A 1,153,433-nucleotide genomic window follows, 5' to 3' on the forward strand; every position below is an offset into this window, starting at 1 on the left:
TCAGTTTCGTAGTTAATTTTTGAAAAATTAAGTAGCATGAGTAATAAGGCGGGAACAAAGGAGAACTTAAAAGAACCTGTGGTATAATACAAATGCAAGTAGTCATTATAAACTGACTGTGGAGATACAGATTTAATTACCTTACGAGATATGGAAGACGTAATTAAAAAACAAAAATGCAAGAAATTTCCAAGACCTGGCACGATAAATAGAGAGTTAAATAAGCATGGTTGATTACTGGTGAAGTTGAGAGTTTTTCCTAAGATCAATACCTGCTGGGTGAACACTAAAATTCAGAAGGGTGGCTTACAGCAAATGTGTTATCACTGTTTAAAAAAGAGATTCACAGCAAAACCACAGGTTACAGAGGTGTCAGTATGTTACAAAATATATCCCGGTGTATTAAATAACAGATTAAAGATTATAGCAGTAGGGCTGTTCCTAAGAGAACAAAGCGCGGTTTCATAAGAGGAAGATAATGTAGCAAAAATATATTTATTGTGTGATAAACAATAAAGGAAAGAAGAGAATTTAATTTACCAACATAGTTGGGTTCCATAGATTTTGGGAAATTGTGGCAAAACGTGGGTAAACACATCAATAAATTGCATGAAGAGTCTTTATAATGCAACTTGTAATATATTTGACGTCCCTAGTTCCACAAGGGAAATGATTTTAATAAACCTAAGTGTGAGGGAAGGGTGCACTTCATCGTCTACTGTTTTTATAATGCCACACGTAAACGGAAGTAAAGAGCACTAGAACGGATGCACATAGACAAGAATAAATATATTAACATAATATTACACGCTGACGACATTGCGTTAATGGCAAATTCTGAAGACGAACTACAAAAGTGAGTCTATCTTAATTGGAAAGGATTGTAATGTTAAGATAGCAGTAAATAAAACCGAGACAGTGGTATTCCGTGGGAAACAGCCTAGTACAAAACAAAATTGTAAATGAAGATGAGATTTTAAAATGAATTCAACACTTCAACTACATAGGGAGCTATATCACTTGTAACAAAGATAAGGATACTGACATTAAATTGCTGGGGTATCAGAGTGTATGTGACACTGTAGATAGAACATTAAAAAAATGCACAAAACTGAAATTCTGTACAGTGATGTCTGTACCAGTTCTACTATGTCGCAGTGAATTCCGGTTATGAAGAGAAAATATTGAAGCCATATTCAGAAGGCTGAGATGAAATTTTTACGAGTGGCCAAAGGGTGCATTAAGCTGGACTACTGCGTTACGAAGTCTGGTTTTAGATAATGATACCATGTATAACACGTGGGATACTCACTCTGGATCTTTAATACATTCCATCCTCAGATGTTATGTAGCACTTTGTTATATAAATTGCATTAAACCACCTTCACTGAATTTCACACAACATAGCGACGAGTTTCGAGAAGCAGTGCTCTCATAGTCAGGTCGTTGGCACTCAGCTCATACAACACTAAAAAAATCTAGCAGTGCGTTTTCTGCAGTCACAAAATAAAATAAAATACACTGCCTGACAAAGAAATGAAGCACAGAGAAGAGGATCAGGAAAGGAAATAAAACTTCACGGTCTGAGCGATTATGTGATGTCATTTCAGTGATTTATAAAGAACTTGACACTATGAACCCTTTTATGTTTTTGACGTTGCATCCCCTCTGGCCAAGGTGGAAGAACTGATTCGCTTGGTAAGGGTGTTATAAATCTTGTATCCCCTCCTGAGGCAAACTGGGCAACAGATGTTGTAACTTGTCCGTGATGTTCTAATCTTGGCATATGGACGGAGTTGTCGTCCGAAGCGGGCTCAGCATGTTCGACTGGGGACTGATTTTGGGATCTTACTGGCCACGAGAGTGTGTCAACAACACTCAGCCGCTTGTGGACGAGCATTGTACTGCCGAAAAATGGCTTCACGAAACTCAAATGAGACATAAGGGGACGTAGGTTGTCCGTGATGTACCGTTGTGCCATCAGCGTTTCCTCAATCACTACCACCCGTGACGTGAAGCCACACGCGATGGCTCCCACACCATGACGCCGGGCATAACACGGTTGTGCTTCTCCAAAACACTGGAAGAATTGTACCTTTCCCCAGGGGGCCGCCATATCCGCCCGTATCGGTCATCCAGGGTAGTGCAGAATCGCGTTTCATCGCTGAACTGCATGCGACGCCATTCATCAGGAGTCCATGATTCCCGATCACGCCATCTCTCCAAATGCAGCTCTCTCTGTTGTTGTGTTAGCTGTAGCCTACACGTGGGGCGGTAATTCTCTGGTCTGGCTGTTGCTAGTGTCCAACCAATAGTGTTAGATGACACAGAATGTTGCAAGGAGTTCATTACCGTCGTGGTAAGTCCAGCTGTGAAGGGTTTATGACGTGTTTGGTGCACTTTACGGCGATCCTCCCTTGCGGTTGTCAGACGCGGTCGACTGGAACGTTGACCAGGAGTATAACTGCCCTCGGCCGTGGTGGCCGAGCGGTTGTAGGTGCACAGTCTGGAACCGCGCGACTGCTACGGTCGCAGGTTCGAATCCTGCCTCCGGCATGGATGTGTGTGATGTCCTTAGGTTAGTTAGGTTTAAGTAGTTCTAAGTTCTATGGGACTGATGACCACAGATGTTAAGTCCCATAGTGCTCAGAGCCATTTACAAATGCCCTCAGGATCCCGTGCAATCCAACATCGGGCCGCTCTCACGTCTGAAGGCTCAACAAATCTGACGGTGTTCACGCCCCTTATGTGCCCCAACAGGCCTGATAACGGCGTTATAAACTCGAACAACAGTAATGCACGCTGGTGGCTGTTCCATCTGTCACAGAGAATTGCAACTCTAACCATTTATGTATCCGCCGATGATATGTACAAAGTTACATTGATACCTGACCATGTCTTCTGGGTGCTTCGCTTTCTTTTTTTCTCGAGAAGCGTAGAGTATATTGGAATATGGTCCTCGTCGTCCATTCAAATTGTCGACTTCTTTCGCTGTGAGACTCACCGCACATCGAAAACGCACACCAGGCCATATACTCTTCATCAGCTGTGGACATCACTGGTGCCCAGTTAACAGTTCGCCCCATGTCTTAGCAGCTATCTGCTAATAGAGACGCGAGGAGAAAGGTTATTCAACAGTCTTGTGTCCCAGCCTACATTACCACTCAAATGTGTGGGACCATACCAAAGAGTGTTGGCAGTGAATATTGGATGTATACAAAGGAGGTCGACGCGAATAGTCATGAGGTTCTTTTTTTTTTTTTTTTCCCTGGAGAAATACCTCATCAAACCGAACTCACAGACGCGAGACAATACTCAATATTCCCGCAAAAGCTTGCTGACGAAGTTTCAACAACCGCTGCCAAGTGAATAATCTAGAAATACACAGAATATACGCACTACAAGTACATTCCAAGATCAAAAAACGACACACCGCGAAGGAATTATGCGAATGACGCAGAAATCTGTAGATTGGATGCACTTACAGAAACGAATGGTTACTATTTCAGGAAAAATGGATGATTTAATCAAGAGAAAGAGCTTCACAAATTGAGCAACTCAACCACTGTCTGGCCCAAAAAAATGGTTCAAGCGGCTCTAAGCACTATGGGACTTAACAACTGAGGTCATCAGTCCCCTAGACTTAGAACTACTTCAAGCCAACTGACCTAAGGACATCATATACATACATGCCCGATGCAGGATTCGAACCTGCTACCATAGCAGCCACGTGGTTCCGGACTGAAGCGCCTAGAACTAGCCGGCCACAGCGGCCGGCTGTTAGTCCACCTCTGGCATTGACTGATAGGGTTATTGGCTTTCCTCGTGAGACGTAGCGTGCCAAATTCAGTCCAATTGGCTCGTTAGATCAGTCAGAATCACAAACTGGTTGGCGGGTTCTGCCCATAATGCTCCAAACGTTCTCAGTTGGAGGGAGATCTGGCGTCCTTGCTGGCCAATGTAACGTTTGGCGAGAACGAAGACAAGCAGTAGAAACTCTCGCCGTGTATAGGCGAACATTATCTTGCTAAAATGTAAGCCCTGGATACTTGGCATGAAGAGCAATTAAACGGGGCGTGGATAATGTAGGCGCGCCGCTATGCTGTAAGGGTGCCACAGGTGACAACCAAAGGGGTCCTGCTATGAAATGAAATGCCACCCCAGACCATCACTCCTAGTTGTCTGGGCATATGGCAGGCGAGAGTCAGGTTGGTATCCCATCGCCGTCAGTGGGGTCTCCAGACACGTTTTCCTTGGTTATAGAGGCTCCGTTCGAAGAGGTACTCATCTCTGAAGACAATTTATTCACTGAGATTCCAAGTCAAAGAGGTGTCTGGAGACGCCCCAGAGAGTGATGGAATACTATCCTGGCCGTCGTCCCCACACGCCAAGCAGCCCTATCTCTCTTCAAATGGGAACTTTTGGATCATTATGTGCATGGCTCTCTAATGAGCTCAGGATTTTGACCATCTGACGCGTCAACTGGACAGAATTTGACACGATATCCCTCAGGACGACGTCCAACATCAATCAGTGCCAATCCGTGTAATTGGTTGCATAAGGGCCAGAGGTGGACCAGCGCGTCAATGACTTGCTCAATTTCTGAAGCTCTTTCTCTTGAATAAATCGTCCAATTTTTCCGAAAATTTAATCATTGTCTGTCAGTGCATGTACATCACATCTACCGTTTTCCGTCCCATTCGGATGATTCCTGTTGTTTTCTCTTTAGCCGCTTTTATGTCGTCTCGTTGTCTCTTTAGAGCTGTACCGTGAGAAGCAAGGAGAGGATGTTGGTCGGTGGCCGGTATCCGCTTTCTATAACACAAAATGCATGCAATTAATAACTGGGTTCCTTATTCAAAGAACTACTTTAGTTTCCATGTGCTGTGGTAGTCTTCTGTATAGTCCACATAGCCTCAATGCTGTTGAAGTAGAAGTCCGCTAAGGTTTACTATGTGCTGCCTGTCTCTGTGCTAGAGGCTAAGTGTGCAGCTCCATCTGTGTGACACGCTGGAAGTCCACGGCGTACAGACTCTTAACTGGCGTAACAGGCTCGAACTAACTAACTGACTGGCTAACTCAAACGAATTGGCCCTGCGGTCTTCGGCGGTTATCTTAAATACTGACGGCTGAGAAGGCGTTGGCGGCCTGTTTCCAGTTAGTCTTGTCGTTGGCCTCTGTCGATACTCTCGTAATCTCTATGCCACATGGTGTGCTGCCCCCAGTGTACGCCAGTAGAATTCCTTTGTGACGTGTCGTCTCTTTTTGTTGTAGAAGCGACACGACTAGGTTATTGGGACGCTTGCAGTGTCTAGTTTATATTCGTTGCTGCCAGATGTCGGCTGTCTTCTTTTTGCTTGGCAACTGTCACATGTTGCAAAATAGCTACATGGCAGCAGAAATCATTTTTTTATTCTTGAGTTTCTCAAGTGTAATTCCTTGACTACAGTGCAAAGATGTTTCAGACTGAGCTGCCAAAGTGCCTCCGAATGGATGGAATGTACGCAGACTTGTACATAAAGGAAAGAGTGCTGCCCGATCTCGTGTTTCCGACGACAAAGTCTCACGAGTTCAAACTGCTTTCCAATGTAGTCCCACAAAATCGACTTGTTGTGCCAGTCAGCAATTACCACTATTTACAACAATTTCGCGTGTTTTGAGAGTTCGGTTGGTTGTGATGCCGTACAAGTTACAGCTGTTACGGGGTCTACGTCATGACGACAAACGCAGACGAGTTTCAGAATGCTATTGATAATGACAACAGATTCGCACAACGCATTGTGTTCAGTGATTTAGCGACTTTCACAAGAGGACAGTAAACGAATACAGTGTTCAAATTTGGGCTTACAGAATCCACATGCACACATTGAACATGTACGAGATTCATCCAGTCAACGTGTTTTGCGGGATATTAAAAAAAAAAAAAAGTGGTTCAAATGGCTCTGAGCACTATGGGACTTAATTGGCTAAATTGCTCTGAGCACTATGGGACTTAACATCTGTGGTCATCAGTCCCCTAGAACTTATTACTACTTAAACCTAACTAACCTCAGGACATCACACACGTCCATGCCCGAGGCAGCATTCGAACCTGCGACCGTAGCGGTCACGCGGTTCCAGACTGTAGCGCCTAGAACCGCTCGGCCACTCCGGCCGGCCGGTATATTCCACTCATTTGTTTACGGCCCATACTTCTTTGACGAAAACACCGTTAACGGTCAGCAGTAGCTTGGTATTTCACAAAAATAGTTGTTTCCGAGGCTGATCGAGGACAACTTCATTTTTCAACTAGACGCGGCACCCCCTCATTGGAGTAGCTAAGTGCGTTGGACAGGCCGTCAAACAGCCGACTACTTAGCACTTCTTAGCTGGCCTCCACGGATGTGGCGCCCAGTGACTTCATCCTGTGGAGTTTCATTAATGACAACGTCTACGCACCAAAATAGAAGAGTTGAAGAACCAGATCATACTGAAACTTCCTGGCAGATTAAAACTGTGTGCCGGACCGAGACTCGAACTCAGGACCTTTGCCTTTCGCGGGCAAGTGCTGCCATAATATCAGTGACGATGGGCATGCTTACCCGAGTACGGAGGGAAATCAAGTATCGGTGTGACATTCTTCGCGTCGCTGGTGGAGAACATATTGAGCATCCGTAATGTAAACGTGAGAGATTGATAAATATGTGTCCCAAATTTCATAGTTGCTTGTTTCACAGATACGTTTGAAATACGTATACTGTTTTTGAATCACCCTGTAGTTTAAGCCCTACGTAGCGCTTCCTACGGGGAAACAAGAATCGACTAATTAGAGCGCGTACAAGACATTTCAGCATTCATTTTTCCTCCGATTTATACGCTAATGGGCCAGGAACAAACCTTAATAGGTGGCGCACTGGTAAGCAACCTCTACCATGCACTTCATACAGTGTATGTACGAAGGTGTACTCTTCCTGTGGGGTGCCCCATCTGTCGCAAGATCATCGACAGAAATAGACTCACGTCATCTACAATGGAGAGATATATTTCATATAACAACTATTTTTTGGGAATAAGAAAAAAATGGTTTTTGGAAATTTTTCAGTACGTCTTGATAGAATAAAAACAGCCTTCTTCCTTCAATATACAACATTCGTTAAACTTTCAACAATTTCGTATAAGAAATAGTTTCACCGGCGAACGCTCTTCTCGTGTTGGCGGGATATCCATTAAGGTAAACAAAGTGCAAAATCGCTTGCCTCGCAGCTATTAATCTGACTCCAGACCGGTAAAAGTCCATAAGTTGCCGGTTGCGTGTCCTGTCCGTATGCTTGCGTAACAGCCACGTGTACCTTTTAAAGTAGGACGGACAAACAAATTGCATTAGTGTGGACAAGGCGTTGGCATTTCTACTCCAAGTTCAATGGTGTTATTTTCATCTTATTTGTTCGCAGAGTGGCACACAATTTGTTGTCTATCACGCGAGATGAAGACGGTCTCCTTCCCGTCACGTACATTCACGCAGCACGTAACACAAAAACATACCATACTGCAATCCCACTATGCATCGAAGACAGCTTATTTAAGCGACTATCAGTGTGCCTTACTGCAGTGGGTACACAGACGTGGAATAGTATGTTTCACAATCGACACCAATCATAAACAGTGTTATTTTTGATGAGCTAGTGTTGTAAAGTAGATTTTAAATCTAAGTATTGAAGAAGTAAAATGTGAAGATGTGACTGTGTATGTGCGCGCGCGCACGCGCGCGCACGTATCACGTGTGCGTGTGCGTGTGCGTGTGCGTGTGCGCTTGCGCGTGCGTGTGCGCGTGCGCGTGCGCGTGTGTGATTGTTTGTTTGGAGGGGGGGGAGGGGGCAAATAGAGGTATTATGTAGAAAAGTGCAATTACACATTTTGCTTAATCTAATTTATTACACATAAACAAGGGTGCAGAGAACAGTTTTGGGGAGATGGGATCGCCTTGCTTGACACCCCTCATGATGCGGAATTCTTGAGTTGATTCGCCGATGTTAACATAAGCTGAAGAATTCTCGTAGAATCCTGGGAAGGTAAGGGAATTAGAATTAATGGAAGAAGGCTTACCAACTTGAGATTTGCTGATGATATTGCCTTACTGGCCAAAGACTTCGCAGAGCTCCAAAACTTAGTTACAGATCTTGCATCGGAATGTCAGCTGGTTGGCTTGAACATGAACCTTTCCAAAACAAAAGTAATATCCAACAAATGGGTCCCAGCTGGAGATGTGAAAGTCAAGGACAGTCTACTAGAAAAGGTCAGTGAATATGTCTACCTTGGCCAGATTATAAATATGAAGGGAGACATAAGACCAGAAATCTATCGACGCATCAAGCTTGGCTGGCAAGCATTTGGGAAGAATTTAAAAGTATTCAGGTCAAAAATACCAGTAAATCTGAAGAAAGCAGTATTTGATCAATGCATTCTTCCTGTGATGACGTACGGATGCGAGACATGGACACTGAACTCATTCACAAAAGGGAAACTTAGGACAGCACAGAGAGCCATGGAGAGATCAATGCTGGGCTATACAAGAAAGGACAGGAAAAGGGCAGATGACATCCGGTCTGTGACGAAGGTTAATGACATCTTAGAGAGAGTAGGTTCCTTGAAATGGCAGTGGGCTGGCCACGTCGCAAGAAGAAAAGACAACAGATGGACGAAGTTAGTACTGGAGTGGAGTCCGAGAGATCACCGGAGGCCTAGAGGAAGACCACCAGACAGATGGGACAAAGACATCAAGAAGATCGCTGGTAACACCTGGCAGAGAACTGCCCAAGACCGTCCCACTTGGAGAAGACTTCTGAAAGCCTACCTGAATCCACGACTCGAAGAGGCCACATCATCTAATGATTGAATTGGCTGATGATGATGATGATGATGATGATGGAACAAGGGTGAATAACACATGCTACATACTTCATGTTACAGTTTACGATGATATCATGTTACAAGAGATAACAGTTCAACGGTATGATTGTGACTCACATGAAATCAAGCTTAAACCACAAATTTTACGCACTAATTATAACTCGGGAAGAGAAGGTTTCAGAGCTGACATTAATTTCATGGAACTTAGGTAACAACTACATGACTTATACCGTAGTTACGTAACTTAGCTGAGCTTTCGAATAATTCAATTTCAGAAGAATGAACTTGCAATTACCATATAAATTATTAAAACTAGTGTGGCCGAACGGTTCTAGGCGCTACAGTCTGGACACGGTAGCAGGTTCGAATCCTGCCTCGGGCATGGATGTGGGTGATGTCCTTATGTTAGTTAGGTTTAAGTAGTTCTAAGATCTAGGGGACTGACGACCATAGATGTTACGTCCCATAGTGTTCAGAGCCATTTTTTTTAGTTACGTCCCATAGTGCTCAGAGCCATTAAAACTAGTAGAGGGCGTCATAGCAAAGTTCACTGCAGTGAACAGATTTTAAAGGGAGCAAAATAATTACATAATTTCGGTTAGTGAACACGTTTAAATTTAAAGATTAAATACTTAATTACCAAATAAAGTAAATCTCTGGCACACAGCCTTTTCAAACAGCATCTACCTATAGGAGCCGATGCATCTCAGTAGAAACAGTGGAAGTTCAAAAATGGCTCTGAGCACTATGGGACTTAACATCGGAGGTCATCAGTCCCCTAGAACTTAGAACTACTTAAACCTAACTAACCTAAGGACATCACACACATCCATGCCCGAGGCAGGATTCGAACCTGCGACCGTAGCAGTCACGCGGTTCCGGACTGCAGCGCCTAGAACCGCGTGGCCACAGAGGTCGGCCAGTGGAAGTTCCAAAAAAAGTAGGGACAGCTTAGAATTAATTAGAGATTTCCTGTAACTAGCACAAAGTAATAATTACCACCGTCTAGCTTACACCATGTCAAATTAAAACATTGACTAGCTTATATCAGGACAAATTAAAACTCAGATTACTTAACTGAAGAGCCCTGCTCGAAATAATAACACACAGGTACAAGCCCCATTGTCAAACGTCTGCTTCCTGGCTCCTTAACAAATTGTCTCTCATCAAGGTGGCCTTTATATTGCGTTAACAAAAAACATTTGAGTAGAAATAGCTGAAACATGGTTTTGTTACTATAAGGAACCAACATAACTAAATGGCACTTTCACGCTTATAACGTACAGTAGCTATTGATTAGAATGTTAATAAAACATGACCAACTTGACGTCCCAGCACTGTTCTAACGTTGAGATGAGGATAAACATAACTCGGGTACAAAAGTTCTCACCGCTTTCTGGAGGACTCGGAAGAAGGAAACCACCGGTACATAGCTCAGCTCTCCAGACCAGCCAGATTGAAGACCGTGACGACAGGATACCAGAGTAAGATCAACTGACAGGACTCCCACAGTAGACTGCCACAATGCAAACAATTCATCGGAGACTCCACGAGAGTCCTCTCCACAGAATTACAAAATAGCACACAGTCTACTGATCTGCTCTTCAGGACGCTAATAGAGCCCTTCCGAAACACAAGTGGCTCTAGTATTGGCAAGCCGGACGACGCTGCTACAGAGTAACAGCCACCTCAGAGACAGTACAGCCGACTGCCCCGGCATCTGTCGCCACATTCCGCGTCACTCGCGAAGAGCCACCGCACAACACACTCTCGAAGAGAAACCCAAGACAACGCGCACGAACCCAAACAGCCTCGTTCTCGCTGCACAAGAAATCTCTCTGACGGGAAAATTTCGAGAGCACAATCGAATGATCCAACAAGTTGGGAAATGCAGCAAAACATCGCGAAAGAATTTGATAAAAGCAGTCCGGACGGTTCATAAATATTGTAAGGCATAGTGAGATCTGTATGACTGCAGGAAGTGCGTCAAAACAGCGCCAAGATTATGATGATAATAATAAGAAATACGTAGAAATAGAACAACAGAAATCGATTGCCACCAGTATATATCGGACGGTTGCACTTTCACGGCAGTCTTCGGTAAACTGAAATTGACATGGAAGCCAGAGACAAATGGCACACGTTGCAAAGATGATTAAAGTAATTAAGTCTCCCATATTTGTTTCATCTTCTGGTACACTCCTAGACAATGGGCAATATACGACTGTGAATCAATAAGTCGCAAACTGTAATGGCCTGAAATTTATTCTTTTTCAGCGTACTCACGTTGTAAAAAACTTACCTCATCGTTCGACAAGGCGTTAAAAGCTTGCAGCATAGAATTCTTCTGACAGCGTTGGCATCTAATGAGTGACTCTGGGGATATGACAAATTAATTTGGTTCCTTAAAATGCTGCAAACCACAGCGAAATACCTCTAAATGTGCCATCACTGGATAACAAGGGCGGCCAGGACGCTCCTATTTGTTGACTATTTTTGTCCTTTGCTGAACTCCTGTAGCCAACTGAACATAAATTTCCATAAATCACAGCGACAAAATTTACCTTGAAGTGACTGGGTCCGTAATGTTACCGTCTCGCCGCATACTAATTACCTTTCAGTTAAGTTTATTACTTCCATGGGCTGTAAATTTGTTATTGAAATCTTATAAGTACGATGCGGATCCTCCCACCGCAAGATAAGAGATCGGAAATGGTTCAAATCACTTTTTGTGACTACGTAAGTTCGAAAATGCTCCCTAGCGGAAAACAACAACGCATCGTCACTAAGATCGATAATTCACAGACACTATTTGAATATATGTCATCTGAATTATTTTCGTATAAATGTTTCTTGAAGCTATGACTCTATAAATCTATTAAAATCACTCTGTATAAAATAATTCCAATCATTATTTTCGATTTATCTTTTTTTAACTACCTTTAGAGTGATTTCTAACACTGAATAAGTTTTTATTCACGCTCCAGTGTGGCTACTCTTCACCACTATTCTTAATATTTATGTTAAGATTCTGTGAATGATATTTTCAACTCAAATAGTTTTAAAACTCTTATTGTGGTTCAGACTAGCACTTTTTCTGTATTTAATACCTTTTCAATAAACTGCTTGCAAGCTTGTTCACTTTCAATAAAATTTATATAAACTGGATAATATCTTCCGTAACCCTCGCAATACCGGGGGTGGGAGGGGGGAGGGGGATGATATACTCTACGCTCAACTTACCGAAATATCGTGAAAATATGGAAATCTGGTCATGTACTTCATATTTCAAAATTTTGGAAAAATATTTGTTTTAACCATTGCTTATACTAGATTCCGTTATTTTAAATTTTTCTGTGAAACGTAACCCAAGGCTTTAAGTCTTACTAATAAATTTGACTTCTCACATAAAATGTCATATTCGTATTTTCCAGTCTGTGATCCTTCTTATCTTGAAAAAGTATATTATGAATAAAAACAAAATCTGTATTTTTTAAAAACATTTTGTGGTGGTCGTAAAATACCCGTCCTGTCTGGTGTACACATTACGAAAACGGCGTTGTTCTAATGGCTCTGAGCACTATGGGACTGAACGTCTGTGGTCATCAGTCCCCTAGAACTTAGAAGTACTTAAACCTAACTAACCTAAGGACATCACACACATCCATGCCTGAGGCAGGATTCGAATCTGCGACCGTTTAATACAGTTATTCAGGACGGAACATGCCGCCTAAGTTAGTATTTCTGGCTTGCGTGAGGTCACTCAAACGGAAAAATAAAGCGACGCTTCATATCAAAATGTGAAGCACAACAAAGTGAGACAACACTCAACATTTCTGGACACGTAAATCGCTACGACATTAGGATTTGGGGTACCGAAAATGTACACAGTACACTGAATACACCCGTTATACCTCGAAGTTTGATGTTTGGTGTGATAATGCACGATAGGGTGATAGGCTCATTTTCCACGCAAAGAAAAGCATAATAGGAAACGTTTACCTGGAAAAGGTTGAACAGTTACAGCTGCCACAGACTGGTGAGCTGCAGCCGTCCATCATCTTCCAGCTTTATGGTACACCCCCACAGTGGAGTTTTTGAACGTGCAGGACGTGCCGAATGACAAATTTCCTGGATGTGTTACACTAATATCGATGTGACCTATACTTACCTCTTACAGCTTCTTTACTTGCATTTACTTAAAGTGATATCTGTATAACCATGCTCTTTGATGTAACATTTATGTAAATGTTTTATTCATTCTTTATGTCAGAATAATTAATGTATGTACGTAATGTTAAAAGCAGTGCTCTGCAAACGTACTGGAATATTAAAACTATACTTGTAGAATCGGTCCATACATAGGGAACCTAGGATTGTAATGATGAACAATTTGGAGGGAAGTCCCTCCGCAGCGAAACCGGCTTGGCGGGAGTAGAAAAGTTGGATTTGGAGGTCGAGCTGCAAGACTCCTTTGTGGCAAGAGTTAGCCTGTTTCTAGCATGAAAACTGCTCGCATCTTGTGCACTGAATGAAACACTTTCGTTTGAAATAACCTGTTTAGTTCTGCAAAATTGCTTGGACCATTCGTTTGGTTTCTTATGCAAATAATAATACCGTGTTATTTAAACTTTGCCTTGAAGACCTATACTTAATCCTTAATCATGTAAGAAGTTAGGATCCTTGTCCAAGAACAACAATATTTCCGAGAATTCTATTTTATTGAACTGAAAAGTAATGCCTTCTTTAACAACTTTGAACAGCTTTTGTGGAGTAGTACATTTCCTTACCATTCAGTGAGTCTTGTTTCTGAAGCACTCCACGTTTTTCACAAAAAATAGTCAAAAGTTTCACCAGTACAGTTGCAAAGAAATAATCTGAAGTGTTTAGATTAAACGTCATCATTTTGAAATATCAGAACAATATTTAAAAAATAAGCATAAAGTTGAGATCATTTAGAGCAGTTGTTAGCTAGTAAACTTGAAGGGCCAGTATGAGGAATAATTACTATACAGGTTTGTATGTAATAGTGTTTATATGTTCACGTCCATGTAGTTAAGTGTTTCTTATATTGTATCTTGACTATTGCGTCACTCTTGATCTGAGACAATTTGCACAATGGTTTCTGCGTACCTACGATAGTTGTTGATCCACTTTTGAAGCACAATAACAGTACTAAGGACGTGCAACTTTCTTTCTCGTGACTTGTGCGTGCTATATTAACTAGCTATAGCTATTCAGACTATGCCAAGTTCAGGGACCACATGTTTCATTTGTGCTCTATCCTGTGTACAGAAGTGAATGTTCCACATTAAAAAAAATGGTAATCAGTAAAGGTAATACGAATATCTGAAAACCTTTTCAGTGCAAGTATTTGACAGTAATTAAACTGATAATAGATACGCATGTATAAATTATTGGTGCTCTAGTATCCGTGATCAATTGCCGAAACAGTCTTCAGCTATTCTACTTTAATGTACATGTAGCAAGTTTTATTGAGAGCCAGTTGTTGCCGAAACGTTTTAATATTCCTTCTGTGTTGTTCATGCCGAATCTGTTATACTGACTGCTAGATTTTGCTGCTGTTGTGTGTCCCATTTGCATAACATAATTCATTGTCAAGTAAAATCAGTCCAAATAGTAGACTTTATGAACAGTGGAAGTACTTGGTACAATTTTGCCTAATTAGATTGGCGACCATTTGCTTTTATGTACTGCTGTTAACTTTATTACTAATAGAACCATGGTATTCCTTTCAAAAGAGTAACATTATCGGTTTTTGATAATTTAGTGTTAGGTTGGTGTATAAGTTCGCAGCGTTTTTGTTTTGCGTATTGGTATTCCTGTTACTATGGGTTTATTTATCGACAGTCGTTTTTCATGTGAAGTTCACTGTTGCTGTTATGACGTTTGGACAAAGCAACTGGAGCTGTGGACGCTAGAAAATGGAGTGCCTAATAGAGAAATAGGAACATTTCCAATATATTCTTCTGTTTGCGGCGTGTACGGGGATAATGCCAGTGGAAAGAGTACGGCAAGAAAATGGTTTTCTCTTTATGAGGAGGATCATTTTGACGTTAGAGACTGTTCACCTTCAGGAAATCCTTCGAGGTTTGGTGAAAATCGTTTTAAAAGCATTAATCCTCAACAATCCACGTCAGTGTACTCGAGAACTCGCAAATGTCATGAACTGTGATCATTCCACGATCATCCTCAATGGCAAAGGTTCAAAAATCAGGTATATGGGTGCTCCATGCTGTATGCCAGAATCACAAAAAGTCAGGTGGTACCCATATGTGCACGTATGCTTGCTCGTCATCAATTGGCTCATGAACAACACCGACCATTCCTATTCTGCATCCTTACTGGTGACGAGAAATGGTCTCTTTATGCTATCACAAGGAAAATAAAGGAATGGTTGAGTCCAAACAAAGCAGCAACTCCCAGTACAGAGATCCGTGTGCTTCCACAAAAGATAATGTTATGCATTTTGGGGAACAATGACAGCGTGGTGAATTGCTTCCCTAGGTGTGATGATCACTGCCGACATTTATTATCAACAACTAAGATGTCTTGCAGACGCAGTCCAAGAACAACCGCCCGGAAGGTTGTGCGAAATGATGCTACTCCGCGATAACTTCTGCCATCATTCTGCTAGACTGACAAAAAACACTATACAGGAGTTGGCTTGGAAAGTCATTCGGCACCCACGTTGTTCAACTGATCTTCAGATTTGCACCTTTACCGCTCTCTATCGAACAACCTTCAAGGAACTTTCCATCCAAATGAAAGTGCGCTCCGAACATGGCTCGACTGGTTCTTCGCCTCGAAACCACGTGATATCTGCAATCGCAGTATCGTAAAGGCACCCCAGCGTTGGCAGACTGTTGTAAATAGTTAAAGAGACTATGTTGTTCTGTTATGTGTATCTGTTGTGTACCGGGTGATCAAAAAGTCAGTATGAATTTGAAAACTTAATAAACCACGAAATAATGTAGATAGAGAGGTAAAAATTGACACACATGCTTGGAATGACGTGGGGTTTTGTTAGAAACACACCATATTGCTAGACGCGTGAAAGATCTCTTTCGCGCGTCGTTTGGTGATGATCGTGTGCTCAGCCGCCACTTTCGTCGTGCTTGGCCTCCCATGTCCCCAAACCTCAGTCCCTGCGATTATTGGCTTTGGGGTTACCTGAAGTCGCAAGTGTATCGTGATCGACCGACATCTCTAGGGATGCTGAAAGACAACATCCGACGCCAGTTCCTCACCATAACTCCGGACATGCTTTACAGTGCTGTTCACAACATTATTCCTCGACTACAGCTATTATTGAGGAATGATGGTGGACATATTGAGCATTTACTGTAAAGAACATCATATTTACTTTGTCTTGCTTTATTATGCTAATTATTGCTATTCTGGTCAGCTGAAGCGCCATCTGTCGGACATTTTTTGAACTTTTGTATTTTCTTGGTTCTAATAAAACCTCATGTCATTCCAAGCATGTGTGTCAATTTGTACCTCTGTATCTACATTATTCCGTGATTTATTCAGTTTTAAAGTTTATATTGACTTTTTGATCACCCGCTATATTGTTATTAAACTTCTGCAAAAACGATACAAATTTATGCACCAGCCTAATAGAACTCGTAGTGTTACAGATGATTCGTGATGGTCCCATCACTCGGCCTCCGCGCTCTCCCAGTATCACGCCATTAGACGTCCTTTTGCGAGATTACGTCGAGAATCGCGTGCACACAACACCAGTCAATGAAACTTTTACATTTCGTGCACAAATCAGTGAACCAAGCAGATGCTGCAGTGTTGGCCCATACATGAGAGGAACTCGAATATTGCCTTTATGTTTGTTGTTGTTGTTGTGGTCTTCAGTCGTGAGACTGGTTTGATGCAGCTCTCCATGCTACTCTATCCTGTGCAAGCTTCTTGGTCACGCAGTACCTACTGCAACCTACATCCTTCTGAATCTGCTTAGTGTATTCATCTCTTCGTCTCCCTCTACGATTTTTACCCTCCACTCTGCCCTCCAGTACTAAATTGGTGATCCCTTGATGCCTCAGAAGATGTCCTAGCAACCAATCCCTTCTTCTGGTCAAGTTGAGCCACAAACTCCTCTTCTCCCCAATTCTATTCAATACCTCCTCATTAGTTATGTGATCTACCCATCTAATGTTCAGCATTCTTCTGTAGCACCACATTTCAAAAGCTTCTATTCTCTTCTTGTTCAAACTGTTTATCGTCCATGTTTCACTTACACTCCATACAAATACTTTCAGAAACGACTTCATGACACTTAAGTCTATACTCGATATTAACAAATTTCTCTTCTTCAGAAACGTTTTTCTTGCCATTGCCAGTCTACATTTTATATCCTCTCTACTTCGACCATCATCAGTTATTTTGCTACCCAAATAGCAAAACTCCTTTACTACTTTAAGTGTCTCATTTCCTAATCTAATTCCCTCAGCATCACCCGACTTAATTCTACTACATTCCATTATCCTCGTTTTGCTTTTGTTGATGTTCATCTTATATCCTCTTTTCAAGACACTGTCCATTCCGTTCAACTGCTCTTTCAAGTCTTTTGCTGTCTCTGACAGAATTACAATGTCATCAGCGAACCTCAGAGTTTTTATTTCTTCTCCATGGATTTTAATACCTACTCCTTTACTGCTTTTGTTTCCTTTACTCCTTTATGTTTAACAGAAAAAAACTGAGAACTGATAAACGGTTTGCAACAAACAACGGTGTTCTGTCACTAACAACTCCCAAGTTACGATTTTTTGAAACGAAAGTGGAACTTGATTGACACTCTGTATAACCTTCGGTTCTTTAGTTATTTGTGGAATGTGAGTTTTGTCTTAAGGCTAAATCAAAGCCAGATATTTAGTAATAAGGTCATTTTATTGCTGGTTACTTGGTGGACACTAGACAGAGAACGCTATTGTAGCCAGGCCTACCATTAAACTCGGACAGGTAAGCCGTTTACCGTGTGTGAGCAGGTAATTGATTGGAGAGTCGCGAGTCCCGGTCTATATTTAGAGCGGCGGCTCTCGGCTGCCTCCGCGTGGCCTGAGTGGATCGTTACGAGTGGTGAGTATCGGCCGCCCCCTCATAACCACATTCCGTCCCAGGCGGGGCGCACCACCCCGCCTGCTCACCTGGGCACGCCTCCTAACCGTCTGACTGCCTACCCCGATAAGCCACTGTGTCTAATTAACCTAATGAAAGGACCCACTCAGATATAGGAAACTGTATGACGTTAATACACCGACCCAGGATCAATATCCAGTTATGGTTTGCCACCGACCTCAGCCATGTATATTCTCGTCGCCACATCAGCGAAATTAATTCTTTTATGCACTGTTTGACACTTGCTGAGGGACAACCAACACTAAGGCCACTATTATCAAATTTCTTTGTCAAATGTCTTTGTCAAAAATCTTTGTCAAAAATCTTTGTCAAAAATCTTTGTCAAATATCTTTGTCAAATATCTTTGTCAAATATCTTTGTCAAAAATCTTTGTCAAAGATATTCGATGGTGTCATAGGGAACTTTGTCAAATGTCGTCCAATATTTGATCAAATCTAGGGCCTCGCTGTAGATTTGATCAAAGAAGCCGCTTGTCTCCTGTTCACTGCAGTGTGACATGTTACCACGTGGAGCGCTAGCATCGCTGCAGCGCTCTGTCGTCTGTAGTGTTTTTATAAACATTGCCGGTAATTACAATTGGTGTGTGCCGACAACTACAAAATTAATAGAGATGTATGAAGCTGATGAGGCGCTTTACAAGGTGAGGCACCCTGAATACAAAAACAGATTAAGAAGACTCGATACCTGACCTGACCTAACCCTCTCCTGTGGCAAGGAATCGGAGTGTTACAGTGAGCCTGTCTTCTGCAGATGTAGCAGTTCTTAAGTTCAAATGGCTCTGAGCACTGTGGGACTTAACATTTGAGGTCATCAGTCCCCTAGAACTTAGAACTACTTAACCCTAACTAACCTAAGGACATCACACACATCCATGCCCGAGGCAGGATTCGAACGTGCGACTGTAGCGGTCGTGCGGTTCCAGACTGTAGTGCCTAGAACCACTCGGCCACCCCGGACGGCACTTCTTAAGTGAGTATTATGCTTTGTGATATGAGGATACACTTCATTGAGCACATACAGAAATGTATGCTCATCCATTCTTAAGTAATTGATGTACGACTTGACGTCCTCCACTATAAGCTCACGTAACAAGCTTTGTTGAACACTTTTATCGTGTCGTCGTAAAACCCACGGCTTCACCCAGGTATGTTTCCTTCACCCCCCCCCCCCCCCCCGATTCTCTTCCTCTCTTTCGCATGTGCACACTGTCCAATTGTGGTACATGCAACTGCTCCAGTTAATAACAAGTTGTTATTGTCAGCCATCTTGAAATTTGACGAAAAATATATGACAGTGTAATACCCCTTCTAGCGCTACGTCAAAGATCTTTGTCAAATATACTTGATGGAATATTTCATCACATCTTTGATCAAATCTTTGACAAAGAAATTTGATAGTGTAATACCGGCCTAAGGAACAAGTGTCAACTGCTGAGGAACAAATGCCAATTGCTACAGAACATCCGACCAATTGTAGTAAAAGGAAATGTAGAGCAGGGAGGGGGGAGGGGGCGTCTTAACTGCAACGAAGCCTGTGCGGGAACTCTCTGTATGCTTGAATAAAACGTTCTCGTATTCCAAGCCGCGTCAGTTCGAATAAAATCCTCGAGCTTTCGATGACCATCTCCGCCATCAATGTCAGGAATTCAGTGACTGCCGGGGCTGCTACGGTTTCTCGTTTATATAGGCATGATGACATCATCAGCTGGCAATTACACTGCTGGCCATTAAATTGCTACACCAAGAAGAAATGCAAATAATAAACGAGTATTCATTGGACAAATATATTGTACTAGAACTGACATGTGTTTACTTCTTCACGCAATTTGGGTGCATAGATCCTGAGAAATCAGTATCCAGAACAACCATCTCTGGCCGTAATAACGGTCTTGATACGCCTGGGCATTGAGTCAAACAGAGCTTGGATGGCGTGTACAGGTACAGCTGTCCATGCAGCCTCAACACGATACCACAGTTCATCAAGAGTAGTGACTGGCGTATTGCGACGAGCCAGTTGCTCGGCCACCATTGACCAGACGTTTTCAGTTGGTGAGAGATCTGGGGAATGTGCTGGCCAGGGCAGCAGTAGAACATTTTCTGTATCCAGAAAGACCCGTACAGGACCTGCAACATGCGGTCGTACAGTATCCTGCTGAAATGTAGGGTTTCGCAGGGATCGAATGAAAGGTAGAGCCACGGATCGTAACACATCTGAAATGTAACGTCCACTGCTCAAAGTGCCGTCAGTGCGAACAAGAGGTGACCGAGACTTGTAACCAATGGCACCCCATACCATCACTCCGGGTGATACGCCAGTACGGCGATGACGAATACACACTTCGAATGTGCGTTCACCGCGATGTCGCCAGACACGGATGCGACCATCATGATGCTGTAAACAGAACATGGATTCATCCGAAAACATGACGTTTTGCCTTACGTGCGCCCAGGTTCGTCGTTGAGTACGCCATCTCCTGTCTGTGATGCAGCGTCAAGGGTAACCGCAGCCATGGTCTCCGAGGTGATAGTCCATTCTGGTGCAAATATCGTCGAACTGTTCGTGCAGATGCTCGTTGTCTTGCAAACGTCCCCATCTGTTGACTCAGGGATCGAGATGCGGCTGCACGATCCGTTACAGCCATGCGGATAAGATGCCTGTCATCTCGACTGCTAGTGATACGAGGCCGTTGGGATCCAGCACGGCGTTCCATATTTCCCCTCCTGAACCCACCGATACCATATTCTGCTAACAGTGATTTGGATCTAGACCAACGCGAGCAGCAATGTCGCGATACGATAAACCGCAATCGCGATAGGCTACAATCCGACCTTTATCAAAGTCGGAAACGTGATGGTACGCATTTTTCCTCCTTGCACGAGGCATCACAACAACGTTTCACCAGGCAACGCCGGTCAACTGCTGTTTGTGTATGATAACTCGGTTGGAAACTTTTTTCGTGTCAGCACGTTGTAGGTGTCGCCACCGGCGCCAACCTTGTGTGAATGCTCTGAAAAGCTAATCATTTCGCGCATCTGTCTTCGTTTTCTTTCGATGTCCACAGTTCGTGCAACACGGTGTTTGACGGAATCTCTTTTGGAGCCGATTAGTGTGACATTCTGTATGGCACGGCAACATGTCTGTAAGACATCATTTGACAGCTTGCTATCGTGGAGGAGAGCTGGACGGCTCGAAGCTGGTCAGGGTGTCATTCCTGTAGCCACAGTAATGGGTAGTGCGTGTGTCCAAAAGTATCACCTCGAATTAAAAAAGACCTTTTGGAGGTGGAAATGTTATGCGAAGGCCTTTCCAGGAGTCGTAGACGGACCACCACACCGCAAGAGGATTGGTACGTAGCCCTAGTAGCGAAAAGGACACGTCTAGGCAGATACCTGCAGAACTTGCAGTCGCTACTGGTACAGGTACCTTTTTCCAGAACAATTTCTACATCTACATCCATACTCCGCAAGGCACCTGACGGTGTGTGGCGGAGGGTACCTTGAGTACCTCTATCGGTTCTCCCTTCTATTCCAGTCTCGTATTGTTCGTGGAAACAAGGATTGTCGGTATGCCTCTGTGTGGGCTCTTAATCTCTCCGATTTTATCCTCATGGTCTCTTCGCGAGATATACCTAGGAGGGAGCAATATACTGCTTGACTCCTCGGTGAAGGTATGTTCTCGAAACTTTAACAAAAGCCCGTACCAAGCTACTGAGCGTCTCTCCTGCAGAGTCTTCCACTGGAGTTTATCATCTCCGTAACGCTTTCGCTATTACTAAAATGATCCTGTAACGAAGCGCGCTGCTCTCCATTGGATCTTCTCTATCTCTTCTATCAACCCTATCTGGTACGGATCCCACACTGCTGAGCAGTATTCAAGCAGTGGGCGAACAAGCGTACTGTAACCTACTTCCTTTGTTTTCGGATTGCATTTCCTTAGGATTCTTCCAATGAATCTCAGTCTGGCATCTGCTTTACCGACGATCAACATTATATGATCATTCCATTTTAAATCACTCCTAATGCGTATTCCCAGATAATTTATGGCATTAACTGCTTCCAGTTGCTGACCTGCTATTTTGTAGCTAAATGATAAAGGATCTATCTTTCTGTGTATTCGCAGCACATTACACTTGTCTACATTGAGATTCAATTGCCATTCCCTGCACCATGCGTCAATTCGCTGCAGATCCTCCTGCATTTCAGTACAATTTTCCATTGTTACAACCTCTCGATACACCACAGCATCATCTGCAAAAAGCCTCAGTGAACTTCCGATGTCATCCACAAGGTCATTTATGTATATTGTGAATAGCACACCTGAAATCACTCTTACTTCGGAAGACTTCTCTCCATTGAGAATGACACGCTGCGTCCTGTTATCTAGGAACTTCTCAATCCAATCACACAATTGGTCTGATAGTCCATATGCTCTTACTTTGTTCATTAAACGACTGTGGGGAACTGTATCGAACGCCTTGCGGAAGTCAAGAAACACGGCATCTACCTGTGAAACCGTGTCTATGGCGATTACATCGGGGTGGTTTGTATGCTCGGAAGCCTTTTAAATCCACGCGATTTCAATCACGCTATCGTCGAGAAAGAGAAGCTGTTGTAGAGAGCATATTGGTTGGGGTCAGCAACAGTGATCCAGGGTGATGTTCTCCGACGAATCTGACCACCAGTTAGCATGAAAACTGAGGGAAACACGTTAGATACCACAGAATGTTCATGAACGTCATCGTTATGGGTAGGCATTATGCTCAATGTCCGAACACCACTGCAAATCTTGGCGCGAGATACCGTTACAGCACAGTGGTATTGGAAAGATATTATTCTGGATCACGTATGTCTCCTTAGCGGTGCGGTAGGTCCCGACTTTCTGTTTCTGGACTACAGTGCCCGCCGACGCTGAGGTCTCTGACACAATGAAAAGTGAAGATGTTGGACGTATGGAATGTCCTGCGTACTCTCCGGACCTAAACCCTACAGATCACGCATGGGATGTTTTTGACAGACATATTTCAATCAGCAGACACACACTTTCTCACCGAACCGTGAAAGAACTGAAAACGAGAGAGGAGTGAGACAGTACCCTCCAGGTACTCGTCAACTCTTTATTAGCGTGACGTGTGTCGGACACGAACGTTAAAAAATGTGTGGAATTCCCTAGACTTACACACTATTTAAACTAACTCACGCTAACAAGAACACACACACCGCCATGCGCATGCCCGAGGGCGGACTCGAACCTCCGGCGGGAGGGGTCGCGCAATCCGTTACATGGCGCCGCAAACCGCCCCGCGACACGAACGTTATTAATGTCTATTATCCTGTTTTCCTATGGTGTGAAATATGTACCTTTTTTCCTGATAAGTATACCACTGCATCCCTGTTACGCATACACCGTGTTTCATGTCATCCATCATTGCCTGTGATTACTCCTCTGTAACAATCTCTTTGTTACTCAGCAAATGTCAAGTAATGTATTAACGCTGCATGGCCATTGTAAGGAGTGACATAGTGAATTGCTAAAAGCACGGCTCATATTAGGACGATGTGTGGTAGTTCACTAGCAATTTAGAATTACAACTCGATCGTACAATGGGACCTTATTGACAACTAGCCATTTAAGATGTTCTTAGATACACTGAAATTTATTGTTATCTTCCTTCTCATCTGAGTAACGACAACATTTATTGACTCCGCGAGGAGAAACTTGACGACAAAAAAACCTGGCTCTTGTTTGAACCTACTATTTTAGTTCTCGTCTTGCCACAAGTTTTTGGACACCTACTTTTTTGACAGTGTCAGTCTTAAGACAGGGAAAAATAGAATTCCCCGGGTTTTCACGGTGTGATTCATTAATTGTGTGCTTTCGTGTGTGCAACTGAGTTAATTCAACTTTTGTACGCAGTATTTCGGCTACCGTTGGAGTCAAGGAGCATAAAGAGAAGTCTCGCACCACGTGGACTAGAGGACTAGCTTGTTCATCGACATATTGTGCGCATTAAGCCTAAAAACGACGGAGAAGCTTCGTCCCGCCGTAGCCCTCAGTGGTTCAGAACCCCACAACAGGCCACAGCAGTCCACCCTGTGCGGTTCGGCACTTAATGGACCCCAACGCCCCTCCCGGAAACGTCTCATACCAAACGAGTGTAACACCTATGTTTGCGTGGTAGGGTAATTATGGTGCACGCGTGTGTGGAGACAGTGTTTGCGCAGCAAACGCCGACATAGTGTAACTGAGGCGGAATATGGGGAACCAGCCCGCTTTCGCCGAGGCAGATGGAAAACCGCCTTAAAAACAATCCACAGGCTGGCCGGCACACCGGACCTCGACACTAATGCGTCGGTCGGATTCGTGCCGGGGACCGACACGCCTTCCCGCTCGGGAAGCAGTGCGTTAGACCGCGCGACTAGCTGGGCGGGCTCTCATCGACATATAGTGTTTAAGGGGATTGGACAAAAATACGGAGACATCAAAAACGCAACACATTACATTTCCCTACACGATACAGGAAAAACGTTCGTATTCAAAGCTTCCAGTTACTTTGGAGAGGATAAGTGCGGTCCTGCACGTTTTTCAAGGCAATCACATACCATTCATCTTGCAAAACAGTATCAAGTTCACGTAACAATAATGGATCTGGATAGCGATCTCACACCCTACTCTCCAGAGCAGAGCTAAAGACTCAATAATATTGACATCTGGTGACTTGTGGCCAGGGGCGATGCGAGTTGTCGTCTTGGAACACAGTACTACCTTTGGGGTTACAATGTTTCGAACATTGGAACACGGGATGGCCTGATCAGCAAAGATGTTCACTTAACCCTTGGCAGTAATGCACGGAATACCACGATATGGCTGACAAAATCATTACCGAATTCTCGCCACGTTTCAGCCTTGCCACGTAAACTCAACCAAAAGAAGTTGGAAACGGACTCATCCGACCAAATGACCTTCCACTGCTTCGTAGTCCTGGTTTTATTGCTTCTGGAGTTCCCTTCGTGTTGTTTTGGTGCTGACAGGATTAGCGAGTGCGACATTCAGTTTTGCACTGAATTTTTCATTTTTCGTCCTCTTATTTTTAGTCACAGTCCTCTTCAACTACAGTCTGTCACGATCACTCACCACGCACTTGCGACCGCGCTGTGACTTAACCGATGATGTTAGTCCGCTTTCCCTGTATACGTTGAAAAACTTCGATACGGTGCCTCTTAAAACAAAAAACACCGTCTGCCTTGGTTACGGAAGCACCCACTATGGTTTCCTGCCCACTCGTCTTATATAGGGTGCCTAAGGGATGCCGCGTTCTCGGAATGCTATACAACCATTAAAGCAAAATCGCATTAATAGTTTTTTATTATAATAAGAGGAATGACAATACTTAACTTGTATGTACTTCAAGTGTCGGAAGCGATGGGAGACGTGTAAACAGTAATGTTCTTCACTATAGACGAAGTCGAAACAAGAAATGGAAATACATCATTAACAACTGCAATCGTAGCACTCCGTGCAAGGCTTGTGCGAATACTGTCCGAATACTGAGCCGATACTGAGCGGCTGAGGCTGGCTTCCTCTTTTTTTTTATTGAGTTTCGATTCCCCCCGAAGAAGGGGGCGGGCTGGCAGCAGCTTAGTACACTGCTCTTCAGCCTACAGATTTTTTTTTTTAAATGAAGATAAATAATAAAAGTAGGCGATAAAATCGGTGACTTAAATGGTAAAATGGCGGAAAAGTCTGGAGCTTAAAACATAAACAAAGGGTTGGCGATGCTAATAAAATACACAGGAAGCAGACACGTAAAATAATAGACAGACAATTAAAAAAACCAGGCGACAGTCTGGTTTCTGTTCGCAAGGGATATAAAAATCACACCCAGAGACAGCACGATTTCTGTTCGCAACACTTTGGAAAAGACGCACAAGACTGAACACTCACTTGAACACTGCACTAAAAAGATGGCACAAATTTGACACACCACAGCCGAGGACAGATGATGGGAAAGAAAAGGGGGAAGGAGAGGAAAAACGAAGTGGGGGAGGGGGGGAAGGAGCTGACGGAGGACGATTACTCATAAGAGAAAAGGGGGGGGCTGGCGGCGCTTATATTCTCCTCTTGTAGAGAGAGACCGCTCCTGTCGTGGTGCGGACCTAATCAGTGCACCATTGGCTGGCGTCGTTTCACCGCCTTCTCTTCCCTTGCGTTCTTCATCTTCGTTCCGGCGCTTGCGGTTACGCCAGAACACCCACTCTACGAGCACCATCGATTTGCCCACGTTCTACGTCACATAGCTCCGACAAAATGCGCTCTTAACTAACAGAACGCTGTTCTGATCACTATACACACTTGCAATGCATTGAACACATTGCACAGGTGCTGTTCGTGGTCAAATACAACAGAATAACGCGCTGGATTGGCTAGCTTCTGCGTTTCTCGCGGTGTTTCTATATACAGGGTTATTACAAATGATTGAAGCGATTTCACAGCTCTACAATAACTTTATTATTTGAGATATTTTCAAAATGCTTTGCACACACATACAAAAACTCAAAAAGTTTCTTTAGGCATTCACAAATGTTCGATATGTGCCCCTTTAGTGATTCGGCAGACATCAAGCCGATAATCAAGTTCCTCCCACACTCGGCGCAGCGTGTCCCCATCAATGAGTTCGAAAGCATCGTTGATGCGAGCTCGCAGTTCTGGCACGTTTCTTGTTAGAGGAGGTTTAAACACGGAATCTTTCACATAACCCTACAGAAAGAAATCGCATGGGGTTAAGTCGGGAGAGCGTGGAGGCCATGACATGAATTGCTGATCGTGATCTCCACCACGACCGATCCATCGGTTTTCCAATCTCCTGTTTAAGAAATGCCGAACATCATGATGCAAGTGCGGTGGAGCACCATCCTGTTGAAAGATGAAGTCGGCGCTGTCGGTCTCCAGTTGTGGCATGAGGCAATTTTCCGCGGGCTACGCGTGAATCTTGCCCGCACACGTTCAACCATTTCTTCGCTCACTGCAGGCCGACCCGTTGATTTCTCCTTACAGAGGCATCCAGAAGCTTTAAACTGCGCATACCATCGCCGAATGGAGTTAGCAGTTGGTGGATCTTTGTTGAACTTCGTCCTGGAGTGTCGTTCCACTGTTATGACTGACTGATGTGAGTGCCTTTCAAGCACGACATGCGCTTTCTCGGCTCCTGTCGCCATTTTGTCTCACTGCGCTCTCGAGCGCTCTGGCGGCAGAAACCTGAAGTGCGGCTTCAGCCGAACAAAACTTTATGAGTTTTTCTACGTACCTGTAGTGTGTCGTGACCATATGTCAATGAATCGAGCTACAGTGAATTTATGAAATCGCTTCAGTCATTTGTAATAGCCCTGTATTTATTCAAATTGTGGACATCTGAAAGCATACGAAGAAAACGCATTACCGTGGAGAGCTCTGACATCGCCTGCAGAGGGAAGAGCGACCGTTAGAAATAAAACTGTAGAGCAGTGAAAAGTCACACACAACTCTCCTTTATAAAGGATTGTTAAATACGTCATGTAGATGCTGTACAATTTTAATTTCTTATAGTTTTGGGACAGGTCCTGTGACAGTATATTGCTATGGTGGTATTGAGATCCGTGCTTCGTTCTGTACAGATTGTGCAGTAGGTTGTGCTCCTCGAGAAGTTCTCGACGCGGTGTGAAAAATAAAGTTTTCACGGTTTATGACACTAATAACATTAGAAGCTACCCCAAGGACAATCGGAACTGTAGACCAACCTGATACTTTTCAGCGTGAATGGACGTCTGCTGTGCTTAAGTTGGATTCCGTACTGATTTTTTTTTCTTGACACTACAGCACTGTGTTTGGTATCACGGATAGCTTATGTCGCTTCAGTTCAGCTGATGCATTGCATTACAAACAGCGGAAATTATATGCTATTACGCTGGTTAACAGGCAGAAAGAATATTTCATGAAAAGTGACTTTTGTTGCTACAGATTTACTGTCTATTTGTATCTGAGGAACGTCATTGTAACATTGTGTTTTCTTCTGTTTCAGGTAAGCCGTTTGTTCTGCGCTCCTTCTGTGATATGGTGAGTGAGTTTACCAGCCTTTCATTCCATTGCAGTTGAGAAATTACTTTTTCCGTCTATATCATGGAATTTGCTAGTCGATGCATTAAGTAAAATGGACAGTCAGGTTTCGGAAATGTAGGTTATAAAGAAATAGAAGAGTTCATGAAAAATGAAACAATTACCAACGTACCGCAAAACATAGAGAAAACATCAGAACACATAATAGCTCTGAAAGCCAGATAAAAAGAAAATAGGTTTTATCAAACTATCATTCCACTCGATGTTTCGATCATCATATTGAATAATTCTGCTGATCCTGTGTAAAACTGATGTACTCCATTATAATTAAGTTAAACACAAATAATCAGTAAATTGTATTATATTTTGACCGAAAGGCCTCCGCCTAGGCGAATAGGAACGTCAGTCTTCCAAGTGATTCATAGATTAATCAGATGTTTTGAGTCGAATGCACTTTTTTTTTTTTTTTTTTTTTTTTTTGCTCGATATTAATCTGTCCGCCGGTCAGCGCTCTTAATGCCATGTGCGGGACCCAGTTCAAACCGAGATACTGCTAGGGACGTTTTCTTCTCTAGAGGATGGAAGCGGGTTCCATCCAGTGTCATGGCGCAAACTGAGGGACTGCTTGAATGAGAAGCAGCTCCTCCAACGTCTGGATGTCGTCAACTGCCGGGAGAACTGTATTATTATTTAATCGAGTCAAAAACAACTATAATACATGTTCATAGCGGATCTGGTCCGGATTGTGCGTAGTATTTCCACAGAAGAACAGTCTTAGTTGTAGAGGAAACATTACTTGCATCATTAATCAATTTTAGTCTACTGCAGAATTTACATTCATCGCATGTGTGAGGACCGTTGTGTATAGCTTAAACTCACCCCAGTCATTTCAAACAGCAGTGTTGGCATAGGACCACATTTATAGGTTTTCAAACCACTAGGCACAACCTGTACACTAAGTGACAACTCGTTCCAATGCAAGCTTTGCATTTAATTAAAATTTCCTGAAGATGTCCGAAAAGGGCGAAACGCGTCAATAAAATAATTGTTTCCCTTACAACCAAGACTGCTTTTCTTTCGAAATATAATATATTGTTATTACCATTAAACACAAATGAAAGGAAGAATACCACGCTGCACTACTGCTGAACAATTTCTTGCAAATTCAACTGCTCTTTAACTCGCGAGCAGCAATTGCGAACGTAGAAGTCATGTAGAGTTATTATCAAGCGGAGAAATCCGCAGTTTTTTACTCGTGGTAGCTGCTGCTGTTAACAAGATTGAAGTCTTGAAGAAACCTCTTCCGAACCTCAGCATTTGGGGTGCTGGAACGTGCCCTTGTAATGAATTTGTTTCCTGATGAGTCTAATTTGTTCTCTCCGCTTTGGGAGCTACTTCACAATGAATATCTGGTGGCGCTATTTTGGTAGAGTCACTGCTGTATTGACCCCATAGCCGTCCGTGTCGCATCTGAATGACGCCACTTCACAGCGGCCTATAGGCATCGATGGGCAGTGGACCTGATGTGGAATTTAACTTTTTTCTGCATTAATCCAATGACCGTGTCATCAACGTGTCGTTAATCCTAATCTTCCTTCCTACCTCGTTAGCACCACTTTCCAACCTTCATTTTCTTGTTGCCAGTACTGTTTATCGTCCACGCTTCACTTCTATATAAAGCCACACACAACACTTTCAGAAAAACCTTCCTAGTGCGTTTATATTCGATGTCAACAAATTTAACTTTTTCGCGAAAGCTCTCTCGCTATACGGTCTACATTTTATACCCTATTTGTTTTTGCCCTTCAGTTACTTTACTGCCCAAATAGCAAAAGTAGTTTAGATAATAATCCATAAGAACCGCACACGATCTCTAACTTGGAAGATTCTGTACAGAGTGAAACTCTCACATGTTGCAGTCAGAGCCTCGGAATATCATAGCTTGGAATTAAAGAGGATCTGAATACGTTTCTTGCGAATCTCCCTGTAAACGGCTCACAAGCAAGATTCTCTGAAGAACCAAGCCCGAATACGTTTGCGTTCAGATGACAATCTGTGTTCCATGCCGCCCCTAACCATCACACTGGGCGTCTGGCTGCTAAGTCGCTCTACGAGGCAGGTCCTCAGGTTATGGTCATCACAATATCATGTAAGAGGTAAGTACGACAAATTTAAGCTTTTCTCGTTCAGAAACCCTATATTTTCCCACTCACTTCGCAGCACGTGTATTCCCGGGCGTTTGTGGTTTCCAGACAATGAGAGCCTACGCAGTGGGTTGGGTTGTGTTCCATCAAAAAAACAGCTGGCAGAAGACGGCCTAAAACGAGAACCTGACAGCGCCCTCTGTAGCGCTATAGCGCCAAGTGAAAATGGTGGCCGGATCTGGACGATTCGTTACGGCTACGTAGAAGGAAGGGATATAGGTGATCACCCCCCCCCCCCCCCACCCCCCCGTTTTTTCAAAGTCATCAGTCTTCTGATTGGTTTGATGCAGCCTGCTACGCATTCCTTTCCTATGCCATCTTTTTCATCTCAGAGTAGCACTTGCAACCTACACCTTCAATATATTCCAATCTCTGTTTTCCTATAGTTTTTACGCTCTACAGCTCCCTCTAGTCCCTGATGTCTTAACAGATGTCATATCATCCTGTACTACTTCTTGTCAGTGTTTTCCATATGTTCCTTTGGTCGCCGATTCACCGAAGAACCACCTCATTCCTTACCTTATCAGTCCGCCTAATTTTCAATATTCGTCTGTAGCGCCACATCTCACATGTTCCATTCTCTGCTTTTCCGGCCCCACAGCAGGAATGGTTTTTCAGCCAGTGCTAGTCTGCTTTTTATGTCCTCATTGCTCCGTCCGTCATGGGTTATTTTTCCACCCAGGTGGCAGAATTCCTTAACTTCATCTGCTTCGTGATCACAAATACTGATGTTAAGTTTCTCACTGTTCTTATTTGTGCTACTTCTCATTAATTTCGTCTTTCTTCGATTTACTCTCGCTCCATACTCCGTACTCATTAGATTGTTCATTTCGATCAACACGTCCTGTAATTATTCTCCACTTTGACTGAATATAGCAATGTCATCAACTAATATTAGCATTGATATCATTTCACCTTGAATTTTAATTCCACTCTTGAACGTTTATTTCCGTCATTGCTTTTTCTATATATTGATTAAACAGTAAGGGCGAAATACTACATCCCTACCGTAAACCCTTTTTAATACGAGCAATCTTATTGTTTCCTCTTGGTTCTTGCACAAATCGCATATCACCCGTCTTTCCCTACAGCTTACCCTTATTTATCTCAGAATTTCGAACATCTTGAACCATTTGACATTGTCGAACACTTTTCCCAGGTTGATAAATTCTATGAATGTGTCTTGATTTTTCTTTAGTCTTGCAACGTTATAATTGCCATTTTGGGGCCTTTACCTTTCCTAAATCCAAACTGATCGTCATCTAACACGTCCTCAATTTTCTTTTCCATTCTTCTGTATATTATTCTTGTCGGCAACTTGGATGCATGAGCTTCTAAGCTGACTGTGGATGATGTTTTTCTAACAATCAGATGGTGTATTGTCACACTCATACATTTTACCAACCAACGTGGCCACTACCCCAGATGATTTTAGAAATTCTGATGGAATGTTATCCAACCCTTCTACCTTACTCGATCTTAAATCTTTCAATACTCTTTTGAATTCTGCTTCTAATATGGCAGATATCGAAATAGACGACAGAGGGATAGAGAAACAATTAAAATCGCTCAAAAGAGGAAAGGCCTCTGGACCTGATGGGATACCAGTTCAATTTTACACAGAGTACGCGAAGGAACTTGCCCCCCTTCTTGCAGCGGTGTACCGTAGGTCTCTAGAAGAGCGTAGCGTTCCAAAGGATTGGAAAAGGGCACAGGTCATCCCCGTTTTCAAGAAGGGACGTCGAGCAGATGTGCAGAACTATAGACCTATATCTCTAACGTCTATCAGTTGTAGAATTTTGGAACACGTATTGTGTTCGAGTATAATGACTTTTCTGGAGACTAGAAATCTACTCTGTAGGAATCAGCATGGGTTTCGAAAAAGACGGTCATGTGAAACCCAGCTCGCGCTATTCGTCCACGAGACTCAGAGGGCCATAGACAAGGGTTCACAGGTAGATGCCGTGTTTCTTGACTTTCGCAAGGCGTTCGATACAGTTCCCCACAGTCGTTTAATGAACATAGTAAGAGCATATGGACTATCAGACCAATTGTGTGATTGGATTGAGGAGTTCCTAGATAACAGGACGCAGCATGTCATTCTCAATGGAGAGAAGTCTTCCGAAGTAAGAGTGATTTCAGGTGTGCCGCAGGGGAGTGTCATAGGACCGTTGCTATTCACAATATACATAAATGACGTTGTGGATGACATCGGAAGTTCACTGAGGCTTTTTGCGGATGATGCTGTGGTGTATCGAGGGGTTGTAACAATGGAAAATTGTACTGAAATGCAGGAGGATCTGCAGCGAATTGACGCATGGTGCAGGGAATGGCAATTCAATCTCAATGTAGACAAGTGTAATGTGCTGCGAATACACAGAAAGATAGATCCTTTATCATTTAGCTACAAAATAGCTGGTCAGCAACTGGAAGCAGTTTATACCATAAATTATCTGGGAGTACGCGTTAGGAGTGATTTAAAATGGAATGATCATATAATGTTGATCGTCGGTAAAGCAGATGCCAGACTGAGATTCATTGGAAGAATCCTAAGGAGATGCAATCCGAAAACAAAGGAAGTAGGTTACAGTACGCTTGTTCGCCCACTGCTTGAATACTGCTCAGCAGTGTGGGATCCGTACCAGATAGGGTTGATAGAAGATTAGAGAAGATCCAACGGAGAGCAGCGCGCTTCGTTACAGGATCATTTAGTAATCGCGAAAGCGTTACGGAGATGATAGATAAACTCCAGTGGAAGACTCTGCAGGAGAGACGCTCAGTAGCTCGGTACGGGCTTTTGTCAAAGTTTCGAGAACATACCTTCACCGAAGAGTCAAGCAGTATATTGCTCCCTCCTACGTATATCTCGCGAAGAGACCATGAGGATAAAATCAGAGAGATTAGAGCCCACCCAGAGGCATACCGACAATTCTTCTTTCCACGAAACGAGAATGGAATAGAAGGGAGAACCGATAGAGGTACTCAAGGTACCCTCCGCCACACACGGTCAGGTGGCTTGCGGGGTATGGATGTAGATGTAGATGTAGATGTAATACCGGATCCCCTATATCTTCCCTATTGACACCTTTTATCATGTCATCAGTGAAGTATTTCTCCTCATAGAAGCTTTCAATGTACTCTTGTCATCTATCTGCTCTCTCCTCTGCACTTAAAAGTGGAATTTCGACTGCACTCTTAATATTACCACCCTTGCTTTTAATTTAACCGAATGCTGTTTTGACTTTTCTATATGCTGAGTGAGTCCTACCGACAATCATTTCTTTTTGGATTTCTTCACATTTTCCATGCAGCCATTCCACGTTAGTTTTCCGGCACTTCCCTTTTATTCCATTCGTTAGTGACTCGTATTTCTGTATCCTTGAATTTCTTGAACATTTTTGTACTTACTTCTTTCATCGATCAAATGAACTAGTTCTTCCGTTACCCGGGGTTTCTCCACAATTACCTTCTTTGCATCTATGTTTTTCTTTCCAACTTCTGTGATTGCCCTTTTTAGGTAAGTGCATTTCTCTTCAACTCAACTGCCCACTGAGCTAATCCTATAATAGTATACATAACCTCAGAGAATTCCAAGCATACTTCTTCATTCCGTAGTACATCTGTGTCCCACTTCTTTGCGCATACATTCTTCCTGACTAGTCTCTTAAACTTCAGCTTACTCTTCATCACTAATAAATTGTGATCTGAGTCTATATCTACTCCATGGAACGCGTTACAATCCACTGTCGTACTTCGGAATCTCTGCCTGATCATGATACTCGTATAATTTAACCGAAATTTTCCCGTATCTCTCGGCTTTTTCCAAGTGTACTGCCTTCCCTTTCGATTCTTGAGCCGAGTATTCTATATTACTAGTTGAAATTTGTTGCAAAACTCTATTAATCTTCCTCCTTTCTCATTCCTAGTACCAAGCTTATATTCTCCAGTAACCCTTTCTTCTACTCCTTCCCCTAAACAGCATTCATATCCCCCATGACTATTAGAAGTTGATCGCCCTTTACTTACTGAATTATCCGTTCAATATACTCGTATACTTTCCCTGTCTCTTCATCTTCGGCTTCCGGCGTCGGCATATATACCTGAACTGTCGTTGTCGGGGTTGGTTTACTGTCGATTCTGATGAGAATGACCCTGAATAGTTTACAGTAACTCAGCAACCTACCCTCCTGTTCGTACCCATCTGTCCACAAATCCTTCTTTTCTTTCCATTTCACTTCACTGACACCCACTACACCTAGATTGAGCCTTAGGATTTCCCTTTTCAGATTTTCTAACTTCAATACCATGTTCGAACTTCTGACATTTCACCGCCTTATTGGATTGTTATTGTGTGACGACTGTAATCACGCTTTTTATTTAGCTGAAATAGGGTAGCTGTTACTGATTGTTATTAATATTTCCCGTTTTACAGTGTAATAACATTTGCCTGTAATCTAAGATTGTACATCAAATTTAATTTAATTCTTCATTTGTGCGTATCTGTTCCTTTTATTTTCAATATTTATTCTTGTAATTAATGTCTGACTCCGTGTGTCGCTGTAGCGAATGGTCACCCTCTTTCCTATCTTCCTGAAAGGAACTTATCATCCGTCTTCTTCCCGGTGATTTCTGCCTGGATAGCCTTGCAGCCCGTCTCCAAAAGTCTATCTAAGTTGCCATCAGTCTTTCCAGTAATGTGAATTTAAGTGTCCATAATTCTGACCATTGTCGTAATGCTTCTAATAAGTTTTGACTTTTTTTCTTTTGCTTCGTTCCTAATCTGTTCATTCCATAAAATACCATAATATTTCAATAGTGATTGATTTTATTTCCTTATCTTGTTTACGATCTCTTGTGCTTCTGACTCAGATCTTTGTACTGTTCAGTGTTTATAATGATTCCAGTCCCTTCTTCCAGTATCAACTATTGATTTTTTTCTGTTATTACCATATATTTTGTTTTAGTTGTGTTTCTCTGAAGGCCTGATTTTTTAAAATATATTTCTCAGCTTCCTGGTGATGTCTTTAGTGTCGTTTTCTTCTTGTGCCAAAATCTGTCATTCATTGTGAGTCTCTTGTTCTTACAGTTTTGTTTCAATTTTACAACACTTTCTTTCTCAGTATACATTTTACAAAGAGTCGGTGATAGGTTGCATCCCTGACGTAACCGCTTTGTAAATTTAAATCCAGGAGAGACAAACTTTCCGGAGCTGCGCGACCGCTACGGTCGCTGGTTCGAATCCTGCCTCGGGCATGGATGTGTGTGATGTCCTTAGGTTAGTTAGGTTTAAGTAGTTCTAACTTCTAGGTGACTGATGACCTCAGAAGTTAAGTCTCATAGTGCTCAGAGCCATTTGAACCATTTTTGAGAGAAACTTTTGGTTTTTATTCTGTCTGAAACGTTTCCATACAGCTTCTGAATGGCTTTACTTACGAAAGGATTACAGTATTTGATATTGTAGCAGATTCTAGTGCAGGCCGCGTAATGTGATCTTAGTAGTAGTATTAGTAGAAATCTTTAAACGCCCAGCGCCTTCACTGGAAGTCGTTTAGACCGTTCTCTCTCATCCTCTCTGAGAGTCCTTTATGATGACGTTGATTTAGTCCAGCAGTGTTGCTGGTGCTAAGTCCAGCGGTGCCGAAGTAATCCGTACCAGCCTTCACGATTTACGAAGAAACAATACTCGCCGTCGAGAGACGTGAAAGTCAGAGCGAGCTAAGCGCCGCCAGTGGCATTAAGCCGTAAACGATACGGCCAGGTGGGCAACGTGATCAAGAGGCACGCACGTGGCGCCACGAGAGAGCTGGTCTGCAGCCGGCCACGACTCCACAGGCCGTACCAGCTGCGGCAGTTGATGCTGAGCGCCTGCGATCACGCGCTCCTCTACAGTCTCGCCAACGAGCTCCCAGTCGCCACTACGCGCTCAGTAATTACCAACTGGCATTCGATTCCAAAAGGCTGAATCTTTATCTTACCATCATTCTAATTTTACTTCTCGCATAACTGCAAAGATCAGTCACATAACCAGTATAAGTGGTCTTAAGCATTCCACAGTGCACTGGAGGCTTGCTCAGGTTAAGCGATTTCATCTGTTTCTTATCAATTTCTACATGGAATTTAAGTTCTGAAAGTTACCAGTAACACCCGCCTCCTCATCCCTATCTATAATTATTTACAGAATAGAAATCCCACTTTCAAGACACCTTCAAACGCTTGACTACAAACGAGTTAATGTATCAAACATTTGAGGATAAGTATGTAATACATTAGGCCCGCCCGGTTGGCCGTGCGGTCTAATGCACGGCTTGCCGGGCGGGAAGGAGCGCCTGGTCCCCGGCACGAATCCGCCCGGCGGATCTGTGTCGAGCTCCGGTGAGCCGGCCAGTCTGGATGGTTTTTAGGCGGTTTTCCATCTGCCTCGGCGAATTCGGGCTGGTTCCCCTTATTCCGCCTCAGTTTCACTATGTCGCAAACAAGTTCTCCACGTACGCGTACACCACCATTACTCAACCACGCGAACATAGGGGCTACTCTCGTCTGGTGTGAGACGTTCCCTGGGGTGTCCACTGGGGGCCGAAGTGCGCAGTAACCCTGGGTTCGGTGTGGGGCGGCGGAGGGGTGAAGTGGACTGCGGTAGTCGTCGTGGGGTTGCGGACCACTGCGGCTTCGGTGGGGACGGAGCCTCTCCGTCGTTTCTAGGTCCCCGGTTAACATACATACATAAATAAATAAATACATACATACATACATGTAATACATTTATGGCTGACATTTGGGTATAGTCTGTGTGTAACCTTGAACTGTTCAAAGAAGCATAACGACGTAGAGAAGGCTCAGCACCTGTGAAGACCCGTCCCACGCAAAGAAAGAGAGTTCACTTACATACTAATCACGTATCCAATCGAGGATTCGTATAGTACACATAGTGACGATCTCAGTGATAGTAATCGCAGGCATATTGCTTAATTCAATAAAATAAAGTGATAAGTGTATGCATTAAAATAAATTTTCCCCAGCCATCGGAAGCCACCGACGGCTTGCCTGGGTAAAGGGTATCGAATGGTGGGGGAGCGTATTAATTATCATGGTTATTGATCGGTTAATTTAGAAGAGACACGAACTGGCGAATATCAATAGGGGTTCGGGGCCGTTACTTTCAAATTTCGGCTACAGGCACGCCGTTGCGTGGAGTTGGCGCTAGGACAGGTTGCCCAACTTCAACGCTAGGAGCCGGATGCAGCAGCAACCATATTCACTGCCAACGCCAGCAAAGCTGGCTATAGAAACCTTGTTCACTCGGTGAAGGCGCTCAGCGCTGCTCTCTGAGGCCCGTTTTGTCGCAATTGTTAGTCGGTGTCCATCATTGCTGGTGCCAGTGCAGGAGTTAGCGCCATCTTATTGTACATGTGTTGGCTTCCATCGCCTTGGAAGTTGTCTTGTGAACAGATACTGGGAAAATGCACTTAGCGTGCAGAGACTTACAATATTGCTAAAGTATGTGGGACCTACACTAAACAAGACACCTGGATATTGAACGTAGTATGCAGAGGAGGACAGCATCAATAGCTACATGTTTTTTAAACTAAAGGAAGAGCGTAACGAGCGAAATAGTGCTTTGCTAGGCACAATGGACTCGCATTTTGGAGGACTGTGACCGAGCGAGGTGGCGCAGTGGTTAGCACACTGGACTCGCATTCGGAAGGACGACGCTTCAAACCCGCGTCCGGTCATCCTTATTTGGGTTTTCCGTGATTTCCCTGAATCGCTTCAGGCAAATGCTGGGATGTTTCCTGTGAAAGGGCACGGGCGATTTCCTTCCCCATCCTTCCCTAAGCTGAGTTTGTGCTCCGTCTCTAATGACCTATTTGTCGATGGGACGTAAAACACTAAAACCCCTTCTTTTGGAGGACTTCGGATCAAATCACCGTCCGACCATCCAGATTTAGGATTTCCGTTATTTCCCTAAACTGATAAAGGCAAAGGCCGGTATGGTTCCTTTGAAAGAGCGCGGCCGATTTCCTTCCTCATCCTTCCCTCACGAAAGAATGATAAGAGCGATAAGAGAAAGGAAGCTTGCTCGAAAAGAAAGCGACAGAGACAAAACGAGACCAGAACTTACAAGAAATGAAGCAAATATCAGAGATCTGGGACAGGTGGTGGGTGGGGCTAGTGTAGTACACTCCATTCCAATTCGGCGTTTGTCGCGTGTCGTCGTCATTGTGTTGCAATTTTCATGGGCAGCAGGGTACATGCTGAACGCTAGCCTTATAGAATGACGTTAGTGGGGGCAGGAGACGGGTGGGGGTGGGGGTGGGGGGTATAAATAAGTTACCGGGAAGATGAAAGAGAGTCGCAGAAAAGAAGACCAAGACATGGCAGATATTAACTCTGAGGCACCAGGAGGACAGCAGAGGCAATAAGAAATTTCTGTATGGTGTTGTCAAAGGTAAAAGGAAACCAGTCAATGCCATAAAGGCTCTCGAAGATGAAAAATGGAAATTCGGTTAGAAAAGAAAGTGACATCAGAGAAATCCTGAAGGACCATTTCGACCAATTACTGAATGGATCAGTTGAAGTGACAAAGAACTAGATATTCAAAACTGCACTGAGGAGGCTCGCATCAAGTGCACAGAAACAGGCAGAAGGCTTCTGGGGCCCACGTAAGCTGCAGCGTAGAAAGACAACAGACGGGAGCAAGGGTGCTCTAGTTCATCTGTTTAAGGATGGCAATAGACTTAAAACCACTAATTATAGAGAAGATCATATACTTAAGATTGAGAACGATTGCAGAACCGCAGCTGATAGAGGAGCAGTATGGCTTCACAAAAAGGTTCTGAGCACTATGGGACTTAACATCTGAGGTCATCAGTCGCCTAGACTTAGAACTACTTAAACCTAACTAACCTTAGGGCATCACACACATCCATGTCCGAGGCAGGCCACAGCGGCCGGCGTTTCAGAAATAACAGATCAACAGTGGTTCTGATTGTCAGTACATGCATTGTGATGTAAAACAAAAAAAAAAACAAAAATAGTGATGTTCAGCAGCTTCTTCGTACAAAAACCTACGATATCGAAGATTGTATTTCACAGAGAGTCATTGAGACTCCAGGCATCAGAAATGATCCACAATCCAGAAGGCTGAGATGGATAAGCTAGGGAAAGAGGTGAAGAAGAAAACTGGAATCAAGAAAGCGTTTTTACACAGAATCAGCACGTCCATACTACGGTGGTAAGTGCATGTACTCAGGCTCGAGACTACAAGAACAGACCAAATAAATTTGGAAAGAGAGGTGGAAGAAAAACGTTTCGTAGGAGGACCCATAACCTGTTGGTTGGGGGTGTTCAAGGATGTCCTCACTGCCAGGAGGAGGACAATGGATGATGTTCTCCATGGCAGATGCTATATAAATTTCCTTTGCTTCACGTCTATGTTCACAATTTTTTGTCATCAGACTACCGGTTTCGGTCTACAATGACCATCTTTAGATCTGTTTTATAAATACATGTCCTAATATACTGGAACCATTGTGGCATCGTCAAATGCTAAGGCACCAGTATATTAGGACTTGTTTTTATAAAACATATCTGAAGATGGTCATTGAACCGTAAATTTACATTCAAAAATTTTTTTCTTAAAGAATTTACTTTATTTACTAGCGATTCACCAAGAACATTAACACATTTAATCACACTAGGTGAGCGTGGAAGTAGTTGCCACGAAGTAACTGATGGAAAATAAAATTACCTTTAACAAATGTGAATTTTACTCCTAAAAGCCTTTTCAAGAACAGATTTAAAATTACAGTCAGAAAGCACCCTCTAAATATCAAGTTACAATTATTCAGAGGCAGAATAACTTTTTTTTTGTTTTTTTTTTTTTTTTTAAGTAGGAGTCTTCGGGCTGAGAAGCTTCCGCCCCCTTTCAACACGGACGTAGTCGCGACCGCTCGCAACGACCTCTTAAAGAACTACACTGGTGCAACAAACCAGATTACTTTAAACTAAAAATTTTAACAAGTCACTACACAAACACATTAACTATGCACCCTGTAAGAGGGATGGAAATGGTACAAACATTCACAATAAGAGATTATTTGCCACCAAAAGTGCAATTTCTGTTTAAAAGGGCTTTTACGGTGAAAGGGTGGCAACTTTATAAAAATGACTATTTAAATAAAACCCATGAAATTCAGACTTACATAAAATGTACAACATGCTCTGTATTGCACATATACCGCCTCGCAAGATGATAGGCAAGATAAAAATATATTTCAGGAATTTGGGCTTTTCCTTAATTCTATAATTTCGTTAACACCGAATCCGACAAACATGACAGAGGCAGCTATTAACGTACGGCAGACTGACAGACAGAACGACAGACACTAACTGCCTAACAAATGCGGACAAGAGCAAGCTGGGGACGAGAGACTGATCACGAAAACAAGTAGAATGTAACAAGTAAATGAAACAACATATCTCCATTCACTTAACTTCTAATAAACTGCGATGTCTGGCGAAGACCTTGCGCAGCACCCCCAACGCTCTCCTGAACCATCCGCTGCCAGCCGCTCCAATGGACGCAGGAAGGCGCGCCGATCTCCAGTCTCACGGCGTCGCAGCTCGCCTCGGCCAGACCGATGTCGTGGGTTGACTCCTGTTGATCTCGTGTCGGCCGTGAAGTCACTACCCCTCGCTATACGGCGCGGCCCACTGGACTCACGTGGCGGCCTCACATACGCAGAAGCTCCAGGCGGACAAGTCATCTGGTGTCCCAGAGCGCGACCGACCAACCGATCGATCCAACCGCCAATGCCCATTGCCTGCGCAAACTCGAGCAGACTGGCGGCCTCACACATACTAGCACTCCGGACGACAGACAGACACTAACCGCCTCATCAATGCGGACCAGAGACAGGCTCAGACTAACTTGGCTGACCAACTGACCAGACTCTCCTAGACTGAAAGACTGTCCTGGCTGACCAACTGCCTCCGACTGACTTCATCCGACTAACCCACTGCCGAGCTGATGGCGCCCCTTAAAAGCACGTGAAGAGGCAACTTTTCCACTTTCCCACCAGAGGGAGACACCAAAGCTACGATTGCCACAGCGGCGCCACCGCCAGAAACGGAGGGCGACTGCTTCACACTACGCGCTGCGGCGCGCTCTTCAAAACAGCAAATTTTACCACGGCTCAGTCACTATACCACCAAAAACTGTAGTCTGATGACAAAAAAATTTTGACCATAGACGTGAAGTAAAGGAAATTTATTCTATATTCGGGTCACTGTTCAATTCGCGACCCTGTCGCGGCTTGTGAAAGCTGATACATCGACAGCAGAAAGTGGAAGAGGCTCGTTAACAACACCCGGGAAACAGGAACTGTCCAATGATGATCACTAATCCGAACTTGTGCTCCGTAATGATCTCGGTGTCGACAGGCCGTGAAAATCAAAGCTTCGTACCTTTCTTACTTCCTTCCTGCCTCCTTTTCTTCCTTACAGGAGAGCGTCAAGGAAATACTGAAATATATTTTTATGTAGTATAGACTGTTTGTTAAAATTTATAAACAGTTTTTTACAATACTTTGTTAGCTTGTTCTAATTATTTGATATTGAGCATGTTTCGAGGTATTACATCATCAGACGAATCTGGCAACACAAAAACCTTTTTAACATGTATGCACAAAGAATTTGAAGTAGCAGACCACAAATAAGAAGAAGGCTGCCATTTCTGATAAACAAAGTCACCAAACATTCCAAGACAGAAAATTACTACGAAGTTCAAGTCCTGCCAACGTTTGTACCATTGACTCTTTGGCACCGTGCGTAACTGTGGACCAACGAAAAGTGCTGGATGACAGTTGTTGTTGTCCCTCTGCAGAACTACAGGGTAGCATCGACAGTATGACCTAGTAACGAGTCACGTACAATGATTTCAGGTACCGTACCCAACTGACACTATCTACTCATTAGTTTCCGTACATCTATTAGTGGTTATTAATAGGAGTTGTTTCCAGCCTTCCCTTCATGACGGATTAAACTCCGCTGAGGACACGTTCAGTGAGTTGTCTGAATTTCAATGGAGGAATGTCAGCCTTTTCTCCCTGAAGAGCCCAAACCAAACGAGGAGTGATATTGGACGCTGGGTTCCTAACTCATCAGATATGCTCCATTGGGCTCAGGTCATGACTGTGGGCGGTCTCGTCCATTTCAGAATGTCACGGTGCACAAATCGTTGCCTTATAGATGATGCTTTGTGACAGAATGCATTGTCAAGCTGATAATCTCCATCTCCCTGTTGTTCCTCTACAGTACGCAGTTCACAATGCTGTAAGATGTGATCATATACTTTCGCATTCAGCGTTTTCTTAAGCGCAGAGAGTGGACCACACGCTAACAAGGGAAACCACCACCATACTGTAACACCACCTCCTCCGCAAGTCACTGTTGGCATTACGCATGGTGGGAGGTAAGGTTCTCCAGCAATTCCCCGAACTCAAACCCATCCATCGGACTGCGCAATCATCCACAGTCCAGCGTCGCATCGCCTCAAGCGTCTCTACGCTCTGGCTATAGGAATATGTGGCTTGTGAGGAGATGCCCAACCATTACATCCTCATTCTTTTCAACATCCCACACACAGTCATTGTGCTAGCTGAACCACTGTTATCGCTACTTCTGTTATCGGTTTGGAAGTTATTGGTGATTCCTTCCGCTGATTTCATGCGACTTTTTACAGCCACCACCCGAAATGGTCGGTGGTCCTTGTCCTCAGTACATGAGCGCAACCTGGTCTTGATTCAGCTTCATAAGTACACCAGCAACAGTCAACTTGGGATTTGTTAATTCGGGCGACATCGAATGACTGGTCCGCGTTCGAAGACACTCAGCCGTCTTGCACGACCCATTCTGCTCTTACTGCTATACTTTCCGCCTCCTATTATACTGGACGGTCCATCTCTTGTGACACATACACTGAAGCGCCAAAGAAACTGGCATAGGCATGCGTATGGCATACAGATATATGTAAACAGGCAGAATGCGGCGCCGCGGCCGGCAACGCCTATATAAGACAAGAAGCGTCTGGCGCGGTTGTTAGATCGGTTACTGCTGCTTATCAAGATTTAAGTGAGTTTCGACGTGGTGCTGTAGTCGACGCACGAGCGATGGCAAACAACATATCCGAGGTAGCGATGAAGTGGGGATTTTCTCGTACGACCATTTCACGAGTGTCCCGTGAATATCGGGAATCCGGTAAAATATCAAATCTCCAACATCGCTGCAGCCGGAAAAAGATCCTGCAAGAACGGGACCAACGATGACTGAAGAGAATCATTCAACGGGACAGTAGTGCAACCCTTCTGCAAACTGCTGCAGATTTCAATGGTGGTCCATTAACAAGTGGAACCGCGCGAACCGGTCAACGAAACATCATCGATATGGGCTTTCGGAGTCGAAGGCCCGCTCCTGTACCCTTGATGACTGCACGACACAACGCTTTACGCCGCCATTGGACTGTTGATGAACGGAAACATGTTGCCTCGTCGGACAAGTCTCGTTTATTAGGCAGGTCTACCAGTTTCTTTGGCTCTTCAGTGTAGTTGTGAATTCTGTATTACATACGACTGACCAGGTACTTTTGACTAGATAGTACAGTTATTAAATACATTTTTAACGATATGCCGATGTGTTTCGTGAATTATCAACCACTTTCACAATCTGAAGACCCACTACAGTTACAAGGCTAAAGAGATGTCAGCAGACACAGTATTCTAGGCCAACTGCCCTCAACGAAATCTGCTATGGTGATAAGCTCAAGGCCCCCAAAGATCCTTTCTCCTGACTACAAATAATGATGTTCTGCCACAAAGTAAGCCGTGAATAAGCTAGTTCAAAATTATAGTCACAATCAAATTTATTAAGTACGGAGACAGACATAAAGAGAGTCGCTTTCTAAAATTTCGTTGTTGAAGCATAACTGATAGCAGCTGTAAACATATCCTCGTGATGACTGGGTGTTGCGTGATGTCCTTAGGTTAGTTGGGTTTAAGTAGTTCTAAGTTCCAGGGGACTGATGACCATAGATGTTAAGTCCCATAGTGCTGAGAGCCATTTGAACCATTTTTTGTAAACATGTGCACACTGCGAGCGAACGAAACAAACCAGTAGTCAATGGGCCGCTTCCTATGTAGGCGAACACTGTACTGACATATAATGAAGTCTGTATTCTTCATTGTATCAACACAATACGAACATCTCGATAGGAAACATTCGTTAGCATGCTGTTTTACTCCTTGTTTTATTATTTAATGGCACACAGCATTTTCACGGAGCGTAGCCTAATACCGACAACAGTACATCAGCCGCAAGGTCATTACGAACGCATTAATCAAAGGCTGTCTCACTACAAGAGCGTATCTGACATGCGGTTCCTCACCAAGATGATGTTATTATCGAGACGCATTTACTCCCTTCTTACCGCCCAATTTCTGCATCAAGGTTGCTCGAATGACTTTTAATGCGCATGTCACTTCACTCGAGCCGTTATTATCGCATCTAATTAGCATCGTGCGGTTCCTTATTGTAGATAGCTGTTAAAGAGATATTACGACGCCCTTCAGTTTAAACTTAAGAACTAACTTGAGAGTGAAAGGAAACTGGAGCGCGTGCTGGGTTCCTATTGTGCGATTCCAGATCAGTGCGTCCTCACCCGAATCACATACCTCCTTGTTGCGTGGAACAAACGGAATTGCTAACATTATTCCACGACCGTAAATCGGAGGTCAGTTTCTGACAGATGAAGGCATATAGAGGCATTAATGGAAAAGTAGATTTTTTAGCTAACGAAAACAATCACGATGGAGTGATTTGTGAAATCCCAGGTGCCAATTTGGTTAGGGCTTTGTGGAGGCTGCTCTAAAAGGAAGAATAGGAAGAATGGCGGCAGATCTACTCGGTAAGTAGGGAATGAACTGACGCATAAATGTACCTCCCGCTTCCAGTGCGTCATTATTTTGGTAGCTATCCATGTCCAAGGAGTATCAGAACTACCACCATACTCCTGAGCTGCGGTCACGTATGCTTCAAGAAATATCAGCACTGGAGCATTCCCGCTGTACACATGCGGCGAAAAGAAAACCAATAACACCTTTTTTAACTACATAAACCGTCAAGATTCAAGATCATCATTTACTTCTAACTTAACTATCCTCTGCTGACTTCAAAAACTGGTTCAAATGGCTCTGAGCACTATGCGACTTAACTTCTGAGGTCATCAGTCGCCTAGAACTTAGAACTAATTAAACCTAACTAACCTAAGGACATCACACACATCCATGCCCGAGGCAGGATTCGAACCTGCGACCGCAGCGGTCACGCGGTTCCAGACTGAAGCGCCTTTAACCGCACGGCCACACCGGCCGGCTGCTGACTTCAATAACGTCTTTGTCGGATTAGAAGTACAAGTTACAGACGATCCAATACGTAGCTTCTGTAAAGTTTGGACGGTAGGAGACGAGATACTGGCAGAAGTAAGGCTGCGAGGACCGGGCGTGAGTCGTGCTTCGGTAGCTCAGATGGTAGAGCACTTGCCCGCGAAAGGCAAAGTTCCCGAGTTCGAGTCTCGGTCGGGCACACGGTTTTAATCTGCCAGGAAGTTTCAGATCCAATACGTATTTTAGGCAAGTTGGAAAACTGGGTTTCATCTTGCAGCGCATGCAGTGTTGAGAGAAATGGTAGCAATTTGTGAGCCTTATCTAACTGCATGTTCACTTCTGGCCATTAAACTTGGAACAGTAGTAGGGATAGTACAAAACTGAATTACATTTGCTGTGCACATAGAGCAGTATAAAGGGAAAAATACGTAATTGTCAACGAATTGGGGTGTAGAGGGTGCAAAATTAAGTACACAGAGCTGCCACCATTGACAGCGACAATGGCATATACCTAGCTCGGCATAAAATCGAACTGCCTTTCAGTGACGGTTATGAAAGTGTCATTCCATGCTATTTTAACTCTACGCCAGAGTTCACATGTCGCGCTGACTGCTGGTGGCAGGCCTGTTTCTTGCCATCCCATGACCAGGTTTTTCACTCCTGGCAACTCCAACAGTCGAACACTCACTCTAGAAGTAACTCAGGACAGCATAATCAACATGCGGTTCTGCGTTATCTTGTTGAAAGATAACGTCTCAGAGACTTAGAAAATAGGGCACAGCCTCTGGCTTCAACATGGCAGAAATACAGGGTGATTCAAAAAGAATACCACAACTTTAAAAATGTGTATTTAATGAAAGAAACATAATATAACCTTCTGTTATACATCATTACAAAGAGTATTTAAAAAGGTTTTTTTTTTCACTCAAAAACAAGTTCAGAGATGTTCAATATGGCTCCAGACACTCGAGCAATATCAACCCGATACTCCAACTCGTTCCACACTCTCTGTAGCATATCAGGCGTAACAGTTTGGATAGCTGCTGTTATTTCTCGTTTCAAATCATCAATGGTGGCTGGGAGAGGTGGCCGAAACACCATATCCTTAACATACCCCCATAAGAAAAAATCGCAGGGGGTAAGATCAGGGCTTCTTGGAGGCCAGTGATGAAGTGCTTTGTCATGGGCTGCATGGCTGCCGATCCATCGCCTCGGGTATTTCCGGTTTCATAACTAACCTTTTTCGTAGGACTCTCCATACAGTTGATTGTGGAATTTGCAGCTCTCTGCTAGCTCTGCGAGTCGATTTTCCTGGGCTGCGAACAAATGCTTGCTGGATGCGTGCTACATTTTCATCACTCGTTCTCGGCCATCCAGAACTTTTCCCTTTGCACAAACACCCATTCTCTGTAAACTGTTTATACCAACGTTTAATACACCACCTATCAGGAGGTTTAACACCATACTTCGTTCGAAATGCACGCTGAACAACTGTCGTCGATTCACTTCTACCATACTCAATAACACAAAAAGCTTTCTGTTGAGCGGTCGCCATCTTAGCATCAACTGACGCTGACGCCTAGTCAACAGCGCCTCAAGCGAACAAATGTACAACTAAATGAAACTTTATAGCTCCCTCAATTCGCCGACAGATAGTGCTTAGCTCTGCCTTTTGTCGTTGCAGAGTTTTAAATTCCTAAAGTTGTGGTATTCTTTTTGAATCACCCTGTATAATGGCACCCCTTCTATCATCTGCATAAAGCCTTACGTCACCATTAATACAGATCATGAAACATTTTAAAAAATTGGTATAAGTAAATGCCTACACATACCTTAACAACGACACGAAGCTTCAAAGACAACACTGAAGGTTTTTTTTTTTTTTAACATAGTGTTGACAAGTTAGTTTCGAAAACCGCCGTCAGCGGCGCCACCGATCATAGTTGCTGAAAACGGCGGCGACCTATGCAAAGAAAACAATATGTAAGCTAGAATTTCCCCGTTGCTAATCGCTAGTGAATGCACAAAGAGCTTTCGGTGGCAAATTTCACAAGACACCACAAGTTTACAACAGCGTAGTGATGTGGTACAAGAAATTCGTGGACGGTGGTTGTCCGTGCGCTGCACAGCGTTCGGGCCGACCGGGCGTGGAAAAACAGTGGGCCGTGTGAGGGACGTGATGTTGCAAAGTCCTACAAAGTCTACCTGTCACGCTAGGGCGGAATTGCACATTACAAACCCAGCAGCGTGGAAAATCCTTCGTAAGCGAATGAGAGTGCAGCCGTATTAATTGCAGCTCCTGCGAGCCACAAACCATAACGACAAACTGGGCTATCTGCAGTTCTGCACTGCTACGCAAAACCATCTGGAGAATACATTGTACTTCTATCACCAATTTTGAAATCATTTTTTTTTCATTCTCATTGCCTTAACTTACCACTAATGTTTTACTATACTCTTATTTATTGTACTTCCAAATATCCAAACAGCTCCCTGCGGAACTTCTGCCCGCTGCTTCAGCACTTTGCTGCCTGCCAGTCTTACATAGCGTGCGCATAATTTGCTATGTATTCACGACTACTACAATTTGTGTTGCAAAATCTTTGTTTCAAGAATATAGGTGTGGCTCTGTCTTAACGCTAATATGTCCGCCCCCAGTAGCTGAGTGGTCGCCGGCACGGTAGCTCAGCGTGTTCGGTCAGAGGGTTAGCTGCCCTCTGTAACAAAGAAACTGAGTTAATCGATCAACAACGAACTTAAACGGATGTCTTACAAAGTCGGCACGGTAGCTCAGTGTGTTCGGTCAGTGAGCCGGTTGCCCTCTGTAATAAAAAACTGAGTGCAAGGATCAACCACCGAACTTGAACTGGACGTCCGCAACGACCAAACACAACGTTCGATTCCCGGCTGGGTCGGAGATTTTCTCCAATCAGGGACTGGGTGTTGTGTTGTCCTAATCATCATCATTTCATCCCCATCGACGCGGAATTCGGCGAAGTGGCGTCAAATCGAAAGACTTGCACCCGGCGGACGGTCTACCCGACGGGAGGCCCTAGTCACGCGACATTAGTTATTATTTAGCGCAGACATATGCCTTCACGGAAGGTAAGAGTTGTCAATGTCAATGAAATTCACCAACAGCCATGCAACAGAAGATGTTATTTTATTTCGTTTTGAAGGCTATCAATTTCAGCATTTCACTATGCCATCTTCAGGCCCCATATAGATCTCTCCATGGCATAGTGAAATGCTGAAACTGGGAGCCTTCAAAACAAAATAAAATAACATCTTAAGTTACAGGGTTGTTGGTGAATTTCATTGACATTGGCAGTTACTTAACTAGCTATTGCCCCTGTCCATGATGGACCAACATATTCCAGGTAAGAAATGCCGTCTTTTGCACGGTTTTATATGAATTTAGCTTTTCGTTTTTAGTTTTGGGCAACACTATTCAATTTCTTTTACTGTCCCGTTTTAGGTACATACCAAAAATTTTGGCTATTATGTCTAGTGCGTTACCCGCAGTTCTTAAACGCAAGTCCCCCTTAATTCTGTTTTTTTTATATATATATAGTACTTAAAAAAGTTTTAGCACGTTCACGTGCTAGATAGGATCATACCTCCAACCTATTTCTACTTATCATTTCTAAAGACGTCTCAAAACCACGGAACGGGCAAATGAAGCTACTGCTGTCATTTTCAACCTACACTGTTTTTCTGCCGAAAATATATCATTAAGCTTGCTGCATCATATTCATCTGGTGGGACGAGTTATATTGAAATTAACGATTTCCCAAGCAAATTAATCAGGGAACTACTGACGCATATGGGGGACAGATAAGCCACATTCAACTGCCGAACACGTTGGAATTCCGAGAACATTAGCATATACCGTCCCGTGCTCAATGAGACAGTCTATGGACCCACCTCCTTCTTCACTGAGTGACAAGTCAAAGCTATCGAGTGCCTCGACAGGCTGCAATTTTGACTCATGCCACAACTTGGAACTGAAAACAAACATTTCATCCAAAAAGATAGCGCCCCTCGTCATTTCCGCGACTGAGTACGGGATTACCTGAATAATAGGATGTCATGTCTTTGGATAGGCTGTCCTGCGACCGCTGACGTGGCGCTAAACCCAGTGGCCACAACTGACGCCGGACTTTCGCGAATTTTTTCTTGAGGATTTGCATCAATGAGAATTTGTATGAGTCGCCTCCACCAAAGGATTTGGAAGTCATGTGACACCGCATCGCCGTAGCTGTTCGTATCGTCACGCTGGGTCGGGTAGGCGCAGAACACGACTACGGATTAGATGTGTGCTATGTGACGAAGAGCAGACACATACATTTAAAAACATTGCAAAAAATGAGAGTTTGTCTTTCACGCACTGTATAATCTACTAGGCAGTTCTTGGTTATATACCTGTACCGATTTTTTGAATTGTTGATGCCGGCCGCAGTGGCCGAGCGGTTCCAGACGCTTCAGTCCGGAACCGCGCTGCTGCTACGATCGCAGCTTCGAATCCTACCTCGGGCATGGATGTGTGTGATGTCCTTATGTTAGTTAGGTTTAAGTAGTTGTCAGATGTTAAGCCCCATAGTGCTTAGAGCCATTTGAAATGTTCATGGATTTTATAATTACCCTATACTGTCTGGAAGATCAATATCAATGATACACGCTCTAAGACAAAAACGGTGTACCACGAAGGAATTATCGGAATGGGGCGGAAATATACAAACAAACGAATCATTAACGTGCCCGCGAAAGGCAAAGGTCCCGAGTTCGAGTCTCGGTCGGGCATACAGTTTTAATCTGCCAGGAAGTTTCATATCAGCGCTCACTCTGCCGCAGAGTGAAATGAATGATTTACTCAAGGGAAGAGCTTCATAAATTGAGCACGTTAGTGACGCATTGGTTCCTTATGCACGCAGTTATTCGGCTTGGCACTAATTGATACATTTGTTGAATGTCCTTCTGAGGGATACTGAGCCAAATCCTGTCCAGTTGCCGCATTAGATCATCAAAATTCAGAGCTGGTCGGAGGGCCCTTCACGTAATGCTCCAAGGGTTCTCAGTTGGGGAGAGATCTAACGGTCTTGCTAGAGTAGTAGGGGTTTGACAGGTAAGAAAACAAGCGGTAGAAACTCGTGTCTTGTGCGGGCGGACATTGTCTTGCTGAAACGTACAGCTTGTTTGGTTTGCCATGAAGGGCAACAAAACGGAGCGTAGAATATCGTCCACGTACCGTCGTCCTGTAAGGATGCCGCGGATGATCTCCAAAGTCTCCTGCTATGAACTGAGAAGGCATACCAGAACCGAGCGATGTGGCGCAGTGGTCAGCACACTGGACTCGCATTCAGGAGGACGACGGTTCAATCGCGCATCCGGCCATCCTGATTTAGGTTTTCCGTGATTTCCCTAAATCGCTCCAGGCAAATGCCGGGATGGTTCCTTTGAAAGGGCACGGCCGACTTCCTTCCCCGCCCTTCCCTATACCGATGAGACTGATGACATCACAGTTTGGTCTCTTTCCGCAAACAAACCACAACCCAACCGGAGGTAGTTTACTGAGGACCAAGGCATACCAGTACTGATAAGAGCCGCGCCATACGTCATACTTCCTCCAGATAATTAGGAACTAACTGGGTGCGGCAGGAAGTAGCGCGCTGATAATCCAACATGGCGCCCACATCCGGTATTTTTACCAGCGGATCCCGCTTTGTTAGAACTATAGCGCGATCCTCTGAACTCTAGCGGCAGCCAGGCGAACTACGTAGGCACTGGCGCTGTATGTAGCTGCAACAGCTAAGTCAACACAGCCATGCAAATACACCCACCCACCTCCCCAGGGGTCGGAACCCCTGCAACCCACTGAGATATTATAATTAATAAATAATTAATTTAGTGATTTAAAAGATAAGAAATTAAAGTCTAATTAGAAGTAGACTTTAAAAAAAATCTCACGAGATAGATAAGGATGCTTTCAAACTTTATAATGACCAATAAAATAAAAAAAATTAATAATTAAAAGGTGAGAAATAAATAAACTAATACTAAACAAGATGAATGAAAAAGTCTCCCAGAGAGCTTCCCAGAGTGACCCAGAGAGCATCCCAGAGTGCCCCAGAGAGCTAAAACACTAAGAAGAATCGCTTCTCGGGTTTTGGCAAGATCAGTGTGTAATAATGTATATAAATGTATTAAATAAATATTATGTATGGCGAACTATAGTCAGGTTGGTAATCCATTGCTGTCCAACGTGTCTCCAGACATATCTTTTCTGGTCATCGGAGCTCAGTTCGAAGCGGGAGTCATCGCTGAAGACAATTCCACTCCAATCAATGAGATATGACTCCAGTCATTGATATTTCAGGCCGAATATACTCTACTGCACTGCAAACGGTGGGATCGATGATAGTGATGAATCCGTGGTTCTGTGTGCTTCTCTGGTGATCGCTCAGTCCTCACATCTCTCTCGATAAACCGCTCCCTTCTTGAGGCTGTGTTTGGCCATGGTTGATCCACTGTTGCCAACGTTGTCCAATAGTGGCATCGCTCCTATTCAAATGTCTAGCGATTCTCCAGTTACTCCAACCGGCTTCTTTGAGCTCAGATATAAGTCCTCTCTCAAATGTGGACATTTGCGTATATTGTTCACGTGCCTGTCTGCGAGGCATAATTATTGTCCACCCGGGCACATGCTATGAAATTTACAAAGACTTCATGCCCGGTAGTGACATGTCCCATGTTTACTATCCTTGTCAGCTCCGAGGTGAAATTGGACTGCAGCGTCACACATTCATCCAACGCCCGCCAAAGTTTACAATTTTGCATTTACCATTGTATGAACGTCAGTTTCGACAAATTTGCATATCTCCTTCATGGTGCGTCGTTTCTTTTTTGTCTTAGAGTGAACAATACGAGCAACTAGGGTGCCAACGCACTTTGCTCGACCATGCCTGAAGTCTCTCAAAATACCATCGACAACCCTCCATCCAAGAAAACAATCTGTGTGCTCCCTATCAAGGTATCCTCAGTTGTTGTTGTTGTTGTTGTTGTTGTTGTTGTTGTGGTCTTCAGCCCTGAGACTGGTTTGCTGCAGCTCTCCATGCTATTCTATCCTGTGCAAGCTTCTTCATCTCCAAGTACCTACTGCAACCTACATCCTTCTTAGTATATTCATCTCTTGGTCTCCCTCTACGATTTTTACCCTCCACGCTGCCCTCCATACTCAATTGGTGATCCCTTGATGCCTCAGAACATGTCCTACCAACCGGTTCCTTCTTCTAGTCCAGTTGTGCTACAAACACCTCTTCTCCCCAATTCTATTCAATATCTCCTCATTAGTTATGTGATCTACCTATCTAATGTTCAGCATTCTTCTGTAGCACCACATTCCTAAAGCTTCTATTCTCTTCTTGTCCAAACTATTTTTGTCCGCAGCTCGTGGTCGTGCGGTAGCGTTCTCGCTTCCCGCGCCAGGGTTCCCGGGTTCGATTCCCGGCGGGGTCAGGGATTTTCTCTGCCTCGTGATGACTGGGTGTCGCGTGATGTCCTTAGGTTAGTTAGGTTTAAGTAGTTCTAAGTTCTAGGTGACTGATGACCAAAGATGTTGATTCCCATAGTGTTCAGAGCCATCCAAACCATTTATCGTCCATGTTTCACTTCCGTGCATGGCTTTGTCATTAAGGCTGTAGTTTCCCCTTGCTTTCAGCCGTTCGCAGTACAAGCACAACAAAGCCGTTTTGGTTAGTGCTACAAGGCCAGATCAGTCAGTCATCCAGACTGTTGCCCCCGCAACTACTGAAAAGGCTGCTGCCCCTCTTCAGGAACCACAGGTTTGTCTGGCCTCTCAACAGATACCCCTCCGTCGTGATTGCACCTACGTTACGGCTATCTGTATCTCTGAGACACGTAAGCCTCCCCACCAACGGCAAGGTCCATGGTTCATGGGGATGGGGGGGGGGGGGTATATCCTCAGCACAGTTGCAAATTTTTTGTTTCGTACTTCAAACAGTCCCACTTTTGTCTGGTACGCCGGTGAGTCTTACAGAGGTGAGCTGTTCCCAGACTGTCCTTTCGGAGAACGCAGTGACCTGTAATCACCGGCGGCTATAGACAGACCACTGCCCGCTGAATGCGCTGCCGATTAGCATGCAAATCACATAATGGGACGGTCAGGGCGCAGCCACCGGCGTGATTGTGCGCCGGCCCGGGCAGAGGCAGAACCCGCCGAGCCGCGGAGAGGCGAAATATTAACGCGAGTGCCGACTCGCGTATCCAGCACCCGCCAGCCGTGTCCTACTTGTAGCTAACGTGTGGAATTAAAAACTAATTTCGGGTTCTTTGCACGCTTAACATACCGTGCACGCAACCGTAGGTTACAATTAATTGCCGTTTGTGGACACGAACCGCCTTTCGCCGAATCGTTTTTTCGCCTGTAGTAAACAACAATCTAATCATATCGAAAACTAATCGAGCAACGTTTATAAACGAGAGCAAGGTTTACCCGGCTTTCCTTTTCATCAGACTCAATAAGGGCAGAAAAATCTGCGTAAGATTCTCAGAATGGATATCTTGACATACATGCTCAGGAATTGTTTTAATCAGTCTGTTGACAGGTCTGGTACATAGGGAGACCATCACGATATCCTTTTCAGTGCCTAAGTCTTCAACTCAGAGTAGCACATTCCCGAAACCCTCAATTACCGTCATTTGTTCTGTTTTTCGTCAGTCCTTAGCTGCTTCAAAATTCATGGAGGTTTGTTCCGTCTGCGCAACTAAATGACAAGCAGTTTCTTTATTATCGTACACGTTTCGCTTCTTTTAGTTGTGAAGCATCCTCAGTGGGCTGTAATACATGTAGTATTTACAGTATGTTACACTTCATCATGTTTTTGTCTTCTTTTCATATTAGAATCATTTCGTTCGGTGAAATTATCGTTTGGTGTTACGATTTCCAGTGCTGTCAGCCCATACGCTCGTGACTGTGCCCTAGAGATGTGTTCATTAATCTCCACGCTGCATCTTGCCGATTTCAGGCTTTTTTCACCCACTTTTGTTACAATGTATCACTTACATCATTTACACTTTTCTTTTTGTGATCAACATGTGTGTGTTTACAGTGTGTAGTGTTGCCAACTGACGCCGTATGTTTATATTTCGTCTTTTGTTTGTGTTGTGTGGTTTGATATGTTTCATTTGTGTGTGTGTGTGTGTGTGTGTGTGTGTGTGTGTGTGTGTGTGTGTGTGTTTGAGAGAGAGAGACAGAGAGAGAGAGTTATTGTTTATATGGATTTGGTCATTAAGTTCAATGGATTTGGTCATTAAGTTAAAAATGGTTCAAATGGCTCTGAGCACTATGAGACTTAACTTCTGAGGTCATCAGTCCACTAGAACTTAGAACTACTTAAACCAAACTAACCTAAGGACATCACACACATCCATGCCCGAGGCAGGATTCGAACCTGCGACCGTAGCGGTCGCGGGTCATTAAGTACTTTCTTTTTCTTTGTATGTGAAAGTTTTATTGTAACGTCAGGAGTTATTACATAATACACTTCTTGTTGTTATTGTTGTGGTCTTCAGTCCAGAGACTGGTTTGATGCAGCTCTCCATGCTACTCTATCCCACTTCTTCATCTCCCAGTACCTACTGCAACCTACATCCTTCTGAATCTGCTTAGTGTATTCATCTCTTGGTCTCCCTCTACGATTTTTACCCTCCACGCTGCCCTCGAATACTAAATTGGTGATCCCTTGATGCCTCAGAACATGTCCTACCAACCGATCCCTTCTTCTAGTCAAGTTGTGCCACAAACTTCTCTTCTCCCCAATTCTATTCAATACCTCCTCATTAGTTACATGATCTATCCATCTAATCTTCAGCATTCTTCTGTAGCACCACATTTAGATAGCTTCTATTCTCTTCTTTATAAGCTATTTATCGTCCATGTTTCACTTCTATACACGGCTACACTCCATACAAGTACTTTCAGAAAAGACTTCCTGACACTTAAATCTATACTCGATGTTAACAAATTTCTCTCCTTCAGGAACGCTTTGCTTGCCATTGGCAGTCTGTATTTTATATCCTCTCTATTTTGACCATCATCAGTTATTTTGCTCCCCAAACAGCAAAACTCATCTACTACTTTAAGGGCCTCATTTCCTAATCTAATCACCTGATTTGATTCGACTACATTCCATTATCCTCGTTTTGCTTTTGTTGATGTTCATCTTATATCCTCCTTTCAAGACACTGTCCATTCCGTTCAGCTGCTCTTCCAAGTCCTTTGCTTTCTCTGACAGAATTACAATGTCATCAGCAAACCTCAAAGTTTTTATTTCTTCTCCATGGATTTTAATTACTACTCCAAATTTTTCTTTTGTTTCCTTTACTGCTTGCTCAATATGCAGATTGGATAACATCGGGGATAGGCTACAACCCAGTCTCACTCCCTTCCCAACCACTGCTTCCCTTTCATGCCCCTCGAATCTTATAACTGCCATCTGGTTTCAGTAGAAATTCTAAATAGCCTCTCGTTCCCTGTATTTGACCCCTGTCACCTTCAGAATTTGAAAGAGAGTATTCCAGTCAACATTGTCAAAAACTTTCTCTAAGTCTATAAATGCTAGAAACGTTGTTTTGCCTTTCCTTAATCTATCTTCTAAGATAAGTCGTAGGGTCACTATTGCTTCACGTGTTCCAACATGTCTACGGAATTCGAACTGATCTTCCCCGAGGTCGGCCTCTGCGAGTTTTCCCATTCGTCTGTAAAGAATTCGCGTTAATATTTTGCAGCCTTGACTTATTAAACTGATAGTTCAGTAATTTTCACATCTGCGAACACCTGCTTCCTTTGGAATTATTATATTCTTCTTGAAGTCTGAGTGTGTTTCACCTGTCTCATACATCTTGGCCGGCCGCGGTGGTCTCGCGGTTCTAGGCGCGCAGTCCAGAACCGTGCGACTGCTACGGTCGCAGGTTCGAATCCTGCCTCGGGCATGGATGTGTGTGATGTCCTTAGGTTAGTTAGGTTTAAGTAGTTCTAAGTTCTAGGGGACTGATGACCACAGCAGTTGAGTCCCATAGTGCTCAGAGCCATTTGAACCAACCATACATCTTGCTCACGAGATGGTCGAATTTTGATAGGGCTGGCTCTACCAAGGCTATCAGCAGTTCTAATCGAATGTTTTCTACTCCCGGGGTCTTGTTTCAACTCAGATCTTTCAGTGCTCTGTCTAATTCTTCACGCAGTATCGTATTTCCCATTTCATCTTCATCTGCGTCCTCTTCCATTTCGATAATATTGAAAGAAAAATGTATTACTGCCCACTGAAGATGTCTCAAAAATAAAGGAAATAAACAAATTGCCTCTCATTTAGTTGCATAGAAGGTAGATAGCTCCATGAATCCTCAGTTACGTAGTGAGTTCATAAAGTAGTTCATGTTGTGCCATGCTAAGACCACTACGAAACAAGTGTGGTGCGTTGTCAGAACAGAAGACATGTTCAGTTGCCTGCAAACTCAGGTCTGCTGTGGTTAACAAGTTCATCACAGTGTGTGAGGGAAATGGCGCGACAACTCAAAGTGAACCCTAAAGTTTAAGTAAGCATGGCAATATGATTCTTGTGCGTAAAACGTGGAAATTGCACAATCCACCGTGAAATTCTGGCAATATATGAACGAAAAGCAGTGTCACGTCACACCGTAATGAAGTGGTGCCAACAATTTCACCAAGGTCGCAAAGACGTGGGTCATGCTGAAGGAGATGAAGAACAGTGTCATGTATCTGTGTCACTTTGAAGTGAAGTGAAGCATTCAATAAAAAATACTTGCCCTCTGCATAATAAAATGTTGATCAGGAGTACCTATTTCTGTTAGTCCATTACTCTGTTCTTTCCATCGAAAACAGTCGAAAGTCTTTTAGTAGTCTAGGAAACAAAGAACTAAAGGGATACTCAATTACCGCCCTTTCTCAGTTACCTGCCTGACATTGAGAATCAGCTCTTTTTTATGACGCGCAAACATTGGATAGTTGATGGACGTCGAAATACTTGCAAAGAGTTGTTCTGACTAACGTTTGCCAGCTGGCCAAGAATTACGCAAGACAGCAGTCAGCATTGTACGGTCCAGCTAATACCAACGAGTTCAGACTGCAGTTATGTTAAGACAGATTATTTGCGTCCAAGCGCTGCTAAGTTGTTGAAACATTGCCAGGTTAAATTTGTTAGGCACAGAAAGCGCTGTGCGGAGAGAAAATGGGGCCACCTGTTACGTATCATAACTCTTGCGGTCTGCACTGTCACTTGTAAGTACCTAATGCTAGCAGCAATGAGTTTCCTCTGTTCCTGACGTGCTCACCATAACGGTTAGGACTGACAGAGAGAGGTTGCTGCGAGAGGTCAACGCCTTTTCAACGATACAGAGTGCCATCATAAGTCTTCCTGTCGTACTTGCCCTGTGTACGCATCAGAGCAAAACGCTAGAGCCGTTTGGCTACTACAGCATAGGACATGGGACAGGTTACATCTCTTTGGTGATGAAAGAAAATAAAAGCTGTAGAGCTTACAAAGCGGCACTGTTTTTGAAAAATGAAGAAACCGCAGTGCAGTTGCTTGATCCACAATCTTTTAGTGTGTACACGACCAGTTTCGTAACACTTAAAGTTCTATCATCTGGTGTAAAAACATTGTCGAGTGAGAGTTCACACAGATATCAGAATCCCCAGTAACTTTACCCAATATGATGGCTTTCGAGCGTGTTGTTTTAAATTGCTGGCAATTTTGAAAGAAGTAATCCTTGCTGCTTGCGGCACTACTCTGCTATCCCCTTCGTTTTAAATTTGTACTACCGCTTTTAGCGCGCTATTTGTTTACAACTTGACGTGAATGATAGGGAGTGGCTCTAAGGTAGTTACCTGTCGACAATGAAATGTTAAAAAGAATCTTTGTCGCCTGAGGAAGCGCCTTATATTGGCGCGAAAGCGGTCGTGACTTTTATTAAAAAGTATTCTACAGCCTGTGTGGGTGATTTCTTTCAAAATCATGGACTTTGGTTCGATAGATCTTTAATGTTTCACTGGCTTTGTGTACTGATATCTGAGGACTGACTTATTCATAAGCTGTGTGGTATCTTTGTTTCCAGTTGTACACCCCCTCCCTCTAGGATATTGCCAACATTGCGTGATATTGAACATAGTTGGTACCAAAAAGGCTGCATTTGGATTGGTGTTGTCCTCGTGAGGCGTAAGTTGCATCTTTTAGTACACCGATAGATGGTTCAGAATTCTCTCTTATGCGGAGAGTCTTCTATGGGGAAAAGGCAGGAGGAGGGAGGGTGGTTGAGTGATTTGCCGGAGGGGACCAAACAGCGATGTCATCTGTCCCATAGGATTAGGGGAGGTTGGGGAAGGATGTCGGCCGTTCAGAGAAATCTTCTCGGCATTTGCCTGAAGCGATTTAGGGAAATCACGAAAAACCTAAATCAGGATGCCCAGATACGGGTTTGAACCGTCGTCCTCCCAAAGGTGAGTCCAGTGTGCTAACCGCTGTGCCATCTCGCTCGGTAAGGAGCGAGGCGGCGAGAGGGGGAGGGGGAGAGGATGGCGGGGGAGGGGAGAGGCAGACACCTGACTGTTGTTGTTGTTGTTGTCTTAGGTCATAGACTGGTTTGATGCAGCCCTCCATGCTACTTTATCCTGTGCAAGGTTCTTCATCTCCCAGTACTTACTGCAACCTACATCCTTCTGAATCTGCTTAATGTATTCATCTCTTGGTCTCTACGATTTTTACCCTCCACGCTGCCCTCCTATGCTAAATTTGTGATGCCTTCATGCCTCAGAACATGTCCTACCAACCGGTCCCTTCTTCTTGTCAAGTTGTGCAACAAACTTCTCTTCTCCCCAATCCTATTCAATACCTCCTCATTAGTTATGTGACCTACCATTCTAATCTTCAGCATTATTCTGTAGCACCACGTTTCAAAAGCTTCTATTCTCTTCTTGTCCAAACTATTTATCGTCCATGTTTCACTTCCATACATGGCTACACTCCATACAAATACTTTCAGAAACGACTTCCTGACACTTAAATCTACACTCGATGTTAACAAATTTCTCTTCTTCAGAAACGCTTTCCTTGCCATTGCCAGTCTACATTTTATATCCTCTCTACTTCGACCATCATCAGTTATTTTGCTCCCCAAATAGCAAAACTCCTTTACCACTTTAAGTGTCTCATTTCCTAATCTAATTCCCTCAGCATCACCCGACTTAATTCGACTATATTCCATTATCCTCGTTTTGCTTCTGTAGATGTTCATCTTATATCCTCCTTTCAAGACACTGTCCATTCCGTTCAACTGCTATTCCAAGTCCTTTGCTGTCTGACAGAATTACAATGTCATCGGCGAACCTCAAAGTTTTTATTTCTTCTCCATGAATTTGAATATCTACTCCGAATTTTTCTTTTGTTTCCTTTACTGCTTGCTCAATATACAGATTGAATAACATCGGGGATAGGCTACAAGCCTGTCACACTCCCTTCCCAACCACTGCTTCCCCTTTCATGTCCCTCGACTCTTATAACTGCCATCTGGTTTCTGTACAAATTGTAAATAGCCTTTCGCTCCCTGTATTTTACCCGTGCCACCTTCAGAATTTGAAAGAGAGTATTCCAGTCAACATTATCAAAAGTTTTCTCTAAGTCTACAAATGCTAGAAACGTAGGTTTGCCTTTCCTTAATCTATTTTCTAAGATAAGTCGTAGGGTCAGTATTGCCTCACGTGTTCCAACATTTCTGCGGAGCACCTGACTAGGGTTGTAAAAAACTTCAGTGTGGTGACTTCAGGCAGTAATGCTTCGGAGATAACTTGCATCTTGTTTTGTCTCTCCTGAAATACTACCTTTACGCAGATTATTCAGCAAGACTTCACTCGTTCGCTGGTCATAGATAATTCGCAGACTCCCTTTCATTAATACAGCCATCATGAGAAACTAGAGGGATCCTCTTAATCTCAACTGAACTATTGTCGACCCACCAGTTACAGAGTAAGAGTTAGCACGACTTTGTGTCAGCGTACATCGAAGATGAATGAATGCACAGGCAGGCTCAGCTCTCTGTTTGGTGAGCTTTCCAAATAATTATGATGCTGCTCTCTTGGCGTTAATGTTAGTTTCAAGAGACATCTTTTATTTTCTGTATCTGTCGTAGCTATTACCGCCCCTGTCTTCAGCCTTTTTTAGTGCGTCCGTGCCTCACTTCCATGCTTTCGCCGGAGCACTGGTTTTTAACAGCCTCTGCGAATAATAGTAACATGCTGTTAACGAAGAAGGTTTCTCGCTTTTGGATATATTGTATCGTTCAGAGAACCACCAAAATTCCGACAACTAATTTCGCAGCTAAACCAGGTGTATAAGCAGCCTGTGCTCGAAGATTACAGGTTGTAACTGGGCTAGGTAAATAAGGTTTTACGATGTTGTTGACAGAGAGTGGAGATGACGCAGTGGGTGTGGAATCCTGTTTGTTCACTTGTGCAGGAGGCTGCAGGATTCTCGCAAGTAAGGTGTGCGCTCTCAGTGCTATTAAATGATGAGGTGAAGGTGAGGCACGCTGCATGATTATTGTGATTACAGCTCTGCTGCCGACCGCAGTACTTAGGTTTAGAATTGCGTAACTACGCATGTTGGCTGTGTGATTGACAAGATCTGCTAGTAATCACTTTATTTTCTGACAAGCTCAGTCCCTAATTGCATGTAGGTAGCCTTGTGAATCAAGGAGTCCGACTGCTGTAAGTGAAAAGCGAGGTCGCGTTTTTTTTAGAAAACGTTCATTATAATGAGCAAATGTCTTGTCAGTTAAAGGCTGTATAAATTGCTACGTAGCCGACGGCACAGTAATATTTTGTGCATGTAATGTTGCTCAGCTCATAAGTAACTGAAAAACTTAAAATTGTAAAACCACCTAGCGATCATCTTCAATATCATGTACAAATACTATAAAAAGGATTTTGCATTACTACCGTTATTGGTAAGAAGCATTATGTAACTAACAGTGACTAGTTAACTAGATTCTTGCCCGCGGTCTCATCCACGAACCCATTTGTCACATGTAGACTGACGGGAAAAAATCGCAACACCAAAAAATAATTAATGTAGGGGAATGAAATTTCTGGAACACATTTGTCTAGGTAACATATTTAAGTGATTAGCCTTGGGAGATCACAAGTTACTGTAAGCAAGAGAAAAACCATTGCTAATGTGAGATGCTGGCACATTAATAACCGATGTAATTGCCAGAATGTTGAATGCAAGAATGCAAATGTGCATGCGTTGTGTCGTGCAGGTTCCGGATTTCAGTTTGTGGGATTTGATTTACTCTCAGAGAGGTCACAGTTCGTAGTGATAGACGGTAAATCATCGGGTAGAACAGAAGTTACGTCTGGCGTTCCGCAAGGTAGTGTCATAGGCCCTCTGCTGTTTCTGATTTACGTAAATGATATAGGTGATAATCTGAGCAACCCCCGTAGATTGTTTGCAGATGACGCTGTAATTTACTGTCTAGTAAAATAATCTGACGATCAAGTCCAATTACAAAATAATCTAGAGAGAATTTCTGTATGGTGCGAAAAGTGGCAGTTGGCACTAAACAAAGAAAAGAGGTCATCCACGTGGGTACTAAAAGAAATCCGATAAATTTTAGGTATAGGATAAATAGCACAAATCTAAGGGCTGTCAATTCGACTAAATACCTAGGAATTACAGTTACAAGCAACTTAAACTGGAAAGACCACGTAGATAGTATTGAGGGGAAGGCGAACAAAGACTGCGCTTTGTTTAAGAACACTTAAAAGATGCGATAAACCCACTAAAGAGACAGCCTACATTACTTACACTTGTCCGTCCTCTGCTGGAATATTGCTCCCAGTGTGAGATCCTTAGCAGGTAGGATTGACGGAGGACATCGAAAATGTGCAAAGAAGGGCATCTCGTTTCGTGTTATCGCGCAGTAGGGGTGACAGTGTCATTGATATGATACGCGAGTTGGGGTAGCAGTCACTGAAACAAAGGCCGTTTTCTTTGCGGCGAGATCTATTTACGTAATTTCAATCACCAACTTTCTGTTCCGAAGGCGAAAATATTTTGTTGACACCCATCTGTGTAGGGAGAGCCGGCCGGAGTGGCCGAGCGGTTCTAGGCGCTACAGTTCGGAACCGCGTGACCGCTACGATCGCAGGTTCGAATCTTGCCTCGGGCATGGATGTGTGTGATGTCCTTAGGTTAGTTAGGTTTAAGTAGTTCTAAGTTCTAGGGGACTGATGACCTCAGATTTTAAGTCCCATAGTGCTCAGAGCCATTTTTTATGTAGGGAGAAAATTATCATAATAAAATAAGAGAAATCAGACCTCGAACGAAAAGATTTAGGTGTTCCTTTTTCCCAAGCGCCAATCGAGAGTGGAATGGTAGAGAAGTAGTATGAAAATGGTTCGATGAACCCTCTGCCAGGCAATTAGGTGTGAGTTGCAGAGCAGCCACGTAGATGTAGGTGTAGATGGAGTTCTATGCCCGTTGCACTTGATCCATCAGCACGCGGACGGTTAATGCTGGTTGTGGACGACGTGGAGTTGTCGTCTGGTAACGAACCATACATGCTCGATTGGAGACAAATCTGACGATCGGGCAGGCCAAGCAACATGTCGACACATTGTAGAGAGCGTTGGGTCACAACAGCGGTAGGTGGGCGAGCGTTATTCTGTTGGAAAATATCCCAGGAGTGCAGGTCGTGAATGGCAACACAGCAGGTCGAATCGCCAGATTGACGTTCAGGGTGCGTGAGATAACCATGAGAATGCTCCTGCTGTCATAGGAAATCTCACCCCAGATCACAGCTCCAGGTGTAGGACCGCCTCCTAATCAGCAGGCGGCCTTCAATGTCACCGAAGGAGAACCAGCTGTAATCAGAAAACACGACAGACCTCCACCCTGCCCTCCAATGATCTCTCGCTTGAGACCACTGAACTCGCAAACGGCGGTGGTTTAGCATCAGCAGAGTGCACGATACAGGGCGTTTGGCTCGGAGCTCTCCTTGAAGTAATTGATTTCTAACAGTTAGTTGTGTCACTGTGGTGCCAGCTGCTGGTCAGATTGCTGCTTCAGACGCATTGCGATGCGCCCGAACCATACGCCAAACACGCCGGTCATTCCTCTTGGTAATGCCATGTGGCTGTCCAGAGCGCGGCCTCATTGCGACCGTACATTCTCGTGACCACCGCTGCCAGCTCTCATGTACAGTGTCTACAGTCGTGGTAATTCCTTCTGTATTGTCGCAGAGGGAACTTCCAGTTTCTTGTATTCCTGTTCCACGACCTCGTTCAAATTCTGTGACGTGCTGCTAACGGCGTCCTTGTCGCCTTAAAGGCATTCTTGACTAATATCAACTCATCGCGTCCAATCTCGTATGTAACTGACCCCCACGACCGTTCAGCCGTCGGCACACGAATCGTGCTGTCGAACGTCAACGTTTAGCGTGCTAAGTTCAACGTGCTGCTGAACGCTCAGAAACGATGCGACCTGTGAATATGGTACGTGGCCGGCCGAGGTGGCCGAGCGGTTCTAGGCGCTACAGTCTGGAACTGCGCGACCGCTACGGTCGCAGGTTCGAATCCTGCCTCGGGCATGGATGTGTGTGATGTCCTTAGGTTAGTTAGGTTTAAGTAGTTCTAAGTTCTGGGGACTGATGACCTCAGAAGTTAAGTCCCATAGTGCTCAGAGCCATTTGAACCATTTTTAAGGTATGTGAGCCCCAGCGTGGTATATGCGATTACAACGCACTCCAGCGGCAGTTGCGGGATGTTTCTAGTTAGTAAATCACACTGTTTACTAAACGGGCGCGCGTAAAATTCCCACGTTAGCTCTATTAAAATGCACATTTCCTCCATCGTCTACGAAAAGGAAAGTACCATGTCCAATCAATAAGGACACAGGCTTACAAAAGCTCCATTACAAACAATGCGATACAAATTTGCAGTACTTCTCCACATAAGATAAATATTATATCATCATTCCCACATTTTAATAAAACCCCAGAGTCAATCTTACTTGATCACTGTTCCGGCCCAGTGGCAGAATCTTTGCAACATGTGAATTACGAAGCGTAAAAGAAAAAAGAGCGAAATATCTTTACACAAGTAGCGCAAGCTCTCCTGTAGATTAAGCCAATCGAACCAACTCACCCCTCGAAAAAAGGTGAACTTATATTTACATAACATCAAATGGCTGGTTCAAATGGCTCTGAGCACTATGGGACTTAACATCTGTGGTCTTCAGTCCCCTAGAACTTAGAACTGCTTAAACCTAACTAACCTAAGGACATCACATACATCCATGCCCGAGGCAGGATTCGAACCTGCGACCGTAGCGGTCACGCGGTTCCAGACTGAAGCGCCTAGAACCGCACGGCCACACCGCCCGGCCGTAACATCGAATATTATAGTATATACTTATACTAAACTAATAAGAAAGTATCACAACCTAAAGAAAACGCAAATGTTAGGAAAAAAGTTTGTAAGTTTCGGGACGTGAACTACCGCCCTAGGTTACAATTTTTATTTGGATCAGTGAAGCTACTCACGACGCTTAACCAACAACACACTGCTTTTAACAAATCATAGCATTTTTTGATAAAAACTCTAATCGTAAATATGTTACTGATTGAAATTTAATTATAATAAATTGTACCAAGAACAATGGGTTTTGGGTGGATCTTCAGTGTGTCGCTGCCTTCAAATAGCATACTCTCATAATACTCAAGTTACAATAATTCTTTTGCCACGAATGTCATGTTTCTCATTATTTTATTGGAACGAATCACACAGTTCTCAATTTGGTGGTGTTCAGAAACGGTATATACAGGGTGTTACAAAAAGGTACGGCCAAACTTTCAGGAAACATTCCTCACACACAAAGAAAGAAAATATGTTATGTGGACATGTGTCCGGGAACGCTTACTTTCCATGTTAGAGCCCATTTTATTACTTCTCTTCAAATCACATTAATCATGGAATGGAAACACACAGCAACAGAACGTACCAGCGTGACTTCAAACACTTTGTTACAGGAAATGTTCAAAATGTCCTCCGTTAGCGAGGATACATGCATCCACCCTCCGTCGCAAGGAATCCCTGATGCGCTGATGCAGCCCTGGAGAATGGCGTATTGTATCACAGCCGTCCACAATACGAGCACGAAGAGTCTCTACATTTGGTGCCGGGATTGCGTAGACAAGAGCTTTCAAATGCCCCCATAAATAAAAGTCAAGAGGGTTGAGGTCAGGAGAGCGTGGAGGCCATGGAATTGGTCCGCCTCTACCAATCCATCGGTCACCGAATCTGTTGTTGAGAAGCGTACGAACACTTCGACTGAAATGTGCAGGAGCTCCATCGTGCATGAACCACATGTTGTGTCGTACTTGTAAAGGCACATGTTCTAGCAGCACAGGTAGGGTATCCCGTATGAAATCATGATAACGTGCTCCATTGAGCGTAGGTGGAAGAACATGGGGCCCAATCAAGACATCACCAACAATGCCTGCCCGAACGTTCACAGAAAATCTGTGTTGATGACGTGATTGCACAATTGCGTGCGGATTCTCGTCAGCCCACACATGTTGATCGTGAAAATTTACCATTTGATCACGTTGGAGTACGTACTGACGAAACTAAAATGAGCTCTAACATGGAAATTAAGTGTTTCGGGACACATGTCCACATAACATCTTTTCTTTATTTGTGAGTGAAGAATGTTTCCTGAAAGTTTGGCAGTACCTTTTTGTAACATCCTGTATACGTATAGGCTTGAAATGAATGCCAATATGGCGCCTCACAACTCTGTGCTGAAAGGAGATGGAGTGCATGTGACGTAGGTGGCGTTGTGCCATCTCATTGGTCAACGCTCAGACGGACGCTCACAAGGGAACCTCCCCATCGCATCCCCCTCAGATTTAGTTATAAGTTGGCACAGTGGATAGGCCTTGAAAAACTGAACACAGATCAATCGAGAAAACAGGAAGAAGTTGTGTGGAACTACAAAAAAATAAGCAAAATATACAAACCGAGTAGTCGATGTGCAAGATATGCAACATCAACGATTAATTGAACTCAAGAGCGCCGTGGTCCCGTGGTTAGTGTGAGCAGCTGCGGAACTAGAGGTTCTAGGTTTAAGTCTCCCTTCCAGCGAAAAGTTTAATTTTTTATTTTCAGACAATTATCAACGTTCAGGCACTCACACATAATCAACTTCGCTCTCCAAAATTCCAGGACATGTTCAGATTTGCTTGGACATATGCACGATTTGACGGTCTACACACGGAAAAATTTGAAACGTATGTTTTGACAGAGCACAGGGAAAAGTGAGCGACTGCGAAACTGTTGGATTCATTTGTTGCAGTTTATGTGACAAACTCTTATGTTTTCATCACTTTTTTGGGAGTAATTATCACATCCACAAGAAAACCTAAATCGGGCAACGTAGAAGAATGTTTTTACCCATTCGCCAAGTGTACAAGTTAGATGGGTCGACAACATATTCCCGTCATGTGACGCACATGCCGTCACCAGTATCGTATAGAATATATCAGACGTGTTTTCCTGTGGAGGAATCGGTTGACCTATGACCTTGCGATCAAATGTTTTCGGTTCCCATTGGAGAGACACGTCCTTTCGTCTACTAATCGCACGGTTTTGCGGTGCGGTCGCAAAACACAGACACTAAACTTATTACAGTGAACAGAGACGTCAATGAACGAATGGACAGATCATAACTTTGCCAAAACAAATAAAAACCTTTCGCTGGAGGGGAGACTTGAACCAAGGACCTCTCGTTCCGCAGTTGCTCACGCTAACCACGGGACCACGGCGATCCTGAGCTAAGATTATCCTTGATGTTGCCTATCTTCGCATGGACTACTCAGTTTGTATATTTTGCTTATTTTTTCATAGTTCCACACAACTTCTTCCTGTTTTCTCGATTGATCTGTGTTCAGTTTTTCAAGGCCTATCCACTGTGCCAACTTATAACTAAATCTGAGGGGGGTGCGATGGGGAGGTTCCCTTGTCAGAATATCTGACATGCCAGACATTGCTCTGCACGTTCGGAAAGACTCCCGAACGTGCTATTCTACGCTATGACGCCAGAAACTCGGCTCGCTCAACGCTCAACGTTCTGATGCACCGTCCGTGTGCTGACGGCTTTAGACCCTGTATTTAAAGCAACACTGATATACATACACATATTGGCGCTACTAGAGCCATTTTATGCGACTACGGCGAAATTTGAAGAGACATCGTCTTTCACATGCAGAAACTCGCCTACCAACTTTCGTTCATGTCGAGCAAGTCTTTCTTGGTGCTGCGACTGTTTTTCCATCAGTGTATGTACTATGACTGAAACTGCAGAGCCGGCCGAAGTGGCCGTGCGGTTAAAGGCGCTACAGTCTAGAACCGCAAGACCGCTACGGTCGCAGGTTCGAATCCTGCCTCGGGCATGGATGTTTGTGATGTCCTTAGGTTAGTTAGGTTTAACTAGTTCTAAGTTCTAGGGGACTAATGACCTCAGCAGTTGAGTCCCATAGTGCTCAGAGCCATTTGAACCATTTTTGAAACTGCAGTGGTCTGCAGTAACACTAATTTTTCTCTCTGTTGTTCCGTTTAGGAGAAGCAAGCAATCCCCAGCTATGAGTTGTTAGGCTGATTACCTGATAGTATACGTGTTTACTCATTGGTGCTTTTTGAAGTCTCGTGGCAATATCAAATACACCACTGAAACAAAAAGATCAGCTTACGCGAAGAGGTGAATTCGGTTCTGAAGACAATTTACTTACAATCTAATGGACGTGCAGGCTGATAATTGTTTTGAACACTTCTCCAGTGTTCCGCCCGCTATTTTTTGGGCGAAGCATGTGAGGCAGACTGTCCGGCCACGTGGCCCTGCGTCTCCGCCTGTGCTTATTGACCGCTGCCAGCGTCAGCATCTGACGTGGCAGAGTGCTGCTCACACAGCGCGAGCTGCCTGTGTTTGAATCTCGTTAGTTCAGGAGCTATACACGTTGCTTCAGGACAAACTGCCTTCTCCATAAGGTCTGATATTCTCCCGTCCAAATGCAAAAGACTCTTGTAAACAAATACTTGCTCGCCACTAATGACCAAACAGCCTTTTCAATCAAGAAGACTGTTCCCGTAAATCTGTCAAACATGACGTAAGTCTACTTCAAACACATTCTAGACCTTTTTACTACCTACAGTGTTCAGTATGGATATACGAGGGGAACTGTATGTGGCTGAGAAAGGCGCCATGTCACTTACCAATACCTTATACTATCGTTGCAGTGGTGAAATGAAACAGTGCTGAGTTATGGAAGACCAGTCTTGAAAAGAAATACCTTTACCGAGAAATAACAGCCTAGCTTTGTAAGGAACCATGGTCGCATAGTTAAAGCTGCCACATAAATGTAATGCCTGTCAATTATCTGGCTTTGGGTTCGATTCCTTATTTTCTTTCTCTCTCTTCTTTTATAAAATGTATCGGTATGTTACGTTTGGAATCGTGAATGAAAATATTTGTAAGTCGTGACGTCGCGTATATTTCGCACACTCGTATTAGCGCTTAAAATATACGCTAACAGATTTCAGTGTTGCTACGTAGGCAAACAATTCTGAGTAAAGGTACAAGGTTGGGTTATAACAATTTACTTATGTTGTCAACACACACGGCTAGCTCAAAAATATGCGTGGTTTTTTTTAAAAAAAATGGCTCTGAGCACTATGGGACTTAACATCTATGGTCATCAGTCCCCTAGAACTTAGAACTACTTAAACCTAACTAACCTAAGGACATCACACAACACCCAGCCATCACGAGGCAGAGAAAATCCCGTTTTTTTAAAACCGTAGTAGTTAATGCCCGATAAATAGATACTGTAGCATACAGACGCACGATACAATCATCTACTTAGCTGCATTATTATTCTCAATGTTACATAAATTCTTTGTTAAACATTGAGCTCTTATATGTTAATTATCATTTGAATAACGTATACGGCAGTGAAAACAAAATTTTTACCATTCAGTAATTTACTCTTAAGCAAGCCTGAACCTCGGACTATTATTTATTATTTTTGCGTTCACCATGTATACTTGACTAAAACTTTCTGCAAATAATATTTTTTTCTCCTGATAGCAAAATATTTAAATTATTTTTCCTGTTATCTTGTGGGTAAAGCCCGAAACTCATGTGATACCATTACTACAAAGGAATGACAGATCGCCAATGATAAAACTTGAATTCTAGCGATAATTAATTATTTACACTTAATTATATTCACATGGAGGGATAGGTATGAAATGAGATTGAAAGGACAAATACTTCGTATACATATATTCTGAAAAAACTTACGTACAGTTGACGGAATCGTGCGTTCAGAAGCAGCGTCGTACAATAGCGTCTAGTAAGTTCGAGAACTAACACCAGAGCGATTATTTTATTCATCCAAGTCTTTATAACACAGCTGTATAGAAATTTCTTGATGATGTACTCATAGTCTTTGTTATTCTTGGTATTTGTTACGCAGAAATATATTTATTAATATTTTTATGTTCAAAACACTTAGGGGTGGAGAGTTTTTCTCGTTCCAAAATAATATCCCATCATTGATAGCACATTTACGTGCACAAACACGCATAGTTTTGTTCGTTATTGACACTGTTCAGTTGTGGTTGTCCTAACATTTTACTACGGTTTTTGGAAGGCTTTCCAGTAGTCTGTACATTACCTTGTAAAGAAATGGGCCTCCTATCACATACTGCCATACCGTCTTATACGCTGGAAGGACGGCAAAGAAAACCCGTAGTTGAATAAATACAAATTAGTAACTATCCCCTTCACATTCTCGGATATTAATAAAAAAAGAAAGGTTTCATAAATGTAATAATTACAACTATGTTTGTGACGATCCACGTATCTAAAGACAATATGTTGAGAAGCGATCTTAATTGTGAATAATATGTCAAAGTATTGCGCAATGTTTGCGCCCGTGTTTGAAGTTTGATGTATTATGGTACATAAGCAGACCACGTCTTGTATAGAAGAATGAAAAGTGAATCATATTAATAAGGAATAAAAATTGATACATAATCTAGTGAAATACCTAACTTCAAAATTTACGTTTTTGGAAAAAGTTATTTCATTTTGATAATTTATATTTCAGTAAAAAACTTAAGAGGCAATGCATTTTAGATTATATCAAAATTGTTGAGGTGGAATAAAATTCAGGGATTAATTACGTTAATCGTGTCTCAATTCGAATTTTAGAAATGCGCAAACTAATTGGTTTTTTTTTAATTCGTTTTGAGAGGCAATTTATGAAATTAAAGTATGAATTTTATCCAGCTCAATAACTTTGGCATAATCTAAAATGCAATGTGTTACTCTGTCCTCTCAGCCTTCCACGGGGACGTCAGTTATCGAAAGGTGACGACTTTTAGAAACACGTAAATTCTGACGCCAAAAATACACAAGTACTATCACTAAAGTCATGTTTTTAACTTTTTAACACCTAAACTATTTTTAAGAGTCGATATGTGATGTTGAGAAGGAAGACAAGATCTAAGTGTAATGTTGTCTGTATGGCTAACAACGACTGCTACCTCGATCAAATTGCTTGTGCTACTGGAAATAGGAATGCTAAATTGAATTCCACATAGAATGTGATCATTACGCAATGAGTTTGTTTTAATGGTGCCTACTCCTGTTTGATCATCTACACCGGAACAGTTATCAATGACCTTCAAAAATAAGTCCATACGTAAAAACTGTATTGACTTTGGAGAGCTCCTTCATGTTTTAGCACTCAGAAACTAAAAAGGGAGTTGTTTGTGATGTGAGAAAGACGTAATTTCAATTCTGATGTATGTCAAAGTATTGCGCAATGTTAGCGTCCATGTTTGAACTTTGATGTGTTACGGTACTAAGCAGAACCAAAAGCAACAATAAACATGTAGATAACTGTCCGCTTTTTCTTAACTTTCTTATATTAATTTCAAGAAATCCATTATGTACAATTTCTGCAGAGCTGCTGGTTCGAACCTGGAGATATTAACGAGGCATTTCCTACCTCTGTGAAGTCATCAGGGACAAAGAGAAGCATACTGTGGCCTCTAGTGTACTTAGGCATAAACAAATCTGTAGTGTTGAACTCAACTGAGGCGTGACGGCACATGCAAATTCCACCGAGATCTCGGGGAGAGGTCACAAGCTGAATCATGTAAGCTAACGTTGACGAAACTTGATAACTTTTTGTTTTTGAGACCGGCCGTACAATGAAGGATGAACATCAATGTCGACGGTTTTCTGTGTGATGCAAGGTGCAAGACGATTGGTAACAGGGTGCTTTCTCTCTCTCTCTCTCTCTCTCTCTCTCTCTCTGGGACCAGAGTGTACAGTCTTTCGATCGATGGATATAGAAGCATAGCATAAGCAAAGAACTGTCCTCTGTCTGTGGAGACGTGGCGGTTTGCACTTTCCTGACACTGATGGCAATGAGGCATTAACTGAGTTGTCTGACGATGTGGGTCTAAATAAAACCAAGCGACCATACCAGAATCCAGCTCTCCATCCAGTGGTGCACGTCTAGAATGAGATATAGTTCTGATTTACACGCAAAGCACATGGTGTCAAAGCGGCACAGAATTAATACCGTGTTGCAGAGCGAATAGAATTTGGCAGTGTGCAGCCATTCTAGCTTTCAGTTTTAATAACTACATTCCATATAAACAGAATAGAGAAACCTCTATAGAAAAATGAACGGCGTGGCGCGTTTTGTTAACACCTGGACTTCAATTCGGCGGGGAGTAGGAGACTAATGACCTTCGCTATTTGGTCTCCTTAAACACTCTACTAACCAAAGTGGAACGATCACATAAAAGTAAGCGCAGATGAGACGGATGCCAGGGTGAAATTCAGTGGAAGAATCCCCAGAAAGTGTAATTCAGACCATAAAGAGAGTAGATTACAAAATCTTCATCCGGTCAATACTTGAATATTACTCGTTAGTCTCGGATGAGTAGCAGAAACAGGATTAATAGAAAAAATATAAAGAAGAACTGCACGTTGCGTTACAGGTTCATTTTGTAAGCGCGAAAGCGTACGGAGATGCTCATTACACAAGTAGTATTGCGTTGTTTTCAATTCGTCAAACGTATTTCTTCTTCTGATGCCCAAACTGCATAAAAAGTAATTAGATACACAAAGATTTCCTTTGCATACTGTGAAACAGCTTATACGACCATTCAGTAATTTGTAATAGGAAAATGCTATTACACTCCATTTGTTTCTTCAAGTTTAACTTAAACTCTTGTCTGATCCTGAACTGTGGAGATGCATAATACAATTTCGTTTATGTAATCTCCTTGTTGACGAATTAACAAAAATAATTTAAACAACGGTATTTCATCTGGTAGAAGTAAATGAAATCCATCGTTTTATGTCATTAATTAATCAGAAGTATATATTGATATTTTACAAGAGGCCATGTTCAGTAGGACTGCAGCCGCATTGTTCAATGACGAAATGATTTGAGCTTCATGACGGCTCAGTCGTTAATCATTCTCGCATTAGAGAAAGAACTCATTTTTGTCAGAACCGAAGTGCGAATAGATTAATCTTAGATTCTTTAATGTGTAAGAATTCTGCTAAAGTTTCACGGTCAGAAGTCACTGAAGAATTACAGAAGCCTTCTATTTCACTGGCCTGTAGATCGATGAAATATAGATAAAGGGCAATGGGAATATGTCAATTAAATTATTTGCTATAATTCAACTTACGTTGTAGAATCCACCTAGAAAACTAAAAAAAGAAACAATTCTATCAATGTTGGAATAAGCTACCTGACGCGGCTTACCCGAACATTTTTTTTTAAATTATGACGATTAACTAGAGGATTTTCCCTTTGTGTAGTTTTCTATAACAAGAGGTACATTTCCCCATCCAACTCCATTGGCAGACGCTACAAGGCAGCCGTTCTCCATCACTGTGTAGTTTGCCATTAAAATTCCGAGAGGGTACGTTATTAGAAGAGCCGAGTAATATATTACTTCTTTCCTACGTATTTCTGGCAGAGAGACCGTAAACGTAAGATTAGAGAGAGTCGAGCTCGGGACAGAATAGATGGTAAGTTACACGTGGTAAGGTACCAGTGGTGCGCAAAGCAGCCTTCTGCATGTACTATAAGTTAGCTTATAGAATGAATGCTCTAAGGAACTGAAAATCTTAGCACATATTACAGCTTGAGTGAGTGCTGAAAACTTAGCTGAAAGAAGGATGAAAAAATGAATTGCAGGTTCATGCCTGGATACGAATTTATAAGGCAGCTAGTTGATATAGTACATAGTAGTAATTATGGAATGAAGACAATTGCTGGCAATCAGCAGCGGAATGGATAACTGCTTCACATGAACCTTAACGTTGGTGACGGAAATTCAAGGCAGTGCGGATCCTGTCGGAGAACAGAGCGAATGATGCAATATGTTGCAACGTCGAGTTTAACATTTCGCAGCCATTAAGCTTTACTAACATTCTCCAACTTGTGATGAACATTCTTTACTGCCATCCTCGTGTTAAGGCTAACAAGGATTAAGTATTTTCATGTCGGTATCTGTTTCTCTTCACTAAAACTTCGCTAGTTGTTGGAAGATATCTTTATAATAGTTCCTTTAAGCGAAAACGTGCAGGTACGATGACGGAACACCATGCTGTTATGAATACAGTACATGGTGATACACTTCCCCTCACATTCTTATGGATTTAGGGTAGTGGAAGACTCCTGTTATAACTCGACGCTACGATTACACAACAGAATAGACGTTTCGAACTGACGCTTTTCAAGTGGTGCTTGTTTTATTATCATATGCTGGTGGCTTCTTCCTTGCATGTTATAATTTACTCCTTGTGTCTGCGTCCGGATTAAATAATTCTGGGAAGAGTATGGTAAATTCATGAATATACAATATAAGTAAATGCTTAAATGTACAACGTCACGTACGTTAAGATTACTTTCTCCGCGGTAACAACAAATGTGAAATTACGTAATGCGGTTAGCACATGTGAATCCAAGTTCTATGGCAGAGGTTAACGAAAGGCACATTAGTAAGTATTCCTGCTTATGCTTAACTGATAATAGAAGGGATTCAGTATAGCAGGTACATAGAGGTGAATGGTTAGTGTGAGAGGGGAAAACATGTAGGACAGCATTAAATGTGACAAAAACTGCATTACTTAATCTTGACAGCAGGCAGCAAAAGTCTCATAATCGGGCTGTTGTCCCAAGCCTACCTATTTCGCGAATAAACATTTGTAAGAACAGCGGACAAAAAATTAGTCATCCAAAGAAAACTCTGTGGTAATATCGCGTAAGAACGATTGCAGCCTTGACAATGGCCTCAGTTCGGGGAGGGACAGAGTCCACAAGTGAAGCCACTCATAAGGGGCGATCAAAAGTTTCTGTTCGAAGGCCGTACAGTCCAGAATCGGTATGCCAATCAGGCATAATCGCCGTGAGCATTGAGACACTCATCCCAACGACGCACCACGTTGAAGATATCCATCTGATAAAACATTGCATCCTACTGCGTGAATAAGCCCATGATTGCCTACTGCACATCCTCGTCTGACAGTAATCGTTGACCCTTCTACGCCTCTTCTAAGGGACCAAAGGCGCGATAATCGCATGGGAGCGAGCTCTCCCACTTGAGCTAGCGTAACTTCTACATTACGGCATTTGCGATATGGGGACGAGCGCTACCAAGAAGCAGCACGGAACTTGACGCACCATTCAATAACAGTGGCTTCGACAGACATGCTGCCCCATACAAATTCTTCATTCTCCGATGAATGTCAACTAGCGTTTCTCCTTCGGTAGCATCGAAATAAGTGTCCAAGGAATAGAAAAGCAACTGGAATCACTCAACAGAGGAAAGTCCACTGGACCTGACGGGATACCAATTCGATTCTACACAGAGTACGCGAAAGAACTTGCCCCCCTTCTAAGAGCCGTGTACCGCAAGTCTCTAGAGGAACGGAAGGTTCCAAATGATTGGAAAAGAGCACAGGTAGTCCCAGTCTTCAAGAAGGGTCGTCGAGCAGATGCGCAAAACTATAGACCTATATCTCTGACGTCGATCTGTTGTAGAAATTTAGAACATGTTGTTTGCTCGAGTATCATGTCGTTTTTGGAAACCCAGAATCTACTATGTAGGAATCAACATGGATTCCGGAAACAGCGATCGTGTGAGACCCAACTCGCTTTATTTGTTCATGAGACCCAGAAAATATTAGATACAGGCTCCCAGGTAGATGCTATTTTTCTTGACTTCCGGAAGGCGTTCGATACAGTTCCGCACTGTCGCCTGATAAACAAAGTAAGAGCCTACGGAATATCAGGCCAGCTGTGTGGCTGGACACAGCATGTTGTTATCAATGGAGAGACGTCTACAGACGTTAAAGTAACCTCTGGCGTGCCACAGGGGAGTGTTATGGGACCATTGCTTTTCACAATATATATAAATGACCTAGTAGATAGTGTCGGAAGTCCCATGCGGCTTTTCGCGGATGGTGCTGTAGTATACAGAGAAGTTGCAGCATTAGAAAATTGTAGCGAAATGCAGGAAGATCTGCAGCGGATAGGCATTTGGTGCAGGGAGTGGCAACTGACCCTTAACATAGACAAATGTAATGTATTGCGAATACATAGAAAGAAGGATCCTTTATTGTATGATTATATGATAGCGGAACAAACACTGGTAGCAGTTACTTCTGTAAAATATCTGGGAGTATGCGTGCGGAACGATTTGAAGTGGAATGATCATATAAAATTAATTGTTGGTAAGGCGGGTACCAGGTTGAGATTCATTGCGAGAGTCCTTAGAAAATATAGTCCATCAACAAAGGAGGTGGCTTACAAAACACTCGTTCGACCTATACTTGAGTATTGCTCATCAGTGTGGGATCCGTACCAGATCGGGTTGACGGAGGAGATAGAGAAGATCCAAAGAAGAGCGGCGCGTTTCGTCACAGGGTTATTTGGTAACCGTGATAGCGTTACGGAGATGTTTAACAAACTCAAGTGGCAGACTCTGCAAAAGAGGCGCTCTGCATCGCGGTGTAGCTTGCTGTCCAGGTTTGGAGAGGGTGCGTTTCTGGATGAGGTATCGAATATATTGCTTCCCCCTACTTATACCTCCCGAGGAGATCACGAAGGTAAAATTAGAGAGAATAGAGCGCGCACGGAGGCTTTCAGACAGTCGTTCTTCCCGCGAACCATACGCGACTGGAACAGGAAAGGGAGGTAACGACAGTGGCACGTAAAGTGCCCTCCGCCACACACCGTTGGGTGGCTTGTGGAGTATAAATGTAGATGTAGATGTAGAAGAAACGAATAACAGCTGTTTGGACGCATTTGGTAATAACGTCACCATAGTTCACGCTTCCTCATTTACCTAACCCACGTCGGGAGGTCACGAATGTCACTCAAATCCCTTGCCTAAGTGTCGGTGCTTGTATACCCACATCGGAGTCGCGCTGCATTATATATATGCTGCAGCAACGCCCTCAAAGAAAAACTTTTTGGTGACCCCTTATAGTTACATGCTGTAGAGTTATCAAATTGCGGGAACCTTGGCTGCTACGTTTCGTCCGTTGTTCCAGACGGCTCCAGACATCTCCGTGGGCTTGAGACCGGTTGATTTGGAGGGGCCTGTTGAGGAACGATAGGGTATCGGAGTGTTAAACAAACGAGAAACGTGCGGTGCAGCCCTGTGAGCACGGTTGTTATATTGACAGACGAGGGTATCCCCAGAATATCACAGAACCGCCTTGGACCTGAGTGACACACTGTAGTTTAAATTTCCCCTTCCCCTGTCAGTGCACTCAATTCCTTCGATCAACAGAAAAAGAGGCAAAGTCGCGACTCATAGGACCACCCTAGAGCAGGGTTTCCCAAACTGTGTTCCGGAAAAGTCTGGTGTTCCTCAGGAAGTGAATAAGTGCTCCGCGAAAAACTATTAATAACATGGCGGTTTTTTCTAACATTGTTAGTTACGCTGTAAAATTGAAGTAACAACTAAATAAAACAAGTCTTTTCATTCTTTAAAATTTTATTAACCTTAAAAAAAAAGAACAAGTTATTCCATAAGAGTTCCAGGATTCTCAAAGTGTTCCGCGAGAGGAAAAGTTTGAGAAACCCTGCCCCAAAGGCCTCCATCAGCTACTGTCCAGTTTATCTGTGTTGTTTGGCCCATTTTAAGATTGGTACCTTTATGTGCCTCTGTGAGAAGTGACTACGCTGAGACCATGTACATGCATTCAGTCTCCTAACGTACGACATCAGCGGAGGTTACATGACCACCTAGTACCAGTTCTACAGTGTTTATAGCGTACCGAAGGATCAGTGTGCTTCTTTAACGGGGACCCTCGTGTTTTCCCCTTTCAACTTACACTATGTGCCACCTACTGCCATGTACTCCATACCATCGACCTCAGTAGTCATTAGACATCGTGAGAGAGCAGAATAGGGCTTCAAACGTGGTCAGGTGATTGGATGTCGCTTGTGTCATACGTCTGTACGCGAGATTTCCACACTCCTAAACATCCCTAGGTCCACAGTTTCCCATGGTGATAATGAAGTGGAAACGTGAATGGACACGTTAGCACAAAAGCGTACAGGCCGACCTCGTCTATTGACTGACAGAGACCGCCGACAGTTGAAGAGGGTCGTAATGTGTAATAGGTTAACATCTATCCAGACCATCACACAGGTATGCCAAACTGCATTAGGATCCACTGCAAGTACTATGACAGTTAGCCGGAAGGTGAGAAAACTTGGATTTCATGGTCGAGCGGCTGCTCATAAGCCACACATTACGCCGGTAAATGCCAAACGACGCCTCACTTGGTGTAAGGAGCGTAAACATTGGACGATTGAACAGTGGAAAAACGTTGTGTGGAGTGACGACTCACGGTACACAATGTGGCGATCCGATGGCAGGGTGTGGGTATGGCGAATGCCCGGTGAACGTCACCTACCAGCGTGTGTAGTGCCAACAGTAAAATTAGGAGGCGGTGGTGTTATGGCGTGGTCGTGTTTTTCATGGCGGAGGCTTGCACCCCTTGTTGTTTTGCGTGTCACTATCACAGCAGAGGCCTGCACTGATGTTTTAAGCACCTTCTTGCTTCCCACTGTTGAAGAGCAATTCGGGGATGGCGACTGCATCTTTCAACACGATCGAGCACCTGTTCATAATGCACGGCCTGTGGCGGAGTGCTTACACGACAATAACATCCCTGTAATGAACTGGCCTGCACAGAATCCTGACCTGAATCCTATAGAAAACTTTTGGGATGTTTTGGAACGCCAGCTTCGTGCCAGGCCTCACCGACCGACATCGATACCTCTCCTCAGTTCAGCACTCCGTGATGAATGGGCTGCCATTACCCAAGAAACCTTGAGCGTATGCCTGCGAGAGTGGAAGATGTCATCAAGGCCAAGGGTGGGCCAACACCATACTGAACTCCAGCATTACCGATGGAGGGTGCCACGAACTTGTAAATCATTTTCAGCTAGGTGTCCGGATACTTTCGATTACATAGTGAGTACCAAGAGACATACGTCACAAAGTTACGCGTTATAGACTTCACATCTAGATGGTAGTGATAATATTGTGTCTCATATTGTGTGACGGTAGTTGTGAGTGCTTTGAAGAATAATTTGTTGCTGTTGAAGCTGTACTCACGTAGGCGCTATTGTAAAATGTTCCGTCCAGAAATCAGCACGGACTTGGAAAGCAGCGCTCGTGTGTAACGCTGCTTGTAGCCCTTCTTAGACGATATCCTGCGAATCACGGATGAAGAGCAACAGGCAGATTTCACGTTCAAATAAATGGTTCAAATGGCTCTGAGCACTATGGGACTTAACTTCTGAGGTCATCAGTCCCCTAGAACTTAGAACTATTTAAACCTAACTAACCTAAGGACATCACACACATCCATGCCCAAGGCAGGATTCGAACCTGCAACCGTAGCGGTCGTGCGATTCCAGACTGTAACGCCTAGAACCGCTCGGCCAACCCTGATTCCATGTTCCATTATTTCTGGAGAGCGTTTGATACAGTGCCACATTGCAGACTATTTACGAAGGTTCGAACATACGTAGTAGATTCTCAGATATGTGAATGAACACGGAGACTTTTTATGTATGTGTTCATCAGACACAAGCGTATCTATCTTTAGGGGCGTCGCAAGAAATTGTGATAGAACCGCTCATTTTCTATGTAATGATCTGAAGGATACGGCGAGCAGATATCCGCCACAGTTTGTAGGTAACGCTGTAGTCTGTGGGAGAGTATCGTCGTTCAGAGCCTGTTGGTTTGCGCAAAATGGCGTAGACAGATTTCTGTTCAGTGTGATGAATGGCAGCTTGCTCCAAATGTGGAATGTAGCGAGCAGGTAAGGATGGTAGTAGGGAAGGCAAATGGTCGACTTCGGTTTAGTGGGGGAATTTTAGAAAAATGTAGTTCACCTGAAAAGAAGAGCGAGAAAAACACTTGCGTGACCCGTCCTTAACTACTGCTCGAGTGCTTGGGATCACCATTGGGTCGGACTAAAGGCTTGCTGCTAGAGGGGCAGACACATAAAGGTTCGAGAAATAACAGGGGGGAAAATTGTAGAATTGCGCCTTGACACGTGGCAACGGGAGTGAAAGACGACCGACAAAGGCAGTCACGTTTTCTCCTTCTTCCCCAATATATGGAAACGGCTGAAGCTGAAGCGTGCGAATCAAAGCCCCAGCGTGGTTCACTTTTTGACCGTCCATTACCCTTACCCAGCATATTCGAAGCGCCTCAGCCAGATTGCTACGTTCAGATGCGGGGCATATGGTTCACCTGAACAGCCTCGATCCCGTAAGACCTGTAAGAGAATACAATGACATCAAAGAGACCCAAACAAATGGTGTGCTCTAGGTAACAACACTGATAAGATTTCAAGAACACTGCTTGACGCCTATAGACAACACAATCGATACGGCAGATCTCGACCACACACACAACATACGCAATAACAGCATCCTTGGAAGGACACACACTCACAGAGCCACAGACACTGATACAGGTGCAAACACAGAAAATGATACAAACAACAATTACTGTAACAACAACATAGTCACAGATTCATAACACCTAAAAATAGGTGAAAAAGATAACTTTACGAAAAGAAGACATAGCACGTGGTTGGTTCATGCAGCTACACTGCACCTTTAATGTGATAACTAAAGCAAAGGGAAATGACTAATATAAGCAAAAAGACAATGATTACATCCAAAGAACTCGGCATACCGGAAGGCGAGGCTCACCTCCGGCCTATAGCACTGGTTAAGGGAAACTGCATCACGCACACATGAGTGTGTTTGTTTCTATTGTCTAAGAACTAGTGCTGCTTATAACATCTTGTAAATGCTTATGTAGGGCATGCCCATTGCACTATTTGTGTTTCTGTATCTAGAAGTAATTCTACATGTTATATGTGTGCTGCTATGTTATATAACATATACATATAACATGTAGAATTACTTCTAGATACAGAAACACAAATAGTGCAATAGGCATGCCCTACATAAGCATTTACAAGATGTTATATGCAGCACTAGTTCTTAGACAACAGAAACAAACACACAGAAACTCACGGTGTATTTCATTTAGTAATGTATGAAGACATAATTTTGTACGCTACTTCAGGTAGGACAGGCTTGATGTTTCTGTCGAGGCCCTCCCATCTGGAATAGCAACAACAGACACCGTAATTTAGATATTTTGTTTCAACAGTAAAATAAAATTAGCAGATCGTCCGCTTCGTATCTTTCTATTATTATCTTCGAAATTACATTTATTATTTTAACACTCCGTTTTCTACAGCTCATCCCCATCGACAAGCAAGTCGCCGAAGTGGCGCCAACTCGAAAGACTTGCTCCAGGCGAACGGTCTACCCGACGGGGGCTCCTAGCCACATGGCATTTATTACAGCCAATTTCTTTCTAACTCACTGTTATTCCCCTTGTTTTATTGCTAGTAATGTGTAACAATGTGCGATATATGTAAAATTGTATAATGTACGTCCTGATTTTTAAAATATCTAGCAGCAGATCTTTAAATATGCAATAAATGAAAAGAAATGCAGTATAGATTTGTTAGCGGTAATTTCGATCAACACGCGAGTACTGCGGAAATGCTCCATGAAAAATGGGAATCCCGTGAGGGAACAAGACGTTCTTTTTGCGGAACACTGTTAAAACTTAGAGAACGGGCACTTGCGGCAGCCTGCAAAACGATCCTACTGCCACTACTGCATCTCCCGTTCAGTCGTTTTGCTTCGCTCCATTTGCGAGTGTAGCAGGAAAGGGAATTACTAGCTGTGGTACTAGGTACCCTCCGCTACGCACCGTATGACGACTTGTGGAGTATTTATGTGGATTTAGATTTAGATATGGATATTGCCTGTAGTGTCAGTTTCTTTGCCGATTAATGAGACAATGTTGAAGGGTTCTATAAGTTCCACACCTGTAAGCTACAGGAGTAAATGGAGACCGCTTCCATTAACGAAGAATCATATTCATTTTTTGGATTTCCAGCTCTTGTATTTCTCTCGTGTTTGCTGTTAAAATTATTGGATGCAGGTTACGCCTTTTATGCAAGATCCAGGACAAACATGCAGAGACTTTAAATCAAGATACTCAGAACACGTAAATGCCCTAAGAAGTAACAAAAAAAAATGGCTCTCAGCACTACAGGACTTAACATCTGAGGTCATCAGTCCCCTAGAACTTAGAACTACTCAAACCTAACTAACCTAAGGACATTACACACATCCATGCCCGAGGCAGGATTCGAACCTGCTACCGTAGCGGTCGCGCGGTTCCATACTGTAGCTCCTAGAACCGCTCGACCATCCCGGCCGGCTAAGAAGTAACAGAACAGCACCCATGGCACATTTGCTGACCACCTAATAGCCCGTAACCACCACCCAACTAGAATAGCAACAGATCTAAGAACACTGAAATCCAGGCACAACCTACACCACAAACTAAGAATAGAAAACTTCCACATACAGAAGACAAACAAGTTTTAAATGAATACACTACACTCTGGAGAGGCTTATTATTTAAGACATTAAAGAAACTTCACATGAAAGTCAACACTAATAGCTAAAGGAGCTCTCTCACGCACACACACACACACACACACACACACACACACACACAAACAGACAGTCACTGACGGAAAAAGAGAGATAAAAGTAAACAAAATTCAAATTCTGCGTTACACTCACTCGGGAACAAATGAACGCTGACAGGTTTAGGACACATAACAACATCGTTTCGCGAAGTGAAGAGACGATTGAAAAACTGAAAATATCCAAAGTACATTTAATATGCGTACCTTCGAAACGAGAAAGAAGTATCATTCACAACAAAACACGAATAATAACAAGTATGTACATAAAACATGTTGACACACGAAAATTACGTTAAAAAACAATAGATCGGTTAACTCGCTGATAAAATTCACATTTACATCCTTTTATTTGTAGATGATAAGCCATCAATGCAGGACATCATACAGATGGTCTACAAAACCATGTAATGTAAAAATCAAGGTAAGAACAAAAACAAAGAAAAACTGTGTTCAGGCCTCATTTTGTTAGATCAGTTCAAATGTTCAAATGTGTGTGAAATCTTATGGGACTTAACTGCTAAGGTCATCAGTCCCTAAGCTTAAACACTACTTAACCTAAATTATCCTAAGGACAAACACACACACACACATGCCCGAGGGAGGACTCGAACCTCCGCCGGGACCAGCCGCACAGTCCACGACTGCAGCGCCGCTGGGATAATCCCGCGCGGCGTTAGATCAGTTACAACCTAAAATATGTACACTTCTACAGTTGTCCAACAAACAAAACCCACTGTTGATGGCACAGAGGTGCTGGAACGTGTTTCGGTAACACGAAAAAAAGGTGTTTTCCATAAAGGGCGGAACCTATATCCAATAATAGAAGTGCCTAGTAATAGGGTGTTTAGCTGGAAGCTTTGTTGAAAGTACGGAATGTCGGCGTGGTTCCTTAAGAACAGTCCGCGACGGCGGGGGCGTGAGCGTCGGGAAGGTCATGGAGCGTCGCTAGGCGAGAGTTGCGGCGATCAATAGCGAACCCAGGACCGGGAGCGGGACCACGCCCGTGCGGTCGATGGCTCTCGCACGTGGCGCCACGCCGCGGCCACGTGGCAGCGCACGCTGCGGCTCTAGCCGCAGTTACTCTCTCCTGTCCGCCGGCTGTTGTACGTCCAGCGTGTCTTGGACGCAACGCGGTTCTCTCTCTCCAGTCCCCCTGGCTTCTAATCTCAATGTTTACATTCCCCAAGACACCTTACGGTGTGTGGTGGACGGTACGTCTGGTACCACAAACACTGCCTGCCCACACTGCTCCATTCGCGATTTGTGTCCGGGACGAACAACTGTTGATAAGCCTCAGTATATGCTAGAATTTCTGATTGAGATTTATGTCAGTGGAAGTTATTATGTCACCTTCGTTGGACGTAGACACTCTCGGTATTTCACCAGAAAACTCAAGTATTTGATGCGTGCCCGCACCTCGTGGTCGTGCGGTAGCGTTCTCGCTTCCCACGCCCGGGTTCCCGGGTTCGATTCCCAGCGGGGTCAGGGATTTTCTCTGCCTCGTGATGGCTGGGTGTTGTGTGCTGTCCTTAGGTTAGTTAGGTTTAAGTAGTTCTAAGTTCTAGGTGACTTATGACCACAGCAGTTGAGTCCCATAGTGCTCAGAGCCATTTGAACCTTTTTTTTTTATTTGATGAGTCTGAAAAGTTCGATGAATGGTCACAGAAGATAAAGGAAACAAACAAAATACCTTTCCTGACTTTCGGAGTAATCACCACTAGCTAAAACAATCTTCTCACATTGGTTGCCGGCCGGTGTGGCCGAGTGGTTCTAGGCGCTTCAGTCTGGAACCGCGCGACCACTTCGGTCGCAGGTTCGAATCCTGCCTCGGGCATGGATGTGTGTGATGTCCTTAGGTTAGTTAGGTTTAAGTAGTTCTAAGTTCTAGGGGACTGATGACCTCAGAAGTTAAGTCCCATAGTGCTCAGAGCCATTTGAACCATCACATTGGTTGCAAAGCTGTCGAAAACGGTCAACAAGCACTTCTTGTGGAATAGCTCGAAGCACCGTGGTCAAGCGTTGTTGGATATTCATATCATTACAGGACAACAAGCCTGGTGCTACTAATACGATAGGAGAACAAGACACAGTCAGTGGCATGGTGTTCATCGTCTTCCCCGTCTCTCTCTCGTAGAAATTCATGTTTATCAAGCCCTTGCTGTCGTAAAAGGCGATCTTCATCGTCTTAATGTTCGATTTTGTCAGCCGACTGCTTTTGAGACACGAGGAAAACGATGAATATCATGTCTTTCCCGCCACTTGGCCTCCGGATCGTATTGGTAGCACCAGGCTTGATGCCCTGTAATGATGCGAATATCCAGCAACGTATGACCAAGGTGCTTAGAGCGATTCCACAACAAGTGTTTGCCTACTGAGCAGGATATCTGGGTTCGAAGCCTGGCCTTGGTACAAAGTTTCATTCGTCGTTTAAGTCTGCATATACACACATCAAAAAAAGTTTTGCATCACCCCGGTTCCCAGAACTCGTGTGTCCATTTACCCTCACAGCCGATAAGTGCGTTAATTAACGGCTGCACACAATGTTGTACGTATATGACTAACAGTAATGATGGAACGTTGTACATCTGACAACTTGTACTATAATTACGCAGATGCGTAGCTGAGATGGTTTTTGAACCCGATGATGGTCTGATGCTAGACCGAAATCGGTAGTCTGCAATAAAATATACCGTTACAGCTGTGTATTGCATAATGCAGTTCTTAAAATGCGATTGAGTTATTTGAGAGGTTTGGGATTAATTAAATTTAAGTGTTGTAGACAGGAGTACACAGGTTTGATGATGTCTTTTTCATATGTTTATTCAGAGTGCACTTCATTTTCATACTGGCCTTAAGGTTCAAAAATGGCTCTGAGCACTATGGAACTTAACATCTATGGTCATCAGTCCCCTAGAACTTAGAACTACTTAAACTTAACTAACCTAAGGACATCACACACATCCATGTCCGAGGCAGGATTCGAACCTGCGACAGTAGCAGTCGCGCGGTTCCGGACTGAGCGCCTAGATGCCCTAAAGGTATCTGCAATATTGATCCATTCTCTGACCGAAGGAGAAGCGTCCTACTCTTCCATATGGAACGCTACACTCCCAGTTTCAGTGCCTTGTACACAGTACGATAGCTATCTAAATTTTGGTCACTTATCTTCCTGAATCATTTGTCCTTGTGTCACTGAGAACAAATAAGTTGTCTTCTAGAGAAGTGACTTTCTAAAACAAGGTCCCGTGTTCTCCCGCTACAGACCGACAACTTTTGTTGCGCAAACATAAGATGCAGCACCAGACGCTCATATTAAATCCAGAGTGGTCCAGTCTATGGAACTGCAAGCCGTTATTTGCTCGCTGTCCTCTTCCTCTGAAATACGGCACGACAGCCGAGCTTCCTCCCTCCCTACCTGTGGAGAGCTGTCGGGGCGTGGGCGGCCCAGCGGGGAACCTGGCGCGGCGCGGGTGACAGGTCGTCGATGGCAGGTGCGCGACGCCTGCCGAAGCCAGCCTCATTTGTTCACCACCGCGAAGGCCACATCACTCACTATTCGCGCTTCTGGTTCTTTGTTGGTAGTGACTTACTGCGAGGGGCGCTCAATAAGTAATATAACACATTTTTTTTGTCGGCCCTTTCCGGTTGAAAAAATGCAGAATTTGTTTTGGGGCATCACGGAATATTTCCGACTCAGCCTCTACAGTTTCAAGAAGTTTCGATGGGTGGCGGCGCACACTGCTGTCACTCCTGCTGTACTGGAACGTGCGGACACTCTCATTCGACGTGATCGACAGATCACAATCAAACACCTTGTTGCTCAATTGGACGTCTTTGTTGGTAGTGTTGACACACTCGACCACTAGTTGAGGCACTCAGGGGTGCGTCTCTGCTGGCTTCCTCGTCGCCTAACAGAAGACCATAAACAACAACGAAGGACCATCTGCGCGGAATTGCTTGTGCATTACGAGCCTGATCGTGACAATATCCGGTCGGACATCATCTTTGGCAGTACATGGCAATCCCTGGAGTGGCGCCACATCACCTCTCCTTCGAGGAAAAAGTTCAAAGCTGCACCCCCAGCAGGCAAAGTGATAGCGAGGGTCTTCTGGGACTCTGAAGGGGATATTCTGTTTGATGTCGTCCCTCATAGTGCAGCGGCCATCTCGGAAGTGTATTGTGCTACCCTCAGGAAATTGAACAAATACCTTCAGCCTGTTCGTCGCTTCTCCGTGACAATGCAAGGCCTCGCATAAGTCTGCGCATCCGAGAAGAGCTCACAAAACTTCACTGAACTGTTTTTCCTCATCCGCCTTACAGTCTGGATCTCGCACACCTTCCGATTTGCATCTGTTTCATCCAATGAAGGATGGACTCTGTGGGAAACAGTACGTTGATAATGGGAGGTTATTGCTGCAGTAAGGTGTTGGCTCTGATGTCGACCAGTAGAGCGGTACCATGCGGGCGGATCTACCCTCCAGTAAAGCGGCGTATGCCCGTCGCACTGAATGAAGATTATGTTGAAAAATAGGGTTTTGTAGCCAAAAGAGTGGGGAATAATATGATGTCTTGGAATCCTGAATAAAAAGAACCTGCTTTCAAAAAAAAGTGTTGTATTACTTAGTGAACGCCCTTCGGCTCATCCGGTTACGCAAGGTCCGCTGTTTTTCATGATTTGACAGCATATTTTAAATTCGCGGCCGGATACCCTTGCTGTCGCCACAGTCGTCAAGTAACTTAAAGGAGAGAAGCTGTGTTGCTATCTGCCTCTGAATCGTGGAAATTCCGTTGTATTTTTCATATTTTAACTGTTTCAATATTGTACTTTACGACTGTGGAATACCGCCTAAAAACCACACTCAGGCTGGCTGACGTAGCGCAGCAATGGCCGCCAGTCAACCGCGCGCATTCGATCTGTGTCTGTGGCACACCTCCCTGTCTCACAAGCCGACATACTGCTATCTAACACAAAGGACGAAAGAAACTATCCGTATTAATTTTTCTACTCAGATATCTTTTATTTCCTTACACTTTGTTCGAGTCGTTAGGAAGTAAATCAACACTTTCTACAATATTCCCCATGTTCACAGGTTTCTGCACCGCATATTCCGTATTTCAGCATTCGCGCACTGAACTACAACTGACCCAGGATATAAGAAATGGATAAGTGAAGAATATTAGTGAGACTAATCGTAAGATACTATCTATCTCAATCGTAAGATACTGTCTTTCTCAACCAATAAAAATGCTACGAGTAACAGATGCAGACCTTGTAATGTATCAGGGAGCGTACTGAAAATTGCGTTGTTGAAACATTTCGTACCAGATTATATTCATATTATGCGATACTATTAATCTCATGAAGGTAATATTCGGATTCATTGCGGTTTATAACTAATAAAAAGCATTCTGAGTGGGATTTTGTCAAGCGCAGTACGTAAGTATAATATTTTCCAAAAATGGTTCGTCATCTTATTATTTATTTTAGAACAAAGAAAATAAAACAAAAGTAGGACATATTTATTCAATTAACACTTGTATTTTCTTTTATAGAAATACGTAATAAGCAACCAGCACATATGCGAATTTTCAAGAATTTTATGTGAGATAGTTTAAATTCAGATTCTTTTAATCAAAGTGTAGATTCATGGGACATGATCAAGACAATAAAATAAGTTTCATGAGAAATACGTCAGTAATTGAAAATTATGTCACAGTCATAAATTAAACAAACCTACGATAGCCAAAAATTCTACCTTAAATTTGAAATTAATTTAAATAATTATGATAATTTTGGTGCTGAAATATTAATATTGAGACTCTCTGAATCATAAGGGCCCCAACCACAGAAACTAAGTTTTGAGAAACATAGATACTTGTCAAAATCAAATTTATATACAAACTACAAGCGTCATAGGTCTGAATTTTTTCAACCAAGTCTCAACGTCCTATACTTAGTATGTTATGAAAAATTAATATTTAAGATTATATTTATCATTAATGTTAATTAACAAAATTTCTGTATACAAGCCAGTGACTGCAGTGTCGTTTTACAGATGTAAATTTTGTAATTAATGTGAAACTAAATCAGAACGTAAAGAACAGATACTAAGTGCACCACACACACACACACACACACACACACACACACACACACACACACACTCTGTTGTGTATGCTAGATAACATTTGAGCAGCGCAGAGTAACAAAATTATACTTTGTGCTTTGGGCCCATATGGAGATCAATTTCCCAGAAATCAGTGAGACAGCGTTTCGTGAAAGTTCCTGTATCCTGTATACAGTGTGGGCTACAGTTACAGGTTAAACATGGCAGGAGCTCTATACGTGCTAAAATCACAAAATTGATGACAATGTGTTTTAATCCCTTAGGCCTTATGGTGCTCAGCGCTTCAATTGTAGAATCCAAAAATGTAATATTTGTTTATAGCTGAAGGCTTACTAAAATCTCTATAAATGACAGCAGTAACTTCGGAATCTGTGTATATGAGACACTTGCAGAAGTGACAAGACTAACGGTCTTGCTAAGTTCCTTCTTCCTCTTGGCTGGTGTAGCGTGGCTTGATGTGGGATTCTTTCTACAGTCATTCTTACTATGTGGTGTTTCCATAATGGTTTATTTTCTTCAGTTCTTTTATTAATATTATAAATATTTAGTTCTTGCTTAATATCCACATTCCTTACATGGTCTTCCCTGCTAACACTTCTATGCTAACTTCCCTGAGAAATCGCATTTCTACTGCTTGTACTTTGCTTTTACCTCGTTTTTTCTCGATCCATGTTCACTTCTATAAAGCAATGCACGTGTACCCATAGTTCTATAAAATTTTAATTACGATTCCTTCCGTATTTTATATTGGAATAATTTGTTTACCATTCCACTTACTGCTCAGTATTTGTTAATGTTATTTCCCGTAGCCTTTTCCAAGTCATAACTCATATCACATTCTAAAAATATTAAATCTGGATACCTGCTCAAGCTGGGTATCACTTATTATTTTTGCGTTGCAATATATCCTATAATGAGCCATAATTTTGGTTTTTTATTGATATGCGAAGGTTATATTCTGCTTTCCCTAATTGGTTCAATTATACACCGCTTTATGTAGCTCAACTTCACTTTTTTCCAAAGTTGCTGTATCATCTGCATACTCATTTATCTGTATTAATCTGCATACCTGTATTTACATCCTGTCTCCAGTTCTTAGCCAGATCATTTTTATAACCATTAAATAAGGTTGGCGACAGGTTGCAGACTTCTTTAAGTCCCTTATTGTTAGTGCTTTCTTCAGTTTCGTTATCTCTAACTCCTATTGTTATTTTTGTGTCCATGTATAAGCTTTTTATAGCTTCAGTGAGATATACAGGACACCCAGCTTTTGTCATTGTGTCCTATACTCCCTTTCTGTTCAGAATGTCAAACGCTTTTTTGAAGTCAATAAAAGCTGCGTGTTTAACTAAATTCACTTTTTGTCGTTTCTTTAAAATTCCTTTTCTTGTAAATATATTTTCATAACACGAACGTCCTTCCCAGGACCCACATTATTCTTCTCATATGAGAGTGTCTCATACAGTTTTTATACTACGTTCAATATTTTTCCAAATATTTTACAGGCTTACTTTGGTACGCTAACTCCCCCACAATTTTCATAGTTATTTCTATGGCCTATTTCTAAATTGAGACCACTTTAGAAATTTTCCAGTAGCTTAATATTTTACACCGGTACCAACATTCATTACGTAAATGCAATACTCTAAAATCACGAAAGAGGCAGGCATCTTTTCAGAGTTACGTGCTGCTACAGTACCATCTTGTCCAAATGCTTTCCTGTTTTCCATACTTTTCAAAACTTCTTGTTCTTCTACTGTGATTGAATCCACAGTACTATTATATAATGTGATCTCCTCTTCCTCTAGTTCTGAATCTTCTGTTTGCCACAATTTTATGTAAAGTTCGGCCACTGATCTTCGCTACTTACATTTAGTTCCCCAATACCTTTCTTCACTCTGTCCAAGTGCTTCATTAATTTATAGCCAACGGTCCTGCCACATTAGTACCACAAGTTCTTGCCCGGTCTCTGAATTGATGCAATGTTGGGCCCGGTTAGTACTTGGATTGATCACAGTCTGGGGAAAATTGGGTGCCATTAGCAGAGTGATACGCAGATCGTCGAAATGGCTTCCAATTGAAAGATTTGCACCAGGACGTGGTGCAAAACGGCATTATTATTATTAATTTGTAAACAAAAGTTTGTCTTCCCTTTGTATCCAGGTCTACTTTACTTATAAAATGATCCAATGACTCTTGGTGTGCTCGCTTAGTTACTTGTTTGGCATCGTTCCGTTTTTGCTTTGATCCCTACTCAGTTTTTGATGTTTTTCTGCTGGAGTTTTTTCTGGGTTGTTCCTTTTTCTGCAACTGGCTTTGGGATATTTTCATTCCAAATACTTAACCATTTCTTTTTCCTTGACTTCTTTTTTTTTCCCAATGCCTGATATCTTCTCTTTATTTGCCCTCGTTAATATTTTTCCATTCTCAAAAATGGTTCAAATGGCTCTGAGCACTATGGGACTTAACATCTGAGGTCTTTAGTCCCCTTGAACTTAGAACTACTTACTACTAGGACATCATACACATCCATACCCGAGGCAGGATTCGAACCTGCGAACGTAGCGGTCGCGCGGTTCCAGACTGAAGCGCCTAGAACCGCTCGGCCACACCGGCCGGCTTTTGCCACTCTCTCTCTCTCTCTCTACATCTGAACAGTTCGAGAGTCTAGAAAACATATGAGAAGCCGGTTTCGATCAAATTTTCTAATACTTCCTCGTTCGAGGTGGAACCCCTTAAAGCGAATACATTATCTGATATTGATACCTATTGACGGATGAATGAGCTGCTTCATGTTCAGATGGAACACTTGCGGATGTACTGTCCATCGACGAAGACTTGTGGCTTCGAAATAGAGTGTGATTGATGTGGAATGCAATAATACAGCTGTTGGCATATAGAAATTAAAAGATAATAAATAGTATCTACAGAATTATTCAGAAGTATTGCACTTTGTGGTTCAGAAGATGACTGTGTGGACATGAAAGACACACATCAAAAAGGCCCATATCAGTGGATAGGGAATCTCTCCAGTTTAGATGCGCAATGTGCGCAGCGCTGCATTGCAGTACGATGCAGACGCATCAGGACACGTAGACAAACCATCTGCTCCGTGTTGTCGCATCGAATTAGTTCGTGCCTGCAGACAGGCAACCGAATGAACAGATTTCCTAACCAGGCTGCTCTCATTCCTCCAGAGCAATTTGTTTCAGCGGCTTCAGTGAGGTATTAACTTTTGTCGCATCTGAATCCGCGCCCATATTGAGCACCCGTAATGTGAGTTAATAACGTGGAAAGATGCTTTACCAACTATATGCGCCTATTTCCTTCTGTACGTCTTCTTGTCTCGTGCAGTAATCTGTTCTGAAATCTTGGAAGTACTTATGAATTTATTTTCCGCCATAGGAAGAAGCACGGAACAGTTCTCATCCGACAGCGAATCTCAAATATTGTCAGATCTTGAGGTTCATGATTGTGGCCCGAAAGTGATAATGAAACTCTGAAAGCAAAATAAAATTACCAGAATCTAAAGAGGCAATAAACTTCGGGTTCCGGTAGAAATGCCCCTTTTTTCGATTTGCTATAGAGAAGAGCCTTGTTATTCTTTCTGGTAGCAACTGTCCGTGTATTGTTTTCGTATTGGTATACAAAATTCACTTATACTCGGATGAAGTGCCGTGTAAACATTTCTGCCATGGCGTGCAGGGTAAAGTATCATATTTGTAAATCGAAATACGTAACTGTAGAAGTCCAAAGAAGCATCATGACAATAAAGAGATTCCAAGAATACGGAAGGAAATGTGCGTTGATACATAATAAAGCAGCGAAAACTGAATTCTTCACATGCAGTTCTGTATTCTACCGCTTCGTAAGGTCTGTAAATAAATGTGGTTCAAAAAGCTTATTTATATTAATGACTCAGTGAAACCTTTTTCGTTTTGTTAATAACATTAACGGTTCCTGGAAATGTTGTTTGCCAGATGGACGGAGAGAAAATGCTAAAGAAACATGACAAACGTTAAAATTACGACACAAAGGCATAAGCAAAAGAAAGTGGGAGCTCTAAGGTAACAAAATCGCTATGCTCATCATAGGAGAAATGAAGAAGTTTCGCAGTAAAAGAAACAGTTCATAAAATGGTTATGTCACGAGAAATGTAACAAAAGTAATGGTGAATGGAAAGACAAACCATTTCTAGTAAACGAAATGCTCATGCGCTAAACACTGATACCAAAAACAAGAAAGGCTTACGTACAAAGCACAACGTTTTTGGAAATCAAATTGCTAAGCTGATATCGTCTATCGATGTCCTTTTAATGTGATACGTTTGATTTTATTTTATTTATATTTACGTGAAAAAAATTGTGTTCCCTATATAACTATTTCTCGTTTGTTTCTTTCTTATATCACAGACTCTGATAATAGTTTAAACCAAAATGCGTATAGTTGTATAGTTGTTTAAGAAAAAAAATCGTTGACGATGAGAAATTATATTAATAAGTTTTTAGGCATACCTCGTATCTCAATAGGTGACCAATAATCTGAACTGTTTTTATAACTGTTTTCCGTAAATTCCTTTCCTCCGGCATTCTTATTTTCACCGCTCTGGTAAAAAACCTGCACAGCAGCTTTATTATTATTCATTCTACCCATAGTGACAGAGAGGAGTGTTCCGTTAATGACCCACGTAGAGTGAAGGACATATCAGCCAAGTACGGGGAGAGTTACGAGTGAGAGAGATGGTGTCCCGATTGGGAATGATTAGGAGAGGATTTCCAGGTTCAGCATTTGCCTTACAACCACGTAAAACCTCGCGAAAACATTGGTCAGAACGGGAGGATGGGAACTAGATTTAGTCAGATGTTTGAGCGAGGTGAAAACAAGATTGCCTATAAATTACGCAGTGGATATTTGTCCGAACTTCCATAGCCAAACGACAAGCGGAAATGAACAGATGGGTTATGAAGTTGACGAGCATGTACTATAATTTTCCAAAAGAAAAATGTTTAATTCCTTGCAAGTAATCGGGATAATTATTAAAAACTTATTGATTTCGAGAAAATTTAAATATTACATGAACAGCTGCTGCTAATTATATAAATGAAGAATCAAAACCTTGATACCTTTAGTGTCTAGTTATTTTGTGCATAAAAAGTTGCATTGGTGTATAAACTGTAGAACTATTTTCTTTCGTATCGAAAAAATAAAAAAGTGACGGGATAAATTTAAACTTCTCTGCTTTCTCTTGATTTATGTAGACCTACTCTTAGTAATAATAGGATACAGATAATTATTTGAATATATTACATATCATGATTTCTGAGCAAAATTTGAAAATAAAAAGTTTGGGAAGAACGGGCAAGTGTATTGTGAAATATTTGTCTAAAATTTAAAAAGTTAAATAGTTTAGAGAAAAGTTTTAGGCGTCTCATTTGCTGTACATGATTTAGAGCGCCATAGAAAGGTGCGTACGAAGTTTCTCTAATATATTAGAGGTTGGAAATACCGCTTCCATTGTTAGATAGTTTTTATTTTTCAGCGCTTAGAAGATACAACTGCAGCGATAACTTAAACCTCTACTGTAATGCTCAGTATCCTTCGACAGGTTTGTTTGTCTCTAACATGTTTTACTAGCGGACCCGACACTGCTTCACAACTGTTAAACGTTTATGGGAACTGAATGTACGCCAAAATCTCCGTTTCTTCCCTCTCTTTGTCCATCTTCTCCTCCTCCTTCCCCCTTTCTCTGCCCACCAATCCCGCCTCCCTCTCTCTAGTCTTCTCCTCCTGTCCCCTGTCTGTCCTTCGCCTCCTCTCTCTCTCTCTCTCTCTCTCTCTCTCTCTCTCTCTCTCTCTCTCTCCCCTCCTTCCCACTCTCTACGTTCATATCCTCCCCTCTATCCACTCACATCCTCTTTCCTCACACTTTGACCATTGTTCATTGGTATTGCAAAGGAAGCCTTGCTTGAGAAATGAAGTGTCTGAAAGTGAATGGGTAAATCGTCTGGGATCATTGTTACACAAGGTATGGGAGAGACTTCTCCAGGTGCTGGGTCTGTCAGGATAGTACCTTCCATGACAGTGCATACAGGAAAAACAATTTGTCTAATGGTTTAAATGCCCTGATATCGTTGTAAAATTGACTGTAAGAAAGAAAACTAAACCATATATTTTCACAACATAACACAGCATTTTTATCACGTATTCGGTGTTAACAGAAAACCTGTATAGTATTGTCTAAAAAAATATATAGCCTATATCCGTGTGAATCCTAGAGTACTGCGCAAAATTCTGAAGTAAATCGAGCAAGAACTTTTCAATATTTTTGCCAACAACGTACCCTCCTTATACACTCCTGGAAATGGAAAAAAGAACACATTGACACCGGTGTGTCAGACCCACCATACTTGCTCCGGACACTGCGAGAGGGCTCTACAAGCAATGATCACACGCACGGCACAGCGGACACACCAGGAACCGCGGTGTTGGCCGTCGAATGGCGCTAGCTGCGCAGCATTTGTGCACCGCCGCCGTCAGTGTCAGCCAGTTTGCCGTGGCATACGGAGCTCCATCGCAGTCTTTAACACTGGTAGCATGCCGCGACAGCGTGGACGTGAACCGTATGTGCAGTTGACGGACTTTGAGCGAGGGCGTATAGTGGGCATGCGGGAGGCCCGGTGGACGTACCGCCGAATTGCTCAACACGTGGGGCGTGAGGTCTCCACAGTACATCGATGTTGTCGCCAGTGGTCGGCGGAAGGTGCACGTGCCCGTCGACCTGGGACCGGACCGCAGCGACGCACGGATGCACGCCAAGACCGTAGGATCCTACGCAGTGCCGTAGGGGACCGCACCGCCACTTCCCAGCAAATTAGGGACACTGTTGCTCCTGGGGTATCGGCGAGGATCATTCGCAACCGTCTCCATGAAGCTGGGCTACGGTCCCGCACACCGTTAGGCCGTCTTCCGCTCACGCCCCAACATCGTGCAGCCCGCCTCCAGTGGTGTCACGACAGGCGTGAATGGAGGGACGAATGGAGACGTGTCGTCTTCAGCGATGAGAGTCGCTTCTGCCTTGGTGCCAATGATTGTCGTATGCGTGTTTGGCGCCGTGCAGGTGAGCGCCACAATCAGGACTGCATACGACCGAGGCACACAGGGCCAACACCCGGCATCATGGTGTTGGGAGCGATCTCCTACACTGGCCGTACACCACTGGTGATCGTCGAGGGGACACTGAATAGTGCACGGTACATCCAAACCGTCATCGAACCCATCGTTCTACCATTCCTAGACCGGCAAGGGAACTTGCTGTTCCAACAGGACAATGCACGTCCGCATGTATCCCGTGCCACCCAACGTGCTCTAGAAGGTGTAAGTCAACTACCCTGGCCAGCAAGAACTCCGGATCTGTCCCCCATTGAGCATGTTTGGGACTGGATGAAGCGTCGTCTCACGCGGTCTGCACGTCCAGCACGAACGCTGGTCCAACTGAGGCGCCAGGTGGAAATGGCATGGCAAGCCTTTCCACAGGACTACATCCAGCATCTCTACGATCGTCTCCATGGGAGAATAGCAGCCTGCATTGCTGCGAAAGGTGGATATACACTGTACTAGTGCCGACATTGTGCATGCTCTGTTGCCTGTGTCTATGTGCCTGTGGTTCTGTCAGTGTGATCATGTGATGTACCTGACCCCAGGAATGTGTCAATAAAGTTTCCCCTTCCTGGGACAATGAATTCACTGTGTTCTTATTTCAATTTCCAGGAGTGTACATTACATTACGAGGTACATATCTATATTCACTGATGGAAAAGAACTGCAACACCAAAAAATAGTGTAGAGTAATGAAGTTTCAGGAATACATTTGTCTAGGTAACGTTTTTAAGTGATTGAGACTGCAAGATTACAGGCTAATGTAAGCGTGCCATAAGCCATTGCAAACTGTGAAATGCTGGTACAATAATGAGCGGTGTAACTGCCGGAGTGTTGAATGCAAGTATGCAAACGTGCATGTTTTGTGTTCGTACAGGTGTCAGATGTCAGTGTTCCATGACTGGTGATGGTGTTCCATGCCTGGTGGACTTGGTCGGTCAGTAGAGGAACGGTTAATCTTGGTTGTGGATGACACTGGAATTGTTGTCCGATGATGTCCCATAAGTGCTCGCTTGAAGACAGATCTGCTGATCGAGCAGACCAAGGCAACAAGTCGAAACACTGCAGGGCATGTTGGGTTACAACACGTGGCCGAGCGTTGTCCTGTTGGAAAACACCCCTTCGAATGCCATTCATGAACGGCACCGCTACAGGCTGAGCCGCTACACGTACTTGTGCAGTCAGGGTGCTTGGTATAACCACGAGAGCGCTCCCGCTGACATACGAAATCGCACCCCGGACCATAAATCCAAGTGTAGGTCCAGTGTGTCTATGATGCAAGTCAGTTGGCTGCAGGCCCTCAACCGGCCTCCTTATAAACAACACACGGTCATCACTGGTACCGAGGCGGAATCAGCTTTCATCAGAAAACACAACGGACCTTCATCCTGTCTCCAATCAGCTCTCGCTTCACGCCACTGAAGTCGCAAGCGACAGTGGGTTGGGGTCAGCGGACTGCACGCTACAGGGCGTGTGGCTCGGAGCTCTCCTTGAAGTAATCGATTTGTAACAGTTGGTTGCGTCACTGTGGTGCCAACTGCTGGTCAAATTGCTGCCGCAGATGCAGTGCGATGCGTCAGAGCCACACGTCGAACACGGTGGTCCTGACTCTCGGTAGTGACACATTGTCGTCCAGAACCCGCTCTTCTTGCGACCGTACATTCTAGTGACCGCCGCTGCTAGAAATAAGTGCAATGGCTACATTGCTGCCAAGTTTTGCTGCAGTATCGCAGGTAGAACCTACTCGTAGCCCTACTACACGACCTCGTTCTAAGTCAGTAAGGTGTTGACAAAGGCTTCTTTGTCGCCTTGAAGACTTTCCTGATTCACATCAGCTCACCAGTCCAATTTCAAAGGTAACTAGAGCTCACAACTGGCACAACGTGCATCTAAAGTAAACCTGATTTGTATCCTCAGAATGGAGCTAACAGCGCCAGTCTTAGAGATGAACTTTCAAATGTAGAAACACGCCCGCCAACTTTCGTTTATATTTGACAACGCCTTCTTGGTGTTCCGACCTTTTGCGTTTAAAAATATTCGGCCTTTGTCTGTCAGAGTGATTAGTAAAGTATCGTGTAGACATTAAAAATACCAAGCTAAAATTTTCGTATCAAATGAGACATTTTCTCAGTATTGCATTTTCTTACAGACGTGGAGACGACAGGTAAGGCTGTTGGGACGGGTTATCATGAATAAAAAATAATTTGTGCGATGCGAGTTTGGTTTTTTAATGGTTATGTGTATAAAGGGTGCTCCATTGATAGTGACCGGGTCAAATATCTCACGAAATAAGCATCAGACGAGAAAACTACGAAGAACGAAACTCGTCTAGCTTGAAGGGGCAACCAGATGGCGCTGTGGTTGGGCCGCTAGATGGCGCTGCCATAGGTCAAACGGATATCAACTGCGTTTTTTAAATAGGAACCCTTATTTTTTATTGCATATTCGTGTAGTACGTAAAGAAATATGAATGTTTTAGTTGGACCACTTTTTTCGCTTTGTGATAGATTTCGCTGTAATGGTCACAAACGTATAAGTACGTGGTATCACGTAACATTCCGCCAGTGCGGATGGTATTTGCTTCGTGATACAGTACCCGTGTTAAAATGGACCGTTTACCAATTCTGGAAAAGGTCGATATCGCGTTGATGTATGGCTATTGTCATCAAAATGCCCAACGGGCGTGTGCTATGTATGCTGCTCGGTATCCTGGACGACATCATCCAAGTGCCCGGACCGTTCGCCGGATAGTTACGTTATTTAAGAAAACAGGAAGTGTTCCGCCACATGTGAAATGTCAACCACGACCTGCAACAAATGATGATGCCAAAGTAGGTGTTTTAGCTGCTGTCACGGCTAATCCGCCCATCAGTAGCAGACAAATTGTGCGAGAATCGGGAATCTCAACAACGTCGGTGTTGAGAATGCTACATCAACATCGATTGCACCCGTCCCATATTTCTATGCACCATGAATTGCATGGCAACGACTCTGAACGTCGAGTACAGTTCTGCCACTGGGCAGAAGAGAAATTACGGGACGATGACAGATTTTTTGCACCCGTTCTATTTAGCGACGAAGCGTCATTCACCAACAGCGGTAACGTAAACCGGCGTAATATGCACTATTGGGCAACGGAAAATCCACGATGGCTGCGACAAATGGAACATCTGCGACCTTGGTGGGTTACTGTACAGTGCAGCATTATGGGAGGAAGAATAATTGGCCCCCATTTTATCGATGGCAGTCTAAATGGTGCAATGTATGCTGCTTTCCTACGTAATGTTCTACCGATGTTACTACAAGAGGTTTCACTGCATGCCAGAATGGCAATGTACTTCCAACATGATGGATGTCCGGCTCATAGCTCGCGTGCGGTTGAAGCGATATTGAATAGCATATTTCATGACAGGTGGATTGGTCGTCGAAGCACCATACCATGGCCCGCACGTTCACCGGATCTGACGTCACGGATTTCTTTCTGTGGGGAAAGTTGAAGGATATTTACTATCGCGATCCACCGACAACGCCTGACAACATCCGTCAGCGCATTGTCAATGCATGTGCGAACATTACGGAAGGCGAACTACTCGCTCTTGAGAGGAATGTCGTTACAAAATGGTTCAAATGGCTCTAAGCACTATGGGACTTAACTTCTGAGGTCATCAGTCCACTAGAACTTAGAACTACTTAAACCTAACTAACCTAAGGAAATCACACACATCCATGCCCGAGGTAGGATTCGAACCTGCAACCGCGCGGTCGCGCGGTTGCAGACTGTAGCGCCTAAAACCGCTCGGCCACTCCGGCCGGCAATGTCGTTACACGTATTGCCAAATGCATTGAGGTTGACGGAGATCATTTTGAGCATTTATTGCATTAATGTGGTATTTACAGGTAATCACGGTGTAACAGTATGCGTTCTCAGAAATGATAAGTTCACAAAGGTACATGTATCACATTGGAACAACCGAAATAAATGTTCAAACGTACCCTACTTTCTGTATTTTAATTTAAAAAACCTACCTCTTACCAACTGTTCGTCTAAAATTGTGAGCCATATGTTTGTGACTATTACAGCGCCATCTATCACAAAGCGAAAAAAGTGGTCCAACTAAAACATTCATATTTCTTTACTTACTACACGAATATGCAATAAAAAATGGGGGTTCCTATTTAAAAAAACGCAGTGATATCCGTTTGACCTATGGCAGCGCCATCTAGCGGGACAACCACAGCGCCATCTGGTTTCCCCCTTCAAGCTAGACGAGTTTGGTTCTTTGTAGTTTTTTGGTCCGGTCACGATCAATAGACCACGCTGTATAGCATACGCCACCCGAGTGTGAAAATCTGAAGTAAATCGGTCCAGATTTTTGGCAACAACGTTAAACAGCGACCTGTCTTCATATAGTAGTATAAATTTCTTCTTCTAGACAAATCAAAAATGGTTCAAATGGCTCTAAGCACAATGGTACTTAAAATATGAGGCCATCAGTGCCCTAGACTTAGAACTTCTTAATCCTAACTAACCTAAGGACAACACATATGTTAAGTCCCATAGTGCTCAGAGCCATTTGAACCATTTGACAACACATACATCCATGCCCGAGGCAGGATTCGAACCTGCGACCGTAGCAGCAGCGAGGTTCCGGACTGAAGCGTCTAGAACCTCTCGGCCACATCGCCCGGCGAAAAATCATTTCATAAGATTTTCAGTTATTTTCAAATTTAGTTTTGGGACACCATTGCAGGTAGAGTATATGAAAAGCTAACGTTTGTACAACGTATTTGTAAGCATATTTATTTCTGGGAACATAGTTGGTGACCTGTTTGGCATGTGGGGTGTGCCTACGTCGCTACCGACTTCAAGCAATGATACCGTATGTCACCGAAAATAACGTTCTTCGAATATTCGACTGAGTTTAAGTTTCGACTGTGAAGCACGGATTCTCGAAATGACGCGAGGCCCTTAATGCAGCACTGTCCCTGAGCTGCGCCCGGTCGTTGTGCCCTGAGGGCGGCGCGGCAGTTGTTAAAGGGAGCACCTGTGCTGACGTCAGCGCGCAGTGGGGCAGCGGGAGCGATGCTGCGGGCCGACAGAGACGCAGACGGCGGGCGCCGGGAGCAAGGGCCGTCGCGACGCATCGACCGCGCACCGCCGGCCAGCCTTAAAGGGGCCCGGCCGGTCGCCGGCATCCACGTCTGCGGCGAGTCTCCTTTCCAACTTTGGCGCAAGCAGGAAGGGAACGCCTGCACGCCGGACCGGTCTCCGGCTGCGGCCCGACGTCTGTGCCGACCGCAGAGAGCCGCTGCCGAGTCACGTCTCTGTCCACGCCGCTCCACCTGACATCTGCTTCCCAGCCTGCCCACGCCGAGACCACTCCGTATCGCATTGCACAGTCCTTGACTCACTTTGACAGCTGTTGATGCCGTTCGGGTTTCATCTTATTTCTTGCTTCCATTCGATTCCCGGCGGGGTCAGGGATTTTCTCTGCCTCGTGATGACTGGATGCTGTGTGCTGTCCTTAGGTTAGTTAGGTTTAAGTAGTTCTAAGTTCTAGGGGACTGATGACCATAGATGTTAAGTCCCATAGTGCTCAGAACCATATCTTGCTTCCAGGACGTCATCTCCTCGCTTGGCAAAAGCGGGATGGGTGTGGGGTTGAGGAACTGTTGTATTTTAAATAGGTAATTTAAGAAAAATTGTTACAGCCCGAGGCTTTATAAAGAAAACTGTTTACTTGCGTAGCCTCCGCAAAAGTGAGATTTGGACACTGAAATAATCAGTAAGTTTCTTATGAGTCAGATTCGTACGTCGATTATATACAGGTAGGCGTTTCACCAACAGTAGTTTCCCCCTACTGTCCCAAATAAATCTTTGTTTTGTATAGCTGAGTTGTTTGTTGCCTCTGTGTATGTCAGTTTCTGTGGACTGAACGCCCCTTTCGTCAGATAATACAGGGTGTTACAAAAAGGTAGGCCAAACTTTCAGGAAACATTCCTCACACAAAAATAAAGAAAAGATGTTACGTGGACATGTGTCCGGAAACGCTTAATTTCCATGTTAGAGCTCATTTTAGTTTCGTCAGTATGTACTGTACTTCCTCGATTCACCGCCAGTTGGCCCAATTGAAGGAAGGTAATGTTGACTTCGGTGCTTGTGTTGACATGCGACTCATTGCTCTACAGTACTAGCATCAAGCACATCAGTACGTAGCATCAACAGGTTAGTGTTCATCACGAACATGGTTTTGCAGTCAGTACAATGTTTACAAATGCGGAGTTCGCAGATGCCCATTTGTTGTATGGATTAGCAAGGGGGATAGCCGTGGCGCGGTACGTTTGTATCGAGACAGATTTCCAGAACGAAGGTGTCCCGACAGGAAGAAGTTCGAAGCAATTGATCGGCGTCTTAGGGAGCACGGAACATTCCAGCCTATGACTCGCGACTAGGGAAGACCTAAAACGACGAGGACACCTGCAGTCGACGAGGCAATTCTTCGTGCAGTTGACGATAATCCTAATGTCAGCGTCAGAGAAGTTGCTGCTGTACAAGGTAACGTTGACCACGTCACTGTATGGAGAGTGCTACGGGAGAACCAGTTGTTTCCGTACCATGTACAGCGTGTGCAGGCTCTATCAGCAGCTGATTGGCCTCCACGGGTACACTTCTGCGAATGGTTCATCCTACAATGTGTCAATCCTCATTTCAGTTCAAATGTTCTCTTTACGGATGAGGCTTCATTCCAACGTGATCAAATTGTAAATTTTCACAATCAACATGTGTGGGCTGCCGAGAATCCGCGCGCAATTGTGCAATCGTGTCATCAACACAGATTTTCTGTGAACGTTTGGACAGGCATTGTTGGTGATGTCTTGATTGGGCCCCATGTTCTTCCACCTACGCTCAATGGAGCACATTATCATGATTTCATACGGATTACTCTACCTGTGCTGCTAGAACATGTGCCTTTACAAGTACGACACAACATGTGGTTCATGCACGATGGAGCTCCTGCACATTTCAGTCGAAGTGTTCGTACGCTTCTCAACAACAGATTCGGTGACCGATGGATTGGTAGAGGCGGACCAATTCCATGGCCTCGACGCTCTCCTGACCTCAACCCGGTTCCAAATGTAGAGACTCTTCGTGCTCGTATTGTGAACGGCTGTGATACAATACGCCATTCTCCAGGGCTGCATCAGCTCATCAGGGATTCCATGCGACGGAGGGTGGATGCATGTATCCTCGCTAACGGAGGACATTTTGAACATTTTCTGTAACAAAGTGTTTGAAGTCACGCTGGTACGTTCTGTTGCTGTGTGTTTCCATTCCATGATTAATGTGATTTGAAGAGAAGTAATAAAATGAGCTCTAACATGCAAAGTAAGCGTTTCCGGACACATGCCCACATAACATATTTTCTTTCTTTGTGTGTGAGGAATGTTTCCTGAAAGTTTGCCCGTACCTTTTTGTAGCACCCTGTATACCACCATTATGATCACCGTCTGCAGACGAACAAACGGCGATAATATCGTCGTCATATCGAAGCCAGCATCACTGATATTTCGCGTACCAGTCATTTACGTCTATAAAACCTATGTCTGAGCGTCCTAATAACTTTACAAATCCTTCAACACCAATAGGAAACAGCGACGATTTTCAACAACTCTCCGTTAATTTTAAATGCGATCATTTTAGGTTAGGCTTTAGCGTGACTGTTATTGACATTAAATGAAACAATAAGTTTACTGTTATCAGTCAGCGTTTTATTTTTATTTATTTCCACGACGCGTTTCAAAGGTTATAACCTCCATCATCGGGTGGATTTACATTAGTTAGTATGACATTTGTGTGTGTGCTGTGTTACGATTTTTTGGAGGAACTTGTGGCACTGCCTTGAGTGGTCACAGGTTCCTTCCGCTGTCGCAACACATCACATGTATACTGTCATATTTGTAAACAAATATATTGTTAACCTCAGCGGTTTGGTCCCTTAGGAATTCACGCACTGTTTTCTAGGAACATACTGTCTTCTAGGCATTTTTAAGTGCTCGCTGTGCGCTCAGAACTGAAAAGTGAGACGTGACACGATAGAAACACTGCACAATATAGCTGCATCCAATAAGTTTGCAAGTGATGCTGCGAAATTAAATTCCAGAGAAATTAGTGCTTTAGCCTTCAAAGCCAATAAAATAATAAGACACCTCCAAAAAAACAACAGCTCACACAGTAACAATAGCCTAACCGTTCTAAATTGTATCAATTCCAATATTTCTAAGAGTAAAGCTTTAAGACTCAAAGCTGGTAAAAATAATTGTGCAGTCGTATAAACATGACAAAACCATGGAATTCTTCCATAGTAACACCATACCCATAATAGATTTTGATCCTACTTCTAGATTCCAGGCCAACATTAAGAAAACACTCCTAACAAAATGGGAAGTACGTGACACCATTTCTATTAACCCCACTGCATCTTGCTTCCAATCACAGCTTAAGATCCATAAAGAAAACTGTCCTCTTAGGCTGATAGCTAACGCTAGGGACAGCCCTTCATACTGATCAAATAACAAACTGCTTCCTCAACTTAAAAACCACCATACTTTTGAAAACAAATTCTCCATTAAGAACACACATGAACTCATTGACAAAATTAAAGATGTATACTTTCCACCGACAGCCAGATTTGCGCCGCATGACATAATACACCTATTTCTGACATCCATATAGAGGACACAATAAACATAATCCAGAACAATCTACTCAAACATAACAAACTAAACTTGGCAGAGGTCTGTGAGCTCATTGAGTTATTTGCCTTGGTACTGTCATACAATTATTTCAGTTTTAATAACAAAATATGCAAACAGCAATGGGTAACAGCCTAGGTACGACGTAAGCAGTTATTTACATAAATCACTTACAGCAGACATTTTTTGAAGTTGACAGTCGCATCAACGGCAAAATCTACTACGAAACGTATGTTGACGGCACAATTATAGTTTTCGAATGGCACCAATGAGGAAATTGACACATTAGCAACAAATCTGAGCAGCATGCATAAAAACATTAAATTCACCGCTGAACATTAGACAAACAACAGCGTCAATTTCTTAGGCACTAAAATCACCAACAAAAACCATAAACATCTTTTTGATATTTACATAAAGTCAACATCCATTGATGTGTGTATAAACAGCTCATCTTGTCATCCAAGGCAGCATGAGATGGCATATTTTAGATCCACGTTGAATCGCCTACATAAAATTCGACTTGAACTAGTACAAAAAGAAAAAGAACAGGAACCAATACCATTAGAACCATAGCCTCAAACAATCGATGAAGCCCTCTCATGATAGAGAAACTATTAAAAAAATCCAAAAAAGCTGCATACCAGACAACCGCTCAGTCAACACAAGGTACAGTAGAAAACAGCTGAAGGTACGTTGTACTACCTTTTTAGGGAGCATATCCTATAAAAGAAGCACTCTATCCAAAAACACAAACATTAAAATAAGCTTCCACGCACACACAACAAACTTCAGCAGATAGCAATTCAAAACTTACAGAATAATAAGCCCCCCCCCCCCCCCATACAAAAAATCTGTCATGTACAAACTCAGCTGTCAAAGTCGCTCCTCGTACTATATAAGATACACTGGGAGAAGCTTTTAGACTCCGTTCAAAGAGCATATGGATGCCATACCTTTGAACAACATTTCAAAATCCACGTTTCCCATGCACACAACTATTAACAACTATGCAATAAAGAGCACTGAAAACAACATCCAGCTATTGCATCATGCTGGGAAAGGCAGCTTTATGAATTTCCTTGAAGAGCTTGAAGCATATGTACATAAGAGCAAATCGCCACAAAATCTCTTCAATGAACAGACGAAGTTAGCCAAAGCAGCTTTTTCTCAAAATTTCATTCACCTGCTTTCCAGTTTAAAATAAATACTACTCCCTTTAACACTGACAACCTGCAGACACTAACCCATTATGAAATAGAGCATAAAATATAGCAGCTTGCTTTGTCATACAATACCTTCAAGTAGCTATACAACAAAAAATTTATGAAATATGCATTGTTTTAATATTTGTTGTGTATACCTATACCTTATCATTTACTTTGCTTCCAATGTATACGATAATATTTACACAGTATGACTGAAATATTATTTTATAACAGACTGGTTTGTTTAACTTAATTTGTTTAACTTAATTTTTATCAGTTCTCTTTTAATATAAATAGCAAGCAATGCAACGTTAGTGGACTGCAAATTTCTACTGTCACATATATGTATATATCGAAATACCTCTGAGAATGAAAGTCTTTGGCATTGACGTGGTTGTGATATCGCCGACTTTATATACATACTTCCATGTGGTGGAACTTCTTGGTGTGTGAGTAGTGCTTTAGATTAGATACATACGAGGCGCATTGGGAAAGAAAGCTCCGATCAGGCGCGAAATGGAAACCACTACGAAAATCCGATGGAACGTTGCACAGGTGTGTTGGGCAGTGTCTTTAATGTGCCTGTCGGTCGCTTCATGTCGCTCTTTTCAGTTCGGAGCGCAAAGTGATCACGTAGAAATGCCTAAAACAACAGTGTCTCCCGCCAAGTATATGGATCTGGTGACAGATTTCGCCTGAAGCTATGCAACCCACATAAGTGTCATGTGTTTCTTTCTTCAAGACAATTTTCAGCCGCATTCTGCAGGGGCAATGAAGACGCTCCTGCAGCGTTTTCTATGGGAAGTGTTTGATCACTCACAATACAGCGCTTAATTGGCTGCCTCCGTTGTTCATCTCTACTCACATGGACCGCTGGCTACGAAGACATTTTGGCACAAACAAACGAAAGGCAGACCAGTGTAGAGAATTGACGGGAAGCAGAGGACGCTGCTTTCGTGACGAGGGTACTGGAAAGTTTGTACAACGCTACGACAAATGTCTAAGTCGAAGTGGCGACTATTTAGCTAGGTAGCTGGAAGGTGTGGCTAACTGCTGCGAATAAAATTATTTTTGATTTTCACTGAGGTTTTCATTTTGCGACCGATTGGACCTTACTTTCGGAACAGCCCTCGTATATATAATATATATATATATATATATATATAGTCCAAAAATCCGCTCCATTACGTTCCAGTATTGACTGCCTGTGTTCTTGCAGCAGCAAAGACTGTATGAAGCACTTTATTGCACATAAACTCCGGGAACACTTTCAATTATTTATTGAACAAGAACCAAACATTGTACAGATATCATACATATGTTATTTTGAAGAGAAACCCTGAAAGCTTTTTTTTTTCATGTATACCGCCACAACGTAGTTTGGTAATTTGCCGATAGTCAGCGCTAGTCGCAAACATGGCGAGTTCAGGTGGGCTGGGGATGGCATTGTTGATCGCTCAATTTTTAGCGACAAAGCCACTTTTCACACTAATGGGAAAGTGGATAGACATAATTATCGAATCTGGCGTACAAAGCATTCACACGAATGCATTGAATTTGAGCGTGATCACAAAGGTAAATGTTTTTTGTGCCTTGTCACGTCGAAAACTGTACGGGTATTCTTCTTCGCCGAGAGCACTGTCACTAGATATTCCTACTTCGACATGTTGCAGCAATGGCTGATGCCTCAAATGCAATCGGACTCTCGATTCATCCTCCAGCAAGATGGGGCTCCACCCCATTTTGATCGTGAAGTTCGTGGGTACCTGAACATGGAGCTGCCGCATCGATGGATCGGCCATGCTGCAGAAGGGGACAGCTGTTTCATGATATGGCCTCCCCTATCACCAGATCTCACTCCATGTGACATTTTTCTGTGGGGACACATTAAAGATCTGATGTATGTACCGCCTCTACCACGTGAAGTAGCAGAGTTCCGGGAGAGAACACGGGAAGCGACTGCCACAGTCGACGATACCATGCTGGGACGGGTATGGCAAGAAATCGATTAGCGTATTGACATCTGCTGCGTCACTCATGGTTCGCATATCGAATGTTTGTAAAAAAGAAAAAAAAATTGTTCCCAGACTTTATGTACACCCTGCAAGTAGGCTGTTTAGGTTTTCTTATTGGTAACGTCACGTAGCGCTCTGTATGAAAATCACTGGCTGTGCTGTGTGCAGTCTGTGGCTAGTTTGCATTGTTGTCTGCCATTGTAGTGTTGGGCAGTGGCAGCTGGATGTGAACAGCGCGTAGCGTTGCGCAGTTGGAGGTGAGCCGCCAGCAGTGGTGGATGTGGGGAGAGAAATGGCGGAGTTTTGTAATTTGTCATGAACTGCTATATATATTATGACTATTAAGGTAAATACATTGTTTGTTCTCTATTAAAATCTTTCATTTCCTAACTATGCCTATCAGTAGTTAGTGCCTTTCGTAGTTTGAATCTTTTATTTAGCTGGCAGTAGTGGCGCTCGCTGTATTCCAGTAGCTTGAGTAGCGAAGATTTTTGTGAGGTAAGTGATTTGTGAAAGGTATAGTTTAATGTTAGTCAGGGCGATTCTCTTGTAGGGATTATTGAAAGTCAGATTGCGTTGCGCTAACAAAATATTGTGTGTCAGTTTAAGGACAGTCCTGTATAATTGTTCAAAGGGGACGTTTCAACCCTTCATACAGTCTTCGCTGCTGCAAGAACACGGGCAATCAATATTGGAACGTAATGGAGCGGATTTTTGGGTTTTTCAACGTAAGTAACCAAAACATCTTACTTTAATAATTTGTTTACATCTTTTAAAATCGTTGTGAGGCACAATTACAGTTAAATACACACATCTTGTTTTGGTTGTAGGGCACCACCACCCCAAGGAAATTTCATCATTTGGGAGATCAAAAAGTGAAAGCTAACATAAAGTGTATTTTAACGTGAACATGCCGTTTGATGATGAACCTGTCTGTTCTAAACCGGCAACGGCGCTATTTGAATAAATAAACAGAATCCTGAAAAGTGGCTGGATGATGATATTCTCTATGGGAGTCAGCCTATATTTTGCACACTACCGCGGGCTGTCACTTCTCGACAAAGTAGCATTTTATGACAATTTCAAAAAAATGGTTCAAATGGCTCTGAGGACTACGGGACTTAACTTCTGAGGTCATCAATCCCCTAGAAGTTAGAACTACTTAAACCTAACTAACCTAAGGACATCACACACATCCATGCCCAAGGCAGGATTCGAACCTGCGACCGTAGCGGTCACGCGGTTCCAGACTGAAGCGCCTAGAACCGCACGGCCACACTGGTCGGCTGACAATTTCAGAAAAAACTTAATCATTTATTCACACACTGAGCAACTCAATAACGCGTAGTCCACCTCAGGCCCTTATGAAAGAAATTACTCAGCATGGTTGGTTGGTTGGTTGGTTTGGTTGTTTTGGGGGAAGAGAACAAACTGCGAGGTCATCGGTCTCATCGGATTAGGGAAGGACGGGGAAGGAAGTCGGCCGTGCCCTTTCAAAGGAACCATCCCGGCATTTGCCTGGAGCGATTTAGGGAAATCACGGAAAACCTAAATCAGGATGGCCGGACGCGGGATTGAACCGTCGTCCTCCCGAATGCGAGTCCAGTGTGCTAACCACTACGCCACCTCGCTCGGTCTACTCAGCGTGGCGTTGATGACGTTGGTGGATGTGCTCCTGAGGGATATCGTGCCAAAGCGTGTCCAGTCGGCACGTTAGATCGTCAAATTCCGAGATAGTTATAATTCTCCAAACGTTCTCAAGTGGGGAGAGATCGGCGACCTTGCTAGTCAGGGTATGTTTTTGAATGCACGAAGACAAGCAGCAGAAACTGATGCCGTGAGTGGGTGTGCATTATCTTGTTGAAATGTAAGCCCGGGATGGATTGCCGTGAAGGGCAACAAAACGGGGCATGCCAACGTGCTGTAAGAGTGCTGCAAATGACAACCAAAGGAGTCCTGCTTGGAATGGCACGCAGACCAGCACTCCTGCATGTCGAGCCGTATGGCGGCCGCCGTCAGGCTGGTGTCTGACCACTTTCCGGGGCGTCTCGAGCCACGTCTTGGCCCTAGAGTCTCATTGACGAGTAGAACAGTCTTCCTTGATGAGTCCCGCTTCGAGTTTAGCTCCGATGACCAACGAAGACGTGTTTGGAGGTGCTCTGGACGACGGTGGGATACCAGCTTAAGCATGTTCGCCTCTCAGTATTTTCGTGTGGGCCTAAACCCCATGACGGCGCGCACCCAAAATCCCTTTCACCATCACCAGTACCGCATCAACTTTGGAACTTTGGCTGCGCTAGCGCGTGACTTGACTCGCAGCGACCCGTTTGGATGCAGCTTTAACCAACCGCCTGACGTCAGGTGAAGAGAACGCCGCACATACTCACGCGCGCTGTGATGTATGCGCGCCGTCGGCGGAGCGGCCGCCGCGTTGGCTGAGACACGAAGCTGCCTCGGGACGAGTTGCGAAGCCCACTCGCCGTATTCTCGGAAGCGCCTCGCAGTCACCGCCGGCCAATGTCGCGGCGTTGTCCCGCCGTGCGTGTAGATAAGCGAGCAGTTCTCGGCGCGCCAAATGTCAGCGGTGGCACTGGCACTCACCAGTTAAATATAGCCGTGAGCGGACACGCCTCGATACGACCATTGCCAGGATAACGGGTCGCCCCGGCGGCACCGAAATTACAAGGCCTGAGATCATCGGCGGTTATAAACGTTGACTGCCGCGGTAGTTAGGGACACAAAAGTGGCGTAAGCCGTGAACCTGTTTTGTGTGGCAGGGCGTCGCACGTTCGTTATGGGCTCGCGAGCTCTGACCTTGTCGCATTAGCTGCGGCGCGGGTACAGCATCTCGGCAGCTTCGGTTCAGGTTGAACGAGCCGTGGAGCTGCAATGCAGAGCACGACTTAGAACCGTCTTGTCAAGAGATGGGCACTGCATGCGTTTAACTCTTGAGTAATTCTCAGTTTCTGAGCGTCTGTTACCTACTGGAGGAGGCGAGAGACAAGTCGGAGAGTCGCCGGAGGAAATGGAAGAAGCGGACATCAGAACTAATCAGAGCTGTAGTGGAGTTGCCAACAAGTGCGAGATTGGACGTAACCTGTCAGAAAGGTCATAGTTAGTAGTATTTGACGGGAAGTCATCTAGTCGGACAGAAGTGATGTCTGGGATTCATAATGTATCTGCTTTTCTAAATCTACACTACTGGCCATTAAAATTGCTACACCACGAAGATGACGTGCTACAGACGATAAATTTAACCGTCAGGAAGAAGATGCTCTGATATCCAAATGATTAGCTTTTCAAAGCATTCCCACAAGGTTGGCGCCGGTGGCGACATCTACAACGTGCTGACATGAGGAACGTTTCCAAACGATTTCTCACACACAAGCAGCCTGGGGAAACGTTGTTGTGATGCCTCGTGTAGGGAGGAAATATGCGCACCATCACGTTTCCGACTTTGATAAAGGTCGTATTGTAGCCTATCGCGATTGCGGTTTATCGTATCGCGACATTGCTGCCCGCGTTGGTCGAGATCCAATGACTGTTAGCAGAATATGGAATCGGTGGGTTCAGGAGGGTAATACGGAACGCCGTGCTGGATCCCAACGCCCTCGCATCACTAGCAGTCGAGATGACAGGCATCTTATCCGCATGGCTGTAACAGATCGTGCAGACATGTCTCGCCCCCTGTGTCGTTTGCAAGACAACAACCATCTGCACGAACAGTTCGGCGACCTTTGCAGCAGCATGGACTATCAGCTCGGAGACCATGGCCGCGGTTACCCCTGACGCTGCATCACAGACAGGAGCTCCTGCGATGGTGTACTCAACGACGTACATGGGTGCACGAATGGCAAAACGTCATTTTTTCCGATGCGTCCAGTTTCTTTTTATAGCATCATGATGCTCGCATCCGTGTTTGGCGACACCGCGGTGAACGCACATTGGAAGCGTGTATTCGTCATCGCCATTCTGGCGTATCACCCGGCGTGATGGTATGGGGTGCCATTGGTTACACGTCACGGTCACCTCTTGTTCGCATTGACGGCACTTTGAACAGTGGACGTTACATTTCAGATGTGTTACGACCCGTGGCTCTACCCTTCATTCGATCCCGAAACCCTACATTTCAGCAGGATAATGCACGACTGCAAGTTGCAGGTCCTGTACGGGTCTTTCTGGATATAGAAAATGTTCGACTGCTGCCCTGGCCAGCACATTCTCCAGATCTCTCACCGACTGAAAACTTCTGGCCAATGGTGGCCGAGAAAGTGGCTCGTCACAATACGCCAGTCACTACTCTTGATGAACTGTGGTATCGTGTTGAAGCTGCATGGGCAGCTGTACCTGTACACGCCATCCAAGCTCTGTTTGACTCAATGCCCAGGCGTATCAAGGCCGTTATTACGGCCAGAGGTGGTTGTTCTGGGTACTGATTTCTCAGGATCTATGCATCCAAATTCCGTCAAAATGTAATCACATGTCAGTTCTAGTATAATATATTTGTCAAATGAATACCCATTTATCATCTGCATTTCTTCTTGATGTAGCAATTTTAATAACCAGTAGTGTACATCGAAGAACCAATGATGAGAGAAAAGTTCAAGAGTGAAATTAAAATTCGAGGTGAAAGGATATCAATGATAAGATGCTATCCTCCGTGAAAGTGAAGAAGAAATACAAGATTCGCTGAATGGAATGAACGCCCTAATCAGTAAATAACAGGGTTGAGAGTAAATCGACGAAAAACAAAAGTAACGAGAAGTTGCAGAAATGAGAATAGCGAGAAAGTCAAGATCAACAGTGTAGGTGAAGTTAAGGAATTCTGCTACCTAAGTAATAAAATGACGCGCGATGGACGGAGCAAGGAGGTCGTAGTAAGCAGAGTAGCACTGGCAAGAAAGGCATTCCTGGCCAAGACAAGTCTACTAGTAATAAAAACAGACCTTAAATTCAGAAATAAGTTTCTGCGAATGTATGCATTGAGCACAACGTTGTATGGTAGTGAAACGTGGACTGTAGAAAAGCGAAAGAGAATCGAAGGATCTGAGACATGGTCCTACAAAGTAATGTTGAAAATTAGGTCGACTTGTAAGGGTTGAGGAAGTTCTCTGCAGAATCGGTGAGGAAAGGAACATACGGAAAACACTGACGAGAAGGAGGGACAGGATGGTAGGACATCTGTTAAGTCATCAAGGAATGACTTACATGGTACTGGAGGTAGCTATACAAAGTAACAATTGTGGAGGAAGACAGAGATTTGAATACATGAGATGAAGAGGTTGGCACAGGAGAAAATTCTTGGCGGGCTGCATCAAACCAGTGAGAGGACTGATAACTCAAAAAGGTCACAGTGTTAACATTTCTGCCTGTTTATTATGTGTACAATACATTTGACGACTCGTTATTCTGGGATAATTTATATCATTCTTCCACTCTACTGTACAACTAACGATTCTTGACACACAAATTATGACGATGTATCCCGCCGTTTGGCATTCGTGCGCTAATCAGTGTATTTTGTTTTTATCTGAAGATGGCTTGTATATAAGACGAAACTAGTATTAAAATAAAATAAAATAAATATATATGTGGTATCTGTTCTTCCGGATGCGCTGATCAGTGCGCCATCCGGACACAGAGGTCTCCTCAGCTGCACGGACTACGCTAGCACGCCTCCAGTCAGACCCGAATTTTCAACTTATCCACAAACCCTTGCGCAGTATCCTCATTACTCGCGGCATTTCGCCGATTCCCGTAAGAGTTCAAGCGTAATGTTCATCCGGAGCGAACTGATAAATTGGTCATTCACCTTAATTATATCTGTGTTTTAGGACATGTCAGAAAGAAGAGGCAGAGTGTCTATCCCGCAGCCATTATGAACCAATCAAGACACAACGGAATTAATGACTTTATCTGTCAGTGGACACTGATATGAATCGACACAAAAAAGATATAAAAGGGCAGGGCATTAGCAGAACTGCCATTTGTGCTCAGGTGAATCACGTTTTCCGACTGGATATGGCCGCACAACTTCAAATAACAGACTTTGAAAGCGAAATGGTAGTTGGCGTATCGGAAATTCTATTTGGGAACCGTTCAAGTATTCAATATTAGAAGATCCACAGTGCCGAGAATATCAAATTCCAGGCATTAGCTCTCACCACGGACGATGCAGCGGCCCAGTGCCTTCAGTTAACGACCGAGAGCAGCGGTGTTTGCATACAGTTGCCAACAGACAAGCAACACCGCGGGAAATAACCTCAGAAATCAGTGTGGGACGTACGACGAAATTTGGCGTTAATGGGCTATGTCAGCAGATGACCAAAGCGAGTGCCTTTGCCAACAGTACGACATCGCCTGGAGCGCCTCTCCTGGGTTCGTGACCCTAGACTATTAGAAAACCGTGGCCTATTCAGATGAGTCCCGATTTCAGTTGGTAGGAGCTGATGGTAGGATTCGAGCATGGCGCATGCACCACTAAGTAAGTGATGGACACAAGTTGGCAAACAAAGCACTGTGCAAGCTGGTGGCGGCTCCATAATGGTGTGGGCTGTGTTTACATGGAATGGACTGGGTCCTCTCTTTCAACTGAACCGGGCCACAACTGTTCGCGACTGGTTTGTAAAACATTCTGGGCAATTTGAGCGAACGATTTGGCTACCCAGATCGCCCGGCATGAAACCAATGGAACATTTGTGGTACATATTCTAAAGGCCTGGTCGTGGACAAAATCCTTCACCGGAAACACTTTCGCTATTGTGGACGGCTGTAGTGGTAATATGGCTCAGGGGACCTCCAACGACTTGTTGAATCCATGCCACGTCGAGCTGCTGCTCTACGCCGGGCAAAAGAGGGTCCGACAGATATTAAGAGATACCCCATGACTTTTGTCACCTTAGTCTATACTCTCGTACCGGTATCCAGCCAATATTGTTTATGAAATGGTAGCCCGTGCTTCATGCATGCCAAGTTATGTTCAAAAATGGTTCAAATGGCTCTGAGCACTATGTTACTTAACATCTGAGGTCACCAGTCCCCTAGAATTTAGAACTACTTAAACCTAACCAACCTAAGGACATCACACATATCCATACCCGAGGCAGGATTCGAACCTGCGACCGTAGCGGTCGCTTGGTTCCAGACTGAAGCGCCTAGAACCGCTCGGCAACATCGGCCGGCCCCCAAGTTATGCCTCAGGATGATAGTCGGAATCTGTTTGCTTCCCTGCCACAGTGAATTCCATTTCCGCAAATGTACGTCCATTTTAGTCATAGAATAAAAAGTAAATAAATGCACGTACGACGTGCGGCTAGAAAAAAACCGGACTGATGCTGGAAAAAACATTTATTTACAATTATTTATAATTTCATGTTATCTCCTTCAATGTACTCTCCTCCTCGGTCTCTACACCGCTCCATACGAATTTTCCACTGTTCATAGTAATGCTGCAGATCATTTTCGGTAAGTCCATACATTACTTCCGTCGCTTTTTCTTTTACTGCTTCAACAGTCTCAAATCTAGTTCCTTTCAAAGCTGACTTGACTTTAGGGAAAAGAAAAAAGTCACAGGGGGCCAAATCAGGTGAGTAGGGTGGATGATCTAAGATGGGAATGTTGTGTTTTGCCAAAAACGTCTTCACTGACAACGCACTGTGAGCTGGGGCATTGTCTTGGTGAAGGATCCATGACTTTTTTCTCCACAAATCGTTCCGTATTCTCCGTACTCGCTCACGTAGGGTAGCCAGGACGCTAATGTAGTAATGCTGATTCTCTGTTTGTACCTCTGGTACCCAATCAATGTGCACATTCCCTTTGATGTCAAAAAAAAACAATCATCATTGCCTTGAATTTCGATTTTGTCATTCGTGCTTTTTTTTGTCGTGGAGAACCAGGAGTTTTCCAATGCATCGATTGGCGTTTAGTTTCGGGATCGTAAGTAAAAAACCACGATTCATCGCAAGTAATAACATTTTGTAAGAAGGTGGGATCACTTTCAATGTTTTCCAGGATGTCAGAACAAATCATTCTTCGGCGTTCCTTCCGTTCAATTGTGAGAGACTTTGGAACCATTTTTGAACACACTTTGTTCATGTTGAAACTTTTATGAAGAATCTGCCTAACACTTTCCTTGTCAACTCCTGTTAACTCTGACACTGCTCTGATTGTTAAACGGCGATCTTGTCGAACGAGTTTACCGATTTTTTCAATGTTTGCATCAGTTTTTGCTGACAATGGTCTGCCAGTGCGAGTGTCATCACTGGTGTCTTCGCAGCCATCTTTAAATCGTTTAAACCATTCAAACACTTGTGTTCGCGATAAACAATCATCGCCGTACACTTGTTGTAACATTACAAACGTTTCACTTGCAGATTCTCCTAGTTTGAAACAAAATTTGATGTTAACACGCTGTTCTTTCTGTACACTCAACATTTTCCGACGCACAGACAAAACGTCAACTACTTAAAACAGACGCCACGGGCAGACTGAGTGCAGGAGGCAGATGAAACTCGAGCAGTAGGCGGAGCGAGAGTCACGTGACAGGCCACGCGACTTTCAGCCTTATTGCATTCGTTTTATTGTTTCACCAGTACTAGTCCGGTTTTTTTCTAGCCACACCTCGTATATCACGTGCTGTTTTAAAAATTTGTTAACAGCCTGAAAGCAGGTGCAGTAACATTTCTAAGAGCAGTGTAGTCGAATATCTTCTGACACACCTCTTTCGCTTCCCTTGGTACAGCACTTGGGACTCATAATTCCGGTCGCACGACGTTAGCAAATGCGTGTTTCCTGGCTTACGTAATTAACCGCAGTGCGAGCTCAGCTCTGCGACGTCGTTTCTAAGATGGCCGATGCGGTTTTGCGGCACGTATTTCCTTAACGTGGCATTTCTGTGTTTCCTTAGCTCCGATTTGCATTAGTGGTATTATGCGAAGCGCAAAGGTGAAAGTTAAGTGAAGGTTGTTCAGAATTAACACATTCAGTAATTAGCTCATTAACCGTACTCTTGTGCGACGTTGTACAGTTCAACGGGCATATATTATCGCACTGACACAGCAAATGAAGAATAGTTGTAATAAGCCGTAGTTTCTTGAAATAATACCGGATATACGCCACATAAAACGCTGAGTCTTAAGTTTATCTGTGACTGCGGCTGTGCTAAATGTGACAAATAAACGTCCTAAGAACATTCTGCGACGAACACTATCTGTAGGTTTTACGAGTATTCATATTTTCATTTATCTGATTAAATCTAAGAAATAGTGTGAACTGATAACCTAGAAAGTCTATTTACTTATTATTGCATTTCTTAAGAATTTATTGTGGAAAAAAGTGACGGCTTGGACTTTCAATCCTGTAAATATGCCTTTATGCGTTTTCTCTGTACAATTATGTACTATAGGTAAAAATTTGTTCTCGATAGCTACACAGCGTATTAATTGGGGAAGTCAAATAAAACAAAAAACTTCCAATGTAATCGTTACTTACCACTTCCTCACATCAGGCTTATCGACCGGCTGGCAACAGATATTTTTTAATTGACACTAACTGAATTTTTCTTCAGTGCTTGGCGGAGGACGATAATAATACTAGAAAGGATAACACTTCCTAATGTTCTGCAAAATTATGGCTCTGAGCACTATGGGAGTCAACTGCTGTGGTCATCAGTCCCCTAGAACTTAGAACGACTTAAACCTAACTAACCTAAGGACATCACACACACCCATGCCCGAGGCAGGATTCGAACCTGAGCCCGTAGCAGCAGCGCGGCTCCGGACTGGAACGCCTAGAACCGCACGGCCACCGCGACAGGCTGCAAAATTATATTTATTTGTTCACAACCAGGCTTTCGGCTTCTTAGGTCATCTTCAAGTGACAACTGACTGTCGCAAACACAGATAAATATGATGTGCGACTGACACAGACATTATTTGCACAGAAGATACAAAAATGACAAGTTGTTCACATAGGAAAATATTACAATAATTACATTAACTAAAAGGGGGTAAACGAATTTTTTTGTAGGGATAGATACCACAAATGGTGAGAAACAAAATGAATTTACAATAAGAATCTAGTGCTTGTAACGAAAACATAATTTAACGCCGGCAGGAGTGGCCGAGCGGTTCTAGGTTCGAATCCTGCCTCGGGCATGGATGTGTGTGATGTCCTTAGGTTAGTTAGGTTCAAGTAGTTCTAAGTTATAGGGGACTGATGACCTCAGCAGTTAAGTCCCATAGTGCTCGGAGCCATTTGAACCATAATTTAGCAAGGGGAAAAATGGAAATGTAGTCTCATCACACAACATTTCCATTTTTTCCCTTGTTATATTAAGTTTTCTTACAAATACTAGATTCTAACCATGTATTCGTTTTATTTCTTATCATTTTTTATTTGTATCTCTACATAAAAACTTTGTTTATTCCTTTCTTGTATCTTCTGTACAAGTAATATCTGTGTTACTCGCACATCATATTTATCTGAGAAGCCGAAAGCTGGTTCGTGACCAAATAAAGATAATTTTGCGGGAAATTAGGAAATGTTATCCTTTTTAATATTATGTTCTTTTAGTTATTTTTCGTGCCAGAAGCATTAGATTACAAATTAAAAGAAGAAATATAGAGTATAAATTATAGGAACAACACTGCTCTACACTTACGGTATTTATAAACATAGATAACTTAACAAAAAATTACCTATTACTAAACAAGGCCTATTAGTTACACAAGTTTTGCCCTGAAGCAGTCGATGTCAGTTGCATTCGGAGTCGCTGACATGAAGTCCTCAAGGCTGCACTGCGTGCGGTAATCCGTCCGTTTGCCTGAGCCAAAACACTACTTCACTGGTTAAACGGTACAGGAAGACCTGTAGAGGATCGACGCTTGGTCAAGGTATTCACAGTTGGCCTTCAAAATAAACAAATGTAACTTTTTGCGCGTCAATAGGAGGATTATATAATTAGATTATGAAGAAATAAAATATATATATATATATATATATATATATATATAAAGCTTTTACTGCATAGGCGGCATTCACGTTAGACAACCAAAATATTATGACCAGTTTCCATTGTCTTTAGACAGTAAAAGTCCATTGCATAATTTTTTTTACATTTACATTTCAATAATTTACGTTAAGACTGCTGTCTCCTTTCCTGAGAACTTCAGGCTACAAAAGTAATATATGATTGTGCTATTTATGATTACATAACTGCCGAACAAGTCTCTGAAGCGCTCGCACTCACTAAATATTTGGCAATATGCTTGTGAAGCGATTTAAAATGGAACTATAATGGAAGATAAAGACGCAGACAGCACAGCACATTTTCTGTTTGTAAGTGTAGCCCAGTTTTTTTTACTACTATGGCGCGATCAGCTGATGTACTTAAGGTCCACCTTGGATTTTATGTGTTTTTATGACGGATCGGTTATATATCCAGTTACTATTGCTCTCATTTTCCAGTTTATATGGCTTTATGAGGGATGGGTTACATATCCAGCTATTTTTACACAATCTGATGATGCCTCAAAAGAGTGAAACGTGTCACTGATATCACATAATTTCGCAACCAAGACTGTTTTTATGCTGGAACATACCATTACGTACAGTACACTAACGAATCCCATCCTCATTACGAACGTCTTTCGTTCTACTCCAGATGCTTCGTGCACATGACTGCAGCAGAAGGGTGCAGGAGGATCGATCTGCCCGCGTCTTGTTACTCAGACATCTGGCTGCCCAGTGCGCCACCGCCTGCTATCCATTCCCCACGGCCCTATAAACGGGACGAAGCCTTCTCCGGGGACTAGCGTGGGCGGAGCACTGTGTGACCTGGTCTGGTAGCCAATGCATGGATTCCAACACAGCTGGTACACACAGCTCTTCCAGAGAGGAGAGATGGCATGTTGTCTTTTTTTGTTTTTAGGCCACTTTTTCGCAATCGTAGTTGTACTAGTAATATACGTTATATACCGTCTTTTATGACTATATTAAAAGTCTTCTTTATACTATACGCGTACCGCTTTATTTCAAAGCATCTTCAGTGTCACTGCGACTGTGTGATTTTTCTTCCAAATATTTGCCAAGGTCGTAGACAGTTCTCATGTTTAATTATTTCTCGAATAAAAGACGATCGCATCCCGCAAAATTAAAACAAAATAAACGAGATGTTAGTGGCTCCACACAACACGGAAATAATAATACACTGTACAAGGTACACCGTACAAGGTACAACTGACAGGTACGCCATCTAAAGTGGATTTGCACTGTGCAGTATGTGTCCAGCATATGTAAATAGATCTGCCATTGTGTAAGTATCATGTAACATGCAGCTGTGAGCAATATGTATTGGGTACGGCCTTTTGGACAAGATGCTGCGTGATTTTAAATGTTCTAGTGATGACAAGAGTTTATAAAATGCTGAATTTTATTCACTTGACTTCTTGTGCACGAGATAAACGTAAATTGAACATGCTTTACTACAGAAAAAAGTTTAAGACCTGAATATGACAGACAAGACTGTTGAAACTGTTTATATTAAATAAAAAAAATATTTTGTGCGATCCTGGCTGTTGAACGGTTTTTAACAATTAAAACATATCGCCCTTTAATATTCTCATAATGCGAAAATACAGTTTATTTATTTGTCATATTGGTTTTTAAGCACAGAATTAAATATAACACAATCAACACGTATAGTTTACAAACAAACATCTAAATCTTTAATATAATCTACTGCGTTCTTCGTTGCCATCAGGCAACCATCGAAAGTACCGCGATATGCCATGTTTGGACATTCTGTATCTACGTGACGAACGATTTGCCTGGGCGCTATATAATCGCATTTCGGAGACGGATCCTTACCTCATCTATGAAGAGACCCCGTGCTTCTGGCATGATTGGTGCGTATTCTGTTAAACATTGTTCATGTTCAGGGTGACAGGTCAAAGGCAGGGGGATTCTTACTCAGGCAGGTCAATGTGAAGGGCAAGCCTCTGTGCGGTCTCGTTCCCATGAGTCTGTTAAGAATATAACTGGCCTCCTGACGAGAAATCTTGGGCATGTTTCAAAAATCGTGCTACAGTGGTACTAGAAATAGTGAACTCACATTGGTGTCTCGGTCACCAAATTCGCCTGATCCGCACCCAGTTGAAGACATCTGAGGCGTTATCGGACGCTGGCTTGGCGCCAACAAACCACCGACCTTCATTTACAGTTCCTGTGCGTACGCATCTGGTGCCTCACACCACTGAACACCTACCAAGGACGAATCACTGGCACTTGGAAGCGCTGCTGTAGTGCGTTCCGAAGCATGTGAGAAGCAGGTGATTGGATAAACGCTAGAGTGAACTTCGATATGTACACGGAGGTGCTAGACACAGAATGGATTAGAATGTGTGACGACCTGTGGGACAAAAACCTAACGTTTCAACGAGATAATTCTTCTGTGCAGGTTTATTCACAACATAAACGTAGTTTAAAGATACAGATATCGATGTCTTGTCTTATCCAGGTGTGCTTTTAGCATGGATTTAAACCCCACGGAAAACCTCTGGGGAATACTCGAAAAGCGTGTCTATCGCAATGGCAGTTTTATGTCGTATATGAGCTGAAAAGAGCGATACGCGAAGAGTGGGGGACAATTTCACTGCAAGAACTACGAACCCTAACAAAATCAATGCCGAAGAGAATTTTTGAGGTAATTAGGAAGAACGGAGGATGGACAAAGTATTTGAATACGCATGGATATACCAGTTTTTTTGGTGCTTCAGTGTATAAAGGCACTAACTGTTCTGTTGTGTTATTACATTGTTAGTACTTTGTCCAACCTCCGTACTTTCTAATTACCTCAAGCATACTCTTCGGCATTGATTTTTTTAGGGTTCGTAGTTCTTCTTCAAATACTGAGATACGTAAACAGGCACAATACGGCACTGCGGTCGGCGACACGTAAGACAAGTGTCTGGCGCAGGTTTTAGATCGGTTACTGTTGCTACATTGGCAGCTTATCACGGTTCCATTGAGTTTTAAACGTGGTGTTACAGTCGGCCCACGTGCGATGGGACACAGTATCCCCGAGGTAGCGATGGAAGGGGATTTTCCCGTACGACCATTTCACGAGTGTACCGTAAATATCAGGAATGCGGTAAAACATCAAATCTCCGCTATCGCTGCAGCCGAATAAATATCCTGCCAGAACGGGACGAACGACGACTGAAGAGAATCGTTCAGCGTGACAGAAGGGCAACCCTTCCGCATATTGCTGCAGATTTCAATGCTGGCCCATCAACAAGTGTCAGCGTGCGAACCATTCAACGAAACATCATCGATATGGGCTTTCGGAGACGAAGGCCCACTCGTGTACCCTTGATTAATGCACTACGCAAAGCTTTACACCTCGCCCGAGTCCTTCAGCACCGACATTGGACGGTTGATGACTGGGAACATTTTGCCTGGTCGGACGAGTCTCGTTCCAAATTGTTTAAAATGGTTCAAATGGCTCTGAGCGCTATGGGACTTGACATCGAAAGTCATCAGTCCCCTAGACTTAGAACTACACTCCAGGAAATTGAAATAAGAACACCGTGAATTCATTGTCCCAGGAAGGGGAAACTTTATTGACACATTCCTGGGGTCAGATACATCACATGATCACACTGACAGAACCACAGGCACATAGACACAGGCAACAGAGCATGCACAATGTCGGCACTAGTACAGTGTATATCCACCTTTCGCAGCAATGCAGGCTGCTATTCTCCCATGGAGACGATCGTAGAGATGCTGGATGTAGTCCTGTGGAACGGCTTGCCATGCCATTTCCACCTGGCGCCTCAGTTGGACCAGCGTTCGTGCTGGACGTGCAGACCGCGTGAGACGACGCTTCATCCAGTCCCAAACATGCTCAATGGGGGACAGATCCGGAGATCTTGCTGGCCAGGGTAGTTGACTTACACCTTCTAGAGCACGTTGGGTGGCACGGGATACATGCGGACGTGCATTGTCCTGTTGGAACAGCAAGTTCCCTTGCCGGTCTAGGAATGGTAGAACGATGGGTTCGATGACGGTTTGGATGTACCGTGCACTATTCAGTGTCCCCTCGACGATCACCAGTGGTGTACGGCCAGTGTAGGAGATCGCTCCCCACACCATGATGCCGGGTGTTGGCCCTGTGTGCCTCGGTCGTATGCAGTCCTGATTGTGGCGCTCACCTGCACGGCGCCAAACACGCATACGACCATCATTGGCACCAAGGCAGAAGCGACTCTCATCGCTGAAGACGACACGTCTCCATTCGTCCCTCCATTCACGCCTGTCGCGACACCACTGGAGGCGGGCTGCACGATGTTGGGGCGTGAGCGGAAGACGGCCTAACGGTGTGCGGGACCGTAGCCCAGCTTCATGGAGACGGTTGCGAATGGTCCTCGCCGATACCCCAGGAGCAACAGTGTCCCTAATTTGCTGGGAAGTGGCGGTGCGGTCCCCTACGGCACTGCGTAGGATCCTACGGTCTTGGCGTGCATCCGTGCGTCGCTGCGGTCCGGTCCCAGGTCGACGGGCACGTGTACCTTCCGCCGACCACTGGCGACAACATCGATGTACTGTGGAGACCTCACGTCCCACGTGTTGAGCAATTCGGCGGTACGTCCACCCGGCCTCCCGCATGCCCACTATACGCCCTCGCTCAAAGTCCGTCAACTGCACATACGGTTCACGTCCACGCTGTCGCGGCGTGCTACCAGTGTTAAAGACTGCGATGGAGCTCCGTATGCCACGGCAAACTGGCTGACACTGACGGCGGCGGTGCACAAATGCTGCGCAGCTAGCGCCATTCGACGGCCAACACCGCGGTTCCTGGTGTGTCCGCTGTGCCGTGCGTGTGATCATTGCTTGTACAGCCCTCTCGCAGTGTCCGGAGCAAGTATGGTGGGTCTGACACACCGGTGTCAATGTGTTCTTTTTTCCATTTCCAGGAGTGTATTTAAACCTAATTAACCTAAGGACATCACACACAACCATGCCCGAGACAGGATTCGAACCTGCGACCGTAGCAGCAGCGCAGTTCCGGACTGAAGCGCCTAGAACCGCTTGGCCACTACGGCCGGCTTTGCAGTTGTATCGAACGGATGGACGTGTACGGGTATGGAGACAACCTCATGAATCCATCGACCCTGCATGTCAGCAGCGGACTATTCAAGATGGTGGAGGCTCTGTAACGGTTTGGGGCGTGTCCAGTTGCAATGATACGGGACCTGTGATACGTCTAGGTACGACTCTGACAGGTGACACGTACGTAAGCATCCTGTCTGATCACCTGCATTGTGCATTCCGACAGGCTTGGGCAATTCCAGCAGGACAATGCGACACACCACACGTCCAAAATTGCTATAGAGTGGCTCCAGGAACACTCTTCCGAGTTTAAACACTTCAGCTGGCCACCAGACTCCGCAGACTTGAACATTATTGAGTAAATCTGGTTCAAAAATGGGTCAAATGGCTCTGAGCACTATGGGACATCATCTGAGGTCATCAGTCCCCTAGACGTAGAACTATTTAAACCTCATTAACCTAAGGACATCACACACATAAATGCCCGAGGCAGGATTCGAACCTGCGACCGTAGCAGCAGCGCGGTTCCGGACTGAAGCGTGTAAAACCGCTCGGCCACAGCAGAATATCTCGGATGCCTTGCAACGTGCTGTTGATAAGAGATCTCCACCCCCTCGTACTCTTACGGATTTATGGACAGTCCTGGAGGATTTATGGTGTCAGTTCCCTCCAACACTACTTCAGACATTAGTCGAGTCGCCGGCCGGTGTGGCCGTGCGGTTCCAAGCGCTTCAGTCTGGAACCGCGTGACCGCTACTGTCGCAGGTTCGAATCCTGCCTCGGGCATGGATGTGTGTGATGTCCTTAGGTTAGTTAGGTTTAAGTAGTTATAAGTTCTAGGGGACTGATAACCTCAGATGTTGAGTCCCATAGTGCTCAGAGCCATTTGAACCATTAGTCGAGTCCACGCCACGCAATGTTGCGACACTTCTGCGTGTTTGCGGGGGCGCTAAACGATGTTAGGTAGGTGTACCAATTTCTTTGGCTCTTGAGTGTTCCAGTTTCCATCCAGGAAATGCAAACGTCTCATTTACGTACTCATTTTATAAAAAGAACTGTGTAAATCGGCCATGGTTGTTTATATCTTACTTTTATCTACTGATTTCATAGTAAATTCGATACATGTATGCTTCAGACATTGTATATTACTTTCGTAGGAACTCCGTTGCACTGATTTCCGCTACTGTAGAGCGGTGATGATCCTCGGCGGTGTGTACGGAGCAGCGTTACGGTGTAGTTGCCGCGTTGCACTGCCTCTGCCTGTGCCGCGCCGCCCCTCCCTAGAGCAGGTTCACGGCGAGCCGCTATCGTACATCGGCAGCGACCTGAGCCGTGCGCGCGCCTCGCGAAAGGCGGCGCTTGGCGTCGCTGGCAGCCGAGCGCCTTTCGCCCGCCGCGGCTGCTCTGCGACCGCCGAGCCGCTGGAAAGAAGAACAGGGAGCGCCCAGTTGGTCAAGGGCAGCCGCCGGACGTTCTTATCTCGCGCCGTGAGCGCTAAAATTAGCCCAGGTTGTGGGCTAGTGCAGTCCGTCGCTGCACCTGTGACGCACCTACACTGCTTCTAGACTCTCTGAAGGTCACCACGGACTTCCGAGCCGCACGTTGCCGTCCTACGCCTTTAGAGAGAGGCAAGCGGTATTTACGTTCTTCCATCTCTTGTCTATCTCGAGGTCGTTCACCTACACCGGATAGATCGAAGACAAAACGGCATGAAGCCTCCTAATAATCGGTTTGTACAAATCCCGAGTGATGCTGAATGTGGTGTACGACTTCGTACAATGCACATACAGCACGTACTTGCTGTAGAAAGTCAGAGACGCGATTCCTAGTGCAAGTGGGCTGAATGGCTGCCGCCTGCCGCCCTACCTATATCGCGGAGGCAGAGGGCACTGGCGATATGGACCACTGGAGGTGTGGCGCAGCGGACGCGCAACATTGGGTTCGCCCCATACCGCGCCACAGAAACTTACAATTCTGTTACCAACGTAGCAACGCCCATGGGGTGGTATCGATTTGTGAGACTACACTGAGAGTTAAAGTCTATCAGGAAGAATTAATTGATGGAATTAATTGACATATAATTTTAATTAATATTGTGTTTATACTGGTTGCTGGTGACGAGGAAAGTTAGTTATTAGTATTTTATTAATGATCTCAATCATAAGCAGCCATAGCACAGTCATCACAGTCGCTCAAGAAAGCTATAATTGAGCTTTACTTGTTTAATCAGAATCGGACGAATGACTCTCCTTTTCCGCAGTCTCGATGATTCGAAGCGATCTGCAATTCTGTGTAAATAAAATGTCTTGGTTTTCTTGCGTTGCGTAGTCAGTCGAGAAACCTCACATCAAGCTGAACGTTTGCTTTGATAGAGTTTAATTATCCGGTAAAATAATGGAGCTCTTGGATCTAATAATTGCAGGTTCGTTTCCAATTCATCGGAAGTTCCCTTCTGATTACCAACGAAACGACACCTCCGTCCAAATTTCCAATTAGAGAATACATGTTGTTGTTGTGGTCTTCAGTCCTGAGACTGGTTTGATGCAGCTCTCCATGCTACTCTATCCTGTGCAAGCTTCTTCATCTCCCAGTACCTACTGCAACCTACATCCTTCTGAATCTGCTGGGTGTATTCATCTCTTGGTCTCCCTCTACGATTTTTACCCTCCATGCTGCCCTCCAATGCTAAATTTGTGATCCCTTGGTGCCTCAAAACGTGTCCTACCAACCGATCCCTTCTTCTAGTCAAGCTGTGCCACAAACTTCTCTTCTCCCCAATCCTATTCAATACCTCCTTATTAGTTACGTGATCTACCCACCTTATCTTCAGCATTCTTCTGTAGCACCACATTTCGAAAGCTTCTATTCTCTTCTTGTCCAAACTATTTATCGTCCATGTTTCACTTCCATACATGGCTACACTCCATACAAATACTTTCAGAAACGACTTCCTGACACTTAAATCTATACTCGATGTTAACAAATTTCTCTTCTTCAGAAACGATTTCCTTGCCATTGCCAGTCTACATTTTATATCCTCTCTACTTCGACCATCATCAGTTATTTTACTCCCTAAATAGCAAAACTCCTTTACTACTTTAAGTGTCTCATTTCCTAATCTAATTCCCTCAGCATCACCCGACTTAATTCGACTAAATTTCATTATCCTCGTTTTGATTTTGTTGATGTTCATCTTATATCCTCGTTTCAAGACACTGTCCATTCCGTTCAACTGCTCTTCCAAGTCTTTTGCTGTCTCTGACAGAATTACAATGTCATCGGCGAACCTTAAAGTTTTTACTTCTTCTCCATGAATTTTAATACCTACTCCGAATTTTTCTTTTGTTTCCTTTACTGTTTGCTCAATATACAGATTGAATAACATCGGGGAGAGGCTACAACCCTGTCTCACTCCTTTCCCAACCACTGCTTCCCTTTCATGCCCCTCGACTCTTATAACTGCCATCTGATACATATATAATGAAATTCCTTACACACCTTTGATGTAAATGCTCAGTATATATTTTCTTGAGTAGCATACAATTTATTTTCAATCTCTTTCTTCCAGTAATCTCAATAGAAAAATTACAATTATTCAATGCGGCTATTCGGCACGGAGAAGATCCTAGAAGTCCCCTCAACACACCAGAGAGAATATTACAAAGAGTACTTATGCGCTCATGGAATAGTAATAGTACTGTACTACATTGCGCATCGATTCTACGAGTATATAGATGGTCAAGTAGGAAACGTAAATCACTCATAGAATTGTGCAGGGATAATTAGTAGAATATAAAGGGATATTACAGACACGTAGTGCAGAGTGAGCAGACGACGATATGGTGCGCTCTACTAGGCGCAAAAGTGTGATGAGAGTCCAAATCATTTACTAATTGCAACTCATTCTGGAAATAATCCCTTAGGCTGCGGCTAAAACCTGTCTCCACAACTTCTTTTCTACCAGCAGTCTTAGTCCTGCAAGGTGTACTGGAGGCCTGTGGAGTCTGGAAGGTGAGAGATGAGTTACTGATGGAATTAAAGCTGTTAGGGCTGGTCGTGAGTAGTGCTTGGATAGCTCAGACGGTACAGCAGATGCTCGCAAAAGGCGGACGTCCCAGGTTCGAGTCGTAGACTGGCACCCAATTTATTCTGCCAGTAAGTTCCAAATGAGCGCACACTCCACCGCAGTGAAAATTTATTCTGAAGTCTGTACTTCGTTAGCAAAGAGTTTGCCTTTGGTCTATGGACACACTGACACGCAACTTCCTACGTAAAGTACTTCGCCTCACATATCCAGGGTTTCACTAACGCTGAACACAACTGCTTTGCTGCACTCAGCATTCACCAATGTATTAGTCACTACTGTACATTCATGAACTTAAAAGTAGGCACGGCTTCGTGGGACTCATTTTTTACTCGAACGACTTGTATTCGTGTCTTGCGAGATACTAAACTTGCATACACTACTGGCCATTAAAATTGCTACACCGCGAAGATGACATGCTACAGACGCGAAATTTAACCGACAGGAAGAAGATGCTGTGATATGCATTCACACAAGTTTGGGGCCGGTGGCGACACCTACAACGTGCTGACATGAGGAATGTTTCCAACCGATCTCTCATACACAAACAGCAGTTGACCGCCGTTGCCTGGTGAAACGTTGTTGTGATGCCTCGTGTAAGGAGGAGAAATGCGTACCATCACGTTTCCGACCTTGATCAAGCTCGGACTGTAGCCTATCGCGATTGCGGTTTATCGTATCGTGACATTGCTGCTGGCGTTGGTCGAGATGCAATGACTGTTAGCAGAATATGGAATCGGTGGGTTCAAGAGGGTAATACGGAACGCCGTGCTGGATCCCAACGACCTCGTATCACTAGCAGTCGGGATGACAGGCATCTTATACGCATGGCTGTATCGGATCGTGCAGCCACGTCTCGATCCCTGAGTCAACAGATGGGGACGTTTGCAAGACAACAACCATCTGCACAAACAGTTCGACGACGTTTGCAGCAGCATGGACTGTCAGCTCGGAGACCATGACTGCGGTTACCCTTGACGCTGCATCACAGACAGGAGCGCCTGCGATGGTGTACTCCACGACGAACCTGGGTGCACGAATGGCGGAACGTCATTTTTTCGGATGAATCCAGGTTCTGTTTACAGCATCATGATGGTCGCATCCGTTTTGGCAACATCGCGGTGAACGCAAATTGGGAGCGTGTATTCGTCATCGCCATACTGGCGTATCACCCGGCGTGATGGTATGGGGTGCCATTAGTTACACGTCTCGGTCACCTCTTGTTCGCACTGACGGTACTTTGAACAGTGGACGCTACATTTCAGATGTGTTACGACCCGTGGCTCTACCCTTCATTCGATCCCTGCGAATTCCTACATTTCAGCAGGATAATGCACTACTGCATGTTGCAGGTACTGTACGGGCCTTTCTGGATACAGAAAATGTTCGACTGCTGCCCTGGCCAGCACATTCTCCAGATCTCTCATCAATTGAAAACGTCTGGTCAATGGTGCCCGAGCAACTAGCTCGTCACAGTATTCCAGTCACTACTCTTGATGAACTGTGGTATCGTGTTGAAGCTGTATGGGCAGCTGTACCTGTACACGCCATCCAAGCTCTGTTTGACTCAATGCCCAGGCGTATCAAGGCCGTTATTACGGCCAGAGGTGGTTGTTCTGGGTACTGATTTCTGAGGATCTATGCACCCTATTTGCGTGAAAATGTAATCATATGTCAGTTCTAGTATAATATATTTGTCCAATGAATACCCGTTTATCATCCGCATTTCGTCTTGGTGTAGCAATTTTAATGGCCAGTATTGTAATTTCTGATAATTTGTGGATACATTTGGATTATATCCTCTGCAAGTAACAGAAGAAGTCTATATGCATTGTCTAACGAAGTTCCTGTCTACAACGATCCACGCAAGGTTGCTACCGCCGCGCGGAGTAGCCTCGCGGTTTGAGGCGCCATGTCACGGATTGTGCGGCCCCTCCCGCCGGAGGTTCGAGTCCTCCCTTGGGCAAGGGTGTGTGTGTTGTTCTTCGCATAAGTTAGTTTAAGTTAGATTAAGTAGGGTTTAGGCCTGGGGACTGTTGACATCAGCAGTTTTGTTCCTTAGGAATTCACACGCACGCAAGGTGGCCACCAGTTCGGTGTTAAGTGGCGGAACACACAAGAGAAATTCGTCTCAGGGTGAACAAGCGGCGGTTATTATTCTTCCGGAGGATTATGAGCGAGTAATGACATTTAAAACCAGAATACTACTCCAAAGTGTCTACGAAATAACTCTCTTTGGCGTGTACAGATTCTCCCCTGAAATGTTACTTGTACAGAGGACGCAACGCTATCAACGAATTACTTTCCTGGGATATGTTCTTTCCGAGGATAAATGCAGCGCCACACATACCTAAGCAGTAGCACAGGAAATTTCGGATGCGCGCCGGGTCCACGTTATTCACCAGATCTTGCAACGAGTAATGCATGCGTCATTAGTATCTCAAGCGCTAACGGGAAAATAATTTTACAACAACAATGAAGCAAAAAGTTTGGCGGATAACTGGCGACAGATTACGAAATCGCTTCAGAAACCATTCGAAATGTTGGTGACTGGGAATGATGGTGCGCCCGCGTAGTTTTCTCTCCACTGTAAACAGTTAGTGAAAACAAGAAGAAAAGAAACATTACTGACAAGTCTTCATCTCAGTAGTCAACAAGATGAGCTACCGGGGCAGAATGTCAGATACACATTGTAACCGTGACATGCATTTATTTGTCTGGTGAGAGCTGAGTTATTCGCCGCCGCTGGCCATGACTACGCAGAACTTCTCCTCTTTATGCAGGTGCCTCCGTGGCCTATTGCGCAAACCCGTTTCCCCGCATACATGCGGTTGTGATCTGTGTCAAGAACAAGCGAGCAGCGAGCACACCAGAAATTCCAGAGTGTCTCTTGTGCGGGAATGGGCTCAATTCGCAGCCGTCGCACCGGAGTGAAACACCATTAACTGGTACAACTTGAGGACGAAAGTAACTTTGCATGATGTGTCACTTGCCAAATAACGTAGCTCCATGAAACCTGGAGCATACATAGAAGGAACTGCTACGGTATAGTGCAGGAGGCGAGTGGAAGAAATACGCAGTGATACTAACAGCGTGAGATATGGTTCTTAGTAGGGTGTTTGATCACCACGGCCGGCCAGAGTGGCCGTGCAGTTCTAGGCGCTACAGTCTGGAACTGCGTGACCGCTACGGCCGCAGGTTCGAATCCTGCCTCGGGCATGGATGTGTGTGATGTCCTTAGATTAGTTAGTTTTAAGTAGTTCTAAGTTCTAGGGGACTGATGACCTCAGATGTTAAGTCGCATAGTGCTCAGAGCCATTTGAACCATTTTTTTTTTTATCACCACGGATGGCATTGCGTGCTCTGCTGTGTGTTCCTATGTCGGCCACATGGCTGGCAAGGAGTTCTTGTGCTAATGCTTTCCATTCCTCCACCAGCGCGGTTGGCAACTGGTACACTCATGCTCAAATTAAGGATAATTGCAGAATATGGTGCCACACAACGTGGAACTACACAAAACTGGAGCTAATAGCATAGTCACGTAGGGAACACGCACGATACAGATCGGTAAGTCCACGGCATTGGTGATAAGTTGAGAAAACCGACCCGAAACACATGTGCTACAAAACGCCACTGTTTCCTGCGCATCTACCCCGACATCAGTATGGGATATGGTCACCATGCACACGTACGCAGGCCGCACAACGGGTTGACATACTCTGGATCAGGTGGGCGAGCAGCTGCTGGGGTATAGCCTCCCATTCTTACACCAGCGCCTTTCGGAGCTCCTGAAGTGTCCTAGGGGTTTGAAGACGTGCAGCGATACGTCGACCGAGAGCATCCCAGACGTGCTCGATGGGGTTCAGGTCTGTAGAACAGGCAGGCCACTCCATTCGCCTGATATCTTCTGTTTCGAGGTACTCCTCCACGATGGCAGCTCGGTGGGGCCGTGCGTTATCATCCATCAGGAGGAAGGTGGGACCCTCTGCACCCCTGCAAAGGCGGACATACTAGTGCAAAATGACGTCCCGATACACTTGACCTGTTACAGTTCCTCTGGCAAAGACATGCAGGGGTGTACGTGCACCAAATACAATCTCACCCCACACCATCAACCCACGACCTCCATACAGGGCCTTTTCAAGTACATTAAGTTGTTGGTATCTGGTTCCTGGTTCACGCCAGATGAAAGCCCGGCGAGAATCATTGTTCAGACTATACCTGGACTCGTCCGTGAACATAACCTGGGGCCACTGTTCCAATGACCACGTACTGTGTTCTTGACACCAGGCTTTGCAGGCTCTCCTGTGACCAGGTGTCAGTGGAATGCACCTTGCAGGTCTCTGGGCGAATAAACCATGTCTGTTCAGTCGTCTGTAGACTGTGTGTCTGGAGACAACTGTTCCAGTGGCTGCGGTAAGGTCCCGAGCAAGGCTACCTGCAGTACTCCATGGCCGTCTGCGGGCATTGATGGTGAGATATCGGTCTTCTTGTGGTGCTGCAGACTGTGGACGTCCCGTACTGTAGCGCCTGGACACGTTTCCTGTCTGCTGAAATTGTTGCCATAATCTTGAGATCACACTTCGTGGCACACGGAGGGCCCGTGCTACGACCTGCTGTGTTTGACCAGCCTCCGGTCGCCCTAGTATTCTACCCCTCATAACGTCATCAATATGTGTTTATGAGCCATTTTCAACACCCAGTCACCATTAACACCACTGAAACGGTCTGCACACTTACTCGCTGCACCGTACTTTAACGTGCACCAACACACCTCTGCGTATGTGGACTGCTGCCAGCGCCTCCGTGCGACGACCGCAGGTCAAACGCACCGCATGGTCATAACCCCGAGGTGATTTAAACCCGCAAACTGCCCACCAGAGAGTTGTTTCACCATGTATCAGCATTATCCTTAATTTATGATCATGAGTGTAGAAGGTGCGTGTGAGCGTGCTGCAGTACGTCTGCCTGACGCATCCATGCGTGTTAGATGGGATTCATGTCGGGGAAACGGGCAGGACGCTCCATTTCCCGAGTATCTTCTTGTTCCAGAAGCTCCTCCGGCTGCTTTGTTCAACGTGATCGCACATTATAATACATGAAAATAAAATTAGGACCGAACTACACTCTGGAAAGACACACATTGGGAAGGAGTACAGTGTCACAATAACGCTGAACAATGCGTGTCCGCGTTAAAAGATTGGAGGTCAGTACGCCCATGCCAAATTATGCCTTCCCACAGCATAACACCTGCACCACCAAACCTATTATGTTCGATAATATTCCAGGTGCATTACGTGTATCCACCTCTAGTCATATGACTGTACGTCCAGAATCACGTCGAACATGATAATTTTGGGGGGTCCAGGTGTTATGGTGTGAGGTATTGATCCCCAATTATTTAAACATAGTACACCCACCAGTCAACTTTATTGTGACGCTCTAAGCCTCCTTCCTCCTCATATGCATCTTTCAGGGGCATATTTGGCCCTGACTTAATTTTTATGGCTTACAATGCGCGACCGCTTCTGATAGCACAGCTCTTGCAACCTGTGGATGTTCGGCGAAACTGGCCTGCCCCGACTTAAATTGAACCGAGCATGTGTGGAATGCGCTGGGAAGACTTATTACAGCACGCCTACATGCGTCAGCGACCATCCAGCAGTGTCAGCCTCGCTGGTGCAGAACACCAAATCACAGGAACTCTTTGCCAACCTCGTGGTCGGTATGGGAGCACGCTGTGGAGCACTGCCGTCCATGGTAATCACACACACTATTAAGAACCGTGTGCTGCCGTTTGTAATGCTCAGGGAACCATCATAAATCGCTGTGACTTCAGAACCTCTTTGAATAAAAGTGTCACTTCTGTTCGTCTCATGCGTCTTCCAGCTACCTTCTGCACTGTAGTGTAGCAGTTGTGTCTGTCTAGTCCAGGCTTCATCGAACTACGCCTACATCTACATCTACATCTACATTTATACTCCGCAAGCCACCCAACGGTGTGTGGTGGAGGGCACTTTACGTGCCACTGTCATTACCTCCCTTTCCTGTTCCAGTCGCGTGTGGTTCGCGGGAAGAACGACTGTCTGAAAACCTCCGTGCGCGCTCTAATCTCTCTAATTTTACATTCGTGATCTCCTCGGGAGGTATAAGTAGGGGGAAGCAATATATTCGATACCTCATCCAGAAACGCACCCTCTCGACAGCAAGCTACACCAAGATGCAGAGCACCTCTCTTGCAGAGTCTGCCACTTTGCTAAACATCTCCGTAACGCTATCACGCTTACCAAATAACCCTGTGACGAAACGCGCCGCTCTTCTTTGGTCACTTGACAGTGGCAAATCATGCGCAAGTTATTTCTATTCCTACGTTTTGCGCACCAGCGCAGTATCATGCAACAGTGGTTAATGTGTGCTGGTAACACGCTACGATGCTCAGATGCACTGGCAACACCTCTCGAACAAGTCATCAACATTATTCTGTACAGATATCCACAAATACGTCTATACAGGCTCCAAGTCTTCCTATTTACTTTTGGGAGGTATCGTCCCAGAATTCCTGGTTCTGACCAAGGCTTTCAGTGGGTTTCCTTTGATTGTAAGGCAACTGCTAACCGCCTCCCATATATCCTCAGCTGCCCCGTTACCATATCGCAGGGATTTGGTAGAAAAGAACAAAGCTCTGCAACGGGCCGGATCTCAAATAGCGCGCACTATTAAAAGTGCAAAAAATAAAAACCTAATGTCTAAGGTCAAGTCTGATTTAAACATTATTTTCTTGCTGTTGCTACTTCTGGATGAAACTCAGCTTTCGTCGGTACCACGGGGCCCTTAGCGTCGCGAAAGCACACTCTCAGCCGCGCTCAGAACGTACACACCCTCGGCGTTATGGGGCGCGCGAAACAAATTTCTCCATGCACTCTTCCACAGACTTAATTGTAAACGTCTATTGGCGGTCCCGGATCTATCCTCTCCACTACTAAATTTGTAAACATAATGGTAGCCCACCTCGCCGTGACTCGTGATACACGGTCTAACTTTATTTTCACTTGCTGCTCGCCATAAGGCCAACCACCTGATTTCTCATGGTGAATTGCTTCTGTCTGTCCTATTAGTCGTTGCCTCTGTCCGCCAAGCTTGGAGAATTCGAAGATGGCCACCTCCAATCCCTGCGTGCGGACTCAAATTTCCCGAGCCCGCTACATGGGGGCAGGCCGGTTGTTTTGCTCTTTTTTTTTCTTTCTCACTGAAGCAGCTTTCTGTTTATTTAAAATAAAACAACACTTTACGTGGATGCAAATATAAATAAATTTATATGCAGACTGAAACGACGAATGATAATTTGTACCAATGCTGGGACACGAACCTGGGTCTCCTGCCCACTAGGCAGTTGCGCTAACCATTACGCCATCCTGGCACAGTGCCTTTGAACAACTGCACGGACTACCCTAGCATGCCTCCCTTGATAGAGTCCGGGAGACTCTACAATGCTGTTAGAGTTTAGGGGAAATATCAAGTAGGCTGAAGCGTGAATGCGCATTTGGATTGAGGAGAGAAGCGTGCTAGAGTAGCTCATCCTGTTGTACAAAGAAACTATGCCAGGATGGCGTGTGATTAGTGCATCTGCTTAGTGAGCGGGAGACAACGACGACGATGACGGTGTTTGGTTTCTGGGGCGCTAAACTGCGCGGATATCAGCGCCCGTAGAAATTCCCAGTCCAATCCCACCAGCTTCATCAATGATGATGAAATGATGAGGACAACACAAACACACAGTCCCCGGGCGGAGAAAGCCCCCAACCCGGCCGCGAATCGAACCCGGGACCCCGCGATCAAGAGGCAGCAACTCTAGCCACTAGACCACGAGCTGCGGACAGTGAACGGGAGATCCAGCCTTCTTACAAATTATCATTCTTCACTTCAATCTGCATATATACGAGAGTTGGAACTTCAATAGTGGCAAATATTTATTTACAGCTCGTACAAAATAGATACGTGCTTCAAAGTTTTACTGACCTTCAAAGTAGTCACCAGCATTGTGTATAACCCGTTGCCAGCGATGTGGAAGTCGTAGGATACTCTTAGCAGTGCCAGCTGTGTTGACAGTGCGAGTGACGCGATCTATCGCCCTACGAATTTGTAGCAGTTCTGAAGTGGCCGAGCGGGTCTAGGCGCTACAGTCTGGAACCGCGCGACCGCTACGGTCGCAGGTTCGAATTCCGCGTCGGGCATGGATGTGTGTGATGTCCTTAGGTTAGTTAGGTTTAAGTAGTTCTAAGTTCTAGGGGTCTGATGACCTCAGATGTTAAATCCCATAGTCCTCAGAGCCATTTAAACCATTTTTTTCGGAAGTGAATGCCGTGAAGTGTTTCCTTCAGTTAAGAAATGCTGTCCATTTTTGGAAGACAACTTACTACCAGCTTAGACACAGAAGTGAATACACTTTCTGCAGAACCTGACCATCATTCTGCAGGACAATGCTCAAGCACGTACAGTGCAAGCTGTAACTGATTTGTTTGACTGATGGGGCTGCTAAGTGCTATACCACCTACTGCACTCCCCCGACTTAAGCCCTCGTGAGTTCAAATCGATTTCTAAATTGAAAGAAGTACCGGGTGATCAAAAAGTCAGTATATATTTGAAAACTTAATAAACCACGGAATAATGTAGATAGAGAGGTACAAATTGACACACATGCTTGGAATGACATGGGGTTTTATTAGAACCACCCCATATTGCTAGACGCGTGAAAGATCTCTTGCACGCGTCGTTTGCTGATGATCGTGTGCTCAGCCTCCACTTTCGTCATGCTTGGCTTCGCACGTCCCCAGACGTGGCTTTGGGGTTACCTGAAGTCGCAAGTGTATCGTGATCGACCGACATCTCTAGGGATGCTGAAAGACATCCGACGCCAATGCCTCACGCTAACTCCGGACATGCTTTACAGTGCTGTTCACAACATTATTCCTCGACTACAGCTATTGTTGAGGAACGATGGTGGACATATTGAGCATTTCCTGTAAAGAACATCATTTTTGTTTTGTCTTACTTTGTTATGCTAATTATTGCTATTCTGATCAGATGAAGCGCCATCTGTCGGACATTTTTGAACTTTTGTATTTTTTTGGTTCTAATAAAACACCATGTCATCCCAAGCATGTGTGTCAATTTGTACCTCTCTATCTACATTATTCCGTGATTTATTAAGTTTTCAAATTTATACTGACTTTTTGATCACCCGGTACTTCACGGCATTCGCTTCAGAACTGCTACAAATTCGTCGGGCAATAGACCGCGCCGCTCGAACTGTCAATACAATTGGCACTGTTAAGAATATCCTACGACTTCCATATCGCTGGAAACGGGTTATACACAATACTGGTGACTACTTTAAAGGTCAGTAAAACTTTGAAGCACGTATGTATTTTGTACGAGCTGTAAATAAATAGTTGCCACTATTAAAGTTCCAGTCCTCGTACGTTACAGATGTTTGAGTGTTCAAAAGGTCTCCGGAAGCATGTAGTTTTATTTCCCCTTGATGTCTGCAGGTGAATACCACGTTATTTATCGTTAGCTATCGACCCCCAGACATTAAGTCAGAACATACTTGTTGGGTATAATATACACAGGACTAAAGTTATGCACAAGTTTATATGTCTTAGGTGACAGCACACTGGCACTATTAAAAATACTGACTTACACTTATGCATGCTTTTACAAATAATGTTTTAGTAACAAGGACCAATCTCAGCTTAGCCTCATGTATCTACACTCCTGGAAATTGAAATAAGAACACCGTGAATTAATTGTCGCAGGAAGGGGAAACTTTATTGACACATTCCTGGGGTCAGATACATCACATGATCACACTGACAGAACCACAGGCACATAGACACAGGCAACAGAGCATGCACAATGTCGGCACTAGTACAGTGTGTATCCACCTTTCGCAGCAATGCAGGCTGCTATTCTCCCATGGAGACGATCGTAGAGATGCTGGATGTAGTCCTGTGGAACGGCTTGCCATGCCATTTCCACCTGGCGCCTCAGTTGGACCAGCGTTCGTGCTGGACGTGCAGACCGCGTGAGACGACGCTTCATCCAGTTCCAAACATGCTCAATGGGGGACAGATCCGCAGATCTTGCTGGCCAGGGTAGTTGACTTACAACTTCTAGAGCACGTTGGGTGGCACGGGATACATGCGGACGTGCATTGTCCTGTTGGAACAGCAAGTTCCCTTGCCGGTCTAGGAATGGTAGAACGATGGGTTCGATGACGGTTTGGATGTACCGTGCACTATTCAGTGTCCCCTCGACGATCACCAGTGGTGTACGGCCAGTGTAGGAGATCGCTCCCCACACCATGATGCCGGGTGTTGGCCCTGTGTGCCTCGGTCGTATGCAGTCCTGATTGTGGCGCTCACCTGCACGGCGCCAAACACGCATACGACCATCATTGGCACCAAGGCAGAAGCGACGACACGTCTCCATTCGTCCCTCCATTCACGCCTGTCGCGACACCACTGGAGGCGGGCTGCACGATGTTGGGGCGTGAGCGGAAGACGGCCTAACGGTGTGCGGGACCGTAGCCCAGCTTCATGGAGACGGTTGCGAATGGTCCTCGCCGATACCCCAGGAGCAACAGTGTCCCTAATTTGCTGGGAAGTGGCGGTGCGGTCCCCTACGGCACTGCGTAGGATGCTACGGTCTTGGCGTGCATCCGTGCGTCGCTGCGGTCCGGTCCCAGGTCGACGGGCACGTGCACCTTCCGCCGACCACTGGCGACAACATCGATGTACTGTGGAGACCTCACGCCCCACGTGTTGAGCAATTCGGCGGTACGTCCACCCGGCCTCCCGCATGCCCACTATACGCCCTCGCTCAAAGTCCGTCAACTGCACATACGGTTCACGTCCACGCTGTCGCGGCATGCTACCAGTGTTAAAGACTGCGATGGAGCTCCGTATGCCACGGCAAACTGGCTGACACTGACGGCGGCGGTGCACAAATGCTGCGCAGCTAGCGCCATTCGACGGCCAACACCGCGGTTCCTGGTGTGTCCGCTGTGCCGTGCGAGTGATCATTGCTTGTACAGCCCTCTCGCAGTGTCCGGAGCAAGTATGGTGGGTCTGACACACCGGTGTCAATGTGTTCTTTTTTCCATTTCCAGGAGTGTACATGCATTACATCTATTGTCAAAGTGTGAAAGTATCTGGATTTCACAGTCAGTAAATACTTAAGTGTGTTCTTCCACCGTATGGATTTTCTCATTTCGTGTATTGTGTAGTACAGGGATGTCCAAGTTTTCAGCTATCAGGCCACACTCGGGGCCGAGTGCCTAAGTGCTGAGTCTCGCTCCACATTTCCCCCACTGCCACGGCCGGCCGGCCGGAGTAGCCGAGCGGTTCTAAGCGCTGCAGTCTGGAACCGCGCGACCGCTACGGTCGCAGGTTCGAATCCTGCCTCGGGCATGGATGTGTGTGATCTCCTTAGGTTAGTTGGGTTTAAGTAGTTCTAAGTTCTAGGGGACTGATGACCTCAGCAGTTAAGTCCCATAGCGCTCAGAGCCATTTGAACCATTTTTGAACCCACTGCCACGGTGCACTGTTTCAACACGAGGAGGAGGGAGGGGGGGGGGGGTAGGGAAGATGCAGAAACAGCGAATATGCTGCTTTTAAATGGCAGTACAGTCGTACTGCATGCGGCTTAGAAGATTTATAATTCACATTCCTCAACGACATAGATTTTAAACAAAATAAGTTCTCAGTATTTACTAATTATTTTTGGCGTGCTGAGGACATAATATAATTTTTACCTGGTACAAACTGTCGACATACAGAGAGATGCAGACAATTTCACAGATTTTCACACTCAAGTTGCCACATAATCGTGACGTATTTAGTTTCATAATCGAAAAAAGGTCTATCGCACAAATATATCGGTCGAGATATTGTAGCACTTTTACAACCTCATTATGGAGACATGGTAGACGTCGTGGACAGGTTTAACGTAAAAATATTTGTGATTAAAAATGGAATTGCCTTGCAGGTCAGCCAGTTACACCTGCACATGCACAGCGGCACTTTCAACTGAAACGGCTAATGGTCTCGAAAACAGCGCGAACAACATAATTGTCTTTTTAAATGTATCCACGTCGAATCAGAAAGAAGTTACCTTGCAGTGTCTTACTCTGGCAGTGTACAGTCAAGTCCACTTAAAATGTGAAGTCTGCAATCGATTTCGGATGTTCTAAGTTTTCCTCATAAATTCGACAACAGCGAGCACTAAAACGAAAAAACGTTCCACAGATGCCCCTTGTCTTACCCAACGTACTTTGCATTAGTAGATGAAGACCCCATATTGTTTGTTCAGTTTCACTGAAAACTGTTGCAACTGGAATTGGAATAATTCGTGTGACTTCAGAAATTGTACTGTTCGCACCCCCAGTTTCTTCAAGTGCTCCATACATGCAAATTTAGTACAAAGTGCTTCTCGATGCGCAGAACAATGAACTTTTTTTTACTTTTTCATTGTCATCTTAAGTTTAAATTCTTTCTGCATGTTACTGTAATCTACATCTACATCCATACTCCGCAAGCCACCTGACGGTGTGTGGCGGAGGGTACCTTGAGTACCTCTATCGGTTCTCCCTTCTATACGAGTCTCGTATTGTTCGTGGAAACAAGGATTGTCGGTATGCCTCTGTGTGGGATCTAATCTCTCTGATTTTATCCTCATGCTCTCTTCGCGAGATATACGCAGGAGGGAGCGATATACTGCTTGACTCTTCGGTGAAGGTATTGTTGGTGGAAACAAGGATTGTCGGTATGCCTCTGTGTGGGCTCTAATCTCTCTGATTTTATCCTCATGGTCTCTTCGCGAGATATACGTAGGAGGGAGCGATATACTGCTTGACTCTTCGGTGCAGGTATGTTCCCGAAACTTCAACAAAAGCCCGTACCGAGCTACTGAGCGTCTCTCCCTCAGAGTCTTCCACCGGAGTTTATCTATCATCTCCGTAACGCTTTCGCGATTACTGAATGATCCTGTAACGAATCGCGCTGCTCTCCGTTGGATCTTCTCTATCTCTTCTATCAACCCTATCTGGTACGGATCCCATACTGCTGAGCAGTATTCAAGCAACCTACTTCCTTTGTTTTCGGATTGCATTTCCTTAGGATTTTTCCAATGAATCTCAGTCTGGCATCTGCTTTACCGACGATCAACTTTATATGATCATTCCATTTTAAATCACTCCTAATGCGTACTCCCAGATAATTTATGGAATTAACTGCTTCCAGTTGCTGACCTGCTGTTTTGTAGCTAAATGATAAGGGATCTATCTTTCTATGTATGTGGCAATACTGTAATGTAATGTAGTTTTGTAGTTCGAATGGCTCTGAAGACTATGGGACTTAACATCTGAGGTCATCAGTCCCCTAGAACTTAGAACTAATTAAACCTAACTAACCTAAGGACATCACACACATCCATGCCCGAGGCAGGATTCGAACCTGCGACCGTAGCGGTCACGCGGTTCCAGACTGAAGCGCCTAGAACCGCACGGCCACACGGGACGGCTCATTCTAAAGGACTATGCAAATTGATCACTAGACTGCTTCGTTTTGTGCAAACAGCCACTGAACTTGTGAACGTCCTTCATAGCACAAAGAGGTACTGAAGGCTAAACAGCGCTGACAACACGATTCTGCCAAACTCAGAGAGTTGTGCCGATCGTAAAATGCCGCACCGTAATGCTAAATAAAGCGTCGCTCCGCTGGGCGCTTCCTAGAAGGAGCGAACAAGGTCGCGTGCGGAAGGCCCACGCCCACACTCCACGCGTGAAATTCGGAAAACCGCGGCAAAACCTGCTCTACTGCGTTGATATTCTTGGTAAATTATTTTAGAAATTTCGTCTGGTGATCTGTTTTAGCCGTTCGAGTTGGGGTACTTCCCTTGGAAGCGCTATTACTTGGTAAGGATTAATGGAGGTGGTGGCGTTTCTTCTAATGTTCATGACCTGACACAGGAGACTCTATCCTCTCTGTAAGAAACGAAACCTCCCAGCAAACTTAATAGCCTCGCAGAGATCGGATCCCTCATCTACAACTGATGGATCATGGTAGCTATCCTCCTGATGGATTCGTAGATTTGGTGTTCAGTGGTTGTGTTGTGTATTTGTGATAGTCTCGTGTTTCCACGGTAGCTGCTTCCCCACATGTGCAATTTGGTGTCTGACTTATGCTGTTTTAGTGTTGTGTCTAGACAAGACAGCCTAGACACAATGAGAGGAAGCCGAAAGGCACGCGCTTAAACTCACGCAGGCTGGCGTGAGGTCTGAAACAGGATATGTAATGAATGCTATAAAGAAAAGTACGTAGCTTCTGGAATACTTAACTTTAATCCACATTTGTAGAACATCGCTCTTGATGATACATTAATAGAATCTCAATATCAATTGAATACGGCGCCTTGCTAGGTCGTAGCAAATGACGTAGCTGAAGGCTATGCTAACTATCGTCTCGGCAAATGAGAGCGTATTTGTCAGTGAACCATTGCTATGAACGTCGGCTGTACAACTGGGGCGAGTGCCAGTACGTCTCTCTAGACCTGCCTTGTGGTGGCGCTCGGTCTGCTATCACTGACAGTGGCGACACGCGGGTCCGACGTATACTACCGGACCGCGGCCGATTTAAAAGGCTACCACCTAGAAAGTGTGGTGTCTGGCGGTGACACCACATTTAGTGCGTGGGATAAGGCCCGTGTCTAGTTAGGAGGCGCACCATACCGCAGCTGGGATCGGTATGATTCATGAAAAACCTCTCCGAAATGTCGAGGAAAATTTTATAGATTCTTCAAGCCTTATCAAATTGCTCAGAACTCCAAAGTCAGTAATTGAAAGCCCTGTTGCACTGCAAGATTCAGAGACACGTCCAATCGACTGGAATTTGTTCACCGTCAACTGTTTAATGCACCTTCTCCAACTGTTTACTAGCGACTACCACCGACAGTTAACACAACAAAAGTGGAAAATACCTCTAACTCAGTAGAGAAAAATTTGCACAAAAATACCACACTCAGATATGTACGGATGAAAATGAAAGTTATTTATACCTAGTTCCCCCATTAAAGTCTGTCACTTTTATCCGATACTACTCCGAACTAGGTAATGGTTCCATACATTGCGCTGAGGCCTTTGTTTTACGTCCGCTAATCTGCAACGGTCGCCGAGGAAAACAGCAACGCACTTTCGAATGCCTTGTAAGCTTTCCTACCGCAAAACTAGTTAAACACGGAGGACATCTAACCCGAGAACTCCGAAGAGATAAACATTTAAAAACACAAACTATGCCGCAGAGGACACTCCATTTTCCGCTTCAGGGTTGCTCGCAGACTCACAGATTCCACGAACTCCAGACGGCTACACGAAAGCATTCAACATGTAGACCTTTCAGTCAATCAGAATGAGATGCAGAAAGCAGGCATTCTCATTGGACACTTCCTGCTCCTGCAGCTTGCAGTGCTTCTGTAAGGTGCTGCCTCCTGGCAGGACTTATCAACTTTTCCTGCTACGTGATGGAAAACACGGGCAGTTGTGGGGGAAACACTCGCCCTCAAAGACAGCCTATTCGGTTCCGACCACCAACATTTAGGAGAATTACGAAAGCCCGGCCCATCACCTTCAGCCGTAAAAAAAAAACCTCGTTCCGCTGTAAGTGGAAACTGGCAGACGCGATTGCAAAACAGGATGGCTAGGAAATGATGTGTTAAGCGGTGTGGGATAACCGTAGTCTGAAAGAATGACGACCAGACCACAACGTGATGCATCAGTAGTGACGTCATGGCGGATGCGCCCGCATATGATACTGACTAGCAGTTAGTCGCTGCGCAGCTCTCAACACTGGAAGTAAATACTTTGCCGTTTGCATACTAAGCTGAGTCTTAGCGTAAACTCATTTGGTAATAATAATGCGACAAGTTCCAAAACTTAATGTAGAATTATTTTACTTTAGTTATTAGTTTGCATATAAAGACCCATGTCCTCTAGGTCTAATATTACAATGCAGGCTCATTAATCATCCGTCACGACGCAAAAGCGCTAGATCCGATGCGTTTCGAAGAAACAGACTTGGTTACTTCCCTTTTAACTGTATCTTCCTAACACGCTTCAGTATCAATCATCCAGTCTGTATTTGTATCCGGGTGAATCTTTCCTGAGAGAATATGGACCGTGCAGGCCAATAGCTGTTGTACTGACACTGTCTTCGTTCATGGACTACACAAGCCGATTTGTAATAATTTCATTTTACTGATTGGACACTTGTAGTTGAAGCACTATTTTTATTCGTGCTTCATTCACATTTTTATAAGACTCCTGTAGAACAATATTCTAATGCTGAAGGCTTGTCATCGAAATGCGTCAATTCTAGAATTTATGCATTGTGAAAGGTGATATAGCCTACATTCTAATACTGATTTCAACAACCACGACCTCGCAACCTTTACGGATAAAGTCAGAGTCCTGGAGATTGCATTAAATCATAAAAATGGGAATAGTTTTACGTATTTAGTGTAGCAGACAGGTTTTTTTTGCAGGAGTGAATAACAGAGCGTCGACACTAAATTATACAAGGATTTTTCGTCTTCTTGAAGAATTAATAAACAGGCACTCAGTTGCAAAATGGAAGGTTTATTTAGGCCCCTTCACCATGGTTTCAACGTTTACAAAAAGTCTTCTTGAGAAGGAAATAGTGACAACTGGTTTACATGTTGTGCCGTAGGTACGTTAAAATGTAGGCAAAGGCGTCATACAAGTACAGGGTTATTACAAATGATTGAAGCGATTTCATAGCTGTACAATAACTTAATTATTTGAGATATTTTCACAATGCTTTGTACACACATACAAAAACTCAAAAAGTTTTTTAGCCATTCACAAATGTTCGATATGTGCCCCTTTAGTGATTCGGCAGACATCAAGCCGATAATCAAGTTCCACCCACACTCGGCGCAGCATGTCCCCATCAATGAGTTCGAAAGCATCGTTGATGTGAGCTCGCAGTTCTGGCAGGTTTCTTGGTAGAGGAGGTTTAAACACTGAATCTTTCACATAACCCCACAGAAAGAAATCGCATGGGGTTAAGTCGGGAGAGCGTGGAGGCCATGAAATGAATTGCTGATCGTGATCTCCACCACGACCGATCCATCGGTTTTCCAATCTCCTGTTTAAGAAATGCCGAACATCATGATGGAAGTGCGGTGGAGCACCATCCTGTTGAAAGATGAAGTCGGCGCTGTCGGTCTCCAGTTGTGACATGAGCCAATTCTCCAGCATGTCCAGATACACGTGTCCTGTAACGTTTTTTCGCAGAAGAAAAAGGGGCCGTAAACTTTAAACCGTGAGATTGTACAAAACACGTTAACTTTTGGTGAATTGCGAATTTGCTGCACGAATGCGTGAGGATTCTCTACCGCCCAGATTCGCACACTGTGTCTGTTCACTTCACCATTAAGAAAAAATGTTGCTTCATCACTGAAAACAAGTTTCGCACTGAACGCATCCTCTTCCATGAGCTGTTCAACTGCGCCGAAAATTCAAATCGTTTGACTTTGTCATCGGGTGTCAGGGCTTGTAGCAATTGTAAACGGTAAGGCTTCTGCTTTAGCCTTTTCCGTAAGATTTTCCAAACCGTCGGCTGTGGTACGTTTAGCTCACTGCTTGCTTTATTCGTCGACTTCCGCGGGCTACGCGTGAAACTTGCCCGCACGCGTTCAACCGTTTCTTCGCTCACTGCAGGCCGACCCGTTGATTTCCCCTTACAGAGGCATCCAGAAGCTTTAAACTGCGCATACCATCGCCGAATGGAGTTAGCAGTTGGTGGATCTTTGTTGCACTTCGTCCTGAAGTGTCGTTGCACTGTTATGACTGACTGATGTGAGTGCATTTCAAGCACGACATACGCTTTCTCGGCTCCTGTCGCCATTTTGTCTCACTGCGCTCTCGAGCGCTCTGGCGGCAGAAACCTGAAGTGCGGCTTCAGCCGAACAAAACTTTATGAGTTTTTCTACTTATCTGTAGTGTGTTGTGACCATATGTCAATGAATGGAGCTACAGTGAATCTATGAAATCGCTTCAATCATTTGTAATAGCCCTGTATAAAATTCCCTCTCCATAATAAAACAAGCACAACATGGTAGTTGTCATTTAGTACTACCTGACCGACGTACAGGTGGTGAACTGATACTGATAAGGATCTAAATGTATTAAGCGAGCTGAAGAAAGTCCTAAACATGTCCTCGCATAAAATAGATCTACACAAAAACTGCCTGGTTGTCGAATCTCTTCAGGTAATTCACGGTGACAGTGTTCAACCAGCTTTAAAATGGATAAGCCAGTGTTTATTATAACACTTTACAACGACAAAACCTACAGCGGCAGTACTTTAAAGAGTGAAATATATTTATTTAACCAACGAGTGCAATCTGCCTTCGTCGTCCAACACCGCTCCACTAACTGCTATCCGCACACATACACTCCTGGAAATTGAAATAAGAACACCGTGAATTCATTGTCCCAGGAAGGGGAAACTTTATTGACACATTCCTGGGGTCAGATACATCACATGATCACACTGACGGAACCACAGGCACATAGACACAGGCAACAGAGCATGCACAATGTCGGCACTAGTACAGTGTATATCCACCTTTCGCAGCAATGCAGGCTGCTATTCTCCCATGGAGACGATCGTAGAGATGCTGGATGTAGTCCTGTGGAACGGCTTGCCATGCCATTTCCACCTGGCGCCTCAGTTGAACCAGCGTTCGTGCTGGACGTGCAGACCGCGTGAGACGACGCTTCATCCAGTCCCAAACATGCTCAATGGGGGACAGATCCGGAGATCTTGCTGGCCAGGGTAGTTGACTTACACCTTCTAGAGCACGTTGGGTGGCACGGGATACATGCGGACGTGCATTGTCCTGTTGGAACAGCAAGTTCCCTTGCCGGTCTAGGAATGGTAGAACGATGGGTTCGATGACGGTTTGGATGTACCGTGCACTATTCAGTGTCCCCTCGACGATCACCAGTGGTGTACGGCCAGTGTAGGAGATCGCTCCCCACACCATGATGCCGGGTGTTGGCCCTGTGTGCCTCGGTCGTATGCAGTCCTGATTGTGGCGCTCACCTGCACGGCGCCAAACACGCATACGACCATCATTGGCACCAAGGCAGAAGTGACTCTCATCGCTGAAGACGACACGTCTCCATTCGTCCCTCCATTCACGCCTGTCGCGACACCACTGGAGGCGGGCTGCACGATGTTGGGGCGTGAGCGGAAGACGGCCTAACGGTGTGCGGGACCGTAGCCCAGCTTCATGGAGACGGTTGCGAATGGTCCTCGCCGATACCCCAGGAGCAACAGTGTCCCTAATTTGCTGGGAAGTGGCGGTGCGGTCCCCTACGGCACTGCGTAAGATCCTACGGTCTTGGCGTGCATCCGTGCGTCGCTGCGGTCCGGTCCCAGGTCGACGGGCACGTGCACCTTCCGCCGACCACTGGCGACAACATCGATGTACTGTGGAGACCTCACGCCCCACGTGTTGAGCAATTCGGCGGTACGTCCACCCGGCCTCCCGCATGCCCACTATACGCCCTCGCTCAAAGTCCGTCAACTGCACATACGGTTCACGTCCACGCTGTCGCGGCATGCTACCAGTGTTAAAGACTGCGATGGAGCTCCGTATGCCACGGCAAACTGGCTGACACTGACGGCGGCGGTGCACAAATGCTGCGCAGCTAGCGCCATTCGACGGCCAACACCGCGGTTCCTGGTGTGTCCGCTGTGCCGTGCGTGTGATCATTGCTTGTACAGCCCTCTCGCAGTGTCCGGAGCAAGTATGGTGGGTCTGACACACCGGTGTCAATGTGTTCTTTTTTCCATTTCCAGGAGTGTATTACACATCAGCTCATGGCTTCAAGCTTGTCGCTGGCTCCTTTCCACTCCCTCTTCCACGCATGAGCGTTGCCAATAAATCTCACGAATCCGGATTTTTCGAACCGATTGCAGTACATAGTATTTTCAAATACGCTCTAAGACGAAAAAAGACGCATCACGAAGGAATTACCCGAATGGGACGGATATCAGTAGATGTGATTAACATGTACAGAAAGAGAAATGATTGCAATTTCAGGAAATTTGGATGATTTATTCAAGAGAAAGAGTTTCACAAATGGAGCAAGTCACTACCCCGCTGGTTCATCACTGGCTTTTGTGTAAGCAGTTTTCGGCTTGGCACTGATCGATCGAGATGTTGGAAGTTCTCCTGAGGGATACCGTGCCAAATTCTGTCCAATTGGCGCATTGGATCGTCAAAATCCCAAGCTGGTTGGAAGGCCGTGTCCTTGATGCTACAAACGTTCTCAATTGGGAAGAGACATCGCGACCTTGCTGGCCAAGGTATAGTCTGGGAAGCACGAAGACTAACAGTAGAAACTCTCGCAGTGTGCGGGCAGGCATTATCTTGCTAAAATGTAAGCCCAGGATGGCTTGCCATGAAGGGCAACAAAACCACTATGCTGTAAGGGTGCAGCGGGTTACAAAGGTGTTCTGCTGTCAAATGAAATGCCACCCCAGACCATCGCTCCGCGTTGTCAGGACGTATGGCGGGCGACAGACAGGCTGGTATCCCATAGCTGTCTGGGGCGTCTCCAGACACGTCTTCGTTGTTTATCGGGGCTCCATTTGAAGCGGGACTCATTACTGAAGACAGCTCTACTCCAGACGATCATATTTCAGACCCAAAGTGCCCAACATCAATGGAGACTGGTTTGTTGGTGCACAGAGACCAGTGGTAGGCTGTGCAGGGGGCGCCGTGGGATCATCCCCTTTTCTGTGAGCCGCCTTTTAACGTTCCTTGTGGTCGTTGAACCATCAGTTGTACGTCGGATCGATGATAATGATAAATCCGGGGCTCTGGGCACCTCTGTGATGATTGTTCAGTCCTGACGCTCTGTCCTCTCTCTAAGTCGACCGCTTCCTTCTTGACACTGCTTCGGCCATGGCTTACCCATTGCTGCCACCATGTCGAATAGTGCACCGCCCCTATTCAAATGCCGAGCGATTCGAAGATTACTCCAAACGGCTACTTTGTAGCCCAACTTCATGTCCTCTCTCAAAAGCTGTTTTCTGCGTGTATTGTCCACGCACCTGTCTGCTCAAATGGCTCTGGGCGCTATGGGACTGAACATCTGAGGTCATCAGTCCCCTAGAACTTAGAGCTACTTAAACCTAACTAACCTAAGGACATCACACACATCCATGCCCGAGGCAGGATTCGAACCTGCGTCCATAGCGGTCTCGCGGTTCCAGACTGAACCAGCACCTGTCAGCGAGGCGTAGTTAATGTCCATCTAACAAGGGGAGGCCGCCAATCGTGAAATTCAGATTCGATTCATACTGCGCATAATAAAAGCTCATGGCCAGAGGTATAACGTGGCAAAGCACCAAGATGCACTTCTCAGCCGTTGTCGAGAAAATCGACAGTTAAAAGAAACGGTTGCGGTGAAATACTCTCTACGATTACTAATTTTTTGCACCGTCGTGGTGCAGCGGTAAGCGGTCGGATTCGTAATCCGAATGTCGCCGGATCGATTCTCGCGCCATGCTACCTTTTTTTTAGTATTTGTTTTTTGTAATTCAAATATATATATAATTCCCGGCAATCAGTTGCAACAATTATGCATATAATAAGTTGTTGAAAATCGTTTGTCGTGGAAAAACTGGCGACTTCGAACATCATTATGTTTTCCGCAAACAAAGTTGTATTTCACAAATGTTATTAATTATCTTCATAATGTTAACCACGTATAGTTAACAGAAGACGTAGAAACGATATTCCGAAACGAATACGTATAGTGTAAGTCAAACGTTCGAATTAGAATAGTGACCCCACGAACACAAATTTGCTGTGGCAGGTATGAAATATAAACTCCGTTGCACTTGAAGGACAGATGTTGAATGGGCCGAAACGAGCCGCCGCATAACAGCGTAGTTGCCTGCTAACTTCGAAAGAAGGTAGATGCGGTCCCTAGCGCAACTTATAACATCGTCGAAAACAGTGCGGACGGGAGAGCTTTGGTACACCCTGTTAAACAAACGGAAAAATGGAGGCGGTACAATTGGAGAGCGATCCGCCTTCACCAACATGCATAAGCAATTCATTAATAGTTTACATATATATATATATATATATATATATATATATATATATATATATATATATATATATGAATTACAAAAAACTAATAATAAAAAAAATTGCATGGCACGAGATTCGAACCGGCGCCCTTCGAACTACGAACCCGAGCGCTTACCGCTGCGCCACGGCGCTGTAGAAAATCATTAATTGCAGAGAGTATTTCACCGCAACGGTTTCTTTTAACTGTCGATTTTCTCGACAACGGCTGAGAAGTGCATCTTGGTGCTTTGCCACATTACACCTCTGGCCATGAGCTTTTATTATGCGCAGTATGAATCGAATCTGAATTTCACAATTGGCGGCCTCCCCTTGTAAGTACAAGGAATGAAATTCGAAAAGACCTAATTTCTGACCAGTTTGCATAAGTCCTTTAGTGCGTCGCTCTTTTTCTTAGAGTGTATTCAAAGCAGCACGAGGCGGCGAAAAACTACAACGTAACTGACCCTTCGATGCTGATAACAATTAGTCAGCTGACTGAAAACAGAGTACAGCAGACGCAACTAGCAGGAAAATCCGGTGGTAATTTTTTTTTTTTCTTTATTGTAATTTGGACACCCCATACAAGGTGGGCTGGCAGCGGAACAGTGTACTCCGCTCTTCAGCCATAAGCAGTACAATAAAAAAAGAAAGGGAGACAGACAAGTAACAGAATGGCGGTTTAAAAAACAGGAGATACAATAGTTAAAAAACATGAAGCCGTTCACACTTGACGAAACAAACAAGAAAAACCGTCGGCACTGGGCACAAACACTGACGAGGTAGAGGACACACGTGAACGAAGGAGCGTGGACGGCGAAAAACACTGAGGCACAGACACGACGGCACAGACACTAAACCGAGGGCGATGATCTCCGGCGCGCAAAAGTTCACGATGCGTGTGCGAGTCCGGGGACCTGCCTAGAGAAGAGGAGGAGGAGGAGGAGGAGGGGGAGTGGGAAAGCGAGAGGGGAGAGCAGGGACGCCACGGGCAGGGGAAAGAGAGGGGGGAGAGAGGAAGGGGGAGGGGAAGCCCGGAAGAAGAGGGGTGGAGGGAGGGGACGGGGGAAAAGGAAAGAGAAGGGAAGGGAAGAGAAAGGAGGGAGGGTGCCGAAGGGAAAGGACACCAGGAGGGAGGGGGGGCAGGGTCAAAGTTGATAGGAGGGGTAGATGGAGGGGACGAGGACATCATCAGGGAGAGGGAGCTGGCGGAAACCACCTTGGGAGAGGGTAAGGAGGGTGGAGAGATGGAGACCGGGTGGGACATGGGAGTACAGGCGCGGCAGCGGGCGGGGGTGGGAGAGGATCGGGGAGACGAGCGGGTGAGGAGGATCGAGTTTACGGGAGGTGTATAGGATTCGTATCCTTTCGAGGAAGAGGAGGAGGTGGGGGAAGGGGATAAGGTCATACAGGATCCGCGTGGGGGAAGGGAGACGGATGCGATAGGCAAGGCGGAGAGCATGGCGTTCAAGGATTTGGAGGGATTTATAAAAGGAAGGGGGGGCGGAGATCCAGGCTGGATGGGCGTAACAGAGGATAGGGCGGATGAGGGACGTATAGGTGTGGAGGATGGTGGAGGGGTCCAGACCCCACGTTCGGCCGGAAAGGAGCTTGAGGAGACGGAGTCGGGAACGTGCCTTGGCTTGGATTGTCTGGAGATGGGGAGTCCAGGAGAGGCGACGGTCGAGGGTGACGCCAAGGTACTTAAGGGTGGGGGTGAGAGCGATGGGACGGCCATAAACGGTGAGATAGAAATCAAGGAGGCGGAAGGAGGGAGTGGTTTTGCCTACAATGATCGCCTGGGTTTTGGAAGGATTGACCTTGAGCAACCACTGGTTGCACCAAGCGGTGAACCGGTCAAGATGGGATTGGAGAAGGTGTTGGGAGCTTTGCAGGGTGGGGGCAAGGGCAAGGAAGGCGGTGTCATCGGCAAACTGGAGAAGGTGGACGGGGGGTGACGGCGGCGGCATGTCCGCCGTGTACAACAAGTACAGAAGGGGGGAGAGGACGGAGTCTTGGGGCACACCGGCGGAGGGGAAAAAGGTGTAGGAATCGGTGTTATGGATGGTGACATGGGAAGGACGGCGGGAGAGAAAGGAACCGATCAGACGAACGTAGTTAATGGGAAGGGCGAAGGTTTGGAGCTTGAAGAGGAGACCGGAATGCCATACGCGGTCATATGCGCGTTCGAGGTCAAGAGAGAGGAAGATTGCGGAGCGACGGGAATTGAGCTGTTCGGAAAGGAGATGAGTGAGGTGAAGGAGAAGGTCGTCGGAAGAGAAGGACGGCCGAAAGCCACACTGGGTAACGGGGAGGAGGCGATGCTGGTGGATGCGGCGGGTGAGGATAGATTCCAGGACCTTGCTGAAGACCGATCCGGTGGTAAAATAAATCCTCGTATTGGTAAGGAGTCACGGGTACGGTTGATACGAGTACAGACATTAGTTGCAAAAATATAGCGATCGCTTCTTCTTATTGTCGTCATTGTATAAACATTTACAGGGTGTCCAGAAAAGGACTCCCTGATTTCAAAATTAAATATCTCGAAAACAAAGGTCGATAGAGGAATGCAGTAAACGGTATGTTCATTGTGAAAGCTATCAGAAGTTTATGCAGCAGTTTGAAATAATAGTTACAAAAGCTGCTAACAGATGGCGCTGTAATCGCCATACGTAGTGCCTAGTATAAATAGTGATCCGAAGCCCAGAGCGATCAGTTCCACTATTGAAACGTGAAAGGAGGTTAGCGTACCGAAGGAAGAGATTAAAACCATGTACTCCATTGAACAACGCGTTTTTCTGGTGCTAGAATACAGGTTAGAAGAGAGTCCTACGCCAACAAGGCGAAGTTTTCAAACACGATTTAATGTTCCAAAAGGACCCGATGTGAAAACCATTCGTACGCTCTTCGCAAAATTTCAACGAACAGGCAGCGTAACTGATGATCTAGTGGGGCATGTTGGCCGCAAGCAAACCGCAGCTACGCCTGAAAATATCGCGACAGTTTCTGGAATTATCCAGCGAAATCCAATGTCATCCGGCCGTAGAATTGCATCTGAGACTGGTTTGAAGCGTTCCAGCACGCAGAAAATACTGAGAAAGAGCCTACACATGTTTCCATTCAAAATTCAAACGCACCAGGCCATACCCGTACGAGCTGTGCAACAAAGGGTTGCCTTTGCTAATCTGATACTCGCAATGATTGATAGTGAAGGATTTGATATTGGCTGCATCTGGTTTACAGATGAAGCACACTTCCACCTGAATGGATACGTGAATAAGCAGAACTGGCGATTTTGGGGTTCCGAAAAGCTGTATTGGTGTGAAGCGAAACCCCTGTATTCTCCTAAAGTTACTATGTGGGCTGCAGTATGCAGCTGAGACATTATTGGCCCTTTTTTCACTCTAGAAACGGTCACTGGTGCACGTTACGTTGCAATTTTGGAACAATTTGTCACCACACAGCAAGCGTTAGAGGATCGACCAGGTACTGAATGGTTTATGCAAGATGGAGCCCGACCACATCGGACCGAACAAGTGTTTCGCTTTCTTGAGGAATTCGGGAATCGAGACATTGCTTTGGAATATCCCAAATTTACTGGTGCAGGCCGGATTGGCATCCATATTCGCCGGATTTGACTCCCTCTGACTTTTTTTTGTGGGGAACAGTGAAAGACATGGTCTACCCGAAGCATCCCGCCACGTTGGACGAGCTTGAATCGGCGATCTCTGTGGCATGTGAATCCATTTCGGTTGAGACACTACGTAATGTGATGGCGAATTTCATTCTTCGTTTGCGCCACCTCTGTAGTGCCAATGGTGAACATTTTGAAAACATTGTGATGTGATTGTTTGCAAAGATTGTTTTCATACGATTATTTCACTTATGTATGCTGATATGAGCTGTACAGCGTACAGCGCCATCTATTAGCAGCTTCTGTGACTATTATTTCAAACTGCTGTATAAACTTCTTACAGATTTCACAATGAACATACCGTTTACTGCATTCCTCTATCGATCTTTGTTTTCGAGATATTTAATTTTGAAATCAGGGAGCCCTTTCCTGGACACCCTGTACATTGTCCCACTAGGTCCGAAGCTAAAATGATCAGTAAATGGCTATAACAACGTACACTACCACTTGACTTGTCGTAGGCTTTTGTGTTTAACAGCTACTTATACTTTTCGTTTGAGGAAGAAAGGAAGATCAGAGTTTAACGTGCCGAAGAGAGCTATGTAGAGACGGAGAACAAGCTCGGATTACCAAAGGATGGGGAAGGAAATCCTTCAGGCCCTTTTCAAAGCAACCGTCGCAGATGTTGTCTGAACGAATCATTGAAATGACGGAAAACCTAAATTTGGATGGTCATACGGGGATTTGAGCCGCCGCCCTCGCGAATGCAATGTGCTGACCACTGCGCCACGTCGCTTGGTTTCGTTTGAGAAGCACATGTGAATGGTTTACGTGAGCATTAATAATTCATCCATCACAATTGGCGGCATTTTTCCGTGTTCTAAAACTCTGTCCCGTTTTCTTTACAAGAGAATCCTGTCGCCCTATGAGACAGGTAAAATACCGTCGGAGTTCAGGAAGAATGCGTGATAACTCGAATGCTTAATAAGGCAGCTCAAAGGAATAAAAGCGAAAGATGAGTTTAATAAGTCATGGTTGAAAAATACTGACACGAATTGTTTGCAGAAGAACGGAAAAACTGATAGAGGAGGAACTCGGGGAAAACCTGTTTCGGTTCCAGAAAATTTAGGAACACGCGAGTGAATACTGATCCCACGACTTACCTTAGAAGACAGACCGAAGGAAGGCAAACCTATATTTGTAGCTTTTGTCGATTTGGAGAAAGTTATTGACAATGTGGACTGGACAATTTCAAATTTTGAAGATAGCAGAGATAAAATACAGGAAGCGAAAAGTTATTTACAACTTGCACGATGTCAGACTGCAGTTATAAAAATTCGAAGGACATAAAAGGGAACTCGTAGTTGAGAAAGGAGTGAGACGGGGTTGCAGCATATCCTCAGTTTTATTCAGTTTGTACAATGATTAAGTTGTGAAGGAAACCAAGCAGTATCTTGGAAATGAAATTAAAGTAGCAAGAAAAAATAAAGTAGTAAGATGAAATAAAAACTTCGTCGTTTTCTAATGACACTGTAATTCTGTCGGAGACATCAAAGAGCTTAGAAGAGCAGTTGAACGGAATGGATAGTGTCTTGAATACAAATTACAAGACGATCATCAATAAAAGTTAAACAATGGTAATGGAATGTAGCCGAATTAAATTAGGCGATGCTGGGAGAATTGTATCAAGAAATGACGCACTAAAATTAATATACAAGTTTTTCTACTTCGAGAGATCAATAACTGATAATGGTCGGAGTAGGGAAGATATATAATGCACACTGGCATTAGTAAGAAAAACATTTCTGAAAAAGAGTTATTTGTTAACATCCAATATAAATTTAAGTGTTGGGAAGTCGTTCGTGGCGATATTTGGAGTGTTTCTTCGTATGGAAGTGAAACGTGGACAATAAGATTTCAGACAAGACGGAGAAGAAACTTTTGAAACGTGGTGCTGTAGAAGAATGCTGACGATTAAATGGGTAGATCGAATCGTAAATGAGGAGGGAATATGAGAATATGGGAAACAAGAAATTTACGCACAATTAAGCTAAAAGAAGGGGATCGGTTGTAGAACACGTTCTGAGAAGTCATGGAATCATCAGCTCATTATTGGAGGAGAGTTGGGGCGGGGGGCGGGGGGGGGGGGGGGCTAAAAATTGTAGAGGGAGACCAAAGGACGAATACAGTAAGCAGGTTCAGGTGGACGTAGTTTGCCGTAGTTATGTAGAGATGAAGAGACTTGTACAGAAGAGAGCAGCGTGGACAGCTGCATCAAACCATTCCTCCCGTTGAAGATCACAAACAACAACGACAACAACAATAACAATATAGCAAAACATGTATTGTTGATCCCACTGTTGCCGCAACTGACAGGACTGTCAGCGGCATATCAACTATTCTCATAGTCTAATTTTATTTTCATTTTGTTTCAGGTAAGCCACCAATCCAGCGCTTTTGAGTGGCTGTGGTAAGTACGAAAACATATTTCTTTTCCCTTCTTCCTCGGTCTTCTGGATCTACCGCCTACAGCTGAGTTTTTGATTCGCTGTTATATGTCCAACATGGGCAGCTTATGACGAAAACTAGAGAGTACTTTTTCTATACCCTGGGCATAAGGTAACTTCGATAGACGTATGGCGGACACATTCAGGACAGGGACAGTTGAAAAGTCACTGGGCTAGCATTCGGGAGAAGCGAGGTTAAAATTCCTATTTGGGCATCCTGTTTTAGGCATTTCGTTGTTTCTCTGTCTCACGTAAGGCGAAACTGCCTGGCAGATTAAAACCGTGTGCCGGACTGGGACTGGGATCTAAGACCCTTGCTCTTCGTGGGCGAATGCTTCAACGACTGGGCCATCCTAGCACGACTCATGAACCGCCCTCATAGCTTTGCTTTTGCCAGTAACTCATCTCCTACCTTCCAAGATTGAAATCTGCGCACCATTCCGCTGCACAGTGAAAATTCATTCTGGAAACATTCCCCAGACTGTGGCTAAGCAATGTCCCTGCAATATCCTTTCTTCCAGAAGAAAGTAACTTTTATGAATAAAATAAAATAAAATGATGTGTTGTGAACTAAACCTGGACTGAACTTCTTTATCTGTCTGTGTAGTAATTCTGAACAACGGAAGGAAGAAAGTTTGAGTTTTACATCCCGTCGACGTCGAGGTCATTAGAGACGGAGCACACACTCGGGTTGTGTCAATAATGGGGAAGGAAATCACCCGTGCCCTTACGAAGGAACCATGCCGACATTTGCCTAGAGGATTTAGGCAAACCATGGGAGACCTGAATCTGGATGGCCGGACGCGGGTTTGAACCGACGTCCTCCCGAATGCGAGTCCAGTGTGCTAACCACTGCTCCAGCTCGGTCTGTCCTGAACAATGCAAGTTGTGTAATTTAATAACGCCATCTCCCCCTCCGTGCCCGCCCTGGAACCTGGTTAGACGGCCGCGGTGGCCGAGCGGTTCTAGGCGCTTCAGTCCAGAACCACGCGACTGCTACAGTCGCAGGTTCGAATCCTGCCTCGGGCATGGATGTGTGTGATGTCCTTAGGTTAGTTAGGTTTAAGTGGTTCTAAGTTCTAGGGGACTGATGACCTCAGACGTTAAATCTCACAGTGCTCAGAGCCATTTGAACAATTTTTGAACCTGGTTACTTTCGAAGTGGTCGAATGACTCAATGGCTTAGATACAAAGATATAAACTGTATTTTAATGTGCCTGTAGTACTGTATTTTATATGTTATTGTGATTGTTATTTATCATACGCTAAATGAAATAAATAACGCTATCTGATAATACAACTCGCCGAAACTGAAATGAAGTAACTGAATTTTCAATTAATTACAGACAACTTAAAAAGCAGACGTAAAGCTAAATATTGCATAATCTGTTCGGTAAAACTCTGTACCGTGCGATACAGTGAACAGTGCCGCAATGCGTGACGTCACAGTGAGTGACATGGAGTTTCAACACACAAAACTAACAGAATAAAGAGTTACACAAAAATAAAATTGGTTCAAATGGCTCTGAGCACTATGGGACTCAACTGCTGAGGTCATTAGTCCCCTAGAACTTAGAACTAGTTAAACCTAACTAACCTAAGGACATCACAAACATCCATGCCCGAGGCAGGATTCGAACCTGCGACCGTAGCGGTCTTGCGGTTCCAGACTGCAGCGCCTTTAACCGCACGGCCACTGCGGCCGGCAAGTAAAATTGAACTTTCAACGAATAAATAACCGAAAATGTGCGTATAAAAATTACTTGCGAATTTACGTATGCAATCTGACTAAACACAATTCCAAACACTGAATAATACACACGCGAATGTAGCACTTACTGTGAGAATAAAACTATCTTAATAAGAAATGAAACCTAAACTGAATCTCATAATAATTTTGAAAAGCAGTGCTAACTGTGAATGATCTGACTATCTTGCCTGAAATGGAAACTGACCCTAATTAGTTACTTACTTGTGACAACGGAAGATCAGTACTGCTCGTAGTGATGAATATAAGAAATACAGAGCAGTAGCAAGCTAGCTAAAACGAAAGGAAACCTTATGCAATGAAATGCAACATTATGTAACAATTCTAAGTAAATCATGCTTTAGCCTCTGTGTTCCACACACAATCATTTTTTCATGAGGAGACAGTAGAGGAATATGAACTACGTAGCTAAACGATTGAAAAGAATCTTAAGAAAACTATAATGCGAAAACGAAAACTCATATTTTTAGAGTTATAATGATCTTTACAAAAATTACTTGTTATAGCAAATATTGCTCTCCCATCATTTCATCCCCGTCGACGCGCAAGTCGCCGCGAAGTGGCGTCAAATCGAAAGACTTGCACCCGGCGAACGGTCTGCGCGACGGGAGGCCCTAGTCACACGAGATTTATTTACGACATTAATTTTTTAAACGATAAATAAATGGTAAATCTATAACTTCTGAGTGCAAGCCGTATGAACTGATAACTTTATTTAATCACGTCTCAACGATGAAATTAACTAACTGAAACCAACGAAGAAAAATTTCATTAAAACTTCCCGTTATTCAAACACATGATAACTAAGCACAAGCAAACAGTGCAGCAACAACATTACCTCAGTCTTCACTTGTCAAATTAATCATTTACAAATCATACTGCAAAATTCATAATCCTCTGTATCTTTACCTCTGTTCTCTGTAAGCTATTTCACGCCACTCAGTAGCATAGCCAACACCCTACACCCTCACTGGCTCCTCTTAGAATGCTACGGCAACGACAATACTACTAGCAACCAAAGATCACATAGCTTGTACTCAGAACATCTGTGGCGTAACATATCGACTATCGAAGACTGCTGATTAAAAAATGTCCAGAGTACAAATATGAGGTATGACATCGAATGGAAGTATAGAGTTCATGATATCCTTGAATACCAAAAATAAGCTAGTAACCTCACAAGTTAATGGCTCTGAGCACTATGGGACTTAACACCTATGGTCATCTGTCCCCTAGAACTTAGAACTACTTAAACCTAACTAACCTAAGGACATCACACAACACCCAGTCATCACGAGGCAGAGAAAATCCCTGACCGCGCCGGGAATCGAACCCGGGACCCCGTGCTCGGGAAGCGAGAACGCTACCGCGAGACCACGAGCTGCGGACACACAAGGTATGCAGGAGAAGCTCTTTTAAGTTTGGAAGGTGGGACATGAGGTACTGGTGGAAGTAAGGCTGTAAGGGGGGGGAGGGGGGTTCGTGAATTGTGCCCGGATGGCCTAGTCGGTGAAGCAGTTGAGCACGAAAGGCAAGGTTCACAGATTCGATTCCCGCTCCGACACTAATTTGCCAGGAAGCTTAAAATCAGCGCACACTCCGCTGCAGCGTGAAGATTCGATCTGGATATCTGACTGGCCTAGAGCAATCGCTTCAGGGTTGACATGTAAACGCGACAGCGAAACACTGTTTTCGAAATTGGGTTTCGTCTTCCGGAAGTTGTGTGTCATGTAAATGGAGCACCGGTGTAATGTGCTGCGAATACATAGAAAGATCCCTTGTCATTTAGCTACAATACAGCAGGTCAGCAACTGGAAGCAGTTAATTCCATAAATTATCTGGCAGTACGCATTAGGAGTGATTTAAAATGGAATGATCATATAAAGTTGATCGTCAGTAAAGCAGATGCCAGACTGAGATTCATTGGAAGAATCCTAAGGAAATGCAATCCGAAAACAAAGGAAGTAGGTTACAGTACGCTTGTTCGCCCACTGCTTGAATACTGCTCAGCAGTGTGGGATCCGTACCAGATAGCGTTGATAGAAGAAAGAGAGAAGATCCAACGGGGAGCAGCGCGCTTCGTTACAGGATCACTTGGTAATCGCGAAAGCGTTACGGAGATGATAGATAAACTCCAGTGGAAGACTCTGCAGGAGAGACGCTCAGTAGCTCGGTACGGGCTTTTGTTAAAGTTTCGAGAACATACCTTCACCGAAGAGTCAAGCAGTATATTGCTCCCTCCTACGTATATCTCGCGAAGAGACCATGAGGATAAAATCAGAGAGATTAAGAGCCCACACAGAAGCATACCGACAATCCTTCTTTCCACGAACAATACGAGACTGGAATAGAAGGGAGAACCGATAGAGGTACTCAAGGTACCCTCCGCACACACCGTCAGGTGGCTTGCGCAGTATGGATGTACATGTAGATGTAATAGGAGACGTGAGGGGCAAGCACAGAGCGGAAGCCAGCTCACTCTCGGCTGAGAAACCAGCAGGAGACGAGCCGAAACGAAGTGCTGGGGGCAGGTGTGCGGCTGCGCGCCACACCTGGGACGGCGTGCCCGGCTTGCGCAACGCGTCGGCGTCGGCGCCGGCCTGGAAACGCGTGGGCCTCGACCCGCTGTCCGCTGTGATGTCATCCAGTGATGTCACGGCCGGCGAGCAGCCGCTCTCACGCGCGCCTCACAGGTAGCCGCAGTAACCGCTGACAGCGGCAGCGGCCGGAAAGCACAAGCAGGGGCCTGCGGACCCCACACCATGCTTTACTATACGCGCAAACTAAGTTGACACTCGGCGTGGCAGCTGATGGGAGCCTCCGTAAAGACATCTCCCATTTACAGAAGCTCCCATCAGCGACCGCGCCGAGTGTCAACTTAGTTTGCGCGTATAATAATGTGCACTGTTTGAGCACTGGATCTCTGGATAGCTATAGTAGACATAAATACACTACTGGCCATTAAAATTGCTACACCAAGAAGAAACGCAGACGATAAACGGGTATCCATTGGACGAATTTATTATACTAGAACTGACATGTGATTACATTTTCACCAAATTTGGGTGCATAGATCCTGAGAAATCAGTACCCAGAACAACCACCTCTGGCCGTAATAACGGCCTTGATACGCCTGGGCATTGAGTCAAACAGAGCTTGGATGGCGTGTACAGGTACAGCTGCCCATGCAGCTTCCAACACGATACCGCAGTTCATCAAGAGTAGTAACTGGCGTATTGTGACGAGCCAGTTGCTCGGCCACCATTGACCAGACGTTTTCATTTAGTGAGAGATCTGGAGAATGTGCTGGCCAGGGCAGCAGTCGAACATTTTCTATATCCAGAAAGGCCCGTACAGGACCTGCAACATGCGGTCGTGCATTATCCTGCTGAAATGTAGGGTTTCGCAAGGATCGAATGAAGGGTAGAGCCACGGGTCGTAACACATCTGAAATGTAACGTCCACTGTTCAAAGTGCCGTCAATGCGAACAAGAGGTGGTCGAAACGTGTAAGCAATGTCACCCCATACCATCACGCCGGGTGATACGCCAGTATGGCGATGACGAATACACGCCTCCAATGTGCGTTCACCGAGATGTCGTCAAACACGGATGCGACCATCATGATGCTGTAAACAGTACCTGGATTCATCCGAAAAAATGATGTTTTGCCATTCGTGCACCCAGGTTCGTCGTTGAGTACACCATCGCAGGCGCTCCTGTCTGTGATGCGGCGTCAAGGGTAACCGCAGCCATGATCTACGAGCTGATAGTTCATGCTGCTGCAAACGTCGTCGAACTGTTCGTGCAGATGATTGTTGTCTTGCAAACGTCCCCATCTGTTGACTCAGGGATCGACGCGTGGCTGCACGATCCTTTACAGCCATGCGGATAAGATGCCTGTCATCTCGAATGACTACGACTAGTACTGATACATCGAGTAAAAAAAAGACCTGGGTTCTAGGACATATACCGTGGACCTTGCCCAAAGTACTGTTACTCGACAGTTGCTTCAATGACCGCTCAGAATACCATTCTAGTGTCTTACCCACTGACGTAAGCATCACAATAGTTCATTAAGACAGAAACATCCAGAAACCAAAACTACGAGGAGACTGACTGATCCTGCCTTGCTGACTTCACTTTGATCATCATATTCAAGTAACTAATCCACTTCCTTACCTCGCACTAATAATCTAGTGTCACCTAACATGGATCCGACCCTCCGGAATACCGAACGGATACTCCGCAGTAGACAACTGACTCATAAAGTAATGGAACTGTAGCTTTCAGCTACTTTTCACAACTAAATAACGTTGAAGGAGCCCATTCCAGCCACACCCACGTCGCCTAGATTTCCAGTTCTCGACAGTTCCATCACTGCTCCCCAATCCTTGAAAGCTACACGCTGTGCCTCGCTTTCGCTGTGATATCATCGCGACATGTCACGGCCAACGAGCGCGTCCTCGCGCCTAACCTCGCACGTAGCTGCAACAACAACAGCAGCAGCAGCAGCGGGCGAAAAGCTATCGAGCACCGAGCTCAGCGTAAATCACGCCACCCGCACTCGTGCCTTAATGTACTCACCAGTCTTAGTTAGCAAGATAGAGCAGTAATACATATGCAGCACACCTCCGACTGACTACACACACTCGACAGACACCTGAAGTCTTTATGTAAAGATAAAAAAAAAGACCTTAAACTAGGATTGCTCAATGGAAATTTTGACTCCACACGCCCCATGTACAGCCCAATGTCTTAACCACTAAGCCGCTTAACTTGTTAACTCCTCAAATCCCAGGTCAGAATTAAAGAAGGTTCACTAACACCGCCTCTAGCAGCGCGGGGTAGTCGCGCGGTCTACGGCACCTTGTCGCGGTCCGCGCGGCTCCCCCCGTCGGAGGTTCGAGTCCTCCCTCAGGCATGGGTGTGTGTGTAGTCCATAGCGTAAGTTAGTTTAAGTTAGATTAAGTAGTGTGTAAGCTTAGGGACCGATGACCTAAGCAGTTTGGTCCCATAAGATCTCACTACAAATTTAGAATTTATACCGCCTCCTTGGCTTCAGTTTCATCATATCCAAGTAACTAGTTCACTTGTTTACTCCAGATTAAGAGTTGACTTTCAGCTTACAGTAAACATCTGCTAGTGTTGTTACTGTAAACGGTATTATAGTTCTAGCTAAGTTCTAATGGACATTAGTTCTAATGGAACCACTCCATGTTTTGGTAAGTGCGTGAAATGTTTTAACATTCTAGTTTTATTTTTGCATTTATCAACGTAATGAAAACCTTTTATTCTACACTGGAAATGGCATAGGGAAACGGACTTGACGGTTGCTTCCATTTGCCAGACGATAACAGAAGATTCTGCTATTTGGCGAGTAAAATAGTGGGCTTCCATTATGCTGGTAAGTGCAAAGATAAAACTACACGTAAAAGCATTTCACAAACCTATCAAATCACAGACTGGTTCCATTAGAACTAAGCTAAACGCTGCCTTTATCCAGAACTGTGGGTAAGGATTAAGGAAATAACACTAAAAAGAAGTTTACTGTATGCTGTATTCATAGAAAGTAACAGAGGAATGTGTTCTCATTTGTTTACTGCATCTTTATATTTCCCTGCCACCTCCCCCCCCCCCCCCCCCCCCACACACACACACACAAACTAGAGAGCTAGAGAGAGAGAGAGAGAGAGAGAGAGAGAGAGAGAGAGATCGTAGCCACCAGGAGGACAGCGATTCAAATCTCCGTCGGTACACCCAAACTCTGGTTTTTCATTGATTTCCCTAAGTCTCTTGAGGCAAATGTAAAACTGGTGCCTTTGAAAAGAACACGACCGATTGGCTTGTGCCCCGTCTCTAATGACCTCGTAGTCGACGGGTCGTTAAACCTTGATCTTCCTTCCTTCTACAAATAGCGTTCTTGTAAATCTGAAAAAGCTATACTACTCTCGCACGATTGCTGAAGACACTTTTTAAATAAAAGTGAAACGCACTGATGAATTTAAGATTCCCAGCATAAAATAAAGCAATATGATTATTCATTGGAAACAACTACTTTCGGCTTCTCGGATTTCTTGCCTTATCAGATTTGTTTGTTAAGTCAAGCTTTCAGTGACTTCTCTGTCGTTATAAGCAGGCGTCAACTGTCGTACTGATTAGTACAAGAAACATCTATTGAAGAACTTCGCTGACGGTGTCAGAGAGGTATCGTTTAAATGAACATGTCGAGAAAAATCTGCATCTCCTGCAGCCGCCTTCAAAAATTAAGTCACCCGAGCACGCATTAAAGTTGGAGCCTAATATTTCGTGTCACCTATGTCTTCCTACTATTTCGGAGACTCTCCCTTCAAAATAGCACCAACAGAGGAACGAACATGACAGAGGACCATGCCTTAACATGCCATAGGTATATACATAATTTGAATTCAGTTCACTAAAATGAACGGAAACAGTGGGTAAAACGCCAACAAAATTCAATGCAATGAAATAATACCAATCGATTGGAGGGAAACATAGGTGGCATTTAATTCGCTTGAGGTATTTAAATTTTATGTAAATACCGTAACGGCGCTGAAACATCCGACAAATACTCTTACTGGTGTCGTCTGCAAAACAAACCGACAGCACTAAGCAGTTCTTGCATAATCAGCTGGCGAATCTTGCGAGACGTTTAGTTAGCGCTACAGTTCCGCCTCGCAGCCATTTTTGTTTGCTCTCTACTCTGTTAAAGTGCTGCTGGTGGCGAACGGGAAAACAATTCTACTGTAGAAGGAGCAGTGCGGTAGGAGGCAGAGTAAACAAGGATGTGGTCCCGCCATCCCACTGCGTTACAAAAGTGACAGTCACTGCTGCTCTCGGTTCATGGGCAATTTTCGCCCGTTGTGTACTGTAGTGACGTAAGTGTTCTGTACCAACTTCTGCACCGAGAGGCTACAGAGCAAATGCCGATTATGTTTTTTTTCTTGAGTATTGTAGTACGACACGGCAGTGAATCCAATCGCAGCTCATTGAATCTTCGCTTAGCGCATGATATTTATGCGAGAGTGCTTTGTGTGACACTGACTGACAGATGAAGAGAAGCACTCAGAAGACATGATCACGTTACACCCCCTAAACTCCTTAGCTTTGATACAAATTTTCATTCGTCGCGTCAGTGTGCACATATACTTCAGAGATGCTTGAGACTTGAAAAGGGCTCTGGAAACATTTAGTTTCATTTCATTACATTTTAGTTGGAAGAGCAAACAGCAAAGCAAAAATTAAAAAGTGTGGCTGAGAAGGTTGCAGGGTCCGCTAGCTGTTCCAGTCGCTCAATAAAGAGAATAAAGAAAAAGGGGGAAACATAGCTCTAAGTATTTCCCAAAATTTGGGTTCAAATGGCTCTGAGTACTATGGGACTCAACTGCTGAGGTCATTAGTCCCCTAGAACTTAGAACTAGTTAAACCTAACTAACCTAAGGACATCACAAACATCCATGCCCGAGGCAGGATTCGAACCTGCGACCGTAGCGGTCTTGCGGTTCCAGACTGCAGCGCCTTTAACCGCACGGCCACTTCGGCCGGCCCAAAATTTGGGGAAGATGCAGCGTAAGGTGTAGAAAAGTTTTGTTTTTAGGTTAGTATTGCCGTATAGGTTATCAGGGGACTGACAGAAACTGCTCATGTTACACACGTTCTTTATTTTGCAGCAGCGCGGGATTAGCCGAGCGGTCTTGGCGCTGCAGCCATGGACTGTGCGGCTGGTCCCGGCGGAGGTTCGAGTCCTCCCTCGGGCATGGGTGTGTGTGTGTGTGTGTGTGTGTGTGTGTGTGTTTGTCCTTAGGATAATTTAGGTTAAGTAGTGTGTAAGCTTAGGGACTGATGACCTTAGCAGTTAAGTCCCATAAGATTTCACACACATTTGAACATTTTTTTTATTTTTTATATTACAATGACGACGCTCCCGGGCTCCGCACGTGTAACACTAAGTATCTACAGCCAAACAACTTGTCTTAGCGATAATCTCTAATCTATAACACTATATAAAGACAAGTGGTGTTTAACTTTGATAGCAAAAATCTGGAATCATACTTGACAAGTTTACTTCAAATTTCGTAGACGATATTCCAATGAACATTCCAACAGAGTTAGGTTCTTCATTTTTAATACATATAATACATAAATATATGTGCAATACATAAAGGCGAAAGTTTGTTATTAAAAGTCTTGAAAAGTTCTTGCCCGATATGCCTCAAATTTTTGCATGTTACCAGTACTCTAATAAACGTTCGTTCACTATACTGCAAAGACCATTCGGACGAACCTAGACTCCATATATATATATATATATATATATATATATATATATATATATATATATATATATATATATACTCCTGGAAATTGAAATAAGAACACCGTGAATTCATTGTCCCAGGAAGGGGAAACTTTATTGACACATTCCTGGGGTCAGATACATCACATGATCACACTGACAGAACCACAGGCACATAGACACAGGCAACAGAGCATGCACAATGTCGGCACTAGTACAGTGTATATCCACCTTTCGCAGCAATGCAGGCTGCTATTCTCCCATGGAGACGATCGTAGAGATGCTGGATGTAGTCCTGTGGAACGGCTTGCCATGCCATTTCCACCTGGCGCCTCAGTTGGACCAGCGTTCGTGCTGGACGTGCAGACCGCGTGAGACGACGCTTCATCCAGTCCCAAACATGCTCAATGGGGGACAGATCCGGAGATCTTGCTGGCCAGGGTAGTTGACTTACACCTTCTAGAGCACGTTGGGTGGCACGGGATACATGCGGACGTGCATTGTCCTGATGGAACAGCAAGTTCCCTTGCCGGTCTAGGAATGGTAGAACGATGGGTTCGATGACGGTTTGGATGTACCGTGCACTATTCAGTGTCCCCTCGACGATCACCAGTGGTGTACGGCCAGTGTAGAAGATCGCTCCCCACACCATGATGCCGGGTGTTGGCCCTGTGTGCCTCGGTCGTATGCAGTCCTGATTGTGGCGCTCATCTGCACGGCGCCAAACACGCATACGACCATCATTGGCACCAAGGCAGAAGCGACTCTCATCGCTGAAGACGACACGTCTCCATTCGTCCCTCCATTCACGCCTGTCGCGACACCACTGGAGGCGGGCTGCACGATGTTGGGGCGTGACCGGAAGACGGCCTAACGGTGTGCGGGACCGTAGCCCAGCTTCATGGAGACGGTTGCGAATGGTCCTCGCCGATACCCCAGGAGCAACAGTGTCCCTAATTTGCTGGGAAGTGGCGGTGCGGTCCCCTACGGCACTGCGTAGGATCCTACGGTCTTGGCGTGCATCCGTGCGTCGGTGCGGTCCGGTCCCAGGTCGACGGGCACGTGCACCTTCCGCCGACCACTGGCGACAACATCGATGTACTGTGGAGACCTCACGCCCCACGTGTTGAGCAATTCGGCGGTACGTCCACCCGGCCTCCCGCATGCCCACTATACGCCCTCGCTCAAAGTCCGTCAACTGCACATACGGTTCACGTCCACGCTGTCGCGGCATGCTACCAGTGTTAAAGACTGCGATGGAGCTTCGTATGCCACGGCAAACTGGCTGACACTGACGGTGGCGGTGCACAAATGCTGCGCAGCTAGCGCCATTCGACGGCCAACACCGCGGTTCCTGGTGTGTCCGCTGTGCCGTGCATGTGATCATAGCTTGTACAGCCCTCTCGCAGTGTCCGGAGCAAGTATGGTGGGTCTGACACACCGGTGTCAATGTGTTCTTTTTTCCATTTCCAGGAGTGTATATATAATGTATAAATATATATGTAATAGAGAAAGGCGAAAGATTACTACCACAAATCTCGAACCGTTCTTGACCGACTTACTTCACATTTTTGCACGATATTCTAATAAACGTTAAGACAGACATAGGCTATACATATTTAAAAGTATATATAATATTTCATTTAGAAGTGTTTGTATGTTGCCAGCAAAAATCTTGTCAGGTTCTTGACCGATTTATGTCAGATTTTTAAATGGTAATCTCATAAACGTTTAGATAGGCACGGACTACAAATGGCGAAAATCTCGAAAAGCTCAACAGAAGAAAAGCTTTGCATCACATCGGTTTTGAGAGTTCCAGAACCTATACAGAAAATTGGAATAGAGATCAACATAAACATCATTTCTGCCCTTTTTATTGCTCATGAAATCCATACATTGCATGTTGTACCACCATACAGCGAGACCTTCAGAGGTGGTGGTCCTGATTGCTGTACTCACCTGTACTTCTAATACGAAGTAGTACGTCCTCTTGCATTGATGCATGCCTCTATTCGTCGTGGGACGCTATCCACAAAGCCGGCCGAAGTGGCCGTGCGGTTAAAGGCGCTGCAGTCTGGAACCGCAAGACTGCTACGGTCGCAGGTTCGAATCCTGCCTCGGGCATGGATGTTTGTGATGTCCTTAGGTTAGTTAGGTTTAACTAGTTCTAAGTTCTAGGGGACTAATGACCTCAGCAGTTGAGTCCCATAGTGCTCAGAGCCATTTGAACCATTTGCTATCCACAAGTTCATTAAGGCACAGTTGGTCCAAAGTGTCCCACTCCTCAACGGTGATTTGGCACGGATCCCTCAGAATAGTTAGTGGGCGACGTCGTCCATAAACAGCCCTTTTCAATCTCTCCCAGGCATGTTCGATAGGATTCATGTCTGGAGAACGTGCTGGCCACTATAGTCGAGCGATGCCGTTATCCTGAAGGATGTGCACTATGGGGGCGCGAATTGTCGTCCATGAAGACGAATGCCTCGCCAATATGCTGCCGATATGGTTGCACTCTCGGTCGGAGGATGGCATTCACGTATCGTACAGCCGTTACGGCACCTTCCATGACCACCAGTGGCGTACGTCGGCCCCCCATAATGGCACATCAAATCAACAGGGAACCTCCATCTTGCTGCACTCCCTGGACAATGTGTCCAAGACATTCAGCCTCACCGGGTTGCCTCCAAACACGTCTCCGACGATTGTCTGGTTGAAGGCATACGCGACACTCATCGTTGGAGAGAACGCTGTGCCAATCCAGGACCGTCCATTCGGCATGTTGTTGGGCCCCTCTGTACCGCGCTGCTTGATGTGGTGGTTGCAAAGATGGACTTCGCCATGGACTTCAGGAGTGATGTTGCGCATCATGCAGCCTGTTGCAGACAGTTTGAGCCGTAACACGACGTCGTGTGGCTGCACTAAAAGCATTACTCACCATGGTGGCGTTGCTGTCAGGGTTCCTCCGAGCCACAATCCGTAGGCAGCGGTCTTCCACTGCAGTAGTTGCCCTTGGGCGGCCTGAGCGGGGCATGTCATCGACAGTCCCTGTCTCTCTGTATCTCCTCCACGTCCGAACAACGTCGGATTGGTTCACTCCGAGACGCCTGGATACTTCCCTTTTCCAGAGCCCTTCCTGGCTCAAAGTAACAATGCGGAGGCGGTCGAATCGCGGTATTGACCGTCCAGGCATGGTTGAACTACAGACAACACGAACCGTGCACCTCCTTCCTGGTGGAATGACTGGAACTGATCGGCTGTCGGACTCCCTCCGCGCTACTCACGCGTGGTTGTTTACATCTTTAGGCGGGTTTAGTGACATCTCTGAACAGTCAAAGGGACTGTGTGTGTGATACAATATCCACAGTCAACGTGTATCTACAGGAGTTCTGGGAACTGGGGTGATGCAAAACTTTTTTTGATGTTTGTACATCAAATTTTTACACAATACTCCAACAAACCATGGGACGTACATAGGCTACATCCTTTTAGATACATGGAATATTTAAGTATACATATCACATAACGGTGAAGCCATCTTAAAAAACATTCGAAACAGTTCTTTACCTTCTTACTTCAAATTTTTTCACGATACGCCATTAAAATTTGGACTGGCCATATACTATGTATGTGGTTTTCTGTTAACACCTATTGCGAAAAAAATGTGCTGTGCTGTGGCAATGTATGGTTTAGTTTTCTTTCTCCCCGTAAATTTTAACTGTAATATCGGGTCATTTAAACCATTACACGAATTGTTTCTCCTATATTTATTCTTTCTCATTGTACGGTACATAATATCAAACAAAACTTGCTGTTTCGTTTTATTCCTCGCAGTCGGTTTTAAAAGAAACTAGAAAAGTTGTTGTTATGGCTCATCAGCTTATGACTAGAATACCGCTACACAGTGTGAATCGAAACTTTGTAATCCTGCCTGTTCGCAGATTAAATCGATGCGAGATACTGTCGTTGAAGCAAGTATCCTCACACGCTGGAGAGGTCTGTCTCATACCCCGCATACCAATGATAACAATAGATTTACACGTTCATTTCAAGCAACTTCTATTTCCAATTAAGTTTCCCGTTCCAACATCGATAAATAAGAAAGTCAGAGAGGTGAGGGAAGAGGGGAGGGATAGAGATGGGGAGGAGGTAAACATGGAGGGGTAGGGGAAGGAGAAGATGGAGAGAGATAGGCGAGGATGAAAACGACAGAAAGAGGAAGGAGGAAGTGATGGACAGAGAAATGGAAGACGAGGAGGAGATGGACAAAGAGAGGGTGGATGAGGAGATAGTCAGAGAGGGGGATATATACATCCAATTCCCTTACATATTTAGCAATGGCAAAGCATTCACTATTAAATTCTGTATGAACCACCCTGTCCATGAGAGATATTCAATAAGCAATGCAACACATATTTTTCTCGGCCAATTTCGTTTGAAAAATACGTTGTGGAACAGTGTGGTGTATTCGCTTTTCAGCCCCTACGGTTTCATGAAGTCCCTTTAGGTGGTGACGCTATACGTACCCTTCAAAATGGCGTTTGTGAGTGGCTAACAGAGAGATGTCATTCAGTGTTTTAGGAGGACAGCCAGAGCATCACAGATGTTCACAGGCACTTGCATAAAGTCTGCGAAGACCTGGCACTGAAAAAAAAAAAAAAAAAAAAAAACACGGTGAATCGTTGGGTGAGGTCGCGCAGAGCTGTCGGCTCTCCAGCGTGCCGGCGGGCCGCGCGCAGCTCTGGCTCCTGCGATGTTGGAACGTGCGGACACTCTCGGTCGAGGTGATTGACGGAATCGACGGGACACCTCGCTGCACAACTGGACGTCTGCGTTGGTAGCGCAGGCACACTACGCGACCAGCTCGGGTACTCGAAGGCGTTTACCCGCTGGATTCCTCGCCACCTAACGGAAGGTCATAAAGAGTACTGAAGGACTATCTTCATGGAACTGCTTGCGCGTTAAGGCGATAAAAGATGGGTCCACCTCTTCGGACCGAAAACAAAGCGGCAATCGATGGAGTGGTGTCGTCCGCAGCTCGTGGTCGTGCGGTAGCGTTCTCGCTCCCCACGCCCGGGGTCCCGGGTTCGATTCCCGGCGGGGTCAGGGATTTTTCTCTGCCTCGTGATGACTGGGTGTTGTGTGATGTCCTTAGGTTAGTTAGGTTTAAGTAGTTCTAAGTTCTAGGGGACTGATGTCCATAGATGTTAAGTCGCATAGTGCTCAGAGCCATTTGAAGCCATTTGATGGAGTGGTGTCACGCCATCTCTCGTTCGAGGAAAAGACTTCAAACCCGCACGCTCAGCTGGCAAAGTCATGGCGAAGGTCCTCTGGAACTCCCAAGGGATTAATCTGCTTGATACCAATCCTGATGGTGCCACGATCAAGTTGAAGTTTATTGTGCTACCGTCATGAAATTGAAGGAACGAGTTCAGCCTGGTCGTAGCCACAAAAGTGCAAACGAAATTCTCCTTTTTCATGCAACGCCTTGCACAAGCCAGCACACCCGAGAGGAGCTTACAAAACTTTACTGGACTATTCTTCCTCATCCACCCCACGGCTCAGATCTCGCACCCTCTTCCATCTGTTTGGTCCAATGAAGGATACACTCCGCGGGAGCCAGTATGTGGATGATGATGAGGTTTCTGATGCAGTAAGACGTTATCTCCGACGTCGACCAGTAGAGTGGTGTGCCATGAGGGCGTACAGCCCCCCCCCCCCCCCCCTAGTAAACTGGTGTGAGACCGTCACATTGAAAGGATATTCTGCTGAATAATAGGGTTTTGCTGCCAAAAGAGTGGGCGATATTATGGTGTATTGTAATGCTGAATAAAACCAACCTGCTTTCAGAAGGGGATGTGTTGCATTATTTAAGGAACGCCCCTCGTAGAAGATTCAGTCGTTGTCGTTCGCACACTTCACTCGACTACGAGACTGCAGTGTTCCCTCTTCACGTTCTGCGAAACAACGAGATTGTGAATTCCGTGATAGCTTCGCTGCGCTTATGTGTTGTGCCGTACGCTCGAAACAGTGTTTGTGCCACCCTCTGCTTACCGAATTCGGAGATGAGCTGTGAAGTCACACCGGCTCTGTCCCGTCTGACGCCGCGGTGCCCTCCTATTCGCGCAGTGCAGCGTGGTATTACCCGGCCGTCTTGTGGTAGACAGCAGGGACTACGAATAGCGCGCGCGCTGTCGTAAAAGTTTATCGCTGCCGCCCGATACGCCACGGTTCCGCAAAGGAATGAGCCGCGGCGAACACAGCCCTAAGCGCAGTCAGAGCAATAAAATCGCCTGTAGCTGGGCGGACGGGCGAGCGGTCCCTGGAAGGAACCCAGCGGAAACAGGCTTCAAGCCAATGTCGTGGAGCGCCCTATTAACATCGATTATCTTTGCGTGAACAAAAGCCAACTTCAGCTGACGCTACCGAGTGCCTCAACCATCATTTATTCGCAGTCGTGCACGGTGAAGATTGAACTTTCACAGCCGTTGCTTGAGACCAGCCTGTTAGAAACTCCCGTTGTGTTCGTGCACGACATCCGGCGGGCAGTAGATGACTGTGTTTCTTGACCTCCGGAAGACATTCGATACAGTTCCGTACTGTCGCCAAGTGAACAAAATACGATCTTTCGGAATATTAGATCAGCTCTGTGACTGGATTCAAGAGTTCCAGGTAGAATACAATATGTTGTTCTTAGCGGCAGCCAAATTGTCAGATTTAAAAAGTAACTTTGTGAGTATCCCATAGGGCGACTCAGCTAAGCATTTCATCTCAGATATTTCCTGAATTATTTAAGACATCGTATTTCTTTCTTCTCTTAAATAAGTTGTGAAAAAATTCTGAGTGACCGATGTATAGTATCTTTTCATAGTACAGACATCAAAAAATACTTTGCATCACTCCGGTTCTCAGAACTCCTGAAGATAGACGTTGACTGTGGATGTTGTATCACAGACACAATCCCATTGACTGTTCAGAGATGTCACTAAACCCGCCTAAAGATGTAAACAACCAGGCGTGAGCAGCGCCTGTTAGACGGAGTGGTCCGACAGCCGATCAGTTCCTGTCATTCAACCCATCATGCCTAGACGGTCAGTACCGCGGTTCGATCGCATTGTTACTTTGTGCCAGAAAGGGTTCTTAACGAGGGAAATGTCCAGGCGTCTCGGAGTGAACCAGAGCGATGTTGTTCGGACATGGAGGAGTTGGTATCCAGCACGGCGTTCCGTATTACCCTCCTCAACCCACCGATTCCATATTCTGCTAACAGTCATTGGATCTCGACCAACGCGAGCAGCAATGACGCGATACGATAAACCGCAATCGCAATAGGCTACAATCCGACCTTTATCAAAGTCAGAAACGTGATGGTACGCATTTCTCCTCCCTACACGAGGCATCGCTGGCCGCGGTGGTCTAGCGGTTCTAGGCGCTCAGTCCGGAACCGCGCGACTGCTACGGTCGCAGGTTCGAATCCTGCCTCGGGCGTGGATGTGTGTGATGTCCTTAGGTTGGTTAGGTTTAAGTAGTTCTAAGTTCTAGGGGACTGATGACCACAGATGTTAAGTCCCATAGTGCTCAGAGCCATTACACGAGGCATCACAACAACGTTTCACCAAGCAACGCCGGTCAACTGCTGTTTGTGTATGAGAAATCGGTTGGAAACTTTCCTCATGTCAGCACGTTGTAGGTGTCGCCACCGGCGCCAACCTTGTGTGAATGCTCTGAAAAGCTAATCATTTGCATATCACAGCATCTTGTTCCTGTCGGTTAAATTTCGCGTCTGTAGCACGTCATCTTCGTGGTGTAGCATTTTTAATGGCCAGTAGTGTATTATCACTTGGCTACATGTAGTTGGTGCAGCATACAAAGTGGGAGGCAAAGGATGTGGCATTTAAGTATAGTTCACAAGTTAGCTACGTTAACAGTTCTGTTCTGGTTTCTGCCAGAGCCTTAAATGAAAAGCGCACGTCAAAAATGAAATGGATTCGTATAACTGGGAACTGAGGAATAGAAATTGTTAAATAGTAACTTCGCGTCCTGTGTTTATTGTGAAGATACACATTCACATTGCAAAATTACATCAGAGAAGCAACAAAAACGATGTCACAAAAGAATGTGATCATCAACATTTCTTTAAAGTTCGATTTATGTCATGAAGTGTTCAAAACAGCCACCATCTACTGTTATATACGTTTGCAGACGCTTGCGGAAGAACTTCTGCAGAGACTGAAGACATTGCCTCGAGACATTGCATATGCTGCAACAATGCGATGTTTTCAGTCATCTTCAACTATCTGAATTTGAGCATAGCCTTCACCTCTGAGTTTACCACAGAGCAAAAAATATCCGGTAGTGTCAAATGAGGCGAACATGCAGGCGCAATATTTTCTATTCTTATTTTTATTATTATTAAAAGCCTAACCATCTGTGGTGTACATTACAACCGTTGGTGACAAGGAGCTTTATGTGCGGTATAGGGAAATAGTAAAATCGAATCCTGGATCCGCGCCTGTTTTAGTAGCCTAGAGGTTAAGGCAACTGCCAGCGAAAATCCGAGTTAGTCCCGGTCTGACACAAATTTCCATTACTCACAACATATTCATTACACTTAACTTCAGTATTTCTGTGCAATAATTCCCTGATAAGAAATGCTTATTTCAATAGTGGTACAAGTCCATTACCTCCACTTTTCTGTCTATAATGCTTCTGAAATTAATTATCCAAACAAACAAACAGAAAGAAAGGTTCATCTCTAATATGCTTGAATATTTCTGCTATCTCAACTGCAGATTTTCCAGTGCTCATTTAACTTTAGGACACTGTATCTCAAAATGAACAAAAATGGACTTTTACCACTATTGAAATAAGCCCCTCATATTATTGTCATTAGATCTTCACTGATTTAATTTCCATGTCTTCGTTCACTGTTTACTTATAGAAACACAAATGGCACGAATCCATTTCACGGCTTTTGACGGATAACTGGTTCTCGATTTTCACCTATTCATAACGATATAACGTCAGATTTCCAGCTAAATCAGATTTCATCGTTATAGGGAGTGATACTCCATTGATCTCTGGTGAACACGTTGCCCTGTCCACAACAAACGTTTTCCTCTTCCACTCTCTGCTTACTGTTATCCACATATTCCTTTTCTAGCCAATTCAACGGAAAACCTCTTCATTTCTTATCAGTTCATCTAATTTTCAGCATCATCCTGTAACAGTGCATTTAGGTACCAGTTGCGTAGCCTCGAGTCCATAGTTACAGCCTTAAGAAAAATGCCTTCAGCAAAATTAATTCATGTTTCGACGCTTACTTTGTCCCTGTGTTTACTGATGACTCTCGACAGCAAAATACTATAGCAGGTAGGATATGCATTCTCTGCTCCAAGCAGACAAATTACAAGCAGTTCCTACTGCCACAAAAGTGTTCTGTTTTTCCTGAGGTAGCTGACAAAATAACATATCATTCAAGGTTCCAGAACGCGAAAACCTGCCTCAGGGAATCATCGAAACAAGACTTGGGCAGCGGAGTGAAATTAACATTTCCGGAAATTATACCTGAATCTCTTCTGAGCAAAACATGAAGTATGGTAATACAGTTTATATGAGAGACTCATGCTGAGCTGGTTTACAATGACCAGGTGGACCAATAGAGGCAGGAAATCGCCGTTTCTGATCTTATAACGAACATCTCCCTCTCTCCGTCCAGTTTCAACGTATGGTTGAGCCGATGAGGAATGTGCAGTGAATTGGGGACTTTCCACCTACTGTAAGGGATCCAACACGTAAGAAGGAATTCTCCACGTTTTCGAAACTTCCAAGTGAGCAGAATGCGTGTAACCATTGTTCAATATCTTACCATTTACAGGGATTACGTGTCAAGGATAGTCCCTCAGCAAAGAAAGAAGACGACGAAACGATGAGTCGCAAATCATTTGCTGTTTTTTCGCAGAAAAAAACACGATTTCTTCTATATTTTGTGAAAATGAAGGTGCTCCTTCCAACAAACATGCTGGTCTTAATGTTTAATGCAGATTCCAACACGTATTTGTTACCCAGTTCAGAACGTATTTTTGTATCACACTTTACTTAAATAGCATTAATAATTATAAATCATAATAATAATGGGAGTAAGAGAAGAGAACAGATTATTTAAAATCATATTTGCAAATGTCTACAGACAGAACAGACTGAAAACTACTGCTTCTAATAACAATGATTATTACTATAATGCTATTAATAATCATAACAGGAAGTATACAAAAGTGATACATTATGATACATGGCAGTAGAAGTGAAATAAAATTTACTTGGAATGCCTCAGTTAGGGACTTTGAGAAAAATGAAAGATGTGATGCGTTAGTTGTAATGGGGCAGGAAATTATGGTTGTTTTAGTAAATAGGTAGATGACTGAGTTATGTTATACAGAGGGCGATTACGCCAAACTAGCATTCCCTGCTGTCTTGTAGAAGTCAGTTTTGTGCAGAAAAGATGTTGCTCTGTTGGGAAAGAATGTTTCTGCAGTGTTGTTCGAACAAGAGGGTTCAGGCCGAGGAGGTATATGAGGGATTGAAAAAATTATCATCGAGCGAGGTGGGGCAGTGATTAGTATACTGGACTCGCATTCTGGAGGACGATGGTTCAAACCCGCGTCTGGCCATCCAGGTTCAGGTTTTCCGTGATTCCCCAAAATCGCCCCAGAAAAATGCCAGAATAGGACACGGCTATTTCGTTCCCCATCCTTGACACAAGCCGAGCTTGTGCTCCGTCTTTACTGACTTCGGTGTCGACGGGACGTTAAACCCAACCTTCCTTCCTTTCGAATAAATGATCAAACGGTAAAGCAGACAGTGTGTGGAAATCTGTATCTGAGTCTGCACATGGCCACGATAGCTATACGTAAAGAGACGAAATAACGAGCGTCACAGATGTATCGTACGGGATACGATCGATATAGGAGACAGCGAACCAAGAACTTAATAGCTAAATGCAGAGAATCTCAGACATCGTCAGAACACAACTTTAAAACGGACAAGAGGAGGCTGTCTGCTTTTCATATGGAGTTTTGGTAAGATTGGGTGTGAGGTAAGCAGGGAAGGTATTGCACAAGTACACTAAGTAACACTAAAATATCTAGATGTCCTACGGAAAACATTGTACGAACAATGAACAGAAAGTTGCAGCAAGAAACAATATCATTAGCAAACTGGCAGGAACTGCATGCAGTGAACATCCCTATGTAATGAGGACTACAACTCTTATTTTCTCTTATTCCTTGGCAAAGTTTTTCTGCTCGACATGGCATGTCAATCGGGTCGACATACGCATAACGAATCAACCCGTATCATCACAGGACACTAGAGGCGAACTCCGAAAGACAACGTGCACCGTCTTATTGGTTTTTCAACAGCGAACATCAGATGGAATCTGGCGGCCAGGGAGGAGATAAGCCCGTTTGCCCATTAACAACTTTAATCCATGAAAAACTTCCTATCTACCATACAAAGCGTCACTGATAATACATCACAACGTATAAGACTGCACTTGTGGAAGGAAGGTAAGAGCACTTCGAAAATTTATAGAAATACTCCATTTAATTGTAATATTATGCAGACCAGTAAAGTGTGTATTCAAATTTTATTACATTATAAGCGGCTACATGTGCACTTTGGTCCACCGATGTGTGTTCTGCAAACACTGTCGAGTCTTTAATTTTGTATTATCTTTTGCACTGATCTCACTAAAGGCTCTTCAGCTATAGGCTGTGTGCCTACGTGAGTACTGCAGCATAATCTTAAATTGTTGATAAGATTTTCTTCCTTGCGAAATTTCTATTTCGACGTTTGCATATTTGCTTTAAGTTTTTCGACTGTATGGTTCAAAAACTCGAGCTAAATAAATATTAATACGAAACAGGAATCGATGATATCGGCCTTCTGGTGGTTGCAGCTACAACAGTGTGTGGTCACGGTTTTACAACATATTGAGAAAAGTAGAAAATTTTGAACAATGACTCCAGGCCTGGTAGCTTCACATTAAGTTCGTGTCTTGATTTTGACTATAAGAAGAGTGAGTGTCATTAACGTTTTAAAATATTAGTCAGGGTGACAATGGCTAAACACACTTTGTCATGGCTGAACAGTTTCACGCAGGCAGGAGGTAAAAACACTACTGGCCATTAAAATTGCTACACCACGATGAAGACGTGCTGCAGACGCGAGATTTAACCGACAGGAAGAAGATGCTGTGATATGCAAATGATTAGCTTTTCAGAGCATTCACACAAGGTTGGCGCCGGTGGCGACATCTACAACGTGCTGACATGAGGAACGTTTCCAACAGATTTCTCACACACAAGCAACCTGGGGAAATGTTGTTGTGATGCCTCGTGTAAGGAGGAAATATGCGGACCATCACGTTTCCGACTTTGATAAAGGTCGGATTGTAGCCTATCGCGATTGCGGTTTATCGTATCGCGACATTGCTGATCGCGTTGGTCGAGATCCAACGACTGTTAGCAGAATATGGAATCGGTGGGTTCAGGAGGGTAATACGGAACGCCGTGCTGGATCCCAACGGCCTCGTATCACTAGCAGTCGAGATGACAGGCATCTTATCCTCATGGCTGGAACGGATCGTGCAGCCACGTCTCGATCCTTGAGTCAACAGATGGGGACGTTTGCAAGACAACAACCATCTGCACGAACAGTTAGACGACGTTTGCAGCAGCATGGACTATCAGCTCGGAGATTATGGCTGCGGTTACCCTTGACGCTGCATCACTGACAGGAGCGCCTGCGATGGTGTACTCCTCGACGAACCTGGGTGCACGAATGGCGGAACGTCATTTTTTCGGATGAATCCTGGTTCTGTTTACAGCATCATGATGGTCGCAGCCGTGTTTGGCGACATCTCGGTGAACGCACATTGGAAGCGTGTATTCGTCGTCGCCATACTGGCGTATCTCCCGGCGTGATGGTATGGGGTGCCATTGGTTACACGTCTCGGTCACCTCTTGTTCGCATTGACGGCACTTTGAACAGTGGACGTTACATTTCAGATGTGTTACGACCCGTTGGTCCACCCTTCATTCGATCCCTGCCGAACCCTACATTTCAGCAGGATAATGCACGACCGCATGTTGCAGATCGTGTGCGGGCCTTTCTGGATATAGAACATGTTCGACTGCTGCCCTGGCCAGCACATTCTCCAGAACTCTCACCAATTGAAAACAGCTGGGCAATGGTCGTCGAGCAACTGGCTCGTCACAATACGCCAGTCACTCCTCTTGATGAACTGTGGTACCGTGTTGAAGCTGCATGGGCAGCTGTACCTATACACGCCATCCAAGCTCTGTTTGACTCAATGCCCAGGAGTATCAAGGCCGTTATTACGGCCAGAGGTGGTTGTTCTGGGTACTGATATCTCACGATCTATGCAATCAAATTGTGTGAAAATGTAATCACATGTCAGTTCTAGTATAATATATTTGTCCAATGAATACCCGTTTATCATCTGCATTTCTTCTTGGTGTAGCAATTTTAATGGCCACTAGTGTAAATTAACAGAACGAATCTGTTGTCGTTGCAGTGGTTGTTTACTTGTTTTTTATGCAGAGTGAAGCCCAGGCTACGGTGCTGAGGAGAATGAGTTCTGTGGACCGGATGCTGCTATTAGACCTACCGGCCGCTGACGACTCGTTACTCCAGTGCACAGCGGTTGCCGAAGCAGGCCGCCACCCTTCCTGCCGTTCAGTGTATGTCATGTTCCGCCGCGCAGTCAGCACTTCCCATCACCCAATTGAAACCTAATGAACCAGCAACCTAACAGCTTTTCCGCCTCATTCAAGGCGAACTACGGGACTGTAGCGAATTAAAACACTTTTCCTGCCGCACCAACTCTCTCACGTTCTAAAGCTTTCAAGTTACACTGTTGTCCATTAAAATCGGCAGCAACAAAGGCCCTGTCTCAGCTGTGTATCGAGTCCAGCTGAGTTATCATTGTACGAGGAGCGTTCAATAGTAATGCAACACATGTTTTTTAAAGATGGTTTGCTTTTTTTTCAGGATTGACGCGCCATATTGAGCCATGCTCACTCCCAACTATTCGTTTTCGTAAACTTCACTTTCTATCTGTGTTTGGTTTCCCGCCCTTGTTGCGGTTACGTCGTGGTTCTTCGTCCTTCTACGTGTGGCAGCAGCGATGTGTATCAATATTTGCACCGTGTACCATCTTTGGTTTTGTGCATATAGTTTCCGGCTAGGGGGTCTGCAGTTGTTGCGGACGAGGGAAGTTATCTCCGCGCGGTGCAGTCGGCTGGGGCCGCTGGCGGTCCCTGCGCAGTGTCGGAGTGTGTGTGGAGCTGTCCGGTCGCTACGAGCTTCGTGGTTCACCGACCCAGGACGTCAAAGTCGCGTAGTGGTTTCAACTACCCAAGCCACGTCCATTCAGGTTGTGTGGTTCGTTTCGGTGGTTCGCTATTGGGGAGGTTTTCCTGTGAACAACACCGAGTGTTTCTATTGCTGTAATTTAGCCGCCATGCTGTGCAATTAACTAAATTGGTTCACTACAATTCAAGTGCACCAGCGTAATTTTATCCCTTGTGGCCGTTGGTGTTCCGTTTATCTGCCCTGGCCACTAACGTAATTTCAGGCAGCGTCTTTTCCTCACCTGTTGTCGCTGTCCAACATGGTGTGTAGTTTTGACAGCTAATACATATTTCATTGTGGATAATCACGTTCGTAACCTTTGTGTCTGAATTCTCGTGTACCGATTGGTAGCTAGCAAGTAGTTTTGTCGGTTGCTCTGTGGCTGTCCCCTGTTTGGGTTCCGACGGATGAAGTGTAGCTGGGCTCACCACCTGTCTCACCTAAGTGAACGAGGGCAGACCGACCTCCTTGGAGGCTTCTGAGTGCCGTTTTCTTTATTGTCCTTCTCACCGGTGTTTAATTGTTTATAATGTATCATACCCAATGATTTAAAAAATTCTTGCTTTTCCTGGATTTTATGTATTTTTGAATTTTGGAAAATCAGTTGTGGGCCTTCAGCCACTTAAACCTTATTTTAAAAAATTTGCGGCCTTTTGTCTTTGAAAGGTTATGGTAATTTATTTTAAAATCTTGAAAATTTTATTGTGGGCCTTCAGCTGTTTGTATTGCATCTTATGTTCGTGTATTCACCCTTGCCTTGAGGCTCTCAGCCGCGCTGTGTATGTATATATCTGTTAATTATTTTATTTTCAATTTTAGCTGCATGTTTTTACCACTTGAGATTTTCTTGTTGCTTTAAGATTTCTTGTTTGGAGGCCTTCAGCCGTGAAATAATTGCCTTTTTGAAACTCGTGGTTCTAAAGGTTCAGATATGTGCCGTTTTGGTTTAAAGGTGTTATTAAATTACAATAAATTACGATTTTAAGGTGAAACTGACCTCAGCCTTATTTGGCCCTTTCCATAATCCTAAGCACCTGTTCTGCCCAGCGGGTTTAGCGAGCGTTTCACATTTTATTGCCCACTCTTTTGGCTACGAAACTCTATTTTTCAACAAAATCTCCGTTCAGTGCGACGAAGCCACCTTACAGGAAGGGCCTGTATGCCCATATGTTACCACTCTACTGCTCGCCAGCGTCTTGTTGCAACATTAAGCTCCCCCTCATCCACTTACTGCTTCCCGCGGAGTGCATCCTTCGTTGGACCAAACAGATGGAAGTCGAAGAAGTTGCGAGATCCAGGCTACAAGGTCGATGGAGAAGAACGGTCCAATGAGTTTCTCTCGGGTGCACAGACTTTTGAGAGGCCTTGCTATATATATATTGTGGCGACGAACACGCTGAATTCGTTTCTTCAGTTTCATGAGGGAAGCACAATACATTTCATGGTTGGTCCTTGCTCCATGATGGAGGACATCAAACAAGCAAACAAGGTCCCAAAAGACCGTCGCCATGGCTTTACCGACTGAGGGCGCAGCTTTGAAATTTCTCCTCGAAGCAGGAGTGTGGCGCCATTCCACAGATTGCCGTTTTGGTTTCGGTTAGAAGTGACTGACCCATGTTTCATCGCCTGCGTCGATATTCGACAAAAAATTGTCACGATCAGGAACCCAGCGGGCACGTACCTATGAGTATCGCAGGTGCTGAATGAGTGTTTCAACACTACCAGCAAAGACGTCCAGATGGGCAAGGAGGTGTTGAATGTCATGCGTCCATTACCTCGAATGAGTGTATACGCACGTTCCAACGTTGCAGGCGGAACAGCTGTGTGCAGCCGGCCGGAAAGCGGGAGATCGGACAGGTTAGCACGACTTTGTTGTGATGATGGCAGGTGCCTCGCCCAACGACTCACCGTGCTTTTGTGTACTTCCAGGTGCCCCTAGACGTTCTGCAAGCGCCTCTCAATATCTGCGACGCTCTGGTTTTCCGCAAAAAGTAATTCGATGACTGTTCTCTGCTTGTCACGAACCTCCGTTCCGGACGCCATTTGGAAGGCTACGTATAGCACCGCCACCTATCAAAACATCGCGAAACTCTAGCGGCTGAAACAGGAACGTTCCTCGATGTCCAGCAACAAATTCCGGATTATTTCAACCGAAACCGGCAGAGAAAAGAAGTGTTGGATTATTTACTGAATTCCTCTCGTAAATACCTCGACTCCATTGTGTGCACACTGACCAATGGTACGGTCACCAACAGCAGGTAGCCGACGGCGGGGCAGGAAGGAGGCAGCTGTCAACAGGAACGTGGGCCGGCCGAAGTGGCCGCGCGGTTAAAGGCGCTGCAGTCTGGAACCGCAAGACCGCTACGGTCGCAGGTTCGAATCCTGCCTCGGGCATGGATGTTTGTGATGCCCTTAGGTTAGTTAGGTTTAACTAGTTCTAAGTTCTAGGGGACTAATGACCTCAGCAGTTGAGTCTCATAGTGCTCAGAGCCATTTGAACCATTTGAACAGGAACGTGGCTCTGAGCACTATGGGACTTAACATCTGAGATCATCATTCCCCTAGAACTTAGAACTACTTAAACCTAACTAACCTAAGGGCATCACAAACATCCATGCCCGAGGCAGGATTCGAAGCTGCGACCGTAGCAGCAGCGTGGTTCCGGACAGAAGCTCCTACAACCGTTCGGCCACAGTGGCCGGCTCGCCGGCCGTAAATTGATGTTTTTTTTTATACAGGGTGATTCAAAAAGAATACCACAACTTTAGGAATTTAAAACTCTGCAACGACAAAAGGCAGAGCTAAGCACTATCTGTCGGCGAATTAAGGGAGCTATAAAGTTTCATTTAGTTGTACATTTGTTCGCTTGAGGCGCTGTTGACTAGGCGTCAGCGTCAGTTGATGCTAAGATGGCAGTAACTGGACTACAGTATCTGGAAATGTTAGAGAATTGGCTGTTCCCTCAGCTCGAACAAGAAGCACAACAATTCATATTTCAGCAGGATGGAGCGCCACCACATTGGCACTTATCTGTCCGTAACTACCTGAACGTCAACTACCCGAGGCGATGGATCGGCCGCCAGGCAGCCCGTGACAGAGCACTTCATCACTGGCCTCCAAGAAGCCCTGATCTTACCCCCTGCGACTTTTTCTTATGGGGGTATGTTAAGGAAATGGTGTTTCGGCCACCTCTCCCAGCCACCATTGATGATTTGAAATGAGAAATAACAGCAGCTATCCAAACCGTTACGCCTGATATGCTACAGAGAGTGTGGAATGAGTTGGAGTATCGGGTTGATATTGCTCGTGTGTCTGGAGGGGGCCATATTGAACATCTCTGAACTTGTTTTTGAGTGAAAAAAACCTTTTTAAATACTCTTTGTAATGATGTATAACAGAAGGTTATATTATGTTTCTTTCATGAAATACACATTTTTAAAGTTGTGGTATTCTTTTTGAATCACCCTGTATTGTAAAAGAAAGAGCCCTCCACTATACTTGGCTCTGTAAAGATACACGTGCCAAGCTGGAGCTGAGTGGACGTAGTTGTACTTCTGACTCAATGCAAATTAGGGAATAGTAACTGCGCATTGTTGTACAGAAACGAGAAAATATAGTCATGGGTTTAAACAAGTTTTTACTGCGATTCGTATTTTGAGCCGGCCGGAGTGGCCGAGCGGTTCTAGGCGCTACAGTCTGGCGCCGCGCGACCGCTACGGTCGTAGGTTTGAATCCTGCCTCGGGCATGGATGTGTGTGATGTCCTTAGGTTAGTTAGGTTTAAGTAGTTCTAAGTTCTAGGGGCTGAGGACCTCAGAAGTTAAGTCCCATAGTGCTCAGAACCATTTGAACCATTTCCGTGTTTTGGACTTATGGAAGTGTTTCGGTGTATTGATGGGATGAATTCCTACCCCTACGGACGCAGAACTGGCCTGTGACATTTCTAATAGTGAGCTGAAAACCTGTTTTTATGACACTGCCAATCTGTTTGTTCCGTGGAAGACTGTTATTCGGTGGTTTGCTTGATTTTTGTTAGTAACAATGATAGGCGCTATCCGTCGACGCTGAATACGCAGTTAGATTTCAACTACTTCAGAGCCTGGTTAGGTGTCATTAAGTAGCAATTGTACAGGTGGTTTGTCCATGCCGCTTTATTGTGTGTCACCTCTCTACGCCGGAAACGAGTATCCGGTGCGCCTACGTTGCGGTAGGCCAGTTGGTCGAGCAGATATCCGCCACCCAAGTACACTACGCGCCCCAAGGAAGGGAAGATCGGCACACTGGACACTTCCATATGCAGATGCGCCCTTATGACGAAGGCAAGTACTATCTGACAATGTTCTTCCAGCGTCACGCTGTTCGCAGAACACTATCGACTTCTTTCTTCTGGTCTTTATTCTCGTCTAGTATTCTTTCATTTTCATACTTTGCAGCCTTCATCGCTCTTCTATCCATGATACTGTTTTTCTGGGTCTCATTGTGTACTGGAAACCTATGGTCACCTGAACTTTTGTTTTGAAAGTTACACTATTGTACATCTCTTTTTCCTGTAACCCCCAGTTCTTCCATATTTCTTAGTACTTCTAGGATCGAACTTGCTTTGGCTATCTTGTTCACAAGAAACTTAATTGTAAGAAAACTAAACGCATACAGCCGTCCTTATCATCTTATTTATTGTGTAGTGCGCCATCTTCGGACCTTAGTCGATGCTGCAGGGGTTTAACACGATCATGTATACGCTGCAGCAATGGCCAGCGTAACTGATTTACGCAGACTATTTGAAGCTGTGATGTCAGCGCTCCAACTCTCTCTCTCTCTCTCTCTCACACACACACACACACACACACATATATATATATAAGTTAAATTCAGGGGAGAAATCTCTGAACCTTTTCTCATAAAAACTGGAGTACGTCAAGGTGACGGGCTATCTCCACTTCTGTTTAATATAGTCCTGGATAAAGTCATTAAGGAATGGGAAAAAGAATTAAAAAATCAATCCTACTGGAAACCAATCCATCTTGGTAGAACCAAAGACAACGTGGAGATATCTTGTTTAGCATTCGCGGACGACTTGGCCATACTTGCAGATGATGAAGAAATCGCCGCCAAACAAATAGAGATCCTTAAGGAATACGCGGATAAAGTAGGTTTACAAATTTCGTTTCAAAAGACAGAATTTTTCTGTACGAAATTCCATATACACAGTTTGAACACAAAATATGGAAAAATAAATAGAGTAAAACATTTTAAATACCTAGGTGAAATTTTGGAGCCAACCGGAGGAGAGAAAGTTGCACAGAAGATCAGACAACAGAAAATGAAGAGAGCATATGGTATGACACATGAAATATACAATAAAAAATGCATCTCCTCGAACACAAAAATCAGACACTACTGCGCAGTAATTAAGCCAGCAGCACTATATGCTAGTGAAACGCTCACACTCCACACAAAATGTGATTTAGAAAAAATACTAAAAGAAGAACGCAAAATTATGAGAAAGATTTTAGGTCCAAAATTAACAGAAGAAGGATACCGGATACAATCAAGAAGAACCACAGAAACTATATCAAACCTGGCAGCAGACATAAGAAGGCGAAGATTAAAATTTTATGGACATGTCACTAGACTTCCCCCCACACGACTCACCAACAGAATTCTCACTTACATAGAAAAAGTCAAATCAACAACACCATGGATTAGCCAAGTAAAATTAGATTTACAAAAAGCAAATATTGAACTTAAAGATGTCAAAGATAGAAAAACTTTTAGAAATAAGGTGGAAAAGTGGATTGTATTGTCGGAGAAGGAAGCACTAAAGAGACCAGGAACAAAATGGACAGAAGAAAGAAAAAGAAAACATGGAGAACGAATGAAAGAAGTATGGAAGAAACGACGTCAGAAAGCTTTGCGTGATCCTTCTGGGTCCATTCGCGATAAGTAAGTAAGTATATATAGGGGTCCAAAAAATGTATCCACTGTTTAAAAGCCCATAACTGGCAAACTAATTGACGGAGTTGTCTCACCTTTGGTAGTGTAATAGTTTGTAGTTCCGGCAATCGCCACACAAGCGTTGTATTGCGTTGTTTTGTTTTGTCAGATGACAGTCGCCAGATAGTCAGTGTTTTGTTCTTAGTTGCACCTAGTTACTCGAGTAAACATGGCTGCCGCAAGGCTTACATTCGATGAAAGGAAGTCAGCTTTGAAGTGGTATTTTAAGTACGAAAACATTAATGAGGTTCAACAGCAATGGCGAAATGAGTATCAAACAGAGCCACCGACACGTTTAACGATCCGTAGCATTCGAGAGAAATTTGAAGCCCAAGGCTGTGTTAAAGGTGTACACAAACAACGATCTGGACGACCTGTAACAGTAACAAGTCCAGCTAATTCCCTTCGTGTGTTTCAACAATTCACTCGCTCACCACAGAAGTCTGTGAGACAGTGTGTCCGTGAAAGTGGGGTGATTCGCTCAAGTGTTCGGCTTATTTTGAAGACAGCAAAGTGAAAGTGCTACACCCCACGATTGCTACACGCAATGAACGAGGACGACCCAGATCGTAGAATGGTGTACTGCGAGTGGTTTACTAACATGATGCACAACCATGAAGAGTTTGCAGAGATGACTGTGTGGTCTGATAAGGCACAGTTCAAACTCAATGGTACAGTAAATCGCCACAATTGCATCTACTGAGCTCCCGAAATTCCGAACGTCCATGTAGACAAAGCCGTGAATTTCCCAGGAGTAAATGTCTGGTGTGGGTTGTCTTACCGGGGCTTTATGGGCCATTCTTCTTTGACGGCACGGTTACCAGCGAGGTGTACCTTCAGAAGCTTCAGACATCCATTTTACCTGCCATCCGAGACTTGCATGGAGACGGAAGAGTTTACTTTCAACAAGATGGTGCCCCAGCCCACTACCAAAATCGTGTTAGGGCGTATCTCGACGAAAATCTACCAGGAAGATGGATAGCCCGTAGAGGTGCTGTGTAGTATCCACCACGTCCCCCAGACCTAACTCCGCTGGACTTTTACCTGTGGGGAACACTAAAGGACGTCATTTATCGACAAAAGCCACGCAGATTGGATTAACTTCGAGAATCCATCGTACATTCATGTGCAATTATCCAAATGAACACATCGCAGTCCGTAGTTCGTGCTGCAGTTCGGCGGCATCGTTTGTGTGTTGATGTTAATGGTGACCATTTCGAACACCTACAGTGATATCTTTAAGTTGGACTTTAAGCTACACTTTCACCAAAAATGAGGCAACTCCGTCAGTTACTTTGCAAGTTATGGACTTTTAAACAGTGGATACATTTTTTGGACTCCTCTGTATATATACATTTGGAAAAGAAATGTGGCATTCGAGATTTATAGATGTGATCTTAGATCGTACTATGATAACAGCTAAAATAAAAACACGGAACTGAATGGATTTGTAACATGATTTATCATCCACAGTGACTGAGAAACACTCAAATATAAAAGAGGTTGTTAGGTACAAACAGTACCAATCGTCTCATCGACTCGTTATTCGGTGGCTTAATAAAACACAAAAATTAACTGTAAATGATCTTTCGTCACTTAAGAAATAAAAGTGCTCACAGAAAACTCTTTTTCATTCTAAAGTTTAGTTACGCGCTAAAGTTGGTGATGGAGCGGAGGGGGACGGCAAAAATACCTACTATCCGACTGCACTCAGGGGTAATTGTCTATGAAAGGTTGGGAATCACTGGTATAAGGCTTTGGATGCATCACTGTCTGGTAATGCCTCAATTGTGCGTTGATCGAAGTATTCTACGGATTGTAGATGTTCATAGTGAGGTCTTATGATAAATTCAACTTGTTTATTTTTGTCGCCATATCTTATTTTTCTGTCAGCCCGTCTCACAAGTATCTAAGCTCCCACGCTTTTGAATTTTCCTTCAAATGCCATCCATCTAGAAGCTATTTCGATTTTCTTCACTTGTGTCTTCTCGGTGGAGGTCTGTAAATCTGCTTTTGCCTCTTGTCTCTGGAGCTGTGTAGTCTGGATAGTCGCTTCTTCTAATCATCCCAACGATTTCACAATATCGTCGGCGATTTCTTCCAACACATTTGAAGATAAAATATTATTTTTGTTTTACGAAACTAATTTATTACCTTTGCTACGTCTCGCTGGACATTTTTTTCTTCTCACCAGATCAATACCAATACCATCAGCGTCCGTTGAAATGCAGTCACGATTAACACATCTTTCCGCAACCTCCTAGCAGTTGTATCTTTGAAATGAATTGCGCTTATGTCCTACCAAAGCCCAAGCTAGTCTCACTCAGAATTCGCTGTTGTGAATTTGGACGTTCTGTCCCGAAGATAGCGGTAGGCTTGAGACACTTTATCTAATATCCTGCCACTCCATCCGAGTGGTAGACAGTTCCGCGCACTGTTGTTGGTGTTCCAGGGGTCTCGGCAAATGTCAAAGAGGCATGGCCGATGGTCGGCAACAGGGAACGAACGCACGGACCTCCAGATGGATCCACAGTTCGCATCTCGTTGTTGAAGCCTCCATACGCCTATTCTAAACCAAAGTTGTTAACTAAATTTCTGGACTGGACTTTAACTGGAAACGTGTTTGTGTTTGCTGTTAAAAAGATTCTGCCTTTTCCATCGGTACTGATTTGATCCCACATTACTTGCAAACGTAAAGTTCGCTACCTACGTTTGCGGCCATTGAGTAGTCGATCTAGGCTTGTGCACGCTATGTTTGTATCGGGATAGGATACAAAACTTTGCTTCTCTGAATTTCTAATCTCTCTGAACCACACAAAAACATGAAAATTTCTGAAGATTTTCTTAAAACGTAAATGTATTAATACTTTTTCCCAGAAATAGAAGGCAGTCAATTCGATCCACCTACCCAACTTTCGAGTTCTCTACTTTGTACGAAGTCTGACTTTTGTTTTGGCTACCATTCTTTACCACCCATTTCCTTTTCACTATCTAACAGAGCCGCTGTTTTCCGCAGACGTTGATCACTTGTTTTCATGCCTACTAGATCCGTTTTCTACTCTGCCCTTCTCTCAGTTGCTCGTCTCACCTGCTTATGTGGTAATGAACACACATAATTTATAAGACTTTCGTTTTAAATAATTTATCGCCGCTGTAACCATATCCCCAATTCTTCTTTAATTTTTTTAGAAATGTGTGTGTGTGTGTGTGTGAGAGAGAGAGAGAGAGAGAGAGAGAGAGAGAGAGAGAGAGAGAGAGAGAGAGAGAGCAGACTAACCGCTTAATAAGCCTCTTCAAGTTACGCGATCTTCCTTTGTACTTGATATCGCTAATTCATATTATAGCACATACTCTTGATCCGCGAAAAACTAGCTGTGATTCTTCAGCCAATGAAAATTCGTTGTCGGTACCGTATGTGTAGAGAGTTTTCAAACTTACGTTATACATTTGCAGGAGTGGGGTAGAATCAAGATTATTTGTAACACACAGGAGAATTTGGCACAGTTTCGCTTTCGTTTGTTCAGCAAAGACGTTGCTTCACTCGGAGAATTGTCTTAGTAGTTGGTACACTGTTTTAATATTTGACGAGATTGACAGGTTATGGAGTTTCTAATGGAAGGCAGTTGTTTTTATGTAGAATTAAAGAATATATGAAACAGGGTACATCCCCATTAAGTAAGGTAATAAATATGCTTATCCCGCCTGCAGGTAAATCATTGTTTCACTGCAGAGCACATGTTGCAAAAGAAAGCCCTTCGACATTCTTATTACAAAGATTCAGCACTGAGGATTAGAATAGAAAATATTTTTTCGACATAATATTCCAGAATGGTAGAGCACTTGACCGTGAAAGGGCAAACGTCTCGAGTTAGAGTCTTCGTCCGACACACAGTTTTAATCTGCCAGGAAGTTTCATAATATTCCAGTTTCTATACACAGTGTCTCTCGCCTTTCATTTCAATAAAAAAGGGTCTTATTAACATCGCTTGATACTGAAAAACATTCCTCCCTCCTCTTGCTAGTTCTGGACCTAGCTGTCGGCTGCACGATAAGACGTAAACGAGCTTGAGCTACGATCTAGCGGCCGACAAAGAAGCGTGCATTCCCAGCAAAAGATAAATGAACTTACGCCAAGCCGTCAGACCGGCCATCCAGCATGAAATATTCCGGATAAAGCCAGTGTGCGAAACAGCAAAAAGTGAAATCGATTTAAAAGAGACAGAAAGAGAGAGAGAGAGAGAGAGGAGAAACGAGACTAATGAAGTTATGCAGTTCCATACGATAATTAGATGGCTGCCATTCATTACGGAGCACTGCAATATGGCAATTAAAACATTTACGCTGCAATCTGGTTTCCAAGCAGGGTGTTATATTTATTTCGTAGTCGATAAATCACTGGCGGTGGTGATAATTTTCTAATTGTGTCTAGCTGTCACAGAGGTTATAAAAACTGTGGTGGAGATGTGTACACTGCAACAAATCGGCGAAGCGTTCACCTTAAATGTTACATAGTCAGTGGAGGCATTCGAGTCTATTATGCGTGTACAGTAGTTTATCTAATCATGAGTATATTTATGGCACCCGAAATGTGTGTGTGTGTGTGTGTGTGTGTGTGTGTGTGTCTGAGAAAGAGACAGAGAGAGAGAGAGAGAGAGAGAGAGAGAGTCTTCCGAAGTTGTGTAGGACGTAGTTTGATGCACGTAAATTTTCTGATTCTCCCGATTCATAGCTACAGTCGAACAGGAAATGATTTATGGTTCAAATGGCTCTGATTACTATGGGACTTAACTTCTGAGGTCATCAGTCCCCTAGAACTTAGAACTACTTAAACCTAACTAACCTAAGGACATCACACACACCTCTAGAACCGCTCGGTCACTCCGGCCGGCAATGATTTATGCTGGCTAATAACGTACACTGTGGAGGGAACTGGTGGAGTAACTTTTTTGACAAGGTGTAGCTTTCGCGTTACCTGCTGATTTGCTGACTGTTCGGCACAAAGAACGAACAAACGTAACGGTAGAAACAGTTATGTGAGATTAATGTACACTAAGATTCCAAAGTTCAGAAGCGCAATACCTTGCTCTTTGCTAATTTCGGGTACCATAAATACACTCATGATCAGATTAAAAACAGAACACCTTGAACGACTAGAGATAGGACGTTCATATTCCCAGGACATGTACGTTAGTATGTTCTGCAGAAATGATTAGCATTTCAACCATGTAGACCCGCGGGTTCAAGGACAAGACCGATAACGCGGCGCAATATCACCTACCGGTAAAATGTGCCTGCGGATGTTGTCGCTATAAACCGAAGGTAATGGATCAGTGTGACGTGAGCAGGCGTGCAGGGTGCCTCGCAGACGTATCCGCGAAACGTACCGGCAGATCAGTGAGTTTGAAAGAGGGCGAATTATTGGCGTGAGAGAATGCGTTGTATCCATCCGAGAAATTTCTGCTCGTGTAGGACCAGGTGTTTCGGCAGTGCAACGGGTGTGTGCCGAATACCGTCGAACAAGACGAGATGTGTCAGATCGCAAAGACCTTTCCCACGGCCCTCTCCCACCCGGAGAAGATGGAATAGACACCTCATCCTAATGGCACTGCAGGACAGATCTGCGTCCTCTGCAGCTTTGGCGCAACAACGGTGTATTGTCCGTCTACGGAATATCAGACCAGCTGTGTGGATTGAAGAGTTTTTAGCAAACAGAACACAGCATGTTGTTATCAATGGAGAGACGTCTACAGACGTTAAAGTAACCTCTGGCGTGCCACAGGGGAGTGTTATGGGACCATTGCTTTTCACAATATATATAAATGACCTAGTAGATAGTCTCGGAAGTCCCATGCGGCTTTTCGCGGATGATGCTGTAGTATACAGAGAAGTTGCAGCATTAGGAAATTGTAGCGAAATGCAGGAAGATCTGCAGCGGACAGGCACTTGGTGCAGGGAGTGGCAACTGACCCTTAACATAGACAAATGTAATGTATTGCGAATACATAGAAAGAAGGATCCTTTATTGTATGATTATATGATAGCGGAACAAACACTGGTAGCAGTTACTACTGTAAAATATCTGGGAGTATGCGTGCGGAACGATTTGAAGTGGAATGATCATATAAAATTAATTGTTGATAAGGCGAGTGCCAGGTTGAGATTCATTGGGAGAGTCCTTAGAAAATGTAGTCCATCAACAAAGGAGGTGGCTTACAAAACTCCCGTTCGACCTATACTTGAGTATTGCTCATCAGTGTGGGATCCGTACCAGATCGGGTTGACAGGGGAGATAGAGAAGATCCAAAGAAGAGCGGCGCGTTTCGTCACAGGGTTATTTGGTAACCGTGATAGCGTTACGGAGATGTTTGACAAACTCAAGTGGCAGACTCTGCAAGAGAGGCGCTCTGCATCGCGGTGTAGCTCGCTCGCCAGGTTTCGAGAGGGTGCGTTTCTGGATGAGGTATCGAATATATTGCTTCCCCCTACTTATACCTCCCGAGGAGATCACGAATGTAAAATTAGAGAGGTTCGAGCGCGCACAGAAGCTTCCCGGCAGTCGACCTTCCCGCGAACCATACGCGACTGGAACAGGAAAGAGAGGTAATGACAGTGGCACGTAAAGTGCCCTCCGCCACACACCGTTAGATGGCTTGCGGAGTATAAATGTAGATGTAGATGTAGATGTACCTTTGACGAATGTGCAGAAACATGCTGGACGGCAATGGTGTATGGAACGAGGTCACTGTGGACAGGAATGGCAGCAGATAGTGTTTCCGGACGAATCCAGGTCCTGTTTGTTTGAAAATGATGGCCGCAGACGGGGGGAGTGGCGTCACAGTGACTGCATTCAAACAAGACATACAGCGCCAACTCAAAACCTTCCGGTGTGGGGTGCTATTGGGCACAACCACAAATCACAGTTGGTGTGCGTGCAGGACACTATCTCCAGTGTGACCTACGTGAATGCCGACCGCTGTGGTCGAGCGGTTCTACGCGCTTCATTCCGGAACCGCGCTCCTGCTACGGTCGCAGGTTCGAATCATGCCTTGGGCATGGATGTGTGTGACGTCCTTAGGTTAGTTAGATTTAAGGGGCTCCGGAAAGGCTCAAAATCATGAAAAGTTCAATTTTTACTTTTTTGCGTTTTCTGAATCTGCAGACTATTACCTTTTAATAGATATATAATTTATTCAATTCCGAAGACTACAACTATTTTTAAATTTTTTTTGAAATGTGTTCTACATGGGCGTGACCCACTGTGGCGCTGTTAAATGGTGTTATTATTAACGTCCGTCTTCATCAGGTACATTTTAGTGATGTGAGATAAAGTATGTGTTGTGGCTAACCTGTGATGGTTCAATATATATCGCTGGTGTGATTGTCGATTGTTTCATGTTTATTTACTCTGTCGTTATCTCGAAAATATTCGTAATTAATTCTGTTTCTTGAGTCTCTGTTTTGTTGAAGTATAATAATGAGTAAAAGTAAAGTTATTAGAAATCCTCTGAAGGCTTTTAAGAAAAGGAGAAATGTTGGAAAGCCAAAGGTATGTGTTATTACTGTAAACAATAAAGACGATAACCAAGTGAGTGAACCTAACCTCTCAAGTACACCTGCCCATAGCAGTCATAGTGGGAAAGAAAATACTTCACAGAAGAAGCTTGGTTCAATGAGTGAAAACTATGAATGTTTTATGGGCGAATCGGATGTGAATGAAATATTTGATATGTCGGTTCTCAAAGGAATTTTTTCAAACTGTGTAAGATGTATTCATTGTAGTGAAGTTGGTCTGGGACTCTCCATAATAAAGCACGTAGGACTTGCTAGTGAAATACAACTGAAATGTGATAAGTGTTTATACATGACCACCTTTTGGAACAGTGTTGCAGTAACTGCAACTGAAGAAAATGGTAGCAAAATCTACGAACACAACAACGAGCGATGCTTGCTTTAGGCAAGGAACGCCTTCGGGCTGCAGACAGGGCTGTAAATAGTCTAGAAATACAAGCAAGAGTAAACAGGAGGAGCAACAAGAGGAAGCTGGAGGAGGAGTTTGCAGAGGATGAAGATAATCCATCCTATGGACCTGGAATGCACTAAAAAGTTAATCCAATCTTTGTCGCTCGATTCCCAAAACTTTTATTTTCTCATACTAATTACATGTTTTCTAAGGATCTTCCAAACATATTTGTTTAAAACTTTCAGTAAATGTTACACAGTACCTTCTGCATAATTTAACACAGCCTTTTTCCAAAAAAACTGTATATTTTTGAATATATAAATAAAAAATTGCAAAAAAATGTTGTGAATTTTCATTACAATTGAAAAAAAATCATCTTTAATAACTGAACTAAAATTTTGTAAAATCCCTGTGTTAAGTTGTAGCCCATATTCCAATAAATAATCTGTAAAAAGTTCAACTTCCTACCTCAAATACTTTGTGAGGAAAGATGTAATTTATAAGCGTTATTTTAACATTGCAAGTATAGGGGGTTCCGCAGCCCCTTAAGTAGTTGTAGGTCTAGGGGACTGATGACCTCAGATGTTAAGTCCCATAGTGCTTGGAGCCATTTGAACCTACGTGAATGAGATTCTACGAGCCACACGGGGTAGCCGATCGGTCTCGGGCGCTTTGTCACGGTCAGCGCGGCTACCCCCGTCGGAGGTTCGAGTCCTCCCTCGGGCATGGGTGTGTGTGTGTGTGTGTGTGTGTGTGTGTGTGTGTGTGTGTGTGTGTGTGTTGTCCTTAGCGTAAGTTTAAGTTAGATTAAGTAGTGTGTATGCCTAGGGACCGATGACCTCAGCAGTTTGGTCCCATAAGACCTTACCACAAACTTCCAAGATCCTACGACCCTACGACCAATAGCCACACCCTTTCTGCACAATACCCCAGACGCTATTTTTCAGGAAAACAATGCACGACCATATGTTGCTACTGTAACACGTGCCTTCTTAGTGTCACAGAATGTCGTTCTTTTTCCCTGGCCCGCCATATCACCAGACTTGTCGCCAATCGAAAACGTATAGGGTATGGTGAAACGGCGGGTGCAGTGCTGTGACACAATGCCGACCATCACAAATGAACTTTGGAACCATGTGATTGCAGCATGGATAGCTATACCATAGAACGCCATTTGCACCTGATACTCGTCGATGCCATCACATATGGAAGAACTTATCAGAGCCCATGACCCATGACCTACTAGACAACAGGACACACGCTGAACCGAGGTGACTCAAGTGATAATCATTTCTGCAGAACACACTAATACACAAGTCCTGTGAATGTGAACCTCCTATCTCTACCGAGCGAGGTGGCGCAGTGGTTAGCACACTGGACTCGCATTCGGGAGGACGACTGTTCAATCCCGTCTCCGGCCATCCTGATTTAGGTTTTCCGTGATTTCCCTAAATCGTTTCAGGCAAATGCCGGGATGGTTCCTTTGAAAGGGCACGGCCGATTTCCTTCCCAATCCTTCCCTAACCCGAGCTTGCGCTCCGTCTCTAATGACCTCGTTGTCGACGGGACGTTAAACACTAACCACCACCACCACCACCATCCTATCTCTAGTAGGTTTTTTCTGAACATGAGTCTACTGTCACCTCCTATCCTTATAATTACACTGACTGAAATGTTGCCAGTCAGGAGGAATCAATAATGACAGTGAATTAGTGTAGTATTGGAAAACCGTAAAAACATAACAGCAAAAATAGGAGATATAGCTCAGGTCCAGTCGGAATCACACGCTACATCCCTGCAAATAAAGAATCGTTCTAAATAACATCAAAGTAATTGTTACGATTGCGATATTTTAAAAACTGCAAGGGGGAATTATGATCTATGACGCTGATGGAGGCAAAAAATGCAGACCAGCAGTCTTAACAAGTTATTGCCCTTGGACCGATACACAGAAACGAAATACCGAATACTGAACTCATACTCTGCATAAACCAAGATATAAAAACAATGTGATCCTGCAATTGGAAAAATCCTACAGCATGCAAAGGAAAAGTCTACAGATCATTTCACCCCTATGCCTCTCGCCAGAAAAGGTACACAATTCATAAACATTTCAGGACGTTATCAATAAAGGCTGCATTTATGAAATATAAGTTTGCCCCACCGTCACACACACACACACACACACACACACACACACACACACACACACACACACACACACACATATATATATATATATATATATATATATATAAATATATATAGAAGTGTTAGACATACCAAGCTACACTTACGGAAAGGAAAGAAGAGATATACCACTTGCACAGAGCCAGACACAGATAGAGATGTTATACATACAAAGCTACACTTACGGGAAGGGAAGAAGATATACTGAACTGGCTGCCGGAGCAGGGAAATGACCACAGATGGCCTGCTGGCAAGCCCGGATGCTTTAGTTGCCAGCTGTCTACAAGTGCTACAATCTACAAGTGACACCACTTTCTATCGAGAGACATGTGTACAAATTTTGGAAAGATATTGGTCCTCGCCATAGACTTTGTAAGTTCCCGTGTTATTGCTCTTACTGTTACTAGCAGCAAGTGCCTGGAAGTGTGTGCTTGTATGCGATATATACTCTAAGAAAGAAAGAAAGAAAGAAAGAGGAACTTTCTGCTGTCTAAAGTTTCTCTGAAGGAGATCAGTTAACAAAAGAAATCAACGAACACATTAACCTCATCTCAACGATCCGAAAAAGGAAATAATAGCTTTTTGAACATTTGGTAAAGTATAATAAATTAAGAACGAATCAGTCTCAGACTGCAATTACATTATCTTCAATTTTGTAATGGCATGACCGATTTCAAGACTTCTATCCTAACCTGTAGCCATTAAACAATCGTAAGTTGTCAGTGCATTATAAGACAATCTCATTGCATATTGAATATATGTTAACGAAGTCCTCGAACTGTTATTGTTGCCGTGAGATGAATGAACGTCTTTACGTTCAAGTAGAATATCTACATAAAATTACAATTTCATATGGTTGCAGGCACTAAATATTTATGCAGTAATATTTTCCACTTTGTGTATTTTGAGTATCATCTAATGCTATCGGCAGTTAGTTTATACGTCAAATTAAAATAATTTACAATGATTTATATAACACACACACGCACACTGTGTGCGTGTGTGTGTGTGTGTGTGTGTGTGTGTGTGTGTGTGTGTGTGTGTGTGTGTGTCACACTCTAGCGTAGTCCCACATTTTGCGCCAAGAACAAAGCAAAACTCTGTGATTAAACAGGGCAACCTCTTATTAAAGAAAACCATATAAATATAAAAGTTGTATCAGTTCAGGTTCTAAAAATACCATGCTAATGTCCTACTACTAAAGTGTTGTGAATATCTATCGAATAGCCCCACCCCTTGCGATCATCTTATTTACGACATGGTGATATATCACATACTGACGACGTTTTTGGAATGTTCTGTTAGTGACAGGTGAAAAACGTAGCACATATAACATACGACAGCATGATTTTGGAAACATTTTGAGAAAAAAAAACCAAGAGGAGGCTAATAATAAAGAAAATAGTCAAAACTCTATTAGAAATAACAGCGTGTGGAATTTACGAATAAATACAGAGGGCAAAAAATAGTGGAGAGAGGATCAGCGACGACATGGTGGTGGTGGTGTTCAACCGTGTCACATGTCCTTGCTTATGAGACTCTGCAGAAAGGTTTGGAGTTTAATCAAGCACATTGGTACAACGTCTGGTGATCAGGAACTTTAGTCGACCACCTCTCCTCCCCTAACTGGCCCTATAGTGGCAGCGAAAACTTCATGCACCATCAGTATTCGAACCACTATACCACCACATCGGGCGCCACCGCACGGGCGTGCGCTAGCGACTTTTTTTGCGTTCTCTGTTCTCTGCAGTTGGTCGGAGAGGGTGGGAGGGGGGGGGGGGGACGTTATATGACACCTGTTGTTGACCATCGAATATTTCACTCAGTTTTTTTTTTAATTGCAGAGGGCAGCCAACCCTCTGATCCAACACGCTGAGATGCCGCGCCGGAGTGACCTCGGCTATGGAGGCGGGTGCTACAGTGGTAATAGCCTCACATAAAATACAGAGATTTCTTAATATCGGGCATTATCTCGGCATCAGGTGCGCTCCACTTACAAGTAAACCTACGCTAGGTATACACTTCGATTTTGAACAGCTTTGAATATGTTGTAGTATAGAGCAAAATAAGATATACATATTTCTTTATACATGCCCAAACGGCCATTAAGGGGGCATAACACTACCTCGAAAAAGAATTGAGTTTAATATTTCTGAATGAATATTGCTGAGACGGTAACAGATTAAAAAAACTTCAAATAAAAGTTCTATTGTTTTTGATTTAGTTCACAACGCAGCACCGACATTTGTCGAAAAAGTCGTTTTTTTCTTTTTTTTCGAAATCCCTTCTCCCCAGTACTTGGCTCTTCATTGCGATATTTGACTGATAGCAAAAGCGTATACCATCGTTAATACCAAAGGGAGGAGGAGGAGATTAGTGTTTAAAGTCCCGTCGACAACGAGGTCATTAGAGACTGAGCTCATGCTCGGGTGAGGGAAGGATGGGCAAGGAAATCGGCCGTGCCCTTTCAAAGGAACCATCCCGGCATTTGCCTGAAACGATTTAGGGAAATCACGGAAAACCTAAATCAGGATGGCCGGACGCGGGATTGAACCGTCGTCCTCCCGAATGCGAGTCGTTAATACCAAATTCAGCCATATATGATGAAGCGATATTCCAGCGCTGCATTTGTCAGCAATATCACTATATCACTGTACGTGGTGCTTTAGTTTTTTTTAAGTTGTTTGAAACTCCACTTTTTAGAGAGGGCGTATCGCCCTCTTAACGAGCATATGGGCACGTATAAAAAATGTTTTTTTATTTTGCTCTACACTATTACACCTTCAAAGCCGATCAAAATGGAAATTTGTCTCTTGGGTAGGTTTACTTGTTAGATCTCCGTGTGAATTCGCCCAAGTTGGACAGACGCGGGCGAAAGCCTGCAGTGTGGCGCTATGCGCCTCGTACCGGAACCGGACCATGACCTCTGACACTCTGGTTGAACGAGGCGCACGCCGTCCCGCCCGAGACTATCATCTGCTCCGCGGATGCTGCGGAGTTTCAACGGGGCAGGGCGTCGCCCCGGCGAGGTTTCCGGGCTCGCGAGCCCACTCGGACCCCGCCGTCGCTTTTCTATCGGCCGTCATAGAGTGTTCTAGTACGAGAGAGGCGCTATCAGCTGGCCGGCAATGCAGGTCCCTGTCGGTACCGATCGATGTGCGCGGTGGCCTACTTGCCGGGGGCAGCGCACCGCGCGCATGCGCACTGTGGCCCTCCGCGGCGGCGGCCGTCTAGCTGCAAGGGGCAGCGCGCTGCCAGTCTCGAGCCGACAGCCGGACAGTGTGGTCGACTAGTTCATGCGGTAGAGAGAGACACACACAGACCCGCTCGCCATGTCGGAGGACCCCGGCGGCGGAGGAGGAGGAGGAGGAGGAGGAGGCGGCAAGCGCCTCAAGGACCGCGTCACGTTTTACGAGCGCGTGTGGACGACGAGGGGCGGCGGCGGCGACGCCCCCGAGGGCGGCCTGGTCGACGTGGCCGAGGTGGAGCGCCGCATAGCCGAGGAGCGCCGCCGGCGCCAGGTGGAGGCGGCGGGGGCGGCGGCGCCGGAGGCGGTGGCGGCGGCCCAGCAGCGCCTGCTGCGGTCGCCGCTGCCCGAGGGCACCGTCACCACCGTGGAGAAGGTGACCGAGGAGGGCGGCTCGGCCGGAGGGCCCCGCATGGTCACCGTGGAGCGCGTCACCGTGCGCCGCACGCTCGTCGAGCTGCCCTCGGCGTCGGCGTCGGCGTCGCCGCCGCTGTCCAAGTCGCCCTCGCTGGCGTCTCTGCGCGCCGGCGCCGGCTCCGTCTCCGAAGACAGCAGCGACGGCGCCGAGTTCCGCAGCATCGCCGCGCGCCTAGAGGCCGTGCGCAGCCGCTCTCAGTACGACTCGCACATCGCCGAGGTCAAAGGTCAGCACCGCTCTCCCCAAAGCCACCCTGCCAATAAAGTGGCACAGATCACACTATACCGGTCGGCGGCACAAAACTCTAATCCCCCCCCCCCCCCCCCACTGAGAACGTGCGCGGTTGCCTAACATGCCACCTGCCATCCCGCCGCAGAGACCTGCTTACTAACGTGAGACGATAATCGTCATTTATTAACACTTCCAATCACATACATCCTTAAGCTTAGCAGACGCTGGCGTCGCCTATAGGGGACACGATGACTGTTGGGAATTAATATGCAGATAAACCGGTACAAGTCGCGTATTATTTGCTGTATTACTAATTTCTCTCATCAGACGCTAGCGTATTCAAATATTAACGGCCTCGTCGCCATCGTCACTTGGCATTGACGATATTCCTGAGCAGACGTTTGTTCCTAGCACGTGTTACCATCAGGACTCGGCACCCCCTCCGCCATAGAGTTTTAATTTACGTAATTATGGAGCTCTGAACCTTTCACGTCTTGCCATATGAGCAAGGAATGTCTGAAATTGGTCTTGTCTGAAGAGGAAAACAATTAAAACAGTGAACAATATGCGACTGTAGCGGCTTATCTGGACGTTAATTCTTAGACCACATATTACCAGCATCATATACATGTCCCTTCATGAAGGTGAAGACGTGTCATAAAGCTAAGTATACACACAATATGGACTTCATAAAGAATTAACAATTTTCGACCACTGAAAATATATCCCCTAATCTGCGAATTTCTTCTCCTTCTTCTTCTCCTCCTCCTCCTCCTCTCTCTCTCTCTCTCTCTCTCTCTCTCTCTCTCTCTCTCACTCCCTGTGTCTCTCTCCCTCTCTCATGGTACTTACATCTACTACATCCAGAATCATCCACTGGTGGATAAAAAATTCGTCCAAAATACTCCATATATGAAGATCGTCTACTTTATGGTGTTATACAAGTCCTTATAATCAGCTCTGACTCCAGAAGGAACCGTTGTGCATGCATCTGTATATTATTATAAGGGAGGATAACATAAATAATACAATGTATATAATTACATATTTGTTGCTGAACGCTAATAGCCATTTTAACGACCCAAAGACTGTTACGATGGTTCTTCTACCTCGATTCTTAATCTCGCGTGATGACCACGAAATGTAAGACAGCATATGGAGACATATAGTAATTTTTCTCACACTCATTCGCCAGCGCAACAGCAAAACTGGGAAAAGTGACACTACGAACGACTATCCACCGTGCATTCTACTGTAATTTCCCGATTATTTATATTATATTTATGTACTTTGACAGACATATGTGCATTCAGGTATGTCATACCTGTTTCCTGACGTTGACCATCTATTTTATGAGAAATCAGCGCCTAGTTCTTTCTTAGCACTTCCTTCGCTTTGCCTCGCCAAATGCCCCTCCCATCCAATTCTGTTTCGTAGCAGTCACTATCACATACTGAGCTCCAGTACCCACAATAAATTTCTTCAGTTCACAGTGTTCCAAACCATGAGCTTTGACTTTCCTTGTGGTCTTTCTTTTGCGTTCTTGCCAGTATAATCAAGTGTCTTAGTAAAAATCTCTCCATTTTGTTTCTCACACATATTTGTCTATCATCACCATGTCAGGAATAAGAATCAAAAATTGATGAAATGGTAATGAAGATTTGGAATCAATACTTTGTCCAATTGGGTTTCAACAGAGAAAAAGCTGCTCCGAAGCAAGAATCGTCGGAAGGTGTCGGTTGTGGCCTTAAGATAACCTTACCGGAGTCTTGGGGAAAGCATGGAGACCTAAATCGTGTCAGATGGATACAAGTCTTGTGTTACCTCTTTGTCGCGCACCTAATGTTGAATGCAGAGCCTTGATATTGATGTAGAGCCATTAACCGTACGTTCGGTCAATTTGTATACTAGTTATCTTTGGACGCAATACCCCGCTACTACATCTCTAGTTTACTGACCAGCGAGAACTACTACTGTCGGAGGCAACAGTCAGCCACGTCGCTTCACCTGTCTCTGCGTCACTTCAAGAAAATTGATTACCATTGTTGCTCTCCTAATCAATCAGCCTCTGACGGCAGCTAACGTAATTAACGAAAAATTTAAGTTCTGTCCATATCGAAGTAGCTCCTATTGCCACAACGGCAGGACGAACCTGATTACGGAATGGGAAATATGTAGGCCTACATACTTACTAAGATTAATTCCTACAGTATTGTTGCTATATCTACCAGATATCACACCCGAAGACCCTTTTGTTACTGACATCTTTTTTATACTACATCCCAGATATATTTTTATCGTGAATTTGAGGTATATTTCGTATTTAATACGATGTTCTTCCCAGGATTCCTAGCTTTCAAGCGATTTATTGACGGTTGTTACCAACAGCTTTAAGATAATGGACCGACATATGTTTCACAGACGACTATGCGTAAACCTACTAAATATGTCTGTTTAGAATAACTAGATGTATTGATGAAACTCCCTGCCAAATAAAAACTGTCGTCGGATCGGGACTCAAACACTGAACTTACCTTTCGTAACCAACGCTCCTATTCTCTCTCTGTCTCTCTCTCTCTCTCTCTCTCTCTCTCTCTCTCTCTCTCTCTCTCTCTCTCTCTCTCTCACACACACACACACACACACACACACACACACACACACACACACACACACACACTTCCCTCTCCCCCCCCCCTTCCTCCTCTTTTTTTTTTTTTTTTTTTTTTTACAAAGTGTTGCACTCTTTTTCAAATTTTAAAACATTCTTAGTCATTATCATTAGACACTTCAAGTTATGTACGTAAAAAAATCTGGTTTTCATTGCATTCTCGTATGTAGAGCTGAAAAATAAAAACCCACTGCCGGCCGCGGTGGTCTTGCGGTTCTAGGCGCGCAGTCCGGAACCGTGCGACTGCTACGGTCGCAGGTTCGAATCCTGCCTCGGGCATGGATGTGTGTGATGTCCTTAGGTTAGTTAGGTTTAAGTAGTTCTAAGTTCTAGGGGACTGATGACGACAGCTGTCAAGTCCCATAGTGCTCAGAGCCATTTGAACCATTTTCTAAAAACCCACTGGCCTTATCAAGTGGAAATAAGAGTAGCCCCCGCCCACTTTAGAAACAGTCTGCATTTTAAGTATATGAGTTCATGGTTCAGAGTAGTTTCAGGGGTAAGACAAGGCTGCAACCTGTCTCCACTGTTGTTCATATTATTTATGGATCATATGTTGAAAACAATAGACTGGCTGGGTGAGATTAAGATATGTGGACACAAAATAAGCAGTCTTGCATATGCGGATGACTTAGTTGTGATGGCAGATTCGATTGAAAGTTTGCAAAGTAATATTTCAGAGCTATATCAGAAATGTAAGGACTAGGCTATGAAGATTAGCATCTCCAAAACGAAAGTAATGTCAGTGGGAAAGAAATATAAACGGATTGAGTGCCAAATAGGAGGAACAAAGTTAGAACAGGTGGACGGTTTCAAGTACTTAGGATGCATATTCTCACAGGATGGCAACATAGTGAAAGAACTGGAAGCGAGGTGTAGCAAGGCTAATGCAGTGAGCGCTCAGCTACGATCTACTCTCTTCTGCAAGAAGGAAGTCAGTACCAAGACTAAGTTATCTGTGCACCGTTCAATCTTTCGACCAACTTTGTTGTATGGGAGCGAAAGCTGGGTGGATTCAGATTACCTTATCAATAAGGTTGAGGTTACGGATATGAAAGTAGCTAGGATGATTGCAGGTACTAGTAGATGGGAACAATGGCAGGAGGGTGTCCACAATGAGGAAATCAAAGAAAAACTGGGAATGAACTCTATAGATGTAGCAGTCAGGGCGAACAGGCTTACATGGTGGGGTCATGTTACACGCATGGGAGAAGCAAGGTTACCCAAGAGACTCATGGGTTCAGCAGTAGAGGGTAGGAGGCGTCGGGGCAGACCAAGGAGAAGGTACCTGGATTCGGTTAAGAATTATTTTGAAGTAATAGGTTTAACATCAGAAGAGGCACCAATGTTAGCACTGAATAGGGGATCATGGAGGAATTTTATAAGGGGGGCTATGCTCCAGACTGAACGCTGAAAGGCATAATCAGTCTTAAATGATGATGATGATTTGTTTAGCGTTTCTCAAGACAATTTTCCCAATTGTTTTCTTCCATCAGGTGATAGTGTTGATAGCTCGAAGGCGAACTCTTCAGCATCATAAAAAAATATTCCATTTCCAACGTCACTTACGATGTGTAGCTGAAGGAGTTTCGTGTTCTCTCTGCAGCTCATTCAGTTGCGATCTTGAAAAAATTGTGCATCGGTACTTTGTACTTGGGCAGCTTACGACTCACGCTCCGCCCTCATTGCTGCACTTCCAATATTTTTGTCTAACTCACCCAACTTTCTTTGCTCATATTTATGTCTGCAGACACCAAAGTAGTTCCGTCAGCCAAGAACCGTACTTTAGGGTCTCGAGCGGAGAACGCTGGTGGTAGTAGCAACCACCGTTAGTGAAAGATGTCGCCGATAGGAGCGGCAGGCCCATCTGTTTCAAGAGCAGCGCGGGTTGAGCGCTCGCGAACAGAGAAAGCGGCCCGGCCGTGATCTGCTCGGCGAAACCACTTTCACGCGTGACGGCGGCTGCGGGATGGTCGGCTGGGTGCGGCAGCGGCGCTGCAGACGCAACTCTTCGGACTCTGAGGGCCAGCCACGGAGGCGGCAGTGCGGCGCGCCTCTGCAGTTCCGGCCGCAGCACGGCTGCACGGAACCGTCCAAAGCTGTCACGTTTCGGGCCTCGATCTCACGTTCTAAGCGCAATGTATCTCTTTTTCAAACCAAAAACTGGTAGCCAAGGTCGCAGGAATTATTTTTATTCCATGATTACCGGTTTCGGCGAAACTAAAGCTGCCATCATCGGATCTTAGCACTCATACAGGTTACATCAAGGCAAACAATGGTGATATTCCCAGAATGAGATTTTCACTCTGCAGCGGAGTGTGCGCTGATATGAAACTGGCTAAGCCATGTCTCCGCAGTATCCTTTCTTTCAGGAGTGCTAGTTCTGCAAGGTTCGCAGGAGAGCTTCTGTAAAGTTTGGAAGGTAGGAGGCGAGGTACTGGCAGAAGTAAAGCTGTGAGGACGGGGCGTGAGTCGTGCTTGGGCAGCTCAGTTGGTAGAGCACTTGCCCGCGAAAGGCAAAGGTCCCGAGTTCGAGTCTCGGTCTGGCACACAGTTTTAATCTGCCAGGAAGTTTCATATCAGCGCACACTCCGCTGCAGAGTGAAAATCTCATTCTGGAAACATCCCCTAGGCTGTGGCTAAGCCATGTCTCCGCAATATCCTTTCTTTCAGGAGTGCTAGTTCTGCAAGGTTCGCAGGAGAGCTTCTGTAAAGTTTGGAAGGTAGGAGACGAGGTACTGGCAGAAGTAAAGCTGTGAGGACGGGGCGTGAGTCGTGCTTGGGTAGCTCAGTTGGCAGAGCACTTGCCCGCGAAAGGCAAAGGTCCCGACTTCGAGTCTCGGTCTGGCACACAGTTTTAATCTGCCAGGAAGTTTCAATGGTGATATTAATAGTTGCCTATAACACGCAGGCCTTACAAGATTGTTGTAAGTAGCACATAGACGTCCAAGAGAGATGACATTATAAATGTTAAGTGTGTCCATCACTTACAAACGCAAGCTAGGTACTACCCAAATAGGGTAACCTGTATGTGCCCTAAGATCCGATGATGGCGGCTTTAGTTTCGCCGAAAGCGGTAATCATGGAATGAAAAGAATTCCTGCGAGCTTGGCTACCATTTTATTGTTTTACAACCATCTAGTTCGCTCCCACATGAGCACAATATGCTCCCTACAAAACGGCATCTCTTTTTGTTCAGAACAAGTGAGAAAGTATTCTGATACCATAGAATTATGCTGCTCACTTCATCACTGCAAAAAATAATGGAACAAATTATAAAATAATTTATTATGAGTGTTCTAAGTGGCGTAACAGGAATCCGACTGGTTCCAAGTGCCAAAAAGACAGTTTCCTACAAGTGCCATTAACGCTGAGGCACTAAGTTTTATTTGCGATATTACAAGTACAGCAATAAAGCAGTAGTAGAACTCTTAATTTTAAAAAAACATTTCTCACAGCTTTTAATTCTTTAACAAGAAAACAAAAAAATTAAATTCAAGCAAAATATCTCTCAGTATTGACTTCCGTTTCTTACGCAACTTCGTTCTTGAGATCAGATGTTGTTAAGTTTACTGTAAAGCGCCCTGTGCTGTTGAGGAAGAAGTGGCAACAACGTCAACAAGTCTTCCCGTTTTACAATTGATAAACATGGTTGCTTTAAAAAAATGCTTCAAATGGCTCTGAGCACTATGGGACTTCTGAGCTCATCAGTCCCCTAGAACTTAGAACTACTTAAACCTAACTAACCTAAGGACATCACACACATCCATGCCCGAGGCAGGATTCGAACCTTCGACCGTAGCGGTCGCGCGGTTCCAGACTGTAGCGCCTAGAACCGCTCGTCCACTCCGGCCGGCAAACATGGTTGGTCTTTCAGATGAAGAACAGCAAGATATACACCAGCCAAGGTCTTTTCTGTTTTGAATACACCGATATTTTTCCTGTTCTGTTTCAGCGGAAGAATTTTTAATAACTGTTTGTGATCGATGAGTATGGGACACTGTGATCGTACTTAATTTGGGGAGTACACCTCGTTGCCATGATAACAATGTTTCAGTAGCATCTTTAAAATCAAAAAAGGCCAGTTGCACGCATTGGAATTACGTGGAGTGGGTTCATAGCTTTAGCCGACACGACAACCTTGAGTAAATCTTGCGAAACAGCGGCCTTGTTTACCCTTCTTCGTTTCTCCACAATTGCAAAATCTGTCGCAGCCAAAAATGTGCCTGTCATCTCTTCAAATTATTCAAGGTTAACAAGACGTCAGCTTGACGCATGACGCTTGGAACCCTACAGACCACTGCTTGGCACGAAGACCACGCGCCATCTAGTAACGAATGCCTGAAACATTTTCGCCATGATTTCGCACTTGGAACACATCTAGGGAAACGCAGCGTAGTACCGAAAGCGCAACAGCACTGGAAACACACTTTGCGAAAAAAATGGCAGCACTAATATCTCTTTTATATATTGAAAACCACTTTTACTGGTATGAATATAAGACAGAGGCTCATGAAAGAAATACTGCCGCGCGGAGTGGCCGCGCGGTTTGAGGCGCCATGTCACGGACCGCGCGGCCCCCGCCGGAGGTTGGAGTCCTCCCGCGGGCATGGGTGTGTGTGTTGCTCTTAGTATAAGTTAGTTTAACTAGTGTGTAAGTCTAGGGACCGATGACCTCAGCAGTCTGGTCCCTTACGAATTCACACACATTTGAAAATTTGAAAGAAATGCTGCGAAACATTCTAAAACGTAAGTAAATATTAGTTACAACACAAGCCTATATAATTGTGTGACAGACGTTTTTGTATAGCTAGTGTGTGAGGAATTGCGCTGTGAAGTCCGTGTGCGCAAATTTTTCTTCAACCTATATATAGGGTGGCCAACTTCAGCAACATGCAAATCACGAAAAGAAAGACATTGGTTGCATCGCAATATGTCAGTTACATCCAGAGAACTTGAAAAGCGAAGTTGACGCTTGAAATAAGTTAAACGCTTTGCTATTGCACGTCCCGCGATCCGAGCGTGATCCGCACATAACAGTGTTTGTGGCAGGAAACCCTAACATTACTTTCGACCCTTGTAACGTACGTCACTCGTCACTCACATCGCGATTATGAGCAACGGGGGGGGGGGGGGGGGGTCACGCTTGCGGAGAGTTTCGTTTATTTCAAGTCTCAACTAAGCTTTGCAATTTCTCGGGAGGTGAATGACGTATTGCGATGCAACCATCGCCATTCTTTTTGCGATTTTTCATGTTACTGAAGTGCGCCAGCCTATATATAGGGTGAAGAAAAATTTGCGCACTAGGAATTCACAGCGCGATTCCCTACATACTAGCAATACAAAAGTGTCTGCCACAAAATATCGTCCTGCGCATATTTCCGGTAGTAAATGGACGTCAAAGATTGGTAACCTGCACTATACATATATGGCAATCTAGCAACACTGTAATCACATGTACAGTAACTTCGTCTGTCAGTATATGGGAGTAGTGATGTGCTGTTGGTGCAGCGGATAGCGTTTTGGGTTTGCATGCGGGAGGTCTAGCGTTCGATTGGAATCGAGGCGAATTTTGATTTCCGATACGTCTTAGAACTTCTTCTGTCAGTCAACATTGGTTACACCGTTGAAACGCTATCTTCGTGGGACAATCCCACATCGCGTCGTAATTTGAAAATCACATTAAGCAGTAGGTAGCCAAATAGCTGGGCGATTAAATCCATTCACAGGTTGGAGGAAGACGAGAGCATAACACCTCCAAACTAACTTAAGAGTTGGTGAAGTCTTTACTTTCTCCTATGAAAGGAGTTTGGCTGCATTGAGGGAAGTGGCGTAGCAGTGAAGGCTCCGGAATTGCGCTCTGGAGAAACTCGATTCAAATCCCCGTCTGACAACCCACATTTAGGTTTTTCATGGTTTGTCTAAATATCAGGATGGTTCCTCATACTGCTCCCAACCGACGTAGCACTCCGTCACTAACAACCTTGATGTCAACAAGCCGTTAAGCCCTGATTTTCCTCTGTCTCCTTTTTCCTTAGAGACGCTACGCATGGAGTATAACTATGTGCAGAGGCGTGAAAAGAAACACGCTGTGAACCAACGGGTTTCGACGGTATATGTCTTGATCCACGATGTTCCAGGGATGTAGCCGTAACCATTTCTTCCCTCCTCTGATACATTGACTGCAAAACGTCCAGTCATCTTCGCAGAGAGTAGTAAGACTGACGATACGGTCTTATAAGCACTCAGACCACACCAGCGCACACCCTGGCACAAACATTAGCAAGTGAAGAAATGCTACAAGGTTGGCGCCTTCTGCAACGGTCTTTATTGTCGATCATCTCTGCTCATCAGCAATAGGAAACCATTCACTCACGAGATGTATGGACGTTTCGCAGTCGAAATGCCAAAAGAGAAGCTTATAATCCCAAAACTTTTCAGGTCAAGAATTACATTATTTTCCATTGTGATAACTGTCACACTTGTTTTTATCATACAGAGCGCTGCATAGTTCGCGTGTAGAAGCAGACTGAGGTTTGGTGTTTTTTACTCATCGACTGACGTCTACTACAGAGGTAATAAAGTTGACACATTCAAATACAAATCATTTATTTTTTAATAATTATTCAGCATCGGCAAGGAAAGGCATGTACTACAAATAAAATTTAATGATAGGTGCTGAACGTTTACCAGTGATTGAATGCATTATTTAAACATTAATTAAAATCTAGTTATGAAAAAAGCACCTAATTTTGCAGTGTGTGTTTGATACAGTGCGATGTTTAGTTAGTTCAGCCATTCAATTTTCTGTGTGTGGAAATTCCATTACTAAGTTCTGTGCCGTTTGTTCTGGAACGCCCATTCACATTGAGGATTTTCAGCCATTTTCCACTTAAAGAGCATGGCTTTCGTTCTAGTATGCCATATTCTGATTCTGTTGAGGCGGGTCTATGACTTCCGAGACAAATGCATTTCTCGAAGGGGTTTCGTTGGATCTACCACAGGCCGTGTAGTTGTGGTTCTGAAAGGATATTCAATCTCCATTGCAATGTTACTTATAATCCGTCTTGATTGCAAAAATGTTTATTCACATGACCGGTTTCAGTTCCTCTAGTACCATCTTCAGATCTGCAATTTCCGTTACAGGAGTAACCCGTACTCACACAGAAACTTCTGTAATCGAAACTGCAGATCTGAAGATGGTTCTAGAGGAACCGAAACTGGTCATGTGAATAAACATTTTTGCAATCAACACGGATTATAAGTAACATTATATAACCAGTGATTGCGGTATCCCATCAGACATTATCTCTGTTTTTGCAATCTCCATTGTTCTCCCAAGTCAGAGTCATGGTTCCACATAGGCTTCCTAGATTTAAGCCTATTGTGGGGTAAGGAGCCCAGTGTACTCGTATTATTTGCTCGCAGATCTTTGGAGACCGCACTATGACTAATCTTGTTCCATTCTTGTGTCATCTGCAGTTGTCGCCCAAGGTTAGGAGTGGCAATATTCAAGAGAACAGGTACTGATGAAAGAGCCGTGGATTTAAGTGTTCTAGATATTAGCCTTGTCGTATCGTCTGTTTTTCTAACATGACACCTTCAGCTCCATAGAGGGGAATAGACCAGTGCTTGTGCACTCACGTGTAGTGCATTTCGTGTGCTCCCCAGCTTTTTCCAGTTCTTTTTCTAATCGATCTGTCGCTGGTTTTCATTTTTTGTTGTGTGGTTTCGAGACGCCTTTTTTTAAAAGGTGAGGAAGTGATCTAGGTATTGTGTACTACACCCGGGACCTAGAAACGACGGAGAGGCTTCGTCCCTGCCGCAGCCCTCAGTCAGCAGTCTACTCACCCCACCGCCGCTCCACACCAAACCCAGGGCTATTGCGCGGTTCGGCCTCCAATGGACCCCCCCCCCCCTCTCCCCCCAGGAAGTCTCACACCCCAAATGTTTTCCTGGTAGGGTAATTATGGTGTACACGTATGTGGAGACAGTGTTAACGCAGCAATCGCCGACATAGTGTAACTTTGGCGGAATAAGGAGAATCAGCCCGCATTCACAGAGGTAGATGGAAAACCGCCTTACAAACCATCCACAGGTTAGCCGGCACACCGGACCTCGACACTAATCCGTCGGGCGGCTTCGTGCTGGGGACCGCCACGCCTTCCCACTCGGGAAGCAGCGCGTTAGAGCGCGCGGCTAGCCCAGCGGTCACGATCTAGGACTCGAAGACATTCTGGGAACTGATTGTACTTTATTTTTCCATCATAAAAGAATACGTTTAGTCCTCCACTGGCTGTGTGCTTGCTCAGATGGGAAAGCATACCTCGATTTTCTGAGGTTCTGGCACAACCTCCACTCCCTATGGTATTTACTTCCAGTGTCTAGATTCTTAATGAGTATTGGCTCGCCTTGCTCATAGTTCTTGTGACTGCCACCATGTCATCAGCATAACATAATTTTCCGCACTTCGTATCTGGGACGTCAGCTGTATATTGATTGAAGAGTAGCGGGGCTGGTACTGATCCCTGCGGTAATATGACACAGAGTGATTTCGGGGGCGGTGAGATAGCGCCTACACGGCGGGTGTGAAGCGCCCGCGGCCAGTGCGAACGAAATGAAGTGCGCCGCGCGCAGATAGCACGCTGCAGCGCAGATAAGGCGTAGAGACAGCCGGAACCGATACGCTCCTCCGCCCGCCGCCTGCAGGGCACGCCCTCTGCCTTTCTCCTCGCAGGCGTCGCCCGCGAGCAACACGACGGCAAAGGGGCGAGGCGATAAACTCTCCTTCATCGCTCTAGCCGCTCGCTGTGGCTCGTCATTCGTCACGTTTCACATAACCATCTCCATCTCTTCTTCAGAAGGAAAGTAAAGGCTCGAAAGTGCAGTAAACTGTGGTGAAACTGATCTCACCATCACCTGCCTGTTGGCATGAGTTTATGGCGTTTGAAAACACTCGTCTACGCTATTAAAGTCTGTTATTACTTTTCCCATAAAGCGAAGGATGAACAGCGCTATTAATTAATTTCGTGTTAGTCCATGATCGGGTGCAAATCTTTCGACTGGATGCCACTTAGGCAATTCGTATGCCAAATCTGCCTGTTATTCAAGTAGGGAAAGGAGACCTACAGTTTAACATTGAATCCTAGTCATGTGTCGTTCCTGTGTAACACGGAGTCAGCAGAATCTCGTCATCTGCGATATAAATAATCTCTGTCGTAGGTATCGTAAGAACTCACAAATGCTTTGCGTGTGAGTTTTAAAATCTTTGTCGCACTCATTTTCTCACTTGCTCGACTATGAAAATTATAAAAGACTGTTACAGATCACTTAGGAAAGGAGGAAACGAATAGTGTGATCAAAAGCATCAGTCCCCCCCCTCAAAGCATACGTTTTTCATATTAGGTGCATTGTGCTGCCACCTACTGCCAGGTACTCCAGATCAGCAACCTCAGTAGTCATTAGACATCGTGAGAGAGCAGAATGGGACACTCCGCCGAACTCACGGACTTCGAATGTGGTCAGGTGATCGGGTGTCACTTGTGTCATACGTCTGTACGCGAGATTTCCACACTCCTAAACATCTTTAGGTCCATACTGTTTCTGATGTGATAGTGAAGTGGAAACGTGAAGGGACACGTACAGCACAAAAGCGTACAGGCCGACCTCATCTGTTGACCGACGGAGACCGCCGACAGTTGAAGTGGGTCTTAATGGTTCAAATGGCTCTGAGCACTATGGGACTTAATATCGGAGGTCATCATTCCCCTAGAACTTAGAACTACTTAAACCTAACTAACCTACGGACATCACACACATCCATGCTCGAGGCAGGATTCGAACCTGCGACCGTAGCGGTCGCGCGGTTCCAAACTGAAGCGCCTAGAACCGCTCGGTCACTCCGGCCGGCAGGGTCTTAATGTGTAATAGGCAGACCTCTATCCAGACCATCACACAGGAATTCCAAAGTTCATCAGGATCCACTGCAAGTATTATGACAGTTAGGCGGGACGTGAGAAAACTTGGATTTCATGGTCGAGCGGCTGCTCATAAGCCGCACCTCACGGCGGTAAATCCCAAACGATGCCTCGCCTGGTGTAAGGAGCGTAAACATTGGACGGTTGAACAGTGGAAAAACGTTGTGTGGAGTGACGAATCACGGTACACAATGTGGCCACCCGATGGCAGGGTGTGCGTACGGCGAATGCCCGATGAATGTCATCTGCCAGCCTGTGTAGCGCCAACAGTAAAATTCGGAGGCGGTGGTGTTATGGTGTGGTCGTGTTTTTCATGGAGGGGACTTGCATCCCTTGTTACTTTGCGTCGCACTATCACACCACGTGCCTACATTGATGTTTTAAGCACCTCCTTGCTGTTCATAATGTACGGCTTGTGGAGGAGTGGTTGCACGACAATAGCATCTCTGTAGTGGACTGGCCTGCACAGAGTCCTGACCTGAATCCCATAGAACACCTTTGGGATGTTTTGGAGCGCCGACTTCGTGCCAGGCCTCGCCGGCCGACATGGATACCCTCCTGAGTGCAGCACTGCGTGAAGAATGGGCTGCCATTCCCCAAGAAACCTTCCAGCACCTGATTGGACGTATGCCTGTGACAGTGGAGGCTGTCATCAAGTCTAAGAGTGGGCCAACACCATATTGAATTCCAGAATTAGCGATGGAGGTCGCCACGAACTTGCAAGTCATTTTCAGCCAGGTGTCCTGATACTTTTGATACTGATACTATATACATAAAACAATTACATTCCTTGAAGGAATATTGCTAATGTGCGCTATGAAAGGAAACTTTTCCCACAAACCTATTCAACTTATACCAAGGTATTCTCCAGCGAATAATACCGTACCACTTCGCTTGCATTTGTATGATACAGTTGTATGGAGAAATTGACAGTCTTAAGGTGGCGGAGGAGGCGTAAGGATTTCTTTCTTTTTGCCCTCCGCTTCATGTGCGAACGCAGGTGGAAGGTATATGATGAGTACTTTTTGAACTACCGTGCACGATACATAAAACTTTAAGACTACGTAGTATAAATGTGAAAGAATTCTACTGCGTTTTGATGCTGAGCATCTTAATATGTATCCATATTAAAAATTGAAGTCCCCCGCGGCGTTTTGCTGTCTGTACATGAGGGCTAATGTCAGGAACTACTGTATGGATTTTGATACGGTTTCCACTGATAGACTGATTCACGTGGAACTTTTGTCTACACGCCGCGCGGGGTTAGCCGAGCGGTCTTAGGCGCTGCAGTCACGGACTGTGCGGCTGATTCCGGCTGAGGTTCGAGTCCTCCCTCGGGCATGGGTGTGTGTGTTTGTCCTTAGGATAATTTAGGTTGAGTAGTGTGTAAGCTTAGGGACTGGTGACCTTAGCAGTTAAGTCCCATAAGATTTCACGCCCACCCACTTTGTCTACACAATTTGTTTCCGCTACGCCAGACAACTCGTCCAGTCGTGGACACTTAGTGCTACTCGTGCGGGGGGGGGGGGGGTTGTATCTATTTTTATTTTAAAATCCTCCATTTACATGAAATTCTTCTCGCATACTAACGTCCAATTAGGTATAGAACCCGCACAATGGAACCCACTTATTACGAAAATTAAGGAAGAGTAGCGTGGGTTCTTCATGATGTCACGGACGTACTGTTATAATCACAAAGGGCAACTAACGTCAGTCAATTAGCTTCTAGTAATGGAACAACAGAATAATCACTGCAATGGGCGCATGAGGCTAATTGCTGAGATAGTGAGGACCATATTCAGACTTCATGGGAAAGTGTGCAGGAAGACGTTTTTCCCCACAATTTTTTTTCTCGCCAGTGGAGTATTCAAAGGTTATGACGAAACGGGGAGGGGGGGGGGGGCAGAAACACTGTGCCGAACACACTTGGCAACGTTTACCTTTCCCACTACGAACAATATGTAGTACAGTGGGAACAACCTTGTGTGGTGAACTTGACGCCTGTATGCAGCGAATAAGTAAGAACTACAGAAAATAAGTTACACATGTCGTGCTACACTAACACCATTGTGCAGCAAATGTGATGCATTGTCAAAAGAGAGTACATGTTCTGGATTTCCTACAGACACAGTTACGCTCCTGGACGGGTAACAGGAGCATTAGAGTGTGGGAGTGCAACGGCCTGGTAACTGGACACGTTCCAGAATTTAAAGTACGCGGGACAGTACGATTCTTGTGGGGAAAACGTCTAAATAGCACACACATTCGCTTGAAATTCAGGCGGCGTATAGAGCAAATACCACGCCGCCTCCAGCCGTACTGAAATGACGTCAATAATTTGGCCAAGGCAGCATAGACGTGGGTGACGCTGTTCGGGAAGAGAGGCTATCGACACCGAAGACAGGCGTCGATGTGCAGGCAGGCAGTTGCGGAATTTATTCGCAGCACTCGCATATTTTCCAACGATGAGGGTATTCGCACTGCTGTTCTAAATAGCTGCATCACCAAGGAGAGAATTTCTATCGTGAATAACTGAATGTTTATAGGATGTACATAAAGTCCGGGAACACTTTCAATTATTTATTTCGCAAGAGCTAAACATTGTACAGATATCATACATATTGCATTTTGAAGAGAAACTGTGAAAGCTTTTTTTTTTTTTTTTTTTTTTTTTTTTTACACAAACATTCAATATGCGAACCATGAGTGACCCGGTAGATGTCATACGGTAATCGAATTCTTGCCATACTCGTCCCAGAATGGCATCGTCGACTGTGGCAGTCGCTTCCCGTATTCTCTCCCGGAGCTCTGCTACATCACGTGGTAGAGGCGGTACATACACCATATCTTTAATGTGTCCCCACAGAAAAATGTCACACGGAGTGAGATCTGGTGATAGGGGAGGCCATATCATGAAACAGCTGTCCCCTTCTGCAGCATGGCCGATCCATCGATGCGGCAGCTCCGTGTTCAGGTACCCACAAACTTGACGACGAAAATCGGGTGGAGCCCCATCCTGATGAAAGATGAACGGAGAGTCCGATTGCATTTGAAGCATCAGCCTTTGCTGCAACATGTCCAAGTAGGAATATCCAGTGACAGTGCTCTCGTCGAAGAAGAATGGTCCGTACAGTCTTCAATGTGACAAGGCACAAAAAACGTTTACCTTTTGGGAATCACGCTCAAATTCAGTGCATTCGTGTGCATGCTTTGTATCCCAGATTCGCCAATTACGCCTGATCACTTTGCCATTAGTGTGAAAAGTGGCTTTGTCGCTAAAAATTAAGCGATCAACAATGCCATCCCCATCCTCATTCAGTTGTTGCAACTACGAACAAAACTCAAAACGCTTGTCTTTGTCGTCGTCACTGAGCTTCTGCACTAGCTCCAATTTGAATGGTTTCATAGACAGCTTCTGTCGCAGGACTTTCCACGCTGCCACTGGAGCCATTTCGAGTTCACGGGATGCACGACGCACCGATTTCCTTGGACTCCCTGTGAATGTCTCTCGTACGCGCTCCACATTCATTTCACTCACAATGGGACGTCCTCTTCTCTTTGCCGGGTTCAAGCAACACATCGTAACGAATTTGTAGTGCCAGTGGTAAATGGCCTTCCTTGTTGGTGGCTTCTTACCGCACTTGGCTCTAAACGTACATTGAACACCTGTAGTACACTTGTTTTTGTCGAACTCCAACACACAGAAAGCTCGCTGCGCACCTGAACGCGCCATGTTTGCGACTTGCGCCGACTATCGGCAAATTATCAAACTACACTGTGGCGGTATAGAAAACAGCAAATCCCTCATGATGGATTAAATACTAGGGAAGGCAGAGAGAAATAAAGACGAGTACTAACTTCGGCCACTGCCAGACCACTCACAGTGTATACTAATATCTATTTATCAGTGCCATCTGCAATAAACTGTTACATTTAAGGGAATACGCACACGTTTAACTTGGCGATGATTTTTTATCAGAATATTTTAACGATCTGTAAGATGGCGGTAAGCCGAAACCGGTAATAAAGTGTAAAGAAATCTGTGTGATCATGACGGACTTGTGAAAATAAAAGTGTCAAAAATAAAATGACTGCGGACTCATTTACAGACTTCTTGTTCAAAAAAAATGGTTCAAATGGCTCTGAGCACTGTGGGACTTAACATCTGCGGTCATCAGTCCCCTAGAACTTAGAACTACTTAAACCTAACCAACCCAAGGACATCACCCACATCCATGCCCGAGGCAGGATTCGAACCTGCGACCGTAGCAGTCCCGCGGTGCCGGACTGAGCGCCTAGAACCGCTAGACCACCGCGGCCGGCGCAGACTTCTTGTCTTCAGTTGAATACATAATAATAATATTTTAATAAATTGTATAGACAAACGTTCCTCGTGAGCGAGTCTATTACTGAAAACCGCATCAATGACCTTACAGTAGTTTCTGATGTTAGCCCTTATATGCAGCCCGAAAAATGCCGTGGATCCTTCAGTTTATAATATGTACACGTATTAAGATGCTCAGCATCAATACGTGGTAGAATTCTTCCACATATGTTTTGGGTATTCTGCAGTTTTATGTATCGGGCACAGTACTTCAAACGTATATATTGTGTGTGTCTAAAGTGTTACACAGCAATCAATAAAATTTACCTGGCCTGCCATAATGACATGTAACTCATTTCTTGACGTCCTTCGTGAGTTACCAAACATGCAGACGTACATTCGCTCGCATGTCTAGTAAATTCGAAAGTAACATTCGTTACTTACTCATATCTTACTATAAGATTTATTGCACCCATAGGTAGTGTGTTAAGAGCTGTTAACCTCGTTTAATTGCTATTTATATTGTCGGTACAGAACGAACCTAATTTTGACGGCGAAGTGAAAGCGAGTCGTTAAAGAGGAACTGCGCCGAACGAGCAGTCGCAGTAGATAGCGGCGAGCTTTGCAGTTGCGGCAGTCGAAGCCGAAAGAAATGAGGTTACGGGACCGTGTGGACTGCGGTTACAGAAACTAGACTACAAATACAGCTTAAGGCTTCATTGACAAATCGCTGACCGCAGAGAATTACGCAGTAGGTCTCGAAGTTACCCAGATATTGATACGTAGAGCGCTATACGCGGCACACGTAATGTTGTTTCTCTTACGAAGATGATAGTATTCCAGGACAGCGTTCTCCCGGCTGTTGTCAGCTTTCGTGACCGGAGCCGTTTTTCAGTCAAGTAGTTTCTCAATTGGCACCCCAAGGGCTGAGTGTACTTAGTGGAAATACTACCCATAGGATACATCCATGATGTCAGCTTACTAACAGAATCGAATTACGTGCTTTTATCGTTTGTACAGGACTTTGGCCTACCGACCAACTAAGCAACAATCCACCATTTGCCTCAGTGCAGCGTATTCAGAATAAAACCGGCTTCTAAAATACTTTCACGCACTTTAAGATAGGCAACCCAACTTACATCATCTGCCGAGGTGTGGATTTTGCACGTTGAGTTGCCTATCTTGGATGGTAAGTTGGTTGGTTGATTTGTGGGAAGCGACAAAACAGCGAGGCCATTGGTCCAAATGGTTCAAATGGCTCTGAGCACTATGGGACTTAACTTCTGAGGTCATCAGTCCCCTAGAACGTAGAACTACGTAAACCTAACTAACCTAAGGACATCACACACATCCACGCCCGAGGCAGGATTCGAACCTGCGACCGTAGCGGTCGCGCGGTTCCAGACTGTAGCGCCTAGAACCGCTCTGCCGCCCCGGCCGTCCCATCGGATTAAGGAAGAATGGACAAGGAAGTCGTGCACGCCCTTTCAAAGAAACCACCCCGGTATTTGCCTGGAGTGATTTAGGGAAATCATGGAAAACCTAAATCAGGATGGCCGGACGCGGGTTTGAACCGTTGCTAACCTTTGTGCCACCTCGCTCGGTATATTAGAGTGCATGAAATATTTTCTGCGGCTGTTGTATTTTGCCCACATTGTAGTTTTCTCTAGTACTATTTGATGTCAACAGAACTACCTCCTGGACAGTAACATCAGCTCTTTACAACTTCAAGTAGTTCCTCGGTTGCCGCACTAGCAGGGCCCCGATGCTGTACTTCCCCCCCCCCCCCCCCCCCCCCCTCGCCGTGGTACTGAAAATCTGTTTCCCAGTGTGATAATTAGATACACTGACCGTTTAGCCAGGCAAGCGAACTTAATCATATTCTAAAACAACGTGTATTTTAGTGAATTTCTCAATTTCTACTGATGTTAACTTTCCCGACTTGTTGCCAGTAATCTTCTCGGAGTTTTCCGTAGCGGGAAGGTTTGAAATGAACTGTATTATTGTCTCTCGTTTGTAAATGTGGCTAATATGTATATTAATGGGGATGAATCGGTTTCTGAATCGGCATTGGCGAAGTACTATTAAGAAGAATATGTATGCTTTACATAAAGCTTTCTGCATGGAGACCTGATGGTTCTCCGCACCTGAAATAAAATTTTTCGATATTTAGAATTCTTCTACAATAATTTAATGCGTTGCTGTTGTTGTGGTCTTCAGTCCTGAGACTGGTTTGATGCAGCTCTCCATGCTACTCTATCCTGTGCGAGCTTCCATACAGTAAAGCTGTATGCCCTCGGGAAAAATTACGGCCGTAGTTTCCCCTTGCTTTCAGCCGTTCGCAGTACCAGCACAGCAAGGCCGTTTTGGTTATTGTTACAAGGCCAGATCAGTCAATCATCCAGACTGTTGCCCTTGCAACTACTGAAGAGACTGCTGCCCCTCTTCAGGAACCACACGTTTGTCTGGCGTCTCAACAGATACCCCTCCGTTGTGGTTGTACCTACGGTACGGCTATCTGTATCGCTGAGGCACGCAAGCCTCCCCACCAACGGCAAGGTCCATGGTTCATGGGGGGGGGATTTAATGCGTAGCTTCGATAATCATCGATCGGTAAAAGATCAGCACAGAATGAGATGTACTTCCTTGTTGGGTTCTGATCGGCATCGCGACCACTCACCAACAACAATTCCTATTTGTCCTTTCTAACAGCATAAAATGATTTAGGAAAATCAATATTCAGTTCTCACCTTACGTAGTTTTATACATCCCCCAAGCATGTACCCACGCAAAGATTAAATGCTGACGACGTAGCAACGATTATAATCTCCATATTGCGAGTAAATAACTCTGACGTTACGTTATTCGACCGCTAATTCAATAAAACGAGAACATGTCTGCTCCTTTCTGTGTCACGCCCTCACCAGAATAATTCCTTCCTTATTGTTTGAGAAAAGCCGCGGAGTAAGGAATGCACACTGTGGCAGTATCCTAACCACGTACCTCTTCAAATTTGGCATCCAACAACACCTTAGGCGAAGGATTAAGCTTTCGATCGTTAAGAAGGTTTCCTCTAGGATCGACCATGCAGGTGTTACACATTTTACAGTGAACTAAGTGTCCTGCTACAGTGTTCTCTAATCCTGTAACTATACACCGGTGTTTGGAACATTCTCTTTAGGCGTCTTCGTATAGCGTAACACGTTGGGGCACACATTTTGCAGCGGGTTCGTTTAGTAAAGTGTAAAGAGCATGCTCTTCCTACTCCAGAGGCAGACGCTACACAGGAGGCGTTGTGCATCATGATGCCATTTCCTGTTAAAATTCCCTGGCGTACGTTCCTAGAAGAGTCAACCATACTGCTTCTTCCTACATGTATCGTGCGAAAAGTCTGTGAAAGTAAAATTAAAGAGATTCGTACTCGTATTGAGCCGTAACAGCAGCCCTTCATCCCGCGCATCATTCGCGGATAGAAGACTAAATAGGGCATGTAACCATGTGATACGAGATACCATCACCTCTATAGAGAAGTGTACCGCACAGTTCACATCATTATCAGAACCATGACGCTATAGAGTTCTTATAACAGGGAAGGCCGGTGTAATCTCTGATTGATGGAGACAACAAAAAAATGGTTCAAATGGCTCTGAGCACTATGGGACTCAACTGCTGTGGTCATTAGTCCCCTAGAACTTAGAACTACTTAAACCTAACTAACCTAAGGACATCACACGCACCCATGCCCGAGGCAGGATTCGAACCTGCGACCGTAGCAGCAGCGCGGCTCCGGACTGGAGCGCCTAGAACCGCACGGCATTCGGGAGGACGACGGTTCAATCCCGTCTCCAGCCATCCTGATTTAGGTTTTCCGTGATTTCCCTAAATCGTTTCAGGCAAATGCCGGGATGGTTCCTTTGAAAGGGCACGGCCGATTTCCTTCCCAATCCTTCCCTAACCCGAGCTTGCGCTCCGTCTCTAATGACCTCGTTGTCGACGGGACGTTAAACACTAACCACCACCACCAGAACCGCACGGCCACCGCGGCCGGCGATGGAGACAACACTCTAGCATTAACATCTGTCGGTTCGTCTATAGACGTTAGGTACTGGAGGCAATAGTTAGGAATGGAGGCAATAGTAAAGGAGTGTTGGAGACCAAATGGTTCAAATGGCTCTGAGCACTATGGGACGTAACATCTGAAGTCATCAGTCCCCTAGAAGTGAGAACCACTTAAACCTAAATAACCTAAGGACAGCACCCACATCCATGCCCGAGGCAGGATTCGAATCTGAGACCGTAGCGGTCGCGCTTTCCAGACTGAAGCGCCTAGAACCGCTCGGCCACACCGGCCGGCTGTTGAAGAGCCCCACCAGACCAAATCAGAGGCGTGCTTCTTGATTTTTTGTTAGTTGTCACTGCAACTACTGGAAAGACTGCCCCACCGCTACGGGATCGATATGCTAGTCTGCCCTTCTCAAACGATACTCTTCTGACAAAGTTGAAAATAAGATTCTAGTACCTGTATCACTGAGGCACACAAGCCACCCCATTGCGTCGCGATTGCAGATTCCTGAATGGCTCATAGAGTGATAGATCTATTATTTCGCCTCAACCTTATCCGGCATGGGCTCAACCTGGTTGCTTTCCCTGTTATTTTCCTTCTCTTCATGACCGCAAAACAAAAATAAAATACGGTCCACAGACCAGGCGGGCCCTCGGGTACCAACCGGCCGCCGTGTCACCCTATGTCAATGGCGTCACTGGATGCCGTATGGAGGCCCTTGAGGTCAGCACACCACTGTCTCGTTGGTTCTCGGTTTTCGTCACCTGGAGCCGCTACTGTTCGGTCTAGTAACCCTTCAGTTTGCATCGCGAGTCTGAATGCACCCCTTTCCAGTCCTTCCCCAATTCCTCCGATACCGGGAGTCGAACACGTCTCTTCCGTATGGCAGTTAGCAGCGCTGACAACGCAGTTAAGGAGGCTGACTTTGTGAATTAACATTTCGAAAGAAATTTGAAACCTTTATGGGATCTAGCTTGTTCTACGATTTTTTCGGAAGAACTGCCGGATGTAAATAACTTGCAGCCACGTTATTTCGGCGCATCTGTAGAAGACACAGCACTGAAGTACCGTGGGAGCAAGTTATTGGCACCGCGCAGTTCTCTCGAAATTTCGTGGACCGAGCGCTCCACGATTGGCGCGTGGCCAGCGCATCGGGCTTCCTAGATTCGCGAGTGGGAGGCAGCGGCGTGCTGCGTCGGTGGGAAGTCCTCGGCGACTGCCAGCCGTCCAGCCCGCTGGTCGATAGTGTGGGGACAGCGGCTGGCTTGCGAATGCAGAGCTGTCAAAGCCTGCCGTCACTCTCCCGGTGTCACAGGCTGCATTGCCTGCCGGTCGATGCACGAAGCACTAGAACAGAGCGCAGTGGTTAGACACTGGACTCGCATTCGGGAGGACGACGGTTCGATCCCGCCTCCGGCCATCCTCATTTAGGTTTTCCGTGATTTCCCTAAATCGCTCCAGGCAAATACCGGGATGGTTCCTTTGAAAGGGCACGGCCGACTTCCTTCCCTAATCCGATGAGACCGATGACCTCGCTGTCTGGTCTCCTTCCCCAAACCACCTGAACCACCACTATAACAGAAGCGCATACGCTCGGTAGATCTGTGGAACATGTTAAACTACGGAACAGTGACGTACGGTGACTGAGGCACTCCCAGCTAGCCCGAAACAAAGATGGCACAAAAAATGGCTCCGAGCTCTATGGTGACCACAGGTTCAAAAATGGCTCTGAGCACTATGCGACTTAACTTCTGAGGTCATCAGCCGCCTAGAACTTAGAATTAATTAAACCTAACCAACCTAAGGACATCACACACATCCATGCCCGAAGCAGGATTCGAACCTGCGACCGTAGCGGTCGCTCGGATCCAGACTGTAGCGGCTAGTACCGCACGGCCACTCCGACCGGCAGTGACCATCAGTCCCCTAGAACTTAGAACTACTTAAACCTAACTAACCTAAGGACATCACACACATCCATGCCCGAAGCAGGATTCGAACCTGCGACCGTAGCCGTCGCGCGGTTCCAGACTGAAGCGCCTAGAACCGCTCGGCCACAGCGCCCGGCAAAGACGTCACAAGGACCACATCCATTTGCGCAATTGAAAGTAAGTACACGCTCGAAACCTACTACAGTAAAGAGCCAAAGGAACGTACACCTGCATAATATCGTGTAGGGCTCCCGCGAGTACGCAGAAGTGCCGCAATACGACGTGGCATGGACTCGACTAATGTCTGAAGTAGTGCTGGAAGGAACTGACACCACGAATCCTGCAGGGCTGTCAATAAATCCGCACGAGTACGAGGGGGTGGTGATGTCTTCTGAACAGCACGCTTGCAAGGCACCCCAGAATGCTCAATAATGTTCAGGTCGGGAACGTTTAAACTCTGTTCCTGCAGCCACTCTGTAACTATTCTGGACGTGTGGGGTGTCGCATTGTCCTGCTGGAATTGCCCAAGTCCGTCGGAATGTACGATGGACGTGAATGGATGCAGGTGATCAGACAGGATGCTTACGTACTTGTCACCTGGCCGAGTCGTATCTAGACGTAACAGAGGTCCCATATCACTCCGACTGCAGACGCCCCACACCGTTACAGAGCCTCCACAAGCCTGAACAGTCCCGTGCTGGCATGCCGCGTCGGTGGATTGATGAGGTTGTCTCCATACCCGTACACGTCCATCCGCTTGACTCAATTTGAAACGAGACTCGTCCGACCAGGCAACAGGTTTCCAGTCATCAAGAGTCTAATGTCGGTGGTGATGGGACCAGGTGAGGCGTACAGCTTTGTGTCGTGCAATCATCAAGGGTACACGAATGCGTCTTCGGCTCTGGAAGACCATACCAATGACGTTTCGTTCAATGGTTCGCACGCTGACACTTGTTGATGACCCACCATTGAAATCTGCAGCAATCTGCGGTAGAGTTGCACTTCCGTCACGTTGAACGATTCTCTTCAGTCGTCGTTGGTCCCGTTGTTGCATGACCTTTTGCCGACCGCAGCGATGTCGGAGATTTGATGTTTTACCGGATTCTTGACATTCACGGTACACTCGTGAAATGGTCGTACGGGAAGATCCCCACTGCATCGCTACTTCGGAGATCCTGTGTCCCATCGCTCGCGCGCCGACTATAGCACAACATTCAAACTCACTTTACATATATCTGTATTTCAATGCGCATGCCTCTATCAGTTTCTAGGCGTTTCAGTTCGGAACCGCACTGCTGCTACGGTCGCAGGTTCGAATCCTGCCTCGGATATGGATGTGTGTGATGTCCTTAGGTTAGTTATGTTGAAGTAGTTCTAAGTCTAGGGGACTGATGGCCTCAGATGTTAAGTCCCATAGTAGTGCTTAGACCCATTGGAACCATTTTTCTACCAGTTTCTTTGGCGTTTCAGTGTAGTAGTGGCTCGAAAAATACTGATAACTAACAACCTGGTGGAAATGAAATCTTTCTTCAAAGTACTATCAGTATACCCGAAACATCCTTTCCATTAGTTCGATCTGGGCTGTACCTTCAAGCTTACAAAAAAGCACCGATGACGGGAGGAAGAAACGAAGTGAACCTTAACGGTTTGAGATGTTAGGTGATGTTACTGCAGTGCGTACAAAATCGAACACTTGGCAGTATGCGACTATTCATCAGTACGACTTTGCACCGCCCCTGGCCTGGATGCATGCGCTATTGCGGTTGGGATGTGGGTCGCAAAGGCGTTGTTTTATGTTCTCAGGCAATCGGGCGCACAACTGTTGTAAGTCGTCCTTGACAACCTGGATACTGGTGCTGGCGTGTAGTGGACGTCCGAGCTGGTACGAGGCATTTTCTATCGGGGACAGATCCGGGGATTTCTCCTGGCCACAGGAGTACCTCAACATCACGCACACAGTCCACACAGACACGTGACGTGTCTGGACTAGCATTGTCCTGTTGAAATACGGCAACACATGGTAGAGACCGACCATAGTTAATGTGTTTTTTGTTATACGTAATAGTAAGTTTTATGCACCTTCCGTCTGTACGGAAAGAACTCCGACTGATGGACTTTCTAAAGGGGTTGTTTCTCCAAATGCAAAGAGGGTCACATAACTGCATTCCCTTTCACTCTACTAAGGACGTCCTGTCCTTTTTTAGTGAAACTTTTCCGTGACGCTAGGTACACAGTGCAGGAGTACACGACATTGTTCATTGTCTGTGGCCACTGTCTCCCCATATATTATCGCATGTGATTTGTACGAAGTATGGTTTTCGTGACAACAATGCCAGTTCAACTTCGAGTAATAAACCGTTCTACTGCCTCTGCAGTGAAATTAGCAAATAACTGGAAGCTGAAACCAATATGAGACGAAATTGAGTATTGACTTAATTAAGCCTCTTCTCTTATGGCAAGAAAACGTTTGGTCAGATTCTCGGTAGGTTACAGATTTTTAGTGTGCCTGGAAGTTTTCTAACAGAGGGCAGGAAGTAGGACGTTTCGAAGCCCTTAGGTTCAAATGGCTCTGAGCACTATGGGACTTAACATCTGAGGTCATCAGTCCCCTAGACTTACAATTACTTAAACCTAACTAACCTAAGGACATCACACACATCCATGCCCGAGGCAGGATTCGAACTTGCGACCGAAGCAGCAGCCCGGTTCCGGACTGAAACGCCTAGAACCGCTCGGCCACAACGGCCGGCGAAGCCCTTAGGTCATTAGAGATGGGGCACAAGCTCTAGTTGGGAAACGAAATTAGTTGTGCCCTTTTCAAAGAATTCCTATCACCATTTGCTTCAGTCGATTGAGAAAAATCATAGAAAACCCGAATCCGAGGTCTGTGTATTCCCAATTGGGTAAATTGATCATCGAATACACATCTTAACAGAATTCATTCTGTTAGTTTGATATTATTCGTGTCAGCCGGTCGTTGTGACTGTGCGGTCCTAGGCGCTTAGGTCTGGAACCGGGCGACCGCTACGGTCGCAGGTTCGAATCCTGCCTTGGGCATGGATATGTATGATGTCCTTATGTTAGTTAGGTTTCTAGGGGACTGATGACCTCAGATGTTAAGTCCCATAGTGCTCGGAGCCATTTGAACCATTTTCGTGTCACCAGCGTCACTCAAAACACACAAACACGGAAGAGCTCCAAAGCTGTAGGACTCTTTCAGTCAATACTTACGTATTTTAATATACGAGGAAGTGCTGAACAGAAATGCCCCCCAATCCTTTATGTGAAAACTCTTAAAGCTTTTGAAATAAAACAAACTTTTTCAATATTCTTCATCTTTACTCTTCCAGTCTACATATATATTCAGCCTGCCGATGAATACATGTCCCCCAACGAGAGACCACTATGCCCGTGCCGTCACTACGAGATATAGTGTCTAACTTTGTTGGCTGACTGACAACCCCATCTCTTCTTGCACCGCTTCATCACTGTTAAGGTGTGGTCCTCGAAGGCGTTCTTTAAGTTTTACAAACAGCTGAAAATCGGATGGGGCCAATTCGGGACAGAGTGGAGGGCGATCAACAAAAGTGGATCCAAGAGTCGGATTTTTGAAGGTATCGCAGTAACAGGTGTCGTCTGGCATTGTCATACTGAAGGAGTCCGCCCCCGGTAGCTGAGTGGTCAACGCGACAGAATGTCGATCCTAAGGGCCCGGGTTCAATTTCCGCCTGGGTCGGAGATTTTCTCCGCTCAGGGACTGGGCGTTGTGTTGTCCTAATTATCATCATTTCGTCCCCATCGAGTCACAAGTCGCCGAAGTGGCGTTAAATCTAAAGACTTGCACCCGGCGAACGGTCTACCCGACGGGAGGCTCTCGTCACACGACATTTACATTTATTTTATGCTGAAGGAAAGTGTGATCCACGGATGAACGAACTCTTCGAATTCGTGGTTTAAATTTTCTGAGGATTTTCTCACTCGCCGACATAGCGTCATGTTAAACGCTACATTTCGGAGCCCTTTAGCGGCGGAGGGATGGAACTTTCGTCATCAAAGTGGGTTAAGGCGACCGAGTAATATGCACGACATGTAATACCTCAACTAATATTGAGAAAAGTATAAAAAATTCGTAGGCATTACTATTCAGCATGCTCTGGTACATTATTGAGAATACAGTTTTAAACTCTTATCCTTCTTCTGGTAACACACTGCGATTTAAGATGCAGGCTAGAAAGCACCAAACCTGACTGTGGTTGCTAAACATTCCACCAACCGTTAGAGCAGCTCTATCGACGCTTGGCGGTTATTTTTCCTGCTCTTATTTTCGGGGCGTTGGGAAAACACGGCAGAGAATAAAAAAACAACGTTATCGACTGTTGACAGGCTCACCATTGTTCAATGTGTTTGTAGACGGGTTAGCATCCGCTAGTGTCCATAGGGCGGACACGTGTACGATAGAAGCGGATTCCATTCTTAAGTTTATTCAACAGGAAAGTTTTCTCAAGAACATTTTCCTTGATAGATTCTGCAGTCAATCGAGGAAAAAACTATCCACAGAAAGAGACCGTTTTGCATGCCACACAGTGAAAACATCCATGGCTTCTCCTTCTTGAAACTTTTCTGCTTATGCAGGTCGTTCACAAAAACATCCCTGGCTACAGGTACCTATTGGCCACAGAAATCACCGGCGAACTTTCGGTTGCAGAGAGAATCTCATACCTTGAGGCTCTCTTAAGCGTTTATCGTGTTGCTCAGGACCGTTGTTTTCATGATTCGACATACGTCAGTTAGTGTAAGGGAAGAACATCTTGGGCGCCATACTTATGTGAATTTTGTAAAATTTGTTTTGCTCAGAAGTTTACCCGACCGACCGCCACGTCATCTGCTGCCAGTGCCGTAATCGGATGCATTATGGAGGCAAGGGTGCCCATACAACACTTTGTAGGGAGGGCCTAATATTGGTGGTATGGTAGATTTTTAATATTTTGGAAGAGGAGTGTCTGCTTGTAAATAGGCTAAAAGATGATCAGATCTTACCATATTAAAAACCAGCGTAATACTGACTTTTAAATTGTTTTCTTGAAAGAAAATCGCCTGAATACACTATATATTTTTTCCTTTCTCTGAAAGCTGCCAAGTAACATAGCTCGATGAAGCGTGGACCATGCTGTAATGGTACAACACAACACAGCACTGTACAGAAGGTAACTGAAATAAATACGCAGTAGGGAAACAGAAATGACATATTCAAAGCAATTACGGTTTTTGATGGTACCCTGGACGTTACAAAATGCGGGACATGGTTCTTAATAGGGTGTGTGATCACCAGATCACCACGGATGGCAACTCATGCTCCGATGCTGGCCAAAAGGTTGGTTAGGAGTTCTTGTGGGAAAGCGATCCACTCCTCCATCAGCGCGGTTCACAACAGCTGGACGGTCGTTCGTGCATGTGGACGTCTCCCCAACGCATCCTACACGTGTCCGATGTGATTCAGGTCGTGAGAGCGGACAGGCCAGCCCATTCCCAGAATATCCTCTCGTTCCAAGAGCTGTTCGATGTGGTCGCGCATTGTCGTCGACAAAAAGTCAGGAGTGAATGCACCACAGAAAAGAGGCAAATGGAGAACAAGCGCAGTGTCTCAATAACGTTGGCAGGTGAATGTACTGTATCAAAATATGTCGTCATATTTTCAGGATACAGTGCTGCAGAGCTCTTTTATATTTGAAAAATGTCATATTACAGCCTTGCGCTGCTGATAAAATGCCTGATTTACACAATCAATTTCAGCCGTTTGACCATCATCAAGCTCATGCAAGTATGCACAGCATCGTGTCAGGCGAAATATAAAATCGTTCTCGCCAGCTGCTATCATATCGTAAAACAAAAATAACGCCATCAGTCTGTAAGAAGTATGCTAGTGGGTGTTCTCATTCATGTTAAAACTGCAATCAGCTTTAACACTGTGAACAGGCGATTACAGTTTTAACATGAATGAGCACACACGCAAGCACAGTTTTTATAATTGACGACGAGATTTATATGATACGAGGGTTGTCCAGAAAGTAAGTTGCGATCGGTCATGAAATGGACACCACAGTGAAAACCCCATGAAGCTTTGCACAGATGTGTTGGGTAACGTCTCTAGTATGACCGTCGATCGCCTCAAGACGCTCTTGTCAGTTGTGAGTGCACTGTGAGCAGGTAAAGGTGCCTCGAACAACGATGTCTCCCGCCAAGTAGGGGGGCCCACTGAGAGGCTTCGCCTTAATGAATGCAGCCCACCCAACACAACTGCCACGCATTCTTCATGGCAATTCTCAGCCGCACTCTGCAGGGGCAGTGAAGACGATCCTGCAGTCTTTTCGATGGGAAGTGTTCGAACACCCCCATCATCTCTGTTCACATGATATGCTGGATGTGAAGACAACACTTGTGCGCAGGCCAGGCGGTATAGCCCAGTGTAGAGAATTATCGGAAAGAACAGGCGGCTCCCTTCTATGATGATGGTGTTGGAAATTTGGTATAACGCTCCGAAAAATGTCTAAGTCGGAGCGGCGAATATGTAGAGACGTACCTGAAAGTGCAGGTAACTCTTGCAAATAAAATGTTTTTGATTTTCATTGTGGTTTCCATTTAGCGACCGATCCGAACTTACTTTACAGACAACCCTCTATGATAACATTGTACTTTTCGTGGTTTTATCAGCTGAAGATAACGATTTAATATTTCGGCTAACTTGATTCTGTGAATACTTTTATGAACCCAAAGATGATCAGATAACTAAAACTGGTTGTATAAATAAAGTATATTATCAGCAGCTCAAGGCGGTAATACGACGTTTTTTAAATGTGGCGGTCAGTACACACCATAAGACATGGATCACCAAAACGATAATTTTAGACATTGCTGGACGTACCCTCATGCATAGCATCATGTCAGACGAAATATAAAATCGTTGTGCAGAGAGGTGGGAACATGTAATGGATTCTGGACCATTGTCGAACGTGATCGTTTTGGAGATTCAGGTATTACGCATTATTTTGCAGGGTCGTACTGACCTCCAAATATTTGAACATGGTACACTCAGATCAACGTTAGCGTGACACCGTACTGCTTCCCCATGCACGACTTCGAGTGACATGCCCATCAATAAAACAAGTGTACCCCCTGCGGAGCAGGTAGGAGAACAACTGCCTGTTCCCGCCCCCCCACCAAAAAAAAAAAAAAAAAAAAAAAATCCTTGAGAGAGAAAACAAAGTGTTCACAAACCCAACTCGCTTTCTGCTCCGCCAGACAGACAGATGTATCAATTCAGCACTGGTCTTAAGAAAGCAAGATGTTATGCATACTGATCAGTAACAAGGGCACCGCAGACATGTAATCTCGAGACTTAAGACTCATATAACCTGAGCTGAACTGTCCCCAAAGTATAGGATTTTCATACTTGTTTACCCAGCAGACACAATGCAACTAATTTAATGTACTGAAGAAATATAGGTGGCTGCTGAACTGCACTAACCTGGCACTCAATTGTGTATTGTAAACATTTGTTAGTAAGGGTAGTTACAAACATGAAACCAATGGTATAAACTGACTCACTTTCTCACTTTCACCAGTAGGAAACTTTACTGACGCAATTCGTCTCATATTTTTCGATTTCTGAGATATTTTCACGGTAGGCAGACTAGAGAGAAATATTTATTGTGATCCATCATACATACACATACTAAACCGAATAAAACTTCACTCCATATGTGGGTACGGTAGGAAGAATGATAATTAAGATATGTTATAGCGGGTTGATCATTGCCGCAGAACCTGCACAAGTAACATAACATTCATAGAAAAAAGTTTTGACCACAACTAAACGCGCAAGAAATTTGCTGCATTATTCCTGCGTTAATGATAAAAACATTTAGTAACAGCTTTACGTCCAGATACACAAATTTTACAGTTGGTGTTTGAGAGGTGGTTACTCAGATCTCCGTGCTGGACAAAAAATAATTTAATTAACGAAAAAAATAACAGAAAATGTCGGTGTTGACGAGTCCAGGTGGGGCGTAAAGGCTTTGTTTCGTATAGTCATCAAGGTTACACGAATGGGCCTTCCACTCCGAAAGCCCATATCGACGATGTTCCACTGAATGGTTCACGCGCTCACACTTGTTAATGGCCCAGTATTGCAATCTGCAGCAATTTTCGGAAGGGTTCAAGTGGTTCAAATGGCTCTGAGCACTGTGGGACTTAACTGCTGAGGTCATCAGTCGCCTAGAACTTAGAACTACTTAAACCTAACTAACCTAAGAACATACATCCATACCCGAGGCAGGATTCGAATCCGCGACCGCAGCGGTCACGTGGTTCCAGACTGGAGCGCCTAGAACCGCTCGGCCACTTCGGCCGGCTCGGAAGGGTTGCACTTCTGTCACGTCGAACGATTCTCTTCAGTCGTAGTTGGTCCCGTTCTAGCAGGATCTTTTTCCAGCCGCAGCGATGTCGGAGAATTGATGTTTTACTGGATTTCCGATATTCACGGTGCTCTCTTTAAACGGTCGTACGGGAAAATCCCCATTTCATCGCTACCTCGGAGATGCTGTGTCCCATCGCTCGTGCACCGACTACCATACCACGTTCAATGCACTTAAATCTCAATAACCTGCTATTGTAACAGCAGTAACCGATATAAGAATTGCGCCAGACTCTTGTTGTCTTATATAGGCCTTGCCCGCTGTAGCGCCGTTTACATTGTATTCGAATACGCATGCCTATACCAGTTAGGTTTTCAGGGCATTCACACAAGTTTGTCGCCGGTGGCGACACCTACAACGTACTGACTTGAAGAAAGTTTCCAACCGATTTCTCATACACAAACAGCAGTTTACCGGCGTTGCCTGGTGAAACGTTGTTGTGATGCCTCGTGTAAGGAGGAGAAATGCGTACCATCACGATTCCGACTTTGATAAAGGTCGGATCGCCTATCGTGATTGCCGTTTATCGTATCGCGACATTGCTGCTCGCTTTGGTCGAGATCCAATGACTGTCAGCAGAATATGGAATCGGTGGGTTCAGGAGGGTAATACGGAACGCCGTGCTGGATCCCAACGGCCTCGTATCACTAGCTGTCGAGATGACGGGCATCTTATCCGCATGGCTGTAACGGATCGTGCAGCCACGTCTCGATCCCTGAGTCAACAGATAGGGCCGTATTCGAGACAACAACCATCGGCACGAACAGTTCGACGGCTTTTGCAGCAGCGTGGACTATCAGCTCTGAGACCATGGCTGCGGTTACCCTTGACGCTGCATCACAGACACGAGCGCCTGTGATGGTGTACTCAACGACGAACCTGGGTGCACGAATGGCAAAACGTCATTTTTCGGATTAATCCAGGTTCTGTTTACAGCATCATGATGGTCACATCCGTGTTTGGCGACATCGCGGTGAACGCACATTGGAAGCGAGTATTCCGTCATCGCCATAATGGCGTATCACCCGGCATGATGGTATGGGGTGCCATTGGTTACACCTCATGTTGGCATTGACGGTTCTTTGAACAGTGGACGTTACGTTTCAGATGTGTTACGACCCGTGGCTCTACCCTTCATTCGATCCCTGCGAAACCCTACATTTCAGCAGGATAATGCACGACCGCATGTTGCAGGTCCTGTACGGGTCTTTCTGGATACAGAAAATGTTCGACTGCTGCCCTGGCCAGCACATTCTCCAGATCTCTCACCAACTGAAAACGTCTGGTCAATGGTGGCCGAGCAACTGGCTCGTTACATTACGCCAGTCACTACTCTTGATGAACTGCGGCGTGTTTGAAGCTGCATCGGCAGCTGTACCTGTACACGCCATCCAAGCTCTGTTTGATTCAATGCCCAGGCGTATCAAGGCCGTTATTACGGCCAGAGGTGGTTGTTCTGGGTACTGATTTCTCGGGATCTATGCACCTAAATTTCGTGATAATGTAATCACATGTCAGTTGTAGTATAATATATTTGTCCAATGAATACCCGTTTACCATCTGCGTTTCTTCTTGGTGTAGCAATTTTAATGGCCAGTATTGTATTTCGTCGTTCAGCGCGAAACACGAGTTGTCCCCTGGCCCCACTAGCGGTGGTGCTGCTTACGCTGTTGCGCCCACTTACAATTCGCTAAGGGTGATGGCGCCTGCGGTCGCCAGGCGGAAAGCAGCGGCGTCCACGAGGCGGCCGGCGGCTGCAGGCAGAGTGCCAGAGGAGCCGGCGCTGGGAGCCGCGCTGCGTCGCGTTGTTGCCAGCGCAGAGGCCGCAGGACCCGGACAGAGGTCACTCCACGACGCCAGCCGGCTGCGCTGCGCCGTGCCTTACTGCCTGTGCTGATGCTGCAGCCCCCGCTCAGCCACGCCCACATTCTCTTCCAGTCGACGCCGATTTTGTCACCGAGGGAGGTGCTCCATCACTAGGCCCACTGGACCAGAGTCTTCGCGTAGCCATGCTGCAAATCCCAGTTCCACCATCCCCATCTGGATCTCCTATGAAATTACCGCGATGACCTTTAACCCTCTCAAACTGTCACATGAATTGCACGCCAGAGCTACAGTGACCCTGTAGAAACTGCCTGAAAATAGAATATTTTCTAGTGAAACTGGACTCTCATGTCCTCTACTCATTTTATGTCACGTCTCTCATGTACGAAAAAAAGGCTCTGAGCACTATGGGACTTAACAGCGATGGTCATCAGTCCCCTAGAACTTAGAACTACTTAAACCTAACTAACCTAAGGACATCACACAACACCCAGCCATCACGAGGCAGAGAAAATCCCTGACCCCGCCGGGAATCGAACCCGGGAACCCGGGCGTGGGAAGCGAGAACGCTACCGCACGACCACGAGATGCGGCCTCTCATGTACGAGGTTCGTCCGGAAAATACGTATAAAAGTTGAATAATGTCTTTATGTTACAAGTTTCAGTCACCGCCAGGTGGGACTATTGCTGTAATCAATCCCATCAACGCTCAGTTCGAGTCAGAGCACTCTGCGTGAAGGTGGGAGTGTGCGGCAGCTTGTTGACAGTTACCCTTTTTCACCTTCCGTCGGCATGGAGCTCTCTCTGATTGAGGAACAGCGCGTCTACATCAAGTTTCTTGCAAAGCTAGGCAAGAACGGCCGTGAGATTTTTTAGTGTTTGAAACAGGTTTACGGAGACAATTCTCTGAAGGAACCAACCGTGAACAAGTGGTTAAAAAGGTTCCGGGATGACCGAGAAGAAGTGAACGATTACCCTCACCCAGGACGCCCGTCGACATCGAGTTCCGATGCAAATGTTGAACGAATTCGGGCTTGTGTTCTTAAAGACCGTAGATTGACAGTCAGAATGATTGCTGACGAGCTGTCAATCCGCAAAACAATCGTTCACGAAATCCTGACACAAAAACTTGAAACGAAGAAATTGTGTGCGAAAATCTTACCGAAGCTCTTGACGCCAGAACAGAAAGCAAAGGGGGTCGAGTGCTGTGAGGATTGGTCGGAAGCAGAGGAACGAGGGGACTTTCTCAACCGAGTCATCACTGGAGACGAGTCCGGGTTTTACGAATTCGGTGTGGAGCTCAAATCTCAAAGCAAGGAATGGAAACTAGCAGGTTCAAATGGTTCAAATGGCTCTGAGCACTATGGGACTTAACATCTGTGGTCATCAGTCCCCTAGAACTTAGAACTACTTAAACCTAACTAACCTAAGGACATCACACACATCCATGCCCGAGGCAGGATTCGAACCTGCGACCGTAGCAGTCGCGCGGTTCCGGACTGAGCGCCTAGAACCACTAGACCACCGCGGCCGGCCAAACTAGCAGGAGAACCGAGAACAAAAAAGTCGCAAAAATCAACGTCCAATGTGAAGACAATGTTGATTGTTTTCTTTTATTCTAGGGGCATTGTTCACAAGCAATTTGTCCCTCCCGGACAGAGAGTGAACGGAAATTTTTACGTTGAAGTTCTGACACGTCTCAGAGCTCGTGTGGCCCGAGTTCGACCGGAGTTGGCAAAATGGGGCAGGTGGATCCTTCATCACGACAATGCGCCCGCTCACACGTCGCTCGTTGTGAGCGAGTTTTTGGCCCGAAGCTCAATCACCGTGACAGACCACCCGCCTTATTCACCCGATTTAGCCCCGTGTGACTTCTTCATGTTCCCGAAACGCAAAATGGTGCTTCGGGGGCGGCACTTGGGAGATGTGGAAGCCATCAAGGCGGAAACGACACAGCAACTGAACAACATCACAACTGAAGACTTTCAGCAGTGTCATAAACAGTGGAAACGGCGTTGGCAGAAGTGTGTCGCGTCTCAGGCCGAGTACTTTGAAGGAGACCGTATTGTAATACCTGAATAATTGTAAAATAAAGTTATTATTCAACTTGTATACGTATTTTCCTGACAAACCTCGTACTGTTTCAGTCAATATTGTTGTTCTTGTTGTTGTGTTGTTCAGCCATGAGACTGGTTTGATGCAGCTCTCCATGCTACCCTATCCTGTGCAAGCTGCTTCATCTCCCAGTGCGTACTGCAGCCTACATCCTTCTGAATCTGCTTAGTGTATTCATCTCTTGGTCTCCCTCTACGATGTTTACCCTCCAAGCTGCCCTCCAATACTAAATTAGTGATCCATTGATGCCTCAGAACATGTCCTACCAACCGATCCCTTCTTCTAGTCAAGTTGTGCCACAAACTCCTCTTCTCCCCAATTCTATTCAGTACCTCCTCATTAGTTATGTGATCTACCCATCTTATCTTCAGCATTCTTCTGTAGCACCACATTTCGAAAGCTTCTATTCTCTTCTTGTCAATATTAGTTGGTTCAAATGGCTCTGAGCACTATGGGACTTAACTTCTGAGGTCATCAGTCCCCTAGAACTTAGAACGACTTAAACCTAACTAACCTAAGGACATCATACACGTCCATGCCCGAGGCACGATTCGAACCTGTGACTGTAGCGGTGGCCCTGTTCCAGATTGAAGCGCCTAGAACCGCTCGGCCAAACCGGCCGTCCAATATTAGTATTAATGCGTGGAATATTCCAGACTAACTGAAAACTGCCATTGAAAATTTTCAATGAAGAAACTTGAAAACGATCCGGATCTAAAGACTATACACTGATGATCCAAAACATTATCACCACCTGCTTAACAGCTTGTTTGCCCGTCTTCGGAACGGAATATATCACTGGCTCTGCGTATCAGGAATGCAACAGATTGTTGGTAGGTTTCTGGAGGTGTGCGGGATCAGAAGTGTACGCACGGGTCGTGTAATTGGCGTAAATGACAGGCCGCCGATTTTAGTGCGCCCAGATGGGTTCCAAAGGATTTACATCAGGCGAATTTGGTCGCCGAGACATCAACGTGAGTTCACTCAAATGCTGCTCAAACCACCGTAGCACGGTTCTGGTTGCGAGACAGTGACAGTTATACTACTGAAACATGACATCGCCTTCAGGGAAGACATCAAGTATGAAGGGATGCAGGTAGTTAGAAGCTGTCAGGGTGTCTTCAAAATGGTTCAAATGGCTCTGAGCACTATGGGACTTAACTGCTGTGGTCATCAGTCCCCTAGAACTTAGAACTACTTAAACCTAACTAACCTAAGGACATCACACACATCCACGCCCGAGGCAGGATTCGAACCTGCGACCGTAGCGGTCACGCGGTTCCGGACTGCAGCGCCTAGAACCACTCGGCCCCCCGCACGGCCACTTCGGCCGGCCAGGGTGTCTTCGATGCAAGCGCAGGAGAAGACTACCATAGCATAATACTGCTTCCACCAGCCGGCGTCCACGTTTCCAGCCGCCATTAACTTCGATGACGGCGTTTATAGAGACGAACATTAACCTAGTGTAGCAAAAACGTGATTCACTCGTAGGGCCGACACATTTCCATTGACTCACGGTCGAATCCCAATGGTCCCGTGCCCACTGCAATCGTGATTGACAATGTCGTTTGGGTCAACATGTGAACACGTAGGGTCGGTCTGCTGCGGAGCTTCACGTTCAACAAAGTACGAGAAACGGTGTGCTCCGAAACACTTGTGCGTGCACCAGCATTGTGCTCTTTCGGGCCGGCCGGAGTGGCCGAGCGGTTCTAGGCGCTACAGTCTGGAACCGTGTGGCCGCTACGGTCGCAGGTGCGAATTCTGCCTCGGGCATGTATGTGTGTGATGTCCTTAGGTTAGTTAGGTTTAAGTAGTTCTAAGTTGTAGGGGACTGGTGACCTCAGCAGTTCCATAGTGCTCAGAGCCATTTGAACCATTTTGCTCTTTCGGCCGAAATGCCACATATCATCGTCTATCCTACTTTACAGAGAAGACAAGCCTCCGAACCATACGTTCTGCGAAGAGTTGCGGGCGTCCAGCAATTTAGCGTCTTGTGGTGGTTTCACTGTTCTTCCACCTCTTTCCATAGTGCTCACAACAGCCGCACGTGAACATTCGACCAGCTTCGCAGTTTTCGAGATACTCGTTCACAGGCTATGCGAAATAATAATCTGCCCTTTTTAAAATTAGCTTATCTCATTGGAATTCCCCTTTTGCAGCCCACATCTTCCCTAGGTCGATCCCCCATGCGTGTTGCTCCGTTTACATACTTTTGTTACCGCGTCACATGCCCGCAAAGCAACCAGGCAGCATCCAACGTCGCGATGGACGTGGTCATAATATTTTGGCTCATCAGCTGATTTTCAGTTTAATTACGCGAAGATGCTATTCATTTCATGAAATGCGCATAGTACACAAGTATTTTGAGGTATTCTCAATTATTGATAAATCCAGTAATTAATTATTCCCACACTCTCCGAATAAAGACTACGTTGTTACTGGCAACTGGCCGGCCTCTTCTCTTACGGACAGCTGTGTTCCAACAATCACCATTCTTACCCCGGACGGCTGTATTTTCTTCATCGCTGTCTGAAGGTTTTGCAGCCTGACCAGTTTCACTATTGTCCATAACTACTGCTACAGGAGCATCAGCTTCAGAATCACTTTTATCACGAAAGTCACTTGCCGTCACTTTCACGGTCGAGTTCTACGAGGGTTGTTTTTTAAGTAAGGGCCGTTCGCGCGTATAGTCCCGTAGTTCGCGCGGACGCTGCAACAAGCCACCGCGCCACTTGCCGGCATCCTTCCCGTTCACACTGATGAAAGTTGCAACTCTGTAGCTGACGTGTACGCATCGCTGTGCTACTTTATAATGTTTACGATTATTGAATCGCCTATCAGCTGCAGAAATTCATCGTCAGTTAACAGAAGTTTATGGCTTGAATGCAATGAGTGAAGGTAAAGTGCGTCAATGGCTTAGAGAGTTTAAAAATGGCCGTCAAAACGTCCATGACGAAGAACGCTCAGGCCGGCCCTCTGTGATTTGGTGGCTGCAGTCGAAACAAAGATTCGTGAGGACAGAAGATTCACAATTTCCACTCTTTCTTTGGAATTTCCACAACTTTCAAGATCGGTTTTATACAAAATTCTGTCTGAAAACCTAAACTTTAAGAAACTGTATTCTCGGTGGGTACCCAGACTCCTCACAGAGGACCACAAAGGGAAGAGATTTGCCACTTCATTGGACTTTTTGATTCGTTACGAGGAAGAAGGGGATGACATGTTGAGTCAAATTGTCACTGGAGATGAAACATGGGTATCCCATATCACTCTCGAAAGCAAGCGACAATCGATGGAATGGCGACACACAACCTCACCCGTCAAGGTCAAAGCCAAACAGACGCTGTCAAAGCGCAAGATTATGGCAACTGTGTTCTGGGACCGGCGCGGTGTTTCGCTAGTGGACTTTATGCCACGAGGAACGACAACCAACTCAGATGCCTACTGTGCAACTCTAAAGAAGCTCCGCAGAGCAATTCAAAACGAAAGGCGCGGCATGTTGACAAAAGGAGTTTTGCTCCTGCACGATAACGCTAGGCCTCACACCTCTCAAAAGACTCGGGATTTGATTGATTCTTTTGGCTGGGAAGTTTTGGGCCATGCACCATACAGCCCCGACCTTGCTCCTAGCGATTTTCACCTCTTCCGGAACCTGAAACGCCATCTTGGCGGGCAGCGCTTCAATGACATCGATGAAGTGAAAGCGGCCGTGAACTCTTGGCCGTCGGAGCAGGCGGCCGAATTCTTTGAAGAGGGAATTAAAATCTTAGTTGTACGGTATGACAAGTGCTTAAATAAACAAGGTAACTATGTAGAAAAATAGGTAAAAGTGTGTAGAATCAGAAAATAAAAGTTTTTTTACAAAAGTATTTGTATCCTTTTTTAAAAATAGAAACGGCCCTTACTTAAAAAACAACCCTCGTATTAACAGTGCTTCCCGTGTATCATTTTCCGTTGGCAAAATCTCATTCCTAAGTGCCATTTTCACATAAATGAACTTCACACTCAGCGACAGAACAGTTGCCCAATGTGTTCTCCAGGTCACAGTGACCCTTCAAAAAACATTTGTGTGGAATTAATGGAACAACGATGTCTCACATCTAAGAACGTCCGTCCTCTACTAGGTCTCATTCAATGCTGGATTTACTTTGGTGGCAGCGGGCTGTGTGTGTGCAATGGCGCATGCATAGAAACGAACACAAAACCTCAGGCGCAGAGTGATCCTGATGTGCCCTTATAGGGTTAAACAAGTGGGCAACCAATTCCTCCACCAACTTTATTCCAGCTAGGCTACACCCTGCCTATAAACCGAAGAGCGAGCAGCGTTCGTTGTGGAGGGAGTGGACTTTTGCGTAAGAATGCGACAGTTCCCGTACAGGCGTCCCAAAAATCAAGTGCCCGTATAACAAAGTCTGCGTGCAGTAACTAACGTATGTTCTTTTCGTTTGCGTTTTTGCACTACTCACATTAGTTACGAATTTCTGTATTCAGCACGGAAGTAACGTGTTTCGTGAAAAATAAACATTCTGTGGGTTTGGCTGAGCACTCTGCTGGTTTAAAAGGCGAGCTGGTATATATCTGGTGTGAGTTGGTGGTCCTTGTGACGTAGCTGGGTAGGCAGGGTGGGGAGTTGTAGAAGAACTGTAATATGTGTAAATTTGTAGTAAAGCTGGCTTAACCGTTTCAGTACTCGAAAGGCAGTCACCCCACACGCTCCGGCAACACACTGTGGACACTACCTATCTTATAAGCTTGTCGGCTTGCGGACCCAATATTTTCCTGGATAACATTTCGTCCGTTGCATGACATAGGCCCACAGGTACGTATTTTAGTCGGTAAAGCGATGCAGTTCGTGATTTTAGCACAGACAGGACGTCCATCACATGATGTTTTTACCAATTGAAGAAAGATGACAACTTTGCCTCTCCACGCCAACTGTTACTCTGCGGCATTCTGTAATAGCTCCCTATACCATATGACAGCACTGTATTCACCAGAAGATGCAACTTAAAATTTGCAAAACCGTTTGGAGAGTCTAATAGACTTCTATAAAAACAGATAGTGCGGGCTATTGGACTTTTAAATCAGTTTTGTATTTTAATAGTTTTAAGACCTGTTTATAAATACCTATTAAAATACATGAATTGATCAGTCTTGTACAGGGTGTTTCGAAATTGCGGGCTATTGGACTTTTAAATCAGTTTTGTATTTTAATAGTTTTAAGACCTGTTTATAAATACCTATTAAAATATATGAATTGATCAGTCTTGTACAGGGTGTTTCGAAATTCGTGTTACACACATCTAGAAGTTGAAGAGGGGACTTAGCAGATCAAGTTCTACACAGGAACCCATGACCACAAAAGTCGCTACAGAGCACCAAACTCGTAGGCGCCGGCGCCTGTAGATATATGTACATACACGGTGATTCCTTGATAATGACAGCGAAGGATAAATGTATCAATTTGACGTAGGGGCCTCTGTACCGAAATCGAACGAGTCGAAAGTTATCAGCGAAAGCCGTTCTGGTATCTCTGACAGTGTAATACATGTATCAGTACTGTTGTTGCTAAGATTGTAGGTTAGGCAACTATCAAAGTGATAGTATGGAGCAAAACAGGAAAACCTGCCTAGTAAACACGTACTCCAAAATCCATACCTTAAGAACTATGAGCACTTGTTCGACAGAGGAAATGTGTTCCACACTATCGAAGATGAACAAGTTCAAATGGTTCACATGGCTCTGAGCACTATGGGACTTAACATCTGAGGTCGTGAGTCCCCTAGAACTTAGAACTACTTAAACCTAACTAACCTAAGGACATCACACACAGCCATGCCCAAGGCAGGATTCGAACCTGCGACCGTAGCGCCGGCCGCGGTGGTCTAGCGGTTCTAGGCGCTCTGTCCGGAACCGCGCGGCTGCTTCGGGCGCAGGTTCGAATCCTGCCTCGGGCATGGATGTGTGTGATGTCCTTAGGTTAGTTAGGTTTAAGTAGTTCTAAGTTCTAGGAGACTGATGACCACAGATGTTAAGTCCCATAGTGCTCAGAGCCATTTGAACCATTTTTTTTTGCGACCGTAGCAGTCGCGCGGTTCCAGACTGAAGCGCCTAGAACCGCTTGGGCACCGCGGCCGGCGATGAACAAGTGCCCATAGTTCCTCAGGTATGCATTTTAGAGCCCATGTTTACTGGAAATTTTGGTCCATACTACCATCTCTGAAAGTTACCTACCCTACATTCTCAGCAACAACAGTACCGGTACATTTATTCCAATGTCTGTGGTATAAGAATGATTTTCGCTTATAACTTTTGACTCCTTCGTTTCCGAACCGGAGAGCCTTATCTCAAATTGATACATTCATCCGCCACCATCATCCTTGCAAGTCATCCGTCTCCATCATCCTTGAAAGTTTGTAACATCATCACTGAATTATCCTGTATATGCATACAGTTACAGGTGCCTGTGACCATAACTTTGACGCTCTGTAGCGTCGTTGGATGACGTTTACAGACAAGGTTTCTATGCAACTTTTGATCTAAGTTCGCTCTGCAACCTGTAGAAGTGTAAAACATGAATTTTGAAACACCATGTATAATTACTTTATCTATGACTGCCCTATTTTAAAATTATTTATTTTGCTCTAGGATTCGAAGCAAAGTTGCTGCAGTCTTCCACCAATCTCGTAAGAAATACAATAAGAGATCAACAATTAGGGGTTTCCTTACGGGGTCTGATGGTTCAGTTCGGTAAATGATCAGAATATGAAGGAAACTGCAAGTCTGAAGAAGTCTTCGTTGTGCAGTAAAGATTAAATAGTATAAAAGTCTATTCGCAAGGGAAAGGTGTGCAAATTTTCTAACAAATAAGTGAACAGCATTATCAAATAATTATTCAGTTGGGCTGAAATTAAAAGAACGAGTTCGTGCAATATTTAAGGAACTTCCCTAGAGTTCGGAGGAAGCGCGATTAAATCCCATCTGGCTTTCAGAGTCCTGTTTTCTGTAGTTTTCTTAAAGAATTTGATGCTGAGATGGTTCCTTCCCTTCAGAATCCGGTCTCTACTCTGGTTCTGAAGACCTCCTCCTCGGAGGGACGTAAAACAGTAATGTTCCCTCCTTCTATTCGTGGAATCTAATTTCCAGAATTGTCATCCAGCGTTCCTAGTCCAGAGCACCTACTGTGCATCTCCTGTGAATTCTTAACTGACATTAGTTTATTACGAATCAGAATCTGCTTAACCCTCGTTAGTTACTGTGTTCTCTCAGAGATGGCGCGAAGCGTACTAATCAATTAAGACGCGCAAGTAGAATTAAATTACACGACGTTGTTAAGCCGAGTGAACAGGCGACGTTCCTCTGACCCTGAGCGAAAGGAAGCAATAATGAGAAGTAAGCTATTTACATGACTTGCAATTCTGTATCTATTTATATCTATACCAGTCTGTGGCAGGGCTTTTCACGGTCATTTACTTCACTTCTTTTTTCTGTTTGACGTTGCTACCTTCTCCCTAGCCAAATAGCATTTCATTTTACTGTATTTTATTTTTCAATCCCTGTTCGAGGCCAGTGCGGACTGTTTCAGACCTAGCCCGCTAGAGTGTTCAGCTCTATTAGCCAGGTCCCACCGAGGTGAGTGAGGAGTAAAGGTAGTCCCAATCAGGCCCAGATCCAAGGTATAGGAGACATCTCCTCCCAAAAACCTAATCCACTATACCAACCACTAGTGTAAACAGGTAGTTATGGTTATTTTAAAAGATGTTACATATTTTATTGTATTGTAATTTCTGAAATTCTATAGATCTGTGGTGTGTTGAACGTGGGGGTAAGGACATCATTGGGAGGGGGGGGGGGGGGGAGTAAGAGAGAAGGATCCCCAGAAGCGAACAATGGAGAAGCGCCTGTTCCAAATGGAAATGTTTGGGAGGTAACTGCCCAGCATTTACTTCACAACCAAGGGAAATCTCGCAAAAATCTTGACTGGACCGAGAAAATTTTTAATTTATCTCTAATAAAAGATATGCACAGACAAAAAATACGAAGACTAAGTGTGTGTTTGTATATCTGTTCATGTTTATAAGAGAGTAGAGAGTAACGTCCGTGGCGTGCTCTACATGTGCAGTGGACCTATCGCCTACGCACAGGCAGTAAACAGCCAACCGGATTAAATGCCATTTCATTAGGGCAAGACGACTGGACACTTTAGTTAGAAAACATAGAATGCTGTTTTACGAACTAAGCAAAAGGACTTGCGTTGGCAGTGCGAAAAACTAAGGGTCACCTGCTGTGCATTACTGGAGTTTCCCGTTGCCACCCCATATTTTGTACGTCTACATGGTAGGCGGTTTACCAATTCTAAAGTGTTACCAACTACAGACACAAAAGACTCAGTTCATTATATTGTGCAAAGAATTTCGGACTGCACTATCAGAGTTATACTAGAAACTTGGCTTCCTAACATTGACATTCTCAGACTGATACCTTTGTCTTTCTCCACATCCGTGAGAGTGTCATTAGGTAAGCACCATGCATAAAGATCGATTCACGCTTGACGGAACGTAACGACTAGATATTCCACAGTGCATTTCAAATGGCGGTATTCACACTGGCCGTCAACGGGACGGGATAAGACAGAACGAAGCGTCAAAACCAAGTTTTCTCAGTAAGAAAGTGCTAACGTTTTCGCCCTACTCGCTCATGTTACAATAAGGAAGTTTGTGTTTTTGCGTCTTCTTAGTCTGTATTTTACTGTTTTGTTTTCTTGACTCGTGAGAGGCGCGTGGTATCTGACAGTGAAATACGATTTAGGTTTCACAACAAGCGGTCACAAAAAAGTTTATTCTGTGAGTGAATAAGAACATTAATTGATGAAACAATTTTTAGCAAACAACATATTTTTTAACAGGCAAAATGTCGGCCCTGCTGAAGGAGAAAAATAAAGTTTTTTTACTTTATTTGGTATTTTGAAGGGAAAAAACAATGAAGTCGGTAGACAGGCACCAGTGTATTGCCTTAAAGGTATTGTTTGATGTGTTTGTATGTATACAGCTTGTTAACAGAAGTATTTCACATTTTGAGAGGTAGTAGTGTGGACCAAAACAAAAACAAAAAATCCAATAAAGATGGACCTAAAACGTGTATCTTAAGAGCTATGAGCACGTGTTCATCGTCGCTACTGTGAAACGCATCTCTTCCAGTGCAAGCCCTTTGCTATTACGAGCAACCTACAGAATGCAATAAACGAATGGGGCCAGAGTCTTCTATTACTGTCCACTGATACAGCGTACAGCGAAAACTTGTTAGTATTGTTACTGTAAACCGTATTCACACTTCTGGGTAAGTGCAGCGCATACATTAGTTCTAATGGAAGCTGTTTGCGTTTTGATAACTTTGTGAAATGCTTTTACTATGTAGTTTTATCATTGCACTTACCAGCATAATGAAAGCCTGTTATACCACTCGGGAAATGCCAGACACGATCTTCTGTTATCGTCTGGCAAAACCGTCGAGCCAGTGCCCTGTATGCTGAAAAATATCCAGATCAACCAGTGTTGCCATCCGTCCCGATATATCGGCACCGTCACCGTTCTGGACCTTCTTGTACCGACATCCCGACAAGCGCCAATTTTGTCCCGATTTTGCAAAATACTGTTACGAACTTGGCTCAAGTACTGAAGTAACGCCATCTGTTAGCGCAACATGTAAAAGCGTTTACTTTGTAACGTACCCTTAGAAAAATTATGAATGACTGCGCTAGTAAACTTCTACGTTATTTGATACAAAGACAGCTGAGTAAAACTGAACTTACTAAGACAGTTCTCTCTTTACATATTCTGATCATCACTAAACTGACACACAATAATTTTGAGCGCAACACAATCTGACTTTCAATAGTCCCTACAAAAGAATGGCCCTGAATAACAATAACCTATACCTTTCATTAATGTTGGTTACTCAACTACTGCAATACAGCAAGTGCCAATACTGCCAGCTAAACTACTGAAGGCACGAACTACTGATAGGCATAGTTAGCAAATGAAAGATTTTGATAGAGAACAAACAATGTATTTACCTTAATAATGTTCAAAAGTCATCATATATCTATCAGTTCAGGACATCCATCTTTACAAATTTCCTTTTTTTCTGGCGGACGCACGTCCAGATCGTCCGCTTATAGCAAACACTCAAAATTCTGCCATCTCTCTCCCCACATCCACCACTGCTGGCAACTCACCTCCAACTGCCCAACGCTACGCGCTGTTCACATCCAACTGCCCAACACTACACTAGAGAATATTTCAACAATGAGTTCAACCAGCCACAGACTGCACACAGCGTAGTCAGTGATTTTCATACAGAGCGCTACGTGGCGTTGCCAACACAAAAACCTAAACAGCTTACTTACACCTTACAGTGTCAGTTTAACTATAACCTGACTTGCATAGAGTTTTATAAATACGTAAAAGAGCAAAAAGACTTGCTGAAGAAAGAGAAATCTTCCGAAATATATGATGTACCAACTACTTCCGCCGCAAAAAGTTCCACATAATTGCGTTCTAAATAAAAAGTAATTATATTGAATAAATTTTTTACTTCACTTCTACATCCGCATCTCAGTATGTCCCGTCGAGGTTCCAGCTAGATATAGCAACCCTAAGACCATCAGAAGCTCTCCTGTTTCATAGTGACAGGATAACGTGTTCTCATTTGCATATTGCTTTCTGTATGTGTGTCGTAACAGCAAAGAGCTCTCAGCAGAACTGACTAGCGGAGATCAACAAATGCTCACAGCTCTTAAAGTATGCATTTTGGAGACCAAGTTTATTGGACGTTTTTTCTTGTTATGGTCCATACCATCACCTCTCAAAATATGGATTTTTTTTTTTTTACCTTGTATATTTTCGCTAGCAAATAAACATATATGTTTTGAAATATTTTGTGGCACTTCTCCTGTTGTTACACTATATAGCACGTTACAATGCAAATTTTATGAAGGACATCTGTTAAGAAGTTTGCTTTGGCCAATAATAAACATCATCATTGCTAAACTTCATCATTGCTATTTGTTTAATTCTGCTACCATATTCCGACATTGTGCTAAGCAGATAGTATCTCAAGATCTCATTTTCACCGTTTTCAACTGTATAGTGTGAAAACAACATATTTGACGCTGACGTCGCCTGTCGTTGAATTCCATTGACATCTAGTGTGAATCGGCCTCAAGGAATTAAATATTTTTTTTTATCATCACATTGCACAAGGCAAGTATTAAATGTAACCTAAAATCATTTCTCGTGGACAACTCCTCTATTCCATAGGATTCATGTCTGGCAATCTGGGTAGCCAAAACATTCGCTCGAATTGTCCAGAATTTTTTTCAAACCCATAGCGAACAATTGTGCCCAGGTCACGTGACCCACTGTCGTCCATAAAAATTCCATCATTGTTTGGGAGCGCGAAGTCCATGAATGGTTGCAAATGGTCTCCAAGTAGCCAGACATCCAAAGGAACCAGTCCACCCCATGTAAAGGCTGTCCACACCATTATGGAGCCTGCATCAGATTGTACAGTGTCTTGTTGACAACATGGATCTATAGCTTCATGGGGTCTGTGCAACACTCGACTCTACCATCGTCATCTTAGATCGGGACTCACTTGAGCAGACCACGGTTTTTCAGTCGTTTAGGGTCCAACTGATATGGTCAGGAGCCCAGAAGAGGCACTGCAGGCGACGTACTGTTAGCAAAGACAATCTCGTCGGTCGTCTGCTGCCACAGCCCATTAACGCCACATCTCGCCGCACTGTGCTAAAGGATAAGTTCGTTGTACGTTCCACTACGGTTTCTGTGGTTATTTCACGCAGAAATGCCTGTCTGTTAGACAGTGCTGTCCGTGTTGAGAGGTGATATCCGAAATTTAGTCTCCTCGGCACACTCTTGACACTGTGGATCTCAGAATATTGAATTCCCTAACGTTTTCCGAAATTTAGCGTCCCATGCGTCTAGCTCCAACTACCATTCCGCAGTCAGAGTCTGTTAATTAACGTCGTGCGGCAATAACGTCGGAAACCTTTTCACACGAATCTCCTGAGCACAAATGACAGCTCCGCCAATGCACTGCTCTTTTATACCTTGTTTACCTGTTCAAATGGTTCAAATGGCTCTGAGCACTATGGGACTTAACATCTGAGGTCATCAGTCCCCTAGAACATAGAACTACTTAAACCTAACGAACCTAAGGACATCACAAACATCCATGCCGGAGGCAGGATTCGAACCTGCGACCGTAGTGGTCGCACTGTTCCAGACTGTAGCGCCTAGAACCGCTCGGCCACCCCAGCCGGCCATACCGATACTGTCGTCATATGTATATGAGCATATCGCTATCCCATCTCAGTGTGTACATGTCCTGTAACTTGACTCGTTCCACATCATTTCGATTAAATAGTAGTCCCAATGATCTACTGAAATTATAACTGACGAACTTAGCTTCCTGGTAAACGGAGTTCTCGCCGAGCGAGACCGCAAAAGTCTTTGCGAGGATGAGGACTGAGACGTTTCCCAGAGTGGCCTTGTTTGTTCCGGAATCGGCGAGGAACAGGTTTGGCGACGGGGTTTATTTTGGCGGGCAGAGGCGCGGTACGAACCGACCTTGGCGCTTACGCTCGCTGCACCAGCTACCCAGCGAACCACTGCGGCGCGCTCTCCGGCCCGGTCTGGTACACAAGGCGCCTTTGCCGGCATATCAGATGCCCTTATCTCCCCACTTCAAGCGTACACGACTCTACTGCCAGGTTACAAGCACACTGCGTCACTTCTATCTCCGTCCGTAGACAGCTCTCGTGTCGTGTTTACCGCCACGCCTTTTCGCATTGCCGAATGCTCTAGAATCTGATATTTAGACACGTGCAGGTTTGTGGACCACCTCGTTTGAGTATTTGCACAGTAATATTTACTAAACGACAAGCTTCAGAAGCCAAACATACATTTCTAAGCTTTATATGCATTTTCAAATTTCCTAAGTGAACAAAACTCTCTGGTGTACAAAACTTAAAGGGCGAAAGTAACTTTCGCATTACATGTCACTGCCACGTAACATACTTCGGAGAAACTTGGAACCATACATAAGTGCTACAGCATAATACAGAAGGTAACCTAAAAACGAACAGAAACGACACTTTCATTCAACCCACGCCCGGGTTCGCGGGTTCGATTCCCGGCGGGGTCAGGGATTTTCTCTGCCTCGTGATGACTGGGTGTTGTGTGATGTCCTTAGGTTAGTTAGGTTTAAGTAGTTCTAAGTTCTAGCGGACTGATGACCATAGTGCTCAGAGCCATTTGAACCATTTTTTTTTCATTCAAAGACAATAATTACAGTGCAGTAATCGCAATTCATGATGGTGCCACGGACATCACAAACGGCGGGACATGGTTATTAAAAGGTTGTGTGATAATAACATTCGGCAACGCATGTGATGCAACGTGCTCCCATGTCGGGCATGTAGCTGGTAACAAATTAATGTGGTAGGGTGTTCCATTTTTCCACCACAACTACTCAGAAATGTTCAAATGTGTGTAAAATCTTATGGGACTTAATTCCTAAGGTCATGAATCCTTAAGCTTACACACTACTTAACCTAAATTATCCTAAGGACAAACACACACACACACACACACACACACACACACACACACCCATGCCCGAGGGGGAACTCGATCCTCCGCCGGGATCAGCCGCACAGTCCATGACTGCAGCCTCTTAGACTGCTCGGCTAATCCCGCGCGGCCACAACTACTGGATAGTTATTTGTGCATGTGGACATTTTCACTATATCTCCCGTCCCTAACGCATCCCCACTTTACGGCATCTCTAATTGGCTCAGCCGGCCGCTGTGCCCGATCGGTTCTAGGCGCTTCAGTCTGGAACCGCGCTGCTGCTACGGTCGCAGGTTCGAATCCTGCCTCGGGCATGGACGTGTGTGATGTCCTTAGGTTAGTTGGATTTAAGTAGTTCTAAGTTCTAGGGGACTGATGAACTCACATGTTATGTCCCATAGTGCTCAGAGCCATTTGAACCATTTGAAGCCAATTAGCTCATCTGTTAACATTTGATTTTTATCCTGCCTGGTCGTGCCGTCTCCTGAATTTACAAAATTATTCGTGTTACAACATAGAATACAAATATTTAGGCACGATACAATTGATTTTTATAGACGTGGCTATAAGTATGTACTTCATGTAAATGAAACATCGATACCCGCTAGTATCGTAGGATTTCTAATATATCGTGGGTATGATTACACTGAGGTAACAAAAGAAAAATTCGGAGTAGGTATTAAAATCCATGGAGAAGAAATAAAAACATTGAGGTTCGCCGATGACATTGTAATTCTGTCAGAGACAGCAAAGGACTTGGAAGAGCAGTTGAACGGAATGGACAGTGTCTTGAAAGGAGGATATAAGATGAACATCAACAAAAGTAAAACGAGGATAATGGAATTAAGTCGAATAAAGTCGGGTGATGTTGAGGGAATTAGATTAGGAAATGAGGCACTTAAAGTAGTAAAGGAGTTTTGCTATTTGGGGAGCAAAATAACTGATGATGGTCGGAGGATATAAAATGTAGACTGGCAATGGCAAGGAAAGCGTTTCTGAAGAAGAGAAATTTGTTAACGTCGAGTATAGATGTAAATGTCAGGAAGTCGTTTCTGAAAGTATTTGTATGGAGTGTAGCCATGTATGGAAGTGAAACATGGACGATAAATAGTTTGGACAAGAAGAGAATAGAAGCTTTTGAAATGTGGTGCTACAGAAGAATGCTGAAGATTAGATGGATAGATCACGTAACTAATGAGGAGGTATTGAATAGGATTGGGGAGAAGAGAAATTTGTGGCACAACTTGACTAGTAGAAGGGATCGGTTGGTAGGACATGTTCTGAGGCATCAAGGGATCACCAATTTAGTATTGGAGGGCAGCGTGGAGGGTAAAAATCGTAGAGGGAGACCAAGAGATGAATACACTAAGCAGATTCAGAAGGATTTAGGTTGCAGTGGTTACTGGGAGATGTAGAAGCTTGCACAGGATAGAGTAGCATGGAGAGCTGCATCAAACCAGTCTCAGGACTGAAGACCACAACAACAACAAAAGTCATAGGATACCTCCAGATATTGTGTCGGATCTCCTTTTGCCCGGTGTAGTGAAGCAACTCGACGTGACATACATTCAGTAAGTCGTTGCAACTCCCCCTGTAGAAATATTGAGCCTTACTGCCTCTATACTCCATACTTACCGGTGCAGAATGTTGTTCACGAACTGATCTCTCGATTATGTTTCATAAATGTTCGATGGTACTCATGTCGGGCGGTTTGGATGGTAAATAATCCGCTAGAATTTTCCAGAATGTTCTCCAAACCAACCGCGAACGATCGAGGCCCTGTGACAAGACATGGTTTTTTTTTTTTTGGAAGCATGAAGTCCATGACTGGCTTCACATCGTCTCCAAGTAGCCGAACACAACCATTTCCAGTGAATGATCAGTTCAGCCGAACCTGAGGACCTAGTCCATTACACGTAAACGCAGTCCACGCCATTGTAGAGTCACCGCCAGCTAGCACATTGCCTTGTTGTCGACCTGGGTCCATGGCTACGTGTGGTCTGCGCCACACTCGAACCCTACCATCAGCTCTTACCAACTGAAGTCGGGAATCGTGTGGCCAGGCCACGGTTTTCCAGCCATCTGCGATCCAACCGATATTGGCAGGCGCCCGCGAGACGCGCTGCAGGCGATGTAGTGCTGTTAGCAAACCAGTCGCATCGGTCGTCTGCTGCCACAGCCCATCAACGCCAGATTTCACCGCACTGTTCTAACGAAAACGTCCGTCGTACGTCCCACATCGACTTCTGTGATTATTTCACGCAGTGTTTCACGTCTGGTAACGCTGATATCCCCCAAAATATGTGTGAATGATATTTTCTAAAATATATTGTCGTGCGTTCTTCCTTTATCCAACAACAAATTGTTAATGTGGAGTTTCAATAAACTAACCAACGTTCAAAATGGTTCAAATGGCTCTGAGCACTACGGGACTTAACATCTGAGGTCATCAGTCCCCAAGAGTTAGAACTACTTAAACCTAACTAACCTAAGGACATCACACACGTCCATGACCGAGGCAGGATTCGAACCTGCGACCGTAGCAGCAGCGCGGTTCCGGACTGAAACGCCTAGAACCGCTCGGCCACAACTGCCGGCGTAACCAACGTACTGCGGAATGGAACACAACAGAAATCTGCGCAGCGTGATCACTGTGGTTTAAGATATTGGGTTACTGCAGTGCGGGCCCACCGAAGTCGCTGACAGCATCCTCGTTGGGTACACACACACACACACACACACACACACACACACACACAAACCTATAGTGATACAGCATGTCCATATATTGGCCATGTCAAGTGTGTTCCATTCCGCAGTATTTTGACTGCTTCATTGAAACTTCATATTTGCACGTCGCGCAGTAGTAAGAGAAGAACGTTCGCCATATCACGTTTCCTCCTATAACAAGCTCGACTCACAGCGAAAATGGGCAGAGTGTATTAATGCTTGTCGTTGTAACTACATACGCGGTTTTGCTGTGATTTACCTTCCTCAACCCTCTGCCTTATGGCATCTCCAATTAGCTCGTCTTAGAACATTTTCTTTTATCTTGCCGGGTCGTGCCGGTTCGCTTCGGCTACGAGCCTTTTAAACTTATCTCCCGAGTTATTTTCTCTCTTATCTCGCATGAGGACTGATATATTACGTAGGATTCGTGGTAGCATCTTTTTCCGTGAACATCTGCTGTAAACGGAATTACTTTGTATCACAAGCTTATGAATGGAATCCAAACCATTCGCAGCGCTCACTCCTCCAGTTATGTACTGCGTCTGTTTTATTTTCAAGGTCCTTTCACTCGAGCACGACTTTTCTTGGATCCGCGCAGTCACTGCCAACCCAACCTATACGGAATGATTCAACACTTTTTTGTAGTCGATTGCCAACAGCTGTTATGTATTTTGTGAATTGCATAACACGCAGCTTGTTTCACTTAATAACCACCATCACATCGTAATAGTTCACATGTAACAACACACTAGTGCAACTTCAACCAACAAGTTAACAACAGACCATGGGAACTAATCTTCCCCGTAACTCGATCCTGGCAAATCATTGGAGATGCGTTGATCTGTTGTACAGATCAGTAAACATTACGATAGCGGTGTCTACCTGTGGCTTTCCGACTTGCTAAGTAGGCGCATGTTGACTGTGACAGTACGATTACTTTGTATGGCATATATATTGCCATTTTGATGTTCGTTTATCAGGGACTTTCAGTGCAGCCTCGGTAGGTCTGGCCTGAGAATGAATCAGGCGCATGGTTCGAAACTAGTAGCCAAACACACGTACTGTACCTGTGAAAGATTTGTCAATAATCGCTACATGAAATATTAAAAAACGTTGCTGGTCCTGTATCAACTGAATGTTGAAACTCTAAAAAAAGAAATAAATGTTGATGCTTTGAAATGTATGTATGAGACATTTGATAATGTTTCAGTTCAGAGTAGTGTGGAAAATTTACCATGTAACCATTGTGGAGAAAATTGGTAATGCATTTTTTTCACCGTTAAGAAAATCTATCATTGCTATTTCGTTAATGCTTTTTCTACACTGAAGAGACAAAGAAGCTGGTTCACCCGTCTAATATCGTGTAGCGCCCCCGCGAGCACGCAGAAGTGCCGCAACACGACGTGGCATGGACTGGACTAATGTTTGGTGGCGCAGTGGTCAGACACTGGACTTGCATTCGGGAGGACGATGGTTCAATCCCGCGTCCGGCCATCCTGATTTAGGTTTTCCGTGATTTCCCTAAATCACTCCAGGCAAATGCCGGGATGGTTCCTCTCAAAGGGCACGGCCGACTTCCTTCCCCATCCTTCCCTAATCCGATGAGACCGATGACCTCGCCGTCTGGTCTCCTTCCCCCAACAACCCAACCCAACCAACTCGACTAATGTTTGAAGTAGTGCTGGAGGTAACTGACTCCATGAATCCTGCAGGGCGTCCATAAATCCGTAAGAGTACGAGGGACTGTAGATCTCATCTGAACAGCACGTTGCAAGGCGTCCAAAGACATGATCAATAATATTTATGTCTGGGGAGTATGGCGGCCAGTGGAAGTGTTAAGACTTAGAAGAGTGTTCTTGGAGCCACTTTGTAGCAACTCTGCACGTGTGGGGTGTCGCTTTGTCCTGCTGGAATTGACCAAGCCCGTCGGAATGCAGAATGGACATGAATCGATGCAGATGATTACACAGGATGCTTACGTTGGTGTCACCTGTCAGACTCGTATCTAGACGTATCAGGGGTCCCATATCACTCCAACTGCACACGGCCCACACCAGTACAGATCCTCCACCAGCTTGAACAGTCCCCTGCTGACATGCAGGGTTCATGGATTAATGAGGTTGTCTCCATACCCGTACATGTCCATCCGCTCATCCGACCAAGCAACATGTTTCCAGTGATCAAAATCCAATGTCGGTGTTGAAGGGCGAGGCGTAAAGCTTTGTGTCGTGCAGTCACCGAGCCTACACGAGTGGGCCGTCGGCTCTGAAAGCCCATATCGATGACGCTTCGTTGAATGGTTCGCACGCTGACATTTGTTGATGGCCCAGCACTAAAATCTGCAGCAGTTTGTGGAAGGATTGCACGTCTGTTCTTGCAAGATTTTTTTCCGTTTGCAGCGATGTCGGAGGTTTGATGTTTTACCGGATTCCTGATATTTCACGGTTCACTTGTGAATTAGTCGTACAGGAAAATCTCCACTTCATCGCTACCTGGGAGATGCTGTGCCCCATTCCTCGTGCGCCGACTGTAACACCACGTTCAAACTCACTTAAATCTTGATAACCTGCCATTGTAGCAGCAGTAACCGATCTAACAACTGCGCCAGACACTTGTTGTCTTACATAGCCTTTGCCGACCGCAGCGCAATATTCTGCGTGTTTACATATCTGTGTATTTGAATTCGCATACCTATAACAGTTTCTTTGGCGCCTCAGTGTATATTCCCACTTTTTGTAAGCATGGCGCTCTCTCATAACCTCACTTCCACCGTTCGGTACTGTGACAACATACGCAGAATTTGCGCCGATATGTAAACGCAAACGACCACTCCTGACAAGGGAAGCTCAGTACAGGAACAACACCCTAGGGGCGCTGTTGTAGATTCACTTGCCACCAGTAGTCGATTGAGACAAGAAAACCGCTCGCCAAAAGAGGCGATTCATAGATATCGGCTTAGAGACAAATTCCTGCTGATTCGGAAGTCAGTGCGTTCCCAGCAATGTCCGCATTCCAGAGTGAGGAGGTCAACGCTGCAGGCATGTGCTGCTGGAAACGTCTCCTCAGATACTCAGCAGTACATTCCATATATTTTGTCACGCACGACCCAACAGCTGTCGTTGACAGTTCTTCCCTAACGACGCTACGTCGTACGAAGAACTTGAAAGTCTACTGCCCTCACCCCAGACACCCCACACTTCTTGGCATAGCCACAACATTCGGATAAATTCCAATAAAGTCTTCGTTTACCCAGTATTGTACGAAGCATAGCTAGGAAATAAGGACTAGTGTTCTCTGCCTCGTGATGACTGGGTGTTGTGTGATGTCCTTATGTTAGTTAGGTTTAAGTAGTTCTAAGTTCTAGGGGACTGATGACCATAGATGTTAAGTCCCATAGTGCTCAGAGCCATTTGAACCATTTTAAGGACTAGTGGCTAGAAAACGTAACTGTAGTGGTCATCTTGTTCTTCCAAAGCATGACACACCCACCTTCCAATCGCAAACATCCTAAATTCCTTCTCCTCTCCTTGCTTACTGTTTGTGTAATAACGTGTTACGATGACTCCAGATGTAAAAGTCCCATCTCGTGTGCACTACCCTAAGCTATTCGTTTAGTCAATGGTTTCTGTACACCAATGTGGAGTCTAAACAATAATCCATGCGTGTGCATCACACAGTTACTGTTAATACAAACGAATTCTGCCACATTGGAAGCAAAATAACACGAAGCAAGGAGGACATAAAAAGCAAACTAACACAGACAGAGAGTTCCTTGCCAAAAGAAGTCTATTAGTATCAAACATCGGCCTTCGTTTGAGGAAAAATAGTCTCAGCAGACTGTGGAAAACATTGACAAGATGAAGGGCCAGAACGACGACACGGCAGGGAATAGTTTCCATGGTGCTAGAGGGAGTTGTACAGTGTAAAAACCGTAGAGGAAGAAAGAGGTTGGAACACATGCAATTAATAATTGAGTTAAGGAGGCTGACACTAGAGGGATCCGTAGCGGGCCGAATCAGTCCCGTCAGATGACTGATAACTCAAAGTTGCACAGGAAGTTCATAGTAACTGTGTATCCGGACCAAACAGTTGTGTTTATGACGAGCTTTTATGAGCCAGGAACGCACGCCCATAAACATCTCATGATGATGGTGGTGATGACAAAATTCTTTGGGCACAAGTCAACGAGTTCTTAGCATCCACAATTAAGTCTGATGAGTCTATTGTGGTTAATATGAGTAAAAGTGTTAAAGAAATTGCAAGATAAATATGATATTTCGTAAAAATTCGTTTGTAAAAAAATACACACACACACACACACACACACACACACACACACACACACACACACACACACCAGGTGCCAGTTATTTAAAAAGAACACAAAAAGAAAAGGGCAACTTGAAAAAGGAAGTTTAAAAAACTACAGTAAATAATATGAATCGGCAACCACTCTACAACACATTAAAATTGGAGAACGTAGTTTTTGTTGGAGACTGGATAACTGATAGAGTTTTAAAATCCGCACCTCACTGATCTCGGGATCAGCTGAAATAGAGGCCAAGTCACCACTTAAATTTGCTGAAATTTACTGCCAAGCACTTGCCAAGCTGGGATGTGCCTTTCAGAGCAGCCGATGTGGAAAGATGATACCAGAACTTATTTTGATTCATAGCTATATACGCCTACACGCTGCCGCCCGCTTTGCCCAGGTGGTTCAGTGCTTTTCCACATTTACAGCCCGCATCTCGTGGTCGTGCAGGAGCGTTCTCGCTTCCCACGCCCGGGTTCGATTCCCGGCGGGGTCAGGGATTTTCTCTGCCTCGTGATGGCTGGGTGTTGTGTGCTGTCCTTAGGTTAGTTAGGTTTAAGTAGTTCTAAGTTCTAGGGGATTGATGACCATAGATGTTAAGTCCCATAGTGCTCAGAGCCATTTGAACCATTTGAACCACATTTACAACTTTCATAACGCAACCTAATGATCAGTATCGCCAAGAATGTGTTGTTTCTCTTAATTTTGGGGACCGTGAAATGTGCACAACTTCTGATTTTGATCTCGCAACCAGTAGATGCGACATCTACCTATATGACATAGCTCAATTCTCAACGTTCTAAACGTAAAAGAAATTTTTAAACATTCGGTTCTAAATAGTTCGTAATCTCATGATGAGGGATACCGTGCAGCTGGTTAAAGGTAGCTTATACTACATCTGGATTGTTCAGAGAATGATGATGTACATGTAAAATGCTAATCATATTTTATAATAAATGTTCTATGTAAATGGTGTTATCGTTTCTGGCGAGTGCGTCCTTAAAATTTGACATGCGTTGCAAAAGGTCATCAAGAAACGAATCTTTCAGATTATTGGCTGCTGCTAGCGAAAATTTCTCAGCACGGACAGGAAAGTAAAGTCCACCATATTTTTCGTGCTCTGACACTCTAAAATCAGTCGTTAAGCACAGGATTTTTGTTTAGCAGAAGAGGGGCATCCTACTTCGGGCTTTCCGTTTCCGTACAGCGGAATGCGGGTGGCCTCTTTCACCTTACCCTTCTACGGTCAACGCACTAATTCTCTGTCGCCAGAATCCTGGGAGTCAACAATAAGGTTAACCTTCGAGCCTTTGTTTTTCAGAGCTAAATGTCTCTATGTCGCGCAAGTTTTACACTACATATACCGCTACGGTAACAGCCAACCTGCTAGATTACACGTAACAGCGATTGAAATTATAGATAAGCAAACGAAGATGAGGTACTGGCGGAAGTAAACCAGTGATGGCGGGTCTTGAGTCATGTTTGGATAGTTCAGTCGGTAGAGCACTTTCTCGCGGAAAGCAAAGGTCCCGGGTTAGAATCCCAGTTTGGCACACAGTTTTACTCCAACAGGAAGTTCCAAATCAGCGCGCACGGCGCTGCAGATTGAAAATTCATTCTGGAAACAGAGATTGTTTTTCGGTATTATCACACCTGTTGACAACAGCTCTTGCGGCGAGTGTATCATGTCTAACATACCTAGGAAACATCATACGTTGGGAAGACGGGACGACTTATAAAGAACAGGATGTAAAAACGTAAGAGGAAATGCAAACAGTGAACAAAAAAAAATTAAAGCTGCCCTCTGCCAGAACGTTGGTACTACCGCACCTCTTTTAATAAATTTGTTATAGGGGCCTACATTCTAACGTGTACCCCAAACCGAAGTAGAAATTGGTACTTTAGGCATTAGCAGAGCATCAGAAGTGAAAGAGGATATAAGTGAAAATAAATTTCTAGGAGTGATTCAGAATTAAACCTCGAACATTTAAATTTGTAATGTGACACTCATTTCGCCATCGATCCTATACGAAAAATCTCTCCGTAGTCGAACGTCAGCAAGTCTTACAGGGCTATTACAAATGATTGAAGCGATTTCATAAATTCACTGTAGCTCCATTCATTGACATATGGTCACGACACACTACAGATACGTAGAAAAACTCATAAATTTTTGTTCGGCTGAAGCCGCACTTCAAGTTTCTGCCGCCAGAGCGCTCGAGAGCGCAGTGAGACAAAATGGCGACAGGAGCCGAGAAAGCGTATGTCGTGCTTGAAATGCACTCACATCAGTCAGTCATAACAGTGCAACGACACTTCAGGACGAAGTTCAACAAAGATCCACCAACTGCTAACTCCATTCGGCGATGGCATGCGCAGTTTAAAGCTTCTGGATGCCTCTGTAAGGGGAAATCGACGGGTCGGCCTGCAGTGAGCGAAGAAACGGTTGAACGCGTGCGGACAAGTTTCACGCGTAGCCCGCGGAAGTCGACGAATAAAGCAAGCAGGGAGCTAAACGTACCACAGCCGACGGTTTGGAAAATCTTACGGAAAAGGCTAAAGCAGAAGCCTTACCGTTTACAATTGCTACAAGCCCTGACACCCAATGACAAAGTCAAACGCTTTGAATTTTCGGCGCGGTTGCAACAGCTCATGGAAGAGGATGCGTTCAGTGCGAAACTTGTTTTCAGTGATGAAGCAACATTTTTTCTAAATGGTGAAGTGAATAGACACAGTGTGCGAATCTGGGCGGTAAGGAACCCTCACGCATTCGTGCACCAAATTCGCAATTCACCAAAAGTTAACGTGTTTTGTGCAATCTCACGGTTTAAAGTTTACGGCCCCTTTTTCTTTTGCTAAAAAAACGTTACAGGACACGTGTATGTGGACATGCTGGAAAATTGGCTCATGCCACAACTGGAGACCGACAGCGCCGACTTCATCTTTCAACAGGATGGTGCTCCACTGCACTTCCATCATGATGTTCGGCATTTCTTAAACAGGAGATTGGAAAACCGATGGATCGCTCGTGGTGGAGATCACGATCAGCAATTCATGTCATGGCCTCCACGCTCTCCTGGCTTAACCACATGCGATTTCTTTCTGTGGGGTTATTTGAAAGATTCAGTGTTTAAACCTCCTCTACCAAGAAACGTGCCAGAACTGCGAGCTCACATCAACGATGCTTTCGAACTCATTGATGGGGACATGCTGCGCCGAGTGTGGGAGGAACTTGATTATCGGCTTGATGTCTGCCGAATCACTAAAGGGGCACATATCATTTGTGAATGCCTAAAAAAACTTTTTGAGTTTTTGTATGTGTGTGTGTGTGCAAAGCATTGTGAAAATATCTCAAATAATAAAGTTATTGTAGAGCTGTGAAATCGCTTCAATCATTTGTAATAACCCTGTATGTAGTGGTGACGACGCAACTCACGTTAATTACACGCGTCCTCTGGCTGAAGCCCGGAATTATCGTACTCGTTTATAGAGGTTATTGAGATTCATGAGGATGTCAACAACCTTAATAGGAAGAAAGATAGCCTTAGAATAAACTGTACGTGGGTGCCACCATTACGTCAGACGGCTGCTCCATGTCAACCAACAGCGAGCCTAGTGGAAAACAACACCCGTTAAATGTGTTTCAAAATGAACAAATGTTACTTCACCGTATTTATAGAAACTGTTAAACTGAGCCTAAAAGCTAGAGGCCAAATAAAGAAAGAATACCTGTGTGCAATATCAGCCTCGCTGTACTAACGAGGAGAACACGGCGTGAGCCATCGCCCAATTTCCCAGAAACTTAGCTCAGTGGAAGAGAGGCCAAAATATGCGAACACATGTCTCGGCTTATCCGTCGATACTCAACCGTTTCTGTGAAAACGAAGGTCTAAGTTTCCACCGTAATCTAGATGCGTTTTAGCACGTGATAAGTTGAACCGAAGTGATGACACAGCGGATAGCATCGCGGCTGCACACTTTAGCAAAAATGGTTCAAATGGCTCTGAGCACTATGGGACCCAACATCTCAGGTCATCTGTCCCCTAGAACTTAGAACTACTTAAACCTAACTAACCTAAGGACATCACACACATCCATGCCCGAGCCAGCATTCGAACCTGCGACCGTAGCGGTCTCGCGGTTCCAGACTGTAGCGCCTAGAACCGCACGGCCACTCCGGACGGCACACTTTAGCACCCCGTCTACAAAACACAATTATTGTTTTTATTGTTTCTTTCGTTTATCTGCCAGTGTCCTAGAAGATTACTAAATGAATGATTCTTATTAACTTAGAGGATACATGGCGTTACATTAACTGTAACATTACAACTGCGCCTCACAATAAGTGTCAAACATTATTCTATAATACATACGTGTGTATCTTATTTTCAATATTTTAAATTGTCGTATTCTTATATTTCATACTTATATCAAATCTTGTGCTATTTCTTAAGTTTATTCTTCAGGAAATCTGGTGCATTCCTTTGGATGTTACCGAAGGTAGAATCATTCGAAGCATAGAAATTCCGAACACCATGAGCATCGCGAGAAGGCAGGTTTACCACAGTGACAAGTCTTGAGAAGAATCTCACTCGGCAAAGAAACGTCCTTAACATTGCTGAAGTTTTCAGGTGTTGGCTATAACTTTACAGCAAATTGCGAATAACGGATTGTTTTTGCAAATGTAAATTCGTTTGTAAAATACGCGCAACATAACTGCCATGCGGTTCGTTCTACACGACAATTCTCGACCGCACTCTGCAGGGACAACGAAGATGCTCCTGCAGCGTCTTCCATGGGAAGTGTTTGATCACCCACAATGCAGCCCGTAATTGGCTAGGCCGCGGTGGTCTAGCGGTTCTAGGCGCTCAGTCCGGAGCCGCGCGACTGCTACGGTCGCAGGTTCGAACCCTGCCTCGGGCATGGATGTGTGTGATGTCCTTAGGTTAGGTAGGTTTAAGTAGTTCTAAGTTCTAGGGGACTGATGACCATAGATGTTAAGTCCCATAGTGCTCTGAGCCATTTGAACCGTAATTGGCTACCCCTCAGCTTCATCTCCACTCAATGAACCGCTGGCTATGAAGACAACATTTTGACACAATGAGCTGCAGTCCAGAGTAGAAAATCGTCGAAAAGCACTGGCGGCTGTCTTCTATCGCGAGGAAATTGAAAAGTTGGTACAACGCTACGACAAATGCTTAAGTCTGAGCTGCGACTGTGTAGAGAAGTAGCTGGAGGGTGTAGCTAACCGTTGCAAACGAAACAGTTTTGACTTTCACTGTGGTTTACATTTCCCGACCTATCGTTCCTTACTTTCCGAATAGCCCTCGCAGGTAACTGCATCATCAACAGAAAGTCTGAGGTTACTATGAACATCATCTGCCAGGTCGCTGGTCGACAGCAAGGACAGTAGCATCGCCAAGGTAGTTCTCCAGCTTATGGTAAAGCTCGTCACAGATAAAAGGTGGTGGTTAGGCTAACTCGCACTATGTAACTAGCCAGTGACTGATTTCCGGCGAGCAACAGAAGCTGGAAACAGAAAAGCAGAACGGAGCTGAACTTGCGGTGTTTGAAAGAGCTGATAGGTTAAAAAATCGATTTTTGGACGCTTTCCAGATATAGTTTATATGTTTCCTGTGTATTTTACAAGGTTTCTGGGGATCTGTAGAATAAAATAAGTCGAACTTTGGTAACATGACACTTCCTATGGAAAACAACTGTCAGGGCCATCCTGGGTTGTTCTTCGCCTTATTTGACAAGCTTTCCATGTGACGCCCGGATACATGTGATGTAACATTGTACCCCGTCTTGGTTAGCTCACACTTAAAGCAAGCTTCGTCAGAGAGCCAGTGGTCTTAGCAGTTTGAGTATTCGTCCCCAAACGCCAAAAAGCGCTGTGTTTTCCACTACCCAGTCTAACATTACAGTTTTTTTTTACCTTTTACCGATAAGTGTAAACGATAGTAACTATTAACTAGAAGTTTCCTCTAACTAAAACTGTATAAATTTTATGCTTCTGGATGCGCTGTTATATTTGAGAGTCAGCAGTTGAAGAGACAGCCAGCGTGTTTAAACTATCCCCTGCCTATGTGAAATAGGTAGCAAAGTATCTAATTGATCTTCATCGATGCCTCTATCATCTTCCTTATCAAATCCAGTATTTGCAAGCGCCAGACCTTCTACTCAGACAAATGCGTGACGATCCGCCTGTAATGTTAGTGCCAGACTTCCGTTAAAGACCCCACCATTAAACCAGCAGACCGTTGGCAGACGTGTGTTTGAATGATATTTCCGCCATTTCATTGTGCAACTTCTTTATTTTATATAACTATCATGATTTCTGCCTTAAGCCATTATCAAGTACAAAATTACTGGGTATATTATTAGACTTTAAGTGAAGTTATCGTCAAGATATCTTGAACTAGGCGTCACAGCGTGTAGGTAAGTATAAAATCAACGATATGTGTGGCAGACAAGTAGGGAACATGTTTTCCAGGATAAAACAATTGGGCGACAGAGTAAACGTCAATACAGTAGTTGTACGTGGAGTGAACACGGTCTGAAAGTATACTATGGAAGTTATTGGTTGGCTAATGCGCCTTTTCTCCCCTTCCTTTCCATTCTGCTCTAATTCACTCATGCTAACACTTGATAGATATCTTATTTCCATTTCCTGTTAAATACTGGTGTTCTCTGCACGTTGGATTACGTAAATTATACAATCCTGGAAATGGAAAAAAGAACACATTGACACCGGTGTGTCAGACCCACCATACTTGCTCCGGACACTGCGAGAGGGCTGTACAAGCAATGATCACACGCACGGCACAGCGGACACACCAGGAACCGCGGTGTTGGCCGTCGAATGGCGCTAGCTGCGCAGCATTTGTGCACCGCCGCCGTCAGTGTCAGCCAGTTTGCCGTGGCATACGGAGCTCCATCGCAGTCTTTAACACTGGTAGCATGCCGCGACAGCGTGGACGTGAACCGTATGTGCAGTTGACGGACTTTGAGCGAGGGCGTATAGTGGGCATGCGGGAGGCCGGGTGGACGTACCGCCGAATTGCTCAACACGTGGGGCGTGAGGTCTCCACAGTACATCGATGTTGTCGCCCGTGGTCGGCGGAAGGTGCACGTGCCCGTCGACCTGGGACCGGACCGCAGCGACGCACGGATGCACGCCAAGACCGTAGGATCCTACGCAGTGCCGTAGGGGACCGCACCGCCACTTCCCAGCAAATTAGGGACACTGTTGCTCCTGGGGTATCGGCGAGGACCATTCGCAACCGTCTCCATGAAGCTGGGCTACGGTCCCGCACACCGTTAGGCCGTCTTCCGCTCACGCCCCAACATCGTGCAGCCCGCCTCCAGTGGTGTCGCGATAGGCGTGAATGGAGGGACGAATGGAGACGTGTCGTCTTCAGCGATGAGAGTCGCTTCTGCCTTGGTGCCAATGATGGTCGTATGCGTGTTTGGCGCCGTGCAGGTGAGCGCCACAATCAGGACTGCATACGACCGAGGCACACAGGGCCAACACCCAGCATCATGGTGTGGGGAGCGATCTCCTACACTGGCCGTACACCACTGGTGATCGTCGAGGGGACACTGAATAGTGCACGGTACATCCAAACCGTCATCGAACCCATCGTTCTACCATTCCTAGACCGGCAAGGGAACTTGCTGTTCCAACAGGACAATGCACGTCCGCATGTATCCCGTGCCACCCAACGTGCTCTAGAAGGTGTAAGTCAACTACCCTGGCCAGCAAGATCTCCGGATCTGTCCCCCATTGAGCATGTTTGGGACTGGATGAAGCGTCGTCTCACGCGGTCTGCACGTCCAGCACGAACGCTGGTCCAACTGAGGCGCCAGGTGGAAATGGCATGGCAAGCCGTTCCACAGGACTACATCCAGCGTCTCTACGATCGTCTCCATGGGAGAATAGCAGCCTGCATTGCTGCGAAAGGTGATTATACACTGTACTAGTGCCGACATTGTGCATGCTCTGTTGCCTGTGTCTATGTGCCTGTGGTTCTGTCAGTGTGATCATGTGATGTATCTGACCCCAGGAATGTGTCAATAAAGTTTCCCCTTCCTGGGACAATGAATTCACGGCGTTCTTATTTCAATTTCCAGGAGTGTAATATATATATATAATCAACTGATGCATCTTTCCAGAGACAGCCCGTAAGTAAGATGGACATGTAATAGACAGTTTGAAGAATAACTGGTTCGGCTCACGGAACCTCAACCGCACCGGGCCGTGGCAGATGGACATAATGATGTCTTGTATCGCCATTTAGGCTGTCTTGTAAACTCAAACTGTGGAACTAATCGCTCAATTAACTCAACAATTTTTCCTTGCTCCGAAGTATAACTATGGCCGAGATTGATCTTAATGAAGTCGCTTTAGCACTGGCATCTAGCTGCGCCTTAAGTAGTCTTCGCACAGGAAAAGGCCGGTTCTTCCACGTTACGTTATATATTAACTCTGATACACAGTAGTATGAGTAGATTTACTGATGAACAGTTGTCCTCTATGCACCTCGTGCGTGGGTTTATTGAGAGCAGAAGAGAGGCGCAACCGGGCTATGCAGAGATGTAGCCGCAGGGGCGGCAAACACATCACAACACTTTCTCGTCTGCAGTTTTTGTAACTCTTCATTTCTAAACTTATCCATGCCGCTGTGTATCACAGCGTAAAACTTACTTTGCTGGAAAATGAAACCCGAGACAGTATCGAGTAATACTCAAAGCAACGGCGAGAGTGTAAAGTAAAGTGGGGCAGTACTACTCTCCACAGGAAGTACCGTGAGTGAATGGAAAAAGTGAGTTTCTAAACAATACACACAATGCATGCCGTTGACCCCATGTTTTTCAGAATTATTTTAAAGCTGTTGATTGTCAACTCGAACGCGTCTGTATCCTCGAATCACTTCATCAGCACTTCCTCGATTGGCATCAGTGACAGATGTCGTCCGGCGCCCATTGCGCTGTTTTATCTGCAGTGTCTGTTTCTCCGTTACCAAACTTCTGCAGACAACGCTGCTCACCGCCGATGTCCATTCCAGCATCCACATACACTTTCTTCACGGATGATGCTTCAAAAACATTGGTCAAAAAGGAAAAACATGAATTTTTCCAAAATGCTTTTGATGCCTAAGTTCAAGGATAGCGCAAATGCGTACAAATTCATGTTGACTATGTTCAAAGGTAGTGTTGTGTGGAGGACAGTTCAGGCTATTCTATCGCTTGCGCCTTTGTCCCGCATTGCGCGCGGCGTTGGCGTGGTTAAATCGCATTTGGCATGTTAGTGTGAAGGGGTGGCCGGATGCCCTTCCTGCCGCCACACCGTACCCCCCCGGGACGGAATCAGTGTACCACATCTGTCTGCGCCTAGTGGAAATCGTGGAAAAGTGCGGATGTGTTGCAAATGTCTGTGAGTCGTGCAACTGAGGCGGGACGTGGGGACCAGCCCGGTATTCACCTAGAGGGATGTGGAAAACCGCCTAAAAATCACATCCAGGCTGGCCGGCACAGCGGCCCTCGTCGTTAATCCGGCGGGCGGATTCGATCCGGGGCCGTCGCGCCTACCCGAGTCCAGGAAGCAGCGCATTAGCTCTCTCGGCTAACCTGGCGGGTCCGCACAGTTTCAGGCTATGATCTGTACTAACTCCACAGATGTATGCTCATTATTAAATATTTGTGACGCAAGAGGCATTAGTTTTTTATCCATCCTCGTTCATTGTTTGATCAAAGATATTCGGGCATCTATTAGAGTACATTAATATGGGGTGTCTCCACCCTTCGCCTTTACGACGCCTTAAACTCCACTGGGGGCACTTTCAGTGATGTGTCTGAATGTCTATAGAAGAGTCCCAGCCTTTTATTCCTCAAGAGCCGTAACCAGGCAGGGAAGTAGTGTTGGACACTGAGGTATGGAGCGAAGTCGACTAATCCCAGAGCAACCAATGCTACAAGTAGGACATCCACAGCTAAAATAACTATACATTCAGAAAGGAACACACAAACAAATTAAAATACAGGATGTATCAAAAAGAATCATCCGATTAAGCACGTCTATATTTCTGAAACTAATATACATACACAATGATTTTGTTTTTTTTATGAACGAGAATCTCAAAAAAAAATTTCATATCTTTTCATAGGTGCCCAGTACGCCCTCTTAAGATGCACGGCATATGCCAATAGAGTATTCAAATTGTTCCCATATTACAGCGAGCATGTTGTTGGTAATGGAGCCACATAAACAGAGTGTTTCATAAACCCCCACAAGTAATAATCACATGCAGTCAGGTCCGGTGAAATGTAAGACTGAATAATTTGGTCCAGTGCGACCCAACCATCGTTTAGCAAGTCTGTAGTTTAAAAATTCCCGCACTTCCAAATGCCAGTGTTTTGGTGCCCCATCCTGTTGGTAAATGAAAGCTTTCGAATCAGTCTCAAACTGTGGAAAACGGAAGTTCTCTAGCATATCGAGGCAAGTGCTTTCTGTAACAGTGCTGTCGGCAAAGAAAAATATAACAAACACCTTTTTCCATCAAACTGCAAAAAACACATTAAACTTTGGAGAGTCCCTCTCATATTGTACAGCTTCATGTGGTTGCTCTGTACCCCATATTCTCACGTTATGATGGTTCACCATTCTATTTGAATGGAAAGTTGCCTCGTCACTGAACACTAAGTGCGGAAGAAAACTATCATCCTCCAACTTGCCGAGAACGAAATTACAGAACTCCACACGTCGTTGTTTTCACCTTCAGGAAGGGCTAGCAGTAGCTGAACTTTGTGTGGTTTCATGCGTAATCCGTCGACGCAACACACGCCAGACGGACATAGGGGTGTGTGCTGAGCTGTCGAGCTGCACAGAGAACGGATTTCTGCGGATTCCTTGTGAAACCATGGCGGCTGCGTTCGATGTGTGTGTCAGACACTCGGGGACGGCCCAGCGATTTGCCTTCACGCAAACAACCCGTTTCTCGGAATTGTTCACGCCAACGTCTAATGCTCTGTGCTGCAGGAGGATCCACGCCATACCTGAACAGCAACGAGGGCTGTTCGGAAAGTAAGGTCCGATCGATCGCGAAATGAAAACAACAGTGAAAATCAAAAATTTTTTATTCGCAACAGCTAGCCACACCTTGCAACTACCTCTCCAAATAGTCGGCTCTCCGACTTAGAAATTTTTCGTAGCGTTGTATAAACTTCTCAGTACCTTTCCGCAAATTCTCTGCTCTGGTCTGCCTTTCGTTGTTTGTGCCAAAATGTCTTCGTAGCCAGAGGTCCATGTGAGTAGAGACGAACAACGGAGGCAGCCAATTAAGCGCTGTATTGTGGGTGATCAAACACTTCCCACGCTGCAGGAGCGTCTTCATTGCCCTGCAGAATGCGGCTGAAAATTGTCTTGAAGAAACAAACGCATAACACTTACGTTATGTGGGTTGCATAGCTTCAGGCGAAATCTCTCACCAGATCCACATACTTGGCGGGAGACACTGTCGTTTTAGGCATTTCTTCGTGATCACTTTGCACTCTGAACTGAAAAGAGCGACATGGAGCGATCGACAGGGGCACTAAAGACACTGCCCAACACATCTGTGCAAAGTTCCATCGGATTGCACAGTGGTTTCCATTTCGCTCCCAATCAGACCTTACTTTCCGAATACACCTCTTACTACTGACCCGCACTGCACAAAGCATAGAACAGTAAACGCTTTCTGTTGCCCTGACACCATATTCATTAGAACTGAAGTGGACACACACTGCTGCTACCTGGCAGGAACCATGTGAAACTGGAGAGTTTGCTCTTTAAAAAAGTTGTTGGTCATGCATATATCTCAAATAACAGAATAGTTAAGATTTTTTTAATCAGATGATTCTCTTTGGTATACATTGTACGTTGAGATGCTGAAATGTTGGTAAAATTAATTGAGAATCCAATTTACTGCGTTAGCTGTTTTGTTGTAGACTGGTACAACCGGTTTCTTACCGTGCAAGTGCAAAAGTCACACATTATCTAAATGGTGTGGAACACACATTAAGCCATTAAGACAACATGAAACATTAGACCTTAAATACACCTGAGGATGTATCTGCTTGGAAAGAAACCTGCTGTACCAGTCTCTGAGCGATTACAATAAAACAGCTAAATCGCCAAACTGGATGTCAATCAATTTTACCAGCAGTTCGACAACTTAAAATATTTTGTCTGTTTGTTCCTTTCAGTATGTATAAACCCGGAAGTCTGAATTGGGTTCGACGCGAAACTCTGACCAGGCCAGTCCATTTCAAGAATGTTGTTGTCCACGAATCATTGCATCACAGATGCTGCTTTATGGCAAGGTGTCCTACTGATACAAACACTCATCGTCTGCTAACTCTTCCACTACTACATGCAATGTTGTAAAACCTGTTCATATCATTTCGCATTCAGCGTTTTATTCAGTGCAATATGTGGAACACACATTAACCCCAACAAACACCTCCATCACCCACTCCGCAACTCACTGTTGGCACTAAACAAATGATGGCAGGTAACGTTCTCCAGGCATTTATCAAACCCTAACACTTCCGTCGGAACGCCACAGTGTATAGCGGGAGTCGTCATTCCAAACCACTCGTTTGGAGCCATCTATTGTCCAGTGACGTCGCTCTTCAATCCACCTCAATCATCGATTACTATTTACTACAGAAATGTGTGGCTTATGAGGGGACTGCTCGACCATTCTATCCTATTCCTTTTAACTTGCTGCGCACAGTTATTATGCTGCATGTATTGCTGGTAGCACTGTGGATCTCACGAGTGATTCCTTCAGCAGCTTTGGTGGGGTATTTTATAGCCATTGTCCGCAATGTTCGACGGTCCCTCTCTGTCAGCACATGACGTCTGCTTGTTCTCGGTTTACCTGTGGTTGTTTCTTTTCGTTTCCGCTTCACGATCACATCACGACAATACGAACCCAACCTAATTACATTTATATGGTAGTTCGTTGACAGCTGTAAGATATTCGAAGAATTTTATTCTACACGCAAGAGCCAAAGAAACTGGCACACCTGCCTAATATCGTGTAGGGCCCACACAACCACGCAGAGGAGCCGCAACACAACGTGGCATGGACACGACCAATGTTTGGTGCAGTGCTGGAGGAAATCGACACCGTGAATCCTGCAGGGCTGTCCGTAAATCCGTAGGAGTACGAGGAGGTGGACATCTCTTCTGAACAGTACGTTGCAAGGCGTCCCAGATATGCTGAATAATGTTCATGTCTGGGGAGCGGAAGAGTTTAAACACAAAAGTGTGTTCCTGGTGTCACCCAGTTGCAATTCTGGACGTGTGGGGTGTGGCGTTGTCCTGCTGCCCAAGTCAGTCGGGATGCACTATGGACATGCATGGACGCAGGTGATCAGACAGGATGCTTACGTACATGTCACCAGTCAGAGTCGTGTCTAGACGTATCAGGGGCTACAAATCACTCCAACTGCTAAACGCCCCACACCATAGCAGAGCGTCCATCAGCCTGAACAGTCCCCTGCTGACATGCAGGGTCCATGGATTCATGAGGTTGTCTCCATACCTGGACACGTCCATGCACTCGTTTGAAACGAGATTCGTCCGATCAGGCAACATGTTTTTTCCAGTCATCAACAGTCCAATGTCGGTGTTGACGGGTCCAGGCGAGGCGTAAAACTTTGTGTCGTGCAGTCATCAATGACGCACGAGTGGGCCTTTGGCTTCGAAAGCCTATATCGATGACGTTTCGTTGGATGGTTCGCACACTAACACTTGTTGATGGCCCAGCACTGAAATCTGCAGCAATTTGCGGAATGGTTGCGCTTCCGTCATATTGAACGATTCTCTTCAGTCGTCGTTGGTCCCCTTCTTGCAGGATCTTTTCCCGGTCGCAGCGACGACGGAGACCCTCTTCTTCACTACCTCGGGGATGCTGTGTGCCATCGCTCGTGCGCCGACTATAACACCACGTTGAAACTCACTTAAGTCTTGGTAACCTGCCATTGTAGCAGCAGTACCCGATCTAAAAACTGCGCCAGACACTTGTTGTTTTTTTATAGGTTTTGAATAGGCGTGCGTATACCTTCCTTGGCGCTTCAGTGTATTAAAGCTCTTTTGAGGATACTGTCAATTTTTCAGTTAGAGAGTTTTATGATTAGTAATATTCTGCATATTTCTGAAACCAGTAATATAACGTGTGGTCTTGGGATGCTTCAGAAGGGTCGCAATGTCCATAATGATTTGTTACTCAGGTGACATCTAACGACTAGTCCACGTTCGAAGTCAGTGAGTTCTGCCGGCCGCTGTGACCGAGCGGTTCTAGGCGCTTCAGTCCGGAACGGCGAGACCGCTACGGTCGCGGGTTCGAATCCTGCCTCGGACATGGATGTTTGCGATGTCCTTAGGTTAGTTAGGTTTAAGTAGTTCTAAATTCTAGGGGACTGATGACCTCAGATGTTAAGTCCCATAGTGCTCAGAGCCACTTGAACCTTTTTTTTCAGTGACTTCTCCTAACCGACCCATTCTGTTATTATTGCTTCTCTTTCAACAACACAATACTCCCTCCTCCTTTCATACTGACGTGTTCCCGTGTCTCGTCACGTGTAGTTCAAATGGCTCTGAGCACTATGGGACTTAACAGCTGAGGTCGTCAGTCCCCTAGAACTTAGATCTACTTAAACGTAACTAACCTAAGGACCTCACACACATCCATGCCCGAGGCAGGATTCGAACCTGCGACCGTAGCGGTCGCGCGGTTCCAGACTGTAGCGCCTAGAACCGCTCGGCCACTCCGGCCGGCCGTCACGTGTAGTGATCAGTTTCGAATTAGATAGGGGCGTCCTGTTACTTTTGACCGGGTACCGGTAGTGTGCATGAACGTGTCGCGAATGTTACGCTTGTTGCTTTCTTTCTGCGTTTAACATGCCGGCTCACGCGGCTATTTCGGCGCACAGTGAAGTCGCCGGTGCTTCCCAGAAGCGCGATGAGGCGCTGTCGTGGGAAGAGCGCAGCCCTCGCGGCCCGCAGCCATGCACAGCGGCGCGGCGCCGCTAGAGCCTTTGTGCTGCTCCGGCCTCCGGTTATGCAACCGGATTCCACGTGGGTGTCGCCGCCCGCCGCGTCGCGAACCTGCTAGGCAGGCGCTCGCCGCGCCGATTAATTACTACGCCCACTGAAAGCTAATACCCCATACTTTGGAGGCGTATGACGCGCACTGACCATTCACCACTTAACAAAACACTGCTGCTGGGTAGAAAGAAGAGAAAATTGCAGTCTCTGACGGCACAGCTGACGAGACACAACGCGAATCAGTAATCTCTTTTCTCGCACGATATCTTTGCTGCACGTGGATAAAGGCCAAAATACAGATTCTACACCGAAGTGCCAAAGAACCTGGTACAGGCATATAGAGATACGTGAACAGGCAGAATATGGCGCTGCGGCCAGCAACGCGTATATAATACAAGTGTCTGGCATAGTTGTGTAACCTCCCCACAAAAATGAATGAACGATATTTACTAAATATAAAGAGAGCCACAAGTGTAACCTCCCCGTAAAAGTATGAAAATGAAAAGAATTGAATAGAACTGCGAATAGTGCCAAATGTTAGCTTCCCACAGTCATAAAACTCAATGATAATAAAAATGTGCAAAAATGTTAAGTCCCCAAAATATTAACGTTAAGATCAACCTGATAAATTTTATAAGGGCAGCATCGCTGACCTTAAGCCCTGTGCAATAATTAATCTGATAAATTGAAGGGCCGCATCGCTGACCTTAGGCCCTGTGCAATAATTAATCTGATAAATTGATTCTGGGAGGAAAAGCATAGGAAATATTGTTTCAATTGGAATGATTCTTTTCTTAAAAAAGATTGCTTTGAAAACAAAATTATTATTGGGGCATTTCTTGAACAAATTAATTACAATTAACAGATGTTATTGGCTGAGCGCAATGCTGCTTCATTGCCTTATTTAACAATATACGTCGTCCCGAACCGTGACCAGAGACCCATGTCGACGCCCGCCGACTCCTCACACACAACTTCTAGCACTGCCTGAGTGCAACTCGCAACTGAACTACATGCTCTCGCGACTCGCTACGTACAACTACTGCACTCACGCGCGGTCAAGCGCAGACTAGCAACGATAAATAACTCTCTGGTCAGAGATTCTGTCATGCCTCGCCATCGCTGGTAATGTTTCAGTTGTTAGACCGGTTACTGCTGCCACACTGGCAGGTTACAAGATTTAAGTGAGTTTGAACGTTGTGCTATAGTCGGCACACGAGCGATGGGACACAGCATCTCCGAGGTAGCGATGAAGTGGGGATCTTCCAGTACTATCATTTGACGAGTGTACCGTGATGGTTTGGATTCTCCTACAGCACAGAGCATTAGACGCTGGCGTGAACAATTCCAAGAAACAGGTTGTGAATCCGGTAAAACATCAGTTTCCGACATCGCTGCGGCTGGAAAAAAAGAACAGGACCAGCGACGATTGAAGAGAATCGTCCAACGTGACAGAAGAACAACCCTTCCGCAAATTGCTGCAGATTTCAGTGCTGGACCATCAGCAAGTGTCAGCGTGCGAACCATTCAACAGAACATCATCGTATGGGCTTTCGGAACCGAAGGCCCACTCGTGCACCCTTCATCACTGGGCACCATCAACTCCGACATTGGACTGATGATGATTGTGCCGCGCGGGAATAGCCGAGCGGTCTGGGCGCTGCAGTCATGGACTGTGCAGCTGGTCGCGGCGGAGGTTCGAGTCCTCCCTCGGGCATGGGTGTGTGTGTTTGTCCTTACGATAATTTATATTAAGTAGTGTGTAAGTTTAGGGACTGGAGACCTTAGCAGTTAAGTCCCATAATATTCACACACATTTGAACAGATGATGACTGTAAACATGTTGCCTGGTCCGATGAGTCTCGTTTCAAATTGTATCGAGCGGATTGACGTGTACGGGTATGGAGACAACCTCTCGAATCCGCGGACCGTGCATGTCAGCAGGGGACTCTTCAAGATGGTGGAGGATTTGTAATGGTGTCGGGCTCGTGCAGTTGGAGTGATGTGGGACCCCCTGATACGTCTAGATACAACTCTGATAGGTGACACGTACGTAAGCATCCTGTGTGATCATCTGCAGCCATTCAAGTCCATTATGCATTTCGATGGACTTGCGCAATTCCAGCAGGACAATGCGACGCCCCATAGTCCAGAATTGCTACAGAGTCGCCCCAGAAACATTCTTCTGAGTTTAAACTCTTCCGCTGGCCACCAAACTCCCCAAACATGAACATTATTTGAGCATGTCAGGGATGCCTTCCAACGTGCGGTTCAGAAGTGATCTCCACCCCTTGTACTCTTACGGATTTATGGACAGCCCTGCAGGATTCATTGTGTCAATTCCTTCCAGCACTAATTCAGACATTAGTCTAGTCAATGCCACGACAACGTGCTGCCGCCCTGCTATTGAACATAATGCCTCCTGGGTATCCGCGAGCGTTAACGAGTCGTACCAGTCCCGGGTCGAATCCCCTGTTGTCCAACAGATTCCATTCACTGCGGGTGCCATCTCGCGTCCACCTCCTGGTATACCCCAAATCGCCAGCTGCCAGCCACTGGCTCTCGTCTCCCCAGGCGCACACTCCAAGACTGCGACTTCGCTGCACGCCGACGAATCAGGAAACAACCACTCTCGGCCAGACACGACGGGCGGTGCGAGCTTCATGCATCCGGTGCTGCACTCCATGTGTTGACATTTCACGGCCCCGGCGCTGGCTTCAACTTCCGACTGGTCCTGTGTCAGCACGGGGAAAGGGGGTTGAAACTCGTGCAGGGACTTCCGGTAACATGACACTGGTTCGCTGCCAGGGCACTGGGAGCGCTGCAAGTTGATCAGTCCATCAACTCACTTTCTTGTTGGGGGATTTATTCAATACTTGTTTCGGCTTAGTTCGTTTCATAGCATTGTGTTCCTCATTACGACTTCGTCTGTGTTTCTTGTACTCTTTGAATATCGTTGTGAATGTGTTTCTCGTATTGTGCTTGGTTTTTGCTCATATTCGTGATATTGGGTGCGATAAATGATTCCACATTTGTTTTTGTTTCATATAAACATTTGTTCCTGCCTACGAATCAGTGTGTGGACTGCTAGATTTGAACGTGTTGTAATTACGAGCATATTGCTCGTATTCTACTTTATTTTGGTTGACGTCCGTTTTTCATACTTTCTCGTATTTGGAGACCTTCAAGTTACCGTTATTGACAGAATTGGTATTCAACTTTATTACATTTTGTCACGGAATGAGTATGTAATTCTGTTTCCAATGATGTTGCTTCTTGCTACTGAGTGTCATGCACTTCCTAGTAGTTTGCAGAGTATGGCTGTATTCTTAGTGACTAGAGCGAACTTCCTCGCAAATGCTAGTAATAGTACACGGTAGTTACGCAAATGTGTTCACACATTGTTAACAAATACAACAGACAATACATTGTAGGAGAAATCAATGTACTAGAATCATCTTTCGATTCCAGCGAAAATTTCGGAGTCCATTAAATGCAATAAGCTACGAAAAAGGGATGCATATAAAATTAAGCGGAATACGAGCAATACGCTTACAATGCATTTAAATCGAACAGTTCACAAACGCATTCGTCAAACGCAGAACGGCATCTGACGAAACCAGCTTTGTTTTATATCAAACAAAAACAAATATGGAATCATTTATCCCACTCAATGTTACAGATGCGAGCAAAAATCAAGCAGAATACGAGCAACATATTCAAAGACTGAAATCCACACAGAAGTCGTACAAAGCAACATAATGCTATGAAACCAGTTTCTGTTTCGTATCAGACGATTTTTCTTAGGTTTTTAGATGTGCCACAGTAAAAATATTTCCACTTGATAATGGCAGCTCGGTCAAAATAGCAATTTCTTCCACAGATTCGGATAAGTTTTGTTTCTTTCTTGGTCAACATTTGTAAAACTCTGATTACTCTCTCTCAAACCCCACCCTGGGTGAGAGGGAGAGTTTTAATTTTAGCGAATCAAAATTTACGAACTAAATAAGTATTTTTTATTTATCCGTAACCGTTTTCCAAGCAAAAATGAGAACATGGAGTTTCTTGAATTACAGCGCCAACTATCAAAAATCAACGCAAATGTATAAGACAAAATGTACGCAAGTTTTTATTTAGAATCTGATTCTGAAATAAAAAATGGGGGTTCCCATTTGAAATTTTAAAATTGCCTCCCACCCCTCCCCCAGGGGGCTGGGCGGTGAGCTAATTTTAGCACCAGCACATGTCCTCTTCAAAAATAATCAACTCTGGGTTCTACACATTTTTTCATGTGAAGCGCATTTTTCGAGTTATTCTGGTTTGTCCGCTTAAAATTTACACCCTGTATACACTGACGTGTGTTAATACACACTGAAGAAATTGTACTGCAATTGGAAATGAAACTTCGCAATTACACTCACGATTGTAATCAACAAGGTTATATAATGAAGATGCTAACTGCAGATAATCAAGTTTCAATCACGAACAATGAAGAGAGCTGCCTATGAACTACCCAAAATATGCATAAACAACATGTCTATAACAATGCAAAAAATAAAAGCCTTGGCTTTCTGTGGACTAAGGACGAAAGTAGTAATACAAAATAAATTAAGTAGACAGACTAAAATATTTAGCGACCATGCTAACGTACAGAGGAGACTTCGATCGAAAAACAAAATCGAGGTCAGTTACCTCAATGGTGCCGATGAGGAGATCTATCCAAAATGAGATAAGAATATAAAATTATATTAAATTTCATAAATTATTATCCGTACCAGGATAGCTGAATGGGAATGAATCCTTGCATAGGGCGTTGATCGTATACTGTAAACATTGTTTAAGAAGGGATTTTTCGATATTGCACCCCTGAGGTGGTGAAATAGGGAATGGAAGGACTTTTCGAAAATGTGTCGCTATTCAGGTAATTTTGAAGCTAGACGTACGAAAACTGGTATTTGGTTTCTCGGTCTGAAGTAAAGAAATATGTGTTTCAGCGTTTTTGCATGTTTACCTAGCATGGTGGTCAAATAGTGAGTGAAAGTTTTTTTGTAAATAAATCATTTTTAAGGGACTACTAAAGTATTTTTAAAGCAACATCTACAAAAATTTGACTCCTTGGTTACAAATTAAAGAATAGGTTTTACAACGTTTTTCGAAATTCAGTCCCTATGGGAATGAAAGAGGAGACTACATTTTTTATTAAACATTTCATTCTCAGACGCATTTTTTGATCAACTTATATGAAAATTAGAATGTGGTTTCTCGGTTAAAAATAAAAAATCCGTGTTTCATTGTTTTTTGGAAATTCAACCCATATGGGGGTGAAATAGGAGACGAAAATTTTTAAGAAACTACTTCATATTACTTAACTTCTCGACTGGAAAGAAATATGTATTAGGGCGTGAAAGTCTCTACGGAAATATCACCACAAGAATTCAAAAGGCATAATTAACAAAAACATTGGACTCCAATTACCAAAACCGCTTTTTTCGTCAGAAGTACTTCTGAAAAATACCATCCTTCTATGGCCTTAATTAGCGTGAAAATTTTAGCAGGTGTCCCAATTTGTGAACGAAGTCAGCGCAGAGCAGAGCAATCCACACGAGCGAAGCAGAGGGCGCTAAGCTGGTATTTGATATAAAGGAAACGGTAGAAGAAAACATGAAAAAATGGATAACCTATGTGTTGCGGATTGTCGAGTCCAGATTACAATTACATTTTTGGTTTCGCAAGATAAAATATGTGTTGAAAGACCAGCGAAAGATGGAAGGACCAAACGTAGGTGCAAAAGGCCGAGCAAGACCTAACACATCGCTGAAGCAGAAGATTATGATTCCCTTCAGGAGAAATATGGTTCGTTGTAGCAATGCAAGTGCTTGGCAGAAGATTAAGAGAGAATAGAAAATAGCAAATTAATGCTAAAGCGTTACGAGCAGCTTTCAGTCAATCGCTTTAGCCGGTGCTCTAACGTCGCTGCTAGACGGATGGCGCACTCTCTAAGTATTCATGAGGGTCGTAAAACTTTGACCCTCTATTTTTCGGAAACGCTTAAGAAGCTCATCGTACTAAAGCAGCGTTTGTTACACTTAAGTAATGCGCTACAACCGTGCGAAATAGGAGCAAAATCTGTTGACCCTTTGGTTGTACGGTTCCCTTCTGAGAGAGAGGTGTTTAAAATGGATAACGCAGTAAGCTGAAGCGACAGAAAGCTATCGTCTCAGACCTCGGTGACTCACTACAGTGAAGCCAAAACAAATCCTAGACTCAGAGCGTGTCTGTTGCTTAAAGAGAGTAACAGTTTACACTTTAGCTGGGCGGTGAGCTCACCGCTGGTTGGCAATACTCTCTGGCGCCTGCCTGGCGATGTACACGTACGTACAGGCCTCTACTGTCTCACGTTCGTCGGTGTCAGGTGACATCACGTAGCCTGCAGAAAGACTCGCTGTGTTGCCTCACCACAGGATTGGCAGTATTTCCGATACGCGCACACACAGGCCCTGGAAGACTGCCGACGCGGGACGAGCAGACGATGCCACCCGGGTTACAGGAGACACCCAGAGTTATGCGGTGCGGTGCAAGAGAGATTACACTCCTGCTTCCGTTTTTAATGCGACATTTTATCTGAGCACCACAACTATGAAGCTGTTTTTACGGATGGGTCGAAACAGGGGGATTCTGTTGGTTGCTCTCTTGTTTTCCCGAATCATGTTCTCAAGGTTCGATTGCCTCAAGCGTTTACTGTCTTTGATGCAGAATTGTCTGCGATCTTGCGGGCACTGGAGCAAATGAGACGGTCTTCCAGTGCTAAAATTCTAGTCTGTTCTGATTCACTAAGTGCTCTTCACTCGTTGAAACTTTTCTACCCAGCAGCTAAAGTAGTCCAGACCATCCAGGATGCCTTCCTCCAACTACAACGACTGGGAAAGGAGGTGCCTTTTTTGCTGGGTACCGGGGCAAATTATAACGTCCCCTTAGAAAAATTATAAATCACTGCGCTGATAAACCTCTTACGTTATTTGATTTTCAAACAGCTGAGCAATACTGAACGTACTCAGACATTTCTCTCCTTACTTATTCTAATCATCATTAAACTGACACACATTTTTTTTATATATTTTTTATTTTTTTTAGCGCAACGCAATCTGACTTTCAATAATCCCTACAAAAGAACAGCCCTGACTAACAATAACCTATACGTTTCATGAATCACTTACCTCACAAAAATCTTCGTTACTCGAACTACTGCAATACTGCGAGCGCCAATACTGCCACCTAAATGACAGATTCTAACTACTGATAGGCATAGTTAGTAATTGAAAGATTTTGATAGAGAACAAACAATATATTTACCTTAATAGTGTTCAAAAGTCATAATATATATCAGTTCATGACATCCAGTCTTACAAATTTCCTTTTTCTGACGGACACACATCTAGATCGTCCGCTCTCAAAACTCTGCCATCTCTCTCCTCACATCCACCACTGCTGGCGGTTCAACTCCAACTGCGCAACGCTACGCGCTGTTCACATCCAACTGCCCAACACTACACAAGCGAATATTCCAAGAATGAGTCCAACCAGCCATAGATTGCACACAACAGTGATTTTCATGCAGAGCGCTACGTGGCGTTACCAACATAAGAACCTAAACAGCCTACTTACAACATGGGAATTGCGAAAGGGCAGATTTAGCAACCAAGGAGGCGTGACTCGATCCGCAGATATTTCAGTGTGCCGTCCCCCTGCACTCTATCACCTCGCTGTTCCGCTCAAGAGTCTTGCGTCGGTGGAAGGTTGAGTGACTGAAAGTGACCGACAATGAGCTCCGTTTAGTAAAGCCCACATCGCGGGAGTGGTGCCACGTAGACTGGACGAGGTTCTCCTCAATCGTCTTCTTGTAGGCCACCCACCCCTATGACGCTTGGCTTCTTGCTATAGCGAGAGTACTCTCCAATGTATGTATGGTGCTTGTAGCGCAGGGATCACTGTGTGCCACATTTTATTGGACTGTGTTTTGTTTTGTGACCGGCGGGCCGCGGCTGATTTGCCGACGGATCTGCAATCTCTTTTAGGTAATAATCAAACGAATGTGGTTAGAGTTTTAAAGTTTTGTGAACTGTCCAATATTTTTACAAATATTTTGTCCGCCCCCGATAGCTGAATGGTCAGCGAGAAGGATTGTCAGTCCTCTGGGCCCGGGTTCGATTCCCGGCTGGGTCGGGGAATTTTCTCCGCCCAGGGACTGGGTGTCGTGCCGTCCTCATCATCATCCTATCATCCTCATCGACTGCAGGTCGCCGAAGTGGCGTCAAATTGAAAGGCCGGCAGCCTGTGAGCGGTCCGCCCGACGGGGGCCCCTAGCCATACGAATAAATAAAAAAAAAACAATATTTTATGGAGAAGGTTTGAATTCTTCAAATGGTGACTGGTTCGCCCTTATTTTACGTAAGTGGCCAGCCAGCAACAATTTCCTGTGGAGTCCTTTTTGCTCCTTCTAATTTTACTTATGATTTCGTTCTCGTATAGCATCTTTCGTCTTTTCCCTCGGTCTTTGCGTGTATGACTACATTTTACTAAATTTGTCCACATTCGTTTCTTTTAATGTGTGTAAGGGCGCTCATAACCTCGGCGTTGAGTGCCCGTAAGCACCAACACACACACACACACACACACACACACACACACACACACACGAATATAGGAACTTTCCTTTGCTTCGTGCTCGGTGGTGTCGGGCGACGCTCGAAGTCTCACTGGCTTCCACTACCTGAACCACATCTGGCGATGTGTGGTGCGCCATACAAACTGGGCGACGTACGGCACCCCTCATTAACGAGGAAACGTAGACACAGGTGTCCAGGTAGATGCCGTATTCATTGACTGCCGGAAGGCATTCGATGCAGGTCTGCACTGCCGCCTAATGAACAAAGTACGACTGTATGGTATATCATATCAACTGTATGACTAGATTGAAGAAGTTTTAGCAACAGAACACAGCATGCCATTCTGAACGGAGAGATATATTTATATGCGTTACCTTAATGTGCACATACACCAGTGTGTTCGTTGTTTCTTCTGTATTGAACAGTTTTCCAACAAAAACTTCACAACCTTTCCAACCTAGCGTTTTCTACACATTACGCCCCTCAGTATAGACTAACAGTTTTGCATCCTCGCATCAACACTTCAACAAACTGGCGTGCAGCCCAGAGGAAATAAGCATTAATGACTTGCTTTTGCCGTACTTGGAGGTACTGTCCAGCCTAGAAACGTACCTGTAATAGCTGCAATTATTAGTCTGCAAATGACGTAAATACTGAGGTAATCTTGTACACTGTCTTCAGTCGTCAACAAAGTTTTCTGCATTTATACCCGTTACATCTTGTATATAAATGGCCTAGTACATAATGTTGGAAGTTTCATGAGGCTTTTCGCGAATGATGCTGTTGTACCGACACTTGGTGCAGGCAGTGGCAGTTGACTCAGAAGATAAATAAATGTAACATATTCCGAATACATAGACAGAAAGACCCTTCATTATATTAAACAGTTGTAGAATAGTCATTGGAAGCAGTTACTTCCATAAAATGTCTAAGATAATATGTACGAAGTGGTCTGAAGTGGAACAACCACGTAAAATTACTAGCGAGGAAGGCAAATGCAAGACTGAGATTCATTGGAAGAATCCTCAGGAAATGTAGTCTGTCCACAAAGGAAGTAGCTTACAAAACACTCGTTCAACCAGCACTTCAATATTGCTCTTCAGTCTGGAATCCACACCAGATTGTATTGGTAGAGGAAATAGAGAAGACCCTAAAATGAGCAGCACGTTTAGTTACAGGTTTATCTACAAAGCACGAAAGCGTCACAGATACATCAACCAAATGCAGTGGCAGACGCTGCATTGTTAAATTTCCGAGACGATACGTTCCTAGATGAGTCATGTAATGTGTTGCTTCCTCCTACATATCCCCGCAATAAGACCACGAAGATAAAATTATAGTGATTCGAGCCCACACAGAGGCTTCTCGGCAGTAGTCCTGTGAACTATTCACGACTGGAACAGGCAAAAAATGGGGGGGAGTGACAGTGGTGCACAAAGTACCCTCCGCCACACACCACAAGGTGACCTGCGGAGTACAGGTGAATAGGTGGAGCACTCTTAGCACTAACACACTTATAAAAGTCTTAACAAGAGTCAATGGTCCCACTTTCATGGACGACGTACACTTCAGCCGCCGGCCGGGGTGGCCCAGCGGTTCTAGGCGTTACAGTCTGGAACCGCGCGACCGCTACGGTCGCAGGTTCGAATCCTGCCTCGGGCATGGATGTCTGTGATGTCCTTAGGTTAGTTGGGTTTAAGTAGTTCTAAGTTCTAGGGGACTGATGATCACAGCAGTCAAGTGCCATAGTGCTCAGAGCCATTTGAACCATACACTTCAGCTAGTCAGTACACCGATTCCAAATTGGTCCCTTGCAGCTTCCGCACATAAGAAACTATTCGTAGGTCGCTGATCGCACTAAACCGGAACACTTCAGGTTCATACAGAAATAAACGTCATTCAGTGGCATTAATCAAATCTCGCAGCGTCCGTGTCTTCCATGACATACAGCCTGAAGCCTGCTAAAAATTCAGCGATTTAATGCTCAAGCAACCACGTGTGCATTCACTAAGCCATCACTCTTGCATGCCTCTCCGAAAAAGCTAATTAGGATTCCGCGTACGGGAACGCATTTGCAAAACCTAATAAGCTTTCCGTACAACTAGCTTGTGTTCGTTAGATTACGGTCAACAGGATTTATAAGACATTTAATCTTATCGCCAAAATGTTTGTTATATTGCAATCAATTGCGACAATTTACGTGGGGCTGTCAAAACTTTTAGAGACCATCTCAGTTTACAAGAAATTAGGTAGGTGTATATGTCAAGATCTGCAGGTCATTTGCTGTTCATTTAGCTGTTTACAGTTTACCTATTTACATATTTACTTGTTTACCTTTCACCCATTTGCCACCCATCATCCACTCATTTACCGTTTACCCTCTAGTATCAGCAGAAAGTGTGTCCACGCCACTATTCATCACTGTTGGCACAGGTTCTTCATGGGCTGACGGTGGCTCAGTAACAACTGAAGAACATAACCCCGTAAGATGCGCAGCAAGACAGCGCTCCCTGCGATTATGCCATTACTGAAATGTGTTCCGCAAGCATTCCTATCGAAGCGTGTCAGGCACTTTCCTCGGCTCCCGCTGGATCTCCGCAATAGTGGCAAAACGGCGACCTTTGACTTTTCGTTCCCACCGCCATCCTTGGCACGAACGACGGGTCATCCACGGCACGGCGATGGAGGTGTTGGCAGACTTCGACGGGTGTTCCTTCTGCTCCTGGTTGAGCAGTCTGTGGACGAACTTGGCAGCAATACGCCGCGTGTTGAAATCACTTGTGAGGATTGCCTGCTCAGGTCCGTATGCCAATGGCAGCAGTGATATGGATTCTTCTGCGACAGTCCTCGTGCACAAATTGCATCCGTTGGCGAGTTACAGAGCTAGTCTCCAAACTTCTCGATACTCTCTCGTATCTCATCATCTGTCTGACCTTATAGTTTGAAATGGTGTATATCACTTTTCTGTTATTCTGAAATATTTTACATATCTAACTAATACTGTGGAAGCAAATCTACGCCTCGACATCTGTCAGAACATAGAGACAACTCATCTGGACGACAACTGACACCAGCCCACTTCCTAACTTTGCGTTGCAATATGAAGAATCCTTCATTTCTAATAGATAACCTTAAAAATTGTTCTTTTTTTTTGGAAATCAGCTTTATGCAAACACAATTATCCTATTTTTATATTTCCCCAGACATGTTTCGACACCAATGTGTCATCTTCTGTAAAGTACAATATCACATTTGTAATAATTTAACTACTGTAGGCCTAAGAAATAAAATATTTGCAATTTGCTTCGTTTTGTTTGGACAGTCGCCTTAAAATTACATCGCTAATTGAACTGTACTATTGTACATCGATTTTAGAGCTCGTTTTCGTCTTTTTTCTTTTTTGACGGCATGCCATCTGCAAACTAGCCATGAAAAAAATTATAGCATATTTGTGGAGAACGGTTTCGAGGGTAGAGGTTATTTACGTTTCTGTGCTTACATTTTCCGTCCTGTTTCGTGTCCCTGGGTGGTGTCTCAATCAGCTACTATTTAGTGCATTGCTTTCATTCAGTTTTCATTAATTTCTGCTCACTACTTCACCTCACATGCACTTACACAAAATGTGGCGAAATGAGATCTGAGCAGACACTTCCTGACAATACACTCAGTGAGATGTGTCATGTTATTGTCGTTGCTCACTTGTTCATAGTTGGTCTTGTGTTTATTATGGCGGTGATTTTGAATATATATTCAAAATCACCGCCAAGGTCGAACGATCAATAAAGATTACTACTTCCAGTTCTATGCCATCTGCGTGAAGCAATCTGATAAACAAAACGCCCGGATCTGCAGCGGAGCTATATATATACATCTGTGTGTGTGTGTGTGTGTGTGTGTGTGTGTGTGTGTGTGTGTGTGTGTGTGTGTGTTTGAGGGAGAGAGAGAGAGAGAGAGAGAGAGAGAGAGAGAGATGGAAAGATGGAAATATGGGTGGGGAGAGAACCAAGTAAACAGAAGGTTATTTTGTTTTTCTTTATGATTTTTGTGGGGAGTCACTTTTGTATAGTTCATTTAGTGATTCAAATAGTGTTTTGTTCCACAGTTTTGTATTTTCATTGAGTACTCTCTTTCCCTATATTATTGCTTTTTGTATGTGGTAGTTCTCCTTTATTGTGACTTTTTGATAGAGACTGTTGCTTTCTCTGAGGATCTTAAGATTAGTCTCCATGTTTTTTGGGTGGTGGTTTTCTTGTATTAGATGGTCTGCAAAAGTGATTTCCAAAAAACCCAATTTTTAAATCGCAAACACGGAAGAACGAAAAGAGGAGCTCCAAACCTTAGTAAAATGAGATAACCTTAATAACGACATACGGTTAATCACCATTCCTTCTTTCCTTTCTGTGGAGCACTATCAGTGTGAGGGTCTTTCTCGAATGGCCACCCTGTCACCCTACAAAAACTGTGAGGCCCCCTCATTCAATGAAGAATGATAGCGGTAGACGTAGTGTGCACTACTGGCTCGTCATTTTACGCAAGAAGGATAAGAAGTGCTGCTAACACGAGCGAAGTTAGTCGGTTTAAAAGTAGGTGCTAGCAGTAACATGTACTCAGAAGCGAAAGACAGGAAGTGCACGTTTCTAGTGAAGCAGCTAACTCGCAGCTAAAAACTAGTGCGGGGGGTTCCTGCGAAATGGATGGCGTGCGTGAGGTCAGAGCGGTGGGGACCAGCTACAAGCGAAGCCCCACGGATGCGTGAGCTCTTGTTGTGGTGCGTCTGCGCTTGGGGGCTCTCGGCACACTGCATGGGCTTGCATACAGAATACCGGTGTTCTTAAGAACACGAGGTGTGTCCAAAAAGTAACGGAAATCTTGTAATTTCGCGTGCAGTATTTGTGCAATCCGCTCGAGATTTCCGTTGTTTTGTTGGGAGAAATGTCTGAAAAGTATCTTCGTAGTATCAGCTAACAAGTTGTTGCCACTTGTAAAAATGTTGTACGTGTTTTACTAGTATCGGCGATTATTTATTTTGTATAAATATGGGACAGAGAATTTGTATTAAATTTTGCTATAAGAAGGGAATAATGTGCAGCAAAGTTTTATAACTGTTAAATATTGCATTAGGTGAGTCTGCTGCGAGCAGAACAAGGATTTACGAGTCGTATGAGCGTTTCGACAAAGGATGTGAAGATGCTGAAGATGGCGAGCGCCCTGGGCGCCCAAGCACATCATCAACCATTGAAATAGTGGAAAAAGCGAAAGAAACGATTACGAACGATCGCTGAATCAGCCACAGAAACCGTTAATGCTGTTGACGTATCAACTGACTCATGCCATGAATTTTTTTTTCGGATGTTTTGAGTATGAAATGTGTGACCACAAAATTTGTTCCAAAATTGTAGAATTTCGAAAAAAAAAGTTGCTCAGGTGTCGCTAGACGAAGTCAGCAACGATGCAGAGCGCCTGAAAGGTGCCATAACGGGTCATAAAACACAAACACAGTTTTACATGTTTGACGTCGATATTAAGGCTCAATCGTCCCAGTGGAAGCGTTCTAGATATCCAAGACAGAAAAAAATCTCGACAAGTGCGGTCACTGTGAAGGTTTTACTTACTTTGTTTTTCAATGTTAACGGCAGTGTGCACCATGAGCTCTTGCCACAAGGTCGAACGATCAATAAAGATTACTACTTCCAGTTCTATGCCATTTGCGTGAAGCAATCTGATAAACAAAACGCCCGGATCTGCAGCGCAGCTAGTCATGGCTTTTGCGCCACGATAATATACCTGCACGCATTCCGTTGCATGCTCATGAGTTATTGGCCAAAAACTATAATGATGAACCTACCTCCGCATTCGCCAGACAAGACCTCATCAGACTTTTCTTTAATCCCAAAAATAAAGAAGACCTTACACGGCCGTCTTCTTACAAGCTAAGATGAGATTAAAAAGACATCCTGGAGAGAGCTTAAATCTATCCCACAGATCCATCTCACGAATTTTTGGGATTACAAAAACCGCTTGTTTGAGTATATAATACCTAATGGTGGCTGTTTCGAAGGGGGTGACAATGATGTAAACGTATAAATAAAATTATTTCCGAAAAACAAAAATTCCGATTATTTTTAATCACACAGAGCTTATGTAACACTCAAGCCAAACGTTGAAAAAGATAAAGAGATTACATTCAGACTATCTTTTGCGTGTGTCTATAATCTTTAGCGATAAAATACTATCTGATCAAGTATAAGTATACAGCATGCGAGTGCAACCTTTCGCAGCGAATGCTACCCAAGAAAAAAGCTCTCGGGTTTCCAGCAGGGTGCCAATGTTCAGATAGGAACTTGCGATGTATTTTTTCTTTCGGATATGACCATAATTTTTTCATATTTTCAAACGAACCAAGCGATTTTACACGCGTATATCTTTAACATACATCCTTGGAGTACATTTTACAATTCTGTTTAGGATCAAAGTTTTCATTTAACGTTTACAGATGTGCAATGTGTCCTTCACCAGACGTACAACCAACATCCAAACAAAAATCTATGTTGCTATGTGGTGTCATAGTTCATTCAAAATTGCAGGAAGAAAGGCACACAGACTGAGACTATCACAGATACCTCCCACCCCCCCCACCCCCCACCCCCCCCCCCCCCCCAAAAAAAAAAGAATAGCGTGAGATCACTCGTGCAACTGAGAACCGTACGCCACTTATGCTGTAGGAGATTAAGTCCCGAACTTTGGGCAAAAATCACGCCACATAGTTGTAGCTGAATTGCAACTGTTGAAACGAGAGCGCAAAACACCTTTTGTTGTTGTGTTAGCACGATCTCGAAAAGATAACCAGTTCCTAAGATTTGTTGCAGTATAAACCAATAGGACATCATGTAGGAGGACCCCTCACCATACGGGAGATTTGCAAAAAGATTTACTGTCGGCATTTCGGGAGATGTTTACATACGTCGTTAGCACTTCGTAGTACAAACCAGCACCTGACGTAGGACTCCGTAAAATTCCTGCTGCAGCTCTCCTGTTTTGTTTAATTTATTGACTTCTGGCTGGTTTTGAGCAACAGTCATCAACTGAAGATTCCCATCCAACTGCTAGCAACAAAACGCGCACGCTCGCCTACCCATACGCGCTCGCGCGCGCGCACACACACACACACACACACACACACACACACACACACACAGATATATATATATATATATACCACTGCTGTGTAGGACATACAAAGTACTGAGTATCGAAACTGCGTATATTCTCTTCCCATCCTTCGTAGCAGAATAACATATTATGACTTATAAAGAGCAAACTCCCATTTTACTGCTCTGTTAAGGTGCGTGTAGGTGAGATTGTCATACGTATTCTGTGTCATTCATCCCATGCAACAAGGACCAGTTCGAATAAAAGCTGTGACAGTATGTGTAGCACAGTGGTCTCACTGAAAGAGAGAACCTCAGAGATGAAAATCAATGCGCCCCTTATGAACGGTCTTTACCGATCACAGCTTACAGCTGAGTCAAAGTATCACATGGAGACTTATTTTAAGTTAGCTGTTAACCACTGATCAGTGTTGAGAATTAGTTGTTCTTAAGTACGATGATAGCCGATACTATAGCACATCTTCTGTAATGACGCAACATTTCATTTTATGTTACTTTTATGTGGATAGAAACGAGAAAGTAAGCGACAATACTTTGTAACGTACGTTCATTGGCTGTCGTTATCGGGGGAATGGAGCATTGATAGACCGTTGCGTCTACAGCAGTTCTTAACGAAAAGTTAGAAGAAAGTTGGCGGAAAAAGTGTGTGTGTTGCGGAAGAAAAAGGATAGGTTCATAAGGAAGCACTCTAAACTCAGTCGCCGAGTAACATCTTTTCCCAGATGCAACGTTTGTTGGGTAAACATACCGCGTCATTTACGCTGGATTACGGTCTTCAGTCGTGTCTAATGCTGACCATAAATCTAGATAGCAACAGTTACGATACTAGGAAGCTATTCATTTTTTACGTCGTCGTTGTTTCGCACAGCTGATGGCGTCATCATCAAAGATTAGTAGCAGCCTTTACTCTGGTTCATCTACTCTTAACTACTTCCCACACTGGTCCCAGCTCTCTGGTTAGTTACACTCTGGAATGCGACATTTGATGATTAACCAATGACCTGCAGGCAGAGGTTCATAACTGACCACCAAATGATTTCTGTTATTTTAGGTTAGACCTCGGTAGTACCCAGATTTTGATTCCCATGGGTTTGTTCCTAACTCCAATGCGTCACGATGATGCAGTCTGCCAAATACAGCAAATCAAGAGCTGAATGACGTGGATTATACTGAGCCAAACCGAACATGGGACGTTACTTATATCTGACGGTCCTTGTGAACGTGGAACATAATTCGAGTCAGGAAGGCAGTTTCTGGTAGGGGAAAACACCTTACGTATCCTCGACTCCGTTAGCACTGTATCAGACAAGATAGAGGCATTTCATCTTAGGTGCCGCTCATGACTCAGGTAAAGTGTCAAAAATTAATCCCTTTCGAAACGAGAGACAATAAAAGACTCAGTAGTGCATAAAAGCAGAGATGAAAACCAATACTGAGAATGTGGTGTCACCGCCAGACACCACACTTGCTAGGTGGTAGCCTTTAAATCGGCCGCGGTCCGGTAGTATACGTCGGACCCGCGTGTTGCCACTATCAGTGATTGCAGACCGAGCGCCGCCACACGGCAGGTCTAGAGAGACTTCCTAGCACTAGCCCCCGTTGTACAGCCGACTTTGCTAGCGATGCTACACTGACGAATTACGCTCTCATTTGCCGAGACGATAGTTAGCATAGCCTTCAGCTACGTCATTTGCTACGACCTAGCAAGGCGCCATTATAATTTGCTATTTATCTTGTGATGCATGTACCGTCAGACCGATGTTTACCAATTATGGATTGAAGTTAAGTATTCCAGAAGCTACGTACTTTTTTACTAGACTCAACTCCTTTAACTGTTCCAGACCTCACGCCAGCCTGCGTGAGCCTAAACGCGTGCCTTTCGGCTACCTCCTAGTGGCTTGGCTGTCTTGCCAAGTCACAACAGAGTATGTGCTCCAATCCTAGTTTTTTTGCTGCGCTCTTCTATTGGATATCACAGCTTCCGATTTCCGCGTTTGTGAAAAGAACAATTGGCGAAATTGACACACAAATTCTTCCTGACGTACAACCGTATTGATTGTCTTCCTTTTGCCCCATTATATGTTATTTTCGAGCAAAATAAATGATGATGGTCGAAGTAGAGATGATATGAAATGTAGACTGGCAATGGCAAGGAAAGCGTTTCTGAAGAAGAGAAATTTGTTAACATCCAGTATTGATTTAAGTGTCAGGAAGACATTTCTGAAAGTATTCGTATGGAGTGTAGCCATGTATGGAAGTGAAACAAGGATGATAAATAGTTTAGACAAGAAGAGAATAGAAGCTTTCGAAATGTGGTGCTACAGAAGAATGCTGAAGATTAGATGGGTAGGTCACAAAACTAATCTGGAGATATTGAATAAAATTGGGGAGAAGAGGAGTGTGTGGCACTACTTGACTAGAAGAAGGGATCGGTTGGTAGGACATGTTTTGAGGCATCAAGGGATCACAAATTTAGCATTGGAGGACAGCGTGGAGGGTCAAAATCGTAGAGGGAGACCAAGAAATGAATACACTAAGCAGATTCAGAAGGATGTAGGTTGCAGTTAAGTACTGGGAGATGAAGAAGCTTGCACAGGATAGAGTAGCATGGAGAGCTGCATCAAACCAGTCTCAGCACTGAAGACCACAACAACAACATGTTATTTTCAGTTGGTTTGTGGTTTTATTTAATGCAGATAAGTAAATCACCAACCTGCTATTGACAATGCGCTCTTTGAATGTCGCGTGGGGATACGGCAAATTTTAAGCTAAAAGGCTATTCTGGAATGATACAGCTTCCCCATTTATAATTAGTATCCGTGAAACAAATCTCTTATAGACAAAACACGTTGCTCACCTACCCGCCTTTCCAGTTATTTCAGTAATTTTCTACTGAAAGTTTAAATCTAGTAGAGGAAGGACATTAAATAAAGAAAAACATCGGTTTCTTTAAATTGAATCCTATATGTTTTAATGGCCTTCTATCGTTCTGGAAAAGAAAGTGCAGTGCAATAGCACATGTCAATGTCTCAAATGAGAAATTATACTTTTCCGTTTGAAGAGATATCGATTAACTTTAAAAATGTATTTTACTCAATTACGTATAGTTGTTACGTCGTTTGAGTTAACAAGAAACTAAGGAATAGCAAAATTCTAGGCTATGTGCGCCCCGTCGCCTCAGCTTGCTGCAACAACGATAGTAGCCTACCAGCTCGGGGAACCGGATGGTCACCTCCTTATCGAAGCTTCCGCGACGACGAGGGAAGCCGTTCGTCCGTGACTTGCACATTCTCGAACAGATGTGATGGCCACGTACTCCATTAGCGTCTGCAAGAGTTGCATCAAGAGGCTACAAGCATTAGTCAATGGCCGCAGTCCACAGCTAATCTCATACTTCGCAATCACCTTCACCTTTAATTTGTTTTTTCCTAAGATATAATTAGCACCTTATAAGTTAAGTTTATCAGAAATCACTTCCAGTATTTTCTACTTTTAGTGCTTCTGCCTTTGGACGAACAAAAGGCACATTCCATACGAAGTAGCAATCTTCGTGAAGCAGATATTTTATTCTAAAATGTTTCGAGTTTAGAGACAAAATAAGAAACTAAGTTAATATGATGACATTAAAACTATGTTCCTATAATAGGGAATCACCCGTTAGGTGCTTGTGTGAGACATTCTCTAGGACTAATTAGTATTTTACTTACGTACACTTGCCCGTGGAAAGCACATCAAGCATAAAGGAATTACTCCTACACCTATAAACAACCAACACCGTGCGAACAGGCCTTGAAAGTCCAACAGACTGGCCACCGTGCCGTCCTCAGCCCTTAGGAGTCACCGGATGCGGTTATGGAGTGGCATGTGGTCAGCATGCTGATCTCTACATCTACATGGTTACTCTGCAGTTCACACTTAAAGTGCCTGGCAGAGGGTTCATAGAACCATTTTCATACTACTACTCTAACATTCCACTCTCGAATGGCGCGTGAGAAAAAGGAACACCTAAATCTTTCCGTTCGAGCTCTGATTTCTCTTATTTTATTATGATGACCATTTCTCCCTACGTAGGCGGGTGTCAACAAAATATTTTCGCATTCGGAAGAGAAAGTTGGTGATTGAAATTTCGTAAATAGATCTCGCCGCAAAGAAAACCGCCTTTGTTTCAGTGACTGTCACCCCAACTCGTGTATCATATCAGTGACACTCTCACCCCTATTGAGCGATAACACGTAACGGGCTGCCCTTCTTTTGCACTTTTTCGATGTCCTCCGTCAATCCTACCTGGTAAGCAATATTCCAGCAGAGGACGGACAAGCGTAATGTAGGCTCTCTCTTTAGTGGGTTTGTCGAATCTTCTAAGTGTTCTGTCAACAAAGCGCAGTCTTTGTTTCGCCTTCCCCACAATATTATCTGTGGTCTTTCCAATTTAAGTTGCTTGTAATTGTAACTCCTAGGAATTTAATCGAATTGACAGTCCTTAGATTTGTGGGATTTATCATATTCCGAAAATTTATCGGATTTCTTTTAGTACCCATGTGGATGACCTCGCACTTTTCGTTGTGTAGTGGCAATGGCCACTTTTCCCACCGTACAGAAATTCTCTCTAGATCATTTTGTAACTGGAATTGATCGTCTGATGATTTTACTAGACGTTAAATTACAGCATCCTCTGCAAACAATCTAAGGGGGCTGCTCAGATTATCACCTACATCATTTATGTAAATCAGGAACAGCAAAGGGCCTGTGACACTACCTTGCGGAACGCCATATATCACTTCCGTTGTCAGTTTTTGTGTCCGGCCTACTCGTATCAGGCTTACGGAATATTCAGAGTAGGATGTTGAGCGTAAATGATGAGAATTACGGACATACCTGAATACAATCCTCTAGGAGACCCGCCTCTATAAGACTGCCGACAAAGGAAGTACTCGGGCTCCCGTGCAGCTGTGAATGTCTTCAGAAAATCCCAGCATTGGCTGGCCCTCATTGACAAAGCCAGTATCTCACCTAAAACACACGAAGTCACTCTTCGGATCTAATAATCTATCTGAACCAAAAAAGCCAAAATTATAAAAACGTAAAACTTAAAATTATAAGAATCGAAATCAAACAATAAAGGAAAATATACACAGAACATATTGCCAACCAGGCCCAACCAGCTTGGAAAATATACACTCTAAGACGGAAAAAAAAGACGCGCCACGAAGGAGTTATGCACACTGGTCACAAATTGATATTCATACAAGTATCAACAGAAAATGCAAAATTGTAAACTTTGGAGGCCGACGGATGAATGGATGACGCTGCAGCACAATTTTCCCACACAGCTGGCAAAGGTAGTAAACAGGGGACATGTCGAATACTGCGCGTAAAGTCTTTGCAAATTTCATTCCTTGTACTCAGTTGGACAGTAACTGTGCCTCACAGACTGGCACGTGAACAGTATACACAGAACATACAGCTGAGGTCAAAGAAGCCGGGTGGAGTAATGGGCGAATATCTCGATGTTTGAATATGAGCGATGACACTATTCAACGATCTTGACAGGAGTGGGTAAACTGAGCGTCAAGAAGGAAGCAGTTGACCTAGGGAGACGACAGAGCCGGCCGCGGTGGTCTAGCGGTTCTAGGCGCTCAGTCCGGAGCCGCGCGACTGCTACGGTCGCAGGTTCGAATCCTGCCTCGGGCATGGATGTGTGTGATGTCCTTAGGTTAGTTAGGTTTAAGTAGTTCTAAGTTATGGGGGACTGATGACCATAGATGTTAAGTCCCATAGTGCTCAGAGCCATTTGAGACGACAGAACACAAGGACCGAGCTAGCAGTTGTCAGAGAGGCATTCGGAGCCCCGGATTCATCATTATCGTCAGTCCGACGTCCAACTGGTGCTGTAGTGACCCCAAGTACCATTAACAGGTGGCTCACAGAAAGGCGGCTAACCAGCAGTTAGTACCATTTCTAAAATAATAATGTTTTCCATACCTTTTTATTGTTCTCCAAGACTCGCACAATACCGTCTGAGCATGCGAAGTGTAATTATTAAATAGCCTCTTCATCTTCAAATCTTCCCATAGTTAATTTAATCAATTTCAACGAATTTCTAATAGATCAGTTCAATACAATGGCGACTATAGACCACTTGCACTCGCTTCTCTTTCACGGCGGTCCAGAATTCCCTAAAACGAATACACATACTCTTCCTTTACGAAAGGGAAAGCCTTAGACCGGCAGAAATGTGCATTTGATCCTTTTCTTTGACTCAAATCGAGATTACGCATTGAATTGCTACTTAATATTTCATTAAAAATTTAAAAGTTCTGCCCACGATAGCCACTGTAGGTTGTCGCACGTTTACTGACTGAAATCCGTGACGAACCGTGCAACTCTTCTTTGTATCTTTTTCATCTATTTCGTTAATCTAATACGGTTGTAATGCATATGTGCCGTCCCTTCACGTGTTTAAGCCAAGTATTATGCATATTTATGCGATCGGGAATGCTCAGTAGCGGACAGGCTACGTGTACATTTAACAATTAAGCGTCAGCAAGGAGCATTAGAGATGACATCATAGGAGGCAATGTTGTGCAACCTTAGAAGGGGCAAGATCCGGCTATTTGGGAGTAGGATCTTAAATCTGAGACAGTGTTCCGAGACAAACTTCCGTCACAATGTCTGCAAACGTGACGTCAGATCCGCCTAGCAGCATATATACATATATATATACAGGGTGTTTCAAAAATGACCGGTATATTTGAAACGGCAATAAAAACTAAACGAGCAGCGATAGAAATACACCGTTTGTTGCAATATGCTTGGGACAACAGTACATTTTCAGGCGGACAAACTTTCGAAATTACAGTAGTTACAATGTTCAACAACAGATGGCGCTGCGGTCTGGGAAACTCAAAAAATGGTTCAAATGGCTCTGAGCACTATGGGACTCAACATCTTAGGTCATAAGTCCCCTAGAACTTAGAACTACTTAAACCTAACTAACCTAAGGACATCACACACACCCATGCCCGAGGCAGGATTCGAACCTGCGACCGCAGCGAACGCGCGATTCCGGATTGTAGCGCCTAGAACCGCTCGGCCACCCCGGCAGGCACCAGGTTAGTGATACCGCCCAGAGAATTACTTTCTTCTCGCTGCAATGCCAATGAGGGTGTTGTATGGTAACGTTCCAATATTTACGAAGGATGCTGAAGGATATGTCGAAAGATGGTTTGGAAGCGACCTCTTATAAACGGCGATCACGCTTCTGAAGTATTCTCCCAATAAATACGTGTCAGGAACCTGCTTTTCCCACGGCTAGGTTTATGAGGTTGTCTCACTTTAAGACGCTCTGGATGGAAGGCTCCTATATGCACGACGTAAAACATAAAAACGACACGAAGAGGTCATTGGAGGCGGAGCACAAGTTCGAATTGTGGGAGAAATACGGCCGGGTCCTTCCAGAAGGAACGGTCCAGGCACTTGCTTAAAGCGATTTAGAAAAAAACTGGGAAAAAACTAAAATTGAATTGGCTTCAAATGGCTCTGAGCACTATGGGACTTAACATCTATGGTCATCAGTCCCCTAGAACTTAGAACTACTTAAACCTAACTAAGCTAAGGACAGCACACAACATCCAGTCATCACGAGGCAGAGAAAATCCCGGACGCCACCGGGAATCGAACCCGGGAACCCGGGCGTGGGAAGGGAGAAAGCTACCGCACGAGCACGAGCTGCGGACAAAACTTGAATTCGTGGACGGGCATCCGAGCCGTCGTCCGCCAGGCTGCGATGCGAGTCCATTGCGCCACCCAGCTGGAATGCTCGACGTGTAGACGATGCTATTTCTCGCGACGAACCGTAGCTTTCGTATCTGTCGGTGTCCAAACCGCGCGTGCTGCGCTGCGGGAGTGGCCAGGTTCCCGGCCGGCGCGACGCAGGCGGGCGGCGTGCTCGGGTTTCAACCGCAGCCGCGGCTGTCTTGTCCACTGTTGCTCCCACTTAGTCCGCCAGCGCCGGTTCCGCCGCCTCGACGCTCTGGCCTGCCTAGGTCGTACACAGCCGCTGCCGCTCTTCCATGAAAACGGGATGGGCGCGAATAACCTCATAACGGTCTCAATCGTTTGAATGTACACTCTAAGACGAGGAAAACGACGCACTACGAAGGAATTGTTCGAATGGGACGGAAATCGGTAGATGTGATGTACACGTACGGAAAAAGTTTCAGTGAAATTGGATGATTTATTCAGGAGAAAGAGCTTCACAAATTGAGCAAGTTTTAACGCGTTGGTCCACTTCTGGCCGTTATGCAAGCTTGGCATTGATTGTCAGATTTGTTCGAGGTCCTCCCGAGGGATATCGTGCCAAATTCTGTCCAACTGGCGCATTAGATCGACGAGATCCTGAGATGATTCGAGGGAACTGCCCATAATGCCCCAAAAATTCTCAGTTGGGGAGAGATCCGACGACCTTTTTGGCCAGAATAGGGTTTGGCAAGTACGACGACAAGCTTTAGAAACTCTCGACGTATGGGGGTGGGTATTATCTTGTTGAAATGTAAGACCAGGTTGGCTTGCCACGAGGACAACAAAACAGGGTGTAGCATACCGTCGGAGTAACGCGGATGACAAGCATAGGGATCCTGCTAAGAAAACAAATGGCTCCCCACACAATCACTCCTCGTTGTCCGGCCCAATGGTGGGTCATAGTCAGGTAGGAATCCCACCGCTGTCCAGGGCGTCTCCAGACACGTCTTCGGCCTGAATTTCATTGCCTGGAGTAGAATCGTCTTCAGTGATGAGTCCCGCTTCAAATTCAGACTCGATGACCAGCGAAGATGTGTCTGGAGATGCCGTGGACAGCAGTGGAATACCAACCTATCACCCCCCATAGGGCCTGACAACCGGGAGTGATGGTCTGGGTGACTGCAATCCGCGGACCCCGTACACCATAGCGGTACATCGACAAAATTTTGTTGGTTTTGTTGCCCTTCATGAAAAGCTATCCTGGGCTTACATTTCAGCAGGATAAAGCCCGCTCGCTCGCGGGGGGCGTTTCTATTGCTTGTCTTCGTGCTTGCCAAACCCTACCTTGGCCAGCACGGTCTGCGGATCTCTCCCCATTTGAGAACAGTTGGAGCATTAAGGGCAGGACTCTCCAGCCATCTCAGAATTTTGACGACCTAATGCGCCAGTCAGACAGAAGTTGGCACAATATCCCTCAGAAGGCCATCCGACAACTCTGTTAGCCGATGCCAAGCCAAACAACTACTTCTATAAGGTCCAGAGATGACCCAAACATGTTATTTACTTGCTCAATTTGTAACACTATCTCTTGAATATTTTTTTTCTGAAATTTTAATCATTTGTTTATATGTGCGTGTACACCCCATCTCCAGACTTCTGTCCCATTCGGATAATTCCTTCATGCTGCGTCGTTTCATTCTCTTTTTTTCCCTTGTGTGTATTTTCCCTCTCATTTGATTAATAATACGCACAAACACTCACGGGCCAAAACATTATGATCACATGTATAGTATCATATTTGTCCAGCTTTATAACGCAACAGTGAAGCTATTCTGCGTGTCACGGATTCGATAAGTCCCTGGCAGGTTTTCGGAGTTATGTAGCACCGGTATCTAAGCACAGGTCACCCAGTTTCTGAAAATTACGGGCCGGTGTGTTGTTCGAGCGGAACTGGCGCCTGATACCGTCCCAGACCCATCGGTTCATATTTGGTGAATTTAGTGGTCAAGATATCAGTCTGACTTCTCTAATATGCTCCTCAAGGCACTGTAGCAAATTGTCACATTGTGTCACTGACAATTATCCTGCTGGAAGATGCCGTCGGGAAAGACTATAACCATGAAGGAAGGGATGCGGATGCTCGGCAATAAGGTTCTCGTAGTCCACGGCCCTCATTGTGCTTTCAATTACCACCAAAACTGCAGTGGAAGTATAAGTGAATGTCCCAAAAGCATAATAATGCTCCCACATACCTGTGTCCGAGAGGCACTGCATGTTTCGAACGGCCGTTCGCCTCGGACGAATTTATCATAATCAGTTTTCATTCACATATTTTCATTACTTTTTTTAGTACAACGCTGCGAATGTATGGGCGCTCCCAACACTCTTACTCAGATGTTATTATTTTCCGTCTTTCTGGCCGGCCGCTGTGACCGAGCGGTTATAGGCGCTTCAGTCCGGAACCGCGCGACTGCTACGGTCGCAGGTTCGAATCCTGCCTCGGGCATGGATGTGTGTGATGTCCTTAGCTTAGTTAGGTTTAAGTAGTTCAAAGTTCTAGGGGACTGATGACCTCAGATCTTAAGTCCCATAGTGCTCAGAACCATATGAACCATTTGAACCGTCTTTCTGTAATCTTGCCGCGCCGCCTATTTCCGAGCCCGTTCCGCTCTCGACTGTCAACTCGACCCTAGTCCGAGCTCTCAGTATTCAGCTGGCATCGGCCCGTGCATGTTCTCGCCGTAATATGTCTGGTGCATAAGGGAAGATAAAGGGATATTTTCAGTAGGCTACCTTCCATTCAGAATGTTGATGCACTCAGCGACTGTTATATTGACTTGTAAATAATAGATTTCAGCTATCAGTCGTCCTTTCTAAATTTTATTTCCAGATTTAGATTTCAGCTAGAAACTAGCCATTCTCAGTCCACTATCATTTATGAATACTATTCAATGAACGGCCGCCCGGGGTGGCCGAGCGGTTCTAAGCGCTACAGCCTAGAACCGCGCGACCTCTACGGTCGCAGGTTCGAATCCTGCCTCGGGCATGGATGTTTGTGACGTCCTTAGGTTAGTTAGGTTTAAGTAGTTCTAAGTTCTAGAGGACTGATGGCCTCAGAAGTTAAGTCCCATAGCGCTCAGAGCCATTTGAAGCCATATTCAGTGAACTGTGGATGAAGCCCGACCAACAGGCATTACATGCATTGATCATAAATGATTGTACATTGAGAATGGCTAGTTTCTAGCTGAAATCTAGATCTGCGAATAAAATTTAAAAAGGACGACTGACAGCTGAAATCTATTATTTACGAAAAAAAGGATTGTTTCCTTCTATTTATTCGTTTTCTTTGCCACTCTTTTTATCTTCCGCCTGTCTTGCTTTCATCGCGTGTATTTCACTACAGTTGATACGATTTTTGTACTCTTATGGTACTGTCCACTTCATGACGCTACACGATAATATGGTTATTTTCTTCTAGGTGACCATGATACAAAAGATTTTTACGAGCTTTATCCATTCCTTGGCCCGACTGACATACTTTTGTTATATTATTCTCCAAGATTCGTTTTAGAACTTGAGGCGGTTGCCATTTTGGTCCGATTGATATACCTTCTTTATGTTATCCTGTTTATTCTCCAGTACGTGATGTACTTGCCACGGCCGTCTGTTTCATTTGGGCATTCGTATTTTGGCTACACTACCTTTTAAAAACGTTTTAAGACAACAGAAAGTGATGGAGGCGTTGAATAATCTCTGCGTTTCGTTGAAAATAATTTGAGTGTGAGTATTCTGCTTATTGCGTACCCTATTCTCCTGAGGGCTGTAGTCTGATTGATAAGCTTTGTATCTAAACATCACTGAAGTTATATATGGATTTTACTGGACCTGTTGTCAAAATTCTTTTAAAATTTTTCCTTAAAATTCTGTTTTTCCTTTTCCGATGCGCCTGATTATGCAACCTTACGTTGCGAAACCTGTTATACTAATAAAGGATTATTCAATAGCTGCTACGGTTTTGTTTAGCAAGAATACATTTTTGCAGCTGTGGTTGCCCCCAGTGGGAAGTGTGTTCCTGTTCTTTTGTAGACAGCACCGGAAAATGGCCTGTAAGATCAAAATTGGCCATTCGTGCGAAACATAATAATGTTAACACTTGCTAATCAAGCACCAACCAAAGTGGGTCTATTATAACGTCCTTTACGTAGAATGTTGTTAGAAAATTCCTTGTTTCATTCACTCAAAAAGTCAGCCTTAGAACTCGAGGGTGTTACAGAAGGTAAGCACATAAATTTTGGTGGTATCAGGTAAGGGACTCTATTTCCTCGTTACAGAATAAACTTCTTCTCCCATTGTTGGAGGGCATTGTACTTGTAGTTTTCCTTGTAATACACTACACCTGGATCTTCTTCCACAGTAATGAGCCCTGTCTAAGAGAAAACCTCGGGGTTTTTGTGTACTTTTCCTGAGAGATCGTGAAATCGAAGAAACTTTGCCCTGCCACATCTTATTTCAGCACTGTAGGAGTTCCGACTCTTATCTCTTCTTCCAGCTTCCTTAGACGATTCTCCCTTCCATTCTCTGAGGAAATCCTCGACATCCATTTCGCATAAGACACAATTCTAAGTGGAACAATAAACTGAAACTGGAGCAAACTGCAGTGAGACACGGGTTTCGTACACAGTCTGGTAGTAGTATGCGGCACGTTGATCTCTCGGGTGTACAGTTACCTCTGGACATAGCAGTGGCACCATCTGTTGGCGCCACAGAAAACTAAAAGGGTTATTAATTCTCACTTGAATCATATAGCTCAGTACTGGCGCCAATCCTCCATGACAAAAAATAGTCTGCCCAACACTTAGATCAATTAGTTTTTCCACTTCACAATATCTTTCCGAAACGGAAAGATAAATCGTGAGTTCGAGTGTACAGAAAGGCATTCTACTACTACTCACTCAGATGTAAAAAGGCTTGTACCGGGACTTTCACGTGCGTTATAATGAAATCGAGCAATGCTAATGCAGCGAGTTTGGTAGGAAGGCGAAATCCATTTTTCATCGTATATTATTTTCTTTTCTCACTATTTCTTTTAACATAACACACGTCACGTAGCTTAGTTTCTGCTGGTCGTGGTCTCTTGTCAACTGTGACTAATATAAGGTAGGAACGCGCAGTCATTGATAATCTTCCCAGTAGCAACTGGAGCCAACCGACATTCCGAAGCTATTTGCTACTATCTCTGACAGCGAATGATGGTTGCATGTCATGAAGACATTCAGCAGTGACAGACGAGAGTCGTAACATCTTCGTGGCCCATCTAACTCGAAGATATCTGATATGTAATATCATTGGGAAAGCAATGTCTTGAAATTGTGCAACTTTGCTAATACAAAGTGATTTGTAATTGCCGAGAACAATTGACATTGAAACAACTATTACCCGTATTCGGTCATTACATCTATTGCTATTCATACTTCCTTCCCTCCTTTTTTTCCCCGTAAACCGGTATGTTTCCTCGACAGCTGAACCTGAAATCCAGAGAGTCATTCGCGAATTTCTTGTTAATCGATACAAGCAAACTACGCAGAAATCCAGGTAGGAAAGTTCTAGGAATAACTTGAAGCAAGAAGTATGCCATCGATTGCATTTTACTGTCAACTATAGAGCAAGTGGTGTCCGTGACCGAGGTTTTAACGTGCTTAATGCACGCGGTGTCAGACTGGCGCGCGATCGATAGGTTTACGTGGCAATGAAAGGTGAAGTGTATAGTTTACAGTATCCAAATCTAGCTATATGTTTCGCAGTATGCTGCACAGTGCATGGCGAAGTGGACATCGTACAAATGTTATCCATTTTCTTTCCTGTTTCATTCGTGCGCTGATCGATGGAAAAATGACTGCCTGATCTCTTTTATTTTATTCTCATGATTCCTGCACCAGTTATGCGTTGCTGGCAGCAGAACAGATCTTCGAATACAGCTTCATTAAATTTACCCAGCAGAGTTTGTCGAGAACTACGTCGTTTTTTCCCAAAGATTCCAAGTTGTCCGGACACGTCTGTTGCACTTTCGTACGGGCTAAATCGATCTGTTACGACCCTAGTAGTTCGACTTTAAACTAGCTCGATTTCTGTTGTCATGGCTCCTTGGTAAGGACTCCAAACATAAGAACAAAAAAATGATCGTGCTCCTTCATACAAGTGTTGGCTAGAGTTTCCAAGAAATTAAATTTTCCATCTTCGTTCACGATTGCTCTAGGTGATCGTCGCATTTCGTATCGCTTCTTAGCATAACCCCTAAATATTTATAAGGGGTGACGTTCTGAAGATGATCACTATTAATCTAGTTATTAGCTACTATGACTTTCTTTTTTTATAGGTATTACCTAGCATTCATCTACATGTCAAGAGACATGCCATACATCACACACAGCGCAAATTTTGTCCACGTCGTTCTGCACTTCTTTACGATCTTCTTACGATGATACTTTCCAGTGCATAACAAATTGCTTTTTTCCCCAATTCACTCCGGTACCTCCTCTGTAGCTATTCGGTCTACTCATCCAACGTTCAGCATTCTTCTGCAGCTAGAACTTCTCTTGTCTGATCTGCTTGTCGCCCACGTTTCACTTCCGTACAAGACCAGACTCCCCCTCTTCTGGCCATCCTGAGTTAGGTTTTCCGTGATTTCCCTAAATCGCTCCAGGCAAATGCCGGGATGATTCCTTTGACAGGGCACGGCCGACTTCCTTCCCCGTCCTTCCCTAGTCCGATGAGACCGATGACCTCGCTGTCTGGTCTTCTTCCCCAAACAACTCAACCAACCAGACTCCAAACAAATACCATACAGGCTTGACATCCTCAAGTTAGGCGGCGATATAGATTAATTCTGCCAATCTACGAAAATGACTTGTTTAATAAGTGCAAAATGTACGTTGTTTTATGTAATATTTTATGCTTGATTTACTGATATAATATTGTTCTCATGTTCATGAAATATCATTCTGTGATATGATGTAAGATGCATTTGGTCAAGATTCAGTCAAATTATCTGATGATAACAACGTATTTTCCTGAAGCCGGTCATTACAATAATAGCTGTACAATAGCTATCTTAGTTGTTTAAAGTTGTACTTCTATTTCTACCCCCCGGTCGTTGTGGCCGAGCGGTTCTAGGCGCTTCAGTCTGGAACCGCGCTGCTGCTACGATCGCAGGTTCGAATCCTGCCTCGGGCTTGGATGTGTGTGATGTCCTTGGGTTAGTTAGGTTTAAGTAGTTTTAAGTCTAAGGGACTGATGACATCAGATGTTAAGTCCCATATTGCTTAGAGCCATTTGAACTATTTCTACTCCAAAAAAATACCTTCACAAAAGACTTCCTAACACTTAAAATCATATTCTGTGTTAACAAACACCTCTTTTTCAGATAAGCTATATTTTGCTACTGCCAATTTACATTTTGCACACATCATCCATCGTCAGTTATTTTGCTGAATAAATAGCAAAAGTCATCTACTACTTTTAATGTCTCATTTCCTAATCTAACTACCTCAGCATGGCCTCATTTAGTTCTGTTACTCTCCATTGCCAGTGGTTCACTTTTGCTGATGGTCATCTTGTAACCTATTTTCTAGAAACTGTCCGTTCCATTAAAATGATTTTCCAAGTCCTTTGCTTTCTCTGCCAGAATGACAATGTCATCTGGAAGCCTTAAATTTTCATTTCCTCTTGAACATTGCTCCACCTTCTCAATTTCTGCTTCGTTTCCTTTACTGCTTGCTGAGTGACAGGATGAATAACATTATGAATAGCCCACATCCCCCGTCACTCTCGTCTCAGCTCCTGCTTCCCTTCTTTGTACTGCGACTCACAAATTTGGCCTGGTTTCTGTAAAAGCTGCAGATAACTTTTCCCTCCCTTTATCCCTAATCTATTCATCACTGTAGAAAGCTTTGCCCGTCTTCAGTCTATCTTCTAAGACGAGTCGTGGGAACATTATTGCCTCGCGTGTACGTAGCTTTCTCTGGAACCCGAACTGATCGTCGCTGAGGACGAGTTCTGCCAGTTTTTCCATCCTTCTGTAAATGATACGCGTCATTTTGCAACCACGCTTTTTAAAGCTGATGGTTCGATAATATTCGCATATGTCCTTCCTTTTTTGGAATTGATCTAAACAGTATATTATTAAAATGTAGATTGTTTCATTTATTTATTTTTTGTACGGGTGGGAGACCGATCGCCGAAATACCTTCGCTTTACTGCCAGCCCTTCATGGAGCCCGGCTGTACGAGAGGAGCCTGTTAATGCATCTGCAAGGTCACGCGGTCTTTCACGGGCAATTAACGCGCGTTGCGCCAGCGCTGGAGCCCAGGAAGGACTCGGCGTGACAGTGGATGGCTGAGCTGACTCCAGCAGCGGCGCACGCCGCACTGCCATCACAGAAATCATTTTGCGCATCCAGGCGTTACTTGCCACTCACTCTGCAAGGTCTTGTGTGCAGGGTTCTTGGGATGCATAGATATAAAGCACACCTTTAGCCACTAACCAACATGGTGTTTTTTTCGTTGCAGTGTCCCCAAGTAACGGGACAAAAACAAATACAATATTTCGCTCTTTGCCGAATTCCTTAACTGTCATGTCATTCAGGGGTAGTGATCTTAAGTCTGCGCTTCCGACGACGTTTGTTAACAGCCGAAATAGTGTAGCATTACTAATTTACATACAAATTGCTGGAAGAGACAAAAAAACCGCTTAGAGAAACGTTTCATAATAAAGTTCAATGACTTATTCACGAGACCGTCATTGGTTTTCGTTGTTTAGATGTTGCAAAAAATCTGATATTTTTAACAACAGGTCCAATGGAGGAGCAAAAGTAAAAGGCGTTGTCGATCAAATCACAGACGAATTGTTCTAAACTCTCGCAGAACGTATTACACTTCTAATTTTCCTTCTTTTACACTTGTTTAAGTTATACAACCATTAAATTCAGACCCAAGGTTCTAAATTCTATGAGAAAATGGAATAACAAAGAAAACGTTGTTAGATAATTACAATACAGCTTTACGACACCATGTTCACGACTTGATTGGACGAGCATTTCCTCATTGTTAGATCGATGTCCGGTAACAGATTTCAGTTCCTTATTAATTGCTACAGACAAATCTGATATTGATGAAGTTTCATCAATATACCCACTCACTTTCCTAGTGAATATACCGACTTTATTGTGCCGGCATATGGCAGGATCACATCGTCGTAGGCAAAACCTCACTTTCTCTGCAATCTTCTCCAGTCCCATCCGGCTGCCGCACCTATACCTGCATGTGTCTATCTCCCTCCACAAATACGTTCTCCCTCTCTTATCCTCAGGTAACAGGCGGAAAGTAGACTACCGAATTTATCTTTGATTGCCTATGAATACGATAGTCGTATTGACACGAGAGACACGCCCAATGGCTTTGCGAATATTGAAACTCGAAAAGTTGATTTTCTGTAAATATTTCTGTTATTTATAAAACTGAACGACTAATTATACACTGAAGAGCCAAAGAAAATGGCACACCTGCTAATACCGCGCAGGGTCGCCGCGAGCCCGCAGAAGTGCCGCAACAAATGTCTGAAGTAGGGCTGGACGGAACTGACATCATGAATCCTGCAGCGCTGCCCATAATTCCGGAAGAGTACGATGGGATAGAGATGTCTTCTGAACAGCACGTTGCAGATATGCTCGATAATGTTCATGGCTGCGGAGTTTGGTGGCCAGTGGAAGCGTTTAAAATCAGACGAGTGTTGCCGGAGGCGCTCTGTAGCATTTCTGGACGTGTGCGGTGTCGCATTGTCCTGCCGGGGTTGCTCAAGTCCGTCGGAACGCACAGTGGACATGAGTGGATGCAGGTGATCAGACAGGATGCTTACGTACGTGTCACCTGGCAGAGTCCTATCGAGACGTATCAGGCGTCCCGTATCACTCCAACTACACGCGGCCCACAACATTTCTGAGCCTCCTGACATACGGGGTCCATGGATTCATGAGGTTGTCTCCATACCCGTACACGTCCATCTGCTCAATTTGAAACGAGACTCGTTCGACCAGGCAACATTTTTCCAGTCATGAACAGTCCAATGTCGGTGTTGACGGGCCCAGGCGAGGCTTAAATCTTTGTGTCGTGCAGTCATCATAGGAAAAAGGGGGGGCCTTCGGCTCCAAGAGCACATATCAATGATGTTTCGCTGAATGGTTCACACGCTGACACTTTCTGACGGCCCAGCACTGAAAAGTGCAGCAGTTTGCGGAAAGGTTGAACTTCCGTCACAGTTGAACGATTCTCTTCAGACGTTGGTCCCATTCTTGCAGGATCTTTTTCCGATGTCGGAGATCTGGTGTTTTACCGGATTCCTGGTATTCACGGAACACTCGTGAAATGGTCGTAGGGGAAAATCCCCGCTTCATCGCTACCTCTGAGATGCTGTGTCCCACCGCTCGTGCGCCGGCTATAACACGACGTCCAAACTCACTTAAATCATGGTAACCTGCCATTGTAGCAGTAGTAACCGATCTAACAACTGCGCCAGACGGTTGTTGTCCTACATGGGTGTTGCCGACCGCAGCGCCGTATTATGCCTGTTTACATATCTCTGTATTCGAATACGCATGCCTTTACCAGTTTCTTTGGCGCTTCAGTGTAAGATGACAGCTGAATACCTCCATCCACGAAGACAAATTGCGCTGTAACTTTCTGGAATACTTCGGCGCCGGTATCCAAGACGACGCCGACAGCTGCCTGGATTGCAGCGAGAGGGCAGATGAGACAGACGCCCCCGCGCCGGCGTTCCCCCGCGCTCCGCCGTGACAGCTGGCGACGTCACGAGAGCGGATTTACGGCGCCCGTGTCCGGCGACTTCGGCGGCCCGCGGTTATTCGTGATCCCGAGCGCGTCCCGTACGTCACGCCGTCCTCAACGGGAGACGACACTCGGCTCGGCATGGCAGCGTCACATCGACTTCCGCATGCCCACACGTGAGCCGGAGCCTCGCCGCTTGTTTCGGTACACAGTTCGATCCGACAGCTATTTCTGTGCGCCGTGTATTGATGCGGAAAAAAGAACTGCCGCTCGCTGGAATCGACTAATACTGCCAGAAATTTATCAAGCTTCCCACAATTCGTATTTAAAATAAGCCTTCACAGGAACAACTGAATTACTGACAGCGCGGTAATGCCGCCGCGATATCGCTGTATTATGTTGTTGCCAGAGTCGTCAGCCCGAAGACTGGTTTCATGCAGCTCCTCAAGGTAGTCCACTTTGCAGCATCTTAACCTGTTTGCTGTGTTCAAGTATTGATCTCCGTTCTTACCTCCACACTTCCCTCCAGTACCAAATTAACTATGCATCTTGAGGTGACTTTCCTTCAAGGCAGCTCACTGTTCATATGTTTGCCTCAATAATAAGGCAATTTGTTAAGGCTCTAATTTCAGCAAACCACTTTTTTTTTTTTTTTCGCCCATATGTTTCGGTGATGTTTCACCATCATCAGGGGGTTCACTTTATCCTTCTGTCAGGCAACAAATAAAATGTTAACGTGGCCACACATAGTTTCGGAACGTCGAAAACGTTTTAACAAAATATGCATTTTAGTAGTACATACACTATGTTATCAAAAGTATCCGGACACCCTCCCTCCTCCACCCCCCCCCCCCCCCACCCCCAAAAAAATATGTTTTTCATATTAGGAGCATTGTGCTGCCACCTACTGCCAGGTACTCCGTATCAGCGACCTCAGTAGTCATTAGACATCGCGAGAGAGCAGAATTGGGGCGCTCCGAGGAACTTACGGACTTCAAACGTGGTCAGGTGATGGGGTGTCACTTGTGTCATACGCCTGTACGCGAGACTGCCACACTCCTAAACATCCCTAGGTCCACTGTTTCCGATGTGATAGTGAAGTGGAAATGTGAAGGGACACGTACAGCACAAAAGCGTACAGGCCGACCTCGTCTGTCGACTGACCGAGACCGCCGACAGTTGAAGAGGGTATAATAGGTAGACAATCACACAGGAATTCCAAACTGCATCAGGATCCACTGCAAGTATTATGACAGTCAGGCGGGGTGTGAAAGTACTTGGATTTCATGGTTGAGCGGCTGCTCATAAGCCACACAACACGCCGATAAATCCCAAACAACGCCTCGCTTGGTGTAAGAAGCGCAAACATTGGACAGTTGAACAGTGAAAAAACGTTGTTTGGAGTGACGGATCACGGTACACAATGTGGCGATCTGATGGCAGAGTGTGGGTGTGGCGAGTGCCCAGAAACGTCATCTACCAGCGTGTGTAGTACCAACAGTAAAATTCGGAGGCGGTCGTGTTTTTCATGGAGGGGGCTAGCACCCCTCGTTACTTTGCGTGGCACTATCACAGCACGGACCTACGTTGATGTTTCAAGCACCTTCTTGCTTCCCTCTGTTGAAGAGAAATCCGGCATGGCGGTTGCATCTTTCAACACGATCTAGCATCTGTCCATAATGTACGGCCTGTGGCGGAGTGGTTACACGACAATAGCATCCCTGTAATCCTCTGACCTCCACAGAGTCCTGACCTGAATCCTACAGAACACCTTTGGGATGTTTTGAAACGCCGACTTCGTGCCAGGCATCACCGACCGACATAGATACCTCTTCTCAGTGCAGCACTCCGTGAAGAAAGGGCTGCTGTTCCCCAAGAAACCTTCCAGCAACTGATTGAACGTGTGCCTGCCAGAGTGGAAGCTGTCATCAAGGCTATGGGTGGGCCAACACCATATTGAATTCCAGTATTCCGATGGAGGGCGCCACGAATCTGTAAGTAATTTTCAGCCAGGTGTTCAAATGGTTCAAATGGCTCTGAGCACTATGGGGCTTAACATCTATGGTCATCAGTCCCCTAGAACTTAGAACTACTTAAACCTAACTAACCTAAGGACATCACACAACACCCAGCCATCACGAGGCAGAGAAAATCCCTGACCCCGCCGGGAATCGAACCCGGGAACCCGGGCGTGGGAAGCGAGAACGCTACCGCACGACCACGAGATGCGGGCATCAGCCAGGTGTCCGGATACTTTTGATCACATAGTGTACTGTTAGTCACGTCCCTGTCTGTCACCTACGATACAGCAGGTATTTCACTACAGTTTGTCACCTGCAAAAAATAACGAATTATCTGACTGCAGTGCTTTTTACGGGACGAAAAATTTCTTGTTTGCACTATTTTGTGCATTGTTAATGTTATTTACCTTGCTGGTATTATTTATTTGTTAATCTCTGCCGGCAGCATTGCTATGTTAACTATGTTTACCGTTTGCCTAATAGATTATTGCAACTCTTCTCCAAATACGGAGTGCCTGCTTGTTGTTGTGAGGACCGTTACGCTTGATGGGAATTGGAATTTGTAGAGAGAAAGAGATGGATAGATAGGTAGATAAAGAGAGAGAGAGAGAGAGAGAGAGAGAGAGAGAGAGAGAGAGAGAAATGCTGATTAGCTCCAGCTTCACATGGGTACACTATCTGCGGCCGGACCACTTGTCCGGTCTACCTGCATCATTAGTCTATTATAACCGTATCAAAATCCCTTCAATAGCTCCTGAGATTAACCTTCACATACAGCACATACAGACAGAAAAAGGCGGTGGGTGCCGGGGGGCGGGGGTGGGATTTAATTTATCGTGTTTACATATGAGTTGGTGAATGAAGCTAGAAACACTGCGAGACTTTTGCAGGCGTAGCAGCTGTTTACAGGGTCGTATCACTGATAGAAGCCTCGTATCAAATCTAATGAGACTTACAGGTTCCAAGAGCCTGCTGTAGACTGACGTATGAGTCCGACCATACTAAAGTAATGTTATGAGCGTAACTGGACGACAAAATCCAGTATCTTTCGACTACACAATTGATCAACCATTGTAATCAGGAAAACATTCCAGTAACTTTGACTTTCAGTCGAGAGGGAGGCCGGCCGTGGTGGCCGTGCGGTTCTAGGCACTTCAGTCCGGAACCGTGTGACTGCTACGGTCGCAGGTTCGAATCCTGCCTCGGGCATGGATGTGTGTGATGTCCTTAGGTTAGTTAGGTTTAAGTAGTTCTAAGTTCTAGAGGACTGATGACCTCAGATGTTGAGTCCCATAGTGCTCAGAGCCATTTGAACATTTTTGAGTCGAGAGGGATTTAAGTTGGAATTACTACGTAAATTTAACTGTGGAAAAGTCACAAGTTGAACTTTAATTTACAAAAAAATGGTTCAAATGGCTCTGAGCACTATGGGACTTAACATCTGTGGTGATCAGTCCCCTAGAACTTAGAACTACTTAAACCTAACTAAAAAGGACATCACACACATCCATGCCCGAGGCAGGATTCGAACCTGCGACCGTAGCAGTCGCGCGGTTCCGGACTGAAGCGCCTAGAACCGCTAGACCACCGCGGCCGGCCTTTAATTTACAGGAAGATCCCTAATGAAGTGCTAGTATCCCACTAAAGAGGTCGCTTAGAAACCCTCATCTTCCCATTTCTTGAGTACTGTTCGAAGGTCCGGGATTCTTACCAAACTGGGTTAACGGAAGAGATAGAAATGTTTCAAAAAGAGGTGCTGAACGATTGCGACAAGGCTTTTTTCACCTGAGGGAGGATGTCACAGAAACTGACAAACTGAACATTATAAGAAAGGGCCTTAGTCATAAAATTCCGAGAGCACACTTTACAAAATTACTGTTTGTATTATTCCGCATTATGTTTAAATTCTCACGTAATACTTCAAGAACAAAGTTTTCTTTTTTCTCACAAATAATAGACTACGGTAAGGCCTACAACACTTCAGCAACTTTTACTTAGTACATTATGCAGCGTGGACAGAATAAAAGTTGCCTGGGAAAATATGTTGTGCACCCCTTTTCAATAGGCAGCGCAATTTACATCATCTGCTGTCGGGACAGGTGATACTAGTTGGGTTGCCTATCGTAAAGGTGCACGAAATATTTTCCCGGGCAGTTTTACTTCGCCCAGCCTATACTTCAATCAACATCTGACGTTTTACAGAGAAAATTAGTTTTAACTATTTCTACACTTTTCGAGCGACATAAATTGCAAAAAAATGAAAAAATACCATATTATTTCTCCATCATATATCCCGTGTACTGACTACGACGCTAAAATGAATTCAGGATCATGGATAGGAATAGCAACAGCCTTTCTCCTAGCGTAGCATCCGCGAATGAATAGAAAGGTGCTGAAACGGTACTTGTATGCTCTGTCCCCGTCATGCATAGTTCTGTAGTTTGCAGAAGGGGGATGTGGATTAAAAAGGTAACATCGAGCAGATGATGCGTAACTGAAATAGCTCCATAAAAGAGCTTTTCTGTTACTTAAGGAAACTGGACATTTACAATTCAGGGCACATGGCCAGAAAATTTATTATATAAATGATGACTAGAGAAACGATATAACTAATACGAACAGTAGCGGAAATCAGTACAAATGCAGGGTTCCAGAGAAAGTAATATACGATGTGTGAAGCATGCACGTATCGAATTTATTATGAAAGTGGTAAGTACATATAAGACATAAACATTCATGACGGAATTACATATGAGTAGTTTCTTTCATATCACACGTAACAAAATAAGGCGTTTGCATTACCTGGGTGGAAACTGTTAGTAATTTGGCCAACCTCTGTTCAAATGGTTCAAATGGCTCTGAGCACTATGGGACTTAACATCTATGGTCATCAGTGCCCTAGAACTTAGAACTACTTAAACCTAACTAACCTAAGGACATCACACAACACCCAGTCATCACAAGGCAGAGAAAATCCCTGACCCCGCCGGGAATCGAACCCGGGAACCCGGGCGTGGGAAGCGAGAACGCTACCGCACGACCACGAGCTGCGGACCAACCTCTGTTCTTCCTAATTATATCAAAAATTCTCTTCGGCATTGATTTTGTTAGGATTTTTAGTTCTTGCAGTGAAACTGTCCCCCGTTCTTCTCGTACCTCTGTTTTCAACTCACATAGGCCTCAAATTGCCTTCCATTGCGATAAACCCGCCTTGCAAATATTCCCCAAACGTTTATCATGGGGTTCACAGCAAGGCTACATGCAGGCCAGGGCAAGACATCGATATGTTCAATGTTCAAACCACCTTTTTGTTATGCAGAAACCTGTAAAGATGCATCATCTTCTTGAAACATTAGGCTTTAGTCCCCTATGTCCTCATGCATTCTAATCAATTCCGTCTCTAATATCTCCGTGTAGATATTAGAGCTCATTCTTGTGTTCACTCAGGCAGTTCGTGATTTACCTTTAGCGCAGAATGCTGCCCAATCATAACACTTTCGCGCTGCAGTCTGGAACCGCAAGACCGCTACGGTCGCTGGTTCGAATCCTGCCTCGGGCATGGATGTTTGTGATGTCCTTAGGTTAGTTAGGTTTAACTAGTTCTAAGTTCTAGGGGACTAATGACCTCAGCAGTTGAGTCCCATAGTGCTCAGAGCCATTTGAACCATAACACTTTCACCACCAAAATTTCTGCTCATTCTTACGTACTGCTCTGTTCACAGATCACGCCAATCACACTGAAATCCATCCAGACCATATAAATTAAACTACTTATCACAGAAGATTATTTTATCTCATCCTCTAGTCCATATGTTTTTCAGCAAGTTCTAACTAAGCCTGTTTGTGTTTGAGTTTCTGAATACAAGATGCTTTCATACAACAAAATTTGTCGAACACGTCTGGGAGCTACTTGAAACTGTAAATCATCAAGTAATTAAGAATAATACCGGTTTGTGGCCCTTACTTTGGGCAAAAGTAACCGTTTCGATGCCTGAGACAATTTTCTACTTTGCCCATAGTTCCCGTTCTTGTCCAAATCGTGGGCCGAATTTAAGGAAATTATAAATCACTGTACCTGAACGGTTCAACTTCTTGGCTATTTGACGATTAGATAGTCCCATTTCCTTCTACGCACCAACTTTTGCTTTTTCATCACATGGTAACTGTTTACCGCATCGCTGTGTCCTAATCGTAATTTATGCACACATACGCACTGTCACTAATGGCATCTGTTGCCTATCAGCGCGATGGCCACACACACACACACACACACACACACACACACACCCTCTCTCTCTCTCTCTCTCTCTCTCTCTCTCTCTAACAGTCTCTAGGGGACTGATGACCTCAGCAGTTAAGTCCCATAGTGCTCAGAGCCATTTGAACCATTTTCTAACAGCCCCCAGAGCCGATTGCCTTTATACAGAGTTCCATCCTCCACCATCTGAATCGTTGACGTCTTGTATACTGTACTGCTGACATCAAATGCGATACCATTTTACTGTTTACATTTGTCAAATTCCTGGATCGCATACTATTGCATACGCAATGTGCTCAACTATTGCAACCGACAATGCTAATATTCCTGCAAATATCGATGCACTTATACTGTTTACCACTACTGTATGTGAATGATACGTGAGAAAGTGGGAATATTATGAAATTTGGAAATTTGTGGTAAGGATTATAGGACCAAACTGTTGAGGTCATCGGTCCCTAGGCTTAAGCACTACTAAATCTAACTTAAACTAACTTAACGCTAACACACAGACCCATGCCCGAGGGAGGACTCGAACCTTCGACGGGGGAGGAAGGGAAGGGAGGGGGGGGGGGGGGGAGGGAGCTGCGCGAACCATGATAAGGCGCCCTAGACCGCACCGCTAGAATATGATGAGTGGATGAGGTGCTTTCCCTCAAAAGTCGTTATTCTCGAGTAAATTGGACTACTGAGTGTCTTAAGTACGTTTTTTAAAGTGCTAATCAGACGCGAGCGAAGATCTGGTGCGCTGGCCATTAAGCTTGGTCGGTCTGCGGATTTCATCACCCAGCAAAACGGATGCTGGCCTCGGTTTCCGCTTCCGCCTTGAGAGGAGATTTCGCAGGCACGACAGTTGTGGTTCTTATGGAGATCAACTTTACCCGCTTCACGACCTTCGTGTTTCCCACCATCTCATTCTAGACATAACTCTCGTTCTCTGATTGCGTGAAAACAAATACGCCGGCGACAGTAACTGCAGCGTTTTTGTAAAGGTTGTGCTGCGTCTTCTTTTCCTGGTATTAATGTAATACTGCCGACTGGCGGCGATTTTGTTCTCCCGTGAATTGCGTTATTGTTGATAGTTTTCACCACCTGCCTGGTGTAAAATGCTCAGTCTGAAACCATTAATGCAGAAAGAGAAAAAATTCAAATATTCTGTGAAATAATTTTCCTGAAAGTAAGAAATAAAATAGATTAGAGAAACATCAGACTCTCCTTTCTGCGCCGGCCGTGGTGGACGAGCGGTTCTAGGCGCCTCAGTCCGGAACTACGCGGCTGCTGCGGTCGCAGGTTCGAATCTTGCCTCGGACATGCATATGTGTGATGTCCTTGGGTTAGTTAGATTTAAGTAGTTCGAAGTTTAGGGGACTGATGACCACAGATGTTAAGTCCCATAATGCTTAGAGCCATTTGAACTATTTTTTCTCCTTTCTGCGAGGCTCGAAATCAGTACAGCAGTGCTGACTGACAATTTAAAGTACATTTCCTAACGTCAATGTTCAGATAGTACTACAAATAATTTGTCTGTCGACATGCTATTGCTGTTCCAATGGCTCTGAGCACTATGGGACTTAACTCTGAGGTCATCAGACCCCTAGAACTTAGAACTGCTTAAACCTAACTAGCCTAAGGACATGACACACATCCATGCCCGAGGCAGGATTCGAGCCTGCGACCTTAGCAGTCGCGCGGTTGCAGACTGTAGCGCCTAGAACCTCTCGGTCACTCCGGCCGGCGCTATTGCTGTACTTGGTTTCTACCATCATTCAGAGCTGCTTCAAAACTTTTTCTAATCTATGTTATTTCTTACATGAAATGTATTCGAAGTTGCAAATACGAACAACCGTCAGCTCTATAAGCGGATGATGATGGTTCAAATGGCTCTAAGCACTATGGGACTTAACATCTGTGGTCATCAGTCCCCTAGACTTAGAACTACTTAAATCTAACTAACCCAAGGGCATCAGACATATGCATGCCCCAGGCAAGATTCGAACCTGCGACCGCAGCAGCCGCGTATTTCCGGACTGAGGCGCCTAGAACCGCTCGGCCACAACGGCCGGCTGGGGATGATGACAGTACAGATTTGTGTCACCCCGGAACTCGTACTCGGATTTCCCTCTTCATGCGACGGGTCGTCTTAACCGCTTTGGCTGGCAGGTCACAATCCATAGTTAGACCCAAACTTCCACATGTCTACGTCCCTGTGTCACAAATGGTTCAAATGGCTCTGAGCACTATGGGACTCAACTGCTGAGGTCATGAGTCCCCGAGAACTTAGAACTACTTAAACCTAACTAACCTAAGGACGTCACACACATCCATGCCCGAGGCAGGATTCGAACCTGCGACCGTAGCAGTCCCGTGGTTCCGGACTGCAGCGCCTAGAACCGCACGGCCACCGCAGCCGGCGACGTAGCGCTAGAAGGGGTATTACACTGTCATCATATTTTTCGTCAAAGATCAAGATGGCTGTCAACAACAACTTGTTATTAACCGGAGCAGTTGCATGTACCACAATTGCACTGTGTGCACAAGCGGAAGAGAAGCGGGAAAAAAAAGGAAACATATCTGGGTGAAGCCGTGGGTTTTACGACGACACGATAAAAGCGTTCAACAAAACTTGTTACGTGAGCTTATAGTGGAGGACGTCAAGTCGTACATCAATTACTTAAGAATGGATGAGCATACATTTCTGTATGTGCTCAATGAAGTGTATCATCATATCACAAAGCACAATATTCACCTAAGAACTGCTACATCTGCAGAAGACAGGCTCACTGTAACACTCCGATTCCTTGCTACAGGAGAGGGTTGGGTTAGGTTAGGTTAGGTTAGGTCAGGTCTCGAATCTTCTTAATCTATTTTTGTATTCAGCGTGCCTCACGTTGTAAAGCGCCTCAACAGCTACATACATTTCTATTAATTTTGTAGTTGTCGGCACACACCAGTTGTATTTACCAGCAATGTTTATAAAAACACTACAGACGACAGAATGCTGCAGCGATGCTAGCGCTCCATGTGGTAACATGTCACATTGCAGTGAACAGAAGACAAGCGACTTCTTTGATCAAATCTACAGCGAGGCCCTAGGTTTGATCAAATATTGGACGGCATTTGACAAAGTTCCCTATTACACCATCAAATATCTTTGACAAAGATATTGGACAAAGATATTTGACAAAGAAATTTGATAGTGTAATACCGGCCTAAGCAGAACAGTTCATTATATCTCGGCACGTAGCGACGAGGTGACCGGTGGAACGAATGAGAGTTCCAACCGGTCGGCAACGAATAACAAGTTCACGCAGTGAACGATTGGCTAGAAACAGAGTCCAAAACGCGGCAAGGTCGCTGTGAGCATAAGAGATCGGTCCAGAGTGATCAGCGAAGGAGAGAGAGCCGTAACACAAGCAATTGCCGAACACTGCATCAAATGAGGTGGTCTGACGGCTTCGTGTGATTACAGGCAAGAGGCAGTACGCAATCTTCTGATTACACGTGCTGATGTGCTGTGTTTACCCGGGGGCGTTTACTACTCATTCTGCCGGTAAGATAGGAGTGTTGGCTTCAGGTTCTTATTTTGTCTTCTTTATTGCGGCATAAGTGGCAGTGCGTGACAGCGCGCCCGTATTTAAGTGCAGAACTCGGCTTGTGTGGAACCGCCGCAGACTCCACATCGATACTGCGGCGTGGCTGGGAAACAAATCTATAAACTAAAAGAAAAAGTTTTACCTCCTCGCAGAAGTGCGTCCTTTTCAACCTGATCCTTCAGTGACGTGGGGTAGGTCTTTTCTGTGTACGCCATACGATCAAAAGGATCCACACGTTGTATTGCATCTATGTATTATATGTTAACCGGGGACCTAGAAACGACGGAGAGGCTCCGTCCCTGCCGCAGCCGCAGTGGTCCACAACCCCACGACGACTATCGCTCTCCACTTCACCCCTCCGCTGCCCAACACCGAAAAAAATGGTTCAAATGGCTCTGAGCACTATGGGACTCAACTGCTGTGGTCATTAGTCCCCTAGAACTTAGAACTACTTAAACCTAACTAACCTAAGGACATCACACACATCCATGCCCGAGGCAGGATTCGAACCTGCGACCGTAGCAGTCGCACGCCCCACACCGAACCCAGGGTTATTGTGCGGTTCGGCCCCCGATGGACCCCCCAGGGAACGGCTCACACCAGACGAGTGTAACCCCTATGTTTGCGTGGTAGAGTAATGGTGCTGTACGCATACGTAGAGAACTTGTTTGCGCAGCAATCGCCGACATAGTGTAACTGAGGCGGAATAAGGGGAACCAGCCCGCATTCGCCGAGGCAGATGGAAAACCGCCTAAAAAACTGTGGTGTCACCGCCAGACACCACACTTGCTAGGTGGTAGCCTTTAAATCGGCCGCGGTCCGTTAGTATACGTCGGACCCGCGTGTCGCCACTATCAGTGATTGCAGACCGAGCGCCGCCACACGGCAGGTCTAGAGAGACTTCCTAGCACTCGCCCCAGCTGTACAGCCGATTTTGCTAGCGATGGTTCACTGACAAATTACGCTCTCATTTGCCGAGACGATAGTTAGCATAGCCTTCAGCTACGTCATTTGCTACGACCTAGCAAGGCGCCATTATCATTTGCTATTAATCTTGTGATGCATTTACCGTCAGACCGATGTTCACCAATTATGGATTAAAGTTAATTATTCCAGAAGCTACGTACTTTATTTGCTAGTCTCTATTCCATTAACTGTTCCAGACCTCACGCCAGCCTGCGTGAGCTTAAACGCGTGCCTTTCGGCTTCCTCAGAGTGGCTTGGTTGTCTTGCCAAGTCACAACAAAAACCATCCACAGACTGGCCGGTTCACCGGACCTCGACACAAATGCGCCGGGCGGATTCGTGCAGGGGACCAGGCGCTCCTTCCCGCCCGGAAAGCCGTGGGTTAGACCGCACGGCCAACCAAACAGGCTATCCGCACATTAGTGGACGTTAATGTGGAGTGCGTCCACCCCTTCTCCTTTATGCTGGATTGTACTCTCCTGGGGACACTACAGTGAAGTGCCTGAATGACTGTGGAGGAACGGCAGGCCATTCCTCTTCAAGAGTCGTATACGGGGAAGGCTGTGATGGACTGTGGGGTCTGGAGGGATTGGCATTATAAGTCATCCCAAAGGTGCTTCAATCAGTTGAGGTCTGCAGTGTGGGTAGACCAGTCCATGCAGGAAAGTTGTTGTCAAAACCAATCGCCTCACAGATACTGTATTATAGTGCATTGTCATGCTGATACAGTCATCGCCCCGCGCGACCGCTGCGGTCTCAGGTTCGAATCCTGCCTCGGGGATGGATGTGTGTGAAGTCCTTAGGTTAGTTAGGTTCAAGTAGTTATAAGTTCTAGGGGACTGATGACATTAGAAGTTAAGTCCCATAGTGCTCAGAGCCATTTGAACCAATTTGAACAGTCATCGCCTCCGAGATATTCATCTGCTGTGCGCACTACACAGTGCGGTAAAATGTCTTCATATCCTTTCGCATTTAGCGCTCTCTTAAGCGCAACAAGAGGACCACACCCTAACCACGAAAAACCACCTCTGTACTTCACTGTTGGCAGTCCGCGTTATGACAGATAACGTTCTCCAGGCTTTCGCCAAACCCAAACCCTTGCATCGGATTGCCACGGAATATAGCGTGATTCATCACACACAATTACGCGTTTCAAGTTACCCACTACCGCCAACGGCCTTGCCGCAGTGGTAACACCGGTCCCCGTCATCGAAGTTAAGCGCTGTTGGGCTTGGCTAACACTTGGATGGGTGACCGGCCGGTCCGCCGAGCGCTGTTGGCAAGCGGGGTGCACTCAGGCATTGTGAAGCAAATTGAGGAGCTACATGATTGACAAGTAGTTGCTCTGGTCACGAAAACTGCCAACTGCAGGGAGAGCGGTACGCTGATCACATGCCGCTCCATATCCGCATCCAGTGACGTCAATACGCTAAGGATGACACGGCGGTCGGTCAGTACCGTCGGGTCTTCGGAGGCCCGTACGGACGGAGTTTAGTTGAGTTATCCACTACCCAGAGGCATCACTCTTCACACCGCCTCAAGCGTCGTCAGTATTCACTACAGAAATGTGTGGTTTATGAGGAACTGCTCGACCATTGGAACCCATTCTTTTTAAGTGCCTACGCACAGTCATTGTGCTAGCTGGACTGCTGGTACCACTTTGGAACTCACGATTGATGCCTTCCGCTGATTTATTGTGATTTTTTTACAACCATACTGCGCAAGGCTCGACTGTCCCTCAGGACGTGAGGGCTGCCTGGTCTTGATTGAGCTGTGTTTGTTTCTTTGCATTTCCGTTTCACAAGCACGTCACCAACAATCGGTCTGGACAGCCTTACAAGCCTTCAAATTCCTTCAAATGTCCCTGATGGATTTGTTACTCAGGTGACAGTCAGTGACTAGTCCGCGTTCGAAGTCATTGAAAAAATGTCTGAAATCTTATGGGACTTAACTGCTAAGGTCATCAGTTCCTAAGCTTACACACTACTTAACCTAAATTATCCTAAGGACAAACACACACACCCATGCCTGAATGAGGACTCGAGCCTCCGCCGGGACCAGCCGCACAATCCATGAGTGCAGCGCCTGAGACCGCTCGGCTAATCCCGCGCGGCGAAGTCATTGACAAGGAGACGAAACAGCAATCCAATTTTTATATATATATTACGTGAAGTTCAGAACTCAAATATCAGTCCACTGAATCAGAAGTTTTCCGAGCGTCTATAGTACCCAAAAGCAGGAACCTTTTTTTCGGGGGCCCGCGTGTCTCTTTGGTAGAATGCTCATCTGCTGTAGGGGCTCCTTGGGTTCGATTTCTGGCTGTGAATAATTTTAAAACGAAGCTGCAAGTTTGACAATCATTTCCGCGAAGTGTAAAACACATAAAAATGGTAAAACTTTAATTCGAAATGTTTTTAAGTCAAACGAACTTTTTCAACAATCTTTTATTAAAGACAGGTAATTAAAAACTTATATTTGCAATGTAAACTGGGTTTTTGTTTGTGATATGTAATTAGAAATTTATGTCAGCCAAAAATCGAACCCACGCCCTCTAGAAGGCAGGAAAGCATTGTATCACACAGCAACGCTGCCTGTGTCCGTCGGAAAACTTAAAAGACGATTTTGTTGCCAAATTTTGAGAGTTTGAAACGTCCCCTTTGAACAATTATACAACTGACACACAATATTTTTAGCGCAACGCAATCTGACTTTCAAAAAATGCCTACGAAAGAATGGCCCTGACTAACATTAACCTATGCGTTTCACAAATCGCTTACCTCACAAAAATCTTGGTTACTCGAACTACTGCAATACAGCGAGCGCCACTACTGCCAGCTAAATAAAAGATTCAAACTACGGAAGGCACTAACTACTGATAGGGATAGTTAGCAAATGAAAGATATTAATAGAGAACAAACAATGTATTTACCTTAATAGTCATAATATATATAGCAGTTCATGACAAATTTCAAAATTCAGCCATCTCTCTCCCCACATCCACCAGTGCTGGCAGCTCACCTCCAACTGCGCAACGCTACGCGCTGTTTACATCCAGCTGCCGCTGCCCAACACTACAATGGCAGACAACAATGTAAACTAGCCACAGACTGCACACAGCACAGCCAGTGATTTTCCTACAGTAAGAAAACCTAAACAGCCTACTTACAAGTTACGTCGAATTGCTTTGGGGCACTGACAGTTGACTTCCGAACTTCACGTACCATAAATAAAAAAAAAAAAACTAGCCGGCCGCGGTGGTCTAGCGGTTCTAGGCGCTCAGTCCGGAACCGCGCGACTGCTGCGGTCGCAGGTTCGAATCCTGCCTCGGGCATGGATGTGTGTGATGTCCTTAGGTTAGTTACGTTTAAGTAGTTCTAAGTTCTAGGGGACTGATGACCACAGATGTTAAGTCCGATAGTGCTCAGAGCCATTTGAACCATTTTATAAAAAAAACTACAAAAATCCGACTGCCGTGTGGTCTCCGTGGCAGCTCTACCGACAGACCAATTCTGCAGTTATTGCGTCTCTAATGACAACATAATACTCCCCGTCTCTTTTTACGCTGCCGGATCCGCCTCTCGTGATGGGAGGTAGTGATCAATTCCGTATTACATAGGGATGTCCCAATACTTTTGATCTGTAAAGATTTTTTTGTTTATTTATAGACTCAATCACATGTTTATGACACAGTCATAACCGGTTTCGACCATACAGTGACCATCTTCAGACTCTAAAGGCGGCATACACTGAACACAAGTTCATGCATTGTCAAACTTTTGATCAGGTACTCTTATTAGTCTGGCAAGGTCACACAACGAACAGCGAAGAACTACATCTTTAAGGGAGTCACAAAAATCGTGTTTATCGACTTGTTTAGATGGCTTGTGTAACAAAGGCAGATAGTTAAACATCATGGGTAAAAACAAACTGATAATATTGGACCATGGCAGTGGACGTCGAAGCGAGCAAAATTTTCCAGGTAGCCATAGGTCGGAATTACCTTTGTGGAGTTACGGCAACAAAAAGACAGCCAATCAGCGACAAGTTTGTCCCGTAAGTGATCGTTTTTGGATGTGCAGTTTTGTCCAACTTAACTGCTGCGGTGTCGACGATGCCAATTTTGTAGCGATGTCGTAGAAAGCAATTTTGAGCGTTTGCTGTAAGGAAATGTGCTTTTAGAAGAAAATAGCGTTTAAGATGAAGTTTTTGTTTTCCTCTTCACCACTGTCTCAGTTCATTCTGACTGATGTACTGTCTTCATAAGCAGTTCCTACAATTTCCAGTTCCTGGCTGGTTCTGATTGGAAGCCTTTTTTTCTTTAGTTCCCAACAGGTTTCCCTCTCCGCTCTGTCCCAGTCTTCTCCTATCTTCATCACACGTTCCTTCACTCCAACAATCCGCCTGTCTCTCGTCTTACTCTAGGATTCTTGTCACTTGTTGCCATTTCGTGGGCTTGTCTCGCTATCCTTCCAGCTCCTGTTTTTTCACATGCCCATACCATCCTGTCTTTTCTTTATATCATTGGATTAAAGTTTATTTATGCTTTCAGTACACTAGCAAAATAAAAACCTGTCTTGTTTAGATTTGTTTGTCAATAAAACTGCACCTTACAGTACCACATATCGATTACCTTCACTGCAGCGCCGTTTCTGCAAAATAGATTAAACAGATTACTATCTTATTAAATTACTGACATTACGGTACTCTTAGCGGAGTTGATTTAACAGTCAGACATCGCAGAGAATTCACGTATAACGTAAACAGCCATGGATATGAAATTAAAGGTTGCCAAGCTCTGAGTGTTAAGGTGAAACGTAATCTTCCTCTTCTTCTTCCTATACAGTATTACGCCTAATGGCCTGCTGTGCGTTTTTCTTCACGTCCCAGGCGCTCTTTCTGCATCTCTCATATCTCTTGTGTCGGTATCTGAGGATTTTTCGGGGGTTGCGGTCCATCTTCACCTTTTCAAGGTAGTTCTGTGTTGAGAATTATTTTAACTGTGACATCCTTAAGGATGTCAGATATTTTCATGTCCCATAGAGTGTATCTTGCTGTTCCGATGAAGCGCATCTCGGTGCTCATTAATCTCCTTTTCATCTCTACGAGGTGTCCAAGCTTCGCTGCCATACCAGTGGGTGCGTTTGGCCAGGACGTTGTATAGGTTGAGTTTGTTAAGCTGCTGATCGAGAAATGGTCTGACGATGCCTATTATTAGTCCTACGACTTTTTTCTGAACTTCGTGATTTTGTACAGCATATCGTTTTCTCGAATGTAGCTGAGGCTATATCCTAGGTATTTGAATGTTGATACTTGCTCGATGGCTTTGTTATCTGTTGAAATTTTGCTTCTCTTGTAGTCTTTCGCGATGAAGGTTTTATTGAGAGAGACCTCCATGTTGTACATTTTTGTTTTTTTGTGCAGGTTATACCATGATCGCTGCAGATTACCCTTGGATTCTGCAAAAACTGCACCTAACTCATCTGCAAGTAATTTTGTCTAAGTCAGTTTGTCTTTCTTTATTTTTGGATGGGGATTTTGTCTCCATTCAGTGATGATTTCACTCTTATAATTGTTCAACGCGAACCGTGAGAGGCAACATCCTTATCTAACTCCTAGATAAACGTGTTTCCATGACGACAGCTGCTGCACAGTTCTGATTGCAATCGCGTTTTGGCTGCCTGTGTTCTGAATATGCTTTTATGATGAGGTGCTACTTTCTGCCAGGATTTTCCCAAGTTTAGTTCTGTCAGCTATATTGAAAGCTTTCTCAAAATCATTAAATGGCCTATGTGTTTCCGTACACAATTCTTTCCATTCTTTCGTGGTTCCGTACTCCTATCGGTAAAAACAGAACTCTTATAGGATTACTTTTTTGTCCGTCTGCCTGTACGTCTGTTAAGACCCTTTTTTCTCAGGTACGGGTAAATAAGCTGAAATTTATTGCAAATACTGAGGTCTACGGTCCCTTGGCGTTGTAAATAATTTGTCTTCTAAGTCAAGGTAGTCAAGAGGCACGGTCATGTATGTCACATATTCTGATACTCGCAAACTCACTCATCAAACGCCAGAGATGACCTACCTGTACACATAATTAAGTTGTTATGGAGCCCTCAGAGCTTCAGTAGCCCACTTCAGTGTCAGAAGACAAAGCGTCTCTTCTAAACAGATCGACACATCCTCACAGCAGCACGCTGAAGTACTGAGTGACTCTGTCTGTCGATGACGCCGCCTTCGCTAACAGATTCTGCCACCCCCCCCCCTCCCCCAAGCTTCTCTATTGATTGGTTGCTAAGACGTGCCTCCCAGTTTTCACTCAGCGATATGCTATTCCATCAGACAGCCGGATGGCTACATCTTCGTTGAGACGGACAAGTGCCTACCTAACCTCAAACGCATGTTGTTGTTGTGGTCTTCAGTCCTGAGACTGGTTTGATGCAGCTCTCCATGCTACTCTATCCTGTGCAAGCTTCTTCATCTCCCAGTACCTACTGCAACCTACATCCTTCTGAATCTGCTTAGTGTATTCATCTCTTGGTCTCCCCCTACGATTTTTACCCTCCACGCTGCCCTCCAATACTAAATTGGTGATCCCTTGATGCCTTAGAACATGTCCTACCAACCGATCCCTTCTTCTAGTCAAGTTGTGCCACAAACTTCTCTTCTCCCCAATCCTATTCAGTACCTCCTCATTAGTTATGTGATCTACCCATCTAATCTTCAGCATTCTTCTGTAGCACCACATTTCGAAAGCTTCTATTCTCTTCTTGTCCAAACTATTTACCGTCCATGTTTCACTTCCATACATGGCTACACTCCATACAAATACTTTCAGAAATGACTTCCTGACACTTAAATCTATACTCGATGTTAACAAATTTCTCTTCTTGAGAAACGCTTTCCTTGCCATTGACAGTCTACATTTTATATCCTCTCTACTTCGACCATCATCAGTTATTTTGCTCCCCAAATAGCAAAACTCCTTTGCTACTTTAAGTGTCTCATTTCCCAATCTAATTCCCTCAGCATCACCCGACTTAATTCGACTACATTCCATTATCCTCGTTTTGCTTTTGTTGATGTTCATCTTATATCCTCCCTTCAAGACACCATCCATTCCATTCAACTGCTCTTCCAAGTCCTTTGCTGTCTCTGACAGAATTACAATGTCATCGGCGAACCTCAAAGTTTTTATTTCTTCTCCATGGATTTTAATACCTACTCCGAATTTTTCTTTTGTTTCCTTTACTGCTTGCTCAATATACAGATTGAATAACATCGGGGAGAGGCTACAACCCTGTCTCACTCCTTTCCCAACCACTGCTTCCCTTTCATGCCCCTCAACTCTTATAACTGCCATCTGGTTTCTATACAAATTGTAAATAGCCTTTCGCTCCCTGTATTTTACCCCTGCCACCTTTAGAATTTGAAAGAGAGTATTCCAGTCAACATTGTCAAAAGCTTTCTCTAAGTCTACAAATGCTAGAAACGTAGGTTTGCCTTTCCTTCATCTTTCTTCTAAGATAAGTCGTAAGGTCAGTATTGCCTCACGTGTTCCAGTATTTCTACGGAATCCAAACTGATCTTCCCCGAGGTCGGCTTCTACTAGTTTTTCCATTTGTGTGTAAAGAATTCGTGTTAGTATTTTGCAGCTGTGGCTTATTAAACTGATTGTTCGGTAATTCTCACATCTGTCAACACCTGCTTTCTTTGGGATTGGAATTATTATATTCTTCTTGAAGTCTGAGGGTATTTCGCCTGTTTCATACATCTTGCTCACCAGATGGTAGAGTTTTGTCAGGACTGGCTTTCCCAAGGCCGTCAGTAGTTCCAATGGAATGTTGTCAACTCCGGGGGCCTTGTTTCGACTCAGGTCTTTCAGTGCTCTGTCAAACTCTTCTCGTAGTATCGTATCTCCCATTTCATCTTCATCTACATCCTCTTCCATTTCCATAATATTGTCCTCTAGTACATTGCCCTTGTATAGACCCTCTATATACTCCTTCCACCTTTCTGCTTTCCCTTCTTTGCTTAGAACTGGGTTTCCATCTGAGCTCTTGATATTCATACAAGTGGTTCTCTTTTCTCCATAGGTCTCTTTAATTTCCCTGTAGGCAGTATCTATCTTACCTCTAGTGAGATAAGCCTCTACATCCTTACATTTGTCCTCCTGCCATCCCTGCTTAGCCATTTTGCACTTCCTGTCGATCTCATTTTTGAGACGTTTGTATTCCTTTTTGCTGCTTCATTTACTGCATTTTTATATTTTCTCCGTTCATCAATTAAATTCAATATTTCTTCTGTTACCCAAGGATTTCTACTAGCCCTCGTCTTTTTACCTACTTGATCCTCTGCTGCCTTCACTATTTCATCCCTCAAAGCTACCCATTCTTCTTCTACTGTATTTCTTTCCCCCATTCCTGTCAATTGTTCCCTTATGGTCTCCCTGAAACTCTGTACAACCTCTGGTTCTTTCAGTTTATCCAGGTCCCATCTCCTTAAATTGCCACCTTTTTGCAGTTTCTTCAGTTTTAATCTACAGGTCATAACCAATAGATTGTGGTCAGGGTCCGCATCTGCCCCTGGAAATGTCTTACAATTTAAAACCTGGTTCCTAAATCTCTGTATAACCATTATATAATCTATCTGATACCTTTTAGTATCTCCAGGGTTCTTCCATGTATACAACCTTCTATCATGATTCTTAAACCAAGTGTTAGCTATGATTAGGTTGTGCTCTGTGCAAAATTCTACCAGGCGGCTTCCTCTTTCATTTCTGTCCCCCAATCCATATTCACCCACTACGTTTCCTTCTCTCCCTTTTCCTACTGACGAATTCCAGTCACCCATGACTTTTAAATTTTCGTCTCCCTTCACTATCTGAATAATTTCTTTTGTTTCATCATACATTTCTTCAATTTCTTCGTCATCTGCAGAGCTAGTTGGCATATAGACTTGTACTACTGTAGTAGGTGTGGGCTTCGTATCTATCTTGGCCACAATAATGCGTTCACTAAGCTGTTTGTAGTAGCTTACCCGCGTTCCTATTTTCCTATTCATTATTAAACCTACTCCTGCATTACCCCTATTTGACTTTGCGTTTATAACCCTGTAGTCACCTGACCAGAAGTTTTGTTCCTCCTGCCACCGAACTTCACTAATTCCCACAATATCTAACTTTAACCTATCCATTTCCCTTTTCAAATTTTCTAACCTACCTGCCCGATTAAGGGACCTGACATTCCACGCTCCGATCCGTAGAACGCCAGTTTTCTTTCTCCTGATAACGACATCCTCTTGAGTAGTCCCCGCCCGGAGATCCGAATGGGGGACTATTTTACCTCCGGAATATTTTACCCAAGAGGACGCCATCATTTAATTATACAGTAAAGCTGCATGCCCTCGGGAAAAATTACGGCCGTAGTTTCCCCTTGCTTTCAGCCGTTCGCAGTACCAGCACAGCAAGGCCGTTTTGGTTATTGTTACAAGGCCAGATCAGTCAATCATCCAGACTGTTCCCCTTGCAACTACTGAAAAGGCTGCTGCCCCTCTTCAGGAACCACACGTTTGTCTGGCCTCTCAACAGATACCCCTCCGTTGTGGTTGTACCCACGGTACGGCTATCTGTATCGGCGAGGCACGCAAGCCTCCCCAGCAACGGCAAGGTCCATGGTTGATGGGGGGCTCAAACGCATATGCGATATGAAATGTGTCCCGACAGCAGACGCTTTCATAAGTGAGAAGGCAGTACACACGGCGAATCAGACTGTGTGCATCTTGTATATATCTCTACCAGCTATTCTTTTACCCACGAACAGAAAAACACTATTCAGCTGTCCCTCGTATTGTTGATAAACAAACGGATTATATAGTATTCCCATACTGCACAATCTACGGTACAGCAATGAGTAGAAGCACCAAGGCAGCCGATGAGATCGTCAGGCTGGACTGCGACGAGCATGCGATAACGTGATAACGTGTAATGAGAAGTGGCATGAGCTGCGACAAAACAGAGACCCCACGGCGTCGCAGTAAACACAAGCTCGCACGTGCGTGGCGCGTGGCCGCGATCGATGCCGTTAAGACAAACGCCGCGTGCGCCTTCCTCCAGGTGACCGCGAATACTCTGTTCCCTTTGTCTTTTCATCACGAGCTGCCGTTCAATAGAGGCAGGAGTTAATCCAGACAAAAAAGTCATCATATTACGAGGGGTGTTCAATAAATAACGCACAATACTTCTTCCCCGATCAATTTTTGATGAAAAAAATGCGGACTTTGTTCTGGGACATCGTAGAATATTCCTGCTTCAGTCGCTACTGTTTCATGAAGTTCAGATAGGTGTCGGCGCCATGCGTAGCCTTCAAATGGTTCAAATGATTCTGAGCGCTACGAGACTTAACATCTGAGGTCATCAGTCCCCTAGAACTTAAACTACTTAAACCTAAGGACATCACACACACATCCATGCCCGAGGCAGGATTCGAACCTGCGACCGTAGCAGTCGCGCGGTTCCGGACTGAAGCGACTAGAACCGCTCGGTCACACCGACCGGCTGTAAAGACAACGTCAGCTAGACGAATACCAAAACGATGTGCTGCAAGAGAGAGACCTAGAGCAGGATGAAGTGAATCTATCAAGATCAGTTTAAGAAGTAGAGATTTGGACTGGAATACTGGAACACAACAGGTACGGAAGGGTAATGGGGGAAATATAGGAGAACCATAAACTAGATAAAGGGAAACTAGAACGACGATAACTAGATGTGTTAAAACTACGAAATATTATACTACAATGTTGCTCCTAAAATGAACTAAAACATCAATTTTAAGAGTTTCATTGACGATATTCTTCAGTGACGTAGACGGACTTTCCCAATAGAAAGTTCTTTAACTCAGCTTTAAATTCCACTACATTAATATTTAATGTCCCCTGGAAGATTGTTGAATACCTGTCTGACAATATATCTGGCTTCTGCTCGTATCTGATGTAAATTTTTCAAATAATCCTAGTTCGGAAATGAACCCTCTTGCAGCCACATGCATAAAACAGCAACCCATAAGCCGGGAGCGTGTGGAAGTATGCCCATTTAAACTAACTTGCCCCGCCTAACACTATAATATAGTAACTTGTCTTGTCTAGATATCAATGAGACACGGTCCACAACCGCTTTGAATTTTCTGTTACGTAACACTCTTTCCTACACATTTTCCTCGACGCATTGCAGATAGGGAATCTCGCTACAGTGCTGTACTTCTCGGCACGTCCGACAGGAAATGCCAGTCAGCGCGCCTTCTCGAAAACGTCTGAATCGGAAATTCGTGACATCAGCGGCCATGTTCATCGTTATATGAGCGAATGAGCAAACAAGTTGTAAAATCATACGCAGAAGCGATAGCAGTGCGCAAGCACACACATTTCCGCAGAATTGACATACAGCCGACTGCAGAGTTAGGCGCAACTGCTACTCCGCCACAGTTTCTAGCACAGTCCGATTCTCCTCGTTCTGTTTTCGCGAAGCAAGTCAGTACAGGCGGCCTGCAGTTTCATGTGTAATAAGTACTATCATTTTTCCAAGTTTATGTCACACAAAATTCATCAGAAGTATCGGAGTAATCAAAGAACCCGATTACCAAAGAGGTTTATACTTTTTATGTGAAATAGCATGGAAAATATCGTAATTATCATTGCATTGGAAATAACCAAACGAAAGCTGAGAAGAAGAATCGTCAAGACAGTATTAACTAGAAGATAATGCCCGCAACAGTTACAATGTTCATCTAATGGAGAGGCAAATACTTGTGCTACCGACTGAACCGCATTGATATTCAGTCGTAGTTCCCAGCCCGCTAAGAACCTAAAATGTGGAACTAGCACGGTTAAGGATCCCATATTATGCTAGTAAGTTAATGTTTTCTCCGGCCAAACCGCTGAAGAGAATTCTTCGTCAGCGGCGAAATGTGTTGGTGCTTATTTGCTCTAGGAAAAACAATGCTCCACAACGTTCGAATGCAGCTGCACATCCACCGCACGGACATTGCTGCTGGAACTGCAGGAAAACTTCTCACCGCAGGAGCATAGCTGTAGTCTCCTTCTTGGGAATGAGTTGGTTATGCAGAGAGCTATCAGATATGTCCGCAGCACGGAGAACTGGATATAACACGAACAGCTATGATTTCCAAACATACTGGCCGTTGACAAGCTTTAGTGAAGGTTGTGGAAAAATAATGTATTCAGTGAAGGACGCAGCCACTGAGTTTTGTAACAGCTCACATTAAATTATGGTTAGTTGTTGTTGTTGTTGTGGTCTTCAGTCCTGAGACTGCTTTGATGCAGCTCTCCATGCTACTCTATCCTGTGCAAGCTTCTTCATCTCCCAGTACCTACTGCAACCTACATCCTTCTGAATCTGCTTAGTGTATTGATCTCTTGGTCTCCCTCTACGATTTTTACCCTCCACGCTGCCCTCCAATGCTAAATTTGTGATCCTTTGATGCCTCAAAACACGTCCTACCAACCGATCCCTTCTTCTAGTCAAGTTGTGCCACAAACTTCTCTTCTCCCCAATCCTATTCAATACCTCCTCATTAGTTACGTGATCTACCCACCTTATCTTCAGCATTCTTCTGTAGCACCACATTTCGAAAGCTTCTATTCTCTTCTTGTCCAAACTGGTTATCGTTCATGTTTCACTTCCATACATGGCTACACTCCATACAAATACTTTCATAAACGACTTCCTGACACTTAAATCTATACTCGATGTTAACAAATTTCTCTTCTTCAGAAACGATTTCCTTTCCATTGCCAGTCTACATTTTATATCCTCTCTACTTCGACCATTATCAGTTATTTTACTCCCTAAATAGCAAAACTCCTTTACTATTTTAAGTGTCTCATTTCCTAATCTAATCCCCTCAGCATCACCCGATTTAATTTGACTACATTCCATTATCCTCGTTTTGATTTTGTTGATGTTCATCTTATATCCTCCTTTCAAGACACTGTCCATTCCGTTCAACTGCTCTTCCAAGTCCTTTGCTGTCTCTGACAGAATTACAATGTCATCGGTGAACCTCGAAGTTTTTATTTCTTCTCCATGAATTTTAATACCTACTCCGAATTTTTCTTTTGTTTCCTTTACTGCTTGCTCAATATACGGATTGAATAACATCGGGGAGAGGCTACAACCCTGTCTCACTCCTTTCCCAACCACTGCTTCCCTTTCATGCCCCTCGACTCTTATAACTGCCATCTGGTTTCTGTACAAATTGTAAATAGCCTTTCGCTCCCTGTATTTTACCCCTGCCACCTTCAGAATTTCAAAGAGAGTATTCCAGTTAACGTTGTCAAAAGCTTTCTCCAAGTCTACAAATGCTAGAAACGTAGGTTTGCCTTTCCTTAATCTTTCTTCTAAGATAAGTCGTAAGGTTAGTATTGCCTCACGTGTTCCAACATTTCTACGGAATCCAAACTGATCTTCCCCGAGGTCCGCTTCTACCAGTTTTTCCATTCGTCTGTAAAGAATTCGCGTTAGTATTTTGCAGCTGTGACTTATTAAACTGATAGTTCGGTAATTTTCACATCTGTCAACACCTGCTTTCTTTGGGATTGGAATTATTATATTATTCTTGAAGTCTGTGGGTATTTCGCCTGTCTCATACATCTTGCTCACCAGATGGTAGAGTTTTGTCATGACTGGCTCTCCCAAGGCCATCAGTAGTTCTAATGGAATGGTTAGTTATAATTACGCAGAAGCAATTCTTTGATTTCCATATCCAGACTACGCTCACTCATGGAACTGCGTGTAATGTTCTCCTTGGATTCTGCAATAGTTTGACGGTGACTGTTGTCCTTTCCTAAGGCAATTGCCATATCTGAAAGGCGGAGTTGGTTCTGCCAGCCGAGGTCCACAAAGAGAGCAGACACTTAGCCCTATACGCCGCCTAGCGACAGGTACTCGGGCTGTTAGTGAAAGATGGTGTTTTGCAGAAAATAAATTTAGTTGCTCTACTTTATACTCACACTTTTAATTTGCCAAATAAATAACCGTTTCAGTATCAAAAGATCGCGAAGCCATCTTACAGTAAAAAAAATCGCTATACACAGTTACAACACTCATTAGAAAATATTTATAAAATATTTTTCTGTATGATAGTTGTGGTACAGAGTGCAATCTTAAAATGTAGTAAGCTCCTTAGCCTGACGCGGAGTCGTAAAAATCGCTTATACAATTAGGTGTGTCACTATAAGTGAAAGTCAGTGCTATGAGTTAAATAAAATCAAATTGCCGCGGGAAGTGACAGATGATCCCCGTAGGTACAGTGTTTTTTAAAAGAGTAAAAGATATACAAAAAATAAAAGTTGTAAGTAAGAAGATAAATATTTAAAAAATACAATAAACGAAAGAATCCCCTCTGTAATAAAACATTAAAGGCAGAACAACACACCTAAATTGCTGTGCTACACCGACCGTTTATACACGGTTCATTCTTTTATAAAACATAGATTTAACCATAAAACTTTCTAATCAGGCAAGTATTATTCATATCAATAGCATTACATATAGACCAGCGAAACACCAATGTACGTTTTGCATAACCACTGGATTCAACCCGCTCTTCAGCCACAAATTTCTGTAGATCTGCTGTTAGTATATTAATATTTAGTTTTAGCGTGAAGAGATAGGCTCAGCTGTCACTCACACTCACAATTCCGCGCAGAAAGTAATTTGAATTATCTTTCAAATGGCCATACACTGCTGAGAAATTAATTTTCGTATTTGCTTGTGTCAGTTTTACAAAAACGGCAGTGACCATCTCGAACAAAGCACATCTCGTAGTTGAGTCTTAGGAGAAATGTATCGTACTCATTTACTCATTCTTCTAGTTCTTTGAAGCAGTTTCGATACGTCTCTCGTACGAAATATCTTAATCTACGTTAGAATTCAGTCAGCTGAAAATAAAGAGGGCAGACGTATCTTCAGCAACTCTGAATGAATTTCCTTAGACATTAAACTGTACAAAACAAACAATTTCATGACTGCATGGTATTCCATTTCATCCATTTGAATGGAAGAGGAAGGGTGAATAGGGATTAACGTCTTATCTACGTCGGAAGGACGCAGGAAATTTTGAAACTTGTGGTAAGTTCCTGTGGGACCAAACTGCTGAGGTCATGGGTACCTAGGCTTACACACTACTTAATCTAACTTACGCTAAGGACTACACACACACACCCTCCCACGCCCGAGGGAGAACTCGAACCTCCCACGGGGGGCAGCCGCGCGAACCCTGCCAAAGCACTCAAGACCACGCTGCTATCCCGCGTGGCGAAACGACGCAGGGAGGAAAGCGTCTGCGCCCTTTCAAAGGAAGCATCTCTATATTTGCCTTGAGCCATTTTGGAAAACCACAGAAAAGCTAAATTTAGATCGCAGACGAGTTTTAACCACCATCCTTCCGAATAGGAAATCAGAGTCTAACAGCTGCGCCATTTCGCTCGGTCCATTTGAACGAAACGTACACTACTTTATTTAAATACTGTATTAAACTAAATTATTCTGTAGAAAAAGTTGACACTTGACTTATGTTTAAGCGCAACTTGTAACAACAACGAAAGTTAAAATTTCTTCGATACTAACGCTATTCTGAGAACATTGGTATCAACCTGACAAAGCTGTATTTCCGAAAGAATGCTTTTAGTATTCGTTTACATTATTACTATTGTTATTGTTTATTACTTTTTCATACCTTAAAACGCGTTATATCACATGTCGTGAGAGAAGAACGATACCTTATCTTTTATCGGCACAGATGTCACTTGAAGACTATTTTTGCTACCAAAATAGACTATACTGATATTTTTGTAGGCTGATTCATTTGACTGTTTTTATTTATAGTCCGTTTTAAAGGAGATGGCATTTGACAGATAGCGAGTTGGAGTACGCCGCCAGGAGTACACCAATCCTCTTGAGTTGCCACTTACACTGCCAAAGTGTTGTGCTTGTCAGTTCTTTTTAAGCCTTTTCAGTAGGATATTCGTGTAACATTTATTCTCGCATTCCTTACGATAAGCGATGAAAGTAGTCTAAAGACGAGACAGCGTAGAAATCTTATTCCATTTATGAGTTTCGTAACGTTTGTGTGAATTGTTTAGGAGATACAGACTTGTATTTTCAAAGTTGCGACAAAAACAATAAAAAAAAATTCTGAAGCCTGTAAACAGCAAACGGAGCGCAGTACAAAACTTGGGAAATACACATGGCGATCGAGATCACAGACAACGAAAAAAATGTATTTCATAGAGTTCAATAGTTTCCAAAATATGACTTGATAAAACATCCTGGCAGATTAAAATTGTGTGCCGGACCGAGACTCGAACTCGGGACCTTTGCCTTTCGCGGGCAAGTGCTATACCAAACACGACTCACGACCCGTCCTCACAGCTTCAATTCAGCCAGTATCTCGTCTCCTACCTCCACTTGCTCGCGAAAGGCAAAGGTACCGAGATCGAGTCTCGGTCCGGCACACAGTTTTAATCTGACAGGAAGTTTCATAACAGCGCACACTCCGCTGCAGAGTGAAAATTTCATTATGAGTTGATAAGTTTGAAGTTCCCAATCAAGATTAATAACAGTCGTTTCACTTGCTTAAAGGCAGTACGCGGATCCATACCACATTTAAATTTTAGATTTTTACGTGATTTTTGTAGGAGATAGAGACTAAGCAATTTTCTGTCACCGTGGTGGACGCAGTGATAATGGCGGTAGCCTGCAGACACAGTTTGTCAGCCGGCCGGAGTGGCCGAGCGGTTCTAGGCGCTACAGTCTGGAACCGCGAGACCGCTACGGTCCCAGGTTCGAATCCTGCCTCGGGCATGGATGTGTGTGATGTCCTTAGGTTAGTTAGGTTTAAGTAGTTCTGAGTTCTAGGGGACTGATGACCTCAGAAGTTGAGTCCCATAGTGCTCAGAGCCATTTGAACGATTTTTTGAACAATTTGTCGCGACAACGTTGCAACGTAGGACTCTCAACGTCAAATGCCAGCAAATTTAGATCAGCCGATAATAATTCTCATTTTTACATATCTAAAGACAGATCTGTGCATCTAGGGCGTTCAGGCGCCATAATCCGATTTCTTGTATTCCTCGCGACAAGATTAGCATCGTAGCACACCCAAAGCTTTTCAGCCGCCTCGAATTACTGACTATATAGCATTAACACCTTATCTTGTTCGCACACCTATAAAAAGACATGATAACTAACTTCTGTTTTCTTCTGTTTCAGATGAACAAGAACGCGTACAAAAGAAGACATTCGTCAACTGGATCAATTCGTATTTATCCAAGGTGAGTTTTGCTTCTTTCTGTCTCAAGATTTCTGGTGCTACCCTAACTGTACTTCATTAGCATCTAAAAGGTCTGTTCAGAAAATAACGTATCTTTTTTTAAAATACTATTCTTGTTCAACTTACATAAGTTTAATCGTTGTTCAAAATCAACTGGTATGTATTAATATCAAACACATTTTTCACGGTATGAAACACGTAACAACAAACCAAACCCATTAGAACCTGGTCATGTCAACGATGCTTTCTTCTCTGGTATAATCCTGCCTGTTGCATTGGAGCTTTGAAAATGTGTGACCTCATGCCTCTGCATGGGTGCCCGCGAAGCGAAATTTTAGTTATGTAGGCGTGTGTATCGGACCTTCACCCAAACTACAACGTAAGTCGAAGATTTTTTCCGCACATGGGACGAGACTTTTGGCTTTTCCGGAAATTAACTGACCGCAACACATAGTCCGAGATATTATAAGCAAGACAAACCGGCCGTAAAAGTTTGCATTTTACGATTTCATTGTCTTATTGTTAACAGGCGAAATGCCCTTAGGTTTCAAGAAAAGTGTAATTCCAGTTCCAAAGAAGACTAGCGCTGACAGTTGTACTACCGAACATCCAGTTTAATAAGTCTTGCTTCAAAAGAGACTGCTGAAGCGAATTATTTACAGAAGAAAAGAAAAACTGGTAGAATCCACCCCCGGAGAGGATCAGTTTGGGTTCTGGAGGCATGTAGGAAAACGCGAGGTAATACTGACGCTATGACTTATTTTAGATGATAGGTTGAAGGAAGGCAACCCTACGTTTATAGCAATTATAAATTTAGATAGTATTTGACACGGTGCCACATTTCCGACTATTAACGAAGGTACAAGCATCCGAAATAGGTTCCCAGGTATGTGAGTGGCTCGAAGACTTCTTAAGTAACACAACCCAGTCTATTGTTGTCAGCGACGAGGGTTCATCAGAGACAAGGTTCATGTCAGGTGTGCCCCATGGAAGCGTGGTAGGACCGCTGTTACCTTCTATATACATAAATGATGGTGCACACAGGGTCAGCAGCAGTTTGCTGATCATGCTATGGTGTGTCGAATTGTGCCATCTTATGAGTGACTGCAGCAGGATACAAGATGACTTAGACAAAATTTCTAGTTGGTGTGATAAATGGCAGCTAGCTCTAAATTCAAAAAGATGCAGGTTAACGCGGATGAGTAAGATTAAACAAATCCATAATATTAGAGTACAGCATTAGTAGTGTGCTGTTTGATACAGTCACGTCGGTTAAATATCAAGGGTAGCATAGTAAAGCAATATCAAATGGAATGTGCATGTAAGGACTGCAGTAGGGAAGGCTAATGGTCGACTTCAGTTCATTGGTAGAATGTTAGGAAATTGTGGTTCACCTGTAAATGAGACAGCTTATAGGACGCTAGTGCGACCCATATGGGGTACTGTTAGAGTGTATGGGATCCCCACCAGGTCGGATTAAACGAAGACATTGAAGGAATTCAGAAGCGGGCTGCTAGATTTGTTACCGGTGGGTTTGAACAACACGCAGGTATTACGAATATGCTTCGGGGATTCGAATGGGAATCACTGGCTGGAAGGCGACGTTCTTTTGAGGAGCTCTATTGAGAAAATTTAGAGGATCGGCATTTGAGGCTGACTGCAGAACAGTTCTACTTCCGCCAACGTACATTTCGCGTAAGGACCATGAAGATTAGAATAGAGATGTTAGGGCTCGTACGGAAGCATATGGACTGTCGTTTTTCCCTCGCTCCTTTTACCAGTGTAACAGAAAAGGAAATAAGTAGTAGTAGTAGTAGTAGTGGTACAGAGTACCCTCCCCCAGGCACCACACGGTGGCCTGCGCACTACGTATATATATAGAGAGATTTACACTATGTTATAACACACGCTTTGAAATTATGAAGGTAGACGTGAATGTAAACTCCGTCCTCAGGCCCTGGCAGGCTCATCGGTACCTACCGACTGCCGTGTCATCCTCAGTGAATGGCGTCACTGGATGCGCTATCGAGGCCCACGACAAACATAGGCCGCGGCGCGTACGTCACAAGGTAGTCCAGAACTCGCTCGTTCGCTCAGCTCAGCAGACAAATGCGTTTCTAAACCTGTTAACTCGCAGCTCGGCGTGTAAGTACTAATGACAATTGCATCTTCCACTGGAATCTGCTGTTATGAAGTCTTACTGATTAACAGTACTACAGCAAAATTTAATTTAAAATCAATACTCGATATAAATGGTATAACAACTTGTTTATAGTGAAAGGTCTCTGTTGGATTCCTTTCATGTTTAATTTCTTACATCTGTTGTCATTTACGGCATAAATTCCTCTTCCAAATTTACTGTGGCGTTTCTGACTATCTGGGAGGAGACTGAGTAGTGGAACGTGTTACTTTTACACATAAACAAGAACGATCTGTCACACTACTACACTTTAAAACACAGTTTATATGTAATTCATGTCACACAGTCTCATACGGAACATACATCCGCTTTCTTTTATATACTGTATATGATAAGATACTGTCATCCCCCTTCCCTTCTGTGTGAGAGGATGAATGAGCAAATGTATTTCTAGTTGCATGCTTGAGGGTAGCAGACAAGCCTGTCTGCTAGAGAACAGTAGGACCAACGTCGGAACAGGTAGCTACGCTTTCTAAAAGCAAAGAGGTTTCTATCCTTAGTACGCTCCTGTCCGTCCCTTGTCATGTTGGTATAGGAAGCTGCCCCTCTGGCCACTTCCGTTTGTATTTGTGAGTCACCCTCAGGAAGGGACCAGGGCAGTCTGTCCGCGGCGAGCGTCTGAAGTGGTAAGATCTCCGGCTAAGCGCGTGTCTGCTAAGTCCGTAGGACAATGGATTTCTTAAGTTCAGCCTAACTGAAAATTTAATCACCTTTATTTCAGGTTTAGCTCTAAAATATCTAATGTTATCTTAAGTTGCAGTGCAGTGTAATTCTCGTGTGAAGTTCAGAATATATTCCGGTAGTTGCTTTGTCACTACTTTGTGAGTAAAGTGGAACCACGTGTTGATCAGTAACTCTAACTAAGATCATCAATCTTAAATGCGAATGTTCGTGAGATTATAACGTCTCGTCTTGACAATAATTTTCAATATAGCAACTTTTCTTTATGTTCAACCCACGTGAGGTGTACTTTGTGAAACCAGTACCACGTGCTTATACAATTGTTTGACCCATCAGGCTAATAGTAAGACGATAGCAACCAGTTCGAGGTTTTTATTTTGTAAATTGCTTTTCGATCTAATTTATTTTAATTATCAAAATTATTGTGGAGTTACACTCTTTGTGTAAACCAAGTTGACCACGTGAAGCATGTGGTGTAATCATCAAAGTAGCCCTCAGCTATTCTTTTCTGGAAGATTTCACAAAGAGTTAATATGAATTTAGTATACCAGTGTGTGGTAATTATATGACGGACAGGATTGTGCTACGAACGTAATTTCTTTGGGTGAAAATTGAATCGGATATGCAAGAGGAAATTAACCACAACCAACCGATTCAATTTTCAACCAAAGAATTTACGTTCGTAGTACAATTCTGTCCGTCATGTAATTACCACACACTGGTATACTAAATTCATACTAACTCCCTGTGAAATCTTCCCGAAAAGAGTAGCTGAGGGCTACTTTGATGATTACACCACATGCTTCACGTGGTCAACTTGGTTTACACAAAGAGTGTAACTCCACAATAATTTTGATAATTAAAATAAATTAGATCGAAAAGCAATTTACAAAATAAAAACCTCGAACTGGTTGCTATCGTCTTACTATTAGCCTGATGGGTCAAACAATTGTATAAGCACGTGGTACTGGTTTCACAAAGTACACCCCACGTGGGTTGAACATAAAGAAAAGTTGCTATATTGAAAATTATTGTCAAGACGAGACGTTATAATCTCACGAACATTCGCATTTAAGATTGATGATCTTAGTTAGAGTTACTGATCAACACGTGGTTCCACTTTACTCACAAAGTAGTGACAAAGCAACTACCGGAATATATTCTGAACTTCACACGAGAATTACACTGCGCTGCAATTTAAGATAACATTAGATATTTTAGAGCTAAACCTGAAATAAAGGTGATTAAATTTTCAGTTAGGCTGAACTTAAGAAATCCATTGTCCTACGGACTTAGCAGACTCGCGCTTAGCCGGAGATCTTACCACTTCAGACGCTCGCCACGGACAGACTGACTGGTCCCCTCCTGAGGGTGGCTCACAAATACAAACGGAAGTGGCCAGAGGGGCAGCTTCCTATACCAACATGACAAGGGACGGACAGGACCATACTATGGATAGAAACCTCTTTGCTTTTAGAAAGCATAGCTACCTGTTCCGACGTTGGTCCTACTGTTCTCTAGCAGACAGACTTGTCTGCTACCCTCAAGCATGCAACTAGAAATACATTTGCTCATTCATCCTCTCACACAGAAGGGAAGGGGGATGACAGTATCTTATCATATACAGTATATAAAAGAAAGCGGATGTAGGTTCTGTATGAGACTGTGAGACATGAATTACATATAAACTGTGTTTTAAAGTGTAGTAGTGTGACAGATCGTTCTTGTTTATGTGTAAAAGTAACACGTTCCACTACTCAGTCTCCTCCCAGATAGTCAGAAACACCACAGTAAATTTAGAAGAGGAATTTATGCCGTAAATGACAACAGATTTAAGAAATTAAACATGAAAGGAATCCAACAGAGACCTTTCAATAGCATTTAGTCTCTTCTGCTTAACAGTACTCATTACATGCTTGAAGTGGTGCCTTATGCAACTGATAATCATTTTAGCACGATTTTATTTCATTGTACGCCAGTACAGCCGTAACAAATTGCAAGCAGGCCCGTGTACTTCCCATCATTATAGACCTAATAACAGTAAGATTCCATAACTGCAGATTCCAGTGGAAGATTCAGTTTTCGCTTGAACGGACACGTCTAGTTACGAGTTAACAGGTGTAGAAACGTAGTTTGCTGATTTGAGCGAGCGAACGAACGAGGGCAAGACTACCTTGGTGACGTACGCGCCGCGGCCTGTCTTTCTCGTGCGCCTCGATGCGCTATAGAGGGGCGTGGGGCCAACACAATGCTCTCCCGTCCATTGACAATTTTACAGTTTTCGTGTCCTGGAACCGCTAGTACTCAGTCAAGCAGCTTATCTATTGGCATGGCGAGGCTTTCACCCCGTCCCAGTCCCTGCCACCATGGGAAAATTCCTTGCAGTACAGGGAATCGATCCAGGGTTCTCCACATGGCAGTCAACCGTACTACGGAGGCGAACAATTTTAGAGTTAGCAGAGACAAAATACAGCGAGCGAGAGGTTATTTTCAACTTCTACAGAAACGATACAGCAGTTATAAGAGTCGACGGACATAAAAGGGAAGCTGTAGTAGAGAAGGGAGTGATGGAAGGTTGAAGCCTATTCCCGATGTTATTCAATTTGCGCAAAGAGCAAGTTGTGAAGGAAACCAGCGAGGAATCTGGAAAGGGAATTAGAGTTCAAGGAGGAGAAATATGAACTATGAGGTTTGCGCATGGCAATGCAATTCCATCAGAAATGGCAAAGGACTTGGAAGACAAGTTGAACGGAATGCGTAGTGTCTTTCAAACAGATCGTGGGATGAATATCAACAAAAGTAAAAAACTAGCCTAATGGAAATTAAGTAAATACATCCAGACGACAGAGAAAAAATTAGGTTCGCAAATGAGACACTAAAAGCAGTAGATGAGTGTTACTATTTTGGCAGAAAAAAAAACTGATATGCGAACTAGAGGAGATAAAAATTCGGACTGACAACAGCAAGGAAAACAAAATCCGAAAAAAATGAATTTGTCAATATCGGATACAAATTTGTTAGGAAGTCTTTTCTAAAGGTATTTGTTTGGAGTGTAACTTGAACGATAAACAGTTGAATAAGAACAGAAGCTTTTGAAATGTGCCGGCCGCTGTGGCCGAGTGGTTCTAGGCGCTTCAGTCCGCAACCGCGCGACTGCTACGGTCGCAGGTTCGAATCTTGATGCCGGCACGGTAGCTCAGCGTGTTCGGTCAGAGGGCTCCTCGCCGGTCGTTGTGGCCGAGCGGTTCTAGGCGCTACAGTCTGGAACCGCGCGACCGCTACGGTCGCAGGTTCGAATCCTGCCTCGGGCATGGATGTGTGTGATGTCCTTACGTTAGTTAGGTTTAAGTAGTTTTAAGTTCTAGGGGACTGATGACCTCAGATGTTAAGTCCCATAGTGATCAGAGCCATTTGAACCTTTTTTTTTTTTGAAATGTGGTGCTACAGAAGAACGCTGAAGATAACAGGATATATCGAGTAACAAATGAGGAGAAAAAGATTTTGGGAGAGTGTGATTATAAGAAGGGGTCGATTGACAGCACATGTCGTTAGGCATCAAGGAATCGTCAGGTTGGGAACTGAAGAAGTGTGTGTGTGTGTGTGTGTGTGTGTGTGTTTTGGTCTGGGGGGGGGGGGGTGGCTTGGGCGGGGGAGATTGTAGATGGAGACGAACGCTTGAATTCTGTAAGCTATTTCAAGCGGGTATACGTCGCAGTAGTTATGCAGATATGAAGACGCTTCCGCAGGACAGACAAGTGCGAATACGTACCTGCATAACCATTCTTTGGAATGAAAACCGCAACAACAACACTTTTAAGTCTTACATTTTACACCGTGTTAGATGTCCGTTGTTATTTTGAAATAGTGCATTTGCAATTCTTATCATGTATTGACTGCTTTTTACGTGTAGCCTGGGTGGCATCATTTTGAGTCGAAAGCGATCATACGATAAATTACATATTATCGGTACCAATGAAGTGCAACTGAATGGAAGGAACCTTTTGATCTTTCAAACAGTTTGCAACTGCGATCCCAATAAACTGCTATTAGATACTTTTTTTTTTTTTAATTTCCACTAGCACCTTTGTACCATTAACAATTCTGACGTTGCGGTTAATAATGGAGGCTAGACTTCAGAAAATTCAAGACACGTTCATAGGACTTGTCGACCTGGAGCAAGCGTTCGACGGTGTACAGTGGTGCAAGACGTTCGAAATTCTGAGAAAAATGGGGGTAAGCCACAGGGAGAGACAGGTAATACACAATATGTAAAAGAGTCAAGAGAGAATAATAAGAGTGGACGACCAAGAGCAAAATGTTCGTATTAAAAAGGGTGTAAGACAGGGATGTAGTATTTCGCCCCTACTGTTCGCCCAGTACATCAAAGAAACAATGATGGAAATAGCAGAAAAGTTTAGGAGTTAATTCAAGGTGAAAGTATATCCATGATACGCTATCCTGAGTGAAAGTGAAAAAGAATTACATGATCTGCTGAATGGATTGAAGAGTCTAATGAGCACAGAATATGGACCGACGGTAAATCAAAGAAAGACGGAAGTAATGAGAAGTAGTAGAAATGAGAACAGCGAGAAACTTAATATCAGGATTGATGGTCACAAAATAGATGAAACTAAGGAATTCTGCTACGTAGGCAGCAAAATAATGAGGGACGGAATAAGGACATCAAAAGTAGACCAGCACTGTCAAAAAGGGCATTCCTGGCCAAGAGACGTCTACTAGTATCAAACATAGGACTTACTGTGAGGAAGAAATTTCTGAGAATGTACGTTTGGAGCACAGCCTATGTTTCGGCCTTGTATCCCATTTTTCAAGTGACTGAGATTATGTTACTAACATATATTGTAGGACATCAAGCTCGAAACTGTCCAATATTTTTCTTAATTTATGGGCAATTTTGGACTTGATGTCCTGCAATATATGTTAATGACAAACTCAATCACTTGAAAATGGCGTAAAAGGCCGAAACCTAGGTCGCAATTAAATAAACAACAATACAGTGAAATGGCGTAACGAAATCAGTTATTGTTATTTTCTTGGTCTGAAATGAACTGTCTAACCAAAATGCATTCGATAACGCTAGTAAGAGGAAGTAAAAAAACAGTTTCCGCACTGTATTGCAGTTACTTTCAAAGACACCCGTGTGCTACAAAACATCTTCACTATCTAGAGCATCGACAGTTTCCCCAAAATTCGGCAAATTGGCAATTTCTTCATCAAATAAACCACGGCGTGCCATTTTTCTTACACAGAATTCCAATAATGTGCTCTGTCGGCAGACGGACACAACGACTCATAACGGACGAACTATCGTGAAAACAAGGCGCACATTCGCCCCAGCTGACAGTGCAACTAACAAATAACATTATAAACATCTTATATCGATAGTCAGATTTGCGAAAACAACGCGCAGCGCTTTTTAATCAACGAAATACGCTGGCCCGTAGAACCCTCGGTCTTCGCGCTTTTCAAGGGAGCGCGGTCCGTAGAATGGTTCAAATGGCTCTGAGCACTATGGGACTCAACTGCTGAGGTCATTAGTCCCCTAGAACTTAGAACTAGTTAAACCTAACTAACCTAAGGACATCACAAACATCCATGCCCGAGGCAGGATTCGAACCTGCGACCGCAGCGGTCTTGCGTTTCCAGACTGCAGCGCCTTTAACCGCACGGCCACTTCGGCCGGCGCGGTCCGTAGAAATCTATGAGCTTGGCGCTGAGAGATTATGCCGGCTCTGAAACGAGATAGCAGTATTAGTCCGGAACTGATAGCACTAAACCACAATCCTATACCTCTCACAGCGGGTTATATGTGTGTCCAGCCGAAACTGTAGTGTAAGTGTGTCTGTGTGTGTGTGTGTGTGTGTGTGTGGGTGGGGGGGGGGGAGAAGGAGTATTAAGATTATAGTATTAAGCCTCGAGTAAACAGGGTATCTCATGATGCTGAGTAGACTTACGGCAGTTGACATCGCAGAAAATGATCGCGCTTAGCTACTTTTTGTTTTAGTTCTTGACTCACGCCTCTGCTGTTACGTCTGGAGGTCTGCGCGGTTAAGAGGAGGAGGAGGAGATTAGTGTTTAACGTCCCATCGACAACGAGGTCATTAGAGACGGAGCACAAGCTCGGGTTAGGGAAGGATGGGGAAGGAAATCGGCCGTGCCCTTTCAAAGGAACCATCCCAGCATTTGCCTGAAGTGATATAGGGAAATCACGGAAAACCTAAATCAGGATAGCCGGAGACGGGATTGAACCGTCGTCCTTCCGAATGAGTGTCCAGTGTGCTAACCACTGCGCCACCTCGCTCGGTGCGCGGCTAAGAGAAATGCTATCCGCACCGCTGCCGCAAGTCCCTTCCCGCGCAAATTTATTTCCGTTGACAATAACATTCTTCAAATCACTTTAATCTATTCAGTACGTCAGTAGGCTTGAACGTGGCCTGAATTTTCGTCTGTTGATGCTGGACCTCGTAAGTTATATTCCATCGACTAAGACCATGACCATTGCATGGGGGCTTAATTATTTTTTTTGAATGCAAATATTTTTAATTTTAATAACTGTCTGTCCGATTACGAAGTCTCGTAAACGGTTGGCCCTGACTAGTATTTGTACGCAATCTGACTGCATAGAACAACAACAGAGAATGAAATGAAAATTTCCATTAACACAATTAATTAATTAAGTCCCCAGCAACTATAAAACGTACGAAACCAAAGCACAAGTGTAACTGTTCTGTGTGTGGAAGTCTGATTCAACGTACACATCTGGCACGGTTCTTCTTCAATAAGACAAGAAATTTTAAATACCATTTATACTGAAGTAATTAACAAAATAGAAATACTAGAATTGCGTAAGGAAACCAGAATTACACTCTAATACAAGAACACAAGCCAGATGCTTTGTTGACTGAACCTGTAATGACGCATTATTTAAGACATTGAAATAATAAAAAGAAAAGGGAATTTTTTTACCTTCATATATATTGACGAAAAGCACTCTGATCATTACAATATTTCCATTCGCACAACATCTGCTGTCTAGCCCATCAAACAACTGCATAAAACATGGAACAAGCACTCCCTACTACAACATCTCAACACCGACTCACTACTACCACATCTCGATAAGCACTCTCCACCACGACTTCTCGACAAGAACTCTTCACCACGACATCTCAGCAAGCACTGACTACTACGAGTTCTCGACAAGCACTGCCAGTGGAGGCGGCGGAATAAAACTCTTTGGCGCAATCTCTGGCGCTGTGGCTCAGTGTAGCCACCTTTCACCATGCTGCAACAAAATGCACCCTCGATACATTCAGCTGCTTACAGTTTCGTGTCGTACTTGCTAAAAATGAACATGTGAATTTTCACTTGAACTTCCTCGCTACATCGGGGCGTCTGATGAAGTCGTCTAATGTTCCATAAAATTACGGGCGTGCAGCCGCATAAATTCAGCTTCTTCTTTTAATATTTTGGCTGAATACTGTCCATCCATTTTCAGAGTGGGCCGAGATGACTAACGCTCCAGCAGTAGCTCCGTCCTTTTACAATCGAAGACCGAAGAACCACTGCGCATGCGGCCAAAGATACACACGGCGCCAGAGACGTTGATAGGCGGCAAAGAGGTGTAACATACGCATGGAAATTAAATCTATGGCTGCGCAGTCGATCCACACGGTGATATCGATGTGTCACGGAGAGCTGCACCATCGCGACGTCTTTGTGATTTAATTACAGAAATTGCCGGATTCCATGATTTGTCCAAGCTCAAGCCGCTATCTCTGTTAATTAAATTCATCGCCAACCGAATTTCAAAAACGGCTCTGAGCACTATGGGACTTAACATCTATGGTCATCAGTCCCCTAGAACCTAGAACTACTTAAACCTAAATAACCTAAGGACATCACACAACACCCAGCCATCACGAGGCAGAGAAAATCCCTGACCCCGCCGGGAATCGAACCCGGGAACCCGGGCGTGGGAAGCGAGAACGCTACCGCACGACCACGAGATGCGGGCACCGAATTTCAATTGCTTCTTTCACTACTGAGTCCCAGAAAGATGAAGTCGAGGCTGAAATTTCGGCATTATCGTACACCATAGAGTGCCCAGCGTCAATACAGTGCTCCGCCAGTGCAGATTTATTAGATTGTAAGAGCCGGGTGTACCTGCGGTGCTCTGTGCATCTCTCTTGTACTGTACGTGTCGTCTGTCCAATGTATGCACGGGCGCACTCACAGAGGATCTTATAAACCACAGGCTTCCGAAGCACCAAATCATCTTTAACGGAACTGAGGAGTGCTGAAGCCAATGGTCGGTAATATAGCGTCCGTGTTGTCCAGAACTCACCTCGCAGTTGATGTTAAGAAACGTCTGAGTAACACTATGATTTGTATGTCACCCCCCGCGCAAAATGGTGCTTATTGTTAATGTATGTGTATTTGACAACGACATGAGAGTCGAAATTGGCCAATAGCACAGCTAAATGATATAAATATAAGCCAACAACGGCCAATGTTCCCTTTTACGAAATATTTGGAGGCTATAGACACAGAGAGAAACGAGACTATCAACGCCATGAGGAAGTTAGGGTTTATATATCCAAAGATTTAAAAAAAAATGGTTCAAATGACTCTGAGCACTATGGGACTTAACATCTATGGTCATCAGTCCCCTAGAACTTAGAACTACTTAAACCTAACTAACCTAAGGACATCACACAACACCCAGTCATCACGAGGCAGAGAAAATCCCTGACCCCGCCGGGAATCGAACCCGGGAACTCGGGCGTGGGAAGCGAGAGCGCTACCGCACGACCACAAGCTGCGGACTCCAAAGATTTAAAATTTTAAACTCGGATAGTACTAGGATTATTGTTTTGGCTGTAGAATTTGCGTTCACCATCAGAAGCTTTTTCTCCTGCTGAGTAAAACCAAGCGATTCCTTTATTGCAGTGAGCCAGACACTTTCCTCCTGTCTACTTACAACACTCATTCTCAGTGGCTTAATACTTAAAGTGACGGATGTAGGTGTCGTAGGAGAAACAGTAAATATTTCATGAGACGATAATATGAATTCGATTTTTAAAAAAGTTGTATCTGGTTCCTAGTGATTGTAGAGTTGCAGCTGTCTGAATTTTATACTTCAGAGAACCTGCACAAAATTGATATAGAGTACACATACAACTTATTGTATTAGTTTAGTAATGCAAAACCACACGAATAATAGTTGGAATTAAATATTCTCTACACATTCAGCTCTTTTCGCGGCTTCACGTGTAGCTCTTTTCAGAATGTTTTGTGCGCTTTTAACAATAGAACTGTTTCATGTGAACGGTTTATTCATCCCCCGTGTTTATTTGTTCTTTGTAGGCTTCTTTATCCACGCATCTCCACATACAAAAATATAGTGAAGTGAGATCCATTGATTTGACGGTCTATGTATGTGATTAGTTCGGTCGATTCTTTTCCCATGGAATCTTATACGATGTTTAACTTGTCAGATATGCTGTACAACCGTAAGAAAACAAGATTATAATGGTCCTTATACTTCTTATGACAAAGTAATTAAGAAGGAAAATGGAATACTCGTTTCCGATATGCCTTTGAATTTGCATCGAAATATCAAGCAGGTCAGTGTAAAACCACAAAAGCACGCAGCCTTTCCGTGATGGAGAGTATGGACATTTTTTGCTTTCTATTCCATTATTTTTCTAATTGCAGAGACTTCGGAGTTTCTGTGGCAAGCTAGGCTGCGACTTCCTGGACTTAGAGAACAGGTTGAGAATTGTAGGGTCCCACTAAAGGGGTGAGATATTCACTACACATCATAGGTTGCTACCAATGAGCTGAAAGAGTGTGGGGTGAAAACAATCTTTGTTACATTAGGCAACTCCCTAAGCAGTCCAGATAAGGATAGCTGCAGGCGAACTGGAGTGTAAACATAGGATCCAAGTGCTTAACTGCCGATGCATTCACAACAGAGTGCCAGAATTTGATGCGCTCCTAGAAACCTGTGAAGCTCACACTACACTAGTTAGCGAGAGCTGGTTAAAACTTTGAACTGAGAGCAGTGAGATATTTCGGGAAGATTTATACACTGAAAGGAGGTTGGTGGTGAATTTGTCGCAGTAGACGAGAACCTCAAATCAACCAAGAAACAAATTGAAGTTGCATGTGAGATTATTTGTACGGCAAGGCTCGGTACCAAGAGTGGGCGTAAACTGATAACTGTATCCTAGTATCGACCATCACACTTACCCAGACATCTAACCGAAAACTTTAGACGAAATTATTGTTCAGTACTTTAAGTTCCCCAGTGATATTGTCGTCACTGAGGAAGACTTTAATCATCCAGCAATCAACTGGGATAACTGCAGTTTTGTGAGTGGTGGATGTAACAAGATGTAGTGCGAAACATTACTAAATGACACTGTTTCACACAAGAGGCTTGTAGTGAAACTGCGTGCTAATGGAATATCGTGTACGTTATGTGACTGAACTCATGATTTCCTGTCAGAGAGGTCACAGTTCGTAGTAATTGACGGAAAGTCGTCGAGTAAAATAGAAGTGATTTCTGGCGTTCCCCAAGGTAGTGTTATAGGCCCTTTGCTGTTCCTTATCTTTATAAACGATTTGGGAGACAATCTCAGCAGCCGTATTAGGTTGCTTGCAGATGACGCTGTCGTTTATCGACTAATAAAGTTATCAGAAGATCAAAACAAATTGCAAAACGATTTAGAAAAGATATGTGTATGGTGCGAAAATTGGCAATTGACTCTAAATAACGAAAAGTGTGAGGTCGTCCACATGAGTACTAAAAGGAATTCGTTTAACTTCGGTTACACGACAAATCAGTCAAATCTAAAGGACGTAAATTCAACTAAATACCTAGGAATTACAATTACGAACAACTTAAATTGGAAGGAACACATAGAAAATGTTGTGGGGAAGACTAACCAAGGACTGCGTTGTATTGGCAGGACAGAAAATGTAACATATCAGCTAAGGAGACTGCCTACACTACGCTTGTCCGTCCCCTTTTAGAATACTGTTGCACGGTTTGGGATCCTTACCAGATACAATTCACGGAGTACATCGAAAAAGTTCAAAGAAGGGCAGCACGTTTTGTATTATCGCGAAATAGGGGAGAGAGTTTCACTGAAATGACACAGGATTTGGGGTGGACATCATTAAAATAAAGGGTTTTTTGTTTCAGCTACATCTTCTCACGGAATTCCAATCACCAGCTTCCTCCTCCGAATGCGAAAATATTTTGTTGACACCGAACTACATAGGGAGAAACGATTACCACGATAAAATAAAAGAAATCAGAACTCTTACGGAAAGATATAGCTGTTCGTTCTTTCCGCGCGCTGTACGAGATTGGAATAATAGAGAGTTGTGAAGGTGCTTCGATGAACACACTGCCATGCACTTAAATGTGATGTGCAGAGTATCGATGTAGATGCAAATGCATTATCTGAGAACACCTAGAAGACTGTTCGGAAACCCACCCATTACGGAAATATATTGGACATAATAACAAAAAATAGCCCCTATGTCTTTGTTTAACCTAACAACAACATAAACCTGATCTCTTTGAGTATGTACACGTAGAAACTATTATAAGTGACTATGAGACACTTGCAACAACATGACCACCAAAGACAAATGTCAACTAAAAGAAGTCGAAGTATTTATATTTACAGAAAACTAGATAAAGACGCAGTAGTGTATCTCAATAAGGAAGTCTAAGTATTTAGCTGTGGAAAGAAGCATGTAGAACTACTGTGGCTCAGGTTTAGGACAACAGGTGACAATGCACTTGATAGATATGTATCTAGTAGAACAAACCAAGATGAGAAGGACCCTCCATGGTATATAGTCTTTGTAAAAGAAAGATAAAGAAACAGAGATCTCCATAATAACTATGAAACAAACAATATAGCTATATATAGGGAGATGCTGAATGAAACGCTTTGGCTTACAAGAGAGCAATGCGTGAAGCCTTCAACAGCTGCTGTAGCAATGTATTATCGACCGATCTGTCACAAAACCTAAAGAAACTCTGGTAAGATGTAAAGGCTGTAAATTGTACCAAAGATAGTGTCCAGATATCGCCCAATACTCTTGACGTTCATTTGTTACAGTGCCTTACAACATATTCTGAGCTCAAACATAATGAGATATCTCGAACAGAACGACCTCCCCCATGACAACCAGCATGGATTTCAAAAATGTAGATCATGTGAAACCCAACTCGCACTGTTCTCACATTACAACATGAAAGCCATGGATCGAAGCAGTCAGGTCGATGCCATACTTCTCGATTTCAGAAATGCATTTAATTAAGTACCAAATCCACGCTTATTATCAAAAGCACGTTCTTATGGGATATCACGCGAAATTTTTGACTGCACTGTGATTTTCTGGTGATTTTTTGGTAGGGCCGACGTAGTATGTTATTTTGGATGCAGAGTCTTCGACTTCGGGTGTGCCCCAGGGGACTGTGTTGGGACCCCTGCTGTTTATGTTGTATATTAATGACCTTTCAGATAACATTAATAGTAACATCAGACTTTTCGTTGATTATACATTTATCTACAATTACTGTCTAAGCTGCACAAATATTCAGTCAGACTTTGATAAGATTTCAAAGTGGTGCGAAGTTTGGCAACTCGCTTTAAATGATAAAAAATGTAAAATTTTGCGTTTCACGAAATGAAAAGTTGTAGCATCTTGAGACTGCAGTATCAACGAGTAACAGCTGGAAAATTCCTGCTCATACAAATACCTGGGTGTAACATTTTGCTCAAGAGTGTGGGATCCATAGCAAATAGGAGTGACTGGGGATATCGAACGTACACAGAGAGGAGCAGCACGAATGGTCACAGTTTGTTTTATTTGAGCGAGAGTGTTATGAAGACGGCGAAGAAAGTGAACTGGCAGACACTTGAAGATACACGCAAACTGTCGAGAAAGCCTACTTACAAAGTTTAAAGAGCTGGCTTCAAATTATAACTATGAATACGCTACAACCCGCTACGTATCGCTTCCATAGGGACCGCGAGGAGAAAACGAGGATTACAGTGTGCACAGTGCATTTGAGCAGTCATTCGTCCCGCGCTCTTGCGTGAATAGATTGGAAAGAAGTTGGTTGGCTGTTTCGGGGAAGGAGACCAGACAGCGTGGTCATCGGTCTCATCGGATTAGGGAAGGAAGTCGGCCGTGCCCTTTCAGAGGAACCTTCCCGGCATTTGCCTGGAGTGATTTAGGGAAATCACGGAAAACCTAAATCAGGATGGCCGGACGCGGGATTGGAAAGAAGCTCTAGTAACTGGCACAATGAGAAGTACCCTCTACCATGCACTTCACAATGGCTTTGCAGAGTATGGATGTAGATGCAGATGTAGATCTCAGAACTTAATTTTTTGTACTTACGCTTCTGGCCACACGATGAATACGTCAAAAACGTGCAAAAGACGTCAAATGGTTCAAATGGCTCTGAGCACTATGGGACTTAACATCTATGGTCATCAGTCCCCTAGAACTTAGAACTACTTAAACCTAACTAACCTAAGGACATCACACAACACCCAGTCATCACGAGGCAGAGAAAAGCCCCGACCCCGCCGGGAATCGAACCCGGGAACCCGGGCGTGGGAAGCGAGAACGCTACCGCACGACCACGAGCTGCGGACCAAAAGACGTCAAATTTGCATGAAATGTGTTTGGATACGCAAATGATTCACATTTCAGCTCAACCGCTTAAAGTAGTCAGGACCAACGCCATCTGCATTGTGTATAGAAGGAAAGACTGCGTAGTTGGATTCTCATGCAGATGTCTCATTTGAATTTTTGTTGTTATGCCTCGTGCATGAGGTACATGCCTATCAGAGCGAGTCAGAAGTCGATGGCGGCATTATTGTTGCTTATCGAGATTGCAGTTTATCGTTTCGCGACATTGCGTTGGTTGGGATTGCACGACTGTCTTGCGAATATGGGTTCAGTGGGTTCAATTGGGCCAACTCAACTCCATGGCTCTGTGTGACTAGCACTCGAGAGGACAGACGTATTGTCGACTTGGCCGAAAGTGCTTGTTATTGTTTGTAACATGTAAAATATCTGTCTCTTAAGGATCTTTCCACGCATAAAGCATAGCTCGTTTTACTCGCAGCAATTTAAGCTGCCCTCTTAGGATCCTGCCTAGCCACGCACACGTAAATCGCAACATATTTGGAAATAAACAGCCAAAATATTTTTTGAAAGAAATTTTCTCCGTTTGGCTGTTAATTGTTCATTAATTTTAGACAGTCATGATTTCGGCTTTATTATAGCCATTCTCAAGTGTTTGTTTGAATTTTAAAATATGTCTAACCTGTCTGTGACATGTTATCGCCGAAGAAACTTAATTCTGGTCATACGAACCAGGTGTCATATTATTGGATAGAGTACGTATCAAAGATATATAATATGGATGACATTGTGGACAGTGAGAAGCCATTAATACAAAGCATGGCGTAATTAAGAGCTAATATATTCCTGTGATTTGCGTTCGTCGCTTCTGTTCATCAACTGGCTTGGTCAGTTAATTTACATAACTGACGAACGACAACGTGTGACAGACACGTAATAAAGTTGAAATCATGACTGTGTAAAATAAATCAACAATTAACGATCAAATGGTGAAATTTCTTTCGAAATATTCTATATGACTGTGGTCCCCGCGAAGGAAAGATCGTCAAACAGTCAAATATTCTTCCATCCATCGTTTTGTAATCAAACAGCTCACATAATCGGAGAAACTCTTTCTTGAGGGAACGGGGATTTATATGTAAATAACGGTGAATATTGCAGAACATACTTATATTACATTCACAAGAAAATTCCAGAATGTGTTAAAATGTTAAAATGAAAAAGAATTAGCATATAGCGGGATGCGAATCTACTTCCTTCAACTCTATAATCCACGCTCTTGTCCACTACACTACGCCCAAGACATGACATTTTCGTGGGCTCATATGGATGAAGCGCCACTAACTCACATTTAGTTATAAGAGTGATGTATTTGTGATAAATCTTCAATGCCCCATTGCCTTGAAACGGCATACTGCAAGTTATAATCTAAAACAGCTAAGTATGCCAAAGTCAATATGGCGTCTGCCGCATCGAGTGGCACGTCATTTTGACATCACTTCCGAGTGAGTAGTAGTCCCTGGCCCTAAATGGAAGTGGTATAATTCTGCCGTTAACACATCCCCCACGTACCTAGAGTCACAAAATGGGCTTGTTTGCCACACGGACAATGCAAATTGCTACATCTGAAGCACCAGAGCACTCACCACACAGTCATTGTTGCAGCTTTCCTTGACGTGGCAACGGGTAGAAACGATAATTATGGTGAACGTTTGTCGTGGAGAAACAGCGGTTTGGCTAAAAGTATTTTACAAATGGACAGAAAGAGTCTCGACCGCAAAAACATTTATTTCGATTGCAACCGGTTTCGGTCAGTGTTTGACCATCCTCAGACCCTCATATCATGATGGTAGGCGGTGGCGGTGAATGGAGTGGGTGTTGTAAGTCCACGAACGTCAACTGCAGTTGAAGCACTGCTTCCTAAGAAAGTATATTGATTATACCATTGATCGTACTCAGTGGACCGTAGGACTCACTCGCAGGGTTACAATAATTCTTCTTGACATTGTGTACATTGCAGCACACAAAAAAGGGAAACATTCTCATGGAAACGTATCTACCGCTTTACCGTAAAATTCATTTTCCAGGTGAGTTGTGGTTAGCGCTATGTGCTTGAAACATTTAAATGTCGAAATCTGTTTTCTTAAGATGGTAGTAGGTCTCGTATCAGTATTTGTTTACCTGATGTTCTACATATTTACATAGCACATGCCTCCGATTGAGAATGTCTTGTTGTGCTCAAATACAGACTTCCGAGAGACTGTGTTTAACTCTTGGCTGTACTCCAGACTTTCCAAGTAATTAAGTCAAGTCACCATCAGTGGCCTAACTCACGCTTAACAGCAATGCCAATGTGTACCGAGAAAATTACTTGGGGCGACGGCAGAACGGTAAAAAAAGTCTATTAACTGCAAATTAGAAAGCGTGTGAAAAAAGTGCTTTCATTAATTTTTGTTTGAGCTGTAATTTCTGGGTAAATTCCCTGCGCATTAGTTCGTACCTCTCGACACAATGAAACCATTAACAATGAACGAGACAAAATATCAAAGAACACCCCTCACACAAAGTTTGGCGTTTAAGATGAGATTGAAGAAGGTTAATATTCCTATTTTAGAAATAACGGAAGCTTATTAAATTCGGGTAACATTCGAACAAGAAAAGCCCACGTGCTTTGCAGTCCTTTTTTTTTTTTTTTTTAATCAAACAAAGAAATAATACAAACCAATGAGAAGGCTGACACTGTTTATTTCCGAATTTTTTTTTTCAGTTTGGTACCAGCCACAAGTAAATGTTCAAGGGATCCGCATTTTGTATGTTATACAAGCACATATGATTAATTAAAGTTCCATTACTATCTTCATTTAAGGTACACAGTGCAACAAACAGCGTGAAGTGAACACTCTGCAAATACGGAAACAGTTATCTATTTATAACTATTGTAATAACGACAGTATTCTTGTACTCATGTAATTATGTATTTTGCAGCGAGTTCCACCGCTAAGGATAAACGACTTGATCGAGGACCTGAAGGATGGAACGAAACTTCTTGCGCTGCTGGAAGTCCTGTCTGGAGAGAAGCTGGTGAGTTAATTCCCTATTCATTATTTCAAAGGAGCTTGTGTGGATATGGTGTTCTGAGTATATTACACAGGGGAAGGTAGTTAGTTACACCAGGGCTGGTCTACAATCACGTAAGGCCCGTGTGTTACTGTTGGCAATGGGATACATGATTTATTTATCTTGCATTAGTGTGTATGTAAATAAACAAAAGCAATAAAAAATACCACTGATAAACTGCAGGAAACTAATTAAAAGATATGTACTCACATGTCCATACTTACTTTACGCGCCCGGGCCCAGAGAAGAGCGCACAACTGGAAGGTTCCTCTACCATTGGATTCTATTTCCTGCTTTGTGCCAGCAGTCACCCTCTGTGCTGATCTGCAACAAGTCCTCATGGATTCTATCTCTCCACTTTTTTTTTTTTTTTTTGTCTGCCTACCGGTCTTCTTCCGCGGGTAGTTAGATCCATAGATTTTGAAGGTCATCGGCGTTCGTCCATCCGTGCGACATGACCTGCCCATCCACACAAGTCGTTTGATTTTCATCACAAGTACAATATTTGGGCTGTTGCAGTCTCACACAGCTCTTAATTATGCATGATGCTCTATTCCCCAGGAATTCCATCTTCTATTGGGCCATAGGTGATCTTACTTAAATCTTTCCGTTCGAAAACAAGAATCTGATTTTGCCCATTTTTTTAAACCTGCGACTGTGGAAACAATGGGTTTGCTTATAAATAACTTTTCTCCAACCAGTCACGATGTTCTTTAATTCGTACTTCACAAGATGCGTTTCGGAAAATGATTCCCATTTTCAAGTGTGTATTCCTTTGTACTATGCCAATTTTACGTAATGTTTTCCATGAGTGAGGTTCTGCTTTGTTTTGTTAACTTTACTGCAATATACAAAAAACGCGCAATTTCAAGTTATTTTTCTACACCTACATCTATATGATTACTCTGCTATACACAATAAAGTGCCACGCAGAGAGTTTTTTATGGTCCATAAGATAACTGTAAGTACAAGTTCTTCCAAATTTCGCCACTATCTACGTATAAAAATCGACAAGTAACCAAAAATTGCGCCTTTTTATGTATTGCAGTAAAGCTAGAAAAACAAAGCAGAACCTCACACATCGAAAACAGTGCTTAAAAACGGCGTAGTACAGAGAAATACGCACTTGAAAATGGGAATCATATTCCGAAACGCGTCGTGTAAAATATGAAAAAAAAAGAAAATGTGATTGTTTGTAGAAAAGTTATTTATAAACAAATCCATCGCAAACGAGAAGATTATTCAAGTATTTTTTTCGGACGCTCCAAGTTTCATAACCATGTACCACTACGGATTGGTCCTGTGTTCTGTACAGCCGGACTCTGAAATTCCTTGAAAGACTGCGAGATTTAAAAAGCTCACGGAGACTGAAATATGATCGGTTTCCGCCTTGCATCCTAGTTTTCACCTCTGCCTCACACGAATGCGTTCTCTTTAAATTTAACCCCCAAGTACTTTTTATGAACCCTATTTCAAGATCCTGTTCCGACTACCAGGAGCTGGAGTGCGTCTCTTGAACAAGCATGAATCCTGCTCTTCAGGATGCTTACATATTGAAACTGACTACAGTATTTATATAGCTACAAAGAAGAATTAAGGTTGGCTCTTGGTATATAGAATCTACATGTAGTGCGTTATTTACACACACGTTTCGAAATCCTGGTCTTTGACGACTTCAACTACTTTCTCCTGCATTCGTACAGGTCAAAATCATTTGTTAGTGCAGCATCAGTTATGAATATTTTTATTGTACTTCAGTGCCTTTATCTAAAGTAGTGTAATTGTTTTCAGCCCATGGAGAGGGGACGCAACTTGAAAAGGCCACATTTCCTTAGTAACGCCAATACTGCACTTCAGTTTCTACAAAGCAAAAAGGTAATTTATTAGAATATACTTTATATAATTATAGGAATACATCTTTACTACTTCTGTAACCTATGGTGTGTGTGTGTCCTTCTCTACCAATGAAAACTAACTTGGTTCAGAGTAAATTATTTTCGCCACAGAAACGGCGTGTAACAACATACGGTCCCTGAGAGATGGCCAGTTTTTCATACATATCTATCTGAATGATACTTAGTCTCAAACTCAGCTCTAATTTTTTATGCCTAGGCATGTGACGAAGTAAAAGTTTACTTTCTTGTCGAGATTCCCGCAGTCAGTTAAAAAAGTTGTGATGTCATATGATGAAGCTGTAAACTGATTTGTCACCGCCACACCTTCACCTGCCCATGTTAGGCAAAATTTTTCTGCCTGACTCATGTAGTACTATCACCGTCAGAGGGTGGTACGGGACTACAAGTCCCACCGCCACACCTCCAAAGTGAATTGCAGTGACGCAGTCACTGCCCTGTGGAAATTTACCGCCTCACCAACACAGTTAGACCGCAATAGACCGGTAATGCTGTATTGTAACATATCACCCCGGACTACAAGTCCATTAAAATAAATAAAAATAAAACTGATTTGTGTAATAGTTCTCACATCTCATAAAGGAATGTTGATTACTCATGCTCTACGAATAACGTATCAGCACCTCTCATTGCTGATAAAGATCTTGGTTACGAATTACTATTCTTAATATTCACGTAAATATTCGATTTTGTCTGAGTATAACGTTTACCTGACGCGGTCAATACAGGTTACGGTTTCGAGAGTCCAGGTGAGTTGGCGATTGTATTTTTACTCATTTAATTCCAAGCAGCACACGAACAAGACAACTAGGGGTGACAGCAAGGTCAGCAGACATATCATGGGCAAAAATGGAAAGGTCAGCTGTGCTGAACATCCTGAAACTTACCATCTATTTGTTCCACGGGCAAATTTGCTAGTTACTGCGTCCGTTGATATTCGGGGCAGTATTTTTGAACAAATTCTGGTCAGTTATGATGCCACAATACAGTGTACCAGTTTAATGAAAAATACCTTGTTGTTGGGAGAATAGGACGTCCGTGAGGTGCAAACGAACGGCAACACTAGGTACTTCATGGCAGGCTAAAAATATGTACCGGACAGAGACCCGATTATGGAACGCTTTCCTTTCGTGGACGATTTCTCTCCGTTAGCCATCTCCCGAATTATTTAATAGTTCTCCTGGCTATCGGTCAAATATGAGGAAAACGTAAGTTAGTTACAAACTACGGCGTTCACACACTTTATTCAACAGGTAAACATCGCTGCAGAAATTCGGATGTAGGTTATGACATGTTCTGTTTGCCTGCCATCATTGGCGAAGATGTGGTGCAGACGAATAGCGAAATTCTGCCTGACTCACTGAAGTGTCGCAACATCGATGCTATCGATGATCTCCTGAATGGCTGTTTTCAGCTCCGCAATGGTTTGGGGGTTATTGCTGTATACCTTGTCTTTAATATCTATCTATATCTACACTCCTGGAAACTGAAATAAGAACACCGTGAATTCATTGTCCCAGGAAGGGGAAACTTTATTGACACATTCCTGGGGTCAGATACATCACATGATCACACTGACAGAACCACGGGCACATAGACACGGGCAACAGAGCATGCACAATGTCGGCATTAGTACAGTGTATATCCACTTTTCGCAGCAATGCAGGCTGCTATTCTCCCATGGAGACGATCGTAGAGATGCTGGATGTAGTCCTGTGGAACGGCTTGCCATGCCATTTCCACCTGGCGCCTCAGTTGGACCAGCGTTCGTGCTGGACGTGCAGACCGCGTGAGACGACGCTTCATCCAGACCCAAACATGCTCAGTGGGGGACAGATCCGGAGATCTTGCTGGCCAGGATAGTTGACTTACACCTTCTAGAGCACGTTGGGTGGCACGGGATACATGCGGACGTGCATTGTCCTGTTGGAACAGCAAGTTCCCTTGCCGGTCTAGGAATGGTAGAACGATGGGTTCGATGACGGTTTGGATGTACCGTGCACTATTCAGTGTCCCCTCGACGATCACCAGTGGTGTACGGCCAGTGTAGGAGATCGCTCCCCACACCATGATGCCGGGTGTTGGCCCTGTGTGCCTCGGTCGTATGCAGTCCTGATTGTGGCGCTCACCTGCACGGCGCCAAACACGCATACGACCATCATTGGCACCAAGGCAGAAGCGACTCTCATCGCTGAAGACGACACGTCTCCATTCGTCCCTCCATTCACGCCTGTCGCGATACCACTGGAGGCGGGCTGCACGATGTTGGGGCGTGAGCGGAAGACGGCCTAACGGTGTGCGGGACCGTAGCCCAGCTTCATGGAGACGGTTGCGAATGGTCCTCGCCGATACCCCAGGAGCAACAGTGTCCCTAATTTGCTGGGAAGTGGCGGTGCGGTCCCCTACGGCACTGCGTAGGATCCTACGGTCTTGGCGTGCATCCGTGCGTCGCTGCGGTCCGGTCCCAGGTCGACGGGCACGTGCACCTTCCGCCGACCACTGGCGACAACATCGATGTACTGTGGAGACCTCACGCCCCACGTGTTGAGCAATTCGGCGGTACGTCCACCCGGCCTCCCGCATGCCCACTATACGCCCTCGCTCAAAGTCCGTCAACTGCACATACGGTTCACGTCCACGCTGTCGCGGCATGCTACCAGTGTTAAAGACTGCGATGGAGCTCCGTATGCCACGGCAAACTGGCTGACACTGACGGCGGCGGTGCACAAATGCTGCGCAGCTAGCGCCATTCGACGGCCAACACCGCGGTTCCTGGTGTGTCCGCTGTGCCGTGCGTGTGATCATTGCTTGTACAGCCCTCTCGCAGTGTCCGGAGCAAGTATGGTGGGTCTGACACACCGGTGTCAATGTGTTCTTTTTTCCATTTCCAGGAGTGTATAACCGGATCCCGCTCCAGCTACTGCTGGGTCTGGGTGCTGACGAGTCCTCTCAATTTGGCTCGGTCCTCCCACCACTTTTCTTCCTCCCCTTGCTGCCAGGTCACACCCGTCCTTTCCACATATATTCTCACTCCCGTTTTCCACCGTGTTCTTGGCCGCCCTCTAGGCCTTTTTCCATCCATCTTTAGTTCTTCCATAATTTTGGGGAGTCACTGCCCACGCATCCTCTTAACATGCCCGTACCATCTTAGTCTCTCTTTTTCAATTTCTTCTCTCATACTTTCTTGTTTAAGGTCCTTTCTAATATCTACATTCCTTACTCTGTCCATTCTTGTTTTTCCCTTAACTGCTCCGAGAAATTTCATTTCCCCTGCTTGCAGTCTGCTCCAGTCCCTTTCTGTCTTGTCTTTAATATAGCCCCAAAAAAGAAGTCGCATGTGTTTAGATCCGGAGAATATGGCGGCCAATCGAGGCCCATGCCAGTGGCCTCTGAGTACCCCAAAGCCAGAATGCGGTCCCTAAAGTGTTCCTCCAGGACATTAAACAGTCTCCCGCTTCGATGGAGTCGAACTCCGTCTTGCATGAACCACATCTTGTCGAAATCTGGGCCATTTCGGGCAACAGGGGTGAAATCATCTTCCAAGACCTTCACCTACCGTTCCGTAATCGCCGTGCCATCAAGGAATATCGCACCGATTATTTCGTGACTTGACATTGCGCACGACACAGTCACCCGTTGAGGATGAAGAGACTTCTCGATCGCGAAATGCGTATTATCAGTCCCCAAAATGCGCCAGTTTTGCTTATTGACGAACCCATCCAAATGAAAGTGGGCTAAACAAAACCATGCGCATACTAATTTCCATCATGCCACGCGGCCACGCGTGCAGTTTGGACGTCCTAACGCAAACCGTTCAGAAGTTATGACGATTTTACTTCATATAGTGCAATAATTAACACCCTGTATGCAGGCGATTCTTGAATTTTACCGTGTGCTTGAAACAGACCTATGCACTGCTTCCTAAGATAAGGGAGATCTATATTTAACGACATTCATGAAATTATAGAAGTGACCCTATGGAATTACAATTTATTAATTCTTGAGACAAGTAGATGATCGCTAATCTGTCTCAGCCGTACGTAGATAGCAGTCACTCCGTCTAGCCACAACGTAAAATTTTACTTGAAAAGTACGTTCTGAAGGGTTAAACTGACTTGCTGACACAAAGTATAACTTTTCCCAACATTCAATAATATATATATATATTCGGAGATGTCACTTCCACTTACAACTTCCGACTCCCTACAAATGTATTGACAAAACTTCTTCTACAATTATGACAGAATTATTTCCTCCGTTAACTGAACTCCTCCCAGACTGAAGTTGCCCTCGGTTCCTCTTCTGCCGAAGTGTGCGCCATCAAATGGGGCGACTCCCCCGGCCTGTTAGCACCAACAGTTACGTACAGGAACCTGCCTGAAAGCCAGCGAAATGATACCCACCGGAACCAGCTGTTTGTAATCGGTTAGTTACAAGGGAAGCTACCCATCGCACCCCTCTCAGATTTAGTGGCAAAATGGCCCAGTGTATAGCTCGTAAAAAAATGAACGCAGATCAAGCACGAAAACAGGAATAAAATGTACTCAACTGTGAAAAAAGAAGCAAGATCAAAAGAGTGAACGGTCCAAGCTCAAGATATGCAACATCGAGCGAAATTCGTTGCCATGCCGTCGTGTTTATGTGGTCACAGGGTTGATTTGGGAAGGGGGAGTTCCATGTTCAAATCTCCCTCGTGACCCATTTTTTGTATTTCACAAAATTATGAACTCTCCGTCCGATCATTGACGTGTCTATGCGGCGTATTCAAATTTGTGTCTCTGTTGTGGTGTAACGCCCGTTTGCAACGGGAGGAAGGGATCTCCCAAACGTAGGTACCTCCTATTTGTTCTACACAATTACCACATCCTACGACTCTTGCGTTTTGTTTTCAAAGTCCTGACTGTTGAATTCCTTTGTTGTAACATAGTTCAACCAGTTTATTTGTTGTTTCCATTGCTGTGAGAGGTCTATGCAGCGTCTCGCATACTCTCACTCACTGTTCATCACATTTACTCGCGACTGTAATACATGCTTACCACATGATTCGTATTCTATAACCAATGGATAATATGCCAATTACCGAGACCAGAGAAGGAGAACAGACACGTAAATGCCCGGACGGAAAGTTCATAATTTTGTGGGGAAAAAAAATGGAATACGAGTGGGATTTGAACATGGATCTCTCGTGGTGCAGTCCAACACAGTAATCACACAAACACTAGCCTTGAGTCTTATTCTTCCCCCGACAGTCCACTTCTTGAGATAGGACTGTTCACTGTTTCTATTTTACTTCTTTTTCACTGTACAGTACACCTTCTTGTTTACATGCTTGAACTGTGTTCAGTTTTTGAAGGGCTATCCAATGGGCCCTTTTTTTAACACTAAATTCGAGGGGGTAGGGTTTGCGATGAGGAGTTTCCCTAGTTAGTTACGATATATCGGCAGTGGTGCCTTCACATCTGTTATTCGTAAAGCTGTGAGGGAGCGTCGTGCATTGTTCCTGGATGGCTCAGTCGGTAGAGCACTTGTCCGCCAAAGGCTGAAGTCCCGAGTTCGAATCCACTTCCAGAGTTTTGACTGCTAGGAAGATTCAGTACAGTGCACACTCAGTTGCAGAGTGAAAATTCGTTCTGGGAACGGTAACAGTCTAGGGCAAGTGGCAGCTGCCCATTTAGACACAGCATTCCGTAGTAGTATGGAGCCGCGTTAAGGTGGACTCACACTTGACGGAACGTCGCCGTCACAACCGTCGTGCCAAAAGATTCCCCTCTGCAGTTCAGATGGTGGCATTCACACACGCCGTCAACGGAACGTCATCGACACGTCACGTCACCTCAAGGTTTCTCAGGAAGTGTGTTTCGACGGGCCAAAGTGTAGCCTACTTGGCGAGTATCTGCCACATGAAAGTACTCCCCACTGACTGCTATTACGAAAAGATCTTGGAATTTACTGGAAGACAATATTAAGTATTTTCTTTTATACACTGAAGGAATACATTACAAACTAAAAGATACATGCCTTGTTCAGTGTGATTTACTCACGATTTTTCCAGTGGAATAGCGAAAACGAAAATTGGGAGTAAAGCTGATGCGGAATGCAGAAGTTTAAAATCAGATTTGTAATAAACTAAGGACGAATAGCAGGTAGCAGAAATGGAAGCCAACATAGTTTAAGTACAAAAAACGGCACGTCCAGACATACCGTAGGCAAACCATCAGCTTCTGTCGAGGTGATACTGGACGCCTAATCCTTGAGCTTCTCTTCGTAATTTTTATTTTGTCTTGCTTAGTGGGTAAAAAACTGTTGTTTAGACAGTGTGAAATATTTATAGAACGACTCCTCCTCCTCTTCCTGCTCCTTGTAAGGAGTGTGGAACTCTCCTTCAGTCTCGATTTTTGAACATTTTCTAACCCAGACTCTCTTTGTTCTCTGTTCTCCTCATCAAGTGCAACAGCAATCTTTGCAGACTGCTTTAAACTAAATTTCGGCATTTTGTGACGATCTACCATGAAGTACGAAATAGCGCCTCTGGTGACTGTTTTTTGAACCAATTTTAACGTCACGACGTTCTTTCGACGTTGTCGTGCCCCATTCAAAAACGTGACGGTTACGAGACGGTGACGTTCCGGCAAGTGTTAATTTACCTTTGTCTTTTAACAAATTTATCGTTTACCTTTCGAGATTCTACACTTACAAGGGGAGGCCGCCAATTGTGAAATTCAGATTCGATTCATACTGCGCATAATAAAAGCTCATGGCCAGAGGTGTAATGTGGCAAAGCACCAAGATGCACTTCTCAGCCGTTGTCGAGAAAATCGACAGTTAAAAGAAACCGTAGCGGTGAAATACTCTCTGCGATTGATAACATTCTATAGCGTCGTGGCGCAGCGGCAAGCGCTCGGGTTCGTAATCCAAAGGTCGCAGGATCGAATCTCGCGCCATGCAACTTTTTTTATTATTTGTTTTTTTTTTTGTAATTCAAATGTATACACACACACACACATAAATATATAATTCCCGGCAATCAGTTGCAATAATTATGCATACAATAAGTTGTTGAAAGTGGTTTGTCGTGGAAAAACTGGCGACTTCGAACATCATTATGTTTTCCGCAAAGTTGTATTTCACAAATGTTATTAATTGTCTTCATAATGTTTACCACGTATAGTTAACGGAAGACGTAGAAACGATATTCCGAAACGAATGCGTATAGTGTAAGTCAAACGTTCGGATTAGAATAGAGACCCCACGAACACAAATTTGCTGTGGCAGATATGAAATATACTCGTTACACCTGAAGGACAGATGTTGAATGGGCAGAAACGAGCCGCCGCATAACAGCATAGTTGCCCGCTAACTTCGAAAGAAGGTAGATGCGGTCCCTAGCGCAACTTCTAACATCGTCGAATATCAGTGTGTACGTGAGAGCTTTGGTACACCCTGTTAAACAAACGGAAAAATGGAGGCGGTACAATTAGAGAGTGATCCGGGCCCTTCGCATGAAAGTGATGTGATCGAAGAAGATTCTATATACAGTGAAGTGGCGAAACAACAACTGAAAGATGCGTTGGTGTATTTTGAAAGCCTCCTTCGTAGCAGTAATCGCATCACAGCAGAACCGTCATCATCAGTCAACGAAGAAGCCATGGTAATTGGGGAAGAAATGTTCCAGAATACGCTGCAAATGCTCGCCGAAAACACCCTCGTTCATGATGAGGAACTGACAGACATTAATGAAATCGACGATGCGCTCGAATTCGTGCTGTTTTCTGCTTTCCATGTTTCTATGATAACTATCACTCTGGTTCGTGCGATACTCCAGCTACTTCTGGTCACCAATTGTTAATTATGTGCGAGTATATACCGAACTTTTCAATAAATTGTATCCACTTGAATATTATTTGTGATATTGTGTTCTATTTCAAGTATTATTTTTCCACGACAAGCGACTTTCAACAACTTATTATATGCATAATTGTTGCAACTGATTGCCGGGAATTATATATATATATATATATATATATATATATATATATATATATATATATATATATTTGAATTACAAAAAACAATAAAAAAAATGTTGCATGACGCGAGATTCGATCCGGCGACCTTCAGACTACGAACCCGAGCGCTTACCACTGCGCCACGGCGCTGTAGAAAATGATTAATCGTTGAGAGCATTTCACCGCAACGGTTTCTTTTAACTGTCGATTTTCTCGACAACGGCTGAGAAGTGCATCTTGGTGCTTTGCCACATTACACCTCTGGCAATGAGCTTTTATTATGTGCAGTATGAATCGAATCTGAATTTCAAATTGGCGGCCTCCCCTTGTTAGCCTTGAAGTCATTTCCAAACAGCTATCCACAAGTGATGCGCTTTGTCGAGTTCTATACCGACAATAAGAGTGCTCTTGTAAATATTCTCGTGAAACACATTGGCAAATTACAACTGTGTACCAGACCGAGACACGAAACTGAAACCTTGCCTTTCGCTGGAAAGTTTCATATCAGCGCACACCGCTCTGCAGAGTGATGATTCATTCTAGAAACAGTCCTCCAGGCTGTGGCTAAGCCATGTCTCCGCAACGTCCTTTCTTCCAGGAGTTCTAAACCCGCCAAGTTTGCATAAGACCTTCTCTGAAGCCTGGAATGTAGAAGATGAGGACTGATCGTGTGTCGTGCTTCGACAGCTCAGTCAGTAGAGCAGGTTTCCACGAAAGTCAAAACTCCTAGGTTAGAGTTCTGGTCCGGCGCACACTTTTAATCTGCCAGGAACTTTCGAATCAGCACACACCCCGCCGCACAGTGAAAATTAATTTTGGAGGTATTCTTCACCTGTATTCCATAGAAACTGAACAACGCTAAATTGAATGCCTAGGTAAAAACAGTACTTCCCCCAATGAATCTGAATGTTATATGACGCCGTAGAATTTTAGCCAGATACCAATGCTCGAGAATGTAGAATGATCGGATACATACTATTTGTGACGAGAGATACACTTATTCTAGAGGTGTCACAGTACAACCTGTACTGTGGGACGATCGAAAGGGCAGTTGCGCTCTGACGGTGCTATCCCTCATTACCTTTATATGTATTTCAATAGAGCAAATGTCGTTTCTTTCTTTTCCTCTGAAACTGAGGTCGGTACCAAATTTTTTAAGTTTTGTGTGAAGAATGTTCTCTGAGTTAAGGAATCATTATGTAAAAGGTGTCTCTCCTAAGAGAGTGTTTCGGCAGATATTTGCAATTCTTTTTTTGCAGTGCATGGATGGAGGTGACTCAAATAAATACTGCACATTGTACAGGGTGATTCAAAAAGAATACCACAACTTTAGGAATTTAAAACTCTGCAACGACAAAAGGCAGAGCTAAGCACTATCTGTCGGCGAATTAAGGGAGCTATAAAGTTTCATTTAGTTGTACATTTGTTCGCTTGAGGCGCTGTTGACTAGGCGTCAGCGTCAGTTGATGCTAAGATGGCGACCGCTCAACAGAAAGCTTTTTGTGTTATTGAGTACGGCAGAAGTGAATCGACGACAGTTGTTCAGCGTGCATTTCGAACGAAGTATGGTGTTAAACCTCCTGATAGGTGGTGTATTAAACGTTGGAATAAACAGTTTACAGAGAATGGGTGTTTGTGCAAAGGGAAAAGTTCTGGGCGGCCGAGAACGAATGATGAAAATCTAGCACGCATCCAGCAACCATTTGTTCGCAGCCCAGGAAAATCGACTCGCAGAGCTAGCAGAGAGCTGCAAATTCCACAATCAACTGTATGGAGAGTCCTACGAAAAAGGTTAGTTATGAAACCTGAACTACCCGAGGCGATGGATCGGCAGCCAGGCAGCCCATGACAGAGCACTTCATCACTGGCCTCCAAGAAGCCCTGATCTTACCCCCTGCGATTTTTTCTTATGGGGGTATGTTAAGGATATGGTGTTTCGGCCACCTCTCCCAGCCACCATTGATGATTTGAAACGAGAAATAACAGCAGCTATCCAAACTGTTACGCCTGATATGCTACAGAGAGTGTGGAACGAGTTGGAGTATCGGGTTGATATTGCTCGTGTGTCTGGAGGGGGCCATATTGAACATCTCTGAACTTGTTTTTGAGTGAAAAAGACCTTTTTAAATACTCTTTGTAATGATGTATAACAGAAGGTTATATTATGTTTCTTTCATTAAATACACATTTTTAAAGTTGTGGTATTCTTTTTGAATCACCCTGTATGTTTCATGCGATGTCCACCGTCAACGGAAAACGTCAGTTCGTCTCCTGGTAGAAACAAAAATATTTTTAAAGCGGAATTTTACGCGCCAGTTCGACAGAGCTGTTCCAAATTACTCTAGTGCGATATTCGTTTTATATCGTTTCGGTATTGGCAGGGACAGAAAACACGGAGAATAACCCGTAATTAAGCAGCGACTAAGCAGCGCTACTGCATTGCAATGGCAGTAATTTCGGATGGCTTTATCGAATAGACACGGAAAATTCCAATTTAAAAATTATTTCGTTTATGAATGGAAACAGACCGATGCAAACAGAGCGGTGTGGCGCACTGGTTAGCACACTCAACTGCATTCGGGAGGACGACGGTTAAAACCCACGTCCGGCCATCCTGATTTAAGTTTTCCGTGATTCCCCTAAATCGCTTCAGGCAAATGCTGGTATGGTTCCTTTGAGAGGACACGGCCGGCTTCCTTCTCCATCCTTCCCTAATTCGATGGGACGTATGAGCTCACTGTCTGGTCCGCTCTATCAAATCAACCAATCAATGCAAGACGGCACCTGAAAGGTGTGATGAGCGGTATTTGGGTGTTTCTTTAGAATGACTACAACTAAATTTCACAGAAACAAAATTCAAAATTTTTGCCGAAACACCAGAGAAAAAGTGCCCAACGACTCTTGGTAGACCATATACTGCGTAGAACAGCAACACTATTGGTTACAATGAGCACAACTGTCATCTGATTGAATTTTAGTCTACTAGATGGATCAATAAATCAAAATACAATTATATAAGCCTTTTTTGTAAATTAACAATCCAAATATAAGCAAGCAATCATTGGCTATATTGTTCTGCCATTGTATAATAGTGTCAGTTCCTTATTTTTTATGTTAAATAACTATATTTCTTTTTGGTCTGAATTTTGGATTATTGTTTCAGATAAAACTTGTCAACATTAACTCATCAGACCTAGTAGATGGTCGACCGCCCGTTGTCCTTGGTCTTATATGGACTATCATTTTATATTTCCAGGTAAGGTTTCTTCCTGAACAACTTATTTTTACTAACAAGCTTACTGATATGGCTACGCCTGAAATTCCGTTATAAGAAAAACATAGAGAAGCATAAAAGTAGCAGATGATAACCTGCATCGTCGCTGGAAGTGCAGCACTATGACATTCCTCAGAAATATAATTTCCACAGCAAATTACAGTAAATTGGCAGGTCATCTAAGATATACAGTTAATACTTTGTCCACTTTGTTCTTAGTTGATTTTCTTGGTCTGCACATCACACAGGAATAATTTAACAGGATACTACATTTTTATAACCTTGTAGTAAAATTTGAAGCTGCTTTCCTTAAATGGTAAGAAGTCACTTAGCAATGTCTAAACGTCTGTATAGAAAGTGCTTTGAATAATTTCCTTATCTGCGTCATATTTGCCCACTAAACATTTGAAACAACTTATTATTATCATCAATTAATAGGATAGAATAAACATAAAATAGATTTAACTCATTCTGTGAATGTACTTGTAATGGTTTTGTAACTGTAGTCAAATTACACTGACGATAAAGAGATTTATTTCTAATACAAGCTTCGTTATAAGGAGTTGAAGGTGGTGAGTTAAACTGCTACATTCATGTCAGCTACTTATGCATGGTTTCTTTTATAATGACATTTATTCCATTGACGTTTGACCATTTTTATGGGTGTTACAATTCGTCCACTAAAGCGTCAAATTTTTTCGTAATTTTCAGCTGTAAGTGCATGAATTCACGTATACACAGTGCTTATAAACTGCTTGGAAAATGCATGTTAAGAGTTGCATGACAGAAATGTATCAGGACGCAAATACGCAACATAGAAGCCCACAGTGGTTTCTCGATAAAAAGAAAAAACGACAATGACAAGCCCTCTTCCGGCTTGAGTTTCAACCACCGAAGTCGGTCAGACGGTTTGACACCAACTTCTCAATGCGATCTCCATAAACTGAATATCGCTGTATACCTTGATCGCCTCGAAAACAAAATTACTTCCACATTGACCGAAATACAACTATCGTTTATAGCGTTTAATTTACTTCAGATCACGCGCTGTGAACTTTAACGTTCAGAATCACGTAACTGAGAGCTATGTTAATGCACTATATCACGGAAGGAAACAGGTATCACAATGAGGATACCGAACCCATACTACAACATATCTTCCATAAGCTCTGCTTCATGCTTTCAGCAGGTTTGAAAAAGATGTATCTACTGTGTTGCAGTTAGAATATTATAGTTATATACACCATAAGCTTAGAATGCTGCTTACAAGGATAAACATTTATCTTCTTTTGTGCTTTAATGTATAGATAAGAAAAAATTTCATATTTTGCAACTGAATGTTTCATTTGTGTGAATCAAACATGTTTCACTTTTTCATGCCAGGCATCTTCAGTGTTCTACAATATACAAGAAAACTGTTTAATTATACATATTGGGATAAGAGAACTGTAGTGATTCTTGGCATCTCGTGTTATTATCTAAATATTTACGACTATATGATACTAATTTTTTACATTTAATCATATTTACGTCCTTTCCATGTATCCGTATGATCCTCTGTATGTAATAGATACATATAGTACAGGTTTTTTCCTATTAATTGGTCACATTTAAATATTCCGCTCCACATATTCTCATCATATGCTTTTGGGCTGGCAGGGATCATAGGAGTTGTAGAGGGTGAGAGCAGAGTGAATTGTTGTCGTGGGGATAGAGGGAGGATTGGTGCTGAGGCAGTGTGTGTGTGTGTGTGTGTGTGTGTGTGTGTGTGTGTGTGTGTGTGTGTATGGAGGGGGGCGGAGTTTATCATACAGTTGTAAATAGTTACGTAATAAAATGAGATTTCAAGAATAACTCAGATCTCTTATCAAAATATGTATAATTAAATAATTTTCTTGTGTACTACAGACCACTGAAGATCATTAGCATGGATAGGTGGAACGTGTTTGTTACACACAGATAGAACATTCAGTTGCAAAAGATGGAATTTTTTTTCTTATCTATATAATCAAGCAAAGTTGAAGTAGCAACTGAAGAGAAAGGCCTGCAAGTATTGACAATTTTTATACTCCTCATCTTTATGCATCTTGGCTATCTGAAAACCACTTTAGATTCATACAGGGTGAGATTCCTAACCTTTTCAACTGAATAATTAGTTTTGAGGCATTGAAGCTATTTGTAATGATCAACTCTTTAAATGGAATTATGCTATTTGTTGCCACCGGAATAGCATATGTAAATGAGACCACTTCAGTCCACACCTTTCTCGTAGACCTAACAAGAAATCACAGAGAAAAAATGTGAATGTGGGGACTTTTGTACCGTTGCGGCAGTTGAAGATCCGCGGCATGAAAGTTTACATTCTCCTCCAAGGAAACTTGCACCACTTTGTTAAATCGCAATGTTATGCTTTTGCATTAGACTTTACAGAGGTTTAAACTTGTTTCGTTCAGAGAAAATATTATATCGCTGGAAAGTCGTTCAGATGGCATTAAGATGAGAGAATTGATTTCTTTTTACCTCTCACAGTGACCAACAAATGGTCTGTTATCAATGAGAGCAACTGATGCACGCAAAGTAGAGTTTCTCAGTGACGAAAGTATTAATTTGCTGGATGAAATGTATTATTTTTTGATGAAAAATTATTTCTTCTGTTTGTTTTACATATATTACGTCTTTTAGAAACTGGAAATATCGTGATTAAAACAATCCATGAAATAAATTAAACAAAAGATTGTAAACAAGAAACAATGGAAACATTACAGTATGTGTAATCGCATTCCTGTTGGTGATTTTTTTTAAAGAGTACGTTCATCACGATACTTTCGTACACACTGCATTACTAATCAACTCAACTACTATCAGCAATCTCGAGTAATCGCTTTACGCGCGGCAGTCCTGTGATGTTCGCCAAGGTCGTTATAACCTCCCTGTTGAAATCATGATTTACGTTATCGCAAAGGAAGAAGTTCAAGGCTGTCGTTTCTGGTGATCACTTTGGATACGTTTGAATAGGACTGCCCCTTCCCACCAAACCGTTTGGAAATAATCAGTTTCATGCATGTCTTACCATTGAAGAATTATGGGCAGAACACACATTGTGTTGAAACCTTATCATTTGATGAGTTTTCAAGGGCAATTTTTGTAATAGGAAGAATAAAAATTTATAGAAAAAATGTGTGCACTTCTCCCCGTTCAACGTACGATCACTAACTGCCTATCATATATTGTCCGATTACGGCTATTACCGCATATTGATACCCGCTGTCGTTGGTTGAACATCTAAAGCCAATGCTGGTTTTTTGTAGGCGCGTAGCACGTGGCTTTCAAATTTTCATTCCTGTGATTTGTGAATGTGGCTTCATCGGTAAACAATACTTTCTGCACAAATTACGTCTTGCAGGAGAACGATGTTGAAAATCACTGTACCATTGACGTAGAGGAATATGGTACGGAGAGACTGAATTCGGATTTAGCACAGCAGCAGGAAGAACCACTATCCTGCAGCTTTGTTGGTGGCTGTACTCCTTCGCAAATTGTCTTCGGGCAACACTTTCAGTCTCCCGCAGTCTTTTGACAGTATTGACGAAGGTGGGATGAGTTGAACATCGTCCACTTGCGAAGCTCTTTATTCATTTTAGCAATATTTGCTATAAATTAAGAGAGTGTCAATTAATTCTTCGTTATTAGTTGAAACTGAACTCCTGAAAATGGTTTATGCATTACTAGCAATTCGTCTCTGTGGATGTTTTACAATAAACATAGTCTAAATGAATTGCAGGATTCCTCATAACAGACCTTATCTACGTAGACAGACGGCACTACAGTTAACGCCTCCAAAGACCAACACAAAGCTAACGACGTATTTCTTGTCTTTTGTAGACCATTAAGTGCTCTTTTAACTCAGAACGCCGAGAAGAGTTTTATTGTATCTGATTCAAAAAGCATTCCCAGTGCCAAAAAGAACGAGAAGTGGGGAAAACGCAACAGTAAACTTGTTACAGGCATTGCACACGAAGTAACGGATTGCTATTGAGAAATAGATATATTTGTATGCTTTGGATAAAAGCCCACACGGGCACTTTTTGTATAACGAAACAGTAGACTAACTGACCAAATAAGCTGCTGCACCCGGAGCTTACCATGATAACCACTTATCTTTCACCGACTGCCTACTTTAAGTAAATATGGAAGACATTAAACGTATTCGCAACTGCGAATATGGACAACCATCAGCTGTAGAACGCAATGACGATAGTGAAAATTTGTGGCCAACCGGGATTGGAACCAGAATTTCCCACTTATCGCGAGCGTGTGTCGTGCACTGGCGTCAATTATAAAATAGGATAAATCGACATAGAGGGCTCCCCTGATACCTGGTGAGCTAAAGGGTCCCTCTATACCGGAAAGTGGTCAAAAACCTGTCGTGTATGATCATGTGTGGAATTATTTGAAATTAATCAGCACCGGTCCCTGATGTACCGTCGTGAACACTCGCGCTGTAACAGGCCGCCTGTTATTACACATCCAGTGGGAGCACTTGCGATGGTAGAAGAGGGACCGGTGCTCATTAATTTTAAGTAACTACATACGATCTTATACGAGCTATTTCTGACCACTTTTCGGTAAGTAGGGACCCTTTAACTCACCAGGAATCATGCGACCGTATCAGGGGAGCGTTCTAAGCTGTCTTATGCTATTTTGAAATTGATGTTCGCTACATAGCGAAAAATTACTGACTATAAACTCTGGGTAATCCCATTCTCTTCCCTGATCAGGACATGATGCTGCAGCTATAATTCTTCGAAAACGGTCGTGCCTGTAAATACGAGGACTGTTCAAAAAAATTCCGGAACTTTCGCCACAAAATTTTTCTGCGCTTATCTTTTACTTATTGTGCATGGCCTCCTTCGTAATTCTCTCCTCCACAATTACACTACTGGCCATTAAAATTGCTACACCACGAAGATAACGTGCTACAGACGCGAAATTGAACCGACATGATATGCAAATGATTAGCTTTTCAGAGCATTCACACAAGGTTGGCGCCGGTGGCGACACCTACAACGTGCTGACATGAGGAAAGTTTCCAACCGATTCCTCATACACAAACAGCAGTTGACCGGCGTTGCGTGGTGAAACGTTGTTGTGATGGCTCGTGTGAGGAGGAGAAATGCGTACCATCACGTTTCCGACTTTGATAAAGGTCGGATTTTAGCCTATCGCAACTGCGGTTTATCGTATCGCGACATTGCTGCTCTCGTTGGTCGAGATCCTATGACTGTTAGCAGAATATGGAATCGGTGGGTTCAGGAGGGTAATATGGAACTCTGTTCTGGAACCCAACGGCCTTGTATCACTAGCTGTCGAGACAACAGGCATCTTATCCGCATGGCTGTAACGGATCGTACAGCCACTTCGCGATCCGTGAGTCAACAGATGGGGACGTTTGCAAGACAACAACCATCTGCACGAACAGTTCGACGACGTTTGCGGCAGCATGGACTATCAGCTCGGAGACCCTGGCTGCGGTTACCCTTGACGCTGCATTACAGACAGGAGCGCCAGCGATGGTGTATTCAACGACGAACCTGGGTGCACGAATGGCAAAACGTCATTTTTTCGGCTGAATCCAGGTTCTGTTTACAGCATCATGATGGTCGCATCCGTGTTTGGCGACATCGCGGTGAACGTACATTGGAAGCATGTATTCGTAATCGCCATACTGGTGTATCTCGCGGCGTGATGCTATGGGGTGCCATTGGTTACACGTCTCGGTCACCTCTTGTTCTCATTGACGGCACTTTGAACAGTGGACGTTACATTTCAGATGTGTTACTACCCGTGGCTCTACCCTTCATTCGATCCCTACGAAACCCTACATTTCAGCAGGATAATTCACGACCGCATGTTGCAGGTCCTGTACGGGCCTTTCTGGATACAGAAAATGTTCGACTGCTGCCCTGGCCAGCACATTGTCCAGATCTCTCACCAATTGAAAACGTGTGGTCAATGGTGGCCGAGCAACTGGCTCGTCACAATACGCCAGTCACTACTCTCGATGAACTGTGATATCGTGTTGAAGCTGCATGGGCAGCTGTAACTTGTACACGCTATCCAAGCTCTGTTCTACTCAATGCCCAGGCGTATCAAGGCCGTTATTACGGCCAGAGGTGGTTGTTCTGGGTACTGATTTCTCGGGATCTATGCACCCAAATTGGTTGAAAATGTAATCACATGTCAGTTCTAGTATAATATATTTGTCCAATGAATACCCGTTTATCATCTGCATTTCTTCTTGGTGTAGCAATTTTAATGGCCAGTAGCGTAATACACAGCTCCCAACGCCGTTTCTACTTCCGGCTTACACACTAATTAAACTAACTTACGGTAAGGACAACACACACACCCATGCTCGAGGGAGGACTCCAATGTCTGAGGGGGGAGCCGCGCGAACCGTGACAAGGTCCCGCAGAAGCGCCGTCTCCGAATTTTCTTTTATCTCGTCTATCGTTGCAAATATTTGTCCTTTCAAAGGGGTTTTCAACTTTGGAAATAAAACAATTCCATAGCGGCCAGGTCTGAAGTGTACGGAAGATGAGGCAGCACAGTGATTTCGTTTTTTATGTGCGGGTGCGTCATCGTGATACATGAGCCATGAATTGTCTCACCACATTTCAGGCTGTTTCCGTCTCACATTTTCTCACAGGCGTCGCAACACATCCCGATAGTACCATCGATTAACAGTTTCTCCCTGTGGCACGAATTCATGATGAATTAATCCTTCAAAGTCAAAGAAAACTGTCAGCCTGGCTTTGATGTTTAACCTGACGTGACGAGCTTATTTTAATCTTTTCGACCCATTGTGAAGACCTAGCCTCGGTCTCAACATTATAACCGTAGATCCACGTCTCAGCACCGGTTACGGATCTCTTAAGGAACATCTCGTTCTCATTTGCGTGATTCAAAAGTTCTTCACAGATTGCGAGGCGAAGGTCTTTCTGATCTTGACTCAAGAGGCGTGGGCCGAACTTGGCGGAAACATGATGCATTCCAAGATGCTGTGTCAGGAGTTCATGACATGATCCAACTGAAATGTTACGTTCTTGTGCAATCTCTCGGACAGTCAGTCTTCGATTGGCACGAACAATTTCGTTGACGTTCCTCACACGAGCATCGTCGGTAGCCTCGATGGGCGTCCTGAACGAGGGTCGTCTTTAACTTTCGTCCGGCCATTTGTAAACCTGTGAACCATTCATTACACTGAGTACGGCGAAGCACTCATCTCCGTAGTCTTTCTGCATCATTAGTTGTATCTCTTAAAATGTTTTCTTGAGTCCACGCAAAATTTAATGCAGATGCGTTGCTCTTCCTCTGCCATCTTGAAATTCGCAAGCTATACGACATAACGTTCTACTCAATACAACACTGAACAATCACACACACACACACACACACACACACACACACACACACACACACACACACACAACAATGAAACTTCCGGCAGTTACACATTAAACACAGCGGTGTGCAGAGATGCCAACCGCACTTCGCTCCAACACACCATTGCACGAAATTACGAATGTTCCGCAATTTTTAAACAGACCTCGTGAAGTACTTCTACATCTAAATCTACAAACATACTCCGCAATCCACCATACGGTGCGTTGAGGAGGGTACCTCGTACCACAACTAGCATCTTCTCTCCCTGTTTCACTCCCAAACAGTACGAGAGAAAAATGACTGCCTATATGCCTCTGTACGAGCCCTAATCTCTCTTATCTGATCGTTGTGGTCTTAGCGCAAAATGTATGTTGGCGGCAGTGAAATTGTTCTGCAGTCAGCCTCAAGTGCTGGTTCTATAAATTTCCTCAGTAGCGATTCACGAGAAGAACGCCTCCTTTCCTCTAGAGACTCCCACCCGAGCTCCTGAAGCATTTCCGCAACACTCGTGTGATGATCAAACCTACCAGTAACAAATCTAGCAGCCAGCCTCTGAATTGCTTCTATGCCCTCCCTCAATCCGACCTGATAGGGACCCCAAACGCTCGAGCAGTACTCAAGAATAGGTCGTATTAGTGTTTTATAAGCGGTCTCATTTACAGATGAACCACATCTTCCCAACATTCTACCAATGAACCGAAGACGACTATCCGCCGTCCCCACAACTGCCATTACATGCTTGTCCCACTTATCGCTCTGCAATGTTACGCCCAAATATTTAATCGACGTGACTGTGTCAAGCACTACACTACTAATGGAGTATTCAAACATTACAGGATTCTTTTTCCTATTCATCTGCATTAATTTTCATTTATCTATATTTAGAGTTATCTGCCATTACTTACACCTGAAGCTGTTTTATCTTCAAAATAGTACATCCAAACTGTGGTTACCCAGACTACAAAGTTTTCTCGATCTTCAGATACATAAAATAATTGTATTTGGTAACATAACGTGCAGTCGGCCCAGTCAGTGCAGGAGCCCCAATCATTTCACGTTGGCGGAAAATGTTGCCGCTGGGCAGCCGCACGACAGGAAAGCCAAGTACTCAGTTGGCTATGTGTTTTACCAAATACAATAATTTCATACGTCTGAAGGTGGAGATCTCTATGTTGATTTGGAGCCCTCTATGTTGATTTATCCTATTTTATAACTGATGCCAGTGCATGACACACGTTCGCGATAAGTGGAAAATTCTGATTTTGAGATACCGAAAGCGGTCGTCGTTTCAATAAGTAATTAGTGTAACAACATTAATTACCATGGCAGAATTATACCAACAGAAGTGATGTCTAAACGACGTAACTCTCGATGCACGAGACGCCATATTGATTTTGACGTATTTAAATATTTTGTATTATAACTTGCAGTATGCAACTGCGCCTTGAAGTTTTATCGCGAACACGTCACCCTTATAATTTAACGTCAGTTAATGACGCTTCAACGATATAACCCTTCAAGAGATACTATGACAAATGGCGTATAAGCGACGTCCCCCAATTCAACCAACCACGTGGCGTCAGCGCAGTAACTACAGTGGCAGCTCGAACTAACAACTATAAACAGCAGATGTGCATTCGACCAGTCAGTTGTTTGTTCAATCAATTGCACAAGAGACGTCCCCCAAATCAACCAACCAAGTGACGTTAGTGCAGTAACTACAAAACGCAACTATAAACAGCAGATGTGTATGTGTTGTGATCCAGTAGTGCCAAGTAGTGCACCTGCGGCTTTAGTGTGTCAACATTGTTGTATATCAAGTTTGTCCCACACACTTTGACTAACAAAGAAAAAGGATGCGTGGATGCCTTGCTGCGACTTGATTGAAATGCAAAACGCGGACAGTTTTTTCTGAAAAAAAGAAAAGAAAAACGGGTGACGAAACTTGGTGATATCAATACCCAACTACCACAAAACAACAAAGTGCAAAAATACGCACGAACGGCCAACGCTTTGACGACATAACAGACATTCAAGCCAATGTGAGGTGCGAATTGAATGACATCCTAAAGGAGGACTTTCGTGGCAGTTTAACGTGGCTGTATAAACGTTCTGTGCGTTGCACTCTAGTGGAGGGAGACAATTAGAATAACTAAAGCATTAAACGACCATCTTAACTTTTCAGTATTGTTTATTACTCCAGTCTCGAAACGTTTTGGACTGACGGGGTTAGTTGTCCTTCACACAACTACTTAATAACTTGTTCTAGGATGTTCGGGGCTAACAAGGGAACCTCCCCATCGCACCCCCCTCAGATTTAGTTATAAGTTGGCACAGTGGATAGGCCTTGAAAAACTGAACACAGATCAATTGAGAAAACAGGAAGAAGTTGTGTGGAACTGTGAAAATATAAGCAAAATATACAAACTGAGTAGTTCATGGGATGATAGGTAACATCAAGGACATAAGGACCGCAGGAGCGCCGTGGTCTCGTGAGCAGCCGAAAGGTCCTTGGTTCAAAACTTCCACCGAGTGAAAACTTTAATTTTTTATTTTCAATTTATGTGACAAACTCTTATGTTTTCATCACTTTTTTGGGAGTGATTATCACATCCACAAGAAAACCTAAATCGGGCAAGGTAGAAGAATCTTTTTACCCATTCGCCAAGTGTACAAGTTAGGTGGGTCGACAACATATTCCTGTCATGTGACGCACATGCCGTCACCAGTGTCGTATAGAATATATCAGATGTGTTTTCCTGTGGAGGAATCGGTTGACCTATGACCTAGCGATCAAATGTTTTCGGTTCCGATTGGAGAGGCACGTCCTTTCGTCTACTAATCGCACGGTTTTGCGATGCGGTCGCAAAACACTGACACTAAACTTATTACAGTGAACAGAGACGTCAATGAACGAACGGACAGATAATAACTATGCAAAAATAAAGAAAGTAAAATTTTCACTCGTGGGAAGACTTGAACCAAGGACCTCTGACCTCTTCATCTGCAGCTGCTCACGCTACCACGGGACCACGGCGCTCTTAAACTCACATTCTCCTTGATGTTGCTTATGTGACCCATGGACTACTCAGTTTGTACATTTTGCTTATTTTTTCACAGTTCCACACAACTTCTTCCTGTTTTCTCAATTGATCTGTGTTCAGTTTATCAAGGCCTATCCACTGTGCCAAGTTATAACTAAATCTGAGGGGGGTGCGATGGGGAGGTTCCCTTGTAAGCAATGCGTATTTCCCATGGGATTAAGAACAACACAACAGTATGCCGTTCTAATTCTGATAAAATGTTCAAATGTGTGTGAATTCCTAAGGGACCTAACTGCTGACGTCATCGGCCTCTAGACTTAAACTACTTAAACTAACTTATGCTAAGAACAACACACACACCCATGCCCGAGGGAGGATTCGAAGCTCCGGCGGGAGGAGCCGCACAATCCGTGACAAGGCGTCTTAAACCGCGCAGCCACTCGGCGCGGCTCTAATACTGTTTATCACAGGTGTGCTTCACTTGGTATTACTGGTACACTGAGGCAAGTAGAACACTGGGAGTGATATTTTACTCAGGTACATTAGTTCGTTTCGTTACCAGGTGGTGTATGGCCAATGAGTTGATATCAAGAAATTCCTAGCTTTCACGCTGTGAGTTAAGTATGGCAGCATTTCCGGAAGATGGAATTGCTTGTGTGAAAAGAGCTGCTGGACTGGGTTGCATGCGTATGACAGTGGGTATCATTCATTACTTATGCTCATATTCAGTCTCGAGTGATGTTTTAGCAGGTGTTGAAGTGTGTCAAAACAGAACAGCAGCAAAGCGTCCCACAGTAGGAGAACCTTTATCTTTTCTCCTGTGCACTGCCTTATGCTTGATATACCAGCGCGTCTCGACAATCGAATTTATGGCGTGTAGGCCAACGCCAATCGCATTGCTGAAGGCCTCTCCTTTATCTACAATGATATGCTCAGGAAGGCGCCTATTGTCTGGTGAGATGCTTTGTTTCCTGCCTTAGGTGTACCCATGTGTCGACCAAGGGCGTCTGCAAAAATTTGTCCTAAAAGAGGCAAGATCACAAAATCTTCAATTTTGATTTAACTGTTTCGGTAAAGCTGAGATTGCTTCTTGCTACAAGATTTAAATTGGGCAGAAAGTTTACAAAAGTGTCGATCTCAAATTATTTAATAGATATCCATACAATGTTTTAGGGTTGCTTACTTCTATGCCTAAATGGGTATGCATATTTCATTAGTATGTGCTAATTTCATCATTTTATGTTGCACAATTCTACGAATTTATAGTCTGCAATATTTTTCGGAGTCATTTTGAGTATTTTTAATGTTTTTTGATATGCTAAGTTCAGAAATGTTAACGGTTATCCTCTACCACATAAGGTTTTTTCACAGAGTAATGATGAACATCCAGAAAATTCGTACAAGACACATGCATTAAAAAAACTGTATTTAAAAAAAAAAAAAACACGAAAAATACGGCACTCGTAACATTTGAATGAAGTCTATTACAAAGGCATGTGTTAGAACGTCTACTCTTTTCCCCCTAATTACGTCTTCTTCTGTGCACTGATCGAGGGCACTCCCTATGCAGCATCCGGCAGTAGTCAGCTATCGTGCTGACATCTCATCGGTCCGGGTACCCAGTTCCATTTGTTTAAGATTTTAATGGAATCTTTCCCCCCTGTTCCTCACTCACAGCACCTAGATTCCCTAGAAAATAGCTGGAGTAGGGGCCAGAAAGCACAGCTTCAAACTCGATGAGGGCTCGAAACCAACACGTTTCTTACTGATTCTCGCAGTCGAGATCTTTTGCAGTTGCCAAGAAACTTGCTGACAACTTGTTTAAAGAATATCCAAGATTAGACTCGCCATTTGTCCGGCCTTGTTAGTGCTGGACGTGGTAATGTATGGGGTCGCAAAAATGTCCGGGATTTGAGAATTTTCTTTAAATCTTAGACTCATAATTTCGATATCGTGTTTTTTTATAAACATTCGGCGGTGCCTCCTCCAGGCGACTTTTGAGCAAGTGCTGACGTCAGTGGTAGGCACGGCTACCGGTTCCGCCACAACCTTCCACGTGTCGTTTCGCAACAGAGTAGGGGCAATGTGTTTATGTTGTTTTCGTGTTTGAAGCAATCGTCTATACATTTTTGATCGTTTTACCTCTGTTCGTTTTTTTTTGTCCCATCGTTGAGCAATGGGCAGAAGAAAGTGTGTGTTCAGTTTTAGCCTGCAACAGGAATACAATTATTTTGAATTTTTGTAATGGCAATTACAATGATTGCACACTATGTGGAGAATTTTCTGTTGCATGTAAAGGCGTAGAAACAGTTAAAACATAGGCGTGCTGTTAATGCTACTGCTTCGCTAAACGTAAGAAATTTTTTAAACAAAAGGTGGGATCACCCTGAGTTACTAAACCCTCGTAAAATTTGCGATAACATTAGCGTATAAAACGGGACATCTTGTATTTAATTTGGTGTGTACCATTGGAGATCTAATTATAGGAATTAACTAATGCATAACCTATAATTATGAATACCTTTTGAATAAAATGTGGAGTAGGAAACTTTACGATACTTCTGTAGCAAAGTGACATTTTGCTCCATTTACTGATCTGAATGTGCTGCTGAATAGGCTACATTTTCATACCACACTGCTGGACACGAACACCACTTCTGAAAAAAAAAGTCTTGTCTAGGGAAAAATACGACTGAATAAATAAAGTTAACTTCAGTAAACTGCTTTAACTGTCGTTAAAAACGTATCCTGGGCTGGACTCAAAAAAATATGGTAATACCATCTAAGATGATGTGTAAGATTCCCCTGTACATTACATCTCTGATTTAATTGTGTATGTTATGGGACAGTAAAAATTCTGATTCATTTTGTCATCAAATATTACGTTTTTCATCAGTTTCCGAGCGTCAGTGCTGATAAAAACCCCCTTCTTTCTCGTTAGCTTCTGACAGGCGTGGTAACTTACATGCCACATACTTGAAAGTATCACCTTCTTTTGGTAAGCTTTAATAACTTCCTACCTAACGCCAAGGTTTATATGAAGCGGGGGCAAAAGTTACTTTTTTCCTCACCTTTGAATCAAATTGTAGGTTTCTCCCTCCAATTTTTGACATTTTAATTGGTCAGATTTTTTGAGACGAATGTTGGTCTTTTGCGCACCTGTCCGTTTGCATATGAAGCAGGGACTTCACCAGTTGAACACACTAAATATGTGGCCCATGACTTGTAAGGATCCCCAACCTTTACGTCAAAGTAAGCAAAATATGCGTCTTTGAAAAATTCTGAGATTGGCCGCTTCTGTGATCAAATATGTGTGAAATCTTATGGGACTTAATTGCTAAAGTCATCAGTCCCTAAGCTTACATACTACTTACTTGCCTTCTATTGTTTAACATTGAACTGCATAACCAAAGTTGAACAAAACGTATTTTAAGATTTACATTTTTTGAGTTGTTTGGGTACAGTAAAATGTGTGTGAATCTCTAGTCCTTTGACTTACACACTACTTAAACCAACTTATGCTAAGATCAACACTCACACCCATGCCCGAGGAAGGGCTCGAACCTCCGGCGGGAGTGGCAGCGCAATCCGTGACATGACGCCCTAAACCGCGCGGGCACGAGACAGAAGAACGCAGAGTCACCATTTGACTACATAAATGTGGTAAACCTCTCAGAATCATCCTGAAATCAGTCTGTAGAATAGACTTTTAGAAGTCTAGGACTGAAGCAAGACGGGCCTCATGTCTACGGTTTGACCCATTATCATGCGGCTGTGCCAAAATGTACTGTATTATCCGTGGCTCTTATGATTATGTGTTGCGCTGTGTTGTGACCCACAAGAGAATACCCCGCTGCCTGCAGAGGACATCTTTTCGACCTTAAAATATCGCACATTCTTCCTCCTCTCTCGATTGGGTCAAATGGTGAACACACATGTAGTATAGCATAGCCATGTTCCGCAGAGTCTACTTCAATCACTGTACCTTGTAAGCCTCAACAAGCCGTCACACTTCTTCGTCCACAGGATACGACTGCGTTGTCTAACAAGAGGAATGGGCGGTCTTGTAGAAAATGGAGATACGTCGGGCAGGTTTGTTTATATTGTCTGGAAAATAACGCCAGTGCGTTGGACCGGTGGTTCCTGCACCTCGGTAACAAAGCCACGCTGCATAGCAATATCTTAAGCCACGGTATTGACTATAGCGCTTGGCAGTTCTAAATCTGCGCTTTACTGAAATCTCTTACAATCTTTGCTACAAATACGTGGCAACACTACGAAATCCCCGTTGGTTGTCGCAGAGAAGGTCATTTTGCTCAAAGTATATCATTTTGTTTCGACTGTACCAGTAAGTTCTCGATTAAAGAATCAAACGCTCATGTATAAAGCAGCTTCTAACGCATTTTAATAAGTAAGCGAGAAAAATGTAAAAAAGTTTGAAATTATGTTTAAAGTTCGTTGGAAATCGCTAAGTGCTCTCTTTCTGAAATACTGTGCGAATATAGTCTGGCGATTTGCGCTAAGTAAGCTATGCTACCTCAAGCCATTCACAACGTTTGTAACTGTATTACTTCTCTGTGTTAACATAAGATTATACTTCTGAATGAACTGATTATAACGACATTTTAAATTTTTAAACTTGGTCAATAAGTGTACAAAATATTGAAAATAAAATTTTTGTAGTCGTAGAAGCCGTTAGACAGGCAGCCTGCAACTGGACCGTGAGCCATGAACCATGAATGGAATTAGTCCGTTATTAATACACGATTATATATCTTTCTTGTAGATGGTTGTGCCGTGTGCTTAGAACGGTTCTTTACTCAAGAGGTCTTCAGTGATTATAATTTATTTAAGGCACTGTTTGTGGTTCAAAATAAATGTTAAAGTTATGTGCAAGATGCTGTTTAAAGAATATGTTATTTACACCCGTACGGAAACAGCAGAATAGCATTGTGATTAGCGGGACATAGGTAACGAAGAACATTGCTATCGATGCACTATCCTAAACGATGACACTAGGTTGCTCATGTACTACGTCTAACATGTTATACTGTGACGTCACTTCAATAATTGATTTTTTTATTTACATGGAAATTGCATCATGCAATTAAGGACTCCGTATCTCCGTCAGTTCAGTCCTCGTTGCAGCTGAGACATCCAACTAAACTCTTCCCTAACATTGCTTTGTATCGACCATAATGAGCAAAAATAATTGTTGGTGCAGGATTGCGTGTTGAAAATTATAGAATACTTGGGCTAATGATACAGACTAAATAAATAAATATATTCCTTTTCTGTAAGAGATAGTATGTTACTAATATTCTGTGCCTTATTTTTGACGTTTATTAAGAAGACAGCTAATTCGTAAATATAAACACCGTTTTAAATTATATCCCGGTAACGCGTGTACAATACATTTTTGATGGTTGCGACCTTAAATTTACAACGTCAGCGTTGTTGTGGATTATTCGTGTTACTTTATATTCTGTTTAAATTTTAGTGACAACCGCGAAAATCGCGCGTCCAGTTTTTGGGCGAGAGAGGAACCTCGTAGATGCTGTAACTGCCGACCAAAGGGCACTGAATAGGCCAATTGGTTTCCTGTGCGCAATGATCATAGTCGACTGAATTAAGTAAAAACACAGATGTTTCCTTTCAAACATAACTTGATTCTCGAAATTATTAAAACAATGTCTGCAGGGTTACACGTGAATGACAGTTATGTCGTCGTGGGGCAGATCTTTCACAACTATACAAGGTACAAGAAGTGAGCACTGACTACACATACACATAATTTGCGTAATACTACTTCATACTCGGTGAATATAATGTGTTAGCACTAGGAAACAAGTGGTACATTGTTATCAATGTATTCACTCACAAATTTGATTTTTTAATGTATGCCTTTTCAAAAAATGGTGAAGTTGCATTGTTATTCATTTGCATGACTTAAAGTAGCCACCTGCACTTTAAATTCAGCTGTTTGTTCAGTGACTTGGTGCAATATTTAATATGGATATGTGTTGCAACAGTAATTCACACATTTCAGTTCCTTACATCAGCACAATGTATGTCCTTTAAGTTAGACAACAGTTTGGGATGTAAAATGTGACTTTAGTAAGAGAGCTTGAATTGCTTTCCCTGTATGTAAGATCACAAGGAAATGTGTCAACTAACTTAAAATTTTGTTTTTGGGGCAGTATGTCACTATTTTGATGGACTCATTAACATTATATACAACTTTGTGCCCTATTTTGCAGATTGAGGAGAACACCCGAGCTCTCGAATCCCTTAGCCGGGCCTACAGTAGTAGTGCCAGCAGCCTAGAGAGTGTTGGTGTCCCACGCTCAGCTGAAGAGCGTCGCATGGTTGATGAGAAGCACCGTCAGGGTGCCCGAACTGCACTTATGCAGTGGGTGACCAATGCCTTACCTAAGTAAGTCTGTGTTACATAATGTGAACCACTAACAATGTTATGTTTAAGATACTGATTTTTGTTTAAAGTTGTTATAATTTTGTGTTTCATTTAAGGTATGTTAATGATTCAGATAATTGTTGGACCTATAAGTAATATATTGTTTGTATTTTGCAGAGACTTAGGAGTAGAGATAAAAGACTTTGGACCTAGTTGGAGGGATGGTGTAGCATTCCTTGGGATAATTGATGCCATAAAGGCAAATCTTGTAAATATCTTAGCAATGCGTGAAGCGAGTAATAGAGAACGCCTCGAGACAGCATTCAGTGTTGCAGAGAGTGAACTGGGTATTGCTCGACTCCTGGATCCGGAGGATGTGGATGTGCCGAGGCCTGATGAGAAGTCAATTATGACGTATGTGGCACAGTTCCTACACAAATACCCAGAACCTAAGGTACATGTTAATAGTGTCACCTTATGCTTGATTCCAGAAATAATTCTTTGTTTTATATAGGCCTATTCATATTATGTTGATACAAATATAGAATATTTTAGCACAGACAGTACATTGATTTTATTTAGAATACCTACTGCAGGTCATTCATATTTGTCATGCTAGTTTGCAGTGATCGTTTGTTGTACCACATTCAGTGTTTAAACAATGCTTTTCTTACAGACTGCTGATGGGTCTAGTACATTAGCTGCAATTGAAGCAGAGTACAATGAATTTATAACTTGGCTTTTGCAAAAAACACAGTACATGGAACACCTTCAACAAACAAATACATTGTCAATGAATTATTCTGTAAGTATTGCTTGTAAGGTTAGTAATTATAAAGAACAAGTTAATAATATTCATAGGCCTATATGAATATAAGTCTAACTAAATTTTGCCTTGCAGGATTTCCTGTTATTTAAGAATGAAGTTGATAGTAGAGTGCCTACATATGAGAAGCTGAAGCGATTAGTGGAATCTCAAAGCATGATCAGTATTACCCATGAGTCATGGAAAGAAATTGAAAGCTTATGGTACAAACTGCAAGCACAGGTAAATACAGAATACATAAATGGAATAATGCTGTTAATGTGCAAAATGTTATGGTAATGGTTTCCGGAGCTATAATTTTTCAGAGGAAATACTAAGGCCGCCATTCTTTTTTGTGTTACCACTGACAATAGTTAGCTGACAATGAAAGTGTAGTTCTTGGGAAGCAATTGATGCGTGACTTACACATTGAACAAGCGAGATATGCAGTGATTAAGACCCTGGACCCTTGACACTTACTGGTTTGATGTGACCTACCACAAAATCCTCTCGTGCACCAACTTCTTTATCTCATAGTACCACTTGCACCCATATGTTCTCAATTATTTGCTGGACGTATTCCAATCTCTGTATTCTCCTTCACCTTCTAATACCATGGAGGTAATTCCATGATGCCTTAAAACATGTCTTATCATCCTCCTTCCTCTTCTTGTCATTGTTTTCCATTTGTTCACTTCTTCATTGACTCTGCAGAGAACCACCCCATTCCTTATCTTTGAATGTGTGTGTTGTCTCCTTTAGAAGACGGCCTTTTGGCCAAAACCCCACTTGTTTAGCAGCCCTTTGGGATGCATGTCTGTGACTCAGTGTCTCATCTATAGGGTAAGTAGCGATTTATCCTTTTGACAATATTGTCAGTATTATGGAAAGGTTAGATTGCTACTCGCCTTGTAGAGGAGACATTGAGACACAGACAGACAGGCACAACAGAAAGTCTGCTATACATTTGAGCTTTCAGCCAAAAGGCCTTCTTGTAAGGTAGAAAAGAAAAACAAACATTCACACAATCTTGGATCTCAGCAGCCAGAGACTTGTTATGTGTATGTGAGTTGTGCTTGTGTGAATGTGTGTGTGTTTTTTGCTTTAGAAAGCAGTCTTTATGTTGAGACTCAATGTCTCCCGTATATGGTGGGTAGAAGTCAATCATTTACATAATATTCTCATCAGCCTGAAGTATTGTTACACTGCGATTCTGTATATCAACTGAATTTTCTCATGGAAATTCTTGGATTGATAGCACTTCAATATTTTCAGAATTTGTGATAATAAGGCTAAAAATTGCAATCTGATTTCGCTATTTAGGATGTTTGTTCCAAATTTTTATCATTTGCCAATGTCTCCTTGCAGCTGCGGAATTGGTTGTGGTTGCTAGATTCCCGTCTGCCAGGTGCCTTGGGTGAAGTAGGGCAGTGGCTTGCCCGTGCAGAAGCCCTTATTGATTCTGATGATATACCTACTGCCATGAATGAAGAGACAGCCAGTATTATCAGCCGACGACTGGAAGAACACAAGGTATATTTTATTTTTAATTTGTATGTTAAATTTGTTGTGTCGCAATGTTCGCTGCAGTGAACAAGGAATTCGTGGCTCCTCTCTGTGTACCACATTTGAAAGGCCAAAATCCTTAGTCAAGGGTTATTTTTCAGATATAAACATCTACTCCAAATCCTATAAAATTATAGAACCTGAAAGAGCTCGGCTAATACCATTCCATTTATAATCCACTGCATAAAGTGTTCCGGAAAAAAATTTCATCCATGGAAATCCAGTATATGACAGCAGCTCTGTGAGGTTTATCAAATGAATACAAATCTAATACAATAAATACATTCCATGTGCAGTGTAATCTTAGTTTTACTATCCACCTTTCCATATGTGTATTGTACTTAGGAACCATTAATTAATTGGGGAGCATTAGAAAGTATGAAGACCAGCATGGCAAATGTGTGTGATGTTAAAGTGCAGTTATTGTATTTATCCTTCCTTCAGGCTTTCTTTGCTGACCTACCTGCTGTACAAAAGAAGTTTGAGGAAGCAAGAAGCTCATCACTTGCTAGTAATGTTTCACCTGAGCAACTCCAAATGATGGCAAAACGATTGGAAGAAATTGGTCCAAAAGCAGCAAAGAGGCGCATCAGACTGAAATTCCTTGAGCATAAGGTAATGGAGTGTATAGTGTCCTTTTGTTTTTAGAATGCTCTTTAATTAACTGTATTCATGCCTGTCATAACTACTTGGTCAATGAAAAATGTGTGTAAACAGTGCTATTTTAAGGCAATATTCTGAGAAGTGTGAAATACACTCCTGGAAATGGAAAAAAGAACACATTGACACCGGTGTGTCAGACCCACCATACTTGCTCCGGACACTGCGAGAGGGCTGTACAAGCAATGATCACACGTACGGCACAGCGGACACACCAGGAACCGCGGTGTTGGCCGTCGAATGGCGCTAGCTGCGCAGCATTTGTGCACCGCCGCCGTCAGTGTCAGCCAGTTTGCCGTGGCATACGGAGCTCCATCGCAGTCTTTAACACTGGTAGCATGCCGCGACAGCGTGGACGTGAACCGTATGTGCAGTTGACGGACTTTGAGCGAGGGCGTATAGTGGGCATGCGGGAGGCCGGGTGGACGTACCGCCGAATTGCTCAACACGTGGGGGCGTGAGGTCTCCACAGTACATCGATGTTGTCGCCAGTGGTCGGCGGAAGGTGCACGTGCCCGTCGACCTGGGACCGCACCGCAGCGACGCACGGATGCTCGCCAAGACCGTAGGATCCTACGCAGTGCCGTAGGGGACCGCACCGCCACTTCCCAGCAAATTAGGGACACTGTTGCTCCTGGGGTATCGGCGAGGACCATTCGCAACCGTCTCCATGAAGCTGGGCTACGGTCCCGCACACCGTTAGGCCGTCTTCCGCTCACGCCCCAACATCGTGCAGCCCGCCTCCAGTGGTGTCGCGACAGGCGTGAATGGAGGGACGAATGGAGACGTGTCGTCTTCAGCGATGAGAGTCGCTTCTGCCTTGGTGCCAATGATGGTCGTATGCGTGTTTGGCGCCGTGCAGGTGAGCGCCACAATCAGGACTGCATACGACCGAGGCACACAGGGCCAACACCCGGCATCATGGTGTGGGGAGCGATCTCCTACACTGGCCGCACACCACTGGTGATCGTCGAGGGGACACTGAATAGTGCACGGTACATCCAAACCGTCATCGAACCCATCGTTCTACCATTCCTAGACCGGCAAGGGAACTTGCTGTTCCAACAGGACAATGCACGTCCGCATGTATCCCGTGCCACCCAACGTGCTCTAGAAGGTGTACGTCAACTACCCTGGCCAGCAAGATCTCCGGATCTGTCCCCCATTGAGCATGTTTGGGACTGGATGAGGCGTCGTCTCACGCGGTCTGCACGTCCAGCACGAACGCTGGTCCAACTGAGGCGCCAGGTGGAAATGGCATGGCAAGCCATTCGACAGGACTACATCCAGCATCTCTACGATCGTCTCCATGGGAGAATAGCAGCCTGCATTGCTGCGAAAGGTGGATATACACTGTACTAGTGCCGACATTGTGCATGCTCTGTTGCCTGTGTCTATGTGCCTGTGGCTCTGTCAGTGTGATCATGTGATGTATCTGACCCCAGGAATGTGTCAATAAAGTTTCCTCTTCCTGGGACAATGAATTCACGGTGTTCTTATTTCAATTTCCAGGAGTGTATTTTATTTATGTTTACCTTTTATGTAGTACATATTACAGAAATTTGTGTATTTCATAATTGAAGACATGCTCTCTCATGAAAACCATGACCACTGTTGCCACAATGACAGAAAACACTGTATGGGTCATTAGATTTGTATAGTGGTATCTCCATAGAAATTCATTTTCTGGACACTGCCAGTAAAATGCCATGAGCAGCAGAGGTGAAAGGAAGCCCTGTTTGTTTCCATGTTGCAATTTGGCAGATACCTGAATGATCATTACTTGAGTAGCAGATAATAGCACCCCAGCTGTAACCACCCCAAAGTGTATTGGTCAGTTTATATCATTTTACAACTCACTCTTACACACCAACACAATGACATTACGCTCTCATTGGGATTACTTGTTTGCAATATTGGCTAATAACATCACTACAACAGGCAGTGGCTGAAAAGATGGAAGCTGTCGTAAACCACCCATAGCATTGACAGAAAATATGACATTTATGTTCTTCACTCTGTTTTAATATTAATGATAAAATTACTTGACGTCTTGAGGTGTTGAATATTCTGACAGATATCAGTGTTGTTCATGCACAATATTTGGACAGTGTGACACATTATCTTCCTCAGGTGCTACCTGAGAATACTTATTGAGTGGAACAGGGCCAGTATTCATACACGTAGCTTTCGCCCTCAGGTTGGTTCCAGGTGTTCCATCTGCAGTTTGCTTCCACTAGAAGCACCTTTACACATCTTCCCTTTGGCCTGATGCAACAGGCTGAGTGCTAGTGGTTCATTTTTGGTCCATTGCACCCATTTGCAAGTTTGCATTCCGGTTTTGGTCCGGTGTCGTTCAAGGAGTACGATCTCCTGTTCACTCCCACTACAAGCATCCTGTGACATTCCATCTTTGTTCCACTGTGCCTGGGGTTGATCCCCTGCATTCACATTCTCAGTTGTTCATTTTGTGGAGTTCTGCTGCTGCCCCCTTTGCGTTTTGGGTCCTGGGCTCTACTGAGTTGGTACCCAGTCTCATGATTCAAGAGGTTTTCCATCACCTTTATCTCTACAGGCGCTCTTATAACACTATCCCAGCTCTGTGGCAGAACCCATATTTCATCATAGTTTGCAGATTTATTGAGTTCTAGACAGTGCTGGGCAATGGCTGATTTAGTTGCCTCTCTTAGGCGGGTGTGTCTCTGATGTTCTTTGCATCTCATGTCTGTTGTCCTAATGTTTGGCCCAAGGCTAGATATATTATAAATTCCAGGTTTTCATAGGAGGGTGTGTCTCTGATGTTCTTTGCGTCTGATGCCTATTGTCCAGATGTTTGGCCCATGGTGAGACATATTAAAAATTCCAGGTTTTCATAGCCCCAGGTCATCTTTCACAGTTTCCAGTAGTCCTCTTATTTTGATAGGTGGACAGAACACACATCTAATTGATGCATCTTGAGAATCCTGTTGGTTTTAACAGAAATAAATCCCACACAAGGCAGGTATGCTGCAGTCTTTGCTCCATCTTGCATTTCTTCTAGATCATGTTGTGGAGTGACTGGTTGAAGGGTCTTTTGAGTCTTTTTAGCTGTGTATCCATTTTTGCAGAACACTGATTGTAGATGATCTTTTTGTGCTGCCAAACTATCTCGATCTAAGAAGGTGTGTGGTCTGTGGGCCTATCTCTTCAGAACTCCATTTCTCTGCACTGGGTGGTGACAATTGCTGACTTGCAGGTATAAATCAGTGTGTGTAGGTTTGCAATAAACATTGTAGCTATATGATCCATCTGCTCTCTTTTTGACAAGTACATCCAGAAATGGCAACAGGTCATCCTTTTCCAGTTCCAAGATAAACTTAATATTTGGGTGGCCTGAGTTAACATGTTCCATAAACTCTTGCACAGCATTCACCAAGGCAAAGCCTCCAAAATCAAGCGTCTCAACTGATGAGAGCTTGCACTCAAGAGGCTCCATGAAGACAGCAACATTCTGGTGTTACCAGCAAATAAAGGTAGATCAACAGTCATTTTACAGCAAACTAATTATGATGAGAGAGTGCGTCATCTTCTGGGAGGACCCTGTGTACACACTTTTGGAATGTGACCCTGTGGACAAGAAGATGATTATGACTAACAAGGTCATCAAACAATTATGATAGAGAGTGCCAGTTGCACCTAGACTTTACAGGCTGCTGACATTACACAAGGTGGTTATGCCACCATGCCCAGTCGTCAGCAACATTGGCACAAAACATAGCCAATAGCCCAGCACTTGAAGTTACTCCTGTTCCCATATGTGGGGAAGTGTATTCACCTCATCTGCAATTCGGATGACTTCTTGCAAAGTCTCAAGCAACTAAATATCACAAAATGTGATATAATGGTCAATTTTGGTGTAGTATCCCTGTCCACCAGACCCATTGGAACCGTATACTAACCTCAACTTATATTTTGTATAGGGACCAAAATTATGAGCAGACAGGGTGTGTAGCAATGGGCAGCTTGCTGTCCAGTGGCTGCCATTATGTTCATGGAGAGATCTGAAGAGTCAGTTTTAGAGATTGCTTCTTCAAGTATGTGGATGATACCTTTTGATCTGGCCTCGTGGTAGGGAGTTGTTCAATGAGTTTCTGGAACATCATAACTTACACCACCAAAATATTAAAGTCACCATGAAACTGGAAAATGATGGCCAGTTGCCATTTCTGGATGTATTTGTTTAAAAGAAACCTACACACAGTGGTTTGTACCTGCAAGCCAACAGCTGTCACCACCAAGTACAGAAGAATGGAGTTCTGAAGACATAGGTCCACAGAGCACACACCTTGTCAGACGTTGATCATTTGGCAGCAGAAATAGAGCACCTACAATCGTTGTTCTGCAGAAATGAATACACGACCAAACAGATTCAGAAGGCTTTTCAACCCGCCTCTCTGCCACATGATCTAGAAGAAGGGCAAAAGAAGCAAATACCATGGTGTACCTGCCCTGCCAAAATCAGCAGGATTCTCAGGATGCATAACATCTACATCCTGCGCAATAAATTTAGTTTTGGTGCAGGCAACAGTGGTTTAAGACCACAGTTGTTTTCGCCTCCCTGCATTAATCGAGCACAACGCCAAGTGTGTGTTCTCTCCACCTACTGAAATAAGAGGACTACTGAGCAATGTGAAAAATGACCTGGAACTACAAAAACCAAGAATTTATATTATTTCTGCCAATGTGGCAAGTCATACATTAGCCAAACAATGAGAACAGTGGACTTCAGAGGCACACCTGACTAAGAAGGCAGTGAAATCATCCATCACCAACTCCAAAGTACTAAGACAGTGTTATAAGAAAGTCTTACAGAGACAAAGGTGGTGGAAAACCTCATGAATCGTGACATTGGTTATCACCTCAGTGGAGCCTGCAATCCTGCACTGGAATTGCTGAAATAGCAGTGGAGGCAGCAACAGAATGACACTAAAAGAAGAACTGCGAGTGTGGAGGTAAGGAACAAACACCAAACACTCAAACTGAAGATGAAACATCACAGGATGCTTCTAGAGGGAGTGGACCACAGAGGAAACACCTAGAACAGCACTGGACTGAAAATGGAACACCAGTGTGTAATCGGTTGCATTGGAGCGAAGATGAACCACCAGTGTTTGGCTTGGCACATCAGACAGAAGACGAGCTTCCAGTGGGAGCAGGCTGCAGATAGATAACCTGGAACTGCCCATGGAAGAGGAAGGCCGCAGATATAAATACTGGACCCATGTCATTCAATTAGTACTCTGGGGTAGCAACTGATGAAGATAACAACTCATGCTGTTGAAATATTGTGTATAAACTACTTTGATATCTGGCAAAATACATGAAATCTCAACATGTCCCTCGGAAAGCTCGAAGAATCACATAAAGTTGCTTTCTGGTTTGGTGCTATTCCTCCCAGTCAGCACTTTGGCATATTTTGTTCTACTCTTACTTTATATAATGATGTTGGAAAAATGTGACTATATCTGTCATATTTTTCCTTGAAGATGCATTTTTTTATCTGATATAGTAACTTATTAGAAAAGTAAATAAAACTTCAATCTGTTATTCATTTATATCCTCGTTTGAAATATTTTAAGCAGCTTAGGAATATAGAAAATTCTTTTGAATTAACTTTAATATTTTCTTATGTAGTCTAGCATTCAGAATTGTTTGTTATAATAATCATTTATGTTTATAACACCTCTTAACGAAAACGAAATTTCTCAAGAATTGATTGCCTAGTATTTGTATATGAAAGTTTGTTTTTGCATTTTTTAAATTATGTAGTTTTCTTCAAGTAAAGTACAGACACATTTATGTAAGTTATGATGCTTACAGATGTTTAATGTTATGTTTCTCAAATTTTTCAGTGTTGCCTCATAGCCTTCCTCCATCTGACGGAGTCAAAATTGCGAGGTTGGGCTGTAAAATATGGCCGTGAAGAAAAAGTGCAACAATTGCTGGACCAATATAGAAACTTCGTTTCTCGTAACCGAATCTTCCAGGAGTTCAATAAAGCATATATTGACATGCAAAAGGTTGTAGAAGAGTACAAACGAGAAGGAAATGTAGGTAAGGTTCAGACAAAAGAGAAAGGAGAAAAGAGAGAGAGAGAGAGTGTGTGTGTGTGTGTGTGTGTGTGTGTGTGTGTGTGTGTGTGTTGGAGGGGGGGGGGGAGAGAGAGAGAGAGAGAGAGAGAGAGAGAGAGAGAGAGGGGGGGGGGGAGGGGGGAATACTATTCATGTTATGAAGGCAAACAAAAATATGGAACCCTCATGCACCAAATACCACTATGTCTGTGTGTGCCTGTTAACCAGTCAGAAGTCAATTTGGATTTATTATCTGCTAATTGTATATTTTTAATTTTCTAAATCTATGACCAGTTTCACCAGAAGAATGTCTCATATAGGAAAGAATAAGACCATCAGTATTGTGAAGAGAAAAATCTTTGCATTGCTGCTGATTGCTTGATGCTAAAGTTATCATTAAAATTTGCAAATTGATTTCTACAGATATATTTTTATAACACATATAAAGCAGTTGAGGTTCATGTTTCAACAGATGGTACCTGCTCCATTCACCGCCTGTGGCTATCACCATTGGAAAATAGTCTGAAGATTTTTACATAAATCATACATTTTAATATAATCATTTTGTCCCGTTGATATAAATTATAAGACTAATTACAGTGTGTTGACCTGGCTGGTGTCAGATGGCAATCAAAAACTTCTGAATTTGATTATCAGAATATTGTGGTATTTTTGTATCTTTCACATATGACGGTACTTTGTGTATGTGCCAAATCCCAAGTAGCACCTTGGTTTGAAAGCTACGCAAGTGAATAGGTCTGCTTGTAATATTCTGGATGGCCCAGCTCTCAAGCCAGAAGAAAGTGAAGCCATTCCACCTCCAATAGAACCAGTAGTCGCAAAGGTCTATGAAGTTTACACCAATATCCAGTTGTATCAAAGCTGTGTGATGGCTAATCCGGCCTTCGGGCACACTAAAAGTTTTACTTATGTTCATGGTAATTTTGCAGTTGTTCTGATTTTTCCTATTTGTTGTAAATATAAACAATTTTGGTTGTCTATGAGGGGAATATGTTAAACATAGTAGTTCAGGAACCAGATATCACATGTTTAATGTTATTTATGTGCATTGTCTTTTCTAGATCAACGAGAAAGTGTGTTGATAGATCACTTCATGCGTGAAACTGCTGAACGGTGGAAGAGTGTATCTATGGAGCTCCGCTGTGTGCAAAGTATGTTAGAAGAAGTTGTTGCATACTGGCGCCGCTGGAACAGTTTGGTGGATGAGTTTGAAGCGTGGCTCGATAGAGCATACGGAATGCTGGACCTCCAAGAGGATGACAAACTAGAATTTTTCCAGGTTACATTTATTTTATAGTCCACCACTATCTTGAGAACTGTAATTTGTAAGCCAGTGAAAATAACTGAATAACTTACTAAAAATGTTTAAACACTATGAAGATGTTATTTAAAACTTTCCAGTATGCACACTAACTTATATTTTGTTCAGTACTGATCTTCTATATCTTTTCCATCATCATTAGTACGTTGTTGACTTAAAGACAGTAGTAAGAGGAAAGACAAGTACTTAAAAGAAAAAGACATGAGGAACTTCAGAGGCCATTTTCATTACTGTATCATGTTTCCATGGTTGATGCTTCATCATATTCTAAGAAAAAGTAAGAGTTGATGGACCAGGGGTGGCCTCTGGTCCATAGCGAGATTTTTCTACTTCACCACTGACTGTGAACAGCAGCTGTGTCTCCTTTTTATTTATTTTTAGTAGCACAGAACACACGTAATAATGTCTGTCATGAGAGAGGGAATCTAATGTTATTTGCCACTGTACTGCTCCTCTCCATGTGACATTTGGTTCAGAGTGAAACACTTCCTTTCAGTCCTGACTAATACAATGTGAGAGTCTTCTTATTTTGGACACAGTGTCCTTCAGCTGAGTTAGAGTAAGAAGTTGAAGACTGGTGAAGGGATTGGGAACAAGGGCAGAGGCAGAGCATTAGGTTAAGGGATTGGGAAGGGGGATGAGGACAGGGAATGTTGGATATTTGGGTGGGAGGGGGGCAGGAGTCTCAGGACTGAAGGGAAGTGAATGGGTGGTTCTCATCTGAGCCATTAAGAAAGGGTAGTGACAGACAAAGATTGAGGTGGAATGGTTCATGAAGCAGTTACTACAGTAGTGCATGATGTTGACCACAGCTGAATAGGGTTGGAATAGGATCTTCCAAGTGAATACGCGGTATAGATGTGTCATCTCCCAATAAGACCCAGTGGGACAAGAAATTGGGAGTAGAAGGGGCTGAAGGAGAGGCAAAGATATTTTATTGAATGGCTGCACAGTGGAATAGCACTCTGGGAGTGGGTGTTGATGTTAAGAGGGAAATTTGGAAGAATATTCATTTGTCTGCATGGCAAAAGATAGTTGACTGGTGAAGAATGCATTTTAATGTTCTTGTCTAGGTGTGCACTGTGTAATAAGAGAATTGCTTGGATATCAGATTTGTGTGAAATGTTGTTAGCATGGTAGGTATGGTGCAGGAGATCCATTTGTGATCCTGTTTGCAAAGGCATGGATGACAATTACGTAAGTGGCGGTGTTATTGGTGGCTGGTTGGTTTAATATGAAAATCGATTTTTGTGAAGCATTCACATTTATTTGGTATCAAGAAAAGTGTGCCTATAGGGAGATAAAGTAAATTGATAATGTTCATTCTTTGGATTCATAGAATACATGCCAACAACTCTCTTATCATAATTATGGTAAAACTGAAAATAATTCTAAAAGCTTTAGTGTGCTGTGTGTCTGAAGTTCATAGAACATTATAATCCAACCTTCTGTACTTTCAATTCTTTCTAAAGGTGACACTTAAAACTATTGATACCTTCATCTCTTAGTTTTGATGTGATTGTTTCCATTGTCTAATTTAACAGTTTGTCAATTTTTTATAGTAAAAAATTACTTTGTCTCTCAGTACTGCACATGAAAACAGGAAAAGTTGTAGAAACAAAAATGTCAATTTCTTATGCTAACCGTTTTTTACATCATTTGCAGGTAATATTTGTAGGTTTCACTATTCTCACAAGTTTTAACTCACATTCATTGTTGAAATCACACTGAATGTGAATAATTCAAATCCTCACTATAGATTAATCATGTTTTGAATTTGTTTGATGGTCTCCTTTGATTCTATGATATTTTTGTTGAATTTAAGCCTTTTTATCCTGTGATTAACATTATAACAAACAATTATTTATAACTGTTGTGTTTTAGCAGTCATCATTTGTTTATGTTGAGCAGTCCCCTGGTGTAATCTGTGTTTATGACGATTTTGTGAGCTGTCTTTTCTCCTTGTCTATCAGGAAGGTATTCATTTTAATCAAAGATTTCATATTAACTATCGTCTATTTGGAGCTTCAGTGCCCTTGTTCTAAGGCAATAGGGAATTAACTTTCGATGCACATGTATTTGTTCTACACAAAAAAACTAGTACTTTTGGAGCCAACAATAACTCTTAATCCTCTCCACCAGGACACTTTAGGTTCTGGAGTCAAAGACTCAGAAATTACCTGTGCATATGGGTTTGCATTACACTGTCTTTTTTTTGTATCAGTATTTATAATCGTAATCAATTTTTCTGTTTCATATTTGTAGCTTTACATTTTTATTTTCTGTGCCATTTTGCTTGTTTTTATTTGACCCCCACATTTCTAGCATTGTTTTGTGATCTGCATCTACCACGTTTTGGTTGCACACACTATTATATTTTTATTAATTTTGTGTTAGCTTTTCATTATAGTCCTGTTGTGATATTTGTGAATTAAAGTGAAATGTTCTTCTATTTTGGATGAAAGGCTAACATATTGATACCATCTACTGCACTTAGAAGTGTACTGTAGACATGGCATTTGGCTACAGTAAATTTCAGTACATGTAAACTTGTTGATTTTTTAAAAATCTTTCATTTTCTTTTTAGGACTTGAGTGTTTGGAAGGACAAGTATCAACTATTAGGTGACACTGTTAGTTTCCTCATTGCAACCTGTGAGGATCAAGTTGCCCATGAGCTGAAAGAACGATACTTGGTAATATCATCCCGTTGGGAAGATCTGTTCCAGGTAATCATTCACATTGAACATTAAATTGAGAATATGTTAATGTTGTCACTGAAGTTAACATGCAGTTATTTACACTATTGATAGCATGAAAGATTTGAGGATATACAGATCTGGCTACTGACTATATTTTGCAAATAATAAGATGCCTTAGCACTGCATGACATAAAAATTCAAAGCAGTTGATAAATGTTGACATCAGAAAGTGTGGCTTTTAATTACATATTACAGCCTCACGTCAAACAAATGGTGCAATATGTAATTTAAAAAATTTACAAGATTGTCACAGTGTTTCACACTGACATTATTTCTAATAATAGGTTATATAAATAACTAAACTTTGGACGTCACTGTTCAGACACCCAGCTGAAAACTTCATTGTAGTCAATATACGTAAAGTGAAAGAGAATATGTGAGCAGGAATTTTGAGAATGAGGCTAAAAGTATAATGAATTCTTGACAGTGCAAAATTGGTTGGAATGATACAACAAAATGAAACTTGGAAAAAGAAAAAAATTCAAAAGGTAAAGCTACTGGAATAGTAAAGAACTGGCTGGAATGCCTATAGAAAAGCATGTAATACAAAAAAATACACAGGATAACCCTATATTGCAACACAGATGTGCTGCTGGCCAAATGTCTGTTATTTTGTTGGTTCCTTTGCTAAAATTCTGTTGCTCTATCTTAGTGGATAATGTTACTCAAATGTTTTAATTTAATTATCTTCATATCATGCATCTTAAATTACCGATAAGTCTGTAATGATCCTAAATGTTGCACTTCTTCTTCTTCTTCTTCTTCTTCTTCTTCTTCTTCAACAACACAGATTTTATTGGACACAGTTTAAGTACAAATAAATTGCAGAATATAATAGATCCTGAGTCTTCTTGTACTAAACAGAGCAAAGTCTTATGGAGGTGGATAGCTCTTGGCCATTAAAGTACTCGGGAGTTTTACCAAATATCTCAAACATTTGTGCTGGATAACTGTAAGTCTGACCAACTGGGAAGCACTTGAGTATGAACCGCTGTCTTTGTGCATGTACACGCTGTTGGTTTGCTCACAGAAGGTGCAAAATACAGTCGAATGGACCACAAAGACAGCACCACATTATGAAAATGTAGGTGACCATGTGCAAGTGAAACACAGATGACAAGGAATAACAAAGTCCAAACCAGTTCCATGAAATAATCAATGTATTGCAAATTTGTCATAAATAAGTCCACTGGCGAGCACATAGAACACATCAGTGAGATGAGACAAGTAAAACTGAGACAAGTCTGCAGCAGTCTTTAAATATGCCACTGTTGTTTACCGTCATGAACTGGCATTAAAGAATGTATCAATTGACAGCACTTTACTTACATAGCAGCCTCATCAGATGTAGGCTTAATTCCATCAGCTGATCCTTTGACATGTGGCAGGATTATAAGATGATGTATCTTGTCAAGTCATATAACTATGCTATTTAACAATGGAAAATCCAGGATGGAATAATGACAAAATTATGAAAAGGATAGATTACTACTCTCCATACAGCAGAGATGCTGAGTCTCAGATAGGCATGACAAAAAGACTGTCAAACATGTAAGCTTTTGGCCAAAAAGGCCTTCATTGGAATCAGACAACAGCTTACTTGTTTGTCAGTCTTTTTATTTCTCCTATCTGCGCCTCAGCATCTCCGCTATGTGGTGAATAGTAATCTATCCTTTTCATAATACTGTAATTGTGCTAGTTATACATATATAGCTTAAAAACACACATTTAGTGTCATTGGCTAGTGAGGCGGGTGTATGATGGTGTTGACAAGCTGTTTGATACATTTCACTCAAAGCCTTCGTATGTAAGGGAGTGACTATTTGGAGATGCAAAAAATGATAATCATTGCTGTCACTGGATTTAAAGAAATGGGGATCAATGTGAAATGACAAATTTTGTGAACTGTTCACATGTGTCTGTAGTGAATATATCTCATAAGGTGATTAATGAGACCATTGTGAATAAATGCCATGGAAACTGTGGAGCTCCACCTACCATTGATGCCTGAAGTAGATGGTGACTGTGTTGCAGTTCCGGAAGAACAACCAGACGTGTGACAGAATATTCTCTTCCTTGTTACCTACTCATCCAGCTGCATAGAACTATGAATCAGTATAAGAATCTTCCACTTCTTCTGAACTGTGAGCACCTATTTTTTCTTGAAGAGCTTTGAGAACATCACTGTCATTGAAGATCACCATTTCAAAGCTGCACAGTGTGTGGACTATGGATTACGTAGCCTACAAAAGTTTTGGGACATAACAAAAGATCGCTATGTACAAAGTGCTATCCAAAGCACTCAAAATTCATGAACTAGTTTGAAGAAAGATGCATATAACCTGTCTTGTCCCACCTACATTGGTCTTAAGAGAGGGCACCCATTGCAATGGGAGCTACAAATTTCTCCACCCAGCACAAGTCAGGCTCAGGCACTGACCATATGGTCAACATTTGCCAGTCCAGTCATTTCTGGACTCGAACCACAATGTGTTAAGTAAGTATCACTCACAGATTAGGCCTAATGACTGTTCCAAATGACCAACTGCTGCCTACAAGGCAGTATGACAAACGATCTATGATCATGGGACATGTGATCAGGATGTTACCAATCCCTCCGGCTGTTGTTGCCAGTTGATGACGCTTGATGATACCGCCGCTTTGTTTTCGAGCAGCTCTTCATTTTACCTCGCAAGGGCAGAGTGGAGCCTGCACCAGACCTCCCCACCTCAGAAAAAAATTTAAGGAGATACTGGGAAACGAACCCAGGTACTTCTGTACTGAATGCAGCGACCCAAACCGTTCAGCTAAGGGAATGAATATAATTGTTCTGCAATACTACATCTTTAGTTAGAAGGCTGTAAATAAACAAATTTAACTACCGCAGCCACTAAGAAATTACAGAGCTTCAATTAGTTAAGACTTTGACCTCTTTCCATCACCCCTTCCCCTCTCCCCCAGATTAGAGTTCTGTCTTAGTGTGGTATTAGAAACCATTGAACACAATTATAGATTTCCAAATGTAATGTTAAATTAAGTGTGGCCAGTTTCTATCAGCATGCTCCATTTTATGATCACAGCACGTTAAACAGTACATGCATGCTGGCGATATTCTAAGAAACCGGAAGGACTACCGAGCAGGGATTGACAAACTACAGAAGTGGTTGCGTACTGCAGAATCTGTTCTGTCTTCATCACAATTAAGTTCGACTGAAAAGATAAAAGCTTATGGACAGAGACTACAGGTAAGGTATTTTTTTATATAGTATCTTGTAAGTTATGCCAAATGTAACATTGGTAAGACTTCAAATAATTTGCTTTAATCTTTATTTCTCTTGCTTATTCAGCAACTACAAAGTGAAGTGGAAGACATTGAAGATCTATTTAAGAATGTCAGCAAGATTTTCCAGTCCATGCTTCAAGATCTTTCTCGGGAGGAAGTAGACAGAATCATGAACACACTTAAAAAGGAGAAAGGTGATTACCGTAAATCCGTATCTAGAAGTGTGTGATGGAATGTTTAATATTTGATATCATGTATCTTATGGCAGTTAAGATTATAGTTAATCTAATCATACAGCTAATAAGTTTTTATGTCAGGTTGTATCAAATGTTTGCTCTCTTAGCTGTTCCAATATGCTAGCCAACATATTGTATCTGTTCCATTTCATGATCTATTGCGGTACTGTAAGGCCTGATCTCTCATTATTAGTCAGTAGCATCTGAATGTTATCCATACAGTGATGTTTTCAGTTTGTGTGAAAGTAGGAATTTTATGATGTGTATTCATATTCTACATGTTTGCCAAGAAAATATGTAGAAAATAAGATATTATATGTGTTTCTTTTTCTGTTCACTTTTTTACCTGACTGAAATAATACTGTAATTTTTAAAAAATTAAATTTACAAGCTTGAAAGAATGCATTTTTCTTTACAGTGTTATCATATTAATCTATCTGAATACATCAAAGATGAAAATCTTATTTGTCAAGAAAGAGAAGTATAAAGTTTTTATTAGACATCAGTTAATAACAAACATGACTGCCATCACTTGTTTACTAAATAAAACTCAATGCAGTGTAGTGTAAAAAGTCTGCTTTGTGTGATGCAACCAATCAGACTATTTGTGTTACGCATGCACATAGCAGAGTACTAAACAGTGTATTTCTTTTGACAGAGGCTCTTGTTCGTGTCCGAGCATTAATACCAATGCAGCTCCACCTTTTCCACCAAATCCTAGTGCAACAAGAGTCCCTGGAAACAGGACAGGCGGAAATCAGTCAATGGCTTGATGAGGCAGAAACCTTCTTGTCATCACTATCACTTACAGGTGGTCAGGAGAGTGTCCAAGCTCAACTTGACAGGCACAAGGTTAGAGTACACTTTTAAGTCGATAGTAACTTACTTATTTGTATAGTGTAACTTTGATACATCATGAGAAAACTTTCTGTTCTTTGTAATCTCTGTAGTATGTCAACAGAACAAATTTTGTAGTAAACATTAAAGAAAAATGAAATGTATTATGTATGCCCAATAATCTCAAATCTGCTTGTAATACTGTACATACTCATTTTTCTGTCTGTATGACAAATATAATTTCTTATGCTAGCACTGTTATTGTGCTCTTTCAGAAATTGTTGATATATCTTTTTAAATTTTTGCTTCCTTGGATATTACAATGAATTCTCCTAAACAAAAATCTAGAGAATTAAAAATGTGTCACTTTGACTGGTAACATGGCACCATCAGTGATTATGTTATTGAAATTGTGCAATATTGATAACCATGTGAGTGATATCAACATATCTGGTAAAATTATTCCTTTAAATATATAACTATCTTTCTGCATTTATACAGGCATTCTTTTCACGAACTCTGTATTATAAGTCAATGCTTGAAAGCAAAAACAAAATATTCCAAAGTATTGTGAAATCAGTGGATCACACAGAAGGTGTTGATACAGAAGATTTCAACCTCAAAATGATACAACTGAATGATCGTTTTGCGCGTGTAACACAGCAAGCACAGCAATGGGAACAAGTAAGTATTTCTATTCCTAGAAGAACACAAAGGTACTAGTACTAAGAATTGGTTTGGTCAACAGAGATTCACTAACCTTTTTTTTAACAGAAACTGCAGGAGGCTAATAGATGTTGGCATAATTTCCAAGAAAGTGAAAAGATTATTTCAGAATGGTTGCAGAAGGCAGAAAAACTCATTTCTGAAAAACATATAGACACAAAACAAACAATTGAAGTTCACAAGGTATGTGACTATTGAAGACAACATTAATACTTAAGCTATTATTTAACATGGTTATATTTTTTCTTCTGTTGCAATTTTTATGTGGAATACTTAACTATTTGTCTTCATAATTGATAGGCTTTCTTTGAACGAGTGAATGAACATTGGATTCAAGATCTGATAAATGCAGCCCAGGACTTGAGAAATTGTTTGCCTGCAGATCAGCAAGGTACTATCAAGGCTATAGTTGACAGGCTTCAAGCAAAATGGAAGGTATGTAAAATGTTAACAGTGGTTTAAGACAGTAGTAGATACATCAGATCTTTTGAACGTTCTGCAAACACTTTGGCATTTGCTAAGTTACACATTTGTACACCAAATGACCTTTTATTTACAATCACATCCAACCAAAAACTCTTAAATGATCTAGAAGCCACATCTGCAACCATGTTTTATGATCTGGCTGATAGGTCAAGCTCACCTCTATCTCTCCCGATTTCAACAATTTCCTTTCCAGTGCGCCCGCAGCTTGCATGTGGTCAAAGAGTGACATGTTTTATTTTAAGTATGAGTTTTTTGCTGCATTATTTACTCATAATGATAAAAGTTACATGACGAGTTCATTTTGGTGTTTTGCCATTATCTAGTGTACCTGTGAGGATGGTGTAATATGTATAATGTTCCTTATTTCTATGTTAGTCTTATGCTTACATTGTGTAATATGTATCACTACAAGTAAATAAATAAATAGTGCAGCAAAAAACTTGCAGTTAAAATAAAATATGTAATTCTTCAACCAATTTTCCTAAACCTGTACAGCTTTTCTTGCATACCTTACTACATTAACCCATCTCTGCTTATTTGAATGTTTCTGACAGATTATGACTGTGTTGGAATTCAGTTGATCGCAGATCTTTGCCTCTGATGTGGCTTGCTGATTGCCTCAGTGGACTTTAAAAATTATTCCTTTCTACATTAGTGTTACATGACTTGTGTAAACATGATATACAGTATTCTTCCCTTATCCTGTTACCTGTACTTCTTTCTCTAAAATCTGATGGTAAGAACTGAAAATTGCTAAAGAATAAGAATGGTTGGAATTACCATTAATGACTTACTTGCCATATTGCTATATGTTTAATATCTGGGAATGGTGCCTATTACTCCAGCAACCACTAACCAAGCATATGTGTAACAACTTTCACGCAAGAACTATGAACTTTGCAAAAGAAATGTTTTGTAGCTTATTGGAGTTAGCCAAGGTAACATTGGTGTAATTGGTGACCAGGGATGTAAGACCACCAAAAGAGTAGCATGGTCATAGAAGATGGAATCATAAAACTCTGAAATGAGCACAGTTACACATAAGACAGTAAATAATATTTTCCTTTCACTCTAAGGAAGAAATATGTTTTTGTTATTTCTGTCTGACCGTCCCTTCACCAGTGTGAACTTGTGCCTCATCTCTAATGACCATATCATTGTCATGACACTAAATTACATTATCTTTGCTTTCTGTTTTCCATGAAAATTAGTGTTTGATGTAATCTTAAAGTTAGATTAAAATATATAAACCTTGTGTTACTCCTACTTAACGTTATCAGGTCTCTTGGTTTGTCATTAACTTTATGCAATACAAGTGAGAGGAATAATCATATTATACAATATTCCATTTATGTGTAGTCAATAGTTAACAGACAATATATTGAGGATCTCAGGAGCTTCGTAGGACTATGAGTAGACATTTGCTGCATAGGATTTATTTTTAAAATTTGTTACCCTGGACTGATATTGAGCTTTGTGTCCATCTTCAGTGCTACACTTTACCATTAACTCACATGAAAATCATTGATACGTGTACATGTGTGGTAGTACAAGCCTCATTTTATAAAAAAGAAAGCAAGCACTGCCCAAACGAACAAATGTCAACAAGATAACTGAAGCAAAATTTGGTCTGACAGTTACTACCTTACATGAGGCATGTACTAAATCACATGTGCGTAAGACTGATTATAGTACATGTATCAAAGACACATATTGGTACTTATGGTGTGCCGCAGCTGATGTCGACTTAGTCACAATGGTTTTCCTGAGATTCATGTGAGACGTATAAAACAAGTATATTGAGGATTCTTTGTGGAAAGTTGTTAATTGCTGTAGTAAATTTAACTGTGTATGAGAGCTGAATTTTTTCTCACTGTCAACAGGAAATACTGTCCTTCGCACCACTCCACCTAATGCGGTTGGAATTCCGGCTGGATGAGGCAACATTTAACCAGTATTTGAAAGACATTGAGAAAGAGATTTCAGCAGAACAGCAGGCATTTGATCGTCATGAAGATGTCGAAGCTATCCTGACAAGGCATCGTGAGTTCTTCACACCTGGTACAAAGGGAATTTTGTGTCAGGTTGAACGGTGCCTTGAAACTATGACCAAAGTGACAACCTCAAGTAGTGATACTCAACTGGCTGAAGCGCTTTCCCAGGTCCAAAAACAGTGGCAAGTTGTGTCACGCCGTATAGACAACATGTTGCAACATCTGCAGCAAGTACCAGCTCAGTGGGAGAAATATCATCAAAAGTAAGATTGCTGCCCCATTCATTTGGTGTAATCTTTGCACAATTTCTTAATTTTAAAATTAAAATCAATTGATTGGTGTATTCATTAATGATAAGAAGTCTTTGTACATTCCAACAAGTTAAAAATATCTGAAGAATGGACTATACAGGAATAGTAGGATTATTTTCTCGGCATTAATCACTATTAGATTCTCTACAGTTCACAAAAACCAGGAGATCGTAATTCATCCAGAGTCATAAACAGCATATTGTCACTGCAATCACTGTTCTCTGTTTTGTGCCTTATTCATCGTTGTCACGCAAGTCATCGAAGTGGTATCAAATAAATACATTTGCACCAGGTGGCCGAACTCCCCGAAAGGGACTCCCAGACAAAATATGCCATATGCACATTTGTTTTGTCATTTCTTGATAATTTTGGCACTTTACTAGTTAAGAAAATCTTTTGACTGTTTTCTTTCTTGGTCTCCCCTTGGTTTTCCTACCCAACATTTTTTCTTCCAATACGGGTTCAAAATTTATTTTGTCTAAATAAAGGCTCAAAAAGTTTTTCTTTGTTATTGGGGTACTTTCTGTGAAGTTTTCCAACTTGTTGATCACTTGTAAAATCTATGATAGAATAGTGTTTTCTTTCTGTCCAGTGGGTCCTCATCAACTTTCTCCAGAGTCACATTTCCATCACTTTTAAGCGTTCTGTGTCTCTCTACAACAATGTGTATCTTTCACTGCCCTGTATGAACACACTCCAGATGAACATCTTGACTTTCTTTTCCACCTCTTCTGTACTAATCTACTTATTCACTAGTAGTTGTCTTCTTTCATTGAAGCCATGCATGCCCTTGTAGTATATATAAGCAAAATTTGCAAGAATATGGAATTCTGCCTGACAAGAAAGAGAAGCACACACAAGGCATGGTTGGATATCAGTGTAACATTGCACACATACTCTTCCTCAGTGGGTTTGTGAAAGATTAGATTTTTTATTGAAATCATTGCCACCATTTGACTGTAAGTTTGTATTATTCATTTATTCTGATATTGTGATTTCAGCTTTAGAGTTATTTTCAAGTGCAAATCATTGGACATGATTCTTGCTTGCCACAGCACAATGTGTTAAAGTGTGCCCATTGTGCATAATGTTAGCTTTAATCCCTGCTCTTAATTTGCCATCAGATCTTATGATGAGATGACTGGCATATATGTTGACATGTGTGGTGTATGCCAAAATATGTGTAGTACATTTTGACACTGACATGTCATTCAGACATGTTGGATATTTACTGATTTGACATCTCCTTTCCATTGGAAAATTTTCTACAGTCAGAATCACAGTAGCAAAATAAATTAATAATGAAAACTTATAGACAGATGGCTGCAACAGTTTCTTTCAAAAAGTGTACTATGACTGTGGTCTTCAACCAAGGAAAAATCGTTAAATAATTGGGTTTTAATTCTATGTGACAGATAGAACAACCAGCAGAGTCTGTAGTGTTGTTCCTGTCTCATGTTGTTACCAGGCCTGTTAAGAGAAATTATGAAAGACAGGAAGATGTCATATATTTTTACAAGATAGCATTATTAGCATCTGAAAGCATTTGAAAGGGACCTCATTCTAGATCTCTATTTGACCAGTTGGTCAAATTATTCAATACTCAAATTTGTGGTGCATTTGGATGTGACAGTGGCCCAATGTTGGACAATTTAGAAACTGTAGGGCAGGCACAATTGTCATCAGAGTTCTGGTCGACCATGTATGACCACCACAGTGGGGGATTGCCGTATTTTGTACCGAGCACATCGTAAGCCTTTCACGTCTGCACTTGGTGTCCGAGAACAAGTAATGGACTCACTACAACATTTTGTGTTATCTCGTACCATTGTTCAGAGATTAGCAATAGCTGGACTTTGGGAATATCGCCCCATGTGTAGGCTGCCATTACATCACAACACGGACAGCTGCATTTGGAATGGCATCGTGACTGGGAGGTATGGACTGCTGATGAATGACATTGTGATCTGTGATGAATTGAGGGTCTGCACTATCCTGGATAACCATTGTTGGCAAGTATGGTGGTGACCTTGGGAGATATCATGGTCTTCTTAAGTTTGGGAGGAGCAGAGTAGTGATAGTCGTGGCACCAAGGTATGGGGAGCCATCTGGGATGAATTCAGGTCACAACTGGTAGCAATAGAAGGAACTTGATGGACCAGCTCGCCTCTGGAGAGGATGCAGTGGTTTTAGACACCCTTACAGGCAAATTAGTGCTTGGATCCAGGCAGAGGTGGTGCACTGTCATACTGATAAGTGGTCTTATACTCCCAAGTTCTTCGCAAAGTTGACTTGATTTTGTAATTAGTGAAGTACTATCATAGTATGTCTCTGAACCCATGAAGTGTATGACAGTGTAATTACAAGACTCCCCTATTGTTTGTAGTATTGCAGTAAGACTGATTAGGGGAATTTATGCAGTCAAATACCGTTGGTACTATTTGATATGATTCAAGAATAATCATTCAAATTGAAATAATAATAATAATATTTGTGGCTATAAGGAAGCAGCTACTTACTCGTCACTGAAACAGTTACACGTGGAGCAGGTCTGCTGAACACACTAATTAAAAAAAAAAAGTTGAACTTCTTGTTGAAATTGCTTCATCACAAGTACAACCAGAAAAGAGAAAGGTCAACACATGGAGATTAACGAAAGAAATGGAGGAGAAAATGTACATTTACAGAAATTAAGACAATCTTATTCTGAATGTGGAATGAATAGAGACGTAAGCTGCGAGAAAAGATTAAAAAATAACAGCTAAGATTCCAGTTCCTAAATACTGGTAACAATGAACTTGCTTTCATACATGAGGTCATGGATGCGTGTTAGTTGCACGTGAAGCTAATATAACTGATTAGAATCTTGATTAAAGAAGAATTTTTGTCATAAATATGTGGCTGACTGGGGGACGAGAGCTACTGGTTTATAATTTCTGTATACCTGACTGTGTATCAATGCTGTGGGGTAAATCCCAAACATCTCTCACTGTTGATTATGAGCCAAGCATTGTATGGGGGCGTTGAGGTTGTATGTCCCTCGGTATTACGTGAGAGGGCCAAGATGTATGGTGGCACTTGGGTTTATTTTCTTCCACCTTTTCATTTCACATTGATGCCAGTGATACAAAAAAAAATGCTACATTGTGCAAGCAGTCAAAGTATTTTCACCATTAGATTCAATAGACTTTCTGCTCGTCATTTCTATTTTGATTCACAGCTAGTATGTCCTTTGCCTCTTTGTTACTGCTTGTTGCATTTTTCAGTAATTTGTTTGTATTATTTTGATGTATTTGGTATTATACTTCTTTTTCAGCTTTTCCTGTTTATTATATTTCCCCCAGTTTCTATCCACATCTGTCCAATTTTTTTCCGTCATTTGCTATTCTTTCATCATATTTTCCATTCCCCCTGCCCCTCTCTCTCTCCCCTGATGCAACATTTGGAGCAATTAAACTGTTGTGTACCTCACACTTTCCTTCTCCCGATTACTGTGTTTCTGCTGATGGAGGAGGATTTAAAAACAACAGTAAAGCTAGAGATTTAGCTTTGTTCTTTAATTAATATTTCTCCTAGCACTTTTTTAGTTGTTTCTGCGCCAAAGGTAATAATCAAATTGTCCTCTTCAGTCACAAATATTAGCAAATAATAGCAGAAAGCGGATTAAAGAAATGCATCCTTTTTGTTCACTCTTTCTTCTCCATGATGAGCAGCTTCATTTCATGGTTTTTGTTTTATGTTTTAAACAGTACCTTGGTATTTGATACTTGTTTAACATAATTATTATGTGAGATTCTGCTTTCTTTTTTGTGTCTGGTGCTTTGAAATGAAGATTGTTGAATGATACTCAATTTATTTTTTGCTAACAGATTTAATGAAATGGTGACTTGGATGGATTCAGTCGACAGAAGTTTAAAAAATATAGTCAATGAGGTGAACACACTTGAAGAATTTGAAAAAGAAAGGGCCATTTTCCAGGTAATGACCCATCTTTACTGCTATCTGCTTTTTTGAATTTTTCATACCATATACCAAGTCTTCTGTGACTTATTAGAGCTAATACTGTGATTAAAATGTGAATGAAACTGGAAAGTAAGTCTGCTAATGTTGCAGACTGTGTTACATTCAGTGTGCTGTAAAGTTATCAACCAAAAGTATGTGTAAGAGTGCTATTTCAAAAGTGCTTAAATGATTTAATGTCACTAATTTTCTCATATTCATTTGTTCACTGTTATTAGGTTGTACATCATGATTAGAGAAAATGTATAGTCAAATATTTATTTAATCTTTCTTTCCTCAAAATACTCGTATTTAGACTCTTTTAACAAGTGGGGTATACAGCCTCACGTGGTTTTCTAAATACTAATGCCCTGCCATTGGTTCATACCAACATGTACCATATCTCATCATACCAGGCCATTTTTTCCTTGGTTCAAGTATCAAGTGGCACTGTTCCTGTGGCCACACAAATTTCTGTGTGCTTTGATACCCAGAGAGCAGAGGTAGGAGTGTGGGGTTGTGGCATTTATATCCCATAGTGAGGAGAGGGTTTGGATGATATAGTTAGTCATTGTCCAGCATTGACTTGGCAATTTTTTTGCTGCTCAGTGACCCATCAGTACATTGCTACAGTCCACAGTAGTTTATGCATTTTTTATAATCATATTATGCAACACTACGTGTGAAAAGCCCATTGCCTGCATGACCCCAGAGTTGGAGTGTTCCATTCATTGGGCACCTGCGATATGGCCATGATCAGATTTACTGATACTGTGCACCTTGTCCATACTGTGCTCAATTCTCATGCTAACAGCCAGTGCAAGGTCTGACAATTTCCCATTCATATACCAAACTGAACTATTCCCTTTGCTGTTTTGACAGGAGTGCTCTATTTTCAATGCAGTATTTATCTCTCATTCAGTTGCTTATGAGTCTTTGACCTCAAACCTAATGGGAATGTATTTCAGGTCCTCTCTCATAAAAATAACATTTCTATAAATTTACTGGGCACCTTCCCTTTACTAACTGCTAGTTCTCTTCCTCAGTCTCTAAAGAGGAAGCTTAGTTTTATATTATTTAGAGGAAATGATATTGTTTCCACTGCCTTCATACAGTTTACATATGCCAGTTTTGTTTTGGTAGGTGGAACATAAGCACTCAGAAGATCAGAAAATCACAGGATCACTCTCACTCTTCCTATCTCTCTAACTTCGTGAATATAGCTATTGTATATTCTTGTTATCCCAAGTCCTAATATCTGTTAGTCATCACCCACCCACCCACACACACACACACACACACACACACACACACACACACACGCACACACGCACACACAAAATCACACATTTACAAATGCATTTGTTATTGCAAGTAGTCCATATTTTTTTGACATGCACTGGAAGTCATCTGACTTACCGTTTCCAACTTTATAATACTTTATTATCTGCTTCATGCCCCATGCATCTTATAGCCTCTTGGCTGCCCCAAGCCTTTTGTCTTCTATCAACCTCAGCAACTGCTAATAAACCATCACTGTAGATGGCACTTGACATGTGAGGATGTGTAGAGCAATTTTCTGATCTAGTGCCATCCATCATTTTTTGGAAGGAGGGTGGTTGCCCTTCCTCTGTTTTTCCTTGCTATTTTCATCTTGAAACTTCCATTATCACAGAAATTTTGTTTTTTAATTCACTGACAGGAACTCATTTTTATTTTTGTGTCATTTGTATTCATTTGTCATCAGCTGGCTTACTGAATTTTGTTCCCAGATTTATAATTTCAAAACAACTAGTATTTATTTTGTGCTCTATATATGGTTTTTTAAGTAACTTTTTAGTAGAATTCTTTTACAAACTTTTTAAACCCAGCTGATTACTTACTCAGTGAAGTAACATCTTAAAGTTACTTTACACAATATAACTTATAAAGAGAAAATATTGATAGGAATAAGTTTTCAACTGAAAACCTGTAATTTAATCTTGTATTTGCCTGCCTTTCAGTGTTAGGTGATTTTAGTCTTTTCACACACCTGATATCTATATATGCCTAAAGCATAATTCAAAATTATTTGTACAGCCCAGTTCTACTTGGGCAACAATAATAAAGTAAATCCTTTCAAATTTTAGTTCTTGAAAGGAGGGTTTTGAATTTAAAAAACCTGGCAATATATTTTTGAGAAACATAGCCTTATTTTTATCTTTCTTTTTCTCATGCTCTCCTGGGGGAAACAGCTACAGACATTCATGGTAACTTGTTATTTGGCATACTAGTATTAAGTAAGCTTCAAACTTAGCTTGATGCCTAAAAATATTTTAAGACAACAGCATTTTATGTAAAATTTGCTGCTTATCCCTCTTCTAGTTAGAATAGATATGTCATGACTGTTGGACAACAGATCTTGAAAGATAGTTGCTTTGTTAATATTTTCATAGACATTGAATTGTGAAGGTGACTAATAACACAGATTGAGAAAAAAGTGTTGAACTGAATGATTTCAGTCTGTGCTCAATGTAAAGAAATGTCCCATTTGAGTGCAGATAACCAAATTTCAAAAGTTTTAGAATTACTTGTATATTTATATTATTTTCATTTACACAAATTAATGAAGCAGACACAAATAATCAGAATTAAATGCAGTTTGCAGGGAGAAAATCGAAGTAATTACTTTGAGATCAATCAGGTGGTGAGAAATTAATTTTATGTTGGAGAGGCACTTTCAAATAGGAGCGAAAAGGTTAGGTAGCAAGATGTGAAAATGTGAATTACTTAAGTAGTAAAGCAAACTCTTCTGCTGATGGTAGCACTCTGGGAAATGTGAATTGTCTACATAGAGAACAAAGCTCTTTTGTTGAAACACAAATTATTGTGTACATTGTCTCATACAGAAACAATACACTTAAGATTACTTATTCTAGAGGATGCTGATTAACATTTTAGTTGTACGTGAAGAACTAAGATGTTATCATTGAATCTGGTCATTGACTTGGTTTTGATATTGGGCCTATTGTCTAGATTTCTAGAAAATGACTCACATGTTTGTTCGTTAAAGTTTAGTTTCACAACAGAAGATACTCATTTGAGTTGTTTTGATTGTAAATGTTGTATTCAAAGGTACTATTTATGTTTATCAAGTAGAGGAAGAAAATAGTGAGCTACAAATGAAATATATGTGAAGTCGATTTTTCATCAGTGGATAGGCCATTTGCACTTACATGAAGAATGTTGGGACCAAGTAGAACTGACATTAGTGAAGTGTCAGATTGAGGTGATGATGTGCATATTTCAAACAGTCCATGAAGTTGCTATTGTTTGTAATACATGGAGAATGCTTCTTTCTGATGTATTGGTCAGTTTGTCCAGCAGCAGATTCTGTAGCTGACATTGGAATGGCTATGATTGGAGAGCCATAACAAATATTTATGCAAAAGAGATTAAAAATCTGCTCATTGGGGATGATAAATATAAGTGTAGTTGTTAATAGCGAACTCCCTTTAGAGTGTTTTCATGTCCTTCTCTAGTTCTTTTTATCTACTGCCAGCCTTTTCACACCTACACATATGTTCTTATTATTCCATGAGAAATATTCCCATTGTTTGTTTTATTTTTAGCCATGGTTTTTCTCTTCACTATTCCCTTCAGTATCCTTGTTGCCTCAGCAGTACCTGCTAACTTTGTTAACAATCTTACAGAAACATTGTTCCTCACTTGTTCTATGTATGGCCTCTGCATGACACGAGGCAGAATTTAGGCTAGACGTTATGTAAGTTGAAAAAAATTGGAAGATGTTGTAGAGTTTCTAACGTTGTTTTCAACTCTTTAGTACCACTGCGGTACAACATTTGCCTATTTACTGATTGATAGTGGAACTATTTCTATTAAAGGATTGAATGATACATTATTCAGTAGGGACTAGAGTGGAGTCTTTAATAAACAAATAGTATTTGATGAGGTTAATTTTTGAAAAGCGTGTCATGAGTAGCACAGAGAAAATGAAAGAAGATTCATCCTGAAAAAGAAGGCAGAAAAATAATCGCAGCAGTTTCTCATTTGTGTTTGCTCTTGAGAGGGAACTGCATCTGAGTGAGATACCAGTAAAAAGTATAAAATTCTGTAATAAGGGCAGCAGTTTATCGCTTTTATTGAAAGTAAAACCAGCATCAAATCGGATGATTTGTTATGAGGTAGAAGGGACCAACATGGATCACTTTGTTGAGTCACCGTGTTCACTTACATGATTCGGCAGCAACTGGATGAGATTCAGTTTGTAACAGAGGATTTGGAGCAGTAGTGGGAGACAACAGATAACCCATTGGCAACAAAGAGAGCAGCAGTGCTGTGAAGCCAATGAGAAGCTGGAGCTTTTTTGCATGGTGCATTGCCTGGTTGTATGATTTACCACTGTCACACAGTTAATATGCTACAGAGGCCCTGTTATATAAGGTGCTGGCAGTTTAAAACGTTTGTGAAGAGAAATAAACTATTGGGTATTATAATGAGTAGAGGGACAAGTTTGTGGACATGGCCTGTACAGAGCAGTTTGACTGGGATAAGGCTAAATATGTTGGGTATTAGTATATTAACGGGAAGAAAAGGACCACTGAGTGAAATTAACATTCCTACAGCACTTAAGTTAGTTCATGGAGTGCAACAAGCACACAGTAAAACACCACAATGGAAAGAATAAAGTGTGCAGAGAAAAAGAGAGGAAGTGTTACAAGATATAAATTAGCGAAGAAAATAAAATAGTGGGAAGAAAGAATAGACAAAATGTAAAATGGTGTGGATGGTGTCGAGAAGCCTTGCTGTGAAGTAGTTCTGGGCACCTTCAAACTTTTCATGTACTTTGGTTCCACATTTTCTTTATTTGTTTAAAATTTCATTTTGTCACGAGTCACATTTTAGTTTTGACTTAGTTTCTGCTCATAAGGATTAATAATTGTTTCGGAATTTGAATATCAACTGTTATAGTGCTTTTTCTTCATAATGTTCACTACAAATGGTTTGCATATTTTTGTCATCATGTTGACAAATAGTAATTATTTCTGAGCTATATCAATCATTGTCAACTTTCCTTTCTTTCTCTTCCTTTTTTCCCACAGCTCCCAAAATTAGAAAAGTATGATATCGAAATCCTAATTTTTTTCTTGAGGTACAAGACAAAGTGTGGGCAGTCTCACAAATGCCATATAATCATAAATGTAGATTAACTGTCTTAATATTATGAAAAGGAAAGTTGCTACTCACCATATAGCCAACAAAAAGACTCTCACAATTAAAGCTTTTGGCCATTAAGGCCTTCGTCAACAAGACACACACACACACACACACACACACACACACACACACACACACACACACACACACACACACACACACACACCAGCACACACGCGCTCGCATGTATGCAAGTGCAACTCGCACACACGTCTGAATTCTCAGTGTGTTGTGTTGTGTGTGTGTGTGTGTGTGTGTGTGTGTGTGTGTGTGTGTGTTGTGTTGTGTTGTGTTGTGTTGTGTGTGTGTGTGTGTGTGTGTGTGTGTGTGTGTGTGTGTGTGTGTCGTCTATTGGTGACGAAGGCCTTAATGGCTGAAAGCTTTAATTGTGAGAGTCATTTTGTTGTGCCTATCTGCGTCTCAGCATCTCCACTATATGGTGAGTAGCAACTTTCCTTTTCATAATATTGTTTCAATCCATCCTGGATTTTCCATTGTTTGATTAACTGTCTTAAGTAGCTGAATATCATGTGGAGGAAGAAGAGTGATGTTTGTAAAACTGTACCCCATTTTTAGGATATCCAAAACTGTTGGTTCATTTGTATATACTATCTTCTGTACTTTATGGAGAAAAGTTATTTAATTTATTCAGTGGTGTAGTTAAAACAGTGTGTTCTTAAACTGAAATGCAGTTGGATGCTGCTCCTGATACACTCCGTATGGGGAGCTGTAACAGACTTTCCAAGTATTTATTTCTCTTGTTTTTGTATTCTTATATTACACTACACATACTGAATGGTAAATTATTCAGTTTTATATTTGTGTAAAGTGATTAGCTTCTGTTTTTATGTTATAGTTTAATTTATTACTATATTATGATGACAAAACAAATGGCAATTTGCATAATAATTAACTCACAGTTTGTACTGATAGTTTCACTACAAATGGAATTACTGAGAAGTGAAGTTTGCTGTTTTGGTTTTGTCATAATTTTGAAATAAAAAGTCTGTTTTTCAGTATTACATTTGTTTTAATAAAATTCTGTACTAGAGATTCACATTATTCTCTTTCTCATAATGGATTTCATTTATTGTGATGGAAGTCATTAATACTGAGTATCTCAATGTAAAAGGCTAGTGCCATGTGAAGCAGACCAAACTACACATTTCTAATTACAAGATGATGCTTTTAATGCAATCAGACCAGTTGAAACATACATGAAATTTAGACATAAATGTATGTATTTATAACTTATATGAAAGCAGCGTACTTGTAATCTCATAACATTTCTCAGAGAGTTAAGTTATATTTTCATGGGTCTGTAGGAAATTTTATAATTATCTGATTAGGGGAAAACAGTCAGAGAGTGTCATAAAAAACTTACATAAAAATGTGTGGCAGTCAACAGTGCATATGCAAAGAAGTTCACAAAATTATACATTTATTCATACAAATAATAGACAGTACAGTGAAACATGAGAACACTTTAAGTTTATGTGTATTGTTAGTTATTATTTGAAATAATACTATTAAGAATTACTGAATTATTTGAAAATGCTTTGCTTCCAAAACATAAATAGTGAAGTGCGGAAAACTGCATCTGGAACATCACACTTTTTGGGTACATTGCATTGACCATAAGCGTGGACCATTTGAGGTATGAAGTTGGAGACTCCTCTTAAAGATAAAATGAATGGATAGAACCACTAACCACGGAATCTTCAAAAAATTGGTGATTAAAGAACAATAAGAAAAAGAAGAAATTGGTTTGTAATAGCTCCAGATGATGAGCTGCTGACCAGTTGAAATATTGCTAGTTACGAAGAAGATTTGAATCTGGGTACACATTAATTGTAGCTTGTACTGCATGTAGCTCTCCTAAGAAGAAAAAAGTAAAGCTGTCCTCAAGCTGAAGGTTGGTTTGAGCACTGCGGTGCTTTATGAGGCATGGGTTTCTGCCAGTCACTTAGTTCTGAATTGCAGAATAGTTGTGTAGATGTAGATGAGGCTATTGCAGGTGGTATTCCCTTACCTTTTCTGTACTTTGAACTGACTTACCCACCAGTTACAGGCAAACTTACAGTTTAATCTCCAAACCACACTGCAGCGTGACATTTTTCGCATTAACAAATGTTACCAGAGGGGAGGGGGTAAAAAGGAAAGTATAATTTAGATTACTAGTCTGCCACTTATCCACTGAGCCATCCAGCCAAACATCCTAGAATAAGTTCTTATAAATTTCATGGGGTATTGTCGTAAAATAAGGGGCGTAGGCTTTTATATGGTTGTTGGCAACCCCGAACGTAGTTGCACTAATACAGTTCCATCTATTGACTGTGCAGACAGCCACAGAAGTCATTGCTTTAATTCAGTAGTGTCTTGACTGTTGGGCTGAAACCAACAGCAATGATTTAAAAAATTGTTGCTCCTGCCAGTTGCGAAGTGACTATTATAACTCAATTTTTGTGTGCAAAAGGATCTGCAAGTGCCCAGGTTCATCAGTTGTTGTTCCTAGTTTATGGGTCAACACAAAGAAGTGCAGGAAAGATCAGACAATGACATGGAGACTTTAAAAGAGGAGTACAAATGTACAAGGTGCAGGTCCAGCATTCAGACCAACAAAATCGTGAATAAGAGAACTATACACTGTAATCTGATGATTAATGATTGGTGCCCTGGCTGATAAAGTTCATTATGTTGGCTGCACTAATATTTACCCAATTGTCCTGGAAAAAACTCAGGTATTGTGAGTTGTGTGCAAAGTGGGTACCAAAAATTCCTACCAACAGACACAAAGAGCAAAGGATGTCAAACGGACAAGTGTATTTGTATTGATGTTGACTACATAGAGATTATTTGTTTCCTCATTTTTTTGAGGACAATGGTACTTACATATCCTATACTGACTTAGAATCAAAACAATAGTCATTATAGTGGTGCCATTAACTTTGACAAAACTGAAAAAAATCAGTTGACCTTCTTGCTTGAATAAAAAAACAATGGCTGTTGTTTCCTGATATGAGGACGGTATTATTTTGGTAGATTTTATGAAATTTGATTCAAAATTTACAGCTGAAAGCTATAGCAAGATGCCCACAAAACTCAGATATGCCATCCAAATCAACGGCCTGAGAAACTATTGTCTGAAGTAGCCCTCCTCCACAACAATACAAGTCCCCATGCCGCTGACTTTTTGAGCATTGGCCCTATAGACCCAACTTAGCACCCAGTGACTGTTATTTCTTGCAATTGAGACTGTGGCTTGGTGGACAACAGTTTGAAGATTATGAAGAAGGCAAGACCACTGTTGTCAACTGGTTAAATTTCGCACTGTAGAACTCCTTTGCAGATAAGTTGAAGATGCCAGCACAGTATTACAAGTCACTGGAAGTGAATGACAGTGGTAAAGTTAAGTAGGTTTGTAGGAAACTAAAGCTACCAATAAAAATTTATTCTAAAGAATTTTTTCTCCAAACAGTTTTTATTTTTGTACTACTACTCATTCCAGGTTGGCATATCAATAATATTACGAAAAGGACAGACATTACAAACAACTGTTGCACATAAGCTTTCAATGAAGCCAACACACACACACACACACACACACACACACACACACACGTGTGTTTGTGTGTTAGAGGTGTGCTTGAGTGTGTGAATGTGTATGTTTTTTTTGTTTCTGAAGTAGGCTTAGCTAAAAGCTTATATGTAATAGTCTTATTGTCGTGCCTGTTAAAACTTAGAGCGTCATTTTTGCAGTGAGTAGCAACCTATCCTTTTCATAATATGATGAAATTTTTTTAGGCATAGACTTCTTCCTGTGTTAGGGAGAAAATTTCTTATAAAGCCTCTTTTCATTCTTGTGTAATTACATGTGAAAATGATATAATATAACCATGATTGTCTCATTTAGTAGATTTATTTTATTTATTTATTTATTCACCTGTAGACAATAAATACTGTATGGATGTTGCCCAAAAGTAAATGTAAATTTATGGGAAACAATTTAAGCAAAAGGAACATACAAAATTTTACATTAAGTAGTACAAAGAATAATACCAAAAAATGTAAAAGAATAATACTTGGTCATACAAGACACAGTAATTCAACTTTTTATACATGTATATTAACAGTATTGTACCTGCATAGTCTGTTTGCCCTGAGGTTTTACTTTTGTCTTCCCAAAACAGGAAGCCCTTATATTCACTACAATAATTCAGTAAAGATTTTACCACACTCAACAGCTGTCCATCAGATATATAAAATTAACAGAAACTTTAGGGGATGAAAGATAGTGCTTTTAGTTTTGCCTTACTATAAACATTATCAGAATCATGTAGTGGCCTAAATAGTCATTTACTGAGTAAAAACATTGTTCAGGTAGAAATTCTTTAAATGCTAATTTAAATCTGTTTTCATCTTCTAATTTCCTGATGTTGGCTGACAGTCTGTTGTAGAGTTTTGTACCAATATGGCACACATGCCTTTGTGTGTTTGTTTTCTTTTTGTTCGCTGAATATGGATTGCTGTGCTGTTTCGGGTATTGTAGTTATGCAAGTTGGCATTTGTCTGAAAATCTGCAAGGTGGGCCCTAACATAAAACACTTTTGTGTGTGTGTCTGATTTGTTTTAGATGGCAAGTGGAGGAACCCCAAAATATTATTCTGTATGTTGCAAGAGACTGAAAATAGCCAAAATATGCCATCCTGGTACCTTCTGCAGTACAAACATTTGCAATAATTACAAACATTTGCAATAATTCTAAGAGCAAAACAGGCTGAGTTGAGTTTCTGCACAAGTTTCTTTAGATGGTCATTAAAATTAAGATTTTCATCTACATGAATTCCCAGCAATGTTGTTGATGCCACTCTGTCTATGGCCTTGTCACCCAACAACAGATCAAGTTTTACATTTTGAGATATTTTCCCAAACTGCATATAATTTGTTTTATTTGCATTTAATATCAACCAGTTTGCATTGAACCAAGTGTGTACATTTTTATTATTTGATCAGTAGTTGTTTGCAGCATTTGCTTTGGTGTACCTATTAGCACACTAGTGTCATCTGCGAATAATATTGCCTTTGATGCTCCATCTGAAGTGTGAATGTCATTTACTTAGACAAGAAACAACGAGGGACCTAGAATATTGCCTTGCGGCACTCCTGTTTCCACTTTTTTTGCATACAGTACCAAATTTATTTTTAGGCTGTAGTAATCTGACATCAGTTCAATAAAAAATCAGTTATTTATTTCTTTCCATCATTCATAGTTGTAATATGGAAAGGGTAGGTTGCTTCTCACCATATAGAGAAGGCATTGAGTTGCAGACAGGCACAATGAAATATACTGCTAAAATATTAATGCTTTAGGACAAATTCCTACTACTACAATAGAAAACACACTCACATTCACACAAGCACAAATCACACACACATGGCCACCTTCTTAGGTCCCTAGAGCCTGACAGAAACTGTGTCTGATAGAGCATCAATTTAGATTAGATTAGATTAATTATTCATTCCATAGATCCACAAAAGAGGGGATCCTCCTGGGTGTGGACCATGTCAGATAAACACATTACAAAGATGAAATTAGAAAAACTTGAGTTTCATTTATTTTAATGATCCTCAGTCAATAAACAGTAAAATTATGTAAATGAATTAAAATTAAACTTCTAATATTTACTGGTTTAATACTTACATCTGCTTTCATTAAATCCATCATTCACACAGTAGCTAGTTAATTGGCTATTGCAACCAGTTATTGCCAAACATTAAAGTAAATTATTCATTTCAATGATCCTCAATTAAGAACAGTCAAATTATGTACAAGATTTAAAATTAAACTTCCACTATTTACAGACTTAAGACTTACATCTGCTTTCCATACATCCATCATTCACACAGTAGGTAGTTACTTGGCTGTTACAACCAAGTATAGTCAAAAATTAAAGTATAATAAATTTTCATTAAAATGGTCTACTGCACTTGTTGAGAAATCAGGGATGAGAGGTGGGGGGAAAAAAGGCATTAAGTTGGGTGGGGAGCATGAAGGATACAGTTGGGGGAAGTTGTTAGTGCTGACTGGCAGAGTATGCAGGGACTTTGTGGGGACAGGATAAGGCTGTCAGGTGCAACAACTTCCCAGTGCTGCATCTAACAGCCTTACCCCGTCCCCACAAAGTCCCTGCACACTCCCCCAGGCAGCACTAACATATTCCCCCACTTGTACCTGGTATCCCTCTTGTTCCTCACCTCATGCCAATGGACGCAGTCGCAGTTAGGCTCTAGCACACCGAGACAGTGGCAATGTGTGTGTGTGTTTTCTACTACAGGAGGAGGACTTTGTCCGAAATTTTTAATATTTTAGCAATCTTTTTCATTGTGCCTGTTTGCGACTCAGTGCCTCCTATCTATGTTGAGTAGCATTCTATCCTTTCCATATTATCGTTATTCCATCCTGAACTTTTTGTTGTTCCATAATTCATGATTAGTTGTAGCGGTGTTAATAAACTAAATATTTATTGGGACTGAAGAATAGTCCAGTGTTTAAAGTTGTCAAAACAGGAAGGAACCTAGCAATACCCACAGATACACTAGATAGGCAAAAAATAGTATTCACATAAGTTTTAGAGCTGTCAGTTCCATTTGTTAAGTCAGAGAGGCATTTAGGGATGTTCAGGAAAGTACAGGAAAAATGTAAAAGTGTTGTAGTCATTTGGAAGTATGAATCAATGCAGGCACAAGTCATGGGAAGTGATTTGAAAAAGCTGTAGGCTTTTGTAGCTAAGATTCAGAAGAGGAACAGAGGCATAAAGAATTTAATGTTTTGTCAGTATTGGTGTGGTGTTGATTGAGCACTGACTTATTGTGACAGGGATAGTGGGAGGAATCGGTGTTGCCATCCTGCTGTAATCAATCCAGCTTTCGTCGGAGATAGTTCATGAAATTACAGAAAGTTTAAATAAGAATGGCCAGGAAGGCTTACTGCCAAATTGGAATGTGGTGTATTAAGCAGTGAATCATTCAACAATAAGATTTAGATCACCATTAGATTAAAATTATAATAAAAATTGTAGGTGGGATATAAAGAAGAAAATGAGTAAGAAGCATAGACAATCACTTGTGAGTGAGAGCAAGACTGCTACTGCTTTCTTTTGGTGATGCTGCCTGACTGTTGTGTACAGCTGTGCCATGCGAATGGAACTTTATATATATATATATACATATGCATATATGTATACATAATGTTTTGAAATTCTATTTCTATATTCTTTCTTCTGATCCTGTTTATTCACCTTCTGTTTTTTTCTTTATTTCTCTTTCATTCAAATAAAGAAACAACTGTTCGTGAACAAAAGATGTTAAATACCTTTTCCATTTGTGTTTCTGTTTGTATGCTTGTTATTGTCCCTTAGCATGTCATAAGTAGCCATTCTTCTCCATTACTACATACCTTATTGTTGTTCTTTGGTGTTCTGAGCCACCTATAAAATACTGTATTAGTACCCAAAATTGCTTTCCATTAATGTTAAATTGACAAATAAGAGCATAGCGCGATACTTGTATGGAAAAGTGTGATATTGTCTCCAAGTATGTTCTAAAATCCAGAGTATTGTGTGTTGAAATTCTTTAGTACTGGCATTTAAAAGTTTTAATTATATTGCTCTAAAGCTTGATAATGCTGCAGAAGCAACAGTCTGTGAATTAAATTGATAAAGAATTGGTTCTCATATGTAATTAACTGTCTATTAGATTTTTGAAGTCACCTGTAATGAAAATATTTTTGTCAGTAAACGTTTCAGAGTGGGGTAAAAAGCAAGTACCTCCCAGCAGAAAGAAACTGTGTACCATTATCTGGTCGTACTTGATCGTGAACTTTGGTTCCTTTCATTGTTGGCAACATAGACCTTAATGTGAATATTATCACTTTCCTCTCTTCAGTATATTTATATGACACAGGGTCATAATCAAGCCCAGTTGACTCTCCACAGAAGATGTTTAGAAGTCTCAACACAGTACAACATAAATAATCTACAGCTTTCTTTTTATAGTGAGTGTAGACCGGGGTAAAAAATGATTTGTCATTTTCTGTGATTATCCTCTGATACATATTTATATTTTTTCTCCTATTAGTGAACTATTAAGTAATGATAGGTAATTGTTATTCAAAGCAGATGTGTTAGCAAATAATATTAAAAACTTCAGTTTCATTGTGCTTTTGGCGCCAGTTGCATCCTGGAGGGAAAAAAAGAAATCAGCAAAATAGAGTGGCACAGGATATCATTAGTATTATTCTGCTTTTGCGGGATGAAACATTTCAGTAGCATAAAATATGATTACTGGAAAAAATACTGCGAATCGTTGTGATCTAAGAACAATACCTTTTTTTTGTACTAGGGCATATGTCGTGAAGTGGATGCTAGGCGTGAAGATATGAAATGGCTGGTGCAGACACTTGATGCATTGGTTGCACATTGTTCAGATGAAGAAGGTTTAGCAGAGCAACGTCAATTGGAGCAGCTTATATCACGATACAAGACTCTAATACCTAACATTGAACTGACAATGATTAAGACTGATGTATACTACAAGTGTTACACTTACAGGAAAGAAGTTCGTGAGGTAAGTCTATTAGAGGTAGTGCTGTGTTACCTTTACAGTTTTATGTACTCATCTGACAAGGATATTTCTGTGACACCACATATTTTAATACTTTTAAGTAATTATATAGTGTGAGATGGAAATTTGGCGTAGCTATTTACTTTTTTCTGTTGATAGGGGATTTTATAATTATTATTTTGTGTGAATGAGCCCATTTACGATTGTAGAGTTTTCATAAGAGTTGGTTGACAGTCCTCTGTGCCACATTTCCTTCATTCTTTTGTTGTGAGATTGTTTTCTTAGACCAAAATGTTCTGGTCTTCTTCTTCCTCTTCAGTTTTTCCTGTGATGATCTTGCCATGGTTCGTCTTTAGTTCAAAAAGTTCCTTCTTCTCAGTATTGTCTTGTGTGATCTTTGCCAGTCTTCATCATTTTTTTTTATTTCTGTGTGTGTGCTATACACCTCTTTAGATTCAACTGTTTGTCTCGTATGTTCATGTGGTTTTTTTCTCTTGGTATGGTTGTAAAAATTTTATGTGAAGATTCTAATGCCACTGGGAATGTTTGTGTACTATTTGGTCTTTTGACAGCTTCTTAGCCATGATATAGTCTTCTGTACATCAGTGTTTCAGATCTGCTTTCCTGTTCAAAGTAAGAGTTTCTGAAGCATAATGATATTCTAGTTTATTGATAGACTGTAATATTTCAGTTTTGTCCCTTTAGAGATGCACCTCTGATTGTACATATTTTGAGTGAGACAGTATGCCATTTCCAGTTTTTAGCTTGTCTTTTCAATTACATTTTCTTGAATTTATTTCACTGAGACACTTAACCTGTTGGGACTCACTTGATTATACTGCTTTTTTTTATGTACTTTGGTGCTTGCAAGTAATATATGAGGTGTGATCAAAAAGTAAATGGAATTTTTTAATTGCACGGACTTTATACATCTAATTGTCATTTTTTAATCTCACTGGTACTCATGGTTCTGATGTACATTTGCATTTTCAGCTGTTTTATATTGTTGACAGCTGAGAATGTTATACATGTTTTTTAGATCTCAACAAATTTTACCTTTGAAAAAGATTGCCAAACAATTTTCATTAAATTTTGCTTGAAAAATAGAATAAAGTGCAGCACTGCATTTGAAATGTTGACTGTGGCTTTTGACAAATCTGCTACGACTAAGACATGAGTTTGCAAAACATTTCAAAGAGGATTGAGAAGACATTTAAGACTATGACCACCCTGGATGCCCTAGCATGTCAATTACTGATGACAATGTGGAAGGAGTAAAAAAGATGGTTCTGGAACATCACTAAATCACTGTCATAGAGATTGCTGATGATGTCGGCATATCCTTTGGGTCATGCAAAGCAATTTTTTTGGACTTTCAGGCATGAAACATGTAGCAGCATAGTTTGTTCTGAAAATGCTGAATTTTGACCAAAAATGACACCAAGTAGACATTGCTCAGGAATTTCTGATTGAAAGTGACAATGATCCAGGACTTCTAAAGAAGGTTATTAAAGGTGATGGAACATGGATATATTTGTTTGATGTTGAAACCAGTCATCCCAATGGTGGACTGTGAGTTGCTCCCTTATGGCAATATGCTCAATAAGGAATGCTACCTGCATGAAGCAATCCGAAGAAAAGAACAAGAACTGTGACAAAACCACTCATGGAAATTCCGTCACAATAATCCTCCCACTCACATCTCAATGCTTGTTTGTGACTTTTTCACAAGGGGGGGGGGGGGGGGGGGGAACATTACGTAACCTCAGCCACTGTATTCATGGGACATAGCCCACTGTGACCATCTATTCCCAAAGCTGAAAGGATGTTGTTTTGAAGGGACAAAGTTGATGTTGATGAATAAATAAAGAAAAACAAAAATTCCTGTTACTTGGTTCAAATGGCTCTGAGCACTATGGGACTCAACTGCTGAGGTCATTAGTTCCCTAGAACTTAGAACTAGTTAAACCTAACTAACCTAAGGACATCACAAACATCCATGCCCGAGGCAGGATTCGAACCTGCGACCGTAGCGGTCTTGCGGTTCCAGACTGCAGCGCCTTTAACCGCATGGCCACTTCGGCCGGCTATTCCTGTTACTTCTTGATCACACTTCATATTCTGTCTTTCCAAATGAAACCTGCAAACTTACTTTCTCTGCAGTGTATTTTAAGAGTTCAGTCTGTTTTGTGTCTGTTGTCATGAGTAAAGACAGGAAGATAAACTGCAAAATCAAGGTTCTATTATTTATGTGTTATTATTATTGAGGGACAATGATTGTTATCCTAACTATTCTCAAGACTAAGATCAAACAATTTTTTCACATGGTCGTCTGTGTTTATTATGAAATAAATATTGATCCTTTTATATTGTGTACTGATATATATTTTGCATATCAGTTATTTAACGCAAAAATGAGTATTATAAAATACATTTTCTTTTTGTGATTCAGGTATGTAGTTTACTACAGAAAGTGAAAGAAACTTCACAAACAGGTCCACATCCAGAAACACTGGATTCTGTAGTTGCATTGGTTCGACAACAAGAATCTGCTGTAACACAGTTGGATCAACAGCGTCCTAACATCATGAGCATGCTGCAGCGAGGCAAGGATCTGGCACGTGATGTGAATGCTCCTCATTTTATAAAGCCAGAAGTAATTGGCTTAGAGTCCAGCTGGAATGAAGCCTATGCACAAACAGTTGAAAAACTGAAAAAACTGAAAGGTGTGTATTGTGAACAGACTTTAAATTTTTCTTAAACTGTTTACTATCATTGGCATTAATGCCACTTCAAACATGGCAATTAAAGAACTTACAACCAGTTATTAAATAATGCTTGGCCTTCCTTAATTGCAGAGAGGTATACCAGCTTAAGATTAAGCAATAAGTTTAGAATTTTGGATGATGATGAAAAGAACTGTTATTTAGCAAAGGTACTTCTGAAAGTAGCAAAATATGTTACAGATACAATGAAAGCAAAGGAAAAAATTCTCAAGTAAAACAAGACAACTGTTAAACTGGAGTCATGAGTTTCAAGAAACAATAATAAGGGCATAGTTGAGTATGGTGAATTAAACAAAACAAAAACTGTTGGACATGTCTTTGACAGAATGTGAGAAGATTGATTTAAATTGGTTTAGAGAAACAATTGTAAACATTAAGAAATGAAGAAAACAACAAAGGAATTTGTTTTTTTCATCACATATCATAAGTTAAGATGGCACAGTAGTTAACAAGAGAGGAGAAATGGTACAAGAATTAGATGAATTTTCAAAAAGGCGTATATAGTTTGACATGAAACTGAAAGACAAATATGAATTATGAAAATAACAACATTTTGGAAGTAATGGCAAATGAAGCCATTTGTAGTATGAAAAAAGGAAAAGTGACAGGAGATGATAGTGTTTGCTTAGAAATGGTGCAAATTGAAGGCGCTCACAAAAATATTTACAGAATATGTGCAGAGTAAGACAGTTCTCCAAAACTAGAACAATGGTGCAATTATTCTACAGATGAGACACAAAAAACTGTAGACTAATCAGCTCCCCCTCCATGATGAAGAAAATATTCACAAAAATAATCACCAACAGCATAAGGGGAAAAGGTGTTGGCTTTTAGTCAAGTAAAGAATAAGCTTGCTTTAGAAGTGTGTATCTACGTCCCCCCCCCCCCCCCCCCCCCCTCCTTTAAAAAAAGAGAGAGAGAGAAGCTGCATTTAAAGAGGACTGCTGTGATTTGTTGGGGTTATAAGGAAGCTGTAAAGGCAATCTGTCACATCCAGCAGTGCCAGTGCCTGACATGCAGTTATTCAAAGATAGCACTCAGATAAACTGTTCCATAATAGTGTAGATCTGAATCCATTGGAGTATGGTTGATGGGATGGCATCCCATTATTCAGTCTCATTAGGCATTTATTAGTTTAGCATGGGGAAATATGGAAAAGTGACCATTGTAGAAAAGTGACCACTGTAGAGAGCACTGAATGCTGAGGTCTGAGACAGTGATTTGAGAGCAGCAACTGTAGTAGGTAGTTAAGCCTTAAATTTATTCTGCAAGTGACATACATCTGAGATTTTGTAATTTTTCTTATTATAGTATGTATATTTTGGATCCTTGTCTCCCACTCAAGAAATTCGCATTATATACATCTCCAGCCACTGGCTACGACTAGATGGTGGTCACACTTTTGCTTTGATACATTTCAAAGTAATGAAGAACCATGAGAGTAACAATATAGTATTTGATATTTGCTCATAGTGCTTGTTTGTGTGAAGTTATGACAGGTGTAATTGTAAGCAGTCTACCACAGATGATGTTGCACTATTAAGAACAGACCATACCCCCCTCTTTTTTATTTTGGATCATATAATAAGACAAGACAAAAAAAGAAGAGAAACTGGGAAATCTCATTAATCCATTGTGCATGCGCTTATTAACATTTAAAATAATTCATGACTGAATTTTGTCTGCAGGAACACAGGCTGTGTGGAGTGGATACAAGGAGCAGAAAGATGAGATTGTAAACCTTCTCGAGAAAGCTGAAGCAGAATTGAAAAAGGTGGGAACCAGTGGCATAGACAGCAAGCAGTTGGTGTCAGAGCTACAAGCCAAACAAGAACTAAGTGTTGCATTACGTAAAGCCACTGAAGAAATGTTACGCAGGCTACGTGATCTTTGTTCCTCACTTGAAACCCTCACGGCACCGGAGAGGCGGCCACTGTTACAAAAAGAGGCAAGTACATTGAGGCTGAAGAATGAATAGTTTCAGACAGCAGTGTCAGTTAAACAGCTTAAGGCTTGAGTATATACAAGTAATCCACCTGTATGCTTTACTGAAGTTCTTTCATCATGACTGTTTTGTATTCAAAATTGCTGCGACAAACTTCACTTGTTAGAAATGCAGGGCGAGTCAAAAAGGACTTTACAGCTTTGGAATGATACAAAAATTTATCGAGATAACTTACAGAATCAGTTGATGAATCATTTTGTAGCAAACAACCTCAAGTTTTATTCATTTAGTGCATGATTACTACCATCAGAAGTGCCACCGTAGAGCACATTTAAAATGGCTACTTTCACTGGTGCGGAGTGTGCCCGGTGTGTATTTTGGTCTCATGAAACAAACTCTGCAACAACTATTCAGCATAAATTTCACACTGAATATGCTACCAGTAAGACAGTCCATCACGTCATTTCCTCATGGAAATTCGAGGTTTCTTCGATGATCACTTTCCAGTTCGGTGGATTGGCCATGAAGGGCCAATCGTATAGTCACCTTACTCCCGAGATTTGACACCACTGGATTTCTTTCTCTGGGGTTTCATTAAAGACTGTGTGTATATTGCTCCACTACCAAACAATTTAGCCAATCTAAAAAATCGAATCTACACTTCCATTGCACAAGCTACACCCGATTTGCTGCAGTGAGTGTGGGAAACTTTTGATTACCAGCGGGATGTTTGCCACATCACAAATGGTAGTCACATTGAACCAAAATGACATTTGACACTTTTATGTGAAACTTGAGATTGTTTGCTACAAAATGACACATCTACTAATTCTGTAAGTTATCTCAATAAATATCTATATCATGCGAAGTTGTAAAGGACCTTTTTGCTCACCCTGTGCCTATAGCCTTCTTATGGATAGATGAAGGAACTGCACCAACTGGCGAAATGAGAATACCTAACAGTAATGTGAAAAATTAATATTTTCAGTTTTTGCATTTAGACTTTTGGTAGGGAACAAGGTCATAACGGGAGGAAAGTGAAAGGTAGGACAGAAATGGGAAAGTTATGTAGAATTTAGATTTAAGATAGAAGTTTCAGGTATATGGTTATGGAAGCCATACACTATTGGCACCAGAGGATTCCTGATAAATTAATGATAACTTGAAATTTTGTTTCTTCTTTTGTGGCTCTGTTAACTGTCTTTACGTATTCTTCCAGTTTCAAAGTAAATAAAGCTCATTACTTCTTCTCATACATTTATAATCAATTTTTCAACTGGGTTTTGTTTGTTTGTAATTTAGTTTAACTGTATGTGGTTGTTGTTTAATTGTAGAGACTAGGAAGTTGTAGGAAACAGGGAATCTAAAAAACACCAGGTAAGAATGGGCAATGGAAACATGTTGTAAAAGATGGAAGAACAGAGAAAACTGAAAAATATGGAGATTAGAGAAGCAAAAATGATGTATAGGAAATTGAATAATAAATTAAGAAGAGAAACAGAACATGCAAGAGAGAAATAGATGAAAAGGAGATAGAGAAAATGAAGAAAGAGAAAAAGTAAGAAATGAGGTACAGATTAGCTAGTGAGGTAGTTTTTGAAAGTAGGAAAAGGAAGATTAATATGGAAAGCAAAAGAAAGGATGGCATGATAACCATAGAACCACAGTACGTGTAATATAGACAGTGAGAAGGTATACAGTTTTGTATGAGATGAATCAACGATTAAGCAGTCCAAATAGTCAAGAAGAAGTGAATGTGCTAGATGATGAAAAAGGACCTGATACTTGGTATGAAGAGGTGCAAAAAGTGCTAAATGTGATGAAAAATAGGAAAGTGTGTAGAATCAAACAATGGAAAATCCAGGATGGAATAACGACAATATTATGGAAAGGGTAGACCGCAGTGTTGTTGCAGAATTTTTGTTTTTATGTTAATTTATTTTGTCGCCATTTTAATATATCATGCAGTCTTTTGAATTTTCTCGTTAACAAAGCCAAAATTACATTGTTCGCCCAAAATACAAAAATACGTCCGATCACATCAGAGGCATGTTTACTACTACTTCACTGCGGTAATACCAATATTCCAAAGGGTTTACAATATTTCTTGACAAATGAATTTCTACTAATTTTGATTATTATTTCATAAACGAATCCAGAAATAAACATAATAAACAATACTAGATTGCATAATTAATAATAGAAATTTTAAGTGTGCCAAACAATTTGTAATTTCAAATGTTTGAAAAAAAAAAAATAAATAACTGTACATTCAGAACTAGTATTTATGGATTATAACATCCAAAATAATAATTCCTATTCATAAATTTTAGCTTGAAACATAACATATTGTGTATAAAATTATGTGTAATTTTTCAGAAAAACAGCTGAGATAATACTGACATGTCCAAAATTAGAAAATGTTACTGGTATCGACTACTACTATTGAGGAAAAATAGTTCTAGAGGAGGATGTCCCTTTACAATATCCCCCTCACATAATTTGGAAGCAATATGTTTACAATATTTTGTGTCCTATAGTACTATAAGGTTTGCCAATTGGTGTAAAAAACGATGCCAAAAGATAGAATACACGTGTATAGAAGTATGTGATACATAACATATTACAGGAAACGTAAGAAAAATATCTACTACTTAAGTCATAATCTATACATGTATGAGGATATGGCATTCACATTTTCAGATCCGTGGAACATTCTGTCTCAAGACAAATGATACAAAGTCAAAACTACAATATTACAACACTAAACTATAGAAATAAGTGCAGAGACTATGTAAATTACTAGAATTACAAATTGCAAGTGTACATTTATAAAGTCACTCCTTCAAAATCATCAAAAGAGAAGAAAAAAATTCAGAGCCTAAATATACGATGAGTGAGCCAACTCAAAAAACTGACAACAGCAGGTACAGTCCAGGAGAATATACTTAGTCACAAGTAGGAGTGTAGCACAAAATCAATCAGCCACTGAAACCAGAGTATGTAAGGATATGTTGACTCTTGAAAGGAGAAAATAATGAAGAAATATGAGGGCCTATGCTTATGATGTGAGGATCAACCCATGAATCCAAACGACACCAGGTACACACCAGCAGAAATGTTTCGACACAACAAAATGAATAAAGTTCATAATCATATATCAATAAGTTCAGTCATTTGTAAGGAATAATTAGAGGAAGCATCTAGCCTCAATCAATAGTTGGCACACTCTCCTTGAGTACACACGCACAGTCGCGATGACCAGAGGTATCCAAAACAGAGTTAAGCATGAGTTTGCACGCAACTCAAGTTCCAATGAGATAAAATAATGAAGTACTCAGGATAAATGTAGGAAATCAGAGTTATAAATAGCTTTGAATGATGACATAACTGTTTAGTTTGAGGACGAAAATCAGTGTGTGAAATCAGAAATGTATACATCTTGTTATGCAGTCTATACTCAATTTATGAGGACAAGTGCTCTACTATCTGAGCTACCCAAGTATGACTCACGACCAACCCTCACAGTTTTAATTCCAGCAGTACCTCGTCCTTTCCCAGGAAAGGCAAAGGTCTCAAGTTTGAGTCTCAGTCCAGCACACAGTTTTAATCTGCCAGGAAGTTTCACATCAGCTCACACTCCGCTATAGAGTGGAAATTTCATTATGGAAATATCTCCCAGGCTGTGCCTAAGCCATGTCTCCGCAATACCCTTTCTTCCAGGAGTGCTAGTTGTGCAAGGTCTGCAGGAGAGCTTCTGTGAAGTTTGGAAGGTAGGAGATGAGGTACTGGTGGAATTAAAGCTGTGAGGGCAGATCGTGAGTCGTGATTAGGTAGTTCAGCTGGGTAGAGCACTTGCCCGCAAAATGCAAAGGTCCCGAGTCTCGGTCTGGCTTACAGTTTCAATCTGGCAGGAAGTTTCATATTAGCGCACACTCCGCTGCAGAATGGAAATTTCATTCTGTATCTTTTTCTTAATATTGTTAAATTCCATCCTGGACTTTCCATTGTTTGATTAATCATATTGTCAAAGTGTATAGAATTGTCAATTTGTGATTCGCCAGCAGAAGCGATGAAGAGTGTGGGAGATAGGAGGAATAGTCCATATTTGTAAAGAGATATATGAGACAGTAGAATGGATAGAGGACATAATCATAACAGTAGTGATTGCATATTTATGGTGAGTGAATGCTAACTCGTGAATCAGTGGGTAAGAATTATGTTGAATATCCAACTGCCATAAATGTTCATCTTAGATTAAATAGAATATGATGAGTTCCTTAGATTTTAGGAATAGTGATTTTGAAATTAATTTAATTTGAATGGAATTGTTCACCATATGATTAATGTGCATGAACTAAATGATCTCAGCAAGGCCATTGCAGAAGGAAAAGTTATCTAATTGATTACATCCGCATGTACAGGTCACAGAAATTGAGAGGCGCCTCCAGGTAACTCTTGAGACAGTACAAGAGCGTGTTGTAGTATTGGAACAGTTCCGAGCTCAGTGGACACAATTCCAATCACAGCTGGGTGAGCTGCGATCTTGGACACAAGAAGCAGCACCTAAACAGCTGGAACAATTGCAGGCAGCAGATGTTGGCCCTGAGGAGCGACTCACCAGGGCTCAGGCCCTTCAAGGGCAGTTGAATGAGAAGGCTGCTGCCCTTGAACTTCTTGCTACTGAAGCATCACAACTACTGAAAGGTTTGCATTGTGGGGTCATAAAACTTATTTATGTTTGTTTTTCATTATACCTGCTCTTCTAAGATTTTGTAAGAACTTTTAGCATCAATTCTGAATATTAATTATGGGTGAATTCTTTGAGAAAGTATTGTTCTTTGGAAAGTGTAGGATTTTCATTTCAAGCTCTGCATTCTCAAATATTTCCTCTTGTCCAATATCCTCTTTGCTTCAGTGTAGGACGAATTTATTATAATATTTGGTGATTTTTGTTTTATGAGCTTTAGATTATGGTCCAAGGGATATTTCTTTACCTAACATTTTATCTTCCAATGCTGGAGACATCATCAGAGGCTATAACAACCTAAAAACCACTTACAAGCTCAGCAAGCCGATCTGTTTCTAAGTACCCATGCAACGGTCATTTCTTGGAGTCATCAGACAACTGCCAAACATCTCAGAGTTACGCCAATGTGTGTTATGGAACTTGTAGTGAGGAAGAGTTGACACTGTTAGTTTTACCAAGCATTACAGTCCACAACTTGTCTGTTTCAATCCTTCTTCTTTTCTATGTAAGTTGTTTTGGTGCTTTTGAATTTCTATGGCCTCTTTGTACATCCCACCATAGTGATGAGTAGATCTTGATAAAACCATAGTATCAGAGAAATGAATTTGGTAGTGCCCTGGTCCCAGTGTATTATCTGTTATTCCCAATATATCCATGTTGCCCAGATGACAACTGCTCTTGTGTTCCTTAAGGTGAGTGTTAATGCTTCTTTTTGTAGTAAATAATATGTACATTTGATAGCATGTTCAGGTGATTTTTCTGTACACCTGCTGTGGCAAGCAATGTTCAAATATTCACCATTCGCAGTTTTCCACATATACCTGTGTAAATACCAAGCTGGCTCCCATGTCCTGCCTCAGATACATGATGAGCAAACACTCCGAAAAATGATGTCACATTTGACAATGTGATCACATTAGACACAAAAGGATACATGGAGCGGTAACTTAAATATTCCTTTAGGATTGGCAACCCCATTGTACTAATAGCCTATATATGGATATGATTGGTCTTCCGGGAAATTTGAGAAGTTCTGTACCAGTCTCGATCAGGCATTGGCTGAATAAACTGCACTGGAAAGGAAAGGAAGTTGGCCCTTCCATGTATATAACTACCGTATTTACTCGAATTTAAGCCACACTCGAATCTAAGCCACACCTGAAAAATGAGACTCGAAATAAAGGAAAAAAAATTTCCCGAATCTAAGCCGCACCTGAAATTTGAGACTCAAAATTCAAGGGGAGAGAAAAGTTTTAGGACACACCTTCAAATCGAAACAAAGTTGGTCCAATGTAATATGAGACACAATTTAGGTCGAATGAATGACGATACCGCTACAGTAATTTGGTTCGAGTCGTAAGCTTAGCAGTTAAGCTTTACCAGGTAGCCATTGCTATACGTCAGGTGCTCCGTCCGCATTTATACGGGTACCCTTACTTTTTCAAGTGCTTCGACTGGATTGAATCGATTGCTTATTTTACTTTGATCTGATAAGTGCCGCTTTCTTTGTTATAGGTGTTTACGTCACTCTAAGCTGAAAATGCGTTACTGTACTGTGTCATGCATTGTTTGTCACATTCTGATAATGAGTGTTTACGGCCTGTCGCCGCTCGCGGCATGGCTTGCTTTTGTGCGCGCTACCACCGCTTACAACTATATATATAAAAGAGAGAGAGAGAGAGAGAGAGAGAGAGGAATCGTCTCATTAGCGAAACAATGGCAAGAGACTGCTATTTGTTGTTACATACACTGCTGCTTTCTTTGATAATAATCAACAAGAACCAAATAATAGACTGCGTATGATAGATGATGTTCTGAACGAGAGTTTAGCGAAAGTTTTTCTCCGTTTGAAAATCTTTGCGGCCGCTTCTTTAGTGCATCAAATTCTGCACAGAAATTAGTCATCTTACATTTAAAAATCTAGTCAGTTGCCGTGCTTCATTTCTGACTGTATCACTATTAGGCATAAGAATAATATGAATATAAACATGACACGATACGTATATTCTTCCGCGTTTGCTGTTGTCTCACTCTAGTTTCGTAGTTTATTAGGCAGACAGGATTTAAATGAGATAGCAGCAAACACGAAAGAATACATGGCAAAATGTTTATATTCGTATTATTCTTATGGTGAAGAGAATACTGCATGTGATTCACATTTCATCAGGTTCCTATTAGCAACCATCTCTTCTCACAGTTAGGAAAAAATTCAGATCATAGAGTTGGCCACATTGACAAACATCCCAGTCTTGCCAGTCGGATTTTTGTAGTACATTAAAATTTTGCTACATTCGAAGATGAACAATACGGAATTTGTATTTACTTCGTTGGATAATGTATGAAAATGCAGTGGTCGAAACTCGGGGCGGAGAAAAAAAGCTCGTCTTCCATCTTCTTTTAAATTTTATTTACTGTCGCAGAGGTTTTGGCGCCAGTATTTATCTTTGTGCCTACAAAGCATGCCTGTGTAGCGCTACATATATTCGATGGCAGAAGTTAGTTGTGGCAGCACCTACCAACATTTTTCAGAACTTCTGCTTGCTTTGCACTCAATTCTAAGCCGCAGGCGTTTTTTTGGATTACAAAAACCGGAAAAAAAGTGCGGCTTAGATTCGAGCAAATACGGTAATTTAATTAATTATGACTGATGGTGTGATATTTATCAAAAGATATGTTAATCTCAAGAGGGAGAACATTTCATTTTATTATAACTGTTAGGAGTTGCATATATAGCTGTACACCAGCACTTATGACAGTTTATTGTCATGGTATTTGTGTTTTAATACCTTTAAAGTTAATATTTTAGTGACAGTTACTTACATCAAGGGTGTGCATGGGACAGCACACTGATTTCTTATTGGCCTAAGAAACATAACTGGGCAACAATCTGATAGTTGATACACAATGATTTTATTAAGTGTAAAATATTTATTTGAAAAATAAAATTTCCTATCCTTACACTCAGATGATGCAGAGAATGTCGAAGCTGCAGTTCTGCAGAGTGATGTGAAGCAACTGCAGAATGCGGTAGCAGCATTACAGAGGGCTGCAGAAGCTCAGTTGTCTGCCGTTGGCCGTGACCTTGTCATCTGGAAAGAGTATCGCAGTGGACTGCAATCAATCAAACCATGGGTGGAGCAGGCTGAAGTCAAAGTCAACATGGGCATAGCGAAGCCAGCCACTATTGAAGAAGCCAAGCAAATGAGGCAGGAAGCAAAGGTAAATACATAGCTAATACAAACTACTAATTTTGTGCTTATGCTATGTGGTTACAGAAGTTAGAATATTGTGAATGTTTACTCTGTCTGTGTACTCAGTTGTCATGATTCATTTACTTTTTCTGAAGTCACAAAACATTTCTAAAGTCATCTGAAATTCAATGGCCTATTATAATATATAAATGCGCCAATGTGGTGCTTGCTCCGATTTTTCACTTAAATTTTATATTAAAAGGGCATTGCTGGTTGTGTTACTATATGCACACTCGGAGAAGTCTCTTGGTGAGGTGGTTGATGGGAGTTCTTGAATCGAAAGCAACTGAAAGTGTTGACCAGGTTTGGCTGATTTTTGGTCACTACTGGAGTAGCTATCAGACTAAACTGTGTTTGGTTCATCTTACATGCACAGAAATAACATGATTTCAAACTCAATTTATTTTTTATTGATTCAGCTACTCTCATGAGCTATGTCACTAAGTCATCTTGGAGTGCTCATATTATAATGTTAAACATATGTGTGCTTTGTTCAGCTCATCTTTGCATAGATTCAAATAGCATGAACAAATTTTATTCCAAACTTACCTTTAATTGTCTTCATTAGTTGTGTTTGCACTTTACAATCATGATTTATTTGCAGGAAAGAATTCTACTCATCGCTCGTGTATCAGTTTACGGAGAAGAAACAAATATAATTAATGCCTGCATATGCTAAATAATCCTTATTCATTTTCAGATTAATTGTGTATTTCCCTTTATAAATATCAAAAAGCTAAAAGACAGAAAATTTAGGAAAACATCTTTCTGCCAAAGAAATAAGTATACACTGTCACCTTACCTCATCACTTTACCCCATTGCTACCAACAAAAAGTCTGTTTTTTTTGTGCCAGTTGACTTGAAAGATGGAAAAAGTCATTCTTCTCCCACTGCCATGCCTGGATCTCTCACCCCCCAAAACCCCACTTCCACCCCAGATCTCAGTAAAAGGAAAAAGTCTAGCGAAGACAGGTGTTTTTCTTTTAAGAAAATGGTTTAAAAATCTTTATTTCACAAGCTTTTAACAGAATTGGAACTAAAACATTTTTATGGCTACTTAAAAGCCATCATTCATCTTCCAAACTACACACAACAAAAAAAGTTTTGCGTTACCTCAGTTCTGAGAGTTCCGGAACCTGTACGGAAAATTGGAATTGAGATCAACATAAACATCATTTCTGCCCTTTTTATTGCTCATGAAAAGCACACATTGCATGTTGTACCAGTATACAGCGAGACCTTCAGAGGTGGTTGTTCAAATTGCTGTACACACCAGTACCTCTAATACCCAGAAGCACATCCTCTTGTATTGATGCATGCCTGTACTCATCATGGCATCTATGCACGTAGGTCCCTCAGAGTGTTGGTGGGTCACGTCATCCATAAACAGCCTTTTTCAATCTACCTCAGGAATGTTCAATAGGATTCATGTTTGGGGAACGTGCTGGCCACTTTAGTTGAGCGATGTCGTTGTCCTGAAGGAAGTCATTCACAAGATGTGCATGATGGGGGCATGAATTGTCATCCATGAAGACGAATGCCTCGCCAATATGCTGCCAATATGGTTGCACTATCAGTTGGAAGATGGCATTCACGTACCGTACAGCCGTTACAGGGCCTTCTATGACAACCAGTGGAGTACATTGGCCCCAGATAATTCCACCCCAAAACAGCAGGGAACCTCCACTTTTCTGCACTTGCTGGACAGTGTGTTTAAGGTGTTCAGCCTGACTGGGTTACCTCCAAACACATCTCGGACGATTGCCTGGTTGAAGGCATGTGTGACATTCATCGGTGAAGAGAATGTGATGCCAATCCTGAGCGGTCCATTCAGCATGTGGTTGGGCCATCTGTACCACACTGCATGGTGTCGTGGTTGCAAAGATGGACCTCGCCATGGACGTTGGGAGTGAAGTTGCACATCATGCAGCCATTGCGCACAGTTTGAGTCATAACATGACATCCTGTGGCTGCACAAAAAGCATTACTCAACATGGTGGCGGTGCTGTCTGGGCTCCTCCAAACTATAATCTGTAGGTGCAGTCATCCACTGCAGCAGAAGCCCTTGGGCAGCCTGAGCAAGGCATGTCATCGACAGTTCCTGTCTCTCTGTATCTCCTTCATGTCTGAAAACATCGCTTTAGTTCACTCCGAGAGGCTTGCACACTTTCCTTGTTGAGAGCCCTTCATGGCATATTGCGGATGCGATCAAACCGTGGTATTGACCGTCTAGGCATGGGTGAACTACAGACAACACGAGCCGTGTACATTCTTCCTGGTGGAATGACTGGAACTGATCAGCTGTTGGACTCCCTCCGTCTAATAGGTGCTGCTCGTGCATGGTTGTTTACATCTTTGGGCGGGTTTAGTGACATCTCTGAACAGTTAAAGGAACTGTGTCTGTGATACAATGTCCACAGTTAATGTCTGTCTTCAGGAGTTCTGGGAACCAGAGAGATGCAAAAAAGTTTTTTCATGTGTGTATTAAAAATACTCCATGCTCCCAGGTCTAGGCCCAACCCCCTCTCCATGAAACTATCGTATGGGTGCCGTTGCTATGACATAATTATCAGTTCCATAAGTAAGGAAATAATATTCACCTTTGAGCTAGTAACAAATGAATGTGGACACAGTGAATATTTACATTTGTTGACTAATTAGATCTGTCCTTCACCTCTTACATATCACAACATTAATAGTCGTTAACAACTGTTGGAACAAATACATTCATGTACTGAAGAACCAAAGAAACTAGTACACCTTCCATTATCATGTAGTGCCCCTGTGAGCATGCGGAAGTGCTGTAACATGACATGGCAAGGACTCAACTAATGTCTGAAGTAGTGCTGGAGGTAAATGACACCATGAATCCTGCAGGGCTGTCTGTAAATCCGTAATAGTACTAGGTGGTGGATATCTCTTCTGAACAACGCATTGCAAGGCATTCCAGATATGCTCAATAATGTTCTTGTTTGGTGGCCAACGGAAGTGTTTAAACTCAGAAGAGTGTTACTGGAGCCAGTCTTTAGCAATTCTGGATGTTTGGGGTGTCACATTGTTCTGCTGGAATTGCCCAAGTCCGTCGGAATGCTCAATGGACACGAATGGATGCAGGTGACCAGACAGGCTGCTTACGTTTTGTCACCTGTCAGAGTCATGTCTATACATATCAGGAGTCCCATATCACTCCAGCTGCACAAGCCTCACACCATTACAGAGCCCCCATCGGTTTGAACAGTGCCCTGCTGACATGCATGGTCCATGGATTCATGAGGTTGTCTCCATACTGTACACATCCATCCGCTCAATACAATTTGAAACAAGACTCGTCTGACCAGGCAACATGTTTCCAGTCATCAACAGTCCAATGTTGGTGTCGATGGGCCCATGAGAGGTGTAAAACTTTGTGTCGTGCAGTCATCAATGGTACACTAGTGGGCCTTCGGCTCCAAAAGCCCATATCAATGATGTTTTGTTGGATGGTTTGCATGCTGACACTTGTTGATGGCCCAGCATTGAAACCTGCAGCAATTTGTGGAAGAGGTGCACTTCTGTCATGTTGAACAATTCTCTTCAGTTGTTGTTGGTCCCATTCTTACAGGATATTTTTCCGGTCGCAGCGATGTCAGAGATTTGATGTTTTACCGGATTCTTGATATTCACGGTATACTCAGGAAATAGTCATATGGGAAAATCCTCACTTCATTGCTACCTCGGAGATGCTGTGTCCCATTGCTTTTGTGCCGGCTATAACACCACATTCAAACTCACTTAAATGGTAATAACCTGCCATTGTAGTAGCAGTAACCGATCTAACAACTTTGCCAGACACTTGTCTTATACAGGCATTGCCGACCGCAGTGCTGTATTCTGCCTGTTTACATATCTCTGTATTTGAATACGCATGCTTATATTAATTTCTTTGGCACTTCAACGTGTATAATGACATGTAATTTTTGTAAGTTATTTCCTAAGTACCTGTTGGTGCGAAAAGTACCAAAATTGACAGTATGTGTGTAATTAAACTGCAGTTACATTTGTTGTTGTTTTCACAATTCATTAGTAAGTTTGAGTTTGACGATTTGTTCCTGATTATATGTCAAAATTTGCAGGTATTTGAAGTAGAGTGCGAGCAAAAATTGAGTCAGTTGCAAGGTGTAGCATCTCTGGGTCAGCAGTTGCCAGGTGGACGTGGCGCTGATGAACTCGATAGTGTTCGCTCTCGATGGTCAGCTGTTCATAATGCTGTTGTTTCTTGGGGTGGCAAGATGGACAAGGTGGTTGAAGCCTGGCAAGAACTTGATGCCCGTGCAAAACCAATCGAACAGTGGTTACAAAAGGCTGAGAAGGGAGTGCTTCACACTGAAGTTGACGTTGTAACACCAGAAGCTGACAGACTTGAAAAACAACTAGCAGAGCTGAAGGTACATGTTGTCACAGTGTAATTACTCTGTAATTAAAATAAAGTAAAACAAAATGTAGAATCCTGATGTTAATATGTGACCAAATATAAATCAAACTTTCCATTTTTATTTATTGTTGTCATAATTAACATTTGCCCCACATCTTGATCACATTGTAAAGTCATCACGTTAGTAATATACTTACTAGCAGTATTTATAGAATGTTAATTCTGTCTAGTCTGCCATAATTTGAGGGACTGTAAACTTTGAAAATGTAAGTAAATTTTAGTGGAAAACATGTTTTGCTTGTATTTTTCAGGCTCTGAACAAGGAAATCTCTGAGAATCAAGCACAGTTGATCGTTCTCACACAAATGACTGATAGTGTTGCACAAGGCCTTTCACTAGAAGGTGCCTCTGCCCTGAAAGGTCGTGTAGCAGAAATGAAAGCAAAAATCACAATCCTGGGAGATAATGCAAGACAAAAAATCAATGTGTTATCTGATGTTATACTTGCAAGGTGAGGTTTTATAAGAGTATGCTCTGTGTTGCTGATTCACCAAATGAGGTGATGAAGTGGCTAATACACTAAAATAATGTTTGCCAATATTTGATTTCTTATCAGCATCTGGCCATCTTCCATTTGGTTCCCCATTTTTCTCTAAATGGTATTAGATTAATGAGGTACTTACAAAGAAGCATAGTCATTTTTCTGCTTCATTCTTGTCCGTTTGAATGGGAGGTTGTGCTCCATTGTTAATATGTCGATATCATTAGAAAGCGAAAGCTGATCTTTATTCCTTCTTTATCCAGTTACTAAAAAAAATAAAAAGGAAATATTAGTAGAGAAAACAGTCAGGAATAACTATCCTACATCAACAGTGATTTGTGATTGCTGTCAGAGCGAGAATGATTCTGTTAATAAATTCAAAATTCCATATAGTAAATGGCTACATGTTAGTAAAACAATAGGATTGGCCAAGAATAAAAAGAAGACATGGTGTAACGAAGTGTGTGAGCAAGCACTAGAACAGAGAGCTCAGAAATGGAGGAAGTGCAGATGCTGAAAAAAAGAATAACACCTACAATGTTTCAGAAAACAAAAAAAAAAAGAAACATTAAAAGTAACCTGGTAAATCAAAAGAATTTAAAAAAAAAAAAAAACCTCAGCTTATAAAAGCACAAGAAAATTTCACCAAAAATAGTACTAGTAGTTTTACCAAACTTTTAAACACCAATTTTAAAGTGTATCAACCACCAAGTATGTGTCCACCCCGTTAGCTGAGTGGTTAGTGTGTCTGATTCCCATGCAGTGGGCCTGGGTCCGATTCCTGGCCAAGTTGACCATTTTCTCCAGTCAGGAACTGGGTGTTGTATTGTCCTCATTATCATTTCATCATCATCAGCACATAAGTTGCCTAACATGGTGTCAGCTGGAAAGATTTGTAACTTGGTGTCGAACTTCCTCAGGTGGGGGACTCTCGGTCATCAGTGCCATATGATCATTTCGATCTTTTTACCCAGTATTTGTCTCAAAGATGAAAATGGCAAAATAGGATTAAATCAATGAAAATTCTGGAATGTTAGCAAAAACTTTTGACAGGCTCTTAAACTGTACAGTTCCAGCGGTTAAATTAAACAATGGAAAATCCAGGATGGAATGTAACAATATTACAGGAGGAAAGTTGCTACTCACCATATAGTGGAGATGCTGCGTCGCGATAGGTGCAACAAAAAGATTCACACAATTATAGCTCTTGGCCATTAAGGCCTTTGTCAGCAATAGACACACACATACACACATGCACACACACTCTCACACCAACACAACTTACACAAGTCTGCAGTCTCAGACAACTGAAACCACACTGCGAGCAGCAGCACCAGAGCATGATGGGAGTGGCGACTGGGTGGGGGTAAGGAGGAGGTTGGGACGGGGAGGGGGAGGGATATTATGGTGGGGGTGGCAGACAGTGAAGTGTTGCAGTTTAGACGGAGTGTCTCACTGAAGCCTTCACTAACTGTAATTATCCTCCCAACCTTGTGTGAAAACAGATCTTTCCAGTCTCCCACCACCTCCTGAAGTCCCACAGTCCGGCCACAGAGGAGCATTCCCCTTGTAATTCAGTACCATCCAGGACTGGAGCAACTGAATTACATTCTCCGCCAGGGTTTTGATTACCTCTCGTCGTGCCTTGAAATGAGAAATGTCCTACCCACTATCCTTCCCACCCCTCCTACAGTGGTATTCTGCCGTCCACTGAACCTACACAATATGCTCGTCCATCCTTACACAACCCCTGCTCCCAATCCCTCACCTCATGGCTCATACCCCTGTAGTAGACCTAGATGCAAGACCTGTCCCATACATCCTCCCCTACTCCAGGCTGGTCACTAACATCACCTATCACATCAAAGGCAGGGCTACCTGTCAAACCAGTCATGTGATTTACAAGCTAAGCTGCAACCACTGTGCTGCATTCTGTGTAGGCAAGACAACCAACAAGCTGTCTGTCCACATGAATGGCCACCGACAAACTGTGGCCAAAAAACAAGTGGACCACCCTGTTGCTGAACACGCTGCCAAACATGAAATCCCTCATCTCAATGATTACACCACAGCCTGTGCCATATGGATCCTTCCCACCAACACCAGCTTTTCTGAATTGTGCAGGTGGGAACTTTCCCTGCAATACATCCTACATTTCCGTAACCCTCCTGGCCTCAACCTTTGTTAGTCACTGTCCTAACCCATCCAGTCGCCTCCCTGTTTCCATTCCACCACTACACAGCCGTCATTTCACCGCCACACCCAGTCTTTTAATTTACTTTATTTTTGTCTCCTTTCCACTACTTACGCCCCCTCCCCCCCATCCCCACCTTCTCTCCTGCCCTCTGTCTAAACTGCAGTACTTCACTGTCCGCCAACCCCACCATACTATCCCTCCCCCTCCCCGCCCCAGCCTTCTACTTATCCCAACCAGTTGCCACTTTCATCATGTATGGTGCTGCTGCTCACAGTGTGGTTTCAGTTGTCCGAGACTGCAGACGTGTGTGCAAGTTGCATTTGCGTGAGTGTATGTGTGTGAGTGTGTATGTGTGTCTGTTGCTGACAAAGGCCTTAATGACCGAAAGCTATAATTGTATGGATCTTTTTGTTGTGCCTATTGTGACTCAGCATCTCCACTATATGGTGAGTAGCAACTTTCCTCCTGTAATATTGTTACGTTCCATCCTGGATTTTCCATTGTTTAATTTAACTGCTGGAACTGTACAGTTTAAGAGCCTGTCAAAAGATTTTGCTAATATTTCAGAATTTTCCTTGATTTAATCCTATTGTTACATCAGTTAAATTAGAATGTTTTCCACTACTGGTACCAGATAAACTTTAGGAAGATTTATCATCAACAGAGTTAGAAATTCATGAAGCCATCAAAACACTCAAAAACAGCTAAGCAAGAGGTGAAGACTTCGTTACAGCAGAGTCATTGAAATGGTCAGAACTAGGGATGAAAAGGGAGACAAACAGTGTATCAGCAGTTAAGGGGAACTGTACTTTCTGACAGTTGCAGATAAAATATTATCAAGAACAGGGGCTAGTGGGGACTAAGGCCAAGGATACTGTGTGAACTAAAGAATGTACTGGAAAAATACTTCATGTCTTTGCAGTTAGGAGAAACTGGTGTTGGGATGGAGGGTCAAGAGAGCACAGGTTGTGAAGCAACTAATAAGTCAATCATAATGAAAACAGTGACACATTCTGCCACCTGGTGATCTACCTTAGCCATGGTAATAGTATGGCAGTAACTATTCAGTTGAGTGGACAGCTGCTCGGTAGTTTTTTCACATAAAAGACACATGGTGTAGTGGAGTTGGTATATGATTCGGCTGGATTAGAATGGTCAAGTTTCCACTTGGATCTTTCACATGGATATCATCCATGCAGCAACGGATTCAAAATAGAAATTTCACAAGAACAAACCATACCAGTTTGTAGATTAGGTGGGTGGCCAGAATATAACTTTTGGTGAAATGGGAAGGATTTTGCCAAGGGTGCTCTTCATTTCAGAGTACAATGAAAGATAGTTAAAGCAGGTACAAGATGTGGTTCAACTGTTTCAGTCTAGGTAAACAGGGGATGCATCTTTACAAGCTGATTAATGAGAGTGGTTAGGACAATATGGCAGATGGGATCTGTTTGTAGACCGAGGGAGGTTGGTTATTGCTTTCTGTGTCTTGCCTTCCTGGGTGAAGGTTTGCTCACCACTATGTATGTGTAATCTGCAGGTTACAAGACTGTAAGTACTGTGCAAGGGAGATCTCCTTGTGTGGAAGAGATGGCATTAAGAAAGTGGAGATATTGCTGGTAGCTGATAGGTTTGACATGGATGGAGTGTTTGATAGAATGAACAGAAAGGCTGAGTTTGTAATCCAGGAAGATGGCATGTTGCAGTTGAATTGATTCGAGTAAAATGGGTGGGAAAGAAAATGTTAAACATACATTTAATTGCTTTGGTTCCAAAATATAATCCTAATTACAGGTACTGATTTTTAAACAAGTCATCTTCAGATCCAAAAATCAGGCAAAGAAGAAAATCCCTATTTGTAAATGGTCATAAATAGGGATAATATAAAAGAATTAAAAGTCAACATACAATAACAAAACTAGTTACTACAGATAAAATGTCCCAAGCACTGTAAGCATGTGCTTTATCATCACTGCTACTGTCTGTGACTATATACTACCTTCAAAAGGAGGCATCTATGTATCTGCTAGAGAGAGAGCAAAGGCTAGCATAGTTACATGATGAAATTTATTGCATAATGAAGTTGCAGATGTGGTCAAAGAATAGATGTGAAGAAGATTACTTAGAAATGAGAATTATCGTTTGTAACCAAAACAAATAGATGTTAAAGTGAACATTCAGATCTCATGTTCCACAACATGACTATGTCAAACATTATATATTAAAAATAAAAGTTGAATTTGTGGATGAATGAGGCAGATTGTCTTGCTTTTGTTCTAGATGATGAAGACATTGACTTATTTTACCTTTTGACTCATTTTTGTAGTGGCTTCACAAAAGAATGAAAATACAACCCAGGATTTTACTAAATCTTGACACAGATATTGTTCTGATTGAAATCCACAATGTAAAATATTTTTATCAAAAAAAAAAAAAAAAAAAAACCTGCAGTTAATTAAAGATAATCTTTATTCCAGAATTCAAAAATTTAGCATCATGTTTTAATAGATTGCCTCAATTGCACATGTGAGGCCCCCCCCCCCCCCCCCCCCCCCACACACACACACACACAGAGAGAGAGAGAGAGAGAGAGAGAGAGAGAGAGAGAGAGAGAGAGAGAGGGGGGGGGGGGGGCTGTGTGTGCAAACTTGCATTTATAGCAATTGTAGACTCAGAGAAAGTATTTGACAACGTTAACTGGAATACACTGAAATTCTGGAGGTCATGGGGGTAAAATACAGCGAAAGGCTATTTAGAACTTGTACAGAACCCAGATGACAGTTGTAAGAGTCGAGGAGTGTGGAAGGGAAGGAGTGTTTGAGAAGGGAGTGAGACAGGTTGTAGCCTATCCCTGATGTTATTCAATCTGTACACTGAGCAAGCAGTAAAGGAAACCAAAGGTAAATTTGGAGTAGGAATTGAAGTCCAGGGAGATGGAATAAAAGCTTTGAGGTTTGTCAATGACACTGTAATTCTGTCAGAGACAGCAAAGAACTTGGAAGAGCAGTTGTATGGAATGGATAGCGCTTTGAAAGGAAAATATAAAATGAACATTGACAAAAGCAAAATAAGGACAATGGAATGTAGTCGAATTAAATCAGGTGATGCTAACGGAATTAGATTAGGAAACAAGACATTTAAAGTAGTAAATGAGTTTTGTTAGGCAGCAAAATAACTGATGATGGCTGAAGAGGAGAAGGTATAAAATGTAAACTGGCAGTGGGAAGAATAGTATTTCAGAACAAGAGAAATTTATTAACATCGTATATAGATTTAAGGGTTAGGAAGTCTTTCTTGAATTTTTATAGAGTGTAGTGATGTATAGAGGTGAAACATGGATGATGGGTGGTTTAGACAAGAAGAGAAGCTTTTGAAAGTGGTGCTACCAAAGAATGCTGAAGATTAGGTGGGTAGATCACATAACTAATTGAGGAGATTCTGAACAGAAATGGGGGGGGGGAACAAAATTTCTGGAACAACTTGACGAGAAGAAGGGATTGGGTGACAAGACACATTCTGCGACATCAAGGGATCACCAGTTTAGCATGGGGGGTGGGGAGTCTGGTGGTAAAAATTGTAGAGGGAGACCAAGAGATGAAACAGTAAACAGATTCAGAAGAATGTAACATGCAGTACTTGTTTGGAGATTTGGATATGAAGAGACTTGCACAGGATAGAATAGCAAGGCACTAACTGTGGTAGTTTAATTTTGAACATTTTCTACTTTTTCAACTTTTGTCTCACTTGCAAGATAGTTTCATTTATCTCCAAGGTGTTGTCGACCACCATAGAGTTATCTACGTTCTCCTAATATCTAACGTGTACACTCATGAAGACCATAAAAATGTACATATGTATTTATAGATTCCGTCATGCAGCAATGCAAACTGAAACTGAAATTCAGGAACATTCTTAGCATGATGAGCATTCTAGAGCTGTAGAGCATATTGATTCTAGATGATATTGGGAGGCAAGCAGAGCTAGATGCCTACTATGGCTAGTAGTGACATCCCTCTTTCCTTAGTGAAAGTGCTTTTTATTGTTTAATTTCTCATGAATTTTCTTTTAGATTAGAACTACTAGAGTGAAATATATTACATAGTCAAGTGCACCATTTCCTGCACAGTGTATACATACATCACTGATTTCTGTTACATCTTAATTGGACATTGCAGACAAGAACTCCAGGGTAGGATGTCAGACTTCATGCACTGGATAAATGACTTGGAAGCTGGAGCATCTCAGGTTGAGGAAGTCAGTCCTACCAAAATAGAATCCAGCCTGCAGACAGTCCATGCTCTGCTCCAAGAACATTCAGACAGACAACCTACATTTAATTCTCTATATTCTGAGGTCAAGAAGCTGCCAGAAAGTGAAGCAACAGCAGTGAGTGAGACATACTCGCAACTTAGTACAAAATATCAGGTGAGCTTTGCATGAGAAATTTTAGTTCCTCATATTCTACCTTAATTTTTTCCTTTTTCTCAAAATCGGAGCAATAACAAAGTTTTTGTTTGTTTGCCTATGTTCATAGTATTCACTTGTGATGGGTTTTGCTACTTTATTCTCTGTTTTCTTCATTATGTGTGACTGTAACTGTATATTTTAATATAAGTGCTGGAACAAAGCCCAGTTACAGTTTCTGTGAAATTTTTTGTTTTGCCCAGCTATTTTTAAAATCTCACATGCATCATCTGGGACAACACTAAGCCATAAATCATAACCTGCCATAGACCCATTCTTTGACATAATAACAGAGCTTGATCTGGTTATTCTTATCATGTAAAGATAGTGGAGTCATTAACTATTGTATCTAGGCTTAGTCAGAAGTTTTGCCCCACTTGATGTCTTTCACATTTGGCCAAATGCTATGTGTGTGAAGGAGAATGTGATATCAAACCATGGTTTGAGTTTGAACTCCAGTTCACCTTTCCAAAAGTGTCTGGTTGAGTCATTTCTGAGGTAGGAAAAACGGAAGGGCAAAACACCTGCCATAGATCCATGCCTACTGTAGCATTATAATTGAATTTTTTTTAGATTGTCCAATGTTGTTCATCATTATACTGTGTAATGTTCTGCAGTTGCCTGTAGTAGCTGTTTGTTTAATGGATATGTGATCCAATTACTCAAACAAATGTGATTGAGTAATATTATTATTATTTTGTTGTTATTGTTATTCTTTTGTCAGAAACATCATTTTATACAGTTAAATATTACAGTAAAGCACAAAATGTATATTACTATGCTTTTCACCAATACTATACAACACTGAAGGTGTACTACATTGCCTAAAATAGTTTGTCTTCAGTCCGAGATGCAGAATAAGTTGACTATTGGAGCATACATGTCATGGTTTGCCGTTTGTCGTACTTGCACTTGGTGTTATCAAAAGTGATGTAGCACCATCATTATTTTGGCCTTGAACCTGTCCACTCCTATTCTGTCTAATCCAGTTTTCATTGGAATTAGATGGTAAGCATTCCATAACTTTCATCTGTCCTTGTGTGTTGAGAAACTTGGGTTTCCACAACTGTGGTTTCTTTCTTTTTCCATTCCAGGTGATCAGGTAGTTTTTGTGATGTTCACAGGAGCCTTTCTTAAAGTCTAGTCAATGAACTGAAGGCACATGCCTCCCATTAGTGAACAAAGTACTTACATTAAGAGAATGGGACATTTAAGGTAGCCAAGTGCCTTGTTATCAACACGTAGACAACTGCATCATTATCCTAAGGCTGCAGAGGCCTCATTCCGTTAAGGAAACCATTTACTAATTTTTATGCTCCTTATTCACAGACATTTCTTTGTAAATACTACATGGAACTTTCTGGGCAAGTTGATGCAACCTGTCACTTCAAGTAGGCTTCAAACAGTCTCTCTCTAGCCTGCAGTATTGGTGAAGGCCAAATTTATTTATTTATTTATTTATTTATTTATTTTTTTTTTTTTGGCATAAGATGATGAGTACCAAATTTGGCTGATGTATTTTTCAACAGAGTAGTAGAGGACCATTACTGAGGTACGGATAATCTATGATGGACTGTCCACTGTGATACAGCCAATTATCACAGCAAGTTGTTTTGTGTGAAGACCATCAGTTTGCAATTAATGTAGTGCTTCTCAAAACTGAGGGCCTGTCAAGTGTTATTATTCTCAGATATATTGGCAGCTGCTATGTAGGAACAGTGACTAATAAACAAGGGATGATTGTTTTGGGTAGAGAGATACTAAAGGAAGCATATGTCAGCAATGTTGAGAACCAGCTGAAACTACTATAATTGAAAAAGGCCCCAGGGCCTGATCAAGTTCCTATCAGATTATATACAAAATATGCAGCAGAGTTAGCTTCTGTTTGAACCGTAATGTAATATAATACCCTCAAACAAAAGACTTTGCCTAATAATTTGAAGAAACCACAGGTCACATACATCTTTAAGAAGGGTGGCAGAAGGGAGCCGCAAAGCTACTGTATAATATCCTTGACATCTATCTGGTGTAGAATCTTAGAACATTTTCTGAGCTCATACATAATGTGATATCATGAACAGAACAGGTTCATCACTGCGATTATCTTGAATGGAGAGTTATCAACAGATGCAGAAGTAACTCCAAGCATGCCCAGGGAAAGTGTGTTGGAATCTTTACTGTGCATGTTGTATATTAATGACCTGGCAACCAATGTTAATAGTAATCCCTGAGTTTTCTAATACAATGGAGTTATCTGCAACTGGGAAAAAGCTCCCCAAAACATCACTAAGATCATAAGATTTCAAAGCAGTGGAAAGATTGGCAGCTTGCTATAAATGTTCAGAAATATAAAATTATGCATGTAACAAAATGGGAAAACATTGTATCGTATGACTACAATATAAGTGATACATATTAGGAATCAGTCAATTCATACAAATACCAGGATGTAAAAAATTGTGAGGAATGTGAACTGGAATGATTACATAGGCTCAGTCAAAGATAAATCAGGTGGCAGATTAAAGTTCATTCATAGGATACTGGTTAATGGAATCAATTTGTAAGGGAGATTTCCCCATAAACTATTTGTGATACGTACTATAACATAGTTCAAGTTTGGGGGACCCACACCAAATAAACAAACACTGTATATTGAAGTATACATTCAAGGGCAACAGAATGGTCACAAATTTGTATGATCCATGGGTTAGCTGTGCAACTTTAAAATATGTGACAAAGCTAACGATCCAATTGATGATCCCGCCAGATGTGGGGTGCACAGTGTTATCTGCTTTTTAAATGCATAAAAAGTTTGACTCATCAAAATTTATAGAGAGATAACTAAAGTTTATGGTAATGTGACAACTGGAGCATCAGTTTGGTAGTGGTGTATCATCTTCAATGACGGATGAAAAAATGTTCATGATGAAGATCACTCGGGATGGCCCACAGTGGTGACTTAAGGACTCAAAGCAAGGACTGAAACAAATATTGAAGAAGATAGGCATTTCACAATTAGTGAACTGCAGTGACCTGTTGTCAGATGCATTAACAATTTCACTGTGTCATTAAAAACAAGCGATGTGGAATGCTAACTAGTAGAGTCATCCTCCTTCATGAAAATACACATTCACATACAGCAGGAGTGACGCAGAACTTGCTTCACCAATTTGAGTGGAAAATGTATCAGCATCTGCCTGATGATCACTTATTCCCCAAATTGAAAATTTTTTTTGAGTGTACAGTGCTATGGAAGTGATCATGAACTTAAGAAGTCATTAATCAGTGGTTCAACAACTTGGCAGCAACTGAGTGTGCGGAAGGCATAGAAAAGCTTGTAAAACTGTATGACAAGTGCCTAAAGTTAAACAGTGACTATGTAGAAAAGTAGCTTGGGTATCAAATTGTATGTGGAATACACTTATGTTTGATTATACCAAATAAAAATTTATGGAGAAAAAAATGTTCTTTAGTTTCTGCATGACCATCATTACATTGTACAGTGGGGAGTATCCTCTGCCATGCACTTCACAGTGGTTTGCATAGTACGGGTATGGATTTAGATGAAACATATTCTGATATTGATGGTATTTGGTTTGTGGGGTGCTCAACTAAATGGTTACCAGTGTCATACAAATGCCCAGTCTTTTCACTGTCCAGTCTCACCACTTTCCCGAATGATGATATTGACAGTATGCTTGTTCGCCCACTGCTTGAATACTGCTCAGCAGTGTGGGATCCGTACCAGATAGGGTTGATAGAAGAGATAGAGAAGGTCCAACGGAGAGCAGCACGCTTCGTTACAGGATCATTTAGTAATCGCGAAAGCGTTACGGAGATGATAGATAAACTCCAGTGGAAGACTCTGCAGGAGAGACGCTCAGTAGCTCGGTACAGGCTTTTGTGGAAGTTTTGAGAACATACCTTCACCGAAGAGTCAAGCAGGATATTGCTCCCTCCTACGTATATCTCGCGAAGAGACCATGAGGATAAAATCAAAGCCCACACAGAAGCATACCGACAATCCTTCTTTCCATGAACAATACGAGACTGGAATAGAAGGGAGAACCGATAGAGGTACTAAAGGTACCCTCCGCCACACACCGTCAGGTGGCTTGGGGAGTATGGATGTAGATGTAGACGTAGATGTAGATGATAAAATGATGAGGTCAACACAAATATCCAGTCCTCAGGTGGAGAAAATCCCTGACCTGACAGGGAGTCGAACCCAGGATCCCAAGATCCAGAGGCAGCAACTGTAGCCACTATAGCATGAGCTGCGGACAAATGCATTCTGAGATTGTTCCTTTCTTCCTGGTTTCTTCTTCAGTTTTCGAGAAATCTGTGCTTATGTATTGCCTTGCCATTCAGGAGTAACTGATGAATGGTCCAGTTTGCACTGAATTAACAATGGTCTTTGTTGGGTTATTATTGAAAGGCTTTAGTAGTCTCCATGCTTTGTAATGTCTCTTTTGTAATATAGGCCTTCAATTGTCCTGATCCAGTGATCTAATTTTGCTGCACTTAAGTTTGAAGTGAGATAATTTGCAGCTTTCATAGTTTCTTCAAACAGGGATTTATATTCCCTAAGCTAGATAGTTATATTTGAGGTGCGGTGTGGGATGATGACCATCACCCTAACATTACAGGCATTCTGGAGCAATATTCCACAGCTGCGGTGATATGTAATAAGATTATGGTGTTGGATCTGTGATGGATACTGCAGCATCCAACATCCAAAATGCAACTAGGCCAGTCACATATACTGAAAGTATATCTCCTGTGGAAGATGACACTCTGGAGTCTCAGGGCTGCAAACATTATTCATTTGGGCTGTGTAATTAATATTGGGCTATATATGGGCTTCACACATTGTGTGTTATGATTTTACAGTTGGATAATAGATTAGGTTTATATCCCTCTCACTATTTCCCACCTTTGAAGTATGCTGGCAGATTGGTCTTCTGTATGTGTGTAAGTAGTTTTACTTCTGCCCATTCCTGCTGCACAATAGCAGTCATGCCATAAGGGTTATAACTCCAGATACTACTGTTGCAGTTGGAATCACTGATGATTGTCTACATGTGCTGATTCTGGGAATTTGAAGGTTTCTTAGTCATAAATTGAGTCCTTAGTGATTTACTTAAAGATTGTAGGAACTTCAATGGTATTATCTTCTGTGAAGGCTGAGGATAGAATATGGTCATCAGGATGAATGAAGATGGTACTTCCGTATGTATGGCAAAGTCTCTCAATAACTAGCAGCATTACATTTATTTTTGATTGATGCATTTTATTCCTTTCATGTTTCTGCTATGTACACTGATCAGCCAGAACATTGTGACCACTTATCTAATAGCTGGTATGTTCACCATTGGTACAGATAACAGTGGTGATGCATAGTGGCATGGAAGCAGCGAGGCCTTGGTAGGTCACTAGAGGGCGTTAGCACCACATCTACACACACACAAACAGGTCATCTAATTCCCGTAAATTCTGGGGAGGGGGCAATGAGCTCTAATACCACGTTCAGTGTCATCCCAAATTGCTACGCCAAGAAGAAATGCAGATGATAAACGGGTATTCATTGACAAATATATTATACTAGAACTGACATGTGATTACATTTTCACACAATTTGGGTGCATAGATCCTGAAAAATCAGTACCCAGAACAACCACCTCCGGTCGTAGTAACGGCGTTCATACGCCTGGGCATTGAGTCAAACAGAGCTTGGATGCCGTGTACAGGTACAGCTGCCCATGCAGCTTCAACACGATACCACAGTTCATCAAGAGTAGTGACTGGAGTATTGAGACGAGCCAGTTGCTCGGCCGCCATTGACCAGACGTTTTCAATTGGTGGGAGATCTGGAGAATGTACTGGCCAGGGCAACAGTCGAACATTTTCTGTATCCAGAAAGGCCCGTACAGGACCTGCAACATGCGGTCGTGCATTATCCTGCTGAAATGTAGGGTTTCGCAGGGATCGAATGAAGGTTAGAGCCACGGGTCGTAACACATCTGAATGTAACGTCCACTGTTCAAAGTGCCATCAATGCGAACAAGTGGTGACAGAGACGTGTAACCAAGGGCACCCCATACCATCATGCCGGGTGATATGCCAGTATGGCGATGGCGAATACACGCTTCCAATGTGTGTTCACCGCTATGTCCACAAACACGGATGCAACCATCATGATGCTGTAAACAGAACCTGGATTCATCTGACGTTTTGCCATTTGTGCACCCAGGATCGTCATTGAGTATACCATCGCAGGCACTCCTGTCTGTGATGCAGCTTCAAGGGTAACCGCAGCCGTGGTCTCCGAGCTGATAGTCCATGCTGCTGCAAACGTCGACAAACTGTTCGTGCAGATGGTTGTTGTCTTGCAAACGTCCCCATCTGTTGATTCAGGGATCGAAATGTTGCTGCACGATCCGTTACAGCCATGCGGGTAAGATGCCTGTCATCTCGACTGCTAGTGATACGAAGCCATTGGGATCCAGCACAGTGTTCCGTATTACCCTCCTGAACCCAACAATTCCATATTCTGCTAACAGTCTTTGGATCTCAACCAACGCGAGCAGCAATGTCGCAATACGATAAACCGCAATCGTGATAGGCTACAATCCAACCTTTATCAAAGTCAGAAACATGATGGTACGCATTTCTCCACCTTACACGAGGCATCACAACAACGTTTCACAAGGCAATGCCGGTCAACTGCTGTTTGTGTATGAGAAATCGGTTGGAAACTTTCCTCATGTCAGCACGTTGTAGGTGTCATCACCAGCGCCAACCTTGTGTGAATGCTCTGAAAAGCTAATCATTTGCATATCACAGCATCTTCTTTGTGTCGGTTAAATTTTGTGTCTGTAGCATGTCATCTCCATGTTGTAGCAATTTTAATGGCCAGTAGTGTATGCTCGATTGGGCTCAGATCTGGCCAGTTGGGGAGCCAGCACATAAATTGGAACTTGCTTGTGTTCTTCAAACGACTCCATCACATTCCTGGCATTGTGACATGGTGCATTATGTTGTTGAAAAATGCCACTGCAGTTGGGAAATATGGTTGTCATGAAGGAGTGTATGTAGTCTGCCACCAGTTTACAATACTCCTTGGCAGTCATGGTGCCTTACATTAGCTCTACTCGACCCATGGATGCCGATGTGAATGTTCCCCAGAGCATAATGGAGCCACCACCAGACTGTCTCCAACCTGCAGTACCGGTGCCAAGTAGCTGTTCCCTTGGATGATGACTGATTCGCACCCTCCCATTGGCATGATGAAGAAGGTAGCGAGAATGTCTGGTGCTGATGGTTATGTGCCCATTTCTCTCATAGTTGCCGATGTCATTGTGTTAACATTGGCAAATGCATTGGTCATCAGCTGTGGAGGCCCATCGTTAGGAGTGTTTGATGCACAATATGTTCAGACACACTTGTATGCTGCCCAGCATTAAAGTCTGTTGTTAGTTCCACCAGAGTGCGCTGTCTGTCCTGTTTTACCAATCTGCCTAGCCTACGACCTCCAACATCTGTAATGAGGGTTGACCGCCCAATCACATGATGTCTGGACACGGTTTAACCTTCGCTTTGTCACATACTCACCACAGTGCTCCTTGAACACCCGACAAGTCGTGCAGTTTCTGAAGTGCTCATGCCAAGCCTCTTGGCCATCACCATCTGCCGTCGGTCAAACTCAGATAGATCACATGCCTTCCCTATTTTACACAAGGACAGCACACTCTCTCATACTACATGCACTGTGCATGTTTCTGAGTGGGATTCATTCCCTGCCAGGTGTTGATGCTATTGCCCGGATGGATTTACATCAATAGTAGGTCGGTGGTCATAATGGTCTGGCTGATAAGTATACATATAATGTGGCACTTGCGTGGACTGTTTAAGTCTTGTATCAGTTTCTCTCCGGCCAGTGGGAATGTCTTCTATGTTGACAGTGATTACTGTAATCTATGGCCCTGAAAAAGCCTCAGATATCAGTGTTCATTGTGGCAGACATGCAAAATATTTCAGCAACATTCAGAATCGTCCTCACGCCTGCCCAAATAGCTACACACATTAGCACGCTTCCTCCAGGTTTCAGGATAGTTAGCCTGATTTCGTATCAAAGCCACATAGTGGATTAACAGCAATGGCTGGTGGACCAGCCAGCCTGCATGTAGTTTTTCAGCATTTCACACATCCACTTGGGTGAATACCAGGCTGGTACCCACACCCTGCCTCAGATAGACATTATGTAAACATTTAGAAAACATTCTTACACTTTAACATGGGATTCACTCTTAGACAGAAGCAGAAGAAGAAGAAGCAGAAGCAATATAAGTTTTATTAAGTGAGCATTTTTGTCCTTTCAACAAATTTACTGAAGACAATTCTCTGTTTATTGTCAAAATATTGTGTACCTAGGCCACAACGATATAGGTATTCATCAGAGAGGTTCCATGTATTAGTCTGTTATATAAGTCAATAGGTAATACTGTCCAAAAGGAAAAATTTGAAAATTCATTCATAGCTGTAAATCCATTTTATTACTGTTAAGTATTCAGTTATATCTCAGTGATAAATTTCATTTAATTGTATTACTGTGACTGCAGGAATTGTCAGAACGTCTTCAGCAAAAGCGAGGCGTGCTTGAGCAGTGGTCAGATTTGACAAGCTGGGCAAATGAGGCAGGTGAGCAGCTCAGTCATATACAGTTCCAGCTAGAAAGTGAAGTAAGTAGTGGGAAAAAGCGTGGTTCAGCAGAGAAGATCGAACAGCTAGCAACTGAACTTGAACCACTGCATTCCAAAATTAAATACTGGGCACAACAAGCACAAGAACTGGACTTAAAAACTCAACAAAGTGGGACTATAGTGCAAGGCCCATCAGCAGAAAAGCATGTTGCTGCACTAAGAGAGCAGCTGGAGCTCATTGAGAGACAACTTGAAGATGCTCGAAATTCAATGCGGCAGGTGAGTTCTTGATTTTTACTTTCATTGCCCCATCTTTTTTTTTCAAAAAGTAATTGCTACTAGTGACCTTCATTGTTACATGAGGAAATAATAGTGGTTACCTGTGCACTTCCTTTAATACCTTTCCAGACATTTAATTGGCCGAATCATTGTTTCATGATGATTAGCCTTTATTCCAATGATAAAATCTTATTAAATAATATTAAATAAACAAGACTACAAGTGTCAGAAGTACTAAGTTGACTTATTAATCTTTATTTTTAAAAAATATGTTCTCCCATACACAAATATTTTATGACGACATAGCAGATAATCCTTTACTCCCACAGATCTACAGCTAATGTTATTGAAACGTTACAGTGTCTCTGGGACCAACACTTTTCATGTTCAACTCATAAATGGTGTGCAAGGAGCAGGTCTGTTGGTGTGTCTCTGTAAGACCTCAGATAGTCATTTCGCAAGACATGTATGGGTAGGAGTAATATATTGCCTGACTTCTCATTTTATACATTCTGGGAAAACTTCTCTATGACCAACAATACCTCCCTTGCAGAGTCTGCCACCCAAGTTGATTGAGTATCTCCATCATGTTTACGTGCTTCCTAAATGAACCAGCGATGAAACATATTGATCCTCTTTGGATCTCCTCTGTGTCTTCTGTTAATCCTAACTGATAAATTTCCCAGATTGATGAGCATTACGTAAGAATTAATCAAAAAAGGGTTTTTTAAGGTACCTCTTTTGTTGATGGATTACATTTCCACACGATTCTTCCAGTTAATCTCTCTCTGGCACCTACTTTTTCTGCAACCAGTTTTATTGACTACTGCTTCACAGTAAATTTATTCCCCCATGAAGTTTGTTGTAAATAATCCCAGCATTGAAGAAGAAGCAATGATGTACACAATTACAATACCAGAAGAAAAAATGACTTTCATTACTCCACATTAAGGTTGTCTTTAGCACAAAAGAGGGTGCAGAATGTTGGAACCAAAATTTGTGATCACTTACTGAGTGATATAAAATGTCTGACAGACAACAAAGTAAAATTTGAAGGAAAAAAAAAAACCTGAAATGGTTTCTCTGTGACATCTTCTATGATGTGAAAGAATTTCTGTCATTATAATGTGTAAAAGGTGATGGGCTCAAAAAAACAACACCAACTTGTAAATGGTCCACATGTAGCCATATTTACAAAATAATTTGTGATGTGAATATAAAATTGCTCATCACACATCATTAAAATTTTTCATACAAATGATCCATGGAACATGAAGCTAACTAACATGTCTAACCAGGGTTGCCTTTCCTTTGCTGAATGATTTTAGTTGATTTTCTATTCTGTGATCACTTACTGTAACATCTAATGATGGAAAATTCAGGGAGGAATAACAAATAAAGATAGATTGATACTCACCACTTAGAGGAGGCGTTGAGCTGCAAGGCACATTTAAAAGTGCCCGGATGTGACCATGTGTTTGTGGAGGGGAGGGGGGGGGGGGGGGAGAGAGAGAGAGAGAGAGAGAGAGATAGATAGATAATTACATAGCTTATTAAACAGTCTACTTTAAAATGTGCCTGTCTGCTGTTAAACGCGTCCTCTTTGCGGCTAGTAACAAGCATTTGTAACTTGTGTTGTTATCTCAGTATCTGTCATTTTCACATTTGTTTGATTGAAACAGAGAATCATGTTACTGTCTCTCTCAGTGAAACAATTTCAGAGGGGAGAATTCAGTATTTCCTCTTTGTCTATTTATCTTCCATTCTGGTGACAATTTGATCACTGAGTGACTGTTGTTTTTGTTGTTGTTGTGGTTTTCAGTCCAGAGATGGGTTTGATGCAGCTTCTTCATCTCCAAGTACCTACTGCAACCTACATCCTTCTGAATGTCCTTAGTGTATTCATCCCTTGGTCTCCGTTTACGATTTTTACCCTCCACGCTGCTCTCCAGCACTAAATTGGTGATCCCTTGATGCCTCAGAACATGTCCTACCAACCAATCCCTTCTTCTAGTCAAGTTGTGCCACAAATTTCTCTTCTCCCCAACTATATTCAGTACCTCCTCATTAGTTACATGATCTACATCTAATCTTCAGTATTCTTCTGTAGCACCACATTTCAAAAGCTTCTATTCTCTTCTTATCTAAACTATTTATTGTCCATGTTTCACTTCCATACATGGCAAAACTCCATACAAATACTTCCAGAAAAGACTTCCTGACACTTAAATCTATACTTGATGTTAACAAACTTCTTCAGAAAAGCTTTCCTTGCCGTTGCCAGTCTACATTTTATATCCTCATCATCAGTTATTTTGCTCCCCAAATAGCAAAACTCATCTACTACCTTAAGTGTCTCATTTTCTAACCTAATTCCCTCAGCATCACCTGATTAAATTTGACTACATTCTGTTATCCTCGTTTTGCTTTTGTTGATGTTCATCTTATATCCTCATTTGCTGTCTCTGACAGACTTACAATGTCATCGGCAAACTTCAAAGTTTTTATTTCTTCTCTGTGCATTTTAATTTCCATTCCAACTTTTTCTTTTGTTTCCTTTACTGCTTGCTCAATATATAGATTAACATCGGGGATAGGCTACAATGCTGTCTCACTTCCTTCCCAGCCACTGCTTCCCTCTCATGCCCCTCGACTCTTATAACTGCCATCTGGTTTCTGTACAAATTGTAAATAGCCTTTTGCTCCCTGTATTTGACCCCTGCCACCTTCAGAATTTGAAGGAGAGTATTCCAGTCAACATTGTCAAAAGCTTTCTCCAAGTCTACAGGTGCGAGAAATGTAGGTTTGCCTTTGCTTAATGTATCTTCTAAGATAAGTTGTAGGGTCAGTATTGCCTCACATGTTCCAACATTTTTATGGAATCCAAACTGATTGTACCCAAGGTCGGCTGCTACCAGTTTTTCCATTCATCTGTAAAGAATTCTTGTTAATATTTTGGAGCTGTGACTTATTAAACTGATAGTTAGGTAATTTTCACATATGTCAACACCTGCTTTCTTTGGGATTGGAATTGTTATATTATTCTTGGAATCTGAGCTAATTTCGCCTGTCTCATACATCTTGCTAACCAGATGGTAGAGTTTTGTCAAGGCTGGCTCTCCCAAGGCTATCAGTAGTTATAATGGTATGCAGTCTACTCCCGGGGCCTTGTTTCTACTTAGGTCTTTCAGTGCTCTGTCAAACTCTTCATGCAGTATCATATCTCCCATTTCATCTTCATCTACATCCTCTTCCGTTTCCATAATATTGTCCTCAAGAACATTGCCCTTGTATAGACCCTCTATATACTCCTTCCACCTTTCAGCTTTCCCTTTTTTGCTTAGAACTGGTTCTCTATCTGAGCTCTTGATATTCATACAGGTGGTTCTCTTTTCTCCGAAGGTCTCTTTAATTTTCCTGTAGGCAGTATCTCTCTTACCCCTAGTGATATATGCCTCTACATCCTTACATTTATCCTCTAGGCATCCCTGCTTAGCGATTTTGCACTTCCTGTTGGACTCATTTTTGAGGCGTTTGTATTCCTTTTTGCCTGCTTCATTTACTGCATTTTTAAATTTTCTTCTTTCTTCGATTAAATTCAATATTTCTTCTGTTACCCAAGGATTTCTGCTAGCCCTCGCCTTTTTACCTATTTGATCCTCTGCTGCCTTCACTATTTCATTTCTCAAAGCTACCCATTCTTCTTCTATTGTATTTCTTTCCCCCATTCTTGTCAATCATTCCCTAATGCTCTCTCTGACACTCTCTACAACCTTTGGTTCTTTCAGTTTATCCAGGTCCCATCTTCTTAAATTCTCACCTTTTTGCAGTTTCTTAAGTTTTAATCTACAGTTCATAACCAATAGATTGTAGTCAGAGTCCACATCTGCCCCTGGGAATGTCTTACAATTTAGAACCTGGGTCCTAAATCTCTGTCTTACCATTCCATTATATAATCTATCTGAAACCTTCCAGTGTCTCCAGGCCTCTTCCATGTATACAACCTTCTTTCAAGATTCTTGAACCATGTGTTAGCTGTGATTAAGTTATGCTTTGTGCAAAATTCTACCAAGTGGCGTCCTCTTTCATTCCTTACCCCCATTTCATATTCACCTACTACTTTTCCTTCTCTTCCTTTTCCTACTATCGAATTCCAGTCCCCCATGACTATTAAATTTTTGTCTCCCTTCACTATCTGAATAATTTCTTTTACCTCATCATACCATTTTTCAGTGTCTTCGTCATCTGTGGAGCTAGTTTGCATATAAACTTCTACTACTGTGGTAGGTGTGGGCTTCGTGTCTATCTTGGCCACAATAATGTGTTACTATGCTGTTCATAGTAGCTTAACGCACTCCAATTTTTTTATTCATTATTAAACCTAGTACCGCATTACCTCTATTTGATTTTGTATTTATAACCCTGTATTCACCTGACCAGAAGTCTTGTTCCTCCTGCCACCGAACCTTGCTAATTCCCACTATAACAAGGCTTAACCTATCCATTTCCCTTTTTAAATTTTCTAACCTACCTGCCCGATTAAGGGATCTGGCATTCCATGCTCCAATCTGCAGGACACCTGTTTTATTTCTCCTGATAACAACGTCCTCCTGAGTAGTCCCTGCCCGGAGATCCGAATGGGGGACTATTTTACCTCCGGAATATTTTACTCAACAGGACTCCATCTTCATTTAACCATACTGTAAAGCTGCATGCCCTTGGAAAAAATTACGGCTCTAGTTTTCCCCTTGCTTTCAGCTGTTCGCAGTTCCAGCACAGCAAGGCTGTTTTGGATAACGTTACAAGGACAGATCAGTCAATCATCCAGACTGTTGCCCCTGCAACTACTGAAAAGGCTGCTGTCCCTCTTCAGGAACCACATGTTTGTCTTGCCTCTCAGCAGATTCCCCTCCGTTGTGGTTGCACCTATGATACGGCTATCTGTATTGCTGAGGCACGAATGCCACCCCACTAACAACAAGGTCCATGGTTCATAGGTACACAAATGTGAGATATGGTTATCTGAAGTTCTGATGACAAATAGAAATTTGACTGGTCAAACAACTTTCTGTGTGATAACTCTATGTTCACATAATCTTAAACTATGATTAATAAGGTTTAAAAATGCAGTCATAACCAATTCTTGCTTTCTCTTGCTATTACAGCTGCTAAATGTCTAACATTTTTCAGAGTCAAAAAATTGACATTACAGCCTTTCCATCCAAACACTGTAATCCTGCGGACAGCGCCAACACACAAGCAATCTCACACAGGAACAACTAATGAGAAGTAATTTGAATGGTAGAGATTTGTACTACCTGCAAGCTCTTTCTTGGATTATTTACATGTTACAGTTTGAACATTTGAGCATTAAATCCATCATTCAGCAACCATCTATTTGTTGACTTAAATAGACATGTGAACTGCTGATGTTCCTGAGTGACTATATAGGCGATTTTTGTGTGTTTACTTACTTTACTGAACCAGGAGGCAAAATTTTACTTTCTGGTTCATTAACACTTCTTGCATTACCCCCTTTTGCACAGTTTAACTTCATTCAGCTTTAGTTTGTCAACAAGGCTTCAACTTGATTTACATTTGTGATGAAGCTCTTTTTTCTTTCATAGCAACTTTCTAACACAGCTATTGAATCATGACAAATCTTTCCTATTACTCACCATGTTGCTCAGCACATTCATGACTAAAATGCAGCATGCAGCATTTTTAAAATGTATACATTGATGTTCAACATTTTCAGCCTCAGAGACGAATGTTCGATGTTGACTGTACATGTAAAATGCCATCTGTTTCTCGTTACAGTTGCTAAGCCTAAATATTTTTGTACATTTCTTAACATTCCTTTTCACAGTTGTAGTAATTGATGCTTAACAGCCTTTGTGGTCACCGTTTCTCTTCCTCGTGACAACTGAAATGAATAACTGAGACTTTTCCTCACTTGGATAACTAGGAACACGCAAGTCAGTTCTCTACCTTTTTTTCCCAAAATAATGTAGAAGTATCATCTTTGACATTTTCTTCACGCAGATTATTTCATGTTCAAAATCCATAATAAACCTTGTATAGATTCTAGAGGTTTAATGCCACCACTATTGGCATGTAGCTTATGAGAAGATTTCATTGCTATTCACGTCTTGTTTTACGCTATTTTCCACTCTTCATACTATGTTGGCATTATTATTGTTACTCAATTAAAGTAAATCTGAGGTAACACCATGGTGTTTTCTTTCTGTCCTGAAAGTATGAATGCTCCTTTTCTATTTTATATGAATTAGCCTCCTCTTTCTCGGTATAGCATGTAATTGATCATAGGAACTGTAATATAGTACCTTTAACTAGAAAAACTCACAAGTGCATGCTATTTTCCCTTTGTAGTACATGCCTGACATATTAAGAGGAGGGCTAAAATGGTTTACCCAATCTGAGATTGTCACAGAATCATCTGAGCCTCTGGCTTAAGCCTTCCACTTGGCTGCCCTGCAATTGGTGCTGGGAAATGAAACCGCAGATTGCGAGTCATGCCTTCATCCCATGTAAAAGGATAGCTACCTTCACAAATTTAGTAGCTCACAATGTTCACTTAGAGTCATCTCTGTATCTGTTCCTTTATAGAAATTCTAGTTCACGCTTGCTTACTAATCACAGTGCACTGTCCCAAAGATGTATGAACAGCCAGCCTTCTGCTGCTTTCCTTTATGGCTTTGTTTGATCACTTGGTGTAGGACATCAGCAGTCATCACCTGTTTGGGTTAAGTTGAATTTAAAAACTGTGCGCCACAAAACTGACACGTACCATGCAATAATCAGAAATTTGTCGCAGTTAGAAAAGTATACGCTTTGAGCCTACAATTATAACTAGAACCAAAGAATTAAGCACTTGACCTCTGATTGGCAACACTTTAGCCCTGAAAAACACCCACAAATATATTTGCAGAATATATTTAGAGCCCATGAAATTCTTCTTTCTAGCTGTGCAGTGTAACTATTTAAACTTTGAAAGTAGTATGTTATTGATCTCATACCTGAACTAGTGAACTGGTTGTAAGTATTCCCTGAGGTTGTTTACTAAACAAACAGGTGGTATGTAGTGAGAGAATAAAGGGGATAATTAACATCCGGTGACTGCTAAGTTAGAAACATTGTCAGAGCCTTAAAGTCAAGCAATACAAGTGAGGAGTGAAGGAATAAGATAGCAAACAGATTAGGTGGAAAAGATATTGTAACATACATTGTGTGCATTGAGTCCAGAACTTGGTTGTAGGCAGGTGCCTGTCATCCTGATAAAATTTGGATAGACCATTACTTTTAGTTTAGAAAGGAAAGGCCTCAAGTTACAATGTGTACAGGCATTTTTATGAAATACACTCAACAGCTGATTGTTTAGTATTTCTTGGAGAAAATTTTTCTCTCTTTTTATCATCTTTTTGTAATGACACAGTCATGTTAATCCTGACAGAGAAGAGGAAAAAAAGAGGATGAAGGTAGTGAAAGGAAGAGAGTAGATGTAATTTATGATGTTAGGTGTGCAACTGAGCTAACGATTCAACGTTGGCTCTTCCATATGTGTGCTTGTCGGTCCTTCTGTGTTGTTGAAGTGGTTCTTTAATTATTATTAAATCCTTCTCTTACTTTTCATGTTATTGTAGGTGTAAAAATATTTATCTTCACAGTTGATTGTGTCTTAATAAGCAGGAGTAACAATGTAACTAGAAGACTTAATGTTAATGAAATAAAATTATATATGAATATGAAAGCAAAAAACTGTATCAAATGGTCATGTTTATGTGTATGTTAAACCTGACTTATCTATCTGTCATAGGTTTTCACATCATATTCTGACATTAGATACCTGTCCAACATGCTACTCTACTTACTTGTATGATAAATGTACTTGAATTTCTTATATTCAGCTTTTGATAGAAGTAGCTCTCTTTACTGCAACTGTTGCTTTTAGGTGGAGGAACGATGGTTGCAGTTCCAGCGCATGCAGCAAGAAGTATCCCAGGCATTGTTAGCATCACAGGAAAAGATACAGGAGGTGGCATTAGCCTGCCAGACTCCATCAAGACTAGCTGCAGCTGCACACACTTTTTCTGCGCTATTGGAAGAGCACAGGTTGCGCCAGTCTGTTCGCCAGAAACTAGCAGAGCAGGGACGAGCCCTTATGGAGGCAGACGTATCAGGTGCTGCCACTGTGCAGAATATATTGACTTCAGTTGACACAAACTTCGAGAAGGTAAAGACTTTTTTTTTTTTTTTGTTAGAACAAGTTCTGCTTCATATATTTCGTTAATACTGTTTAGAACTGATGTAACAAGAAATTAGTTTCAATTATTGGCTGTAAATATGATGAAATCGGAATTAAGGGAAAACAGGGAATCAGGTACCTGTTGATGAAAATAAAAATTACGTGATTGTAATGCAAAAGTTCCATTAAGTATGATTACATCACATAGCACATTGATTTCCTTTAGAAAATATGAAAAAATCTTAGATTCATGTTAAGTCAAAAGTAGTAGAGTGTTTACAAAATACATGCAGTAGCTCTGCTTAGCCCAGGAACAAACTCATCAGAACCAACACTCAAGACCATATTTGAGAATGACTAAAGAAAAACAATGTATGGTATACTGTTACAGCCCATTTTATGAGAATAGAATAATGGCAGGACACATGGTATTAGCAAATTTGTTCATGGGAAGGTGGTTGTTTGCTCGATAAACAGGACAAAGCATGGTGGACTCCACCTCAGAGGTTGTGCAGGTACTGGATTTTTCTTATGTCACCGTGACAAAGATCTGCCAAGTTACCTTGATCCGGGACAACCGCTGCTACTAGGTTCAGCTGCTCTGGGCAACAACATGTTGTTGCCCCACATGTTAACCACTGCTCACTGCATGTCACAGGACAGAGTTTTTCAGGGAGAAGAGATGATACAAGCTACTGGTTGGGTTTTTGTATTCAGTTGTCCATATGGCTATATATCTGTCGAAGATCATGGGTTTCCTTTCTTGAACTATTAACTTTTGGGAAAAAAAATTTTAAATGGGTGATATGTTCTATTTATTGGTTTTAAATTTGTGTTTTGGGTATCCAGTGCTAATTATCCTACAGTTCTAGAAAAACATAACATATCATCCCAAAAAGCTTAATGTTCTGTTTTCATAATCTGCTAAACATAATTAACAAACTTTTTCTGCTGGCTTTGAAGAAAGTGGTAACCACAGTTGGAGTCTAGGAGAAAACTTAATAATTGCAAATAAAATTTTATGTCTGTAATATTGAACTTCTATTTTTATTACAATTTTACATTGCAGGTGTTGTGAACCTCTGTTTGATGTATGCTGTCAGTTCTAGCACTCATAGTGCCTTAACATGGAGCCATCTCAAATGACTTTAACCTAAACATAATACTTTTTATCACTGCTGAAAAAACATGAGTAGTATTCATTCCATCTCGTTTTTTTGTTTCAGGTAACTGAAATGCTGAAGGAACAAAAAGCACTATTCACAGAAATGGACATTACATGGAAGCACTTTGGTGATGCAGCTGAAAAAGTGAAGAGTGGAATTTCGGAGGCACAGGCACTATGTGGAACAATACAGGAGGCCCCTGCTGACGTTACCCAAGCAGCTCTCGTCCATGAGAAGGCCAAGAAGGCACTGGACATCCTTAAGAAAGCTAAGATTTCTGTGGATACAATGGACAGTAAAGCACAGATATTAATGAGGCAAGCAGAAAATCTCCCTGAATTTGACACAACAGGGCTTCAAAAAGAACTGAGTGCTCTACATTCTCAATGGCAAGAAGCTTATGATGCTGCAATGAAGAGAGTCCAGGATCTGGAAACACAGTTGATTATTTGGAAACAGATTGAAGACAGCAAGAATGAAGTTCTACATTGGCTTAGTGAAACAAGCGAAGCACTTTCCAGTGCATGTGAAAATCTGTCTGACAGTGAGAGTGGTCAAGCAAGACTAAATCGCTACAAAGATGAACTACCTACTTACTACAATTTGAAAGGCAGCATTGTTGCCAAGACATCTCAGCTTGTGAAACTTAATGATGGGAAGCCAATATCTACACTTGAATCACTAGTGAAACTGCTAGAAGAAGAATTTTCTGATGTGAAAAACATTGCTGATAAACTTGAAGACATTGCTTGCAAATTTTTAGAGCAAGAGAAGGATGTTCGTGCGGAGATTAAAAAGGCTAGTGATAACATTACAAGGATCAGAGAAGCGATTATAAAATGTGACGACCTCACAGGAGAAAACTCAAAGATACTTGAAAGGCTCCAAAAATGTCAGACTTTGAAGAAAGAACTGTCCACTTTTAGCAAAGATCTTGAAAAACTTGATAATAAAATTGATGAAATGAAAGTAAGCTATCCTTCTTTTGCAGATTCAAGTCTTCCTAAGGAATTAAGTGGTTTGCAAAAAAGATATGATGGTGTTTCTTCACACACTAACAAAATAGAAACAACACTGCTGACATTTTTAAAGAAGCACCATACAGAACGTTTTGCAGCTCTGCAGCGTGTTGTGGCAACTCACCGGGAGAAGCTTGGATGGTGTGCTCCTGAGGCTGGTAGTGATCGCTATAATTTAGAAGTGAAAGCTGCCTCTCTTCGTGATGTAGAAGCTGGTTTAATTGACTGTGACAACAAGAAAGAAGAACTTGACCAATCACTTCAGCTTTTGGAGAAGGTGGAAACACCACAGCGTATTTCGGAGATGAAAGAAGAATGTCAGCAACTTGTTGATGATGTTAATTCCCTTAAAGAGCACTATTCAACTATTAAGCAACTCCTTGAGTACAACATTGATCTTTGGCAGAAATATGAACTTATGTCAGAAAATGTAGCCTCTTGGCTCAGGGAAACTGAGGGCAAGGTGTGTATTTTTGAACAGCTTAGTATTTAAAGTTTAAAGTTTTTGAAGTATAGAAATTAATATGGATGTATGCAATTAATGCTGATTATATTAAGTAGATCACTCATCATAATTGTTGACTTGTCGCAAGAATTTTTGCAGTAGTAACAGGTTACAGTAAATATATACCTGTGAAAAAATCTCCATACATATAAAAAAGACATGACAGAATTTTTTCCAGAGTTTTGTTTCCTTATTACATCTCATTTTTATTACTAGAGGTTAAATGTACTTGCTGATTGCATTTTTTTATATTCTAAGAGAGCTTTGTTCTTATAATTAATTGTAAATTTGTATATTATATGTGTGTTTGATCTTTTCAGGTGAGAAATGAAACAGTGAATCAGCTAAACCTATCTACCATTGTAGATAAAATTGCAGAGATGAAAGCATTCCAAAAGCAGGTTCAAACATTTGAATCAGAAATTAGAAATATTACAGGTGTCGCAGATGAAATAACAAAAGAGAATCCTGAGTCACGAGTGGGGCAGTATGTCAGCCATCTGACAGCAAGATATAAAGCTGTTCTTAAATTTGCAAATAATTACATTGAGCGTTTGGAGGCACTCAATACCAATAGAGATCTATATCAGGCCTCTGTTAAAGATGTGGAGAAGTGGTTGGGTGATGCTGACAAAAAACTGAAATCGTATGAAGAAATATTTTCAGCTCCAGCAAAACCAATGCAAGTATACCAGGCAAAATTAGAAGAGCTGAAATCTTTTGCTGAAGAGAGAGAAAGGGGACAAGTCCTTCTGAATAAGGCAGTGGAAACTGGAGAAGCATTATTCTCTGGGGTAACTCCTGAAAACAGAGAAATAATACGTACGGAACTGAGAGTGTTGAGAGATGCTTCAGAGACATTAATTGATAAAGCAAATGAGATACAAAAGCGTATTGAAGGGATCATGATGCACAGATCATCATTTGATGACAGTTACACACAAGTGTGCAAATGGATTAAGGAATCTGAGGCAAAACTTGGCAGCAAACTAGAATTAAAACCTACTCTTAAGGAAAAGAAGCTTGCTATGCACAGTTACCGTTCCCTGGCCCCAGATGTTGCAACACATAAGACTATTATGAACCAACTCCAGGAAAAAATTGTGAACCTATCTGATTCAGAAGCAACAGCTAAATTCAATGATATTCTTACCTCCTATGAGAGATTAGCAAAAACATTGGAGGATCGAATTAGTGATTCTGAGAAGCATGTTACTGATCATGAAATATATCTGCAGATGTTAGAAAAATGTCGTGACTGGCTCAGCTCTTTGTCTGCCGAGGCTGCAGCTGTTTGTGATGATACGTCTGTAGAGAAGGATGGTGCTGATGCCAGGCTCGCCATAATTGAAGATATCCTTCAACAGAAACCTGAAGGTGACCAGCTGATTGATAGCTGTTATAAACAATTGCAGATTGTTTTGAAAGGAACTGATATATCTGGTCACCCAGCCTTGCTAAAGGAATTCGAGGAACAGAAAACAGCCTGGGAATCATTCCTTGCTAATTGCGTTAACTCACAGAATAAACTACGTCAATTGTGCTGTAAATGGACAGAATTCGAGGAAGTTGTAGATGGTCTTACGAATTGGATAAAACAGAAAGAATTGCAAGTGAAAGACCAAAGTCTTCGTAGTACCCAGGAAGCTAAGCAGGCACATCTTGATAAACTGAGATCTCTTGAGGAGGAGATAACAGCAAAGGGAGATGAGTTCTCCAATGCTAGTGAGCAGAGCCAGTCTATAGAAGGGGAGTCAGAGCTTTCTGTAAAAGTATCTCGACTTCTCACACGTTACCAAGCTCTGAAGAATGCCACAAAAGTAAGTGTGCATATTTTTGTATTATTTTTGTTTTGTTGTAAATTGTGTAGAAATTGTTTGTGTTGGCCTTTAAATAGAGTACAGGCAATCCTATCATTGGTAATATTTTGTGATATTGGGAAATTTATCTCTTAACTTGGATGAGGGAATGCAGTGAAAAGAGTTGATGGTATTTTTCAACTTTAAAATTGTGAACATCCTTTCTCAGCTTATTATGTTAGTCTCAGAACTGCATTGAGCTTTCTCTCACTTATTCTGTTCATCATTTGAGAAAATTAGTGCAAAATGAGTGTGTGTATGTTTGCTTTTTCTGCCCTCAGCTTTAGTTACTGTTTAGGAATGAGACTTCTTAACAGATAAATATTATTTATGGACAGAGACTCAGACCCAGAGCCTTGCCTTTCTTAAACAATGATTGTATTGTTTTTCAAGCTATTCTAACAAAACTCATGACTCGGTTCACATTTAAGAATGTTAGAATCTTACATTAACAGTTTCTGTGAAAACACTTAAGCATCACAACAAAAAGCATAAAAGTTTTGTACTAAATAGTGAAAGTACACATGAAATTAATTTCTCATATTCACTATCTATAGTGAACCCCTCTCATACTATGGCCTGGGTAACCTACCTTCCCTTATCCAACCTCTCCCATTCCATCCCTCTCATCTGCCTGTAGAAGGAACTAATGGTTCTGAAAGCTAGGATTACTTCTATGTTTTGCATGTCTATCAGCAGTAGTAAACATTTTGCCTCCTGGAGGTAAGTACTGACCAGAGATTCTGTCTCTCATTTATTAGTTATCTTAATAGAAGTTTCCTTTTACATTTTTTGCAGTTTATCTATTTTCTTGTGACCAACTGCAAATTAAATTTATGCAACTATGGAAGCTTGTAAAAATTTGCATATATTTCATTTACAGTTAACTGAATTGAACTCACATTTCATGTGAATGCTGTAATTTTTGTAGCCCAGAGAGAGGAAGGTAACTGGAATTATGTAAATGACAGTCTGAAAACCTTAAATCTTCTGAACAATATTATGAAAAAGATAGAATGTTACTTGCTGTATAGATGACACATTGAGTTACAGTCAGGCACAATGGAAAGACTGTTACACATTCAGCATTTAGTGAAAGCCTCCTTCAACAAGGAAAAGGAAAACACACATACAGACACACACACACACACACACACACACACACACACACACACACACACACACACTTTTCATATTCACACAAGCAAGCACTCCTCATACACACATGACCACTATCTGTGGCTGCTCTTCTGGCCAGAGCAACTGGAGATAGCAGTCATGTGTGCATGAGGTGTGCTTGCTTGTGTGAATGTGTGTGTGTTTTTGTTTTCTTTTCTGAAGAAAGCTTTAGCTGAAAGCTCAGTATGTAACAGTCTTTTCATGGTGCCTATCTGCAACCCAGTGTGCCATCTGCCATCTGTATGATGAGTAGCAATCCTTCCTTTCCAAATTTTTGTGGATATTTCACTGTTAGATACTTTGAAATTAGATAAGGTGGCCGTATGGATCCTAGCTGATTTACCATTCATTGTGTGACTGTCATTCTTTGAGAGAGAGCAGTTATCGCATGAAATGAAAAGTGCACCTTTGATAACACTCTTTATTAGTGCCAATAGTTAACAATATTCTGCCTTCATTGTTGTGCACAAATGTCTACTCTTTGAAATGATTGATTGTCTACTACATAGGAAATAACTTAACAGCTCTAGTGAACTTTATGGTTAATTTAATTTTAACAATGCTGTTGAAGGTACCACATGAAATCTTCCAAGATCCATTTAAAATTTCAGCTTATCTGCATGTTTAAGCTGTACTGACTATTTTGAGTATCCCCTCACCCCAAATTCCTGTTCTAGGGCTGGTGTCAGTATGGTTTTTAATATCTCAGAAATTGTGCCCCTTGACAAACCAATATGCTACCATTAATGTTTGTAACTTTTATATTCACAGTCCATCAGATATGTGCCCAGTTTCAGTGCATTCTTTAGAATATGGATAATTTATAGTGACTTCCTTGTTATAAGATAATATCACTAATTTTTCATCTATAATTTTGGCCCCTTATGGAATTGATGTTGAGGATCGTATTTTGAGAGTGCTAAAAGTCTGATAATTCTCACGTGAGGGCATTTGTTGTTTTGTGTGCTCTCATGAAATTTATGTTTAAAAATGAAATTCTGATATGCAGGAAGCTGTGTCACGATATGAGCAATTTGTAAAGGAACACAGAAGTTTTAACGACGAATATAATGCTTTCTTGGAATGGCTCTCTAAGGTTGAAGATGAACTGAAGGAACTTAGTCAGATTGTTGGTGATCTGGCAGTATTACAAGTAAGAGCTCTTGTTTTCTTTTTTTCTCCTTTTCTGCTATTATGAAACAAACATTATAGTAAGAATTGTTGATTATAAATTGTACGTGTGCTTTAGGATCGGCAAAAGAAAATTAGGGAGCTCGCTGATATCAGATCCAGGGAAAGCCCTAAATTTGATTCACTGCTGGACAGTGGTGAAAAACTTTATGCACACACATCACCTGACGGAAGGGAAATTATCCGACAACAGCTCAGGTGAGGAACTACACAGAAAAGTTAATATTTTATGAATATATGAACTTCTAGAATGTTAATGATGGTAGAAATTTCATTGGAGTTGAAGTAATATTTAGATGCAGCTGACAGTTTTGAGTTTTTTTTTCAGTTGTTGAACTTTAATCTAGGCAGGTGTAGATAAGCCATAATTTTATTATCAAGTGGAAATTCACGTAGGAAAGGACCAGACACTTATCCTCTTCCTGCTTGCTTCTTAAACTGCTTGAAGATTGTGAACACCCTGATTATGTCATTGGGGTAATTTTGTTTTTACCCTAGGCTCCAAGATTTTGTAATTTTCATCTGTAACTGTAAACATCTTTGGAAGTAAGCTGTAACCTACATTTTTTTTTTTTTTTTTTCCAGGACACTGCGCACCTTATGGGACAACTTTTCTGATGATCTACAGGCTGCCACTCACAAGTTGGACCAGTGTCTAATGCAGTTTGCTGAGTTCAGTCTGTCTCAGGAACAACTGACAAAATGGCTGAAAGATGTGGAACGTGCCATGATGCAGCACACTGAACTGAAAGCTTCTCTGCAAGAGAAAAGAGCACAGCTGCAGGTACCTATACACATTGCAGTGCTATGTTGCAACAGGACTGCTTTGTACTCATAACTTACAGTAATAAACAATGGCCTTTTAATTTTGTTCCGTATTGTGAAAATTGTCACTGATGGATGGTGAAGAGGCTAGATTCTCATATAAAACAGATTAAGCAATAAAATCGCTACAACATTCTTTATTTGTTTGCATGTAATAGTGTTACAAGAAGTGCACTGAGGTGAAAAAAGTCATGGGATACTTCCTAATATCGTGTTGGACCTCCTTTTGCCCAGTGTAGTGCAGCAACTTGATGTGGTATGCACTAAAAAAGGAAGTCCCCTGCAGAAATATTGAGCCATCCATAATTGTAAAGTGTTGCTGGTGCATGATTTTGCGCACCAACTGACCTCTCGACAATGCCCCATAAATGTTTGATGAGATTGGTGGTCAGGCCATTTGCTCAAATAGTCCAGAATGTTCTTAAAACCAACCGCGAACAATTGTGGCCTGGTGATATGCCGCATTCTCATCAAATTCCATCATTGTTCGGGAACATGTAGCCCATGGACAGCTGCAAGTAGTCCCAGGTGACCTCGGTATAACATATTTCATTGGACCATGAAAATGAAATAGTTTTACCAGGGTTATTGTTATAATGAGGTTTTGTTATTGTGAAACAGAGTAAGGAGCCATGTTTTCGTGGCTGAGAAGTACGTTACTGCAGTACTCTCCAGATGAAAAATAACATGAAAAGACAAATAATAAAACACATTTTGTTCACTTCATATATTAATATTGTACCTGTAGAATATCTTACTTTTTTGATATCAATGTAATGGAAGGAAACATTCCACGTGGGAAAAATTATATATAAAAACAAAGATGAGGTGACTTACCGAACAAAAGCGCTGGCAGGTCGATAGACACACAAACATACACACAAAATTCAAGCTTTCGCAACAAACTGTTGCCTCATCAGGAAAGAGGGAAGGAGAGGGGAAGACGAAAGGAAGTGGGTTTTAAGGGAGAGGGTAAGGAGTCATTCCAATCCCGGGAGCGGAAAGACTTACCTTAGGGGGAAAAAAGGACAGGTATACACTCGCACACACGCACATATCCATCCACACATACAGACACAAGCAGACATATTTAAATAATTGGTATTTAAATATAATATAATATAATTAATATAATTGGTATTTAAATATGTCTGCTTGTGTCTGTATGTGTGGATGGATATGTGCGTGTGTGCGAGTGTATACCTGTCCATTTTTCCCCCTAAGGTAAGTCTTTCCGCTCCCGGGATTGGAATGACTCCTTACCCTCTCCCTTAAAACCCACTTCCTTTCGTCTTCCCCTCTCCTTCCCTCTTTCCTGATGAGGCAACAGTTTGTTGCGAAAGCTTGAATTTTGTGTGTATGTTTGTGTTTGTTTGTGTGTCTATCAACCTGCCAGCGCTTTTGTTCGGTAAGTCACCTCATCTTTGTTTTTATATATAATCTTACTTTTTTGTACAGAAAAATTCACTATTTTCCTTTGTTTCTTTTTTCTTAAAGATTCTCTTGTGAATATTGTCTTTATCTTCTCTAACGAAATCTACTGCTGTGCGGAAACACTGGGGATTGAAGATGCTACTTGTTGAATGCTTTCCAACTGACCTATTAGCTCCATCAGAGGAGGGGGATTCACACTTGTCACATCACTGTCATCGTCAGAGTCTTCAATAGGCCTCATTGTCCACTGACAAGTATTCAACTACTTAATCATCTATGGTTTTACCAGTAACTCCTGAATAAATCTCCAGATCACTTTGAATATCATCCTGTGTTATTTCATCCACCACAACTTTCTCACCAACATCTTCACTCTCAGAAATTCTTGCATTTTTCCAGCAGTTCACAATGACATTCGGCTGTACACTGTTCCAGGAACTAGCAGTCATGTCAGAAGCCTGTTTCACATTGAAACTGTTGGGATTCCTCACCTTTCTTTCAGTATTTGTGATCACATGTTGTACTAAATGTGAATGGTATTTTGTTCTTAATTATCCCCATATATAGTGGCTGAAGAATCGAAGTGCAGTTTGAGGGAAAGTAGCATAGTTCAAGGTTCTTCAACACTGGCTCATTATTATGCGCACTACAATTATCCACCATCAATGCTATTTTCTTGTTCTTCATTGACATGTCTTTATCAAGCGAAAGCAGCCACTCTCTAAAAAGAGTAGACGTCATTCGTGCTTTTTGATTTGCCTTGCAATTGACTGCAATAAAAGAAATCACATTTACAATGCGACTGTAGCAAAATATTACAGCTGAAGCTATACTGCACTGAATTAACTTATAAATTAAAGGAAGGTAAAATAAAATGTATGTACCCTCTTACCTGGCAAGCTTCTTACATTTTTGAAGCACCTTGGGTTTGCAGATCATCCAATCACCAGTGGTGTCAATTTGTATGTCCCTGATGCTTTGCTGCAGAGAAGAACAGTTAGTTGTACTTAAGACTGCTTCCTTCCTTTACACTTTTCTCCTCTAAAGGCCATCGTCTTCTCTGGCATCAGTTGATAAAACAATCCTGACTCATCTGCATTGTACAAGTTTTCAGTACTGTATTTTTCTAACAGTTTAAACATGGTGTTTTTCCTCCAAAATTCTGCATCACCTAAAGGTGCTGATTTTTCTACTCCTGAAATTACTTTAAACATGTTCCCATGCCTGTCCTTAAATCTTTGCAACCACCCTTTACATAGACTTACTCTAACAAATAGTACCATGAGTGCCACTGAACATGACGTACTCATCCAACAGGAAATCACCATCCAGCGGTGTTACGTGGACTCATTCCATGAACCTTGCAATAGGGAAAGAATTCTGGTTACTTGATGCTACCATTGTTCAGTTCTGCAGAATTAATTCTGCTTAATTGATTAACATTGTGTGAGAGACACTTGTGTGAGTTGGAGGAGGATTGTGCTTTACATAATTTTCAATCTCTGGAAGTTAACATATATAGATTTTAAACATATGCTATAGTGTGCTTTTGCTAATATTGCCTTTACTATTATTTCAGAACCACAAGATCATGCACCAGGAAATAATGTCACATCAGCAGTTGGTGGAATCTGTTTGTGAGAAAGCTCATCAGTTAGTTGAACAGACACAGGATAAGTCTCTTAACATATATCTTCAGTCCATAAAGCAGCTCTTCCAAAATATTGTAATAAAATCACAGGTATGTTGACAAAATAGAATAATATTTGTCACAAAAATATATTATTTGCTTTTCTCTGCAGGCTTCAAATATTTAAGAAAAAGCCAAAGCTTTTGCTAGATTTTAAGATACGTTTCCTCAAAAATACAGGTCTCTCAGAATTTCAAAGACGTGATCATAGAAACATGTGGGCTGTAATGTTAACAACAGAAATAAAATATGAGGGTTGTACCAAAAGTAAGGTTCCCTGTGAGCTACAGCCTGGAGGGAAGGTGCTAGGCTAAATCCGACAACAGTGTCGCGCGCAGTGGTTCCCCCACTCTCGAGCCAATCCGTCCGCGGTTCACTACGTTGCTCAGTGTTGGCTTGGCAGCCGTCAGACATAGAAGTGTTGATTGCCACTCCCACCAAGTGTGAGGTTCGAGCAGTACTCCAGTCTCTCCATGCAAGGAAGTTACTGCCCATGGAGATTCGTGGGCAACTGACTGAGGTTTATGGTGAAGAGTGCACGTCCTTTCAGCACGTCTGAAAATGGTGCAGGGCTTTTGCTGAAGGTCGTATGGAAGTTCATGATGAAGAACTGAGTGGAAGACCGCCTGTTTCGGATGTGATTGTCCAGAAGATCAACAGTGAGCTGCTCAAAGATCGGAGGGCACGGTCCGTGAACTTGTTGAACACATTCCTGTAGCTTCCCACAGCATAATTGAAAGAACTTTTAACAGAAACGTTGGGTTATCGCAAGGTATGTGCTCGCTGGGTCCCCCGGATGCTGACTGATGGACACAAGGAGCAGCGCCTTGACTGTGCTTAGAAGTTTCTTCAACAATGTGAGGGGGGAGGCAACAAGGAGAAGTTTTTGGACTCTATCGTCACAGGAGAAGGAACATGGGTGTTTCATTAGATCCCAGAAAAAAAACAACTATCTCGTCAGTGGAGTCACTCCAGTTCACCACCACCAAAGACATTCAAACAAACGCAGTCAGCAGGAGAGGTTATGGCAATTGTGTTTTGTGATCGGAAGTGGGTACTTCTCATTGATTTCATGCAACCTGGGGTGACAATAAAATCAGACAGATATTGTGAAACATTGACCAAACTCCGGTGAGCAATCCAGAGTTGCCAGAGAGGACGACTGATGGAGGGAGTAATGCTTCTTCACGACAACGCTCGACCCCACGTTGCTCGTCAAACACAGGAGCTTTTGAAGAAATTTGGGTGAACTGTTATGCCCCATCCCTCGTACAGCCTGGACTTAGCTCCCAGTGATTATCGCCTCCTTCCCAAGCTAAAGGAACACTTAAGTGGCAAACTCTTCAAGTACAGTGATGAAGTCCGATCAGAGGTCACATGCTTCCTCATGGATTAGTGGGAGACTTCTTTGACTTAGGAATACAAAAACTGGAACACCGTCTTCAAAAGTGTGTTGAAAAAAAATGAATACTGCTGAAAAATAGACAAAAGTGTAAGCTTTTCAATGATATATAAATTAATAACGATAAAAAATAGAGGAACCTTTCTTTTGGTACAACCCTCATAATAATTAAAAAATTACTTTGAGTAATTTATAATTAACAGTATGTGACATATGATCATACCTTTTTTCATATATTGCATTGTTGTGGGGAAACAAACAAGTAAAATAAATTTTTATACTATACAGATACACAGTATTTTCCTACTAGTTTGATTTTTTTACTTAAAGTTTTACTTCTGGTGTAGTTTCAATCCTTTGTTCCTATGTAATGTTGTTTGTCATGTGCTCGCTTGGCTAATAGACTGTGATTGAGTAAATCAGCGTCTCACAGCCTGTGTTTCACTTGGTGCCACACTAGGAATCCACACAGACTTGAGTTTTTTGATGCTCAGTGATGCGATATTGTTAAAGGAGTTCACCATTTCTGTCTTTTTGTGGATCGTGCAGCTTCTGTTTGTTCATTACTTCTATACCATATCTGGTTTCACGTAATTTCCTTCACCTTCTTCTTTTATTCTTACCCTGTTTTCATAATGGTACTGATTTGCAGGACTTGCTGGATAATCTTGAGGATTGTGCACAGAAACACAGTCAGCTCAGCACGTTGTGCAAGGATTTCAGAGATTGGATAAGTTCCGAAAGAGATAGCGTACATAACTGTGATGATGTCAGTGGGGAAAAATCTGACATCAGCAAAAGACTGGCAGCGATTAAGGTAAAGTCTGCTAAAATAAATGTGTCTTGGGCTGCACAGTTTTTCTTAAGATATTCAGAAAAATGAAATGTTTAACATTTTGTTTCATTTCTTCCAGGATCTTCGAGAAAATCGAAAGAAGGGAGAACATCAGCTATCACAGATTAGAGATCTTTGTACAGAAGTAAGCAAGAGTACTGCACCAAAAGGAATAACCATCCTAGAAAAAGAAGTTTCAGATTTGGAGTCCAGCCTGAAGCAGCATCTTGAAAACATAGGTATTTCAGGAATTTTAACACAGAATATGAGCAGCTAGCACACAACCAATACAGCATCTTGAAAACATAGGTATTTCAGGAATTTTAACACCGAATATGAGCAGCTAGCACACAACCAATACACACTTTTTTATCCTTTTTGATTGGATTAACATTCAATAGGTTGTCAAATACTTTCCTAACTATCTTTACTTTTACTTTACACGTGGCTAAGGCCTTATCGACCATACACCTGCTCTACGAGCCTCTTCCAATTATTTCTATCCAGGGAAATTGTTGTCCAATCAGAGTTGATGCCCTTCCTAGCTGCATCTTCCCGGATATTCTCCATCCACCTAATTCAAGGTCTTCCTCTTCTTCTCTTTCCTTCTAATTTCTTAGTGGATGCTATTTTGGGTAGTCTGTTCTCCGGCATCCTTGCTACATGACCAGCCCAGTTCAGTCTTCTCTTCTTTAACATTTCCACAATGGTACTATGTTTGTACAGCTCCCGTAGTTCTTCATTTTTCCTTATCCTCCACTCCATGACATTTTCATCGAAGATTGGTCCAAATATTTTTCTTAGTATTTTTCTTTCAAATATCAACAGTTTTTCTTCATCTTTTTTCCTGAATGTAATAACTTCACATCCATATAATGCTACTGGTACAATAGTTGACTGATAAAAACGGATTTTGAATTCAGTACTAAGTGATCTCATCCTTAAAATTTTGATACAGCTGTAAAAAGTTCTATTAGCTGCTGCTAGACGGGCGTCTATTTCTATTTCTGCTCTATTGTCTCTGCTAAAAAGACTCCCTAAGTACTTGAAGTGGTCAACTGCCTTGAAAGTGAGACCATTTACGGTCAGTGGTGTATTCTTTTGGAGTTTTTTACTTATGACTAGATATTCTGTCTTTTCTTCATTCACATGAAGTCCAGCTTTCTCAGCTATTTTGTAATAATTTTGCATCATCCTGATTAATTCATCTTTTGAAGTGCTTATTAAGGCTACATCGTCTGCATAAGCAAGTCTAGTAATGTTCTGTCCCTGCAGTTGGATCCCTTGTGGATTAGTTTTGGTGAATTCTCTATCAATCTTCTCTAAGATGATATTAAATAGAGTAGGTGAGATGGCATCCCCTTGTCTCAGTCCAGTGTACACCTTAAAATTTTCAGTCTCTCCTGCAGGTGTCTTAACTTTGCATATGGTTTCTTCCAAACACATTTTAACTAATTTGATTAATTTTAATGGTATTTCAAATTCTTTCATGGTGTTTAAGAGTGTCTGTCGGTGTATGCTATCATAGGCCTTCTTGAAGTCTATAAATAGAATATGGATATCTACATTAAATTCCCATGCCTTCTCATTTATTTGTCTCAATGTGAATAAGTGATCCAAAGTGGATCTGTTAGTGCGGAAACCACATTGGTAGTCCCCAATCAGTTCTTCGGTTATGGGAATCAGTCTGTGTAGTATACACATCGACAAAATTTTATACGTGACATCGAGTAGGGCAATTCCTCTGTAGTTATCACAGACAAGGGGATCATTCTTCTTAAAGATGGGGCATATAATTGCAGTTTTCCAATCGGCCGGTATGTTTTCTGTCTCCCAAATTGTTTCAATTAAGGAATGTAGTTCTATTTCCAATTGTGGTCCTCCATTTTTTAAAAGCTCAGCATATACCTGGTCTTCCCCACAGGCCTTGTTGTTCTTTAATTTCTTTATTGTTTGTCTTATTTCATTTACTGATGGTGTGGTGACTTGTATATCAACTGTATCTGGTTCTTCAAATGTAAAGTAATATTGTGGATCATTGCAGTTGAGCAGCTGTGTAAAGTATGTCTTCCATGTCTCTTGTATGTCATTCTTGTTTGTAAGTATTTTCCCATTTGGTCCTTTATAAACTGTTCCCTTTTAGTGAATTTTCCCAAGGACTTTTTTATATTCTGGTACATCTGCCTTGCTCTGTGATGCTTGAAATCATCCTCCGCTTCTCTTACCATGTTGTTGTAGTGTTTTCTCTTCTCTTGTCTAAGAGTTCGTTGTGTTTCCTTGCGGATTTTATAGTTTCTCTCCTTTAGTGTAATATTGTCCATGTCTTGTAACCATGCCTTCCTCGCATTTTGCCTCTCCAGTACTCTTTCTTGGCACTTTATATTAAACCAGATTTTGTTAGTTCGTTTTCTTTTACCTATAGTTTTGGAAGCTACATCTTGAATACTGTTTCTGAGGTGTCTCCATCTACTTTCCACGTCTTGCTGGTCACTATGTGTCAGTCTAGATTCCGATAGATTAATTTCCATTTCTTTCCTAAAGTTTTCTTTTATTTTTTCTTCTGCCAGATTTTCTACATCATACCTTTTAATTTCAACCCTATTTGTACTTTGTTTCTTTTTTAGCTTTATTTTCATTTGAGCTATGATTAACATATGATCTGTCTCACAATCTGCTCCCCTAAAAGTTCTAACGTCTTTAATACTGTTTTGAAATCGTCTTTGGATGGCGACATGGTCAATCTGGTTCACTACTTTTCCATCTGGTGATATCCATGTCCCTAAATGAATGCGTTTGTGTTGGAATTTTGTGCTGCTTAATGTGAGACCATTTGCCATTGCAAAGTTTATGAGTCGCACACCATTCTCTGAACTTTCATCATGTAAGCTGTAATTCCCAATGGTTGGTTTGTAGATTTCTTCTTTTCCTACTTTGGCATTAAAGTCTCCTAACACTATTGTTACGTTATGTCTACTTATTGAATTATATGTCTGTTCCAGTTGACTATAAAATTCTTCTTTCACGTCATCTTCCTTATCTTCTGTGGGTGCATGAACATTTATAAATGTAATATCAAACCACTGAGCCTGAATTGTAATGTGTGATATTCGGTTATTAATTGATTTGAATTCCTTTATTGTGTCAATTGCTGTTTTATGAATGTAAAAGCCCGTTCCAAATTCGTGGCGCTGACCGCAGTCTCCATACATTATTGTCCCGTCTCCTATTTTCATTGATCCCGTTCCCTGCCATCTTATTTCTTGGAGCGCTACCAGTTGTACCTTGTATTTTCCTAGTTCGTTTATTAGTATTTGTGCGCTTCCTGGGCGGTATAGACTTCTGACATTCCACGAACCAAAAGAGAAATCCTTGTGACTTTGCCAATTTCTGTTCCAGTAAATTCTGTCCTGTTTCCGAGGCATACCTTGAGTGTCCTGACCGGCCCTTGTTTTACATGAGTGGGTTGGTAGCCCTCTGCACAACCCCCAACCTGGAGTCTTGATTTTGGGGTACTCTACCCCTAGGGATTTGCCTTCACCATGGCTTAACGAGTCTTCCCTACCCGTGCTAGTTTTGGTCCACCCCGGGTATTTTATTTCCCCGGTACCCCCCATATCTGGAGAGCATTCCCCAATCCGCCACCCGGGGAGGCGCCCGATGGGGGACTAGCAACCCCACACGGGTTCCTAACTATCTAGGATTTATAAATACAGGATGATGCAGGATTATGCTACCACTGAAATGGAGTGAATATGTATCTACTGACAATGTAAAATATTCATATGTAGCGTAATAATTGGTGTATAGACATATGTATTTGAAAACTATGATCACTCCTTATTTAAAAGATTTTTTTCGCTTCATGATCATAATGGAATTTTTTTGGTTTTGCTTCTTAACAAACCACCTTAATATCAGAATTCCTTCCACTACAACAGCTGTGTGTCTATTCATTGCATATATTTATGACAAAAGAGAATTTAGTTAGTCCCTTTATTCACAAAAGGGGACAAAATTTAAAAACTGTGTTGTCTGTTCTCGTAATTTTTGACACACATCTTTTTAAGAAAAGAAAGAAGAGTTAGTTAAAGGAAAATCTCTGGAATCAGAATTGGAAGTTTATTGTCTCACAACATAAAAGTTAAATAAATGATTTATTGTATGAGAGACTTGTCAGCAGTAAATCACACTAAATTTTAGTTTTATGGTACTTTGGAGTTATATAATGTAACTTCAGTACATCATTTAATATCACACATTACATGAAAACTGAATCATTATTAAAATAGTTCTTTGTGGGTTTGTGTATTTTAGTGACAGACAAATAACGTATCACTATGGTGGAGAAACCTCTGGTGTTGGTGATTTAATTTCTTTTTAGTTCTTTATTATTAGATCATTATTGTTGTTGTTGGAAGGGTGGTCAGGCATAAGATCATACTGATTCATGATAATACAGTTGGTATATTAGCTTGCATGTAGATTGATAGTAAAATACAATTCACATTTTTTCTACATCTGTTCACTAATCTTGTGTTGCAGATGGCATAGAAGTTAAATTAGATGCTGCTCTGAAACAATGGCTTGAGTTTGAAGAGCAGCTTGATAAGCATACAAAGTGGTTCCGTACAACAGAGGCAATATTCAGAGACCAACAGCTGCAGGCATCATTGGCAGAGAAAGAGGAACAGCTGAAGAGTTACCGTGACAAACGTGACCTCATCACTTCCAAGGAGCATGAAATTGATGAATTCGTTGATCGATCCCATGGACTGCTCCACTGGAGTGGTGCCGACCGAATTAAACCTTTGATATCACAAATAAGTAACAGGTACTTTCATGACATATTTACTCTTAAAATTGTGCTACATTTACTTCTCCACACAGTTTTCGATTTTTTCATATTTTGACACAGTTTTTAAGCTTCTTGTTACCTTTATTTGGTATTACTTTGAGTTCAAAGACATTTTGTCTGTGCATTAATGAATACAGATTTCTTATCTTACTTCTTAACAAGCATTTAAAATTATGACAGAATTGCTTATCTATACTTACCTTCAGGAGCTGACAAATGAGAACTGCTAATAGACCAGTACAAAAATTCACGACACTATCCTCACTTTCCAGACTAATAGTTCCTGGCTCATGAAGAAGAGAGGGGTGAGTTGTGGAAAATTAAAAAGGAGGAGCAAGTTGCTCATACCCAGAATAAGAGGGATCCACCTATTTCGAGGTCAAATGGAGACAAAGATCTTAATCTTCCCTCATTCTCAAAACAAACTGGTCCCTCTCATCCTGAATCTCAGTAGCCTGCTCTTCCTTTTTAACCTTCCACGACCCATACCCCTCTCCTCCTCAAGAAAGGAACAATCACTTCCAAAAGCTAGGATAGCTTGTTTCACTTTTGTCCATGACAGCAGTACTGATATTTTATCTCTTGAAAGTAAATACTGGCAGCAATTCTGCATCACAATTTTAGTTTTCTCAAGTGAATTTTCCTTTTGATACAATTCTTACTGAGAGTATCATTTTACTCAGTTTGTAAGTGATTTATTGAGGTTGTCGGTTCAGGTTTAGATCTGCCATTAGGTAAAGGAAAATTTATTAATAGTCCATTTTTTTATTATTTCATGTTTACCTTCATAATGAATAATTTAGAACTTACAAATTAGATTAATAACCATTATTTTCCATGTTTTTGCAGTTATTCACTTTTTCCAACATTCCACATATTACACAAAAATGTTTGCATTGTAGTTTGTTAACATTATTCCTACAGTAAACTGGACTCTGCTGCATCAATCAAGTATTCCGGGTCCCAAATAACTAAACATTTTAAGAAAAATGTACATAGAAGCCTCTGAGAAAGGGTCTCTGTTGACTGGAGCTGATCCAGGTGCAATTGGCTTAGGAAAATTTATTGTAAAACACAGCCAGTGGAAGAGAGAAGCCAAATATCACATAATGGTTACACTGGTATGGATGCTGTGCAAAGTTGTCAACCACTTCTCACCCAAGTACTATTGGGGAGATGTAGTGGAAAATGGACATGTGCTTTGAATGAAGAAATACTATGCCTTTACTTTAAGAGTTAGTCATGGAGGGTGAGCAGTAAATGAGTACAGGCAAGATTACAATCACAGCTCACAAGCACATTTCCAGGATTCTCTGGAATACAAAAGTCAGTGTGTTGCCAATTAATAGAGACTCATTTTGGGTTTTGATGTGATACCTAACGCTAGAAAACTTGCCATTAGACTGGAAATGGAAAGAATGCTGTAGCCAAAGACACATATGGTCATGCCTGTCTAAGAAACAGCAAGTGAAGAAATGACCATACGGGATAAAATAACTACAATTGGATCAAATTTGATTTAAAGTTTGCAAACTGAGATGACAAGAGTGATGATTGAATTCAAAGGAACTGATGCTAGAAAATGGCCTCCATTACACCCAAAAATGTAGTTCAGTGATAAAAAAAAAGATTAGATAATACATGGTACAGTGACATTAATGTGACCACCGCCTACGTTCAAAGCAAGTGTGCAGTGACCACTCACAGGTAGCAGATGGCAGGTCTAGCAGTGGAGGGCATATAAAGTGTGTCATGAGGACATGAAAACCAGTGCAGTCAGTGTTGTAATGCGGAAACAGAGTCGTTTATCTGACGTCCAAAAGGGGATGATCTGAAATGGCTAAGTTTAGGAACTGTTCACTTGCCACCACAGTTGAAGTATACCTTGTGTGGCAAAATGGCACTATTCAAAACCAGCACCAAGGCAACACTGAGCCCTAGATGACAGGGGTGAGCAATGGCTGCTGAGATGTGTACGGTTGAATAGACATGCAATTGTTGAGCAACTGACCACCTGGATTAACCAAGGGGCCACCAATACTGTCGTCTCAGTGACATTTCGGTGAATATTGCAGTGTATGGTCTTCCACAGCAGATGCCTGGTTCGTACACGTATGCTGATTGCTGTTCATCAGCATCAAGGGCTAGAATTTGCATACCAGTACCGCAAGAGGAAGTCCACTGAGTGACAACAGGTGGCCTTTTCAGATGAATCACATTTTATGCTCCACTGGACAGATGACTGTTGGCTTGTACAGCATGAAATGTCTGAAAGCAAACATGCTGCAACCAGGAGGGAGTGTTACAGTCTGGGGAATGTTTCTGTGGTATTCTCTGGGTCTTCTCATCGTTCTGGAAGGCATAGTGTATCAACAAAAGTATGGATCCATCCTTGGTCAACCCCTACATGTAGTTTGTTTTTCTTCGGCATGATGGCATTTTACAGGAGGATTCTGCAATATGTCACACGGCTTGCAGTGTACATGCATGGTTTGAAGAGCACCAAGACAATTTTACCATACTCCCTTGCCTGGATTTAAACCCAGTTGGCAATCTGTGGGTCCACCTCGATCAGGCTGTTCATGCCATGGAGTCTCATATGAGAAACCTAGTGCAGATGGCCATGGCATTGAAGTCGACCTACCAGAACCTCATTCACTATCTTCTCGTGCTGCAAATATTGGTTGTTCAGGCTTTTGACAGTTGGTCACTGTAATGTGACTAGACAGTGTACTTTCATATTTGGGGATGAGCGTATCTTGTAGTATTGTGGTGCACTCACCACTCTGACATCAGTTGGATCAGTCATTATACGAGAATAATCACCAAGAAAAAAATATCATTAGATCTGTAGCCATCAAGGAGCAGGGCTTACTGAACAAGACTGAAGACTGGAGAAGAGAATTCCAGTGCTTGACGCGTATGTGGTGTAAGGCCAGAAAACTAGGAACAACAGGAACAATATTATAACAAGATCATCAGACATCTGAAAAAGTGCACCAATGAATGTTCTTCTACACTGAAACAGAATGTCTGTAATGTCTGTTTGTATCTATGGTTGCAGGACAAGGAAAAATAAAGTGAGTTCTCTATTTTTTCAAATTGGATAAAATTTTTACTGTGGACTGTGTGATTGTCCTGAGGCAAATATACATTCTGCGTGAGTGCCATGAAGACAAGATAAGAGAAATTAGGGCTTGTACAAAAGCATATAGGCAGTCATTTTTCCCTGGCTTTATTTGGAAGTAGAGAAGGAAAGGGACTGACTAGTAGTGGTACAAGGTATAATCCGCCACACCATATGGTGGCTTGCAGAGTACATGTCTATATGTAGCTGTTGATTAGGCAACCAAGAATAGCTTCAAAATCAGTATTGTCCCATCGAAAGAGCAAGTAACTTTTTGGAACTGACAGTGTTAAAGATTCTGCCTAACTGGAAGTCGGCAGGTCCCAACAGGATATGAAACTGCTTGTGAGAAAGATTCAAGTCAAGTGTCTAAGTCAAAAACTGACTGACCTTATTAATTACGCGCTTAAGAATCCAAGAATGGAACCTCGTTTACAGACACAAGACATCATATACCCGATCCTGAAAAACCCGCAAACCAACAAGAGCTTGTAGCTAACCATTACATAATGTATGTGCTAACTAGATAATTACATCAAGACTGTCACTACATATTGGGAGATGTAGTGGGAAAATGTCACTGCCAAACACAGAAGTCACCAACATAGCAGACCACATTTTCAAGGCAAATGGATGGAAAAGCTATTGTGGATATAAATAAGAAACACAAAAGTTGATATCAATATAATGGAAGGAAACATTCCACGTGGGAAAAATTATATATAAAAACAAAGATGAGGTGACTTACCGAACAAAAGCGCTGGCAGGTCGATAGACACACAAACAAACACAAACATACACACAAAATTCAAGCTTTCGCAACAAACTGTTGCCTCATCAGGAAAGAGGGAAGGAGAGGGGAAGACGAAAGGAAGTGGGTTTTAAGGGAGAGGGTAAGGAGTCATTCCAATCCCGGGAGCGGAAAGACTTACCTTAGGGGGAAAAAAGGACAGGTATACACTCGCACACATGCACATATCCATCCACACATACAGATACAAGCAGACATATTTAAAGACAAAGAGTTTGGGCAGAGATGTCAGTCGAGGCAGAAGTGTAGAGGCAAAGAAGTTGTTGAAAGACAGGTGAGGTATGAGTGGCGGCAACTTGAAATTAGCGGAGATTGAGGCCTGGCGGATGACGAGAAGAGAGGATATACTGAAGGGCAAGTTCCCATCTCCGGAGTTCGGACAGGTTGGTGTTGGTGGGAAGTATCCAGATAACCCGGACGGTGTAACACTGTGCCAAGATGTGCTGGCTGTGCACCAAGGCATGTTTAGCCACAGGGTGATCCTCATTACCAACAAACACTGTCTGCCTGTGTCCATTCATGCGAATGGACAGTTTGTTGCTGGTCATTCCCACATAGAATGCATCACAGTGTAGGCAGGTCAGTTGGTAAATCACGTGGGTGCTTTCACACGTGGCTCTGCCTCTGATCGTGTACACCTTCCGGGTTACAGGACTGGAGTAGGTGGTGGTGGGAGGGTGCATGGGACAGGTTTTGCATCGGGGGCGGTTACAAGGATAGGAGCCAGAGGGTAGGGAAGGTGGTTTGGGGATTTCATAGGGATGAACTAACAGGTTACGAAGGTTAGGTGGATGGCGGAAAGACACTCTTGGCGGAGTGGGGAGGATTTCATGAAGGATGGATCTCATTTCAGGGCAGGATTTGAAGAAGTCGTATCCCTGCTGGAGAGCCACATTCAGAGTCTGGTCCAGTCCCGGAAAGTATCCTGTCACAAGTTAAGCACTTTTGTGGTTCTTCTGTGGGGGATTCTGGGTTTGAGGGGACGAGGAAGTGGCTCTGGTTATTTGCTTCTGTACCAGGTCGGGAGGGTAGTTGCGGGATGCGAAAGCTGTTTTCAGGTTGTTGGTGTAATGATTCAGGGATTCCGGACTGGAGCAGATTCGTTTGCCACGAAGACCAGTCCTGTAACCCGGAAGGTGTACACGATCAAAGGCAGAGCCACGTGTGAAAGCACCCACGTGATTTACCAACTGACCTGCCTACACTGTGATGCATTCTATGTGGGAATGACCAGCAACAAACTGTCCATTCGCATGAATGGACACAGGCAGACAGTGTTTGTTGGTAATGAGGATCACCCTGTGGCTAAACATGCCTTGGTGCACAGCCAGCACATCTTGGCACAGTGTTACACCGTCCGGGTTATCTGGATACTTCCCACCAACACCAACCTGTCCGAACTCCGGAGATGGGAACTTGCCCTTCAGTATATCCTCTCTTCTCGTCATCCGCCAGGCCTCAATCTCCGCTAATTTCAAGTTGCCGCCACTCATACCTCACCTGTCTTTCAACAACTTCTTTGCCTCTACACTTGTGCCTCGACTGACATCTCTGCCCAAACTCTTTGTCTTTAAATATGTCTGCTTGTGTCTGTATGTGTGGATGGATATGTGCATGTGTGCGAGTGTATACCTGTCCTTTTTTCCCCCTAAGGTAAGTCTTTCCGCTCCCGGGATTGGAATGACTCCTTACCCTCTCCCTTAAAACCCACTTCCTTTCGTCTTCCCCTCTCCTTCCCTCTTTCCTGATGAGGCAACAGTTTGTTGCGAAAGCTTGAATTTTGTGTGTATGTTTGTGTTTGTTTGTGTGTCTATCGACCTGCCAGCGCTTTTGTTCGGTAAGTCACCTCATCTTTGTTTTTATATATAAACACAAAAGTTGATTAGTCAGTCCCAAAGAAATTTCTTAGGGACAGAGTTAATTACCATTAAACCATTCGGTCTCTCAGGCAGACTATTGTACACCACTGCTCTTCAGCAAGGAAGAAACACTTAGTATTGCCTTGTAAATAATAGATTTCAGCTATCATTCGTCCTTTTTAAATTTTATTGGCAGATCTAGATATTAGCTAGAAACTAGCCATTCTCAATGCACTATCATTTTTGATCAATGCATGTAATGCCTGTTGGTCAGGCTTCATCCACAGTTCATTGAATGTAGTATTCAATGAACTGTGGACAACGCCCGACCAACAGGCATTACATGCATTGATCAGAAATGATAGTGCACTGAGAATGGCTAGTTTCTAGCTGAAATCTATATCTGCCAATAAAATTTGAAAAGAATGACTAATAACTGAAATCTATTATTTACAAGTCAATATAATAGCCACAGAGTGCAACAGTCTTCGGAATGGAAGGTAACCGGGTAACGCATAGTATTGATAGCATAGCCAAAAAAGTGAATATGTGAATGCCAAAATCTTTGCATGGACATCTTAATGAATTAAAAGAAGTTAATTTACGCACGTCATAATACTGAACAACTTGCAGGATAGTTGTGCACGCTTCCCTTAAGAGACCAAGCAGTTGTAACAAGGAACAAGTGCATCGTTCATTTAGACTACAAAAGAAGGCAGTCAGAATAATAAAAGGTATAGGATATAGAGCCTCTTGTAGGCATGTTTTCAAAGAATTAGAAATCATGACACTACCATCTTTATACATATATGAAAGCATATGTTTCTTAAAAGAACACGAGGAATTTTCTACATTAAACAGAGAATTTCACAATTACGAAACAAGGAATAGGAATGATTTCCACAGAGAAATTCATAAAACAGCTATGTATCACAAAAGTGTACTATACCAACCCAAAATCCTCTACAGTGCTCTCCCCAAAGAACTAAAAATAATACCAAAACTGCACATATTTAAAAGAGAATTAAAAAACATGTTATTGAGCAATAGTTTTTACAGTATTGAAGAGTTTATGAATCGTTGACAATAAAAGCGCAGTTAAAATTTCCCTGACATAATAAATATGTGTAATTGCTCACATTTAAATACTTGCTGTTTCTATGAAAGTGTGAAACAGTGTTAATGTAAGAATGTAAATAATCTTTGATGTGAGAATCACTAACTTTTTTTTTTGTACGTTGTTATCCTACTTGTATATTTTTATGTTAATGTTCTAAAAGTTCTATTAAAATTGTAATGTCTAAGTGACAAGTAAATTCATGTAATGTTTATTGACAAGTCCTATGTCATTTCGATGATGTACTACAAGGACGCTAATAAATTGAATTGAAATTGAATTGAATCGCAAAAGACCTGACATAGATTTTCTAGATAAAGGTATCTATTGCACATGCCTTATGAAGTGAAGTTGTGAACAGTAACAAGTAGATGGAGAAAATAAACAAAGAACTGAAAAGATGTAACTGTGACAGGGACATTGACATATTATATGTGTTTGTAGAATACCAATCATTTCAAATGTGAGTCATTCCCCCCATGTTGCATGGATGTTTCAGGTATTTGAGCTTGGCAAAGGCAGTCTGGAGGTTGATGCAAAAAGCTATGAAACTTGCAATGACAGGAGCAGTCAGGAAATTCTTGGGGGGGGGGGGGGGGGGGGGAATAATAAAAGTGACAATATTGTGCCTTAGTTTTCAATAATTCAAACATTACTTTGCAATATGAAGTATTCCATTGTATGTAAAATTTTAATAAAAATCAACATAATAGAAATATTTATAATAATAATTTCTTCATTTTTCTATTTCCAAATATTGCGTTAAATTCACAGAATTTCAGTTGCATGCTGTATATACTGTCCTTTAACTTTCGAATTAGAATCTCGAGAACTGCTGTTGTCCTTTTGATTCAGTTTCGATTTTCTTATGTGTGTGTCTAAATGTTCTCACTAATTATCCACTGCTACAGTTCAATGAATGCAACATTAGAGTGTCCTACAAAGGATTTAGTTTCTGGTGCATGTAAAATTTCTGACAAATTGAGTGATATTAATTTTTTATTGAAATGATTTTATGTGGTTTTTAAGATTATTACATTTTTGCACTTTTAGCAATGAAAATTTCAAAAAATAGGACTGATGAATCATCTCTTTCCATATAGATGAATAAGTAGGTAATACACTGTATTTTTAAATTATCCAATTATTTATGAGGAATGAGGGAGTCATTAACTATAAATGCAAATTGGAATGGTCAGTGCATTTAACTTATTCATCCCAAATGAAAATACAATCCTGAATATTGGTTTTGTGGAAAAAATCAGTGTTAGACAGATTAGGGAAAAGTAACTATGACTCTGAAATGAGTAAATTTTAAATATGTAGTTTAACTGTCACTAATATGTTATTTTAGGTACCAGTTACTCCATGTATTAAGCAAAGAAGTAATCAACCGGTGGCAGAGCCTGGTAGACGACCATCGAGCTTATGAAGAACGATTGGCTGAAACGGAGGCATGGCTTTCTCCTTTGGAAGAGCAGCTGGAGGCCATGAAAGTTACACCTGGTGCACCAAGCAAGCTTGCTATGCTCCTCACTGAAAAGGAACAAGCTGCTCACAAGTTAGTTAAACAGCAATCTAGAATCCCACCATTGAAAATAAAATTTATGGAGTTAAAAGATATTTCCGTTTTTAGTGATACAAAAAATACAGCATTAACATTTCAGTAAGTGTCTGTTTAAATTTGATGTTCTGGAAAAAACTGTGTATATGCCCAACAAAACACTTCATACTCTTGTCTGCAGAAAATAAGTGCATTCTATTGTCTCCCTATTATTTATTCTTTCCAATGAGATCAATGCAAATTACAACATTTGGGTATTGGTTAGGAGCAAAACAAGCCCCTGAGTTGGGAACCAGGACTTCTTAATTAAATTTTCATCTATTGAATCTCATGTCATATACTTACAGATTTGTGTTCTTTATCCTTTTTATGCAATTTTCATAAATTTTACTAAAATTTTGACTTATTTAGTTTTATTTTTATTTTCCTCTATCCTTTCTGTTACTTGTCTTTTCAGTTTATTTTGTCTTCATCATTTTATTGTCTTTCTCAGTCCCGATCCAAAACCCGTATTAAAACTATTGTAGATTAGATTAGTACTTGTTCCATAGAGCATGAATACGACACTTCGTAACGATGTGGAACGTGTCAGGTTAATAAAAGGTGTCTATACAAGATATTACATTAGACAAAATTTTACATGGCACTCAATATTTTTAAATTATTTTTTTTTTTTTTTTTTTTTTTTTTTTTTTTTTTTTTTTTTTTTTTTTTTTTTTTTTGTGGGATTGGGAAATTACCCACTTACTATATCCAAAAATTCGTCTAATGAGTAGAAGGAGTTGCCATTAAGAAATTCTTTTAATTTCCTTTTAAATGCTATATGGCTATCTGTCAGACTTTTGATGCTATTAGGTAAGTGACCAAAGACTTTTGTGGCAGCATAATTAACCCCCTTCTGAGCCAAAGTTAGATTTAACCTTGAGTAGTGAAGATCATCCTTTCTCCTAGTTGTAGCCATGTACACTGCTATTACTTTTGAATTCATTCGGATTGTTAATAACAAATTTCATAAGTGAATATACATATTGTGAGACTACAGTGAAGATTTTTAGCTCTTTAAATAAGTGTCTGCAGGATGATCTTGGATGAGCTCCAGCAATTATCCTGATTACACGCTTTTGTGCAATGAACACTCTTTTACTCAATGATGAGTTACCCCAGAATATGATGCCATACGAAAGCAGAGAATGAAAATAGGCATGGTAAGCTAATTTACTCAGATGTATATTGCCAAAATTTGCAATGACCCTAATAGCATAAGCAGCTGAACTCAAATGGTTCAGCAGATCCTCAGTGTGTTTTTTTCCAGTTCAACCTCTCATCAGTGCATACACCTAGAAATTTTGAATATTCTACCTTAGCTACCGATTTCTGATCGAAGTCTATATTTATTAATGGGGTCATTCCATTTACTGTGTGGAACTGTATATACTGTGTTTTGTCAAAGCTTAATGAGAGCCCATTTGCAGAGAACCACTTAATGATTTTCTGAAAAACATTGTTTACAATTTCACCAGTTAATTCTTGTCTGTCGGCTGTGATAGCTATACTTGTATTATCGGCAAAAAGTACCAGCTTTGCATCTTCGTTAATAAAGAATGACAAGTCATTAATATATATTAAGAACAGCAGAGGACCCAAGAGTGAACCTTGCAGCACCCCATTCTTGATTGTTCCCCAGTCTGAGAAATCACCAGTTTTTTGCATATTATGTGAACTATTTCTTTCAACTTTCTGCACTCTTCCAGTTAGGTATGATTTAAACCATTTGAGCACTGTCCCATTCATACCACAGTACTTGAGCTTATCTTGAAGTATTCCATGATTTACACAATCAAAAGCCTTTGATAGATCACAAAAAATCCCAAGGGGTTACTTCCAGCTACTCAGAGCATTTAATACTTCACTAGTGAAAGTATATATAGCATTTTCCATTGAGAAACCTTTCTCGAAACCAAACTGACATTTTGTTAAAACTATATTTTTACAAAGGTGTGAAGCTACTGTACAATACATTACTTTTTCAAGAATTTTGGATAAGGCAGTCAGAAGAGAGATTGGGCGGTAGTTGTTGACATCAGTCATATCCCCTTTTTTATGCAGTGGTTTAACAATGGCATACTTCAGTCTATCTGGGAAAATGCCCTGCTTCAGAGAGCTATTACATATGTGGCTAAGAATCCCACTTATTTCTTGGGAACAAGCTTTTATTATCCCGCTGGAAATGCCATCAATTCCGTGTGAGCTTTTATTCTTGAGAGAGTTTATTATCTTCCTAATTTCAGAAGGAGAGGTGGGTGGAATTTCAATTGTATCAAATGGTGTGGGTAAGGCCTCTTCCATTAACTGCCTTGCTTCTTCTAATGAACATTTAGATCCTATTTTCTCTACAACATTTAAAAAATGATTATTCAAAATGTTTTCGACTTCCAGCTTGTTGTTTATCAAGTTTCCGTTCGCTTTAATGGTGATACCATCATCCTGTACTCTTGGTTGTCCTGTCTCCCTTGTAATAATATTCCAAATTGTTATGATTTTGTTATCAGAGGTATTAATCTCAGACATGATGCACGTGCTTCTGGACTTTTTAATAACCTTTCTTAATGTAGCACAGTAGTTTTTATAATATCTGGCTGTTTCTGGGTCATTACTCTTTCTTGTTGTTATATACAGTTCCCTTTTGTGGTTACAAGATATTTTTATTCCTTTAGTAAGCCAAGTTTTTTTGCATGGTTTCTTATTATTAGATTTAACTACATTCTTGGGGAAACAGTTTTCAAATTCTCTTACAAGTGTATCATGAAATAAGTTATATTTTAAATTAGCATCGGGTTCCTTGTACACCTCATCCCAGTCTAACTGCTGAAGATTTTCTCTGAAATTTCTAATTGTTGAGTCATTAATTGAACGCACAACTTTGGAGGGTAGTTTTGAATTATTGAATGGAGCTGTGTCATATACTGTAACTAGCTGAGCATCATGATCAGACAGCCCATTCTCAACAGGACAAGAATTTATGTTTTTAAACCTATATTGGTCTATAAAAGTGTTATCTATCAATGTGCTGCTGTCCTTTACTACCCGAGTAGGAAAATTAATGACAGATGTCAAATTGAAAGAACCGAGCAAGACTTCCGGGTCATTCTTCCTATTACACTCTTTCAGTGAATCATCATTGAAGTCCCCACAAATAATAATTTGCTTTCCCCTATCTGACAGATAGCACAACAAGGCATCCAAGTTTTCCAGGAATAAATGAAAGTTTCCTGAAGGGGACCTATATACTGTTACAATTATAAAAGAGCCCTCCTTCAGTTTAAGTTGACAGGCACATGCTTCTATATGTTGCTCTAGACAAAACTTTTTTGTATCTAAGTCATTCTTCATATTTCTTTCAGAAATCAGTTGTTTTTAGATTGTTTGAGGATGTTGTGATAAGTCTGGTAAAAAAGCAATTAAAAATGTTTGTTTCGTAAACAGGCTCCTGTTATGATTCTGCTTTTTAGGATTGATCTGTTAGGATTATTCCTTGGGAATCCCAAAAAACAGTGACCATCACCTTACTAGCTGACAAAATGGTCTTTGCCGTCTTCAGTGCACTTTCACCAGCCTTTGCCCATTGTTTTGATTGTTGTTTAGACTGTGGTGTATAATGATGGATTCAGGTTTCATCAAAAGTCACAAATTGGTGCAAAAGTATTGCAGATTGCTATTAAACATCACCAACCATTGTGCTGAAATGTTGTGCCAGCTTCGCTTTTGGTCAGCTATGAGTAATCGTCCCATCCACCTCACACACAGCTTCTTCAAAGCCAATTCTCCATGCAGGATATTATGCTCTTGCCCAGTTGACATGCCTACAGTCTCAGCAAACCCACAAATTATTATTTGGTAGTCTTGCATTACTGTATTATTAATTTTGTCAATGGTTTCCTGTGTGGTGACCTGAACTGGATGGCTGGAATGCATTTCAACTTTGGTGCTTGTTGGATCACATTTAAATTTATTAATCTAAAAGTAAATGGTGCTCGATGATGGTGCAGAGTCTTTGTGAATATCATCCAATTCTATTTTGATTTATGTAGCCAGCTGACACACTGAGCAATTCAGACGGCTCTCAACAATGAACTAGACACTGTTAAAATGTTTTATGTGATCCTTGGAATAATCAAACTTACCATGGCTTTATATTTAGTAATGTGCAGAATGATATTTAACCAATGTTGTATTGCATTGTATTTTTATTAGTCCTGTTATTACAAAAGCAGCTTATACCATGACATTGAACAAAGCCAGCTTATGTGTGTACAAGTGAAAGTGGTTTCTCTCCATACATATTTAAAATCCCACATAATATACTTCATTAATTCAAATATTTATATAGTACACTTCATACATATAAATATTCTTCGGTGGAGTGAAAGTAGTGATGCTGTAAATATTACTTTAAAAATTTTGACATCAGTACTTGCTTTTATGTTTTTTGGATGTTTGTTATAGAGTTAAAATTTGGTGTGGAAAGTATCACTTTGTCAAAGAGATGTCTTAATTTTGATCCTATGTATGTTGTTTGTTTTGTCTCATAAAGTGATCAGAACTATCAAAGCTTTTTAATCTACTTTTCTTACCTCTTAAATTTATTTTAAAGAATATAAGTGACCCTAAACAGAGCTTTACCTAAGTCTCTAGGTTTACATCCAAACTTGATTCTAATGGCCCTTTTTTTGCTTTTTAAATGTTCTGATAATAGATTTAGAATTTTCCCAAAATGCAACACGATATAAAATGAGAATGAAAGTAAGCATGATAAGCACTATTTACTGTTTCCTCACTACAGCAGGATTTTAGTAAGCAACAAAGGCAGCAGGTTATGTTTAATTTTGTGTTATGTATGCTTATTCCAATTTTGTTCTGTAGCCATAATCATAAGAATTTAATTTCTGTACTGTTACCAACTGGTTCATTGTTGATCAAGATAAATGGGACATACACTATGTGATCAAAAGAATCTGGACACCCACAAAAACATTTTCTCATATTAAGTGCATTGTGCTGCCACCTACTGCCAGGTACTCCACATCAGTGACCTCAGTGGTCATTAGACATCGTGAGAGAGCAGAATGGGGCGCTCCGTGGAACTCACGGACTTCGAACGTGGTCAGGCGATTGGGTGTCACTTGTGTCATATGTCTGTATGCAGGATTTCCACACTCATAAACATCCCTAGGTCCACTGTTTCTGATGTGATAGTGAAGTGGAAACATGAAGGGACACGTACAGCACAAAAGCGTACAGGCCGACCTCATCTGTTGACTGACAGAGACTGCCGACAGTTGAAGAGCGTCATAATGTGTAATAGGCAAACGTCTATCCAGACCATCACACAGGAATTCCAAACTGCATCAGGATCCACTGCAAGTACTATGACAGTTAGGCGGGAGGTGAGAAAACTTGGATTTCATGGCCGAGTGGCTGCTCATAAGCCACACATCATGCCGGTAAATGTCAAATGACACCTCACTTGGTGTAAGGACAGTAAACATTGGATGATTGAACTGTGCAAAAACGTTGTGTGGAGTGACGAATCATGGTACACAATGTGGCGATCCAATGGCAGGGTGTGGGTATGGTGAATGCCTGGTGAACGTCATCGGCTAGCATGTGTAGTGCCAACAGTAAAATTCGGAGGCGGTGGTGTTATGGTGTGGTCATGTTTTTCTTGAAAGCCCCCTTGTTGTTTTTGCTTGACACTATCACAACACAGGCCTACATTGATGTTTTAAGCGCCTTCTTGCTTCCCACTGTTGAAGAGCAATTTCGGATGGCGATTGCATCTTTCAACATTATCAAGCACCTGTTCATATTGCATGGCCTGTGGCGGAGTGGTTACACAACCATAACATTCCTGTAATGGACTGGCCTGCACTGAGTCCTGACCTGAAACATACAGAACAACTTTGGGATGTTTTGGAAGGCCGACTTCGTGCCAGGCCTCACTGACCAACATCAATACCTCTCCTCAGTGCAGAACTCAGTGAAGAATGGGCTCCCATTCCCCAAGAAACCTTCCAGCACCTGATTGAACATGTGCCTGCTAGAGTGGAAGCTGTCATCAAGGCTAAGGGTGGCCCAATACCATATTGAATTCCAGCATTACCAATGGCGGGCATCACAAACTTGTAAGTCATTTTCAGCGAAGTGTCCAGATTCTTTTGATCACATAGTGTACATATCCTTGTTCAGAGGATTGTGAAATTTTTGGGCACTAGTTTTTTTTGCTATATATTACGAGCTCATTATGTTGTGTGCAGTTGCTAAGTTGTTTTGTGACAGTTTTCACTGAATGCTGTAGTTCTTCCTTATTTTCTGCTTTTAATAGAACTGTTGCATCGTGTGCAAATGTGATCATTTTATATGCATCCACATTTAAACCTAGATTGCTAATGTACAAAAGGAACAGAAGTTGTCCCATTTCTGATCCATGGGGTACAACATATTTCATTAGTTATACCTTGATAAGTGTTCAGAAATAGTTTTAAGGTTGATATTTGTTGTGACTCGCCAATCTTTCAAAGTGCCGCCGCACAGTTATGTGCGTCCTCTACATGCGGCGCTCTCTGCCAGCAATACAGCAGCCGCGCCACCTAAGAGGCCAGCCTGCCAGCGGCCACTTGACTGGGGCTCAGTGCTGATTTGACTTTTACCGTGTACACATGTCTTGCTTTGTCTACTTGCTCTGTTACTTACATGTACTGTGTCGTTTTTGAAATATATGTGTTCAACTTGACATTATAACAATTGGCGATGAGGATGGGATCCTGCGTCTTTGTCCTTTGCTGAAACGTGCTCACTTCTGTCTGTATATTTTCAAAAACGACACAATACATGTAAGTCACAGAGCAAATAGACAAAGCAAGGCATGTGTACACGGTAACAGTCAAATCAGCACTGAGCCCCAGTCAAGCGGCCGCTGGCTGGCTGGCTGCTTAGGTGGCTCGGCTGCTGCATCGCTGGCAGACAGCGCCGCATGTAGAGGACGCACGTAACTGCGCGGTGGCACTTTGAAAGATCAGCGAGTCACAACAATACTAGAGTGTGAGATGCTCATCACTTGCTTATGATTGCTCAGGAAGGAACTGATCCAACTGTTGGTTGGTTGGTTGAAGGTTAAGGTACTAAACGGCAAAGTCATCAGTCCCTGATTCAGCTGCTGGACAGATTTCAAATACCATAGTTTTCAAGGTGTGACAGCAGAATCTTATGGTCCATCACATGAAACACTTTTGATAGGTCAACAAATACTCCTGTGTCTTGTCCATCAGTCTTAGTATTTAATTCATTGCACTCATAAATGACAATCGCCAGTATTATTGACCTCTTATTTCAGAATCCATTCATTTATTACAGAGACTTTTGTTTTTATTTAGAAATTCCGTAATGTTCTCTAATATTTTTGAAGTGTAAGAGGAAACTGTGGTGGTCTTGTAGTTATTTACAGTATCTCTCCCACCTTTTTTACCTGAATTATTGAATACGTTTTAAATGCATTTGGGAAAGTGCTAAGTTTAAGTGAACTGTCACGCAAGTGTGTAAGTAGTTCAGCTAGGTGTGGAGTTCTCTTCTGTAAGATTATTGTATGTGTATCATCAGTGCTTGCAGAGTTCGAGTTCTTTAGCCCTTTTATTGGCTTTGCTACTTCATCCTGTGTGACTGCAGATATACATTTATCTACTATACGTGCTTATTTTATATTTATTGAATTGGGTATTCATATTTGTATTTGATTTTATCACATTATCTGAAATTATTTAACCACTCCACATTGAAAAGCCTTTAATACTTATACCAACGAAAAGAGACAGGAAACAATAGCCATCATAGAAAGCTACTTTCTATAAATAAAGTTGTTAGGCCCTTATTGTGTCTTGTGTCTATTATTTGTATACGTTTTAGTGCAGAGGTTCTTTTCTTTTTTTTAAAAAAAAAAAATTAAGATTGGATTTGGAGCTTGAACAAACAGTTCTATCAGTACAATGAATTCTTCAGGCGACTCTCATAATGTTAAATTTTTACTATGTCTTGAATCTCAAAGGTTGAAAAATTGCATTATTATCTCTATTTGTACAGATTAGGCAACCTGACAAGTGCCGGTGAGCGACTGTACCCAGACACAGCAGCTCCTGGACGAGAGCTGATCCGTTCACAGGTGCGAGAGATAAGAGATAGATGGGACAAACTTGAACAAGGAATAGAACAGGAACAGAAGCGTCAGGATGCACAAAGTCTCCAGAGAACCAGTTATCAAGAAACACTGGCGCAGACACTAGCATGGCTTGATGCTATGGAGCGTTCGTTGCAGCAGGACCCGGCTGCTACTTGGGGCTCCACCCAGGAGATTAGATCAAAACTGCTTAAACATAAGGTACAGTTTCTTTCTAACCAACAAATGCTTCTAAACTTGTTTGATTTCTACTGTTCTACTATATTTGAAATATTATAATGTGCTTGTGACTGCAACAATAAGGACTACATTTATTTAGTGGATATTACGTAACCTTTTCACAGAGACTGGGGTTGACAAAGAAAGAGTGTATCAAATCTAATCCTGTAGAACATCTGATAAAAAAATAAATTTTACTGGCCACAATGAAAACTCTGAGCTTCTGCACATTTTGCTGAGCTGTAGCTATAAATTTTGCTTCATAACTACCTGCTCAGTTTTCTTCCTGTTTCTGATTAAGTGAAAGTTTTAATATTTCAGGCTAGTAGCATTTTGTGTTTAGTCATTGGCAACCATAGTGATCCAACAATATTGTGTGAAATGCCACTGTCACTGTTGTGAGTTCTGTGTTGTCTTGTTTGTTGCTGGTGGGAAAAATACACATATACATAATGGTACTGCTCTGCACAAGAAAGGCAGAGATTGCTTCTTCTGCACCTCTCCTCTCCCATGTCAGTCTATGTTGGAGGTGGAAATTGCTTCCTCCATTCCCTGTATGCTCCTCTATTAGTGCCAAAAACAAGTAAACACTCAGTAATCCATAATTTGTAGGTGATGGAAGTCTATTAAAGTAAATATCACAGGCAATAAGTTGAAATTAATGACTGTAGAAAGTATGATGATATGAATGAGGCAGATTTCGGAGGAGGGGGTAGGCAGAACACATTGTCATCAGACATGCAAAATATGTAGTGTCACCATTATATTGTTGTTTGGTAGTTTTATGACAAATGGGAAAAATAAATTATTCTACCAGTCATGAAGCTCAGTTATTATGCTTATTTCTGCTAGTAGACATAATACTTCTGAAGTACACTGTGCATAATTTTAAACATGTGTTCCTAGCACACCAAATGAAAAAATATTGAGAAATGAGACTGGCAGCTGCACATGAATACATAACCTGTTTTTTTCTCCATATCATTAGTAGTTTCAAAAAAATATTACATGCAGTAGTGTTGAGTACCATTTACATAAATAAGGTCACGCCTAATATTTTTCCACATCTGAGTTTATTCTCCGTATCCACCATTGGTTGTGTAGATTGGAGACAACACCTCGTGAGAATGCCTGGTCACAGAATTCCCCAGAAGATGCTGAACTACAACACCTCGTGAGAATGCCTGGTCACAGAATTCCCCAGAAGATGCTGAACTACAACACCTCGTGAGAATGCCTGGTCACAGAATTCCCCAGAAGATGCTGAACTACAAGCTGGGTGGGAAAAAAGATTTTGAAAGACCTCAAAAAAGATGGGAATGATTTTTTTTGTGTGTGCAGAAGAGTTAGCAGCCTAATCCTTGAAAGGAAGATGTTGATGATCCACCATTAACAGGGTGCTAAACTCTCACCTTCCATCCATTCCCTGAAGAAAATTATGAGATGTGTGACCTGAATTTTGTATAATTCACAGTGTCTAGAGCAAAATTGAATGCCCTCTCTGGAACTTACACAGTTGGGATTCTGCTGTTCTGCATCATAACACTCAGCTGCATGCCTAGCTTATACAAATCAAAAACCAAAAATGAAATTTTTGCTGAAGCAAGCTATAGTTCTGATGTAGTAACCAATTGACCACCATTCATTCGTACACTTCAGGATATGGCTTGCATCTCTGTGAGTCAACATAAATATTTACTTCAGTAAAAAATAAAAATTGCTGTTTTCTTTATTATTATGTTGGTATTTGCAGCAATTATGTAAGCAGTCTTTGGTTGTAATATGTGGATTATAAATGCACTTTTAAGTACAAGTGCTCTCCTACCAGATTTTGAAAAGTGAGAATTGTATATTGCCCACAGATGACAATCCTGATTTGGAGGATCTAGTGGATTTCTTTTTGGCTGTAATTATGAAGATGTAAAATTTTTAGTAATCATGCTTCTTTAATGTTAATGAGTACTTGCACATACTTTTATAGTTATGGAATCTGTGACAATAGTAAACAGCTTTTATAAACATTTTTACAGAACTATAACAATATTCTCTGCTTTTGAGTGGCAACATTTCATTAATTAATTTAATTTTCAAAATTATATTTGCAGACAACCCTGCAGGAAGTGATAACTCATAAACGTGTCATTGAAGCAGTGACAGAGAAAGCACAAGCTGTTGTACAGCTAACTGGAGGAGATGATGAGGAGGTAAAGAAAGCTGTAGAAGACATCAGCAATCGATACGAAAGGCTGGTGAACGGGCTGCTGGTGATGATAACGCAGCTTGAGGAAAGCTTGGATGTGTTTCAGCAATTTAATGATCTACAAAAGAACTACCATGATTATCAGAAAGCTTTGTGGGATCGTCTTGCTGGTTATTCAGGTAACTAGCATCTCTTATATTTGTAAAGTACTTAAGGTATATGGCTTAGGGTGTGTCATTTTTGGATCATTTTGACATTCTGATGCTAGTAACATAGAGAATAATTTAGTAGGGGTAAATGCTACTTGTAACCTTCATTTTGACGACTCCCTAGTAGCATTAAATGAAAGCTAAACAAATTTCATGAAGAAATTATTTATTTGTGCTTGTTTTGTTATGCACATGAGTCTTGAGTAACTTAGAGGATAACTATGTCCATTTCCCCTTCTTGTTACAGATTATAGTGGAAATAAACCAACAATACAGTCCAGGCTGTCAAAAGTCAGAGAAATACAGGATTGCCTGAAAATGGAAGGTGATATTAAAATGAAGGCTCTTACTGACCATGTTTCCAACAAAACTGATAAATTACCTCCTAGAGCCAAAGAAGCCATGGAAAGAGACTTAAATAATCTTAAGTAAGTGAATAATAAACAAAACTGACTGTAAGAACAGTGCTAATAATAACAGTGTTCTGAAAAGGAAAGTTGCTACTCACCATATAGCAGAGATTCTGAGTCGAAGATAGGCACAACAAAAGATCCTCTCAATTAAAACAATAGATGTCAGACACACACACACACACACACACACACACACACACACACACACACACAACTACAGTCTCGGGCAACTGAAACCATACTGCAAGCAGCAGCACCAGTGCTTGATGGGAGTGGCGACTGGGTGGTGGTAAGGAAAAGGCTGGGGCGGGGAGGGGGAGGGATAGCATGGCGGGGGTGATGCGCAGTTAAGTGCTGCATGTTAGACAGAGGGCAGGGGAGCAGTGGGGAGGGGGGGTGGTAGCAGAGAAGGAGGGAAATAAAAGGTTGAGTGTGATGGTGGAATGACGGCTGTGTAGTGCTGGAATGGGGACAGGAAAGAGGCAGAATGGGTGAGGACAATGACTAACGAAGGTTGAGGCCAGAAGGTTTACAGGAACATAGGACGTATTGCAGGGAAAGTTGCCATCTGTAAAATTCAGAAAAGCTGGTGTTGGTGGGAAGGATCCATGTGGCACAGGAAGTGAAGCATTGAAATGAAGGGTATCATGTTTGGCTGCGTGTTCAGCAACAGGGTGGTCCACTTGTTTCTTGGTCACAGTTCGTCAGTGGCCATTCATGCAGACAGACAGACAGCTTGGTTATTGTGCCTACATAGAATCCAGCACAGTGATTGCAGCTTAGCTTGTAGATCACATGACTTGTTTCACAGATAGCCCTGCCTTTGATGTTAGTGACCAGACTGGAGTAGATGGTGGTGAGAGGATATATGGGACAGGTCTTGCTTCAAGCATTAGCATCGTCCATTAACATCATGTGCTAATAACATCTTTAGTAGTAAATTTAGACTGAAGACCATGTTGTTGGCAGCGGAAACTGTATTAAAATCAACAGCATAATAAAACAGGTAAATATGAAACCTCAACTTTCAGAACTGAAAGTGTCACTCTAAGTACCTACAGTAAGGAAAAAATAGGGCAGTTGTTTTGGGGTCACTGCGCATACATTAAGAATAGAGTTCAGCACTGGAGTGTAACAGCTGCATTGATTTCATCTTCACTCTCTGATGCCATGACTCAGATATCCCTTTTTTCATATTATTGCCCACCAGATGTTGAGACAATGTTACTCGCAACTTACTCATTTGCTTCACATGAAATGTGCCAGAAGAAGGAGTAAATAATTTCACTGCTGTTTGTGAATGCTTTGGACACAAAAGATCATAATTATCTTGGTATCTATGGACAGCCATAAAGTACTGCACTACCTCTCTGTAAACAACATTCTGAGACTTGTTTTTCTCTGCTTATATATAGACATAGCTGAGTATCTAATGTTGTCCGGGTATATATTTATTCCAGTCTTCTATTAGTTTATCTCCTCCTTCCTAACCCCCTCCCCCCTTGTCCACCCCCTCCACCTCCCACTCTGTCCATCTCCTTCTGCCCCTCTGTCTGTCCATCTTCTCTGCCCCCTCTGTCTGTATGACTCCTCCTCGCCCTGTATCTGTCCAACTCTTCCTCTCTCTGTTCACCTCTCCTCCCCTCCCCCCCCCCCAAAAAAAAAGAATCTCCCTCCCTCTGTCTGTCTGTCTGTCTGCTCTCTCTGCCTTCTCTCTCCACAGTATCACTCCTAACCCAATAGGAGGCTGGTGGTTGTTAACCCCACAGTATTATAACTCATATGTGCACGAAATGCAGTTGAAATCGTTCCAGAGGTTTAAGATGAGCTTTTTACCCCTGTCTTTGCCCATGCATGTACATGTCAAATATATTTCACATAAATTTATCATATTACACACGTATTTACGCACACACTTCACCTATACCTCTAATGAATTTCACCCTTCAGTTTCATTTTCATGAAGCTCCGTGTTTATGATGTCTTACCTCCTGAACTATGTGTTGTACAATGATATAATTGTGCTGGTACATTCAGTGGTATATAGGAATATTGTTGCAAAATGTGTCACGGATACAGTTAGCAGTAAAGAAATGATAAATTAAAACGTCATGCTTCATATGGCAAGTTTTACTGCATGAACATCAAAAATGTTGTAAGTGATGAACTTCTCTCCTTTCATTATATTGTGACGGCTGTCAGTGAGAAAATGTTTTCATAATGGATTCATGTTTTGTGCAAAGTGTGTTACAAGTAACTAAGTGCTCTCATGCTCAAATACTGGACGAGTAAATTATGGGTGTTTGTGCAGCGTGGGTTATACCTCCCCCCCCCCCCCCCTTTGATAGGTAGGTGTTTATAAATTAGCCTACATGAAGATTTAGTATCACATATTTAAATCATAACAGCTTGTTTTGAATTTAGTAGAAAGTTCACAGTTAGTGTGTTCTCAGTGGTAGGCATCCCTTGTCTGGCATGGGCACTTTGAATTGATTCCAGAGACCACAGCAGCAGTGGTAACTGTAGTTTTGAATAACCACTTGGTGACAATCAAACTAAAATAGTTGCAGTGATCAAATCTAATTAAAGGGGTCATTTTGCAATGCGACAGTGATTGGTCCCATAATGGTCGTATAACATTTTTGGCCTGTGTTGTAGAATCTTCTTTCTTCACCCATAATACTCGCTAGACTTTAGCCTCTATGATTATTAATGTAGACACCTCTGGAAGAGGCACTGGGAAGAACTAGGTTTCATTTGGATGGTGGCATATACCAGGCATGTCATGAATGGCTGTAAAGATATTGAAGAACGTTTTATTTTGACACAGGGAGTGTATGTTAAAATTATTATGGCTGCATACCACTTAAAATGCTTCATCTGACCTTTTTTTTAAAAAAAAGGGCAGCGTGTGTCTGCCAAAATTAATGTTATTGCTTATTTCACTGGCCAGTCAGGGCTGCAGTAGAGTGTCTGCTGCAAACTAACAATCACAGATTTAAAAGCTACATTCAAGAGATCCTTTACACAAAGAAACAGAGTGATTACGAATTGTTGAAATCTTTCTTAAGGTTGCATTTTCACAAACATGTAAATTCAGCAATAGGATAGTTTGAACAATTGCGACAATCATAGATCCATTCACTGTGATCCCAAGCATAATATGGAAGTAGTACAGGTCATAGTCGCATTCTCTCCAAATCTTATCAAATAATTCTTAGGGAAGGTTTCCAATAACTGTGGTACTGCACCAATTCAGTTCCAGCTAAGTGTAAACTTTGTTGCCACTGGCTGAACACTGCAAGAAGAAATAACACAGTGAGACATCTGGCAGCAAACAGCTTTTGCATAGAAGAAGGCACCTGCAGTTGATGGCCATCCAGTATAAAGTATCAGGTATCCGTTTAGTTCTAACCACAGTCCCAACATAACTATATGCACATATCTTGTGATATTTGTGGCAGTGAAGAAATATGATATAAGCACACAGCTTAGAAGTGCTACAAAAAAGGGAAAAATTGTTACTTTTGGGCTCACATTTCACCCCAGTGACAGTATCAGTTTTATATGGTCCCCATATCCAATCATTTTGCTTTAATGACTTTTCCAGGTAAGTAGAATATGGTAAGTTCTTGTCCTGCACAGTAACTCCCTAAAATCTTTCTCAGTATTATTGTTGTGAGCTGAGACTCTTAGGTGATATTTCACGAACCACTCTAGACATCATAAGACATTCATGCACTGTGTCCTAGTGCATACTTATCTTTTAAAACAGTTGCATCTGCTATTATGATATAGTCATAACACTTTTTTACTGCCTTCACGGCAAGTAACAATGCCAAAATTGTCATATTTAAGCACAACTGCACTTTCTTCCCATGTGTCTTACTCACACATTACCTGTAGTCAATCAGTAATACTGTCTTGTCCTATGAAGCAATGTATGCATTTACTGCTAAAAGAAATATGCAGTCAAATAGCAATGCTAAAATGCCAAACATTCTGTGTTCAGGTGGTGACAGTCTTATGCATTTATGTTCCCTTTGGTGAAGATATAACCTTACCAAATACTGAATAATTTGTTGTTGTACTGTACTCTTTGGTCATTGTAAAGATGAAATGAAAGTAATAAATAAATTAATAATGACATGTTGACTGAGTTCATGACTTTTGAGCATTTTGATTAAATAATTTGTCTGCGAAATGATGTAGTTATGATGTGGAATTACTGGCCAGTACTTACTTTCAGAAGGCAAAATTCTTAATATTGTCAGTAGACACACATAAAAGTCCAAGTAACTATCTTAGATTTTGGCACTATTAGGAATTAACAGTTCTGAAAGCTAGGACAGTTTTTTCTACTTTAAATGTGTCTCTTAGCAGTACTATGAATTTTGTCTCCTGGGGATAAATAATGGTCTGCACTTCTATCTCATAATTTTATAATTTTCTTAAGTGAATTTTCTGTCTGATGCATATGGTGGGGTTAAAAAATCTTATTAATATCAAGACTGAGACCCAGTTGTTAATTACGTATTTCAAAGAAAGTTATGTTGCCAAGGTGCTCTTTCAGAAAAAGAGAGTAACAGCAAAACATCACTTATACTCTTATTACTTACAATTGTGTGATCCATAATTATAAAAACTCAAAGAAAGGAATTGCAAATATTTTGGTTAAAAGGAGTACATTTATACCTTGATGGTCAATTGACCACTGTTTTATATGTATTGTTATAAATAAACACCTCTTTCATGGGGACGGTTCAATCCCGTCTCCGGCCATCCTGATTTAGGTTTTCCGTGATTTCCCTAAATCGTTTCAGGCAAATGCCGGGATGGTTCCTTTGAAAGGGCACAGCTGATTTCCTTCCCAATCCTTCCCTAACCCGAGCTTGCGCTCCGTCTCTAATGACCTCGTTGTCGACGGGACGTTAAACACTAACCACCACCACCTTTCATGGGCAATTTATAATAAAAATTGGCTATGTAAAACATTAAGGGCGTTTTATAAATTTATCAATTCAGAACAAAATAAGAGATAAATAAATTATGTTAGTACTTAGTGTATATATCCTAAATGAAACATTTAATAATTACAGATATTCACTGTCAAAATGTAAATGTAGCTTAGTGCTTCATAAAATAACATTGTGCATTTGTTTGGCGCTTGACATTCTGTTGTACAAAAATATGAAATAATTACATGTTGTACTTGTTATTTCTTACTTACTTAAACTTCTGAAAATAAACTTAGGTTTGATCGTGAGAAGTTTGAAGTAGCCTTGAATGATGTGATTCATGGACTAGAAGAACGACTGCAGCAATGGTCTGAATATGAAGGCTCCTTTGACAAGCTGTTACAGTGGCTCTCAGAAGCGGAAACAGCACTCAAGAACTATTCACCTCGCTCTACACTTGAGGAAAAACAAGATCAGCTTGAAAAATATCAGGTAGTTAACTAACTTCATATTTCATCAATATTATTCTTCTGATACTGTATCATATATTGATGAATACATTTCATATCTATTGGCCAAAAATTATTTGTTATTACCTGCAGTTTTGGACCTGTTATTTGCTATGTTCACTATTGTGTTGGCCAGGTAATTTCTTCATTAATTACCTAGAATAAATTATATTTTAAAATTCTAAATTTAAAGTAGAGTGGATGGTGTCAAAATGAACAACTTACTGAGAGGTCATAAACCAGTTGGTTAGGTCTATCTCAAGTAACTTGCATTAGAGAAAATTAAAGGATTTACTGTAAATAAAGGTAAAAAGAAAATTGTGCTAAGGAGATACTACAAGACAGTGGAATGTCCTAAACTAAATAGAATTAGATTTATGAGAACACAACTTTCATCTGTTTCAAACCACTGGCAATTCATATATCTTAATTTCCAATACAAATTTGTAAAATTTCTTTTTGGTTTTGCTAGAATCAAAACGCTACTTTTTATAAAAAGTGTGAGCAAGTTTCATATTCTCAAATGTTCATAGGAAAGATGACGAATTCAGTCTTAATGAAAGACACTGAGTATATTTTATATGTTACAACTGTTTGCACATCTATGTTAATGTTGTACTTTATCCTCTAGGATCTCATAAAAATAATTGATTCGAGAAATAGAGATGTGAAGGAAATGATAACTCTAGCTGACCATCTAGAGCAAGTAAGAGTTTACTGGTTTTGATGGTTTTTTTAATGATTTTTTTCATTGTGCATAGGCTTTTTTGTCTCTTGTCTGAACTATGTATTTATTTTGGTTTTGTATATGTCCACAGTAGCCCATGTCTATTGTCACCCTGCTTTTAAGCTTTTGTTCCACGTGCATTATACCTTCACTTCCAGTTTTTTCTTCAGAGATATTTTTATGTAATACTTTGTAGCACTGCTCACATGAATGAAAATGAGAATATTTATGTTTGATTACAGAACTGCTTAAGTAACCAATAACTAGTGATATTTAGATACATAAGTGATAGAGTATTAATAGAGTACATACTAAACCGAAAAAAACTGTTGCTTAACATTTAGGTTTATTTCATTTCAAATATTTTGAGGTACATGTACCATAACAACTTACTTCTTTTTAACAATATTCTTAACCTTATTATTATTTCTTTTTTACATGAATCTTTGCCAGCAATGAAGTTAACTTATGTGATTTTGATGTGTCTTTATTTCTTTTTATGAAATTTGTTAGTATCGTTACAGTCTAAGATAACAGTCAAGACACTCCATCTCATTTTTGTTACTCACTGCGATAGCAGTGCACCAAGTGGGCAGCAAGCTACACTTCTGAATACATTATCGGATGGGTGTGAATAGTACTGCTTATACCGATTAGTAACATAATTTTTACAATAGGGAGCACATGTAGTGTCAAAATGTCAAACAATGACTAATAAGTGACATCACATTTGCCTTTCTTTAGTTTCATAATGACCCTGGGAGGTATGAAATGGTACATTACAAGACGTTTTATTTTTGATTCTCATGAAACACAGATATTTACTGAAAAATGTTGATTTCTTTTAAGAACAAAAAATTGTTAGTAAATGCCAGAAGACCTGACCTTTTACAGAAGACATTGTATATCTACCCAACAACGTGAAATTTTTTTCACTACCCCTCCAGCCAAATCTGTGAGTGTGGAACATAGGAAACTTGTATGGAATGTAATACCTAATTATTTAATGTACCAAATACGCCACCAAACTAGTAGGAGAAGGGAAAACCACACAGACATGATAATGAAATGCCAAAAGCAATAAAACTGTTTGCCAACACAGAAAAAATCAAATCCACAATTATTGCTTCATTTGAGCCACAAGTGGTATGAAACTTCAGCACATTTGTTTTGAAAGCAAAAGTAATTACTTTAACAAAAATATTCGGATACTTGAAAGTTGCGTGAAGTGTAGGAATGAGATAATAAGAACAGAGAACAATAAAAATATGTGCTTCTCATGCATGGGATATGTGTTGATATCCTCTTGCCTTCAGCAGAGTAAGCTGCAATTACACACACATTTGTAAGTAATTCTTCATGAATAAGATGTAGCTTACGGCATTGAGTCAGTGAGATTTGCCTGTTTTTACATTTATTTCACAATACTGATATCTCTTGGTAATTTACTTATGCATGGAACACAAAAATATAACAACTATTTTGTTAATTATATTAATATTTTTTCCATTATTTGATTGTATTTTGTTAATTAAGTAGAAAGACAATTAGAAACAAACATTATCCTTATGACACATATGACTGTCCGCTTTCTCACTGACTGTCCGCTTTCTCAGCAATTGAAGTGTTAGTGTCGCTCCAGCTGTCAAATGGTAACAACTTTCACAGCAGAGTGTGTCGTGACTGTATGTGTTAGACTGTGGTATCATGTAATATTAGTTTTGTGTGTAAGTTCATAGAGTTTTTGTTTTGTATGTAGATATTCTGGTTGCTCTAGGTTTATTTATCGATTGTCATTTTTTATTTGTAGTTTAAGGCTGCTATTTGATTTTACATTGTGTCATTTTGTCATTTGGAGATGGTGAGTGGAACTGTGGACACTTGAAAATAAAGTGCCAAATGGAGAAAATGGATCATATCTGACATATTCTTCTGTTTGAGTTCTGCAGTGGGGTGACAGCAGCAGAGGCTGCCCGAAACATTTGCACCATGTATGCGGATAATGCCATTGGACAAATAATGGCAAGAAAATGGTTTTCTCGCTGTAAGGAGGCCATTTTGACATTAGTGACTTTCCATGTTCAGGAAGACCATCAGGGTTTGACGAAGATCATTTAGACACTTTAATCCACAATGATACTCATCAGTGTACTTGAGAACTGGCAGATGTGATGAGCTGTGATCACTCCACCATTGTACGACATTTGCACGCAATGGGCAAGGTTCAAAAATCAGTTGTATGGGTACCACATGCTCACGCCAAAATCACAAGCAGGTGGCCATAAGCGCATCTCTGTTTGCTTACCATCAATTGGATTGTGAACAACACCGACCATTCCTATCCTGTATTATCTTCTGGTAAACCTTCCGGGATGTAAGGTCGTGGTCCATGAAATTCTTCAGCTCCTATCATGGACCACGACCTTACATCCCGGAAGGTTTACCAGAAGATATGTCATCCGGTCGTGAAAGCCTTCATACTATCCTGTATTGTTACTGGTGACAATTATGCTAACACACGGAAAAGAGTGGAATGGCTTAGCCCAAACAATGCAGCAACTTCCGTACCAAAGTCTGTGCTCTTCCACGAAAGATAACATTATGTACGTTATAGAACAGTGATGGTGTTGTGTACTACAAATTGCTTCCTCAAGGTTTAACTATCACTGCTGATATTTATTGTCAACAATGGAGACATCTTGCAGATGCAACCAAGAACAACAAGCAGGACAACTGCGGGAAGTGATGCTACTCCACGATAACACCCATCCTAATTCTGCTAGACTGACGCTATAAAGAAGTTGTATTGGGAAGTCATTCCACACCTGCCTTATTCACCTGATCTTGCATCTTCAATTTTCTGCTATTTGATTCTCAATCAAACAACCTTCAAGGAACTTCCTCTCCAGATGAAAATGCTCTCCGAACATGGCTTGATGAGTTCTTTGCCTCAAAACAATGTGATTTCTACAGTCACAGAATCAAAATGTTGCCCTAGCATTGGAAGACTGTCATAAATAGCAAAGGAGAAATTATTTTGATGACTATTGTCTCTGTTATGTGTACATATCTGTTGCATTTATTAAACTTACATAAAAACTCTATGAACTCATGCACCAAACCAATATTTCTATTAATTTTTAACATCATGCCACTTCCTTAATTTTTTAATATGGATTTATTAAGTATTTTTTTATATAAAAGTCCTCACTTTGAGCCCAGAAAATTAAAAAAAAAGTTAAAAACCTATAGCAAGTATTGATTATATGAGTTACATGAAAAAAAAATGGGATGTAAGAGATGGCATGTCTGCTTGTCACTGATTCATCCATTTACAACCAGTGCATGTGAAACCTGTAAGCATTTGAACAAAAATGAGTTCATTTAATAAGTCCATTTTTTTACATATTTTCTTATCTTAGTGTTGTTACCTACAATAGCGTTTACTGAGTAGCTGCTCTGGCATAAAATGTAATGATGTCATTCCTTACTAGCATACAAGAGTTTAGCAATCTACCATCGTACTTCCTCTATAGGTGATAAATTTGTCTGAAGCAAAAATATTAAAATGAAAATCTTTCAGTCAAACTAACACTTAATCCAAAATACTACTACTTTCAGATACTGCTCTAGAAATGCCAAGTTACAGAGTTACCAAAGTGAATTTTGAGTTGTATTTGGAACTGCCATTCACGTAAGAAACTCATTAAAGATTCATCTTACACCAGTTATATACCTAAAAAAGTCAAGGAAGAATTGTTCTGAGATCAGTATGTTTCTGGCAAAATTTTAACAACCTTAGTGCCTGCTGTACAGAAATATTGTATATGAATGTAAAAACATGTTTCTTAGTTTATTTATTTTTTCTGATTCTAAGATTGAATGTAATTAAAAAAATTGGAAAGTCAATCATGTTGGAATTTAGGTAAACAGACAGTTAAATATTATCCTGCAAGAAATTTTCCTGGAAATACCAAGGCTAATGCAAAAATCTTTTCAGACTTCTCAACTTTGTGAAAGATAGGAACCTGCCTTGGATCAGTATAGGTGATTTGTGCATGTTCAAATGAGTATTTCCATGTTTTGAAACCCTCGGCTATTTTATCTGATTCACAAGACCAATTAGAAGCCATACTGGTATCATACTGAGGCCTCTTCAAGGGGTGAGAAAAAGAAATTGTAGTTTAAATAATTTACTTACTGATATGAAGTGAGTGTTTCTCTAGGTCTGTAAAAAATTGTTTTAGTTTGTGTGTAGAGGAATTAATCGGGCTACTTTGCTGCAAAGACCTCATTCAGATTCAAGGTGTTAAGGTTCTAACTGAAGGCAGAGCTTATAAGAAATCCCATACTGATATCAGCCCTGTGTGTCATAAAATAGAGGTAATTTACAAATAAGCCTTGATGCTGATGGACATCCAAATTTGTTGTGTCATCAAATATTTTATTCCTGACATTGTATGATTTTTTGTTGCTGGCCACTAAGAAACATGTTCCATGTTTCACATAAGTGAAACAGTGAGAAAGTATGTGCTCATTATTCATTATATTTACAGTCACTGATCCTGAGTCTTCGTCAAAATGAATCAGAATTTGATAAAATGAATGATGAGTCTTCAGAGCTCATGCAGATCAGTGGTGAAACCAGAATATCAGTAAATGTACAGCAAATCACATCAAGATTCCAGGCCATTCAGACAACTGCTAAGGTAAGTTTTGGTTTTGTGATAATTGTTGTAATTCCTGATATGATATGCTGTTTCTGATCGTAATATAAAACTTTGTATTCTGATCGAAATAGAAAAGTCACAATATTTCCTATGATTCTAGATAGTTATTAGTAACATTGATCTAAATGCTGTGATTTGTGAGATTTGTATGATTTTCATGGGAAATGACAATAGTTACAGACACATTACCAATTTCACAATAGTGTATATATATCTTAAAGACTTATTTCCATGTTTTCTTTTATCAAAAATGTTGTCCGATTATGTGTATACAGAACATTATACAGATATTGAAATACCTATTAATGCCAAATATTGTGACATTGACAATAATGAGATGAAGTTATCTCTTGGAGAATACTAAAAAAGTTACTTTGAACATGAAATCTGTGTATATGTCAAATATATGGTTCATATTAAATCAGTCATATATATTATAGAATTTCTACACTTAATATTACAACCATAACTATAAAAATGTATATTGGTAATATTGCGCAATATCAAGAGCATCTTTTACAAGTGCTTGTAACTTGTTTAAACGATATCTTTTACTGAAAAATCAAGTGTTAAAAACTAACATTGGAATGAGTAAAGATAACCACTTACTGTAAAATGGTTGTCTAGAGCAATGGATAAGCTCATACACATGCAGCTGATGTTTATAAGCTGGACTACTGTGTTGTCTTGTTTATATGCCTATCTATCATTCAGTGCCTCCTCTATTTGGCGAGTAGTTATCTTTACTCATTACATTGTTGATACATATATATTTTTAATGCTAGTTATAGTTGTGCTGGGGTTTCAAACTGTAAGGATTATTTTCAGTTGAATATAAAATGAGAGTGATGGGTGAAACATGTGTATAACAAGTATAAAATAATCATATAAGTAATATTACAGAATCTTTTTCCTGCTAGCAGTTAACATTAACTATTTACAGATTAATTGAGGTGGCAGAACTGGTTAGTTTTGGCTTCACAAAATAAATTGTTATGACTAGTTGCCGTAAGTTTTCTGAATCTTACATTTGGTTTAGTAAAAATGTGGTCAAATAAGGATCTGTATGGTGATAAAGACATGTGAATCAGATTTAAATAAATGGGATACTAACCTAGATAAAAACGTCATTGCTTCATTGGCTGTCTACATCTACATCTACATCTACATATATATATATACTCCACAAGCCACAGCATGATGGAGGTAACCCTGTACTAGTTGTTTCCTTTTCTGTTTCAATCGCAAATAGAGCGAAGGGAAAACGACTATCTGTATGCCTATATGCCTCTATGTGAGCCCTAATTTCTCCTAACTTACCTTTGTGGTCCTTATGTGAAAGGTATGTTGGTGGCAGGATCAGTCTGCAGTCAGCTTCCAATCCCCGTTCTCTAAATTTTCTCAATAGTGTTCTGCGAAAAGAATGTGCTTTCCCTCAAACGGTTACCATTTGAGTTTCCAAAGCACCTCCATAACACTTGCGTGTTGTTCGAATCTAGCAGTAACAGATCTTGCAGCCTCCTTCTGAATTGCAACAATGTCTTCCTTTAATCCGACCTGGTGCAGACCTCGAGCAGTACTCAAGAGTAGGTCACATTTGTTTCCTGTATGTGGTCCTCCATACAAATGAAGCACACTTCCCCAAAATTCTCCCAATAAACCAAGTCAAGTGTTTGCCTTCCCTACCAAAAATCTCATGTTCATTCCATTTCATATCGCTTTGGAGTGTTACGCCCAGATATAAACAACAAGACTGCATTGAAGAGGGCACTGCTAATGCTGTATCCATACATTATAGGTTTGTTTCATCTACTCGTCTACATTAACTTACATTTTTCTACATTTAGAGTTAGCTGCTGTTCATCAAACCAAATAGAAGTCATCTTGTTTCATCCAACAGTCACTCATATTTGACACCTTCCCATACACCACAGCAGCATCAGCAAACAACCGCAGATTGCTGCTCACCCTGTCTGTCAGATCATTTATCTACAAAGAAAATAATAGCAGTCTTATCACATGTTCCTGGGGCACTCCTGCTGATTCCCTTGTCACTGAAGAATATTCACCGTTGAGAACACATACTGGGTTCTATTTCTTAAGAAGTCTTCGAGCCACTTGCGTGTCTGGGAACCTATTCCTTATGGTTGTATCTTCATTAACTGTCTGCATTGGGGTACTGTGTCAAATACTTTTCGGAAATCTAGGAATATGGAATCTGCCTGCTGCCCTTCCACCATATTTTGCTATATATTATGTGAAAAAAGAGAAGGCTGAGTTACACACAAATTATGTTTTTTAAAACCACGTTAATTTGCAATCGTAAGCTTTTCGGTCTCTAGGAAATTTGTTATATTTGAACACGGAATATGTTCTGGAATTCTGTAGCAAACCAATGTTAAGGAAGTTGGTCTGTAATTTTCCAGGTCCATTCTTTTACCCTTCTTATAACAGGAGTCTCCCGTGCTTTTTTCAGGTTGCTTGGGACTTTGTGCTGGGCAACAAATTCACGATAAATACAAGCTCAGTAAGGTAGCAGTGCCATAGAGTCCTCTTTGTAGAAACTAATTAGGATTCCATCCAGACCTGGTGCCTTATTTGTTTTCAGTTCTTGTATCTACAATAACAATCCATATAACTTTATGCAATTGAATTAGCACCAGACTTGCATCTGGAAAGGGTGTGACTCAAATCTCCTTCTGGTAATCTAGGTTTAGGTATCCTGGGTTTTCCCACAGGCAAATGGTAGAATGTGACATGGCCAGTCTGAGCTTATGCTTTTTCTTTAATGAGCTTATCATAGACACAATGTTAAACTGTGGTCTTGCGTTCTCTTATCACTTCCAGGATGGGGCTCAATATTTCAGTGTAGAACTTATAAGTAAGTACTATAACTGCCTAAACACAAATATTATTGAGTAATATTTAGGGTATTGAGGGCAGTGAGTGTCAAAACTCAGTATGAGGATCCTTATTTAAGTTTTTCTGAATTTCACTGCCAGTTCCTACCTCTCCCCCCTTTACACTGACTGAAAAAAGTAGTGTAGTTTTAATATGAAGGAACATAAACAGTTTAAAGAAAGAGGCAGACATTAACGTCTTTACAATTACTACTGTTTACTTTAAGAAAGATAACATAAACAGCCAGAGCGGGGGAACTCTAATATACTGAACAATGCTAATTTTTTGTTCTTCCATTTCATCCTGTCAAAATATGAATAGTATATTTAAATAATTATTTTTTAATTAGTAACTTATTTGACTTATTCTTTAATACAGGAAATAGTGAAAAAATGTGAGCAAGCTGTGGCTGACCACACAGCATATGCAGAAAAGTACCGCCAGTGTTCAGACTGGCTATCAACTGCGCAGTCACAGTTTGAAGCTTCCGGAGGATCAAAGATAGCAACAGGTGATCGAGATGAACTCACAAAGCACAGCACGAAACTAAATGAGCTGCTTGTTGAACAGCCTGCAGCAATGGCTCTGCTTTCAACAACAGTTGAATATGGAGAAAAACTGTATCCATCAACAGCTGCTGATGGCCGTGAAACCATTCGTCAGCAGTTACAAGAATTACAGCAGGCTCTTGAAACACTGTATGATAGCATTTCCAGCACTGAACGAGAACTTCAAGCTAAACTCTCTCGGTCAGTAGTCCTAGTTTCTTTTTCTTCTCATTAAATGTAGTAAAATTTTTATTATTTTCAATACTTTAACAGCTTTGGAAATTATTTCAGTGACTATTCTTTTTCCGTTTTGAGTCGGTGTTAGAATTTTCAGTTTGACTGTTTTTATTTGTTTGCACTTTCCAGTTCTAAAGTAATGACTGAACAAAAGATAAGTTTCACAAGAGTGCCAGTTGATTGTGATAAATTGCACACTGGGGAGAATGGGAAACATTTGTGGGAGGTACGAGGGAGAGATGATGTGCCTATTGTTTCTACAGTCTCTTCACAAACCCTAGGAACTTTCATTGTAATGGGAATATCATAATTTTTATAGACGGAAGCATTATTTCCAATCTTTTATGTATCGTTTCTGGAGCTTGCTCATTTGTATAAACTGTTAAGATTTTATTTCATTGAGAGAGGGAAACAGTGACATTTTCTGTACACAGGTGGATGAGTTTTGAAGAGTGTAGTGAAAGACTTAAGAAATGGCTCGCAGAGGCAGAGTCTCAACTTCCTGCAGAACCTGTGTTGTTTGCCACTCTTGATGAGAAGCGTGCTCAACTACAAGTTTATCGTTCACTGCTGCATGATGCAGTTGCACACCAACAAGACATCCTCAGCCTCCGTGACAAGACAGAAGGACTGCCAGGTCGTGGAGGGGGAAGTGCTGCAGAGCGTGAGCTCCAGCAGCTAGTAGACCGTCACACTGCCCTGTTGCGCCGTGCACAAGCTTTTGTTGAAAGCTATGAGGCAATTGTTGGTGACCATCAACAATATACTAAGGCTGTCATGGATGCGCAGGAGTGGCTTGATGCTACACACAATACGGTACGTTGAATCTGACAACTGTAAAATGGTTAAGAGTATAAGGATGGGCTTTATTTGATTGCACTGTTAGTAATCCATATTTATCTTAATATCTGTCTCTTGTAGACCAAGATTAAAAGTGAAGTGTAGTCATCATCATCATCATCATCGCCTCAATCAGACATTAAGCACTAGCACTTGTTTTAGACTATTTTCTGCACTTTTTAAAAAATTTGTTTATTTTCTCATGACTATTCATTTGACATGAAACAGACTACATCATATATACTCAAATCAACATTTTTCCATATTATAGAACTCTTTTGTATTGTAACATGGGTTTTATTTCTGTCAGCCAGTTACATATCTTAATTTTGGAACTTTTAAATGGCTCGAGTGAAGTAAAGAAATTTGTTGAAAGTAGGACATTTCTAAACTACACTGACAAAGGCACTTTCACAGACACTACAGCTGAAAGAGCTGTCATTTGTGTTTTATTTCTTCATTAACTTAACTGTCATGATATCTGATTAATTTGCTACTGTGGAATCTGGGGAACTAAATAATGTATTTTGTTCCAGGTTATGCTATGGGGAGATACAGACCTTGAACGTGTTTCATTGCACACCAATTTGGAAAGGTTGAAAAATCTGCAGCTCAACTTACCTGAAGAAGAACAACGTATTGAATTAATTCGTTCCTTGGGTGAGAAAGTTATACCTGGGACAGTGGAATCAGGTCAGGTCAATATCAGAAATCAGATAGATTCTTCCCAACAGGAATGGCAAGGACTGTTATCCTCTGTCAAGTAAGCATGCCACTATATCCCTGTTTGTGGAATGATTTTAATCATATCTGCAACTATAAATGTGAATTTATTACTTCCAGGAGTACAATTGAAGCACTTGACAGCAAACTACAGCAGTGGAATGAATATGAATCTCTCAAAGATCAGTGCATGGCATGGATTAGAGAGACTGATACAAAGCTTCATGCCATTGATCTAAAAGCAACATCCCAAGAAAAGAAAGAACAACTTGAAAATCTCAAGGTATGTCACGTTTTGACTATATCTTTAGACTGTTAAAAAAATAAACAAAGAATAAACTGATGAAGGTTATTTGTTATCATTAGTGATATGCTTTTTATCAGCATGGTTTACAAAATCAATTTGTATGCTGTGTCGTGTTGTTTTAAATAAATTTTTTATTTTTTTACATAGGCCCTACAAGGTGAAGTTCGAGCGAAAGAACTGGAGATTGATGCTGTTACAGAAAGAGCTCAACAACTTTATAAAGGCAGTATGAGTTCAAGGAGTTCACAGATATCAGAATTGGGGCTGAAGTATCAGCAAGTTTCACACAAAGTTAAGGTACTTATAAACAAATATTGTATGTCTTGTTAAACAGTACTTACACATGGAAGAATAAGAGAATAATTTCTGTAAATGTATGTGTTCTTTTGATTACTATTCACTTCTTGAAACTAAATTCCTCTTCACTTACCTAATACAAGAAAAAGCTTTTAACACAATCTAATGGTTATTTTCACTTATCACAATAAGTAAACCATTTAGCTGGAAACGTAAGAGTAAAAATAACAAGAAAAGAAAAAAGCATTACCATTTGCTGCGCATTTCCTTTTAGGATCTCACAAATCGATGGCACCAGTATGTGACCACTCATCAAGAATTTGACACACACGTTGCGGAGTGCACTCAGTGGCTTGAAGATATAAAGAACAAATTGTCATACTGTTCGGATCTCAGTGCATCCTCTCAGCAGGATCTTGAGGGGAAATTGGAGACTATACAGGTAAATAGACAAGCCTAGTAACTTTTAAATATAGTTGTGATTTTTTTACATTATTAAGTAAATACTTTCAGTTTACACATGTGCCATTTATATTTATCTATCTGCTTGCTTAAAAATATAGTTCAACTGTTCAGATGTGTTGATCATTTGACTTGCAGTTTACTGACAATGATAATTACCACATTTACCTGTTCAAATGAGTTTTTTCACAAATTAATCGTTAAAAATATGGGGTCATTTTACACTTGCTAATGAACTGTTAGTAGTTGAGATTAATGTTTTTACATTCTGTTATTGCTTGCAATCAATGTAAAAGTTTCTAGTCATCATTATTTTGATTTTACATTTACTTGCTTTTTTCATCCTTGTTATGTTAGCAGTTGAGTTTTGCAATGTTAATGTTCTTAAAAGTAAACACAGCATTTTGTTTACTTTCATTGTCACTGTTGCTAGGACAGTAAATTTTACCAATTGAAAATTAATGCAAATGATCGTCATAGCTCTGTTGAAGTACATGGATTTAAGAGGTCACAATCAACAGCTATTTCTTGTAGTCAGACAGCAGGAATGGTTTTACTGCTGTGTTTTGCAAGCATCAGGGTTAGGCAAGCAGTGGGAAGGCATTGAAGTCACCAGTGGAGCCTTAAACCTACAATTACTATATTACACACAACTTATCTGTTATATAGAGAATCAGCAAAGACCACAAACAATTGTATAGTAGAAAGGAAGTTCAGCCCTTCATAAAGGCATATGCTATGTGTGTTCAGAAAGTATTAGGAATTTTCATTTTTTGGTAATAATTTTATTTATTTATGTGCTTTAATATTATCTTCTTCAAAGTAGTCCACATTAGATATTATACATTTTTCCAGCACTTCTTCCAATCCCCAAAACACTTCTGGAACTTAGTGTTTGGAATAGCACTTAGCTCTTTCAGTGATGTGTTTTTAATCTGATCAAAGCTTGTAAAAAAATGCCTCTTTAAGTTTCTCTTTATTTTTATCATATCTGGCAAATATAGAGGCTGGGTCATCATTAGAGTGTTGGTTTTTGCCAAAAAGTTCATGAACAAACAATGAAATATAAGCAGATGCGTTATTGTGGTGCAAAAGCTGTGAATTGTTTTGCCACAAATCTGGGTGATTTTTTCAGATTGCTTCTCATAGACGGTTGTTGAACTTGTAGGTAGTGCTCCCCCCCAAATGATCATTTGTCTCTTTTGGCAAGAACATGTGATGCACTATGCTATTAAAATCAAAGAAAACAGTGAGCTAGAATCTTACCATTTGACTGCACTTGCCGAACTTTTTTTGGTCTTGGTTATCTAGAATGTCTCCACTGGACGATTGAGACTTAGTTTCAACATCATACCCATACACCCATGTTTCATCACCTGTTATCACATGTTTCAGTAGTTCTGCATCGTTGTTGATTTCATTTAGTGACTCCTGAACAACTTCCATTTTCCTCTGTTTTGCTTGAAATTCAACATCTTTGGCACAAATTTTGCTGTGAAACATTCCATACCCAAAACATTGGAAAAGATTTCGTGGCATGAGCCAGTTGATATTCCATCATCAGCAATTTCTTTGACTGTGATTCAGTGATCATTTGTAATAATTTCTGTCTCATTTTCATCAGTTGTTGATGCGCTGGGATGTCTCAGAAGGCTAGTCGTCTTCTGCTTCTTCATGGCCATCTTGAGAATGCTCGTACCACTTACAAACCCTTGTTTTACTCATAGCAGACTCATCAAAAGCAAAATTTAACGTTTCTAAAACTTTTGTTACATTTTATTCCATTTGTGTACCAAATTTAATGCACATTTTTAAAACAAATCAGTAATCGTCACTCATAAGCAAACACATGTAACCTCCTTGACAACTGATGGCAGGCTAAACTTCCAATATGACTGTCGTGTACAAGTTGGTTTCAGACATGTCTATCAACACAACAATGCAAAATTGCACGAATCGGGCTAACACAACCTGTGAAACTGCAAAATTTCCAACTTTTTGAAGATACCTCATATGTTAAATGAGGAGTGCATTAAAAAATACCAGTTCTACATGCAAATCTTTCCAAGGTTGTAACGAAGGAAAGTTTTATGTGTTGGAGAGTAGGCTGTACAGTATTCCAGAGAAATGTAATGACTGATTTCTCCTTACTCAAAAGTTTAAAGTACTGGAGATAAAGAGGGTTTTCCTACTGAAGGAAGATTACAGACTGGATTATGAGGATGATGAAGAGGGGGGAGAGCTTACATAATAGCTGAAAACAATGCTAGCTTGGTGAAATCCAGTGGTGTTCAATGAAAGCTAAATGCATTTCAGCCAAATGTTGTGGCTGACACGTAATACATTGACGTAGTCCTTGATAGAAGCTCAGATAATTAAGACCTTTGTGTTGTCCTCAGATGCGATAACCTAATGGGAAAACCATGCTAAAAGAGGATGTCAAGAAAAATGTGAATTACTAATGGCTGCTTGCTAGGCTAGTTGAAAGTTGTTTATAGCAGAGGACTTAGTTTATTTGCATAACACATGAGAACTGTTGATGCTGAATTCCTTCAGGAGGTACCTCATCTAGGAAGTTAAGAACCTGATATCAGATGGTCACACAGATGTAGTAGTAACTGCTAGTGGTATTATCTCACAACTTCATATAATGGACTTTGTTGGAAATAAATCTTTCAAGGCTCGTATGCCACAGTTTTACAGGATTGTTATTGCGTGGAGTAGTATCTCATGCAAATTCATTGTGAAATGATCTGAAAAGTTTTGCACACCCCTGACCTGGATTGTTAGAAAATGGCGTGATATGGGTGGAGTATCAGGATGAAACCAGCAAACCTACTTCTTATTCTGTAAAGAATCATGCTCAGATGTATGAAACATCATATCTCCTGAACTGCGTGTTTTACAATGACACAATGTTGCAGGTATATTCAGTGGTATATGTGGAAGCTGTCTGCAAAATATGTTGTGGGTAGAGTTAATAGTAATGAATTGAAACATCATGCCTGATGCTGAAGTTTTACTGCATGAACAGCAACAGTGTAGTAAACGATAAACTTTTTTCTTTTCAGTATTTTGTGGGGGTCTCATTGAGAAAAACTTTTGAAAAGTTTATAAACTATGTGTTTTTTGGAAGTTGCGAAGTATTCTCATTCTTGAGTACTGGAGAATATCATCTAGGTGTTTCCAACTTGGAAACTTAAATTACTGTATTAAACCTGTAAAGTAAATTTTTACTTGTTGATGAGTTGATTATGAAAGCACATCAAATATTTAAATTAACTTAATACTTGCATGAAACATTGAAAATCGAATTTTTTGTGTTGCCACTGGAAGACATTAGATAGGCAGCCATCAAGTGAACCTGTGCATCACTTAAGCTGTTTATTTTCAGTGGGCACACAAATGAAGATCACGATAATATTTATGATGATGAAAGAGAAGAAAAAGATTGTGTTGTTACTGGCTGTTAGCTAGCTTTCTGTTGTCATTGATACATCATCTACTTCTAAACTGAGAAATACACAATTATTAAAAATTTGATGACTGCTGTCCAGTTTATACTTGGTTGTGCATTACTCTCTGCCCTCCTGTAAGCAGTGCAGCAGTGTTTTTTGCTCTGCTGAGGAAACATGTCCATGAACATGTGATTATTTGCTTGCTACTGTATCATCTGAGAGCATTGATGTGTATTTTTTTGTTAAATGCAGGACCTTCTGATGTACAAGGAAGAAGGCTTTGCCAAGGTTCAGAGCCTTGTGGAACTAGCTCAGACTGTACTTGCTAACACTGCTCCTTCAGGACATGATGCCATAAATCAGGCTTTGGGCAATTTGCAAGAAGAATGGAGTGTTTTAGCATCAAAGATGATGGAAACAAAAGTATGTAACTTCCTGTTAAGTTATAAGTTGTTATATGTTTACAAAATAAAGTAACAAATTTGTACAACAATATATGTAATAGATTTGTAATATAAACATCTACTCACCAACTGTCAAAACTGGAACAAAAGATCTGAGCAGACAAACATCCATTTAGAAATGGTTGAATCTTAACTTCTGGGGTTTTGTAAAACTACAAAAGCTTAAGATTTGACTACATTTTTAAGTTTTCACGTCTGTTAGTGTGGTTTCAGCTATTCCTTGTTTGGGCAGCTTTTCCTCTTCTGCCACAAATGTTATTTGATTTGTTTAGCTATTCCTTAAAATATTTTTTTTGTCAATTATTCCTTTCTGGTATTTCTCAAAAGTGAATGTATCTTTGAACCCAGGCCATACTGGATGACAGTATTCATCGGTGGGCAGGCTTTTTGGAACAGATACAGCAGTTGAACAAAACAGTTGATTACTTGGAAAGTGTATCAAATGAACTGTCAGATTTCCAGTCAACAATGTCCGAGAAGAGAGCCCAGTTAGAGCGCATAAAGGTTAGACTGGAAGGATTATGGCATATGATTCTTTTTATTATAATTGACTATTACAGTTTCTACACATGTGTTTATGGTTTCAGTGTCTGGATGAGAAGGTACGTTGTGAGAAAATTGAAACCGATAGTTTGAAAGCAAAGGCTGCAGAGATGCTAGCAAGTGGCCAACAAAGCCATGCTGCTACACAAGCACAGCAGATTTTGAATAAATTTGATTCACTAGCTGAGAGGATAAAGGTTGGTAACACCTATCTTCTAACAAAGCATTTTGCCGTACAGGAGTATGTCAGTAATTAACTATGTAACTCATTCATCAACTGGAATATATTATTACAGTTTAAAAAACAACTGTCATCTGGAGCATGTGTATTTTTTATAACATTATGCAACATCTGATTTCAGAACTTGCTCACTGAACGGGAAGATCAGTATAAGGATCATCGACTGTATAAGGAGGCTCATGATGACCTGATGGGCTGGCTGGGAAGAGCTCGTGAGAAAGTGCCATCACTGAAACAGAGACCTCTCAGTGACAAACTTGCAATAGAAAATGCTGTATGTATCCCCTTTATACAGTTCTTATAAATGACCTATTGACAATCTATTGTTAAATGTAAAAAGTAGTGTGCCAGATGCAATGACCTGTGGTGACCAGTCACATAGCTGAAGCACTGAATATTATATCACTTAGATAATATAAGTGCAGTTTCTGTTTTGTTTTCCCCAAAAGCAGCTATAATTACAGACAATCATAGAAGATCAAAGACTGTCCTTGCCTAGTTATTGACTTCACAAAATTTCCCAAATTCATGTACCTGGTTTTGGTTCATCTAGCATTTCATTCCTTTCCAAACAGCATACAGTACCAGCAAAACACCACATTTAGGTTACGACTGCCAGCTAATCAGTCACATTTGGTGTAAGCATGACACTCTAAAATTGCTGTTTTATACTGCACTTTCTGAAGTCTTAGTATTGTCTCTCTGTAATCAGCCATGTAAGGTTCGAGTATGCTAAACAAGAGATTTAGTGAAATCATAGGCAGTCACTTCTAGAAGTGTATGAGAATTCCTGTATTAAATGTATTTCACTGCTGGCCACTTCTTCCTGCAACACTCTTGCAGGTGCCTATGGTTGTGTTAATAGCTCGAGATTATATGAGGACACACAAGTTATATGAGTAATAGAGATGGTAGTCCTTGGTGTAATAGTTCTGGCGCACAATAAGCATTGTCTTGGCAGTTAACCGTACATTGATTCTGCTTGTATATTTACTACAAGAGCCTAATCAAGCTAGTGGTGAGGAAAATTCATCTAATGTGTAGTGCTAACAATGTTATAAACAAGTGGGTATTCGTGTTCAGGACTGTGCTTGAAAGGAGAAAAAATTATCTAAGTGTGTCCTTGCTTTTTGTACTCATAGAATGTCAGGTTCTTGAAACAAAACAGATAATGCAATTCAAGATTCTATGTTATTCTTGTAACTCCTTGATAAAAATGGGAAACTGAACGAAAATAAAGTTTTTAAATTATGACTATGTAGTAGCATTGAAAATATAATAAGCTGAAAAGAAATATAGTAGTTTACTCTAAGATAATTGACAGTATTTATCACATACATTTTTGAGACATTAATTGCACATGTGCATGAGGAAATACAGAAATTAATTCAGTACAGTGGAAGAATAATAAGTGGGGATGTAAACTGTTTGCAATGAATAAAGAAAGCTCAAAAATTAAAGTATCATAAGGCCAAATGAAACACATAAGATAGATGTGTTTTCTGATTTTATAAATTTCAGAGTTCTTCTTTTGGATAAACCATAGGAAGCAAAGCTTTAGAAGGTGCAAAAAAGTAGCAGGCATTTTGCTGTCAACTCTAATCAAGTCAGCTAGCAGGAGGAATGAAAAATACACACATATATACATTGTAGATGACATGCGTGCTGCTTCCTCTATTCCCTTTCTCTCTCTCTAGGATCAGGAATCTGACATCCAAATCTCGAGCAACTGTTTGTTGGCTACCTCAAATTTTACTCATATTTGGAGAATGAAGATATTTTGGCTTTCAGTGCTCAAACATGATCTGTTATAAAACTTATAAACACCCTGCAGTAGTCAAAACTTAATGTTTAGCTTGAGTACTTCAGATTATATGTAATTATCAACAACAAGAGGATACAACAGAGTATGAGATATTGAGGGGCAGAGGAGGTATATACCTATGCACATAGAATTTTGGGAAAGATTTGGAAAAAGAAGAAGAAGAAGAGTGTAATTATAATTCCAAAAAATTTCTCTAGCTACTACTCTTGATTAAGTCATGCAACACCTGAGACTTTTGGCATGGAGGAAACATGTCATGTCTATAATGAACAATAAGGTCAACAGCAGTAGCAGCTGCATTTGTATTTCCGTTGAATATTGAAATTAAGAAAAAGTACTTGAAGCTTTTATTTCCGTCTGTTTCAAACTGAATTTTTAAGTCTACATAATCTGTCTAAGCAGTTCTGGATGCCGTGCATCTAGCATTTTGGTAGTTCTTGCAGTGTCATTTCTTTTATGAATACAGCCTGCTATATTGTAAATTTGAATACTGTCATTTCAGGTTGCTCCATTGGAAGCTCTGTTGAATAAACAGGCACAGGGTGAATTACTTGTAGAGCATCTGACACACACAGCTGAGGTTGCTGCTGCAAGTACTGCTCCTCAAGGGCAAGAAATAATCAAGAATGAGGTTCGTGCTCTACGAGAGTCATTTGAGGGATTGTTCAAAGGTATGTGTGTGCTGTGCATAAAAGTGAAATTTTGTATTTTTAAATTTTAGTCCGACAGTTGGTGCTTCACTGGTAATTCTATTGTTTCTTTATGCTTAAGTGTACCAAACAAACTCTCCTACACAGTTTTCCAGCATTATTGTTCAGGCAATAAAATCTTAGTTCACCCCATTGATTTGATTTGATTTTATCAGGAAAGCCAAAGCAACATTGGTCAAGCCTGCTCCGAAACAGAGTTTATTGTGCGGTATCATTCACTGTGTCTCTAGTAAAGCCAACCAGTGCCCTTGAACAGTGCAAGGAGATTTTTTGCCAGTGATTTGCTAGATACAATTTCTTCAGGTGTAGTTGATCCATATATTCTGTGTCTTTTGTTCTCCAATGCCTCGCATTCAAAGATCAAATGTGATGCAGTTTCCTCCCTCACACCATACAACCTACATTTGGGGTCTTCCTCTATTATCCCCAGTGTATATAGATGTTTTTTGAAGTTCCCATGGCCTGTCAATTGTCTATCCATGAGTTTCATTTCTCTCTTGTTCAAGCCCAGGGTTGAGAGACTTCTCTTAGAACATGATTTCGGCATCAATACCTTGCCATGTTCTTGCTTTTGGACCTTAGCCCAAAAATCTACATGCTGTTTCCTTGTCCAGTCTTGTAGTTTTATTTTGGTCATCGCCTTGGTGTCAGTACAGGTTCCAGTACAATAAATGGTGTCATTGCCCCTATTCTGGCCAACCTGTTGGTTTGCTCATTACCACTAATCTATGAGTGACCATGGACCCACAATAGGTTTACTCTATTGCTTTCCCCTAGCCCCACAAGGACTTTGTGGAATTCTGCCACGATCTTTGATCTTGTTGCAGAGGCTGCCAGTGCTGTTAGGGCTTCTTGACTACGACCTCTGTAGCATCTCCACAAATTCTCCTCCATGCACACCCTGATAGCAGATATTTCTGCTTGAAACAGTGGCCATCTTCCTAGAGAGATTGCACTCTCCAGCCTTGGCTGCGCTCCATATACCCCAGCCCCAAAACCTTGGTCTGTTTTTGAACCATCAGTGAAACAGACTATGTCCCCAGTATGGTGTCGAAATTTGTTCTCCCAGAGCTCTCTACTTCCAATTACTACATTGAAAGGCTTGTTGGAGCAGCTGGGGGTTATTATAGAGTCAGCCAGCATTTCTCCAACCATACCTATGTCTACCTCACTCAGTATTTCAGTGTGAAATCCTGGATACCCCAGTGAGTTCCCGTTTTTGCCATGCTTTAACATGTGTGCTCCAGCTGCTGCCTCCATCTTTACCGTCAGGTGTAATGGGGGCATTTGCAGCATGGTTCCCATCTCATCAGTGGGTGTGCTGCCAATTCCACCTGTAATGGCTAAGCAGACCCATCTCTGCACCTTAGCAAGCTCCTTAGCAGCTACCTGCTGTTCTACCTTTTTCCACCACACTCTAGCCCCATAAGTGATAATAGGTCTTACTACCATGGTGTGTATCCAGTACATACTCTTGGTGCTTAAGCCCCAGTTTTTACCACAAGCTCTCCTGGTACTCATTAGAATACCATTCACCTTGGAACATGTGATCCTTATGTGAGGGGTCCACGATAGTTTCTCATCCAGGGTTGCCCCTAGATATTTCACTATCCTCTTCACTGGTAGAGTTTCATCGAGAAGCTTGAGATTCCAATATGTGCATTGGATCCGATTCCTCGTAAATGGTACTACAACAGTCTTCTTAGGACTGGCCGTTAGATCCTGTTTCCTGCACCAATTTTGCACAATGTTCAGTGCTCCTTGTGCCATAGCTGTGACTGTACTTGAGAATTTGCCAAGTATTAATATGACAAAGATCGTCTGCGTATCCCTGGCAAAAGTATTGTCCAGAGTTTAATTCTACAATGAGTTCATTCACCACAAGGTTCCACAGTAGAGGGGACAGGACCCGTCCTTGTGGACAGGCTCTGGTGGTATTGATTACATTTTTTCTTGCATCATGATGGCTTCTACCTTTCTACCACTAAGCATGGCTCTAATCCACCTGCAAATGGTGGTCTCCAAGCCATGCACCTCTGCTTCCTTAACCACAGATTTGAAGGTCATGTTGCTAAAAGCACCTTTGATGTCCAAGAAGATGCAGGGGGCTATTTCCTGAAAGTGTAATCCTTTCTCCACCTTCCCAACAAGTTGGTGGAGTGCAGTTTCACATGATTTTCCTGGTTGGTGTGCATGTTGGTTTATGTGTAGAGGGACCCTAGTTAACCTTTTCTCCCTAACATGCACACTGACCAGTTTTTCTAATGTTTTAAGAGGAAAGAAGGACAGACCGATTGGTCTCATATCCTTGGCCTTGGTATGATCAGTTCTCCCTGGCTTTGGAATGAAGACAACCTACACTGCCCTCCAGCATTAGGAATGATTCCCCATAGGATTTTACTATAATCAACACATTCTCTGGCAGATTCCTAGTTCTCCCTTCGAATAGCTGAAAACCAATATCTCGCAAGGACCTCGTCCTGGTCTATGTTGTCTGTAAGAGTACATTGAGGCAAATGAGTAGTTCCAGCATTTCATGTGCTGTCCTTGTACACTCCCCATTGTCTTTCCTTAAAGTTCCTTCTGGATTAGTTGGTATCCTAGTGAGGATTTTGTGAAGTCTGGCCTATTGAGCCCATTTTCCTTTCCTTGTCCCAAGGTTAAACAGTCTTCATACCTGTTTCCTCTGTGATTCCAGGTTGTTGTTCCACCAAGATGCATTCCTATTTGTGCACTTCTTGGTGATTGAGAGCGGTTGTCATTGTATGAGGTCTTGATGGCCTCTGCTATCTCCTCAAACTCTACTGGATTCCTTATCGAAGTACTGACTTCCGATAGGCTTGAGTCGAGGTCCGTCCTATATGCCTCCCAGTCCGTTCTCCTGGGGTTCCTATAGAACATGGTCTGTCTAATGCCCATTTCAACCTTGAACTTAATATACATGTGGTCTGATGAGGATGGCTCTAAAGTCACAGGCCATTGTTTGATATAACTACCCATCAAAGTGGAACCAAAGGTTATGTCCATTACCTGTTCCCTTCTTGTATTCCTAAATGTAGGTTCCTTGCCCCTGTTGAGGATCTCTTAAGTTATTAGCTAGAATAAATTCTAAAGGTTCTCACCTCTACTGTTGATGTCAGCACTGCCCCACACTAAGTTGTGGGCATTAGCATAGCATCCAACCAACAGTTGGTAGCCCTGTTGTGCACAGGCTTCCATCAGTCTCCTCACCTCCTGAGTAGGAGGAGCACTGCCTCATGAGGAAGGTATGCCGAGGCTTTACTTACTCCCTCACGATACCTTCCTCACCTTGTCGCATCCTGATGGTCACTAATTCCCTAGAACAAAAGTCTGCCATCGGCTTGAAGGGGATTCCATTTTTTACGTAAATGCACGTTCTGGAGTTTCTTATATTTCTAGCATAAATCACCTTACCTTCAGTGCCGCCAAGGCCTGGTACATCCCCTTTACATAAATAGGGTTCCTGAATCAGGGCACCATCCACTTCCTGTCCACCCAAAAGACGACTCAAAGCAGCAGTGGCCCCTTTATCTGCAGCACATTCAGTCTCCATCTTGTCGCCATTGTTGCTTCTGATGTCTTTGATTACCCTGACAGCAACCTGTGAGAACCCCAAGAATAGTCTCAGTTCCTGTTCCCACATTCCCCTCAGGGACTTCTCTCTGAGTTCGAGCACAAGGGTTTGGCCATTTGGTGCAATCTTCCAGTTGAATCCTTCCAATCCTCTGTCGAGACTTTTGGGTTTTGAGAACCTATTTTCTCAATCAGAGCCTCTGGAGAGGTATCCTTAAGGAGTTTTGGCACCCAGATTAATATCTTTGCGGTCTTGAAGAGCATAGCTGCTGTCTTTACCAGCAGCTTTGCATCCTCCCACAGTGATATTAGGGGCACCTTTTCCTTAAGCGATTCCACTGTACCCACCCCCTCACAGACAAAGATAAGAGCACTGTGATCCAGATACTCTCCTGAATTTAGGTCCTGGACCAGTGTCCCCCCCAATCTTCTCAAAGAGAGCCATCTGTGCGAGCTTCTCCTGCTGCAAGGTGATCTTGACCAGTGGATAGCCTTGCTGGATAACTGCCCTTGGATTTTTCTGAATAAGGTTATCCTTAGAAGTGGGAATCTTAGATTCCTCCCTCAGTGTAGAAGGGGTTTGTACATCCTCTTTGCCCTGGGACAGTCTTTTCTTGGAGATCTTGGTCTCAAGCCCTTTTAGTTCCCTCCACTTTTGTTTAGGAAGCCACTCTTTGACTTCCTTTAGCATTTGTTCTCTAAGAAGTTTCCTCCTCTGAGCTCCAGACAAGTCTTTGATCTTAATCTGGTCCAACTTCTTAGTAACCATTCCCACTTCTTGAACAGGTCTGTCACCCTGTTCAGCTGAGGGGATGTTTTCCATCAGTTCCAGCCCTGATGTTTGGGTGTCTTGAGGTCTCAACTTGCCCTTTTCGTGTCCATTTTGGTTCCATGAGAGTTGGGGATCTAATCAGTCCACACCACAGAAACTCCACGCGGTGCAAGGCTAATTACTCAGGGAGGTCGTCCAGTATCCCTGAGGCTCCATTCACAACACATCTTCCCACATGTCATGCACTCCTCGGCACAGATAGCATCACACCTTGGGTTGGGTATTGAGGAGTTGGGAAAGGGCAAGGAATGGATGTGGGATGACAGATCGTTGTGGGACACACTTAGTCTGGTCCATCAGCCAAGACCTTACCAACCGTAGATTCCCACAGCCAGCATAGCCCTCAACTCCCCGCGAACACACAAGCCTCTCCACCCGCACGGACAATGTTACTTCAAGGTGGTGTCCCTTGGGGAGGAGTTCACCCCATGCTTTTGCAGTGTTTTCAGTAACTAGTTTTTTTTCCTGTAGCTTCATCACCTTGCTCTATACAGAAGAGGTCATTTGTTTCCAAACTGTGAATGTCATTTACTGAAAAACAAAGTTCTACTACCATGTATTGACTAAAATAAAGCCAGGAAAATAGAAGGAAATAGTAGGGACTAACAGCCTTTGAGAGCCCACACACAAACCCAAAAGTAAGATGTTGGAATCTCCAACTACTATTCAACTGAATGTTAAGATTGTTATCTTGAATAAGCCCAGGTTGTCCAACTGAGCTAATGCAATTTATGAAATATGTACTAGACTACGTGTAAGGGGGAAAAGAATAATTTTGTCTAATAAGTCAGCTTGCTATTATTCTAAATGAGTTCCTTGTGTTCTAGAACATGTAAAATGTGGCTTAGTCAGTTATACATTTAATGCCATATATGTTTAAGGAGCTGAATGTTGATTACACCGGAGAGTGAGTGTGAGTAAGCTTCTTATTTGTTTAGGTGGACTGCCACTAAGGTTCAGATTTTAATACTAAATAAGTGTTAATTCAGTCCTATATTTCTTATTTTTACATATTTATATCTTAGATAAAAAGGGCATATTGTAATGTGCCTGGATAGCTTGCTAAACATACCTTTTTGGGTTGTGCATCACTTTACTTTCTTTACTGTACAGATATTAAGCATCAGAAGGAGCAGTTGGAAGCAACTGTAGTACAGTGGCGTGATTATAAGGAGGAATATGAACGCCTTTCTGATTGGCTTCAGCAGATTGATATTCTTATCAAGGCCCAGAAAACAGCAATGTTAGCAACACTGCCAGAGAAAGAGAAACAAGTGAAGGAAGTTAAAGATATCCTTGAAAAACTTGAGAAAGGACGTGAACAGATTGAACGTTTCAACAGTACAGCTTCTGCTCTTCTACAGTCACATCTAGATACTTACGTCAACAATCAGCTGCGACACTTGAACTCTAGATATGAGGTATGTCATATAAACATATCTTACTAGATTATTTTTTGTTTCATCTGAACATTCGATGACTCCAGTAATATTAGTCTGAATACATATGAAAATAATATATAAAAATGTAGTATACATAAGTGTTAAAGCAATGACATTTGCCTTTGAGACAGAATAATAAGCTACAGCCATCCTAGTTAGAAAGAAGTTGATGATTGTTTTGACTCTAAAATTCGCCTTAGTCAGTCAGCTAATAATAGAAGCAACATGTGTGTGACTTTTGGGGCAAATAGACCCACTAATGCTAGTATGCCTAGTGGATGTATTTCCATCTGTGTTTTCAACGATCAGAATCATAAACTCAAAAACTGAAATATCCATGTACTCTGTTCATAAAGTATGGTTAATTGATAGATACTTCCTACATCTCTGTGATTGGTTATTAATTCTATTTTTATGGACTGGAAGTGTTATTGTTAAACATTTCTACTCCAATTGAATATTACTGTGATGCAATAGAACTGAAGGCATGTTTTTTATGTTAGGAGAGTGATAATTATTTTATTTTATAGGTCAAGTCAATCTTGATAAAAGTATTCTTGAGAAGATGGGTACTGAATTATCATAGATGAAAAGTTCTTGGTTGTTATTCAGCATCCATTTGTTTGTTAATTGTTAGATCAAGCAGACTTTCATCACTGACATCGAGGCTAAAAACTGGCTTCTCAGACATGATAGCATCAGCTAGGTATTGTTAGAGAGAAGGAAGCTTCTGGAATGTTACACAGCAGGGGCCTCATAATTTGCTTCCTGCTCTCTATATGTATGTGGGGGATGCTGTCATGTCCTTGCAGTCAGCATTTTCTCCTGATGATGATGGTGGTGTTGGTGACAGTACCAATTGAAGTTATTGGAAGGTTGGGATTACCAACCAAATTGTTCTGGCTTGGCAGCCAAAAAGGTTTTAGTCATCAGTTCTGGTATACAAAACTGAGATCTGTTACTATTATTGGAGCATGCAATGGAATTTACATTTTTATACATATGTAAATCTAAACAAGTTCTGTTTTTGCATATCAAACTGAAAGCGTAAGTTTTACTATATTTGTGCAATACCATAATTTTCTTGGGGTGTTGATTCAGTAAAATTTGAAGCAGGGCACCCACATAAACTACATAGTAAAAAGTTAAGTACTTCATGCTACTGCATCGAAATTCTTGCTGGGTGTGCAACAGAGAAAATATTCAAAAGAGACTAACACCTTATTGTGATTTAGTCAATTTTTATGTGGCAATTCCTCAACTAGTAAATGTTATTCGACACCCTAAAAGTGAATCATATAGGCCATGAAGAATGTTGTAACCATAAACTCATGAACAGCTCCTCTAAAAGTTTCAAATACTATCCTTATTGTGTTTACATATTCTAAAACAAACAAAATTGTAGATGCAGTCTATATTAGATGTAATTTTCATTCAAATAGATCCATAGTGAGGAGATCCTCCTGGGTGGAAAATGTGTCAGAAAAATGAGAATATGCACTAAGTATTTACAAAGAAAAGCAAATATTCTAATGTAGCTTCCACAGAACACCAGATGCAGAATAAGTAAAAAACATCTTAAACTTATTTTCATTTAAAAGGTAATAAATAACTTGCCACATAACATGTAAATGTTCAGCACAGTGAGGTACATATGGTACTTCTTGGGCTGTTGTAGCCATGCACCATTAAATGGAAAAATTATTTTACAACACTTGCTTGCAATGATCACTTTACTGCACTAAATTTGCACAAAAATCAGATTATACTAATACTCTCATTTTCTGATGTTATTAGTAATCTATACACATCGGTTAGTCCTACCAAGAAATTTATCAGTGGAGTGGAAGGAGTTGGCCACCAATAAATCCTTTAGGCTCCTCTTAAACTGAACTTTATTAGTAGTTAAACTTTTTATGGCCCCTGCCAAGTTACTGAAACTGTGTGTTCCTGAATAATGTACATCTTTCTGGATCAAAATAAGTGACTTTACGCTTCTGTGAAAATGATTTTTATTTTTAGTATTAGTTCCATGAACTGAGCTGTAGATTTGAAAAAGAGCTATATTTTTAATGATAAATTTCAGTAAGAAATAAATATATTTGGAAGAAGTCATAAGTATTTGTAATTCCCTAAACAACTTTCGGCAGGACGTTCTTGAGTTCAAACCACAAATAACTGAAGAGGTCGACGGAAGGAAGTGGCAACCCACAAGAGCATATGTTTGATTCACCAAAGAACTATCACTCAATATCTCTCCTGTGTCATCTTTACAAACTGTATGAGAGACTTATTTTAAATTGTATGACAGACTCTGTTGAGATGAAACTAATTCCTCAACAAGCTGGTTTTAGACCTGGAAAATCATGTACTAGCCAAATTCTGTGCTTAACAGAACACACAGAGGAAGGATACAAAAATAAAAAGATAACAGGGGTAGCTCTGGTCGACCTTAGCTCTGAATATGATACAATTAACCTCCTCTTAAACTGAACCTCTTAACCTTAACCTCCTCTTAAACAGGCTGCTGCTCCAGAAGCTCTATAATGAACTAAGACACTATCAGTTTGTTAAGATTATTAAGTCTCTATTACAAAATAGACAATTTTATGTTGTCCTCAATGGGAGAAAGAGCTGATGGAGAAACCAGAAAAATGGTCAGGCACAAGGAAGTGTTTTGGTGCCCTCCCTACTTAATCTGTACACCAACGACCAACCAATGCCTAAGCATACAAAACATTTTCTGTATGCGGATGACCTGGCAATTACAGCACAGGGGAGGACCTTCAAGGATGTAGAACAGAAGCTCGAGAAAGCTCTTAGAGAAATGTCTGAGTATTATAAAAACAACTTTCTTAAGTCAAACCAGTCCAAAACACAAGTCAGTGCCTTCCACCTTTGATCCTGGCAAGCTACCCATAAACGTATCGTCTCTTGGAATAATACCACACTGGAGCATACCAACAAACCAACTTACCTGGGCTTGGTGCTCGGTAGATCTCTAACATCCAGTTACCATTGCGAAAAGACGCGACAAAAGGTAACTGTCAGAAATAATATTCTGCGGAAACTAGTTAACAGCAACTGGGGTGCTAAACCTTCCATATTAAGAACCACTGCAAAAGCCTTATGCTTCTCTACAGTCGAATATGCCTACCCAGTATGGTCCAGATCAACCCAAGCAAAGAAGGTCGACATAAGTTTTAATGAAACATGACAGTTAACAATGGGATGCATGAAACCTACTTCCCTACCAAAACTATATAGAGCTGCCGCGTTTGCGAATCCCAACTTTCAGAGAACATCACATGAATTCACAGAGAGGCTCAGACAAACTATTGACGATAGGCATCCCCTTTTTGGGAGTGAATGTAAACCCGGGCGATTGAAATCCTGCAAAAGTTTCTTTGCTATGATTATAGAAGAACCACCAGCTGATTACCCACCTGCACAGGAAGTGCCCAGCAGATTCAGCACAGACTGGAAGACATGGAGGACACTGAACCGAATAAGGATAGGGGTGGCCTCAGGGAAGATAAATATGATTAGATGGGGTCCTGGAACCACAGATGATAAGTGTGACTGTGGCACTGTGCGGGATATGGAGCATCTGCTCGCCTGCCAAAACTGCCCTTGTAGGTGCAACCCCGACGATTTATGGCTGGACAAGAAAGAAGCCTTGGAGATGGCCCTATACTGGGCTGAAAGATTGTGACTTGGTTTCCGGGCACAAAAGAGTAAAATAAGCTGTGTGTTATATCTTTGGTTAAAGCCAATGATAAGAACATAAATACAGTAAGACAAAACAAGTTCTAAAACAGACATTTCTCTCTAGTGGTACATTTGGGGAAAAATGTTACCAGCATATGGTGCATTCAGAAACATAACAGATAGTGTGATCAAACTAGTTGTACTAAACTGAGAGTTAGTACCTTCTTCCTCACCAACCCCTTCAATTCTCATTTTGTGCTTTTGGACCCTGAAAACTTGAGGTTGGCTTGATGAGTTACTTCAAAAAATAACTTCTATGATATTATGGAATAAAAGTAAACCTAGAATACTTGCGTTTTTATTTTTATACCACCTTTGTCTGACAACATTTACATTGCAAATAGGGATTTGTTTAGGCACTACAGCAGTTCTGTTATATGCTCCTTTGAGTTGAATTTATTATCAAGCTGTAACCCCAAGAATTTAACACTGTCCACTTCCTCAATCTATTTGTCATCATATTTTTAGCATTTACTGGTGAGAAACTCGTTATATAAACTGCATATAATACGTGTTTTTTTTTTAAATTTAGTGACAAAGAATTGATTAGGTAATGAAAAATTCATAGACAAGGTCAATCTCTCAGTTTATATGTTAACAGACAAAACTTGAGACGACATGTTATGTATGTTCAAAAGACCCTCAGGCAAAACTTGGAAATCATTGCATAGTAAACTACCCCATCACATCAAAACAATAAAGAATATATCATTATTCAAAGTGACTCTTCAGATATATTTGTTACATAAAATTTACTGTACTCTATCTTGTAGCATAAATATTTAAGTTTTTGTAATATTGATGGCAGTGTAGTTTACCACTGTGCATGAGTGTTTGGAGACTGTACTTCATCATCATATTAAGTGAATTTTCACCTCTCTTTATTATTAGGTTAAATTATTTATTTTACATTAAATTGTCATTACCTACACTATATGGAAACCATTTGTCAATTCTGATATTTTTAACTTACTTAAATAATAAATTGGTTTGATAAATAAATAACTTCATTTATAGGTACAAGTGAATCTTGCTAAAGATGTTCTCAAGAAGGTGGAAACAAATTTTGCACAACATCAACAGTATGTTGACAATTTAGAGAAGGCAAAAGCTTGGATTGAAAATGCTAAACAGATAATTCGTGACAATAGTGGATCTTCCGATACCACAACCCGTGAAGTAATACAGGCTCGCTTGGAGAAGATACAGGTAAAAATATTCATTCAAGAGTGAAGGAAGAGAAAATATATGTAACCACAGTTTGGCCTTCTTCATCTATATAACTGTTGATGGTTTAATCATTGCAATTGGCATCAGGCATTTGCTTCTTTTACTCATCACAAATATTGGGTATTGTAGATTGTAAATTAAAAAACTGTAACACACTGCACCGATTGTTTAGAATTCTCAATGCTTTACCACTTGTATATACGCAGGAAGTATTTCTGACAAACACATGCTTCTTATCATCCTCCTGATTTCTGCACAGTTTCCTCCCTGTTCTGTATTGCATAGAACATTCTCTTTGTCATCCTCTCTCCTCCAACACTTTTCCTTTTATTTTGGTTGATCAGTTTTATTGCAAGACTTTGCAATTTTTCTGCCTTTGCACCAAAAATTCATGGACTTCTGCAACAGTCAAATGATTTGGTTATGTATCTTATGTGTTATTTCCCATTTTTCCCATTCTCTCGTATGTCGTTTCTCTTTGTGCTTAGATATGATACTTTTGTATTTAATTTTTTAATGTCCACCAATTGTTTATTTGTTGCTTTGTGTTTATTCTGAATGATTTGTCTATGTCTGTCCATTCTTTTTCTTCTCCCTTTCATTTTATGTGTGATATCACATAATCTACACACATTCTCTTGTCTTGTTGGTACATAAATAAATTCCCAAGCAGGTATGTTTTATTCACCTTTACTATTGATGTTCTCTTGCTTTCTGCCAGTGTCTTTTATTTCACCTTCCTGAAGACAAACCTTGTATATAAATTTTGAGTTTCACATCACACAGCACAGCATCTTTTGAAATTTTACCAAATATTGTATTGTATAACAATGGCCATAACCTTATACACTGTTTTTTGTTATTTTGTATGAAGGTGTTTCACGACATTACAATCTCTGTCATCCAACCAACATACTAATTTAGAATAATTTAAGAATACATATACAGAGCTAATTATTGTAAAGCATAGTAACAACTTTGCAAGTTGCTTCTGAGAAAGTAGAATCAAGTTAATCTTAATTGTATTTTTGCTGTTTTGCTTCAATAGGAACTACTGCATCGCCAGGAAGAAGGCCAGGCTCTTGTTCATGCCACAGTAAACTGTGGAGAAAAAGTACTTCGCAATACACGATCTGATGGTCGAGATACTATCAATGCACAACTTCGTGATCTGCAAGCAGAGTGGGATCGTCTTGTGCGCAAAACATCCACAGCTAAAGTGCATCTCGAGACAAATCTGTTACAGTGGGCAGATTACAGTTCATCATATTCACAACTTCAACAATGGATTAGTGATCGTGAAGCTAAACTGCTGCAAGTATGTGAACAGAAGGTAAGTAAAACAACTGTGAAACATGAAATATTGATACAGTCGGGTTTGTTGGACTGTGAGTAAAATGTTCATGATTTTCAGGTGTCAAAAGCCAAAAAGGGCCAGGCTCCAGGCCTCAGCTCTTTAAGTCTTGGTGAACGCAAAGCTACACTAAGAAAGACAAACAGTATAGTCCAAGATATTGTGTCATTTGAACCTATGATACAATCAGTTACATTGAAAGCAGAAGATCTACAGCAGGCTCAACCAGCCTCGGAAATATCAAGCAAATATGAGACTCTCACAAAACAAGCGAAAGAACTATATGCTCGTCAGAAAGAAACTGTCGAGCAACACCAGGCATTCATTGATGCAGGAAATGACTTCATGCAGTGGATAAGGGCTGCTAGAGAGAAACTCAGCAAGTGCTCAGAGCCTACCGGTGACAAGGAGTCACTTAGTGGAAAGATATCACAGCTGAAGGTAATGTAAATTTGTTAATGTGCTACCTGTATATGTTTAAAAGATATGTTGATAATGTCATTATTCATAGCCAAGAAATATAGGAAACCCCCAGAGTATAGGGTGTTCTCAAAGATCATATGTATTTCGAACAGATTTATGTATCTCGTGTCAGAAACATACATAGGTGCACAGTTAATATGCCATATAGTCTTTGACCGAAATTTGGCCACTTCCAGTCCATTTTCTGTCACTTGATGGAGGTCTTCTGCAATACAAGAAGCTGGACACAGTCAACATTGAAGCATGTCCTGGACAATCTGGACTTCTCCACAATCACACTTAATATTGTTTTCTATACTGTAGCCCCATCTTTCCAGAGTAAACCTTTATCTTCCCAATCCTGATCTCAGCCCATTCAAAGATTTCCAGGTTATCTGTTCCTCCTCATGTCCTGGAGGCAGAGTTTCAGAAACTCTTTTCGAACCAGACAGAAGGGATATCTTTACCTCCAAAATTGCACCCTGGCATTTTCAGCAGTGGTAGCTAAGTATCTTTGATGTTCTAAAGAAACTCTTCCTTGACTTCAGTCATTGCAAATTTGGTTTATGCCTGTACAGGGGATGGGTTTGTTCTTGTTCCACTTTCTTGCATTCCCTATTCACCACAATTTCTCTCTGAATGAGAAGTGTTGCTATTGCTGCAAGGTGGGAAATCCATTCGACAGGAGTAGATTTCAAACAAACTATTATAATTCTGCAGGTGTTGTTGGGAGCTACGTCTACCTTTTTGGCATGTGATGAATTATACCAGGACTAGCATACTCTGCTGAAGAATAGGCTAACGCACGTGCAGAGGTTTGGGTGGTTTCATGTTGATTGCGTCACTGTGCCCCTGCCAATTTTCTTAAGAGATTGTTCGTGGTGCAAACTTTCAACTTGCTTCATGCAGTGTCTCTTGAGAGTAATAGAGCTGTCCAGCATCACTCTGAGGTATTTTGGAGTTGACCAGTGTTGTAACTAAACTCCTGACCATACTATCATCAACTTATGAGTAACTTCGCTGTTTCTCAAATAGAAAGCACACACTTGAGTCCTTGAGGGGTTTCATTTAAGCTTATTTTCAGGGCCACAGTTAACTGTTATATCTGTTAAAATAGAAGGCATAACAGGAGCCAAAGAAGAGCTACTACAAGATCTAAGCAGTCAACACCAGTGCTAGGTATTGTGTGTACAGGAGACATACACCAATGACGATATGTGGAGGCCAAAAATAACGGAATGCTCCTTGCCATTGAAAGACCGCACGATAAATGTGGAAGTGCTATTTTTGTTCATCTGGATGAATATATTTATTAAATTGTATGACAAACAGCTAGAAAACTTCGAACACATATTTACAAATCTGTCAAGTTTAGATTAAAGATGTTCAGTATACCCTCCATAAGTGACGGACAATATCATATTGATACGCTCAAATTTCTCCCATACTCACATAAGCGTGTTCATCGTCACTGATCTTATGGCAGTACAAATCTGCTTCTTCAACACTTCTATGTTCTGTGATAGTGTTGGTGCATAAATGTTGCCCTTAATGAAACCTCATAGGAATAATTCACAGGACGTCAAATCCAGTGACATGGAGGTCAGCTGAGAAGTGCTAAGTCACCAGCTGTTTGATGACCCATCCAGTGGCTTGGTAGAGTGTCATTCAGATTTTCATGCACTTCGCAACACCAGGAGGGGTACCCCATCTTGTTGAAAAATAAAGTTGTCATCGTTCAGCTCTGTAAACAATCAGTTTCATAACATAGCAAGATACTGCTGCCTTTAACCATGTTTCTGTCAAAGAAGAATGGCTCATAAATGCAAAAGTGTTATAACTGTCAATTATATACTTATAAGAAAATGCCACATATTTGCATTTGTTGTCACGCTGTAGAACTTGTAACAGGTGTAATTTGGACAACTTCATAACCAGCCAAAGTCTTGGAACATACCAAATTATTGTTGTAGCCAATTGTAACTCCCATTTATTTTGTTTTCTTTACATATCAAGTTCCATAGGACCAAATTGAGGAGCAAATCTCCAAGGTCATGGAACGTGGCAGTACATGAAATTACAACATAAAAGTAATAACAGATAAAAATAAAATATTTATGAACCTGAAAAAATCAGTCCATAAGTTTAAGTAAACACGATCAACAAGACAACAAGAATCAGCTTAATTTTTCAAGGATCTCCTCAACAGAATAGAAGGAGTGACCCATGAGGAAACTCTTCAGTTTCAATTTGAAAGTGTGTGGATTACTGCTAAGATTTTTGAATTTGAGTGGTAGCTTATTGAAAATTGATGCATCAGTATACTGCACACCTTTCTGCACAAGAGTTAAGGAAGTCCGATCCAAAGGCAGATTTGATTGCTGCTGAGTATTAACTGAGTGAAAGCTGCTTATTTTTGGGAATAAGCTAATACTGTTAACAAGAAATATTATGAGAGGCCAATGTCAAAATACCCAGACTCATGAACAGGGGTCGACAAGAGGTTCGTGAACTTACATCACTTGTTGCCTGAATCGTCCATTTCTGAGCCAAAAATATCCTTTTGGAATGGGAAGAGTTATCCCAAAATATAATATCATAAGACATAAGCGAATGAAAATAAGCAAAGAAGACTAATTTTGGTGTTGAACAAACACTCTCTTCAGATACCTTTTGAATAGTAAAAATGGCAGCATTATGTCTTTGAACAAGATCCTGAATGTGGGCTTTCCACAACAGTTTACTATCTATATGAGCACCTAGAAATTTGAGCTTTTCTGTTTCACTAATCATATGCCCATTCTGTGAAATTAAAACATCGGGTTTCGTTGAATGGTGTGTTAGAAACTGTAAAAACTGAGTCTTACTGTGATTTAGCATTAGTTTATTTTCTACAAGCCATGAACTGCACAATTGTTGAATGGTGTGTTAGAAACTGTAAAAACCGAGTCTTACTGTGATTTAGCATTAGTTTATTTTCTACAAGCCATGAACTTAGGTCATGAACTGCACTATTTGAAACCAAGCCAATGTTGCACACAACATCTTTTACCACCAAGCTAGTATCATCAGCAAACAGAAATATTTTAGAGTTACCCATAATTCTAGAGGGCATATCATTTATATAAATGAGGCACGGTATTGGCCCAACACTGATCCCTGGGGCACCCCCCACTTCACCATACCCCACTCAGACCCCACATCACAGCCATTCTCAACTCTGTGAATAATGACCTTTTGCTGTCTGTTGCTAAAGTAAGATGTGAACCGATTGTGAGCTACTCCACATATTTTGTAATGGTCCAACCTCACGAGCAATGTTTTGTGATCAACAAAATCAAATGCCTTAGTTAAATCAAAAAATATGCCTATTGTTTGAAACCTTTTGTTTAACCCATCCAGCACCTTACAGACAAAAGAGAATATAGCATTTTCAGTTGTTAAACGACTTATAAAGCCGAACTGTACATTTGATAGCAAACCGTGTGATATAAAATGATCAATTATCCTTACATACGCAGCCTTTTCAATAAGTTTAGCAAACGCTGATAGCACAGAAATAGGTCTAAAATTATCTGCATTATCCCTTTCTCCCTTTTTATAAAGCAGCTTTACTAATGAATACTTCAATCATTCAGGAAACTGACCATTCCTAAAGGAAAAATTACAAATATGGCTAAATACCAGGGCTAACATGTGCAGCACAGTACTTTAATATTCTGCTAGGCACTCCATCATATTCATGAGAGCCCTTAGTATTCAGTGATTTAATTATTGACTCAATCTCCCCCTTATCCATGAGAGCCCTTAGTCTTCAGTGATTTAATTATTGACTCAATCTCCCCCTTGTCTGTATCACAGAGTAGCATTTCAGACATCAATCTCGGAAAGGTATTTGCCAAGGAAGTTGTATGATTCCTTCCAGAAACTAAATTTTTATTTAATTCACCAGCAATGCTCAGAAAATGATTGTTAAATATTTTACATATATCTGATTTATCAGTAACAGAAATATTTTTACTACAAACTGACTTTACATCGTTGACCTTGTGCTGCTGACCAGACACTTCCTTCACAACTGACCATATGGTTAATTTTATCCTGTGAGTTAGCTGTTCTATTTGCATACCACATACTCTTTGCCTTCCAAATAACATTTTTAAGCGCCTGACAATACTGTTTGTAATGGGCTACTGTAGCTTGATTGTGACTACTTCTAACATTTTGATATAATTCCCACTTTGTTCTACATGCTGTCCTTATCCCACTAGTCAGCCCTAGTACCCCATTTAGAACGTTCTAATAGGAAGCAACTCTCAAAGAGCATCAGAAATGTGTTAAGGAAAGCATTATATTTATCATCTATGTCATCGGCACTATAAACATCCTGTCACTCTTGTTCCTTGACAAGGTTTAAAAAACTCTCTGTTGCTGTTGGATTAACTTTCCTACATAGTTTGTAATTATATGACATTTGTTTGAGTACAAAAGCCTTTTAGTGTTAAAATTTGTACATCGTGGTCTGAAAGGCCATTCACCTTTTTACTGACAGAATGTCCATCTAGTAATGAGGAATGAATAAAAATATTGTCTATGGCTGTGCTACTGTTCCCCTGCACCCTAGTTGGAAAAAACACCGTCTGCATCAGATCATATGAATGTAGGAGATCTACCAACATCCTTTTTCTTGCACCATCATATACAAAATTTATATTGAAGTCACCAAACATAACTAATTTCTGGTACTTCCTACAAAGTGATTCAAGAACTGTCTCTAGCTTGAGCAGAAATGCTCTGAAGTCAGAGTTAGGGGACCTATAACCAACAACAATTAGAAGTTTAGTTCCACTAAATTCAACTGCTCTGTATAACATTCAAAAATCTGCTCAGTGCAGTGTTGGCATACGTACATGGACTCAAATGGAATATTGTTTTTTATGTACATGCAAAGAACTCCTTGAGAAACAGCCAGCTAATTTGTATCCTAGTAAAGGAAGCCTCTGAATTGTCGAGTTATTTAAGTGGGGCTCTGATATAACAATAATTTCGGAGTCAACATCTATAAGCAGTTCACTAACTTTATCTCTAATACCTCTTATATTTTGACGAAATATGCTAATTCCGTCTCTACTTGGAAACATTACGTCCTCCAACAGTGAACCCTTAGTTAGAGAGACTTCCTTTAAGCAGGTATACCTATCATCTGACTTAAATCTAAAAAAGCTGCAGCTCTAACACAAACTACTACAGGAATTTTTCCATGAGTGATGCCACCATTACCTACTACACTGTCACCTTTAAACTTTGCCAGCTTCCCCTTCCCATACCTATTGAGGTGCAGGCAATGCCTTGTGAAACACGATCTACTGATAGACCCAACAGGCACCACTGAAATGTGACCCATGCCGTCTGCTGTCAGTGCTCCCTCCAGCCCCATATTAACGCATCTAACAGCCGCATTAAGATGAGGCCGATCATGACGCTGAAACAGTTGCACAAAATGCACATTAGTGCCACCATTTTGAGTAGCTATCTTTACCAGGTCACCACCTACATCATATTCTCCGTCCCTATCAAGACTGTTCCCTGCTCTGTCCACTTTTACTACCTGAACCTCCTTCGTAATATTCCTACATAACTCCCCTACGCTGTCAGTCACGTGAGCCAACCCTGCACTAGGCTTCACAATGCTGGTGACCTGATACTCATTTCCCAACACTTCCAGCAGCTGCTGGCCCACACCTCTACCGTGCGAACTACGTAGCAGCAGAACCTCCTTCTTTCTGTTAGACTTTGTAACTGACTTAGGACTCCTAACTGCTGAGGACTGCTGCATGTTCCCTACATCTACAGCCACAAGAGGCTCCTCTGCACTCAGCTCTGACAGTAGATCAAATCTATTGCATATAAGCAAAGGATAACTGTGAATACCTCCTCCTCTTAGCTGCCTTCTTGCCAACTGTGAGTACCCATTCCCCACCACCCTTCACCCTCCTCAACCTATCTAGTTTCTCCTTTGCACTTTGTAACTGCACCTGAAGGGCACAGATTTTATACTCCTGCTCCTTTATCAACTTACTTCTACTACAGATTTTGTATTCCCGGGAGAGGATCTCACTAGAATGCCCACTGGCTTCCCCATTGCATTCAGTCCAATGGAAATACTTTGAACAAATCTCACACTGTAACCCACTACTCACGAACCTACGACAGAGCCCACACTTCTCACTCATGGTAAAATTTTACAGTTACTGCAAAAACTATACATCTATGTTACCTAATTTCAGTTCCACTAATAGAACTATTTATAGAACTAACAATAGCAGTCTTGAAATTCTCTGTCGACTAAGAAAGCAACTACTTGTATTAATACGACTACACCACAGCTAATACCAATACCAACAAAACTTCACAAAATTATTAGCTAAAATCAAAAATTCAAGCGGCCGCTGGAACACTCAACAAAGTTAAAACACTAAATGAAAATTAAATAAAAATATTTCACTAGAAACAGTAAGAATTTACTAAACAACTTCAATGCACAGAAAACTCTAAAACACACAGTGAGCAAATGTTTCCAAAAGTTTATTAAATCATTATTTTGCCACAAACAGCATGAAACACCACTGAAAACTATAAAATTTGATAACTGTCTAACAGACATGCCATCTGGCATGAAGAATTGATTTTGTATGACTATGTTGGAAAGTTGTTTGAATTCATGTGACATTTTCATCAGAAATATGTCTACAAACTGTCAGTACCATCTGCAAATGTTCCATCCATTCAGAAGGTCCATTTGGCATCTCAACGTGAAATGTCTTTGCATTCTAATCAGAGAATTACACTTTGCAAATTCGAGAACATTAAGTGATTTCTGCTGCAGAGTAGCCATTTTGCAACATGTGAAGGTAACCAAGCAAATAAAAGACAACGAACACCTAGCAATGATGGGTTTAAACCAGACAATAAGTTTGTTCCTCCAGTAACCAAGCTGTGGCATAGCGACTGATAGTTTTGACAACATAATACTCTCTCTCTCTCTCTCTCTCTCTCTCTCTCTCTCTCTCTCTCCCTCTTCCTCCAACTTTTCCAGAAACGACAATTAAAAGAGGAGCAGGAAACTAACTGAGAAAATATTTAATTCTGGTATCTTTTTCATTACTATTATGTAAAAAGACAGTCCAGTTATTTCTGCTAATGTAATATACATGTACATATTTTAGTAAAATCAATGTTATATTTTGCCCAATGCAATTAACAAGTCTTGTTCCCTTGCATGATAACTTCTTCCAATGAAAAAACAGTTAACAGTTACTATTGTTTAAGAAATAGATCAGCAGTGTCTGTGCAGTTTCATGAATCCCATCCTGTCAACGTCTCTGGCCCACATGACAGGCATAATAGCAGCTATCCCACAATATGTAATGGACAGACCTCAGTTGGCCGTGGCACTCATTTGCCTCACATGAAATAAATAGAAAATAAACAACAACCAGAACTAAACCTTTGTGAAAGAAAAATGAAACATATTAAATACTAGTCCATTAAAACACAGTATTGTATCTGTCAACTTTACCAAACAAATATAATGTGTAGTCAAATTGGATGTTACCCGTAACTACGCCGTTGGCAGGAGAATGAAGGGTATCTAAAGTTTTGTGACACTACATAGTTCTTGTAATATTTTATTTAACTGTTTTTTAAAAACTTTCTTTACATTGTATGATTCAGCTCCTGTCCATTCAACAAATTATAAACATCAGTTCCTTTTTCATGTAATTTCTCCAAACCATTATCATATGTATCATTTTGCAATTACCATGCATTAATACTTTTATGCATGATCACTATCATTATTTAGAGATGTGGCATTGATTTAGTGTCAAAATGTTTTCAACATAAAAATAAAAGAAACTCAGTTATTTATAGAGTGCTACAGATAGTCAGTAATTTCAGATAATGTGTTATACTCTGCTCATTTGCTCACTCTATTGATGACATAAACACAAACATTCTTGCTGGGTTATGCTGCTGCTTCAAAGGTGTTGTATTCTGAAAAACATAATGTTTGTACCCCTATCTATTCTGACAAAATAATTCGATTGCTTGACAGATTAGTGTTTGAAAATGTGAGCTTTACCTTTTACTGGTCCACAAGCAGAGATTCTAAACTACACAAGGCCTTTGTAATAATTTTTGTAAGTTCTGAACTGCTTTATAATAACATACAACTATGACAGAGAGAACAATTTTGGATTTTTGTCCAGGTTCCAGATGAGTCCCATTATTGTACTGCATGAAGTTGGAAGACATTATTAAGATTTAGAAAATTTGAGTGCATGGAATAGTATTATTGCTCCAGAGAGTACATTGAGTGATTCTTGAGGAAGTTCATTTGTTGAAATACACTAAGACACAAAAAACAACAATTAGTTCAACTTTTTATTCTGAAGTTGGACTAGCCCATCAATACCATTTGTAAAACATTGTGAGATATCATTCCCTGGCACCATCTTCTGTTGCTAAAATTGGCACCCACCTTAAAGCTTTCTGTGCTGACTACGACAAAGACATCGAGTTCCTCTTGTAATTACAGGCTTAATTAACGTTGGCCTCTTACTTAATCACTGTGATTTTGATCAAGCTACTAATAGAAAGTAAAGACAGAAATAAAGGCCTAAAATTTTGCATTTAGTGTTATTTTTTCTATAATGTTAAATAATTCAGTTATCTATACTCATTTTATAGCTTCTATCTCTTTATTTATAGATTCTCGAAAGCGAAATGGAGGAAGGCCAACAGAAATTGGAGAAAGCTCTGGAACAAGGAAATGCTGCCTGTGAAGGAGCTGATTCTGAAGACAAAGAAGTTATTGAGGAAGAAGTAGCACTCCTACAGGAGGAATTTGACACATATGTGTAAGTTGGTTATTTACCAATAACAATCTGTAAAGTACTATGCTGTCACTTTGCTCAATAGTGTTGTTCTTTAAAATAATTTTGTTTATTATTTTGCTGGAAATAGTTAAAGACCAATAAGAATATCGGTATGCTGTGTTTCAAGGAGGTGTGCAATAGCGTTTTTAGCAGCAATGGGAGTAACACAAATTGTTCAAAAAAACAACACATTTTATTCATTTCAGTATGTTAGCTTCTGCTGGAGCTGTAACAGCTCTGTCAGCCAGTTGTCTTTAGAATTCCTATAGTGTGTTTCAGTTTTCAAAACTCATAGGGATAAGACTTGGAAATTGGCAATTAGATACTATTTTATGGGTAAAGTGACAAACATGTTAGTGGCAGAATCTCAGAGGTGACTGTAAACTGAGAAAGTAAAAGAACACCAAAAGTTTTCATAAATGAAGATTATTATGTATGAAAGATGAATGTAGGCATCCCTCAGTTTGGGAACACAGCTACTTCATTGTCTTAAAGAGATACATTTATGCTTCTACATTATTTTTGAGTGAAGCACTGTTGATAAATCCTTGGGATGTAAATTGCATTTGAGTTGAGCATTGTATTTTAGGTGTGGACAGTGGACAGTATACAAGGTTGGAAAAAATCAGCAAGTCTGCCTGCATTAATAAGCAACAATTTGCTGTGGTGTCCAAAGAGATAAGGAAAAAGTCCATAGTTCAGTACTAAATTCAAAGCCCCATTGGAATCAGACATATCCTGATCCAGATGTACTGCCCTTTCTCCTCGACAGTTTTGATCTTTAGCTGTCTCCAGGAAATATGATTGAATTAACGCTGATAAAATATAATATGAAGTCATTAACTTGTTTCTGCAAATAACAGTGACATTCCATAGACTGTGCATACTGCCTTAGGGAATTATGCTGACTGTCTCACTTGTATTTCAGTCTTAGGTCACACACGTACTATCATAACTGACATTGTATTATTACCAAGTTATCATCAGATGATCTGTGATCTGTACAAAAAGAAAGAAAGTGATTTGTATGAAAAGAAAGAAAGTGGGGATAGTAAAATACTGGCAAACTAAATTACAACCAAACTAACTTATGTACACAACCATATATCTTTGAATATGTTACACAGTAACTCACCAATTGTAGAGGCACATAGAGAATTTACAAAATGTAAACATATCTGCATTGTGGTTGGTTTGTTGAAACAGAAGGTTACAGTTGGCTACACAGTAAAATAAAGTTAGTAAATCTTAAATCACAGATATACAATCAAGAATACTCATGATGTGAAATTGATTGCAAGGGAATGCTTTCCACAACCGAAAACTAGTGACAAATAACTGAACTAATGGTGTAGGGCAGCTAGATGTGCTCTAGTAGCAGGACCAACAATTCCCACCTGCAGATGCGATCTACAAAGTAGTAAACTAAGGTCTGGTGGTCATAAGCATGCACTAAACATTATAAAAGAACTGATAAATTAAGCTAGTATTAAACATGCTACTATTAAACATGTGTTGGATGGCAGGAAAAAAACGAAAAGAGAGAGAGATGATAACAGACAGAAAATACTTTTTAAAAGGCTTTGTTACAACTTGTTGACTGAGCGAGGTGGCGCAGTGATTAGCACACTGGACTTGCATTTGGAAGGGCGACGGTTCAATCCCACATCCGCCCCTTCTGATTTAGGTTTTCCATGATTTCCCTAAATAGCTCCAGGCAAATGCCGGGTTGGTTCCTTTGGAAGGGCATGGCCAACTTCCTTACCCACCCTTCCCTAAGCCAGTGAGACCGATGACCTCGCTGTTTGGTCTCTTCCCCCAAACAACCCAACCCAACAACTTGTTGTGATACCACTTCTGTGACATGAGGCTTAAATATACAATTAAAAAACATGACAGTGTTATTACTTGAATGTCTAATATGTATTGTTATTTGCTCTAGGGAGTCTCTCAATCAAGTTAAAGGCCTCCTTGAAGTGGGAATCGTCAAGTGGACAGAGTATGAGGACCAGTATCAGGAAGCATCTGACTGGCTGACACAGACTGAACAGTTAGTTCAGACATTTAATAAATTACAGGATAGCCTTGAAGAAAAGAAAAATGTCCTTGAACAGTTCCAGGTAAGTAGAGTTGTGTCCTAATGTTAATGTATAATATAGGCAAACAGACCACTTCAGTCAGTATTGTGTTTTACTTTGCTCTCACTGAAAAATGTGTTTCTTCAGGTCCATCTTCAGACCCTATTTGATTGGCAAAAGGAACTGGATCGACTGAACATGAAGGCCCAGATGCTGTTGGAAACATGTGCAGACACAAGAATAAGCAATGCTGTTACCCAGATGACAACAAAGTATAATGCTTTATTATCACTGGCAAAAGAAATCATGCGAAGACTTGAGCTGCATTATCAGGTATAGTTTTCATTATTCCCTTTTTTGTATCGGAAGAAGAGGATATTTATTTGTTTAAATGCAAACATGATAATCAGTTAATTACTGTATTATGATCATACAATGACATACTTCGGCTATTCATAAACTTCTTGTTGTTTCATACTACTGTGGGTATATCTGTCTTAAATATAGTCATCCCACAATTATTTTTCATTTTAAAACCATTAATGTTTTGATCAAGCATTGCAACAGAAGTGTGAAACATTCTCTGTGGCTGCAAGTCTTTATGAACAATAATGTGTTCATTATTGATTGTGTCTTGTCACACCCTCTCTAGTAGATCTTATATAATGGGGTAACTGCTGTTACTTTCATGTTTCATGGAGGAATGTTGGCAGCATTCAGCATGAAATATGTTAAGAATGTCGTTTGTTGTGTAGTCAATGAGAATTCATGTATAAACTCACACTTTTTGTTATTATAAACTGATTATTAATTGAACTTTGACAGCTATTCTCAGCTGTCTCTACAACAAAGAATGTTCTTTGTTAACTTATGAGCACAAATATGTTTGAAGTCTAGTCAGCAGCCAAATTATAATAATACCAGCCGAGTATCTACTTCTAAGACATGTTAATAAATACATCATCTGATTCTGTTTAACTAGACTTCCCATGTACTGGTAGCTGTGTTGTGTGCAGGTTAAATGCTTCTCAGCTCCAGCTAAAAATCCCTGATTCTGTGGAGCATTGTGCGTAATCAACATTATTCATTTTCCATTAATATTCATATATGTCGACGTCCAGTGGAAAATCCAGTTATTTTATATTGATTTGTTTCTTTTAGGAGCATCAGCAGCATAATACATTATATCAGGAATGCCAAGACTGGTTGGATCGAACACGAGATCGTCTTAATGAGTGTCAAGAAATACCCAGCACACTCAATGAAGTCAACAACAAGCTTCAGACAGTCAAAGGCATTAGACAATCACTTGAGCAGGGCCATAATAAGCTCAGGTATGTAGCAGGCCAAAATTAGAAAGTTAGATTGTAGTCAGTATATTCAAAAGTAAGAAATAATCAAAGAAACTATTAAGAGAGAAGACAGTAGATACCATTGAAAGTGTTTGAAATACATTTTATGAACCTTACCTCAATGCAAACTTCTTTCTAAAGAATGAGATGTACAGCAGTTTTGTTTAGAATTGCCACTTGTTGAACTCTGTGACTATGTTGTAGTTCACAATAAAACGAATAGTTTCTCATGGATTCACTTTACACCTATTTCTCACTAACTTCCAGTGGGGTGCACTCACCCTCAATGATACTGTTGTTTATAATGATCGATGTTAACAAATTTATTTATGCTTAAGAGTGGAAGACTGAAGTAGAATGAATATGAAAATGATGTCATTGCTTTAAAACCATAACAGACTGTTGAGGCTATTGCTTATACTAAGGCCATACAGGCTGGAGGTGTGACAAAGGATAAAAATAAACAAAAAACTATATCAAGTTAGACAAAAGACAGAAAAAATATTCATAAAAAAAGATGAAAGAAACTTGCTGTTGATATTTCAGATGGAAGCTGTAATTTTAAAAAGAGTCCTACTATAAAATATTTACATTTCTGGCTCAAAAACTGACTAGAAGGCTATAAGTTTTCTTTGGAAAATCTATTTTTTAATCATAACACTAAATTGATGTTAAGTGGCCAAATGCACTACAAAATCAAGATGTATTACAACAGACAAGGAAATATATGTATATGGGGAACACCTTCAGCAGGAGTAGCTATAGACTGATGGGAATGTGCGTTGGCTCTTCCAAGACCAGCTAATTTGGGATGTCTGTGTCCCTAGTAGGAAGAGATCAAGAGACTGATACAAAACATAAAGAAATAGAGGGTTGGCATCAGTACAGTGTAAAGACTGACACCTAAATAAAATGATGTGTTCCAAATGACAAAAAATTATGTTCACTTAGGTACCACCATAAATCTGACTGTCACTGCGTTTAAGTGATCCACAATGATAGGTCATCCTGCTAAGTATGAGATTTGTCCTGCAATATGTTTTCCATTTTGAAAATATAATAATGATGCCGAAATTAAGAGGTAATATTATAAAAATAGCCCTCTGAAACAACTATGTGTAAACTGCTAAGTTAATGGAAAAACACACACACATACTCACACACTTTTTTTCTGGTTACTTGGTATGATTGAAAGTTTGATATGAATAATTTGGAGTAACAGGAAGTATGGAGAAACCAAGAAAGCAATGGTAAGTTGCATAACAAAAGAGACGGAAGAGGGGGGGGGGGGGGGTTATTGGCATGGCAGAATGGGGACAACTCCCTGAGGAGGTGAATAAAGACAAGGCAGTAACTGTGAGTCTGTTTAAAAACTTAAATATTTTTAAATATTGTTTTAGGTATGTGCTTGAACTAAAAGAAAAGGTGATTTTGAATACCGAGCAAAACGGGGCAGCTAAGATCCAGGAAGATACAGAAAATATTAAACAAGAGTTTGAGAAGCTCATGTCAGATGTGCAAGAAGTTAGGCAGGTGCTCACAGCAAGAGCTGCTCATTTAGAAGAAATACAGAAGGTATGTAATTTGGATTCAAACCTGTTCCATAGACATATATGGTTGATATTAATCAGTGATAATCTTTCTGTGTGTAAATACATGATAAGTGTATTGTTCTGACTTAGTCATTTGTTAGTGATGTACAGCGTGAAGCGAAATTCGTGCACTCAGGCTTCACAGCGCAACTCCTCACATGCCTGCGATAAAAAAAAAGTATCTCACAACATTTCGTCCAGAAAGTACATCCAGCAGAAAAAGCACATTAAAGAGCGGCAGTCTGGCAACACTGTAACCACATGTATGGTAACTACCTCTGACAACACATTTTAGTTGTGCTGTAGAGTTGGTGCAGTGGGTGGAGTTTTGGGTTAGTATGTAGGAAGTCAAGGGTCTGATCCTGGGTTGGGGCATTTTTTTGACATTTCACGCTGTAATATACACCATTTCTTTGATCACATGTATCCTAAATTTACACCATTTTGTAATGCTGAACATAACAAATATGTGGTTAGACAAATAAGAAATAGACAGTTGAAACAAATGACCTATCATAGGACAGAATAACTACAAAAACAATATCCATGTCGAGATGGTAAAGATGATAGCACAGTACACAGATTTCTCACATTAGCAACCAGTGACAATAATAATGTCAATTTTAACGACCGCATGACCTTCACAACAGAATGAATTGTCCTCAGACCAACAGATGCTAAAAGTGACCTCCCTACATGTCCAAAGATTGCGCAACCCACCAGATCATACAGCTCTGGACCCTTCACAGCAAAGCTGTCCACAGTAACAAGAGCAGCATGAACACCCGCTACCAATTCTTCCACATTCATCGGCGGAGTAGAGTACACATGCTCCTGCAGGTGTTCCCACAGGAAGAAATCGGGGGGATATAGATCAGGTGAAGGTGGTGGCCACACAACTGGACCTCCACGTCTGAGCCATTTCTCTCAAAATGTTCTGTCCAAATGCTGTCACACATTAATTCCAAAATGTGCAGGTGCACCATCATGTTGGAACCATATCCTCCACTGAACATGCAATGGAACATCTTCCAGTGCATCAGGCAGATAGTTTGAGAGGAATGTTTGATACCTTTGTGCAGTCAACCGGTCAGACAATATGTAAGGGTCCAATCACCTATCACCCAATATTCTGGCCCAGACATTGATACTAAAGTGAACTTGATATCCATGGTCGCAGGTGATGTGTGGGTTAACCTCACACCAATGGTGAGTATTGTTCATATTGAAGACACCCTCATGAATGAATGCTGCTTCGTCCAACCATATTACATTGTTCTAGAAGTCATCGTTGGCTTGCTGTTGTTGAACCATTCACAGAATTGCATTCCGCTGATGGAAATCTGCAGGATGCAGGTGTTATAAGAAAGCTTAATGAGAGGGGTGCAGCTCATGTTTATGCAGCATGTTAAAGACCGTGCATTGCATGACATGCAGCTGCCTTGCTATACAACTTGTACTTCACTGAGGTTCTTGGTGTATGACTCACAGAATAGCTTCCTCAGTAGCTGGAGTACGTGGACGACCTCTGTCACATGATGGTGGAAGGAAAGAATCTGACTCCTGAAGACACAGCTCTAGATGGCAAACCACATTTTTATCTGGATGCCATTGATGAGGATATCTAGCAGCATATTCACAAGTGGCAACACCAACCCGTTTATCAGATGCATCAAGGACCAGAAGCATATCCACATGTTCTTTGTTTGTGTATGCCATACGTATGCCACACTCCACACTGGTTTAGAGGTTTACAATGATAAAATTCAATATGTGTATGTAGATACATTGGAGTCTGTCATTGGCACGTTACTCCACTCACAACTAGTCCATGTCTGGTGGACAGTACATACAGATTAAAAATGCTATCAGTCCTGTGTGCTGTTCCAGCTAACACACTTTATCCCTCTAGCAGATATTGTTCTGCATGATTCATCGTGACGCTGCTAATTGTGAAATGTTCGGTTTTGAATTACAGTGTTTCTCTAATGGTAATAGACATGATGTTTCCTCAATCCCATCAATAGAATAATAATAATAATAATAATAATAATAATAATGCATTGAGATACGTACTAAACAGCATGTGGTTACCAGACTCAATGCTGAAGGCATAATTAATGGGACCATGGCGATAACACATACAAATAGTAACAGAGTTTGGACATTATTCACAAAGCAAATTGCTAGTCCTACTGGTAACGAAAGGCCCTAATGAAATGTAATGGACCTGAACGAGGCAAGAATAATAGTTGGTACTAATCTATGGGACCATAGGAGGAGGGCATAAAGGAAACAGGTTTTGCATCTAGTAGATGAAGTGGTTTGAATAAATTCACACCCATGACATGGAAAGGGCTTCTTTCAAAGCTGCCCAATCTTCCATTTCTACAATTGTAGTATGTAATTGCAAATGTTTTGTAGAGGACCACTGCAATCGCTGTTGATGATTAAGATGCCAGATACCGTACCACGTGGACTACATCTAGAAAATAAAAAACGTACGCCTCAACCCAGGATCGAACCATTGACGTCCTGCATGCTAACTCAAAACTCTACCCACTGCACCAACTGTACAACAAGACTAAATTGTGCCTTCAGAGGTAGTTACCATACATGTGGTTACAGTGTTGCCAGATTGTCACTCTTCAACGTTGTTTTTCTGCTGAATGTACTCGCAGGACGAAATTTTATGAGAGACATTTTTTTATTGCTGGAATGTGAGGAGTAGCACTGCGAAGCCTGAGTGCACAAATTTTTCTTCACCCTGCATAACAACATTGTATCAGCAGTTTGAAAGCTCCCTTTCTATCTCTCTCTCTCTCTCTCTCTCTCTCTCTCTCTCTATCTCATCATTTCTCTTTCTTGTTGTTGTTTTTATGTTTGGTAACAACCTGTGGGCAATAAAATAAGGTTTGTGATTTGTATGGGGTTCTCTTTATATTGCTCTTAGGGCATGTGTAGAAAGGATGGCAGGTAGGCACTGTCAAGCACACTGCCATTATCTTAAAAGTGTGGAATGTGTTAAATCAAACTTTTATTTTATTTTTCACTATTTTAAGGCTGGATATTGATCTTGATCCCAGAATTGTGGTATACAGTAAGAGACATAAAGTTTACTTATGGTAACAACTTATCTGGCAAACAAATTGCTTCAGTTTTTGCCAAAAGTGCTACTTTTCTTTGTCAGTCCCCAGATCACCATTGAAGAATTCCTTGATACGCAGCCTCAGTGATTTCAATACATCACTGCTTGTGTAAAAAGCAAGAGGAATTTTACTATTGTATTTTTATTCAAATGTCAAGGTAAAGCCACAGTAAAATCTTCTTTCACACTCAGATCTGCTTCCATTTCATATTTGACTACTCTGTGAACTAATCTACATCCAGTCTGGTACTGAATTCATTATGCATCAAATCATTTTTGCAGTGCCCACTCTCCCTATGCACCACTGTGGCAGTGTATGTGTGCTACAATTGTGTACTGTTGTGTTCATAAGTTGTTTGTCTACACATTTTGTGACATAGCTTGTAATTACAGCCATACTTTTGTCTTTTGAACTTAAATATGTTGTGAAATTCTGAAAATTTCTGATAAAACTTGTAGTTTTGTTGTCTTCATTCTGATAATAATAAATCAGAATTTAATTTCAGATTATTGTAGAGAATATGCTATATTCTTCAAACTAATATATCACTTACATGGATAAGTCAATTAGTTCCATTAGCAATGATTTTCCTGAAGTACTGTGGAGGGAAAAAAGACCTGTATAACTTGGTGGCTACTTTTGACTTAATTGTGTTGTAGGAAACAAATCCATCCCTCATCATCACAAACCCACAATTAAGATATCAGTCTTCATCTTCAAATCAGTACAGCTCCAAATTGGTATAGGGCTTATTTCCATATGTTTCTTAGTTTTCAGAATATTAGACTTTTTAAATTACATATGATATTCATTAACCTTTTTAATTACATATAAAATTTATTCAGTAAACATATCACCTGGTAGGATACCAAAAAGAAGAAAAAAATATTCATAAATGACTCTCAAATGAATGAGTTTGATAGTTGTTTTCAAGTGTACTGTAACAATGTACAGTTGATTTTCTTGGTGGAACTGGAATTCAGCACACTAGAAACTCATTGGTGACTATCATCACAACTCAAGTAACATATCTCTACTTTATAAACTATTTAAAATAAACTGAACCATTCAAATACCCGCAAAGTTTTGTTAGCCAGTGAATATGGTTCCCACGTGTTCAAAACGAAGCAGAACAGTCATAAAAATAATTTTTTTGGTACAGTGGATGTTTTCTTAGGATCGTGCGTACCTACACACAATAACATTTGCCTCTAATGTAGTAGAGAAGCAGTACCAAGTGATGTGGTCCAGTGGTTAGGGCAGTAGTTGTATATTTGGGAAGAGCAGGTTTCAAATCCCCTCTGGCCATCCAAGCTTTTGTAGTTCCCCTAAAGCAGTTACAGACGAATGTTAGGCATGTCCTTTTGAGACGGCACGTTCATTTTCCTTGGCCATTTAGTAAGCTTGTAAGCAGCATCTCAATGTAAACTATAATGTGCTGGGGTCCACTAAAAATAAATTCTTATTTTAATTGATTATGTAAATGTATTTCTTGTTGGAACTGTTTGAGGGAAGGAGCTGGGGGGGGAGGGGGGGGGGGACTTGCATTTTGCATTAGCTGATTTTCATAAACCAGCAAACAAGAACCCTAGCTTTATTTTAATCAATAATTTTTGTAATACATAGAGAGAACATCAAGGAAGAATTTGTTTTTCTGGTATGTTTGTTTTAGGCTCATAAACTTCTGAAGGAATGGTTGGATGAAATAGAGCAGAAACTGCAACCTGAAGGTTTCCGAAATGAGCTGAGTGAAAAACGTGCTGCATTGGAGAAGCTCCGCAGTTTACAGCGTGAGATAATCAGTCACGGTGATGTGGCAGAACGCATTCAAAGTAGAGTAAATGAACAACCCTCTTTGCCTGCTGCTGATGTTCGTAGTAGCCTTGAGAAATATAAGCAGCTGCAAGCAACCGCCTCAAAAGCCATTTCAGTAAGTATTGGAGGACAGATACCTGTGATGTAATTTTTTTTTTATGTTAATAGTGTGGGTCTTATCCTTGTTCTTATTTCTTTCATGTAAATATTAAGATATTATACAGTTATAACTCACCAAATTGTTAGTACCACTTGTGAATATTATTCATTTTACTGTCTCATGCTTATGATACCTGGGGCAGAATGTGATTCAACAAATGTGTAGTATGTGGACTAAATCCCACTAGAGACCATTTTTCTTTTTGTGTACTTTAAGTTCCCTTACATACACTGTTATCATTTCAGTCATTTTGATACACACACATGATGTCGGCAGACACATTTTCTTTCATAAAACAAAGTTTGGTGCAGTGTAAACCTTAAGAGCACATTTTTACTTTGCAGACACTTGAAGAGCAGGTGAAAGAGCATGAAAATTACAAGCAAGTATATGGGGATGCATTTGACTGGCTTCGAAGAACTAGGATTGATGTCCAGCAGTGTAGCGATTCCCATGGTGAAAAAGAACAAACGTTGGAAAAAGAAAGAAAATTAGAAGCACTCATAGCATCATTGCCAACAGGTTTGAATTTAATTAGCCTTTTTTAAGCTTCATATGTCCTTTATGTTTTGTTCCACTGTGTACATGCTACCTTTATCAGATCCAATACTCATTTCCGTTGTTCTGGAGTTCCAGGTCATTTGTTATTTTTGTAACCTCCACCACCACCTTTCCATTTCTGACACGTCCAGTGATCAGTAGCTGTTGAGAAAAAACTCTCATTTTCAGTATAGTTTGCTGCATAACTTAACTATATATTCAGAAAGACATGAAGAAACCACTAAAGGCTGCTGTAATGTGTGTGTTTATTTATCGAAGTCAAATGACCATTTTCAAGGCATGAATACCATAACACCAGTTTAAAGGGAGGCTTCTTGGTGTCAAGGACATAATTATTAGCCTTCTTTGGCAGCAAGTACAAATTGTTATCCTCCCTTGACATCAAATACATCATTATTATCCTCTCTTCAGCCTAATGTAATTGTATCCATGATTTATGATGGTCTCTTGACCAGAATGGGTTGTCCATAAATACACACACATTACAGCAGCCCTTGGTTTGTGGTGCCACTCTATAAAAGAAATCTTGTCTTAGAGAGCTTGACATTTTGTTGGAAAATTCTCATGCAATCCTTGTATAAATTTGACACAGAGGTTGATTACTGAGTATTCAGTTTCAAGTATTTCTTTTATTCCTTATCATTTACTTAATTACCATGCACTGTAACAGTGAAGTGAAAAGATTTAATGTGCGGTATAATTGATACAGGTGAGGAATTAGTTGAGCGTGCCACTGTCTTGAGCACATCTGTCGCACAAACAACTGGCCCTGAAGGCCAAGATACTCTACGCCAGGAAACACAGCAGCTGAAGAGTGACTGGGACAGCCTGCAGATTTTATGTAAGGACACTCAAAAGATACTACAGCGGTGCATCAATGCCTGGAATGAATTTGCAGACACTTCAAGCCGCATGCAGTCATGGCTGGAGACTTTCCGGTCCAGAGTTAATGCAGAGTTGGAAGGTGACAAGAAAACTCCTGATGATCTTCAGAGATGCAGAGTGAGTGTTACTTTGTATTTTACTCCAGCACTGGACTTTTCAGTTTCTCACAAATTTCACTCACTTTTCAATTTTCCTTTTTTCTTTTTTTTCCTTAGAGAGGGTTGTAGTAAATGTAACATGTGTGTTTCATTCAAAAAGACTGATATTAATCAATAAACCTTTTTTTCTTTCACATAGAAGTGTTGGTATCATTGTATTGGGGAAAAAAATATAAAATGGGACTTTATTAATGTAAAGTGAAGCTGTTCTTTTTGCATGTGTCTGCATTTTCTAGGAGCTGATAGCAGGTCAGTCACAAGTTGTGATTATAATTCTTGTCATATTGTGACCAACAGGGCAAGATCAATGTCATGCTCATCATCATCATCATCATCATCATCATCATCATCATTTAAGACTGATTATGCCTCTCAGCGTTCAGTCTGGAGCATAGTCCCCTTTATAAAATTCCTCCATGATCCCCTATTCAGTGCTAACATTGAGGGGATCATGTCATGCTTAAGAAAAAAAATACAGCAACAGTTTCTGTATTCATTCCAATATGGAACTGTCCAAACACATTCCGACTTAATAAAGTTTGATGCATAAGCTGTCATTCCTCTTATAGCATATGACTTTCTTTTAGGCATTGTTGCAAGAGGCTATCCAACAGAAAACTGTAATGGAGGAACTTAATGACAGATGTGAAGTATTGATGGAGATGAGTGCTTGCAACTGGGTTCGTGATCAGACAGTTCAACACCAAAGCAGTTATACTAATCTGCTGACTACAATTCAGGTACATAGTCGAGATAGGAGATTGACTGAATATATTTTATTCTGAAATTGTATATTGTTATCGTTTCCTATTTTTCTCTTGTCACATAGGGATTAGTGTCTAAAGTTGAAAAGAATTTATCAGATCACACAGAATTCATCAAAGCTAAAGAAGAATTTGAATCATGGTTAAAAACTGCTCATGGGACAGTGCAAGATTGCATAGGAGTTGGAGACGAGGCTGCAATGCGGGATAAACTGGAAACAATACGTGTAAGTTGAATTACAAAAATGTGTATCTACAGCTGAGTAATTGAGATACGATTACTAGTGATTGTAAAATAAATGAACTGATCTCAAGTATTTGTGTATTAGCAAAACACTTCCAAAGCAATGACTCAAAACTATTTCTCAAGACAGTTGGACTTCACATTCTTGTATTTTCAGAGTTAATGTAAGAGTGTAATAGATGTTTTGTTTATGTACAGCTTGTGTCAAACCGTATGACGGAAGGTCAACATCTGATGTCAGTGATGCAAGAAGTTTTTACAAAAGCTATAAATACGACACCTGTTGAACAACAATCATCACTTCGGGATGATATGGCTGCCTTGCGAAGCCACTGGGATCAACTCACAATTGATCTTAACTCTGTCATGGCACAGCTCAAGGTAATACATTGTGGTTATACATGCGAACAAAAATGTCCTTAGATTTACAGATTTATTAGGCATGAGCTACATTCTAGGCATTTCATTGGCTGTTTTTGAAATTTAAACAGGCTGCAGTCGTTCGTTGGGAAGATTACAATGAAGCTAAATCACGATTTGAACATTGGATCTCAGAAGTAGAAGAAACACTGAAAAATGTGCCTGAAACTAAGGCTGAACTTGGGGAGATGAAAACTCTGATTGAGAGATACAAGGTAACATATGCACATGACAATACTGCAGCGTACAACATTTGTGAGGAACATGAATGAAAATAGATTCTTAAACTTAATGAAGTGTACATCATGAGTGGTCTAGCTTTCGCAGTATGCAGGAAAAATCATGTCATAAGCTGATTTTTTTCTTTTTATATCAGTTTGTAGTCACAGGAGTCCTATTATTATTTATTTTGAATATGTTATTTCTCGCTAGACAGGAAAGTAACCACTAGTTTTTTTGGTGTATTGACAAGGAATCCATTAACAGCAATTTTGATTTTGATCATTAATTCCAATATACGGTATTAGTATGACACTGTTTTATTAATTCTGTACTCCAAAAGAAAAGTATCAATAGAAATTAAATTAAGAAGAAGTACAATTATAGTTTGTCCACTTCTGGTCTTTGACAAACAAATACACGGGGAATCATTGGAAAAACACTGCTTCCTGATAGTTATGCCATGAGAGTTTGATTACATTAACCTGTATATGGTATAACAATATGTGCTTTTTCTGGATGGCTCATGTTCATAGAGCAACAGTAAATGAACACCCAGTCTTTGCACATTGTGAGCTGTATTTCATTACACTCTTCCAGCCCTGTTTGGCATTTTTTTGTACATCATCTGAAACAATGTTAATTGTTATTGGTTCACTGTAACACATTGTTGAAGTCTGTGTTAATCATGTTTTGTATGCAGTTATTTTATACTGCTGATGAATAGTATAACTATGTGAGCAATACAGTACTCAAAGTGTCCATTTGAATTACCAGCACCTGCAAGAGGAAGTGAATGCCAAACATGCGGACTTAGAGCACCTGGTCTCAGAAGGAGCTGAGCTCTCAGCGTGGGCTGGGCGGCCTGCAGTTCTGGAAGAGGTTCAGCGTCTTCAGATACGATGGGATCAGTTGGCAAGCAAATGCCTCTCTTGCAGGCAGACTGTGGAACTCGAAATGCAGGTATGTTTTCATGCACAGAACATACAAAAGATTATAATAAATTAAAAAGTTCAAAAATAACCTGGTAATTAATGTGTTGTATTTCTTAATCAGGAATATTCTGCATACCACCAGTCACTGCAAGACACAGAGAAATGGTTACTGCAGATCTCCTTCCAGTTGATGGCACACAATTCTCTGTATATTACAAACCGTGAACAGACACAGGAACAAATATCTCAGCATGAGGTATCATATAATTTTGATATGTATTACAGTTTCATAGAGTAAACAGTGAACAAGTGAACTGTCACAGAGTTTGTTTCAGAAGGAAACAGACTTACGTTAAGAAGCAGTGTTCTGTACTATTCTGTAGGGATGGTATCTAATAAAAATATGTTGTATTCCCAATAGCTTCTGTGCTATCGGTAAAGTTACTGACTTTTGCTTGCTATGTTTCATATTCAAAAATATTGTTGCTAACTTGAATACATTTTGCAGTTCATGGAGTCAAGTGCTATGAAAACGAATTTGAGCTGAAGGTAATGCCCTCAATTAGCGATTTGAGATGGCCGTTTCAAATTGGTGTATATTGCAAGCATATTATCATGTTTTAAAGTATGTCTGTCTCCTCCTTTTATAACTTAAGTTGTACTTCAGAATATAAAATTTAAGAGCACACTGTTGTCCATTGCCCAACGTGTATGTAATGATGTTTATTCGTGTGAGAAATGCATGTGGCTGTTCTCACAACCACCATTCCCTTCTTTACATTTGCTATAGACTATACTGAATTTCTGGGATTATATTTATTGGACTAGGGATATTTGTCAGAAATAAAGATATCTTAGAATTTTCCAGTTCCAGTCATTAGTTAGCTGTGTATCCACATCTCTTGAGGACTTTCAATTTAATTAGGTGGATACTCCAGTACACAGTATTTTGATGCGTATTTTTGTTCATAAGAAGCTCTGACATTCCTGAATACAACTGCATGACAGCTGTGAGAGGCATAGCAAAAAGACGTAAAAATATAGCATCAGAATGCTTTGCAAGTGCAGTCTCATAATTACACATTATCTTAGGAAGAAGTTTGTATCTACTCATACATCCATTGCATTAACATTCTGGCTACAAGTTGTCATTTTCCATGCCCTACAATTTTTAAATAACATAAGATTTAATAATTTATGTAATTAGTGCCAAATTATATCTTCAGCACACTTCTTATGGGATCAAAAAGTAAATTTTACATAAATATTTTAATTACGGCAATCTTGGCAATTTTACCTACAGGATGTGATGAGCTGTTTTCTTTCTTACAGGCACTACTGGCAGATATTCAAAAATATCAAAATACTCTGGATGATGTCAAGGCGAAAGGAAGAAGTCAGATAGAACGATACATTGGTTCTACACCTGGTATAGAAGAAACAATTGAAAAGCAACTTCACAATGTTCAGGACAGTTACAATTCTCTACTTAGAACTGCTATACAAATTAAGGTATTAATGTTCACAGATTCACACACGCACACACACATATGTATATATATATGATGAGGCATTCATAACTGTTGAAACTGGAACATTAGGAGAAATAAAAACATTTATTTTGGTTTTACAGAATCGACTTTTGGAATCTCTAGCTAAGTTCCAAGAATATGAAGACACACTGGAAAGTATAATGCACAATCTAGATGGATATGAACCGGTTATAGCAAAGAGTTTGGAGGCACCAGTAGAAAGCCTTAAAGATGCTCAGCAACAGCTGGAAGAAACGAGGGTAAGGAAAGTTTTTTGTTAATTTTAGTTATTAGCAATATGTGTTGCTCATATTATGAAAACTGGTTGCAGAATCTCTCTTGCTGCCTGAGATATTTTGAAAGTTTTGAGCAAAGACTGAGTTGAGTGAATTTGAAGTAAGAACACAAAATATGTTCTGTGTATTCATCAGCATATGTAATGTACATTTGTTTCGTTTTCCATTGATCAATAGAATATGAGGAAAAAAGTAAACGAAGTTCAGAATTGAACATAGTGAATATTCCTGTGCTTATGTATCAAAGTTGACCTATTTCCTAAAAATAGTTTTATATTAAATCAACAACAAAAGTGTGATCAATGCTTTTGTGTGTGTTAATTATGCGGGTATAACAAAATTCTCTATTGCGAAATTTAGTTCAGTACATTTAATCCAGTTTTATTGTTACATATGATACGAATGTTGACCTATTTCACTTGCTTGTTGTGAACCAAGTGTGGATTATTTTATTACACTGTATTATAAATTCAGCTAGTAATGTCTATAGTTCATTAATTTAATCTATGCGTCTGTGAATGAGAACATATTTTCTGTTGTTTTCACAATTTATCAATTATCATTTTGACTTACACATAATGCTATCAAGAACCCATGCATGTTAGCATGCTGTTTCCTGTCTGGCATTCGGGTAGGTATGCTGGCCCCAGATTGTGAATCCACCTGGCAATTTAACAATGAGGGCTGGTGTGCCAGCCAAGCTTGGATATGGTTTTTATGCGGTTTCTTATATCTGCCTTGGTGAATACACGGCCGGTACCATGTCCTGCCTCAGTTACATGATTCGTAAATATTTAGGAAACATACACATACTTTCCCACAGGATAACCATAGATGTGGACAGTTGCGGTACAGAAATTCTGCCCCTGGAGGGGAAAGTGTGGCAACAGGAATGGCATCCTGCCTCCATCTACCACTAACATTGCCAAACCATAAAAACGTGCCAATCTCATGAAGATATGGGATAAAGACCAGCAAAAAGAAGAAGAAAGATAATGCTGTCAATAACTTAATTTTCAGATGGTAAAAAGTAAAAATGTTATTGAAGCAGGTTTACAGAGATAGTCTATTCAACTACTGAACCGAAACTCAAAACGTTTTCTTTGCCCCAGTTTCAGAACTGACATTATTATTCAGATAGTGATGGTTTGCTACAATTTTATAATGTATAACAGAATACAGAGAATGTGTGTTAAGTGTTTGTACTGCTTAAAAACCTCATGACTATAATCGTTACAAAAGTAAAATGTTTTACATGTACCTCCAGGGTGTGCATAACTGATGTGACATATCCTTGTCCTTTTTCAGAGCATGCACAACACACTGCAGGCTGAGAAAGCAAGATTAGCAGTGGCTGTTCAAGCCTGTGAGGCAGCTGCTGCATGCATATCACGTCCAAGCAGTCCTCAGGACACTGTGCCTCCACCGATTCCTGACCGTGAGCTGATAGTCAGAGCACGCCTTGAGGACCTTATTGATCAGGTCGGTGTAGTGATGGAACACTTGGTTATGTTCTTCTCACTTGGTGACTTATGTACAAAGTACTCTTCTAGCTGTTGCCACATTATGAAACTGTTTAGGACTCAGTTGTTAGTCTCACACAAACCTCAGTGGGAGAGATACATCAATTGAGAGTAAGTTTATTGCATGTGAGTGGTATGCGATGAACAGAATGGAAAAAAATAGTTAATTTAGCATGCTAATGTTAAGAATAAGCAAGATACTGTATGTCATATTTTTATTGAATTATTTCACTCACACAAAAAACTAATTACATTAAAAATGATACAGATAATTTACTTATAGAAACTGGTTGAAAGGTGTTTAATTAGTGAAGAGAAAAATGTTACTTCAAAATATGATGCTGTTTACAATTATGTTAAGCTGTGAATGGGACACACAGCAAGATCATTATTCAGCATTAGTTGAAAAACAAAATAGGTTCGTAATTAATATCATGGTGTCTGTTAGCAGTTGCTGTTCCACCTTGCACCTGAGAAAACCATTCAGAACAAGTATATTTCTTTCTCAAAAAGATTTTGTGTCAGGATTATAGTTTTCTAAATTTTCTGAACAATCAGTTTGTAAAAATGATAAAACAAGGAATGATGCAACACAAATAGATCAGTGAAACAATATTGAAACTGATAAACAGTAACAGTTGATTTGACAAAGTACCTTGCTTAAACAATGAAACAAAGTTCAGCTGTGTCTAGAACACAGTAACTATTTTGTGGATTAATTATACACACGATAAAATTATAGTACAGTTAAATTGATAAATAACAAATTTCCATTAAACAAGCATGCTACTTTTCAAAATCGGAGGTTGTTTTGTTGAGCAAAGAGGCTGAAAGACTCATTCACAGTGTTATACCTTTAAAAGGGATTTATAAACCAAACAACAAAAACTTTAAGAGTGAAAGCAGGAATAAAGAATGTTTGAATTATTAGTGAAAAATGTTTGTAGAAAGAGCTGAGCTGATGACATGTGAGAGATAAATTTTAATTTTTCCTAACTTTTCAAGTGCTTTTCCATTTTGAAATGTTGTACTGGGAAAAAAAAAGAAAGAAGCAGGCATTATAGCTCAGACTGATAGTCAGAAAATACAGTGTGTTTCAAAAAGGACTTTCCAGCTTCGAAAATTCATGTAACTTAATTCATAGTACCTACAGAGGCGATTGTAGTGTCAATTTGTAGGGAAATACATCAAGTTTTGTCCCTCTTAGTTTGTTAGTGCCTAATTGCACTGTAAGAAGCGCTAGCAGCTGTTGCGTTAAAGATGGCTGCCTTCAGTGGACCCGAGTGTGCTAGCTGTCTGTTTTGGATTGAAGAATCGAAGTCAGTGACAATAGTTCAGCGTAATTTCCAAACCAAGTATGCTAAAGATCCTCCTAGTAGGAGGATGTTTGTGACAGCCCTAAACTAAACATTTCTTGTGCATTGAGCTAGAATGAAGTGTATGGTCTCTTTTCTTTCTGTGAGAGAACCATCAATGGGATAGTGTATCTGGATATGTTACATCAATTTTTGATGCCACTGATCTATGAGGATGACCAAGGATGAAATGTTTACTTCGTGCCACCCCCACTACCTGGCGACATCCAGGATTTTCCCTGTGACCACTTTCCAGGTCAATAAATTGGCTGTGATGCACCAATTGCTTGCCCCCCCCCCCCCCCCCCCTCCCACCACCCACGTTCCCCAGACCTGACACCACTCAATTTTTTTCTTGTGAGGATTCATCATGGATATCATGTTTGTACCTCCTGTGCTGGCTTCTCTACCTGAACTTGAGCAAGAATTTACACCGCCACTGAGCTGCAATGCTACAGCGAGTTTGGGAAGAAATTGAGTTCCGATGGGATGTGTGCAGGATGGGATGTGTGCAGGATAACCAAAAGAAGCCATATACAACATCTTTAAGATAAAAAAAACTTGATTTGTTTCCTATAAAATAACACTAAACCCAGCTCTGTATCTTGAATAAATGTGTATGAATTTTTAAAGTTGTAAAGTCCTTTTTGAAACATCCTTTATTATGCACAGAATGACAATGTCACTTTGAAATTAAGAATAAGTGCTTCAACAATGAAAACATTATTCTGTAATAAAACTATATTTAATGCAAGATTACAGTTAAATTTTGATGGAAAAGTTTTGTATAGCAGGCTCTTCAGGTAATTATGATTCTAATCTAAATGTTTGTAGTTGCATGTTTGTGAAGTAACACAATAGAATTATGTATTTATGTAGAACTTGTTTTCCGGTAGAGTCTTAGTCTTCTGCTTTTTAGAATGATTGACTGTAGTTTTGTACTCTATTCCATTATAATTACTGGAATAAATGTACTTTACTAGAGTGCTTAAATTCCTGCTTGAGCATGTATTGCACGGTGTTTGTGTGTGTTTTGTTTGAGAAGCAACGGCAACCTGGGAAGAAGAATCTTGATGAGAAGAGTGAGAAGTTGAGACTTTTACTAGAAAACCTGCAGTCACATGAATATGTTACCAAGATGGACAGCATATGTGAACAGGTAAAGAATTTGTGAATATTATCATTTTTTTTTAAATTACATTATTTATTATGATTTCTGGTACTTTTCACATTGTATTTCTATATGATCTTGTAGTCAATAAAATAAAAAAATTCCAAATATTATTTGTCACATTCATCCAGCAACTGTATACACAGAAGCTAAATATAATTTTTAATGTTCACAATTCACTCTATACTCCATGTCACTTGTAGCTTAACAGCATTAACGTAGTTTGGGGACTGTTGGCCATTAACAGAGATGTAGGAGACAGTAAACATATAAATTACAGGAAATAACAATTTGTACTCACCTGATGTTTAGAATGTCTATGAGTATAATCAACAACCACTCACCAGGTGAAAATTACTTTTGAGACAATAATCTGTGTGTCAGTACATAATTTTATGTATCACATATCTTCAAATATATAAAGACAGCAGTTATTTGCATTATAATGAAATGAATCATTGTATTAACAATGTTGTTTGATGTACTGTCTGAACAAAAATGTATGAACACCCCTTTGTAATGCAGAATTGACCACTAGATGTTAAGAGAGGTGGATGACCCACCAGTAGAAAAGAAAGTGGAGAATATTTCATTGCCGGTAGAGAAGCAGTAACAGTACAGTTGGCAGCCAGGAGAGTTCAGTGAATTCTAACTTGGACTAATCATTGGATGTGACCTTTGTGACAAATCCATCAGGGACAAGTCAGCCCTTCTAAAGCTGCCCATATGACTTTTGGTGTTACGATTGTAAAGGGGAAACACAAACAAAGAAACAACCATATCTAAACCAACACCAGACAGACCTCGTGTAATGATGGGCAGGTAGTGTTCAGTATTGTGAAAGGTGGTCATAAAAAATCGAATGAAATCAGTGAAAGGAATCACTCCTGAGTTCCAAAGTGCTACCAGCCGTCCAGCTAGCACAGTGACTTCACATTCGGAGTTAAAAAGAATGAAGTAGAATGGGAGAAATTCCTCATTTCTTTAGTTAGTGCTGAAAAACGCTTGAGGTGATGTAGAGAGCAATGGCACTAGACAATAGATGACTGGAAATAATTGATTTAGAGTAAAGAGCCATTCTGTATACTGTGGCAGTCCAGTGGAAGGATTTGATTGGTTGAATACCATGAGAATGTTAACCAGAAAACATGTGTAATGTCGACAATAAAGTATGTTACCTGCCATCATATGTGGCACTGACAGTAAAGTATGGAGATGGTAATGTTATAGTATTGGGGTGTTTTTCATGGTGAGGCTGTGACACAGCATGGTACGAAATGGTGACAGACTATGGTAACAAAGGCATTGGGTAACAAGAACTAAAAGGCTTAGAGAGTAGGTGATAAAACCAAAAATCCAAATCAACATGGGGCAATCGCTAATAAGTGATGTGGTAACTCAAAAAATTTCTTTTGCAGCCATAAAACTAGTAAAACAAAATTTGCTCTCACATCCAACAAAAATTGTTGCAGGAAAATTTGAAATATAATATTAATATTATTATTATTATATATTATATAATAATAATAATAATAATAATAATAATCCCTGTGGAGGCCCGGGAAAAGAATAGGCCTCCGGTATGTTCTGCCAGTCGTAAAAGGCGACGAAAAGAACAAACCACTAATAGGGCTAACCCCCCTTTTTAGTGTGATTATTTGGTTCAGGACAGAACTAAAGAAGCCTCGGACAAGCGCCGTCATGGTCGGGGACGACGCTTGAACCCTATGCCCGCCCACAATGGTAACGACACTGCTAGCCAACTGGAAAATGATTTAAATCCAAATAGAGGTGTTTTGCAAGATATGCTTCCTGCAACCACCCTAGAAGGAAAACAAAGACAGAGGATGAGATGGTCAGATGAAGTTAATCGACACCTCATGTTCTGTTATTACCAAGCAACAAACCTAGGAACCAACACAACTGGATACAGATCACAAGTATACACAACATTTATTACCAGATACCCAGAATTAAAATTTTTAACAGAACAACGATTAGCTGATCAGATCCGTGTAATAATAAAAAATAACAGGATACCCCAGTCAGAATTAGAAAACATCAAACAACAAGTACAACAAATACTGGAACAAAATAATGTGCAATCAGAAGAAGAAGAAAATACAGTAATGGACTCAAACATCCCAGAGCAAACAAACAAAGAACAACATGCACCAATTAAACAACCAGAGGAAAACGAAATCTTAAGACAGCCACCAGAACAAGCACAAATAGAACACGAAGTGACACAGATGTTAGATATAGAAGAAAAATTTCAGCTAACATATATAGAATACAAAGACACAAATACAGACATTAGACCATTCTTGCGTAGACCACCAAATAACCCACAAGTCGAAACAACAATAAAAACTATCAACACAATCATACACAACAAAATAAATGAAAACACAACTATGGAAGAGTTACAACTACTGGTTTATATAGGAGCACTCACTACACTAAATATACACACTAGGCAGAGATCAGAACCAACAAACACACAGAAGAAACCCACAAAACCAGCATGGCAACACAGGCTACAGATCAAAATAGAAAAACTGAGAAAAGACATCGGACAGCTAACACAATTTATAAGAAATGAAATCTCGGAAAAAAAACGAAAAAGGTTAGGTAAAATCTCACAACAAGAAGCGACAGAGCAATTAGACGAAAAGAAATAATAATAATAATAATTATTATTATTATTATTATAAAAGTAATAATAATAAGATAATGATTATTATAATTAAAATAAAACACGATATTTAAGAATATTCTAAATAGATTGGATAAAACAGGCATAGAATCATCAAATATATGTAAATAAATGAAAAGGGAAAAAGATTTCTACCACTGCAATGTTGGTTATAGAAAATACTGTGATTAGTACAACAATGGAAATGAGGACTTGTAAACCAAGAAAGGTTGGGCCTGTCACATTACAAGTAACAGAATATTGACATAATGGCTGGGAGAAAATAACATCAGTCAGAAGGCATCTGCTGGCGATGGGGCGAAAAGATGTACTATTTGTAACTTAGCCTCATGTATAGGAGAAATTTCTTTTGATTCAGGTTGCAAGTGAAATCCCTTTTCTTCTCCTTGGCTTTTAACGCCTCTACCTCTTATTAAGGAAGATGCTAAACTGTAATTTTTGCCCTTTCTTCTTCATGAACAAACTTAAATTACAATTTCTTGATGCTGTTGATCATTTGAAAATGAGTTTCCTCTTGACTCAGCATGCCTCTGTTGCTTTTTATAAGTGCAGTCATTCTGGTTTATTTTATTACTACCTATTCCATCATCATTGTCATCAGCCCATATAGGCTATACCTTGTTGCTGTAACTGTTTATCTCAAAAATGAAAAATTTTCTTTTGTACTTAAGTGAATAGTTTGTAGCATTCTAAATATAATTTCATGAATTGGAACAAACAATTTTTAATAACAAGCAATGCAGAAATGTAAACACACTACACTTTGAAGAGAGATAGTGCCACTCGCCAGTGTTCAGTCACTGGATAAATTATTGTGACATGTTTTATCACATTGAGCCTCAGTTACATGGTGTAACACTTAACATTATTGTGAACAATCTATTAATGAAATAACTGTTGTAAACAGGTGCAGAATCGACTCTCTGTGCTGACAGCAGCTGTTGGGGAACTAGAGGAACAGCAACGACAGCGAGCGGAGCTTGCTCAGTGGACAAGTGCCAAAGCAACTCAAGTGGCTGAGTGGAAATCACGCCCAGCAAAACTGAGACCAGAGGCAGCACGTGCTGAGTACCAGTCTATGGTGGAGCTACAGAATGCCATTGCAGAAAGAAGTAACATTCAGCCACAAGATGAAGAAAGTGCTGCCCTCAGCGCACAGCTAAAGAACCTCAATCAAGAGGTTTGTATTGTGGAAATACATGGTACTGATTTTTTAAAAAATAAATTATAAAATAAAATTGGAAGGATAAATATGTAAATGGAAAATGAAGCTGTCACACGATGAATATGGGTTGTCTTAGAGTGATGTGAAAATGTTTATTCGGATTCTTGCTTACACAACTGTAGGCATATTTTTTTGACTGTAGATAGAGTCATGAACATTACTTTATGCTACTGCATAGTGAATCTGCAATTGCTGATGACTTTAATCACCTTTTCATTAAAAATTCCTTTGGCTGGTGTATAAGTATAAAGTACCTAGTGGTGGACTACTGTGTTCTTAATGTTAAAACTTCACTTTTTTTGCAACACAGAAATTATTTTGTCATTGAAATGTGTCCATCATTTTTCCCATTTATAGATTCCATTCCTAAGATACATTTTTGTGAAAGGCCTACAAAATACTCATACATTGGTGCAATAATCTCTTCTTTGAACCCAAAACATGTTCCACATACAAATTTATATTCTTGTGAGAATAAGTGGAAATTAGATGTTGCCAACCCTGGTGAATGGGATGGACATTCCACTGTTTCACACTTCAAATCCCACGGTTTTCTTATTGCCAATGCATATTTATACATAGGTTTGTTGGCCTGATGAAAGATGAATGCATAAAGTGAGGATTTCCTGCATCCAAAATTTCAGTATTCATTGCACTTACTTTTTCTTCAATCCAGACTATGTCTCACACATTATTTCATCCAGTTGGGCCAGGAAACTTGAACAGTAAACAATGGATATAATGTGATTGTCCAGAGATGAAAAATGTAATCTTTTTGTATTAGATATTCTTTGAAATGTAAAACAACTTCTTATTAAAAAAAAGATGAGTTTGTGCTGTTATTGGTGAAATTACCTAAATTACTGTTTATCACTAAGTTGTTTAACTATCTTTCACAGCTTTAAAGCAGTAAGTTAATGTAGCAATAAGATAAGTAGTGGTATGTGATGGAATAGTTATTCAAATAACCTAAAGCTATCTTTTCATTTTTTGCAAAGCTGGCAGATGTCATGAAGAAAAAACAAGATTGTCAGAGGGTGATTGAAAATTTCCGAACAAAAGTTCAAGAGATGCACAGTTGGTTTGATGACTTTGGCAAACGAATGGAGGTACTGGACAAAGGAAGTGGACTGGATTGTGGGCGTAAACTAGAAACAATTTCTGAGATACAAACTGAATTTGAAGAGCAGGGCCCAGAAAAACTTAATGAAATCAGGAAACAAGCATCAATTGTGATTGATGTTGTTAGCAATCTTGACTCCCAACAAGTGGAAGAACAGGTAATAAAGAAATTTTTACACACATTATTAACCATTAAACTTACTCTCATACCAGAAATAAATTATTTTTTTCAGTATTTCATATTTCATTAGCAATAGTACAATATTTATTATCTTCTCTTGCTGTATAAATATTCATTTTAACATTGCAGTTATTTCATTTTTCGGATCCAACTGAAATTGTGTTGCAGTAGTCTTAATGTGAAATATAAGATCAAATGATTGACCTGTTATGCCTGATAAATAGGTTTGTTGCTAGTATTTATTACTGAACAACACTACTAGATTTAAAATTCCACACGCCATTTAACTGGCTGACTTGTAGCCCGTGTCAAAGGCAACTGCATACCTGCCACATGCTGGTAAAACAAAATTCTCGTAAGTTGACTGTCAAATTATTTTCTCTCCTGCACCCTTCACTTCAAAATGAAGTATGTTATGTTGTAACATATCTTCTAACTGGGAAGTATTATTTCTAATTTTTTTTTCACTGCCCAAAAGAAAACCGAGCGAGGTGGCGCAGTGGTTAGCACACTGGACTCGCATTCGGGAGGACGACGGTTCAATCCCGTCTCCGGCCATCCTGATTTAGGTTTTCCGTGATTTCCCTAAATCGTTTCAGGCGAATGCCGAGATGGTTCCTTTGAAAGGGCACGGCCGATTTCCTTCCCAATCCTTCCCTAACCCGAGCTTGCGCTCCGTCTCTAATGACCTCGTTGTCGACGGGACGTTAAACACTAACCACCACCACCACCCAAAAGAAATATGTGAGAAGATGTGAGAAGTTGTGAGAAGTTCACTTAGCAACTTTCCTCACACCAGAAGCCAAATTAGCACCTTTACTTCTAATACTTCTGAGTGTCTGCAGACATACAGCTTGAATTCGAAGGTAAAGATTCTGATGAAACCATTACCACTCTGCCCCCCTCCCCCCCATGCCAATTTTTTGTAATGCCAAGAATTATCGATGAATGCTGCCACAGACAGAATATTTGTGACTAGTGGATCTGCAGATCACAAAGTACTGCTTGCTCATTATGCCTAATAATATGTAGAATGTCAGTTGATTTTTCCTGGGAAAAAAAGTATCTCGTTGCACCTAATGTAGTTTGCAGTAACTATTACTGAGAATAAACTTTCCATCTTCATCTTCATAACAGTGTAATGAACTATACTACTGAGTAGTCAGTCTAGGTATTGTCTCTTCTTGCCTTTGTATCCTGAAAAGTGTACAAAGTTACCATGTAAAACATTGATGCTAGGTAGTTAAAAAAAAATGAGAACAAGCAACCGCTCATTATGTAGGAACTGTAGATGGCATATTAGCACAATACGAAGGTCATATACTTCTGAACTTTCATTGTTTTTCCTGTTGTAGTACACAGACGAGTGCACGCAACTTCCTTCAGTCAATCTGTTCCCTCCGCCCCCCTCCCCGACACACACACACACACACACACACACACACACACACACACACACACACACACACACACACACCACAATAACCCCAAATTTAATAGAAAAGGTATGGAGATGAGCAACTCAATGAGATATAGAGAAGTGTTCCAGATGCAGTAGAGGGACAGACAAATGAGTCTCGCGGAGAGGGGAGGGGGGCATGGAAAAACTGGATTGCTAGTGACAACAAAACTAAAACACTTGTGCATGTGAGAGAATGATGAAGGGGGATCAAAATACCAAGACAAGAGAAATGGAGATGGGTGGAAAGTAACGATATAAGATAGATTCTGAGGGCAAAGAAGTGCACAATGGAGCATGTGGTAGAGGGCAAAACCCCAACTCCACATTTCAGGTGCACTAAACTTCTTCTCTAGCATGAGCTGTTCTGAATTGCGCAAATGAGATTTTTTCCCCAGCACATCCTCCATTCTCACTTTCTCACAGCCTTAAACCTCAGCTAGTTTCCATTGTCTGTCATCTACCACCCTTCTCCCTCTATTCTCTCAACATGTACCCACATGTGCCGCCAGTCCTCTCTCATCCTAACATTATACTGCCCTTTCTTTCTCTGGTATTTTGCTGTTATGTGGAACATCTCTTCTAGATTATAAAAACAATGCACGGTTTTCTGGTAAATTGAGACTCCAAGGTGAAAGATTAAGGGATAGTTGGCCAAAAGATGTGGCGGAGAGTGTTCGAAGCCGAGGAGAGGGCTGAAAATAGGTGCTCGCAGAATAGTAGTGGGAGAGTAAAGAAAAGTGGAAAGGGTTATGCGCAAATCAGATATGGCCAGTGGCTGAAAACTGTTGCTGATGATGGAAATGCCATCTGCCACACACTGTACGGTGGCTTAGGGAGTATGATTTAGCTCTTTTTCTTATTATTAGAAAAAAAAAATCATATTCTCTGTCATAACACTAGAATGAAAAATGTGTAAGACCTATTGCCACCAAAATTCTCAGATGGTTATAACCTGATCATTTGCATGAGTAGTTTTAATTTGTACATGGACTAAAATTTAAACCAATTAACAATTTGGATCTGTGTGTGTGTGTGTGTGTGTGTGTGTGTGTGTGTGTGTGTGTCTCTCTCTCTCTCTCTCTCCCTCTCCCTCTTCATACGTATCTGAGCGCGCAACCCTCCCCCCCCCCCCCCCCCCTCACCACACACCCACACACACACACACGCACACACACACACAAAGTAGTGTTCTCCAAGGTTGTTTACTCAAAAGATCTTTGGAATTTTCAGCTGGTCACTCAAGAGAAACTATTACAAGTAGAATTTAAATATTCACTTTGCTTGGATCATTATAAAAAGACTATAAATATGTGTGCTGATTATGACAACGTTTTCAGTTTATATGAGTCTTAAGTAAATGATTTCTGGATTTTTCATTTCCAGCTGAAATCAGTGGAGCGGCGATATAATGATGTGGCAAAGCGTATTCAGCGAAAAGCTCAGGTATTAGAGATGGCTTGTAAGGGCTTGGAAGGAGCTCGCCAAGAAATAAAAGAAGCCCAGGAATGGATGCGTGAGAGAATGAAAGATGTTAAATCTCCATCACCACTGGGTTTTGAAAGCCGTGCAGCCGAAGATCGGCTTCAGTCTACCAAGGTAATGTAATGTCTCTGTTCCAAAAGAAAAATTAAAAAAACATTCTTAGAAGTTAAGAAATATAGAAATCTTTGAGATTTATTATGTATCATTCATATTTATTTCCATTGTAGTGTGGTGAAAAATGAACTTCCATTTGCTGTTAGCTGCGTACATAAATTAAATGTGTTGTTATGAATGAGTTCTGGGCAGCAGTGGGGAAGAAAATGAGATGTGGAGGCGGGAAATAGCTAAAAGATGTTATAAAAATTACACTAATACAAAATGAACATTGAAGAGAGTTGGGGAGGGGGGGCAGAATGTTGCACACAAAGATAAATATGCAGTAGGAACTGGGAGGTAACTAGTGCTCCAAAATTAAGGAAAGGCACTGAATATGAAAAACTTCTGACACAGACATTTTCTAGAGATTCACCTAACTGAAATTAATTTTGGATTTTTGGTGCTCATAACCTATGTTCCTTTAATTTCCGTTTAACTTTATTATATTGATTGTGATATATTTGTATGGAACAAGTTTACATCTTTCACTGTATTTCTCCATGAGGAATATACTTCCAACATAATTTTGCAGGGTATTTGGAATGTCTATTTTCATACATATTTCTTGGTAAGTATTGTGCTTTGTCATGTCAGAAAAAGTATCTGTTATTGCCAAATATCAGTTTTGGTGTTCAGGAGAGTCATAGATTTCCTTGAGTTCATGAGGAAAAACAAAACATTGTAAAAAAAAAAAAAGATGGATGTGTTCAAGAGTCCATTAGGGATTTTTATTGGAATAATTTGGGCTTCTCTGTGAATGTTCATGTCGCAAAGTATTCAACAACTCTAAACCTCATTCATTGTTGTTGTGGTCTCCAGTGTCCACACTAGCTCTAGCTCTCCACAATAGTCATTTGATTGATTGCCTTTACGTTAGTTGCTCAATCTAACCATCAGACCTTCAGCTTTAAACAGTGGAAAGTCCAGAATGAAATAACAACTTTATGGAAAGCATCAATTGCTGCCCACTATATACAGGAGACATTGAGTGGCAGACAGGCTCAATGAAAAGACTACTATACATTTAAACACAAGCATGGCTTTCGTGCACGTGCGACCACTACCACTGTCTCTGGCCACTGTGGCGAGACTGAGTTGTAACTTCATCTGACGAAGGGATAAGGGGGAAGCATAGGGTGGGAAGGGGGCAGACAGCAGGGTGGGGTGGTGGGGAGGGGGGGGGGGGGTGAAATGCTACTTACAGGTGCATGCAGGGGTATCCTGGGGACAGGGTAGGAACTGCTGGGTATATTCAGGAGGTGAGGAGGGGGGGGATTGGAAATGGAGACGAGTAGAGAAGGGGAAAATATTAGTGGTGCATTGGTGGAATATATGTGTGTGTGTGTGTGTGTGTGTGTGTGTGTGTGTGTGTCTGTGTGTGTGTGTCTGTGTGTGTGTCAGTATTTTTAAATGATGTTATATATACACTTAAAAAACTATATTATATTTTTGGATTATAGGCACTATTGAAAGAAGTAGATGGAAAAAATGTCCTGCTGGAAACCTTAGAAAAGCGTGTTTCTGGAGTATGCTCAGAGCTGGAAGCTGCTGAGCAAACATCATTAGAAAATGCTATGCGTTCACTGTCTGCAGATCATGCAGATTTATCAAATGCATTACGAGCTGAAATAAGCAGGATAACACAAGCTGCTGATGTTCGACGGAAATTTGAGGAAGTACTCGAATCAGCACAAGTCTGGCTGAAGTCTATTGTTGGTCGCCGTCCTCCTGCATACCTCCCATTACGGGCAGCTGCAGTTGAAGCTGAACTTGCACAGCATAAGGTATTTTAACTTCCGCTTCGATGAAAATAATGCATAAAAATGTGATTATTAGTCTTGGCAGACCTTTATTACTTTTTGACCAATAGCTACAAAGTTATGATCATTAATTAAATGAAATTAAAATTTTCTCAAAGTATCCATTACATCATATGTTTATTATGCACATATTATTTCAAAGATTTCAGCTTAAGAAAAATGGTGCACTTCCAAGGAAGTAGCATGATGTGCAGTATGACTAGGCTAACAATTTTTTCTTTAGTATTTCTTACAAGTCTTACAAACTAATATGCTCTGTTGTTTTCTGTTTAGGCTCTTGAAAATGAAATAAAAGAGTTTTCAGAAAACACGCTAACTGATGTGCAGAGACAGGCTAACAGTCTAATGAAAGAATGTGGGGAAAGCGATAAGAAGAAGTTACAATCAGTAATGGAAGGTAAATAAGCATCATTTTCTATCATATTAAAACAATTGGTAACTAATTCTGACAATATCAGCAAGTGCATCTGTATATTTATTTGTATTTATTTCAGCTTTGGTGTCTGATTTTGAGGCTATAAAATCACAGTCTGCCAAACGCTTGGCATCTCTGTTAGAACTTTTGCAATCTCGTCGCCAATTTGAAGCGGCTATAGAAGCTGTGGAACACTGGCTACAGGAAGCGGATGTTGCAACTTCTGCGGAAATTAGAGCTAGCAGCATGCCACTGCTTGAAGAGCAACTTGCGAAGGTTTCTGCACAGTGTTCATTTTACACATATTTTATCGTAAAAATTTTTTCCAATTTGTTCTTTTCTTTATCCAGGATCTTGATAATGAGGTGCAACCTCAAGCTTAGATTCTTTGCAAAGAGTGAATTTCAATAACTCTGAAAGAGATGAGGGGATATTTAATGATACCAGTGAACTGTAATAAATTGTGTGTCAGAGGAGGAGGTGGGGGTGGGGAGGAGGAGGAGGATTCAAAAAGCAAAAGTGCCTAGCTTTCCGTCAGGAAATTATAACCAAAATACTCGTGGGAGTAACTCTCCTTTCTTGTTATTTCCTTTTCCCCAAACCTTATACTCACCCCCTTTCTGCTCCTCACTTCTTTCCCTACTGGCCTTTTCATTACTGGCGTCTATATTGAAACCAGGTTAAAGACATATTTTTATAAACATCAGTCATTTTTGTTGCATTAAATTAACTTGATTTTTTTTCTGCCTCTGTGCTGAATGTAACTTTATTAAAAGCTGGCACATTTGTAATCTTTTTGTGAAAACATCATCTAGTTATTGGATACAGAATTGAAAACAGTAATTGGATTTGAATATTTACATTACATAATATTCAGAAACTTTTGAGCTCTCTTAACAGTGAGCTTCATGTTATTGCATTTATTTTTCCTTACATTACTACATCACAGTTTCTGTTTATGTAGTTTATAATTCTCTTTGTTTACAGTATGATCGTCTGAACCAAGAAGCACAGAAAATGAGAGAAGACATTGAAAAACTAATTGAGCAAGGAAAAGCAATTCTTCCTACCGTTAGTGATGCAGACAAGCTCACTCTATCTGAACAGTTGAACAATATAAAAGACAAACACGCTCGAATATTTGGTCTTATTGCTGATCGTTCAGATGCACTCAAGGCCCAGCTGGAGCAGTACAAGGAGGCAGCAGCCAAATTGGCAGAGAGTGTTAATTTTATGACACAAATTCAGCAAGACCTAAAAGAGTTAAACAGACCCGTTGGTAGCAAAGTCGAAGATGTTAAGAGTATGCTGGCTTCTTATGAAGTAAGTATGAAAAGTTAGTATATCAGAGTGTATACATGGACAAGGAAAAAATATTCCTGGATTTTTTCCAGATTTCCCTGTTGAAAATACACTTTCTCCTGTGTGAAAATACCCTTTTTCTGTGTTAAGTGATGGTATACTTTTCCTCGGCACTGTAAAACTTGTCAATCCTTTGAATGTTTATGGTTTATACACCGACATAGAATTTCCCAGCACTTTAGAAAACAAAACTCAGGGGGAAAAAAAAGTTTTGGAAAGATCTTTGATGTGCAGCAACATATACGCTGCATATTTTTTCATGTTACGAAGGTATAATTTCGAATTCCACAAAACATCTCATGTTACTTTCCGAAGCATTGAAATTGAGATTGCGACGTGCTTTTGTAAACCAGTCGCAGCTCACGTCATGTGACCTCGCCGGCTGATGGCAGCATAGGACATGTGATGTAGTCAGCCAATAGCAAGATCACTCTTAAGTAGCGTGAACAAACAAATAAGAAAAGTTAATGGTTTAAATCAATACACATAGTGTTGCTACAAGAAAAGCAAAGCTTACACATATAATATTGGTCTCGAAGATTAATAAGCTGCAAGAGAAGATAAGCTTCCACATATAATGTTGATCTTTTTCACACATGTTACACTTTAGGGTACATCACACAAATGTGCCAATAAAAATTTTAATAACGAAGTAAATGTCTGATCTTCTGGGCTCGAAATTCTTCTAGATGATCATTCTCAAAGAGTTGATTTTGATTTTCAAAAGAGAGTCAAATGCTCTGTGATTTAAGAAATTCATTGTACATTCTCGCACATAGTTCATCTTGCGTAAAAGGAAATTTACTTTGAAAGTAATGCTTTTCAAACCACCATTCACAATATTCTCCCATGACCTGTTAGAAATTGATTCGTTTCAGCAGTTTGCGAGAAAGCGCCAGATAACAGGCGCCACTGCCTTGTGCAGCTACTATGATGCAGGTAGCCCATATGTTCATATGTGTAAAACATGTCATAAAAGAGTATCGGAATTTCGTGACCCATACTAAAATGCATAAGTTGGCTTAAAGTGCACATTCGTATGTCCAGATTCAGATGTAAATTTTCTTGAGTACCAGTACTGTATTATCTCATGTTTGGTTCTTTATTATGGCGTAATGCCACACTAGCTAGAAGATGGAAAGCATACACTTGAAATGCAGCAAACAGTTGAAACTAGCCAACAGTGTGAAATTCAACACTTCGTTTCAAATAATAAATTGACTGCCTCACTGGAAAAGATTAATAAAAGCCAAATCTCTTTAGCAAACTGACAAAAATAACTTTTTTGTTCTGCAAGGTGATTATTGCTTGATTGTCATAATGGTGGAAATAAAACCAGAAACTAATAACATATTTTACCCTTCTGTAATCATGCAAATGCATTTTAATTCATTTGATAGCTCCCGGCCACAGAAATCCGTTTTGTTTTCATTTAATGTGAGAGCAATAAATGAAGAGGAAACAGCAAAATCACTAAACATAAACACAGGTCACATGGAGACTACCCACCGCTCCACTACAACTCAGATTGCTCTGTGTATCAGCCCCTGATCTATGATGTTTCCGAACCAGGGAAATATTAGTGGCGCCCAGCCACACATATGTAGCCAGAAGCAGGAGAAGGTATTACTCCTACGCGACTCAACTGCGCATGCACAAGAGCCCACCGCAACTGCTCAAACGACTCTAATGTAAACAGCTGTCACATCATGCTCATCAGTGGCAATTTGTTGTTAGGAAGCACTGCATAGGCCTTTGACACGCTTTGCTGCTGGCAGATGCTTGTATGAGCACTGTGTTTTGTTGTTGTATATGGTGCATTTCCCTTGTGACTTAAGTTTTCTTTTCTTTTTTTTCTCTTGTCTCATGTTTTGCTGGTGCAGTATTATTCTGCAGAAGCTGCATATGGTAATATCCTTTGTTAGAGTATTGTTTCTTACCAGTCAAAATCACAAAAATTTAACTGAAAACTAAAAAAAATGAAAAATTCCCGGAATTCTAAAAAGTTCCTGGGTTTTTCCCGGTTTTCTCTCAGATGAAAATATTCCCGGGTTTTTCCCAGATCTCCCGGTTGACCAGAGTCATATACACCCTGTATACACACAGCTTGAAGGAGAGGGTTAGGTTCAGTAATTCTAGAAAAGCAAAGACAGGTTCAGTAATTCTAGAAAAGCAAAAACTAACTGTCGTTTTTTTCTTACAGGATATATTGGCAGAAGTAAAAGCCAGTAAACAAAAGCTTGGTGATCTACAACTGGGCAGTATGGGTGATCTGCAAGGAATTTCCCAGCAACAGGATGATCTCATTGCAGCCATAGAATCACAGATTGCACGTCTGAGACAACTATTATTGTTACGTGAACAGTTCATTGCTTTAATAACAGAAATAATGACCTTCATAACGAAGTATACTGAAGTTGTGCGTGATATAGAGAAGGGTGGAGACACTGTACAAGAGAAGATCAAAAAATATGATGATGTAAGTGTAACACTTTTTCAAAATTTAGTGTCTATCTGAATGGTAATTCCATGTTAACTTCATGGAAAATCCAGGATGGAATGTAACAATATTATGAGAAGATAAGTTGCTAATCACCATATAGTGGAAATGCTGAGTCACAGATAGGCACAACTCAAAGATTTTGGCCAATCGCCTTTGTCAACAACAGACACACATACACACACGCACACACACTCACACAAATGCAACTTGCACACATGTGTGTAGTCTCAGACAGCTGAAACCACACTGTGATTAGCCTATCTGCGACTCAGCATCTGCGCTATATGTTAATTTCATCTGTGTTAAGGAAATTAAGCATGTGTTAACCAAAATAAGGAGAACATACTCAAATCTGTGTCTCTTATTTATTATGAGCAACTTAATGCAGTTGGTGTATAGGTTTGAAATTTAAATGTTGCCAGATGACTTGTGCACTGTGAAAGGCTTATGCACTACTGTTTAAAAATCCATTGATAATATTGAAATTGGTACTGGGGCCAAGTAGTAAATAAAGCGAAGGTGAAAGGCATTGCTTTCCATGCTCCTATTGATGGTCCTTGTGTTTCTTCAGGTGGTATTCTGAATTTTTCTCTTGTCGAACATGATAAATTTAGTGCAAGTCCAAGTCAGTTTTATGGAATGCCCATTCTTCAAGTAACATCTCCCTTGGAGGAGTACTCTTGGGTTTGTCTTCTCCATCCACAAATTGTCTTTCTGGAAATAAAATGACCTTATGGCATTATTGGCCAGGACTTGTTCAGTCACCAGTGCAAGTCTTCCTGTTTGACACTCCTTTAGCAACTTGCACTCCTTTGTGATGAAAGTGAGATGAAATCATGAGGACAACACACATACCCAGTCCTCAAGTGAAAAATATCTGTGTCCCAGCCAGGAATTGAGACCTCGTGACCTAGAGGCAGTGACAGTAGCCACTAGACCATGAGCAGCTGTCTTTCTGGAGAAAGAGCCCATAATTTTACCCAATTCTGTCACCATTAACGTCCTCTAGAAATGACAACAAACATACAGCATGGAAGATATACATAACTGCTGACAGAATATATATAACTTAATATTATTTGTGGGTAGTGAAGGGTGATTGAGAATAGACTGCACTAAAATACCAAATTTTCTCAATTACAAGCCGTACAACTTTGCTACCTCTGTTTGCCGATAGGTGGCGATAACGGTAAGTAGCGGTCGAAAGAAACAGATCACAGATGTCGGGCAGTTAGCTTGGACCAACAAAAACTCATTCAAACATTAGTCGATTTGTGTCTGCATCATAAAGTTGTTCTTGATTGAAACTGTCAGTTTATGAGCCTAATTCTCGTCATTTGTGGGAGGTGTTTCTGTTTTGTTTCAATATGAAGAAAACAGTGGCTTAATCTCATTGAATGCTCTCAAGTACGTGTGGAAAGTATGCTATTAGTGAAAGAACCTGTCGTGAGTGGTTTCAACACTTCAAGAACAGTGATTTTAACATCATGGACCGGCATAGTGGTGGAAGATAGAATGTTTTTGATGATGCAGAATTGGAGACATTGCTGACGGAAGGGATTTCTGCATCGCATTGTGACTGGGGATGAAAAATGGGTTCATTATGATAACCCTAAATGCAAAAAATCATGGGGATATCCCGGCCATGCTTCCACGTCGTCGGCCAAACAAAATATTCGCGGCTCCAAGATCATAAGATCATGCTCTGCATTTGGTGGGACCAGCACAGCGTCGTGTACTATGAGGTGTTAAAAACAAGTTTGAGCAGAGCATTAAAAGACAAATGGCCACAATACAGCGAGTGGCACAATAAAGTGATTTTTCAGCATGACAACGCTCGACCCCACGTTGCAAAAGAGGTCAAAATGTACTTGGAAACATTAAAATGGGAATTCCTACCCCACATGCTGTGTTCTCCAGACATTGCTACGTCTGACTATCACCTGATTAGATCAGTGGCGCATGACCTGGCTGATAAACACTTCTGATCTCATGAAGAAGCTACTTCTGTAAAATATCTGGGAGTATGCATGCGGAACGATTTGAAGTGGAATGATCATATAAAATTAATTGTTGGTAAGGCGGGTACCAGGTTGAGATTCATTGGGAAAGTCCTTAGAAAATGTAGTCCATCAACAAAGGAGGTGGCTTACAAAACACTCGTTCGACCTATACTTGAGTATTGCTCATCAATGTGGGATCCATACCAGATCGGGCTGACGGAGGAGATAGGGAAGATCCAAAGAAGAGCGGCGCGTTTCGTCATAGGGTTATTTGGTAAGCATGATAGCGTTACGGAGATGTTTAGCAAGCTCAAGTGGCAGACTCTGCAAGAGAGGCGCTCTGCATCGGGGTGTAGCTTGCTGTCCAGGTTTCGAGAGGGTGCGTTTCTGGACGAGGTATCGAATATATTGCTTCCCCCTACTTATACCTCCCGAGGAGATCACGAATGTAAAAGTACAGAGATTCGAGTGCGCACGGAGGCTTTCCGGCAGTTGTTCTTCCCGCGAACCATACGCAACTGGAACGGGAAAGGGAGGTAACGACAGCGGCATGTTAAGTGCCTTCCACCACACACCGTTGGGTGGCTTGCGGAGTATAAATGTAGATGTAGATGTAGCTGTAGATTGGATTGATTCGTGGATCACTTCAAAAGATGAACAATTTTTTCGACACAGGATTCGTACACTGCCTGAAAGATGGGAGAAAGTAGTGGCCAGCGATGTAAAATACTTTGAATGATACATGGTAACCAATTTGTTTCATTAAAACTTCAAATGTTTGGGAAGAAACAGCGGAAGCAAAGTTGTACACCTTGTATAAGACGAGGTTTTTCCCCAAATTCATCATTCGAAAATTATGGGGTCATCTTATATTTGCACATTAACTATTGCTGCTGAGGCCAACTGTTTTATGCTGCTTAATAGATTGATATAGATGTTGTCTTACATTTACTGGCAAAGCTTGGGCTGCTGAGGTCATGTGCAGATTTATTTTGAAGAAATCAGAAGGGTAGGTAGTGCAAACAATACTCGCACTTGAACAGGTTAGATATTTCATGATGTGGCGAAGCACTCAATACAGCATCAACCCTGCTTGAATGTTCACGTGAAATATGACTCAGAAGGTGTCAGTGCAAGGGGTACATGAGGAACTATGAACGAGCCACCACATCACTCTATTGCCCTGGTTATAATTTGATAATTTTGTGAGATATAGGATGACACAGAATTTAATGCTATTATCTTAGAAACTCTTATATTTGAACAGATTTGCAATAAAAGTTCTCATTTATGTATGGATACCTTACACAAACATTCATGGTGCTTGGAAGGTGAAAATATTGCCCTTCAAAAACAGTTACTTGATTCTGAAAGAAAGTCAGTATTTCATTTGATTATGAGATACTGTAATGATTTACCAAGTGGGTTGCAAATGAGAAATTTAGTTGCTGTTCACTTATTAGAATACTGGGTAAAAACATTATCATCTTTTAATCAGCTCTAGAACACAGTGGTGGATTCAGGGTAAAAAAAAAAGAAAATAATGTTAGACTAGCTACTATCGTTATCATGGGAATAAATTACAAGGGCTAGACCCATCATGGAGATAGTACCAATGGCATTAGATCATGGGACGAGCAAAAGTTTGAGAAAATTACTGACTTGCGATTGTTATCTTTTATTTTTATATTACTTGATGTTGTTACATATGGGCTGCACTCTTGAAGATATTGCAGTCCATGTTTCACAGTTGCTCAGCACAGCATTACGGACGGGTTGGAGGGCGAACAGCTTGGCTGAGAACTAGGATGGGTGCAGGGAGGGGAGTAGTCAAGAAGCAGCAAATTACATCATGCTGCCAACCATGGGAACATATACCACTGCAGTTTGTGTGATTCCATTTGGACTTACTTTAAAATTGGACAAGTACAGAACAGTGGCATACATTTCTGTAGGAGATGGTAAAACTGGAGATAGGGGCCAGTGGCCTGTTGAAGTATTCCCTGCAACAGTGTTGTCGACACACACCATGGGGTATAAGGGGAACGGAAGTGGGGTGTCAACTGCTGGTTCCATGCAGCCAATGAAGAGTTGTGGGCAGACTACATGTGTGGAAGCAACAAACATTGTGACATTCTCACCTCAGTATAGAAGTGAATTCCGAAATGTATTCAGCAAAAACCAGCTGCATTCTCAGGTTCCATCACGACCATAACCTCAGGTATTGCGAAATATTCGGAAGAAACAGTGAAATGTTTGTGACAATGAAGATATAAATTTCACGATTGTGCTGTTAAGATGATGATGATGATTGAAACTATTGATACCACACACAACAGGCTTAGTAAGCAAAAATGGCAGAAGATAAAAATTAATGTAACCATTTCTTATTATTTTATTTCTTCTTGTATTATCAAAATATAGACAGTAAATGGCTCAAGTTTAAAATAGGTACAATGCTAACATTAGAGACAAACTTGATGTCAGTAAAACAGTTTGACAGTTTGTAATTCTGATTTGTCAGAATACATTAAAAATAATTTTTTCTCAATGAGACTAAAAAAAAAGGGTTTTTTTCTTATACTCAGATAAATACAGTAATACTCAAAACTTTGATGAGGAGTGTGACAGAATGTAACATGCTGTAGCGAAAAATGCTCAACAGACCTTTATAATGTAAGGACACTGTAGTAGGGACACCACATACCACTTCTGTGTAAATGCTGTTGTAGAGGTTCTTGTATCGTCTTTATTCTTATGGAGCTCACGGTTGTTTTTCGTGGCACAGTAGATTTTATACAAAGATCTTTGCAACAAAATATACTGAAATTGTGCATTATCCAGTTTGTGGAGACAGCATACTGGATAAGATAAAATATATGATGTGTTATATGCTTTCCAAAGATTAGCAACTTTTTACTTTCTTTCTTCAGGTGACATGGGAGATAATGTAAATTGCTCTTGAACTGTTGTTTTACACACTACCTCTTTCTGTCCCTTCACTTTCAGTAATAACACTATGTAAATTTTAAGGTCCAGTGTATGACCAGTCAAATGACAACGCTAATTTTATATGTATTTCACTTCTGGTTTTTTTGAAACATCATCAGTCGATGTTTTTCCTAAACTGCAGTTTCCACCTTTTACCTTGTAACAACTTTAAGATTTCCTTAGCCATACTCTACAAGCCACTGATACACATACTTTGTATTTACTGGTACTCATGTATTTAGGCCATGATAGACGTCTTACATACAATGGTACAAGTATTCTTTGAAGACCAAATTTGTATGATACAATGTTAACAAAAGACTGTGCAAAATGTGCATTGGGTCAGCACTTGATGCACATTCATTTTACTTTAACTGAGTGGGCTTCTTATGGGCCAGGGACAAATTGATGCAGTCATGTTTCATCAGTTATGGTATCATGTACTTCATGTGACTGCCTCGAAGTGAATCTTTGTAGTGTTTGCTAGCAGTATTCTCTCTGCCCATACTGTGTAACATGCAGCACTCTAGCTTGAGAGACACAAAGATAAGCCAGACCCAGATTGAATCCACACAGCAGATTAATGACCATGGCTGGGTGACACATTTCACAGACAGGAGGGACAAACCACTTCCCTCATTTAGGTACCCCCCAACTGTAGTGACCAAAAGTGCATACGGGTTGCCAAATCTTGAATATGGCAGACCCTGTACTAGAGAGGACTAACACTAAGAAAAAGAAAGAAGCAAACAGAACTCTACGCACAAAGCTTTTTGCTCAGGGGTGTAGAGGGTGCAGTATTTAATAAAGCAGAGCTTTTTGACCTGAAGATTCTCACTAAGGATCAAATATATCTAATGTTCACCCAAATCCAAGAAAACACTCAGTTGATAAGTACAGTGGAGATTTCCCATAACTCTAAACTCATTTTCTTCTGTTGCGATCATGAGAATTTCTCTCATGTGCATATTAGTAAAACTACTGCTTTGTAAACAAAGATTTTGTAAAAGTGTACTATAAACATTCCAGACATGGATTTGCAATTATTCCTTCCTTAAAATCATAAAAAAATCATATACCCCATTTCAGTTCCATTGATACTGTTCTCTGACAACAGATGTAAGATAAAAGCAAGCTGCAACTTGAGCGACATACTGTGTGAGGTTGTACAGTGGTTAACACATTGGACACGCATTCGGGAGGATGACAGTTCAAATCCCCATCCAGCAATCAACAAGACATTAAAAGCTAATATTCCTTCCTTCCTTGCATGGCATAATAACAGAGAGTCCATTACTGACTGCCTTGTGTCAGAATGAAACAATACATAGTAACCCACAAAGTTTTGAAACTTTCAGGTCAACCATCCTAAAATGAATGTTTGAGGAGGGGGAGTAAGTTGTTATGTTTAATTTCAGGTGATAGTCAAGATCCAGGAGTGTGAAGCAATGCTAGCATCAGCTACAGACAAGGGTCAGCAGATTGCTGCTGAGGGGACTGCAGCTGACCGGAATGCAGTGACAGAACAGTTGCAGTCTCTGAAGCAGCAGCTGACAGCCTTAAGACGAGCTGTAGAAAAGCAGCGGGAGGCTCACGAGGCAGCAGCAGCTGAACACCGTAAACTAGCAACCGAGCTGGAAGAGATTCTTGATTGGTTACACTCTCATGAGGCAGAGGTGCGTTCTCGCCCCCTGCTGGAACGATCTGTTGAGAGTGTGGATGCCCGTATTGCTGAGCACAAGGCCCTTGCTACCGAGGTTAACAAGTATGTACACTTTATGTCACATTATCATTCTAATATAATTGTTAAATTGTGTACCAAAAGCACACAATCAAATAAATGAAATTCTGATGAAGCAGAAGGTCTAAAAAGGAGGGAAGGTTCTGAGGAGATACAAGTAAAGCCCTTACATGAATAGATATAGGCAACAACTCTTTAAGTAATATGGTAGAAGTGATTTCACTGTTTGATTTGTAGATTGTAAGTGTAACATTACAGTAGTCGAATATCAACTTCACAGGCAGTTAAGTCACCTCTTTAAATGATTATGCAAGCTCTTTTTTCTGTCATGAGAGTGTTGTAGACTGACTTGTTTGAATTACTTTTTAAACTTGGACCTGCCATGTGATAACAAGTGTGGGAAATACTGATAGTACACACAGGGGCCAGAGATACATACATTCAATAAACAAGAAGAAATGGTTATAAAATACAGACTCTTCAGTGATTAAGTAGAAAAGTCACCCAGAACCCCAACCATGGGAGACACAGTAGGACAGAATAAGATATAAATAAAGAAATGTCATCAGAGAGGAACAGGCTCCACTGTTTTGTCACAAAAATATAAAGCAGGTGCTTTGTGAAATGTTCTCTTTATAATGTTTTTTTTTTCTGCATCAACATCTACATGATTAGTCTGAAAACAATCAATTATTGATAAAATTATTCAATTGGATAGATAAAAAAAATCTACTCACCAAGCGGCAGCAGAACACACACGTAAGACTGTTGTGATTGGCAAGCTTTCAGAGTCAGTGGCTCCTTCTTCAGGCAGAAGGGTTGAAGGGGAAGGAAGAAGAGTGAAGGAAAAGGATTGGAGAGGTCTAGGAAAAGGGGTAGATTTTTGGAAAGTCACCCGGAACCGCAGGTCAGGGGAAATTTTCCGTACAGGATGAGAAGGAAAGTTATTAATATGCAACATGAATAGCAAGGGTCCCAACACACTTCCCGGGGGCACACCTGAAGTTACTTCTACATCTGATGATGACTCTCCATTCAAGATAATATGCTTTGTCCTCCCTATCAAAAAGTCCTCAACCCAGTCACAAATTTCACTTGATACTCCATATGACAGAACTTTTGACAATAAGCATGGGTTTGGTACTGATTCAAAAGCATTTTGGAAGTCAAGAAACACTACATCTACCTGGTATCTTGATCCAAAGCTTTCAGTATGTCATGTGAGAAAAGTGCAAGTTGGGTTTCAAATAATTAATGTTTTCGGAATCCATGCTGGTTGGCTTTCAGGAGGTCATTATGTTTGAGCTCAGAATATGTTCTAAGATTCTACAACAAATTGATGTCACAGATATTGGACAGTAGTTTTGCGGATCACTTCTACTACCCTTCTCATAGACGGGTGTGACCTGTGCCTTTTTCTAAGAACTGGGCATGGTTTTTTTGTTTGAGGGATCTACGATAGAATATACTTAGAAGAGGCACTAACTCGGGGGCAAATTCAGTATAGGATTCCATTGGGACCTTGAGCTTTGTTCGTTTTTAATGATTTCAGCTATTTCTCAATGCCAATGACACAACTACTTGATGCGCATTTTCAACTTCTCATGGTGTAATGAATAGTCCATTAAATTTCGGGCATGCAGCCGCTCAAATAAAATTTCCTCCACTGATATTTTGGCCGTGTATCGTCCGGCCATCCACAGAGTGAGTCACAAGACTGACAACAAGATGCCAAGTGCAGCCTTACGTGCACCACCGCAGCAGTTCTGCGCGTACGGGTCACAGATGCTGGTCGGCAACAAAGAAATACGCTTAAACATGCGCCGCCTGTGGTGAAGGCTTACAGACATTTGATTCACTTATCAATGTATGATCGTTGGCAGTGACACCATGACAACTTCTCCGCAGTTTAATTACCCCAAGAGCTAGATTCCACACTTTGTCCAAATTAAAAACATTATCTCTGTTTATTAAATTATTAGCTAATCTAATCTCTATGACTCCCTTGAAGACAGATTCCCAAAAGGGACAGGTGGATGTTAAAATCTTCACGACTGGAATTAATGGAATGACCTGTATCAATACAATGTTCGGCCACAGCTGACTTGTCTGGCTGTAATAAGCGTGTGTATCTTCGATGCTCCACACATCTCTCATGAATGGTGCATGTTGTTTGACCTATGTACGACTTCTCACAGTTTCCACAAGGAATTTGATACACACCCGCTTTACGAAGCTGTAAATCGTCCTTCACAGAGCCGAGTACAGCTGCAATCTTTGTGAGCAAGCTGGAAGATCACCTTAACACAGTGTTTCTCAAGAATATGGCCTATCTTCAAGGAAAGACCACCCACATAGGGCAAAAACGCACTAGATCTGAAGGAATTATTATTTTCTTCCCCATCACATACCCGCATTTTAGGTTTTGCATTGAATGCTCTCATTCACTAGGGATTGGACACTAAATTTGGTGCCACTAACAGCATTTACATATTACCAGAATTTCTCTGTACTTTGTGAAAAGTCATTTGACAATATTCTGCTACAGTAGTCATTTAAGGCATCACGCATTGCTCTCGTGACGGCCAAAAATGTTTTATTCAGCATCTCTCTGGCTATAGCCCTATGCTTCTTTGTTTTACAACTGTTTCTTTAGAAGTTTCTTTACAGTGGCCATATACCATGGAGGCTCCCTCCCATTATGAACTGTTCTACTGGATACATATCTATCCAGTGCTTACTAAACTATCTTTTGAACTTAAGCCAGAGTTCCTTTATGTGCTCCTGGCCTGTGCTAAAAGTTTCAAGTTATTCATTCAGATATAACACTACTGATTTTTTATCTAGTTTACAGAACATGTGTGTCTTTCTGCTTGTTTTAATAGTTCTTTGTATTTTGGTAATCATTGTTGCCACAATCGTGCCATGGTCACAGATATACCAGTTTTGATGTGGACATATTCAAAGACATCAGGTCTGTTTGTGTCCAGTAGATCTAATATATTTCCATCATGAGTGGGGTTCCTAACTATGTACGATGCATATATGATGAAAATTGAGGTGCAATTATTTGAGAAGGAAACTATTAATGAACAAAGACCCCCCACTGCAAAACCTATGGCACTGTAAACATACTCATACGTTTTTAGCAAGCCATTGTGAAGTTCGTTTTCCAAATAAGTGTAGCAGTTTTAATTTTGAAGGTAGCTTTATAGATCTTCTGCTGAATCTGACACCAGTAGTTAGTAAACTAGCCACAGTACGTAAATTTGCTTTAGTTTCTGAAATTTTTCTTCTTTCTTACAGAGTTTCTAGTTGAATTTTATAATTAATTACAACAAACATTGTTATATTGTATTGTTTACATGCTATCTTTATTTAGGTATCTGGATAGAGTGCGAGCTTTGCAGCAGAGCTTACGTCATGATGATGGAATGCCATCTTCACTAGTAGAGCAGCTGTCCGAAGCTAGCTCACTGCTGAATACACTGCCAGCAGAAATAGAAGACCGTGGACGATACCTTGACACAAATAGACAGCTACGAGCAGATTATGCAGCCCTTAGGGGCAAGCTGGAAGCTTGGGTGCGAGATGCTGAAGTCAGGCTTGGGCCTCCAAATCGTGGAATTGATTTTGAAAATGTGGTACGAGATCTTGAGGAACATCGTGCTTTCTTCAGTGGTTCTGGTGAAGCTGCAGTGCGAGAACTAGTGTCCCAAAATGTAAGTAATCTTTCTAGAAGAAAGATCTATACGTAATAAACCTGAATGTTTTTTAAGTGCACTGATATTACAAATAAGTCTTGAGTGATAGAGAACATAAGCAGATGGTTAAATATAGAAATGTGAAGGAAAGCTATAACAAAATTATAAAACTTAAAAGGTTGGGCAGATCGGCATAATTATGAGGGCCAAAAATTTACTGTGAGAGTAAAAATACTGGAACACGTGTATTTATGTGTTTATACTTCAGCTGGAAAAATTGCTGTAGCTCAAAAACTAGCAGAGTCTCTGTGCTATTGTGTGTCTATCTGCTGCACATGAATTAGCTGCACATCAATTAGCCACCTGTGTTTGCCTTTCCTCAATTTCATGTGTTGTTTACATCATGGAATTTCCATCACCATACTACCTCTTCAGAAAGTAGTTATTTCTGTATATATAAAATAAAAAACATGCCAAGAACAACTGAAAGTGATTATCGAACAACTTAAGATCATTGAGAAATTTTGGACCTAGTCACAACTGCTTTTGATAAACTTTATTTTTTGACCAGGGATCAACAATAAACAACTACAATTCATATTTACATTGCTCTTTTGTGGGATTTTGAATATCTTTAATAGTCACAGCATGCATTTTGAAAGCACTTTTGTGTAACAAATTAATCCATACAGAACTGTGTCCTTCCATCCAATATATCAAACTTTATACATTTCTCAATGAATTGTACTTATTTTTCACATTGTCCCATACTGGTATTGCAATATGTGCCACAGTTGCACCATTTACTTGAGATCTTGTGGTACAAAGAAAACATGCATGAAAGATGTGTTTAATATGAACGCAGTTTCCCTGTGACGTTTTGATTGCAAATACATACACACAGAACGCATTTGTGTAAGTTTAAATTGAAACCTGTACAATTTGACACGTTCCATATCCTTGTGATTGACTCACTAACTGGATCTACGGACCAAGAAATAAATAAATAAATAAATAAATAAATAAATGGCTGCATTAATATCAAATCAGTGAGCATAAAAGGCCTCCATGCTACATTACGTATCTATCTTATCCATGAATAATATCCAGCGAAAAGCAACATCTTTAACTTCTATTTAAATTAATTATATGCTTTTGGCAGCGTAGTCTAATATATATTCTAGTATGTGTTTATGTAACAAGCGATCACACAACAGTCATTAAAACACTAGATATTATAAAGTCAAGTTTAATGAATGAATAACACATAATATATTTTTAAGGATATCTGGAGTCAAATACTAACAACTTGAAACACCAATATTAATTGGAAGCTGCTGAAAGACACAAACAGACACTGAGTTCCGGGCTTGGAAACTTTTATATTCTAAGCATCATTATTTGTGGGAAACAAATCCAAAGTAACAGTGAACTAACAGCCAATTCTGAAATTCTTTATTACTGATAATTTATATACCAGATTATATGCATTTGCATGTTGGATATTTGGCTCCTTTTCGCTGATTATTGCCTATTTTAACTAAAAACTAGCGATGATGCATATTTTTGCTATATGTTTACAATATTTTAAAAATTTAGACAGGTGGTCTCTAGCGTAATCTAGTTTTGATGTCTCTCAGATCAACCACAACCTAGAACTGATTGCAATCTCTAACCGAGAGGCCACTGCCTAGCGAATTAATTACAGAAGAGGAACAGGAAGAGGCAGGCAGAATCAATGCTCCTACACCCTTGCCCCTATTTAATGCCCTCCGCTGTCAAACCGTATGCGTCGGCAACAATTGAATCAAACTACATGACCTTTTTGTCGCATGTCCATTGCTTCAGTTAGCTTTCTGTTTACTTGTACACAGTTGAACATGTTTACGACTTGTAGTGTGTAACGTGTTGTGTGCCATGCCGCCCAAAAAAAAGAAACAATTTCTTGGATAGCTGACCATCCTGGAACATTTATGTACGACGGAATCATTTTATATTGTTGAGTTCATGAGAAAAATGTTTCGTGCTAAAAAAAGCTTCAAATAGACCAACTTGTGAAGACAAGTCTTCGTATCACAGGAATGCAGAAGAAAGGACCATGACCACAACTTCTGACAACAGCAAGTTGCAGAAGCAGGGATTTGTCCAAAGGTAACCAAAAGAGTCAGTTTAACGTGGATCTACGTGTAGCATTCATTGCAAGAAATATTCTTCTTCACAAATTTACAAACCCTATCCTCAAAGGCTTCCTGCGCAAATATTGCTTAAATCAAAATATACCAGATGAATCAACATTGCATAAAAATTACATACCGACAATTTACGTGAATGTTCTGGAAGAAATACGAAATGAAGTCAAGGACAGCATTATCTGGATTTCAGTTGATGAAACTACAGACACTTGGGGCCGTTACAGTGCAAATTTTAATTGTTGGTGCTTTAAAAGAAGAGCCTTCTCCTTTCTATCTAGCAACCTGCAAAGAACTTGAAAAAGTAACTCTTCTACGATCGCCAGATTTGTGAATGAAGGTATTAGAAAAATATTTGCAGAATCTTCTGCAGATGAAAGGGTGTTTGTGTTTATTTCAGATGCTGTTGTTCCCTATATGATCAAAGCAGGAAAAGTCCTCTGAGTATTGTCTCCCAATTTGATTTATGTGACGTGCTTTGCTCATGGAGTATGTCACCTTGCTGAAGAAAACATTCCACATTTTTTAATGTAAAGAAACTGATTTCATCCACAAAGAAATTGTTTCCAAAGGATCCTGCTTGCATTAGGACCTACAGAGAAAAACTACCAAATGTGCCTTTACCTCCCGAACCAGGTGTAACTCATTGGGGTACGTGAGTTGAAGCTGTGTTGTTTTACAATGATAATTTTGAGGCCATTAGAGAGGTAGAAACGACTTCGACAGTGCAGAGGCTTTGGCAATGCAAGGAAGCTTGTAATGATTCCGGTATTAAAAAAGACTGCTGTGAATTGCACTCGTTTTTCCCATATACCTGGAAGTATTAAAAAGCTTGAAACTCAAGGTTTGGCACTGACTGAATGTTCAGTTAATGAATAAAATTGTTCTAGTGAACTCCCCATTGCTGGAGGTATTCCCAAGAAAACTTAAAGAGAAGTTTGAAAACATTTTAAACAGTAACCCAGACTTTCAACCCTTGTGCCAAATTGATAGTTTATTAAAGGGACAGAAACAATAAGTGGCAACATGGCACCCAAATTCAAATACTGCCCAGTTACCTCAGTTGATGTAGAACTGTCCTTTTCCACTTATAAAATGTTTTGGGTGATCGAAGATACGATCTTACTACCGAACATTTGGAACAGTACCTGGTCGTTAACACTGTTCAAAAAAAAATTCATGATTGTATGTTGTTTTTTAAATAAAATATTACTCTGCGTGTGATATCTCTTGAAGATGGTCCCCATCAATTGTTTCTCTGCAACTCACTTGCATCGCATCTGCTTCGTACAGACAATAATAGCAAAGAAGGAACAATTCTTGGATCACAGTATCTCTCTCCATTTTGCAAATCTTTAGAAATAATCCCAGAAAGGCCCCCTTCCTTACCTCTACCAGAAAATATTCAGAAAGTGATATCAGTGTTCCAAATGTACAAATTTTTTGTGTGGCCGGCAGTCGTCCTCGTAATTCATATGCGCAGGTTCGACTTTGAGATATAATGCATGCAGTATCTACCATTTTTTTTATTATTTGATGTTGCATATTTCGATACTTTTCAAGTGTTTTAAAGCATTTTTCATGCATATTTTAAGGTTTTTATGATGCATATAATATGGCCTCTACTGATAATTAATAGCCAGTAAACAGTAGACTAAAGATAAAAAATATGGAGAAACCTAAGTAAAAAAGCATGTGGAAAGGCTGGCGCTCTCTCTCTCTCTCTCTCTCTCTCTCTCTCTCTCTCTGTGTGTCTGTGTGTGTGTGTGTGTGTGTGTGTGTGTGTGTGTGTGTGTGTGTAAACAATATAGGAAACCTGTTGCCAGTTTCCAGCCATATCAGAATGGATCAGTGCAGTTCCTGTTCAGTTTTCAAGGGAAACTTTACCATTCCTCCTGCAAAATAGTGGCAAGTTCAGGTAATAATGATGGAATTAGAATTATATTCATACCTTCAGCTGCTAACAGGCGTTGATATATATCAACGAGGACAGGTGAAAATGTGTGCCCCGACCATATAAGTAAATAATGATGGCAGTGGAGAATGATCACGCACCTTTCTCTCCAAAGCACACCACGAGGACTCAATTACATTGAGATCTTGTGACTGTGGTGATCAGGAGAGACGTGACAGTTCATCCTAGAGCTCACAAAATTAGTTCTGGACAATGTGAGCTGTGTGGACAGGGGCCGTGTTGTCTTGGACCACAGCATCACCATTGGGAGAATAGATAAGAGAGTATATGGCTGCCAAGATCACCAATGAATCCCCATGATGTTTTACTTTCAGGATGTGAACTCAACCAGACTTTGGAAGCAGTGGAAAACAAGATTCATCCAACCAAAATACTTTCTTCCAGTGCTCCATCATCAAGGTTTCTTTGGTTTGCCACCACATTTTCCTGCTAAGGGCATTTGTATCACTAATGAGTAATTTTGGTATTCCAGCTTATGGAACTCCCTATGTGTTGTTTTGGTACACACAGGGTTTTCGGCTGCATCATTCAGTTCTTCAGTCTGATGTCATCCTCTTATTTTTTTGTCACAATCCTCTTCAATGACCATCTGTCATGATCACTCAACAAATTTCCTTGGTCCATGTTGTGACTTAGCAGATCATGTTTTACCACATTCTCTGTAAGCGGCATGAATCTTTGATATATTGGCACCTCTTGAAACTTCAAAAACCAGCTCCCTTGGTTATGGAAGTATCCACCATATGAGCACCAACAATTTTCCCACATTCAGATTCATTTAGCTCCAACATAATGCACTCATAACTACACAGAACACTGTTCTGACCACAACTGACACTTGCAACGTATTGAGGGCATTTCACAGGTGCCGTTCATGGCCAAATACAACAGCACAACCTGCAAGCTTGGCTAGCATCTGCATGCATTTGTTGTGGTGTTTCCGTATTTTGGTCGAACTCCTCTCTTGTCAGCCAGTGTTTGTGAATGTGTCTTTTAGCTATTCCCCATTTCTTTGTGCAGCAAAAGTTTCCAGTTGTAATTTTGAGCTGTTTTACAGACAGTTTATACAGATATGATAATTGGATTTCTTCAAAACGTATGAAAAGTTTAAGAAATTTAAAATGATATTTTTTGATCAAACAGCTTCAGCAGGCTGCTGATCGTATCTGGCCATCACTTACTGGTTCAGAGCAGGAGGAGATAGGAAGAGAGCAGCAGCAGCACCTACAACTCCTCAAGAACACCTTAAATTCAGCCCGATCTCGTAGTGCAAGACTGGAACAAGGTGTGGAAGTCTGGAGAGACTACTGCACTGCCCTCGACAAGGTATTTTTGAAACTTTTAAACACAGTTTGTATCATTCATTACATTTTAAAATCCAGATATGCTGATTTTTGTCAAACTCTATTTAAATTTTGTTAACTTAGGTTCGAGCTGCACTTTCAAGGGCTGAGTTCTCTGATGAACCTGTTACTACACTAGCTGGCCTTCAGTTCAACATACAGAAGTTGGAACATGCTCTCTCTGATGCAAGGACTCAACAATCAGAAATTGACCTTCTCAATGAACGAGCAGCAGAAATTGAGCAGCAAGCAGACAATGCAAGTAAAGAACGCATAGAGAAGGAAGTTGCAGAGTTCAATTCAAAATGGTCTGCACTCATTGCTGGTCTTGAGAACAGGCACGACACGCTCATCAAACTTGGTCAGCATTGGGAGGTAAGAGCTCAGTTTTGGACCTGCTACTGAAAAATATATTCATAACTGCAGTGTGTTATGTTCATTTACTATTTCACCTACATTTAGTTCCAAAAGCATGAAAAATATATTCACAATACCTAATAACCCAAGCACAATTGTCAGTGTCTTTACTTTCTCTTTTATAATTGTTTACATACACCAGGTCAGTGAGTCATTACCTACCCAAAATAAATGTTTTGTTATCATTTAATATTGATTGTGAGAACTTGTGTATTATATCCATTCCAGACAATTACTCATTTGTGTCCTGTGTTTTGTTCGGTATATGTTTTCATACAAAATACTTTTTATCTACAGGAATTTGAAGCTAAATGGCAGGCATTTGAGTCTTTACTCAATGCCAATGAAGAAAAGGCTCGACACATTGATACAACTGTCAGATCTAAATCTCAGATAGTTGACACTAAACAAACAATTGAAGTAAGTTTATTAATTACTGAATGTATATACATTTGTAATTTTGTATCCATAATGATGTAAGATTCTACAAAAGTATTTTTATTTTAGGATTTACTGAGAGAAGTGGAAGGACAGAAAAGTTTGCATGGAGAAGTTCTTTTCCTATCAGGAACTGTACTAACATATTTAAATGCATTTTCTGAAGCATCAGCCTCTGCCCTTAAAGCTAAGCTTGACAAGACGACTGATGGGTACAAAAGGTGAGTCCATGTTTTTTTTATTTTGTTATTTGCCATGTGTTATAACAATGTTTGCTCAGTATCAGTGCTAGGAAAGATGCAGAATATAGCCTTGGTTCTGATAAAATAACAAAGAGTTCTATTTTCCCCTTGCTGGAACATCAACAAACTCTAGAATAATTAAATGTGTAATACACAAAACTGTCAGTGTGTTCTTAGGAACAAGGGTTAAATGCAGAAATATGTTTAGGCAAACAACAAGTTCATGTATAATATAATTATGACAATATGATGATAAAAATCATGATTTGATGGAGTGATGTTTTCTCTGAATTATTTTCTTTGATTTTCAAACAGATTTGACTGTCTTGAGTGATTGCACATGAGACTCTGTACCTTCCTTGTGTTTTTGCACCTCATTGATGTGGTGAAATGAATTGTTCTGTAGATAATAGTCATTCAGGGTATCCAATCAAAGACATTACAAAAGAAAACATCTGTTATTTTCAGAAAATTGCAAATGCTATTACATTAAAAAATCTTAATGTCAGGAAGGTTAGCAGTCAGATGACTCCACACAGTCTGTTTGGTGAATAGAACAACCAGCTCTGTTAGCAACATCTCGACAGGTTAAATTTCTACACCTCAAATTTCCAGTATCAGAAGTATTGATGTAACATGAGTGTACCAATTTGACCTATAGATGAAGTGAGAAATATGTGTTTGCATCTTCAATGACAAGTGTTTCTGACAGAAGGGTAGAGGGTGAAGAATATGCCAAAAAAATGCGGTACGGTGTGTTATATGTGAAAAATCCACAACAGTCATAGCTGAAGAAAGTAGGACAGTTTGTAGATTAGTGTAGTGGACTTCATTAATTCATTCAGACATTATATTCCAAAAATCTCTTCAAGAGAGCAGCCTTCTGGAAAATAGAACAATTCAAACATACATTGTCATAAGCAGCCACTGCAGTTTAGTTCTGTATAGTATACTAACAGCCATTTGCCGCTAATGCTAATCTATTCGTGTTACGGAAATTAATTATGAATTACTGCTTTATTATGTATCTTACAGAAAAATAGTTACTTTGAACAAAACCACTGACTTTTCCTCCAACAGTACTCTGGTGCTCTTTTTCTGTAATACAATAAGCCCTCATGAATGCAAATCCCAAAGGACTAAACAATCAGGAGTTCAGGTAAAAAAAAAATATTGTGTGAACCAGGGATTCAAAATTCTGTTATTGGAATAGTTTTTTTCTATGTGTTAACCATGTACCCTATATAGGTATTCTAGCATATTACATATATAATCATAGAAAACACTACAGTAACTTCTACTCTCTTATTTCGGGACATTAAAAGGAAGGCATACAATGTGAAAAGGAGGGGAAGAATGAAGATCCTGCCACAGTGAGGTCTAATTAAGGATGGGGAAGGAAATCAACTGTGTCTTTTCAGAGGAAACATCATGGAATTTGCCTAAAGCAATTAACGGAAATGACAGAAAATCTAAATCTGAATGACTGGTCAGAGATTTGAACCATTGTCCTCTCAAATGTGAGTGCAGTGTGCTGACCACTGCACCATCTCACTCAGTCTGGTGAAAAAGTCCTGTATACTGCACTGTCAAAGACAGGAATGAAAATACTTGTCAACTTCAGGGCCAAGTGTACTCATTGACTCTGTAAAACCAGCATCGTTTTGGATGTTGCAGCAAAATGTTCTAAAGTGTTCAAGGCATGTAACACTTCCTGGCATGTAGGCAGAATGATATTGCCATCTTCACTTTCTCCTGGTGGCATTTCTTGCATTTCAGACACAGTGGTTTGTACATCAGATTCCACTGGAGCACATGCACCGACATCATCATATGTGTTACCAAACTCCTCAAAACTAATTCCAGGGTTCAAAATGTGTTGTAGAATATTACATTCATCAGGTGAAGTGGCATCACTGTCACCAACTAACTCATCAACAGGATTACCATCTATAGACTTTGCTAAAACAATTCTATAACTGTTGTGATGACATGGATTTACAGGATGCAACAATAGCTTTTATAGGGTGATTCGCACTCCTTTCCAGCAATGTGAACTGCTGTTGTCACAAGTCATTTTCAATAAGACAGAATAATGCCTTGATACAAAGGCTGAAGATGACTTCTTGTATTTGGTGGGTGGGTGGGTGGATTTGGGGGGGGGGGGGAGTGAACCTTTACATTGCTTACGTTAAGATCATGTATGTTATGATATGTGCATCTGTCCAGTGTCAGAAGAACTTACTTGTTCTGAGCCACCATTTTACTGTTAAAATGAAGAAACCATTTACAAACTGATGAGCTGTCGATCCAAGCTTTCTTATGGTGAGAGTAGATGTAAGGTAAAGTATTAACGTTTATGTTCTTAAAACAACATGGTTTCTCTGACTTCCTAATCACCGAAGGATGGTGTTTTTCCACTGCTGTCTGAATTACATGCCAGTACAACAGCTAAACAGTGTTTGCCGTGTGCTCCACCATGGGACTTGTCACTCTTTATTTCAGTGGTATGATTTGGGAAGAGTTGTGAAAAGGTCCATTTCTGTCCATATTGTAGATATCACCCAAGGCATATTCTTCTCAATTCGTGCATTTAACTTTTTGCACATTCTGCAGCTTTATTTGCTTCACCACAAATCACTAATGATGAAACTGAGTGTGTGGTTTGGAACTGGTACAGCTAACCAGCAGAACAACTTAAATCCTGAATGTCTAAATTTTTTTTCAACCTCTGTTTTTGACTGAATTGTAGCTCCACTTAAAGGTCCCCTAGAACTTAGAACTACTTAAACCTAACTAACCTAAGGACATCACACACATCCATGCCCGAGGCAGGATTCGAACCTGCGACCGTAGCAGTCGCGCGGTTCCGGACTGAGCGCCTTAACCGCGAGACCACCGCGGCCGGCAGCTGTGCTTTTCTTCTACACAATGTGGTCTACTTCCTCTAGGATTTTTAGTTTTATTTGCAGTTCTGTGCTTGTCTGCTTTCTCTTGGCCGTGAGTCTCCTCTCCCTGCTTGCAGCTTAACCTTACTTGTACTAACTCACTTTCAAAGAATAAAAAAACATACCTGAACACAGAATTAAATTTGTTGAGTGAAGCTTATTGTTCATGTTGTTGGAGTCACAAATATTGTTATTATTGCTGTTACTCATGCAGCTGTAGCAGAAAAACAAGAGGAAAAAACTAAGTTTGGGTAAGATTAAAAAAAATAATGCGATGAGCTAAAGACTTCATAATTTGTGCTGAGCAAACTTTCTGTTAACTGATAAAACTTCACAGTAAACAATTCAAACATACAGATAAATTACAGAAGTAACAGCTAACTAGGTATTCTAAATTATGAGACAGACTTTCTGGCCAATAGATACTTTCAGGGGGCAGAATATGTAGTATGCTGGTAGAAACCTGTAAAAGTACCCAACACTGTCCTTGCTTTAGGCATTATTAGTTCCCTCCATTCTTCTGTATATTATTCTTGTCAACAACTTTGATGCATGACCTGTTAAGCTAATTGTATGACAATTCTCGGACTTGTTGGCTCTTGCTATCTTCGGAATAGTGATTATGATATTTTTCTGAACATCTGATGGTATATTGTCAGACTAATGGATTCTACATGCCAACTTGAATAGCCATTTTGTTGCCACTTCCCCCCAGTGATTTTAGAAATTCTGATGGAATGTTGTCTATCCCCCAATACTGGATCCCCTCTCTCTTCCATGTTGACTCCTGTTTCTTGTTCTATCACATGATCAGACAAATCCTCTCCCTTGTAGAGGCCTTCCCACTCTCTCCACTGCATTTAAGATTGGAACTTCTGTTGCACTCTTAATGTTGCTGCCCTTGCTGAGCTGTTCATTATTGCAGTATCTATAGTCTCACAGATCTTCAAGCATATATTTTCATTTCCTTAGTACTTCCTTATCCCACTTGTATGTGCATTGATTCTTCCTCACTTGTTTCTTAAACTGTGGCTACTTTTCCTCATTACTAAATTGTGATCTCAGGCTATGTCTGCTCTTAGGTATGCCTTATAATCCAATATCTGATTTCAGAATCTCTGCCTGACCGTGATGTGATCTAACTGGAATCTTCCTGCATCTCTTGGCCTTTTCCCAGTAAACCATATCCTCTTGTAATTCTTGGACAGAGTATTCATTATTACTTGCTGAAATTTACTGCAGGCTCTATCAGTCTTTCTCCTTTCTCATTCCTGCACTCAACTCCATATTCTCCCATAACACTTTTTCCCCCTACAACAGTATTCCAATCTCCCATGACTATTAGATTTTCATCTCCTTTACATACTAAATTACCCTTTCAACATCTTCATCTTCTGCTTGCAACATAGGCATGTGTAGATGAACTACTGTTATTGGTGTTGGTTTGCTGTCGATTCTAATGAGAACAGCCCTATCACTGATCTGTTCACAGTAACCCATTCCCTGCCCTCCCTTCCTATTCATAATGAGTTCTACTCCTGTTATACCATTTTTGGCTGCTATTGATATTACCCTGTTCTCGTCTGACCAGAAATCCTTCTCTTCTTTCCGTTTCACAATTGAACATTTGTTAGATTATGATCAGTTTGGCTTTAATAAAGGTAAAGGTACCAAAAAGGCAATTCTGACATTGCAGTAGATAATGGAAGCAAGACTGAAGAAAAATCAGGACATGTTCATAGGATTTGTTGACCTAGAAAAAGTGTTTGACAATGTCAAATGGTGCAAGATGTTCAAAATTCTGAGAAAAATGTGGGTAAGCTCTATAGCCACCCTCTGACACTAACAATATAAAATTCCATAGCAACAAGGCCGACCCCGCGTTAAAGTCGGACAAACGTCCAAAGGAAATGATGATGATACTGACATTGCAACTGCATAAAATAGAGTTGTTGACGCTTAGTTGGAAAAACTCCCAATGAAAGATGAGTAATATACAGTATGTGCGAAGGTTGCCCAGAATATAAGGCACTGCATTTTTTTTTCTCAGCCAATAACAATGCTACATATGCAAAACGTTACATATGTATTACATGAAGTCTCGTGAGTGAGCGCACCATGTTTCTGTCACCTATGACAGATAGCATAGCTGCAGGACAGTTTCAAAATGGCGTAAGTAAGTGATGTACATTACAAGCTATGTGCCATCATTGAATTTCTCACTGCAGAGAAACAAACTGTGGGGAATATTCAAAAATGCTTGTGCAAAGTCTATGGAGCATCTACTGTGAACAGAAGTACAGTTAGTTGCTGGGCATGGAGGGCGAGGTCATCAGAAAGCAATTCAGCAGAGCGCCACGATTTACAGCAGTCGGGGAGACGATCCATGGTTTTCACATTCTACAGCAATTACCTAGTCCCCTCAGACTTCCATGTCTGGGCCATTAAAGGATGCCATTCATGGAAGACATTTTGAGGACTATGAGGAGGTGATTCACACAGTGAAGCACTGGCTCTACCACCAGGATAGAACAGGATGGAGGTATGTGGCAAAATAGGGTGTGTAGATAAAACACCATCCTTATATGTGTGTAATTCTCATTATGGTCAATAAAGAATTGTCGGAGAAAAAAAAATGTGGTGCGCTACTTTCTGGGCAACGCTTGTACAAGAACCAAGAGGGAGCAGTAGGACTGGAAAACAAGGAATGAAGTGCTCAGATTAAAAAGGGTGTAAGACAGGTATGTAATCAAATTGGGAATCACAAAGTAGATGGAGTTAAGGAATTCTGCTACCTATGCAGCAGAAAACGCCTGATGGATAGAGTAAGAAAGGCATAAAAAGCAAACTATTACTGGCAAAGAGAAGTCTACTAGTATCAAACATAGACCTTAATTTGAGGAAGAAATTTCTGAGACTGTATGTTTGGAGGACAGCATTTTATGTTACTGAAACAAGGATTGGGGGAAAACCGGAACAGAAGCGAATTAAAGCATTTGAGATATGTTGTTACAAAAGAATGTTGAAAATTTAATGGACTGGCAGAATAAGAAACGAGGAGGTTCACCGTAGAATTGCTGAGAAATGGAATTTATGGAAAACAATAGCAAGAAGAAGGGACAGGATGGATAGATGCACATTATGACATCAGGGAGTGACTTCCGAGGAGCTAGATGGAGGTATAGAGGATAAAAAATGTGGAGAAAGAAAGAGATTGAAATACATACATAACTGAGGAAATAGGGTGCAGGTGCTACACAGGGATGAAAAGGTTGGCACAGGAGAGGAACTCATGGCAGGCTTCATAGAACCAGTCTGGAGATTGAGAAGTTCTTTCCTTGGATTGGGGGGGGGGGGGGGGGGGGGATTGATATGCTTGGGAAGATAAAAAGGGAATGACAGGTCATTCAGAACACAGGATGAAAGGGAGTCACATTGTGAAAGCAAGATGGTGTTTGGTACTTTTGTAGGTGTGTATCAGCAGTCTTGAAAGCAGATACTGCTAGTAATTCTGTTTCATAATTTTGTACATTTCTTAGCTTAATTTTCCTTTTGATATAATTAGTTATTCTGTTATTTTAGTTTCTATTTGGGAGTCTGCCAGCAACTTGTTAAAAACTTTGTGGATGTGTTTGGGCCCTTTATCAGTTTCTTTTTATCATCTGCAAACGTAAGTTTTTAAATAGTACTTTGGTAAATGGTTTATGTAGATCATTATTATGAAAAGGGAAGTTGCTATTCACCATATTGCGGAGACGCTGAGTCGCAGATAGGCACAACAAAAAGACTGTCACAAATAAAGCTTTCAGCCATTAAGGTTTCAGTTAACAATAGACACCCCCCCCCCCCCCGCCACACACACACACACACACACACACACACACGCACACGCACACGCACACACGCGCCCGCGCGCGCGAACGCAACTCAACTGCAGTCTCAGGCAACTGAAACCACACTGCGAGCAGCAGCACCTGTGCATGATGGGAGTGGCGACTGGATGGGGGTAAGGAGGAGGCTGGGGCAGGGAGGGACAGGGATAGTACGGTGCAGGTGGTGGACAGTGAAACAGTGAAGTACTGCAGGGAGAGGTGGTGAGGGGAGGGGGAGTAGCAGGAAAGTAAAAAGACTGGGTTCGATGGCGGAATGACAGTGTGTTAGTGCTGGAATGGGAACAGGGAAGGGGCTGGATGGGTGAGGAAAGTGACTAACGAAGGTTATGTAGATAAAGAAGAGAAGTAGATGAGTACCAGAATTTGCAGAACTGTTTCCCACTCTGAATTTTGAGGCTACAAAAAATACAACAATATCTGATATCAAGAAACATGAAAATGTGATACATTTCACCACTGATAAGACATATTACAATGACTAGAATATGGCTTGCTGGTTTACCATTGCTGTCAGTCATATAGAACATTCTCAAGCATGAGACAAGTGAAAACTGCTACCAAGTGAAGATTTTGGAAGCCAGGTGGACTAGACCGCTAGGCGGTGCTGGGTATGTGGTACATGCTGCTATGTGTTTCTGTTTACAATCTGTTTTCATCATCACAACGTATAAAATGATTTCATCAGTCAGTACGGGAATTAATTACAAAGTCTTATAAAATATTTACTTTACAAAACAGTAGGTTTCCTTCTTCTTCTTCTTCTTCTTCTTTTTTTTATATATATATATATAAATACGTTGGAAGAACCCTCTGATTGGTGCTGGGGCCAACTGTTTGTTGTTTACAAACAAATCTTTTGTTTCATTTACAACTTGCATCACTTAAATTACTAACCATCAGAAAAAGTTCATAAATATTTATTAAAAGTTAAAATTATATAGATTACTAGAGATTGTAAGAGAACTGATGAAAGTTGGCACACTTAAGATACCGTACATACGATCATCTGTAGTTGTATGACCATAAAATTGTTTTCTGTGAATAACAAACATTGTAGATCACCATGTCACAATTAAGGGAAGGGGGGAGGGGTCAAGGGGTACACAATATTAATCTTAACATATTAAAAAAGCCTGTAAAATTGTTTGTAATGCTGTGACTACAAATTTTTATAAAATGACAGGTTAAATAAAATAACATGAAAGCCTTGTGAAACAGCTATAGTAGCAATTTGTCCATTTTCTTTGTTGTCAACAGTTTTCAGCTCGTGCCATGCAGCGTGAGGCGCTGAGCGGCTGCATATGAATACTCTATCGACACACTTAAGATAACGTATATAAGGTCTTCTATGGTTGTATGACCATAAAACTGTTTTTCTGTGAGTAATAAGCATTGTAGAATGCCATGACACAGATTAAAGAAGGGGGGAAGGGGTAGACAATATTAATCTTGGTATATTAAAAATCCTATAAAACTGTTTATATCGTAGTGCTGCTGTCAACAGTTTGCAACTTGTGCCATGCAGCATGAAGTGCTGAGCAGTCGCTCTATTTTTTGTTGTTACAATAAGACTCCCCCCCATGCAAGGGAGATGCTTTTAATACAGAAACATTCAAATTTCTCTAGCAGAATATTATGATTTACACACTTGGAGGCCATGAAAAAGTTGCAGAAAATGCAAGCAAGGCAATTTTTCGTGTTTAGTTCTACCAGAACTCAGTTTAAGAGATCAAATATTGCTTTCTGTGCAGAGCTTCCACTATGGAAGCCAAATTGAGTAGTTATTACAAGATTATTGTCACCAAAATTATTCTGTATTCAGTGATAAACTACCTTCCTAAAAATTTTGAAGAACACATGAAGGAGAGTGATGACTTTATAATTAAGAGAGCACATGCTAATCTTTAATTCTTTATAAATGGATATTAGCACTGCATATTTCAGTCAAGAAATACACCATGACTCATCAAACCATTACAAGGGAGGGGCCACACTGCTAAGTCACCACAAGATTTCAACATTCTAAAATCGCAGACCAATTTTGTTATTCAATAACTAGAATAATTATGAGGATTTTATTAAGTAAATATAACAATACCAAAAACTGGATTTAGAATTTATTTTAATTGACATTTAATGTACGTAATGAAGGATATGAGAAAATCATGTTCAACATTGCAAACACAAGAGAAACTTACTGATACTTTTTCTGAATATCGTATATCTTGAAGCAAGGTACCGCACAAAAGCCCATGTTGCAATCTTCACATCAAGTTCTTGTTTTTTCAACATTTTTTCCCCCCTCAGAATTTCTTTTGAAACAGCATACAGCTGCTGGACAACTGAATGTTGTTTTGCTGTTGTGTCATAATTTAAGAAATAATTTTGACATGACAGTAGGTCCATTTTCAAGTGACCTCCGTTAGTTGAAAATAACATTAGTTATACAACAAGTGAAGACATATAATAAATTTGATGCCAATTTCAGTGTAAGTGAGACTTGAGAATGTGTAAAATGCAACTCCTGATGTTCCAGAGCAAGAGAAAAAGATTTGATGTAAAAATAGCCTAGAAATCATATCTGACACAATAACAGCGTTCCCCGTGTATCTGTACAGAATGAGCTGAATGCACATGTGTAAATTATGAGTGTGTGAAAGTTTTTTCCTTTTTTTTTATCTGATCGCTCATTTGTGTGTGCAGTTACAGACTGCTGTTTATTATATACATTCAGACCTAAAAGTGATTTCTAGTCTCTTCTGGGCTTCCGATACTTAAAAAGTTTACTGGATACAAAAATTATTTGCTGTGGAAATTTGCAATGAAGGCTTAGTTCAGGATGATCTGTGGGATATAATAGAAAAATCTCCTTCGAATCTGATGAAACCAAATAGTTCTTGGAAGAATATAGACAGATGGATTATACTGTATGTGGACAAAACACATTATTGCCATATCAAGGGACATGAATAAGGCACCAGAAGCCTGGACAGCCCTGGAAAAAGATTGGACTAACACATGGAGTTAGCTTGCTGAGAACATTAATCACAACCAAATTAGATAAATGCGTGTCATTAGATGACTACTACAATCAAATCATAATGACCACATTTAAGTTAAATGAAACAAAGTTCCCAGGGAGTGAAGAGTGGATAAGAAGTTTCCTCTGGACTGGATTACATCTTCATTATCAAACTATGATTATGACACTTGGAAACATTAGCACACATATCACTGGAGATTGTATTAAAGTAAAACTACTACAAGATGTCAAACCTGAAGATAGAAATGGAAATGAAGAATCAGCCTTATATGGTAATAACAAAGGTCATACAAAACACGTTATTAACTGCTGCAAGTAAATCATATTCCTAAATATTATTCTGGCAAGGGTGAAAAAGGTGGAAGCTCATAACAGGAATGGAAATGTAACTAGAACACAGCCATAACACACAAAAGCTGTTCTCGCAGCAAGTTCTAAACAGTCCTCTGTAGGAGAGAGGTGGTATTTAGATTATTGTGCCTTGCTTCACATCACTGATGATGGAGGGAAGCCTCATAATGCCAACCCAGGTAAAAGCTCCATGGTCAATTTGGGGGTGACAGCTTAGTAGCAGAGACTTCTGGGAGTGTTATTCTGGCTGTCTATACTGGTGAAAAAACAGTAGAAGTAGAAGCAATGTATGTCATTCATGTCCCAAACTCTGCTTTTGCTCTCAGTTAGTAAAATTGAAAGTGAGAGGCATCATATCAGCTTTAACAAAAAGAGGTTGATGATATATAAAATAGGAGGTGAAGTAATTGCCAAAGCATCACCTAAGAATGGTATCTGTTGTTTGAATACAGGTGAAATGAAACAATGCTACTACACCAAATGTCATGGATGTTTATGACATCACAAGCTAGGACACGTGAATCACAGAAGTACGTTGAATATGGCAAAGGTTTCAACGGGAGTAAATGAGGATATTTTGGTCAAGGCTCCATATGAGTTCTGCATCATAGGAAAGTGGTCACATCTTTTGTTGGAAACTAGCAAAAAGTATTCTAAAAATGACTTCATGGAAATAATTATTTTTCTCATATTTAATGATGATTTTTCGAGATAAAAGTGTGTCCATTTTTTGAAGAAAAAGCCTTGGATCACACAGACATTTAAAAACTTCAAAATCATGGTGGGAAAGCAGACAGGAAGAAATGTCAAGAAATTGTAATCTGAAAATGGAAAGTAATATGTCAGTGAAGTAAAAAGAATTCTGACTCCTGAAGGTATCACCCATCACCTTACAGTATGATGCAGTCACAGTAAAATTGCGTTGGTGAGAGAGCTAAAAGTGCCATATGAATTTTGGCACAGAAGAAAGCCTTCTTTATCACACTTTAGGAGTTTTGGCTCCATTGCAGTGTTTTGCATTCCAAAACCCCATTTGAAGAAGTGGGATGAGAAGTCACAGAAATTGACATTCATGGGCTACTGCCAGACAACGAACAGATATTGATTACTGCCATAAACCTGTCAGAAGGGATGTAAATTTCATAGTGGATTATAATTTTCCAAGTTCAAATATGGAGTAACCTAAGATTTTAATGTCTTAGGATTGAAACAAAAAGCAGTTTTTCATGACAGCAATACTAATCATAGTGTAGAAGAAATTCAGTCAGTAGACATTGATAATTAATCCTTTTATGGATTTGACAGTGATTCACTCGAATTCAATGGGGAGTTACACCCCAGAGGTAAAGTAGAAGGTCAGTGTGCTCCCTGCCTCTGTTGGATAAGCAGCTGCCAGCAGCAAGTCGTATACTCTTAGCTCACTTATTTGTTACATAGTTTAATTCTTAATTTCTTTGCGTGTTTTTGGGTACTTGCATTGTTTAATTCATAAATTTTGGGCGTATCATAGTATTTAAGAGTTGTAGTACCTGAATAGTGTAAAATCGCGTAGTCTCCTTCCGCCGCTGAGCAGTGTGTCAGCAGTGCGCAAGTAGCAGCATTTCTGCATTTACTAGGCAATCTTGTATTTTAATAACCATTTAAATTTTGTGCCGAATTGTTTGTCTCCTCTGTAGATTAGTTCAGACATTCTTTGCACAACAGTATTAGCATGGATAGGGACTGCAACTGCTGTGTTCGGATGCGGGCTGAGTTGGGATCCCTTCGCTCCCAGCTTCAGGCAGTGTTGGCTTCAGTCACACAGCTTGAGGCTGTTGCCAATGGGCATCACTGTGGGGGTCCGGATGGGGGTTTCTCGGGGACGGCGAGCTCGTCCCACACATCCCCCGATTGGACTACGGCTGTGGCTGCCCGGGATACTGCCCACATAGAGGCTGACCCCTCACCCGTGGTAGAGTGGGAGGTCGTCTCGAGGTGTGGGAGGGGGCGAAAGACATTCCGGACGGTCGTCTCGAGGTGTGGCAGGGGGCGAAAGACATTCCGGAGGTCTGAACGGAAGGCCTCTCCGGTTTGGCTGACGAACCGGTTTCAGGCTCTGTTTCTGGCTGATACTGATCTTCGGTCAGACATGGCTGCTTGTCCTGTTCCAGAGGTTGCCCCTCAGTCTGCAAGATCTGGGCGGTCGCAGAGGGTGGGCTTAATGGTAGTTGGGAGCTCCAATGTCAGGCGTGTAATGGGGCCCCTTAGGGATATGGCAGCAAGAGAGGGGGAGAAAACCAATATGCACTCCTTGTGCATACCAGGGGGAGTCATTCCAGATGTGGAAAGGGTCCTTCCGGATGCCGTTAAGGGTACAGGGTGCACCCATCTGCAGGTGGTCGCTCATGTCGGCACCAATGATGTGTGTCGCTATGGGTCAGAGGAAATCCTCTCTGGCTTCTGGCAGCTATCTGATTTGGTGAAGACTGCCAGTCTCGCTAGTGGGATGAAAGCAGAGCTCACCATCTGCAGCATCGTCGACAGGACTGACTGCGGACCTTTGGTACAGAGCCGAGTGGAGGGTCTGAATCAGAGGCTGAGACAGTTCTGCGACCGTGTGGGCTGCAGATTCCTCGACTTGCGCCATAGAGTGGTGGGGTTTCGGGTTCCGCTGGATAGGTCAGGAGCCCACTACACACAGCAGGCGGCTACGCGGGTAGCAGGGGTTGTGTGGTGTGGACTGGGTGGTTTTTTAGGTTAGAGGGCCTCGGGCAAGTATAGAAAGGACAACAGCCTCAAAGGGTGCGGGGCAAAGTCAGGACATGCGGGGACCAAGCAGAAATCAGTATTGTAAACTGTCGAAGCTGCATTGGTAAAGTACCGGAACTTCAAGCACTGATAGAAAGCACCGAAGCTGAAATCTTTATAGGTACGGAAAGCTGGCTGAAGCCAGAGATAAATTCTGCTGAAATTTTTACAAAGGCACAGACCATGTTTAGAAAGGATAGACTGCATGCAACCGGTGGTGACATGTTTGTCGCTATTAGTAGTAGTATATCCTGTAGTGAAGTAGAAGTGGATAGTTCCTGTGAATTATTATGGGTGGAGGTTACACTCAACAACCGAGCTAGGTTAATAATTGGCTCCTTTTTCCGACCTCCCAACTCAGCAGCATTAGTGGCAGAACAACTGAGAGAAAATCTGGAATACATTTCACCTAATTTTCTCAGCATGTTATAGTCTTAGGTGGAGATTTCAATTTACCAGATATAGACTGGGACACTCAGATGTTTAGGACGGGTGGCAGGGACAGAGCATCGAGTGACATTATACTGAGTGCACTATCCAAAAATTACCTCGAGCAATTAAACAGAGAACCGACTCGTGGAGATAATATCGTGGACCTACTGATAACAAACAGACCTGAACTTTTCGTCTCTGTAAGCGCAGAACAGGGAATCAGTGATCATAAGCGCAGAACAGGGAATCAGTGATCATAAGGCCGTTTGCAGCATCCCTGAATATGGAAGTAAATAGGAATATAAAAAAGGGAGGAAGGTTTACCTGTTTAGCAAGAGTAATAGAAGGCAGATTTCAGACTACCTAACAGATCAAAACGAAAAATTCTGTTCCGACACTGACAATGTTGAGTGTTTATGGAAAAAGTTCAAGGCAGTCGTAAAATGCGTTTTAGACAGGTACGTGCTGAGTAAAACTGTGAGGGACGGGAAAAACCCACTGTGGTTCAACAACAAAGTTAGGAAACTACTGTGAAAGCAAAGAGAGCTTCACTGCAAGTTTAAACGCAGCCAAAACCTCTCAGACAAACTGAAGCTAAATGATGTCAAAGTTAGCGTAAGGAGGGCTATGCGTGAAGCGTTCAGTGAATTCGAAAGTAAAATTCTATGTACCGACTTGACAGAAAATCCTAGGAAGTTCTGGTCTTACGTTAAATCAGTAAGTGGCTTGAAACAGCTCATACAGACACTCTGGGATGATGATGGCATTGAAACAGAGGATGACACGTGTAAAGCTGAAATACTAAGCACCTTTTTGCAAAGCTGTTTCACAGAGGAAGACCACACTGTAGTTCCTTCTCTAAATCCTCGCACAAACGAAAAAACGGCTGACATCGAAACAAGTGTCAAAGGAATAGAAAAGCAACTGAAATCACTCAACAGAGGGAAGTCCACTGGACCTGATGGGATACCAATTCGATTCTACACAGAGTATGTGAAAGAACTTGCCCCCCTTCTAACAGCCATGTACCGCAAGTCTCTAGAGGAACAGAAGGTTCTAAATGATTGGAAACGAACACAGGTAGTCCCAGTCTTCAAGAAGGGTCGTCGAGCAGATGTGTAAAATTATAGACCTATATCTCTGACATCGATCAGTTGTAGAATTTTAGAACATGTTTTTTGCTTGCGTATCATGTCATTTCTGGAAACCCAGAATCTGCTCTGTAAGAATCAACATGGATTCTGGAAACAGCAATCATGTGAGACCCAACTCGCTTTATTTGTTCATGAGACCCAGAAAATATTAGATACAGGCTCCCAGGTAGATGCCCTTTTCCTTGACTTCCGGGAGGCATTCGATATAGTTCCGCACTGTCGCTTGATAAACAAAGTAAGAGCCTATAGAATATCAGACCAGCTGTGGGGCTGGATTGAAGAGTTTTTAGCAAACAGAACACAGCATGTTGTTCTCAATGGAGAGACGTCTACAGACGTTAAAGTAACCTCTGGCGTGCCTCAGGGGAGTGTTATGGGACCATTGCTTTTCACAATATATATAAATGACCTAGTAGATAGTGTCGGAAGTTCCATGCGGCTTTTCGCGGATGATGCTGTAGTATACAGAGAAGTTGCAGCATTAGCAAAATGCAGGAAGATCTGCAGCGGATAGGCACTTGGTGCAGGGAGTGGCAACTGACCCTTAACATAGACAAATGTAATTTATTGCGAATACATAGAAAGAAGGATCCTTTACTGTATGATTATATGCTAGCGGAACAAACACTGGTAGCAGTTACTTCTGTAAAATATCTGGGAGTATGCGTGCGGAACAATTTGAAGTGGAATGATCATATAAAATTAATTGTTGGTAAGGCGGGTGTCTATCGACAAGGGAGGTGGCTTACAAAACACTCATTGGACCTGTACTTGAGTATTGCTCATCAGTGTGGGATCCATACCAGGTCGGGTTGACAGAGGAGATAGAGAGGATCCAGAGAAGAGCGGCGCGTTTTGTCACAGGGTTATTTGGTAAGCGTGATAGCGTTACGGAGATGTTTAGCAAGCTCAAGTGGCAGACTCTGCAAGAGAGGCACTCTGCATCGGGGTGTAGCTTGCTGTCCAAGTTTCGAGAGGGTGTGTTTCTGGAGGAGGTATTGAATATATTGCTTCCATCTACTTCTAAGATTAGATGGGTAGATCACATAACTAATGAGGAGGTATTGAATAGAATTGGGGAAAAGAGGAGCTTGTGGCACAACTTGATTAGAAGAAGGGATCGGTTGGTAGGACATGTTCTGAGGCGTCAAGGGATCACCAATTTAGTACTGGAGGGCAGCATGGAGGGTAGAAATCATAGAGGGAGACAAAGAGATGAATACACTAAACCACAACAACAACAACAACTTGTACCTCCCGAGGAGATCACGAATGTGAAATTAGAGAGATTCGAGCGCACACGGAGGCTTTCCGTTAGTCGTTTTTCCCGCGAACCATACGCGACTGGAACAGGAAAGGGAGGTAATGACAATGGCACGTAAAGTGCCCTTCGCCACACACCGTTGGGTGGCTTGCGGAGTATAAATATAGATGTAGGAAACCAAAACCCGAGGAACAGCCTAACCATTTTCCTTACTACTTGCAAGAAAGACCTTCTAATGAATGCCTTTAAGTCAAAGTGGCCTTGGAAGGGATTAGTAAGGAAGAATGGAAAAAAAGCCAAAAAGAAAAAAATTCTGACCTATAGTTCGTAATGACTCAATCAAAGAGATAGAGCTATCCAGGGAACACAAACCCCTCTAGACTAAATGGCTGTTAAAGATAAAAACCTGGGTTTTGTCAGTATCCCAGAAACATTTAACACATGCCTTGTGGTAAAGGGGGTTGTCAGAAAAAGTGTGTTTACATATTTATTTAAAGGGAACCATGGGCTGTAAGCTAGAATTTTCTAGGGATGGCCATAGAGAAATTATGGCTATCGACAATGCAGACTGTGGAATTAAAATCAATGGCAGATACTATGTAACTGGTTCATACAAGTGGTCTAATAAAAAAATAAAAGAAAACTATTGCTTTTTATACTTGTGAAGCTGAATATGCATAACTTTGACATCAACTGTTAAATATTTTCTGTGGCTACGACAATTTACATCCAAGGTAGAGTCAAGTAGAGTCACAAAAGACTTCAAATATACGGCAGTAACAAATGAGCCATTCAGTTAGTCAAGAATCTATATAGATGTAAAACATTTTATAAGAAGACGTATTCAATCCGGTGTTATTGCCTTGTAAAGAACTGTTATCTAGCAATTCCACAAAAACCCTTAAGTAATACTAGACACAAAATGTGGAGGGAACTGTGACCTTGTGAAAAAGTTAGGGAGTGACTGTTCATTTGAAATACACATTGTGTTGATATTAATTTAAGGTAACCTATTAATACATATAAATTAATAGCAACACTTTTCTGTTTACTCCTTCATTTGTACTGTTACTGTGTGGTTATTGTGCATTATATGTGTAGTACAACTGTGTTTTCATTTGATAAAATGTTAATCTTTCACAACACTTTCACATTATTTATTCTAAAAATGCTCAGCGGAACCAAACAGAAAAATAATAATTCTGTCTCTCCTAAATACTTTTCTGATTATTATACGTGATTTTTTTCCTGGAAATATAAATACTTTTGTTGCAGCTTCTAAGGTTTATGGTTTTTGAGAATGTGGAGATTGATGTTAAAAGTGTGACGATGTTATATTGTCTGAAAGTCTTTTGGCACAGTGGCATGTTGTCTGAAAATAACAGGGCAGATTGCCAGACTCTGGGAGACCCCTCAGGAAACCTGCAGCTCTGGAACTTGTTTAGTCCTGTCCACTGTCCTGCCAGTCATAAAGTGATTAATGAGGTAATGATTCCTTCTCTTTTGTTTTCCCACTTTTCTTCCTGAAGACTACCTTGGCTCCAGCCCTTCCATAGTATACTCTCTGGTGATGGGATCCCAACTGAAAAGCTAATTAAAAGGGTGGGTAGTTAGTTGATTATGAATATGCCACTCCAAAGCATGACAGACCATTGAAGCTGATGGCAAACAATTTGATCTTCATTGTTTTGTTGTGACAATGATGGGAATTTCTGGATGGAACAATACATAAAATACGGGGAACGCACCCACTCATCTATAATGGACTGATGTGTGGAGCATAGAAACACTTAACAGGAAACACTATTCACATAATGTTTTGTGTTATGTGTTTCCACGCTCCACTTCATCTGCTAAAGGTGAGTGGCAGCCTTTCCCTTGATGTAATATGAATCTTATAAACAAAGTTCTTTGAATGATGAAAGGTGACATACTCAGTTTGACTAGAATGTTATTTGGTCTTTGCAGTGGTGGCAGTTATTGAACGTAGCAACTCTTTTTCGTACATTACTAAGATAAAATGTGGGCATAGCCTATTGAAATATTACTGTATAACAAATTAAGGAAAGTTACAGTTACCCAAGTACGGCCAAATTATCATAATGCAACTTAACTTGAGACACGTGCACAGAGTAGCAATCAAGATGTAGTGCAATTATCATACATCTTACCATATTCACTAACTCAGAACAGTAAATATGCTGTGTTGATATTAAAGCAGCATTTCTCACATTTATGTATTTCGCAAAGATGTGTAAAATAAGTCCATAGGCTCATAATAATAGCCATGCAGTTATGATGCATCACTCTATAGGCGCTTTTGTACTTCACACATTACTTTTCATTAGCAAGGAAACCTGGTATGCAGGATGACGTTCGGGTAAACAGTAGTATCCAAACTTATTTCAAGAAAGTCGACATATAAGTCTTAAAACAATAAATAAGTACAAATAATGAGGTATATGAAAATATCAAATAAAACGAAAGTGCACCTTGAAGGAATTTTCAGTAGATAATAAAAATTGAAATAACTTAAGTAACTCTTACAAACACAGTATCTAAAGTTAAATTTTTTGAAACAGCTTCTAGTCTCTTACAGATTATATCAGGAGTCAGACAAGTATATTGTTTGTCACCATTATTATTCAATTGTGTGCTGGAAAAAGTTACAAGAGAATCGAAAATAGAGGAGGAAAAGCAAAGCGTTAGAAGAAGAAACTAATTGTTTTGCATTTGCAGATGATCTTGTAATAATAGATGGAACCTTAGAGAATGCAAAGCAAACACTAGAACTTCTGAAGGAAGAAGCTGAAAAGGCTGGTCAACAAATATTGTTTGAAAAGGCAGAATACTTAATCAGTGAAAGTAATTCACCAAGACCTTTAAAAAGCTGGTATGGTAACATCAAAGAAACAGACACCTTTAAATATCTAGGTGAAAATATAAACATAAAAAATGGAAAAAGCAGTTAAAATCAGAACTGAAAAAAATGCAAAGAGCATACATGGTAGTGAGAAATCTAGCAATAGAAAGTCCAGGATGGAATGACATCAATATCATGAAAAGGATAGACTGCTACTCACCACATTGAGGAGGCACTGAGTCACAGACAGGCACAATGAAAAGACTGATAAACATATATTCCTCCAGACTAAAATGCCCTCCTTCAGAAATAGAGAGCACAAACACATTCACACAAGCACAACTCGCACACTCATGACAACTGTCTCAGGCAAGGCCACAACAGCTGGAGACAGTGACCACATGTTGATTATGCTTGTGAGAATCTGTTTTTGTTTCTATTTGCAAAGGAGTTATTTGTCCAAAAGCTTGTTAATCTTCATTGTGCCTGTCTGCGACTCAGTGCCTCCTCTATGGGGTGAGACGCAACCTGTAGCCTACTTTTCGCAATAATGTGAGAAATACGTACAATAAAAAGTGTTATTGTAACTATGTTAGAGTAAGGCATTATAATACAGCTGTAAAAGCAGAAGCCCTCTGTGGGCCTGAAACACTACTTTTACCGTAATGCAAAATGGTATTAGAAGATTTGGAAAATACAGAAATAAGAATCTTGCAAAAATATTAGATCTAATCGAGAATAAAGAAATCAAATAAGGAAATAAAGTCATTATGTAGTAAAACAACAGAGGTCATTAATAGACATGTTATACTTTATAAAACAGCTCAAGAGGATGAAGGCAGACAGATTACAGAAGAAGATTCACACGTTCTTCCAAAATAGGAAAACAGAAAAGAAAATGGGTGGGGATGCAAGAGAAAAAAATAACTTGGAAGGTATTTAGATTGAAGAGGAGATCCTACTAAACAAAATCGGGCTAGAAGTCAAGAAATTAAGAGGTTTTCAGGAAGATGTAGTGAAGGCAACGAGAAAAAGTTATCTTAGTGTGATACTTAATTGGCATAAATCAAATTTAAACAATGTGCTCGAGGAATGGCAAACATGCCCGTCTGGAATATGAAATTATGAACAGATTTTATTGCAAATGTAGAATTTTGTGGGTGTTAAAATATGGAAGAATAAGTCAACATGTAGGAGACAAAAATGGATTTATCTGTTGGCAATCGGTGGAAAGAGAATGAAAGGAATACAAATGATACCACATAACTGAAAATGTGATTGTAGGGCACTGAATAACCACAGAAATATTTTTCTTATTCTTCAAAACGCCTCCTCTCCATTCCATAAAGCATTTGCTGTTTGTTTTGCAAAAGAGCGGACTATTAAAAAAAACACTTATTTTATACCTAAACACGGAAAAAACTGCAATCGGTTCTTTAAATTTCTGCAGTATGTACATTTGCTGTCACAACTTTGCTACATTTCGCTCAATTCGTTAGGGCTTACAACAGCTCGGTCTTTAGCACCATAAATAATTCATCTTCCCAATAGGCCTGACAAACTATCACCATCTTTCATGGCACAATAAACGTGAACTGATATTGCCCGGATCTAAACGGGAATTTAATTTAAGCTAAAGTCGCAGAGTTTTCAGTGAGACTAGTACTGTGTGAGATAATTATGCGACAAGGAAAATTCAGAGAAGCTAAACGATGGACGAGGGATATTGATGACATAATGAACCGGTGCTTTGCTGCACTCATAACAATACAGTACAGTTATTGTGACATGAGATGAGGCACTTTCGTCGACCTCTGATCACTGTCAGGTTAGTCGATCTCTCGAGATCGCATTTCTGTAATGAAATACATGAAGGTCGAATTTTGCAGTCGCAGTGAGATTGACAAAAGACTGCTTTATAAAAAAATAAAAATAAAAATCCAAACTTTCAACGCAGTCAGTTTGCCATCGCCCCCTTATGTTGAAAATTATCCCCGCTTTGCCTACGTTAGATGTTTTTCGATACGCACTGTCTTCGTCGAAAGACGGAATACCTTCGTAGATTTAGGTCTGCTTACCGCAGATCCGCCTCTTGTATTTGTCATATCCTTAACATTCGATATCTCTATAAGAAACCAGAATTACATTAACTCACAGTCAGCATCGTACCGATGCGTAATATTGAAGTAGTGAAAATGCAAAAAACAAATACGGTAGTGAGTTCTGTCTTCCTGTCGATGCGCTGGAACTTGGCAGATTACAAATTAATTATCGAACTAAATCAGCATCCTGTCACACTACACGCTGCATCATGTCGTAATCTTCCAGAGTCTTGTCCCACACTAACCTATTTAGCAAGCCATGTGTAGGCCCACTTAACTCAAAGACGCAGTGCCGTGCCAGAGAGATGTGTGAAACAGGCACCAATTTTTACTCTGCCCACTTCCCCTTCCGCAACCGTGCGAACTGCAAGGCAGTGGTGGAGAAGCCACGAGGAAGCATAGTACCTTGTACTGCAAGAAATACTTTTCAATTGTTTGTGTCGTATATGCTTCGCTGCATTATCCCACAAGCATCACTACTTTGGTTCGGAAGACACGGTCTATTCAGATCTACACTCTTTCGATAACTCTTAAGGAATGTGCTGTGCAACACATTTTATACATTGAAAGATTACTTAGATAAAACAGAGTAGGGGTTTGATAAAAAATGTTATACAAATAAATAATAATAATAATGATTATAAAATATCCAGCATTCCACATAACACCTTCATTTTGTTTTTTTCCTTCCTAGAAATATTTACCCCCAAGCTATGCATAGCACAATACTAACACCTCTTCCTCTTTCTGAGCTCAACATCTCACTCATTATGGAAGGATGCTGACTCAGTTTTACAGGATAGCAAATGGGAAGTTGTGGTACAGAAAATGGCCCAGAGATCACCAGTGTGTGTGTGTGTGTGAAGTGTTATGAAACATTAAGTTGAAACTTCCTGGCAGATTAAAACTGTGTGCCCGACCGAGACTCGAACTCGGGACCTTTGCCTTTCGCGGGCAAGTGCTCTACCAACTGAGCTACCGAAGCACGACTCAGGCCCGGTACTCACAGCTTTACTTCTGCCAGTACCTCGTCTCCTACCTTCCAAACTTAACAGAAGCTCTCGCAGGAGAGCTTCTGTGAGTACCGGGCGTGAGTCGTGCTTCGGTAGCTCAGTTGGTAGAGCACTTGCCCGCGAAAGGCAAAGGTCCCGAGTTCGAGTCTCGGTCGGGCACACAGTTTTAATTTGCCAGGAAGTTTCATATCAGCGCACACTCCGCTGTAGAGTGAAAATCTCATTCTGGAAACATTAAGTTATTTGTAAAAAAAGTATTGTATACCAGGAGTAAATCTAATTATTGTCTCTAACTAGAAGTCTGTAAATATATGTGTATACGAATTAGCTTATTTTAAATTGATATAAATTTGTATATACTTTGACAAGTCCTATATCCTTGTAAAAAGAGATCTACGGATGAATAACTCTACTACTACTACTACCAGTTACGTGATCTGCCCATCTAATCTTCGGCGTTCTTCCATAGCATCACATTTCGAAAACGTCCATTCTTTTCTCGTCTGATCTGTTTATCGTACCAGTTTCAACTACATTCCATACCAATGCATTGCATTCTATGTTACTAAATTTCTCTTCGTCAGAAACGCTTTTCTTGCCATTGCCAGACTACGTGGTATATCATTTCTACCTCGCCCATCATCAGCTTTTTTCCTGGCCAAATAGCAAAACTCATCTGTAAGAATAGCGATATGGCTCTGCTATTTACCTACCAGTCTCTGCTATTCCGAAAGGTGCGTCTCTCTCTCTCTCTCTCTCTCTCTCTCTCTCTCTCTCTCTCACCCCCCCTCCCCTCACCCCCCCTCTCTCTCTCCCTCTCTCTCTGCCCCCCCCCCTCCCTCTCTCGCGCCCGCGTTATTGTGTGCGTGTGCGTGTGGAGGGCGGGGCAAGAAAGTGAGCCGATATTCCGGGAGAAATAAGGCTTGAAGACCTGTCCATCCATCCTGATGTTGGCTTTCAGTGATATAAGCTTTCAGTGGTTTCAGAAAAATCTCTTTAGGAGAATAGTGCTTGGGATTAACTACAAGACTGATTCTTAGAACCATATTGCTTCACTAGGCATGGTCCTTTTGTAGATGTCACGCTCTTGCCTTCCGCCTACCTTTAAACTGATTTACTAGCCAGGTATAAAGGGACCTAAAGATTACCATGGATTCTGAACCACAGTGCAGTTTGGCATTATTCACATACAAAAATCATTGCCGTGGTGGAAGGAAGCGATAAGTGATGGAAAAAATATTCCAGGACTGGCAGAGAATGAAATTCCAGACCTTTTGATTTTTTTGTGCAACACACTCCTACCTAGCCTCCAGACAACCTAAAAATGTTATAATGAAAACAAATCGCATTTGGCAAACCTAGTCAACTTGCGGTTGTCTTCTCACCCAGTCACTCACTCACTATGCGGTTCTTTGAGATTTTCATTGATTACCCGTGGTTAAATGGCTCTGATTACTATGGGACTTAACTTCTGAGGTCATCAGTCCCTTAGAACTTAGAACTACTTAAACCTAACTAACCTAAGGACATCACACACATCCATACCCGAGGCAGGATTCGAACCTGCGACCGTAGCGATCGCGCGGTTCCAGACTGTAGCGCCTAGAACCGCTCGGCCACCGCTGCCGGCACCCGTGGTCAACATAGTGATATTTGATGAATGGAATATGTATAGGATTCAACGTGGGATGCATTCGCCGCGACCGAGCGAAGTTTCGCTGTGGTCGACACACTGGACCCGCATTTGGGAGGATAACGGCGCAAATACCCGACCGGCCATTCAGATCTGTATTTTCTGTGGAATCTAGAAATCGCTCCAGGCTTATGCCGGGATGGTTCCTTTGAAAAGGGTACAACCAATTCCTTCCCGTCCTTTCGTTATACGAGCTCGTGCTTCATTTCCAATGACCGCGCTGTGAGACAGGACATTTAACTGTAATCTTCCTTCCTTCATTCATTCGCCGCAAACTCCGAGCAATTAAACTAAAACAGTGCGTCAGCTTTGTTGCTTATCTGTGCAGTATAGTTTATACTAGCTTTAGTGCGTATGGGATGGACTTGTTCTTCTCTCCAAGGAGAATCATGTGACATCGAGGGGGGACTGCGTCGAGAAACAGCAGTGTCACGCCCCACTGAAAACGCGCGACAGCGCCAATAATTCTCTCCTCCCCCGTCGAAGTGACTCGCCCGGCAACCGGAAACGTTTAGTTCCACCTCATTTACGGAAATAGGGCAGCTTGCCCTTCGAAGCATATGACATGAAGTGTCCCATGTATTTGCTTTGTGTTCAGCAGATGGAATCTGCATTGAATTTTTCTTGGGATGAGGAACATGGCGAGAGATCAAGAAGTACCGTTATATCGGCAGAATAAAACAACTATTTAAACGGTAACTTTAGGATAACTATGTTAATATTTTTATATCAATAATAGAAACTTGAGACGTGTTTAGATATTGCTAAATAAATGTCTCAATCACAAGAAAGGCCACAAGTTTGAAAGTAGCTGTACATTTTCCAGTTTTACGGTTCAAGTGCAATTTTTCTATAACTGAGAAAGTTACTTTTATGTTACATACTGATACTAGTGGAAATTATTTGTCCACGTACTGAAGGAATGATAATTTTTAATGCTATTGTAACAACTCCAGTATTACGGATGGTGAGAGATGTGATAATTTACGGAAGGAATGATTGCATTCACAGGGGAAATGGACGATATTAATGTATGTGACAGGAACGATCAATTGAAGCAAAAAACTTTATACGAAAATAATGTGCCCCATTCCTAATGGTTTCAGCAGATACAGCACATTTGATGTAAATTGTTGTTTACAGGGTGTTTCAAAAATGACCGGTATATTTGAAACGGTAATAAAAACTAAACGAGCAGCGATAGAAATACACCGTTTGTTGCAATATGCTTGGGACAACAGTACATTTTCAGGCAGACAAAATGGCTCTGAGCACTATGGGACTCAACTGCTAAGGTCATTAGTCCCCTAGAACTTAGAACTAGTTAAACCTAACTAACCTAAAGACACCACAAACATCCATGCCCGAGGCAGGATTCGAACCTGCGACCGTAGCGGTCTTGCGGTTCCAGACTGCAGCGCCTTTAACCACACGGCCACTTCGGCCGGCTTCAGGCAGACAAACTTTCGAAATTACAGTAGTTACAATTGTCAACAACAGATGGCGCTGCGGTCTGGGAAACTCGATAGTACGATATTTTCCACATATCCACCATGCGTAGCAATAATATGGCGTAGTCTCTGAATGAAATTACCCGAAACCTTTGACAACGTGTCTGGCGGAATGGCTTCACATGCAGATGAGATGTACTGCTTCAGCTGTTCAATTGTTTCTGGATTCTGGCGGTACACCTGGTCTTTCAAGTTTCCCCACAGAAAGAAGTCACAGGGGTTCGTGTCTGGCGAATAGGGAGGCCAATCCACGCCGCCTCCTGTATGTTTCGGATAGCCCAAAGCAATCACACGATCATCGAAATATTCATTCAGGAAATTAAAGACGTCGGCCGTGCGATGTGGCCGGGCACCATCTTGCATAAACCACGAGGTGTTCGCAGTGTCGTCTAAGGCAGTTTGTACCGCCACAAATTCACGAAGAATGTCCAGATAGCGTGATGCAGTAATCGTTTCGGATCTGAAAAATGGGCCAATGATTCCTTTGGAAGAAATGGCGGCCCAGACCAGTACTTTTTGAGGATGCAGGGACGATGGGACTGCAACATGGGGCTTTTCGGTTCCCCATATGCGCCAGTTCTGTTTATTTACGAACCCGTCCGGGTAAAAATAAGATTCGTCAGTAAACCAAATGCTGCCCACATGCATATCGCCGTCATCAATCCTGTGCACTATATCGTTAGCGAATGTCTCTCGTGCAGCAATGGTAGCGGCGCTGAGGGGTTGCCGCGTTTGAATTTTGTATGGATAGAGGTGTAAACTCTGGCGCATGAGACGATACGTGGACGTTGGCGTCATTTGGACCGCAGCTGCAACACGGCGAACGGAAACCCGAGGCCGCTGTCGGATCACCTGCTGCACTAGCTGCGCCTTGCCCTCTGTGGTTGCCGTACGCGGTCGCCCTACCTTTCCAGCACGTTCATCCGTCACGTTCCCAGTCCGTTGAAATTTTTCAAACAGATCCTTTATTGTATCGCTTTTCGGTCCTTTCGTTACATTAAACCTCCGTTGAAAACTTCGTCTTGTTGCAACAACACTGTGTTCTAGGCGGTGGAATTCCAACACCAGAAAAATCCTCTGTTCTAAGGAATAACCATGTTGTCCACAGCACACTTACACGTTGTGAACAGCACACGCTTACAGCAGAAAGACGACGTACAGAATGGCGCACCCACAGACTGCGTTGTCTTCTATATCTTTCACATCACATGCAGCGCCATCTGTTGTTGAAAATTGTAACTACTGTAATTTCGAAAGTTTGTCCGCCTGAAAATGTACTGTTGTCCCAAGCATATTGCAACAAACGGTGTATTTCTATCGCTGCTCGTTTAGTTTTTATTGCCGTTTCAGATATACCGGTCATTTTTGAAACACCCTGTATTTTCTGTGTTATTCAGTACACACAAAAATTTCATAAACATCACAATATGCGTTTACGAAGTATCAGTTGAAAAACGCGTGTTTTTAATTTAACACACTAACGTCTAAGCATTAACGTATACGTTAACCCGCCAGGGTAGCCGAGAGCGCTAACGCGCTGCTTCCTGGACTCGGGTAGGCGCCCCGGCCCCGGATCGAATCCGCCCGGCGGATTAACGACGACGGCCGATGTGTCGGCCATCCTGGATGTGGTTTTTAGGCGGTTTTCCACATCCTGCTAGGTGAATACCGGGCTGGTTCCCACGTCCCGCCTCAGTTACACGACTCACAGACATTTGAAACGCATTCGCAGTATTTCACGTTTTACACTAGACGCAGACAGCTGGGGTACACTAATTCCGTCTCAGGGGGTATGGGGTGGCGGCAAGAAGGTCATCCGGCCACCCCTTACAATTAACCATGCCAAATCCGTGCTTAACCCTGCCGACCCCGCGCACAGTGCGGGATAAAGGCGGTAGCACAGCAGATTAACATATACGTTACATTATAGCTGTCGCACAGTTCACTATAAACGTTCGAATATCCCACTGTCAGCTTCAATGCAGAAACTGTGAACATATACCATACCTGCATTTTCTTCATTATAGGTCGATAAAAATTATTTGAGAGTAGACATCTGTCACTTACCGTTACAGTGTTTTCTCACCGGTTGCTGGTCTATTGAAGACGACTTGCGAACACGGCGGTTCGCTTCACAAGTGCTGAAGTGTTGTGCATGTGAGGCGCATACACATTAGGCTGCCGTTGCAGTGGCTCCGATATCGGTGGATTCCGCCGAAGACCGACATCGGCCGGAGACGGACTATCTTTTCAAATCAGTACGCCACTACGTGCGCAGTCACTAGCCGATCCCATCTCCCGAACGAAGACTTCGGACAATAATCGGTGAAATTCAAATCAGTCAAATCGACCGAAGTTCTCGCACACGAAATATGGAGCGTGAGAAACTGATATTTTTAATCCAAGAAGAGCTTGTGGCATGCTGATGATGAAAATATCATAATCGGGGTATAGTTCGGAATCCATGGGCTGAAATCGCAAGGTTTATTCGAAACCTGAAATAGGCAAAATCTTTATTGGGAATTTTAGGCATAGATTATAACCTCAAAAATTAATTTGTTCAAGCTGCTGTACTGGATCTTTTTTGTGGTAGGTAGTCATTAGTTGTCTAGAAATTACTGCTTACTGACGTTTTATGCCAGTAGGGTAGTGATAATGTTAATATTAAGTGGTTTGCAAATATGGTGTACGGTGTGTATTTCCACTTGTAAGTGCTTTATGTTTCAGAGTACCTTATGCTACACTTTATGCTTGTCTTTCACTCGTGTGCTAAAAGAGTCACTGAAGGTTAATTGCTTACGTCAGCACAACTATAAATACATACAGCGAAACAGAGTGTTTATAACTTGCATTTAGAGGTCACCACGAATTATCTCGAGTATGTAACAGAACGTTTCTCCCGTCATCTCATATATTCGTCTGGTTATTCCGGTAACTTAGGACAGAGTTATAGTACTCGCCATGTTCTTTACGAAACAGGAAAGCTTTTTTAGGTGTGGGATTATAACCTGGAAAACTAATTTGTTCAAGTGACAAGAATGGCTTATCCTTTGTTTAAAGTTACTGTAGTGGATCTTTTTGGGGTTGTGGTAGGTGGACATCTGCTATCTACAAATTAGTATAACTGCTTACTGGCGTTGTTTTTATGCCAGGAGGGCGGTAATTCTGTCACGTTAAGTGATTTGCAAATGTGGTGTACGTATGTTTTTCCACTTTTCAGTGCTTTGGGTGTTGAGAGTATCTTACATTAAACTTTATGTTTGTCTTTCACACATATACTGAATGAGAGTCATTGAAGGCTATTTGACGTATGCCCACAACGTCAAAGAAATCCAGCAGAACTGATTTCCAGTAGGCCACTACTTTTAAAGGTGTGATTCGAGGTCTACTAAAAAATAAAGTTCTCATATTAAAGATGCAGTTATGATTCAAGTAAAACCCGAGGTGACACTTTGATATTTGAAATCTGTCGATTACATCTTTCTAATAGTCAGAACTATACCCCGTTCTCAAAAATACAGTTTCAAAATTTTTTTGTGATGTATTAGATGTTATTTACAATGCTCTAAATGTTAATTTAAAATCTAATATTTTCATTCTTGCACATCAAATACCTGTACTACGAAAGTTTTAATTTTTTCTAAACCCAATTTTGAAGCTGTGCAAGTGCACTAAAAGGCACTCTAGTATTATTTTCTTTATTAAAAGCAACACTCAATCTGAAATAACACTGCCACAGGGAATATTGTTACTTCGTTTCTCAAATCCACTGGATAAGTGTTTAGAGAGCAGTGAAGTGCACTAGAATCTGAATATGCAGCCCGTACGGCATTAATTTTCACCATTTTCAGAGTAAAGTGACCTGCTGTGAAACCACAAATCTATCTTTAATACTTGCTTCTTTATATACAAATTTTATCCTTGCATCACCTAATAAAAACATGTACTTTCACAATTATGTATTATGTGCTCATAACCTCATTGGCAAAAATTTAACAGATCGAAGTCGCACGCCCTGCCACAGTAGCACAATATACCACACTCTGAATAACGTGATTTGGAGAGATCATTAGTGCAGTGTATCGCTGAAAGCACATGTTTTCGTGATACACGCGTATAAGTATGAAAAACTCAATCACGGACTGTTTGTTTCTAAGGCGGTGGTCCCTTCTGTCGCTAATCGCAGGTGAGAGAAGGAAAGTGGCGTCACAAAGTGGAAGGGTTTTTAACTTTTGTGGCATGGTGTTTCTCCCTTCATCTCGTACATTCCTAAAACTTGTCTGGTAATTCCAGTAACTGAGGACAGAGTACACAGTACTCGCCACGTTCGTTTAGGCTTCTTATCCACACCAAATTAAGTGCATGGGGCCAAGGAATTCGGCCATGTGGAATCGGAGTTGGTGCTGATAACTTTCCGATGTTGTTGCCGTTTTGTTAGTCTCATAAATTAGCGTTTTAATTACAATTACATTATGAAGGAAGAAGAGGAATCAGCAATCGTCGCAGGTGCAGCGTTTATTTCACTGCAGGTCCGCAGCTCGTGGCCGTACGGTAGCGTTCTCGCTTCCCACGCCCGGGTTCCCGGGTTCGATTCCCGGCGGGGTCAGGGATTTTCTCTGCCTCGTGATGACTGGGTGTTGTGTGATGTCCTTAGGTTAGTTAGGTTTAAGTAGTCCTAAGTTCTAGGGGACTGATGACCATAGATGTTAAGTCCCATAGTGCTCAGAACCATTTGAACCATTTATTTCACTGCAGGAACCTGACCACCGGAAAAAGAAGAGGAAGAGGCGAACTTGGTAAACGACCTCTCTGTTAAATAGTAGGGTGCAGAGTGGTGCGACTAGGTTAATGCCTGCCTTAAAATTGAATTGGAGCTGTACTTCCAGCAGAAACGTAATACCCACTCCCAGTTTTGATTGTTTCTCTTTGTTGTTCACGGCGAAAAGATGGCAGAAAAACTCTATTTTCTCTTTCAAATCCTGTATATCACTTTCTAATAGCTGAGTTATTTCCTTCCAATCGTCTAGTCTTTTCAGTTTGTTTTTATAATCGCAATTCTCAGAGGCCCGTAAACATTCCCGATCACGATAAAACTATCATTTTTAATGCTCTCTCCATATTCCACACTGTACTCCAGGTTTTTTTTAAAAGTAGAATAAGTACACACCCCTAGCGAGAGCAGGGATTGCCTGCTGGGGAAATAGCAGCTGTTGAAGTCAAGTTTTTTCGTAACAGCCGAAAATTGCACTCAGTATGTTTTATTGACCAGTTTCGCTGTTTAATTTAACAACCAACTACCGTTTTTTAAACTGTAAATTCCGGAGTTTTTAATACTGCTTTGTTAAATTAAAGAGCGAAACTGGCCAATAAAACACACCTAGTGCAACTTTGGGCTGTCCTGAAAAACTTAAATACACACTCGCTATTGAACCAACGAACATTCGACCCGGCGTCCGGACTAGGAGAGGGGTCCCAACGCCGACCAACCAGCAACGTTTTGATGTTACCGCCAGCAGACCGAAACGCAACCGAGGCCAATCGCTTCGTTGGCTACGATTTGCCGTCCGTACACTCCAAGCAAATCTCGGCCGGTTGCCTTTCCGTGGCATTGAATTTACGCGCCTTGCCAAGCAGTGTTGGAAGCGGCTGCGTCTGGTGTGGCGGGAAGGCGAGAAACACTCATTGTAAGCGGCCAATGACAGAACTGCGGTAGACGACGCGTTTTGTTCAAAATGGTTCAAATGGCTCTGAGCACTATGCGACTTAACTTCTGAGGTCATCAGTCCACTAGAACTTAGAACTAATTAAACCTAACTAACCTAAGGACATCACACACATCCATGCCCGAGGCAGGATTCGAACCTGCGACCGTAGCGGTCGCGCGGTTCCAGACTGTAGCGCCTAGAACCGCTCGGCCACTCCGGCCGGCCATGCGCGCTCAATCGGCTAGTTTAATGGCAGAAAGACCTGCCGAGCAAAGAAATTAAAGGAGACGAGGTACGTTGGGCTAGAATAAAACGTAAAAGAAGTTGGATGGATAATACACATACGTGCTCGCCAGCAACTCAAAAACAAAAATGCACATAAAATGTATTCCATCTCAGAAACGGTTCAGTGCAGTGCATTATGTCCACACGAAGTTTTTTGCTTCAAATCAGCGTGCCTGTCATATCCCTGAATATGACCGCTCCTTCTGAGACACCTTGCGTATGATTTCAATGTATTTTCGACTTACTTAAGTATAGAAAATTATGTTATATATCACAGTGTGTTGTCTCTGCTCTTCACGGGAGAAGATTGTCGAGGAAACAAAAGCGCACTGTGCACCTTGCGTCGTCCCTGAGAGAGATCTACCAAATAAGTACATTTGCATCATTATACCGAACTGTTATAATGACCTGGATACATGGAACGCCTTCGGTTTTGTCCATATCAGTTTGCGTTGAAAATCGCTGTCTGTTGTACTTCTACTCGGTATGAGAGAGGGATAAATAGTACCATTGCTCTCGGACCCAATCAGTATGTTCATTTCCGTAAGTTGTGATATTCCAGGCATGACAAGTGTTGTTGTTGTTATTGTTATGGTCTTCAGTCCTGAGACTGGTTTGATGCAGCTCTCCATGCTACTCTATCCTGTGCAAGCTTCTTCATCTCCCAGTACCTACTGCAACCTACATCCTTCTGAATCTGCTTAGTGTATTCATCTCTTGGTCTCCCTCTACGATTTTTATCCTCCACGCTGCCCTCCAATGCTAAACTTGTGATCCCTTGATGCCTCAGAACATGTCCTACCAACCGATCCCTTCTTCTGGTCAAGTTGTGCCACAAACTTCTCTTCTCCCCAATCCTATTCAATACTTCCTCATTAGTTATGTGATCTACGCATCTAATCTTCAGCATTCTTCTGTAGCACCAAATTTCGAAAGCTTCTATTCTCTTCTTGTCTAAACTATTTATCGTCCATGTTTCACTTCCATACATGGCTACACTCCATACAAAGACTTTCAGAAATGACTTCCTGACAAGTGTTGTGCATACTAATTTCGTAAAGGGGTCGTTCTGATGGGCGTCAGGTGGTTGGTACAAGTGACGCATTCCGCGGCCCAGTTTCCAAAGTGGCAAAGTGAGCGATTCCTTATCAGCATCAGCGGTTCCTTATCAGCGTCAGCAGCATGGGGCTGACGATAGTGGGTGCTGCAGCAGTAGGTGGGCGCATGGCGGACGCTCGTAGCATGCATGACGGGAAAAAGAAAAACCCTCTAGAGCGTTAACTACTACTCAAGCGATCAAGTATTCTGTCTGGTAAAAACAGTAGGGGAGCAAGCTGTATTCGGTTTGCATTCGCAAGTGGTCGCTCGAGTTCCACCGGTTGTCGGTTCTCGTGTCGTCCGTACCGTTTCAACGTTCGCCTTGGTGTGACCTGCACGGTTTTGCACTCTGCTGTTTTGCGCGCAAACTACTTTTGTTGTCGAACTTGAATCGCGTCAGCGATGAAGTGGGCAGGAGAGAATGTAGTATAGCTAATAGAAAGGAATGTTGATATACATGTGCTTAAGGGATCCAGAGCACAAAATGCCGAAAAAAAGTTAATATTCTGCACTAAATTGTAGAAGCACTCAAAAGAATTAATTGGAGTCTTGAGGAGATGATAAATCATTACTTGCCCTCGTCAGGTGGGAACAAAATGAAGAAGCACAAGGTTTCGTATTTACTTCTATTAAAAAGGCGCTGCACAAGAAATTTCCTTGGAAGTAAACAAATCGGAACTTGTTTCCATAATGGTGGTTAAAGGTTAATGTAAAATTAATAATGTAGGAAACACGTGACCATTCTTTTGGCTTACTTACAAGGCAACTGTACTATATCTCAGATGCAACGTTGTTATTTTATGAACTTTTGATCTAACAACCATATAAATAAAAATCGTTATTTTCTCGATCGCTATATCTCATTTTCCGCTAAAATATATGAGTGTTTTTACCAAATAACCAGTGTGACAGATCGTATGCGTATTTCGACATTACGTTAATCGTTCCTAATTTTACGTTAATCGTTCCTAATTGACGTTATCTTCCTTATACGCACTTTTTAGAAGATGATTGAGTGCTTCGCATATAGTACAGTAGACATGAAAACTGAGACATACCAACCATGAAATGCGAAGAAAATACCAAGGTACTGTCTCCAGTTGCCAAGAACCTGAGTATAAACGATAGCCTTTCTTTAGTTCGTAGTGCCCGTCGATAATTAATACCCTGAATGAGATTTTCACTCTGCAGCGGATTGTGCGCTGATATGAAACTTCCTTGCAGATTTAAAGTTTGGAAGGTAGGAGACGAGGTACTGGCAGAAGTAAAGCTGTGAGGACGGGGCGTGAGTCGTGCTTTGATAGCTCAGGCGGCAGTGCACTTGCCCGCGAAAAGCAAAGGTCCCGAGTTCGAGTCTCGGTCCGGCACACAGTTTTAATCTGCCAGGAAGTTTCAGTTAATACTCTGCTGTGAAATTTCTCCGTCTGTTGCAAAGAGAAGCAAACAAAAATCGTCAGCTGACAGTGTTTGGGAATAATGCTAAAGACGGCTGGTGGTGAAATTCAGTGGTACCTACACTATCTCCATGCGTTTCACACTTGTGTAAAAAATTCAGACATTTACATATCCTTTTTTTTTCCTTTTATGTCGTGTTGCCTGCAGCTATCTCTCGATACAATATCATCCCATCAGACTCTGACAGCTTTATATAGCGACTGTAATTACCGTTGTGTCGAGTGAAACCTGTGTGCCAAAGATTTTAGCGCTGACAAAACAATAACGTAGGGTTGGCATGCTTACTCTTGATATCTCGTATTATCTTCCTTTCCTGCAATGTAAACGCTTGTTCACACGTACATGCGAATGGTAGTGAACTCTGATCAATCGTCGGCGGATTAGGACTTTTGTTCACTTCCATTCGCTCCGCTGTAAACGAGGTTTTAAATGCTTGTGTAAAAATGCAGACATCTACATATCCTTTTTTTTTTTCTTTTATGTCGTGTTGCCTGCAGCTATCTCTCGATACAATATCATCCCATCAGAATCTGACAGCTTTATATAGCGACTGTAATTACCGTTGTGTCGAGTGAAACCTGTGTGCCAAAGATTTTAGCGCTGACAAAACAATAACGTAGGGCTGGCATGCTTACTCTTGATATCTCATATTATCTTCCTTTCCTGCAATGTAAACGCTTGTTCACACGTACATGCGAATGGTAGTGAACTCTGATCAATCGTCAGCGGATGAGGACTTGTGTTCACTTCCATTCGCTCCGCTGTAAACGAGGTTTTAAATGCCTCAGCAAATACTACCACGTAACTTCAGAGACTAAACATGAACCAGTAGCAAGGTCAGAGCGCTTTCGCCAGTGCACCGCTCATAACTTATAGGTGTTGCGCACGCTAAACGCTTATGAGCAACTTAAGTAGGAAATCTAAGTTACCAGGAACTTCTTCCATCTAGCATGCAGAGCCGCGAAGAACGATAAATTCAGGCCCCTGGCAATGTCTACGTGCCTGTTCCACTGCTTTCAATCGTTTCTCACTGCAACTACTAACTACGAGCAGTTTCGAGTTTTCATTCACCCTCACTCCACACAGTCACTTTAATGCAACTGTTCATCAACTGTGAGTAGCCAGCCTCCCAGTTGTATTGTGCCTTTTAATTTTGAACGTTGTAGTGCATTTTCATGGGAGACACTGAAATACAGACGTAGGATCCCTGTTCTTCTATCAGTGTAGTCCGACGTATATCTCTGTCCTGCGGATATTTGGAATGAATGCTAGTGCAGTGTAATTCAATGTAGTTTGTGGTTTTCTGAACACTTAACGAAGAGGAATGTGGGAGAGAGTGTACTCGGCGCCTGCATAGAACCAACTCCTCTTAATCATTGCTAAAATTATGTTTAAAAATAGTGAAATAATATTGCTCACATGAAAGAAGCCGAAGGCAACGGGAGGTTTCAGATGGTTTATATTATGGCAGGACAGAGATTTTGAAATTAAATTTTAAACTAAAAAACATTTCCAGGGACAGATATGGACTGGGACTGTAATTTATGGGTTATGAACTGCAGATTAAAACTGAAGAAATTGTAGAAAATTAAGGAGATGAGACCTGGATAAGTTGAAAATGCAAGATAAAAAAAAAGAAAAAGAATGGGTAGCCTTAAGAGATGAAATTGTGAAGGCAATGGAGGGTCAAATTGGCAGAAACACAAAACCTAGTAGAAATAATCGGATAATGCACGGAAATATTGAATGTAACTGATCAAAGGAGAAAATATAAAAAATGAAACAAGCAAAAGGCGATAAAGGGGTGTAAAAAATGAGATTGACAGGAAGTGCAAGCTGGCAAAGCAGGAGTGGCTAGAGAAGAAATGCGTGAGCATGGGAAAGATACATAAATCTTATAGGAAAATTAAAGAAATTTTTGGAGAACTGAGAAGCACCTGTATGAATATTAAGAGCTCGGTTGGCAAGCCTGTACTACGTAGAAGGTGTATATAAAGGAAACAAACTTGAAGACTATATTATAGAAAGAGAAAGTGAGGTAGAAGATATGATACTGTAAGAAGAATTTGAAGCAGCTCTGGAGTAGACACTTTCCTTCAGTGTTCTTAAGATTATGAGTCGATGGCATGAAAGGTCAGTAGTAGTTGAGGAGGGAGTGAGACAGGATAATAGGCTCTCCCCGGTGTCCTTCAACCTGTCCGCTGAGCAAGCAATAAAGGAAACCAAGGAGAAATTTTGAAAGGAATCAGAGTTTATGAGGAAGAAATGAAAACGCTTCGGTTTGCCGATGACGTTATAAATTTTTTATCAGAGGTGACGTTGCGCTTTTGAGAGCTGTTTAACGGAATGGGTAATGTTTTGAAAAGAAGTTATATGATGAATATAGATAATAGTAAGGGTTCTGGAAGGTAGTCGAGTGAAATCACGCGGTTCTGAGGGAAATAGCTGGAAAATGAGACACAAAAATAGTCGATGAGTTGTGCTATTTTGTGCAGCAAAATAACTGCCTTTGGCCGAAGTAGGGAGAACATAAAATGCACACTCGCAATCGCAGGAAAATATTTTCTGAAGAAATTTATTAATATCTAATATAAATTTAAGTGGTAGGGAGCCTTTCCTGAAAGCGTTTGTCTGGAGTGTAGCCTTGAATGCAAGTGAAAGGTGAACGATAAGCAGGTCGGACACGAACAGAATGGAAGCTTTTCGAAGAACGATGAAAATTAGATGGGTAGATCGAAAATTAATGTAGAGGCACTGGATCGAAATATGGAAAGAAAATGTGGCACAACTTCACTAAAAAAGGAATCGGTTGATAGGACGCGTCCTGAGACACCAAGAAATCGTCAGTTTGCGAACGGAAGGAAATGGTGGCGGTGGTGGGAATTGAGGGAATACAGGGCTTGAATACAGTAAGCAGGATCAAATGGGTGTTGATTGCAGTTGTATTGCAGAAATGAGGAGGCTTGCACAGGTAGACTAGCGAGGAGAGCCTCATAAAACCAGTCTTGATTGAAGAGACTATCAACAACGAAAGGGACCACCGAGCTTGACGCCACAATCGAACGTGTCACATACTTTGTCTCTGTGTATACAGATATATTTAGAAAGCAGTTTCAGTTATAATGGTATATTCTTGTAACCAGGGCTTAAAGCATCACCCCCTCTTCTCCAACTGCCATTAAGATACAAATGAAATCTCTTCCGTTAGCGGGCATCGAAACAGTTGCTTCAGAGTCTAGTGGCAACTTAATAACGCATGGGACACCTACTTTGACAGGTATGAGTATACAATATATTCTAACATGTGAGATTGTTGAAGCAGTATGGTACTTATTGTTAAGGTAGAACATATGTAAAATTTGAGGCCTATTAGATGGGGACCTAATCGAACAGTGTACATTTCAAATACATTTACTAACTAGGACAATATTTCAGACTAAAATCAGTGGCAGCTAGTAAACAATTATTCACAGTTTTCTTTGGAATGACTCTCTGCGGACCCATGTGTAAGGAAATATTTTTGTTTCTATTACCGTGCACTTTCCCGCGATAATAATTATGGTTCAAAATGGCTCTGAGCACTATGGGACTCAACTGCTGAGGTCATTAGTCCCCTAGAACTTAGAACTAGTTAAACCTAACTAACCTAAGGACATCACAAACATCCATGCCCGAGGCAGGATTCGAACCTGCGACCGTAGCGGTCTTTCGGTTCCAGACTGCAGCGCCTTTAACCGCACGGCCACTTCGGCCGGCGATAATAATTATGCTACGCCCTATATAATCAAGTAAAATACCATAAACAACCACTTTTGAGTTTGTTTCTCTTTGTATTTCATAGAGAAATCCCAATCGTCAGATAATTCATTACGACAATTTCATTTTTGTTACTCTCTGCCACCTGTGTTCAATAGAAGTTCTTGTATAATTGTCCCCAAAAACTGGCAACAGTTAAAGAACTAAAGACCAGAATTTTTATCAGACTGATATTACGAATGCAATGGCCATATTGTACCGGTTGCAGAGGAATATCTGTGTTTGAAGCTCAGTATGAACATTAGCTCAACAGTTTCTGTGTGTGTGCTCTTGTGAAACGCTGGAAATGGCGTGTGTCTCCTGTTGGGTATGTTACCATCCACACAAATTTCTTCGAGGCGCCGCCCAGTGCTGACGGCATTTTGTACGTTTGCTTTATTTCAAATTTCTGCCGATAACATATGAGATGTTACAGATAAGTTGCTTAGGCTGGCGATCACCGATTACCAGTGGACGAAAAGGCAAATACGGAACGCTAATATGCTCCACATCACATTACTGCATGTGCCGGTTACTTGTTTTAAGTGTCTCGCTTCATGCTATTTCAATAGACTAACCCTCTATCCTTTAGACATATAAGTGTACTCTGCCAGTTCGTTCTTGTCGCGCCGTTTTCGTTGGCTAACATATATATACAGGAATTTCTTTGCTTTATATCTGCCTAACCACTTCATTGTGTAACTGCCCTGTTTACTTAGGTTGTAAATGTTCCGAACACCGTCTTTCAGTACTTTCCCAAAGTTTTCTCTTCATGTCGATTAAGTTCTGAGAACTATAAAATACACCACCGTGTAGACCTTGCGTCCTTTTAAGGTTGAGAGTGGAGTATGTATACTGGTGTAACAATCTTTAACAGGGTCCTGGCAGACATCATACATGAAAATTTGAAATTCCGCAGATATGCAGAAAATAAGTGGAAGAGTGTTGTATCTTTCTACAAACTAAGTTATGAGAATGATTAAAATCGGAGTGTAAATTCCATTTAATAGTAATTGTATAGCATGCTCGGTTAATAGGGATCTGTAAATTCAGAAAAGTTACGTAAATGCTGAGTTTGAAGCAGTCAACAAAAATAGTAGCTGAGTAAGTGGCATTTAGATTTCAATCAATTTGAGGGGCTAATTATTACATTAAACACACACACACACACACAGAGAGAGAGAGAGAGAAAGAGAGAGAGAGAGAGAGAGAGAGAGAGAGAGTGCTGTTTACTCAGCTTCGCCCAGTAACTTATTTGTCCAATGTTTTGAATAAGTGACAACCAACTGCCGTTAAATAATTCAAAAAATTCTGTTTTAACCCTCAACTGTTTATTTTTGAAAGCCTATATGTTGGCCGGTTTCTGCCACAGTTCACCAAAGCGTCTTCGTTAGTGCTGTGTGTGACTATTGTTTGTGAATGCTCACTATGACGACTTTGAGGTTGTATCAGCTTCAAAAGACCATGAAATATATTTTTACCTCATGTGGTTTCACTTTAAGTCCTGTGAAGTTGGCCCATGATCGAAACCGGTAGCCATGTAGGATTTTCAAACAAACAGCCGATGTTAAAAATGCATTTTTTGTTCGAATTTATTTATCTCACTGTCCAGAACAAACTTAGATTCTGTAATTGTTTTTTACGACTACAAATTCACAATTCCAATAAGGAAGTCAACTTTCATATATTGAACACTAATAAAATTTCATTCCTAATCTGGTTTTTGATTACGTCACCTCTTTCCCACTCTAAACCCCTCCCCCACTACTGGCGATGCTCGGAGTGTCTTTTCGCCACTGTACCTTTTTCTTTCATGTCTGTACCACAGAACTACTTAAACATAACTATCTAAGGACATCACATACATCCATCCATTCCCGAGGCAGGATTCGAACCTGCGACCGTAGCAGCTGCGCGTTTCCGGACTGAGGAGCCTAGAACCGCTCGGTCACAGCGGCTGGCCCAAGCGTTCCAGAGTTGTCCGTTGAAGCCCACTTACACTTTAAGTAAAGTGTGCACTAGAGGGAACGGAAAAAATCGCATGTAGATAGACGCGGCATTGGGTCGCGACGGTCAGGCCGCATCGCTGAAATGTTCGTTTACTGCTTCGGGTCGGTCAGACAGAGCGCTGGTTCGACGCGACCGCCACCAAATCTGCAGCAGCTGTCTGCACAAAGTTGTCTCAGAATACAGGCCGGTGTCTGCACCTGCTGGCGCATTTAACTGCTGTGTTCACATATTGACGACTGGTGGCTGGCGGCAGGCCTGTCTTATAGCGCTACAAATGCAAGCTGCTAATCAGATTTCGGCTGGTCCCACAGTGTGGCAGCTGTGTGTGACGTCGCTTCTCGCTGTACACCCTGGCCATCTCCCGCAGCCTTCCTTGTCTGATCAGACCATTAGGCCGGTATGACACTATGATAATTCTTTGACGAAGAAATATAATCAAATATTCGTCAAATTTCTTTCACGAAAACCTTTGACGTGGCCATCTCCCGCGGCCTTCCTTGTCTGACCAGACCAGTAGGCCGGTATTACACTACGATAATTCTTTGACGAAGAAATATAATCAAATATTCGTCAAATTTCTTTCACGAAAACCTTTGACGTGGCGCTAAAAAGGTGTAATACACTATCATCATATTCGTCGTCAAAATTCAAGATGGCGGACAACACATTATACGCTGCAGTCGCTTCTACCACAATTGCATTGCATGTGCATTTGGAAGGGAAGTGGCGGTAAAAAGGAAGTATACTCGGGCGAAGCCGTGGGCTTTACATCGAGGCAGTAAAAGCTGCTAGTGGTGGTCGTCAAGTCGTATACAAATGACTTACGAATAGAAGAGGATGCATTTCAGTATTTGACTAGTAAAGTGGCTCCTCATATTACAAAGCAGAATTCTCCCTTGAGTAATGCTGTCTGTGCAGAAGACAGGTTCACCATAACACTGCGATTTCTTGCTACGGGGGAGAGCTAGTCTCGCTTACTATACAGCACTTAAATATCACCGTGCACATTAACCAAAATAATTCCAGAAACGTGTGAAGTGACTTATAAAGCACTATACGAGGAATATCCGAAGATAAATAAATGTTTAGTGCACTATATGGACCTTAAGAACTATTTTTATTATCGAATAATTTAGTTAAATACAAAGTTAATAAAAAGTACGAAGCAGACGAAGCACTTTTTAACTTGAAGCGTTCCGGAGTTCAAAAATGACGAAGTAGAACGGAGAATTAAGAAAAAAAATTATTTTGGTGTTGTCGTCCTCTATTCCGGCTTGCTGAAAAGCTGCCTAGACGATTCCCAGATATAGAGGTGGATGGCTGTAGCTGTAATTGTGTATTTGAAGTCGCACACAGCATATTCCACCTTCCCATCAGCACACAATTAATAGCGTGCATTGTGCCCCTTGCTCACTCCCCCGCCCCTTTCGAATCGAGGTTATTATAAAAAGAGTGGAAGGAACACACCAACAAAACTTTGGAGCCATGTTTACAAACAAACTACAGACGTCAAATATCTGTGGCGATCCCAGCGCTCCAAGTGGTTGCATTTCACATTGCAGTGAACAGAAGACGAACGACTTTTATGACCAAATCTACGGCGAGGCCCTAGATTTGATCATATTTCTTTGACGAAAGGCGAGATCTGACGAAGTTCCCTATTACATTATCAAGTTTCTTTGTCATGAATATTTGACATACCAACTTTGACAAAGAAATATGATAGTGTAATACTGGCCTTAGTAGAGACCGCAGTGTTGTTGTCGATGTATTTCTCGCATGATCACTTAGCTCTGGTACGTTTTAAAACTACTACTGTTCTAATCAGTCAAGCTGAAAGCGCTTTATAAGTTACAGGGCTAAAAATTGAGTGAAACGCGGATATCAATAGAAGCTAGCTTTAATCTCACCAGGTAGTTGCACAAGTTTACCGATTAAAATAATTACCATATTAACAGAAGTCCCATTTCCACCACAATAATGTTTCACACCAGATGTTGGTGCTGTTGTTGTTCCCTTCAGTCCGTAAACTGGTTTGATGCAGCTCTACATGCCACTGTATTCTGTGCAAGCCTCTTTAATCTCCGAATAACTACACCTTTTGCAACTTACACCTTTTGAATCTATTTACAGTTTTCATCTCTTGGTCTCGCTCTACGATTTTTACCCCCATGCTTCCCACCAGTACTAAGTTAGTGATTCCTTGATGTCTCAGAAAGTGTCCCATTCTACTCAGGTCGTTCTTTGCTCCCCAATTCTATTCAGTACCTCCTCATTAGTTACGTGATCTACCCATCTAATCTTCATCATTCTTCTGCAGCACCACACTTCAAAAGCTTCTATTCTCTTCTTGTCTAGACAGCTTATCATCCATGTTTCACTTCCATACATGGCTACACGCCATATAAATTTAGGAAAGACTTCGTAATACTTAAATCTATATTCGGTGATAACAAATTTTTCTTCGGAAACGTTTTTCTTGCCTTTGCCAGTCTATACTTTATATCCTCTCTACTTCGACCATCATCCGTTATTTTACTTCCCAAACAGCAAAACACATCTACTACTTTCAATGTCTCATTTCCTAATCTAATAGTCGCAGCATTACCTGATTTAATTCAACTACATTTCATAATCCTTGTTTTGCATTTTTTTATGCTCACGTCGTATCCATTCCGTGCAGTTTCTCTCCCAAGTCCATTGCTGTCTCCGGCAAAACTACAATGTCATTGACAAACCTCGAAGTTTTTACTTCTTCTCCCTGAACTTTAATTCCTTCTCCAAATTTTTCTTTGGGTTCCTTTAGTGCCTGCTCATTTTACAGATTGGATAACATCTGGGATAGACGACAACCCTGCCTCACTTCCTTTTCAATCATTGCGTCCTTTTCATGTCCCTCGACACTTGTAACTGCCGTCTGTTTTCTGTACAAGTTGTAAATAGCCTTTCGCTCCCTGTATGCTACCTTCAGAATTTCCAAGAGAGTATTCAAGTTAACATTGTCAAAAGCTTTGCCTAATTCCACAAATGCTATGACATAGGTCGTAGCCTTCCTGTTCATACGTATGATCCGTATGAAACTCTCTGTCCCATGCACAAAAAAGACCTTTTTTATAAAATTTTGTCGGATTCAGAGTGTAAGAGTATTTTCATCACCATTTTGTTTTTCGAAAACACTTCTCCATGGAAAGCTGCGAAAACATATTAGAACTCTTATTATCGTCATCCATTTAAGTGATGGGTACGTGGACCACCTTCAGATACCGTAATCCAGCCATGATCCGCGAGCTCTTTTGCAGCAGGCTGGCAGTTTACATTTTGGCCGCCAAGTGAACTGACAATATTCTAGCATTTGAAGGCATGGCCAGGTAGTAGTGTGTGCCATATTTTCTGTGACACGTGCTGAACTGTTAAAGTCAATAATTAGAACCTAGTTCTCCAATTTTCCATTTTTGCAGTTATTACCGATTAAATAGGCGCATAATTTCAAGGCATAAGTGACTAGAAGAAAATTTTCCTAATCTACGTTGGACTTAACGTAGATACTTACATTAAAAGCAGCTGTCCCAAAGCTTACAGTTATTTGAGCATACAGAAGGATCATCTTCCCCACCGTCCGACGCTCCAATGAAGGACAAAGCAACTTTTACAAAATAAAAATCTTAGTTAGAACTGGGGCAGATCAGCGTCAAATCCTCAATGAGGTGCTGTTCCTATGTTCGATAAAATGAAAATATCGGTAGTCGGATAAGTTACACTTCAACGTAATGTATCACGTGATGATTACCCTCAGCTTATTCTCAGTTTCAATACCGCAAGATTATATTAAAAAGATTTCTCGAAATTTGTTTGGCTGTCATTGTAGCAAGAAGAGCAACCCGTCTAGCATTTTAGAAAAGTAATTTGACGTGAATTTGTAGTTTGGAGTTATTCATCATTTGCATGTATTTTATTTGCTTGAAAATCAGGAATGCTCAGAATTGCGATTTCAGTAAATAAGAATTTTAGACAACCGTAAGTGGTAAGGTGTGTTTAACGGATTTGCAGTCGGTAAGAGATTTTTTTTCGCACAGAGCACATACCCAAGCAATGCTGTATTTCTGTGGCGACTTCGAAGTAAACGTAAATCTTTAAGGACTTACAAATGAATTCTCAATAATAGATTGTCAGTAACAAATGAAAAAACAACATGTTTAATTTTCAATAAGCACACACAAACGTAACGACAAAAAAGAAAGATTTAACTTAGGAGAGAGTTTTCGTCAATGGCACTTTAACATAAGTAAGAAACTGATTCACCCCATATCTCCAGTAGTGCTACTATCTCTAACAGCATTCAGAGTATTACCTCCCAATAACGTATTTCCTACTAAAGGAAAGCATTCAGTTCCTGTGCCTTACTTAGCGGAAGACCTGAATCCTAAGGTTTCTATGCCACGTGTAACCTTCAGGGAGGACATGTATTTTATCCGCTCCTTTGCACACAGATAACAACGTGCCCTGAACAATAATATTTCGCAGGAAGTGATGATACACATAAGAACTCGAATTTTATAGGCAATGTTGTTGCAAGGAGCGACGGCACATTGACACCTGCTCTTATGTGCTTCACGGGCAATTCAGTATTGAGTAGAATGGTTACATAGAGCACAGCGCTTCCTACCCACCAAATCAGTACTACACTACTGGCCATTAAAACTGCTACACCACGAAGATGACGTGCTGCAGACGCGAAATTTAACCGACAGGTAGAAGATGCTGTGATATGCAAATGATTAGCTTTTCAGAGCATTCACACAAGGTTGGCGCTGGTGGCGACACCTACAACGTGCTCACATGAGGAAAGTTTCCAACCGATTTCTCATACAAACAGCAGTTGACCGGCGTTACCTGGTGAAACGTTGTTGTGATGCCTCGTGTAAGGAGAAGAAATGCGTACCATCACGTTTCCGACTTTGATAAAGGTCGTATTGTAGCCTATCGCGATTGCGGTTTGTCGTATCGCGACATTGCTGCTCGCGTGGGTCGAGGTCCAATGACTGTTAGCAGAACATGGAATCGGTGGCCGTGATGGATGCCAACGGCCTCGTATCACTAGCAGTCGAGATGACAGGCATCTTATCCACATGGCTGTAACGGATCGTGCAGCCACGTCTCGATCCCTGAGTCAACAGATGGGGACGTTTGCAAGACAACAACCATCTACACGAACAGTTCGACGACGTTTGCAGCAGCATGGACTATCAGCTCGGAGACCATGGCTACTGTTACCCTTGACGCTGCATCACAGACAGGAGCGCCTGCGATGGAGTACTCAACGACGAACCTGGGTGCACGAATGGCAAAACGTTATTTTTTTCGGATGAATCCAGGTTCTGTTTACAGCATCAGGATGGTCGCATCCGTGTTTGGTAACATCGTGGTGAACGCACATTCGAAGCGTGTATTCGTCATCGCCATACTGGCGTATCACCCGGCGTGATGGTATGGGGTGCCATTGGTTACACGTCTCGGTCACCTCTTGTTCTGATTGACGGCACATTGGACAGTGGACGTTACATTTCAGATGTGTTACGACCCGTGGCTCTACCCTTCACTCGATCCCTGCGAAACCCTACATTTCAGCATGTTGCAGGTCCTGTACGGGCCTATCTGGATATAGAAAATGTTAGACTGCTGCCCGGGACAGCACATACTCCAGATCTCTCACCAATTGGAAACGTCTGGTCAATGGTGGCCGAGCAACTGGCTCGTCACAATACGCCAGTCACTACTCCTGATGAACTGTGGTATCGTGTTGAGGCTGCATGGACAGCTGTACCTGGACACGCCATCCAAGCTCTGTTTGACTCAATGCCCAGGCGTATCAAGGCCGTTATTACGGCCCGAGGTGGTTGTTCTGGGTACTGATTTCTCAGGATCTATGCACCCAAATTGCGTGAAAATGTAATCACATGTCAGTTTTTGTATAGTATATTTGTCCAGTGGATACCCGTTTATCATCTGGTGTAGCAGTTTTGATGACCAGTAGTGTATTTGGAGAATGTAGCTAGCGACCATGGTCTGATTGCCACTGTATCTCGCCAGTGACGTCCCAGCTAGTGACCCCGAGGCCCACGTGGTAACCCTGGTTGACAAAAATGGATGATCAGGCCGGTGGAGAGGGGAAGCTTGACATTTCTTCGAAAACGAGTTCTTTTACAGGGCGAAAGCTCGTTTCGACATTGAGGACGAGCAAATATAATTATCAATCCGTACTAGATCTTATGCATCAGAAGTTATCGAAGCAGAACGATGGGACGAGAAAAGCGATTACTGTTTCAGGTAAATTATTGGCTACTCTAAGATTCTATGCCACTACTGAATCCAAGTCTGTCAAGAAATTACTTTTTGGCACATAAGCATCCTCACTGCGAGCACCACATCTCTTCGACTTCTCGATGACACTTCTTTTTGGGCGGTACTGGGAACGCAGGGTGTTCATTTTCTTTTCAGTTTCCTCCCCCGTTGCCTGCGGACTACACTCTTTTAATGTAAAGCACATTTATTTTATAGCTCTTATCACTTTTGTTCCTATTGTGATAAAGTGTTCTTTTGATGTCGAAAAGACACGGCTTCGGTTTATATTGTTAATTAAAACACTCGCGTGTTCTTTCCGAGTTGCCACATTGTACTTTCTTGCAGGTCGAAATGCAGCAATAGTGTGTGGGGAATAAAATTAGGCAGTCAATAATGCCAGTGATCCGGAAACAGTGCATTTGACTATAACCTAATTTTTTTAATCCTTTACTCCTCCCCTAAAGCGCGCTGTGTGTGCGCTACCCCAATCGCATTTTTTTTTTTCAGATAATAAGTCACATATGTAGCAACTTTCGTTGAACTGATTCTAGAGTTATGCTTACGTGATAACAATTCTCAACACCTGAAATAGGAATTCTAGAGATACTTAACCCCATTATGTAATTCCTGTAGTTATCATAGTGAGCAGATTAACACAAGTAGCAATTGCTATACTTTCCAGAAGTAGTCTTCAGTGGTTGTTTCTTATCTAGGAAGATTCTCTTTCGTGACGATATTGACGGAGCACGACGTGCGAGAGTGGGAACGACCCAATCGTACAATATAAGCATAATGTGCTGTACCGATAGATTCTGTTTTACGTAAACCTATTTTCCGCTAGCATTGGCCCATTTTTCCTGTATTTTGCTCATTTTGCGTGACTTGCGAACGCTAGCAGCAAAATGATATCATTTCGTCCATTTTAATGTGTGTTTTGACCTTCCCAGTTTCTATGTTACTGTCGTTTGTCTAGGACCTACGTCTTATTTTTATAACTCATCTTTCTTCCGTCGTATGACCTACTTTTCATCATGTAAATTGTGTATTCTATATAAAATATGTTTTGTAGTTTTAACTGTACTAACAATCCCAAAGATAATCTATGAAGTTATCTTTATCCCTTTCAGGTCTCTCTTACATGCTATACAATTTTTGTTTACAGGTCATTTCAATCGCATAAAAACCAGACAATAGAGGCAATGAACAGCGAAGACTACTTACCTATTTTTTAATAATTTCCCAAGTTTCTTGGTCGTGCACTTTTTTATTTTGAATGTCCTTATCATCGTTCTGTTTGTCAGAATCCACAAATCTGATGATCTCAAACACTTTCTCTCAAAAAACTATTGGAACTCGATATTTCGGATACGCCCTGTCAATAATGAACGCGTCTAGTTTTTCACGTGAAGTAATTCCTCGTAAAAAAATTTACAAAAATCAACCAAAAGCTCAACATTACACCTGTCCAAACTGGTTTTGTTTGGTATATGTTTCTTTATTTATCGAGTCTTTCTGTTATTGGAATGACAAAGATCGCAATTTACTGCCCCGTTAGTGTCTTTGTCAGTTTCAAACCGTACTACATCCCCAGCGCATAATTTTATTAAGTCGGAAAAAGAGTATTTACTATAATTTATGAAAGGACTCGCAGATTTCCAAATGATCTTTCCGTCTCCCATTCCTTTCAGAAAAGAGTAGTTGATACTTATTCTCATAGCATTTCTGCAGTGTAATATGTCATGTTAGACTGTGGTAATATGTTATCCCGGATTACCCCACCGTATTCTTTTATTGCATTGTTTAACCTCTTTTACACAATTCACTAGTTGTTTAGTTTGCACGTGTGCTTTTTTTTTTATTATTTTTTTTTTATAGATAGTCTGCACATTTATCATCTTTCCTATAGACAGCCATTACATATTGGTTGCTCCTTTCGTTCTTAAGTTTTATATGACTTTATTGCTGATAAAATGGATCTATCTTATGTTACTGTTGTTATTTCTCTTACGCAAAGCAATCATTTTTTTGATTGCACTCAATTGTAGCTTATTCAAAAATCTTTCCCTTTTGTTTCATTAAACAACTTTCTCTGTACTCAAAAATAGTTAAAATGGCTCAAACATTATGAGTTCTCTGTACTATGTGGAACTTACGTTTTCAGATTTCCCGTCGTTCTCCATTATATCCAACTTCATTAAGTAGTTAATTCAAAACAGTTTTTGTTCCCTTCCATTTTATGTCATGGTAAATCGAAATTATGTAATTATCGGTATATTTGCTGTTATATATATAAAAGCGTAAGTATGTACACAGTTTGTCAGTATACGGCAAAGAGACACGCGAGAATAATGAATTCCGCGCGCACACTAATGTACAAAGATATAACATTTTAGCAGTTGTTGGCCAGTAACAATTGCAGCTTGAATTTATTTGCACTCTATAAGCTGCGCTCTTGTTGTTCAGTACGTGGCAGCACCATCTCTGTGATGTTGGCATTCCACCAAAGGCCAACACGGCTGGCTATTCATACTCTCTGCCTTAAGAGTTGGCGAGATTTCTTACATGCCTAAAAGTACACTTAGAATCCATACATGGCCAGTTACTAAAATGTAAGAAATACGTTGTAGAGTGTGGTAAAGCACAAAAATCCGAAATTTTGTTTTGGCGGCCAAAGATATAAAAGCAAGAACATACGGTGCTGCCATCTTGCGAACTAATATGCCTAAATTTGAAATGACGCATTTCGTTCTTCGTAATTGAAGCTAACGCTGTTCAAACGTGCGGCTAAATTCAGCGGTGTCCTTAACCAAGATACGCTTCCGGAAATTACGTGAACCGCTCTCGGTGATTCAGCGCAGACGCTGACTAAGGTAGCAACTGCTGCAGCGTGCGTTCGTCTAGCACTTTTGGACAGTATTGCATCTTCTACATAACGAAGAAGCTAACGAAGAGTTGGAGAATTGGGAACAGTTCATTCATGTTATTTGGAATTATCCTCAGATTTTGGGTAAGAAATTTTATGGATGATCCATACTGCACTTGCGAAAGTTATTGCTTAAATGCTGTCTTTCCAATGTCACTTGTACAATGAAGTCCAGTAACGGAGTAACCAACCCTAAAAAACACTGTAGTTACCTGTTGGTAAGATTTACGTTGTACTCACCTCTCCTTGCATTTTACGTATCTAATATGCGATAGACGTACATAATAAACGCCAAAATTATTGTGTAACATTACGTAATACAGCTTTTCTGAATTTACCTTGCACTTTTTTCTTTTATAATGAAAAGTGAGCTACATATGGGACGAACGAAGGCATCGGACTACTCTACATATCAGCCTGTTGCCATGAACTTTATTAAATTTCACTTCCGTTGGCTTCACCAACTCAGAACCAAATTGTCACCTTTCAAAAACCATTGTGTTGTTGACGTAGTTATCCATACTTGTCATTTCCAGCTATTCTCATTATTTCACTAAAACTGTTGCATCCTGCATCATCGACGATATTTATCCGTATCAGGATCCAGTCTGTGATTATTTCCTTACACCAAGTATTTAGATGCAGTTTTCTAAGTCGCAATATATGCTTAACCAGTCTATGTGTTGGATTTTCTTAATTACTATTTTTTTCTCGTTGCAGTACGCCATCATTCCTTACAAGAGATCTCCCTGATGTTCAGCAGCTCCTGCGACAACACATTGCAATACCACACTACAAAGGCCTCTAATCGTTTCTGTTCTGTCCACGCCATTGTCCAACTTTAGAACCACCATTGAGACTGTGCTACCAACATAAAGCTTTTTGTGGTCTCAGGTTTTATATTTTCAGATCGTAGCAGCTGTTACTTTCTATAGAAAGCCCTTTTCTAGTATGCAATCCTCGGTGCTACACTTGTCTTGCATCATTCTTTGTTTCTATTCTACCAAGGAGACTGCAAAATGCATCCATCTCTTCAAGAGCCCCATGTTCAAGTTCAACATTTGTCCCGTAGTATATCCACTTGATTATCCCAGTTTTCATTTTGTTTTGTGCGTATTTTAGCAATCAGCCAGCACAAGTTCTGTTTCATTAAATACCCGAATAAATTCTTAGTTGCTTTCGGCGACCACTAATGTGTCATCAGCGCATCGTATTATGCTGATTTTCTGTCCGTGACAAACAACTACCTCATCGTGATATTCTCATGTTTCCGTACTTCCGTCTTCAATGTACAAATAAAAACCAGTGTTGATAATGAACAACATTGCCCTACACGTTACCTAACTATGGCGCCTCTGTAGAATTTTGATTAGTTTACTTCGCGTCTCTGTAGTTGATACCAATCAAAGAGTGAAAAATATTTTTTCCATTCTACATTACCAAAAGCTTTCTCCAAACCTCCGAATATAATGTATGTATGTTACTTTATTTTCGTAAATCTGTCTTCTATTATCAGTCGTCATGTTAGAATTGCTTCTTGAGGGCAACTGCTTTTGTTAAAACCAAAAGACCTTCCGTTCATGTACTTCCAGTTTTACCTACCACTCTTCGATAAAGCAGTCTAGTATTTGTGGTTCATGTGATTGTGGAGTAATTTTCAAATCAATTCGTTTTTTAGATTTCCGGTAGCGTAATGATTGCGCTCAAAATCTTGTGAAATTTCCCCAATGTCATAAATTTCATTCACGAACGTGCTCTTCGGCCAAGCACATAAGTTCTGCTGGTGTTTCATCAGTATCTGGCCACTTGTTCCGAGTTCGTGCGAAGTTTTTCGAAATTCAAGAGGTAAGGATGGGATCTGCCATACCATATTCTCCCACCGTGCTCTCATTTTGAGTTAATTTCTTTAGAACAACTGCAAGTTTTTCGAAGTTTTCTTAGTCTTTTCATTTTCTTTTCTGATTCCATTAACCAATTACTTTTTTCATCATTAATCGCTGCTCTCCTTACTCTCTTCCCCCCACTCCCAAGTGATAGTTTATTGGTCTGCATAAATCTTAAGAACACTGATTTCACACGTCACTATCCGTCGACTTAAGAGTCCAAGAAAACCGTAAAACTGCGTTGTCTGCTATTGGTTGTAACAGGGTAATCAGAAACTCTTTGTGTTTTCTGTTGCTACCTATATTACTATCCTGTTTCACTCTGTAATAATTATGTTTTGTGTTTATCACACAGCCAACGGCCTTGCCGCATTAGTAACAGCGATTCCCGCCAGATGACCGAAGTTAACGGGCTTGGCTAGCTCTTGGATGTGTGACCCTTCGGGTTAGCCTAGCGCTGTTGGAACTCGGGGTGCACTCGGCCCTTGTGAGGCTAATTGAGGAGCTGAGAAGTAGCGGCTCCCGTCACGAAAACTGGCAACCGGCGGGTGAGCGCTATGTTGACCACATGCCCCGATATCCTCATCCAGTGACGCCAATCAACTGAGGATGACACGGCGGTTGGTCGATACAGTTGAGCCTTCCGAGGTCTCTTCAGGCGGAGTATATCTTACATAAAAAGATAGTGTCAGATATCAAGTGCGCGTTAATAAAAAGTAAATAACACCTGGGATGCCGCTGTGTCTTTATTTCAATTAAGAAATACTGCACTTCTCAGCGACACGTAGCCTGTTTTCTCCCCCCTCGGCTCCCCCAAACAGGAATTACGGTATTACTGTCAATTCACAAATGCAACATTATAAGATATAATGGAATTTTATTGTCCAGAATTAAGTGTGTCTTTGCGACAGTTAGTGGTAATTTTTCCTGCAATACAGGGAGCCTTCCAGGAAAACATTCCCGTTGGAGCCGAGCGAGGTGACACAGTAGAAAGACACTGGACACACATTTGGGAGGACAGCGATGCATATTTATGTTTTCTGTGGTTTCCGAAAATCGCCTAAGGAGAATGCCGAGTGGCTTCCAGAGGCAACAAAAATTTGATTCATGGCAGTTATAAGAGTCGAGGGGCATGAAAGGGAAGCAGTGGTTGGGAAGGGAGTGAGACAGGGTTGTAACCGCTCACCGATGTTATTCAATCTGTATATTGAGCAAGCAGTAAAGAAAACAAAATAAAAATTCTGAATAGGAATTAAAATCCATGGAGAAGAAATAAAAACTTTTAAGTTCGCCGATGACATTGTAATTCTGTCAGAGACAGCAAAGGACCTGGAAGAGCAGCTGAACGGAATGGACAGTGTCTTGAAAGGAGGATATAAGATGAACATCCATATAAGCAAAACGAGGATAATGGAATATAGTAGAATTAAATCGAATGATGCTGTGGAATTAGATTAGGAAATGAGAAGCTTAAAGTAGTAAATGAGTTTTGCTATTTGGGGAGCAAAATAATTGATGATGGTCGAAGTAGAGAGGATATCAAATGTAGACTGGGAATGGCAAGGAAAGCGTTTCTGAAGAAGAAAAATTTGTTAACATCGGGTATAGATTTAAGTGTCAGGAAGTCGTTTCTGAAAGTATTTGTATGGAGTGCAGCCATGTATGAAAGTGAAACGTGGCGATAAATAATTTAGACAAGAAGAGAATAGAAGCTTTCGAAATGTGGTGCTACAGATGAACGCTGAAGATTAGATGGGTAGATCGAATAACTAATGAGGAGGTAATGAATAGAATTGGAGAGAAGAGATGTTTGTGGCACAACTTGACTAGTAGAAGGGATCGGTTGGTAGGGCATATTCTGAGGCATCAAGGGATCACCAGTTTAGTATTGGAGGGCAGTGTGGAGGGTAAAAATGGTACAGGGAGACCTAAGAGATGAATACACTAAACAGATTCAGAAGGATGTAGGTTGCAGTAGATAGTGTGAGATGAAGAAGCTTGCACAGGATAGAGTAGCATCGAGAGCTGCATCAAACCAGTCTCTGGACTGAAGGCCACAGCAACAACAAGACGTATACTCTTCTGTTAGTTTTAACTCAGTAAAACAAATGTTACAGATAGAAACTGCGTAATGTCTTGAGCCATTGTAACTCAAAGGGCGCAAATTACTCGGACAGAATTCATCCAATATTTAAGAATTATATCACCTAGCGACTTCTATAAACTTTACACATAATTTCAAACCTTTACGAAACGATTTCTACCTGAGACCTCCCACAGAAAGGTGAAAGGAAAGAAGTTTGTCGTTTACTATGTTTTCGCTGATATGAGGTAAAACTTGAGCCTCAGTCATGACGTTTTAATTTATTAATTCTTTACTACTAAATCTATTCGCAACACATTTTGTAGACAATATGCTTCTGAATGTACTTGCAAAATCATTGTACGACACATAATTCAGGAGATGTGACGTCATGAACATTGAGATGCGTGAAAAACCAGCTTGTGCTTACAACTTGTTCAAATTACCCAGACTGTACTCAGCCATTGTCGATGACGAGAGCTTTTGGCTACTTCCAAGAAACTTCAAAGCTAATTACAAACCTTTTCTAAAGTATTTCTCTCTAATATGTTTTACGTCATATATTTAACAAATTAGCTCACTCGTAAAGTAATCTGCAGTTTGAAGCTGTTTCATGCGTGGTAGTTAGAGTCTTTAAAGTTCGAGGGGTTACTGATAAATAAATATCACTTATAATGCTGTAGCAATCGTAATTTTGTTTGAGGTAAAATCAAGTAATCCTAACTGTCTTGTGACTCAAAAACCACAATTTCTGTTTTGCGACTATACTGTTTCACTTATTTGTGTGTACCAAAAGGAAGTGGAAGTAAGCATGGTCGAAATCTCCGCGGTGCGATCGTGGCTTGTTTCCTGGCGACTAAATCCCTTGAGGAGAATGAAAAATATGTTTCTTCAAGGAACCGCTTCAGATTCTCTGCTTCGTTATTGCTCAGCTGTTCTTGTGCCCCATATCTGGCGACTTTGATTTCGATGGGACTTCAAAATCTGATACACCTCACTCATCGCTTCTTCCGCCTTTCAGAAGTGGGGGGAAAAAGTGAACAAAGAAAAGAGCGGCAAGGCCAGTACTCAGAAAGTTTTCAGCAGGAATAGCTGCAAACAAACAGATTTTCAAGAAAAAATACCTGTTTAAGGTTCACTGAATTTTCCGTCGGTGCTTGGCAGAACACGATAACAATATGAAAGAGGAAACAATTCCTGATGTTCATTAAGATTTGGCAGAAACGTTACGTATATAATACTTATATCTGTGTAAATTTAGAGGCAGTATTGTATTGGAAATCATGTCTCTCTTAAGAAGAGAAAAAAATGAAAAAAATTGTCAGATTAGTATTTACAGCTATCGATATGAGGTGAGAGAGCCCGAGTGTTAAGAGATATAAATGGAGAATGCTTGCTTAACTATCTGTTGGGAAAGGTAAAATTTAGGCCTGGCTAAAGTCCAAAAGCTTTTTTAAGGTACAAGACCCCAGAGGGGATCCATAGATATCGATGATGGAAAAAGAAGCTTCCACAGCGGGGTTTGTGCAATGTGACGCAACGCGAAAGTCCGTTGCCGCGAGTCGGTTTGGCGGACCTGCCAGGATGAGGGGGGGGGGGGGGGTATGATCACGGCGGCAATACAAACAGCGTAAGAATGGCATTGAGATTCTCGTCGTCACATCTGCGGTGGCGCTTTTGTCAGCTATTATTCCAGCGAAGGCGAAGCCCTGCCTACTACGACCGCTGCGGTGTTCCCCACCGACTGGGCGCGTGTTTATACCGCCGGAAATAAATGATGACGACATCGGGACGCTCTTTGCGATCCGTTCTTTTCACATCACGTGAGTCTCGTATTCGCGGATCTTCGTCCGTTGCTTTCTCAAACTCGGCAACGTATCCGATATTTAACGCATAATTTTCTTTTTTCGTCATCTGTCTGGAGTAGTGGTACGAACAACGGAATTAAAAAAAAAATCGACTCAGACTTTTGCTGGAAAATAATTGCCTCAATCGGTTGTAGTTTTACGTATCAGCTGAATTATTCATTCATTCTTCTGAGTGAAACCATTCTTTGGGAGCAACCGAGTGAAAAGAGTCGATTCGGCCGGTTGTAAATAACATGCTGCGCCCACTCTACCAATAAATCCGCAAACTAGTAACTAATTTCGCCTGGTACCCCATAGGATCGTACTTTTGATAGTAAGCGTACGTCATACAATCGTACTTATGATAATAAGCATTTTGTTATTTGCAAGTTACTGTTGTATTAAGAATTTTGTTGTGCACTCATGAGACTTCATTGTCATTAATAGTTACTGCCTACACAAGAGAATAATTTAGGACAAAATTGTCTGCAAGAATAGCTAGTATGTTATAAACGACATAACTTGATGCTTTAAAGTATAATAGTATGGTCAGTAACTTTTTTTTTTTCAAGTGAAGTACATCTACATCTACATCCATACTCCGAAAGCCATTTGACAGTGTGTGGCGGAGGGTACCTTGAGTACCTCTATCGGTTCTCCCTTCTATTCCAGTCTCGTATTGTTCATGGAAAGAAGGATTGTCGGTATGCCTCTGTGTGGACTCTTAATCTCTCCGATTTTATCCTCACGGTCTCTTCGCGAGATATACGTAGGAGGGAGCAATATACTGCTTGACTCCTCGGTGAAGGTATGTTTTCGAAACTTCAACAAAAGCCCGTACCGAGCTACTGAGCGTTTCTCCTGCAGAGTCTTCCACTGGAGTTCATCTATCATCTCCGTAACGCTTTCGCGATTACTAAATGATCCTGTAACGAAGCGCGCTGCTCTCCGTTGGATCTTCTCTATCTCTTCTATCAACCCTATCTGGTACGGATCCCACACTGCTGAGCAGTATTCAAGCAGTGGGCGAACAAGTGTACTGTAACCTACTTCCTTTGTTTTCGGACTGCATTTCCTTAGGATTCTTCCAATGAATCTGAGTCTGGCATCTGCTTTACCGACGATCAACTTTATATAATCATTCCATTTTAAATCACTCCTAATGTGTACTCCCAGATAATTTATGGAATTAACTGCTTCCAGTTGCTGACCTGCTATATTGTAGCTAAATGATAAGGGATCTATCGTTCTATGTATTCGCAGCACATTACACTTGTCTACATTGAGATTCAATTGCCATTCCCTGCAACATGCGTCAATTCACTGCAGATCCTCCTGCATTTCAGTACAATTTACCATTGTTACAACCTCTCGATATACCACAGCATCATCCGCAAAAAGCCTCAGTGAACTACCGAAGAGAGAGAAAGTGTGGAGGCCTCACTCATGTTTCTCGTACCCCGTAACGCCGAACAGTTTTGTTCAGTGGACCGAACGGAAGGTAGGTTTAGCGACCCTAACGGGGAAAGTCAGTTTATTTAAGCACAATTTAAAATGTACTCGTGTAGGAAAACTAATTATTTGTGGCTTTGTAAGAAAGCACTTACAAGGGAACATCCCCATCGCACCCCCCCTCAGATTTAGTTATAAGTTGGCACAGTGGATATGCCTTGATAAACTGAACACAGATCAATTGAGAAAACAGGAAGAAGTTGTGTGGAACTGTGAAAAAATAAGCAAAATATACAAACTGAGTGGTCCTCGGGACGGGTAGGCAACATCATGGAGACAGTGAGCTCCTGAGCGTCGTGGTCCCGTGGTAGCGTGAGCTGCTGCTGAACGAGAGGTCCTTGGTTCAAAGCTTCCCTCGAGTGAAAATGTTATTTTCTTTATTTTTGCGTAGTTATTGTCTGTCCGTTCGTTCATTGACGTCTTTGTTCACTGTAATAAGTTTAGTGTCTGTGTTTTGCGACCGCATCGCAAAACCGTGCGATTAGTAGACGAAAGGACGTGCCTCTCCAATTGGAACCGAAAACATTTGATCGCAAGGTCATAGGTCAACCGATTCCTCCACAGGAAAACACATCTGATATATTCTATACGACACTGGTGACGGCATGTGCGTCACATGACAGGAATATGTTGTCGACCCACCTAACTTGTACACTTGGCGAAGGGGTAAAAAGACTCTTCTACCTTGCCCGATTTAGGTTTTCTTGTGGATGTGATAATCACTCCCAAAAAAGTGATGAAAACATAAGAGTTTGTCACATAAACTGAAAATAAAAAATTAAACTTTTCACTCGATGGAAGATTTGAACCAAGGACCTTTCATTCCACAGCTGCTCACGTTACCACGAGACCACGGCGCTCCTGCCTTCAGAGTGTCCTTGACGTCCCATGAACTACTCAGTTTGTATATTTTGCTTATTTTTTCACAGTTCCACACAACTTCTACCTGTTTTCTCAATTGATCTGTTTTCAGTTTTTCAAGCCCTATCCACTGTGCCAACTTATAACTAAATCTGAGGGGGGTGCGATGGGGAGGTTCCCTTGTTAGATTTATCTATAGCCACACGACCTAGCGAGGAGCGTCGGTTGCTGTTAGCATTGTGGAAGCGAATATCGTGCCTCTGTGACTAAGACAATTTGTGTGACAAGCGACTTACTAGTATCTGCATCGACCTGTACGCAACCCTACTGTACCCGTGCAAAAACTATACGTGCAAAAAAGGAGTGGAGCTGGCTTAAACCCTGCGTACCCTTCAGCCAAGTTAAAACAAATAAATTAATTTTATTTGTTACAGTTATTTGCTTATTTTTAATGTTGAAAAATCATACACGATTGTATTTCTCTATTCAGAATTTTTAGAGCCATTCATCACTTTAGTAAGCCATAGTTTCAAAATACAGACACGACTATCCCAGATATTACTCAGTATGTACATCGAGTGCGCTGTGATGGAAACCAATTTTACAATTTGGAAAGGAAATTAAAGTTCAGGGAGTAGTAGTGAGTAGCTCGTTATCGTGTGTTTAGTGTTGGGGACTCTCGATCACGGGGCTCCGGATTCGATTCTCTCCCCGGTCGGGGATTTTCTCCGCTCGGTACTGTGTGTGTGTGTGTGTGTGTGTGTGTGTGTGTGTGTAATCATTGTCGAACCAGACATCTAAGTGGCGCCACATAAAAAAACTTACACCGGGCGTCAGAATTCCTCAGTAGTCCCAGCCAAAAATGCCATACGCACATATCAAGGAGAAGAAGCAAAAACTTCGAAGGCAGTCAATGACATTGTAATTTTGTCAAGAGACGGCAAAGTGTTTGGAAAAAAAAAAAAAAAAACAATTGAACGGAATGGATAGTTTCTTGAAAATAGGTTGTAAAGTGAAAATGGACAAAAGTAAAACGAGGGTAATGGATTGTGTTCTACTTAAATGAGACGATGCTAATGAAATTAGATTAGGGAATTTGACACTAATAGTAGTGGATGAGTTCCTTTATTTGGACAGCAGAATAAGTGAGGATTGTTGAAGCATTGAGGATACAATTGCAGCCTACCAAAACAAAGAAATCCACTTCAGAAAAAGATAAATTTGCGAACTTCAAATATAAATTTTAGAAAATTTACTCTGATGGTATTTGTCTGGAGTGTTGCCTTGTACGGAAGTGGAATGTGAACAATAAAGTTAATAAACATTTCAGCCGAGAAGAGCAGCTTTTGGAATACAGTGCTACAGGAGAACGTTGAAGATTAGATGGCTAGAGCAAGTAATTAATGAAGAATCGAATTCGGGCGAATAAGAAATTTATTTCACAGCTTATCTAAAAGAAGGGATCGGTTGATAGGAAACATCCGGAGTCATCATGAATGGTCACTTTGGTAATGGTGGGAAGTGTCTGGGATAAAAATTGTTAGGTGAGACCAAGGGTTGAATATAGCAATGTTCAAATGGATATAGGTTGCAGTATTTTTATGCAGAGACTTGCACAGGAGTAACTAGCGTGGAGAGCCACATTAAACCCGGCTTCGGACTGAAGACCACAATAACAACACACGAACTTTTCAATAAATTGATTCCCCAGCTATATGGAGCACATTTAATCCTCACAGCTATGTACGACGAACCCATAACCTCTGCTTCACGGGGCAATGAGGCTACGCCGAGATCGCATAGTTTTACGAGAGTAAGGTGGCGGATAGCGTATTTCGTTTCCCTCCCCTCACGTTGTCACAAATAACACAAACACGGGGACATTTTAAATTGTGCTTAAATAAACTGACTTTCCCGTTAGGGTCGCTAACCCCACCTCTCGGATTGGCCCACTGAACAAAACTGTTCGGCGTTATTACGGGGTACGAGAAACATGAGTAAGGCCTCCACACTTTCTCTCCTTCTCTCACACCGCTCACGTCGATAGCGTTTTCCGTGTGTATTAAAAAAGAAAAAGAAATGTTATAATGTACCGCCGATATCGGCACAGCAGAATCAAATCCGGTTGGACTATCCGCATTAATGTGCTGCTTGGCGTCACTAAATCAACCGAAGTTAGTGACGGGATGATTCCGTCAACAAGACACTTTCGCTTCTCTCTCTTCCCCGTGTAGCTTCTGACTTCCAATGTCGACGGAATACTTCACTCGTATGTTGCATCTTTATTTCTGGGATGTAACAAGTGAGTTAATCATTAATGAGAAAGAAACTTTGTCCTTTCACTCAGGATCTAGAGGTAGACCCAACTAAACATCTCAAATTCTATTACCACGGGGATCACCCTAGATTGATTATAACGTTTACTCGCCTACATTGATCCAAAGTCAGTACTGATGTTTTCACATCGTTCTGTGCCGCAGACACTCGTAAAAGTTAGCAAATAAGATTCCGCTTTCATTGTGTACACTTTCGACAGACTAGAGGGAACATCGCAGGTGAGGTGTTTACCAGCACCACTCTGTCGCTGATACAGATCTTGGAATCTAATTCCGGTTGGCTGTGAGATGCGGTAGGCATTGCGCCCAGCGTTTACATCGTGGGCCGTTCAGATTTCTGCACGGTGTAGTTCGCAGCTGACGCGTCGGTGGCGTCATCGCACCGGTCCAGTCGATGACGGAACAGTCGCCCGGCGCCCCACGGACATCTCGTCGCAGACCGACAGTCCAGCAAGCCTAATGCTCGTTGCAAGCGGGAGATCTTATTTTAGCACCGCCGACACACATGCCTCTCTTCTCCCTCCCAGCCTCGTCCCAAATCGGTTTTGGCAAAGGTGCCAAGGTACTATAGGACAGCGCGCAGGCGCGGGACTTTCTGACCGTGCCGGACTCGGCGGCTGATCACTCGAGATTCGAACAGTTTCGAACGTCCGACCTGAGTGGCTGGAGAGCAGCGAGACAGGGGATCCACTGAGGTGAGCGCGCTGTAGTGCCGATGGCAGCAAGTATCGATTATGGCGCCGGCCGGCAGCAGCGCAGCACTCCCGCCGCCGACCTGCTCTCCAGTGTTTTCAATACTGCCGTCAAGTGTACACCAACGGGATTCTGGAGGGGGCCTGTCGCATCTGCCCTTGCGAAACGGTCGAATAGGGCAGAAAGTGTTGTGTGTGAGACGTTTTGTTTGACCACGTGAGATGTGAGGAAGCCCGCTAGAGAGCTGGCGCGGCTCTTGGCCGGTGGCAGCTACTTAATAGCCCGGGATCCGTTCCTGCTCTGTCCCCGCGTGTTGCGATAGCAGGTCTGATCAAGTGCGTCGCTGTTATGATTACAAAATTTGCTACAGAAAATTTCCTTTTATTTTGATTGCATACTGCGTTATGGACTGTCAGCAGCAGGTAACAAATATAAATGCTGAGATGCTTCAGCGAGTTATTTTTGTGCATGATTGAACAGGAATATACAAGGAACAATACTTGAAAACAGTTTTCATAAAAATTTTAGTATAGCACACTTACTTACTCGTTGTTGCACTTTTTAAACTACTTCAACACCCGAAGTTTGAACCCCCTGTCATGCGGACAGTGCACTAGTACAGAGGAATTTTTCTGTCTGTGTGTGTGTGTGTTTACAAATTTCGTATCAAAATTAATTAGACGAAACGTATACAAGATAAACAACTGCAAGATGCTTTTCTCTCTCTCGCTCAGTTTGTGCAGAATTACTTCTATTGCAGTTAAAACGAAATTTCTCATGTACCGATAGTGTTGTACCTGTTGATAATCCAAATTTTGCTGTTAAGTCTTCACACCGCATGTTACCTCTCACTGTGTCATAGATCGTTGATTAAATTACAGCCCTTATTGAATCGTAGCGGCTACAAACCGGACGTTCGCGGTTCTTCAGAAGTGTGCGGCAAAAATAGTAGCCTATCGGTTCGGTAATCAAACACTAATCTCCTCAGACTTAGCGATTTATTACATATGCCGTAACACATCTGCTGATACAAACTTTTTCTTTCCTAATTGGGCGATAAAAATGCATGACTAGAACCGTGAAATTAAAAACACATAATTATTTCCACGAGGGAAAGTTGATTCAGAGGAAAATTTTAGATTGCATCGTAAATGAAACAGTGTATCGGTGAAGCAACTTCATTAACTGGCACTGCTCTGTTGCGTCTATGACTGGACCTACTCTGATTTTGTCTTACAACACGATTAGAAGCTATTATGGAACATATAAATACTCTGTAGAGCGTATAAATCTTCTCATTCTTTGTGCGTTAGAGAATCAGAACATCCTGCTTCCCGCATTTATGGGTGCTGGTATTCTCCACCAATGACAGCATTGTTGTTGTTTGTGTTGTTCTCGGACTGCTCAGTTATTTATCTTCCATGAAAGCCAAATGAACTTTTCTTGTTTCTACAGTAACATTTATCAAGAATCAGGTTTTTCACAGTGATTTTTTGAAACTTTGCCGTTAACATTCTTGCTATATATAAACCAGCGTATTAAACAGTATTAAAAGAATATACATCGACTCAAGTATTCTTTTTGTATTTTGTGTTAGTCAAATTATTGTTAATTTACAATAAATTGCTCACTTTATGGATGCTGTTGAGTTGTGAATTTTTACAGTATTGTGTATGGTGTCCAGAGCATTTTGTTGTGATACATTATTTAAACTTTTTTCCTTTTTCTAAACAAAAACTTTCCTTGTGCTTGAGAGACAGTCATGTTAGTCACTCGCATTTTTATTCGAATTTTGAGTGAAGATTTATATTGTGTGAGGAGATTATTATTGTTAGGTTTTTGTAATGCTAATGCTATGTGTATAACAGATTAATTTTCCCAGTGGTTTATATTAACACGACATCGAAGAGACATGAGTAATGTATATACTAGTAGTCATGCTTTCGTTTCATTTTCTGTACTAATCACATAATGAAAACTAAAGTAGTTATGTTGGTATCCCAATGCAATGAACAAACTTGTTTCACTTTACCTCACACTATTTTATTATCTCCATACTAGGAGAATAGTTGAACAGGTTTACAGTAAATTTGCAGCAAACCCCTGTGCTCATAATCTTACACAAAAATTTATACTATACAATTCCAGACAAGATGTCATGTAGGTGCCATACACATAGATCTGTGTACTCTCACTAAATGAAACTCCATGTGTGCAATCTACACATTTGGTCTGGCAGGAAACTGAGGTTGCATCTCCACATGAATAAGTTAACCAAGAAGTTCAGTTCTGCCCACCGTGCTATTAGAAATATGTTGTACTGTTTTGACACATTGATAAAACTGCTACCAAGCTTTCACTTGTCATTGCCCTAGGCGTAATCTCTCGTTCCATTCAGCAGAGGTCAAAAATATGGAGTGTGCACATTACTGTAGGCAAAGCTGATAACTAAACATCTTACAGAAGCCTCTTCTGGTGCCTTAGAATGTTTTTACTCACAAATCAATCAAGACATTTATGTAATGGTATTTGTCTTAAGAATGAATTTAGAATGAATGGTGAAATTTGCAACTACAGTACCATAAGGGAAAATAATTCCCAAAATGACTTTGCATCCCAGTCACGATTTCAAAACAGATCTTTATATTCAGGTGCAAAATTCATTTAATTATTTGCCAGCAAACATAGTAACTTATTAGAAAGTCTATGTGTACTTTTTCATAATAATTGGGCTTGGATAACTAAATTTTGGTTCTTGGTAGACTGGTTTTAACTTTCCCTGTACATAGAGATCTGACAGCATTCTCCAAAAGTAATAAAGTCATGGAAGTTCTTAGCAGAAAGCAGTTTATGAGAATGGCAGGCGATTAGTGGAAGAAGAGAAGCGGTAGCTATTTATTTGTTCAGTGTAGCTGTGTGTGTGTGTGTGTGTGTGTGTGTGTGTGTGTGTGTGTGTGTGTGTGTGTGGAGGGGGGGGGGGCGGGGTTAAAATTTGTAATACACTCTATTAAATATAAAGTAATATAGAAGTAATTTATGTAATTAATAACGAGTAGATTAGCACACTTAACAGAGCTGACCTGCAAAACCTACTTCTGCTTGTTAATTTATAATTGGACTTGTTCCACATTCGTAGAAGCTCTTCTTCATGTGGAATTTATCGAATATGATGTGAGAATGCATACTCTGCTACCTATTGACATTTATTGTACTTTGCTGAATACTTGGAACACAATGCGTTGCATATTGGGGTTATTTTTAGTTCACAAATGCTACTTAACATTCTCTGTGCGATTCTTCCCTGTGAAATGTGTGGCAGATGATGGCATATAAGAAGTGTAACTTCAGATCACGCTGTTAATGCACCATTTTTAATAGTTGTAAAGAACAGGTATTATCTAATTATTGATATGTCAATAAATAATTCACTTTTCCATTAGATTCTTAGTCATTACACTAGCTTCGAGGCAGGCTTCTCAGCAGTTTTGCATATTGAAACAACTGAAGATTGATAGGGTTTTCAACTAAGCAGTATACAGTTTTTATAGATTAGTTCATAGTTGTGAATATTTATTTGCAAGTGAATATTTCTAAGGTTTAGCTGTTATTTATTGTTTGTTTCCCTTTTAGAAAATACCATTAAAAGTAAAATGTTTGCCTGATGTATAACATCATGATTTAAGTGTATCATTTGTTGTGCAGGCTCATTGAACAGCTGAGGAGCAAATTAAACAAAGCTACTTCTGAACTTGCACACATTGATCATATCCAGTTGGAAATCTGCAGAATTAAGAAAGAATTAGAAAATTTGCAGACAAGAATTGACGTATTTTATGTTTTTGGAGACAACGAGGAAGAAACTGAAACTGCAGTTGAGGTACGTATTTTTATTTTGAGAATAAATTATGTTGCAGTTTTTGGAAAATAGGAGATTTCAATGGAGATTCTTGAATGATTTATTCAGTGTATTCCCATCTACATTAAACTACACCAATTGCAAAGAACACATTCTTTCTTTCGTGTAGTTCATGAATCTGCTTTCATTTTTAGTATATCAGTAAGACTCGTTGGTTGAATTTGCCATTAGTCCGAGTGAGCAGTGCAATTTTGCAATTTAACGTATGACTACTGAAGCAGTTGCTACGTTTCATTTTCAAATCACAAGGGAATAATATGATACAGATATGTATTAATATATGGGACATTGAAGTTAAGTAGCTTAGGTGAATGACATTCATACAAAATGCCTGTTTTGACCAGTGTAATTAGAGACATCACCAAAAAGAAGAATCAACATTTGTAAAAAGCTAAAAATTTAGTCACAAAAAATAAATAATACCACCTCAGCCAAAACCTTTGGTGCAAACATCAAACTATTCCATATTGGGAGGGGGGGGGGGGGTGTAGGTGTATCATAAACACAAGATGTAAATTACAAGTAAAGTCATGTCATGTCCCCAACAAGAAGAGGTCGGGTTAAGATAATCATGGGCAGAGAGAGAGACAGAAGAGTTGGTGGAAGAGCAGGTACATCTTCCTCACTGGTTAGCTAACAGGTCCACATTCACAAGAAATTGTGTTTGCCAGAGCCGTAACACATCTCTTTCCTTTTACATTTTCCATAACATGTAACCTTTTATTACTGGGTATGTTATAGTGTAAATATTTCAAGGGCTGGTAGGCTCTATATTTAAATGGCTGTTCTTGTTAAACCAAATGTTTCATTCCTTTGCTATAAATCACTGCTGTGGCATTTTGCTCCCAATAACCATTCAGGTAAATATTATGGACATTCCAATAAAATTTTGTAATTTTGCCATACAGACTGTATGGTGCAAACAATATGTCAGTAGGCATTTTATAAGCCACACATCTTACATGAAAATGGCACAGTTTTATAATTATTTATCACTGCAGAATATTATTATTATATCCATGATGTTTGGAAAACTTTTCAGGTGCTTAGCCATGTACCAATGCAGAAAACCAGCCACATTTTATATTGAATGAATCTTCATTTTTCCGTAAGGGGTTTGGTCATAACCCACCTTCTGATGGCAGCATGCATTTCATTGGCAAATTTTCCATTTGTCTCTTGAATATAGCGTGTTCTGTACTGTATATAAAAAAATGCAGGGTACAAATTGCTTACTGTGTGCTGCCGAATTGAGCTGTGAGTCAGTCAAGTTGTAAAGAGTTTCATTCTTATAAACTGCAGAATTCTAATGTGAAGATGGCAAAGGGATTTAAAGAAACTGAATTAAGAGTTATGGAGGGTATACTACCTTCGTAAACCATGTGGCATCTAGTCATTCCCTCTTCATAAACCGATGGCATTTATGAAGTGTTTATTACAAATTTGTCACCGTAGCAGTACATATATTTAGGTGAGTAGTTTCAAACAGACTGGTTCATTCTCAGTGAAAGTGCTTGATTGTAAAGTACCACCTATAATTGGAAATATATGCATCATACAGTGACGATAGATAAATCTCACAATATGACTATGCTCACCGTACCAGTCAGAATTCTGAAAATGTTGAAATTGCACTATGGCATTTAGACATAAGATTTGACAAGGACACTTTGAGCATTGGATAACAATGCCTTCTCCTGTCTTGTACTGTTGATGTTATCAGTGTGTTCAAATCAGTAAGCATGGGCACTTTTTATACAAGGATACTTTAACCAGTAAGTTACACATTATTATGGTTGTCCAAATAACTTGTATTGAATGCTGAACTATGCTTCAAAGTGACACAGATACATGACACTATATTCCAACATAGTTGCCATGTTCCTGCCCACAGGGATCATAATGCTTTGCGTACTTCAACTTCGTAGTACATTTCCAGTCGCCATGCCATTTCACTCGCACTCAGTGGTGCACCAATTATCTGTACTGCAGCAGAACTGTGTGTGCAGTAAATCTGTCACATATGCTCTCTTCTGACTGTGTGCCACACTTTTTGCACAATGGTCTTAGTGTAGGGGCAACATGTGCAATTTACTTTTCAAAGTCCCTGCATACCATTGCTCACATCTTAGTGTCCATATTGCACTGTATTTTCTAAGCATACCGTGACATTTCTGTTAATCTCAGTCTTAGAAGCTCTTAAATTTGCAGCTAAAAATAACAGGCAAATAATCTGAGCTGTACGCTATCTCACAGTCATCATTTTAGTACAATGCCCAGCCTATGTATAAGTTTAGGTGATTGCCTACTACCGTCTAAGCAGATGCCATCTCCTTCCGAGGAATGTGACACATGTGAAAGTTGAAGTACAATAACACCCAGAGTACCGTAACTGATTTGTTTGTATGTTTATATAAATAGTTGTTCTTCAGTTTAGCACACTTTTAGATGGGCAATCCATAGCAAAGACACAGAATTAACTGTGAGGGCATACTTGCATCCTGCGCGTCCGTCAGGTCGTTGTATGAGTTAGTAGACTAACTAATACATAATTAATTAATGTGTATTAAACAGAATTGAAGTGCTTGAACAATACACTTGCACAAAAGTGTTGGGAATACAGAAATGGGAAATGTCTAAAGTTAATTTAATTTCAGTCATCTGCCAGAAACTCATACTAAAACAATTCTTGGAACTAATTATTTAATTTACTGTGATGACAGGAATGTATGAATTCTTCATGACAATGGATTAGTGATTCTAGAAACCCTGTTCACATTGATGTTTTTTTCTGATTCAAATAATCTGTTCTTTTCACAGAATCTGAAATCAGAAGTCAGTTCATTAGTCTCATCTGCAAAGGATTTCATTTCGGACACGAGGGACAAATACACTGAATCGCAAAACCTAGTGCCTGCTGACATTGCTCAAGAGGTAAGTGCTTTGCTGTGATTGAGGCATGGAATAGAAATTTCTAGATACATTAATTAAAACGTGCAGTGAGAGTTGTCAAGTTTAGTTGTAAAGAATAATAAGTCAGAAAAAATAGTATTGAATGACCAGATTTCAGTTGGATATATTTCAGTCTATCAGGAAAAATGTGGATAAGAGGCAAAAATTAAAACTGAAATTGAATTCATTAATGCAACAGTCATCAGTACAAGAACATGTTGCTTTGTACGTAATGAACTAGTGATTGATTTCCAACACCTCCCAAGTAAAGTGTTAAGTCACTTTATTATAAGGTTTACTCATAGTCAGAACAGTGATTGAATTGTATTGTGACCATTGCAAATTAGTCTTTCTGTTGTTCCTCTAAATATGTGCTGAAAACATGCTTCACAAGTAAAATCTACAAACACTAGTTTTCTCTCTTAGGTTTTAGTCTCATTAGTGTAAAAGTCTAATGAAACTGTGTGTTGGAACAGGTTTGTGTGACATTCAGTCCATGGCAAGATGATGCAGTATTGGACTTGTTTGTGAAATGAGCCAGGTTCAGATCCCCTACCCAGTTCACATGATGGGCTTTATCATAGTTCCTTTAAGTTATGGTGAATTGTTACCAATCAGTATGCAAAGTGAATCTCTGCTAGTGACTTTGTTGCAAATGCTCTTTATCATCAGATTGTTACATATGTATAATTTTGCATTCATCAGTTTTCAGTACTGTGATCAGACTGTAACAGCATATTTTATCTTTTTCATCTAGTTGTCATCTGTAGAACTTGCGTCAGAGAGTGTATCTAACAAAATGGATGAGAAAAGTCGAGAATTCAAACGAGCTCGCACCCTGCGACATGATTATGCTAATGATGTTGGGGAGGTTCAAGCCTGGATACAGAATGCAGAGCTGAAAGTTCAAGATCGTTCAGTGGAGCCTCTGCAGCTCAAAGAATATCTTTCAGTATGTAATTCTAGCTATTTTATGTTTGGAATAAAAGTATTTAAGAAAGCTAAAAATAAATTTTAGAATTGATATGAGTAGTATTTTAGCTGTTTAAAATCCTTTTTTGTGATTGGTTGAATGTGCATGCTATATTTTTGCAAGTGTCTTAGAATTTAATTATCACATTATGTGCATATTGAAATTTGTTTCAGTTTTTTGAGCTTGTGATTTAAGTTATACTTTTTGCAGCAAATTCAACTAGAGATTGGTGGTACTAGTGATAAATTAGAGAGACTGACAAAGAATGGGAATATAATCTGTGAAAAAACAAAGACAGAGGATGAGAGAACAGTTATCCAAGGAACTATCAATACATTGACAGACCAGTTTCAGCAGCTGAAAGCGTGGTTAGATGAAAAGAAGGGACAGGTAAGATTTATTGTTTTCATACATAAGTCCACATGTGAAGCTCTTCTCACCTGACTATGTCATTGTGTTGAAATATCATGTAATTACTCACTTACCAATCCACAGGATTTTCCTTATAGACTAATCTTTCATGTTAAACCAGGTAGCCCAATACATTACTGACGAATTCTATAGTGTTACGTGTTGAACAGTTATGTAGTGGCTGATTGTGTAAATTTGTGACACAGACGTTTTATACAGTAGACGCATGCAATGGGCAATCAAGGCTTTTAATAGGGTCATGGAACTTACTTCTTAATTGTCTTCCGACATTGATATTACTTGGTCTTGTTTTGTTTTGTGGTGTTGTCAAGCCTGTGCAGATACAACACTTTGTTTCCAGTGTTGTTATTGATGAGCCTTTTCCAGGCCTTTGACACAAAACCAGGCACAATTTATTGCCTAAAATAACATAAAGTCTATGGCTTATTGGTCCATTGTTTATGGTTAACAATATGACACAATCCACGAAAAATACTCTTAGTATTTCGAGCACCGTAACATGATGAATAACTGCTTCCTAGCTTCTTCTGAGACAACCAGTATACTTACAAGCAGCAATGTCTTTATAGTGACATATTTTCCACGCTGCTATCTTCCATTATTTCTGTAGTTGAATTACTTGTATTTTAGTGAATGTTATTTTGCCTTCTAATGGAAAGTTTTATCACAGAGTTGATTACCTGTTCTGCCACTGAAATCTTTTGCTGAAATATGTCTTGGAGCTTCTGATGGACCTCTTACCTGTTACTAGATGTTGCACTCAGTTCTGGTGAAACTTGAATTTGCATATCTTGCTGTCCTGAAAATATATCCTGGAAACTGATGCTATGAAGGATAGTGCTAAATTATGTAGACCAAACTAGAAATTTATTGTGTAAGTGGTTCATCCCACTTTATTCACGCTATACTGTTTTGGTGGTGGCCAGTTCCAGATTTACAATTCACAGGCTATACAGTTTAAGGGTCACACATCTCCTCTTTTGCAGACACACACAGAAGAAAATTCACCCAGTCATTAACCACAGTCACAATATTTATTAAGTTTCACGGTTGCATAATATACAGTAACCAACGCATGAAAGTGAAAGTGCACACAAAAAACATGCAGTACAATTATCAGCATTAATTATATGGTCCAGTACTAGAGTTTGTAGATCATCAGTACTTAGGTTGTATGTTTTTCACTCGCCCGAGATTTTAAGGGGAAAAGGTATTACTCACTTTCAGACTATTCACATACGTCTGTGTCACATATGCTATGTTATGGCACAGAGTTCAACTTTAACTGGAACAGAGATGTTATTCAAGTGCTTTCTGGCCCCAGATGCTGACATCATCTGACAGAGAGATGTTATTTGTGCACTGTTCAGTCGTAGACTTTAACATACTGGCTTAGAGATGTGTGATCTCCGGTATCAGACAGCTGCTTTTGGGGGAGGGGTTACTAAATGGTTTGAAATTTGGGTAGGTTAGATTTTACTTTTCTATGTGGACTATAAAACTTTACTATTGTTTGGTTTGTGAATAGTGTTTCAGGTTAGTACTTCACAAAAGTACGGGGAACAACAGTATTCAACAATCATTCAAAATCCTCCATTTATGAAAATGGCACCCACCTTGAAACAAATGTTTTATTTTACTAAATTATTCAAAATCTTAATTACTGGCTGGATTAGTGACAAGTGTCATTCGGTTTAGAATAAATACAACCATAAAGTTTTATTGTCAAAGTTCAGAAACTTGCAGTCATTAAAGCAAAGCAGGCAATTGAAATTTTGAGTGTCTGATATTTTGATGTCAATTAACTTGTAAGTTAAGTAATGGCAGTTAATACCACAGGTGTTCTTGGAAAGTCGGGATGTTTGCTTTTGAAATATTGGTGACAAGATGTCCTTTGCTGCTTTTAGCTCAAAATGTTTTACAATTATACAATGTCATCATTATTTCAGTTAGCTGTAACTTTTCATTACTCAGGCTTCAAGTACAATCATGGGCATCATTGTAATCAGGAAGACAAATGTAAACAACAGAGTTATAAGTTTAAATGATATTTCTTGTGAATAAGAATTTTATATATTCCTGTACATGTTACATATTACATGTGCAGCTGCGTTAGATATAATATGAAAGAGTGAAAAGATTTAGTTATTCTTTATAGCAGAAAACATAACAGGTGGATTAAATTCCATCTTGCTACGTTTCAAGTTATCAATGCTTTGTGAATGAGTTTGATGGACTTGTCAGAACAATAATTTGTCTATCCTTGTAGGTGATTTGCTCAGTGAGGTAACCAACAACTGTACACTGATCACCCTTAATATTGCGGGGTAATATGTATTATAGCAAGCATCTTTTTATGAACCCTGACTTCTGTTGATTATTGTAGCATCTATGTATTTGTGAACTCTTATGAAAGCATTGGCACTAGCCTAGATACTGTACAAGTCAAGTGTGCTTAGTAATGCTGAAAGTGATCTGTAACTTGTGGTACTGACATAATTACTTGCCCACACCTCCGAACAGTTAACGATTCTGGTTTCTTGCACAAATGCTGAGCAACAGAACAAAAACATAACAGAGACATCTCAAGGCAAGAAGAAATAACAGATAATTGGAATGTTTCTACCAATAGGAACACCAAACCATTTGAACTTTACGAAACAGCAGTAATTTTGTGGGTTTGGCAATAATTCCAGGAATAGGCAGTCCATGAAGAGAATGTCAAACTCAATTGTAAAGTAGCTGGTGACAGACGATGACAAATTACTTGTAAATCACTGAAAAATTCATATAATGTCCACAAATATCCGACCATTTCTGTCAAGTCCCAGCAGCATTTCTGTTTGTGCATGAGTGGTGAATGTGTTCTGTGTGTTGTTTACCTATTGTAAAGGCTATTTCTAGGTTCCCTTCTGCTAATGCATTGCTGTGCCAGTCTTCTCATTTATATATGCTAGTATTGGAGCCATAGCAGTGCAACATGAAAAAAGACATATATTGCTTCTTGTTACAGCTTGGCACTGATATGCTATTCTGAATGGTTTTAGCTGCCTGATGTGGTGACATTATAGCTCTCTTTCAGTACACAATACACAAGATCATTTTCCACATGTTAATTCATGTATTGACAGTAGCATTGAGAACTTTTTTAAAGTTGCTGTTGCTATCTCCATATCATTCAGTGATCTTCATTCCACCATCTTTATTCCATTAATAATTGAAATGTATTAAAAAAGTATATATTTTGCAATTATTTGTTGGAAATTGGCATAACAATAATGTCACTTTCTGTACTGCAGCAGCTACTCCAGATTTATTCTGTCTCTCATTCAGACACCTGTAGATAGCATATCACTTGACTATGCACACTCTGATGTGTGTTTCAGCTGAGAAAAAATACTAGTGTCTGTAGATGAGCAAGACCAGTTCGCTATTAGTGTAACAACTGCAGCACAGGCCACTAATCAGTAACCCATTAAGCATCTTGTTGCACTACTGAATTAAATGTTACTGCAGATAAATTTTCACATAAGAAAATTTGATAAAGTTATTTGATTTTCTCATAGGTCAGTGAAGCTCTGGATGCATGGCAGCGATTCATGACATTATATCAGACTGTGAAAACGTGGGTTGATGAGAAGCAAACATTCCTTGTAGAACCACTGCAACTAAGCAGTCTTACTCAGGCACGGCAGAGACTTCATGATTACTCTGTAAGTGCTACTATATAGTTATACATCTACTCTCACTTTGTAATTGCTGTACAGCAGTTTGTTTCTTGTCTAATTTTCTAGATTATGTGTGCAGTTAACCTTTTTAACAGTAAGAATATTGCAGCTGTTTTTTAAACAATCACACCTAGCTTTCAGTTACTTTTTGTCACTCCCTTCATGTAGAAGAACTTGTTAAACTGTGTAACTCACAAAATTAGATCAAAGAATTTCCAGTTATGTACAGAGACTGTACGGAAATTCAACTAGTTTATGTAGGGATATAAGCTTACTTTGATATGGTAATACATTTATTTATTGAAAGCTGATGAGTGTTGAAATCTATTTGTAGAATACCTTCCCTGTCTTTTAATATTTTTTTCAGGCATGTGTAGATTTTTCTGATATGAAACAGATCTGGAAAAGAAAGATAATATTCTGTTTGGTCTGTACATTAGTCTATAAAATACATTATAATGAAACTTTTTCTAGAAAGTTGTGTGAGAAATTAGAAAATACTGGGAACTTAATACAAAATAATTTCTTTGAAATGTGTGTGAACTTTAAACCCATGCAGCACTCCTATGTCGATGATCTGTTTAGAATTTCCTTTTAGAAACTCATTTGTAGTTTCTACATGTATGAAGGAAGGAAGATTAGTATTCATTGTCCCATTGACAACGAAGTCATAAGAGATGGAGTGCAAGCTTGGATTAGGGAGGGTTGTGCCATTTTAAAGGAACAATCTTGGTATTTTCCTCAAGTGATTTAAGGGAACAACAGAAAATGTACATCTGGATGCAACTACTCAGTTGCATGTATGATTAATATTTAATGACTGGCATGTGCTTAACAGAAATAAATAAAAGTTTGGTACAACATGGAGGAATTCTTTGATATACATTTTATGCCTCCACTTTTAAACAATAAGGTACTTTGTTCAGAAGAAGACAGTGTTTTTTTCCCATAGGATTTTTTAATTGCAGTTCTTGTTTCTTTTTGTATGTATTAATAAATTTGTCACAAATTACATTTTGTAAGGTTGCATGTGTGAGCTTATCTAATATCTCATTGTCCTGGCCCAATAAAAAAAGCTACATCCTTTTTTTCCAGAGTTCATAGTTAAAGTATGATGATGACCTTGTAAGCTAGAAACCAATTAGCCAAATAAATTAATACATCCATGATATTGTGCTTTTCATTTATATTACTAAACTATACACTGACTATTATGATCTGACTTGGTGGACACTACAGAGCTTTCTCATTCACAAAAGTATTCAGATACATTAAGCTCATGTTCCCCCTTATTGCAATGCAAAATTACTTTGTGTCAGATGTATTTAATGCAGTTCCATTCAGAATGTTTCCAAGACTGACTGCAACCAATCTGTGATTCTAAAAACTAATACCTTGAATGTCATTTCTCACACTGGGTACAGATGATATCTTTCATTTTGTGTGTAATGGCAATAATTGACTGCTGTGAGCAGACTAGTGTTGTCATAGATGAAGACAATTCTACCTCAACTGCAGGATTTAAACACAGCCATATAGCAACAACACTGTTCATATGGTGGCAGAAATGAATGAAATGGCTGTTTGATTTATTTATGCTGGTCGCTCATACCAGCAAAACAGTAGGGAATTTGGGTATCACATGTTGACCTAAAAGCCAAAGAAACTACTCTGTGTGAAACATATAAATCGCTGGCTATGATAAGTTTGATTATCTTTTATCTTTTTTACAACTACATTGATGAATTACAGAATGAAACTTAAGTTTTTCCTAGACATAGTTGATGAAATCATAATAGAAAATATTTTTCAAAATAGTGAAAATATGCTGCATGAATAGCCGTATAATCAAGATAAGTCTCATTGCCATTTAGCCAAAAATGAAGTTTGTTTTAACATGGAAATGCAGTCATGTTTCTTTTTACTTTGCTGCCACCATTGCACAGTTTTAGTCACATGCATTTCTGAAGATGTCAGGTGAGAGGTGTAATATGATTTTACATTAAATTAGAAAACACTATAAAATTGCAATACACTCTTGACTCTGACATACAATAACATAATTTTTTTAATGCCTCAGCCTACAGCAATATGTGAAATCCTCAAATTTGGTTGAGAATCTTTTGAAATGAATATTTAAAATGTTGATGTCAGTTCGTATTGCAACATACTCGGTCAGCAATACTTAAAAATGGGTATCAGTTTCTGTAACCTATTTTGAAAAAATGTTTCTGGAAGTAACACAAATGGAGAAAATTCTAAACCTATATGTCAACTGTTTGTTATTAAATGAAAATTGAAATAACCTTAACATATTGGCATGTTTAATAATATAAAATGAAACACTTCTTTTGCTCATGGTTGCTACTACAGTACAACGTTGTTGGATAGCAGAGGTTGAATAAGACAGTAGTCCTCCTACTAACTGAGCTGTAGGGAATTAACAGGTGAAGAACATGTTTGTTCACAGTAAAAAGAAGAGAGTTTGATAGTGCTTCAGCTACAAAACAATTTTTTTAAAAAAGATCATTACAATTATTACTATTTCATAAGACTGTAATACTGGATACATAAGTTCCAAATAATTACATTGTTTTTCCCAACAAATGGCATTAACATGTGAAAAAATGTGGTGAGGGTTACAGCTTGTGAAGTGAAAGTGTGAACAACATCTTCCTCACATAGCCCACCTGCTACACACATATGGGGTGGGCAGAATGAAACTAGCTCGGGAAATATTACATACACTATAAGATAAACAACCCAGCTTACATCACCATATGTGGATCGGATGATGTAAAGTTGGGTTGCCAGTCTTATGGTATATGAAATATTTCCCAAGCCAGTTGTATTTTGGCCACTCTGTGCTTTGTACTTTATACCATGCATGTATGGCAGTAAAACTGAGACATACACGTCACATATGCTTAACTATATCATGGGAAGTGCCTTCTGTGAGTTGTAGGTAGTTCTTGTAATGGACAAGAAATTGCTTCATTATTCACTTTGCAACAGTTAAATAAACTAATGGACTGCACAGCACAACAGTAACTATTTAAGGGCTACTTTTTGCTACAGGGCCTACACAGTATTATTATTATTATTATTATTATTATTATTAGTGCCCATGGTCAGACCCAAAACAGTAGCAGCCTAAAACAATCTAATTTGTGTCAGTTCAGAGTTGATTTGCAAACAATGAGTATAGTGCATGCATTTTAAACTTGGGTGCAGGGAATGAGCATCGCTAGCGAGAGGAGTGCTGCAGAGGAAGCGTATTTTGTGTCGTGTCTACACCCAGTGTGGACAGTTAGCTTTCTTTTCAGAGACTAAGTTGTAGGTGGTATTTATGGTGCACTGAAATTGTTCATCTTTCAATAAGGAAAGGTTGTTAGAAATATGCTGTACCTCAATTCAATGACTTATTAGTTCAGGTTATTAAAACTTGCACACACAGTAAATGTAATTATCTTTTATGATCTTAAAAATAAAAGTATTGAAAGATTTTTTTCATTCTAAAGCCTAGACATGTACCAATGTTGGTGGTGGTGGTGGTGGTGGTGGTGGTGGTGGTGGTGATGGTGGTGGTGGTGATGGGGTGGGGGGGGAGGGGGGCACTACTAGCTAATATGTGATATGTTTTTGCACTCAGGGACAATGGTTTCAGAAAATTTGGGAACCACTGTCTTAGACAAATCATTATATAAATTTGTCTTGTTTCTACTCCTGGTACCAGTTCATATTTATGTTGTTAATGATTTTCACTAATGCACAATGAAATTTCAAAGCATCTGCTCTGATCAAAATTTTGAACTTTCTTTTATATCCTCTGTAAGTCTTGCCATTATATTGTTAAGCACTAAATAATTATAGCTCTTTGTAATCATTCTATTCATCATGAATTGTCCTGTATTTGAATGTAAAACATTGCATTATCATTTTTACCTGACCTTGAAATATAGTATTTATGGGAAGTGATGTAAAATGATACTTCATTAAATTGTGGTGGCTGAAATATAAACATTTCTTTGTTGATGCTTATTTGTGACTTGACTCTTCAATATTAAACACTAATACATGTCTCTATATGCTTTTTGCCAGACTGCTGTGAAGAGTTGTAAACAAGTAAGCAAGCATTTAACTGACATGCGAAAAGAACTAGAGAGTATTAGCAAAGTAACAAGTGCTGGTGATTTACCTGAGAAGCTTGAAGAAGCTGAGGAAGCCAAGAATGAAGTGGAATCGCAGTTAATGGAAAGAGTAAGCAACAGCTGTGTTTTATAATTACATAATGAAGTAATGTTATTTAATGTGTCTTTTATTTTATCAGCATTTCAGATATCACACACTCACTTTGAAGGATAAACAACATGTTCCATTACAACATGTGTATTTCCATGATCAACTTTTGTAGCAGACAACAGATGATAATTTTTCTATTACAAGTCCTGTTCACATACTGTGTTGAAAACGTTTATGCAGTCTCAACCAGTTATTGCACAATTGCACTTTTTATTACAGTTGATATCTACTTGGATGTGGGAAGAAGCAGACAGAGAGGAAATGTATGTATAGGATTCATTTTCTGATGACAATTCCAATTGTGATTCTTAATTTTCTCCTGAAATGTTCAGGGCCTTCTCTGATGAACAAGACTGCCACGGGTGCTGACTTTTGGTGCACAGGTGATCCGGGAGATAATGATATGTAGGTTCCTGTTGTTTAGCAAAGGGAAAATGGATTTTGTTGGGAATCAAAAGAACTAACTAATGCTTGATGGATTTCTCGGGATAACGTAACCCATGGAATACCGGGTATAGGAAAGTGTTTCTGGTAGCTAGAGCAAACAAGCAGTTGTTAGCATCTCCTTTAGGCAGTGAATTGACATCACATAGTTCCTGTAAGATGGACATGAGGAATTATGGGCATGTAGGATGGACATGAGGAATTATGGGCAAAGTTTAAGCAGATTGAGAATTACGTGCCTAGTAAGTGGATTAAGGATGGGAAAGAACCACCATGGTTTAATGAGGAGATTCAGAAAATGCTGAGGAACAGAGACTGTTGTTATCTAATGAGAATGCACAAATGATGACAAGCAATGGTTAGTAGAGATTCATGTGTCTGTGTAAAGATCTCCATGCAAAGCTTACAACTACTACCACTGTCACATCTTAGCAAAAGATCTGTCAGAGAAACTGAGAAAATTATGGTTCAATGTAAAATTGCTAAGTGGGTCTAAGGCATCCATCCAGTCACTTGTTGACCAGTCTGTATGACAGTTGAAGATAGCAAAATGAAAGCCCAAATTTTAAATTTCATGTTCAAGAAATCATTTATGCAGGAGAATTGTACAAACATATTGTTGTTTGACCATCGAACATACTCCTGTATGGATAACAAGCATCCTTGCTGTAGAGAAACAACTGAAAGAGTTGAAAACAAATAAGTCACCAGGTCCGACTGGAATCCCAATTCGGTTTTTCAAAGAGTACTCTATGTTATTGGTCCCATATCTAGCTTGCATTTAACATGAATCTCTCACCCAGTGTGAAGTGCCAAGTGACTTGGAAAAAATGCGGGTGACACCTGTGTATAAGAAAGGTAAAACAACAGACCGACAAAATTACAGGCCAAAATCCCTAACATCAGCTTGCTGCTGAATTCTTGAACATATTCTCAGTTCAAATGTAATAAATTTTTTTGTGACTGAGAAGCTAATGTCCATGAAGGCATTGCTTGTGGAAAACTCAGCTTGTCCTTCCCTCTCATGATATACTGCACATGGATGAAGAGCGACAGGCAGATTCCATATTTCTAGAAATCTGGAAAGTGTTTGACATGGTGCCCCATTGCAGACTGTTAAAGAAGGTACGAGCATATGGAATAGGTTCACAGATATGTGAATGGCTTGAAGACTTCTTAAATTATAGGACCCAGTATGCTGTCATCAGTGGAAAGTGTTCATCAGAGACAAAGGTATCACCAGGTGTGCCTCAGGGAAATGTGATAGGATTGCTGTTATTCCGTATATACATAAATGATTTGGTGGATAGGGTGGGCAGCAATCTGCGATTGTGTGCTGATGATGCTGTAGTGTAAGGTGTCATTGTTGAGTTCCTAGACAAAATTTCTAGTTGGTATGTTGAATTGCAGCTAGCTAAAAATGTAGAAAAATGGAAGTTAATGCAGATGAGTAGGAAAAACAAACTGGTATTGTTCAGTTACAGCATTAGTAGTGTCCTGTTTTACACAGCCACATCGTTTAAATATCTGATCATAAAGTTGCAAAGTGATATGAAATGGAATGAGCATGTGAGGATCGTAATAGGAAAGATGAGTAGTCGACTTCGGTTTATTGGGAGAATTCTAGGAAATTGTGGTTCATCTGTGAGAAGGCCGCATATGGCACACTAGAGCGATCTATTCTTAAGTCCTGCTCGAGTGTGTGGGATTCGTACCAGTTCGGATTAAAGGAAGATGTTGAAGCATTTCAGAGATGGACTGCTAGATTTGTTACTGATGGGTTCAAACCACATGCAAGTGTTAAGGAGATGTTTCGGGAATTCAAATGGGAATCCCTGGAGGGAATGTAACCTTTTAGAGGAACACTGTTGGTGACAAAATTTAGAGAACCAGCATTTAAAGTTGACTGCAGAACATGCCTCCAACGCACATTGCGCGTAACGACCATGAAGATATGAGAAATTAGAGCTGATAAGAAGACATAGAGACTGTCGTTTTCCCCTCATTCTATTTGTGAGTGAAGCAGGAAAGAAAGTGACTAGCAGTGCCAAAGGATACTCTCGGCCACACTCCTTATGTTGATTATATGTTGAACATGTAAATGAAGAACAAGGGCTGTTAGAAACTTTGGTGATAATCCTAAGACAGAGGATATTTGGTCCATTTAATTAATTGTGAATTGATCAAACGTTAAACTGGAGCAGTACAGAAAATGAACTGAAATATATCAGCAAAGTAATTACGAATCTAGTGGTCTGTATGAAGTAAAGGTGCTAATGTTGGTTAGTATGCTAACTTGTATCTGTAAGTCTGGCCATGAAGATGTGCTATCATTTTTCTCTACTGACCATATTATAAGACCTTTACTTAGAGCTGCAGTATCAGCAAAGTGGTTCCAAATGCTGTTGGTCTGTTTGTGATTTGATGACCCTGAAACAAGAGAAACATGCAAGAAGGAAGACAAATTGGCACCAATTTTGGAAATTTTTTCCAGACTCATCAGTAATAGTCATAAAGTGCACTACTTTGGAGAATATAATTCCATGGATGAAATGCTCACACCATTTTGTGGCATATGTGGCATCAAAATGTATTTGCTTAACATGGCCACCAGACATGGAATAAAAAGCTTCTGTTTAACATGTCCACAATTCATACTTATATATTGCCTACATATGTACTGGTAAGCATTCTGACAATGCTGAACTGAGCAATGAAGACAGGAAACCTTATGTTCCTATGCAGTTAGTTCTTCAAGTAGTGTGGCCAGCTGTGAAAAATAACAGAAATGTAGCTGCTGTCAATTGGTTTTCCTATGTAGAGTGGTTACACAATATCAGAGGAAGGGGTTAACACCTGTAGGTACCTTGAAGAGAAATAAACCAAGAATTCCAATTGAATTCTTGCCTTATAAGAATTGGGCTCTTGAATCTTCTCTTTATGTATTCAGTAATGAAATTACTCTATTGTAAGAAAACGTGTCTCAGATATAGAGTTGTCAAGGAGCTATCTATAAATCTGTTGAGACCATATCTTGAAAATAGGCTACCTATCTCCAATATGGGAGGAGATTTGTAGGTAAAAGTTCAAAACCTTCTTGGAAAAGACTCACGGAAGAAGTACAAAATATGGTGAAGAGTGACAAAGTGGAAAGAAAGAGGAGGTGCATTCTTTGTCTATTCCAGAACAACAAGAAACTGCATATAAGCGTGTAAATTGTGATAAACCAGTATGCCTGGAATGTTCGAGTACCGTGTGTGTGTAATAAATAATTTTTTTTTTTTTTTAATTTGAAGCTTGTCCCTGGCATTTGTTTAGACATCTCATGTATTTTTGTAGAGTTCCATTATAAGAGTATTCATGAAAGCAATACATGTTGGAACTGTACTTGACATGGATGGTTGGTTACTTCATTGTACTAATATGTTAATGTACCACTTTGCCAGAAAAGCAAAATTTATTTTTTTCTGTCAGACACACATGTCCTGTTGAGTAATAAAAATCATTCTATCTATTAATGGTAAACTTAATTGTGGCAATATAAGACACTGTTGTTTACTTGACATTTAACATTGCACAGTTTTAGTCCCAGGGGGCAGTAATATTATTTTAAATTAAACTGTAAAATACTATAACACTATTAAAACTTAATCTTAAGAGAGAGAATATTTGAGTGAGAATTATTTAGAGGGAATCTTTAAAAGTTTGACTTCAGTTCATATTGAAACACGTTTAATGGACAACAGAAAGACAAAAAAAATTTTTTTGTTTAAGGAACAGATACATTTTGATCTGCTCAGGGTCATGATGCATACCAACACCTAGTGACCTCCTGTGCAGCTCCTAAACAGGTTGCTATTCCGTCAAGTCATATCAGTCCTGTCACTCAGCTTATGTTATTGTAATACTGTGTGAGGGTGGTTTATAAGTCTGGTAAAAAAGCAAGAAAAAATGTTCATTTTCTCAAAAAGGTCTCCTTTGAGGGCTATACACTTGGTCCAGCAATCCTCAGCTTTTTCATCCCATTGGAAAAATAGGTTCTGTGAGACTTCACCAAATACTTGTTGACGGCAACTATCGTTTTTTCATTTGATGAAAATTTCTTCCCAGAAAGCCAAACTTTTAAGTTATGGAACAGGAAGAAGTCAGTTGGGGCTAAGTATGGTGAAGAGGGTGGATGAGGAACCAATTCAAAGCCCAAACCATACACTTTCATCATTGTTATCACTGACGTTTGAGATGGTGTATTACTCCTTATGAAACAGTGCTTTTTTTGTGCACCAGCCTTGGTATTTTTTTTTTTTTTTTTTTTTTTTTCCACGGCAAGTTTCAATCTTTCTGACAATGATGCATAATAGGGTCCAGTTATGTTTTCGCCTTTTCCCAAGTAATCTATGAGGAGTATTCCTAGGGATTTCCAGAAAATAGGGGCCATCACGTTGTTAGCTGACAAAGTGGTCTTTGCCTCCCTTGGTACACTTTCACCAGCCTTTGTCCATTGTTTTGACTGCCATTTCGACTGTGGTGTGTAATAATTCGTTCAGGTTTCATAAACAGTCACAAATCGGCACAAAAAATGTTGTGGATTGCAGTCAAACAGTGCCAGACATTGTGTTGACACGTTTGCCAGATGCGCTTTCGGTAGATTGTGAGCAATCATGGCATCCACCTCGCATGCATCTTCTTCATAGCCAGTTCTCTGTGCATGATATAATACACTCACTCTAGTTGAGATGCCTCTAGTCACAGCAGTCTTACATTACCATATTATGAATTTTGTCAATGGTTTCCTTCGGACTGACCTCTGTTGGAAGGCCAGAGCACACTTTGTCTTCAGTGCTTCTCTGACCACATTTAAAATCATTAATCTTCTTTGAAACAGCAGTGTCCATGTGGACTTTGTCCAGTTTTGTTTTGATTTGTGTGGCAGTCCAGCCTTTCAAATGAAAATGTTTAATAACATCAAGAAACTCGGTTTTCTCCATTTTGTCACAGTTTACACGGTGACCACTTCAGATGGCTGTCGGCAATGAACAGTACCAGTACATTGTGGAAATTCTTTATATGATCCTTGGAATAATCAAGTTTACCAACCATGAAGGCACAACAGAATGTTCCATTTCTTCATGGAAATTTACCAGACTTATTAAACCACCCTTGTATCAACATTGATTTGCATCTCACCAGTGCTGCATTCAGCACGTGTTGTCTTAATTTATATATTCACTGTCATGCATCTTATTTGTCGTGGATTCAGGTTTTATTGCTATTAGTATTCAATGAAACATGGAGTATGGGTTTGATGAGCTTACTTACACAGTTGTGTCTCAAAAAGAAATGGACAAGTAGCCCTTCTTATCTACAAAACTCTTTATTCCTAATGGAAGACATGTCACAGTACCTTATCCGCTGGTCATGGACACTTACAAGAAATGGGGATTTTACACACCCAGCCTGTAAGCGGTGGAAGGAAAGCAGCATGTGTGGTATAGCCCATGCTATGGGAATGGGTCATGTATCTGAAGAGCATTGCAGGAGTACAACTGTCACATGTACCATCCGCAGAGGGTGCAGGTTTTAGGACCAGGTGACCACCTGCGTTGTATGTAGTTTGTGCAGTGGTTCGTAGACCAAAGAGTGGTAGGCCATAAACATTTTATTTATAGGTGAGGCCTTCTTTAAACATGATAGGTATTTTAACTGCAGGAACAACCACATATACAGGGTGTATACTACCTGGGAGATCCGGGAAAAACCCGGGAATTTTTTCATCCGGGAAAAACCTGGGAATTTTTCATTGTTTTGGTTCTCAGTTAAATTTATGTGATTTTGACTGGTAAGAACCAATACTCTAACAAAGGATATTACTGTATCCTGCTACAGCAGAATAATATTGCAACAACAAAACATGAACAGGAGAAAAAAAAAAAGAAAGAAAATAAAACTAAAGTTGCAAAGGAAATGCGCCGTATACAACAACAAAACAGTGCTCATACAAGTGTCTGCCAACAGCAAAGTGTGTCAAAGGCTTTAGGAAGACTATGCAATGTTTTGTAACAACAAATTGCCTCCAATGAGTGTGGCGTGACAACTGTTTAAATTAGATTCGTTTGAGCCGTTGCAGGCGGGCTCTTGCGCATGCGCAGTTGAGTCGCGTATGAGTAGTACCATCTCCCGCTTCTTGTTACAGATGCGTGGCTGGGCGCCACTACTTATTATTGCCCCGGTTTGGAAATTAGTAAATCTGGGGCTGATGCACAGAGCAGTCTGAGTTGTGGTGGGGAGGTGGGTCGTTTCCACGTGACCTGTGTTTACGTTTAGTGATTTTGTTGTTTCCTCTTCGTTTATTGCTCTCACGTTAAATGATAACAAAACGGATTTTTGTGGTGGGGAGCTATCAAATGAATTAAAATACATTTGCATAATTACGGAAGGCTAAAATATGTTATTAGTTTTAGATTTTATTTCCAACTTTCTGACAGTCAAACATTAATTGCCTTACAGAACAATGAAGTTATTTTGACTGGTTTGCTAAAGAGATTTGGCTTTCATTAATATTTTCTGTTGAGGCAGTCAATTTATTTGAAACGAAGTGTTTAATTTCACACTATTGGCTAGTTTCAACTTTTTGCTGCATTTCAAGTGCACGTATGGCATTATGCCATAATAAAGAACCAAACATGAGATAATACAGTACTGGTACTCCAAGAAAATTTGCATACGAATGTGCATTTTAAGCCAAATTATGCGTTTCAGTATGGTTCATGAAATTCCGACGCTCTTGAAGTATCCTCTGATGTTTCGTTTCTTTTCTGACATAATGTAATATCTTTTAATGTTTTACACGTACGACCATATGGGCTTCCTGCGTCATCGTAGCTGCGCAAGCGTGGTGACGCTTGTTATCTGGCGCTCTCTTGCAACTGCTGAAATGAACCTATTTCTAACAGGTCGCAGGAAATATTGCGAATGGTGGTTTGAAAAGCATTACATTCAATGGAGATTTCCTTTTACGTAAGATGAGCTTTGTGCGAGAATGTACAATGAATTTCTTAAATCACAAAGCGTTTGACTCTCATTTAAAAATCAACTCTGTGAGGACGACCATTTAGAAGAATTTTGAGCCCAGAAGATCAGACATTTATGTCGTTATTAAAAATTTTACTGGCACATTTGTGTGATGTCCAGCATATTAATCTTTAAGACCAATATTATAGGTGAATGCTATGTATATTAATTTAAACCCTTAACGTTTCTTACTTGTGTGTTCACGCAACTTAAGAGTGATCTTGCTATTGGCTGACCACATCACGTGTCAAATGCTGTCATCAGCTGGCGAGATCACGGGACATGAGCTATGACTGGCTTGCAAAAGCGCATCGCAATCTTGATTTCAATGCTTCGGAAAGTGAAGTGACATGCAGTGTTTGGTGGAATTCGAATTTATACCTTCGTAATATGAAAATATGCAGCGTACATGTTGCTGCACATAAAAGGTCTTTCGAAACGTGCCCCCCCCCCCCCCCCCCCCCCCCCCCCCTTCCCCAGAGTTACGTTTTCTAACGTGCCGGGAAATTCTACTCCAGTATAGAAAACCATAACATTCAAAGGATAGATGAGTTTTACAGTGCCGAATAAGAGTATACTGTCACTTAACACGGAAAAAGTGTATTTTAACCTGGGAAAAAGTGTATTTTTAACCGGGAAAAATCTGGGAATATTTTTTCCGTGTGCACGTATACACCCTGCATATAGGACTATGAGAACCTGCATATCCAGTTGCTGCAAGATTGCACCAACAAAGGTTCTTCGTAAACATGTAGGCGAAAATTGTGGATAATTATCTTCTAGGGCCAGTAACACTGCATCTTAGCTTATGTACACTCCTGGAAATTGAAATAAGAACACCGTGAATTCATTGTCCCAGGAAGGGGAAACTTTATTGACACATTCCTGGGGTCAGATACATCACATGATCACACTGACAGAACCACAGGCACATAGACACAGGCAACAGAGCATGAACAATGTCGGCACTAGTACAGTGTATATCCACCTTTCGCAGCAATGCAGGCTGCTATTCTCCCATGGAGGCGATCATAGAGATGCTGGATGTAGTCCAGTGGAACGGCTTGCCATGCCATTTCCACCTGGCGCCTCAGTTGGACCAGCGGTCGTGCTGGACGTGCAGACCGCGTGAGACGACGCTTCATCCAGTCCCAAACATGCTCAATGGGGGACAGATCCAGAGATCTTGCTGGCCAGGGTAGTTGACTTACACCTTCTTGAGCACGTTGGGTGGCACGGGATACATGCGGACGTGCATTGTCCTGTTGGAACAGCAAGTTCCCTTGCCGGTCTAGGAATGGTAGAACGATGGGTTCGATGACGGTTTGGATGTACCGTGCACTATTCAGTGTCCCCTCGACGATCACCAGTGGTGTACGGCCAGTGTAGGAGATCGCTCCCCACACCATGATGCCGGGTGTTGGCCCTGTGTGCCTCGGTCGTATGCAGTCCTGATTGTGGCGCTCACCTGCACGGCGCCAAACACGCATACGACCATCATTGGCACCAAGGCAGAAGCGACTCTCATCACTGAAGACGACACGTCTCCATTCGTCCCTCCATTCACGCCTGTTGCGACACCACTGGAGGCGGGCTGCACGATGTTGGGGCGTGAGCGGAAGACGGCCTAACGGTGTGCGGGACCGTAGCCCAGCTTCATGGAGACGGTTGCGAATGGTCCTCGCTGATACCCCAGGAGCAATAGTGTCCCTAATTTGCTGGGAAGTGGCGGTTCGGTCCCCTACGGCACTGCGTAGGATCCTACGGTCTTGGCGTGCATCCGTGCGTCGCTGCGGTCCGGTCCCAGGTCGACAGGCACGTGCACCATCCGCCGACCACTGGTGACAACATCGATGTACTGTGGAGACCTCACGCCCCACGTGTTGAGCAATTCGGCGGTACGTCCACCCGGCCTCCCGCATGCCCACTATACGCCCTCGCTCAAAGTCCGTCAACTGCACATACGGTTCACGTCCACGCTGTCGCGGCATGCTACCAGTGTTAAAGACTGTGATGGAGCTCCGTATGCCACGGCAAACTGGCTGACACTGACGGCGGCGGTGCACAAATGCTGCGCAGCTAGCGCCATTCGACGGCCAACACTGCGGTTCCTGGTGTGTCCGCTGTGCCGTGCGTGTGATCATTGCTTGTATAGCCCTCTCGCAGTGTCCGGAGCAAGTATGGTGGGTCTGTCACACCGGTGTCAATGTGTTCTTTTTTCCATTTCCAGGAGTGTAGAACAGCTTACTTAAAATTCCTGCTGACCACACTTCCGAAACTGCTGGACAACCGGCTGCCAGTTCCACCACAATGGAACCCGACACTTAATGTTTTGATGTACGAGCACAGCTATCTGTCGATTTTGGGGAACATTGGATCGGATAAGGAGGACACACTGCATGACCAATGCATTCGCCTGACTTGATGCCCATTGATTGCTTTCTTTGGGGCATGTCAAGAGTATGGTTCACGTCACTACAGCTGCCACTAGAGCTGAGCTGATAGCTCGAATCACTGATGTATTCCATCAAATCTGAGTCTCCTGACATGCTCTCCAGAGTTGGATGAGCATTGACTTGAAGGTGTGCAGCATGTACTGGGACACAGAGTGGATGGTTTGAACCATTCATGTAAATTTTTTTATTGTCAGAATGTGCCTAATAATAGTAATTTTTGTGCAATTGTAGTTATTCATTATTATAACTTTAAGGAAACATTCAAGACAGTGTGTTCCTTAATAAAAAAAAAGTATCCTCTGTGTGTGACTTATCATTCTCAAAGTTTGTGAGTTTCTGAAACACCCTGTATAATGGTGTGTTTTCTCAAAGTTTGTGAGTTTCTGAAACACCCTGTATAATGGTGTGTTTAATAAAGTGTAATGAAATGCTTCCTTTGCTAATGGTTACTTCTACGATACAGTATTGTTTGATAGCAAAGATTGACTAACACAATAGTCCTCCTGCTTCTAGTAATTAAAGTTTAGGGAAGCAACACTTGAAGAAAATGTTTGTTTACTGTTGATTACCATACTCATCAGGCGGACCATGTCATTTGACTCATTTACATTTCTAGTACAGATTTGCATTTAAGTAATTAATGATTCTCACTGACGAAAAATGAAATTTCAGAGCATCTGTATTGTAGAAAAATTGGAAGATTATATTCTTCATATGTGATGCTTGCTTATCATTCTTGTATAATTTTTTTTATTATTATTATTTTGACTTTTTTTCCCCATTACTGCTTGTCCACAGTATGGTATAAATTGCTAATGTCATTAATAAAAGTTCATTTTTCCTTATTTTGTAGAATGCCTTACTGCAAGAGACCAGTGAGGAGTGGGAACAATGTGAGAAAAAGATGAAGGATATACGTGCTTGGATTGAGAAATCAAAACAATCACTTGAGTCACCACAGCATAAAAAGCGACCACTGAAAGATCAGCTCAATGCACGGGAGAAGATAATGGCCGAGATTTCCATCCAGAAAACTAAACTCTCTGTATCTGTTGAAAAGCTACAGGTAAGTAATGGGAAGGGGCTAATACTTTGTTGTTCCACATATGTGTAACAGGATCTGGAGTACAGTTATTATAATAAACAGAAAAATCATCATTTCTGACTGTTGATAGTTTTCATTTACGCCTAAAACTTTTTTGTGATTGTGACTGTGAAAGATGGGAGTAGTCATAGGCAAGATACAAATGTAGTCTAGTTCTTCACTTCATTTGTCTGTTTCTGCCCATGACAGACTTTGCATAACATTGGTGAATGTTGTTTTATATTTTCCCTTTCTCACTCTCTCTTTCTTCCTTCTTACAATTATGTTGACTATGGTAGTAGGTGTATCTTCCATATTCTGTTGTCCAATGTGCGTACATAACTGATTTTTATACTTGGCAGGTACATTTTCGATCTGGTGTTGGTGGCGATTCAAAAGTATCAGAAGCAGCACAGGAGATCATTGGCGAGTTGGATCAGCTATTGACAGTTGTGAAAGAACAGGCCGATGGGCTTGAAACTAGTCTCGGCCAGTTGGATCGATATCAACAGGTTAGCTCATAACTCTGTTTTCAGTGTGTGTGTGTGTTTGTGTGTGTGTGTGTGTGTGTGTGTGTGTGTGTGTGTGTGTGTGTGTGTTGGGGACCCCCCCCCCCCCCCCACACACACACACACACACACACACACACACACCACCCTGCCAGGTATCTCATAGCTTGTTTATCTTGACTTCATCAGAAATACTTCTTAAATTTACTATTATTTATGACAAAACTTGAATCTTGTCTTTACTGAAGATGGATGACTGAAATGTGAAATGAAAATTTTTAGTTTTAATCTCTTTATACCTGAATAAATTTCTAGATGAAAGATAAAATAAAAAAATCATGGCATTTTAGAGGTTATCTAAAAACTCAAGAGAATACAGCACTTGTCAGAAGTGCTGCTAGCTTGATGCAAAATCAGCATATGCTGGTACTGGTGCTAGAAAACAGTTAACCTTCCCATTATTAGCACATCATTGATATGATTCTAATTCACGTCATTTAGCATTAAGGGGTTTAATTACAAAAGCAATTCAGATAAAGTAACATTGTATCTCCATAACCCATTTCAATGTGAGCAAAATTCAAAACAAGATGTCCAAGTGAATTGGCAACTGTCTGAAATCTTTAGCACATGTTGGAGTGGTAACTGATTATTTCCAGGTAAAACTGTGTAATATCGAATGAGCTAAGACTCAGGAAGCAGTATAACGTGGATGTCGATAAATGACCAAAGATTAGAAACTGAATGTTTTATCCAGCTCTGTTTCTTGACATCTGAAAAGCCTTTGATACTGCCACCTGGCAAATAGAATATACACTTGTGGATAGTCAAAAGAGGTGTGCGATTGGATTTAAGACATTGCGATTAACATTGTTCTTAGTGGAAAGACAAACATATAAAGAAATGTCTAATGTTTCTCAAGAAGTGTGATAGGATTTTTTATTACTTATGTGAGTATATGTAACCAAACAGATAAAACCAGTGGCTTTCCAATTCTATTCGTAGTTGAAGCATTTGTGGATAGGGAAGTGTCATCAGTGATTGTAAAATCCAGAAACACTTAAAGCTGACCAGTACGTAGTGCGAAGACTGACAGCTGATCATACATTAAAAGTATTGTGATGTGTGTAAACAGATAAAAAGACTTGATATCATTTTACAGGAAGGTCAGGCAATAGACTTGGTAACAACTGCTAAGCATCGAGAAATACTTGTCTGGAGTAAATTAAAGTGAAACAATCACATAAATGTCACCTTGGAGAAGAGAGACTAAGGTTTATCGAAAGAATCCTAATCTGAAGGAAGTGTAATTTACTCCTGAAAATCAATCGTAATATCCTTATTTGAGTGATTCTTGAATATTGTGTCAAAATGAAAATTTGTTTGAGAAAACTATAAAATTAACAAGGAGACTGGCCAGTACTCTCCTTTAGGAGGTGTAGATTAAGTGCTGCCAATAGATTTAGAGATCAAAAACTTTTTTTCCTTCATCTTGACAATTGGTGGGTCTCTTGAGGTCAACCAATATGCCCTTAGTTTGAAAGCTAATGTAGATTTTTGTACTCCTGTGTAAGTATATCAGTACTAGCCAGCTATTCTTTCTCCTCCTAATTCTGTGTGATTCTCTAGTATTGTTAACTGATTGTTCATATCCCCCCTCCCACGCACTCACACACTTACTTCATTTCTACCTTACCTACTGGCTAGCAGTTGAAGAAATCAATTCAGTGAAAATGGGGTGTATGTGTAAAGCAATTAGGTATTATATGAAAGCCATTATGACATGGTACTCTTCTTGCTGCAGGAGATACAGCAGCTTCGCCAACAGGTGGTGCAGATGGAGCAGCAACTCCGCACTGTGATGGCTCCTAATTATTCTCCTCATGATAGAGACAAGGCATTGGAAGAGCAAACTGTAAGTATGCTTTGGGGAATTATTTTTATTACCTAGCTGCTGGCACTTAAATTGTGCCCTTCAATATGACAAGTCACTTATCCTCCGCCAGTCAATTTGCAATATGATGTTAAGAATCGCTTCACTGTTCATACTGTTGATGTAGTTAACTGACACTTTACTATAGGCTACAGATTTTGGTACCTTTAATTTAAATAACGTGGACTAACACAAGTTTTTGAATGCCGTCCTTGTTCTGTACACTGTAATCAGTGTTAGAGTAGTTGCTGTACTCTCACCTTGTATTTAGCTGAAAGCTGGACATTTGCATCCCCAAAGTAACAGACAGTAATTTATTGTGGTAGTAAAACCCATGTAAACACAAACTTAAAGTGTGAAATAAAGGTAGTTTTGTAGAATTCTGTAAACTCTTGTATTAACTGTGTCAAACAGAGCATGTGTTAAGCAAAAGTAAACTAACATGGGTACATCTCATGCCCAGGAGGTTGTCTTTAGTGTGTTTGTGTGTGTGTGTGTGTGTGTGTGTGTGTGTGTGTTTGTCACAAGTGTGTGTGACTGACTGAAGAGTGGAATGGTGAGTGCATGCATATAATTGTGAAATGTATGCACACGATGGACAGAGAGAGAGCTAGAAAAAGTTTTAATAAATGTTTTTAACATAGTATTTTGTTACTGTATAATTCTAATATTTGAGAGCTGTTAATAATATGTTGATAAGTGACATGCCTTAACTCTTTGACTGTTTTGTAGACATTCAGTAGTACTCTCAGTTTACATAATGTGTGTGTGTGTGTTTTTTCTTTAAACAATGTATTTTTATTGTCCTAACAAAAAACAGAAGTGGTTCAGACACAGTATTGCAAATGTATAGGGGAATGATTATAGTAAGCTGTTATTTTCAGGTACAGTCTGTAACATTTGCAAAAATGAAAGATGTTATAAACAGCACAAATGGTGCAAGTTAAACGGAGGTATAAGTAGTATCATGAAAACTTCTGGAAACATTTTGATGAAGGACCGAGCTGGTTGACTTTCATCTGGTCAGAATGCATGGTGGCTGCAAGATCATTTCATCAAGGTGTTTCCATAGTCCTTACTGTGCAGCTGGGATTTCTTTCCTTACTTTTTCCACATCCATGCTTTTATAGATTTCAAGTACAAATTTACTTTTAAACTGTTTGTTCTTTTTTTCCTTTTCTTATCACATTTGCTTGTAGTTGGTTAAGGTTTTTTGATGTCTTACTTTTGCTTTTCTTAATGGTTTTTTTCCTGGGGTACTTGGTATCTTTACTTATATTGCAAGACATTAATACTTATTTCTTGTCTTTCATAATTTCATTAATAGTTGCATTTTCAATCACAAGATTTCTGTTTCTATAATTCAGTTGTACATGCTTTACTGGAATCTTTCTCAATCATTTTTGCAAGATTAATTTTGGGTCTCTTGCTTTGAATTCTGACTTAATTCTTTTTGCTACCTCCTGCCCCTCCCCATCGATCTTGCAGGCATGTCGAGAGCGCATTCTCACCCTCCAGACCAAGATAGATGCACGCAATGAGCGCATCAAACTTCTGATGCAGAGAGGGACTCCTGACTTGGAGCCACTAGACTCTTAACATTTACTTATTGCTCATTCACTTTGGAGGAAGAAGATTGGGCAACTGCTTCGCTCGTCTTTTGTGAATTCAAAAGCTGAGCAATAGAGAAAAATCATCAGTGACATTGGAAACACTTAAAATGAAATGTGAAATGCGGCCACCAGCAAAGTTGGACAAATGATAAGCATAACCCAGAAAATGTATTAATTTTACAAAAATTTATTGATTGGAGACATAAAATGTACTTAGCATATATTATCTGTGTGATGGAAGCTTTCACACATTGTTAACACTGTTATTTTACTGGATGATCAGGGCCTTCAACGAGATATGGGCGCTTTGAGGACCCGTATTCAAGTGTTGATGGACCACATGCACCATATTGATCCATATGTGGTCATAGTTCCTGAAAAAATGGACAGCACCGGTGAAGGCACCGAATATGACAAAACTGGTGTGCGTCAGAGGGTACCGGCATATGCTCTTCCTGTAACATATGCCGATATTGCTGCAGGTCGCACAAGCCCTTGTCCATTTGCAGAACAAGTAGACAACAGGAATGAAAAACCAATGAGAGTATCTGTCATAAAAACAGTTACACAAAAGACACTGACCAAGGAAGTGGAATCAAGTTCCAATCTAGCTGAAGAACCAAAAGTGGAAGAGCTTGTGCAAGAAATGTCACAAATTCCTCAAAAAATTATTAAAGAACAACATGAAGAACCAATCATTAATAGCCAGAATAATGAAGTCAGTCACATAAGAGACACAGACACTATCTCAGATATTGAAGTTGCAGAATGTCCTAAAAACTTAACACAAAGCATTGAACCTGAAACTGAAAAACCAGTTACAGAACGGAGAGGCAGATCTCCAAGGCGTAGAGACATCACTTGCAAAATTTCAAATGTTGCTGAGATTGTCTCGTCTCCGAACCGTCAGGTGCATGAAACAGAAGCTGCAGTAACACTTAAACAAGGGAAGTCCGAAAATCCACAGATCTTACATCAGACTCCTAGGAAACAGCAACAGATAATTCCAAAAGAATCTTTAAAACCTGATCAGAGGCGTGGCCGATCCCCGAGTCCAATGTGGAATCCAGGATCGACTTCGTATGCTGATATACTTCGCGGGCGACATGACTGGGGTGTTGAAAGCTATCATACACCACAAGACACAGCAGAATTTCTGCAGCAAGAGGTGCTTGCCCAAGCTGCACATGTTGAGGCTGTGCCTATAGTTGAGACAGTTCCAGTGGTTGAGGCAGTACCAGTTGAACCTGTGTCAGCAGTATTTGATTACATTCAGCAGCCACCTGATCTAGTAGGATTTATAGCATCAGGTCAGCAGCTTCTTAATTCTGGTCTTGGGACATATCATGCAACTGCTGAGCAGTATATTGTGCCCGAGACTTCTTTGGAAAAGCCAGCAGAAGATTTTGAGACCGTCATAGTTGAACAGCCAGTTTATGAGCAAGAAGTGGACCAGCCAGTGTCTTTTAGTGGTAAACAGTCATACGACTCTGAAGAATTTGAAATGATCGAACAGCCTGATCAGTTGGAAGATAATGTTACTGTTTTGTCCCATGCACCTGCCATTCCTGCAGAAGCAGGTGAACTAGCAGCAGAAAATGATAACACCTATTATGAAATATCAGCTGCAGGTAATGATACCACCACTGTTGTTACACATAAAGCGGAAGAGGAACTTCAGAGAACTGAAAACATAGGAAGTCCTGTTGATATTGACCGGTGCCATATGTCTTATGCACAAATTGTAGCACAAGGACTGTGCACTAAATCTCTCCAGCCATCCAGCCAGACAGTGCCGGTGTATAAAAGCAGACGAAACGATCGATCACTTTCTCCTCGACATATGTCACCTGCAGGTTGTTATTCAAGAGAGTGGTCTGCCTCTCCTTCCCGTGAGCGTTTTAATACGGGGAGGGCTGAGTCAGCTAGATCTCTTCCGCCTGCACGAAGTGGCTCTGTACCAACAAGTGACACATCTCTAAGGAGTGTGAACAGTCAAAGTAACCAAGGAAAGAAAGGAGTTTTTGCTGATGCAAAAACTAATGCTTCTCTCCAGCCAAATGTTCCAGCTGAATGTAAAAAATCAGGGAGAAACAAACAGAAGAAAAAGAAAATCACTGGTGATATACAGATGGATAATATTCCTGTACAACAGTCTTTTTTCTTCCCAGAAGTTGAAGACATTGATACCTCAACTAATGGAGAGCAAAAGATGGATATAACTAGCTTAGAAGATCAAGCTGTGGGTATCATGACTTCAACTGAACGGAAAGATGTAAATACTAAGAAAAGTAATATGAGAAATACCAAATCAAATGCACACAGTCCTCAGACTCCCCTGATAGCAGAAGAGATTCTCAGTAACAAAGAAAACCAGGCTCAAAATGATTCAAAAATTATTGGAACAGAAGAGACGCACAAACATCAAGGAGATGTGGTGCCTTCTGAACAAGATAAAAAGAAGAAACAGAAGAAGAAGAAACCAGAGAAGCTACAAAATGATGATGAAATAGAAAAAGCATTGAAGGAAATTGCTGAAATGGAACATTTACATATCAAACACAAAGGGAAGAAAGAATTGCTCCCAGAAACAAAACCTGAGAAAGAAGAAAAGAAAAATGTCAAGAAAAGTAAATCAGTAAATAATAATGAGGGTTCTGAGACTGATCCAAAACAAGGGTCAGATGGTGGAATAGCACTGTCAGAAGATGCAAATATCACTCAGGAATCCAAAACTAAGAAAAAGCCTCAAAACAAGACAGAGGCTGTGAATTACGAAAATCAGGATACACCAAGATCCAAGCGTAGACGTGGAAAGAAGCAAGTTGATAATGGAAGCAAGACAGAATTAGCTTCAGTTTCCCATTTGGATATGGTTGAAGGTGTCGTGGAAATCACACAAACAGATGGCAAAATAAATATTTGTCATGCCACTGCTTCTATTCCATTTGAAGTAGCACAAGAGTCAGATGAAGTAGTGGTGACACTTTCTGATCCAAATAGTAAGAGTGATCAAAATGTAGACACACAGAGCAATACTGCTTCACAAACTAAAACAGCCAGTAGCAGGAGGAGAAAAGGTGGTTCTAAGACTGTGAGTGAAAGCAGTATTCCAGTTTTAGAGCCTAATACTCAGAGTACTTCCTCAGCACCCATCTCACTGGAAGCCGATGGAAATATTCCCTTGAATGATCAAGCCGTTAAAGAAATACAAGATGCTATTAGAGAAACAGATGATCCATGTATTGATTTTGAAGAGAACAAGGCTGATCAATTCCCTAGAAACACACTTCACAACTTGTCCACAAAAATTACTAAACACCCAACAGAGATGGAAAATAAAATTGTTTCTGATGCTACAGATTCTCTACAAAACTGTGAAGAAAAATTGTTGGCTTCCAAAGCAACAGAAGCTAGCAGTGAAACTACTCCACCTAGTACAGAAAAGTTGGAACTAGATCACTCTAAAAAGAATACCAGAAAGTCAAAGAAAGCTAAACATTTAAATAATAAGGATTTAAATAGTCACGTAAATAAACCTGGATTTAAATCTGTTGAACAGACACAATTGTTATACACAGAGAGAGGAAGTCTGGAACCACACCATAAAAATTATAGTGCTGATAACAACATTTGTGAAGTAGAGAGTAGTAATTTAATTTCAAATGCAGAAAATGAGCTTACAGTTGAAAAGAAGCATGCTTTAGAAGAAACATTCACATTGGAGAAACCACTCAGTATTTCTGAAGACGTTGATGTTCTAAGCAATGCTAAGTGCCTAGAAGAAGATGCAGTGAAAATGGGAGAAACAACCAAACATCAAATACCAAAAGAAATAATGTTATTGCAAAAAGCAAGGGATGTAGATGCCAAAGAGCTGGAAGTAATGAAACAGCCAACTATGGAAAGTGGAGAATGCAAAATGCCAGCATCCCAAGAGGATGAAGTTGTTTCATTGTGTTCAGAAATACACACCTCTGAAAAGACAGGATTTTCTCCATCAACAGGAATGGATGATATGAAGTTGACAACTGTGACGACACAGACGATGATAAAGGACTTACCTACTGACATGAATACCAGCCATCCAGTTGGGGGAGAGACACATGTGCATAAAAGAGAAATTGTTCCTAAATTGAGTGATGAAAATATTTCTCCTTCAACCCCATCCACAGAAGACACAACACAAAATGCAGACTCCGTTAGTATGACTAAGAAGAAGAAAAACAAGAGGACAAAACAATTGAAATCGGGAAAGATAAAAATATCTGAGGAGTTAAATATCCATGTTGAAAAGGAAGTAAGTCCAGAGCAGGACCAAATGAATGAATTGAAACATGACGAGGCTCCTGGGAAGAGTCATAGCATTGTCATGGAGACAATATCTTCAGAACAACCTACAAATGATTCAGAATTCAAAACTGGAGAAGAACTGGCAGATCAGGAGATTCAAAAACAGTGTGACACAAAATCAGATGACACACTAGACATTAAGAAAAAGAGCCGCAGTAAACGTAGTAAGAAAATGAAGTCAGAAGAGACTACTCCAGCCAGCCCTAAGTTTCCAGGTGTGGATATTGTGCCTTCCAACAGATCTCTTGATGAACAAGTGCCATTACAAAGTACTACATCCCAAGAAAAATTTGTGTCAGACAGCACCAATGTTGGTGGGAACTCTACCCAGAAGCCAGCATCTTCTAAAAAGAGCAAAAAACAGAAAAGCAAGGCCATCACTTCAGATGCGGACAGTGCACCAAAGGAAATTGTTAAAGATGTATCTGGTGAAGGAATAAGTGGCAGGAAAGTTGTGACTATTGTTGATAAGGTGGAACTAGAACATATAGACCCACCAGAGCTACATATGATGCAAACTTCTCCAAGCCAAGGACAACTCAGTGAGGAGATCAAGGAAACAAAATTAGCTGACCAGAAGATCACAACAGAGCAATTCATTTGGAAGGAAAGAAAAATGTTGGAAACCATCAGTGATAATCTGGCAGAGACCGCAAAAGTAGGTAGTGAAGCAATTTCCAGTGTGCAGCTTGTACATCCTAGAGAGTTTCTTGTGAAAGAAAACTCTAACGAAGAAATTAAACCATCTATAGGAAATAAAAGTGAAAAATGTGATAGAGTTACAGAATCAATAGAAATAGCTAGTGATGTTGTGGAAACCCCGGGAGAGTTCGTAGTGGCAGAAAACTTTAGTAGAGAAGTAAAACCATCTATAGGAAATGAAACTGAAAAATATGTTACAGCTACTAAACCGATAGAAATCAGTAGTGTTACTGCTACTGAAACCCCAGAAAAACCATTAAGTTTTCAGGACTCTGAAAGGCCAGAGCTGATGGATACAGAGTTAGGAGCCACAAATTTAAGAACACAAAAGGAAGAAAAGATGAATGACTTTGTACCACCGCATGTAAATTTGTTACACTTTGAAGCTGAATATACGAGTATACCTGGCACTTCATCTGATAACATGCAGGAAAATGTTTTTATTGAAAACAAGCTAAAAATTGATAATGAAGTAATGATTGAGAGTCAAGATACACAGTCTGGTAGAAAAGAAACTGAACATCCTTTGAAATCTGAAACATCAGATCCTGGAATTGCTAAAGATATTAGTTCTTCCACTGCTGTCTCTGCTCAAGGAGAAGCTACAAGCAAGAAAGGTGCTGTTGAACAAGAGATTCAAATTCTTTGTGATGATGTCACCCAAGATGCTGAGATGTGTATTTGTGATGCTTATGCTCCAGAGGGAAGCAGTTTCACAGCAGCTGTAGATGATATTGTATACAAGAAACCTTACCCTCAGATACAAGATGTGTTGCAGGCACCAGAGAGTCAGCAAATGAAAAGTGAGGAACCGTCAAGTCAGTACCAGGAGGTAGAGTCGGAGGAAATGTGGTTAGAGAAGACAACACGACAGAGTGAGGAAGATAAACCACTGGAAACACCTGATCATGGCAAGGAAGAAGAGTTCCAAGAAGAAAGTGTGCAGGGTGGGAGAGATAAGCTGAACAGAGCAGGAGTTATTGACAAAGGAGCCAGTGCAGGGAAAAAAGGAAAGAAATCGACCAAAAGAGATGTTAAGTTAAAATCCACTTCAGATAATGCGAAAGATAAAACTCATCCTTCTCCAGTATCTGTGTCAACTGAAACACATAAGTTTGTGGAAGAAATAAGAAGCGCAGAAAGCATGAAGTTAGAACTGTTGCCAGATGTGAAACAACATACGGACTCTGACAGTCAAGTAAAACCTGAAGGGCTTAGTAAAGTAGAGCCTACTTTAGTAGATACAGCAAATGCAGACTCTCAAATAAAAAGACAAAAACCAAATAAGAAAGTAAAAAAAGTAAAAATTGTTTCTGAACTAAAAGCTGACACCTCAGGTGCTGAACATACTATGCATGAAGCTATTCCAAAATCACCAATTTCTGATTCTGAACATTCTGCACAAGAAGAAAGTACAGGTAAGAAAAAGAAAACAAAGAAACCCAAGAATAAATTACCCATTGAAGGTGGGCCAAAACAGAAGTCAGAAACTGATGCAAAGAACATATCTGATGAGACTGTGACTGATGTAAAGAAGACAACAGATGCACCTTTACAGAGACGAGATACAAGGAAGAAACTTCAGCGACCTGCTGACATAATACCACCACTACATTTAGAGGAAAGAGCTACTAAGAACTCTGAAGCTCAAGATGTGCCTAATCAACATTCTTTCTTAGGTGCACCTTCACACCGTACTTCACCTTTTATTCCTGAAGTGCTCACTGACTTGGAAAGTGTGGTTTTGACACCTGAATGGATGGCAAAATCACCTCCAGTAAGGACAATCATAGAAAATCCTTTTGTTAGTAACACCATCCATCAGCAGGATAATGTGGTCATTGCTGAAAGCCCTAGGGATCATTTTGATGAAAGTCAAAATGACAAAGAGGACGATTCTTTGCTACTATTATCTGGCAGTACTCCTCCATCATCATTCAGTGTTTTCCCTCAGTCTCCTGTATCAGCAGAATCAGATTCTGGTATTGCAGATGAACTTCTTAGTCCCAGACAGGAAGATGTTTGTGGCTTGGGTTTGGATGAAAATGCAGCCATTTTTGGATCAGTGAAAGAGAGGTCAAGAAAGCCAAGGAAGATTGTTGAAATAATAGCACCCACTGATAAAAGTTTTGAGGAAGAAATTAAGGAACAGGAGTTCTCTGTTGGTTTGGATAGTGTTGAAGACCAAAGTTCCATTGAGGAAAATGTTAAAAAGCTTCAGCAAAAAATGAAGAAAAGGAAACAACGTCCAAAAATACCAGAAGAGTTCATTAGTTCTTCACAGAATAGAGATGTTATTCGTGCTGAGTTGGGTGAGTCTACATTTGACAGACCTACAGAAATAGATGTTCCAGTCACTGAAGGGAAGGAAGTTCCAGCACCTCGTACCAATGACCTGAAAAATGTTGGTGATGTGCAACAAATTCTCACCTCCGTTGACAACGACAACAGTTTATCAAATGTTAAAGTTAAGTCATACGAGAAACAGGATAGCATCACAGGCAGTGTTGAAGACGTTGACTCACGCTGTCAGGAAGCTAATGTAGAGAAAGATGTCACTGTTATGACAACTTCCAAATTAATATCAGATGTTATCTCCCCAGAAACAACAGCAAGCTCATTTAGCGATGCATGGATTAATGCACTTGATGAGCCTATCTTGTTTGATGATAGTGATGAAGATACGTCTAAGCTTATTGAAAGTCATAACAAAGAGTGCAGTATGAACACACAAGTATCTTTGATAAATAAAGAAGAAATGCCCTCTGGAAAAATAGAAGTAAAAGATACTCTTTTGGACGAAATCTCGTCATTGGTTACTACACATTTAGCTCCAGATGAGGATGTAGAGCCAAAACTTAAGGATGAAGATCTTCAGAAAAACAGAACAGATATGTCTGATAAAATCCTTGAAGACAATCAGACAGACAAAAGTCATTATCAGCATGATCTATTCAATAATGACGTTACAAGAAAGGATACAGTAAAGCCAAAGGAGATTGTGGGAAGTGAACTGGAACAAGAAGCATGCAAAGAAGTTACTGCTGATGACAGAGGATTACTAGTGACTCATGACATTCAGAAAACCGAAATCACTGACTTCCTTAGCCCACCCACTGGCAGTATTGAGACACAACTGCAAAATCCTATAGAGAAAGCCAAAGAGCTGGAAACTGTGGCTATTCGATATGAAACAAGTGACAGTGATTATAAAAACAAAGAAAAGTTAAAGTTCATTTCCTTGGATGCATGGCCGATATGTCACACATACCAGGAGAGTGAAGCAAAGTGGCAACTAATAAATGCAGAGCATATAAAAAATGAAAAGGAAGGTGAAGTGAGAGTGAAGTCTGTTGTGACTCCTGCAAAGACTGAAGAGAGGCCAGAGTTCCCAGATGAAAAACAAGTCGCGTTACCATGCAGTAAACAAGATCATCATGAGAGTGCTCCTCTATTTACAAATACATTGCGGTATGATGTTATTTCTATATATGAAGCAGAGAGAGACTGGCAGGAAAGTAAATCATTAAAACAGAGTAATTTGGATTATGATTCTGATGTTGCCCGAGTGACTACAGGTGCAGAAATAAGTGAGGAAGATAGGCAACCAGATTCTGACATACAGACGATCATGATTGATGGAAGTGCAATTCAAGATAATGTGAAACTAAGAGAAACAGAGGATGCAGACTCTAATGATGTAAAGTTGAAAACAGCTACACAAGAAGCATTAATACCAGGAAGCACCGATAAACAAAAAATAAATCCTGTACAAAAGTATGCCCTTGAATGTCTTGCACAAGAAAGACCCTGGAACGATTTCTTGAAGTTCGTTGATGCTGAAAAACAGTGGAAGAAATTAACCATGCAGAAGTCACTTAGATTTCAGGTTTCTGCATTGGCTACTGAAAACCTTACACAGGAGGTAATTGTTACTGAAAAGCCAGTGGAACCTGTGAAACATGTGACTGCCGAGAGAAACACAGAAACTGAAACAATGCCATCTGCACAACATTCTGCTCTTGAGAACTTGGCAAATGAAAGGCATTGGAATGATTCTCTGAAGCTGATTCATGCTGAGAGGCAATGGAAGGAACTCGATGCCATGAAGGACACACCCACTTCAGCAGTGTCTGTCTCCACAACACTAGAAGAAGGAGTTGTTGACAGTACACAGATAGTTATTAAACCAGTAAAAACTCTCAAGCAGATATTTGCTGATGGGTTTGAGGAATTTGTGCCCAAAAATAGAGTTGCTGCTTTTGTAAGTGCTGAAGGTGAAGGAATTCAGATTACAAAGGAGCCTTTTATGGAAACAGATAGGGTACAAATTCTTGAAGACAGTGTGCCAGTAAGTCAGCATCTTGATTGTACAACTTTAAATGTGGGGATTGGAGATATTGATAGGGAGGAGATTCATTTTACAGATTTGACACATAAAGATGATAGTAACCAAGAGTTTATATCTTCTGTTACACCAGAAACACAAACTGATGTGTCATCTGGAAAATCATGGGCAGATATTGTTGCTAGCAAGCCTGAAACAACTGTAAAAATGTCACCACCTCATGAAGAAACTACTGAGTCTGCAGCTGGTAGTTTGGATACTGAGAAATCAGCTGTTGTGGAGGGCACAAAGTTACTGTTATATCCTACAGAACAATCTGTAATGTCATTACCAAAGATACAGATACAGCAACAAGAAGAAGAAGATGATGATATTAATCTTGGTGACACTGCTCAAAAAATTGATCCAGATGGTTTTATTGAGATTGTTTCTAAGAAAGAGTTAAGGAGAAGACGGTCAAGATCCAGATCAGGCTCACGCATTAGTAGTGATGTATCAAAGGAAAATGATGTAGTTTATTCTGAAAATGCTCTTGTATCAGAAAATGTTAAAGACCCCTCTGATGAAAGTAAGATTTTGAGGGCAGAAATAAAAATTAGTTCCGTAGATGTCCCCTTTGAGAAGAACCATGACTTGAAGCTGAAGCAAAGGCAGTTATCAGGTCCAGCAGATGAGAACACCAGGGAACAAACCTCAATTTCTGCAGCTGATTCAAATGACTTTAAAGACGAAGATAAAAGCAAAATGAAACGTGAAAGATCACAACAGAGACTAGCTACGAACGATAGGCACAGGATTCGCAGAGACAGTAGCCGAAAGAAACATTACTCTGAAAGTGAACGTGAAGTTGATGAGATATTACGTGTATTGCAAAAGGAGGAAATACTGCGACAGTTTATTCCCCTTGATGAAACTTTCTGGGCAAATAAATGGAAATTTCATGATTCAGAAGTTCAGTGGCAGACACTTCTAGCCTTGTCAAGATCATCATTAACTGAACAAACTTCAGAAGTAGAGGCTTACAATGGTGATGATCATCGACGAGATAAGGATGATGGGGGAAGCAGTGGGAACAGTTCACCAGGCTCCAGAACTCCTAGAGGTGTTGGTGAGGGAGGGTATCCTGACACCACGACAGAGGTGCTAAGTGCTGATCTGCCAGGTGGCATGTGCAGCTGGCCTGCTGAAAGCACCTACCTTTCCTTAGAAGAACACACGTCCCGCCTCGCCCACAGAGTTGCAGAGGATGTCTTCACCAACCTGGAGGAAGAGCCGCACATCAGTCTTGCCAAGGACGATTGGGTATCACAGCTGAAGGTTCGAGATGTTTGTTGTGTGTTTCCCCTATGTCCTGGCAGACAGCTGTTCATTTTGACTGCTAATGCTTTTTTGATTCTTCAGTGTTTTCCTTTCTCTCCAGGTTTTCATAACAAGTGTTACGTTAATTCTTCATATATTTTGAGTTGGGCTGTACAGCTTCATTAACTGTTTTCAATTAACAAAATTATCATTTTGTTTGGCCATAGTTAAACCTTTGTTGTTTTTGGAACTATTTCTATTATTATTTCTGCTGATATGTTTAAAGCATTTGGTGATACAACCCAAATTTACTAATTTAATCATGCAAAATTTAAAACAAAACATGCTTGTCAGCCTAAAGCTATCTTTATAAAACGTTGCTTTTTGGTGTATTGTGTAGTATGCTTCTGTATGTTAACTAATTTAAAACTATTGCCTTTGTTTTCCTGTCCTGTGCGTTATTTTTGAAAGCTGTTTGTCCTCATAGCTCTGCTTATTTTTTGTATAATGCAAAGTAGCTGCTGTATATTTTTCAGCTTTTTATATTATTCGTAGCATCTACATAATTTTTTTTTTTTTTAAATTTAAATTGTGTATCGAATAAATAATGTTTTATTAACTGACTTAGATATAGATAAAGAGATCATCACTGAGAGATGTTATTCTTTGCACCAGCTGGCTGCACTGAAGCACTTGGCATAAAGCCTTGCTTGACACAATAGTGATAAGCACCGTCTGCAATCCCAGATACTACTCTTATCATCCTTTCCCAGGTGTCTTAAGCTACTATACTATGAATGAACATCATAGGTTTGCTATAGGTCAAGTGGTTCAGATTAAAGTGATGAAAAGTATATTTCATTATTGTAATTCAGCTAGCATGATTGTACATTGTAGCTTTTGCATTATAAGTTGTGAATCACCACAAATGTCAGTCTGCCCTCTGTAATATTTTAGGAGATGTAAGACACATTTATTCTTTTGTAGCATCAAGCTGTTGATCATGGTCGGAGGACGTAGTGTATTTTGGTAGGAGTAAACATTGTATCAGTACAGGTTTACAATCCGTAACTTTACCCTTAATCTACAATGACATATCAGCACACTGCATTTAATATTCATGCACAATGTATGTACGCAGTGCACAGTTCGAGTGGTGTGCCATAAGACCGATCCATAAATGGCTAACAGACAATTGGTCGAATGCTTTTTCCTAGCAGAGTGTGAAGTTACATTATGACATACCTGGCATTTGCTAAATAAGCTGCAAAATATAATGAGGTTTTCACTCTGCAGCAATGTGTGCGCTGATATGAAAATTACTGGCAGATTAAACCAGTGTGCTGGACTGAGACTCAAACTTGGGACCTTTGCCTTCTGCATGGAAGTGCTGTACCATCTGAGCAACCCAAGCACGACTCATGTCCCGTCCTCACAGCTTTACTTCTGCCAGTACCTTGTCTCCTACCTTCCAAACTCCACAGAAGCTCTCCTGCAAGGCTCGTAGAACTAGCACTCCTGGAAGAAATGATATTGCTGAATATGGCTTAGCCACAGAGTGGGGGATGTTTCCAGAATGAGATTTTCACCATGCAGCAGAGCGTGCACTGATATGAAACTTCATGGCAGATAAAACTGTGTGCCGTACTGAGACTCGAACTCGGGACTTTTGTCTTTCGTGGGAACTTGCCCATGAAAGGCAATGGTCCAGAGTTTGAGTCTCGCTCCAGCACACAGTTTTAATCTTCCAGGAAGTTTCATGCTGCAAAATAATTCAGTAGAACTCTTTGTTTGAATCAGAAGTGCTTTTTGTGTGTATCAGGAATTTTATGGTTATAACAAGCTCTTCCACAAAGATAACATGGTGTTCAAAGTACTGATAGTACACTCCCAGCCTTCTTTCTTCTCTTGCATACTAATAAGTAACTAGTTTTGCGAAGGAAATCATCTCATTAAAACATTCAGAATATAATATTATTGCTGGCAGCACAAATAGATATCCATTTATATAGAAGTTATAATTAAAATTCTGTGCTAATTTTGAATTTATTTAGATAATGATTTTTCTCCAGTTGAAAATTTTAACAATTTGAATAATTCTAATCAGGAATTATTCATTTGCACAGCCATTAACAAAATACAGTTCAAAATATGAAGTGTTGGTTGGTTGGTTGGTTTTGGGGAAGGAGACCAGACAGCGTGGTCATCGGTCTCATCGGATTAGGGAAGGATGTCGGCCGTGCCCTTTCAGAGGAACCATCCCGGCATTTGCCTGGAGTGATTTAGGGAAATCACGGAAAACCTAAATCAGGATGGCCGGACGCGGGATTGAACCGTCATACTCCCGAATGCGAGTCCAGTGTCTAACCACTGCGCCACCCCGCTCGGTTATGAAGTGTTATCCATCAGATTGTTACTACATATGACTAGGTTGCATGTAACACTTTTGTTGCAAATGCCATTAATAAAAGTACATGGGAGAGAAATTTTAATGGTTTACTACTACTACTACTATTTAGTTGCTATAATTGCAGGAAGAAAAGTAAATTATTGTTTAGCTTCAGAAGTTGGTTTTTCATTATTGTTATTTAATGAAGAGGAAAATATTTGTAGAATGCTGCTTATTTCAAATGCACAGAAAAAATAAAAACTAAATTTAATCAGGAATCCACTACTATACCAACTGAGTTCCACAGGTATAACTTTCTAAAATTGAAATTATTTGTGTTTAACATACAATTCTGCTTTTTTCAATTTAAATTTTATTTTATGCATTTGAACCATCTTGCTTATTGTCTGGTGTTTCTTCATATGAACATTCAAAATTTTCATGTGAATTACTAGTGAGAAAATTATGTCAGTAAAAGTGGATAAATTGTGACTCCTATAGAGAGGTACACTTGTTTTCTTCACTATTGTTTATAGATTGTGTGTGGGGGAGATAAATGAAAGCTGAGTTATGATATGCCATGTATTGGCTTTAAAATATAACTGAAATGTTTGTAACAGTGAAAATATTTTGTGAAATCATTTTCCTGCAGCTGCCAGTATATTAGGTAATAATGCGAATCTGTCGACACTTTATAGTTTCTTTAACAATCATGTTTCACTCCCTCCTGTGTAAAGTGTTCTCTAGTTTTATGATTATTTGTCTCCAGAAACCTGACCCAAGGTTAGGTGTGTTGGCATTTAATTCCCCTCCTGCTCTTCCATCTCTTGTATTACCACAAAGCACGTCATGTACTGTTAGTATTCATATGACCTTATGATTTCATTTTCTTGATCGATGTTCTGCTTTTTAGAACCTAGGTGATGATCTCTTTCTCTTATCACATAAATATATCATCACTTACAGCTAATACAAAATTTTAAATTTGGCAAAACAATTTTGTCTAATTTTTGAATATATTGAAGCTGCTAAATTGATGCTTTTAATTTTGTGATACATTATTTTTCAGATTGCCGATGTAAATATTCAGCTCATTTGAAGAATATATAAGGTTGTTACTTCCTGAGCTTTGTTGGCAGAATGTTACTGTCTTTTTAATTAACCAACAGCGACACATATCTTGTGGACCTCAAAGAATATCACGCTTGATGAATCTTTAACTTGATTTCATCAGTGATAAAAATACATTTTGAGCAGAACATCAAAATATTCATTTTTATTACATTACTCACGTTAACTGTCAGTGTGAAAATGTGACATGTAAAATTACTCATGAGCATTGCAATGGGGGGTCATAAGTTTAAATAACAAAGTTGTGTATTTAGAGAACGTATCCCAGGAGACAGGCTGGGCAAGTTGGAGTACAAGTAAACAGATATGATGGCAGGCGGAAGAGTATTGCTACACTATCCTGATATGAGTTAAACTAAATGAAATGGACGATACAGCTGTGGTTTGTTTGGTGTTCTGACCAACTTCCTAGCAGTAAGAGCTCAATTGTACCTGTAACACAAACTGCAAAACACTGTGTGTGTTATAACTCTCAAACATTGTCAGTGTTTTCACTGATGATTTGTTATCAGAACTGCTCTTTATCACATTTTCTATAAACTGAGTGGCTCATGATTTTGGGAACATATTTTCTACTATAGTTCTGGTCTGCTGCCTTATAACTTTTGAATGGAGAAGAACAAAGTTAATGGGAAGCTTAGAGGGAATGTATCGTACTTAATGTTCATATCAGGAATTAGCTATTTCGGATAACAGATGCCCACTTCCAAATATAAATTGTTTTATCGTATTTAGGATGGAAGCTACTTCATAATCCCCCTTGTTCCTCTACTACAACTCAACAAGTGGGTGTTGTTATCAAATGACCTTCTTCTCTGATGACATAGTTCTGTGCAGAAGATTCACAAACATTTTATATGGTTTTGGTATCTTTTGTTAGGAAACTGTATCCAGGTTTACGGAAATGTAGGTAACGTAAAATAAGGGAAAGGAAACCACTCAAGTATAGTGGACAATGCCTGTTGAGCAGAAATAAATGTATAAGAAAACAGTATCCACCATAGCTTGCTCTCACTCTTTCTCAAGTAAAAGTACCACGTTCACACACACAATCACATAGACATCCAAACTCGCACTTCCACGGTCATGGTGAGATTAACAAAATGTAAGTGAAATACTATACAATTTTTTTTAAAATGTGGTTAGGGTATGGGTATGGGAGAGAAACCCTTTACTTTTGTGATTGTATAGTTCAGTAGGATGATGTGAAAAAGACTTTAGATATCGATAATAGGAACCTGCATATACTATCCCCCACACTTTTGCTTGTCTTTAGGCACTCTAGTCCTTCATCAGAAGGCATATTAAGTCCTCAGATTGTACTTCTGTACTTCTGACGAAACCATATCGTAGTACTTTTTAGCAGTGCCACATTCCCTTATTCCAACTTATTTGATGTGTCTTGTGTGATGAGAAATCGTTGGCAAATGGCAGTTGTTTTTGATGATGGTTGTGTAGGGTGCAGATGGCACTCAGTAAGGTGAATGGTGGAGCGACAGGCCGGTGGACCCAGTGACACATTGGTTGTTGAGAGAATTGCTTTATCAAACTCCATATAAATATTACATTGTTAGCAATGTGAGGCAGATGTGCCACACTCAGGCGACCGTGGTCGACGTCAGGTCTCAGGCAGCTGGCTTCCACCCTGTTGACGAGATGTATATGTAGGTGTCCTGCGTTACTAATGTCGGGCCAAGCAACAGCTGGCAGCCTGACAGTAAGCCACGGCCTTGACGTCAGTGATGCTCTCAGACTTAGCTGCATGGTCTTGATGTTAGGGATGCTCTCAGACTTATGCTGCAATGGTGTTCCAGTACAGAATGGCAGCACCTGGTGACACGGGCCTTTTTTGTGTCCACCGCGGACGCGGGTGAAGACTTGCTGTGTGTGGGACATGACCCTCTGCCCTCTGGCAGGAGTCTGGCAATGGCAGGTGCGGATGGCAGTTCAGCAGCACTGTGGCACCAAATCACACAAGGAGACTCAGTCTGGTAGGCTGCTGGCCTGACCCGATCTCGAATGCATAGTTGCAGCTAGCAGTGCCCAGTCATCTTGTCTAGCATAAATATGATATTATGGTGGTCCACCATTCACCTTAGCTAGTGGTGTCTGCACCCTACACAAGTATCGTCAAAGTCAACTGCTATTTGCCATCGATATCCCAACCACACAAATCACATCAAATAAGTTGGAATAACAGAATGTGGCATTGCTAAAAAGTACTATGATATGGTTCTGTCATGAGGCCTGGCAGGAGTACTGTCTGAAGAATTAATATCCCTTCTGATTCAGGACGAGATTGCCTAAAGACAAGGAAAAAGTGTGTTGGGGGGGAGGGGGGCCAGCCCCTTCAGGTCCCTATTTTTGATATCAAAAGTCTTTTTCACGTCGTACTCCTGAACTATACGATCACAAATGTAAAGTGTTGCCCTCCCACATCCACCCTTTGGAATATACTAATGACTTTAAAAAATGTTTTTTATAATATTTTACTTACATTTTATCAGTGTCACCATGACCGTGGAAGTCTGAGTTTAGATGTCTGTGTGATTGTGTGTGTGAGTGTGGTACTTTTACTTGTTTAGGAACTGGCCAAATATTTCTAACTGCATATGATACAATATGGAAGTGACAAATTACACCTAGGTTCCTTTTCAGAAAATGAAAGAAACAAAGTTTTTAAATATGTGTGACATCTGAAGATCTTCACACAGAGTGTGAAGTGAATTGATTTTTATGCCATGGCATAAACATGCTAGCATATCAACTCACAGAATAAAGTGAATTGATTTTTGTCATTGCCCAGTGGTGATACATTAGTGACATTACAGCAACAATGAGGCTTTTGTGAAATACCATAGTTTGAGAATTTCTTTATGGTAACCACAGTAATTGTAAATTATTTTCTGACTGTTAGGAACAACTATTTGTGTGATACCTCAACCTCATCCACTCGTGGTACAATATAGTAGGTTGACACATAAGTCCGTCGCATTTTTCCCTAAGTTTAATAAAAACAACTAATACACATGACAGTGAATTTAGTCATGAATAATATATTCTCCTTCACTTTTTACAGAAGTTTGCCAATGCTGAGGTAATCTTTCGATCCTGCGACTATAGAAATCACGTATTTTTGAGGTGAAGAACTTGTTGAGCAATGTTTGGATTATCTTTTATGGATGTGCACAGATCTCTGTACAGGGAGTTGATTCTTTGTTTGCGCTCGACTATTCCTTTCTTTTCCTTACAGTAGCATAAGTAATGATTCAGTAGAGGAATGGTCAGCGTTGTTCACAAGCCAGTTGATGATGAGCAAGCAGACGTACACATATGGCTGCTCACAGATTTTCGTGATTTTGGCTTAGAGCATGTGGTGCCCATACACTCAATTTTTGAAAGTTTCCCCATTGATTGCAGATGTTGCATGATTGTGGAATGTTCATAGTTTATCATGTTTGCCAGTTCTCATTAACTTTGACCTGGAACGTTGTGTATTAATGTGTTTAAAAAACCTTCATCAAACCCTGAAGGCCTTCCTGAATGTAGAAAGTTACTAATGTCAAAATGATCCTCCTCTTGTGGTGCTCTGTCCAATGCAGTTGCCCCCAAACACAGAGCAAATGTTTCTGGCTGCCTCTGCTGCTGTCACCCCTCTACTAAACTCAAACAGAAAAGTATATCAGAAATGTTCCAATTTCTTCACATGGTACTCTATATTCTAGCTCCAAACTCCACTCACTATGTTCAAATGACGTAATGGTGATATGTAAACTCAAATAGCAACAGTGAACTATAAATAGAAAGTGACAATCAGTAAATAAACCCATTGCAGCTGGAGTGCCAATATGCCAAAGAAAAACACCATGAACTTATTTATCAAACTGGCATATTTAGTCATTAGAATACTGTTTTTTGAGGACGTCTTTATAATTGCAACTGCAGTTATTTTACGTATTTTTCAAACTGGCAGTAACAGCTGTCTCTAGGCTGCCATGATACAACATGTATTTCTAATTATATTCTAGATTATATTTTGTAAGGAAGATTTTGGCAGAACGTAAGTAATTTAGGAGTTGGGAAACCACTCACCAAATAGTAAAAGCATTAAGTCATCAACAGAGACATACAAAGAGAAAGAAGATTTGCTAGCTTATGGAATAAATTTTTTGTTGGGTTAGAATAGAAACAAAGCACACAAGTTTTGTTTTTCTTATGTGCCTGTCAGTGACAACACTACTGCTATTTGGTGTGTGGTTTCCTTTACTGCTAGATTATATTCTGTTTCACATAAAGGGTGAAATTGCATTTTCTCTTACTCTTCTTTGAAATTTGCATGTGGATGAGTGTTTTTGGTTTATTACTTCCCAAATAAAAACAGTATTATGGAAAGGATAGATTGCTACTCAACATATAGAGGTGGCGCTGTGTTGTGCACAGGCACAGTGAAAAGACTGCTAAACATTTTTAAGCTTTCAGCCAGAATACCTTCTTCAGAAAGAGAAAACACATGCACATTCGCATAACCACAACTTATACACACATGGCAGTTGTCTCCAGATTCTGTGACCCAACTCAGTCCATAGTGGCTGGAGCCAGTGGTCATGTATGTATGAGTTGTGCTTGTATGAATGTGTTTGTGTGTTCTGTTTCTGAGGAAGGTCTTTTGACAGAAAGTTTAAATACTTCGTAGTCTTTTCATTATGCCTGTCTGTTACTCAGTGCCTCCTTTATATGGTGAGTAGCAATCTATTCTTTCCATAGGATTGTTGTGTTGTTGAAATTATGAAGCTGTTACATCACTGTGAACAGTAAGACAATAATCTTTGCCACGATTAAAATCCATTTCATGTGTTAGTCAAAATAGGAAGGGGTGTTATGGAATTATTGGGTATAACTTATGAACATAGGTTAAAAATGCCGATGTAATGCCCAGGTACTTAAACTGTGAATTAACTATTCACCTTTGCTCCATTTTACCTGAGGTTTAAAATATGTTCTGCAACACACACTTTCTGTCAGACTTATTCAAAAATTGTAATTCTAATTATCCTAAATATAAATAAGAGTTTTTCCATAACATTTTAGAACCAGCAACTTCAATCTGTCGCCACATGGGACATTCAAGCCTCACCACAAACATGTCACCGAGGCATCATCATACAGTAAAACCCTTTTTAGGGTTCCATACCTCAGTCACTTACATGACCGCTTTGTTGTTTGTCTGTCTGCCTATCTGCCCAACAGTTAAGAACCCTTATTCGAAGGAATGGGTATAGGTATCAAGTTGAAATTAGTGTCACATACCGAGGTCTATGGTTTCTTGGCAATTTAAAACATTTAAGCTTCATCAGTTCAGTCAAAAGATATAGCCATTTATGTCACATATATCATTCACACAAACTTGCTCATTGAAACATGGGATACATCCCATTAATCTAGTATCACGAAATTTGACAAGAAGCAAGGGGTAACAGTGCAAGGAAATGGAAAAATAAAAAAAAATGTTAATTTGTTGTTATATCATACCGGTCAGTTTTATTTCATTTGTTATCCACCTATCTGTCTTTCTGTTAAGACCCCTTTTTCTCTTAAACTGATAGGTGTATGAAGTTGAAATTTGTGTTACCTTTTGTGGTCTGTGGTCCCTTTGCATGTAAAACATTTAGGCTTCTAAGTCAGTGCAGTCAAAACATACTGCCATTTATGTCACATATACTGATAAGTATTTATATAGATAACAGGAAAAAGTAGTTGAAATTCTTGATCCTGGGATGGATGATCTATCTGTATACATAATTAAGTTTGTACAGAACCTTCAGTGATTGAGTTGTACTGACACTTGCCGGTATCTTTTTTTAAGGCTTAATTCAACCAGGGTTTTGCTCTTGTGTGATAGCCTAGACTACACTGTTTGTTCAATAATTTTCTTAGAAAAATGAGCTAATTTGCAAAAGATCTCTGCTTTTTACAATCTTCACTAAGAAATGCTTTTAAGAGATGAAACCAGAGATATCTCACTGCACTGTTCTGTTGAGACCTTCAAATTGTTTCTTTGAGTGAATGATTATTGTGAGATCAACAGTTATGGAGAGGATTGATTGCTTCTCACTATAAAGGTTACACATTAAGCTTTTGGCCAAGCTTCAATCAGAAAACACACACACACACACACACACACACACACACACACACACACACAGGGACCGATGACCGTAGCAGTCTGGTCCCTTTAATCCCCCAAACCAACCAACCAACACACACACACACACACACACACACACACACACACACACACATTCATACAAGCAAGCACACCTCACCCACACATAACCACTCTGTCTGGCTGCTCAGGCCAAACTGAAACTGAAACACATCAAACCGGAGCAACAATCTGTAGTGGAGTGGGGAAGGGGGAAGTATAGCTGTATGTAGGTGGAGGAAGAGGAAACGGTGCTGCTTGGCAGAATATGCAGGGACTGGAAGTGACAGACAAGGCTACCTGGTGCAGGATCAGGAGGTGCGGTGGGAAGAAGAGAGATGAAAGGAGAGGACCAGAGAAGGGAAAAAGGTTGGTGAGTGCACAGTGAGGATGAGGGGTGTTTGTTGGGAGGGGGTGAAAGAACTGGGAGGGGGAGACTGTTAGGTGGAGTGTGTGTGGTGGCAGTAGGTACAGGCCAGGACGATTTCAGGAGTGGACAATGTGTTGTAAGGATAACTCCCATCTGTGCAGTTATAAAAGCTGGTGGGAGGAAGGATGGGGGGATCCAAATGGCCTGGGTGGTGAAGCGGCCATTGAAATCAAGTGGGCCAAGTTCAGCTGCATGTTGTGCATCAGAGTGGTCCACTTTGCTCTTGGTCTTAGTTTGGTGGTGGCCTTTCATTCTGTCGGATTACTGGTTGGCAGTAATACCAGATAAAAGACTGAACATGGTTGCAACATAGCTGCTTTCACAGGTGGTTCAGCCTGTGGTGGAGTAGGCTATCAGCAGGCACCCAACAGCTTCTTTCCCCTTTTGTGCTGTCATCTTCTCTCAACTCACGTCCCCTCACCCTCATTGCGCACTGCTGTCTGCCAATGCACCCATTGATCTTTTCCCTTACTCTGCTCCTCTCCTTTCCACTCACCCACCCCTTTCCATCCACCACACCATCCCGATATTGCACCAGGTAGTTTTGTTTGCCACCTCAAGTCCCTGCCAGTCAGTACTGCTTCATCTTCCCGTACCCATACACTGGTCACCCTCCCCCTTCCCCGCTCCACTATGGATTGTTCCTCCGGTTTGATACATTTCAATTTCAGTCTGCTGGACTGAGCACAGTGATATTGATCATGTGTGTGTGAGGTGTGAATGCGTCTGTGTTTTTCCTTTCTGATGAAGACTTGGCCGAGAGCTTAATATGTAAAAGTCTTTTCATGTTCCTATCTGATCTCTGGGATCATCTTTACGAGGAGTAGCAATATATCCTTTCCATAATTTTTTACTTTCCAGCCTGCACTTTGCATTGTTTGTTTGTTGTGAGAGGTGTTCATACTTTATATAAAATATTTGTAGTTGAGGGCAACACACAGGTTCTTTGTAATTCATTAGATTGCTGTCTTGCAGAAGTGTATATTAGGAAAACAGTATTGACATCCTAATGGTAGCATGTGTAAACTTTAATGAGAACACATTATTACCCGAGCTATGCATATGTGATAGGTTTACAATATTATAATAGAGCTGACAGTATCAGAATTATAAATGCATAAAGACAAAATTGAAAGTGAAGTTGAGAACATTTGCTGGTGTTCTTCCTTTATCATAGATTGGATGATTATTCAGGATATGGAAGTAATGATATGTTATTGATTATGAGGATGATTAATATACTTGAAATTGGAGTAGCATATTACTAATTTAAACTAATTTTGTGTAAACAAAGACACATGGAACAAGGCAAGCTTGGTTTTTAATTAAGAGAGATGGAATTGTTGAAGCGAAGTGGAAAAGAATCAGTGATCCAGTTGCATGCAGGAGTTTGTATGGGGTTACAAGAGTGGGAAGAATTAACTACCAGAAATTTCGGACTACAGGAGAGGAAAAAATGCCAGTAAAATATACATTAGTGGAAAAGTATACGTTTCTAGAGAATAGGGAGGGAGTTTCTCAAATTAGCAAATCTCTCTGTAGTCTCTTCAGTAATTAGAATGGTTGTGGAATGAATCTTGGAGCTTCTTCTTCCTCTATTAAAAGGCTAACTTAATCCCATATTTTACCATATTGCATGGCTTATATCTATGATACTGATGAAGTATTAGGATATGACAGGTGTTGGAATACCTCTGTAACAGAATAAGAATGAGTAAATCTAAAAATGGATCATGGCTTTGTGTTCAAATATTGACTTGGTGCATGTGTAGAGGCTTTTTCATTGTAATTCTGTAGCCTTGATTCAAGGAAATTAAAATTTATTGAACATACATATTTCAGACTTCAATTGCTTCAGACACAGAGAACCTGCACAAGAAGATAGAAATTTCAGAAAAGGATCTGAGTAGTTTGCCAACAGATAACCTCTTGAACATGTTGAACAGCATCACAGTAAGTACCTATATTATCAATAATATTTAATACAAGATAGCATTAATTAATTAATTAGTTTCATAATAACAAATTTCAACACTTAAGAGCAAATGTTGATGCTTATTTATAAATGCATTATTTTGTTGTTTGCTATTCCTGTTCTTATTGACGTAATTTTCACACTTGGTATTTCCTTGCAGAAAATCATAGAAGACTTGGAAGAGAGAGAGCAAGAATTAACACAGTTAGAACGTTTGCTGCGAGAACTGCCTCAAGATGTGGAATGTCAGTCACTTACAGCAAGTCTCTGTGGCCTTCGCACTCACCTGTTAACTCTAGTCTCAAATGCTGAACAGAATCGGGCAACTGTTGAGGTACTGATACAGATCTGTTTGCATATACTTTTTTTGCATGTCTTTTAACTTTGTCCGCCCTTGATCACTGGGTTGTTCAATGAATTTTTTCTTAAGTGTTTCTTTTTTGTTACCTTGTTTTGTCATTTAACTGGTCAGTGCCCCATAACAATCAGATTCAAAAAATTAGAAGTGTAAAAGTTTTTCATACTACATTCTACACATTTACAACGTTGTGACTGGGGAATGTCCATTCTTTTGTCACCATCAATTGATGAGAATTTGGACAATTGTTTTGAGAACACGTTAGTTTAATAATCTGCTGTGGTGACTTAGCTTGCTTGCTGCGTTGCTACATTGGTCTGCTCAAATGAAATAGAGAAGGCAAACTTGTAAAAATGAACAACTTTTTGGGCAAGGGGGGGGGGGGGGGGGGTTTGCAGGGGTGTGCAGGAGTGTACTTGGGAAAAATCTATTCTCAAGATTGAATCTACTATAGTACAGGAAAAAGTAACAATCAGCTTTAATTAACAAACCAAATATGTTTCATTTTGTTGCTTGACTGAAAACCTAAATCTTCAGTTGAATGGCAGAACATATACAATTTGATAGCAAAGAAGTTAAGACAGAATCAACTACCTCATTTGCAAAGCAAAAACAAATGCTATGAAGATGATAATGGTCACTTTTTTCAGAGACCACCTAGTTTGGATGTCTAGTGTGCTGTTCATTTATTAGTTTGTCACTGGCTAATTATTTTTACTCAAGAATACCTTGGTAGAAGACTCTGTTGAGGGATAACGTCTTTAATTTCAATTCGAAAACATTTCCAATCCTTCCCCCTCCCCCCCCCCCCCCCCCCCCCCTCCCGCCCTAAGTCAGTGAATTGTCTGTACAGTTTTAATTGGGTGGGCTTCAGAACACACTTTGGTAGGGATAGGAAGGACTGTGGGTGGGATGCTCCTCAGTTCCAGGTATGACAATAAGTAGTCGAAGCCATGGTGATGGAAATGGTTAAGTTGTTCCAATCCAGGATGGTATTAGGTGATAGAAGAGGTCGTGGAATGTGCTTCTTTGCAGCTGGTACCATGGCATTGGTCATAAATTAGGGGCAGTTATGGATATAGCACAGGAAATTTGTCTGTAGATTAGACTTGAGAGGTAATGCTTGTATGTGAAGAGTTCAGCATACTGAACAAAGGATTGTGAGTCGCTGCAGATGTGATATCCACAGGTGATCAGAATATATGGGAGAGAATTATTAATGTGAAACGGGTGGAAGCTATCAGAAGTAAAGTAACTTCGACAATTAATGGACTTGATGTGGAAAGAGGTTTGCATGGAGCAACATCCAAGAAGATGGCACACTGGACTTGAGGAGGACCAGTTGAAGCAGATTTGGGAGGGGGATGGGGGGTGTTGAGGCTGTGACTGTGGATGAATGAAGATGCAAAATTTTTGTCCTGGAACCATGCAGGATGGCATTGGAGGGTGCCAGCCAGGTGCCTTGGTCATGCCACAGATTTCTTCGTACATATTCCCTTGAAAAGGGGGAATACTTTAGCATAAGGGTGTGGCTTGTCAGATCTATAAGGAATTAGGTGGTAGGTTTCACAGTGACCGAATATGATTATGCGCAATGAAAATTAAAGATTGATTTTAACTAAAGGTCATTGCTTCAGATATGTGACTGTAAATTTACTCTAGTGAATAGGTAACAAAGTAATGTTAACAATCAGTCTGCAGTTAAAATCACACTGACAGTGAGACATATTTTGGACAGAACAAATTAAAAAGATTTACATTGAGGACTGTAACATCTGATTATGGGCACACTGCAAATTCACGACGTATGTGCAAGTAAAGTGCAAGCGCTTGACACCTGTGTGGCTGTGGATAGTGCTTACTTGGCTGTGTCATTGGGTGAGGCAGTATTGATCACCTTTGTTAACATCCACCAAGCTATGCTAAACTCTTTTATTTGCACTCTGTCTCTCACACACTGCAGCTGTGTGCAGACCACTCAAATGACCCACATGCTGCTGGGCTCTAATGTGTGTGGGATGGAATGAGGAGGGAGATGGATTTGGGGATAAGTTATTCGGATGTGTCTAATGATTTGAATAGGGATTGGACTTCTCAGATCACTGTGTCAGGGCTTTGCAAGTAGAAGATTTGAACACAATCTGCTACTACGTCAGTTACTGCTGGACTGAACTTCCCCGTTGTCTTCATAAATTGCAGCACATACCTTGTTCTAGTTTTGATATGTGGCTTGAAAAAAGTGCCACCGACTGTCTCAGCTGACAGTCATATCCAAGCAAATGAAATTCCTCCAATCTTTCCTTAAAACAGGTATGGTCAAATGAAATAAAAATGAGGATAGATGACTGAATCTTCATTTGACAAAGATCATGATTAATACAGTAGAGTGCAAAATAATGCAGCAGTATGGTAATGTGAAAAGAATGCATTTAAATAGAATGCTGAAATAATACTTTTAAAGACCTGTACAAAGCAAAAGGCCTAGTGGAAAATCTTAAGACGTTTGCCAGAAGTAGATAATCTGAATTGGCAAGCTGCACAAATATTAATATTTCTTAAATGAAGACTTCCACTAGGTTAGAACAAGTTGGAAAAGCACAGATGCACCTATAATGATCATACTCCACAATGATATATATACAGCATGGTCACCTTTATTCTGTCAATAAATATTCTCCACATCATGTACTATGAGCCTCTTTCAGAACTTAAAACTTCAGCTTACTTTTTCCCAAATTCTTTCCTTTAACTCTTGATCGATATATGGCTATCTGTAAATACTTATTATTAACAATATCATGAAAGTTTTATGTTATCTGTTGACATCTAGTTGCTGCAATTTTTACAGTTTGGGGCCGTCTCCAAGTCCATTGGTGTATATTGTTCCCTGAAGTGAAGATATTCAGCCAGTTGAAGTATTCATTAGTAGTTGCTTTTGATGACAGTTGGAGAAATTTGAAAATTCTTTGCACACATCACATAGTCAGCATATCAATGTGTAGTATACTCAGTTGATAGGAGGGATATCTTTGAACAAGAACTGTAGTAACAGGGAGACAATAAGACAGTGAGAGTTAGTTCAAAGAACAGGATTTTTAAAGTTACGTGTACAAGATCAGTTAGATCATTTTTTGTGTTCAAATATTCGTATTTTCATTGACCCAACTGTAACAGTCAGTGAATGTTTTTGAGTTTTGCTTAGGCAATGTCCCAGCTCTCAGTGTATGTGCATTAATAGGAACCTGCCAAAGAATGAAAGGTTGTGAAATGGCACTGAAGATTGATTTGCTATATAAAGATAACCAAATGATAATTGAAAGAAATTAGTCCATGAAAGGAGAAAATTGTTTTATGACAGTTATTGTGTATTGAGTGTGTCACATTACGGTGAAAGGACAAGGAAGAAAATAAAAATTGAAAGAACCAACTTGTTTCTTCTGGAAGGAAAGAAGTGGCTTAGTTTCAGGAGATTTGTGTGTCAAAACATAATACTATTAAAAAAAAAAAAAACCATGCAGGATGAATGTGGATTGCTTGGAAACAATTTGCCTTTTAATTTTAAATGCTTTATAGGTACAAAATTTTATTTTACTTTGTTTTTCAGTCTGCCTGGCAGCTGCAACAACGTCGGCAAGAAGAAGTGAAACAGTATCAGATATTGCTTTCTGAACTGGAACAGTGGTTGAAATCAGCAAAGGTGGTGCTAAGTGCAGATATCCAGGAAGCATCAGCACCAGTCTTGCGTGAACATATTACTGCACATAAGGTGTGTATCTATTTATACATGTTACAGATTGATTGCACAGATTAAGCGGAGTCCAAAATATTTATCTTTTTTTGGATTTTGATGCTCTTCTTCCATTCTATGATGGAATCAACAAACAGTGCTGTAAAGTATATTTATTCACACACAAGAAGTTACAGTCAAGTAACCATCTTCAAGCCACAGATTAACACTACATCAATTTAAAAGAAGGTTCCTTGGTGTCAAACACACTATTGTTTTGAATTTCAGCATCTGTCGTATATACATGCATCTCTTACCTTATAAATTTTTCACTGGTGGTCAAGTCAAAAATTAATGGCCCCCTTTCAGTGTTCCAGCATACTGTCTGGCCAAAATTTTATCGTGGTTGTATTCAGTATACAAGAATTGCATCAAATATTTGAAAATGAGTCTTCTATGAGAAAATTTAAGTTTTAATGGGATCATTGTATGTTTAGCTGGAACAATTTTTAAGAGCTCATGTATTTGTGTTAAATTTTGTTATAAAAAGATGCAGTTTCCATTTTTGCTTAATGGAGATACCAAAATTCCTCCTTATACCTGGATATCAGTACAGGTCTCGGTGACGTTGGATAGTTGTTTTATTAAAGTACAGACAAATTACATCTTTCTTGTGTGAGAGAAGGTTTTATATATACAAGGGGCTTTGGTACACTGGAAAGATTCAGATAGATTACGTATTGCTAATGTAGAGATTTCAGAACCATATTTTAAACTAAAGAACATTTCCAGGAGCAGATGTGCACTATGACCATAATTTATTGCTCATGAACTGAAGAGTAAAATTGAGGGAAATAAAGTAGATGGAATGTGTATAAGTTAAAACAACCATAGATTTTTAAGAGATTCAGAGGAAGCATTAAGCAGCAGTAAACAGGAAAAAAGGGAAAGGAGTATAATAGAAGATTGAATGGCTACCAGAAGTGATGAAGGCAGCAGAAGATATAATAGGTAAAGAGACAAGGACTGTTAGGAATCCTTGGATAACACATGAGACATTGAATTTAATCGACAGAATGAAAATATATTAAAATGCAACAAATGAAACAGGAAAAAGAGAATATAGATATCTAAAAAAAGGATAGACAGAAAGCAGAAAATGGCAAAGAAGGAATGGCCTGAGGAAATACAAAGCTGTAAAAGCATGCGTGACAATGGGAAAGGTAGATGTCATCAATAGAAGTTCAGGTGGCAAGCCTGTACTAAGCGAAGAAGGGAAATCTGAAAGGTTGATAAGGCCTTTGTTGAAAACATGAAGCCAGACTGTGAGCATCAGTGTATGATTGGAGAGGCATCCGGGTGGTGGGAGTAAGGAGGAGGCTGGAAGGGGGGGGCGGGGTTAGCAGGTTAAGGATGGGGGTAGTAAAGTGCTGCTCGTGGGAGAGTACAGGGACGAGGTGGAAAGAGGGTAGCGCAGCTAGGCGCAGTCGGGAAGGTAGACGGAGAGTGTGTGTGTGTTTCCGATGAAGATCTTGTTGGCAGAAAGCTCCCTCTCTGACAGTCTTTTTGTTGTGCCTATCTGTAACTCAGTATCTCCACTATGTGGTGTGTAGCAACTATCCTTTTCACAATGTTGTTACATTCCAGCCTGAATTTTCCATTGTTTGAAGATGAAGAAAGGGTGTATAAATGAAACAAGATTGAAGACAGTGTTGTGGAAAAGGAGGAGGTGGTTAATGAAGATGAGAAGGGAGATATTTTGTGAGAAGAGTTCAAAAAAGCATTGATAAACTTAAATCAAAGTGAGGCATATGGAGTAGACACTCCCTCTGAATTATTGAAATCCTTGGTTGAACATATCAAGAAAATACTGTTCTGTGTGGTGTGCAGGATATATGAGAGTCTATGTGAATAGTAATTTGATGTTATTTATGTAAAATACGATAACTATTTTAAACACTGAACATTACAGTGTGCCAGTGACATGCATGTGTGTCAGATATTTGTCAGGTTTTAAGATTTGCTGAAGAATTTTTCAGTAATCCACTTGATAATAGCCACACAGCTAATATTGCAATAGTAGGCTTTATAAAAAAATAATTTTACAATCCATTGTGACCATGATGTCATTAAAAATAATAAAATAATAATAAAACTCAGACTTTAAGAAGAATATAATAATTCATATTCCAAAGAAAGCACATGCCGAAAAATGTGGATATTACTGATCCATCATTAGGTGTAGAGAAAGCTTTGGAAAATATTGTCTGGAATGCACTTTTTGAAATTCTGAAGGTAACGGGGATAAAATACAGGGAGCAAAAGGTTACCTGCAACTTGTACGGACACCGGACTGCAGTTATAAAAATCAGAAGGCATGAAGTGGAAGCAGTAGTTGAGAAGGGAGTGAGATATGATTGTAGCCTGTCCTTTATGTAACTCAAACTTTTATGTTCAGCTGACAGTAAAGAAAATCAAAGAGACATTTGGAAAGGGAATTTAAGTTTAGGCAAAGGAAATGGAGACTGTAAGCTGCGTATCAACAAAAGAAAAACAAAACTAGTGGAATATGGAATGCTGTTCGTTTAAATCATTCAATACTGAAGGAATTAGATTAGAAAATGAGTCACTTAGGGTAATAGATGGGTTTTGTTATTAGGGCAGCAAAGTAACTTGACTATAGCTGAAGCAGAGAGGATATAAATTGCCACCGGGCAGTAGCAGGAAAAGCATTTCAGAGAAGGAGGAATTTGTTAACATATAAGTGCTAAGTAGGTGGATTGTACAGTATACAGTTCAGACAAGAAAAGAATAAAAACTTTTGAAATAGGATACTATAGAGGAATAATGAAGATTAGATGATGGGTAGGCCAGATTTCTGTTACGGGTGTACTTAATTAAATTGGTGGGAAAAGAAATGTGTCTTGGCTGAAATGGTCAGTTGATGATAGACCACACATCGAGGCAATAAAAGTCATCCAATTCGGTAATGGAGGAAAGTATGGGAAGGAGGGGCTAAAATTTTTGAGAGAGAGAAAAAGGCTTCACTACAGTAAGCAACTTTAAGTGAATGTAAGTTGTAGTAGCTATGTGGAATGAAGAGGCTTGCACATGAAAGGGTAGTGTGGTAAGCTGCATCAAACCAGTCTTCAGACTGAGGAACCCCATCAACAACAAATGCCTTCATTTCAATTGAGAGAAGTTAATTTGCTGCAGTTCTCACAGGCTCTGGATATCATGTAATTGCTAATTGAGAAAAAACATTTCATTACAGTGTTTATGTCTGCTCCTGTCCTAATACCATTGTAGAACCGTGGAGGACAGTTAATGCTTGTTTTATCTGTTATAATAAATCCAGACATATGTTTTAGATATAAACAATTTGTGTGTCATGCTTGAACTTCAATCTATATACAACAACACCAGCACTTTTTTTATTTTGTTCCTTGAATAAACGAAAGAAATAATTTAGTCTTGGTTTAATCAACACCAATGGACCTGTCATGTCCACATTAAAGAAACATATTTATTAATTTTACATAGCAATATTAAATTCCTCCATACATTTGCAGAAACACTGTTTATGGTTAGCATTTCATGGCATCCATCCCTGGGACAACAATCAATATATTCCAAATATTATCATCACTTTTGAAAGCTATTTGTATTCTTTTGTTTAACGGCATGGATATACCTCTCTGTGTATGCATGTTGTGCGAAACAGTGATTTGTATCATAAAACCATGTGCTCTATCTTCCCCACACTCTACACAGTTACATCAAATGAAAATTAGTGGTAGCTTTTATTAATCAGATGTTTTGAATAGCATCTCATATCTGTAGTTGAGCAGTGGAAGCATAGTCATTTTAGTATTTGCTAGGTGCACTTTTATAGTTCAGCAGTACAACACAACCAGAAAAATCAATTATCGGTCATGAAATACGCTTGAGAGAGTTCTAAAATTTGTGATTGTTACATAAAGCTGCTGGTAACTTCTTATTTTGCTGCCAACTCGTGTTAAGGAAGTTTTCAGATAAAACATAATAAATATGTGAATTTAGGGGCTGACAGCAGTAAACAGTACTGACAAAGGGGAGTTATACTTTTATTTAAAATGAGTGCATATTTATAATGACTATATATTGAGGTACATGTATAAATAGGCCTATGTTCATTTCTCTAAAATGCAGCTGCAAATCCACAGGTACAGTCAAAAAAGCAAAAGAACCTCAAACTCTCTTTGTTCTCAGCTCATATGAACATACAGTTCTTTTTACATGTCACTTGCACTGAAGTTTTGAAAGGAATCTTTAATAAATTCACTTGTAATTGAATTAGCACTTTCTTCAAATTTCAGGTCCTATCAGAAGAGCTGAAGCTTAGAGAAGCTCAACTGACTGAGTTGGCTCAGTTATGCCACAATCTTCAGGATTATGCAGATGTGCATCACCTTGCAACAGTGTTGTTCCAGCAGTTGTCTCAGATGGAATCTGCTATTCGTGAAGCATCTGAACAGATAAATATCCGCTTAGGTGTACTAAAGGTATACATACAGAAGATTATTTCAACTTCATGTCTTCTGCTTTACTATTCGATCTCTTTCTGTTGTGCTCTTTCTGCCTTCTTCGACACATTCCTGTGTCATAAAACTATCACCTTTTCTTAATTCTTCAAACAGAAGTTGCTTTCAGGCTGTGTCTCTGTAATTGTTCCTCTTATGTATCCTTTTAGTAGTTTATTAATTGTATTTTCATTCAGTGTCAACATCAGCCTTTGTTTGCAATTAATTGTGTTTAATCTGTAATTAACACTGCATGCATTTTCTAATACCTGTAAATCTTCTTGATTGACATTTTTAGGAGTCACTCATTGCAGAAGAGCAAAAACCAGTTCTCACTTCACAAGAGGAACAAATGTCCATCACACCTGCTGAGCTTGTGCCACCTTTACCACAGCCTTCTCCTGTAGTTGAACCTGATACCCATCCTGAAGTAGTTGATGAAGGATTTGTTTTGGTGTCTTGCCCTGATGTTCGTGATACTGCTACCTTCCCTGAGCTTATTTTACCACCATCACAGAGAGATGAGCAGTTTATTGGGGAGGAGAAGTTGATATTATCCAGAGAAAGAACAGATGACACATTGAATTCTGATGCATCCTCAATGCCCTATGAGGAAGTTGTTTTGACTACTCCAATACCTAATAAAGATGAAACTGCAGTGTTACATGCTGAATCTCAGACTGGACCCAGCTTATTAATGGATCTGTCAGACAGAGCACCTGTAGAAGAGCATGACAGAGCTTACGGAAAAGCCCAGCCAGTAGACATGGAGATACAAACAGATCTGTTATCACGTGTTTTACCTGACTCAGATGTTGCAGTTCAGGTACAACCATTCCCATCATTGGATAGAGTTGAAAAAGATAGCATCAAAGTGTCACAGAAGACAGAGGGCAATGAGGAGACTATAGAAATATCTACAAAGAAGATAGCAGAAATTTCCAAGCCTGTAAGGGAAGTAGGTGACAGTGACTTATTAGTCCAACTGAAATCCAAGAGCAAGAAAGGTGAAGAAAGCAAGGATGATATTGATCCAGTTTCTTCTGAATTGAAAATTACACATACAGTTCCACAGTCATTTGAAACAGTTGTTGTAGAACCAGGTGAATCAACTACAGAAGTGATTGTCGATGCAGATGGCTCAAAGAGAGTTATTGTTCGCAAGACACACAGGACAGTGGTTATGCGACAGCAACGTGGTATAATACAAGAACATCACTCTACAATGTTGTCATCGGATCGTGCTGGTGTTCCTGCTGCTGAGCTATTAACACTGTCAGGCATTACTCCAGACAGTGAGCAGAAATTACCAGCAAAAATTGAGGAGTTCCCTGAGGGTCCTGTCACAGACTATGTACATACCAGCAGTTCTGTTGTGCCTGTACCAGAAACAGTTTTGGAACCTATTGAATCTCAAAATATTGAAGTTCAGGTGGATTCATCTGAATTTCCGTCACACGACAGTGCACCAGTTGTTCAGCATGTTACAAGAAAAATAATTAGAAGGATCCGAAGACGTATTATACGAAAAATAGTTGTAATAAATGGTAAAGAACAAGTTACAGAAGAAGTAATTGAAGAACCAGAAGAAATCGAAGTATTGGAAGATGGCCGGCCAAAGATTGCCATTGAGGGTCAAAATAATGATGACAAAGTCCTTTTGGTTGAACCCAGTACAGACATAAACATCCAAAAAGAAATTTCTTACCAAACAGTGCCAGCAGGTACTAAAGTAACTACTACACAGCTGTTTCTAAATGCAGAACGTTTACTGGGTATGCCTGTAAAGACAGAACATGAACAACAAGATGGGAGCAGAATACCAGAAGAAAAACAAATATATGAAAAAGCACTAATGATTGAACCATTAGAAACAAATATACAGATAAGAGGAACTGATACTGACCAGTATCTTTACTCTTCAGTTTCATCAGGTAGTGATCAGCATAAAGGATATAGTGAAGTGGAAATTCCTGAAGGAGTAGTTCCTGAAGATTCAAAAAGCCTTTCTCCTCCAGCTCATGTACTACCAAAGGTGCCAACTGCTGATGACAAAGTGGAACAATTACCAGAGGAAACAGAGAAGCATGAAACAGTTGTTGACAAACCTCTACCAAAGGTGCCAGCTGCTGATGACAAAGTGGAACAACTAGCAGAGGAAACAGAGAAGCCTGAAACAGTTGTTGACAAACCTCATCCAACAGATAAACCAACTGAAGAAACTATTGTAAAATCCTTGGAAGAGCCTGCAGTATCCAAATCTGCAACCATATCTCCAAAACCTAAATTGGCTGTTGAAACAGAAACAGAAAAACATGTTAGTCAGCTGGAGGATGACAGTTTACCAAAACCTACTGTGCATGAACAGGAGCATGATAGCACTAAGGAAGAAGACAAGACTATACCACTTCAGGATTCCACAGAAACTTCTTTAGCTGAGTCGACAAATATTACATTGTCTTTGTCTGGGTCAACTGGTCCATCAAAAGTGACAGAAGAGGAAATAATTTTCTTGGACACGTCCATTCATTCAGCAGACAGTACTCGCAAAGCAGAGACAGATGATACTGGTTATGAACCAGAAGACAAAACATTTGATGAACCTTCTCTCTCAGAAGATGTGAAAAAACAAACAAAAAAGAAAAAGAGGAGGAGAAAACCAAAGGAAAAACTAAAGGAACCATCATCACCAGATTCTAGAGCAGCAGAAGCAGAAGAAATTGAAGACTTGGTAGACATAGACACTTCAGATAAAATTCATCCTGAATCACTGACAAAAACAGATTTGAGTGGAACATTGGATAGGAAAGGTACAAAAAGAAAAAGAGATAAAAAGGATGATGAGGAAATGATGCCTGAACTGAGTGCAGAAGAGGTAGAAGATTACAGCCCTCGAACATCATTGGAAGATTTCCTGCGAGCTGAAAGGGGCTCAGCTCAGTTACCAAAAGAGACTTATTCAGTACCAAGAAGTGAAGAGTTTGTTAGGCAGACTCCACAGGCAGTGCCTTCCCCTGTTGAAGAAACACCAGGAACGGTCACAGCTATGGATACCATACACACTGTTGAAAAACTGACACTTGATCCCAATGAACAACTGGATAAACCAGAACATATTTCAGCTGTGGATATCACTCCCAAGGAAGCTGAAACAGAAACAACATCAATGCCTGGTGATGAAACACTTTCCACGTTTACAGAAGTACCGGTGGAAACTTTAGTTGTCAAACCTGAAGAGGGTCAACTTACTCAAGACCAAGAAAGTGTTCAGACATCTGAACTAGCAACTCAGACAATAACAGCTGATCTGACTCCCACACAGGAAGGAGAGATGCAGACTTCTCCAGATCTTTTTAAGATGTCATTATCTGAAACTATAGAAACATCAGCTCAGACAGTAGCAGATGCTATTCCAGTACAAGAGGTATCTTCGCAGACAGAGACACTGCTGCCTGGAGACCAGTCTGTTGCAGAAACGGAAGTTTCACCTGTCTGCAAAGAAGATCATCTTGTAGCTACAACTGAAATGTCAATGCAGACCTCACCAGAAGCAATCATAGTGTGTCATGAAGAATCTCAGACTGTAACACAAGCAAGTCAACCTGTAGAATCTTCAGAGTTTTCCATGCAGACAGTAACAGAGGATCTAATTCCCACTCAAGAAGAAATAGTACAGACATCTCCAGATCTTATTGAAGTGTCACAGGCAGAGACTGTAGTGACATCAGTACAAACTAATGTAATTCCTACTCAAGAAATATCCATGCAGACACTTCCACATGAAGCTGCAGATGATGTTATTGACACATCTGTGCAAACACATAAAGAAGATCTAGTGCCAACACAAGAAGGCTCTGTGCAGACTATTGCAGATATAGGGCAGCTTCCTCCCGAAGTCTCAGAGATGTCTTGTCAGACTACTGCAGATGAGGAGGGCTTGACAGCACCAACAAATGTAATTGAAGCAGAAACTGCAGAACTGTCTGTACAGACATCAGAGGAACTAATACCGGTGAAAGAATACGCCAGCCAAGCCTCTGGCTCTGAATTGCCAATTTCTGAAAATGCAGAAATATCTGTCCAGACTTTGCAAGAAGAAATTGCTCCAGTGCAAGATGATTCTATTCAGACAACCCCAGTGATGGAAACAGAAACTGCTGAAATACATATCCAGACTAATAAAGAAGATCTCACACCAACAGTTGAGAAAACAATGCAAACAATGACCCCAGAATTAGATGCGGTTGTTGAAACAGATACCTTTGAAATCTCTGTCCAGACAATAAAAGAAGAAACTGTGCCAACTACAGAGACTTCTATGCAGACAGTGACTCCAGAACCTAAACATGATCCTGTTAAAGTTACAGCCACACAACAGACATCACCAGATTTCATCACAATTACTGAGAGTACAGAGCCAGAAGAATTTGAGGTCTCTCAACCAGCAGCTGATTCAAATGAACCTCTTGCTGCATTGGATGTACCTATGCCTCCTGAAGAATCGCAAACAAATGAAGCTCAACTCAGTGAAGTGTCTGTGCAGACTAAAACTCCTGAATCCCCAGAAAAACTTGAAGTGGCAATTGAAGCTGGTGAAGTCATAGCAGTGGCTGAAGCATTTGCACAAACTACTACTCCTGAACCTGTAAGAAATGCTGAGGTATCTGTGCAGACCAGTAAAAGGCAAACACCAGAGAAATATGATGAAACTTCAGATCTAGCAGACTCATCAAGTATAGATATATCTGAAGTTTCAGTACAAAGTAATAAAGACACACCTCCCACTTTTGGAGAAATGCTACAGAGCTGTAAGCCAAATATTGAAGGACAAATTTCAAAACACACAGAAGATGCTGTTCATGTTACCAGTCCCAAGGTCGAACAGGCACTACAGGGCTCATTGTCAGAAATTCCTCTGACAGGGAAGTTGGCAACAGCAGATCTGTCTACACAGCTAAAATTCCAGGATATAGTGCCAACACAGGAAGAATTTGCCCAGACATCACCTTTTGAAACTCATAAGCAAATAGAGGTGCCACTACCTTTGAAAGACATCAATGTGACTGAAACTAGCATGCAAACAAGTCCTGTTCAGATAAGCAGCTTAGAGGAAAGCACATCACCATCAATTTCTGATGAACCATATGAAATACAAATTCAGGCATCTATAATGTACACTTCATCTGGACTGCCTACGGTGGAAACTAAAGTCACAAAGCCTGGAGATACTCAAAGTGAAACAGTTCATGATCAGGAAAGCAACATAACAAGATTTGAACCAAGGTCTCAGTCAGAAGTATTGGCTGGAGATCCTAAAAGAAGTAGCCATGAACAGAAATACACATCAGACATTGATGGGTATGGTCAAGTTTCTAAACAAGACTCTGCAAATCAATTAGATAAGATGAAGTATTCAACAGCAAAAGATGAAGTTGGGTACAAAGAAAGTTATGATAGCCATGAGAAACCAGATTTGTTACAACAGCAAATCAAAATTGGCAAAACTGAAGATTTTTCAGTAGTATACAGTGATACACCAGAAACAACAGAAACTTCTCTTCAGTTGAGAGAACCGAAGACTGTTTATCTGTCTTCAGCAGGTACTCCAAGGGATGTACTTCCATTAGAGGCACAAGGAGCTTCACCTTATGCAGTTACCACCGTGCATTCATCAGATGAAGGTACTGCACCAGCTCATGAAATATTGTTGGATGCTGATGGAAAAAGGAAAGAGGAGGAGAAATCAGGGGAGGAAATGAAAACTGAGAAGGAAGAGAAAGGAGATGAACTTACATCACATACAGCTGACACAACAAGCAAATACATATGTATGGTAAAGGATACTGCTGTGCCATCCTACAAAGATGCAGTTGAGTTACCAGACACTCAGGAAAGGAGCCTGAAATTAGGGGACAAGGTTTCACCAGAGAATGATGCAGCTGCTGTTAAAGCAAAACATCCGCTTCATGATCAGGAGGTATCTTCTCCTCTTGTAAAATCAATTGGCGATCATGAGCAATCTGTAACAGCTAGTAGAGGTGACAGTGAACCTACATCATTGTTCGGTGCAGATCAGTTGCTGTCTCCAGTCTCTGTTCCAGTATCTACAGACATGATAGCTTCAGAGAAAGGTGTTCAGTTGTTGAAGTTTTCATCAGACATAGATACAGATCATGAGAAGCCTAGAGCAACTACTGTTTCATCAACACTGCAAGGTACTGAACTTGGAGAAACCACTGAGTCATTCCCTGATATTGCCAGGGACCAGTTAATAGATGTTACCACAGTGTCTCTGTCAGATGGTAGACCCTTGAAACACTCTGAGCTGCAGCAGTTTATAATGGAGGAAAAACAAAAATCATCACCAAAGAATAGGGCACTAAGTGTTGTAGAAGATGCCAAATGGAAACAAGCAAGTAACTTGGTTGTAGAACGAGTAAAAAATCTACAAAATGCTCGACGCACTACTCATTTATCAGGTATGCTCTGCCTTGCTTCCTTACATGAAGTTGTCGCAGAAGAATCATTTGAACAAAGGAATACAGCACTTCAGCAGAATTTGAATCTCCTGAGGACTGCTGCAAAGAGCAGAGATGTTATTGTTATACAGAGAACTGTAATAACAACGATAGAAACAATTTCAACTTGGCTCGAAACAGTTGAATATCGCGTTTTCTTGAATCGGCAGAAGCAGGCTACTACATCACCAACACAAGAAGAAATTAAAAGACAGTTTACTACACTTAAAAATGAGATAAGTACTATTGAAGAGAATGTTGGTGAATTGGGAAACATCTTAGAGGAAACAGAAGGCATCTGCAATGAAGATGATAAAGCTCGAATGAAGGAATGTGTTATATCACTACAGGAGCAAGTGAAGGCTGTGGAAGAGGTGGCTCAGGAGACAGAAGAGAGAGCTGCAAGGGAACATGGACGCTGGGAGGAGTTCCTGAATGCTGTTAACAACATCAGTGTTCTAGTTGAAGAACTGAGAAATCAGGTAAATACATTTCCAATAAATGTTCTGCTACCTTCATTATCTTAACAGCATTTTAATAGCTGTAACTACGATGTTAATACAGGTGGAGGAAATGTCAGAGTCTGACCTGCCTGCCCGAGAGAAATTGTGCCAGCTAGATGAGGCTGAGAGTATGAATCACAGCCATAGGGAGCAAACATCTCAGCTGTTGCTGACAGCACGTCAGCTTCTTCGTGATTTTCCAGGCCGGGAAGTCCCTCCTGAGACATATGCTGCACACGAGACAACCCGTATTATAGAACTAGCAGTGGCTTGTCAGAGGGACAAGGTTCTACAGCAGCTTGCTCTTTCTGACGAGTATGAGCAAACTCTCCGTGAGTTCGCACAAATAACAGATGTTGCTGATGCTCTTGTAGAAAACGACACTGCGGTGCAGGTTTGTATTTAGCATGTACACTGATACTCTAAGCTATCCACACTTTAAGCTATCCGATATCATTCAGTAAACAGAAAATTAGAGTTGCTGATTCTTAACCCTCTAAATTTTATGTAGGTTGTTACTTTTGGGCTTAAGTTCTATCTTCAATTAACCATTATCTGTTAATTCTGTTATCACGTGAAGTATGACTTTTGTGCTGAATTCTGAGATAGTTACAGACTTAAATAAAATATAACAGTGGAAACACCAGGTAGGAATATCAGACAGCAGGAAAAGACAGATTGCTACTTACTGTAAAGCTAACACACTAAGTTGCTGACAGGCATGATTGAAAGACACTCACACATAAGCTTTCAGCCTCAGCCTTCATCAGAAGAAGAGAAACACACACGATTCATTCACACAAGCAAACACACCTCACGCAGTGCAGTGGCTCTTTTATTGAAGAAGGCGGAGGTCAAAAGCTTACGTGTGCATGGCTTTTAATTGTGTCTGTGTGCAACTTAATGTATTATCTTTACAGTAAGTAGCAGTCTGTCTTTTCCTCATTGTAAATATAATACAAGGTTGTGTTAAAACGGATTGTGGTGCTACAATTAGTTTATAATATGTAAGGGTGCAAATTTTCATTTTCTTAATTTTGTCTGTATGTTTGAGACTTCCTTTTAATGACTCATCCTGTCTATTGACTGTGTCTTTCTTTTTAGATTCTGTTTTGGTTCTTAGAAGTGTACTTGAAACACTGTAGTGGATTAGTGGACATGTTTTAACTGTCAGAAAGTGCTTACATTTTTAATTATAACGGGATTGGAAGAAATACAGGATTCTGTAATGAAAGCTTATATTTGCTAATGATGTCTTGACTTATTTCAGAGTGGACTCAATTGGAAATTTATAAATGCTAATACTTTTGTTCTTCTCTTAACTGTGTCGTCTCCCATGGTTATTTTGTAGGGTGTATGTGAATAAAGGAATTATGATTTAGAGGGGAATGTTTTATGTGCAAACCATGACTGCTAGTTGTGTACTTCAGTCTTAAAAATACAACTGCAAAACAGTTGCTTGTAGAATGAATTGACTTAAATTCTTTTTCCTGTAGGACCTCAACCACCTGCAAGAAGAAATGCAGAAACACCGTAAGTTTTTTGTAAATCTGAGTCATTGTCGCAGTATTCTTGAATCTTTGGAGGGAAATTTGGACAGTGAGACACGAGCTGCACACCATGCCCTTCACCAGAGCCTTCACAGACGTGCAACAGCTATCTTGGATAAAGCAGCAGCACGAGCACAGCAAATGGCATTGGCCGCATCTCGCTGGACTGTTTTGGAACAAGGCATGCGTGATGAATGTGGCTGGTTAGCTGTGGCACAGCAGCGCTTGCCAGACTTGACTGCTGTAACTACTAGTGATTTCCACCAGTACATATCACTTTTTCAGGTAAGAAATTTCTCATTGCATCAATAATTTGTAAACTTAGAGAGGATTTTAAGTGAGTGTAGTGTTATAATAGCTGAAAAAAATAAGGTTGGTCCATATGGCAGTAATATCAGGAAGGCCGGTATTACACTATCAAATTTCTTAGTGAAAGTTGATATGTCAAATATTTGTGTCAAAGAAGTTTGATGGTATAATAGTATAATAGGGCACTTCGTGAAATCTCGTCTTGTCAAATAAATTTGATCAAATCTTGGGCCTCGCTGTAGATTTGTTCATAAGTCGCTTGTCTTCTGTTCACTGTGCTGCAATGTGACATGTTACAATGTGGAGCACTAGCATCGTTGCGGTGTTCTGTCATCTGTAGTGTGTTTATAAACATGGCTGGTAAATACAATTCGTGTGTACTGCCAACTAGAAAATTAATAGAGATGTATGAAGCTGATGAAGCGCTTTTTAACATGAGGCACCCTGAATACAAAAATAGATTTAGAAGATTGCAGAGCTATAAAAATATTGCGGAGTTCATTAGCTGTGAGATACGATTTTCGGACACAAAACATAATTGATTTCTTTATGAAATAAAAATAGTTCTTAATGCACATAAAGTGTATTGAACAATTATTTACCTTCAGACATTGGTCCTTTAATGTTTTATAAATTACTGCATGCGTTTCAGGTATTATTTTCATTAATGTGCACTGTGATATTCGAGTGATGTACTGTAAGCTAGCAGTTCTTCAGTGAGTATTGTGCTTTGTGATACAAGGATGCACTTCACTGAGCACATACTGCAATGTATGCTCATCCATTCTTCAGTAATTTATGTCCTCCACTACAAGCTCACGTAACAAGTTTTGTTGAATGCTTTTGTCGCCTCATCGTATAACCCACTGCTTCACCCAGGTACGTTTCCTTTTTTTCCCCCGCTTGTCTGCCACATGTGCACACAGTGCAATTGTGGTACACGCAACTGTTGTGGTTAATAACAAGTTGTTGTCATCCATCTTGAACTTAGACAAAAAATGTGGTGACAGTGTAATACCCATTTTTAGCGCCATGTCAAAGATCTTTGTCAAATAAATTTGATGAATATTTGATCATATCTTTGATCAAATTTTTGACGAAGAAATTTGATAGTGTAATACTGGCCTAACTGAATAAGAATATTTGCACCCTGTAGAAAGTTGTAACATGAAGTGCTTCAAAAAAATTCAAGAGCCATCAGTTTTATAAACATTATTCCTTCACTTTGAAGGTGCCTAATCTGCTGTTCACCTTCTTGTGATGGTGTCACAGCCTTATTTTGTAACTTATCTCTCTGCTCATAAAATTTGTGTGTGTCAAAATTGCAGTCAAGTTGAAGACATGAGTTTTTAAAATTAATTTAATATTATGTCAATTAACAATTTTTATTGTGCTTTTGATATGGAATTAAATATGTAGTAGCTTGATTGATTTCGTATCTCAAAAAAACTTAAAAGAGTATACAGCCAAAGACACGCAAAATGGAAAGTTTTTCTGATATGTTTTTTGGACACAAAACTATAATAATGTGATGCTTATCAACTGTGTGTATTTTTGTATGTTTGGAGTCACTGAAATAGTTAAACCCTTTGCTTTCAGTCTTTAGCTGCTGACTGTGCAACCCATCAGGCCCGTATTGCTCACTTGCTTGAAACAGCACAGAGACTGCAAGAACTAGTCACTTGTGTGGGCTTGGAGACCCGCTATGATGAAACTGTCAGTGTGTTACTTCAGTTACAAGATGATGTTGCTGCCAACTTAAGACGCCTAGTTGCATTCCGTGAACACTGGACTGCCTATGATGCCTTAGCAACGAGACTCGATAATTGGATTATTTCAGCTGATAAAGAGCTTGACCAGATATCCAGCTCTACTGGTACACTTACTGGCAGTATGAGGCAGTTCTGGGTGAGTTCCATTCTGTTCCAAAATTATCTGCCACCACTCTTCCCCTCTCTTCTTCTTCCCACACTTCACTAAGTAGCTAGTGTTAATCACTGTGTTGAAAACAAGTCTCCTTAATTCTCATGTATGAGAAGTTCTCTTGAAACTCCACTTTCCCAAAAAGTTACCTTGACATTTTATCACAGTGTGCTCTGCAAAGGCACTGTCACACTCTCTCCAGCCAACTAGTGAGTTGTTATTTATGCTAATTTCTACTGCCCCCTGCCATTAAACTACCTCAATTTTATGCTAACAATAAGCAACATTTTCATTGTCCTTTAAAACACACAATGTGTTACAACTACATATGCATATTAACATAGCTGCTGTGATTTATGAATATTACCATTGTGTTTCTTTCATATGACACACAGGCATTAATTGAAAGACTAAATTCCTTTTAAAATAATCTGAAATAATAAGTACACTGCAGTAGCAGTACTTGAAAGTAATCAAAGAAATTAAGGAAAATGTGCACTTAATAATCCAAAATATTTTAGGTAGGTTCAAACTTTAACCTGGATGTTTTGTGTAAATGTCTGGCCAGTTGAGACTTTGGATCAGTATGTGTGACATGGATAGATAATACAGTTGGTAGTACATTTCTGACAAGAATTAGGGATCTTGATTTGAGTCAATGTCTATTCATCTGCCCCATTCTATTTATTGAATGAACCGATAATAATATGATAATATGATTGAATTTCAATCGTTCTTAATGTGAATATCCTACCCCCCCCCCCCCCCCCCACCCACACACACACACATCCACAAAGGCTTAAGAAGTTTTGCTCATGTGTGAGTAATATTTAATTATGCTAAAACAAGGATATTAAGCAGATTTCAAATGATTTGTTGTTTTTAACAGGAACTGAAGGCACAATATGAGTTGCACAATGGACTACGATCAGAAGCTGGAAATTGCTTTGATGCTGCAATGCGTACACTTCCTGTTGCGGATGAAATGCTGCAAAGGCAGCTGCATGCACAATTGGAGGAACGGTGGCAGCGCCTATCAGGGCGAGTTATAACTGTGAGGGATGCAGCAACACGTGGTATTGAAGATGAATCAGTACCACTTGCTGACAGGCTTGCTGTACTCGCTGGTGAGCTAAACGAACTACAGGCTGCCCTGGATGACATGCATGGTGTCTTGCGCTCACCTGACGAACTGGACTTATACATTCAGAGGCTTCAGGTAAGCTATAATTAGCTTGTTTACTGGTTTATGTGCCTGCCTCAAAATAATTTGTAGGTTACTGAAAAGTATGTTCTTATGATTTTTTATTGGTGATTATAAAATGCAATATTTTATTCCCGATGATATTTGAACACTGTGTCTGTTTTCGTGTGTAATTTATTGTCTGTGAACTGCATTGAAGGAAAATTCATCTGAGAAAACTAACAAATTATGAGACAGAATTGCTGGGTAGTCTTATCTCCTGGAGGAGAAATGTGTAGCACCACCATTGACAGCTATAAAATAAAAACAACCACCTAGCCTTCAGAACTAATAGTTCCTTTGTCTGAAAGGAGACAGGGAAGGTTAAAATAAAAAGGAAGGGTAGATCACTCAAACCGCAGGATGAGAGCGAGACACTAAAGATGGACAAAGGAACTCTTAGTTCCAAAAGCTAGATATTGTGACCCTGTCACATTTTTATGTGTCTGTTGGGAGTTCTATACATGTGCCTCCTGATAGTAAGTACTTACCAGCAATTACATCTGATTACAGAAATACTCTTTTTACTGGTAAATGGTTTTACAATATATGCAGACAGCTGATGCGTTAATAGACAGATATTGATGAAATTCAGATTTCACAAGCATTTTTCTCAGTAATATGCAGATCACTTTATAATGATCATAGGGACCAAAATCAGCTGACGATCTCCTCATATAACTTAAGTGCAGTAGCGAAGTTGCAAGATATGGAGGAGGGGAGGGCAACCTAGTTTGAATCTATGCGGTAGATTAATGCCTATTCGTCCAGTACACTTGTAAGACTGAGTATGGTTTTTTAGGCGGTGTTAGACAATAGTTTAGGCAAATGTAGGACTGGCCTCAAATCCACCTGAGAAAATATAGTACATCAACAATTACAATACAATAACACAGGCAAGGGTGTATCCAACAAAGGGCAATGAGGTAGTTAACTCCAACTCACCTGCCCCCCCCCCCCCCCACCCCCACAGTCACTACCACCACCACAACCATTACCACTCACGCACACTTCTTCCTAGAAAAGGAAGTTTTCCAAACAAAAGCCACAATCTACTGCACTAGGCAGACAGACAAATTAACTCAGTATTAATATTATGAATTATCTCTGTATTTGTTTGAAGAAGTTTCTGCAAAACTTAAAGATGAATGGCGATATCACTATCTTACCTTCTCCGTAGATTCTTATCATTTCTAAAATTAAAATACTATATTGTTTTTTTCATCCTCCCTTCACGATGCATATCTTTAGCTATGAATGATGCTTATTATAAAGTTCGCTGTTCGATTTGTCATGACATCGTGCAACTATTGTGTCATTCACCAATCTAGATAAGTCACCACCACCACCACTACCCTCCCCCATTTCAGGTCATCAGTACACTTTTGCCCACATAATATTGTTTATACAATTCACAGTCATGCACATGACTTTTATCTCTTAAGTTAATTGATGACTGTGGCAACAGGATAGTCAACCAGCAATGAAGCTAAAAAAATAATTTACCAGATCATGAAAATAGTAAAGACAAAATAAACTCTATGAGGGATGGGGGTTCTAATTCAGCTGATCAAGTTTGACACACAGACTTTTGCCTAATAAGTATAACCATGTAATGTGAACAGACAAAACTTAAATCACTTTATAAGAAAATGTATTACTGTTACAATTATATATTGAGAAAAATAAGTACATGCAATACAATGTAAATACTATAGGAATAATGGAGACCACCTGCTGTAAAGTAGAAACATTGAGTTGTTTATAGATACACATAAAGGAAGGAAAACTTTCTAGCTTTTGGATTTATCCTTTGATGACCTGGACACACACACATACACATACACACATGTACATATGTATGTATGTGCCTATGCCCTTACATGGTGTCAGCTGGACTGTCAGTGCCCAGTGCCAATGCTCTTTTGTGGCAGGTGGACTGATTGTGATGGAGGTAGTGTCAGATGGGGTGAGTAGTGGGAGAGGGAGGCAGGGAGAGTGGCTAGCAGCATGGAGGGAGGCAGCTATTTTGCCAGCTAGCAATGTGGGATGCTGGGGTGGCAAATATGTAGGCTGACATGTTCGTAGGGGCCGGTGGCAAGTTTACATGGTGACAGTGACATGGGGATATGAATTGGGAGGGGGTGACAGGATGGAGGAAGGGGCGGGGGGGGGGGGAATCCCTTGGGTAGAAGATATGGGGACAGTGGGTTACCTGAGATTGAGGCCAGGATAATTATGCGAGCAGAGGATGTGTTGTCAGGATAACTCCTGAAGTTGGTGGTAGAGAAGTTTGTAGCAGTCATTGAAATTGAGCAGGAGAATGAATGACCAGCGCCATGTTGTTGTCAAGAACAATGTTGACCATTTGGTGCCACAACATGCTGCTGAGCACAACATGCTAATTTTCATTGGCTGCCTCACAGCCTGAACCATCTGGATTCTTCCCTCCACCACTGGTAACTGTACCGGTAGGCATTGTCCTCGCAATACATCCTCCACTTTCATAACCGTTGTGGTCTCAATCCAGGCAACTTATTGTCCACCCAACAGTTTCCCCATCCTCATCTTGTCACCCCTTCACAATTCACACCCCCACATTGCCTTCAGTGTGTGCTATTCCCCACCGGCTACTACAGTTATGGCAGTCCATATACCTGCCATGCCTCCCTCCCATGTTCCTATCCAGCAAACCGGCCACCTCCCTCCAAGCTACTAACCACCTACCCTCAGTCACTCTCCATGCCTCTTCCCACCCTCTCCCTCTACTCACATCATCTGACACTTCCCCCACCACAACCAGGCTACCTGCTGCAAAATAGCATTAGCGCTGTTAGTCTAGCCAGCACCATATAGGGGCATAGGTGTGTGTGTGTGTGTGTGTGTGTGTGTGTGTGTGTGTGTGTGTGTATGTGTGTGTACTTTAGCTCATCAAAGGATAAATCCAAGAAGTTTTCCTTCTTTTGTGTATGCATGTCAACAACACAATGCTTCTACTATTCAGTGAGTTGTCTGCTTTAATCGTGATGTATTTACATCCTACAAGAACTTTCCTGCAACTTTTACATACAAAACAAGATAGACAATTGAGACATATAAAAGGAAAGGATGAGGAGGAAGGAACTACAGATTGCTTGTGAGGAGAGGCATAAAAGTGAAAGTGTTACATTTGATGGAGCAATGTAAGATTTTCTTCACTTTCATTGGTATACATAGTCGTTGGACGGATCTACTACTTATCTATCTACTTACGTCTTTCAGCTATGTACCATCCTTTTATGCATCTTTTTCTCATATCTTGCATTACCTTCTGAGGAAGGAGTCGTCCAGTTTCGCAAACCTGAGATTTTCCCTCTCTTTCATTTTCTGAAACCTCTTTCTCTACCCCCCCCCCCCCCCCCCCACCCACCCACCCACCCACCCACCCACCCACCCACCCACCCACCCACTCACCTCACCCAACCCCACTAGAATCCCATTTCTTTTTCTGTTGCAGTCACCATTTCCCTAATTTTATGGTGTAACTTTCCCATTATTGTGGCAAGGTACTGAATGAAAAGAGTGATTTTAGGTTGAATGATAACAAATCTGGAAATAGGCATACTTCAATTGATGATTTTAGTTTCTTATTATGACACCAGAATTATTGTGTTTCAGGTGATGAAAGAACGCCTTGATGGTATCCAGGAGGAACTGGGAAGGCTAGGTCTGCTATCAGCAGAACAATCAGATATGGTAGGCTCACTACTTGGTGGTGCCCGGCAGTTGGAGCTACAGGTCTCTGAGGAGTTGGAGGCAGCTGAACAGGTCCGAGAACAGCTTCGGACTGTCAGCCGAGGATTAACACGAGCAACTACAGCACAGGGGAGGACTGCAGATGTTCTGGCAGACTGTGAACGTGTCCACGACCAGGGAGCAGATGTCATTTCACGTGCAATAGATCGCTGTGTTGTTGCCGGACAGGATCTAGGCCAGCAGTGGCAACAATTGATGGCACTCAGGTAAGTTAAGCAAGTAATTGCTGAAGTTTTTAATAATTCCATCAGGTGACTGCAGTTGATAAACAGAATTCTGATTTAGGGATCAGCTAAATATGTCACGTTCTCGTATAAATATGTAGTTGAGTCTAGAGTATTTGACTTTAGTTGAGTGAACTGTTTTCCATTTGCAGTGAAATTTGTTCATGACTGTTTTTTTTTTTTTTTTTTTTTTTTTTTTTTTTTTTTTTTTTTTTTTTTTTTTTTTTTCCTGTGCCAAATCCATGGTGACATTTTCTTATCACATGTACTGATTTGATAAAAATCATTGAGTTAGTGACACCTTTTCTAGCATGCAGAACATTATTACATATGCATCCATTATTCTGAGAACAGACAAACAGTTTTTGCTCAGAAGTGTGAAATATGAAATGTAGTTGGGAAGAAGGTTGCAAACTTTTTGAAATTGAGGAATTTATCCTAACCTTGACTGACTGGGTGTACATTACTTATCAAAGCAGAGAGAAACATTTCTAGTGCTAACATCTCACCATTGAATTAATGTGTTGTTTGCATTTAGAGTGTCTTGATAACCATGCTGAGCACACAGTGTTATTCTTTTAACTTTGTACAGTTGCAGAGACCACCAATGCTTTTAACAATGCAAAATACTTGCTCACACAGATAGTTAACAATGTAGGAAAAGCTAGATTGCTACTTACCAGACAGCCACTATTCATAAACACAAGCAAGCACAACACACACACACACAACACTGCGAACTCTGCCATTTTTGTCCATAATATGTAAATTGTTGTTATTAGAGCAAGAAGGCCATCACTAGGCTATTTTAGACAGTTCATTCACATTCTTGGAGTTCTGACTTCCAGTTTCTGCCAATATGCCTCCAAGTAACCATGTAATTGACTCAAGTGGAACATCTTAAAGAGTATTGTAGACATGAACAACAATCTAACTTATAATAATGATGATAATAATAATTCTGAAACCATTTTTAAAAGAAGAGGCAATAGCTGCAGATTTTTAATCTCAAATAAATCATAAACTGAGGTTTTACAGTATTGATGGTGTAGCCAACCAGTGTATAACATCCAATCCAACCAAAAGGAAGCAGGAAGTTGTACTTGGTAATTAACCAATGGTATAATCAGAGGAGATTATTTGGACTGGAAAGAAATAATGAATGGGGTTCCCCAACACTCAATCTTGGGTCCACTATTTTTCCTCATATGTGTAAATGATCTTTCATCTAATATACAACAAGCAGAATTAGTTATTTCCGAAGATGACACCAATATTTTAATCAATTCAAGCATACATACAGGAAGAGAAGAAATGGTATAAATTGTTCTTAAAAGTACCAATGACTGGTTTTCCGCAAGTGGTGTCACTCAGTTTTAAAAGCACACAAAATGTTCTGTTCTGCATATCTGGAGGTATAGAGGTATTACAACAATGATAAATGTAGCACATGCGTAGTAAATTATAAATAGGTTGAAAACTTCAAAGTTCTAAGGTGACCATATTGATGAGCATTTTAAATAGAAAAAACACAATTTACTACCCCTAAAACAAATTAGTTCAACCTCATTTACATTTCAAATTGTTGCAAATCTTGAGGGGAGGGAAATGGTAAGTTGACATATAATAATGTCATATGGAATAATGTTCTGGAGTAATTCAACTTTAAGAAAGAAAGTGTCCATTCCTCAAAAACATGCTGTAAGAATAAGATGTGGTGCTCACCCATGATCATCATGTAGACATCTATTTACTGGGTTACGCATTGTGATTACTGCTTCACATTATATTCCTTCATTAAATTTTTGTAAATAATCCACTGCATTTCAAAAAGAACAATTGTGTACATAATTACAATACCAGAAGAAGAAAAAAATGACATTCACTACACCACATGAAGGTGCTCTTTATCAGAAAAAGGGATGTACAATGCTGAAATCAAAATTTTTGATCAGGTACCCAGTGAAATAATATGTCTTGACAGTCAGCAAATTAAAATTTGAAAACTGAAAGTTCCTCCATGACATTTCTGAAATCATGTCTGAGTCTCATGTAGCCATATTTACAAAATGATTTGCGGTGTGGATATACAATGACTAACATTATTACGATTCATTATGCAAATGATCCATGAAACCTGCTAACAATAGGAACACTTAATGAAATGAAATATACAGGCATACTCAACCAAAAAAAACCATGTATTGTATACCAGCCGTCAACATGGTGATTTGTCATCAGTTACATACAAATTGTGTAATCTATAGTAAGAGATACAGTTAGTTGCAAAATGAGTATTCCAACTTTCACGTGCCTGATCAAAACGCCTAGTAAAAGATCACAAGTAGTAGTCCTAACAAATCAGAAACTAAGAAAGTACTGCATCAGTCACATCGTTTCATTTTCTGTTACTTATGATGTAACTCGTACACTCTCTCTTTCTGGTAAACACACACTCTTTCTTCAGTGCTTCATCATTATAACTAAAGTAGTGATAATTAGCAGTAAAACTTGATTCTTTTTATGTTCTCATGTATGCTGTGTCTTCCTTGAACAGTAATATTTTATGGTAGCTGTAGTAACTATTCGTGGTATAACTGAGATAGTGAAATGATTGGAAAATGTAGTAATAAAGTTCGTCTACTGTATTTTCAATGCTGTTGCTACATGTGTGTTCATATAATAGTGTAAAAATACAGAATTTAATTCAACGTCACATCATGTACAACAGAAATCAACACCTCCTCCTCTTCGAGTAACTACTGCAACCTACATCCTTCTGAATCTGCTTAGTGTTTTCATCTCTTGCTCTCTCTCTCTATGATTTTTACCCTCCCTTCCCTCCAATACTAAGTTTGTGATTCCTTGACATCTCAGAACATATCCAACCAACCAATCCCTTCTTCTAGTCAAGTTGTGCCACAAATTCCTCTTCTTCCCAATTGTGTTCAGTACCGCCTCATTAGTTACTTGATCTACCCATCTAATCTTCGGCATTCTTCTGTAGCACCACATTTCTAAAGCTTCTATTCTCTTCTTGTCTTACCTAGTTATCGTCCATGTTTCACTTCCATACATGGCTACACTCAATACAAATACTTTCAGAGAAGACTTCCTAACACTTAAAATCTATACTCGATGTTAACAAATTTCTCTTTTTCAGAAACGCTTTCCTTGCCATAGTCAGTCTACATTTGATAACCTCCCTACTTCAACAGTCATCAGTTATTTTGCTTCCAAAATAGCAAAATTCGTTTACTACTTTAAGTGTCTCATTTCCAAAAGACAGTAGACTGCCTTTATTATTACATTTTCCAGTACTATTGTGAGCAAAAATGACTACATAGTCTGCAAATTAGTCTTTTATGCTGTTTACTTTGTTTCCATCCATCACATTTGTTGTGACAAAAGAATCCTGTTTACATAGGCAACAACTGCATGCAATACCTGCTTCACGTCTGCGCCTATCTCTCTCACCACAAGGTGTAGAAAGACAGATGTCAGCACTACAAGATACACATGCAGCTTTGGAGCAGCAGCAAGGTCAGCTACTGCAGATGTTACGTGCCCGCTTTGCATTGTGGCAGAACTTTGAGAGGCGGCTTGAAACAGTCAGACAACAAGTTGCAGAAGCTGGGTACATGATGGAACTGCTGACTGTCCAAGGAAGTGTTGATCTCGACAGGCTGGTCAAAGCTACTGAGAGGTTGCAGGTATGTGATCTTCAAATTATCAGTCATTCTTTCTGTATTGCTTCATTCTTTCTGTATTGCTATTAAAAGGGATTCCTATTTGTGTTTTCTTATTCAAATCATTATTAAAGGCTGCCTGTCATTTTGATTATTCCTGTTCGGTAACAGCTGTAAGCCAAATTTTCTTTCCTGTGAGAAAGTAATATATAAATGCTCAGTTTTTATTGCTTCACTTGTATGGAATAGGATTAATTGTATGATACAGTTGATGTAATAACATATTATAATCACAAACAACAGTATGAGCTTGTTTGGTAGATGTTAGATTATTGCTACCTGTTGGAAAATTAGGGTTTTGTTATTATATACAGGGTAATTCAGCTGTTTTCAATACTTATTTAAAGTTCAACAATGCCAAAGTTTTGCAGAATATTATAATGGTATATCATATCAGCTGTGTCATTAAAGAGTTTCTAGCAAACAGCACAAAGAATGTCATTCTCAACAGAGAGGTATCTTCAAACATTAAAGTACCTATGAGTGTATCTCAAAGAATTTTGGTAGGACCATTTATTTTCTTAATATAGTCAAATGACTTAGTATAAACTCACAAGTTCCATATTGCTTTTTATGGTTGATGCTGTTGTATAAAGAGAAGTTCCAACTTTAGAAATTAGAGCGAAATGCAGGAAGACCAGAAGAGGATCAATGCTTAGTGTAAACATTGGCTATTTTGACCCTCAACATAAATAAATGTGCATTTTGTGCATAAGTATGCAAAAACATTATTATATCATCACGCACATGCAGAACAATCACTGGAAACAGTTATATCGATAAAATATGTTGGAGTACATGTATGGAGCAATTTAAAGTGGAATGACCACGTAAAGCTTATTGCAGATAATAGATATGCCACAATGAGATTCATTGGGGGAATCTTCTGCACATGTAGTCCACCCGCAAAGGAGGTAAGTTGACCAGTACTTTATTACTGCTCGGAAGTATGGGATCTGTACGAGATAGAAGTGATAGAGGAAACAGAGAAGACCCAAAGAATATAATCATGTTTCTTTACAGGTTCCTTTAGTTAGGCCCGAAAGCTTCATGGAGAAGATAGGCCAACTTCAGTGGCAGACTCTGTAAGTGAGGCGTTCTAAATCACAGTGTGGTTTACTGCGAAAGTCCCCATGCACCCCATGTTCTTGTGTGGGGCTGGTGGCAAATCTCCATTGTTTAGGTGATACCTTTGAGATGTTAAACTGAAATATTCTTTCATTTGGCAGAAAATGGAAGATGTTGGTTGAAATTTCTGCATACCTTGCTCATGCTAAAATAGTGACCAAAAAGTATTACCCTTGTTGTGCTTTTAACTTCGTGTAATGGACAGTTTAGACATTTTACATGTTCTGTGGATCATATTTGTGGCACCTTGTCATTATTTGGAACATTTTTGTAGCTTCACAAATAAGATATACAGTGATACCCTTCTTTTACATTTTTCAAGGGAAATAACGTTTTAAGGTGTAAAAGTTAGTGTAGGATATCCCCTTGGCTTTTCGCACTTTATGTGTGATATATGTACATAACAGGCACCAAAAGACTTGTCAGGTACTTGTTTATTATCTAATAAATGTTTAGTATCCAACAAAAGCGCTGATTTAACTGAAATTGATAACTTTCTGAGAAGTAGGAACGTTTGACTCAATTTCATGCATTATAGTCGATGGTTTTGAAAGCCTGCAGCTGTCATTTGTTATTTAAATACTGAAATACTGCACTAATTATGTATTTTTTCATGATTAACACAATGCATTTCGAGCCTTTTTGCCTCGTTGTCAAGGGCAAATATGTTATAAGTATTTTGTTTTGTGTTTGCATGTGTTGTTCTGCATCTCTCCTGTAGTCGTCTTTTTGAGGTTATCAGGTATTGTGCCTCCTCAATTATGTAGAAAACCACACGCTCGCAAACTATCATTCCCATTGTTTGTGGAAGGAAAAAAAAAATGCTGAATGAGGATATTTGCAAATTACAGTCATGTAAGCTGACAAACTATGTGACCAGTATGTTTTATCTGAGTACGAAGTTAAAATCAAGTTTGAGTTTGGTTCTTACAGACATGAATTGACAAAAGCTGGTTGGTGTACAACATATAGCTGGCTGGAGATATGGAAGATAGAAGTAAGTAGGCGTGATTGTTACCAACCAAGTTTATCTCTTCGAGTTCAGTTCTCACGAGAGATGTGCTGTTAGTAATCTGAAACACAGAGCACAAATTGGTACCAGGCTGTCCTGTAATCTCCCCTGCTTAGTCATGGAAATGAACTGGAGTGTACATGCCAGTCAGTGTGTGAAATCAGTGCAATAAAATATATCGAAGTGGAAACATAACTGAGTGACAAAAAGTAACTGTTACCACACCGTAAATGAAATTGCCCACTTTTATTGGTGTATCGACACCGGTTGTCCAATGTGTCTACAAGAAATGATGTACCACTCGCAGTCGGGCAACATGGAATAAGAAGAGTGATCATAAAATGGAGCTGTTGACAAATTTTGTGTCTTGTCAGTGACTTTCAATTTCAAATCTGCTGCTGTCAGTGAATGCAAATCCAGCTGAACCAGTATCCAGTCAAACTTGGTGAAGGGCACTGCATCCAGACGTTTGGAGCCTGGTACCTTACAAAAGGCCATTGCTTACAGCACACCATAAAGCGGCATGTCTTTAGTGTACAAAACAACACAGAAACTAGATAGTAGCTGACTGATCTGAGGAGTCACAGCTTTGCACACTTTTTCAAATATTTGAGGTTAATGAAAACACTGCTCCCTACAAATTACACAATGGGTTTTTGTCCGAATAGGGTATCATATAGACCGGCGGGTGGTGTAGTTGTTTTGTGTTTTTTTGGGAGGGGGGGGGGGATATTAATTTCTTGAAAGAACTCTGTGTAATTAAAACTTAATTAGTGATTTGAGGGGAAAACTGGAATATTTCACATACAGCTTCCGCTACCTTTATAAATGAAGTGTTGAAAAGTTCATCTCTTCAAGGCTTAGCCAGTTTGCATGTAAAAATGTGCATTGGAATGATATTTAATTGTCAGAACTGCTTCCTTTCAATCAAGTCAGGACATTATGAGCCTCTGTGTTACTGATACTGGTTCTGGGAATGCTGTTTGTATGCTCACAGAAGAGTTGAGGAAGAGTGCATGAATACCAATGTCAGGGTCTGGAACAAAATCAGTACACCAGGATCTGAATCATGAAACATGGTGAAGCTCACAGATCTCAGCTTGTATTTCAAGAATATGGGTTCTTCTACAAGTTACTGGAGAAGTGTGTTGAGCGATCTCATCGCAGTGGTCATCTAGTTAGGACCTCATTTCTAGTTCCTAACTCTGAGAGTGACAACATGAATGAGAAACTGATATTGGATTTAAGGACAGCATTAATAGACAAATGTACTGTTCATGAGACATGCTATTTTTATCATTGCTTTTCCGAGCACTTATGCAATGTAATTTTGAAAATAAATATATTAAGAAGATATGTTATTGACTACTTCGTCTGTTTTGAATTTCAAATTAGAGGTTCTATGCATGCTTATGTTCTGCTCTGGATTGAAGACACTCCCGATATGTATTAAGCTGCTGAAATCGTGCACATTGAGCAGGTGATGGATTGCAGTCTTGCAAAGCATGATGAGAAATTGCGCCAACATGTCCTGAAGTATCAGATACACAATCATCACAAGACTTACAGAAAAGGGAACAAACTCTGCAGCCTCATTTTTCCTCATGAAATCCGCAAGAATTCAACAGTTCCGAAAATGGAGGACATAAAAATAAAGTTTGTCAGTCACAAACGAGAAGCAGAGGTGTCAGTGGTAAATTACTATAATTCTGACATTCTTAAGCTATTCAGATTGCTATTGCCATTTATATTTCAAAATCGTCTTCCAAACATGAGGAAGACATAATCATCAAAAATACTTAAATGACTGTAGAAACAGCTCTGCGAAAAGAAGGTGGCAGAAAGGCAGCTATTCATTTTATGGTGTACAACATTCTCAGCAATCAAGATACATCAAAAACAAGAAGCAAGTGTAATGCTTTGCAATCCAAAGTCATGCCTGTCATTTAGATATTGTGTATTTTTGAACACCATCCACAAAGAAGAAAGGCCAAGGTTGCTTCATTTTGGAAAGCTGTTGGGCGCAAACCTTTTGGGCTAAAGAATTTTCGAAAAATACGAGAAAAGATCAGAAAACTGGGAAGAATATTTGTCTCATAGAATTTGCAGCGAGTTATGGGCCAGTCAATAAATCCCTTGAAACAGAGGCCAATTATTATGGGATTGATGTCATCGATGACACTGAAGGCCACCAAGATCACACTCTCAGATGTGTTTTTCATGAAGGAGGTCTTTTATGTAGTGACTGTGGGGAACATTTTTGGAGCAACTTTGTAGTCAACATTGGATGCATACCTAGGAGCTGTTGAATGCTTTTTGAGCTCTTAGTGTATTGTGAGTTGAAGATCATAACTTCATGTCTGTAATGGGTGGAATTGTGATTACTGCAGAGACTGACTTTGAGTTCAATTGCAAAATTCCATCTGAATTCATACCACCAGTAGGAGAGCACAAAAGTCAGGTGCAGTCTACTCACAACCTAGCAGAGAAAAGTCTTATGATCTTCTCAAATGTCAGATAAATCGTGCTGGAACTGGCAAAAACTTAGTACTCAGAGCGATGTGTGAATGTTACCATCAAATGTTTTGTCAAATAACTTGTGTAAAAGTAAGAAATAAAATACACACACCAAAAAAAGCTTTGCATCACCTTGGTTCCAAGAGTTGTGGAACCTGTACAGAAAATTGGAATAGAGATCAACATAAACATCATTTCCGCCCTTTTCATTGCTCATGAAAACCACACATTGCATGTTGTACCACTACACAGTGAGACCCTCAGAGGTGGTGGTCCAGATTGCTGTACACACCAGTACCTCTAATACCTAGTAGCATGTCCTCTTGCATTGGTGCATGCTTGTATTCGTCATGGCCTACTGTCCACAAGTTCATCAAGGCACTGTTGGTCCAGATTGTCCAACTCCTCAATAGCTTTTTGGCGTAGATTCCTCAGAGTGGTTGGTAGGTCACATCATCCATAAACAGTCCTTTTCAATATATCCCAGGCATGTTTGATAGGGTTTGTGTCTGTAGAACATGCTGGCTACTCTAGTTGAGCGATGTTGTTATCCTGAAGGAAGTCATTCACAAGATGTGCACGATGGGGTTGTGAATTGTTGTCCATGAAGACGAATGCCTTCCCAATATGCTGCCGATATTGTTGCACTATTGGTTAGAGGTCGGCATTCATGTATCATGCAGCCGTTACGGCACCTTCCATGACCACGTCATCCATAAACAGCCCTTTTCAATCCATCCCAGGCATGTTTGATAGGGTTCATGTCTGTAGAACATGCTGGCCACTCTGGTCGAGCGATGGTGTTATCCTGAAGGAAGTCATTCACAAGATGTGCATGATGGGGATGTGAATTGTCATCCATGAAGACGAATGCCTTGCCAATATGCTGCCGATATTTTTGCACTATTGGTTGGAGAATGTCATTCACATATGATGCAGCTGTTATGGCGCCTTCCATGACTTCCAGCAGCATACGTCCGCTCCACATAATGCCACCCCAAAGCATCAGGGAACCACCACCTTGCTGCACTCGCTGGACAGTGTGTCTAAGGCATTCAGCCTGACCGGGTTGCCTCCAAACACATCTCTGATAATTGTCTGGTTGAAGCCACATGCAAAACTCATATGTGAAGAGAACATGATGCCAATCCTGGTGGTCCATTCGGCATGTTGTTGGGCCCATCTGTACTGCGCTGCATGGTGTCGTGGTTGCAAAGATGGACCTCACCATGGATGTCGGGTTTGAAGTTGCCCATCATGCAGCCAATTGCGCACAGAGTCGTAACATGACAACCCGTGGCTGTATTATTCAACATGGTGGCTTTGCTGTAACGGTTCCTCCGAGCCATAATTCATATGTAGCGGTCATCCACTGCAGTAATGGCCCCTGGGTGGGCTGAGCAAGGCATGTCATAGACAGTTCCTGTCTCTCCGTATATCCTCCATGTCCGAACAACATTGCTTTGGTTCACTCCGAGGTGCCTGGACACTCCCCCTGTTGAGAGCCCTACCTGGCACAAAGTATCGTTGAGGATGCGATCGAACCGCGGTATTGATCATCTAGGCATGGCTGAACTGCAGACAACACGAGAGATGTACCTCCTTTCTGGTGGAATGACTGGAACTGATCAGCTGTCGGACCCCCTCCGTCTAATAGGCACTGTTCATGCATGGTTTTTTACATCTTTGGGTGGGTTTAGGGACATCTCTGAACAGACAAGGGACTGTGTCTGTGATACAGTATCCACAGTTAATGTCTATCTTCCGGAGTTCTGGGAACCAGGCTGACGCAAAAATTTTTTTGATGTTTGTTGATTAGAGTAACATTTGACATGGTTTTGAATGACACTTGACATCATATACAGCAGATGAGATGCCAATTCAAACTTTACATTTCAATGTTTAACGTATAATCATACCATTTTAAAGGGTGCTAGAGGATGTTTGTGTGATCCATTATGTAGAGCAAGCAGTATGCTGTTGTGTGGTCTTGACATATTTGTTTTCCTTGCTTGAATGTATAAAAATGGTTCCAACAATCTTTCAGTCTCAGATATGTTTCACTGGAGAATTCGTCAAATACCAGGAAAGAGAATGTTTGTGGTGCAAGAAGTAATGTCTCCTTTACATGTAGTTCCGTCATCACTGTTCTTGCTCACTCAGCAGTACATTCATCATAAAGATGTTAAAGAAAGGGCAACATTTGGTAACTGAGAGTGTTAAAATAACAATCTTCAGTTAAGTAACCTAAATGAGATGACTCAAGCCATTGTATAAAAAACACCCCCGAAACATCACAGAACCATCTCTAGCCTGAAGAACAGCTGTTTCAGCTGATTAGCCAATGATGCTGTGGCAACACTTATTACATTGCTGTTTCTCAAATAATGAACAGTGAACATGATCATGACATTGCCTTTATAGAGCGTGCAGAATATATCTTCACTGATTGACCACCTGCACAGAACTCACAATGACCATTATTGGAGAATACAATCGAGCTATGAAAAAAATGGGCAACGACCTTGCCGCAGTGGATACACCGGTTCCCGTGAGATCACCGAAGTTAAGCGCTGTCGGGCTGGGCCAGCACTTGGATGGGTGACTATCCAGGCCTCCATGCACTGTTGCCATTTTTCGGAGTACACTCGGCCTCCTGATGCCAATTGAGGAGCTACTTGACCAAATAGTAGCGGCTTTGGTCAAGAATACCATCATAACAACTGGGAAAGCGGTGTGCTGGCCCCACGTCCCTCCTATCCGCATCCTCCACTGAGGATGACATGGGGGTCAGATGGTCCCAATAGGCCACTCATGGCCTGAAGACAGAGTGCTTTGAGTGCTCTGAAAAAAATGTCCATAATGCAACATCTTCAATCAACAGCAGAGAGTGCACACTAACTGACAAATGCAACTACAATTGAGCTTCCTGGCAGACCGTATTGGACTGTGTGCCCATATCAGAAACACAGGTTACATAGTTGTGGAAATAAACAACTGAATTTCCCAGAATGTGGTATCCTGTGCTCTGAACACACACTGACATTCACATTCAGCTGCATGTGACCTAAAAATATGTATCCGAAACACAAACTCATGTAATTGTGGAAATAAAACCATCAAACAAATGTAGTTTCCCAAAAATTGAAAGATATTTACTGATTACATAACATGGTAGAACCAAAGACGAAATTGAATTTGATAAACGTCATCATGACATTACTTGTAAGAAGATTGGTGGGGGCACAACGAAATATAAATAAGTGTGACTTTATGCAGAACATAAGTTGTGCTCTTAGACCACAGGCTCCTGCCCAACCACAACTCAGAAATCATTACAGATTCCAGAAGGGGGGGGGGGGGGGGTTGGTTGTATATCAAAGTTATTGCCTTTTTTTGTATGAAATACTCTTCCAACAAATCCCACGTAGCTTACTTATTTTCCTTAAGAGGGGCAACAACTGTGATGATTTGCAACTAGTTCATGGATTATCAAGAAGAGGTGCTACCACATCTATTGTTTATTTTTACCATCTTCCTTGCCATCTGAACTAACACTGAGATATAGCCATCAATGTTTATCATTGGCTGGTTGTTTGGTTCCCAAAATAATGCCTGGCGAAGTGCAGGACAGCTGACGTGAAGATATGTGTGGTTAAGATGCTTCACACCTTTCCAGTGTCAGATCTGTAATTCTGTTAATATTCATTTGTTTCATTAGAAATGTATATTTCATTAAAAAAAACTGTGGGACCACTAACGTTTGTAGTGCAGTATAAATCAGTTCATGGGCCTATTTTCTCCCATGTGTAAAGTAGTGTGCACCATAGTTTGTTAGCTGAGAGATGAGCTCATGAGTATTAATGAAAACTTGGTAGGAGGGTGGATTTAAATTTCAAACAGCATAATTATGAAGCAGTAAAATCTTTTTAATGGATGTGTTGCTCATAGAGATGCTGCAAAATTTCATATAGGCTTCACTACACTAGTTGTAGTAGTCAACATTGTAAATCACATTTAATTTCTATGAGACATGTACTTGTATGTTCCAATAAGCAATTATAAACCACTCTACTGGTGCAGTGAGCATCACAGTTTTAAGGGAGATGACCAGTGCCAGGATATAATGCAGATTAAGTATCATTAAATTTGAGCTGCACAACTATATTACATTTTCTGGAAATGAGTGACAATGGATAAAACTGGCTTACATTGCTTGCTTTTTATGTTACTCAGTATCATATTTTGGGGAAACTGCACAAACTGAGAGAAAGTTTTTTTTTTAACTGCAGAAGCTCATAATAACACTTGTGTGTAGTAAATTCAAGAACAGTATGCAAAAATCTATTCATAGAATTGGACATACTAACTACTGCTTCTCATTATTATGTAAAAGCCTATACGAATCACATTTCATGTTGGTTGTCCTCTGTTTTCAATTGCAGTCAACTGAGCAGTTTGTCAGGACTGGCTCTTTCAGCGTGTTGTTATGTTGTGTGAGTCAATTGAGAAATAAGTAATGTAGCAAGTGTTTTTAATCACAGACATCTCTATAATCCATTTTAGTGAGTCCCTGTTACCCCTGTGTGTTATTTATACTGTAGCTGCTAATCAGTACGAGGTGAGTGTATCCGTGGATTGCCAGTAGTTACTAAGGAACAAGTGAATGTACTCTCTCACCCTTCTAGGTTGTGTCATTCTTTCTCCACTCTCTACATTCCCTTAAGCCAGACTGCCTTCATTCCGTAGAAGCACAAACAGAAATAAGACTATATCTCAACAATAGTATTGATTATTATACAAAAGGTTTTTGAGATCGGTCAGTCAGGGAATTGGAACTATTAGCAGTACTTTGTGTAATTAATATTTATAACCGTAATCACTGAAGAAGTATACAGGATAAACCTGCAGTCAATAAGATATCTGGAAGTATTAAATTCTGTAATGCAGATGATTAAGGAAAGAGAAAATTGTTCTGCCCATTGAGGCAAGCATAAATGATTTCTAATATTAGTGCCTCATTGTCAATTGGAGACCCTTGACATTCTTGCACTTTTATTGATATTACAAAAGGATAAGTATTCAGACACCTATTAGTGAACATTAATATGGGGTGCTCCATAGGGTTCAAGTCAGAACTGTAGACAGACCAGTCCATTTCAGAACAGTTATTCTCCACAAACCATTTCTTCCCAGATTGTGCTTTATGACAATGCGCATTTTTGTGCTGATACAGTCATTGTCTCCAAACTGTTCCTCTACTGTACACAGTACATAATGTTGTAAAACGTGTTCCTATCTTTCCACATGAGCATTTTGTCAAGTGCAGTAAAGGGACCACACCCTAATCACAAAAAATGTCACCGTACCATAAGGCCGCCTACTTTGTACTTCACTGTGAGCACTACACATGATGGAGGAAGCAACATTCTCCAGACATTCGCCAAACTCAAACCCTTCCATCGGATTGCCATAGAGTATAGTGTGACTCATCATTACAAATCACTTGTTTTCACTCTGGTAACATCACTATTTATACTACCTCAAGTGTCAACTAGCATTGACTACAAAAATGTATCTTTTATAAGGAGTTGCTCGACTAATGTACCCCATTTCTCTTAACTGCCTAAGCACAATCATTGTGCTAGCTGGACTGTTGGTAGCACTTTGAAACTGATGAGTAATCCCTTTCTCCAGTCTCGTGTTTTTTACAACTACCTCCACTACTGCCCCTGTCCATCAGAACATGAGGTCTGTCTGGTCATGGGTTGGCTGTGGTTGTTACTTTGCATTTCCACTTCACAGAATCATCACTTATCAGTAACTTGGACAGTTTTAGAATAATTGGAATATCCCTGATGGGTTTGTTACTCAGGTGATGTCCAATGACTAGTCCATGATTCACTGCTCTGTTGCGCATCTCTATTAACAACACAATACTGCCCACCTTTTATACTGGCAAGTCTGCCGCTCATGATACCAAGTGGACATTTCCACATTCCATAGGGGTGGCTGGGTATTTTTGATTAGATAGTGCATTTAATGGGGTAGTTGTCTTTGAAAACATGAAAACTAGATGATTTTTGTGACTTTCTTTCTACCAAGTAAAACAAAATGCTGTATTTGATGATATACTTTTATTCTTTACACTTTTGTGTTTAACCCTTTCGTGGGTCATGGGGGATATACCTCCCACTAAATGTATTTCCTTACAGTGTTTAAGGCAATATGTGTTACCATTTCTGTAAGCTCCTGGCATCTAGTGACACCATGTATAGTTTCTGTGTGTCATGAAATATAGCCTTCAGGATTGTGGGAAATATATATCCCACCAAACAATGGTGTTTTAGTCATTCTTGGAAAGTACGTTTGCCACCAAAGTAGTAGCTGGAATGGACTTTGGAAATAATCTTACCACAAAATTAATCTGTCATTTGTGGCCCTTGGGAAGCATACATCCCTCCAACTTAGGGTATCACAAAGATTTTGGGAATATGTCCTACCACCTCCGCCTATGCATGACATCTTGTGCTACTACACTGTGCAGGGTTTTTCGAAAGCTGCTACAACAATCAGTTTCTGTTTGTCATGGGATAACTACTGTTGTCAGGACACTATGCTTCACTTCTGCAATATACATTACTATGATCTGTATCAGCTCATACCTTTATTGTGTGATAAAGTTTCTAGGGTTGTTTTCACATTGTGGTAAGTAAACTTTTTAACTAAAGTAAAAGAAAACAAAAATTTAATACAGAAAACACTGTTCATTATCTCTTTGCGTGCAATGGCAACACATAACAGCACACAAAAGGAAAGAGGGAAATTCATTTACACTATAGTTTTAATTGCTCACAAAGTTGCTGTGGTGATCTATGTACCACCATAGTTTTTGGTCCTAAATCACAAAAATAAAATTATTGAAAAATATAGTCAGTTGATCACAAGTCTAATAGGATAGAAAAAAAATTATCTTCACTGAGTTGCTAAAAAAAAAAAAAAAAAAAAAAAAAAAAAAAATGCGCCCACGAAAGGGTTAATAATTTGGTTTTATGTCCATATTTGGATGCTCCCTGTAACTGCTGCACCAGGTGGAAGACTCATTGCAGCTGGAACATTGGTCATCAGCAGCAATTCCCGAAGCCATCCTGTTGGACCTACAACAAAATACAAAATAATTTTTATGAGTCATTTTCAATTTATTTTCTATCAGTAGACATAGGATAATTGAAAAATATTATGTTTGTACAACATTTAGAATGCCAGTATCAAAATCCAAACAAAATTGTTTGTACCGTTCTCTTGTTACATTTCCTGCCAATTTGAAAAATACAGTTTCAAGCCAAATGCATTTAAAGTTTAGGGTCACATCTTTTGTAGTTAAATATACCCCTAATCAGCAATTCCTGTACCATACAGCAGTCCTTCCAGATCCAGAAGGAGGTCCCCCTCTACCTTCTTCGTGGCTATGATGGTCCTGCTGGCCTCTTTGGCAGCTTGTGTCATCCATTGCTGTGCTTGCCTATACGTTTTTCATCTGATTTTGTACAGAAGTTGTAACAGGCTGGTTCAATCTCAAGTTCGAGCATGTTCGTAATTTCCATGCTTGTTAGGCCATCATTGAAGTTAAATGAAGACTCTTCCCCCCCTACCCACCCACCCACCCACCCCACCCCCGCCACAGTGAATTGTTTTCAGAGTCACTTTTTCACAAATCACCTTGCTTTTTCCAAATCCATGAGTACTACTATCAAGTCCTTTCTTTTTCCCAATATTTCTCCATTAACTGACGGGGGGGAGAAAATGAGATCTATTGTTCTCCTATTGCTTCTGAAACCATGCTGTTGTTCCTCTAATTGGTGTTCTAGAATTTTCCACAATCCTTTTTCTGTGACCTTTTCCATTATTTTAAAGCAGTGTGATTCCTCGGTAGTTGGTTCATTTCTTTCTACTACCTTTCTTGAACAGTGGTACTATAATTCCTTTTCTCCATTCATCCGGCACTTTCTTTTCTTTCCATATCGCCCCCAGCAGCTGGTGTAACCATTGTATTCCATGGATTCCTGCAGCTTCAATCATATCCGCTATCAGCTAATCTACTCCAGCCGCCTTTCCATTTTTCATCTGTTTCAGGGAATTCTCAGTTTCTAACCAAGAGATTGGATCCTGTTCTTCCTCTAATTCAATGACTTATGTGTCATTTTCTTGTGCACCTTCCCCATTCAGTAAGATTTCAAAATAATTCTTCATCTGTTCTCTGATACTTCCATGGCCCTGATAATATCCGCATCCTCTATTTCAATCACTTTTATGTCTTTTCTATCAGACCATTTACTTTTTAATAACCCATATAGCAGTTTTTGGTTCCATTTGCTATCCTGCTGTATTTTCTGTGTGAATATTTCCCAACTCTTCTCATTTTCTTCTTTCTTAATTCTCTTTGCTTGGAGTTTCTTTTGTTGGTATTCCTTCTCCCGTGTTGTCACCTTGTGTTCATCTTTTGTTACCAGCTCCTGGTTCTGATTTCTTTTTTCAAACTCCATGTTTTTCTTTGGCATATTATGTTTTTTAATTGCATCTTTTACTCTGTCGTTCCACCAACTGATTTCTTTATCTTTCACTTTACCTTTGTTTTGCCACATATCTACAAAGCACTGTTAAGTATTGATGTTTTAAATAGGTTCCACTCTTCCTCTACACTACCCCTTTCAGTTTTTGGCAATTTTGTGCTACTAGAATTTGGAAACTTTTCTTATTTTCTTCTTCTTTCAGCTTCCACTCCTTAATTTTTAGCATTCTTTGTATAGCATTCAAACTTTTCATCTTATAATTTAGATCAGCTACTAGTAACCTGTGGTCGCTATCCAAGTGCTCACTTGGTATGACTTTAATGTCCCTTACTTTTCCTCCAATTAATTTGTTCGTTAATATATAGTCTATAACTGTCTTAGATTTGCCATCCCAGCCATATCTAGCAGTCTTATGGCTATCTTGTTTCTTGAAGAATGTATTCTTCACTAAAAGATGATTCCTTACGTACAGATTTAGAATTTCTTCACCATCAACATTTTGTCTTCCGAATCCAAAAGGGCCCATCACCACCTCATATCCATTTCTATCTGTGCCGATCTGACAAGGGAACCTCCCCATCGCACCCCCCTCCGATTTAGTTATAAGTTGGCACGGTGGATAGGCCTTGAAAAACGGAACACAGATCAATCGAGAAAACAGGAAGTAGTTTTGTGGAACTATGAAAAAAATAGGCAAAATATACAAACTGAGTAGTCCATGCGCAACATAGGCAACATCAAGGACATTGTGAGCTAAGGAGCGCCGTGGTTAGCGTGGGCGGCTGCGGAACGAGAGGTCCTTGGTTCAAGTCTTTCCTCGAGTGAAAAGTTTACTTTTTTTTATCTTTGCAAAGTTATGATCTGTCCGTTCGTGCATTGATGTCTCTATTCACTATAATAAGTTTAGTGTCTGTGTTTTGCGACCACACCACAAAACCGTGCGATTAGTAGACGAAAGGACATGCCTCTCCAATGGGAACTGAAAACATTTGATCGCAAGGTCATAGGTCAATCGATTTCTCCACAGGAAAACATGTCTGATATATTCTATACGACACTGGTGACGGCATGTGCGTCACATGACAGGAATATGTTGTTGACCCACCTAACTTATACACTTGGCGAATGGGTAAAAAGATTCTTCTACCTTGCCCGATTTAGGTTTTCTTGTGGATGTGATAATCACTCCCAAAAAAGTGATGAAAACATAACGGACGGACAGACAATAATTGTCTGAAAATAAAAAAATTAAACTTTTCTCTCGAGGGAAGACTTGAACCAAGGACCTCTCGTTCCGCAGCCGCCCACGCTAACCACAGGACCACGGCACTCCTTAGCTCACACTCTCCTTGATGTTACCTATCTTGCGCATGGACTATTCAGTTTGTATATTTTGCTTATTTTTTTCATAGTTCCACACAACTTTTTCCTGTTTTCTCGATTGATCTGTGTTCCGTTTTTCAAGGCCTATCCACTGTGCCAACTTATAACTAAATCTGAGGGGGTTGCGATGGGGAGGTTCCCTTGTGAGCATTCAGGTCCCCAATTATCATAATGTTATTTTCTCTTACCTGGCCTTGCAGTTCTTCAAGGAATTTCATAATGTATGTATCAATGTAATCAGGAAATACTACAGAATTTAATAAAGTCATTAAAAAATTCGATTTTTTGCCATTTGTAAGTACCCAGTATCATTAAGAGGACTAGGCTGTGTTGGCACTTATCCCTTTTATGTTCACCCCGTATGACACAAACACCACACTTTACGCAGTCATCTACATTCAACAGATATAGTTGATGCACAGCTCTCAACTTCGTTAAGGGAAAGTATGTGAAGGATATACACCCTTTCACTTAGACAGCTGAACGTACCCCTCAGGATCTCACAACTAACGATGGCATACGGCTTTACTACAGTTTGTACAAAGCGCGTGTCAGTTAATGGCATCTTGTTCTTGAGCAATATTTGCCCTTACCATTCCATCGCCGATTCTGTACATTCTGTCTGGATACCAACAATTCGGAAGGGACTACACTATAAGTGGTCCATATACAGGGTGTTACAAAAAGGTGCGGCCAAACTTTCAGGAAACATTCCTCACACACAAATAAAGAAAAGATGTTATGTGGACATGTGTCCGGAAACGGTTAATTCCCATGGTATAGCTCATTTTAGTTTCGTCAGTATGTACTGTACTTTCTCGATTCACCGCCATGATTTCATACAGGATAGTCTACCTGTGCTGCTAGAACATGTGCCTTTACAAGTACGACACAACGTGTGGTTCATGCACGATGGAGCTCCTGCACATTTCAGTCGAAGTGTTCGTACGCTTCTCAACAACAGATTCGGTGACCAATGGATTGGTAGAGGCGGACCAATTCTGTGGCCTCCGCACTCTCCTGACCTCAACCCTCTTGACTTTCATTTATGGGGGCATTTGAAAGCTCTTGTCTACGCAACCCCGGTACCAAATGTAGAGACTCTTCGTGCTCGTATTGTGGACGTCTGTGATACAATACGCCATTCTCCAGGGCTGCATCAGCGCATCAGGGATTCCATGCGACGGAGGGTGGATGCACGTATCCTCGCTAACGGAGGACAATTTGAACATTTCTTGTAACAAACTGTTTGAAGTCACGCTGGTACGTTCTGTTGCTGTGTGTTTCCATTCCATGATTAATGTGATTTGAAGAGAAGTAATAAAATGAGCTCCAACATGGAAAGCAAGCGTTTCCGGACACATGTCCACATAACATATTTTCTTTCTTTGTGTGTGAGGAATGTTTCCTGAATGTTTGGCCGTCCTTTTTGTAACACCCTGTATAATCGAGATGATACTTTATAAAAAAGTGGCGCTGTGACACGAATCGCAATTTAAGTGTATTTTGTTACCAGCAGCGAACGCCCGTCACTCGTTCGTAAAGACTTCTTGGCGTCTTGGTACGGGATTGGATGCGCGGGGTGGGAGGGGAGTTGCTGTAGTCGCCAGATTAGATAAGTTCGGCGGTGACGTCAGAGCCTCCTGGTGGTGAGCTCTGCGCGGCGGGCTGCCAGTGACGCGTGCAGCGCCCGTGCCTGCTGTGGCCCTCTGTGGCTGTAGCACTCTGCGCTAGTTTCTTGTCGCCCGCCTCGCCGGACTGGTCCTGACAGAGGGTACGACAAGCTTTAGCGCGCATGTGCGAAAATAGCTGCGGGGACGTGGTCATCGCGCGGCCGCTAACAAGCCGGGAAGAACGGACCTTGTGTCCGCGAGTTAAGACAGCATTTGCGCAGAACCAACCGGTCGTGCTTACTCAGTAGTATTAATAGCTGCAGTTACTCAACAGTCTTGTCCTAGCTCACAGTTCGCGATGTCTATATGATACGAAAAGACTGTGCAGTTGTCTTCATTGTCGCTTATCACACCTCTTAGCAGTTTTCCAAATGAGACTGTATTTTAATATCCGAGATTCTCTGTCTTAAGTTCAGGTAGAAATGTCACTACCACATAATTTTACAGATTTATGTAAGGTATTTATTTCCCAAAGTTGAAATGTGTTACGATAATCGTGCTGTGACAAAGGAATCCATTTGTCGTCTGAATACTGTGTGGCCACTCATTGTTACGTGTAATATGTTCCTATCTGTGCCCTCAAGATCTTGCTACAGGATGCGTGAAGCACAATCGACATTTTTCAAAATATTCTTCGTCCACACAAACTGTGGACAACTTGAGTTCTGTGGGCACTGAAGTTAGAATTTCATGTAGTTTGCACATTTGCAGTAAATGCAGGTCGCACTTGCACTTGGCTACAGCAGCCGTCTATCAAATATCGTTTTATTTCACATTTTTGGCACCGAAATTCGATTGCTGTATGCTCCGTTGTATTTCGTCGATTGCGGTATGCCGAGATTTCTCTAACTATCCATTACGCAGGTTTTTCGCAGTTCGTAATTGATTTACTTCTTTACTAGCAGCGGAGCAGCAGTTTTCTGTTGATTCCACATCTACAGTTTTTGCAGCTATTGCTGGAATGGTAGACCCCGGTAACTGAAAACGCAGATTTTGATCGTAGAGTCGAAAATGCTTGCGATGCCCGTGCAAACACTTCACCCAGTAGGTGTCTTCCTGGCGAGGAAAACTGGTTCTTCAGTTCGCGTATATCGTACCGATTTGAAAGAAACGAGGAAAATTCCTGCGTGGAGTTCAGCCTTGAGGGAAATATGCTTGTAAGCTGGTAATGTTCATACCTTCAAATAGTTGATGCAACTTTTTTATTTTTTTTTTTAAAAAAAAGCTAGACGTTTCCTTATAAGTAGCTAGCAGCGAAGTATTGACGATATCATTTATGATTTTGTCCGCCCCAGTAGCTGGAAGGTCAGCGTGGCTGAGTTACAACCGAAGTGGCCAGAGTTCGATTCCCGGCCGGGTCGGAGATTTTGTCCCGTCGGAGCGTGAGTGCTGTGTTATCCTCATCATTTTATCATCGACACGCAAGTCGACTAAATGGCGAGCCGCCACGCGACAGGGAGACACACATGCCTGTCATTATTCAGTGTTAATTTTTCGCAGTACTTATGTGTAAACAAATAATACCTTTTCAGTTTCCTCAGTCGACGGCATTTAAGAAAAAGGACACTTCGCCAGTTATCACAGCTCTATTCGTGTCCAGTACCAAGCCTTTCTCTAATGAGTCGATGTGTTTCGTGTTGTTCCGCGTTCACTCTGCTGCCTTGACCTCATTTTCACCAGTCGTCCCTTCTGCTCCATTTTGCCTCATGGCTAGAATGGAAATTTCAAATAATATACCAAATTTACAAAATACAATAATATTATTGCGTCTAACGCTTAAAAGATGTCTCATTCTGGCGCCTAAAACATGATCTTCCGAATTCGTCCCTGTGTTGCTGCGAAGCAGTCGCAAGTTCTCCATTAGGTACGACACTGATAATAGCGACAAAATATTAGGCAACTTCTGCACCACTAGCATAGAGGCTCTTTTAAAATGATTCATCGTTTTTAATCCGTGAACTGCGACACGGATGTTTCCTATTGTTTTGACTAGCATACAGTACGTTTTCCCTCAGAAATATCGCGGATTTGTTCGTTCTTGCTCAATAGATGAACATTTCTAAGTGTAACTAGATATAACTTGTTTTAAAATCTGCAAGTCTTATAAGTCTGAGTAGTTTCCAAAATGCCTTCTCTATAGATTACTATGTCGTGTGAGTAGGGCCCCCCTGTCGGGTAGACCGTTCGCCGGGTGCAAGTCTTTCGATTTGACGCCACTTCGGCGACTTGCGCGTCGATGGGGATGAAATGATGATGATTAGGACAACACAACACCCAGTCCCCGAGCGGAGAAAATCTCCGACCCAGCCGGGAATCGACCCCGGGCCCTTTGGATTGACATTCTGTTGCGCTGACCACTCAGCTACCGGGGGTGGACTTCTCTATAGAACAGCTAAATACAAATTTATTTTACTGAAAGGACATCTCCAGACAAATGAGGTTGTTATAACTTCGGTGGATATTAAGCGCCCTTATGATGTTGAAACAAACACAAATAAAAGGGATTCATAAGATCCCAATAGTTCTTGGCGACGTGAAACTGTTGAAAGCGGTGACTGCAGAGGAAAAGGCAAAGCCGGATACGACGTGTGGGATATCGGAACACTGCCAACTCTGCTGCACATAGTTGCGATCTTTGCTGGTGATATATCAGTCGGAAGGTACACACGAATTACGCGGCTTAGTTTTGAGCAAGCGTTGATGAATAGAAGGTTGTCGGCGTCGTGTGGTTTCGGTTTCTACTACATCGACGGAATGATTCCATTAATGTAATGCAGATGAAGATGACTGTATTTTATTGTGTCGTAATCTCGTTAGTACTTTTGTCGTTGCCCTCGTCCTATCCCTTTCCCTCTGCTCCTAGGTATTCATAGTTACTTCCGGTAAAGTATTGTTAAGTATGTTTAAACCCGAACTCGGATAGAGATCTTTAAATGCAGAGTAGGTGAAGCTAATTTAAGCAGCCTGCAAAATGGTAAACAATCATTCTAAATCATCAGTAGTTCACATGCGAATGAGACTTTCTCGTCGATATTCACTTAGCTAAAAGATGACTAGTTGAAACGTCAAACCAGAACGAAGCTACTACTAAATTGATAACCCAGGAAGATTACGCCAGTCTGTTAGCTCAGCGACCCACAATTTAAATTTAATCTGTCCTGTATTACAGAGATCTAAATTGCTTTTCATTCTGAGCGTCCCGTTGATTGTAGGAAGTGCTTAGAACCGCTTCAGTCTGTGGCAGCACTAGGAAACGACGCATTGGCTCTCGCGAGATTTGGAGCACCGTCTGTCTATAGTTACGGCCGGGAGCCGTCACCTGTGCTCTCGTAAAAGTTGACATTGCAAGAGATTCTCGGGGAGTTGCGGATATATGTATCTCTTTGCATATAGCAACGGTCAGATGGTTTCATGCGACTTGTTTAACTCGTGTAGTGAACTTGGAAACGAATTTTATTTTCCACTAATTGCAGTAAGTATGGAAGAAGGCCGTGGTGTAATGAGCGTGACGCGCCCATTGATCGATGGCCCGAATTAATTAGAACCGCGCCAGAATGCGGTACCGAGACGGAAATGCGACGGACGAGTCCAAGCCATGGCAAAAATCTGCGCTTCTCTATTGACGCGCCTGGTTCGAGCGTCGTTCGTGAAATTCTTTTGCCTGTAACCATGTGTCGCAGTACCTTACCGGTCTTGGAATATCAGGTGGGAAGTAGAGGATCAAAAGCGAATATTGCAAAAGATGCTAGCGCAGTCTTACAATTGGAGCTTCAAAAAAATGGTTCAAATGGTTCTGAGCACTATGGGACTTTACATCTGTGGTCATCAGTCCCCTAGAACTTAGAACTACTTAAACCTAACTAACCTAAGGACATCACACACATCCATGCCCGAGGCAGGATTCGAACCTGCGACCGTAGTAGTTGCGCAGTTCCGGACTGAGCGCCTGAACCGCTAGACCACCACGGCCGACAATTGGAGCTTCCAGGCCGACAAATCGCGATCTATTTCAGAGCATAATTAGACCTGCCCGTACACGCACAGCCATCAAGAAGTCCAACTCCCGTCAGATTTTCCGTGTTCGTGCAACACATTCCAACAATTTTACACTCCAAGAAAGATTTGCGATAAAGCGCAGAAGAAAATTCTCAAAGTTTGAACTTGACTAGTGCTTCGAGGAAATGCCTCGATTACCAGACCGTGAATATAGCTGTACCATATTGTACTTGTTTAGAGGACTTCAGCCTAGGTGAAGCTGCTCGCCACTGAAAGAATGTCCCTGACAAGCAGAAGCTGGAAAAGGAAGACAGGGTAAATTTCATACTATCCATATCTATACAGACATGTATCTAAGTGCTAAGACCTGTGTCCGTTTCGGAACGATATTAATACCTTTGATTTTTCAACTTATTTCGTAACACTTCATTAGCATCTTCTAGGGGGGTAGCGTCTAGTAATCTTACCGTATTCATTTTCTTGCTTATAAAATAGCACTTAAACGTGGGGTGTCCGCATTTATTCGTTATCTGTTGTTGTTACATTTTTCACTATACTGCTTAAGAATGTTTTAGGAATGCTGCTTGCAGTGTGTTGTTATAATACTTCATTTTTTTAACATATGTACTTTACTGGTACTTGCAATAATACATCTTTCAGGAAGTACGTTTAGTACTCCCTCAGCTGTTTCTTCTATATTCATTTTACCAGTACACTCAATAGAAAGTGCAGTTTGGGAGATTTGTATTAATGTCACTTGAAGAAGCAAAGCAGCAAGTCACGTATTATCTAGCCTTATTAATGTAAAGAAGCTTTCCGGCTTTTCACCAGTCATCAGTTGGCTTAAGACATTTATATCACCATTTGAACGCTTTTGTCGACTGCCTTTTATTGTGTAAGTTTTAGCTCATTTTTTTCCGTTTATTTGTACGTAGGATACACTTTTAGTTTCACTGATGCAGCACAACTTTCGCCATGTAGTCGGCTTACAAATTTGTGTCGGAAATTACACTCGAAGCCTTGCTATAAATAAAACTGCATTAAAAGTGGCTGGTTGCTTTTTTTTCTTTCCAAGTAATTCAGTCTCCAACTACGGAGCTCAACCGCCATTAACTTGAATGGATTAAAGGTGTCATTTATGGTTTGAAATAACCACACAGATAAGTCGGAATGTTTTTTGTAGATTTCTTTACATATGTGTAGTATGTATTTCACTTTTTCCCAACGTGTGTAAGTTGGTAGATTGTTTACTATTTGTCGTTCGGTTTACTGTTGGTGTTAAAAATTCTTTGGACCCTAGAGGCCATGTCTTGCTAATATTGTACTCATGATGTAGAGTTGTGCGAAAAAGAAAGTGCCAGGAATAAAATACCCTACTTAACGGCAACAGCTGCACCGGATGGTGAACTATCCGGTGTGGTCTGCCGATAATCCGCTTCCGCCGCACGTCCGCATGTGTCGCCCCGCTACTTCCTGGCTCCCGCTGGTGTCCTAACGATGTGGCTCGCCGGGCTGCCGATACAAACGTTTTAATATACGATTTGCAACGTATTTACGATCGTCATATTAGTAAACGATGACTATCGGGTGAGAATGTATTTACCATCGTCACGTTAGTAAAACGACTAATTTCAGGTTAGAGGTTTGTCTTGGTAATGCACAAAGCAAGACAAAGCATGGCCCCATTCTTACACACAGTACAGCGGCTAGCACAGTACGTTTGGCCGGCCGGAGTGGCCGTGCGGTTCTGGACGATACAGTCTGGAGCCGAGCGACCGCTACGGTCGCAGGTTCGAATCCTGCCTCGGGCATGGATGTGTGTGATGTCCTTAGGTTAGTTAGGTTTAATTAGTTCTAAGTTCTAGGCGACTGACGACCTCAGAAGTTAAGTCGCATAGTGCTCAGAGCCATTTGAACCATCTGAACAGTACGTTTGTAGGGGAAGGTGGGGTAAAGTGGCGACTCTTAGGGAAATGGAATTTTCACCAAACCGTGGTTATTGACAGAAGCTTACCGCTTCAGATTTTGAATCAACATAATATTATGAAGTATCACACCAAATACTTTAAGAGAAAAAGAAATAATGTATAGGAACTAAAAACATTTACTTCTTTTTGCCACCTAATGTATCTCTACTTTTTCGTAGAACTTTTCTTTTATGTGTGTTACGTGGATCATTATGTTGCTTTGCGGCCACAGGAAAAGACATTCTTCACCGTCACACACGTATTTTCCATCGAAACAGGATCGCATGTTTATTGCTGTGATTTGCGAACGTATTTTCAAGACGTGTTGGTGCTCTGGTATTTAAAACTATCAAGCTGACACAGCAGACCGTTTTCTATCAGAATTTTTCACTAAGCTATACAGAACAGAAAAGATTTCAATTAATTGAAAATCATCACAGAGGGATAGAATAACGGATGATAGCTTTGTATATAAAATGATTTAGAAGTCGCTGCGTAGTATTATGTGTGATATATACAAGTAGCAAACTATTGTGTGGTAAATATATTATAAATAAACTTCTCGGAAAAGTGGCCACCTGGGCCGACTTTCTGATGAATAGTGTGGTTTATTTTTTCGCGGTCGGATGCCATGTCGGCATTAAGGTTCACAGATGAAACTATAACACCGAAAGAAACAGCAAAGACCTACATTTTTTAGCCAAAAGATTTTATTTGAACACTGATGCGTGTAAATGAAGTACGAAGAATGATATAAATGTTCCTGTATCAGACGGCAGGAAACCAGAAAATTTGTTACTAAAAATAACGGAAAAAGTTCCCTTACAAACTATCAAACAACTAACATACAAACTGTCCAATTTACGCTATATTCCCCTACTTGTAGCACCATACGTCTACAGGGGAGACTGGAGTCAGCTGCCTCACATTGGTTTGCGAAAGTAGCTGGACAATGCGAAGACGTCTGTTTTCGCCATTCCATTTATTCATTGTACCCTCCCACAGTAATACCACATTCCAGGCCAAACAACTTATGTGCAGTGGCGAATTCAACACGTCTTGAAGGTCGACGGAAGATGTCGCAAATAACCACCACAATGAGAGTCTAGTATTGCCTCTACTTGTGTAGTATCAACCCATTAGACCACTTGGACCTGCTTAAAGTTAAATACATTGCTCGCATGTGTGAATTCTGAAATAATTTTCATGCTGCATTAATTGATTAAAAAAAAAAAGAAACTGTTTAAGTAATTTTACCGGGCATCATGAAAATAGAACTGCAGCAATTTTAATGTCACACACTTTATTTGCTAACTGAAGTTCTGCCGTGTAGTTCTCTTTTCGTGTAAGCTCACTTCACAATACGAATTACTTAGCTGCTTCAGTTTGCTAATGTCATCCACCCACCTTCAAGACTTTCGGCGTTTTCTTATCCAGCGACGAACTTCCTTGAACCATACGCCCTCATTCTCCTGGATATGTGTCCTGACCAACTCCATTTGATTTTCATTACACTCTTCATTATTACGTCTTCTAGCTCAGTCTATGCCATAATCCATTAGCTTCTTTTCCCGTTTCTCCAAGTGACTCCTTTTGCTCGCTGAGCTTCCACCAGTTTTCGAATTGTTTCCGCATTAAAAGGTCATTCCTCACCGCCGTAAATCAAAAGCTGATAACAAAATTTCCGTGTGGCTCAACTGCATTGTACATTTCTTCCAGCTGGACGCACTAGGCGTTTTGTGTGTCGCTAACCTACCCAGCAATTCTCCTAACAAGGGAACCTCCCGATCGCACCCCCCTCAGATTTAGTTATAAGTTGGCACAGTGGATAGGCCTTGATAAACTGAACACGGATCAATTGAGAAAACAGGAAGAAGTTATGTGGAACTGTGAAAAAATAAGCAAAATATACAAACTGAGTAGTCCATGGGCCACATAGGCAACATCATGACAATGTGAGCTCAGGAGCGCCGTGGTCCCGTGGTAGCGTGAGCAGCTGCAGAGCAAGAGGTCTTTGGTTCAAGTCTTCCCTCGAGTGAAAATTTTACTTTCTTTGTTTTTGCATAGTTATTATCTGTCCGTTCGTTCATTGACGTCTCTGTTCACTGTAATAAGTTTAGTGTCTGTGTTTTGCGACCGCATCGCAAAACCGTGCGATTAGTAGACGAAAGGACGTGCCTCTCCAATTGGAACCGAAAACATTTGATCGCAAGGTCATAAGTCAACCGATTCCTCCACAGGAAAACACATCTGATATATTCTTTACGACACTAGTGACGGCATGTGCGTCACATGACAGGCATATGTTGTCGACCCACCTAACTTGTACATTTGGCGAATCGGTAAAAAGATTCTTCTACCTTGCCCGATTTAGGTTTTCTTGTGGATGTGATAATCACTCCCAAAAAAGTGATGAAAACATAAGAGTTTATCACATAAACTGAAAATAAAAAATTAAACTTTTCACTCGATAGTAGATTTGAACCAAGGACCTCTCGTTCCGCAGCTGCCCACGTTACCACGAGACCACAGCGCTCCTGCGTTCGCAGTGTGATTGATGTTGAATATCTTCCGATGGACTACTCAGTTTGTATATTTTGCTTATTTTTTCACAGTTCCACACAACTTCTTCCTGTTTTCTCAATTGATCTGTGTTCAGATTTTCAAGGCCTATCCACTGTGCCAACTTATAATTAAATCTGAGGGGGGTGCGATGGGGAGGTTCCCTTGTAAGAAGAGGGGACCTGCAATTTAAGGTGCGATCCGAAACAGGTGTCGTTCCTGGATAATCTTCACAGCATTTACAGATGAAGGCTACATTAAAGACAGACTGAAATATTCCTTTGTCCGACCGAGATTCGATCCCATTACATTTCGGTTTCCAGGTAATCGCTTTAGTGCTGGACCCCCAAACTCGACAGTCAAAACGTGCTGGCTGTAAGCTTTCCGTTTGAGACACGTAGGAGGCTTAGGTTTTGAAACACTAAACAGTTTACTTGATTCCTCTTTCAATTCCTGACTTCTCTGTGATGTAGTGTAATGGATGCCGTAGCGTTGGCATAATTATGGTTTTGAATATAGTAAGAAGAGGTTGAATGAAAGCTTTGTTTCTCAGGGCTTGTTATTACTATTTTTTATGAAACAAAGTCAAAAATATTCTCAAAGCCAATAAATTCCAGACGAAATAGTTACTCATATACGTTCTTCAACCGTATAGCACTATTTTCGACTTGCAAATGGTTCATTCTGCTATATAAGCTTCCAAAGGTCTCGTATTCATTTGCTCGATTAAAAGTCTTAAGTTTTTTGTATGTGATTGGTGCAAATTTTAGTGATACATTGTACATTGTAGAGGAGGCTGATAAGTCTGTAGTTTTTTTATGCTTTGTATGTCGCTTTTCCTATGAGTAAGTACTGGTACCATATTTTTCCAGTTTTGGGGAATGTTTTTCCTTCCGAGATATTCTGAAGTTGTTTTCCTAACACATGAACCAGTTAGTACTGACGTTTTTTTCTTGTTGCAAACTGGCATCCAGTTAATGAGATCAAGGAAGCTGACTATATTGTGTAAGCATATTCCTTCACGAGATAATGTCATAAATTTGCTGTGAAGCGAATGAAACATTGATGCCAGTAGCACGCAGTGCACTATCGATTGTGCGAGCCGACGCTGAAGAGGTTGCCGAGAAAGCAGCTGCTGTGCCCCAGTTCTCGATTTCGGTATTGCTGTGACAGCATCGCTGTGCTCTCTGTCACTGCGCAGTGTATTGCTTCGAGTGGGTCCTCCTGGGGCGCATTATACTGGCTGAGCGAATGACGGGGCCGTTGTCTTCGTCGCATGGTTTCCCACGAGTGGAATCCTCACCGCTGGGAAGTGGACCATGTTGGCTGTTGGCCCACGTACGACATTTCTATCGTCATAATGTTACAGAATGAAATACAGCAGTTTACCATTAAAAGTCATTGAGAGGCAGCCATTTCTATTTGCTGCTCGTTGTAAGTAGTTTGCTGTACTCCCGCATTATCAAACTGAAACTTATGTATGAATGTTGTCGTTAGCCTGAGCCAGTAACATAGGTAGACGATTTATTTGTCCCCTCGCCCCCTCTTTCAAGTCGTCAAGCCCGAAATCTTTACGAACATGTGGTTGTTATGAACACCAGAAAAGTTTTACCTTCACACCCACATCATAACCAGGTTGCGGTGTGCACATCGGTTTCCATCTGTACGTGTGGCCTCCTTACTGTAAGGTTGACATACCTCTGCGGCGCATGCGCTCTGTGCCTCTTCGAAGTGTGTTGTGAGTTCTGTTGCCCGCTGCTACGTCACTTCCCTCTTACCGTGTTGAATTAGCGACCAGGCGCTGGACGAACAATACAAGGATTGTTTACCTTGTTCTCTCTTTGCAACCCAAACGAAAGGCAGCATATCTTGTCGTTTTACGTAGCAATAAGCGTCAAGTAAGACAGAATCAAAAAACTGGAAAACTTTCAGCGTTAGTTGTTTTGGCCGTAATTGAGTGTGATTGTTCAACCGAAGTTTGATTACTGTATACCGTCACGTCATCCGAAGTACCTATCTTTAAACATTGTTCGTGCTAACTATAGCCACCTTTCGGTGTATGGTAGAGGGTACTTTGTGTACCACTGTCACTTCTCCCTTTCCTGCCCCAGTCGCGAATGGTTTGCGGGAAGAAAGATTGTTGGTAAGCCTCCGTGTGAGCTCGAATCTCTTTTACTTTACTTTCATTGTCTTTTCTCGAGGTATATGTACCGTACGAGGAAGCTATGTATAGGCTGACAGGAACGTACGCCCACAGAACTTCAGCAGTAAACCACATCGTGAAGCACGACGCCTCTTTTTCAGCGTCTGAGACTGGAGTTGGCAGAGCACCTCCGTGACGATTTTGTGCTTATCAGATGAACTTGTAACGAAACTCCCTTCTCTTGTGTGGCCTGTTTCCTCTATCAAACCTAGCTGATGCGGAACCCAGACTAATGAGCAATATTAAAGTATTGATCGGATGAGCGTTTTGTTAGCTACCTCCTTTGCGAGTGGACTACACTTTTTGAGAATTCTTCCAATTTGTCTCAGTCTTACCTACGACTAGTTTTATGTGGTCATGCCACTTCAAATCTCTCCTCCTCTCATACTCTGATATTATATGGGTTTGACTGCTTCTGCTGATTGTTCTGCAATTGTTTATTCATACAGTAATGGGTCTTTTTGTCTATTTGTGGGCGATATATTACATTTTGTTGAGGGCCAGCTTCCAATCAGTGCACCAAGCGTCGATCCTCTGCAGGTCCTTCATTTCGGTGCAGTTTTCTAGCGTTGAAACTTCTCTGGACAGCAGCATCATCCGCGAAAATATCAGGCTGATAGAGGTTGTGTGTTTCCGGTATTGAGTTACTTAATTGTTTCCGACTTTCGCAGAAGTATTTATAGGACGCATCGAGCGACGTGGCGCAATGATTAGCACATTTCACTCGCATTCGGGAGGATGACGGTCGAAATTCCCGTCAGGCCATCCAGATTTAGTTTTTCCGTGATTCCTCTAAATCAGTGGAGGCAAATGACGGGATGTTCCCTTCCGTAATCCGAGCTTCTATTCCATCTCTAATTATTACCTCGTTGCCGACGGGACCTCTCTAATCTTCGTACCACCTTGTATAAAACATTGAGACACAGTGTGCGATGACTGTGAACCGTCTCATTTGGAATGTGCCTCTGATATTGTAGAACAGCGGAGTACCTGATCTGTTCATTCGATATCGACACGTAACAAATGTAAAATAGAGCAGACTGCCGCAAACACCTTGTTTCAACATACATGTGATTGACCATGCGAGATCCCCGGAGTCAAAAAACCATAATAGTAGTAGAAGCATCTGATATTGATCATGTTCTGTCAGCTCACACTGATCGAATGTGCGCAGTTGTTTAGACTCGTCCGTGATATTAGGGAGGAACCGTATCCCCATTCGTGTCGGGCCATCCCGTTTTACCTTTTCTGTACTTTCTGTAAACTACTTGAGAAGAAAGTCGTAATGTTTCCATAAATCAGACCGTGGCCACTGCCCTTCCCCATCCTCGTTCAGTCTGAACTTCTGCTGTATCTCCAATGACCTCCATGATGTCCTCCTTTCGGGCATTAAAATATAGTAGAGGTATTATTGAGGAGGGGTTATTGATCGTCAGTGTATGGAAAGGGGGTGGGGGGTGGACACGGTAAAAACACAGGAAAGCCCCCGCTATGGCCGAGCGGTTCTAGGCGCTACGGTCGCAGGTTCGAATCCTGCCTCGGGCATGGATGTGTGTGATGTCCTTAGGTTTAAGTAGTTCTAAGTTCTAGGGAACTGATGACCTCATAAGTTAAGTCCCATAGTGCTCAGAGCCATTTGAACCATTTGAAAAACACAGGCAAACCCCTATAAAGTGCTCTGACGCTGTACAAACGTCATCAGTTGTGTGTACAGGCACCATGCAGAAGATCTTTAGCTGTATCAAATGAATTTAGTAATGGTCCCTCGATACTCTCAGTTTAAGGAACGGCCTACAATAGGGGTTAATCAACAAGCGCTGGGTTTTACCACCAGATACATCTATTCTGTAACCAAAAAGTTTTCGTTTCTCGATCCTGAACTAAAAAAAAGTGAATGTGTTGGATTTGAGCACATCAAAGTGCAGAATACGTTGCCCTAAGCCGATCATTTTTGTTTTGACGGCTGCGATTCGTTTTCACCAGAAGACCCGTGACCAGTACGATCGATATGTGTACTCAAGCGAGCGTGGTATTGGGAAGATTGTGTGTCCGGTTCCATTCCAGACATGGCACGCTCGGACTTACATGTTGGGCCGCTTAAAGATTATCTACGGGGAACACACGTTTAAGATGACGAGAGTGTCATTCATGCAGTGAAAACATGGCTACGCCAACAGGATAAGAGCTTTTACCAGCAGGTAAATATGCTCTTCCACTACTTTGGCGTACGGCCATAGAACTTGATGCAGACTACGTTGAAAAATAGGACATGGACAAGACCTGTCGATGTATATTCTCACCAAATTCTGACTATTAACCATAAATGTGTTCTGAGAAAAAAAATGTGGGCATTACTTATTGAACGACCCTCGTAGTCACATTGAGACGCCTGGTGTTGGCCGCTAGGACTCCCTCTGTTCGTTTTCCGTTGCCCTTGCACATACGGTAGCAGACGCCTCGTGACGCAGACATACTGCATGTTTTCTGTAGGCTAATTGGTAGCATCTTCTTCATATTCACAAGGCTTCATCGGCGTAATTATAGAATGTTTTCGGATGTTAAGTAAAATGGAGAAGCATCATAATCCACAGTATACAGAGTGTTACAAAAAGGTACGGCCAAACTTTCAGGAAACATTCCTCACACACAGAGAAAGAAAATACGTTATGTGGACATGTGTCCGGAAACGCTTACGTTCCATGTTGGAGCCCATTTTATTACTTCTCTTCAAATCACATTAATGATGGAATTGAAACACCCAGCAACAGAACGTACCTGCGTGACTTCAAACACTTTGTTACAGGAAATGTTCAAAATGTCCTCCGTTAGCGAGGATACATGCATCCACCCTCCGTCGCATGGAATCCCTGATGCGCTGATGCAGCCCTGGAGAATGGCGTATTGTATCACAGCCGTCCACAATACGAGCACGAAGAGTCTCTACATTTGGTACCGGGGTTGCGTAGACAAGAGTTTTCAAATGCCCCCATAAATGAAAGTCAAGAGGGTTGAAGTCAGGAGAGCGTGGAGGCCATGGAATTGGTCCGCCTCTACCAATCCATGGGTCACCGAATCTGTTGTTGAGAAGCGTACGAACACTTCGACTGAAATGTGCAGGAGCTCCGTCGTGCATGAACCACTTGTTGTGTTGTACTTGTAAAGGCACATGTTCTAGCAGTACAGGTAGAGTATCCCGTATGAAATCATGATAACGTGCTCCATTGAGCGTAGGTGGAAGAACATGGGGCCCAATCAAGACATCACCAACAATGCCTGCCCAAACGTTCACAGAAAATATGTGTTGATGACGTGATTGCACAATTGCGTGCGGATAATCGTCAGCCCACACATGTTGATTGTGAAAATTTACAATTTGATCACGTTGGAATGAAGCCTCATCCGTAAAGAGGACATTTGCACTGACATAAGGATTGACACATTGTTGGATGAACCATTCGTAGAAGTGTACCCGTAAACAACTGGTTCTCCCGTAGCACTCTCCATACAGGGACGTGGTCAACGTTACCTTGTACAGCAGCAACTTCTCTGACGCTGACATTAGGGTTATCGTCAACTGCACGAAGAATTGCCTCGTCCATTGCAGGTGTCCTCGTCGTTCTAGTCTTCCCCAGTCGGGAGCCATAGGCTGAAATGTTCCGTGCTCCCTAAGACACCGATCAATTGCTTCGAATGTCTTCCTGTCGGGATACCTTCGTTCTGGACATCTGTCTCGATACAAACGTACCGCGGCACGGCTATTGCCCCGTGCTAATCCATACATCAAACGGGCATCTGCCAACTCCGCATTTGTAAACATTGCACTCACTGCAAAACCACGTTCGTGATGAACACTAACCTGTTGACGCTACGTACTGATGTGCTTGATGCTAGTACTGTAGAGCAATGAGTCGCATGTCAACACAAGCACCGAAGTCAACCTTACCTTCCTTCAATTGGGTCAACTGGCGGTGAATCGAGGAAGTACAGTAGATACTGACGAAACTAAAATGAGCTCTAACATGGAAATTAAGCGTTTCCGGACACATGTCCACATAACATATTTTCTTTATTTGTGTGTGAGGAATGTTTCCTGAAAGTTTGGCCGTACCTTTTTGTAACACCCTGTATGCTGAAAAATGTAGGTAACCTGATTTGTACCTACAGGCTTGGAACCGCCATTAAAAAGGAAAGTAAGGTATGTACGTGTATTTTAATAGGGCCTGAGAGGGTCGGTGGTAAGACATGTCGGTGTGTGTTAATAGGGTCTAAGTGGGTCGTTGGAAGAAAGGGAGCAGCTGCTGACAGAGTTGCACGAGGCGGCGGCGGCGCTGTCGGGCAGCTGCGCGCCAGAGGTGTCCCGGCAGGTGGCTGCGGCCGTGGAAGAGGCGGTGGCCAGCTGGCAGGAGACGCGCCGCTCGCTGGGCGAGCTGTGCTCGCGCTACCGCCACGCCGTCGACCTCTGGCGCCGCTACAGGGACGCCAGCGACGCCGTGCGCGCCTGGGCGGACCAGCAGCTGCTCGAGGCCGCCGACGCGCCACACGTGGACGCCGACGCCGTGCAGGTCTGTGCCATCTTCTGCTATCCCCTCGAGAGATTGCAGGCGCGCCCCACGACGGACTCGTGGTACCTTCTCCGACAGCTGAAGCGTTTTCACAGTGTACGACCACTAACTTGTAACGTCGTAAGAGCGCGAACCACCACCGAGCCTAGCAGCAGGTGCGATTCTTTGTGACAAGACTGGAGATGTAGGAGGCACGAGTGTCCAATTTACTGTAACATCTTCCATATAGTTTATCGACTTACAGTGTGCAGTGTAGTCGATCTAACTCGGTACACCGGTCACTTCAGCCTAACTAAATGTACCAGTCACACCAACCAAAATAGCTCATACTTTTTAAACATCCCACTGCGTGCTGCACCTTGCACGCAGAACTCTCGAAAGACTTATTCAGCCCTATGATAAACACAGAATGTCGCGCAGCTTTCACGTACCCTATCGCTATCCGGAAAGTAAAATGAAATGATTTAAGAAAATTAATTAGAAAGTTATTACATAAGCACGCCACTGTATTAACTCTTGATACAGGTATCTCGGCTGTAGGTCGGATATTCCAAAACTTCTCATTTGAAGGTACACAACATTTCTTGCGTTCGTCGTGAAGGTGTAGCACTCCCGTTCGGTTTTCGGTAATTTTTGCTGTCAGCAGCTGCATCATTATTGTCATAAAATTTCCGTGTCCTGCTAATCAGTATTAATTGAAACTCAAGGTTAAATGTTACCACTTAATTGCGAACACAATTTTATCTTGGCCACATCAAGGTAATGGGAACTTATTTCAATTAAAACCATATTCTTACAAAATAACAAAAGAGAATACTGTGTGTGCCGTACTACTATTAGTTAATACATTACTTTTATGAAATGTAATTAGTTCCAACATCTCTATTACGTTCATAAACTCGAGAACTACACTCCTGGAAATGGAAAAAAGAACACATTGACACTGGTGTGTCAGACCCACCATACTTGCTCCGGACACTGCGAGAGGGCTGTACAAGCAATGATCACACGCACGGCACAGCGGACACACCAGGAACCGCGGTGTTGGACGTCGAATGGCGCTAGCTGCGCATCATTTGTGCTCCGCCGCCGTCAGTGTCAGCCAGTTTGCTGTGGCATACGGAGCTCCATCGCAGTCTTTAACACTGGTAGCACGCCGCAACAGCGTGGACGTGAACCGTATGTGCAGTTGACGGACTTTGAGCGAGGGCGTATAGTGGGCATGCGGGAGGCCGGGTGGACGTACCGCCGAATTGCTCAACACGTGGGGCGTGAGGTCTCCACAGTACATCGATGTTGTCGCCAGTGGTCGGCGGAAGGTGCACGTGCCCGTCGACCTGGGACCGGACCGCAGCGACGCACGGATGCACGCCTAGACCGTAGGATCCTACGCAGTGCCGTAGGGGACCGCACCGCCACTTCCCAGCAAATTAGGGACACTGTTGCTCCTGGGGTATCGGCGAGGACCATTCGCAACCGTCTCCATGAAGCTGGGCTACGGTCCCGCACACCGTTAGGCCGTCTTCCGCTCACGCCCCAACATCGTGCAGCCCGCCTCCAGTGGTGTCGCGACAGGCGTGAATGGAGGGACGAATGGAGAAGTGTCGTCTTCAGCGATGAGAGTCGCTTCTGCCTTGGTGCCAATGTTGGTCGTATGCGTGTTTGGCGCCGTGCAGGTGAGCGCCACATTCAGGACTGCATACGACCGAGGCACACAGGGCCAACACCCGGCATCATGGTGTGGGGAGCGATCTCCTACACTGGCCGTACACCACTGGTGATCGTCGAGGGGACACTGAATAGTGCACGGTACATCCAAACCGTCATCGAACCCATCGTTCTACCATTCCTAGACCGGTAAGGGAACTTGCTGTTCCAACAGGACAATGCACGTCCGCATGTATCCCGTGCCACCCAACGTGCTCTAGAAGGTGTAAGTCAACTACACTGGCCAGCAAGATCTCCGGATCTGTCCCCCATTGAGCATGTTTGGGACTGGATGAAGCGTCGTCTCACGCGGTCTGCACGTCCAGCACGAACGCTGGTCCAACTGAGGCGCCAGGTGGAAATGGCATGGCAAGCCGTTCCACAGGACTACATCCAGCATCTCTACGATCGTCTCCATGGGAGAATAGCAGCCTGCATTGCTGCGAAAGGTGGATATACACTGTACTAGTGCCGACATTGTGCATTCTCTGTTGCCTGTGTCTATGTGCCTGTGGTTCTGTCAGTGTGATCATGTGATGTATCTGACCCCAGGAATGTGTCAATAAAGTTTCCCCTTCCTGGGACAATGAATTCACGGTGTTCTTATTTCAATTTCCAGGAGTGTATTCGAACTGGCTTTATAACCGGAAAATTTAGTGAATTTTCAACTACGTTCAAAAGACCGTAAGATGTAATTATTTCTAGACTGTTCTAGCGAAAGAAGGTTCACAAGTAAATTAAAAACAAGAGTCAGCGTTGACGTCCAGCAATTCAGACGACGTAGCGAAGCGATTTTTCTGCACACTCGCGCATTACCTTCGTTGCCAACCCGAATGAACCCAAACAAATAACGCTGTTATCAACACCATATAATTTTATTTGATAGTGTGTGAGACTTGGAGTACACGGACTGCAAATCCGAAGATCCCAGGTACTATTCCTTGTTTGCCCTATGATATGGCCGTTAATGTGACTCTGTCTCTTGGGAATGCTTTGCGTATGTGAACAAAAATCAAGGTTACCCTGATACGGATTTCACATTATGATATGTACCACAAATAAATCGTTTTTGAGTGCCATGAACCCCAGTTTCTGCGTACCACTTTGGTAGTCCGGCAGGGAATTTTGTCGTATGCAGTCTTCCTGTGAACTTTTAGATTTATTAACTTTTACAATAAGCAAAATCCTGACACAAATGCACTTGAGTAGAGTGGAAATTGAAAAAGTGAGTCAAATTATTCAAATTTTGGAGTGGGAAGTGTTGCTTGCCTTTTTATTCGCTAATTTCTACACGCATCGCTACGCTTAATATAGTTTCATTACAATGCCATGCTTTATTTATGCTGTAACGTGTGGTTCGGACGTGTGTGTGTGTGTGTGTGTGTGTGTGTGTGTGTGTGTGTGTGTGTGTGAACAGTGTCTGCAAGCAGTATGAGTGAGTGATCTAAGCCTTTCCACGCGATTTCTTACCGATTTACTTACCAGGAGCCCTTTCATAACAAAAATTGTATGAAAACAGTGTAGCTGAACTTTCATAATAAAGTTGGTTGGAGTGCGTACTCACTGATTGCTTATTAAATGAATGTCTGCTCACTCAGGAGATTTTACGCTCCCCAGCTGCCATCACAATACGTTTACCATACTTACATTGCCCCGCGTGTCGTATTTACAGCTTTAATATGCAAACGAAGCGATAATGCTGAAAAAAAAGACTGCAGGCAGTGTCATGCTAGTTACTCGATGCCAGTGTCCTCTTGGCTTCCGCAAATGTCATCAACCTTGGAATCCATCAACTACAGTGTGAGGAAAGCCGTAAACTTATCGGATGAAAGATTTCAAAACGTCTGCACGGCCGTTGTAAAGGTGCTACTATTTTGAGAGAATCATGCAGCTTTATTTCATGATTTTAAAGTTCGACGGAGAAGCCCACAAATGAACAAGTACAGATTTTGATATTTCAGAAAATCGTACACTTTCCATTATGTTGTAATACTTAGACTGTTCAGCACTATTCCTTCCCGTTAAAATGGCTTTTTAAAAATTCCAGTAATCGAGATAGCGAGTAATTTCTTGCTAATTCTTTTCCTGTGACCATTAGTGAATCTTCCATGGAAGTTTCACTTGAATGGTATCCCACAGATAAAGTGAGGTCGTTTGGCTGAATCATCGTCCATGCCGTTTGTAGTATTACGGGTATATTTGTGCAACGGTATGTTGCGTGTGTGTGTGTGTGTGTGTGTGTGTGTGTGTGAGTGTGAGTGAGTGAGCGAGAGAGAGAGAGAGAGAGAACTTTTTTTAATTTCCAGAATTTCGACAGTGGAAGGAAGGAAATGCAGTAAGCGTCTTAGGTAAGTAGCAGCAAAGCGTTGCAGATTGTCTCGCACAAAGGGATATGTCAAATGTTATACAGCAAAGCCAGCTTCCTTCAGCTTTGTAATACGTCCTGTTCCGTCAGGACGTGTTGCGGTTAACCTCCGCTGTACGATAACAGTTGGGAAAGTCTTGACACTGAAATAAAGCACTCTTGACACACTTTCTGCGATCTTTTTTTGCAAAAGAGGGCTTGCACGACATCGAGGAACGTATATCAACGGACTAATCTTCCTATGTAAACAGATGATCTACAAAGATTGTACTATCATATAACTCGTGAAGAACGTACTGGGGAAAGGAATCTGCCCCTTCTTTCATCATATCGAGCGACTGGTGTGATGTTGCGACACAGGACCCACATTCGGAAAGACAGCGATCCGTATCCTCGTCTCACCATCAAGACTTACTTTGTACCACGAATTTCTTTCCATCCGTGTCCAATTCGAAATAGCGCTCCGTTTCTAATGGTCTCGTCGTGGACGGGACTTTTAACTGCGATCTTCATATTTTTTGTTTTCCTTCCTCCGACTGTCAGTTAACGTGGAAAGTTTAGATTGGAAGACGCGTAATTTAGGTTCGTTAACTGCGTTCTCTCTAGGTGACTCGAGGCGGTAGTAGTGTGTGTGCGGTGCCTTGAGTGGGACTTCCCAAGTGGACTCTTGGTTCATTCAGTGCACTTTGCATAAAAAAAGCCTGCGATGGAAGCATTTGTCCTCTGTTTTTTTTTTTTTTTTACCTCGCGGTCTATCAGAACCTTGGTCATTCGTGCTTGTATTCTTTTCGTCACTGTAACTACCATCGTTTCCCAGATTTTTTTACTGCGTTGGTGATTTATATTTATTACGTGGGCAACTGGTCACCCATGATTTTCAAAACTCGTCGCGGAAAGGGATATGGATTACGATATGTAGGTCAGTAACTAAATTCTTATTAGATTGCTGGTCACATCGTAGAAAGTTTCCGGCCTTACTTAATGGGCGGCGTGCGCTGCCGATCCACGTGGGTGGCATGTCGCCATGCTCTCCATATTCGTTGGACATAATGCGAACAAGTGAGCCTCATCTAATAACTGCTGCGAGGACACATCCGCAGTCGCAGTGATGTTCTGCAAACACCGTGTGTCCTGTTTTTGTATAATATCTGATGGGTAAACGTCAGCTACGATGTTCGTCTCTCCGCCATGCGCCTCATATTTCATACTGTATTCAAGCCTGGGTCTCCATTTGTAATTTTTGCCACCTACACCTCCCACCATTATCAGAGCCTCACTACTTCTGCCGACTTCAGTTATTTTGTTGATTGAATAGCAAAACTCACCTACTGCTTTAATCGTTTCGTTTCCTAAGTGTTTTTTTCAGCGTCACCCGTCTAATTCGACTACACCCCATTGCCCTTGTTTTAAAGTTATCAGTGTTAATCTTATAACCTCTTTCGAGACTACCCATTCTACATAAATGGTGTTTCAAGTACTTTGCCTTCTCTGACCTTATAACGTCACTTTCAAGTACTTTGCCTTGTCTGACCTTATAGCGTCACTGTAAAACCTTAAAGTTTTTTTTTATTTCATCTCTCTAGGCTTTAATTCCCCTTGCAGATTTCTCCTTAGTTTCTCTAATTGCTTTCTCAGTGTGCGTACTGAATTGCATGGGGAATAGTCGACAACCCTGTCTCAGTCACTCCTCTATTACTTCCTTCCTTTCATGACTCTTGACTCTTAGTACTCGTCTGGTTTTTTATGTAGTTTTTATATTCAAATGCCATGGGTATTCCTCACGCTCTCCCGTCCCCCCTCCTCTCTCTCGCCATTACACTTATCCAGCTAGGAAAAAGAAGAGATACATGTATGAAGTGGATATGGTAGATGAGCAGGTCTGTACGAAGGGCGTTAACCGCCTTAATAAAAGCATTGCACCATTTCCGCAGGGACCTAACTTTTCCGAAGTATACATTGCGATATGTGTAGGGTTTTTATTGTTTTTTTATGTGTGGGCCAACAGTCTTTGAACTTTTCCGAATTGTACATTGTGTTGTATGTAGTTTTTTTAATGTTTGTATGTGTAGGCAAACATCAGTTCTTAAGAGAAGTTGTTTAGTAATTAATTAATTTCGCTCACTGTGGCATTATCGAGGTACATCACAATAAACGTTGTTACTCCAACAGCATGCTACAGTTCGTGCATAAGTGTGGGGTATTGTCTTTGATAATTCCCAAGGAACTGAAACTAGAAAATTGCTAGATAATGAAATAAACCGTTTATTTCGGAATGAGAGAACAGTCTACGCAGGAAAACGACTTCTTTTAAGATGATGAGAGGTAAATATGTATTATATGGTGAAGCATAATTTGGTAAGGCAAAATTTAACTGAAAATAAAGGTGACAAAAATTTGCAATAGGGCAACCGAGCCATTTGTGACTGGAAACTGAAATGATTAGCCCTGGAAGGCGTTGAGAGAAAACTGTTTCTCTGGAGGCGCCGGGCATAAAATTAGTTGCAGCGGTGTGACTAAGGGGAGCGCCTGTGTATCTCATTTCGCGGTCGTGTACGGCGGAAATTCCGGAGCAGCAGCATTTGGTTTGAGTCACGAGCGCAAATAAGCGGGCGATGTGTGTGGCGCTCGGCCTCCCTCCTTATCTTTGTATGTGTACGCTCCACAGGGCACAGGCGGGGCCGTCACGTTCCTGCGGCCCTCTCCCAGGCCCTGTCCCTCTTCTTGGACCAACAACAGCCCAGTCTCCGGGAAGGGGGAGGCGAGTGTTAGGGGCCGAGTTAAAGGCGCTTTATTTAACACACGGGTTGTCTTGTTTCACGAGGGAAGCGTGCACACAGTGGGTCACCGACTTTGCTCATCTTTCGCGAAAGTGTAGGATGTTCTTAGATGTGACAAAAGCTGCCCCAGTAGGACTAAATTCACAAGCGTATTGGAGAAATCGGATTTAAAGTTTTACGGGCATGATGAATACCGTACGAGGACGTGAGACGTAGAGGTGCGGCGTTAAAGCAACCGGCTAAGGCGGAAGATTAAGCAGCCAGCGCACGCTCGGTATCAATGACACAATGACAGCCTGTCGGTATGTTGCGCGAAAGTACGATCCCCGCATTACCGCCGTCAGACCTGAATACTGCATTGTATAGAACAACAAGGCGCAAATGGGAACAGCAGCAACAGTCATCAGTACGTAGTAAAGGGCAATATATTAACAAATACAGCCATACGTTCCTTCGAAGCGAATAAAATGTCTGTAAGTTCCGTAATTCACATGAGCTTTAATCATAGATTATTTCCCAACCATCTTCACCGAATAGAGGTTCGGGATAATTATTGTGAATATGACGGAGTAACAGTGGGAGGTAAACATTTTTTTTCTCGGATGCAAACTGTATGCGCACCAGAAAAAAAACGAGCGTAAATATTTTTAAAACTCTGTGGTCTTTTTCAGAATGTATCGCAAACCGTTAACACTGATCTCATTATTATGCGATAAATACTGAACGTGTGAGGGGTGCTTTAATAGCCTGCCCGTACTGCGTACAAGTCACTATTTTACAATGTTGTACCAGACTTCTGTATCGCTACAAGGAATCACGTTTCCTTGGAAAGGGAGTAAGGTGTTCAATAGATACCTGCAAATATAAACCTCGGTCTTTCGACATTGCGTGAGAAGCACATCGTACTAGAACAGCATTTGTTATTTCTAAGTCTGGACTACAACAATGCGAAATATAAACAATATCGGTGACCTATGGTCAGTGTCTCCATTCAGGGTTCTTGTTTAGGCGGAAATAATTACTTCGTGAACTTCGGCTGATTTTCTAGAGTAGTAATGATCCTCTTATGACATGGGACTTTATTATACGAGCGTCACAGCAAAACTATCAGTTCGGATGTTGGCTATAGCCATCGAATTTCCACTGTGGGGAAAGGCAGCTGGGCGGAACATATTCTCAAAGGGGACGCAGTTGTACGTCATTACCTCAAAGATGTTGTTGTAAATAAAACAATAAGAATTATTATTGAAAGAGAGTGGAATTCTTCGAAGTCAAGAAGTCTATCAAGGAGAGGAAATTAAAAGCTGAACGCAGTCACGAACCTGTCATTACTTGCCATGGTCAAGATACAGTTGGTTGCCGTGTGCCGTTAAATTCTTGACCTATACGTTTATTGGGAAGACGTGCTCTGTGCGAGGAAACCAGGTGCAGCAGCAGCAGATACAAAATTTTGCGAGTACAGGTGGGGGGACATCAGTTAGGCGATATTGCTCACGGAATAGGCTAACTTCGTCTGAAATCATTGCGTAAAACAACTGGGTATTGCAAGCTTTACCCTGTTCATATCCAGTAGCAGCAGAGAGTCGCGTCCGGTTATCGCTGTTAATGATTCCCAAGTCGCCCATAAATGACGTCGGATCATGCCAGGTCGGTACCTTCAACGGGATCATGGTAAATTCTTGCTCACTTGAGTGGGTCGTAACCATGACGTTTATACCCATAGCCCCCCTCTCGCTGTATGGAAAACAAATCTGCTTTTCATTTTCTCATGTCTGTCCCCATAATAGTATACGTCAAGGTAGAAACAGATAATTAGCTCTGTCTAGCAAATTTTAAGTTAGCAGAAACTATTTAACGATCAGAGAGATGTAATGGCAACTTCATCTCGCAGCAGCCGCATGTTTGACGATGAGCTACTCTGCCCATTTTTCAAGCACCAGAGTTAAATTCAGGTAGTGTGCTTCTAAGCATTCTCTGTATTATAAAGAAAACGAAAAACTCTTCGAACAATTTTTTATTACTAATCTGACAATACCTTAAGTAGAACAACGTGAGACATTTTCTGAGCCTTTCTCGTGGCTAATGCCGCCTTCCATCTAAAATGTTAAGTTTGTATTATGAATCAGGGCACTCGATTATAATTCAAAGACATGGAAGAGGACTGTGAAAATATGATATTCCAGGTCAGTCACGATTTAATTTAGTGTCGAATCGAGTGTTGCAAAATTAGTGCACTACTAAATACAGATGTTTCTCCGTACACGGTACCTCGGGATCACATACAAGCGAGAGAACTCGGAAATAGCGAAGCCAATAAATCGCTTCAAAAATGTGATTATTGCTCTTTGAAACACGTTTTGGAGCAAAATATGAATTTGCCTGTATGGGTTACAGAATGTTCAAAGGTGTGTGAATTCCCAAGGGACCAAACTGCTGAGGTCATCGGTCCCTAGACTTACATGCTACTTTAACTAGCTTAGGCTAAGAACAACACACACACACCCATGCCCGAGGGAGGACTCGAACCGCCGATTTGTTACAGACAAAAACTATACCGCCTGTGTAGATCTTGCTAAATGACACAACAGTTGCTGAGGAAGAAAACTATGCAGATGTATTTCTCCAAAAATAGTAGTTATGCTGTTGAAAAAAAAAAAAAAAACAATGACTTCAGGGGAGCACGGAGCATTGGATCATCCATCATCGTATAAAAATCTCAGAGCTACCTACTCAGTTGATAGAAGTGGTGGTAAAACACACACACACACACACACACACACACACACACACACACACACACACACACACACACCCAAGCGCAGCATATTCTAACTTTTGATTTCAGAAAGGGAACGATCCTCTGTGAGTGGCACACTATGCGTCCTCAACTACTTGATGCTCCCTGGCCTTTTTGTTTCCTGTAGTGAATATTAAGACTCCGAAAGGATATTTTAGCCCTCGTAATGTTTCTCTGTACTAAATGAAACTAAGTGTCGTGTAAGAAACAGCATGGAACCTGTATCATCAAAGTGGGTTCTAGGGCATTGACAGAGAAATTCATGAAGCGAGGAAATTCTTTCTGGTGGTTTCGTTACATCCATTTGCTAGAGACCTTCGGAGAATCGCATACACAGATTCTAGAGGACATTCTATCACATAGGTCCGCAGCTACCGGTTGTCATGGTTTCGCCTCCAATCAAATTGTCTCTCTACGAGAAATGTTTGTAATTTCGTTCCTTACATCCATTTGCTAGAGACTTTTGGAGAATCGCAACACAGATTCTAGAGGACGTTCTATCTCGTAGGTCCGCAGTTACCAGTTTTCATGGTTTCGCCTACAATCAAGTTGTCTCTCTCTGGCCGGCCGCTGTGGCCGAGCGTTTCTAGGCGCTTCGGTCCGGAACCGCGCGACCGCCACGGTCGCAGCTTCGAATCCTGCCTCGGGCATGGATGTGTGTAATCTCCTTAGGTTAGTTAGGTTTAAGCAGTTCTAAGTTCTAGGGGACTGATCATCTCAGATGTTAAGTCCCATAGTGCTCTTGTAGGTCTTGCGCTTAATTTTGACATCTTCTGATTATGAGATCTTGATACTTCTGAGGCACTGAGAACCTCAGTCACAATACATCGAAAAACCGTGTACAAATCGAGGTGACACAGTTGTTAGGACAGCGTCTTAGGAAGGAGGGTCGGTTATTATGTTTTAGGACTCCGTAAGTTTCCTTAAATCACTTTGGACGAATGGCAAGATAGTTTCTCCAAGGTCCGATTTGGTCAATGGGGACTGGTGCTCAGTATCCATTAACCTCTGGGACGTTGAACCATAACGCCCTCCCAACTGCTATAGGTTTTACAAGTTAAATCCATTAAGAGATTGGACCACGAGACGAAAATACGATAAGAGCCGGGGCGTGGCAGCGACAGATTCCCTTTAAGGGCCGTGGCGGTCCACAGGCGATCGATGCGGACGGGCTGCGCCCATCTGCACCGTAGCAGCCTCCTCCAGTCGCCGTGCGACCACCGACAGCGTCACGTCGCATCTCTGCTGTCGGGTGATCAACCTGGTGCATGGTACACATACCAGTAACATTCGACTTTAGCTCTCACCGTAGTGTCACGCTTGGACTCATGTCGATTTCGCAGGCATCTCCTCTGTAAATTGCCCTGTCGGCAACACGTCGACGACGCCTGTGAATAGCTAATAGTGCGTGTTCCTTGGCGAATTATCTGTGGCTTCTCACCCTTTGATCTGATCTTTCAACCTAAGGATGGCTGAGTCCCACTCTGCTCGCTGTAACTGGTGATTTAAAAACGAATCGCACGCATGACCTTCCTAAAATTCTCTTTTCATCGATATCTTTTAGCCGCTGCATCACGGTAGCACCGTCTCCGTATGGAAGCTTCATCCCATTGCATGTCGGACGCTGTCCTACGTTTGTTAATCAGGGAGTAGTCGTGAGAAAGTTCCTCCCAAGAAAATTCCCCGTCAGTCTGTTGGTGACCCAGCCGTTGCCGGTCATCTAGTGATAAGTTGGGTAAATATTGACCTCTGTCTCCGTGATGAGGGTCGCGGTCGGACGGCGACCGTTAGTCTGTTCCCTAACCCAGTTCCGAGTTCGTCTTCTTCGAATGCAGGTAGCCTCTTATTTCGTGTCAACGCGTATTTGTGGACGGTATTCTGCCAATGCAGCTGTTAGTTCATCTGATGTAACCGGATAGCGGCTGCATCCACGTTGCACATCGTGTATCGATCTGCAGTCCACGAGTGTCCCACAAACTGGCCCAGCGTATCAGTAAGTCGACCGACGTAGTCATGTAATTATGTGTAGATTTTTATTCGCAGGCAAAGCAGCGTTTTTCATCTCTATATTGCAGAAACTTCATGGCTTGACAATTGTGCTCCATATTGTAGATACCATTTGATGCCTGCCTTACAAACCCAACTTTTCGTGAATTACGTTTGCATGGATGCAACTTTTCGGTAGAAAAAGCCTGCTTTTCTAAGACATTAGTGATATTTTTATCTTTGCGTTGGTTCCAGTTTTTCTGATGCGATGCCACTGAAGCGTGTTTCTTCATTGCATTACAGTACCTTGCAGGTTACAAGTTTTGTACATGGCATTTAAATTCTTCTTCATGCCGCGCTGTTACTATGTGTTAATTCATCGTTGTCAGTTTTTAAATTTATAACTGTTTTTACCTTCTTATATTTATTCGCGAGCTAGTGACGCTTTAAACCTCACTAGATCTTGAATATTTGAATTTGACCCGTTTGTTGTAAATCAGAGAAGAATTATTGCTGTGTCGGAAATTTGATTCGTTGATGGAACAACGTAGTTTCTTGATGCTCGAAAGTAACCTAACTACCGCCAGCATATATTTCGCCATCATACAACCGCTAAAACATTGATTGGAACCTACATGTACGTTTCTTTCTTCCTCATTTATCGTTATGAGCATTCCTCCTGTTCCATATGCAAAGTAGTTACTTGCGAAGTGCGCATTTAAAATGTCGTATTCTTGCGACGCCGTGCAGCGGACTCACTTAGATTTCCAAGGATGACAGCCTTTCCCTTTATTTCCTGTCGTCGAAGTCTCCAGTAGCACGCATGTGTCTTTTGTGGCAGTATGTTACAGCGATAGTTTTTTAATTTCTTTTGATTTAGTTATGTGGGTGATGTAACGATTGTTCTGTTATATTAAAAAGCGGTAGCATGTCGACAGATTTAAAATTTTATGTTAGGTATGATTTAGTTGAGTGACCAGTTATTTTTTCTATATTCTACATCACGCTATTGCAATTTTTGACAATATTTTAAATGAACTCAACGTATTTGTGCAATTTCAAGGGTTGTTGTTGTTGTGATCTTCAGTCCTGAGACTGGTTTGATGCAGCTCTCCATGCTACTCTATCCTGTGCAAGCTTTTTCATCTCCCAGTACCTACTGCAACCTACATCCTTCTGAATCTGCTTAGTGTATTCATCTCTTGGTCTCCCTCTACGATTTTTACCCTCCACGCTGCCCTCCAATACTAAATTGGTGATCCCTTGATGCCTCAGAACATGTCCTACCAACCGATCCCTTCTTCTGGTCAAGTTGTGCCACAAACTTCTCTTCTCCCCAATCCTATTCAATACTTCCTCATTAGTTATGTGATCTACCCATCTAATCTTCAGCATTCTTCTGTAGCACCACATTTCGAAAGCTTCTATTCTCTTCTTGTCCAAACTATTTATCGTCCATGTTTCACTTCCATACATGGCTACACTCCATACGAATACTTTCAGAAATGACTTCCTGACACTTAAATCAATACTGGATGTTAACAAATTTCTCTTCTTCAGAAACGCTTTCCTTGCCATTGCCAGCCTACATTTTATATCCTCTCTACTTCGACCATCATCAGTTATTTTGCTCCCCAAATAGCAAAACTCCTTTACTACTTTAAGTGCCTCATTTCCTAATCTAATTCCCTCAGCATCACCCGACTTAATTAGACTACATTCCATTATCCTTGTTTTGCTTTTGTTGATGTTCATCTTATATCCTCCTTTCAAGACACTGTCCATTCCATTCAACTGCTCTTCCAAGTCCTTTGCTGTCTCTGACAGAATTACAATGTCATCGGCGAACCTCAAAGTTTTTATTTCTTCTCCATGAATTTTAATACCTACTCCGAATTTTTCTTTTGTTTCCTTTACTGCTTGCTCAATATACAGATTGAACAACATCGGGGAGAGGCTACAGCCCTGTCTTACTCCCTTCCCAACCACTGCTTCCCTTTCATGTCCCTCGACTCTTATAACTGCCATCTGGTTTCTGTACAAATTGTAAATAGCCTTTCGCTCCCTGTATTTTACCCCTGCCACCTTTAGAATTCGAAAGAGAGTATTCCAGTCAACATTGTCAAAAGCTTTCTCTAAGTCTACAAATGCTAGAAATGTAGGTTTGCCTTTCCTTAATCTTTCTTCTAAGATAAGTCGTAAGGTCAGTATTGCCTCACGTGTTCCAGTGTTTCTACGGAATCCAAACTGATCTTCCCCGAGGTTGGCTTCTACTAGTTTTTCCATTCGTTTGTAAAGAATTCGTGTTAGTATTTTGCAGCTGTGACTTATTAAGCTGATAGTTCGGTAATTTTCACATCTGTCAACACCTGCTTTCTTTGGGATTGGAATTATTATATTCTTCTTGAAGTCTGAGGGTATTTCGCCTGTCTCATACATCATCCTCACCAGATGGTAGAGTTTTGTCAGGACTGGCTCTCCCACGGCCGTCAGTAGTTCCAATGGAATATTGTCTACTCCGGGGGCTTTGTTTCGACTCAGGTCTTTCAGTGCTCTGTCAAACTCTTCACGCAGTATCATATCTCCCATTTCATCTACATCCTCTTCTATTTCCATAATATTGTCCTCAAGTACATCGCCCTTGTATAGACCCTCTATATACTCCTTCCACCTTTCTGCTTTCCCTTCTTTGCTTAGAACTGGGTTTCCATCTGAGCTCTTGATATTCATACAAGTCGTTCTCTTATCTCCAAAGGTCTCTTTAAATTTCCTGTAGGCGGTATCTATCTTACCCCTAGTGAGATAGGCCTCTACATCTTTACATTTGTCCTCTAGCCATCCCTGCTTAGCCATTTTGCACTTCCTGTCAATCTTATTTTTGAGACGTTTGTATTCCTTTTTGCCTGTTTCACTTACTGCATTTTTATATTTTCTCCTTTCATCAATTAAATTCAATATTTCTTCTGTTACCCAAGGATTTCTACTAGCCCTCGTCTTTTTACCTACTTGATCCTCTGCTGCCTTCACTACTTCATCCCTCAAAGCTACCCATTCTTCTTCTACTGTATTTATTTCCCCCATTCCTGTCAATTGCTCCCTTATGCTCTCCCTGAATCTCTGTACAACCTGTGGTTCTTTTAGTTTATCCAGGTCCCATCTCCTTAAATTCCCACCTTTTTGCAGTTTCTTCAGTTTTAATCTACAGGTCATAACCAATAGATTGTGGTCAGAGTCCACATCTGCCCCTGGAAATGTCTTACAATTTAAAACCTGGTTCCTAAATCTCTGTCTTACCATTATATAATCTATCTGATACCTTTTAGTATCTCCAGGGTTCTTCCATGTATACAACCTTCTTTCATGATTCTTAAACCAAGTGTTAGTTATGATTATGTTGTGCTCTGTGCAAAATTCTACCAGGCGGCTTCCTCTTTCATTTCTGTCCCCCAATCCATATTCACCTACTATGTTTCCTTCTCTCCCTTTTCCTACACTCGAATTCCAGTCACCCATGACTATTAAATTTTCGTCTCCCTTCACAATCTGAATAATTTCTTTTATTTCATCATACATTTCTTCAATTTCTTCGTCATCTGCAGAGCTAGTTGGCATATAAACTTGTACTACTGTAGTAGGTGTGGGCTTCGTATCTATCTTGGCCACAATAATGCGTTCACTATGCTGTTTGTAGTAGCTTACCAACATTCCTATTTTCCTATTCATTATTAAACCTACTCCTGCATTACCCCTATTTGATTTTGTGTTTATAACCCTGTAGTCACCTGACCAGAAGTCTTGTTCCTCCTGCCACCGAACTTCACTAATTCCCACTATATCTAACTTCAACCTATCCATTTCCCTTTTTAAATTTTCTAACCTACCTGCCCGATTAAGGGATCTGACATTCCACGCTCCGATCCGTAGAACGCCAGTTTTCATTCTCCTGATAACGACATCCTCTTGAGTAGTCCCCGCCCGGAGATCCGAATGGGGGACTATTTTACCTCCGGAATATTTTACCCAAGAGGACGCCATCATCATGTAATCATACAGTAAAGCTGCATGCCCTCGGGAAAAATTACGGCTGTAGTTTCCCCTTGCTTTCAGCCGTTCGCAGTACCGGCACGGCAATGCCGTTTTGGTTATTGTTACAAGGCCAGATCAGTCAATCATCCAGACTGTTGCCCCTGCAACTACTGAAAAGGCTGCTGCCCCTCTTCAGGAACCACACGTTTGTCTGGCCTCTCAACAGATACCCCTCCGTTGTGGTTGCACCTACGGTACGGCTATCTGTATCGCTGAGGCACGCAAGCCTCCCCACCAACGGCAAGGTCCATGGTTCATGAGGGGATCAAATATAATCGATTAGACGATAACTGTTCTGTGACTAGAGCCGACTTCTATCAATCAGTTGGGAATGTGACGGATAATCAATCAAGGCCGTTTAAATCGATTACACAAAGACAAGTACATAAATATATGTTCATTTCTGCAGAAAGTTTACACATATCCTTGCGTTCAAAAAGGTCAAAACGCTTTTACGTAAATCAGTAAGCGCTGTGCTGGATGAAAGAAGGTATGCAGTATGGCAAAACTATGCCCAAGAAGCGTCGGACGTCGCAGAATTTTTCTTGATAACGGTGGCGTCTCACTGTCGCACATGTTTCACTCCGCTGTGGTGCATAACTGCAGTCGGAACTCATATGGGAATTTGAGGGGAACTAACCACCTCCGATAGGAACTTGCCTAGTCGGCGGTGCGGGTCTCCCGCATCGTCCCCTACGCTCCTCGGAGTATGGGACCTCCTCCTCCTCCTCATCATCATCATCAATAGCACGCAGTAAAATGAATAAAGTTAAATAGTAACTGAATTTACTCGTTCTACGAGTGTATCCTCTATTAAACTCGGTTGTTCACTTCTGGATATGTCTCAGAGTATGGTTACGATGATGCAAGTAGGCGTAGGTATCCCACAATAAACCTGTTTTCCATTGCCACGTTGTCCGTTTGCTGTACCTAAGCTGAAAACAATATATTATTTTAATAAGTTCGTAATCATTATGCTACAAAAAGGGTAGGTATTTTAACTTACCCGTAAGTTGTGTGACTGTGTACAACTGAGGTAGAGAAAATCTGAAATACGTGTAACGATTTCTACGAAGGTGGATCACAGCTATTTGTTCTCATGTACGGACTCAATGCCTGCACGGTTTTCTTGTAAGCGTCACGTCATTTCCTTCTTCCATTATTATTTTGCAACTGAGTTCGTGCTGTGTCTGTAATGGCCTTGTCATCGACTGTATGTTGTCAGTTTAGCCCTCCTACCGCTCATTTATAAATCAAGATGACTGCATGACACAATGACATTATTTTCCGTGCGTAGTTTTGATCTTTCAAAAGGGTTTGTAGCCTCGTGGTTTTGCTCTGTAAGGAAGGAAGGAAGGATGGATACAGGCTAATATCCCGTCGTTTTTAGAGTAATCTATTATCTGGACAATGACAAGGAAAGGAATGTTATGTGGTTTTCTAGACCCACAGCTGCTTGAATTAATGTAGAAAAACAACGGAATGTCTTAAGTGGAGCAGGCGGACGAGATTGGAATAATAGGATTCAAGTGTATTGACAAGGGTACCATTTTTCACGATAATCTCCATGTCAAATAATTCGGCTCCGTTTCTCTCTCTCTCTCTCTCTCTCTCTCTCTCTCTCTCTCTCTCTCTCTCTCTCTCTCTCCCCTCCCAGTATTGGGCTTTTCCTTCCCACGTTGAGGAAAGACTGCCTGATTATTGGACTATCCTCTTTTGCTGCTTTCTCCATTCGTTGGCGCCGTTGCTCTCATTCAGTATCCATATTAGGCAGTTGCTTACCGGTACGCAAAATATTTACTCCCAATTACTGGGATTAAAATATAAAAAAGATCCAGTAAAGAGCAAGATACAAACATTTCTGCGGCATATGCCATCAACACGTCTATAAAAAGCGTAGTAGAGCGTACTTATGATTAAGTCTTAGATCGTCCACTCATGTATGTTAAGCCGATCCGGTAAATTTGAAAGTTATCGATTCAGTGAAATACCAAGGCGCGCCCTTTCAAAGGAACCAAGTCGGCGTTTGCCTGGAGCGATTTAGAAAAATCACGGAAAACGTAAATCTGCTTGGCCGGACACGGGTCTGAATAGTTGTCATCCCGAATGGGAGTCCAGTGTGGTAACGACTGCGCAACCTCACGCTGTGACTTCTTTGTGGCTGCAGCCAACCTTATCTAGCTGAGTATACTGTGTAAAACGGTCATTGGTGACAGCTGTGTTTCTGTCTTGTACGGCATTGTCATTGTATTTCGCACTGTTTCCTTTGGTGGTATTAAGTGTACGTAATTGTTGCAGTTAGATTCAGTATTAAACATGTCAGCACATAAGACGATTTCATCATGAGTACTGATCACATACATTTAACCTCTCTATACCCCCGTTGCGTTCGCGGTAGCTCCAACCACAGGTTAAGGTGCGTACTGTGCAGGGCCTCTCCACGTGGTGGTCAGTGCGTGTGTGTGCGGGGGGGGGGGGGGGGGCTACATTCCTCTACTTCCGTCAGCCCCTCCTCTGGCATCACCCATCTTACTGTGTAAACATACTTTATAGCTCCAGTCCTCAGCCGACAAAAATAACGTGCTTGCTTCTGCTCCGCTCATCGACTTTTGAGATCTAACAACACCGTCTGAAGTAGCAGCAAGATCTCCAGTATTGAATGTGAGCGAGTTGTGTAGACGGCAGACGTGTGAACCGAGCACGCTATTGCCACATAAACAACGTTAGCTATAGAATTCAGTCGTAGTAGTTCGTTTATGCTACTTGGACATAATGACACCACAGTCTTATACATACAGTCGCGACACACACTGCCGCGAAAGTTATTACCGTGCGACAGTTGGAGCGAGACTAGCGCTCGAGCAGTGAGAAAGCCAGTTACCTGCGTCGTAAGGACAACGTGTGTTTTTAATTAGTTTTCTACTTAACTAACAAAATAGTTGTTACGTTTTGCGTTTCATGCATTAGTAAGTTTCCAAGAGTCATAAATTAGCGTGAAACAAATGCAAAAACGACCAAATCTCACTGATTCAGTGGCATAAACTGCAACTTACTATGAAGAAATACTTTGGAATATCTGTATAATTTGGGTATACTCCCACGAATGCAGGGGAATATAAACAAATATTTCATGCTTGAGAAGAATGAATTTCTGTTGTTGTTGTTATTATGATCAGGAGTTTTCTTGACACACAAAAATTGTTTTTAGTGTCTAATGATTTACGCATTGCTACAATTCACACGAGTTCCCAATAAATGAATATTTTTTAAATATAATTACTTTTGCGTAAAAAGCGAAAATGTTGAATGAAGATTCTTGGAGTTGGTGATTCAGATGTAGAACTATTGTGAAATTTCGTTGTTATCCACATTCGTTTGTTTTCATCGATGACAGGGCGCTGATAACCTCGCCGTTGGGCGCCCATAAGTTCCCAAACCACACACACACTTCTTCTGTGTCGGTAAAGAGTTTCATTTCCTTTGACGTTTTACTGTCACGTCTGTGTGGCTTTCTCTTCAGCTAAAGATGTGGTGGCTTATTTTGTACGTTACATAATGTAGGTTCTACATTCAGCACAGGTTTCCTTACGTTTCACATTGACTGATTTGGATGAATGTATAGCGAACAAAACTTCGCTTTGTTGGGTAGATGTACGACATCTTTCTGGAAAAGGTCATGTCTTCTGATGTTTACTGGCATCTTCAGTAAATATCTATACATTACAAGAGAATCGGGACTACACTGTCTGGCAAGGTGCCGTTTGATACATCCTAGGGTCCTTAAGGAAGTGCGGAATGACAAATGTGCCACCATTTTTTAGTTGTTGTCGATTTTTATTTCACTACATATGCTTGGAAGAGCAGTTGAACGGAATGGACAGTGTCTTGAAAGAAGGTTATAAGATGAACATCAACAAAAGCAAAACGAGGATAACGGAATGTAGTCGAATTAAGTCGGGTGATGCTGAGGGAATTAAATTAGGAAATGAGACACTTAAGGTAGTAAAGGAGTTTTTCTATTTGGGGAGCAAAATAACTGATGATGGTCGAAGTAGAGAGGATATAAAACGTAGACTGGCAATGGCAAGGAAAGCGTTTCTGAAGAAGAGAAATTTGTTAACATCGAGTATAGATTTAAGTGTCAAGATGTCGTTTCTGAAAGTATTTGTATGGAGTGTAGCCATGTATGGAAGTGAAACATTGACTGTAAATAGTTTGGACAGGAAGAGAATAGAAGCTTTCGAAATGTGGTGCTACAGAAGAATGCTGAAGATTAGATCGTTGGATCACATAACTAATGAGGAGGTACTGAACAGAATTGGGGAGAAGAGGATTGCGGAGAAGAGAAGTTTGTGGCACTACTTGACAAGAAGAAGGGATCGGTTGGTAGGACATGTTCTGAGGCATCAAGGGATCACCAATTTAGTATTGGAGGGCAGCGTGGAGGGTAAAAATCGTGGAGGGAGACCAAGAGATGAATACACTAAGCAGGTTCAGAAGGATGTAGGTTGCAGTAAGTACTGGGAGATGAAGAAGCTTGCACAGGATGGGGAGCTGCATCAAACCAGTCTCACGACTGAAGACCACAACAACAACATGCTTCCTATTTTATAAACAAGGTTACGAATGAGTATAAACGATAGTATTTACACTCGTGCGATATTGCACTCAGTAGCGTCACTTGCTGACAGCTTGTTGTGATGCTGTCGCAGTGGATAACAAAAAGCAGATTGAGTGTCGCGATTGTTGTGTTGGACTGTGATGACACTGCGATAGTTCGAGGTGGAAGACTTCTTTTTGTAGGCAGAAAAACAGTAACACTGTTTGTAGGAGAACACACGTACCTTTCCCAGTTATTTCGTTAAACCATCTCTTTTTCATACCCCTCCCCCGGCCCCTTCCCATTCCCCTGTACCGAGCGAGGTGGCGCAGTGGTTAGATACTGGACTCGCATTCGGCAGGACGACGGCTCAATGCCGCGTCCGGCCATCAGTATTTAGGTTTTCCGTGATTTCCCTAAATCGCTCCAGGCAAATGCCGGGATGGTTCCTTTGCAAGGGCACGGCCGACGTCCCTCCCCATCCTTCCCTAATCCGATGAGACCGATGACTTCGCAGTTTGGTATCTTCCCCCAGACAACCCCAACCCCATTCCCCTGTGTGCCCGCAACAGCCCGTCGGAACTGCCCTGGGCATCGGTTTCCTGCATAGGAGTGGTTAAATTTTAGGCTCTTAGAGTTTCGCTTTCCCCAACTTGCAGAAAGGTGTCAAGAAGTGAACGAAAATCGTGACCGTGTAGCGGCGCGACCGCAGCGCTCTGCATTTCGGGAGTATACGAGAAGGCTGGAGGAAGCTGGCAGCAGTGGCAGCAGCAGCGCGCGATGACGAGCGCCGGTGTGGACTTGGAAGGTGTGCCCGCGCAGGCGAGCGAGTCGTCGCTGTCGGCGCAGCAGGCGCGACTGGGCGAGCTGCGAGAGCTGGCGGCGCGCGTGGCGGAGGCGGCCGGCGTGGACGCGTCGTCGGTGCCGCTGGGCGCCGAGCTGGCGCAGCTGGGCCGCCGCCTGCAGGAGGTGCGGCTGGCGCTCGACCGGCTGGCGCAGGCCGCCGAGCAGCGCGCCGCCGGACACCACGAGCTGCGCGCCGCCAGGCACTTCCTCGACTCCGTGCAGCAGGTCAGTGGCGTGGCGGCGCGTGCGCAGGGGCGGCACTCTGGTCACGTCTTCTAACATTGCAAGCAAAGCCGGGTTCACACAGGCAACAAAAGTATCGCCACTGCTAATGGCGAACCGCAGTTGCCTTGTAGTTGCGTGTGTGAACTCATAGTTTTCGGTGGCGCCATTTAAGAAGCGCAACTTTTGTCACGCCACAAAAAGTTGAACTTGGTTCTACTTTGTTCCGCCATTTTGCCTTCTTCACAATCGAATAACGTCATTAGATTGCTACCTCGCGGCTGGATTCAAACCTTTCTAGTGCGTATTCGTTCGCAGATAGTGCTTTTGTTTGTGCGTTTGCTATTAATATGTTGAAATAGTGGTCAACAGAGACAATTATGAGATTCTTGGAGGTGTATCAAGAACGACAATGCCTTTGGAGCCACAAAAGCGAATCATACAAAGACAGAAATTTGAGAGATGCTGCATTAATTGGAATAGTAAACAGTATGCGTGAATATGTACCTGGAATTGATGTAGCTACAACAGAATTAAAAATTCGAAGCATTCGAAATGCTTACATGAATGAACATAAAGTACTGAAATCACTTAAGAGTGGTGCGTCTACAGACGGTATTTATAAACCCAGCCTTGCTTGATTTGAAGCTGCAGACCGGTTCTTAAAACATGTAGTCGAGACAAGAGAGACGAGAAACACTTTGGTAAGTAATATTTTACATTTATTATGTTTCCAAAACATCTTATATAGTAATATGTACAGTCGTTTAATCAGCTGAGACAGGTGACGCCATTTTGCAAACTGCGCAATTACGAAGAATTTGTGGCGCCCCGTGTGAACGGTAGCTCAGAGCGCCACTCCAGAATGACTTGACTTGTGGCGATACTTTCGTTGCGTGCGTGAACCCGGCTTAAACCAGTTTCGCCACGCTTAACAAGGAGAGGTCCCCAGTGGTGGGATCGAATTTTCTTATCAATCTGTACTGTGATGCAGGTTAAGATCCAAGGAATCACACCATGCAGCCGTACCTTGGTGGACACGCATTTTAGAGTAATCGACAAAAAAAAAAAAAGAGGGGGGGGGGGGAATTTCGCGTAATGCTCTGTAGCTTTTCAAAAATATAATTATTTTTTACAGATTGGTTGCATTGCGTAGTGCTAAAGGCGCTGACCTCGCTTTGAAAATTATGTGGGTTCGAATATTGTCGTGTGCTTTAATTTTTTTTATTTTAAAATCTTTATCGAAACGACTGTCGTCGTTACTTTTATTCAGCTAATTGGTTTAAATATAATTTATTCTATTCCTTTGTTGCGTTATATTAGTCATCGTATGAAATACATAATTTGCTTTCATTTTTCTCCCTGTCAGTCTTTTTCCACTTGGAATCCTTGTTCACTTGATTTTGATCATTGTTGTGTATTAAGTTCCATTTTGTCATCCTATATTTTCGTCCATGTTATTGCATTCATTATTTCTGTTTCTCATTTTGCATTTCGTTTAAACCATTGCATATAGTGCACCAAGAATGTATGTTTTAAATGTTTGTGTGACGATTGCCATCCAAAAGCTGTACATCATGCAACGAAAAATACATTCTTGACACTATTGCGTAGTCAGTATAAATGTATTATTTCGTCTTTTGTTTTTTTAACCCACAGACCGGTATTTTCGAATGTTTAAACCTGATTATAGATAATTAAAAATTATTAAATTCACATGCACAAAGATTCCAAGTGGAAAAGGAAGGTTAGGAAGAAAAAAAATCAACTGAAGAAGTTAATACGTTGATTAAAATGACGTGATACAGGAATACAAATAAAAAATTGCGTGTAAATCAATTAATTAAATAAAAGTAGTGATCAAAGTCATTTCGATAAAGATTTTTTAAAAAAAATCAGGGAAAGTGATGATATTCATACCACATCCTTTTTTTTTCCTTTTCCTCGATTATTCGCAAAGGAGGGCTCACTAGGGTGAATGGCAGCAGGGTGTGATTCCTTGAACCTTAATCTACACTCACCGTATAGACTGTTCCAAAAACTCGATCCCACCGCCAGTTACCTCTCCTTCTTAGTCATGTTACGGCAGTGGGTTTTGTGTTTTCGTAATCTTTAATTAGTGCCCCCACACAACCAAAGATGACGTATGTCAGAAATGAGTGATATCCAAGTACAGGTATGCGAGTGGCATTAACGCCGTCCTTACGTTGTTCCACCAGAGTGCGTGATGATTCCTAGCAGAATGTAAGCGAAAACCTCCGTCTCTATTTATAAGATCACTTGCTTATTTAAGGTAGGGAATCAGTTGAGATAATCATTTTCTTCTTGTGGCTACCGTAACTGTAAATTTGTTGAAAGACATTGTAAAGTTTCCATCTCGGCTGTTACTTACTTACAAGTACTTACTTTTATTGAAACTCACACAGTTAAGCAATTTCTCCTCACAGGGCATTTTCAAGTGCTGGGAAGATGTCCTAGTATTATCCACTTATTATATGCTCGCACTGAGAACTGCTATGTCCATACATGGTAGGCTCTGACAGTACATGAAAATGGTCTGAATGGCCAAAATTCGCCAGTTGGAAGAGCTTCAACAAAGGAAATACTTGTAAGCTACAGCTGACATGGAAACTCTAGGTGTAATTAGCAAGTGACTTATAAAGACAGAGATTTTTGCTTAAATTCCACTTGGAATCTGCCCTTTCCCTGACCAAACAACGGACAGACAGATGAATGGTATTTGCTCACCTGTTGGCATTTCATATTCGTGCAAGCAGAAAATAAAATAAAAATTAATAGGACACCAAAGCATGAAATCAATTACTATGAGTTAACGCAGTGACAATTGCTTTAACTTGTGATAACACATGCCACAACTGCCTCCCCTTTCTTCACGCGTCGGGTTATAGAGCTCTACACTTCTTACAACCAGTTGATCATTGACGTCATCGCCCCATGTATGCAAATGATTTCAGCATTGATATGTAGCCAAACACATGATATTCAAAGGAGGGTAACAGTATTTTCAGTGGTTGCAGGAGCAACAGTCTAGGTGGGTGATGTGGACTTCTCAGACAGGCAAACACAGTAGCATTGCAGCGTGTGTGACAGCAGATTCCTGGATGGAGGCTACTCGGGAGTATATCGTCATCAGAAAAGATCTAGTATTTGTTAAGAGTGTAGCCTTACCTTTAATGTGAAACATGGATGATAAAAAGTTTCGACAAAAAGATAATAGAAGCTTCTGAAATGTTGAGTAATGCTGAAGGCTAGATATGTAGGTCAGGTAATTAATGAAGATGGATGTGCTGGATCGAATCTAAGATAAATTTATGGCACAAATTTACTATTTTAGAGGTATGTACTGGATCGAATTGGGGAGAAATTTATGACATAAATTTACCATTTTAGAGATAGGCTGTTTGAAATGTGGTACTATAGAACAATGCTGACTGTTAGATGCGTAGATCGAATAACTAGTGAGTGAGAGATATTAGTTTGAATTGTGGGGAAATGAAATTTGTGGCATAATTTGTCTAAAAAGAAGGCATACGTTGATAGGAGACATATTGAAGCATTAAGAAATAGTTAATTTGGTAATGGATGGAAATGTGAGGGAGTAACAGTTGTGCAGATGACCAAGACTTTGTGAATAGAGTAAGCAGGTTCAAATGGATGTAGATATCTTCAGACTGAATAGAACAACAATCTCGACGAGGGTTTTTAAAGTGTGGGAGATGAAATTACCCAATGACAGTGTACTAGTGATTTTTCCAATTTGGACAGTTAATAAATTGGTGTTGTAGTCGCAAGTTAGCTACAGATATTTTAATATGTTTGTGTGTTCGATGGATTTTTAGGTGCTGTATTGGAAATGGGGCAGGCGATGTACGATCTTCCCGCCCATCCCATGAGGGTGGGGGTTGCTTGGAATTTTAAAGCTACTAAAGCCAGATAAATTTCGATAACATTGCTTGATAATAATACGAAGAGTGTTACGAATGTGGATATTACTACGCTAGCTCTGCGTGTGCGGGTGCTGTTACTGACAGCATCTGCTACATTAATCAGCCAGGATAATTTTGAGGCCAGTCTACGGTATAGTAACTTACCTTCGCGTATGAGATGTCGGTTGCATATTTTTAAAGGTAGGTGACGTCTTCACCTGTCTTCTTTCTCAATTTAGTTACGTCTCATCTTTCTTAACGGTACCTTGTAGTAAATCTTATTGGTGCTGGGAAATTACCTTATTGCCAATATGTGTTATTGAAGATTTCCGTCCATCACTGTGAGGGCATCTACTCACTATTTTCTCGCGGAAGTCTGTGGGTTGCCTGTAGTATTAGGAACATGGCCAATCGCGTTTACAAACATCTTAATTCGTTATAAAACTAGAAAATCACTCAGCACCACAGCTTTTGGCCATCACAACTCTAGCGATGATGCCATTTCATTATCTGTTGGTGGATATAATTTTCTAACAACCGCTCAGATTACATTTTATTTTTATGCATTGGCTTGACTTTTTATGTACGTAATGATGACATGTGTGCTTGAAGCCGAGTAGTCATAACAAGATGTTATTGAAGAAGGGGCTAATTGTGGTGATCAAGACAGAACAAGATTTTTTCATTTAAATTCCAACATTTATGGTGGTATGTAGAAAAGCACTCATAAGCGAGGCTTTGCAACTAACTTTGTACGTTTTTTGAAAGAATTAGTCTGCTGGGTGTTACAAAAAGGTACGGCCAAACTTTCAGGAAACATTCCTCACACACAAAGAAAGAAAATATGTTATATGGACATGTTAGAGCTCATTTTATTACTTTTCTTCAAATCACATTAATGATGGAATGGAAACACACAGCAACAGAACGTACCAGTGTGACTTCAAACACTTTGTTATAGGAAATGTTCAAAATGTCCTCCGTTAGCGAGGATACATGCATCCACCCTCCGTCGCATGGAATCCCTGATCCCTGATGCGCTGATGCAGCCCTGGAGAATGGCGTATTGTATGACAGCCGTCCACAATACGAGCACGAAGAGTCTCTACATTTGGTACCGGGGTTGCGTAGACAAGAGCTTTCAAATGCCCCCATAAATGAAAGTCAAGAGGGTTGAGTTCAGGAGAGCGTGGAGGCCATGGAATTGGTCCGCCTCTACCAATCCATCGGTCACCGAATCTGTTGTTGAGAAACGTACGAACACTTCGACTGAAATGTGCAGGAGCTCCATCGTGCATGAACCACATGTTGTGTCATACTTGTAAATGCACATGTTCTAGCAGCACAGGTAGAGTATCCCGTATGAAATCATGATAACGTGCTCCGTTGAGCAGTACATACTGACGAAACTAAAATGAGCTCTAACATGGAAATTAAGCGTTTCCGGACACATGTCTACATAACATCTTTTCTTTATTTGTGTGTAAGGAATGTTTCCTGAAAGTTTGGCCGTACCTTTTTGTAACCCCCTGTAGAAGTAATGCTCGTCGTTCTTCTCCCAGCGGCTGTTGGGGCTGATACGTTTCCGCTCATCTCGCCCCTTACAGAATTATATGTCGCAGAGCACTCGGCAGTGCTGGCATTTCGCGTGCGGCTGTTAAGCAGTACTGTTCCCGTGAGAAGTCTCCCGCGTACCTGGACTTCCGGCTGCTAATTGCAGCCAGGTCTTTATGATCGCCCGCTCGATGCCGTTCGCGGCACGCGAGCCGCGCCACCTACTTCTGCACAACTTGAGCTATTCGCGCCATTTGTTTCCGTCCGCCTGGCATTATGTATTCTGCAGCTCACTGAGCACGAACGACTTGGCTCGTGCGCCAGGCTGTACAAATTTCCGACGAAGTGAGGGCTGTCCTGATTCTCACGCCGAATAATTCGGCCCAATCTCAGCCGACGCCCACCTCGCTACTGCTGCGAGAAAATTGCAACAGTTTCCTTCCTGCTCTGTTTTCACGAATTGTATTTATGCTTGTGTTCCCGCGCGGCAGAACTCGCTCATTTCCGTTAATAGAGATGGACGCTGTTCTGAGTGCTGAATAATTTTAAACAGAAGTCCAGTCAGAGTATGTGCCGCATTGAAGTACGTTGGTTTCCATAAATGAAGGAAAACTACAGAAGTGGTGATAACACTGTTGTGTCGATCCCGAAGAAGATGGGCCGGGGGGCGGGGGGGTCAATGACATGGCATATGCGAAATAATATATCACAGTTTCGAAAAAACCCTCAAAAACTAGCATCTGGAAGGAGAGGAAATGTGAAATGAAATTTGACGAGCTCAAAAGATAAATGGTTTTATCTCATTGTTTACTAAATCAAGTCAAGTGAATAAAGAAATTGGTAGTCCTTTGCCAGTAGGATGCTGCACGCCCCGGGGCTTGGATGCTTCGCTGATTCGGTTGGGAAGAGTGTCGTTCAACAGTCGTATCCTCTCTTGAGGTAAGCTGGCCCAAAACCGTTGCATGGGTCCTTGATGTCCTGTATATTGGAGCTGGCGCGGAAATACGTCCGGGCTGGTTGCACATGTAACTTAAGGCAGACAGATCAGAGGATCTTAATAACCAAACAGAGTATTTATGTATAATTCAGGTAATTCATAAACGGGCAAGCCGTGTGTGAACAAGTGTTGTTTTGTTGAAAAATTGTACCAGGGCACTGTTTCGTGAAAGGTAACATGTGAGTGCAGGATGTCTTTGACTTTTTGCTGTGCTGTCAGAGGCCCCTGATTCTCTACCAGAGATGGTATGAATTTATGGCTGCGGTTTGCCGGAACGTTAGCAAAATGTGGCCTCTCCCCTCCCCCCTTACTCCCATACGATAGTTACCTTTGGTACCGGTAGTGTAGAACGGAGATTCGTCCTTGAAAATGATGCAACGTCACACACCGTCGTATGCTTCTACCAGACCTCTGACAGTGTCCCAGCATTGTGGCGGATTGTGAAGGGCTTATGTAGTTAGTCCATAGCTGTGCCGGATGACAGACGCAGACGTGAAGATGTTAGACGTACTTGGTACACAACAGGGCAGTCTTCGTTGTTACCAGTCTTGGTCGGTCGGAACATTGACGGTGCTTGACAAATGCGGTAATGGTATCTGTAGCTACATGTAAGTTGTGAGTTTTCAGAACATTGCATTCACTAGTAGTTTGTATATTGCTAATGGCCACAATGTTGTTTGAACGCGAAAGTAGACAGTGGCAGGAGACGAAATACAAGCGACCGAACTATTCCAACATTTTACGATTCGGAACTAATAAGTTGGGCCTCCCAAAAAAGTTTACTAGTAACGAGCCCACTGTCTCCTCTGCCCGTAAGCATGCTCAACGTCAGAGAGATGTTTACACCTAAACGACCCTGCGTGCAGTCGTGGTACGCCTTCTTCATGGACCACGTTGTCAGCCTTGCTGGTCAGGGTGCGCCAGCATGGCTCGAGGACCGGGGCAACATGGCGGCAGGCACAGCACCTGCGCTCCGTTCGCGTGCCCAAAGCCGGCCTTGAGAAACCGGCAAATCGGCGTGCTGCCCGTGCACGTGCAATTATCTAATGAAGCCCCGCGTCCTTGCAATTTTAATTGAATCACGGTTCCGGGGTGAGCGCTGCGCTGTGTTTGGGCAGGCGCGGAGAGCGCTAACGCCAGCCGGCCACGCGAGCTCCCCGGCGCTCTCGCCGCAAATTGTTTCGCCCCACAGTTCCAATCACTCTCCGCTGCGTGTGCTCCCATTGCTGTATCGCATGGGAAATCAAGCGTGCTTTCAGAACTCACATTGCCTTAAGAAAAGGAGAATTCTCACAATTGTAAGATTAAAATACGGACGCTTTGCCATATTGTCGCTTCCCCTCCCTCCCCCAGTCGTTAAAACCAGAACTCCTAGAAGATCACGTTGTTGTCTGTCTGTCTGTCTGTTAAGGTCCCTTTTACTCATTAATGGGTAGAAGCATCAATTTGAAATGTATGTAAAATATTGCGTAAGTCGAAGCAGTCCAAAGATGTGGCCGTATATATATAACATATTTTGATACTTGCAAACACCTCATCAAAAACTATAGGGTACTTCCTGTCGACCTAAACTCATTGAATTTGGCAAGAACCATGGCTTTACAATACAAGTAAACGGAAAAAACAGCAAATTGTTTATTTGTTATTATATCACAAAATATATTTTTTGCCATTTGTTGCCCATCTGTCTGTCTGTCTGTCTGTCTGTCTGTCCATCCATCCATCCATCCATCCATCCATCTGTTAAGACCACTTCTCTCAGGAACGGGTAGAGATGTCAATTTGTCAATTAAAGGGTACCATCTGTGATTCCATTAATTTTTTTACATTCAGAGGTGCCTAAGCAGTTACCTTGATTTTGAATTAACTTGAATATTTGGTAATAATGATTCACCAGATTATTCGACATAAACACGCTACCTGATGTACACTTTTTCTGAAATTTAATATGAGATGGTAATCAGAATGTTTTACTTGTTTAAAAGTATACCAGCACAGTTTTATCAAAGGAACAAATTGAACTTATATCACATGCAATTTCAGAGCTTGGCTGCTGTGGAAGAAGCAACAGAGCAAGATGCTGAACAACAACTGGGCGCCCTGCGTAGCCATCTGCTGGCTTTGGGCAAGACTGAGTCGCAACTGCAGCAGTTGAGAGGCTCAGCAGAGACCTCTGTAGATGATGCACCGGTTGTGGAAGTGCTTGCTCTCTGGCAACAGGTACCCAAACACTGAGAATAACTGACTTCTTTTAGCTGTCATTGGATCTATGCAGAACAATGATCATTTAATATTTTAGAGTAAAAAAAAAAATACCCTTGCGCACACATCTCCAAAGATAATAGGACTTTTTATAGAATTTTTCAAAATGTCATGCTATTTATTACAACTTATCTTCAGGAAGCAAAATGTCATCACTCCCAGTAGACAAACATGAAAGTACACCCACAACCCTGACTTTCAGAACTAATTGTTTCCTCCTTAGTAGGAGAGAGGGTTGGATTGGCGAAGCATAAAAAGGAAGGGCAGATCATTCAGAACCCATAACGAGGGGGGCAAGACAACTGTAGCTTATCTCTGTTCAGCACATAAGACGAGAGGTGTTCTAAACTGTTATAGACTAGCCCTGTCATAAAGGGTGCTTTCCTCCACTAAAAGGACATAGTGCTTGTGATCTGATACATCCAATATTATTTGTTGTAATCAATTGCTTTTATTTACAGGTTGAGTGTAGAATCTGCCCTTTATTGTAGGTGACAATGAAATGAGCATTGCGTGCATTTTTAAAATATCACGTTGCGATCTAGATGATTAATACTTGCCATTAGAAAATCTACCAATTTATCAGTCACTGATAGAGGTGAAGTGAGAAGCGGAGATTTTGTGGGGGTGGGAGAGTACACTAATCTCGTCTGTTTCTATTGAAAATGAAATGTCGTGTGGCTAGGGCCTCCCGTCGGGTAGACCGTTCGCCTGGTGCAGGTCCTTCGATTTGACGCCACTTCGGCGACCTGCGCGTCGATGGGGATGAAATGATGATGATTTGGACAACACAACACCCAGTCCCTGAGTGGAGAAAATCTCCGACCCAGCCGGGAATCGAACCCGGGCCCTTGGGATTGACAGTCTGTCACGCTGACCACTCAGCTACTAGGGGCGGACGTCTGTTTCTATTAATCATTACTAATTCATTATTTTTTGCATACTCCACAGTATAATTCTAAATTAGTAATCATGTTCTATACAATATTTAATGATACAATGAAATTACAGGTAGATGTTTGAATATTTATATTTTAAACAGCAGGAATGGTGAGTGGAATGTAAATCAGAAAATAGTTTGTAAAATCATAGTGAGATTTGTTGAGGAAAATGGTATAGCATGTTTTAAATATAGCTTGAAGGACTTCATACTGGAAATAAAATGTGTTACATTTTACACTACAGGTATTCCGTGAGACTTTCCAACAATATCATCGATTGTCAGCTCGCTTGGTTCGTGGACAAGATGGTGCTGCAGCATTACGTTTGTGGCAAGAGTACCTTGTGCATGTCCAAGCATTCCTTTCTGCTGGAGTCCCTGGAGATTATAAGGCCCTTGCTGAACACCAGCACCTTTGTGAAGTAAGTTAAAAATATATTTAAAATTTGCTGAAATAAAGTAGGTTATGTTTATGCAATCACTACACAAGAAATAAAGTATATTTAATATGCTAAATTGTCTGAGTTGTAGAATGCGGAAGTGTATTTTCAATTGATGGTGTGTCTATAAAAAGTTTCTTGCAGGAATTACATGTGTCCAGAAATTTAAAAAAACAAGATTCAAAGTATTTCTTGTTAGCCCCTTCTTCATGCATTACTAGTGCACTTGGGTGCTGTTATTTCAAATATATCGTACTGTTGTGGTGACTAATATTAAAAAGCAACATACTTATTGTGAATAGATTATTATTTTACTTCAAACAGTATGTACTTATACATAAAAGTGTGCATTAATCAGGAATGTACTGAGGCTAGGGTGTGAAGTGTGCATTAATTAGGATTGCCCCAAGGGTGTGGCAAAATAGTCCCCTGCCAAGGACCTAGACACAGAGGGGCCACGAAAACGGAGTTGGGGGGGGGGGCGTAGACCCCCCCCCCCCCTCAAACCATGGATTATGAGTTGCTTATCCAAACAGTGAAATAGCGTTGAGGGTATGCATGACAATTACAGTGACGGCAGAATCTTGTCACTGCAGTTTCAGCAAATTACAGATCATAAAAAACTACTGAATGTCAGGTATAGGTGGATCAGACTGTCAGATTCAGCTACCTTCTTGATAGAATACATCACAGTTTCTAAATTTGACTTTAGTGATGTAATCAATGAAGCAAGAGCCCCATCGACGGGACGAGGTTCTCCTCACTCGGCTTCGAATAGGCCACAGCCCTATGACGCATGGCTTCCTGCTCCGGCGGGAGGACCCTCCACTGTGTGGTGCTTGCGGCGTCCAGGTCACTGTGCGCCACGTTTTATTGGATTGCGTTTTATTTTCTGACCAGCGGGCCGCGGCTGCCTTGCCAGCGGACCTGCCAACTCTTTTAGGCAACACTCGGACGAATGTGGTTAAAGTTTTAAAGTTCTGTGCCATGTCGAATGTTTTTACAAAGATTTTAGGGAGGGGATTTTAACTTGTTTCCTGTGTGACAAGCTCGCCCATATTTTATGTAAGTGGCCAGACACTGACGGTTTCCTATGTCATTCTTGTCGCTATGTTATCCCTTACCTTAGGTTTTACCTTCTCAAGTCGTATTTTCCCTCTTTTCCTGCTTTGAGTGTGTTTTTCAGTTTTATTAGGTCTCTCCACATTCGTTCCTTTTACTGTGTGTCAGGGCGCTGATGACCTCGATGTTGAGCGCCCATAAACCCCAACACACACACACACTGGAATGCGTTCTCAACACTTAATTTCCAGTTCATGTTTTATGCACTATTCATAATTTATGAGTAGCAAATAATATATATACAAAGGTTGGAACTTAAATAGTGGCAACTGTTTGTTCACAACCGATACAAAAGAGTTACATTTTTGCACCTGTTACTGCCCTTTATAGTAGTCACCAGCATTGTGTAGAACCCGTTGCAAGCAATGTGGAAGGCATAGTATACCGTTAGCAGAGCCCGTTCTGTTGATAGTGCGCATAGAGCAGTCTAATGCATGTCGAATGTCTGGAACAGTTCTGAAGTGAAAGTTATGGTGATTCTCATGTACAACCTTGATGGTGATATACTAAGGGAATAAATACCTGGTATCAAACAATGTCCTTAATCCAATATGGTCCTCCACGGCAGACCATCTGTGCACAGTATTACTGTTTGTTTTTGGAACATCACTTGTGACCAGCTTTGCGAATGAAGCGGCGACACTTTCTGCGCAACCCACCCATCATTTTGCATGACAATGCGCTGGTGCACACAGCGCAAGCTTTGGCTGCTTTGTTCGGTCGATGGGACTGGGATGTACTGTACTATCCACTATACCCCCTGGACTTAAGCCCTTGTGACTTGATTTGATTCCAAAGATGAAGGAATCACTTCATGGAATTCGCTTCAGAACTGTTCCAGAGATTCGACAGATAGTAGACCGCTCCATTTGCACCATCAACAGAACAGGCTCTGCTAATGGTATACTACGCCTTCCACATCGCTGGCATCAGGTTCTACACAGAGCTGGTGACTACTTTGAAGGATAGTAACAGGTGCAAACATGTAATGGTGAAGAATCTGTTTTAACACACAACAGTCTTTAAAGTATTGAGTTTGCAAAGTGGCACAATGCTGATAACAAGATTCAAAGTTTAGGATTGTGGTGGCTTTCCTAAATTTTGGAAGGTGAATGCCTGGATGACTCCTTTCTGGCAGATGAAGACTAATGTTATTTCTTCCCCTTGTCCAACATGTGAGCTCCACGTCTAGTAATGTCATGACCTAAAACATGATAAATCTTAATTTTTTTTTTTGTAATATCAAATTTTTGTTGTTGGTATTGCAATGAGATCACTATGTACTGTGCCAGTAATCTAGTTCTCTAAGATAAATATGGATTGCAGTACATTTCCTTATACTTCTTTTTCCATTCTTTCGGAATAGAAAGTTCAAGAGGGACTCTTAATGGAACGAAAATCACTATTTTGTAAATATTTTCGATTAAATTTATAGTAACTGAATTTCTGTTGGTGCTTGGCAGAACATGATGATAATATTATTAAAGGAAAATACTTCCTAATGTTCAGCAAAATTACATTGATTTGGTCACTCATTCATATGTTCTTTAAAAGTGCAATCTCAAAAGATAGTCCTTCGTATTAAACAAGGGAAATTATTTATGATTCCTTATTCATTCAGAGTCTTTGTAAGTAAAATGCCAATGAGATGCTACATTTTGTAATGTGAATGAACTACTGCAAAACTGAAGAGTGTTTTCTTTTTGTATTTATACCTGAACATGGCACAAATTGGCTATTAGATTTTCTCATCACACCCAATTTTCTTTATTGAATGGAAGTACAATATTTACTGTAAATCTTGATGTTTATCTTTTTGTTTTTGAAAGTATTAAAACTCAAATTCCAATTTGTCACAACAAGACCACCAACCATTTCATTTTTAACCAATTCTTATGAATCTGGAAGTTAATTATAAATTGAAACGTCATTATAGCATGCTTGCTTTTGTTTTTCTTTTCCTCTAATAAAAGTTCCTGCTTTGCAAACTTGCCAACAGTTGATGTCAGTACTCAATGGATAACCACCATAAATCTATTCTTGTTTCATTTACCAAACTCGCATATTATACTGGCTTTAGTGCAGTTCATTCATAGCTCTTAAAAACTTTTGAATAAGCAGTTCAATTTTGTATGTTTCCAAAAGAAAGAAGAATAAATTAGTGTTTGTTTTAATGAACAGCATCTACATGTAAAGAGGATTTGTTTAAAGAATTCTGGCAAATTTAAAACAAGTCATTGTAACATTTAAGTTATGTCACAATTCACTACTAAAAATTGTAAAATGTTACCTTTCGTTGTTCAGCATAGAGCTTTTTTTATCATATTATCAGTTATCTTGATGTTGAAGTTAAATTGACATTTTTTTATAGTGTAGTGAAAATTCAACATCTTATCTCGTATGCAGGTACATCAGAATCTACTGACCAACCAACAGAATGTGTTGCTGTCCAAAAATGACTCGGATGGGCTTTTGGGTAGTGGTTTAATAGAATCGTCAGTAGTGGAACAGTTTGCTTCACTGACAAATCTCCACAATGAGACATTGGCCCGTATTATGGATCGTCATGCAGAGGTACGCGCTCGCCTGGATGCCTGGGATCGTTATCGACAGGATCAGGCAGTTCTCTTGGCTTGGCTACGAGACACCGAGAGGGAGAGGGCACGCCTTCAGCTTCGGTACATACATCTACGCTGTCTGCCCAAAATTCTTCTTCGGATACAAGTGAGTAAATTCATGATCATATAATTCACTGTGAACTCTCATGTTTTCAAGGTGTGATTGATTAATGGTTTACTTCTGAGTGTTCAGCTGAGTTTTTATTTCCATTTTGCATATTTTGACAACCAAGCCAGGAAATACAAACTTGACTGAATATCAAGAAATGCACCATTAATTTAATTTCTTGTTTTTAAAAGTAATCAGACTTTTCTTAGAGTTATATTATTAGAAAAAAGTCAGAGAATGGAAGAAATGAACTTATCACACTTTCACTAAATAGGTATTCTTGGTGTGCGAGTTTTCTAAACATGCACGCTATTGTGCCATTATTTGTAATAAGCTTTCAAAAAGACTTCTAAATACTTCGGTAAAGTAATGTATTGGTTTCAAGAGCTGCATACATTACTTTTAGATCATTACTTATTTTATCGTAAATCGTATTGACTCATTTCAGTGGTGACTCTAGGAGTCATTATTCTCTGGTACTGGCAGGATAGCTGTAGTGGTGATGTTACTCTATTCATGTCCTATAATAAAAAGCATGCCTCCCAGTGGGAAGTATTCATGGTTGCTTGTATGTTGCGTTCTAGGCATTGATTGAGAAGATTCCATCTGGTGAGGTGCAGGCTGAATCACTTCAACAACAACAGTCTTCCTTGCTGACATTTTGTGATGAAGCACTCGCTACATCAATCCGTATGGAACATGCAGCTATTGTTCAAAGGATTTCCAACTTGGGTGCAGCACTTGAAACCTGGCGTGAATTTTTGGAGCGAATTTCAAACTTAGCTGCTTCTTTTGAGCAGCAAGCTGCAGCAGTGACAACAGCATTCAATGAAGTACGCTCCACAATTGAACAGAGTGGTGCAGACACTCCTGTTTCAGTTAATGCCGTCTCTGAACGCCTTGAACGGCTGAAGGTGAGAGCAATATCGTTTGTAAGCAAATGTTCACTGGTGCCTGCCCCCCCTTACACACACACACACACACACACACACACACACACACACACACACACACACACACAACACACAAACACTTATTGAAATTAAGATTTCATTTTGAACGAATACCAAGAGTTAATTTAAGTAAGAAGTATCTAACAGCTGGAAAAAATCTTGAAACATTATCTCCAATAGAAAGAATGCAATACTTTGCTTTAAAGAGTGATAATATCAGTGTACATGGCAAAAGCAGCAATTTTGAAGTAAATGTAAGATATATAAATGAAAATGATATCTAACTGATTTTGAGGTGTGTAATTTATCACCCACATCAGAGATACAGGCTTTTGTTGCTAAAAAAAAGTGGCGTAAACAGTTTTCAGTACCTGATGAATACGTTTGAAAGTAATTGGACATATTACCCACCCAGTATAAGGAAGAAGATAACCGACATATTTTAAATTAATGTATGTTAATACTATTTGCTAAGTACATAAGATGCATATATGCTTTGGATAGGATTTTACATAATGTGCTCGTCATGTTGTTATTAAATCCTATTGTCAAATTGTGAGAGAAAAAGATGGATATTTAGTGATAGATGTTGCTTCTGTTTGTTTGTTTGTTTGTGTGTGTGTGTGTGTGTGTGTGTGTGTGTGTGTGATGAAGTTTTTCAGTTTTGCATACTTATTGTCTCTATTCTAGGAACTACGTACACAGCTAGCAGATCGTACTACTGATTTAGAGTCCCTTGGAGTAACGTTGGAGCAATTGAAGGAGTGTGCTGCACCACAGGATATGAAGGCAGCAACACAACGAGCATGGTTGCTGTGGCAAGCACAAGCTGATCTGGAGCACCAACTGACACTGCTCTGCCACAGACTCGAGGAGCGTATTGGATTAAGGACGTTGTTTGATACCAGGTATTTATTCCCTTATGACGACACACAATTGCATGCATTCAAGGGCTATTTATGATTTATGATTCTTATGACTAGTGATGTATAGCTTGTATGTAGTAAACTTACTGCATGGGATGTGACTTTTCTATATTGCTTCTAAGATTCACAGAAGCCAATAGCCTCTAGGTGTCATGATGCTATCACATTACTAGGATTTATATTTCATGGTAATGATAAAAATGTTAATTTTCTATCAGCTTATTTCAAAATGTGCATTATCATAAGAAAATTGGATTGCAGGCAATCTCGCTTCATGACTTGGGCATCAGAAGTTGAAGCACGTTTGGAGCGCAGCAGCACTGCAGATGCAGAAGAGGTTCTAAGGAGACTAGAGACAGAATTGCAGGCTGAAGTAGCCCTTAAGAGGCGAGAAGCAGAGTGGCTGACTCGAACCGGACGTGAATTGCTTGCTGAGATGGACACAAATGCTGATCCTGAATTAAAGGAACGTGTCGAACAAGTTGAGACTCGATGGCGAGAACTGCAGGATCTTGGTCGCTCTCGTGCAGCACGACTTGCTGAACTACTGCAGGTGTGAAACACTCTCTTTCAGTAACATGTTACTAAGTTTTACTTCTCCCCCCCCCCCCCCCCCCCCATCCCCCCCTCCACCACCACAATGACCATTGCTTCATAGTCCAGCATTGTAAGTGGAAAAATAAGTATAAATATTTCATTTGATGTGCAATATCCTTATTATTCGTTTTTTCTGCTAATAGAAAAGAACACCAGTTTGTAATTATGCAGAGCAGTGTTAAACAGTGTGTTGAAAAGTGCCTAAAATGTATTAAAGAATTTTTGCTATGTGTTTCTCACATCATCACTAAACTCAGGTTTCATAGTGTAAGCAGCACATTCAATTCAAAGCTTCTGATCGTTGTGAACTGTTGGCAGAGAAACAAATATTTGGTAAACTTTTTTAATAGGAAATACATCAGTAATTCTATTATTACATGACAAGTGTCTGCCTGCTTAGCTGTCTGGTAACATGCTCACCTCCCATGCCAGTGGGCCCAAGTTTGATTCCCAGCCAAATTGGAGATTTTCTCCGCTCAGGGACTTGGTGTTGTGTTGTCCTCATCATCATTTCATGCTCATCACTGGCACGTCCCCCAATGTGGCATTGACTGAAATACCACACTTCAGTTTTAAAATTTGCTCTGCTCTTTAGTTTGTTCAAGCAGATGTGTAAATTACATTGTATAATTTTAAATGTGCCATATTATTACTACAGATTTTCAATCAATGAATTTAATTTAATGTGAAAAGTGCTAGGTTTGTTATATTCTTATAAGGAAGAAGCTCACAGAATAGGAATAAAAAAGATAAAGTACAGACTGAGACAGATAAAGTTCCAGTAGGAAGAACATAGGGTACATAAGTAATGGCTGAATCACTAATAGAAAAATTGTGTAATAAACATACATGTCACCCTTGTTGTTGTTTGAATGGAAATGAGCCATTGAGACACACAACAGTGCATTTTGTTCTTAAATATTCCAAGGTTGTTACTATTTGAATTTCCAGAGTAAATTGTTCTATGTTGTTGTACAGAATTGATTGGTTGCTAATGAGATAGTCACCATAAACGCTAAACCTCATATTTTACCATTGTCTGCAAAATCCACAGCAGAGTATTAATATAATGAAGAAAATGATGTTCATATATAAAAAACCATAGTAGTTTAATCTTCCAGATACAAATTAACCACCATTTTCATTATTACTTTGCAGACCATGTCTCAGTTAGAACTGCGCCTTGCTGAGCTACGTGCGTGGCTTCACCAGGTTGAATCAAAGCTGGCCACTCCATTAGTATTTGAAACCTGCAGTAAGGAGACTGTTGACCAAAAGCTCCGTGAACATGAGGTCTGTATATCTCTTAAATTTACAATTTTCCTTACTTAAGTACAACCATTTTATTTTCTCAGTTCAGGTTCCACTTTATGTCAATATGAGGTGTCTTGTCATATGTGCTGAAAGTATCATCCTTTATTTTTCAGGAATTACAGAAAGCAATTGAGAAACAAAGCAGTAATGTGGGAGAAGTACTTAATCTTTGTGAGCTGCTTCTGACAAACTGTGAAGCATGCAAAGCAACAATAAATACAGAATCTATTACTATAGCAACTGATATGTTGGAACAACGGTATGTATCACCAGTGCCTTTGCTATTACCTCACTTTTATCATTGCATTACTGACAGTTTCTTGTTTTACACAGTCAAAATTTAAATTTATTTGCTGGAAAACAAAAAATGATGAGTCTTTAATGAATTTTTGCAGCAAGGTACCGTTATAGAAATACTAAAATATGCTGTTATGAAACCATTATTTAAAAAGAACAGATCACAATATTTTTACTGCTATTCGATCTGTCTGCTAACTAGCTTCCAGAGTTCCTTGAGAAACTGGCACATATGAGAGCTGGAGAGCACAATATTAGTAGATGTCATTTCATTTTCCAAGAAGGTGTGTCAACAAATGATGCTTGATAATCCTGTTTTTTGGTAGATCAGATTGTTTAAATAATATAATGTCAGAGTTATTGGTATCTTCGGTGTTCTAGCCAAACATTCTGATTGTGTAGTCCACAAAATTGTTTTACTCAGTTTCAGTGATTTATGTTACAGATTTGACACTTTTAAGTGTTGCAAATTTATCATCTTTGAGAATTATACAGTGCACTTGTGACGTCTGCAAACAAATTATTCATAAGACATCCTACACTGGTTTAGTGTAATGTAAATGTAATTTATACACTTCTTCTCCCCCTCCCCTCCCCCCACTCTTCCCTCCGTCTGATCAGGACTGGTACAGCCATTGTCATACATTTAGATTTAACACATTGAGGAGCAGTGTACACATTGGATTTAATACATTACAGATCATAACAAACATAAAGTTACAGTATAATCATATTGGAAGTTGACCTGCTTTTCTAACAAAAAGTATACAACAGGCAGTATACTGTCAAGTCTTTCAAGCAGAGCAGTACAGCTACACATATCAGCAAACAGCATCTGATAGTGACCAGACATTGTAGGAGGTGGCTGGCTGTGCTATATCTGTCCGTGCAGTCAAAACACATGTGACTGACACCCTTCCTTTCACCACAGATGCAGTGATGCAACCAGACAAATATGATGTAAGTGCTTCCCATAGCAGCCATTGTTGAATGTGAGTTACTTTACAATATTTGTCAGTCATTGGGAGCATTGATTTTTCTCGTGCCAGAAGTTAGGATTCATCATTGGGTTCAATTCGACATAATCTTGACGTTTGCATTTGCAGGTCTCTTGCAGTTCTGTATCCAATTCTCTCTGATGTTGGTTTATTAGCATTTAAAAGATTTGTAGCTGGTAATTCCATGTATCCCCTCACTCCATCATAGGTGGTTGCTTTGACAAGCTTGTCCGCTGTTTCATTGGTAGGTGTTCCACAGTGTGCTTTTACCCAGTACATTTGTAACTTTCTGATTCCTGTATTTGTGGTGATCTATAACATCAGATTCATGATGTGATATGCTGTTGTAAGGTTGTATTTTCCGCTGCATTAGATGTCTTTAATAGTTCCACCACTCATCTGGAATTGGAAAGGGTGATGAACTCAGAGTTGACATGCTCCTCAGTGTATTGCAGAATAGTCAAAAACTCGGCACTATTCAATGTCCCTCGATAGCTTCAAGAAAATGCAGTATTAAAATTTAGTGATCTGTAAATACAGCAAGATAATGATTTCAGCTCACAGGAAACCCACATTTGCTACAGGTACAGTTTTTCTTGTTATATCCTTGACATGTTCAAATGACTCAGGTCATGAATTGTTGCGTTAACGTGGAATTTGTCGCTGGTAAAGATGCTACGAAGGCGCATTTGTAGTTTATGTTAATATTTGCTGTCTTATACCCCAGTTAGGGTTAATAACTCACATAATAACAATCCTCTTAGTTCAGAAGATAATTCTGATTGTAAGGATATCCATTTTAGACATTACTGCAGAAATCTCCCTTGAATTTTTGAAGTATTCTGAGTGCAATCATATACATACACAGTCAGAAAAAAATTGCAACACCAAAAAATAATTAATGTAGAGTAATGAAATTTCTGCAATATATTTGTCTAGGTAATTAACATTAGTGATTATCATTACAAAATCACAGGTTAATGTAAGCATGAGATAAGCCATTGCAAGTGTGAAATGCTGGTACTTTAATGACTGGTGTAACCGAGAGAACGTCGAATGCAAGCAGGCAGATGCGCATGCATTGTGTTGTACAGGTGCCAGATGTCAGTTCGTGTAATAGAGTTCCATGCCTGTTGCACTTGGTCAGTTGATACAGTGACACTTAATGCTGTTTGTTGTTGATGCTGAAGTTGAAATTCATTGACGTCCCATATGTGCTCGATTGGAGACAGATCTGATGATTGAGCAAGCCAAGGCAGCATGTAGACACTGTAGAGCATGCTGGCTTGCAACAGCAGTATGTTTGTTAGCATTATCCTGTTGGAAAACATCCTATGGAATGCTGTTCATGAATGGCATAAAATTTTGCCATCAGGGTGCGTGGGATAACTCTACTGTCATACGAAATTGCACCCCAGAACACAAATCTACATGTAGGTCCAGTGTGCCTTGGCTGCAGACAGGTTGGTTGCAGGCCCTGAACTGGTCCCTCCTGACCACCACATGGTCATCACTGGCACCGAGGCAGAATCAGCTTTCATCAGAAGACACAACAGATCTCCCACCTGCCCTCCAATGAGCACTCACTTGACACCATTGAAGTCGCAAATAACAGTGGTTTGGAGTCAGTGTAATGTATACTACAGGGTTTCTGGCTCAGAGCTGTCCTTAAAATAACTGATTTGAGGCAGTTTGTTGTGTCACTGTGGTGCCAACTGGTGCTTATATTATTGCTGCAGATGCAGTAGACTGAACAAGATAGTCTTCCCTCACGGGTGTGCCACATGGCTGTTGGAAGCTCACTCTTCTGGTGACCACACATTCTCATGACCACCACTGCCAGCAATCATGTACAGTGGCTACATTCCTGCCAAATCCACCTGCAATAGATAGAAGGGACATCCAGCTTCTTGTACCCTATTACACAACTTCGTTCAAACTTGGTGAGTGTTGATAATAGTGTCTTTGTCACCTGAAAGGAATTCTTGACTAACAGCTCACCATGTTCAATCTGAAGGGTAACCAACACTCACAACCATTAAAGTGTGTATTAAAAGCAAACCTGATTTGGATCCTCATAATGGCACCACTAACACCACTCTTATGCACCTGGTGCAAAATTTTAATAGACATCATTTCTGAGATGTAGAAACATACCTACCAACTATCGTTTATGTTGCTCAATGCCTTCTTGGTGTTGCAGTTTTTTTTCCATCAGACTATTTTCCATTTTGTACATCATTGCCATAGATTATGAATTTCATGAAGTGAAATAATAGCTATTGACATTAGGCCGAAGCATAACTAGCTAATAGTCTAAAAATAGTTTAGTCTTGTCTCAAAAGTTTTCATTCTCCAGCATGAAGCACAGCCATTTAATGAATGTATAACCATGTACAATCATAATCTGGTGGAAACTCTTATGCATAGGGCTGGTTCAAGAACATCTCTTCACACAAGGCATTTGACAGTCTTCCTAACCCCCTGTTGACACTTCCACTTTCACACTTGTCATTTTTCTCTACTAATTGTGAGACTGTATACAAACCTTGTACTCGAGCACCCTCGGTACCCCTGACAGCTTGTCCCCCCAAGCGACCACTACTAATTGTTTCCTGTATGGAAATATTAAAGCCTCTGGCACCCCTCTTAGCGTGGTACCCCAAGCCCGAACCCAAAATTTTTTTACAAAACTGATGCGGAATTGATCCTTTTTAATGAACATCACAGCAGATGTTGGAAATAGCCACCAGTGATGTCTATGGAGCACTTTGGTAGGTTTATCAAATTGGTGTGCTCTACCTGAGGGATAGCTGCAACAGTGTTTTCAATATTCTGCTGTAGTAGCTCCCAGTGCGCGAGGATTATTTGAGTATATCTGACCCTTCAATTTTCCTCATGGGTAAAAATCGTAAGGAGTGAGGTCAGGTGACCAACGCAGCCAGGGGGTTCCACTGTGTCCTCTCCTCACCAAACATCTCATGCCCACATCACAAGGTTGTCAAGGCAATATATGCTGTTGCCGTACATTGCTGAAAATATCCATACAGTTGTTAATTTTCTGTTAGGTGATCCACGTATGGATTAAACAGAATATGGACATATTTGTCAGCATTAACAGTTAGTGAAGTAATTATGTTGTGATTTGGACACCAGTCATTGTGCACTAACGCCAATTTTGAGATATTGCAACAGCTGTGCAAAGTACCAATGGGGATTTTTGGTGTATAATGCTGCATGTTCTGTGACTTTGCATATCCTGACAAGCTGGACCAGCACTCACCTGAAGAAATGGAAAACCAGTGATCCAAAAGGCCTGATTCCACTTCGCTCAGAAACCACTGGCAGCAATCACCATGTGAAAGCTTATCTGGACACCTTAAGTTGTGCATAACAGCAAATTAGTAACGATACAGATGCTGCAGTCCTTTTTTGATAATGTTTCAACACAGTAATCTCTTCAATTCCCAAATGCACAGATAAGTGGTGTGGAGGCCTCATTGGACTTTGTTATAGGCTTTCCTAACCGAAAAGAAAACATTATTTGAATGAAGGATAATGTTTTCTTTTCGGTTAGTTACCTTTTTTATTTGCTGCAGAGCCTCCTTTGTGCAGTTTTGCCACTAAGTTTTGCATTGCAGACTTCACTGGAGATTTTGCCGAAACACTTTTAAGTCATAAACTTTTGCAGAAACTGTTCTGCACAGGTTTTGCACAAATAGTGCTTCACATGATACTAAACAGTGAAGATGTAATATTGTATTGTGAGCACCATTTTATGTTGGTTTCAACTGCTCATTAAACACATCTGTTCCCCTCACTCGCTCAAATGTAATAACACTGTGAAGTACTTGGGAAAGAGCCTGTGGGAGATGCGCATGCACACACATGTGACAACAATCAATTGGTGGGTCAGAATCACAGTTTCCAGTATTTTCTGTGATGGGCAGTTCTGATCACTAACAAGGGCCAATTCCACTGAATCTTACAAATATTTTCCGTGCCAGTTTTATTTTTCCCACCTTCTATTTTAAGCAGTAACATCTGAGGTCACAATTTCACAATAATGGAGTCACAAATTTCCTAATGTGTGTATATGTGCATTTATGATCTTCTAAATCTTCTTGTGTGTGTGTGTGTGTGTGTGTGTGTGTGTGTGTGTGTGTGTGTGTGTGACAGAGAGAGAGAGGGGGGGGGGGGGGGAGAGCTGTTTTGATACTAGTCCGCAGCATTGTTTTGATGATGTATCTATTTCATATGTATCGTACTTGGTATTCAGTGCTCAGTTAAATCTTCAAATCAGTCATTATTATCAGCATTCAGATGTGAGCACAGTATTTGGTTAGAAATGATCATGTAGAAATAATTGGTTAGAGGAGCTGCAGGGTAAGAAGAATCCTTTTCACACCTTGGGAAACACTGATAATAACTTTCCTTAATTAGCTTTATTTATTTGAGCCCACTGTCTTCTACCCAACATTTCGTTGCTGCCCTGTACATAGATAAAGTAATGTATCTAAGTCTCAGCAAACTGGGATCACAATCATTTGAATTAAGTTTAAATTTGTCAAATATTGCTGAGAAATCAGTCTTTCCTTTGATTTTCAACAGATGTTAACAAAATGTGGCCTCCATATGGAAAACACATTTTCTCATAGTTAATTCGTCTTGCAAAATGTGCCATACTCTTTCTTCTAATATAAAATAAATTATGAATATGCACACACCTTTAGTTACTGGTTGTTAAATGAGCAGATATGTGAAGTTGAAATTATAATCCACAGCAGAATTTCAAGCTTGATTCTTGTCTTTAATGGGCGACCACTTATGCTATTCGTACATGCCTGAAAGATGTAATTTATCACTGGATACCCTTCATACCTTAGTATTCTCCTGCAGCCAATGAAATGTGTGGAAAGAGGCAAGATGCAAGTTGAAACTTTTGAATCAGCCACTATGGCCTACACTAATAGTGCAGTTGATATGAGTAGTGCACTGTTTGTCAAAGGCAGGGTCCATGTTGGAATGTTGGTCTGGCATACAATTTTTAACAGTCTTAAATATTCATAGCAATCCATTCTCTACAAATTAATAACAATAAAAAAGAAGCCATCCAGTACCATACTGTGTTATTTCCTTGGTATTATCACTTGTGGTTGCATTATTAGAAAATTCTTTATGTAATCTTCTTAAGAAAGCTGCAAGTACACTCGGATGCAGCCATTCATGTTGTGATAAACTATTCAAAACAAAGAATATTTAGGTCACACCGAATTAAACTTTATCCATTCTGCAGATGAAGTTGACATTCTATACCAGATTCAGAAAGTTGTATGAAGCTAGAGAATGATTAACACTCAGGCATTGCAAGTGCTGAAGGTAGCAAGCTGAGAATATTGTAGTGTGGTGTTGATATTTAATTAATACAACTCTTTTCAGAAACTAAAGAGAATTTTATTGTAATTGTTTCAGGTGGAAGAATGTCTGTGGCCAGTCGGCAGAACGCAAGCGACGTATCATTGCCGTCTGCCAGTTGATACAGGACTTACAGAAGCTCTGCACTGAACAAGAAGACTGGCTCACTGCACAGGAGCTGGTTTTGAAGGAACTCGACAGTCGGCAGGATCTGCGGTCACAATCTGAGATCCAGTCTTTTGTTTCACGTATCGATGTGAGTTGTAGTAATGAGAGCAGTGTAAAGTAGTGAAAAACATCAAGAGTATGTAGAGAAGTCCACTAGAACTTTTAAGTAGAAATTAGAGTAACTTATATGCTGCAGGAGAACTTACTACTTTTACAATTTAGAACTAGCATAGGTGATTAAAAAAGTACCTAACTGTTGTCTGTTTTGGATTAGGGTGTGCTGAAGGAGGTGGAGACACGTGCTCCAGCCCTCCGCATCCTGGACCAGTCTTACTCCCGTCTGCACAAAGAGAGTACTCTCCTCGAACCAGAGAATATGCGGCAGCTGACATCTGGAGCTCGATCGGTACTTCGCCGTTGGCATGACCTAGCACCTGCTGCAGCTGCTGCTCAACAGAGGCTATTCAGAGAACTGCAGCGATACCGGGACTTCGCTGCTGCACACAGTAGAGCACTTGTTGCTCTCACGCAGTTTGACATTAGTCTTACACAGGTAATACTTTGTTCACTTTCACTGCCCTTCAGAAAGTTGATACAAATTTCCTATGTGATTGAAATTGGTTTTAATTAGTTGTCCATGTCAGGAAACAGTACATTACATTTCACTTTTAAGTGTTTCTAATTTTGTTATAATAATTTCTAGCACTCACACTACAGAAAGTTGGGTAGATACAGATGGTGTACTGTTTACAAATCGGTATTTCTTTTGTGTGTTTATTGTTGTGCTGTGCACAAGATGTAACCATTAGTGGAAAGAACAATTGAGAAGCTAAGCTCAGTAAGACATTAAGTAATCTCATTTTACACAGTAATAAACATTACTGTATTTGTATGTCAGAATCAGAGGGTTCATATTCTCTTGTGGAAAGTGCATACTTATTGACCATATTATGTACTTCAATTTCTAATTGTGTTAAATTTGTTTTTACAATTCAAAAATCTTGAAAATTACCTAATAATTTTGTGGTAATTTACTATGTATGAGGAGTTATACTTAGGATACTTGTCCATTTTACATATTTGTTTAAGACCTACAATAATGATAAGTTGTATTACTTGAGATGGGTAATGTTTCTCAGGCACAGCACTTAACAGAACAGTTGGACTCGTCACAGTTGACACAGCTAGAGACTGATCTGGAAGCATTGTCACCATTGGTTCAAGAAGTGGAGGAAGTGGGTAATCGAGTATTACAACGATGTAGCCCTGAAGAAACATCTGAATTGCGTGGCATGCTGAATGAATGCCAGCTTTTGTGGTCAGATATTCGTGAACGCTTCTGGCAACTACGGGAAAAGTGCAGCTCCCAGGTTTGTGTTTATAGTCATTGGTTTAATTTGTTGTTCAGCATAACAACTGGTTAGTTGCAGCATCTATAAACTGCCATTGGTGCCAGACTTGTGAGTAATAGCAGTGGACTCCGGGATCGGCTATAATTACCAGATAGTGACATAATACAGATCAATAAAACATACAATCCATTAGTCAAATCCAACTTTGTTGTTGATGTAAACATGAAAGAAAGTGGAAATACCTAACCCTTTTTGGTACTGTGTGGCCTTTTGGATTTGTATACGATGGCTTTCCTTGTTTTTTATATCCTGTAGTTACTCTTTTCAGTTTGTCAAGATGCACTACAAACCTTCATATATTTTCATCTCAAGCTTTCAAGACTTAAGCTTTAACATTTTTATCTGTATTAACTTTATTTTCTTGTCCGTGCATCAACAGTTCAACTGAAGTGAAGTATTCTCTTAGACTTGCAACATATATACTTTCTTATGAGATTTGGTGTTAAGAACTAGATGCAATTTGAGAATAATAGTAACATTCCTAAATATGACATAGCAACAAAAAAATTCTGCAACACTTGCAACTTAACTTCACTCTTGCACATAAGGAAGCACAGTGTGCAATCAGGGAAATATTTGACCAATTCCCGTGTAAATTAAAGGTTATCAACAAACTGAAATCATATCTGCTTGACAGCTACTCCCACTCCATAGATGAAGTCCTGAGTAGGTTTTCAGTTATTAAATTTAAAATTAGATTACAGTTAATGTAAAAGAAAAGCATGTAAATGATCAGCATATATTCACACTTTACTGCATTATGTTTCTAAATCTGTTGACGCACTCCACATCATTGCCATACAGAAAAACACCATTGGCAATCAAAAAAATTTAAGAAATCGGGACTGTCATTATTTTGTTAAGCAATTGCAGAAAATATTTACACATTGTAATGTTTCAATTTCAAATATTAAATTTAAAGTATGTGTTTTTGCCCAGATGTGTTTCAGTTAATTTAAATTTTTGGGCTTATCATAGCAGTCTCCAACACCCCCCCCCCCCCCCCCCCCCCACCCTGCCAATAGCCCCCCTGCTCCCAAACTCATAATAATTGGGCAGTTGCTTCATTATAACAAACTTTTAAATAATAAAAAAAGCATTGAGTCATTGAGAGGGGGGAAAAAAGAGGGACCCTGCCACACACACACACACACACACACACACACACACACACACACACACACACACACACACCAGAGAGAGAGAGAGAGAGAGAGCGTGTACTGCTCCACACATGTACTGCTCCACACATATACTGCTCGCGCATGTGCTCGCACAAGAGAAGGAGCTCAGGTATTTATCATTCCTTATGCCTGTTGATGACACAATGCTTCTGCTATTTTGTGGCTCATCTCCTTCACTCTTAAATTCTTTACATTGTACCATAACTATCCTTACCATATAGAAATAAAAAAAATATTTACAGTTTTAAATCCCTATTAATTTGCTAGTTGCAAGAGCTCATACATTAATTCTGTATATTTGCAGTAGTCATTTTATACATTGTGGATTTTGTATTGTTTTTGGCAGTTGAATGTGGGGAATAGCAACACTGTCAACAATAATGAACTACTAGAGTTTGTGAAATTTTAGTGATCAGACTTTACAAATAATTTAGAGAAAATCTTTCAAAGTATGTGCAAGCAACACTTTTCCACTAAACTTAAAATATTTTCAAATGTTTCATTTTTGACAGGTTGTGGACTCTGCAATTCAAGTTGAAACTTTGCGGTTCGAGCAAGATTCTGCTGTTCAAGTGGACACACTTAAGTTGACATCAGACGATGCATATCGCTATGAGCTAGAATCAGCAATGAGAGAATGCTCAGCAAACCTAGACCAACTAGAAGATGTAGCAAGCCGTACAAAAATAACTCCACGTTCTTCAGAAATATCAAAAGCTTTGGCTGCAGCAAGGTCAAGTATTGAGCTAGTCAGGCATCTCAGCTCATTACTTCCTGAGAATCGAGCTGCTGCAGACCGTGTTAGAGTGCTTGGTGAACGCTTTGACCGCATGGTAGCAAATATACAGGCACGAGAGCAGCAGGAGAAGGAGCTCAGGTATTTATCATCCCCTGTCACAGTTCAATTAACGGAAGTTTTCATTTGCTACATAATCCTTATTCTACTGTTTAATCTTCCTACCTTGTTTTTTGTGAGTACATGAAAAGTAATGAAGCTGCAATATCCCTTATCTCACTTCTTCTCTTCCTCCTCCTCCTTCAGGTGTACTCGTGCAAAAATTGAAAGCAAAGTTAATTAAATTTTGATAGAAAGTTTGTAACTTTTTGATGCATATATAAATTTTGATCTAATATGTAAAACTTTTGTGGACTTAACCAAAGGAAATTTTTGAATATTATGTTCAAATCACTGTGTGTAGGTTTCAGTTTAGGTGATATATTTTTCATTTGTACTTGTGTTAATGGTTAGGCACACAGTGTAACTAAATATTGGGAAGAGATCAGATAATCTCCAGTTCAAAATACTGTCTATAAGAGAGAAGTTAATGTACTCAAATATAAGCTTTTGTTTGTATACCTGAGAAGGGGGAAGATGCATCTATAATCCACAAAAAACTGCAGAACTAACTCTGAGGTGAAGGACTGACTACTTACTTAAAGTTGCCTACTTTGTTAGTTTAGTCTGTGTGTAGCTTTCTTCTTACTTGCTGTTGGTGCTGATGCTTACATTGCTACCGCTGTTGATATTGCTACTGCTGTCACTACCCTGTCTTGGCTTCCTTCTACTACTACTACTACTACTACTACTACTATACTCCTTTTACTGATAGTATTGACAATACTGTTGAATTATCAGTTGTTGGCAGAATTGTAGTGATATTGAGACAAGGCACATTTCCTGCATATGTTCCATAAAGAATGGTTTTAGCTGCAAAATGTTCTCTTTCTGAGTACATTATTGGAAGATTCTTGTTCTTTCAGCGCGTGAATTAAATGAGTGTTCAAAGTGAACTTGTAAGTAATCTGAAACAAAGGTTAGTCCATATGCTATTTATGACACTATTTTGCAGTTACATTCTGTTACTAAGTACTGGTCGTGAGCATATACTGCACATGTCGGCATTGTATGATAACATTGTTTGACATATGATAGGCAGCGTCTAACTTGGATTCATAGTACATTGATCAGTGAAGTTGGAACAACAAACAAATGAAACATTCTAAAGGTATCATGATTCGTTGGAGATTACTCCATCATATTTGAAGATTTCTGGAAGATTGTTCTCAGTAAATAATTTACCTGTTTCTTCTTTTATGGAAATAGTTATTTAATGCCCCCTATAAAACCATATGGGTAAAGCTGGTGTACACAGAAGCAGGTCCCACCTACCAGATTCACAGTTTCATAAGAATAATGTTTCTTTACTTGTCATGTCTTAAACTGATGTGGTTTATTTTCATAAATTTCTAAGCGCCAAGAGAGTGATCAAAAAGTCAAGTGTTTGGTACCTGATTGGCCCTAGAAATTTTTTACTGACAGTAGAGGTTTCAGTGTAAAGAACTCTCAGTTGACCATAGTTTTCAACCTTCATTACACTGAATTCTCACTTTAATTATCCCATGTAGCTGCTTCTGTGGTAAGAGAAAGACTTACCACTTCTAGTAGGATGAGGCCTAATAAAGAGGTACATTGTTCATAGGGACCTCCCAGATGATAACTGCTTGTGTTTCTTATTTTGCTGTAATTAATCTTGCGATGCTCGTGAGATTAATCAAAAGTAGAGAAGGCAGTGAATTATATCTGAGAGTTGCCTTGCATTAGAAGCCTTTCTGTGGCTGTTTAGATATAAAAAATGTTTAAAGAACAAAACAGGATATTTAGATTTAAATAACTTTTTACATAAGCAATATGTTTTCACTACCAAAATATAACTAGAACTTCCCAGGAAGTGCCCAGTTGCACTTAATTCAGACAAGAAAATAAATTCTGTAAACTGTGTTTCATCATATTTATTTGATGAACCTCGTTTTCTCTACATCCCACTTGAATGTCATCTGGAATATAGTTCTGCCTCTTTAATAACTGCACAGTCACAAGCATGCATTATCATTCGCAATTCACAAAGCTGCCCAACTTCTTGATGATTTATGCTTTAAAAGACCATGCTGTGCCAATCATAAATTCATTATATTGTCTGCTTCTAATCAAATCCTTCTTTCCCATTCCTGTTGTTAGTGCAGAACTATTTTTCGGTGCTTTTTATAAAAAAAGAGTGCTTGCATATGTTGGCGCCCCAAAATCTGATCTAGTGTTGTTGGTAAAACCTGGTGTGCTGCAATGTTTTTTCTTCTCCTTTACCTGTATACCGTTCTATAGAGACTGTGTAGTGCATTAAATTGTTTTTGTATTTGCATGTTTGCTGCTGCATTGCTCAGTATAAACGGGACTTGGTCTTTCTTACTTTCTAGTTTATGGTTGTTGTCTTTTCGCAGGTCTACCTTTGCTGAGGCTTACTATTTTATCTGTGAACAGTTAAGTGGACCTCCTTACTAACTATAGAATATCTGGATAAGTATGTCTAATGTATTATCTATGCTAAGCATTGTACTACAAACTGCATAATGTACATTTTATTTGCGACTTCCAAAATTAATTGTCGTGACATTAGGAAATTTCATGCATTCACTACTATAGATTATGAAGCCATATTAAAAGTTAGGGACCACAGAAAGCTAATTCTTGTCATCACGGATACGTTACTGTTTGTATTGACAATTTACTGATGTTGGGAATTGTGATGGACAAATTTTGTAGATAGTCGTCCATCCATTAGTTGTTTGTGGCCAAGGTATTGTGAGGGCCACCTTTTAAATTTTTGCAAACAACCCTTAGATGCCACTATTTAAATGTGAAATTACTATTGTTTTAAAATATTGACATTTGTTGCTATTAAAACAACAGTAGCTCAGAAATTTTCTAAGTAATTCGCTTACAGTGAATTTTTAAGAAATAGCGTTCTGAAAAATTGAAATTTCACATTAAAAATTTTGCTACATGGTTTTGTTATGATCCTCCAATTGCTTCATTCAACTTACAGTGGTCAACCACCTTCAGAAAAGACTTTGCAACTAGTTTGCAGACATTTATTATGGTCATGCTCCCATCTGCATTAAATGTAGTGTAGGCTGACCAAAATCAGTAGATGTTTCAGGTCACATCAAAGCTCTGCACAAAATGATTGCAGAGGACTGGCTGACATTGGCTTGCTGTATGATGGGACACCCTTAGTCATGTCGAAAAATGCACGACAATCAGTTCTGTATGAACTTCTAACTGTGATAAAGTTATGCTCTCTATGGATTCTGCACAATTTGACTTAATCTCAGAAACAGGCTCACACCAGTTGCAAGGAAATATTCTAAAAAATTAACGCAGGAAATGTAAAATATGTGTACTACAATACAACAGGAGACAAAACTGATCAGCAGTCAATGGCATGGATTGTCAGAAATGAACTAGAATCAACAGAAATGATTCATTCATGAAGTATCTTCATGAAAATGATCATTTGTTTATCTTGGAAAAACTAGATATGTCACCATTATTGCTTTACAGGACTGAAGAATAGTCAGTGCTTAGTGATATGCTCCAGTGATAATTTGCTTAATGGTGGGGAAATAATATATCGGCTAGAAACTTCAAAATTCTTTGTTGTCCATATTGATGAGAATTTAAACTGGAAAAAGCACATTTTGGAACTCCTAAAACAACTTACGTGATGTTATACGTATACAGCTGAAAGTTCTTTCTAGGCACACTTATTTAAGGTTATGATAATACATGTTACACATAAGTATTTATATAACACACTTCATAAATTTAAATATTCTTCAATCGAGTAAAAGCAGTGATACTGTAAATATAACTTAAGATATTTTCCAAAGGTATTGACCTCAGTAATAGCTTTTATGTTTTCAGGAAGTTTGTTAAAATGGGTTACATTTAAATTTCTGTTTTGAGTCATAAGGTGATCATGTATATCACAGTTATTTTGGAGTCTGCAGTCCTTACATAATACAGTTATTTCAAGGAGTAAAAAGGTTTCCATAATGTATACACATGGTAATGGAGGAATACCAGATTTCTTAAACAGAGATTTACAAGAGTCTCTAGGCTTCCACTCAAACAAGATTCTAATGGCTCTTTTTTGTAGTTTAAAATTGCTATTAGCTTTGTAGAGTATCCCCAGAAAGTGATCTCATATATAAGACGAGAATGAAAGTAGGCATGATATGCACTCATTACTGTTTTATCACGAGAGCATGATTGTGTTAGCAAAGAAGGTAACTGTTTTGCTCAGTTCTGCGTTGAGATATTCAATATTCTTATTTCATTTTAGGTTGCTCTGCAGCCAGTGTCCTAAGAATTTGGTTTCAGTACTGTTACCAACTAGTTTGTCATTGATAGAGATGGGTGGGATAAACATGTCCTTGTTAGCATTGTGGAATTTTAAGTGCAATGGTTTCTTTACTGTTTATTATAAGCTGATTATTCTGCATTCAGTTGCTAAGTTGTTTTGTTTTATTGACTGCTGTAACTGTTCATTGCTGTCTCCGTTTAGTTGAATTGTGGTGTCATCTGCAAATATGATGTTTTATGTGCATCAACATGAGATCATTAATGTACAGAAGGAATAGAAGGGGTCCCATTACTGATCCTTGGGGTATACCACATTTAATTTGTTTGTAGTCAGATAAATGTTTGGATACAGTTTTTAGTTTGTTATTTGTGTGCTTGATGGGCACTGTCTGTTTGCAATTAGTCAGGAAGGAACTGATCCAGTAGTGGGGTAACTCATCTTAAAGAAGCTAAGGCGTGATTGCTCGGAAACATGCTGGAGGAATATTGCGTGATGCTCACCCATGACCATCTTGTAGGCATATGTTTAAGGATTTAGGCATTTTCACTACTAGTTCACAGTATGAAGTTTGTTGTAAATAATCCACTGTGGTTCAAAAGGAAGAATGATATTTAAATATTTACAAAATAATTTGTGATATGTATATAAAAAGACTCATCCCACAATATTGTAATTCATCTTAAAAATGCTCCATGGAACTTGAAACTAATTAACTAACAATTTGTTTGCCACACTGCATTGATGAAATAAAGTAAAAGAGCTGAAAATTTCACACAATTCTTAATCTTGGTATTACCAGCTATCACATAGCACATAAATCAATTGACCATATGATACAGAAAAACAACTAATTAATGTTTAGTTGCTCATGTTGACCTGATTAAATCACATGACCTTTTCTTTGTTCTCTTATGCAAAGAAAAAATGCATGGATAATGATTTCTTCATTTCAAGTAGCTATTGCTGGATCCTTTCAAAACCAGGTTTTTGAGCTATCAACGTCAGAGTAGAATAAATGTTTCCAGAATTGATTTGAACACGTGCAGAAGCGAATAAATTTTGCAGGTGAATAGTTTGAGGAACAATAAAATGATTTGTATCTAAAACAGTTTTTTGTTTGTAAGAAGACGGCTACAATTGACTTGAGACTCTTGGACAGCCTATGCACATGTATGCCGTAGCCCTTTTTATACCTGGAAAAGGGGGGGGGGGGGGTTTCTGCAGCTGAGAACGAAATGTTCTGATTTACAATGCTGATGTAAGCTTGTCTGCTGAATGATCTTCAGACATATTATCAATTTCACTGCAGTGGGGCTACAGATTGTTTCTATGTACTATCAAATATATATGCAAACCTCACTGGCAATAATAAAAATAAGCAAGCTATTCAAAATTATGTAGCAAATGTTTGGATGACTGTTGCGAGAATTATGTAGTATCCTGTCTTGTGCTATCCTGATTTCCACTAGTTTTTCATTTGTTATAAGACCTGTCTGAAAAGTATCAGTACAGTGGTAACCGTAGCCAATATTTAGTCTGTTGTCAACTATCTAAAAAATAGTATTGGTGATTATTTATTTGAAAAAAGAAAAAAAAAATGGATCAGAGTATTTGTATTACATTTTAGTGCAAAAACAGAATAAAGAGCAGCAAAGTGTGAGAACTGTTAAATATTGCTTGTGGTGAGTCTGCAATGAGTAAAACAAGGGCTTAGATTTACAAGTGATATAAATGTTTCAAAGAAGGCACTGAAGATGATGAGCATATGAACACTGCAACACATTGTTAGCCAATGAAATTGCAGAAAGATTGAAAGAAACAATTATGAACAGTCATTAGATCCCAATGAGAGAAGTTGCTGACAGATCATGGGATATCAGATAGCCCATGCCATGAAATTTTTCAGGTGTTTTGAGTATGAAATGTATGACAGCAAAACGTGTTACAAAATTGTTATTGAATTTTGATAAAATCAGTGTCAAATGCAAGTTGCTCTGATGCCACAAGACAAAATCAACAACAATGCAGAACTACTGAAATATACCATAAGAAGTGGTGCTGATTTTGAAACTAAGGCTCAGTTCAATGGAACTCTGAACTGCCTAGACCGAAGGAAGCTCGATAGTTGCAGTCCACTATGAAAGTTATGCTGGCTGTGTTCTATTTTAAGTACTTAGTGCACCATGAGTTCTTCACACAAGGTTGATGATCGATATGAAGTTCTGCTTTAAAGTTCAATGCCGTCTGCTTGAAGCAGTCCGAAGGAAAATGGGCAGATTTATGGAAAAACAATTCATTGCTTTTGTGCCAAGATAATGCACCTGCTTATGCTTCAAGGATTGTTCATGTATTTTTGATCAAAAACAATTCTGTAATGATGCCTGAGCCTGTATATTCACATGATGTGCCCCATGTGACTTTTTTTATGTTTCCGAAAATAAAGTAAAGCTTAAAAGGATGTTGTTATACAAGGATAGGTGAAATTAACAGCATGTTCTCTGTATAGTTAAAAACTGTCTCATAGATAAGAGTTCCAGATGTGGGAAAAATGCTGTTACAAGTGGACAATGTCTGACAGGTACTACTTTCAAGGATGTGACGTTGACGTTGGTGAATACATAAAATTCTTTCCAAAAACACACAAATTTCAGTTATTTTTTGAACATCATTAATGCTCTTTGTAATACCTCCACCTCCTTTGCATATCCTTATTAGTGTTTATAATACAGCAGTCCTGTTCTTATGCCGTGTAACTCCGTGTGACAGATTATTTCTTTCTATTTGTGTTCTGTCTGCTGAATGCTGGTTACGTATCATCTATGTACCAATGGTTCTGCCTCTTGCATGTAAATTCCTCTTGCAACTTTCATGTTATATTGTAAGGCATGAACCTTCAAGAACAACATATCCATTTCTATGTGGTGACATTGATGGCCTGGGGGGCTGTATATGCAACACCCTTATTCATTGCCAAGTACTTTGTTTTCAGTGGCATTTTAAATATACATGGGAGATGGAGGTTTAGTCAGGAGTGCCACAGGAGAATGTGATAGGACCACTCTTATTCTGTTTGTAAACAAAAGATGTAATGGACAGAGTTAGCAGCAATCTGTGATAGCTTGCCGATGATGCTGTAGTGTATGGGAAGTGTCATCGTTGAGTGAGTGACTGTGGGAGGATACAAGATGGCTTAGACAAAATTTGTAGTTGGTGTGATGAACAACAGTTTACCCAAAATGTAGAGGAATGTAAGTTAATAAAAATGATTAGAAAAAACAATCTTGTAATGTTTGAATACAGTATTACTAGTGTGTTGCTTGGCACAGTCAGGTTGATTATCCCATCATGTTGCAAAGGCATGTGAAATGGAATGAGCATGCAAGGACGATTGTATAGAAGGTGAATAGTTGACTCTGGTGTATTCAGAGAAGTTCTATAAAAAAAAGCCCATGTATAAAGCTCAAGTTTTTGGGACCCAGCCAGGCCGTATTGAAGGAAGACATTGAAGCAATTCACAGGCATGCTGCTTGATGTTCTACTAGTAAGTTGAAGCAGCATGCAAGTATTATGGATATGCTTTGTGAACTGAAATGGGAATCCCTGGAGGGAAGGTTATGTTCTTTTCATGAAACAGTGTTGAGAAAGTATAGGGAACTGGTATTTGAAGCTGACTGCAGAATGATTCTGCTGCCACCAATGTCCATTTCATCTAAGGACATTGAACATAAAATAAGAGCTGTTAGGGCTTGTACGGACATACACAGATAGTAGTTTTCCCTTCACTCTGTTTACAAGTGGAACAGGAAAGGAAATAATTAGTAGTAGTACGAGGTACCCTCCATCATGTGCCATATGGTGTGGCTTTCGGAATATGTATATTGAGGTAGAATGTCAGTGCTACACTACCCTATGTAAATAATAAACACAGTTAAATGATAAACACAGTATGTGACAAAACAGCAGTGAAAACTGAGCTGGTGTAAATAATGTAGGAAGATAGTATTAAAGCTTATTAATTAAATTTTTTTCTGTACAAAGTGGTTTCTTTGTTAAAAGAAATAAATAATTATATTAGTGTTTATATGTTAATTCTCATTTTTGAGATTGTTTGTAAATTAATTTTACCTTTTTCTGACCAATAATCATGAATAATTATTTCTTTTGACAGCGAGAGTACAAGACTGACATGTCCACTCTGCTCACGACGTAACTGGCAGCAATTGGATAATGACTTATGGCGATTAGAACAGTGGCTGCAGTATGCTGAAGCAACACAGAGTGCTCAGAGTTCTCCTCCCAATAACATTGAGAAACTGGAAGATACAATACAGGACCATAGGGTGAGATATCACTGGTTGCATATGCTGGTTAAATTAGTCTGTGTATTGTGTCAGTGTTCTGTTAAAACATTTTTAATGGTAGTTCTTTTAAGTGAATGATATAAAAGGATAGTTTGTAACTGGACAGTTATTTCTTTTTAGGAATTTCTAATGGATCTGGACAGCCACAAGAGCATTGTTGTTTCACTCAACATAGTGGGCAGCCATCTTGCAGACCATACAGAAGATATAGAACATGCAGAACAACTGCGAGCACGGTTAGCAACAACAAACAGTCGTTGGGACGCTGTGTGTCGAGCAGCTGCAAGATGGCAAGCTCAGCTGCAGGTCGCTTTGATGGAGGTTAGTAGAGTGTATTTTTCTGTTATATTGTTATCAAAATTGTTCGTAGAAGCTACATATATTATTAGTTCCCTCCGTTTTGAGTATTGCAGAAGCCAGTACTAACTTACAAATAAAAGCATGTAGTGGCCATGTTAAACATTTTGAATTGGACAACCTGGGTATAAGATGTTGAGTGCCATGGTACAATGGTTAAGGCTCTGGACTCACATTTAGGAATTTAGATCCCCATCTATTCATCCAGTGTTAGGGTTTCTGAATTTTCCCTAAACCAATCGAGCTGAATTATGGGGTGGTTCCTTCGAAAATTAAGTAATTCATTTTCTTTGTCTTATCCAAGCAAGTGTTCACTTTCTAATGCCTTGGCGTTGAGAGGATCTTAATTCCTAACCACCCTGGTAAGAGGAGGGAGTACCTGTTCGCTTTCAAATATAACCATAGGCCTGATTTTTTTTAATAGCCCATTGTGCCTATTTAATGTTATTTGAAATTGTTACTTTCTTGAGCAACTGCCATATCGAGAATGTATATATATTTTGATGAAAAATAGATGACATGGCTTCCATGAATGTAATTAACAGTGTAATTTAATTTTTTGTATTATCACTCTGTTTCAGAATTCCGAATTTCATCATATCATTGAAGAACTTGTAGAGTGGCTTGAAAAAACTGAAAATATCATCAGGCAGACTGAGCCTGTAGACTTGGCTGATGATGCAGCTGTGATAGAAGCTAAATACAACAAATTTAGGGTGGGTTATTTTCATTGTTCATTTATATTTTTGCTAATTGGAATGGGCAAAATGGAATTAGTGTAGCTGACATTTTACAGTTCATTGACTTTTAATTCCAGGTGGTGACCAGCTTCTCGAATGTCAAAGCTATAATCTAATACTCATAAAATATGTTACACATTAGAATCAAAATTGTGTATTATATACTTATTTCTAATAGGCCACAAAGCATGGCAACCATTCAATGAATGAAATCAATAAGCTTAATGAAATATGAAATAGGAAAACTGAATATAAAATATCGAGTATGTGATGGGGAGTTGTAAACTATGATTGTACCTGTAGAGTACACTGCCAAATAATATTTGCATCTGTCAAGACCAGTGTCTCATTTTTGAGCAAAGTAACCTATATAATTTTATTGATGTAATGAATTCATTTTCTGTTCCTCTGGCATCCCCATTTGCATTATGACTTCAAATAAAAACTTCTAATAAGTCACATCCTTTTCTTTTTCTGTCCCTCACTCTGTTTTTTCAATATAATTCTCAAAGTTTTTTTTCCTGGCCGTAAGCACTGAACACTTTTTGTAAATTTTTACAATTATTTCAATTTTGTTTCCATTTTAAAATTGTTTTTCAGAAGTTTAAAGAGTGTTTCCTTTGTTTATATTATTTGGTCTGCAACACCAAAAGAGACATGGCAGTTTCATTTGACTACTGTATGTCTTATTGCAGGAACTGCGCAGTGATCTTGAGCGTTGTGAACCACGAGTAATGTCGCTTCAAGAGGCGGCTGACCAGCTTTTGCGTCAGCCAGAGGAAGAGGGTGGCGTGAACACTGGCAGCAATACATGGGCCAGGCTTACAGATCTGAGGTTACGCCTGCAATCACTGAGACGCCTCACAGGCGTCTATGTGCTTAAATTAGGTGCTGTATTAGGGCGTGAGCCATCTGAGATGGGTACACCAGTGCCTTCAGCCACTGCTGCTACATCATTGGCCAGTTTGCCTTTGGAGGTGAGTTTCTTCTTTTTCTCTTTTTGGTGAGGAGTAAAAAAAAAAAAAAAGTATATGCATCATTTCACTTCATTACCATTTGGACAAAAGTTAATTTTGCCTCTCTCTTACTAATCTTTTGTTCTAATTAATATTGTTACCATTACTATGATTTTTCACTTCTTTTAAACAGCACTAAAAATGGCAATAATAGTGGCTGATTTGTGGTCCATAATATTTACACAATTAATGGTTGGCTAGTATTACACTTATTTAATATAAGCTGTGCAAGTACACTTCATTTTCTCGTAATCAAAAGTGTTGTTTAAGTCTGTAAAACTTTTCACAACATAGTTATTGCATAAAAAGTTCTCGGTTTACTTGTCACATCAAATTTGAATAAAAATAACACACTTTCAATGATTGCCCCCACCATCGTTGTCACGGACTAAATAACCTACCTTGTTATGGCAAGTAAATAGAGAAATTTTTATGCAAAAGTGTTGTAATGTTGAGTTAAATTAATCTGAATAGTATTTGAATTTTTTGTGGCTATCCTTGTTTATTAAACAGTGAACTGTATCTGTTTATCAGAGTGTTTTCAGAGTGATTTGTGGAAACAAATGTCCCTGGCTTATTATTACTAGCCGGTGAATATAAATTGCAACGTAATGTAGTAATGGTCTACAAAACCATTAGCAGTTAACTGTCAATTTTACAGAGGGAACATGAAAGAAAGCTAGGGAGACTGTTCGGAAAGTAGTGTACTTGCACAGTGACAGCATATGTGGTAAAAATGGCGATGCTAAATAAATAATTTTACAATGCATTTCACAGTTTATACGTCTCTTATGCAAAAACTGTGACATTAAATATAGTAGCTTAACATGATAGACTGGTACAGATACTAGATTCTTAAAACTCCTTAATAACTGATAACAGTTTCATATTTCGGAGTCACACATTTAATAGTACTCTTACTCTAACATAACAAGGCATTTATGAGTTACATTGATTCTCTCCCCTCCTCTACAACTATCCCCCCACCTTCATCTCTTTCTTTTTTCTGTCTTACATATGAGTTCCTACTATGAACTTTGATGGATTTCTGTACCATTCTTGTTACTCGTATTGTGTATAGTTTTGTGGAGTGCATGGGCAACTTATTTTATACAATACACGTCACATACTTTAATGAAATTTAGGTATGCTCTTTCGACTGAAGAAAATTACTTTAAAATATTGGCTTATTTAAAGGGTAGATATTTACAGAGCTCATAGATCAAGCATATTATTCACTTGCAAAGCACAGTATTCTAGAAGACATATATCAGAAAAATTTTCACAGTTTAAAAAGTAATGTATCTAGTGTTTGCACAGTTGATTTGGTTCTGCACTTTTTATTGTTTTTCTACAGCTTGTGAACCAGACATCCAGCAGCCAAGCTGATGTCTCATTGCATGGTGACCAGCAACAAGGAAGGTAGGTGACAAATAGCCAGCATGTCGTGTCCCTTGTACTGCACTGCACCTTAGCATAACAAAAGCTGTTATATTATTTTAGTTTACTCTGAGAATGTTAACATCCAGATACGCATAAGAAAGTATCTCTTCATGTTTGAAGGTAACCACCATATAGCAAATACCAGTTTTGTTAAGGAAAAATAGTTGATACATCGGACATATGTGTGAAAATGAGGAAATGTGTTACCTTGCATAATTTTATCCTTTGTTTGGATAGCCCAGCAAATATGTTATGACAATTATGAGAAAAGTTTGAAAAGATGTAGTATGTGTAATCTTATGCTGTGGTGATTGTTGATGGCCAGATTACTGAATATCTTAAAACAAATGTCAGTAAACACAAACAGGAAGAGCCAAATACTGATCTGAAACTGATTGATATGTGTGCATGGACACATGTGACACCACATAGATTTTACTAGCTTTGTGTTTCTGCACTTCTCTCTCAGACATACAACCACTAAGTCACCTCAACTGAATCCACTTCTATTGTCCTGTTGGAGATAGTAGTCATTATTTTATCCTGACCTGAGAAAGAATTCACCCATCCATCGGAGGCAAGCCATCATTTAATGTATTACTGGAGTCGTATTGAGACTTGCAGTATGTCGTAGCCCAAAGGTGTGCCTGAGGACAAAAGTGTGTCTCATCTTAGAGATGTATCAGAGATGAAAGAATGTTAAATATATCATGGTCGCAAAATATTGACACAAATTACTTACAGAAGAATAGGAAAACCGGTAGAAGCCAACCCCAAGGAAGTTCAGTTTGGGTCCCAGAGAAATGTATGAATACACATGGCAATACTGACCTTATGGCTTATCCTGGAAAATAGGTCATAGAAAGGCATAGCATTTCTAGCTTTAGAAAAACCTATTTACCATGTTGACTGGAATACTCTCTTTGAAATTTTGACAGTAGCAGGGATAAAATACAGGAAATGGAAGGTTATTTTCAACTTATACAGAAACCAGACTGCAATTATAAGAGTAGAAAGATATGGGAGATCAGCTGTAGTTGAGAAGGTAGTGGGACAGAGTTGCAGCATACCCCAATGTCATTCAGTATGTATATTAAGTGAATGTGATGGGGTTGTAGGCTGTCCCCATTGTTATCAGGCCGTACAGTCAGCAAACTGTGGGGGGGATTTGGAATTAAAGTTCAGAGAGAAGAAAGTAAAACTTTGAACTTTGATGATGACATTGTGGTTTCTGTCAGATGTGATAAATGACTTGCAAAAGTAGTATAACGGAATAAATAGTGTCTTGAAAAGAAATTTTAAAATGGAGATTAACCTAAGTAAAACAAGGGCAATGAAATGTATTTGAATTATATCAGGAGTTTTGCTATGTTAGCAGCAAAATAGCTTATGATAGACAAAGTAGTGCGAGTATACGAGGCGTTTTTTTAAGGAAGGTCTGTTTTGTTGTAGACACTAGTAGTTCACGCGCATACTGCTACGAGCGCATTAATCATGTACCTGCATGCCTCAGGAACAACTGTGCTCAGTTTCAGCTCTGTAGCTAACCTGTACGGTTCTGTTCTATGCTTTCAAAATGTCTAAGACTATCAACTCACCCGCCCCGTGTGATGTTCGCTCATTGATATGGTTTTTGTCAGCAAGGAACTTGTCTCCTGCAGAAATTCATCAACAGATTTGCAAAGTGTGTGGTGATACTGTTATGAGTGAAAGCAAAGTGTGTAAGTGTGTATGCGAATTCAAAGATGACTGTACAAAATCCATGATGACGTCACCCTTCTTTGATTACAGACTATTTGGTGGCTTCAGCTGAAGTGAGGATTCGTGAAAACAGGCGTTTCATAATAACGGGTCTCTCAAACGAATTTTCTGATGTGTCGAGATCAGTGCTTTACAACATTGTTTCTGAACACCTAAAGTTTAGGAAACTGTGTTCCCATTGGGTCCCAAAACTCCTAACACAAAAACCAAAGATTTGAGTGTGCAATGAAGTTCTTGACTAGTTATCACGAAGAAAGTGACGGCTTCTTGAGTCAGATCGTAACTGTAGATGAAACATGGGTTTGGCATATTACGCAGAGCGATTGAAAACAAAAGATATAGCATGCTGACAAAGGGAATTGTCCTTCCTCATACTGAAGGTCAGACCCGCGATTAATTGGACAGTTTTTTGGCTGGGAAGTTTTAGATCACCCACCCTACAGTCCTGATCTTGCGCAGAGCAATTACCATCTGTTACTCCACCTCACACAACACCTCATTGGCAACCATTACAATGATGCCGATGACTTGAAAACGGCAGTTATGAAGAGGGTATTTTAAAATTGGTTGGTTGGTATGATACGTGTTTGAACGAACTTGGCAACTATGTCGAAAAATAGAGTGAAGTATGTCCTTTCTGAAAATAAATGTACTTTTTTGAAATAACCTTTCATTGTGTACTTGTGTTCAAACAGACCTTACTTCAAAAAAAAAAAACACGCCTCGTAAAATGCAGACTGGAAATAGCAATAAAAGCATTTTTGAAAAAGGAGAAATCTGTTGACATCTAATATAAATTTAAGTGTTCTGATCTTTCTTGTCTGGAGTGTAGCCTTGTAAGGAAATGGGGTGTGACCAATAGGCGGTTCACACAAGAAGAGAATAGAAGCTTTTGAAATGTGATGCTGTAGATGAATGTTTAAGATTAGATGAGTAAATTGAATAACAAATGACGATGTACTGAATCAAATTGGGTGGGTGGGGGATTGTGGCACAAAATGTCTAAAAGAAGGGATTAATTGATAGGACACATCCTGAGGCATCAAGGAATTGCCAGTTAGGTAATGGATGGAATGTGATTGGTAGAAATAATAGAGGGAGATCAAGACTTGAATACACTAAATAGATACAAAGGGATGTAGGTTGTTGTAGTCATGCAGAGATGAAGAGGCTTGTTGAGGATAAACTAGCATGGAGAGGTGTATCAAAGTCATCCTCAGACTGAAGACCTCAACAACAGCATACAGCAACAAGACTGCACTTCAAATGAATCTAAGGAAGTGAGGGACGCAGTAGTTGTAGCTTAGCCCCCATGTTGTTCCATGTGTGCATAAAGCTAGCTGTAAATGAAACTATGGAGAAATTTGGAATGAGAATTAAAATTACGGGAGAAGAATTAACAGTTTTAAGAACCAGGGATGACATTGTAATTCTGCCAGATGTGGGAAAGGACTTGAAAGGTCAGTTTATGGAATGGGTGGTGTTTTGAAAAGAGATAACTGACTGTAGCAGAAGGAAGAGAAAAGAAAAATACAGAATGTCAATAGCAAGAAAAGCTTTTCTGAAGAACAGAAATATTTTAACATTGGATATAAATTTAAGGAAATCATTTCCAGTGTATTTTTCTGGAGTGTAGCCTTATTTGGAAGTGAAATGTGGAGAATAAACAGTGTAGATAACAAGAGCACAGAATCTCTAAGCTGTTACAGAAAAATGCTGAAGACTAGATGTATAGAGGGATAACAAAGAGAAGATGTGTGGCAAAAGTTGCCCAAATGGCAGAAGGGTTAACAGGACACGACCTGAGTCATCAGGAGATGGTTCATTTAGTAAGAGAGGGATGAGCTGTGAATACCTGTGATGTATGGTAGCCAAGGTAACACAGAAACACTGTCTTCACATATGCGTACACATTGATTACTCCACCACGCAAACATCTGGGGTTACACTCGTCTGTTATGAGACATTCTCAGGGGTGGGATGTCCGTTGGGGGCCGAACTGCACAATAACCCTGGGTTTGGTGTGGGTGGGTGGACTTCTGTGGTCTGTTATGGGGTTGTGAACCACTGAGAGGGCTATGGCAGGACGAAGCCTCTCCGTCATTTCTAGGCCCCGGTCTAACACACACACACACACACACACACACACACACTCCGTCAGCTTGACATTAAAGGATATGTCCACAAAGTTGCAGCAGACCGCTGCCACACACAGTGGCATAACATGTAGTCATCTACCATTGAAATTACATGCCATCGACTTATCACCGATCTATCTCTCATGCACACACACTCACATCTCTATAATGACAACATGTCAGTTTCAGTCTGGAATTTGACTGTGTGAAAGAGAGAAATTGTCCTTGTCAGATGTCTTTTAACTTAATCATGTGGCACCATTTGCTTGGATGAAATATGTGTCTCTGACATGAACATTTGGAGGGTGCCATGTACCAATTATACTCATATTCATGCTACACTCTGCTTTAAATATCTTCTATGTTTCACATAATTTTCATGTCCCCTTCATGGTGCTGCTGCTTTCACAGTGTATAGCTTAATGTATGTGTGGAAATATTCAAATTGCGGTAATTTTGATCAATATGTCTAAGAGTGATGGTGGTGAAAGGAAATTATTCTGCTTTTCGTCAATTACATTGTATAATGTTTTTTATTGTTATGATAAAGGTATTTTTCAAAGAATGGATGTCATCTGAACTAAGAGACTGTATTTTGTAATTTTTAAATATTTATATCTGTCATGGTTAAAACTGTTTGGAAATTTATATTTTAACTGAAGACTGAAGAAAAAGATGCCAGTATCCTTTACAGAACCATAAGTATCTAATTCATTGATGAAATGTTTATGAAATGACAACAATGTTATGTAGAATATTGTGTACAGATTAAAACACATCTTCAGTGCAGTGCAGATCAAATATAGCATAACACTATAAAAAGTCAAATTACTGATGTCTTCACATTTGTGTGTGTGTGTGTGTGTGTGTGTGTGTGTGTGTGTTTTCCCCCCTTGGATATTTATATTTAAGTAAATGTTGGGACAGCTCTGAGTTCCTCTGCATATCTTTGACATAATACCAAATAAGAACTCTCTTAATTTGTTTATTCAGCATGCATAATTCTCCTTTCTTATTCCTTGGGGTCTGCATCCTGAATGTGCATTCAGATAACACACTATTCCATTTGTTCTTTCCAACTCTAATACAATGGCATCATTGAAGATATAGCGCAAGCAATTACTTTGAGATATGTCCTGAGATTAAAACTGGAGATGGCAAGGAATGGTGACTGGGAGCATTGCTGTAAAAGGGGTAGGATCCCATTAGTGCAAAATACTTGAATGTTGAAATAAAATTTCATATTTGCTTTTCATAAGAGTGAAGGTCTCTTGTTATGTAGCAAAAATAGGCTTGGACAGATCAGTTGTTTTATTATTTTTATATTGTTGTTTAAATGCTATTGATTTAGAAGTACACCCTTTTTACTGCCATTGAGTGTCAGTTGGTATGGGAACATCTCCCAGGCTGTGGCTAAGCCATGTCTCCGCAATATCCTTTCTTTCAGGAGCGCTAGTTCTGCATAATTCGCAGGAGAGCTTCTGTAAGTTTGGAAGGTAGGAGACAAAGTACTGGCAGAAGTAAAGCTGTGAGGATGGGGTGTGAGTCGTGCTTGGGTAGCTCAGTTGGTAGAGCACTTGCCCGTGAAAGGCGGAGGTCCCGAGTTCGAGTCTTGGTCCACTACACAGTTTTAATCTGCCAGGAAGTTTCATATCAGTGTGTATGTTTTACCCCTTCAGTTTTCACACGACAAAATATTTCAGTGGCACAGGTATGAAATAAACTAACACTTTATTTTTACACTTTACAGTGACACGGACATGGACACAAGTGTACTTACACGTGGATACCGGTTTCTCGGCCGTGTCATACGTGCATCATTGCCCATCCAGGCACTGATGCTACTGTTATTAGGAGTTGCATCTCTGGTTCCAACAGGTGAAGAAGACTATGCTTGCAACCTGAGCAATACATTTGCACGTGGCCTGGAGCCAATGCTCCGCTATCCTAATGGGCCACCACCTGTATAAATTAAGAAAAGAATCTTTCTTAATAAAATTGTATTAATACTAAGTACTTCCATGGATATCGGTTCCGATTGTACAGCTGATAAGTTAGGGCTGCTGGTAATCTGTTACAGATGCCAGATTGTAAAATATGTTTGTGTATCTTCAGGTACAAAATTGAAGGTTTGTGACCTTTAGGAGTCTCTTGTGGAGATGTTTTGTCTTACTGAGCAAGAACTGTAACACCTGAAAAAATCTTTGGAAGCCAATTTAATTATAAACATAGAACTTCTATTTTTATCAAGAGAATGTATAAATTTTCTCAAAGGAAAATAGACTGAATAGTAACTCTAGCTTGAATATTGTACTGCTTTCTTCCATGTTAATACTCCCAGATTTTTCTTGATGAGATTGACTTTATGACAGAAAAGTCAGTTTGATATAAGGGTCATCAAGGTACTTAATCTGTCGCTAAAAGACTTTATTAGTATACTGCTGTTTCTCTGCAAAGCAGATGCCAAGATACGTTACGGATCATTATGCAATGATTCATTTCCAACTTGCATTTATGTTACAATGATATTTCCTGTTAGTTTATAAATAGATCATTTATCTTCATGTTGATCTGATAAGCTTCTTTCCATGTGCTTATAAAATTATTTTTTTACAGAACTTTGTTCCTGGTAGCAATTGTTACTTAATGTCGAAAGTAAATTCAGCGATTGATTATATATTGTAAAATAATTCTGTAATTGTTATTGTACATAAAGGATGATATTCTTAATGAATATGAAGACGCAAAAAAAGACGTGCACCTATTGTAATATTTGGTATTTGAAGGATGATACTTTTTTATAAATGAGAATCGCTTTCTGTATATCAGGGGATAGCTGTGAAGCTTGTATTTCCTTTTGTTTTGTTTGTATTTGCAAATTTTATGTGAAGAGGTGGCTCTGTGGAAAAGATTTTGTTCTGTCTACAAGAATTCCTGTGTTATGTCCAGAGGAGTGGAACACTCTGAACGTAAGGGAGGAATTCTGTAGTTATGTGCTGAGGAACTCGGCAATCCTGTGAGTAAGCTCTCCAGCTCACAGGTTCTGTGTTCCTCCCGCAGAATGAACAAAAGTGTCCAGTCCACTCTGAATTCACCTCTTGTGTATTTGTGGAATGTTTATTTTTTTGTTAAAGATATTCTGTTGTACCTTATAATCTCATAAACTTCTTGTGTGTAATTAATATTTTTGTGGTCCTTTTGCTGTGGGCTACGGCTATAGATACAGAAATAACACTACTTCCTGCTTGTTTACTTCTTGCATTTTATTGTATTTTTATAACGAAGAGCTTAGCAGGTTTGTGGTATTTACAGTTAAAAGAAATAAATACGTTGACATTAAAAAACCTGTGTCTTTTATAATGAAATTTTCATCCTGATGTCCTAAATCATCTCCCTCACTATATCTTTGAAAAGAAAACTAATTCCTCAGTATTCCTTTCATAAGAAACAGTTGCTGTAACAAAGGGAGGAAAACAATTCAGGGAAGCATGAAACATATTACTGTGAAGAGGATTGTGACCACTGGGGGGAGGGTAGGAAGATGGGGTAAGACAATGATCTAAAAATGGGAGAAAGATCTTTAAAATACGTAAGAATCATATGAGGGTAGTTGGCAAAAATTCTGTACTGATACTTTTCAGTCTACCCCCCTCCCCATTTGCGATGTAAGTGGAAATATAGTAGGCAGAAGTATGGAACTCTTGAGGTGCCTTATTTGCTATTTTCACCTTAAAAATACTCTATAGGCACAAATATTAACCAGAAGATATGTTAGTTTTTTTTTTCCTGGGAGAAACATTACAGCAGTGAAAGAGGCACTGCAGCAAGCTGATGACTTTTCAGCAACTGCACTACATTGCCTTTCAATATATTTAACTTGCAACTCCTACTCCACAATCGTGTGCTGCTGCAGTCATTTTCATGTTTTTGATAATAATCAGTCTATATGTTGACTGCTATATATGAGAGCACTGCAGCTGGGATAAAATTTGTGCCTGGAATTTGAATTGTAAATTACTGTCTAATGTGGTATAATACCTCTCTGGTATTAATGGCAAATTAAATTTTACTTTCATATTCATTCCATGGAAGGTTGTTATTGAAGATGTATGCATGTCTTAAAAGACTGTCCGCTCTCCCTCTCATACACCATAAATTGACTAGTTTCTTAAAACTGATTAAAGAATTTATATCTAAAAACAAAGATGATGTGACTTACCAAATGAAAGTGCTGGCAGGTCGACAGACACACAAACAAACACAAACATACACACAAAATTCAAGCTTTCGCAACAAACTGTTGCCTCATCAGGAAAGAGGGAAGGAGAGGGAAAGACGAAAGGATGTGGGTTTTAAGGGAGAGGGTAAGGAGTCATTCCAATCCCGGGAGCGGAAAGACTTACCTTAGGGGGAAAAAAGGACGGGTATACACTCGCACACACACACATATGGATGGATATGTGTGTGTGTGTGTGCGCGCGAGTGTATACCCGTCCTTTTTTTCCCCCTAAGGTAAGTCTTTCCGCTCCCGGGATTGGAATGACTCCTTACCCTCTCCCTTAAAACCCACATCCTTTCGTCTTTCCCTCTCCTTCCCTCTTTCCTGATGAGGCAACAGTTTGTTGCGAAAGCTTGGATTTTGTGTGTATGTTTGTGTTTGTTTGTGTGTCTGTCGACCTGCCAGCACTTTCATTTGGTAAGTCACATCATCTTTGTTTTTAGATATATATTTCCTACGTGGAATGTTTCCCTCTATTATAACCATATGATTAAAGAATTTGCTGCACATAAATATAAAAATGTTAAAACTATATACATATGCCATTCTTCAAGTACATCAATTAAACAGATTGTTATTCCATTGTTCCCATTCTTGGGATTAAGTACAAGTAGTAACTCATATTTGGTAGCCTAGTTGTGCAGCTTGGGGTGTTATCTTTCTGTTGCATGTGGTAACTGCTGAAGTCTCCATTGTAAACAGCAGCACTTGTTGTACTCGAAGCTATATATCTGGCCATGTTGTTGCCAGTGCCTTGCCAACATTCAAGATGATGATATATGTATTTTTACATATGTTGTTACCTGAATTGCAGATGACCAGATGCACATGGTCATTGTTGTTGTAAGTAGATATTCAATATGTGGCCGGCCGAAGTGGCCGTGCGGTTAAAGGCGCTGCAGTCTGGAACCGCAAGACCGCTACGGTCGCAGGTTCGAATCCTGCCTCGGGCATGGATGTTTGTGATGTCCTTAGGTTAGTTAGGTTTAACTAGTTCTAAGTTCTAGGGGACTAATGACCTCAGCAGTTGAGTCCCATAGTGCTCAGAGCCATTTGAACCATTTTTTTCAATATGTGTAGTTGTACTAGTATCCAGGAATGTATTGTGATCTGCTGAACCAATGTTCATTCTCTGAGGGGGTTTATTAGATTTCTGAGGTAATCAATCTTGTTGTAGAAGCAATCACTTTTAGTTTTTAGCTCTGCCTATCATTTCTACGTTTATGTGGCAAAATTAGAATGATGGTCCAATATTTCTAATTGGTGGGCTCTCAGAAGAGCCTATTTTTTTTACTGTTTCTATGCTATGTTGCCAGAAAATCTCAGATGGACTGGTAGTGCTATGTCATGTAGTGTGCATTGTGGAATTATATCCATGAGGAGGCGAATTAGCATTACATCCTACAACCCAGTAAAACCAAAAATAACATATGATAACTCACAGGGCAATGTGCACCATTGACTATAATATGTTTATGAGACACATCAATTTTATGATTACCGTACATATATTTATGTCTACGAGGTCAAAAAGTTCAGGAATTTTGTCCACAATATTTTTCTGTGCTTATGTTTTACTTATTATGCATGGTCTTCTTCGAAATACTCTCCTCCACAACTGATATACCACTTCCAATGCCATTTCCACTTCCCAAAACAGTCTTTGGTATGCCTCTTACTGGAGTAGGGGGAAGTGCCAATTGTGACTCTTCTTTTATCTCGTCTATCATTGCAAGTCTTCATCCTTTCAGCACCAATAGGGATGAATGTGCTGATGTGTTATCGTGATGCAAGAGCCGTGAATTTTCTCACCATATTTTAAGCCATTCCCTTCTCGCATTTTCTCACAGGCATCATAACACATCCCGATAGTACCATCGATTAGCAGTTTGTTTCTGTGGCACAAATTCACGCTGAACTAATCCTTCAAAGTCAAAGAAACTATCAGCTTGGCTTTGACATTTGACCTGATCTGACAAGCTTTTTTTGGTCTTGGAGAACCTTTTCTGATCCATTGTGAAGATTGAACCTTGGTTTCAATGTCATTACCATAGACCCACGTCTCATCACCAGTTATGATTCTCTTAAGGAGCATCTTGTTCTCATTTGTGTAATCCAACAGCTCTTCAAAGATTGCTAGGTGAAGGCCTTTGTGGTCTTCACTCATGAACTGTGGAATGAACTTGGTGGCAAAGTGATGCATTCAAAGATGCTGTGTCAGGATTTCACAGCGCTATCAAATTGAAATGTTACATTCTTCTGCAATCTCTCGGACAGTCATTCTTCAACTGGCACACAGTTTCAATGACATTCCTGACATAAGTGTTGTCAGTAGACTTCAAAGGGCGTCCTGAACAAGGGTCATCTTTAACTTCTGTCTGGCCACTTTTAAACCTTGTGAACCACTCGTAACACCAAGTATGGCTTAAGCACTCACCATCATAAGTTTCCTGCATCATTTGATGTGTGTCTGTAAATTTTTATTGAGTTGCACACAAAATTTAATGCAGACATGTTACTCCTATAACTCGCCATCTCAAAATTTGCAAACTGTGCGACACAACGTTCTTCTCAATACAGCACTGAACAATAACTTCCAGACATATTACAATGAAACTTCCATCAATTACACATTAAACACAGGTGTCTGTAGGGATGCCAACTGCATTTCGCTACAACACACTTTTGGTGTGAAATTGTGAATGTTCCGGAATTTTTTGACCAGATCTCGTGTACTCCATTACAGTTTAATACTCAACAGATGCTACAGGTTTGCAAATAACAATAAATGGTTATTATCTTTACTCTTCACATATTTGGTGTCGTACAACTAGGCAATCAGTTAAGTGATAAAATAAAAATTATGTACAAAAGCACCAGCAGCTTGGTGTGATGCTCTGCAGGACTGTCCAACACTTTTGCTGGAACCAAGAGCTGGGCCATAGTCAGAAGCGCTGAGCACTTAAAACACTGTGTCATGCAAAAGTGGATACTCAGAAGATCATTAGGCATTTGCCTGGTCAATCACATCGACAATACAACAATCTGACAACTAGATGGAGTAGCTCCACCTCGGTCATCAGCTCAGCCTATCATCTCACTGCAGAAGGCCAGAGACAACATGGAAGGTCTAAATTATGGTGGTTAGACATCATAAATGTAGATCTAAGATCAAGAAGCGTAAATCACAGGAAGCAGTAGACCGTAAAAAATGGTGTGCATTGACCCAAAATATGGACCCCAATCCAATGGGATGGCACAAGAAAATGAAGAAGAAGACCACATAGTGCCTGAATGATCTAAATAAAATCTTTATGTTAATATTTCACAAATTACCCTTTTCATTCTTCAGTAGTGACATGTTGAGAGCAGTTTGCTAAGCACAGATGTTGTTATATGACTGGGCAATCAGTTCACCAGTATGTATACAATAATAATATCCACACTACACAATGGGTGATTGAAAATAACCTGATTTGCTTAAAATACTTGTCCTGTCTTTTCTTTGGCAAGCTCTCTTCCACAAATTTCCCACCAGCATTGAATGAATGATTCGAGAGTGATGGCGTGGTTTCTGTAAAGAGAGTCACTATTCCTTAAGTTTTTAAACTCAGTGGGAACATGATTGAAAATTTTTATGTTTGCATACTTGGCACCCTAGTGCAACAGTGACAGATTTTTTCGTTTTGCTTCCGTGCAATACTGTCTGAACAATGTTAGATAAACATGTATGATTCTGTATATTTCTAATTTCCAAAGCGATAGTGAGTGGTTTACACAAAGAAATGCCATTAAGAGGTTACACAAGATTCCTGTATCCTTTTGGGACTTGTCTAAACATAAATATGTTTTACAAAATCTTTGACTGACCACACTTTCGCCTTTCTGGAACTGAAACTGAATTACTGTGATGACATTAAAGTTCTGCATGAAATTTTAAATTTTAGTATTAAAATGTCTTTCAAAAAAGGCTTGTAAGTATTGGGAGCTGAGAGACAGTAGTTTTCAAGATTTTCCTTTGGGATTTTCTTCAATAAATCCAAGGCCATTGCTTACTTTATAGCATCTAGATGAATCATTCTTCAAATGGTTGATTGCTTATTGGAAGAAGTTGTCAGATGTTAGAAATAAAACAACGAAAACTCCAGGTTGGAATAGCAACAATGTAGGAAAAGATAGATTGCTACTTACTGTAAAGATGACATGTAAAGTTTCAGACAGGTGCAATTAAAAGACATTTACACCCAAACTTTGGCCACAGCCTTCATCAGAAAAAGAAACACACACCATTTATTCACACAAATAAGCACACCTCATGCACACATGACTGCCAACATCAGCAGCTTGAACCAGAATGCTACTATCACATGGAATGGAAACAGCAATCTTGAAGGGCTGGGGAAGATAAAGGAATACCTGCCATGTATGGGGGGAGGGGGGGGGGGGGAGAGAGAGAGAGAGAAAGGAGCACTGTCTGGTGGAGTGTGCAGGGATTAGAATGCCAACTGGCACAGTGTCAGGAGGCTGTGGGGCAGGAAGGTGGGGAAAATTGAGCAAAAAAAAGGAGAGGGAGCAGGGAAAGATGGGTAGGTGGGTTCGTAGCCACAATGGGGCAGACAGGATTGTTGGGTTTGTGGATTTTGGGGAGCATGTAGAGAAGGTGGATGTGCGGGATGTCACATTGCAAATATTAGAAATAGCATTATTTTATCAATGATGACCCTGATGAACCATGGACATTGCTGGGGTAAGATGGCTTGCTTGCCTCAGTGATAGCTGTACCGTAGGTGCAACCACAATGGAGGGGTATCTGAGGAGAAGCCATACACACATAATAGTTCCTGACGAGGGGCAGCAGCCTTTTTGGTAGTTGCAGGGGTAACAGTATTGATGATCAACTGATCTGGCCTCATAACACCAGCCAACATGGCCTTGCTGTGGTGGTTGTGTGAATGGCTGAAAGCAAGAGGAAAACTACAGCCATTACTTCTCCCAAGGGCATGCAGCTCTATGGTGTGGTTATATGATGATGGAATCGTCTTGTGTAAAATAATGTGGAAGTAAAATAGGTCCCCATTTGGATGTCCAGGTGGGGACTACTCAGGAGGATGACATCAGGAAAAACTTAAACGGTATTCTACAGAACAAAGCATGTTACATCCCGTAAGTGGGTAGGTAGCAGAGAAAATCTAAAAACGAAAGCAGATAGTGGGAAATGGTGTAGTTCAGTAGTAGGATGAACAGGATTTCTGGTCAGGTGAATACATTGTTATAAACACAAAATCAAATAGGGGTAATGCAAGAGTAGGTCTAATAATGAATAAGAAAGTAGGATGTGGGTCATGTACTACGAACAGAATATTGGATGCATTATCAGAGCCAAGACAGACAGGTAGCCAACACTCACCACTATTAGCAGAAGTTCATATGCCACCTAGCTAGATTCAAATAATGTATGATGAGATAAAAGGAAATATTCAAATAATTAAGGGAAAGGAAAACTTCATTATGACAGGGGACTGGAATTCAATAATAGTAAAAGGAAGAGAAGGAAAAATAGCAGAAGAACATGGACAGGAGGAAATGAATGAAGGAGAAATCTGTCTGTTAGAATTTTGCAAAGAGCATTATTTAATTGTAGCTAACATTTGGTTTCAGAATCATGAAAGAAGACTGTATACCTGGAAGAGTCCTGGAGACACTGGAAGGCTTCAGATCAATTACATAATGCTGAGACAGAGATTTTGGATCCAGATGTTAAACTGTAGGATGTCACCAGGGGGAGATGTAGACTCTGACCACAAATTTTATTGGTTATGAAATGTAAAGTTGAAAGAACTGGAGGTTGTTTAGAGTTTCAGGGGAGCATTAGACAATGACTGAAACAGGGAAAAGGAATGCAGTAGAAGATGAATTGGTGGCTTTGAGAGATGAAATACTGAAGGCAGGATCAAATAGGTAAAGAGACAAGATCTACTAGAAATTGGTGGGTACCACAGGAGATACTGAATACAGCCAATGAGAGGAGAAAGTATAAAAATGAAGCAGATGAAAGAGAATTCAGGTGTCTAAAAAAATGAGATTGACAGAAAGTGCAAAATAGTTAAGAAGGCATGGCTAGAGGACAAACACAAGTGTATAGAACCATGCATAACTGATGGAGAGATACTGCCTGTAGGAAAATTAAAGAGGCCTTTGGAGCAAAGAGAAGCAGTTGTGTGAATATCGAGAGCTTAGATGGAAAGCCAGTACTAAGCAAAGAAAAGAAAGCTGGAAGGGATATATAGAAGGGCTATACAAGGTAAATGAACTCGAAAGCATTATTATAAAAAGTTGAGAGAATGCAGATGAAGACGAGATGGGAGATATGATACAGTGAGAAAAATTTGACAGAGCACTGTAAGACCTAAGCTGAAATAAGACCACTGGAGCAGACGACATTTCCTCAGAACTGCTGGTATCCTTGGGTGAGTTACCCATGACAAAATTATACCACTTGATGTGCAAGATATATGAGACTTCAACAAGAATGTAATAGTTCTGATCACAAAGAAATCAGCTGCTGACATGTGTGAGTATTACTGAACTATCAGATTAATAACTCATGGTTGCAAAATGCTGACATGAATTATTTATGGGAAAACTGCTTGAAGCTGACCTTAGGGAAGATCAGTATGCACTCCTGAGAAATGTAGGAATATGCAAGGCAATACTGACTCTGTGACCTATCTTAGAAGGTAGGTTAAAGAAAGACAAACCTACATTTATAGCATTTGTAGACTTACAGGAAGCATTTGACAATGTTTGCTGGAATGCACTCTTTGTAATTCTGAAAATTGCAGTAGTAAAATACAGTGAATAAAAAGTTCTATAAAACTTGTACATAAACTAGACATGAAGAGAAGGCAGTAGCTGAGAAGGGAGTGAGACAAAGCAGTTGCCTATCCCCAGCATTAGTCTATCTGTACAGTCAGTAACCTGTGAAGGAAACCAGGGACAAATTTGGAAAGGTAGTTAAAAGTGCAGGAACAAATAAATAAATAAAATAAAAACTTTGAGTGTTGCTGTTGTCATCGTAATTCTACCAGATATGGCAGAGGATTTGGAAGAACAATTGAACAGAATGCAGTTGAACAGACTGCTTTTAAGATGAACATTAACAAAAGTAAGAAGTAATGGGATGTAGTCAAATTAAATCAGACAATGACAGAGGAAGTAATCAGTAAATGAGACACTAGAAGTAGTAGACGCTTTTTGTAATTTGGGCAGCAAAATAACTGATAATTATTGATGTAGAGATAAGATATGGAATGACAATGAGAAGAAAGACTGAAAGCAAACAAGAATGAAAAGAAAAGAAAGTGTTAATACTGAATACAATATCCAGTCACATTAATGTGACCATCTGTCAAAAGCCTGAACAACCAACTTTTGCTGCACGAACTGCTGTGAGGCGTGCAGGAAGAGAGTCAGTGAGGTTCTGGAAGATACTGACAGGGAACGGAAGACATGCCGACTCCAGTGCCATGGCCAGCTGCACAAGGTTCTGAGATGGTCCCACAGATTCTCAATTGTGTTCAAATCTGGGCCAGTGCGGTAAATTCATTCCGGTGTTCTTTGGACCGTGTATGTACACTGCATGCTGTGTGACATGTTCCATTGTCCTGCTGGTAGATGCCATTGCGCCGAGGGGAAAAAAAGCCTGTAAGTAGGAGTGAACGTGGTCTGTAAGGATAGATGCATATTTTTGTTGATCCACTGTGCTATTTACAATGATGAGATCACCCAGGAAATGCCATGCAAACATTCCCAAGATCATAACACTCCCTTCTTCTGCCTGGATCCTTCTGACGATTGATACAGGCTGTTCGCTTCCAGATGTACAACACCAATGGAACATAAAAACATGATTCATCTGAAAAGGCCCTCTACTGGCATTCAGGGGACATTCAGTTGCAGTACTGGCATGCAAATTCCAGTCTATGATGCTTATGAACAGTAGTCAGCATGGGTGCATGAACCAAAGGCCTGCTGCAGAGGCCAATACATAGTGATGTTTGCTGAACGGTCATTGAGGAGACACTGTTGGTAGATGGTTCACCTGAGTGATTAGCCCATGCACATCTCCACAGATGTCATTCACCCTTTATATCTATGGTTTGTGGTGCACTACAGTTGCCCCGCTTCCATCCTTTACCGGAAAGCAAATGCTGTTTTGCATGCAAATAAATCTCTGTTTCCATATTACAGCAACATCTGCACCATTTACCACATCACCCAACACATGTTATATTTCCTCCACTGTTAGAGCTGCTAAACACCATCTGTGGGTGGTTATTGCACACTGATGTCAAACACATGTGGGGGACACATTAATGTGACTGGACTGTGTATAAATTTAAATATTAAGAAGTGTTTTCTGAAGGTATTTCTATGGAATGTAGTCTTACGCAGAAATGAAGAGAATAATAATGTGGTGCTATTGACAAATGCTGAAAAATTAGGTGGGTAGATTGAAGAACAAATGACGACATACTGAATCTAACTGGAGAAAAAAGAAATTAGTGGCACAACTTAACGCAGAAGGGGATCGATTGATCACACCCTGAGGCATAAAGAAATTCTCAGCTAGGAAATGAAAGACAGTGTGTGTGTGTGTGTGTGTGTGTGTGTGTGTGTGTGTGTGCATGTGTTGGGGGGGGGGGATGAGGGTGATGGCTAGAAGCATAGACAAAGGCCTTGAATACAACATAACAAGATTCAAAGGAGTGTAAATTGTGGTAGTTATCTGGAGATGAAGAAGCTTGCACAGGATAAACTAGCATGTAGAAATCTATCAAACCAATCGTCAGACTGAAGACTACAACAATAATATATAGAAACAAGACAGCAGCTCAAATGCACCTAAGGATATGAAAGAGGCATTATCTGAGCGGTGAGTGCGACATGGTTGAGCTTCCTGCCACCATTGGATAAGCAGCTGCCAGCAGCAAGTCGTATACTCCTAGCTCACTTATTTGTTACATAGTTTCGTATACGAGGTGTGATTTCGAGTTTCAGTTACTGTAATCGTAAATTCAGGTAGATTGTAGTGCAGTCGTTAGGGATTTGTACAGGTTAGTTCATACATTCCTTGCGTGTTTCCCTTGCATTATCTAGGCACGGACTCGTGTTTCAGTAACTGTTGTTCAACATCGATTAGAATGGACAGGGACTGCGATTGCTGTGTTCGGATGAGGGCTGAGTTGGCATCCCTTTGGTCACATTGCAGGCGATGCTGACTTTGGTCGCGCAGCTTGAGGCTGTTGCCGATGGGCACCACTGTGGGGAGCCGGACTTGGGTATCACGGGGATGTCAACCTCGTCCCGTCTGTCCCCAGATCGGTCTGCTGCTGTGGTTGCCCCAGTTGCTGCCCGCAGTGGGGCTGAGCCCTCGCCTGTGGTTGATTGGGAGGTCGTTCCAAGGCGTGGCAGGCAGCAAAAGACGTCCCCGGAGGCTGATCAGAAAGTCTCCCCGGTGTGTCTGACAAATAGGTTTCAGGTACTGTCTCTGGCTGAGCCAGATGCAGCTGCTTGCACTGTTTCAGAGGATGATTCTCAGCCTTCAAGGTCCGGGCAATCGTAGAGGGTGGGCTTATTGGTAGTTGGGAGCTCCAATGTTAGGCGCGTAATGGGGCCCCTTAGGGATGTGGCAGCTAAGGAGGGGAAGAAATCCAGTGTGCACGCCGTGTGCATTCCGGGTGGAGTCATTGCTGATGCCATGAGGAGCACAGGGTGCAACCAGCTGCAGGTGGTGCACATGTCGGCACTAATGATGTGTGTCACTTTGGATCGGAGGAAATTCTCCCTGGATTCCAGCGGTTATCTGATTTGGTGAAGGCTGCCGGTCTTGCTTACGAGATGAAGGCAGAGCTCACCATCTGCAGCATCGTTGACAGAACCGACTGCGGACCTTTGGTGCAGAGCCGGGTGGAGAGTCTGAATCAGAGGCTCAGACGGTTTTGCGACCGTGTTGGCTGCAGATTCCTTGACTTGCGCCATATGGTGGTGGGGTTTTGGGTTCCGCTGAATAGGTCAGGAGTTCACTATACTCAGCTGGCGGCTACACGGGTAGTGGAGGCTGTGTGGCGTGGACTGGGGTTTTTTTTAGGTTAGAAGGCCTCAGGAAAGTACAGGGTGGGCTGCAATCTCAAAGGGTGCATGGCAAATACAGGACGTGCTTGGATCAAGGAACAGTCGGAATTGTAGTTGTAAATTGTTGTAGTTGTGCTGGGAAAGTCCCTGAGCTTCAAGCGCTAATAGAAAGCACAGAAGCTGAAATCGTTATAGGTACAGAAAGCTGGCTAAAGCCTGAGATAAGTTCTGCAAAAATTTTTACGAAGTCTCAGACGGTGTTCAGGAAAGATAGATTAGGCAGAATTGGTGGTGGAGTGTTTGTGTCTGTCAGTAGTGGGTTACCTTGTAGTGAAGTCGAAGTAGATACTCTGTGCAAATTGGTATGGGTGGAGGTTATACTTAAGAGCCAAACTAAATTAATAATTGGTTCCTTCTACCGACCCCCAGACTCCAATGATATACTCGCTGAACAGTTCAGAGAAAATTTGAGTCTCGTAACAAATAAATACCCCACTCATACGGTTATAGTTGGTGGAGACTTCAACCTTCCCTTGATATATTGTCAAAAATACTTGTTCAAAACCGGTGGTAGGCAGAAAACATCTTCCGAGGTTGTCCTAAATGCTTTCTCCAAAAATTATTTCGAGTAGTTAGTCCACGAACCCACGCGAATTGTAAATGGTTGCAAAAACACACTTGACCTCTTAGCCACAAACAATCCAGAGCTAATAGAGAGCATCATGACTGATACAGGGATTAGTGATCACAAGGTCGTTGTAGCTAGGCTCAATACCGTTTCTTCCAAATCCACCAGAAACAAACGCAAAATAATTTTATTTAAAAAAGCGGATAAAGTGTCACTAGAAGCCTTCCTAAGAGACAATCTCCATTCCTTCCGAACTGACTATACAATTGTAGACGAGATGTGGCTCAAATTCAAAGATATAGTAGCAACAGCAATTGAGAGATTCATACCTCATAAATTGGTAAGAGATGGAACTGATCCCCCATGGTACACAAAACAGGTCCGAACACTGTTGCAGAGGCAACGGAAAAAGCATGTGAAGTTCAGAAGGACGCGAAATCCCGAAGATTGGCTAAAATTTACAGACGCGTGAAATTTGGCACGTACTTCAATGAGAGATGCCTTTAATAGGTTCCACAATGAAACATTGTCTCAAAATTTGGTAGAAAATCCGAAGAAATTCTGGTCGTATGTAAAGAACACAAGTGGCAAGATGCAGTCAATACCTTCGCTGCGCAGTGCCGATGGTACTGTTACCGATGACTGTGCCGCTAAAGCGGAGCTATTGAACGCCGTTTTCCGAAATTCCTTCACCAGGGAAGACGGATGGAATATTCCAGAATTTGAAACACGAACAGCTGCTAGCATGAATTTCTTAGAAGTAGAAATCTTAGGGGTTGCGAAGCAACTCAAATCGCTTGATACGGGCAAGTCTTCAGGTCCAGATTGTATACCGATTAGGTTCCTTTCAGATTATGCTGACACAATAGCTCCCTAATTTGCAATCATATACAACTGCTCACTCACCGACAGATTGGAAAATTGCGCAGGTCGCACCAGTTTTTAAGAAGGGTGTTAGGAGTAATCCATCGAACTACAGACCTATATCATTGATGCTGGTTTGCAGTAGGGTTTTGGAGCATATACTATATTCAAACATTATGAATCACCTCAAAGGGAACCATGTATTGATACGTAATCAGCATGGTTTCAGAAAATATGGTTCTTGTGCAACGCAGCTAGCTCTTTATTCGCACGAAGTAATGGCCGATATCGACAAGGGATCTCAAGTTGATCCCGTATTTCTAGATTTCCAGAAAGCTTTTGACACTGTTCCTCACAAGCGACTTCTAATCAAGCTGCGGGCCTATGGGGTATCGTCTCAGTTGTGCGACTGGATTTGTGATTTGCTGTCAGGAGGGTCGCAGTTCGTAGTAATAGATTGCAAATCAAGTAAAACTGAAGTGATATCAGGTGTTCCCCAGGGAAGCGTCCTGGGACCTCTGCTGTTCCTGATCTATATAAATGACCTGGGTGACAATCTGAGCAGTTCTCTTAGGTTGTTCGCAGATGATGCTGTAATTTACCATCTAGTAAGGTCATCCGAAGACCAGTATCAGTTGCAAAGCGATTTAGAAAAGATTGCTGTATGGTGTGGCAGGTGGCAGTTGATGCTAAATAACGAAAACTGTGAGATGATCCACATGAGTTCCAAAAGAAATCTGTTGGAATTTGATTACTCGATAAATAGTACAATTCACAAGGCTGTCAATTCAACTAAGTACCTCGATGTAAAAATTACGAACAACTTCAGTTGGAAAGACCACATAGATAATATTGTGGGGAAGTCAAGCCAAAGGTTGTGTTTCATTGGCAGGACACTTAGAAGATGCAATAAGTCCACTAAAGAGACAGCTTACACTACACTCGTTCATCCTCTGTTAGAATATTGCTGTGCGGTGTGGGAACCTTACCAGGTGGGATTGACGGAGGAAATCGAAAGGGTGCAAAAAAGGGCAGCTCATTTTGTATTATCACTTAATAGGGGAGAGAGTGTGGTAGATATGATACGCGAGTTGGGATGGAAGTCATTAAAGCAAAGACATTTTTCGGCGCGGCGAGATCTATTTATGAAATTTCAGTCACCAACTTTCTCTTCCGAATGTGAAAATATTTTGTTGAGCCCAACCTACATAGGTAGGAATGATCATCAAAATAAAATAAGAGTAATCAGAGCTCGAGCAGAAAGGTTTAGGTGTTCGTTTTTCCCACGCGCTGTTCGGGAGTGGAATGGTAGGGAGATAGTATGATTGTGGTTCGATGAACCCTCTGCCAAGCAGTTAAATGTGAATTGCAGAGTAACCATGTAGATGTAGATGAAGATGTAGATACTCTATCTGTACATAGAAGTAGTAGTAAAGGAAACTAAGAAAAAATTTTCAATGACAATTAAAATTTTGGGAGAAAAATTGGCAATTTTAAGAACTGATGATGACATTGTAATTTTGCCAGATGTGGGAAAATATATGAAAGTTCAGTTTATGGGAAAGAGGTAATTGGCAACATTTGAAGTAAAGAGAATAGAAAATGCAGACAGCCATAGCAAGAAAAGTTTTGCTAAAAAACAGAAATGTGTTAATATCGTGTATAAAATTACGGAAATCATTTCTAGTAGTATTTGTCTGAGGTGTAGCCTTAAATGGCTTTGTCACAGTGATAACACTGATTCCTGTTAGGACACTGAAGTTAAGCACTGTTCGGCTTGGCTAACACTTGGGTGGGTCACTGTGCAGATCTGCCAAGTGCTGGAACAAGCAGGTCGCACTCAGCCCTTGTGAGTCCACCTGAGGAGCTACTTGTCTGAGAAGTAGCATATATTGACAACAGCCAGGAGAGCAGTGCGCTGACACCATGCCCCTCTGTCTCTGCATCTGATTATGCCCAAGGGCTGAGGATGACACAGTGGTTGGTCAGTACTGTTAGGTCTTCACATTATGTTCAGATGGAGTTTGTTTGTTTTTTTGTTTTTAGTTTTATATCAAAGTGAAATGTGGAGAAAAAACACATTCTGATATATCAAGGACTCATCGACTTATTATTGGAGAGAAGTGTGGGTGGTAATAACTGTAGAGGGAGACCAAGAGAAGAACACAGGAAACAGGTTCAAATGGATGTAGGTTGCAGTAGTTATTTGGAGGTGGAAAGGTTTCCACAGGATAAAGTAGTGTGGAAGGAATGACAAGATACACTTGAAGTTCTCTAAAGCTATAGATCCTGCAACAAGGAATAGCTCAGTAGGCAGTACTTTTGAAGAGAAATAGATATCTCTAAAAAAGGTAATAACAGAAGTTGGAAAGTAAAACATAGGTACAAGGAGGGTAACTGCGAAGGAACCGTGGATAACAGAAGAAATACTGCAGTTGATTGATGAAAGAAGGGAGCACAAAAATGTTAAGGGAAATTCAGATATACAGAAATACAAGACACTGAGGAATGAAATAAACAGAAAGTGCAGGGAGTTTAAGATAAAATGATTGCATGAAAAATATGAAGGAATTGAAAAAGAAATGATTGTCAGAAGGACTGACTAAGCATATAGGAAAGTCAAAACAAACTTCGGTGAAATTAAAAGTGAGGGTGGTAACATTAAGAGTGCAATGGGAAATCCACTGTTAAATGCAGAGGAAGAATGGATAGGTGTTAAGAGTATACTGAAGGCTTCTATGAGGGGAAGATTTGCCTGGTGTGATGGAATAAGAAACAGGAGTCAATTTAGAAGAGATAAGGGATCCAGTATTAGAATCATGATTTAAGAGAGCTTTGGAGGACTTACGATCAAATAAGGCAGATGGGATGGATAACATTCAATCAGAATTTCTGAAGTCACTGGGGGAAGTGGCAACAAAATGACTATTCGTGTTGGTGTGTAGAATGTATGAATCTGGCTACATACTGACTGGCTTTTGGAAAATATCATCCACACAAGTCTGAAGACTGCAGGAGCCATTAAGCGCAAGAATTTCTGCACAGTCAGCCTAACAGTTTATGCATCCAGGTTGTTGACAAGAATAAAATACAGACGAATGGAAAAGAAAGTTGAGGATCTCTTAGATGATGAACAGTTTGACTTTAGGAAAGACAAAGGCACCAGAGAGGCAATTCTGATTTTCCAGCTGATAATGGAAGCAAGGCTGCAGAAAAGTCAAGACACATTCATAGGATTTGTTGACCTGGAAAAAATGTTTGACAATGTAACAAGGTGCAAGATTTTATGAAATTCTGAGAAAAATAGAGGTAAGCTATTGGGAGGGACAGGTAATATACAATAAGTACAAGAACCAAGAGGGAATGATAAGAGTGGAAGACCAAGAAATTTTTGGATTATAAAGGGTGTAACACAGGGATGTAATCTTTCACCTCTACTGTTCAATTTGTGCATTGGTTGAGGAGTGGGATTAAAATTCAAGGTGAAAGGATATCAATGACACAATTCGCTGATGACATTGCTATCCTGAATGAAAGTGAAGAAGAATTACACAATCTTCTGAATGGAGTGAACAGTCTAATGAGTACAGGATATGGATTGAGAGAAAACTGAGGAAAGATGAAAGTAATCGGAAGTAGGAGAAATGAGAACAGTGAGAAACTTAACATAAGGATTGATGGTCATGAAGTAGATGAAGTTAAGAGTTCTGCTACTTAGGCAGCAAAATAACCAATGATGGATGAAGCAAGGAGGACATCAAAAGCACACTTTCACTGGCAAAAAGGGCGTTCCTAGTCAAGAGAAGTCTACTGGCATCAAACATAGGTCTTAATTTGAGAAAGAAATTTCTGAGAATATACATTTGTGGCACATCATTGTATGGTAGTGAAACATGGACTGTAGGAAAATAGAACAGAAGAAAATCAAATCATTTGAGATGTGGTGCTACAGACGAATGTTGAAAATTAGGTGGGCTGATAAGGACTGCGTAAAATCTGAGAGAAAAGGATTATGCAGAAAACACTGACAAGAAGAAGGGACAGGATGATACAACATCTGCTAACACATGAGGGAATGACTTCCAAGGTATTAGAGGGAGCTATAGAGAGCAAAAACTGTAGAGGAAGACAGAGTTTGGAATACATCCAGCAAATAATTGAGGACATAGGTTGCAAGTGCTACTCTGAGATGAAGAGGTTGCACAGGAGAGGAATTCATGGCAGCCCACATCAAACCAGTCAGAAGACTGATGACTTAAAAAGAGAGAGAGATAGAGGGATAGTGTGGAGAACTGGACAAAATACCAGTGAGGAATCAAACTGCAAACAGTCACATTATTTTTGAAACAATAGTTTATTTTTATTACTACCTTTTTGCTTAGGGTAAGGATCAGATGATGGTGAGGATTCCTTGTAGAAATATTTAAACTTTTTACTTGAGGAAATAATGTCATTTTTATGTTATGCCACAAAGACCAGCATCCTTAATCGTAGTGGTTCTGAATCATCAGCCAGATTGTGTTGATACATTCACTGTCACAAATATCAAGGAAGCTGTTCTCTATGATGTAATACATAAAGAACATCTGTTAATAACACTACACAAAGCACATGATACATACTTAGCCAGCAGGATGGAAATACATACATTAGTGCTACATTTGATGTGTTTTACATAAAAAACGCATAGTTTTGCAGAGCAGTGTTGGATTAATCCAGAATCAACAGCATCAAGCAAGTAACTCAAAAATGTGCAAGCAGGTGACATTTCCTGGTTGAGCAAGAAACAAGGTATGAAATACAACAATTGAAAAGGTTTTGTTTCAATAAAACAGAACATGTTTGCTGGCAAAAACACACATACCCCATATTAAAAAAATAGTGTGGCTATTTCCTGTTTCTTCATTACTGATGTCTTAGGAACTGCTTTAATTACTGTAGCAGATATCCCATGTAATTCAACTGAATTTTTATTTTTTAAAGACAATGCTACTTATCATAAATCATTTGCTGTAATTCTTTGAAATTTCTCTAGAATTTCTCATTCATCCTGATTTACATAAAAGGGCCTTAATTACTTAGATATCCATTTGCGTTAACATCTGATTTCTTACATTTATACAGAATACACTGAAATATTGTGATATCTGAAGGGATTATGCAATAAATTTTCTCACTTTTATTTTGGAGATTCTGGACTTCCTGCTGTAGTATTGAGTTCAGATTAAACAACTGACCATCCTGCATTTGACTTATTTTCATGACTGAGAATTAATATTTCACAATTGATTCCTCTTTCCCCCTTTGTAGCTCTTCTAAACATGTCAGGGCGCTGATAACCTCGGTGTTGAGTGCCTTTAAGCCCTAAAACACACACACACACACTCACACACACACACACACACACACACACACACACACACACACACGACGAATTCATTGGTGGTGATGAGGATAAAGAAGAGAAGTGGATTTTCTGGAAGAAGTTAGTGAGCATGACACAGAGTCAGAGCAAGACTGTAAAGATAATAATCCTCAAGAACAGCTTCAACTTCAGAATCAGCAAACAGTGAAAAACAAGACATTTCATTACTGAATTTATCATCATATAACTTCTTTATTGCCAAAAAGTACAAAGGAACGACACTTGCACTGTTATTTTCAAATGGAAAAAGACTCCTTGGCCATAGGCAATTAGAGCATGACTACATAATATAGTCACAGAACAATCAGGTCCACAAGGTGCAGCATGTGACATTAGTAACCCCTCAGAATCAGGTTATTAATTTGGACTTAGAAGTGGTGCAGCACATAGTAGACTACACAAATAAAAAAATAACATCAATGTGAATAAATTATGAAAGAGAATGAGAGCTTACAAATTTCACTGAGTTGAAAGCTTTATTTGGCATTATGTATATAAAAGGGCTACATAAATCATCACATACTTCAATTGACAACATTTGAATTACTGATGGAACTGACCTTGATTTCTGTTGTGCTCTCATGTCAAAACAGCAGTTTCAATTTTTACTTAGAACAATTTGATTTTATGACACTGAAACTCTTGGAGAGCAAAATCTAACAGATATTTTGTATTTTTATTGAAGATTATATGGGAAAATCTATATTTGAAAACGCACAAGAAATTTTCTAGACAATTGTAGATTTCTACTCACTGTACAGAGGGGATGTTTAGTCACAGACAGGCACATCAAAAAGACTGATATACATTTGAAATTTTGGCTAAAAGATCTTCTTCTAAACTAGGAAATACACACACTTTCATACAAGCTCAATTCATACACACATGGCCACTGTTTCTGGCCACTGAGGCTGGATTGTGAGCAACTGTGCCTGTGGAGTAATCTGTGGGTGGTGGGGCTAAGGAGGAGACTAGGGCAAGGAGGAGGAGAGATAGCAAGGTAGGGGGGGGGGGGAGGGTGTAGTGCTTAGTGCTGCTTGTGGGAGCATGCAGGGACATGGTGGGGACAGGATAGGGCTGCTAGATGTAGTCAGGAGGTGTGAGGGGAGGGGTGGGGGGTGGGGGGGGCTGGGGGAAGGAAAGAAATAGATGTGGAGGAAAAGACTTGTTGGTGCGTTAGTGAGATAGTTGAGAGAAGGAAAGGGCCTAGCAAAGGGTGAGGTGGGCGAGGGAACAGAAATGTAGGACATATTGCAGGAAGAGTTCCCACCTGCACAATTCAGAAAGGCTGGTGTAGTTAGAAAGGATCCAGAGGCAATCACAGAAGTGAAGCGTGTTGTGTTGGACAGTATGTTCAGCAACTGGTCCAGCCGTCTCTTGGACACAATTTGTCAGAGGTCACTCATGCAGACAGGCAGCTTGTTACTTGACATGCCCACATAGAAAACAGTACAGTGGTTGCAGCTTAGTTTGTAGATCACCTGATTGCTTTCACAGATGGCCCTGCGTTTGATGGGATATGTGATACCAGTGACTGGTCTGTAATAGGTGGTGGTGGGAGGATGTATGGAACTAGTAGTGCAGCTAGGACTATTGCAAGTGTATGAGCCTTGAGGCAAGGAGTTGGGAGCACTCTTGGAGCAAGGATGGACAAGAATATTGTGTAGGTTTGTGGGCAGCGGAATACTGCTGTGGGAGGAATGGCAAAGATAGTAGGTAAGATATTTCTGATTTTGGGGGATGATGAGAGGCAGTTGAAATCCTGGAGGAGATTCTGCTGCTCCAGTCCTGGGTAATACAGAATCATGAGGGGAGTGCTCCTTTGTGACCAGACATTTGGGGTGGTGGTGATTGGAAAAACAAGGCACAGAAGATCTGTTCTGTACAAGGGTAGGAGGTAATTTTGGTGTGTGAAGGCCTTAGTGAGATCCTTGGCATATTTGAAGAGGGCTGGCAATCACTATGGATGTGGCAGCCATGGGTAGCTATGCTGTATGGAATGGACTTCTTAGTACAGAATAGGCAGCAGCTGCAGCTGTCGAAGTAGAGATATTGCTGGTGGTTGGTAGGTTTCACATGGATGGAGGTACTGATGTAGCCACCTTTGAGGTGGAAGTCACATTTGAGGAAGGTGGATTCTTGTGTTGAGGGAGATCAGGTGAAGTAAATGGGGGAGCAGGTGAGGTTCTGGAGGAATGTGGGTAGGGTGTCCTCACCCTCAGTCCAGATTATGAAGATGTCGTCAATGAATCGAACCCAGGTAAGGGGTTTGCGATTCTGGCTGGTTAGGAAGGATTGCTCTAGATGGCCCATGAATAGCTTGCACAGGATAGTACCATGCAGGTGCCGATTGCTTTAACATTGATTTTGTTAGTATATGTTGCCTTCAGAGGGGAAGTAACTGTGGGTGAGGATATAGCTGCTCACAGTGACACTGAAGAGGTAGGGCCAAGGGTATTGTGGGATGTTAGCATAGAGGGAGGTGGCATCAATAGTGATGAGGAGGGTACTGAGTGGTAAAATAACAGAAATGGTGGAGAGTCATTAGAGGAAATGGTAGATATCTTTTACGTAGGAGGGTAGGTTACAGGCAACAGGCTGAACATATTGGTTCACAAGATCAGAAATTTACTCAGTGGGAGTCACAGTAACCGACCACAATGGGGTGTCCTGGGTGGTTGGGTTTATGGACTTCAGTTATCAACTTTATATAATGTTTTACTGCATGTTTTACACTTTTATGCCCTGTTTCTGCACTTTTATGCCCTAGCTGCCTAGCCTCAGAAATTTTTGTCATAGGACAATATTGAGTGAAAATGTGCATATTAAACTGACAACCCCATTTGCAGTACAACACCATGAGAAGGATTTGGAAGTGAAAAGTAGACAAAGCAGAGTAGTTTGGTCAGCTTATCCACATGCTCAAGGACATAGCAAATGAAATTAGATACAACCTAGTTGCTGTGTAGTGAAAATGAAATATATAAGGTGCAATCAATAGTTTCTATCGGAGGGAATTGATGCAACAAATATAAAACATAGTGCGATTCCAGTATGGGCATAAAGCACTGACATGAAGGCAAAAAATTAGTATGGCATTCCTATCATTCCTATATGCGTGTGGTAAGTGCGGGAACGTGAACTACCAAATGCATCCAAACAAGAAAAAGTGCTGTTATTCTTTTCTTTGCTGCCAAAAGGCAAACACCAGTAGGCATCCATTGTTGAATGAAGAATGTGTATAGGACTGCTTATATGTCAAAAAACCACCATTGTGGAATGGTGTGATAAGGAATGCTGTTGCTTCATGATAACACATAAATGTCGTAACGCATAAGTTACATGAACTTAAGTGGGAGACACTAAAGTTGCCACCCTATAGTTCTGATCTCTCCCTATGTGATGCCTTTGGTCTCAGAAAATGCCTTGAAGGGTCGACGATTCCTTTCAGATGCGGATATGCAGGAGGCAGTTACAGGCTTCTTCATACAGCAGAACATGGAATTTTACCAAATGGTTATCTTCAACTTGGTGCATTGGGGCAATGATTGCCTTAATGCCCAAGGAGATTTTGCCTAAGTGGCATATCAATTCTGAGCTGTACAACCTTTGAACAGAGACCCTTTGATCACCTCTTATATTCTGATTTTCAGTCATACGACAAAAAAGGGATATGCACTATCAATAGCCAACAAAGCCATCATTATATTTAAACTATTGACATATCAATACCATTATCAGCTATCACCTAAACCTTCTACCGGAAAAACCAAATATTGTACAATGTTTGTCTTACTTGAGACATTTGTTTTGTTAATCGGTTCAGTTCTTACATGCACTTGAATTTAATGTAAGTGATGCTGGTTATTGTTTTTTTTTTCTGTATGCTGTTCTGGTAGTATCTAATTTTAGATAAGTTTGTAACAAGAAAGGAATGGGAAACCAATTTTGATTCATTCTTGAGCATTATGACTTAAAAATATGTGTGCCCTATTGTAATAGCCTCATTACCTATTATAGCAGTTTAATGTTAGCACTGGAGTAGCTGTTTGGAGACAGGTAGAACTCAATATTTCACAAGGCAATGAAGCAGTAAAGATAATTTCAGAAAACATTAAATTACAATCACTGCATAAAAATATATACTTTGATCTCCCTTTGTCAACCAAAAATCATGCTGATCAACATAAATATCCCCAAATGATGATGGTTGCATTTCTTTAAAAAATTGTTCAAAATTCTATCATTATTACACCAAATGTCAAAATATCTCATAATCTAGTTACCCCCATACTCAATTATGAAAGCTGGTTCTGATTCGGAAAGATGGGGAGGTGTTTGTGGAGAGAGGAAGGGGTATGTGATGACAGTACATTCTGAAGCTCTCCTGTATCTAAAAGATTTTTTCTATGGACTGCTTGGATTTGTCTGATCCAACTGAGTTCCATAGGATTTACATCAGGCTAATTTGGTCACCAAGACATCAACATGAGTTCACTACAACACTCCTCAAACCACTGTAGCACAGTTCTGGCTCCAAGACATGAACAATTGTACTACTGAAAGATGACATCGCCGTTGGGGAAGAAATCAAGCGTGAAGGGATGTAGGTAGTTCACAGCTGTCAGCGTGTCTTCAATTACTACCACAGGTCCATGCAAGCACAGGAGAATGTTTCCCATAGAATAATACTGCTCCCACCAGCCTGTGTCTGTGGTGTGCTGTATGTTTCAAGCTGTCATTCACCTTGTTGTTGGCATTTGTGGAGATGACCAATGATCTAGTGTAGCAAAAATGTGACTCAACCAAAGAGTCATCATGTTTCCATTGATTGACAGTCAAATCCTGATGGTTCCTTGCCAACTACAGTTGTAATTGATGATGTTGTTGAGTCAACATGTGAACATGTAGGTGTGGTCTGCTGTGGAGCTCCATGTTCAATAACGTATGATGAACTGTGTCCTACAAAACACTTATGCATGCACCAGCATTGTGCTCTTTCAGCAGAGATGCCACAGATCACCACCTATCCTACTTTACAGAACAGAGAGGCCCCTGAACCCCATGTTCTGTGAAGAGTCATTAACATCCAACAATTTAGTGCCTTGTGATAGTTTCACTGTCCTTATGCTTCTTTTTGTAGATGCTCAAGAAAGTTGCATGTGAACATTAGACCAGCTTCATGGTTTTTGAGATACTCGTTCACAGGCTTTGCGCAATAATAAGCTGTCCTTTTTCAGAGTCGCTTATCTCAGTGGATTTCTCCATTTACAGCCCATGTCTTTGCTAGGGCCCATCTGTCTCTACTGTGCTTACATACTTTTCATAGCATGTCACATGCCCACGATGTCATCAGGCGGAATCTTACATCATGGTGGGCAGTAGTCATAATGTTTTGACTTATCAATGTACTTACATTCCCTTAAAAATGCAGCCTCTTTGCTTAAGTGAAAAGAGCACCATCAAAGGTGAGCTGGACTTCTTTTCGGGGACTTCCAGCACTAAAAGCCATATTTACATGGAAAGGTGACTTTTTTATTTATTTATTTATTGTTCTGTGGGACCAAATTAAGGAGAAGTCTCCATGGTCATGGAACGAGTCAATACATGAAATTATAACACGATATTAGAAACAGATAAAATGAAATATAAAAAAACATATTCAGGTGACAAGTCGTAAGTTTAAATGAAGAAAATCAACAATGTAACATTGGAATTTGCTTAATTTTTTAGCTCTTCCAGGAGCTCCTCAACAGAATAGAAGGAGTGAGCCATGAGGAAACTCTTCAGTTTAGACTTAAAAGAGTTTGCGCTACTGCTAAGATTTTTGAGTTCTTGTGGTAGCTTATTGAAAATGGATGCAGCAGAATACTGCATTCCTTTCTGCACAAGAGTCAAGGAAGTGCATTCTACATGCAGATTTGATTTCTGCCTAGTATTAACTGAGTGAAAGCTGCTAACTCTTGGGAATAGGCTAATATTGAAAACAACAAACGACATTAAAGAAAATATGTACTGCGAGGGCAATGTCAGAATTCCCAGATTTTTGAATAGGGGTCGACAAGAGGTTCTCGAACTTACACCACATATAGCTCGAACAGCCCGTTTTTGAGCCAAAAATACCCTTTTTGAATCAGAAGAATTACCCCAAAAAATAATACCATACGACATAAGCGTATGAAAATATGCGAAGTAGACTACTTTTCGTGTTGAAGTGTCACTTACTTCAGATACTGTTCTAATGGTAAATAAAGCAGCATATAGCTTCTGAACAAGATCCTGGACATGGGCTTTCCACAACAGCTTACTATCTATCCGAACTATCTATCTGAACTTGTGGAAGAGCCGTATACATCATGTGTTCAAGTTTTACCACAAGAATGATTTTCTGCTGTGAAATGTCTTACTCAAAATATGCTTGGAACAGTGGGTCCAACCATTACAACTATAACATATTTGTAAATAAACCTCATATAAATAACAACACATATTTTACAACACAGAGGAGCATATTGGCAATGAAGACTGTAGAAGCATATTGTCAGGGATTGATATAAACTCATTTATGAGGTTGGATACATTAGAAGTCTAGTTGCAATTAATGTATGAATCGATCTTAAGATCTCAAAACTGTAGCTCAAGCATTCCATTTTGTTTTATAAATGAATTTAGTTGCTATAGTTTTAAGTTGACTGTTGTAATAATAATTTTTTAAAATCTCCTTTATAATTTAATGGAACTGAAGAATTTTAAAGAAACAAAATAAAATTTGAATTTGAACTGAGGAGCTGGGGGTGCTTTCATAGGCTGAAGAAATTCTGACATAGCTTTAGTTAAACCATAAATTTAAATACAGTATTGTAGTAGGAGAAAGAGCTATTTTGTTGTGTGTGTGTGTGTGTGTGTGTGTGTGTGTGTGTGTGTGTGTGTGTGTGTGTGTGTGTGTAGATGTGTTTTCAGAATAAAATGAAAAATATAAGTCTATTTAAGATCCATGTTAACAAATTGGACTCCCTCTTTGACAAAATCCTGGCTACGTCCTTGACTTGCTGATGCAACCTTAGTTTGTCGTCCATCTAGATGCTCAGTAATATCATACAAAAAACTTTCATTTAGTGTGCTCCCATTCAGTTATCTTTAAGTAATTTTTCTTTGTCTGTAATTGCATAATATGAGGTGCCATTTATTTTTATTTACATACTAAAAGAAATTAAACAGTAAGCTATTTGTTGGGACCCAGCATACCCTCTTGGCTATGCTTAGTATGGTTCTGTGAGGCCCTTTAAAAGTATACCTGGTTCATCACAAAACTTCATAGTTTTTGCACATACTCCAATGTCCTGCAGTACTATGTTTTTGAGACTTTCTGGTCTGTGTTGTTGATATAATGGGGTATGAGGAGGAGACATTGTGGTGCAACTTTAGTGGTGTTTCAGGAAGACTGGTTGAGGGCGGCAAGCAGGAGAAGACAGTTTGTGAATACAAGAGCTTCTTCATTACTGTTTGTTTATAACCATTGGATTAGAATCATTGATGGTGAGTGGGGCACATCATGGTGTCCCTGGCTTGGCATCAGTAGGAGCTAGTGCTGGGCATGTGCCTCCATGTGACTCTATGTTGAGGGAAGGCTTGCGTTTCCCAGCCCATGATGTTCTGGCCTGGTGAAGTTGCTCCAATATGAACACATCAGGCTGCACCACATCTAATAGTGCAGAGTGTGGAAGTCTTCTGTTTATGCGTCAGCAGGAATGGGTATGGCTAGATCACTAGCATCATAGTTCCATGAAGGCAGCAGAATACTGAGTTGCCCATTCACCCAGATGCTCAAGCAGCCTATAGAGTTTCAAAGTCTGGTGATAGTAGAGGTGGCTGCATCATCAATAAAACATTGAACAACACAAGCTGCACGTCTCCTTGCTGCCCAGCTGCTTCATCAAGGATGGCTAGTCCAAATAGGGGTTTAAATGGAGCTGCTTGATGCTGACTTCATGGAAGGGTGGCATTCCTGTGTCACTGCAGAAATGTTCTGGAAAAGAGACAGTGACTGAAGTGGCTGTCATCACACAGAAGTTGGTCAAGTCAGAGTAGCTTCCCAAAGTGTGGCCCCTGGCCACTGACACAAGGAGGTCTGGTGATGCAGGAGCGGCAACTTTTGCTGAGGTGCTGAGCACACGGATCGGAGACCAGTGATAGTCTTCATTTCATGATAGATTGTTCTTGGCACCAAGCTCTGCTAGGGTCCACTCCATTACATTGATGTATCCAACAATCCACACAAGGGAGATTCCTTCCCCACCATAATATGTTAGATACCCTAGTAAAATTTTATGGCCTACTATGTGAAAAGTAACAGAAAATGGCAGCTAAATACTTTTCCTTGTTTAGTTTTACTAAAACTGAGTTTGTGAGAACATATATAGCTTTCTCTGTAAATAATTTTATTCAGAAACTATAGTGAGCAGCTGTTAAAAGAATATTGTCAAAAAAGTGATTCAGTATTTTTTATTAATTACACTGCCAAAAATTTTAAGCAAGAGAGGAATCTGCAGTTAGAAGTCACATAATTATCTCCACATTTACAAATGAATATTACTACTGTATATTTCCTTCCTTTAGGAAAAGCATTTTAACTTCAACTATTCACAACTGTAACTTGTGGACAGTTCTATAAAATCAGTTCAAGTTGTCAGTACGCCAGCCAAAAATTTTAAGCAAGAGAGGAATCTACAGTTAGAGGTCACTCACTTATCTCCACATTTACAAATGAATATTACTACTGCATATTGCCTTCCTTTAGAAAAAACATTTTGATTTCAACGATTCACTACTGTAACTTGTGAGCAGTGCTATAAAGTCAGTCCAAGTTGGCATTACTTTCATTAAATACCAACACAGCCAGAGATCTATTGCTTTTCAGAGACTTAATAATTATCATGATCTCCAACAGTTGAGCTGTAAAAATTAATGACTGCTGGGAAAGTACTCAGTGTTTGTATCAGAAATCTAAAAATAAATAGGGACTTAAGGGACCAACTGGTTTTAAAAAAGAAACCTAATGAACTTTTAAGGGACCAACAGGGAAACAAAATATGTGACATCAATAAACTTCTTTTTGATGAACAATCCTACCAAATGAGCTGAATGAGCGATTATTTAAAAAAGGAGCACAGGAAAGATTTGCAAATAAAGAACAGTCATAATTGTACTTTATTCCTTTACTGCTAATGTGTTTCACCCTTCTGAGATGTCTTCAGATAATATATACATAAAGCTCAGTCTTCCATACTTAGTCTTAAGGCTTGAATATTTTGACTTCATGGTTTGATTTATGCAGACACATACCAATTGTTCTGAAGATAACCAAAAAGGGGGAAATGAGTTAGCACTATATAAACAAAGTGCAATAAAGGCTGTTTTTAATTTGCAAATCATTATCACAATTGCTAGCTTCAGCCAGTATCAAGTTGGAGAATATATACATGTGGCACCTCTGGCATAAAATGCCATATCTTTTGATTCGATCATCTTTGATTTATCTTTTCTATGTTCTCTCGGCGTGCTACAATTGTACTGCCATGTTGTACTTGCTTATCTCTGTGCTAAATAAATGTATATTTGACGTCTATAGTGTGTTATCACCACCCTATGACACGTAACAGTCGCAGTGGTGACCCTGACATCGTCGTTGTGTGTTCGCAAATTATTTTGTGTTTCTGTTCATCATTAGCAGACTTTGTGTGCCAGTCCACATTGTCTTTGGAACATTAGATCTACCAGTGTCTTTCTGTACCAGTGCTTCGCACCCTATTAACTGTGCTTGCATATTTACAAGTGTACCTAATGTGCATTCGGTTAAAAGTTAACAATTACCTACAACCAACCATGCCAATGGCCACTTAACCTTAACCAGCTCAACATGGCCACCGTCAAGTGCAACTATGCAGCAATGGCTGCTACATGGACAGTGCATACCGCTTAGTGACATTGTAAACGATGATCTGGTGAAGGACGTTGTGGTTTACCCCTCAGCTACGCAGTCTCCTTCGGTTTGGTTTGATGTACCGACGACGTTCAAGAACTGTAATTCAAACATTACAGTGCACGGGGTTGCACATTCATATATGCCTAACATTGCGACACCCCCTCCCTCCCCCCCCCCAACCCCCCCCCCCCATGCCGTCTCGGAAATGCTGGTCATCTCAACCATGCTGGTTTCCACGACCATTGCTCCGTGGTCACACCACGATCACCTTTTGCCCACTTTTGTCATGGCACTGGCCGTTCTGCCGATGCTGGTTACCAGATCAGCCCCCCCATGGCTGCACTGTGACTGACTTCTGCTCATTGTGTTGCAACAGCATTGGCTGTTACATCCACGCTGCGTTCGCCATCGGGCCTGCAGTTGGGACACATTGTGCTGTCGGTTGCACCTGCTCACTGCTCACTCCAAATCGTGTGCTGCTTGTGCCCCCCTCCCCCCCCTCCCCCCCCCCCCCCCCCCCCACGCAGACCTTGGATGATGCACCGTCCACCACTACTGCACTCTCGGTGTCGGGGGCTTCCTGTCTTGCTCACACAGATCTTCGCCTACCAGTGCTGCATCAACATGTGTTACCTGGCAGGTTTCCTAAGTTGCCTGTTTTGCAAAAGGACAGCCCTAAGATGGTTCACATTGGTGAATCACCTACTGGATATCCACAGGATTTCAAATGACAGCATATGTTTCGTCTGCTTGGTGAGCCACCTCCATGCTCATCTGGACCTCATCAGTGATCTGCTCCTCTCACCGCCAGCCTCACCCAAGTATTTAACAGTGAAAACATTGCTCATCGAATGTCTTTCTCGCCCTCCAGTGGAGGCCATCCACCACATTATTCATGGCGAGCACCTCGAAGACCACACACCTTTGCAGCTTTGGCGGCACCTTTGTGCATTAATTGATGATCAAGCACTACTGAACTTATTGGATGGTCAAACTGCCATCAGACCTGCAACTGCACCTGCTATCTCACATTGCTGACCCTCTCGAGGTTCACCTATGCATGGCCAACCGCACCTACACTATCATTCGCCATCAACATAGCCTGTCATGGACAACATCCCTCTTGCCATCAATTGGCATGCCTGCACCTTTGGTTCCATGCTCTGCCTGCAGAGGTCAGCGGGCTTGCCTCAACACCTCAGCAGGCTGTCAGGAGCTGCCACCTAGCAGCCTGCAGAAGGTAATGCCTGCGGCCTCCTGACAGCAGCCAACCCCACCTAAGCAGCTGCCCAAGCAGTCACAAGCAATGATGCAGTCAGCTGTGAATGCTGGTACCATGCCACTTACAGGATGCTGCTCGCAAATGCCATGCACCCTGTGCGTACTGAAATGATTTTGGTGGACACATTTAGGTGCCATGTCCTGCCACAATCCTTCACAGTGCCTACCGTCCGACGCCGCACTACTTGCTCCAGCAGCGCAACACCTCTACATCACGGACTTGTCATTGGCACTCACTTTCTCATCAACACCATTGCCAACGTCCACATTATCCTGGCCAAGCATTTGGGCAACATGCTTTCTCCTGCTAACCTCACTATGATCGCTGCAAATCACTCTCCTATCACGGTTCTTGGCTCTATCTAGATGTTACTTTGCCTGTCACTAGTTGCCACCTTACCTTGGACTTTCCACATTGCTGACGTAGATGAACCTGTGATCGGGTTGGCCTTCCTACACCTTTCTGAGCTTTTGCCAGTCCTGCAGGCTGCCACACTCCACCACATGTCTGGTTCTACTGTTCTGTGCTCAAACGAGTTCAGTATAACTCTGCTCTCCACTTCCTTGTTTACACTTTCCACATGTGCATCTCTGCTTGAGCATATTGTTGCATGACTCTCTGATTTATTGGACGTGCATACACAAATTGATGAGCTCCACACACATAATGAGGCATTACACACTCTCATTGTCGGCACCTCTGCTGAATTATCTCATGCACAGAGTACGATTTGCAGCCTGTCTACAGAGCCGCAATGTACGAAACCATCACTCGCACCTACTGCGGCTTCGCACTGCATCACTCCTGTGTCGAGTTTCCCTCCGCCTGCTGCTGTGTCCATGTCATCGCAGGTGAATCTACAGGATGCTCATGTTCTAACTTCGTGAAATTCCTCACATCATGTGGCTGCCGCGCCATGCTCTCCATCGTTGTCTGCTGCCGACGCCCCACCCACGCTGTTCCGGCCTGGTGAGGTCACTGAACCATCATTGCACCAGGCCCCCCTGCCCCCCCCCCCCCCCTGCCTGCCTCCCTCTCCCTTCGCAGGTATCAGCCATCATAAATGGCACTTGTCATAGAATCCGCACCACGGATGGCCCACCTGTACGTATAAAGTTAGGCATCTTAACACCTCCAAACTTCTGCGTGTGAAAGAAATCATTCAGGATTTATTGGCTCAGACCATTGGATAGCAACCGGTCTTCACCTATCCACCTTGTTCCTAAGGATGGCTCCTTATGCATGTGTGGGGACTACAGGTCCCTTAATGCTTGGACAATTATCGATAACTATCCCATATATCATATCCAGGATTTCACACAATTACTGCATGGCTCGAAGTTCTTCTCTGTCTTAGATTGATCAAAGGCACATCACCAAATTCTGATGCACCCACCGGATATTCTGAAGGTGGCCATCATCACACCCTTTGGCCTATTTGAATACTGTTATATGCCTTATGGCTTGAAAAATGCTGCACGGACATGGCAATTGTTCATTGATTCTATTTTGCTACCTCTGCCTTTCGCTTTGCTTATTTGGATGACATTCTGATTTTTTCCTCCTCTGCCAAGGACCACCAGTCTGATCGTGATGCAGTACGTTTGGCTCTCGTGGCCAACAGTGTGGTGATCAACCATGATAAATCTCAACTCTGTTCTACATCAGTTACATTCCTAGGCCATACTGTCTTGGCCGACGGCCTTCGACCAATGGATTCTCATGTTGAAACCATTCTGGCACTGCCTCTTCCTGAAGATTATGCTCAATTTCGTCATTTTCTGGGTATAGTAAACTTTTATTGATGCCATATCCCTCAGGCTGCCTCCATCCAATCGGCCCTTACCAACGCCCTTGATAATCTCAAAACAGCAATCGCAAAAGCCGTTACTCTCACCCTCTGAGTCCTGTGTTTCCATTACAACTGACACAACCAAGTCAGCTTGGGCACTGTTTTACAACAGCACACCCCTGACTCCACCCATCCACTCTGCATCTTTTCAAAAAAACTAACTGGGAGTCAGTGTAAGTGGTCGGCTTTCAACTGCGAGCTTCTCACAGTTTATGAGGCAATCAAACACTTCCACAGCGACCTCAAGGGGCACCCTTTCACTATCTACTTGGACCACAAGCCTCTCTTGGATGTGATACGCAACCCGGCGGAGGACCTTCTGCTGTGACGTTTCCACCATATGGACTATATTTGCCAACATTCCTCAGACGCTTGCTACATCCAGGGTGTGGAAAATGTTGTAGCTGAATATCTATCTTATATCTCAGTGTTTACCACACCCTTGAACTTATATGACCTCACCCGACTCCAGACCAAAGACATTGATACACAGCGATTAGTTTTGGACAACGAGTCTTTGCTCACTGTGCAACCTCTTGTCCTGCATGGGTTGATGACCCCAACCATTTGTGATGTTTTTACGGGCGCACCCCACCCCTTGGTACTGTCCACTCTTTGGCGTGAGATCTTCGATGCTTTACACAACTTGGTCCACCCTAGAATGTGGGCAATGACAACACTAGTCACTGAACACTTTGTCTGGCCCAAGCAAATGCGAACGGCCTGGTTGAATGAGGGCACCAAACTCTAAAAGCTGCATTCATGTGCCGTGGTGGGTTATTGCCCAAGGTCCTCCCTTGGATCTTACTCAGCTTCCGTTCCACACATAAGGAGCACCTGAATGCATCACTGGTGGAGATGCTATACGGAGAACCCCTCCTCCAGCCAGCAGAATTCATGGAGGATGCACCACCGGTTGACGCCATCGATCTACTGGCCATTGTGGAACAGGCGCATGGGCATGTCACTCGCCTATGACCCGGCCCACCTCACCCTCATACCATGCTGCCTGTGTTTGTCCACAAGGATCTAGCATCGTGTGAATTCGTGATGCTGTGTGATGACTCTGTGTGTGTCGCATTGCAACTGCCTTATTTGGGCCTGCACCGTGTCTTATGTTGTGGAGTGAATACCTTTGTAATACATCTACATCTACATCTACATTTATACTCCGCAAGCCACCCAACGGTGTGTGGCAGAGGGCACTTTATGTGCCACTGTCATTACCTCCCTTTCCTGTTCCAGTCGCGTATGGTTCGCGGGTGGAACGACTGCCGGAAAGCCTCCGTGCGCGCCCGAATCTCTCTAATTTTACGTTCGTGATCTCCTCGGGAGGTATAAGTAGGGGGAAGCAATATATTCGATACCTCATCCAGAAACGCACCCTCTCAAGACCTGGCGAGCAATCTACACCGCGATGCAGAGCGCCTCTCTTGCAGAGTCTGCCATTGGAGTTTGCCAAACATCTCCGTAACGCTATCACGGTTACCAAATAACCCTGTGACGAAACGCGCCGCTCTTCTTTGGATCTTCTCTATAAGGACTCTCCCAATGAATCTCAACCTGGTACCTGCCTTACCAACAATTAATTTTATATGATCATTCCATTTCAAATCGTTCCACATGCATACTCCCAGATATTTTACAGAAGTAACTGCTACCAGTGTTTGTTCCGCTATCATATAATCATACAATAAAGGATCCTTCATTCTATGTATTCACAATATGTTACATCTGTCTGTGTTAAGGGTCAGTTGCCACTCCCTGCACAAAGTGCCTATCCACTGCAGATCTTCCTGCATTTCACTACAATTTTCTAATGCTGCAACTTCTCTGTATACTACGGCATCATCCGCAAAAAGCCGCATGGAACTTCCGAAACTATCTACTAGGTCATTTATATATATTGTGAAAAGCAATGGTCCCATAACACTCCCCTGTGGCACACCAGAGGTTACTTTAACATCTGTAGACGTCTCACCATTGAGAACAACATGCTGTGTTCTGTTTGCTAAAAACTCTTCAATCCAGCCACATGGCTGGTCTGATATTGCGTAGGCTCTTACTTCGTTTATCAGGCGACAGTGTGAAACTGTATCGAACGCTTTCTGGAAGTCAAGGAAAATAGCATCTACCTGGGAGCCTGTGTCTAATAGTTTCTGGCTCTCATGAACAAATAAAGTGAGTTGGGTCTCACACGATCACTGTTTCTGGAATCCATGTTGATTCCTACAGATTAGATTTTGGGTTTCCAGAAACGACATAATACATGAGCAGAAAACATGATCTAAAATTCTACAACAGATCAATGTCAGAGATATAAGTCTATAATTTTGTGCATCTGCTCGACGACCCTTCTTGAAGACTGGGACTACCTGTGCTCTTTTCCAATCATTTGGAACCGTCCGTTCCTCTAGAGACTGTTAGAAGGGGGGCAAGTTCTTTCGCGTACTCTGTGTAGAATCGAATTGGTATCCCGTCAGATCCAGTGGACTTTCCATTGTTGAGTGATTCCAGTTGCTTTTCTATTCCTTGGACACTTATTTCAATGTCAGCCATTTTTTCGTTTGTGTGAGGATTTAGAGAAGGAACTGCAGTACGGTCTTCCTCTGTGAAACCGCTTTGGAAAAACGTGTTTAGTATTTCAGCTTTACACGTGTCATCCTCTGTTTCAATGCCATCATCATCCTGGAGTGTCTGGATATGCTGTTTTGAGCCACTTACTGATTTAATGTAAGACCAGAACTTCCTAGGATTTTCTGTCAAGTCGGTACATAGAATTTTACTTTCGAATTCACTGAACGCTTCACGCATAGTCCTCCTTACGCTAACTTTGACATTGTTTAGCTTCTGTTTGTCTGAGAGGTTTTGGCTGCTTTTAAACTTCCAGTGAAGCTCTCTTTGCTTTTGCAGTAGTTTCCTAACTTTGTTGTTGAACCACAGTGGGTTTTTCCTGTCCCTCACAGTTTTACTCAGCACGTACCTGTCTAAAACACATTTTACGATTGCCTTGAACTTTTTCCATAAACACTCAACATTGTCAGTGTCAGAACAGAAATTTTCATTTTGATCTGTTAAGTAGTCTGAAATCTGCCTTCTATTACTCTTGCTAAACAGGTAAACCTTCCTCCCTTTTTTATATTCCTATTTACTTTCATATTCAGGGATGCTGCAATGGCCTTATGATCACTGATTCCCTGTTCTGCACTTACAGAGTCGAAAAGTTCAGGTCTGTTTGTTATCAGTAGGTCCAAGATGTTATCTCCACGAGTCAGTTCTCTGTTTAATTGCTCGAGGTAATTTTCGGATAGTGGACTCAGTATAATGTCACTCGATGCTCTGTCCCTACCACCTGTCCTAAACATCTGAGTGTCCCAGTCTATATCTGGTAAATTGAAATCTCCACCTAAAACTATAACATGCTGAGAAAATTTATGTGAAATGTATTCCAGATTTTCTCTCAGTTGTTCTGCCACTAATGCTGCTGAGTCAGGAGGTCAGTAAAAGGAGCCAATTATTAACCTAGCTCGGTTGTTAAGTGTAACCTCCACCCATAATAATTCACAGGAACTATCCACTTCTACTTCACTACAGGATAAATTACTACTAACAGCGATAAACACGCAACCACCAGTTGCATGCAATCTCACCTTTCTAAACACCGTCTGTGTCTTTGTAAAAATTTCGGCACAATTTATCTCTGGCTTCAGCCAGCTTTCCGTACCGATAACAATTTCAACTTCGGTGCTTTCTATCAGTGCTTTAATTTCCGGTGCTTTACCAATGAAGCTTTGACAGTTTACAATTACAATACCGATTGCTGCTTGGTCCCCACATGCCCTGACTTTTCCCCGCACTCTTTGAGGCTGTTGCCCTTTCTGTACTTGTCCGAGGCCATCTAACCTAAAAAACTGCCCAGTCCACACCACACAACCCCTGCTACCCATGTAGCTGCCTGCTGCTTGTAGTGGACTCCTGACCTATCCAGCGGAACCCGAAACCCCACCACCCTATGGCACAAGTCGAGGAATCTGCAGCCCACACGGTCGCAGAACCGTCTCAGCCTCTGATTCAGACCCTCCACTCGGCTCTGTACCAAAGGTCTGCAGTCAGTCCTGTCGACGATGCTGCAGATGGTGAGCTCTGCTTTTATCCCACTAGTGAGACTGGCAGTCTTCACCAAATCAGATAGCCGCCGGAAGCCAGAGAGGATTTCCTCCGATCCATAGTGACACACATCATTGGTGCCGACATGAGCGACTACTTGCAGATGGGTGCACCCTGTACCCTTCACAGCAGCCGGAAGGACCCTTTCCACATCTGGAATGACTCCCCCAGGTACACACACGGAGTGCACATTGGTTTTCTTCCACTCTCTTGCTGCCATATCCCTAAGGGGCCCCATTACGCACCTGACATTGGAGCTCCCTAATACCAGTAAGCCCACCCTCTGCAACTGCCCGGATCTTGCAGACTGATGAACAGGACAAGCAGCCATGTCTGGCCGAAGATCAGTATCAGCTGGAGACAGAGCCTGAAACCGGTTCGTCAGACAAACTGGAGAGGCTTTCCGTTCAGCCCTCCGGAATGTCTTTCGCCCCCTGCCACACCTCGAGACGACCTCCCACTCTACCACGGGTGAGGGGTCAGCCTCAATGTGGGTAGTATCCCGGGCAGACACAGCCGTAGTCCGATCGGGGGATGTATGGGACGAGCTGGCGATCCCTGACAAACCCCCATCCAGACCCCCACAGTGATGCCCATTGGCAACAGCCTCAAGCTGTATGACCGAAGCCAACACTGCCTGAAGCTGGGAGCGAAGGTATGCCAACTCAGCCCGCATCTGAACACAGCAGTTGCAGTCCCTATCCATTCTAAAAACTGCTGTGGAAAGAACATCTGAACTAATCTACAGAGAGCACAAACAATTAGACACAAAATTTAAACAGTTATTAAAATACAAGATATCCTAGTAAATGCAGTAATGCTGCTACTTGTGCACTGTTGACACACTGCTTGGTGACGGAAGGAGACTACCCGATTTTACACTATTCAGGTACTAAAACGTGATTCTGCAGCTCTCATATACTATAATATGCCCAAAATTTATGAATTAAACAATGCAAGTACCCAAAAACATGCAAAGAATTTAAGAATTAAACTATGTAACAAATAAGTGAGCTAAGAGTATACGACTTGCTGCTGGCAGCTGCTTATCCAACGGCGGCAGGGAGCAAACTGGCTGTGACCAACCAACACTGGCCGTTCAAAACAAAAACAGAAGACAGACGGCTACGTGAATTTATACTATTCAGGTACTAAAGCACGATGCTACAACTCTCAAATACTATGATACGCCCGAAATTTATGGATTAAACGATGCAAGTACTGAAAAACATGCAAAGAAATTAAGAATTAAGCTATGTAACAAATAAGTCAGCTAAGAGTACACGACTTGCTGCTGGCAGCTGCTTATCCAATGGCGGCAGGGAGCACATCTCAATGGACAACCTCAAATAGTTTCCGTTAACTGCTTGAAACTGGCATGGTCTCTCTCTGAACTGCATTCCGATGCTTCCAATCTGCCAGCCTTCACCACCATGCCTGCTGATGCCGCCAGCATGATCCTGAGTGACTTTCGTCACCTACACAGAGTCTGATGCATGTGACTCTGTCAGCACAGTTTCCGATGCACTCACTTCTTGCGCTGGATGCCACCTTCAACCGCCGCACTGGCATGAAAATTTTATGTTTGAATGAGAAAGCTTCCCTCCACTATGCTCCACACTGCTGGGTGAGGGGTGGAGGTGGGGTGGGGGGGTGGGGGGGGGGATGGGTGTGTGTCTCAGTGGCATCTCTGGCATAAAGTGCCACATCTTTGAACTCAATTATCTTTGATTTATCTTTGACTGTTCTCTTGGCACGCTATGTTTGTACTGCCATGTTGTATTTGCTTACTCCTGTGCTAAATAAATGTATATGTATATAAAGTGTGTTATTACCACCCTATGACACCTAACACACAACAAAAATATTAGATTCCCTACAATCAGACAAAATAAGAAAATACGTTTTTCAGATAATTACTTTGATGTGGTATGACTTCCTTTCATTTATAATTTTACGTTGTTTTTTATTGTTCCTTTACATATTGTAATATTAGAATTATAAATCTAATAAAAACTCTTAATCATAAATCAAACTTCAACAGTCTTAGCAATCAAACTTCAACTGTCATCATCACCAAAGTATCTAAATATAAGATATTTTTGGCAATTACAAAGACACAATTTAATTTTTCTTAAAGTAGGGTGATATTTTACTTGTTTTTCATTTAATGTCTTCTGCAGTTGTAGCCACTTGATCCAATTTTTTGGCTTCTTCACTTCTAATTCTTTTAACTCCAGCTAGAATACCTTGGGGTAGAGTAATTTCTCCGTAATCCTTACCTTTAATTCCTTTTTCAAGGCACTTGGTGGCTTCTTTGAGCAGTTGATCAGAAGCTTCTCCTTGGATTTCCTTTTCCTTAATTTTGTGCAATAAAGTTTTTGATGGTGAATTTTTGTAGCTTTGGTATGCATTTCTAGCCAACAGTAGAAGTTTCTCTGAAATAGGAAGCAAGTGTGCCTGACAGTTGTGCAATTTCATGCCAGATAAAATATTCAACCTTGAATTTAAACTACTTAAAACATGTCCAGACAAAAATCCTGTTGCTATCAAAGCACTACCATGACAGAAACAAAATATTACTTTTACAACTTTTGTTACAGTGGGATGTCTTTAAAAGTTTGTAGCAGGCTGTAAATTAAAAATGAGGGAGCAGTATTTATCAGTTGTCTGGACACTTTCAGAAATTTCTAATTTAAATTTCAGGAGCTTCCACTCATCCAACAGTATAGCTGCAACCTCATAAAAAAAGCTACAATTTTGCCCTCAGACAAAATGCTTATAAACTCTCGAAGCTTCAAACAACTTGCGTTAAACAACACACTGTCATGGTAAGAAGGTTCATTCAAATTGAGACTTTCTGATAAGTACTTGGCACTTTCAACAAAATGGAATTTCATATCTGTATTTTGTATCTGTTATGTCATTCAGTTCTTTGATGAGGACTTCCCTGCCAAAAATATTATACACAGGCAGAAAGTTTTATTTCACAACAGGGAAATGTCAGACTTGTAAATGCTGTTCCTCAACTTCATTAGAAGTTCACTCGCATGTTCATACAAAAGGTGGATTAAATGCCCTGCTTTTTGACAGAACTGCAAGTAGGATGAACAGATATTGGCACTTCCACTAACAAACATAATTTGTGCTTTAATGTCATGTCGCTTTATAAGCTTGACTATTTCTTTCAACTTCTCTAAAACTGAAGTAGATTTAACTGGTAAAACTGTGAGGAAATATTTGATAGAATGCCATTGGTCCAAAATGCTTTGGGCTGCTGGGTGTACAGTTAACCGATGTGGTGGCACATGTTTAAAGAAACAATTCTTAGGCATACAATTTTCTCATGGCAAAGCTGAAAATCCTTGCATCTGGCAGGCCAGCCATGAAAATAGTGAAATATGGGAATAATAAGATTTACAATATCAGATCCAAAATTTTCAAGGCCACACAAGAATGAACTATGAATTTTATGCAAATTGCATGTTCCAATATCAATCAAAGATTTGCTGTGTACTGCTAGGAAATTTTTGTTCATTAGTTTTAACACTGCCATATTGACATCTGGGCCATCACAACTGATCGTCAGCAAATTTCTTAAAGAAAGATTTGCTTTCTCTCCTTCACAATCAAGTTTTTGATGCAGATCTTTGACCTTAGCATTGCCCACAAAATAAGTCTAAAGATAATTTTCAACAACTTCTTCTTTTTTTGCTGATCAGTATCATATTGCAATTTGCATTTGTTTTTTGTTGGCATCATTTGTGGTCTCATCTTGGCAGAGTGTATATGTTGAACTTCTTGCATCATCTGCAGATTGCTCCTAGAAATAAGGTCCTAGAGTCTCAAGCAATTAAATACATCATCTTTAATGGAGACAAAGTAAAATCATCAGGCATAGAATTTCGAAACATCTCTCTAAAAACCTCTGAAATATCATCGCAGCTATTGAGTGAGTATTTACACAATATTGATTTTACAGTCCACATCAATACCATTTTTGTTACTTTTTCTTTGTTACATGAAAATGCAAATTTTATCTGGCAGTGTGGCATAGTTTTTGCTCGTTGTCCAGAAGATACCTAGGTACAAGAAGCAGTCCAAGTCTCTCCACTTGAATCAACTTCATTTGTATAACATGCAGAATCTGCTTTTCTAAACCTCAGTTGAAGAGGGTGTAGTTTTGCCTTACAACTGTTATTATGACCTTTTGTTTCAAGATGTTGGTAAGTTCTTGAGAAACCAAAGTCAACACTAAAATCACTGACACACTTTGCAGAACAGTGATCTTTCTGAACTCTTCTTGGCTCATGATCCAATTAAGTTCCCATTTTGTTCAAGACATTTGAACCAAGTTTGCTTCACCCTGCTCTTCCCCATGTCTGTGTCCTCTGAACTTCACTTTGGTACAAATGCAATGGTTTACTGAACAATTACCTATGGAAAAAGTGTAGGTAAATACCCAAAACATTATTCATTAATAATATGGATATACAGAAAAATCTGATTTTTACAGTTTTCAGGGGACTGGTAGCAAAAAGTGTAACATACAGAAAATTTCAACGTATGCAATCGAGCAAAAATGAACAAAGTGTTCTACTCTTGTATATGTTAAAACATTCGCTGTGATTACTGTAATTCAACACATATTTTTGTTTCAGAAAAATGGGTCCTATTTCACTGCTGACTTAAAATGTATGATGAATGCACATTATTCAGAACTGATCTTTTGGCTCAGTTTCAGTATAATATTGAGACAACTGGCACATCATTGTTTATGATGTATGTCTGTGAGCAAAGCAATCACTCGTACCTCCTGAAGTTAATGAGTGCTGGCAAATGGTAAACAGAAGACTTCTGTCTGGCATGTCGGCAGGGCTAAAAATGTAAATTTCAAAATGTTAATATGCTATGGTAGAAATCACACACAGAAGAGGCAAGGTTCTGCGAATGGTCATTATAACACTCATATTCTAATTTGAGCTTTTTTGTAAGATGAATAAGAGATTAAATTGAACATGTCGAACACTTCAGTTATATACTTGCAGTCTACTGAATTTGCCCCAATGGGAACTAGGGCAACAGGAGTCACTAAGTCTCAATGAGACTGTACAGTACACATGAAAATTGTAAATGTAGATTCATCAACTACCTCCGTAATAGAACACCTTCCTGTAACATTACCTTTTTTTTTTATAGAAATAATCGATACCACATATACTATCGATTCTTGTACAAGAGAACATTATATCAGCTGTTTAACTGAATGATCTTCATGTGATTCTGTATATGAAAAATGAATAAAAAGAAATTAACGTGTTACAATCTATATGTACTAACAGTTAAAATTACTTTTCTTTTAAAAATATATGAAATTACAAAATATCTGGCATATTTAAAATTTGTGTTATTAATTGCACAATCTGATGCTAGTTATTAAATTTATTTCTGGATTCATTTGCAAAATAATGATATATTTTAATGAAGATTCTTCTTTTGTCAAGAAAGTAAGTAGTAGTGGGCATGCCTCTGATGGAAACACACATGTTTTTTTTAATTTTGTCTACAACAATGTAACTGATGGTTGTATGAAAATGGAGATTGTGAAGTCAGTGTGATATAGAAAAATGGGATAAAACAAAAGGAAATCATAGCAACAGATAGTACTTTATCAGTTATGTAGTCATCAGGAACCCACAATGTTAAATCAAAATTTCAGCCGCAAGAATGTACCCCTAGACACAATGACTGGAGTCAACAACAATGAGGAATGAAGATAAGTAAAAAGTTTTTCTTTTGTATATCATATGCTTCTCAAAGCTTTCAAAACTTGTGCAGAGACAGAGAATTTTAATAGTGATGTGTGGGAGGGTAAGATTGCAAGTGTGGGCATCAGCCGGGATCTGTTGACTGTTAACCAAGTTTTGTCTGTTGCAGAAGAAGAAAGGACAATTATTTGTGTATTTGCAGTATTTATTTTAAAAAAAAAGTGCAGTTAATGATCAGTTAACAGAAATAAAAGCAGATAGCAGTAGCAAATTTAGTGCAGTTCATGATCAACTAACAGCAATAAAAACAGATAACAATATCAAATTAAGTGCAGTTAATGGAAATATGAACTGAAAACAATGATAAAATGGACAGGATCAATACCAAATAGACCATCTTAGTAATCAGGTTTCAGAGCTAAAAAATGAGTTGTCAGATGGATTAAAAATTGTGAATGAAAAAGTCAATGTATTAGAAAATACATTTATTGTTTTGGGAAATGAGTTAGCTGCACAATCTGCAAATCAGGAGGAGAATGTTAATGACATCAGAGTTCAACAGAAGGCCTTAGAGGAAAGAAATGGAGCAGAACTTTAGTAGTTTAGATCAAGAAATTCTAAATGTTGAAAACAGTATGCTAATTAATGTAAATGTTTTAGATAAAAAATTTCAGTAGTTCAGGAAAACTGCATTCACAACAATCTGTATTCAGACAATGGTATTGCATGGTCCAACATTCCAGTCAAAAGTTTTCCATCAGACAATTTACATCCAGTGGATTTTCTACATCAAGGTAGAGATAGTTTTGTGTCTGGCATGAGTTAATCAAAAATTAAATTTGTTAAAAGATGTTTTGCAGGTGCAGCTCTACATTGGGTAAATCTAAGTTTTGAAAAAAGTTTTTTTATATAAATTTTGGCCAGAAGCTGGCCAACAGAGAATTAAAAGTGATTTCTGAATAATTCAAATTATAGAAGTAGGGACGGTACCCTGAAAGAGTTTTGTAAGAATCAATTTAAGAAATTAACCCATCTTGACAAACCATTTGATGAAGTGACATTGATCAAGGCACTAAAAAGGAGATTACCCGGGAGACTGCAGTGGAATTTAGTATACAGACCTGAAAATTGCCTTGAAGAATTTTTACAATATGTTGACAGACTGGATAGGGCAGTAGAAAGAAGTATGTACAGTAATAATCGAAATAATAGACATCATAATGGCAACATCTACAAAAACAGTGATAATGGTAGTTTGAATCCGGGTCAAAATGGAAATAGAGGCAGAAACTTTGAATTTCGGCAGAATAGGAATAATGGGGATAACCAAGGGCAATTTGATAGGAGAAACAATCATAGAGGTAACTATTCAGGAAACAGCAGTCCGCCTCAATGAAGGTCCACTGTTTTGGGGTGAGGAAATAGAAGTACAGGACCCCCAATCTACACCTACAATTAGACAATAATAATAGTATTAATAATGGGACACAGGTATCTGAAGTTGAACAGAAGGAACATAAAATTTCTTATTTATGTTTTGATCAGAAGTTTTGGAATACTATGTTTAATTATAATGATGTAAGTTCTAATCACAAACCAGCATGTGAAAGTAATGAGAATTTTGATGTAGTTTGTACTAATGATTTCTACTCTTGATCAGAAAACAGTGTTGTTGATGTGTGTAAAACAGGTGATGACTGTATTGGGTCTGGATTAGGTGGTATTTTTGAAGTAGATGTGAATGAGAGCTGTGAAATGGCTGAGGTTGGTAAGCCTGAGACTGGTAGCTTATTGCAAATGAATGTAGGTGAAGTGTGTGACTTTGATGGTGAAGAGACTTGTGTTGTTGACACCCTTCAGTGTGTTCAATCTTTATCTGACAACATGAGTAACCAAGGTAATGATACCAGTAAAGTTGATAAAACCCTGCAAAAACAGTTTTGATGTAACATTTGATGAAACTGAAAGTGATCTCTTACATGAAGTGTCTAATAATATAGACGATGATTCAGATTTTGGATGTCCTTACATTAAGATTAAGATTGATCAGTTGGAAGAGAACTGTTTGATTGATACAGGTAGCCCAATTTGTAGTATATCTGAACAATTTAGAGACAGGATTAAGTAGAGTAAGAATTTTGTGGAAATGTTCATTGCACATGTAAACATAAGAGGAGCTAGTGGTAAGCAAATCAAGTCTGTAAAATGTCAAGTACATTTAACATTTAGTATAAAGGGCAAGACCTATGAACATGAATGCATAATGATCCTTAGTACAGAAGAAAATATTCACTATGTCTGTAGATTTATGACTATGTAATTGTGTTTTGTTTGTCATGAATTTAGTATGTAAGATCATGTAGTTTCTAAACTTCTATTTTATCCATTGACTGAGTTTAAATCTATCTGTAGATGCATAAGACTATATAACTGTGTTTTGTTTGTCTGGAATTTAGTATGTAAGATGATGTGATTTCTGGAATTCTATCTTATCTATTAACTGAGTTAAAAATATATGATACACTATGTAATTATGTTCTGTAATAGATTTGTGCTTTACAATTTGATAAAAATATGCCATGAGACTAAATGAGTAGATCTTTTTGCAATTTTTAAATGGGGTAATGTTCATAATTTGTACTGTAAAAATTAAGAATAGTATCTGTGTGTATAACCTTGTTAGTTCATTTTTTATTGCATTTAACTCTGTTTATTAATATTTTATATGTGAACACATTTTAATCACACCTGACATAATTCCCATCTAATTGGCTTGGATAAACTGTTAAGGAAAGCATATCTCGTGTGATGCAAAGAAGGTATTGAACAGCATATTTAATACTCAAAACAATGTTTCCGGATTTGATGTGATTGCTAGACAGGAAGATACCTATCTGTTGGAACATGTGATGAGAACTCTGAGGAGGAATTGGAAAGATGTCGGCCAGTCCTCTCCCCACACTGTTGTATGGCTATACCCTGCTGGACCAGTCAACTTGCAAGAAATAAATAAGGCAAAGAGTTTGGGCAGAGATACTTCCGCCTTGACAGACATCTCTGCCCAAACTCTTTGCCTTTACATATGTCTGCTTGTGTCTGTATATGTGCGGATGGATATGTGTGTGTGTGTGTGTGTGTGTGTGCGAGTGTATACCTGTCCCTTTTTCCCCCAAGGTAAGTATTTCTGCTCCCGGGATTGGAATGACTCCTTACCCTCTCCCTTAAAACCCACATCCTTTCGTCTTTCCCTCTCCTTCCCTCTTTCCTGATGAAGCAACCGTGGGTTGCGAGAGCTTGATATTTGTGTGTGTGTTTGTGTGCTTTTTATTGTGTCTATCTACCAGCTCTTTCCTGTTTGGTAAGTCACAGCACCTTTTTTAAATATATTCTTCCCATGTGGAATGTTTCTTTCTATTATATATATGTATGTATATAATGACTTGTATAGTAGATATTTTTCTTATGTTTTCTGCAATATGTTATGTATCAGATACTTCTATACATCAACCTGCTGTCCTGGGCATCATTATGTACACTGTTTGGGAAACCTTATAGTGTGTCACAAAATATTGTAAACACACTGTTTTTAAATTTTGTGAGGGGGATATTGGAATAGGACACCCTCCTTTAACTTTATCTTTTTTTATATGTATAGAAATAACCAATACCACGTATACTATCGCTTCTCATATAGGTGAACATTATATCAGCTGTTTAACTGAATGAACTTCATATGATTATATTTCAGGCTAAAATGTATAAAAAGAAATTAATGTGTTACAATCTACATGTACTAACAGTTAGTTACTTTTCTTTTAAAAATATTTGAAATTACAAATTATCTGGCATATTTAAAATCATTTACAAAATAATGATATATTTTAGTGAAGATTCTTCTTTTGTCAAGAAAGTTTGTAAAATCTTTTGCTTTGTAAACTCTTTGGAGTATTGTGAGTACCGCAGAATGTTATTAGTAATGGGCATGCCTCTGATGGAAATGCGCATGATTTTTAATTTTGTCTACAACAATGTAATTGATGGTTGTACGAAAATGGAGATTGTGAAGTCAGTGAAAGGGATAAAATAAAAGAAAATCATAGCAACAGATAGTACTTCATCAGTCATGTAGTCATCAGGAAACCACAATATTAAATCAAAATTTTAGCTGCAAGAATGTACCCCTACATGCAATAACTGGAGTCAACAACAACGAGATAATGAAGATAAGTAAAAAGTTTTTATTTTGTGTATCTTAAGCCTCTCTGAGCTTTCAAAACTTGTGTAGAGAAAGAGAATTTTAATAGTGATGTGTGGGAGGGTAAGATTACAACTCTCAGGCATAATCTGAATTTCTACTGTTTTTTTTCCCACAAAAATACATATAGTAACATTTGTGCAGACAAAATTGACACTCGGCACAGTGGCTGATGGGAACAACTGTAAGTGGGAAACAACTTAATGGCTCTCTCATCAGCCACCACACCGAGTGTCAACTTTGTTTGCATGCTTAGTATCTGTTTTGTTGACATCGCTTGCAGCCACCATTTGACAAGTTGGTACAATCGTAATTTGTAGTACACTGTTATCATGCCCAAAGAAGCTATCATTACAACAAGAGTAGCCCAGATTTCACCTACTTTGAGAAGTTAAAATTTATGTTTTGGTTTGTAAACTTAAATTCAATTACATTAACTGTATGAACAGTGATGTTATGCAAGTAGGTGAACATTAAAATATGTTTTTAATGTGCTCACTAAGTCTGTGAACACCAACTTACCAAAACAATTTTGCCATTGCAGCAATACCGTACTGTTGTGCTACCATTTTAGTCCTAGTCTTGCAATATACTGCAACACACCTTATCAATTTCATTTTCAGTATGGTTATGCACTGACAAAAATAACAGTTTTAAAGAATGAAAGATCCCTGCTCTTAAGGGTTTGCATGTAGTGTAAGAACTCTTGAAGAAAAAAATTGTGTTTTGAAATACACAGAACCCCACATTGCCTGTGAGCTACAAGTTAAAATTGTTTGTTAACTTTATTTTCAGTTATTTTCCTTGTTTACCCCACTAAACTTAAAAGCACTCACATAACACGTCATATGTAAATCTCACCTTTACACTTAATCATTAATAAAATATCATGAGACACAATGCTAATCTGAACATAGTTACTATCCTCATTAATTCTTTTGAGTGTTTTATCATGGTCCTTCACAGCCATAGCTGACAACCTGCCTTTCTGACAGCCTTCCAAAGTGCTGTAATTCTTTTGCTCATGTAATGATTTTGACTCAGTTACGAAATTCAGTGTGGCACAACTGACACATCCAGTAGCCAACAATGTCGTAGTACTGTCGCCAAACTTGATAGCTGAATGTTTCCAATCACAGATGAAATCAGTATCACATTTCTCAGTGGCTAGCCACATGTCCTCCTCCAATCAATATTTATCAGTAAGAATCCCAAGCTGTCCTCGTTGGAGCTTCAGTGCACATGTGCAAATTACATCTGCACATCATTTCAACCATAAAAATGAAGAGTAAGCCACACAAAAGTTGCTGGCACTGCGTAGCACTGTATCCCTGCACATTTCCTTGCCCTGTGGCCACCAATGTCCTCCTAACATCACTCCCTGCACTCCCATCGACAGGGGACTTACTGTCGTACGGGAGCTGAAGAGAAACCAAAATGCTGGGACAAGGCTTAAAGCCAGTTGTAACATGAAAGATGCCTTAGTTAAACTTCATTTGGGTTTTTAAAATTAAAAAAGGTACTTTAGGCATATAATTGAAAAAATCTAGCTTTTAGGTACTTCAGGAAAAAAACTTACTCGAGGTGCCAGTGGGATATCCACTAAATACCCTGAGTATTCCATGCCTGTATAAGTAAAGTTAATGGATTTGCTTTCATCAGTCCATTTTTTCCATTTGTTTTCTGCTACTTTTAGAAGGAATTCATTGAAATTAGAGGCTTATGATTCTATATAAAATCATCTGTTTCATAACTATTCTCAAAAGAGAGCTGAATATCATTGCCTTACCAAGTTTGTTATTTAGTTTGTAGAAGCACAGAAACATTAAATACTGTGGTTTATTGTTGAGACATGGTATGGATTAAATTACAGCAGTTCTTCTCTTTCATTCCTGTGTACCTGTGAGGACGTAACTCAGTGGAGCTACCTGGAACAATATCACTGCCCCGATACAGCTCAGCTAACCCATCTGGACCTGCAAAGAGTTCTCTCTGATCAATTTTTGTGACAACATGCTTTGTACCTTGTAGGACAATAAAATATATTTGTATGGAATCATATGACCTGTAAGTTGTTATTATACGTAACTACTGTCTTGAGTACTGACCCCAATATTTCAGTCACACTGCATTTAAAATGTAAAATCTCCCATACTGGTCCACTGTCCTACAATGCCGCAGCTACCTCCGGCTCAACCATTTCCTACTCTGAGGAAATTCAGTCTCACCTCTTCATTAATGCCTGTGAATTCCACTAACTTTCTATGCCTCAGTTTGGTACAATTTTGCCAAAACCTGGGAGAAGTGTCCAATTTGGCTGTGTGTTTGAGAACTGATGACAGTGCTTCCATTGTTTCCATGTCTACCATGTCAGACTCACACTGCTTCACACCGAACCGGACAACGGCATGTGTCAAATTCTCAGTGTGACCTTACCAGTGACAGCACTGTAATAATGCCGGGTGAATATTTGCCTAGCAATTCTGCTACAACACTGAATGTGATTCCTGGCAGTCAATGGCTTCTTGCTGCCCCATTCATCAGGACACTTAGCACTCTGAGCTTCCACATGGGAAATGATGACACTTAATCCCATGGACACTCCTTTAATGCCAGTGAATCTTTGTGCATTGACAGTCCCAGTGTTTTGCAGAACTGCATGGACACCAACTAGAACGCCACGATAGTTAGTCAACAATGGCACCCGCTAAACAATACTCAAACCGTTTTCAACTAACTGCCTCTCAGACAAAATAACATGGGTTTATGTGATCTTCCTGGACGTAAAAGAGAACTACTCGACACGGACTATGTCATCATGCAGCATTCGCCCTTGTCATTCATGTTATAACTGCTGCTATGTCACCTGAGTTAGCTCACATCTCCGCCACCCACCTCACATTTACTTACAGCTGCCACCTATAATAGGACACCCTCCTCTAACATTACCTTTTTTCTTTTTATAGAAACAGTCGACACCAAGTAACTTGTATAGGTGAACATCATCTCAGCTGTTTAACTAAATGGGTTTCATATGAGTTTTTATACAATATATTACATTTCAGGCTAAAATGTATAAAAAGAAATTAATTTGTTAAATTGATATGTACCAATGGTTAAAATTACTCTTCTTTTAGAAATGTTTGAAATTATGAGATATCTGGCATACTTAAAATTCATATTGTTAATTGCACAATCTGATGATATTTATTAAATTTAGTTCTAGACTCATTTATAAAATAATGATATAACTTAGTGATGATTCTTCTTATGTCAAGAAAGTTTATAAACTCTTTTTCTTTGTAAACTCTTTGGAATAATGTGCTAGTACCACAAATGTAAGTAGTAGTGGGCATGCCTTGGATGGAATTCGTCGGGTTTTTATGTTATGCCATAACAATGTGAATTTGAGTTCTGAAGTGGAGATTGTGAAGTCAGTGATACAGAAGAATGGGATAAAATAAAAAAGAAAGTACTTCATCAATTATTCAGATCACATGGAACCCACAAAATCAAAATTCCAGCCCCAAGAATGTACCCCTAGATGCATGAACTACAGCTAACAACAAGAGAAAATTAAGATAAGTAAAAAGTTTTTCTTTTGTTTATCTTACGCTCTCGAAGTTTTTGAAACTTTTGAAGAGACAGAAAAAATTAATGCTGATATGTGGGAGCATAAGATTACAAACCGCTATGTATGGTGCGCACACATTGCAACTCCTCCACACACGTGTAACACCTGGTTTCAGCACAACTACCTTCCCAAATTCATGGCCTTGTAAGCATACCATGTACTCACAGCATCTGGCAGCTCCCATGAACCAGCACTATGCACCACATATTACTGGTTAGGCCCACCTTTGTGTTAGGCACATGTCTAATGCACCACACATACTTTCATCTCATCATGATATGCTCCATCCCAATTCTTTCGTACCTGCCATGCCCCTTTTCTCTTCACTGCTTTAAGATGCACTGCTCACAGCTTCCACACCTGCCATGCTTACTGTGATGCATATCTCTTCACTACTTTATGATGCGCTGCTTCACGATGCCTCCGTTTCTGCCGCATCTACCATGCTGTGCACTGCCCATCTCCTGCCACATAACCATGGCCCTTAACATTCTGCATGCCCTCAGCCAAAATGCCCTCCACTGAATGTGAACTCACCTACGCTGTTGTTCATTCTTGGTGAGTGCATAACGCAGTTCGCAGGTGTCTCTAGGACAATGAAAAATTTGCAGTACTTCTCAACCACCCCAGTGATAGTGCCGATCTCATTAGTGACTTTCTGCTTGAAGTGCACACACAAAGAAACAAATACAAGACTGTCAAGGCCCTTCTGCTTCAATGTGTGTCCTTCTCACCAGAGCAACAACTTCATCTAGTGATAAGTGAAACCTCGCTTGGTCACAGTACACGTTCCACACAGAGGCACAAGTTTTGCCTGCAAATTGATACAAGGCTACTCCCAGATCATTCCCTGTGGACTTTGTGGTTATTTAAACTAGCAGAGACCACTGAAATGGCAATGCTGAATGTGAGGACACTCCACTAGATTTCAAACTATGTGTGGCAGGCAGAATGCTAGTGGTCGCACAGCAGCACTCTCTGGTTAAGTCTCACTGTGACTGTACTACAATTGACAGCATCCCCACTTACATCACCAACAACACATGACCCTGGCTGAGTCTAACTGATGCCTCACCTGTGCTCCTGGCCACTACTGTGCACCTCGTGTTGTGCAGATGCTGGCCTCCCCACATGTACCAGGCCTCGCCAAACCTAGACGGCATCTGCTACTGCTTTGTGTGGTTCGTGGGTAACGAACATAAATGAATGCCTACAGTGCAGACAACTACTGGTGCACCTGTGCCTGGTCACTGAACTGTGCCTGCCAGTCAAAACAATGTGAGTGGCCTAGGCACTACACCTGCCCATGTGCACCGCCTCTGCTGGTTCCACACTTGCTTTGACCCTGACACACTACATTGTAGACAGACTTGCTCATACTCAAACTGATTATGTGGCCTGATACCAGTGCACCAGGTTACCATGTTGTCTTCAAGTCGCTGCAAATGACCACTTCCCAATAGTGTCCATAGGTGTCATCTATGACGGGATGGCTCTCGCCTCTTCATTTATGATGCACAACTAAATTCTTACCTTCTAGTCGATGTCAGAGCTGACATCTGCATGATTCCACATCTCTTGCTCCTGCTACACTTTCACCTACACCCATACAACTATGTGCAGCCAATGACTCTGTGATAGTGTTGGTTGACACCACTTCCATCATTTTCGATCTCAGCAACCACGCACCTATGCCCTGGATGATCTTGGCGGCTGAAATGATGGAAACTGTCTTAGGAACTGACTTCATCAGACACTGCCCTTTACTGCCAGACCTGAACTGTGCTCTGCTCCTGCATCACGATGACCAATGGCCGATCAGAGACAAGACCAGTGACTCCCTTCCTGCCACTGATACTCTGCCATCTCCTACTTTGCAGTCAGAGACACCTCTCAAGCTTTTCTTGACATTTCAAACGCTTCTGGATGAGCTGTGCATGACATCTGCTGCACACTCTGAATTCCGGCGTTCCAACTTGCATATGCAAGCGACCAATGACCTTCTCTGCTCATGCTTCGCTAAGACATCTAGCATGCTTCATACATCTCAACAGCATGTCACCATTCTGCAACGTCTTTACCCACTACCTGATTATGAAGACATTACATTGGCCTCAAAACAGGTCAGTCAAGTGCATATACCTAAGTGTGCTTGCCTTATCACATTCAGTGTTATTGGCAGTGTGACTGGGTTGTCCACTGATGATGGTGTTACATTAACACCTATCACCACAAACTTGGCCCCTGTTTCACACAAGCCCATCTGGCTGTAGACTATTTGTACCATCTGTGATGGGACAGTTCATTGCATCAACACTACTGCTGGCCTGCCAGTCCACCGTCACTCCCAATGCATACCTCCCGACAAACTCAAAGCGGCAAAAGCCACCCTGTACAAACTCTTGTGCGGTATTGTATGGCCATCTGACAGTGCCTGGGCTTCTCCTTTTAACCTCATCCTCAAAACAGATAATATTTGGTGATCGTTGAGTGATTATTGGTACATCAATGCCTGAAGTATAATACACAGCTACCATGTACTGAACTCACACGACTTCACACATGAACTTGCTGCTGGCACCTTATTCTGTGTTGTTGACTTTAAAAGGCCACTGACAGATGAGGATGTACCAAAAATTGCAATAATCATGCCATTCATTCTGTTTGAGTTTTTATTTATGTCATCTGGGTTAAAAATTGCGGCCCAGACCTGGCAGAGGTTTATTGAACGATCTCCTATTTAACATGTCCTTCTGCTATGCTCACTTAGATGATGCGATAATTTTTTTGCAGTCTCTCGATGAACATGAGGTTCATTTATGCACTGTGTTGGACGAGTTAGTGGCACACAGTGTCATAATTAATAATGATAAGTGCCAACTACGGCAATTGTGTGTCACCTTTGTCGGACATTTGGTTGACATTTTGGGGATATGCCCTGTTCCAGAGAAAAGGGAACAAGTCCACCTTCTCCCTCCCCCTCAGACTATCAAGAACTACAACATTTCCTTGGAGTCACCAATTTTTACAGGCATTGTCTCCCACATGTTGTTGAAATCTCTTGCCGCTGAGCCACCGCACAGCAAGAACACCACCGGCAAAGATGCCTGAAATGGATGGATGGAATGCAAATATCCTTTGATAAGATTAAATCCAACCTCACTCTTCTGTCACTAGACCCACATAATGTGATCACCACAGACACTAGTGACAGCGTGATTGGCATGGTACTGCAACAAGTGATCCCTGATGTACCACAACTGCTGCATTTCTTCTCTCAAAATTTGTCCAGTACTCAGAAGAAGTGGTCAACTTTCAATACAGAGCTCTTGGGCACCTATGAGGTGATCCGCTATTTCCAGGATGATGTTGAAAGACATCCTCTAACCATTTACATGTGATCAAAATCCTTTCTGTTAACATCACACCACGGCACTTTCACCACCTTGACCTGGTCTCGCAATTTACCACCACTGTCAGACATGTCCAAGTTGCAGAAAATAAAGTCACGGACTACCTGTCTCACTTGGCAGCCACATCTACTCAGGTGGACTTTGATCTGCTAGCTGACGCTCAGGCCACAGATCCTGACCTTTAACAGCTACTCACAGGACATGATGCTGAGCTACAATTACAACAGCACACACTGCCTGAAGCCACCAGGTACCAATTATGCTCAAATACAATAGTGCAGCCTGCAGGCTTGGATGGTATCTGCATTTATGGTCAAGCATGTGTTTGTCATGGTGTTTCCATATTTTTGTTTAACCCCTGTGTTTTGAGGAAGCATGATACTCTGTTTCATACTCACATATCAACAGTAACAATGACCAATTTGCAATCTTTGTTGATTCTAGACTGGAATCTGCACTGCAGGACTGAATATCATCACTGAAGGTTTATGGTCATTTTGTAGCAAAAACTTGTGCCGAAACAAATAATTATTAAATCTCTTAATAGCGAGTTTGAGGGCAACAACTCCATTCCCTATCTGAAAGTAAACCCAGTGGGCTGAATTGAAAATCGTGGAGATGAAAGTAATGGATTTATCTGTATTGCCTATGGTAAGTATGACCCCAATTCCTATATATGAACTATCTGCTGCAACTATCAATTATTTTATCCAATATGGCTAGAGAACAGCACAAATCTTTTCATAAATTACACTGCAGGCAATACTGAAACCAGCCACAAGATTTTTAGAAATGGTTTTATTGTACCATTACTAATTTCAGGCCTGAGCCCAACATCGATGTTAGTTTCAGTTTCTTGAAAAGTTTAGATTGTTGTCCTAAAATATAACAAAGTTTTGTTTTTACATAGTTTACAAAAGGTTTTGTATTTGTGACCTAAAAATAGCAATGTTTCTTTTTGAATACATAGTTTACAAATGTATTACATTGTATATATGGCAGAGCCTGCTCTAGAGCCAGACATTTCGGACTTTTTCCAGGGCGGCTAATTTGAGGGGTGGTATATTGGGTGTGCATGGAAAACATCTCTAAAGCTGAACCAAATTTTATAACAGATATTTACTTTGTGATGGCCATTGGTTTAGCTAGTCACCAGTACTCAGTCTCTTCACTATGCTGTCCAAACCACAGAATTTCGTCTACAGAGCGGAGTCTCTTAGGACGAATCCCTCCGACAGTGTGGTGAAATCTTTTGTTGTCTCTGGGCTAGAAAGTCCGTTTACTACCTGGTCCAATCCAGGCTTTTGGTTTTGAGTGGGTCATGATTCAGAATAGTCATTTTGTGTGAAATGAATACAACAATAACAACAGCAATAATAATAATAATAATAATAATAATAATAATAAAGTGACAAAGTCTAGAAAGTTGTAAATCAGAAATATAAATATTTTATTATAATGTGTGGATCCTGACTCCAACCTCTCCAACCCTCTGCTTCCTCGGATGCACGCTTAAGGAGGAGCGGCATTTTAACTTTTTTGTCTGGGGCGGCGTTAATGATAGTGCGGGCCCTGTATATGGCAAGCTCTATACATTGTACTTACTTCATGAAAAGCTCTCCTTTACATATTATAAGAGAGAGGTTTCATTCTCTTTTTAGATCCATGAGCTAAGATATATTCGTGTACATTGGCTACTGATTTGATAGAGGTAATGATCGTTTCACAACAGTTCCAACAAACATGATGTCATTTTGACCTCACACGCAATATCGACGACCGCATGAAGGGTTATTGACTTTCGTTGGCATTTGATATGGGCCTCTCAAGAGGCTTAATACATGTGTACTGGAGATTTTACAAAGAACACATTATTCTTGGAATGATTTATCACAATTATTTCTACAATAAAATGTTACACAAGGATTTATCAATGGTTAATGCTCTCTCAGGAGTGAGCTATTTTCAAGTGTAATTAATAATAGTTATTTTCATCACTAATTTACAAATTAAGCGTGAAACACAACTTCTTTTATAATTTGCAGTTTGCCATTTCAAGGTAACGGACCATTGAAAACTTATCAGAAACACGTCACCATTATCATTAAATGTTACTTAATAATGCATCAATGATGTAAGCCTTCAAGAGAGAATATGATAACCAAGACAGAAGACAAACATCAGATGATTAACGCTATCGTAGGTTTGCATTCCACTACATGCATTTTTTCTTTTTCTCTTTTTTTTGTGTTAGCATTGTTAACACATTCTGGGACTTTCTTATGAATGTAATACAAGAATGTTCTGCAATATGCAATGTTATTTGCATTCTGTGTGATTTGATAACTAAGGATTTAGTGATTTCTGAGTGTGCGGTTAGGCAGGAACCTAGCAGGACAGCTTAAATTACTGCAAGTGAAACGAACAGCAATAACATTCATATTTTTCCTTGTCACAAACAGTTTGGTTTTTATTTATGAATGTGTGGTGATTTTCAAGTGTGTGGTTAGGTGGAAACCTAAGAGGACAGTTAAAACAGCTGTGCCTGAAACAAGCAACAATAAAATTCATATTCTGCCTTTTCACAAATATGTGGAAGTTTCTGAGTGTGTGGTTAGGCAGGAGCCTAAGAGGAAAGCTTAAATTACTGCAAGTGAAATGACTAGCAATAACATTCATATTCTTCCTTATCACAAATAATTCACTGTTTATTTACAAATGTGTGTAGATTTTCAAGTATGTGGTTAGGCAGGACATCTTAAATTGCAGCGAGTTAATAGAGAAGCATTAACATTCATATTTTCCCTTGTCACAAAGTCAACAGCCAATCGTGCAGTTGTCCTAGGTTCCTACACAGTAGTTTGGGCCAATGCGTATGGCAGCAATCGCGCGCTTCCGCATGATGTCACTGCCTAGAAGCGCAATTCTGCTCATACTAACATTAATTCACGAAAACTGAAGGCCGATGTAACCATTCATGGTTTCGACTGAAGTTTACCTATACAGGGACCAAATGTTAATATTTATTTACAACTATCAAACTCTTGTATTGTCTTTCTAGTAATGGCAAAACTATTGATTTTAGCCCTCTTAACATGCATATTCTATTATTCAATATTTTCTATTAGAAAACTCATAAATCCTTCAGTCTGTTTTCAAATATTATACAATTTTCAATCATATGTAAATGAAGAGCTTTCAGTCTAGCAAACATTTTTTGCATCACAGTCTAAAATAGTGTATAACACTTTTTGCATGCAGACATGAAATAGTAAGGAAAAATCTATAATTCCAGTTGCTTGACCCATTCTAAGCATGATGATACAGAATCTAGATGATTAATCGTCTCATTTTCAACAATTTGAAGAAGAATTTAAATACCTTAATCCGATCTGGAGTGAACCCCAGGAGCTCTCCACCTGCATGCTGTTTACTGCTGCTGCTGTTTGGCACTCTGTGCCTTTGCTGATGTGTTGAGGTGTCTTATTCAGATAAAGGTTCTGGTCTTAGCACACATTGTGATGATCTCTTGAGAAATAGCTGGAAACATCCCAGTTAAAAGTCTCGCCAGTTTTCTAATCACATTGGCATCATTACACAGACTGCTGCAATGAAAACTTAAAAATTGCAGCTCTAACTGCTTGACAATTCGAACTACTGTTCTAAAGGGACAATTAAGCCACCAGTCAGAACTTGTAGGTTCTTCTGGCACTGCCATTATCTTCCCACTAGGATGGCTAAGTGATTTCTCCATGGAGGTACATCTGGAAGCAATATATCCAGCAACATAGTGCAGACCTTCTAGAGAACACTCTAAAGCTTACATCAACTGTGAAACAGTTAAATCATCTAGTTTAATGTGTCTCATTTGTTGCTTACCTTCTATCATTGACAACACTTTCGCAATGCAATTACGTAACTGAATGTCAGCAATACTTTTGTTCACAATTAACATACGCAAATGGCTTTTGAACTCCACTGATAAGGGCTCATCATAGGCCCTGCCAATTGCTCTTATCTGGGAAAATAAGTTTTCCAGGCAGACTTTGCTGAACCTTGAGGTCAATACATACTTCATATCGTAGCTATGTTTCAAATCAGAGAAACAACCCTATAGTGACTGCGTCACCATGCGGGGTAGCAGCACGGTTCAAGGTGTCTTGCCACGGTTCGTGTGGCTCCCCTCATCGGAGGTTCGAGTCCTCCCCCGGGCATGGGTGCGTGTATTGTCCTTAGTGTAAGTTAGTTTAAGTTAGTTTTAGTAGTGTGTAAATCTAGGGACCAATGACCTCAGCAGTTTGCTCACATAGGAACTTACCACAAATTTCCGAATTTCCAGTGACCGTGTCGATGTGAGTAACCCCTTTTGGAAAGGAAGTAAAGTTTTGCAACTTCCTAATCTCATTTTTTCACAGATGGAGTAGAAACTGTGAAGAATATCCTCTTGTGTCTCCTCACACAGTCCTAAAGCACTTGAAATTTGTTGCTTGCCTACAGGTACTCTTGAATTTGTGACGTCAAACTTATTGTTTACCAACTTAAAAAATTCTGCAGTACCATTTTCTTCAGGTGTTATGAAAGAAATTTCCTCTGACACAATGATAGAAAAGAACTGCCAGGCAAGAAGAATAAACTGTCAATCCCTTCCAGAAACTGTCAAATGATGAGTAGTAAGTTTAGGGCATGGTTTTAGCTCGGAATTATCTTTCAACAGCTGCTCGATTATGCATTTTGTTATTGTTTTTCCTTCAATTAATGGGAAACAATCATCCAAAAAGTGATTTCTCAGAAGTTTCACAATATGTGGCTCATCAGCAAATACCCAAACATGTCTCATTTCATCATTAGGGTTGATGAAGTACATGTTTTTGTAGCTGATGTGGAATTCCTTTCATACTTTTCCATTTTTATGCACCGGGGACATCTTTCGCTGCCTGCCACGCCTTGGAACGACCTCCCAGTCAACCACAGCCTAGGGCTCAGCCCCACTGCGGGCAGCAACTGGGGCAACCACAGCGGCAGACCGATCTGGGAACAGACGGGACGAGGTTGACATCTCCGTGTTACCTGAGTCCGGCTCCCCACAGTGGTGCCCATTGGCAACAGCCTCAAGCTGCGCCACTGAAGTCAGCGCCGCCTGCAGCTGTGAGCGAAGGGATGCCAACTACCCCTCATCCGAACACAGCTATCACAGTCCCTGTCCATTCTAATCAATGTTGAACAACAGTTACTGAAACACGAGTACGTGCCTAGATAACGCAAGGGAAACATGCAAAGAATGTATGAACTAACCTGTACAAATGCCTAACGACTGCGCTACAATCTGCCTGAATTTATGATTACAGTAACTAAAACTCGAAATTACACCTATATGAAACTATGTAACAAATAAATGAGCTAGGAGTATACGATTTGCTGCTGGCAGCTGCTTATCCAACGGCGGCAGGGAGCACACTGGCTGTGACCAACCAACACTGGCCGTTGAAAACAAAAACAGAAGACAAATGACTATGCAAATTTACACTATTCAGGTATACAACGCGATGCTACAACTCCCAAGTACTATAATATGCCCGAACTTTATGAATTAAGCAATGCATGTACCCAGAAACACGCAGATTCTACATCTACATTTATACTCCACAAGCCACCCAACGGTGTGTGGCGGAGGGCACTTTACGTGCCACTGTCATTACCTCCCTTTCCTGTTCCAGTCGCGTATGTTTTGCGGGAAGAACGACTGTCTGAAAGCCTCCGTGCGCGCTCTAATCTCTCTAATTTTACATTCGTGATCTCCTCGGGAGGTATAAGTAGGGGGAAGCAATATATTCGATACCTCATCCAGAAACGCACCCTCTCGAAACCTGGCGAGCAATCTACACTGCGATGCAGAGCGCCTCTCTTGCAGAGTCTGCCACTTGAGTTTATTAAACATCTCCGTAATGCTGTCACAGTTACCAAATAACCCTATGACGAAACGCGCCGCTCTTCTTTGGATCTTCTCTATGTCCTCCGTCAAACCGATCTGGTACGGATCCCACACTGATGCGCAATACTCAAGTATAGGTCGAACGAGTGTTTTGTAAGCCACCTCCTTTGTTGATGGACTACATTTTCTAAGCACTCTCCCAATGAATCTCAACCTGGTACCCGCCTTATCAACAATTAGTTTTATACGATCATTCCACTTCAAATCGTTCCGCACGCATACTCCCAGACATTTTACAGAAGTAACTGCTACCAGTGTTTGTTCCGCTATCATATAATCATACAATAAAGGATCCTTCTTTCTATGTATTCGCAATACATTACATTTGTCTATGTTAAGGGACAGTTGCCACTCCCTGCACCAAGTGCCTATCCGCTGCAGATCTTCCTGCATTTCGCTACAATTTTCTAATGCTGCAACTTCTCTGTATACTACAGCATCATCCGCGAAAAGCCGCATGGAACTTCCGACACTATCTACTAGGTCATTTATATACATATTGTGAAAAGCAATGGTCCCATAACACTCCCCTGTGGCACGCCAGAGGTTACTTTAACGTCTGTAGACGTGTCTCCATTGATAACAACATGCTGTGTTCTGTTTGCTAAAAACTCTTCAATCTAGCCACACAGCTGGTCTGATATTCCGTAGGCTCTTACTTTGTTTATCAGGTGACAGTGCGGAACTGTATCGAACGCCTTCCGGAAGTCAAGAAAAATAGCATCTACCTGGGAGCCTGTATCTAATATTTTCTGGGTCTCATGAACAAATAAAGCGAGTTGGGTCTCACACGATCGCTGTTTCTGGAATCCATGTTGATTCCTACATAGTAGATTCTGGGTTTCCAAAAACGACATGATACTCGAGCAAAAAACATGTTCTAAAATTCTACAACGGATCGACGTCAGAGTTATAGGTCTATAGTTTTGCGCATCTGCTCGATGACCCTTCTTGAAGACTGGGACTACCTGTGCTCTTTTCCAATCATTTGGAACCCTCTGTTCCTCTAGAGACTTGTGGTACACGGCTGTTAGAAGGGGGGAAAGTTCTTTCGCGTACTCTGTGTAGAATCGAATTGGTATCCTGTCAGGTCCAGTGGACTTTCCTCTGTTGAGTGATTCCAGTTGCTTTTCTATTCCTTGGACACTTATTTTGATGTCAGCCATTTTTTCGTTTGTGCGAGGATTTCGAGAAGGGACTGCAGTGCGGTCTTCCTCTGTGAAACAGCTTTGGAAAAAGGTGTTTAGTATTTCAGCTTTACGCGTGTCATCCTCTGTTTCAATGCCATCATCATCCCGGAGTGTCTGGATATGCTGTTTTGAGCCACTTACTGATTTAACGTAAGACCAGAACTTCCGAGGATTTTCTGTCAAGTCGGTACATAGAATTTTACTTTCGAATTCACTGAACGCTTCACACATAGCCCTCCTTACGCAAACTTTGACATCGTTTAGCTTCTGTTTGTCTGAGAGGTTTTGGCTGCGTTTAAACTTGGAGTGAATTTCTCTTTGCTTTCGCAGTAGTTTCCTAACTTTGTTGGTGTACCACGGTGGGTTTTTCCCGTCCCTCACAGTTTTACTCGGCACGTACCTGTCTAAAACGCATTTTACGATTGCCTTGAACTTTTTCCATAAACACTCAACATTGTCAGTATCGGAACAGAAATTTTCGTTTTGACCTGTTAGGTAGTCTGATATCTGCCTTCTATTACTCTTGCTAAACAGATAAACCTTCCTCCCTTTTTTTATATTCCTATTACCTTCCATATTCAGGGATGCTGCAACGGCCTTATGATCACTGATTCCCTGTTCTGCATTTAAAGAGTCGAAAAGTTTGGGTCTGTTTGTTATCAGTAGGTCCAAGATGTTATCTCCATGAGTCGGTTCTCTGTTTAATTGCTCGAGGTAATTTTCGGATAGTGCACTCAGTATAATGTCACTCGATGCTCTGTCCCTACCACCCGTCCTAAACATCTGAGTGTCCCAGTCTATATCTGGTAAATTGAAATCTCCACCTAAGACTACAACATGCTGAGAAAATTTAAGTGAAATGTATTCCAAATTTTCTCTCAGTTGTTCTGCCACTAATGCTGCTGAGTCGGGAGGTCGGTAAAAGGAGCCAATTATTAACCTAGCTCGGTTGTTGAGTGTAACCTCCACCCATAATAATTCACAGGAACTATCCACTTCTACTTCACTACAGGATAAACTACTACTAACAGCGACGAACACTCCACCACCGGTTGCATGCAATCTATCCTTTCTAAACACCGTCTGTACCTTTGTAAAAATTTCGGCAGAATTTATCTCTGGCTTAAGCCAGCTTTCTGTACCTATAACGATTTCAGCTTCGGTGCTTTCTATCAGCGCTTTAAGTTCTGGTACTTTACCAACGCAGCCTCGACAGTTGACAATTACAATACCGATTGCTGCTCGGTCCCCGCATGTCCTGACTTTGCCCCGCATGTCCTTGACTTGTGCCATAGGGTGGTGGGGTTTTGGATTCCGCTGAATAGGTCAGGAGTTCACTACACTCAGCTGGCGGCTACACGGGTAGCGGAGGCTGTGTGGGGTGGACTGGGCGGTTTTTTAGGTTAGAAGGAATCGGGAAAGTACTGGGTGGGCTGCTATCTCAAAGGATGCATGGCAAATACAGGACGTGCTTGGATCAGAGAACAGTCGGAATTGTAGTTGTAAATTGTTGTAGATGTGCTGGGAAAGTCCCTGAGCTTCAAGCGCTAGTAGAAAGCACAGAAGCTGAAATCGTTATAGGTACAGAAAGCCTGAAATAAGTTCTGCAGAAATTTTTACGAAGAATCAGATGGCGTTCAGGAAAGATAGATTAGGCAGAATTGGTGGTGGAGTGTTTGTGTCTGTCAGTAGTGGTTTATCTTGTAGTGAAGTCAAAGTAGATACTCCATGCAAATTGGTATGGATGGAGGTTATACTTCACAGCCGAACTAAGTTAATAATTGGCTCCTTCTACCGATCCTCAGACTCCGATGATATATTTGCTGAACAGTTCAGAGAAAATTTGAGTCTCATAACAAATAAATACCCCACTCATACGGTTATAGTTGGTGGGGACTTCAACCTTCCCTCGATATGTTAGCAAAAATACTTGTTCAAAACCAGTGTAGGCAGAAAACATCTTCCGTGATTGTCCTAAATGCTTTCTCTGAAAATTATTTTGAGCAATTAGTCCACGAACCCATGCAAATTGTAAATGGTTGCGAAAACACACTTGACCTCTTAGCCACAAACAATCCAGAGCTAATAGAGAGAATCATGACTGATACAGGGATTAGTGATCACAAGGTTGTTGTAGCTAGGATCAATACTGTTTCTTCCAAATCCACCAGAAGCAAACGCAAAATAATTGTATTTAAAAAAGCAGATAAAGTGTCACTAGAAGCCTTCCTAAGAGACAATCTCCATTCCTTCCGAACTGACTATGCAAATGTAGATGAGATGTGGCTCAAATTCAAAGATATAGTAGCAACAGCAATTGAGAGATTCATACCTCATAAATTGGTAAGAGATGGAACTGATCCCCCATGGTACACAAAACAGGTCCAAACGCTGTTGCAGAGGCAACGGAAAAAGCATGTGAAGTTCAGAAGAACGCGAAATCCCGAAGACTGGCTAAAATTTACAGATGCACGAAATTTGGCACGGACTTCAATGCGAGATGCCTTTAATAGGCTCCACAACGAAACATTGTCTTGAAATTTGGTAGAAAATCCTAAGAAATTCTGGTCGTATGTAAAGTACACAAGCAGCAAGACGCAGGCAATACCTTTGCTGCACAGTGCCGATGGTACTGTTACCGACGACTGTGCTGCTAAAGCGGAGTTATTGAACGCAGTTTTCCGAAATTCCTTCATCGGGGAAGACGAATGGAATATACCAGAATTTGAAACACGAATAGCTGCTACCATGAGTTTCTTAGAAGTAGATACCTTAGGGGTTGCAAAGCAACTCAAATCGCTTGATACGGGCAAGTCTTCGGGTCCAGATTGTATACCGATTAGGTTCCTTTCAGATTATGCTAATACAATAGCTCCCTACTTAGCAATCATATACAACCGCTTGCTCACTGATAGACCTGTACCTACAGATTGGAAAATTGCGCAGGTCGCACCAGTTTTTAAGAAGGGTGTTAGGAGTAATCCATCGAACTACAGACCTATATCATTGACGTCGGTTTGCAGTAGGGTTTTGGAGCGTATACTGTATTCAAACATCATGAATCACCTTGAAGGGAATGATCTATTGATACAAAATCAGCATGGTTTCAGAAAACATTGTTCTTGTGCAACGCAGCTGGCTCTTTATTCGCACAAAGTAATGGCCGCTATCGACAGGGGATCTCAAGTTGATTCTGTATTTCTAGTTTTTCGGAAAGCTTTTGACACAGTTCCTCACAAGCGACTTCTAATCAAGCTGTGGGCCTATGGGGTATCGTCTCAGTTAAGCGACTGGATTCGTGATTTCCTGTCAGGAAGATCGCAGTTCGTAGTAATAGATGGCAAATCATCGAGTAAAACTGAAGTGATATCAGGTGTTCCCCAGGGAAGCGTCCTAGGACCTCTGCTGTTCCTGATCTATATAAATGACCTGGGTGACAATCTGAGCAGTTCTCTTAGGATGTTCGCAGATGATACTGTGATTTACTGTCTAGTAAGGTCATCCGAAGACCAGCATCAGTTGCAAAGCGATTTAGAAAAGATTGCTGTATGGTGTGGCAGGTGGCAGTTGACGCTAAATAACGAAAAGTGTGAGGTGACCCACATGAGTTCCAAAAGAAATCTGTTGGAATTTGATTACTCGATAAATAGTACAATTCTCAAGGCTGTCAATTCAACTAAGTACCTGGGTGTTAAAATTACGAACAACTTCAGTTGGAAAGACCACATAGATAATATTGTGGGGAAGGCAAGCCAAAGGTTGTGTTTCATTGGCAGGACGCTTAGAAGATGCAACAAGTCCACTAAAGAGACAGCTTACACTACACTTGTTCGCCCTCTGTTAGAATATTGCTGCACGATGTGGGATCCTGGTGGGATTGACAGAGGACATCGAAAGGGTGCAAAAAAGGGCAGCTCGTTTTGTATTATCAAGTAATAACAGAGAGAGTGTGGCAGATATGATACGCGAGTTGGAATGGAAGTCATTAAAGCAAAGACGTTTTTCGTCACGGCGAGATCTATTTACGAAATTTCAGTCACCAACTTTCTCTTCCGAATGCGAAAATATTTTGTTGAGCCCAACCCACATAGGTAGGAATGATCATCAAAATAAAATAAGAGTAATCAGAGCTTGAGCAGAAAGGTTTAGGTGTTTGTTTTTCCCACGCGCTGTTCGGGAGTGGAATGGTAGGGAGATAGTATAATTGTGGTTCAATGAACCCTCTGCCAAGCACTTAAATGTGAATTGCAGAGTAATCATGTAGATGTAGATGTAGTGTGATACACAAAAAGATCTGAAAAAAACTTGGAGAAATGTAAAGGGCTGAGGGATTGAGAAGGCAAGTGTTGTACAAATTGAGGGTAAAATTAATGAGAGTGATTGTCTTACCTAAGAGGAACATGAAGATTTAATGAAGTTGTTAACAATATCCATGACATGTCAGCATTACATCATCTTTTAGGTACTAAACCTGCATCTGTTTTCAATGCAATAAATACATTTTAAAGTATTTTATTGTTAAGTAGCTGAGTCACTAAGTAGCTGAGCTGACGGTACGAAAGCTGGTTACGTTTTACATCTCATAATTAAAGTGATTTGCTTATTTGTTTGATGTTTATTTGTGTTCTCTAAATTTACCAACTTTTATGTTAATAATTAAATGTAAAAATAACTCGTGATTATTTTGTTTATTTGTAATTAGGTATGGCATACAGTGATTGAGTCACTTGGCACCCAACAGTTAAATTATATACATCTCTGCATCAATGAGTCACTAATTCACATTCACTATGTCAGCAACATGTAGCTACTGTTTTAGGAGTTAGTGATTAGCTCTTAAAATGTAAACTTCATTGTGAGTCAGTCAAAGTTAGTAGCTAACTTGTTGACATCTCTATGTTGCTCTTAGTCAGTTGGAGAACATATTTCCTTTCCATAATGTCAGCTACTATCAGAAAAGAGTTGGTCCATGCCAAACTATTGTAATGTAATTATAAATGTGATTCAATAAAATAACTGTGTCTGTCATAGTCAAGATGGAATTGTGAAAGTGTCCAGTTTGCTTTGTAAGAAACTTAAACCTAATGTACAACAGCCAGAATGTAATAGCGAAAGTGTATAGGAAATATTTTGTCACTTTTATCGAAATAATCTTAGTGTGGGTTAAGTACTGACCTGTGACATATGAACTGCCTAAATTTTTGAATACAAGTTGATCATTGTAACTTGTATTAATAAATGTGAGAAGATTGCAGGTTAATTTCAGCAAGGTTGGGTTTATTATTTAACAACTTGCCACTAAATAAAATAATAGCAGGATGACAAGCAATGAGCAAAAGCAGCAGGACTTCTGTGGTAAAATCCAAGTCAGTAACACTTCATATTCCCAACTACTCCTTCATAGATTCTTATAACTGCAGTCTGGTTTCTGTACAAGTTGTAAACCACCTTTCACCACATGTCTTGCATCCCTGCTGCCTTCAGAATTTCAAAGAGTGTAGTCCAGTGAACATTGTCAACAGTTTTCTCTAAATCCACTGAGGCTATAAACCTAGATTTGCCATTCTTTCTTCTACATTCTAAGGTAAGCCAAAAGGCCAGGGTTATTCCTACATTCCTCTGGAACCAAAATTGACCTTCCCCAATTTTGGCTTCTATCTCCATAACCCTTATTCTGTGTATAGTTTATTTCAGTATCTCGCATCAATGACTTGCTAAACTTATGACTTGATAATATTCCCATCTGTCAACATTTGCTTTGTTTGGAATTGGGTTTGTTTCCTTTGTTCTGAGCTTTTTATGTTTATGCTTTCTCTAAAAGTCTCTTTAATTTTTTTCTGTGAGTGGGACCTATGTTTTTCATAGGCAGCTTCTACAGCTTTGCATTTCTCCTGTAGCCATTCCTGATGCTCCATTTTACATTTCCTCTCAATTTCAGTTTTTAACTATTCTTATTCCCTTTTGCCTGCTTCATTGGCAGTACTTTTAAATTTTCTCCTTTGTCAATTAAATTCAATATTTCATGTTATCCAATGATTTAGACTGGGCTTGTCTTTTTGCCAATTTGATCCCCAGCTGCCTTCACTACTTTGTGTATCAAAGCTAACCATTTGTCACCTGTGTTATATACTTTTGCTCTGTTTCAGTCTCTTGACAATTCTGGTTCTTTTAACTTGTGCATATCCCTTCTACTTTTTTTCCTACCTTTCCACAATTTCCTCTGTTTTCAGTCTGCAGTTCAATACCAGTAAACTATGTTCAGAGTCCATATCTGCCCCCCGAGAATGTTTTGCAGTTGAAAAATTTGTTTTCGAGATCTCTGTTTCACCATTATGCAATCTATCTGAAAATTTCTGGTATCTCTAGGTCTCTCCCATGTAAAAACCTTCTCTTACGGTTATTACACTAATTGCTAGCTGTGCACTGTTGCTAACAAGGCCGATGTTGTTAGAACATATGCCAGTAGATGCTGTGGCTGCATATTTGCCACTCTGACCAAGGTCCCAGAGATCAACATCCATGGCCGTGAGGACCGAGCGACTGTAAATAATGAAAAATAATAGGCATTTATACCTACAGGATGCCTTCTTCTGCTGCTCCCACATCCATTTCTGCTAGAGAATCACTTGTCCACTCCAAGCCACCCCAACACCCCATCACATTTGGTGTCAGAGATATGGTGGTTTGGAGACTAATTGACTGATGGAGAAGGCTAGTGCTTGGATGGAAAGAAAGACTGATTGATAGGAAAGAAGACTGATGAAGATTGATGGGGAAGATGAAGCACTGAAGAGGGTTCTGTGAACAATGAACGCTGCAGGAAGATGCAAATGCAGACAGAGTTTTGAAGAATCATAGTGGACAACAGCAACAACCATAAGTAACTGCTTGGATTTTAACTTAAGACTACTAGTGGCATTCGCTAGATTCTCGGGCTTAACCTCTCCACTCTCTTCCCGCACTGTTGGGATTATGTATGGATGTGATATTTAGGAAAGCACCCATGAATGAATAATTGATGCCTATAATATGCATCCAGTGTAATTTATCTGGATACTCCACTTCACGCAGCAAGCCACACACTGTAGTGTGCTGTGTGCACCACCAAAAAGGGCACCATGCTGGCCAGTTGCAAGAGAGCACCTGGCTCAGGAGAGGGAATCTTGGGTTGCCCAAAACCTTAGGTAATTTTCATAGGTAGGTCAGGATAGCCATAACTTTTGTAAGGGGAATTGTATAGAATAGTGTGAGCGTTTTTAGATAATTCAGGATGGTATGAGTACAGTTTATGTAAGTAACAAGAGTAGGTGTGATATAGGATTTGAAGTCATGGCTACTGAGTCTATTAGGACACATAATCTAGGTATAATGTGACCCTTAGGGAAACAGTTTACAGTTGCTACTTTGTATGATATGATAGGTTTAAGCTGTAGTACTGTGCCAATGGATTAGAACATAAATGAGGAGTCACAACAGCACTGTTTAATTGGGTTTTACTATCTTCACATCACGCGGCACTGCCTTGAAATAGAAAAGTGCTGAGATACCACAAAGATGCAGGATGTGTCATTAGTTATGATGTCATCAACTGAACTGCTCCGAGTCTCTCAAGAGGCAATGTTCATGACAGCAGTAGATCCAACAAGAATAGCCAGCCAAGTGAAAGATGTATATAGCAAGAAAGTCTGTCAGATGTTAGGAGGTATGTGGAAATAAAGGAATGAAAGGGATTCTTGTATAGCACAGATGGAACCGGTATAGTGGCTATAGCTGAGGAAGTGCTCAACAGAAATATATGATTATTGGACAGCACAGGAGGAGCTGGTGTAGCACCTGTATGGGAGAGTTGTGGAAGTGTAGTTCATTGAGTAAATCTCTTGGAGGACGAGGATTTAATGAAAAGTAATAAGGACAGTGGATTATGGGAGTTCTGATAGATTCCCCAGTTATGTCTTGAGAACATGACTACAGCAAGGATATCATGTATTTCCTATTATTTTGAATATATTTTTGCTAACTGCCAAAATATAAAATACAGTACAATAGGACAATGTGCAAACTGCTAAGTTCACACATGCCAATATCACCTGACAAGAGGGCAGTGTGCATGTAATTCATTTTGTATAGGTCAGTTTTGTCCCCATAGATTAATAAAGGGCTTAACCTACATTTTGCATATTCTACTTGATAGTCATTAGCAATAGGTAGTAAATTATTAAAATATGGGAAGGGAACATTAATAATATCATTCTACTAGGAAGGCACTCTTAGACCCACTTTCTCCAGGATTGCCAGGTAACCTGATTTAGGTGGAAGTGTCCCAACTTTCCAGTTGAAAATCTGATTCCTGATTAAACCCACGCTGGGATAGGTAATATCTAGATCACACATAAGCAGACAACATTTCATTTAATATTATGGTCTCCACTTCAAATTGTTCATTGTGGGTTTAAAGCAACACACGAAGGTTAGTAGAGTTTCATGCATATGCAAAAAGATCTATGCACAAAACATACAACAACTACCACTGTGATGCTTTATCGATCTGGCAGAAAACCCAAGAAAATTCTGGTCATATGTAAAACTGCTAAGTGGGTCTGAGACTTCCATTCAGTCCCTTGTTGACCAGTCTGGTGTCACAGTTGAAGATAGCAAAATGAAAGCCAAAGTTTAAAATTTCACATTCAAGAAATTGTTTATGTAAGAGAATTATACAAACATACTGTTATTTGACTGTTGGACAGACTCCCATATGGGCAACATAGTAATAAGCATTCCCGGTGTAGAGAAAAAACTGAAAGATTTGAAAGCAAATAAATCACCAGGTCCAGATGGAACCCCAATTTGCTTTAACAAACAGTGCTCTATGGCACTCGGCCCTTACCTAGCTCGCATTCATCATGAATCTCTCATCCAGCACAAAGTTCCAGGCAACTGTAAAAAAGAGCAGGTGACTGTTGTGTACAAGAAAGGTAAAAGGACAGGCCTGCAAAGTTACAGATCATTATACCTAACTTTGGTTTGCTGCAGAATCCTTGTTAACATATTCTCAGTTCGAATATGATAAACTTTCCTGGGGCAGAGAGCCTCATGTCCATGAATCAGCATGGTTTTAGAAAGCATCACTTGTCCGAAACTCAGCTTGACCTTTTCTCACACGATATACTGCAAACTATGGATGAAAGCAACAGGCTGATTCCATATTTCTATATTTCTGGAAAGCACTTGACACAGTGCCCCATTGCAGGCCATCAATGAAGATATAAGCATACAGAGTAAGTTCACAGATACATAAATGGCTTGAAGACTTCTTAATAATATGTTGTCCTCAATGGTAAGTTTTCATCAGAGACAACTGTATCATCAGGGGTGCCCCAGGGAACTGTGATAGGACCACTGTTGTGTTCTATATAATAAATGATTGGGTGGACAGGATGGGCAGCAGTCTGGTTGTTTGCTGACAATGCTGTGGTGTACTTTAGGAAGATACAAGACAACTTAAACAAAATTTCTAATTGATGTGATGAACGGCAGCTAGCTCCAAATGTGGAGAAATGTAAGTTAATGTAGATGGGTAGGAAGAACAAACCTGTAATGTTTGGGTACAGTATTTCTAGCATCCTGTTTCACACAGTCAAGTTAAATATGAGGGCATAATGTTGCAAAGCAATATGAAATGGAACAAGGGTGTGAGAACTGTGTAGCAAAGGTGAATGGTCAACTTTGGTTTATTGGAAGAATTTTAGGAAATTGTGGTTTTGTAAAGGAGACAGCATGTAGGATGCTGGTGTGACCTATTCTTGGGTACTGCTTGAGTGTTTGGGATGCATAGCAGGTCAGATTGAAGGAAGATATTGATGCAATTCAGAGACAGGCTGCTAGATTTGTTACTGCAAGGTTTGGACAACATGAAAGTATTATGGAGATGCTTCAGGAACTCAGATAGGAATTGCTGGAGGGAAGGTGATATTCTTTTTGAGGAGCACTATTGAGAAGATTCAGAGAACCGAAATTTGAAGGTGACTGCAGAACTATTCTACTGCAGTCAACATAAATTTCCTGTACGGACTGAGGAGATACGATATGAGAAATTAGGGCTCATATGGAGGCATATAGATAGTCACTTTTCCCTAGCTCTATCTGCAAGTGGAACAGGGGAGGGAAATGACTAGTAGTGGAACATGGTACCCTCGGTGTCTCATGCTAAAATGACATTTAAAAACATGCTACACTGCAACACACAGAACTTCTATTCAACAGTCAGTCTCAAAAATGCAGATGGAAGAAAGTTCTTCTTTTCTTTTATCTCTTGTGAAAGTGTAGAACAAGAAAAAGCAATAGCTGTGGTAACATACTTTGTGTTTCACTTAGTTAAACATAACCATAGTTTTGTTTCTGTGGACTGCTGCAGCAGTTGTTTCATGATTAAAAAATATCTGAGAAATATTCATGTGGGTGCACAAAGGCAATAAAAATGATTTCATCAGTACTGGGTCTGTATCCAAAAGAGCAAACAATTAAGCAGTTGGGCAACTCTGTTTATTACTCTGTTTCTTCAGATGCACCCAAAAAAGGACACTTAAAACCTTTCCAATGGGAGTATGTCATTATTCTCATCAAGAAGGTATATATATAAAACCTCTCATTTTATAGCAGTGATAGGCAGCAGGAATCAAAAGCGAGTATGCAAAAGCACGTTTACCACTGAAGAATATCAGCAGTTTTCCTGCTAACAATGCCTCTTCTAATTTCAGAAAGAATAAAATTGTATGCGTCTAGCTAAATAAAAAAAGTCCAAACTTGATTGCAGCCACAAAACAGGCAGCAAAAGCACTTTGAATCGATGAGAAAGCCATTGCTGTTAAGATATATGATGAATTTTATCAGCCTACTAAAAGAATCAGAGAATTAAAGGAATGTTTTGCTTGGATGGACATTGAATGGCAGGAGATTTTAAAACATATGAACATGCTGGCTTATGCCTCACTCTCGCCATAGAGCAAATAGTTAAAAACTTTGAACCAATAAAATTGTAGTTTGTCTCATGGGAGTACGCATCAAAGATACTCAGACTTTTTTTGAAGATGATTTGTCTTTGGAATAACTAGGCTTTATAATAATCATTGGTGGTTACTCTGCATGATTAAGTACAAAACTTAAATCTGATGATGTGCTTTCAGAAGAGTTATTTGACCTCATAAACCACTTTGGAACCTCTCTGAATCAAAGAAAGGAAGATCAGTTTTATGGCTCTTTGGCATCCTCTATCACCTCAAAGTCAGTAAATGATGACCATGTCAAAACATTCAAAAGAGAAGTGGCTGATTATTTAAAGTGTGGTATAGACTGTCTTGACAAATGATTTGACTTGAAGAGAAAAAGTACAAAGCTTTCAAACCAATTTTATTAACAGAGCAACAGTGCTCAGTTTCAGAAGTCATAGAAGTGACTTCTGGATGAGAACTCCTTGTATACGAGGATTTGATGTTTGGAGAATGTGCACAATTAAACACCATTCTCAAGGAAGAAGAGTAAATTTGTTAAGCTGAAGTCTGATGATAAGTGGATGAAATTTTTTTCATAATTATGAAAACTGTGAAAACCTGTTCAAAGTTGTCTGTTTTGTGCTTTCTGTACCTCATTTCAATGCTGCAGCCTCATGAGGAACACTTGGTGTGCTGAGAGAAACCATTTGTCAATGGCTACATTAGAAGCTGAATTAATGGTGAAGATGAATTGCTCATTTACATGTCTGCGGTTTCATAATTTTCTCAATGGGGAAGAAGGGAAGATCCTACTAAGGAGGCTGAAAAGTGAGCAGACATATCAATAAGGTAAAATGTGGTGTTGTTTTATACTATATTTTGAATTTTAGGTTTCGTAAAATATCCTAATCTTGTTCAGAAAAAAACCTGGCAATACTGGATCCATCCCACATGGTGGAGACAAAAAAACTGCTCACCAATGAAGAATTGACTTTGTTAAGGCTTTCGTGGCCACTTGTTGACAAACTGCCTATTGGCTTCTATCTCGGGTTCTTCGGCCGCCGTTCATCTAATGATTTTTCTGACTTTTCGCCAGCATGAGTGGCTGGCATTGTCGAAGCTTCACCCTCCATTGCAGGTGTGTGTATGCGAGTGTATACCTGTCCTTTTTCCCCCTAGGGTAAGTCTTTCCTCTACCGGGATTGGAATGACTCCTTACCCTCTCCCTTAAAACCCACATCCTTTCGTCTTTCCCTCTCCTTCCCTCTTTCCTGTTGAAGCAACCGTTGGTTGAGAAAGCTTGAATTTTGTGTGTGTGTTTGTTTGTGTGTCCATCAACATGCCAATGCTTTCGTTTGGTAAGTTACATCATCTTTGTTTTTAGATATATTTTTCCCACATGGAATGTTTATATATATATAATAGAGGGAAACATTCCACGCAGGAAAAATATATTTAAAAACAAAGATGATGTGACTTACCAAACGAAAGTGCTGGCACATCAATAGACACACAAACAAACACAAACATACACACAAAATTCAAGCTTTCGCAACAAACTGTTGCCTCATCAGGAAAGAGGGAAGGAGAGGGAAAGACGAAAGGATGTGGGTTTTAAGGGAGAGGGTAAGGAGTCATTCCAATCCCGGGAGCGAAAGACTTACCTTAGGGGGAAAAAAGGATGGGTATACACTCGCACACACACACACATATTCATCCACACATATACAGACACAAGCAGACATATTTAAAGACAAAGAGTTTGGGCAGAGATGTCAGTCGAGGCGTAAGTGCAGAGGCAAAGATGTTGTTGAATGACAGGTGAGGTATGAGTGGCGGCAACTTGAAATTAGCGGAGATTGAGGCCTGGTGGATAACGGGAAGAGAGGATATATTGAAGAGCAAGTTCCCATCTCCAGAGTTCGGATAGGTTGGTGTTAGTGGGAAGTATCCAGATAACCCGGACGGTGTAACACTGTGCCAAGATGTGCTGGCCGTGCACCAAGGCATGTTTAGCCACAGGGTGATCCTCATTACCAACAAACACTGTCTGCCTGTGTCCATTCATGCGAATGGACAGTTTGTTGCTGGTCATTCCCACATAGAATGTGTCACAGTGTAGGCAGGTCAGTTGGTAAATCACGTGGGTGCTTTCACACGTGGCTCTGCCTTTGATCGTGTACACCTTCCGGGTTACAGGACTGGAGTAGGTGGTGGTGGGAGGGTGCATGGGACAGGTTTTACACCGGGGGCAGTTACAAGGGTAGGAGCCAGAGGGTAGGGAAGGTGGTTTGGGGATTTCATAGGGATGAACTAAGAGGTTACGATGGTTAGGTGGACGGCGGAAAGACACTCTTGGTGGAGAGGGGAGGATTTCATGAAGGATGGATCTCATTTCAGGGCAGGATTTGAGGAAGTCGTATCCCCGCTGGAGAGCCACATTCAGAGTCTGATCCAGTCCCGGAAAGTATCCTGTCACAAGTGGGGCACTTTTGTATTTCTTCTGTGGGAGGTTCTGGGTTTGAGAGGATGAGGAAGTGGCTCTGGTTATTTGCTTCTGTACCAGGTCGGGAGGGTAGTTGCGGGAAGCGAAAGCTGTTGTCAGGTTGTTGGTGTACTGGTTCAGGGATTCCGGACTGGAGCAGATTCATTTGCCACGAAGACCTACGCTGTAGGGAAGGGACCGTTTGATGTGGAATGGGTGGCAGCTGTCATAATGGAGGTACTGTTGCTTGTTGGTGGGTTTGATGTGGACGGACGTGTGAAGCTGGCCATTGGACAGGTGGAGGTCAACATCAAGGAAAGTGGCATGGGATTTGGAGTAGGACCAGGTGAATCTGATGGAACCAAAGGAGTTGAGGTTGGAGAGGAAATTATGGAGTTCTTCTTCACCGTGAGTCCAGATCATGAAGATGTCATCAATAAATCTGTACCAAACTTTGGGTTGGCAGGCTTGGGTAACCAAGAAGGCTTCCTCTAAGCAACCCATGAATAGTTTGGCGTATGAGGGGGGCCATCCCGGTACCCATGGCTGTTCCCTTTAATTGTTGGTATGTCTGGCCTTCAAAAGTGAAGAAGTTGTGGGTCAGGATGAAGCTGGCTAAGGTAATGAGGAAGGAAGTTTTAGGTAGGGTGGCAGGTGATCGGCATGAAAGGAAGTGCTCCATCGCAGTGAGGCCCTGGACGTGCGGGATGTTTGTGTATAAGGAAGTGGCATCAATGGTTACAAGGATGGTTTCCGGGGGTAATGGATTGGGTAAGGATTCCACGCGTTCGAGAAAGTGGTTGGTGTCTTTGATGAAGGATGGGAGACTGCATGTAATGGGTTGAAGGTGTTGATCTACGTAGGCAGAGATACGTTCTGTGGGGGCTTGATAATCAGCTACAATGGGGCGGCCGGGATGATTGGGTTTGTGAATTTTAGGAAGAAGGTAGAAGGTAGGGGTGCGGGGTGTCGGTGGGGTCAGGAGGTTGATGGAGTCAGGTGAAAGGTTTTGTAGGGGGCCTAAGGTTCTGAGGATTCCTTGAAGCTCCGCCTGGACATCAGGAATGGGATTACCTTGGCATACTTTGTATGTGGTGTTGTCTGAAAGCTGACGCAGTCCCTCAGCCACATACTCCCGACGATCAAGTACCACGGTCGTGGAACCCTTGTCCGCCGGAAGGATGACGATGGACCGGTCAGCCTTCAGATCACGGATAGCCTGGGCTTCAGCAGTGGTGATGTTGGGAGTGGGATTAAGGTTTTTTAAGAAGGATTGAGAGGCAAGGCTGGAAGACAGAAATTCCTGGAAGGTTTGGAGAGGGTGATTTTGAGGAAGAGGAGGTGGGTCCTGCTGTGATGGAGGACTGAACTGTTCCAGGCAGGGTTCAATTTGGATAGTGTCTTGGGGAGTTGGATCATTAGGAGTAGGATTAGGATCATTTTTCTTCGTGGCAAAGTGATACTTCCAGCAGAGAGTACGAGTGTAGGACAGTAAATCTTTGACAAGGGTTGTTTTGTTGAATCTGGGAGTGGGGCTGAAGGTGAGGCCTTTGGATACGACAGAGGTTTCGGATTGGGAGAGAGGTTTGGAGGAAAGGTTAACTACTGAATTAGGGTGTTGTGGTTCCAGATTGTGTTGATTGGTATATATATATATATATATACCGAACGAAAGCGCTGGCAGGTCGATAGACACACAAACAAACACGAACATACACACAAAATTCAAGCTTTCGCAACAAACTGTTGCCTCATCAGGAAAGAGCTTGAATTTTGTGTGTATATTTGTGTTTGTTTGTGTGTCTATCGACCTGCCAGCGCTTTCGTTCGGTAAGTCACCTCATCTTTGTTTTTATATATAATTTTTCCCATGTGGAATGTTTCCTTCTATTATATATATATATATATATATATATATATATATATATATATATATATATATATATATATATAATATATATATTAAAAAAACAAAGATGATGTGACTTACCATACGAAAGAGCTGGCAGGTCGATAGAAACACAAACAGACACATACATACACACAAAATTCTAGCTTTTGCAACCAATGGTTGCTTCGTCAGGAAAGAGGGAAGGAGAGGGAAAGACGAAAGGATGTGGGTTTTAAAGGAGAGGGTAAGGAGTCATTCCAATCCCAGGAGCAGAAAGACTTACCTTGGGGGGAAAAAAGGACGGGTATACACTCGCACACACACACATATCCATCCACACATATGCAGACACAAGCAGACATATTTAAAGGCAAAGAGTTTGGGCAGAGGTGTCAGTCGAGGCGGACGTGCAGAGGCAAAGATGTTGTTGAATGACAGGTGAGGTATGAGTGGCGGCAACTTGAAATTAGCGGAGATTGAGGCCTGGTGGATAACGGGAAGAGAGGACATATTGAAGAGCAAATTCCCATCTCCGGAGTTCAGATAGGTTGGTGTTAGTGGGAAGTATCCAGATAACCCGGACGGTGTAACACTGTGCCAAGATGTGCTGGCCGTGCACCAAGGCATGTTTAGCCACAGGGTGATCCTCATTACCAACAAACACTGTCTGCCTGTGTCCATTCATGCGAATGGACAGTTTGTTGCTGGTCATTCCCACATAGAATGTGTCACAGTGTAGGCAGGTCAGTTGGTAAATCACGTGGGTGCTTTCACACGTGGCTCTGCCTTTGATCGTGTACACCTTCCGGGTTACAGGACTGGAGTAGGTGGTGGTGGGAGGGTGCATGGGACAGGTTTTACACCGGGGGCAGTTACAAGGGTAGGAGCCAGAGGGTAGGGAAGGTGGTTTGGGGATTTCATAGGGATGAACTAAGAGGTTACGATGGTTAGGTGGACGGCGGAAAGACACTCTTGGTGGAGAGGGGAGGATTTCATGAAGGATGGATCTCATTTCAGGGCAGGATTTGAGGAAGTCATATCCCTCTGCCCTGAAATGAGATCCATCCTTCATGAAATCCTCCCCTCTCCACCAAGAGTGTCTTTCCGCCGTCCACCTAACCATCGTAACCTCTTAGTTCATCCCTATGAAATCCCCAAACCACCTTCCCTACCCTCTGGCTCCTACCCTTGTAACTGCCCCCGGTGTAAAACCTGTCCCATGCACCCTCCCACCACCACCTACTCCAGTCCTGTAACCCGGAAGGTGTACACGATCAAAGGCAGAGCCACGCGTGAAAGCACCCACGTGATTTACCAACTGACCTGCCTACACTGTGACGCATTCTATGTGGGAATGACCAGCAACAAACTGTCCCTTCACATGAATGGACACAGGCAGACAGTGTTTGTTGGTAATGAGGATCACCCTGTGGCTAAACATGCCTTGGTGCACGGCCAGCACATCTTGGCACAGTGTTACACCGTCCGGGTTATCTGGATACTTCCCACTAACACCAACCTATCTGAACTCCGGAGATGGGAACTTGCTCTTCAATATATCCTCTCTTCCCGTTATCCATCAGGCCTCAATCTCCGCTAATTTCAAGTTACTGCCACTCATACCTCACCTGTCATTCCACAACATCTTTGCCTCTGCATGTCCGCCTCGACTGACATCTCTGCCCAAACTCTTTGCCTTTTAATATGTCTGCTTGTGTCTGTGTATGTGTGGATGGATATGTGTGTGTGTGCGCGAGTGTATACCTGCCTTTTTTTCCCCCCCCAAGGTAAGTCTTTCCGCTCCCGGGATTGGAATGACTCCTTACCCTCTCCCTTAAAACCCATATCCTTTCGTCTTTCCCTCTCCTTCCCTCTTTCCTGCTGAAGCAACCATTGGTTGTGAAAGCTAGAATTTTGTGTGTATCGACCTGCCAGCGCTTTCGTATGGTAAGTCACATCATCTTTGTTTTTAAATATATTTGTCCCGCGTGGAATGTTTCCCTATTATATATATATATATTTCCTACGTGGAATGTTTCCCTGAATTATATATATATATATATATATATATATATATATATATATATATATATATATATATATATATATATATATATATGTGTGTGTGTGTGTGTGTGTTTTGCTGTGTAGGCTGTGCCCGAAGGGTATATGTGAGTGTCTTTTAATTGTGCCTGTTTGCAAAATAATTACTTCTTTTTGGTTAGTAGCAATCTATGTTTTCCTACATTTTTAATCTCCAGTCTTAGTCCTATTTCGCATGAGGTCCTACATACTTGGGCTTTATCTAGGGTGTGTACATGAGAGTTTTATAAGCACTCTCCCGTGTAGAGTGATAGAATTTTTCCAGTTTCATACCAATGATCCATGGTCTGCCACCTGTTTTATCTGTGACTGAGCCTGTGTGACCATTCTAGATCATATCCCTACAAACTGTTACACTCAGCTATTTATATGAATTGACTTGTCTCAAATGCGACTCATTGATATTGTTGTCATAGGATACTACTTTTTTTCATTTTGTATGTGCAATATTTTACTTTTATGAGTATGTGAAACAAGTTGCTAATCTTTGCAGCACTTCATGATCTTATCAAGATCTGACCAAAGATTCTTGCAGCTGTCATTAGACATTATTTCTTTATAGATAGCTGCCTCATCTGCAAAAAGTCTGAGTTTACTGTTAATATTGTCTTGTAGGCCAATAATATAAAACAAAAGCAACAAGGGTCCTGGCACACTTGCCTTGTGCATGCCTTGAAGTTACTTCTTCAACAAAGGTAATGGTGCTTAGATAAACAGTTAGAGGTAATGCACATATAAAGAAAAAAAAATTCAAATAATGTAAGGTAAATATCAAGGAGAAGATGCACCCCTATAAAGCTGTTTTTCTGCAAGGTATTCCTTGCAGATTTAGCAAATCCTATAATTTTGTTAGTAGATTTAATAAAAATGAAGCTTTGTTAAGCATATTTCATAAATTAACTATAATGATTAAAAATACGGCATACTAAATATAGCATTGTAGTAAATAAATTACAAATCACACCCAGTTCCTAAAAAAATGAAAGTAAAGAATATGCCACATTGTTCATAGCAGTTAATGTATGCTGATTTTAGTGTCATGTACATTGATCAGCCAGAACATTATGGCCACTTACCTAATAGTGGTATAGTTGGCACCACATCTACACACACAAGACACCTAATTCCCATAAATTCTGGGGAGGGAGGCAATGAGCTCTGACGCCACATTCAATCACATCACAGACGTGTTCAGTAAGGTTTAGATCTGGCAAGCTGGGTGGCAGCACATCAATTGAAACTCATCACTGTGATCCTCAAACCATTCCAGCAGATTCCTGGTCTTGTTACATGGCATATTATCTTGTTGAAAAATACCACTGTTGTTGGGAAACATGATTGTCAAGAAGGTCTGTACTTGTTCTACAACCAATGCATGATACTCCTTGGATAGAATGTTGCCTTGCACGAGCCCATCAATGGTTGCATGAAAGTTCCCCAGAGCATAATGGAGCTGCCACCAGCTTGTCTCCATCCCGCAGTTGAGGTGTCAAGGAGCTGTTTCCCTGAAAGATGATGAAGGTATTGGGATTCATCAGACCATGAAATGTCCTGCCACTGCACCAATGTCTAGTGCTAATGGTCAAGTACTCATTTCAGTCGTAGTTGCCAATGTAAAGGTGTTAACATTAGTGCGTGCACAGGTCATCGGCTGTGGAGGCCCATCATTAGGAGTGTTCAGTGCACTGAGTGTTCAGATACACTTGTACTCTGCCCAGCATTAAAGTCTGATGTTGGTTACACTGCAGATCACCGCCTGTTCTGTTTTAGCAGTCTGCCCAGGCTACCATCCGACACCTGTAATGAGGGGTGGCTGCCAAACCCCACGACATCTGGATGTGGTTTCACCTCGGTTATTCCATGTGTTGAGGACACTCACCACAGCACTTCTCAAACACCTGACAAGTTATGCAGCTTCTGAAATGCTCAGGGTGAGCCTATGGGCCATCACAATTTGATTTGCCCTTGGCCAAACTCAGATAGATCGTGCACCTCCTCCAGTATACACATGGACAGCATGCTCACTGACACTACATGCACCATGCATGTGTCTCACCAGCAGTCGTTCCTTGCCAGGCGATGCAGCTATCACCTGGACAGGTTATATTGATAGTAGGTAAGTGGTCATAATGTCCTGGCAGATTATAGTATATAAAGAACAGTTTCTCTTGCTCCTAATAATGGATAAATTATTAATTAGAAATAAATGAATAGGAGCTATAATAAAGAGTTGAGAAAATATTCCCTACCAGGAAATGTTTTATTATAATTTCGCATTGCATTTCCTTGTTTATAATGAAGCAATTTCATTGATTGGTACTGTAGTCAAGTTAAGCATCTGTGTTATATTATTTTGGCGAGATAGGTAAATCTGTCGGTTTTCAACCATACTCGACATTAACCAGTGTTTGTCATGCTTCATTTGCTAAAACTGTGTTCACTAGATGCTGCAGTCTACTGTACCATGAGTGTGCTCCCTGCCGCCGTTGGATAAGCAGCTGAGCAGCAAGTCGTATACTCCTAGCTCACTCATTTGTTACATAGTTTAATTCTTAATTTCTTTGCGTGTTTTTGGTACTTGCATTGTTTAATTCATAAATTTCGAGCGTATTATAGTATTTGAGAGTTGTAGCATCGCGTTTTAGTACCTGAATAGTGTAAATTCGCGTAGTCGTTTGTCTACTGTTTTGTTTTGAACGGCCAGTGTCGGTTGGTCGCAGTCAGTGTTCTCCCTGCCGCCGTTGGATAAGCAGCTGAGCAGCAAGTCGTATACTCCTAGCTCACTCATTTGTTACATAGTTTAATTCTTAATTTCTTTGCGTGGTTTTGGTTCTTGCGTTGTTTAATTCATAAATTTCGGGCGTATTATAGTATTTGAGAGTGTAGCATCGTGTTTTAGTACCTGAATAGTGTAATTTCGCTTAGTCTCCTTCCGCCGCCGAGCAGTGTCAGCAGTGCGCAAGTAGCAGCATTACTGCATTTACTAGGCAATCTTGTATTTTAATAACCGTTTAAATTTTGTCGATTTGTTTGCGCTCTCTGTAGATTAGTTCAGACGTTCTTAGCAAAACAGTTTTTAGCATGGATAGGAACTGCAACTGCTGTGTTCGGATGCAGGCTGAGTTGGCATCCCTTCGCTCCCAGCTTCAGGCAGTGTTGGCTTCGGTCACACAGCTTGAGGCTGTTGCCAATGGGCATCACTGTGGGGGTCGGGATGGGGGTTTGTCGGGGACGGCCAGCTCGTCCCACGCATCCCCTGATCGGACTACGACTGTGGTTGCCCGGGATACTGCCCGCATTGAGGCTGATCCCTCACCTGTGGTAGAGTGGGAGGTCGTTTCAAGGTGTGGCAGGGGGCGAAAGACATTCCGGAGGGCTGAACGGAAAGCCTCTCCAGTTTGTCTGACGAACCGGTTTCAGGCTCTGTCTCAGGCTGATACTGATCTTCGGCCTGACATGGCTGCTTGTCCTGTTCCAGAGGTTGCCCCTCAGTCTGCAAGATCCGGGCAGTCGCAGAGGGTGGGCTTACTGGTAGTTGGGAGCTCCAACGTCAGGCGCGTAATGGGGCCCCTTAGGGATATGGCAGCAAGAGAGCGGAAGAAAACCAATGTGCACTCCGTGTGCATACCGGGGGGAGTCATTCCAGATGTGGAAAGGGTCCTTCCGGATGCCATGAAGGGTACAGGGTGCACCCATCTGCAGGTGGTCGCTCATGTCGGCACCAATGATGTGTGTCGCTATGGATCGGAGGAAATCCTCTCTGGCTTCCGGCGGCTATCTGATTTGGTGAAGACTGCCAATCTCGCTAGCGGGATGAAAGCAGAGCTCACCATCTGCAGCATCGTCGACAGGACTGACTGCGGACCTTTGGTACAGAGCCGAGTGGAGGGTCTGAATCAGAGGCTGAGACGGTTCTGCGACCGTGTGGGCTGCAGATTCCTCGACTTGCGCCATAGGGTGGTGGGGTTTCGGGTTCCGCTGGATAGGTCAGGAGTCCACTACACGCAACAAGCGGCTACACGGGTAGCAGGGGTTGTGTGGCGTGGGCTGGGCGTTTTTTTAGGTTAGATGGCCTTGGGCAAGTACAGAAAGGGCAACAGCCTCAACGGGTGCGGGGCAAAGTCAGGACATGCGGGGACCAAGCAGCAATCGGTATTGTAATTGTCAACTGTCGAAGCTGCGTTGGTAAAGTACCGGAACTTCAAGCGCTGATAGAAAGCACCGAAGCTGAAATCGTTATAGGTACAGAAAGCTGGCTTAAGCCAGAGATAAATTCTGCCGAAATTTTTACAAAGGTACAGACGGTGTTTAGAAAGGATAGATTGCATGCAACCGGTGGTGGAGTGTTCATCGCTGTTAGTAGTAGTTTATCCTGTAGTGAAGTAGAAGTGGATAGTTCCTGTGAATTATTATGGGTGAAGGTTACACTAAACAACCGAACTAGGTTAATAATTGGCTCCTTTTACCGACCTCCCGACTCAGCAGCATTAGTGGCAGAACAACTGAGAGAAATGTTGGAATACATTTCACATAAATTTTCTCAGCATGTTATAGTCTTAGGTGGAGATTTCAATTTACCAGATATAGACTGGGACACTCAGATGTTTAGGACGGGTGGTAGGGACAGAGCATCGAGTGACATTATACTGAGTGCACTATCCGAAAATTACCTCGAGCAATTAAACAGAGAACCGACTCGTGGAGATAACATATTGGACCTACTGATAACAAACAGACCCGAACTTTTCGAATCTGTATGTACAGAACAGGGAATCAGTGATCATAAGGCCGTTGCAGCATCCCTGAATATGGAAGTTAAAAGGAATATAAAAAAAGGGAGGAAGGTTTATCTGTTTAGCAAGAGTAATAGAAGGCAGATTTCAGACTACCTAACAGATCAAAACGAAAATTTCTGTTCCGACACTGACAATGTTGAGTGTTTATGGAAAAAGTTCAAGGCAATCGTAAAATGCGTTTTAGACAGGTACGTGCCGAGTAAAACTGTGAGGGACGGGAAAAACCCACCGTGGTACAACAACAAAGTTAGGAAACTACTGCGAAAGCAAGTTTAAACGCAGCCAAAACCTCTCAGACAAACAGAAGCTAAACGATGTCAAAGTTAGCGTAAGGAGGGCTATGCGTGAAGCGTTCATTGAATTCGAAAGTAAAAGTCTATGTACCGACTTGACAGAAAATCCTAGGAAGTTCTGGTCTTACGTTAAATCAGTAAGTGGCTCGAAACAGCATATCCAGACACTACGGGATGATGATGGCATTGAAACAGAGGATGACACGCGTAAAGCTGAAATACTAAACACCTTTTTCCAAAGCTGTTTCACAGAGGAAGACCGCACTGCAGTTCCTTCTCTAAATCCTCGCACAAACGAAAAAATGGCTGACATCGAAATAAGTGTCCAAGGAATAGAAAAGCAACTGGAATCACTCAATAGAGGAAAGTCCACTGGACCTGACGGGATACCAATTCGATTCTACACAGAGTACGCGAAAGAACTTGCCCCCCTTCTAACAGCCGTGTACCGCAAGTCTCTAGAGGAACGGAGGGTTCCAAATGATTGGAAAAGAGCACAGATAGTCCCAGTCTTCAAGAAGGGTCATCGAGCAGATGCGCAAAACTATAGACCTATATCTCTTACGTCGATCTCTTGTAGAATTTTAGAACATGTGTTTTGCTCGCGTATCATGTCATTTCTGGAAACCCAGAATCTACTATGTAGGAATCAACATGGATTCCGGAAACAGCGATCGTGTGAGACCCAACTCGCCTTATTTGTTCATGAGACCCAGAAAATATTAGATACAGGCTCCCAGGTAGATGCTATTTTTCTTGACTTCCGGAAGGCGTTCGATACAGTTCCGCACTGTCGCCTGATAAACAAAGTAAGAGCCTACGGAATATCAGACCAGCTGTGTGGCTGGATTGAAGAGTTTTTAGCAAACAGAACACAGCATGTTGTTATCAATGGAGAGACGTCTACAGACGTTAAAGTAACCTCTGGCGTGCCACAGGGGAGTGTTATGGGACCATTGCTTTTCACAATATATATAAATGACCTAGTAGATAGTGTCGGAAGTTCCATGCGGCTTTTCGCGGATGATGCTGTAGTATACAGAGAAGTTGCTGCATTAGAAAATTGTAGCGAAATACAGGAAGATCTGCAGCGGATAGGCACTTGGTGCAGGGAGTGGCAACTGACCCTTAACATAGACAAATGTAATGTATTGCGAATACATAGAAAGAAGGATCCTTTATTGTATGATTATATGATAGCGGAACAAACACTGGTAGCAGTTACTTATGTAAAATATCCGGGAGTATTCGTACGGAACGATTTGAAGTGGAATGATCGTATAAAACTAATTGTTGGTAAGGCGGGTACCAGGTTGAGATTCATTGGGATAGTGCTTAGAAAATGTAGTCCATCAACAAAGGAGGTGGCTTACAAAACACTCGTTCGACCTATACTTGAGTATTGCTCATCAGTGTGGGATCCGTACCAGGTCGGGTTGACGGAGGAGATAGAGAAGATCCAAAGAAGAGCGGCGCGTTTCGTCACTGGGTTATTTGGTAACTGTGATAGCGTTACGGAGATGTTTAATAAACTCAAGTGGCAGACTCTGCAAGAGAGGCGCTCTGCATCGCGGTGTAGCTTGCTCGCCAGGTTTCGAGAGGGTGCGTTTCTGGATGAGGTATCGAATATATTGCTTCCCCCTACTTATACTTCCCGAGGAGATCACGAATGTAAAATTAGAGAGATTAGAGCGCGCACGGAGGCTTTCAGACAGTCGTTCTTCCCGCGAACCATACGCGACTGGAACAGGAAAGGGAGGTAATGACAGTGGCACGTAAAGTGCCCTCCGCCACACACCGTTGGGTGGCTTGCGGAGTATCAATGTAGATGTAGATGTAGATGTATGCTGTATTAAGAACCAAAAGAAGCTGAAAATTTTTGAAGATATGATACAGACCTTTAATTTAAGTCTTTTCTTTAATTTAAGGCATTTTCTAATTGGTAATTAAAGTCAAATGAAACAGTGTGGTATGTGTGAGATCAGTTTTCCATTACACTTACTCTGACAAATACATTGGAGTGCTTTAGCTCAAACAGTCTTGCTCAAGTCTTCAGTCAGCAGAAATCAGTAGAATCCTTCAGACAAATAGCATATTTCCTTCAGCTCCCATTTGCTGACCTCAGAGATCCTACAGTAATGTACTGGTAATGAAATAGGAGCAAGAACTCCATTGCTGAACATGGCCAAGATGTGTGACCAAAGTGCACCATTGTCACATAAACCATGTTAGCAGTAAATGTCTGTTAGTGTCACCAAAGTTTGTGTTCACTCACTCATGGACGAGACAGGAACTGAAATTGAGAGTAGCAAAGCAAATTCTTTTTTCAAATATTCCATTACAAATGAATATCCAGGAGTATTGAGCCAACTTAATTCTCATATTACTGAAAGGATAAGCAAAATAGATGTTAGTGTCAGCAGCGTTGAGAAACAGCTGAAATCATTAAAACTGAACAAAGGCCCAGGCCCTGATGGAATCCCTGTCAGATTCTATATCCAATTTGTGGCTGAGTTAGCGTCTCTGAACTATAATCTATTTCAGATCCCTCAAACAAAAAATTATTCCCAGTAGTTGGAGCAAAGCATGGGTCACACCTGTCTACAAGTAGGGTAGAAGAAGTGACCACAAAACTACTGTCCAAATCCTAGACAATGATTTGTTGTAGAATCCTAGAGCATATACTGAGCTCTAACATAATGAGGTATCTCATACAGAGTGATCTCCTCCATGCCAACCAGTATTTATTTAAAAAATATTGACCATATGAAACACAACTTGAAATTTTCTCACAGGACATCTTGAAAGCCATGGACCAAGGCAGTTGGGTAAATTTAGTACTTCTTGATTTCCAAAAAGTATTTGACTCAGCACCACACCTACACTCATTGTCAAAAGTATGATCATATGGGGTATCAGATGAAATATGAGGCTGTATTGAGGATTACTTGATAGGGAGGATGCAGCATGCTATCTCAGATAGAGTGTCATGGGCAGACTTAGAAGTGAATTCAGGTGTGCCCCAGAGAAATGTGTTGTGTCCCTTTATGTTCAAGTTGTATATTAATGATCTTGTGAACAGTATTAACTTTTCACAGATGATGCAGTTATCTACAACAGAGTATGGTTTGAACAAAGCTGTACAAATATTCAGTCAGACCTTGATAAGATTTAAAAGAGGTGCAATAATTGGCAACTTGCTTTAAGTGTTCAAAAATGAAAAGTTGTGCATTTCACAAAATGAAAAAAATAGTATTCTATGAATATATCCTATGAATATAGTGGGTGTAACATTTAGTTGGGACATGAAGTAGAACAATCACATAGGCTCAGATGTGGGTAAAGCAGGTAGCAGACTTTGGTTTTTGGTCAAAAACTAGAGAAATGCATTCAGTCTACAAAGGAGTTCATTTAAAAATCACTCATGCAGCCCATCCTAGAATATTGCTAAAGTGTGTTGTACCCATACCAAATGAACTAGCAGGGGATATTGAATGTACACAAAGAAGGGCAGCATGAATGGTCACATGTTTGTTTGATGTGTGGGAGAGTGGGACAGACTATTGACAATAGATGGAAACTATCCTGAGGAAATGTGCTAACAAAGTTTCAGGAACCAGATTTATATGATGAGTCTAGGAATATACTACAACCCACTACAAATTGCTCCCATAGGGATTGTGAGGATAAGATTAGATTAATTACAGCATGCACAGAGACATTTAAACAATCATTTTTCCCATGCATCAATGGTGGCATGCACAGTGTCACTGCAGAGTGGTGCATGCAGATGGGTGTGGGCAGGGTTGCACATCTATGCATTATGGTACTGAAGCAACTGTACAACATACAAAATGGATATTATTCATGAAATTTAATATTTCTTTAACATACTTCATGTTCACTGATGTAAAAAAAGATGTTCTGTCCCCTATTTCACACTCTTAGTAGTGATTCTTTATGTTCCCCTTTCTTCTTTCTAAAGTAGCCTATGTTCTTCCTCAGGTTTGAAGCTATATTCATAGCAAATTTCATCAAAATCAATCTGGCAGTTCTGACATCAAAATTTAACAAGTAGAGTTACTTTCTGATTTAATAATATTAGTATGAAAGCACAGGTTAAATACGTTGAGGATTGTACAAGCATTGTATTCATTACATTGAGTCATTATGAAGAGCATATCAATCAATAAAAGCATTTTCACAAATATTTTATGATTCAAACATCAAATCTTTTTCAAAGAGTGAGTGTGTTTCCCTGTGTCATGTTATATTCTTCAGTGATCCAATTCTGATGTAATAAAGACTTTATGTTGCTTCAAGTTACATTTTCAAGTTACCTGTGAAATGCTATGAAAATTTGTCTAGAAGTTTCAGGGATTAGCATGTTCAAACAGACAAACAAACAGACAGAATGGTTTTACAATTTTATTATTAGTATAGATGCAGACATAAACTGCATAAAACTTAGAAATTAATTAGTCACCTGTCACCATGCCAATATGTATGTACTTTCCAGATTACCAGCGTTTCTTGACCAATTATGTGCTTTCAGCTGGTCAGTAATTTATAAGACCCCATCCATGACACACAACAACCAATGATCCATTTTGCTACTCAAAGCAACAATGTACATCATGCTTGGTGACCAGAGCATCATCTGGTGTGTTCTGATGAGTTACCACTAAAAACACACTATTCTATGCACCATGTATGAAAAGTAATACAGACCATGGTATAATTGACTACAGGAATTGTGAGGTAATGTACAGATATTACACTAAAATTATAGCCTCAGTAAAAGCCACAAGGACTGTGGGATGGAGTCATTCTTGGGTGATATAGGGTGTTGCTAGTGGCAGGTGCACTATTAACCTTTCCATATGAAGTTTGTACAGGACTTGGACGAAAATATGGAAACATCAAAAACACAGCCAATTACCATGCCTAATATGGTGTAGCAAAACTGTTGGCGTTCAAGACAACTTTCAGTCATCTCATAATGGATAAATACCAGTCTTATATGATTGCTGAGGGAATCTTACACCATTCCTCCTGGAAAATAGTGGCAAGTTGAAGGAACGATGATGGAGATGGATAGCGATGATGCAGCCTCCTCTCCAAAGTAGACCACAAAAGCCCAATAATATGGATGTTTGTGGTGACTAGTGGAGATGTGGAAATTCATCCCCATGCTCACAAAACTAGTCCTGGACAATGTGAGCTGTGTGAACAGGGACCTCTCATCTCGTTAAACAGCATCACCTTTGGGCAAAATGCATTGAATCATGGGAGGGACATGGTCACCTAATTATTGTCAGAGTGATGTAACCTTACAGAGTAATGATGAAGCCCATGGAATATCTACATCTACATCTACATCTATACTCCGCAAACCACCCAACGGTGTGTGGCGGAGGGCACTTTACGTGCCACTGTCATTACCTCCCTTTCCTGTTCCAGTTGTGTATGGTTCGTGGGAAGAACGACTGTCTGAAAGCCTCCATGCGTGCTCTATTCTCTCTAATTTTACATTCGCGATCTCCTCAGGAGGTATAAGTAGGGGGAAGCAATATATTCGATACCTCATCCAGAAACGCACCCTCTCGAAACCTGGCAAGCAAGCTACACCGCGATGCAGAGCGCCTCTCTTGCAGAGTCTGCCACTTGAGTTTGTTAAACATCTCCGTAACGCTATCACGGTTATCAAATAACCCTGTGACGAAACGTGCCGCTCTTATTTGGATCTTCTCTATGTCCTCCGTCAACCCGATCTGGTACGGATCCTACACTGATAAGCAATACTCAAGTATAGGTCGAACGAGTGTTTTGTAAGCCACCTCCTTTGTTGATGGACTGCATTTTCTAAGGACTCTCCCAATGAATCTCAACCTGGTACCCGCCTTACCAACAATTAATTTTATATGATCATTCCACTTCAAATCGTTCCGCACGCATACTCCCAGATATTTTACAGAAGTAGCTGCTACCATATAATCATACAATAAAGGATCCTTCTTTCTATGTATTCGCAATACATTACATTTGTCTATGTTAAGGGTCCCCCCATGAACCATGGACCTTGCCGTTGGTGGGGAGGCTTGCGTGCCTCAGCGATACAGATAGCCGTACCGTAGGTGCAACCACAACGGAGGGGTATCTGTTGAGAGGCCAGACAAACGTGTGGTTCCTGAAGAGGGGCAGCAGCCTTTTCAGTAGTTGCAAGGGCAACAGTCTGGATGATTGACTGATCTGCCCTTGTAACAATAACCAAAACGGCCTTGCTGTGCTGGTACTGCGAACGGCTGAAAGCAAGGGGAAACTACAGCCGTAATTTTTCCTGAGGGCATGCAGCTTTACTGTATGGTTAAATGATGATGGCGTCCTCCTGGGTAAAATATTCCGGAGGTAAAATAGTCCCCCATTCGGATCTCCGGGCGGGGACTACTCAAGAGGATGTCGTTATCAGGAGAAAGAAAACTGGCGTTCTACGGATCGGAGCGTGGAATGTCAGATCCCTTAATCGGGCAGGTAGGTTAGAAAATTTAAAAAGGGAAATGGATAGGTTGAAGTTAGATATAGTGGGAATTAGTGAAGTTCGGTGGCAGGAGGAACAAGACTTCTGGTCAGGTGACTACAGGGTTATAAACACAAAATCAAATAGGGGTAATGCGGGAGTAGGTTTAATAATGAATAGGAAAATAGGAATGCGGGTAAGCTACTACAAACAGCATAGTGAACGCATTATTGTGGCCAAGATAGATATGAAGCCCACACCTACTACAGTAGTACAAGTTTATATGCCAACTAGCTCTGCAGATGACGAAGAAATTGAAGAAATGTATGATGAAATAAAAGAAATTATTCAGATTGTGAAGGGAGACGAAAATTTAATAGTCATGGGTGACTGGAATTCGAGTGTAGGAAAAGGGAGAGAAGGAAACATAGTAGGTGAATATGGATTGGGGGACAGAAATGAAAGAGGAAGCCGCCTGGTAGAATTTTGCACAGAGCACAACATAATCATAACTGACACTTGGTTTAAGAATCATAAAAGAAGGTTGTATACATGGAAGAACCCTGGAGATACTAAAAGGTATCAGATAGATTATATAATGGTAAGACAGAGATTTAGGAACCAGGTTTTAAATTGTAAGACATTTCCAGGGGCAGATGTGGACTCTGACCACAATCTATTGGTTATGACCTGTAGATTAAAACTGAAGAAACTGCAAAAAGGTGGGAATTTAAGGAGATGGGACCTGGATAAACTAAAAGAACCAGAGGTTGTACAGAGATTCAGGGAGAGCATAAGGGAGCAATTGACAGGAATGGTGGAAATAAATACAGTAGAAGAAGAATGGGTAGCTTTGAGGGATGAAGTAGTGAAGGCAGCAGAGGATCAAGTAGGTAAAAAGACGAGGGCTAGTAGAAATCCTTGGGTAACAGAAGAAATATTGAATTTAATTGATGAAAGGAGAACATATAAAAATGCAGTAAGTGAAACAGGCAAAAAGGAATACAAACATCTCAAAAATGAGATCGACAGGAAGTGCAAAATGGCTAAGCAGGGATGGCTAGAGGACAAATGTAAGGATGTAGAGGCCTATCTCACTAGGGGTAAGATAGATACCGCCTACAGGAAAATTAAAGAGACCTTTGGAGATAAGAGAACGACTTGTATGAATATTAAGAGCTCAGATGGAAACCCAGTTCTAAGCAAAGAAGGGAAAGCAGAAAGGTGGAAGGAGTATGTAGAGGGTCTATATAAGGGCGATGTACTTGAGGACAATATTATGGAAATGGAAGAGGATGTAGATGAAGATGAAATAGGAGGTACGATACTGTGTGAAGAGTTTAACAGAGCACTGAAAGACCTGAGTCGAAACAAGGCTCCCGGAGTTGACAACATTCCATTGGAAATAATGACGGCCTTGGGAGAGCCAGTCCTGACAAAACTCTACCATCTGGTGAGCAAGATGTATGAAACAGGCGAAATACCCTCAGACTTCAAGAAGAATATAATAATTCCAATCCCAAAGAAAGCAGGTGTTGACAGATGTGAAAATTACCGAACTATCAGCTTAATAGGTCACAGCTGCAAAATACTAACACGAATTCTTTACAGACGAATGGAAAAACTAGTAGAAGCCAACCTCGGGGAAGATCAGTTTGGATTCCGTAGAAACACTGGAACACGTGAGGCAATACTGACCTTACGACTTATCTTAGAAGAAAGATTAAGGAAAGGCAAACCTACGTTTCTAGCATTTGTAGACTTAGAGAAAGCTTTTGACAATGTTGACTGGAATACTCTCTTTCAAATTCTGATGGTGGCAGGGGTAAAACACAGGGAGCGAAAGGCTATTTACAATTTGTACAGAAACCAGATGGCAGTTATAAGAGTCGAGGGACATGAAAGGGAAGCAGTGGTTGGGAAGGGAGTAAGACAGGGTTGTAGCCTCTCCCCGATGTTGTTCAATCTGTATATTGAGCAAGCAGTAAAGGAAACAAAAGAAAAATTTGGGGTAGGTATTAAAATTCATGGAGAAGAAATAAAAACTTTGAGGTTCGCCGATGACATTGTAATTCTGTCAGAGACAGCAAAGGACTTGGAAGAGCAGTTGAATGGAATGGACAGTGTCTTGAAAGGAGGATATAAGATGAACATCAACAAAAGCAAAACAAGGATAATGGAATGTAGTCTAATTAAGTCGGGTGATGCTGAGGGAATTAGATTAGGAAATGAGGGAATTAGATTAGGAAATGAGGAGTTTTGCTATTTGGGGAGCAAAATAACTGATGATGGTTGAAGTAGAGAGGATATAAAATGTAGGCCGGCAATGGCAAGGAAAGCGTTTCTGAAGAAGAGAAATTTGTTAACATCCAGTATTGATTTAAGTGTCAGGAAGTCATTTCTGAAAGTATTTGTATGGAGTGTAGCCATGTATGGAAGTGAAACATGGACGATAAATAGTTTGGACAAGAAGAAAATAGAAGCTTTCGAAATGTGGTGCTACAGAAGAATGCTGAAGATTAGATGGGTAGATCACATAACTAATGAGGAAGTATTGAATAGGATTGGGGAGAAGAGAAGTTTGTGGCACAACTTGACCAGAAGAAGGGATTGGTTGGTAGGACATGTTCTGAGGCATCAAGGGATCACCAATTTAGTATTGGAGGGCAGCGTGGAGGGTAAAAATTGTAGAGGGAGACCAAGAGATGAATACACTAAGCAGATTCAGAAGGATGTAGGTTGCAGTAGGTACTGGGAGATGAAAAAGCTTGCACAGGATAGATTGGCATGGAGAGCTGCATCAAACCAGTCTCAGGACTGAAGACCACAACAACAACAACATGTTAAGGGTCAGTTGCCACTCCCTGCACCAAGTGCCTATCCGCTGCAGATCTTCCTGCATTTCGCTACAATTTTCTAATGCTGCAACTTCTCTGTATACTACAGCCTCATCTGCGAAAAGCCGCATGGAACTTCCGACACTATCTACTAGGTCGTTTATATATATTGTGAAAAGCGATGGTCCCATAACACTCCCCTGTGGCACGCCAGAGGTTACTTTAACGTCTGTAGACGTCTCTCCATTGATAACAACATGCTGTGTTCTGTTTGCTAAAAACTCTTCAATCCAGCCACACAGCTGGTCTGATATTCCATAGGCTCTTACTTTGTTTATCAGGTGACAGTGCGGAACTGTATCGAACGCCTTCCGGAAGTCAAGAAAAATAGCATCTACCTGGGAGCCTGTATCTAATATTTTCTGGGTCTCATGAACAAATAAGGCGAGTTGGGTCTCACACGATCGCTTTTTCCGGAATCCATGTTGATTCCTACATAGTAGATTCTGGGTTTCCAAAAACGACATGATACTCGAGCAAAAAACATGTTCTAAAATTCTACAACAGATCGACATCAGAGATATAGGTCTATAGTTTTGCGCATCTGCTCGACGACCCTTCTTGAAAACTGGGACTTCCTGTGCTCTTTTCCAATCATTTGGAACCTTCCATTTCTCTAGAGACTTGCGGTACACGGCTGTTAGAAGGGGGGCAAGATCTTTCGCGTACTCTGTGTAGAATCGAATTGGTATCCCGTCAGATCCAGTGGACTTTCCTTTGTTGAGTGATTCCAGTTGCTTTTCTATTCCTTGGACACTTATTTCGATGTCAGCCACTTTTTTGTTTGTGCGGGGATTTAGAGAAGGGACTGCAGTGCGGTCTTCCTCTGTGAAACAGCTTTGGAAAAAGGTGTTTAGTATTTCAGCTTTACGCGTGTCATCCTCTGTTTCAATGCCATCATCATCCCGGAGTGTCTGGATATGCTGTTTCGAGCCACTTACTGATTTAATGTAAGACCAGAACTTCCGAGAATTTTCTGTCAAGTCGGTACATAGAATTTTACTTTCGAATTCACTGAATGCTTCACGCATAGCCCTCCTTACGCTAACTTTGACATCGTTTAGCTTCTGTTTGTCTGAGAGGTTTTGGCTGTGTTTAAACTTGGAGTGAAGCTCTCTTTGCTTTCGCAGTAGTTTCCTAACTTTGTTGGTGTACCACGGTGGGTTTTTCCCGTCCCTCACAGTTTTACTCGGCACATACCTGTCTAAAACGCATTTTACGATTGCCTTGAACTTATTCCATAAGCACTCAACATTGTCAGTGTCAGAACAGGAATTTTCGTTTTGATCTGTTAGGTAGTCTGAAATCTGCCTTCTATTACTCTTGCTAAACAGATAAACCTTCCTCCCTTTTTTTATATTCCTATTAACTTCCATATTCAGGGATGCTGCAACGGCCTTAAGATCACTGATTCCCTGTTCTGCACATACAGAGTCGAAAAGTTTGGGTCTGTTTGTTATCAGTAGGTCCAAGATGTTATCTCCACGAGTCGGTTCTCTGTTTAATTGCTCGAGGTAATTTTCGGATAGTGCACTCAGTATAATGTCACTCGATGCTCTGTCCCTACCACCCGTCCTAAACATATGAGTGTCCCAGTCTATATCTGGTAAATTGAAATCTCCACCTAATACTATAACATGCTGAGAAAATTTATGTGAAATGTATTCCAAATTTTCTCTCAGTTGTTCTGCCACTAATGCTGCTGAGTCGGGAGGTCGGTAAAAGGAGCCAATTATTAACCTAGCTCGGTTGTTGAGTGTAACCTCCACCCATAATAATTCACAGGAACTATCCACTTCTACTTCACTACAGGATAAACTACTACTAACAGCGACGAACACTCCACCACCGGTTGCATGCAATCTATCCTTTCTAAACACCGTCTGTACCTTTGTAAAAATTTCGGCAGAATTTATCTCTGGCTTCAGCCAGCTTTCTGTACCTATAACGATTTCAGCTTCGGTGCTTTCTATCAGCACTTGAAGTTCCGGTACTTTACCAACGCAGCTTCGACAGTTTACAATTACAATACCAATTGCAGCTTGGTCCCCACATTTCCTGACTTTGCCCCGCACCAGTTGAGGCTGTTGCCCTTTCTGTACTTGCCCAAGGCCATCTAACCTAAAAAACTGCCCAGCCCACGCCACACAACCCCTGCTACCCGTGTAGCCGCTTGTTGCGTGTAGTGGACTCCTGACCTATCCAGCGGAACCCGAAACCCCACCACCCTTTGGCGCAAGTCGAGGAATCTGCAGCCCACACGGTCACAGAACCGTCTCAGCCTCTGATTCAGACCCTCCACTCGGCTCTGTACCAAAGGTCCGCAGTCAGTCCTGTCGACGATGCTGCAGATGGTGGGCTCTGCTTTCATCCCGCTAGCGAGATTGGCAGTCTTCACCAAATCAGATAGCCGCCGGAAGCCAGAGAGGATTTCCTCCGACCCATAGCGACACACATCATTGGTGCCGACATGAGTGACCACCTGCAGATGGGTGCACCCTGTACCCTTCATGGCATCCGGAAGGATCCTTTCCACATCTGGAATGACTCCCCCCGGTAAGCACACGGAGTGCACATTGGTTTTCTTCCGCTCTCTTGCTGCCATATCCCTAAGGGGCCCCATTACGTGCCTGACGTTGGAGCTCCCAACTACCAGTAAGCCCACCCTCTGCGACCGCCCGGATCTTGCTGACTGCAGGGCAACTTCTGGAACAGGACAAGCAGCCATGTCAGGCCGAAGATCGGTATTAGCCTGAGACAGAGTCTGAAACCGGTTCGTCAGACAAACTGGAGAGGCCTTGCGTTCAGCCCTCTGGAATGTCTTTCACCCCCTGCCACACCTTGAGACGATCTCCCACTCTACCACAGGTGAGGGATCAGCCTCAATGCGGGCAGTATCCCAGGCAACCACAGTCGTAGTCCGATCGGGGGATGCGTGGGACGAGCTGGCCGTCCCCGACAAACCCCCATCCGGATCCCCCACAGTGATGCTCATTGGCAACTGCCCAAATCATCACTGAACCCCGACCATGTTTTATTCTTAGGACACAAAATTGGTCAGAAGTTGGTAACAGTGGGGAACAAGACTCACCTGTTCAAATGAGATTCTTCCATTCCTCCATAGTACAGGTTTTATGGCTTTGGCAGCACACTGTCATGTTACAGGCATTTTGGTTAATGATGTGTGGCTTTGAAACTCTAGGTAGCCTTCCAATTCCCAGCTTATGGAGCTCCCTCTGTGCTGTTTTGCTGCTGATAGGATTCATGAGAGTGACATTCCCTTGTGCAATGGCTCTTGCAGCTGTTGTACTCTTACTTTCATCACAATTATCTTTAATAACTGTCTGTCACAACCACTCAACACACACTTTCATCTGCATTGTGTCTTAATGGATGACGTTTTTATTCTTTCTCTGTATGCAGTATAAATCTTCAATATGGTGCCTCTTAAAATACCTAACACTTCAGCTATCATGGTTATGGAAGCACCTACCATACGAGCACCAATGATCTGCCCAATTAGCTCCAACGTAATGCACTCATAACTACACAGAGCACTGTTTTGACCATGAGTGACACTTGCAATGTACTGAGGATATTGTATAGGTGCTGTTCATGATCAAATACAACAATGCAACCTGCAGGCTTGGCTAGCATTTATAGTTTTGCTTAAGCATGCATTTATCATGGTGTTTCCATATTTTTGTCCAATCCTTGCATGTTGTCCTCCAACAAATACAGCCCGATTACGACAAACACCCCAAATCATAGTCTTCTATAATGAGACAGAAAATACTTTTATCTCATTTGCTGATTTCTGCAAGAGGAATGACCTTGATCCCAGCTTCCGATGGGGAAGCTGAAACTCTCAGGTGGGCTCTCCGATATGGACCAACCTCTACAGATGCCACACAAGTTGGACCCTTGGAACCATGATAGGGCACTGATGCTACAGGAATTCTGTCATGGGTAATAGTTGCTCAAATTATATGCCACCCCAAAAGCCAACTACTCTCATGATGGAGTGAGCCTCCCAAACCAACAGCCTGGGACACAATAGTGGAATAGGTAAAGTATTACTTCATAGTCCTCAGTTCTGGCCTGGCCTGCAGTTTCCACCCACATCAGCAACAGTATCTGATGACAACAGGCACCAGGGAGCCAAATGGTACTTTCTGAGATCCAAAAGAGTCTCAACTGCAGCCTCCATTCGAAAACATTCCCACCTTTCTGGACACTGTGATACAACAAATGCCTTTCCACTGATCAGTGTGGAATCTGTGGTAGAGATCCTGACTTCAACATCTCTATTGCAGTGGCTATCACGATACAAGACTTACTGATACTAAATGTGTGAACCAGTTAATAGGGGAAAGGATTTTGTATTTCTGTCACATGCATCAATGCTGTCAAGTTAGAATTTGAAGGACAGCTTCTTATGGAACCGCTAAAATTAGTTCCTGAGCTCCTCCACATTATAGCTGGTTAAATAGTTTCCACAGACAATGGACAGTCACTGTGATGTTATTTTGAACCTACTGTTCACCCTCATATAATTTCCCATATTGATAGACTAGTAACAGAGTACATAATTTGATGTCAGGGAGATCAAAAATTCTAATCTATGTTACAGTAATAATGAATTACATTTCACTGGACAAGTTCACAAGCTGCTGCATTTACAAAAGTTGTTCAAAGTGGCTTCCCCCCCCCCCCCCTCCCCCAGGATCAATGCAGGCATGGCATCATCACACAAAGTCTATCGTACCCATTCTAATATCCCCGGTGTCATTTGAAGAGTGTCACAGGCAGCAAGAATTCTTGCCAGGAATTCCTCTTCAGTCCCCACAATGCTCTCATACCCAAGACTTCTCACGTGGCTCCACAAGAAGAAATGAAGTGGGGTGAGATCAGGGAAACATATTGGCCATGAAATAGGACCTCCCCTGCCTACCCATCCTCAGGTGTTCATGAACCCTCAGTGAAGTGGGGCTCCATCATGTCGCAACCATGTCCGTTATTGGATAACAAGTGGGTTATATTCTAGGAACATGGTCCCTGATAAAAACTGTGCACACTGCTGAACTTAAGTGGAGAGGAAGACGAAATGGGGCAAGTATGTGATCACTGACGATGTCTGCCCACATGTTGACTCATAATCTATGTTGGTGACTCTTCATAGCTGTATCTTTGGGATTTTCATTGGTTCAAACATGACTGTTATGGCTGTTTAGCACTCTGTCTCTTCGGGAACAGGCATCATCTGTGAAATGTACATATAATGGAAAGTGAAGATTGTCTGTAGAGCACTGTAAGAACCATTATCTGAGGTCCAAAGTCAGCAAGAGTCAAAGTCTATGGATAGTAATAGTAGTAGTAGTTTATTCATCCAGAGACAATTTACATTGCATGGATTTCGTCAAAAAAAAAAAAAAAAACATAGTATATATATATATATATATATATATATATATATATATATATATATATATATATATATATATATATATATATATATAAAACAAAGATGAGGTGACTTACCGAACAAAAGCGCTGGCAGGTCGATAGACACACAAACAAACACAAACACACACACAAAATTCAAGCTTTCGCAACAAACTGTTGCCTCATCAGGAAAGAGGGAAGGAGAGGGGAAGACGAAAGGAAGTGGGTTTTAAGGGAGAGGGTAAGGAGTCATTCCAATCCCGGGAGCGGAAAGACTTACCTTAGGGGGAAAAAAGGACAGGTATACACTCGCACACACGCACATATCCATCCACACATACAGACACAAGCAGACATATTTAAAGACAAAGAGTTTGGGCAGAGATGTCAGTCGAGGCAGAAGTGTAGAGGCAAAGAAGTTGTTGAAAGACAGGTGAGGTATGAGTGGCGGCAACTTGAAATTAGCGGAGATTGAGGCCTGGCGGATGACGAGAAGAGAGGATATACTGAAGGGCAAGTTCCCATCTCCGGAGTTCGGATAGGTTGGTGTTGGTGGGAAGTATCCAGATAACCCGGACGGTGTAACACTGTGCCAACTTCTTTGCCTCTACACTTCTGCCTCGACTGACATCTCTGCCCAAACTCTTTGTCTTTAAATATGTCTGCTTGTGTCTGTATGTGTGGATGGATATGTGCGTGTGTGCGAGTGTATACCTGTCCTTTTTTCCCCCTAAGGTAAGTCTTTCCGCTCCCGGGATTGGAATGACTCCTTACCCTCTCCCTTAAAACCCACTTCCTTTCGTCTTCCCCTCTCCTTCCCTCTTTCCTGATGAGGCAACAGTTTGTTGCGAAAGCTTGAATTTTGTGTGTATGTTTGTGTTTGTTTGTGTGTCTATCGACCTGCCAGCGCTTTTGTTCGGTAAGTCACCTCATCTTTGTTTTTATATATATATTTTTTCCCACGTGGAATGTTTCCTTCCATTATATATATATATATATATATATATATATATATATATATATATATATATATATATATATATATATATATATATATATATATATATATTGAAATAAGTAGTTCTCGTAACACCCTATATATATATATATATATATATATATAGGGTGTCTGCTTGTGTCTGTATGTGTGGATGGATATGTGCGTGTGTGCAAGTGTATACCTGTCCTTTTTTCCCCCTAAGGTAAGTCTTTCCGCTCCCGGGATTGGAATGACTCCTTACCCTCTCCCTTAAAACCCACTTCCTTTCGTCTTCCCCTCTCCTTCCCTCTTTCCTGATGAGGCAACAGTTTGTTGCGAAAGCTTGAATTTTGTGTGTATGTTTGTGTTTGTTTGTGTGTCTATCGACCTGCCAGCGCTTTTGTTCGGTAAGTCACCTCATCTTTGTTTTTATATATATATTTTTTCCCACGTGGAATGTTTCCTTCCATTATATATATATATATATATATATATATATTGAAATAAGTAGTTCTCGTAACACCCTATATATATATATATATATATATATATATATATATATATATATATATATATATATATATATATATATATATATATATATATATATAGGGTGTCTGCTTGTGTCTGTATGTGTGGATGGATATGTGCGTGTGTGCAAGTGTATACCTGTCCTTTTTTCCCCCTAAGGTAAGTCTTTCCGCTCCCGGGATTGGAATGACTCCTTACCCTCTCCCTTAAAACCCACTTCCTTTCGTCTTCCCCTCTCCTTCCCTCTTTCCTGATGAGGCAACAGTTTGTTGCGAAAGCTTGAATTTTGTGTGTATGTTTGTGTTTGTTTGTGTGTCTATCGACCTGCCAGCGCTTTTGTTCGGTAAGTCACCTCATCTTTGTTTTTTTATATATAATTTTTCCCACGTGGAATGTTTCCTTCCATTATATGTATATATATAGGGTGAGCAATACTATACAAAATACAGTGCATAGTAGACTACGTAACATCAGACCCCATTGAAATAGCATGTACAACTTTGATTATTTACATTGATGTATGAGAAAGACTTTTTACATGGCATACACAGTTGATATTTAGATATAACATACAATTCTAGCACTTTTGTACATATTGTTTATTTAGATCATAGCAACAGTCAGATAAAAATTACTATTGGCACAGAGTACATAAATATAATTGTTTAGTATGGAGCTATTCCATGTATTCTTTTACACTATAATAGCAGTTGATCATTAAAAATTTGAATACTGCTTCTTTAAATGAAGACAATTTTTTTATTTCTTTTATCTTTACTGGTAGTTTGTTATACAATCTACTTCCTTGTATGTTTGTTTGTTTCTGCGCCAAAGCCTTGTTAACTCTTTTTATATGAATGTCATTGCACTTTCTTGTGTTGTAAGTATGTAGATCCGAGTTGGATTGGGAATTGTTAATATTTTGTTTTACATTAATTACGCTTTTCTGTATATAGAGGCATGGTAGGGGTAGAATATTCAGCTGTTTAAATAATTGCTTTGAAGGAGTTAGCCTTGAACTGTTGTTAATTATTCTAACAGCTTGTTTTTGTAGAGTGAAGATGGTTTTGACATTTTTCTTATCATGACCCCAGAAGATGAGGCCATAGGTAATAGCAGAATGTATATAGGCAAAATGTAGTGTAACTGCGTTTTCCATAATAATCACCATGTAGCAGACTGCGAAACATTCATTTCACCTGCAGTTGATCAAGTGTTCATTGCAAGCACCTCAATCACTTGAGCAAGCACTGCATCTTCTACATCTGATGCGCCTGTAGTTTATCATTCCCCTTCACTGTGCTGTCGTACCAATTGCCCTGTTTCATGTAATAATAAACTTGCTTAAAAGCAAAAACTCACATAGAATTGATGGCATTTCCAGCAAAATACTAAAAGCTTGTTCTCAACAGATAAGTAAGATTCTCAGCCACCTGTGTAATAGCTCTCTGGAACAGGGCATTTTCCCTGATAGACTGAAATATGCTATTGTTATACCTTTGCATAAAAAGGGGGATAGATCTGATGTCACCAATTACCGTCCAATCTCCCTTCTAACAGCTTTATCCAAAATTTTTGAGAAAGTAATGTATTCTAGAGTAGCTTCACATATCTGTAAAAATGAAGTACTAACAAAATGTCAGTTTGGTTTCCAGAAAGGTTTTTCAACAGAAAATGCCATATATGCTTTCACCAGTCAAATTTTGAATGATCTGAATAACCGAACACCACCCATTGGGATTTTTTGTGATCTCTCAAAGGCTTTTGATTGTGTAAATCATGAAATTCTGCTAGACAAGCTCAAGTATTGTGGCATGAGTGGGACAGTGCACAAATGGTTTAATTCGTACCTAAGTGGAAGAGTGCAGAAAGTTGAAATAAGTAGTTCTCGTAACACGCAAACATCAGCACATTCCTCAAACTGGGGAACTATCAAGAATGGGGTTCCACAAGGGTCAGTCTTGGGTCCTTTGTTGTTCTTATTATATATTAATGACTTGCCATTCTATATTCATGAAGAGGCAAAGTTAGTTCTCTTCGCTGATGATACAAGTATAGTAATCACACCTGATAAACAAGAATTAACTGATGAAATTGTCAATACTGTCTTTCAGAAAATTACTAAGTGGTTCCTTGTAAACGGACTCTCACTGAATTTTGATAAGACACAGTACATACAGTTCCGTACAGTGAATGGTATGATGCCATTAATAAATATAGACCTTAATCAGAAGCATATAGCTAAGGTAGAATATTCCAAATTTTTAGGTATGTCCATTGATGAGAGATTAAATTGGAAGAAACACATTGATGATCTGCTGAAACGTTTGAGTTCAGCTACTTATGCAATAAGGGTCATTGCAAATTTTGGTGATAAACATCTTAGTAAATTAGCTTACTACGCCTATTTTCACTCATTGCTTTCATATGGCATCATATTTTGGGGTAATTCATCATTGAGGAATAAAGTATTTATTGCACAAAAGCGTGTAATCAGAATAATAGCTGGAGTCCACCCAAGATCATCCTGCAGACATTTATTTAAGGATCTAGGGATATTCACAGTAGCTTCTCAGTATATATACTCTCTTATGAAATTTGTTATTAACAACCAAACCCAATTCAAAAGTAATAGCAGTGTGCATAACTACAATACGAGGAGAAAGGACGATCTTCACTATTCAAGATTAAATCTAACTTTGGCACAGAAAGGGGTGAATTATAGTGGCACTAAAGTCTTTGGTCACTTACCAAATAGTATCAAAAGTCTGACAGATAACCAACAAGTATTTAAGAAGAAATTAAAAGAATTTCTGAATGACAACTCCTTCTACTCCATAGAGGAATTTTTGGATATAAATTAAGAAAAAAAAAGAAAAAAAAACAAAAATATAAAAAAAATAAAAATAAAAAAATAAAGAAAAACAGAAAAACACAAAAAAATAAAGTTGTTATATTAACTTAAGTATGTTGTTAAATTAACCTAATTATGTCATGTATTGGAAAATTCGACTCGTTCCACATCATTACGAAATATCGTATTCATGATCCATGGAACTAGTATTAATCTAATCTAATCTAATCTAACAGTCTTGGAAACATGGTGTGAGCAGGATGTCTTCTACACAGATATTTGGTCCTGTACCATCTTTCCACTTTTCTGTTGCTTCCATTTGCTCATCACTAGATGTGAATCATTCCAGCACTGGGCACAGCTTCATTTATTTTGGGCTGATTGACATTAATACTTCAATTTTTAAGCACAGACTGCAGTCTACTACAACACAGGTACTGTACACCGGAATTCCTGATGTCAGTCATCCCAACCTCTACGCCTAAGTGCTTGGCAGGATTGCATGCCCTACATTCTTAGCAACAACATTACCATGTATTCTATGGTCAGAAGTATCTGAACACGTTTTTCTGACAACTTTCGACTCGTTGATTTCCAGACCAGGCTCCCTTAACTCAGATTGTTACATTTTCCCTTCTCCTTCATCCCTGAAAGTTCATGACATCACTACAGAGTTACCCTATATGGGGTATTTCCAAAAAAAAATTATGTCTCAAATACACTTTGTGAATGATAATAGGACAATATTCCATACTGAAGGCAGTGGTGGTTTGAAACCACACATTCACAGTTAACTCACAAATGGCTTGTTTTCAAATCCATGTCTACTGGAACTTTTTTGCTTCTGTTATCTTATATTTTCAGAGCATCAGTTTTTGGTGTTAATTGTAATTTATCCTACACACAGGATAACATTTATTTTCATTAATAGCTTTTAAAGATCCCAGAAAGTTCCTCAGATGACAATGAATTGTTTCTTTTATTAACACACTGCTTTGCAAAACTTAAGGAAGAGATAGATAAAATAACATAACACACTATCTACTCAGTGGAAATGAATGAAAGTGTGGGAGTTTGCTGCCAGAGATCTCCAAGTCATGCACAGAAAGTTGGAAGTCACATGGTGTGAGGCCATCATGACTATAGCACCAAATGTGGTAGGCACTACAACACAAGAGAGTAGAAGGAAAAGCAAAAGACAGTATATGTCAATCAGTGAGCACTTATGGTGCACTGTTGCGACATTCTTCATTACAACATTGCTTGGAGATGACATCTGAATGATTTCGTATGCGGAACCGGAAGAAGGATAAAGTGTGATGAGCAGTAGCCCAGGATTTTGGTATTACTCACAGCATTGTTTCATGTGCATTGGGAGCCTTCTACAACACAGACACAGCTGCCCAAAGGAGAGGAGGCAGTCGACCATGTTCAATTAAAGTAGCAGATGACACCTACACTGTGCAACAGGCAAGAACAGTGGGTGCAGTTGCAACCACATTTAACTGGATTGCAAGGCATGTAATCTCATGATTCACACTGGTGTGGTGACTGCACAAGGGTGATCTCTTTGCCTGTCAACCAGTATATCACATTCCACTGACTCCTACATATTGGCAGCACCGTTTGCAATGGTGCCAAGAGCATAGGGCTGGGTACAGTGTGGAGGAGTGGGGTCATGTGCTCTTCTCAGATGAGAGCAGATCCATTCTGAATAGTGATTCTGGATATACCCCCATATGGATAGAGGTGGAAACACTTAATGCACCCAAGAATGTTGTCAAACATGATTGATTTGGTCACCCAGGTATTATTGTGTGGGGAGGCACAATTTTGCATGCTCAAAATGACCTCCAAATCTGTGAACTAAGTACACTCATCAGTCAATATTATACTGACACTGTAGAGTCTTCCCTCGTTCATCTTTTCAGGATGTATTCAGTCCTGACCTCTTTTTTTTATGGATAACAAAGCACAACTATATCAAACAGCACCAATTGGAGCAGCTGTTGGAATGAGAGGATATTTGGTGAATGGACTGGCCTGCCAGTTTTCCCAACTTAAATCCAAATGAGCATGTGTGGGACATGCTGGGGAGATGTATTGCAGCATGTCCAAATGCATCGACGGTCATCCAGCTACGCTGGTCGAGGAATGGAACATCCTGCCACAAGAACTCCTTATCGGCCTAGTGGTCTGCACAGGAGGACACTGAAGTGTGTCCACTGCCAGCCGTGGTGGTCACACACAGCCTATTAAGAACTATGTCCCACCTTTTGTGATGTCCAAGGGACCAATAATTTCAGTGTAATTACTGTCTTTCAATGAAAGTGTCATTTTTGTTTGTGCTTTTGCATATTTCATTCAGTTATCTTCTCTACTACACTGTAGCAGTTCTCTCTATGTATGTTCAAAGTTCCATTGAGCTGTGTTACTTGGCAGTAACTTACTTTTGTTCTTAAGTTTTGCACAACAGTGTATTTAGCACTGTAATATTCAGATTACTTCCACCGTTGGACTTAAATCCCATAGAGAACATGTGAGATGTGTTGGGGAGATATATTGCAGCAACTGGAGATATTTTTATTTTGGATCCTTAATATGTGCACACATCAGAGAGTTGTTATTTTTTTTTTTTTTTCTGTGTCGAGCAGTTTTCCCACAAACACTTCACAAACATTACAACCTGATGTTTCCTGCATGGCAGTAACTGCAACACTAAGAGGACTACACCTGTCAATACAGACTGACTGCTTTGCATCCATGCATCCACACTTCAACAACTTATCTGCAGCCCAGGCGAAAGTACTTACAGGTACTAAGCAACCCAAAAACATACACCGGTTTGTAATAGCTATAATTATTAGTCTACAAATGACTTAAATACTGATGTAATATTGTTCAGTACACTATCCTGATCACTAATAGAAATATCTGCCCTTATACCCTGTATATATTTCTTATTTTTTGGTATCAGTCTTCTGATTGGCTTCATGCAACCTGTCATCTATTCCTCTCCTGCACCAACTTCTTCATTTCAGAGTAACACTTGCACCGTTTGTCCTTCATTATTTGCTGAATGTATTCCAATCTCTGTCTTCCTCTACAGTGTTTATCCTCTACAGTTCCCTCTAGCACCATGGATGTTAATCCCTGATGACCTAACGTATGTACTATCATCCTGTCCCTTCTTCTTGTCAGTGTTTTCCATGTGTTCTGCAGCAAATTTCCTCATTCCTTATCTTATCAGTCCACATGATCTTCAACATTCTTTCGTAGCACCACATCTCAAATCTTTCACTTCTCTCTGCAGTGTCCATTATTCACTACCGTACAATGCTGTGCTCCAGATATACATCCTCAGAAATTTCTTCCTCAAATTAAGGCGTATTTTTGACACTAATAGACGTCTCTTGGCTAGGAATTCCCTTTTTGCCAATGCTAGTCTGCTTTTTATGTCTTCCTTGCCCCATCCATTGTATGTTATTTTGGTGCCTAGGCAGCAGAATTCCTTAACTTCATGTACTTCATGATCCCCAATTCTGATGTTAAATTTCTATGCGATCTCATTCCTGCTACTTCTCATTACTTTTGTTTTTCTTTGATTCAGTCTCCAACCATATTCCACTCTTGAAGATTTCTGTTATTTCCATCATTGCATTGTCAATGTTACTTGTGTGGTAACATTCTCGAATGAGTGCTGGCTAGGTCACCTACATTGAGTCAGGAAATGGACTTGTTCACAGTGAGACAAGTACCCTCACAGACAGTGCGACAATGTCTGGAACACGATGGACTGTCAACACTGCAAGCATTGGTGCACTGCTCTTGTCGCAACAGAAAAGCCCACATAGGTTCACCCAATGACCATTCTGGATACAGGAGAGGCGTCACGCCGTCTTTGCAGATGAATCCCAGTGCTGTGTACAACACAGTGACAGACATATTCGTGTGGCATTGAGTACATAACGCAGTAACTTCTGGTTGACACAATTGGTAATCTGGGTAGCAGCCTTTACATTATTGGTGTGTCAAGACCGATGGTTGTACCCTGTTTTTGAGATGTCTGTGATGGTGTCTTTCATCATGATAACTCACGACTGCATGTTTTCCATGCTGTCCTGACCGTGAGTGCTGACTATGTGGGTGTGCCAGGGCTTGAGCACCAACATACATAATCTTGTGGGTGCACCACACCCACAAAAGTCTTAATTTGATAAAAAAATATTTCTCACTTACCTTTATCAAAAATAATGACTGAAGCAGAGAATTTAGAGAAACAGCAAAATATTTTGAAGGCGATCAGCTAGATTCAATAATTAAAATGGGGGTTTATCATTATGGGTATGGATTCTGAAGAAGTATTAGAAAAAACAAAATTACCTAAAAAAGAACGTTCTTTTTCGAGATATAATAAAGAATGTATTTCTGATGAAGATTATAATTGCGCAAAAAAAAAATCGATATTAAAACTGTAGATGACATACAAAATTATATAAAAGTAGGATGTTTTAATTTTGACAGACATTTTTGAAAATTTTAGAGGTACATGTATTAAATCTTATAAACTCGACATGTCTTGGTATTTTACAGCGCCTGGTTTGTCTTGGGATTTCATATTAAATAGGACAAAATTTGTATTAGATTTATGAAACGATTATGATATGATTTTATTTCTTGAAAATGGAATTTTTTGGTGGAATATGTCAAAGTATTAAAGGGTATCATAAATCAAATAATAAATACATAAAAAATTTTGAGTAAAAAATGAAACAAATTCTATTGCGTATTTAGATTATTTAGATGCTAATAATTTATATGGTTGGTCAGTGTCTCAATTTTTGCCATTTAGAGATTTCAGTTGGTTAGAACCAAAATATTTTAATTCTCAAAAAATACCTAAAATACCACATGATATTAATAATTGTTATATTTTAGGAGTAGCATTAGCAGAAATTAAAACTTGGATTAAAATGAAAGAAAGTTCGAAGAATCTTATGATTTAAACAACCAAAACTGGTTGGAAAAATAAATTGATTTTAATACAGCAGTAAGCACTAAAGCCAAAAATGATCACGAAAATTTATATAAATAGATGAATTAGTCAAGGTAAGAAAACAGAAAATATTAGAAATAGGCAAGATATGGAAATAATAAAGATCCAAATAAATATACAAAATATACTGCAAAACGAAATTACAAACATACTACATTATACATTACAAAGTGGAATGAATAGTTTAACATATAGTCATTATCAAACAATTATTAACGATAATTAACAAAATAAATGAAATAAGATTCAGCAAAACGAAATACAAAAAAAAAAAAAAAAAAGAAATAAACTTAATTGCATGTCTGATCAGTTTTTAATATTTTCCATAAGGTGGTAATTTTTTATAGATTTTCAAACAAATTTTCCACAAAACATTCAACTTAATGTATTTGATAATGCAAAGGTCTTTTCTCTTTTTTAATTGACTACATAATCTATACAACTCATTTTCTTATTTGTAATTATTATTTGTTTATCAATTTCTTTTTCTTATTTGCACAATGGACAAATCATTTCATTTTCCTTTCCATATATGTATTTATGGATTAATATTTAGATCTAAAAGATAATAAACATATATATAACAATGACAAAGTGTTTATGATTATTGATGAAAATATTAAACCATGGTTCATAGGTAAAGTTTTTGCAGAAATAAAGATAAGTACAAACTATTAGAAAAAATATCAACACAGATGATTTTATGATATTAGAAAATTTTAAATGTGTCTTGGAGATGGCGTTAAAAGGATATGATAAATTAAGAACATTTAATAATGAATCTGGATGGTATTCTATATTTTTAAATCCAGAAAACAAATAGCAAAACAATATAAAAAATAGGTTACTCATGATGTGTAATTTTCAATAAGAAAATAGGGAGAATATAAAAAAAGCTATTGTAAAACATATCTATGAAAGTCAATCAAATTATTTGAAAGAGTTAAATAAAATAAAGGACGAGTATATAAAAATCATTTGAAATATATTATAGAACTATAGTAATTTTTTGTGAAGCAAAGACACAAATACACTTTTGTTATTTTAATATTATTTGATTATAATTATGAATACTACATTTTTTGAACAGAATTTCATAATGTTCAAAAACAAATTTATATTATTGGAAATAGACATCCAAATTAAGAAATTCCTTAAGAATTATCTAGCAAATTTAGTAAATTTTTATCAATGAATAAAGTAAACTTGTACAATTATTTGTTCAGGAAATTATTTAATTACTTTGAATAATTATTCCTGAGATATTTGCATGATGATGTAACTGATCTAGCACATCTTTCTTACAACATAAAACGAAATTTCCAAGCAATTTATCACAATGAAATTATAAATAACATTGATAATGATTTTTATATACAGGGTGATCAAAGTTCGAAAACTGAATAAATCACGGAATAATGCAGATAGAGAGGTACAAATTGACACACATGCTTGGAATGACATGGGGTTTTATTAGAACCAAAAAAATACAAATGTTTCAAAAAATGTCTGACAGATAGCGCTCCATCTGATCAGAATAGCAATAATTAGCATAACAAAGTAAGACAAAGCAAAAATGATGTTCTTTACAGGAAATGCTCAATATGTCCACCATAATTCCTCAACAATGACTATAGTTGAGGGATAATGTTGTGAACAGCACTGTAAAGCATGTCCGGAGTTATGGTGAGGCATTGACGTTGCATGTTGTCTTTCAATATCCCTAGAGTTGTCGGTCGATCACGATAGACTTGCGACTTCAGGTAACCCCAAAGCCAACAATCGCATGGACTGAGGTCTGGGGACCTGGGAGGCCAAGCATGACAAAAGTGGCTGCTGAGCACACGATCATCACCAAACGAAGAGCACAAGAGATCTATCACGCATCTAACAATATGGGGTGGAGCGCCAGCCTGCATAAACATCATACCTTCCAGCAGGTGTTTATCAGCCAGGCTGGGGATGATGCGATTCTGTAACATATCGGCGTACCTCTCACCCGTCACGGTAGCAGTTACCTGCTGTCCAGCGCCATCTGTTCGACATTTTCTAAATTTTGTTTTTTTTTGTTCTAATAAAACCCCATTTCATTCCAAGCATGTGTGTCACATTTTACCTCTCTATCTACATTATTCTGTCGTTTATTAAGTTTTCAAATTTATACTGACTTTTTGATCTCCCGCTATATCTAATAAACAAAGTTCATTAAAACCAATTGATTCAAATAATTGAGATTTAAAATTATGAAATAATTCTGACATTGAACCATTTTTGTTAACCAGTATTTGAATATTGATATATATTCTCTCTTCTTTAATAACTAACTCCATTTCTATAGAGAGTTTTTATTAACATTTTAAGAAATTATTTTACCTTTATTTACCTACCTATTATACGAATTATCAAAACCTAACCATTTAATACATACTTTATTACCTATCTGGTTTAAAGCTTTTTCATTGGGATAAAGATTTGGGAAAATTCAGCTTCTGTAGGAATTCTTCATAAAAATTCTTTTTATGTATCATCATTCAAATCTTCCATTCTGTTTTGACTGGATTAGAAAGAATAATATCTTCAATTTCAAAAATTTCTGTTGACTAATTTGTTAAATATCCTTTTCTGAAAATTCCTTTTAATTTGCTTATTTTATTATATCACCAATTTTATATTTAGCATTATTGTCTAAGAAATTTGTTAGACAAATGGTTTTCAATAAAACATTTTCACTTTCTTTGTTTATACCCTTTGGTTTCATTTTTTTGTTGTTGAATGTTTTGTGATGTTATATTCATCATCAAGGTTTTTAACTAAATCGACTCATCTATAATTTCCTAGAAGAGCAACCTTTTACACATTTTCCCTTTAATGTTATATTAAATCTTTGAACAATAGATGCTTTTAATCCACTAAAAGTTGAAAGACGATTAATATTAATCTTATTATAAAACCATATACCAGTTCTCAACTCGAATGTTTTTTCAAAAGAATCAAATATATTTTGTGGCCCATTTTATCTTTAACTGAAATTACCCAAGCACATGTTAAAAAATCATCCTTTGGATTTACACTTTATTTACATCCTTTATTTATTTTTGAAATTCCTTTATTTTTCCAGAATCCATTTCAACTAAATCAGTTTGATATTTATCATTCACCCCCAAGGAAATTACATTATTTTCTTTAAATGTTTCATCATGAATATTCAATCAATTACCTACAATTTTTTTTAACAAAATTACTTTTTTACATTTACTCTTGTACATATACTTTCAATTCTTTGTTTTTCATTTTGGGTTGTTACTCTAATAGGATAATGTTTTCAATAATCATTTTACACTTCAAACACTAGATGTGATTATGATTCTTTATTTATATAGAATAAAATGTAAATAATTTATTTCACCAAATATAATTAACTTTACAGTTTTGATAGAATCATTTAATGTTACAGTTAGAAAATTTTATTTGTGCAGTATCTTTATTGATTGGATATAATTAGTAATGGTGCAAAGTTTTCTACAAACACTCACTGACAGATCAAAATCATTAATCGTTAAATCTCTGTTTATATTTTTACTACCAGCATCAACTTTTTTAATAATAAGATCATACTCATGGAAACTGTGCATCTGTTGTTCGCTACCAGTCATAAAAGTTAATTTAATTATTTGTTTATCATATACCTTAAAATTTCTTAACAGGTTTAAATATGGAGTTAAAACTGTTTTTGAAAAACAATCTGGGAAAGGTTTTTCAGTTTCCTTTGTTGTGAAGTAATTTGATAGATAACTTTCACTAAGCTGATTAATCTTTTCATTAAATAATGGTGTTAAAATATTTGTGTATTCAAGTTTTGTAACATATTCTTTTTCTACATATTGTTCAGTAACAGCATTATATCCATTGGTTGGATCTTTTATATCCACTATTGTTCTACCTTTAAAACCAAGATAACCTTTAGTTCCTTTAAAAATGTTAGGTAATTCTCTAAGAAATTGATAATTATACCTTCCATTTCTGAATTAATTAATGCTTCTACATTAACTGCTTCAACTGATGCTAATTCCATTATTTATCTTATTTTCAAAATATGCATTTATTGAATTTGAAATATTATTAAACGTGTAATTCACATATAATACTTTTAAAACGAATAGACACAAACGACCACAAATAAATTTGTTAAAACTTTGTATCCTTCCGATGTTTCAATATAAATCACTTTTTCCTAAATAATTTACCAGTTGTTTTGGTGTATTTCCTCCAAATTAACCAACAACAAATTTTTTATCTTTATTCCTATAATAACAAATCCAGTGGGTACCAAAGTGATAAGATGTAACTCAACTTACTATTTTACATATTGTATGTGAAAATTAGATGAAGGATTATTATATTTTCTGATTATTTCCATGAAGTTATTGATTGTTTTCCATTGCTTGATTATGTCTTTTTGTCCTACTAATTCCTTGTCAACTTTTTTCTTGTTTATAACTGCATTTGCAAAATATACAGTTTCTGAAGTAGCATCAAATGAAATTGGTAAGGCTGACAATAGTAATGGTAAAAATCCACCTTTATTGATGTTTTTCACAAGAGGTAGCCTTAATTTTACAGGCAAAGTACCACCAGTTTTTTATCTCTTTTTCTTTTTTCTGCAGCAATTAAATTGATCAATGCTAATTACTTTACTAATACCTTTATTAAAGCTGTGGGGACAGGCCGTGAGTCGTGCTTGGGTAGCTCAGTTGGTAGAGCACTTGCCCACGAAAGGCAAAGGTCCTGAGTTCGAGTCTTGATCTGGCACACAGTTTTAATCTGCCAGGATGTTTCATATCAGCACACACTCCGCTGTAAAGTGAAAATCTCGTTCTGGAATATTAAAGTTCTTCACTTATGTACATTAAAGATTAATAAGGAATTTTTTTATATTCCCATTCCTAATATTCGTTTTCCATATATTATTTCTCTAACTGCAGTTGTAGCTAATTTTTCGCCAGTTGAAGCATGTTGCAATTAATTAAATTTTTATTAGTACCATGTCTTTTTTCTAATTCTTTTTTATCTCTATAAAAATATCATGTTCTTTATATGCTTCATGCAGTGAATTTATTCCTTTATCACCACTAGGTAATCTTTTGTCTAATTTAGTAAAATGTCCACAATAATTATAACCAGGAAGATGCATCTCACGATTTGGAAAATTAGTTAAAGTCCAATTTACTATTCCTTTTCCTTATTCACTTTCTCAAAATGTATGTGGTACACTATTCAAAATTTCAATAAAATGTGGAATGCCTTTTGGATTGTTAAATATAAAATCATTCAATTTATTTGCAAAAATTTTTGTTATTCCATCTTTTTCGTTATAATAATCCTTGTTTCCAGCTAAGTCTTCTCTGTGGAATACTATTAACCCACTTAATTGAAAAACATAATTTATCCAAATATTTTCAATGGGTTTTTCTGAAGACATTTTTTCCTTAACCTTCACCAACATTTTGATATGAGTAATTATGACTTCTTTCTGAAAAACTAGGAAGATCTTTTGAGAACGTTTATTGAGGATAAAAATTGAACAATAATTTTTTTTACATTCAATATTTATGTTCATCATTTATTTTCAGCTATCTTATATTCAGTGTTTTATGTTTAACGTTTTTATGTTCCAAGCTTTCAAGCTAAACATTTATTTTTTACATTTACATTTATTATTTAATAAATTCATAATCTTTTCTCTGTATTTACCATTATTAATTTTTCTTGTCATGTCTATTGTAATAAAAACAAATTTATCTTTATTCCAACATTTACTACATAGTTCTTTAATATCGTCAATTTTTAAATCACCACAAAACATACTGATCATAAATATGATTGAAATTTGTGTCATCTGGCTTGAAAATGTTTAAAAAATTACGAATACTCTGACTAATTATTTTGGTATTTTTGCATAAGTTTGAGCTAAATAAAAACAAACTATTCCTTTATATCTACCACTACTCAATTATTCTCTAACTATATGTTGATTTGCAAAAATGAAATCGTCAAAAACAACAACTACATTATTTACACAGTCATATAATGGAATAATTTCATTGTTATTTTCAATAGAAGTAGTAATTTTTTGATTAATTTTATCTTCAGTGAATAAACATACAAATGGTGGATTTTTTACCAGGTTAACCATGCTGGTGCTAGAATATAGCTAGCAGTCATTGATGTTGTTTTTCCATAACCACTCTTGTTGGACATCAAATAGAATTTGTTAAAAATTTGCTATGTTTATTTTCTAATTTTTTCAGGAATTCTTATTTTCTGTTCCCATACTATGATTTATTTAATAAATTTTTATTTATATTGATGATGAGATTATTTCAGTTGAGAGATAGTTCATCTGTTCTGAGAAAATACTAACTGATCCAATAAAAGAAACTTATAAACATGTTTCACTAGTTGATTTTTATTCAACTTTTTTTATTCCAAATATTATTATTATAATTCTGCTGAATTTGATGTATCTTGCTTTATTTTTGTTGTCTTCCAAACTAATCGAAAAAATAATCAGTTAAATGATTCTTCTTTATTCTATAGCGTGAAATTGCAAAATATGTATGTAAAAATGCAATAAATGAAGATTTTCCTCAAGAATTATGGATTCTTGATCCACTGAATAACTTTTTAAAAGATTATGATTCTTCACTGTACATGTAAATCGGTTCAATTTTATTCAAAATATTCCTATCTACACTGAAGCACCTGAGAAACTGGTATAGGTATGCATATTCAAATACAAAGATATGTAAACAAGCAGAATATGGCTCTGCCCATGTAAGGCAAGTGTCTGGTGCAGTTCTTAGATTGGTTACTCGTGCTACAATGGCAGGTGATCAAGAATTAAGTGAGTTTGAAAGTGTTATAGTCATCACAGAAGTGTTGTGAGATGGCATATCTGAGGCAGAAGTAGGGATTTCTCCATGTCACCATTTCACTAGTATACCAGCTATCTGGTAAAACATAAAATTTCCGACATCGCTGCAGCTGGGTCAACATCCTGCAAGCATTTTTCCAACGACTGAAGAGAACAGTTGAATGTGACAGGAGTGCAACCCTCCTGCTTATATGCTGCAGATTTCAATTCTGGGCCATCAACAAGTGTCAACAGGCTAATTGTTCAACAAAACATCATCGATACAGGCTTGATGACTAATGAAACAAAGCTTTACAGCTCACCTGGACATTGGACTGTTTCTGACTGGAAACATGTTACCTGATTGGACGAGCCTCACTTCAAATTGTATCAAGTGGATGGATGCATATAGGTACGGAGACAACCTTATGAATCGATGGATTCTACATGTCAGCAGGGTACTGTTCAAGCTGGTGGAGGCTCTGTATGGGACATGTGCAGTTGGAGTGATATTGGCCCCTGATATGTCTAGATATGACTCTGACAGGTGACACATACATAAGCATCCTGTCTGATCACCTGTAACCATTCATATCCCTTGTGCAAAACCAACAGACTTGGGCAATTCCAGCAGGACAATGTGACATCCCACATGTCCAGAATTGTTACAGAGTTGCTCCATGAATACCCTTCTGAGTTTAAACATTTTGGCTGGCCACCAAACTCCGCAGACATGAACATTATTTAGCATATCTGGGAAGCCTTGCAACTTGCTGTTCAGGAAAGATCTTCATCACCTTGTACTCTTATGGATTTACAGACAGCCCTGCAGGATTCATGGAGTCAAATGCCTCCAGCACTACTTCAAACATTAGTCGACTCCATGCCATGTCTAGAAGTATGAATAATTTAATTATTTAAAAAATAGCAATGAATTCCAGTGCACTTTTTAATGAATATATACCTAATGATACAACTGCATGTACAATTACATATGGTGAAAAGAATTTATGTTGTGATTCATAACATAGAATTTTAACTGAAAATTCTTAATTCAATAAATGAACAAAAAATTAAAAAACTTATAGAAGTGCTAATATCATATTAACATTTCCATTTGAAATATTTTCAGAAGGATAGAATACATAAAATCTGAAAAATTTACATTTTAAGAAATTATTTTATATTTTGGTTATTGCTTGAAAAATATTTAAAAATATATACAAGCACAAATATAATATCTTAATACTCTTGTTAATTTATAAAAGTCATAACTCTCCTCTATGTTTGTTTGATAATGATAATAATCTGATATATTTCATGCAGTAACAAAAAAACAGTGTTTGATTTCTGATTTGCTTTCAGAATATCTATTTTTTTCGCAATTAGATATTTCTTTTTCTGTTATATAAAACAGAGAGTTCGATTTCTTAATTTCCTCCCAAATATCTATATTATCATAATCATAAAAAGTCTATGTATAATATTCTTCAGAATAAGTGCATTTAAATGGTTCATTATATTATTCATTTATCAAATGTTCTATAATTAATGATGGTTTAAAATTTGTTTTGCAAACTTTACATTTGACTTTTTTTATCTTAGTCAAAATTTTTTTTATCAGATTTAAATTAATCCCACATAGCAGTCATTATTTGTTTTATTTTATGTGGAAAAAAATTTAATAAATTTTTTATATTTTTAAAAATAAAAATTGGTTTGTGGAATAAAAGAATTTTTGATTTTGGGATATACCAAAACTAAAATATTATTTTTAAATCGACAATTTTTTTAAAGTATGTGTTCTTTGGGTGAATCATACCTATACATATCTATTAAAATGTTGGTGTTATTTTATTAAGAATTAAAATGAAAGTAAAAAATTTAAATATATAAAAATTTAAACACAGAAATATGTATACAATAGACTGTGAAGTCAGACACATAGAAATGTGTGCTCAACATGGTTTTGCAGAATGAGACAAGACTAAATTGAGTTTAGTACAGAGTGTGTAAACAGTGCTTGTCCTTTCCCTCTCTTGTACCACTTTGAATGTAAGATGTTCCTCATGCTCATAAAAAAGTGTGGTGCAGATTAGGTATTACAAAACAATGGAAACAATAAAAATGTATCTTGAAATATAACTTTGAGGTAGATAATTATCCATTCTTGGTGTTTAGTGTACCTGAGACTGTATAATGCACATTTTTCTCGAGATTAAACTTCTGTTATATCTTTATTTCGTAACATTGTCAAATATCCAATGAGAAGTAATGGTCTAATAACAGGCAGTCTACTCGGCTTAGCACAATAGCTGCAGAAATTTGCAGTGTAATGTGTTTTAATATCAACTCTCAAGGCGAGAAAGAAGATGGTCTCAAACTCACCATAAATGTAATTAGGCGTGTTACATCCCAGACTATTCAAATGATCACACAGATTATCAATTGGATGTAAATATGCCAACTAAATACTTCTTTGTTTGACAAAATTCTTCAATTTGGAATGAAGTGGTTCAAGACTGGAGGTGACTAACCAAAAGCATAGTGCGGCATAAAACTAAGTCCATGTCTGAAGGTATGCGTTTTATTCAGTTCGTGGTGTAAGAAAAACAGAATTGACGCCAGTATGTATTCATCATTAAGGAAAAATGAGAACATGTGAAGATAGGTGCTTGAGCTTATTGTGAATGTGACAATAACACTGGAATCTAAAAATATAGCTTTTGGAATACATAGGGAGAAAAATAGGAAATTAAAAGGGTGGAAATTTTTTAGCAACCATCAAACTTCTTACAAAGTACCATCTGGTATTACGCTATCTAATAAATAAACCAAAATAGGCTCATATGCAAAAATTCCTTAGTCTTTCAATTCAAAATGTCCTATCCCATGCAGCTGAAAAAGAAATTATGAATGATATTAACGCTGTCTCATTATTTTCTGTTATTACACACACAACATAGGACATTACAAAAAGAGATCAGTTAACTCAGATACTGATATATTGTAGAGTGGAAAGCCTTGTGGCGTGAAGATAAATGAAAGCCTTTTAAGTTTTCATGAAATGAAAGATAAAGTGCCTTCAGGACAGAAAGATGGCGGCATGTATACAAGTTGTAGAAAATTTCTCCCGTAAACTACGAGTTTTTATCGTCAGTGAAGTGCCGCTCGTGTGGTGAAAAAGTGAAAACCGGTGTTAGAACGTGTCCAGTAAAACATATATGGTATCATTCAAGCTGCTTCGCGAAAGTAAATCGCAATAATGTATTTTCGTGTGATTGTAATCATCCGTGTAACGGCCGAGAAGCTGCCACAGAGATGTGTAACTCTGAACTCGAACTAAATGTGAAAAATGAAGTATTCAAAGACTTAAAAGCAGCTAGAAAATACATTAAATTATTAGAAAATATTATTCAGCTTCTTACTGAACCCGCTGAAACATCAGTATTTATGCCAAAAACATCGTATTCTGCCAACAGCACAGAAAATGAGGTAGGCCTAAATATTTACTCTGATAGCCATGGACGCAGTCTTGCGGAAATTCTCAATAATCATCATGACTTAAAAGCCTTCAGTTGCGTAAAACCAGGCGCTCCAATGCAGGAAATTATAAAGGACGTCATAAAAGACAACAAAAAAGCACAAATCGTTATACACTCCTGGAAATTGAAATAAGAACACCGTGAATTCATTGTCCCAGGAAGGGGAAACTTTATTGACACATTCCTGGGGTCAGATACATCACATGATCACACTGACAGAACCACAGGCACATAGACACAGGCAACAGAGCATGCACAATGTCGGCACTAGTACAGTGTATATCCACCTTTCGCAGCAATGCAGGCTGCTATTCTCCCATGGAGACGATCGTAGAGATGCTGGATGTAGTCCTGTGGAACGGCTTGCCATGCCATTTCCACCTGGCGCCTCAGTTGGACCAGCGTTCGTGCTGGACGTGCAGACCGCGTGAGACGACGCTTCATCCAGTCCCAAACATGCTCAATGGGGGACAGATCCGGAGATCTTGCTGGCCAGGGTAGTTGACTTACACCTTCTAGAGCACGTTGGGTGGCACGGGATACATGCGGACGTGCATTGTCCTGTTGGAACAGCAAGTTCCCTTGCCGGTCTAGGAATGGTAGAACGATGGGTTCGATGACGGTTTGGATGTACCGTGCACTATTCAGTGTTCCCTCGGCGATCACCAGTGGTGTACGGCCAGTGTAGGAGATCGGTCCCCACACCATGATGCCGGGTGTTGGCCCTGTGTGCCTCGGTCGTATGCAGTCCTGATTGTGGCGCTCACCTGCACGGCGCCAAACACGCATACGACCATCATTGGCACCAAGGCAGAAGCGACTCTCATCGCTGAAGACGACACGTCTCCATTCGCCCCTCCATTCAAGCCTGTCGCGACACCACTGGAGGCGGGCCGCACGATGTTGGGGCGTGAGCGGAAGACGGCCTAACGGTGTGCGGGACCGTAGCCCAGCTTCATGGAGACGGTTGCGAATGGTCCTCGCCGATACCCCAGGAGCAACAGTGTCCCTAATTTGCTGGGAAGTGGCGGTGCGGTCCCCTACGGCACTGCGTAGGATCCTACGGTCTTGGCGTGCATCCGTGCGTCGCTGCGGTCCGGTCCCAGGTCGACGGGCACGTGCACCTTCCGCCGACCACTGGCGACAACATCGATGTACTGTGGAGACCTCACGCCCCACGTGTTGAGCAATTCGGCGGTACTTCCACCCGGCCTCCCGCATGCCCACTATACGCCCTCGCTCAAAGTCCGTCAACTGCACATACGGTTCACGTCCACGCTGTCGCGGCATGCTACCAGTGTTAAAGACTGCGATGGAGCTCCGTATGCCACGGCAAACTGGCTGACACTGACGGCGGCGGTGCACAAATGCTGCGCAGCTAGCGCCATTCGACGGCCAACACCGCGGTTCCTGGTGTGTCCGCTGTGCCGTGCGTGTGATCATTGCTTGTACAGCCCTCTCGCAGTGTCCGGAGCAAGTATGGTGGGTCTGACACACCGGTGTCAATGTGTTCTTTTTTCCATTTCCAGGAGTGTATTTTATTAATTGGAGGTGCCAATGATGTGTACAGGAATGAATTACTGAATGCTGTGCACAACTTAAGGAAATTTCTGGATGGTACTAAGAAGCAGGACGTGATTGTCACTAGCATTCCTTGTAGACATGACCTTATCCCCACTTCGTGTGTAAACGCTGAAATTAGGGAAGCCAACTCACAAACTGTAGATTCCTTAATCTAAGTATGGCAATAACAATTTTTTTTATGTATAGTCCATATATGTAACTCTGTTCTCTCGACTAAAGTTAGAAAAAGTTGTGTAGATAAAAGTGCCAGCCAATAATAAGTAACCCTAGTAAGTAAGGCTCTGACTTATCCCGAAGACTGGAACAAAAAAAACCGTTTTTGTAATCAGTTGATGTTGGATCAAAATAAATAAATAAATTCAAAATGCAGTAGAAGAAAAGGGACTTTTTAACTAAATGCTGTTTTCAGGGCTATGACGGTTGTGGCAGTATGTCAGCCATACACAAATCTATAAGAAGAAGAATTCAACAATGACAAAAGAGTGCAAAATATGTGTATAGTAGAGTGCACTTTTTAAGTCTAGCGCTTAGCGATGTTACGTATGGAATTCAAGAAGTCAGGTCCTTTTATGATGCAGTAGAAACGTTGTATCTTTTCGTCAGTCTTAGACTTAAAAGATTGGAACTTTGAATGTCTTCTTGCGCCTTAAAAAACTTGACCCAACACGTTCATCTTCGAGATGCCAGTCCGTAAAAGAGCTTCGATATGCATATGTCTATTAGGCTCTTTAGGGCTCCATAAAAAATGCTATATTGACACCTAAGGAAAGGGAAGGAAGAGAACAAGCTGTTGTTTTGAAAAAGCAATTAGAGAAATGTGAACTCATTTTTCAGATAGTGCTGAAATCTAAGCTTTGAAATTTAGCATCTCAGATTATGCAAACGGAAAATGTAGAACTTGATAAAGTGTGTTCTCTTGTTCGGATGCATCTGATGATTTATCTTGCTATTGATAAAATTTTTAGAAGCAATGTCATCAGCTACATCTTTGGCAAGGAAATGGGACACTTTAATGACTCTTTGGACATTACAGTAACCAAGTAAAATAGCAAATTGGAGAGCAGGTGTAATGTTAACCACTTCTTCAAAATTATTCTCTGAAGATTTATAAATTCTGCCGCCAATGAAGAGATTCATGATAAAGTAGTAATTCTTCAAATTTTATATGAGGAGGATTTTTGCACTAAATTTCCAGGTCAAAAAAGCTCTGAAAAAAGAAATAGCCTCATTAACCTTGGTAATGGATTATCAAAACTATTAATAAGAGACAATTCAATCATAGTTGTAGCATTCCAGATTAATGCACAAAATTTTATCGGTTTTATCTATTCCTGTTGCTGTTTCTTCAGTTGAACGCTTATTTTTGAAGCTCATCCTTATAGAGAACGATCTGTGGAATTCTATGACGAAAGACAGAGTAAATTAACTCAGCCTCCAGAGTATCCAATGTGATCTATTGATACCAGTGAAATAATTAGTTCCTTCCATCAAAGAAAGTGAGCTGTATGACACAGTTTCACTAGAGATTAAGGTGAGCAGAGTGAAGTTTTATATGCACAAATCAAAAAATGCTCATTGATATTGACTATCAGTCACTGTAATGTGTTTAATTTTTAATGAAGTTGATCGATGTTAATAATTTTTAATGCTTTGAATACAGTAAACAAATGGTCTCTTTGTTTATGTTGCATTAGATTTTACAACATATTCCACTAAATTTCTATTTCTACCTGCCACAATGAGAGTTACGTTAATTAATGATAGGTTATACATTTCATGTTAGAGGGTCAAGATTTTTATTTTTGCAAGTGGGCTCATGTCACATACATTATGCCTCAGTGTTGCAGGTTTGTATAAGTAGATTTGAACTCAAGTTTGATCTCATTTCTGTTGCATATAAGTCAGCTGTGTTACCAACAGAGCTAGGGCTGTCTCAACATATGCTTATAGTACCAGCATATTTTACTTAATCACAGCACAGCTCTACGTAACACAGCCAGTGTTCATGAAAAAATTATAAATTAGAGGTAACATTTTTAAAAAATTCGAGACTCCCCAGAAAACATATACTACATTCTCCCATTGATATGCACCCACAGAAATTTTGGACAGTCAGTGCTCTTGGTCCTGACCTGCCTCAACAGAGGGTGTGTTAAGCTGGGTTTACACTAGCAAGTCGCTTGCAGAAGTTATTGCTGCAAGTTATTGCTAGCCACTTGCAGCTGTGTTTACACAGCAGCACAAGAATTAAGCAAGATTCTTCCGCAAGTTCTTTGGCAAGAAACTTGCGTCAACAACTTGCTGATACTGTTTACATATGCTTTCAGTGCCACTACAAGTGTCAGCCAAAGTGTAAAATGACAAGTAGGCGGGTGAGATAGGCTGCAGCTCTTGTAATTGTAATGCAAGACGTGAAAAAGAAAAAGAGAAGTATTGTGGTTAGAGAGTAGATAATGAGAAGATCGCAAAATGGTGCCTGTAATAACCTTTTGCAAGAACTTAGTATCGAGAGCATGGATACTTTTGCAGAATGTCCTCAAATGATCCTGAGTATTTGTTGATGTTAATAGCGCCTGTCATATCAAAACGAGACACAAACTTCGGTACTGCTATTTTAGCAAAGGAACGATTGCTAGTCACTCTATGATTTATAGCTACCGGTGAGCTACAAATAAAATAGGCATTTCATTTCTTTATGTGAAACATGCAACCAAAAAAGTTTGAATTTTGAAATCTTTTCTTTGTAGGAGACTCATACAAGTCCCTAATGTACTTGTTTCATATTCCCGTCTGCACGATTTCTCTGATCGTACCCGATGTATGTAGAGCCTTTTTTACCGTCTTGAAAAGGGAAAATTATTTGAAGGTATGTGAAAACACAACAATGAAATTAAATTTTTATTGAAATAAACTGCATTTTACAGAATGATATGCTTATAAAAATGTTTTTTTTCTAATGCTCATAAAATGGAAAGTGAAAAAGTTAAGAAATAGAACATGTAATAATTACATATCTTCTTTTTCTAGATGCCTAAAACAACAAGCGAGTGGATGCAGGTGGCAAAGGGGTTGTGTCTTCAAGTTATGCTACTTCCTATGTACTTCTTTTATACACTCCTGGAAATGGAAAAAAGAACACATTGACACCGGTGTGTCAGACCCACCATACTTGCTCCGGACACTGCGAGAGGGCTGTACAAGCAATGATCACACGCACGGCACAGCGGACACACCAGGAACCGCGGTGTTGGCCGTCGAATGGCGCTAGCTGCGCAGCATTTGTGCACCGCCGCCGTCAGTGTCAGCCAGTTTGCCGTGGCATACGAAGCTCCATCGCAGTCTTTAACACTGGTAGCATGCCGCGACAGCGTGGACGTGAACCGTATGTGCAGTTGACGGACTTTGAGCGAGGGCGTATAGTGGGCATGCGGGAGGCCGGTTGGACGTACCGCCGAATTGCTCACACGTGGGGCGTGAGGTCTCCACAGTACATCGATGTTGTCGCCAGTGGTCGGCGGAAGGTGCACGTGCCCGTCGACCTGGGACCGGACCGCAGCGACGCACGGATGCACGCCAAGACCGTAGGATCCTACGCAGTGCCGTAGGGGACCGCACCGCCACTTCCCAGCAAATTAGGGACACTGTTGCTCCTGGGGTATCGGCGAGGACCATTCGCAACCGTCTCCATGAAGCTGGGCTACGGTCCCGCACACCGTTAGGCCGTCTTCCGCTCACGCCCCAACATCGTGCGGCCCGCCTCCAGTGGTGTCGCGACAGGCTTGAATGGAGGGGCGAATGGAGACGTGTCGTCTTCAGCGATGAGAGTCGCTTCTGCCTTGGTGCCAATGATGGTCGTATGCGTGTTTGGCGCCGTGCAGGTGAGCGCCACAATCAGGAATGCATACGACCGAGGCACACAGGGCCAATACCCGGCATCGTGGTGTGGGGAGCGATCTCCTACACTGGCCGTACACCACTGGTGATCGTCGAGGGGACACTGAATAGTGCACGGTACATCCAAACCGTCATCGAACCCATCGTTCTACCATTCCTAGACCGGCAAGGGAACTTGCTGTTCCAACAGGACAATGCATGTCCGCATGTATCCCGTGCCACCCAACGTGCTCTAGAAGGTGTAAGTCAACTACCCTGGCCAGCAAGATCTCCGGATCTGTCCCCCATTGAGCATGTTTGGGACTGGATGAAGCGTCGTCTCACGCGGTCTGCACGTCCAGCACGAACGCTGGTCCAACTGAGGCGCCAGGTGGAAATGGCATGGCAAGCCGTTCCACAGGACTACATCCAGCATCTCTACGATCGTCTCCATGGGAGAATAGCAGCCTGCATTGCTGCAAAAGGTGGATATACACTGTACTAGTGCCGACTTTGTGCATGCTCTGTTGCCTGTGTCTATGTGCCTGTGGTTCTGTCAGTGTGATCATGTGATGTATCTGACCCCAGGAATGTGTCAATAAAGTTTCCCCTTCCTGGGACAATGAATTCACGGTGTTCTTATTTCAATTTCCAGGAGTGTAGATGTGTCGAATATCGACGAGATTTCATTTAAAGCACTCATCTTCTTCACTCTATCCTTAAAGTCTTGGTTATGCACGTTCCGTATTTCGGGGTAGCTCTCCATGGCTTCAGTAAAATGTTCTGTATCCTGCTTCATCCATTCCCGTTTCTCCTCCATTTCTGAAATTTGTTTGCATATAATACGTAAGATGGTTGCATAAAATTAAGTCACCACTTTAAGTAAAATGTTAAATATCAATGTTATGCATACAACATACTTACTATAACTTGCGCTTCCTACTTGCAGGAAATAGAAATAAATCCTAAAAGCTGCAAGTTACTTGCAGATACTTCTTGCGTGGTGTTCACACTGGAAGCGGAAAACGTGCAACAAGTCACTTCCACAATAAATTGCTGCAGTCGCAAGTCGACTTGGCGATATGTTTACACTCGCAAATCGCGCGGCATGTTCCTCCGCGCAAGTAAATTGCTGCAATAACTTGCTAGTGTAAACTGAGCATTACACTGTTCCTCTGACCAGCACTCTACAGGCTCTCACTTACACTGAAGGATCTGGTTCTGGATTGCTGAGAAACTGGCAGCCAGTACTGGCATGCCAGACACTACGATTGATGAACTCTGGCATAAGGTTGAACCAAGATGGTGTGATGTACCTGTATCTCTCATCCAAACTCAGTCTAACTTGGTACCCAGCCAGATTAAAGCCATGATTGTTTCTAGAAGTGACAGAACTGTGTAACAATTATCAACAAATACATTCTGACATTGATATGTACCCACAGGAATTTTGTAAAGTCGTCGCACTTGGTCCAGACCTACCTCGATAGAGAGCATGTTACATTCTTCTGACCAGCACATTCTACAGGCTCTCACCTACACTGAAAGATCTGGTTCTGGGTTGCTGAGATACTGGCAGCCAGTATTGTTATGCCACAGATTACAGTTGATGTACTCTGGCATCAGGTTGAATCAAGATGGTGTGACATGCCTACATCTCTCATCCAAACTGAATTTGACTTGGTACCCAGCCAGATTAAAGCCATGATTTTTGCTAGAAGGACAGCTCTTTGTAATAATTACCAACAAATTTAATAATGTATTTGTAGTGACCAGATTAAACTACATTCCTCTGGCCATAACTGTGGGTTCTCTGATTGTTCAGTCAGATGGCACATAGGAACAGTAATTCATGAAATACACTCCTGGAAATTGAAATAAGAACACCGTGAATTCATTGTCCCAGGAAGGAGAAACTTTATTGACACATTCCTGGGGTCAGATACATCACATGATCACACTGACAGAACCACAGGCACATAGACACAGGCAACAGAGCATGCACAATGTCGGCACTAGTACATTGTATATCCACCTTTCGCAGCAAAGCAGGCTGCTATTCTCCCATGGAGACGATCGTAGAGATGCTGGATGTAGTCCTGTGGAACGGCTTGCCATGCCATTTCCACCTGGCGCCTCAGTTGGACCAGCGTTCGTGCTGGACGTGCAGACCGCGTGAGACGCCGCTTCATCCAGTCCCAAACATGCTCAATGGGGGACAGATCCGGAGATCTTGCTGGCCAGGGTAGTTGACTTACACCTTCTAAAGCACGTTGGGTGGCACGGGATACATGCGGACGTGCATTGTCCTGTTGGAACAGCAAGTTCCCTTGCCGGTATAGGAATGGTAGAACGATGGGTTCGATGACGGTTTGGATGTACCGTGCACTATTCAGTGTCCCCTCGACGATCACCAGTGGTGTACGGCCAGTGTAGGAGATCGCTCCCCACACCATGATGCCGGGTGTTGGCCCTGTGTGCCTCGGTCGTATGCAGTCCTGATTGTGGCGCTCACCTGCACGGCGCCAAACACGCATACGACCATCATTGGCACCAAGGCAGAAGCGACTCTCATAGCTGAAGACGACACGTCTCCATTCGTCCCTCCATTCACGCCTGTCGCGACACCACTGGAGGCGGGCTGCACGATGTTGGGGCGTGACCGGAAGACGGCCTAACGGTGTGCGGGACCGTAGCCCAGCTTCATGGAGACGGTTGCGAATGGTCCTCGCCGATACCCCAGGAGCAACAGTGTCCCTAATTTGCTGGGAAGTGGCCGTGCGGTCCCCTACGGCAGTGCGTAGGATCCTACGGTCTTGGCGTGCATCCGTGCGTCGCTGCGGTCCGGTCCCAGGTCGACGGGCACGTGCACCTTCCGCCGACCACTGGCGACAACATCGATGTACTGTGGAGACGTCACGCCCCACGTGTTGAGCAATTCGGCGGTACGTCCACCCGGCCTCCCGCATGCCCACTATACGCCCTCGCTCAAAGTCCGTCAACTGCACATACGGTTCACGTCCACGCTGTCGCGACATGCTACCAGTGTTAAAGACTGCGATGGAGCTCCGTATGCCACGGCAAACTGGCTGACACTGACGGGGGTGGTGCACAAATGCTGCGCAACTAGCGCCATTCGACGGCCAACACCGCGGTTCCTGGTGTGTCCGCTGTGCCGTGCGTGTGATCATTGCTTGTACAGCCCTCTCGCAGTGTCCGGAGCAAGTATGGTGGGTCTGACACACCGGTGTCAATGTGTTCTTTTTTCCATTTCCAGGAGTGTATTAATTCACTTTACAGTGTGTTTGAAAAATAACTCCCTAGTTTTAATGTGTCCTAGAATCTGTACAAAGTGACACACACTATTTTAGATTGTCGTGTTTGACTCATCAACTCTCCAAGTTTGGCTCCCCTGCAGTCTGCTTGACCTTGAGACGGCACCAGTACTGTTTTTTTCGTCTATTCTCGCAGTTCAGTCTAGTTGTGCTTGCAGTGCAATGCAGAGCAACTCAGCAACAATGTGTACTCCGCAACAGAATGTGCAGTGTATTATTTGGGTTGTGAAAACTGGGTCAGTTATAACAGTGCAACATAATTTTAGACGTCAGTATGGTGGTGAACTACCTACAGCAAAAACTATTCATCTTGGCTAAAGTCTTCCAAGGCAACCGGTCGTGTCTTAAAAGCAAAATCACCAGACAGACTGACAACTATTCAACATGTTGTTGAACAGATCCGTGTTTTATGTGTTTGAAGCCCAAAGAAGTCATTATAAAGATGTAGTCTATAATTAGGAGTGCCTAAAGGTGCTGTGTATGATGTTGTGCATAAAAGACTTAAGTTGCTTGCCTACAAATTGCAAGTGTTACATGAAATAAAACCTCCTGAAAAATCGAAAGGTATGAGTTTGGTGTTGACTTTCTACACAGAATGGATAATGATGTCAATTTTTTTAAGAAAAGATTTTCTTTTGTGATGAGGCTACATTTTACGTCAGTGGAACAGTTAATCGTCATAACTGCAGAATTTCGGTGTCAGAGCATCCACATGAAGTTATTCAGCATAAACGTGGTCGTTTCCTTTGACATGTTGACAGAGTACGCCTTTCCCCAAATGGACGATAATGAGGCGGAAAAGGGGCTTATGTTTTTCCAACAAGATCGCGTCCCACCTCATTACAGTAACCATATGCGTGTGGCTCTTGACACTCGCTTTACAGGAAGGTGGACAGGCGGGGCTGGCTCAATACCTTGACCACCACAAAGCCCACCTAACTGCACTGGACTTTTTCTTTTGAGACCACATAAAAATGTTGTGTACAGTGAAAAGATCAGAGACATCAATCATTTACGGGAAAGAATCTTCGCAGCAGTAGGGACAGTTACACCTGAAATGTTAGTGAATACATGGTGAGAATATCGTCTTGATGTATGCATAAAAAATAAATGAATTCCACGTTGACTAACATTCAACAAAACTTGGAGGAATTCTCTTTCATGATATGTACGCAATGGTGTAATTTTCCATCAGTTTCCCCGTTAAATTTATGCTTAAAACTTGGGAGTTTTTTTTCAAACACGCTGTATTTCATTAATAGACAAAAGATTCGCTTAACGTTGATACACTTGTTTGTCATAGGAGTACTGGGTAATTTACAACTTTTATTGAATGGCGAAGCACCACCTGATGCACACTTTAATAAACTGTTATCTTGAGCTACAATGTCCAACACTTCCTTACTAAAGTATAAGTTCATCAGAAACTTTAATAAGTCACTGGTCCTATACTATGACGACTTCTTAAGATGAAGTCATGAACTGCGACACTCCATGCTCAGTCCTATATTAGCGTGTCCATTTCAGTTTCATTGAAAAAACGGGACATTTAAAATAAATTAGAGAAAAACCTGGAACTATGAAGAAAAAAACGGGGCATAAATATTGTATTGACTACATTTAATACACATACATGTTTACCTTTACAACGTGCACTCAGATGACCCAAATTACTTTTTACAATCATTCTGCCACACTATTACCGTACTTTTCACTTTTATGTACTTTATCAAGAAGTGCATTTTCGTTTGAAATTGTATCATAAAAGTCAGTACACGATACAGCATTAAAGTGTGTTTTGACAAAGAGCAAGGCCCTCACTGTTTCAACTTCCATTCTGTTTTTTCATCTGACCACAAAGAGTTCACTAATGAAAACACATGTTCCACAGCAGCATTTGACCCAGTAATTGCCAGACAAAACTCCACCGAATGAATCATGTTTTTCATGTTAATGATTTTACTTTTGAAATAAGCAAATATTTTACACCACGTTGCACTAACACTTTCTTTGTCTCCTTCTTCACTTTTTATGGAGTTCTGTGCACATGAAAGTTCATCGAACAGTTCGTCTTCATCAACAGGAAAATTTGGAAGAATAATTTTAACAAAAACACAACAGTCCTGGATATTCTGCCACTGTAGCTGCTCCTTTTCAGTATTAACCCAGTCAAATGCTTTAAAAGGTGTGAGAAATGGTAAACACCGTTCTTTAATATACTCAATGCAAGAGTCATAGATGATGTCAGCATAAATATGAAATTGTTCTTCAGTAATTGCACCCTCTTCTTCCAGCTTTCTTAGCGTCTCATGTACAAAGGATGTGAGAAATCTTTCAGATTTTCTATATAGTAATTTGCCCAATAATTGGTTTATTTCTTGAAAAAGTTCCACTACTGTGATTTCTTGTTTCTCAATACATTTAATTGTTGTGGAGAAAGGTTTTAGCTGGCTAACAAGAAAATGTAGAAGAACAACTAGACACAGGGTTATGAAAGAATTGTTTAAGGATAACAGGACACTTATAAATGGAAATGAAATATGATTTCAAAGCAGGAAATATCTCTACAATTCTTTCCAATGCTGTAGCAAAGATAGCCTACTTGTCTTGCTGTGCCCAAGTACAGTTTTGTATTCAGTTTCAGTAAACTTACAAGATGACTCCAGAGATTCAACCCTTACTGTATATATGTGGAAATGCTGGTAGATTTTTTTATAATTAATTGGCAGTCGAATGGTAGGCAATCTGAGCTAGTTTGTAAGGAATTGTTCACCACATGTGCTGGACAGCCAACACCTACTATATTTTTTACTGTGTTCTTTTGCAGTTTATAGAACAAATTGTTTTTTCCTTTCCTCTGCTTACCACCAAAATTGGTGTTAGTGTTGTCTGCAGAAACTGCAATGACTTTTCCCTCACGACCATATTTCTTTTAAAAACTACAGCACATAAATCTGAAGTAAATCTGAAGTTTCTCCAGCTAAATTATCCAGTTCGAGCACTTTCACCATGATGCCATTTTCAGGGTGAAAATACCTGATAAGGAGAGGAACCAACTTCAAATCCAGATGATTCGATGTATCAATCATTACAGAAATGAATCGAGCACTTTTCAGTTCATTTAAAACCTTCTGAACTGCATACAGTGCAGTAACATTTGAAATGATTGCATTACATTTTGTGTGTCCACATGTGAATTTAGGATTGAAAAGTTTTTTAACAACTGCTGTAGTACAGTCCATTGACTTAAACCTATGGTTATGCATTGCACTGTGGTATGCAAACGTAGATTCTTGTGCTGCCAACTGCCTATCCATTTCTGTTACTGTTTTTAAGTTTACATATAGTCACTCATGCATTTATTTGCTCTTTTCGTTTGATCACTCATGCGATGTTTCTTCGTCTTAATGTGATTCACAATGTCGCCTTCCACCATGACCAATAGCAAATTTTGATCTGCACAACGTACATTCTACATTTTCTCCACTACCAGTGATAACAGGAAACTCGCTTTTTATATTACTGATAAAATTTCACTTTCGTTTTGGCATAACGAAACAGTGATTGCACAGTGCAAAACATTAACAGTGTGGTGACGAAAGCCAGAGAGCAAGTATCACGGGTGTAGAGTATCTCTGGACCGAAAGGACGGATTCAGTGGATCGATCTAGAAGAGAAGTATCTTCGTTGTTATTCGTAATCAATAGTGCGTTTAAAATTACTTGCGTTTTTTGACAGTTCGGTACAAGTTTGGGGTATGCTGAAAGTCATCACACGCTTCCTAGCGTAAATAATTGCGCAGTTAATAGCAAATCAAACAACCAGTAGCGTAAAATACTCTAGCCAAGCGGAATCATGAAAAAAACGGGACATTAAGCGTCCCCAAAAAACTTTCGGGACAGCGGGACATTTTGGTAAAAAACGGGACTGTCCTAGGAAAAGCGGGACGAATGGACACCCTATCCTATATTGACCTCTGGTGCAAGTGTGCTGCTGTGCTGGCAGGGGAGGGGTGATCTTGAGGAGCGCCTCTCGTGCATCGTTGCAGATTGCAGCGAGATCTCGCTAACGTCTGTGGTATCGATATGTCGACTTCAGTGCGGCACTGTGATCTCTGGACGACACCACAGTATTCTTCTTACTATAGTGTGTACCACGGCCGCCTGTATTAGAGGCCGGAGCCGTCAAGCTGACAACGACGTAGCCTGTGACGTCAGTAGGCCGTCTAGCGTGACCAGCTAGGCCGAGACTGAAGTTTAGATTTCATCGAATGGAGAAGACGAGTCAGATATAAATACGCAATCACTGTTTTTTTTGTAGATTTGGTCCCTATAAATAGGACAGTAACCTAGAAAAGCTAATTTCTCGCAGTATTACGCCGACTTTACGTCGGAATTACGCATTTTATTCTCGTTTCCTTGCAACGATGAACTTTTCAATAACTCACATGTTCTTCATATTATGACGTTTCTTACCCGAGATTTGGATATACAAGTTCAGCAAACAATTTTGTGAGTTGCCTACTAACATTATTTGCAGACTTGCAATTATTTCAGTCTGTTATTTGGAATGTATTATGATATTCCATCCTATATAAATGACAAACATGACAAACACCTTCTTGGAGGCTGCACCTTAATTAAATACGATGGTAACCCAGGGAATATTTTTGGCACAGCTTCTGGTAAAAGCTGGCCTTTCACGAGGAAACTCGTGACAGTTCCCATCAGAATCCTTGTAAATCTCCACTCTTGATACGTCACTTTCTTCAAAATGTTTAATGCAAACAACACTTCCATTTGATGGAGTCGAGTCCTTTCTGGGGATATTTCTTGTCCATCGTTTTCTGTTTTCCTCTTCAGTAGGGAATCTGAACACTGAAATGTAACCCTCTTCCTTGCTGGATTTGTAGTTGCTGTTACAACCAGGAACACAACATTTTTCTGGCATCTGCAAATAGAATGATGCGTTAATTGCTAACATCTTAAATCAAAATACTATTATGTAAAAATAGCAAATGAGAATTTGAGAGGACTGGTTTTTTCTACTGCTTGGATATCACGAAACACAAGTCTACAATAGAATCAAATGTGTAGAAATATTCATAATATTAACACAAATCACTTAGGAAAATGGCTCTGAGCACTATGGGACTCAACTGCTGAGGTCATTAGTCCCCTAGAACTTAGAACTAGTTAAACCTAACTAACCTAAGGACATCACAAACATCCCTGCCCGAGGCAGGATTCGAACCTGCGACCGTAGCGGTCTTGTGGTTCCAGACTGCAGCGCCTTTAACCGCACGGCCAGTTCGGCCTGCAAATCACTTAGGAGAAGATTCTGATACTAACCTTATGAATTCAAAACTTTATTTTCGAATTGTGTCTAGAATATAGTAGAACTTTTGTTGCAATTGTGTAGACGAAAGTCGTTCACGTAGCACACTTGCACATATACATGTAAAAACACTACAAACTTCACAGAATTGTATACTTACATTGTGTTATATCTTCTACTGTAGTCACGACTACCTGCTATAATTTTTGCAGAGTCCAGTATAGCATAATTACACTGTAATGTCGGATAAAACAGACACCGCGAAAGTAGGTAAACAACTGCTTCCGTTCGCTACCTCATAGCCACAGCCATGCGGTAGGCCTTAACGTAACGTTGCCACATTTCAGTCCTCCGGCCTATAATACAGGCGGCCGTGTGTGTACACTCAATAAATAACATTTAATGATGTTTATGGAATAGTACTTGGAGGAACATAGACATATTAAACACGTGAATACACATGAATGATGTTCCACAACAATGTTTATTTAATAGTTGGTTATGAACCAGCTTTTGTCTTCCTAGGCCATTGTCAGGTCACTTAATACAACGCAAATGGTCCACACAATTTCAGCGCGAGTTCATAGCTGTACAAAAATATTTTTTCAGCGATATGTGACATTTTACGACTGTATATCGATACAAAAATACAAGCGTAATGTAATATCCAATCAAGCTCTGAAAAATAAATTTTATATCACAACATTCTCAAAAATTATAAGTATGTAGCGACGCTCCCCCGCGCTATTTCAAGCTCGCCGGTGTGTGTGTGTTTGTGTGCTGTGCGCGTATGTCAGTGCAGTGGTGTGCGGTTGTAATTACTTTACACGACGTCAGTGTAGTTCCGCGCTCACCCTCTAGAGGCGCTGTGTTTTCTAGCTTTTATATACGTTCTGTTTATTGTTATTATTCCTTGTTTTTTGAGTTAGTGAGTAGTTCCGTGCCTCCTGACTTGTGTGGACGAGTACTGTTTTCTCTCCTAACTACGGAAGTTTCCGAGGATTAAGGATCCTCTGTATAGGCCGGAAGCAAATTTTATAGCTCCGATCTGTCCATGCATGCCGGGCGTCGTCAGATACGCGCTCGCAATAAAGATATTGTTGCTCAACTGAAGGTCTTCATTCTTCTGAATCACGTTAAGCAAAGGTCGGACAGCCACCAGTTTAGCTGAACCCGACAAGTATACTAATTTATAAGGCAAAAACGTTGTACAAGTAAATGATGGCACAGATTGCTGACATATGGACAAATGGGTGAATGTGATGAAAAACCGAAGAAGGGGGTGGGCAGAGGGGAGAGAGGAGTCTACGGAATGTGGGTATGGAACAATTATAACAAGTATACTATCTAATACTTAGAAAAATTAATCTTAGAGCGTTCTGGAAAATAAGATTTATTTGTTTGGAGCTTCTTTGGATTGTTCCATTACACTTGTGTTTTTGTGCTGACATATAGTTGTGAAATCTCACACATCTCTGAAAAACGATTTTTGTACAGCTACGAACTCTCGGTGAAGTTGTATGGATTATCTGCTTGATATTAAGTTATGTCTTAGGATGCTGAAAGCCAGTTCATAACGAATTATTAAATAAATCTTTGAACATAGCTGCTAAGGTTCAGTGACCGTGTCAGAATTATATTGGAACAAATAAGCTGTCGGTCACAATTATTAACTCAAAATTGACCTGGTTTCGACTCTACTATGAGCGTCGTCTTCAGAATTAGACTAACTGTTCTAAAACATACTAGGTATATAGTACATTAATTGTTGCAACCCTTGTTCACAGTACGAGCAGCCCTTAGCGGCTCGCCATTTCACAACTCTTCATGAGTCGCCTTTCCGGCTTAGATCTTTTTTAATATGTGACTTGTAAGTACTGCATCTTTTCCAGTCAGTACAAACTTTAATTTTATTAATGTACTATATACCTAATATGTTTTAGAACAGTTAGTCTAATTCTGAAGACGACGCTCATAGCAGCGTCGAAACCAGGTCAATTTTGACTTAATATTTGTGACCGAGGGCTTATTTGTTCCAATATTAAATAAATGTTATTGTGGAACATCAAGTTATTTTCTTTCTCATATTGCAATTTTAATGGCCAGCAGCGTAAAATAGTCACTTTGTTGGCAGCTCTGTCACATTTACACGCACGGTTTGGAACAACAACACGCTTCATAGAACCACAGACAATGCAACTAAAGAATCTTATTTGGTCACAGAGATAAGTTAGAGACTGCGGAGAAGCAGATTCCACACAGAAGACGCAACGCATCCCCTCCGCTTTCAACTCCTCGTCATTGCTGCAGTGAAAGAGGAACTGAAATTAAGTTGCACGTAATTGGACGGCTTGGAAAGCTGCAGATCCTGTGAGCGTTACCATATTCCTCGAATAAGGCGGAAAGATTAAGCTATCCCAGAATAACGTGGGAAGCTTATCCCGTGCGGTAAGACGCTCCCTACGGCGATATAAAAATTAATTCCGGCTTAAGATAAAATGAAAAGCAGCCACTGTGTTATCCTTGGAAATTACAAGACGGGCAGTACAAGAAGGCCCCCCGCTTTCTTTAAATGTTTCTTCTTCCAGAGTAATATTACGTTTGCCGTGGTATATGATTAAAAGAACACGTGTGTTGGAATCCAGGCTGAACATTGAGTGGAATTAGATGTCTCTCTCCCTCTTTCTCTCTCTCTCTCTCCCGCACAAACTCTCTCTCTCTCTCTCTCTGTCGCGAGAGTTCGTGAAGTAATCTGCTTAAAGATATTTACCGCTTAGAAGATTGGTTGACTAAGCAGTGGGTAGGTACAGGGTGACAATTATTGAACTACATAAAATAAAATCGTCACAACTTCTGAACGGTTTGCGTTAACACGTTCAAAATGCATGGTTGGCCACGTGGCACGATGAGAATTACTGTGCACATGCGTGGTTTGGTTTGGCAACGAAGCCCACTTTATTTTGGATGGTTTGGTCAATAAGCAAAATTTGCGCATTTGGGCGACTGAGAATCCATATTTCGCGATCGAGAAGTCTCTTCACGCTCAACGGGTGACTGTGTGGTGTGCAGTGTCCAATCACGGAGTAATCGGTGTGATATTCCTTGATGGCACGGTGATTACCGAACGATACCTGAAGGTTTTGGGAGATAATTTCATCCCTATTATCCAAAGTGACCCAGATTTCGACACGGTGTGGTTCATGTAAGACGGAGCTAGACCCCATCGAAGCAGTAGAGTGTTTGATGTACTGGAGGAGCACTCTGGGGTCTGCATTCTGGATCTGGGGTACCCAGAGGCCACCGGCATGGGCTTCGATTGGCCGCCATATTCTACGGATCTGAACACATGCGACTTCTTTACGTGGGTCTGTATTACGGACAAGGTGTACAGCAATAACCCCAAAACCACTGCGGAGCTGAAAACAGCCATTTAGGAAGTCATCGACAGTATCGATGTTCCGACACTTCAGCGAGTAACGCAGAATTTCAGTATTCGTCTGTGGCACATCATCGCCAATGACGGCAGGCATGTCGTCCCGTGAAGGCTTCAACGACTACCCTTGCAGAATCTTATCGAAAGACCTCTAAAAAAAAAAAACCAAAGAAATTCTGCTTGTACGTAAAGGTCGTCAGTGATACCAAAGTTAAGTCTCCCAACACTCAAGGATTAAACACTAACTAAAACTGAGGGTAGTAAAGGAGAAGCGTGAATAGTGGTTCTGTTTTCAAATGTTTATTTACAAAACAAAATGCGGGTTACTGTCCCAGTTTAATTCTCGTACCACTGAAAAGTTAAGTGAAATAGAAATTTATGTCAGCAGCTCTGAGAAACAGCTGAAATTGGTAAAATTCAAGAAAGCTCAAAGGCTCGCTGAAACATCTATTAAATTCCGTTCAGAATATGCGGACTGTGTTAGCCCTTCTTTTAACCACAATATACCATGGGACTCACCTCGTAACAGGAGGAGCTCATACAGATGGCCCTCTTTGAAAAGACTGAGGGGGGGGGGGGGGGGGGGGGGCGCTAGTCCAGGACCCAATTTCAAGAGGGTCTATCTAGATCGAGGTGGCCTCATTTTTGTCTGCAAAGAGGTGCATACAGTGGAATGACTCAAGGACAATGTGCTCATAATATCCCCGTGGGAGAATGCGAAGCTGCTGGTCAAGACGGAAGCAGAACTTCTTAAGACCGCAAAGGCATCAATATGGGTACCAAAAATCCTTAAGGATGTCTCTCCAAAGACTCTGTTCGAGAAAATTGGTGTCCTGAACCCGTAAGTCTCGACAGAGGATTGGAGAGTAATCAACCAGGAGGCTGTACCAGAAGGATGAGACCTGGTGGTGGAGGTCGGAGAGAAGTCCCTGAAGGTGATGCGTGAGCAAGACCTGAAATTGTTTTTATGGTTCTCGCAGGTTGCCGTCAGGGTAATCAAAGACCTCAAAGGCAATGATGGCAGCAAGACGGAGACTGGAGGTGCTATAGATTAATCTGCGCCGCGCGGGATTGGCCGAGCGGTCTAGGGCGCTGCAGTCATGGACTGTGCGGCTGGTCCTGGTGGAGGTTCGAGTCCTCCCTCGGGCATGGGTGTGTGTGTTTGTCCCTAGGATAATTTAGGTTAAATGGTGTGTAAGCTTAGGGACTGATGACCTTAGCAGTTAAGTCCCATAAGATTTCACACACATTTGAACAATTTTTTTGATTAATCTGCAGCGCAGTAAAGGGGCCACTGCCGCCCTGAGCCATTGCCTGGGGAGACAGGAAGTGGACGTCACCGTGATACAAGAATCCTACTTATATAAAGGGGGCGTATCGGGCATTGGTGGCACTGGAGGTAAGCTGATTTATCCTAGAAATCTAAGAAACTTCAGAACACGCATCTAAGTGTGATGGAATTCCTTTCATGCCAATGATGTGTTTCTGCTCCAGGGACCTGGTGAACATCAGAATGCAGCAACGTGAGGAAGGTATCATGAGGGAAATTGTTTTGGCCTCAACATACCTTCCTCACAAAGAAAGCTGCCCTCCTCCTTTGGAGGTGAGGAGACTCACAGAAGCTTGCCATTGACAAGGTGACCAACTGTTGGTTGGATGTGATGCCAGTGTCCACAACCTAGTGTGGGGCAGCAAGCACAGCAATAGTAGAGGTGAGTACCTTCTTGAATTTCTCTTGTCTTACAAATTGGAGGTCCTGAATAGGGGCGATGAAACTACATTCAGGAATAGCAGAAGGGAAGAAGTAATTGACATAACCTTTGGTTCCATGATGATGGGCAGCTATGTCAAATAACGGCATGAGGCGTTAGAGCCATCCTCATGGGACCACGTGTATATTAAATTCAAGGCTGAAATGGGAATCAGACAGCCTACGGCCTACAGGAATCCCAGGAAAACAGACTGGGAAACATATAGGAGGGACCTTGACTTAAGCTTATGGGAAATTAAAACCTCGATAAGGAATTCAGTTGAATTTGAGGAAGTAGCAGAGGCTGCCACCTCTGCCATTGTGACCTAATACGAGGACAACTGCGCAATCACCAAGAAGTGCACAAACAGGAGTGTGCCTTGGTGGAACATTAACTTGGAAACGCAAAGAAAACAGGTACGAAGACTGTTTAACCTTGCGGAACGTAAAGGACAATGGGCAAACTATCGTGAGGCCCTTGTCAACTACAACCTTGCAATTAGACAAGCAAAGGAGGCATGCCGGAAGGCATTCGGTGAGGGAGTGGAGGGCATGACTTCTCATGCCAAACTGCACAAAATCCTCACTAGAGTAGCAATTAATCCAGGAGGTACGTTGAAGAAGGAGGAGAAAGACAGCACATGCGACACTGGAACTACTCCTCAAAACTCAGTTTCGTCAATATTCTCTAGCGCATAACATAGACCAGAATGCGATACCTGAGAGATAATGGTTCTCAGGCACTCGGAGAGAGGACTGGGAATCGGCCAAGGAGTGTGTCGACTTCAATAAAATCCAATGGGTGGTGGGAACATTCCAACCATTCAAGTCACCTGGTCCAGATGGAATCTTTCCAGCTCTCCTGCAACAGACAGGAGAGAATCTCATAAGAGCTCTATCCAGGTTCTTCAGGGTTTGAAAGCTGAGAGTACCGGGCGTGAGTCGTGCTTCGGTAGCTCAGATGGTAGAGCACTTGCCCGCGAAAGGCAAAGGCCCCGAGTTCGAGTCTCGGTCGGGCACACAGTTTTAATCTGCCAGGAAGTTTCATATCAGCGCACACTCCGCTGCAGAGTGAAAATCTCATTCTGGAAACATCCCCCAGGCTGTGGCTAAGGCATGTCTCCGCAATATCTTTTCTTTCAGGAGTGCTAGATCTGTAAGGTTCGCAGGAGAGCTTCTATAAAGTTTGGAAGGTAGGAGACGAGATACTGACAGAAGTAAAGCTGTGAGTACCAGGCATGAGTCGTGCTTCGGTAGCTCAGATGGTAGAGCACTTGCCCGCGAAAGGCAAAGGTCCCGAGTTCGAGTCTCGGTCCGGCACACAGTTTTAATCTGCCAGGAAGTTTGATATGAGCGCACACTCCGCTGCAGAGTGAAAATCTCATTCTTCAGGGTTTGCCTAGCAGCAGGAATCATTCTCAATGCCTGGAGGGCAGTGATGGTTGTTTTTATTCCAAAGCCAGGGAGAATTGATCATACCAAGGCCAAGGATATGAGACCAATCAGTCTGCCCTCTTTCATTTTTAAAACACGGGAAAAACTGGTTAGTGTACATGTTGGAGAGAGGAGGCTAACTAGGGCTCCTCTACATTCAAATCAACACGCATATCAACCAGGTAAATCATGTGCGACAGCTCTCCATCAACTCGTTGAGAGGGCGAAGAAAACACTTCACTTTCAAGAATTATCCCTCTGCATCTTCCTGGATATCGAGGGGTCCTTTAGTAACACAACCTTCGATTATATGGCTGGGGCAGCAGAGGTGCATGACCTAGGGACCACTATATGTAGGTGGACCAGGGGCATGCTTAGCGGAAGGAAGGCAGAGGCCACCATGATGAATGAAAAGATGGTAATTAACACCACTAGAGGTTGTCCACAAGGAGAAGGTTTGTCCCCTTCATTGTGGAATCTAGTTGTGAAAGAACTTATTGAGGAACTAAATTTCAGACAATACTTTTGCCAAGGCTACGCAGATGACCTTGTCATAGTAATACTTGGGAAATTTGCTGACACAGTTAGGAATATGTCACAAAGTGCATTGGACACTGTGCAAGACTGGTGCATTAAACAGGAGCTAAGGGTTAATCCTAAGAAGACTGTTGTGGTACCATTCACGAAGAAGCATATGCAACACTCTAGTTGGAATCTAAAGCTCTTCGATGAAACTCTATGTGTGAAGGGGATAGTGAAATATCTATGGGTAACCTTGGATGAGAAACGAACATGGACCCCTCACATTAACAGAATCTGCTCCAAGGCGAAAGCTACCCTAGTGAGTACCAGAAGGGCTCGTGGCAAAAACTGGGGCCTAAGCCTCAGAGGTATGCACTGGGTATACATCACAGTCGTTAGACCTAGGATCTCCTACAGGTCTGTAGTGTGGTGGAAGAAGGCACAACAGCAAGTTGCAGCTAAGGAGTTTGCTAAGGTGCAGAGACTGGCCTGCTTAGCCATAACAGGCGGAATTAGCAGTACACCAACTGCTGGGATGGAAGCCATGCAGGCCGGCGACTGCGGCTGAGCGGTTCTAGGAGCTTCAGACCGGAACTGCGCTGCTGCTACAGTCGCAGGTTCGAACCCTGCCTCGGGCATTGATGTGTGTGATGTCCTTAGGTTAGTTAGGTTTAAGTAGTTCTAGGTTCTAGGGGACTGATGACCTCACATGTTAAGTCTCATAGTTCTTAGAGCCATTTGAACCATTTTGAAGCCATACAGGACATGCTTCCACTACACCTTTTGGTCAACATGAAGGCAGCAGATGGGGCATACAGACTCAAAACTGTTTCAGTGCTAGCCATCCTCAGAAGGTTTTGCCCCTCCACCAAGACTCCTTCTGTATCTCAAACAAGTGATGTCAGTCATTATATGGTAATCAACAGCGTACCAGTGGATGGATGGGATGGGAAATACGTCGATGTACTGCAATAATGAGCATCACAGTTGATAGCGCGATCAATTTTAGCAATTTTACCGTAATTTCAACACCCAACAATGGTGCGGCAGCATGCTTCCCAGTTTCTGTGTCATCGCTTAACTGCCCCTTCACTACTCTGCGAGGTGACTGATCTGTACGTCCATTCATTGTTAATTCTCGAACATATACACAAAAGTATATATCAGACAACGATCTACATATTTCTAGCACTTTGATAATAGTACGTAGTTTACGGTCTTTCCCAATGAGGATGGAGGTCAAAGAGCATTTTCGCATTCTTACAAGGGAACCTCCCCATCGCACCCCCTTCATATTTGGTTGTAAGTTGGCACAGTGAATAGGCCTTGAAAAACTGAACACAGATCAATCGAGGAAACAGGAAGAAGTTGTGTGGAACTATAAAAAAATAAGCAAAATATACAAACTGAGTAGTCTACGCCAAGATAAGCAACATCAAGGATAATTTCAGCTCAGGAGCGCCGTGGTCCCGTGGTTAGCGTAAGCGACGGCGAAACGAAAGGTCCTTGGCTCAAGTCTCCCCTCGAGCGAAAAATTTTTCTTTATTTTCGCTAAGTTATGATCTGTCCGTTCGTTCATTGACGTCTGTGTTTACTGTAATAAGTTTAGTGTCTGTGTTTTGCGACCGCACTGCAAAACCGTGCGATTAGTAGACGAAAGGACGTGCGTCTCCAGTGGGAACCGAAAACATTTGATCGCAAGGTCATAGGTCAACCGATTCCTCCACAGGAAAACACGTCTGATATATTCTATACGACACTGGTGACGGCATGTGCGTCACATGACAGGAATATGTTGTCGACCCACCCAACTTGTGCACTTGGCGAATGGGTAAAAAGATTCTTCTATGTTGCACGACTTAGGTTTTCTTGTGGATGTGATAATTACTCCCAAAAAGGTGATGAAAACATAAGAGTTTGTCACATAAACTGCAACAAATGGATACTAAAGTCACACAGTCGCACAATTTTCCCTGTGCTCCGTCAAAACGTATGTTTTTAACGTTTTCAAATTTTTCCGTGTGTAGACCGTCAAATCCTGCATATATCCTAGCAAATCTGAACATGTCCTGGAATTTTGGAGAGCGGAGTTGATTATGTGTGAGTGCCTGAACGTTGATAATTGTCTGAAAATAAAAAATTAAACTTTTCACTCGAAGGAAGACTTGAACCAAGGACCTCTCGATCCGCAGCTGCTCACGCTAACCTCGGGACCACGGCGCTCCTGAGCTCAGGCTGTCCTTTATTTTGCCTATCTTGTGCATGGACTATTGAGTGTATATTTTGCTTATTTTTTCGTAGTTCCACACAACTTCTTCCTGTTTTTTCGATTTATCTGTGTTCAGTTTTTCAAGGCCTATCCACTGTGCCAACTTATAACTAAATCTGAGGGGGGTGCGATGGGGAGGTTCCCTTGTTAGGATAAAGTTAGAGACTGAAAGATCTCCTCACATTGTCTTTGACCAACCCTCCCTGCACCACTGTCACCGATTTAATCTGCAGTTGACCAGAAGTAGACCGCTACGTTCCACGTCTCCTGAAGGAACGGAGTGAGCCGAGTCAGTAACTGTTGCTCCATGCTAATTTTGTACGCAGTACCCATACGAGTGCACAAGATTTCCCCAGATGGCGCATGTCGCGGAGGTTAGCACCCATTATCGGTGTATAGTAGTAGACGTGAAAGGGTTGTGATGTAACAGCAGACGGCTAAGAAGAAGAAGAAGAAGAAACGAGTGGTTTTTATGCATGTTGGAGCTCCAGAAAGACGGAGTTTGAAGCATTTTACGTAAACCAACTGCGCTATCAATTCTAAATTATTGTTGTAGTGGCTGGGATCAGTACCAGGAAGGAACTGCTAAGAGAGAATGTAAACACATCCACTCCTAAGGCTACACGGTTGTACACTTAAAACATGCCATAATGTTAGTGCAGTCCGGTTTCCGACCTATTAGTCGTGTGGAATACAACGTTGTTAATATTCCAATGTAAGAAATACAGGGTGATTCAAAAAGAATACCACAACTTTAAAAATGTGTGTTTAATGAAAGAAACATAATATAACCTTCTGTTATACATCATTACAAAGAGTATTTAAAAAGGTTTTTTTTTCACTCAAAAACAAGTTCAGAGATGTTCAATATGGCCCCCTCCAGACACTCGAGCAATATCAACCCGATACTCCAACTCGTTCCACACTCTCTGTAGCATATCAGGCGTAACAGTTTGGATAGCTGCTGTTATTTCTCGTTTCAAATCATCAATGGTGGCTGGGAGAGGTGGCCGAAACACCATATCCTTAACATACCCCCATAAGAAAAAATCGCAGGGGGTAAGATCAGGGCTTCTTGGAGGCCAGTGATGAAGTGCTCTGTCACTCGTTCTCGGCCGTCCAGAACTTTTCCCTTTGCACAAACACGCATTCTCTGTAAACTGTTTATACCAACGTTTAATACACCACCTATCAGGAGGTTTAACACCATACTTCGTTCGAAATGCACGCTGAACAACTGTCGTCGATTCACTTCTGCCGTACTCAATAACACAAAAAGCTTTCTGTTGAGCGGTCGCCATCTTAGCATCAACTGACGCTGACGCCTAGTCAACAGCGCCTCAAGCGAACAAATGTACAACTAAATGAAACTTTATAGCTCCCTTAATTCGCCGACAGATAGTGCTTAGCTCTGCCTTTTGTCGTTGCAGAGTTTTAAATTCCTAAAGTTGTGGTATTCTTTTTGAATCACCCTGTATATTTCAACCGCAAGACATACATTGTCCTTGCAGATTTCTCTACGATAAAGTATGGTGTTGAAACTGTAAAATCTAAAAACTACTTCCTTAAAACATCGATTCTTTGTGGTATACGCACAATTTAGCTTTGCAGAGGTGTATAGCGCCCACTGTTCACGCCCGATCGCGGTTCAGAAATCATACTATGCTCGCATCACTCCTATGAAATGATCTTTAGTAACGGAGAACGCCCCTTACAAGGAAACAGACGAAAACGTAGCAGCGGTGTTTGACATGTGAAATTACACGTCATGCGGTCACTAACTCCGTAAACAGGACATCTGTCAAGCAGATGTATACATGGGGATTACAGTACCTCACAAACACCTGTCGCTAACTTAGACACACAGTAGTTTTGAAACTGAAGACTCGATTTTATGCCCAAGATACGGCAGGGAAATAGAGTACGTCGCGTAAATCTTCCTTCGTCTAGAGGAAAGTGCCGAAAGTGATGTTTCATCATCATCCCACATGAGACGGAAGTCCTCTGATGACTGAGAGCTTTGCTGTTAACGAGCGGGAGTAGATAAGTCACACACAGGACACACAGTTGTATACGAGTCGAACACAGGTTATGCCACACAACTGATGCAGCCCAGCAGAATATCCGAAAAAATGGTTAAATGACTTGCAGCAACATCTTCCTCTCTCTCAGTCTACCATTAAATCGTAGCTCGTTACAACTCCGTCTCAACCTATCACACGATCCTCTTTCTGACATCCTTAAAAGTAGTTTAGAGGCAGATGGTTCTGTTTTGTCCAGAAAGCATCGAAGACAGCAGCCAACTCACATGTATCACTATTGTTGTTGTTGTTGTTGTGGTCTTCAGTCCTGAGTCTGGTTTGATGCAGCTCTCCATGCTACTCTATCCTGTGCAACCTTCTTCATCCCCCAGTACCTACTGCAACCTACATCCTTCTGAATCTGCTTAGTGTATTCATCTCTTGGTCTCCCTCTTCGATTTTTACCCTCCACGTTGCCCTCCAATACTAAATTGGCGATCCCTCGATGTCTCAGAACATGTCCTACCAACCGATCCCTTCTTCTAGTCAAGTTGTGCCACAAATTTCTCTTCTCCCCAATTCTATTCAATACCTCCACATTAGTTATGTGATCTACCCATCTAATCTTCAGCATTATTCTGTAGCACCACATTTCGAAAGCTTCTATTCTCTTTTTGTCTAAACTATTTATCGTCCATATTTCACTTCCATACATGGCTACACTCCTTACAAATACTTTGAGAAACGACTTCCTGACATTTAAATCTATACCCGATGTTAACAAATTTCTCTTCTTCAGAAACGCTTTCCTTGCCATTGCCAGTCTACATTTTATATCCTCTCTACTTCGACCATCATCAGTTATTTTGCTCCCCAAATAGCAAAACTCCTTTACTACTTTAAGTGTCTCATTTCCTAATCTAATTGCCTCAGCATCACCCGACTTAATTGGACTACATTCCATTATCCTCGTTTTACTTTTGTTGATGTTCATCTTATATCCTTCTCTCAAGACACTGTCCATTCCGTTCAGCTGCTCTTCCAGGTCCTTTGCTGTCTCTGACAGAAAAACAATGTCATCGGCGAACCTCAAAGTTTTTATTTCTTCTCCATGAATTTTAATACCTACTCCGAACTTTTCTTTTGTTTCCTTTATTGCTTGCTCAATATACGGATTGAATAACATCGGGGAGAGGCTACAACCCTGTCTCACTCCCTTCCCAACCACTGCTTCCCTTTCATGTCCCTCGACTCTTATAACTGCCATCTGCTTTCTGTACAAATTGTATATAGCCTTTCGCTCCCTGTATTTTACCCCTGCCACCTTCAGAATTTGAAAGAGAGTGTTCCAGTCAACATTGTCAAAAGATTTCTCTAAGTCTACAAATGCTAGAAACTTAGGTTTGCCTTTCCTTAATCTTTCTTCTAAGGTAAGTGGTAGGGTCAGTATTGCTTCACGTGTTCCAACATTTCTACTGAATCCAAACTGATCTTCCCCGAGGTCGGCTTCTACCAGTTTTTCCATTCGCCTGTAAAGAATTCGCGTTAGTATTTTGCAGCTGTGACTTATTAAACTGATAGTTCGGTAATTTTCACATCTGTCAACACCTGCTTTCTTTGGGATCGGAATTGTTATATTCTTCTTGAAGTCTGAGGGTATTTCGCCTGTCTCATACATCTTGCTCACCAGATGGTAGAGTTTTGTCAGGGCTAGCTCTCCCAAGGCCATCAGTAGTTCTAATGGAATGTTGTCTACTCCGGGGGCCTTGTTTCGACTCAGGTCTTTCAGTGCTTTGTCAAACTCTTCACGCAGTATCATATCTCCCATTTCATCTTCATCTACATCCTCTTCCATTTCCATAATATTGTCCTCAAGTACATCGCCCTTGTATAGACCCTCTATATACTCCTTCCACCTCTCTGCTTTTCCTTCTTTGCTTAGAACTGGGTTTCCATCAAAGCTCTTGATACTCATGCAAGTGGTTTTCCTTTCTGCAAAGGTCTCTTTCATTTTCCTGTAGGCAGTATCTACGAGGGGCGTTCAGAAAGTAAGCTCCGATCGGTCGCGAAATGGAAACGACTATGAAAATCCGATAAAGCTTTGCACAGATGTGTTGGGTAGTGTCTCTAGTATAACCCCAGTTAGCATCACGTCGCTCTTCTCATTTCTGAGCTCGCAGTGAGTGCGTAAAGATGTCTAGAAAATAGTGTCTGCCGCCAAGTACGAGGGCCTGGTGAGAAATTTCGCCTGAAGCTATGCAGCTAACATTACATAACTGTCGTGCTGTTTCGTCTTCACGACAATTCTCAGCCGCATTCTGCAGGGGCAATGAAGATGCTCCTGCATCGTTTTCAAATGGAAATGTTAGATTACCCACAATACAGTCCGCAATTGTCTCCCCCTGAGTTTCATCTCTGGTCACATGAACCGCTGTCTTTGAAGACAACATTTTGACACAGACAACGAGGTGTAGGCCAGCGTGGAGAATTGGCGGAAAGCACTGGCGGCTGCCTTCTATGAGAGGCTATTGAAAAGTTGGTACAACGCTATGACAAAAGTCTAAGTCAGAACGGCGACTACGTAGAGAAGTAGCTGAAAGGTGTAGCTAATTGTTACAAGTAAAACATTTCTGATGTTCACTGTGGTTTCAATTTGGCAATCAATCGGAGCTTACTTTCTGAACAGGCCTCGTATCTTACCCCCAGTGAGATAAGCCTCTACATCTACACTATTACCTGAATAGAAATACAGAAGAATGTTGCCATACAACAACTGGCTGTTAGCTGACATTGCAACGTTGTGACTGGCGGAGAGTACAGAGAACCACATTGTAAATACTGTTTGTTAGGTTTTAAAACAGCTAATCAGTGCTGCACATTCTGTAGTTGTATGTTGCAGTCACACCAGCTCGTAATTCACCGCTCTTTAGCTAAGAACACATAGCATCCCGCCCTTTGCCGGCCTGCAACAGGCGTCTTTTGCTGCGCCGCGCCTCACCGGCCAGGCCGCGCGCTTGGACGGGCGGTAATTCTAGGCACAGTTCCTGTCTCTCGGGAAACACCTCAGCCTTCCGTCTTTGTGACCACGTGAATCCTGCAGCAGACCTGAAACCACTCTGCCTTCCCCGTGAACCCTCCACTACACACAGACATACAGAAAACAGAGCAAATGCACTGCAACTGCCTTCGAGGACAGTACTATACTATACCGTCCGACGGGCTAAATAATGCATTTACGCTAGATGCTGACGACTGTACTACCACATTTACAAGAAATTGTAGAATATGGGATGGGCATAGGTGATATAAAAATTATGTATGAATTGAGAGAAAAAATAGCCGAAATGTGGCAGCACTTTCTTGTCTTTTGCTTGGTGCAGAACAGTTCTTCTATGTGGCAGCAAGATGAAAGGTGGGTCTACTGCCGCCTTTCGATGTGATCTTCGCACAATAAGCAGCGAGTGTCAAATGATATTCAGATCAAAGCCACACTGACAAGGTAGTTCTCTTTCAATATGTTGGGTTACACTAATGCACAGCGCATTAACTACAGTGCCACACATCATTCAACTGTCAAAGGTGAGTATTTGATTCTGTATAAATTCATTTAATAAATGTTCGTTACTTGTTTCATCTTGTGTTGTCCACATTACATGCGTTTTAGATATAACGTCCTGTGAGCGTATCTGTTGTTAGTGCGCAATAGTGTGCAAGCCGGAATTTTATGTTGCCCATATTACGTGTGTCTTAGATATAACACCGTGTGAGCATATCTGTTATTAGTGTGCAAGCCAGGTCCCTTGTACAGTAAGTGGTTTTTCGTTGTGTGGGTTCGTTTTTTGCTGACTTCGATGTTGGATGCCAGAGTTGTTTTGATGAATACAACAAAAGGGTTGGAATAAGATCCAACAAAGAACGGCACGCTTCGTCACGGGATCATTTAGTTAGCGCGAGAGCGTCACATAGATGCTCATAAAATTCCATTAGCAGACGCTACAAGAGAAGTGTTGTGCGTCACGGAGAGATTTACTGTTGAAATTCCAAGAGTGTACTTTCCGGAAAGAGTCGGGCAACGTATTACTTCCTTCCACACACGTCTCGTGATGTGTATAGAAATTAGAGTTTATAGGGAGGTTTAACGACAGTCATCCTTCCCACGTAGTATTCGCGAATGGAATGGAAAGTGGAGAAGAGTTAATGGTGACAGGCGTGTCTACCATCACACACCGTAGGATGGCTTGCGGAGTACAGAGCTAAATGTAGATATAGATTAGGGAAGCAAATTGCTGTATAGGGCCCGTTCGCCCATCAACCAGCAATCTCTCTTACACCTCTGGTATGCGAGTTGCCTGTACAGAAAGGGGCCATACCGGTAGAAGACACGGCTGCGAGGACGCACGCCCACCAAGTACACTACTGGCCATTAAAATTGCTACACCACGAAGATGACGTGCTACAGTCGCGAAATTTAACCGACAGCAAGAATATGCTGTGATATGCAAATGATTAGCTTTTCAGACCATTCACACAAGGCTGGCACCGGTGGCGACACCTACAACGTGCTGACGCGAGGAAAGTTTCCATACACAAACAGCAGTTGACCTGCGTTGCCTAATGAAACGTTGTTGTGATGCCTCGTGTAAGGAGAAGAAATGGGTACCATCACGTTTCCGACTTTGATAAAGGCCCGATTGTACCTTATCGCGATTGTGGTTTATCGTATCGCGACATTGCTGCACGCGTTGGTCGAGATCCAATGACTGTTAGCACAATATGGAATCGGTGGGTTCAAAAGGGTAATACGGAACGCCGTGCTGGATCCCAACGGCCTCGTATCACCAGCAATCAAGATGACAGGTATCTTATCCGCATGGCTGTAACGGATCGTGCAGCCACGTCTCGATCCCTGAGTCAACAGATGGGGACGTTTGCAAGACAACAACCATCTGCACGAACAGTTCGACGACGTTTGCAGCAGCATGGACTATCAGCTCGGAGACCGTGGCTGCGGTTACCCTTGACGCAGCATCACAGACAGGAGCGCCTGCGATGGTGTACTCAGCGACGAACCTGGGTGCACGAATGGCGGAACGTCATTTTTTCGAATGAATCCAGGTTCTGTTTACAGCATCATGATGGTCGCATCCGTGTTTGGCGACATCTCGGTGAACGCACGTCGGAAGCGTGTATTCGTCATCGCCATACTGGCGTATCTCCCGGCGTGATTGTATGGGGTGCCATTTGTTGCACGTCTCGGTCACCTCTTGTTCGCACTGACGGCACTTTGAACAGTGGACGTTACATTACAGATTTGTTACGACCCGCGGCTCTACCCTTCATTCGATCCCTGCGAAACCCTACATTTCAGCAGGATAATGCACGACCGCATGTTGCAGGTCCTGTACGGGCCTTTCTGGATACAGAAACTGTTCGACTGCTTCCCTGGCCAATGCATTCTCCAGATCTCTCAGCAACTGAAAACGTCTGGTCAATGGTGGCGAGCAACTGGCTCGTACAATACGCCAGTCACGACTCTTGATGAACTGTGGTATCGTGTTGAAGCTGCATGGGCAGCTGTACCTGTTCACGCCATCCAAGCTCTGTTTGACTCAATGACCAGGCGTATCAAGGCCGTTATTACGGCCAGAGGTGGTTGTTCTGGGTACTGGTTTCTCAAGATCTATGCACCCCAATTGCGTGAAAATGTAATCACATGTCAGTTCTAGTATAATATATTTGTCCAATGAATACCTGTTTATCATCTGCATTTCGTCTTGGTGTAGCAATTTTAATGGCCAGTAGAGTATTTAGGCCAGTGGAGCGCCGCTCCGTTTCAGTAAAACACACACACACACACACACACACACACACACACACACACACACACACACACACACAACAGTTACAGTCCTTACTCATACACAGCATTTTAATTTTTGGCTGGGATAACATCCTCACCCTCACCGCAATATGATACCCCAGAAATAAAGTAACATGGTTCCTGTCCCCCTGTTCCGACCAAGGTTTTCCGGAGGTTTCCCTTGTTTTTAAGGCGTATGCAGTAACTTATAAGCCCCTCCCATTTATTCCCAATTGGGATCTTTCATTTGCCCCATTATCAGTTTGTCTGATAAATGGCTGAATAAAACCGCGACTCTTAATGGGCCGGATCTCGAATAATGAAAAGAAGAATAAGAAGAAGAAAGAAAGAGCAGGCTACTGCCATTCTTTTCAGGGACTTACTGCGACTCTCGGCGGGTGGCAAAGAACTTCAGCTTCCACGCGCCGCTCCTTCAACGTGAATTAAAGTATTACAACCCTATCTTCTTATCAATACAGCTAGACCGGATCCATTGGCGCTCCTGTGCTCCCAACAGCACTTGAAAAAATTAAAAAAAGCTCAAAGCAGACTTATTCTTGAATCACCTGGGCCAGACACCTACTGCACCTGCAGTTCATCGTTTGGGTCTTTGGCAGGAAATTTTTAGAATCTTCGGCGTCGTGCCATTGGCCAATCACTGCTAACCGTGGCAGCTGCCAGTGATTGCCTTAGGCATTGCCGGCATGCGGTCTCTAAACCAGAGACTGCAAGGGACTTTCGTATTGGCTGTCGCCCTTATCTTAAGTTGTACTGTTATACTTTCAATGTGAATCGAAGGCTTCGGACTCGTGTGAATTCAGTGTCTATCACGAACTACTCAAACAGTTTCTGTAATTAATTTTCTCCAAGAACCAGCTTTAATTCATGTACTTTATAAAAGATCTGTTGTAGAATGAATTTTCGCTCTGCAGCGGAGTGTGCACTGATATGAAACTTTCTGGCAAATTAAAAGTGTATGCGGGACTGAGACCTTCTATGAGGTTTTTGAAGGTTGGAGATGGGGTACTGGCAGAACTAAAGCTGTGAGGACGGGTCGTGAGACGTACTTGAGTAGCTCAGTTCGTAGAGCACTTGCCCGCGAAAGGCAAAAGCCCCGAGTTCAAGTTTCAGTCCAGGACACAGTTTTAATCTGCCAGGAAGTTTCAGATCTGTTCTGCATTGTTTGCTTGGTCTGTGTTCTGACTGCGCCTCAATTCATATAGTATATGCAAGGGCTATTCGAAAATAAGGAAAGATAGGTCGCGAAATGGAAACCACAGTTAAAATCAAAACTGCTTTATTTACAACAGTTAGCTACAACTTCCAGCAATTTATCTCCACAATCGCCGATCCGACTTAGACGTTTGTCGTAGCGTTGTACCAGCTTTTCAATACCTTCGTTGTAGAAGGCAGCCGCCAGCGGTTTCTGCCAATTCTCTACGCTGGCCTACAGCTCGTTGTCTGTGCCAAAATGTTGTCTTCATAGACAGCAGTTCATGTGAGCAGAGATGAAACTCAGAGGGAGACAACTACGGGTTGTATTGTGGGTAATCAAACATTTCCAATTCCAAATGATGCAGGAGCATCTTCATTGTCCCTGCAGAATGCGGCTGAGAATTGTCGGGAAGAAGATAAAGCACGACGGTTATGTAATGTTGGCTGCATAGCTTCAGGCGTAATTTCTCACCAGGCCCTCGTACTTGGCGGGAGACGCTATTGTTCTAGACATCTTTATGTGCTCCCTGTGTCCTCAGAACTAAAAAGAACGACGAAGCGCGATCGACGGACATACTAGAGACACTGCCCAACACACCTGCGCAAAACTTCATCGGATTTTCACTGTGGTTTCCATTTAGCGACCGATCGTTCCTCACTTTCCGAATAACCCTCGTAACACAAATAGAAGGGAACTCTGTCACCACCAACCCAAAAGTTAGTTTGAAGACCACAGTGCTTTAACAGGAATGATTCTATTGGAGATGGTATGCCCTTCCTTTCCCCCAACATTTGCTCACTTACCCAATAGCTGTAGGAGGACATTGTTTAATGTGGACTCAGACCATGGTACAATTTAGCATTTTTTACATTAACGAGCACTGATAGAGGTGAAAGAAGTGATAAGTGACACATAAAAGTTCTAGGTTTCACCAGACCGTAGTTTGGAGGTCAACCACTGAGCCACGGAACCACATAAGCTTAAGGCAGGGAGCTCTAGGAGTAGGAATTCTTAGGGCATACGCTCCTGACACTGCAAGGGCTGGCTGTGCAGCTAAACGGCGTCTCAATTTCAAATGAAGGATCTTTAATACGACCATTTACCATGCTACAGGCACCTTTGGCTGGTTGATTTATTTGCGGGGAGAGGACCAAACAGCGAGGGCATCGGTCCCACCGGATTAGGGAAGGATGGGGAAGGAAGTCGACTGTGCCCTTTCAAAGGAACCATTCTAGCATTTGCCTGAAGCGATGTAGGGAAATTGTGGAAAACCTAAATCAGGATGGCCGCATGCAGGTTCGAACCTTCGTCCTCCAGAATGCGAGTCCTATGTGCTAACCACTGAGCCACCTCACTCGGTGCACCCACCTTTAAATATCTTATTATCACATATATATAGAATCGTGATTGCACCATAAGTGCACACGAATTTATCAACTTGTGCATTTGGTAGAGGGTATCTCATTCTTATCACAGATGTACTGTCTCTCACCATGGACGTTGTAGTGTAATTGTTTTCACTTAGCGGTGATTGATTCAGGATATATTAGGATTTAAGAGATAATTTCATAAAAATGCAAACGTACAAGTATCAAAGTTGATTCAAGAAGTTAATGTTCCTAGAAATCCGAGCTGTTTAGCTTTATAATGTCTCTTTTTGGTGCTATTAAATAATGTAATACTCTCTTGTAATTGACTAAAAACCATGAAGTGATGCATACCACGAATTTTTAAAAGCGTGTTGGTCCACTTCTGGAACGCAGTTCAGCAGCGATTCTGTGCCCCATGGATTCGACAAGTACTTGGTAGGTTTGCAGAGGTTTGTGGCACCAGATGCCTACTAAAAGGTCACGCACTATTTGTACTATGTGGGCGTGCAGCTGGCGCCCGATAGCGTCCCAATTGGGTTTCATCGGATTCAGATAAGCCGAATTTGATGGCCAAGACGTCAACGTGGAAGCTCCTCACACTATTGCAGCCCTATTCTGACTTTGTGACATGCACAGTTATCCTGCTGGAAGATGCCATCGCTGTTGAGAGGGACGTCAAGCATAACGGATTACAGGTGGTCCCTAATAACGTTCACGTTGTCCACAGCTGTCATGGTGCCTTCGATTACTCCCGTGGAAGCCCAGGTGAACGTCTCCCATAACATAATGCTGCTCCCAACGGCCTGCGCATGTAGCGCGCTGCATGATGCGAAGAGCCCTTCGCCTGGATGACGGCGTGTCTGAACACGACCATCGATGTGGTTTAACAACAAACGGGATTCATGCGACAAGGCGGCACGACTCCATTGATTTGAGGTCCAGTCTCGATGATCCCACGCCCACTGTGATCATAACTGAGGAAGTTGTTGTGTCAACACGGGAACACTTAGGGATCCTCTGCAGTGGAACACCATGTTCAACACTCCGCTGAAGAGAGTGCTCCAAAACGCTTGTGCCTGCGCCAGCACTGGACTCTGTCGTCAGATCTGCCACAGATGGCCGCCTATCCTCCTTTAGAGAGCGGGTAAGCCTCTGATCCCTATGTCCGGTGTTAGGTATGGGCGGCCAACTCCTTGCATCCACACGTCGTTACAGCATTCTTCAAGCACTTTCAATAGATGCTCACGACAGTAGCACGTGAACAACAGACCACCTTCACTCTTTCTGACATGCGCGCTCCCAGGCACTGGGCCACAAAAATGTATACATTCAGGTGACGAAAGTCGCGGGATAGCTATATCCACATATACAGCACAACAGTGTATACACTCAGGTGACGAAAGTCGTGGGATAGCTATATGCACATATACAGCACAACAATGTATACACTCAGGTGACAAAAGTCGTGGGATAGCTATATGCACATACACAGCACAACAATGGATACACTCAGATGACGAAAGTCGTGGTATTGCTATATGCGCATATACAGCACAACAATGTATACACTCAGGTGACAAAAGTCGTGGGATAGCTATATGCACATATACACCACAACAATGTATACACTCAGGTGACAAAAGACGAGGGATAGCTATATGCACATATACAGCACAACAGTATATACACTCAGGTGACAAAACTCGTGCGAAAGCTATATGCACATTTACAGCAGAGCAATGTATACACTTAGGTGACAAAAGTCGTGGGATAGCTATATGCACATATACAGCACAAAAATGTATACACTCAGGTGACAAAAGCCGTGCGACAGCTATATGCCCATATACAGCACAACAATGTATACACTCAGGTGACAAATGTCGAGGGATAGCTATATGCACATATACAGCACAAAAATGTATGCATTCAGGTGACAAAAGTCGTGCGATAGCTATATGCACATATACAGCACAACAATGTATACACTCAGGTGACAAAAGTCGTGGGATAGCTATATGCACATATAAAGCACAAAAATGTATACACTCAGGTGACAAAAGTGATGGGATAGCTATATGCACATATACAGCACAACAATGTATACACTCAGGTGACAAAAGTCGTGAGATAACTATATGCACATATACAGCACAACAATGTATACACTCAGGTGACAAAAGTCCTGGGATAGCTATATGCACATATACAGTACAACAATGTATGCAGTCAGCTGACGAAAGTCGTGGGATAGCTATATGCACATATACAGCACAACAATGTATACACTTAGGTGACAAAAGTCCTGGGATAGCTATATGCACATATACAGCACAAAAATTTATACACTCAGGAGACAAAAGTCGTGGGATAGCTATATGCACATATACAGCACAAAAATGTATATACTCAGGTGACGAAAGTCGTGGGACAGCTATATGCACATATACTGCACAACAATGTATACACTCAGGTGACAAAAGACGAGGGATAGCTATATGCACATATACAGCACAACAGTATATACACTCAGGTGACAAAAGTCGTGGGGTAGCTATATGCACATATACAGCACAACAATGTATACACTCAGGTGACAAAAGTCCTGGGATAGCTATATGCACATATACAGCACAAAAATTTATACACTCAGGAGACAAAAGTCGTGGGATAGCTATATGCACATATACAGCACAAAAATGTATATACTCAGGTGACGAAAGTCGTGGGACAGCTATATGCACATATACTGCACAAAAATGTATATACTCAGGTGACGAAAGTCGTGGGACAGCTATATGCACATATACTGCACAACAATGTATACACTCAGGTGACAAAAGCCGTGCGACAGCTATATGCCCATATACAGCACAACAATGTATACACTCAGGTGACAAATGTCGAGGGATAGCTATATGCACATATACAGCACAAAAATGTATGCATTCAGGTGACAAAAGTCGTGCGATAGCTATATGCACATATACAGCACAACAATGTATACACTCAGGTGACAAAAGTCCTGCGATAGCTATATGCACATATACAGCACAACAATGTATGTAGTCAGGTGACGAAAGTCGTGGGATAGCTATATGCACATATACAGCACAACAATTTATACACTCAGGTGACCAAAGTCGTGGGATAGCTATATGCACATATACAGCACAACAATGTATACCCTCAGGTGACAAAAGTCGAGGGATAGCTATATGCACATATACAGCACAAAAATGTATACACTCAGGTGACAAAAGTCGTGGGATAGCTATATGCACATATACAGCACAACAATGTATGTAGTCAGGTGACGAAAGTCGTGGGATAGCTATATGCACATTTACAGCACAACAATGTATACACTCAGGTGACAATAGTCGTGGGATAGGTATATGCACATATACAGCACAAAAATGTATACACTCAGGTGACAAAAGTTTAGGGATAGCTATATGCACATATACAGCACAACAATGTGCACGCTCAGGTGATAAAAGTGGTGGGATAGCTATATGCACATATACAGCACAACAATGTATACACTCAGGTGACAAAAGTCGAGGGATAGCTATATGCACATACACAGCACAACAATGTATACACTCAGGTGACAAAAGTCGTGCGATAGCTATATGCACATTTACAGCACAACAATGTATACACTCAGGTGACAAAAGTCGTGGGATAGCTATATGCACATATACAGCACAAAAATTTATACACTCAGGAGACAAAAGTCGTGGGATAGCTATATGCACATATACAGCACAAAAATGTATATACTCAGGTGACGAAAGTCGTGGGACAGCTATATGCACATATACTGCACAACAATGTATACACTCAGGTGACAAAAGTCGAGGGATAGCTATATGCACATACACAGCACAACAATGTATACACTCAGGTGACAAAAGTCGTGCGATAGCTATATGCACATTTACAGCACAACAATGTATACACTCAGGTGACAAAAGTCGTGGGATAGCTATATGCACATATACAGCACAAAAATTTATACACTCAGGAGACAAAAGTCGTGGGATAGCTATATGCACATATACAGCACAAAAATGTATATACTCAGGTGACGAAAGTCGTGGGACAGCTATATGCACATATACTGCACAACAATGTATACACTCAGGTGACAAAAGACGAGGGATAGCTATATGCACATATACAGCACAACAGTATATACACTCAGGTGACAAAAGTCGTGCGAAAGCTATATGCACATTTACAGCACAGCAATGTATACACTTAGGTGACAAAAGTCGTGGGATAGCTATATGCACATATACAGCACAAAAATGTATACACTCAGGTGACAAAAGCCGTGCGACAGCTATATGCCCATATACAGCACAACAATGTATACACTCAGGTGACAAATGTCGAGGGATAGCTATATGCACATATACAGCACAAAAATGTATGCATTCAGGTGACAAAAGTCGTGCGATAGCTATATGCACATATACAGCACAACAATGTATACACTCAGGTGACAAAAGTCCTGCGATAGCTATATGCACATATACAGCACAACAATGTATGTAGTCAGGTGACGAAAGTCGTGGGATAGCTATATGCACATATACAGCATAACAATTTATACACTCAGGTGACCAAAGTCGTGGGATAGCTATATGCACATATACAGCACAACAATGTATACCCTCAGGTGACAAAAGTCGAGGGATAGCTATATGCACATATACAGCACAAAAATGTATACACTCAGGTGACAAAAGTCGTGCGATAGCTATATGCACATTTACAGCACAACAATGTATACACTCAGGTGACAAAAGTCGTTGGATAGCTATATGCACATATACAGCACAACAATGTATACACTCAGGTGACAATAGTCGTGGGATAGGTATATGCACATATACAGCACAAAAATGTATACACTCAGGTGACAAAAGTTTAGGGATAGCTATATGCACATATACAGCACAACAATGTGCACGCTCAGGTGATAAAAGTGGTGGGATAGCTATATGCACATATACAGCACAACAATGTATACACTCAGGTGACAAAAGTCCTGGGATAGCTATATGCACATATACAGTACAACAATGTATGCAGTCAGCTGACGAAAGTCGTGGGATAGCTATATGCACATATACAGCACAACAATGTATACACTTAGGTGACAAAAGTCCTGGGATAGCTATATGCACATATACAGCACAAAAATTTATACACTCAGGAGACAAAAGTCGTGGGATAGCTATATGCACATATACAGCACAAAAATGTATATACTCAGGTGACGAAAGTCGTGGGACAGCTATATGCACATATACTGCACAACAATGTATACACTCAGGTGACAAAAGACGAGGGATAGCTATATGCACATATACAGCACAACAGTATATACACTCAGGTGACAAAAGTCGTGCGAAAGCTATATGCACATTTACAGCACAGCAATGTATACACTTAGGTGACAAAAGTCGTGGGATAGCTATATGCACATATACAGCACAAAAATGTATACACTCAGGTGACAAAAGCCGTGCGACAGCTATATGCCCATATACAGCACAACAATGTATACACTCAGGTGACAAATGTCGAGGGATAGCTATATGCACATATACAGCACAAAAATGTATGCATTCAGGTGACAAAAGTCGTGCGATAGCTATATGCACATATACAGCACAACAATGTATACACTCAGGTGACAAAAGTCCTGCGATAGCTATATGCACATATACAGCACAACAATGTATGTAGTCAGGTGACGAAAGTCGTGGGATAGCTATATGCACATATACAGCACAACAATTTATACACTCAGGTGACCAAAGTCGTGGGATAGCTATATGCACATATACAGCACAACAATGTATACCCTCAGGTGACAAAAGTCGAGGGATAGCTATATGCACATATACAGCACAAAAATGTATACACTCAGGTGACAAAAGTCGTGCGATAGCTATATGCACATTTACAGCACAACAATGTATACACTCAGGTGACAAAAGTCGTTGGATAGCTATATGCACATATACAGCACAACAATGTATACACTCAGGTGACAATAGTCGTGGGATAGGTATATGCACATATACAGCACAAAAATGTATACACTCAGGTGACAAAAGTTTAGGGATAGCTATATGCACATATACAGCACAACAATGTGCACGCTCAGGTGATAAAAGTGGTGGGATAGCTATATGCACATATACAGCACAACAATGTATACACTCAGGTGACAAAAGTCGAGGGATAGCTATATGCACATACACAGCACAACAATGTATACACTCAGGTGACAAAAGTCTTGCGATAGCTATATGCACATTTACAGCACAACGATGTATACACTCAGGTGACACAACTCGTGGGATAGCTATATGCACATAGACAGCACAACAATGTATACACTCAGGTGACAAAAGTCGTGGGACAGCTATATGCACATATACAGATGGCGGTAACAACGCGCACATACGGTATAAAAGGGAAGTGCATAGGCGGAGCTGTCATTTGTACTCAGGTGAGTCATGTGAAAAGCTTCCCGACGTGTTTGTGACTGCTCGAGGGGAATTTATAGACTTGGCAGTTGGAGCTAGCAGCATGGGACATTCCATTTCGGAAATCGTTGCGCAATTCAACATTCCGAGTTTAACAGTGTCAAGAGTGTGCGGAGAACACAGAATTTCAGACCTTAGCACTCACCGCGGACAGCGCAGTGGTCGACGGCAGTCACTTAATAACCGAGAGTAGTAGCGTTTGCACAGAGTTGTCAGTGCTAACAGACGAGCAACACTGCGTAAAATAATTGCAGAAATCAATGTAAGACGTACGCTAACGTATCTGGACAGTGAGGCGAAATTTGCCGTTAATGGGCCACGGCGACAGACAACCGACGTGACTGCCTTTAGCGCCTCTCCTGGGCTCGGGACAGCGTCGGTTGGTCCGTAGACGAGTGGAAAACCGTGGCCTGGTCAGATTCACGATGGAAGTAGAGGCAGGTGGTGCCTTGCCTTTCCTAAACGTCCTCGTCCGCCGAAAAGGAAATGAGTGTCTCAGGCACAGGGTTTATCGGAAACCCACCCACATAGACTGATATCTGCAGGCTACCAGCTATCACCACCCATCGCCGAAAAGTTCTGTTCTGAGGACATTGGTGCATCGAGCGGAAGCTGTTTCAAACACTGAAAGCTTTCCGAAGGAACTGAGCCACTTACGGAAAGTCTTCAAAGAAAACGGCTAGGCCGGCCGGTGTGGCCGTGCGGTTCTAGGCGCTTCAGTCTGGAACCGCGTCGCAGGTTCGAATCCTGCCTCGGGCATGGATGTGTGCGATGTCCTTAGGTTAGTTAGGTTTAAGTAGTTCTAAGTTCTAGGGGACTGATGACCATAGATGTTAAGTCCCATAGTGCTCAGAGTCATTTGAACCATTTTTTTTTTATAACGGCTACAACTGCCAGATTTCGCAAGCCATCTTGCCGAAGAAACATAATCAGAAGTAGTGCACGAAGAAACTTAGTTCTTGCCGTTCTGTGGCTCAATAACAGGAAAGATTAGCCGGCTTCTAAGGAAGCATAAAATCGATGGTTTTTAAGACACCGGCTAAAATGCGACAGCTAACGAGACCCGTGAAAGACGACGTTGGACTCAGAACGCCAGGAGTATATAAAATACCGTGTGGGTGTGGACAGTTCTACATCGGACAGACTGTACGTACTATTTGAACAGCGCCGTGTGGAACACGAGACATGTTTTCCCCTACGGTATACTGAGACTTCAGCGGTGGCGAAACACGCTTTAGAAAACGGACACCGTATTGGATTTGCCGAGACATCTGTTATTACGCGGACTACTAGTTTTCGGGACAGTGGTATAAGAGAAGCGATCGAGATAAAAATTTCAGACAACACCCTCAATAAAGACGGTGGTCTGCATCTAAGCACAGCTTGGAACCCGGCCATCGGAAAGTTGAAGCGGGCGCGGCAGGCGCGGAATGAAAGCGTTACCATATATGTCTCTGGAGCGAACACCAGTGACAAGACAGCGCAGCAGCAATCATTCGACAGGCACCACTTGACAGTGGCCGAGGAGAAGTCTGCCGAAAGTTCGTGGATATTAAACCTCTGGACGCGGCTGCAAGTCCGAGAAAAGGTCATTAGTATCTATTGCCGCGAAACTATGCATTTATATATTTGTTGTTGTTGTTGTGGTCTTCAGTCCTGAGACTGGTTTGATGCAGCTCTCCATGCTACTCTATCCTGTGCAAGCTTATTCATCTCCCAGTACCTACTGCAACCTACATCCTTCTGAATCTGCTTAGTGTATTCATCTCTTGGTCTCCCTCTACGACTTTTACCCTCCACGCTGCCCTCCAATGCTAAATTTGTGATCCCTTGATGCCTCAAAACATGTCCTACCAACCGATCCCTTCTTCTAGTCAAGTTGTGCCACAAACTTCTCTTCTCCCCAATCCTATTCGATACCTCCTCATTAGTTACGTGATCTACCCATCTTATCTTCAGCATTCTTCTGTAGCACCACATTTCGAAAGCTTCTATTCTCTTCTTGTCCAAACTGGTTATCGTCCATGTTTCACTTCCATACATGGCTACACTCCATACAAATACTTTCAGAAACGACTTCCTGACACTTAAATCTATACTCGATGTTAACAAATTTCTCTTCTTCAGAAACGATTTTATTGCCATTGCCAGTCTACATTTTATATCCTCTCTACTTCGACCATCATCAGTTATTTTGCTCCCTAAATAGCAAAACTCCTTTACTACTACTTTATGTGTCTCATTTCCTAATCTAATCCCCTCAGCATCACCCGATTTAATTTGACTACATTCCATTATCCTCGTTTTGCTTTTGTTGATGTTCATCTTATATCCTCCTTTCAAGACACTGTCCATTCCGTTCAACTGCTCTTCCAAGTCCTTTGCTGTCTCTGACAGAATTACAATGTCATCGGCGAACCTCAAAGTTTTTACTTCTTCTCCATGAATTTTAATACCTACTCCGAATTTTTATTTTGTTTCCTTTACTGCTTGCTCAATATACACATTGAATAACATCGGGGAGAGGCTACAACCCTGTCTCACTCCTTTCCCAACCACTGCTTCCCTTTCATGCCCCTCGACTCTTATAACTGCCATCTGGTTTCTGTACAAATTGTAAATAGCCTTTCGCTCCCTGTATTTTACCCCTGCCACCTTCAGAATTTGAAAGAGAGTATTCCAGTTAACGTTGTCAAAAGCTTTCTCTAAGTCTACAAATGCTAGAAACGTAGGTTTGCCTTTTCTTAATCTTTCTTCTAAGATAAGTCGTAAGGTTAGTATTGCCTCACGTGTTCCAACATTTCTACGGAATCCAAACTGATCTTCCCCAATGTCCGCTTCTACCAGTTTTTCCATTCGTCTGTAAAGAATTCGCGTTAGTACTTTGCAGCTGTGACTTATTAAACTGATAGTTCGGTAATTTTCACATCTGTCAACACCTGCTTTCTTTGGGATTGGAATTATTATATTCTTCTTGAAGTCTGTGGGTATTTCGCCTGTCTCATACATCTTGCTCACCAGATGGTAGAGTTTTGTCATGACTGGCTCTCCCAAGACCATCAGTAGTTCTAATGGATTGTTGTCTACTCCCGGGGACTTGTTTCGACTCAGGTCTTTCAGTGCTCTGTCAAACGCTTCACGCAGTATCTTATCTCCCATTTCTTCTTCATTTACATCCTCTTCCATTTCCATAATATTGTCCTCAAGTACATCGCCCTTGTATAAACCCTCTATATACTCCTTCCACCTTTCTGCCTTCCCTTCTTTGCTTAGAACTGGTTTGCCATCTGAGCTCTTGATATTCATACAAGTGGTTCTCTTCTCTCCAAAGGCCTCTTTAATTTTCCTGTAGGCAGTATTTATCTTACCCCTAGTAAGACAAGCCTCTACATCCTTACATTTGTCCCCTAGCCATCCCTGCTTAGCCATTTTGCACTTCCTGTCAATCTCATTTTTGAGACGTTTGTATTCCTTTTTGCCTGCTTCATTTACTGCATTTTTATATTTTCCCCTTCATCAATTAAATTCAATATTTCTTCTGTTACCCAAGGATTTCTATTAGCCCTCGTCTTTTTATCTACTTGATCCTCTGCTGCCTTCACTACTTCATCCCTCAAAGCTACCCATTCTTCTTCTACTGTATTTCTTTCCCCCATTCCTGTCAATTGTTCCCTTATGCTCTCCCTGAAACTCTCTACAACCTCTGGTTCTTTCAGTTTATCCAGGTCCCATCCCCTTAAATTCCCGCCTTTTTGCAGTTTCTTGAGTTTCAATCTGTTGTTGATAACCAATAGATTGTGGTCAGAATCCACATCTGCCCCTGGAAATGTCTTACAATTTAAAACCTGGTTCCTAAATCTCTGTCTTACCATTATGTAATCTATCTGATACCTTTTACTATCTCCAGGATTCTTCCAGGTATACAACCTTCTTTCATGATTCTTGAACGAAGTGATAGCTATGATTAAGTTATGCTCTGTGCAAAATTCTACAAGGCGGCTTCCTCTTTCCTTTCTTGCTACCAATCCATATTCACCTACTATGTTTCCTTCTCTCCCTTTTCCTACTGACGAATTCCAGTCACCCATGACTATTAAATTTTCGTCACCCTTCACTATCTGAATAATTTCTTTTATCTCGTCATACATTTCTTCAATTTCTTCGTCGTCTGCAGAGCTAGTTGGCATATAAACTTGTACTACTGTAGTAGGCATGGGCTTTGTGTCTATCTTGGCCACAAAAATGCGTTCACTATGCTGTTTGTAGTAACTAACCCGCACTCCTATTTTTTTATTCAATATTAAACCTACTCCTGCATTACCCCTATTTGATTTTGTATTTATAAGTTTGTATTCAGCTGACCAAAAGTCTTGTTCCTGCTGCCACCGAACTTCACTAATTTCCACTATATCTAACTTTAACCTATCCATTTCCCTTTTTAAATTTTCTAACCTACCTGCCCGATTAAGGGATCTGACATTCCACGCTCCGATCCGCAGAACGCCAGTTTTCTTTCTCCTGATAACGACGGCTTCTTGAGTGGTCCCCGCCCGGAGATCCGAATGGGGGACTATTTTACCTCCGGAATATTTTACCCAGGAGGACGCCATCATCATTTAACCATACAGTAAAGCTGCATGCCCTCGGGAAAAATTACGGCTGTAGTTTCCCCTTGCTTTCAGCCGTTCGCAGTACCAGCACAGCAAGGCCGTTTTGGTTAATGTTACAAGGACAGATCAGTCAATTATCCAGACTGTTGCCCTTGCAACTACTGAAAAGGCTGCTGCCCCTCTTCAGGAACCACACGTTTGTCTGGCCTCTCAACAGATACCCCTTCGTTGTGGTTGCACCTATGGTACGGCCATCTGTATCGCTGAGGCACGCAAGCCTCCCCACCAACGGCAAGGTCCATGGTTCATGGGGGGAGGATTTATATATTTATGGGACGTAATAGAGAGGTCAGTTCGTGCACAAAATCCTGCACCGCTAACACTATCGCAACTATGGACGGCCATAGAGACAGCAGGCCTCAATATTTCTGAAGGGAACTTCCAGCGACTTGTTGAGTCCAGGAAACGAAGAGTTGCTGTAATACGCCGGCAAAAAATGTATACGGAGGCTGAAGCAACGAATGAAAATTTGCAGCCAGTCTTCTGCTCACTAGGCAGGTGTGCTAACCACCATACTGGCCTGGCACAGTGACACAACTGCACGGACTGCCATAGCATGCTTTCCTCCTCAATCCAAATTCCGATTCACGCATGCTAGGGTGGCCCGTACAGTTGTGCTGTGCCACTGGGCCAGAGTGGCGTAGTAGCTGGAACATCTGTGGAGCGAGCAGGAGACCCGTGTTCGATTTCCAGCCTTGGCACAAATTTTCATTCGGTGCTTCAGCCCGCATATATGCTGCAAAATATGTTATCTGCTACACTTACCAAGAAATCGATGAAGAGATTCGTTGCGCAACAGTACGGGGTATTGGGGAGGCATCTCCTAGCAGATGTAGTTTTGTATCTAACTACTGACCATTAAAATTGCTACACCAAGAAGAAATGCAAATGATAAACGGGTATTCGTTGGACAAATATATTATACTAGAACTGACAAAATGTTTCAAATGGCTGTGAGCACTATGGGACTTACCATCTGTGGTCATCAGTCCCATAGAACTTAGAACTACTTAAACCTAACTAACCTAAGGACATTGCACACATCCATGCCCGAGACAGGATTCGAACCTGCGACCGTAGCGGTCACGCGGTTCCAGACTGAAGCGCCTAGAACCGCACGGCCACACCGGCCGGCGAACTGACATGTGATTACATTTTCACGTAATTTGGGTGCATGGATCAGTATCCAGATCAATCACCTCTGGCCGTAATAACGGCCTTGATATGCCTGGGTATTGAGTCAAACAGAGCTTGGACGGCGTGTACAGGTACAGCTGGCCATGCGGCTTCAACACGATACCACAGTTCATCAAGAGTAGTGACTGGCGTATTGTGACGAGCCAGTTGCTCGGCCACCATTGACCTGACGTTTTCAGTTGGTGAGAGATCTGGAGAATGTGCTGGCCAGGGCAGCAGTCGAACATTGTCGAACATTTTCTGTATCCAGAAAGGCCCGTACAGGACCTGCAACATGCGGTCGTGGATTATCCTGCTGAAATGTAGGGTTTCGCAGGGATCGAATGAAGGGTAGAACCACAGGTCGTAACACATCTGAACTGTAACGTCCACTGTTCAAAGTGCCGTCAATGTGAACAAGAGGTGACCGAGACGTGTAACCAATGGCACCCCATACCATTACGCCAGGTGATACGCCAGTAAGCCGATGACGAATACACGCTTCCAATGTGCGTTCACCGCGATGTCGCCAAACACGGGTGCTACCATCATGATGCTTTAAACAGAACCTGGATTCATCCGAAAAAATGACGTTTTGCTAATCGTGCAGCCAGGTTCGTCGTTGAGTACACCATCGCAGGCGCTCCTGTCTGTGATGCAGCCATGGTATCCGAGCTGATAGTCCATGCTGCTGGAAACGTCGTCGAACTGTTCGTGCAGATGGTTGTTGTCTCGCAAACGTCCCCATCTGTTGGCTCAGGGATCGAGACGTGGCTGCACGATCCGTTAGAGCCATGCGGATAAGATGCGTGTCATCTCAACTGCTAGTGATACGAGGCCGTTGGGGTCCAGCACGGCGTTCCGTATTACCCTTCTGAACCCACCGATTCCATATTGTGCTAACAGTCATTGGATCTCGACCAACGCGAGCATCAATGTCGCGATACGATAAACCGCAATCGCGATAGGCTACAATCCGACCTTTATCAAAGTCGGAAACTTGATGCTACGCATTTCTCCTCCTTACACGAGGCACCACAACAACGTTTCACTAGGCAACGCCGGTCAACTGCTGTTTGTGTATGAGAAATCGGTTGGAAACTTTCCTCATGTCAGCACGTTGTAGGTGTCGCCATCGGCGCCAACCTTGTGTGAATGCTCTGAACAGGTAACCATTTGCATATCACAGCATCTTCTTCCTGTCGGTTAAATTTCGCGTCTGTAGCACGTCATCTTCGTGGTGTAGCAATTTTAATAGCCTGTAGTGTAAAAAAAGATTTGCTGATTATTTTAGTGACTAAATCTCACTTTTCATTTTTTCACTGTCTGCTCAGTATTTATGGGAAAGAAATGTATAGTTTCTGCTGCAGTAAGAACGAATTTGCCTCGCATTGGAATTCAATGACCTTAAATTTTATTCTTACAGATTACTAGGCCTCCAGTCTCATTTTCAGATGTGTGTGGCAAATACACATCAAATAGATGAGTGGCATGTTTGTCTTAGAACCACGCCCTGCTGTCTTCAGTTGTGCAATGGCCGACCAGTAAAGGCGTTACTTCGTGGGTCGAGTTGCGAGTCCATGTTTTGAAGGACCATTGATGAGGGCAAGACTTGATCCTGAGATAAACATGCAACACATCGGTTTGATGTACTCTATCCGATCAAAAATATCTCGACACCTTTTAGTGGACATTTATATGGGGGCATCCACCATTCGCCTTTAAGATAGCTTGAACTCTGCTGGGGTCACTTTCAATGATGTGTCTGAATGTCTGCAGAGGAATGGCAGCCCATCCTTCAAGAGCCGAAAGTAGAAAAAGTTGGATGTGGCATCTGGAGCAAAGTCAACATTTTGACTTGTTCCAAATGTGTTCATTTGGGATCAGGTTGGGACTCTGGTCAGACCAGTCCATTTCAGGAATGTTACTATGCTCAAACTATGGCCTCAGAGACGTTTGCTGTATGACTTGTTGCATTGTCATGCTGATGCAATCTTCATAGTGTTTCTCTGTGGTACGCAGTACCCAATGCTGTAAAATGTGTACATATCCTTCCGCATTTAGGACCACACTCTGACTACAAAAAACACGCCCATAATGCAACACGACCTCCTCTCTGCTTCACTGTTGGTACTACACGTAATGGCAGGTAACATTTTCCAGGAATTAGAGGAACTAAAATCTTTCCCTGGGAATGCCACAGGGAACATCGTGCTCCGTCACACTAAATCACTCGTTTCCAGTCGTTCGTTGCTCAGTGGCGTCGCTCTTAACGCCACCTCAAGTGTGCTCAGCGTTGCCTGCAGCTATGTGTGGCTTCATGAGGAGCTGCTCCAACATTGTACTCCATTCTTTGTACGAGGGTAATCCCAAAAGTATGGTCTCCTATTTTTTATATGTACATAGACATGTTTATTTCTACAACGGTTTACATCAGTTTACAGCTTGAACATTTAGCTATTTTTCGACATAATCACCATTTCTGTCGATGCAGTTTTGTAGGCGCTGTTGCAGTTTTTGTATGCCCATGTCATATCAGCTCGCCGCCATGCTGTTCAGAAAGTTATGAACCTGTTCTGTCTCAGGTGTAAAGTGGTATGCCCAGGTTTCGTCACCCGTGACAATTGAGTCTAGAAATGAACCGTGATTTATTTTCAAAGAATATTCTTAAGATTTTATTTCATTTACTAGCGATTCATCAAGAACATTAACACATTTAATGACACTATGTAAGCATGGAAGTAGTTGCCAGGGAGTAACTGATGAAATCATAACCAAATTCCTTTTAACAAATGCGAATTTCATTCACTTTAACAGTGCCTAAAACCATTTTTTTAAAGAAACAGATTTAAAATTATAATCAGAAAGCAAACTCTAAATATCAAAGTTACAATTTATTCAGAGGCAGAAAGAAACAAGTTTTGACTGTATGAGCTTCCGGGCAGAGAACCTTGCCACTCCCTTTTGACACAGCCGTAGTTACGACCGCTCACAACAGCCTCTGAAAGACTACACTGGTGCAAATCTGCAACACACCAGATAACTTTAAACTAAGAGTTTTAACAATTTACACAAGCACACAAACTATGCACCCCCAGTAGGAGGGATGGAAATGGTACAAAACACTAACAATTAAAATATTAACCTTGCTACCGAAGGTGCAACTTGATTTTAACTTCTAAGAAAAGTCATTTAAATAAAAGCCTATGAAATGCAATCTTATATAAAATTCTACAAGGTTGGCCAAACAATAGTTAAGATGCTCTACAGAACACAGATACCGCCTCTCAAGATCATAGGCAATAACATCAAAGTTTCGAAAGGCCAAAACATATTTCACGTATTAGGCCGTTATACTCCAAGCAATAAATTCGTTAACACACCTAATCCGACAAACATGACAGAGGCAGCTGCTAATGTACGGTAGTTTGATAGGGAGATTACCGAACAACCCGAACCGCAGGTTGCTCTAACCCGCCCCGACTCCACAAGGGAAAAACGTACCACCCAGTTTATAAACAACCACTTTCCCGCGGGTGGACAAACGGAGAAGAATGGTGGGACGAACCCAAAGCGAAACGGTTGGTGAGCTCACCAAGAAAACAAATAGAATTTAACAAGAGTAAATCAAACAAGATATCACCAATCACTTTACTTCTAATAAACTGCGATTTCTCGAGAAGACCTGGCGCAGCACCCCCAAACCGCCATCCCGAACCGTCCGCTGCCAGCCGCTTCAACGGACGCTGGAAGGCGCGCCGATCTCCCGTCTCACGGCGTCGCAGCTCGCACCGGCCAGATTGATGTCGTGGGTTGACTCCGATTGCTCTCATGTCGACCGCGAAGTCACTACCCCTCGCTATACGCCGCGGCCCACTGGACTCACGTGGCGACCTCACATGCGCCGACGCTCAAGACGAGTCATCTTGTGTCTCCGTGTGCGACCGACCATCCGATCGATCCAACCGCCAATGACCATTGCCTGAGCAAACTCGAGCAGTCTGGCGGCCTAACGCACAGACTCAGATGCAGGAACTAAGCCCTGACCGAGCGACCACTCGCTGAGTTCTCTTACTGGCGGAGTGGAAAGACTCTCATTTTGCCGGCTTTAAAGGTTGATCCGAACGACAGACAGCCACTAACTGCCTAACAAATGCGGACGAGAGACAGACTTGCAAGCTGGGGACGAGAGACTGACCTAGACTGACCGACTGGCGAGCTCATAGCGCCCCTTAAATGCACGTGAACAGGCAACCTTTCCCCTTTCCTACTAGAGGGAGACACCAAAGCAGCGACTGCCACAGCGGCGCCACCGCCAGAAACGGAGGGCGACTGCTTCACACTACGCGCTGCGGCGCGCTCTTCAAAACAGCAATTTTTACCACGGCTCAAGAAAGTTGTCCTGTTCGGCTGCAAGGCGGTGGTCCTCAGTCAGCACGCGTCGCACCCATCTTGCGTACACCTTCCGGTAGTTCAATGTATCCGTTAAAATTTTGTGAGCGGTGCTTCGAGAAACCTCAGGAACCAACGTGCAGAGATCATCCAGGGTGACCCGCCGATCTTCACGCATGCTTTGCTCAACCTTCAACACTGCCTCCTCAGAAACTGACGGTCTCCCGCTTCTTTGTTCGTCGTGAATTTCGGTCTGACCAGCTGCAAACTCTCTACACCACTTACGAACATTTTTAATCTCCATGCACGGCTCACCATGCACTTCCGTCGATTGGCGATGAATTTCGATCGGCGCAGTGCCCTTTGCGTTCAAAAACCGAATAACCGCACGCAACCCGCACTTGACGGTAACATACAACGGGAGCTTCATTCTCAACTGCTGCCAAGCTAAGACTTCGCGCCTCAGCGCGGCGTCCGCGTGTTTGTACACAGTGCGTGAAGCACTCTTCATAACAGTGTGACCAACTGCCATACAAACAGAGTTCTGAACTTACAAAAAAAAAAAAAAAACAGGAGACCGTACTTTTGGGATTACCCTCGTAACTTCGTATGCACAGTCATTCTGCTAGCTGGACTGATAGTAGCACTCGGAACTCACGCGTGATTGCTTTCGCAGTGCTCGACTGTCCCTGTCCCTCAGTATATGAGGTCTGCCTGGTCTTTCTTTAACTGTGGTTGTTCGTTTGCTTTTCCGCCTCACAAACACATCACCAGTACTTGTATGTGCAACTTTGGAAGGGTTGAAATGTCCCTGACGCATCTGTTCTTTGAGTGACGTCCAGTGATTAGTCCATATTCTAAGTCACTGTACCATTCTGGTGTTGGTGCTTCTGTACAGACAACACAGCACTCTCCGTATCCTTTTATCTGCAGGGCCGTCTCTCATGACATCGAGTGATCCATTCCGCGTTACAGAGAGGTGTCCGGATACTTTTGATCAGACAGTATCTACGTCTGAGGTGAATCTGAAGATGCGGATAGAGGCCTCGAAATCGATAATCATCTTCTTCTTCATGTTCTTTTCCTTCTTCCGCTTTTACGGTCTCTTTGGACCACTTCGGTCTTTCATTTTCTGATGTTATTCTTCAACACGTTTTCTTTCCGAATTGCTTAGTGCCTTTTTTTGTCGTCCCTTGTCAGTAAATACCATTTTGTGTATACAGACGGAAATGTCGAGTGAAAATTTGTGCCAAGGCCGGGAACCGAAATTGGGCCTCCGGCTTACTAGGTAGGTGCGTTAACATCTAAGCCACTTTGGCGCAGAGGTTCAGACCACTGCCCGGATTGCCCTGGCACGCCTTCCTCCTCTGTCCAAATCCTCACTGCCGCCACAGTCTACTGTAAATTCCCTCCTAGACGTGAACAGAACTGCCGAGGCTCTCCATGATCTGGAAAAGCACCTCTGTGTCGAACGTAGAGTGGGATCCAGCCCGAAACCTGGGTGCAGGTACTTATACAAATGAAAGGACACAATTTCACTTTACTGGTCTCATACAGAGACCACGCAGGTGTGTGAACAAATGTGCCAACGTGGCTTAGTGGCTAACGTACCTACCTCGTAATCAGGAGACCTGGATTCGATTCTCGGCCTTGGTAAAAGCTTGAAAGCTGCTTCAGTCGATACACATAAAATCAGATCTGCATGAGACCATTTAAGTCTCTGAAGTTGTGTCTTTTGTTTTTATTTTATGTCGTTCGTCTATTTGTTTAATCTCATTTTTACATTTCTTCAAACTTTCTGTTTTGCAAATTGTACAGGGTTAATTCAAGTTCTTTCATATCCTCCCTAATTTCCCTTATTCATCTTATTTGTCGCTTCATATGCCAAAGTATCTCTTTAACTGTTCATGATGATATGGTTGCTGATGTCCACAGATGTCACCAAACAAAAAACAGATCATTTTGTTTCGTATAGTATCTGCAATGGACTTCAGTTCGCTGCACATGTAGTCTAATAATAAATCTGTGAAACTGTCGTATCTAACACCCGAATTTCATTCACTCCTTGTCCGTCAATTATTCTGTTATTCTTTAAAAGAGCAATGTAACGTCAGACTGGTAAAACTCTTTTAAAAAAATATTTACAAAATACAAGGAGGTACACGTTGTATGCTGCGACTATTAGAACTGATTTGATTTAAATGTTTTCATCTTTTGTACTATTTTTCTCTTTATTTAATCATGGTACGTTAGTTTAGTTTAGATGCACGTGCATTGTTAATCAGAGCGGTTCAGTGTATTAGTTTCATTGTATTTATAATTAAAATCTTTTTGAAGTGGCACATAGATTAGTATTCTCTACATCCGTAACGGATAGGCAAATCACACCATGTACCATCTTGCTGACACTTGGCGCCATCTATGAAGTAATCAGTAAATAAAAGGAACCACATACCTCGTTGCAATAATTAAATAAAGAGAAAAATAGTACAAAAGATAAAAACATTTAAATGGAATCAGTTCTAATAGTCGCAGCATACAGTATGTGCCTCATTGTACTTTGTAAATATTTTTTAAAAGAGTTTTATCAGTCAGACGTTACATGTGTGTTTTAAAGAATAACAAAACAATTGACGCACAAGGAGTGAATCTGGAATTTTGTACATCTTCTATGTTTACTGTTAAATGTGGCAATAAGTCAGACAGCAACGTAAGTAATTCATTTTATGTTATTCCTAAGCAAATTTGGAGCTTTTTACTAGAGACCATAGCTGCTTTTCTTTGAGCGTTATATATTACGTGGTTTGTATAGAGGGTGCTATACAGCCAACTGACGTGTTCTCCGCAAAGCCTACCTTCGTTGTACAGTAGCCTTGAACGAACTGTGACTGAAACCCGAACAACAGGGGGCTGAGGTAGTAGGACATGCATTGATACTATGAAATAGTCGTATGTAATCTAATGTATAAGCCATATACGTTATGCCACGAGTTGTAGATTTCTAGAATATCGCCTGACTATGTACTTCTTGTATTTTTTAGCATTGATAATGACTGGGCACGAGCCGAAATCTAGATTTCTTTAATAAAACCTGAAAGAAAAGGAAGACTGATTGCTGTGCTCTATTATTTGAAAGTTATATCACAGTCGTTCACTGCACCCACATTACTAATCTTGATGAAAAGTTTTATTTATATTTTTTCGAGAAACGTAGGATATTACTGTTTTTCGGGACAGCACTTGCCTATTTTCTGTATTTTCTTCTTGATTATTAATACAGGGCTATTACAAATGATTGAAGCGATTTCATAAATTCACTGTAGCTCCATTCATTGACATATGGTCACGACACACTACAGATACATAGAAAACCTCATAAAGTTTTGTTCGGCTGAAGCCGCATTTCAGGTTTCTGCCGCCAGACCGCTCGAGAGCGCAGTGAGACAAAATGGCGACAGGAGCCGAGAAAGCGTATGTCGTGCTTGAAATGCACTCACATCAGTCAGTCATAACAGTGCAACGACACTTCAGGACGAAGTTCAACAAAGATCCACCAACTGCTAACTCCATTCGGCGATGGTATGCGCAGTTTAAAGCATCTGGATGCCTCTGTAAGGGGAAATCAACGGGTCGGCCTGCAGTGAGCGAAGAAACGGTTGAACGCGTGCGGGCAAGTTTCACGCGTAGCCCGCGGAAGTCGACGAATAAAGCAAGCAGGGAGCTAAACGTACCACAGCCGACGGTTTGGAAAATCTTACGGAAAAGGCTAAAGCAGAAGCCTTACCGTTTACAATTGCTACAAGCCCTGACACCCGATGACAAAATCAAACGCTTTGAATTTTCGGCGCGGTTGCAACAGCTCATGGAAGAGGATGCGTTCAGTGCGAAACTTGTTTTCAGTGATGAAGCAACATTTTTTCTTAATGGTGAAGTGAACAGACACAACGTGCGAATCTGGGCGGTAGAGAATCCTCACGCATTCGTGCAGCAAATTCACAATTCACCAAAAGTTAATGTGTTTTGTGCAATCTCACAGTTTAAAGCTTACGGCCCCTTTTTCTTCTGCGAAAAAAAACGTTACAGGACACGTGTATCTGAACATGCTGGAAAATTGGCTCATGCCACAACTGGAGACCGACAGCGCCGACTTCATCTTACAACAGGATGGTGCTCCACCGCACTTCCATCATGATGTTCGGCATTTCTTAAACAGGAGATTGGAAAACCGATGGATCGGTCGTGGTGGAGATCATGATCAGCAATTCATGTCATGGCCTCCACGCTCTCCCGACTTAACCCCATGCGATTTCTTTCTGTGGGGTTATGTGAAAGGTTCAGTGTTTAAACCTCCTCTACCAAGAAACGTGCCAGAACTGCGAGCTCGCATCAACAGTGCTTTCGAACTCATTGATGGGGACATGCTGGGCCGAGTGTGGGAGGAACTTGATTATCGGCTTGATGTCTGCCGAATCACTAAAGGGGCACATATCGAACATTTGTGAATGCCTAAAAAAACTTTTTGAGTTTTTGTACGTGTGTGCAAAGCATTGTGAAAATATCTCAAATAATAAAGTTATTGTAGAGCTGTGAAATCGCTTCAATCATTTGTAATAACCCTGTATTTTGTTGTGGTTTCGCTTTCATATATTTGAAAATACTCGCTGTAACTAGCTGAGATCAAATAATCAACTAATAAACTAATATTATATAATTCGGTAGTAAACTTCTGGAGTCTGACAGACACCATGATACCAATTACGTTACAGGCTCGTGTGATAGGAGTTCAGCGTAATAGCCAGCAGAGCACTGTCATTAAAACTGTACCTGGTCGTTGTCTATAGTTTGAGTCACATGGATATCGGATGGGGAGGGGGGTGGGGGGGTGGGGGGGGGGGGAGAGAAAATGGCTTCCCCGTGCGCCGGCAGATGCCGCGGGCCCCGCAGCCGCAGCCGTTGCCGGGTCGACCTTAACCCTCCCGTGTCACCGGCAGATCACGGGATAATGCCCGCTCCTAATCGCGCGCTGGTCGGCTCAGCGCTAATCCGCCGCTCTATGGCCGCCCCGGAGTTTCTCGCCCGTCGACCGCGCACAAAGCGGGCGGCCCCGACCTGGATTACAGACGATTGAAACTTCACAGACATCTGCCGGGCCCGCTCACACAGCGGAAAACAGCGGCCCTCCAGCCGCGATATCGGAACCCACCCAGGGGGCTGCCGCCATGACAGTTCGCTAATTGTCTCTGCTTCTCCAGAGATGGCGACACACGTTTACATGTACGCCTTAGACCATAGACTAGTACAGACCACACCCGCCACTATTGCTGTCGCGTTAAGGTTTGAAACTAGAGCTGCGCTCTACCAGATTTACGGTTCAGTAGTTCCGCTGTAGTGCATAAATGACGTAATGAGTGGTAAGATCACCGTCAGTATTGGCAGCACTGGTAGGGAAAGAAACACAAATGAATGTGTGAGAGAGAAACTGGGAGCTGACCGTAGATTATACAGGGTGGTCCATTGATACTGACCGGGCCAAATATCTCACGAAATGAGTGTCAAATGAAAAAGCTACAAAACAACGAAACTTGTCTAACTTGAACAGGGAAAACAGATGGCGCTATGGTTGGCCCGCTAGATGACGCTGCCGTAGGTCAAACGGATATCAACTGCGTTTTTTAAAATAGGAACCACCATTTTTATTACATATTCGTGTAGTACGTAAAGAAATATGAATTTTTTAGTTGGACCACTTTTTCGCTTTGTGATAGATGGCGCTGTAATATACACAAACGTATAAGTATGTGGTATCACTTAACATTCCGCCAGTGCGGACGGTATTTGCTTTGTGGTACATTAAAATGGACCGTTTACCAATTGCGGAAAAGGTCCATATCGTGTTGATGTATGGCTATTGTGATCAAAATGCCCAACGGGAGTGTGCTATGTATGCTGCTCGGTATCCTGGACGACAGCATCCAAGTGTCCGGACCGTTTGCCGGATGGTTACGTTATTAAAGGAAACAGGAAGTGTTCAGCCACATGTGAAACGTCAACCACGACCTGCAACAAGTACGTGTTTTAGCTGCTGTCATGGCTAATCCGCACATCAGTAGCAGAGAAATTGCGCGAGAATCGGGAATCTCAAAAACGTCGGTGTTGAGAGTGCTACATCAACATCGATTGCACCCGTACCATATTTCTATGCTTCAGAAATTCCATGACGACGACTTTGAACGTCTTTTACAGTTCTGCCACTGGGCACAAGAGAAATTACGGGACGATGACAGACTTTTTGCACGCGTTCTATTTAGCGACGAAGCGTCATTCACCAACAGCGGTAACGTAAACCGGCATAATATGCACTATTGGGCAACGGAAAATCCACGATGGCTGCGACAAGTGGAACATCAGCGACCTTGGCTGGTAAATGTATGGTGCGGCAGTATGGGAGGAAGGATAATTGGCCCCCATTTAGTCGATGGAAATCTAAATGGTGCAATGTATCCTGATTTTCTACGTAATGTCCTATCGATGTTACAACAAGATGTTTCACTGAACGACAGAATGGCGATGTACTTCCAACATGATGGATGTTCGGCACATAGCTCGCGTGCGGTTGAAGCGGTATTGAATAGCATATTTCATGACAGGTGGATTGGTCGTCGAAGCACCATACCATGGCCCGCACGTTCACCGGATCTGACGTCCCCGGATTTCTTTCTTTGGGGAAAGTTGAAGGATATTTGCTATCGTAATCCACCGACAACGCCTAACAACATGCGTCAGCGCATTGTCAATGCATGTGCGAATATTACGGAAGGCGAACTACTCGGTGTTGAGAGGAATGTCGTTCCACGTATTGCCAAATGCACTGAGGTTGACGGACATTATTTTGAGCAATTATTGCATTAATGTGGTATTTACAGGTAATCACGCCGTAACAGTATGCGTTCTCAGAAATGATAAGTTCACAAAGGTACCTGTATCACATTGGAACAACCGAAATAAAATGTTCAAACGTACCTACGTTCTGTATTTTAATTTAAAAAACCTACCTGCTACCAACTGTTCGTCTAAAATTGTGAGCCATATGTTTGTGACTATTACAGCGCCATCTATCACAAAGCGAAAATAGTGATCCAACTAAAACATTCATATTTGTTTACGTACAACACGAATATGTAATAAAAATGGGGGTTCCTATTAAAAAAAAACGCAGTTGATATCCGTTTGACCTATGGCAGCGCCATCTAGCGGGCCAACCACAGCGCCATCTGGTTTCCCCCTTCAAGCTAGACGAGATCTGTTCTTTGTAGTTTTTTCATTTGACGCTTATTTCGTGAGATATTTGGCCCGGTTACGATCAATGGAGCACGCTGTAGATAATATAGACTGCGCGTGACGTCATTACACTGAAAGAAACATCTAAGTCACGTGGGCCGGCCTCGGTGGCCGAGCGGTTCTAGGCGCTACAGTCTGGAACCGCGCGACCGCTACGGTCGCAGGTTCGAATACTGCCTCGGGTATGGGTGTGTGGGATGTCCTTAGGTTAGTTAGGTTTAAGTAGTTCTAAGTTCTAGGGGACTGATGACCTCAGAAGTTAAGTCGCATAGTTCTCAGAGCCATTTTCTTAAGTCACGTGACTCGGGACAGGAAGCCAAGCTTGTGTTACTACGCACTGTGTGAAGTGGACAGTTACAGTTTTTCTCATTTATAGCTGAAATCAAGCACTGTTTTAAACAACAAGACAATCTGTCTTATTGCTGTTACACATGTGGTACTGCAGTTAACCTGATTTCTCCCAATTCCTAATATTAATGAGACGGTTATCGTTTTTACATGTGGCCAGGTGAAACGTACTGTTTACAAGCAACAAAATTACAGTTCTTCAGTGAATACTTGTTTTTGTTGCACTGTTAATCTTGTAGTCCACGCCTGCCACAGGAGTGGAAGGTAAAATAGCAGTTTGCCAGGCGAAATTACTTTTCTGGCGATTCCTCAACAAAAAGTGTGAAATGTTTTGTTATGCTTTTATAAGAAATGAAATCCATATATAACAATAATGTTCGGTTTTTACGCAAAATAAGCGTTTATATTTTATGACTAATTATCTTGAGATCCAGATGAAACGATTAAAAATTTCTGTCAGCTACAAGGCAGGTAAGAGTATTCTTTGTAAAGCTATAAATCAAATTGTAAGTTACAGTTGCAAACAACTATTTTGTTTGATAAAAAGAGGGGTAATCAAGCAAATATCAAGTTACCAGTAGAAGATAATCAGCAACTGTTCAGTATAACTGTGGAGGCAACATCGTCTTTCAAAGTAGTAACTTTCTTTTTAATTTTCTTAGTTAAATTTAGCTAGTGTAGGCATGAATAATATAAATCAATACAGTGGTAGGTAGATTAATGTTAATACGAGAACATATCAAAGTGGACAGTTTCCTCGTATTCTGTAAATGTAAATTGTGACTCATTCTACGTTCCTGAAGATTCTCTTTCTTCATGGGATTTTGTCTCAGACCAGATTTCGTGCCATGTACTAGAAACAGAAGTAATGACCTCCACATATATTCAGAGAAGTATTGTTTTGCAGCCTACAGATTAGGCAAACCCACAAAAATCTCGGTTATAAAGCTGTATTATTTCACAGTCCTTGCAAGGACATTTGCGTGAGGTGAAAGTTAGGTTGTTATGTTGGTCCTTAGAGGTGAAAACTCGATAAAAAAGATTTTAAGCTGACGGATCGTTAATATCCAATTAACTACAAAATTGTTGTCTTTAATCAACGTTTTCTAGTACATTATGGTCTATAGTGTTTCGGTATCTAACTGGATTACGCAAAAGTCATAAAATATAGCTGCTTACATTGAGTTAAAAACATATACCAAGGATGCGAAAGGATTTCATTTCTTAAAAAAGCGTAACAAAGCATTTTACATAATTGTTGAGGAATAGCTCTTTTGCCTTTTACTACTGTGAAAGCAATGAACTAAAACATTCAGAGTGCAACAAAGACAGGTATTCGCTGAGGAACTATAATTCTGTTGTTTGCAAACAGAGCTGTCACTACGTTTCACATGACCACATGTAAAAACGATTACCATCGCATTAATATTAGAAACTGTACTAGTGCATGTGCAACAGCAATAAGACAGTTGTTTTATTGTTAAAACCAATGCTTAACTTCATTCAGAAATGAGAAAGATTGTAATTGTCAACTCCAATTCACATAGCTCGTAATGATGGGAATTTGGAGTCCTGCCCCGAACCATGTGACTTAGATGTTGGTTTCAAACCTTAATGTGGCAGAGATAGGGGCGTGAGCAGTATATGTAGTTTATGGTCTATGGAGCTGATGATTTATCTTTTATTCTTTTTTTTTTGTTTTGCACATAATTAGAACCACATATGGTTCGGTATTAGTGCACTGTGTATTTTACGTCCTTACAAAACATAAATCCCTCTTTGTACGTAATAAAAATTAATTGATCACGCAATGTTTGCGCTTTTATGTAACCAAAGCAATTACGTTTGATGTAAGTACAGTTTACACACAAACATAAAAATATCCATACTGTATAATTACTGTTTTTATTTTGTGCTCAGTAGAACGTTCTTCATCACGATCAAAAGCAAGAGTTTCCTATTCTTATCGATAGGCTAAGTGCGAAAGTTGTTAATGAATAATGGAAACACGTTTTATATAAAATCGACGAAGTACTGATGTGATTGATATGTTTCCGTTTACCGATTTTTTTAAAAAAATTTACCTTTTCATGAGGAAGTTGCGTTTTCTTGCACCATATGATAAATCTGTACTTTTTTATTTTTTCTACAACATCTATCTGTTTCACGTTAGAAATCAAAAATTTTAGAATAAAACCTGAGTTAAACATTGACATTTTCGTTTTTGCTACAAATACTATTTATTTTTAAGTAACAGACAGGAGGGTAACCATGTAGAACAAAAATGTCCCGACGTGTTAGGCTGCCCTTCATGTATCTTCACCCAGTTTCTAGATGGTTATCCGCTTTTGGTTTCTAGGGAAATCTTGTAAGATATTGATCATATATGCAGACAAAGGAACTGAAATTGCGTAACTTCCGGCAGATAGGCAAAACAGCTAACATACACGTAACGCCATAACAATCTTAACTGATCAAGGCTACTAGGAAAAATATCGTAATCTAGCTTACTTATGACAGTCTGTGGTGCCCAATGGTAGTTTTGAATCTCCATTTGAAACTAGCATTTAAGTCACGTGATGGAGGCTAGACAGTTTCTGTTATTAGGCACTATGCTAAGTGGAACTGACATTTATAGTTTTCTCATTTATACATGAAGTTAAGTATGATTTTTAACATCTCAGTGACTTTATGTAGTAGTATTACACGTACAGTAGTAAAATTAGTCCAATTTCTTCGAAATATTCGATACTGATGCGATAGTTATCGTTTCTACATTTGGCTAGGTAAAAGGATATGGTAACAAAGAATCTGAAATAAACTTTTATTTCTCAAGGATATGTTGTTATCAGAATTAAACTGGGAAAAAGGGTGGAGTTGTAATTTTTGTCAAAGACAGGTCGAAATGCACAAAAGTGGATGCCAGCCAATTTTGTTCTGAATTAGATAGTGAGTTCAGCTGCATAAAGCAGATAGACCAGAATGTAATAGCTCTGGGAATTTATACGACTGCAGTAGCAATATTCTTCAAAAATTTTGAACTTTGTAAAGCAAGTTAAAGAAAAACGAAAATATCACTATCAGCGGTGACTTCGATGTACAAATGTCAAACTCTGACAAGTTTGAGTCAAGATCTCTTTTCAATACCCTAGTGCTGTTAAATTTATTCTGTACTAACAAAAGTACAATTAATAAAGAAACCTGATTAGATAATGTTATTGTTAACTTCTCTAGTGTGATCTTTACTGTCATTCTTGTTTTTCTTACGCTGAACCATTACTTTTCATTCTCTACAGCAAATCCTTATTTTACGCCACTAACACTACTCACGAAGAAAATATAGTGACTTGAGTGTGAGGGCAGAAAGATGAGTTTGTGAACTTGTTTGCTGATAGACAAAATTATATAAAATGTTATTTTTTGTATGAAACACAGACTGGACAAACTAATGGTCAAACTATATTTGATAGAACCTTTAGCAAATAACCCTGCTTCTTAGAAAGATTAATTACAAAGGTAAGCCAGAAAAAAACTTACCATATCGGTATACTGAAGAACTTGAAAGTATTAGGAAACAAAAAACTGTGATAAAGTTAACCTATGAAAGGTTAAGAGAAACTACACCAAACAAGTGCAAAACGGCATGGTAGACTGACGCACAAGAACACTTTCTTCCTCACACACAAGAAGTATTGCTTGAACCAGACCAATTCAAATAGTTCTTTCTGTCTTCGGTGAAAGAAATTGGAAACAGTTTGAACTCGGCCAACACATCTGTGGGTGAACTACTTGACAAGCAGCTGACAACGAAACAGTTTTTTCATTGAAAAATTATCACATCCACTGATATCATAATAGCAGCAAAAACATTCTCCAACTCGAAAACTGTGGTTAATTACACTACATTGTCAAGAAGGCCTTAGAAATTTAATTTTAATGGAACTTGGCTTGAGGCCGCATATTAAGCAATAAGAAGAGTTTCAATCAAAAGGCAGAAGGCCTTATCTTAAAACCCCTCATGTAAAAGTCGGCTGAAGACCCCATATAAAAGAATAACAATCTCATGCCTTAAGGGCAAGACAAGAACATTAATTTAAGAGATACTGATACTCGGCTGAAGGCCACACATCAACCATACAACTAAAACCGAAACAGGGAAATTACTATGTGACACACAAGGAACAGCGCTCAGAAGTTTCCAAGGCTCGGCCTGGGATTGTAACACCAACGCCCGTTTAAATGAGACAGGCACCCTGACCAACGACTTCTTAATCTGAAGGCAACCCAACCGACAGACAGACAGCCGACCGACCAATCAACAAAATCAGTTCCGCTCCACGCAACCAGCAAAATGACCACAAGATTTCAGCTGCGTGGGATTAGTCAAGCGGTCTGAGGCGCTGCAGTCATGGACTGTTCGGCTGGCCCCGGCGGAGGTTCGAGTCCTCCCTCGGGCATGGGTGTGTGTGTTTGTCCTTAGGACAATTTAGGATAAGTAGTGTGTAAGCTCAGGGACTGACGACCTTAGCAGTTAAGTCCCATAAGATTTCACACACATATGAACATTTGAACAAGATTTCAATACAACGATACACAGAATATTGGCGCCCACAACGACCAACAACACCTCAGCTGTCGAACTACACGCCGCGCTGGACAGCAACAACACGACGAGGAAAATGCACTGCAGAAAATTACGTCAACGACCAGGGCGGGTAACCGGAACGTCAACGGTCACAAGGCAGAAGATACCGCTGGTCAGCTTCAATAACAGGGAATAAATTAAGTTAAACTCCACAGGAAGACTGCTGGAATCGTAGCCGATTTGAATACACACACGGTTTTGCTCGCGGGAATGTCAAAAAAGCGACAACCAGGATCAAAGGAGGAAATGTAAACAGCTGAGGCTCGATAGTAGGTTAAGTGAGGACTCAACTTCCATGTCCAAGATCGGTGGGCGACGAACTTAGTAGCACTCGCATGCAGCACCTCACACTCCAATCGCGCGTGCACACCACCGGAAACTATATCCGCCACATCAGAGATAGTACAGCAGTACTAGTATCGATACACGCTGCTGCCGCCACTCACGCACAGGATAGCAACATACTCGCGATAACCGCAGGAGAAATAAAACCACAGGACTGCAACCGAGGTTTGACCCAAGACAAGCATGACTCGACCCAGGCGCGAAATTTACAAAACATACAGAAAATAGACACATACCAGTGGACTGAACATATCTCCAAGCTCTCAACTCACTTTACTGGTGCTCAACACCAGCATCGTTTGTGATGCGGCAGTCGATGGTAAGGGCGGAAGAGCAGGCGCCTTTTCTTGAAGTCGCTGTCTGGAAGGAAATATGCTAATTGGGTTGCATATCTGTAGGCGTAAACTGAAAGGGATGTTCAATAAGTAACGCAACACAATTTCTTCTGGGTCAGTTTCCATTGAAAAAATGCGAAATTTGCTGTACGTAACTGTGGTGTGCGTACTGTAAGACCTTCGGTACACACACCATCAGATTATTTGACTTGTCACTCTAACGAAGTAGGCGAGTGTCAGCAATATGTCTCGTGGTCTTATCGTGGTGTGTTTATCTTCTGCCGTTAGGTCAGACGATAGAGATGCCACTTGCACGCTTAGAGTAGCAGATTGACGGTGACCAACTTTAAACAGAACTTGATTAATTTTCACACACGTTTATTAAAATAATAAAAAGCGTAGACATTACATAACGTGATTCTGGATGCTGTTTACAATTGACAATCTGAAGTTCCTTTGGTCTTGGTACGTTAATCTTATTCTCACATATCTCTGATATTTGACAAAGTGTCTATGCATTTATCTTCATGGCTATCTACAGGAATATGACAATCTTCTTAGGTGCAGACTGAAACTTGACTATAGACTGGTACAGAGTAATGCAGACTAATGCAGACTGGTACAGACTGTTGCAGAGAAATGCAGACTGACTAATCGGATGTCTGTACACTCGTTGTAATACCTCGTGCATTCATGTATCACTGCGCGAGTGTGATCCGCGAGGAGAAAAGGTTCTACGTTAGCAGCAATCTCATTGGCTGCGTTACATATTAATACGCGAATCAGCGGAAGCAGAATTTGGTCCGTCTCTAAGGCAGCGCCATCTCGTAGTGCGGAGATGGACGAGCGCTGCGCCTGCGCTGTTGTGCTTAGCGGGGCGTGCGCTCTAGTGGGAAAGTTGTGTACGCGCTGACTACACTACTTTGTTATAACTATGTACACAACAGTAACCTTCAAAATCGCGTCTGTAATGGAGTTGCCTTCCAAGCAGAGAGTTGTTACTGTGTTTCTTTTGACGGAAAACCGGAGCGTTTAAGACATTCATAGGCGCTTTCAGAATGCCTATGGAGACCGGGAAGTGAATAAAATCATGGTGAGCCGTTGGGCAAGGCGTCTGTCATGATCGGAACAGGGTCGCGCAATCTTGCCCTCGTGCCGGCCGGACGCACACGTGCTATGACTGCTGCAGTGTTGGAACCTGTGGTCATTCTCATTAGAAGTAGTAGGCAGATCACAGTGACACACCTCTTTGCAGAACTGGACGTCTCTGTTGGTAGTGCTGACACACTCCTCCACCATTTGGGGTACTCAAAGGTGTGTGACCGCTGGTTTCCTCGCCGCCCAACGGAAGACCATAAAGGGCAACGAAGGACCATCTGTGTGGAATTGCTCGCGCTTTACAAGGCTGACTGATATTGACAATTTTTATTCGAACATCGTCACGACGATGAAACATGGTTTCGTCACTTCTAATGGGAAACCAAACAGGAATCCATGGAGTGGAGCCACGCCACCTCTCCTCCGAATAAAAAGTTCAAGGCCGCACCCTCAGCCGGTAAGGTAATGGCGACGATCTTTTGGAACTCCAAAGGGGTTATTCTGCTTGATGTCCTTCCTCATGGAGTAACGATCAAATCTGAAGTGTTTTTTGCTGCCCCCAGGGAACTGAAGAAACGACTTCAGCGTGTTCGTCGCCACAAAATGCAAACAAGTTTCTCCTTCTCCACGACAATGCAAGACCTCACACAAGTCTGCGCACACGAGAAGAGCTCACAAAGCTTCATTGGACTGTTGTTCCTGATCCACTCTATAATCCGGATCTAGTACCTTGAGACTTCCATCTCTTTGGCCCGATGAAGGATGCACTCTGCGGGAAACACTGCGTGGATGATGAGGAAGTTGTTGGCGCAGCGAAACGTCGTCTCCGACGTCGACCAGTACGGTACTACACTCATGCTCATGAATTAAGGATAATTGCATAATGTGGTGCCACACAACGTGGCACTACACAAAACTGGCGCTAATAGCATAGGCACGTATGGGAACACACGACACAGAACTATAAGTCCACGGTTTTGGTGATAAGTTGAGAAAACCGTCCCGAAACACATGTGCAACAAAACGCCACTGTTTCCTGCGCATGTACCCCGACATCAATATGAGATATGATCACCATGCACAGGTACACAGGCCGCACAACGGGTTGGCATACTCTGGATCAGGTGGTCGAGCAGCTGCTGGGGTATAGCCTCCCATTCTTGCACCAGTGCCAGTCGGAGCTCCTGAAGTGTCCTAGGTGTTTGAGGACGTGCAGCGATACGTCGACCGCGAGAATCCCAGACGTGCTCGCTGGGGTTTAGGCCTGGAGAACAGGCAGGCCACTCCATTCACCTGATATCTTCTGTTTCAAGGTACTCCTCCACGATGGCAGCTCGGTGGGGCCGTGCGTTGTCATCCATCAGGAGGAAGGTGGGACCCACTGCACCCCTGAAAAGGCGGCATATTGGTGCAAAATGACGTCCCGATACACACGACAAAGCCTCACAACTCAACTATGACGTCATGAAATACAGGCGAGGCACTTAGCGTCAACCCTGCCTTTCACCAAATCGTTACGCTAACACCGTTTTAGAAATTGTTAAACATGAGACAGTAAAAGACGATCGAGCTTGATTGTAAATGAAATTACTGCTAGTTGATTTGTTATATCGGGGAAAAAGCATTTACTGTTTTCAGCTGTGTCAGATACAGAATCACGAAATTTTTTTCTCTTAACAAAACTTTGGATGCTGAAATATTCCAGGCACATAAAGCTGTCGAACTGTAAGAAATGACATTACTGAGACTTAAAGCATTTTCTTTTTTTCCTAAGGTATGTCAGGTGTAAAAGAACATACGACACTGAAGCAGACGGCGGAAGAAAGTGCTAATTAACAAGAGCATATTTTGAGTTATTGTATGTTATATGTTTCGTTAATTTTTAAGACAAGCACATAAACAGAGTAGGCAATGCATTCTGACAGTACACATGAAACTACTACCATCCAGAATGTTGTGTACTGGGAAACAACAGATAAAGTTATCAGTTTAATCCTTAATTGATGGCTAGCATTTTCTTCCAGCGACCCCTTCAATTGTACCAAAGTTTTTATTTACACTGACAGTTTTATTTTCGTAACATTGACACAAACAAAACTGCATAATATACAGCTTACACATCTACACGATGTTCAACAAATAGTAATATACATCCATAACATATTTCAGATATATGGTTTGAAGTAAATTGTAAACAATGAAAGTGGAAAAAAGATTACTGATAACTCTCACTAAACCTATCAGCACAACCAAAACATACGGAAGTATCTATGAATTGCATGAAACAGCCCTGAATTACTCTAACAATGAAAGCATTAATTCTACATTACACTTGTGGAAACATTGCGCTGAGTTACAAAGTAGCAGTCCTCGTGAATGTCACTTTGTTTCCTTGCTATGTCCGTTTTGCAGACATAATGACTGATGCCACAGCCTCTTAATAGTTCATGTCAGGACAGATGGTAATAATTACTCAAACTATTTCACATTTGCATTTCTAGATAGCAAAGTTCCTTCTACAAAACATCTTAAATATTAACAGTGTGGTTCTCGATTATTGCGCTAATGGGCACAGCAAAACATGTAGGGAAGATAAAGAGACTTAAGTTTTCAAATGGGAGATCACATCCCACTAACAGATTTCTACACAAAAATAACTTTCACTCAAATAGAGGCAGAAAAATAAGACAATCTAAATTCATGACACTTAAATGAAATACAAACATGACGCCCTTGTCCAACCACAATTAACTTTCAAAGCAGGATCAACATAGCACCTGGTCAAAGACATGCAATTACTTCTCACCAAACTCTATGGCAATGTGGCAAAGAATGCTGTACAGATAATAAGCAACATGAATGAGAGCCATCCTAGAGACAGTAAAGTTGCTATCATTGCATCTTGAGTGTGAAACAAGACAAGACTGTGCCGCTTTCAGTGGAAAACTACTAGCAGATTGTTGGAGGGATGAAACAGCTTTGTTTTTTTAATGAATAAGGTATGCTATACAGCAGAAAAAGACCTATCTAAATATTAGCGGGAATACACACAGTAAGTAACATACTTGGAAAACACACAACGCAGCACAAAAAAGGCGTCAGAACTAAGAAATAGTATATATTAAAACGTTAGGAATCCAGGAATCTACTAGTTTAAATATCAAAATGACCAGCAGAATATTTCACAGAAAAGCAGACAGCATCTCAGGTCACAAGAGTGGAACAGCTCATGTCACATTTGCATGGCAAAATATATTTAAAAATCTTCAGCATGTAGCCAAATGTACAAACTAATTTGCAATGTGAATTTAAAATGACTCATTCCAAATGATTATTGTTAATAGTGCAAAATGATCCATGGAACATGAAACTAACTACCTAACACTATAACACTTCACATCAGGTATGGCAATAACAATTGTCAGCAAAAGCACACACCTCATCCATCCAGAAAGCAAAACTCAACTAAAAATAATAGGAAATAGACATTTCTTAAATAACCTGCTTGATATCAGAAACCAAATATTCCACAGTGTAAGCAATAGAGGGAGCAAAACAAGCAATTATGACTAGGTGCACTTATCCGCCATTCCTCTTACCACGTACCGAGCGAGGTGGCGCAGTGGTTAGCACACTGGACTCGCATTAGGAAGGACGACGGTTCAATCCCGCGTCCGGCCATCCTGATTTAGGTTTTCCGTGATTTCCCTAAATCACTCCAGGCAAATGCCGGGATGGTTCCTTTGAAAGGGCACGGCCGACTTCCTTCCCTAATCCGATGAGACCGATGACCTCGCTGTTTGGTCTCTTCCCCCAAACAATCCAATCCAATCTTACCACGTAACAATTTACTCACACCATCCCACACCCACACTATTTGACATTTGCGTACTATCTGAAACCACATCACCTCACATCAAGGATAAGAGTCAAGGGAATTGGATAAAAAGTGTCAGCAATAGCACACACCTCATTCTTAAGGAAAGCAGCACTCCAAGAACAATAGAAATTCGAAAACTCTTAAATGACCTATTGGGTATCAGAAACCAAATATTTTCAAAACACATTAAAAATGATAGGAGGAACAAGGGAGCAATGATCACTAACGACACTTATTTCCCGATTCTCTTACCACCTAACTGCACAACATCCTGCATTCACACGAAGTATTTGACATTTGCATAGTATCTAAAATGATAATATCTTACATCAGAGACATGAATCACAGGTATGAGAATAACAAGCGCCAGCAATATTTTTAAAACACACTGAGAATATGTAATAGGAGGTACATGACAAACAGTTATGACTACATACACTTATTAGTTCTTCCTCTTAACACCTAACATAGTAGACATTATTCTCTTTATATTGAAAATGGTGAAAGTTTTGTAATATCAGAACTGAAGAAATAATATGTATAGGGAGAGCTTACATGTACTGTAGTTAGTACCGAAAACTTGCTTAGTGAAGTTAATAAAGTGGATAAATACCAATGGAAATTATGTACATTTCTTTTTACTTTCTTTATAACAATATGTCATTCCACCACAGTTTTCAGTTTCCTTTTGTTTAATGACCTATGCACCTTATCATTTTACATTTTACGATAGTTATTAAGCAAAATATTCACACCTGTCCAAACAACAGATTTACACAATTCCTGTGCTGAATGTTTGTCACAGACGTGTACTGCAAAATCATCATTGGCCAAGACACAATCAAGAATTAATTTACATGCTGTGTGCCATTGGTTTTGAAGTCTGAGAAAGGAATCACAATGTTCAAAAAATGGTTCAAATGGCTCTGAGCACTATGGGACTTAACTGCTGAGGTCATCAGTCCCCTAGAACTTAGAACTAGTTAAAACTAACTAACCTAAGGACAAACACACATTCATGCCCGAGGCAGGATTCGAACCTGCGACCGTAGCGGTCGCACGGCTCCAGACTGTAGCGCCTAGAACCGCTCGGCCACTCTGGCCGGCCACAATGTTCACCAGATAATAGTTTTCCTATTCTGCGCTCATAGATAGCACACCTTACCTAGTAGACGTCCACCGCGGCGCCCGGGGGCCACAGCACAGTTGCGACATCTGAGGATGGGCTTCTGAGAGCCTGAAACCGGTCGTGATAATAAAAGAAATTTACAACTGAAGCGGTATTTTCAACCTCTGTTATACCGTATAGAATGAATGGTAAAACAAGCATTAGAAGACGAAGGAAACGTTGATGCAACATCTGTGAGTGGAAAAGTCGAATCGGCTACTCCTTGAAGGGAAATGATGAACAGGAGGAATGGAATTTAGTTATCGGGAAAGAGTTGGACAAAGGAAACTGACTTATTTGGAAAATTAAACCCATTTTTGACTAAAAACGGTCTTTCCGTGGTGCGTGAGACATTTTCACCTTGCTCCCATAAGGATAAGGAATCGCATCGATTACGCAGAAAACCTGCGTCTTCGAGGTTGCTACCGCGAAGAGCTGAGCGTAATTACGCGCGATGAGAGAAGTGGGGGGGGGGGGGGGGTGAGGAGGCAGCCGAGACGACGGGGAGTCCCCGCAGCGCCGAGAAGCCCCGCGGAACAACCGGCGGCGCCGAAAGAAACTCCGTGATGAAAGTCTCTAATTAAGCTAATTAAGCTCGTTACATGTAGCAGCGGAGATTCCTTATTAGCTTTTAAACTCCGGAGCTGTCGATTTCGCAGGAGAAGGGCAGAGCAGGGCAGGGCAGGGGGGGGGGGGGGGGGGGGGGGCGCGATGACGCGAGACTGCTGCGCCGTTCCTGAGGCGGGATTCTTTTGAGAGCGGAGGAGTCCGCTGGCAGATAAACAACGGCTGCGCCGCCCGTTCAGTTTGACGAAACTTTTTAACGAGGCAGGCGGGCGGACGGGATATTAAGGCGGGCTATTAGCCGCGCCCCGCTGCTCGGCGCCAGATTTCATAAGGCGGCAGCGAGCCTTGGGGGTCCGTCGTCCCTGCAGAATCTCAACTTGGCGCCCGTCGCTGTTAAGTGACGTGGTGGGGTGTTGGATCTTCTGTTCTTGGACTGCAGGAGGCGTGTTCTACTCGTCAGACCCCCATGACCGAAGTGCAGGGAGAATCCCACCTCTGGTCCAGTCAAAAAAGGAGCCAGCGTTCAGTGACTGGTATCCGTAGATTCTTGATACAGCAATCCCTTCGATCATCATTTGCTGACCTGTCTGCTGTGTCAGAAATCTGTGGATACCAGTCAGTGAATATTGGACCCTATTTTGACTAGAGGTGGAATTCTTCCTATATGTCTGTCAGGAGGCCTGAAGGTGGGGTAATGTAGCGCTAAAACTAAAAAAAAAGCTAAACTTAACCGACCGGCCGCCTTGTCATCCTTAGCCCACAGGCGTCACTGGATGCGGATATGGAGGGGCATGTGGGCAGCAATCGCTGTCCCGCTCGTATGTCAGTTCACGAGGCCGGAGCCGCTACTTCTCAATCAAGTAGCTCCTCAGTTTGCTGAGTGCGCCCCGCTTGCCAACAGCGCTCGGCGGACCGAATGGCCACCCATCGAAGCGTTAATCCAGTCCGACAGGAACTGACGGCAACTGGCGTTACCACTTCTGCAAGGTGCTAAAACTGGTTGCTCAAATAGAATAAGAACTGGAAATTTAGGCGGCTGAAGGTGTTTTGGTTCAACATTTTGTACTGAAGAGCGAACTTTCTGCAACCAAATGTATAACTTTGAACTCACGAGGTACAACTGTGGACTTACAAGGCAAGAGGTTTCATTTTCACCTGTTACAAAGCATTAAGGAACGAAACAGTCTTTACTTTGATAACCTGCAGCGAAGAGAAGTGTTACATTCAGTGCATTAAGTCTTCTACACTCTTATTCTTCTGTCAGCCATGTTGTATCTTACCAAGGGCGTAGCATCCTGTCACCGACTGGGGCAAGAAGCGGACCAGAGCAGCCACTATACTATATATTTTCAGTCACGCCATTCGCCGTAAAGCGCTCTTGAATCTGATTGGCTCGTGTAAAAGGAACCCAAATAGCGCCTTCCGACCACTTTACTGATTGTACCAAAGGCCGTTATTTTAGCAGAAATCTGTAGCTGCTACAGTACAGTAAACCTGCGAGTTAACAACGCATGAAATAACCCACTAGTGAAAGCTCAAACGTGGCGGACAACATTCAACTTGTCAAATTGCCCACTGTTTTCGATTGCAAAAGGGTAATTTTCATCAGAGTAAAAAGTTACACGGAATACATGTAATGACGCCATGCTTGAAAATGTCTGAGCAAAAGTGCTCTCGTTAAACAGAAATGTCATCTAAAAAGTAAAAGTATAATATCATTGTCAACTAGATAAAATACTCCAGGGTATATGAAGACAGCTGCAAGGTCGCTTAAGGCCAAAAGCGGCATAACACAGACGCTACCGTCAGGCCCTCTTTAGTCTGACGGTAGCGGCTGTGTTATGCCGTTTTTGGCCCTAAGGTGTGATTACATGTATTCTGTGTAGCTTTTTATTCTGAAGAAGATTGCCCTCGAGCAATCGAAACCACGGTCAATTTGATAAAAAATTTGTGCAACCCAAGTGGCTGTATATACGCCCTGAAATTAAATTTTGTACGGTTGCTCAATCACAGCCAATCAAAATGTTAAAAATTTCACAATTCTGCTTTTTGTATATTAGACGGAAGATTGTTTACATATATGAGGAACAACAGTAGTCCTAAGGCTGAGCCTTTGGAAACCCCGTTCTGATTTCTCCCCTGTCAAAATTGCGTCTCCACACTATATGGATTGAATTACTAAGCACAAGTTTCTACATTCTTTTTGGTTAGATATGACATTATCAACTGGTTAGCTACGCCATCACAGTATTCTCTTACACACCACGTGAATCACAGTTTTCTCGTAGATAAATTGGAGTTTTATGGGATTGATGGTATAGTCAACCAATCGATAATGTCATATGCAACCAGATGACTCAGAAAGTTGTAGTTAGTAATTCAACCAATATAGTCCACAGACGTAATTATGACTGAGGAGAAATCACGTATGTGGTTCCCTATGGTTCAGCTCTAGGTCCACTGTCGTTCCTCACACTGTAAACGATCGTCCATCTAAAACACTACAAGTAGAATTAGTTATTTGTGCAGATTGCACTAGTATTGTGATCAATCCAAGCATACATACAGAAACAGAAGAAGTGCTACACAAAATTCTTAAAAGTATCTTTGACAGGTTTTCTGTGAATGGTCTCACCCTCAATTTTAAAAAGACACAACATATTCAGTTGTAGTGGTACTACAGTAATGATAAGTGTAACACATGGTGAAGAAATACTAAATAGGATGGAAACTTCAGTATCCTTAGGTGTTCATATCAATGAGAGTTTAAACTGGAAAAAGCACATTTGGGAATTCCTAAAACAACTGAATTGAACCATATTTGCACTTAGAACCATTGCAAATCTTAGAAGAGACAAATCAGTAAGTGATATATTTTGCATCTTTTCTGCAAATCTTAGGAGAGACAAATTAGTACGTGATATATTATTAATATTTTCTGCAAATATTAGGAGAGACAAATCAGTAAGAGACATATTTTGTATATTTTCATTCAATAATATCATTTGAAATAATGCACTGGGGTAATTCTTAATTGAAAGAGAGTCTCCCTTGCTCAAGAACGTTCTGGAAGAATAATATGTGCTGCTCACCACGATAATCTTGTAAACAACTGTTTAAGTAGTTGGGAATTCGGACTACTACTTCATAGTGTATTTATTCCTTTATGAAGTTTGTTGTAAATAATCCACTACAGTTCAAAAGAAACGATGATGTACTTAATGACAATAGCAGAAAGAAAAATGACATTCATTACTGCACGTTAAGGTTGTCTTTAACAGAAAAAGGGGTGCAACAAAAATTTTTATCACTTACCTAGTGATATTAACGGTCAGACAGATAGTAAAGTAAAAGTTGAAAACAAACTGAAGAAGTTCCTTCTTGACACCTCCTCCTGTGCTGTTACGTCTATTCATCATGATGGTTTGTGATGTGGATGTAAAATGACCCATTGCACATCGTTACGATTTATCTTACAAAATGATCCACGGAACATGAAACTAATTAGCTCACAATGTTTGCCTGACAGGCCGTGTGTCGGAATAAGGCGGTGCTCAACTGCAGTGACGGACCAAGGAGCTGTACTGCGGGTCTGCTGGTTACCAGGGGCACAGCCGACGCTCTGGGTGCCTGGGTGCTTGGAGAGGTCTGCTAGTATCAAACATAGGGCTTAATTTGAGAATAAATTTTTGAGAATGTACGTTTGGAGCACAGCATTGTACGGTAGTGGAACGTGGATAGTGGGAAATCCGGAACAAAGGAGAAATGAAATGTTTGAGATGTGGTACAACAGAAGAATCTCCACAATTAGATGGGCTGATGAGAGATAAGCAATGAGGAGGTTTTCCGCAGAATCGGCGAAGACAGTAACATATGGAAAACAGTGACAAGAAGAAGGGACAGGATGACAGTATGTGTTAAGGTATCACGATATAACTTCCGCGGTACTGTAGGGGAAGACAGAGATTGGAATACTCCAACAAATAAAACTTCTTCCACTTCTTAACGGGATTGCTACAGCGACCAGTACGTATGACATGGAAAAACAAGCAGTCTTGGTTGCAGTGTTAAATTTTTGTTTTATTATTTCTCAATGGCGTGCTTCGCCTTTATTTAGGAATCTTAGAATTGGCCTACGGAAGAAATACAAAATTCCTTAATAGTGACGTGACCGCATTTAGTAAGATTTGATTACCACGAAAATATTAAATACCTTACTGACATTTGGTAGCGATAGGTATATATTCACGTATCATCATGCTTCCCCCGGCAATATAAGCTCAGTTTTTTTAAAGAAATGGTTGGCTGGTTTCTATAGTTGTCTCCTGGTGGCTCATCCATCAGGGCATAACTTAAAAACCTCAAATACATTGCTATTAAGAATGGCTACAGTGCTTCCATTGTAAACAATCTCCATGAAGCAAAAATATGTAAAGATCATGTTAGTTCTCCTAATTAGCCCGTCTGACGCCGACATTAATTATGTATGCTTGCTCTTTTTAGGCAACTTTCCGCACGATCTGGATAGATCCTTCTGGGGGGACAGACGTCAGAGCAGTTTTCTCTAGAGGTACCAATACTCAGTATACGTACACACGAAATAAGCAGCCGACCGGAGATAAATACTTAAGTTCAGGTGTGTACTTGCTCAAACTGGTCAAACTGGCAGAAGACTGAAAGTCAGATTTCAGGAACACCAATTAAATAAAAAAGGCCAAGCAAAACATTAGTCTGGCTTTGCGGAACACCTAGAGTCCAGTGGCCATCGCCCTCACAAGTTGCAAAATTTAAAAATCTTCCACTATGCTGAAAAAGGGAAAAGAATCTTAACATCCTGGAAGAAATGAAAATAGCTAAGTATGTAGGGAAAAGAGACAGGCGTCTTCTAAAAGATTAGCTGGCTCAAAAGATCCAAGTGTATTTTGACACTACGAGATCATTGTTTAATGTTAATAGCTAAGCCCTGGATGCTATATAATTGAACCCCGCTTCCTACTACATTTTTCTTTTTAAATTTCTAATTTTTAAAGTTTACTGATTTTTATTTTTTAGTTTTTACACTCAAGGGGTGCTTTATATTATTCACAATGTGATATATAGCTGCCACTGGTGCTCTTGCGCTGATACTTCACGTTTTTACCAAAAAGTCCAATTACGTTTTGGGGAATGAAAAATTTTTTTTGAGTTTACTGATTTTACTATGCACCTTGTGACGTATAACTACCACTGGCACTCTTGTGCTGGTTTAACTCTATGTTTTTGAGAAGGAGGCTCATTATTGTCTGGAAGTGGGACACTTAAGATTGATTCTTCCTATCAGCTTTTTCACTGACAGACCTGTGTTTTATATGCGATGCCATATAGTTAACACTGGCAGTTTTTAACGTTGATGCGATTATACATTATATTTTATATTTGTATTTGCATTCATCAGCACTCCACTAAAGTGTATTTTACGACTTAGATGTGGCACTTGTTTGGCACCCGGACACAGTGTTGACACAGTTGGTAGTGACAGGCCTCTAGCTAGCCTAGAGGGGCATAGATTCTGATTTTAGGGAGATTCAGCTATGCACAATGTTGTTGGTTATAATTACTATTTGGGACACTCAAAATTGGTATTTGGAGCTCCCCTGTGTACTTTTACGCAATCCCATTATAGCAATGTATTTTTGATGTACTTTAGTTTTTAATTTTTATTCACCCTAATTATCCTGGGCATTAATGCCAGCATTTCATCAGCTGTTTTTAGAACACAATTCTTCTATAATAATTTTCATGGTTTGTGTTATGACAAGAATTAGCAGTTGAATACTAATATAGCTCACAGCCTGCAGGCGCCATCTGCTGAGAGCTGCGTGCACTAGCCTTAGGGGCCTGCTATGTTTTCACATCCAGTGTGATGTGTGCTACCAGAATATGCACTACACTTTCGGCATGTTTATGATGTAAAGTTTTACTGTAGGTCTGATCCTGTTTTGTTTGTGTTGGGCTGCACCACGTGCCGTAATAAGGTAATTTGCTGCTTCCTTCTTATTTCCAAAGTGGTCTGTCAGTTCAGGGACAGAGAAGGTTAAATATTTTTTAAAAATAGCTTTCAGTCATCTTCTGTTTTATTCCATTTTATATGAGAATGAAGTGTTTATTAAGATTTCACAAGGGGCTTTTACCTGCTAGGATTTTATATGAGCGGTGTTCAATGTACCCATCACTACCAAGTATCAGGAAGTTCTTTAATCACACTAAATACGGTTACGTCACTATTATAGAATTTTTATTTCTTCCGTAGGCCATTCTGAAGATACCTAAATAAAGGTGAAACGCGTCATTGGGATGTAATAAAAAAATTTACCACTGAAACCAAGACTACTTGTGTCTTCATATCCAATAAATCATTTAGGTCTATAAGGTGGCAGCTTGAATGAATGTCAATTTCGCACCTTTTTATGTCGTAACAAGTAGATGGATATGTCACCTGACATACTTCGTTCATAGTGAACAGATTTGCCTATCAAATTGTACAGTATTTAATGCAAAAGAATGACACTCGATTCGACGGTATTAACACGCCGAACCCAAATCCTACATGTCAATGAGCAAAAGGTGAAACAAGCCACTGGAAGAAACATTTTACTTTGGGGGCAGATGCGAGTTGTCGTCGTCACAGCCTGCGTACAGTGGATGGATTCTAACATGGGTTGGTGACCACAATGAGAGACACAACAAATGCGCCGGGTGACACAGCGAGGGGAGTAGCTAGCGGTCCAGCGCTGCTTGCGATGGAGAAATTGTTCAGAAAACTGCATTCACGGATGGATACAAACGGACCAGCGACGCAGCTGATCACGTGAAAGGCCAGTGGTATGCTCCTGATGTACGCGTGTAACTTTTAGGCGTCAGGAGCGGGCACAAAGTGTCCGATTGGCTGAAATAAACTCAGAAAGAGAGAGAGGGGTGATGTTGCGACGCAATTTAAAGGTAGGCCCTTTGCGATAGGCAGGGGTAGTTTTCACAAGATGAAAGGAATGCTCCCATTGATCTGAGAAAGCCGTGACGTGACGCATGAAAGGTCACTGGCGGGGAACAGTTTGCTACGAAAAACACAATACCGAAAACTTCAGGGACTCTGCTCTGAACCAGCGTCAAGTGCAGAACAGGGTGCATCACGCTGTGTACGATGCTAAAAGAGGAATTTTTGTGTGAACATTGCGTTCACTTTGGCTGACATTCAGTTGTTGAGCTTCGATAGCACAGAAATGAAACAGCCATGTAGTTTATTGAGGGCATTGAAGTATACACGCTGCTCCATCTATGTACATGTATAACGCCATATTTTCCAGACTAGAGGTGAGTGCATGTTTTCTCGCCTAACGAGAAACATAGGACAGTTTCAGCTGATAAAATCAGCAAAGATTTTGACTAGCTTCTCATAGAATTTTCAGAGGGCGAGAGCAGCCATGCAGCTGACAACACGTCGCAGCTAAAGTTAAATGCCGATGGGACAGGCGTAAAATTGTTGGACCACCAGCTTGCTTTCATTGTGAAAATGAGCAACCTTGAGTAATCTTTTGCTCATCTTGTCACAAAAACTCCTCCGTAGACTTGATTGTCATCCTGAATAGTACCAAACTTAGAACCTGAAACGGATGATTTTTCGTAATATTGGCGGAGTTCACCGTCTAGAAGATGGAAAAATCTTGTAGAGAACCTTCTCTTTAAATCTGATATTGTTTTGTTGTACTTGAGGACAATATTATTGAAATGGAAGAGGATGTAGATGAAGATGAAATGGGAGATATGATACTGCGTGAAGAGTTTGACAGAGCACTGAAAGACCTAAGTCGAAACAAGGCCCTGGGAGGAGACAACATTCCATTAGAACTACTGATAGCGTTGGGAGAGCCAGCCCTGAGCAACTCTACCATCTGGTGAGCAAGATGTGTAAGACAGGCGAAATACCCTCAGACTTCAAGAAGAATAAAATAATTCCAATCCCAAGGAAAGCAGGTGTTGACAGATGTGAAAATTACCGAAATATCAGTTCAATAATCCACCGCTGCAAAATACTAACACGAATTCTTTACAGACGAATGGAAAAAAGAACTGGTAGAGGCCGACCTCGGGAAAGGTCAGTTTGGATTATGTCTAAATGTTGGAACACGTGAGGCAGTACTGACCTTACGACTTATCTTAGAAGAAAGATTAAGGAAAGGCTAACCTACGTTTCTAGCATTTGTAGACTTAGAGAAGGCTTTTGACAATGTTGAGTGGAATACTCTCTTTAAAATTCTGAAGGTGGCAGGGCTAAAATACAGGGAGCGAAAGGCTATTTACAATTTGTACAGAAACCACATGGCAGTTATATGAGTCGAGGGGCATGAAAGGGAAGCAGTGGTTGGGAAGGGAGTGAGGCAGGGTTGTAGCCTCTCCCCGATGTTATTCAGTCTGTATATTAAGCAAGCAGTAAAGGAAACAAAAGAAAAATTCGGAGTAGGACTTAAGATCCATGGAGAAGAAATAAAAATTTTGAGGTTCGCCGATGAGATTGTAACTCTGTCAGAGACAGCAAAGGACCTGGAAGAGCAGCTGAACGGAATGGACAGTGTCTTGAAAGGAAGATATAAGATGAACATCAACAAAAGCAAAACGAGGATAATGGAATGTAGTCGAATTAAGTCGGGTGATGCTGAGGGAATTAGATTAGGAAATGAGACACTTAAAGTAGTAAAGGAATTTTACTATTTGGGGAGCAAAATAACTGATGATGGTCGAAGTAGAGAGGATATAAAATGTAGACTGGCAATGGCAAGGAAAGCATTTCCGAAGAAGAGAAATTTGTTAACATCGAGTATAGATTTAAGTGTCAGGAAGTCGTTTCTGAAAGTATGTGTATGGAGTGTAACCATGTATGGAAGTGAAACATGGACAATAAATAGTTTGGACAAGAAGAGAATAGAAGCTTTCGAAATGTGGTGCTACAGCAGAATGCTGAAGATTAGTTGTGTAGATCACATAACTAATGAGGAGGTACTGAATAGGAATTTGGGAGAAGAGAAATTTGTGGCACATCTTGACCAGAAGAAGGGATCGGTTGGTAGGACATGTACTGAGGCATCAAGGGATCACCAATTTAGTATTGGAGGGCAGCGTGGAGGGTAAAAATCGTAGAGGGAGGCCAAGAAATGAACACACTAAACAGCAGGTTGCAGTAGGTACTGGGAGATGAAGAAGCTTGCACAGGATAGAGTAGCATGGAGAGCTGTATCAACCCAGTCTACGGACTGAAGACCACAACAACAACATTGTTTTGTTTAATGTTATTTCCGCTAATCAGAACATAATACGTTATCTTGACAACTGTCCTGAAATTGTCATGTCATAGTCTATGTAAACTCGTGTGCTTCTTTGACAACCGTCCAGGAATTGAACAACTTGTGTACAGCTAAACACCAATGTGCTCTTTCATAGAATAAGGGTCCACTTCTCACTCCATAATTTTATTCTAGTGACGCTAACGCAATCACAGAGGTCATAGGGTGCAAGTGCTACATTGAGAGGAAGTGTTTGCGCAGGAGAGAACTCTTGGCGGGACATTGAAACCAGTCAGGGGAGCGATGACGCGAAAAAAATCTGTAGGTGGCCGACAGGTAGTTTCATCTTTACGCATGCGCCTGCGCGTCACAGATGGTACACTATTTGCAGAGGGCGCGGATTTTGATAGAGGACGCTCCAGTGACGGCCGCCAATGCACATGCATCTCCGCGCCAATTTTTCTATTGAGCTGACACCGTGATCTAGCAGTCTCCAGTGGCGGAGACTCAGCTGAGAATGGCTGGACGGTTGGCAGCCGAAATACTGTGGCCAGAAGTCAAGATGATTCGGCTGCAATCCTCAAAAATGTAAATGTTGGGGCAAGCCGATACAAAGAAAGAGATGAAGCAAGACTGAAGACTCCAACACTTCCACACTCACGGATTAGGTGTCAGGTCAGTTCCGACTGGCCGACTGCTGCTTATAAGGCAATACGACGAGCGATGTGTGACAGAGGGGCATGTTATAAGCATGTTGCCGATCCCTGCAGCCGGTACTGTTAGTAGATGGTTACTGGTAAAAGCGTGGCTTCTTTTTTTTTTCAACAGGCTCCTCATTTAGCCTCTCGAAGCTAACTGGAGACCGTTCGAGGCTTCCCTACCCCAGAAAAATCCGAGGAGGTACCGGGAACCGAACCCGAGGCGTTCTGCACCAAAGGCGTCGACACTGACCATTCGGATACAGAGGTGGTCCCCTAATACACAGAGAGAATGTCGCGCACAAGTTGGAGCTGATACAGGAAGCAAAATAAACAACTCCGGGAGAGAAACTTCAGTGAGCATGTGAAAACTATGAAACTTAAGGGATGTGTACTTTGATTTCTGTTGTTGCTTCTGAAATTTCAAAGTTTTCGCTGGCTCATTTTTCTGAGAACTACGACAACTTCTATAAAAATGATTCCGTCGTGATTGCTTAAAAGTTTGTTATATTCACATTATCTGTCTCAGCACTAAGTTGTCTTCTTCATCTACATCTACATCCATACTGCGTAGTGGAGGGTACTTTGAGTATCTCTATCGGTTCTCCCTTCTATTCCAGTCTCGTATTGTTCGTGGAAAGAAAAATCGTCGGTATGCCTCTGTGTGGGCTCTAATCTCTCTGATTTTATTCTCAAGGTCTCATCGTAAGACATATGTAGGAAGGAACAATATACTGCTTGACTCCTCGGTGAAGGTATGTTCTCGAAACTTCAACAAAAGCTCTCCGTTGGATCTTCTCTATCTCTTCTATCAATCCTATCTGGTACGGATCCCACACTGGTGAGCGGTATTCAAGCAGTGGGTGAACATACTGTAACGTACTTCCTTTGTTTTCGGTTTGCATTTCCTTAGGATTCTTCCAATGAATCTCAGTCTGGCATCTGCTTTAACGACGATTAATTTTATATGGTCATTCCATTTTAAATAACTCCTAATGCCTACTCCCAGATAATGTATGGAATTAACTGCTTCCAGTTGCTGACCTGCTATATTGTAGCTAAATGGTAAAGGATCTTTCTTTCTATGTATTCGCAGCACATTACACTTGTCTACATTGAGATTCAATTGCCATTCCCTGCACCATGCGTCAATTCGTTGCAGATCCTCCTGCATTTCAGTACAATTTTCCATTGTTACAAACTCTCGATACACCACAGCATCATCTGCAAAAAGCCTCAGTGAACTTCCGATGTCATCCACAAGGTCATTTATGTATATTGTGAATAGCAACGGTCCTATGATACTCTCCTGCGGCACACCTGAAATCACTCTTACTTCGGAAGACTTCTCTCCATTGAGAATGACATGCTGCGTTCTGTTATCCAGAAACTCTTCAATCCAATAACACAGTTGGTCCGATAGTCGATATGCTCTTACTTTGTTCATTAAACGACTGTGGGGAACTGTATCAAACGCCTTGCAGAAGTCAAGAAACACGGTATCTACCTGTGAACCCGTGTCTATGGCCCTCTGAGTCTCGTGGACGAATAGCGCGAGCTGGGTTTCACACGATCGTCTTTTTTGAAACCCGTGCTGATTCCTACAGAGTAGTACTCGAACATAATACGTGTTCCAAAATTCTACAACTGATTGATGTTAGAGATATAGGTCTATAGTTCTGCACATCTGTTCGACGTCCCTTCTTGAAACGGGGATGACCTGTGCCATTTTTCAGTCCTTTGGACCGCTACGCTCTTCTAGAGACCTACGGTACACCGCTGCAAGAAGGGGGGCAAGTTCCTTCGCGTACTCTGTATAAAATCGAACTGGTGTATTTAGCTGTGACATCATATATAAAATATATCGTCAAGATATTTAAGAATTATATTTAGACACTTGGCAAAAAATTCCTTTTTTACCAGATTACGATATTATGTACTTGGTGCCGAAACCGGAAATGTATTATATGTGTGGTGTCACCGCCAGACACCACACTTGCTAGGTGGTAGCCTTTAAATCGGCCGCGGTCCATTAGTATACGTCGGACCCGCGTGTCGCCACTGTCAGTGATTGCAGACCGAGCGCCGCCACACGGCAGGTCTAGAGAGACGTTCTAGTACTCGCCCCAGTTGCACAGCCGACTTTGCTAGCGATACTACACTGACAAATACGCTCTCATTTGCGGAGACGATAGTTAGCATAACCTTCAGCTACGTCATTTGCTACGACCTAGCAAGGCGCCATTATCAAGAGATATTTAACTTGTGATGCCTGTACCGTCAGACCGATGTTCTCCCATTGTGGATTAAAGTTAAGTATTCGAAGAACTACGTTCTTTTCTTTATAGGATAATTACTTTACCTTGTTCCAGACCACACGCCAATCTGCGTGAGCTTAAAGCGTGCCTTTCGGCTACCTCCGAGTGGCTTGGCTGTCTTGCCACGCCACTACAATATGAATGTGTGATATCAGTTCTACACTCAGTTGTCCAAAAGAACAGAAACAACACAGAAACTGCAGATGTGATACATATATTATGTTATTTTGAAGGTGGAGGATGATATCAGCTGTATCGGGACTATATGCAGAATCAGCGGTGATGAGTGAGAATGTGTGCCAGACCAGGTCTCGAACCCGGGATCTCCTGCTTACTAAACAGTTGTGCTAGCCACTGTGTCACCCGGACACAGCGTTAATTGCAATGGCACCGGCTATCTCGGTAAGCTCCTCAGCCAAATCCGACCCCGACCTAGCGCCACCATTTATCTGCAGTCCCCGTCCCTGTCGATAATTTTAGATACCCGCTGGAGGTCGAACGTAAATGTGCATCTATACTGATTATTGCTGATTCGTGGCCCATCGAGACGTGACAATTATATGAATGTGTAGTCTTTGATTTTTCGGACATGAACACTCAAAAAATGTTCAAATGTGTGTGAAATCTTATGGGACCTAACTGCGAAGGTCATCAGTCCCTAAGCTTACACACTACGAAATCTAGATTCTCCTAAGGACAAACACACACATCCATGCCCGAGGGAGGACTCGAACCTCCACCGGGATCAGCCGCACAGTCCATGACTGCAGCGCCAGACCGCTCGGCTAATCCCGCGCGGCAATGAACACTCGATCGGCTATGAATCCACAACCGTCATCCACATTTATGTTCGACATCGAGTGGGAATATAAAATTAGCGAGTGTGAATGACATGGATGGAGACTGTGGATACTTGATGGCTCTAGATGGGAAAGAAGGGCGGGAGGGGTGCCTGCGGGGATAGTCCGCGCATTTGCGGTTAATACTGTGTCCGGGTGGCACAGTGGTTAAGCAAACTGTCCAGTAAGAGGGAGATCTTGGATCTGAATCCTGGTTCGGCACACAATTTCACACGTCACTGCTGATTCTGCATAATTTCCCGATGTGGCTGTTACTTCCAGATCGTTCCCTTTCCTTTCCTTTCTCGCGCCTCCACCTTCAATTTACGTAAGGTGTACTTAGCTTGCATTTATCGCGAATCTCTTGCCCAACGTAAAGTCCCGAGCGACTGGAAAAAAAGCGCCTGAATATAAGAAGGGTAGAAGGACGGATCCTCAAAATTACATACCAATATCCTTAACATTGGTTTGTTGCAGGATTCTCGAACATATTCTCAGTTCGAATATAATGAATTCCCTTGAGACAGAAAAGTTGCTGTCCATGCATCAGCACGGCTTTAGAAAGCATCGCTCCTGCGAAACGCAACTCGTCCTTTTTTCACATGATATCTTGCGAACCATGGATGAAGGGTATCAGACGGATGCCATATTCTTTGACTTCCGGAAAGCGTTTGACTCGGTGCCCCACTGCAGACTCCTAACTAAGGTACGAGCATATGGGATTGGTTCCCAAGCATGTGAGTGCCTCGAAGACATCTTAAGTAATAGAACCCAGTACGTTGTCGTCGATGGTGAGTGTTCATCGTAGGTGAGGGTATTATCTGGGATGCCCCAGGGAAGTGTGGTAGGCCGCTGTTGCTTTCTATCTACATAAATGATCTTTTGGATAGGGTGGACAGCAATGTGTGGCTGTTTGCTGATGATGCTGTGGTGTACGGGAAGGTGTCGTAGTTGAGTGACTGTAGGAGGATACAAGATGACTTGGACAGGAGTTATGTTTGGTGTAAAGAATGGCAGCTAACTCTAAATATAGATAAATGTAAATTAAGGCAGATGAATAGGAAAAAGAATCCCGTAATGTTTGAATAGTCCATTAGTAGTGTACCGCTTGACACAGTCACGTCGATTAAATATTTGGGCGTAACATTGCAGAGCGATATGAAGTGGGACAAGCATGTAATGGCAGTTGTAGGGAAGGCGGATAGTCGTTTTCGGTTCTTTGGTAGAATTTTGGGAAGGTGTGGTTCATCTGTAAAGGAGACCGCTTATATAACACAAATACGACCTATTCTTGAGTACTGCTCGAGCGTTTGGGACTCCTATCAGGTCGGATTGAGGGAGGACATAGAAGCAATTCAAAGGCGGGCTGCTAGATTTGTTACTGGTAGGTTTGATCATCACGCGAGTGTTACGGAAATGCTTCAGGAACTCGAGTGGGAGTCTCTGGAGGAAAGGAGGAGTTCTTTTCGTGAATCGCTACTGAGGAAATTTAGAGAACCAGCATTTGAGGCTGACTGCAGTACAATTTTACTGCCGCCAACTTACATTTCGCGGAAAGACCACAAAGATAAGATTAGAGAGATTAGGGCTCGTACAGAGGCATATAGGCAGTCATTTTTCCTTCGTTCTGTTTGGGAGTGGAACAGGGAGAGAAGATGCTAGCTGTGGTACGAGGTACCCTCCTCCACGCACCGTATGGTGGATTGCGGAGTATGTATGTAGATGCAGATGTATGCAGCATATACAGTATTTAAGCAATCGTACGTAATAAATTAGTATACAAACCTTTAGAAAGATCGCATACTTCTGCTTGACTACATGTCAGTTTTAAATTTCGATGATCTTGTACAATTTTATGTTGTGGATGCAGCATAGGAAGATAAAGTTATTGCTACAAAAGCATTGTGTTATTCACCTCCATTTTCCGACCGAGGACAGCTTTATTTTTAAAGACATGATCACATCTGTAGCTCCGGTGTAACGGTACGCCTTGCGACGCTGGAAGCGACCGCGGCTAGTTAGCGGTGTTGTGGCACCCCTGAGACAAACACAGGGGAGAGCAGACGTGGCCGCCTTTGTGGTGGCGCCCCTGGGAAGGAAGGAAGCCCGACCAGTAGCGGCGAGGGCGCCCGCCGAGGAATATTCAGTAGCGGCGCTGACTCGGGCCCGCGCGACAATAGCGCCGCTGTTTGCGGCGGCGGCCGCAGCGGGGAAGCCCCCCGCCACGTCAATGGCTGTCCGCCGCGATCACCTCAGCGCTGCGGCGGCGGCGGCCGGCTTCCGCAAACACGCGCTTCTCTCTGCCTCCGCCTGATTACGCCGATCATGAATCGATCCGGCGGCGGCGGCGGCGGCCCTTGTGGAAGCCGCAGCTGCGCAGCCCGCGCTCGCTTAGCGGCCACGCTAGGCTGAGCACGCGCTTACGCTCGCCCGACTACGAATTCAGCCTCCCGTCGTAGAAGAGGCTAGAGCGGTCTTACGCGACTGTTTCTTGTTTGCCCTGTGTACAGAGAGACAAAAAAGGAATAGAGGTAGGTAACTTAAATGGCTGAACGATTTTGTATTCCATCTGTAGAAAGTAAGGGAAAACCGTGTAAGATGAAGAGCAGACACGGGACCGAGGTTCGGTTCTGGGGGCAAGGGGGAATCAAAGTTTGTTACTGTCTGCCTCCTCCCTCACCAATATTACTTGTTGGCACCCATTATTATAATAATAATAACATTTAAAAAAATATTTGTTTACATCAGTACTTAATGCAACGCTTTGGCACTGTAATGGTACTTGACTTACGTAACCATTACGGCACCTCACCTCAACCTCTCGATACCAGCAATATTCTACTGTGTTTCTGTAAAGTAGTTAACATATTTCTGAGACAACATTCAGATTTGATTTCATTAATGTAGAGGTACTTTGATACATAATAGGTTTATGTTGCAATGATATTATTCTTATGTGTATTCTTTCTTTTGTCACTATGATCTTTGTCGTACTTGTAACTCTGATTTTTGGGCGCGTAAGCGGTTATTAGAGAGTCAAGTCTTGGTCGTCATATTGAGAAGACGCAAATTGTACTCAGTTTATAAAATGTGAACTTTAACAGTGAGGAAGATATTTTCAAGTATGTTTTCTATTGTGAAGTGACGTTTTGTGAGTTACGTGATATTGCAACAAAAATAATAAAAAAAGAATTGTAACTTAAATTCGGAGTGCTGATTACTTTTTTTACATCACCATTGTGCTAACTTGCAAAAGTTTAATAATCAAGAATGGTTTATGAAACACATCTATGAAACTTTTGAATATCGCAGAATAACACCTAGACCTCTTTGCATTCGAGCTTGGAATCATCACCACCTAGATTTTCGACGATTGAGCCATGAGTGCACAACGAGACCAGCGTGGGAAACACGAAAAGATGAGTGCCTAGTTTATCCATTATTTCATGACATGACTTTATTAACTGTGCTCTAATGACACCTGCCACATAATACGAGGTTTGTCCGGAAAATACGTATAAAAGTTGAGTAATGTCTTTATGTTACAAGTTGCAGTCACCACTAGGTGGGACTACTGCTGTAATCAATCCCATCAACGCTCAGTTCGACTCAGAGCACTCTGCGTGAAGGTGGGAGTGTGCGGCAGCTTGTTGACAGTTACCCTTTTTCACCCGCCGTCGGCATGGAGCTCTCTCTGATTGAGGAACAGCGCGTCAACATCAAGTTTCTTGCAAAGCTAGGCAAGAATGGCCGTGAGATTTTTGAGTGTTTGAAACAGGTTTACGGAGACAATTCTCTGAAGGAACCAACCGTGAACAAGTGGTTAAAAAGGTTCCGGGATGGCCGAGAAGAAGTGAACGATTACCCTCGCCCAGGACGCCCGTCGACATCGAGTTCCGATGCAAATGTTGAACGAATTCGGGCTTGTGTTCTTAAAGACCGTAGATTGACAGTCTGAATGATTGCTGACGAGCTGTCAATCCGCAAAACAATCGTTCACGAAATCCTCACACAAAAACTTGAAATGAAGAAATTGTATGCGAAAATCGTACCGAAGTTCTTGACGCCAGAACAGAAAGCAAAGAGGGTTGAGTGCTGTGAGGATTGTTTGGAAGCAGAGGAACGAGGGGACTTTCTCAACCGAGTCATCACTGGAGACGAGTCCTGGTTTTACGAATTCGATGCGGAACTCAAATCTCAAAGCAAGGAATGGAAACTAGCAGGAGAACCGAGAACAAAAAAGTCGCGAAACTCAAGGTCCAATGTGAAGACAATGTTGATTGTTTTCTTTTATTCTAGGGGCATTGTTCACAAGGAATTTGTCCCTCCCGGACAGAGAGTGAACGGAAAGTTTTACGTTGAAGTTCTGACACGTCTCAGAGCTCGTGTGGCCCGAGTTCGACCGGAGTTGGCAAAAGGGGGCAGGTGGATCCTTCATCACGACAATGCGCCCGCTCACACGTCGCTCGTTGTGCGCGAGTTTTTGGCCCGAAGCTCAATCACCGTGACAGACCACCCGCCTTATTCACCCGATTTAGCCCCGTGTGACTTCTTCATGTTCCCGAAACGCAAAATGGTGCACTTGGGAGAAGTGGAAGCCATCAAGGCGGAAACGACACGGCAACTGAACAACATCACAACTGAAGACTTTCAGCAATGTTATTAACCGTGGAAACGGCGTTGGCAGAAGTGTATCGCGTCTCAGGGCGAGTGCTTTGAAGGAGACCATATTTAATACCTGAATAATTGTAAAATAAAGTTATCATTCAACATTTATACGTATTTTCCGGACAAACCTCGTATAACTTTGTTGGTGCCCGAAAATGCAATATTTAGCAGCGTGAGCAACACCACAAATCATAATTAATTTTTGACCTTTGTTGTGGTAGGGTTGTTAGAGCACCTAACATCCAAGAAATTACATTCAAGAAATTGAAGATCAGGGAAAAGTACGAGGGTGAATCAAATGAAAACCTTAAATATTTTTTAAATATTATTTATTGTGCAGAAGTGGTACAAAGCTGTATCACTTTTCAACATAATCTCCCCCACGCTCAATGCAAGTGCTCCAGCGCTTACAAAGTCCGTAAGTTACTTTCGAAAAAAAATCTTGTGGTAGTCCGCGCAACCACTCATGCACGGCGTGGCGTACCTCTTCATCAGAACGGAACTTCTTTTCTCCCATTGCGTCTTTGAGTGGTCAAAACATATGGAAATAACTTGGGGCAATGTCTGGTGAGTATGGTGGATGAGGAAGACACTCAGATTTCAGGTCTGTGATTGTTGCAACTGTTGTACGGCAGTGTGGGGCCTTGCATTGTCATGTTGCAAAAGGACACCTGCTGACAGCAATCCACGTCGCATTGATTTGGTTTCAGGCCGCAGATGACTTTTTAGGAGATCTGTGTGTGATGCACTGGTGACAGTGGCACCTCTAGGCATGTAATGCTGCAAAATGACGCTTTTTTCGTCCCAAAAGAGAGTCAGCGTAACCTTCCCTGCTGATGGTTCTGTTCGAAACTTCTTTGGTTTTAGTGATGAGGAATGGCGCCATTCCTTGGTCTTTCTCTTCGTTTCCGGTTGGTGGAAGTAAACCCAGGTTTCGTCCCCAGTAACGGTACTTGCAAGGACGCCATCACCTTCTCGTTCAAAGCGCCGAAGAAGTTCTTCACGAGCATCAACACGTCGTTCTCTCATTTCAGGAGTCAGCAGCCGTGGCACCCATCTTGCAGACACTTTGTGAAACTGGAGCACACCATGCACAACGTGGTGTGCTGATCCATGACTAATCTGTAAACATGCTGCAATGTCATTCAGTGTCACTCGGCGGTTTTCCTTCACTATGCCTTCAAGTGCTGCAATGTTCTGTGGAGACACAACTCGTTGTGCCTAACTTGGACGAGGAGTATCTTCCGCTGAAGTCACACCATTTGCGAACTTCCTACTCCATTTGTAGGCTTGCTGCTGTGACAAACATGCATCACCGTACTGAACCTTCATTCGTCAATGAATTTCGATAGGTTTCACACCTTCACTACGCAAAAACCGAATAACAGAACGCTGTTCTTCCCTGGTGCAAGTCGCAAGTGAGCGGCCATCTTTATACTGATACTGCGACGGTATGTGTGCATCTGCACTATGCTGCCACATACAGGCCATTCTGCGTCCTGTTTGTAGCACGCTTACCAACTTACAGGATAACGGCGTGAAATTTCGATTTGTTATTACAAATTTAAGGTTTTCATTTGACTCACCCTCGTACTATCTGAAAAGCGTTCATATAAAAATAGAAAAGAGCTTGTGTCATGTAATTAATCTGAGAACTACATGGCCCAGTCGCATTAATGTGACCACCACCTATGTTCGACGTCAACGTGCAATAACCACTCAAAAGACTGCAGGTGGCGACACTATCAGTGGAGGGTACATAAAGCGTGTCTGTGGGGCGTAGTCAACAGTGCAGTCGTTGCCGTAATGTGGAAACGGAGTGCTTTACCTGACGTCCAAAAGTGTATGATCATTGGCTTGCAGGCCAAGGGTGGAAGCATTTCCGAAATGGATACGTCAATAAACTGATCGTGTGACGTAGCAGTTAAAGAATACTCAGAAGGCAAAATGTAAGTATCCAAAACCGGCAACGAGACAACCGTGATGCACGACGGACCTTGTATGACAAGGGTGAACGATGGTTGCGGAGGTGTGTACGCGCGAATAGACGTGCAACTCTTAAGGGGGGATGTTGATGAAAAACAAACACTATTTCAAAAATGCACAGTTTTAGAGACATGGCAATGAAATTTTGCACCACACTTTACATGAAAGTAATATATATATATATATATATATATATATATATATATATATATATATATATATATATATAGAGAGAGAGAGAGAGAGGGGTTCAAAAAAATGTATCCACTGTTTAAAAGTCCATAACTTGCAAACTAATTGACGGAGTCTTCTCATTTTTGGTGGAAGTGTAGCTTAAAGTCCAACTTAAAGATATCACTGTAGGTGTTCGAAATGGTCGCCATTAACATCCACACACAAACAATGCCGCCGAGCTGCAGCACGAACTACTGACTGCAACGTGTTCAGTTGGATATTTGCACATGAATGTAGGATGGATTCTCGAAGAGGAGTTAGGTCTGGGATACGTGGTGGATACTCCACAGCACCTCTGCGGCCTATCCATCTTCCTGGTAGATTTTCGTCGCGATACGCCCTAACGCGACTTTGATAGTGGGCTGGGGCACCATCTTGTTGAAGGTAAGCTCTTCCGTCTCCATACAAGTTGCGGATGGCAGGTAAAATGGATGTCTGAAGCTTCTGAAGCTCATCGTATGTAAGCCTTGCGCCAGTCATGTTTGCTCGAGTAACTAGGTGCAACTAAGAACAAAATACTGACTATCTGGCGAATGTCATCTGACAAAACAAAACAATACAACCCTCGTGTGGCGATTGCCGGAACTACAAACTATTACCATTAGTTTGCCAGTTATGGACTTTTAAACAGTGGATACTTTTTTGCCCGCGCCCCCCTCCTCTCTCTCTCTCTCTCTCTCTCTCTCTATATATATATATATATATATATATATATATATATACACACTCCTGAAAATTGAAATAAGAACACCGTGAATTCATTGTCCCAGGAAGGGGAAACTTTATTGACACATTCCTGGGGTCAGATACATCACATGATCACACTGACAGAACCACAGGCACATAGACACAGGCAACAGAGCATGCACAATGTCGTCACTAGTACAGTGTATATCCACCTTTCGCAGCAATGCAGGCTGCTATTCTCCCATGGAGACGATCGTAGAGATGCTGGATGTAGTCCTGTGGAACGGCTTGCCATGCCATTTCCACCTGGCGCCTCAGTTGGACCAGCGTTCGTGCTGGACGTGCAGACCGCGTGAGACGACGCTTCATCCAGTCCCAAACATGCTCAATGGGGGACAGATCCGGAGATCTTGCTGGCCAGGGTAGTTGACTTACACCTTCTAGAGCACGTTGGGTGGCACGGGATACATGCGGACGTGCATTGTCCTGTTGGAACAGCAAGTTCCCTTGCCGGTCTAGGAATGGTAGAACGATGGGTTCGATGACGGTTTGGATGTACCGTGCACTATTCAGTGTCCCCTCGACGATCACCAGTGGTGTACGGCCAGTGTAGGAGATCGCTCCCCACACCATGATGCCGGGTGTTGGCCCTGTGTGCCTCGGTCGTATGCAGTCCTGATTGTGGCGCTCACCTGCACGGCGCCAAACACGCATACGACCATCATTGGCACCAAGGCAGAAGCGACTCTCATCGCTGAAGACGACACGTCTCCATTCGTCCCTCCATTCACGCTTGTCGCGACACCACTGGAGGCGGGCTGCACGATGTTGGGGCGTGAGCGGAAGACGGCCTAACGGTGTGCGGGACTGTAGCCCAGCTTCATGGAGACGGTTGCGAATGGTCCTCGCCGACACCCCAGGAGCAACAGTGTCCCTAATTTGCTGGGAAGTGGCGGTGCGGTCCCCTACGGCACTGCGTAGGATCCTACGGTCTTGGCGTGCATCCGTGCGTCGCTGCGGTCCGGTCCCAGGTCGACGGGCACGTGCACCTTCCGCCGACCACTGGCGACAACATCGATGTACTGTGGAGACTTCACGCCCCACGTGTTGAGCAATTCGGCGGTACGTCCACCCGGCCTCCCGCATGCCCACTATACGCCCTCGCTCAAAGCCCGTCACCTGCACATACGGTTCACGTCCACGCTGTCGCGGCATGCTACCAGTGTTAAAGACTGCGAAGGAGCTCCGTATGCCACGGCAAACTGGCTGACACTGACGGCGGCGGTGCACAAATGCTGCGCAGCTAGCGCCATTCGACGGCCAACACCGCGGTTCCTGGTGTGTCCGCTGTGCCGTGCGTGTGATCATTGCTTGTACAGCCCTCTCGCAGTGTCCGGAGCAAGTATGGTGGGTCTGACACACCGGTGTCAATGTGTTCTTTTTTCCATTTCCAGGAGTATATATATATATATATATATATATATATATATATATATATATATATATATATATATGAATGAAATTTGATGTTTTATTTTCAAAAAATAATGTATGATCCTTTTCCTCAGAAAGTATTCAAGAGATTTCTACAAAACTTTCTCTGTTTCATCTCTTCATATGTTGTAAGCTTCTCTCATGAGGCTTTTGGAATAGGTCAAATAGGAGAATTTTCATAATTTTTTAGTTATAATTCCACAAGTACAATTTTAAATACATGCGAAATTCCAAGCACTTTGTCCCAAATATCAACTTGCAATCAGACTTTCAAAGTTTGCTCTTGAGACAACATTTATTAGGTTTTTCAGAAATATGTGTACAAAATTTCATAATTCTAGCATTCATGGACTCTGAGAAAAAGGTACATAAACTTTAAAAAACAACTTTTCAGTAAACGCAATTTAAAGTTCAACCTAACTCTTTTCCTTCTGTCACTTCTTCAGAAGGCACGAAATTTGTACTCTGGGCCGTCTTTCCCTCCAAGGCTTCTCTTCTGGTTTCTTGTTGTCTGTCTTCTTTCCTTTCCCAGGTCTTCAACAGACTTTTCAGCTGCAGAGACGCACTGTAAGTCTATTTTTCTCAGGACGTCTTGAGTAAAATTTCCTATCTTGAAGCCCATTCTTTCTAATACCTTCATCCTACCGACGTTCCCATCACTACAATAACTGCATCATAAGTTGCAATTCTGACTACTGTAGCAGATGCAAATGTGTTTTTAAGGCAACGTTTCCATATGAGTGAATGTAGAGACTCATTTGGATTTTAGGTTTTGCCATGAACACACTTTTCGAGAAGTGCAGGATAGGCCAAAGATGATCTATAAAACCAATGCGTGTGTATCACGGCCTTCTAGATGTATGCCGCACATGTTTGGTTGAAAGTAATACACAGAATATTGATAAAATAATGGAATAACGCTCCAAAAGAGGATTAATACAATAATACTATCCAATATAATAATAATACCTCCCAACATCTGTACACTCATTTATCCAAGAACACCTCCACAGGGAGTCAAATCAACTGTCACAAAAGCTTTCAACCACTCGCTAACAGCTAGTAAAATTCAAACCACCAACCGCCCCCCCCCCCCAAAAAAAAAACTACTTTTCAGCTCTCTCTCTCTCTCTCATACACAGACAAGGTATAAATATCATGAGTAGAAGTTAGTCTTGAACATATATTTCGTTAAGTTGGCAACAAGTAGGTAAACAGGCCAAAGAGGAGGAAACACGTAATGGAGTTGCAAAATTTACGTTGTGAAAAGCAGTGTGCGACAAAATAGTACACCACAAAAAGAAGAGAAACATGGTGAACAGTGCGAAGAAGATCAGAACGCAAAGCTGTGCTTATATGTCAGTAATAAAGTGGTGGGACCGATGACCATTAACAGTCTGGTCCCTTTAACCCCCACAAACCAAGCAACCAATAAAGTGCTAGTGCGACCTCCAGACCAGATGAGAGGAAACAAAGATCAGCAAATCGTAAGTAATTACTTTTTTACACAAAAAATTGTGACTTAAACTGTTTAATAATCTAAAACTAAGAAAGTTCCTTGCAGATTAAAACTGTGTGCCGGACCGAGACTCGAACTCAGGTCCTTTGGCTTTCGCGGGCAAGTGCTCTACCAACTGAGAAGGAAGGAGACGAGATACTGGCAAAAATAAAGCTGTGAGGACGGGACGTGAGTCGTGCTTGGGGTAGCTCAGTTGGTAGAGCACTTGCCCGCGAAAGGCAAACGTCCCGAGTTCGAGTCTCGGTCCGGCACACAGTTTTAATCTACCAGGAAGTTTCATATCAGCGCACACTCCGCTGCAGAGTGAAAATCTCATTCTGTAAAACTAAGAAAACTGTATCGTTATAGATCCCACTGACAATGCCTTAGCCGGCCGGGGTGGCCGAGCGGTTCTAGGCGCTACAGTCTGGAACCGGGAGACCGCTACGGTCGCAGATTCGAATCCTGCCTCGGGCATGGATGTGTGTAATGTCCTTAGGTTAGTTAGGTCTAATCAGTTCTAAGTTATAGGGGACTGATGACCGTAGAAGTTAAGCCCCATAGTGCTCAGAGCCATTTGAGCCATTTGACGATGCCTTAGAACAAGAAAAAGGCGAAACGCGTCTGGGATACATAAATTAAGTGGCAGCAGGAAAAGGCGGTTTTATTTACAAAACAAGTATTTTCAAGTTCGTTTCTCGATCAGTGTTTGGTGCGGCAATGATCGCTATAACCTCGATAGGAGAGTCATTTTAGAAGAGTAAATGGCGGGATAGAATTACCTGAACTTTTTTGTGGAAAATTCGTTTGTTGAAAGCCTTGAGGACGTTCCTTTGGGCATGCGGACTGCAGTGTACGTCGAGCGAGGTTGAGCCCCTCCACATCTTACTAGCGGACCTCACTTACACTAATCACTGGATTGGTCGTGGTAGTACCATTTTAAATTGATGCAAAATTCCAAGCACTTTGCCCCATATCTCAGCTTGCAATCTAGAACTACTTAAACCTAACTTACCTAAGGACATCACAAGGACAACACATCCATGCCCGAGGCAGGATTCGAACCTGCGACCGTAGCTGTCGCGCGGTATCAGACTGTAGCGCCTAGAACCGCTCGGCCACCGCGGCCGCCGCACCCGAAGTTTCTTTTGCGTCTGAAGACTTCTCTCCGTTGACAATGGCGTGCTGTGTTCTGTATGCTGGTAACTTTTCAGTCCAATCATATTGTTGTTGTTGTTGTGGTCTTCAGTCCTGAGACTGGTTTGATGCAGCTCTCCATGCTACTCTATCCTGTGCAAGCTTCTTCATCTTCCAGTACCTACTGCAACCTACATCCTTCTGAATCTGCTTAGTGTATTGATCTCTTGGTCTCCCTCTACGATTTTTACCCTCCACGCTGCCCTCCAATGCTAAATTTGTGATCCCTTGATGCCTCAAAACATGTCCTACCAACCGATCCCTTCTTCTGGTCAAGTTGCGCCACAAACTTCTCTTCTCCCCAATCCTACTCAATACCTCCTCATTAGTTACGTGATCTAACCACCTTATCTTCAGCATTCTTCTGTAGCACCACATTTCGAAAGCTTCTATTCTCTTCTTGTCCAAACTGGTTATCGTCCATGTTTCACTTCCATACATGGCTACACTCCATACAAATACTTTCAGAAACGACTTCCTGACACTTAAATCTATACTCGATGTTAACAAATTTCTCTTCTTCAGAAACGCTTTCCTTGCCATTGCCAGTCTACATTTTATATCCTCTCTACTTCGACCATCATCAGTTATTTTACTCCCTAAATAGCAAAACTCCTTTACTACTTTAAGTGTCTCATTTCCTAATCTAATCCCCTCAGCATCGCCCGATTTAATTAGACTACATTCCATTATCCTCGTTTTGCTTTTGTTGATGTTCATCTTATATCCTCCTTTCAAGACACTGTCCATTCCGTTCAACTGCTCTTCCAAGTCCTTTGCTGTCTCTGACAGAATTACAATGTCATCGGCGAACCTCAAAGTTTTTACTTCTTCTCCATGAATTTTAATACCTACTCCGAATTTTTCTTTTGTTTCGTTTACTGCTTGCTCAATATACAGATTGAATAACATCGGGGAGAGGCTACAACCCTGTCTCACTCCTTTCCCAACGACTGCTTCCCTTTCATGCCCCTCGACTCTTATAACTGCCATCTGGTTTCTGTACAAATTGTAAATAGCCTTTCGCTCCCTGTATTTTACCCCTGCCACCTTCAGAATTTGAAAGAGAGTATTCCAGTTAACATTGTCAAAAGCTTTCTCTAAGTCTACAAATGCTAGAAACGTAGGTTTGCCTTTTCTTAATCTTTCTTCTAAGATAAGTCGTAAGGTTAGTATTGCCTCACGTGTTCCAACATTTCTACGGAATCCAAACTGATCTTCCCCGAGGTCCGCTTCTACCAGTTTTTCCATTCGTCTGTAAAGAATTCGCGTTAGTATTTTGCAGCTGTGACTTATTAAACTGATTGTTCGGTAATTTTCACATCTGTCAACACCTGCTTTCTTTGGGATTGGAATTATTATATTCTTCTTGAAGTCTGTGGGTATTTCGCCTGTCTCATACATCTTGCTCACCAGATGGTAGAGTTTTGTCATGACTGTTGATCTGATATTCTACACACTCATATTTCGTTCATTAGGTGGCTTTGCAGAACTGTATCGAACGTCTTCCGTCAGTCAAGGAATACTGCAGCCACCTAGGTTCCCCTATGTTCTGTTTTCTGGGTCTCGTGGACTATCAGTGAGAGCTGGGTTCACGATCCTTGATTACTGCAGAGGAGATTTTCGATCTGTAGGAATGTCACAATACAGGGGTATAGAACATATTCCAAAATTCTACTACAGACCCACGTCAGAGATATAGACGGAGGTGACAAAAGTCATGGGATAGTGATATGCACGTGAGACCTGGTAGCCAAGGAAGGCAGGATTCGGTTACGATTGTGGAATCACTACCACCAGAGTAGAAGAATCGGTAACCAGCCTACAATCAAGAAAGCTTTCAAAACTTGACGCCTCACCGGTCAGCAGCGGCAAGGTGAGGAGACGTACACTGCCGTTACACACACTAACCCCCAGGGCAGGTAACTGGGGCATTAGCGGCCACGAGGCAGGAAAATTACCGCTGGTTGAACTAAAAAACAGTAACAAACTGAACACAATAAATAGTAATTAGAAGTCCAGGAAGGCTAATCAGATCCGCCTTCCCCAGCCACTCCACTCGCTGCTCTTCACCTCGGCAACACTACGAGCAGCAACACGAACCCAAGTCACTGGAGAATCGCAAATCTCACAATGGTGGAGGTTTCTCTACTTGAATCCAAATGCACTCAACTTAAAACTTCCAGGATCCGGTTTACGACGAGGGTTCATGACCACAAGCCTTCGATCCGGCAGTCCGCGTGCATTGCCAGCGGTCCCGGCGTGTTCCTCGCACTGTGCGGACCTGGCTCCTCCTGAGTCACCAACCGACACTGACACGACGCGGAAGAACCACAACGTCACCCCAAAGATAGGGCCACAGTTACTACCGCCGCTGCTGCCACTAGCGGATAGGCCAAATTTGCGAAACCAAGTGGTGCCACTCAACACGAGAAGAACTGCAACGATGTCAACTAAACGATACGATCTGGCCTCCAACAGAGGACAAAAACCTACAAACAGCACCAACACGGCCGACCGCTGGTGGCCGAGCGGTTCTAGGCGCTTCAGTCTGGAACCGCGCGACCGCTACGGTCGGAGGTTCGAATCCTGCCTCGGGCATGGATGTGTGTGATGTCCTTAGGTTAGTTAGGTTTAGGTAGTTCTAAGTTCTATGGGACTGATGACGTCAGACGTTAAGTCGCATAGTTCTCAGAGCCATTTTTTGAGCACCAACACGAGCTGCAGCACGTATACAGATAGCGGTAGTTACGATGTACACAAGATATAAAAGGCCAGTGGATTGGCAGAGCTGTTCCTCTCCACTCCCAACCAGTTGCCGCGCCTTTACCGTTGTGTCCCTCCCTCTCTCCATCTCCACACCCTCCATCTCCTTTCCCAACACAACTTCCACTGTCTACCACTCCCGGATGATGAGCTTCGCCCTGACATCTACCCTTCCTACCAACTCTAACCCCCTCTTCCTGCCTCCTCCTCAGGGCTCCCTCTCCTCCCCCTCCCTCCTTCTGAGCGGATTTCCCCCCCTACTCCCCCTCCATCACTTGTGCCTTCTTTCAGTGTCTCTGCGCTCCCTCCTGCCCTGTCTTCCCTTTCCCTCTCCCGCCCCATGTGTCTCGAGCCTCTTCGTGAACCCACGGTTGCCCCTCCTCTCTTCATCCCGCCGCTTCCCCAGCTGCCCCATGCTCTCCCCTCCTTTTCCATCTTCTCTGACCTTTCCCTCGGCAGGTCCCACCTGGTAGTTTTATTCTTCGTCGTGTGTGCTCCAAGTGGGTTTTAAGTGTGTTGTTTCGGAGTGTTTTTAATACTGTGGCCAACTTTTAACCTGTGCATGCGCATCCAGTGTCTTCTCTGTGTTTTAAGAATCGCCAGCTGTGTTTTTTTAACTTTCTGGTGACTTTTTTTAACTGTCCCCAATGAACGTCTACATGTCAGTGTATTTTTACCTCCATTTCCTCCCCTTACTCTGTTTTATGTTCCCATTTTTTTACCTCCTTATGTATCTATTATTTTATTCTTGTTTTAGTTATCATGTCACTCGGCTGAAGAGCGGCGGATTGTGCTGCTGACAGCCCTCCCCTGCCCATATGGGGCAGGGACATGAAATCACAATAAAGAAAAAAAAAAAAAAAAAGCAGAGCTGTCAGTTGTACTCGGGTGGGTCATGTGAAGAGGCTGCACGTCGAGAATTAACAAACTTTTAATGTGGAATGATAATAAGGGAATTCAATATTCTGAGAATCACAGTGCCAAGAGTGTGGCGAGGATACCAAATTTCAGGCGTTACCCCTCACTACAGACAACGCAGTAGCTGACGGCCTTCACTTAATGACCGAGACCAACGGCATTTGCGTAGAGTTGTCAGCGCTAACAGCATGTAACACTGCGTGAAATAGCCCTAGAAATTACGAGAGCCTTTTCTAGCAGGGTGACATCGCCTGCAACGCCTCTCCAGGGCTCGTGACGAGATTGGTTGGAACTTAGACGACTGGAAAACCGTGGTCTGGTCAACTGGATCTGGATTTCAGTTGGTAAGAGCTGGTGGTGGGGTTCGAGTGGAAGGTAAACCTCACGAAGCCCTGGACTCAGGTTGTCATCGACGCACCGTGCAGGCTGACGGTGGCTCCCTAATTGTGTGAACTGTGTTTACATGGAATGGACTCGGTCCTGTAGTGTAACTTGGTAGATCATTAACTGAAAATGGTTGTGTTTGGCTATTTGGAGACCATTTGCAGTCAGGCATCGATTTCGTGTCCCAAACAGCGATGGAATATTTACGGATGACAAAACGCCATGTCACCGGACAACAGTCGTTCACATTTGGTTTGGAGAACATGTAGGGAAGCAGCCTACTCACGCCGTAGTAAATTCACATCAGTCTTTCCATTGTGTGCCAGCCAGTCCGCTGTAACTAGCTCTGACGTCATAAATGTTGCGCAATACTTTAAAAATCAAGTGAATAACCTGAAACGGTTCTAGCATGTCAGGAGTAATACTAAATTAATATGTGTTGAATATCAGTTCGATAACTTTAACCATTTTCGAAATTTGGACGTTTTTCTGTAAAAATCATTGGCGCAACAGAAAAGAGCTAGAGACTTAAAAATTTATATTTAGATTCCTTTTCCATAATAATTTAATAGAAACAGTACTTTGGATCTCACAAATTAAGATTTTAGTTGAAATTCATAATTTTCTGGTTTTTTGTCTTAAAAATTAAGGAAGCAAGATAGATTAAGTAGGCTAATAAATAAGGCTAGGATGTTTATATTTAAGTGGAATGGAGATCCGATATAACCATAAAGATGTGAGAAGTTTCATGTGAATAACTATAAAACTATAGCAATAGCGTGTCTCCAAAAGGCAAGTTCAGAGCTCGTCTACTGCGTGCAGTATAATTAAATTAATTCTCTCGCCCAAAATATTTAACTTAGCCACGTCAAACTTTTATTATGATTACTTACCTGTGTGCTGAATGCACATTTAAATTGAGAGCTTCATTTGCCATCAGCAAAAGAAGCTATGATTTATTCAATAACTTAATGTGGTGCAATACTAGCCCAGCGGCTAGTCGGGAGAGCCGCTTTGATCAGGCGTTCCCTTAGCCGTCCGCACCGCGGCTTTATACATAAGAACGCTGCGCGAGGAAGCAAGGCCCCAGTTCTCTCCAGATGCTGAATAGCACACCACCTGTGTCGGGAGTCGCGTCGCGTCGGTATCATTGCTATAAACAGCCTCGGATGCCGTATTAAGATACTCGGGATACGCGTAACCATGAAATCATTTTCGAGTGAAGTGTTAATTCTGGGATGACTTTAATTATCTATCTTCAGTTTGCGTATGTCGTATTTTCACGTGCCGCCGCGGGACAGACATTCTACCATTATTTAGCGTGGCGTTTGATGAACATTATCATCAAATTATGGCGAGCATTCACTTAAACATTTAATTTGGACAGTTATAGTTGCATCAGCGCATTAGACTCTGAACTGCTCTGTTAGTCAGATTGTGTGGATTCCTTTTTTTTTTTTCATCTGTGACTTTCAGAAAATAGAGAACTTTTTTTTTTTTCACGATCGTTTTTGATTATGAATCCAAGACAATTTCGTAATTCCTCAGAGGTTTAACCTGTAGCTCTAGGTGTATTTCTCAGATGAAGTGGGCACTAGGAATTCTAATTACAGGCTTCACGTTTTGCTAATCAGTTTCTGGTTGCCAATATTGTAGTTAGAGAGCCAGTGTTTAGAACGGCAAAAGACAGCATAAATAATAGGAACATTTATATAACAATTAAGTCCACTCGCCGCCCCACATATGGTTAAAACGGCAAGGAATGCATCTTTCCTACAAACAAAACATTTTTATTGAATAACAACAATAGATATCCACCCGCCGCCCCACAAACATTCTGGACAATTCGAGCGAATGACTTGGCCACACAGGTCGCCCGAAGTGAATCCCATCGAGCAACTATGGAACATAATCGAGAGGTCACTACGTGCACAAAATAGTGCTCCGGCTACACTTTCGCAATTACAGACCGCTATAGAGGGACCGTGGCTCAATACTTCTGTAGGGGACCTCCAGCGACTTCTCGAGTCCAGGCCAAGTCGCGTTGCTGCACTGTTGTTGTTGTGGTCTTCAGTCCTGAGACTGGTTTGATGCAGCTCTCCATGCTACTCTATCCTGTGCAAGCTTCTTCATCTCCCAGTACCTACTGCAACCTACATCCTTCTGAATCTGCTCAGTGTATCCATCTCTTGGTCTCCCTCTACGATTTTTACCCTCCACGCTGCCCTCCAATGCTAAATTGGTGATCCCTTGATGCCTCAGAACATGTCCTACCAACCGATCCCTTCTTCTAGTCAAGTTGTGCCACAGACTTCTCTTCTCCGCAATCCTGTTCAATACCTCCTCATTAGTTACGTGATCTACCCATCTAATCTTCAGCATTCTTCTGTAGCACCACATTTCGAAAGCTTCTATTCTCTTCTTGTCCAAACTGGTTATCGTCCATGTTTCACTTCCATACATGGCTACACTCCATACAAAAACTTTCAGAAACGCCTTCCTGACACTTAAATCTATACTCGATGTTAACAAATTTCTCTTCTTCAGAAACGCTTTCCTTGCCATTGCCAGCCTACATTTTATATCCTCTCTACTTCGACCATCATCAGTTATTTTACTCCCTAAATAGCAAAACTCCTTTACTACTTTAAGTGTCTCATTTCCTAATCTAATCCCCTCAGCATCACCCGATTTAATTCGACTACATTCCATTATCCTCGTTTTGCTTTTGTTGATGTTCATCTTATATCCTCCTTTCAAGACACTGTCCATTCCGTTCAACTGCTCTTCCAAGTCCTTTGCTGTCTCTGACAGAATTACAATGTCATCGGCGAACCTCAAAGTTTTTACTTCTTCTCCATGAATTTTAATACCTACTCCGAATTTTTCTTTTGTTTCGTTTACTGCTTGCTCAATATACAGATTGAATAACATCGGGGAGAGGCTACAATCCTGTCTCACTCCTTTCCCAACGACTGCTTCCCTTTCATGCCCCTCGACTCTTATAACTGCCATCTGGTTTCTGTGCAAATTGTAAATAGCCTTTCGCTCCCTGTATTTTACCCCTCCCACCTTCAGAATTTGAAAGAGAGTATTCCAGTTAACGTTGTCAAAAGCTTTCTCTAAGTCTACAAATGGTAGAAACGTAGGTTTGCCTTTTCTTAATCTTTCTTCTAAGATAAGTCGTAAGGTTAGTATTGCCTCACGTGTTCCAACATTTCTACGGAATCCAAACTGATCTTCCCCGAGGTCCGCTTCTACCAGTTTTTCCATTCGTCTGTAAAGAATTCGCGTTAGTATTTTGCAGCTGTGACTTATTAAACTGATAGTTCGGTAATTTTCACATCTGTCAACACCTGCTTTCTTTGGGATTGGAATTATTATATTCTTCTTGAAGTCTGTGGGTATTTCGCCTGTCTCATATATCTTGCTCACCAGATGGTAGAGTTTGCACTATAGCGGGCAAAAGGAGGTCAGACGTGAGATTAGGAGGTATGCCAAGACTCTTATTACCTCAGCGCAAATTACAAGCTACATAGGTCCTAATCATCTACGTGTGGCTTCAGCTGGCTCTGGCATACCTCGAGGAACTTCGTCGGTTAACTGGGCCCATTGTGAGGACTAGAGCTTAGCGTGTGTCTCCCTGTCGTGTTTCGCAGGGGGACACGGAACAAGTGACCTTCGAGGAGCTGTCATTGCGGCTCACGGGTTCCGCCAGCAGCGCTGAAAGACGGAGGAAGTGGCGGGGGCCACAAAGCGAGGTGTGGTCCGCCGGCCACCGGCGCGGCGGCGCGCCTCCCGGAGCCGCCGAGGGCGCCGCAGAAAGCGCCAACTGAGGCGGCCCGGCCCCCATTCCCGCTAATCGCGCCCGCCGCACAAGAAAGCCGGCCGCCGGCGGATCATCTCGCCCCGGTGGGCCGCACTCGGCCGTGAAATGCCGGCGCGCAGCTGCCGGTGGTCCCGGCCCGGGGGTCCGACACGTGTAACTCACACCGACCCGCCACCTTCCCAACAGCTACAACATCTTACCAGGCGAAGGTGAGTACTTCTTGGCCTGCTCCCGTTTTCCTTTTAAGTCGTCAGTCTTTCGAATGACTTCTTCCGGGTGCGGTAACCCAGCCTCGATATACGGGGAGAGCCAAAAGTCAGTACCCAACGCAACTCATTCAAAACATTGAGGCAACGTTACTTGTTTGTGGTAAATATAGATACACACACCAGAGTGCACTTTTATATTTTTCAGATAATTATTGATTGAAACACCAGAGTGCACTGCTAATAAATCAAACATCTCTGACATTCATCGTTGACTCTAACCTCTTATGAACAAGTTCTTTAACAAAGAAAGTGCTTTTGCTTTAAAAACGTCGTAAAAATGGGTATTGCTTTTGCTTTAAAACCTGCTAAAAATGGATATACAGGGTGATTCAAAAAGAATACCACAACTTTAGGAATTTAAAACTCTGCAACGACAAAAGGCAGAGCTAAGCACTATCTGTCGGCGAATTAAGGGAGCTATAAAGTTTCATTTAGTTGTACATTTGTTCGCTTGAGGCGCTGTTGACTAGGCGTCAGCGTCAGTTGATGCTAAGATGGCGACCGCTCAACAGAAAGCTTTTTGTGTTATTGAGTACGGCAGAAGTGAATCGACGACAGTTGCTCAGCGTGCATTTCGAACGAAGTATGGTGTTAAACCTCCTGATAGGTGGTGTATTAAACGTTAGTATAAAGAGTTTACAGAGGATGGGTGTTTGTGCAAAGGGAAAAGTTCTGGACGGCCGAGAACGAGTGATGAAAATGTAGCACGCATCCAGCAAGCATTTGTTCCCTCAGCTCGAACAAGAAGCACAACAATTCATATTTCAGCAGGATGGAGCGCCACCACATTGGCACTTATCTGTCCGTAACTACCTGAAAGTCAACTACCCGAGGCGATGGATCGGCCGCCAGGCAGCCCGTGACAGAGAACTTCATCTCTGGCCTCCAAGAAGCCCTGATCTTACCCCCTGCAATTTTTTCTTATGGGGGTATGTTAAGGATATGGTGTTTTGGCCACCTCTCCCAGCCACCATTGATGATTTGAAACGAGAAATAACAGCAGCTATCCAAACTGTTACGCCTGATATGCTACAGAGAGTGTGGAACGAGTTGGAGTATCGGGTTGATATTGTTCGAGTGTCTGGAGGGGGCCATGTTGAACTTCTCTGAACTTGTTTTTGAGTAAAAAAAAACCTTCTTAAATACTCTTTGTAATGATGTATAACAGAAGGTTATATTATGTTTCTTTCATTAAATACACATTTTTAAAGTTGTGGTATTCTTTTTGAATCACCCTGTATATGCTTTTGCTTTAAAAACGTGGTAAAAAAGCAAAAGCACTATATTTTTACCACGTTTTTAAAGTAAAAGCACTTTCTTTGTTAAAGAACTTGTTCATAAGAGGTTAGAGTCTCTAGCGTCCGTCGGCCGTCGTAATTTAATATATTATTATTGTTATTATTATTTTTTGATTGTTGCCGACTTACGTGGTGGGCCTTAATGAAAATGATATTTCATTTAATTTTGATTTACGATTAAATGCTTTCCTGAAGTTCTCCTTTTTAACAATATTAATCTCAAATTATTTGTTACGTTAATGAATGTTAGACTCGCTGAATCTTAAAACATGAGCATACAAGTTGAACATTGGAATAAACTTTTCATATTAATTTCCTCGGCTAATCAGTTCACTTTAAAGCAAAAGATCTTTAGTTAATAATTACAATTGCGGCCCACACACGCGCGAGAGTATTTTCTTTTCTTACCTCCGTTAACCATTGTATTGTAGTCGGAGTCCTGGCTCTGGCTCTCGGCTATGGTACTGAAAATAAGAATCTTAAAGCTACGTATTTTCTGCAACGTCAGGCGGCTGTGGAGACAAATTAATATTATGTTAATAGCGGGTGAGTTTTCCGCTTCCGCTAATTTTTCATAAGTTAATATCGCCACGTAATGGCGTCGTTGGCTGCATCGGCCGCTGCGATTGTTGAACTGTAAATTACTTGAATGCAGGTTAATTCAAGGAAGGCGGACATGAAATCGGGATCACCTCTTACAAATTAAAAGTGCACAATAATATTAAATGAATATATTATATGCTTAACTCATACAAATATGCTTACATTTGCCAGCACTCGCAAGATGTCCGTCTACACACAATCAGGACAAGAGAGGAAGTGAAGATGACTAAAAAATTAACAAAATAGCGTATCTTGTCGTCTCTTTAGATCACCTTGTTATATTGCATTGCATTTCTTTGCATTTCTCGAGAGAGAAATTATTGTTTTATGGCTACATGATAAAAATATATTATTCAATTTTTAAATGTCTCTTCTTTATAAATACTGTTTTTTAAGTGTTTTTGGAATATAGCACTGGGGACGCTATAAGTCAACGATGAATGTCAGAGATCTTTGATTTATTAGCAGTGCACTCTGATGTTTCTATCAATAATTATCTGAAAAATATAGAAGTGCACTCTGGTGTTGTGTCTATAATTACCACAAACAAATAACATTGCTTTAATGTTTTCAATGAGTTACGTTGGGTAGTGACTTTTGGCCCTCCCTGCATATCGAGTCTGGGTTACCCCACCGAGAAGAAGTCATTCGAAAGACTAACGACTTAAAAGGAAAACCGGAGCAGGCCAAGAAGTATATTATACCCATTTTTACCACGTTTCTAAAGCATATATGATGCGTGAGAAGAACTGCCGCCTCAGTCATGACGTTTAAATGTATTACTTCTGTCCTACTAATTGTATTCGCAAAATCTTTCGCATACAGTATCAACATACCCTCCTAAACGCACGTACAGCAGTATATCATGATACCACGCACATTTAAGAAGATATGACGTCATAAACAGTGAGACGGGTGAAAAACTGCCGCACTGTTCATGACGCTTAAATTTATTACTTCTTTACTACTTACTCTATTCGCAACGCGTTTTGCAGTCAGTATTCACATGCCCACGGAATGTAACTACAAAATTATATCATTGTATGATACTAGATCAGGAGATATGACGTCATAAACACTGAGATGCGTGAAAAATTGTCGCTTCATGCATGAAATTTTAATACATTTATTCTTCTAAGAGACTCATACAGTCGAGTCAAAGTAAGAAAATCCTTGACACCTGGAAGCGCTTTTGACAGCGTTCAATTGCGAAACGCGAACGCCAGTAGGCGAAAACAATAGCCGCCTATAGAGCTATGAAGAGGCGTTGCCATAGAGTTTACAAAATCACGTTGTAGCCACACGATGCAGCTGCGCCCAAGGTACAGAAACTGTCCGGGATGGTGTTTCTTAGTTTGGATATGTACTTGTCCAGTTGTACATTATACATATTTCTTAGAGAAGTTTACAAAATCGCGTTGTAGCTACACGAAGCAGTTGCGCCCAAGTTACAGAAACTGTCCGGGATGATGTTTCTTAATTTGGGTATGTACTTGAACAGTTGTACATTATACATATTTCTTAGTACGACTGGTTCATAACTTCAGAGGTGTTTTTAAGAATACACGCAATTAAAATTTTTTCGTCGCTTCATTACAAACAGTTCGTTTCTGATAGAAAATTGGGAAAATGAATACCTGGAAAATGCCGGATTTGTCAGCTAGTTAATAATCAACGAGTCGAATAATAATTTCAAAACTGTTTCACTTACAAGGAAGGCTGTCTAAAATTCAGCAAAATGTTTTGAGAAAAATGGAGCTGCACCGGTTTGCCACGGATCAGGTAGGCCATTAACAAGGGATGAAACTAAGTTTAAAGTTTTACAATCGGTTATCCAGAGCCGTAGAAAGTCAACTATAGGCTATCTTTCGTACAGGATATTTCTAGAACGTCTGTGCGAACAATTTTACGTAAGCCCAAATTCATGCATTACATACCTCGTCTCATAAATGAGCTACTAGGAGACGATGCTGATTGTAAGCTTTAGTTTTACGAGACAATGTTAAATGAATTGAGAGAAGGTGATAATTAAATGTTTTATAAGTTGGTTATGAGGCAACTTCCAAATTATCAGGCCATGCCAGCAGACAAAACTGTACCTATTGCTATACAGAGAACCGTAGAATTTTTCCAGAAAATTTCGGGAGTACTGTCGGATGTCTGTAACTTTCTGCCACGACAGTTCGGCACAGATTCTTCTGGCCACCTTGAGGTGAATACTGTACTCACCTGAAGTGTTTAGTACACAGACTGTTCGATCGTTGTGTTTAGCAACAAAGTATTCACTGCACTTCACTGTTTACCTTGAATTATCGTTTGGTAGTTTGTTTTCTTCTCGAACATGGTGACTGCACTCCCAACTGGAACAGAAACCGTGAGTAAATTCATCTTGAGAAATTCCTCCTGCTATTCGCCACATGCTGTCGCCAAGTTATGAAGGAACGAAATTTGGAAGCTAAATCTGTTCATTCAACTCGGAGCAGTTATTTAAGTTGTGTTTTAACGAAGTTAAAACTTTCATTTTAGAAACAGAACGAAACTAAATATGTATTTATCTACTTTCTTTCATTAATTTTAACCTTTTCAGAAAACATGTAGAGATAATACTTGTCATTTGAATAAAATTAAAATACTCTGAAAAGTTAAGAACTTGTCCTTATGCAAGTAAATTTTACTCAAGCGCTACGACAGTGCGACCCATAAAAAAATCTGTAATACGCTGTCTCATTAAATTGGCTATAATATTGCAGTCACTGTTACTCCTGTTACACCCAGCACTGATAAATCTTAATGTAGGATTTAAATAAAATGACTGAATATTATCATGTTGAGAAATCAGAAGGATCGATCTGTGTTTGACTTGGTACACAGACTGTACAGACGTACACAGATATGGTCATATGCACAAGGTGCTTTTTAACTAAACATTTTATTTCTGACAAACCTTTGTATAATGTGCTGTATTTTATCCACCAGAATTACAACATGTAGCTTTGTTATGAGCAATGCAGTTGAAGGTATAGTGTCAATAGCACTTCTGCAAATTCGTCACGCCTCTGGTTAAAATGGTATCCTACTCGACCTCCTTATTACGCTTGATTGAAGCAGTAGTTCAATCGTTGCATCACCATAATTTAGCCTGTGAAGTCTTGCAACCACTACTAATAATTACTAGAGATGATTTCTTCATGTAGAAGAATTAATAAACGTTGTTTGTTGTGGTCTTCGGTCCGAAGACTGGTTTTATGCAGCTCTCCATCCTATCCTGTGCAGGTCTCTTCATCTCCGAGTAACTACTGAAACCTACATCTTTCTGAATCTGCTTACTGTATTCATCTCTTGGTTTCCCTCTACGATTTTAACCCTCCACGCTTTCCTCCAGTACTAAATTGGTGATCCCTTGACGTATCAGATTATGCCCTACCAACCGATCCCTTCTTCCAGTCAGGTTGTGCCACAAATTTCTTTGCTCTCAAATTCTGTTCAGTACTTCCTCATTAGTTACGTGATCTACCCACTAATATTCAGCATTCTTCGGTAGCACCATATTTAAAAGATTGTTCTCTTGTTCTCTAAACTGTTTATTGTCCATGTTTCACTGCCGTACGTGGCTACACTCCATGCAAGTACTTTCAGAAAAGACTTCCTGGCAAATCTATACTTTTAAGTCGACAAATTTCTTCAGAAATTTCATGTCCTCTCTACTTCCACATTCATCAGTTATTTTGCTGCCCAAATAGCAACACTCACCTACTACTTTAAGTGTCTCGTTCCCTAATGTAATTCCCCCGGCATCACCTAACATAATTGGATTACATTCAGTATTACTGTTTTCCTTTTGTTGGTGTTCATCTTATATCCTCCTTTCTAAAGCCTGACTTTTCCGTTCAACTGCTCTTCCAAGTCCTGCGCTGTCTCGTACATAATTACAGTGTCATCGGCAAACCTCAAAGTTTTTATTTCTTCTCTCTGGGTCTCCATTCTCCCTGGGGTTTTCTCCTCTCTGGGCTTTAATTCCTATTCCAAATTTTCCTTTTATTTCCTTTACTTCTTGTTCAATGTACAGATTGAATAACATAGGAGATAGGCTACAACCCTGTCTTACTCCCTTCTCAACCACTGCTTCCCTTTCATATCTCTCACCCAGTCTGGTATCTGTACAAGTTGTAGATAGCATTTCGCTCCCTGTATTTTAGCCCTACTACCTTCAAAATTTCAAAGAGAGTATTCCAGTCATCATCGTCAAAAGCTTTCCTTAAGTCTACAAATGCTATAAAAGTAGGTTTGCCTTTTCTCTATGATCCATGGTAGGGACAGTATTGCCTCGCGTGTTCCAGCGTTTCTCCGGTATCCCAAATGATCTTTCCCCGCGGTCGGCATCTACCAGTTTTTCCTTTTTCTGTAAAGAATTCGTGTTAGTATTTTGCAACAATGACTTTTTAATCTAATAGTTCTGTAATATTAACAGCTGCTGCACCTACTTTCTTTGGAATTAGAATCATTATATTCTTTTTGAATTCTGTTTCATACGACTTGCTCACCAAATGGAAGAGTTTTATCTTGGCTGGCTCTCCTAAGACTACCAGTAGTTCTAGCGGATTATCATCTATTCCCGGGGCATTGTATCGACTTACGCCTTTCAGTGCCCTGTCAAATTTTGCTCGCAGTATCATAACTCCTACCTCATCTTCAGCTATGTCCTCTTCCATAACTGTAATACTGGCCTCAAGTAAATCTTGTATAGATTTTCTATGCACTCCTTTCACCTTTTACCTTCCCCTTCTTTGCTTAGGACTGGTATTTCATCTGTGAACTTGACATTCATACATGTTGTTCTCTTTTCTCCAAAGGCCGCCTTAATTTTCCTGTAGGTTGTCTTTCCCCTAGGGATATATGCTTCTAAATTCTTACATCATAAACGTATTCTTCTTATATTATGTTAGCACAACTACACTACTAGCCATTAAAATTCCTACACCACGAAGTTGACGTGCTACAGACGCGACATTTAACCGACAGGAAGAAGATGCTGTGATATGCAAATGATTAGCTTTTCAGAGCACTCACACAAGGCTGGCGCCGGTGGCGACACCTACAACGTGCTGACACGAGGAAAGTTTCCAACCGATTTCTTATACACAAACAGCAGTTGACCGGCGTTGCCTGCTGAAACGTTGTTGTGGTGCCCCGTGTAAGGAGGAAAAACGCGTACCATCACGTTTCCGTCTTTGATAAAGGTCGGATTGTAGTCTATCGCGATTGCGGTTTGTCGTATCGCGACACTGCTGCTCGCGTTGGTCGAGATCCAATGACTGTTAGCAGAATATGGAATCGGTGGGTTCAGAAGGGTAATACGGAGCGCCGTGCTGGATCCAAACGGCCTCGTATCACTAGCAGTCGAGATGACAGGCATCTTATCCGCATGACTGTAAAGGATCGTGCAGCCACGTCTCGATCCCTGAGTCAATAGATGGGGACGTTTGCAAGACAACAACCATCTGCACGAACAGTTCGACGTTTGCAACAGCATGGACTATCAGCTCGGAGGCCATGGCTGCGGTTACCCTTGACGCTGCATCACAGACAGGAGCGCCTGCGATGGTTTACTCAACGACGAACCTGGGTACACGAATGGCAAAACGCCTTTTTTTCGGATGAATCCAGGTTCCCTTTAAAGCATCATGATGGTCGTATCCGTGCTTGGAGACATAGCGGTGAACGCACATTGAAAGCGTGTATTCGTCATTATCCGGCGTGATGGTATGGAGTGCCATTGGTTACACGTCTTGGTCACCTGTTGTTCGCATTGACGGCACTTTGAACAGTGGACGTTACGTTGCAGATGTGTTACGACCAGTGGCTCTACCATTCATTCGATCCCTGCGTAACCCTACATTTCAGCAAGATAATGCACGACCGTATGTTTCAGGTCCTGTTTGGGCCTTTCTCGACACAGAAAATGTTCGACTGCTGCCCTGGCCAGCACATTCTGCAGATCTCTCACCAACTGAAAACGTCTGGTCAATGGTGGACGAGCAACTGCCTCGTCACAATACACCAGTCACTACTCTTGATGAAATATGGTATCGTGTTGAAGCTGCATGGGCAGCTGTACCTGTACACGCCATCCAAGCTCTGTTTGACGCAATGCCCAGGCGTATCAAGGCCATTATTACGGACAGACGTCGTTTTTCTGGGTACTGATTTCTCAGGATCTATGCACCAAAACTGAGTGAAAATTTAATCACATGTCAGGTCTAGTATAATATATTTGCCCAATGAATACCCGTTTATCATCTGCATTTCTTCTTGGTGTAGCAATTTTAATGACCAGTAGTGTAGTTACGTCTTACGGAGCACATCAAAAAACGGCGTCTCAGTATCACTGCTGACTGGCTATTCCTCACGGCTCAGTCTCTCGATGGTTAACGTTTTTCCTTAAGAAAGGCGTTTCACAGAAAGGAACGTAGCATGACCCCCCTGTTACCCCTATCTCAATGGTGTCCACCGCAGGAAGATATATTTTGCGGCATAATGTTCACATACACCTAGAGCTTAAGCAGCCACTTAACAGAGTCCAATGTAGCACTTAGGATATCTACGTATTCCATTTCCTCACATGTCCGGCCTAGCATGTCCTCATTAACGTAGGCAGTTGCTGTTTTGATGCGAGCTCGCAGTTCCTGCAGGTCCCGCGCTGGGGTCTGGTAGACGGCTTCCTTCACAAAGGGTGCCCGCCTCCGTATTCTATTTCCTCACATGTCCGGCCTAGCATGTCCTCATTAACGTAGGCAGTTGCTGTTTTGATGCGAGCTCGCAGTTCCTGCAGGTCCCGCACCGGGGTCTGGTAGACAGCTTCCTTCACAAAGGGTGCCCGCCTCAATCCCAAAAAAATCTAATGAGGTTATTTCTGGAGACACTGTGGGCCCGGAAATGGATCCTCCTCTTCCAAACTGGCGGTATGGAAATTTCCGCAATGCTGCTAACAACCGAGGCCCGGTGAGGAGAGGCTGTCCTGCTGCAGCATCATGCCAGGTTACAGTTCTTCGACAAAGAACAGTCCCACGACTCGGTTATGAAGGAGACCACATCACACATTTAGCTTTGGACGAGCACAATTTCCGTTCTGAAGTGGAGGTCTCAGAACCCCAGGCCGCGGGGAATGGCCGCGCGGTTTGAGGCGCCATGTTACGGACTGCGCGGTCCCTCTCGCCGGAGGTTCGTGTCCTCCCTCGGGAATGGGTCTGTATGTTGTCCTTACCGTAACTTAAAAGTTAGTTTAAGTAGTGTGTAAGTCTAGGGACCGATAATCTCAGCAGTTTGGTCCCTTAGGAATTCACACACACACACACACACACACACACACACACACACACTGAAACGTCCCCTTTGAACAATTTATACAAGACTGTGCTTAACCTGACACACAATACTTTGTTAGCGCAACGCAATCTGACTTTCAAAATTCCCTACAAAAGAATGGCCCTGACTAACATTAAACTATACCTTTCACAAATCACTTACCTCACAAAAATCTTCGCTGCTCAAGCTACTGCAATACAGCAAGCGCCACTACTGCCAGCTAAATAAAAGATTCAAACTACTGAAGGCACTAACTACTGGTAGGGATAGTTAGCAAATGAAAGATATTAATAGAGAACAGACAATGTATTTACCTTAATATCATCACAAGTCATAATATATATATCAGTTCATGAAAAATTACAAAACTCCGCCATCTCTCTCCCCACATCCACCACTGCTGGCGGCTCACCTCCAACTGCGCAACGCTACGCGCTGTTCACAGCCAGCTGCCTAACACTACAATGGCGAGTATTACAACAATGCAAAGCAGCCACAGACTGCACACAGCACAGCCAGTGATTTTCATATTGAGCGCTACGTAACGTTGCCAATAAGAAAACATAAACAGCCTACTTACATAGAGAAAACATAAACAGACTACTTACATAGAGAAAACATAAACAGCCTACTTACATAGAGAAAACATAAACAGCCTACTTACATAGCCCCCATGCTCCCCACAAAAAATTTTACAAAATTTTTTTGGGCAGTGGCCAATAATGATTTGATAAAATTTTTCATAATTACAATAACAAAGAAATCAAATGCACACACTTATTGATACAATGTTGGTCAAAAGCTAAAATTTTCTCACAGTCCATAAAGATAGTCCTGATCAATCATTATAACAGTAATTACAGGTTTTTTTTCACAAAGTCTCATTAGTAAAATAAATTGCACACAGAAGTAGTGGATTTCCATGCAGTCTTGAAGAAGTAGTGTTGTCCTTCCAACGGAAAGACAGTGCTGACTCTTGACATGCTGACAGGTAATGGGCCACAATGGAGCAAACCCACAGCAGAGTCATTCGAAGTTTTGAAGAATATTGGTAGGTAGGTCATCACAGAGCAGACCCACTGTAGTCCTGGTAGAGATTGTGGTATTGGTGGGCCACCAGAGGTGCAGACCCACTGCAGTCCTTGTAGAAATAATGGCGTTGGTGGGTCATCATAGATGCAGACCCACTGTAGTCCTTGCAGAGATAATGGTATTGGTGGGTCATCAAAGATGCAGACCCACTGTAGTCCTTGTAGAGATGGCCAGCAGCCATCTGTTGTGACTGTGCAGGTGCACAATCACCATTGAAGAGTCTTGCGGATAATATAGCAAGTCTATAAACCACCACTTGTGCACTCACAAAGTTTTTGGAATCGTCCTTAGATCCAGCAATGCTGTTATCCAGTCCCTTGCTGAGTTATTAACACACGTGCAAACATTAACAGTCCCTACTTCTCACATCTTGTCCATATACTATGACCAACAGAAACGTGTGCAGTGAAATGTAACTAACAAGTTAATAATGTCATGAACTGGTGACAATTACAATTTTATAACATAAGAATACAATTACAAAGGTACAAAATACATCATTAAAAACATAATAATACAGATAAAATTTGTAGTACAGGCTTTACAAAAGAATAGAAATAGACATATACATCAGTGTTACAAAAATAGTGACATAAGTACATACATAAAATAATGAGAATAGTTTTCGAAACATTAATTTCACACATGAACATTGAAACAGAACAGAATTGTAAACAACTTTACAAAGAAAATAACATATTATTAATGCAACTTATATTTGAGGATAACAGTATTCCTCCTCATAGTGAATATAGCTTAGTATTAGAAGAGAAAAAAAATTCTATGAAACAGTACACAGAGACAGGAAGAAAACAAATACACAAGGGTACACACACACATAGTGGGATAACACCAATAGGAAAGGACAGGGTTCGTTTTCAGTGTAATATTTGGTACTGCAGTCCAACCCAAAACTTCATATATCTTTCCTCTTATTTCATCCTTTGTTTCCACCAAAAAAATCCTATCCAAGCATGCTTTCTGTATTCTGTTCATATTTCTTTCAAAATAATTATTTCTGATTGTACAATACTCATTTGGGCCCAAATCCTTTTTATATAACTTCGCAATGCATTCTTTACCTATTCTCCATAGTCAGTTTCTCATATAGTCTACCCCCTCTTAAGCTAACTTAAATCTACTGAGCTCAGATGCTAGACTAAGGGACGAGGCAATGCAGCAGCACAAAACATGTAACACAAACAGCAATGACCAAAAAAAATGCAGAGTGCAAAGCAAGCAGCAGTAAATCTAAATTAACAAATAAAACGCTAAATTACAACTAATATGAGCCAATGAGCAGCAACAAAAAAAATCAGTTGTAAAACCGGCTTAACAGAGTAATGTAATGTGAAATTTAGTAGCACTATGCCTGGCAAACAGCAGCAACTTATACCTAAACATGACATAGCGCAAGCAGAAAAAATATTACACTAAACAACAATGCAGATAAGGGAAATGTATATTCACATCTTAATGTCTATGTAATTAAAGTGGTGCACCACAACAACTGATTGTAAAAAGAAATATTACCATGTACTTGAAAAGAAAATTATGTGTTACTGTTACTACTTCCTTCTTATTGTTCTTTCCTTTCCAAGTGCTCCTTTTTTAAAGAATGTGGATCATAAAATAATTATATAATAGATCTGTTGACAGAAAGTGTTCACATTAGCAAATGCATTTTATTTTATAAAAGCAATGCTGCAACACAGCTGAAAAACAGGTATCAAATGAAATAAGCAACTATGAAAAGCAAAGCATAAAAATATCATTCAGTAGTCATGTGACATTTCATAAGTTAGTAGCTCTCAACTCTCGTAGAAAGACGCTTGTCGTAATCAGGTGTGCAGATGTACGAATATTTCCCATCAATTCATAAGCATTTCAGTAATTAGCACAAAGTGCGAGTAATCATACGTTTTCAAGTAACGAGGGTGTCGCATTAGCGATGAAAGGCACACCCTAATGGCTTGTTCTCCAGGTGTTTGACACGTCCCACGTCCCCTTTTTTTTTTTCTACCTGTGCCGCTGAAAAGGGCTCGCAATAATGGCTTTTTCTCCAGGCGTCTGACACAGCTGGGTGCCCGCGACGCATTACGTGCAGGTGGTCACTTAACTGTCGTACGGAAATATTTACGACAGCAGTTTCTGCTACCGTGGCAGTCTATTTAACAATATTTCACAGGTCAAGAATTAGCGTTGCAAATCTGTAGAAACAAAATCCTATAAATATAAGTGTCCAAAAAAAGGAATATTCGTCAGCATTGTGATACAGTCACACATTTCATAACTCTTAAAGTACGTTTCTTGGTTTCCAACATCCTTTTCATAAATCAGAGTCCCTAAACACTACTCATTATTCCTTACCTCATTATACATATACATATTCGTCGACACTTCTTCAATATTTCATCGTGAGAAATACGTAGCATAATAAACATTCCTCAACAACATAATACACATCATCGTCGTAATAATATCATAAAACTTCAGTCAAATCTCAAAATCGTCGTAACTTCCTCCAATAATTTCTAAGCCTAAAATAATTCTCTGCTCATGTCAAAAGTGTCAGCTGCCTCAAACGTACTTTAAAAATCATGATCTCATACCAAATACATCATTCAAAGCTCTCATAGTATCACAATGATTCCGAAAAAATATGAACAGTTTACAAAGTACAGACAAAATACAGTTTCATAAGTTTGAAGTTATCCAACGGTGTAATTGCGTAAACATTTGTCACTGATGTAGTAAAATAAATGTTTGTCTCTCTCAGTTAAATGATCAGATAGCTGTGTAATTTGTGTGTTAGAGAAATATGGTACCGATGTGTAAAGTTGTATAAGCAAATACCATATTAGCTAGGGCTCCTTGTGCTTGCCAAACACATGGTACACAAAGTAGGCGTGTACCCCCCTGAGGATTAATGTAATTATACCCTCAGGTGTTACAGATTACAGCAATGAAATGAAATGTATCACTGAAAACTTTCTTTGTAATTCAAAAATCTTTAAAAATAAATGTTTTAAGTACAAAATTAATCACTGAAATGCGTGTCCTGTAGCGCTAAATGTGCATATTGTTGTAAGATAATCTCTGTGAAAGTGTCGTAGTTATTTTCCTCCAAAAGCTAAGTTCTGCAGAAGCCAATGTACTTACCTCATGATAAACAAAAGTGAAATGCTTTGCGTAGAGATATCTTAGTTATTACGCTTATTGTTGTGATGATGAAAGTACTGTGCTGTAACGTATTGTTGTGCTATGGAAAAGGCTGTCTCCTTGTAGCTATACCACAAAAGTTACTAATAAAACATGTTTTGATTTCCAGAAGAATTCAGAAAACTGTGCAGATATAAAACAGATACACCGCAAAATCAACATTGTAAATTGTCACTCATTAATAGCGTCGTGATAAAATCGTGTAGCTGTCACATAAACTAACTTCTGTGTCATCTGGTATCTCTCAGAAAGCACCTTGAATCCATAATGTATTTGCAAGTAAACCAAAATGTTGCATTAAAATCTCATTAGCAGTACCAGATATAATGTTATTTTTCTCGGAGCCAGCCGGCGCACGTTGCTGCCTGCTGTGCAAGTCATTGTCTGTCTCTTTGTTGGCGCGCGTCGTTACTGGGATTAGGAGGCCTAACTTCCACAGATTCGCCTTGCCGAGAGGGCCCAGCTCTGTTAGAATCCCGCCAGTTCTGATGAAATTCACGTCTGTCGTTTTGTCGGTAGTTTACATAGTTTCTTGTTTGTCGGTCATGTGGTGGAGAATTTCTCCCTGAATCGTAACTGCGCGCTGGACCGTTGCGTCTAAAGTTATTCTGTCTCCCTTGATAATAATTGTTTTGGTTCCCATATTGTCTGTTTCTGTGGTTATCTCTGTCATATTCATTACTACGGAAATGCGATCTTTCTCTGTAACAAGTATTACTCTGCCAGTGGTTGTCATATGGGTGGTGTCTGTTTTGGTCACGATTTGTGTTGTGAGAATAGCCTTGTCGTGTCCAGTTATTATTTCTGTCATCGCGGAATTGTGACGGATGTGACCTGTAATTGTTGTGTTCCTCTTTCCGCATTCCGCGATTGTCAGTGTCAATTTCCAATTCTTGTAACAGTCCCTGAAAAGCTTCAATGTCGTCTTTGCAACGTCCTGCCAAAATAATATGTCGTAAATGTTCAGGTAATTTGATTAAGCAAATGCGGATGAGTTCTGAGGGGCTGTATGGGTTTGACAGGTACTGATTCTTGTGCAACATGTCTTCAAAATATTTCACAAGACTGGAGAATTCAGATTGTTCGAAATGTTTCATCATTATGATACCATGTTTTACCCGGTCTTGTGTGGCTTGAGACCAATATGCTGAGAGGAAGGCATGGTAAAATTCTCCTTCACTGTGGCAATCGTGAATGACCGACCGCATTCTTACAGCTGGTTCATTCTCTAAGTAGCCACACATAAATTCTAACCTGTGCTCCAATGACCAGTTGGGAGGAAAACAATGAGAGAATTGATGGAGCCACGCTTGTGGATGAATGTCGTTGGCAGAATTCTTGAAGGTTTTGAATTTACGTGTAGTAATGAACAGCTTATAGTCAAAATCATCATGTCGGCAAGTCGCATGTCGGTCATTGTTACGTCGTTTCGGCGGTTCCATCTCAAAATTCGGCGTACCTTGCCAACTTCTTTCACAATTTCCGAAGTGCCCTGTGTTGTTATTTTGTGTCTGTTCCGTATTTGTATGTCCCTCTTCCCGTATTGGGGCGCGAGTGTCCTCTGAAATACGTAATTCTTGTACTAACTGTGTCAGCTGATCTTGTACTTCCCGGATTTCTCTTTGGTGTTGCGTATTAATCTGATTCTGATTTTGTTTGAATTTCCTAATTTGTTCGCACTCTTCAGTGTCAGTGAAGGCTACAGGTCTTGTGTCATTCAGATCATCATCTACCTTTGTAGATAAGTTAGTGACCTGATCCGAAAGTTCGGCTACTTTCTCCGATAGTGAACACATTTCCCCAGTGTGTTTTTCTGAACCAAGTTTCAGAATGTCCATTTGTGTTGAAATCGAATCTACTGTGTCCTTTAAGTTTTCCTGAGTTATTGCAAGTTGCGTAACCGAATCGGTAGATGCAACTGAGTCAATTTTAGCCCACAAGGTCTCATGATTTTCATGAACAATGGCTTGCAGTTCTTTTATGGCTGCTTCGTGATTCTGTAATGCATTTTCATGCCGCGAAAAAATAGGTTGAAAATGCTCACAAATTTGTGTTTTTACGTCATTACAGACTTTTTGACATTTCGATTCAATGTTATGTAACTCAGTAGTTAAATCTTCACGTGTTTGTTCAAGCGTGGTGTGAAGATTTTGTTCCATTGCGTCTAACTGTTGCTGTGTTTGTCTCTGGTGTTGTTCCATTATGTCTAACTGTTGCTGTGTTTGTCTCTGGTGTTGTTCCATTGTGTCTAACTTTTTAAGATTTTGTTCCACTGTGTTTAACTTTTTGAGATTTTGTTCCACTGTGTCTAACTTTTTAAGATTTTGTCCCATTTGTCTCTGATTTTGTTCCATTTGTTGCATTAATTGCAATAATAATGTATTAGTGTCTGGAATCTGTTTCTCTACGCTTTTCGGCAGTGCATTTGCACCGGCAACATTCACATTTTGACAAGCAGAAAATGCGTCTTGACTTATTTGAGAAAACGGTGATAACCCAAAACCTGAATCTACAGTATTTGCGAAATTGTGTCCTGTCATTTCGGATTCCTGAGGCGAGCTGTTGCCGACCGATCGATCGATAATGCTTCCCTCTTCACTAATTGTTTCACTGTCCATGCCATTGTTTGCTGCCCACTCCATTTCCCTATGCACGATTACCAAATTACTACTTTGAACATCAGTTAATTCATTACTCTGCGGCGCTAACACACTGCCTTCGTCTTCACTGTCATTTCTCAGTTTACTTTGGAGCCTAGTATTACGTTTTTCACACGCCATTATTGTCACAGTATTTCACACGACAACACAGAAAAACACAATTTGAAGAGCAAAATTAAATTACGTAGCAATGGAAATAATGTCTAGTTAATTGCAGCTGCGAAATACTTGGTGCAAATCTACATGCATGCCACAACTGTTTTACTCTACAACAATGAAAAACTACAACTACAAAGGAGATTCTCTCTACAATTACGCGCTAGCAATAAACAAAAGCTACACTAAACACACAAACTACAAGAAAAATCAGAAGATTCCAGTGAGGTATCCTGGCAGGGTCGCCATATGAAACGTCCCCTTTGAACAATTTATACAAGACTGTGCTTAACCTGACACACAATACTTTGTTAGCGCAACGCAATCTGACTTTCAAAATTCCCTACAAAAGAATGGCCCTGACTAACATTAAACTATACCTTTCACAAATCACTTACCTCACAAAAATCTTCGCTGCTCAAGCTACTGCAATACAGCAAGCGCCACTACTGCCAGCTAAATAAAAGATTCAAACTACTGAAGGCACTAACTACTGGTAGGGATAGTTAGCAAATGAAAGATATTAATAGAGAACAGACAATGTATTTACCTTAATATCATCACAAGTCATAATATATATATCAGTTCATGAAAAATTACAAAACTCCGCCATCTCTCTCCCCACATCCACCACTGCTGGCGGCTCACCTCCAACTGCGCAACGCTACGCGCTGTTCACAGCCAGCTGCCTAACACTACAATGGCGAGTATTACAACAATGCAAAGCAGCCACAGACTGCACACAGCACAGCCAGTGATTTTCATATTGAGCGCTACGTAACGTTGCCAATAAGAAAACATAAACAGCCTACTTACATAGAGAAAACATAAACAGACTACTTACATAGAGAAAACATAAACAGCCTACTTACATAGAGAAAACATAAACAGCCTACTTACAACACACACACACACACACAGAGCCCCAGATCCTCAAATTGTGTCGGTTTGCCTTCATGGACAGATGAAAGCAAGCTTTGTCCGTGAGCATCACCTTTTTCAGATAGCTTGGATCTTCGTTGGTGCGACTGAGAATTTCAATTGCAAATGCTTTGCGCTTTGGCTTGTCACCAGTTGAAGTGCAATTGGGTTGTATGTACGAAGCTTCAGTCTCTTTTGTAGCAACCTGTGCTCAGTTGTTAGTGCTAGTTGCGACTTTAGAAACTTTTACCGAATTTGTAATATGTCATAAAGTGATAATATGTCATAAACTCTTTCCATCTTCGTAAATTTGTATCTTCTCTCGCGTTCGGGAGGACGACGGTTCAAACCGCGCCCGGCCATCCTGTTTTAGGTTTTCCGTGTTTTCTCTAAATTGCTCAAGGCAAATGCCAGGATGGCTCATTAGAAAGGGGATTGCCGCTTTCCTTCTCCATCCTTCCCTAATCCGAGTTCGTGTTCCGTCTCTAATGACCTCGTTGTCGACGGGACGTTAAACACTAACCCACTCCTGCTCCTCCTATCTTCTATTCATAGGCCAATAATTTTAATATTTTTCGTGTCTTAATTACTTTTAAGCCCGTAAGTATTTAAAGTTGCAATATTGATTCAAATAATAAATATCAAATAAGTTTCACATGCTATATAAGTACAATTTGATGTCGTGAGTATACGAACTGCGTTAGTATCTAGGTGGCAGGTCATTTGTAAATGGCAGCAGCAGATAAATAAAAACAAAACAGAGATACAACTGTCGAGATGCTTGACAGCACGATTTGGTTGTGTCCCAGATAAATGTCTCTTGCTCCAGTTCTGCATCTGAATCACTCGTTCTCGGACGCCTAAAACTCGTCCTCTTGATGACACTTTCTGATCCCTTGAGCTATTTGTACCACTATCTGATGGTCGTACAGATCGCGGAGTGTTTCTGTAATGTGTCCGGGAGTTACGCTTGCTTACCTGGGTATCAGATTCGGTCCCTATCAACCATACCACACGCTGTGCTTTCTGCTGGGCGGAATCCGTTTTCGTTACTAACAAACCTGAAAATGAAAAAAAAAGAAACTATAGGCCTTATAGGCCTTTGCGAGCATCACGCAGCCTGCCGCACCCTTTTACCTGTCCCCATTCCTGAAATAATCATATTTGATTTGTAAAGCTCGCTTTCGAATGCCCAGTATACTGTTTCTATTTGATGCCATTTAGAAGGATGGCTCTGAGCACTATGGGACTTAACAGCTGTGGTCATCAGTCCCCTAGAACTTAGAACTACTTAAACCTAACTAACCTAAGGACATCACACACATCCATGCCCGAGGCAGGATTCGAACCTGCGACCGTAGCAGTCGCGCGGTTCCGGACTGCGCGCCTAGAACCGCGAGACCACCGCGGTCGGCATTTAGAAGGATGAATTTTCCACATCTACGAAGGGTATTAAGGGGCTCCGGAAAGGCTCAAAATCATGAAAAGTTCAATTTTTACTTTTTTGCGTTTTCTGAATCTGCAGACTATTACCTTTTAATAGATATATAATTTATTCAGTTCCGAAGACTACAACTATTTTCAAATTTTTTTTGAAATGTGTTCTACATGGGCGTGACCCACTGTGGCGCTGTTAAACTGCTGTCAAATGGTGTTATTATTAACGTCCGTGTTCATCAGGTACATTTTAGTGATGTGAGATAAAGTATGTGTTGTGGCTAACCTGTGATGGTTCAATATATATCGCTGGTGTGATTGTCGATTGTTTCATGTTTATTCACTCTGTCGTTATCTCGAAAATATTCGTAATTAATTCTGTTTCTTGAGTCTCTGTTTTGTTGAAGTATAATAATGAGTAAAAGTAAAGTTATCAGAAATCCGCTGAAGGCTTTTAAGAAAAGGAGAAATGTTGGAAAGCCAAAGGTATGTGTTATTACTGTAAACAATAAAGACGATAACCAAGTGAGTGAACCTAACCTCTCAAGTGCACCTGCCCATAGCAGTCAAAGTGGGAAAGAAAATACTTCACAGAAGAAGCTTGGTTCAATGAGTGAAAACTATGAATGTTTTATGGGCGAATCGGAAGTAAATGAAATATTTGATATGTCGGTTCTCAAAGGAATTTTTTCAAACTGTGTAAGATGTATTCATTGTAGTGAAGTTGGTCTGGAACTCTCCATAATAAAGCACGTAGGACTTGCTAGTGAAATACAACTGAAATGTGATAAGTGTTCATACATGACCACCTTTTGGAACAGTGTTGCAGTAACTGCAACTGAAGAAAATGGTAGCAAAATCTACGAACACAACAACGAGCGATGCTTGCTTTAGACAAGGAACGCCTTCGGGCTGCAGACAGGGCTGTAAAGAGTCTAGAAATACAAGCAAGAGTAAACAGGAGGAGGAACAAGAGGAAGCTGGAGGAGGAGTTTGCAGAGGATGAAGATAATCCATCCTATGAACCTGGAATGCACTAAAAAGTTAATCCAATCTTTGTCGCTCAATTTCCCAAACTTTTATTTTCTCATACTAATTACATGTTTTCTAAGGATCTTCCAAACATATTTGTATCAAACTTTCAGTAAATGTTACACAGTACCTTCTGCATAATTTAACACAGCCTTCTTCCAAAAAACTGTATATTTTTGAATATATAAATAAAAAATTGCAAAAAAATGTTGTGAATTTTCATTACAATTGAAAAAAATCATCTTTAATAACTGAACTAAAATTTTGTAAAATCCCTGTGTTAAGTTGTAGCCCGTATTCCAATAAATAATCTGTAAAAAGTTCAACTTCCTACCTCAAATACTTTGTGAGGAAAGATGTAATTTATAAGCGTTATTTTAACATTGCAAGTATAGGGCGTTCCGGAGCCCCTTAAGTTATTTGTTCATACAGGTATCATCTCACAATGATGTAGGGTTTGTCATCATGAAACGAGGGTTGGAACTTAAATAGTGGAAACTATTTATTCACAACCGATACAAAAGAGTTACATGTTTGCACCTGTTTCTGTCCTTCAAAGTAGTCACCAGCGTTGTGCCAGTGATGTGGCATTCGCTTCAGAACTGTTCCAGAGATTCGATAGGCTATAGACCGCTCCATTCGCACCATCAACAGAACAGGCTCTGCTAACGGTATACTACGCCTTCGATATCGCTAGCAACGGGTTCTACGCAACGCTGGTGACTACTTTGAAGGACAGTAACAGGTCGAATCATGTAACTCTTTTGTACTGGTTGTGAATAAATAGTTGCCGCTATTTAAGCTGCAACCCTCGTACAATGAAAATAAATACCTGAAATGCAACTTTTTTTGCTCACCAGTCTTCTGACTGGTTTCAAGCAGCCCGCTACGTATCCTCTCCTGTACCAGCTTCTTCAAAGTAGCAGTTGCACCGTACGAGGTGCATTCAAGTTCTAAGGCCTCCGATTTTTTTTCCAATTAAATACTCACCCTAAATCGATGAAACTGGCGTTACTTCTCGACGTAATCGCCCTGCAGAGGTACACATTTTTCACAACGCTGACGCCACGATTCCATGGCAGCGGCGAAGGCTTCTTTAGGAGCCTGTTTTGACCACTGGAAAATCGCTGAGGCAATAGCAGCACGGCTGGTGAATGTGCGGCCACGGAGAGTGTCTTTCATTGTTGGAGAAAGCCGAAAGTCACTAGGAGCCAGGTCAGGTGAGTAGGGAGCATGAGGAATCACTTCAAACCTGTTATCACGGAGAAACTGTTGCGTAACGTAAGCTCGATGTGCGGGTGCGTTGTCTTGGTGAAACAGCACATGCGCAGCCCTTCCCGGACGTTTTTGTTGCAGTGCAGGAAGGAATTTGTTCTTCAAAACATTTTCGTAGGATGCACCTGTTACCGTAGTGCCCTTTGGAACGCAATGGGTAAGGATTACGCCCTCACTGTCCCAGAACATGGACACCATCATTTTTTTCAGCACTGGCGGTTACCCTAAATTTTTTTGGTGGCGGTGAATCTGTGTGCTTCCATTGAGCTGAGTGGCGCTTTGTTTCTGGATTGAAAAATGGCATCCACGTCTCATCCATTGACACAACCGACGAAAAGGAAGTCCCATTCATGCTGCCATTGCGCGTCAACATTACGTGGCAACATGCCACATGGGCAGCCATGTGGTCGTCCGTCAGCATTCGTGGCACCCACCTGGATGACACTTTTCGGATTTTCAGGTCGTCATGCAGGATTGTGTGCACAGACCCCACAGAAATGCCAACTCTGGAGGCGATCTGTTCAACAGTCATTCGGCGATCCCCCAAAACAATTCTCTCCACTTTCTCGATCATGTCGTCAGACCGGCTTGTGCGAGCCCGAGGTTGTTTCGGTTTGTTGTCACATGATGTTCTGCCATCATTAAACTGTCGCACCCACAAACGCACTTTCGACACATGCATAACTCCATCACCACATGTCTCCTTCAACTGTTGATGAATTTCAATTGGTTTCACACCACGCAAATTCAGAAAACGAATGATTGCACGCTGCTCAAGTAAGGAAAATGTTGCCATTTTAAGTATTTAAAACAGTTCTCAGTCTCGCCGCTGGCGGTAAAATTCCATCTGCCGTACGATGCTGCCATTTCTGGGACGTATTGACAATGAACGCGGCCTCATTTTAAAACAATGCGCATGTCTCTATCTCTTTCCAGTCCAGAGAAAAAAAATCGGAGGCCTTAGAACATGAATGCACCTCGTACATTGATGAACCAAAACATTATGACCACCTTCTGAATAAGTAGCTTGTATCTACGTCTTTGGAACGAAATACACCACTGATTCTGTTTATCAAGTATCCGACAGTTTCTTGGTAGATTTGTGGAGGTATATGGCATTAGTTGTTTGCGCACAGGTCATGTAATTTCCATAAATGACGGACCGCCGATTTGCGTACTCAGTGATGGCGCCCAATGGCGACCCAGATCTGGTCCACAGGATTTAAATCAGGGAAATTTGATCGCCGAAACACCAACGTGAGATCGCTATAATGCTCCTCAGACCAATGTTGCATGGTTCTGGCTCTGAGATACGGAAAATAATACTACTCAAAGATGACATCGCCGTCGAGGAAGACAACAAGCGTGAAAGGATGCAGGTGGTTCGCAGCCATCAGCGTATCTTCGATTACTACTACGGGTACCATGCAAGCGCAGGAGCATATCTCCCACATCTCGATGAAGGCGTTTGTGGAGACAACCATCGACGTAATGAAGCAACATTGTGATTTACCCGAAGAGCCGAGACATTTCCATTGATCGACGGTGAAATCCCGTTGGTAGCGTGCCCACTGCAGTCGTAGTTGACGGTGTCGTTGGGCCAACATGTGAACACGTAGGGGTGGTCTGCTGCGGGGATCCACGTTCAACAATGTACAATGAACGGTGTGCTCCGAAACACTTGTGCGTGCTCCATCATTCTGCTCTTTCGGCAAATATGCCACAGGTCACCATCTCTCCTGCATTACAGAGCCTCCGAATCCCCCATTTTGTGAAGAGTCGTCCTACTTCTGTCCGTTAGATGCTAATGACAGTAGCACGTGAACATTCGATATGCTTCGCTGTTTTCGACATACTAGTTCACAGGCTCTGCGTACTAACAATCTGCCATATGTCAAAGTCGCTTCTCTCAATGGATTTTCCCATTTGCAGCCCATACCCTCGCTGGGGTGATCCCCCGTCCGTGTCTACTTTTGCTACCACGTCACGTGCCCGCAAAGCCGCCAGCCGACTTCCAACGTCGCGGTGGACAGCAATCGTAAAGATTTTGCTTATCAGTATACGTCCTAAATTATGAGTTGAATATATTTCAATCTCTGTCTCCCCGTAGAGTTTAAATCCTCTAGAGCTCCCTCTAGTAGCATAGAAGCCATTCCCTGACGTCTAAACACATGTCCTATCATCCTCACCGTTTCTTACAAGTGTTTACCATATGTTACTTTCCTTGGCGATTCTGCAAACATCTTCATTTTTTGTCTTATCAGTCCATTTGATTTTCATCACCCTTCTATAGCATCACACTGACATTTCGATCCCGTTCTTTTCTTGTTTTTCCACAGTGCATCATTCACTACCATACAATGCTGGGCTCCAAACGTATCTTCTTAGAAATTTCTCCCTTAAATTAAAGCCTATATTTGATACTAGTAAACTTCTTTTACAACGAACGCCCTCTTCGCATGTGCTAGTGTACTTTTATGTCGTCTCTATCTCGTCAGTCACGTGTTATTTCGCTTCGAACGTAGCCGGATCCCTAGGTTCGTTTCGTGGCTACCAATTTTGATGTTAAGTTTTTCGGTACTTTATGTCTGATAGTCCTCATTACATTCGTCTTTCTTCGGTTTACCGGCAGCGTATATACTGTGCTCGTTAGACTGTTCATTGCATTCACTAGGACCTGTAATTCTTTTTTACTTTCCCGGAGGATGGCAATTTCATCAGCGATTCTTATCATTGATATCCTTTCACCCTGTATTTTAATCCCACTGTTGAACCATTCTTTTTCTTCTCTCACTGCTTCTTCAATGGATAGATTGAACAGGAGAGTATACACTGGTGGAAAAAAACAACACCAGAAAACAGAGTAATGAAATTTTGGAAATACATTTGTTTAGGTAACATGTGTAAATGATTAACGTTGCAAGATCACGGGCTAATGTGGCACGAGAGAAACCATTTATCATCATCATCATCATCATCATTTAAGACTGATTATGCCTTTCAGCGTTCAGTCTGGAGCATAGCCCCCCTTATACAGTTCCTCCATGATCCCCTATTCAGTGCTAACATTGGTGCCTCTTCTGATGTTAAACCTATTACTTCAAAATTATTCTTAACCGAATCCAGGTACCTTCTCCTCGGTCTGCCCCGACTCCTCCTACCCTCTACTGCTGAATCCATGAGTCTCTTGGGTAACCTTGCTTCTCCCATGCGTGTAACATGACCCCACCATCTAAGCCTGTTCGCCCTGACTGCTACATCTATAGAGTTCATTCCCAGTTTTTCTTTGATTTCCTCATTGTGGACACCCTCCTGTCATTGTTCCCATCTACTAGTACCTGCAATTATCCTAGCTACTTTCATATCCGTAACCTCAACCTTATTGATAAGGTAACCTGAATCCACCCAGCTTTCGCTCCCATACAACAAAGTTGGTCGAAAGATTGAACGGTGCACAGATAACTTAGTCTTGGTACTGACTTCCTTCTTGCAGAAGAGAGTAGATCGTAGCTGAGCACTCACTGCATTAGCTTTGCTACACCTCGCTTCCAGTTCTTTCACTATGTTGCCATCCTGTGAGAATATGCATCCTAAGTACTTGAAACCGTCCACCTGTTCTAACTTTGTTCCTCCTATTTGGCACTCAATCCGTTTATATTTCTTTCCCACTGACATTACTTTCGTTTTGGAGATGCTAATCTTCATACCATAGTCCTTACATTTCTGATCTAGCTCTGAAATATTACTTTGCAAACTTTCAATCGAATCTGCCATCAGAACTAAGTCATCCGCATATGCAAGACTGCTTATTTTGTGTTCACATATCTTAATCTCACCCAGCCAGTCTATTGTTTTCAACATATGATCCATAAATAATATGAACAACAGTGGAGACAGGTTGCAGCCTTGTCTTACCCCTGAAACTATTCTGAACCATGAACTCAATTTACCGTCAACTCTAACTGCTGCCTGACTATCCATGTAAAGACCTTTAATTGCTTGCAAAAGTTTGCCTCGTATTCCATAATCTTGTAGAACAGACAATAACTTCCTCCTAGGAACCCGGTCATATGCCTTTTCTAGATCTATAAAGCATAGATACAATTCCCTATTCCACTCATAACACTTCTCCATTATTTGCCGTATGCTAAAGATCTGGTCCTGAGAACTTCTAAGAGGCCTAAACACACACTGATTTTCATCCAATTGGTCCTCAACTAATACTCGCACTTTCCTTTCAACAATACCTGAGAAGATTTTACCCACAATGCTGATTAAAGAGATACCTCTGTAGTTGTTACAATCTTTTCTGTTTCCATGTTTGAAGATTGGTGTGATTACTACTTTCGTCCAGTCTGATGGGACCTGTCCCGACTCCCAGGCCATTTCAATTATCCTGTGTAGCCATTTAAGACCTGACATTCCGCTGTATTTGATGAGTTCCGACTTAATTTCATCCACCCCAGCCGCTTTATTGCACTGCAATCTATTGACAATTTTTTCCACTTCCTCAAATGTCATCCTATTTCCATCATCATTCCTATCCCATTCTACCTCGAAATCTGAAACATTACTGATCGCATTTTCACCTACATTGAGCAACTCTTCAAAATATTCCCTCCATCTGCCCAAGGCATCCACAGGATTCACAAGCAGTTTTCCTGACCTGTCCAAAATACTTGTCATTTCCTTCTTACCTCCCTTTCGAAGACTGCTAATTACACTCCAGAATGGTTTTCCAGCAGCTTGACCCATAGTCTCCAACCTGTTTCCAAAGTCTTCCCACGATTTCTTCTTGGATGCTGCAATTATCTGTTTAGCTTTGTTTCTTTCTTCAACATAACTTTCTCTGTCTACCTGGGTTCTGGTTTGTAGCCATTTTTGATACGCCTTCTTTTTCCTTTTACAGGCTGCCTTGACTGTATCATTCCACCAAGCTGTTTGCTTCATTCTACTTTTACACACTACTGTTCCAAGACATTCTTTAGCCACTTCTAGTACTGTGTCCCTGTACCTTGTCCATTCCTTTTCCAATGACTGTAATTGACTACATTCAACAACTGGTACCTTTCTGAGATCGCTGTTATGTAATTGTGCTTGATTTTCTTATCCTGAAGTTTCTCCACTCTTATCCTCCTACAAATGGACCTGACCTCCTGCACTTTCGGCCTCACAATCCCAATTTCACTGCAGATTAAATAATGATCAGTGTCATCAAAGAATCCCCTGAATACACGTGTGTCCCTCACAGCCTTCCTGAATTCCTGATCTGTTATTATATAGTCAATGACAGATCTGGTTCCCCTGCCTTCCCAAGTATACCGGTGAATGTTCTTATGTTTAAAAAAGGAGTTGGTGATTACTAAGCCCATACCGGCACAGAAATCCAAGAGTTGTTTCCCGTTCCTGTTGGCCTCCATATCCTCTCCAAATTTACCCATAACCTTTTCATACCCTTCTGTTCGATTTCCAATCCTGGCGGTAAAATCACCCATGAGCAGAACACTGTCCTTGTCCTTTGCTCTAACAACTACATCACTGAGTGCCTCATAAAAACTATCCATATTATCTTGATCTGTCCCTTCACAATGCGAATATACTGACACAATCCTAATTTTCTTGCTAGACACTGTCAAATCTATCCACATCAGTCGTTCGTTTACATACCTTATTGCAACTACGCTGGGTTCCATTTCTTTCCTGATGTAAAGCCCTACACCCCATTGTGCTACTCCTGCTTTGACTCCTGACAGGTAGACCTTGTATTCTCCCACTTCCTCTTCTTTCTCACCCCTTACCCGAATGTCACTAACAGCTAAAACGTCCAGCCCCATCTTACTTGCAGCCTCTGCCAGCTCTACCTTCTTCCCAGAGTAGCCCCCATTGATATTAATAGCTCCCCATCTCATTACCATTTGTTTGCCAAGTCGTATCTTTGGAGTCCCTGGTTTGTCAGTTAGAGGTGGGACTCCGTCACCTCCAAAGGTGCGAGGCATTTTGCTCTGATTGTTGCCAGCATCATATTTAAAGTACCAGGGAAGCAGGTTGCTAGCCTTACTTGCCCCGAGTCCCATTGGGTTTTACCCCTAACGGCTGAGGGACTAACCGGTGGATTTGGTAGTCCTTGCCGTATGAGCACAAAGGTGACCACGACTCAGAATATGTCCGAGATGCCCAGCCTTATTCCAAAGTAACTGGTATCCCGACTGTCGGGACCACTTACTTGGCCACTCATACGTTGCCCGTGGTTCATGAACTAGGACATGACTACAGGAACCCACACCATGAACCACCATTGCAAATGTGAAATGCTGGTACATTAATAACAGGTGTATCCACCAAAAGTTGAATGCAGGCATGCAAACGTGACTGTGTTGTGCCGTACAGGTGTTGGATGTCAGATTGTAGGACGCGGTTCCGTGCTTCTTTCACTTCGCCGATCAATACTCGGATGGTTAATGGTGTGTGTGGATGATGCTGGGGTTGCCGTTCGATGATGCCCCACACGTGCTTGATTAGAGACAGGTCTGGTGATCGAGCAGGCCAGGGCAGCATGTCGACACTTTACAGGGCATTTGAGTTATAACAGCGTTATTTCTGCGTGTGTTATCCTGTTGGAAAACACCCCTTTTCACGAATGGCAGCAGGAAAGGTCGAATCACCAGACTGACATACAAATTTGTAGTCAGGGTGCGTGGGATAACTATGAGAGTGCTCCTGTTGTCATACGAAATCGCACCTCAGACCATTACTCAAGATATAGGTCCTGCGTGTCTAGCACTTGGCTGCAGGCTCTCAACTGACCCTCTAACTAAGACACGGCCATCACTGGCACCGAGGCAGAACCAGCTTTCATAAGAAGACACAATAGACGTCCACGCTGCCCTCCAATGAGCTTGACTCCACTGAAGTCGCAGTGGTTTGCGGTCAGCGGAATGCACACTACAGGACGCCTGGTTTGGAGCTATCCTTAAAGTAACCGATTGGTAACAATGCGTTGTGTGATTGTGGTTTCAGCTGCTGCTCAGATTTCTTCTGCAGATACAGTTCGATGCTCCAGAGTCATACGCCGAACACGTTGGTCTTCCGTCGCGGTAGTGCGAGTGGCTGTCCGAAGCCCCGTGTTCTTGCGACAGTGCACTTTCGTGACCACCAATGCCAGCAATCATGTACAGAGGCTACATTCCTGCCGTCTTCCTACAGTTCGTAGTCGCGACATCCAGCTTCTCGTAGTCCTATTACACGACCTTGAGGTTTTGATAATAGCGTCATTTTTACGTTTTTTAAGGCATTCTAGACTATCATCTACTCACCACGTCCAATCTCAAAGATGACTAACGCTCACGACCATTACAGCGTTTGCTTAAGCCAAACCTCATTTGCATTCACGTAGTAGAGCTACTAGCGCCACTTTGATGCAACTGACGCGATATTTGAACATACATCATCTTTCAAATGCAGAAACATTCCTACCAACTGTCGTTTATGTCGCACAACTCCTTCCTGATGTTGCGATTGTTTCTTTTGTCAGTGTACATATTTTTACGAGGATAAGACAGGTGATCCGCCGTGCCGTTGCTTAAGGAACCATCGAGAAGTTTGTCTGAAATGAGTTAGGAAAATCACGGAAAACCTCCATCAGTATGGTCGGACAGAGCAAACCTCATCATCCCGAACATGAGGTCATTATCTTCACAACTGCGCTGACTCCTTTGGTTGATTATGTTGCACAATTTTCTTTTGTTTATATACGATTTTCTCACGGTATCTTATTATATAAAACATAGATTTACAGTGTTTCTTTGTGTCTCTCTACACTGCTACTGGATACAGTCTTGACGCCCACTGGTTGCTGCAAGTCCAGAAACACGCTGCTATGCCCTTTTCAATCCCTTCTGTACAATTTCCTTTTGATTATACACAATGTGGGCAAGGTAACTTCACTGTAGAAAATTAAAGTCCACAGCCACATTTTACTGTAAGCGGAGGCTAACGTCAGGTGTTACTTAGGGATTTTGATATGTTTTCATCAACGGAGATAGACTGAATCACGAGGAAGGTTTGTGTTCACATTGTATAAATATTTCGTCCAAACTGGCTGAACTATGATGAATTTAAGTCACTTGCCGCACTTTTCTATCTGTATATGAAGGATAATCGCAAGCGATTAAGCTTATATTTGATTTTCATTAAATCCACCTCCCATTTCAGTGTGCTTTCGAATTCTTCTGACAACAGCATGCTTAGCTCTTCTGGTGTTATTGTGCGTTATTTTATGACGGCACCACTATTCATGATCCGATGCGTCAATTGAGCTCTGGTATTTACTTCCTGAAGATGGTGTGCCGAGCGTTGTGACACGTCATCATGGAAAGATGTCCGCCCCGATAGCTGAGTGATCAGCGTGACGGATTGCCGTCGTACGGGCCCGGGTTCGATTCCCGGCTGGGTCGGAGATTTTCTCCTCTCAGGGACTGGGTGTTGTGTTGTCCTAATTATCATCATTTCATCCCCATCCGGCGCGCGGGTCGCCCAATGTGGCGTCAAATGTAATAAGACCTGCACCAAGGCGGCCGGACCTGCCCCGCAAGGGGCCTCCCGGCCAGTGACGCCAAACGCTCGTTTCCATCAGGGAAAGATAAACTGACTGCAGTGAATTGATTATACTTACTTTCAGTTTCATCAGTTGCAGTGTTCTAACACGTCCACAATGGTCAATTATTAATTACTAACGTTAATGAGATGAAGAACAGAAAAACAAAATATGGCAATGAGATAGACACTCCCATTCGACGGGCAATTAGAAGTAACTTGACGATTTTTAGCTACAGACTTTTCACTGCAGTTTTTGAAATATCCACAAATACTATTACAAGCACTTATTAAATAATTCTCCAGAAATACTGTTGATGACTGATCGCAGAAGCACGGGTTATTTCTTTGTTCTCATTAAAATGTTTAAAAGTCTAAACAGTTTGAACTTAACATATACTGGCAGTATTATACAGAAGCCAAACTGGAAAATGTGAATAACAGAACGGCGAATATCCGAAAATGCGTCATGGACTGTGTACAATGGGAGCACCTTCTCTCTCTCCCAAGAATTTCTTCTGCGGGCCGGACTGAAACCAATCACAGGCTGCATGCTGCCCGGGGGTCGACTGTTGCGCATCCGTCACTCAGGTGACAAAAGTCGTGGGACATCTCATAATATCGAGCCGAACCTCCTTTTTCCCGGGGTAGTTCATCAACTCCACGTAGCATGGACTCAACAAGTCGTTGGAAGTCCCCTTCAGAATTACTGAGCCATGTTGTCTCTATAGCCGTCCATAACTGGGAAAGAGTTGCCTGTGCAGTATTTTATGCACGAACTGACCTCTCCATTATATACCATAAATTTTCCATGGGGTCCATGTGGGGTGACCTGGGTGGCCAAATCATTCGCTCGAATTTTCCAGAATGCTCTTCAAGCCAATAGGAAACAATTGTGGCCGGGTGACATGGCCCATTGTCATCCATAAATACTGTATCGTTGTTAAGAAACATGAAATCCATGAATGGCTAAAAATGGTCTCCGAGTAGCCGAACATAAACATTTCCAATCTCTGTTGGCCCATTACGGCCAGGGATCATCGGCTGGTACGTACTTTTCAATTCAATAAACTTTATCACCCCCCCCTCCCCCCCATTAACCATGTACCTTGCCGTTGATGGGGAGGCTTGCGTGCCTCAGTGATACAGATAGCCGTACCGTAGGTGCAACCACAACGGAGGGGTATCTGTTGAGAGGCCAGACAAACGCTTGGCTCCTGAAGGGGGGCAGCAGCATTTTCAGTAGTTGCAAGGGCAACAGTCTAGATGATTGACTGATCTGGCCTTGTAACACTAACCAAAACGGCCTTGCTGTGCTAGTACTGCGAACGGTTGAAAGCAAGGGGAAACTACAGCCGTAATTTTTCCCGAGGGCATGCAGCTTTACTGTATGGTTAATGATGATGGCGTCCTCTTGGGTAAAATATTCCAGAGGTAAAATAGTCCCCCATTCGGATCTCCGGGCGGGGACAACTCAAGAGGACGTCGTTATCAGGAGAAAGAAAACTGGCGTTCTACGGATCGGAGCGTGGAATGTCAGATCCCTTAATCGGGCAGGTAGGTTAGAAAATTTAAAATGGGAAATGGATAGGTTAAAGTTAGATATAGTAGGAATTAGTGACGTTCGATGGCAGGAGGAACAAGACTTTTGGTCAGGCGAATACAGAGTTATAAATACAAAGTCAAATAGGGGTAATGCAGGAGTAGGTTTAATAATGAATAAAAAATAGGAATGCGGGTAAACTACTACAAACAGCATAGTGAACGCATTATTGTGGCCAAGAATGACACGAAGCCCACGCCTACTACAGTAGTACAAGTTTATATGGCAACTAGTTCTGCAGATGACGAAGAAATTGAAGAAATGTATGATGAAATAAAAGAAATTATTCAGATAGTGAAGGGAGACGAAAATTTAATAGTCATGCGTGACTGGAATTCGGTAGTAGGAAAAGGGAGAGAAGGAAACGTAGTATGTGAATATGGATTGGGGCTAAGAAATGAAAGAGGAAGCCGCCTGGTAGAATTTTGCACAGAGCACAACTTAATCATAGCTAACACTTGGTTCAAGAATCATAAAAGAAGGTTGTATACATGGAAGAAGCCTGGAGATACTGTCAGATTTCAGATAGATTATATAATGGTAAGACAGAGATTTAGGAACCAGGTTTTAAATTGTAAGACTTTTCCAAGGGCAGATGTGGACTCTGACCACAGTCTATTGGTTATGAACTGTAGATTAAAACTAAAGAAACTGCAAAAAGGTGGGAATTTAAGGAGATGGGACCTGGATAAACTGACTAAACCAGAGGTCGTGTAGAGATTCAGGGAGAGCGTAAGGGAAAAAATGGCAGGAATGGGGGAAAGAAATACAGTAGAAGAAGAATGGGTAGCTTTAAGAGATGAAGTAGTGAAGGCAGCAGAGTATCAAGTAGGTAAAAAGACGAGGACTAATAGAAATCCTTGGGTAACAGAAGATATATTGAATTTAATTGATGAAAGGAGAAAATATAAAAATGCTGTAAATAAAACAGACAAAAAAGGAATACAAACGTCTCAAAAATGAGATCGACAGGAAGTGCAAAATGGCTAAGCAGGGATGGCTAGAGGATAAATGTAAGGATGTAGAGGCTTATCTCACCAGGGGTAAGATAGATACTGCCTACAGGAAAATTAAAGAGACCTTTGGAGAAAAGAGAACCACTTGTATGAATATCAAGAGCTCAGATGGAAACCCAGTGCTAAGCAAAGAAGGGAAAGCAGAAAGAAATAAGGAGGATATAGACGGTCTGTTCAAGGGCGATGTACTTGAGGACAATATTATGGAAATGGAAGAGTATGTAGATGAAGATGAAAGGGGAGATACGATACTGCGTGAAGAGTTTGTCAGAGCACTGAAAGACCTAAGTCGAAACTAGGCCCCGGGAGTAGACAACATTCCATTAGAACTACTGACGGCCTTGGGAGAGCCAGTCCTGACAAAACTCTACCATCTGGTGAGCAAGATGTATGAGACAGGCGAAATACCCTCAGACTTCAAGAAGAATATAATAATTCCAATCCCAAAGGAAACAGGTGTTGACAGATGTGAAAATTACCGAACTATCGGTTTAATAAGTCACAGCTGCAAAATACTAACGCGAATTCTTTACAGACGAATGGAAAAACTAGTAGAAGCCGACCTCGGGGAAGATCAGTTTGGATTCCGTAGAAATATCGGAACACGTGAGGCAATACTGACCCTACGACTTATCTTAGAAGCTAGATTAAGGAAAGGCAAACCTACGTTTCTAGCATTTGTAGACTTAGAGAAAGCTTTTGACAATGTTGAGTGGAATACTCTCTTTCAAATTCTGATGGTGGCAGGGGTAAAATACAGGGAGCGAAAGGCTATTTACAATTTGTATAGAAACCAAATGGCACTTATAAAAGTTGAGGGGCACGAAAGGGAAGCAGTGGTTGGGAAGGGAGTGAGACAAGGTTTTAGCCTCTCCCCGATGTTATTCAATCTGTATATTGAGCAAGCAGTGAAGGAAACAAAAGAAAAATTCGGAGTAGGTATTAAAATTCAAGGAGAAGAAACAAAAACTTTGAGGTTCGCCGAGGACATTGTAATTCTGTCAGAGACAGCAAAGGACTTGGAAGAGCAGTTGAACGGAATGGATAGTGTCTTGAAAGGAGGATATAAGATGAACATCAACAAAAGCAAAATGAGGATAATGGAATGTAGTCGAATTAAGTCGGGTGATGCTGAGGGAATTAGATTAGGAAATGAGACACTTAAAGTAGTAAAGGAGTTTTGCTATTTGGGGAGCAAAATAACTGATGATGGTCGAAGTAGAGACGATATAAAGTGTAGACTGGCAATGGGAAGGAAAGCGTTTCTGAAGAAGAGAAATTTGTTAACATCAAGTGTAGATTTAAATGTCAGGAAGTCGTTTCTGAAAGTATTTGTATGGAGTGTAGCCATGTATGGAAGTGAAACATGGACGATAAATAGTTTAGACAAGAAGAGAATAGAAGCTTTCGAAAAGTGGTGCTACAGAAGAATGCTGAACATTAGATGGGTAGATCACATAACTAATGAGGAGGTATTGAATAGAATTGGTGAGAAGGGAAGTTTGTGGCACAACTTGACTAGAAGAAGGGATCGGTTGGTAGGACATATTCTGAGGCATGAAGGAATCACCAATTTGGTATTGGAGGGCAGCGTGGAGGGTAAAAATCGTAGAGGGAGACCAAGAGATGAATCACCAAGGAGATTCAGAAGGATGTAGGTTGCAGTAAGTACTGGGAGATGAAGAAGCTTGCACAGGATAGAGTAGCATGGAGAGCTGCATCAAACCAGTCTCAGGACTGAAGACCATAACAACAAACTATATCAAAAGCCGTACACTTTAAGATATCGTATTTCGACAGCAACCAGTTTCGCCAATTCATTTTGCCATCTTCAGGCGCCGTACGATTTTTTCGAATCAACGAACTTATCGTACAGCGCCATAAAACTGGATATCGTGAATCCCAATCGTTGTGCAGCTGATTCATACGCTGATTGCTACTCTCTACAATTTATAAAACATATCACAGTCGCTGTGCATCCACTTTGCTAATGGAAGGTAACCTGATATCGACTTGTTCTTCGAAGGAATACATAATTCACATTCGCTTGACTCTGTGATACTAGTCTTACCGTTCCTCTTAGTGTTGTACAGCGAAACCGTCGAATGGTTTGCACATGTCAATGGCACGTTAGATGGATACGTTATATTCCGTGAATATTTAATATTTGCACGAAATAAGAAAGGGAATTGTCCGAGCATGTGCCTAGGTAAGTGCCGAAGTGATAAGGAATACCACTCAATCCATGATAAGAAGATTGCAGCACTGCATTGATACCGATGGTCAACATTTTGAACACCTTCTGTAAATGGACGTTCATCCCACCTTTTTGACCTTCGTTGACCTTCAAAGACCTTACTGCTGTTACAGATCATTGGATTCATCTCGATAGCCGCTGTCAGAAAAGAAGTACCAAACTATAGTATCCCAAAAAAAAAAAAAAAGTTGACCTTAATATCTCTGACGCGATGCCACCTAGCAACAAAAAACTGTCATATTTTGGCCTCTGTTGTCCCATGCAACAAACTTTTCAGCTACTATAATACTTTCGGAGTTATTCTAGGTGGAAATAGTTAGTGACTCACCGTTTATAATTGTATGCGTGATGACGTATATATGAAGATTACTAAACTTAGGATTTTTGCTTCCACGATCTAAGCTGTTTGATACTGTGTGGAAAGTTTTGAAGCAATTCCTTTTCGATGTGAAACACAGGAGAACGTCACAATCCTTGCATTTTACGTACTTATTACTGGAACAGCCTAGCATTCTATAAGATATCTAGCATAAAGTGCTGGTAACCTAGATCTTTTGCATAGCGTAAACTACTGGAAACCTGGATCTTCTGCATGCTGCTGGAATGGCTTATTGGTTTAACGTTCTTTGCTTCCTATCTTTCCCTTCGTACAGTGTGTAACGTCCCCTTAGAAAAATTATTAATGACTGTGCTTAAACTGACACACAATATTTTTTAGCGCAACGGAATCTGACTTTCAATGATCTCTACAAAAGAATGGCCCTGACTAACATTAACCTATACCTTTCACAAATCACTTACCTCACAAAAATCTTCGTTACTCGAACTACTGCAATACAGCGAGCGCCACTACTGCCAGCTAAATAAAAGATTCAAACTACGAAAGGCACTAACTGCTGACAGGTTCATGACATCCATTCTTGCAAATGTACTGTTTCTGATGGACACACGTCCAGATCATCCGCTCTCAAAAATCACCACTGCTGGCGGCTCACCTCCCACTGCGCAACGCTACGCGCTGTTAACATCCAGCTGCCCAACACTACAATGGCAGACAACAATGCAAACTAGCCACAGACTGCACACAGCACAGCCAGTGATTTTTCATACAGAGCGCTACGTGGCGTTACCAATAAGAAAACCTAAACAGCCTACTTACATAGCCCCCATGCTCCCCACAAAAAATTTTACAAATTGCTTTGGGCACTGGCCAATACAGATTTGAAAAAAAATTTTCATAATTACAGTAAGAAAGATATCAAATGCACACACTCATTAATACAATGTTGACAAAAGCTAAAATTTTCTCACAGTCCATAAAGGAAGTCCTTATCATTCATCACAGTAAAACTGCAGTTCGTTCTCTCAAAGTCTGAGCAGTAAAAGACAATGCACACGGAAGTAGTGGATTTCCATGCAGTCTTGAAGAAGTAGTATTATCCTTCCAACGGAAAGACAGTGCTGGCTCTTGACATGCTGACAGATAATGGACCACAACAGAGCAAACCCACCACAGAGTCAGCCGAAGTTTGGAAGAATACTGGTAGGTAGGTCATCACAGAGTAGACCCACTGTAGTCCTTGTAGAGATTACGGTATTGGTGGGCCATCAAAGATGCAGACCCACTGTAGTCCTTGTAGAGATAATGGTACTGGTGGGCCATCAAACGTGCAGACCCACTGTAGTCCTTGTAGAAATAATGGTACTAGTGGGCCATCAAAGATGCAGACCCACTGTAATCCTTGTAGAGACGGCCAGCAGCCATCTGTTGCGACTGTGCAGGTGCACAGTCACCGTCGAAGAGTCTTGCGGAAAATATAGCAAGTCCATAAACCACCACTTGTCCACTCACAAAAAATTTGTTTGAAATGTCCTTAGAACCAGCAATGCTGTTATCCAGTCCCTTGCTGAATTATTAACACACGTGCAAACACTATCAGTCCCTACTTCTCACATATTGTCCATATACTATGACCAACAGAAACGTGTGCAGTGAAATGGAACTTACAAGTTAATAATATGATGAACTGGTGTCAATTACAATTTTATAACATAAGAATACAATTACAAAGGTACAAAATACATCATTAAAGAACGTAACAATACAGATAACATTTGTAAATGGCTCTGAGCACTATGAGACTTAACATCTATGGTCATCAGTCCCCTAGAACTTAGAACTACTTAAACATAACTAACCTAAGGATAGCACACAACACCCAGTAATCACGAGGCAGAGAAAATCCCTGATCCCGCCGGGAATCAAACCCGGGAACCCGGGGATAACATTTGTAGTACAGGCTTTACAAAAGAATAGAAATAAACATATACATCAGTGTTACAAGAATTATGACATAAGTACTTACATAAAATATCAGAATAACTTTTGAAACATCAACTTCACACATAAGCATTAAAACAAAACAGAACAAATAATGTTGAAACATCTTTACAAAGTAAATAACATAGTATTAGAAAAATTCTACAACATAACAACATCAGCTAAACACATAAAGACAGGAAAAACACAAATATACAAGAGTACACAAACACATAGCAGAATAACAGGGGGAAAGGACAGGGTTTGTTTTCAGTGTAACATTTGGTACTGCAGTATTTTGCAAAAAAAAACTTTTTTTTCTTGGAGATCTCCCTTCGTTCATCATTATTCCCAAAAAGTCCTATCTATACCTGCTTTCTGTACTTTTTTCGTATAACTTCTCAATGCATTTCTTCCAATTCATCGCAACTCATTCTCTTATGCAGTCTACCCCCTCTTAAGCTAACTTAAATCTACTGAGCTCAGATGCCTAACTAAGGGACGAGGCAATGCAGCAACACAAAACAATTAACACAAACAGCAATGACAAAAAAAAAATGGAAATTGGCAAAGCAAGCAGCACTAAAATAAATTAGCAGAGCAATTGCAATATTACAACTAATATAAGGCAATGTGCAGCAAACAATAAAAATAAATCAGTAGTAAAACTGGCTTAGCACAAGGTAAAATTCAGTAGAACTATGCCTGGCAAACAACAGCAGCAAATGCTATAACTTATATCTAAACATGACAAAGCTCAAGCAGAAAAAATATTACAGTAAAAATGGCCATGTCTAATACCTATGTCAGATCTTAACACTAGTGTGATGCATCACAAAAACTTACTCTGCAAGAAAGTTACCAAGTCATTAAAAAAATTATTTATGCAATGTCTTTTTGTGCTCCTTCGTTTTTTTAAAGTAGATTATAAAGTTATTATGTACTGGATCTGTAGGCATAAAATATTTATATTAGTACATCTATAAAATTTTATTTTAACCAATGCTGCAATGCAGCTAGAAACTAGATATTAAACAAAATGAGCAATCTCTAAACTGCAGAGACAATAGATGTAAAATGTTTCTCATCATTTCATTAGGCATTTTAGTAAATATCATAAATTATGAGCTCCACAGTATAATCATATGTTTTCAAGTTTGAGCGTGTCGTATTTGCGATGCTTTCGACAAAGAAATGTCAATAGCGAGGATAATGGCCTCTTTTTTTTTCTCTCCACCTAATGGCTTTTTCTCCAGGCAGGTGGCACAGCTGGGTGTCCACGACGCATTACGTGAAGGTCACTTAACTTTCTTACCGAAATATTTAGGACATCAGTTTCCGCTACAGTGACAGTTTGATACAAATAAAATTTCACAGGCGAAATATTTGCGTTACAAATCTGTAGAAACAAAATCCTATAAATATACCGGTGTCCAAAAAATTTTCGGCGGCATTGTGATACATTCACGCATGTACACACATTTCATAACTCTTAAAGTACGATTCTTGGTTTCCAACAACCTTTTTCACAAACCAGAGTCCATAACCACTACTCATTATTCCTTACCTTATTATACATATACATATTCATCGACACTTCTTCAATATTTCATCATAAGAAATACATAGCATAATCAAATTCCTCATATATGGTAGCATCATCTTATTGATCATAAATATATCTCAACAGCATAATACACATCGTCGTCATAATAATATCATAACATCTCAGTCAATTCTCAAAATTGTCGTAGCTTCCTCCAATAATTTCAAAACCTAAAAAAAAACTGTCTACTCATTTCAATAGAGTCATCTACCTCAAACATACTTTAAGAATCATGATCCCATACTAAATACATCATTCTAAACTCTCATAGTATCACAATGGTTCCGAAAAATGTGAAGGGTTCATACAATACAGACAAAATACAATTTCATAAGTGTGAAGTTATCCAGCTGTGTAATTGCGTAAACATCCGTCAATGATGTAGTATAAAAAAAGTTTGTCTCTCTCAGTTAAATGATCAGATAGCTGTGTAATTTATGTGTTAGAGAAATATGGTACCGATGTGTAAAGTTGTATAAGCAAATACCATATTAGCTAGGGCTCCTTGTGCTTGCCACACACATGTTACACAAAGTAGGCGTGTAGCCCCCTGAGGATTAATGTAATTATACCCTCAGGTGTTACAGATTACAACAATGGAATGAAATGTATCACGGAAAACCTTTGTATCATTGTAATTCAAATATCTTTAAAAGTAAATGTTTTAAATACAAAATTAATCACTCAAACACGTGTACTGTAGCGCTAAACGTGCGTCTTCCTGTAAGGTAATTCTGTGGGAGTGTCTTAGTTATCGTCCTCTGTAAGCAAAGTTCTGCTGAAGTCAATGTACTTATCATAAACGAAAGTGAAATTCTTTGCAAATAGACATCGTACTTATTACATACCTTACCGTGATCAAGAAAGTACTATAACGTAACGTATTGTTGTGCTACTTAAAAGGCTGTCTCATTGTAGCTATACCACAAAAGTTACTATTAAAACATGTTTTACTTTCCAGAAGAATTCAGAAAAACTGTGCAGATATAAAACAGATACACCGCAAAAGCAACAATGTAAATTGTGTCACATATTAGTAGCGTCGTGATATAATCGTGTAGCTATCAAAGAAACCAAATGCTAAGTCATCTTTAATCTCACCGAATGTACTTCAATTAAACAGTATCTTTTCAAGTAAACCAAAATGTTGCATTAAAATCTCATTAGCAATATATGTTCTAAGTATGTAAGCCTGATAGTCGTTACGTAATCGTGCAACTAACAAGCAAGAATGTACAAATAACAACACTGTGTCGTCTGTTCACTATAACAATGCATTCGTAATTTCTGTTTAAATAAGTTCTCTTGGTTGTTGACTTGATATGTAACTTCAAACATTGTTGCATGTTAACAGTTTCTTAAGTCTGACAAAGCATACTAGAAATGTAAAGTGAAAAGTTTTATGGAAAAGACAAAGTTGAAAAGCAGATTATCTTTCAATAAACGGTTTTACATGTGAAATGTGGTGTAAACCTTTACTCTTCCTAGTACGCAGAGCTCCAGCTTCAACGGAATTATCATGTGGGATATGGTACATCGGTAAAGAATGCTCAAATTTTTCTCAAGGTTAGCGTCTATGTTATTTCTCTCTGAGCCAGCCGGCGCACGCGGCTGCCTGCGGTACGAGTCATTGTCTGTCTCTTCGTTGGCGCACGTCGTTATTGGGATTAGGAGACCTCACTTCTACAAATTTACCTTGTCGAGAGGGCCCTGTCCTGTTTGAATTCCGCCAGTTCTGATGCAATTCAGGTCTGTCGTTACGGTTATATCGTCTGTCGTCATGTCGGTAGATTCCATAGTTTCTTTCTAGTCGGCCATGTGGTGGAGAATTTCTCCCAGAATCGTAACTGCGCGGTGGACCGTTGCGTCTAAAGCTATTCTGTCTCCCTTGATAATAATTATGTTGGTTCCCATTTTGTCTGTTTCTCTGATTGTCTCTGTGATATTCATTACTACGGAAGTGCGATCTTTCTCTGTAACTATTATTCTGCCAACGGTTGTCATAAGGGTGGTGTCTGTTTTGGTCACGATTTGTGTTGTGAGAATAGCCTTGTCGTGTCCAGTTATTATTTCTTTCATCGCGGAATTGTGACGGACGTGACCCGCAATTGTTGTGTTTCTGTTTTCTCGTCCCACGATTGTCAGTGTCGATTTCCAATACTTGTAAGAGTCCCTGAAAAGCTTCAATGTCGTCTTTGCAACGTCCTGCCAAAATAATATGTCGTAAATGTTCAGGCAATTTGATTAAGCAAATGCGGATGAGTTCTGAGGGGCTGTATGGGTTTGACAGATACTAATTCTCGTGCAACATGTCTTCAAAATATTTCACTAGACTGGAAAATTCAGATTGTTCGAAATGTTTCATCATTATGATGCTATGTTTTACTCGGTGTTGTGTAGCTTGAGACCAATATGCTGAGAGGAAGGCATCATACAATTCTCCTTCACTGTGGCAATCGTGAATGACCGATCGCATTCTTACAGCTGTTTCATTCTCTAAATAGCCACACATAAATTCTAATCTGTGCTCTAATGACCAGTTGGGAGGAAAACAATGAGAGAATTGATGAAGCCACGCTTGTGGATGAATGTCGTTGCCGGAATCCTTAAATGTTTTGAATTTACGTGTAGTAATAAACAGCTTATAGTCAAAATCATGATGTCGGCGAGTCGCATATCGGTCATTGTTACTTCGTTTCGGCGGTTCCATCTCAAAATTCGGTGTACCTTGCCAATTTCTTGCATAATTTCCAAAGTACCCCGTGTTATTATTTTGTGGTTGTTCCGTATTTCTATGTCCCTCTTCCGGTATTGGAGCGCGAGTGTCCTCTGAAATATGTAATTCTTGTATTACCTGTGTCAGCTGATCTTGTACTTCCCGGATTTCTCTTTTGTGTTGCGTATTAATTTGATTCTGATTTTGTTTGAGTTTCTTAATTTGTTCATACTCTTCTGTGTCAGTGATGGCTACAGGTCTTGTGTCGTTCAGATCATCATTTACTTTTGCAGATAAGTTATTTAGCTGATCCGAAAGTTCGACTACTTTCTCTGATAATGAACTAATTTCCTCCATGTGTCTTTCTGAACCAATTTTCAGAGTATCTACTGTGTCCTTTAAGTTTTCCAGAGTTTTTGCAAGTTGCGTAACCAAATCGGTAGATGCAACTGAGTCAATTTTAGCTTGCAAGGTCTCATGATTTTCATGAACAATAGTTTGCAGTTCTTTTATAGCTGCTTCGTGATTCTGTAATGCATTTCATGCCGCGAAAAAATAGGTTGAAAATGCTCACAAATTTGTGTTTTTATGTCATTACAGACTTTTTGACATTTCGATTCAATGTTATGTAACTCAGTAGTTAAATCTTCACGTGTTTGTTCAAGTGTGGTGCCTAACTTCCGAAGATTTTGTTCCGTTGTGTCTAACTTTTGAAGATTTTGTTCCATTGTGTCTAACTTTTGAAGATTTTGTTCCATTGTGTCTAACTTTTGAAGCTTTTGCTGTGTGTGTCTCTGATTTTGTTCCATTGTGTGTAACGTTTGAAGCTTTTGTCCCATTTGTTGCATTAATTGTAATTACAATGCACTGGTGTCTGAAACATGTTCCTCAGTACTTTTTGGCAGTGAATTTGCAACGGCAACATTCACATTTTGACTAACGGAAGATGTGTCTTGACTCATTTGAGAAAACGGTGAGGACCCAAAACCTGAGTCTACAGTATTTGCGATATTGTGTTCTGTCATTTCGGATTCCTGAGGTGAGTTGTTGCTGACCGATCGATCGATAATGCTTTCCTGTTCACTACTTGTTTCATTGTCTACACCATTATCTGCTGCCCACTCCATTTCCCTATGCACTATTACCAAGTTACTACTTCAAATGTCTGTTAATTCATTACACAGTGGTGCTGATAAGCTATGCTCTTCATCACTATTATTTCTCAGTTTACTTTGGAGCCTAGTGTTACGTTTTTCACACGCCATTATTGTCACAATATTTCACACGATAACACAGAAAAGCACAATTTGAAGAGCAAAAATATGAGAACACATTAACATAGTACTGAAAATAATATCTAGTTAATTGCAAGTGCAGCTGCAAAATACTTGGTGCAAATCTGCATGCATGCCACAACTGTATTACTGTACAACAGTGAAAGACTGCAACTACAAAGGAGATTCTCTCTACAATTACGCACTAGCAATAAACAAATCTACACTAATTACACAATCTACAAGAAAAAATCAGAAGATTCCAGTGAGGTATCCTGGTAGGGTCGCCATATGTAACGTCCCCTTAGAAAAATTATTAATGACTGTGCTTAAACTGACACACAATATTTTTTAGCGAAATGCAATCTGACTTTCAATAATCCCTACAAAAGAATGGCCCTGACTAACATTAACCTATACCTTTCACAAATCACTTACCTCACAAAAATCTTCGTTACTCGAACTACTGCAATACAGAGAGCGCCACTACTGCCAGCTAAATAAAAGATTCAAACTACGGAAGGCACTAACTACTGATAGGTTCATGACATCCATTCTTGCAAATGTACTGTTTCTGATGGACACACGTCCAGATCATCCGCTCTCAAAAATCAGCCATCTCACTTCCCCACATCCACCACTGCTGGCGGCTCACCTCCCACTGCGCAACACTACGCGCTGTTAACATCCAGCTGCCCAACACTACAATGGCAGACAACAATGCAAACTAGCCACAGACTGCACACAGCACAGCCAGTGATTTTTCATACAGAGCGCTACGTGGCGTTACCAATAAGAAAACCTAAACAGCCTACTTACAAGTGGACCATGGGATGTTCAACTGTCTTGACCAAGAACGCGCACCGCGTGCCAATCGGGAACTGTGCACAGTGTTGCCTGCCATAGCAACAGCGATTTCATCAACCACCTGTGGCGCAACCGGTCGTTGGCCTCTTTCAGGAGCGACGCCCAGTTCTCCAGTTGATTCGAACTTCTTCATCATGCTCCACACAGCAGGTGGAGAAAGAGGACCCTTTCGTTATCCTTTCAGCCGGCGATATCCTCCAATTCCAGTTGCAGCATTACTGTTGTTTTGATAATAGAGCCTCGCCAATATCGCCCGGCTCCTTTTGTCCGTGCTCATGTTGCTATGTCAACAAGTGGTTTGTGGGATTGAAGGGACCAGACTGCTACGGCCATCGGTCGATGTCAACAGGTGCACCTCGATCGGTCAGGTGTGTGAGACTATGAACCACGATGACTGATCATGGCACCTGGTGGCCATAGCTGGAACTGGCTGGCGGTGCTGTGGCGCATGGAAGTCATGCATCACATGCTACCAAGTTTGGTATTCGTACGATAATTACTTTCCTGTTATAACGTGTTAAATAGGGAAAGTTTAATTACAACCAACCGCTACATTTGATCAGATAGTGTACGGTCGACCGGCCGTTTCGCGGTTCAAAAAGACTAAGATAACCAGCTTCTGGTCTTCACGTGAATTAAAAATAACTTTCACCAGTGCCACGTGGTTGACGTAGGGTTGCAGCGGTCTCGAATCATGTGTTCGTCGTGAAACTTGCCTCACGCAGAGAGAACGCGCCGCGGAAGAAATGAGAGCCGCCGGGCTCTCGGATACGCACGTTAAACTGAAGAGCCCCTAAACTCAATTACATTTGCTGGGAAAACACCAAAAATAAATAAATGGAGGAGGCGGCGAGAGGCACAGGCGTTCGCCGCGCTGCGACAAAACGCGTCTCGGAAAAAGCGCAGGTCGCACTCTGTATCATCAAAAGGCACTCATAATTAATGTAATTAATTCAATATTTGAATAATGAACAGAACTTCCGCTAAACTGGGCATCCCTTTGTTCGCCGCTATCGGCCCCGTTCAGGCCAAGCGAAGCCGGCGCCGCTTTCCCGTCGGCGAAAATAATTCCCGGAGTTTGCCGGAACCCCAAGCTGGCGAAAATATTTCACTCGTCGTTAATTTGTCAACATTACGCCGAGCTGATTTTATGTACGTCGTGGTAGAGCTGTATTACCGTGAGATGTAGCATTATGAAAAACTGGTTGCTACGAGAGCAATGTCGCGTGGAATTTCATCTGTGTTTCAACTCTATTGCGAGTTTCCCAGAAATGGCGCTTATTATTTCCACCATCCGGAGCACCAGAGGGCACTCTTTGGCTTGAGCCTTAACAAAAATACAGTACGCTGCCATTCGACACGAATCCGAGGTAAAGGCTACGACACGATTTCGTCAGTATTATATTCTTGCCACCATTGTCCCTGTATCTAAATCGTAGTGACATCTGGTGCTAGCAACGATTACAGTTTTTATCGTTGCCAACTTAAGTATACGAATTGTCACTTTACCAGAACGTAAACTATATGGTCCGGACACTCCTGTCTAATGCAGAATCGGCCACTACACTTCGCGAGAGGCGGATCCGCTGGTATGAAAGGAGAGTACAAGGTTATTACAAATGATTGAAGCGATTTCACAGCTCTACAATAACTTTATTATTTGAGATATTTTCACAATGCTTTGCACACACATACAAAAACTCAAAAAGTTTTTTTAGGCATTCACAAATGTTCGATATGTGCCCCTTTAGTGATTCGGCAGACATCAAGCCGATAATCAAGTTCCTCCCACACTCGGCGCAGCATGTCCCCATCAATGAGTTCGAAAGCATCGTTGATGCGAGCTCGCAGTTCTGGCACGTTTCTTGGTTGAGGAGGTTTAAACACTGATTCTTTCACATATCCCCACAGAAAGAAATTGCATGGGGGTACGTCGGGAGAGCGTGGAGGCCATGACATGAATTGCTGATCATGATCTCCACCACGACCGATCCATCGGTTTTCCAATCTCCTGTTTAAGAAATGCCGAACATCATGATGGAAGTGCGGTGGAGCACCATCCTGTTGAAAGATGAAGTCGGCGCTGTCGGTCTCCAGTTGTGGCATGAGCCAATTTTCCAGCATGTCCAGATACACGTGTCCTGTAACGTTTTTTTCGCAGAAGAAAAAGGGGCCGTAAGCTTTAAACTGTGAGATTGCACAAAACACGTTAACTTTCGGTGAATTGCGAATTTGCTGCACGAATGCGTGAGGATTCTCTACCGCCCAGATTCGCACATTGTGTCTGTTCACTTCACCATTAAGAAAAAATGTTGCTTCATCACTGAAAACAAGTTTCGCACTGAACGCATCCTCTTCCATGAGCTGTTGCAACCCCGCCGAAAATTCAAAGCGTTTGACTTTGTCATCGGGTGTCAGGGCTTGTAGAAATTGTAAACGGTAAGGCTTCTGCTTTAGCCTTTTCCGTAAGATTTTCCAAACCGTCGGCTGTGGTACGTTTAGCTCCCTGCTTGGTTTATTTGTCGACTTCTGCGGGCTACGCGTGAAACTTGCCCGCACGCGTTCAACCGTTTCTTCGCTCACTGCAGGCCGACCCGTTGATTTCCCCTTACAGAGGCATCCAGAAGCTTTAAACTGCGCATACCATCGCCGAATGGAGTTAGCAGTTGGTGGATCTTTGTTGAACTTCGTCCTGAAGTGTCGTTGCACTGTTATGACTGACTGATGTGAGTCCATTTCAAGCACGACATACGCTTTCTCGGCTCCTGTCGGCATTTTGTCTCACTGCGCTCTCGAGCTCTCTGGCGGCAGAAATCTGAAGTGTGGCTTGAGCCGAACAAAACTTTATGAGTTTTTCTACGTATCTGTAGTGTGTCGTGACCATATGTCAATGAATGGAGCTACAGTGAATTTATGAAATCGCTTCAATCATTTGTAATAGCCCTGTATTGTGTTGTCAGTAGAGAAAGAGTAAGACGCCGGTCATGGAAGCTCAGTGACTTCGAAAGTGGATTAGTCACTGTATGTCACCTGAGTAACAAATCTATGAGAGACATTTCAACTTTTCTACAGCTGCCCAAGTCGACTAGTGGTGATGTGACTATGAAGTGTGAACGCGAAGAAACAACCACAGCTGAAGCACAACAAGGCAGACTCATCTACCGACCGAAAGGGACCGCCCAGCATCACGGAGGGGGTTCAAAAAATCGCATGACATCTGTGGAAGGATTCGCTCGTGCGTCCCAGCGTGCTACCAGCACTCCGCAAGCACAAAGTGCGTAGGTAGTTAAGAAGATGTGATACAACTGTCGAGCAGCTCCATATTAGCCACACTTTTGTGTAGCCTCTAGCGTCTCCAAGTATCAAATATGATACTGTCAGGCTATGTTTTTTTTCACAACCTAAAGAATATTTTGAGTTGGTAGTCGTATTTATCACCTACTATACACTCGGCGCTTCACGCTCGTCTTGCCACTGTAGCGAAGATGTAACGTTGCGGAAGTAAGGTGAGATACCTGTACGTTTCAGTCTAATTTGCTAGAGCGCATGTGTTGATGAAGAAACGAACGGATTTGTAGCCACTATGTCGTGTATTTACAGACTTCCCAGTGCTCGTGTACGTGGGTCCTAAGCTTGATGCATTCAGAAATTATGCAGCTATTGGAGTCCATTGACCCAAGCATCTGGGATATCACTGGCAGAAAGGATAACGGAAGGGTCCTCCCACTCCACCTGCTGTGTGGAGCATGATGAAGAAGTTCGAATCAACTGGAGATCTGAGCACCGCTCCAGGAAGACGCCGACGGCTGGTTGCACCACAGGTGGTTGATGAAATCGCTGTTGCTATGGTAGACCACGCTGGGCGCAGTTCCCGATCTTCAGGCAGTGCGCATTCTGGGTCACGCAAGTTGAACGTCCCGTGGTCCACTGTACGGAATGTGCTTCGAACCATTTTCTCTGACGGGTGAGGTGTAACACAAGAATTGTCGAGTGTGGCTATCTTCACCTCCAGTAACTATGCACGAAGTTCCTCTGTATGGTGAACATGTCACCGCACGGTATGGCCTCAGGGCTACCTTCATCATTGGTCCATGCTTTTTAGAACAGGTTGGCGCTCAAGGACCAAAGACGTGCAGTGTGTCTGGCCAGCGTTAATGTGATATGCTTCGCCAGCATGTCAAGCCCGCCCTACAGGAGGGAGACGCATTGAACTCAAAAGTTTTCATTCATGATGGAGCCCCACCGCACATCGCTCGTGGAGTTCACCTGCTTCTCCGAAACACGTTTGGAAACGATCGAATTATCAGCCGACAGTTTCCAAATGCTTCGCCGGCACCATCAGCTGATCTCACTCCCTTTGATTTCTGGTTGTGGGGCTACCTGAAGGACAGGGTTTACCAGGGGAACATTCACACATGTGCTGATCTGAAGAGCAGCTCATCAAGAGAGGTAGCCAGCATACCTATGGGCATGCTTTGTTCTGCTGTGCAGAATGCTATCATGTGTTTTCAGACTCTTCTGGACACTGATGGGCGCCATATTGAGTCCCTTTTGTAGCAGTAATAGTACCGGTGTATAATACACTCCTGGAAATTGAAATAAGAACACCGTGAATTCATTGTCCCGGGAAGGGGAAACTTTATTGACACATTCCTGGGGTCAGATACATCACATGATCACACTGACAGAACCACAGGCACATAGACACAGGCAACAGAGCATGCACAATGTCGGCACTAGTACAGTGTATATCCACCTTTCGCAGCAATGCAGGCTGCTATTCTCCCATGGAGACGATCGTAGAGATGCTGGATGTAGTCCTGTGGAACGGCTTGCCATGCCATTTCCACCTGGCGCCTCAGTTGGACCATCGTTCGTGCTGGACGTGCAGACCGCGTGAGACGACGCTTCATCCAGTCCCAAACATGCTCAATGGGGGACAGATCCGGAGATCTTGCTGGCCAGGGTAGTTGACTTACACCTTCTAGAGCACGTTGGGTGGCACGGGATACATGCGGACGTGCATTGTCCTGTTGGAACAGCAAGTTCCCTTGCCGGTCTAGGAATGGTAGAACGATGGGTTCGATGACGGTTTGGATGTACCGTGCACTATTCAGTGTCCCCTCGACGATCACCAGTGGTGTACGGCCAGTGTAGGAGATCGCTCCCCACACCATGATGCCGGGTGTTGGCCCTGTGTGCCTCGGTCGTATGCAGTCCTGATTGTGGCGCTCACCTGCACGGCGCCAAACACGCATACGACCATCATTGGCACCAAGGCAGAAGCGACTCTCATCGCTGAAGACGACACGTCTCCATTCGTCCCTCCATTCACGCTTGTCGCGACACCACTGGAGGCGGGCTGCACGATGTTGGGGCGTGAGCGGAAGACGGCCTAACGGTGTGCGGGACCGTAGCCCAGCGTCATGGAGACGGTTGCGAATGGTCCTCGCCGATACCCCAGGAGCAACAGTGTCCCTAATTTGCTGGGAAGTGGCGGTGCGGTCCCCTACGGCACTGCGTAGGATCCTACGGTCTTGGCGTGCATCCGTGCGTCGCTGCGGTCCGGTCCCAGGTCGACGGGCACGTGCACCTTCCGCCGACGACTGGCGACAACATCGATGTACTGTGGAGACCTCACGCCCCACGTGTTGAGCAATTCGGCGGTACGTCCACCCGGCCTCCCGCATGCCCACTATACGCCCTCGCTCAAAGTCCGTCAACTGCACATACGGTTCACGTCCACGCTGTCGCGGCATGCTACCAGTGTTAAAGACTGCGATGGAGCTCCGTATGCCACGGCAAACTGGCTGACACTGACGGCGGCGGTGCACAAATGCTGCGCAGCTAGCGCCATTCGACGGCCAACACCGCGGTTCCTGGTGTGTCCGCTGTGCCGTGCGTGTGATCATTGCTTGTGCAGCCCTCTCGCAGTGTCCGGAGCAAGTATGGTGGGTCTGACACACCGGTGTCAATGTGTTCTTTTTTCCATTTCCAGGAGTGTAGTACGATGCACCGTAGCAGCACATGTTTCAGCACGTGTTTCAATTGAATTGGTTCTGCATTATTTCTCTTCCCCATGTCCCTGACATTATTACGGTAATTAAGTTACATGATATAATATGTTAAATAGGGAAAATTTAATTACAACCACCAAGTATGCAATGATGAGTTGACCACTAGATGGCATGAGAGGCGGAGCCCACTAGTACAAAAGGAGGCGGGAAGTGTTCTGTTGTCAGTAGAGTTGTAAAATACAGTGAGCGTACACTACGGTAGGTTCCCCGGTAGCTTTGGGTAGTTAAAATCGTATTCGCGTTACATGTATGTTAACGTGTGTTGCATACCTGACGGGCGTTATCTCATATCGATCCCTTACCTTACCTATGCGAACAGTGTCTCACTAGATTCCCCGAGAAATCTGGTGCCGAACCGTCTAGAAACTGAGTGAGGATATATAAAGCGCAGCTTAACTGACGGAAAATTTTTGTCCTACGTATCATTCTGTCTGATACGTAAAAATAAACAGTACCTACAGAGAAATTGAGATTGTCAATGTTTAATTCAGGTTTTATTCGAAAGTTGTTGATTTGTAACGCGAAACAGAGGTATGTTGTAGTAAAAATAAGGAAAACAATTACTGATTTATCGTACAGCGCTACAAAACGCAATTTCCTCAAAAAAAGGTAAAATAAAAAACCGCAACAAAAATATAAAATATATATCACATCGCTCCAATATTTCGTGAAACTTATGTAAAACATGGTTATGTTGTTCACAAACAACTTTCACATTTATCGGTAACAACAGGAAGCTATCTTGCCTTCGATCACGGTGAAGTACGCTGTATTGAGAACAAATAACAATAATTTATATATGCTTTTCATGTTTGTGTATGTGAACTGTACTTGCATCCAAGTTATTTGCTTTTATTACATAAAGGCACAGAGGTTACATGATTAACTAATTTTTATTACTTATAAAACGCAATTTATATTCTGTAACGATATACAACACACAGTGGACTAACACTGAATAATGTCCTGTTCTAATTACGTGCAAAACAACCAGAAAAAAACATGGAGAAATCGTCAAGTCCCAGTTTCTCTCTTAGAAATTCATTTACGTCGTTTCCCTACCAATGCTAGCAGTATCACAGGTAATCCTAGCATTTTCTATGTCATTTACGTCATTTATGCACTGTACGTAAACTACCGAACCATAGTTTTGGTAGAGCTCAATTCTAGTTGTCAGTAGAGAAGCGCTTGCAGCAGGATGGGTCGATCAGGGGAGCTCAGCGACTTGGGACATGGACCAGTTATTGGCTGTCACCCGAGAAACAAATCCATTATGGACCCTTCTAAAGCTGCCTAATTCGAATGTTTATGTGGTACATTTATCAGCTGTCTACATGGTAAATTCGCCCTATCTGTCTCTGTGAGAGATAGAGTCAAGGCTGTAAATCATTTCTGGTACATTGGGCTGACAATGTAATTGCAGCAGGAGTACTGATTGTGTAATGGAAACGCATAGGAACAAATACAACTAAACGTAGACCATGTAGACGTCATGTAATGACGTCAAGCGTTGCGGAGGGTGGTGGTTAAAAATCGCATGAAATCAGCGGGAGAAATCATTCGTGAGTACCAAACTGCTACCAGCAGTTCAACTATCACAATGACTGTGCGTATGGAGTTCAAAAGAATGTGGTACGTTGCTCGAGGATCTCTTCCTGCCCATAAGCCACACATTTCTGCAGTCAGTACTAAACGACACTAGAGGTGGTGCAAAGAGTGACCACGCTGGACAGTGGATAGTTGGAAACGAGTGATCTGGAGTGATGACACGCAGCTGGGGAGTTGGTCCAGCTGATATACCGGCATATGACCAACTGTACTTGATCCAACGGCGGGGTAAGCAGGTGTGATTCTGCTGGGTGCCTGGTCATGTAGGAATATGGGGCAATGAAAAGGCCGATCGGGCTACCAAGGAGGCCTGCACAGAGCAGGATTTGCCACAGAGTGCTATTCCCTTGCAGTCTGTCATTTCTTCACTCCACAGGAAGTGCAAGCAGTTGTGAGAGAAAGAATGGCTGGCGGTGACGGCCAACAGGCTGCGATTGGTGAAGTCAACAACTCGGCCGTGACGTACGTCATGCCGGTTTCTCAGGCTGGATGAAGTGACCCTCACGCGTCTTCGGATTGGGCACTGTCCTCTCACACATAGCCTTCTCTTACGGCGGGAGGATCCCCCGTTTTGTGATGCTTGTGGTGCGCACATCTCTGTCCGCCACATTTTAACGGAATGCATTTTATACCATGATGCAAGGGCACAAGCAAAAATTGGTGGGGATCTGCCCTCTATTTTAGCTGATGACGAGATAAGTGTAACAACGGTTTTAAAGTTTTTCGATGTGTCTGGACTTCGGCCTAAACTTTTAGGCTGGAGGTTTTAGTGTGTTGCTTCTCCCGTTTTTTCTTTGCGGCCAGCCAGCCACTATCATCTGCTATATTGTTTTAGCTCCTTCTACCACTTTTTTCCTGTGTTTTACTGTTGACGCTATGCTTCGTCCCATGCTTCGGTGTGGGTACGTACATAGTTTTCAACCTTTGTTACCTGTATTTTAAGTTCTGTTTTATCTTAATGTTCTGGGTATTTTCTTGACACCCGTCTCAATCTATTTTTGAGCGGGCGCTGAAGACCTAGCCGTCGTGCGCCCATACAAACCTCCCCATGTCGCGATATCCAGTGACAGTCAGACAGAAGGGTTTGGCATTGGTAAACGGCCGAGGAAAATTATACGTATGCCGTCACGTGTAGTGCCAGAAGTGAAGTACGGAGAAGGTTGTGTTACGGTATGGGGTTGTTTTTCGTGGTTATGAAGTTGTCTCCTTTTTGCTCTTAAAAAAATGCAAAGAGCGCAAGTGTACTGCGTACAGCAGAGGAACATTTAGGAGACAATTATCTTTTGTATCGACATGACAATGCACCCTTCCATAAAGTAGCATCTGGGAGGCAATGGTTTATGAACAACAACATTGCTGAAATGGACTGGCCTATCCAAAGTCTCGACATGAAGCCAATGGAACACCTTTTGAGTAGGTTAGAAATCGACTTCACTCCATATGTAACGTCCTACATCTCTACCTTCTCTGGTTTGGGTTCCCGAGGAAGAATGGGTTGCCATCCCTCCACAGACGTTCAGGCACCTAATTTAAAGTGTCCCCAACAGAGTTCAGGCCATCGTAAATGCGAAGGGTGGGTGTATCCATGTTAATGTCGGCTAATAGGTGTCCGGATGCTTTTGGCCAGATAATGTACACTGTGTCACCACCAGATTACGATTAGTTACATTTTTAAAAGTAGTCTGTCATTCTAATATGTCTCATCGTGTGTCCACATCTTTCTGTACAGGATGTTAAAGGAGGAGAGCCTGATAACGAACTTATCGAAAAGTAGGGAAGAAAAACTTGCCAAATAACCGTAGATCGGAAATGCATAATTCCGGTGACTGTAATGACTTATGGCTATCCTAGGTTTCGTCACGATCCATACTATCTATAAAATTCAGTCACTGTAAGTCTGCATGACACTAATTTACTAAATTCCGGCCGTGTTTACAAAAACGAGTGGAAACATTTATATCAAATTAATAACAAAGTAACGAGAATCATTTGAGACGTGCAGAAACCTATGTCTGTCACAATTATTGTAGAAAATTATCTTCGCTATTCAGAAGCGAGCTCCGAAAAATATATATTACGCACAAATATAAACATTCTCACGATATAAATCCACATGAACCGAAATAACGTCTAAAAATAACTGAAGGATCAAGTAAGTACCTCTACAACGTTAGGAAGCTGCAGTACGAAAGGTCTCAGACAGTAAACTCAAATTTCCGCAACTGTCTAAGAATCCCTCTTAAGCTATCGCCTCGCGAAGTGGTCTCGTGGTTCGAGGCGCCATGTCACGGATTGCGCGGCTAATCCCGCCGAACGTTCGAGTCCTCCCTCGGGCATGGGTGTGTGTTGTTCTTAGCATAAATTGGTTTAAGTTCGTTCACCTCAGCAGTTTGGTGCCTTAGAAATTCACACACATTTTTTAAACTATGCACGCTGCCCGAACTTTCTACGGCAGAGAACTAACTTCCGATATTCTGATTGACCAGAGTCTAGACTACTAATGACGGACGCAACACTTCGAGCGTATTTTAGGTACAAAATAAAGGAAGGTAAACTTCACTAACAAAATTACTAATACACACAGATGTAAGAACACCTCCTCCAAAAAAACTTATATAATAACAAATGAAAAAAACTAAGTCTCGTAAACCCGTGATCGGGCTACTCACCTGACTGCATGTGGAGTGCAGCCTTTGTCCCCCGCTAAACCAGGAGGGGGCGGGTGGTGGACCTACCCTTTATCCCCGGGGCAGATCCCCGGTAGTCATTTGATAGCAGGCTGAATGTACCTGGGGCCATCATGAAGGGTCTGGAACGAAGAAAAATCCTTGTCCCTATATGGGACTGAATGTATGCCAAGAGTTGGTATTCAACCCGCTAGGCCACAGCAGCTGCTACAGTGAGAAATAACAACAAAAATTATTTACATAAAAATGAATTTTCCTTCCCATAGACTATCACCTTAACGTTGGTGAGGAGATTTGTGTGTCTTAATGATCTACAGAGCTATATTGGCGAAAGCAACGTCCCTTGTATGGTTACCCATACCAGACTAATCAATTTATAAGATTCGTGTAGGCCCTTAGGAGTTTCCCTTCTTAGGAGTATGTGGATGGCAGCCACGTGGGTCCTTAACAAAGTCTGATATTACTTATATTCACTTGTGCCAGGCTTGTGCTATTTCTTTTTTTCTCCCTTATCTGCCAACCTTTTTGTTTTTTCGTCCACGAAGTTATTGGATTTCGAGGTCTGAGGGTGTTTTTCATTTTTCTTTCTTTCTCCAAGTGTAAAAGGTTGGCAAATGATTCCAGAGTCTGTTGAGGCTGCCGATACCTGTTCAGAATCGAAACTTCAATCCAGCTCTGACAGCAAACCCGACTCTCACGTCCGAGAAGACCAGAGTCACGTGACCTCTGCTCAATATATCGTGTACAGTGACTGTACGCTATGCAGTCAGCGGGAGAGAATGAAAGGAGAGTTTTCCGGCGTCTTTAAATAACCAGAACGTATCTGCTAGAGGAGACATCCACGAAAGAAAATCCCGGTCCTGCTAGAAAGAGGATTAAGCAATTGGCTGGTAATCAATTCTCGGAAAACACACACTACTTCTAGTACCCAAAGCAACCTCGGAAACAGGACTGTCTCAAAGGTAAAAGACTATGTTATGAAAAGGACAAACGAAAATGGATCAACGGATATATAAAGTAGCAACCCAGAATGTCAAATGAATTTCTCAAAAAGAGATAGAACTAGCAAGTATACTAAAGCACATGAATATCGATACTGTAGCAATAACTGAAAGCAATATGAAAATGAGACGTAATAAATATGTAGGCGATTACATTATATTCCATAGTGGAGTCGAACAAAACGAAAGAGAAAGCAAAGGTGGTGGCATTATTCCTGAAGAAGAGAGAGGAAAAGAGATCAAAGATTGCACTAATTTAGAAAATAAAAACTTTTTTCTCTACGCATCCAGATTTACTTTCTATTGATCCTTAAAACTGCTTAGTCGGTTCTGTCGCACCCGGTACGTAAGTGGAAGAATATTCACAGTTGGACAGAAGCCGAGAAGGGCAATGTCACCATTATAAGTGTATACGCACCAGACAAAGATAAAAAGGATGAGTCTACAACCTTCTATGAAGAACTACGTACTGATCAGATTAATAAGATGGGGGATTTCAATGTCAGAATAGGAAATATTCCACTAACGACTATTATAGGGCCTTTTGGAGAACCGGTATGTTTGAAAATGGAAAAATACTAAGAGAGTTTGCAACTTACAATAATTTAAAAATAATAAACTCACTTTCTATTAAAAGAGATATATGTAAGTATTCTTGAGTCAGTAGAAGTCTTAGATCAATAATTGACTACATTTTGGTAAATGATAAATTAGCGGGTCAAGTAAGGGATACTAGAGTTTATAGAGGCCAAGATATAGGAGCAGATCATTTATAGTAATTTCCAAAATAGATCTCTTTGCGAAATGGAAGAAAACGACAAAAGAAATAGCCGGTGCAGAAGATCAAGGCATTTGTAAAGTATATTTGCTTGGTGACAGCGTCAAACATCTTTAACAAAGCAGCTTAAATAAAGAGCTAGCAAACTTTGAAACTGAGGGTAATATAAAACAAGAATTTCAAAATCTAAAGAACTTTGTGTATAGTGTAGCAGTAAAAAAGAAATAAGAAAAAGAGAGGGCCTAAAAATCTGGAATGAAGATACAATGAAAGCTTTTAAAGAAAACCAGGCTGCATATATAAAGAAACTAAACAACCCCTCAGATTAAAAAAAAACAATACTGTAAGGAGAGAAGAAATATCGCTAAATGTGTAGTAAGAAAAGCACATCAAGAACACTGGGACACATTTATTTCCAATATGGAGAATGATGTTCTCGCGAGACAGCAGACGGCCTATAAGGTTTCGAAAACTGTAACAGAAGAGAAAAGAGAATATCCAAATAAATCATGTTGAATAAGAACAATGTAAATTATTACAAAGGATTATGGTGTGATGGTATAGCACAAGAAACTGAAATTGAACCAGTAGATGAGAAGGGTTTAGATGAAATACAGTCTGACGAATTAGGATCTGCTTTAACATCACTAAGGGGACCACACCGTGGTTCAGGTCGAAAAAAATCGATTTTCAGTTTTCATCATATTTCGATGGATTAAGTTTTTATTTAAGTACTCAGAAAAGGAATTTGCTAAAAAAAATTTTTTCGAGCATTTAAAAAGCATTTTCCTGCCACGTGTGTTTATGTGCCACGCCCACTTTTCTGTCACCCACTGTCAACCCACCCATTGTCAACTCTAAGCCATATGGAGATGCCGTTATTAGTAAAACAGAGTGTGTAGGCCATGTTCAAAAACGTTTGGGAACAAGGCTGAGAAAACTAATTGTTGATATGAGAGGAAAAAAATTAGAAGATGGAAAATTGTTCACCGGACAGGTTCAGTTAACGAAAACTGAAATAGAAAACTTGCAGGTATACTATGGGCAGGCAATTAGGAGAAATAAAGAAAATTTCGAGGCAATGAAGAGAGATGTTTGGGCCATATTCTTCCGTAAGTCCTCTACTGATGATAAGCCATGTCTTGGATTGTGTCCATCAGGAGAAAATTCGTAGTGCAAATACAATAGGGCTCAGGCAACTGGAGAATCTTATTCCCACTAGCATTCTCTTCCTGCTGCTGTTATTACAGCAATTAAACCAATTTTCGGAGACATGGCTCATCCTGACCTTCTAAGGAAATGTCTGCATGGGCAGACACAGAACCCAAATGAATGTTTCAACAGCAATATTTGGAACCGCATTCCTAAAACTGTATTTGTAGGCATGCATACAATGAAACTAGGAGTTCATGATGCTGTTATTACATTTAATTGTGGTAATATTGGAAAGTGTTGGGAACTGAAAAAGCTGAGAATTAATCCTGGTGAAAATATGATCACTGGGCTGCAACATTGCGATAAAATGAGGATAGCCGATGCAGAAAGGTCTGCATCTAATATGGCCAAGAAAGCAAGACAAACATCCAGGAAAGTGAAAAAGAAGCTGGAAGACCTGCTAGAGGCTAAAGAAGGACCATAAAACGCAACAGGATAGTTTTAATTAACTGTAAGTAACAAATTTCAAAAGTTATTTCTTTAAAGTCAATTTCCCGCAAACTGAGATTTTCAGTACATATGCCCCATTATATCAGAAAGTATCATAGATAAATGAATGAAATTTTCAGAGACTCTGCATAACATAAAAAGCCACCTCTGGTACTACATTCATTAATATTCCCCCATTAGGAAGCCCACCAAAAATATTTTCTGCAGAAATAACTTAATATTTTTTGTTAATAAAAAACGGATAAAGTAGGTTTTAGCATTCGTTAATATTCCCCCATTAGGAAGCCCACCAAAAATATTTTCTGCAGAAATAACTTAATATTTTTTGTTAATAAAAAACGGACAAAGTAGTTTTAGCACATTTGACTCGATTAGCATAATGTAACATACAGTAAAAATATTAAGGTCCTGCATCAAATAGTTTTTTCAGAAATGGGTCAAATACTTGCCTAAATTAACATGGGTTAGATAGGTAGAGTGTGGTCCCCTTAAGAACACAAAGGCGACAGGAAGAGATGGTATTATTGTTGAACTGATAAAAGATGGAGGAATGATGCTGCATCTACGATTACTACATCTCTTAAACGAATGTTTGAAAAGCTAGAGTATCCTCAAAGACTGCAACATTGCTAGAGTGATATCAGTTTTTCAAATGGTTCAAATCGCTCTGGGCATTATGGGACTTAACATCTGAGGTCATCAGTCCCGTAGAACTTAGAACTACTTAAACCTAACTAACCTAAGGACATCACACACATCCATGCCCGAAGCAGGATTCGAACCTGCGACCGTAGCGGTCGCGCGGTTCCAGACTGAAGCGCCTAGAACCGGTCGGCCACACCGGCCGGCTGATATCAGTTTTTAAAAAAGGAGGTGGAAGCCTATGCAACAACTACAGAGGAATAAGTTTACTTATTTTTTATTTATTTAGCTTATGGTATATAACACATCATATAGAAAAGACATAAAAATCATAAGACACAGAAATAAAGAGTAGTCACAGTGTGTAACATATAGTTGTAGATATAAAAGTGTTTAAAAATAGTGTATATAACAAACAAAAGTTCACAAACAAACATCCAGATTTGTGACATAGTCTATTGCACTTTCAGTCGCGGTCAGAAACTCATTGGGGTCTCCTGCAAAACGTCTCAGAGGGCAATCTTCCACGATGTGACGAATCGTCTGCCGGTCCGCACCGCAGTCACATCTCGGGGTGGTGATTTTACCCCACCTGTGGAGGCTGTCTGCACATCTGCCGTTATTTGTCCGAATTCGATTCAGGATCGTCCAAGTTTTCCTTGGCAAATTGAATCCTGGTGGTTGGACATTGATGCATGGCATATTCTGCAGGCTTTGGGGCACAGATTCTCTCCACCGCATTTTCCAGAGGTTGTCATAATACGGGTTGAGAGGATGCGTACTTTTTGCCTTTTTTAAAGAGGGGTGTCTTGAGCGCAATCTGTTTATCTCCAGGGCAGGAACATCCTTATGGATTGGCAGTTTCTCGTTGTTCAGCACTTTTCCGTACTCGCGGAGCGTTCTCTCTGCGCAGGTCCGGTGGGGGAATGTTGCTCAGTATAGGTAGCCAGTGTAAAGGCGTTGGCTTTATTGTTCCTGATATCATCCTCATTGTGTAGTTTAGTTGAGCATCGATCAAGCCTGTGTGTTTACTGTTTAGCCATACCGGTGCGGCATATTCTGCTGTTGTGTAGACAAGTCCCAGAGCCGAAGATCTCAGTACAGCCGCGGAAGAGCCCCACGTGGTCCCACATAGCTTCTGTATGATATTATTTCGAGTTTTAAGTTTTGCGGCTGTATTACGTAGGTGTTCCTTGAATGTTAGGGTTCTGTCAAAGGTGACGCCTAGATATCTGGGGTAATTATTATGGTTTAGCTGCCTGTTTTCGAAATGAACGTTGAGCTTTCTTTTTGCTTGGGCATTGTCGAGGTGAAAGCATGTCACCTCCGTTTTTGTCGCGTTTGGCCGTAATCTCCACCTTCGGAAGTAATCTCCCAGCTTTGTTAGATCCGCAGTTAATGTGTTTTCCGTTGCCTCCATTGATCTGCCTCTTGCAGCTATTGCCCAGTCGTCGGCATATCCGAATTTTTGAGAAGTGGTTTCAGGTAAGTCAGATATGTAGAGGTTAAACATCAATGGCGCCAGAACGGAGCCGTGTGGTAAACCATTGTTGAGCTTCATTTGGTCACTTTTTAAGTCGCCCATTATGACTCTGAAACTTCTATCTGTGAGCATGTTATCAATGAGGTTGGCCAGCTTATTACATGGTATGACCCGCAGCAACTTAAATATCAGGCCTTGTCGCCAAACGGTATCATAAGCGGCTGATAGGTCAATAAAGGCTACTGATGTTTTGAGTTTTTTCTGAAAGCTCGCCTCTATATGAGTTCCTAGGGAAAGGATCTGGTCGGTGCAACTGCGGTTGGGTCGAAAACCTGCCTGTTCAATCGGTACCACTTCAAGAATTTTTCCGCTTATTCTGTTGTAGATGATACGTTCCAACAGCTTATAGACACAGTTCAGCAGAGCGATAGGGCGGTAGTTTTGGGGCATGTCATTAGGTTTGCCTGGCTTTAGTATCGCTATAATCTTTGCTCGTTTAAGCTGGTGTGGGATATTACCCAATTCTAAAATATCTGTTAAGAAGTTTGCGAGCCATGTTCTAGTATATTTTCCACAGTGAAGTAGGAATTCCGGGTGGATGCCATCGAAGCCGGGAGCCTTGCCACTTTTGATTTTTGACAAGGCTGCTGCAACGTCTTCCGCTGTGATAGGCTGGGAAAATTCGGAGGTAGGCGATGCCCTTTGTTTTAAGGATCTTAATTCACGTTTGACGGTCGTGGTGTGTGTTCTGTCCCTTGGTGCTCTTGAGGTTCTAACTATGTGTGCGGCCACATTATTAGGGGTTATCGGGTGGGTGTCTTTTATTTTACGTTTACTGCCTCCCAGGTTACGGAGTAGGGTCCATGCTTGCCTACTGGATTTAGTGAAGTCTAGATTCTCCATGGTGTCCATCCATTTTTCCCGTCGAGCTGCGTCTAAGCTGTGCAACAGTTCGTCCGCGATTTCTTGGTTGTTGGTTTCGGTAAATCCCTGGTACAGGTCTTCGCATCTCTCATTCCAGCCAGGGATGTACTCTTTCCGGTAGCCTCTGGGTACATTCCTCTTAGCCGTGGCGATGACTGCTCCCACAAATCTGTCATAGTTGTCCCTAGTCGGGGTATCCAACCTAGACACTTGTCAAGGTTTTCTGCAAAGGTGGCCCAGTCTGCCTTCTGGAAATTCCATCGTGGGCGAGGAAAAGATTTTATGATTGGGATGTTAATTCCGACTTTTAAGATAACAGGGCGATGCTGGCTATGTGGGAAATCAGACAGGACTTCACGAGTTGCGGCTAGCGGTTGGTTGTTTTTGTTTTTAGTGACAAAACATAAATCAGGGTTATAATCTCGTCTCCATGCTGCTGATCGAAATGTTCCGCGGTCCTTGGCGTCGAAAATCAAGTGGGTGTTAGTCTCCTCACTCCAGCTCATCAGGGATTCACCGTTCTGGTCGTTTCGTGCGTACTTCCAGTTCTCATGGTGACTATTAAAGTCTCCTACGTAGATTGCAGGGTGGGGATATTCTTGGAGTACTTCTGGAGGCCATGGACAGCCGGGAGGCTTATAGATGTTAACTATAGTGGTCTCGCCAATTTTGACAGCAACTTCGTGTATGTTGTTGTCTGTAGATATCTTACACAGGGAAGCATTTTCTATCTTATTTCGTATGTAGGTTGCCACGCCGTAATTGCGGTGATAGGTGGCTCCCAGTATCTCGAATCCAGGGATTTTTCCTCTAGAGGCCAGCTGATCTATGTGTTCCGCATAAGTCTCTTGTATCGCGACTACGTCGATTTTGTTCTGAGCGAGAACTCTCTGGAGAAATCCACATTTGCTCCTACTTATGCCTTCAATGTTTAGGTGGCAGACTCGGAGGCACGGTCCGAGTGCTCTAGTCAATTCTTCATCGTTCATTTGGCCGGTATCACTCATGATGTGTTTACCAGGAGATCCAGCACAGGATTATCTGGATTATCTAGTTGCCTTTAGTGCTAGTTCATGTAGCGTTACCCAGGGTGCACGTGTAGTATTCTACTACGGACGAGAACAAGCCTTACACCCCAATAAGTTTACTGGACTCAGCAAACAAGATATATATATGATAAGATTCTAAACAAAAGACTTAGAAAAACATAACGGAAGTAGTCATGCATGTGGAACAAAATAGTTTTAGGAAAGGACGTTCTATGATAGCCGCAACTTTTATTTTACGGCAGATAATGCAAAAACCTCAAGGAAACAAAAAGGAAACACACTTTGCTTTTATCGATTTTAAGAAAGCTTTTGACGATGTCAACAGACAGAAACTTTGGAGGGAAATTACGAATGGCGAATATTCGAAACATCTAATAATTACTATTAAGAGTTTGTATGAGAACATGACTATGACTCTAGATGTCATCTGAAAAGTGACTAGTGAAGTACCAAATAACAAAGGAGTACGACAAGGTTGCTGTCTCTCCGCATCTTTGTTTAAGATTTACATACGTGAAATAATACATATATGGAAAATATAATTTCAGAAAGGTATATACCCAGACAGGAGGACTATTTTAAATAATTTACTGTAGTATGCTGACGATGCAGTGATCCTAGTGGATAAAGGAGAGGCCCTTCAGAAAGGAATTTATTTACTGCAACAAATAAGTGCGAAATTTGACATGGGGCTCTCAGCAGGAAAATCTAAGACTATGGTCTCCATGGGAAATAACACATTAGAACCAAACTAGTGGTGGATCAGAAGATTTTAGAGCAAGGAAGCCACTTCAGTTGCCTAGGATGTGAGGTGACACATGACTACAGCAAATACATAGAAATTAACCGTAATTTCAGCCGGAAATGTGGAACAATAAACAGGAAAGGTACTCAAATTGGATTCTACAAAACAGTTGCAATCACCACACTACTCTATGGAAGCGAGTGCTGTGTAATTAGCAAAAAGGAGGAAAGCCATAGTCAGGCACAAGAAATGAAATTCCCGAGAGGAAAGGCAGACTAAGAAATGAAGATTTTAGAGAAGAACAAAAATCTTTCAGTCTAAATGACAATATTGTAGAGTGTAGGAGAAAATGGAAGGAAAACCTGCAAAGAATGGAGAGTGCTAGACTTCCTTTAAAGGCTAGAAATTGTAAGTGTCAAGAAGAGATAGAGAAAGACCCCAGCGAAGATGAGTACCGTAACGGGCAACTTCGCCTGGTACCTGAAGAGATGAAGAAAAACCATGTATTTAAATATAAGTAAAACGTCGAGGCTAAAAAATGTGTACTAGCACCATAAAGATTCTGAACTCCATATAGATAGGATACTGCGGAGACATGGCTTAGCCACAGGCTGGGGGATGTTTCCAGAATGAGATTTTCACTCTGCAGCGGACTGTGCGCTGATATGGAACTTCCTGGCAGATCCTTTCTTTCAGGAATGCTAGTTCTGCTAGGTTCGCAGGAGTGCTTCTGTAAAGTTTGGAAGGTAGGAGACGAGGTACTGCAGAAGTGAAGCTGTGAGGAGGGGGCGTGAGTCGTGCTTGGGTAGCTCAGACGGTAGAGCACTTGCCCGCGAAAGGCAAATGTCCCGAGTTGGAGTCTCGATCCGGCACACGGTTTTTAATCTTCTAGGAAGTTTCATGTCAGCGCCCACTTCGCTGCAGAGTGAAAATCTCATTCTGGAAACATCCCCTCAGGATATGTTATTGGATTGTACAACAGATGGATGTCCACGACATGGCACGATAGTTTTGAGAATCGGTTCCGTTACCGTTTTTGGATACTGATGTGACCCATGTTTTCTTCCAGTCAATGCGCACAATTTTTTGTTTGAAGGATCTACGGCGTATTGTGCTTAAAATGGGGGCTAACTCAGCTGCACAGAGTCTGTCAGGGATTTCATCGGACCCTGGAGCATTGTTAGCGGTTTTGGGTGTTTCTCATCGTCACTTACGTCTTGCTCACTCATCTTCGTAGAGGCACGGGGATTACATTGGAAGAATACTGCTCCAGCTTCCTTTGTAAAGGAACATTTGAATTCGGAATTCAGCATTTATGCTTTTGCTATGCTACCCTCTATTTCAGTTGTCTGGACACTAACCTTGGTGCCACTGACAGCTCTGCATATGACCAAAAGTTCTTTGGGTTTCGTGAGAGATCTTTGAGAAAATTGTGATACGGTACTCACTGAAGCCCTCACGACTAATGTCTTGGCAGCCAATCTCGTTTCATTCAGTATTCACATATAGTCCAATTTTTTTGTTTTATACCTATCATGCAGTAGTCACCGTTTCTCTCGAAGTTACGTACGGTGAGCGTATACCACGGAAGGTATGTTCACCGGGGACAAGAAGTGCTATAAGGAAATACGATAGGATCGCTTTCTTCTCCGTATACGTAATGGACCTAACGGACAGGGAAAGCAGCAATCTGCGGCTGTTTGCTGATGATGCTGTTGTGTCGTTGTCGAGTGACTGTAGCAGGATGCAAAATTTCTAATTCGTGTCATGAATGGCAGCTAGATGCAGAAAAATGTAAGTTGTGCAGAAGAGTAGGAGAACTAATCCAATGATGTTGGAATACTATATTAGTAGTGTACTGCTTGACACAGCCACATAGATTAAACATCTAGGCGTGACGTTGCAAAGTGATATCAAATGGAACGAGTATCCACGGACAGGGAGGACGAATGATCGAGTTCGTTGTATTGGAAGAATTTTAGCAAAGTGTGGTTCATCTTTAAAGGAGACGGCACATACAACACTAGTGTGACGCGTTGTTGAGTGCTGTGCGAGTGTTTGGTATTCCTACACGATCGGATTAAAGGAAGACGTCGAAGCAGTTCAGAGGCGGGCTGCTACATTTGTTGTCGGTAGATTAGAGTGACATAGAAGTGTTACGGAGATTCTTCAGTAACTCAAACGGGAATCCCTGCAAGGAAAACGACATTCTTTTCGAGGAGCAGTACTGAGATCCGGAGTTTTTAGTTACACAAGAACACAGAACTTTATTCCTCGAAAACACAATACAGTCTTCTTTTTTAAAACAACAAGCATCATTTCACGGCTGAGGGCCCAAGTAACTTCTCAATAATAAGGTTTAAGTGATTCCTTTTACGGCACAAGAATTTAGACAAACGGCTGAAGGCCTTACTTTAAGTAAAATTAAAATATCTTCTCGGCTAAAGGCCCAAATAATATTTGAGGTCAGCAAAGGAAATTCTTTAAAAGGCAAGTATTTACAAATTTCGGCTAAAAGCCATGTTAAGGAAAGTTGAATTAATTTCTCGGCTAAAAGTCCAATAATATTTCAACATAATAAATGGCAACCTTTAAACACAAGCATTTACACAGTACAACAGAAAACCATCTTAAGAAAACTTCAAATATCTTGACGGCTGAAGGCCCCAACGATTATTCAAAATAAATAAAGACAAACCTTAAGATAAGCATTTACACAGTATGGCTAAAGACCATTTTAAGAATGCAAGATAATTAAAGAGAAACTTTACAGACATTAATTTACACATTACGACTGAAAGCCGCAAATTTTAAAACAAACGCGGCTGAAGGCCCAAATACAGAGTAAACATGAATTTTAAATAAAACACGGCCGAAGGCCGAATGTTAATACACTTCACATAAGGTTCGGCTGAAGGCCATATACTAAACATAGAACAGACAAATCAATACACAGCTGAAAGAGTGGAACAGTACTTGCGACAAAAGAAAATCACAATCACAAACAACAGAACAGTGGTGCTCAGAAGTGCTCCAAGGGTCGGCATGGGGAGAAAACTCTAACAAAAGTTTAGGTGAGACAAGCAGCCAAGCCTAACATTAAAAAATCGGGTGGCAGCACGACCTATGGACGTTGACGAACCAACAACCTAATCAATTCCCTTCCACCCCACCAACGGCACGACAACCGAAAATATCAGCAAGGACGTAGATCGAAGCAGCACTGCCTCTTGATAAATGGCATCTAAACACAGTCAAGGCACAATAACCACTCAAAGACAAAATGAAAAACACCAAAGCTATCGAACTACACTCCTGGAAATTGAAATAAGAACACCGTGAATTCATTGTCCCAGGAAGGGGAAACTTTATTGACACATTCCTGGGATCAGATACATCACATGATCACACTGACAGAACCACAGGCACATAGACACAGGCAACAGAGCATGCACAATGTCGGCACTAGTACAGTGTATATCCACCTTTCGCAGCAATGCAGGCTGCTATTCTCCCATGGAGACGATCGTAGAGATGCTGGATGTAGTCCTGTGGAACGGCTTGCCATGCCATTTCCACCTGGCGCCTCAGTTGGACCAGCGTTCGTGCTGGACGTGCAGACCGCGTGAGACGACGCTTCATCCAGTCCCAAACATGCTCAATGGGGGACAGATCCGGAGATCTTGCTGGCCAGGGTAGTTGACTTACACCTTCTAGAGCACGTTGGGTGGTACGGGATACATGCGGACGTGCATTGTCCTGTTGGAACAGCAAGTTCCCTTGCCGGTCTAGGAATGGTAGAACGATGGGTTCGATGACCGTGCACTATTCAGTGTCCCCTCGACGATCACCAGTGGTGTACGGCCAGTGTAGGAGATCGCTCCCCACACCATGATGCCGGGTGTTGGCCCTGTGTTCCTCGGTCGTATGCAGTCCTGATTGTGGCGCTCACCTGCACGGCGCCAAACACGCATACGACCATCATTGGCACCAAGGCAGAAGCGACTCTCATCGCTGAAGTTGACACGTCTCCATTCGTCCCTCCATTCACGCCTGTCGCGACACCACTGGAGGCGGGCTGCACGATGTTGGGGCGTGAGCGGAAGACGGCCTAACGGTGTGCGGGACCGTAGCCAAGCTTCATGGAGACGGTTGCGAATGGTCCTCGCCGATACCCCAGGAGCAACAGTGTCCCTAATTTGCTGGGAAGTGGCGGTGCGGTCCCCTACGGCACTGCGTAGGATCCTACGGTCTTGGCGTGCATCCGTGCGTCGCTGCGGTCTGGTCCCAGATCGACGGGCACGTGCACCTTCCGCCGACCACTGGCGACAACATCGATGTACTGTGGAGACCTCACGCCCCACGTGTTGAGCAATTCGGCGGTACGTCCACCCGGCCTCCCACATGCCCACTATACGCCGTCGCTCAAAGTCCGTCAACTGCACATACGGTTCACGTCCACGCTGTCGCGGCATGCTACCAGTGTTAAAGACTGCGATGGAGCTCCGTATGCCACGGCAAACTGGCTGACACTGACGGCGGCGGTGCACAAATGCTGCGCAGCTAGCGCCATTCGACGGCCAACACCGCGGTTCCTGGTGTGTCCGCTGTGCCGTGCGTGTGATCATTGCTTGTACAGCCCTCTCGCAGTGTCCGGAGCAAGTATGGTGGGTCTGACACACCGGTGTCAATGTGTTCTTTTTTCCATTTCCAGGAGTGTACACGCAGTGCCGGACAGCATCAACATTCTGAGGAAAACCTGCCCTGTCGCAACCGACCGACTGCCTACTCCAGTACGCAGACAGCATTCATCTGCTCAGCAGAAATCGCAGAACCTACACACAGTTCTACGTAAACACTTGCACCAAGGACTCCGACAATCCTAAAACCAATCACCGTGGAACAACAAGGAGAAATGACAAGACACACACACACACACACACACACACACACACACACACACACACACACACAGAGTTTCCATAAGCGATCGGCGACCAAATACACGTCGTCCGATGAGACGACCGACCGAACGACCAACCAAGGTCGTCCCCACTCAAGTTATGAGTGTCGGCAACGGTCGGGCCAGTCTTGGCTGTGCGGAGCTCACTGCAGCTCCAACCCGTCGCAAATCGATGTCCGTTTTGAACTCGGAGACACGGCGACCCGCGCACACTGGTTCGAATCACCTATGCGGAGGTAACTCTTAGCCATCGGCAACGACATCTCTGCACGAGGAAGGAACCGACCCACGTCCGGCAAGATGACCATGTGACGAGGCCCAGAAACGGTCAAAAGACGAAACACACGTCGTCCAATGAGACGACCAACCGAACGACCAACCAGCTGTCGTTCCCGCTCCGATCTCCTTCCGTCGGACAGTTCATGTACAGGGTGTTTCAAAAATGACCGGTATATTTGAAACGGCAATACAAACTAAACGAGGAGCGATAGAAATACACCGTTTGTTGCAATATGCTTGGGACAACAGTACATTTTCAGGCAGAAACTTTCGAAATTACAGTAGTTACAATTGTCAACAACAGATGGCGCTGCGGTCTGGGAAACTCTATAGTACGATATTTTCCACATATCCACCATGCGTAGCAATAATATGGCGTAGTCTCTGAATGAAATTACCCGACACCTTTGACAACGTGTCTGGCGGAATGGCTTCACATGCAGATGAGATGTACTGCTTCAGCTGTTCAATTGTTTCTGGATTCTGGCGGTACACCTGGTCTTTCACGTGTCCCCACAGAAAGAAGTCACAGGGGTTCATGTCTGGCGAATAGGGAGGCCAATCCACGCCGCCTCCTGTATGTTTCGGATAGCCCAAAGCAATCACACGATCATCGAAACATTCATTCAGGAAATTAAAGACGTCGGCCGTGCGATGTGGCCGGGCACCATCTTGCATAAACCACGAGGTGTTCTCAGTGTCGTCTAAGGCAGTTTGTACCGCCACAAATTCACGAAGAATGTCCAGATAGCGAGATGCAGTAATCGTTTCGGATCTGAAAAATGGGCCAATGATTCCTTTGGAAGAAATGGCGGCCCAGAACAGTACTTTTTGAGGATGCAGGGACGATGGGACTGTAACATGGGGCTTTTCGGTTCCCCATATGCGCCAGTTCTGTTTATTGACGAAGCCATCCAGGTAAAAATAAGCTTCGTCAGTAAACCAAATGCTGCCCACATGCATATCGCCATCATCAATCCTGTGCACTATATCGTTAGCGAATGTCTCTCGTGCAGCAATGGTAGCGGCGCTGAGGGGTTGCCGTGTTTGAATTTTGTATGGATAGAGGTGTAAACTCTGGCGCATGAGACGATACGTGGACGTTGGCGTCATTTGGACCGCAACTGCAACATGGCGAACGGAAACCCGAGGCCGCTGTTGGATCACCTGCTGCACTAGCTGCGCGTTGCCCTCTGTGGTTGCCGTACGCGGTCGGCCTACCTTTCCAGCACGTTCATCCATCACGTTCCCAGTCCGTTGAAATTTTTCAAACAGATCCTTTATTGTATCGCTTTTCGGTCCTTTGGTTACATTAAACCTCCGTTGAAAACTTCGTCTTGTTGCAAAAACACTGTGTTCTAGGCGGTGGAATTCCAACACCATAAAAATCCTCTGTTCTAAGGACTAAACCATGTTGTCCACAGCACACTTGCACGTTGTGAACAGCACACGCTTACAGCAGAAAGACGACGTACAGAATGGCGCACCCACAGACTGCGTTGTCTTCTATATCTTTCACATCACTTGCAGCGCCATCTGTTCTTGAAAATTGTAACTACTGTAATTTCGAAAGTTTGTCCGCCTGAAAATGTACTGTTGTCCCTAGCATATTGCAACAAACGGTGTATTTCTATCGCTGCTCGTTTAGTTTTTATTGCCGTTTCAAATATACCGGTCATTTTTGAAACACCCTGTACGTGGCTAGCGGTTGGCAAGTTCTGGCTGTCCACGCCTCACTGGCGTTCCGTCCCATACTGCTTCGTCCCCGACTCACTTCGGACAGACGACGTCCCGGAGACACTAGCTCGGACCCAACCATGCAGAGGGAAAACTTACCCATTGGCCGTCGACATCTCTGCACAAGGAAGTAACCGACCCAAGTCCCTAAAGGTGATCAATTGAAGATGGCTGCAAGGTTTCGGCCCAGAAGCGATCGGAAGACCAAATACACGTCGCCCGATGAGACGACCGAACGAACAACTAACGATCGTCGCCGCTCAAGTCTTCTTCCGTCGGACAGTACATGTGTGTCGCCAGCGGTTGGGCGAGTACTGGTTGTCCGCGCCTCACTGGCGGTCCGTTCCAGACTTAGCGGTCGTTCCAGAGATGGTACGACAGTGCCCTTATCGATGAACGCTGATGCTGCCACTCACGGGCACGCAAACCAGCAACTTCGTGAAATATAAGGAAATCGAATTAAAAGAAAAACGAGGCGACAGAACCACAAAAACCAGATGACGATCAATAAATGGCGTGACCGCGAGCCGCGCTCGGCTCACTGATTGCAGAACGATTCTGCTGACGCGAACTTTAAGTTCGCGTGAGGACTACGAAGACGAGATAAGAGAAACTGGGCTGGCGCGTAAACAGTTGTTCTTCCCTCACTCTGTCTGCGAACGGAACGAGAAAGGAAATAACTAGTAGTGGTACAAGGTGTGGCCGCCAAGCACCGTACTGTGGCTTGCGGAGTACATATGTAGATCCAGATGTAGATATAGAAGGCTTCTCACATTATGAACTTATCTGTTCAGTGCATGGTCAACACTTTATTAAAATTGAACCGCAATCCTTTCGCCATGCGGGGGTAGCCGCGCGGTCAGGGGCGCCTTGTCACGGCCCGCGTAGTTCCCCCTGTCGGAGGTTCGAGTCCTCCCTTGGGCATGGGTGTGTGTGTTGTCCTTAGTGTAAGTTAGTTTAAATTAAGTAGTGCGTAAGCTTAGGGACCGATGATGGTTACACCCCGGGGAAGCAATTCTTGCCGTTCCACCAGATGCATAATACTTTTGTAGATGTGCGCAAATCTTTTTAGGGAGAGTTGCTGCTTTGTTTGGGCTAAACCGTTCCTTTCTTTTCCTTATATTAGCATTAAGACACCACGGACGTCGTCTGTCCGAAGTGAGTCGGGGACGAAGCAGTATGGGACGGAACGCCAGTGAGGCGTGGACAGCCAGAACTTGCCAACCGCTAGCCACGTACAGGGTGTTTCAAAAATGACCGGTATATTTGAAACGGCAATAAAAACTAAACGAGCAGCGATAAGACCATAAGACCTTACCACAAATTTCCAAGTTCCACAATCCTTCTACATGGTATGAGTTCCTATTTGAGATGTGACACAACTATTTTTTTTAAGGTTGGTGAATAAGTTCGTCGCATTTTTGTTTTTCATGTTGGTAGTCCCGTTGCTATGGGTTTATTTATCGATTGTCACTTTTTATTTGTAGTTGGCTGCTCCTGTTTTGGTTTACATATTGTCATTTTGTCACTTGGAGGTGTTGAGTGGAGCTGTGGACGCTAGAAGAGGAGGAAAATCGAAACATATCCGACATTTTCTTCTGTTTGAGTTCAGTAGAGGGGTGACAGCAGCGGAGGTACCCAGAAACATATGCTCCGTGTACGGGGATAATTCTTTTGGACAATCTAGTACCGCGCGCCGCAGAATTTGAATCCGCCCGGCAGGTGCCATGGACGTCGAAGACCCCTAGAGGTCTCTGCAGCATCGTGCCGTAAGCTGTCCTGGCCCGCATTTAGAGTGAGGGCGCCACAGTGGAACACTTGGTTGCAGCGGCCAATAGCGGCGCCCCCGTTAGAATATTTAAGTGCCTGCCTCTCGCTCAGCTAGTCCCGCCCCCTGCCACGTCTTCACCATTGTGTCCCCCCTACCCTCCATCTCTACACCCTTCATCTCCTTTCCCAAGGTGGCTTCCATCAACTCCCCCTCCCAGATGATGCCCTCTCTCCCTCCATTTATCCCTCATATCAACTCTGATCCTCACTCCCCCTCCTTTCCTCTGTCCTTTTCCTGGGCTCCCTCTCCTCCCTTCCATCCTCTTTCTTCCACACCTCCCCTCTCTTTGTCCCCTTCTCTCCCCCGAGTCCTTTTACATTTTCCTCCTCTCATTCCGCCTTGCGTCTGCCCTTCTTCCCATTTACTAGTCCTCTCCCTCCTTGGTTCCCCCCCCCCTTTTCGTTTTTTCCACTCCTCCCTCCTTGTTTTTCCCCCTACTCCAGGTCCCCCCCCCCCCCCATCTGCCTTGGATCGGGAGTGCCATCTTTGTGCTGCCTTTTCCATGCAGTGTTTTACAGTGTGTTTTCCAGTGCATGCTCCGTGTTGTGTCTTTTGGGAAATGTAGCGAACAGCCATCATACTGTCGCTGGGTGTGCTTTTAATCACTTGCGAACAGAAACCGGACTGTCGCCATGTTTTTTAATTGTGTGTCTACTATGTTACTTGTCATATTCCTGTGTATTTTATCAACATTACTGTCCCATTTTGCTTTCTGTTTTAACTTTCCGCATTTTTACGCCATTTTCCACTTTAAATCACCATTTTATCGCCTGTTTTTTCTTGTTTCTTTCTTCTTCCCTTTTTTTTTTTAAAAAAAAGTCTGTAGGCTGTAGAGCAGCGTAGTAAGCTGCTGCCAGCCCGCCCCCTTTGGGGGGGAACTGAAAATCAATAAAGAAAAAAAAAAAAAAGCTCAGCCAGTGAGTCTAATCGCTGCGTGAGTCTCGGCATCGCCTCGACGACAGCGTGTTTACCGTTCTTTGTTTTCATTACTAGTGGACATCTTGGATTCGCTTTGTTGTCTCTGTCACTCCGTTGCTTCTTGCGTGTTGTCGTCGTAAGGTCGCTCTCGATCGTCCGTCGTTGTTTCGTGTCCGTCCTTTCCGTTCGTCTGTTTGTTCGCGGGCCGCTCTCCGTTTGGTCCCGCCGCACTTTCTCGGCCACCCTGCGACCGTTCCGGTCGCGGTTACAACAGGTTACAACACACAGAGCACGGCAAGAAGATGGTTTTTTCGTTTTAGTGAGGATCGTATTGACGTTAGTAACTTCCCATGTTCAGAAAGATGTTGTGGGTTTGATGAATATCGTTTAAACGCATTAATCCACAATGACTTACGTCAGTGTACTCGAGAACTAGCAAATATGATAAAGTGTGATCATTCCACCATCGTGCGACATTTGCGTGCAGTAGGGAAGGTTCAAAAATCTGGTGTATGGGTACCACATGCTCTAAGCCAAAATCACAAAAATCAGCGGGTAGTCGTTTGTGCATCTCTACCTGCTCGTCGTCAATTGGCTCGTGAACGACACCGACCGAAACTATCCCGTATCGTTGCTGGTAAGGAGGAATGGTGTCTTAATGCTAATATAAGGAAAAGAAAGGAACGGTTTAGCCCAAACAAAGCAGCAACTCTCCCTAAAAAGATTTGCGCACATCTACAAAAGTATTATGCATCTGGTGGAACGGCAAGAATTGCTTCCCCGGGGTGTAAGCATCATTGCTGACTGAGCCGTGGTGGACTGGCGCCAGCACTGGGTACATTCGTTGTATCATTGCGATAGATTGTGGAGGGTATATGAGATCTTTGCACGTCGTGCGGCTTGCTTCCGGGTTGACGGGCTTCAAGAGTCGGCCATAGAGTGACGTGGGACGTCTCCGGAGAACGTTCTCGCTTCCCACGCCCGGGTTCCCGGGTTCGATTCCCGGCGGGGTCAGGGATTTTCTCTGCCTCGTGATGGCAGGGTGTTGTGTGCTGTCCTTAGGTTAGTCAGGTTTAAGTAGTTCTAAGTTCTAGGGGACTGATGACCATAGATGTTAAGTCCCATAGTGCTCAGAGCCATTCCTTCGTCTCCGGAGAAAGGAGTGTCGACTGCAACCGGATGTGCCCTATCAGCGTGATATACCGCGCAATTGTGTTGGTCGACAAGTCTGTGTTTTGGGGCTCGGAGATCCAAGTTTCGTGATTTCTATCAAGGCAAAGGTCCCTGAAGGAATGTGGTTAAGCTGTTTGAGCCGCTGAGTTACGCTGTGTGCAAACATCAAGTAAGTTGGCCGTTTTAAGTGGCTGAGCGACGCTTTGAGAGGCGTTTCACTCGCTAGATGATTGTGGAACTTGCACAGCCGTTAATCGAAAAGTATGTGGATGAGCTCCGTGTGCTGTGTTGGCTTCGCAGTGAAGTCTCAGTTGTTACTGTATTAAGTGACTGAAAACTGCACCTAAGTATTATTACTATTATTATTATTATTATTGGTGATCCGTCTTTGAATGGTTTCAATTTAAGGTGCAGTGATTGCTGTGGACGGAACATTTTGTAGACTGATGCACGTATGTCTGATGCAAGGATTCTGCCCTGTATTTTTTGTGTGTTTCAGAGAGTTGCAATTGTCCTGTGTTTGTAAGTGGCAACGCCTTGGCGGGGAGTAAGGTGTAACCCGCAGCCTAGGTCCTGCTGTGTTTACGTAACCCTGCCACGGCTGGATTACTTTGGGCGACGACCACATACAAAAAGATTGGCATATCTTTCCTTCCGCCGACGCGGGTAAAACGAGTTTTGTAATTTGATTGTGATTTTCTGATGTTTAAACAAATGTTTTTTGTGTTACATAGAGATAGACCTGCAACTAAATGTAATCTGCGTTTGTCTCATGACAATCTTTTTTGCTTCTGTTACATATCTATGTTTCTAGTGAACTGTGTTTAACGACGTGAGATTTAAGTGTTGCTTGGGCCGTGTAGTATTTAAATGCAATTAAATGACAACAACAACAAATGACTGGCCCACTCTGACAGGAGCTGTACTGTTAGTTATAAGCTTTTGTTACGTGTGGCGAAGCCACGGCAATACTGTGTTTGCTAGGTGTCTCTGGTCTGTTTTTACATGCATTTTATGGTTATATTTGTTTTGCTTTAATAAGAACTTGCACTAAGTAACTGCTGCTTAGAGTGAAGATTGTGGGGAATGATCTGCAGGAACCTTATGTTAATAAATTAGGTATGTGTAAATCAAAGTACGACTACCAAACATGATTCGCCATCCCGTTTCCCGTCCTGAGAATAGTTTTGGTATGGACTGTGCAAGGTCGTATTAAAGGGGCCACGTACCACTGACATTATTGTCAACAACTTAGAGGTCCTGTACACGCAATCCAAGAACAACGACCACGAAGACTACATGAAGTGACGCTACTCCACTACAACGCACGCACGCATTCTGCTAGGCTGACAAAAAACACTTTCCAAGGGTCAGGTTGCGAAGTCATTCCACACCCACCTTATTCACCTGATCTTCTGCCCGTCGATTTTCATATTTTCCACTTTTTATCGAACAACGTTCAAACAACTTCTTCTTCAGATGCAAAACCGCTCCGAATATGGTCCGACGAGTTCTTCGTCTCAAAACCACGAGATTTCCGCAGTCGCGGAACGAAAAGCTACCCCAGCGTTGGGAGACTGTTGCAAATACTGAAGGAGAATATATTGTTGATGACTATGTTATGTGTATCTGTTGTGTTTATTAAGATTCTGTTTACTAAGCTTGTGTTTATGGAGCTTATGAAGAAACTTTACGGAGTTGTGCACCAACCTAATAGATTACTGAACGTGTAAACCTTCCTTTTCGTTTTAGCTGTCTTTTGTACTTACGTAATCGTGGTTACTACACTGTCTCATGGGCGGTGATGCCAGTTTCAGTACAGACCGATGCGGAACTTGGCGCCCTTACGATTTCCGGGAACGGACCCAAGTGGAAGGACTGTACCTCATGGGTTTTCTCTTCAACAACATTTACCGCTTGATAAAAATACAAACACATCTTTATTACATAAATAACAAGAGCCAGCAATTAACAAGAAGAATTCGTTAATAAGAAAACTGAAAGCGCCCACTAAAATTGTTAACCGACCCAGATCTGACTGCAAGGACAAAATTTAAAGCCAAAAAACTAACAGGAAACAAGGTAAATAATCTTCTAATATGTTTCAAAATGTCTCCAAAGAGGTTGAAACCAATAAATAGCATAGTACTCATGAAATTGTTGCCTTTATCGGGGAATTAGCATGAAAATTACTTACTTCCACAATTGCTTAAGCACTCAATATTACACGTTTCTTGTAGTGGCCATTTTCTCAGCAGCTGTATATAAATTGCAATTGTTTCAAAGAAAATGCCTTTTTTGCATGCTGCACATCGAAATTTTTATTTTTATTTATGCAACCAGACGCGTTTCGCCTTTTTTACAAGGCATCTTCAGTGGATGTCCTGAAATATTACATGATTTGTCCGTTTTTACACATAGGTTATGGTTTCACATCTAGGTTATAGATTTAAAAACAGTTCCTTAACTTTTTTTATGAAATGGAAAGATACTTAGAGTAACTTCTAATTCATTGCATCTAAGCAAACTGCTTTTTCTCATCTGGCAACCAATGATAATGATAATTATTGTTATATTTTCCTGTATATACCTATGGGAGGAATCAGAAGTGTAATCATTTATTGGGATTTCTCTCTATTATATGATCAATCAGTGCAAACAGTGAGTTGTTAGTCATATTTACTTGGTCATTTAGTAGTTGTTTCTTTTCAGCCTTTGTTACATACATATATATGTATATATGTATATATATATATGTATGTAACAAAGGCTGAAAAGAAACAACTACTAAATGACCAAGTAAATATGACTAACAACTCACTGTTTGCACTGATTGATCATATAATAGAGAGAAATCCCAATAAATGATTACACTTCTGATTCCTCCCATAGGTATATACAGGAAAATATAACAATAATTATCATTATCATTGGTTGCCAGATGAGAAAAAGCAGTTTGCTTAGATGCAATGAATTAGAAGTTACTCTAAGTATCTTTCCATTTCATAAAAAAAGTTAAGGAACTGTTTTTAAATCTATAACCTAGATGTGAAACCATAACCTATGTGTAAAAACGGACAAATCATGTAATATTTCAGGACATCCATATATATATATATATATATATATATATATATATATATATATATATATATATATATATATATAGCAAAGGTTGAAAAGAAACAACTACTAAATGACCAAGTAAATATGACTAACAACTCACTGTTTGCACTGATTGATCATATAATATATATATACACAGGGTGTCCCAGCTATCTTGTCCATCCAAAATATCTCTGGAACAATAACAGCTATTGGAAAACGGCTTTCACCGGTATCAATGTAGGGCTGGGGCCCATGAATGTACATGTTTGGAAACATTCTAAAACGAAAGCATATGTGTTTTTTAACACAAACTTATGTTTTTTTAAATGGACCTCCTATATTTATTCTTCAGCAATCCATAGCATGACGAAGCACGTACACAATAGCGTTGATTGCATCGCAATATTCCCATTACATCCCGAGATATTGAGACGCGAAGTTGACGCTTGAAACATCCGACATATATATAATTTTCCTGTAATGTTAGGAGATGTCTTTCATTATTTATTCTAATTATTTTCATATCATTTTCTGTTGTAAGTTTGTGGTTATTTTCATCAAATGTTCTGCAAAAGTTGAGTGGCTCATTCCATATTTCCATGCTCTGATATGTTCTCTGTACCAGGTGTGAAATATTCTGCTGGTTTGTCCTATATACCTTCAATCACATGTGTTGCACTATAGCTGGTATATTCCTGCTTTATGGTAGATATCTGTATTCTTTTTTTTTTTTTTTTTTGGAATGTGCCTTTGGATTGAATTGTCTGTTTTGAATGCTATATTTACCATTGTCTTTTGAAAATGTTTGTTATTTTATGTTGTGAGTTCGTGCTTGTATGTCATTGTGTACCATCTTGAATCTTCTTTATTGTTTTCCTGTATTCTTTGTCATTATTGTTTTGTCACTGTTTCTGCCTGTCTGTATAGTGTTTTGTTGTACTGTTGTTTGTGGGTGCTTATGTACTGTGCTCACTGACTGTATTTGCTTTTTAATTTGCTGACTAGATCCCTACTGTATCCATTGTTTATTGCTATTTGTGTCTAGTTCTTTCTGGTAATTTTCTGTGCTGAGTGGTACTGAATTGAGTCTACGAAGCATGTATCTGAGTGCTGATTGACTCTGTGAGTGTGGGTGATTAGAAGTCTAATGTAGGATTATGTCAGTTGTAGTAGGTTTATGGTAGATTTCAAAGCTATGCTGATTGTTTTCTTTTTTAATGGTTATATCTAAAAAGTTTATTTGGTTTTCTGTTCTTTTTCATTGTGAATCTTATCTTTCTGTGTATTGTGTTTATATCTGTATGCAACTGGTCAATTTTTGCCTGAGGTTCATCTATTAAACAAAGGATGTCATACATGTATCTGACCTGATAAAGTATGCCGTAATTTTCGAAAATTAAGTTTTCTACATGGTTAATGAAAATGTTTGCTAGGGCACCTGATACTGGGGATCCCATTCGTAACCCATCTTCCTGTAAATAGTATTCATTATTGAAATGAAAATAGTTCTATTCAGTTATCAGTTCCAGCAACTTGTGTATTTCTTTGATGTGTTCATTTGGTAGCTGGCTGTTGTCCTTCAGATATTGTTCTATGATATTTATTGTTTCTGCTATTGGAATGTAAGAGTACATGTTTTCTATGTCAAAAGCTCTGTCTAGGATTTTGATATCTTTTATAAGTTGTATTAACTGTGAGGTGTTTTTTACAGTTCTGTCATCTTCTATTTTATAAGTTTCTGTTAGTAATTTCAACATGTGTCCTGCAAGTTAGTAAGTGGGAGCTTTTTTGAAGTTTACAATGGGTCTTACTGGGATATATGGTTAATGGAATCTTGGTTGGTATCTGAGGGTGGGTGCCATAGGATTGTTCTGTATTAATTTACCTTTTTCTCTGTCATCCAGTGTGTAGTCTGCATTTTTCAACATATTCTTTACCTTGGACTGAAATCTGTTTGTTTGGTCAGATTTCAATTTTTTAATTTTAATATTATTTTGTGAAATGAACTCTTGTGTTTTTTCAATGTATTGCTGTTTGGGCATAAGAACTGTTGTATTTCCTTTGTCTGCTTTAGTGATAATGATGTTTTCATTTTGGAGTTGCTTTCTGAGTGTTTAGAATTTTGTGTTTTTACTGTTTTTGTCAGTCTCCCTTTCGTATGTGTAATGATTATTTGTATTTCTTTTTTATGAATTCCCTTGTTAGCCCAGTGTTTGCATTGCTGTTTTCCCTTTTCTCCTCTCGCTTTAGAATGGCTTCTGATTGTATTATGATGTTTTTTATGTATTCTTCATCTACTTTTGTATTCACGTTATATTTCAGTCCTTTTTCTAAGAGCTCTTTTTCTTCATAGTTTAATTGTGTGTTCATGAGATTCATAAAACGTGGATAAAATTGGCGCGTGTGTTTCGGTTGTTTATTGTTTATGTTTCTCTGTTGTATTTGTTTTCATGAGCTGTGTTACGTTTTTCCTATGTTTTTCTTTAATTTCTTTCAAGACATTGTCTGTGTAACTTTCAACCTTTTGACCAGATCAGAAAAAACAGCAGGATTGTTAATGTTATTTGCAAGTTGGACATGTGTTTTATATAGTTTTCGAGATAAAGTTTGTTTTTTCGAGTGTAGAGCTTCGATTTCGTATTTTAGCCAAACTTTCTGAGCTGTTCCTTTCGTTTTTTTCACACTAGACGAATTGTTTTTAATCTTTACATTGATGTAGTTAGGTACAAGGTTATTGGATTGACAAATATTGACAAATATTGTTGAACTTTATGTGTTTCATAGTTTTATGGATGTTGTGATGTAGTCTTCTGAATCTGTGGTAGAGGCCAACTGGAAATGCCTGGCAGGGCTCACGTAACTTATATTATATTACCTTTTATTATATTTTTATTATATTATATTACTTCAGGAAATAACTGGTGCTCCTAAAAACAAAAGCCGGCCGGTGTGGCCGAGTGGTTCTAGGCGCTAAAGCCTGGAACCGCGCGACCACTACGGTCGCAGGTTCGAATCCTGCCTCGAGCATGGACGTGTGTGATGTCCTTAGGTTAGTTAGGTTTAAGTAGTTCTAAGTTCTAAGGGACTCATGACCTCAGAAGTTAAGTGCCGTAGTGCTCAGAGCCATTTGAACCATTTTTGAACCTAAAAACAAGCAAATAATTAATCAGCGAAAACCCAAAGAGGGGCTGAGAATAATTAACTGGCACAAACTTGCACAAGAAAAAAATTTAAAAACATTCAGTATTAAATTTTACTTTTAAAGAAATTGGCCATCTGAACAGCTTTCGCTGATACACAATAACAGGTGACGTTCAACTGTTAGATCAAATCTTAAAACCCCAGGGCCAAAAGTGTACACTATAATTTTTGATGGTAAAAATGTCTAAGGGATCCACACATTCAGAGAGGCGATCTCTACGTACAGACTGAGAACCCATTGCCACCGTTACAAACACTGGATAGCATTTACGATGTGCATGTTGTCTTTGCGGAGACTAGGATGACGACGGAATGGAACTAACGCTCCGAAGGGTTCCGAGCCTGCTCCCGCGACTAGAAAGCCCAAGCCGAACTTAAATATGAGAGACGCACCTGAGATACAAAAAATCTTATTAGTTAAGATACAAGTGCCAAGATCGATAGAGAGCGGCAATACAGTGTACTGAACTACAGCCTGGTAACAATAATGTTAAGCAAGTCTTCGTGTTTAGTATTTACATTTTAGGCTGACAAAGTCATAAATTATCGACCGAAATACAACAGCGCCTCCAATTCAGCCACCTTAGTAGCAAGGTCAGGCAAACAGATACAAGGCAACAAGAATCTTTAAACAATTCTCGCCCTAGGCGACACAACATTTATGAATAAATACAAAGGGTATTCTGTTACAATAAAAATATTAAATGGAATACTACAAACAACTCAGGGCCCTGAGTACATTCCTTCACTGATTAGCATTCAGTAATATTTTGAAAGCGGGAGAAGTGAAAAACTCTACTAGCTTACAGATTGCGCCTCTCCCCCTGCAACCAGACAGGTAAATGACATGCCCTGGAAAACAACCGGCACCATCGCACGGCGAGGTAATACTCACCTTCGATTTAGCGGGCTCCGTGGAAAACACTAAAACATACTAAAATGCACATCAGTGCCTTATGCAAGCAAAGCGCTCTTAAACTAAAGCTCCTCACATGCACTCTTAAGAAAATTAGCCCATCGTACATGCACTGTGTTCAGCCAGAACATTATGGCCACCTATCCAATAGCCGGTGTGTGCACCTTTCCCACGGATAACAGCGACGACGTGTCGTGCCATGGAAGCAGTGAGGCCTTTATAGGTCGCTGGAGGGAGTTGACACACATGTGCACACACAAATTGTTGTTGTTGTGGTCTGCAGTCCAGAGACTGGTTTGATGCAGCTCTCCATGCTACTCCATCCTGCGCAAGCTTCTTCATCTCCCAGTACCTACTGCAACCTACATCCTTCTGAATCTGCTTAGTGTATTCATCTCTCGGTCTCCCTCTACGATTTTTACCCTCCACCCTGCCATCCAATACTAAATTTGTGATCCCTTGATGCCTCAGAATATGTCCTACCAACCGATCCCTTCTCCTATTCAAGTTGTTCCACAAACTCCTCTTCTCCCGAATTCTATTCAATACTTCCTCATCAGTTATGTGATCTACCCATCTAATCTTCAGCACTCTTCTGTAGCACCACATTTCGAAAGCTTTTATTCATTTCTTGTCCAAACTATTTATCGTCCATGTTTCACTTCCATACATTGCTACACTCCATACAAATACTTTCAGTAACGACTTCCTAACACTTAAATCGATACTCGATGTTAACAAATTTCTCTTCTTAAGAAACACTTTCCTTGTCATTGCCATTCTACATTTTATATCCTCTCTACTTCGACCATCATCAGTTGTTTTGCTCCCCAAATAGCAAAACTCCTTTACCACTTTAAGTGTCTCATTCCCTAATCTAATTCCCTCAGTATCACCAGACTTAATTCCTCTACATTCCCTTATCCTCATTTTGCTTTTGTTTAGGTTCATCTTATATCCTCCTTCCAAGACACTGTCCATTCCGTTCAACTGCTCTTCCAAGTCGTTGGCTGTCTCTGGCAGAATTAAAGTGTCATCGGCGAAACTCAAAGTTTTAATTCTTCTCCATGGATTTGAATACCTACTTCGAATTTTTCTTTTATTTCCTTTACTGCTTTCTCAGAATATACTGATTGAATAACATCGGGGATAGGCTACAACCCTGTCTCACTCCCTTCCCAACCACTGCTTCCCTTTCATGCCCCTCGACTCTTATAATTGCCATCTGATTTCTGTACAAATTGTAAATAGCCTTTCGCTCCCTGTATTTTTCCCCTGCCACCTTCAGAATTTGAAAGAGAGTATTCCAGTCAACGTTGTCAAAAGATTTCTCTAAGTCTACAAATGCTAGAAACGTAGGTTTACCTTTCCTTAATGTAAGATAAGTCGTAGGGTCAGTATTGCCTCACGTGTTCCAACATTTCTACGGAATCCAAACTGATGTTCCCCGAGGTCGGCTTCTACCAGTTTTTCCATTCGTCTGTATAAAATTCGCGTTAGTATCTTGCAGTCGTGACTTATTAAACTGATAGTTTACAGATTTTACATCTGTCAACACCTGCTTTCTTTGGGATTGGAATTATTATATTCTTCTTGAAGTCTGAGGGTATTTCCCCTGTCTCATACACCTTGCTCACCAGATGGTAGAGTTTTGTCAGGACTGGCTCTCCCAAGGCTACCGGCAGTTCTAATGGAATTTTGTCTACTGCCGGGGTCTTCTTTCGACTTAGGCCTTTCAGTGCTCTGTCAAACTCTTCACGCAGTATCGTATCTACACACAAGTTACGAGTACCTAGATCCCGTAAATTCCGGGGCGGGGAGTGATGTGTTCTGACGTCACGTTCAATTACATCCGAGACGTGTTCGATCGGGGTCAGATGTGGCGAGATGGGGGCCAGCACATCGAATGGAACTCGTCACTCTATTCTTCGAACCACTCCATCACATTCCTCACCTTGTGACGCGGCGCAGTATCTTGTTCAAAAACGCCATAGCCGTCGAGTAACATGATCGTCACGAAAGGCTGTACGTGGTCTGCAACCAGTGTGGGCTACTCCTTGGCCGTCATGGTGCCTTCCTCGAGCTCGGCTGGACCCATGGATGCCCACGTGAATGTTCCCCAGAGCATAATGGAGCCGCCGACAGCTTGTCTCCGTGGAAGTGTCAAGGAGTTATTCCCTTGGAAGAACATGGATTCGCGCCCTCCCATCCGCATGATGAAGCAGGTATCGGGATTCAGCAGACTATGTAACACATTGCCAATGCGCCAACGTCCAGTGCCTATGGTCACGTGCACATTTCAGTCGTATTTGTCGTTATCGATTGTCACATGCACGGCTGCGGAGAGCCCATCGTTATGAATGTTCGGTGCACTGTGTGTTCGGACACAGCATTAAAGTCTGATGTTAGTTGCGCCACAGTTCGCCACCCATCCTAGCTATCACGATCTGCCTTCGGTCAAACTCAGATGGCGCGCCTTCCCCCTTGTACACGCTGTCAGTGTCTGGGTGTTACGTTGACGAGTTGCGCAACGGATTGATCTGACATGTACCCTTTGGCTCCTGCAAGAATCAATTTCCACCCCACACTACTATTGAAGTCAGACACACGCTCCTAACGTACCAAAAAGAAATGCCTGAAAAACTTTCAGCAATAAATATCTTCTGGAGTCGTCCACTGTAAGGAAAAAACACAAAAATATTCTATTTTCATGCGTAACTAGTGGGAAACTTGGGTACTGGACTATTGCTAGTTAGTCTAAGAAAAACATTAAACGAACGGAAAATATTATTTATTGCAAAATTTAAGAAAATCAAGTGAAACTTTTATTTATAAACAGCAACTCAAATTTCCGGGTTCTTTTCGGCATAGGAGATTACCTCTAATGTATAGCAATCCTGTTAATGACATTTATATATAAAGTGTGGGAAAGCTCTTTTATCCCTTTTCTTTAAGAATAATATTTACTCGGCAGAATGGCTGAGAGCCGCGCCTACTCAACTTGAATAATTATCAGATTGAATTTTTCGAAGTATGGTTGAGGCTGTCGCTTGAGAAATGTAATATATGACGTGAATGAAATGTGTTATTTTTAATGGAGGAAAGATGGGGCTTACCTACGCTGTAGTGCACAATACCGTGAGCTGCGACGACTGCTGCCTTCGTCGTTCGCCGCTGAAAAATAACAAAACAATCTCTTTTGATTTGGATTCACCTTCGCCAATCGAACTCTCGCTACGCCTTGATGAAGTCAAGGACTCCTATCTGCCCCTAGTCTAACTATTGGCGTGGTACACTGGGCAGATAACCAGTTCATTGCGATGCCACTCAATGTTCGCTCAGAGGCGTTAACTAATACTCTGTGTTTACACCGCACATTAAGTGTCGCGGCCAACACTGTGAACAAAAGCTTAATCGCGAGCGACTCAGCATAGAGTCACTCCGATCGCTAGCGACAGAGGTGCTCTCTCAGTGCAGTACTGAGTAGTGACTTTGTTCCTCGCTCTCTGCATACATGCACGAGCGCACTCGCTCCCACTACGTGTTCCCGCTACAAGAGCGTCACCGGAACGACTTCCCCCCCACGCAAAAAGCGAAAGGATATATCATCCACTGTCTTTCCCTCACTCCTACGGCTCATTGCATCAGAAATAGTCCACCAATCAGCGTTACTCTTACAGACGGGAGAATGGCGCTCCGTTTAAGCGGACCAATCCGAAAATATATACATCATCTGCGTTAGGCGTTTTCTGTCGACCAGTGATAACTCTGCAACTGCGCACTAGGTCCATCAAAAGAATGTGTATGCTGGGTCTCTCCCAAAAAATACAGCGGCTTTTACTTTTAAGGTCAACACGCAGACCATTATCCATTTTCTCTGGCAAAAACTGTTTTGGTCCGTGGGCAATCGGCCGGCCGGCGCAGCTGCGTGCTAACTCACACTCCTATGGCCTTTCCAGCGAGCTGGTTGCCTCCGCCGAACAAAATCTCCTGTGGCCATCGTGTATTGAATGTTTGTGAACGCCAGCCTCGACTTTTTAATCTCGGTGCGTACTTGCGATTTATTTATTAGATTTGCATATCGATTAAATGGAAATATGAAATTGACTCTACCCTATCGAGTTTGGGATCGAACGAAACGTCTTGATACACAGAATACGATGGTGAGGTCGGAATATGTAAGAAATGAAGATCAGGAGACGGGCCCACCTTACAACACAGAGGGCACGGTCACTGATACTACCTGCATTGTGCTTGAGTCTGCGTAGCAGTCATTACTTGCCAGGTGATGCTGCTATGGCCTGGACTTGTTTATATCGGTAGTAGGTCGATGGTCGTAATGCTCTGGCTGATCGGTGTATTTACATCATCAGTGGATTTCAGAATTACCTGTTCTAGGTAGTTTTGAAGAAAGCATATAGTAATGTTCTGCACCATGTCTTGTCACACCCACAACTTACAAAATTGTTATTTTCCCAATGAATTGTTGGATAATTTAAGTCTATTCCAGTAATGACAGTGTGATTGGGAAACATTACTACTGATAAACAATAGTTTTCTCTGAAGTTCTCGGGTAGACCTGAAGGTGGTTCTGCTGAGCCTCTTCCAAATAATCTTGTATGCTGGTTCAGTTTCCTTGTCGGTGGTTTTGAGATTCTTGTCTACTGTAACATCCACATCAAGGGAAAAACTCAAACAGCAAAAAATGTCACTGGAGATTCTAAATTTTGAAATAACATGTTTTCAAATAAATTTGTGTAAAATGACTGGAACGGGAAATTCAAGACCAGGACCAACAAAAAGTTCGCTAATTTTGAACTCATGTGCTGCTAAAGCACATTTATTGCAAACTCATAATTCGGTAAAACCTTTAAAACAGAAATACATTTAAGAACTAAAAAAGAACTGTTCGTAAATTTTGCTGAGAGATAGTTTTCTGACAGTTCTAAGTTTTTAAAGTCTGTGCACATTGGATGGTTTCTTCTAACGTTGTCTTCGCCTAGATAGTTGTGGCGACAGTGTAGTATATCGAATACGCCCATAAATATAAGTACAGTCTTTTAATTATTCATGATGTGTGTAAAATTATTGCGGTGAGTACAACGCTGCTTCCAAATGATACATGGCGGCTGAAAGCAAACAGTATCATCGATCTATTTACGTCTGCACTCGCAAAATACAACATTTACGCCACATGAAACAGTTACTTTGGTCACGCATAACCACATTAGCCTGCAGAATATTGTACGGGATTCAGCAGTTTGTTTCTGCCCTTGTGTCACAGCGACAAGCGGCGTCGATCGACAACAATCAGGTCTCTCTCATTGTCACATGTGACAGTCGACTGTCGATACTGTACCGCGTGGCTGAAGTAAACTGTGCTGCAGGAAGGTAATCGACATGTGATTCCGCAAGGTGTAGTACCTTTAATAATGAAAGCTATAAGACACACGTTTCATTACTCGCTAATGTATGGAGAGCATGAACGAACATTTATCTAATAAGTAGACATAAAAATGTGAAACAGATATAAAAATTTAAATATCTTCTTTATGAAACACAAGTTTTCACAGTAAATACTCGAAAGTTTTATTGTAAAGTCACTACAAAGCTGACAGCCTCGAAGAAATGATTTGTTCATCCTCTAGAAAATTCTTGGCTTGTTGACTTCCGTGCTTTCGTCGCTTATTAGTTGACGTTTTGTGGCCGTAACTCCACAAAGTTGCATTTCTGACCTACAATAATTATGTGACTAATTTTCCTGCATTCGACGTCACATATCCTGATGTGACAGAACTGTCAGCAGTGTTTTCTTTTGTGTCACAATCTTTCTCTGAACGCGGTATTGGTTGGTGCCGTACTCGGTGATAAATGCAAAAATGGCTTGATAGCAACTTTTATTTTAGTTACCTTAAACACAACGCCTTTCACCCGCCTGGATAGCTGAGAGCGCTAACGCGCTACTTCCTGGACTCGTGTAGGCGCGCCGGCACCGGATCGAATCCGCCCGGCCGATTAACGACAACGACGATGGCCGGTATGCCGGCCAGCCTGGATGTGGTTTTTAGGCGGTTTTTCACATCCTACTTGGTGAATACCGGTCTGGTCCCCACGTCCCACCTCAGTTACACGACTGGCAGACATTTGAAACACATTCACGCTATTTCACGATTTACACTGGACGCAGACAGCTGGGGTACACTAATACCATCCCGGGGGGTATGGGGTGGCTGCAGGAAGGGCATCCGACCACCCCTTCCAATTAACCATGGCAAATCCGTACTTAACCCTGCCGACCCTGCGCACAATGTGGGATAAAGGCACTGGCAAAAGAAAGAAAGAAAACACGATGCCTTTCAGTAACCATGATCTTGAAATTAATGTTAAAAACAAACGTGTACTGGCAGTCCAAAATCCCAGATTAAAAATTTATTATGATCATTAAAACAACAGCTGCAAAGTCCAAAACCGCAGACCAGTCCCTTGGCAAAGCTCCGTAACACACGGGCTATGTGAAGGCTGCCAACTGCTGTAAAACAAATTAACGTTTCGGCCAATATTTTTAGTGACCTTCGTGTGGAATGTAATGCAGGTAAAAGGTGTTCTAGCACTGGAGTAGCCTTAACTGAAACTGTGGGACTAGATATCCATTGTGCTCATGTGGTGTAGTCCATGTTGCAATGCTGATGGGGAAGGAAAAGAACAAGATGATGACAACATATTGGTATCCCCGCCAGCAGATACACAGAGGGTGTACAAAAATATGGGAACACCAAAAACACAGCACATTACCATGCCTAATACGGCGTAGGACAGCCGTTGGTATTCAAAACAGTGTCCATTCCTAGACGAATGGATAAATGCAGGTCCTGTAAGTTTTCGAAAAGAATCTTACCGCATTCTTCCTGCAAAGATTGGCAAGTATAGGTAACGATCATGGAAGTGGAAAGCGATCATGCATCTTCTCTTCAAAGTAGAGCACAAAGTCTAATACTATTGAGATGTGGTGAGTATGATGATAAGGGGAGGGGGGTATACGAGCGACAATTCATTCACTTATCCACGTGTTCACAAAACCGTCGTGGGCGGTGCGAGCCGTTTGAATATGGGTTCTGTCGTCTTGAAACACACCGTCACAACTGGGGAACAAACATTGTACCTTAACATGGACCTGATCAGAAAGAATGGTCATATAATTCTAGGTAGTAATGCGATCTTTGAAACCTTGCAGAGTAGCCATGGGACCCACGGAATACTACGATACAGCTGCCCAAATCAACACCGAACCCCCGTCACCTTCCATTCTTGGGACGTAAACTCGTCCAGAGGATGGAAACAGTGTGAAATAAGACTCATCCGACCAAATGACTTTCTTCATTGCTCCATACTGGTTTTTCCTGTTATGGGCATTTGCATCACTGACGAGTGACTTTGGAATTCTAGCTTACCCTGAAATTCGCTGCTTGGGGAGCGCCCTTCGTGTTGTTTTGGAGCTGACAGGGTTTGCGAGTGCGGCATTCAGTATTGCAATGATTTTTACAGCTGTTGTCCTCTTATTTTTCGTCACAATCCCCTTCAATGACCGTCCGCCACAATCACTTACCGTGCACTTCCGTCCGCGTTGTGACCTTGTGGATGACGTTTTTCCATTTTCCCTGCGTCCTGTACAAATGTTCGAGTCGGTGTCTCTTAGAGCACCAAATGCTTCGACTATCTGAGTTATGGAAGCCACCCACCATAAGAGCACCGACGTTATGCTCACGTTTGAATCCACTACCTCCGAAATAACGCACTCACACACAGCTTTAACTAATAATCCCCTTCTTCTGCATTAGCGTGGGAATACTTCTCTTACTATCCAATGACGATGGCCCACCAATGGTAGCCACAAGATTTTTACCCAATAATTGTACTTCTCCACCACAAGCGCACGAAGACTCGCCCTTATAAGAGAGGGTGAAGCTGGCTTCTGACAGCGCTCAATCTATATTGGACACCAAAAGGCAGCACAAGATACTGAAGAGGGTCCCAGCAGAAGGGTCGAAACGTCAATAGTTTGAAGAAATACATACGAGGCCTAACAACGCACAGGTGTCGTCCGTGGTCAAATACAACAGCTCACCTTGCAGGCCTGACTAGCATCTCCATTTATGTTCAAGCATGAATTTCTCGCTGTTTTCCATGTTTCCGTCAAAGCCTTGTACATATGCACGTAGATGGGCTGCGTGGTTTTCGCGGCAGGCTATGCTGAAAGTTATCACGGCTGTTGCTCACAGAGCATCGTATGGACAAAACTGCTGATCCTCGGGACTTGCCCAGAATGTAATACACCGCATTTTTTTTCTCATCCGAAAACAATGCTACGAAAGCGAAACGTTACTTTTGTATTATTTGAAGTCGCCTGACTGTTCGTGCGAAGTTTCCGTCGCTTCCTACAGATAGCGCAGCTGCAGGACAGTTTCAAAATGGCTTCTGTAGATGCCGTCATTGAATTTCTCACGGCGGAGAAAGAAACTGTGGGAATATTCACAAACTCTTGTGCATAGTCTACAGAGCGTCTGCTGTCGGCAGAAGTGCTGTTAGTCGCTGGGCACGGAGGGT

The 1,153,433-nt window shown here is 41.5% G+C and overlaps 1 protein-coding gene, 1 long non-coding RNA gene and 1 pseudogene across 3 annotated transcripts; 2 read left to right on the plus strand and 1 right to left on the minus strand.

Annotated features, from left to right (window-relative positions):
* The first annotated feature begins 201,260 nt into the window (after positions 1-201,260).
* LOC126416038 (muscle-specific protein 300 kDa-like) lies at positions 201,261-844,290 on the plus strand. Of its 2 annotated transcripts, XM_050083501.1 has the most exons (137): positions 201,261-201,507; positions 335,212-335,273; positions 354,855-354,950; positions 356,778-356,861; positions 368,069-368,161; positions 384,930-385,105; positions 385,262-385,538; positions 385,761-385,889; positions 385,986-386,132; positions 387,258-387,422; positions 387,900-388,070; positions 394,007-394,208; positions 395,308-395,525; positions 398,155-398,295; positions 401,409-401,573; positions 401,676-401,805; positions 402,506-402,699; positions 403,186-403,368; positions 403,459-403,593; positions 403,711-403,845; positions 405,780-406,153; positions 410,071-410,179; positions 423,818-424,042; positions 426,492-426,765; positions 428,514-428,773; positions 433,195-433,477; positions 436,486-436,739; positions 440,885-441,196; positions 441,495-441,694; positions 448,097-448,346; positions 457,007-457,366; positions 465,339-465,620; positions 466,859-468,280; positions 468,643-470,142; positions 472,370-472,513; positions 472,610-472,749; positions 473,137-473,335; positions 476,390-476,551; positions 478,555-478,719; positions 478,817-478,976; positions 483,280-483,568; positions 491,861-492,067; positions 500,201-500,495; positions 502,619-502,892; positions 503,170-503,350; positions 508,590-508,785; positions 509,434-509,508; positions 514,086-514,238; positions 517,539-517,909; positions 518,380-518,761; positions 519,322-519,548; positions 519,629-519,791; positions 519,963-520,112; positions 520,387-520,554; positions 524,285-524,455; positions 524,845-525,000; positions 525,084-525,236; positions 525,402-525,554; positions 527,608-527,776; positions 533,355-533,662; positions 538,472-538,663; positions 539,733-540,017; positions 540,099-540,479; positions 549,273-549,421; positions 551,382-551,559; positions 551,665-551,850; positions 552,679-552,851; positions 554,270-554,444; positions 559,283-559,540; positions 559,930-560,107; positions 560,856-561,148; positions 561,777-561,929; positions 562,019-562,180; positions 562,396-562,578; positions 562,689-562,832; positions 563,614-563,799; positions 563,893-564,027; positions 565,104-565,283; positions 565,405-565,563; positions 566,908-567,081; positions 569,523-569,636; positions 573,275-573,547; positions 574,591-574,872; positions 577,741-577,953; positions 579,456-579,779; positions 580,089-580,212; positions 580,310-580,506; positions 581,218-581,553; positions 583,796-584,071; positions 590,508-590,854; positions 594,213-594,552; positions 599,842-600,024; positions 600,126-600,416; positions 600,756-600,878; positions 600,966-601,117; positions 664,720-664,894; positions 667,754-667,867; positions 668,643-668,837; positions 669,069-669,248; positions 672,857-673,003; positions 677,120-677,278; positions 688,142-688,354; positions 688,735-688,884; positions 690,686-690,796; positions 692,711-703,147; positions 715,124-715,234; positions 715,417-715,590; positions 719,219-719,380; positions 723,700-723,885; positions 724,202-730,903; positions 730,986-731,318; positions 732,421-732,759; positions 734,383-734,691; positions 735,596-735,925; positions 739,607-739,950; positions 743,396-743,681; positions 774,991-775,290; positions 796,431-796,679; positions 805,218-805,394; positions 806,622-806,798; positions 810,345-810,662; positions 811,250-811,579; positions 812,309-812,526; positions 812,806-813,097; positions 814,300-814,434; positions 814,569-814,714; positions 821,223-821,421; positions 821,608-821,886; positions 822,473-822,703; positions 824,442-824,806; positions 827,203-827,241; positions 833,299-833,470; positions 833,612-833,812; positions 834,430-834,564; positions 835,284-835,565; positions 836,962-837,026; positions 842,697-844,290. In XM_050083501.1, the coding sequence occupies exons 1-137, from the start codon at positions 201,276-201,278 to the stop codon at positions 842,914-842,916; spliced, it is 47,637 nt and encodes a 15,878-aa protein (XP_049939458.1). In that variant the 5' UTR covers positions 201,261-201,275; the 3' UTR covers positions 842,917-844,290. The 2 variants fall into 2 exon arrangements, with proteins under 2 accessions (XP_049939458.1, XP_049939460.1); XM_050083503.1 differs by lacking the exon at positions 509,434-509,508.
* LOC126416039 (uncharacterized) lies at positions 436,480-471,249 on the minus strand. Its single transcript, XR_007575399.1, has 3 exons — positions 471,084-471,249; positions 441,867-441,990; positions 436,480-436,609 (listed from the first exon to the last, which is right to left on the minus strand). It is a non-coding gene; the product is annotated as an uncharacterized LOC126416039 (long non-coding RNA).
* On the plus strand, positions 750,890-751,007 carry LOC126417914 (5S ribosomal RNA; annotated as a pseudogene).
* Positions 844,291-1,153,433: the final 309,143 nt, after the last annotated feature.

This window comes from Schistocerca serialis, chromosome 8, assembly GCF_023864345.2.
Source record: "Schistocerca serialis cubense isolate TAMUIC-IGC-003099 chromosome 8, iqSchSeri2.2, whole genome shotgun sequence".
In the NCBI taxonomy this organism is placed as follows: domain Eukaryota; kingdom Metazoa; phylum Arthropoda; class Insecta; order Orthoptera; family Acrididae; genus Schistocerca; species Schistocerca serialis.

Bases quoted from the DNA above. Each gene is read 5' to 3' on its own strand.
- LOC126416038 (XM_050083501.1), top strand. From the start codon at position 201,276: ATGGTCACCGTGGAGCGCGTCACCGTGCGCCGCACGCTCGTCGAGCTG. The intron at 388,071-394,006 runs GTAATGGAGTGT...CAAATTTTTCAG, and splicing joins TGAAATTCCTTGAGCATAAG to TGTTGCCTCATAGCCTTCCT. The intron at 514,239-517,538 runs GTAAGTTTTGGT...TCTTTAATACAG, and splicing joins CCATTCAGACAACTGCTAAG to GAAATAGTGAAAAAATGTGA.